Here is a 946489-nt window from a genome sequence, read left to right as displayed (position 1 = left end):
AGAGAAGTCCTAGGGCATGCTTAGATTCAAAGGAAGGAGAAATAAAACTCCACTTCTCAATGGAAGAAAGGTGCAGGTGTACAGTGAGGGAAGAAACTTTACAATTAGGACATCATACATGGTATGATCTTTATCTTTACTCCAATAGATGGAGTGGATCTATTATGCCAGGTTACTGGGTCATTACCAGCTTTTCTCAGAAGTCCTGTGGAAGTAGAAGAAACTTACTACTTATCCATCCACTCATTCATTCATTCATTATCAGTTTTTTGCTGACCAGCTACTGTGTGCTGGGCTTTGTTCTAACCATTGTGGATATAATGCTTAGGAAGAGAGACCCATCTCTGCTCTCATGGAGCTTACAACTGAGTTGGGAAAAAATTAAAAATACATGTATATTTAAATAAACAAAAAAATTAATAGTCATTGTGGATTGAATTGTGTGCACACACACATCCCCAGCCTGTTTATGTATGCCTTTCCCAATAAGCATAACATTCCCCCAGAGATCATTCACTTTCAGTCTTATAGGGGTTTCTAACTCATTGATCCCACCACTATCAAACACCTATGACCTCACTTTCTTCTCATCCAGTTTAGACACCAAGGTCCATCGTTTTAAATACTCTTTCCTTAACTTTCTCTCCAGTATACTCTTCTGGCATATTTCAAACCTAATTAAATCCAAATCCAGTGCTGACTCGCTGCCTGAACCCATGCTTGTGACTTACTTTGATCAATGAAAGTGATTGGAATTGATGTATGCTCTTTCTTAAGGGAAGCTTTAAAAGCCAATGGACAGAGGGAGGAGCAAGATGGTGGAAGAGTAGGGATCCTCAACTCACCTGGCCCCACAAACTTACCTAGATAATTTTCAAAACATCCTGAACACCTATGAATTCAACCTGAGATTTAAAGAGACAGTAGCTGGAATGCTACAGAGAGAAAAGTTTTCGCTTGTAACAAGGTAAGAAGGCAAAAAATACATATATAAAACAGAATGAAGTGGGAGAGGGACACAGCAAGGAGCCAGCTAACTCAGAGTGGTGAAAGCCTCCAGGACAGGAAAGCCCAGCCCTGGAAAAGTGGGAACTTTAAAAATCCACGTTGGAGTTTTCCCTGATGGAAAAGTGCTTAGCATGGAACTCGGGCAGAATCTCAGAAGGGGCAGTGAAACCCCCAGTTTCCTGGAGTCACTATAAGAGGAGGGGCGCCTGGTGGGAAAGCGCACCACAAACTGCCGGCGGATCTCAGGAAAGGGCTGGAGCGCAGCCCTCTGGGGCATTTGGGAGAAGCCAGTGGGTCAGGCGGGCTGGCTACAGATGGAGGTGGCTATTCTCCGTTCCCTTTGGGAGAGGAGGTCCCTGGGAGCACAGGTCCAGAAGCGCAGGGGCCCCAGATCCTAGGGCACCCAAGTGGACAAAGCCAGCGATCCTGCGCTCCCCTGGGACAGGCGGAGTCCAGGAGGACACAGGACAGCGAGGACGCTCCTGCCGCCGGGCGCCCCCGAGCTGTGCACATGAGCGCCCCCCGCCCCCAGAGCATCCAGGCCAGTGTGGACTGGGAGCTGCAGTAGTTACTGGGGGAGCTGACTCCAGGGCTGGGGAGCTGGCCGCTGCCAGTGGTGCTATTCCTCCTGGTGTCACCCTATGCCTGGGATGGAGCGGGGCCTCCAGGGGACAGGGGCCTCACGGGGTAAACAGGTCCCACTGAGCCCAGCACCCGGCAGGAGGTGGGACAGCTCCCCAGGTGCACACACTTGAGAGTCAGGGCAACAGACCCCTCCCCCAGAAGACCAGCTGGAAGGACCAGGAAGAGCAAGTTCTTGACCCAGCAGCACTGGAAAGCTCCAGGACTGAGAGAAAATAGTATATGGAATTAGAGGGTCCTTTTTTTTTCTCTTTTTCCATTATGACTTGTTTTTATATCAGACTAAAACCTTCCAATATTTTTTCTCTTTTCCCACCTTCACTACAATATTTTACCAGCTCTTCATTTTTAAGTTTTTTTCTTTCTTGACATATTTCTACAATTTTCATATTTCTACAATTACATGTCTTAGATATATTTTTCACTTCTGGATTCCCTTCAACGTATTCAATTTAATTTTGGTAGATACATGAGATATGGGTTTTTGTTTTTGTTTTTCTGACTCATTTTGTTTTACAATGGTGGAAGTTAGTATCTTCTAACACATGACCAATACCAAGTGGAACACCATGTTGGTTCATTCTGTGAGATTATATTCTCTCTTCCTTCCCATTCTTCCCCCCTCTTTTATCTTGTTTATGTTTTGGTGGTCAATGTTGGGACTTTCTATAACTATTACTGGTTCATATAAATTTAGGACTGAGCATCTTCTAACATAAAGAGCAAAATACACTCAGAACCAAGAGGATCACCCTCTAGGACCCCTCAGGGAGACCACATACTCTTTCCACTACCACTTCTTCACTATCACCATCCCCCTCTTTTTTTCTCTTTTCTTTGCTTTTTTTTTTTTTCTCTTTTTCTTTTTTCTTCTTTGTTTTTGGTTTTTGGCCTTTTATTTTTACTACTTTGTTTTAAAATTTGTTTTTCACCTTAGTGGTCCTCCTCTTGTTTTATTTTGTTCTGTTCTTCTTTTTCTTTAATTTTCTGGTCTCTGACCTCTTTGAAATCATCTAGGGTGTTTTACTTAGGTCGTGGTTGATTTTTTTTTTTAAGATTTTTATTTACTTATTCATGAGAGATGCAGAGAGAGAGGCAGAGACACAGGCAGAGGGAGAAGCAGGCTCCCTGCAGGGAGTCTGACATGGGACTCGATCCCGGGTCTCCAGGATCAGGCCCTGGGCTGAAGGTGGCGCTAAACTGCTGAGCCATCCAGGCTACCCGTGGTTGATATTTTTGACTCAGCCCACTCATACAGCCACTCTGCAGTGAACAAAATGAGTAGAAGGAAGAATTCACCATAAAAGAAAGAACTGGAAACAATACTCTCTGCCACAGAGTTACAGAATTTGGATTTCAATACGATGTCAGAAATTCAATTCAGAAGTACAATTATAAAGCTACTGGTGGCTCTGGAAAAAAAGCATAAAGGACACTAGAGACTTTGTTACTGCAGAATCAAGATCCAATCAGGCTGAAATTAAAAATAGATTAAATGAGATGCAATCCAAACTGGATGTTCTAATTGCTTGTGTTAATGAGGTTGAAGAGAGAGTGAGTGACATAGAAGACAAGTTGATGGTAAGGAAGGAAGCTGAGGAAAAAAGAGAAAAACAATTAAGAGTCCATGAGGAAAGGCTTAGGGAAATAAATGATGGCCTGAGAAGGAAAAATTTACATATAATTGGGATTCCAGAAGAGGCTGAGGGAGAGAGAGGAGCACAAAATATATTTGAACAAATCATAGCTGAGAACTTTCCAAATCTGGGGAAGGAAACAGGCATTCAGATCCAAGAGATAGAAAGGACCTCCCCCCCTAAAAATAATCAATAAAAACCATTCAATACCTCAACATGTAATAGTGAAACAAGATAAAGAGATCCTTAAAGCAGCTCAAGACAAGAGATTCTTAACTTATATGGGGAGAAATATCAGATAACAGCAGACTTCTCCACAGAGACCTGGCAGGCCAGAAAGGGCTGGCATGATATATTGGCATGATATATACCGGGTACTAAATGAGAAGAACATGCAGCCAAGAATACTTTATCCAGGAAGGCTGTCATTCAGAAGAGATAAAGAGCTTCCAGGATAGGCAGAAACTGAAAGAATATGTAACCACCAAACTGGCTCTGCAAGAAATATTAAGGGGGACCCTAAAAAGAAAGAGGGAGCCCAAAGAAACAACCCACAAAAACAGGGACTGTATAGGTAATACAATGACTCTAAATTTATATCTTTCAATAGTTACTCTGAACATGAATGGGCTATATGACCCCATCAAAAGACGTAGGGTATTGGACTAGATAAAAAAGCAAGATCCTGGGGCACCTGAGTGGCTCAGTGGTTGAGCATCTGCCTTCAGCTCAGGGCGTGATCCTGTGGGTCCTGGGATCAAGTCTCACATCGGGCTCCCTGCATGGAGCCTGCTTCTACCTCTGCCTGTGTCTCTGCCTCTCTCTTTCTCTCTCTGTGTGTCTCTCATGAATAAATAAACAAAATATTAAAAAAAAAAAGCAAGATCCATCTATATGCTGCCTACAAGAGATTCATTTTGGACCTAAGGACATCTCCAGTCTGAAAATAAAGAGGTGGAGAACCACTTACCAATCAAATGAAAGCTGGGGTAGCAATCCTCATATTAGATACATTAAAGTTTATCATAAAGACTATAGTAAGAGATGAAGAGGAACACTGTGTCATATTTAAAGGGTCTATCCAACAAGAAGACCTAACAATCATGAATATTTATGCCTTTAATGTGGGAGCTGCCAAGTATATCAATCAATTAATAACCATAGTAAAGAGATACTTAGATAATAATACACTAATAGTGAGAGACTTCAACTCGGCACTTTCAGCAAATGACAGATATTCTAAGCAGACCGTCACCAAAGAAACAAGGGCCTTAAATGATACACTGGACCAAATAGATTTCACAGATATATACAGAACTTTCCATCTGAACGCAACTGAATACACATTCTTCTCAAGTGCACACGGAACTTTCTCCAGAATAGACCACATACTCGATTGCAAATCAGGTCTCAACTGATACCAAAAGACTGGGATTGTCCCCTGCATATTTTCAGACCACAATGCTTTGAAATTAGAACTCAATCACAAGAAGAACTTTGGAATAAACTCAAACACATAGAGGTTAAAGAGCATCTTATTAAAAGATGAATGGGTCAACCAGAAAATTAGAGAAGAATTAAAGATTCTTGGAAACTAATGAAAATGAAGATACAACCATTCAAAATGTTTGGGATACAGCAAAAGCGGTCCTAAGAGGGAAGTACATTGCAATACAAGCCTCCCTCAAAAAAATTGGAGAAAAACTCAAATACACAAGCTAACCTTGCACCTAAAGGAACCAAAGAAAGAACAGGAAGTAAAACCTGCACCAAGCAGAAGAAGAGAGATAATAAATACTCAAGCAGAACTCAATGAATTAGAGACTAGAAGAACTGTATAACAGATTAACAAAACCAAGAGTTGTTTCTTTGAAAGAATTAATAAGATAGATAAACCTCTAGCCAGCTTTATTTAAAAGAAAAAAGACTCAAATTAATAAAATCACAAATGAAAGAGGAGAGATCTCAACCAATACCAAGGAAACACACATGATTTTAAAAACGTATTATGAGCAGCTATATGCCAACAAATTAGGCAATCTAGAAGAAATGGATGCATTTCTGGAAAACCACTAATTACCAAACCTGGAACAGAAAGAAATAGAAAACCTGAACAGGCCGATAACCAGCAAGTAAATTAAAGCAGTCATCAAAAACCTCCCAAGACACAAAAGTCCAGGGCCAGATGGCTTCCCAGGGGAATTCTATCAAACGTTTAAAGAATAAATAATACCAATTTTACTAAAGCTGTTTCAAAAGATAGAAAGGGATAGAATACTTCCAAACTCGTTTTATGAGGCCAGCATTGCCTTGATTCCAAAACCAAAGACCCCACCAAAAAGAATTATAGATTAATATCCCTGATGAACATGGGTGCAAAAATTCTCAACAAGATACTAGCCAATAGGATCCAACAGTACATTAAGATTATTCACCATGACCAAGTGTGATTTATCCCCAGGATGCAAGGGTGGTTCAATACTCATAAAACAATCAATGTGATACATCACATCAACAAGAGAAAAAACAAGAACCATATGATCCTCTCAATAGATACAGAGAAAGCATTTGACAAAATACAGCATCCATTCCTGATTAACACTCTTCAAAATGTAGGGATACAGGGAACTTTCCTCAATATCTTAAAAGTCGGGCAGCCCGATGGCTCAGCGGTTTAGTGCCACCTTCAGCCCAGGGTGTGGTCCTGAGGACCCAGGATCGAGTCCCCAGTCGGGCTCACTGCATGGAGCCTGCTTCTCCCTCTGCCTGTGTCTCTGCCTCTCTGTCTCTGTGTGTCTCTCATGAATAAATAAGTAAAATCTTTAAAAATATATCTTAAAAGCCATTTATGAAAAGCCCGCAGTGAATATCATTCTCAATGGGGAAAAACTGAAAGCTTTTCCCCAAAGATCAGGAACATGACAGGGATGTCTACTCTCACCACTGTTATTCAACATATTGTTATTCAACATAGTACGAGAAGTCCTTGCCTCAGCCATCAGAGAACAAAAAGAAATAAGAGGCATTCAAATTGGCAAAGAAGCCAAACTTTCCCTCTTCACAGATGACATGATACTGTACATAGAAAACCCAAAAGACTCCACCCCAAGATTGCTGGAATTCATACAGCAATTCGGCAGTGTGGCAGGATACAAAATCAATGCCCAGAAATCAGTGACATTTCTATACACTAACATGAGACTGAAGAAAGAGAAATTAAGAAGTCAATCCTGTTTACACTTGCACCCAAAAGCATAAGATACCTAGGAATAAACCTAACTAAAGAGGTAAAGTATCTATATCCCAAAAACTACAGAACACTTCTGAAAGAAATTGAGAAAGACACAAAGAGATGGAAAAACATTCCATGCTCATGGATTGGAAGAATTAATATTGTGAAAATGTCTATGCTACCCGGGGCAATTTACACATTTAATGCAATCCCTATCAAAATACCATGGACTGGGATCCCTGGGTGGTGCAGTGGTTTAGCGCCTGCCTTTGGCCCAGAGCGCGATCCTGGAGACCTGGGATTGAATCCCACATTGGGCTCCCGGTGCATGGAGCCTGCTTCTCCCTCTGCCTGTGTCTCTGCCTCTCTCTCTCTCTCTGTGTTACTATCATAAATAAATAAAAAAAATTAAAAAAAATACCATGGACTTTCTTCAGAGAGTTGTAATAAATCATCTTAAGATTTGTATGGAATCAGAAAAGACCCCAAATAGCCAGGGGAATATTGAAAAAGTAAACCAATGCTGGGGACATCACAATGCTGGATTTCAAGCTGTATTATAAAGCTGTGATCATCAAGACAGTGTGGTACTGGCACAAAAACAGACACATAGATCAATGGAACAGAACAGAGAACCCAGAAATGGGCCCTCAACTCTATGGTCAACTAATATTTGACAAAGCAGGATATCAATTGGCAAAAAGACAGTCCATTCAATAAGTGGTCCTGGGACAATTGGACAGACAGCCTTGTGCAGAAGAATGAAACTAGACCAATCTTTTACACCATACACAAAGATAAACTCAAAAATGGTTGAAAGATCTAAATGTGAGACAAGAATCCATCAAAATCCTAGAGGAGAACACAGGCAACACCCTTTTTGAACTTGGCCACAGTAACTTCTTGCCAGATACATCAATGAAAGCAAAGGAACCAAAGCAAAAATGAACGATTGGGACTTAGGATAAAAGGCTTCTGCACAGCAAAAGAAAGAGCAACAAAACTAAAAGACAACCTACAGAATGGGAGAAGATATTTGCAAATGACAGATCAGATAAAGGGCTAGTGTCCAAGATCTATAAAGAATTTCTCAAACTCAACACTCAAGAAACCAAAAATCCAATCATGAAATGGGCAGAAGACATGAACAGAAATTTCACCAAAGAAGACATCCACATGGCCAACATGCACATGAGAAAATGCTCCGCATCACTTGCCATCAGGGAAATGCAAATCAAAACCATAATGAGGGCAGCCCTGGTGGCTCAGCAGTTTGGCGCAGCCTTCAGCCCGGGGCCTGATCCTGGAGACCCAGGATCGAGTCCCACGTTGGGCTCCCTGCATGGAGCCTGCTTCTCCCTCTGCCTGTGTCTCTGCCTCTCTCTCTCAATCTTATGAGTGAATAAATAAAATCTTAAAAAAAAAAAAACCCACAATGAGATACCACCTCACACCAGTGAGAATGGCGAAAATTAACACAATTAATAAGACAGGAAAAACAAATGTTGTGAGAGGATGTGGAGAAGGGGGAACCCTCTTGCACTGTTGGTGGGAATGCAAACTAGTACAGCCATTCTGGAAAAGAGTGGAGGTTCCTCAAGAAGTTAAAAATAGAGCTACCCTACGACCCAGCAACTGCACTACTGGATATTTACCCCCAAAATACAGATGTAGTGAAAAGCTGAGACACCTGCACCCCAACGTTCATAGCAGCAATGTCCACAATAGCCAAACTGTGGAAGGAGCCACAATGTCCTTCAACAGATGAATGGATAAAGAAGACGTGGTCTGTATATACAATGGATATTACTCAGCCATCAGAAAGGATGAATACTCCCTATTTGCTTTGACACGGATGGAACTGGAGGGTATTATGCTGAGTGAAGTAAGTCAATCGGAGAAGGACAATCATCATATGATTTCACTCATATGTGGAATATAAGAAATAGTGAAAGGGATTATAAGGGAAAAGAGGGGTACTGAGTGGGAAAATTAGAGAGAGAGACAAACCATGAGAGACTCCTAACTCTGGGAAATGAACAAAGGGTTGTGTAAGGGGAGGTGGGCAGGGGTCTGGGGTAACTGGGTGATGGGCACTGAGGAGGCCACTTGATGGGATGAGCACTGAGTGTTATACTATATGTTGGCAAATCGAACTTCAATTAAAACCAATTTAAAAAAAAGAAGAGAGCAGCTTCTTGCACTATTGCACTTAACAACTTCCTTCAGAATTTTTGCTTCCCCTGCAACTTTGAATTTTACTGGTTTGGAGGTCTTGGTTCTCAAGAGAGAAATGCTTCCACCATGAGACACAGCAAAAGTTCCATTAAATTGGAAGCTGAAATGCAACTTGGCTATTCTGGGTTCCTTGCACTTCTGAATCAACAGGCAAAGAATAGGGATCCCCGGGTGGCGCAGCGGTTTGGCGCCTGCCTTTGGCCCAGGGCGCGATCCTGGAGACCCGGGATCGAATCCCACATTGGGCTCCCGGTGCATGGAGCCTGCTTCTCCCTCTGCCTGTGTCTCTGCCTCTCTTTCTCTCTGTGACTATCATGAATAAATAAATAAAATCTTTAAAAAAAAAAAAAAAAAAAAACAGGCAAAGAATAGTATTAGTATCCCAACTACCAAAGGTGAGTAGATTGCTACACAATGAGAGTGAGGAGGATTATATCTGGAACCTAAGGAGTTCTCTGAGTTGCCTTTTTTTTTTTTTAAGATTTTACTTATTTATTTATGAGAGACAGAGAGGCAGAGACATAAGAAGAGGGAGAAGCAGGCTCCCTATGGGGAGCCTGATGTGGGACTTGATTCGAGGACCCTGGAATCACACCTGAGCCAAAGGCAGATGCTTAACCACTGAGCCACCCAGAAGTCTCAGTTGCTTCTTAATACTCCCATATCCAAGAGTAAAAGTTAATGCAAATTTACAAAAAAAAAAAAAAAATCAGGGCTACTGAGGATGCAGATCCTTTAGGAATGAAAGTTTGAGTCACTCTTTCAAGTAAATAATTCTGACCAATTGAGATTCTGGCTAAGGGCAAAGAAAACATGGAATAATAGGGGGAGAAGAAAGTCTAACAGCTTCTTGTGGCCATGTATAGACATGAAGACTCTAACAGTGAAGCTTATTTCCTTCTTGTTATGTGTACTACGTGTGTGTACATGTATATATATATGTGGGTGTGTATGCATTTAATATCTACTATAATAGTATCTGTGCTAATTATTATTCGTGTATGTGCATGTGTGTATTTGTATTTCCCTCAACTCTTCTCCTTTCCCTTATTATTCTATATGGGGATTGATGATATTAACTTTATGATTCACCTTTAGGTAATAAAATCCTCAGCATTGCAACTGTATTTGAGAAGTAATTAATGTAGCCTAGAGATATCTATCATGATTGTGTCATAAAGATTGATTCAATAACTTTTGAAATTTTTTATTTCTTCATTTTGGGGAGAAGATGAGAAATGTTTTTTTGTTGTAGAAAACTAGTTTCCTTTCGTCAGGTGAAAGCATAAAGAAGTTTTTGTTATTGTATGGGAGTTTAAAACATGTAGAAAAGTGGTTATGAATGTTGAGTAGCTAAAGGGATGAACTGTGTCAGTCATCAAACTATTGTGTATTCTGCTGTTGGGTGGAGTGTTCTAGAAATGTCAATTTATTATGTCAATAGTATTATTTGGGACCTCTGTATCCTTGATGAATTTCTGCCTACTTGCTTATTCTATTAATTACAAGAGGAATGTTGAAGTCTCCAGCAGTAGAGTATAGAGAATGGGTTAAAACTGAGAGACAATAGTTTAATAACTGACACAGTTGATCCCTTTGGCTACTCTCTCCTCCAAGCTAAAGAAGGAAAGAGGTTTGAAAAAAAAAGGAGAGAGTCAAGAGCTTCAAATGCTCCAGAGAGATTAAATAAGATGAAGCCCAAGAAGAGCTCATTTGCTCAGAGGCCTTCTTGTGAAGTGAATGAGGCAAAAGTTGGATTGTATTAGATTAAGAACTAAACAAAAGGTGAGAAATTAATGGAAAGTGGGTATTGACTAAATGTTGAAGGGTGTTAGCAGCAAAGTGAAGAGGAAAGAGGTTGGAGGGTGTTAGCAGCAAAGTGAACAGGATAGAGGTTGGAAAAGCAAAGGACTAACCTTTGCCAGGTTTGCTAGGTTCTATGTGTACTTTATTTTATTGCAGTCTAACAGCAGCCTGGTGAAGTATTATCATCCCCAATTTATAGATGGACAGAGTGAGGCTCAGAGAGATCAAAAAATTTGCTAAAAGTCACACAATGAGGAAGACAGGGCACTAGGTGGTGAGAAAGCAACATAGGTAGTGTGACAGACATCGAATGTTTTGGCCACTCAGCATCTACCTCCCCCTCTTCTTCAAGTGACCAACTTGAATTGTAATAAGGAAACTGCACGTTCTCTACCCTCATCCCATAGACTTCAGGTAACCCATGAGTGGACATATGACATAGCTTTAATCAACACAGCACATATCACTCACATTCTCTTTTCAATCATTTTTTGGAAAATAACCCAAGGACTGGCATGAATAGTGCAATGACCCAGTTTGCTAAGAGCAAAATGTCAACAACATATTCATTCAAGTTGCCTTCAACTTGATTCTTTCCTCCATTGCTCTATACTAACATTCACTGCCATGAGCATAGAGCTTGAGAAATGGGGAGGATGTGTAAAACAACAGAATGGGACACAAAGTAATACATGAAATTGGCTCTGTGAATTATCAAGGGTAAGTCATGGTTCTATTCGTTATACTGAAGTATACTCCTCAGAAATTGTTCATTGAGATGGACACAAAGCAAAGATCAGCTATGATGTCATCTCTCCCTAAGCCTAGGTTCTCTAGAAAGGTGAGCCTAAGGCAAGGATTAAAGTATGGTTGCTTTCTTTGAGTAGTGTGAGCCTAGTAGGAGGTGAGGGGGAAGAAAAGTAGAAGTAAGACACAGAAAGATATAAAGCAGTGCTATGTGATTTGTTACTATGCTGGCCAGGCCTTTAATGAGTCACAGAGAGATGTTATTCAACATCTCTGCAGGTTCTTCAACAGGTTCACTTGCTGGGGCTATCGGACTTCTCTAGAAGGGGACTTTCCTAGACTTCATAAAAGTCCAAAGAAGGAAGAAAGAAAAAATGTATCTGCCCGGCTTACTCCCATCTACCATTTCCTATTAGGTAAGGTTGACCCCATGGCGAGCTAATTCCCCTGCACTGCCACACCAAGTCATCCAAACTCCTGGAAGCCACTGGGGAAGCCAGATTCCACAGCTGCAGGATGGAAGTCCATCCAGGTCTAGAAGCTGAAGGAGTGACTCAGTGCAGTTGAGCTCTGTGTGTGAGGTGTGAGGTACATGGTTCATGAAGACCTGGGGTTTCTTTTCTTTTCTTTTCTTTTCTCTTTTCTTTTCTTTTCTTTTCTTTTCTTTTCTTTTCTTTTCTTTTCTTTTCTTTTCTTTTCTTTTCCCCCACAATAAAGTTTATTATGAAAACAGGCTGGTGTGGGGACAAGGGGACAGACAAGTACATTCAGGTTCGGTGGCTCAGGTGAAGTAGTGCAGCTTCTTCACACTAATGCTATATTGGCTGGGGGCAGGGGTCAAGTCCTCCACGATTAGAGTGTACTTGCTCTTGCTTCGGGAGCTGCCAGAAGCTGTGCCCTTCATTTTGCAGTGCTGTAGGGCATCGCTGGCAATATCTGAGATGAATTTCTGGGCAGCTAGGGAGACGAGCCGAATTAAGTGTGGGTCCGAGGCCTCAAAGCCAGCACGGTTCAAGTAGTAACCAGCCACTGCATCTGGGATCGTAGGCGAATAGTTCTCCAGCTGCAATAGTTCTCCAGCACCAGAGGCGTGCTGGACACCACCGGCTTCACGTCTCCGTTGGCGGTACTCGGCAGTACATAAGCCGTTAGACATGACCCCCTCCGGGGGCGCCGCCTGCCCCCCCGACACGGAGCTGCCCCGCGCCGCCACCGGTCCAGTGCCCCCTGCCGCAGCTCCAGCCCCAGGTCCCCCTGCTGCAGGCTTGGGATTTCAAACTGGGGAGCCCTGCACAGGGTCTCCTGACTTCCCATGAAGATGTGCTCCTGGTGATCAAGGAGGACACTTGTCATGATGAGCACTGGGTGAGGTTTGGAAGTGTTAAATCACTGTATTGTACACCTGAAGCTAATATAACCCTGTATGTTAATTAACTGGCATTAAAATTAAAACTTAAGGGCAGCCCCGGTGGCGCAGCGGTTTAGCGCCGCCTGCAGCCCAGGGCGTGATCCTGGAGACCCTGGATCGAGTCCCACGTTGGGCTCTCTGCATGGAGCCTGCTTCTCCCTCTGCCTGTGTCTCTGCCTCTCTCTCTCTCTCTCTCTGCATCTCTATGAATAAATAAATAAAATCTTTAAAAAAATAAATAAATAAAATTAAAACTTAAAAAAAAAAAAAGCCATGCATCAGGGCAGTTCAAGTTGGAAAACATGCCAATCAATAAATACTAAAGGAAAAGTCTTAAAAATTTCATATTAAATTAAGATCTGTGGAGGATATGAAGACATTTGTAAGTCAATCTTTTCTCTTAAAATACCCAAATACACACAGAGATCAGAGTTCTGGACTGGTAAGGCTGTTGGAATTTTCAGGGCAGGGTACCTATGAAGAGGGAGCTACACAGGGGAGTGGCACCAGAAGTATGCATAAGCACTCATGACCAAGAGTTGATATATTAGTTATGTATTGATGCTAAACACCAAAACTTAGCAGCTTAAGATGACACTTTCACCACCTTGCAGTTTCTGTGGCTCAGGAATCCACGCATGGACCCTCTCCTTCAGTATTTTCATAAGACTGCAATCAGCCAGAGCTGGGTCTCACCTGAAGGCAGAAGTAGGCGGGATCCATTTCCAAATTCACTTACCTGGTTGTTGGCAGGATTCAGTCCCTCAAGGGCTGTTGGGCTGAAGGCCTCCTTCCTTGTTGGCTGTTGGCTTGAGGTTGTCCTCAGTTCCTTGCCACACAGGCCTCTCCACTATGGCAGCTTGCTCATCAAAGCCAGCAAGTCTGCTAGCAAGATGGAAGTCATGACATGCTGTAGCTTAATCACAGAACTGACGTGCCATAACTTTTGCTGTGGTCTACTGGTTAGAAGCAAGTAGTTAGGAGCAGCCCACACTCAGGGGAGAGGATTACATAAGGGCATGAATACCAGGAGGTGGGGGACCATTGAGGACCATCTTAGAATTCAGCCTTCCACAATCAGATTGCAGAGGTGAAAGATTGACAGGCCCCGAAGAGACTGGAATTAGGGAGCACCTGGGTGGCTCAGTGGGAGTTCAGCATCTGCCTTAAACTCAGGTCATGATCCCAGCATTCTGGGCTAAAGCTCCAGGACAGCTCCCTGCTGAGCAGGGAGCCTACTTGTCCCTCTCCTTCTGCCACCCTTGCCACTTGTGCTCTTGCCGCCCCCCCACACCTGCCCATGTCCCTCCCCCGCTACACTCAGGCTCTCTCTCTCTCAAATAAATAAGTAAAATCTTTTAAAAAAGATTTAAGGGAGAGAGAGAGAGAGAGAGAGAGAGAGAGAGAGAGACTGACCCTGAAGGGGCTGACAACTGGGAAAGTTCCAAATATTTAGAAATTAAACAAGTATGGGAGAAAGAAAATCAGAAAATATTTTAAACTGAATGACATTGAAAATGTGACGTGAAAATTTGTGAGCTGCATCTAAAGCCATAATTAAAGGAAAATTATTACCTTAAATGTTTATGTGAGACAATAAGAAAAAGTTAAAATCAATGACATAAATTGACACCTAAATAAGATAGAAAATGATGAGCAGATTAAACCTAAAATAAACAGAAAGACAAACACAAAGACACAACAGCAATTAGAAAAACACAGAAAAATAAATATGGAAAACTAATAAAACCAAAAGTCTATTCTTCGAAGAGATCACAACTGATAAACCCTTAGCAAATCCTAAGAGAAAATCCAAATTACCAGTATTAGGATTGAAAGAAGGGCATCACTACAGAAGCCATAATATTAAAAGTATGTGAAGAGAATAATATCAACAATTTAATGCCAATGTATTCAATAATTTAGATTAAAGGTGCAAATTTCTTTAAAAACTCAACTTACCAAGGAATGGAATTGGCACATGGCAGACACTTCCTTGGCCCCTGTTTGGCACAAGATCTTAAACGGGAAAGGGAGAATTACAAGAAATGCTAAAGGAAGCTCTTCAGAATAAAAGGAAATGACACCATATGGTAACTCAGATCGACAGGAAAATGAAAAATATAAAAAATGGTAGTATGTGGATGAATAAAAAAACTTAACTTGTGTGAAATCCATTCAACTTTTTAAAGCAAAAAGTATAGCATTGTGTTGTTAGGTTTAAAATATATGCAGGTATTATATAATTTCACTTTTAAGAAATGTCCAGAATAGGCAAATCCATAGAGACAAAAAGTAGATGAGTAGTTGCCAGGACCAGGGGGGCGGGTGGTGGTGGAAAGTGACCCCTAATGGGCATGGGGTTTCTTTTTGGACTGATGAAAATGCTCTAATATTAATCATGGTGATGTTTGCACAATTTAAAAAAAAACAAAACATTGAATTGTATACTTTAAAGGAGTGAATTTTATCCTATGTAATCGTGTATCAAAAATGTATATAAAAGTAATATACATGGTAAAAAATCGCAAAAAAGATGGGGGGAAATGCAACTGTACTACTGCAAAATTTCTACCTCTTTCTTGAAGTAGTTCAATAAAAAGTCTAAGAAGATTGTGATCAGTGTAAGATGCTTGGTATAATCCCCAGAACAACCAATAAAAATAAATAAAAAGAGCTATAGTTTAAAAAGTCAAGGTGAAAAACTTCTGCTTCCAATCCTGATAGAGTAATGAGGACTGGCCTTAACTTTCCTTGGTGGAAAAACTGAAGAAAATATATGAAACAATTGTTATCAGACATTTGACAATAGGTAACACAGGACAGTTTTCCATGAGAGGATTATTCATGATCACCAAAACCTGGAAGCAAGCAGGATGTCTTTCAGTAGGTGAATGGATAAACAGTTATAGCCAAACAATAGAATATTAACAGCACTGAAAAGTCATGAGCTATCAAGCCATAAAAGACATGGAGCAGGGATGCCTGGGTGGCTCAGCAATTGAGCATCTGCCTTTGACTCAGGTCATGAACCCAGGATCCTGGGATCGAGTCTATATCGAGCTCCCCACAAGGCTCCTGCTTTTCCCTCTGCCTGTGTCTCTGCCTCTCTCTGTGTATCTCTCATGAATAAATAAATAAATAAAAATTTTTTTAAAGACATGGAGGAACCTTATATGAGCACTACTAAGTGAAAGAAGCCAATCAGAAAAGCCTGCGTATCGTATGATTTCAACGTAAGACATCCTGGAAAAGGCAAAACTATGGAAACAGTAACAGATCAGTGTTGTCAGGGGTGAGCAGGGTGGGGTTGAGGAGAGCAGGAGCAATAGGTAGAACACAAAAGGTTTTTAGGGCGACAAATATATTCTGTATGCTACCGTAACAGCAGATACATGTCATCATATATTTATCCAAACCCATAAAATGTACACCAAGATAGAATCCTAACATAAACTCTGGATTTGGGGTGATAATGATGTGTCCATGTAGCTTCATCAATTGTAACAAATGTACCACTCTGGAGGAGGCAGTGTGTGTATGAAGGCAGGGCCTCAATGAGAAATCTCTGTACCATCTACTCAAATTTTGCCATGAACTTAATGCTCTAAAAAATAAAATCTATTTTTAAAAGTCTCACATATTCCCTGACCTAACAATTGTATTAAGAATTTACCTCACAGGGACGCCTGGGTGGCTCAGTCACTTAAGTGTCTGCCTTCAGCTCAGGTCATTATCCTGAGCTGGGATCAAGCCCCACATTGGGCTCCCTGCGCAGTGGGGAGTCTGCTGCTCCCTCTGCCTCTGCTCCTCCTCCCCACTCATGCTCTCGTACTCTCTCGGTCTCTCACTCTCTCTCAAATAAATAAAAAAAATTTTTTTAAAAAGAATTTACCTCACAGATATACCTGTCTATGGACACCCACACAAATTTTCAAGGAATTTTATTGCAATATTTTTATAGCAAGAGCCTGGAAACATTATTAGTATCCATCAATATAGGATTGGTTACATAAACGATGCTATATCCATATAGTAGAACACAGAGCAGTCACGTAAAAGAATTAGGCATTATGGAAAACAGTTTGGCAGTTCCTCAAAAATTAAACATAGAATTGCCATGTGATCCAGCAATTTCATTTCTGGGTACATATTCAGAAGAATTGAAGCAGGAGCTCACCGGATACTTGCACATTCATGTTCATAGCAGCATCGTTCGGAGTAGCCAAAAATTGGAAGCGACTCAAGCAATCATGGTCAGATAAATGAAATACTACACAGTCATGTACAATGGAATATTATTATTCAACCTGAAAAGAATGAAATCTGGACATACACTGCAACACAGATAAACCTTGAAGACATTATGCTAAGTGAAATAAGCCAGCTGTGAAAGGACAAAGAGTACATGATTCTACTTGTATGAGGTATCTAGAGTAGCTAAGCTTGTAGAGAAAAAAGTAGGTCAGTGATTGCTAGGGCTTGGGGGGAGGAGACAAAAGTAAGTTAGTGTTTAACGGATGTGGGAATCAGTTTGGGAAGATGAGCAAGTCTGGGGATGGATGATAGGGGTGGTTGCACAGCAGTGTCAATGTACTTAATACCACTGAAATGGATACTTACAAATTGTTAAAGTGGTAGATTTCAGGTTATGCGTATTTTGCCACAATAAAAAAATACAACTCCAAAATGAAATAATTTAATGATGTAACTAAGTTCAGAGATGGAGAAGAAGAAGGTGAATAAGGAGGAGGAGGAGACAGAGAAGAAGGAAAAAAAGAAGGAGATGGCGACAAAGAAGAGGAAGGAGGAGTTGGAGGAGGGGGAGGAGGAGAAGAAGAGAAGGAAATGGAGAAGGGGGAAGAGAAGAAGGATCCAGTCCTGTGTGTACTGATAGTGAACAATGATGAATATTTTAAATGAAAAAAGCAAGGGCAAAACAATGTGAATAACATGTTACCATTAGTAGATCAAACAAACACACACAAATAATCTCTTGTGTGTGTGTTTGTGATCTGTTAACAAGAGCTATTTATAAATACAAAATATAAACACACCTCTGTGGCTAAATATGATAGAATATTTGTGAAAGGATACACAAGTAGCTTGCAGAGTCAAGCGTCTGGGGTGGAGAACTGGTTGGCTGGCAGTCATCATATCACAAAAGTAATTTTTAAACATAAAATTTCCAATGCTTTGAATTTTGAATCACGGGCATGCATAGCCATTCAAACTTTCTAAAAATATATTTCTAATAAGAATTTGTGCAGTGTCTTTGGTGGATGCATAGCATTTGGTAAGACAGAGAGGAAACACATCAGCCCAGCTGATGAAATAATTTGCACAAAGAGGCAGAAATGGAAACTTCCATGTTGTTTCTGAAGCAAGGCACATAAATCATTTGGGATCCTTGAGGATGACGGAGGAGGCACAGTGGGACTGTCCCACTGTGGGATGACTGACTGGGGCCAGGCGGTAAGGGGCCAGCAGATTGGAGCTCCCTACAGGGCCTAGCAGAACCCTGAGAAAGACTGACAGGGACACAGAGGAAGGAAAGAGGATTGAAGAAAGAGAAATCAGGCAACAGCGTGGGTTTAACCTCCAGGGCACGAGTGGGCAGTTGCCTGGGGTTTGGCAGGTTGAAAATAGCAGAAAATAACAGAGATGACAAGGACAAACAATAGGGCAACAGAGCTCTACAGAAAAGGACTGAGCCAGAGACGGGGTAAGAACAGAGGCAGAAAGATCCAAGGGCAAGACCTCAGAGGGAGGCGGTCCTGGTTTCTTATCCCCAGTTGTTGGCATGCCTCAGATTCACCTACAGAATGTTTTTTAAAATGCTGAGTCCTAGTTCCTAACCTAAATCTACAGAATTGGAAATGGAATGGATGGGGGAGGCAGTAAAAATATAGATATTGATAACCATCTCCCCCATTAGCTCCCTAGTCCAGAACACCATCATTTTCTGCCCATAGTATGGCACATGTGCATAAGTGGCTCCCACCTCCATTCCTGCCCTCTCTTATAGTCTACGCTCTTCTTCAGGACACCCAGGATGATCTTCTAAAGTTAGACCTTAGTCAGTCATCTGCTCAAAACTTTCAATGCCTTCCTATCTCACTCAGCATTAGAGCCTAAATCCTCTTGATGGCCTAAGGTCCTTCCTAATCTGTGCCCAGCCTCCAGCTCCCTCCTCTCACTTCCCAAATCTCCCTCCATCCCAAACTCACTCATTGTTAGTCACTACTGGCCTCATTGCTATTTCTTGAAGAAGAACAAAATTAAACTGGTGTTCTTATCTCAGGACCTTTACACATGCTATTCCTTCTGCATAATGGCCCTTTACCTAGATATTCCCCCCAGATATCCATATTTCTTCTTCTCTCACTTCCTTTAGGTCTCTGCTCATATGTCATCTTATCAGAGAAGACCTCTCTGACCATCTGTCTAAAATAACATGTCCCCATTCCCATTCCTTTTGTGGACCTCACTCCACTTTATTTTTTTATAGCACTTGTGACAATCTGACATATTATATATTTATGTGTCTATTTATCATTTATCTATGACCCTCATTCTGCTTTATTTTTCTTCATAGCATTTGTGACCATTTGATATATTATATATTTATGTATCTGTCACATGTATAAGCTCCATGTGAGCTCCAAAATTTTTTTTTGTTCCCTGCTGTATCCTCATGTTTAAAGAACATGTTAGTACTGGTACACATTAGAGACATAATAAATATTTTTTAATAAAAGTGTTTATAAGCTCCCCCAAGTGAGCCTTACACAGCTACCCTGGTGTGCAACTACTTGTATAGCTAAGATGAAGCAAATCCTCAAATATTAAAATGTGGATTTGGCACTGCATTTCTCTCAATTAGCACTGCTTTCATGGACAACTAGGGAACAGATGCCACACAAAACTATCCTTTTAAAGCTATGCCTGGGGTAAGGCATCTGTTCTGGGGACATCAGGGAGCAGAACTTCTGCTCATTTTGTTCCTTGTCTGTTCTCTGAGGCAACCGCATCCCCCCTTCTCATCTGGATAGAAACAAGACTGCATCACTGAAACCCTTGTGAAGGGAGATGTGCCAATTCATCACAGTTGGAAGAATTCAGAACTTACTGAGTGCTACTTTCATTGGTTGTGACATTTATCTTTTAAATTTCTAATTTGATAGTCTCAAAACTTAAATCATCTATCAGAAGTAACACAACAAAGAATAGAATCATGCTGATTAGGGATGCCTGGGTAGCTCAGTCCATTGGGCATCTGGCTCTTGGTTTTGGCTCAGATCATGATCTCAGAGTAATGAGATGGATCCCCACATCTGGCTCCTTGTTCAGCAGGGAGTGTACCTGGGATTCTCTTCATCTCCCTCTGCCCTTTCCCCAGCTTGGAATCTCTCACTGTCTCTCAAATAAAACAATAAATATTTATTTTAAGAAATCATGCTGAAAAAAAAAAAAAAAGAAATCATGCTGAATAGCAGTTAAAGGGACAAACAAATAAATATTACTTTCTATGTATTAGAACCTCATCACTTACAAAAGGTTTCCACTTATCTTATCCCACCTTGAACCTCTCAATAGCCTTGTAATAGACACAGTCCTGGGATCAAGGTCCATATTTTGCAGATAAGGAAACCATGGTTTATAAAATTTGGTTGTCTTGTCAATTAAAAATTGAGCCAAAGACTTTGACAGCTCATCAAAGAATATATGCAGATGGCAAATAGCATATAAAAAGATGCTCCATGTCATAAGTCATCAGGGACAAATTAAAACAACAGTGAGATAAAACTACGCACCTATTAGAATGACCAAAATCCAGAACATTGACATCAAATGGCAGGTGAAAATGTGGAGAAACAGGAACTCTCATTCATTGTTGATGAGAACAGCAAAATTGTACAACCACTTTGGAAAACAGTGGTTTCATAGAAAACTAAACATACTCCTATAATATGAGCAAGAAATCATGTTCCTTAGTATTTACCCAAAGGATTTGAAAACATGTCCACCCCAAAACCTGCACACAGATGTTTATAGCAGTTTCATTCACAGTTGTCAAACTTGGAAGTGACCAAGATCTTCTTCAGTAGGCGAATGGACAAATAAAGAATGGTACATCCAGACAAAGGAATATTATCCAGCACTGAAAAGAAATGAGCTATCAAGCCATAAAAAGACGTGGAGGAACCTTAAATGTACACTACTAAGTGAGAGAAGCCAATCTGAAAATGCTGCATATTGTATGATTCCAACTATAAGACATTCTGGAAAAGATAAAATTATGGAAATAATAACATGATGTTGTCAGGAGTTGCCAGGGGGAAGGTATCAATAGGTAGAGCACAGAGGATTTTTAGGGCATTAAAAATACTCTGTATGATACTGATACATAAAAATACTCTGTATGATACTGATACATAATGATGGATACATATCACTATACATTTATCCAAACCTATAGAATTTACAACACCAAGAGAGAATTCTAATGTAAACTACGGGTTGGGGGTGATTATGATGTGTCAGTCAAGGTCCATCAACTGTAACAAATGTACCATTCTGGTACATCTGGGGATGTTAATAATGTGGGAGACTGTGCATGTGTTAGAAGAAGGAATATATGAAAACTCTGTCTACCTCCCTCTTAATTTTACTGTGAACCTAAATATGCTCTTTAAAAAAATAATAATCTTTTTTAGAGAAATTGTTTAAAAAAAAAGTTGACTGACAGTGCCAAAATGACACTGCCAGTGAATGGTGGTATTGTGTCTTAGATCTTCTGTTTCTAAATCACAATCTATTTCCACTGCACTATTTAATAAGATTGAGAAGAATAGACATGAATTTATGTCTCACACTTACTACAATATCACTACATTATGATCATTGTACCCAATACCTGTAGAATGCTTTTTCTGTACTAGGCTCACACTAAGTGCTTTACACGCAGTATTCAATGTAAGCCTCACAACAACTCAAAAAGGAAACATCATTATTACTTTAATTTTCAAAGAGGAATTTGAGGCCAAGAGGTTGAGGAACTCTTGCCCAGGTAACAAAGCCAGGTAGAGGTAAAAGTGGGTTTTAAACTACGTTCTGTCTAGCTCCAGAAGCAAGTTTTTAACCACAATCTCATATTTTCTTTATAAAGGAGTTCATGTTATAAAGATAAAACATTAATGTTACCAAGGTTCATGTCCTCATCTACTCTTTTCTATACTATAAAACTGTCCCTTCCCCAAATTTCTCCATATCTGAAGCCTTGCATACTAAAGTCTAAATAATCTTCCTAACAGATTAGGAAGATTGAACAACAATCTTGGACAACAGCAATCTTATTTGAAAATCTCCACTGATTCCAGGGTCCCTGGGTGGCTCAGTCAGTTAAGCATCCAACTCTTAGATTTCGGCTCAGGTCATGATCTCACCGTCATGTGCTTAGTGCAGAGTCTGTCTCTCTCCCTCTGGTCCACCCCACCCTCCACCCATCCCATGTTCTCTCTCAAATAAATACATAAATACATAAATAAATACATAAATAAAATCCTAACAATTCATTTTTGCTTTTGTTTCCCTTGCCTTCATAGATGTATCTTGCAAGAAGTTGCTGTAGCCAAGTTCAAAAAGGGTGTTGCCTGTGTTCTCCTCTAGGATTTTGAAGGATTCTTGTCTCACATTTAGATCTTTCATCCATTTTGAGTTTATCTTTGTGTATGGTGCAAGAGAATGGTCTAGTTTCATTCTTCTGCATGTGGATGTCCAATTTTCCCAGCACCATTTATTGAAGAGACTGTCCTTTTTCCAGTGGAGAGTCTTTCCTCCTTTGTCAAATATTAGTTGACCATAGAGTTGAGGGCCCATTTCTGGGTTCTCTGTTCTGTTCCATTGATCTACTATGTGTCTGTTTTTGTGCCAGTACCACACTGTCTTGATGATCACAGCTTTGTAGGACAACCTAAAATCTGGCATTGTGATGCCCCCAGCTCTGGTTTTCTTTTTTAATATTCCCCTGGCTATACGGGGGATCTTTTCTGATTCCATACAAATCTTAAGATGATTTGTTCTAACTCTCTGAAGAAAGTCCATGGTATTTTGATAGGGATTGCATTAAATGTGTAAATTGCCCTGGGTAGCATAGACATTTTCACAATATTAATTCTTCCAATCCATGAGCATGGAATATTTTTCCATCTCTTTGTGTCTTTCTCAATTTCTTTCAGAAGTGTTCTGTAGGTTTTAGGATATAGATACTTTACCTCTTTAGTTAGGTTTATTCCTAGGTATCTTATGCTTTTGGGTGCAAATGTAAATGGCATTGACTCCTTAATTTCTCTTTCTTCAGTCTCATGTTAGTGTATAGAAATGTCACTGATTTCTGGGCATTGATTTTGTATCCTGCCACGATGCCAAATTGCTGTATGAGTTCTAGCAATCTTGGGGTGGAGTCTTTGGGTTTTCTATGTACAGTATCATGTCATCAGCAAAAGAAACAGTCAACAAAACTAAAAGACAACCTACACAATGGGAGAAGATATTTGCAAATGACATATCAGGTAAAGGGCTAGTAGCCAAGATCAATAAAGAACTTATTAGGGCAGCCCGGGGGGCTCAGCAGTTTAGCGCTGCCTTTGGCCCAGGGTGTGATCCTGGAGACCCAGGATTGAGTCCCATGTCCCTGCTTCTCCCTCTGCCTGTATCTCTGCCTCTCTCTCTCTCTGTATCATGAATAAATAAAATCTTAAAAAAAAAAAGAACTTATTAAACTCAACAGCAAAGAAACAAACAATCCAATCATAAAACAGGCAGAAGACATGAACAGAGATTTCACCAAAGAAGACCTACACATGGCCAACAAGCACATGAGAAAATGCTCCGTGTCACTTGCCATCAGGGAAATGCAAATCAAACCACAATGAGATACCACCTCACACCAGTGAGAATGGGGAAAATTAACAAGACAGGAAACAACAAACGTTGGAGAGGATGTGGAGAAGGGGGAACCCTCTTGCACTGTTGGTGGGAATGCAAGCTGGTACAGCCACTCTGGAAAACTGTGTGGAGGTTCCTCAAAAAATTAGAACTGCCCTACGACCCAGCAATTGCACTGCTGGGGATTTACCCCAAATATACTGATGCAGTGAAACGCCAGGACACCTGCACCCCATTGTTTAGAGCAACAATGTCCGCAATAGCCAAACTGTGGAAGGAGCCTCAGTGTCCATTGAAAGATGAATGAATAAAGAAGATGTGGTCTATGTATACAATGGAATATTACTCAGCCATTAGGAACAACAAATACCCACCATTTGCTTCCATCGACATGGATGGAACTGGAGGGTATTATGCTGAGTGAAGTAAGTCAATCAGAGAAGGACAAACATTATATGGTCTCATTCATTTGGGGAATATAAAAACTAGTGAAAGGGAATAAAGGGGAAAGAGAGAAAATGAGTGAAAATATCAATGAGGATGACAAAACATGAGAGACTCCTAACTTTGGGAAACAAACAAGGGGTAGTGGAAAGAGAGGTGGGCGGGAGTTGGGGTGACTGGGTGACAGGCACTGAGGGGGACTTGACGGGATGAGCACTGAGTGATATGCTATATGTTGGCAAATTGAACTCCAATAAAAACAAACAAACAAATAAATTCCTAAAAAAAAAATCTCCAGTGATTCCAAATTACTCCCACAACAAGGGCTAAACTTCATGTCATTTCATTAGATGCCTTTCACAAATCAATCTTAACTCACTCTTCCAAGTTCATTCTTGTAGTTTCACTATGGTTAATGTGGGGTATATTCCCTGAAGTCATCAGACTTCTCTATGCCTTTTTACACAATGCTCTTTCTGCATGAGATATTTTTACTGTCTTTATCTGGCTGACTTGTACTCACCTGTACTAGTAGGTGTAGGTTACATTGTGTTGTTGAAACAAACAACAAACTCTCAGTGACATAAAACTCAAGGTTGATTTCTCACTCATACTGTATGCCCATCATCAGTCAGCTTTGGGTTCTGTTGAGTCTTCCTTACTCAGTAACCCAGGCTTACAGAGCAGCCCCTATGTGGAGTGCTGTCAGGCACTAGACCAGGAAAAAAAGAGAGAAACAGAGAGAGAGAGAGAGAGAGAGAGAGAGAGACACAAAATTGTGCATTGGTTTTTATTTTTATTTTTTCATTTGTTTTAATTGAAGTTCGATTTGCCAACATATAGTATAACACTCAGTGCTCATCCCATCAAGTGGCCTCCTCAGTGCCCATCACCCAGTTACCCCAGACCCCTGCCCACCTCCCCTTACACAACCCTTTGTTCATTTCCCAGAGTTAGGAGTCTCTCATGGTTTGTCTCTCTCTCTAATTTTCCCACTCAGTACCCCTCTTTTCCCTTATAATCCCTTTCACTATTTCTTATATTCCACATATGAGTGAAATCATATGATGATTGTCCTTCTCCGATTGACTTACTTCACTCAGCATAATACCCTCCAGTTCCATCCGTGTCAAAGCAAATAGGGAGTATTCATCCTTTCTGATGGCTGAGTAATATCCATTGTATATACAGACCACGTCTTCTTTATCCATTCATCTGTTGAAGGACATTGTGGCTCCTTCCACAGTTTGGCTATTGTGGACATTGCTGCTATGAACGTTGGGGTGCAGGTGTCTCAGCTTTTCACTACATCTGTATTTTGGGGGTAAATATCCAGTAGTGCAGTTGCTGGGTCGTAGGGTAGCTCTATTTTTAACTTCTTGAGGAACCTCCACTCTTTTCCAGAGTGGCTGTACCAGTTTGCATTCCCACCAACAGTGCAAGAGGGTTCCCCCTTCTCCACATCCTCTCACAACATTTGTTTTTCCTGTCTTATTAATTGTGTTAATTTTTGCCATTCTCACTGGTGTGAGGTGGTATCTCATTGTGGGTTTTTTTTTTTTTAAGATTTTATTTATTCACTCATAAGATTGAGAGAGAGAGGCAGAGACACAGGCAGAGGGAGAAGCAGGCTCCATGCAGGGAGCCCAACGTGGGACTCGATCCTGGGTCTCCAGGATCAGGCCCCGGGCTGAAGGCTGCGCCAAACTGCTGAGCCACCAGGGCTGCCCTCATTATGGTTTTGATTTGCATTTCCCTGATGGCAAGTGATGCGGAGCATTTTCTCATGTGCATGTTGGCCATGTGGATGTCTTCTTTGGTGAAATTTCTGTTCATGTCTTCTGCCCATTTCATGATTGGATTTTTGGTTTCTTGAGTGTTGAGTTTGAGAAATTCTTTATAGATCTTGGACACTAGCCCTTTATCTGATCTGTCATTTGCAAATATCTTCTCCCATTCTGTAGGTTGTCTTTTAGTTTTGTTGCTCTTTCTTTTGCTGTGCAGAAGCCTTTTATCCTAAGTCCCAATCGTTCATTTTTGCTTTGGTTCCTTTGCTTTCATTGATGTATCTGGCAAGAAGTTACTGTGGCCAAGTTCAAAAAGGGTGTTGCCTGTGTTCTCCTCTAGGATTTTGATGGATTCTTGTCTCACATTTAGATCTTTCAACCATTTTGAGTTTATCTTTGTGTATGGTGTAAGAAATTGGTCTAGTTTCATTCTTCTGCACGGGGCTGTCCAGTTTTCCCAGCACCAGTTATTGAATGGACTGTCCTTTTTCCATGGATATTCTTTCCTGCTTTGTTGAATATTAGAGGAGTGCTTTTTAAATGGAAATAAAAGATGTCTTCTGTGAAGTTATTGGTATTTGAATCACAGGGTAAGAAGGGACCATTGATTCTCCTTTTGATTTGAAAGAAATTATTAGGAATACTTAAACCTGTCAGAGAAAGAATGTAACATAAAAATGATAAGCATACTTTGAATTTTAATAATTAACTTGTTGGATGCAGCTCAGACTATTTTACAGTCACTCCTAAAATTTAATATGCTGCCCAAGTACCCAGAAGGCAACTTTTTCTATCTGTGTATTTAGATAAAATTTTCTCTGTTTCCATTTCTTTCTTTATTTTTTATTTTTTTTTAAAGATTTTATTTATTTATTCATTCATTAGAGATGTAGAGGGGGGAGCGCAGAGACAACAGGCAGAGGGAGAAGCAGGCTCCATGCAGGGAGCCCGATGTGGGACTTTGTGGGACTTGATCCCGGGTCTCCAGGATCAGGCCCTGGGCCGAAGGGAGGCACCAAACCGCTGAGCCACCCAGGGATCCCTCTTTCTTTATTTTTTAAAAAGATTTTATTTATTTATCCATGAGAGACACAGAGAGGCAAAGACAGACAGAGGGAGAAGCAGGCTCCTTGCAGCAAGCCCTGATGCTGAACTCTATCTCAGGACCATGGAATCACACCTTGAGCCAAAGGCAGATGCTCAACCACTGAGATACCCAGAAGTCCCTGTTTCCATTTCTTTAAACGTGTTTGTGATACAGTCTTGGACTTCAACATAATCATAAACATACTTTGCAAATATATCTACATATGGCTCATAGAATTTAGGACCAAATATTTCAAGCTACACATGCAAAAATATTGGCTCACAGTCTTCTAACTTAGAACTCAGGAAGAGAGTTCTAGAATCAAGGCCTTGCACTTTGAAATGAGAAAGAGTTGGGTCTATGTGTTGGTTTCCTATTACTGTTGTAATAAATTATCACAAATTTGTGGCTTAAAAAATGCAAATCTATTATAGCTCTGGAGTTCCAAAGTCGGAAATGGGTCTTACTGGGTCGAAATCAAGGTGTTGGCATGCTGTTTGCCTTTCTGGGGGCTCTAGAAGAAAGAGTTTCCTGGACTTTTTTACATTCTAGAGGTTACCCACATATCTTGACTTTGGGGTCCCTTTCTCCACCTTTGAAGCCAGCTATGCTGCATCTCTTTCTGTTTTACGTAGTTCGTATTCCTATTTCTTGCCCCCCACCACCTCTTATTCTACCTTCTCCTTCTATTTCTTTTTTTTGTCTCTCTCTCTCTCTCTTTTTTTTTTCTCCTTCTATTTTTAAGGACCCTTGGGATTGTATTGGCCCACCCGGATAATCTAGCATAATCTCCCTATCTAAACCAATGGATTAGCATTCTTAATTCAGTCTGTAACCTCAGTTCCCCTTTGCCATGTAGGGTAAAATATTCACAAATCCTGGGAGTTAGGACATGGACATCTTTGAGAGGCCATTATTGTGTGTAATGGCCTTATTCTGGATTCTAATCCAGCATCTTCAGAGCAGTGTGTCATTGGGCAAGTCACTAATTTTTCAAAAGGCGTTATTTGATAATGGGGTACTAGTGGGCTTTTGGTGAGGATGAAATGTGCTAATAGGTGTCATGCACTTAAGAGTCCCTAGCACATAATAAACAGTGAATGTTAGCCAGTTTTGTCTTAGAATTCAGGTATGCTTGCTCACTGTGGGTCTGGATTAGAGATCCCTCTTCTGAACTGCCGTAAAAGCCCATCCTTCTCTGACCATAGTGTACCCAACATTGCAATGTCACCATCTGTTTACATGTCTTTTTCCTCTGTTAAATGAAGTTTCCTGATGGTAGGGAAACCAGTTTATATACCTTTGTAATCTTCTCATTCTTGGCACAAAAGAGGCTTCCCAACAAATGACTGGATTAAACTATGTTATCATTAATTGTGAAAAAGGAATCTTTTTCTAACCATAAGAAAAAATGCATAAAGTTTTCTCACTTGCATAATTTTCTCAAACTTTGGGGGCTTCTCACTTTTTGTCTTCTATGAAACCCTTTTGGATTAAGCAAAATTATTGTTAGTAAATGTACTAATTAATGAAAATCATTTATTTTGGAAAATCATTATTAATGAGGACATTTAGAAAATAACTGATATTCAGCTACCATTGACAAAAAGTTACTAGTCTGTTTTTCCACAGATGTACTTTGGAGATCAAGAGTAGTGCTGTGTGAGCAGCAGAAGATAATTCATATGAACAAAAACTCCTCTCTTCTCAAGCCCCCACAGTGATGTTGAGATTTTGGACTATGTCAGCATATCCTTAGCTAGTGGGCATGAGCTATAATTAAATGAGGACTATATTATTAAATGCACATGTAGGAGGAGAAAAACATGATCTACATGTGAGGATATGATCATACCTGATTGGAGACGAAGAGAGAGACATTTTAAAAAAAATAACCTCATTTTTATAGAGCTTGTACATCGAAGATGGAAAAACAGAAATCTGAGGAGAAATTTTCAAATCCTACTTAAGATGACAGGCTCAAATTATCTCAAAGAGAGTCCACACATTCTGAGACTCCATAACCAAGAGGAAAGCTGTGGGGAAAATCCAAAAAAGACTGGCATTTAGGTGTCTATGAGGAATATAGCTTTGATCTAAGGCACAGTGCCTTTAGTAAGAACTCAGTGGGCAGATATCCCTCCTTCTTCAAGGATCTAGAAAATTAAGACTGAGTAAAGTGAGTACACAGAGTATTTACATTGCCTTGTAACACAGTTTTGTATGTGTCTCTCCCACTAGACTTTGAGGTTGGTGAGAGCACATATTAAGCTTTAATTTCTGTATATTGGGGCCTAAAGTTGTGCCTGGCATATAGAAAACACAGAATAAATATTTGTCATTAAATAATGGAGCTTGTCTCATGGAATTTAAGAGCCAGAAGGCAGTATAGCTATCTTCTAGACTGTACATCTTCAAATTTATGTGGACATCAGAATTGCCTGAGGAGTGGGTATGGTGGGTGCTTTTAAAAAATACAGAATCTAAAATACATAGGGGATATACCCTTTACTCCCTCCAAGGGAAAGGACTCAAAGTATCTTTCTAATCACACTAAATACTTTTCCTTAATATTGGGAAAAGGCAAGGGTATCTTCTCCTGACACTTCCATTTGACATAGAACTGGAGGTTCCAGAGAGTGCAGTAAGACAAGAAAAATAAACAAAAGGTATTTAAATTGGACAGGAAGAAATGAAACTTGCTATTCATTAATGCCATGACTGTCTTCATAGAAAACCCCAAGGAATCCACAAAAATTTCCTAGAACTAGTGAGTTAGTCCATCAAGGTCACAGGTGATAAGGTTAATATACAAAAATCAATTATATTTCTATGTACAAACCATCAATAATTGGGAATTGAAATTTACATTTGCAATAGCACCTAGTTAAAAAAAATACATGGTTATAAGACTAACAAAAATGTGTAGGATCTTTATGCTTAAAACTACAAAACACTGACAAAAGAAATAAAAGATGACTTAAATAGAGATATTCATTATGTTTGTGGATTATAAGACTGAACATTGTTACAATGCTAATCCTCCCCATATTGGTCCATAGATTCAATGGCACCATAAAGTATCAGTAGATATTTTGTAGATATTGACAAGATGATTCTGAAGTGTATGTGGAACGGAAAAGGAACTAGAACAGTCGAGATAATTTTGTAAAAGAAGAACAAAATTGGAAGACTTGCCCCACTTGATTTCAAGACTCATAAGAAACCTACAGTAATCAAGACAACGTGGTACTGGCAAAAGGATAGACACATAGATCATTGTAACAGAATAGTTACAATGGGATCCCTCAAAGGAGTTTAATAGGTGACATATAAGCACATAAAAAATGCTCAACAGGGGATGCCTGGGTGGCTCAGCAGTTGAGCACCTGCCTTTGGCTCAGGGCATGATCCCACTAAAGTAGAAACAGTTCGAATGTCCATCAACTGATATATGGATGTACAAAATATGATACTATATCCATACCATGGGATATCATCATTTGTTCCTAAAAAGGAATGAAGTACTGGTGAACCATGAAAACATTATGGTAAATGAAAGAATCCAGTCACAAAAGGCTAATCTATAAAGGTAGAAAGTAGATTAGTAGTTAGTTGCTAGGGGCTGGGGCTTGGGAGAAAGAAGAGAATGTGTGCTAATAGGTAGAACATTTCTTTTTGGGGTGATTAAAATCAGTTCTAAAATTGACCGTGGTGATAATTGTACAAATGGTGATTATACTAAAAAATATTAAATTGTATATTTTAAATGGGTGAAGTGTACACTATATGAATGGTATCTCAAAGGAGCTTTTTTAAAAGCAGAGATCAGGGAGGCCTGTGTGGCTCAGTGGTGGTTGAGCGTCTGCCTTTGGCTCAGGGTGTGGTCCCGGGGTCCTGAGATGGAGTTCCACACCAGGCTCCCTCTGGGGAGCCTGCTCCTCCCTCTGCCTGTGTCTCTGCCTCTCTCTGTGTCTCTCATGAATAAATAAATAAAATATTTTTTTAAAAAGCAGAGATCATTAAAGCAAAATTTAAAAATAAAGGGGTTTTTTAAATCACTATCTCAGAGACACCCTTGTTTCCAAGTACTTCCACCTTCCCACTATTGCCTTCAACCAACTAGGGTTCTTCCTGTAGTCTGTAAGCAACAAGACCATAACAGCTGGCAAACTGATGATCTTGGGGCCCCTCATGACCTACAAACTCTGCTTTCTTGGCCTACAGAGCATTTAAAAGATTTTAAAACTTAGCTACCAACATTTTAAAATTAGAAGAGTTCACATTAAATGTGAATTTCTGGCTTCTCTGGAAAAAACAAAATGAAAAAAATCCAATTTGATGACCACACTGGCTCTGCATTTCCCATGTGAAAAGACAAGACAGCCCTCTTTAGGCACCGTGCCCTCCCTAGTGTGCCCCTGTACACCTAGTCTAAATTATTTGTCACTTCTTTTTAATACCTTAGGGACATCCTGAGTTTGCAATGCCTGCTCAGACTTTTCCTTGCATCAAAACTTTCTTATTTTGCACCTCATTTCCTCAGGCCCTGTTTGATGATTGGCTAATCCTGGGGTTTCTAACCTTGGCTGCACATCAGAGTCTCCTGGGGCCAAAGGCAAAAAAATCCCTAAGTAAGGGTACACCCCGACCAGTTAAATCAGAATCTCTTGGGTGGGGGTAGGGCTGGGGCACAGGCCAAACAATAAAAAACAAAACAGAAACCCAACTTTCTAGGTGATTCCAATTTATATCTAGGGAGGCAAGCCACCGGGTTAATCTGCTATTTCAATTCAAGACAAAGTCTTAGTAGCCAGTAATGGTTTAACGGCCTCTCAACTTGTTTTTCAAGCAGTGCCTGAATGAGTAAATGATGTGGAAATAAAAGAATGGTTTTGGTTAGGTGAACCTTTTACTTGATTTTCCAATCAGAGTGGGTGTTTGTTGGGACCTAAACGTAACTCATTTCTATAACAGTCATATTAAAAGATTTTGTAATCATTATAACAAGCACCAACAAGTCATGATGCCTTTACAGCTTTGGTGGTGCCTTTCTGTTATTTTTAATAACAAGACTTTTAATCAGTGAATTTAATTGCTATTGAGACCTTCTGTGGGTTCTGGCAACGCCACCAGGGTTGACAAGTACAAGAAGTTAACAGTGGCTTTTTGAGAGGTCATGCGTGGCCAACACCGGGAGACAGGAAGCTCGATAGAGATCGGTTGAATGAATCGACAAGCCATTTGCTTTTCATCATCCGCAGTTGGGATGGAAGCTTTGGAGAAATTTCGCAGTGGGCAACGGGGGTCAGGTGCGGTGTGTGGGAGAGGCCCCCTGACCCCCAGAGGTCTTCCTCCCGAGTTTTTGCTAAGCCATCCCTAGGCGATTCGCAGAAGGCCCTGGGCAGAGAAAATACTGGTTAGGCAAGAACAGCCCCCTCCCCCCGTGGGCCTGTCCTTCCAAGCATCCCTTGAACTTCACTGCCTCAGAGACCCCAGACTCCCCCTAATCAAAGCCTAGAGGAAGTTGCCGTAGGTTAAACCTCGTCTCCCACGACCCGAACAGGAGACAAACGGCCCCCTTGGGAAGTACGAGTGCAGCCTGGCTGCGGGCCGGGCCACGGCTAGGACCCGGGGGGGGGGGCGGGGGGCGGGGGGCGGGGGGCGCCCGGGGGGAGCGCGCGTCCGCACGGGGCCGGCAGGCGGTCCGCCGCACCCGCACCCGCACCCGCTCCCGCACCCGCACCGCGCGCTCGGCGCCCCCCCCGGCCCCCCCGCCCCCCGCCCCCCGCCCCCCGGCCCGCAGAGGGGTCGGCGGCAGGACCGAGACGGCGCGGCCGGCCGGGGAGGGGGGCGCGGCGCGCGGCGGTGCTGTCCAGGGGGAGGCGGGCGGAGGGAAGGCGCTGCCGCCGCCGCCGCCGCCGCCGCCGCTGCCGCCTCGCCGGCGGCGACACAGACGCGGGGAGCGGCCGAGGCGGTGAGTCGCGGCGCCGTCGCTCGGGTTCTCTGCAGCCGGGGCCCGTCGGAGTGGCGGCCCGGGCGGCGGGCGGGGGGGGGGGGGGCGGGGGCGCCGCTGCCGGGGGATCCGCGCGCCCCGGGCCGGGCGGGCGCAGGGGTGGGCGCGAGGAGCGCGCGGTCCTGGGGACCCGGTGCCCGCAGCCGTCCCCGGCGCGGCTCCCCGGGTCGGGTGCCTTGTCCTGCCCTCGGGGCCTCCGAGCGAAGAGAAGACCGAAGACCCCGGGGGCGGCGGCAGGAAGGGGAAGAGCCGCTGCGGACGGACGGACGGACGGACGGCGCGCAGAGGCGCGGGGCGGGCTGCGCGGGCGCCGGGTCGGAAGGGGGCGTCCGCGCGCTGGTGTCCGGGGCCCGCGGGAGCGACCCTCTGCGCGCGGGTGGGGTCGGGGCCCTCGCTCGCCCCCCTCGCTCGCCCCCCGCCTGCGGAGCCGGCCCGGAGAGGCCACGGGAGGCCGCGTGCGGTGTGGAGACCGGGGAGGGGGCTTGGGGAGGCGCCCGAGGCGGTAGTCGAACCCCGGGGAGGAAGTGGCGTGCGCTTGGGACCCGGGACCTGACAGATTTGCGTCTCTCGCCCTCGGGGACTCGGGAACGGGTGTGCTGCGGAGATGATGTGTTTGAGTGTTTTTCAGTGCATACCGGTTTATTTTTAGCTCCCAGAGAAGCAGGATGTGCAAAGTGGGTTGTATCAGCCCGGGAGGGGCAGGAGGTCTCCCTGTCCGCAGGAAAACACAAGTTTCTTGCTGCAGATGCTTCAACTTTGGAGCCCGGAGGAAGAAAGCGCTTGGCTCTCCGGCGCCCTCTCTCCGGCGCTCTCCCCACCGGGGCCACTTTCTCCCTGCGGGCCTGTCTGAAGCCGCAGGCCCGGCCGGCCGAGCGTCCTTCTCTGCTTGAGTGCTGGCCCCAAATGAGGGTACGGGTCCTGCGCGTAGGGCGGCTAGTGGAACACAGAAGTAGGGCTGCCAAGGTCTCGCTTGCTGAGAAGGAAACCACACAAGCTTGCTTAAAGTTTTCCGAGCTTTGTCTGATTTGAAAACAACAGACTTAAGCACGCAGCTGCCTTCCCAAGAGCAGGATTCTACGTCCAGGTTTCTCAGACCTAACTGGCCATGCTGGTGAGGTTTTTCACGCTGTCTGGGAGATGCCTGTGTTTTAGGGTCAAATGCAGGATGCAGGGACTGCAGAAGAGAAGGGGGTGGTATGATGGTGAGAGTGTGGGTGTATGGGAGGGAGACTACTGGGAGCTAAGTGTGGATCTAGGGAGGGGCTTCCTTCAGAGAAGGAGGCTCAGGAAGCTGAAATCCAAATGTTCAGGTGCCCAAACCAGACCCCTGGAAATTACTTCAGAGTCTCCCCCATTTCCAGCAGTCAGCATCAGTCCTGAAGATCCACTGACTCTCTGTAAGTGTGCTAGGTGACAGGGCTGTGGGGAGCATGGGCTGTGCAGCCAAACTGCTGGATGGGAGTTCTGGCTGGGACACAGGAAGCTCCTCAGCCCTTTCCTGATCTGTGGCATGAGATTGATAAGAGGTAGCAAACCTGTCTCAGGTGTGTTGTGAAGATAAAACGAATCAATACAGAGAGCACTTCACACAATGCCTTGTGCTTGTGTGCTGCAGAAATGCGAGCTCTTATTGTTGTTGTTGTTATATGTCCCCTTCTCTCTGTTTCTCCTGTCACTGATGTAGCTCATGTCCTTAGCACTTGCCTGAATTGTTCCAGTTGCCTTCACACTGGGTTCCTTGCTCTGAATCCAGACACTCTAGCTCCAGTCCATTCTCCAAACTGCAACTAGAATGCTCATCTGGAAAACAAAAATCTACGCCAGTCATGCTGCTTCATTTCCTTTAAAGGTTTTCCGTGGCTTTCAGGATAGAGTTCAGACTCCAGGGAATTTCATGACCTCACCCTCCTCGTTTCCTCCCCAGCCTCATCTCCCAGGCCTCTCCCTGTGTAGCTTCGGCTGCTCCCACCCTTCCTCATCTGGGTAACTCCTGGGAATTTTTCCCTACTCATCTGTAACAACACTGCCCACCAGCAGACCTCTTGGCAGCCCCCCTTCCCGGTCCCAGCTAATTGAGCTGCGCTTGCTTCCTGCTGCCATGTTACCCTGTGCATCCCCTCCCAGTGCCCTACAGCATCCTCTACACATGGATCTACCTCACTTGCAAGTGCCTTGAAAGATGGAGTGTGTCAGGAAATGTTTGTTGAATTAATAAATGGATATCAGTCAAGCAAAGTTCAGTCCTTTTCACTAAAGCCAGAAACAAACATGGAGAATAATAGGAAGACCAAACCAATCCTCAGTGTAATACTGCACAATAAAACAAAACAAAACAAAACAACCAAAAAACTTTGGGAGATATTAAGGAATCAGCAGTTGGTCAAAAGCAGTGTGGTGTGCTTCCTTGGAACCCAGTTCAGGTGTATTTTTTAAACTACAAAGGGACAGACTAATAATGGGGAAATATAGGGATTTGAACTCTTCCCTTCCTTCCATCATAAAAAGGTGGGGCTTCTCGCACTAGGCTGTGAGGCGGGGGGGGGGGGGGGGGGGGGGGGTGTCCAGCTCTTTGAAAAGGTTGTGCCGTGAATTTGGTTCTGGAGGCAGAGAAGAACATTACCACATGCATAGGCTTTATGACTCTTCCTTGGATTGTGGCTTCCCTGGGAGTGTGGACTTCAGCTTGTCCTGGGAGAGATAGGAAGAGAGCAGGAACTATGCTGCCATCAAAGCTCCTCTGTTAAATTTTAAGCAATTCAGTATGTTGTGTGGGTGCATTTCTGACTGAGGCAGTATTTCCAACATCCCATTACTGGGATCTCAGGGACCTTGCAAAGGGAGCTAAGATGGAGCCCAGTTCTCTGAGACTGTCTCAGAGTCTCAAGGCTCCAGAGCAGGGGATTTTGGATAGCTGAGGAATCAAAAATACTTTTTACATTTTTAAAGGGTTATAAACAAAACAAATCGAAATACAAAGAAGAATATGTAATGGAGACCACGACTAAAACACTTACTCCTTAGTTCTTTATAGGAAAACTTTGCCAACTGCTGTTCTGGAGCTGAGACCATTGGTTTTATTTTTCAGGTCATCTTGGTTTGATTGGTAGTGGCTGCCTGGAGAGCTGGTTTGAGTAGGAATCCAAGGCTGGATCTGGACTCAGCAGGAAAGAGTTCTGTGGTCAATTAGTGATGTCTGTCAGGGTGTGGGATTAGGAAGTGGTAGCTTACAATTTTTGTCCTTACCATCCTTCTATCTTTATCACCATGGGAGAGAGTATCACTGAAGGATAATGAAGGCAGAAATCAGGGACAGAACACACGAGTTCAAAGTCAATCTTAGAAGAAGCCAGGAAATTTCTACCACTACCTTAAACTATTACCACCGTTAACATTAGTAGCTTCTTTTTATCCTTCCTATATGTACTATGTATGTACATAGGGATTCCATTAAATTTTGTAATAATATTTTCAGGAGATATGTATTATAATTAGGATTCAATTCTGTTGCAAGTGTCAAACAAACTTAAGTAAAAAAAAAAGGAACATTATTTTGGCTTTTTAACTCCTTGGTCCAGAGGAAGATACTTCAGGTATGGCTTGATCCAGGGCTTAAGCATCGTTACCAGGGCCTGATTTCTCTCTATTTACTGGTTTACTTTCTTGAAGTTTCTTGAAGTTGGCACCATTTTTAGGTTCCATTTCCTTGTGGGTTTAAATCCAGCCAGAAAAGGAGAGACTCTATCCCAGAATCACTTGCAATGACTGGCTGTGGCTTTATTGGCTTTGATTGGGTCCACCACCTCTTCCTTTGGCTCCAGTGCCACAAGTTAGTAGAGCTTGGGCTTGATCACAAGTTTTATCCCTGAGGCTAAGAAGCAGGGAGCAGGGTAGTTCTCCAGGAGAATATTGTTAGAGAACGTTGTTGTACTGTCACCAGGAGATGGGCCAATGGATGTTGGATTACAAAGTAACAGATGTCCACCATCGTACTGCTAGCATTCCCCTTCATAGATGAGGAAAACAGGTTCAGTGACACTCAATAACTTGTCCAAGGGCACATGGCTAATAAACAGTGGAGTTCTAATTTTAAACCCACAATTTATATGCTTAGTAGAATTATTTGTGAACAGAACATTTTTTTTTAAGTAGGCTCCACCCCCTGACATGGGACTTGAACTCTTGACCCTGAGATTAAGAGTCTCATGGTCTGCCTACTGAGCCAGCCAGGTACCCCATGAACAGAACAATTTAAAGTGAGCATAGTAAAAGCTCTAATCTCTTATATCTGAAAATATGGCTAACTAACTTCAAGAAATGCTATGTATTGGCTGGCTAGAAGATAGGAGGAAAAAGAAGAGAAAGACTTCTTTGGCTGGATTTTTACTTAGAATGTCAAGAAATATTTTTTTTTTAGCAGTTTCCACATATTCAACATTGTGTTAAGTTCTAGTGATACAAGATGAATAAGATCTAGTCCCCTACCTTTAAGAAACTTATATTCCACTGTGAAAGTGCAAGACATACTTAGGGGACAGGTTGCCTGGAATGAGAACTGTGCGGTGGGGGAAGGTGGAGGAGCAGAGCCCCTTTGATGGGGACAGTGACCTTTCAGTTTGTTTACTGTCATGTCCCCACTGCAGTGCTGTGTGTGATAGGCAAGCAATAAGTGTTTCTTGAATATGTCATTTTTTTAAATTGTGGTTAAATATAAATAACACAACATTTACCTTGTGAACCATTTTTAAGTGTAAAGTTCTGTGGCATTAAGTACATTTGTGTTACTGTGCCACTGTCACCACCATCCATCCCCAGAACTTTTTCATCTTTCCTTTAAAAAAAAAAAAGATTTTATTTATTTATTCGGGAGAGACAGAGACACAGGCAGAGGGAGAAGCAGGTTCCATGCAGGGAGCCTGACATAGGACCCGATCCCAGGTCTCCAGGATCACACCCCAGGCTGCAGACGGTGCTAAACCGCTGTGCCACCAGGGCTGCCCCTTTTTCATCTTTCCAAACTGAAACTCTATACCCAGTACAAAAAAACTCTCCTTCTCCAAATCCAGCCCCTGGCAACCACCTTTCATTGTACTTTGTGTCTGTCCGAATTTGACTACTCTAGGTACCTTATGTTACATGGAATCGTACAATATTTGTCACTTTGTGACTGGCTTATTTCACTTAACATTATGTCTTCAAGTTTACCCATGGTGTAGCATGGGTACGAATTTCCTTTCTTTTTAAAGCTGAGTAATACTGCGTTGTAGGTATACACTACATTTTGTTTATCTGTTCATTTACCAACAGGTACTTGCGGTGCTTCCACCTTTTGGCTATTGTGAATAATGCCATTGTGACCATCAATGATGGTATCTGTTTGAGATCTGCTATCAGTTCTTTTGGGTATATGCCCAGAAGTGGGATTGCTGGATCACGTGGTAATTTTGTTTAATTTTTCAAGGAACTGCCATGCTATTTTCTACAGCAGTTACAGGCCCACCAGCAATACACATGGGTTCCCATTCCTCCACGTCCTTGCCAACACTAGCTATTTTCAGGTTTGTTTTGTGTTTTTTTTTTTTTTTTAATATAATAGCCATTCTAGGGAGTGTGAAATGTTTAACATAGTCTTCAAAGTAGATTGGGATCAAATTGTGAGGGACAGTAGTAAGTAGAGTCTGAATTTCATTTGGAGGAGCTGTTGAGTATTTGTTGCCTTGTGACACTGGCATGATCACTTCCCTACATTAGAGAGAGAGTGAAGAGAGGAAGGGCAGTAGGGAAGTTAGGGGGTGATTTTAATTATTCAGATGAGAGAGATCCTAATAGTTTTCTCCACATGTATACAACTGAGGATATTATATTTATTGCCCCACAAAAAAGTATTGGACTTGGGGAGGAAAAGTAAGTGTGTCACCAAGCTAACTCATGACCAGGGATGGCACAGATAAGTTGACCGCTATTGGTAACAATGACAGTAATGATTGCAAATGCCTTGATGCACACTTTCTGTGAACACGGCAGTGTTCTAAACATTAATTTGATTCTGATAAGTCCTTCAGAGGGTTTATCAGCCAGAGTTCATAGGGAGGCAGATGACACACTCACAGGGCATAACTGGAGAAAGTTTAGTGAGGGGACTCTTTACAAAGATGTGGGCAGAGTTAAGGGAAGCCGCCAAGAGTGGCCCGCAAGGCATGTAAGCCTTCACTATCCCAGCCCCGAAAGAGTGATGTGAGAGCAGTATGTGGAATTGGTCTTTAGTAGAGGAATACAGTTAATGCCAAACTTTGGCCTGTCATGGAGGCATCCAGGTGAGGGAGTCCCCAACTACTCTTTTCTCCCGTCTCTGAGTTCTGCTGGTGCACCTGATTGACCAACCTAATCAGAAGCCAGAGGGCAAGAAAACCTGTTAGATGTAAGGACTAGTCTTACCTGGAAATCAGCCTCCCAGGGCTGAGAGTGGAGTGGAGAAGGGAGGAATCTGGATCTGGAGAGGAAAGCAGAGAGGATCCAGCAGGCGGAGTGAGCACTATGGTGAGCCGTATTTCACAGGTGAGGGAACTAAAACATTAAGAGGTTGAATGACCTACCCAAGGTCACTAATAAGTTGTGGGGCTGAGATTTGAACCCAGGAACATTTTCACCATACATCCAGTCTGATCTGGTATGTTAGATTTTTTTTCCAAACCTGTGTGTTTTCATTCTTTGGGAATAATCTGATTTGTACAAATTTCGCTTGGCTGTCAAAATGGAGAGTAAATGACTGCTCAGAATTTCTTCCTCTTCCCCCCTCCCCTAAATAACAACATGTATTTCATATGTATGTTTCATAGCTGAATGATTATATTTAAATTAAAAATATCTTTTTATATAATTGGTGGGGGATGACAATATGTCCTTGAAATACATGTGAGAAAGTTATGTTTGTTTTGTTTTGTTCTTAGCTGAAAGCGCCAAAGGAGTTGATAGTGTAACTTGGCTGCTTAAACATTAATGAGACCTAGGGCTGTGTTAGAAGGAGAGTGTCCAGTACAAGGGAGATGGTATTTCCCTCTGTGCTATCTTGGCAGGAGGAAGTTCAGCAAGCAGTGTCTAGTGTGGGGGAGCCCACCTCCCCCAAGGCATGTCTGAAGGCCTCTCTAGCCAGAAAAAGCTCTGTGGAAGCCCAATTATTGTGGTCTACACATATATGAAGCATTGCATCAGAGAAAAAAAATCTATTCTAGGGTCAGAAGTAGGCTGCCGGTGCAGCATGGGCTGCATTGGAAGGCCTCATATTTTCCGTGCTTGGAGGTTGTGAAGCTGAGGCCACGGGTGAGAGATGTGGTCAAGGGCTTATGTTAGTTTCCTGTGGCCTGTATAACAACTTACCACAAACTGGGTGGCTTAAAATAACAGAGATATGTTTTCTCACCGTTCTGGAGGGCAGAAGTCCAAAATCAAGATAGCAGCACAGCCAGGCCCCCAGAAGCTTTGTGGGGAGAATTCTTTGCTTGTCCATCCCAGCGGCAGGTGGCTGTCAGCATTCCTGGGCTCAAGGCTGCATCACACTCATCTCTGCCTCCATGGACACGTGGCCTCCTTCTCTCCTCTGTGTGTCTCTTATAAAGGACATTTGTTGTTAGATTTAGGGTTCACCTGGATAATCCAGGGTTATTTTATTTTGAGATCCTTCACCTGGATAATCCAGAGTTATTTTATTTTAAGATCCTTAACTTAATTACCTCCTTTTTCCAAATAAGATCATATTCACCTGTTCCCAGAGTTTGGAAGTGGGCATGTTTTTGGGGGGCCACCATTCATCTTGCTGCACGGCTCATGAGTGTACACTGCGACCCTTGATCCTCTGAATCTGTCATGATGCTCCTAGATTTGGTTGACCACCTAGATTCTAGGTTCCTTGACACAGTAGAGGTTTTATAAACACTTCTGATTTGATCTATTGAAATTTTATTCTAACTTTAAACAACAAAACAAACAAAATATTTAAAATCTACCATCTCTTATTTCTGACGTGGAGGGGTGAGTGAAAGAGGCTCTCAAATACCACTTGGTCCCTGTCTTGAATGGAAGCTTTCTGTGCTTTGCTTTACCTAGTGGCTTGGGAGGAGATGAATGGGGGCAAAAAAAAGACATTGTCCCTATCCTGGCTTCTCACCTGGACTTTCACAGATACTTTCACAAAGTAATTGCTCAGAGAAAGGCTAAGGATGTGGGGGTCTTTCAGGAAAGGGCAACAGAAGCAATATAGGCTCCAGTTTCTAGGCTTTTTGAAAAGCATCAGCTTGGAAATACGGTTTGTAACTGATGTTGGCCCATCAATGAGCCTTCTATGAATGTGTTTTCAGTACCTTGTCCTGAACTGGGGCCTATGTTCACTGGGCGCACAAGGCAAGGTCAAGGGTAGCACTGGCAATTACCTGGCTAATTCGAAGACCATATCCCATCACATGGGGGTACATCAACAGAGTCCACCCAGGGCACAAATTATTCTGCTTGGTTGTCTGCATTGATCACATTCACATTCTCTTATGAGGCCAAATCCATTCCCTCTGTGCTATGGAGAGGCTGTTGTATTTAAGTTCCGTGTCCCTCCAGGGGGCAGCTTATTTTGGTTTCTCAACCACTTTTCAGTTTGACTTCAAAAGAGAAAGAGGAAAGAAAAAAAAAAAAAAGGTAAAATGGCCTCTCACTTTATTATGCTATATATTCTGCTGTATCATTGTGACTCTGGTTAATATTAACTTTGGGTCTGTTTGCTTTGAATAATACACTTGGAATCTTACAAAACTTAACAGAATTTCGTCTCACCAGCTAAGGAAAGCTTGCCCAAGACCAGCTACTTAATTTGTGAGGCCCAGTACAAATTGAAAAAATGTAGGCCCTTGTTTAAAAATTATCAAGAGTTTTGGGGCACCTGAGTGGCTCAGGCGATTGGGTGTCTGCCTTCAGCTCGGGTCATGATCCCAGGGTCCTGGAATCGAGTCAGTCTCCCTGCTCAGTGGGAGTCTGCTTCTCTCTTTCCCTCTGCCCCTGCCCCTGCTCATGGTCTCTCTCAAAAAAGTAAAACCTTAAAAAAAAATTATCTAGAATCTTAAAATGGTGTCAGCAGAGCATTAGACCAGCCGTGGGGGCTCTTCCAAGCATGGCGCCCCGTGTAACTACAAAGGGCACTTGCCTTTGAACTGCCCTGGCCTTACACACATGCTGAGGATGACACCTTGCTAATGTAGCACCTTCCACACCCCTGCAAAGAGTGACTGGGTCAGTTTACTCTGCCTTAGTGGGAGCACACTCTTCTGCAGGGGTGAGGACACAGCAAGCAGGCTGGACATCTCTTGTGGACTCTTCCACCTTCTCTTTCCTCCCTCAGCCACCTGCTCTGTGTCCTGAGAGGCATCAAGGGCCATCTTTGTCTTTGATTTCCGGTATAATTTGGCCAGTGGTGGGTCCAGCCCACTACTTGGGAGAGTGGGAGGAGAGTCGGGGAGGCCGTTTATTTCCATGTTCCCTCCTGCTGGGTTGCATGCCTCAGTTGGCTTCATGTGTGTGCTGAAGGCTGCAGCTCATGCCAGGCATCTTCTCCATCCAGCCACTTTCTTTGGAATTCCTTTACATCCCCACCTCACACACTGAGGCTGAGGGATGGTAACAGCTTCCTGCTGTTGTCAGTCTTGGCTGCTTTTCTAAACCCTTCATTATTCTTTTCTCAGTAGCCTCTCCAATAGGATTCCTTGGTGGGATTAAAAAGCACCTACTTCCTACCTGCACCCTGGCTGATTCAGCAGCCCTCTGCCAGGATGGGACCACACTTTGTGTTGCTACAGAGCAGAAAGAGAAGCTGATAGCTCTCCTGGCTGCTGTGCCAACTCCGGGTCAGGCTGGGCCAACGGGAAGCAGCATGTGCACATCTGTAGGGGCAGGGAGCATACACTTGGGGATCAGGCATTTTCATTCTCTGCTAACAGTTGGGGCAAGTCGTAGAAAATGAGCATAATGACAGTTCACTTCTAGGGCTGTTTTGAGCCTGGTGTGAGAGCAAATGTGCATGATGCCTAGCACAGTGCCTGGTATACAGTAAGTGCTCAAGAAGCATTGTTACCTTGACCACAGTTTGTTTGTTTATTTATTTATTTATTTATTTATTTATTTATTTATTTATTTATTTATGATAGTCACACACAGAGAGAGAGAGGCAGAGACATAGGCAGAGGGAGAAGCAGGCTCCATGCACCGGGAGCCCGACGTGGGATTTGATCCCGGGTCTCCAGGATCGCGCCCTGGGCCAAAGGCAGGCGCCAAACCGCTGCGCCACCCAGGGATCCCTTGACCACAGTTTCTATGGAGTATCTCACTCAAGGGGATCCACTGTCCACTTTGTCTCTGATCTGAACTGCGCCACTTACAGCCTGGATTACATGAATGATTATCAATTATTCACTGCTTCACTGTTTTGGGTATTATTTCTGTCTTCTTAGCTAGATTGTAATGTTCTAGAAGTCAGGGACTTCTATTATTATCTTACAAAATTTTTTTGAACTAATCTAAGTTTTCAACCTAGTTGCTAGCACACTGTTAATTGGTTAAGAAATATGTCTTGGTTAAATATAAGGCAACCATGTTATTTATTGTTCATACTGGATACTTTTGAAAATGAAAGTGGAGTACTTTTTAAAGATTTTATTTATTTATTTTAAAGATTTATTTATTATTTATTTATTTAAAGACACACAGAGGCAGAGACACAGGTAGAGGGAGGAGCAGGCTCCTGTGGGGAACCTGATGCAGGACTCAATCCCAGGACCTTGGGATCACGCCCTGAGCTTAAGGCAGAGGCTCAACCACTGAGCCATTCCAAGAGGAATACTTTTTAATAATTACTTCAAAACAAGAGGTGTGAACACAGACTATCTTAGGCAAATGGGGACATAGAGTCATTCTAGTTAAGTGGAGCTTAAGATAGCTTTCCAGGGATCCCTGGGTGGCTCAGCGGTTTAGCGCCTGTCTTTAGCCCAGGGTGCGATTCTGGAGTCCTGGGATCGAGTCCTGTGTCAGGCGCCCTGTGTGGAGCCTGCTTCTCTCTCTGACTCTCTCTCTGTGTCTATCATGAATAAATAAATAAACAATCTTTTTTTAAAAAAAGATAGCTTTCCAAATGTTGTTTTAGAATTTGCTAGCCTACCCTCACTTGTATTAGTCTGCCTTTGGTTGATGAGACAAAAACATGCTATTTAAAAAATATAGGAAAAATATGTTTAACATTCCTAGTAAAATTTTGGCCTGATTTGAGGCAATGGGTTAGGGCTTCTTATATAGAGACCTACCTTTATATCTTCTTATTCTACTTTCTACTGGATACCAACTTATGCAACTCTCTTCTGCACTTACCTTTTTTCTTTTACCATATATAGTCTAGTTATTGTCCTTCTTGGAATAGTGATTACTTATGTTCAAAGATGGCAAAAATAGATTTATATACATATATTTTTCTGAACATCTTTGTCTTTGTATTTCTGGTTGCCTAGGTGACATTTCCAAGAGAATGCGCGCTAATCTGCTATTATTATAGCAGAGATACGATGGAAACTATTTTTAGGCCCTTTTATACCTCTCCTTTTCTCCACCAGACCATTTAATTGGTTTATTTCTTCTGTTTGCATTATTGAAAGGCCACCTATAACTTCCTTCCTCTGGTTCTGATTTGGGGACTGTAACTTTCTGAAAAATGATGCAGTAATTCAATACTTCATCATTCAGAATTACTGTATCTGTACGGATTGTCTGTTCATTTGGGTAGTTGATATCAGTTGTTGTTTTTACAGATTGTCCAAGCCAGGCTTAGGCAGGAGATATTTTTGGTGTAAGTAAAAAAGAATGTGGATGCATCTGTAGTTCTGTAGCAGAAAGAGCATATCCACTCTGGAACTGGATTGGCTTGGCTTCGTTCAGTCTTAATGCTGTCACTTACTAGCTGCACAACCTCCTGGAACTTATACCTTTAGTTTATAACTGGGGCAACGATGTTACTGCTTCATGGGGTTGCTGTAAGGGTTGAGAAGGTTAAGTGGCTAACACACATGCGAGCATGAGGTGCAACATCTCAGGTACAGAAGTTATGCTGCTGGTGTGGCTGTTCTTTCAGCCACATGACACATGACAAAGGTACAAATGCACCACCACTCAGAAAATAATGTCACACAAGACACTACAAATACTTGAATTTACTAAGGAGATAATTTAGAGGGATCGTTATTTTCTTCACTAAAATTTTTTTACTAACATCTTTTACTAAAATGTTCTTTTATAAATCAGTGTTAATATTTGGAATATTTTCTTTCATTATTTTTTTTTAAGATTTTACTTTTTTAAGTAATCTCCACACCCAACCTGGGGCCCCAACTCACAACCCTGAGATCAAGATCAAGAGTTGTATACTCAGGGATCCCTGGGTGGCGCAGCGGTTTGGCGCCTGCCTTTGGCCCAGGGCGCGATCCTGGAGACCCAGGATCGAATCCCACGTCGGGCTCCCGGTGCGTGGAGCCTGCTTCTCCCTCTGCCTGTGTCTCTGCCTCTCTCTCTCTCTCTCTGTGTGACTATCATAAATAAATAAAATTAAAAAAAAAAAAAAAGAGTTGTATACTCTATGGATTTAGCCAGCCAGGCTCTCATTCATTATTTTTATGTAAGGATATGTATGATGCATATCTCTAAAGTATCATGCAATAAGAGATTTTGAATGTTTACCTGACCATTTAATGTACCCGAAGGGGAAATATTTAGCGTAACTCAGTATTAGGGATAGGGCCTGAAATACTGCAATCGGGATTTGAGATTATTAATTTGGATTGCATGGCAAGTGTGAGGGGAGAGATGGACTTTAATCTGTTGTCATTTAAAATTGTTTAATATGGAGGTGTGGTCCTGGCTGGGGTTCCTTTAGTTCTCATTCTTTTTCATTGTTATTCTATTCAGGTTTATCATTTGATAAGTGAGGTAGATTGCTGCATCATTGTCCAGGAGTTTGTTTTGTTGCCCTTGAGGAGAAAGAGGGAGGAAGAAGCATCCAGGCAAACAGACGTACAGACAGGCACACGCAGGCACATTGCTTTAGACATGTGATCTAAAATTTCTATTAGAATATTTACAGGAAGAGCTCTTTGATGGGGTTTTTTACTGTGGTTTATTGGAAGGGGAGGATTGGGATGCGGTGGGAAGGCTGTGATGTTGAGTTCCCATCACCTCACCCTTTGGAAGACATGACAGCCACTTCCAAGCCAGGCCAAAGGACAAACAGTGAGAATCAGAAGTCAGTCCTGGCCTCTGAAGTTTCTTGAGAGAGTAACAGGAATTCTGTGCCTTAGATTTTTTCAAATGTAGTCGTTTATTTATATATTTATTTCAAATATATCATTTATTTTTTTAAAGATTTTATTTATTTATTCATGAGAGACACACAGAGAGAGGCAGAGACACAGGCAGAGGGAGAAGCAGACTCCCTGCAAGAAGCCCAATGTGGGATTTGATCCCTGGACCCCAGGATCATGCCCTGAGCTGAAAACAGACACTTAACCGCTAAGCCACCCAGGTGTCCCTCAAATATAACATTTAAAGAATATGTTCCCCAGACCTTGGCTACTATTCCCTCGATACCTTCATCTCTATCCTTATTAAAGGAAAGCATTATCATGAAATAAGATCTGCATGCTATAGATTAGAAAGAAAAAAAGTTACCATAATTCAAATATTCAAAGGCAAACAGGGTTAGTATTTGGAACATTTCTTTTCATTATTTTTATAAAGAAATCTTTTTCTTAGTTACACAGTCACACTTCTATGTAATTTTAAAATTAGGTTTTCATTTAACCATATACCCTGGGCTATGATACTGTGATATAATAAAAAATATATAGTTTGGGTCTCTGTCCCTAGTTCCTGGTACAGACCTCCTTAAAAACCCAGGGAATTTCTGAGTGATGGGAGTAGGATGAGTGTCCTTTATTGTTCATTAATAAACTGCTTCCAGCCACATCTGCCTTTATGCTAAAGGGGTAACTCTAGGAAGAGAGAGGCTGGTGGCCAAAGGAACCAACCGTGTAATCAGAGGGTTGGAACTTTCAGGCCCCTATTCTACCCCCAGGAAGGGAAGAGAAGCTGGAGATGGACTTCAATCACCAGTGGCCAATGATTTAATCACTTGAGTCTACATAATTTTGGAGCCTCCGTAAAATACCATATGGTTTCACTCATATGCAGAATTTAAGAAAGAAAACAGAGGAGCAAAGGGATGAAAAAAAGAGAGACAGAGGCAAACCAAGAAACAGACTCTTAACTATAGAGAACAAACTGATGGTTCCCAGAGGGGAGGTGGGTAAGGGGGATGGGGAAATAAGAGGTGGGGGCTAAGGAGGGCACTCATTGTGATAACCACCAGGTATTATATGGAAGTATTGAATCCCTATATTGTGGACCTGAAACTAATATTATACTGTATGTTGACTAACTGGAATTTAAATAAAAAGTTAGAAAAAAAGCCTAAACAGTGGGGTTCAGAGAGCTTCCAAGGTGCTGAGCACATCAGAGTGCTGGTAAAGTGGTTTACCAGAGAGAACGTGGAAGCTCCCCACCTCTTCCCCCATACCTTGTCCTATGCATCTTTTCCATGTGGCTGTTTTTGAACCATATCCTTTCATAATAAACCAATAATCTAGCAAGTAAACTGTGTTCCTGAGTTCTGTGAGCTGTTCTGGTGAGTTTTGGATCCAAGGAGTATATCATGGAAACCCCTGATTTACAGCCAATTGGTCAGAAGTCCAAGTATCTGTGATTTGCAACTGGCATTTGAATTGGGCGGCAGTCTTATGGGACTGAGCCCTCAGTCTGTGGGGCCACCACCTACCTCTGGGTTGTCAGCATCAAAATTGAATTATAGGACACAGTTGGTATCTGGAGAATTGGAGCATTGGTTGGTATGGAGAAAACCCTCACATGTTTGTGTCAGAAGTAAAACACTGAGAGTAAAAGAAATGCAAGTTTTTACTTCTATGAGAATTTTATATTTTGTGCTATATATTCTTTGTAGACAATGCTTAGTTGGGTATATAATATCTCATCAAATGGATATACCTCAGTTTACTTAGACATTCCATTATTGGTCATTTGGTCAAAATTTTAAATAATAGTTTTGCACAAAATCTTTTTCTGTATATGAGATTATAGCCTATGATATATTTCCAGTGGATTTAGGAGGTTAGATGTTTGAACTTCTATTAAAAACTCTTGACTTATTTTGCCATTTGCTTTCTAAATGGGAATTTGGAAATTAATGTGGAAATCTAAGCAGTTCATGTTGTATGACTGTGTTGGTTTAATCTACTTTTCTCTTACCTTGGCTATCATCATTTTGAAATTCTTTTTCTAATTTGGCCACCAAAAATATTTTATTTGCCTCTCTATTTCTTTGATTACTAATGTGGCTGAACATTTCTTTTTCAGGTTGTATTCCAGTTGCATTTCCTCTTTTCCTAATTTTCTATTATATGTTCTTTGTATATTTTTCTCATCAGTTATAATTAATTTTTTTTTTCAAATTATAATCCAGGACAAAGATACATGAAGGAAGGGCTTTCCTGGACAGTGTTTACTCCCAGGCCTCCCCAGCAGCCAGTGTGAAAGGCCTGAGGTGTGTCTCCCTACCTTTCTCTTTGTACATACAAATACAGTCTTTTTAAAGATCAAAAGGGACTCCTTTTCTTATTACCAAAACAGTCATATTAGATACATTTTTCTGTAACCTTGCTTTGTTTTACACTTAAAATAGATCTCACGGGCATAAGGTCTTTAATAATATGTAATAAAATATCTTTGGGCACATTTGCTACAATTATTTCCTCTGAATTGCTTGCACCATGATGTAGTTTTCAGTTGTTAAGTGGGCAAACGTTTCACTATGACTTCTACCATTGATAGGACAGCCTACTCCATTCTTGCACAGGTTTTGATAAATAATCAGCTCTGTTTTCTATTGGTTTCAAAGAATTCTTCACATTAAAGACCCCATATTATTAGTTAACACAACTATATTTTGGTGGAGAGCAAGGAGGAAATGAGGATGTAAACTGATTATTTTTCTCTTTTAACTTGCTAGCTAATTGTCTCAGCACACTTTACTAAATGGCGTTTTTTAAAATATTTATTTATTTATTTTATAGAGAGAGTGAGAGAAAGAGCACACAAGTGGGTGAAGGGCTGAGGGAGAAGAAGAGAGAATCTCAAGCTGGCTCCCTGCTGAGTGTGGAGCCAGACATAGGGCTCGATCCCATGACCCTGAGATTGTGATCTGAGCCAAAATTGAGAGTTGGATGCCCAACTGACTGAGCCACTCAGGCACCCTGGTGTTTTTCTTTTTCTCTCTCTTTTTCTTTTTTTAACCTTTCCATAAAACAAGTGACTTATCTTATTTGTGTATTTTTTTTACAACTATAAACGACTGGTATCGTAATCAGAAGAGTTTTTCCTAAGGGAAGGATGATTTTTTTTTCATTTCCCTGGATGCCACTCAATCTGACAGTTAATTATTTTCTATTATGCTATCTATTTTTCTGTTGTTCCTTTGGATTCCCTTTTACAGAGTTAAATTTATCTTTGAAACTTCAAGTTTGATCACCATGTAGGAACTCTCAGAGAGGTCATAATGATAGTTTGGCCTAGAAATTAGGGCTCTTCCAGGAGTAGTATTAATATTTCTTTAATAAACATTTGTTGTTTGTCTGCTCTGTTCAGGGCAGTCTGTCAGATGTGGGTAATACAAGATGAATAAAACACTTTTTAACCTCCTCAATGGATTTACACCCATTACCTTAGCATTTAGTAACTTTTACTAAATCGAGTCCTTCACTAAAGGATGACAATATTTTGTGTTGCACTCACTGTAATGTCTTGAAACCTCATGGCAGGGGATGACATTTTCTATTTTCTTTTTTTTTTTTTTTTTTTTTAATTTATTTATGATAGTCACACAGAGAGAGAGAGAGAGAGAGGCAGAGACACAGGCAGAGGGAGAAGCAGGCTCCATGCACCGGGAGCCCGACGTGGGATTCGATCCCGGGTCTCCAGGATCGCGCCCTGGGCCAAAGGCAGGCGCTAAACCGCTGCGCCACCCAGGGATCCCTATTTTCTATTTTCTATTGAGCAAGTCTTGCACGTGTGTTGGATGCTGTACCCTATTCAAAGCACTGCTGCGTGGTACTTAAAAACACCCGAGGACTTGGCCAATGCATATTTTACAAGCTAAGACCAGCCAGAGACCTGCAGTATCAGTGTCTCTTGTTTCTAAATACACTTTTCGGCCCCAGCTTCTCTTCCTTTGGACATTTAGGTTACTCATTTGGCTACCCAGGATCTAAAAATAAACCTAGAAACTTTGAGTTTTTTTTTCTTGGCTGATTGATGTGTTTTTGTGTCTTCCAAACTGTGCTGTGTAACTATTTACTTTTGCATTATGTATAGCACTTAGCAACCAACAGTGGAAATGAAAGCTAAGAGCACAGGCAGTCCCCAGCTGAGCTAGGGGAATGGGCCAGCCCAAGCCTCGGAGAATTCTCCTTCTCTCCCCCCAATTCCTGCGTGTTGCCGCCATAGCCCTGGCATCCACCATGCTGGCCTCTGGTTCCTGCTTTTTGCCTTTTCTGCTGGTGGCCAAGTAGGGACCAGAAGGAGGGACAAGAAGGACCCTTCCTGCTTCTGCCCTTACCCGTGTTGGGGCCCTGAGCTGGTCAGCGTGGGTGGGGTGAGAGGAAGGAGGGCAGGCCTTGGCCACTACTAGTGTCTTGGCACTAGTGACAGTCCTGTAGGGTCAGAAGCCCTGAAACACTATGTCTTATTTGGAACTCTGAATGCATTTTCATAAAGGAAGGTCACAAGTTGTGTCTGGACTGTGCAGGACCCACAGGACAAAACTATGTGATTTCTTAGGAACTCTGGGTTTAGGATGGCTCTTTTAGGGTGACATAGTCAGTGCTTAGAACATTGTTGTTAGAGGAGAAGACCTTCTAGATTTTAAACATTCCAGGTTGGAACTGGATCAGAAACTTAGCACACCCAGTTTGTAATTCAAGGGACTGACTGTAAAGTCAAACTCTGGGCTTATTCCCACGTGGGAATGTCCTCTTGCCTGAGACACTGGAGTGTGCCTGACATGTTCATTTCTCTCCCCTGGCCCTCTTCTATAGCTGTAAGAATATGCTAGTTCTCTAATTTTTAGAGTAGCAACTATACTCAAAAACTCATAGCCTGACTCTACCAAAAGAGGGGAGGGAAAAAGACCTAGGGAATATAGATTTAATCCTTTGATTATTGCTTTTTAGCAAAAAAATGCAAAACCAAACACATCAGGATCCTCGTGAAAGGCTCTTGTTTTTGTTTCTTAAGAAATCAAACCTCTGTTCCTTTCTTAGGACTCCTATATGCCTCTGATTCTTAATACATTTTGAGGAACAGATTTGAAGAATATTTGTGTGGATTTTTTTTTTCCCCCTGTGGAAGTAGATTTTTTTTTTCAAAATAAAAAGGACCTTTGAAAGGTGATTCATATCATCTTTCTTTGGCAATTTTTTTTTTTTTTTTTAAGGCTGGAAACATGGATCAGCAGTTCAGAACAATTAAACAATATTTATTTGGAAAGGGACAAAGGGGCAGCCTGGGTGGCTCAACAGTTTAGTACCACCTTCTGCCGGGGATCGAGTCCCACGTCAGGCTCCCTGCAAGGAGCCTGCTTCTCCCTCTGCCTGTGTCTCTGCGCCTCTCTCTCTGTGTCTCTCATGAATAAATAAATAATTTTTTTTTTAAAAAAGGGACAAAGTCTGTACAGTTGTTTGTGTAGCTTTTACAGAAGGAAACAGAACAGTTAGAGTACCCTCAGCCTCGAGGTGAACTTTTTTCCAACCTCAGAAGAGGTGGGTCTGCTCAAAACAGGAAGTAATCCACAGTACAGTGGTTTGAGTCATGAGCGAAGGCTTCTGGATTTGCCTTAGTTGTTTCCTTCATGCCAAAAGCTGGGACAGTCTATAGACACTCTCCTATTTCTCACAGCACCAGCATCTTTGTGGGGCACATGCTCTGCCCCCCTGGCACTTGATTCACAAGAATCAAGAGCTGCAGAAATAGCTGGAGCTGTAGATGGCAACTGAAGAGGAGGCTAAGCTTTGAGTCGTTGCAGACAAGAGAGAGAAGTGTCAGGAGTTGGCCTGTCAGCCCTGGTATATGGAATTTACTAGCCCTGAGGGGTCAGTGTGGGACGCAAGAGGAACAGGGCACCATAAAGAATGAGGACAAGAGCTTCATACTCTCTTTTAAGTGTTACCAGATTCAGCACTTCTGTGTGCTACCCATGGCTAAGGTTTTTCCCTGTTAAAGAGGATTTTACACTGTAGTTATATCTGGACATTGACAGCTCTATCTAGGTTGTATAGAAATATATTTAAGTTAATCATTTAGTGAATTGCTGCTTTAGTTTGGGCCCTCTCGATGTCAAACACTAGGATATTAGTTCAACTAATTCAGGTACAAAGGGCTCATTGTAACAATGGCTACTACTATCATTGCATTATTCTGAGTATATTATCATACAGATTCTTTACCCAGGAGGCAGGGTGTTATTATCCTTACTCTACTGAAGAGGAGCAGGTGTAGAGAATGTGGCCTCAGGCATGTAGGTGGGAAGCAGGAGTCAAGACTCACACCCAGGTGGTCACTTGGGAGCCTACTCTCTAACCCCTGTACTGCTGTCCCTTGAAAGGATTCTGTGCCTGTCAAACAAAGCAGAGCTGGGTCTCATGGGGGCCAAAACATAGGTCTGGAAAATTGGGAATAGAGCCATTATCTTTCTCAGAGGTCATGAGGTCTCTGCTCAATTGCCTTCTCTCTTTTTCTCTCCTATCTTGTTTTGCTGCTTCGTTTTACATATGGCCCCTGAGTGGCCATCCCATAAGGCTGTTGACTAAGACCTCAGTATTTCCTAGCTCGAACTTATAAGTGAGGGGTTTCCTCTTGGTCCAGCTCACTGAGCCAAGCGACAAAGCCATTGGAGTTGGCCAGCAAAATAATTAGCTGCCTTTGGGTTGGTTGTTCATCCCAGGTCCATCAGTGGGCTGCCTCAGGCACAGATTTCTTTAGCATCATTTCCCTGAGCAGGGGATTGTGGGTTAGCAGCACATGCTGGAATGGGAAGTTGTTCATAGCAGGGATTTTACATCTCTGGTATAAGCTCATTTTATACTTTAATATTTAAAACTAAATATTTTAATACTTCTGCTACCTCTATAAAGTCTCAGCTTAAAGGAATCTGTATCTGTTATGACTCTTCAGGTTGCAAAGGATAGAAACCTAATTCAAAGGGACTTAGAAAAAAAAATCAAATTGATGGGTTCTTGTAACTGTAAAGGCAAAGGTGTGGCTGGATCCAGGTCTCAAAAAATATCATCAGAAATCTATCTCTTTGCTCTGCATTTTTCTGCATTGGTTCATTATCAAGCAGGCCATCTGTTTATGACATGCAGACACTACCAGAACTCCAGGCTTCTACAGGAGACACCCCAGCAAGTAGCTTCTCTTTCCCTCTAGTTGCATCAAAATTCTTGATTCTCATTGCCCTGCATTGGTTACATGCCAATTTTTCCTTTTTTATTATTATTTTTTATTTTTTTTATTTATGATAGTCACAGAGAGAGAGAGAGAGAGAGAGAGAGGCAGAGACATAGGCAGAGGAAGAAGCAGGCTCCATGCACCGGGAGCCCGACGTGGGATTCCATCCCGGGTCTCCAGGATCGTGCCCTGGGCCAAAGGCAGGCGCTAAACCGCTGCGCCACCCAGGGATCCCCCATGCCAATTTTTCAATCAAACATGGCAGTCGGGCCAACTGGTCAGTCCTGGGTCACTGCCAACTGCTGGAGAGGGATTAAACCACTCCCTTATTAAAGCAATGGACTGGGAATAGGAGAGTATGGTCTCCAATGACAATTGAGATGTTAGTACTCAAAGAAATGGGAATGGATGCTATCCAGGCAAAAATAGCCCATGTCCACTTCAGAATACGTTCAGGTGTATTATAAATAGCAGGACACCCATAACCAAGGTTTTAGGACTCAGGGTGACAGTCAGGGTCATTGACCTTATCTTATTTGTATGTGATGAATCCAAAACCCTAGGAAATCCAAGTGTTTGGGAAGGCCTAGATTTTCTGTTTGTTAGGTCATTAACCCTGAAAGATGATGCTATTAAACCAAAAGAAATTGTTACTAAGACATGCATCTTTTTGAGAAAGCAAATTTCAGGATGACTTAGCCTTTAATTTTTATCAAGTATGGGGATAAGACTTGAAAGGCTTTTGTTAGGTGCCCTGTGTTTAAAGTCTAAGTTATTCTGGCATTGAAATGATTTTGGTGAATTACGTAAAGGCTTTATGTAAACCTTTCTCAGAGCCTAGGATTTAAGACCCAGTTTATCTAGGTAATGATTAAATTGCCTTATTTATGTATCAATGATCTTAACACCCACTGGGAAATAACTGCTTTGTTTTTAACTATCTCATAAGTCAAGAACTTCAAGGCTGGGGAGGTTAAAATTGCAAGTCCTCATGCTCACAGATAAAGGTTGAATCTATGAAATCTCAGGGCTTGAACATTACTTTGAGGGTAAGGGTCTGTGTGTGTGTATAGATATAATTTTGTGCTGACAAAATTGTCATATCTCTTTGCTTACTGTATATACTTCAATGGCACCAGCTGTCCTTTGGAACAACTAGCTTTTTTTTTGCTGACCAAAGTTTCGCCGACAGTTGCCTTAATTTCTTTTACTTATTTAAAATTTTATGTATATATATATTTTAAGATTTTATTTATTTATTCATGAGAGACACACACACACAGAGGCAGAGACACAGGCAGAGAGAGAGGCAGGCTCCCTGCAGGGAGCCTGACATGGGACTTGGTCCCAAGACCCCAGGATCACGCCCTGGGCCAAAGGCAGATGCTCAACCACTGAGCCACCCAGGCGTCCCTAAAATTTTATATTTGTAGGATTTAAAAAGCCCCTTCATATGCCAAAATGTGTTTCTTTTCTCCTAATTTTCATCTAATTATGCTACTATTATTTGGCTTTATGCAGGTTTGAGGTTCTTAATTGCAAGCAACAGTGCGCACTCTGGCTAGTTTACAAAGAAAGGGAGTTTTGTTTTGTTTTATTTTAAAGAATATTAAGGAGCCCCAAGAATTTCTGGGAGGACCAGAATCAGACTTGGAGTCCAGGCAACCAGGAACACTACAAAATTATATGACCAGGGCTCCAGTGGAGACCCTAGTGTGGCCACCAAAGAACATAGGTCCCTCTGTTCATACCAGAGAGTGAGTTCATTCTGATGCGGTGCCAGAGATCCTGTCACTATTGCCTCTGCAAGTGTCTCTCTGCCATATTCCACCAATCCCCACCACACTGAATTCCACATGGCATCTTCTTTCTTTCTTTCTTTCTTTCTTTCTTTCTTTCTTTCTTTCTTTCTTTCTTTCTTTCTTTCTCTCTCTCTCTCTCTCTCTCTCTCTCTCTCTCTCTCTCTCTTTCTTTCTTTCTTTCTTTCTTTCTTTCTTTCTTTCAGGATTTTTATTTATTTATCTGAGAGAGAGAGAGAGAGAACAAGTGCATGAGCAGGGAGAAGGGGCAGAAGGATGAGCAGATTCCCCACTCAGTGGGGAACCTGATGCAGGGCCGATACCAGGAACCCAAGATCTTGATGTGAGCCAAGGGCAGATACTTAACCAACTGAATCATGCAGGTGCTCTAGTACCTCCTTCTTTAACCCCACTCTTCTGAAAAGAATTTTTGCATGGATGTTGCTGATGGTGGAGCCCAGGTCACATGCTTGCACCTTAGGTGCAAGGTAGGTTGGATAGGCAAATGCCTGACTTCTGTCTTGGGGAGGTGAGGACTCATAAGTAGGCAATTTCTCAAATGTGCAAGAATATTCCAAAAAATGCCTTTTGGTCACAAAATATGAGAAATCATACACAACCTGAAGAAAAGGGTCTTGTGATACAAAGTATCCTCCAGATACTTTGCTATTCTAAAACAATGATTACCATTCTTAGCAGTAGGACTGTTCCCCACTGAGTGTTATTTGAATGATCCCAAGAAGGACCCCCTGGCATGATGCCATATAGGAGATTCATTACTTTTATTTATTTTTAATATTTATTTTTCAAATTTTAATTTAATTTTTAATTTTTATTTTAAAGATTTTATTTATTTGAGAGAGAGCAAAAGTGAGAGAGATCACAGAGAGGAAGAGAGATGTGGGTCTGGATCCCAGGACCCTGAGATCATGACCTGAGCCAAAGGCAGACACTTAACTGAGCCACCCAAGTGCTCCAAATCACTACTTTTAATTAAGCAGAAATCTAGTTACCCCCTAGACCACCCACCTCACCTCTTTACTGCCCTTCATTGCCTCAGCAGGATCAGCAAAATCAATCCTTTCCCTGTACAAAGGCAGAGGGCTGATCTAAAAAGCAAAGCTGAGGCCTCTGATGCTCAGAGAGGGTAACCCACAGGCCCAAAGTCACACTGCTTGTTAGTGAATACAACCGAAGTCTGTCTCCAGAGTGTACTCTCTTAAACAATCTGCAATATTGCCTTTGGGAACTTGAGGGTTTTCCTCATCAGTAGTGCCTAGATGGACCTCTGCTGAACCCCAGTATTGTTCTGCCCCTTCAAGGATGAATTATCCAATATAAGTGAGGAATGTGGGATTTACCATATGTCTTTGCCATGGCTAAGCCTCTGATAAAACCAAGAAATGAGTATTATTATTTGCAAATGGAAGCCTTAAAGACATTCACTGGAAACTTTCAATAATACAGTTTTCTTTTTTTTTTTAAGATTTTATTTTTTTATTCATAGACACAGAGAGAGAGGGGCAGAGACACAGACAGAGGGAGAAGCAGGCTCCACGCAGGGAGCCCGATGTGGGACTCCATCCCGGGTCTCCAGGATCACACCCCAGGCTGCAGGTGGTGCCAAACTGCTGCACCAGCGGGGCTGCCCTACAGTTTTCTTTATAGTATAATTCACTATTAGATGGTGCCATGGACTGAATTGTGTCCCCCCTCCCTCCACCCTCCACAAATTCATATATGGAACATTAAACCCCAGTGTGACTGTCTTTAAAGATGGGTCTTTTAGGGAGATAATTATGGTTAAGTGAGGCCATAAAAAAGGGTGGAGCTCTAATCTGATGGTATCCTTAGGAAAAGAGGCAGAGACACTAGAGAGCTCTCTCTTTATGTGCACAGAAAAAAGGCCATGAGAAGACACAGTGAAAATATGGTCTTCTGTAAGCCAGGAAGAACATGTCACTAGCAAAAAACAAAACAAAACAAAACAAAACACGAATGACACCTTGGTCTTGAACTTCCAGCTTATTGAACTGTGAAAAAATAAATAACTGTTGTTTAAGTCACCCAGCCAGTGGTATTCTGTTATGGTGGCCTGAAGAGATGAATATAAATAGATTTGCCTTAAATCCTGAACTGGAAGGTAGGGATGGTAGTTACAAATGCAGCAAAAGCAGAGGAGCAATAGAGCTTCAAGGAAGGTAAGGCCATGCCTGGTCAAGAAAGCATTTTATTTATTTATCTATTTATTTATTCTTTCATTCATTCATTCGTTCATTTATCCATTTATTTAGATTTTATTTATTTATTCACGAGAGACACAGAGATTGGCAGAGACATAAGCAAAGGGAGAAGCAGGCTCCCTGTGGGGAGCCCGATGTGGAACTTGATCCCAGTACCCTGAGATCATGACCTGAGCCAAAGGCAGAGGCTCAACCACTAAGCCACCCAGGTGCCCCTCAAGGGAGCATTTTAAAGGATTCACCAGAGGCAGTACCACATGAAATGGGCACTGCAGGACTGGGGGCCCTACAGACAGGGGAGCTTCAAGGTTAGGAGCATGGGCTCTGGGATCTGATTTTCTGAGTTTGAACTCTGACGGTGGTTTGCTAGCTGTGTGCCTATGTGAAAGTTAACCCTTCTGAGTCTTCATTTCTTTAAAGGGAGAATAATGACAGGACCCATTTCATAATGTTGGGGAGATTAAATGAGATAATGCATTTTAAACTGTTAGACCTGTGCTCAGCCTGTGTAGGCATTTGAGAAGTCATCCACATTAGCTAGTTATTAGTATTATTTTAGCTGGCAGAGAAAGGGGCTGGGTGTGTCTATCTGGAGCCCAGTCCACCAAGGTCCTCTTTCTCTGAGTCTATATTTTCCAATGAGTCTCTTCTTCCTGATTTTGCTTCCCTAAAGGTGCTGCAAAGCAGAATAAAGGATATCTTGGTCTGGCCAATGGTATGTTTCTTATTGTATGTGAATACATTTGCCTTCTGGTGTGTTGGTTGGTGTCTCCAGCATTTGGCTGGTGTGAATCAGTCCCCTAGGGTCTCATCGCCCTTGAGGGAACTGATAATATCAAATTACTGAATTTGCAGAGCTGCAGACCTTGGACCTATAGTGAGCCATGGAAGGTGCAGACATTGTGAGATGCTAGTGACAACAGAGAGCTTGCCTCTTCTCTCCACCCTCCTTGCTCTTGCCTTAAAACTCTCAGAAGGTGACAAGCTGAACCTCAAACATATCGTAGGACTGGGTAGAGCTTGTCCCACTAAAGGAAGATGCTCATTAAATGCGTCTTGAATGAGTGAAGAGTCCTTGCTGCTGGTGATGCAATGGGCAGTGGACTGGGGTAGGAGGGATCTTGCCCTGGAAGCAGGAATCTGGGTTCTGGTCCCTTCTCGCACTTACCATGTGCTTTGGAAAAATCCCTTACCCAAGCCTCAGATGCCTTATCTGTCCAACAGAGATAAAATCCATACTTACTGAAGGCAGAAGATAGCTGAATGCCCTGTGGTGTCTCTTCCAGCTCTAATATTTATGCCCTGGCAAAGTGACTTCCAACAAAATGTTGAGGATATTATAGCACATGTGAAACCCCAAGGGAAGCTCCTGGGTGGTTTCTCCTCTCTCCTGCCATCTCACTGTTTCGTGTTTGCTTTCTTTGTTGCCCCATTTGAAATGTAAGCTAGGTTGTTTGGGTGGAATGTTAATGGTGGGAAAAGTGGATGGACACAATCCTTACGTATTATCTACTATGCCCATTACAGCACTGAACATACCAAGGGTGCTCAGGAAACACTTGTTAAATTTAATCGAATATCACTGCCTAGCAATCAATTAATTCAAATTGCATTTTTCCACTAGAGACATCATTGGCTTCATCTATATAATAGGAATAATAGGATAAACGCAAAAAATAAAATTTGTTATTTTGAAGAACAGAGGATGCATTTTAAGGGCTATCAGTTCTGTTCCAGAGCTGCATTTTTAAAATAATAACATTATTTTAAATAATTTGAATAATGAATGTTTATTAATTCAGTTTTGTTATTTTGAAATTACCACCCCTGTCTCCCAACTTTGTGAGACAGAAGATTAAAACATTGATTTTGTTTTAAAATTCAGGTTCCCACAGCCCCATTTTCAAGAGTTAGGGGTGTGCACACTGCTAAGTGGTCCTTCACGTGATTTGGATAAATGCCACTCACATTTTTATTCCACCCTTTCTTCCATGGAATGTTCATTTCTTATCTGAGAATAATGTGAGAATCTGTTAAACTGGCCAATACATGAGCAGCCTGTTATTATACGTGCAAAAATCCTAAAGGCTGTCATTTCAGATACACAAAAGCAAAACTAAACATACATAAAACACCCTGTTTTCACTTATTTGTAGCTTCTTAGAATAAGGTATGGTTGTGATACACATGGATGCTTTGGATTCAATGGCTAGGCCAGCCACACATGCTGGATATGATTCCTCTGCACCAGCTGATGCTGTTCAGAACTCAGCTTTCTCCTCTCTATCTTGTGGCCTTCATGCCTACAGAAAATGCTGTCAACTCACTGTCTAAAGCAAAAGCTGTATGCTGGAGGCCTGCAGTTGTAGTGTTTTTGGAACTTTAAAAATTTGTTGCCAACTGAAAAAAGAAAACAGATGTCTCATAAAAACGTAGATTTCAGACTTCTCTTGAAAAATCATAATATCTGCCTGTAATGCTAGGTCCAGTTCCTACACAACAACAGTCAGTGAGCTGAGCAACACCTGTTGTTTTTAGAGAGGACACACGCACCCTCCGTCGCCAGAATCTCTACTCTTCCTGCCATTACAAACCTCAACCTGCTTTACTCACCCTCCAGGCCTGTCTGCTCCTATAAGCATTTGCTTTTTGGGGGTTGGGGGTGGTGGCAAAATATACATAGCATAAAATGTGCCATTTAACCATTTCTAAGTATGCAGTTCAGTGATACTAAGTAACATTCACGTATTGTGCAACCATCACCACCAGCCATCTCCAAAATATTTTCATCTTTCCCAACTGAAACTCTGTACTCGTTAAATACTGTCTTATTCCCTCCTATCACCCCCCCGACTCCCAGCCCCTGGCAATCACCATTCCACTTTCTGTGTTTGAATGTGGCTACGTGTAGGTGCCCAACCTAAGTGGAGTCCTACAGTATTTTCCTTTGTGACTCTGGCATATCTCACTTAGCACTAAGTCTTCAAGGTTCCTCCACGTGTGCCAGAATTTCTTTTTCCTTTTTCAGACTGAATAATAGTCCACTGTGCTATATACCACATTTTGTTTATCCGTTTACCTGTCAATGGACATGGGTTGTTCCCCTTTTGGCTACTGGGAGTTATGCTACTATTAACACACGGGCACATATAACTGTTTGAGTCCTGAAGCATTTGCAAGTTTGGGGCAATTTTTCCCAGCTATACTCTTGAAGCTTCAGCTTTACTTTCTTTCAGTGGTCTCCCAAGGGCAAAGCCCTCCGGGACTGGGCTTCTGCTTAACAAATTGACTTCTTTGGGAAGCACTGGAAAAACCTCCTTCAAGACATCTCATAAAAATGACTTAGATTGGGATCCCTGGGTGGCACAGCGGTTTGGCGCCTGCCTTTGGCCCAGGGCGCGATCCTGGAGACCCGGGATCGAATCCCACATCGGGCTCCCGGTGCATGGAGCCTGCTTCTCCCTCTGCCTCTCTCTCTCTCTCTCTCTCTCTGTGACTATCATAAATAAATAAAAATTAAAAAAAAATGACTTAGATTGTAAATTGTAAAATTGTAAAAACTGGTTATTGTGGGATTTTCAAAACTTAATGTCATATTAACAAAAATATCTGGAAGTACCATCTTGTAATTTATTCAGTCTTGAATTTAGTTATGAAAAGCTCCTGCTTGAGGAAGAAATTTGCAATATATTTGGTTTTCTTGATCCGAATGAAGCTTGTTCAACTTGCTTAGGTGTGCTACGTATGCTAGCTAATGAGACCTTTTTTCTGGTAGGTGTTGATAAATGGGAAATATAAAAATAATTTCGATTTTATTTCTGGATTTTTGGGTTGCAGTAAGATGAAAAAGTGTGTTTTTTTCCCCACTAAGTGCTAAATGGAAAGGTCAAATAAGTTTTTGCTCTTCTTTTTTGACAGAGCACTATTTCTGATTTTTTATTAATGATAACATCAGCCTAAATATCACTATCTGACATTGGCATATGGCACTTCCATGTTATAATTATGGGAACAAAATCTTGATGTTGACTTGGAATTTTGATTCTTTAGATAGACACTGGACTAGAATTTGGCTTGCTGATATTTATTTACCATTCTGGACTGATGTAGTTGTGGATGTAACTTTAGGAAATCAAGAGGGCACTTAGCATTACATAGAGAAAATTGAACTCTTTAAGAAACAAATTGTTTCTAAGTACTTACAGAAAAAGTTAGAATTTACAGTTGAGGTGCAAATTTCAAATCTTTCTAATTTCTCTATGAAAGCTGGTCCTCGGGATCCCTGGGTGGCGCAGCGGTTTGGCGCCTGCCTTTGGCCCAGGGCGCGATCCTGGAGACCCGGGATTGAATCCCACGTCGGGCTCCCGGTGCATGGAGCCTGCTTCTCCCTCTGCCTGTGTCTCTGTCTCTCTCTCTCTCTCTCTCTCTCTCCCTCCCTCTCTGTCGATCATAAATAAATAAAATAAAAAAAAAAAAAAAAAAAAAAAAAAAAAAAAAAAGAAAGCTGGTCCTCTCCTCATAGCTGTTGTCCTACTGTACAAGATTTTAGAGCTCCCAGTTTTGGTGTTTTCTTAGAAGGTTTAGGATTGCATTTCTTTAAGAGTGTTTCATAAACTAGGTTTTTACATTAATGCAACAAAGCATTGTCTGAATTACTGCTATAATTACTTTTTGTTATTTTTAATGTGCTTCCAGTTTTAAGAGAACATGCTAGTCTTAATGTGTATGGGCACATTTTTCACTTCAAATGGGCTTAAGCAGTAAATCATATTTCAAGGACCAATTCTGTATCTTGATATAGACTTACTGTTTTTCAATAAGGACTTTCCTCTTTTTAAAAAAATGTTATTTTAAAACTAATTAATACATTTACATTTTAAGTCATATAGGTGAAAGTTAAATGTTTGGGATGAGTTTCTCCTTGGAACTGGTCTGATGGAAAAGGGTCTGGTGTGAGAAGAAGAAGAAAGATGCCCAGGACACCAAGGTTCCTGAAAACTCTCCACAGGGAAGGACCAGTTTTATTCATCTTTATTTCTTTTACAGTGTATGACAAAGGCCTTAACAGAATGACTCGATTAATGATCATTAAATAAATGAACATATAAAAAAAGTGATTGAGGAGGGTATAGTTAACGAATTATTTATAGGATGTCAACAAGTTTAAGGAAACCATTGAGGGATGGTAAATGCCAGGAGCCAGGAGCTACTGGAAGCTCTGAGAATCCTCAGGCCTAAAGGGCTAAAGGGAAGAATTGTTCTGGAAACAGAGCAGTAGCTGAGGAGAGGGAGGCCTGATGGGGCCAAGGTCTTGGACTGAGAGACACACCAAACTGTACCCTGGTGGGGAAGAAATGCAGAGGACAAATACTCTGATCTCTCTCTTATCCTGAACTCCAATCTTCTGCTGTGCTTCCCATTGACTGAATCCATCTAGAAGCCAGAGGGCAAGTGAACCCTAGTGGTTTAGGACACGCAGATCAGTCTCCAGGGATGTGGAAGGACAAGTAGAGGTCATCCTAGTCTTTCTCACTCTTGAGCTTCTTCTGACCTAGTCCTAATGCAGATATTCTTACATGTATTCATGCTCTTCCTATTCGTACCCCAAATGCTGACTATACTTCTTGTACTGTCTCTGCCACATGCCTTTGCCAGGGTGCTACTCAGGCTACGTGGGGAGCCCCATTCACATCCTGCGAATGGCGTACTCTGAAACTGTGCTGTGAGGCTTGCTTCGTGGCCCAGCTTTTGCAGTCCCTTCTGAATTGTGTTCAGGGTGGAAGAGTCCAAGGAAAATGAGACAAAGAGATACAGTGGTGATTTATTATGTCATAGCTTCAGATTTGACAATAATAGCTTATGTACCTATCAGGGCTGTAGACTGTATTTTGTCAGGTTATCAGATGGGTGCTGTCAGGGCAGAGAGCAGAAGGACCAAGGTTTCACTGGTAAAAATGATGGGAGAAATTTGTGACAGTCCCAGAATAAGGAGATAATTTGAAAAGAAGTTACTGATTATTGTCAGAGAATTGATGCTAACAAATCAGCTCTATTGAGCCTCACATAGGCATCCAGAACTCCTGACCTTGGCCTTCATAACTCATTCACCTTCTGTTGAACAGTGTCTGTGTGTGTTGACTTTATCGGGAGTAATGGTTCTGGAGTAAACATGTGGAGGTGATGAGCCACAGAGAGCACAAACACAACAGCAAGAGATAATAATATTACCTCCTGCTTGAGTGCCCTTGGGTTTGGAGCTTGGTGTGGGGTCCTCTTGGTTGTGACTAAGAATCCTGGGAAACAGGCAGACTATCAAGTATGCTATGAGTGCTAGATGTAGTAAACAGGCCCATTGTTTGCTTTTCTTTTATTTCCCCTGTCCTAGTTCCTTTTAGTTCCTAACACTTAGTCAACCCTTTTGAAATGTCTCAGACATTACACGTCAAGCTATGACTTGGGTAAGTTAAGACTTAGAAAGCATAGGTCAGTTATCTGGGAATTGCCAGCTTTCTCAGATCCCTACACATCCATGATTTCTAGCTGTGCCCATGTTCTCAGGGCTGTGATAATATTTCTCAGAAGTTGCCAGAGGAATAATCCATTGTGTCTTGCATGTCTTTTCCCTAGCTCACCCTGGAGAAGAGGTAGCATCGCTGCCTTGGACATGCAACTAATTTGTTTCAGTAGAAATAACAAATATTTACCAAGCACCTACTCTGTGCCATCCACTCTTTTAGGCTCTAGTAATATGAGGATAGGTAAGGATTCTGCTCTCAAGAAAATGGAAATAAAGTGAACTGAAAGTAGAATTCTTTTTTTTTTTTTTTAAGATTTTATTTATTTGAGAGAGAGAGGGAGAGAGAGAGAGCATGAGCAGGGTGAGGAGCAAAGGAGAAGCAGACTCCCCGCTGAACATGATCTGGAGACTCTGGGATCATGACCTGAGCCCAAGCCAGACACTTAACCTATTGAGCCATTAGGCACCTCTGAAAGAAATCTAACTGAAGTAAAATTATATGACCACTCATATAGAGTAGAATGATAATGGTACCATATTTTGTTGGATGGTCAGGGAACATCTCTGTGAGGAAAGAGGATTTAAATTGAGTTGTGGGGGATCCCTGGGTGGCGCAGCGGTTTGGCTCCTGCCTTTGGCCCAGGGCCTATCCTGGAGACCCGGGATCGAATCCCACGTCGGGCTCCCGGTGCATGGAGCCTGCTTCTCCCTCTGCCTATGTCTCTGCCTTTCTCTCTCTCTCTCTGTGACTATCATAAATAAATAAAAATTAAAAATAAATAAATAAATAAATTGAGTTGTGAATAACAAAAAGGAACGTGCCAGGAGAATAGTGGAGAATGAACATTCCTGATGGAGGCACAGGCAGGGCAGAAGCCTAGAGATGGGAGTGAGCTTGATGTGTGTCACTAGGTTTAGCCTAGCGGGCAAAAGAGAAGTGCTAAATATCAGGCTGCCCAGGACACAGGGGCTTGCAGGCCAGGGCATTGGTTTTGGATTTGTTCTAAGGTCAATGGGAATCTATCTATGAGCTTTAGGTTGGGAAGTAGCATGTTCCTTTTTTTTACATTTAAGCAGTGGTTACTTTTGATAAGAATGGATTGTAGGGAGTAGAAGCTGAAGCAGGGAGACTCATTAGGTTTGTTGTAACCCCAGATATGACAGTGCCTTGAAAAGGGCAGTAGTAGTAATGGAACAAGGCAAAAGGATTAGAGCCCTAATCTAATACCACTGTTCTTGTAAGAGTTTAGGACATAGACACACACAGATGGAAGACAATGTGAAGACAGAGAGAGAAGACAGCTGGCCATCTACTAGTCAAGGGGAAAGGTCTTAAAAGAAAAACCCTACTGACACTGCAGTCTTGGACTTCAAGCCACCAGAATTGTGAGAAAATCACTATTTGTGGTTTAAGTCACTCAGACTGCAGGACTTTATCATGGCAGGCTCAGCAAATTTATACATGTTAAGTTAAAGTACCAGTTGGACCCAAGAGGGGTTGTTAAGTCACCAGTTGAATGTATGGACGTGGAGAGGCATGAATGCTAGAGAGAGAGATTTAGGGGTTGTCAGTCTAGGGGTGGTATTAAATCCTGGACTGGGTGGGATAACCTGGGTTGTGAGCATAGATAGGAAAAGAGGGGGCCCATGGCTGAGCCAGTGTGAGTCCACGTGAAAAGTGACCTTTGATCTTCAGCCTGTTAGCCTCATTTTGGATTCATCTCTTGGACCTATCTGATTCCTACAATTACTCTTTGAATATATGTTTTGGATCTTTGAATCAGTCTCCTGCCCTGAGGTACTTGCTCACATGACCATTTCTCATTTATTAGAGGTAGGGTGACAAACTACCACTTTGCCCAGGACTGAGGGGTTTTTGGAAGGTGGGCCCTTAAGGGCCAAATCCAGAAGTTTTCCAGGCATAGTGGGATGGGTTGGTCACCCCAATCAAAGGAAAATTTTGGCAACATTTATTTCATCTCACTGGCTTCATTGAAAGGTGACTGGTCTAAGAGAATGTCATAACTATTAGAATTATCATCTTTGAAATGTTTATTTTTTCCTGGAAACTGTCTAGAACTTCTACCATGAAACAAGCCTAACAATGAAAAATGAGTTTGAGATACCATTCAGTTCCATTATCCCCTCCTTCGTTTAATTTTAAAAAGAATATTTTCTTGGCTTGAGTTTGTATCATTAGTAATTTCATACATTTCAGGGTGTACATTTTGAGTAATTATCTCCCCAGTGATTTTAAGCATTTGCTTCAGTTAATTGAACCCTATAATGAACCCACTAACAGCATCTTTGGCATAAGACAAAATGTAAAGTTGAGCCAGCTGCTATTCATTGGGTTTTAGCTGGTCCAATCCTAACAGATGTTCAAAAACTAAACACAGGGCCAAATTGATTTACCTTCTGTGGCCCTGATCTTGGTGAGTGGAAAAAATGAGGTCCTTCAAGTCTTCAGGTCCAATAAGGAGGGCTCCTGAATCACCATCCTGAATACTTGTTATTTGATCACATCTCACTGGCCCAGCTTGGTTCTTAAGTCCAAGCCACCCACCACACTTGGTTCTGCCTCTCCCCCACCGCATCTGTCCCCTTTCATCTCTCCCTTCCTGGACTGTGCAGGAGGAAATACTAGACACATTCCCACCTCCATCTGACTGGTGCCCCACTCCTACATCACAAGACATGGACATAACTTTATGCTTTAACCACATATATGTTCCTGCTAAAGCCGAAATAGCACAAAGTCAGGGTCAACCTCCATATTAGTTTCCTAGGGCAGCTATAACAATCACCATGAGCTGAGTGGCTTAAAACAACAGAATTTTGTTCTCTTATAGTTCTGGAGGTTAGAAGTCTGAAACCAAGGTGTCGGCAAGGCGATGCTCCCTCTGAAAGCTCTGGGGAGAATCCTTCCTTGCCTCTTTCCAGTTTCTGGTGGCTGCCCATAATCCTTTGCATTCTTGGCTTTTGGACATATCACTCCAATCTTGGTCTCTAGCTTCATGAGATATTCTGCTCTTAATGTGTTTCTGTGTTCAGGTTTTCCTAGGGCCCTCCCTAGTCCAGCATGACCTGACCGTAATTTTATTTCACTGCATAGGCCTTATTTCCAAATAATGATGAATTCACAAATACTAGGAGTTAGGACTTCATCCTTTCATATCTTTATGGAGGACATAATTCAATCCACAAGAACTTCTTAACTGATTAATCCTGTGAAGAAGAACGTTTGCTCATTATTAGGGCCTGATGAAGTCAACCACACATTCAAGATAATTGCTGGCTTTCAGGCTTCAATTCTGATACCAACTCTAGTGTGTGTTTTTCCCCACACCCGCAAGCAATGAACTCACTTCTGACACTATCTACCTGGAGATAATGACTGATTCCACAGGGTCAGAGCTTAGTCCCGAAGTCTGTCCTCACCACTCAGATGCCTATCACAAGTCCAAGCTGTCATTTGTGCATTGGACTGACCGGCTATTAATCAGAGGTTCCAATAACCCCTTCCTGGGGTTCAATTAATTTGCTAGAGTGGTTCACCGAACTCAGAGAAACATTTTACTTACTAGATTGTCAGTTTATTATAAAAGAATATAACTCAGAGATGACCAGATGGAAGAGATGCATAGGGCAAGGTATGTGGCAAGGGACTCCGAGCTTCCATGCTTTCCACATCTCCATGTGTTCATGAATCCAGAAGGTCTCTGAACCCATCCTTTTGGTTTTTATGGAGGCTTCATTATAGAAGCATGACTGAGTAAGTCCTTGGCCACTGAACTCAATCTTTAGCCTCTTCTACTCCCCAGAGGCCTGAAGGGGGACTGAGTTCGAATTCTTTAATCACAGGGTTGATTTCTCTGGTGGTGATCAGCTCTCATCCTGAGATGACCTTCAGGCTTTCCAAAAGTCACCTGATTAACGTAAAAAAAAAAACCATCTCTATCATTCTCAACACTTAGAAAACATCCAAGGGTTTTAGGAGCAACTTGCTAGGAACTGGGAGGAAGATCAAACATTTACTTCCTATTATAAAATCACAGTATCACAAGGCAGGATGGGGTAGTGAAAATAGTACAGGACATGGAGGCAGAAGTACCGGAGTCCCCCCTTAGCTGAGGTTTTGCTTGCTGCAGTTTCGCTTCCCAAGGTTTCAGTTTCCTTGGGGACAACTGCGCAGAAGGAAACTCCTTCTGATGAATCAAATTGTCAGCCAGTCAATAGTAGTGTAAGACTTGTCACAGTACCTACGTCACTCATCACTCATGTCACTTCATCTCTTCATGTAGGCATTGTATCACCTAACATCATCACTAGAAGGGTGAGAACATGAGATATTCTGAGAGAGACCACAGTCACCTAACTTTTATTACCCCGTATTATTTTTTTTAATATTTTATTTATTTATTCATGAGAGACACACAGAGAGAGGCAGAGACACAGGCAGAGGGAGAAGCAGGCTCCATGCAGGGAGCCTGACGTGGGACTCTATCCTGGATCTCCAGGATCATGCCCTGAGCAAAGGCAGATGCTCAACCACTGAGCCACCCAGGTGTCCCTATTACCCCGTATTATTATAATTATTCTATTTTATTATTGTTGTTAATCTCTTATTGTGCCTAATTTATAAATTAAACTGTATCATAGGTATGTACGTACAGGAGAAAACAGCATATGTAGGGCTTGGTACCATCCTCAGTCTCAGGCATTGCTAGGGGTCTTGGAATGTGTTGTGCCCAAGACTGCGAATCCGAGAAACCACCAAGGAGCCGACACTGATGCAAGCGCTCGAGGGTTTATTAGCAAGCTCGAGCTTGGGTCCAAGTATATCCAATACAGTGGAGCAGGGACTTGGACCCCGAAGTGGGTTACAGCTGGGTTTTTTATAGGCTGGTCTGGGGGATTTTCAGAAGGGGTGGAGGAATTTCTCAAGTTCTGTTTACATTCTGATATGGGGCTTTCAAGGGCATTGAGCTCTGTTCTTGTTCTGATATGGGGCTTTCAAGGGCATTGAGCTCTGTTCTTGTTCTAATATGGGACTTTCTTGTTCTAATATGGGACTACGGGCATGGGCTCTGTTGTCTTTCTGATATGGGATTCTCTGCCTAGGGAAATTCTGAGCTCTGTTGTCTTTCTGATATGGGATTCCCTGCCGAGGACATTGAGGACATTCTGCAGTTTTTCCTGTAAAGTCTAGCTCTTATTCACAGGGACCTAAGATGGCTGTACTTGTGCTAATGCTAAACTTGAGGTGGAATGGCCTTGATTTTTCTCAGCCTCCATAAACTTATGAAGTGTTATATGTCAATTAAATCTCAATACAGCTAAAGGGGGAAAAAAAAAAGATAGCCTTGTAGTCCAATATGGCTGCTGGAGCTAGAGCCATCACAACTATGCTCCAGGTAGAAAGATAGAGAAAAGAAGAGGCATAGAGCGATAACTCCCAGCTGAATCAATACTCAAAGCCTTACTCTCCATATTTTTGTTTTGTTTTATTTTTTAAATCCCACTAACTATACTGGTCTGTAAGGGAGGCTAGGGAAATGTAAATATTCTTAGTGGGACACTTTGTCACCCAATAATATAGATAGGAGAGAATGAATATGTTGGCATGTAACAATCTCCGGCTCAACTCTCTCAACTCATTTGATCAAGCCCTTTATGATAAAAATGCATTTCCTCTTACCCAACCACAATTGTCAATCATACTGAAGAGTCACTCATAAAGAACTATAAAGTAGTTTTTCATCTAGAGCACATAGGGTAATTCTTTAACTCATGGGAACTTAGTGAAGTCATTCATTTATACAAGTGGCCAGTTGTTTGTGTCTCCTAAATATCTGGCAAGGTAAGGCTCTGAGGACAGAGTAATGAGTAAGACAGGCATGGTCCCTTCTCTACTAGTTACAGTCGCTAGAGGAGCAGAGGAACATGGAGACATGAAGAATTTATATGTGATGACAAAAAATTACAAATCTTAGGTAAAATAAAAGGAACTCTGGGCATAGAGTTAGGGAAGGCTCTTGACTCTATGGATGAGTTGAAATTTGATGGATGGGTAGGAAATAACTGGTTGAAGGGGCTGTGTGGGTAAATAGCATTCCAGGAATTCCAGGCATTCCAGAAAGAAAGAATAGTACAGATGAAGGCCAATGGTGGGAGGAGCATGGAAAAAGGCTAGTTAGTGTGACTGGGGCATAAGAAGCTAGAGAAAGCACATTAGGATAGGCGATTAGAGAAGTGGGCAGGGACTAGCCTTGTGGGGATGTGTTAGGCATAATGAGGATTTCAGTTTTCCTCCCAAGAGCAATGAGAAGTCACTGACTTTTAAGGGGTGTGGGGTGAGGGGCATGTGAAATGAACATATTAGCTCTTTGAAAAGATTACTGTAATAGAGGATAGACAGGACTAGATTGAATAGTGCAGGTAGACTAAATAGGAGTCCAGGTAAGTGATGAATGGTGGCTTGGTGCAGGATGCTAGCAGTTGTGGGCATGAAAGAAATAGGAGGACAAATGTAGTTCTGAGGGCCACTTGACTTTTGAGGGCTGATGATGTTCCTGATGTGTTTTTCTGAGATACAGAATTTCATCTTTAATATAAAAGAGAAAGTGGTTACATTCAATTTATTGATCATAATATTAGATTTATTGGTAGATTAGACTAATTGCTCAATCTCAAAATAACTCAAGCTTCACCAGACTGGGGTTGGGATGAGATCTGGTTCTGGTTTGTTTTGGTCTTAGTATAATGTTTTTGATTTCATATATTTTTCTAACACTCAACACTGGGATTTTGATAAAATGTACACCAAAGACCTGTATGCTCTTTCACAGTCATGAAAGATGCATAGGCGATGTATTCCTTGCTGCTATGAGAGTTGTTAACTTTCATTTACCAGAATCTGAGAATTAAAGACTTGAGAGGTTTCAGGTTAAACATGATACCCAAATGCAATATTTATAATGCATGTTTACTCTCCCCCATCCTAAATACCACTAAAATGTCAGAGAAAGGATTACACAGCATTAACTCATGAGGGCAAAAAGAATAGGGAAGAGATGACTGTATACAAGAGATGCCAACAGAATTTTGAGATATGGAAAGTAATTGGATTAATGGTAACTGATTTGGGTTTTAGCTCCTCCTGCTATAGCCAATAATAAGCAAGCTGCTTTGTGTTACAAAGTGAAGACAGGCTCAGATATTGGTGGCACTAGATATCTTTGAAGGTGGAGCTGATTCCCTCCCTCCACTTGTGATGCCAGACAAGTATCTTTCCTCCACTCTGCACAGATAGGTTTATGTCTAGAGGGGATGAACTTGGGAGCTTCCAGACTATAGGACAAGTCAACAGATACTTGGCAATACTTGTAGACATTTTTCTTGTTGCAACTTGGTGGGAATTAGTCACTGGCATCCAGTGGGTAGATGCCAGAGATTCTGCTAAATATTCTACAATGCACAGGACTGCCCCCACAACAAAGAATTATCTGCCCCAAAATGTCAATAGAGCTGAGGTTAAGAAACTCTGAGTTAAGTGAAAATCTAGGATGAGACTCCCTGCCTCCTCACCCACTGAAGACATGTGCATGCACAGGACTACAGAAGATGGAAGAACATCTTTTTTGGGAAGGTGACTAGCCAAGACAAAGATACGGATATCTGTAAACCTCCCAACAATATGACAAGTTCCTGCCAATCACTTACTGTAAATTCCACCCACTCTCCCTGAACTTCCATTTATCTTTTTGAGACTGTCTTAAATATGAACAGAGAGCCAAGTCCTACCAGATAGGTGAGGAGAGTTTCTATATAAGAAATGGAGATAAAAATGAAGAAGAGAAAAGAGAAATCTAGGGCAGCCCCAGAGGCTCAGCGGTTTAGTGCCGCCTGCAGCCTGGGGTGTGATCCTGGAGGCCCAGGATCAAGTCCCATGTAGGGCTCCCTTATGGAGCCTGCTTCTCCCTCTGCCTGTGTCTCTGCCTCTCTCTGTGTGTGTGTGTCTCTATGAATAAAAAAATAAAAATCTTAAAAAAAAAAAGATAAAAAAAGAGGAATCTAGAAGAAAAATAAAGAATGCAAGCAACAGAAGAAAACATTAAAAATAAGTTATTATGTATCTCTAGAGAGGTAAGAGAGGCTATTGTACCTCTCAAACTAGAAACGAGAAAGGGATTTTGATAAAATGAAAGAAGTTATTGGAAATTAAAACTATGAGCAGAAATAAAAATAAAGCGTTGGAAAGTAAGGTTGAAGAACTCTTAGAAAGTAGAACAGAAGGAAATAGGAGAGAAAAGTGTTAGCAGGGGAGGAAAGTCCAAGAAGTCAACATCCAACTAATAGGGATTCCAAAAGAACATGAAAGAGATCAGAAAAGAAAAAAACAACAAGAAAATTCCCCACAGGGTATGAATTTCCAGATTAAAGGGCCTGCTGGGTGCCCAGTACAAGAGATGCATATCATCATGAAATTTTATACCAGGAATGAAGAAAAACTTAGAAACTATCAGAGACAAGAAGAAATCAGTTATCAAAGGGGGACTAGACTTGTTTTTTTTAAAGATTTTGTTTGTTTATTCATGAGAGACACACACACACACACACACAGAGAGAGAGAGAGAGAGAGAGAGAGAGAGAGAGAGGCAGAGACACAGGCAGAGGGAGAAGCAGGCTTCCTGCAGGGATGCCAATGCAGGACTCGATCCCAGGACCCCAGGATCATGCCCTGAGCCAAAGGCAGATGCTCAACCGCTGAGCTACCCAGGTGCTCCTGGAACTAGAAGTTTCAACAGAAACACTGGAAGCTAGCAGTTGCTGGAACATTGCCCTCAACATTTTGAAGGAAAATTATTTCCAATTAGAATTCTATATTTTGCAGAACTTCAGGCAAATGTAAAGGTAGAAGAAAAGCATTTCCAAAATTACATAACTGAAGGTACTTAACTCCTGTATATCTTGACTAGGAATATGCTGGAGGATGTACATCATCAAAAAGGAGTATAAATCAAGAAGGAGGGGGACGCCTGGGTGGTTCAGTGGCTCAGGGTGTGATCCCGGGGTCCTGGGATTGAGTCCCACATCGGGTTCCCTGCAGGGAGCCTGCTTCTCCCTCTGCCTTGTCTTTGCCTCTCTGTGTTTCTAAGGAATAAATAAAGAAAATCTTAAAAGAAAAAAAAAAAGAAGGAGGAAGACATGGGACTTGGAATCAAGTCAAGAACCCACATAGTAGAAAGTGAAGGGAATGCCTGATTTCAAGTGTACATCAGGCCATGGAGCCTGGGCAGATTGTAACAGGAGGATGGAGCACTCCAAGAGAACTATCTTTGAGGAAGGCCAATGAATACTACATCGTGTAATAAATGCAATGAAAAGAATTTTAGAAACTTGTGGGAGTTTTCAGGATATAATAGTGAAAGTTATATAGAATGTTAAGTAAATGAAAAGTGAGGCAAAGAAAAGAGGATGAACAAGAAAGGAAATCTATTCTGATTGTGCATTTAGAAGGCACTCATCCTATACCAGGCACTCTTTTCAGTGTTTGCACATAATCATTCACTTAACCCTCACAGCAACCCATGAAATGGATGTGGACACAGTTTTCTTCCTACCATTACGGAAAATGGTGTACAAAGCCACATAACTGGTACCCTTTGGAGTCAGTATTTCAAGCATGGCAGTCTGGGTTCATAGTCATAACAATGTAAATTACATATTGTTTTAATGAAAAATAAGGATGTTACTCTGTTGAGGTGATGATCGGGTGAGGAAAGCATTAGCTTTATGTTCAATCACCCAGTTGTAATCCAAGCTGCTGTACAGGAAAGGGTCCCTGTCCCCATCCACAGGGGTGCTACACCTTTGATATTCATGACGGCAGCCATCATGCTGTGACTGCTTATGGGAAGGCTTGTAAGGGGTTTCAGAATGGTGTGTTTAAGTCCAAACCATTCAGAGCTGGTTTGAAATACTATTCATGGATTGTTTCAATTGAAGGAAAGTGTCTTCTTGGCTTGGGTTTGTAGGTTTAATTAGACAATTTCAGAGGCAAAGTTGTGCTGTTGCCATTTTAGGGTTGAGTCAGACTTTATGAACTCACTGATAGGGGAGACACTCAGGTCGTATATTTTTTCTGTTTAAGAGTCTTGCCTCCTGCAGCTATTTTTTTCGATCCTTATACACCAAAAGAAAAAGAATCATTGTTAATAAATAAAGGAGTGAAATACATTGATTTTTCTTTTGCTCTTTGGAAATAGGGGGAGGAGATGTGCATGTCTCAGTAGTAATTCTTGTTTTTGTCTGAGTCCATTATTGCATTATTCACCCATGGACTGCAGAGTGATTTAAATCAGAGCTGTGGTAGAAGGGCCTTAGCCATCGATGCAAAGGCAGGCCAAATGCTCCCATGAATTCGCAGCCCCATTACAAATGCACCCTGCTGTGAGGGAGCGCTGTTTCTTTTGCCAGAAAGTCTTCTGAACAGAAGAGGTTTCTATTTAACCATGTGTTATCTTGAAAACTTTCTCATTTTTTTTTTAAGCTGGAGACTTCTTGAGTGATACTTCCCATCAGAAAGAAAAACAATGATTCTAGCAGTGACTGAGGAAATATTAATTTCAAATATCAAGTAACACATAATGATGTTTTTCTTTCTTTTTTCTCTATAGAGGTTGCATATTTTAGACCGTTTGGAATGGATGTTGAAGGGAGGTGGATCCTCTGCATCCATTTTATTTGGAGAAGGACTTGGGGACTTTAAACTGCAATTTAAAGAGACTTTTAAATTTTCTGTTTCTGTTAGGGACAGAGAGCTCCTGTGTCAATCATATCTCCAAAGAGAGTTTTACTCTTCAAATTACTGCTGTCTAAAGGGCTGTAACTTGAAAATACTAAGCACAAAGAGACAGTGTCTTAGGACAAATGCTGATGCCTTTTTATTCCTTTTTGCAATCTTAGAGGTAGACTACAATTAGCTAACTTAGCTGTGTCAGCATTAGTACTTGTCTTCAAGGAGGGAGCAGAGTGGTGGGTAATGAAGTCAGATTTAGGAAGACCATTTAAATACAACCCTCAACTCTGTTCCTTTTGTTATGTGATTGCTACAAGGCAAAGCCTTAGGTTAGGATCCCCTACACAGGATCCTGCATAGGATTCAAACCAGCTAGGGCAACTCCTAGCTCACATTCCCACCAACAGACCAAATTCTTGTTTCTAGGATTGGTCTGGCAGCGGATGGGTTCCATTAGGCTTGGTATTGGTGAAAGCACCAGCCATGCCCAGCTGAGCATTTCTCTAGTGCCTTGTAAAGAGGCTTGCAGCTGAGCTCTTTAATTTTTACAATACATTTATGAAATGATTTCTGTCTTAGCTGGGGCTACTATAACAAAATGCCATAGAATGGGTGACTTAAACAACAGATACCTATTTCTCCCTGTTTAGGAGGTTGGGAAGTCCCAGATTAAGGTGCCAGCAGATTTGCTGTCTGATGGGAGCCACTCCCTGGCTTGCAGATGGCCTCCTTTTCTCTGTGTGTGCATGGCGCATGAACATGGAGAGAGATTCTCTCTTCTTGTCATATAAGGGTACAAATCTCATCATAAGGGCTCCACCCTCCTGACTGAATCTAAGCCTAATCCCCTTGCAAATGCCCCACCTCCAGTTACATCACCTTGTGGTTAGGACTTCAATGTAGGAATCTGGGGGCAACATAAACATCAGCTCATGACAATGTTCTATCTTTATTTTTCTTCTTATGATAAAAAGGGAATCATCTTTAAATACCAGTATGATGTCTTGCTTAAGGTATGTGTGCTGTATTTTAGCTGGCTGGCTGAGCCAATGGGAGGATTCATAAAAAAGGAGTGCTGGGACACCTGGGTGGTTCAGATGATTAAGCATCTGTCTTGGGCTCAGGTCATGATTTCCAGGTCCTGGGATCAAGCCCCGCATCGAGCTCTAGCTCATCGGGGAGTGTTGCTTCTCCTACTCCCTCTGCCTCTCCCGCTGCTCACGCTCCCTCTCTCTGTATCTCTCAGTCTCAAATGAATAAATAAAATCTTAAAAAAAAAAAAAAAAAGGGAAAAAGGAGTGCTATTTTGAAAGAGGAGAGTGTGCATGAGTAGGAAACCAAAGAAAGGGTTTTTACCTTCCTGTTTTCTGAATGCTCCTCAACATTCAGTCAATCAGTGGCCCATTTACAGTACTAAACTGTTTTTAAGCCCAGGGACTGTTTGTGCCAAGGCACAGTCTTGTTTTTGTTGGTGTTAAGACACCAGTACTATTAAAGGCAAATTTCTGTAGGAGAGGGGCTTTGTTGAGACAGTGAATACCAAAGACTCATTGGAGACTTAACCTTAAAAATAATGTGCTAATGCATTTGAATTCTAAGCAGACTCAGTTGTAGGCTGGTCATATTGTATTCATGTTGATTTATTGACATTATGGTAAACAGTACATTTTCTAACATTATTGAAAGCGTGAATATTTTGTTCTACCTTTTTTTTTTTTGACAATAAGAGACAAACCACCAAGAGAAGTAGTCATTAAGACTCCCTTTATTGCTTCTATTCTTTTTTTTTTTTAATTTTTATTTATTTATGATAGTCACACAGAGAGAGAGAGAGAGAGGCAGAGACATAGGCAGAGGGAGAAGCAGGCTCCATGCACCGGGAGCCCGATGTGGGATTCGATCCCGGGTCTCCAGGATCGCGCCCTGGGCCAAAGGCAGGCGCTAAACCGCTGCGCCACCCAGGGATCCCTATTGCTTCTATTCTTAAGGGAGTAGTTCTCAAACTTGGGGAGCCTATATAAAATACAGATACGAGTGCTTAGATTCAAACCATAAGGATGGGGCCCACAAATCTGAATATTTAACAAATGCCACAGGTAATTATCTTGCAGATGGTCTAAGCATCAAACTTTGGAGGATTAAAAACACCAAACCAAACCACACAAAACTCCATTCTTCAAACTCTCAACAGCAAACTTGTCCCATATATCAAATCCTTAGGCCTTAGTATGCTCGTAGAAGCTTGGCCTTAATGCCTAATGAGTGGGCTGGAGACCTAGACCAGCTGGAGTCCCTCAGTCTCTCTGGTAGTGTATAATTGGAGATCCAGTGGTTAGGTAGGACACAGGCCAGTCCTGATGTCTGCTTGTAATTGCAGTTTTTGCGGGGGCCCCAAGCCCTTCATGCCTATTGTGTGGAGTGGTCACAGAATTTTAGTATCCCCCAGAGGTTCCCCAGAGCCCATGCTTTTATTTGAGTCTTCCTTCCAAGTAAAATGAAACTCCCAAATCTTACTCTTTGATTAGTGAGAACAACTATGAAAATTCCCTCTCCCTACCCAGCCTCTACCAAGAATACTTTAATCCAATGGAGTTGAAGTCCCCCCTGAAGTTTCGTGACCAACTCTGACAGGAACAGAACAATAATATACTCAGGAGCCAACCTTTAAAACCCTCTGAAATATTTGGCTTGCCTCAGCCTCCATTTGTGCTATGTGAAAGAATACCATGGTGTGACATGGTATATTGTTTTTGGAATTCTGCAGGCTAGTCTTGAAATAAATGCTTATAGGAAGCTGTCAAGATGAACCTAGTATTAGGCAATAAAGGTCGGCCGGGGGTGGTTTAAATAAAGGTATTTGCTTGAGATTGTTCAGAATAATGGAACTCTTAGGTGAAAAGTGAAAATAGCAAACACGGCTGGCTGCTGACAACACACCGTGCCATTACCCTTTTGTGTGAAGTCACTGGAAGAGAGATGAATTATGTTTCCTGGGCGGAATTTTTTTTTTTTTTTTTGAAGAAGGAGGGTGGCAGCAGGGATCTATTTTTATTTAAAAGGCTTGAGAAGTGCAGTGGAATGGCTAGGAGTTTGCAATCAGGTCTTTGCCATTGTTTGACAAGTCATTAGCAATTGGCGACAGAAAAATCAGTAGTCCTGCCTCATTGCTGTGGCACTTCATTGGATGTGCTTTATAATATTTGGGCAAGTTTGCCATTACCCTGTGTCTTAATTTCTCACTTCCTGAAATATGCTTTAATGCCTCGTGGCATGATGGGATTTCCTTAAATGTTGGCAGATTGCTTTATATGTTCAGATGTGCAAAGGGAAAGTAATCCAATTTATTAATTATGCATTACAGTTAATAATCATATAAAGCTGTCAAGTGATTAGCTGTAGGAGGTGTGTGAGAAAAGGACTGTTAAAATGGCAGCAGTTGTTGCTATAGATAGGGCTCTTTGCTGTTACGCTCATAATCTTTTTAAAGAAATACATAGTTATGGCTTCAAAGCATTATTTTATGAAAATTGTGTTCTGGATGGCAGAGTTGTTTATATTCCCCTTTTGGGAAAGTAAAGGCTATCATGCTGTGATTGTCTTCAAAAGAGTGGGTTCTATGTACTAGGTATAGAGATCATCTTTCATGAGAGGAAGAGTTAATCCTTCCTGTCTTGAAATTCTAACTTTGCCAGGGCCTAGCTGGCTGTCATGCGAAAGACGCCTATACTTCTGGGTCTCAGTTTATCTCCCTGTAAAATGGAGAAATCCCACAGTTGTGCAGAGGATCCTCTCTGTCCAGCTCACTTCCTCAGGGTGATTTACCTGTGTTAGGGTTAGAAAAGGGAGAACAGGCAGCTGGTAGCTAGCATTGCAGTTTCTGCTCTAAACTGGTACTCAGTGCTCTTCGTGTGCATGAAACAAATGCTCAATGAAGCCAGCTCAGGTAAAGGAGGAAAGGATACAACAGATGGATTCAAACATAGGCCCTGGCATGTGAGCAGGCTACCCAGGCTTCTAGCTGCCGGAGGAAGATAACTGGAAATGGAAGCATGAGCCTCCATGCTCTGTAGCCCTGAGGAGTTGCCTGGCTTCTTTCACCTTTGAGTCTTCTCCTCTTAGCTGACTTCTTCCCAAGGTTCAGTAAGACTCCCAACCTTGAGTATTTATGACCCATGAGGTCTAGAAGTTACCGCTGACTGTCTACAGGCTCTAAAACTCATCTGCATTCCTGTGACAAGTATTAATGAGTGACTACCATGCTCCAGTGCGTGTTTTAAGTCTTGCCTCCAGAGGGAAGGTCAGACGATAACCATATAAACAGGCAAATGAATGAATGAACAGTGCGCTTTCAGATATAGGTAAATGAATAAAAAATAAAGTAACATAATGGGATAGAGAATGATAAACCATGAAAGACTCCTAAGTCTGGGAAACACACAAAGGGTTGCAGGAGGGGAGGTGGATGGGGGATGGGGTAACTGGGTGATGGGCATTAAGGAAGGCACATCACGTGATGTTATACTGAGTGTTATACTATATGTTGGCAAACTGGACTTAAAAAAAAGAGAGAGAGAGAGAGATGGGGGATGTTGTGCCACTTTAAAGAAAGGAGTGAAAGTAGTATTTGGATAAACTTGAATGAGGAGCAGAGCCAGAATTGTAGAGATCCAGGAGACCTGAGTCCCAGCAAAGGGAGCAGAGTCTGTGAAGGCCCTGTGTCAGGAATGAAAGTGATGGGTAAAAGGAACAGCAAGAAGCTGTAGTGATGGGATCCGATGGCGTGGCGCAGCGGTTTGGTGCCTGCCTTTGGCCCAGGGCGTGATCCTGAAGACCCAGGATCGAATCCCACGTCGGGCTCCCAGTGTATGGAGCCTGCTTCTCCCTCTGCCTGTGTCTCTGCCTCTCTCTCTCTCTCTGTGTGACTATCATAAACAAATAAAAATTAAAAAAAAAAAAAAGAAGCTGTAGTGATGGGAGCATAATGAATGAGGGGTCAAGCGGTGGGAGATGGGGCGTGGAACAATTCATCAAGGGACTTGTAGCTTAGTCAGGAGTTAGGAGTTTTTCTAAGTGAAATGGAAAGCCATTAGAAGATCTTAAATTGGGGCTCCATGATTTGATTCACATTTTTAAAAGATCACTCTGACGGGTATGTTGCAAAACAGAATGCAAAGGGGCCAGTGTGGAAGCGAGGAGACCAGGGAGGAGGCTGCTTGCTGCACTAATCCCTGCGAGAGATGTTGGTGGCTTGGGTCAGGCTGGTGGTGGTGGAATTGGTGAGAGCCGGCCACTTAGGGACGTTACAGGATTTGCAGGTGCACCAGTTGTGGGGCGTTGAGAAAGGGATAAATCAAGGTTGATGACTAAGTGTTTTTCTGGAGGAACTAATTGCATAGAATTGACATTTGCTGCCATGGGAAGACTGGGAAAGGAATAGGACTGAGGGGAGAAATTAAATTTCTGGTTTGGACAGTGTTCAATTGTGAGATGCCTACTAGGCATCCAAATAGAGATGTCAGGCAGCTACTTGGATGATTAAATCTAGAGCATGAGAAAGGTGGGGACTGGTGATTAGAGTTTGGGAGCTAATTCTAACCTGGGCTCCAGCTGAGATCACCTAGAGAGATTGTGTCTACTGGGTAGAGAAGTAGGCCTGGGACTAATCCCTAGGGTACTCTGACATCTAGAGGTGGGGGAAGGGGTGGGGAGCCAGCTGAGAAGACTTGAGGAGGAGGTCCAATTCTAGAGCCAGTGAAGTCAGTTGATATCTAGCCCACCAATGTGGGCTTCAAGTTTGCTAAGTGCTCCTGGACCAATCAGTAGTGGCCAAAGTGAATGGGCTGTGAGGCCTGCTGAGGTCCACTGAGTTTTGTGGGCAGGATCATATTTCTTGAGAAGGGGAAAGGACAGAGTGGGGATTCTAAAACCTGGCTTAAAATGTAATTGAAAGTTTGTCAATGGGCTCTTAAGGATATTACTTCTCACTCTTTTTCTCTTTTATCATAGCTTTCTTTTAATTTATCTTATTTTTATAGGCTTATTACTAGGTCTGTTTTACCTTTTACTTTCCAAAGGATCTTAGAGGCCTTTAGTGCCACAGGTACCTATATTTCTCTCCCCTGTCTTCTTTCCTTTCTTGGCCCAGCCTTAAAAAATTTCCATTCCACATACACATTCATGGATATAATCCGCATCCATAAGCTAGCTGGAACTAACTTGTACCTGTGGAAGAACCATGGGGTGGGGCCACCACCATAGCTGACTCTTCTCCAGGCAGTGGTGAAATGATTCTCTCAATCTCATACACTTTGTCAGAATAAATATTTCACTCAGTTAGTGCTAAGGCATCCCAGGAGTCTAGATTAACAGTTCCCCTCAAAGAGTCAGGGAAGCATTATATAAGCTCAGGAATGCTGTGAGCAGCTATTAGTTAAGAGGCCTGATATGATTTCTAAGGGAAGGGGGGTGTTTGGGGAAGCTGGTTTAGCACTGCTTCACTCTATTCCCTGAATTCTCCTTCCTGGCCAGTTGCGCGGATGTGGACTCCAGGTGAGCCACAGTGGGATGAATGTGTAGGTGATTGTACAAATCCATCACCACCGTTAGAAAAACAGCTTTAAGTGTGCATTCTTGAAAAAGGAAGGCATGCCATTCATTGAATATAGTTACAATAACCTGTTCACCAGCTCCAGAGGGACATGCTCAGAGATACAAAGAGTACTTACTCAACACAAAAGTCTCTTAGATGAATGCAGGTATTATTTTGTGTCTGTTCCCTTGATTCTCCTCACCTGTGGGAGAGTGTATTCTCCCAAGCAAGTAATTTTGAGCTTCTGTTTCTCTCATATAACTGTGGATAATAGAGTTGACCTTTCTCACTTAGATTATTGAGTTTAATGCCCTTGACATGTGGCAAATGCTACATGGCCACTAAAATCTTGTTCCATTTCTCTGCTCCAATCCCTAGGTCTTGTTTTCAGAGAGGCATTCTGTTGGACCCCACAAAGCAATAACCTAAAAGGCAGGTGGTTCAGCCCCTTCTTGAGAAAAATGAGACTGATTTTCCTTACTTGCAAACCTATCAGGTCACTCAACTTGATAATTCACCAGTGTTCTCTTAGCAGAACATTTTACAAAGATTATAAAGATATTTCAAAAGTTGAGAAGGAGGGAAAACCTTTCAAATCTTTTCTAATAAACACAACTCTTTACGCCTTTTGTTGATCTTCCTACTATTTACATGCAATTTTGGAATTTTAATTACAGCATACACAAAGCTTGAATATTCTTCTATAATTTTTAATATTTCATAGTTGTATTTTTCTGAATACTATTCCATAGATTAGAATGACCATAGTTTATTTACTTTTCTTTGAGGGCATTTATTTTGTTTCTAGTTTTTCACTGTTCTGTCACTGCAGGGCCCTTGTTCTTTCTTTTGTATTATTTTCTTGGGATGAAGTCATGGGGCAGTAATATGGGTAGGGTTACTACATAAAACACAAGATTCCCAGCTACAATGGGATTTCAGATGAACCATCAATAGTTTTTTAGCGTAAGTATGTCCTATGTAATATTTGGTACATACTTACACTAAAAAGTGTTTATTTTTATTTGGAATTCAAATTTAACCGAGTATCCACAATTTTTTTTGTTAAATCTGGCAACCCTAATTTTGAGTCAAAGCAGGAACATTTTCATGAGTATTAATACAGATTGCCAAATTTCTGTTAAATTAATCATTAAGATTCTATTAATAATTTAAAGGAGGGGAAATTCTCAGAGGGGAGAAATAACAAAGAAAATGGGAACCCTAAGATGTTCTATAGGTAATTATCTAGGCTATTACATTTTCAGTTTTTAGGAAACTTATATAATCATACAATATTATATAAATATTCATAGAGACATAAGGAAAAATTTTTTGGACCGCACATACTTCTGGTAACATCTACCCAGTTTGTATCTGGTTTCTTGGTGAGGTACTTGTTATTATTTGCCTAATTGCTATGTGTGCCCCTTCTTTCTAACTAACAGAACCCTGATTTTGTTCAGGGCAGCAAGGGGCCCAGTTAAAAACTCAATTTCTCAGGCTACCTAACAGCCAAAGGTGGCTATGGGACTCAGTTCTGACCGAAAAAGGTAGGCAGAAGTCTGTAGTGCTGTATTTTTCCCTTCTTCCTTTGCCTGGAATGTAGCTGTGATCTTTAGAGATATAGCAGCCATCTTATGACCTGTGGAAAAAAGCTATGCGTATGGAATAGTGAAGTAGTAAAATAAGATTCATGGTTTGTATGCCCATAATTGATGAAATAACCTTATTCTAGTTTATTGCATATATTTTTATAAGCTTCTTCAAGTCCCTTGTAGAAGTGAGTCTAAATCTATATACACATAAATAATATTTTGTGGAAGTCAGTATGCCCACGGGAAGGGGTTGAGGAATTCTTGTGGAACTGCCATGACTGTTGCTGAAACAGTTCAGTCAGGGCTAAAGGCCAAGTCTAATTCCTGAAACTCAGAGACCAATGAGGGAGGATACAATTCACCAGTCTAGCTCTGGGGCACAAGGATTAAGATCTCAAAGAAAGTAAATGTGACAAACAGGAAGTTAGGTCGGATTCTTAGGGCTTCAGAATCAGCTGTCACACCAAGGTCAAGAACTTCTGAGGTAGTAGAGACAGGGAGAACTTTACAGATTACAACAGGAATTTGTCCAGAGAAGTGAATCAAAACTAGGGAAGGAACCCATGGACCCCATGCTGACTTCTGGTGCCCTTTCTCCACCTAAGTCTGTTTAGTAGTTTACCCTCTGCCTTAGTACCTCTATAGTCATAGAGTCCTGAAAAATGAGGGCAGATGTCAGTTTGAACTGAACTGTCTGCTGCATTCCTTTAAAGAGATGTGCCTGTGGCTCACACATACCCTCTGGGTTGCCTCGAGTGCTGCCTGACGACTTGAGAGCAGTGTATTTTTTAAAATAAATAATACAGTTTGTTTTGAAATTGTTTAGGCAATCCAAGCTGTTGTTAAAAACAAAAAAGAAAACAGAAAGAGCAAAAATGCACCTTTACTATAATCCTGCCATGTGGGATTTGGGTGTATTTTTTTATGGATATTCTTTTTATTGATATCTTTATGTTCCTCATCATAAAAAGGGGGACAATTTCAAAATGTTATTTTGGTGATTAGATTTATGGTGAGCTTTCTGCTATATTATTAAGTATCCTTATAAAAGGATGATTTTAAAAAATAACAGTGATATTCTTAAATTCCCCTTTAAAGGACATTTAATTTATTATTGAACATTAAGATTATTTTATTATAAATAAGATATGGCAAACATCTTTTTTACATATATCTTTATGTGCTTTTTATTTTTTTATTTTTTTAATGTGCTTTTTAAATTATGCACATAATAAATTCCTAGGACAAATTCCTAGAAGTGAAATGACTGAGTCACAAGATATGAAAAATTTAAAGAATTTTATATATACAGATATGCTGCTCTCTAGAAAGTCTGTGAATTTATATTTTTGAAAGAAATGTGTGAGAATGTTTTACTAAACCCTTGCCAGAAATATATGCTATTATTAAAAAAAAAAAAAACACAACTTTGGAATGGTCTCCCATGGTTTTAGTGCTTATTTCTCTGATTGTTGTGATGCTGAACATTTCTTAAGCATTTTGGCTTTGTGTAGCTTCTGCAAATTGTCAGTTCATGTCTTTGGGCAAGAGTCTTTTCTAATTAGACATTTTTAAATTAGGGCAAGACATTTCCCAAAAGATATAAAGTCTTTCATTCTTATTTTCATTATTTTGTGTTTCCCTGTCCTTTCTCTGACTTTTCTTCTCCCTAAATGGAGAGAATATCCATAAGAAAATATACCAATTTCCTTTATCTATTAGACTGAGTCATATGAAACTGAAGTTTTTAGAAGGTCAAACAAAGGTAAACTATCAGCAATTTTATATGGCTAAACCTGATGTATTTCTCTTGATAAACTGATTCAATCTTCCTCCCTACTCCTGTCTACTTTTCTGTTTGTCCATTCATTCATCCTCCCAACAAATATTTTTTAACCAACTGCAGCATGTCACCACTCTAAGGAGGACTCTCCAGCCATTGTTAGCTCTGACCTCTCTTCTGAGCTCTGGCATCTGTTTTTTGAGTTGGCAAGTCAGCCCTACTCTGGCTCTGTAATATTACTGACATCTTCTCTGTTCCCATTATATCCACCTCAGTTTAGATCTTCATTACTTAATGTGTGTTGTAGTCATAACAAAACTACTGTAAACTGGATGGCTTATAAACAACAAACATTTATTTCTCATAGTTCTAGAGGCTAGGATCTTTGAAGATCCTGGTGCCAGCAGAGTCGGTATGTGGTGCGTGGTGCGAGCCTGCTTCCTCATGGATGGGGCCCACTCACTTGTGTTCTCACATGGTGGAAGGGCCAAAGAGGCTCTCTGGGGACTCTTTTATAAGAGCACTAATCCCATTTGCTAGGGCTCACCTTCATGACCTAAGCATCTCAAAAGATCCCACCTCCCAGTCTCACCACATTGCCGACTCAGATTTCAACAAATTAACTTGGGGGAAAACATAAACTTTCAGATTATAGCCATGTGCAATGTTTTCTCTCCTGCAATATTCTTTCCCTTCTCTTACTTCACACTACATTTATTTAGATTCAAATCTTTTCCCTCTTTCAAGGGTCATTTTAAATGTGATACTTTAGACTCTGAGTGAGGGGAGTGGAGCCAGGGTGGAGAGCAGAGGCCGAACTCGGGGATCTGACAAGATGTCTGGGCTGCCCCGCGGGATTATCAAGGAGACCCAGTGTTTGCTGGCAGAACCAGAACCTGGCATTAAAGCAGAACCAGATGAGAGCAACGCCCGTTCTTTTCTTTTCTTTTTTTTTTTAATTCTTTTTTATTTATTTATGATAGCCACAGAGAGAGAGAGAGAGAGAGAGAGAGAGAGAGAGAGAGAGGCAGAGACATAGGCAGAGGGAGAAGCAGGCTCCATGCAGGGAGCCCGACGTGGGGTTCGATCCCGGGTCTCCAGGATCGCGCCCTGGGCCAAAGGCAGGCGCCAAACCGCTGCGCCACCCAGGGATCCCCCGTTATTTTCATGTGGTCACTGCTGGCCCCCAGGATTCCCCCTTTGAGGGAGGGACTTTTAAACTGGAACTATTCTTTCCAGAAGAATACCCGGTGGCAGCCGCTACAGTACGTTTCATGACCAAAATTTATCATCCTAATGTAGGCAAGTCGGGAAGAATATGTTTAGATATTTTGAAAGATAAGCGGTCCCCAGCACTGCAGGTCCGCACAGTTCTGCTATCGATCCAGGCTTTGTTAAGTGTTCCCAATCCAGATGATCCATTAGCAAAGGATGTAGCGGAAGAGTGGAAGACCAGCGAAGCCCAAGCCGTAGAAACAGCGAGAGCACGGACGAGGCTATATGCCGTGAATGATATTTAAAATCGATCTGATCATCAAGTGTGCTCCTGTTCTGCCAAGACTTCTTCCTTTTTTGTTTGCATTTAATGGACACAGTCTTAGAAACATTACAGAATAAAAGCCCAGACATCTTCAGTCCTTTGGTGATTAAATGCACATTAGCAAATCGATGTCTTGTCCTGATTCACTGTTGTAAAGCACGAGCAGAGGCTAGAAGTACCATCTGGATTGTTGTGAAACGTTTAAAAGCAGTGGCCCCTCTGCTTTTATTCATTTTCCCCATCATGGTTTAAGTATAAAGCACTGTGAATGGGTAGTTGTCAGGGTTAGCTGCAGGGGTGTGGGTGTTTTTCTTTATTATTTTTTTGAGGGGGAGAGGTAGTTTTATTTTAATTTTATGGACTCCTTTCCCCCTTTTTATGTGATCTAATTGCATCGGTTAAAAGCAGCTAGCCAGTTCTTTAGAATATGCTCTCTAGCCAAGCCTAACTTTATTTAGACGCTGTAGATGGACAAGCTTGATTGTTTGAACCAAAATGGGAACATTAAACACACATCACAGCCCTCACTAATAACATTGTGACTTTGCTGTCAAGTATAGAACTCTTCCTTCAAGAAAAAGCTTGTGACCATTTTGTATGGCTTGTCTGGAAACTTCTGTAAATCTTACGTTTTAGTAAAATATTTTTTGTTATTCTAAAAATAAAAAACAAACAAACAAACAAATAAATAAATAAATGTGATACTTTAACTCATCACTGCCTTCTCCCCATCCTTCATTACCCTGGGATAGAAGTTTCACCATTCTGATAGCCTTTTATATGTACATGTTTTCTAGAACTTTCTCCTCCTACCATTTGGTTATTTCTGTACTTTCTTTTATATTGAGATATCATTTACATATAGTAAATGCAAAAATTTAATTGTACAACTTGATACATTTTTACATATGCATATTCCTTTGCAACAACCACAGAAAATTTCCATCACCTTAGAAAGTTCCCTTATGATCCTTCATAACCACTGTCAGCTACCAATGATAACTAATAACTGTCCTGATTTCTATCACCATTGGTTAGTTTTCATGTTTTTGAATTTCAAATTAATGGCATTATGAAATATGTACTCTTTTTTATCTGGCTACTATTGCTCAACATAATGCTTTTGAGTTTCATCCATGCTATGTATCTATCAATAGTTTGTTCCTTTTTTTTTATTGCTGTGTAGAATTCATTGAATGAATATATTTTGTTCATACATTGTTCATACATTCTGCTGATTTGGAGACTTGGATTGCTTCCAGTTTTTCACAATTATGAATAAAGATGCTATAAACATTCTTGAACAAATCCTTCTTTTTCTTGCACATGTACCTGGGAATGGATTGCTGGGTCACAGGGTAGGCATATGTTTAACACTAATAGAAACCACCAAACAGTTTCCAAAGGAGTTATGCCATTTTACATTCTCACCAGAAATACATGGGAGTTGATCTACATTCTTGCCATCATTTCATGGTATATATCTTTTTAATCCTATTATATGTATAGTGGTAAGTCATTGTGATTTTATTTTCATTTTTTTCATTGTGATTTTAATGAAGTATTTTTAATTCCATGATGAATAATAATGTTGAACACATTTTCATATGTTTATTGTCTATTTGGCTCTTTTGTCTTTTAAAATGCCTATTCAAGTTTTTTGCTCATTGTCTTAATTACTGTAATTTTATGGTAAGTCTTAAGTCTGGAACTTTAAACTTACAACCCTTGTTTTTCTTTTTCAAAATTGTCCTGGCTGTTTTGGGTCCTTTAAATTCCCATATAAATTTCAGAATGAGTCTGTCAATTTCTACCAAAAAAATGCTTGCTGGGATTTTAACTGGGACTTTGTTGAATGTAGAGGTAAATTTGGGAGAATTAGTGTCTTAACAATCCATGACTATGGTATATCTCTCCATTTTCAGGTTTTGTTTCATTGTTGCAGCAATGTTTTCAGTGTAGAATTCTTGCATGTATCTTGTTAGTCCTATGTATCTGATTTTTTTTATGTCAATATGAATGGTATTATTTTTAAAATTTCTTTTTCTGATTTTTGGTTTAGGGTATATAGAAATACAACTGGTGTTGTTAGTAGTTGTTTTAGATTAAGTTCCTTTGGATTTTCTACATACATAATTATGTCATCAATAAAGAAACCTTACTTCTTCCTTTCTAATTTTATGCCTTTTATTTATTTTATTTCCCTGCCTTGTTACATAATTTCTGTACATTTCTTTCCTCCTCCACTAGACTGTAAGGCAAGATCTTTTGAGACAAAGCTCCCATGGTGCTTCAAACATGGGAGATATTGGGGACATGTGGGTGGCCCAGTGGTTGAGTGTCTACCTTCGACTCAGGTCGTGATCCTGCAGTCCTGGGATCAAGTTCCGCATCCGGCTCCCTGCTGAGATCCTGCTTCTCCCTCTGCCTATGTCTCTGCCTCTCTCTATGTCTCTCATGAATAAACAAACATGGGAAATATTAAGAAAACTTTGGTTGACAATGTAAATTATGATGGGGAAGATAATGAATTAAAGCTGTAAATTACTTTTCTGTATGATCAGTGAGTTACCACCAGGAAAAAGGGTGCTAGTTAAAACCCATTTTTGTGAGTTGGTATGTCTTATTTTATAAGGGTTGTTACAGGTGACTTAAAGACTCCCTGGATCATTCTACCTGGCTTGTGGTTTTCAGTTCCTGGATACTTCTCTGGTGTTATGTTAGCATTCAGTGTGTGTGTGTGTGTGTGTGTGTGTGTGTGTGTGTGTTTTATAAGATTCTTGCCAAGCATTTTGAAACTTCCAAAATAGTAGTGACTGCTTCTCCCCAGGATAGCATGGAGCAGATGGATTCCTGGACCTCACTGCCTTCAGTCCCAATTCCCCAAGCTTCTGTTGGTGTAGAAAAAAGAATCTGCATTTTCAATATTACTGGAGTGAAGCCTGGGAAATTTTCAGTTTTGAGCCTTTAAATTCCAACAAGCAATGTTATTTTTAGATTTCTAGTATGCACTTGGGGTTTGTGAGTGAAATTGTATTAAGGAGTGAGGATGAGGGCTCACGTAAGGGGGCGGTGGTCTTTTCCCAGTAAGCAGCTGCTCTTGCCGGTTCTGAAGATTCGTGGGACTGTGAAATGGCAGCCTGTAAGCTGCAGACACCCAGGGCAGGAGTAAAAGCACTCATTGGACTTTGATACCCATTTTTGCATTTTGGGTGCAGTAGTGATCTTTCTTTTATAGATTCCATTGTCCATGTGGCTGGACGAGGATGTTTCTTGCATCACATGAGGAGTTTGTGCCTAAGGAGGTAATTCCACTGTTTCTTTGTTTCTTTGCAAACTGCAGATATACTGTTAGCTATTTAAACAGTAGATTGGTAAAGTATTTACGGCAGTTTTGACTCTAGGCCACAGAGACTGCTCTGTGTTTCCTTTTGGTTGACATTTTTCTATCAAGTTAGACACATCAGTAGAGAACTAGCATGTGAATGAACTAATTATGTTTTTGCTGTTGAGTGAATCAGGATCACCTTGAAAAATGAAAGTACCAGAGAAATAATAGAAAAGAGAAAAAATCAAGGAATACATACCCTTGTAAATTTGGATTAAATAATATAAATGCAGGGTGATTTCTCCTAAATACTTGACATTTTCAACTTTTATATATTTGGGTCTCTTAAAAATTCACATATTGACATTAAAACAGCGTTCTAAGTATTTCTGTGATTATTATTAATAGAACATTTCTCTTTGTCCCCAGCAACAGGCACTTTGCCTGATCACCTAAATTCCTGCTACCCAGAAATAATTACTGTTTGTAATCATTGGGTACAAAATAATGACAATTAATTTCCATAGTTTGTTTTCATGCTGTAGCTGGTGTTTGGAAATCTCCTTTTGTCACTTAACAATCTGTAATATGGATATATTTGCAAGTTGAGAAATACAGAGCTACATTATTTTAATAGTTAACCAAGATACATTGTGTGTGTGTGCATGTGTGCACATGTGTGCACATATATTAAATAATTTAAGTGATAAGTTCTTTGTTGATAGATATTCTTGTTTTAGACTTTTTTTTTTTTTACTATTATAAGCAACATTACAAGGGGCTTGTATATGAATGTTGTATATAAATCTTGAACATCTATCTGATTAGTGTCTTAGGATAAATTTCTGGGAATGGGGTTTTGGAGCTCAAACTGTGTATATTTTATCTTTTGATATATTCTGCCAAACTTCCCTGCAGAAAAGATGAATTAATTTCTATTCTCAGCAACATCAAATTGAAAATGTTTACCTGTACCATTACTAACACTATTGCAAATCTTGACTTGCTTGTATATTTGAATTCTTGTATATTTGTCTCTGCATGGGGATTGTAAACTAAATTAGTCAGGATCTAGTCAGAAAGCCCAAGACAACACTAGGTAATTTAGATAGCTGGGATTTCATACAAGGAATTGGTTCCACATGTATGGGAAATCTTAAAGTGCAAAGGAAAATGCTGAAGTCACCCAGAGGAAGTAGCAGGAAGAAGGTAGAATGAAGAGAACTCAGAGCTCTGGGGAGGGGTCTGGCAGGGCTGGGCTGGGTCTAGGGGGAGGGAGGGGTTGTGCAGCCTGGCTGCTGAAAGGCACCAGAGACTGGCACTCTGCCTGCCAGGTGGGTATGGCCCAGCTGCCAGCACATGAGGGTGGCTGGTGTTGGGAGTGTAGAGGAAAGCTGGGGGCAGAAGCCAGCCTGTGCTGTTGTTGGTATGATGCTGGCAGAAACTAGGAACCAGAAGGAAGTCCCTTCTCCCTCCTCTTACCTTCCACTCTCTAAGGCCTTGGGTTGGCACAGCCATATAGAACACCACCTGATGAGGGAGTAAATGAAATAAATTTTGCAGTCCCAGCCTAAGCATCACAGATCAGAAAAGAGAATGCTCGGTTTGGAGCTAAGAGGCAATGAGTCAAGAACCAGTTTTATTTGTTTGCTTGGGCTGCCATAACAAAGTACCATGAACGGCATGACTTCAAACAACAGAAACACAATGTCTCACAGCTCTGGAGCCTAGAAATCAGAGATTAAGGTGTTATCCTTTTTATAAGGACACCAGTCATATTGGATTAAGGGCCCACCCTACTCTAGAATGAGCTCATCCTAATCGAATTACATATGCAATGGCTCTTTTCCAAATAAGATTACTTTATGAGACACTGGGCATTGGGACTTTAACATAGGAAGTTTTGGGAGCACACAATTCAACCCATAATGCCAGTACATAAACTTGTTTAGAACAGGGTCCTTTTAGCCCTAAAATGCTATATTACCTCCTTTGTATTCTTCAAGTTCTGAGTACATAGAATGTGCCTAATTATTATTAAATAAATGAATACATGCTAAGTTAAATGATGCACATTTATCTTCAGGTTGTTTTTTTTTTTAAGATTTTATTTATTTATTCATGAGAGACACAGAGAGAGAGGCAATTAGAGGCAGAAGGAGAAGCAGGGTCCCTGCAGGGAGCCCGATCTGGGACTCTATCCCTGGGACACTGAGATCCCCCCCTGAGCTGAAGGCAGATGCTCAACTGCGGAGCCACTCAGGCATCCCGATCTTCAGGCTGTTGAGTCTAAAGTCACGTATATTTTAAATTGAAATTACAAAGAAAATCCATCATATTTTTAAATGTCAGATGTTCTTAAATTTCATGAACAGTTAAATGTCACATGCATCCAGAGTATCCTAGTGATTGCAAAACTTAATCCTATATTTAACATTAGAGTATAATAAGTTTGAGTTATTTCATCTTTATCTGTAATGTCAAACCTTCCCATAGTTAGAAAATCACTTATTCCGTAAGAAAAAGGATTTTCTAACTCAAGTGGACTGAGGTCATCTCAAGTGGGTGGAGGCTACTTGATTAAAACTTAAGACCACAACACTGTTGGTTTTCGGTTAGGATTTGAGTCCGGGACATATATATATATATATATATTTTAGGGCTCCTTTTGGGGATCTAGGCAAATGAGATTTAACTTGCTGGCTTCCACAGCGTTCAGAAAGCTTGGTTGGGCATTTACAACAAAAATGGAGTTGTCAATGGCTGAACTGCTAGGGGATTTTTTTTTTTTTTCCATAGCCATGAGTCCCAGTGTGGGCTTCCTCAGAATGTTGATTTCATGAATTGGACTTGTCTGTTTCCCAGTTTCAATCAAAGAATGATATTTTCTAAATGTTAAGGAAAGAGGTTAACTTAATGAATGGAATTAAGTTAGATGATTACTATTGCTTCTGGCAGTACAGACTAGCAGATGTCAAAATGAATGAACAAGAAGTCGCAACATTTTAAAACATTAATATGCAAAAGCAGATGATCTTGCTTAGTTTAACAGCTCATTTTTGTGGGCTTGTGTGCTTCCTGCTGTAATTTTATGTCACATGAATGCATATTATGCTAGTAACTTGTTCCTAATGTATGAGTTAGAATTCCATCAAGTTCTGCAAAATGTGTAGAACATTGTGGCCTTTGAGTGAGATAAACTGTGATTCCAGCAATTAGATCGACATGGTTCCTAGCCTCTGGGAACTTACCAAGGAGAGGAGAGTTAGGAAAACTCTGGTTTAAAATGCGTGTGCCAAAGTCAAACTTACGATGGAGGAAGCTAGTGGTCAATGTCCTGGCTTCTTTGGTTTGAGGTGAAACCCTGAAACTTACCTCTGACTGTTGCCTTCCTCCTTCCTCTCTTTCCCTTTGTGATACTTCTTTGGAACTCAAAATTGGAGGGAGGCATTTTGGGGGAGAGATGAAGAAGTCTCTAACCTTGAAACTCTTGAAACTCAGTTCAGTGGTGGAGATGAACAAATATTCATACTCAGTAGGTTGTATGCTGGAGCAAAATTAGACAAACTCTGGGGGAGACCATGGGTCTGGGAGGGCCAGGAGTCCTGATCTTTTTGTTTTCTTGAGTCCTAGCTAGAGGCATGGTACCCAGTTGAAGGGGGCAACACAGTCCTGAGAGTATTCAAAGAAGGAAGTTACATTTGAACCAGGTATTGAAGGACAAGGAGGAGAAGATGATGGTGTAGGAAAGGAATCTCTTTTACCTATATCTTTTGTCCTTAAGCCCTCTTCTTTAGATACCACTAAAATTTGAGTTATAGCCCTGGGTGTGACCATGGCCCTTCACTCTGTAGGGTGTTTCTTGGGTAAAACTTCTCCCCCCCCCCCCCCCCCCCCCCCCCGATCTCAGCACAGGACTGACTCAGCCAGTTGTCAGGAGCCATTGGCAGGGAGTCTAAGAAACTGGACTCCAGTGCCAGCTCCATCACTAACTTTGAGATCTTGAATAAGCCATTTAACATTTTTGAATAAAAAGCTAAATTATATGGGTAATGTGTTAAAATGTATGTAACACCATATAGTTATCAAGCATTATGTGAATTAGGAGGTTCATCTTACCTTAATGCTGACTTTGTGTACATAGATTACATGTAAATTATCTTTCAGGAGATGGATGTCCAAATGAGGGAACAGACTCATGATCTGAGGTTATGTGGGAGTGATGAGTGATTCTGGGTTAATTTATAAGGATTCATGGAGGATATGTTTTAGTTTATTACTAAATGGAGTGCTGAGGGTTGACCGCTGCCATTACAGGGGACAGGCTGAGCCAAGAGCTGAGGTTTAGAGAGGAGAGAATCCTACAGAGTGAGTGAAAATGAGGTTGTTTACTCATTCATTCTTCAATTAACTCTCACATTCCTACTATATGTCAACAGGGAACAAGACAGACATGGTCTCTTCCCTTTTAAAACTTTATATCAAGGAAAGCAGACAATGAACAAATTATTACATGATGAATGAATTATATTTATTATAATAAGTGGGAGGGAGGAAAAGCACAGAGTGCAATGGAAGCATAGTATAGAGACCTCACCTGATGTGTGTTGAAAGGGGAGGGAGCAGAGACAGAAAAATGAATTGGCCAATGGGAGGTGGTCACAGGAGAGAAATCAGTACAGTAGGATCCTCATATGTGAAGCTTGAGATGACAAGAAAATGAGAACCTTCCAGAAACCTCAAGAGGGTTGGGACAGAGCATCATGAAGCTAGAAGAGGGCAGGGCAGTATAGGCTTGGTAAATGATTTTGGATTTTGCTCTTGGAGCACTGACAACCTTGGATGTGGTTGAAATTGAGTAATTTTGGCCTGTATTGTGTAGGTGGAGATGAAGAGAAGTGGGCAGATGTTAAAGGAATTTCAGAGGAGGAATAGCTTAAATTGGGGATTGATTTTATGTAAATGGGAATGAAAGAGAGGAAATATTAAGGTTGACTGAAGGTTTCTGGGTGGATAATGAGGCTACTACATCTGAAGGAGGTACAGGCTAGGTGGGGGAAGTTAATGGCCATAGTTTTGCATGTTATAAATATGTTGTGAGACATTCAAGTGGAGATGTCGATTTGGAAATCTGGATTTGGTCTAAGGTTGGGGGTCTGGTTGGATTGTGGACTTAGATGTCTTTAATGTATGAAAGATTATAATTATAACCACCTGAGTGAATGAAATTGGGAATAAAAGAGAGACGGAGAAAAGGGCTCTATCTGATGGGAATAGAAATAAGGTAAAGGTGGGCAGGACAACAAAAGGTGATTATTTCAAAGCTGAGCCCTAGAGCAAAGCACCTCTATTCTTATTAGCCAGACATATTCTTAATTTGGAGGTTTGTGTGCTCTAACTCTGGGCTGTTTTGATTTGACTTAAATTTCCCTTTTCTCCCTTTAGGAGTGGTCTGTAGAGATGACCCATGACATTGGGCTCTCTGGAAAGATTTGCTTATTTTCCCTTGGACTTTTTGAGTGGTTGTAGAGTCTTGGCATTAAAAATTCTTAACTGACACTGGAGTCTCAGCCTCCCTCAGAACTGCATTTCTGAGCTGACTTGTTATATCAAAGATTTTTTTGTTTGGTTATTTTTTTTCCTATCAAAACTGTCTTCAAATTGTCCTTCTCTTTATATATTTTATTTTTATTTTACCTAACAGCAGCAACAGTTTATGTTGTCTGTGTCAAGTTTTCTTAATGTTGACCTCTTCTAAGTGTCCTGTTTGGCTTTTGTTTGTACATTAAATAAAAAAATAGTACATTTCATTTTGCAATTAGAGCTTTTACTTAACAATTAAAAAATAACATGGATTATTTTTATGTAATATTAGAAAGTTACTACCAATCTAACCAAGTCTTATCATCTTATCAGTTTTGTATCCAATTCAGTTTATTCTAAGAACAATGAACAATATCTATATATTTTTTACTATTGTATGAATCTAAGTTTTGTAGGGGAGATATTTTTGTTAGCTTTGTCTAACTTGTAGAAAAGTACTTGGCCCATTGGAGGTGTTCAATAAATATTTGTTAAATGATTGAATAGTGTGTGTCAGAAGTACAGGTAAAGGTGTTTAAAAGACATCAATATACTTGCCCCACCATTCTTCCCCCAAGTTTGGTGAACATCTTTATGACCATTACCTGAACTCTTTATCAGGTAAGTTATTTTTCTCCATTTCGCTAAGGTTTTTTTCTGATGTTTTATTTAGTTATTTTTTTCATTTAGAACATGTTCCTCTGTTTCCTCTTTTAATTGACTCTGTGTGTTTGTTTCTGTCTATTAGATGAAATGGCCCCTTCTCCCAGTCTTGAAGGAATGGTCTCATTTGGCAATGAACTTTATTGTTCAACTTTGCTCTAGCTCTTGGTTGTTTCTTGAATCTTTGTGATTGTCCTAACAGTCTATTTTATTTTTAATAGCTCCCAGTTGTTGAGGATGTGCCAAAATCTGACCACATCCCAAAGGGGAGAGTCTCAGTTAGTACCTATAGTCAGGCCAGTGGGAAGCCAGATCCTCAGGCAATGGCTTTCAAAGTATGCATATACACTCCTGTGGGATCACAAGCATAAGCCCTGCTGGCCATCAGACCAGGTGATTTGGAGGTGTTTCCTAAGCTACAGTCACAAAACTGGGGCTCCAGATGAGTATATAAGCTCCTTTCTGAGAGACACCTGTAAACTGTAGCAAGGTAAAGGGAGAGCACAATAATGACATCGACCAGTCTACGTTCCCTGCCAGTCTACAACTCCTCCGAGGCCTCTAGATGTGCCAAACCTGAAGTAGGCCCCTCAGTCTGAAGCTCCAGGACAAGCAAGTGAGCTTCTTTCACAGACTAGGGCTGTGTTTCAGGCTGCAGTCTGTACAGTGCCCTGGGGGTGGTAGCCTGTCAGGAACTCTCTCTCTCATTGTTATAGTCCCACGGGACCCAGGAACACAACTTGGCGTTCCACCCTCCACCCCCAGCCAGACTCCACAGCCAGGTGAACAAAGGGTGTCCTCTTGACTGTGGCTGCAAAAACTGGGGCATCACACGGGCACAAAAGCTCCATTCTAAGAGACAGTGGTGCTGCAGACGTGTCTGAGGGAGAGCATGAAGATGGCACCTTCCAAGGAAAAAGAGAAAAAAAAGTTTGGCACCTGCTCTTTGGAAGGTAAAGATGACAACTGCCAAGAAAAACAAAATGTCTGGGGCTAGAAAGAAAGAAAGAAAGAAAGGAAGAAAAAGCCCCACTGGCTTTAGCAAGGGAGAAGGAGAGCAGGAAAAAATGGTGCAGCAGTACCCCTTCATCCGAGAGGGGAGAGAGTATCCCAGTAGGTCTTGTCCCCTCAGGTAGAGGCTTTGAGATTAGCAAATCTCAAAGATTTTAGAATATCTTTGATGTAAAGTCTGGTTATTTTTCAAATGGCTGCTTCCCACACTGGGCTCTGGGGTGAGTGAGTGTGCAAGAAAGCCTTTTAAGGAGCTTTTCTGTTTGCTACAGCCTTTCCATCTGGTGGATGTGCACTCCACTGGTTTTCAAAGCCAGATGTTTCGGGGATTTGTTTCTCAGGTGCAGGTCTTTAAAAACTGGTGTGCCCAATGTGGGATACAAACTCTTCACTTCTCAGGGAATAGCTCCTGGTTTTGTATTCCCTCTCGGTTGTGGCTTGCTTAACTGTGGGTGTTTATGCGAGCACCAGTTTTCAGCCTATCCTCCCTACCTTGATGTGGCTCCTTTCTTGTTTGCTGATATGAAGCAGTTGCTCAGCTAGTTTTCAAGAGAAAACTGTTCTATGTGTATCTGAGGATTCGGGGTGTCTGTGGAAGGAAGAGAGTTCAGGATCTTCCTATGTTGCCATCTCGCACAGCCTCCCAACATGCTTGCTTCAATCAGCAAATTCTCCCTGCTGTGGCATTGGATGAGTGGTGATTAGCTGAATTTCATTAATTTTATACTTTTTTTTTTCTTGGTTAAGAGTGTTTTGGTTTTGCTTTTTGGTCCTTGTGACTATGAGATTTCTAATGTCTATTAATTTATTCAACTAATCTAGCAGGTAGAAATTTCAGTCCAAAAATTTAGGCAAGTAAGAAATATTACATGTTTATTTTTAAAAATTAATTTAAATTTGACTTGGAGCTCTCATCTTCCAGACTACTGAAAATGTAATCTCAGCTGTTCTGGAAGCCCATTTCCTCATCAGGGGTACACCCAAATGGAGAAGGCTTATGGTTAAGGTACTTGGAAGATAAGTAAAAGGCCTCTAGTTGCAAATAGTGGGACCTGGGCTTAAGGTCCAGACTTTCTTGCTATAACACACACACAAACCTTGCCAGGTCTTTAGGATATTGTCAACAGGGGTGATAAGGTCCTTCCTTCTCATTGTGTCTCCCAGCCCCACCCAACTTGTACTAGCCATGGTAGACAACTATTGAAACACATCCAGAACCTCAATGTTTAACATAATAAATATATTTTATTTCCTCATGCACTGTTGAATGCAGATACTCTGGTTAGACAGCTCTAGCCCTCTAGGCACTGACTCAGGACCCTGGGCTGTTTCCATTTTAAAAATTCACCATCTTTCAGGGACTCAAAGTCCTTTGCCCCCCCCATGTGGAAGGAAGAAAAGAATATGAGGAATGAAACCCTTGGCCAGACAAGGACATACAACATTTTCCATTGGTGAGAACTCATGGAGAATGAGTTCCAAAGGGAACTGGGAAATGTAGCCACTTCCCAGCATCAATTCTACACCATGAAAAAGGATATGAATCTTCTGTGGCAGGTCAGCTATGTCTGCCCATTCCATCTTTTTGCCAATGTCAGTTAGTTTTTACCCATATCCCTTTGTTGTCTTTAAGAGCACTTAGCTAATATCTTCAATGAACTCAAGTTTTAGGGAAAAAACATCAGGAAGGAAAATATCTTGCTAGAAACTTCACTTTGAACTTTGAAAAACAAGATTTTTCTAAGAGAGGTTGGCTTGATTACTTCCATGGAATAAGGGAGAAAGAAGTCCAAAGGGAAGAAACACAAGTTAATTCAGAAATCAATTATCTTGTCATGCAAATATTTATTGGACAGCTACTATGGAAAAAACTAGATCATTTCTGAAATAATAAGTAGACTAAAGGAAATCAGTGGGGTGATGGACTTGAGAGTAACAGGGTTGGGGTAGGGAGGTGAGTTTAGATTGGGTAGCCAGAGAAGCCCTCTCTGGGGATTTGAAGATAACTGTTAGGCTGAGATCCAATAAAAAACCAGCTGTAGCCTTTTGAAAAGCAGTGGGAAGAACATCCTAGACAGAGAAACAGCAAGTGCAAAGGTCCTGGGGCAGGATTATAGCTTGGCTTATGTGAGGGAATAGGAGAGAGGCCAGAGTGGCTTAAGCATGAAGAAAGAAGTGGTACATGATGTGAACTGAGGCTGGAGATGAAGGTAAAGGCAATGTCACCCAGGAACTATAGGCTCTGGAAGGAGTGGAGTTTTTTCTGGCTGCCCTGGACAGCCACAGATGGGTTTCAGCTGGAGCATGGGATCTCCCTGAACACTCCTGGCCTGGCACCTGTCACTTGGTGTCCAGCCTTTTGATGAACCTGATGGTCTTCTCCAGTGCATATCTGGCATGTGAATGCATGGAGTGTCATTTCTCTCTGCTTTAAAGCATTTTGGGCTTTGTGTCATGGTAAATCACAGAATTAGCTTTCAGGTGGACCTATGGGTAAAGCACTAGAAAATAAAGCCAGTTGTGTAGAACAAGACTGGTAAAGATAGAGGACTGGAAATGTAAATGTAATTCTACAGAACAGAGCAGATGTGATGCATGTGATGAGAGGATTCTGGCATTGTGAAGCCAGATGGAAAATAATATTATTAGACCAGGAAGGATAGAAGGGCAGGAGCAACAGGCCTCAGTGTGACATGAACGGGGAAGTCTATTTGCTAGATGTGATTCAGAGTAGCTCTATAGTCTATATTTCTGCTCCCTCTTTCATTGGGTCCCTGGTTCCTGCTGCAGGATTGTGAGGTGTGTTAACACAACAATACATGGAATGAGGTCCTGAGCTACAAATTCCTCCAATTAGGAGGAGAGAGTACAAACGATACTGTGTAGGCTGCCTAAAAGGTGTATGTTTAACTTTTAAAATCTGATTTATATTATTTTACAATTTAAAATACCAGCGTCCTATGGTATCAGGAGGCAGTTGTGATAATTCAGAGATAATTCCTCATGATACTTACTAGATTCTTAGATTCTCTTGCTGGAAAATCCTTATTAAGAGGAAATTATGTCAAGGTCATATAAGGACAGTTGTGTGTGTGTGTGTGTGTGTGTGTGTGTGTGTGTGTTTGGGATAAGAATGATTCTGTATCACTTAAAAGGATGAGAAAAAAGCTATAGCAGAGTTAAATGTTTGAATACGTTTTTCTCTGTTGATTTGTGATCTGAATTTGGTGTCCTCACAAGATTGCAGATTTAGAATCAGTTTTTGTTTTAAAGTGGCTTCACCTGAAAAAAGAGATCAAAAAAGCAGACTCTTTAATATAGGTTCCCACAGGGGTGGAGGATGGGGGGACATGTGAAATAGGTGAAGAAGATGAAGAGTACATGTGTGGTGATGAGCACTGAGTCATGTACAGAGTTGTTGAATTGCTATATACTGTATACCTGAAACGACTATAACACTGCGTGTTAATTTTACTACTTTTTTTTTTCAGTTAACAAATAAAGAAATAAATGGTAGTATATCCATGAAAATAAAAACCTGTGGAGTCTGGCGCTACCTCTGGGTAGTTAGTGTCAGAATTGAACTGAACTGTAGGATACCCAATTGGTATCAGAGAATCAAAGAATCAGAAAATTGGAAAATTGGTTGTTGATTACCTACCACATTTTGGAATGTCCATAGAAAGGAACGAAGTACTGATGCATGCTACAGAATGGAGGAACCCTGAAAACATGCTGAGTGAAAGAAGCCAATCACAAAACATCACATGTTCCATGATTCTGTTTATAGAAAATATCCAGAATAGGAAAACATATAAAGACAGGAAGTAGACTGGTGGTTATCTAAGGCTTGGGAAGGGGATGGTAATTTGGAGAGACGTAATTCATATACCACACATTTCACCCAAAGTGTGAACCAGTGGGTTTTTTAATATATATATTCACAGTTTTTCAACAATTACATCTCAATAAAACTGAAGAAAAAAAAGGGAATGTTATACAAATGCAATCAAGGTATATAACTCTTTGGTATTAGCTTTTTTCACTCAGCATAATCCTCTGGAGATTGATCCAGATGATTGCATGTATTGGTGCTCATTCCATTCCTTTTTACTGCTGAGTATTCCATTGTATGGGTGTGCTACTGTTTAAGTTATTTTAAAATCAATACTGAGAATGAGCATCTTTTAAGATACATGTTGATCAATTCCTATTCTTTCTCCTCTGCATTCTTTTTATACCCTGGGCCCCTTTTCACACTTCCCCTTTTTTTTATTAGTCTTTTGTCATTATACTATGAATTCTCCCCACCCCCCACCCCAACTTAACTTTGCTTAGGATGATTTTTGAAATAAAATTTTTGACTTAAAATAAATAAAATAAAATGGCTTCACATGTTTCCTCGCCACCTTAGGTGCTCCGGAAACTAGTGTGTTAGAAATAGGCACAGATAGAAATAAGAGTTTGCACGTATGTGAGGGAGTGGACCCATGTCTCTCCATGGGTTGGGATTGCACCAACAGTGTGGAGGACTCTCTATGTAAGGCAGGGTTTGTTGGGTCAAGCAGGCATCAATTTATCATTTTAATGTTTATAATCTGCGAGATTTTTCTTAGTCTCCTGGAATCCTCCTTTAAAGTGCAAATAATTCAGAACCAGGCCATTGTCACCCAATACCTCCACTGTCAGTTAATGTTTCTGCTGGAATGAGTAGAGATGATTTTGGAAGTAGGTGTCCTATGATGATGGATGGAGAGGGGTAGAGCTTGCAGGAGGTCAGAGGGCGTGCAAACAAGGTGTTGACAGGGGCTACAGAAGGGCTACATGGAGGACAAGTCTTAGATCAAATGCCTTCTTCATAATTTGGGGCTGTGCACAGAAGGACTCTCTGAAATGTTGTCAATGTTTGAAGACTTTAATATTTTGATTTAATTTCATTTTGTGCATCTCACACAGGTAACTTGGGATACAAAACTCACATCCCTTTCTCAGAGTATAAGAAAGAATTAGGTAGGAGGTTCCTTTTCAGACATGCCCCACAGTGAGCTCTTAACCCGTGGGGATGTGCCTGCCTCACTGCTGATTTTCCCTTTCCTCTCTAACTGCAAGTCTTGAAAGGAAATGGTTTTCACAAATTGTATTCTTTTTTTTTTTTTTAAGATTTTATTTATTTATTTATTTATGAGAGACACCGAGGGAGAGGCAGAGACACAGGCAGAGGGAGAAACAGGTTCCCTGTGGGGAGCCCAATGTGGCACTCGAACCCTTGTGATAATTCCATTATGTGACCTTTGATGCGTCTTTTTGTGTGCTTCTCTGTGCTGTGTGCATGTTGATCATTTCAGTATTTACTGGCCTGACCATTTGGTGAAGGAGAATGTGAAGAAAAGTGACTCTTTTAACTTCTTGGTAGCGACTGCGTGTTGGGTACAGGAAAAGTGAAACTAATAGCTGAAAGAATCCTGGTGGGTTTTCTAGAGACTTATTTATTTGTCTTCCTATGAATAATCGAGAGCCATATATAGTTGTAAAATTATTTTAAATTGTCAAGAAAAACCCCACGGCACTCTCTACTTGGAAATGTGGTGGGGTGGAAATGTGCTGGATTGTTGTTTTGTTTTGTTTTGAGGGAGGGCATTGGTGATATTTATAATATTAGTGCTCCCATAGATAACTTCCGTAGCCCTGAGGGAGTTTAAGTTGGGGACTGAGGTTGAGAGTTAGGATGCAGGTGAGGTTGAGAGTTAGGATGCAGGGCAAAAGCAGAGTTCCAAAAGGCTCAATGCCTCCCCCGCCCACGGTGTTTTCCCTGCAATCACTCGGGGGCCCTCAGCATTGTAGTTAGCATTTGAACGAGGAGGAATAACCTTCCAAAGGTTTGAAGCAAACATTCCTTGGGACTCAGCCAGTCGCTGAGCAGGGGCCTGAGCGGTCCCTGGAGCTGATCACCCCAACCCCCACCCCCTCTCCCTCTGTCCCTGCCCCCTCAGTTCCCAGGGCGGGACAGGTAGCCTGCAGATGGGCTTCGTCAGGAGGTGGTGCCTGTGTATGGGGCAGTGGAAATACATGGCGGATATGAAACAATGCCTCACTGATTCTTATCAGAACAAAGTAATGTGACTCTGCAGATTAGCAGATTGAAATCTGCTGCGGCCTCTCAGCATTTCTATTTTGGGTCTGGAGAGCATCCTTCCAACTCCCACTTTTTTTTTTTCCACTCCCCCTTCAAAGACCCTTCTGCTTGTTAGCTTTTTCATTTTTCCAGGGCTGTGGAGTACACTGCCTGGCGTTTCTTGATTGTCTGCTAGGCTGAGAAGAATTGTTGTATCTGATATTTTATCATAGGCTGGATTCAGCTAACGAAACCTCAGATTGAAGCAGGCTCAGGTCCTTAGTAAATGCTAACTGAATGAGTGGGTGCATGAGCAGACGAGGACACGTGTACGGAAGAATGAAGCACCAAAGAATAAAGTATGAAATTCTATGAAGGGAATCATTCAGTCCTGGCTACTTTGCAAAGGGACTTCCTACTGATACCAGTTAACTTTGCACACTGGCTCAAATATCCATGATGGAAAGGTTTGTGTTCCTGTTTGGCATGTAAGTTTGTGCATTTAATAGCATCAGTACGGCAGAAAAACACTCAGTTCAGTTGTCCTAGACAGTGGCTAGCTGGATAAGGCCTATATATACGTATTTTTCTCTTCTCTGTACCTCTGTTGGCTTGAGTAGCTATACAGGTGTTTGGCCATTTACTAGGATGGGACAACTGAGAGATGAAACTCAGTTGTTAAATTACATTTCATGAGCAATGAAGTACAGGTTCCTTCTGATATTTCATGCAAGGGATAAAATAAAATATTTAGAAATTGTTTTTAATTTTGATATTTTGTTTCTAGGGAACACTAACATTAAAAAAACTCTTTTCCTTTTATTTTGCTCTAAGTTGAACTCTCAGGATTAATCTCTTAAATGTGTCTATTTACTTGCACTGAGTGCTTTTGATTTAGCTTTTCCTTTAATTGGTTAGTTGCAGTATTTGTTTTGAAGATTTATTCATTTATTTGAGAGAGAGAGAGGGAGAGCATGTGTGTAGGGGGAGAGACAGAGGGAGAGGGAGAGAGAGAATCCCAAGCAGGCTCCACAATCAGCACAGAGCCCCATGTGGGGCTTAATCTCACAGTCCCAAGATCATGACCTGACCTGAAATCAAGAGTCTGACACTCACCCGATTGAGCCCCTCAGGTGCCCCTTGGTTGGTTGCAGTATTAATGACAGTGATGTTGAAGTTTCTGTTTCAATTCCCATCTTCAAGCCACAATTTATGAAAAGCCTTTCCCTCTCAAAATCATTATCATCATCTTATAGAAGTGCAGTGTATCTTCTTCCTTTTGTCTATTTTTAGATATAAAATGGAAAATAATAAATATTCTCATATTATCCAAAAATAAGTTGTTCCAAGAGCAGCTTCAGCTTTGGCTTTAATATGTGTTACATTTCATTAAGTTTCTCTCTGTGGACTTGGTTAATAGCTATAATTTATGGATATAAGACTGGGTAGGCATCTGAGGTATTCAGGATACTATATTTTTAGAATACATGTGTAATTGCTTTTCCTTCACTGTTTCTCGAGTCCCTTTGTAGCAGGTGTTGGAAGGAATAGGAGTGAGTTGTGTCCATCTTGAGCCAGTCATTAATTGGCATCTGCTGTAGCAGGTATGAGGGATAAAGGCAGGATCTCCACTCTCCAGGCATTGAAGTGGACTTGAACTGGCATATTATTGTCATAACAGTGCAGTATAGTGGCTGAGAGCAGGGACTCTGCAGCCAGATAGCCTGCTTTTGAACCCTTACTCTGCTACTTACTACCTGGGTGAACTTCGGTTACCTAACATCTGTAGACTGTTTCCTAATTTGTAAAATTGGAATGGTAATAGTAACTACCTCCTTGAGCTATTGTAAGATTGAATGTTAATACACATAGATTCTTAGAATAGAGACTGACACAGAATAGATACTCTATCAATGTTTGCTATGATGATGATGATGATGATGATGATGATGATGGTGGTGGAGGTGGTAGTAGTGATCCCAAAGTGCCTATGTATATGCTGGGATTGACTGAGTAATTGATTCAATCATTCTGCAAAACGAACAAGTTCATTGAGCAGGTACTATGTACAGACACTGTGCTTGATCTTGAGGTTTAGAAGTCAATAAGATTTAGTTTCTACCCCCAAGGGGTTCTCTGTCTGTTTAATGGTGTTTGTTTTTGACCTGTATCAGTTGTAGAAGTAGAAAGGGCTCCACAAATCTGTCAGAAAGGGAGGAAACAATGTTTATACAAAGAATGAAAGAATATAAAGTTGACTCAGCAGGTATTGGTTATATTTGGAAGACTTAAACCTAGTTGTGCTGTGGAGGTGTGAGAAGCCATCCATTGATTCTTCTTCAGCTTTTCTTGCCCCAGTACACCCATCTGAGGGGTCTGGGTATGAGTTAGAAGGGCGTAGTTCTGTTTTACACAAGTATCCAGTGGCCTTTGCTCTGAACCCTGACAATGTGGGGGAGGGACCTTTGTCAGTGCTCTCTCCTATAGTTGGGAGTTCCCAGAGCTCCGGGCCTGGAGGATGGAAGAGGAAGAGTTAATCTCAGGGCTGTAGCAGCTGAATATACAGCATAAACAGCATTTGAGGATGAGATCACTTCTGTTTTGAGAATCTAAAGGCAAACACAGTCACATTTGTTCGTGTAATCACTGCCTTGTTTGAAATTGTTTATGTTTAGAAATTCATGTCAGAATGTTTATCAGTTGGGGGACAGAAACTGACTCTGATTACTTAAGTCCAAAAGGAATCCACTGGAAGGCTATCTTGCAGCTCCTGAAATTGAAGGAAAAGCATGAATGGTATATGATTTGGCCTCAGAAAGGAAGTTGGTCGGTTTTGGGGTTCTAAATATTGGGCAACCAAGGGATAGACTTTTCAGGACTCCCATCAGGATGAATCAGCTACAATCGTTTCCATCCGGACATTCTTTCCCTGGAGATTCAAATTCCTGGAAGAGCAAGTGGGCTGGGTCATTTTGCCTATCCCCTTACCAGAAGGCCCACCCAGACTGCAAGCAAGGGTGGTGGGTAGTTCTGTGAATGCTGTAAAGGCAGGAATTGATATCTATCCCTGATGACAAAATAATGGTGTATTTCTCAGGCCTCCTTTTTCCTAATCTTTTTGGCTATTTAATCTTAGATAGTCTATCAATAATACTTTTGAACTTTTATTTTATTTTAAATATTTTATTTATTTATTCATAAGAGACACAGAGAAAGAGGTAGAGACATAGGCAGAGGGAGAAGCAGGCTCCATGCAGGGAGCCTGATGTGGGACTCAATCCCGGGACTCTCGGATCACGCCCTGAGCCAAAGGCAGCCGCTCAACTGCTGATCCACCCAGGTGTCCCACTTTTGAACTTTTAGAGCATGAGTTGGAATCATAGTGGAAATGTTGGTAACTCTGAATGAGCAATAGAAAGGCAACAGATGGAGCTGTCGGTCCCAGAACATGGGACTGTGTTCAGAGTGGCTTTATAATGCACTGTGGATAGAGAGCTGTAGATTGGAAATGGTGGGCTTTCTAGGTGTTTCTCTACCTGAGGCCTATGTTTCTCTGGGTGATTCCTATGAGAAGTTAAACATTTTGAAGTTTTATTTAAATAATGATCTTAGAAATATGGCCATTTATCTGCTTATCCTGGATCGTGTGATGACACTTAACACTACAAGCATCAATCCTTCTCTTATTTTTGGTGCATTGGGTTTTCTGAAGCACTGGCTCTGAATAGAAATTCATTAATTGTCATGGTCTAATGAGAAAAAAATAGAAGTGGGCGTAATATAAAAATGTGTTTGCATCAAGTGCAAATGATATTTGCAAATGATATTACCAAATGATATTACTGGGTACTGTTTTAAGAAGAGAGAAAACTGTTTGGGAAATGGGATCTTCATATGGCACACAGCAGCATAGGCATGATGAATGCAAAGGAAACCAGACCATAGGAGTTGGTCCCATAGCCAAAATGAAAGGAGCAATTTAGTTATGGCAAAATGACATAATCTTTTGCATGTACTAATGGTATTTTGAATTTTACTGGCTTTGTAGTTTTGTCTGGGTTTAGTTTGTGCTGTAATAGTGGTATAAGACTACCAGCACAAGATATATACAAGTTATTTTATATTTGTATATATTTAAGTGAATTATAATAAAAAATAACTAGCTAACCCTAGAGGTCCTTGGGGAATTTTGTTTTCTTTAAAATCAAAGGAAATTACTTTATTCAGGTTTTGGAAAAGCTGGTCTATGGGAGATACTTGCTCCCTCTCTACTCCACCTCCATGGGAGCAATATACTTCCTCATCCCAGGGATGTGACTGGGTGTGACCATGTGACTTGCTTGGGCTGGTGGGATATTAGCAGACCCAGAAACAGAAGCTTGAAAGGAGCTTGTGGTTTGGCTTGGCCTCTTATACTTCTCTCTCTCTCTGGGAGAAGATCATGGCCCAGGTGCTGTTGGTCCCAAAGAGGATGATAGACATGTAGAGCTGACCAGAACCCAGCTGAACCCAACTTAGATTGGCTAAATTCTCACCGACCAGCAGTGTGAGCAAGAAAGAAATACTTATCATTGTATGACCTGTGGTTGTTTGCCACACAGCATTATTGTGGCAATAGCTGATTGATATGGTCTAGCATATATTTTTTAAAGATTTTATTTATTTATTCATGAGAAACAGAGAGAGAGAGAGGCAGAGATATAGGCAGAGGGAGAAGCAGGCTCCATGCAGGAAGCCCGACATGGGACTCGATCCCGGGTCTCCAGGATCACGCCCTGGGCTGAAGGTGGCACTAAACTGCTGGGCCACCTGGGCTGCCCGAGTCTAGCATATTGATTAGTTAGCCACACTAGAGTAAGCTTGGATTTTATTGAGCATGTACTACATGCCAGTCATTGTTGTAGGTGCTAGGGCTATAGCATCAAAAACAGACCAACTCTCAGCCCTTAGGGAATATATATTCTAGCAGATGATCAGTAATTTTTGTTTGGCTACTTATGTATCTGATGAATGCTTTGTTTTTTTCCCTTTTCCAAATAGGCAAACTAACTTTCCCTGACATGTTTGGAAAGTGACAATTATCTGGATAGATGTGATCTTGTCTACATATGGATTTTATTTTGAACAAAACAGTCAGGGAATAATTTGACTACTGATGTTGCTACCATTATCATCAAAACTGTCTCCATTAAGGCATTTACGGCTGTTGACTCATGTCTAGAAATGTCTAGAAAAGAATATAAAAATAGATGAAAAAAATAAGAACATCATCACTTTGTCTACCAATTTCATTCTTGCTTGATTTTGCTTTATACAAAGTTTTGACTGGGCTCCTTAACTAAAAATAATCTCCCCGTGTACATAAAATTTCACCAGGGTAAATGGCTGTGTGTGCACTTATATTTATGCATGTATGAAAGTTCTGCCGACTGTGGAGGTCGGTGGCGGCTGGTCTGGAATAAAAACATCATCCTGGGAAGGGAATTTGAATGTAATGTTGAATACATTTAAAAATATTATTCAAATGACTGAAAAGTTCAGTTTTATGAATTCAGGACTATTGGGAATCAGCAGCAAAAAATCGCATTTCTTTCTTCACGGAAAATGGGGCTAAAATGCAACTGTAAATATTCAATCCTCAGAGGCCTGAAAGCTGCAAGGCCCATTTCAGGTTTAACTCACAGAAAGTAAAGCTTGCTTGCCCAGATCAGTGCTGGATAGGTGATAACAAATAGCAGCCAGTTTGAAAAATACTGTATTGCACTTTGAAGTGCAGTGAAATTTGGACTCTTTTGCGTTGATGCCCAGCTCCCTGTGTCTATGGCCTCAAATGTCAGTGGTCTCGGGCTGGTGGGGTAACCCTACTGATATAGTCAGGAAGTACTTGGATGTCCATCAGAGCCACAAAAAGACTTTTATCTGTCCACCCTGGGGAGCTGTTGGTAAGGAGAAGTCTCAGAGCCATTCTGGCTTTCTCCTCTGCCCATTCTGCTGGTAACTGTGCTCTGGCTGGGCTCGACTGACTCCATAATCTTTGGAATGATGTTCCTCGTTCTTTCTCAGGACTTTTGCTTTATCTCACTGTTTTTGTTTGTTTGCTTGTTTGTTTGGGGAAGGGAGAAAGTGGGGAAGAATGGATTACAAGTGTGGGGGGTGTCTTTTTGGGGGAGGAGTTTGACCATGTTGAGTCTGAAAGAGCACAGTCAATCTAAGCAGTGAGAAATGAGGAGAATAGGTTACTATTGCCTTGTTGCCAGATGTAAATAATACTGCTAGGCCATGCGGAATTGGGAGGGAATTTTTAGCTATATTTTAGAAACAGTTCACCCATTTAGAAATGTTTTATTTCTATGTAAATGATTCACCCATTTGGAAATGTTTGATTTCTATGTAAAGAAGTTAATATTTTCATTCTTACTGAGTTAAGCCCAAAGCATTCAGGACAGTTGCCCAATTATAACATGATTTCATCAGATCTGCTCTTGAGGCTGTTAGATTCCTGGGTTCTCTGATAACCTGCTGCTTCCCAGGGCCTGGATGCTGTGGTTGGTCTGTTTTAATGATCAGCTTCTGGGCTCCAGTCAAAGGAGAGGTGTTGCAATGTCAGTAGGAAAGGATTAGCGCTGAGAAAACCAAAGCTGAAATGAGGGTCGGTTCCATAAGAGATATCTCTGTGTGCTTGGGGAGGGAGGAAGGAAATCATTTTACCTGGGGTTTAGGCCAAGGGATGCTGACCAGTGCCTGGACACAGAAGTGTGGTCTCCTTTGACTGTCCAGAGAAGCCAAAGTGGTCAGAGCCAGAGGCCTGGAGTAAGCCTTGCCCTAGATCAGTGGTTCTTAAAGTGTGTTTTCTTACTGGCATCTTCCAAATCCTTGGGAACTTGTTAGACATGCAACTTCACAGCCTATTCCAGACCTGCTGAATCAGATGCCCTGAGTGTAGGGCCCCAGACAACTTGTTGTAACAAGTCCTCCAGGAGACCCTAAAAGGGTGAACCACACCTTAAAGGTAAGCTAAAGGGCTCTAGGAACCCCAAATCTGTCACCTACAACTAGAGTACAGGGCTCATCACAGGAAAGAGAAATTTTCTCTCTTACTCAATAGTTAAATTTAGCAGGATGGTAATTTGTAAGAGTTCATTAAATGCTCATTTTTCCCACTAAGTGTTACACTAGTATGGCAGTGATTCATGGCAGATTACAAACTTATAAAAATGGATACTTAGATCATATTTTGATATTTTACCAATAGTTTTACATTGTTATAGTCTGATTTCTCTTCATATTTTCCTTGACTTCTTTTAGAAGCCTGTGACCTCAGTTTTTTTTTTAAAACATTCATTCACATACTATGAAGTACCTGTTACGTGCAAGATAGACATGGTGCTTAGTTGAGAATACATAGTTTCTGCCATCAAGGAAATGTAGTATAAGCAGATGATAGAGTTCTGTTTATAACAATAGCCACAGTACTTCCAATTGGGGTGAATATAAAGAAATTTGGGAGCAAAGAGGATGGAGTGACCCACATAACCTGATAGGAGAGTGGCCCCTGGGAAGTCTTCATAGAGAAGGTGATATTTGAACAGGGACCTATAGGAATAAAATGTTGACCAGGCAAGGAAGAATGTGCTAGATGGCAAGAATACATATAGGACTGTATTTGCTGTAATAAATTCCCACAAACTTGGTAGCTTAAATAATACAAACTTATTTATTATTCTGTAGATTAGAAGTCTGACATGGATCTTAATGCACTAAAATCAAGGTGGTGGCAGAGTGCATTTCTTTTTTTTATTTTTTATTTTTATTTTTATTTTTATTATTATTTTTTTAGAGTGCATTTCTCTATGGAGGCTCTAGGGGACAACACACTTCTATGCCTTTTCCAGCTAAGAGAGTTTGCGTTCCTTGGCTTGTGATCTCCTTCCCCCATCTTCGAAGCCAGCAATGGCAGATGGTGTCCTTCTCACACTGACATCTGTCTGGTTGTCTGGACCCCTGTGATCAGATTGCCACCTACCTGACAAATATAGGGTAATCTGTCTACCTCAAGGTTGTTATCCTTATTATATCTGCAAAGTTCCTTTGCTATGTGAAGCAACATAGTCACATGTTCTGAGGATTAGAGCATCTTCAGGGATCATTATTCTGCCACTGGAAAGCATGGATGCCTGATAGTGTGGAGAATGTTTTAGAAAGAATAAGAAAGCTCTGTGTAGCTATGCTATTGCCAGCAGTGAGAGAGAAAGTGCTGTGGAGGTGTGGAAATGTGTATACGGCAAAATGAGACAGAGTTGCTCTTAGTAGAGGCCCAAGTTTTAAGAATTTTAGTGGCTGACTTACTTCAGTTGACATTTAGAAAGATAATCCCTTTCTTTGTAGAGGAAACATGGATGTTGGCCACAGGGACAGGTGTCAGTAGGTAGAAAAATTCCATTTCTTCATTTTCTAACTTTATTTATCTGTCTTACTTACTGATCCAGAAATTTAAGTCACTGTGAATCTCAGAAGTTTTGGTAAAGTTAAAAGGATTTGCTCCTTAGTAAAATCTAGCATTGCACTGCTGTAGTTAGAACAAAAACAAACAAAAAAAACCCCCAAAGCTTGATATTCACAGTATCTGAAGGTTACAGTGTCCCTTTGCAATGAAATAAAAGTAAATCTTGCTCATCTCCCTTTCTAAGCACTTTGACCTTTGTCCTCATTCTTTTAGCTACTTTCAAAGTTAAAGATGGCATATCATAAAAGGAGACTTTGCTGACTGTTTTGAAGTCTCTAGCAGTGAGCACACTAACCTGGGAAAACATCTTTCTTAGTATGATCTAGAATGTATTTTTGAATGGTCATCATCCAGTATTTATTGAATACTTATCATGAGCAATAATGGACTTTAAATTGGCCATAAACTATATGTCTTCTGATCCAATCTCCATCAAATGCTTTATCATATTAAAAGTTCAGATTGTGGGCAGCCCTGGTGGCTCAGTGGTTTAGTGCCGCCTTCACCCCAGGGCCTGATCCTGGAGACCCGGGATCAAGTCCCACATCGGGCTACCTGCATGGAGCCTGCTTCTACGTCTGTCTATGTCTCTGCCTCTCTCTCTCTCTCTTTCTCTCTCTCTCTCTGTGTCTTTCATGAATAAATAAAATCTTTAAAAAAAAAAAAGTTCAGATTGTAAGAACTTGGTGAATACCAAGTGTTTCATGCTGCAAAATTATCCTGAATATAAGTAGGTTATTATTGTTAAAAATGATTTTCCCCTTAATACTTCACCACTGGGATGGATAAGAGAGAAGAAAGTCAGACAGCGCATGTTAGATGGATCTGAGAACTAAATGTGGAGTCAGTGGAGTCAAAAGAAGTAATTTTATCCTAAACTGAGAAGAACAGTAGATTAGGGTAAGATTTGACTTGAATTTAAATCCTACCTTGTCAAGACAGACAGAAATGTAAAATGAAACAATTATTTTTAAGTAGTGGCTAGAGCTTGAAAATTTTAGCAATACATGTTTCTAACAGGGAAACCATAAAATACAATCAAGCTTACTTATTCAGAGAAAACTTCTATTAAATATCTAGCTGTGTATTCTTGCAAACCTTCTTCAGTATACTTACAGATGTTGAGGTCATAAGTAAAGGGATTCTGTAAATAACATCCTTCTCTCCTGCTTGAGTTCAGAACTAAATAAAAAACACAGGGGCCCCTGGGTGGCTCAGGTTATGATCCCAGGGTTCTGAGATTGAGCCCTGAGTTGGGCTCCCTGCTCAGTGGGGAGTCTGCTTCTCCTTCTCCCTCTGCCTCTCCGTACTCCTTGTGCTTACGCACTCTCTCTCAAACACCCCACCCGCCAAAAAAAACCCCAAAAAAACCCAAAAGAAAACCATAGGAGCAAAACAGATGAAAAAAATTATATATAAATTTTATAAAATTATATATATTTATAACATATATTAGATATTACATTATATAATAATATATATCATGGTTTTATGTTTTGTTTCATCTTTTAAAAATGGTCTCTTGAGTGGTCTGGACTGAGTATGTATATATGTATAGGTGTGTGTGTATCTACAAACCCACCCAGCCTCACATCTAGAGCCACATTGTTTACTCTGGCTCTAGATGGGGCATTAAATGCGAGGCTAAGTGGATTTGTGGAGTCAGCCGTAGGCAGCGTTAGAATGAGAATGTGTGCACCTCAAAGGCAGAGATAAGAGCACTGGACTCTGTGGGCTTGCAGGTCTGTGGAAAGGAGAGAGGCAGAGCACATGTGGCCGTTGCTGTCTAGTTATCAACCAGATAATTCACTGCTTCTTCCAGTGAGAATAACCCGTACTGCTGCTGCCCGAGGGCACACCGGGTCTGGCCTCATGGTTCCTACAGCTGGACTTAGCGCATTGTATTCCCTCCACAGAGTTATTGAATTCTACTTGTTGTTAGGACAGAGTGGTGATTTCCAGGCTCCTTCCAAATGTGGAACCAGGCACCGAAAGTCCTCTTGTGTCTTTTATTTTTTTTTAAGATTTTATTTATTTATTCATGAGAGACACACAGAGAGAGGCAGAGACACAGGCAGAGGGAGAAGCAGGCTCCCTGCAGGGGGCCCGATGTGGGACTCGATCCTGGGTCTCCAGGATCACATCCCAGGCTGAAGGCGGTGCTGAACTGCTGAGCCACCTGGGCTGACCTGAACAAATTCTTTGTAGAAATTTTAGAAAATAAACAATGCTACTAAACCTTCCCCCATATTTAATGATGTTAGTTTTCCTCTCGGATAATTTCTGTGAAGTGGAATTGCTTACTTAAAAGGTGTACAAAATGTTAAGGCTTTAAAAATGTATCCGGGAGGCTGATTTTGGGGAAGCATGCCAAATTATCTTCCAAAAATGTGTATTCTTTATACTAACCTGGTCCCAAAAGATAACTAAGGCTACATACACTGAAACCCAGCTCTGAGTGTTTGTTTTGTGCCTATCATATGTTCACTGTGCTGATTTTCAAGGGCTCTGTTTTGATTTACAACGATAGGAGGTAGAAAAAAGAATGAGGCTCTAATAATAGTTTGGTATTCACCAAGATCCACTAGGAAATAAAAAGAAAGCAATAAGAAAACTGAAGGAGAAATTAGATTTTAGTTTACTTTTGTTCTGTCAGCCATTCATTGTGAAATTCCACACAATGGTATGTTGTGTGTTTAAGAGAAAGATGGTGTAGTTCACACACTAGCAGACTGACTGATGATTGACCCCTTCCCACTCTTCATTAATTTGGTGATGAAAGAATCAACCAGCTGTGTCTGAGCAGAAAGGGATGATTCTATCATAAGGGCTCACTTGGTCCCACTGTAGAGTGGGTAAAGAGCCAGGGAGAAGGCAGGCATTTTTTTTTTAGCAGGTCGCTTAAAATGAAAACAATGAAATGTGTATTTTTATATCCTTAATGATAGCTAATGTTTATCAAGCTCTTACTATTTGCAGACACTGCTCTAGGGACTTTCATCTCTTTCATTAATGTAGGCTCTTCACTCTGGCGTGTGGGTGGTTGGTAAGTGAGAGCAGTTGCTGTTACTGTCTAGGGGTACAGTGAAGTCCAAATATGTTAGGCACAGTTCCACTGGCTTCTATAGCCTATTGTGAATGGATATGACTTAGGTCTATCTTTCTTGAATGATTTGAGATGGTTTTGAAACTTTCACACTAAATGCAATCTTTCTTCAGAAACTTGGGAACTATTTGTGTCAGCTCAGCAATGATACCCAGTGAGTCTGGCTATGCAGTGCCATGTGGTTTTTCTTCTGGTGTTGGGTCACAGGATGAGCAAACCTTTATCTTTACTAGACATCAACTGATTGCACCCCATAGTGGTTGTACAGGTTACACTCACACCAGCAGTGTGGAAGAGCTCCCTTTGTCCACTGTCCTCAGCAGTCAGTGAACTTTACATTTTTTGCTCAATCAGGGTTTTTTAGAGAAACAGAGCTAATGGGATGTCTGTGCATATGTGGGTATGCATATATATGTGTGCATATATATAAATAAATAAAAATAAAAATAGATATATGTGCACAGAGAGATAGAGAGACAAAGAGAGAGAGAGAAGAGAGAGAAATTTATTTTCAGGAATTGCCTCATGTATTTGTAGAGGCTGGCAAGTTTGAAATTTGCATGGCAGGTTGGCATGCTGGAGACTCAGAGAAGAGTTGATGTTGCAACTAGGGTCCAAAGGCAGTCTGGAGGCAGAATTTTCTCTTTCTTGGAGGACCTCAATCTTTTTCTCTGAAGGCCTTCAACTGATTGGACGAGACTCATCCACATTTTAGAGGGTAATCTGCTTTAATCAGAGTCTACTGATTGAAATGTTAATCTCCTCTAAAAAATATTTTCATAGTAACATGTTGACTGGTGTTTGATCAAATATCCGGGTACCATGTGCTAGCCAAGTTGATGCATAAAATTAACCATCACTGGACAGTATTCGGTTTTTAAACATTCCTGTCCCTCAGATAATAGCCCACACCTAGTAAGCATGTTCAGTGCAAGTGTTTTGGAATGAATGTGAATGAATGGCTGAAAGATGTGACTCCACTCATGTCTAAATTCTTTACTTGTGAGGGATGCCTTGAGGGTCAGTGAGAAAAATCACAATTAACATGTTCTAATATCTTAAAAAGATGTTCCTGATGGAATTGGAAAGGATATAATTTGTACATGAATAGAATTAAACTTTTGTGAGTGATTAGGTCGTTATAGATATATTTTACCTTAATTGGCAAATCAACTTTAAGATTGAGGGTCCTTAAAAAAATAGACATCCACTTGTCTGTAAAAGTAATATATAAATATCTAGAGGAATGAGAAACCATTCCCATTTTAAGAAATTACTGATTCAAAGTCAAAGGGAAATGACACCTCACATCTGACATATGTCAGTGTTGCCAGGTGGTTAACAATGCTACACTGTCTGGGTTTGGGTCATGGCTCCATTACTCATTAATTTTGTGCCTCATTTTCCTCCACTGTAAAACAGAGATAACAATGATCAGCCTTGCTGTGAGGATTGAATGAATTAATCGAGTGCTTAATCTAGTTCCTGGTATACAGTAAGTGGTCAAGCAGTGTTATTCATTAGCACCTCTATTCATATTTAACTTTTAATATGCTACTTTTAAAAGCCAGCTAAGAATAGAGATAATATTTTAAAATATACCAACTTTAAGTATTTAATATTTAAAATATTAAATCCATATTTAATACTAGTATTTTTTAAAGACTTATTTATTTGAGAGAGATTGAATGCAAGTGGGGGGAGGGGCAGATGAAAAAAGAAATCCTCAAGCAGACTCCCCACTGACTGTGGAGCCTGACACAGGGCTTGATCCCAGGATCCTGAGATCATGACCTGAGCCGAAATCAAGAGTCAATCACTTAACTAACTGAGCCACTCCGGTGCCCTCATATTTAATATAAATATTTAAATATTGAACATTTTAAACTCTCTCAATTTTTGAGAGGATGTATAAAATTAGATTTTAAAGGAATCAAGATTCCTTCATTAGGCTTGAATTTCATAACACATATAAAATGAAATTATAGCATATATGGTAATTTTTTAAACATGGGTGCTAAATATTTTCAAAGCATAGGGTTCTTTACATTTGTAAATTGGAACCTTATCTCCTTATAGGATTCCACAGGTAATTGCTAGAAGCATCTGGTTCCTATTTGTATTGTGATTGCCTAATGTTTTGACATTTCTTGTCAGGCAAATTATGACCTGTGGGCTAAATCTGACTCAATGCTTGTTTTTGTATGGCCCTCAAGGTAAGAGTGGTTTTTACATTTTTAAATGACTGGAAAAAAAACAAACAAACAAAAGAAAGGTAATATTTCATAATATATGAAAATTAAATCAAATTCAAATTTCAGTGTCCATAAATAAAGTTTTATTGGAACACAGCCATGCTGATTCCTTTATGTCCTTATTTATACTGGCTTTCATGTTTTAGCTACAGAGGTGAATAGTTGTGACCCAGACTGCATGGGCTGCAAAGCCTAAACCAAACTACCTGGCCCTTTACAGATGTTTGCCAACACCTGTTCAGTTCTTCCTTTTTTTTTTTTTTTTTAAAGATTTTATCTATTTATTCATGAGAGACACAGAGACAGACAGAGACATGGGGAGAAGCAGGCTCCCTGCGGGAAGCCTGATACAGGACTCGATCTCAGGATCATGGGATCATGACGTTAGCCAAAGGCAGATGCTCAACCACTGAGACACCCAGGCATCCCACACACCTGTTCAGTTCTAAATGTGGACGGAGAGGTGAGATTCAGCTTTGTCGACTTTGGAAACTATTAGCAGGTGAGGTCAGAGACAGAAGCATTTAGTAAGAATAAGTTCATAATCGGGGATCCCTGGGTGGCGCAGCGGTTTGGCGCCTGCCTTTGGCCCAGGGGCGATCCTGGAGACCCGGGATCGAATCCCACGTCGGGCTCCCGGTGCATGGAGCCTGCTTCTCCCTCTGCCTGTGTCTCTGCGCCCCTCTCTCTCTCTGTGACTATCATAAATAAATAAAAAATTAAAAAAATATAAGTTCATAATCCATATGAGTGGCTTTAACCCCCCTCAAGTCCTCCTTACCTTCTGAGGTAATACATGTGAAAACCCTCAGAAGCACTGTGTGAGAGAAAGCTAAATGCCTTCACAACCAAAAGGTTAATATGGCAGGTGGGCTAGCTACTTAAGACAATCAAGAAGGGGCCTAGGGGGATCCCTGGGTGGCGCAGCGGTTTGGCACCTGCCTTTGGCCCAGAGTGCAATCCTGGAGACCCGGGATCAAATCCCACGTCGGGCTCCTGGTGCATGGAGCCTGCTTCTCCTTCTGCCCCTCTCTCTCTGTGACTATCATAAAAAAATTAAAAAAAAAAAAGAAGGGGCCTAGGAATAGAGGTCTGTAATCCATAATTTTTCAGGCCAAATGTATTAGATAAAAAGGACATAACCCAGTGGGAGTGTTTTCCCTTTTCTTTTCTGATATTCTTAGGCAGGAATCTTCTCAACTGCTTCATCAGGAATTATCTGCTGTAATTACTGAGATCTGTGGTCTGTGTTATCAACCTGTCAGAAGAACCAAGAAATTCTTTCCTTAAAAATTAAAAAAAAAATTATCTTAAGTTGCCAACCATAAAATGCTTAAAAAATAGTTCTTTGTATAACTACATAAAGCACTTCAGAGAGATTCTTCCTTTTTACCTTGATGCTGATAAAAATCCAAAGAACATTAAATTCAGTTTCATTCTAGATAGGAAAATTCTGATGGATATAATTCCCTACAGCAAGTTTAGAAATGTCCATTCTTCTGTCCATTTGAAGACCTACTTAAATTTTTGTTGAAATTCCTTTTGCAAAATAGCTCCTCATTATTGTTTAGAATGAACACCCCAGGGAAATGATATCTTCCAGGAGTCTCATGTTTAAAAACTATTGAAATAATGGAACATTGTTTTAACCTGATACACTGTGGTTCGGAGTCTGCATGGCACACCGTGGTTTTCAATTTCTTGTTTGGATGGCTTGGGCATTGGGCCAAAACTATTCAAGGCCTTATTGAGATGGTTCCATTATTTCTTCTGGTTGTCTTATCCCTATTGACTTTTGGAGTACAGTGCTGTTAAATTAAAGTGTTAACCCTCATGCCAACATAGAGCTCAGCAGCATTTGCAAAAGCTGCAGCAATCGAGTTACAGTGCCTAGCTGATAAAAGGAAGAAGAGAATTATGGAGCATAGAGGAAGTTTTTGTGTTTAAAACAATGAAAAATGTGAGCATAAGTTATTAAAACTCAACAAGAAGAAAACAAACAATTAAAAATGGGCAAAAGATCTAACAGTCACTTCACCAAAGAAGATACACAGATGACAAATAAGCATATGAAGGTATGTGCAGCATCATATGTCACAGAAATTGCAAATTAAGACAACAACGAGATACCATTATACACCAAAAATTCAAACACTGACAACATCAAATGCTGGCAAAGATATGGAGCAATAAGACCTCTCATTCATTGCTAGGGGGAGGCTGCAAAATGGTACAGCCACTTTGGAAGGTAGCTTGGCCTTTTCTTACAAAACTAAACATACCCTTACCATATGATCCAGCAATCATATTTCTTGGTATTTACCCAAATTATTTGAAAACATATGTTCACACAAAAACCTGCAGATGAATGTTTATAACAGCTTTATGTATAATTGCCCAAACTCAGAAGCAACCAAGCTATCCTTCAATAGCTCAAAGAATAAACTGTGGTATAGCCATTCAATGGAATATTATTCAATGATAAAAGAAGCAAACTATGAAGCAGGAAAGATCAGAGGATCCCTCAATGCATATTGCTACGTGGGAGAAGCCAATCCAAAAAGGCTACATGTTATATGATTCCAACTATATGATGTTCTGGAAAAGGCCAGAGTATAGTGACAGTAAAAAAGATCAGTGGTTGCCAAAGGTTAGGGGAGAGGGAGATAGAGCTTAGGGAATGTTCAGGGCAGTGAAACTATTCTGTATGATATTATAATGGTGGTGTACATTATACATTTGTCATTATACATTTGTCAAAATCCTAGAGTGTATAGCACAAAGAGTAAACCTAGTGTTAACCATGAATTTCAGTTAAAAGTAATTTATCAATACTGGTTCATCAATTGTAACAAATGTATACCGCTGATGTAAGATGTTAATAGTAGCAGGAACTGTGTGGGGTGAGGGAGGGGACTTTGTACCTAAAATGGCTCTAAAATTGAAGTCTATTAATTAAAACAAATAAACAAAGGATAATAGTGACATCTAGGTCTTAACCTATTTCCCTTCCTGTTAACATTTATTAATTTTTGAAACTCTCAACCCCATTTATAAGAGAACAGCAATTCACCCACCCTTACATAATTAATTAGAATGTATATTTACACTGTTGCTCACACTGTTCGGAAATACATGTTGAGTAGAATGAATAAGAATGGGATGGAAGAATGAATGAAGACCAGTGAATCCTATTTTCCTTAGAATTAAAGAAGACTGTTGAGGCTTTTTAAGTGTTCTGAGAAAGGGAGTAATACCCTAGCAATGATTGGAAAGTTTTTTAAATTTCTATTTCTTTCAACTTTCCAATTTAGAGCACAATTGTGGTGTAGTCAAAAGAGGAATGAGGGTAAGGAACATTTAGTCAGTTGGCTCACTAGCCAATATTTATTGAATACTAGTGTGTGCTATACCTAGGTACATGGGTATTCAATATAGACATCTTTCCCTTCAAGGACTAACAGTTTAGTGACTGTGGTCATGGGATCTGGGATAGACAATCTGGGTTTTGATTCTAGCTATGACACCTGTGAGATCTTGGGTGTAAGTTTTAGTGTAGTATTCTCCATCTGTAAAATGGAGATAAAAATCATCCCTACTATTGATGGATCTGTGAGGATTAAATTAAAGTGTATAAAGCAGCTCATACATTGTATGCATACAAATTAGAAAAATATTTCCTTTTATCTCTCTATGTAATTGGAGGTACATCAAAGATGTCAAAGGCTTGGTACCCCTTTATCCTCTTTAAAGTTCCCTCGATAACCACCTCAAGGGAATGTAGTGAGGACAAAGCTGAATTAGAGGCAGCTATATGGGCCCCGCCTTCAGCCCAGGGCCTGATCCTGGAGACCTGGGATTGAGTCCCACGTCGGGCTCCCTGCATGGAGCCTGCTTCTCCCTCTGCCTGTGTTTCTGCCTCTGTGTGTGTGTGTGTGTGTGTGTCTTATGAATAAATAAATAAAATCTTTAAAATAGAGGCAGCTGTGTGAAGGATAAGAGACAACTAAATCTTTAACTGTTTGACCTGATAAAGACAAATCACCTCTTCTTAGAAAAATCCCCTTAAAAAGTAAATGTTCCAAAGCAGAACATGTGTGCACGTGTATTTGATTATTTCTCCTCTCCAAATAGAGAGAAGAAAGTACACAAGGAGACAAAACCCACAAATCTAAAACTCTTAATGAAATGTCAGTCTCTGTTTCTGTCTGTCTGTCTGTCTCTCTCTCTCTCTCACACACACACACATACATACACATACACACTCAGCTCAACTGCAAGTGAATGACAGTAGATAGTTCTTAACTTATAAAGATTTCCTATGTTAGCTTGAGAGAGCATACTTGTAGAGCCAAGTGCCCATTTTTCTTATCTCTTCTTCTGTGCTGTAAGTGGAGGGGGCTGCTAATCCTCCAGTTCAGTTTCTGAGTGGTCAGCAGCAACAATGGTCAGAAGAGCCCATTCAGAGGGGACCAAACAGGAAAGCAACATCTGTGTTAGTGCTGGATGGCAGAAGGACACTACATACTCTCAAAAGATGAACTCCTGGGCTGCAGGACTTCTCAGAGAATTGCCTTTACTGACTTACATTTTCCTGTGATATTGTCTGCTTTTATAGAGGAGGAGAGATGGGAATTGCTTGAGTGTCCTGTATCTATCTATCTTTCTTTCTTTCTTTCTTTCTTTCTTTCTTTCTTTCTTTCTTTCTTTCTTTCTTTCTTTCTTTCTTTCTTTTTAAAATTTATTTATTTATGATAGTCAGAGAGAGAGAGAGAGAGAGAGGCAGAGACACAGGCAGAGGGAGAAGCAGGCTCCAGGCACCGGGAGCCCGACGTGGGATTCGATCCCGGGTCTCCAGGATCGCGCCCTGGGCCAAAGACAGGCGCCAAACCACTGCGCCACCCAGGAATCCCTGTCCTGTATCTTTTTTTTTTTTTTTTTCCTGTCCTGTATCTTTAATGAACACTGTGCATCAATTTGATTTCCTTGTTAAGAAAAAATGAGGGAACAATAGATTTTGTGTACAACCTAATGTCCCACATTTTTATTAATTGTTTATTATTATATTATTAAATATTTGCTTTAGCTGGAAACTTTAATCTTCTGTCTCAGAAGTTGTGTGATTAAAAACCTTCTTACATTATTATTTTTTCCAAATGATCTCTGCTTTTTTATGATCCTTAAGTATCTTAAGCACAGTTTAATCTATAAGCCCCCCTCCCATCCTCTCAGAAGCAGGCAAGAATAAATCTCAAGTAAATGTAAAAATAGTGTCATATCCTTAAGTGGGCAGGGATTCTCTAAACCATAAACACAATTGGAATTCTAGTTTACCTCTTGATCTCAAACCTTTTATTTAAATCACAGAGACATTTGTTTTTAGAACTGGAAGAGTCCTCAGTAGTAGAATTTTTCTTTCTTTAGAAGCCAGTCTTGGGCACTTAGATGGAGGGGATTTCTTTAAAGGATAAAGAAAAAGTCATTTATTCTCAAGTCTCATGTAGAGCTCTTTTTTCTATCAATTGAAATGAAAGTCACACACATACATGGCCAGTGGATATTATAAGAATTTCTGCTCTAGAGGCAGACCAGGTTGGAACCTCAGCTCCATGGCTTACCAGCTATGTAACCTCATTTCTTCAACCAAAAACACAGAGAATAATGATGGTACTTACCAGGTAAAATTGTTGTGAGAAGCAAATTGTATCATGTATGTAAAAAGGGCTTAGGCTAATGCCTGGTCCCTGATAAATTCCCAATAAATGGCTCCTTTTGTTATTATTTTCTTTATTATCAGGATCATTAGTATCCTATGATAAATATTCTAGATCTGCACTAATATACTAGCTGCTAGCTACATCCAACTGTTTAAATTTATAGTAATTAAAATTAAATTAAATAAAAAATTTAGTTCTTCAGTTGCTTCAGCCACATTTGAAGGGCTTAATACCACATGCGGCTAGTGGCTATCAAATTGGACAGTGCAGACATAGAACCCATGATCAAAGCAGATTATATTGGACAATGCTGCTTAAGAGTTGTTTTTCAAGTATCAGCTAATTAATTAACACCATCAGATAGGACCTCTGTAACATTTAAAACATACTCATTGTGAGATGAAGTAGGACAAAGCTGAAATAATCAATCATAATCATAATCATAATCATAATCATAATCATAATATGTGACCAGAGATTCGATATTTACCTACCTGGAAAACTTACTGGCAGAAGAATGCATTGCCTTTACTCTTCTCATTTGTGAAGATTGCTTAAGAACATCTAAGGCACTTAAGAGTATGTGATTCTGACAAAGAAACTTAGACAGATATAGGAAGGTTAGACACAGGAAAGAGTAATATTGTAAGAACAGATTATGTTTACATTTTTTAGGAGAATCCATTCAGGTTCTAGGAGAATTTATCACACATGGTTCCCAGTTGGTGAAATGGAGTTTATAGGTTCTTGGTGCAGTATCAGGGAACATCCACCCAACAGTGACTTATTTTAATGTAATTGGTGGACAGGGTCTAACATAAGCTGTGGCCTGTAAAAGCAAAATTAATATCAGCATTGCTTATTTATCAGGTATCCAGAGTATTATCATATACATGAAGATGTTTTTAGAAGTGAATTATATAATTTGAGAATTATCTAAGCATTTGATTTTTTGCACAATGCTTACCATGTAATAGGCTCAGTCAACATTAGTGAACTCAACTGAGTGTCTTTGTGAGTTCCTAGAAATGGTTGGCAGGAATGGTGCAAGCAGCATTATTTAAACCGTAAGCAGTTTGTAATAATAGTATCAGTTTAGGGGGCCATGACCAGCATTTAACAAATGGAATTTATCAGACTACACTGCTTGTATTAAGACAAAAATATCATAATGTAAAATATTGGCTTCAAATATGTATGTATGGGCATACTGAGTCTCCATGAATTTTTTTTTTTCCTATGTGGGTTGTGGTCAAAAGCTAGTGGTGTAGAAGAAGTTCAAGTATCAACTGGGTAGTTGAACCTGGTTGATAATGATAATGATGACCAGAATAGCTAAAATTTGAATGTTTATCATAAGGCAGCACTTTTAGATTTTTACACAAATCACATTGTATTTGGAAAATGCCATATATAATGTATGTAGCAATGCTATATATAATAACCATATGTAGTAAATTATGTAATAAAGGGTAAAATGTAAGAATTTTCTAATTTCATTCTCACCTTGTTGAAGGGGAAGGGTAGGCACATAACACTCCCAGTCTACATTTCAGCGAGCCTTCCTGTTCCTATAGAACTTATGCTGGCTTTCACCACAGTCGGCAGGAGCAACTTCCCAAATTTTCTCTTCTTGGACCCATTTCTATGCCTCCTCAGCATCCCTAGCAAGGATGAACTATTTTTTCCCCATTGGTTTATTCATTGTTTAAAGTTGTAAATAATAACTTTGCAGCCTGTCTTCTCACATTCTTCTATCTCTTCTAGTATTTTATCAGACTGAATTATCCAATTTATCAGACTTAAATTCTTTAAAAAGAATTATTTTTAAACAACTCACATAGCAATTTTCCCATGCATTGTTTTAACATGTCTGCTTAAAATGAAGGCCAGAACTGGTGCAAGTAAGTGAAAATATGTTGAAATGTCAAGTGTTGGTGCTCAGGGAGTCTAGTAACATTTTAGTTTCCATTCTTTGAGGCAAAATAGCCTCTTTGGACAAATGCTCAAGTTGTTTTTCTTCCTAGGAGAGATGTAACCAGAGTCCTAGAGCTGAGGAGTAGCTACTAGATGTCTTCTTTCTGGCCTGGCTTATTCCTTCAGGTAGGAACTGGAAAACAAAGAGAATGAGTGGTTTCGAAATGTTCTTCTTCCAACCCCTACTTCTAACTCCAGCCTGATTTAGTACAACATATGTAGCCTTCTCCTTTTTCTTCTTCTTTCTTTCTTTTTTCTTTTTTAAATTTTCTGTCTGTAACAGTGATGCAGAACAGCTGCTTACTAACCTTCTAACATTTTGTCTTTCATGATTTCAGTCCCAACTTCAGGTCATTTCCTAATGGTCTCAACTCTCTTGCTTTTTCCTTTCTCAAGCTCCCCAAATTCTCACCTTTCAATTATTTTTATAGCATTTTGCTCACGTCCAGATTTTCAACCTGTGACAGCTTATTTGTGTTTAATTGGTAATACCAATATTTGTGGCTGGGAGAAGGGCATGATGGCTGTCACTCTATGGAACAATTATAGAAACCAGCAGAAGAACACCAACCCCCCCCCCCCCAAAAAAAAAACCCAAAACCCAACTAAACAAAACCAGAACTCTAAACTCTTTCTTGCTAATTAAAAGTTTTTCAAAGCTTAAACTTCAGTAAAATATTATCCTCAAACGGAAATGGGTAAAGAACTCACATAAGCCATATACTAATTGGGGAATTCAGTTAAATGCCTATAGTTATCTCAGGTAAAGTTAAAATAAGAATAAGCAGGTGTGGCTGATGTGACTTCCTTGTGTGTTCATATTTTGCTCCTGATGCACCGATGACGGCAAATCTAAGATAAATATAAGGAGGTATTTTTGTCGGAGTGGTATTTTGTTTGTAGTGGATGTGCTTCTGGAATATGGGGAGAAGGAAGGTAGTTGGCTCCTCTACTTATGTTCACTTCTTCTGCCCATCCCTGTGATTGTGTCCAAGGGGCAGAAAGATAAAGGGAGCCACCAAGTTTTCACTTGATAACACTGCTGTTAGGTAGCTTTATATTCTCTGAGTCTGGTAGGGGTTTAAGGCTAACTTTTTTTTTTCTCCTGGCTGTTTCTGTGGATTTACTAGAAACTGTCTGCTGCCTCACTATCCCCAACACTAACCCCCTTTGCCTAGCCATTGGGACACCTTCATCTGTAGCTGCCCTGATGCAGATGGCATACTCTCGCTACTCTGGCTCTTCATGTACTGCTTCTTCATCCAAGGAACTTGGAGTCATCTCCAGCTTTCGTCAAGCATCCAGGAGATCCTACAAGATGGGACCTAATATGACCTCATAAGTAGCATTCCTGTGAGTGGCACCATTTCCATCTTGTCATGGGAAATACACAGGCATCCTTTCTGTGGATGAGCTCTGGGAGGGCAGGCCGGCCCAGATTCCAACACGGCTTCCTCTCCTTGAACTCATGTTGGCAGCTCCAGTCTACCTACCTGGAGTATTTTCAGTTCACCATGGCTTCTATTAATGCCAGAATCACAGTCAAGCTCTCTGAGTGGTCCCGTTGAATTGCCCTTTACCAGGCTTGAAGAAAGATTGGAAACCCCCACTCCTTCCCACATGTTAATGTACTGCTCTCTCCAAATACATCCTGCTCACAGATAATTTTCTCAGTTACTTTTCTCTCATCTCTGAATTTGATATTCTTGATATTCTCTGTATCTTCTAACTAGTTTGTGGATGCTAACTTTGAAATTCTGTCTTGGGTTTATTATCTCTAAACAGAGAGGGAATTTTCCATTTTGATGTTCTGTTACGTATATAACGAATAGATGAAACTCTCTGAGGACTATATGTACTAGTAAGCCTAGGCCAAGCTTTGCTAGGGCAAATTATGCTCTCTAGGGATATTAGCAAGGAATTCCTCTCAGGGAAAATAGACTACTTCATAGACCTTACCAGGAGGGAATGACTTCTACTAAATGGTTTCAAACCCACCCTACCATAGTAGGTGGTTGGATTTTTTAATTAGAAAAAGGAAACATTTTTCTTTTATCAAGATATCAATGGTAATTGGATGAGAGTAGCTGAGGCATTTCCTCTTGATTGTGGCCTTTTGTGTTTAGACTGGTTTATTATTCCAGCCTTTCATTGGACTTCCAGGCTGTGCCAAGTGGAGAATTTAGAGCTTGCAAATCAACCAGGGTGGCAATTTTCATAAAGTTCAAGCTGCTTTGACTTTCTCTTTGAGCTCCACATGTCTGCCTAGAGGTCTGCATTCCTTGTATCAAACTGGCCTTTTCAAGAGCCTCCTACTCTCTTTCTAGGTCAGGGGTCATTACAAATAAGTGGCTCCAGGCCATACATGGCCCACTTGTGAGATGTTTGTTTGGCTGTTTTGTTAGATCTGCACAGTGTTTTGAAAGGCAAGTCATCTAGGCTTGCTCATTTTAACTTACATTGCTCCTGTGTGCTAATTGCACAAAACCTGCAGGCATTTGAACTTTCTTACCTCTTTTTGGATCTCTTAGGACATCTTCCACTGCAAATGAAGGTATACTCTCTGAAACAAACCTCACTTATGCAATTGAGAGATAAGGCGAAGCACTTTCAGCGAGAGTTTTCCATTTACTTTCTCAATGACTGATTTGTTGTGGGGGAAGAGGTGTGGTGTACACAAAGAAAAGGACACTGGGCATGCCTCTCTGTGTGCCAGGAGGGCTGCACAAGTGAGTGTCAGACACAAAAGGAGTATTTATTACACACACACACACACACACACACACACACACAGAGCGAGGATTAGATATTTACTCAGATGCTCATACACCCCCCTCTGCCCCACCAGACACATACCAGGAGTACTTTAAAGCTTAATTTGAGAAATTAGTACACAGATAAGGGTTTGGTTGGTGGTGCTTTGATAGGACAAAAGCCACACTGAGAAAACATACCTTTAATACTCTTGGGTACTCTTTGAACTAGAAAGTTCCTATTATGAGCCTGTCTCTGTGGTATGAAGGTGAGGACACCTTGAACAGCCCCACTGACACAGCCACTACTGTCTTTGTCACCTACTGTCCTGTCACCAAGTCGGCAGCACCTCGGGAGGCATTGCCAGCCCTCCTGTGCCCACCCCAACTGGCCAGAAGAATTCAGGGAAGATGCTTTTAATGGCTTTACTGCTACCATGATCACTTGGAAGGAACACCTATTGGAGCTGATCAACACGGCAGCACAGCCCAGGCAGCCCTCCTGTGCTCTAGGATGTACAGGGCACAGGCTGTGTGAGTCCAGGTGCAGTGGCAGGAACCCACTTGCGTCTGTGTCTCATCTCAAATCCGGGATTCTAGGAAACCAGAATTGAAACAGGCTTCTCGGGCAGCGCGGGGGCCCTCAGCGGTTTAGCGCCGCCTACAGCCCGGGACCTGATCCTGGAAACCCGGGATCGAGTCCCACGTCGGGCTCCCTGCGTGGAGCCTGCTTCTCCCTCTGCCTGTGTCTCTGCCTCTCTCTCTTTCTCTGTGTGTCTCTCATGAATAAATAAATAAAATCTTAAAAAAAAAAAAAAAAACCCAAAACAGGGTTCTCTTTATAAGGCTACCTAAGGAAGCCATCACACTCCTGTTTGCCCCTGGATCTGTGATCTACTCAGGACATCAGCTAGAGGGTGGAGGTCCATTCTTCCCCTGCTTTGGGTTACCTTTCTCCAGGATAACACATGAGCTCACTGTTGTGGAACCTTTTAAAACCTTAGGCTAAATTCTTGCAGCATCTCCTGTTGGGAAGTAAACAAAGCTAACTTTGCTTCCCTGTGTGTTTAGATACTACCACTAATAGCAATGACACTAAACACGTATCCTGTGCTTACCAGAAACTAAACTTTATATAAAATCATTTAATCCTCACAAGCCCCTAGAGGGTAGGGATTATCATATCCCTGTTGTACAGGTGAGGAAATTGAGGCACAGAGAGTTGAGAAACTGGTGTGAGCCCATGCAGTGAGAAAGTGGCAGAAGAGAGTAAAATCTAGGCATCCTGGCCTCTGAATCTTTGTTCCTGATCACCACTAAACTCACTCAGATTAATGATGTAAAACTCTGATGAGATTGATTTGAAAGTTAAATCATCACCAAACTGTTACATAAATATCACTTATTACTCTCCTTGAGGATGAATTTTAGAGATGTGAATTCCTTCTGAAGAGTGGAAGTATGAGAAAGAATATTAGCAGCACATGTTCTGACGATGTCACAGTGGTCATTGTATTAGTTTTCTGTTGGTGTGTAACAAATTATCACAACATAAGAGCCTGAACTTCATAACAAACAAATTTATTATCTTACAGTTCCTGAGGTTTGGAGTAGAGCACAGGCTAGCTGGGTCCTCTGCCCAGGGTCAAATTAAGGTGGCAGCAGGGGTTGTGATCTCAGAGGCTCAGGGTCATCTTCCCAGATCACTGGTTGTTGGCAGGATTCATTTCCTTGAAGCTGGAGGACTAAAGTCTGTTTTCTTGCCAGCAGTTTGCTGAGATCACTCTCAGCTTCTAGAGACCATAATCTAGTTCCTTGCCAAGTGGCTCCCATGGGTAGTTTGCAACACAGGTGTTTGCTTTCTTCAGTTCAGCTGGAGTGCATCCTTCTGACTTCCCATCTCTCTGGTTGGCCAGGATAGAGTGGCTCACCCATCACCATTAGCCATGTCATCTAACCTAATTGAGGAAGTGGCTATACCATCATATTTATAGGTTTCACCAAACTCAAGGGGAGGGAATTATACAAGGTGTGTATACCTGCGGGTGGGAATCTTGGGGGCCATCCACAATTCTGCCCATTATAGTCATTGTGGTTTTGGAGCCCATGGGAGGATCTCAGCAACATTGCTAAATGAATTGTGAGAACATTGTGAAATGGGTTACTAATGAATATGGATACGCCACCAAATACAAATAGTACTTCTGCACTATTCTGGTTAAGTGCCGCAGAATCTGGAGCCCTTGTACTTTGGGCTTTTAGAGGCTTCACTGCCATGAGAACAATCAAGGCCACCAAATAGCCAGTGGTGAAAATTGCCCAGGTAGTTGATGGACTTGATCCTAGTGAAAGTTGAGGCAGCAGCTCTTGCAGGCTCATGGACTCGTCCTATTTCTTCCAGACTCTGCAAGCCCCATACAGAGAATTATGCAGTAAATGTCTCTTATCTAGGGCAGAGATTGTTCTTTGAGATAACTACTGCCTCTGTGCCACCAACCCATAGGCAATGTTTCCTTTCCTTACAGTGTGGACAGTCTGTGTGGTAAGGTGCTGGTTTAATTTCTGTCATGTTCCACTTGCCTTTTTCTTGGGGCAATTTAAATCTCAAAAGTGATTCAGTCAGAAATTAGCATGGAGGAGCTCTAGGGTCTGAGTCTTACAGTAAGGTAAAGACTGGAGATCCTGGTGAGTCACGGGGCAGAAGGCTCAAGAGTAAACAATCCTATCCTCACCTGACTGGGAATTTTGTTTGTGAAGTTAAATATCTCTATAGATATGTAAACATAGATGACTTAGGGGTGAGGTGAGGAATAAAAACTCTTTATTTGGACACAGGTTGGGTGCTTTGAAACTAGGTGTTGAACTAATAAAAATCTTTTATTGATAGAAAAGGTTATTTACAAAGTGCTATCAGTTGAGGTCAGGATACTTTATTCTTTAATTTTCACAAAGATTTATTTATTTTTTAAAGACGATTTATTCATGAGAGACGCAGAGAGAGAGGCAGAGACATAGGCAGAAGGAGAAGCAGGCTCCCTGCGAGGAGCTGGATGTGGGACTCAATCCCAGGACCCAGGGTCAGGACCTGAGCCAAAGGCAGACACTCAACCACTAGCCACCCAAGTGCCCCTGGTTTTCATGAAGATTTAACAACAATAATAACAGCAACTGTATCTCATGGTCAAGTAGGATGTAAATATGTGCGCAGCACTTCAGTTTATTCCAAGGAATCATGTTCAAAATTGGCATTAGCCTATCAGGAATACTTAAATGAGGGTGCTGAGAGCATTTTTGTATTTTAGTTATAGAATGTAATTAATATGTTAATTGTAAAACATGAAATTGAAAAGATAGAAGAAAGAAGAGAGTAAAAATGCCCATAATTCCAATAAGGGCTATTGGTATTTTGGCATACATGGATGGTATTTCATACATATATACAGATACACAACAATTTATTAACTTCATTAAAAAATTATTACACATATTCTGAGATTTTGAACAAGATATTAAATATCCTTCTGTAGTACAATGATATGATAGTTAAGAGTATGAAGTCTGGGATCAGATCGGACTGCCTGAGTTTGAATACTGCCTCAACATTACCTGATTTGGTGGTCTTGGGCAAGGTGTTTAACCTCTGTGCCTGAACGTTCTCTCTGTAAAATGAGGACAATGCTGGTACTTATATAATAGGATTATAGTAAAGATGAAATGAGTTTATGTATTTATAAGTTGCTTAGAATAGAGCCTGCCACTTAGTAAATATTGTATAATGTTTGTTTTTATTAATTTTTGCACAGAGTTCCTTCTTCTGGGTGAGGTGCAATTTATTGAATCTATCATCCATTGCTTGATATTTGGATGTTTTCAAGTTTTTATTATCACAAATTATGAAACTCTTATACTCATTTTTAATGTGTTCATTTTATTTTACTCAGTTAATTAATTTTTAATTGATTTATTGTCTTACTGAAGTATCATCGACATACAATATTATATTAGTTTCAGGTGTATAATGTAGTGATTTGATGTTTATATGTATTATGAAGTAATCACCATGATAAATCTCATTACCATCTGTCACCATATGTAGTTTTTACAATATTATTGATCATATTCCCTATGTTGTGCTTGACAGCTCATTGAAAACAAATCATTTCTTTAGGCTGTATTCCAGGAAATAAAGTTTTTGGACCAATATATATGAACCTTAAAAGTTACTATTATTTATTAGCAGATTTATCTTCAGAAAGGTTGTACCAATGGACACTTCCACCTGCTATACTGAGAGTGTCTGTTTCCGCTTACTTGCCCTTGTTGAGACAAAAGTAGTGGCTTATGTTCTTTTGATTGGCATTTCTTTGATTATGAGCTAGATATTTTTCCATCTGTTTATTTGCAATTTATATTTATTCTTTACAGATTATTACTTCCTGGATTTTACTTCTTTTTACATTTTCTTTTAAAGTAACATTGTTTCTTATCACAGACCTATTGAATACATTTAACAATGATGAAGATGAAGATGGTGAGAATAGTTGTCTGAGGTGTCTAATGCATACCATAGAGGCAGCAGCCTCATGAGGTCAGGTTTTTGTGCCAGATTGGTCCAGCCTCTGATCTATCATCAGAGATATTTTGTCACAGTGTCTCTGTTCTTCAGATTCTTCATTATTACTGTTTTTGGGTTATGCTTCTCTAGCAACAGTATAAATTTGTAGTATAGATAAATAATGTATTGTGCAGATTATTCAGGGAAGGGTTGCCATGAATGCTTCTGGCAATACTGCCAAAATGAGATCTTGCCTCTGAAACTTCAGAAATCATTTTGAACTGATAGGTTTTTGTCAGTGACATTTCATTAGCGAGTTTTCGTCCTTTCATCATGGTAAATATCATGACTACCTGGAAGAGAATCTTTTGGTTTATTAAATTTCTAAGTAGCCACCTAATGGGAAACTGTCAGTAATCCCGTGAACATGTGGTGAAATATTTATTTTTAAAGCCTGGATGTGCAACAGATCTCAGGCACAAGCAGGATTCACTATTTTAATTAGTTTCTGAATGCTGCTACTTCCCCTCTGGCTACTGGCTACACTGTTGATGAGTGTTGGATATGAACAACAGTTGATATTCTCTGGATATTCTCCATGCAAATCTTGCTGTCTCACAGCAGGCTAAAACATACCTGATAAAAACATGTTTGTAACATAGCACGGAAAGATGTAAACTTTGGAAAATGAAGGGAACGTGCTCTGTTCTGGATCAATGGGTAGAAGTCCAACATTTTAGATTACTGCAAAAAAGAACTTTTTTTTTTTTTTTTTTAAATCACACCAGAGGTGCCCACCCATAGTGTGGCTCAGCATTTAAAAACTGTCACTGGGGGATCCCTGGGTGGCTCAGCGGTTTGGCATCTGCCTTTGGCCCGGGGTGTGATCCTGGAGTCCCAGGATCGAGACCCACATTGGGCTCCCTGTGTGGAGCCTGCTTCTCCCTCTGCCTGTGTCTCAGCTTCTCTCTCTCTGTCTCTCATGAATAAATAAATAAAATAAAAAATTTTAAAAACTGTCACTGGGATTCTTCCAGCAGAGATCCATTGACCAAGAAATAGAGGTTACTGAATTTAAAATGGAAAAATGCACAAAGATAAACTCAAAATGGATGAAAGATCTAAATGTGAGACAAGATTCCATCAAAATCCTAGAGAAGAACACAGGCAACACCCTTTTTGAACTCGGCCATAGTAACTTCTTGCAAGATACATCCACGAAGGCAAAAGAAACAAAAGCAAAAATGAACTATTGGGACTTCATCAAGATAAGAAGCTTTTGCACAGCAAAGGATACAGTCAACAAAACTCAAAGACAACCTACAGAATGGGAGAAGATATTTGCAAATGACATATCAGATAAAGGGCTAGTTTCCAAGATCTATAAAGAACTTCTTAAACTCAACACCAAAGAAACAAACAATCCAATCATGAAATGGGCAAAAGACATGAACAGAAATCTCACAGAGGAAGACATAGACATGGCCAACATGCATATGAGAAAATGCTCTGCATCACTTGCCATCAGGGAAATACAAATCAAAACTACAATGAGATACCACCTCACACCAGTGAGAATGGGGAAAATTAACAAGGCAGGAAACAACAAATGTTGGAGAGGATGCGGAGAAAAGGGAACCCTCTTACACTGTTGGTGGGAATGTGAACTGGTGCAGCCACTCTGGAAAACTGTGTGGAGGTTCCTCAAACAGTTAAAAATATACCTGCCCTACGACCCAGCAATTGCACTGTTGGGGATTTACCCCAAAGATACAAATGCAATGAAACGCTGGGACACCTGCACCCCGATGTTTCTAGCAGCAATGGCCACGATAGCCAAACTGTGGAAGGAGCCTCGGTGTCCAACGAAAGATGAATGGATAAAGAAGATGTGGTTTATGTATACAATGGAATATTACTCAGCTATTAGAAATGACAAATACCCACCATTTGCTTCCACGTGGATGGAACTGGAGGGTATTATGCTGAGTGAAGTAAGTCAGTCGGAGAAGGACAAACATTATATGTTCTCATTCATTTGGGGAATATAAATAATAGTGAAAGGGAAAATAAGGGAAGGGAGAAGAAATGTGTGGGAAATATCAGAAAGGGAGACAGAACGTAAAGACTGCTAACTCTGGGAAACGAACTAGGGGTGGTAGAAGGGGAGGAGGGCGGGGGGTGGGAGTGAATGGGTGACGGGCACTGGGTGTTATTCTGTATGTTAGTAAATTAAACACCAATAAAAAAAAAAAAGGACATTATAAGAAAAAAAATAAAATGGAAAAATGATCCATGCATTCAGCTGAATCTCAACTCTGAGATTTTACAATTATGTCAATTAAAACATTTTTTTAAAAAATCATGAGACTACTTATCTAAAGCTGTCAAATTCATAGAAACTGAATTTTCACATAAAGTACAATGGTGGTTCCCACAGGTGGTAGGGAGGAGGAAAAGGTAGTCGTTATTTAGTGGGTAGAGAATTTCAGATTTGCAAGATGAAAAAATTCTCGAGATCTGTTTAACAATGTAAATACTTTACATTACTGAAGTGTGTACTTGAAAATGTTTAAGATGGTGAATTTTGTGTTGTATGTTTTTACCACAACAAAAACAAAACAAAACAACCTTGTGCCTACTAAGTTTTGCCCTAGGGTGGGCACTGTAAGGAGCACAGAAATATAAGGCAAGACAGTTCCTGTATATAGTTGGCTTACAGTTCAATTCTGCTGTTAGAACCAAAGTGGTGGCACAGGAACCCAGGCACCCACATGAGCCAGTCATCATGTCATCATTGCTACTGCCACTGCTTCTCCCTTCTTGTTTTCCATTCTCTTGCTAGTGCTTCAACTGAGAGAACCCAACAGGCAGTCAGTTGGTAAGTTAGTCTGAGAAGTGTGGTATGCCATCAGAGGATGGTGCATGGAAGAGAGAATGTGGAATTGAGCAAAAGCAGAAACTATTAGGCACAGTCCACCCCTTTGTCCCTGCTGGACCATACACAGCATTCTACCCCCATCTAAACTTAGACAACAACAACAGCAGCATTCTAATGCTTTTGTGGATGCTACTATCACTTTCACAAATGAAGGCATACTCACTCTTTCTCTGATGAATGAGATACAAAAGTTCCACGGTCAATGCATCCATATTTGGGTGATGTTAATTTTGTTCATAGGTAAGCCCAAATCTTATTTACTTTATAACCTGGAAAACTAAATTGTACAGTGAACTATCAACCAACATTCCTTATATGATATAGGGAAAAGGAAAAGGGGGAAAATGATTTCTATACACAAAATAGGAACAAGGGGATGCCTGGGTGGCTCAGTGGTTGAGCGTCTGCCTTTGGCTCAGGGCGTAATCCTGGAGTCCCGGGATCAAGTCCCACATCAGGCTTCCTGCATGGAGCCTGCTTCTCCATCTGTCTATGTCTCTGCCTCTGTCTCTCATGAATAAGTACATAAAATATATTTTAAAAAATAGGAACAAGAAGAATACAAAAGAAAAGTCATGCAGTTGCTACAGTTCTCACTTCTGTAACTGATCCTAAGCTATAATTGATATAAATGTGTATATATATATATATCTGCATATAGACACAGGATCTACATATATGTAGGTCTATATTTATATCTGTATATTTTCCTTATCCATTTCTATGTTTCTCACTCCTTAAGTAGCCCTTTGCTTTGTAAAAATTCTTTTTCTGCTGGATTGGCACAAATCTTTATTCCTGAAGAGTCTGTCCTTAGATATCTGTCCTTTATTGGTCTGGTAAAATCTTCTATTAACTTTACTACTGGACATGGAAGTAATAAATGGAATCCCAGAGGATCCTCTGGATTACAGACATGCCTGTATTGTTCAGCATAAAGCCTATTTCATCTTGATAATTGGGATCAATCACCCCAGTTCATACAGTAAAACCTTTCTTTGTCCATTGGAGTCTAAAATGACCAGGGGAAAACACAAATTTGAGTTCAGTAGAACCATTCTTGTGCCTACAATGGAAATATTTTCCCTTGAAAATGAATAACTCTAAACCAGCAGAGCCTCAAATCTCAGAGACAGGAAACAAAATTGTGATTAGAATATTTGTTGTAAAAAGAGCAAATTCTCCAACTTTAACCTTTGGTTCCCAGATTTATGTATTCTAGGTATGGAAGAAATAATGTCCTCTATGGGCTGTTGATTCAAAGTGTATACTACATTCTGTAAGATAGTGTCTTAAAGTTTCAAGATGTTATCTCCCAGTGTACTTGAAAACGTGACATAATTGAGCCTTCAGTAGTTGCTTTCACCATTCTGTTAGGTCAACTGCTCCTGAACAATGGAGTATGTGGTAAGACCATAGAATTTCATGTTCATAAGCCAGTTGCTGCACTTCCTTTGTTGAAAAATTGCCTTAGCCAGAAGAAATGTGAGGGGAATTATGATGGAAAGTAAGGCATTGTCTAAGTATGTGAATGGTGGTGCTTGCAAAAGGCAAATCCATATCCAGAATATGTTTATTCCAGTGAAGACCAATCTTTGTCCCCTCCATGATGTAAGGGAACTGGTGTAAGTCAACCCCCTCAGATGGCTAGCTCATCTATCAGGGCTCCTTGTTGGCTTCTGCTCTTGAGAGATTGAGTACTCAGTAATGGTGGGAGCCAGATTTGCCTTGGTGAGTCTATATATAACCTGCTTGATTGCTGCCATGGATACTCTTAAGGAGAAGTCCTTGGATAAAGCACTGGGGTAGCTGGGAAAATAACGCTCACTGACATTCTTAGAATGTATTACCTTGTCTACCTGCCTACTCTGTAGTAGATGCTCTGAGTATGCACATGAGATAGGGATACTTCCAACCCTTCACCCATTCCAAAGGGTCATCCATATACCTATTCCTCTGTCCTCCTTTTAATCAGTTTTTTAATTCTCTTCTTTCTAATCCTCTGACTGTCTGGCCAAATCATTAACCACTAGTTATGAGTAAGTATAGATTTGTGCTTCTGGCCATCTTTCAGTCTAGACAAAGTGGATATCCAGATATACTGTTCCACCAATTGGGAAGATTTTCTTTTTCCACTGTATTTCAGGGAGTGATGATATATAATGGAGAATCATCTATAAAGCATGCCTGAGTCTCTTTTTCCCACTGTCAACAGGGAACTCCACTATTACAGGGAATTCCTCATGAAGTCATTATGTGTAGGTTGAGAGAAAGCATTGTAGGGGGCTGTAAAAATGTGAGTCACCTAATCATGCAATTTGTTTGTACCTTCAGGACATGCTCCAGACCCATCTTACGTGTCACTTTCACTTGGTGACAATGTGGCTACACTTACCTGATTTTATAGCACGGTGGATCAAATGACAGAGTTAGTTTATCTTGGGTAGTTCAGGTCATGTGGTCACCAAGAGTCCAAAGCCAGGAGTCCTACCTCCACAAGAACCTAGGAACCAGCTTTCAAGGGTAAATATCAGTAGCTGTTTCTCAGAGGGAGAAAAGTAGCAGAAAAAGGCTAATTTTGTTCCAAAATGTTAATATTCTAAGTTGTAATTCATATATAGGGCTAGCCCCTAGACTGTTACACCATTGCTTCTTGTACATAGAAGATAGGCCGCAACACTTTTCGGGATTACAGGGAGGTTCATTGGGAATGGAAGCCACAGAATTCTATGTATCTATGAACATATTTTTTTCAAGTTTTCTTAGTTGAACTATGTTCCTTTTTAGTTGATTTTTTTTTCTAGTATTGATCATGGAAATGTACTGAGCGAATTTTAACTCACCTTCCCCCAGTAGGAATCATTATTGCCTTATTTACCTATCGTACCTCCCCCAAATTTGGAAAATACCAGGTGGTTCTTTAGATGCTTTTTCATGCTTCTGAGGAATTTATTGGAAATTTCTTTCTTCTTTCTTTAAATTAAGCAACCTTATTGTAAAACAAAGCACAGAAAGACACCCCCTTTCCAAATCAAATATATAGCATAATAAATGTCCATAAGGCAAAATATTTATAATGACCATGCCATTCAGGAAATTGAAATTTTCTACCCACTCCAGAAGCCCTTTCCAAGTGCCCATTCTCAATTGTAGTCCTTCTACTTTCCTTTGTGAATGACCATTATTCACTTTTATAGCAATCACCCAAACATGTATCCTTAGATAATAGCTTTTAAAAATATTCACTCATTTAAAAAATTGGTGCACCTTTCTTTTAATATAGATTCCCACTCCATCTTTTTCTTTTCTGTATAGTTTAGGTGTGAATGTATCCAGTCCGTTGACCTGTAGTGTTTTTCATACTCTGGATTTTGCTGATTGTGAGTCTTTTTTTTTTTTTTTTAAGATTTTTCATTTATTTATTCATGACAGACACACAGAGAGAGAGAGAGAGAGAGAGGCAGAGACACAGGCAGAGGGAGAAGCAGGCTCCACGCAGGGAGCCCGACGTGGGACTTGATCCCGGGTCTCCAGGATCACACCCCTGGCTGAAGGCAGCACTAAACCGCTGAGCCACCGGGGCTGCCCTGATTGCGAGTCTTGATACATTTTACTGTGTTCCTTTGTCTTCTGTATTTTCTGCAAGGTTGATTTTGAGGTTCGACCAGACTCAGATACAGTTTTTTTGGCAATATTAGAGGAGTATTATTCCATCAGGAAGCATATAATATCTGTCTCACCCCTCTTTTTGTAAAGCTAACAATTGTTGATGCTCAATACTTAAAGGACTTACTTATTTATTAGGATTAGTAAAATGGTGATATTCTAGTTTAGGCTATTTTTTTCATTTATCAGGAGGAATACTTTTATAAAAAATTGTTTCCCTTCCTCTATTTTTGGTCACCCAGTGGTATAGTTCATATAGGAAAGACAAGAAAAACATTTGATTATTCTTCTTTATTTATCAGGTTTTAAAATAATGAATTTGTCTCCTTTCATCCTCCAAAGATGTATAGGCATGTGTGACTTATGGATGTAGGCATGTTCGATGGGCTGCATTTAGTGGCAATTATCTTTTTGAAAGCTCAAAGCCCAGTGGCAGCCTTTTAAAATTGGCTCCTCTTTACTTTCCCCAGATGTCCTTGTAGATATAAAACTCCATGGATTGAAAATTTAAGAGTTAGTTTCTAGATCAGCCTTTTCTTCATTCATTTATGAATAGTTTTTAAACAGGGCACACCCTCTATAGATAGGGAATATGTGCTTTCTGTTTACAAATACTCTAAGCTTTGTATTTAGAGACCAGAGCCCTAGCTTCCTGTTGGGCCATTCTCTCTGGAAATTAGATTGCTTTGCCAGTGTTGTTCACCTTTTCCGGGAAGATTTGGTATTAATAGTTTTCTCTGTAATGACGTATTCTTCTATGAGGCATGTGCTCTTGTCTAGTCAGATATCTGTAATAAAACTGAAAACAGTTGAAACATTGTCTTTTAATTATTCCCCCCTGAAATTCTCTATGTAATCCAATAAATATCTATAAATTAACCTTCAGGGAAAATTTAATTAATCTTATTAAATATGAGATTGCCTCGGGCTTTTTTGTGTGTGAGGTAGAAGAATTTGCATTAAAATTAACTTTGCCTTCAAAATGTAATTTCCCATCTTCAAAGAAAACTTATCACATCCCTCCTCTTTTGGTAGCTGCTTTTCCTTTAGCTCAAGTGCTGTGTTTTCAGTTTTCATCTTCTCAAGCTTGGACAATTCTGAACATTTAAACTCTCATTTCTGTTTCTGTGACACAGGCTTTCTGGCAATAGGGCTCCAAGAAAATCTGACAGAAGTAATACTCAACCCAGCAGACAAAATCAGAACTATCAACAAGAGAGAACAAAAGTGGTTTTAAAGCTTATGATATCAGTTACTGTGACAATTTCCTTTTGGTTTATATCATTCATGTTTGCAGACTGGCTAATATAAGTTTACACTTGTGGGTGTTCTTATTGTAGAAAACTGTTCAATAAAAGATCTTTTTGATTCTCTGGCCTTAAGTCTTTAGTTTGACATTCAAGGCCCTCCATGGCCTTATTACTGTCCTTCTCAAAAACCCTCAATGACTATTTGTTGCTTAATGGACTGAGCACACACTTTTCACTGTGGTTTCAATTTACCTCTCCAGGCTCGTCTCCTGTCTTTCCAATGGATACCTCTTCAGATCAGCTACATTAGATTGCTTCCATTTTCCTGGCATACTGTTATGCTTTACTACTTTGGCCTTTGTGCTTACAGTTTTTTTCCATTTGGAATGACCTTCCCTTCCAACTCTATGTACAGAAATACAATTATTGTTTAAGATCAATTTGAAAAATGTTGCTCCTTCATGAATTTCTTCTTGATTCCTCCAAAGGAATTACTTTATCCTACCTTTGAACTCCAAGCAATTTATGGATGGCAGTTGTTTTGTGTTATTTTGTTACATGATTAAATGAACATTGCTATTACCATGATTTATGTATTTGTCTAATATATCCGCTCAAGGGAGATAAATAGGATGACCATATATCCAAATATCCCTGAGATAGTTCCAGTTTTCCTGGGATAGTCCTAGCATCCTGTCTGTTAGCATCCTTTTTCACTATCAAAAGTATGTTCATTTGAATAATAAATTAAGTAGTCACTCTTAGAATAAGTTACTGGAGGATTGGGGGCTGCATTCATACCAATGTTTGAATCTCTGGTCATTTATCAGGAGGGGCAGTACAAGGGCAAAGAAGTTCATAGAAAGGAGACTGCCTGTGCAGGGGCCACTGTGCGGAGGCCATCAGGAAATGCTGAAGAGATTAGTTTGAGTCTTCCCTGTTCTACCCTCCTACTGGCACTGCCCAGAAGCTGTTACTTTTCTATCAGAAGCCTGGGTTCCCTGAGGGCTTCATAGACCATCTCAATATGAAAAGGTGTGGACATTGTTTCCCCCTCAGGTCAATGCAGTTAGAGCTTCAAAGGAGAATATTTAGTGGATACATAAAAGGGACTTTATTTCCTTACTTATTATTATTTCTTTTTCATTCCTTTTTATTTTTAAAATTGACCTACAGAGAAGTTGACAGAATAGTACATTAGTCACAGCTTCTTCATTTTGCTGCATGTGCTTTCTCTCTCTTGTTTGTTCCACAGATACACACATTGGATTAAGTTTGTGTTCAAGTGGAATTGATCTATAAATATGCACATTCTTTTTTTGACCCACTTGAATGTAGGTTAAGAACATCATGATATTTCACCCCTAAATACTTCCACATGCTTCTCCTGACAACAGGGACATTATTCTACATAACTGCAGTGTCATGATTATACCCAAGCCAATTAACAATAATTTCCAAATCACCCAATATATAGTCCATATCGAAATGCTCTTAAGCAGGTTTTAAGACCGGAAGCCATTTGATCCATTGTGCTTCTTCTACCTCTTTTGATCTTGCCGTCTCTGTGTGTGTATACAGGGTGTGTGTGCTTAAGTAATACGTACTGTAAACATGCAGTGTTTGAAATTCTGCCCCTTTTCTTCCTCGGAGAATTTTGCTTTTACCCACTCAGTTTCTTTTTCCTCTCCAATTCTCTAAAGATAGTTCCATCTTTGCCAGGTCTGCTCTTTGCTTTTTATAATTGAGTGATGGAGAATCTGAGATGAGTTAATGGGCTGGAGTAAAGGAAAGGTGGGAGGAAAAGTGGGTGCCTTGCAAGATGGTCCCAGGCTTTAGAAAGACCAAGGTTCCTCCCGATAACCCACCCGACCCAGTAGCTTTAAGATGTGGGGGCTTGGAGAGGAATGGAAGGAACTTTTACAAAGTAAGTGAAGCTCACAGTACCATGAGTTGGTTGAAAAACTTTTATTGTGTGCTAGGCACTGTGCTAGCCTTTGGAGGTAAACTTTGGACCTGAACCGTCTCTACTTCACAGAGGTAAGTGTCCATTGAGGGTAATGGGCTTAGAATGAATAACCACAATGATAAACATATAACCATCAGCCATGATTAGGTACAATAGGGAAAAGAAGAGTAGTCTACAGAATGTGTAGCAGAACCAGATTTTCTTTTGGGAGGTTAGAGAAGGTCTCTCACAGGGAGTCATATTGAACTTGAGACCCAAAGAATGAGTTCAAGTTAGGTAAGTGCAGAGTAGTTAGAAAAGGGCCTCCAATGTGTACAAATGGCTGCCTGGAGGAGGGAAGCAGACCCTCCAGAGGGCTGGTACAGCTGGTGCTGAGCAGTGGAGAATGGGGAGAGTATCAGGTGAAGAGAGAGGTAAGGGACAGACTGCGTTGGCTCAAGGGGGAATTTTCATCTTGAAAGAAGCAGAATTGTTAGATGGACCCTTTTGGAGGTGGGATGGGGAGGAGTTGCTTGATTAGAGGACATAGAGACCTGGATATCACAATCATTGGAAAACTATAAGCAGTGTGACAAGGCTGGAGCATGGAGTATGAGGGGGGGACAACATGTTGAAGTTTAAATCCTTCCTGTAAGTTACCCATTTAAGAGTGGGCCTGAGCAGGCAAATGACATATCAAATGTGTATTTGAAAAAGATAAATGTCAAGGATAGTTGAATTAATTGAAGACATTGAAGGCTAAAAGACCTTGAAATTGCCCACAGTAGATAGAGGGTGAGGGCTTGATCTAGGTAATAGAAGTAGGGACAGAGAATAGGAGACCAATTTGGTTATTGATGAGAGGAAGAGTATTAAATAATGTTCAGGTTCCTGGCTTGTGTGATAAGTAGAAAGGGATAGCCAGAGAATAGATGATACGTGCTAAGTGCTTGTGGGAGATCCAGGCTGATGTTAACCAAGTAACTGATTAATTAGTGTTTTCTGACACTGATGGAATTCTCTCTGAACATTTTTGATATGTTAGCATGGTATTTATTGAGAGTTGGAAACACGCAAGCTACTTATAAAGGAGTACTTATATTTTACAACTGACAGATTGCTTTACTCTGAATGGCTCATGACTGACTTATTTTTTTGTATTCGAGAGACGTTTGACTTGTCACGGTTTTGAAAATATGTTATTTTTGGTATGTTTAGATGGTGGTTTTTCAAAAACAGTTAAATATTACAACTAGGCTTGCTGCGTTTTGTTTTTTCCCCCATTCAGTTTCCAATTAAATATACAAGTATAACATCTGGCACTCTTCTTTTTAAGGACTCTGAAAAAAGAGCTGCAAGGATTAGACTTAGCACTTGACAAATCATCCAACTGTAATATTTTCATCTAGAGTTGAGTCTGAAGCTGACTGAAATGGCCATGTCAGGAACAGTACTGTGTAATGTCACAGAGGAGCCACTTAGGAGTATTCCTAATATGGTCGGGGCATTCTTGAGATGCATGGAATAGCCCATTCGTATGGTATCATCCAAGATGGGAATGCAGCCATAACGTGTCAAGTGACAGGATCCACAGAGCACTTCTTTTCTGTTATTTGTCAGACTTACAGCCCCCTTGGCTGATAATGGCAGTGCTTTCTTCTTTCTTTGCTTCATTTTTCAATAGCAAATCCTTGGACTCTGAACTGGAAAGTCCCTTTCCCGCTTGAAAGTCATATATTCTTAGAGTTGGAAGGGACGTCAAAATTATCTTAATCTGAACTCTGGCATTTTTGCACATGAGAAAAATGAAACACAGAAAGGTTAAGCAATTTAGCCACAGTCATCCAGACAGTTATTGAATTCTCCAGCCCACCTACAGTCGCCCTTCCAAATGGGCAGAATGGCAGCCTCCCTCTTTCTTTTAGTTTATTTGCCAGAAGTTTTTTTCACAGTATGGCACCACTTGGAAATAGCCTAATTCCTCTGAAAGGAGAAATGACATGTTTTACTCAGAAAACTTATTTTTATTTTTTTCCAAATGGGTTTTTATCCTAACCCAGTGTGACTCCCCTCTTCTGAGAGAGCTTTCACAGCACTGTGTGACACCTCTCTAATGGCCAGTGCTGCCCAGTTGGATGTCTACAGAACAGTTACAGCAAAACTCCATGCATTTTAGAGCATGGCATTGCCTCCAAATTCAGGAAAGCAGAGATGCTAGAAACTGGTCAGCACCTTTGCCCGACTCCTTGGAACAGATGATACTGGGAACTTCCCTAGAAGCAACCATTTTTCAAAATGAAACTTTTGAAAGGATCCTTGATTCTTGCAATTAAAAATCTCACACTTGTCTCATAGGACTGAGCATCCCTGTGACTCCTGAGGCCTGTAGTCTTCGCTGCCACCGGAGAGCCAGTGTTGGGTAGGTGAGGTGGGACCTGGAGCATGGCCTAGGTAGGAAAAGTAGGAAAGATTTGAAAATGAGTTTGAGTGAGAAGAGGGAAATTTACTGTTTACCATCTCAGCTTGTAGGGAAAGGATTTGGGAGCCCTGTGCTCAGGGAACATATGTCTGCTCAGTCCTTTCTCTCTTAACAGAATAATCCTCTGGGTATGGGGTTAGGGGCAGAAGCAGGTGGTAAGCATTGCTCTGGCTCTGTTGTCTGTGTTCTGAGACTAAGTGCTGGGGTTTAGGAAGCCAAAAATCTTCTCTGCCCCTGCAGGAACATCTCTTCTGTGAGGTGATGGACACTACAGGATCCTCCTTCTGGAAAAAGGGAGGGTCTCAGGGGATAAGACGAGGAGGGGGAAACATCAATTACTAGCTCCAAACAGAATCCTGCTATATTTGTAAGAGCTCAGTTAAAGGAAAACAGGGACTGCTTAGTGCAATGTTCTTAATCTGAGCTGTTTCCAAGAGCAACAAATGAGTGCTGTTATCTGAGCTATGCACACAGAATGATGAGAAAATGCATCCTGGTGGATTATCCTCAAATCTTTGGAGTAAACAGAATTTTTCTTCTTACTGTAGCAAAGCTTAGTTCTGTACCAAAATGGTCGTAGAATATTGGAATTCTATGGGAACACAGAGATGATGCGTACTGGGTCTTCTCCGTCTTCCGAGGTCTAGTCTTGCCCCTACTCCATGTTGTTCTGAGCCCAGGGACAGGGATCTCCAAGGATCACACCAATGAGTTTATCTGCCCTCTGGCTTCCCCTTGGATTTGGCCATTAGAAAGTATCTACTTCACTATTTGTTGGCAGTTTCCTTAACCCTGTCCAAATAACCCCTTCATTAAAACTCCATTTGAGTGTGTAATCTCTTTCTTCCTGGGACCCTGAATATGACTGTTTTACAGATGAGGAAACTGGCTCACAGAGAGGCCCACTGGATTTTCCGGTGGTATCTCTTTTCTGCTCCTTTTCCCTGCATAGTTGAGCATTCATACATTGAGACCCCAAGACCCTGAAATCCTGGATTGGGAATGAGGGAACCTCTGGCACTATAGTTTGGTCTGCTCTAACATGATGGCACATTTCTAAGAATTTTCCTTTTACTTTAAGATGGTGTTCTCAAAAATGGTATTTTACAGGTATATTCCTATAATGGAATAGTGTTTGGCCTAAAAAGAAAGAAATCCTGTCATTTGCAACAACATGGATGAACCTTGAGGGAATTATCCTAAGTGAAATAAGGCAGTCCTGTGTGATTCCACTTACAAGAAGTATATTCAATTATACAAGAATGACAAGTTCTAGAGAACCTGCTATACCACGTTGTGCCTCTAGTTAACAACACTGTATTATATGGCTGAAAGTCTGTTAAGTAGGTAGATCTCTCTCATATCTTTTAATCATACACACAGAATAAGAAGGAAAAAAAAGTATTTTAATAGGCTAAAAAGCAATTAGGGAGAGGACACACCTTGGGAAGGACTCTGTCCATGAGGGCATGGCTGGACTAGTGGAAAGTTGAGAAATGCCTTCTTACTCCATGGTGGAAGCACCAATGCCAAGGCCTGGCTGGAGGAGGGTGGCTAAATTTATCCTCTACCCCTCAGCCCAGTGCCTAGAGCACCTATCTCCCTATTTCAGTGTGTGACAAGTCAAAATTTCTGGTTATGCTTTTGACTGTGTGTGTGTGTGTGTGTATATGTGTGTGTGTGTGTGTGTGTGTGTGAGAGAGAGAGAGAGAGAGAGAGAATTTGCATTCTTCCTTTTATGAACTTTCCTAAATTATCTGAAGAGTCTTTTTTAACCTCTCGTATTTTGTTGATTCTAAGACAAGTTTTATTTTTCTCACATTTTGAAACTCTGTTACCAGAATGTGTCTACAACCAAAAGCACCTTTTGTTGCAATTGGTCAGGTGGCAGTTGTGCTGTAGTTACATTGTCTGGGCATGTGTGAACTTGGTAGTTCTGGTAGCATGACAAGACAACTGCAACCCCGTCTTGTTTCAGTCAGCGATCCCTTTGAGGGATCTGAAAAAGGAATCTAAGTCCTAAGTGTTGACTGAAATCCTATGGCATCTATTAGTAAGATTTTCTTGCCAACACTTACGGAAAAGTATCAAAAGCTTAGAAGAAAATCCCAAATATAATACATGAGTTCTCTTTTAGGAAATGTTGCATTACTAAAGCTCTTGGTGGCAGAGAGGACAGTATTGTGTAGGAAAATACACTCAAATATGTGTCAAATATGATTCAAAGAGTGGCTTCTGAATGTGAATACCTAAACCAAAGTAAATTTGCATAGCAATTTATTCCACCCACTTTTTCATGTTTTCCTTTTATACTGATATGATAAAACTCAGGTCTTACATAAGTCCAGTAGAGCTCTTTAAATAAGTATGAAATAAAAATTCTAAATCATAGTGTTGCATCACAGTTTATTGTGCAGCCGATTTTCTTTCCCTTATCGCTATATGAAGCAGCATTGTCTCTTACAATCAATGAATCTTAATAATCAATGATATGTAGTAGTAAAGTAGAAAGTCTTTTAAATTGGCAGCATGAATCAAAAGATAAGTTAGAAAGTTAAGAAGTGAGGGATTAGTTTAGTAATTCTTTTATTCTATAAATATTTATTAAGTTTTACTGTAAGAACAGGCCTGGGTGAGGCATAAAGATATAGCTGTGAACAAAACAACTGTGATTCCTGGGCTCACAGGTAAGGCAAGATATACTGAATTAGTAGTTGCATGAATGACGTTACAGAAGAGTGCCGACTTCTTTGAAGTGTAAATGGAGAAACTTAAGATGGTCCAGCGGAGTAGATGGCTGACTGAGGAAGTAACACTTGAGTGCAGAATGGAAGGAAAGTAGGAATAAGTCAGGTGGAGGTGAGTGGGGGAGGGGAAGAGGTCATCCTAGTAGAGGAGAGAACAATGTGTATGAAAGCAGAGAAGTGGCAGGGAAGGAGAAGCTGAAGGAAGTACAGTATAGCTGGAGCAGAGATGAGAAACAGAGCTAGAGAAGTAGATGGGCATCAGATAATGAAAGACTTTCTAGGACATAATAAAGAAGTTGCCCAAAGTAAGAGGAAGCTGTGAAGGGGTTTCAGGAGGGGTATGGTGTATCATGGTTAAATTTTAGAATCATCTTTCTGGCTGCTGTGAAAAAATGGAATGCTATAGGTCAAGAGCAGATGCAAAGAACATGTAGTAGCCATTCTCACTTGATTAAAGGGAAGGAGATTAGGAGGGACAGAAGTTATCAATTATGCAGGAGAATCCTGGAGCAAGTGATAGTTCCCATCACTGGCTGCATTCCACATCATACCCTTAGTTCCTGACAACCTAAAACAAGAACTTTCTTTGTTTTTGACAGAGTGACTTCTTCTGACTTGAGCCTACAGCGTGCTTTGAGAAATCTGCCACCAGGTAAATACAGAACAAAAGTTTTCAGATTTATTTATTTATTTTAAAGGCTTTATTCATTTATTCATGAGAGATACATAGTGAGAGGCCGAGACACAGGCAGAGGGAGAAGCAGGCTCCCCGCAGGGAACCCGATGTGAGACTCGATCCCGGGACCCCAGGATCACGCCCTGAGCCAAAGGCAGATGCTCAACCACTGAGCCACCCAGGCGTCCCAAGTTTTCAGATTTATAAGCCACACTTCTCTCCCAAGACTCCCTAAGACCTAAATTCAACATCTTATCTTATCCTTGCATGGCCCTAGGAGTCAGCTGCTGCCTTATTCCCATCTTGTACATGAGGAAATTGAGGCACAGAGAGGTTAGGCAACTTTATTAACAAGCACAAAGATGTTTATCACAACATAAATTATAGTAGCCAAATGAAACAAAGAGGAGAGAATCCAAACATCTAACAGTAGTTAAATTGTATCAAATCAATTATGGTAGATAATTTGATGGAGATATTTTACCAATATTCTTTATCAGATTAAGAAGTTTCTTTCCTACTCCTAGTTGATTAAAAGTAAATTAGCTCATTATGCTAAGTGAAATAAGTCAATCTGAGAAAGACAATTATATGGTTTCACTCATATGTGGAATATAAGAAATAGCACAAGGGACCATAAGGGAATGGGGGAAACTGAATGGGGAAAAATTAGAGAGGAAGACAAATAAAACATTTAACCATGTTAAATCTGGGAAACAAACTGATGGTTGCTGGGCAGGGGGAATGGGATAACTGGGTGACCCTCATTAAGGAGAGCACATGATATGATGAGCAATGGTGTTATACCATATGTTGGCAAATTGAATTTAAATTAAAAAAAAGAAGAAATGAAGAATAAATAAATAAATCTTTAAAAAGACTTTTAAAAAAGTAAATTAGTTCACCTGCACATTGAATTTTATTGAATGTTTTGCTAATCTACTGAGGTGATCAAATGATTTTTATCCTTTGATAAAAATTTTACTCATAGTAATTTACATGTATGGATTTTCAAGTGTTAAGCTATCTTGCATTGCTAAGATAAATCCAACTTGGTCAATGTACTTTATCCTTTCTGTACTCAGTGAGATGTAGTTTCTAAATTATGTCCTGAGATTGGCTAAAATTTTCCTGTCTAGTATTTTCCCTGTCAGGAATGGTTTTCAAAGTATTAGAATTACTGGCTACTTGATTGGGTGATGATACTTGACACTAAAACAGTCGGGGCATGGTGTTTTCTTTGAGGGAAGAATTTCACCTACTGTTTTAATTTCTGATTTATTTAGATTTTATATTTCTTCTTGAGTCAGTTTTGGTAAGTTTTGGTTTTGGCTATCTTTACAATTTCTGTTGGTTTTGTATACAGGAAGGGAATTTCTGAGTCTTGGAGTAGGTATATGTTCAGCTGTATCAAACTCTATCAAAGAGTTTTTCAAAATGTTTGCATTAATTTAAAAATTTACATGTCCATCAGGAATATGTGATGGTTCTGATTTTCCATATTTTTTCTAATACAAGATATTTTTTGTTTTGTTTGTTTGATTGGTTGTTTTTTTTATTAAAGCTCTGTTGGGGGATCCCTGGGTGGCGCAGCGGTTTAGCGCCTGCCTTTGGCCCAGGGCGCGATCCTGGTAGGCCCGGGATCGAATCCCACGTCGGGCTCCCAGTGTATGGAGCCTGCTTCTCCCTCTGCCTATGTCTCCGCCTCTCTCTCTGTCTCTCTCTGTGACTATCATAAAAATAAAAAAAAATAAAAAAAAATAAAAAAATAAAGCTCTGTTGGTAGGTGTGTAGAATCATACTGTAGTTTTAATTTGTATTTCCCTGACTGATATAGTTGAGTACATTTTCATATGTTAATTAACTGTGTACTTTGTTTTATGAAAGTCCCTTTCAAATCTTAAAAAATATTGAGGTGAATATTCATGTCTTTTGAAAAAAATTGAATTGTCTTATTGAATCATCTTTCTAATTGAATTGTAGACATTTTTAATAATATGTATTTTGGATTTGAGCTTTTGCTAGATGTATGTGTTGTAAATATATTCTCTTTTTCCTGTGGTTTACCTTTCACTCTCTTAAATTCCTTTAAAATGGTGCAACTGGTACAAAGGTAAAATGGCTTTTTTCTTTTGTGGTTGACACTATGTGTCCTATTTAAGAAATCTTGGTCTTATTCTAAGTTCAGAAAGATGTTTTCTGTTTCCTCCTGAAAGCTATATTATTTCACTTTTACATTTTGATTTATAATACATCTGAAATTGATTTTATTGTGTATGATGTGAAGTAGAGGGTCAAGATTAATTTTTCTTTGTGGATACAACTTGACCAAGCAGCATCCTTTTGTACAATTTATCTGTTTATTTATTTTGGTTTGGCCTTCTGAGGAATAATTAACACACAGTAAAATGCACTCTCTTGAAATTTATGATTTGATAAGTTTCAGCAAATGTATAAAATCATGTAACCACCAGAGTAACAATGCAGAGGATAGCCAACACCTGAAAGTGCGTTCCTTGGCAGTAGATGTACTTTCCCTAGTGGCAGCCCTGACAACTACTGATCTGATGTCTGTCCCAGAATTTTCTCTTTTCATAATATGTAAGTGAAGTTGCAGAGTATGTAGACTTTCGTTTCAGACTTCTTTCATTTAGCATAAAGTTTTGAGATTCATGCATGTTTTTGCCTATATCAATAGTTTTTTTCTTTTCTATTGCTAAGTAGAATTCCATTGTGTGAATGTACCACAATGTGTTCATCCATTCATCAATTAATGAACATGGATTGTTTGTAGTTTTTGGTTATATGAATAAAGCTACTATAATCTTTAGTTAATGGATCTTTGTATAGATATATGTTTTAAGTTACTAGAAGTAGGATTATTGGATCATGTGGTAAGTATAGCAACTATATTTTTAGTACTATTTGAGAAAAATTCCTCTGGCTGTTTTAAAAGTAACTGTATCATTTTGCATTTCAGTCATCAATACATGAAAGTTTAGATGTTCCACAGCCTCCCAGCACTTGATATTAATTAGTCTTTGTAATTTTAGCATTTTGTGTTGGTATACAGTGGTACCTCATTGTAGCTTTCATTCTCATTTCCCCAGTGATTAATAATGTGAACACCATTTCATATGCTTGTTTACTGTCTGTATATCTTCTTTGGTGAAGTGTCTGTTCAAATTGTTCACCCATTTTTAAACTTACATTACCTTTCTGTTACTGATCCATAATTGAATATATTAGGGATATAAACCCTAGATCAAACATGTGCTTGCAAATACCTTTTGCCAGTCTGTGGCTTGTTTCTTCATATTCTTAAAAGTGTCATTAAAAGAACAGAAGTTTTTATTTTTCACGAAGTTCAGCTTTCAAGTTATCAATCTTTTTCTTTTATGGGTATCAGTTTTGTGTCCTAAGAAATCCTTACAAGGAGTTGTGTTAATCTTGTTAGCAGATGACAAGATCGGTAGTTAGTAGAGACTTAGTAGGGTGGGGTTGAGCTTCTGGTTGCTGTAGTTACCTTCAGTCCACTAGACTCCACCATTCTCCACTGGTGGCCAGTAGTTACCTTATGCTTAGTGTGGCTGGTGTGCCAGAGGGCTTTTCCCACTGTCAAACTCCATTCTCTGCTTTCAGCAGACCTGCCACACCTGCTCCACTGAATCTCTCCACGTTGGTGCTCACCTAGGAGTAGAGTGTTCTTGCTCAGTGCTCAGTGTAATGCAGTGGCAGTGGTGGTGGGGTTGTCAGTTCTGCTGGTCCAGCCTCAGTCTTGGGCAGGCCTGTGTGTCTACACTTTGGGACCTGACCTTTGTCTCTGTTCCTCCTCTTCTTCATGGCAGCCAATCTCTGCCTTGTGTCTCTGGGTGTCTTAGCGGGAGACGGCTTCCTGCCCCTCCATGGGTTATAGCAGACCTCTTCTTTGTGTCAGGACCAGATTCTGAATTTGAGAGTTTGTTGTCCGTCCATCAGGGCAGATAGCTTTTGCTTCTGCCTTTCTCAAGAATCGGTGGATCTTTGCTTGGATCTTCGGAGTAGGAAGGTTTTCTGCTCCTTTCCCAGTGGTTTAAAACTCTTGCTTGGGCAGCCCGGGTGGCTCAGCAGTTTAGTACCGCCTTCAGCCCAGGGCCTGATCCTGGAGACCTGGGATCAAGTCTCACATCAGGCTCCCTGCATGGAGCCTGCTTCTCCCTCTGCCTGTGTCTCTGCCTCTCCCTCTCTCTGTGTCTCTCATGAATAAATAAATAAAATCTTTAAAAAAAAAAAAAAACACCTCTTGCTTAACGTGGAATAAAGTTGTGAGAAGTGGATGGGTTTCTTGGTCCTTCTAAAGGATCACTCTTCTGTCTCCGACCCTGCCCTTAATCCTTCTCAGGAGTAGCACTGGAAACCTATGGGAAAACAAGCTTGAAAGAGGCTCCCAGGGACTCCATACTGTCATGCTAGCACACACTAGCCCTTGAGGACTCATGAACATTTTGGCTGTTTTCTTCCTCCCTGCTTTTATGATGACTACTTTCTCCGACAGCACTCTGTCAAAGGCGACAGTCTGTGTGTCCCATCTGTCCTTGGAGGTCCATGCCATTCTCTAAATTAGTTCACCTGGTTGTCTTGTAACCTTAGCTCTTCGACTGGCTCATAACAAGTTATGCTTCTGTTGATTATGCAGCTTTTTCTGGGGTTTTCTGTATCTTCAGTGGATACAGAACGATGTTGCAGCTTTCTAAGAGCCACTGGTATTAAAGGAACACTTAGATTGTAAATAAAAATGCCAGTCAGAAATGGTGGAAAGCCGAATCAAAAGAAGGCAATAAAACCACAATCCAAAACTTAATGGGAAAGCTGAGAGGCTTTAAATTTTCTTCTTCTCTTGGGTTGGCTCTACTTGGTATTCTCTTTAACTTCTCAGGAAGTAACTGCCTACAGTGGCAGGAATCACACAATAGAATAGCTTGATTCTGAGGGCTGGGGTGAGGAAAGGAGGAAGAGTGCCTCTCTCTGCCCTTGTTGCCTTTCAAGAGAAGGAGAGGAGAAAGAGAGTCACGGGAAAAGAAGAGGACAGAGACCATAGGCAGGCAACTGCAGAGGTTTGTAGCTTCTCAGAAAAGGGGTGTAAAGTGTAGTATCCTGAAGAACACCTGATGTCCACAGCACCTAGGAGTCCAATATCATGATTCCCCAGCTATCCCAGGAGCAGTCACATCATCTTGTAGCTTAGATATGTTTAACCCTCTGCATCCTTGCTATTCCAAAGGTGGTCCAGGGACCAGTAGCTGCAGCAGCAGCCGCTGAGGGCTTATTAGAAATGCAGAATGCGGGTCCCATTCAGACCTGCTGAATCAGAACCTGCATTTTTTAAAAATTTTTATTTATTTATGACAGTCACAGAGAGAGAGAGAGAGAGAGAGAGAGAGAGAGGCAGAGACACAGGCAGAGGGAGAAGCAGGCTCCATGCACCGGGAGCCCAACGTGGGATTCGATCCCGGGTCTCCAGGATCGCGCCCTGGGCCAAAGGCAGGCGCCAAACCGCTGCGCCACCCAGGGATCCCCAGAACCTGCATTTTAACAAGATCCAGAGGGATTTTATGCACTTGGATCTTTGAGAAGCGGTGTTTTACATAATCACTGTTTCTGTTTCTTTTCATTTTTAGCCAACTGTGCTTTTAATAATGAGATTAAAATCCTTCAAAGTCAAAATATTGTGAAGGTAATCCTACCTTAAGAATAAACCAGGGACATAGTGAACAAAATTAAGGCATTTAAATGAATTTTCTAGTTAAATTACTGAATTTAATTGAACAATAATCATTGATATGCATACTTAAAACTTCTTATTTTCAAATTCTTTCTTGAGTTTTGGTTCTTAGCACTCAAAACCTTGACTCTTGTAGCAGGGATTTTTCTGTTGCTTCTTATAAAGGTGTTTCTTAGACCTATGTAGTCGGCCTCATAGAGGCAGTCTGGCATTCCTCTCCACCTTGGTTTCAGCTGAAGAAACAGGCTCCTGCATGAAGCTTCTATTGTTGCTTCAAAACCAGGCCCAAAGGGTCCTAGCAAGGATCCATCCCTCTGTCAAGGTGCTTGCCAAGAGCCATCAGCTTTCGAAGCTTCCCAACTTTGAGTAATTTATGACGCAACAATGAGACTGTGTTGCCAGAATTTGAATTTTCTTTGTTTTTTCTCAACTTTCAATGAAAGTTAATTTTTACATTTATCCCAGTTCTTAAGTTGTTCTCTTTCCTTTGATACCGTAAAAAAGCCAGCCGCGATCACTGGATTAGAGTGTCTGCTTTCCTCTTATTTTTCCTTTTGCTTTCTACCCAGGTATTTTAAGGCCTGCCTGTCCTACCCCTTAGTGGGAGACATGAAGTCAGAGAGATCTGGTGATATTATTAATTTGTTTTAACATGCTTTTTTCACCATGGGACCATCATGTATGTGTTCTCAGCAGGTTGAGGAGGGCACAAGGTCATGGCTCCTGATGGAGGCAACCCAGGCAAAGAGTTGTCTCAGTTGTCCAAGGCCACTGAATTCTACTTTAGTGTCCGTGGTCAGCCTTAGCTGCAATCTGGGAAATGGATCTTTGAGTTGCGCATATTACTGCTATGAAGGAAATCAGGGCTAGCTTTGCTATGGGTGAGGAACTAAATGCAGACTGTAGACAAGGAGCTAAATCTTGGCTTTATTCTCAGGGATGCTGGGTTGGAGGAGCTTAAATTATGGTCAGGGTCAGCTATAATCAGGTCTCCAATTACTTTTGCTGCTGAAATATTCTTTCATGGGAAAGAAAAATAAATAATACTGAGGCCAGAAGTAGAAGGGAGGGTGCCCAGACGTCTGAGTTCTTTCCTTCACTCAGTCTCAGCCACTTGAGAAGTCACCCCCTGGAGGATGAGTGAAGGAATGCAGCTAAAGGAAGCAGTCACCTTCCAGTAGTTTTCAGAAGACAGTTTTATGTGCCCAGAGAATGGTGCTGGGGAGGAGAGCATGGTGCACCTCTGAATAATTGTTATATCCATATGTGTGTGTCCTACACACACAAAAACACACCCATGATCTTAGCATATATTATTCCCTAGTGTGACACAGCTGTGTTATATTTGTTTCTTTATATACTTTTCTCAATGCCTGTCGTTAATGACCTTGTAGTATAGACAGTAATCGGCTATAGGAGTTGAGAAAAGGGAGAGTCACAGGCACTGAAGTTTGTGAATTCCTCACACAGGAGATGCAGACAAAGTGTATACATTGCAAAGAGTGGGTAGCATTATCCCAGGAAGAGAAGGGTGATTTGTGGTGAATGTAGGATGGGCTGTAGCCAGCAGACTTCTAGTTACTTTGGGAGCACACTGAAGGGCTCTTCATAGGGTCTCCTCCATTGCTACACAGCAACGCACCAACCGACAAGCTGCTGCTACTCCCCTAACCCATTGGTGTGCAACAGGGTCTGGCCCCTTTGTGCAGCCTTTTCATCCTTGACTCCTACAGTCATGCTGATTTGAAAACCCACAACAAGAAGCCCTGCTCCCTACACAAGGCTCAGCTCAGGCTTGTGAGCTGACAGCTAATTGTCGCTGCTGATTGCTTTGCTGACAGTGCTTTGTGGCTATTTTGGTTTTTTGCAAGCATTCTTTAATTAGAGGAAATGACATCGTGAGCTGTCCAATCAGTCTCTTGTCGGATATTATTACATTTGTAGGAGAATCAGGCAACATTTAGGTTTCTTCCTGCCAAGCTGATATGAGGGTTGTGGCCTGTGGTGCATTTGGCTTGGCAAAGCAGTGACCCCCACCCAGCTCTGAGACAGGTTTGCCACTGGTGTGAGGGAAGAACATTTTTCATTTCTAGTGTTAGCTCAAAGTGTGCAAGGCTCCATGGGGCCCCCTGTTCATGCAGCAATGTCACACTGAAAATTTATGCTTCATAGTGACTATTGCCCTGATAGGATGTTGACTCTTTTCTCTCTGCAAATGAGTTATATCAGGATTCTTCTGATATTTACCTTTCTGGTTAACATGGAAAGGTGCTTCTATTTTTCCCTGAAGAAACACAGATATGAATGGCTTCTATTTGATGAAGTTTTAGAGGTGGTTTTTCACGTAGTAAAGAAAGTGAGATCTTACTACATTGCTTTAATCAATAGGAAGAAAGAGCTTGTTAAAAATTATTCTGAATTATAAAATAAGTTTGAAGAGCTTTACAACTCTTCACAAAGTAACTGAAATCCACAGAATAACTTTTACTAATTGTTTTTTAAGTATGACTGCCTTCTAAAACTACTTTACTGAATGTTTTATTTTGGAATAGCTGTGTTTATTTTCATATGAACCATGTGTGAAAATTTGAAAAATCAGTTTATCTAATGCTGATAGATAAACTGCATTTTATGGACCTTATTTAATTATTTTTTTTTCCTAAGTTTTTTGGTTTTGGTATTAACTGCCTTGCAACAAGGATTATTAAGCATGCTAGGGTGTCCTCAGGGTTAGCAAAACAGCCTGAGTTACAGTTCCTGCTCTCTAAAAACTTACCTTCTAATTGGGAAACTAACATTCTCTAGTAGTCCTTTCGGCATGGCTTCTTCCACACATCTCTGTGGTTACATGGTTTTTCTCCAGGAGTGTTGAATATTGGAGCAGAGAACACAGAATACAGGGTGGATCCAGGGTTAAAAAGAAAAAGACAAAGATAGTTAGGGTTCTGTGGAGAGATCATAAGCATCTCAGATTGTGCCCAGAAGGAAAGGAGGCCAAGGGGTGTGTGTGGGTGCGGAAGGGTGGGAAAGATCATGAAGATGGAAGAAATGATTAATGGACATGGTGGGTGTGTGGACACCAAAGACAGAAGGACTCCATGAGGTCAACATGGGGCAAGAGAGATAGAGTAAAATGCTATCTATTTTCTCCAAGTCTGTCTGATCTCTTCAACCAAAGGGCAAAATGGGCCAGGCCTGGCATTTCTTTTTGTGTCTTTTTTAGCTCTTGGTTTGCTGTGATACTCTAGCACAGGCTTCCTAAATGTTTCCCAAAGAAATTCAGCTCACTCTTGGGTTTTGTGAAGATCATTTGAGGTCATTATCAAATTTCTTTCACACATATGGAAATGATTGAGGTACTCATTTATTCATGTCTATGGTGACCCCCAAAGTGATTCCTGGCATAATCTGAGGGTGGCATGAACATGCCCATGTGCTCTATAGTGAAAAGGAAGTCTCTGTCATCTGATATTTGTTCATTACTGTTGGGTGAAGGGAAAATATCATCCCTAGAGAGACAGTTTAGGTAGACTTCAGAGAGTCCCACATGCCAGCATGTTACTTTGCTTTACCGATAAAGCCAAAAATGCTGTTTCTTTATATAGGTCAATAGTTTTCCTTTTCCTTTTCAAGATTTTTCAGGCTAAGTGCATTTGAGGCCCAAGTGAACAACTTAAACTTCCTGATCTTCTTACTGTTCCCCTGCTTAACATTCAACTTTTTCTTGGGTTTATATTTAGCTGAAGTAATCTTGATGAAAGACTTCCACAACTGAAGTCACAGCAAAAACTAGAGAATAAAATTTTAATTTGGAATAAGAGCTAAAATGTCACAAGATAATTCCTATACATTCTTGTATATTTCATAATTAACCTGCCATTCCCTGGGCATTATGCCCCCTGTGAGTTCTTTGCAATGGCATCTTACATTCACTTGGTTATCCTGGTGCTGGTCCCTTGCTGGGACACAGCAGGGGCTCACAGCTGTATGTACATCTGTGGCAAATGTGTCAGATGTTCAGTTCAAACACACCAGAAGTGACTCTAGTGCAGATTTTCTTAGGTAGCATTTTCAGGTTCCTTAACCTGTACCCCAGACACCACAGACTTGATCAGAATCATGCAGTTACCATGGTATCTAGAGAGCCCTTTGAAACTCATCGACTTCTCCAGGCAGAGAAAAAGATGGAAAACTGCTCTAATAGAACATTTTCTACCTTAGAAGCTGAGAATAGACACTATATCTGAAACAGAAAATCTGATTTTTCAAAACTTCTCTCAAGCATAATCTTTTATAACTGCTGAAAACTGCTCACAGGTTTTGTATGTACTAGCACTGACTTTAACAGATTTTTTTCATCACTGATCTGGAAGCTTCTTTTTGAATAAAATAGAAATGTGAGTGGCTCTGGCTAAGATATCCTTTTCAATTGTAGAGAAGAGTTAGACTAACTGGGCTCTCCTGTTTGTTCAGGGAGAGTGAAGCAAAAATGGGTCTAGCTGTGAATAAAATGGCAGGCCTGCTTTCTTCACAGGAGACTTCTCCCCCTGATAAGTTCTTTGATGCTAATTTAATTCTCACTACTTACTAACTCCAAAGCAACAGAGTTTATATCTTTGAAAGGGTTGCTTTTTATAAAATCTTGTCTGAAATTTCTGCTTAATGGAAAGGCCACTGAACCATTACCTTTCTGGCTTAGAGTTAGTAGACAGGGACTGTTTAAGTCATTAATTTGTATCGCTTGACATTTTTATAACACTTTACAATGTTCAGAGCACATTTACATCCATTGTTATTTGAGCTATGTAACAGCCTTTATAAGGCAAAGAGAAGTTTTGGGTTTTTTTATTCCCCCCCCTTTTTTTTTTTTGGAATGACAGGAGAGTGAGAAAGATTATGTCTCCTTTAATTCATTGTTAGATCTCCTTCTTCCTTCCTTCATTGTTAGATTTCCAGGGTCTAGACTAGTGCTATATCACATAGTAGGTGCTCAATGAACATTTTTGTTAATAAACAAGTAATAATAATGATAACATTTTCACTTCTACTTTTTTGCTTCTTACATTGGAAACATTGTACATTCCAATGGCATAGAAAATGCTGAATATAAGCGTTACAGGCTACTGAAAATAAATAGTGACATGGGTATAGTGGGGAAGTACAGATTGTCAGTTCATCAAAGTAATGGGTGAAGAATACTGAACTGAGCTGTAGAAAAAAACACAGAAGACACTGAAAATATAGGTCCTGCCTTCAAGAGCTTGAAATCAACTTGGAGAAACCCACCATGGAAAAGATGAAGAAAGTCACTCAGTCTGTTTGGTTGGCCCTGCCCTCTTAGAAACTTGGGTGGAAAAAATAAAAAGGACATGCATTGAAAAAAACCTTGATCTCAGAGGGAGGAGGAAGTAGAAGAACTCTACTGTCACTTTCTTTGTTTGGTTCTATAATTACCTGTACCCTTTCAAGTGTTTTTATGCAAGAAACTAAATGCAGAGACTGGTCGAGGGATGAATCATTCATCCCTAATTAACTGGCATAGAAGGTGAACTTTGACAAAGCTTCAATTGGCTCCTTTCCTTAAATAGTCAAGTAATTATGCTGTAATTTAGCATCAGTAAACAAATCTTTCCATCCTTATCTCAACCAGAACGAATAGTTTCCAAGTCCCTTAAGGATGGTACTTTTCAAGTACCTGCTGCTTGAGTACCTGCTGCTGAAATTCTGATTCAGGGGCTTGATGCAGAGCCTGGGAGTCTGCCCCCACCCCCACTGCCTTTTAGTATACATGCTATTTTGGAATAATTTTATATTCATAGAAAAGTTGCCAAGATAATACAGAAATTTCCTTTATTTCCTTCACCTAGCTTCCCCTAATGTTAACTTCTTAAATAACCAGAATACATTTGTCAAAATTAAGAAATTAATATCAGTGTAATAATGCTAAGCTACAGACTTTATTCCAGTTTCATCAGTGTTTGCACTAACATCCTTTTCCTGTTCAATCTAGGACATTCCATTCCATTTTGTCAACCTACCTCCTTCATCTCCCTGGATCTGTGATAATTTCCTTGGATCTGCATTTTTAAACCCCAAGTGGTTCTCAGATATAAAACTCAACACCCATTGCTCTTCCAAAGCCAGGGACACACCTGGACACATCAGACAAATGCTAAGAATCCTGTGGTGAGGGTGGGTAGGAGGGAGGGAGAATGTGGGTTGGGGGACCTCCCCTTGCCTGAGGAAACCTTGTGTTTTTCATTCCAAGTCATGCTCCCATTGGTTAGGGACCCAGCAGGAAACAGAAGGCACACTCTGGAGGACTCTGAGGAGAATTGAGCAAAAGTACTATTTACAGAGGTGTAGACAGAGTGAAGGGAACAAATAAGGGATACTAAGACAACCAGGAATGCCAGGAATGCTTAGCAATGAGAAGCTTCTACTCTTTTTGGAATGGGGGCAAGAGGAGCAGTAGTCAGGGATGTGTAGTTGGAGAGCCAGTCACTGCCAGAACTGTAGGATTCCTATGTTCAGAGGACATGGAGGAGGGAGACCTGGGTCTTTATCACACTACCCTGGTCTCCTGTTGGTGCCTCCCATTGGCAGAACTCCATAAGGAGCCAGAAGGCAGGGGATTAGGCAACATAGTTCCTGGGCACAGAGAAGGGAGGGATAGGTGGAGAATGGGTATGGACAATGGATTTAGAGAGGGGTGGAGGTGAGAACCAGCACTGTATAAAGCAAAATACAGAAGAGATAGCCTGATTAGTTCATTGTGGCTGAGTTAAAATGTGTGCTCTGCTTATTAATTCATAGCTACTATGTCATTAGGGGTCCGTAGCTTAATAAAAAAAAAAAGAGAGAGAGAGAGAGTATCCAATAAAAACATTACATTTAGCCTTGGAAACTGTACAGTTTATCAGCTTGTTGCAAAATCAACAAATATTCTTTTGGTAGATTAATGATATAAAAAGAAAGGTAGCCTCCAGCTAAATAAATAAATATCCAGACTGAAGAAAAAAAGTCCCACCTGAGATATGGTCATAGAACTGATCATGGATTTCGGTGTCATATACCAACTTGTATAAACTGGATAAACCAATGCATTAAGTTTTTTTTTTTTTTAATTGGCCCTAGTTTTTGAAAGGCATTATCATCACCCTTTCTACAGTATAGTGAATTGAATTCTGGGCACCCCAAAAAAAGATTCAGACAATGTTCTTCTTTTCCTAATTGCCAAAGAATAGGGATGGATAAAAAGCTCATCTTTTTTCAAGCATCCATGTGACTTATGGAGAATCTCTAGTCTTTAGAATTGGCTTTCCTGAGGTGTATCCAATGGGAATTTACTGATGGTAGAGATGAAAAGTGTATATTTTGCCCCCTCATTTCAAAAAAAGAGTAGAAGTTACAAAGGATGAATATTAGCTATATTTTACTGCTGTTGACATTAAGCTTCACATTAAATACATTTTTCCCAAACAGAAAGCTTGGTGGAGGTTTGTTTTGCGCATGCATGTTTTTTGCAGATATTGGTCTTCTCTTGTGTTTGCCCACCATCCTCAGCCAGGGCATAAGCTCTTCTATATTTATTTTGCACAGTAGTTGCATTGGGATCTTGGCAGGAAACAGAATTTGCCTCAGAGAGTTTGAATTAAGAGAATTTAATGACAGGGCTGTTGCAGACCTGTTGGCAATGTTACAGAAACAAACAAGGGCTGGTTCAGCACCCAGTAACCAACAGCAAAGGGGAAGCCATTGCCCAGGCTGAAGGGATAAGGGGAACAAATAGTGGAGTCCAGTGAGGGTTGTAATTAAGGAGGAAGGGTCACTCAACAGAAGCCATAGCTGTAAAGGGAGAAAACTCTTGCCAGACACTGAAGTAAAATAGGGGGAGAGTAGGGGAAATAGTACCACACTGCTCTCTTCCCACCTTCCTGTATTTGACTGGTGCTCCCCACTAGTCAAACTCAACAGGAAGCTAGAGGCCCAGGGTGTATAGGTGATCACAACCCCTAACCCTACACCACCCCTACTCCACCCGCAGCCCTGGACAGGAAAGGTGAAGTATGGTTGGGGATGTTGTAGAGGGGGAATTGGGAATAACCAGCAAAATGATCCATTGTCATTGAGCCCCTAGAATGATTATTTTGTGACATTAGGTTTGGAGAAAATGCAAAGTGGATGCATTAAATTAATAAGCAAATTAATTTTCTATAAAGCCAGTTTTCCCTAGCCTGCTCTGAAGTTTTACTACATAAAGTTTTCTAAAGTTTCTTTAGTCTCACTGTGTGGTGAGAAACATGTTGACCTTTAATATAATATGGAACCTCATTTTGACCTCTGGGGGCCCTGAGGGAGGGAGATCAACATAGCTTGTGTTATTGGTTGTCCCAACTGCCATTCTCAGAGTTCAAATGTGCAATAGTTCCCTCTTATCCATGATTTTGCTTTCCATGGTTTCAGTTATCTGCCATAACTGTGGTCCACAAGCTGATGATCTTCCTTCTGAGTATCCTCAGAAGGTCGCTAGTAGCCTAATGCTACCGCATAGTGCCTGTGTCATTCATGTCAATTCATTTCATCACGGGGACATTTTATCATCTCACATCATCACAAGAAGAAGGATGAGTATGGTAAGATATTTTGAGACAGAGAGGAGACTGCATTCACATAACTTTTATTTCGGTATATTGCTATAATTGCTTTATTTTATTGTTATTGTTAATCTCTTACTGTACCTATTTTATAAATTAAACTTCATCATCGGTATGCATGTATGGGAAAAAAACCCCATAGTATATATATTGTCTTGGTATATCTGCAATTTCAGGTATCCACAGGGGTCTTGGAACACAGTCCCAGTAGATAAAGGGAGACTACTATATGCTTTTATTGTTTTAATGGGTTGTTTCCGTTGAAGCGAAATGTAAGTACCAAATAATCATTTCCAGTTGTTCATTGATTATTCGTGCATAAATTATTTAATGAGAATGGACCCAGATAACCAAGTGATAGGTTCATTTCTGGGAAAAATGTTGACTCTAGCCCATACCCCCCAGTTGGAGATTATTTGAAAATAAAAGCAGAGTAACAAAACTATCTTCAAGGGTTCCGGTAACTTGAACCAACCTGGTCTTGGGCTCATTTAAGAATTTTTTTCCAGGAGGCTCAGAGAAAGAGAACTGAAAATAGACTGGTTGAAGCAATTTCAGTAAAAGGACCTGAAAATGTTTTCTTTAGCGCAGGGTTTTTAGTGAGTGACAAGTCAACAGTGCCCAGAAGATTGCATTATTGGGAAAAGAAGTTCATATTTGATTTTCCTTTTCCTTGTGGGCTATTTCTCTTTAATGCATTCTATCGAATCTTTAAATGTGATGCATGACAGTCTATCAGTCTCCTCTATTTTCTGTAATATTTTTGTCTATATCACACACTTTTTCTTTCCAGATTTGTGATGGATTCTTAGGCAGGGCTACCTTCATCTAAACGGCTCCAGAAAAAACATAAAATCATGCTCTTAAACTTCAAGGGTCTTTCATAGCTTAAATGATTTAATTGCAATTTTGAGCAAAACTAAAGAAAAATCTGTTGATTATGCTTTATATGAGGGGAATGTCATCGCTTTAAGTGGCTAGAATCAATAAGCTGCTGATAGTTACTCGAAGGGAGTACTAAGACTTAATTTGCCTTTACTGATCTGACCTAGGCAGGGCGTTAGAGCAGGTAGGAAGTGGTTAGTGCTAGGCTATGCTACCTACTATAACTTAAGAACCTGAACCCATGGTAACAGGCATTAGTATTGATATCAAGATCACTTCTGTCCTTGCAGATATTTTTGTCTTGTGTCAGGATCTTTTTCCAATGATCCCGTGGAGGTAAACACTGATGCATCTTTCTTTAACTCTGGTGCCTTCCACACTCCCTCAAAATCAATTAGTCACTATGATCCTAGCTTTGCAAGAGAGACTCATTTCCTTTCCACTGTCATTTCAATAGGCAAGGACCCTCCTAATGGCCTAGTTATTGAGATAACCTCCTGCAAGGCTGCCAGCTCATAGTATTAACTTGCTTCTAGAAAGGAAGCTTCCTAGGCCATCATATTTATCAGGATCTGCCTCTGCTCAGAAACTTTCAGCCAGTTATCACTTACAGAGCAAAATCCCTGTCAGTAACCAACTAATAAATTTCCATGAGCAGCTGCTGTGGGCAAGGCCCTGTGCCTGGTGCTGTAGGAACACAGACCATGTCCACTTACCTGTTCACTTTGTGTCTGTCCTTGATTAATTTGTCATTTCCTATCAAGCAGGAATTATACTTGCTGTGTATAAGTGCACAGCAGCAAGATTGGCTTCTAATCAGCATTCCTGATTACATATTTTTTGTCGAGGATTACTATAAGTTATGCAGCTTGGAAAACTATAATACATAGTCTCCTCAAGGCTCCTTGGTGTGGCTCCTAATATTTCTGAAACTTTCTGTTTAGAATTATCTTCTGAACTGTTAAGTTGTAAAAGCAAGAGTCTAATTACTGCATTCTTTTGTTCAAGACACAATTTGCAGAATGCCTGCTTAGTAGTAGGTGCTGTGCCAAGACCTTAGCATGCTAAGATAAAAAGTCCACCAAACAAAGACTACCAGGGATACGCCATAGTCAAACAAACAGGTTTATTAGCTTGAAGCAGCAAGGGAGAGCACATACCATAGAGGGTTGTAGAGCATTTCAACTGGGTGAAGATGGATTTTAGGAAAGAATATCTACAGAGTTTGTAAAATGAATTAGTCATAGAATGGTCTTGGCTAGAGATTGGTCAGAATTTATAAAGTACGAAATTGCTGAAACAGTCAGTGGTCTTTAAGACTTATGGCTTTGTGTGGATTATTCTTAGACTAGATTGTCTGTGGTCTTATTTAGAATATCATTGGTCTAAATGAGCAGGTGTTAAAGAGTCTGAACTTAGTATGTCTTGTGTGTCATGGTTTGGTACAATTTTTCTATTTTTGTGAATCATAGTACAATTTTGCAAGTGTGGTTTCTGTTTCAATTTTCAATCCTCCCTCACATCCTATGGCCAACTAAACTGGTTTTCCCTTTTTTAGAAGAATAATGACAAAGCTCTTGTCCTCAAAGAATTCTCAGCCTAGGTTATTATAATATAATTGGACATATTCCATAATAAGATACAAATAAGGTGTTACGGAGTTCAAAATAAATAACTTCAAGAAAAAAACTATCATTTTGTTGAAATCCTAACATATACAAAGCTCCACATATATTATATACAAAGCAAATAACATGCATTATTTTATCTAATCCTCAGCACCCATATGAAATTGGTGGTACTTTTCATATCCTCAATTAAAGGCAAGAAATTAAGATGTGAAGAGTTTAAATAACCCACTCAAGCTGGCCACCCAGCTAAGGGATGATAGATCTAGGACTTTATTAAACAAACATTCACTAGATACTGTTCTAGGTGCTTTATACAATCCCCAAAATAGGCCTTTGTAGTAGCTACTGCTTTTTATCCTATTTCACTAATGAGGAAGCTAAGCAATAGAAAGTGAAGTAACCTATCTAAGGTCACAGCTTGTGACCACATTATGGAGGTGGGGCTCAGACCTGGGCAGCTTTCTTCCTGGTCCATGCACATCACTGCCTTGTCTGCTGCTTTTCTTGAGTCCTTGTCTTTGGCTTCTTACTTCTGTGTTCTTTTTTTTTTAAGACTTTATTTAAATTCAAGTTAGTTAACACGTAGTATATTATTAGTTTCAGGGCTAGTAATTAGTGATTCATCAGTTACATATAATATCCAGTGCTCATTACATCAAGTGCCCTCCTTAATGCCCATCACCCACTTATCCCATCCCTCTGCCCACCTCCCCTCTAGCAACCCTCAGTTTGTTCCTTAGAGTAAAGAGTTTCTAATGGTTTCCTTCCCTCTTTGTTTTTATCTTATTCATTTTTCTTTTTTTTTCTTTTCTTTTCTTTTCTTTTCTTTTCTTTTCTTTTCTTTTCTTTCTTTTCTTTCTTTTCTTTTTCCTTTCTTTCCCTATGTTCATCAGTCTTGTTTCTTAAATTCCACATATTAGTTGAATCATATGGTATTTGTCTTTCCCTAACTGACTTATCTCATTTAGCATAGTATATTCTAGTTCCATCCATGTCACTGCAAATGGCTGGATTTCTTTCTTTTGAATGGATGAATAATATTCCATTATATATATCACATCTTTTTTATCCATTCATCAGTTGATGGACATCTGGGCTCTTTCCATGTTTTGACTATTGTGGACATTGCTGATATAAACAATGGAGTGCATGTGCCCCTTCAAATCACTATTTTTGTATTCTTGGGGTAAATACCTAGTAGTCCAATTGCTGGGTTATAGAGTAGTTCTATTTTTAACTTTCTGAGGAACCTCCATACTGTTTTCCAAAGTGGCTGCACCAGTTTGCATTCCCACCAACATTGTAGAAGGTTCCCCTTTCTCTGCATCCTTGCCAACATCCATGGTTTCCTGAGTTGCTAATTATAGCCATTCTGAACAGTGTGAGTTAGTAGCTCATTGTGGTTTCGATTTGTATTTCCCTGATGATGAGTGATGTTGAGCTTTTTTGTGTGTGTATCTGTTAGCCGTTTGTATGTCTTCTTTGGAGAAATGTCTTTTCTTGTCTTCTGTCCATTTTTTGACTGGATTTTTTGGTTTTTGGATGCTGAGTTTGATAAGTTCTTTATCAAGTTTGAGTACTAGCCCTTTATCTGATATGTCATTTGCAAATATCTTCTCCCATTCCATAGGTTGCCTTTTAGTTGTGTTGATTGTTTTCTTTGCTGTGCAGAAGCTTTTGATCTTGATGAAATCCCAATAATTCATTTTTGCTTTTCTTTCTTTTGCCTCTGGAGATGTGTCTAGTAAGAATTTACTGTAGCCATGGTCAAAGAGGCTGTGTTCTCCTCTAGGGTTTCTGATGGATTCTTGTCTCACATTCAGGTTTTTCATCCATTTTGAACTTATTTTTATGGATGGTGTAAGAAAGGGTCCAGTTTCACTTGCCTGCATGTTGCCGTCCAGTTTTCCCAACACCATTTGTTGAAGACATGGCATTTTTCACAAAGCTGGAACAAACAGTTCTGAAATTTGTATGGAACCAGAAGAGACTCTGAGTAGTCAAAGTAATGTTGAAAAAGAAAGCCAAAGCTGGAGGCATCACAATTCCGGACTTTGAGCTTTATTACAAAGCTGTAATCATCAAGACAGTGTAGTAATAGCACAAAAACAGACATGTTGATCAATGGAAAAAAATAGAAATGGAACCCAGAAATGGACCCTCAACGATATGGTCAACTAATCTTAGACAAAGCAGGATAGAATATTCAGTCACCTCTGTGTTCTTAACTACTGTACTATTTGCTTTATTGGCAGAGGAAAAGCTTCATAGAAAGGTTGACATAACTGGGGTATAGTGATTAAATGGGATATTTCTGGACAGACTAGGGAGAAAAGGCTGTGCCATCCCATTTAGGAAGAGTAACGTGCACAGAACTCTGGGAGCAGGAAAGGCTCTACTTGTTCAGAGAATGAGGAACTTTGGGTACATAGGATGGGGGAGTGGTGGAAGCAGATAGAGCTGGGCACATGTATTGGGACCAGGCTGGGATTTTACAGTAGTTCCTCATGCTTGGCCAAAAAGATGCTCTTCTCTTCATCTATTACATTTGGCTCTGAGGATCTGAATGACCATTCTGGTCATAATGCATCTGCAAAGAGATTTGTCATTACCAAAGGTACTCCTGCTGGTGGCAATTCCAAATAAGTTCCAGAAATCTATTAAGCAAAGGAAACTTGAGGGGGAAAAATTGTTGCCTAGAAATACCTTGAGATGATTGCTTTGAAGAGCATAACATTCCTTTGAATGTCTATGTCCCTTGTAAGTTAAAGAAAAAAATATGTCATTACTTTCAATCAATCCAGAGTCCTTAATAGCAGCTTTTATTTATGGAGTTATGGAGCTGACATGCATTTAATCTTTATATCAATCGCATAAGGTAAATACATTGTTCATGTCCCACCTGTATAGATGAAGAAATTGAGGCTCAGAAAACTCATGAATTTTGGCACATCATATCATGTATCCTCACTCTGTGTTACTCCGTGGACACCAAGAAGTAGTTCAAAAAGCTGAGGCTGAAATTCTGGCCTTCCTTGGGCAATGGGGAACCCTCAGGCTTACTGGGACATGAATTCATCAGCCAATTAGTAAATACATTTGTATTGACCTTTCTTAATAGAAAGTGATTTCTAGAGGTTTGCTTATTTAACTAATGACAAGTGCCTTCATTAGGAGGGTGGGCACAGCAAGGTCTTTGCTGACTCTGGACAAGTGATAATCTTGTTAATTTTGGCTATGGTACCCCAGTTCTTCACAGCATCAGGGAAAAAGTGGTAGCAGTAGCTAATGAGCCTGGACTGCACAGTTTGGAAATGAAGGAGTGATTTGTTATCATTTTCTCTATACAGTATGCTTGTGAATTAATTGTATTAATTAGTTGACTTAACCTAAGAATGACCAGTCATTTGGCCTTATGTTTGTCCCTATCAGAGGCAATGTTAGATAGCATGGCCAATGAGGACCTGAGATGGTGTTATGCCATCAGATTCTGAATCCTGATGCTCGGCTTATCTTGGGCAAGTTACTTAAACTTTCTGCACCTCAGTTTCTTTATTTCTAAAATGAGACTAATAAGAGTGCCTACCTCATAGGGTTATTTTGTAGATCACCAAGAAAATCCTTGAAAATTGCTCAGCATGATTCAGTTCATAATAAGGACTCAATAAATGATAAGCAAATATTGAGTGAGCACTTGTTCTGTGCCAAACCTGGATATGGTTTTGCACTGCACAACTCCCAGGGAGCCTTCCACATAGACAGCCATGAGAACATCACCCTCAGAGTCACACAATGTAATGGCACTGTGGCAGGACCCACCCTAAGCACTTTACATATACATATTTTATAACTCTTTAATCCTCATGGCAGCCTGTTATTAATCCTGTTTACAATTTAGACACATGTGAGAATTACCTTGCCCAAGTTTAACTAGCTAATAAGTGCCAAAGCTGAGATGTTGGCCATTTATATTATTGTGGTATAGAGGAGCATGGTTGACAGCCACAAAGTGGAGGGCTGGTCTCCTTTGTAGCTTGGTGTGCTTCATCAACCCATAATCCATTGGTTGTCCTTATGTTTTTCAATCTTTTTGAAGCAATTTATATTTTTGGCCTTTATAAGTAATACATATAATTTTAGCTTCATAATGGAAATTCATTAATTCACTTGACCTTGAGAAAAGTCATACAAGTTTCCTTGTCATAATTTAATCATATGTGATTAGGATTGAGGGAGGGATGGAGGAAGTGAGGGAGAAAGAGAGAGAAAGAACAAGCCCATTGAACATTTGCGTAATACCAGCAGTCCTACCTGCCTCTCCATCAGGACCAGGTCACAGCCCATGTGCTTTGATCAGATGGCTTCACTTCTCACAGGACATCCATGGTATGAGATTCTTGCCACATGGAGTTTTAATAATATACTTTTCATACAACATGGCCCCAAAATGAAGCCAGGTAGTTCAGCTGCTACTCAACCAAGGAAACAGAGATTTATGCCAGTGCTGGAACAAAAACCAGCTGTGTTAAAATTTTTGACAAATGGTATGGCGAGGTCCCAGGGAGACACCTTCCTGAGGGACTATTGAGGCAACTGCCCAAAAGAGATCCCATTTGCTCTGGAGGGTGGGCAGTGAGAGGTCAGAAGCACAGCAAGTGTTTTAATGTATTGACTGTGCCTTCTGATTGGTCCAGGTTCTGTGTGGCTCCTGGTTTGTCCACAGACATCCTATAAAAAGCACCTCCAGGTTTGTTCCATTCTCCTTTGTTTTCTCTTTTCTGTGGCACCCTCTCTTTACCTGAGCTCTTTATTTCCTTATCTCTTTGGCCTGTCTTTTCCTTGGTTGGCATCCAAACTTTGGCCCTTCTTGGCCCTTCCTTGAACTCCCCTGGCTCCTATAAGCCTGCGGGGCAAACTCAGGCACACAAGTTGGTACTATTTATGTCAAGAAGATAACTTTTGCAAACTTCTGCATGTTTTAAAATTATTTTTTTCTCCCAAAACTTTACTGGAGAGGCAAAAGTAAGAATATTTCAGGATTAGGGGTTTTGTATTAGTAGGATTACAATGGAGATAGATCAGTGTTGAGTTCCTTTCTTCTTAAATTCTCATCCTGTGTGGAACCCTAAGGGTCTTAGCCTCATGGGAACAAGCAGCATTAGTGGTTTTTCCATGAGAGATTCAGGGGCACATGATAAGTTATAGCAGTTGTGACAAGGCTGTGTCAACGTCAAGTCAGTGTGGTTTCTCTGACTTACCACAGTGAGGCTATTCAGGACACCTTCAGCACTGGAGAAGATGAATCTTTTCCACAAAAATGGCATGTTATCTATACAATGCCCAGCCAAAGAAGATGAGTCAGTATGCTCTGTGCCATCTCTAAAAAAATAACAAAATATGTTTTCTTTTCTACTTCCTAAAACCAAAATAAACTACTTCCTACTACTATCATTCACAGAGCCAGATGGAGAGAAAGCATGTTTTCATCTAGGACAGAGGGAATCAAAATGGCAAGACTGGCAGTTGGTTTGAGGGCCTGGCCCATAGTGGGCAATTGGAGAATGTTAGTTCATCTGCTATTTGCTGAGGGGAATTGGTTCCATAAATTACTTTTATAGTTGTCTATTACTGAAATGGTGTTTGGAGGCTGTGTTTAGGAGAATGTTATTCACCCTAAATCCAGGCTAGTCTAAGACAATATGACTTAGAAATGAGAATACAGATTCTGAATTGGGCCTATTTTCTCATCTTTCCTACATGATTGATTTGAATTCATTAGAATTGAATTAAGGGAGCATGTTATCTTTTCTTCCCTGACTTCCTCAAGCCTGGGTTAATTGTGCCTCCTTGGTCTCCCTATGCTTTTCCTCTCAAGCCACTCTCTACATTTTATGAGAATTACCTGTTCCATGCATCTTTTGCAAATTGGGACTGTGACATAATCTGTACCCAAAATGATATCTGGACCATAGTTGGTGCTCACTTGTGGAATGAATGAGTGAATGAATGAGTGGTGTTAAGATGTTATGTTTCCACCTTTTTTGCAAGTTCCTTAAATAAAAAACTAGGTGTAGTTCTATAGACTCTGTGGAAGGGATCACACAGCCTCTCAAAAAAAAAAAAAAAGCATTGTTCCTGCTTTTCTACTTGCTGTTTCAGGCATTCTGGGACAGTTATTTCAAGAAATGTGTTGTGAAAGACTTTATTAACCCCCTAACTCCAATTGTCAGAGAATGAGAAATTTAAAAAGCTTTAAAACCAGAAGAATAAAAACAAAAGCTTGCTTTCTCTTCCTTCCTTCCTTCCTTCCTTCCTTCCTTCCTTCCTTCCTTCCTTCCTTCCTTCCTTCCTTCCTTTTTTTGTACTAGAACTAAGGAAAGCAAGAGGGGTGAGGCCCAGATCTCTTTAAGCTAGGTGGGCAATTGCACCTGTTAGTCTGATTAAATGAAGGTTACTTTTATAAAGCCATTTAGTCTGAGGAAAATGAAGAGGTTATGAAAGGCTGGAGAAGCCTGGGCTATCCAGAAAACATCAGCAAACAGGGTTGTCGCCTGGAATTCTAAGAGCAGTGTTATTCTCTGTGTCCTTTAAGCTGGATGTAGATAGCTCCAGGATTAGCATTACTATTCTGAATTTTTATAATTTAATATTATATCATAACATTTTTCTTAAGTTTCAATATTATCATTTTGAGCAAAGTCATATCTTTCTATTAAATCAACATGCTCTATTTTGGTTAGTTTGTTGGTTGTTTCCATGTTTCTACTATTATAAATAGTGTTGCCATGAGCATCTTCCTGTGCACAAAATTTTTTCCTTTGGGAAATGCATTAGCCCTGCATGAAGGAGGATAAGTATTTTTATGGTTCTGGATACCTATTGCCAAAATAATTTTTAAAGGGCTGTAGTGAATACATCTAGGGAATATTTAAGCTCCTTTTGAAAGCTGTGTGCTTTACTTATGACATTTGCCACCATGTGTTAATCTGTTCTTGTTTTAAGTCTGAAACCATGTACTCCAAATTGTTCTCTCTGTATAACTTGTTTTACATATAAAATCTAGGTTCTCATGAGGTCCAGTCTCAGTACAATATCACATTCAAGGAACAACATCCAACAACCAAATGCAATTAGAGAAAATTAATTCCTGTCTTTATTGTACTTCTCAAAAAAACTTAAAAGGAGTTTCTTAAAACTACAGTGTCTTGGGGCACCGGGTGGTGCAATCCGTTAAGCATCAGACTCTTGATTTCAGCTCAGATCATGATCTCAGGGTCCTGAGATTGAGCCCAAGTTTGGCTCCATGCTTGGTCAGAGTCTGCTTGAGATTCTCCCTCTCTCTCTGCCCCTCTCTCCCACCTCTAAAATAAATAAATAAATAAATCTTAAAACAAAACAAAACAAACCTACCATGTCTTTTTCATTTCCATCACAGAGTGCATTTGCTGGAAGCCTTCCTTTCTCTCTTCACATTACTATCTCATTTTTAAAGTCTTCTCTGTTCCCTTTCTGCTGACACCTGCTATCTAACTCTAGCATTCAGCCATCTTCCCAAAAGCCCCCACACCCTGCATCTTTTTGTTATGTAGAACATCCCTTAGTAATTTGGCCTAAATGTTCTCTGGTAGATTTCCTCAAACCCAGACTCAGACTTCACACAACAAGAGAAAGCCCTTGAGCTGATCCGACAATCAAGAAATATATCCTCCTTAGAAGCAGGAAGGGAAAGGGGAAGACTATGCATAGTCACAAATCAATAGTTTTGTCCCTGTCAGAGATAACAGTAACAGCCAATATTTGTAAATGTTCACTATAGGCCAGACACTAAGTCCCTTATATGTATTGTTATAGAATCTTTCAACAACCTTATGAATTAACAAATATTATCAACTCTATGTTTTAGATGAAGAGTTCGAACCAGAAAGTGTAACTTTCTCAATGTCACAAAGTGACAAAGCTGGGATTTGAACTAGGTGGTCTGGCTGTGGAGTACAGGTTCTTAACTACTGTACTACACTCCTTAAATTTTAACATATATATGATCTATATATCTATGTCTGTATCTATGATCTCTAACTTTTTCTTACCTGTATCAAAATATTGAGCAAGAACATGAAAACAAAGTGGAATGCTCATTTATTATGAGTTACCTTTTTTAAATTAAAAATCACTTGGGGACTTTATGCTACTGTTGCTGTCAGCCTTCCTGTCTGATCTTATTGATCTAGACCATGGAGTTGCTTTTATTACTTCTTGTTATGAGAAAAGCCTATTTTGACAAGGTCAGTGGAAAGATGTAATTCATCTTAGACTCTGGAATTTAATGTGGTAAAAGACGATTTGCTAGTACCTTGATAGGGAGCAAATGTTGAGCCTCTTAGAGAATAGGGTTCATAATTTAACATGCTTTTATCAGTTTCTTGTTGATGCACACATCCAGCCTATGTTCTTGTTTTTTTAAATGCACAGGCTTTCATCTTTTGTATTTTTCTTTCGCATATGCTGATTGGTCTAATTCATTGCTTTCAGCCCAGAGACAGTGTATGATGCAGTGCTCAGAAAAGACCCCTTCTGCTTTGGAAAAATTGCTTGCAAGTTAGATACATGAACACATCTTGCTTAGTCAGAGGGGGTAAAATGGATTTTTGTTTTGTTTTGCTTGAGAAGAAAATGGCTAGCAATTAAGATCATCCTGCATAGTAAAAATTGACTTTAAAGCCATCATTCAAATGCTCACCTTGAAACACTGCCCGTAGTTTGCTCTGCAAAGAGGAATGTTCATTGAGAAAAGGCAACCGTCCTCCAGGTTTCCGTTGTGGAAAGAATGCTGAACAGGAGTTCAGAGACTTGAGGTCAAAGCCATTCCTGCTGATAACCAGCTGCTTTGGGGCTTATTACTTATCCTCTCCGAGTCTTACTGTCTTCAACTGTAAAATGAGGTTGACCCTAATTTCCACAATTTCTTCATTCATAATAAACACAAGATGCATTTCTGTGCTAGATAACCTTAAAGATCTTGCCTATTCAATGCTGGTAGGATTCAAGGGCTTCCTGGGCATGTCTAGCAACACATGGGCAGCCACCTCCCTGTTGGGAGCATCCCTGCTTCCCCCAGATACTTACTTACTAACCATAACTGATTGGCTCAGACTCAAAATTGCCCAGTTAAAGATTCATTCCTTATGAGTAGGCATTGGTCAAAGTAAAAATATTCCTAGCAGGCGTTTTGTAAGCTATTTCCCCATTATTCAGTTTATTTATCTAATCTAACAAGCAGCAATTTAACACAGAAAGTATTCAAGACACCAAGTGAGGCTCTGAGTGTGTTGGGAGTAGTGGGGAAGAATGGAAAGATGCTGAAGACATGGTCCTGCCCCTGAGGGACCTCTAAGCAGTAGTAGAGAATGGGCAAATTTGTATATGTGTCAGAGCACTGTGGGTTCTGAGTGCTGTAAGAGTTCAAATAGGGAGACAGATTGTGGTCACCTGCAATGTTCAGGGAAGTTTTTTCTTTTTTAAAAATTTATATTCAGCTTGAACATGGCTTTGAAAGATGGTTGACTGATAGAGAAATAGATAAGGGGTTATGGCTTGGCATGAATCAAAGCTTAGGGGTGGGAATAACCAAGGCACATTGAGAAAGTTAAATATATAAGGTGAAGCAATGGTACTGCAAAAGATGGACAAAGACAATTAGATTTAATGCAGTAAATAAGAAGAGGTGATCATTTGTTCTTGAAGGAGAGAAGGACATACTGATGGACATATTTCAGGAATTTCATGTGGCAGGGGAGTGCAGAATAGTTTTCAGGGAAAATAGTCCCTGAATCTTCAGAGCTTCAACTCTTACCTCTTGAATGTTTTTGAATGAGTGTTTCTGGAATTTGATCTGATGTCCTTCTAGGAAGAAGGGTTGACTATAAATAATCTTGCCAGTGAAAATAAGCAGCTTGGGAAGAAAAAGAAAATATTTGAGGGATCTTAAAGTGAAGAGACCGGGATTGGCACGCCCACTCGTGTCTGGTTCTCCAGCCCAAGCAACATAAATGTTGAATGCCTCTCCTCTTCTAATTTTTCTAGCCTTAAAAGTGAGTAAAGTGTCAAACTGTAAAAGGTCAAAGGTGCTTTTTTTCATTATGTTTAGGTTCTCATGATTTTAAGAAATATGACAGTTACAGAATCTGCCTCATCCCTCATTTCTCTGTCCTCTCACTAGATGAGAGCATATTTAACAAGTTTTATATTGGAATTACCAGTAAAAAGTTTGAGTCTAAGCATCTGTTCTGCATTTTATATATTATATATATATATGTATGTGTGTGTATATATATACATATATCTGCATTAAAAATCACCCCCAAACTTAGGGATATAACACAGCAATCATTTATATATCTCATGAATCTCCAATCTGAGCTGGGCTGGATGGGAAGGCCCATCTCTGCTCCATGCAGCATCTGCTGGGGGTAGGGGGAAGGGTCACCTGAAGGCTGAAGGATTCACTTCTATGATATACCCACATGGCTAGCAAACTGGTTCTGGCTATTAGCTGGGAGCTTTGGGTGGAAGAGTGGAGTAACCAGAAGTCTGGAGTAGAGAGCCCGATTCCACTTCATATTAGTCTCTCTATGGCTGCCTGGATTCTATGCAGCCTAGTCACTGAGTTCCAAAAGAAAATAGCCTGAGTAAGAGAGAGAACATGCCAGGCAGAAGCTGTATCATCCTTTAGACCTAAGTTACCAGCATAGCTTCCACCATATTTTATTTGATACACAAGTAACTTAAGCCATCCCATATTTAAGGGGAAGGGAATTCAATTCTTCTTCTATATGGCAGAGATGTCAGAGAATTTGCCAATATGTTTTATTTATTACTAAATATTTTCTTTTTTAAATTCCAGGATAGTTAACATATAGTGTTATGTTAGTTTTAGGTGTACAATATAGCGACCCAACAATTCTCTACATGACTCATGGTATGTGTACTCTTTAATCCCCATCAACTGTTTCACCCATCCTCCAACCCATCTCCCCTCTGGTAACTATCTGTTCTCTATAGTTAACAGTCTGTTTTTTGTTTGTCTCTCTTTTATCCCACCTTTGTTCATTTGTTTTGTTTCTTAAATTCCACATATGAGTGAAATCGTATGGTATTTGTTTTTCTCTGACTGACTTATTTCACTTAGCAGTATACTCTCTAGCTCTGCCCCTGTTGTTACAAATGGCAAGATTTCATTATTTTTTATGGCTGAATAATATTCCCATGTGTCTGTCTGTCTGTGAGTCTGTTTCTGTGTCTCTGTGTGTGTATACATTTATCCATTCATCTGTCAGTGGACACCTGGACTGCTTCCTTAATTTGGCTATTGTAAATAATGCTGCAATAAACATGAGAGGTGCATATTACCTTTCAAATTGGTGTTTTCATGTTCACTGGTGGGATTACTGGATCATAGGGTAGTTCTATTTCTAATTTTTTGAGGCACCTCCCTACTGTTTTCCACAATGGCTGTACCAGTTTGCATTCCCACCAAAAGTGCATGAGAGTTCCCTTTTCTGCACATTTGCCAATGATTTGTTTCATGAGATTTTTATTTTAGCCATTCTGACAAATGTGAGGTGATATCTCAATATAGTTTAGATTTGTATTTGCCTGATGATGAGTGATATTGGGCATTTTTCATGTGTCTGTGGGCCATCTGTATGTCTTCTTTAGAGAAATGTCAGTTTATGATTTCTGCTCATTTTTAATTGGATTATTTGGTTTTTGGGTGTTGAGTTGTATACATCTTTTATATATTTTGAATATCTACCCTTTACTGGATATGTCATTTGCAAATATCCTCTCTCATTCTGTAAGTTGCCTTTTAATTTTGTTGATTATTTCTTTCGCTGTGCAGAAGCTTTTTATTTTGGTATAATCCCAATAATTTATTTCTGGTTTTGTTTCCCTTGCCTCAGGAGACATATCTAGAAAAATGTTACAGTCAATGTTATAGGCCTTGCTACCTGTATTCTCTTCTAAGATTTTTATGGTTTCAAGTCTCACATTTAGGACCTTAGTGCATTTTAAATTTATTTTTTGTGTGTGGCATAAGAAAATAGCCCAGTTTCATTCTTTTGCATGTAGCTGTCCAGTTTTCCCAACACCATTTGTTGAAGAGACTTTTTCCATTGCTTATTCTTGCCTCCTTCATTGAAGATTAATTGACCATCTAATTGTGGGTTTGTTTTTGAGCTTTCTATCTTGTTCTGTTGATCCATGTGTCTATTTTTGTGTCAGTATCATACTGTTTTGATGACTACATCTTCGTAATATAACTTGAAATCTGGAATTGTCATATCTCCAACTTTATTTTTCTTTTTCAAGATTGCTTTGGCTATTCAGGATCCTTTGTAGTTCTATATGAATTTTAGGATTGTTCATTCTAGTTCTGTGAGAAATGCTGTTGGTATTTTGATAGGGATTGCATTAAATGTATAGATTGCTTTGGGTAGTATGGACATTTTTACAATATTTGTCCTAATCCATGGGCACCAAATATCTTTCCATTTGTGTTGTCTTCAATTTCTTTCATCAAAGTTTTATGGTTTTCAGAGTACAGGTTCCTCACCTCCTTGGTTAAGTTTATTCCTAGGCATTTTATTTTTAGTGCAGTTGTAAATGGGATTGTGTCCTCAATTTCTCTTTGGAACTTTCCAACATTTTTAAAAACCACTACAGCATCTACAGGATTCTATCCCTAACCCCATCCCTTTAGTTCATCTTTCCCTCTCTTTAATTATATCTTTAAATGTTCATAGGAGTGAATCTAGAACACCATCTCTGACAGGGCAAGATAGATCATGTAGATAAGTAAAGTGGAATTGTATAAAGGAGAAAAAGAACTAGCTTCTCCTAAAGCAGATGAACTCAGCTTCCCCAGGCTACCAGTTTAGAACATCTGACTAGATGAAGGAAGCTAGAAAACTGCTTTTGTTATTATCTAATTAGTCTCCTTCATTTTTTTTTCTTTAAGAGAGAGAGAGAAAAAACACATAAATGCAAGTGGTGAGAGGGAGGGGCAGAGGAAAAGGATGAGAGAGAATCTTAAGCAGGCTCCACATCCAGTGTGGAACCAAATGCGCGGCTTAATCTCATAACCCATAACTGAGCCAAAATCAAGAGTTGGACACTTAACTGACTGTGCCAGCCAAGTGCCCCTCCTTGATTATTTTTAAGGTCAAGAAGATAGCAGGTGACATAATCTTTGATGAGTCAGAAATGGAAACATGTTTTTAGAAATGTCCTTCATCTTCAAAGCTTGTGTTTAAACAACAGTTCTTAGGGAGTAGAAGAATGCTGGATTAAAGGGAACATGGGACTGGCCTTGTTCAGAGATATTCTGTGCTCTAATAAAGTAGATAATTTCTGGGTAGGTCCTTCAGCTTACATAGGCCCTTCAGCTTCCATAAAATGTATATCCTTGACTCTGGTGTCTGCTGTCACAGGGTACTTGGATGGCTGGTGTCTATTTGAGGTCTTCCAGCATCCCAAAGTGTATGGGGGGTTGCCTGAGTTCTCAGCAGAGGTGAGAAACTGCGTCACAGAGATATGATCTGAGCTGATGACAGGAACTCCTTGAGTGAACTTGTCTTGGAGAGTCACAGAGTCCACCATAAAATGCCGTTCTCTGTGATTTGGAAGTCAAGTACTTGTTTTTCAGCACTCCCTTAACCTTGCTCTTAAGGAAACTTAATCAAGAGAATGTTCCTGTACTCTGTTTTCTTCAGATGGGTTCTGCATGGCTAAAGTTATACTTGATAGCTTCTGGCTTGTCTTTAGTTTCAAATATGGGGGAGAGCAGATGTTATTTAGAGAGTCCTTTAAGCCCTTTCCACTGATGGAAAGAACATGCTTCAGTACTTGTTGATCTCCTAGGTTTCTGAGAGTTGTTTTTGAGTCATTTAGTAATAGCTGAACAATTTCCGTATTAAATTCCAAGCTCCTTTCACTTAAGAGCTCCAATATTTAGTCAGCTGTCCTGTAGAGCAGGTTTTTATTCTTAAAGGTTTAGACCATTTCTTCTCTAAATAATACTATCTGCTGTCAAAATGATATATGCTGTATACTGATATTTATTAAGACTATATCATGAAACCATATGCAGGCAGAGAGCTCCATCTATATTGTTAGTCTTGGGAACAGAAACTTGTTTTAATGGATGCAGACCTTAATATTGTGGTATATGATGTTTTAATTAAGCAGAGATTTTTTGGCATTAAAATCTTTAGAAATGTTAAATAACTAGAAACAGAGAACTGTCCAAAGAATAAGGAATGAGTCATTTTTATAAACAATATATAACCACTTGATTTCTTTCCTCTCACCAGTTCCTTTGATGCTCATGGTTTGTAGTTTAAATCTCAAGTGGAGGCATTTCAAGGCAATGCTGGTTTGAAAGTAATGTTATAGAGTCCAGGCAGGAAATAGATGGCACTCAAGCAGGGAGGGTAGTTGTAAGAGTTTAAGGAAAAACCTATTTATGAAAGTGTAGGCATGGTTAGAGGAAACTAGCAAAGAACAAAGAAAGCACCCTGGGGAGCCATTATTACTCCTAGGCCAGGAGGAGCATAGGGAGGGAACCAGGCTTAGATGTGGGAGAGGCCACTGGCTGAGGCTGTGCTTTTGGCAGAGGAACACATCCACACACCAGGAAGAAGACCGCAAGAGTAAACCTTCCAACTTCTCTTTTCTTTCCTACTGCTCATCTGCCAGGGCCTTCTATTAGTAGACCCCAACCAAAACTCAAAGAGAAGGCAAAAAGCCTTCCATAAAATTTAGCCTTCTAGAGTACAGGGTGGAGAAGAATAAATAGTGAATTTGACAGGCCAATGGAAAATATCCACCACGACAGATAAACACAACACTATAGTTTTGGTTTGTTAGTTGTTCTTTCAGAAAGACAAGCTTATTGGGTTGGCCTGATTGCACGATAAATTTAACATTAGCTTCTCTTGAATTGTATATGAGTGAAATTTAGATTGCATAAAATCTACCTTCTCCTCACTGCCCCACTCCCTGCCCTTCTTGGCCTTTCACTCCTTGCCAAATTAATTAGCTTGGGGACAAAGGGAGTTTGAGACTTCGTATCTTTGGACCATGGTGTGAAGGTGGAGTTCTGAAGGTAGATGGCAGAGGTAGTTGGAACTAACTTTTCTTAAAGAAAAGGAGACACTGGTTCTATAACAGAAAATAAACTTTTGGTAGATACCCCAAGAGGGCCAGGGATGGGGATGAGAAGGAAACATGCCCATCAATTAGAATGCAACACCCCTCACTGCCTGGTGATGGAGGGACAGGGCCTCAGAGACAGGTAAATTTCTGCAATAAATGTGCTCAAAAGGGAGAACAAGTTCTGGGAAGTGTCCAATCTATATTTCAAGAAGTGTATTTATTTGGTGGAACCTGGATATTTGGGGATTTAGAACTGTTTACACCATAGTTTATTTCTTCTTTAAAAATGGAATTGTCGGGACTCCTGGGTGGCTCAGCAGTTGAGCATCTGCCTTTGGCTCAGGGCATGATCCCAGGGTTCTGGGATGGAGTCCCATATCGGGCTCCCTTCAAGGAGCCTGCTTCTCCCTCTACCTGTGTCTCTGCCTCTCTCTGTGTGTCTCTCATGAATAAATAAATAAAATATTTTTAAAAAATGGAATTGTCTATGTTGTGCTTACCCAGTAAGGTCAAGCAAGATAGAAAAAAAGAGCATATGTCTACTGAGCCCTTTACAGTTTACAACATATGCTAGCTGGAAAATATATCACATGGAAATGGTATGTGAATTTTTTTTTTTGTATAAAGAAATCATAGGAATTTTCAAGTCTATAGGCTTTTTTTAAAAAAAAAAAGATTTAATTTATTTATTTGAAAGAGAGAACACAGAGGGAGAAGAAGAGTCCTGCTGAGTGGAGAACCTGATGCTGGGTTCAATCCCAGGATCCTAAGATCAGGACCCTAGCTGAAGGCAGATGCTTAACTGACAGAGCCATCCAGGTGCCCAAGGTTATAAGCTTTTATAAGAAACTTGACTACATGCAAGTGGTTTTCAACACATAAAGTCTGTGGTTTCCCATTCAATCTGCCTTAATAACAAAGGAGCAAAAGGACTTGGTATATGGCAAGTTCATGGTGCCTGTTTAAAAGCAGTATCTTAAAGCAATTTCAGCTTGTCAGGCTTTGGAATGAAGCTGGTTTCTTTCTTTCTTTTTTTTAAAATTGTATTTATTTATTCATGAGAGACACACAGAGAGAGAGAGAGAGAGAGAAAAGCAGGGACATAGGCAGAGGGAGAAGCAGGCTCCATGCAGGGAGCCCAACATGGGACACATTCCCAGGACTCCAGGATCAGACCCTGGGCCAAAGGCAGGCACTAAACCGCTGAGCCACCCGGGCGGCCCTGAAGCTGGTTTCTTATCCAAAAAATAAGGTTTTGGACTATCCTCCAAGTTGGGAATACATACACATTAAGAGCTGTGCCTGGAAAAAAGAAACGTTCACATAAATAGGTTATAGTCCTTGGAGGATCCACATTCAGCAAGTGTAGCCATGTGAAGACCCAAAAGGGCTAAGCATTTCATTATGGTCATTCAGTTTGAAAGTCACCTTAATTTGTTATTGGCCTTGAATTCAAATATTCACAAAGGCAGCCTCTGTGTGGGAGAATAAATCAGTAGTGTTAATTGCACTTGTTTAATTCAACCATGAGAAAAATTAATCCTTTCGTATGTGGCTGGTTTTCTGGATGACATTTTCTGCTGTTGAGCCATTCCTTTTATTTCATGATGGAAAAAAAGGTTAAAAATGTTTTTAATTAAAAGCGTCAATCTTTTTTCCCCCTTCTCTAAAAATATGCTGTGGAAGACTACTATTTTAGTTGGAAGAAAAATTTAGCTCAATAAAACTAAAATATAACTGGGTATAATCAGGAAATAAAATAATCAAGATCAGACATCTGAAAGAGCCCACAGCGTTTCTTGAATGGATGCACACAAGACATTTATACTGAGTTCTACAGTTTTATGAAGTAGGCACTGAGGAGTCTTGGGCATTTGCTATGTGCAAGGCACAGGGCCAGTTCTAGCAATATAAGCTGAGGTTATTTCCTTCAAGTTGCTATTGTCTGATTGCAGAGATAGAACCTGTGAAAGGTAATGGATATTCAAAAAATAAATAACTGTTCAATCGAAACAATGCCACAGGGCTGTTCATGCTTATCTCCTAGATAAATGGTATGGGTGACGAGTGCTTTATTCAGAAAAGGGAGGGATGATTATGGAAGGGCCAGGAGCGACTTGGAAATGGAATTTGCTTTGGATCTTTTGGGGTGGGGAGGGCTTGATAGGCTTAGGAGGACCTTGGGCATCATAGGAGGAAATCATAAAATATTAAAACTTAAAGTGGGCAGGGCTCCTCATGGTCACATAATCTGGACTGTACTTGAATACCTCCCCTGAATCAGAGCCATCATGGGTAACCTGTTCGATTTTTGCTCAGCATTAGTCACCAGAAAGTTCTTTTGTTTGGTCTTCAGGTGAAATGTATATCCTTTCGTCATTCCAACTCTTTAACCTCCATTTGAGTTCTTACAGGGAAACTTAAATCCCTCTTCAGATGTGAGCCCTCGGAGTCTTTGAAGGGGACTATTTTGTGTCCTCTAAGTCTTCTTGTTCTTCGGGGTTTTCTTGTTCCTCATTTTTCATTACTGCCAGATACTTTGCCATCTTGGTCACTTTTCTGTATGTATCTCAACACCCTTCCTTTGCGAATACATCTTTCCCCTATAGAACATGGATCTGGTCCCTCCACTATGGAAAACTTTCAGAGGCTTTCCTGTGCCCACAGAATGCACTTCTGGTTACCTGGCACTGTGGCATAGTTCCCCACTGGGAACCAAAAATGTTTGCACTATGTCCCTGCTTCTGTAAAACACCACCCAAACCAGAAGATACAGTGAAACTGTGATGTGGTATCCCTGCACTTCCTTGGGAGTGGATTTGGCTAATTCAAGGCAAGGTCCTGGTTAGGGGAGGGAGAGAGAGAGGAGGATGGGGGTTGTGATTATGGTATTTTTCCTTTGGTAAGGGAGCAAGGCCATTGCCTGAGTGTTCTGAGCAATTTTATTATCCTGGCCTCTGTGTGGTGGCTTCGGGGGATGCTCAGGCTGACATGGAATTGCCAGGCCTCCCTACTGCTCTGGCCTCAGCCTAGTGCTGTGTCTTGCTCCTCATAGCTGCCAAGTTTTTTATTAAGGCAGTGCCTCCACCACCCCTGTGCTGAGCGTGAGCTCACGAGGGCCCTGAGGCCCTGATGTAACACAAAGCTGCCTGAGTTTCTGATTTTCACCACTCCTTGAAGCTAACAGGGTCTTCGGTGGCATTTAGACTAGCTGGGAAAATAAATTAGTTCCTGGAACGTAGCTAACCAAGGTCTACAGAATCCATCTTCAACATTAGTATAGATTTTCATTTGCTTCTTTCTGTTTGCTTATCTTGCTCTGTTGTACAGTGATTTGAGTTGCTATAGTCCAACTCAGCATGCTTATTGCAGTGTTCTGAGAGGAGACATCTACCTATAAATTCAGGGAATAAGTGAAGATTGTAGCTTTTGGCTTTACTGAGAAAACTCAGAATGACTTCCTGGTTTTAATTTGGTTATTTTCAAGTTGGTAGCACGGTTTCTTTGCAGAGCTCTAAACCCATCCTGATATTGCTCATATTTAGTTGTTGATTTGCTGTAGGCTCTGTGAGAGCTTCCAGCATGCTATTTTAATTCTCTGCATAGCACTCATCACTTCCTGATATTTCTCATGTCAATTTGCTGATTTGTTGTAAGGTATATAAGAGTAGAAACCCTAATCTTTATTCCTTAGTCTGTCCCTAGCATCAGTACATGGTAGACATGCATTGAATATCTGTGGCCTGAATGTTGGTTACATCATTCTTAGGGTCAAATGCCTTCTCCATACTTTGGAGTGAAGGTGGCCTTATGATGTTGTTTGGTTTTAGCAAAAAAGAGAGAAATTTCCAGAATGACTGCTATCTGAAAGATGCCTTCCTGGTTACTTACTGGTCCCTTACAGTTGCTCCCAGTGTCCCACTACCAATGGTCATCTGTGTACTCACACTCCTGAGATGTTCTAGAGTGAAGATCCTGCATTATACTTCCCTGGGGTTTTGCTCTGAGTACTTTTGCCCATTTCTATGTGACTGAACAGATTGATCTAAGTGTCCCATTTATTATATGATAAATATTTTGTTCCCAGTTTTGTTCATTATACCTTTCTCTCCCTGAACAATGGAAAAACTGCCTCCCTATTTCTTAAGGGCCCATAGAATTCACATCTAGAAGTTGAGCTTCAGACAGTTATACATGTCTATCTGCTTCTTTAGTAAATATACTGTTTTCTTTTGAAAGCCTGCCTGCCTTCCTCCCTCTCTCCGTACTTCCTCCCTTCCTTCTTTCCTTCCTCTCCTTCTTCTTCAACAAGCATTTGCACCTTCTATGTACCAATCCCTGTGCCAGGTTCTGGGAACACAATGGTAAATATGACAAGCAGGATACCTGCCCTCTCAGAGCTTGCAATCATGAATGTTTATTAGAGACTACTATAAAAGCAATGCCCCACCCTGCAAACACCATCACACAATACATGCTTCAGTTAAAGGGTTAAGTTATATTTTAACAAATATCATTACAATGTAGAGACTGATGAGTGGAATTAAACAAGCCTGGGCTGACATCCCAGGTCTTCCATTTATTAGGTGACCTTGGGCAAATAACTTAACCTCTTAAGGCTTTAGCTTCTTCTTTGGTGAATGGGGAAACATTAATACTCACCTTATGGAATTCGTGGGAAGAGATGTAATTGATATAAAGCACTTAGGGCAGGACCCAAGTCTTAATAAATGTTGGAAATGAGAATGAGGATGGTGATAATAGCTGGGAGCCTAGATGAAGCATTTGGAAATAGTTTGACCTTGATCATGATATACATGCTCTTCTTTTTTTTTATTTTTTTTTTAATTTTTATTTATTTATGATAGTCACACAGAGAGAGAGAGAAGCAAAGACATAGGCAGAGGGAGAAGCAGGCTCCATGCACCGGGAGCCCGACGTGGGATTCGATCCCGGGTCTCCAGGATCGCGCCCTGGGCCAAAGGCAGGCGCCAAACCGCTGCGCCACCCAGGGATCCCTACATGCTCTTCTTAATCTCCAGTTGCTTGTCCAAAGAATAATGGGATCTGTTTAAATTCACAAAAGAGAAAAAGAGGTAAACATAGTTACATATGAGTACAGTAACCGTGTTTTCTGAGCTCAATCAGTCCCTGTCAAACATGTATATGCATTTCTTTGGGGAGGGAGCAGGGAATTTGCACCTCGGCCACTGGTCACTGTGTATATGGGCTACACATCTGCTGTAACAAAAAAGCTTCTGCGTGAAGACAAGGGGCTTGCTGGGGAGGAGCTTCAGAGCAGGGGCAGAAGGAAGAGAGAAGACAAAGCCCCTGGGCTTTCCCATTTCCTGCTCTATTTACCATGACTTGCCTCTAGCTTTTTTAGCCTTATCTTTAAATAATTGAAGACCATCTTAAGTACCAGGACCTTCTGTAAATTGCGTGGAAATGAGTAATATGCCCTATTGCCCAATGCTGACTAAATGGAAATTCTGGCCATACCACCCTAGGAAGACCGCTATGTGTGGTCTCCAAAATGGACAGGCAGGCACATGTGTGCCCTGAGCAGGGAAGCGGGGGGCGTGGAGGTCGGGGGGGGGTGCGCAGCCTGAGAGAAGACCCAGATGCACTTGGGGTAGAGCAAATTCACCTGATAGGACAGTAGAGTTGCCTGTGAGTATTGACATGTGTGTAGACTTTTAATGGGGCATCTGTTTGAAATAGGTATAAAGCAGGTAAATGTCCAAAGGGGCTAAGTTGACATTCCCTCATTAACACCAAACTTGTTGCCTAAAAAATTCAGCTCATTTGACAATTGGTTTATTTTTTAGTGCCTTTTAAGTAATTTGAGTACTTAGAATGACTCTTTGGGAAACTTAACGAATTCCAACAAATCATCCTAAAGGAAAGAAAAAAATCTCCCCATTCTCTAGGAATACTTTGAATTTTTCAGGAGAGGTATCTAAACATAGTAGAATGTGAATATAGAATAAAAATAGTTTAGGACAAAAATAGAAAAGAGCCTTGTTCTCTGGATATAAAAACATGTGTAACAATCACAATATTTGTCTTTTTTCCCCCCAACTTAACCATTGCTGAATAATGTTTCATTCTGGACAGTTGTTTCTCCTTCTATCCTTCTTTGAATTCCCTCCTTCAACTTTTCAGAAAACTTGCATTCCTTATGCCTTTTTTCTTCTTTAAACTTAAATTTCCATTAAAAGACGATTCAGAAAAGACCATTGTGAGATGAAGTATGTCTGGGGAAATCTGCTGTTTCTTTTGCAAGGTCAGGCTACCCTCCACCAACCTCCTGCCCTGTCAGCCCCTCCTCCTATCCCCATCTTGCCCCTTTGCCTGGTGCACTCTTAGCATTGATCCTGTGCAACATTTATCACAATAGTAATCTAAGAATAAATTCTGTAATTCATTTTTTAATATCTCCCTCTTTTGTTGGACTGTGATCACCATGAGAGCAGGAGAGGAAACTATTCTGTTCAACTTCATATACACTGGGCTTGACCCAGTACCTGGTACATTGTAGAGCTCAGCTTATGTTGTTGAGTAATAGCTAACATTTATTGAATGACTGGCATCCTGCTAATGAAAGAACCAGTCTTCTTGAAAAATACTTGCAAATGACCAAATAAATAAAGTAACAAAATCCATGTGTGAGATCTGTTTTGCATGTAGCTTTGAATTTTTAAGTCATGGCATACATCAAATGCTACAAATAAGTTGGAAGTGAACATTTGAGATTTTGAAGGTGTGAATTGATGTCAAGTAGACTATTTTATCTTCTCATCCCTGTGTGAGATAGAGAAGGGGTGGATAGTTCTGTACAAATTAGGGCCAGCATAGAGAGAGTAAATCATTGGTAGAGGTAGTTCTGACCCCAAACCAGGGTGTCTCATGAGAGCAGTCAAGGAGACATGCTTGTGTACCAGTCAGGGGCCCAGCAGGAAATGGAAGTCACCCTCGAACTGGCAATTTGAGAATTTAGTAAAGCGATGACTTTCTAAAGTGAAAGTAGTGTTTATAGAAACTATTGATAGTGCTCAGGGCTAGCTACAGCTGGGAGCTGGTACTCCCTCTAGTCCTGAAGGGGGAGGATGGAGAGTTACCAACTACCCCAGGGAGGGTAGCTGACAGGAGATAGCCCCCTGTGAGGGGCTATGCCCTTTGGTAACTGAACACAACCCACCCAAGGCACCTTGATAGGAAGGAGTTTGGAGAATGCAAACAGCTACCTCAAGCTTCTGCCACCTGTAACCTCCTGCCAGTCCCTCCTACTGGTATAACCCAAATAGAAGTCAGGGGATAAAGGAACCCATTGGTTTAGTCCATAGGGTCAGTTGTAGGGCCTACAACATGGTAGAGCAAGGCAGAGGGTGAATATAGGGTGCACAGGGAAGATGTAAGGTAAAAGAAAATAGAAGACACAGCTTGTACCTCCTTCACTGAAACTTACCAGAGGACACAGCCTGGAAAATGTGAAAAACATAATGGAATGAGGATGTTCATGTGAGGGCCTTGGAGGGTCAACCTGGGCACGTTTCCAATGACAAAAAGTGTTGTATCCAATTATCATGGAACTGCTCAGTGGCAGCAGCTCACCTGAAATCCTAGAGGTCTCACTTGTTGGTCATTTGTTTTGCAAGTACTTCATTGTTTTGGGCGTGGGAGCTTGAAAGTTCCCTCATTTTCCAGTAGTGCAAGGCTCTCTCTGCATGCTGTCCTTCAGTATAGGTACTCAAGGTGAGGATCCTAAACCAGCAGCACTTGGGGGCTGGTTAGAAATGCAAACCCATGACCACAGTCTGACCTTCTGTATCAGCATATTTGGGGTTAGGCTTTAGAAACCTGTGTTTTATCAGTTGTCCAGGTGATTTCCTTGCAGGCTTGAGTTTGAAAACCTTTAATAGATATTACAAATGTTTGAAACATGGAAATATAAGCTCAGAGCTGTGAATAACACACATACACACACACACACAGCCCTGCATCACTGCTGCTCACACAATTTTATCTTAATCTTGGTATATTTTCAAATAGTTCTGTAAAATAAGGAAATTGGATTTAAAAAATGGTTTTTCAATGTTTGTCTGATCCTCTTCAGAGCCAAAGGGTCACTGGGCCAATCCACTCAACTAAAATGATAAATTTATTTTTATAATATTTCATTTGAACGCATTAAGAAGAGTTTGAAAACCCTAGTTTGAGATGATCCAAGATTTCCCCTTGTTCAAATGTTCTATGGTGTTATGTGTGTCAATTGCATTGATTCAGTATGTATGGAATCTATATTTGTATCTTACATAGATGCATATTTTGTTTTATTTCAAGATATGGCATTAATAGCCAGAGGTGCTATTTTTCCATTTCCTGTCCTTTGTGGTACAGTTAAATATCCTGATTGCATGTGTGATTTTCAGAATGGCAGTCACTCCTTGGCAGCATGTCTTTAATTGCTTTATCTCCTACTGCTGTTTTGAACACAAATCATTTGCAGGAAGTGTCATTGTACTTCTTCTTGCATTATTTCACATGCCTGAGCTGTCCGTGTATGCATTAGGCTATTAAATATTTTAAAACAGAGAGTGTCTAATCCTGGTTCTGAATGTGATTTACAAATCCAACAGCTTGGGTGATCGCCCATCATTTTTGTGCTTGTGTTTTCTTATTTATCAAAAGACCATAATAGTATGTTGCCTACAATGTCACATGTGGTGGCTGTAAAATTTTTATATGGAAGAGAGTTGGGGGCAGTAATCTTGTTGCTAGGGATGGGTGGTGGGATAGAGATTTACTTGTCTTGAAGATAAATTTGGAAAGGAAGCACACATCATTTTACTTAGCTAATCAAAATCCATAAAATTAGAAAAATCTTCTGAAGATGCTTTTATTTACAGGATGCAGAAGATTGATAAAATGGTGATGAGTTCTATCAAAGAACACTCCTTAAAAAATATATATTTGAGCTGGCTATGGGAGAGAAATTATTGGGGCAGGAAGAACCAAAGTTCTTGCCCCCAGCCACTTCTTGACATTGCTTCTAAGTGATGTCAGCATATTGTGAAGATAATAAGCCAATAGAAGAACTGAGCAAGTGCAAGAATGGGAGAATTATCAAACTGGTGTCATTTTTATTTCCTTAAGGCTCCTTATTTTTATTTTTAAAGATTTTATTTATTTATTCATGAGAGACACAGAGAGAGAGACACACACACACAGGCAGAGACAGGCAGAGGGAGAAGCAGGCTCCATGCAGGGAGCCCGACGTGGGACTCGATCCTGGGACTCCAGGATCACGCCCTGGGTGAAGGAAGGTGCTAAACCGCTGAGCCACCTGGGCTGCCCTCCTTAAGGCTCTTTAGAGAAGAAGCAGTGTTCAGTTGATCACTGTGTATTTCCCTAGCTACTTGCACCCCGTGCAGTGCCTATTTTTTAGTAGCTGTTAAATAAATACATGAAGTACAGATAAATGTGTAACTCAGATATTACCTGGAGTCACTTGAATATACATAAAATGGACTTGAATCCATCCCAGGTGCTCTAAAATCCTGGAGGTATATGGTCTCATGGCCTACTCTTTCTCTGATCTTTGGTTGCTCTTGAGCTCATGTGGTTCATCTATTCTCCTCTCTCTGCCCTATGTGCACTCACATGTAGTTTCTAGCCCCTTTTCCTTGGTTCCCCCAAACAATTCTCATACCTGGCATTTGTGTGCAATAGACTTAACTATTTAGAGATATCAGTTGAAGGATCATAGCACATAGATAATTTAGGAGAAAATCTTAGTTTTGTTCTTTAAAATTCTCCTGTGGGAAAATAATTCCCATTCCTCAAGTGTGGGCTGCACATAATGACTTCCTTCCAAAGAGGATAGTATGGAAATGTGGAGGAAGAATAACTTTATAGTGGAGAAACCTGACAAACACTACTTCAGCCAGGTGGTCAAGGTCAACATCAACAGTCACAAAACATTGGTAATATGTGGTATATTTTCATCTCTCTGATCCCCAAACCCCATAACCCCAGTCCAATCATGACAAAACATCAGATAAATCCCAGGAGAGGGCCATTGTGTAATATACTTGAGTATTCCTCAAAACTGTCAAGGTCATGAAAAACAAGGAAAGTCTAAGAAACTGTCAGAGCCAAGAAGAGCCTAAGGAGACATAACTAAATGTAAAATGTTAGCAGGAACAGCAAAAGAGCATTAGGTAAAAATCTAAGGAAATCTTAATCAACTATGGACTTGAGTTAATAATAATGTAGTGATACTGGTTTGTTAACTATAACAAATGTAAGCTATTAATAATGGGGGAAGGGGTACAGTATATAGAACTCTATTATCTGCTCAATTTTTCATACATCTAACTTTATTCTAAAAAATAAAGTCTAACATTAATAATATTTTTAATTATTATTCACATACATGGAACAGAAAATTTCTGCCTATTTTCTTATAAGGTGCTGGCCCCGGCATCCTGACCCTCCATGTCACTACTCTTCTCTTGCTCATACCTCTCCTGCTTTGGGGCACCTCTAAATTTTATCCCCATCCCCTAACCACCACTAGCTTCTTTCATGGAGCACGTTGGGAGTTCTTTGCTCCACCCGAGCTCATCCAGCTACTCTTGTAGTTACAATGGTTTCTTTCTTCTGCAGATGAACAGACAAGCTGACCGAGAGCTGGTGGCTGCTAGGCACTGATCCAGTCTACCCTACACAGTGCTTGGGGATTCTGGGATCACAAACTTTCAGTGTGGTCTTAGCTCAGGGCAGCTGAATGGTACCGAGGAGATCAGTGTTTACTGTGGAGAAAAGAGTTTGCTCTTTTTTCAAGACTTTTTCTCAGTATTAATTACATGTGTTTTTCCTCCCAAACTTAACATTGAAATCTTTCTAAACTAAGCAGGTTGGGGGAAAAAGCACCAAAGAAACTTTAAAAATGTGCTTAGTGTTGAAGGCTCTGGAAAGAAGTTGAATTCAGTGAGTAGCAGATTTCATATTAACTTTCAAAATTCATTGTTCCTGCAGAAATTCTTTTCAGGTTGCAAAATTCTTTTCAGGTTGCAGGATCCATGGTATTCTCAATTCCATCCCAAGGAAAAGGAGAGAAAAAAAAGGGAAAAGATATTTAGCCCTACTTTCCTGGAGCAGTACCTTGGTTCTCTCATTTAATTCCTACAACATTTCAAAGTAGATATTTTTGTCCCAGTCGCAGACAAGGAAGCTGAGGTGATTGAACTCCCTTGTGGTCATGCAGCCTGGGAGTGGCCCACCCGAATCTGGAGCCCAGTGCCTCCTGACTCCAAATCCCTGTCGTCTTCTCATTGTGCTGCCTCCCAAACCAGCCCCTCCATCAGCCTTGCTGTCTCTGTCACTGGAAGCACTTGATTTTGTCCAGGTCCCTGGCTTGTGTTTTTATTTGTTGCCAGTGCTTTCCAGAAATACATGTTTTACATTGCACAGAGGTTTCTGCCCCCAGCAGCATTATCCTCCTCCTCTTCCTCGCATGAACCCATTAATTCCTGCTGGGGATTATGTGAGAATACTTTGGAAAGGTTATTTGTATCGGAGTCTCTTTCCATCCAAGACGAGTCTAAGGGCCCTCTCTCCCAAGTACAGAAGGTGGAATGGCTGTCTTCTGATCCTCTACATATTTTCTTACACATTTCCTAGCTTTCTCATACCTGGTACCTATGAAATGAAGGGGGAGAGGGAGCATAATTGGGGTTAGATCAGCAGCCAGGTGGAGAAAAATAGAATGAAGAGGCCAGGTCTTAGTCTTTCATTCAGATATTTGAAGAATCAATCTGATGGAGGCAAGCTCCTGATTGGTGTGCACTGTGGGTCCAGTACCACTATGGACCATCACTTAACCTTGGCACTCTGAGGGAAGGGGTGATGTTTCAAAGACATCAGAAGTTAAGTTGGAGACCATGATGGACACCAAAGCCTTATGCTTTGTATCTTTAAAACCCTTCAGGGAAATGACCTCAGCAGGAGGAGATATTTATTTATTTATTTATTTATTTATTTATTTATTTATTTTTCCAGAGATTTTATTTTATTAAATTCAATTTGCCAGTATTTAGTGTAACACCCAGTGCTCATCTCATCATCTCATCGTGAGCTCTCCTTAAAGGAGGAGAAATTTAACACTGTAACAGACACAGTAAACCCACATAACAGGTATGGGAATGTCTTCTGAATTAAAAAGCAAAAAACAAAAGCCTAAGTCTAATACAACCATGGCAGGAGTAGACTTCTGTAACATGCCTTCTTAAGAAGAGCTGGGTTTATGTTAAACCCCATGTTAAGTATGAGCCCTGAAACTTAACAACTCTATGGAGTAACATATTGCTAGAATATGGTTATCTTGTAAAACTATTTAGGGGCAGATAGAGCCTTACTAGTTCAGGCCGCACAAACCGCAAAATATTCAGTCTGTTTGAATGGTGGAAATCTCTCCTCCAGGATGGGGCAGGCAGTAGCAGTGATTGGAAATTTGCATGGAAAAAAAATTTGTTATTACAACACTATTACAATGCAATATAATAATGCAGTGAAAATATCCATGTGACTAAAAAAAGATTGGAAGGGAAAGTAGCAGTCACCAGAAGCAGTTTAAATAAATGAACAAAACTCCATAATTTTCTTGTTAAGAATAAGAAATAAAAGGCATACAGAAGGCTGTTATTACCTGCATTCTCAGTATCTAGAGAGTATAGGCTGAAATACGTAGAGACTCCAGCTTGGAAACTCTTGGTATTAGCTTAATTACCTACAGAAATCAAGCACTAATTGGAAAAATAAAGCTAATAAGAATCAAGTTAGAGGCAAGGTACTTAATGTTTATAGTTGTATTTATTTACTTGTTATTTACATGCAGCTATTATTCTGATAGCATGTCAGGAGTTGTATCTCAGTGGCTAAGCCAAATGATTTATGCTTTATTATCTATAATCACACACATGTAATTAGATTTATTTCTGCTTTGTGCATTTCCCAGACCTGAAATAAAACTGAGAGCTTAAGCTTATTTATTCTACAGAAGATTGAAAGTTATAAAGTATTATACTGAATCATATGAAATTGTTTTTGTAAGTCAAAATAAGCCAAAATAGCAGTATTTCATATGATTTAATCTAATATTTGACAGGGCTTGGTAAATTCTAGATGTGTCACAAAATGTAATGAAATGCATCCATTAGTTGGTGGTAGTTACCACAGATGAAGCTTCATATTGGAAGAAATTAAAAAGTCCTTTGATTCATCTTAAAACAGTAAGGGTTTTGTGGGGTTTTTTTTTTTTTTTTTTTGGTTTTGTTTTTTGTTTTTGTATTTGTTTTTGTTTTTGTTTTTTTGCCAGGCGGAAGCAATCCTCGGCTCTCGTTGGCAGTGGGCCCACCTAGGAGTCAGGATACCTAGGTTCACTTATGACTTTATTAAAAGAGTTGATAATTAATGTAATTAATACGTTCTCCCAACCTGTGGCTTTCCATCAAATGAAATGTATTGAAGAGCTTTGAAAAATTAAAGTTTATGGTGGGTAACATAATGTCATCATTATTGCTAAGTGTGGGGGAATTTGACTGAGGCTGTTCAGAGACCAGAAGATGTGTAATCTTCAATAGGAGAAACCACCCAGACTACTACATCCATTCTGAGCAGTGTATTCACAAGCTAATGCGGGTGGGGGTTTTCTTCCCTTCATGTGAGAATAGGCCTGCACAGCTTGATTTAGATAAAGATGAAGACATCATTTGGATGGCACCATATTATTTTTTTAATTAAAAATATCTTTAGCTTTGTGCTGAGAACAGCAAGGAACAAATGGTTCTGCATGTCACCAGATCCAATGGAGACAGGTGGTGTGTTCAGCCTTGCCCTGGGTACTTTCCTTACATGTGAGAGCGCCTGTGTTGCCAGATTCCAAGGTGGTTTAAATGACTGAGCCAATGGAAGCTCCAACCTGCTTTTTTCCTCCTGTGAACGTGGAGAATCTTCACAGTGCACTCTGCACTGTATTCCAAAGCAACCTGGGGTCTGCAGAGATGCTTACAGTGCATTTTGCTGACAGGTGTTTTTCACGAGGCAATGGAACCTTAAGCAAGCTGCTTCAAAAAGGGCTCATCAGTTCTGTTTACATCTTGGGGTTTTGCTGAGATTTTATTTGGAGGTAGAAAATCACTTTTCTGTGTTTGAACAGCACAGTGTAGAGAGCACATGTATGCCATTTGGATTAACATTTTGTTTTTTTGGTTTTTATTTTTTTTTTCTTTGTTGTATATGAGAAGAGAGTGGAAGGGTTGGAGTATATGTGGGGAGGAGGGAAGGAAATTCTGAGCACTTTCTTTATGTCAGAGTATTGCACATGCGTTGTATCATGTGTCCAACACACATACATCTATTACATCATGCATTCTTCATAGCATCCTAAGAGGCAGGTGGCATTGTGACTCATCTTACAGATAAAAAGACTGAGTTCGCATAGCAAAACACTCTAGGCAGTTCATTGGTCTCAACCAGTGACTTCAAAGAGATGACTTTTGTTTACCATGACTTTAGTCCTAGATGGTTTAAAACTGCAGCACAGAAAAATCTATTAGTCACAAAAATTGTGTATTGATCTCCTTGTTGGATCCAGAAAGGTTGCTCTGAGATATAAAGGGCTGGTGAAGTGGAACTTAAATCTATTTTTTTTCTTCTAAGCAAGACAAACTGCCCATTAAGGTTATTGGTTATTTCTATTTCCAGCTTTTGTGATTTCCTTATCTGGGAGTAAAACTTTATTCTGAGAAAACCCACTTTGCAGAGCCCCCTTTAGTTATATAGATATAAAACAAATATGCCTCTCACTACTCATTGACTATAACAAGAGAGTTTGAGACTTGGAGAAAACTGGCTTGGAGCTCTATAGATGGATAGATGTGGTCCTAAGTTCTCTAAAACTCATTATTATGCAGAACAGAAAGTTTCCTGGGCAGAGTGCTGGACTGATTTGCATAAGGCCTCTTAAGGGGCAACCTTCCATATTCTTTTTCCCTTTGAGGCTCTAACCCTTTCTCTTGGCTCACAATGTGGATTCCATACTAAGTTGGAGATGTTAGAGGGGAGGTTCTGATTTTAGAACTCCTCTGAATAACCTGCCTTGGCATAGCTCTGTGTGTGTGTGTGTGTGTGTGTGTGTGTAAATTGTAAATGCTGTACCAACAAGCTGCTCTAATGCTGGGACCCCAAGCCTGTTTGGAGTGGAGTGTCCAAGAGAGTGAGGCTGGGAGAGAATCCTCACCCTCCATTGTAGGAGTGGCCATAGAGTAGGCCTCAATTTCCATACTCTTGTTAGCATTGATAAACCTGGTTCTGCACCATCCACTAGTCGGTAGGCTCTGGTGCTGACAAGCTAGTCTTAGCGGTATCACTGTGGGTTGTCGCCAATGGTGATAAATGGGGCACTTCAACCAGCTGATCCAAATTTTGGCCTCCTCCTTGGTGAAGGGATAATAATCACATCTGACTGCTTGGGTTGAGTAGGAGTCCCTAAGATTCTTGTCCCATCCAAACAGGCATTTCTCAAGGAGACTTCACTGAAAGAGGAAGCAGTCCTGGAGGCATATTGTTTTCACATCAAAAGGGACTGAAGAAGAACTTAGGTGTCTTTGAATTCCTTAATCCTGTTTGTTCTCCCTCCTCTTGGAGAAATAGGAATTCAGCACACTGCCTTAGTAGCCTCTGTTGTGGGTTGTAACACTGTTCGTGAATCAATTGCAAAGTTTAAACATTTTAAGTTTATATCATAAGTAAGCACTATGTGATCACCAACAGATAAGTTAGAAGTAGAAAGAATTAGAATTTATAGTTTGTTCCAGAAATTTTCAGCAGCTGTTTAGAAAGCTCTGGTTCTCTCTCTTTATCAAGTATTCCAACTACTTGTTATCATAGATATGTTATCGTATGCTCCTGAATACATATATTCTATAAAATTAGGATTATACAGTATATATTATTTTGTTTCCTAACTTGTTTTCCCACATGACAGCATTTTGGATTATTAAATATTTTTCAAAAGTGTGACTTTTACTGATTGTGTTGCATTCTCTTGCATAAATGTGCCATATTTTACTTAACCAACTTTTAGAAAAATGGATATTTTCATTTTACCATTAAAAATAATGCTATAATGAAAATCCTTACATGGGAATTTCTGTAACCTTCTCTGATAATTCTTTAAGGTAGACTCCCAAATATGAAATTTTTGGATCAGAAAACAATTTTAAGTCTCTTTATACCTATGTCAAACAGTTCTAGATAAGAATGGTAGGCTTAGCACTAAATTTTATTAATTTTTTTGAGAAAGAGAGAGAGCCTGAATGGGGGGGGGGGCAGCAGAGAGGGAGAAGCACTGGGCTCAGCAGGGAGCCCACCATAGGGCTCCATCCCAAGGCCCCGAAATCATGGCAGCCAAAGGCAGGTGCTTAACAAACAGACTGAGCTACCCAGGCACCCTGGTTTAGCATATTCTTGCCAACATGGTTACTAACCTTTAAAAATGGTTTACCAAGTTGATTGGTAAAATATGAGTAACATTCCCTCCTTTGTGTTTTGATTGCTATTGAGCCAAACTATTTTATTATACTGATAATTTATATTTTGTGAATTGTCTAATCATGTTCTTTGTTTCTTCCATCAGAGAATTTATTCTTCATTATTTCATTACTTGCAAGAGTTCTTTATATTTCAGCGATATTAGCTCCTTATCCCAATCATTTCAAATATCTTCCCAATTTTACACTGTTTATTGACATATAGAAGCTTTAATTTTCACAGTCAAATCTATCCTTTATGATGTATTTCATTTTATTAAATAATAAATATTAATAGTGATGTAAGAATAATAGCACAGTATTACTGTTCTTTACAAATCAGGCAACAGAAAATCTTTTCTAAAAATAAATGTTTTTACTTTTGACCTACTGTTGCTCTTTTATTATGCTAAAGAGGAAATGAATTTTACTAATATACTCTAGGAAACCTTTGGAAGCATTCTTGTTCAGGTGTTTCCTATTCCATGCCAAAATATTTTTTATTTTTATGAAATATAAAAAATATGCTCCCATCCTGTGGGACTTTCCCATTCTCCTTTCAGTTAGTCAAGTCCTTGACTGTCCTTGTGAATAATTTGGATTTCTATAATTGTTTAAATATTTAGACAAATGTTTCGATGTTTTCATATGGTACTTGTGACAGATATTGGCCGTTTGCCAAACATGTATCCTCTTTCTCCTGATTACACAGTCAACTATGTTTCTCAGGCATGTGTTTTTAGTCAGGTATGGTATATCACCAAGTTATGGTCATTGGAATGGTAGCTGGAGTGATGTAGACTTTCAGACTTTGGCCCATAACCACACCTTCTACTAGATCCTCCATGTCCTTTCTGTTTTTGTGGTAGCTTTGAAAAGCAGGTGTTGAAGTTAGTGGAGCTGCAAGATGGAAAGATCCTGAGACCATGAATCATAACCAATCAGAATCCTGCTTTTGAATCTTTGTGAGGGAGAAATAAACTATTAGATTAAGCCACTGAAATTTGGTTGCATCAGCTGCTGTCACCTTAACTAATATTATATTATATTCTTGGTGGTCAAGTTAGAGAAAATTTAGATTTGTAATAAATGGAAACATTGTGTGCAAAAAATATAGATTCATGCAAACTGATACCAATGTGTAGGTATATGTCTAAAGGTATGCCACTGGTCTCTGTCCTTTCTATAGATAAGAATGGGAGATGTCTGGAAACTGGAAAGTAAGGTACTTAGAAAAGAGCCATTATCAAAATTTTCATATATCTCAACCTGTGATTTGAGACAGGAGAATTATGGCTAGTGACTAGAATTACAAAGATACATATTTAGTTCATAGTAAAGAATTTTAAATAATCAAATTACTGCCTTGGAAGGATGTGAATTCCTATTCACTTTAAGAGTCTGATAATTATAATTACCTGTCATGGATGCCTTTGGTGGGAAGTAAAATTATAAGATCATTCAGATCCTTTCCATATCTTTCAATGAGACTATGAATTACTATAACATATTGTTATCATAATCAACCTCTTAGTTGATCTAAATATATTTCCAAATAGTTTCTCTCTTCCTAGGATTATAAGGCTGGTAGAAACCATTACATGTTGTGTTTATGATGGCCTTATTTTATTTCACAGTGATGTGGCTTGTTGTTCTATCGAGGAACTTTCTTCTAGGTCTACCATTAGGTTTGCTTTCAGTTGTAGGTATGAAGCCTGGATATGTATTTGTTTATATAATGGAAAGTCCATAAGATGGGCAAGTTCAGCAAAGTTTGATTCAGAAAGTCGAAGATGTTATCAACACCCAGCTTCAGTCCATTTGTCTGCCATTTGCATTTCTAGTTCTATCCTATGGCAGTTTTTGCCCTTTATTGTTGGAAGTTAGATGGTAACAACTGAAGTGACATTCTTCCTAAATCATGGCCTCAAGAATTGGTGGGTTGCAGGAAACAGATGTGGGGAATATGGTCCATATTAAGGAGATCAAGAAAATGAAGTGGAATAAATGCAGTATGAGGGATGAGAGGTAGTTTTGAAAAACAGGAAAATACGATTACATATATGTGCTGAATAATTAATAGGGAAGCTTCTTAGGTTCTGGAGCAGAGGCATGGCATAATGAAAAGTTTATGTTTAAGAGGTCTAGCCTGATGTTATTTGAATAGGTGTGAGTCAGGAGTGGCCATGACTTGAAAATAAGTTTCCTTTTTGAGGGTCTTGCAATGATGTGTTGGAGTAGTTCATTGTAGTTTACAACAGCTTGTAAAAACTGATTATTAAAGTTTCTGGAGTTTGGCATAACAGTTGTTAAATCATTGGTAGCTTGAAATTGATTATGGGGTATTTACACCTTGAAAATTGGCAAGCAGTAAAAATCGGGAAATTTCCCCTCCAGAGAACCAATTTTTACTAGCACACCATTGGTATTGCTTAATACATCTGGTTTTTTAATCTGCTCCAGGATTATGAGAAATCCTACTAAATAAAAAGGAAAAATAAATTTGAAGACCAAAATAATATCACAAAAAGACCTTATGAGGTTAACAGTTAGTTATTGTTCTATGATAGACAAGCTTAATAATCTCTTCTCCTTCTTCCCAAAGGAATAGGGATTTGTTGGGAATAAGTTTATTTCATTTGAAATAAATAACTCAAAAGCATTATTCTAACTTATTCCTTCTCAGACTTTAGTGTGCACGTCAATTACCAGGAAATTATTAGAAAGATAATTCTAATTCAGCAGATCTGGAGAAGTGCCTGAGATTCCACATTTCTAGCAAGCTTGAAGGTAATGCCACTGCTGCGGATCTGGGAACTTTGAGTAGCAAGGCTTCAATTCTTAATTTTTAAGTTGTGTTCCAGGAGAAAAGGATGAGGGTAAGACTGTTATTATATAACAGAAGTGTTAGATCAGAGGAGTCCTTTTTCCAGGTGACATTTTACAATAAGGACAGAGAACTATTCTTTTCATGTCTGGCTCTGCTAGGGAAACTGACTTTGGTTAAATTGATTAAATGGAAGGAGATTTTCCAGGTACAAATCAGGGAAGCAGACTTTTGGAAGCACTGAAAATGATTTGATTGAAGCTAGTTACCAAACAGAGCAGCAGCCAAATTGGCTCAATTGGTGCAAACAAATCAAGGAACGAGAGCAAGCTGAATGGAAAGAGATGCTTATCCTTTTTCTTTTGTGTTTATTTTATGTTGTAGGTAGATCATATGTTCTGTTGGACTATCAAGGTTGAAAGATGAATGCAGGCTCCCAACTTGAGTTTGGCAGACTCTGCCACAACACAGCTTTGTCTATGAGACACATTGCTTTGTTTTTAACCTCGTTGCCCAGGAATTGTTTTCAAGAGTGGATGATTGCTAAGCCAGTGAGTTCAGGGTTATGGAGGAGACTCACATGAGCTTTTGTGTGAGCAGTATAGGCTTCTGCAGTTTTCCTGGAAATATGAAAATACATGATCCACAATTTGGTTCTCTGCTTTAAGAGTGTTTCTAGAAACTCTCTCTTTGGAGATAAACTCCAAAGGATTACAGATTTCTATCCAGCATCTAGAAATTCCATGAAGAATATCTGGGTGAAATGCCAATCTTTATTGATCTTTTTTGAAGTTTTCCGGGGTTCTGCTCTGGTAAATCTTCCCTATGGCCCAGGCCAAATGACTATTAAGCTAAAACCAGCCTCTGTTTTATGTCTGGAAATTAGGGAAGGGAAAAGAGTGGAGGTGCAGTGGAAAATACAAGAACTCTGCAAAGTTGCCTGGAAACCCCTTGTAAACTTGAGCTAAAAGTATAGTTAGCAAATGGAAATTGGAATACCCCGGCAGTACTAAAATGAGCCTTTTTGAGATGCTGCTAAGGCAACAGTAGTTCATTTTTACCAGCAAAGAATCAACTTATCATTGGGCAAGGCTGGAAACTTTGACCATGAGATACTATTAAATTTTAATCCTGGAAGAGACTTTAGAGATGCTCTCACCCACCCTGCAGCACTTATAGATGATAAACTAAGGCTTGAGGAATTTATAGCTCACCCAAAGTTACCCTGCTAGCTGGAGAAAGAGCCAAGACTGGAATTTAGTATCCAGATCTTTTTTTATTATACCACAGATTGTTGATTTACTATGTATCAGCTTCTATGCCAAATATTTTACTTTTATTATCTCATTTAATACTTATGAAATTATATGAAACAACTACCATTCAGTCATTCATGTCATTCAAACTTATTTACATACCTCCTATGTGCCAGCCACTGTCGTAGGAGCTGGGGATACGATTAAAGTTACTGCACTCATATTCCTACATCCTAGTGGGAGCACTAGACAATAATTAGGTAAAACAACAAATATGATCATTTAAGATGGTGATGAGAACTGTGGTGAAAATAAAACAGGCTATATAATAGAGGGTGTCTGAGATAGAAAGAGACAACTTTAAATTGCGAGGTGACATTTGGGCTGACATCTGAGTGTCACTGAGTGACTATTTCAGGCAGAGGAAACAGTAAGTGCAAAGCCCTGAGGAGGCAAGAAGCTTGATATATTCAAAGAATAGGAATCACATCAGAGTAATCAGATTATATGGTGACAGTAAAACTGAAATATGATAGGAGTCATAAAGGATCCTCAAGGCCAAGGTAAAGAATTTGGAAAAGTCAGAAACCTTGGAGAGGGCAGTGATTAAAAAGCAGAGAAGTGAAATGATCCAATTTATGATTATTATTGGTCCTTTTTCTATCACTTTCTCATTTTACAAATGAGAAGCCAACGTATACAGAGGTTCTGTGACTTGCCAAAGATCATTCAGCTATTAAGTGGCACAAGCTCTGCATTGAACACCTGCAGATCCCATGCTATGCTGTTTTCCATTTTCTCCCCAATACTCACACTATTCCTACATGTAAAAACAGTTATACTAGTACATTAAGTGAATTTTCTTTTTTCTTTTTCTTTTTTTTTTAAGTGGTTGAACCAATTCTCCCATCTCCCACCCCCAGAAAAATGAATCAAGGGTAGTGTGCTTTACTGCATTCGGCGCTTACAGGAAGTGAAGGAACTTTTGTTTTCCTTAGATAGATTCTGATGTTTAAAAGTCTTCTAGCTGTTACTTCAATGAGTTTTGTTCTTCTGGGGTTGCCATTACCTTTTGGATACTGACCAGGCTAATGCAGCAGAATGGTATGGTGGACACTGGTGCATCTCAGTGGAAAGATATAGAAAGTGGAAATCAATAATATGGAAATTTTTTAGTGTCCCTTCCTTGTGAAACTTGTAAATGAGTTAGCAAACAAGATGATCTAAAGGCAGGCTAAGTCCTTCCTCTTCCTCTGTTTTTCTTGAACAATCCAGTCCAAAACTCATTCATGAGGGATGAGCAAGATATGTATTTATTTAGTGTGCATGGGGGGTGGACATCATGGGATTAGAGGAAGATGCTGAAAGTGGCTCAGGCAGGATGTTGGAGCCTAAGTTGGATGATAAGGCTGTCTGCGTAGTTAGGGCATATTGAAGCTGGAGACGGGTGAAAAGGATGTTTACACTAGTGGCAGGGAAGGCAATGGCAACAGGGAGCAATAGATATGAGCAAACCCAGTGCCCACATATTGGTTTCTATATAAAATTTTCCACTAAAAGAAACCAGGACTCTTTGGAGAATTGGCTGATTCCAGAGCTATGGCAGGGAAAGTACAAGATGAGCCTGGAACATTCATTATATTTTGCCAAAAAATAAGAAGGTATTTGAAGAATAATAGAATATGTCAAAAGAACACAGAAGATGGCTTGAAGGATTTCCTAGTCACTGGAGTACTTTGAGCAGAAAAAAATGTGCAGATTAAAACCAAATGAATAAAACAAGAATCTATGAGTCCATATTTTTTTTATAAATTTATTTTTTATTGGTGTTCAATTTGCCAACATATAGAATAACACCCCGTGCTCATCCCATCAAGTGCTCCCCTCAGTGCCCGTCACCCAGTCACCCCCACCCCCCGCCCACCTCCCCTTCCACCACCTCTAGTTTGTTTCCCAGAGTTAGGAGTCTATGAGTCCATATTAATATAGATATATACATACATACATACACACATACATACATATATAACTTGAAAGTTTATTGAGGAATGGGGTATTTACAGTCTCAAAGTATCTTTTCATGAAAAATGTATAAATTACAAAGAAAAAACTAGTAGTTTACATTGATGGGTCTGCTAGATTTCTCCAGTGAACATCATCAGTAATGGGTTATGTCAAAATTACGTGCCACCTGGTAAGTGCAATGAGAAGAATACAGCATCATTTCTGTGATATTCCTGCCAAAGATCAAAACTCAAATTTAATCATGAGGCTACATCAGAAAACCTCAAATTGGGGGCCATTCTTTAAAACAACTATCCTGTAATCTTCAAAAATGCCAAGGTCATGAAAGTCAAGGAGTGATCCAGAAGCTGTTGCAGATTGAAGGAGAGTAATAGCAATACAATTAGTTATAATATGTGATTTTTGAACTGGATCCTTTTGCTAGAAAAAACATTATTGAGGCAAGTGGGTGAACCTGGGTGGCATTTGAGGATGAGATGACAGCAATGCTTTAATGTTAATCTCCAGGTTTTGATCAGTGTGTTTTGGTCACAGCATAAATACACTAAAGCATTCATGGAGCTGAGGAGGCAAAATTCTAACAACTTACTCCCAAATAGTTCAAATGTACTATTTTTTTTTCAGCTTTTCTACGTGTTTGGCATTGTTTCCAAATAAAAAGTTTTTTTAATTAAATAAAAGCAGACTAGAAGATAAAGGGACTAGTGTCCCTTGTATACTGTACCACTGTATTTAAAATGAAACTTTGTTTGAAACATGCTAGTTCTGAAACCAGATTGTCTGGGTCCAATTCTAGTCCTGAGTGTCTTTGGGTGAGTTGTTGGTCCTCTTAGTGCCCATTTCTCTCATCTATTTGAGCACATGGGGTATAATAATCCATTTTATAGGTTTGAGAGGAGATTTTGGTAAAATAGTCATGCAAAGACCCTGACAGGTCCTTACATATGGTGAACAGTCAACAAATATTAGCTCTTATTCTCATTATTCCTTACACTGATAAAACATTTATGTAACTTATCCCCAGTCCTTTAACATCATAACCCTCTTGAATGAGCTCTAAGAAGGACTCTTTGTACTGGACCGCTCCTTATGTTCAGTGGTGATGTAACTAAGCTCCAGTTGTATGACCGATTATGCTCTAAAAGTAAATTCCCACAAACATGAGATTATGGTGACAGACTTACAGACTTCCTAAGAGCTGTTGGGGAGGTCTTCCTAAGATGTTGGTCCATCTTTGGGTGAGTAAACATAATTGTGAGATTTGTCCAGATGAAAACATGTTGATTGCTAGCACCCACGGCCAAGATTATGGAAGACCAAAAGGTAATTTTGGTCTGTTTTGAATCTAGATTGCTCATTATGATTTCGTTTTTAGAACTGGAAAGGACTTCAGAATTTAACAGACTCAACCCTCCCTTTTTATGGGTGAGGGGACTGAGGTATAGAGAGGTAAAAGATGCTCCAGGTAGGATCATAGCACTGGAATTCAGAGACATCCTGACAAGAGGTAAAGTAATGCTGAGTAATGGGCAATGCTGAGGTCCAGTGACAGGAGGAAAAAGGTGTTTCTAGTGGCAAAATGCACATCGTTCAGGTGATAGTGGAGGGATTGACCAGATTCCAAGTGGGGACTTTGCTGTGGGGGTGCCCTGCTACCTTCCAGCCCGGGGCTTCCATTCCAAAGCCTGGTAAAACTCTCAGCTCTGAAAAACTCCCAGTTTTTCTCAAGAGAACTGTATAAAATGTGTCTCACACACCATAGACAAAGTGCTGCCTAACTTTTTATTGCCGTCATCATGTTCCAGCAGGTTCCTGTATAGCCAGGCAAGGTATCAGGCCTATAGTCTTGAACTCCTGACTCATCTTTCTGATTTAATGGTTAAGTCAGATTCAAGTGACCTGATCACTTTATGTCCATTCCATAGTTTAGGAGACTCCCAACTATTTTTGGTCAGAAAACAAATATCCTCCAGGCTACCAGCAAGTTTGCCAAGACACATCCTGATTCATTATACAACCACCAAAATACAAAGCCCTAAAAATAGGGAACTTGCTTTAATATTTCATTTGGCATCAGGATGGTAAGTTCATATTAACTGCAGGCAGTACTTTAGACTGGTTTCATTTGACTTCCTGGGTATTATGCTCTTTGGCTGTGGAGGGCAACTTCTTATTTATCTTCATCTCTGCTTGGCTTCAGATTAAGGCTTTGTGCATTAAAAAAAGAAGAAAAACTTTTCTTTTCACCACCCATCTGTTTAATAATTATTTTCCCTTTTCTTTTTTTAACTCACTTGTTATGCTAACATTACTGTGTCTAAATAGAATGGCTATATTTGATTGTATTGTTCCTTTTGGAACTTTTTTCCTTGTTTGTTTAATTAGGATTTAGAATATGCCAGAACTAGATCCTTTTCAATAATGCAAGAATCAAAATTACTTTCATAAATCCCAGTGGGTTAATGACAATATCTGTGTTTATCTCTGAGATCCATTAAGGAAGAAAGCTTTCCTGTTTTCATTTATTTCTTTGGGTAGAGGGAAGCATTACATTTTTATTTAAATATGACTTGTTCAGAATTTAACTTTTACCTAGTTGGTATTTCTATATTTTATTAACCTGCACAATGAACTTTGGGTAAAATGTATTTTAAGAATGAAAGCAAAATGTAATTGTGACATGATTATACCCTTCTAGTTGGGCATGAGGTTGTGGGTCAGGTAAAAGGATATTCAGCCTTTTCAAGCATGTTCAATCATTTTCCTTGCTCAGGTCAGTGAGGTTATGTATGAGACTTGAGTTTAACTAATTGTCCATATTATTTCTTGATGGTCACCCAAGTAAGCAAGCTCTGTCTCCTTTACTTGCTGTTTGCATGACCTTGGGCGTGGGTCTAAGCTCCACTGTGCAGATAAAGAACCGAGGCTCAGAATCAACACTTGGTAAAGTCATAGGTAGGCCTTTACAGAGATACGACTCCTTGTCCTTGCTCTGCCACTTACTAAAGCAAGGGTTAATCTTTCTGGAAGAACCATTTATGGAAACATTAATTATTATTCTAGAACCATGCCTAGCACACAGGGAGTATTTAGATTGATGATGACGATGACGATTCTCATTTCTTTGTTCTCTGTAAGCATGAGTTTGAGTGTATCAGTTTATTTATGCTGCTGGGAGTGGCAAGCAGCTTTCATTTCCAGTGTTAACTGGATCGCTTTGTAGGGCCTTCCTGGAGCACTGTGGGTGGGGGGAGAATTCTGACCTCAATTCTCTCCTTTCTTCTTGTCCTCTCTTTTCCTCTCACATCCAAATCACTATTGATTGTTATTGCAGAACAGCTGAGCCATCCCTTTGATTGAAGGAGGGTGATGATTATTCCTTCCCAAGTGAGGATGAGAGAGAGAAGGAAGGTAAGGGGGGACATGAGAAGGGTGAGTTGAATAGGGAAATAAAAACAGAGGTCAGGCAAATCAGGAGAGGTCAGAGGAAATGAGAAGGCCCTTAGGACTGGGCATGTCTCTGGTTTCCATGTGGCATAATCTACCCGGCCAGGTGAGATGGGATCACTCTCATAGGAATTTCCAAGGTGGAAAATGTTCTGATCTGAACAAAGTGCTGTTGTATTCCATGATTTTAATTAGGCATAATTTACTGAGCACTTGGGATGTCCAAGTCATCATCCTAATTGTTGTAAATATGGATGAGTAAGAGATAGTTCTGGTCCTGGTGTCCTAAGGTGCTGGGGCTCCTTCTGCTGTAGGCCCCATCATGCCCTATAATGCACTTCAAACAAACAAAGCTTCCTCACGCTCCTGATGCCTAGTCAGCATCTGCCATCCTGACTAGGCTTAGCCCTGTGAAGGCGGCCAAGGTCTGTGTCTCTTTCTCACCATGTGTCTGCACAGTCTATTGGGAGTTGCAGTGCAACTGTTACACTAATTAATACTTGGAGTTAGGTTAGATCTCACAGGGTAAGGGCTCAGGCCTCCATAAGACTGCCCTCACTTCAGACACTAGGCACAAGCTCCAGGCCACTTGCACATTTGATCAGCTGGCTACAAATTTGGGGTTTCCCCTACTTCTCCAGTTTCAGTAATTTGCTAGAATGATGTAGGACTGGGGAAAGTGCTATACTTATGATTAGAGTTTTATTATAAAAGATACAAATGAGGACTGTCAAATGAAGGAATGCATAGAGTGGTCCTGGGTGGTTCCCAAACAAGGTTTCCTTGTCCTCAGAATGCATCACCCTCCTGGCACACTTATGTATATTACCAACCAGGAAACTTAACTGAGCTTTGGTGTCCCAAGTTTTTATTGGAGTTCCAATACATAGGCATGATTGATGAAATTATTGGCCATGTGATTGAACCCTATGTCCAACCTCCTTCCCTTTCCTGGAGGTCAGGCTTCTATCACTTGGGGAGTTGAGTCTGAGGACAGGGAAACCAGAGGTTGGTCTCTACCAACACGTTTGGTTTTTCCAACATAGCCATCCTCCATCCTGAAACTATCTTGGGGTCTACCATTAGCTACCAGGAACCACCAAGAGCAACTAGGACATTTCCTATTACTTGGAAGATTCCAAGGGTTGAGAGGGTCCCTTTTAGGAACCAGGGACAAAGGCCAAATTCTTTATTACACTGCAGGAGTGTTCAAAAAAAGCATTGTTAAAAAAAAAGTGAGTCTATTAATACCTATAAAATGAGGCCTGGTGGAAATAGTGGCATGCTGAGGTGCCCAGAGAGGGTGGCATCTGAATGAGCTGGGATGACCAGAAGGTTTTGACAGGCAGAAAATGGAGAGGGGACAGGAGAGGGCAGGGTGAGGGGGAGGATGGGAAGGCCTGGGCGGGAAGGATCAGTGTGTGTGCTTCTAAGGAGTGAGGGTTGGAGGCACAATCAGTAGCACCTCAAAATGTGTGGCTACTCTGGGCAGGCTCATATTTTATGTCCTCTTAAAAATGTTATGTGGATATTTTTTCCATACATATTTAGTGAGGGAAGCCATAAATCAGTTTCCTATTAATAACTCTTTATTCCTTCTTTATGTTTTAATCCATATGTCAACTGATCTTTTTCCCCCTTCTCTGGTCTTCTCCAAAACAAAATTCCACCTTTATAATCTGTAGCAATGTGTGAGCAACATAGAGTGGATGGAAAGGCAGGTTGGAGTCTAGAGCTGGACCTGGCTCCATCACTTACTAGCTGTTTGACATTGGACAAGCCACTCAACCACTTTGTACTCAGTTTCTTCATCAGCAAAATGCAGATAACAGCATTATCTCCCTCGTAGGCTTGTGTGAACTAAACAAGCTTATATAGGTAAGCCACATACAGCACTGCTTACCGTATTATCTATGACACCATTATCAGATTATCATTCTTACCTATCCTTTCAAAAAGCAGAAGGAGAAAAAGTCTGAGTCATTTCCTTTGAAAGGATCAAGCTGTTCTCGACTTGCTTCTCTACCGTGCAGTTGCTGGGTTACCTCTCCCTTTTTTCCCCCTTTCCCACATTTGGCCTGCCCATTCTTTCTTAGACTGCCTTCCCTGGGCCTCCGTCAGTCTTTCACTCCAACTAGTAGACTCCCAGCCTCTCCTGAATCCTATTTTGTTGAATGTCTACAACTTTATTCCAAAAATGAAATCACTTGCATTTGTTTAGAGTGAGACCTTTCATTATGTACCCTTTAGGCGCTGGACATCTGGCTAACCTGCTGTTAATGTGACTCTGAACATGAGGGAGAAGCAGAGAGTAGGAGGAGATAGGCAGCCAAGGGCCAGAAGAGTCAGACTATGCCCTGGGTAGCCAGGGTTTAAATACAGTGGCAGTGGAGAGCCATTGAAGATGTTTGACCAGAAGGGCAGATACAAGAGGAACATTTAACAAATGGCATGAGATTTAACAAATCTCCAGGTATGATTATTCCAAGACCCTCTACATCCAAGCAGAAGGCAAGCCAGTTGCAGTGCTATAAGGCAAAGATGGCTGTGTCCTCTGAAATTCACATAGTCATTTTATAAACAACCTGAGGTCATCTCCTTCTAGCTCATCAGAAACAGCAAGCATTTATTGAGTGACTTTCATGAGCAAGACTCTAGACCAAGCCCTGTCCTCCATGTGAGTGGTTTTTATTGCAGGACCTCCTGAGGTTTCTGATCCTTCATTTCAAAATAGCAAGATTTCCTTGGCTCTTGAGAATGGCAAGTGATACTTCTCTGACATCTTTGTTCTACAAATTATTTAGTGCAAAGCAGATGTTTGCTTATAGTGTCTCTCCAGATTGCAGACAAGACAGATACTGAATGAAGCATGGTTGAATTAAGGCGAGGTCCTGATAGCCATCAGCTGCCCCTTAATTTATGTGATGAAAACTTCAATGGGGCTGTGGCAACCTCATGCTTCCTATGATGTTCTTTAAGTTAGGAAAAGAGCCAGCAGTCAGATACTCCCAGTTTGAGGACCTTATCACCATCAGTAGTGGCTGTTCTTCTTCTAGTGACAGATTAAGTGGGTGACAACTACCGCCCCATATATACTTCAGTTTGAAAGAGATGCTGTCATTCTTCCAAATGCAAATGCATGATCATCCTGACAGCTCCCCTCCACTTAAGCAAGGAATCTGTATCCTGGGCCAGCTACAGAGGGACTCCTGAAAGAAATCCAGGCCCACTAGAGAGACCCAGGATGTGCAGCCACCCAATGCCTCAAAAACCTGTGGGGATGAAGGAGAGAAGGAAGACAGAAGGGAACTTGAGAAAGAGAAGGTGTGATTCCTAGAGAGAAGAGGATTGCTATTACCTCCCGACAGCCAGTTCTGTCAGACGTGTGTGCTCAGCTGGCAGGTAGCAAGTCCACATGGAGATATGTTCTCTCATTTTGACAAGGTGGAGATCTCTTGGCTCTCCTAGCACCCTGGAAAAAAAGCAGCCTGAGGAAACCTCTCAGGGCCATCCACATTTACTTATCTCTCATCATCACAACAAGCATGTCAAATGCCTCTGCCTGTTCCCCATGTTCCTTTTGCCTCTCCCCGGCAGGTATGTTAGGTGTTAAGCTATGCCTTCAGCCTCTCTGTGCTTTGGAGCTGATGAAGGGTCCCCCTTGCGAGCCTGCTGGCAACAAGTGTGCTCTGCAGCTATGATTGGAGATGGGCGGGGCAGGTGTGTGCAGGGGGTCAACACTGGGACAGGTTCTCTTGGAATGAGACTGAAGTGTGTCTGATTGGCATTGCCTGCGTGGCTCTGCCCTGTGCCTGCAGCCCAGGAAACCAGCAGGTAACGTGAAGTGCGGTTCTGCCCACCAAGCAGACTGAGGCCACAGAGAAAGAGAGATGCTGGAATCAGAAAGAGACACCAGAGCTGGGAAAAGAGAAGCAGTTTGTAAGCCCGGTCGATTTTCCGCTGGTCTAGTGTGATGAGCATATGATGCAGAAGAGATGAGCACGTGAAGATGTGAGCTTTTTTAGTAGTTTCCTTTTACAGACCTGGAGTCTGGTGTAGCTTTCATGGACAACAGCTAGTGCCCACAGCGCCTGGGGCTGGAGGACCATGAGGGACAGCTGTCTGGGCTTTGCTCCTGGATCCACACAGCAGCCATTTCCTATTTGTCTCCTGCCCACAATCTTCTGGGGATGCTAAGAAGCACTTGGATCTAATGCTGCCCTCTGAAGAACTTGCTCTTTTTTGGTGTAATGATCCAAAAAAAAGAAAAGAGAAAGAAAGAAAGAAAGAAAGAAAGAAAGAAAGAAAGAAAGAAAGAAAGAAAGAAAGAAAGAAAGAAAGGAAGGAAGGAAGGAAGGAAGGAAAGAAAAAAAAGAAAGAAAGAAAGAAAGAAAGAAAGAAAGAAAGAAAGAAAGAAAGAAAGAAAGAAAAGAAAAAAAAGAAAGAAAGAAAGAAAGAAAGAAAGAAAGAAAGAAAGAAAGAAAGAAAGAAAGAAAGAAAGAAAGAAAATCCTTGGTAGCTGAAATAGAACTATGGTCTTTAAACAATACATAAACTAAATTTCTTTCTCTTCTCTCTTGTTTAGTCAAGCGTGGCTGTGGTGCCTTGACTTTGGGAGAAGCAGGGATTTGGCATGGAGGAGGTGGATGTCTTGGTTCCTATGGCAGGTGCCTGAGGGACAGTCTAAAGCTGAACAAACAGATCCCGGAAGTTCCCAGTCCTCGCGATAGCTTGAGAATTAGGACAAATATCCATCGTGGAAAACTGACATTGGAACAGACCAAGAGAATTGAAGTCAGGGGGGTTAAGTGACTTAAGATCATTTATTTATTTGTTAGGCAACTTTTGCTGAGTACCAGGCACCAGGAGAAATGTAAAACTATGATATGAATAATGTGCTTTAGGGGTCCCCAGATCTAATACCCTCCAGTCATGCCCAGTGGCAGGCACAGGAGTCTTTTCAAACATAGATGCTTCCAAATCAAGCTGGGAAACACCATCAAAGCCCCAGCGGAGAGAGGTAGGAGTTTGAGGTCTGCACTCAGTCTTGCACTCTGGGTCCATCCCAGAGCTGGACCTCTAGGGTTCCACCTGCCATTCATCCATGGAGCACAGTCTCCCTTCTAAATCCTTGCATCTGTACCCACTCCTTATGCACTTTGGCCTAAGGTTGCTAAAGATGCTCTAGTCCTCTTTGTCATTATTCTACCTGGAAACCTCCTTCCTCAAAGCTCTGAGTTCTTTAGGTAGATTTTCTGTCTTCCAAGTTACCATAGGTTACAATTATACAAAATGTTTTGCATTACAAAATATGGGACACCATTTTTTTCGTCTTTTATAGTATTTTCCTTCATTTTTTAGCCTTTCAAAAATATATATTGCCATATAAAAATATATTTATTTATGTATATACCACCTGTGACCTGTTCCAAAGCCAAATACCACATACTTTAGTTTTGTGAAGGCAGCATTCCACTTGTCTGGATCTACTGCATCTCAGTCAACTATGCTGTGCAACAAATAACCACAAAATATCGATGGCATATCAGAGCAACAAGCACTTTTAGCTCATGTGACTGCAGGTCAGCTGGACTTGGCTGTGGGCTTAGTGCAGGTCTGTTGTGTATGTCTTTCATTCTTCTCGGACCAGCAGTTCCTGGGGGCAGAGTCTGCCCACGGGCAGAGCTATAACAGGGACAAGTGGAAGCACACAATGACTTTTAAGGCCTAGACTCAGAACTTGTTGTGTTGGCCAAACACAACATTAGTGAGGCAGAGATGTAGTTTTTGTTTCTAGGACCTACAAAACCACATGCCAAAGGGAGGGATGAGGAATTGAGAAGATAATGAAATTTAGAATATACAGTTATCCTGCTGCATAGGAAGTGTATCTGGGGATCTGACAATCTTTTAAGGAGACTCTCAGTTAATCCTCTTGCTTTTAGCCCCAATATCAACTTTTTCTTCCAGAAATACCTGGTCCTGCCAATTCCTGAGCCATTTGGGGGATTATGTAAATCTAGTTGCTTCTTGTCTTTCCCACTGCTGCCTTAGGATTCATATTTTCAGGTTTGTTGAGTCAGTTACCACTTGCCCATCTGCTTTCCAGCTTCCAAAATTTTATTGCTTTTGTTTCTTTTCATATTTTCTTTGTCCTTGTGGGTTTATGCCTGTAATAAAATCCTTTTACTGTCATTTTCATGGGGTTTGGGGAGAGAGTAAGGCTAAATGCATGTTTTCAATCTATCATCATTCCCACCTGACTCTTTCTTGACACCTTAATGATCAGCCTTCTCTCCCTCTTCAGCTACTCTGGCTTTAATTACGTGCTGCTCAGAGCCCCTTGTTGCCCGGAGATAACTGAGTGGAGGAACTCTGAGGAAGTGCCTGATGGCGTGGTGACTCACTTTGCGGTCTGGCTGGTTGTTGGAACATGATGTGAGCTGCAGAATAACCCTTTCTGACTCAATATTGCATCTATAAACACAGATGTATTTGAAGAAGTCATCTTCCTCTTCAGAGTTCTGAATACACAACATCACTATTTTTGATCTGAACCCAAGACATAGGAATCATTCAGTTGAGCACGCACATGCACACATGTATAATAACAAGTTGTATTTTCTTACATTAAGTTGAAATGCAGAAGAATACAAAATGCAACCCTCTGCTCTATTTTGATTGCCTTCATTTTTTTTCTATCAGTTCATTGAAATAATGGAGGTGAAAGAGGGATATTCTATAACTCATAGTTCAATCAGCTCTTTAATGCTTTCCAAATGTGGATTGACCATTGGAGCTTACCGTCAGATAGATGGGAAGTCTGAAACAAGAGTGCTGTAGTAATAATAATACTTATGTACTAAATTACTCAACCCAAAGGGCTCTCTAATGGTGCTAGCTAGTAGAAGGAGTTGTTGCAGATGAGAACCATCTCAAAACTGAATGGAAACATTTTGGAGTGCTACTGGGACAGGACCTCCAAATATAATATCCAAGCAGGGGAAGAAAGGAACCTGATTTGTAACAATTAGTGAACCTTGAGCCAGAAAACTGGGGTTCAAACCTTGATTCCACTTCTTACATTCTGTATTCCTTTGGGTAATCTTCTTGTTCTCCTGGATGAGGAAACAAACCTTCTTGCTCATAGGGTTGCTAGGAAAATGAAAGGCAATGAAAGCTCTTTGCTAAATAAAAGTTTTAGTCCCATACAGTTTTATTTGAGGGTAGCTATGAATGGAAGTAGTTAATACAAGATTGGTAGTAAGAAATCCATTCTTTATACCTTCCATTGCTTGGGACACCTCACTGCTGGCAAGCTGAATGAACTCTGCAAATTGTTGCAATCTCTACAAGTTTCCTCTGTAAGGCACAGTTAATGATATTTAACACCTGATGGGCACTTGGTAAGTGCCATGACCTCTTGTAAGCACTTTATAAATATTTAGTCATGTAATCCTCAGAACAGCTCTATGAAGTGGATTCTATAGATGTTATTATCACCATTTTAAAACGAGGGAAACTGAGGTGCAGAGAAGTTAAATAAAATGCTTAAGGTTGTATCATTTACTAGTGGAGCCCGGACCTACCTACGGGCAGCCTGGTACCTACAGGCCTCTGTCCATACTTCCCATTCTCTCTAGATAGTCTTTTCTGGGCTCTTTTCCTTTTTTATTTTTTTATTTTTATTTTTATTTTTTTCATTTTCCTTTTTTAACTCACTAAATGTTCTTCAGTGTTCTCCCTCAGGCTCTGTTCTCATCTCACTACCCTCTCCCTGAACAATTGCTATAGCCATGGCTTTAATTATTATCTATATCTAAAGACTTCCATCCTTAGGTCTAGCCAGATCTCTCTCTTGGTGCCCAGAGGGGTTTATTCAACTGCTTACTAAATGTCCTTACTTGGATACCTTGAAATCATCTCTAATTCTTCATAACTAAAATTCTATTCATGATTTTTCCTTCTTGTCCAGTCAACCTACTCTTTCTAAGTCTGGCAGCACTATTCACCAGGTGAGAGACATGGGTCATCCTTGAGGCTCTTCATTCACCTTCTGTGTCCATCCATTCTACCTAAGTCCTGCCAACTTGTTCAGCCAAGCTTGGCTCATGCTCGACCATGTGTGAGGCTTTGGATGTTGAGTCAGTATTCTGGTCTAGGCCAGCATCGTCTCCCATAAGGATTGTTGCCACATCTTCCCTAAACAATCCTTCACCTCCAGTCCTGGAACCCTCTAGTCCTTATCTCACATTTAGTCAATATGATCTTTCCAAAACATAAACTTAATCATGTATTTTCTTGCTTAGTACTCTTCAAGGGACTCCTGGTAACCTTAAGCACCTTTTACTTGGCCTCCAAGTGTGATCATGACCCAACCAAATGTGACAGCTTCAGCCTCATCTCCCATCTCTCTTTTTCTTACATCCCTTCCTATAGCCATAGGAGCCTTCAGTCAGCATCCCTCTGCACCTGTCTCTCACCTCAGTACCTTTGCACATGAAGCTGTTTCTTTCTCCTAGAACAGTCCCAATCCCTCATCCACTACAGCTTTCTCTTCAGTTACTATTCACCCTTTAAGTAATTAACTTAAAGTCACAATTTTCTTGAGAAAGATTTCCATGACTTTTCTAGTCTTTATTAAGTGCCTTATAAGTATCCTATGTGACACTATAATTTTTTGCAATTACTTGCTAATTATCTGTCTTTCTGGCCACACTAGAAGTCCCTTAAAGGCAAGGATTATGTAGGTCTAGCTTATTACTATATCCCCTGAGACTAGCACAATGTCTTATAGGTAATAGGAACTCAGTAATTATTCACTGAATAGTATATGAATATTGTATAAAAAACATCAAAGGTTGTAAATTGTCCCATTCCCGAAATAAGACCCCCCAAAATACAATATTCTTTTGTCCCTAATGGATTATCATATGAGAAGGCAAACTGGAGATATATCTTCACTACTAGTTATCTAAGACATTGGAGAACAAAACAAAGTAAGAGGAGGACCTTCCTCCTCTTTTTTCCTCAGAAGCTTTGACCGGCCAGGGTGCCTGCATGGCTTAGTTGGTTGAGTGTCCAACTCTTGGTTGGCTCAGGATCTTAGGATCAAGCCTGATGTCAGGCTCTCCACTCAGCAGAGAACCTGCTTGAGATTCTCTCCTCCTGCCTCTTTACCCACTTGTGTGTGTGCAGTTTCTGTCAAATAAATAAATAAATCTTTGAAAAAAAGAAGTTTTGACACCCGATTAACTCAGAGCACTCATACCCTGAGGGAGCAATGCAGTATTGAGGAGATAATGTTGGGTAAGGTGGAACAGCTTCTGAGAGGTACTTCTAAATGCTTTGTGCTGTCAGAAAAAGGATAATGATGAGAACTTTTCCCCAAATTGAACAAAGAAGATGACTGGCACCCCTTTGGGCCTCGTTTCATACTTCTTCAAACAATAAAATTCTTCTCCAAAGTCACATTTTCTGGAGACAGGAAATTTTGGAAGCAGGGATTGAGGACAGTGTCTGTACTGACAGGGCCACCATAATACTTGTCCTCCACATAACATACTTATCAAAACCCAGCCTCGGGATCCCTGGGTGGCGCAGTGGTTTGGCGCCTGCCTTTGGCCCAGGGCGCGATCCTGGAGACCCGGGATCGAATCCCACGTCGGGCTCCTGGTGCATGGAGCCTGCTTCTCCCTCTACCTGTGTCTCTGCCCCTCTCTCTCTCTCTGTGACTATCATAAATAAATAAAAATTAAAAAAAAAAAAAAAAACAAACAAACCCCAGCCTCATCTGTTCTCGGTAGCAAAAGAAGTGTTGGAGGTCACATGGCTTTGCCCTATCATCCCAGGCATTTTTACCTAAACATGCTTATGTCACAATCTTCTCCATATTCACTTTTTATCAGTCTCTTCATCCATAAGATGGGTAGTTTGACCAATAACAACTCCAGTCATTAAACAGAATTGATGTTCTAAATAAGACTTCCAATTATTCTCTTAGCTTTCAATTTTCCTTTGACTCTTTGTCAAAGTTTGTAATTATAAGCTTATTTACGTGATTATTTGTTCACTGTCTGCTCCATTCCCTATTCCAACCCCTACCCTCCCTACTTTCCCGATCATTTTAAGATCCATGAGGGCAAAGACTGCCTATTTTGTTTTCCCTTGATCCCCAGAGCCTCACATGATGCCTGGCACCTAGTAGAGTCTCAATAGATGCTTGTATAAGAAAATCACTGGTTGAACGAATGTCATAATGAGGAAAGGCTTGTAGGTGACTCCCTGACTCCCCCATAGATTACTGAGGCTCTCCATATCTACACAGGTTACCTCAGGTGAAAGGATTTATTTAACAAAGGAGCAGGGAGGAGTAAAGACCCTCTTAGCAGACTTCATTACACTTATTCTTGTCTCATTGCTCTCTATTTTGTGTTTTTCCCCAAAACAGCCCCAAAGGGAAAAAAGGCTCCCAGACTGGGATTTGAAAGATAATTCAAAGAAGGGGTTGTTTACAGATGTGTGGGCAGGAGCAGAGGAGCCAAAGTGGGTGCTGAAGCAGTCAGGAATGACAATAGTGAGAATCACTCTGGAGTCCAAAGGATGAAAGCTAGAGCTGGCAAGTATTGGAGATAGGGAAAGGGCCATTGTCCTTGTAGAAGGACAGAGTCACTGTCAGAAGCATGATGCTGGGCAGGGAGGGAAAAGGGAAGAAATACTCCCAAATTCTTTCTCTTCCCATCCTTTGATCTCCTGCTATGTTTCCACTTGGCACAGCTCAATAGGAAGCCAGAGAGCAAAGGAATGTAAGGTGATACAATCTGTAGAGGTCAGCCTCCTGGGGCCTAGAAGGAAAGGGGTAGATCTGGATGGGGGCAGGAGGAAAGCTGGCACGTGCCATTATTGCTAGTAAGTAATTCTTTCTTTAAATGGAGAGAGACTGCTTGTTGTCAACTTCATTCTGCTCCTCACCACCCAAATCAATCATCGTGCCTGCTATTTCTTGATATTAGTTTACTCATCTGTCTTCCTGCTTTTTTGCCACTCTATGGTTTACTATTTTTTATGTCTTGCATTTAAACTCTTACAGAAAAAGTCTGATGGTGTCACACTCCAATATTGGGTAGGGTACTCATAGGACAGCCTGTAAAAACTGCTTTGGGGGCACACACTTGTCTCAAGTTCAATTAGCTACAAAGCAGCCTGGCCTATGATGAAAAAAATCTCTCAAAAAATGTTGTGGGTGGGTAGAGTTGTCAGAGGAAATTATCTGACTGGAAGCCACCTTGCATATCCAATACATGGTCACCCCCACTTCCACCCCAAGGTGACTGTCTTCCCTTATGAAGGATAATGATATCAATGTCAAGTTGCTGAGAAGGATAGACTAATGCTCACTATTAGAGTCTAGCAACACAGGACGAATTGCTTCTGTCGACTGGATTCACCAAATGTGCCTAACACTGGTATCTCTGAAGTATGCTGCATCTTCAGCTTCCTCCTCTAACAGCAGTTGTGTCCCAGATGTTATGTCCAGAGTCTGGTTCATGACCCGATGTCATTTTGCTTCTAATCAGAATACTCATATTCATTTGTCTTCATAAAAAGTAAATGACTCTGTCAGTGAGGTTCCTGATAAAAGAAACAGGGCATGATGCTTTTTATTCATAATCAGCTCTGCAAAACCTCCTGCAAATAGGAAATGAGTGTTTTCTAGCACTTTGGATTATGTTGAAAGTTGAATTTATAAAAAAACAACAGCAGCTGTTTGTTGGTGAAGTTTCAGGATGGCCACCTTTGTTGATGGCAGGGATGTTCTTCTTTCCTAGTGCCCATTTCTCTCTAGTATGGAGTCTTTTTTGAGACACCCCCTTCAAGAACAGATCAGTGGGGCAACCCCATCGTAGTTACTGAGCCATTTCAGACCACTTCTGAATGTCAGAACTCTCCACGATACTCTCCACGAACTCTCTGCATATACTTTTCCCTCCTGAGAACATCTTTACCCTTTCTCTTGACCTTGTGAAATTCTCATTCTTCAGGCTCAGCTCAGATGCCTCTTTCCATGAGCTAGCACTTGGGAGGGCAGGCTCTGCAGTTAGACCATTTACACTTCCTATCTAATCCAGCCACTCATCAGTTGGATCTTAATTTCTTTACCTGTAACTATGGGATGGTAAGGGAGTGAGGCTGTGTATTAGTGGTTAAGCATGGAGGTGGGAGAGCCAGATTGCCTGGTTTCAAATGTTGGCTTCACCACCTCCTAATATGACCTTGAGAAAATTAATGGACCACTCAGTGCCTCAGTTTCTCCATCTGGAAAATGGAGGTCAAAAGGATCTGTACAGATCTGCTGTGATGATTAAATGAGTTTATTAAAGAAAAAGCTGTTAGAGCAAGGCCTCACACACAGTAATGTTTAATGAATGCTGTACTTTATTATTTTCTATCTCATTGAGTTATAAGGATTAAGTTAGGTAAAACACATAAAGCATTGGAATCATGCCTGACCCAAAGTCAGTTCTCAGTAAATGTTGGTAGTTTTTTTGTTGTATTTTTCTTATGATTCTCCAAAATACCAGAGAGAGGTTGTCCATCTCTTATGTTCCTATGGTATATAAATCATACCTCTAATAGCATTTTTCACACTCTCCTTGTTTGGATTTTGTCTTTCATATTGGACTATGTGGTGCTTACAGGCAAGCATAGGTCATACATGCTTGAAATTGCTTAATATGCTTACCTTCATAAGGTTTTTGTTGCTAAACTTGTCAGGATCGACACTGATAGCTTTTCAGTAAAATTCTTTGATTAACAGGAGGCCAGCAGCAAATGGGTTGACTTTGGTTTTGAGTGCATCTGCCTCTCCTCATTGGCTCATATGATTTCACATGTACGTAGTCAGAACATGAATTATAGTGCTGACAGTGGGTCTTTCCCTAGTCTTCAGGTAAGTTATTTGCAGTGTTTGAAATGAATGATGTTGAGTGAGAGGTGGGGCCTCTCCTTTTTGTTCCCCTTTGTGTAAAGCATTTGCTTGTTTTCAAATGTAGTTTTCATCCAAACTGGAATTCCACCACCACAAAGCGTGTGCTGTGAAGACAACCATATCCAACAGATGACTCATTCAGGAGATGGCTAACTAAATTCCCTCCCAAGCTCATGACTTGAGATGTCTGGGGAGAAAAGAAAAAGGAAATAAATAATGATTTATCACTTCCTACGTGGGGTTGTCCTGACGTAAAAAGAAATATATCTTTGCCTCACTTGAAATGATTTGACTGGTGCTTGTGATATATTAATGACTGTAAAAGAGTTGACATCAGACAATGATTTACTTCAGAAGTTGCTGCAGTTAGGCTGAAATGATGATGTCAACACTCCATGTCAACATGTCATCCCTGCTTGCTGGTAAGCATCTTTGCAGGTGCATGCACATGGCAAGTGCACCACGAAATGCCCAGTGTGAGCTCTTGTTTGTCATATCAGTGGGAAGGATGCAGATGCTATTTTTGCAATCTGGCTTATAAGTTTATGTTATACATCAGAATAATCATAAACATTAGCTCTTATAGATAGTAAATGAATGAACATTATATTTCTGATAAAAGAGAAGCATAGGCTAATTTTGAGGTTTAAAATGTATTATAACCTACACTACAGAAGGGAATTTCTCCAGTAGAATTTCTCCATTATATTTGTTATTTCAGACTAGATTAAAATCTTAAGTGTGTTGGCTTTATTTGTTGGTAAAAAGTTGGCACTTCTCTTCTTAAAAACACATTTATAAACATCCTTAATTTTATTGTAAAGTATGTATAGCATTGGCAGTGGGTTCTATTCAGAAGCCTCCGGGTGCATCCAACTGTGTTCTCTGTGGCAATGGTGGATTTAGCTGTTCTGTGTGATGTGCCTTTAACTTCCAGACAATTTGGCCTTGTTGTGTGTTTTCCATTCAGCAGCCAAACAATTAGCTTCGTACAGTTTATCCAGTATGTTGTGATGCTTTATGTTATCATTTGTCCAAACCCAGAGCTTGTCTGGGTTTGGATTGTCTGTTGGCCTTTCAGCTGTGGTCATTATACTATGTTTGCTCTCTGAGTTTCCCCAAACCAGCTCTGCCTACTGCTGTTTGCCTAGGCTCTGGGGGAGAAAAGGGCTGTCATACTGAAGGTTAAACAGATGCTGGGGCTCTATCTAGATTCTACTGTTTGGTGCTAATTTTCAGTGTATTTGTGTATGGGTTGTATTTTTAATTTCCTATGTATTATGATATTTTGAAACCTTTCTGGCTGGGAAGACAGTGCCCCTCCCTGGGCTATCCAATTCTTAGAGATAGCAAAGGACTCAGGGGCAGCATGCCCTTGTTAAGAAAACTAACCAATCCAGAGCCACACTTCCTCCATCTGGCTCATTCACACCAAGCCAACTTTTCCCTTGCCCTCACTCACACCGGGTCCCAGTATCAAACAGTGAGAGACCACCACTATAGCCCCAAGCCCATTGGAGTTATTTAAATTGGCCAACTGTTTCCTCTGCCCTGCCTTGTCTTTCCCATGGAAGCCCCAGTAAAGACTGTGGCCTAGACTCTCCCTTGACTCTTGTTTTCTGCCTATTGACCACTTGCAGCTTCCCCACATGGCCCTGTATGGCATGGTATGCCTCTTGTCCCTGGGACCTGTGAGTATAATAAACTTCTGTCTTCTCGAACTTCTCTTGTGTCTCTCCTTATGGCTGCACTGGCTGACCATCACATAAAACAGCTCAGAACAATTTGCATTTTCACCAGTAGGGTCAACATTTGAGGGGGACATGTTGGAGTCATTTAAAATCGACTAGGCTTTTGCTTCCATATACACTTCCTACGACGATGGTGGATTATTGATTGTGTGTGTATATATATATATATATATATATATATATATATATATATATATATATATAATCTTCACACAAGGGTTCCATTAAATGTCCTTGGTTCATTTCAGAGCTTATCTTGTCTTAGTGTCAGGAGGTTCTCCTTAATATCTAACCCAATTCCTTCTATTGCTACCCAAGGCAACTGATTTTCCTGTGACTCTGCCTTAATTCATTTTCTAAAAATATTTGAGATTCATTTTCAACATGCCAACTCCAGAACACTCATCCAGGTACTCTTCCTCTTAAAATTGCAAATGCAACAAAATCTACAAAAATCTACAAAAATGCAAATGCAACAAAATCTGGGCTCTGGTATCAATAAGTTTTCAAAGAGCACAACTTCAACCTTGAAAAGAATATTAAGTGATCAAAAATAGTACTAAGCACGTGCTGACTACCACTCTCCTAGAAGCTCCACTTCTGCACTGAGTTGGCTCCCAGAGAATTGGGTATTTTTTTAAAAAACAATATGATGAGGAAAACACTTATGGGCTTTCAAGTAAGACTGTCCTAGAATCACGTTAGCCACTGTCACTTTCTACCTGTCTGATGTTAAGGCCACTATTTTACTTCTCTGAGTCTCAGTTTCAGCATCAGTAAAATGGGGATGATGGTAGCCGCCTCATGGTGTTGTCATGAAGATCAAATGACCTTATCAAATGGAAAATACTTGCCAAATGGTAAGTATTCCACAGTGTTGGTTTCTCTCCACCAGGTTTGTTAATACAATGTGACAGTAATGCTCTGTAGTGATAATTACACTCAATTTAATTTTTATCAGAATTTGTAACTATTTAGACAAGGTTGAACAGAAGTTTATTTTTTTACTAAGAAGAAGGGATTTACTAAGCAAATTTTTCTGTCAACTGGAATGGTGCTAAGGGAGAAAAGTTATTTATAGCTTTTAAAAATTCCTACTTGCAATAAAGATAATTAATTAAAAACAACCATTATCTAAGTCATTGAAAGGGTTGGGAAGACAACCTATTTAGTAATGCTTGCCACTGATTTGTGTGCATTTAGTTTCTGTGTGACTTACAAAGGCATGCCTCATTAAAACTAGTCTGTATTTCTCATCAATTAAGATGTCTTTTTTTCCCTTTCAATTAATCTGAATCCATGAGCTTCTCTGACACTGCAAAAAAGGAATATTGAGTCCAGGTAAGGAGCTGTCCATCCCTCACCAAAACTGTGGGAAAGACCTTTATTCAATTATGGTAATTTACATTGCATATTCATTATATTACACTTATGCTGATTATTGCTGCACTCCTATTTCTTAATCCTTCATTAATTCATAGAACATTTATTGACAGCCAATCAATGACCTGGCACTCAATTACAGATTTTTTCTTCTGGCATCAGGGAAAGAAAGAAAGCTTGCCTTTCTCCCACTATGTGCAAATCTTGATCAGATCCACATACTGATAGATACCAGGTTTAACAAGATGTTTAATAATGATATCTCATACACATTTTACTCCATCCTTTGAATGAATAAGGACAAGGCAAGAGTTAATTATTTGACATGCAAACATGAATACAGGGTTGACCTAGCCCTTAGCCACGGCCAGATAGACGTGGGTGGTCACCGTGTAATTACTGAGGATCTATGGGGTGAAAGTCTGACCTCAGCTTCAGGCTTAAGGATGCGCTAAAGGTTATTGTCATTATTCAGACATTTCCAGGATGCAATTACTTATTGCATGTTTCTATTGCTACTTGCAAATTTTTACCATTATTTCTTTGTCTGTTGAATGTTATTAAAAAATAAATAGAAATGACAGGACTGAGTTGGATCATGTTGTTTGCCTGCCCATTCTGATGTTACAATTTAGATCTTTTCTTCATAATATTCTCTAAATATGTGTGACTTGAAAACTCCTACAACCTTATGTCAAGGTCATCAGTCACCTCTTGATGATCACTTCTCAGGACTCATACTACTGGACTTTGCAATAGCATTTGACACATCAATCATTCTTTTCTTCTTCTTTATTTTCCTCTATCATTTTAATTATTTGAATTCTGTTGTAAACTTTAAACTCTTTAGTTTTATACTAGATCCAGAAAAATCTTATCTTGCCACTTGGTTTCATAAAAAGAACGTTTTAATGTCATTCTTGAGTAAATTTTTTATTTTTGTGTTTATTACTATCAAGTAAATGTGATCCTGTCCTCCTACATCAGTGCTCAGGGCATATTTGCCAAATTCAGGGTGACCGTGGTTTTGGACCCAGTTTGGTTTTGGAATAGTCCTTTATCTCCTACTTTATAATAACAAAGTCTGAAATTCTTCACCTACTTTTACTTTTTTTACCTTGTAGTTTTTGTAAAATTCTGTGTAATTATTGAGTTTCCTTCTTTGATGTGGAATCCACTCATTTGGTCTAAGCATCTTTAACTCTTCCCTCCTCCCCCCACCATTTTTCTCATTCATTTGCTTCCAGATCTTTATTCTTCTTGGGATCTTTAATTTGAAACTTCTTTGACAAGTTCTTTTTATATATAGTCTCTTATTTTTAAAATATTTTTCTTCTTCCCCCGTTCTTGTTGTGATACTTGCACTTTAGTTTTATCTTAAGTTTGAGGAGAAAGATTCAAATTGATTCTTTTTTTCTCATTGTGTATTTAAATCTTATCTCTTCATTTTAGTGGCAGCTTTGTAAAGCCTATTTTTGTCTCTAAAGTTTAAAAACCTCACAAGTAGGCATGGTTCCCATGCCCTCGTCAACCAAGATACTTGAAAGTGCAGTCTCAACATGTTGCTTCCACTTTGCTCCCATTTTCTTCTAACCCTTTGCTATCTGGTTTTTACTCTCATCATCTAATGTACCTGCTCTGAAAAAACTTCTGGTTTTCTCTTGACCTTGTTAGGACTCATCTTCACTCAACTCCCTTCTTCTCAAAGCTCTCTACCCTCTTGGATTCCATGACACCATTTTCTCTTGACATCCCTCCTGACCCTCTTGGTCTTTTTTGGACTGATTTGTAGGCTTCTTTTCCTTTGCCTTCTTATTAACTCTTATTCCTCTCCAGCGTTCTGTCCTTGCTCCTCTGTTCTTATCACTATGCATAATCTTCCTGGAGGAACTCATCCAATCATATTGATTTAACTCCGCCACCCCCCCCCCCCCCCGCAAGACTCTGTGCTATTTCCTCTACCATGAATGCTCCCCTGTATTCCCAGGGAAAGTTTTCCTCAGTCCATCCTTTTGACTAACTGTCCCGTCCACTGTGCCCCCAAAGTACCCTTGTTGACACAGTTATCACACCACACATTACATTATAATGAAATTATCTGTAATCTCCTTAAGGGCAGGAACTATTGACTATTTTTGTATCTCTGTGCCTAATATAGAACTCAAGAGCTTTTTTTTTGAGGCTTTATGTGCCTAATATAGAACTCAAGAGCTTTTTTTTGTTCTCTCTGAACAAGATAGAATCCTCTTCATGATCTGAGATTGTATTTCAGCTCAAAATAAATTTTAAAAAATTATATTTAGACCACATTTTCTCTTAACTTTCTATGGTATCTCTGATAGGCTTATCATTTGCAAACTAAATCCCCTTGATCCACTTTCTAGTTCAGTCAAGGTCACTATCATGTGTTTACATGGTCTAGTTATGGTTTGACTTTAACCATCACCTATATGCTGCTAACTCCTAAATTCTTTTCTGTAGCCCTTACTGCTGTCCTAAATTGTTTCTGCACATCCTACCCCTTGCACACAAGCATTTCCTATCCTCATGCTACAGAGCTTCTGGTCCCTTGAGGTCTCCAACACCCAGGGCAAGTTGTTCAGAGTTGATGAAGAGAGACCTACTCCCAAATCCCTCATTTAGATATAATGTGGAGCAAAGGTGGGTGGTGGTGAGATCAGCATAGAAAAGAAGTGTCAGGGTGAGAAGATGGTTGTATCAGTTTCCTATGGCTGCTGTAACAAAATGCCACAAAAATCCAGGATAATCTCCCAACCTCAAGATCCTTAATTTAATCATATTGGTGTTGTTCCATTTGCTGTATGAGGTAGCATTTACAGGTTCTGGAGATTAGGACATGGACATATTTGAAGGGCTTATCACAAATGGTCCTGAATCAGGGTGAAGATAGAAACAAGAGTGTCTCTGCCTGCAGTGGAAGGAGATCCAGAATCTTTGATTTTTAGCAGATGTGAGGACCAAGATGTGTATATGTGTGGGCGTGATGGAAGAAAAACTATTGCTGTTGGTGCTGTTTCTAGTTAATAGAAAATAAATGTCAAGGGGAAAACATTCTACATATTTTTTTGTGTAAAAGTAACGAGTCATTTATATGAACTGCTTATGACTTATGCCTAAATATCTGATAGCAAAATAATATCTTCTAACTAGTTAACTTGTTACCTTATTGTCATTTAAGTTTTGTTTTAAAATACTATGCTCAGATGTCTGTTCCCCACCCCAACAAAGCCAGAGGTCATTAGCGTCAATAGTTATGATGAGCTTTCCCATTAGTGGAGCTTTGAAGCCAGACTTCAGGACTCTGAGCAAAGGAAGAGAGAGAGATTTTTAGCTTACTTTTTTCTCTTGCACCCTTTTCTTTAGAGAAGCCTGTGGTTAAAGGAAATAACTGGTTAATGGTGAAGAAAAGTAGAAAGTTCTTCATATGAGAAACTTGACAGCCATAGAAAATGCACACACATTGAAGCAAAATGTCTGTTAACAAGGCAAATGGAATTAAAAAGGTTATTGGAGGGATCCCTGGGTGGCGCAGCGGTTTGGTGCCTGCCTTTGGCCCAGGGCACGATCCTGGAGACCCGGGATCGAATCCCATGTCGGGCTCCCGGTGCATGGAGCCTGCTTCTCCCTCTGCCTATGTCTCTGCCTCTCTCTCTCTCTCTGTGTGACTATCATAAATAAATAAAAATTAAAAAAAAAGGTTATTGGAAGATGTCTTAGACTGATTTCTCCTGAGAAGCAAATTTTGAAGTATGGATTTAAGAAGGCAAAAAGGGGTGTGATTATTTTAGAATGTCTCCCATTCTGGAGTTGTATCTAGAGGGCAGCAGTGTGTTTATCAACTCCCAATTTCCACTGGCCAAGAACCATCTCTGGGCTTTTCTCCCTGTGCTTCCTGGCTGCACCTGCAGACTCTAGGTCCTTGTAGCATTGGAGAATGCCTGGGGGCAGAAAGCCAGAAGATAACCAAGGGCATGACTAAGAGGACACTGGCAGCTCAAGAGGAATCTGCACTGCCCTCCATCCACCTTCTGGCTGTAGTTGCAAGCAGAAGGTCAGGCAGAAGGTGAGCCAGGTGCCAAAGGCAAGACGTACAGAAAAATCTCTTCTTAAATGGTAGATAGTGTGCAGTGAAGACTCTATGATGACTGTTTATCAAGAGAAAGATGCCAGTGTTCCTAATGGAACAGGTCTGGGCTGTGAATGAGACAGATATGGGATCACAGCCCATTAATACAGTTGTCACCTCCTCAAATCTGCATTCTTCACAGTAAAATAGCAACAATTTCTCCTTTTTGAGATTGTTAATGTGCAGTAGAAGTGGCGATGTATGCGAAGTGCTTTGCATGATGTCTGGGACATGCCTATACCTGTAAATGAGAGTAGTTGTGCCACCAGGAAAATGAAAGACACAGGAGGAAGAAGAAGGAAGAGAATAGAGAAAGAGAGAAAGAAAAAAAAAGGAGAAAGGAAGGAAGGAAAGAGAAGAGAGAGAAGAGAAGAGAAGATAAAGAAGAAAGAAAAGAGAAGAGAAGAGAAGGGAAAAGGAAGGTTATTGATTGAAGAGACGAAGAGAGACCTGATTGTAACCTGAGGCATCTGCTACAAGAAAAGTCACACATGTTCATATTGCTTACTGAATAATGTCTGTGATTATTTCACAACCCAGGACATAAAGTCATGCATATGTTTTATTAGAGTCCTGAGTCCAGATTTCTTTTGCTTCCCACTGCATTTCCTTGAATTTTTTCTGGTAGAGTGTCTGACTTCAGATACACACTCTTCACTTCAGGGTTGCTTCAGGGCTGCCAACATGACCTGGTCAGCCTTGAGAACAAAGGCCTGACCCTCCTCCATTGGAGAAGTCTTAGTTTTGCACCCCGACAAAAGATAAGTGACTGTTGCATGTCATCAACCAGGTTCTTATGCAAAGTTCAAATCACCACTGGGCAGCAATTTTCACCTTGGGATGGACTTTGCTTGTCCACTGGTCCTTGGAATACAGATAATCATCTGCCATAGGCCATATGACCTTGTGGTCCACAAAGAAATTTGGTAGAACAGTCCAGGCTGGCCTCAGACTCAGCAATGCCAGAAATAGTGGTGTTGGGGACACAGTCGTCTCCTCCTCGTTATATGACACCAATAAGTAGTTTCTAGTTCGGAAGGCAAAATCACTGGTGAAATCCCCCAAAAAGGAGTTGTACTTGCTGTACAATAGAAACAAATAGAGACTGCCAGAGCAACAATGTCACTCCTTCACTGGAGTTGAAAAAGTCAAAGTAATGACCAAGGGAATTGTTATCTGGGTTACAGAGAGATATGTTCACTTCTAACCCCCACACACTGGTACCAATGAAGGATGGTTTGGATGTCGCTATTTTGATCTCTGTCTTGAGGAGATAGTGTGGAGCCAAGACTTCATAAAAGCTCCAGTGGGATGAATGATGTTAACTCATCCTGCTGCACAGTTTCTATTATGTTCCCTGAGGGAGGCAGCACATTTTGATGAATCTGGATCAGAAGACCAGACTTCTTCTGACCTATTAAACCGGAAACATGAACCCTTTTTGGCTTCCTATTTGGTGTGATGTGGGAAGAAGAGGACACTCTGATCATGGGGATAAAATAGACTTGGAGGAGGGGAAAGCACAGGGTCAGATGCACTGTGAGCTCAGAAGCTCAGAACCTTACCTTTTGGCCCACGTGGCCAAATGTTCTTATGAGATTTTAAGGAGAAGGAAATTTTGACTACAATTGGTTAAGAGCATTGTCTCTCCACTTTGCATTTATCCTTTAGTATGAAAACACTGGTGTAGCCAGAGGCATCTTTAGGATCAGTCTAAGAGGAAGGTGAATTAGATGTATTTATATGATTTACAGTCACTTCCATGTATAAATATATCTGGTGTTAATTAATAAAAATATGCAATTATGCTAAGGCATTTTTCAGACTTTGGAACCACGTGTTCCAGACACCTGTTTTAACAGTTCTCACTAGGAAACTCTCCTTAATTCTTCACATGGCACAAGGAAAAAAAAATCATAACACAATCAGAATGTGAGAATCCTGAATTATAAGCATGGAAGCTAGAAGCTAGGGCCACTACACTTAACTCCATCCATTCCTAAGGATACCCATTTCCACTGAATCCCTAACCTTAACTCATTAACTTGACCATGACACCAATGACATTTCTTATTATTTACCACACACTTGAAATTGTGTTTCCCAGGAGGAGAGTGGAGAGCTGTTAAGTTTGTGGTCTTTACAGTCAAATGCTGACTCAGCCACTTGGTATACAGTGGGAGCTTGGCTTGGTTTTAAAATGGGAATAGGTACTCATGGAGATAGTTGTAAAGATTAAATTGGGTAACTCCTATAAAGAGCTTAGCTCAGTACCTGCACATGGTTAGTGCTCAGAAAAAATTCTTTACTCTGAGTCTTTCCAAACCACAGTCATCTTTGAATCAGCTCCTGTGGTCACAGAGAGCTTTGAATATACTCATCAGAAATAAACTGAGACTTTAAGAGCCAGGGGAAAAAAGAAAGTTTATTGGAAGGCTATTAATAGCTTAAAGAGCTGAGGGAAGAGCTGACCAAACAGGTTTTGGGGAAGACAGGAACCAAAGTAATTGGGGGTCTCAGAAGCAGGAACACGTAAACCACCCTTCTGAGATGCTGCTGCTCTTGATAGCACAGCTGCCATTGCCCAGGAGGGAGAACCAGTTGGCCTAGCTTGGTTTGGGCTCTCCCCATAGTCAGAGGAATAGGTGTTTGGCATTGGCAAACTGGGAGACAGTCCGATGAGATCAGGACACTGGGCAGACAAAACTACCTGTACTCCGTGGACCTATGGCTAGGTGTCCCTGAGGACTTATTCAGCAGATTTCTCTTGACTAACTTTCAGCTTCTGCTTTGTCAAAAATGTAATTGCCTTCTGTAATAACCAACATAATTTCCACCCATCTTTCCAAATAATCATCTTTTGAATGGCTTCTATAATGATTACTTTCTTATACATTCATTTATAAATGTTTATTGAACACCTACTAGTTGTTAATTTCTGTTCTGGGGGCTGGTTTACCTGAGTGAACCAAAGAAATCCTATGCCTTCACTTTCTAGTGGAAGGAGATAGACAACCAAAATAAATAAATATATGACATCAAATGACGATGGTGCTAATGACCATGTGCTAATGAGAAAAAATGTCAGAAGGGAAAGGGAAGGACGCTCAGATCAGCTATTCAAGTTTATGTGAGTCTTTCATTCAACGGTTCACATTTTGATTATTTTGTTTACTTGTCTGTCATGAGTGACTAGCTGGCTTCTCCCCTCTAGGAGTGAGCATCTTAATGTTGAAGTCATATCATTCATTTCTACCTCCTAGCCCCTGCTTCGTGGTGGGTGCTCTGTAAATGTTTGTTAAAGGAATAGATAAACACATAGTATGGCTATTGGATGATTGTATTTTTCTACTTATGACCCAGCCTGCCATTCTTCCAAACAGGGCATTGCAGGAGGCCTGGACAAAGGGGAAAATTCAATGTGGGCTCTGTCCTTGTAGGTTCTCTGTTAATGTTGCTGACTGCTCAATTGGCTAAAAAAGACATTTGTTTAACCCTTATTTATCCAATCTCCCTTCCCTGGAGTGAATTTGGTTTCTTTTTGTTACTGTTGCTTTTTCTTTGTCATAACATGCTTTCTGAATTTAAGACCAGCTTTAAGAAGGAAATGAGAAAAACTATCCATTCCTCACAACTTGAGTCACAGAATCATAGCATCAGAATGAATCATACCATGTGAAAGCAGCTTAGGACAGCACCTAGCATAAGCGAAGTTGTGATATGAGGAACAAGGGCAGTAGCAATGATCCCTTAATGGAAACTAGAATCCTATTAAGCCTATTCCCTCCATTCTTGATTTCCATATTTACTGACATGGAGAGAACTAGATTAATCCTCACTTGAGTCCTCAGTCTAAAAGCAGAAAACAAGAGAATAGAATGTTTTAAAATATTTTTATTAACCATTTTGTAAAACAGAGCAGTATTGATTCCATGATGTTTAGAGGTGGCCTCCACCCTAGCAGAATTCATGTCCTTTCACTTTAGACCATGAATGGACTGTCATGGACATGACTCTCTGCTTGCGATGGTAGCTGTGTTTATAAATGATCAACTGTGTTGTGAATATATTTAGCTATTCTAAGTGCCCCTGAGAGGATGAATCTCATCTGTTTCTAGTTTAATTGGGTTTTGGAGCATGGCACAATTTTTTTCCAGATGAATAAATATTAAGCCTTTTCCATTTCCTGAGGAGAGTTAGGGTTGGATTCTGATATTCAAATTACAAGGTTTATTAAATAAAATGAAAATGTAAATGTAAAGAGCTGTTGATTCTATTTACAAGTTCTTGTCACAATATACTGCTCTGTAAAAATGCTATGTTTTGGCACCCGAAAAACTAGATATCAATACTGAGACGAGAAACCATTCTATTCATCATTAGCATGAATACATGTTATGGCTGATGGATAGGATAGGTAGAAATACTGGTTTTGGTAACTAAACAGTATCTTCATACAAAATTTAAAACATTTCAAAGCAGTTTTTATCTGAATGTTCTCAGACTTTCATATCATAAACCTTGAAATTTGTATATGCAACCCAAGATATATAAAGTAACTATTTTAAGCACTGACACCACTAAAAAAGCTATGCTTCTGAAAAGGCAGATTTGGCCACAGCTGTATTTATTTGCTTGTAAACCATAAACTTCCTGATAGAGATCTTAGCATATGTGCTGCCAAAGCAAGCACTCTGATAGAGTTCTTAAAAGTAAGGACCAACTTGAAACAGATGTCAGAAAGGTATCTTCAAGTAAGGCATGGACTTTTCTGTAAAAGAGGTCTAGAGATGGTAAGTGACTACACAAAAGTTAGCCCACTGCTAACTATGACCAGGCTGGGGCTAGACCTCAGAATTCTTGACTTCCCTTCTGTTCTTTCTACCTATCTCCTTGTTCCCCTGAAGTGATCATTTAAATTATCAAGATATATATGTAATCTACAAAATTTCCTTTATGTGTATGTTTCAATGAAAGTTGCTATTATATAAAAATAGATTCTATACCCTGTTCATTATTTACCTGCATTCTTATCTACATTCACACACCACTCACCCCACCTCCATCATTATCTTATCAATCTCTGAGAAAAAAAATAGGCAAGACAGGCTATGTTTCAATGTACTCCTTTGGGCAGATCATGAAACTTGTCTGGGGGCATACAGAACAGAAAGAGCTTTTAATACCCTTCAAGTGATGTTCTCGCCTCTTCCAAGTCCAGCTGACTTAGATGCCGCCAACGAGCTTGGTCTTTAATGGCCTGTCCACTCTGATACTAATGAAAGCTGCTGTGGTCCTATGTCAGGTCAGCTCTAGTAACTGCTCATTTATTTACCTTGCCATTTTAACAACTTTGTTGTTGTTGTTGTTGTTTCAGTAAAATCTGAAAGTCTAAATGGAGTTAACTATATTTTAAAATGTAAAACACTGTGAATTAACTTTGACTAGATTCCACATCCTAACAATGAAAAACTGTAAAATACCACTTTTCAAGTTGTAATCTGTTTGTATTTCAACAAAGTAGCTATGAGGTAAATGAAAATGTATAAAAACCATTTCATAAATTTTTTTACAGTTAAAAAAAATCATTCTTAGAAAGATTACATTTCATTAAGCAAAATCTCTTCTAAACATCTATATTATTAAAATATATAGGTTATTACAAGAAAAACATTAAGAATATATCTTAGATCAGAATTCTTATGTTGCTGGAACTAAAAATAACATAATAACTATTATTTGTGGAATATCCAGGGGCTCAATAACTTGCCTGAGGTCCTAACCACTGAAATATATTGTCCCTATTCTATGTTCGAAGGGGCAAATTTATTACCTCTTTGGTGAAACTCCTAGTTCTGCTTTAAGTATATTCAATACTGTGTTAAATGCTTGGAGGAATATGAGTCCTTGGTACATTGACTGAGATACATTTTGCAATGATGGTGTATCATCAAATACACAGAAATTGGTAGAGTGTTACACCTCTTCTAACATGTCAGTTCTAACACCTTTTCCTTGAATTATTACAATATTTTAAATTTAAAAGGGAGGCTATTTAGAAACCCAAACAATTGCACATTTATTGATATTTTATTCCTGATAAAAATGATACTTGGATATTAAGAATTCAATCATGTGAGTTGGGACTTTTGTTTTCTACATATTTCTCAAGAGGGCTTTGACCCTATTGATAGTTTTGAAACTATATTAGATAGACTAGTAAGATTGTCTAGACTGGTACCAAAATGCATTTTTTTTTTCTCAGAGAGAGGTTGTAAATGTCAGAAATAAAATCTGAGAGACCACCCCTCTCCCATATCCATTGGCAATGGGATTCAGTAGATCACACCCCTTCCTTGAAGTCTTCTCAATCAAACCCACTCAGCTGAACTGAGTTAGCTCTTCACAGGCTAAACCCTTTGGTTATCCCTTTCCTCTGATCTATGAATCTAATCAATATATTATTCCACTTATTGACCTATTTTATTGTGATTTCTTATTGTTGCATTAAGGCACTGTGCTTGCTAATTCTTTTTGGAATGTACCTAACCTTTGGTACATCTGGAAGGTGACTCATTTGATGCTTGCTCTGACCTGAAAATGAAGGCCCATATTCTTGACTATCTGTTCTCTTGAGTCCATATCCTCTTGCAAGGATTTATAAATATCAGAAAGAGATCAATGCAAGAGTTCTCATTGTATCAGCCTCTGCTTTCTTTTTCTAGGAGAGTCCTTTCTTCCAAATCCATCTCCATCCCACCTGCCCTCCTGTTCCCAAAATGTGTTATTAACAACAAAAGCCGAGTCAGGGGAAGCTTCACAGAGCTCTGCCACTAAATATGTGGGGATAAATGATGTTGTAATCCTTGAAGATATTTGCATTCAGCGTGGTTATTTTGTCTGTTTCCTTTTAGATTATCTTAGCTTGGTCTCTGGGAACTACCCCCTGTGATAGTCATAAGGTAAGTGTATATTTAAATTTTTTTTCAGTCAGATGTAAATGGAAATCTCTGTTTTGTTCAATGATTTTCACAAAAGACAGTTTCAAATATTGTATTTTCAAATATTTTATCAGTGAACAGTTGCATAATGACTGGGCATTTCATATATAGGAAAAGATAATAAACTCCTTTACATTTGTGAAAAGGATAAGATAAAGGTAGGAAATAAAGAAGGCACTGCCTCCCACCCTTGAATAAGTGTATGTGCAGTCCCTGAGTGGAGTGGTTTCATTTCACCATCTTCATCCCATGTAGCTGCCAGAGTCCTCTCAAGGGGCACATTGCAACAGCCTCTTCCTTCATTTTAAATTGGGCCGTAGCCCAAGAAAGTATCTCAAATGGCATTAAGCCAATTAACATCTAGCACAGAATTTAGCACCTAATGGGCACATAATGGATATTTGTTGGAGAATGAATGTGGGTGGATTCATTAATTCATTAATTTTCTGCTTTGTGAGGTCCTCACCACTGTGAGGCAATGTGGTATGCCGGTTATTCCTCCAAATCTGGAGCGAGATGCTTTGGGTCAGTTCCTGGTTCTGTCACTCGCTAGCTGTATAACTTTGGCCTCATGTTTAAACCTCGTAGTATCCTAGTTTTTCCATTCATAAAATGGATTTAATAATACTACCTATCTATTGTTGTTAAGAGATTATTACAAGGATTTAATGAGTTAATATTTGCAAAATGCTTAAAATAATGCCTGACACATAGTAATCTTTGTAAAAATGTTTGTTGAATAAGCATGTATAGGAACATTCTAAGGTCCTGTGTTTAGAGAATGAAAAACTGGTTTGGCCCAGGAGCAATGACACTTTAGTAGCAATAAACATACCTACCACACAAATCTTGGTTTTAATACTATTTTCCAATAAAAGGAAGGCTTCTTGGAGAAATGGCTAATTTAGGACTGGGGCAAGAAATATGCAAAATGAGTCTGGAGTGTATAGTGCCAGAAAGTAAGGTAGTGCTAAAAGAAAAATGAAAAACAAAACAAAACAAAAAAACCCCACCTCACAATGGTGTAACACAAAGTGTGTCATGAGGATACAGGAGCCAACTAAAAATGCTCCTAATTGCCAAAGCTGGAACAATTTGAGCAACAAAAAAAGTAATGGTATAACCCAAAGCATAAAATAAATATATATTCAGATGTAAGTAATCGGATAAATATATGAGGAGAATAGACAAATCTTCCATGCTGAAGAATTCCAAATACTCTACGTAGATACTCTGTTTTCCAGGAAGAAAAGCATAACTCCCCATAGGGGCTGCACATAGTGATTTTCTTCCAGAGAGTACAGTAGAAAAGGGAGGGGAAGAAAAAAAATAGAGTCCCCTACCATCGAGAAACCTGACGAACACTACCTCAAGCCAGATCATCCAGATTCACATTCGCAATAATATGTCATCTTGATAATAGGTATCTGGTCCTCTTCCCCAAAACATATTACCCCACTCTTGTCATGAGAAAAACCTAAGACAAATTTCTTTTTATTTTTTTCCTAAGACAAAATTCAATATAGGTACCTCCTACAAAATACCTGATCACTATTCCTCAAAACTATCAAGGTCATTAAAAATATTAATAGTCTCAGATGCCTGGGTGGCTCAGTGGTTGAGCATCTGCCTTTGGCTCAGGTCATGATCCCAGGGTCCTGGGATTGAATCCCATATCAGACTCCTTGCAGGGAGCCTGCTTCTCCCTCTGCCTATGTCTCTACCTCTCTCTGTGTCTCACATGAATAAATAAATAAATAAAATCTTAAAAAAATATATATATTAGCAGTCATAACCAAAAGAAGCCTAAGGAGACAAGACCATTAGTTTGTAATACAGGATTCTGGATGGGATCCTGGAACAGAAAAAGGACATTAGGAAATCTGAATAAACTATAGAGTTTAGCTAAATAAAATATATCAATGTTAGTTAATTAATTGTGAAAAATGCCCCATACTAATGTAAGATGTAAATGATGGAACCTGGGTTGGGATATACAAGGGCTCTCCATATAGTAATAATTCTGCAAGTTTAAAGTAATAAAACGTTTATTTTAAAAAATAAGGAAGTGTGCACATTAAAAAAAAAAAAACTGGTTTGGAGGTACAGTCTCCACTTTCCAAGTACCAAAATAGTAGATTTTGAAAAGTGCTGAATTTAATTAATTCATATTTTGAGAATCATACATAGAGAATTATATTTTGCACTAAAGTTTTGAATTAGATAAAGGTGTACATATCTATAAAACATTCTACTGTATCTCTGTTATTCTCAAATGGAGGAAGAAAATAACAATTGGCAATACAAACCTTTTCTTGTAAGAATAACAGTTTTTGGAGCTCAAAGTAGATTATGACTTGTGCATGAGTTACATATTGCATAACAAATTACCACAAATTCAGTGGCTTAGGACAACACATAATTATTATCCCACCATTTCTTTGGATCAGGAATCTGGATGCACCTTAGCTGGATCCTCTGCTTTGAGCCTCATAGAGTATAATCAAGATGTTGGCTGTGCTATGGTCCCCTTGGGAACTTTTTTCTTACAATTCATGTGGTTGTTGGTGAAATTCAGTTAAGGTTGTTGGACTGAAGTCCCCTGTTTTCTTGCTTGGCTGTCACCTGGGTGCTCTCATCCCCTAAGTGTTACTCACAGTTCCTGGCCATGTGGCTGCTGGTCTCTCACAGGCCCTGTCACAACATGGTAGCTAACTTCCAAGCCAGCAGGAGAATCTTTTATTCCAGTCTGCTAAGATGGAAATTTGCATAATGCAATTTATCTAGGGAGTGACTCTCCCATTGGCTTTGCTCTATTCTATTGACTAGGAATAAGTCACAGGTTGTGCCTGTACTCAAGAGGAGAGGACCATACTAAGGCCTAACTTGTTGGGGATCACCTTAGAGTATATCCACTACAATGGGAGAGTTTTGAAACAGATCCAGGCAGCTGGGTATATATGAGCAAACTAAAGACGAGGAGAGCAAACCAGAAATACTGGCTTCTTGTTTTCAAGCAAACCACAAGCTTGATGTAAATAAATAAATTTCATCCCCACACCCCTACCCCCACATACAAAATTATGTTTAAAAATACTCTTCAAAGTTTAAAAATATTCCTCAAAGTTATCAAATGAGAGTTACAATTATTCAAGATGAAGGAGCCAGGAAAATATATTTGGAGATCAATCATAAATGCATCACATTTTCCTAACGAATGTTTTCTTTTTTATTAGCGGTGAGGAAATTTGGACAAATTTTTAACAACATTTCTGCATTTTAAGAATTGTCATTATAAAAGTTTAAATTAGGGCAGCCCAGGTGGCTCAGCGGTTTAGCGCTGACTTCAGCCCAGGGTGTGGCCCTGCAGACCCAGGATCGAGTCCCAGGTCGGGTTCCCTGCAGGGAGCCTGCTTCTCCCTCTGCCTGTGTCTCTGCCCCCCCCACCCTCCCGTGTCTCTCATGAATAAATAAAATCTTAAAAAAAAAAGTAAAATAGAAGTTTAAATGATCTGATCTCATTTTTCAACATTTCATGACTTAATTTTTTTCCATTTTTGAGAGTGTTTGGTGTCTTAATATGTATCTTTTTAAATTCAGTCTACTAATAGTAATTAATAGGTTGATATTGTTTAGGTAGTGATTTTTACATTTTACATGATGCTTTTAAATGTATGTATTTTAAATATATTAAATATTCATCCTCACTGATTTCTTTTTCTGGATTCTGAACCCTTTTCTTATAAAATGTTAAATACAGAAATACTAATATTGTCATTTTGCTCCAGTATTGTAATCGCTACCCAGATTTTCAGGGTCTCCAAAACAAATTTTTTTCTAATCACTCCTTATAACACCAAATGTTCCAGAAATTCTAACATTTTGCCATTGGAACAATATTTGCCAAGTTGCTGCTTGCATCTGGAAATAAAGTAGTTGTATCATTTGTTAGATCTTGTGTCTAATTGTGGGTTTATATAATATGATCACCATATCTGTGCATCTCCACAGAGATTAATACAAACCTATTAGCTGATTGAGCCAGAGACCTTTGCTGTTTTTGTCTCAAATATGTAGCTGCTTATATCTCAAATATGCAGCCACCTTGAAGAAAACAGGCAAGTTGTGGAAATGAGGCTTATTAGCAAGTTGAAATAAAAGAAAAAAAATATATATATATTTCAATAATTCAATTAAGAAACTCAAAGGAAGAAAGATTTCTTGTGGTTCCTTCTCTCTCTCTCTCTCTCACCCTTTACCTCTTTTTCAAGTCTTTCTACCTGTAATTTTTCTTTTCAGTACCAGGCTCACAACTCAGCCTTAGGTATAGGTATTGGTTTCTCTTATGCAACATGTACAAAGGGTTGTTATTCAGAATGGTGAGAACATAATCACCTGTAGCTATTGGTAAAATAATTCATTTAGCTTATAAAGGTCAAAGCTTACTTGTTTGCTTCCTTCCTTTCTTCCTTCGGGTTATTTTCTTTGTGGGAATTAAATAAAGGGATCCTTAAAAAAAAAAAAAACAAATAAGTTGGAGTAAATAGAAGTAACCTTTCCTGCTTCTGAAGTAAGTATTCAGTGAAAGCCCAGAAGAAGAGCATTTGGCTTTTGCTGGAAGGTCACAGGATAAAGCCGTTCTTTTTCAGAGCTGAATTCAGTGGAAGGTCTTGGAATTTGCCAAGGTTATTGGCCCACGGTGCTCATCAGATCTCTTTCCCTCAGTTTTAGAAGGGTTTAGACTTGCCTTTGTCATTTGTTTTACTGGCCCCACCTTTGTTTTGATACTTTCACCTATTACTGAAATTCTGGATTTATTTATTATGTTCAAAGCAACTATTACATCTTTTCATTTAAAAAGCTGGACTTAATTTGAAGTAATATATTTTCTAAATAGTATCTCTGTATATTATAACCATCTTCAGATTTTGTTTCTAGATCATATTAACATCATTTAGCCTCATGGTGATTAAATCCAAATGGATTTCTTTGTTTGGGAGTGCTGAGGTAGTAATTGGTTGTAGCCAACTTGGTCTTCTTTTGGCATAAGCTAGGCTTTCATCAAGTCATTTAATCTATCTCTTTATTTAGTACTGTTCTTAGGGCCCCACATACTCCAGTAAAGCTGAAACTGCCTCCTTCTACACTAAGCTCTTCTTTTCCGGAGTTTCTTATTACACATATATTTTGGGCTTTTCTTAAGACAAGACATTCATTCCTGTCTTGTCTTACCCATTTTTGCTATTGATAATTTTCCTCCACAAAGAGACTATAAGTTCTTTAAGGACAAGGTTTCTGCCTTCTTGTCTATTTTGCCTTCACAAGGCTCAGGGTCCTCAGCATTTGATGCCCACCTGCCTCTATGCCACCTGCCTGCAACTCTTACACCTGATCAAATAGTGTTTCCTCAAATCAAAGGAATTACATAACTTCCATTTGCCTCACTCTGTGATGGGGGCCACAAAGGTGGGGCCAGTCAAACAAAATGTCCACTCCTGTCTTCAGAACCTCCCATTCTCCTCTCAGGACCACTTCGCCCCCTCTCAGAGCTGCCAGGCTCTTTTCCAAGCATCTCTCCTGTGATTCATTCTCTGAGGCCCTGTCTCTCACTGAGGTCTCAGCTGAGTATGACTCCTCTTAGGGCAATCATATTCTATTAAAGCAACCCTGAAGACAAGAAAGCTTCAAGGCTCAAGGTAATGCACCTCCAGTGGTGAAATTACAGGCACCGTGATAGGCAACAGTGGAGATATTTTTAACCCATCCTTGACCAGTTTCCCTTAAATCATATCACACAGGCAGATACCTACTCTGCATGCTCACAGTCCCATTCTGCCTAGGGACTGTTAAAAAAAATGAAATGTTAACCTTTGTCCTTATGGTGTGAATACCTAGCAGGAGAGTTGGACTACATGTGCCTACCAAGGCAGACTTCTGCACTGTTTAAGAACCTATCTAATCACACAGTCCTGGCTTCTAATCTCAGTTTTTTTCTACATACCAGTTTTGTGGCCTTGTGAAAGTTTCAAAAATTTTCTGAGGCTCATTTCTTTCATCTATAACACCAGGATAATAAAACCCATCCTGAGGGGTGTCTGGCTGACTCAGTAGAACATGTGACTCTTGATCTTGGGGTTCTAAGTTCAAGCCCCACATTAGGTATAGAGATCACTTAAAAATAAGTGATCTTTTTAAAAAGAGAAAGCCCATCCCAAGATTTTTATGAAACTTCAACAAGCTACCATATGCCCTATTCTTAGCACATAATAAATATGCATGACAGGGGTGCAATCCATAATAATAACTAGAGCTAGGGAGGATTATAAGTCCAACGAGGCAGTTTGGAGGTCTGAGATCGAGAACAGGTATGTAGCACAAGACATTGATGCAGGTGGAGGAAGATGGAAAGGAACTTCCAAGAAAGGACCTCCTTTCCTCACAGGAAAGCATGAGTGCTCTTCAATATCCATCTGTGCTTGCTTAGCCATATGTACTTAATCCTAGGATCACTTGGCCTACACAGAGGCATTTTTGGCTTGGAAGCAGCCTGCTGGGGAATGGAAAAAATATCAGTGGAACCCATGAACATTGTTACTATACAGAGGAGGGGTAAGGTAACTTCACCCTTCTCTGAATTGTTTGTTTCTGAGTCTGTCTTCTCCATTGGACTGTGTGGTCCTCAAAGCCAGGACGGACCCCACTCATTCTGTTATCCTCAGGCCATTGTTGAGAGTATGTGCTCAGTGCTTGTTTACTGGTAGAGTGATTGAAAGGATGGAAGATCCTGGTGTTTTGCTGCACTACATCTTCTAACAACATAAGTGATCATGTAAGAGATTTACTAAGATTTAGTAAAAGTATGTGGACATATTTTCCTCGCATGCAAGAACATGACTCAGTCAAATGAGATATGGAAATATTGTAGTTTGTGGTTCTCCAAAGCAACTTTGTTTGTGGGGTCAGAGAAGAAGAAAGATGTGACTTGGGAAAGATGCACTAGCCTTGAAAATGCTGGTTGTGCTGCATGGAAGGAAAAACCAAAACCAAAAAATAATCCCCAAGTTTGTGAAACTGAAAGAGGAGTCTGTGCAATACAGCCTGGTGCCAAAAGAGACAAGTTGGCAGACTGGAATCGATCATTGCAAATTCCTGCAGCCACCTGGCTTGTGATTTAACACTTCTCTGAGCTTTTGTTATTCCATGATATTTGGGACTGAATTTATTCCCATCTTATTGTCCTTGTCAAAAGCAATAATTTTTTTTTAAAAGCTGTATGTTTTCTTTCCATCTTGTTTATACTTTGCCATCCTGCTGTTTACAAGATTGGTCTCTCACATTCTTCCTGGGGTGTTTTCTATTCCTGTGTAGTTAAAATTGCCAGAGGATTGTTTGAGCTGCTCTGTATTGAAGAATGGGGAAGCCATGTTGCCCCGTGGAATCCCAGAATGGTGTGGCCCCTCCCCAGTGAGGAGGCACGTATCTCTTATAAACTTGTGACTGGCTGTGAAATTTTGCACATTCAAGTATTTTAAACACTTGAGAGTGCCTGCTGTGCATCTTGTTATAGAGATATGATATCAGGTGTGACTTCTCACAGGGGCTGACGCCTCCTTGGAAGTTGCATGGAGTGACATGAAATGTGATTTCTTTCCAAAATGGAGTGCCTGACATTTTCTCCCCAGCTATGGGTTGGAATTGATGTCCTAATGTCTCATGCCCCTTTCCTCTGCTCCTGCATCCTGTCCTCACTTTGGTCTGCTTATTCTCTCCCCATCTGAATGGTCTCTACAGTGTCCTGTGTGGTGCTCCTCTTGATCACAAAATCATGGTGGCATGTGAACAACTGGAAATTATTCCTTTGCTTTCTAGAAGCATGAAATCTGAAAGGTTAGAGGGTTTGAGCAGAAGTTGCTTTGATCACAGTTGCTTTGATTATAATTACAATGGATCCTAGCCCCAAGAGGTCACCTCCTATACTCCTTTAAACCCTGCACCCCATAGATAACCTTCTCTGTTTCTTTTCTTTTTTTTAAGATTTTACTTATTTATTCATGAGAGACACACACACAGAGAAGCAGAGACACAGGCAGAGGGAAAAGCAGGCTCCATGCAAGAAGCCTGATGTGGGACTCAATCTCAGGACTCCGGGATCACGCCCTGAGCCAAAGGCAGATGCTCAACCACTGAGCCACCCAGGTGTCCCACCTTCTATGTTTCTGATGCCCCTGTTTTCTTCAGGCCTTCCTCATCAGGGTAGATAGGGTTCCATACCTTAGCCTCCTTCCCTTATGTGCTATTTTCTTCCTATTTCCCAGATATTGCTTGGGTTACTCACTGTGATCTGAACATGGATGGTATTGTTCCTATTTCCCAGATATTATTCCTTGGGTTACTTCTATTTCCCAGATATTATTCCTTGGGTTACTCACTGTGATCTGAACATGGATGGTATTGGGTCAAAGATACCTATGGTAGATGTGTTCCTCTGGAGTGGAAAGGATGTAATGAAAACTTACCAGGCCCCAGATGATCTGGGTTTTTAATTCTAGTTTTGCCACTTACTAGCTGGTGACCTTGGGTTATGTCACTTAATGTTTCTGAATATGTTCTCACTCATATAATGTATTTGATGAGTTCATGCTAATATGTCTAAAATATGAGATTTTTAGGGTGCCTGAGTGGCTCAATCAGTTTCACATCTGGCTCTTAATTTCGGCTCAGGTCATGATCTCAGGGTCATGAGATCAAGACTCACATCTGCTTGAGATTCTCTTGCTCCCTCTACCCTTTACCCCTTGCTCAAGTGCTAAATCAATCAATCATCCATCAATCAATATCTTTAAAATACGAGATTTTTACCTACAATCATAATAAAGCTCAAGTGAGATGAAGCATTTGAAAACTCTTTATAAATGAGAGTGGTTCTGTGCAAATATAAGATAGAAAGGCAAGAAAGTGCCTTAACCATGTCCAAAATGTCAGCTTCTTGACAGATAATGTGAGGTAGCAGAAAAAGCTTCAGCCTAGCTTTAGCGTTTTCTATAATCTCATTTTATCTGGGCCTCTGTTTCATCATGAATACAAAAGAGTATAATCAAGCCTCATGGGATTATCATGAAGATTAAATGAAATGGTGGATATAAAGTTCCTTAGCATAATACCACTCGGCACTTAGTATGTTTTTAATAAAATGTTAGTTCCCTGTCATCTTAATATGTCTTGTAAAAAATGACTTAAGAGAGTCTGGTACAAGATTTTCCACATGCTTCAAATCCACCTGTATATGTGGCAGATCCAGTAACTAGGATAGTATCAAAGCAGCCAAGAGGAATGATCTATTTTAAAGGCAACATTAAAGAGATGTACATCATTCTCTGAAATAGGCATGGACTTTGATAGTACAAAAGGTGACATGGGCTTGATTCTAAGAGATGAGGAGGGAGAAAGGTGAATAGGGCACTCACTTTGGCACAAAATTAAAGAGGGCATTGTAAAACTCCATGATCAAGATAAATAATTTTGAATACAGTATTTTTTAAATCAAAATTAATGCAAAAAATTCATGATGAACAAAATATCAACATTTTAAATAAAAATATGACCAGGTACAGTGCTTTGCAGAGCCATATAGGAGACTGAAACTAAAGAAAAAATTTATTTTTTATTTGAAATATTCATGGTTTATTTAAAATGTTGATGGTTCATTCATTGCGGATGTTTTTTATTTTCAAAAATAAACTAAAGTATTATTTATTCTGATTACTGAGCTTTTTTGGTGCCTCCTTAAGATTTGTACCCAAGGAAAGTGTGCTGCTTACCACACTTACCTCATCCTGTCCCCACCTGGAGTGGTGTCCACTGGGCTGGGAGGAAAGTACCAGAGCAGGCTTCAGGTCCCCACTTCTTATTTCTCTTCACCCTTTTTGGGGACCTGAGTTTGGTTTAAGTATAATTTTGTGGGGAAAAAAAAAAAGACTATATCAGATGAAATTCCAGCCTTCTTTCCAATCAAGCGACTACCACAGTGAAATATAGTTTGGAAAGAAAACATGAAGTAAAATGGTTCATCAGAAGCTTGATTGAGGTTGAGGGTCAGCAAACAATGACCCACAGGTGAACTGCCTGTTTTTGTAAGAAAAGTTTTATTGGCACAGAGACCTGCTCATTTGTTTTTATGTTGTCTGTGGCTGTTTTGGGGCCACAATGGTAGAGTTGAGTAGTTGCAACAGAGACCATATGGTTTGCAAAGCTGAAAATATTTACTATCTGGCCTGATGTGGACCTCTGATTTAGATTATCAAAGCACTCAGATGTTTTTGGATCAGCATGTGGGGTTGGCAACAGTTTAGGATATACAGTCAGTCATTTGGAAATTTATGTAACAGAGAATTCAAGGATATTCAGAGAGAATATTATAATCTTCCATTTGTAAGAACTGAGGGAAATGAGGGAGGTCTTAGAGTTCAAAAAGTAAATCAAGAGAGGCAGCAGAGTGGGTAAGATCTCTATCTGTCTGTGACCCTGTGGGTCCTCTGTGAGAGTGCAGTTGTGACTTGACATCGCAAGGCATGAGATGTTTATGAGTGCTTGATATTGTCCATACGCATAGAAGGAAAAAAATGGGTTCATTGAAAAGTACATTCATTAGTATTATCACATAAATGGTTTGTGGATGTAATTACTCCATTTCTGTTAATATGGATAATTTAGAACTGACTTCGCAAATTTTACAAGCATTTAGTGAGCATCTGTATATTCAGAAATTGTAAGATTCACCCTCAAAGTAGTCTACTTCTAAGTCTGAGTGTGAGCTGAGATAGGAAAGTCCCAAACATGGTGTTGTGATGTGCCTTAGTTGGGGTGCATAGAGGAGACACAGGGAGATAAAGAGGAGAAAGATAAATTTATAGAAGGCCCTGAATGCTGGCTAGGGAGCTTGAACTTTAATCAAGAGCCAGTAGAATCTTCCTTGATCAAGGAAGTGGCATATTCATACCTGTGCTTTAGTTAGGATGTTAACTGAGCATGGAGGGGTGAAAGGCAGGTGAGAACAGAAGTAGAGAGACTAGTCCAAAGGTGATTTCAGTAGCCTAGTATGGTTTGTATGCCTCAGAGATGACATGGGCCTCTAGTCAGCAGTATCCATGGGAATGGGAAGAAAGACAGATCTGAGAGTGCTAGTGAAAGTAGTAAAATTAACCAAGATTCAGCCACTCAATTAAGGAGGGCTTCTGGATTTGAGAGGGTGGAGAAGATATTAGTAGAAATAGAGAAGCCAGGCAGAGAAGTAGGTTTTAGGGTCAAAAATACTAAGTTTGGTTTTATGTAAAATGAATTGAATATGCTATAAAAATACCCAGGAAAAAAAACAGAGGAATGCATGAGACAGAAAGAGAGGGAGGGAGGAAACTGCTAAAGATGGAAGTTTACAAATTATCTGATGAAAGATAATCACTGAAGCCCGGGTATCAAAGCATCATAAAGGAGGAAATTAGAGAGAGGAGATGAGCATTGAAAAAACAACTATGGTAGAGTTGCCAGATAAAATACAGGATGCTCAGTTAAGATTGAATTTCAGATCAATAAAGAATCATGTTTTAGTATGAGAAAGTTCCATACAATATTTATCTTACCTGTACAAAAAATATATATACATTTTTGGTTTGAAATTCAATTTTAACAGAGTGTTCTGTATTTTTATTTGCTAAATCTGACAACCTTTGATTGTGGGGATGGCTCATAATTATGGGATGGTCAGAAGAGGAGGAGATCATAGAAGAGCCTAGAAATAGACAGATAGGTCCCAGGAAAGCTAGGATATTGTACTATCATTAAATCAAAGGGTAGAGTGGTTTTTAAAAGGGCTGAACAGAAAAATCAAGGCCATTGCTTTTGACAATGTGGAACTCATTAGGAATCTTAGAGAAAGCAGATGGAAGTCTGGTTGCAAAGGGTTAATGAGTAAGTAAAGTAAGGAAGAGGAAAATAATCTATGTAGATCACTCTTTTAGACATTGTGATGGAGAACAGAGGAGAGATATGAGATAGTAAAGAAAAACAAAATAGAAGGCAGGTTTTCAGGTTTAGAAAGGCCAGGGTTGTCCCCCCCCACCCCCCCACCCCCCCACCCCGCCCCACCTCCTCCGAGGAACCCAGAGTAGTGGCATCCTGAAGATATAAGAGGTATGATGGGATTAAGGGGTAGGGCAAGCTGTGGATGATGCTGGAAGGGAGAATCAGGACATAAATGGAAGGATGAACCTTTGCATGGAGGATGCTCCCTCCTTATCCAAGTCATAAAGAAGGAGGGGGAGATAAGGACATGGAGATTCTGAGAATAGGGGAGAGGAAGGAAGGCTTTTATTTCTTTTTGCTGTCTGTGCTATTGAGAGTACATGTTATAGAAGAGGGATTAGGGGAACAGGATGGGAAGACTCAGGCTCAAGAATATACCTTCTTTGCTAATTGCATGGGACAGATATAATGAAGAACCTAAAAGTGCATATAATTTATCCAAATGGGAAACATTTATTTTCCTCATGTTGTGTCTTCCTCCCGCTCTGGTGATCCATATCAATTCATAACATAATCAAATTGCTCACCAAGGACAGAAAGAGAATTGAACAGACTCACTCTCCTCCATTTTATTAGACCAAGAGACTGTGGCCATGAAAGGATCAGGGTCATTTTTTCATGTCCCCTGTCCTAGAAGGAGACCATAGGAGCACCCAGCAGCAAAAGCCATTTTGGGAGAACATGTGGAATTCCTACTCTGTGAGCTCCTATATCCACCATGTAGATTGTGTCATGTGGGGTTAATAGCTTTGCCATGTCACACTCAGCATACCAGGGACTCAGAGACCTACAGGTGAAACACACTAATCCCAATCACCCTCTACATTCTGGGAGCTGAGGTCAAAAGATGACCAAACTATTCTACTGTCAGGAGACTGTGAAGTTGAGGAGCAAAGCAGCCTGTAACCTCTTAGCTGCTTTTCCTCTCTGCTGTCAAGAAGAGGTATGCCATTTGCAGCACAAGGAGGGAGCCATTTGCAGAGCTGTGGAAGCCTGAGAAAGCTGAGAAAGAGTTATTTCGGGGGATGGGGGGTACTGTCTGCCTGGGGGAGCTCTTAGGGCCTCCACCTCCAGAGAAAATTAACATTTCCAGCCCATTTTCCACAGCCCTCTTTCTCTCCCTCCTCCTCACCCCCAACACAAAGGCACAAATGAAATTCCTAAAAGTAGACTATTTCTGCCTAGTTATTTTTAGTATTTGCTCTTAGTATTTATCAAGCTTTTCAGTGTTAATTTGTCCTCCCACCCATTTCTCTTCCTGCCTCCACGTGCTGGGTTTGGAATGGAAGGAGCATGTACAAGAAGCAGCTGGTGATCTCATAGAAACATCCCCTAGAGAGAAGAGGCTATGGACCTTGAAAATCAGTCTCCCCCACCCCCACCTCGAAGAAAAGAAAGAAAGATCTATATTCCATTAGCTTTGGAGAACAACATAAGCATTGGTGAAAGTGAACCCATTAAAATGTGTGGGTGGTATGTAGCCAGGTCAAGAGCCCCAGTCAAGGAGCTGGGTCAGGGAATCAGCACATGCACAAAATGTCATAATGCCCACAAAAAGGATTGGAGACCAGGTAAACAAGAAGGATGCCAGAGGAAGATGATGCCAGAGAAGAGAAAAATTTAAAAATCCATGCAAAAAGTAAAGGATTTGAGGGAGCTAAAGGGTTAAAATAAGAAGGGGTGGAGTTAGGATTAAAAAGACCAGAGGAAGAAAACTCTCTATCACCTTAGCACTGTGGTATGTTACAGCTTAATACTCAAACTTTGCTTGTTCCTGCCTCAACTGCCTGCCCTGTCTGTGAGAGTCAGTTATGTCCAGAACAGGTACATTGCTCTGAAGAGCAATTCTCAGGGCATATTTCTAAAGAGAGGTATTGAGAAGCAAGATCTTATTAATCTGCATGGATATTGGACGCCTTGTCTGTCATCAGTGTATTCATTTCTTAGAAAGCAGAAAAGAGCTGTTTCCTTTTGCAACTTCAAAAAACTGTTTTGGCTTGATTTTTGTGGTCTTTTAACATTTTATTATCTTTTTCAGTTTCCTAGAAATTGAAAAGTATAATAAATGAAGTAAGAAATATTTAATGGGTAAGCTCAACAGTAGAATGGAAGAAACAGAGGAAAGAATCAGTAAACTTACGATAAAATAATAGAAAGTACCCAATCTGAACAACAGAGAAAATAGACTGAAAATGGAGAAGAAAAAAAAGACAAGGCCTTAGCGACCCAAGGGGATATAAAAATTATGTACCATGTGTATCACCAGCATCCTGGAAGGAAAGAAAGAGGAGGACAAGGTTAAAAAAGTATTTGGAGAAATAATTGCTGAATGTTTCCAAGTTTGGCAAACAGAACAGACCTATAGTGTCAAGAAGTGAGTTAAAACCCCAAACAGGATTAACCGCCCCCCCCCCAAAATCCACACTAAGACACATCTCAAACTTCTGATAAGTAAGAAAAGAAAAGAAAAAAAAAAAAAAAGATGTTAAAGCAGCAAGAGAGAAATGAGACCTTATCAATTATGGGAAAACAATTAGAATGACAGTGGATTTCCCAATTTCCCACCAAAAACCATGGAGGCCAGAAGTAAGTGGCAAAAAAATTTCAAATGTTGAGAGAAAAGAATTGCTAACCCAAACAGTGAAAACACCCTTCAGAAATGAAGAGGAAATCAAGACATTTTCAGCTGAAGGAATACCTAGAAATGTGTCACAAGCAAGGTCATTTAAAAAAAAAACAGCTAAAGGAAATAATAGAAGAGGGAACATAAGATAGAAGAAAGAATAAAACAAAGAGTGAAAATAGGGATAAATACAATAATAATCTTTTCTTCTCTTAAATTTTCTAAATTAGATGATTAAAGCAAAAGCTATAACACTGAGATGATGTGACTCTCAATGTACATAGAGGAAATATTTAAGACAGTTATTTTATAAATAAGGGAGAGTAAAAGGATGTAAAGGGAGGAAAGGATTCTAGTTAACTGAAAATAATAGACTCTGGGCAAGTTATGCATATGTAAGGGAGTATCAAGAACAACCATTAAAAAGCTATACAAAGAGATAAATTTTAAAAACTACAGATAAATAAAAATGGAATTCTAAAAAATGTTCAAGGATCCACAGTAAGGCTGGAAAATGAAAATGAGGAAAGAGAAAATAAAAAACGTAGGAAACAAAAAATAAAATGTCAGACTATAATCCAAGCATATCAGTAATTACATTAAGTGTAAATGGCCTAAGTATATGAATTATAAGACAGAGATTAACATGATAGATTTTTAAAGAAATGACCCAAATAGGGGCACCTGGCTGACTTAATTGGTAAAACATGCAACTCTTGATCTCAGGGTTGTGAGTTCAAGCTCCACATTGGGTGTAGAGTTTACTTTAAAAAATGACCCAACTATATGCTATCTACAAGAAACTATCGTCAAATACAACAATATAGGAGGGTGAAAGTAAAAAGATAGAAAAAGATATATCATGCAAACATTAATTAGAAGAAAGCAGCCATAGCTATATTAAGATCAGATAAAGACTTCTGAGCAAAGAAAGTGATCAAGGACATTACATAATGCTAAAACAGTCAATCCACCAAAAAGACATAGCAAACATAATATTTTGCATTCAAATCCTAAATATGCACCAAACAATGGAGCAAAATATGTGAAACAAACACTGATAAATCGGAAGTAATTAACAAGTCCATAGTTAGAAATCTCAACACACTTCTTTTAACAATTCATATAACTAGACAGAAAACCAGCAAGTACAGAGAACACAGCAACACTATAAGTCAACCAGATCTAATTTACATTTATAGAATCCACCCAGCAACAGCAGAAAAGACATTCTTTTCAAGCACCACAAAACATATGCCAGGATAGGCCATAAGCCATAAAACAAACTTCAACAAATTTAAAAGAATAAAAATCATACAGAGTGTATTCACTTACTGCAGTGGAATCAAATTAGAAATCAGTAATGGAAGAATGATAGGAAAATCTCTAAACACTTGGAACTGAAACAGCAAACTTCTAAAAACATCTGTGGGTCAAAGAGGAATTACAAGGGAATTTTTAAAGGTACATTGAAGCAAATGAAAATGAAAATACAACGTATCAAAATTCGTAAGGCTCAGGTAAAGCAGTTTGAAAGGGAATCTTAGAGCATTAAATATGTCAGGAAAGAGGAAAAATCTCGTTAATAATCAAAATTCCTATCTCCAGAAACTAATTAAAAAAAAAAAAAACCTTGTCAAAAAGAGCAAATGAACCCAAAGCAAGCATAGGGAAGTAATAATAAAGAGCAGAGCTCAATAAAATTGAAAAAAGAAAACTAGTAGAGAGAATAGATTAAAACCAAAACCAATTCTTTGAAAAGATCAACAAAATTGATAAGCCTCCAACACTGAAAGGAGACACAAATTACCCTATATCTGGAATCAAAAAGACTTATCATCACTACAGACCTGTAGATATCAAAAGAATAATAAAGGAAAACTTCAAACAACTCTATACATATAAATTTCATGATTTATATGAAATGGATCAGTTTTCCAAAAAGTACAACTACCACAACTCATATAATTAAAGATAGGTAATTTGAATAGCCTTATAACTAAGAAAATTTAATTAGTAATTTAGAAACTTCCAAAACAGAAAACTCCAGACCCTATGGGTTTCATTGGAAAATTCTACCAAATATTTAGAGAAGAATTACATCAATCCTATAGATCTCTTCCAGATAATAGAAGAGGAACACTTACCAATTAATTTTATGAAGCTGCTCTGACATCAAAAGTAGAAAAAGACAGTACAACATAGGAAAACTAGAGACCAATGGCTCTCATGAAGATAAATGCAAAATTCCTTAACAAAATAATAAAAAATAGATCCAGCAAAATATACAAGTAATTATAAACCCTGACCAGGTGGAATTTATTTTAGGGATGCAAGAAGCATTTAATATTTGAAAATCAATCAGTATAATTCACCACATAAACAGTCTAAAGAAAAAAATCATAGTCATGCTAATTGAAGCAGAAAAAATTATTCAACAAAATTCAGTAATTCATGATTTAAAAGGAAAAGTAAACTCTCAGAAAATAGAAATAGGGGGAACTTCCTAAAATTGATTTAAGAATATCTATCAAACACCTACAGATAACAGCATACTTGATAGTGAAAGACTGAATCCTTTCCCCATAATATCAGGAGCAAGACAAGGATGTCTTTTCTATTACTCCTATTCAACATACTACTGGGAGTTCTACACATACAATAAAGTAAGAAGAGAAAATAAAACCATACAGATCAGAAAAGAAGAAATAAAATTGCTTATATTTGCAAATGGCATGAAAAACATCCAATGGAATCTACAAAAAACTAGAACTAATAAGTGAGTTCAGCTAAGTTGCAGGATATAAAATAAACATAGAAAAGGCAATTGTATTTCTATTTCCTAACAATGTATACATGGATATTGAAATTAAATATACAATATCATTTATAATAGCTCAAAAACATATAAAATACTTATGAATAAATCTAATATAAAACATATAGGATTTGTATGCTGAAAACTACAAAATACTGCTGAAAGAAATCAAAGAACCATACTATGTTTATAGATTGGAAGATTCAACATAGTAGAGATGTAAATTGTCCCCAAGTTGATATTTAGGTTTTAATGAAATTCTTTTAAAGGTTCAGAAAAGAAAAAATATTCCAGAAAGGATTTTTGTAGATATAGATAAGATTACTCTAAAAATTTATATGAAAAGGAGACATATAGATGGCGAGCAGACATGAAAAGATGCTGAACATCACTCATCATCAGGGAAACGCAAATCAAAACTACGATGAGTATCACCTCACACCTGTCAAAAATGGCTAAAAATCAAAAACACAAGAAACAAGTGTGAGCAAGGATGTGGAGAAAAAGGAACTCTCACGCATAGTTGTTGGAAATACAAACTGGTACAGTCACTGTGGAAAACAGCATGGAGGTTCCTTAAAAAGTTAAAAATAGAACTACCCTATGATCCTATAACCACACTACTGGATATTTACTCAAAGAATATGAAAACACTAATTTGAAAGGATATACCAAAAAATGGACTGTTAAGTATAGAGAACAAACAGATGGTTACCAGAAGGAAGATGGGGGGTGGGGGGATGGGTGAGATACATAATGGGGATTAGAGTCCACTTATCATTGAGCACTGAGTAATGTATAAAATTATTGAATCACTATATTGTATACCTGAAACTAATATAATACTCTATGTTAACTATATTGGATTTAAAATTTTAAAACTTCATAAAAATGAAAAAATAATTAAAAATAAAAATGTATATGGAAAGGGGAAGGAACTAGAATATCTAAAACAATTTTGAAAAGAATAAAATGGGAGGAATCACTCTATTTGATTTCAAGACTTATTATTTAGCTACAATAAGCAAGACTATGTAGAAATAGCAGAAGGATGGACACATAGATCAATGAAACAGAATAGTGAACCTGGAAATATCCACATATAAATAAAGTCTACTGATTTTTGACAAGTATGTAAAAGCAATTCAATGGGGGTATGATACTTTTTTTTTTTCCAGCAATAGTACTGGAGCAATTGGATAACCTCAACCTAAAAACCCCACAACTTAACTCAAAATGGATCATAGATTTAAATATAAAACATTAAACTATAAAACGTTTAGAAGAAATCATTGGAGAAAATATCCAGCACTTGTGTGTTTGAAGAGCCCTTAAACATGACACCAAAGGCATGATCCCTAAAAGAAAAATTAAATTGAAATTCATCCAAATTAAAAATGCCTGCTCTTATGAAGGCCTCTGTTAAGAAAATGAAAAGACTAGCTATAGACTGAGAAAAAAAAAATGCTTACAAAACATGTATCTGACAAAGGACTAATACACTATATAAAGAACTCAAAACTTGACGTTAAAACAGAAACAGTTCTGGGACGCCTGGGTGACTCAGCGGTTGAGCGTCTGCCTTTGGCTCAGGGCATGATCCTGATCCCAGAGTCTCAGGATCGAGTCCCACATCAGGCTTCCTGCATGGAGCCTGCTTCTCCCTCTGCCTGTGTCTCTGCCTCTCTCTCTCTGTGTCTCTCATGAATAGATAAATAAAATCTTTAAAAAAAGAGAAAGAAAAAGAAAAAGAAACAGTTCTATTAGAGAATGGGCAAAAGAGGCATTTCACTGAAGAGGATATATAGATGGCAGATAAGCACATGAAGAGGACATTACTAGCTGCTAGGGAAATGCAAATGAAGACCATAGTAAGATATCACTACACATCTATAAGAACAGCCTCAAATAAAGAGTGATAATGCCAAATATTGGCAAAGATGTGGCAAGACTGAATCTCTCATACATTGCTGATAGTTAAAATGGTACAACCATTCTGGAAAATAGCTTGGTAGTTTCTTAAAAACTAAATATAAACTGAATCATCTGACCCAGAAATCACTATCCTGGGCATTTATCCCAGAGAAATAACTTAAATCCACACAAAAACCTATAGACAGCTTTTTCTAACAGCTTTATTTGCAATAAGCCAAACAAAACCCCAAAGCAACCAAAATGCCCTACAGTAGGTGAGTGATTAAATAAAGCACAGTACATCCAAACCATGAGATACTATTCAGCCATAAAAGGAAGCAAACTATTGCTACAGGCAACAACATGGGTGCAAGCGATGCCTCGGATCTCAAGGGCGTTATGCTGAGTTAAAAAAAAAAGAAAGAAAACAATATCAAAAGATCACATATTATATGACCTTTAAATATCAAAAGGTCACATATCAAAAGGTCACATATATAATATGATTGTACTTATTAACATTCTAGAAATAACAAAATTATGAAGATGGAGAACAAATTAGTGGTTTCCAAGGATAAGGGATGGAAGCAGAGGGGATGTGTATGACTATAAAATGATGGGAGGATGGAGGTCTATGTGGTGATAAATAGTACTGTGTCTTGACTGCAGTGCTGGTTACATAAATCTTCACATGTGACAAAACCATATGAAACTGTAAAAAATGTATCACATGTGGGCTTAGCTAAACAAAAATATTTGTTTGTATTTGCCATTCTTGGATCTTATTTATTAAAAAAAAAAAGTCCCTTTCTATATGTCATTACCTCTATACTAGCTTTTTGTTCATTATGCTGTTAAGGTTCACCCAAGTTGTTGCCTGGAGCTCAGATTTATTGATTTTCCTTGTTGTCTAATATTTAATTATATGTATATTACTCAGTTTATTTAATTGCTTACTGGTTGATGAACAGTTGTGTTAAATACAGCTTTTTTTGTTGTTTTTAAGAAAGCCGTTATAAACATTTTGTGCAATCTACAAGAAATTCTCTAGAGAATATAGGTTAAGAGTGGGTTTACTCAGAGGGCATGCAAACATTTGGCTTTGTGAGTTAAGGTTAAATTGCTTGCAAGTGCTTCTATCAACTTCTACTCCTACCATCAGTTTAATTTGCATTTTCCTGATTACAAATGAGTTTGCTCATCTTTTTATATGTACATTTACCACTTTTGTTTTTCTCTGTGACAATGTGTCAGATTTGTTGCTCATTTTTTTTTTTATTTTGTTGTCTTTTTCTTTCTGACTTGTAACATATCTTTATAAAAGCTAAATATGGGTCCTTTGTTGAGTTTACTTGTTGCAAACTTGTCTCAGATGTTGACATATCTTCTGCTTTATTATACTTTTTAATAAAGATCTTCATATTATAATAGGGCAATTTTATCAGTCTTTCCTTCTGCAATTAGCACTTCTGTGCCTTAAGAACTCCTTTCCCATTTGGAGATTCAAAAGATGTTCTCTGATGTTTTCTTCTACAAGTTTTAACATTTTGCTTTTCACAATTAAGTCTTTAAACCCCCTGGAATTGATCTTTGGGTATGGCTCCTCCTTGACTTTCTGGCTCGGTGAAATATTCCAACCTTTGTGAGAGCTCTGTTGTCTTTAAATTCCAACTTCCCGGCATTGACTGGTACGGATGCTTGCTCTCTCTCTTCAAATTGTGATTTTTTTTTTTCCTTTTGGTGTGCCTTGTAATTTTTTCCTGATAGCCAGACACGATGTACCAGGTGATAAGAGCTGCTATAAATAGATCTTTAGTACTGTTGGTGGTGAGGTTTTTCAGGGAGAGAAGGTGCATCCTATGATTAGGTCTGTCTTTTAGTGAGACTGTGCCTTTGGACTGTGACCTTCACCATGTTCTAGGTTTTTTCTCCCCCTTTTCTATGATGGTGAGAGTGGGCTGCACTTGAGTTTTTCCCTTCTCTTACAGTGGAAGGCTGGAGGAGACTGGATCCAGTATTTCCCTTCCCCAGGTCACTAAGGTTCTCAGAACACTCCAGCAGGTTAGGCTGTAGTTAACTAGTTTACCCTGAGGGCAGGCCTTGTTAACCCGAATGCTCTGTTATATTTCAGAATGGTTCCTTTTCCCCTTTGCATTCTAGAAGCTGGAGAGGATTTTTCTCTGATATTTACTATGAGAATCTGATAGATGTCCTGGAGAGAAATCTCAGAGTAATGTGAGGACCCCTCTTTCCCTGGGTCCCCCTAAGCTTTAATTGTCCTCACAGAGATTCCAGCAATTCATAAATTACAATTCAGGTTTTCCTACTCTCACACTGCTTCCTATGGCAGTTTCTGCAGGTAAGTCCCTGCTCAGGGAAGCCAAGACTCTCTGTATTCCCCTGTTGCTCTTTCCAATCTTGGGGGCAGTGGTTTGCCCTGTGTCCTTCCCTCTTCTACAGATCCAAGAAGAATTATTGAATTCTATTTGTTGTTAGGACAGAGTGGTGATTTCCAGGTTCCTTCCAAATGTGGAAACAGGCACCGAACATCCTCTTTTATGTATTTTTTTAAATTTTATTTATTTATTCATGAGAGACACACAGAGAGAGTCAGAGACACAGGCAGAGGGAGAAACAGGCTCCAAGCAGGGAGCCGGACATGGGACTTGATCCCAGGTCTCCAGGATCAGGCCCTGGGCTGAAGGCGGCGCTAAACCGCTGAGCCACCCGGGGTGCCCCTCTTTTGTCTTTTAAAACCTGAGTGAATGAGAAGGTCCAGGAAGAAGCAACTTCAACCATGGATTTGGGAAGATGGCCAATTCTCCCTTAGGCAGCTTTGAAAGAAATTTTGGTCAAATGATGCTTTCCTTTACTGTAGCCGAGGCATTCTTGCCTTAGCAGTTCTGCAAGTGCTTGAGGGTCATATGTTAAAAAGCTAAAGAAACAAAAACAAAAGCAATGAATCTCTTCTCACTGATTTTAACTATGACTCAGATCATTTAAATAAGCTATTTGATGAGAAAGAAAGCATAAATTTAAAATGCCTGTTTGTCTGGTATTCAGGGTATGCAGATTCTGCTGTTGGAGAGACACTGCAGTTTATTGGAAATATCACTGGACAAGGAGTCAAAAGACCCAGAATTAAGCCTTGATCTGTCATTATGTGGTTGCAAACCCTCCTTGTTTCCAAAGTATATTCAGCTGCAAGTAACAAGAATCCTTCTACAGTAGCTTAGCCAAATAGAGGGTTTTTTTAGTTGTTTTTTTTTTTTTTTCTCTCCCTCATGTAACAGCCTGGGGGCGGACAAACCAGGCCCAGTGCAATGGCTCCCCTTTTTTTAGTTTTGTCTTCACAGCATGTGGCTTTTGTCTTCATGCTTGTCACTTCATGAGTGCAAAATGTCTTTATCTCTGGCGTTGTATCAATGTTTCAGGCTCGAAGAAGAGGAAGGGCAAAGATCAAAAAGCGAGTGAACTCTTTGAAAGAGCTTTTCTGGAAGCTCTACCTAGTTACTTCAGCTTACATGGCCAGGGCTCAAACCATGCCATCTACCCATCCTTAGCTGTAGTTCTTACAGGGCAAATTGAACCAAATCAAGGTCTGTAAGGAAAAACAGCAGACTAGGAACTGGAAAGGTAGCCAGCAGTGTCTGCCCCACTGTCTAAGCTTCTATTGGGAATGCTTGTCCCCTCCCCCCAACCCTGCTACAGAGTTGTGTTTGGATGTCAAAATGGAAGATCAAATGCAAGAGCACTTCATATACTTTAGAGTGTATGTACTTCATAAACGCAGTGGAAATATTCTGACCTATTTTCTCAGAGAGCAAACCCAACATTGACAGAAAGTTCCAATTGAATGTAAAGATTTGGGTCCTCAATATGTCTTGAACCTCAGCTCATTTTCCTGTTGACATCTCTAGATAACTCAAGAGCTTGTGTTTTCATGGATGCACATCCTCAAATACCTATCTTCAGATTATTGTCAGACACTGTGGTGGACATTTGTTGATTTCCTCCACAATCATCTCTTTTCCTTTCCTTTCAGTATCCTGAATGACTTTCCATGTGATTTTTCTCTGGAACCATCCTACTCTCACCTCCAGGGATAAGCGTTGATTGGTTTAAAGCCATTCAGCTAAGTAGAGTGGCTAATTCAATGATGGGCAATCAGAACTTGGGACTGCCAGAGTGCTAACAGTATCTTTTTGCAAGATACATACATAGTCTTGAACTGCTACAGCTAGTATTTTTTTGCACCAAAGGGAGGCAACCCAAAGTCGAAATCAATCTTCAGAGAATACCTGTGCCAAGGGAATTGCAGAGAATCAAATGATATAGTGAACCTCTGTTTTCCAAAACCAGCCCTACATCTGGACATTTTTTCTCCAGCTCAATGAAGCAAAATATTTCCTTGTTTTGTTATTACTTGAATAAATGAGTTTGAGTTAGGGTTTCTGTTATTCACAGCCAAAAGATTCCTGAATGATAGTTTCCATATATGCTCCAGGAAAAAATATATACGTTACTTTAAATAATATATTACTTATATATGTATATATTTTAAAATAATATATTACTTATATAGTATATATTTATGTATATATATACACATGTATGTATATTATATGTAATATATATCCATACATATATATTAGTATATATATGAGTTTATTCTGAAGTTTATAGCCCTTCCAGGATTAAGGCCATAAGGTCTGAATGTTTTTAAGAAAGCCTGTTTCTCTCTGTAATAAATACCCTGAACAGCATCTATGTAAAGGATTTTAAACTGTGAAATGTTAGGACCCAAGTCCCATACTTTTTGGGGACTGGACTTATCACCCCTGTGGTATAAGACTCACCCTGGGTATTTTGAACCAAAGACCAATTAGGCTGAGATATTTCAGTGTTCTTGTAGGTGTGTTTCCTGTTTCCTGTTTGCAAAGGCAACTACAGAAGAAATAAAAGTAACAGCCTTACCTAAACTGCTTACTGAGCTGTCAAATGTTCAAGTAAAATATTCATTAATTATGAGTGATCTCAGTTGCAGGGCCGTAGAGCTGCTGGTGATTAAAATCTGTTGTGATACCGTGGAAGGCTCTGTGATCCCAGGTGCTGCCTGACTGAATATTGTGAGTTCCTTTTTTAACCTCTCGAATGTCTGGTTAAATTGTGATTATTATTAAGTTATGATTCAGAATGCAAAAACATTGCATCCTGTTGGGTAATTGTGTGTTTATATGTTTGCTATCTGGTAAATAAAAAATGTGAGTTTATTAATCTGCCATTTATCTCTGTCACAATGTATACATTTCTACTTTAACTTTTGATGAATTTGTATGTTAGTGACAAGAACACTATGTACCCCTTCTCATTTTTTAAAAAATCTATTCTCTTCCAGTGACTCTGATTAAATGGAAACTTTATTTAAGTGTAAGAAATTTAGTTAAAAAATAATAATAAACAGGGGACATGATCATGAAGTAAAACCCTGATTTTCTTCCTGGAAAAAAAAAGCAATATATATGTGCCCTTCTATACTTTCTAAATCTACTCTTTTGGTATGGAAAATTGAAGAGGATATTGTGCAGCAAGTAAATGGGATGTTTTTTTTTAATTCAGAAACAATTTTTTTCAAATTCTATTATGGTATAATTAGGGCAGCAACATGCACAATAGTGTATTTCCTGTTAAGATAGGAAAATTATTACTTTCCTAATTTGTTGATGTGGGTCTCGAAAGCCATCTCATTGAACATTTAGGAAATTGGCTTTTCAGGAAGCAAAATCTACTGGTATATGAAGTTCTTGGAAATTTTTCAAGATATGCTATTAGCCAGATGAGAGCCAGACAAGATTTATAGGGAAGGTAATAATATGGCTTAGGCCCTGGTAATACTTTTTTATAGCTGTTTATAAACAAGATATGAATATTATTCTAATGTTTACTTGACCAGATAGTTTTAAATGAAGAACAAATAGCAAAAATAAAATAAATGTGGGTTAGAACAAAACTTTATTTTGTATTTTCCTGATGTCTCAGGGAAGGGAAATAAGTTGATGTCAAATGAAATTTAAGTGTATTCAGCCCTTTCTCATCCTACTTTCTTTATCCCATTAAGTCTCTGTGGTTTAGGTATTAGATGAACAACATGGTTTATCTGGCTGTACCAAGAAAGTGAAAGTGAAAGGTCTGTATTCCAAACCTGATAGGCCAGTCCTTTTTTTTTTTTTTTTTTGGCCAGTCCTTTTAATGAGATACATAGGATAGTAATAAAATAGAGATCATGATAAGCAAACTTTAATTTTTTTTTCATATCATTGAGAACTAAGCCTCAACCCTAATGCATTTCTCCTAGAGGCCAAGGCAGTCTGAAAGGCTCTTTCTTCTTGTGATAGTCTGGTTGAAGTACTTATGATTATCACAACCATAAATATGACAGTAGCCATTGCATTAGTTCCTCAGATCTTTCTGACATCAAACTAAATAAGAAAATGTGTGTTCTTGCTCAAAAGACAGGAAAACATGAGTATGGTTCAACATAAGAACAATCCCCTTGACATGGAGATGCAGAGGATCAATATGTCTGCTATTAGCTTCTGGGATCCCTGTCCCTCCTCAAGCATGCAGATCTCTCTTCTGTGATCTCAAGGCCAGGAGCTTACTGTAGATTCTCTGTGTGAGTGAGCTCCAGCTACACTCTACTTCATCTCTGGTTTATGTGAAGCAAAGAGAGGCTAGGCTATAGGAGTTCATGCTGCATATTCAAGGCATCTTCCAGATCCAAAGGAGTACAATCTGGATGAGAAATTGACAGGAAAGGTCTTGAGGCAGTGAAGGAGCCACTTCCTGCTCAGCTTCTGTTGTCTTGAGAGAGGAATGGACAAGGCAGTGATGAGAATGACCTCTATAACTGAGGCTAAACCTCCTAACTGGGGCTTTCCAAATGGATGACCTAAGTTAGCAAATCTTGCCCCATTTCCTGTGCTTTCAAGAATTTCAGTTATTCTTACCTAGTGACAGAGATCCTGATTGCAATAGATAGGAAAGATATATGTAAAGAAACTATTTTAAGGTTAAGTATATGAATAGACTCCAGGTTTACAATTATTTCCAATTTCCTGTCATCTGGTTATCTCTCTTTAGCTCTTATCAGTTAGAGTCATTTTGTCTGGATCCCCCAAGAAATCCATATTTTCCCCAAGGCTTCCTATGTAAATAGCTTCTCAGTTATATATTACATGGAATTATATTTTTCTCTAGTTTTCTGCATTAAAGACCCCTTTCCTTCTCCTCTTAAAAAATATTATCTTAATCCTTTTAGCCTGGGAGTGTACTACTTTTTATTTTCAACGTCCTATAAATTCTCCTCTATCAAAAACAAAACGAAACAAAACAAAACACCTATTGTGTCAACAGAATATCTTTGTTTCTAGAATAGTAATGGGGGGGAGATTATTTCAGGGGCTGAGAACACAAGATGCCAAATATCTAAGGGATAATTAAAGTATGCTTCCAGATGTTTTCAAATAGAGACAAATACTGATCATCCAAATAATTGATTCCCTGACAACCATTTTCCACACAGTCATGTTCTTAATGCCAAAATAGCTAATAAATTTAGTGGAAAAAAAACAAACCAAGTTGCATTTTTATTAGTATGTAGAAAAGAAGAATAGAAAGAGAGTAATTGATTTTTCAGCAATTTTGCAACATGTTCTGTTAGTGTCATGTACACTTAGGAGCACATAGTTTAATGACAGTAGATAAATGATTTCAATTAACCAAAAAGTGTTGATTAAGTGCCTACTAACCTGGGCTGTAGCGGAGAATGTTATAGTCTAAACCGGACTTGTATATTTGGTAACATAATGTTCCTAGAAACATATTTATTCATACAATAAATATTTATGGAGTACTTGCTATATGATGCGCACTGTGTTAAATGATGGCGATATTAGTGGGGAACAAGACAGGTATGGTTTCTGCCTATAGTTTAGTGGTGTGGGATGGGATAGAAATGTTAATCAAATAGTTGCCACATTTTACAAATGTGATTATTACTATGATGGGGAAAAAACTAATGGGAAACAGACCGTAAAATACAGGCACTACATTTAGATAAGTGGTGATCAGAGAAGACTTCCCTGAAGAAATTTGCAGAGGTTGGGAACATGGAGGCGAGTGTTCTGAGCAGAAGCTCTAAGGTAGCAGGGAACATAGAATTTACTGGGAACTGAACCAAAGCCAGTGTTGCTGGAGAGCAGAAGGGACGTGATATGAGGGAAAGCTAGAAAGGTGGCAGGGGCAGATCATGAAAGACTTAGTAGAAAATGAATGAACATAAATAGTTTACAACAGAATGAGTCCTATTGTCTTCTATCACCAGTGTGAAAATAAAAGAAGTTTGTGATTTTATAATAATGGTGCTCTTTGGGAGATGATATTCATTCATTCATTCATTCATTCACTCACTCACTCACTCATTCTACCAGTAAACACAAGACAAAAATCCCTGTTCACATGGATCCTAAATTCTAGTGGAACAAGTAGATAACATGCCAATAAGGAAATATATGGGTCTTATAGTAATTTTTGCTTCTTCATGAGTGGTGTGGGTAGTCTCTAGGTGAGATTTTAGAAATAATTTTAAAAAATGTATTATATTGCATCTGAGTGTAGTTATTCCTTCATTTGGTTAAATAAAGTGATACATTCGGGCAGCCCCAGTGGCACACCGGTTTGGCGCCGCCTGCAGCCCGGGTTGTGATCCTGGAGACCCGGGATCGAGTCCCACGTCGGGCTCCCTGCATGGAGCCTGCTTCTCCCTCTGCCTGTGTCTCTGCCTCTCTCTCTCTGTGTCTCTCATTAATAAATAAATAAAATATTTAAAAAAATAATAAAGTGATACATTCTAGCAGTGCTGAGACTGTGCTTAGCACAGGTGTTCTTTATGTTAAGTCACAGTTAAAGACTTTGGAGAAACTCCAAGAGAGGAACATAAGAGAGGAAAGCTGTGAGATTTGTATTCTTGTTTCTGAGGATCCAGTGATACCTCAGCCCATCTTGCACCTTCCCTCCTCTTCTTGGAGTGGAGGGCGGAAGACGATAAAAAGCAATAAAAGACGATAAAAAGCAATAAAAAAGACTTAAATGAAAACAACGGAAGCTAACATTGATGGAGAAGGATCTAAGAGAATATTTCAGAGTTTATTTTAACACAAAGAGTTTAGTATGCATTACTATATACTTAATATACTTTGTAGATTTTGCACATTTACCATCTCTAAAAGAGATTCACATCTTAACAATGTACACATTTGAGGAAAGGTATTTCTTTGCCACATTGCCAAAAGCTGTTATTTAATTGACGGTGCGTCTTAAAATTATAAGTGACTTTACAATTCAGAAAATCATACATATCTGGAACTTTCAGTTTTCTGTCTTTTCTCAAGATCTGCTTGAAGATTTCTTGATGGCAGTGTTTGTATATCTGCATATAAAGTATATATAAAGTATCACCATTGATGGGATTAAATGAGGGTAACTTTGAGAGTCACCTTCAGATCTTGCTTGCAGAAATCAAAGGATAGTTCATTCCTGCAAAGGGAGGCATAATAATTATGTGTTTTGGTGTCTGGGAATGTCCTTATTTCTGAAATTCAGATTGCATGAATCAAAGTGATGGTTTCCATGTATGCCAAGAAGAATAATGAAAATGTTAATGGGATCCTTTAGTACAGGCTTTCTTAACTGCAGCACTGTTGACATTTTGGATCAGTTCCTTCTGTCACCAGGGACTGTCCTCCGCAGTGGAGAATGTTTGGTAGCATTCTGGTCCAGTGGTATCTCCCCGTCATGACAGTGATTTCTAGTATTGCCAGATGCCTCCTGAGAGGGACAAAGTCACTCTTGATTGAGAACCACTGCTTTAGTATATCATAATCAGTGACTCCCAATGCTGTGTTCTAGCTTTGTATTATGGTTGTATTGCAAACACGGTCAATCCTAAACATATGGCTTTCAGTTTAGTGGGATAGTATCTTTATTAACCTATAGTTCTTACATAGCAGTTAAAAATAATATTATGAAACCAGAATTAGAAGGGTAACGAATTAGATTTTTACCCAAACATATGAAATCCTTACATGGTAATACATTTTTCTATGGGGGAGTGTGCCTACACTTTGAGAGGCTTGTTTTATTTGTTAAAACCTTATAAAATTTTACCCTCAAAGTTTAAAACTTTAAAACTTAGTGGCTTACCTCTTTTTAAAAAAATATACATTTATGGGAATCTTAAAAGGACTCCAACTCAGTCAGCTACAAGAATTAACAGGCTTTTGGTGACACATAGAAACTTAAATGAGGCACATTTAATGAGTGTAATTCTAGTTTTATGGGAAGATGAGAACAACAGAGGGGAAAAAAGTGCCACTCTTGTGTCCTTTAGTGATGGCACTTGACATTTTAGGGTAAGTTATTACAATAATATATTGGTTTAATGTTCCCTTAATATCTGTGGTTTAATCAAAGTTTCTGAAAATGGGAAGAATGTGTCTTCTCTCTGTCACTGTTAAGCTAAAAAATGGCATTTCAAAATCATTTCAATCATGCATGATTAGATCTTCTAAAGTGGTGTTTTACTATGCTGTCATGCCTGGGAAGACTTAATATTGCATACATTTACTTAGACATGTGACTAATATATAGCACCATTAGGGCAACTATTTTTTCAAATTCCTTTTTACTGTTATTATTTACTTTACCTCAAGGCCTCCTGCCTCAAAATGTTGCATATAGTTCAGATGAGGACCAATATTATTTTATAAAATAGAGCTTTCTTTTATTTTCCTATCTTGCTCAGGAATATTTAAAAACTACCAATTGTCTCAAAAATAAAGTTCAGTTCTTTTTCATGGTATTACAAAGCTTTCTACCAACTGACTACAATCCCCCTTTTCAGATTCCTCTTCTTTACCTCCGTTTGCTCCCATCCCCATATCTCTCTCTGACAGCAATGAACTAGGTGGCCTGAGTAGCATAACGAACATCTCCTTGCACTTTTCTGCGTTCATAGCTTTTCTCATGCTGTGATCTTTAACCCTTGAAGTTCAAATTCATGCTAAAGAATCATTTCTTCCGTGGAACTTTGCCAAATATTCTCAGTTGGAATTAAACTCTCTTCCTTTCTCTTCCTCTCTTTTCTTTTTTTTTTTCTCTCTCTCTCTCTCCCTCTCTCTTCCTCCCTCCTTTCTTCCATTCCATCCCTCTTTCTCTCTTTCCTATAATGCTTGGAAAGCCCTAGAGTAGTGCTTTTCAAACTATTGATGGGGAGGGCTAGATTTTTTTTTTTTATTTCCAATCCTTTGCATGCCGATATGTATCCTCTTGTCCATGATCAGTACTTAGACCTCTCTGTGTAAAACTTAGTATGCAAGTTCTGCATATACCCCCATCTATACTCCATTCAATGAGATAAGTCCACTCAATCACGCATTTGGATGTTGCAGCAATGTCTAACTACTGTAAAAATATCTAAACAGGTACTTCCAATATCTGTAACCTGTCTTGTTGTGGTCTGATAAGAATTGTTCATGAGGTGGTTCTGGTCCACAGATCACACTTAAAATAGCACTGCCCCAGACGATAAGCTCCAAGAGGACAAGGCCTGGATCTGCTTTTTTCATCATTATAATTCCAGCCCCTCGCATTACCCATCACATAGTAAGCACATTTATTAAATGTATAAGTATCATGCTATAGATAATAGCACTTGTCTCCAAATTAGCTTGGATCAGTTCTTGATCAATTTTTAACATCTACAGGCTTATCATACCTTACTTATCATACCTTACTATATCAGAAAATAGGAAGGAATGAGAATATCAGTCTCATTTATTTAAAAAAAATACTTCTCTTTAGTTTAAAAGCTACTGAAATAAAACATACCCCCTTCTTCTTACTGCTGGTATGGCTTTTATAAGTGAAGATCACTTAGTAATTTAATTTCCTCTCACTGGATGTTGCAAAAACTCACTGCATTCAAATTCACTTAAGTAAAATAATAGGAGTTTAACTTAGCCTGTTAAACAGCAATATTGAGAAATTGTCTGATAGAAATGTATTGCTAGAAGAAAAAAAAACCACAAAAACAAAACTATATTTAAAGCCTTTCTTTTATGCTGCTCAAGGGGACACATTGAAAGTCTTCAGCAGTCTAAAATTGTATTTCTGAAAATGAGCACCACATGGAGGTAATTTAACATCTACCACTGTAATTTCTACTGGGAAAAGCACCTGGGACGTGAAGAACACTTCAAAATTTAAAATGTAAGAGATTCAGAATAAATTACTTGATGATGCTATTTGAACATAGATTTCTAACTTTCAGTAGTTCAAGAGTATCTTTCTGAAGTGGTAAGAAGTCACTGCAGTTGGATTCTTTTTTTTTTTTTTTTTAAGATTTTATTTATTTATTCATGACAGAGAGAGAGAGAATGAGAGAGACAGGCAGGCAGAGGGAGAAGCAGGCTCCATGCAGGGAGCCTGATGCAGGACTCGATTCCAGGTCTCCAGGATCAGGCCCTGGGCCGAAGGCGGCGCTAAACCCCTGGGCCACTGGGGCTGCCCCTTTTCATCGAATATTTCATTATTTTAAAGTTAACAGCCAAGAAAAACAAGGACATTTACTATATGGTTTCCCACCCTTATTAACCACTTATTTTTCCATGGAACATTTGTTATTTCTGGGAAACATATGGCATATGACCAGAACCATAATTGGTAACAGTTTGATGTTATAGGAATTCAAATTTTGGCAATTTCTAGCTTCTTTAGATCAGTGGCTTCCTTTGAAATATAAAAGCAGCAAATACAGATCCTAAGGTTCCATTCTGAGTTAGTTATATCCTCCTTTACAAACTGAAGTATTTGCTTGTTTTGACTATGGAGGTATTTGAAGATTCTTACAAATGTTTAGATAATTCTGCTCCAGATCCAAAAGGTGCCAGAAGGAGGCACTGTTTTAAGCAGTTTGCATATATCAACTTACTTAATCACTGCAAGTAGAGCCAGGAAGACATTAATTTGCCCAAAGTCACTTCAATGGGAAATTGTGCAGTTGAGATTTACCTTAGAAAGTCTGGTTCCAGACTCTCTGTTCTTTCAGAGAGTAGAGTCTCTTATGCAGCAGTGCTCATCTAAGGAGATGAAAAATTCCAGCCTTCCATTGATAGAATCCTTCTGAAGAGGTTATTTTCTTGCAGACTATTTCTGCCTAATACTTCTGGGGGGAAAGGGGCAAGAAGCCATTAGTGGGCAGCTCATTCTGAGCAACATTCTAGCATCTATAAACCAAGGAGTAGTTGTCATCAACACAGGATCTGGGACTGTCTGCAGAGTTGGTCACCCTCACACAGAACCCCCCACAGCAGCATTATCTTTGAATCAGAAGGATGGATATCTGTAGAATGACTGTATTACAAATCTTTAAGGGTATGGTATTTAAAACTCACAATTTTCAAGGACTCATTATCTACACATATATAATGACCAAGGAGAGGAATTCTGAGGAAAAAATGTGTGCTTATTTATCAGTTCATGTACTTTTTTAATTTAAGATTTAACCGTGGGAGATGGGTTAGCAAAGAACCCTTAGACTTTCCAATAGGACATACACCACTGAGTTCTAAGATTCATCCCAGCTAGAGGACAAAGGATAATCATTTTTGCTTTGAGTTAGAAGCCATGGTTGCTGAGGCCAATTATTTGCAGAAGCAAGATACAGCATCTCATCAATCTCAAAATGTAGTTTGTCATCCTTTGTTACTAATGGAGTTATTAAGGACTGAAAATGCAGCATTGCTTAGCAACATGCATCATAGTTATTTACTTTTTGGAGCAGCAGCAGCAACTAGTTTGTCTTATAAATGTCTTAGGGGCTATTTTTATTTTCCTTTTTATCTAACCTTGCTTGTATTCATTGCCACGGTGGTAACCAAAGTGCTTACTGTGGCTTGGTAGGGTGGGTTTAGGTATACTCCCTCAAGTACAGAGATCAGCCCTGAAAGTTGGTATTAGTTCAGTCTAGAACCAAAAGGAAATTAGGCTATAGGTAAGAAAAAGTAGTGAAAGATTCCCACAACTCTAATATTCTATAGAAGTCTTCTAATTTCCACTGCTGGCAAGTATGTGATGGTGGTGATGTCACCCCTGTGAGATGTGGGAACTTGCCCTAATACTCTTCAGACTTCTTGTTTCTTTCGGACAATAGGAGAGTCCATAATAACCAAAAACCATACAGGAGAATCCTTATTTCCTCCTAAGAAAAATGTAACCAAAAAACCCCCAAAAGAAATCATCTTTATTTCCTCCTAATGAAAATGTAACACTTTCACTAATAGCAGTGTTAGCACTCTCCTACCATTTACACTTCTCATGTGTATTAGAGAATGAGTTGGTGTCTGGGGAAAATTTGACCTTGAAAGACTTCTGCCAAAGCCCTCCTTTCTTCTCCAAATTGGAATAGTAACTGTACATCTGAGAATCCTGGCATTCTTTTACTGTCTTCACTTTCTCAGCCACCATAGTCATCCTAGATGGGTCACTTCAATCTTCGTGTTCTAAGTTGCCCTCTGTTCTGATGATGAGTGAGAAATCCCAGGAGTTGGGGCCATCTTGCAGGAAAGACGGTCTCTGAAGAGGCTTGAACAATTGTGGGAGGAAAGAGGGGCCAACATTTTCCCATGAAAACAATGGGGAAAGAATCAGTTCAGTGCTAAAGAACAGAAGCAGCCATTTAACCTGGAGGGGGAGATGTTCCACTTGTGACTGTCACCCAATGATTGATGTTCAATCCCGAAATGCATGGAGGGGCTTTGAGGATTTGAATTAGTGAGCAGACTATTCAATTCTTTGCCCCTTTTGGGGAAGGGTCCTGGAATGTGTGTATCTTCTTCTTGTAGTTTTAGTTTTCAGTCCTTTCCACATCTTTGGCTTTGCTTTTCCCTTATTGTGTCCTAGAATCACTAATTAATTATGGACCTAGATCCTTCTGTGCACTTGCAAATTGGATGTTTTGGAAAATTGCTCCATGCTGGCTTAAATAACTAGACAATTAAAAGGCTGAGAGGTGCTGGGAAAGATAAAGAGGCCATGGCCATAAGAAATCCATCAAATATCACCCAAGATATCTGTTACCCCAGTAACCAAGGGAGACAGCAGTGGGACAGAAGAGTTAGGAGAAAAAAACTCCTCACAATGAAGTGCTGAAAGGGACAGGGTCAGCAAGAAAGTCCATTGTTGAGAACATTTTCACGGAAGGAATTTTGTTTGAAAGTTGTGTTGGGTGGCAGCCCTGGCCACCTGGTGCCACCTATTGGGGAGGTAGGGTTCCCTAAAAACAGGAGGAAGGGTCAGTACTTTGAAGTCTGACATACTGACATCTGTGTCTGGACAGTTTACTAACTGTAAGATTTGGAGCAAGTGATTTTACCTCTCTGAACATCCAGCTCTTCATCTGTAAAATGAAAAATTATAATGCTTGTCTCATAGAATTGTGGTGAGGACTAAGTGGGATCAAGTTGGTGAGTGTCTAGACCACTTCCTGGCACACAGCAGACTCTCAGTACTGACTAGCCATTATTATTATGCAGTTGTATTTTCAATTAATGATGTAATTATAACAAAGACATTACCATAGATAAGGTACTCAGCCTGACACAGCTCGGGAGGGAGGGGTTGGCGTTAAAATACATTGTAGGAGAATCAGTATTCTCATTCCTTCCTTTCTGCTCTTTTTTCTGGCCAGTTTTTTTTTTCTCCCCTTCTCTCTCAGCCCCCTCTCCTTCTTAGGGAGAGGAGAATAATTTAAAAATTGAGTAGGAAAGTGCAGCTCTTCAGCTGGGGGCTTTGGTTTGGGGAACGAGGCTGACAGACCACAGTTGGCCAGATAACCCATGGAAATCATTCCCAAAGTACATCCTATCATTCTGTGTCACTACTTATTTGTCATTTAGATATAGGGTAATTTGTAATTCAGATTCTAGATTTTTCTCCCTCATTAGAATGTAAGTGTCCAAGATGACAAGGATTTTTGTCTCTTTTGTTCCCTGTTAATTCTCTAGTGTCTAAAATTAATCTTTGCACATGGTATGTGCCCAGTGAATATTAGTTTGAGGGATGGTGAGAGGGAGGGAGGAGGGAAGAAATGAAGGAACGAAGGAAGGAAAGACAGATGAATGAACTTTACCTAGCAGATCTTAAGGCCAAAAAGAAAAAAAAGTGGTATTAGAAAGGAAACTCTCCTGGCTAGTCTAACAGGTTGGCAGAGGAGGCCTATAGGTGTTCAAATAGCAAACATTTAGTGAACACTTGTACCTGGCACTGAATTGGATGATAGCAATGTAACAAAAAATAAGATACCATCTTTGCTACCAAGGACAGAAGTCTCGGAAAGATCCAGATGGTCTTAAATGCAGTATTACTGGGGATCCCTGGGTGGCTCAGTGGTTTAGTGCCTGCCTTCAGCCCAGGTCATGGTCCTGGGGGCCTGGGTTCAAGTCCTGCATCAGGCTCCCTGCATGGAACCTGCTTCTCCCTCTGCCTGTGTGTCTGCCTCTCTCTCTCTCTCTGTGTGTGTCTCTCATGAATAAATAAATAAAATCTTTGGGAAAAAAAATGTGGTATTACTAGGATAGCCTTTGGAGTAAAGTGGATAATTTGTGTGTTATCAGATTGTAAAGGGTAGAAAATATTATCAAAGTATGTAAGTGCTGTTTCCTAGGGCTGCCGTAACAAAGTATCATAAACTGGTAGCTGAAAACTACAGAAGTTACTCTTTCACAGTTCTGGAGGCTAGAAGTCTGCAACCAAAGTGTTGGTAGGACCATGCTCCCTCCAGAGGCTTTAGGGAAGAATACTTCCTTGTCTCTCATCTCCGGCAGCCTCCAGCTATCCTGGGTTTGCGGCAGTATAACTCCACTCCCCACCTCTGTCTCCATATGGCTGGCTTTCTTTTATGTCTCTGTCTTCTCCTTTTCTTCTAAGGGCTCTAGTCATAATAGATTAAGGATATTCCAGTATGACCTCATCTTTATGTCTGCAACAACCTCATTTTCAAATCAGGTCATTCTGAGGTACTGTGGGTTAAGACTTCAACATATCTTTTTTGGGGCACAATTCAACCCATAATAGTTGCTAATATAGGATTTCAGAGGCAAGGTGGAGCCTTTAGTTGACACTGTGTATCAATATTAGGCCAGTTGATTCACAGTAGCTCTGGGGATATCAGTATAATCTTATATTTATACTGATATATATATATATACATATACATAAATACACACACTTATATGTGTGTATATATGTACATTTATACAAATAAATGCATATGTATGTATGTGTGTATACTCATATATACTCATATACACATATGTGTACATATTTTATATATACAAATACACAGAAATTAATATTGATAATTATATTTGTATATATGTAGGTTCATATACATGTATATATTTTCTGGCTGTCTATTGAGAGAGCCTAGAAGCAATGACACGCCAATAAAAATGAACCCATCCACCTCCTACATCTTGGTTTCTAAATACCATTCTCCAGTCAAAGAAACCAAGTTTCCTTGAAGGAATGGCTGATTTTAGAGCTAAGGCAGAGAAAATGCAAGACAAATTTGGAGTACCTTATAATGCTAGAAAGTTTGAAAGTGCTAAAGCCCCCCCACCTTTTTTTTAAGATAGAGCATGACAAAAGGATAACAGGAGTCAACCTTAAAGTTCTCTATAGACAAAGCTGGAACAATTTTAGCAAAAATAAGTGATAATAATGTGAGATTATCACTGAAAGAATAAAATAAATATTCATGAGTCCATAGAGATATAAATAAATGATTAAATAAATAAATAAATAAATGGAAGAAGGAGCATTTTTTTAACAGATGAATTCTAAACTATAAATAGAAGAAAATGGGCAATATAAGATTGTGATTAGCTATCACAGCAATAATTGCTGCAGGCAAGATGTACTGGTGAATCTTAGGATCAGTTGGCAAATATTTAAGGAGAAAGAGAATATTTGCATAGCCTCAATGTATTTCCCTAAAAATATTTACTAATTACTGTGATAGTTTTAATGTATGTCACAGATTCTTTGATAGTTCTTCATCCAGGATGTGGAGCTTAATTTTCTGTGGGTGTAGCCTGGACTTAATGACACACTTCTAACAAACAGAACATAGAAAGGAAGAGAGAAAATTTTCAGTGGGTAAACCTCATAGACATCACCTTAAGCAAGTGATCAAGGTTAATATCACTGTTGATAAGTCATACTGGTGGCATTTATCTGTTAATATGATGCAATGAGAAGGGCACTTCATCATGGTTGTATTCTTTCCCCAAATCCCTGATCCCAGTCTAATCATGAGATGAACCCAATTGAGGGAAAGTTTGCATAATACTTGACCTCTTCTAAAGTGTCAAAGTCATGAAAACAAGACCAGAAGCTGTCACAACTTGGAGGAGACTCAGGAGAACTTGTGACAAATGCAGTATGGTATCCTAGGCTGTATCCTGGAAGAACAATGAAATAATTAGGGGGAAAAAAAAACCAAACTGAGGAAATCCAGAGAAAGCCTGTATAGTTTACTTAATAGTGTTTCACCGATATCAATTTCTTAGTTTTGATAACCACACCATGGCTGTGTAAAATGTTAGCAATAGCTGGGTAAGGGGTATATGGGAACTGTCTGTACATACTACCTTTGCAACTTTTCTGTAAACTAAAATTATTCCAAATAAAACATTTTTTCCAAAATAACACATTTTAAAAGAGGGCTCTGAGAAGAGAACTCTATGATAGCAATATTATCAGAATTGTCCTAGTGACAGTTCTCTGCTTATGTCACTTCCTCTGGCTCTTTTGTCTGAAGGAGATACAACTATTAGCTCCACCTTTTGGCTGAATCCCCCAAAAGTTGTCATACTGGCCTACAAGTCCTGATATAATCTCCCCTGCCACCTTATATTGCCTCTCTGATTTTACTTCCTGCTACTCCCTTAAATCTAGCTAGATATAATCAGAAATAGATAAGACTTGGGGGTGAGAAAGACTCACCTGTCAAGAACAAAGTAGTAGAAAGATTTAGAATGAGCAGACTTTGGGCTTTGAGTTCTAGTTCCGCTACTATTCACTGGGATGATACTAACTAAATCATGTCACCTCTCTGTGCTTTTTAGCTTTTAAACTGAAAGGATTTTATCAGAGTGCTTCTAACTCTAAATCAATGGTAATATTATCCTTGGTTATAGCAGGATAAGAGTTTGATTTATCCATTCAGAAACATTTCTTACATATTTTGGTCCCTGGTGTGAAATTGTGAATCCCAGCCTCTGTAACAGCTGCATTCCCACCCTCTGCCCTAAGCTCAGGGCTTTGCAAAGAAGGAGGAAATATGGCCAGAAGCTGACATCATGCCCTGTTCTTCTTAGTTTCAAATCATTTCCATTAAATAGTGTTTCCCAAGCTTTAGTCGTCTGTGTCCCATCTTCATGATTTTTAACATACCCACAGTCCAACTATACTATTTTTACCTAATATCTTTCTTTAAAACACTCCCTTTTTATATTTGAACTTACATTGCCCTAAGCCATAATAGCTGTGAAATTACAGATTTGATATGCCAATTGTATTATTTATAATGCATATTACAAACAGACAACCCAAATCTACCATAACTATGCAGTACCTAAAATTTTCTTGAGTAACACTAATGATATGCCCAAAGGAGAGGGAAGAAGTAAACAAAGGTATTTTTCTGGCTTAAAAAATGGGAGTGAATAGCAGAGGAGAGTGCTGGAGAGAGAGTAGCAGGAAAACAAAGGGGTGGGGTGGGAGGAATACCGGAGGGGAATACAGTTGCTCACAGAAGCAGAGCGTAAAATGAAAGGTGAGAGACTTTGCAGAGACCCTCCTTTTTTTTGTCTCCCAGACTCATTCATGGTATGAGAACTGATTTGATACACTCGAGGAGCAGCTTGAAGGGGCAAAGAAATGGTATTCCTCAATAAACTTGCTGCTAATGGGATTATGCTCTGAACATGTGAGCTCTTCCTTGATACATAGCTTTGGCATGAAAAATTAATTTACTGTTATCAGACAGAAGGAATTAGAAAGATCTAGGTTTTCTCTAACATCCCTTCACACTTAATAAAGAGAGGGAAGGACATTTGTTTGCCTTTATCATTATATATATATGATTGATTCAAACCCACACATGTGCAAGGGTCAATCATATTTAAAGAGCAAATATTTTCTTTAAAAAAATCTGAATTCCAGAGGATTAAAATATCTCTGTTTGAGAACATCTTCCCTGGCACACAGCTAAAGTAAGTGCCTGCAGATGGTCACAGCCCTGTTGTATGTGTGTTGGAGGGATGCATGGTATTGGAGTCCAACACGCATTGCACTGGACTCCTATAAAAGCTGCTGAGTCCTAATACCATAGAATTTTGTTTGCAGGGGTAAGAGGGTTATGTTAGAAGCCAAGTCAAACGCACAAAAGCCAATCAGATTGGCCAACCTTCTGTATTGCTTTGTATTTTTCCAGCTTTTTCTATTTAAAAATAGTGCTCTCTAAAGGGGAGTACAGATATGGTTTCTATCTTTTCCAAAAGAGGACAGGAACTAGGAGGCTCAGAGAAGACTGGGTATGGGCCATACATTCAAGAGAACAGAGTCAGCCACAAGACAAGAAGCTCTTTGTCAAGCTGAGCCAAGAATGCTATTGATTGCCCTATCCTGGAATGAAATTAGGAAAAACCCAAGAATTAAATTGCCCTCAATGTACATGAAATGCAGCCTCATATACTGTTCTTCTAAAACCTCAACTAGGATATTTATAATAAGGTTTGGTTTCCTTCCAGACTTAAAAGAACACTCATCTGAAAATGTATTTTCTGGTCAATTTCTGCCAGATGTTCTTTAAGTAACTTACGAAAACTTTTTTCTTCTTTTTTCTTTTGGAGCACTGTCCCTTGGATTTCCCTTTCCTTTTTACCTACTTATTTTCTCTTCTACATTTTATAGTTGGCTCTCTTTAGAGGCAGAACCATGGAGAAACTATTTCTCCAGACCTTTCCTCCTCAAAAGGAGAGAGAAAGAAAGAGAACACACAAAAGCACTTTTCACATGCCTTGATTTTTCAGAATTTTCAAGACCATATCAAAGTTTGGACCCAGTCAAACACTTGTATAGAGTCTTTGAATCTCAGCAGCAGCTATGGTGAGTCAGCCTCTTCCAGAAGAGTATTCATCACATGGTATGACCACTGAGTTAATGTACCTCTGACAGCTCAGCTCACAGACCTTGGCTGGATCCTGGAATGATTCAAGCAAAGTAACAACTTAGATCGTTGGACCTGGAAAAAAAAAAAAAAAAAGTGGATTCCTTCATGTGATTTTGATTCTTGTTTATTTCTTATGAACCTTATGTGAACAAAGTGACTTGTAGCAAGTATATATTTATATATATAGAACAACAACAACAACAACAACAACAAAAATATATATATATACAACCAAATCAAAATTGAAGAGCATCTTCCGAGGTAAAGCAGGAGCTGTGGGAAAATGTTTTCTTATTAGGTATTTGTTCTGCACATCCTCCAAAACTCTCATTTCCAGCACTGCTTTCTAGTAAGGAAAGGAGTCATTGTTCTATACACCTAAGCAACTGAAGCAATCACATTTATGATGGGGAACATGTTAGTTAAGGATATGAATTTGAGTCTTGAGGAGTCTGAGTTAAAAAGACCAGGCCATCCAATACAGACCTCCTTTCTCCTGGTGAATTAGTCTTGTACCCATGCTGATGACCTGGTGGATTTTCTGTTTTTAATTTCCTTAATTTTTGAATTGTAAAATAACATATTATGATGTCTGTTTCCTGGGCACAGTAAATAAAGTAAGTAAATATTTGAGAAATTTGATACAGGAAAATTTGATTCAAGGCTTATCAAAAAGGTGCATGAAAGTCCCAACAAAATGTTATATACGATTTATCTTGGTTGATGAAATTGTTCTTTATAGCCCCATGCTGAATAATTTCATAACTTCTGCAGAAGTGGATCGACTACTTGAGAACTGTTGTGCTAACAATACCTGGCATTTTGGCCACTGCGCAGACATAACATGTAAAACTCAAAATATATGTGTAGGCTACGGTTTAAGTCTTTTGTGGAAATAGTATCTTTTGAGCCTATATTACTACAAATTAGTATTTGATGCTGCTTGAGGCAAGAGTGCAGATAGAAGCCTGAGCTGGTAGCTCCTCACCTTCTCTTCCCTTCCCATCTCTGGCCCCTCAGGAAAGATTTCTTATACAAGCATGTTGTATGAGTTTCCTGTAAGCTGCTATAACAAATTGTCACAAACCTAGTGGCAGAAAATAATGCCAACTTATTATCTTGTCATTCTGAAGGTCTTAGCAGTGCTACATCCTTCTGGAGGACCTGAGGGGACACTCTATTCCCTTGCTTTTTTTAGATTTTAGAGGCTGCCTACATTCTTTGGCTCAGGTCCCCTTCATGTCATCATTCCAATCTCTTGTCTCCATCACATGTTCTATCACTGACCTGATCCTCCTGCCTCCCTCTTATAAGGACTCTTGTGATTACATTGGACCCATCCGGATACTCCAGGATAATCTTTTCATCCTAAAATCCTTAACCTCTTCATATCTGTAACATCCCTTTTACCATGTAAGATAACATAGTCATAGGGCTAGGATGTAGATTTCTTTGGAGAGCTGACCGCATATGTGAACTTTCTAGTTCTGCATTTTTAAGCTCCATCTTTGTGCCACCAACCATCCCCCCCCCACACACACACACACATCTAAAGAGCTGCCTTACCTGCTCTTAAGAACCATAGTAGCAGTGCTGGTCTGCCCTTGGGAGAGCCAACCCAGACAAGGGCTTACCTAGGTCCTAGAAGAGGCTCAGAACAGCTGGACAGGAAATTCTGGGATCCTTGGCTGGAATGTAATCTAGACTTAGAAGAAGGTCAATGCAAATTTGATGCTGGCACATACCCTCTGTTCCTGGACTCCTTGACCTATGAGGAGGAGTAGAGACAAAAGAAGACTTCTAAAGCTAGAGGCTCAGAGCAGGGATCATTCTTACCTCCAGGAGCCAGATGGGTGACAATTCAATGTCTGGAGGTGGACTGTGTAAAATGGAGACAACCTGCCCCTTCTAAAGGAAGCAGCACTAATACAGTCTAGAGGAAGGGTCCCCATGTTGTTGCATCTTTTGATTCTTTTGGACAAAGCTAGAAATCTGGTTTTGTGTTATTTTAAACACTGTACAAGGAAAAGGAAAGTGCACAGGGGCCACTTAGCTCTCCAATTTGCAAATGCTCTCTAGTTTAAAGGACTAAGCACAGATTCCCTAGGAATAGATAACACTATATTATGTGAGTGAACAATGAATGTCAATGCTAAGTTCAGAGATGATGCATTAATTAAATTACTCAAAGCTGGAAAATCCATCCCTAATTGTGCCACATTGCCCAATAGGCTCATCAAAAATTTAGCAGGAAGATTAAATGACAATATTAAGATAATTATTAATGAAATGCCAACAATATGTCAATGCCTTCAATTTGGTATAAACTTTTTCCTTTTGTGAATTTCACAGAGAAAAAGTCTATCAATTAAAACTCTCAAGTTAAAGTCCAACATAATTAAGGTCCAAAATCAAAAGCTCTTGCCCTTGAAAGTTAAAAGTTCAAGGAAATCAAAGTTCTAATCATTAAGGTTTAAAATTACTTCTGCAAGTTCAAAATTACTTCAGAAATTTCTGAGAAATTACTTCACAGTCATTTAGTCACTCAACAAATAATTATCGCGCTTTCCCAATGTGCCAGGCACTGTGTTAGTTACTCAAGATAGAGCAGTGAGCAAAACACAAGAAACCATTCCCTTATAGAGTTTGTATTTAAGATAGTGAAACATGCAAAAGTGCATGAGCAGGCATTTGTGAACAGATGGGTCTGAAGTTTAGGGGAGAGGGGCCAAGCTGGAGATATAAATTTAGCAATCATCAGTATATAGATTTTATTTAAAGCCATAAGATTGGATGAGAAAATCTTATTTTCTGTTTCACCAATATTCAGTAGGTCTATTATCTATCATACTGGAGATCACAACCTGTGAATTCAGATTTAATGGGGGAAATACACACCTACTATTACCAACAGAAAGAGGAGGAGTGGGGGAGAAAGAGAGAGATCCTCACAGGGATTAGCCCTGCATCCCTAAGCATAGACTGGAAGAGTACAAGAGTGTATGCTTTCTGTAGGCAGTTAATACCCCAGAGAGGGGGAGAGAAAGAGTAAGGAAGGGCTTAGGCTACATATACCTGCTTCCTATCCTCAAAGCTCTGATTGGAGAAAACACTGCTTCTCCTCTAGGAGAGTGAGTCAGGGAGGAGAGAGGCTAGGAATATTCCCCCGGAAATCCTCACATAAGCACAAAGTCTGAGGAAGAAGGATTTGACTTCCACACTCCAAGCCCCAACAATCACAACAGGAAACGAAATTCAAACTATTGTATTTGGTGGATGCTTTGGTATAAGTCTGATTGGCAACAATCATAAAAATTTCATTGATTAAGATGAATTAAGGAATAAAAGCACCTTCATTATTCAAAATTTTATGCTGGAAAATCAAGAACTGGGTGTAAGCTATTGATGCACATAATCTTATATGAACATGTGTATAGGTCTGTCAATGATCCAGGAGAAACCAAAAGCCCCAGTCTGTTGAGTTCTTGAGAGTTGGGAGGCATTGCGATACATCACTCCAACCAATCTTTGTGATAAACCCATGAACAATTCTATCTCGAGTCCTCCATTCAAGATAGATAAAGATTATAAATACTCTTTTCACTTCTAGGAAATTAGAATAATTTTATCAGGTCATATACAATACAGCCTTTCTTATCAAATCCTTATAAAGAAGCTATTTCTTATTACCTTAAAATGCCTAGCTCACCTCTGTCTTCTGGTTGCTCTCTTTATTCCATCAGCATCTAAGAGTGCAGTCTTCCATGCAGGTGTTCATAATTAATCCCATTGACCCTCATCGGCACTGACATCCCAGCACCTAATATGCATGCTGGTTTTTGTTGGTCATAGTTCTGTTTTCTTGTTGGTTGTTGATATCCATGTATAAAAGTAGATGCATTTTCACTCACTGTGTTAGCCTCTTGGAAAGAGACTGGAGCTTCATAGCCTTCACAAATGACTTGAAGCAAAAAGCTCAAGTGGCTCCTAAGCCACCATAAGGCAATAAGTAGACTTGCTTCATGTGTCTTATAAGGTCAATTGAGATTAATTGGGATTACAATAATGTGAAAATGCGTTCAAAATATATATAATACTTTTTGATTTAAGGGGCATTCTGATTGCTGATTAGCATAGTTCAGTTCTCTATCCTCCTGCATGTTAGAGTTACTTCAATCTCCTTAAAATATTTTTGTGTTTTTTAAAGCACTTAATGGCTACTTAACATGAATTAATATATGTGGACTGATAAGGAATTTAAAATTCCATTGCCATGGAGCAACAGGAAGCTGCCCTCTTAAGGTGTCCTCTCTAAATTTCTAATACCCACCACAGAATGCAACACTAGCCTAAATCCTCCTGGCTGGTGGGAAGAAGCAGATGATAGAGGAAGCCTGCTTTTTTTTTTTTTTTTTTTTTTTTTTTTAAGTGAGAAACATAGTTTTAAGGCATTTCAAAAAAAAAAGTGGGGGAGGAGATCCAATCTCTCTAAAAATTTCTAAAAATTCAAAACAAGTCTTTGGCAGAGGCCAAGCTGACAAATGGAAGGAAACTTCATCCCTACAGTTACAGAACCAATATCCAGATTGAGTGAATAAATCTGGTTGGTCAAAGAAAAACCTCAGAATTGAGAAAAAAATAGTCACGAATGACAGATGTGCTCCAATTCTTCCAAGTCACACCTCACACCTTGATGAAAGGCAATGAGAAGGCTATTGGAGTAAGGGGTTGAGGAGCTTAGTGGAAGTTTTGAGAAGCCAAGCATGAATTGGTGGAGTAGCAGGCTCCAGGGTCGACCTACTTGGATTTGAACCCAACACTACCACTGCTGAGCAGCTATGAGGACTTACGGACTTGACTTTCCTATCTGTACGTTCACTTTCTCATCTACAAGGTGAGAATAACAAGAGTCCTGCCATATCAGATTGTGAAGATTTAATGAAATAATATGAAAAGTTTTAACTGAGTACTTGATAAATAGCAAATGCTTAACAAAGATCTACTATTATTAATGTCTTTTTTAAAGGTATGAACTATCAGAGAAAGCTGGAAAAAGTTTTCTTTTAGTCATGTGGCATCAATCCCAGGGAGCAAGGAACAAGACGTGTGACCAGTCTTTGACTCTTCCCAAAATACTGAAAGGGTTTTCTATTTGTCCCTGTTAGGGAAAACTAATGTTAAGATAAGTACTAAGTCACAGCAAAGTTATGAGAAATGCGCAAAGCTGTACTTAGGTATTTCTTATTTTAAAAATGTTTATGTAAATTGTGTTCCTTTTTTATTATGCTATTAGAGATTAATCTCATTTCCATGTAAAACCAGCAGATTTTCATGCTGAGATATTTTACTGCCACCAAAAATGTTGTATCGAAGTTCCCTCGTTTATCCCCACCTGTTTTGCAGAATTTCTTACTCCAAAATGTCTTTCCATCCTGGTGAGCTTAAACCTGAATGAGAAGTTTTAATGTATCTGCCATCCGGGAGGTTCCAAAGCTGGCCGGGGCAGGCTTTTCTGGGATGTGCTTTTTAGAACTTTTCAAATAAACACTTATTTAACACTTAACTAAATTCCTGATACTATTAATAGCACTTTATGGATGCTAATTTATTTAACGCTCATTAAACCCATTAGTACTGATATTATTTTCATTTCACAGAGGAGGAAATGAAGCAAAGAGAGTTTGCAGGAGAGCTAGTGAGTGATGGAGCCAAGATCTGGACATGGGAATATGGCTCTAAAGTTTATGTCTTAACTACTGTGCTCTGCTGCCTCTCAGACTGCTTATTTATCTTCCTACTCAATGTTCTGGATCAGAGGATGAAAACTGGCATAGAAATATATATTATCCATGGCCCATTCACAATCCAAAATTTTAGAAAGTTTATATAGAAATCTGGATTTTTATTTTTTTTTTACCTTCTTTTGAAAATAGGAATACTAAGCATTATTAAGCTTATGTTTCCAACTCAGCAACAACAACCGAGCCGCAATTAGCTGTTTGGACAAGGTACAGACATGCCAGTTTGCCACAGCCTCCACCACTAACCACAGCATCCAAGCTCTTACCAGTTTGTGGGCTGGTGACCTCTATTCTAGCTATGTATATGGATACTGCTCCAATACATCAGGGGCCAGCTCCAAAATGTGATCTTCAATCTTCTAGACTCCTGATTTTCTCCCTTTTTCCTATAACTATAGTTCTGTTATGTGTAATGATTGATAGATCTGCCCCAAAGATAAAGACTGAATGGAAATGAGTCACTCCCTCTGGCCCGGGATCCCAAACTCCTGTTGTTCTGGAGCAAGTTCTAGCCAAGTGGCTGATGTCATGGGTTGGTTCCCCACAATCAGCTGGATCATAGGACATGCCAAGTTTACATCCAGTAGTGAAACGCAAGTTTCCAAAACCAATACAAGTCCTAGGTCTGGAGGACCAATGGCACCACAGAGGTCACAAGTTCAGAGTTGGACACAAGAGTTAGGAGAGTAAGAAAATAAAAAGAACATAAAAAAAAAAAAAAAAAAAAGAACATAATATGAAGTAGCAATAGAGGAGGAACTCAAGTTGGGAAGACATGACTCCTTTGAAAGAGGAATTTAATATCCACTGAGTTTATACTGCCTTATTCATGTAAGGAAACAGCTCCAGCCTCATCGTACTGCCATCAACAGTCCGTGAAACTGTGCTCTCAGCGTTAGGTATGGCTCTGGTATGATCCATGGTAACCAAAAGCATCCAGGAAGTCTTGAGTGACCACTGAGAAGACTAATGGGCATTTTCAGTTTGCTGACATGCAGAAAGGATGCCTGGGGCGTGGCTGGGTCCAGTAAATTTTCAGGGGCAAATCCATGATGGAGATTGATTATTCATAACCCTTAACATGGTTTACCACAGTGTGTTTTATTTTCATTTTTAGTTGTTTGTTTATATTTAGTTTTATTTTCAAAAGTAAATGGACCAGAAGAGAAGGCTATGGTAGATCTGTGGGTGACAACGATAAATGATTCTTTAAATTTATTAATTACGACTATTTGTATTTTTTTAAAAGTTTAGTTAGAATGCCCTCTACTTCCCTCTCTTTTTATACCATTGAAATACAATACAATCCATGTTGTATTCATATTCATAATGCATATGACTTCAAATCACCTAAGTCATATTCAAAATGCATATGACTTCAAATCACCTAAGTCATAGTCAAAATGCCTATGATTTCAAATCACCTAAGATTTTGTATTTTGTCATTTCTTTTCTCCCTTTCTCCTTCACTCCCTTCTTTCTTTATAGCATTTCACCGGTCCTGTCTAGTTCAGCATTTCCCAAAACATAAACCAAGGTACCTTAATCCCACCAGATTCTCCAGGAATTAAAGGGTTTTATAAATAAATTTGGGAAATGCTTCATGTTTTATCTCCCTCTCTGAGATCTACTACACATGTTAAAACATATACAAGGCTCTGAGTTACCTTAAACTTAAGAAGACAAAAACCAAAAAAACTTTTAATCCAGTATTTCTCAAATGCAATTTTCCACGGATCTTTTCCTGTCTCACGTAAACCGTGTTAACACTCTGCTGGGTGCACTTGGAGAACTGTTGAGCTAGGTCTATTCATTAAATGACTTCCTAACCCTGGCCCTGGATTGATTATTGTCACTGCTGCTTTTATTGAAGGTGTCACACTCTATATTTATAGACTTATCTAACTCCCAAAGGCCCCACTTAAAAAAGAAAATCAGAATAACCTGTCTTCTACTCATTCCTTCACACATCTTTGAAGATAAAAGGCTACACGATGAGAAAACTCACACACAACATACATAGAAATTGTTTCAAGTCTTTCACCATTTTATCTTCTGTCTTCTCATGGCTTAAGAGATGGTTTAGTTTAGAACATTCAAGAGTTCTCCAATAACCCATAGGTTCACATATTCCTTTTCTTCCCCAAGTGGCCTTGTATTTAAGGAAAACTCTAGCCTAATACAAGTTTTTCTTTAGTACAAGTATGTAGCATTTTCCCCCCTCACAGGCTCTGCACACGTTTGTACTTCTCTCTCATTTATTTACAGAAAATATTTCCTAAAATTAGCCAAAACAGCCACTATGATCTCCTAGGAAGGTATTTGTTCTGTGTTAGGTTCATTTACACTGCAGGTCAGCTGGTGTGTACTGGTTGTATGTGGGCAGCTGTCTCCCTGTATCTTGGAAGTGCTTTGACTGGGGGTTCATCTGGGCTATGTCCCATAAAAGAAGTGATTCCAGTGATTAAATAGCCCAGAGGAGAGAGGGCTTCACATACAGTGAGTCTTCCTCTGTAGGCAGGTGGCTGATGCCAAGGCCTGTGGCACCTTTTTGGCTTTCTGAAACCTAGGGCCCTGTCAGTGACATGTACTCCAAAGAGCAGTGCCAGGTCCCTCTGACTAACATCAGCCAGAGCTGGACTGTGTACAGGCTCAGTCTGAGGACCTTTTCAGATGTGACAAGGGTATGGCTAATTGGACGTTGGAGGGTACTTTGAATTAACATCATTTGAAAAAAACTTTAAACATTTTTATTAGTTTAGGTCATCTGGGTGGCTCAGGTGGTTAAGCCTCTGCTTTCAGCTCAGGCCACAATCCTGGGGGTCCTGGAATCAAACCCCATTCGGAATCTGCTTCTCCCTCTCCTTCTGCCCCTTACTGCCACTTGTGCATGGTCTCTTGCACTCTTTCTCTCTAACTAAATAAATGAAATCTTAAAAAATATTTTATGAGTTTTATTGAAGTTCTTTGTAGAAGAACTTCCTGAATTATGTGGGCAGTTGAGGAGCCACAAGAAAGGGTCTCTGTCTTTTTTCTTAAATTTTTTTGTATATTTTTTATTGGAGTTCGATTTGCCAACATATAGTATAATACCCAGTGCTCATCCTGTCAAGTGCCCCCCTCAGTGCCCATCACCCAGTCACCCTATTCCCGCCCCTGCCCACTTCCCCTTCCACTGCCCCTTGTTTGTTTCCCTGAGTAGGGTCTCTGTCTTTAATGTGAATGTACTACATTGCCTTGCTCAGAGCCTGTCCTTTTGTTCTTGCTCTTCCTTTCAAATTTCACGTCAGTCAGAACAGCAGAGATGAAAGTTGGCATAAGCTTGTTTCTGCTCACTTATGATTCTGTCCAGGGCAAATTTATGAAATGCATGGTTCCTTCCATCACAGTGGCTGTGTTGGCTAATTTTAGAAAGATTTGAATGCGGGAGACTTCCGTTTCTATGCTAATGTGGCCAGGCAAGTTGCTAGCATCATTAAACTATAGTTAGTGAATTTCACCTTGGCATGTTTTCTGGTTTCCTATCTGGAAAATGAGCAGGAAAATGAAAACCTTTTACAGAGTGACATTATGAATAATTGACAAAAAATTATTACAGGGCACTTTACAAATCAACAGCTTAATATGCAAGCTATGTATCAACATATAATTTTTTATCTTGTAAAATAACAAAGTGGTCACAAATTCTCAGCACACTTTGAATGAGATATCAAATTCTGCTCGTTTGTCTTATAATTTTTAGAAGCAGTATTGTAGAACATCATCTTCAAAGCTAAATTTTATCTTTTTATTTTTTTGTTAATGTCAGACATGTATAAAAATTCAAAGTCAATATCATAGATTGTATTCCTTTAGTACAGGAAGTAGAGAAGAGACTCAGTTAAAGAAACTTCTTAATTCTCAAGAACAGAGGACAACTGAATGCTGAAAATCTTAGGAGCATTTCTGTGTGACTCTTCATGCAAACCCACAGATTCTGGGAACCATGACTTCTTTTCTAAATATAACTTCTCCAAACTTATGTTAAATGCTTTTGGATCTGGAGAGCACTTTGACCATGGGTCTTCTGAGAGGTCTAACAGCTTGCTGTGTCAGTGTGAGAGTTACTAGTTCAGCAGACCTAGTACATGTTCAGGATGTCTCAAATTCCCAAACAATACTTTTTCTCAAGTTTTTTTTCTTCTCCTTCACCTCTGAATTACATCATGGTATCTAAACCCATCAGTTTTTCTCCCATACCTTCATTTTCTCCGTATAGGTTGGTGCCAGAAGCTCGCTGGTACTCTGTGGAGGTCCCAGGATGCAATAGGAAAGGGGAGGTTGCTAGCTGACCCTTTGGGTTCCCTGACTTATTTAACCAGAATAGCTCTGTTTTGGGCTGTTTTTCTTATGATGCTTTCTTAAAATAAGGGCTCCATGAACTTAAAATGTTTGCAAACTAGTGCTCTTCCCCATTAAAACCACAGGCTCATCTTGCTCAGCATTACTGCTGACTTCCAGTCTCTTTATATCAACTTTGGATCAGTTCTCTTCTTTCTTGAGACATTGCCTTTCTTAGACTTTTGTAATGTATGTTCCTCCTCATTTCTCTTTTGTACCATAGATAATTCTCCATTTACATCCCTATTACAGACCTGAAGATTTCCCAGCATCCTCTTGTCATGTAGGATCCCTTTTTTTTTTCATGAGATTAAATGGATCTCTTACTTCAAGATTTCTAAATTCAACCTCATGTCTCATGCTCCCCATACTCTCTGATCTAAATCTTTCTAAAATAGCTTCTCAGTATGCCTGGGGAGTTTTCTGGCTGCTTACCTTCAGGCCTCTGTGTCTCACATTTATCCAGGAGCAGTGTTTACTTCCTGTCTTCACAGCTATACCATAAGCTCCATGAAGAAATATATCTTATATTTTCCATCTCCACATCTAACATGGGTCCTTAAAATGATAGGTGTATTATTTAAGAATTTCATTGGCTGCAAATAACACGGATCCCAAAATAATGGCTTACATAAAGTAGAGCTTTCTTTTTTTCCCATATAATCAGAGGTGTATAGGTAGACAGTCCAGAGCTGGCATAACAGCCTGTGATGTCATCAGGGACCCAGACACCTTTGTCCATGCAAGCATTTTAGCATTTGCTGTCACCCAAACCCCTCCTAGCATCATGTCCACATTCTAGGAAAGAAGGAGGAAAATGGGCAATTTGCAGTGGACAGACTAGTTGGTAGAAAACACCAACTAAGTCAGCCAACCTCCTTTAAAAGGCTTTCCTAGAAGTACCACCTGGCGACTTCCACTTAATTTCATTGGTAAAACTATGTCACATAGATATCTAAAGCTGAAAGGAGTCTGAAAAATGCAGTGTTCTTGAGGCTAAGTGTGTTATTGCTCTTAATAAAATTGACATTCTGCTGGGGAAAGAAGTATTCATGGACATTTGGTAGGCAACCTGAAGTCTTTACCAGGATAAGTATGGAAAAATTCTGCTTTTGGATAAAATGGATGGCCCTCCACTAATAGACTGTGTTGAGTACCCAAAAGAGTTGTTTTCCAAGTGTGGTCCCCAGACCCAGACCAGGCCCTTCCTATCCTGACAGCACCAGAGAAAGCTGGGAAGGGTTGGTGACCATTAGACATTAGAAAATCTTTATAAAGCAATTCAATTCATCCAAATAGAGCCAGAACAATCCAGGATCATGATTTGCTAGGTACAGGAGGAACTTGAAAGAAAACCTTTATGAAAGTAGAACCAGGGCAACCAACTTTTAACATGCCAACAAATGTCAAAGACTTATTTCCTTTAAATGTTATCTTCTTCACTACTCATTGGAAGGATTTCTATCCTGTGCAGTAGCAAAACAAAGTATTACTCTAGGATTTTGTAATTAAAGATTATTTGAAATGTTTAATTCTTAAGCTCCAGTGGCTTGTGGGAAGGATGTTTTCACGGTTCTGTAATATCTATCCATACTTTCTCTAAATAACTGCAAACTAATACTATGAAGTAAAAACTGCTCACAGCACGTGGAGCTCTAAGCTAGATCTTATGGCCCAGGCCTCCCAAAGTGTGGTCCACATGGATCAATACAAGAACTCTTTGTTACTGGTCTGCCAGAAGATAAAGAACTTGAGCTAGAATGTAAATCAAGTGCATTACTAAGTTCATTGTTTATTTCATTCAGCTGACATTGTTTTCATACTAAGATTTTCTCAAAAGAGGAATTAGAGCAAGAGGGAAACAAATAGCTTGCCGACCGAGCAGGTCTCCTCGGCTCCTTCGGGAAGCACTATTCTAACAACTCAAGTCCAGTAAGACTGCCACCCCAGCCCTTTCTTCCTGGAAATTCTGGACTTGCCACTTTAGGTATCCTTCTGCCATTCATTTCTTTCTTTCTTCTTTTTTTAAAAATTTAAATTCAATTAGCCAACATGTAGTACATCATTAGTTTCAGATGTAGTTTTCAATGATTCATCAGTTGCATATAACATCCAGTGCTCATCACATCATGTGCCCTCCTTAATGCCCATCACCCAGTTACCCCATCTGTCATTAATTTCTTTAACACAAACTTAGTTGGGGCCCACATTGTAGCAAGTACCATACTGGGTGCTAGGGACACAGTGGGTAACAAGACTGTAAGGATATCATTTATCACCAAATGGTAGTAGCACATCAAACGGTAGTATGTGTGGAAGTACTTTATAACCCTAATTGTATTTAAGAATCAGGTAGTATTTTCTTCCCTGCATTAGATGGAATAAAAGGTACAAAGAGAACGTATCCCACATAGTATTGCCAGTATTAGAACTCACTGTGCCTGACATCATTGCCATTGGCTTGAGTTTACGTCCTTCTTTTCTCTCTCAATGGTGGGTCTTATGTGAAAGAACATTTGCTCTTGAACTTAAGAAGAGGCAAAAGAATTTAGAGTTGTATTTTGGATGAGAAGCATGTGATTTTAGTAATCACCCTCCCTCATGGGTGTCTGAATATAAAGCCCATTCTCAGCATCTACTATCAGAATCTAAGATGAGGCGTAATGAAGCTCCAGGTGATGGAAATTGCTGGCAACTAGGCCTCTGGGGGAACACCAGGGAGAACATTGCACTTCCATCACATGCTTGCCATCTCTTAGCCTAGCGTTAAGGAAGCAGCAGGAAAAGGTCAAGATGCCTAGGAACAGAGACCATCTGTCAGAGAGGGTTGGAAGAAGGCTGGGAGAGAATAGTGCCAGGTCTCACAACTTTAAAAAGACAGGCAAGCAACTCTGGCACATATTAACAGTTGTTAAATCCTAAGAGTATGTACGTGGGTGTTTTGTATTTTCTCTGTACTTTTCTTTACATTTTAATATTTCATAACTTAACATTGAGGAAATTTAAATAAGATCTTAGAATAGAGTATTGCCTTGAGATGATCAATGTAACCCAGAAAAGAAATTTTGTAGTAAATAAAATATTCATGTCCCTAAAATTACGAAGGTTGGAGATAGTGAGGTGTTTGTGTTCAGAATCTTCAGCATGCATTCACACCCCTTAGAATATATGACACAGATTACTGACTCCCCCTACTCCTCACTTAGTAAGTCTGGAGTGAGGCCTAAGAATTTAACATTCCTTTTTTTTTTTTTTTTTTAAAGATTTTATTTATTTATTTATTCATGAGAGACACAGAAAGAGAGAAGCAGAGACACAAGCAGAGGGAGGAGCAGGCTCCATGCAGGGATCCCGACATGGGGCTCAACTGGAGGTCTCCAGGATCAGACCTTGGGCTGAAGGTGGCGCTAAACTGCTGAACCACCCGGGCTGCCCAGAAATTGCATTCTTAATAAGTTTTCATAACAAAGAAATCCTAATGATTCCTTGTGGAATAGATGTTATGTGCTCTTTTCACAATGGTCTGGATTGGTTTAATTCATTTATTCAAGGGATGTTTAGTAAGTATCTACTATGTGCCAAGTACTATGTTACATGCAGTAGACACACAGTTTATCTTACACTTACAACTCCTTATCAAGAAGCAGTCACTAAATACATTTTATATGTTTATGCCATGTTCATGTAAATGCTGAAGTAAACTGTTGTATGTTATAATAGCCAATCAACAGGCTAGGGAAACACCCTGGGGAGAGCTGTGTATGAAAACTTTGGGTTTTTTTGATATAGTAATTAATAATGATTATAGATAATTTTCCTTTTCTTGTCCTCCTTCCAGCCCCTTCCTATTCTTTCTTTCCTTTCTCCTTCCCTCCTCTGGATAAACATGGTGGATTGATCCAATAGCTATTTCAATTCCACTGCTTCCTTGCTTCCTATTATCAAAGTTTCTAGAAAACCAGATATTTGCTCTGCCAGATTCTCTGGCAGCCAAGGCTAGCCATGCAACCCAGTTATGGTCAATGAGACATAGTGGAAATATGCTGGGGGCCTCCTGGGACATATTTGTTTCTGTATAAAAGGAACAAGAATAAGAGGATGATCATTGGTACAGCCTGTTTCCTTGTCTTCCTGCCTTGAAGGGCAGACACGATGTCTGGGGTTGTAATAGCCATCTTGTGACCATGAGGCAATAAGCAATAGGATGCCACATCCAAAGATAGCAGAGTTGAAAGAGCCTGGTTTCTCGTGACATTTTTTTTTTAACCAGCTGAACCAGTGTTAGCAGATCGCATAACCAATAAAGATACAGCTTCTTTGGCTGGGAATAGAAGCCACTGCCCTTACAGCTGGTGGATGCTCAGAAAATGATGGGGACAAGATCATAAACAAGGTTCTGGAAGAAGAGTGGGTATCATCCAGGGTGATTTCTCCTTCCTATCCCTAATGCAAAGGGCATTTGGTAATGTCTGGAGATATTTTTGGTTGTTACACCTAGCGGCTAGGGAAAGAGTTACTATTGGCATTTAACGTGTAGAGGCCAGAAATGCTTAATATCGTATCACGCAGTCCCCTCAACAAAGATTTATCTAGCCAAAATGCCAACAGTGCCGAGATCAAGGAACCCTGTGTTAGAAAAAAGGAAAAGGGGTGGCTGTGAGGAAGGTAAGAAGCAGTGTCTGCTGTGGATGGAACTATGTGTGCAACACCTTCCTGTGGGCCTAGCTGGCTGCAGGCTACAGCCCTCCTCAGGGTTGGTCGCTGATCTGATTACACTGACCAGACAGCCCCCGTACACAACTGAGTGTCAGAGACCCGAGTGAGCCAGAAAGATTTGTGCCCACTAAAATTAGAAAAGGCAAAACAAATGATGATTTGGAAATAAATTTGAATATGCCTTTTTAGAACCTCTGAGACTGTAGGCAGACACACAAATAGAACTAAAAATATAAAAATATGGTAGCCTGTCACTCTAGTCACTAGATCTCACCACTCTGTAATAATGCCTTAGTCACTGTGTAGCATTAATGCCTTTTATTATGTAAAAGACATGAACGACCTTGTTTTAGTATATTGTTAGTATATATTTAAATTATTTTCATAATTTTGAAGAGTAGCTCTTTAAGTACTATGATCAACGATTAAGTTTTTTATATCCACCAATCTGACATTGTACCATAAGTAATAAATGTTATAATAAAGCATGCTTATGATTTAAATAATACCTCAACAATTTTAAACTTCTTTGCAAACATTATTTAAATATGATTCATATATGTGAATGATAGACACATTTGTTTCTACAAAGGTGGCTAGATTTTTTTTAAAAAATCAATACCGTCATCTGCAATTTCCTTTGCAAATGTATAATTTGTCCTGTTTGACTTATGGCTGCTGTTTGCAAGATCACATTTTTTTCCTCAAATAAAAATGAAAGAAGCGACATAGAAGATGTAGGCCAAATTGGCTTATAGCATCACAGTATCTGATTTTGTTAAAAGTGATCATGTGCCTACTTTTAGATATAATGTATTAGCTTTGGATATAGCAAAAAGCCAATAATTAGCTTAAATTGGCAGGCATTTTTCTGTTTTATAGGCTGTATTTTACAGAGTCTACCAAGCAGCACTCTTGCTTAAATATTCCTTAATCAGTTCATTTGCAGCAATTTGCCTCGGACTTTGTTTTTTAAAGAATCACCACTAATACATTCACTTGTTGGTGCTCTTGTGCATTCATATACATTTTCTTTTGCATTTGCTTCTTTTCTTTTAGCCACTGCCTAGAAGTCAGAACCAGGATTTCATTCAGTCTCCAGTTTATTATAGACCTAGGGTCTTCACAGGAATATTCATTCTTTCTGAAGATGCTCTTAAACTGTGTTTTTCTATCTAGTTGCCTATAGATGACAGATAATGATGTTTTACACATTTAAGAGCACTTCATTTCCTTATTACATGGACATATTTCTAATGGCTCCAGGCTCTTTACTATTAATAGCTATGGAAGATGCACAGTACATCTAATTTAGCACTGCCTGGGGTGACACAATTGGTTCTCAGTTATTTTACTGCCAATAAATACAGCTTGTGCCACAGGGAGTCTGGAGCTAATTGACAAGATCCCTGCCCTCCAAGACTGAATCCAAGACAAGCTTCTCAGACAGTTTTCCTTTCAGTGACCTCTGTATCCCTCATTACTCCATTTATCTTTGGTTTGGTGCTGTGACTGAAAAAAGAAGCCAAGCCACCTCCTAGGTCTGACTTTATTCTAGACACATTTGGCTTTATCCATACACATCCTTCTGGAAAATGGAAACCTCAGAGGTGGCTCCTACATTTCTATATATTTAGGAATAGCATTAAAGAAAAAGACTAGGGAACTTCTCTTGAATGTGTGTTTGCAGGGGAAACATGTTTTGTTTTATTTTAATTGTGTTTTTTTCTGATGGATATTTGGTTGGGAAGAAGAGCATAAAGCCCCTTGAGTCACCCTTTGGCAGAGCCGCTGGTCATTCTCCTCATGGAAAGTCCCTTGTGGTGAGGCCACTGAAGGCCAATTATGTTAGTATGGCTTTTTAGATGATAATATTATTATCATTACAACATTATAATATCATTCTATTATCTCTTGGGCCTTATATCCCATCATCCTACCCACCCCAACCTCCCACACAGCCAAGCTGCAGTTGCACAGGGCTTGTGACCATTCCATGAACAGGATACAGCCTTCTTTTTTCTTCTGTTTGTTAGTTTTTGGTATTCCCAAAGTCTAGATTCTCTCCCCTGCTCCACCATCCAGGTTTAATCTTACTTCTCAGGTTTAATCCTACTTCTTTTTATATTTTCTAATTTCACTGACATAGAATTGATATACATCACTGTATATGTTTAAGGTGTACAGCATGATGGTTTTGACTTACGTATATTGTGAAATGATTACCACAGTAGGTTTAATTAACATTCATCCTTTCATGTAGATACAATAAAAAGAAATGAAAAAAAAATTCTCCTTATGGTGAGAAATAAGGATTTACTCTCTTAACAACTTTCCTGTGTATCATACAGTGGTGTTGGCTGTTGTCACCATGTTGAACATCACATTCTTAGTATCCCAGTACTTATCTTATAGCTGGAATTCTGTACCTTTTGACCACATTCCTCAAAGTCCCCCTCTTCCCACTCCCTGCCTCTGGAAACCACAAATCTGATCTCTTTTTCTAAGAGTTTGAATTTTTTTTTTGTTGGCTTTTTGGTTTTTTTTTTTTTTTTGATTCCACATATAAGTGAGATCATATGGTATTTGTCTTTCCCTGTCTGACTTATGTCACTTAGCATAGTGCCCTCAAGTTCTATCCATGTTGCCAAAAATGGCAGAATTTCCTCAGTTTTTATGACTGAATGAGCTTTCATTTTATATATATATATATATTTCTTTGGATATAGTCCCAGAAATGAAATTGCTGGATCCTATAATTCTACATTTAATTTTTTGAGGATCCTCCATAGTGTTCCATTGTGGCTACAACAGTTTATAATCCCACCAACAGTGGGCAAGGTTTCCCTTTTCTGCACATCCTTGCCAGCATTTTTTATCTCCTCTTTTTGATGATGGCCATTCTAACAATCATGAAGTGATCTCTCATTGTGTAAACCCTACTTCTACAGAATTAATTACATCCTTCCTCCTATATGCTGACAGCACTTCCTCTACCCCACTGGTCACCGTGGGCCTGTCATGGCATTCTAGCTGTCCAACAAACAGCTTTCCTCAGTGTTGGACTGTGATCTCTTTGAAAGTAGGAACCTTGTCTTACTCACTTTGACATCTAGTGCCTAGATGGTTTCTGACTTTTGTCTGGTGCTCAGTAAAGGCATGTTGCGTGAAGCTCTCACTATTACTATGGTACTCTATCTTTACCAGCATTGACGTAGAAGGAGATGTTACCCAATCACCTGGTGAACAGGTAGCTAAAACATAACCTTATAAATGCTGGCCAGTTTTCTGGATCAGAAAATTTAAAAGAAAAAGATTTTATTTATTTATTCATGAGACATAAAGAGAGAGAGTCAGAGACACAGGCAGAGGGAGAAGCAAGCTCCGTGCAGGGAGCCTAATGTGGGATCCAATTCCTGGACCCTGGGATTACGTCCTGAGCCAAAGGCAAACACTCAAACGCTGAGCCACCCAGGCATCCCTGGATAAGAAAAAATGTAAATATATCCCTGCCTCAGTAAAAGGGCCTAGCCAATGCTTCGCTTCTTGACTTAGGAATCTTGTGAGCATTAGTTATTACACTGGACCCTCATATTATCAGCGTTCCGTAGCCTATAAAAGTGCCATGGAGTAATGCTTTTTAAATAAAACATACATATTGACAAAACAAAGCAGTGATCCGTTCAGTGACTGTCCATTGAAGCGCCGAATGTTAGTCTGTCAGATTTTTATTTCAATGAATAAATGCAGGTTGACTTGGCTTACAAAACGTCTGGAGTACACTGATCTTTCCCTAGATCATTTAGTATGAACTTCTCCAGAATTATTCTTGTTTCTGAAAAGTATTAAATTTGGGGAAGGAAACTTTTAAATACTAATGACCACAGAAAGCTATATGATCTTGAGCTATATTACATTTTTCACCTCTATTAGAGAATCAGATTGTCATCACAACAAAAATGGTTATATGTCACATTAATAAATGGCTCACCAGATGACTTTATATGCCTTTCATCATCCAGTCGTTCAACAATTACCATGTGCTAGGCATTGTACTAAGACCTTGGGACCTAAGACTGAACAAGATACACATGATTCCTGCCTCAAGGTGTTCATGTGTAGAGAGAAGAGACAGAGTAGCAAGCAGAATTGCAATGGAGGGTGTGCTTCAGTTTTGAGACTTTTACCAGTCCATAAAGCATTAGCCCCTGCTGCCAGGCACTTGACTCTCCAACAAACTTTCCATCACTGGCTTGAGAGACTGTCTGAACCAGATGAGGGCCAGTCATATGCTCCAGTTGCAGGGATCAGCGTTTCCCTGTGGGTCCACAGTGATCTCTTTGGACTTGGTTATTTTTGGTATTTTTGCAGGCACAGTCGGAGGGGTGGCTAAAGGTAACAAGATTTACATTTGTAATCTCAGTGGTTTGTTTGTGGAGGAGAATGGCGATGCCTATTAATAACGAGAAGGGACAGACACCAACGGGAGCTCCACTGGCAATGATTGTGTCCAAGTGAAAAAGTAGGAAGTAATCTTTGCTGTTGAATATTGGAGCAAAAGTTCCTACTTGGGGAGTTCCTAGATGCTTATTTTGTTTATACAATAAGATATGACTGACTTGCACAGACATTCAAATGTTAGTAAGTAATGGAATTAAACAGTTTGATTTACACCTATTGGTCTTTGTCACATGTGTCTACACTAATGTTTAGTTATTAATTTGGTATCTGTTGTATACAAAGAACCATGCTAGATACTGAGGGGGCTCTGTTTTGTTCTCAGGGGGCTTATAGCTCAGGAATGGCATCAACCAATGACACAAGGTATGTAGGTACAAGGTCACAGGAAGAATAGCCACCATGAATGGAAGCAGATATTGATTCCTAATGGAAAAACAAGATTACTGTTGTGTTGGGTTATTCTAAAAGTTCATTGCAGTGGAGCAATTGGCATGGAGTGTCCCCTCACATTTTAGTACAAGAGAAAGGATCCCTTAACCCTATCAAAGCAGCGTGGCTGATAATAGCAGGTGCTGGGCTTGAGAACAACTGTCAGAGGTCACACTAAAAATCAAATTTATTAGAGATTCTTGAGATTAAGGTTATCTACATTTGATATATAAAAATTAAATTTAACTAACAATTATTTGGAATCTACCAAGATTCTTCTCTCCAGGCCATGAGGGGTTTCATTGTATCTTCTACATGAATGAGACTAACTTTAAGACTTCCTAACAGACACATAGATAGAATTAAGGGATTAGAACAACCTAATTTTGCATTTTTACTGGTACTTTGGAGGTGAAAAATTGTCTTACAGTGGGACGAATGGAGGCCTTTACTAAAATTGTTTTAATCATGGGACACCTCGGTGGCTCAGCGGTTGAGTGACTGCCTTCAGCTCAGGGTGTGATCACGAGGAGGTCTGGGATCGAGTCCCGCATTGGGGTCCTTGCAGGGGGCCTGCTTCTCCCTCTGCCTAATGTCTCTGCCCCTCTCTTCTCTCTCTCTCTCTCGATTAAATAAATAAGATCTTTTAAAAAATAGTAATAAAATTGTTCTAGTCATGAGAATTAGTCATGGAATATTAGAATTGGAGATGTATAGTGATGTCTGCTGGGGGAGTGGTTTAAATGTTGTTTAGCCATAGAATCCTTTATTTAAACCAAATTTCACACTGAGTTGTGGTATGTCAGACAGCCAAAAGTGGAATTGGACATGGGGACTTTCCGTTGGCTTGCTCCATTTGAGCTCCAGTGGGTTCCCCAGGACACAATTTGCAAACCACTGCTCCAGGCCCGTTTCCACATTTTGCTAATGAGTGTACCAAGGCCCCAGAGAAGTGATTCTCCCCATAAGTCTTGCTTGTCAGAAGCAGAAATAGGTCGAGGTTCAAATACTTTGACTTACTTCATTGAGCTTTCCTCTGAAAACCTAACACAATTTGTATATCCTTTCATTTGTGTTTCTGAGTGCCTGTGGCCTCTGAAACTGGGCCACTGTCTGATTAGGGATAGTAACTGTGGAAAAGAATGATTGCTGTGTCCTGGCCTGAGAGGAAATAGGTTAAATCCACCATGTCTTTCTTGTCCCATTATTGTATTTGACTGTATTCATTTTTGCTCTTCAAATGGAAAAAGAGAATCTTCCAAGAGCTGTAGCCCAGCCTCCTCTTCCTCTCAGTGTGAAATGCAGTTCTATACTGGATAAATGTTTATATCACTTCCATGGATTTATTATTTTCAGGTGGATTTCCATGTCTTTGTGTGAGACTTTCTATGTGATTATGGCATCCAGCAGGTAGTTCAGGTTTGCTCTCACCGTGCTTTTTATGAACACCAAGGAGTCCTTTGTAGATTCCCTGGTGCTGCCACCCTTTGGATACCAAGGCTTTATGTGATTTCACCTTACCACTGTCTGGTTCACTTCATTCCATAATTTGTCATCTTTATTACTAAGTGGGTTCGGCTGAGGAGACTCTGGGTAGCAGACAGGCAGATGTCCACCAGCTCTTCATGGTCCCCCCCTTGTGTAGCATAGATTTGTTTCTGGGAAATAGCTACTCAGTCAGAGCTCACATCTCTCCCACACCACACCCCCACACCTCCCACTTGCCCACGTGCACACATACACACACACAGAATTAGGCCACATAACTAAGTTTTAGTTCATGAAATGTCAGTAGAAGTTATGTGTGCACTTTAGATCTGACCATCAAAGCTTCCCATGCAGTGCTCCTTGGTGCTCTTTTCCTCCTGTTGGCAGAATTCAAGGACCTACACCAAAGTTTCTTAAGCTCAACACTATTAGAATTTGGGGCTGAATAATTCTTAGTTAGGGAAGCCTATCTTGTGCATTGTAGAATGTTTAGCAGCATCCCTGGCCTCTACCCACTCAAAGCCTCTAGTACCTGCCTCTAGTTATAGCAAACAAAAATGTCTCCATGTGTTGTCAAGTGTCCCCCAGTTAGGGGGGAGAGGGTGGACAAAACGACCCCCAGTTGAGAACCACTACTTAAAGTATTACAGAGCCACAAGATAGAATGAACCCCTGGGTCCCTGCATCACCATGGAATAGAAAGCTAACTGAGAATTACTATGTTGGATTATTAAGCTATAGAAATTTTGAGACTTGTTACAAAGCATCTGGTGGCACCTGAACAAACAGTGCTTTGATCTGCTTTGCGAATCAGAATTCTGTGTAAGATTACTTCTAAAGAAGGGGTTTCCCTTGAGAAAAATAAAGTGAACAAAACCTTTGGAAACTTTTCACCCAGTTCAGCCTCTTCCATTCAGAAATGAGAACCAGGTACAAAGAAGTAAGGTGGCTTGTCCAAGATCTCACAGCTGGTGAGAAGTGAGGTGACTTGTCCAAGATCTCACAACTAATGAAAAGCAGAGTCAAGAACTCTGCAGGTGCTCTGACCAGTGCCTTACCCTGCAGAGTCAAGGACATCTGCAGATGCTTTGACCAGTGCCTTACCCTGCAGTCACCTACCTGTAGCCCTCTCAAGTCAACAGCATACAGCAGTGATAAAACCAGCCACACTGAAAAGTAACACTGACTCAGAAACCTAGGTTCAGTGTAACTTGGCCAAAATCTGGGCCAATATCATCAACCCAGTCCTCCAGGTGGGATGAGTAGACAAGAGGCTCTTCAGTTAGTTTCTGCCATTGTGTTTCTTCTACTTGTTCATTGTATTTTATTATCTGAGTCACTATTTGGGGGTGTTCAAAAGCCTTGTTCAAATGCAAGCTATTCCTAGAAGGGATGTTATTACATATGCTATCCATTAGTTTAGATCCCTTTATTTCATTAGTCAGCTAGCCCAGAAGGAAGGGGAAGGCCTTAAAAGGGGGTTAAAGCAAGGCCAGCATGGAGTTCCAGTTGGGATGAGGAGAGGACTGAGAAATTAAGAAACCAGGACACTGAGGGCTTGGCAGGTGGCATAACCACACCTGGTGTGTACACCAAGCCAGGGAAAAGCCTAGTTGCTGGTTGAAAAGATATTTCCAGCAGAAGTTGAAGCCTGGCTCTCATTGCCACAAGCTCCGGGCACACTAAGTCTGCAGGCCTTTCCTGGGCACCTTGGTGACACTAGTCTGAGCAGGAAGGTATTGGCATGTCTTCACGCATTAGACAGATGAACTCTGGAGACAGCTGTGAAGTATATGTGCTAATGCACTTCACACACTCTTACAACCTCTTTCCTCTGTCCCATACTCCCTTTATCCCCCCAGCCAGTTCTGAAGATGTGGGTCTTGGCACCATTCCAGGATTTACAAATTTCCCCCAGAAGGCACCAAAATGCAGTCCTTTTCTACCTCTTTCTTGTGAATTATGGAGGGAAGAATGACTTACTCTCTCTGGGGTTATTACAAAACAATAGTCATCTGTCCCAGGTGGTTAACTTCCGATATATTCTCACCAGTAGCAGAAGCCAGGCTCTCACTCCTCGAAGAAAGCTGAGTGCCAGCTTTATCATTACCAAACTCATTCAGATCAGTTACTTTTCCTCCTGCTAACCATTCCTTTCAGCCCAAACTTAAGGTAGAAGAAGGGGAACAATTTTTCCTGCTCTTTGAGAGTTACAGATTTTATTTTAAATTGGGATACTTACCACTTTTAAATACTTCTCTCTCCCTGTCTGGATAATAGTTCAGCCTTAGGATGTCTGAGTTAGGGGCTAATTGTTGAGTTTTCCTGAGCCAGCAGCATTCTAAAAAAAAAAAAAAAAAAAGATTTCATCTTAATTGCTCATGGAAAAAAAAAGGTGAAGAAATGTGTCATTGGAGGTCCTATGTGCTTTTTTAAACTAAACTCTTAGCAGTCCTGGCCAAAGCAGATTAGACAGTCTGCTGAACTGGGTTACAGTTAAGGGACCTCAGTCTTTAGATCTTTAGCTTTTCTGTATTGTGTTGCGGCCTGTGTTACTTTACCTTTTTGCATCATTTTGAATAGAAAAAAACTGCAACACTGGAAGTGTCTTTAGAAGTCATCTAACTCCTTGCTGCTCTAAGTGTGTCCATGGACCAAGAGCAGCGTCAGCATCCCCCTGAGACCTTGCTAGAAGCACAAAATTTTGGGTCTTACCCCAAACCTATGGAGTTTGAATCTGCAATTCAACACGATCCCCAGGTGACTTGTGTACACATTAAAATCTGAGTTGCACCTGTCTCGTCTGACTCCTTCATCTGACATATGAAAAAAACTGAGACCCCGGCAGGTTCTCAGAGTGCAAGGGAAAGCTAGGGCACAGGAAGGATCTTAAAAGCAAGCTGCCATGAACCTATAGTCTCTCTTGGTGCGGGTCCCGGGGTGACAGAAAACTCTGTGATGATTTGCCTTGGTGGGCACTTTTCTAAAAACAACAGTGAAAGACTTACCCCTGTGGGACAGATTGGTACTGGCATAGTCATTTCAGCCCTGGCAGGTAAAAGATGAATCACCATCTACTCAGACCCCTGGCGTGACCAGTTTCACAGGGGTGGCAGGAACACAGTTGTCTCTTTCTACAAGGAATCTGGAGGTCAGAACCACAATATTTATGTTGGAGTTTTCACTGTTTATATGAGGAAGCATCCCCATTAATCTCAAACATGTCTGTTGTTGAGTAGGCCCCTGGAGTCAGGTGTTCGTTTAAAACAATAAACATAACCTACTCATATTTCAGGTTTGATGCAATTGCTACCTGAGGCAGCCTAGTTCTTTGGGGACTATATTAGATTTTATTTTCGCTGTAAATAGAACCATAAATTCAATAGAACTGATCACCCATGTATAGATTCTAACATTTTACTGTCATTATAAAAAAGAAATTGTTTCTGTCTATTAAGCCTTCCTATGTGCCGGGAAACAATTATTGTAGAAGTCAAGATAAAGAGAATTAAATGTCATATACTTTTGAGGGGAGAAGATGTCTTGTCACATGTATAGGTTTAAACTCCCTGCCTTAGGCACAAGGGTCAGGCTATTAGACACCCCATTTGAGGCCCCCTGGGTTTATGAGCCTGGAGAGAGGAAGAAGAGGAGGTAAAGAGTGTTTCTTTCCCCTGGAGGGGGTGGAAAAAGGAGGATTTGAATTCATTTGCTCTTGAGAGTGGGGTGCATGTAAATGAGATATAACCTACCTTCAAATGCAGACCAGACTGAGAAGTCTGGCATATAGGAACCACTCAACTATGTTCTTTCCTCACTCCTCTCTCTCTTTGGTATGGAGAGTCAGGCTGATGACACAGTCCCAGGGAAACCCAGAGGCAAATGTGGTTTGTTCAAGAGGACTCTATCTGTCCTTTTTATTTTGCTAATAAAGAGACACTCCATGAATCATGGCTGCTTTGTGAGAACAGCAGCCACAGAGGCAGAATCTTTATACCTCTGGGGTCATGAGAAATTTGGACTTCCTGACAAGGACTGGGGTTCCTGTGGGCTCAGGCTGAAATGATGGGAATGGAGCCCACTGTGATCCAAAATTGGCCATCTAGATCTGGAATATTCTAGAAGAGGTCAGAAGGAGCACATGGCAAATCAAACTCCAATAAAAAATATACATATAAAAAAAGGAGCACATGGCAATTCCCACTTAGTTCACTGTGTAAGGGCTCACCAGTTGACTCCTGGGCAGAAGGAAAGATGCCTGGGGGTGTATGCCCTCAGGATGATTCTCTGGGTTTGTGGACAGGCTACTCTGAGCCCACAAAGCAAACAACCTTTTAGGGGAAAACAAGTCTGTCTAATGCATCGCAGTTTTTCTTTAAAGAAAATATACAGGTATAAAAATGGGAAAGAGGACAGAAGGGAAACGATCTACTTAGAGTTTCAAATATCCTTTGGTAAGTTTCATCCAGTAGGTTATTACAATTCTGATTCTCTAGGGAACTGGAGATTAATTTGAGAATGGGTACATATAAAGTAGTGGACTTAGCTGGGTTAAGATAATTTATATGACATAGGTAGATCTTCCTGAGCAGTAATCATTTCTTTCACTGGTGTGGCTTTTCAGTTCAGAGACCATTCTTTTGTCAGTCTTACAAAGAATTCCTCCTCTAAGACTAGCATTCTTCTCATTAGACCAGTGGCCTCTAAAATGGGCAGCCCACTAGCTCACTACACTCTAGAGGGTATGCAAGATAATCCATTGCTTGCAAAAAACAAACAAACAAACAAACAAAAAGATCTTTTTTCTAAAAAATAAAAAGAAGAAGAAATAAAAAAGGAAAAAATAAAGCTTTATTAACATTGTCAGTTTGTATGTCAGGCAGCCCTGCATCACATATTCCTAAGTGTGGTTTCCTGAGGATTGAGGGGTTTCCAACATGTCAGAGGCAGAGCCAATGCTTCTGTTACTCCTGGTATACGCTCATCGTCAGCACTTATATGATACCTAAAACAATGACAATCTCATCTGAGCTAGCAGGTTGCCAAAACAGTTTTGCAAAATGAATTACCTTCACTATTCTTGATGAAGAATGTCACCCCAAGTATCCTTTGTATCTTGTAACATAAACTCAAGAACATTAGGAAGCCATCATGAATAGCAACTCATTTAAAAACTAAACATCCAGAACATGAAAACAAACCTCTGCAGTTTATCATCCCCTCCGCCAGTGGCAGGTAAAGATTTTATTTTTTTAATTAATCTCTACACCTAACATGGGGCTTGAACTTAAAAAAAAATACATTTCTTCATCAGCTCATACTACTGGAATAGAGGTAGAAAATACCTCTATTTTTGAAGAATATTTGAAGAAGCAAGGAATAGACTAGATGATGCAGTGTGGGATGTTCACTATATAGTGGTATGAAAGCATGTATGTTGTCGATATGTTCCAGCTTAGAGTATTTGCTAGATACTATTTCAATTCAGAATAATGAGAATTTTAATTCAGAACTTTAAAGAACTATTTAATGTGTGTGTGCACATGTGTGTGTGCATGTGCATACATGTGCATGTGCGTATTTGTGCATGTGTGTGTACAGGGAATGCTATATCCTCAACAATTAAATTTCTTCTTTAATTAAAAAGCATTTTATGGAAAACCTAGAGGAATATGACCACCAAGACAAAGATAGGATCAGATGAAAGTCATTCCCTGACTCATCCACAGGAAAGCTTTTATAACAAAGTAGTTAATGCCAAAAATATACAAAATGTTAACTTTATAAAAACCAGACCTTTAAAGTACAGTGGAGTCTTTATAACTCTGTAAAATGAAATGGATAGTGACCATGACAATCTTGTGTAATACATAGAAGTTCCCTGTAAATTCCTTTATCTTCTGTCAAAAAATTAAATGAATTGTTGCACTCAGGATGACTTATTCATTTTTCTTTTGTTAAAAGATGAGAACCAATAGGCTGACCTTTCCTGCAATGACAATTACACTATCTAGAAAAATAACTTTGAGAGAAATAAAATTAACACTTAAAACTATCATGAAGAATAAAAGTGAGAAAGAGATATGACTATTATCTAATTGACCCATGAAGAGTGTGCTCAGGTGAGTAGAGTATTTGCCTTCCCAAAGCCTGTCGCCTCTGGCTAGGTCATGTGCCCTTGTCTTTCATTCTCATAAAAGCCCTGTTTGCAATCTACCCATTCATCCACCTATCTTTCCATCTATCCATCCTGTCATCCATCTATCCATCCATCCATACATTCATCACCCTTCAATCCAACAAATAAGTGTTCATCACTTACTAGATGTCAGCATTCTAGACAGCGGGAATACAAAATAGTGAACAAAACCATCAATTCCAGCACTCTTGAAACTTACATCTTATGTAGGGGAAATAAATAATTTTTAAAAATGAGTAAGTCACATAATAAGTTAGATAATAAATGTTATGGGGGAAAAACAAAAGAAGGAAATCAGGTGTGCAAGGGAATACATTGTAATTTTTAGTTTAATCATCAGAGAAAGCATCACTGAGAATGTGATGCTTGAATAAAAATTTGCAGGATGTGAGAGGGTAAGTCCTGCAGATGCCTGGAGAGAGGGTTTATGATGAAGAGGGAACAGTAGGAAACAGTAGCCCTGAGGAAATATTGTGCTTTGGGCTTAATTTAGGAGGAGAGGAAGCGGCTGAGATCAGACAGGTGAAGTCCTGGGGGTGGGACTGGCAGTGGCAGACAATGTGGAGTGTTATGGGCCTTGCAAAGTTTTTTGAATTTTAGTCCAAGTGAGATGGGAAGTTCCTGGAAGGTTCTGTGCAGAGGACATGACTTGGTCTGACTTCTGTTTTAACAGGAATGCTTTGGCTGTGCTACAGAGAATAGACTGAATGGGGTGTCTTAGTCTGCGCGGGCCACTGTAACAAAGTGCCAGAGACTGACTGGGTGGCTTATCAACAACAGAAATTTATTTCTCAGAGTTTTGGAGATTGAAAGCCCAAGATCAGGATGCCAGCATGGGTGGGATCTGGTCAGAGCCGTTTTCCAGGCTATTAGACTGCTGACTTATCCTGACATGGTAGAAAGCAGAGAAGGGGAGCAAGCACTCTTGTGACTCTTAGAGGAGCACTAATGCCATCAAGAGGGCTTCAATCTCATGACCTCATTTCACCCTAAATACCTCCCAAAGACCCCAGGTCCTAATGGCATCCCACTAGGGTGTGGGGTTTCAACATACCAATTTTGGCAGAGTGGTGGACTACACAAGCATTTAGTCCATAACATGGGGCAAGTGCAGAAGTAGAGGCCCGTTAGGTGATCAAGGTGAGAAATGGTCCGCGGTGGCTTGGGCCAGAGCGGAGGTACTGGGCGGTGGTTGAATTCTCTATCCCTATGTTATATTGAAATTATCTATTAATTCTTTCGTCCCCTCCACCTGCACAGTGCATTCCCAGCACCTATGACAATGCCTCACCTAGAAAAATCATAAAATCTCCTTTTTGGAAATAAGTTGTGCCCATTTTGTGGGTTCTACTGAATTAATTCTCAAGTTGGTGCTGTCACACTTCCCTAGCTCTCAGGCTGTTCCCTATGTTAATGCAGTGAATGGTCGATCCTCAAGGACAAGCCCTCCAGACAATGACCCCCGCCATCCTGTCCTGCGCACACTGGAAGTAGAGGAGCACCCTTACTGTGTGCTGAGTTAATTGAATGACCCAGCCTTCTGCTCAGAGCTGACAACAGATGCATGAAATGGGCTGAGGCTTGCCTTTTGGGAAGTGCTTTTTGGGAAGACAGTGGTGACCTCCAAACCTGGAGGAATCAAACAGGACGATCAAGTTCGGCAAGCCGCATCTGTGGCTGTAGTCACACTGGGCCACTTCATAAAAAAAGGAGAGGAGGAAAAATGCCTATATAATTGCCTCTTGGAAAAGATTCCGTGTCACATTTCAGAAGCAGAGTTCATGGTGTAATGATGCCGGTAGTTAAGAACATCCAGATTTCTCCCATCATGTGATTTACTATTAGTTTGCGTGGAATGATGATGGCCTCTGTCCAGTCTGACTACCATAGTGTGGCACACTCAAAAGAGCTTAGATTTTTCAGATCAAACAGACACAGATTCAAATACCGGGTTCATTTCATTCTTTTGCTACTTGCATCAATTTGATTACCCCCAATTTTGTCACCTGTAAGAGGGGATAATACTTTCAACTCACAGCATTCATGTCAGGATTAAGTCAAACCGTTAATATGAAAGACTTCTACACTGCTGGGCAATTAATAGCGAATTCTTCGCCCTTTTCAGCTGGTCTTATTGCTGAAAGGAAGCAGTAAATTTAATGAGCTTACTATCTGAAGAGGTGGTAGGAGCAGTGGTTCAGCCAAAAAAAAAAAAAAAAAAAGTAAGGATTTATATAAAGCAAGAGGATAAATATAAACATATAGTGGGTTATTAAGGGAAAACAGGATCTGTGCATATTTGACCCCAGTATGGTGGTTTTATTTGTAATTTGGAAGCTGTTGTCATGCTGTGAGAACGACAGCGAGAATGTTTCCTTCATGGACACAGCCTTGGGCACCATGAAGACTGTGGTACAAAAGGCCAATGGAAACTGACAGTGCTCAATAGATAGGGAAGTTGGCGCTTATCAGTAAGAAATACTGCCAGTAATAATAACATATTCCAGTTTCTATATAGAGGCTGGGAATAGGCCAAGATCACAGTTAGAACAGAGCATAGGTTCTGTGCTCTACTTACAGAAGGTTTTTTTTTTTTTCCTTGTCTTATTTTTGAGATCAGAACAAAGAAACAATTGACTGGATATAGAAGTTTCATGACAATTAAATGACATTCTGTTCAGGATAATTGTAGATTTACATTGTTTCCTTTTGACAGCTGATCAAAGGGAAATAAAAATTTGCAAGGCAAACTGCCCCTGTGTGGATCAATAAGTAAGCTGCTTACATTTAATTTTCTTCCTAGGATTTTGGAAGGCAGACTGAGAGATCTTTCCAGAATTTTCTTTCTCAGTTGACTCTTTTGGCATTGCCCTATATAATTACTTCAACTGTGCTGCCAGTGGGTGGTTGTCATCTTCCACTACACTCAGGGGACTTTATGACTTCTCTTTAGGGCTTTTCTGTATTCCGATCTTAACCCCCAGTTAAGTACATTAACAGCACATTCTGATTACAGTCTTGAATTTTCTAGTATTTTGAGAACATGTCAAATGTGTAAATACCCGTCGGCTCCTTCTCCTTTCTGTAGATGATTTTTTCCCATGCTGTTGGCCTTAAGAAGCCTGGAGACTGATGATCTTTACATCTGTATTTGCTCAAAGTCTTGCCAGGATTGGCCACAAATACTGTTAATACCTTTGTCCTAAACAGTTCTTGAAATTGTAAGGGGGACCAAACACAGGATGTTGGTTGGACTGGTATTTTCCAATGGCAAGGCTTTATATGTAGTTCTTGAAGGAAGAACATTGGTGGTAAACAGAAGTTCCAGGACCTCATTTTTCAACCACTTCCAGACTCTGTCTTTGTCTTCTCTTTTGATTAAGTAGAGAATTTCATGGCCTTGCTAAGAGCAGGAAATTTTTTTTTCACATTTTACATGCACACTATATTTCAATTTCCTAAAACTATAACTACTTGCCAAAAATATTCAGTCATTCTATGAGGAAGTACCATTTGTCATCAGAAAACTTTTGAACTCTACATAAACGTAAAATATCAAAGGACATTTTTATATCCTCACATGGTTCATAAAAACAATTAGGCTGCATTTTATGGACTTCGTTGGGGTTGAATATGACTCCAGTCATCAGAAAGGGATTTCTTACTCATTCTTTGACTAATTTAATCAATAAAGTTTTAATTAGAAAGATAGGAACTATGTTAGGTATGTCAAACAAAGGAGATTTAAAGCAGGGGACTGATTTTAAAAGTAAAGCCTGAAGGAACAAAAAAGGGAAGATGGGTGAACTCAGACACCAGGTGAACTCAATCTGCTACTGCTGGAAGAAGACACAGGGCGGCAGTGGTGCCCCAGAGCCCAGGCGCACACTCATGCAGCTGCTGGAGTCTGCATCCACTTCCAAACCTCCAGCTGCTCCTGCAACAGCCAGGACCACTGGAACCCACCTGGGCTGGAAGGAGCCTATCCTTCCAAACCGCCCACTGCCGCCTCTGTCAGAACAGACCCACCCTGCTATACCTGTGGCCCAAAGTAGAAGGGACCAGTGGCTTCTCTCCTCCAGACACACACCAGTGTCTCCCACTGCTTGGATCTAATTGGCAGTCAGTTGACAGGATCCTGGAGAGTGGAGCTTGTAGGGTCTACTCCCTGCAAAACAGAACTGAGCATAGAAGGAAAGGAATGGAATTAAGGGCAAACAGGCAAGGGACCAGCTCATTTCTCTCCTTCACACAGAGATGAAATGGGTTCTAGATGAACCTGGAATGGAACAACTCAGTGTATCACTCGACACCTCCCCACTTCATGAATAAGTAGATGTCCACATGGCTTTCTTTAAATTCTCCAAAGTCTTTTAAATTTTAAATAGCTTTCATTTATTTGATATTTAAGGATGGGATATGACTGGGGAAAAAAAAACAAGCAGTACATTCTGTAGTTATCTTTTATGACTTGTTTCTCTAGAAAAGTTTTGGAGGGAGGCAACTGACATTGACCTATGTGTTTACAAAGATGCCAGGTGCTGCACAGATACTTCTCATTTAACACTTACAACAACCTTATGCGTTAGGAATTACTTTTATCCTCCCAGAAAACTGTGTCTCAGAAAAAGATTCACAGTTCTTCATTTCCAGAGTCGGTGCAAGAACTTTGCCTAACGATTTCCAGCCGGTATGTGGTGGCCTATCTCCTGGGAAACATTAAGATTTTTTACTCACAACCCAGGGGATACCAGGATATAGAGAGAACAGGATTTGTAAATAGGTTGCCAAGATATTTTTCCCACTGTAATGTTACTATGAGTTCAAAGAAACCGTGTACAATCCAATGTGTGGAGATACCCATCCTGGGCTTCTAGAGCTCTCTGCTTGGATCTCCTTACCGCACAGGGTTCTGTATGGCTTTTATGATATTCATTTGCTTGGACAAAGCCCATGAGGAAGGGAGGAATTTAGGTAGAGATTAACATAGAGTTGATATCATCACATCTCACCAGAGTAGATTAGGAATAGGCGAGAGAGAGATCTGTTTTGGAAGGTGCAAAGCTGTGTCTGGTAGGGGAGTGAAATCTGAGTCTCAGTGAGTTGAGAAGCAGAGGTCCTAAATATAATACACAGGCAAGGAAATACAAATGAAAACACTTTTGTGAAAATATGTTCAACCTATCCAGTAGGAAATAAAAATCCAAGTGATGACAGTTACTATTTCATTTATTAAGCTAAAAACAATAAATAAATGAATGAATGAATGAGTGGCTTGTATATATAAACATACACATCTGTTGCAGTGCTGACAAGCCTGTGGAGAAGAGGTATATTCACTTCTTGCTAGTGGCAATTAAAACCATTAATTTATTTAAAGTTTGAAGGGGCACCTCAGTGGTGCAGTCAGTTAAGTAATTGACTCTTGGTTCTGGCTCAGGATCATGAGATCTCAGGTCGTGAGATCGAGCCCTGCATTGGGCTCAGTACTCAGCGTGATGTCTGCTTGAGATTCCCTCTCCCTCTGCCCCTCCTCCTCCTGCTCATGCTCTCTCTGTCTCTCTCTCTCAAATAAATAAATAATCTTTTTTAAAAATCTAAAGAGAAATAGTATCAACAGGCACAACAATTTTCGTAACTATGACTTCATAATCACTCTCATTATTCTTAAAGATAAATGTCAAAGAAGAAAAAGTAAGTGTATGAAGATGTTTGTATGTTTGTATGTTGCTATTAATGATGGGGATAATCTAGAAGTAACTGAATTCTGCAGCAATCAGGGAATGGTTAACTATACCATGCATATCAGGACATTGGCATTTGAAACTGAAAGAATAAATATGGAGACTTTGAAGGCTCATAGAAGGTATTCATTAGCCCACACTGAATGGAAAAATGGCAAACCTTTGGCTTCTAAAACCTTTGGCTTCTGGATTTGAGTGCCAGCTCTTGCATGAACTAACTCCCCAAATCAGGTCAGGCGTCTCAGGCAAATGATGACCACTCTCCTAAGACTGAGTCTTCTCTAGTTCCTAATAATGATCCTTACTTCATGCAGCCATTGTGAAGATCAAGCAGATAATTTACATGAAGCACTCAGCACCTGCCAAGTGTAAAACAAGCCAAAAAAAAAAAAAAACTAACTATGTTTATTTTCTTTAGTTGTCAAATTAAAGGTTAGAAGAGGACACGAAGGGAAAGATCTTGTTGCAGGATAATGGGTGAATATTTTTGAATATTTTTGAGCGTTTCACTCTGTCACCTTTTATCCCTTTTTAAACTTGAGCACTTTAAAAACTGTCCTCTAAGCCCAGGGCAAGGGCCTCCCGCCAGGCCGGGCAGGCCGCGAAGGGGACGCCTTGTGTCTTTCCACTTTCCGCAGCTGTCCGTGGAGAAACTGCTGTTCTTAGATGCCTGATTATTCCCCACCTGTGAGGGCATAGTATCGCTCCCTGAGAACCAAATCACGTTTGAAACTTTTGGTGTCAGGCGGTTTTTCAAAAACGGGATGGCTTCGCGCTTCCTCCGAATGCCGCATTCACGGCGGGTCTTCCTCCTGACCTGCGGGAACAGTGGCTCTTTCAGGAGGCTGCGGCCCAGTGAATGGGACGCTCTGAACCTCCTCTCTTTAGGGGTGTTATTCTGAAATCCTCATTGTTGGCAATGCCCTCTTGGCAGCTGCATGGTAAAATGCATCTTTCTATCAATTCAATCTCTTTACTTTTATTTTTATTTATTTATTTTTGGTAGCGGATTGGCTAAAGAAGCAAAAGCCAGCATAGCTACACTTTATTTCTGTGCACCTGCATTATTTATGCTGTCAGAAACTCAAGGCAAGTGGCTGAAAGCATAATGATTATTAGGTTGGGAACCACTAGGACAGGCAAAGAGACTCTAAATGGATGGCAGGGAAACAAAATAACAATCAGAAAAGAACAAATTCTAAAGCATGAACTCCTAAAACGACCTGCCACTTAACCGTGAAGCGGATGGCATCTTAACCGGGCGCTTTCTCTGCTCCCCAGGCTTCCCGGGGCTTGTCCCCTTGCCGTACCAAAGGGGGAGATGCTGCTTCCATCAGGCTTGCAGGGCGCCTTCTCAGGAGGAAGAATAGGGGGGTTCTATTCTTTTTCTATTCTGGCATGTGAATCCTTTCCAGAAGTGCTCAGTTTGGGTTTGACCAAGGAATAGGAGCTGTCAGGAGTGTGCGGAGAGGCGGGGGCATCCTAAATGTCTTCTGATTAAAATACCATCTTCTGATTTGGAAACAGATAGAAATTTTCTGGAGACCAACCCAAGGAAGAGATGTGAAGATGTCATTTTTTAGAGATTTTTCTGAGTATAATAATCACTAGGTTATCTTCAAACCTACAGGGTTTTGTGTGTGTGTTTTCTAAGATTTTATTTGACAGAGAGAGAGAGTGTGCACATGTGAGCAAGCACAAGCAGGGGGAGGGGCAGAAGGAGAGGGAGAAGCAGGCCCCCAGCTGAGCAGGGAGCCCAGTGTGGGGCTCCATCCCAGGACCCAGGGATCATGAGCTGAGTGGAAGGCAGACACTTAACTGACTGAGCCACCCAGGTGCCCCTCCAGTCTACAGCTTTATGCAGTAAAAATGGGCAAGCAGCTGACATATGGGGAAGGGTCTGGGGTGCTTTGTAAAGGACAGATATGCACCAGAAGCCCTAGTCCTGAGACTTTTCTATGGCTCAGTCTGCACAAATCTGGTAATGAAAGACATTCTCAAGATGCCTAGCGTCTGTGGAGAAAGGATCTGCTGAGGTTCATCGTGTGATGCGGTACATCATGCAAGGTGTGTCCTGAGCGCACCTAGGGGCCATTTGCATAGTGGTCTTTGTGCCCATAGAAGACACATTTGTTCTATAATCAGTATGTGTTGCCTTTAGAAACAGAAAAAGAAATGTTAAAAGAACATTTCTTTAAAATGTTAATTGATCTTTATATTAGAGCTTAGATGACTTAGGATCCTCGCTGCCACCCACTAGCTGCGTGTCCTTGAGCAGTGGCTCGGTTACATTGCCACATTGGCTTACACAGCCCTCCATACACTGCTCCACGGGGGGCTCACTCACAGCGTGCCACTCACTCCTCTTAGCGCTCGGCCATCCTGGCCTCTTTTCAACTCCTCTATCATGCCAGGCTACCTCTCTCAGTAGGTTTCAAACTCCTGTTTTCTCATGTCTCGTACATAACTCCTCAGCGATCTCCCTCTTCTCTTTCCTCTTCACTTATGGGTCCTGGTCTCAGGGAACTTTTCTATGAAATCCCAGGCTGAGTTAGGTCCTCCTGGGCTCACGCCAGGTAGCTCTCCTTCTGTCTCATTCATTATTTATTAAATGTTGTAATTCTTCACAACTGTAAACTGCATGAAGCCAAGGTCGGGCTTTTTCTTACTCACTGCAGTATTCCCACAGCCTAGCACAGTGCCTGGCATACAGAAAGAAATCACTGAATATTTTTAAATGAATGAACGAATTGAGCTAGAGAATCTCCAAGGTCCTTTCCAGTTTTGAGAAATCAGTGGCACTAATTCAGTGAAGGACAAAGACGTGCTGATTGTGTTTGTATTAAGGCTCATTTGATCTCAAATGATGGAACACCTACTCAAGCTGGCTCGGCAAAAAGCGAAGTTATTGATATGATGCTGAGATGGCTTCTGGAACCTGTGGAGTTAACTGTAGGATTGGAAAGGTCATGGGGAGCTCAGAAGCTGTAAGTGGGTTCTCCTGCTATGTGGCTCTGACTCCAGGCCCCTCATCATTCTTCTGGTAGGTTCAACTGTTACTCATTCCTAAGTGGACAGCTTTGTCAGAAATGTTCCTTTCATCTTGACTCATGATTCTCCACCTTTGATGAGGGTTGCCCCCACCACCTCACCATCCCAGCCATTTTGCTTCTCCCATCCCTGTTTCAATAATCCCTACTGGCAGTTGAGGATTTCATGGTGAAATCTCTTATTAAAAAATTGTTTGGAGAAAAGGTCAGTGTGAAGTTTTGTTGCTGAAATGTTTCGGAATCCCTTCCAGCCCTGGCACAAGTGCATTTGGCCACCATGGGCTCTTGCTCCTTCTTGGTGAGGTTGCTGATATCATGGCTGAGTTCGAGGAGACTGGCAACCTAGCATTAGGGGGAGCTGAACAACTGAGGGTCTCATTTTACACATAAAAAAGTCAAAGTCATAAAAGCTTTGGTGATGAACTTGACTCACAAACTGTTTTGGTGGTGGTGGTGAGGGACTGGGATTTGCGTATCCCCTGAGTCTCCACCCAGAGCCCTCCACTCCGTGCCCCAGAGATCACTATGCCTCTTCAGAGGGAACTTACATTTTGGTTGTTTGGTTGGTACCAACATGAAGAATGTTGTGTCTTCCCACAAATAAGAGTACAGGAAACTAAAACAGCCTCAGGGCAGATTTGATAGGACAGGCATCTGGGTTAGCTTTGGTTATGAACCATCTCATCCCAGCTAAACTGAGAATGTACCTTTCCTGTAATGCTGGGTTAGGTCTTAACTATAGATGCTAGCAAGAGGGCAGTGTGGTCTCTTGGTTTCTTTTCTTGCTTGCAATTCAGCATGTTCTCTGACCTGAGCCACATTCAGGCCAGCTCTTAAAAATATTGTTTTTGCAATGCAAGTCTTTTTGTAGATAGAATTTCTAGAATCAGAGGACTTGATGGAATGATCAAGCGTCAACAGGGGCAACCCTTTGCCTTCTGGGAAGGCTGCTGTGAAGACACTGCAGCAGGTTTTCTAGTAGTGGGCCTGCTCCCAACTGAGAGGGCCCTATTCCAAGGTTACAGACTTCTTACAGTATCTTTACATGGTGGAAGGGGCAACAGGTTTCTCTGGACCCTCTTCATCCTCATGATCCAATCACCTCCCAAAGGCCCCACCTCCCAATACTATCACATTGGGAGTAAGGTTCTTGACAAATGGATTTTAGGACATGAACATTCAGATCATAACAATTTCCTTTCCTTCTCCAGCTTCTAGAGACTGCTTGCACACTTGGCTAATGGCCCTTTTCTCTGTCTTCAGAGCCAGCAACACTGGGCCAAGACCTTTTCAAGCTGCCACTCTCTGCCTCTCTTCCATTTTTAAGAACCCTCATGAGTACATTGGGCTCATCAGATAATCCAGAATAATCTTTCTATTTTAAGGTCAACTGATTGGCAACCTTAATTCATCCTTGACATGTAAAATAACATATTCATAGGCTCCTGGGATTAAAAGAGAGACATCTCAGGGGGTATGAGTAGAGAAAAGGGAGAGTATTAATTTTCCTATCACGTTACCCAAATACAATAAGTGAAATAAGTAGTCTGATTATTAGGACAAAAGTCAAGAAGATGGATACCTCCTTTAGTCAAATGTCTTTCTGAAAAGTTGTAATCAATCATTTTTTTCTGTAATTGAATTAGATTTTATATGAACCAGAGGAAATAGTTATGCTTTAAATGTTCTAATTAATTACTTTGCTACATTAAGATGTATATACATTTGATTTTATTAAGGCAAGATTCACATATTTTACAGTGTTATAACATTTGTTTTATACTTGCATTTAAAAAAGCCCTATAAATTTGCAGTTCTTGGAGTATATGGTATGTGCTCTTTTTAGGGGTGGCTTTTTTAGAAGAGAATATCAGTGAACTAATAAACTAATGTCTTATTTTCCCTCTTTTATGAGGAATAAATAATAGGCTAAATAGGAATTTATGCTGTGGTTTTAACTGTCATTAAGTGCTATTAAGTGGAAATACAGGCTATGGAAATATAGATCCATAGTTCTGTTGATATTAAGAATTGTTCTAATTTACTCTTTAAGGAACTCAATGAAAGTATAAAATCACACTTTAAGTAAATTTGTTTCTTAGAAAGTATTGATTTAGGGTAAACTGGAGCTTAATTAGCACATTTGTTAATTGTTAATTAATTAATTGTGAATATTAACTCTGTCTCTTGAACTGTAGCAGACGCACTATTAATTTGAACATCATTCTTTATAACCACCTTGCAAGGTAGTTTTAGAGTTTGCATTTCACAGATAATAAAATCAAGGCTCAGAGAGGTTAAGTCAATTGTCCAAAGCCACAGAGATAAAAGTCATATTTGGGAAGCCTACATATAAATCTGAGTGTACCCAACCCCAAAGTTCATACCCTTTCCATTCTAACATGCCAAGAATCGAAACGAACAAAGGGTGGTAGAAAGGGAGGTGGGCGGGGGGTGGGGGTGACTGGGTGACAGGCACTGAAGGGGGCACTTGACGGGCTGAGCACTGGGTGTAATTCTATATGTTGGCAAATTGAACACCAATAAAAAATAAATTAAAAAATAAATAATAAAAAAATAACATGCCAAGAATCCTTGATGCCAATGTTTTGCACAAAAACTCAACAAAATATATGACTTTGGGTTGAAGACGAATTTCAGGATTGCTTCTCTCTTCTTGTTGATAGGAACTGCATTTTCAACAGGCACCACAAGGAAGCCATCTAGATTCTTTACTCCTTTTGGTTTTATTTCCTTATCCCTTAGAAATTCAAAACAATAAAACACTTGGTGATTTGTAAAAGTCAGATTTGTAAATGTGCAACAGTGTCAGTCTGACAGCAAAGAAAGAGTTATGGTTCTAAAGCAATCTTCCCAAAAGAGCAAAACCAAAGATCTTATTACAATATTTGCTTTAAATGTACTAGATGTCACTGATAGAAAAGTAGCATTTTGCAGCTTTTCTTTTGTATGGGAAATTAAATATAAAGAGATGATTTGTGGACAATTTTTCTACAAAACAAAATCCTTAGTTTGCTGTGAGACATTCTCTCTCTTTGAGAAAATAATTTATTTCTCTTATTCAATCTATGAAAAGGCAGGCAGGGTGAAAGGAGAGGCCATTTTTATTCTTTGAATGATTTTGTTGTCTCTTTTCTCCTTTTTCTTTATCATCGAGCCATGCAATTCCTGAGTGTCCAGAAAGACCTTAAGGGATCTTTCATGAATATTATAACTAAAGGGTTTTAGTTTAATTTGGAGAAATGAAGAGCTATTATCTAGCACTTCTTTAACGCTTTTGAATGTATTACAATTTATTTTCTTCTCTAAGGATTCCCGGGAATTTCATGAAATTCCATAAACTTATTTAACAGGTGTCATTTCCCTTGCGCAAAGTTCCCCAATTTTTAAGAAAAAATTTTGAAGTAAGCATTACACCCAACACGGGGATTGCACTCATGATCCTAAGATCAAGGGTCACATGCTCCTCCACTCACTGAGCCAGCCAGGAGCCCCACAAAGTTCTCAACTTTTTTGATGGTGGAAATTCTAACAGTTGGAAATAGGTTTAACATGCACAAATTGTGCCTTAAATAAGAACTTTCCTTTTCCCTCTCTCTCTCTCTCTCTCTTTCTCTCTCTCTCTCACATACACACACACATCTGGAAGGAAGTAATGTAGGACTAGAATGGCAGCTTTTCTCCAGGAAGGCTTCAGAACCCAGGCTTCTTCCCACTCACTTCTCCACCATATATCTGTAGTGTATGTAGCCCATTTCTCCGTGGTCCACAGTGGTGCCCATCACCTCCATGCTCCCAAGCAGAAAGATGGTAAATGGAATGAAAAAGAGAAGTCTAAGAGCTTAGACAAGTTTGTTTGCTCATTTGTTTTTAAGGAAATTCCTGGAAGCTACACATGACATTATCTATTTACATTCAATTGGTCTGTCCTTAATCACAAAGCCACAGACCTACAAGGGAGGCTGGAAAATAAAATGTCTTTGTTCTGGCAGCTATTTCCCAGCTAAGCATGCTACTTCTATGAAGAGGAAAATGAGTATTGGGGGACAACTGGCAGCTGCAGACATAATAGCTACTCCTTTAGATCCCTGAAGGGCCATCATGTGAACCAAAGGATTCAATTTACTCTTTGTAGCATCAAGGAGCAAAACATGAGCCTGGCATGAAAGTGATGGGAAGGGGACATTTGGTTTGAGATTATAATAAGGGAGAACTTTCAAACAGTTGGAACATTCCCACAATGGATGACTTGACATTTTGTAGTGGAGAGCTCACTACATCAGTATAGGCATGGTATAGGGAGGATTTCTCCACTGGAAGGAAGCTAGGACTGGCTGACACTAAGGTATCTTCTATCACAAGAATCCAGGAACCTGTGAAATATATTATTTCTTAACATCTGTAGGATCCACAATGATGCCCTTTTCTTAAAACACACATATTGGTGTGTTTTTTTCTTGTTCATTCTTCTAGGTGTTTTATAAATTCTATTTGTTTAAAGAATCAACTCTGGATTTCTCATTTTCAATTTAATTAATATCTGCTTTCTTCATAATTTCCTTCCTTTTACCTTCTTTGTTTTACTTTGCTCTTTTTTTTCCACAACCACTCGAGGTAGAGGCTTAAATTGTGGATACTCGGCCTTTTAAAAAATTAAATGCTTGCACTGATTCAGAGTCAAATGAAATAGAATCATGAAAATAAGCCATAAAGCACAATACAAGGGTACTATTCATACCACTATTTACTGACTGCCCAGTAACTCTGTGAAGACTAATTTAATATGGCTTTCTTTGTCTCTTGTCCTGATCTCTGCTATGTTGTCTGCCACATTTGGTATCACACCCAGCTGTTAGGCCTCACTAACTTTTTGCTGATTGGGCTAGTGTTTCTTAAAATGCTCTGGGGCATAAATTGCTCCATAGTCTCATCCGATTACATTCATCAAAGGATTTTTGAGGCCAATCTTTGAGTTTTTTTTTCTGACCCCAAAAGGGATATTTTTAGCTGTTTCTTAGCTGGTTCTCTCTGGTAAACTATTGGTCTGGAGTTTGGCTTTTACTCTTCTATCAGTCCCCTCTGAATTTTTACACCTAAATCTCCATTGTTTTTAAGAGCACCCTTAAAATTGAACTTCACCACTCTCTATTTTAAATAAAGTTATTTCCTTTGGGAAGATCTTCATAGTTCTCTATTCTTATGGACTACCTCTCTGAAAAAACTCTAAGTAACTACTCTGGGCACTGGTCAATGGTGGTGGCCTCTGGTCTTCTCAGACTGTCTCCGACATAGAATCTCTGTCCTACAAGGGAACTGGGCTAAGAGCAATAAGACCCCAGCATTTTTTTAACCTATTGTACCTGGAGTAGAACCTGTACTCTTGTGAGTGGAGTTGAGGTGGAAGAAAGAAGCCCCCAACTTCTTAGCTGCACTGGTCAGGAATTTAACACGAGAACAAGAGAAATGCTGATGGCCTGCCTTTTCCAGTGAGGCACTACATCCTTTGATTGAGAGCTGAAGGGAGAAGGAGATCAATCTTATTGGTCACAACTTCCAAGGATTTAGCTTCCAACAAACTGAGCTTAAGGATTGGGAAAGAAGTGAGTCATGACTCAAGTGCCACAGACTCTCAATGTTCTTATCAAGTTTCAGTATATTTTCTTGAATAAACATCTTTTCGTTGGCTGTATGCCAATGAAGATTTTCAGAGACTTTAGGATATTTTAAAGTATTTTTCACAGTTATGTATGTTGCACTGGGAAGCAGGTCCATGGAACTCCTCAAAGTGCCATTCTAAAAGTAGAACTCATGTGTGCATGTGTGTGTATTTTAATATATTTATACATTTCCATTAGTGCTTTAGGTACATACAAGTTTTGATGCATTGTATTTTGTTGTTCAGTTCAAAATATTTCTAAATTGCTATGTAACCTTTTTAATCCATTGGTTACTTAGAAATGCATTGCTTACTTTCCATTTAGAGGTTTTCTATTTGTCTTTAATATTAATTGTTATCTTTCTGCCTCATTGTGTACAAAGAGTATATTCTGTGATTTTGATCATTTATAATGTGTTGAGACAGTCCTAGGGTCCAGCAGGTAGTCAATGTTGTTAAAAACATTTGAGAAAAAAAAATATGTATTTTGTAATTAAGATTATTCTTATGTTAATTAAGCCAAGTTTTTTGTCATTGAAATGTTCTATATCTCTACCTTTTTTCCCTATTTGTTTTATGAGTTACTGAGAAAGATATGTTAAATCAGTACTATGATTATGTTTTTTTCTACTTATCGCTATTTTATTAGGTGCATTTGCGTATTTAGAAAAGTGAATTATGAAGTGTTTCTCTATATCTCTAGTAGTATTTCTCACTTATATTACTACTAACCACTATTTCTTGATAGTAATATTGCTATAGCAGCTTTAGCTTGGTAGTTTGTGTATCACTTCCCAATTCTTGTATCCAATAAAGTTAGAATTTGCTTATTAATATAGTCTAATGTTTGTAATCTTTTAATTGGAGTATTTGGTTGGTTTAAGTATTTTGGCAATTACTGACATGTTTGAGATTAAATCTTTGATGTTACTATTTATCCTATCATTTTCTTTCTTTTCTTTTCTCCTTTCTTGCTTCTTTTGGGAATCAAGTAATTTTAAAAGTGCTTTTCCTGATCTATTAGTTTTTAGCTATGTATTTTTTTGTTCTTTTAGTGGATATGAGGATTACAATGTGCATCCTTACCTTATTAGAGACTTACTAATTAGTACTTTTACCAGTATACAAGAATCTTAGAACATCTTAGTTCTATTCATCCTCTCTTACCTTTTGTGCTAATTTTGCCCTATATTTTGGATCTACCACATTTTAAGCCCCACAGGACATCATTTTATAAAATCAGTATTCATTTAGATTTATCCACATATTTGTCCTTTCTGTATCTTTGTGTTTCCAGCCAAAATTATTTTTTCTCCCTAAACATCTTTTTCTAAATTTAGTGTAATTCTTTTGAAACAAATGCCCTCAGTTTTTGACTGAAAATGTCCTATGTTGTCTTCATGTAAAATAATTTAATTAAACTTTTATTTTGAGTTAAGTGTAGATTCACATGCAGTTGAAAGAAACAATACAGAAAGAATCCAGATATGTTTTACCCACTTTCCCTTAAAGGTAACATTTTCCAAAACTGTAGTATGATATTACAATCAGGATACTGACATTGATATAGAAGCTGTCAAAGTACAGAAGTTTTTATCACTACAAGGATCCCTTGTGTTGTACTTTTATAACATAAGCACTTCTCTCCCACCCATGGTCAGTTTAATTTCTGGAAACCACCAATCTGTTTTTCATTTCTAGAACTTTTCCATATCAATCGTGTTATATAAATGGATCATATAGTATGTGATCTTTTGAGATTAGTTTTTTCACTCAAGAAAATTCTCTGGACATTCATGTAGGTTTTTGTGTGTATCAGCAGTTTGTTACATTTTAGTACTGAATAGTATCCCTTGGTGTGGATATACTAAAATTTGTTTACCCATTTCACCTATTGAAAGCATCTGGGGACACCTGGGTGGCTCAGTTGGTTAAGCTGCTGACTCTTGATTTTAGCTCAGGTCATGATTTCAGGATCCTGGGATCCAGCTCTCCATCAGGCTCCACCCTCAGCACAGAGTCCGTTGAGGATTTCTCTCTCCTTCCACCCCTCCTTCCCACTTGTTCACACTCACACGTGTTCTCTCTCTCTCTTTCTCAAATAAGTAAATAAATCTAAGAAAAAAAAAAGCATCTGAATTGTTTCCAATTAGTATCCATCGTAAAGTTATAAGCTTTCATTTACAAGCTTTTGTGTTAACATAAGCCTTCATTTCTCTGAAATACCAGGAGTACCATTGCTGAGTCATATGGTAGTTGCATGTGTAATGTTTTTGAAAAACTGCCAAACCATTAATGATAGTGGCTGTATCATTTTACAGTCCCACCAGCAATGTATGAGTGATTCAGTTTTGATATCATCACTATTTATATTTTAGTCATTTTGATAGTTGTATAGTGATATCTCATTATGATTTTTCTTAACTTGCATTTCCCTAATGGTTTATGATGTTAGAAAATCTTTTTGTGTGTTTGTCATCTGTACATATTTGGCGAAATTCTCCTCCTTTCTTTTGCTGGTTTTCTTTAAATTTTTTTTTTTAATTTTTATTTATTTATGTATGATAGTCACAGAGAGAGAGAGAGGCGCAGAGACACAGGCAGAGGGAGAAGCAGGCTCCATGCACCGGGAGCCCGATGCGGGACTCGATCCCAGGTCTCCAGGATCGCGCCCTGGGCCAAAGGCAGGCGCCAAACCGCTGCGCCACCCAGGGATCCCCTTTTGCTGGTTTTCTAATTGGATTGTTTGTTTTACTGTTGAATTTTACTATTAAAAAGTCTTCTGTTTGCCTTTAAAGTTAATATGACTTCATGGTATTGCTGCTTTTAATATTTTGTCATTGCCTTTAGTTTTCAACACTTTGGTCATGTGTGATTTTCTTTATTCAATCCAAATAGTTGCTTCAGTGAAGACTATAATAATTCGGGCACAATTTTAGTCAGGAAATTATCACTATTGCACTTTGCCCATTTTCCTTGATTCAAATCTTCCTGATTAAATTTTTCTTGCCATATTATTCTTTAGGTCAAAGTTAGATTGAGATCATTAGAGTTCCCAGATGCAGAAAAGAAAAGTTGGTCTTCTCTCCCTCATAAGAAATTAAAAATAAAAAAAATAAAAATAAAAACAATTCTCAAGTATAAAATAAACATAAATAATTCAATTCTTTCTAAAAATACAGCAAATGTAAATTATTTCCCAGCACTTATGTAGCCAGGCTTCTGGAGTGTAGATCCTGGCTCTGCCATGTACTAGGTAGGCCAGTTATTTGACATCTCTATGCTTATGTTTCATCAGCTGTGAGATGTGGAAAGGAGTACCTGCCTCCTAGGGTTATAGTGGATGATTTAATATCTCTACAGCACTTAGAACAATGCTTCAGGTATTAAGTACTCAATTAATTTCAGTTACCATAAAAAATTATCCAACATTAATTAGCAATAGCCATAAAATACATCATCATATAACTTATGTACACTCATAAAAAGTATTCATGATTTAGTAGAGATAAGTTTGATTTACTTGGTAAATTTATTTGAACCCTTTCATTGCTATATAATGTGATAACTTCAGAGTTTTATTTTTCCTTCCTTTGCCTTTTTTGGAGTTGAGGGGAAGCTCTTTCTTCTCAGTAAGTGGGAAGAAAAGAGAACCATTTTTCTCTGTTCCCAGCATTCCCAATAGTTGAGACACTCAGCATTTACTGAGCGCTCATCATGTCCTGGGTCCTGTGCTAACCCCAGAGTTGTAGAGATGAATAAGAGTCTGTCTTTCCCTGAAAGTCTTTGTAGACTTATCAGAATCAGACGGATAAACCAGAAATGACATACCCATTAAGCCATCTACCCTGTGGCCAGGAGTCAGAACTTTAGAATACACTGACTTTATAATCTTCACAACAACCTTAGGATGTAGACACTTGCCCAGATGAGATTTGAACCCAATGTCTCCAAAAAAGAAGTCCATGGCCTTCCCACTAATATTAAGATGGGGAGACAGGAACATTTTTACCTAGAATTATCAAATAAAAGGCTGATTATAGTTGTCTACTCATGGCACATACCACCTGTTAATTCAGATGAGTGAGCCCAAGTCAGACTCCTTGTTTGGTATTTATCAGTTATTTCCAGCAAAGTGATCAAACTAATAATAGGCAGCCTTGATATTCATACAGCAAGTGAAAACTATGGTGTAGAACTATTTTTGAATGGGTATTTTTAAATTCAGTGAATCATTTTCACCTAAAAAAAAATGAGTTATCATTTAAAAAATAAAATGACACATATTCCCTCAATATGGTGGGCTGTGATTGGAGAAACCCTCATCTGTATTTCCTATGATATTTTCAACTACATTTGCATTAATTAGCCAAATCAGTAGAAACCTCAGCTCCAACTGAGATCATCCTCTCCATTTAACCCCTGCAGGTAACTGATAGCTTCTTTAGCTGTAAGAAGAATCCTTAATCCTGGGTAGTTTGCAAAGGGAAAATGAGTGATGACAGGTTGGAAGCATGCTATAGAAAGGATGATTTACATGCAGCCACTTTTCATTTTGAAGGTCAGTCCACTGATTATTTTAACTTATAATGAGTTTAAGCCCAAGTCAATATATAGTAAAACATACCTATCATTTAAAAATGATAGAAAATTCAAAGTGAAAAGATGTTAGTTTTTGCTAAATTTCAAACTAAATTTCAAATTAAAGCAAGCCCTGAATTTTAGACCTATTCAGAATTGAGAACTTCTTATTTCAGAGGACATCACCTTTTGGCAGAGCTTGGTACTGCAGCTTTACTCAGATGCTGGAGCTGCAGAACGAGAACACGTTGCTCAGGCAGCCAAGGATCTGGAATCAGAAGGATCATAAAACAGGCAGCTCCGAGGACATGGGGCCCTGGAAAATCTGGAAAGACATGCTCTCTCTCTTTCCTTCCCATTCCACTCATTACTATGATATGCATTTCTGAACAAAGACCCAGAACTATAACTGAAAAAACTGCAAAATTGTGAATTGTGGCTGTTGCTGAAATCTGCCCCTGTAAGCAAATGGATAAAAACAGAAACTCAAGAGGAGCTGGAAGAAAAGATATCGTCAAAAAACCCCATAAGAATCCACACTGATGTTCTGAGACCATGCTAGTGATGGAAAGAAATACAAGAAACATGGGGGTAGTGGCGAGACATCTCATCCCACTTAGATGGACATTGGGTTCAATTAACCACTTGTTCTTGTGCCCAAAGGTAAATTCCCAACTGTCATGTCTCTGAAATCACTAAAGCACTGCAGCTTGATTTTACTTTTGCACTGCTACAGCTAATAGCTTCAGGAAAATAACTTTTCAAATATAAACGTATCTTTTCTTCCAGTTGGGGCTGGGACAGAAGTAAAAGAAAAGGAAGCTGGAATAGAAGGATTTTATAGCCACATTTTGGACATTAGTCTTTGTTCAACAAGAACCAATTTCTGACAATGAAGAAATTTCATTCTTTGAGAGTGGCACAAATGTAATCTGCTTAGGTGGTTTAGCTTCCATTTATATTTTGTAGTACTCCGGGAGCAACTCTTTTTTTTTTTTTTTTGTAAGAGCCAGAATGGAAATCCTTGTAACACTAGCATGGAAGGGTCCTTCAGGTTCTGAGAGTAATCTCCTTCCCTCTGCCTTTTAGCCCTTTTGCCCTTTGAATGAGTATACATTTTCTGCATGTATTTTTCATAGTACTTTCCTGTGGACTTCATTTCACTTTGTTTAATTGGCTTTCTGTTAATTGAGAGGGAGGATGAAGTAGGAAATAAGCATGTGTGAGAAGTGAGAAATAAGCAGGGATTGTCCTAAAGGAAATGAAGCTGAAGTTAGGAAATGTGCAGGACCGTCCCTCTATACTGCTGCTCTAGGCTTTCACGGCACTTTGTGTTTGTGGGGCATTGCCCATTTACTCCCTGCTGAGCCCCAAAGGGCTGTGGAGGAGAGCATTCAGGAGGAGAGGATTTGGCACCTGTTCGGTGACCTCAATGCAAGGGTCTAAAAGCATTTTAAATGTACTCACGAGGTGTTTTAATGTGGTACTGTTTTGCTACTTTGGTCATCGTTCTTGCATGGACATTTTACAGTGCAGGACTCCGGAATTCATCAGCCAAGTTTCTCCCCTTGGTGTCAGAGTCCTTAGATTCTCTCATCCGACCCTGGGCCTGGGCCACTACCCCCATGTTTCTTGTATTTCTTTCCATCACTAGCATGGTCTCAGAACATCAGTGTGGATTCTTATGGGGTTTTTTGACGATATCTTTTCTTCCAGCTCCTCTTGAGTTTCTGTTTTTATCCATTTGCTTACAGAGAGCTTTAATTAGCTCAGAAAACTTCCCCCAGAATTTTTCAGTTTCTTTCCTTCTGTTCTGGAGGGAGAGAGACACGCTCCATGCTGGTGATAACGAGACCAGTGGGAACTTACTTAGGGTGGCATGCATTTTCCTGCGAGGAACTAGAAAGAACAGACACCAGTCTTCAAGAGGAGAGTTGTAGGCATGCTTGAGTCACAACTTCGGAGGCTGAGGTTGTCGGGGAGCTGTCCGTGATGATTGTGGGGTGCGTGTGTGTACACACACATCCCCTACAGTGACAGATGACCTATTGAAATAATTTCAGAGCTGTTCTCTGGTTGCTACGACAACCAATGCTCTCTTGGCTTTCATCTGGCCATGTGACAGGGACTTTGACGTCAGCTGGAGGCAGACTCTGTGGCTGAGTCCACACAGTCAAAGGCCCGGGAGAAGCTGGTGGATGCGGCCGCGCCTCCTGCGGCTGCTCTGCGCCTGCTCTGCGCCTGCTCCTGCTCCTGCTCCTGCTCCTGCTCCTGCTCCTGCTCCTGCTCCTGCTCCTGCTCTGCCCGCCGCCGCCGCCGCCTCCCGGGGCGCAGAGCATGGACTGTTAAATCCTGCGCTTCTTTTGTGTGAGGTAATTAGTCGGCTTTATATACAATAGTTAGATGTTTATAGATTATTGCGGTTTTCCCCTCTCTTTTACCTCCTACAAGTTTGTCTTCATGAGCAATTATTGTTGTACCAGGGGAAAAAATGTGAAGCAGATTCTAGTTGCTAATTTTGTGCGGAGTCTCTGGAATTTGGTTAAATTTGGATTAATGTTCTCTAAAGTAAAGTTAAAATATAATCGCCCTTCTTGCTCAACACTTGCTAACATGACATTATTCAGAGATACGGATTTTGCAGCTTGAGCCAAATATTCCCCGTTGAATTCCAGGAATCCTCCCTTCAGCATTGTTTTGGGTTTCAAGACTCCAGCATAGTCTTGCAATATGTTGCTAACTGTTTTGTGTTTTTTTAAATTGTTACCCATTCTGAATCAGCCTAGAATAGTTTGGAATTTGGTTTCTAGCTTGCTTGCAACATGCATAATTAGCAACAATAGACACAGTGGGGAAAGAACATTATACTTTGAAACAAAAGTTGGGGTTTTTTCTTGTAAATAGGGTATTCTGAAAATACCAGGGAAACTGTCAACAGCTTCCTGTTTAGAGAAAAATAATCTAGAATATGCCAAAGAAGTTGGGGTGGAACCTCTTATGTATGTGTGCATGCAGTTGCTTTTTGGTTGTTAAAGCAAAGTGCACATTGTCAGTGTCTTCCTCTGCAAATTCAGCAGTGGAAGAGAATGGCATTGGATAGTCTTCACCGAGGAGTCCTGTAAGCTGTTCTTCTATTTAAGAACTGAAATATTGCCCACAGAAGGAAATGATAGCACTAAATCTGGATTATCATTGGTAGATGTTATTTTAATTCAAATACAGATATAGTCACTAATATTTGCTCTCAATTTTGAATGAATAATTTGATGACTGTGATTAATAAGGCCTTTTATCTCCTTATTCCTATTGCAGTAAACAATGCAAATTGTTTTATTTGCCTTTTTATAGTTCATTTTTCCCCAAGTTTAGTAATTTTGGATTTTCTATCATTGCACGCAGACTGAATGATTTTGTAGCTTGTAATTCAAAGAAAACCCTGGCATTTAAGTTAATCAAAGCCTGCCTTTATAACCAGGTTTCTAAATCTTACAAATTCAACAGGAAAAATAGGCAAATTTTAGGGCAGCACATGTAATGTACCTATTATTTTGTTGGATAGAAAATAATGGTTTAACTGTGTATATGAATAATATATATTTTGTGATATATGTATTATATTTCAATGTAATGCAAGAATATATTGTTGTTATTTTTTATATTCTTTATTAGTTTTAAAATTCTGATTGCATTTATTTTTTTCTTGGAGATGAGAATTTTGAACAGTATTTGGTTTCAGTGATAAGTGAATAACTGAGTGCATTAATAATTTTTCAGTAGTTTTCAATGACTGAATATTCATTGAACTGACTGGCATTTGATAAGTCTATTTTGGGTCAGAGTCCTCATGGAGGATTTTCCAAAAAGTCTAATGTGCTTACAGTCCAGGCATATCTACTGAGGCATCATTTCGTCATTTAATTTATCTCATAATTACACTAACTCAGAGGCCACACTCTTAACACCCCCTAGAAATATGTTAATTGATTTTTAACATTTTAAATAAGATGAACAGAACCAGTAGCATGTCATTTAAAAATACTATCTTTGATGGAGTACTTTGATGTTTGCTTCTTTTATGAAAAATAAGTAATTGTCATTATAGCTTAGATAGCAAAGATTTCTTTTTATCTCCCTTTATGATGTTTTAAATGAAAGTTCTTAAATGACTATTTCAATGCCCTTATAAAATACACTGGATTTCAGCAGTGTGGCATATAAGAGAACAAGTCTGTTGATGGCAAAATGTCATGATAAAGTTTATCACTAGGAGAGAAACCTATGCCATGACCTCAGAGATACTCTAGAATCTACAGGTTTTTTCTTGTGGCAAAATGAAAAAAAAAATTACTCTCATCACAGTCATCTACTTAAAGCAGTGAGACTGTGCTGATTTCAAGGTCAAGTTTGTTTCAGCTTCAAAAGATAGCAAAGAATGATTCGCATTGAAATCTGGTTGTTCTTTGTGTACAGTTTCGGGTTGTTGTTGTTGTTGTTGTTTTTTAACATTTTTGGTGTCATGGGCTTCTTTGGCAACCTGGAAAGCCTATAGACTTCTCAGAATGATGCTTTTAAATGTTAACTTATTCTTAAATAATACAAGCTAGCAGCAGGTATAGCTATCATAATTTTGAAGTAGTAATGAGTGTAAAAGATATTTCAGAATATCTATACTGACTATAACGTGATGTGAGAATATCCGTGATTTCTCTTGGTGACAAAATCACAGGTACTGTGGTTTGTAGCCTACATTTTAATTAAAAGAAATGCTAAATTTCAGTTTGAGACTGATGAAACTCAAAGTGTAATGTTTTTCCCATCCGAGTTCTTGGATCCTCTTGAATTCTATCCACCCTTGAGTTAAATGATATGTGAGCAAGTGATGCCAAAAGGTTTCAGAACTGCATCAGACAAAACACACACCATTTCCACATTCAGTTACACATCTGATTTTATTCTGTAAATGTGTGAATTTCACAGTATTCTCAAATTTCTGTGTGAAAAGGGATGATATATCCAGACAGCTACCAAACTAGAACTTTTGTTTATTTTCCAATCCATAGGCATTCTTATGTTACATGGATTGGGAAACTCTTACCTCATTAGATAGGAGTGAAGAGGAAAGACTCATAGTGTTAATGCAAGTTATTCAAGTTAAAACCATGGATCACAGAAGTAAGACTAAAGCTAGTTACAGAACAGCCTTTATTCACTCAGGGAAAATAAGCTAGTAGTACTCAGATGAAGAACACAGGATGTTATGTGAGGTCACTAGAGAGCTTATGTAACTTTCTAGTGTAAAATAAAGCACATACGTGTGTGAATCTATAAGTTGGGTACTCAGAATAGAACCTGCTAGTTTATCTACCAGAAGTCTCCAGGATGGATCACATTCAAAATGAAATGCGAATTAGAGACATTTTCCAAGTAATTTGAACTCAGAATCATATTTTACTTATTGTATATTTAAGAACATTACAGGAGGTATTAATATTATGGTTTAGCATGACTATATAAGCAATTGTCTCATTCTCACGTCACTTTGAATTTGCAGAAAATATTGCCTGATTTTCTTCTCCGACCAACTAGGTAGCTTTGCAGTTGGTTGGCTGATGTCATGTATCATTCATTACCTTTCCAGCTCTGCCTTTAGATTGTCCAAAGCCACTCTTTCTATTACATCAGCATCTCCCATCTCAGCGTCAGAGAATTGGAGCTGTGACATTTTGTACAAGCTGTTGTCTAAACTCAATCCAAATCCCTAACATTTGAAATGGAAGCTTAGCAATTTGCCTTCATGTGTTCTTGGGAAATTATGAAAGATGATTTTTCTCAAACATTTTTTATTCATTGGACAAGAAAAGAACACCTGCTTGGGGGTCTTTGAGTCTCTGAGGCAACTTAACAAAGAAACTTAGAAAAAGTCTAAAATCTCTGACTTCCAGCTGTATTGTTTGCTTCTTTGATGGCAGGTGTTTGAAATTTTAAGTTCAGAAAGGAATGTGCCATTACTCTTCATGAAATCAACTGTTATTTGAATGGTGCCCCATGATGGAAATCCAACTAGAAATAGCATTCCAGAATATAGTATTTTTTATTGTCTCCAGAAGTGATGCCATAAAAGTTAGTGCTCATTAAGACTTTGATATAAAAATTATATGATAAATATTTAAATTCACTGGAGCCATGTTCTTCAAACTAAAGACGGTCTGTTCTTTTTATCTCTTCAATGAACCTTAGTTTTTTGGGACATATTTCTATAAATGCCTTTAATTAGAGACACAGCATCTCTTTAAAATCTAGTTTACACTCATGTAAAACATACTTAGTGAATATTAAAGTTCTATATTTGATTTGCAGGAAAGTAATCTCTAATTGGAATGATATTCAGCTGCTGCTTGTCCTAATATAAGGATCGTTCATATTTTCTGAATTCTGTTTCAATGACTGCAGGAGAACCAAAGGCTGCATATTGCTTTTATGCAGGGATGAATCTTTTAAAGGATGATTCTAGATTTTCTTTACTTTTATGAATTTAAACCCTATCCATCAGAGGCAAATGTTGAGAAGTGTTATATTCTTTGGCTATCTGCTCAGCTCACTCCCACAGACTTTCATGTGATTCATACAACTAAAACCACAACCAATTTTGTGACCATATTTACACCATCCTCAGAGATAAAAAATAGCATCCTACAAAAGTTATCCCATCCTCCTCCTTCCCAGGCATTAGGTGCCACAGGAGGCAAGCATTTATCAATTGGTACTGCATCCACAGTATTATAGGAAGCACTTTGGGCCCCTCCCTCACACAGTCTTTGAGTGATATATGCCACTGGCATAAAGAACTCAGATTACTTTATGGACTTCTCATTTTTGTTTCCTTGAGCTTTTAGTCAAACATTCAGTCTTTCATACATTCAACAAGTTTTGCATACCTACTGTGTGCCAGGCATTATCCTAGACACCGGGATACTATGGTGAAGAAGACAGGCAAGGTCCCTAACATCGTGGAACTTATAGTCCACTTTTAGGGAACCTATATATATCAACAGACAAAGTTTCTTCCTAATGGCCATGCTGACCAGTGTAGTCAAAGCAGAGAATTATCTTTAAAAACAAACAAGCAAACAAACATCAAAACAAAAGAGACAAGCAAACAACTGGAAGCCATTAGATTTTACACCTGAGTTAAACCTTAGAAGAGGCATTCTTCAGCTGGTGAACAGCCAACCTAATTTGTTAAGCAATCTGTTCATATCAGTGTTCAGTATTCCAGATCAGTATTCCCAGCCCTATTCTCAGTGGGCCAAAGGCTATCTGTCTTCTAATTACGAAGAAAATGAGACTGGTACTAACTGACCTAAAGAATGATTATCTTTTAGGCAAATATGCTGTATTATGCAAATAAGAAGAGCCATTTTAAGAAAGGAATCCTTAAGTTAGTGGTGCCCAAATGCTGTGACCCTTGAACAACATGGTGGCTAGGGGTGCCAACCTCCCCTGAAGTCAAAAATCCAAATATAACTTTTGACTCCCCCAAAACTTAACTGTTAATACCCTAAATTGACCAGAAGTCTCACCAATAGTATAAACAATTAGCACATATTAGTATATGTATTTTATAGTGTATTTTTATAATAAAGTAACCTAGAGAAAAGAAAATCATAAGGAAAATGGTTACAGTACTATACTGTATTTATTAGAAAAAAAGATACATGTGTATGGGATGCCTGGGTGGCTCAATGGTGAGCATCTGCCTTTGGCTCAGGGTGTGATCCAGGACTGGGGATTGAGTCCCATATCAGGATCCCTGCAGGGAGCCTGCTTCTCCCTCTGCCTATGTCTCTGCCTCTCTCCCTCTCACGAATAAATAAGTCTTTTAAAAAAAAAATACATGTATAACTGGACCCCTACACAGTTCAAACCCATGTTCTTCAAGGGTTAACTCTATCTTATCTTCCCTGTACTAATCCAGTCAAGATAAGCTTACTGCTATAATAAACAATCCCAATGGCATAATGCCATTCATTTTTCATTCACCTGCAAATCAGATTTAGGAGAAAGGTTTTTTTTTTTAAGATTTATTTACTTGGGAGAGACAGAGAGAAAACATGAGTGGGGGAGGGGCAGAGGGAGAGGGAGAGAATCTCAAGTAGACTCCCCATTGAGCATGGAGCCAGGTCTGGAGCTCCATCTCACAACCTTGAGGTTATGACCTGAGCCAAAATCAAGAATCGGATGCTTAACTAACTGAGCCATCCAGGTACCCCTAGGAGAAAGATTTTATTCCACACAGTTATCCAAGAATTCAGTCTTCTATTTAGTTAAAATAATCTGGGGAAAATCCTACATCTATCACTTGCAGATGTTACTTTGGGCAAGTTATTGAAGTCACAGTTTTCCAGTCACCTGGATAATATAAGTGCCTACCTTATTGGTTTTTAAGTCAACTTAATTGGCTTAGTAAGTGACAGGTATTAGGTATTCAATAATGTGAACTGTCATCATTATTTTCTACCTCTGGTAGTGCTGCCACTACCACCATTTCCCCAGAAACCATGAAGTACCACTGCCCGAGGTGGAGTGGGTGTCTCCCTGGTATTATGATAGTAGCTAACATATAGGGAGCTAGATAGACTTCTAAGCTCTTTTCAAAATAACTAGTTTTTCTTCACAGGATCCCAATTATATAATTGAGGAAACTGAGGCACAGAGAGCTTAAGCAAACTGTCCAGTGTTACACAAGAATATATAACAGAGTTCTAGGTATCTGGCCCTAGAGTCCTGGCTCTTTATTCACTGTGCTATATTGCCTTTCAAGCTGGAATATATTTTATTTTCCCTATAGGTAACATGTGATAGCAGATTGTACTCTCCAAAATTGGCCATATAATTATATCTACTTCCACGTACTCTTCTAGAATCTTGGCACTCAACATAAAGAGCTGGAATCTGTTGGCCTCTCCTTGAACCTACATGGGCTTATGATTAGTCTAACTGGTAGAGCACAGTGGAAACAATGGTAGGTGACTTCCAAGGTTGGATCATCAAAAGATGCAATTTCTTTGTCTCTGAGGTATTCTTTGTATCTCTCACACATAACATTTGCTCTTGGAAATCAGCTGCCATGTTGTGAGGGAGCCCAGACCAAAACGGAGAGGCCATGTGTGTTTCAGCCAACACCTGCAGCTTAGGCCATAACGAATAGCCAGCACCAACCACCACCAGATCTATGAGTGGGCAAGCTTTCATAGGAATCCAGACCCTGGCTCTTAGGTCCCCCTATTTCCCCTATTCCTCCTGATACCAAGTGGACCAGAGATGAGCTATCCCTGCTGAACCCTAAATTGCAGATTCATGAACAAAATAAAAATTATTGTTGTTTTAAGTCTACAAATTTTGGTATTATCTCTTAAGCAGCCAGAGTAACTGGAACATTAAGGGTAATTAGATGTGACTAAAATACCTGTATAAGGGACTAAACTTCAGGTACATGGAACTTAAGTAGGTTTTTATGATTTGGGATAAGTACCTAACCTAATTAAAAGAATTTCTAGAGGAAAATGTATTTGAGTTACCAAATTACAAATGAGCATTAAGTACACACCTTGTTTGTAAATTCAGAACAGTGTCCTACATATTAATGCTTTTGCTGGTTCCAGAAGAACAGAACTTGACTGTATGCCTTAGAAAAATCTCCCTCATTGCTTCTGCTGCCTGAGACCCTTTCTGACAGACAGTCTGTGTGGACAGCAGTACTGATGCTATTTTTCCCTTGGTTACTGCTTAGTCCTTCTTATCTGCTTTTGTCTCCCTTGCTCACACCTACTCTGTCTAATCTACTGCCTCGTTTTCTATTGTTAGACCCTGCTGTCTTCTTGACACTCTCTTTTGGCTCATTTCCAATGCTTCTAAGCCTATTTTTCTGCTTTAATGGTTTACAGTAAAGCTAGGGAATTCCTCTTGGCCAGGTAAGATTTAGCTCATTCAGCAAAGTCTTCTTACAAAGCTGCCAAAATGGCAACTGTCCCATTGGCTTGTGGCTCCATGTGTTGGTCAAACCTAGCACTTGGAGTACTGAGAAATGTAGCCCTTACATCCTCACTCAAAGAGACACTGCTGGGATGCTTGGGTGGCTCAGCAGTCGAGCATCTGCCTTCGGCTCAGGGTGTGATCCCAGGATCTGGGATCAAGTTCCTCATCGGGCTCCTTGCAGGGAGCCTGCTTCTCCTTCTGCCTGCATCTCTGCCTCTCCCTGTGTGTCTCTCATAAATAAATAAAAAATCTTTTAAAAAAAGAGAGACACTGCTCTCTTGTGCTGCAGAGAAACCAATACCTGTTTTTTTCTTCTCGCTTACTTAAATGTCACCCTATCCTGATGGTTTTCTCACCTTCCTTTAATTGGTTTTTTCACTCATTCATGTATTCATTCAATACAGAATTAATAAATTCTATATAGTGGCCCTGTTGTTCTCCACCTATAGAAAGATTTTTTGTGTCCAAGGACTGGTAAGGTGCCTCCAGTTGTCTCTCATTTGCTTACCATTGATACCAGGCAGATGTGGTCCAATGATCCAACTGTTTCAATAATCAACACATGTCCCACTTTGTTCAAGATGTTCTAGCTAAGTAGGATACATCAAGCATAATACAGGACCAGCTAGTTTTTGAAAAGGTTATAGTCCAACTGGGGAGGCTGGACAGCATATGCATCTGAAATTGAAGAAGCTGTGTCTTGGTTACAACCTCTCATAATGCCCCAGGTAGTGCTCAGCACATTGTATCTAGTCATTAAATCTTTGGTAAGTGACTAATGAATAGATTAACCCTAGAAGGATATTGAGAGGCATCTTCCTTCAGGAAGGAATTAAGCTTTGAACTGAATCTTAAAGGATGGAGAATATTTGGCATGACCACAGAAGTGAAAGGATCATCCACAAGTAACAAACAGCATGGGTAATAGGAATTGACACCCATCTGGGATTGAGAAAACATTTGGGAAAAGGAAAAAAAAAAAAAAAACATATAATACCTAAGGTGGGTCAGTGGGGATCTAGAATTTATTAATTTAAGGTAAGCTGGATTTGATCAGATAGATAACAGGAAGCTAGTGAAAGTTTGGGAAGAGGTAAGTGATGTACGTGTCAAATAGTGTTATACTATTTTAATAACCCTGTTTACTTTTGCTTCATACAGCTTATTTTAAAATCCCAAATATGTGTTAAGTGCTTCCTTTTTCTCATAGAAAAGTTCTAACTTTTTAAACTAAAAAAATGTGAGTTATCTTTTGCCCTCAATGCTGCGAGAGTGGCCCTTTTAACTTTAGCCAGGCGATATCTGTAGGGAGAGCTATGTAACTTCATAGTTTTAAGACTATAATCTGTTTTTAGCAAAGTCATATTTTACATAAAACTCAAGCCAGCCGAAAAATTGAAGCCTTCCTAACATTTTCCATAGAATTATACTATAGTGATCATTGATATTCATAATGAAACCCCTAGGATATTGCACCATTATTCTGATGTCTTTTAATGAGTCATCAATGAAAGACTAAATTATAGTCAGTGATGTTTTAGTTGTAAGTACATTTCTTTTTTTTTTTAAAGATTTTATTTATTTATTCCTGAGAGACACACAGAGAGAGAGAGAGAGAGGCAGAGACACAGGCAGAGGGAGAAGCAGGCTCCACGCAGGGAGCCCAACGTGGGACTGGATCCTGGATCTCCAGGATCACACCCTGGGTGGAAGGCGGCGCTAAACCGCTGAGCCACCCGGGCTGCCCAGTACATTTCTAATCTTTGAAAATTGGCCATCAGTGTATGTGTTTGGCAACTATCAGAATGATTTCTTGTTTTTGTTTTTGTTTTTTTTTTAAGTAGGCTTTATGCAACGTGGGGCTCAAACTCCCTGAGATCAAGAGTCCCATGCTCTACCGACTGAGCCAGCCAGGCGCTCCACTATCAGAATGTTCTTAATCAGAGTATCACAATCTCAAGAAAAATATTGTAAATTATACATACAGATGTGTGTAGAATATATATTTTTAGTGTATGTATATTAGTATTACATATGTATATATTTATATAATATATATATTTATACACACACAATAAAAGAGTAACAAAAACATCATTTGTTAATCCTTCTAGTGAAATGTGAATTCACATATTGATATTGGTTATAACTTTGCCTCTGCCCCCTGTAGGTTAGTACTGTCCCTAAGGTCCAGTGCCTGCCAGGAATTGAATCTGTGATATAGTTGTTAAGTCTCCAATTAAATATAGATTTTATTTTATTTTATTTATTTATTTTTAAATACAGATTTTAAACCAGTTGAGGACAGAGAGTAGATTATCTCCACCTCCGACAGAGAGTAAAGTCTATGCTTTACGTTTACACAACATGACTCGCCACTGCTGCTAGCGACTGTGCATGTTTGGAAATCAATTCTGTTTACTGAGCCCATTGCACACATTAATGCTTCTTGCTACCTCCTGGCTACTCAGCAGTGAATGGCCACGGAACATTTGGTGATCCCTGAACTCTCTTCCAAGGCCAATTGCTGGGGGCAGTTAACTCAAACCATTCACTCTCTTGAGGATCTACTTTATAAGGAAACTGAGCAGAAGTTTAACTGCAAGTTATAGTTTTCATGAAATTATTTTCTGGCATATCCAGAAGTTGTTTACACAAAATAGAAGCTATTTAAGAAAGAGGCAACCTCTGGTCCAAATTTCATTTTGTAAAATAACTATCATTAAAATCTGCTAAATTGGGGTACCTGAGTGGCTCAATGGTTGAGCATCTGCCTTTGGCTCAGGTCGTGATCCTGGGGTCTTGGGATCAAGTCCCACATCTGGCTTCCCACAGGGAGCCTACTTTTCCCTCTGCCTGTGTCTCTGCCTCTCACTCTGTGTCTCTCAGGAATAAATAAATAAAAATTTTTCAAAAATCTTCTATATTCATCTCCAAAAATGTTAGCCAACTTCCAACTTTAAAAGCCCAATCCATTGTTCTTCAGAAAAGAGTTGACTTCTTCCTCTGGCCCTCAAAACAGCCTCACAGTTAATACCAAGACTGACCGAGATGGCTTACTGCTCTGTCAGCATCCCTCCCGGGAGGATTACTTTGTTAAAATCACAAAGGGTCTTGTAAAAGGTACAAAACTTAGTTGTGTTACAGGTTGACAAAAATATACTAATCTATAAAAATATACTGTTAAAAAAAAAAAGGAAAGGTCTCACTGAAATCACATTAAATCATGTCTGGGTTTAAGAAACAGGAAATTTTTTATTGTGGTAAAATACACATAACAAAAATTAACCTAAAAATTTCAACAGTTTTAAGTGTATAATTCAGTGACATTAAACACATTCATGTTGTGCAACCATGAACACCATACCTTTCCAGCAATTTTCATCTTCCCAAATTGAAGTTCTGTACCCATTATACACTAACTCCCCACCTCCCCACATCCCAGGCCTTGCTAATGACCATTTAACTTTCTTTAAGAGGTACATTTTAAGGAAGTTTGAAATAAACCTATAATTTTTCTTTCCCTTGTATACACTCTTCAATTAGTAAAATCTCTGTTAAAAGTCCCCAAATAACTGGGAGATTCTTAGGTTTACAAGTGGGCAAAGTTTATGCAGAGTTCCATGATGTAGAGGTTTCAGTTATACAGTGGAGATGATGGATTGAAACCTGTTTTCCAAACCACCTATTTAAATCCTATTCAGTACCATTTTTGCATAATTATTTGGCTCGCCACTTTGATTATCAAAAATAAAATCATTTAACCTGAGACTTTCTGGTCCCAGTGATCTACTCAAATAGTCTTCTACTAATGCTCATTTTAAGTAACTTAAGTATAGAATAATACATGTTTATGGTAAAACGTTTGGACAATATAAAAGAACATAAAGAAAGAAATCCTCTCTTAATATTCTACTGCCTAAAGTAGCCACAATTAATATTTTCAAGTTAAAAAGCATTATAATTCATTTTACTTTATTTTAACAGAAGAAAAAGAACTCTGAAATAAACTTGAGGATTTGAACTTCAGATGATTTCTTTAAAGCAGGAATTATTGGATTCTAATGAAATTGAATTAAAAATTAAAAATTAAAAATTTTAAATCAATCAAATAGAAAGAGATTGGGGAATCAACATTTCTTAAAAACTAATTGTTTCTTAATGGGTATATAGGTTTATATTTTCAGTTAGTTAAAACTTAGTTAACCATCTCATGAAGATCTGAAAAGACCATAGATAATCAAACAAAAATACCTTTGGGAAAATAAAATGTTTTTAACCAGAGTTCGAAACTTAATTTCACCCTTAGGAATATTCTCCTGGGAAAAAAAAAAAAAAAACTAGATAAAAAGCATAATCTATAAGAAACATCATCCATGAAGTTACAAACCTCTTTCAAAGGGGAAAATAAATCATACAATGGGGAAGCAGTTATTTTACCCAGTGAACTAGAACTCACAGAGATTTTAGAGGAATTCACTGTATTTATTGACCCTCTCCCTTGATCACAGAGGCTTAACTTTATGTGCTTCAGACACCAGTGTTTTTTATATTCCGTTTATTAAATTCAAACTATATTTTGATTTGCTTCATATTGAGACTTGACTGCCTTTTATGGTTATTTTTTTAAAAGATTTGTATTTATTTATTCATGAGAGACACAGAGAGAGGGACAGAGACATAGGCAAAGGGAGAAGCAGGCTTCCCATAGGGAGCCCAATGTGGGACTCCATCCCAGGACCCCGGGATCACGACCTGAGCCAAAGGCAGACGCTCAATCACTAAGCCACCCAGGTACTCCAACCTTTTATGAATATTTATCTTCCTAGCATTTCTTATTTTCTTTCTCTTCTCTGGTTGACCTGAAGAAACTTAAATCTTAAGTACATATGTGGTGTGTCAACGTTTGCTTCTTGATTCTTAAGTATCCAGTAGGTCTTGATAACCATTTGTTTGTTGAAGAGTCTTCATTCTCCTGTTTCCTAATTCAGACTAAATAGGCTATTTCACTGGTATATCTTTCCATCAGAACTGGATTATTTCCATGATTTCGAGGTCTACCTACTTCTTGGATTCATTTTCAATTTTTCTAGAATATATTTCTAAGTTGGTCCCTCAAAACAGCAGACCTGCTAACTCCTTGTAAATTTCATTTTGCCCTTATAATTGAAAAACTAGATTCAAAATAATTTTCCACCATTTTATGGGCTTTGCTCTAATGTGTTCTAGCAAACTGAAAAGCAGATGCAAAGTCTGCTGCCATTCTCTTCACAGGTGGCTCTTTTATTCCCTCCCTGAGTTTTCAGAATTTTCTCATTGTATCTGGAAATCATAAAATTCACCAGAAAGTGTCAAGGTATGTCATTTTTTTCATTTTTCCACTTGAAGCTATATTAATCTGAAGATTCAAGGTTTATTCAGCTCAGGAAAATATCCTGTTACTTCTTTGAAATATTCATCTTCTCTGTCATCTGTATTTTCTCCTCCAAAAGCTTTTATTGTTGGAAAGATATTAGAAGACACCTGAGCTCTTGGATCTTAGATCTCTCTCCTCTATGTTCTTAAATTTTCTCTCTCTCTCTCTCTTTTTTTTAAGATCTTATTTACTTATTTGAGAGAGAGAGAGATAGCACAAGTCAGGGGGAAGCGGCAGATGGAGAAGAAGAAGCAGATTCCCCACTGAGCAGGAAGCCTTACTCAAGGCTCATCCCAGGATCTTGAGATCATGACCTGAGCCAGGGCAGGCGCTTAACTGACTGAGCCACCCAGGTGCCCTTCTCTTTTTTTTCTTTTATGTGCATTCCAAGAATTTCCTCAAATTTGTCTCGCAGATCTCAAATTTATTTTTATGTCATGTCATTTCAGTAAATTCAGCCTTTCTACTCAGGATCTTTTAAAAATCTTTAATTTTTTTGAAAAACGTTTTTTTATGGCTCCTTTTTCAAAATATCGTACTCTTGTTTATGGATACAATAGTCTCCCAAATTTCCCCGAAAACAGTAGTAACACTTTAAAAAAAAAAAGTTATATTCTATGTCCTGTTTCAACTCTATTTCTTTTGGCATCAGTTGTTCTGTTGTTCTTCTGAATCCTTGTCTTTTATGCTCTTGGCTTTTCTTACATAACTGTTGCCTTTATGGCCCAATCATATTTATAAATGAAGTCCTGGGTTGACTAGTAGAGGCACCTGGTGGGATTTCCTTGGCAGTTATACAGGAATGTTTTTCTACCGTGCTTCTCATACAGGGCAGGGCAGAGCAGGGCAGGCAGGTTTATGGTAGGAACATTTGAGAATAAGAAGCAGGTAGGCAAGCTATGACTGCCCATACTGCCCAAGTCAGGAAGACTATATTTAGAGGGGTGAACTGCATAGTGTACTGCCTTTTGTGCAGAGTTTGGAGTAGAGTGGGAAAAGATAGGGAAAAAAGCATTCTGCAGAGCCTTTCTATTAATTACCTTCTCTGCTCCTTCTCCCTGTGGCTCCAGATCTGAATTCTCTGGGGTTCTGTTGTTGGGAAGAACAGCTCTCACCTCTCTATCACCTCTCTCTGAAACCTAATCTCTGTGATGGTTTTTATTGACTCAATCCAACCATGTCAGTTCACTATTTTCCAGAAATTTTAACATTTCTGTCTACAGATGGTAACCTTTTCTGATTTCCATCCCTATTACTGATTATTCTTCTTCATACATATTTTCTACCATTTCAGTGGAACTTTTAGAGGTAGAATACATAGACTTGTATGCTTCGTCTGCCATTTTAAAGTGAAGTTGTATTAACATTCGCAATGTTTATCCCAATGTGTTAGTATGTGAGACTAGGGCACATGTGTTTTTCTCCACAAGGTCATTTCTTTTTCCTTCATGGCCCTAGACAGCACTCCCAACCCTGTTTGGACATATGATCAAAATGGATCATTTATACAGAGAAAAGTGAAAGAAGATGGATCACATTCTCTGATTCCATCATTAGACTCATAGTATCTGCCTCCAACAGGTACCCCCTCATCCTTCAGGACTCCACTCAAGCCCTGCCTTTTCTCAGAAGCCCTTGCTAGTTTCACCAGGACTCTTGCATAATACAAACCCGTATTATAACACTAACCACACAGTGCTCTGATTTCCTATTGTCTCTTCCATTAAACCTCATGCTCCCTGAAGGTAAATGAGGTGCTTTGTTTCAAGTCTGTATCCTCAATGTACTCCACAGGGTCTGGCATGCGCATTAAGTGCCTGATAGAGATCAAATAACCAAGTCACTGAATGAATGAACAAGGGAATGAACAAATTTGATGTGGTTATTAGAAACAGGTGTGCTGTATTTCTTTGCAGAAAATGAGACCACTGACTTCCTGATTGTCAGAAGAAGCTTTGAGTAGGGTGTTTCAGACAGATGGAGCATCATGGGAAAAGCCCAAGGCATGGATTTTTGGAGAAACAGGTGGAAGTTGTTCCCAAATTTGCTGTAGATAATTGGTTCATCCAAATACAATCTAATCTCTGCTGTGTCCTTTTCTGCTGAGTGGCAGTATTATTACAAGGTTCTTCTATCTTTGCCAGTTCAGTGAATACAGCCCTAATTAGAACTATTGTACTTTGGCAAAAATGTTGGTGCCTCAATTCCTCATGATTTGAAACCTTCACCAGTCTTCTTTGCAAGTTTACATCTAAGGATCTGCTTATATTTGTCTACAATATCATTACCTGTATTGAGCCCTCACTTCACAGGAACAGCATGAAACCACAGACAACTAAGAACCGGGCTTCCAAGCCCTACTGAGTTCCTGAAGCCTGCTGGAAATTGGTAAAGCATGAACCCCTCAGTTGCAGAGCTCTGCCTTTCACATAATTACCTAGCAGAACTTCCCTGCTCAAATGCCTCTGAACCAGGTCACCATCTGAAAGTCCTCTGCAGAAGTCTCAGGGCCTCGCCTCCCATTTCTGGTAACTTAATAAAAAGCTACTAGTTTTCAGAGCAGGTAGGCTCTCAATTCCTGGTTAATTAAAATGAGTCGTTTCTTTTCAAGATGTGTTATTCTATCCACATAGCAGGTGTTCAAATAGTTGTCAAATAGATGAATGAATGAAATCCAAAAAGGATTGGGTTTGCTTTTTCTGAAATTAGATTCCAGGAGCACATTTATTGGAAAGTACCCGACAGAGGTGCAGAGATCTGCTTTGGATTGCAGAACATTTACTCCTTCCATCTCAGTCATTTCAGTTCCATCACATACTATACACGTCACCCATCTCTTATCTTTGGGGGATTTAGACTGTCACTAAACACATCTCCATAGGATCATTTTATTTGTCCCTAACACAAGATCGTCTGGGGAATACGCTGCTCCCTGTGGGCCCCTCCTCACTTGCCAAGGTGGAGACCCTGACTCAAAGGGCACATCCATGACACCCCCAACTTTTCAGTGTTGCATTGGGCTTCTTTTTGAGAGTGTAGCTCTGTGGCCCCCCAGCAATCTGGTGTTAGATGTGGATGGAACCGTGTAAAGCAGAACATTCCCAGTTGTATGACTTAGGAGCTATCTTGACAACCATCAGTGAAATCCCAGGCCATGCTAACAGGAAAATGAGGTCTGGGAATGCTAATGGCATAAAGTGACTGGCAAAAAGAGACACATTTTTAGCAGCCATTGCAGTAGTCAGGGCTGGAGATGTAAGGAGACAAATGGCTGCATGAAGATGACACAGGAAGAGAAGTTCAAGTCCTCTCATTCAAAGTCCGAGCTAGATCTGAGCTGCTGTGTCAGTGAGCGGGAGCACCAGCCCAACTGACCCCCAGGGGCTCTTGGATAGGATCTTCCCAGGAGCCTGGGAGAAGAGGCATAAGGTCTAAACACAAGCCCTGGCACTGGGGTCAAATCTCAGTAGTGTGGTTAAAAAAATTAGGCTGAATTGAGGACTTTGGAATCAGAATCTAGAGGGCTAGGGCTTGGGATCTGCTTCTACACAAGATTTTCTAGGTGATTCTTAACTCACAGTAACTAACCCTTGATAGCCACCAGCACCTCTTAATCTTCTCAGTCTATGAGGATCTCTTGCTGTGGACAGACTGCCAAGCACCAGGAATTTTAGGCACATGTGGTCAGCATATAACATGAGGAAGCAAGGTCTTGCCCTTGGGTTTATTTAATTAATTAATTTATTTTTATTTATTCATTTTTTGAGTATAGTTGACACACACTATTACATTAGTTTCAGGTTTACAACTTAGTGATTCATTTTGCAATATTCACAAGTGTAGCTACCATCTGTCACCATACATCGCTATTATGGTACCATTGAATACATTCCTTATGCTGTGCCTTTTATTCTTGTGACTTATTCATTTGATCTGGAAGCCTGTGTCTCCCACTCCCTTTCACCCATTTTACCCAACTCCTACCTCCCTCTGGCAACCATCAGTTTGTTCTCTGTATTTATAGATCTGGTTCTACTTTTTTTTGTTTGTTTATTAATTTGATTTTTTAAATGCCACTTATGAGTAAAATCATATGGTATTTGTCTCTCTCAGTCTGACCAATCTCACTTAGCATAATACCATCTAGATCCATCCATGCTGTTTCAAATAGCTGTGCCCTTGGATTTAACAGGTGATTCTAGAATACAGGCATCGTTTTAGGCCTTGAAAGCAACTCTTGCCTTTAGGGATCAGTAAGTTATGAAGTCACAATCTGCACTCTCAATCCAACATGACCACTTAGCATCACTAGCATCACTAGAAACTCTTGTTGTGGATATATGCCACTGGTCACAAAGAGATCTGATGCAAATAAGAAGTCATCAGCCCAGATCACTACCACAACTAGAAAACAACTCCAAGCTCCTTATTTGTGAGGAACAGCCTAAGGATGGGACTAATTCATAAAGCTCACAACAGAGCCTACAGATATCTTAAGTAGGGCTATCAAATTTAGCAAGTAAAAAATACAAGACACCCAGTTAAATTTGAATTTCAGATAAACTTTGAATTTGTTAGTATAAGTATATTCCAAAAAGTATTTAGGACATACTTATGTTCAAACATTAATTGTTATTTATCTGAAATTCAGATTTAAATGGGCTTCCCATATTTTATCTGACCTCTGAGCTTTTTTAGGGACACTTCCCAAAAGATCAAGGTTATCAACTTTGGATATCTGGTCACAATAAGTTGACAAGAGTAGAGGGCAGGGAGCATGCCCTATTGTCTTCACCTTCCTTAGAAATCGTTCCTCAGTGTGTAGCACTCAGGGTATAATAAATACACAAGGGGTTGGTATCAAATGGTTCTTATTCAAAGGAGGCTAACCTCAGTGCTGGCCTCTTAGAAGCTGTAGGACAGAGCCTGGCTAGCAGGACTGATATGCCACAGGTGGACCTCCTCACATCTGTGGCAGTGAGTGCCTCCACCCTGCCTTACTGCCCACGCTCTCCATCACTTGTGAATGAGATGGTGGTTGGCAGGGGCTAAAACTTGCATCTTGAAATCTACATGTGTCTTTCTCTTAGAGCTCTTTCTAGCTTCATGAGAGTAAACTTCACTTCAAATATCATGAGTTACTGTAAAGTTTTTATAAGTTAAATCACATTTCCCCCCTGGTTAACATGATCATTTCAGAGTTCCATCTCTGTTTTGGAATGATTTTTTTCACCCCAAGAGTAATAAGTTAATGAACTATACACAAGGGGAGCTTCTATTTCAAGAACACTTTGGTTATTTTCTTTCATTGTAGGGCCCCACTCTGTTTGAGTCAGGGCAAAGTTACAGTCCCTGTAAACAGGGAACAGTTTGTCAGCAAGACAGCATTGGTTTTCTGGGAGTGTGCCAAAGAACCTATGTTCTTTTCTTTTGATTTATTTTCCCAAATTGCTCTCCAGAAGACAGATATTAACGGGAGGAAAGAGCAGCAGCCATCTATGGGTGATTAGTGAGTCCGAGCCATCTGCTTCATTGCAATTCACTCCAGTTTAAATGTACAACTACTGGGGCTTTCTTGGTAATATTTAAGAGGAAAATCACTCAAATCCCTTTGTTTGTCATAGAAGGATTTTAACTTTGCCTAAGGAGTACCTGATGACCACCTGAATTAATCATTTCTCATTACCCATGTTTGAGGTAAGTTAGTATTAATCCCTCATTATTGCATGAGAAAACAAAATCCTAAAGAAGCTGATTCTGGCCCAACAGTACATGCTGATCAGAGTCAGGCCTGTGATTCTTAAACCCTCTTCCCTCCTCTGAGTAAGCAGATTGTCATCTTTCACCAGCCTCTGTGGGATGTACAAAGACTCAAATTTAGGAAAAGTGTTTCCCCTTACAAACATAGCCCTATGTTTGGGACAGGAGTATTCAACTGTAGTGTCATACAAGAATCACCTAATATGCCAGTGGAACCCACTCCTGGAGATTCTTAGTCGTTTGGTCTGGGGTATGGCCCAGGCATAAGTTTCTTATTTTAAAAAAAGCTTCCAGGATGCTCATGTGCAGGGAGAGTTGAGAATGTTGGTCTAAGCAAAGTAAACGGTTCATGGGATGCTGAAGTTTCAAATCTGACTAAATGATGGTAGGTCTCTACCATCTTACCATTAGAGTCCCTGCATATGGAGTCTCTGGAGACATACACATTTAGCCTGGGTTTGAAGCATTTTGTTACCAGAAAGGGAACATTAGCACAGAGTAGTTCACTAGTTAACTCTAGTAGAAATACATTGCTCTGACAGAGGGACAGGAAAAGGAGAACAAACCCAGGGTATGGTGTGCTGACCAGACTGCTGAGGAAGGGGTGATATTGGGAACCGAGGCTGCCCCAGGATCATGACCACATAAGAGTGCCATGCTCCTGGGCAGTGGTTCCAGAAGGTGAATAGGTAGATCTTGTTTAGGGCGGGTGGGGGGTGGGAGGGTGGTTGTGGATCAAGGGAGGCTTATTGTACAGAGCAGCATGCACTCTGAGGTCAGACTGCCTGGGTTTGAATAATCCTGTTGAACCTGGTTCTATCATTTAAGTTCTGTGACTTTGGGCAAGTTACTGTCTCTATGATCAGTAACTGATTTGGAATATAATCAGTTTCCTGATTTGGAAAACAGGTAAAAATTGCAACTATCTCATCATTTGTTGGGTTAATGAAATGAGATAATATATGATATACCTCAGTACCCCACCCCTTAATCTTTCTAAGGAAACTAGATCACTACGAAATTTTCTTGGTTAAAATGAGGTAGACCATTAACTTTGCTTTCTAGTAACTAATTCTCACAAGGCAACACAAAGTTTGACTTCAGGTAATGAGCCATATGCTGACTCAGGAACAGGAGATTTCATGTATAAAACCTTACAAGAGGGCCCCTTGGCCTCAGAGTTGCAGGGTAATGCTAGGGGCTCCAGGGTCAGTCTATGTCCTTGGACCAAAGAATGAGAACAGCTACCAGGAAGCCAAATGGGATGATGACAAGATTCAGGTCAAAGAGGATGGACAGCTACCAAAGGTAGAGGATATGGACCCAAGCCCCAGGAAAATCTAAGATCCAGAAACTAGAGAAAGTACCTGAGGCTGAAGGAAGTGGTTTTAGGAATATGTTTCCAAAGCTTCTGTTGGGAACCAGTAGGGCTTCTTTGTTGTCTGCCTCCTTTGAAAGTTGCTTAAAGCCAAGGAAGCTCTGGAAGTGAGTATCTTAGTAGGCCTTTCTGACAAGTGTGTGTGCTGTTAGAAAAATGTGGCTTCTAGCTCAGAGCCCTCTAACTCTGCTGGAGGACTGTGGACCTATCAGCATTTCCACAGTGGGACCCACGAAAGGCAGGTTCTATGGGATGTTCCATGGTAAACATATTTGCTGGGTGAAGGAAATTTAGTATGCTTCTTAATTAGAAAAATTTTCAGCACATTTAATTTGCTTGTAAATGTCTAAGGGGAGGGGGATCCCTGGGTGACTCAGTGGTTTAGCGCCTGTCTTTGGCCCAGGGCGCGATCCTGGAGTCCCGGGATGGAGTCCCACGTCGGGCTCCCGGCATGGAGCCTGCTTCTCCCTCCTCCTGTGTCTCTGCCTCTCTCTCTCTCTCTCTCTCTCTCTCTCTATGTCTATCATAAATAAATAAATAAATCTTTAAAATGAAAAGAAAAAAATGTCTAAGGGGAATATATGATAAGATGTGTTTCCCAAACTAATTTGGCCATGGAACCCTTTCTTCTTGGGATCTAACTCTCATGGCTCTTTTGCCATCTTAACATGTGAGGATTTTGCCTTAACACCCTTTCCTCATTTCTCAGGGACGTGTAGAACTCTCTATGGCCTCATTCCAGGCCCCTACTCTTCACATAAAGGAATAAAATGAAGCTATTAACTGTTTGATGGCAAGCCTATGCCCATCTTGATCTCTCTGGCACAAAGTTGGTATTTAAATAGTGCTTATTTGTAGAATAATTATCATTAAGTGAATAAATGAAATAATCCAGTTACTATTTGTAACTCCAATTCCTGCCATTGAAAGTGCCTTGGGTGTTCAGGGTTAAATATTCAACTGACCCACTTTTGGGGGGAAGTGTTTTTCTGAGGTTATGTTGTTAATGGGACCAAGAATCAGGAGATGTGAGTTATAGTCTTAACTTGGTGCCATTCTTTTCCACTTACCCAAAATGACTTATTAATAATCTTGGTACCCCACTTAAGAACAATCATGGAAGTAGTTTGCAAAAATTAAACTCTCCACACATATAAAATATAATCTTAATGATTCCCTTATGAATTAGACCCATCTGTTAATGTTCTGTTGGGCCCTTTAGTATCTAGTCTGATCCTTTCCGAAAATTCAGGATAGGCAGTAAAGGCTACCCCCAAGTGTGTTTTATACCCATAGACTTTGTAAGTTTAAATGGAGAAGAGAGATGGAAAAAGAATGGGCTATTTTCTTTGACTATTTTATAGTGGGCAGTGTTTATTTTCAGCGGTTTCCCAAATAAGTAGAGCTTTTCTTCTATGCTTTGTGCTACTGCATCCCAGGAATTTTTTTGTGAGTTTTCACCCACTCTGACCTACCTTGACTTGCTCATCTGTAGGTAATTATGATGCTAACGTAGTTCCTGCTAAAACTGCAGAGGATCACAATAGACACACAGCCTAACCAACCACAGCTGTGCAAGGAGACAGGGCTTGTTATTGCTTCTGAAGTTCACCCATCTGCACTTACTGGATGGCAGTCATTTTTTATTTTTGTTTTCTGGAGAGGGTGGGCAGAAGGAGGGCAAGCAACTTGATAGGAAGAAATTGGGACTTATATCAGGTCCACAGGCTGCAATGACTAGGAAGAAAGGCTCATTTGTTTGAACTCCTGTGCATTGTAAGTTACGCTTGACTTGGGGAGTTAAATTTAAACCTTATTAATGCACATGATAATGTATAAAAATACAGTGACCATATTATCTTAACCCTGAATTGTAACACAGTTTAAAGATTTTATGTTTTTTAAACATTTATACTAACAGTCTTCAACTAGTATAAAGATTAAACCACATTTAGTTTTAGATTAAATAAATCACTGTGTTGAAAATAAAATTATTTGAAATCATGACTTTTGGAAAATCCAGGCTGTCTCTGCCCTGTGCTCTGGGAGAGCAAAAGAGGCTTGGAAGTTCATGCTGTTTGCCAAGTGGGTCAAGAGTCCCTGTTGTCCCAGATGACAGCTGGCACACAGAGGCATGCCACTCGCTCTAACTTTATTTTTTCCTGGTAAAGAAATAGCAATTGTTTGCCATCCTACTTCTTTGTAGGAAAGCAACAAGGTGTTTATACAGTGATTCCGGCATTTTTAATAATTTGTTTAGTGTAAATTGTTACTGTCACAGAGTAAGAAGGAGCCTGTTGACAAGGAGACCGTGGGTAATGGGGAAAATCTAGAAAAAAAAAATAATTACAATAATTTCGGCCAACCAGTATAATGCCAGCTTTAGATGAGATTTCTTTAAAAGACAGTCTAGTGTGCCAGGCACATAAGCTGTTTGGAGCTCTTGGCTGGAGAAATGAATAATACAAGAGAACCAACTAATGTTCCTTTAGCTATTTCAAAGCAGTCTAGTATCTACACAGAAACATCAATTATTGTGGTGTCCAGCTGGAGAGCACAGGGATACACAGCAGGTTTTCCAAAAACCAAAACCTACTCTCTTAAATGTAGGCCACAAAGGATGCATTTCTGAAATCTGATTGTTTTCTGGCTTGTTCAAATAACAATGACTGATGGTGGTTAGGAACCTTCCAGAGCTATAGACTCTTTTTTGTGCTCAATGACCAGGACAACAAAAGCCTCATCAATCTCCTAACGATATTCACTCTGCTCTTTGAATTCTATTCCTGGGCTACTGGTTCTTCCTTCAGAGTTTGTTCTCTGTTCAATCTGGCTGGGCAGCATTATCCAGAGTCCTATGAATGTAAGTGGCTCAGCCTTGGTTAAATAGGTTATTTGATTTATTTTCTCCCTGGTGGCTAATTTTGTTGGAGATTTCACAGTGCTTCTAAATTTGTATTTGTAAACAAACAGGGACACTCTTTTCTTCATTTATTTAAATCAAAATTAGGAAGACCTTTTAACCTTTGTACAATCGATGTGATGAAAGTTGCTATTGTAGGTAGGTGTTGAAAATTTTCACAAATGTCTCAGCAAAAAAAGGGACTTTGCTTTCACTTCCAACCATGCCTGCCTGTTTTAGATTTGTAAAGCTGTGGGTCAGTGAGTGAATGTGTATCAATTAGAGGATAGTGTGCCTAGATTATTTTCCCAAGGAGAGGAAAATGGCCTTCTACTCCTAGGTTTGGGAAATATGTTTACAGTCAATGTTCAATTAAAAGCTTACAGGTAGAATATTATAAGTCATTTTCTTTATGAAGAGGGAGAATCAGATCAATTAGGACATCATTGATGGGCTCTTTGAAGCACCAGATAATCTTATGGATTTAAATAAATTTTTTTTAAAGATTTTATTTATTTATTCATGAGAGACATATATGCAGAGAAAGAGAGAGAGAGAGGCAGAGATAAAGGCAGAGGGAGAAGCAGGCTCCATGCAGAGAACCTGATGTGGGACTTGATCCCGGGACTCCAGGATCACACTCTGGGCCAAAGGCAGGTGCTAAACCACTGAGCCACCCAGCTATCCCCTGGATTTAAATACATTTGGTATAGGAGGGCTTCTAGGTGTTGTGGGGTTTTTAAAAGATTTTATTTATTTATTTATTCATGAGAGAGGCAGAGACATAGGCAGAGGGAGAAGCAGGTTCCCTGCGGGGAGCCTGATGTGGGACTCAATTCTAGTACCCCAGGGTCACAACCTGAGCCAAAGGCAGATGCTCAACCACTGAGCCACCCAGATGCCCCAGACTTCTAGTTTAATGCTGGACAATATTGTTATGAGACACTTGGAATATTCTCATTGAATTAGTTTCCTGTAACCGCTGTAACAAATCTCCACAAATGTGGCCTAAAACAACACATTTATTATCTTACAGTTCTGGAGGTCAGAAGCCTAAGATGGGTCAACAGAACGGAGTTCTTTTCTGGAGGTGGTAGAAGAGGGTCTTTCTTTGCCTTTTCTAGCTTCTAGAGGTTGCCTGTAGCACTCTGACCTCTGCTTCTGTCGCGGCTTCTCTTCTGACTCTAACACTCCTGCCTCCCTCTTAGGAGCATCCTTGAGAAAACATTGAGCCCACCTGGATAAGCCAAGATAACCTTCCCATCTCAAGACTCTTGACTTAATTGTATGTGCAAAACCTCTTTTGCCGTATAAGGCAATAGATTTCTGGGTTTCAGAGATTAGGACATACACATCTTTGGGGCCCATTATTCTGCCTACCACACACAAAGTAATACACCCTTTCTAATCAGTTTTATTTATTGGTCTTCCCCAAAGCTGAAGAAGTTAATTGCAGCTCTGGTCTGCAGGGTGGACTGTGAATTTGAACAACCACACTGCAGAGAGACCTCCTATGAGAAGAAAGCCTGCTGTGGAATCTGCTCAAAGGGAAACTTCCAGTGGATGCCAAATTGGTGTTTTCTCCTTCTCCACCAAAATCTTGCAAGTGTAACATGTATGTAACTCATTACATAGAATCAAAAGTTGTGGTGGTAGCATTCATAAGCACCAAGGCTCTAGAGGGGTGCCTGGCTGGCACAGTTGGTAGAGTTTGTGACTCTTGATCTCGGGATCGTGAGTTCAAGCCCCACGTTGGGTATAAAGCTTACTAAGAAAAATATAAGCCAAAAAATCCCAGGGCTGTGGAATAAAATGGCTTAAATATCAAATCTGTCCCTTACCAATTATGTAATATTGCATAAATTCCTTATTTAATTAAATAAATGTCTATATCTAAGAGTCAGAGATGATAACTTCTGGACTTCCTGTGAGATTACAAAAAAGAAAGTGTGCAAAGTACTTAGCACATGTGTAGTGTACAGTTGTTCTCAGTGAGTGGTGGTCATGGTGGCCTGCCCTGGTGCTGCGCTGCCAGGCACACCAGAGCTAAGGAGTGCACACGAGCAGGACAGGGAGCACTGGGAGGCCAGAGCCGTTCATGTTAATAAATGAGGCAGGCCACCAGCATTGTGCAAAGGCTAATGGAATTCTGCACTTTCATTGAATGTTCAGTGTTTGCAGACATAGTCTGAAAGCTTAGTAATAAGATCCAGAAATGGGAAGGCAGACCAAATGGAATGAGAAGTGGTATGGATCATGACGATCTGAACATCACAGAAGAGGAGGATCCCAGAGGGTCCCAATCAGCTCAATCCACAGGCAATTTCTTTAGCCATTCTGGATAGGCTGACCGTGGCTGACACCGATCCTTTGCAGATTTACAGCTGTACAAATCATCATTCGCTCGCTGAATTACTCCTACAGAATGGATAATACCATCTTATTCTGGAATGTGGCTTCCGCGTTAGTCTCAATAATCCACTTTATTGTCATCCTAAATCCTGATTTGAAAAGCCTCCTCCAGATGTTGTTAGCTATATGAATGTGGACCAAGTGCATTCTATCTACTGAAAGCACTAATGTTTATTGAATATTTACTCTGTGCCAGACATTGCAAGTGCTGGCTGCCTAAAATATATTTTATTATTTATTCCTTGCATTAATGCTATTATAATTCTAATTGATTTTATAGATGACAAAACAGAGAGCTTCTAAAGTCTGAGTAACCTGCCAAACTTATGGAACTTGTAAATGGTGGAGCCAGGAGTCCAGTCTAAATTTTTCTGTCCCCAAGCCCCAAATTTGGGCACTTAAAGGAAGAAAAACCAAGTGTTAATTAAATAATATTGAGAATGACAACTACTTCTAAAATGGAAAATTTTCCCTAAATGGAAAAAAAATGAGTTACAGGGTTATATGTAGGTTATGATTAGATTTTTGTAAACTAAATAGGAATGTATATGTGTGAATACATAGTTATATATGTTATACTTTATATGCTATATATTCATATATATTTTTACATATACGTATATTTTGCATACAAGTATATTTTTAGGTATATGCATATTTATATTTATCTTGAGCTTTTTTGAAAACTGATAGAAGTTATAGTCCCTTATCCTTAAAAATGCTTCCACATACGTGCACACAAACTTTCTCACACAACTCTAAGAAGTTAAGATCAGGGATCTCTAACATATATGTATTACATACAGAGAATAACCTGGAAGGATATACATAAATTATTAATCATGCTCTTTGAGGGATGGTATTGTTAGGAACCTTTTACATTATCCTTTATATTTTTCTGTATTGGTTGAATATTTTTTCCAGTGAAGAGCATGCATCATTTCTATAATCAAGAAAAATAATTTTAAGATTATGAACAAAGTTCAGTTGTTTCCAACTTAAGATGGAATTCACTGCTTGTTTTTCTCCTGATGACCAGGCTTCTAATGTCTATGTTATAATGCAGACATGATGGATAGACCTCTGAAAAGCTGTGAAGAACGCCTCTGTGATATGTAGTAAATGCACTACCTATGGGCTATTTTGTAAAAAAACAAAACAAAACAAAGTTACTCTCCATAAAGGTAGTAACTGAAAACAAGTGGGTGTGTAGGGGGGGTAAAGGGGGACATTTCTGAAAGCTTTATCAGTGTTCTCCACTGTGAATAAGAAGGGTTCATGAGGCTTTTTGGCAGAGCTCTCTATGTGAGAATTAAAGCAACATTTATGGCTAGTAATGCTGCTCTGGAAGAACTGCACAGTGAGCGAGCTACAGTTGAGATGACCTCTTAATCCGCATTTTAAGCCAGGCTGGCACTAATTGAAATGGTTGTTTCCAGGGCATCCTGTCTTAACTGGGGGAGTTTTCTTAAGCTCTTCACCTACTCATTCTTGCTGTCCCTTGAACTGAGGCTTCAGGATCTTCATCTTACACGGTAGCGCTGGATTTGGCAGACACTCTATCTCCTCCTTATTACCCCTCCCCTACACATACATCCCATTTCTCTTTAGTGTAGGGAATTTCCATAGGGCTCTATAATCCAATCTTCTTCTGAGCATGAACAAAGATTCCAGGAGCAACTTACTTTTCACTAAGAAAAAAATTAATCATGCATTTTTTAAAAGGAAACTAATATTGCAGCCTGATTTAATCTTGGTATATTGGATTTTCATACGTGTCAGGGCTTGATAATAGCCAGAGACCTCAGGAGTTCTCATTGTCAAGGCTGGCAGTGAGCCTCTTCCCACCGCACCCCCCTCTCCAGAACAGTGTCCTCCTCTGTTTAATGTAGCAACTGCAGGAGCAGCAAATATGAAGCTCCCCGGATCCATACCAGTGTACCACGCAAGAAAGGGCAGGACTTCTTTCCACTACCCTGCCTATCTGAAAATAGAATTTACACACTACTGTCTGTTCCTCTCCTTGGATGTGATGTAAGGGCCATTTTCATGGAGTGCTGTGTATAGAAGTATTCCGCGTAAGGATATTGTGTTACACACTGCCATCCTAAAGGGTGGGACTGGAGAAGAATATAAATCTCTTTGCACACTGCTCTGCACAGTTAGGAGCTTTCTCATACCCTGAAAATCCTGACAGTTAACATTTGCCTGGGGCCCTTGCAGGCTTGATCTCTCTGAGGGATGCAGGCTGTTACGGGAGGCAATAAATATACTGTAGTGGTAAAGAATCCCTGTTTTAAAGTTTGAACAACCTGGAATTAAATCCTGGCACAGCCACTTACTAAATGTGGCTTTATAAAGTTTCTCACTTTCTCTTAACATCTGTTTCCTTGCATGAAAGACGGAGGTATTAATATCTGCATTGCGAAACCATTAGGAGGATTCAAATAGGGTGGCACATGTAAAGTACCTAGCACCATGGCATAGTGCTCCATAAATGTCAGCTAATGGTATTACTAACATGCTGTTAGCACTCTCGTTTAAAAAAAAAAAAAAATCCTTTTGATCCCCTTTCTCTACCAACAACTGTCCTGTTTTTTTGCATCCCTTTTGAACAAAGCTCTTCCAAAGAGGGTTCATACTCACAGTCTCCAATTTCCCTTCTCATATTTACTCCTAAACCCACTCCACCAGGCTTTGCCCTCATCTCTTCAATGCTATTTTTCTTGTCAAGGTCACTGATGGACACTGAATTGCTAAGTGCAATGGCATTTATCAATGGGCAGTGACCAACCAGCAGTATTTGATAGAGGATAACACTCTTTCCTCCTTGATGCAATTTTTGCCTTGGCTTCAGAATGTTGCTTTAGAGCAACACACTTCCTTGGTTTCCTCCTGTCAGAGTGGCTGTTCCTTCTCAAGCTCTGTGGCTGAGGTCCCTGATATTTAGACATTGCAGAGACCCAAGGCTCAGTAACTGTTCCTCTTTTCTACCAATATTTATTCCCTCTGTGATCTCACCCAGTCTTCTGGCTTTAAATACTATCTTTGCCAGTGATTCCCAAATATATATTAACAGCCCTAAACTCAGTTACAGACTCCAGACTCATATTCAACTGCCTAATGGACTTTTCCCTTGATATCTAGCACCATACATTAATCAGGTTCTCTAGAGAAACAGAACCAATAGGAAGTATGTATGTATGTACCAAAAAGATAGATAGATGGATGTTTATTTATTATGAGGATTATGAATACAGACAAGTCCCAAGATCTATAGGATGAGTTGGCAAACTGAGAGAACTGAAGATTTAGTTCCATTCTGAGGCCAAGGCTGAGAACCAGGAGAGCCAATGGTTAAGTTCTGGTCTGAAAACCAGCAAGCTCAAGATCCAGGAAGAGCTGATGTGTCAGTTGGAATCTAAAGGCAGGAAAAAGTCCATATGCCAGTTCAAAGGTAGTCAAGCAAGAAGAATTTTCTCTTACTTGGGAAAGAGTCTGCCTTTTTGTGATATTTAGGCCTTCTTCCGTTGATTGGATGAAGCCCACCCATATCTACTGATTCAAATGTTAATTTCATCCAAAAGCACCCTCACAGAAACACCTAGAAGAGTGTTACACCAAGTACCTGGGCACCTTGTGTCCACTGCTGATCTTCTGGACAAGAGTTACTTTACTCACACCTTTCCCTGGTATTGATTGACAACTACATCCTTTCAATTTGTCTTGAGCCAGAAACCTTGGAGTCACCCTGACTGCTTACCTCCTTTCACATCTCACATACAGCCTGTAGCCTGTTTACCTTCAAAACAGACCCAGAATGCAACCACAGCTTGCCATTTTCACTGCTACCACCCTAACCTGAGCCACCGCCGTCATTGCTCATGGAGGACTGTCACGAACACCATACTTGACATTGTTGCCACCAGTTTTCTTGCTCTCCTTTGCTCTAGTTTTATCTGTAAATACTTCTCACCTTTATAGGGCCATATAATGTCCTTATTCGTGCTGATTGTCCTTTTTCATTACACCTCAGGTAGCTGGCCTACAACAGTGTCTGATACACACACAATAAATGTTGATTGAATGAACTGCCATTGTAGAGATGAGGAAATTAGGCTCAGAGGAAGTAAGAATTTGCCAAGGTGACTCAGTTCATAGGGAGTAAATGGTACAATTCGAAAGTGGTACTTAAAAAGGTCACAGGCAAGAAGCACCGATCGATGTTAGGCATGACTCTGCAGCACTGTTGTTGGGCATCTCTTTTCAATTTTTTTTTTTAATCAAAAGTAGACCTTATCCAGATAGCAGGGTCTATAGACCAGTGCTAATTTATGTGATTCTGCTTGACCATAGGAAGAAGTCTATTATTTTATTCTTTTCTCTATGCCTTCTGGTCATCTGTTATGCTCCCTACATCATCTTTTTTGTTGTGCTCTTAAGCCAAGCTGGACATCACTTTAGAGTTGTCCTTGTAAGTTAATCTTTTTATTTTCTTATAATTCATATAATGGTATTGAAGTATTTTACAAGAGCAAAATAAGATTTAGTAACTATATCTCTGTATCATCATGCACAAATACGAGGTGAGCATTTATTCAATATGGGCTCTGTGATGGGGTTGGTGAAATAAAGAAGCTTCCAGAAATTCCTAGTCTATTAGGGAAAAAATATAGATAGGATATTAGTTGGGATATTGATTCAGCTGCTTTAATAGAGACCAAATAACAGTGGCTTAGACAAGTCAGAAGGATTCTTTCTGTCTCTCACTCTCTATCTCTGGCTGATAAGCAGTCAAGGGAGAGGAGATGGTCTCCCAGCGTCATGTGGTATCCAACTCCTTCCATGTTGTTGTTGCCCCACCATACCATATTCTCATGATGGTAGAATTTAGCTCACACTCCAACATGTACATTCTAGGCCCAGGGAAGGGAGTGGTGAGTAGGTAGGAAAAGTAAGCAAGTGGCTTCCTTTTAAGTATATGACCTGGGAAAAGGGAGAGAGGGGTAATATGGAAATTCTCTGTACTTTCTGCTCAATTTTCCTGTAAAACTGAAGCTTCTCTAAAAACTAAAGTCTCCTATTAAAAATAAAAGGAAAAAGTTAAAAAAAAAAGGGGGGGTATGACTTGGAAGTTGCACATCTCACTTCTACTCACATCCTATCCATTGGACAGAACTTAGTCTCATGATCAGACTGAAGACAAGCCAAGAAATGTTGTCTCTACCCATATGCTGAGCTTGGGGATTCTATTACTGAAAGGAAGGAGCAACTGACGTTGGGAGACAAGTGAAAGTCCCTACTTGGCCATGTCCATAAATATTTTTGCTACCTCCAACTAACAGGTCTTGAAGGTAGAGCTGCACCTTCCTTTCTTAGCACGTTGCATACAGTGCATGTTCAATAAATATTTGTTGATTGGGTGGTTTGGTTAATGCATTTTCATCCAAGAGATTTTATGGGGAGTTCTTATTATAATGCCCAAAACAAACACTATTCCATCCCGGGGTAAATACTGAAGGAAAATAAATGTCAAAGGGCAACATTGTCAGAGATGGGTTTTCCATACACTCACACCCCTGCCAAGCTGGAGAGGCTGCCTGTGGTAAAACATGCAAAGTACACTAAATGAGTTCATATTCCTGTTGATTGTCTGCTTCACTAATACAACCAGAGACTAAGCCACTCCTTCAGCAAGTTTACTAACCTAATTTTGGGAACTAGAAGCCAGAGGTAAGTGTGGTTTTGTGGCATACTTGCATTCCTTTCTTAATTCATCATGTTTCATGGGAACCAGGATCCCAGACTTCCCCTCCCCCAGGTAGGTTGGTAGAATTGTTCTCTCAGTCCATAAGGAAATGAAAACGGATCCTGCTGGAGGAAGTAAATAGAGCAGCAGTAAAGCATCCCTCCCCCTGAATCTGAACATCTGTTCAAACTTTTCACAGCTCCCACGAGGAAGGGACAGAGCTCAAGGCTGTGAGCTGTAAAGGAAAAACCTCATCCACTTGCACTCTGCTGACTGGCAATTTATGATCATTTGAACTGAACTGGTCCTGGGTTTATCTCTATGATGCCTTTGAAGGAAGACCAGCCTGGATAAATAAATATGGTAAAAAAAAGGAGTATAAGGGATGATTTTTACCATATTTATGAGGGCATAACTTTGCAGGACTTAACTTCACGAGCTATTGAATTTAAATGTCTGCTGCTTATGCCCAGCAAGAGACAGGTTTAGTACCAGAGTTTGATGCACTCTGAGCGTCAGTTTGAAACTTATGGTTAAAATCAAGTTGAGTTGCTTTATGGACTTGAAAGAAACAGCCTATGCTCTATGGTTTTGGAATTTCACTAATGCACACTGACCTTTCTTCATTTATCTGAATTAGCAAGGAGTCTGCTGAATCTGGTAGAGACAGTTCAGATGCCCTCCCACAACCTCAGCTACCCTTAATCCGCATGTCGGTTTGCATTTGTTTTAGGATGAATGGACTCCCTTCCCCCTTGTGCTGTCATCTGTCCTTCCCAGAATATTTAATGGCATAGCCTTTGGCCAATCCTTTTCTTCTTCTAGTGTAGAAGGCTCCAAGTGGTTGGCTGCTCAGCTGGGCCCCCAGTTGGCTCTTGTTTCCAGCTGCTTCAGGACCCATTGGCCTGGAGGTAGAGCTTCAGTGATAAGCACTGTAAAAATAAAGTCTGTTGCTAGCCAGGCCAGCCAAGCAGTGTGGGAGGAGTGGAAAATCCAGGCTATGTGTTCTTGGCATGGCAAATTGTCAGTATCTGAGGTGGTCTACCAGGAGAAATGGGATGAGATACTCTATAACCAGGCCTAATCTTGTATTATCAGTAGGTAGCTCTTAGAAAGTCATGTTAGAACCAAGCTGATTGGACTGGAGCCATAACCTTGGGCCAGCTTGTTTCCTGATCACCATCTTGACTAGCCTCTTGGGGTCTGGTATGGCCATGGAAACGCAGGGACAGAATGCAGGAGAGAATGCCCTTTATTGAATTACTAAGGAGAATAAGTTTAGCATGTTGTTTAATCAAGGACCAGGCCAGCCTCTCCTCTGATGTGAACTATTGGTGATACATTTTTATCTAACACTCTGAGCATCAGATATTGCTAGCCTTAGGGGAAGCTATATATTTTCACATTTCTTTCACATAAGGGAAGGAAATTATTACTAGAGACTGCTGCCCTTGGAAATTCAGTCTAATAACCTGAAACTTTAGTGACTTTTTCTGGTCTTCTTTGGGGATGTATTGTCTTGCTTTACGGCTCTCTGTTTGTTGTTCTATAGAATGCTTTGTTGTATGGTTGAATTGAAGTAAGAGTAGAAAAGAAAACATTGCTCTACCAGCCCTGAGAGTATGTAGGTCCCTGGGATGTTCTCAAAACCAACCTGAAATTCAGATGACAGCTCCTTCCAGATAAAAAAAAAAAAAAAAAAAAAAAAAAGGGCTCATTTTCTTTATTTTACTACTTAAAATTTCCCTTACGTACCCAGGGATTAAAGATAAGTCTGTCTCTCTTCTACCTCCCCCTTTCCTTCTTTCTTGCCCCCCATCCTTCACCTCCTCTCCCTCTTCAGTTTCATTGTCTTTAAAGGCACTGACAACCTTTCTGGCATGTTGCCTAGGCTTAGAAGACAGAATCTTTGTAAAAATTTCTTCTAGCCATTGACATGGAAGCACTGTATAAATCAGCAAGACACTTTGTTGTAAAACTTTCTCATTATCAACATTCACTACTGTTTCATTTTATGAATGCTTCTTTGTCTTCCAAAAAGCATTTTAGATTAAGCAATGCTGTTATTGAAAATGTGGGGTTTCTGCTTGTATGGTTGGCTGGTTGAATTGCAGATGGCTGCCATGAATATTACAATGCCACATTCCTATAGATGAATTTGGAATAATAATTTATAGAGTGGATTGGAGATGGAAGTGGAGATCCAGCTTCCTTATCCAATTGAATTGCTGGATTTGTTCCTACTAGGTAAAAAAGCTCTGAGCTCTACATGTAGTTCAACTATCTGTTTCAACTGGGATCAAGCTTTTTCCTGTTATTGGATGCATAGATTAAAATTCAATCAGCTAAAATAAAAAAAAGTGTTTATGCACATGTTATGTGTTCGTGCTACAGTGAGCACTAGCGGTATGGAGATATATAACCACCTTTGCTATTGAGGTGTTCATAATCTCTCCAGGGAACTTTCATCTGTCAACAGCAACTCCTATAATGTGGTGAGCACTAGCTAGAGACAAATGGCAAGGGGTGGGGGGTGGAATGGGAGATGGTATACTTGGTGAGTAAGAGCACCTGGTCTTTGAGGGCAGATGTATGGGGTTAAATCCTAGATCCACCATTATCAAGTAGATGCACATTTTAGGGAATGAATTAATGCCCAGCACTCATTGTTATTATTGGGATTTTTTTTTAAATATATGTTTTAAATATTTTATTTATTTATTCATGAGAGACACAGAGAGAGAAAGAGAGAGAGAGAGACAGAGACACAGGCAGAGGGAGAAGCAGGCTCCCTGCATGGACCCTGACGGACTCGATCCTGGGTCTCCAGGATCACGCCCTGGATTGAAGGTGGTGCTAAAACACTGAGTCACCCAGGCTGCCCTATTATTGGGATTAAAAGAAATACTAGAATGGTGTATAATGTGCTCAAGATAGCATTTGACACATAGAACATGTACAATGAATGATCATTGATAACTAAAGACTGAACATTGATTCAGGCTTTGTTTGGTAGAAGTTGGGGTCATATGAGGAAGGCCAGTGAGGGCAAGAGCTCACAGCCATTTAAGAAGAGCCTGCCTCTCCCCTGTGGTTGCAGCAGGAATGAGTGGAAAGAGGGTCAAGAACTTTAGAAAAGACAGGGCCAGATTGTGAGTCAATTTATAATGTCAGACTGAGAGGTTAGATTTGACATTGAAGATAATGGGGTGTCACTGGTATTTGCAAGCAACAAAGTGGCACAGAGAGTGGCACATTTTTTTGAAAATGGCCCCTCTGATAGCTGTGTGAAGAATAGTCTTGAGGGGAGACTAGTTAGGAAATGAATACACTAGTTCAAACAAGAAATTATGTTCACATTCACTCTATCAGTATTCTACTGAAGGCTGATTGTATCTGGGCATTTTGCTAGAAACAAATGAAAGCAGAGTGGGCAAGGGACGGAGAAAGGGGAAACAATAAAATAAACTTCGCTGAGATTGATAGCAGATATATGTGGTTAATAGAATAATTTAAAAACAGTGGCTATCTGCAAATGCAGGTAATGTTGGACAAATGAAAATAATGTCATGAAAAGCTGAGATATTTTTGACTGTTGGAATTCAAGATACTTCATCAGATTAAAGAAAGGAAGAAAGACAGCCAACTTCTTACCTTTCTTATTCCAGTTTTTCTTATTCTTTGAGAAGAGGAATCATAGGAGTTAGTGATGGCAAGCCCCTCTGAGCAATTGGTCCAGCAGCCTTCTGAGATTGGGTGGGCCATGTTCTTTATTGGCTTTCACAGAGACGATGAAAATTGAGTGAACAATGAGACATTAGCAAATAACATTGGACAATATTCTCACGGTTCATCATGGTTAAGTGTTCAACTAATTTTCTTTTTAAAAGAGAGCCCAGCATTGGACTTTGGAAAGTTGTTTTCCTGTCAAAGTGGAAATATTATGTGAGACAGATTAAATGATGGAAAATCTGAGGTTATTTGATGAGAGGTTGAGGACAGGATCTGAAGGCCATCATAGGCAAACAGTAGGAGTGAGTGGTAATGTGTAAATATTGACATGGAGCCCAGGAGGAAACAAGGAAAGGAAAAAGCATGAGATCGTTTTGCTTATTGGAAAGATGTTGTTGATAAAGGAATAATAAAATCTTAGAGAGAAGACAGAGACATAGGCAAGTGAGAAGGGGCCATTATTGCCTTTGATTGCATTAATCCCTCCAAAAGTTATCATGGGTATGAGGGTGTAATTTATTGCCAGGGTGAATAAGGTCAATAAAGTACACATTGCATATCAGAGATTCTAATAAGATAAATTTAATAACCATGAAACAAAACACACTATGTATGGTGTATGTTTGGACCAGATTCTTACCAGAACAATCTCATCCAGCCAGATGCTCTTGTCAGATGCATTTACAACTGGTGGGAACTTCACTTGTACCCCACAGCATGGGGTACATGTGAAGTAACATCTCTCTTATTTTTTAGTTAAATTTTCAGAATTCCCATATATCCTATAAGCAGGCAAGCCAATATATATCTCTCGATCTGATCCTTCCTTTAATTGTTCGACAATCTCCAGGGCTTATTCAGTTCAGAATTGGCCCTTGACTTCCACATGCCTACCCTAAAATGCTAAGGTCTCACTGGTCTACCCATACTTGCTTCTCACTGTCTCACAGTGGCCTTGTGCAATCTGACAGTCACTGCCTGTTTATTCCTGCAGGGACTCCTAGCTGGTCCTGCTGACAAGTCAGGCAAGAGGATGTCCCAACCAAGAGAGTTCCCCTGTATAGCCACTTCTTAGGATGCAGGTGAATCCCACATGTGCTGAGTCAAGGCCTCTTAAAGCATCTGCTACTTCATGGAATCTCTTTCCCAAGGTTTTTTTTTTTTTTAACGTAGTGAACCAGCTTTTTTTATTAAATTGTCAGAACAGAGGATCCTGAAACACCCTTCTCCATAGATAGCAAGGCCACTGGCTCTACATTTATACTCATAAATGTAATGTATAAATGAGGCCATCGAGATCTGATTTTTGCCATTTAACTTAAAGAAAAAGAGAGGCGGACAAAAAATTAATCTCTGGTGGGTCCCCTCTGATAACATACCTCAATAGGCATAGTGTGTTTAAGAATTATTTTACTTCTTGGGGTACCTGAGTGGTATAGTTGGTTGGATGTCTGACTCCTGGTTTCAGCTCAGGTCATGATCTCAGGGTCCTGGGATCAGGCCTGGTGTTGGGCTCTGCACTCAGTGCGGAGTCTGCTTCTTTCTGTCTCTCCCTTTGCCCTTTCTGCTCATGCTCTCTTTTTCTCTCTCTCAAATAAATAAACCAAAAAAAAAAAAAAAAAAGAAGAATTATTTTGCTTCTTATTCTCACCTCATCAGTCATAATTAATTCCAGAACTCAAAGTAGTTTAAGCTAAGGTCACGATGGCATTGACGTGTTGGGAATCTCTTGTTACTACCATGATACATTTTCGCTGGTTTAAAAAATATATATATTCTAGTTGATTGTGTGACCCCATTTTCCCAGAACATATACATATTCACATATGACATAGAGGCCAAAAGATAGATGCTTAGCCAGAAAAGGTTTGCTTTTTCCTATATTACTATTTATAAAAGGATGTCCATCTTTAGATGAAAAGATTTTAGCCACAAAGAGCTGCTAGACAATAACAGGATTGTTAGAATGCATTCCTCTGATTTTCAAACCTATTACCCCATTTCTGCTGGCAAGCCTTAGGATGTGAGATGCAAGCTAGTAAGAAGCTACTGGAAGGGAAACCTGTGATACAAAGGAGAAGAGATTTTGAGAGGCAGGAGAATATGGGATAAATGGTAGACAGAAGTGATGAGGTATGGTAGGCTTTGTTCATGAAAGCTCTCTGTGTTCCAGTATTGAATATGAACTTGATGAGTGTTGGATCAATCTTTATCCAAAAACAGCTGTGTTGGGCATGATTGACAGAGCATAGCTGAACAGGCCAAACTAAGTACTAAGCTCTTGTTTACCAGGATTAAGGTGACCATGCAATTTATTGTCTAAACAGGATTACTTTTCAGAGTATTGATATTACTCTATTAATAATAAAGCTGGGGCAATAGGTGTAAACCAAGCCTGTTACAGGCAAACCAGGAGTTATGGTCATCCTAACCATGATAGATTTGTCTATATATTAAGGATACTAGATTTTAAAATCAAGCTCTTAACTAGGAAAAAAATACGTGATTCTGATTGCTATGAGAGCTACAGAAAAGCTGTGCTGCCCAAAGGAATTGGTAATCTGGTTGTAAAGAAAAGACTCCTATGCAAAGCAGTTGCCAGGAGCCATTCAAAGCAGTGTCTAAGTGCCACATAAATGATAACCTTGGGTTGTCAACTATACCTCAACAAAGCTGGGGCAGAAATGATAGTCACAGAATGTGGTAGGAAGGACAATGGCTTTGGGATTAGAAGCCCTGTGTGAGGTCATGGACCTGTCTTTAGTTGGGTGCCTCTCTGCAAGGTACTTAATCTCTTTGAGCACGTGTTTATTTCATTTAATCAATTAGTTCATTTGTTCAATAAACATAGGGACTTGCTCTGTGCTATTGTATTAAGGTGGCAAAGAATATAACCTTTACAGACAGACATACCTGGGTTCAAGTTACTAACTTTGAGACCTTGATTTTATAACTAAACCCCTCTGAGCTTCAGTTTCCTCGTGTGTTAAATGGCGATGATAATACCCCACCCACAGAGCTGTTGTCAGCTCTGTAAATGAGACAAAATGAGGAAGTAAATGAAATTTTGTATATAAAACATTTAACAGTTTTTGACGCATAGAAAAAGCTCAAGAAATTATAGCCATTTTTTTTTATTATTATTTTTATCCCAAATACTATACTAGTTACTGGAAATGTAAAGGAAGAATAGGGGAGAATGATGCTGTGCCGGTGAAAACAGACAAGACTCTGCCTAAACACCTCCTGGACTGTCAGGAGGATTTATGAGGTGAAAGAGTTTCACATGCTATCTAACATCCTGAAGAGAGGAAAGACATAGCTATTACCAGTGGTTGAGGCGTTGTCCAATTCTTCCCTTTTCCTATCTGTTAGGATGCTATCACTGGCAAATAAGGGATGACCGCCATGTCTGAAATAATCCATACATATATCCTCTCACAAAACAAGAAGCATTTTGTGGAACGTTTCCAGGGTTGGGTAATTCCATGGTTTAATGATGTCATCAAGAGTCCATATATCCACTCTGCCACTCTCAGATGTTGTCTGACTCCGCTCAGGATGACACTGGCTGCAGTAGTTCCAGGCATTACATCCTCACCACACCTCACACTAAAGGCAGAAAGAGATTACCCCCTCCTTGTATCTGTTCTTAAGATCTAAGAAGCCCCTCTTGGAATCCCACCCTTACCCTTACAGACTAATCTACAAGTCTCATTGGCCAAAATTCGATTTCATGTTCCTTCCTAAGCCAGTCAATGATAAATAAAGTTACTATAATTGGCTTATGCTAGATAAGATACACCCTCCTGGGGCTAGGAATCCTTTCGTCTTCTCCCCCGCCCACCACCAAACGAGGCATAGCAGAGGGTGCAAAACACCTGAACAAAATCAAATTTCTGTTAACAGAGAAGGTCAGACAAATCGTTACTGGGTAACCACGTACGGTATCTTCGACACTGCCTTGTCATTTCCAGTCAGTCACTACATCTCCTAATTCTGCCTCCAAAATAGCTTTTAAATCCACCCTGGCCTTTGCCCTGGTTCCCAATATCTCTTGTCTAGATTGTTAATTCCTTCTATCCCCCAACCATCTGATCTTCCCTTCAGCCACCAGTGAGCTCTTTGTGCAATGCAAGTCTGAGTATACCATTTCCTAACTTAAAGACTCTCAAGACTCAGTTCAGATGCAACCGCCTCTTTGAAGATGCCCCAGATGTTCCTTTTTTTTTTTTTTATGGCTCTTAAAAAAAAAAAAGATTTTATTTATTCATTTGAAAGAGAGAAAGCATGAGCAGGAAGGAGAAGCAGGAGAAGCAAACTCCCCGCTGAGCAGGGCATGGCTCTTATATATAGCCTTATATATGAGGGTGGTCTTGCTTCTGAGCTCTTTGAATATTTTCTATACCTCCCACTATCTTCTCTGTTAGATACAGTAGCACTGGCCACATGTGGCCATTGAACATCTGAAATGTGCCTGGCCCAAACTGAGATGTGTTGTCAGTACAAAATACATTTTGAATTTCAAAGATTTAGAACAACGACCAAAAAAAGAGGGATGTAGGGACACCTGGGCGGCTCAGTGGTTGAGCATCTGCCTTTGGCTCAGGTTGTGATCCCAGGGTCCTGGGATCGAGTCCCACATCAGGCTCCCCGCAGGGAGCCTGCTTCTCTCTCTGCCTATGTCTCTACCTCCCTCTCTGTGTTTCTCGTGAGTGAATAAATAATTTTTTTTTAAAAAGAGGGATATAAAATGCTTCATTAATAATTTTTAAATTGATACATGTTGAAATGATAATGTTTTGAATATATTTTGGCTACATGAAATATATTAGTAAAATTAATTCCACCTGTTTCTTCTTAATTTTTAACATGATGACTGGAATATTTTACATTACCTATAAGTAAGTACACATTTGTACCCTCATTGTATGTTGGTACACTAGACTGCTAGCTCTTACAGAATAGGGACTATATCTTATTTACCTATTAATCACCATGTAGCTTTCCTTCCCCACTTCAGGGCCCATCAGAGTTGGAATCTAATCAAAATACTTTATTTGGTTAAAATAAATTGTAAGACAACTCTATTTGCAGATGAAAGAACACAGGATGATTTCATGTTATTTGCTGCTTTTATTTCTGACACGTGCATTTCTTTTCTCTGTTCTAATTAGTCTGAAGCTTTTTAAGTTTGCCAGGTACTTTCTATTGTGGTTACTTCTGGGCACTAAGTTGTTAGGAATTAATCCAAATTGAAAGAGGAGAAACTAGAATTTAAAGACTTTGATTAGGTTTCCTTGTCTCTGTTAGATTTCATTCTGTCTTATTAGACATTCCTCAACAAATTATGTTTTATGCCTCGGAGGTAGAAGTGTCTCCATGACTACAACATCCAGAATATTTTACTTATTTTTACAATTGTTATTAGGAATAAAGGAGATGTAAATTACTCTTTCTGTTTAACTCTACTGAATTATAGCCGGCAGTTACTTTTTTTCATGGATAAAAGAATTTTACATATATATATGTATTTTTACCAGTTATATTCTTAACCAGGATTATTAAGAAGATCAAAGAAATTAACATATTCTAGAAACATTTAGGAGGAAATCTGTTTATAATGGCACAATAAAATCAGAAACTTTTTAAATATTTCATGAGCAGGAGTGAGGGAGTTAAATTGTGTAGTTACAGTAGCCAAAAAATACCATTGTTTAACAGAAATCATCTTTTTTTTCCCCCAGAAACATCTACACAATTTACAGTTCTCATTTGGAAATAAATAGTATCTATGGTCATAAATCATGTGCTGGAGACTACAACAGGCTTATTGGGTTACTCTTTGGTCAAAGGTCCAAGCAGCCATTGAAAGCAGAATCCTTCCTGCCTGCCCCTCCCTGCCTCTGGGGTGTGCTGTCCCCTTGAATGAACAGAAACAATCCTGGAGTCCATTATTTTGTCAATGGGACTACTTTAATAAGTACTCTTTGCCAGGTTTTGTGAAGAGCATTGTTTCCTTTGGCTTTGATCTTGTCTTGGCCACTTAGAAAAGCTCTGTCCCAGTGACAAGTGGATGCTGGGAAGTCAGGATAGAATTCTGGGACCCTTCTCTTTCTTAGAGTTGGTATCCCAGGACCACTGGGTAGTTCTTTCATCTTTCTTTTTTCTTTCTTCCTGTAAAATATATACATCACATCAAATTTACCATTTTAACCATTTTTAGTGCACAATTCAGTGACATTAAGTACATTCACAATATTGTGTAACCATCCCCACAATCCATCTGCAGAACTTTCTCATCACCTCAAACAGAAACTCTATATACACAGTAAGCACTAACTCTTTGTTCACTCCTTTTCTCCTAGCCCTGGTAACCTCTATTTTACTTTCTAACTCTCTGAATTTAACTATTCACACAATATTTGTCCTTTTATATCTGGCTTCTTCCACTTAGCACAATATTTTCGAGGCTCATTCGTGATGTAGCATATTAGAATTTCATTTTTTATTAAGGCTGAATAATATTCTGTGGTGTGTATATACCATATTTTGTTTATCCATTGATCTGTTGATGGGCTTTTGTTTTGTTGCCACCTTGGCTATGTGTAGTTTTTAACAGAGCATAAAAACATGTAATGACACTCTGGCCATTTCTGCATTTGAATCCATTTCCAATGAAAAAAGAAACCCAGTTTGCCTTCCCAGCTGAAAAAGAGAGCCTGCTGTATGGAAGGATGTCACCTTTACAGTTCAAATTTCCCAGGGCCAAATGCAAACACCTCTCAGAAAAGACAGCCCTGCCTCATCGCCTGGCAAAAGATGAGATGCAAGGCTGTTCTCTCTCCACCATCCACGCCTAGGAGGAAGGGCTGAGGTTCTGACAGATAGCTCTTGCTGAGCCCTGTCTGGTTGCTAGCACGGAAAGGGAATTTTTAAAAAGGAAGTGGAAGCGTCTCTGTCTCCAGAATGGGAACACCTTGGAGGAGGATTGCATACCGCCTTTGTTAGGAGAGTGAAGCTTCTTTTTGGTGTGTGTTGGCTGCCATTTTATTCTTTATTCCTTGAGGTAGTGTGACTTGATATTGTACCAAGACCTGGAAATATCCAAATCCTGTTCTGCTAATCCCCTCCTCTTCCCACTGGGAACTATAAACATACAGACCTCGGGAAATCAAAGTTATTCTTACCGTTAGCCAGAAAACCAGGGCAGGCGTCCCCACCGATCAGGTTGGGGTGGATGATTTAGCCTCGAGGCTCATGTGAGGCCTCCACCCTCTCAACTCACATTTCAGTGTTAGCGCCATTCACGGCTAAGCTGGAGAGGATAGAGTCACTGTACTACCTGAAAGCAGAGGGAATAAGGGAGAAAGTGCCAGAGATTTCTGCTTATCTCTAGAGCCAGGTGAAAGCAAGCAGCAGAGGGAATGTACTAGGCTTTAGCAAATAGTAATCCTTGCTTTTGGCAAATTTATAACCTGGAAACTTACCCAGTGACATTAGTGCTTCCCGAGGAGTGACCTGAATAGAGGCAGAGGGAGGGCAAATTTTCCTCCTTCCTCTGTGTACGTAAAGGCATTTTATGTATGTTTCCTTTATAGCAACCACATGGACCACACACACTCATTGTTCTCACTGTTTTCAGGTAACAAAACTGAGGACCTGAGAGTGTGCATAGCCTCTGAGTGGCAGAGCAGGATTTGGACCCCAATCTGTTGGCCAACATGGCCTATGATCTAACAGTTATTCCATAATATTCCTGCTGTCAAATGTAGTCTCCGAAAGAGGTCCACAAGGCCCTAAGTGCGACACTTGCCTCAGTTGGTCCTCTTGCTAATTCTGTTCAGCGAATAGAGTGGGATTTCTGTGATGGGTCAGTTCTAGTAATAAGTCTTGGTTTTTGGGGGAAGCATTTCTGTTTGTGGAAACCATCCATTCTGCAGGGTCATTCATAAGGCTTAATTTAGAAACAATTGAAGTGACTATAACAAGAAAATTGTTTTAAAAGGAAAAGACAAATGATCTTATTTCTGGGTAATGTAATTATTTTAAGAGTGCTTTCTAATCAACAGTCAAAAGCCTGGGTAAAATTGAAGATCAGAGGACAAAGCAGCAGTTTTGAAAAGTTGGTTGTTGTTTTTCTTTTTTTAGATTTTTTTTTTTAATTTAAGTAATCTCTGTTCCCAACATGGGGCTTGATCTCACGACCCCGAGATCAAGAGTCTCACACTCCACCAACTGAGGCAACCAGGCACCCCAAAAAGTTTGACTGAGGAGACTGTAAAAGCACTCAGAGTTAGAGCTACACAGCTGGCAATATGCTATTGCACAGTTACATTGACACCTGGCATACAGAACACACACGGGTGCACACACTCCAGGGTGAAAGGAGCAAAAGGGACCACACCCAAGTTACACGATAATTATACTGTGGCACCAAGAAATCTCACACGCTCCCTTCGGGTGGCAGGAGCCCTCACACCTCCTAGAGCCTTTTCACCCTCACCCACCTACCCAGGGTGCTGCATGGATAATGTTATCTCCTATGTGTGCTAAGAAACACTTGCTGTGTCCCATCACTACAATACACATACATGGTAAGTAAAATTCTCACAGATACTTTTCTGACCAAGCCTGACCCAAACAATGAAGATTTATGGTAGATAAACTAATGAAACAGGATCCCTGCTCAGCCTGAAACTCTAACTGTAGATTTCTTTAAACCTTGACAGGGAGAAGCTTTAATTTTTTGGGGGGCGGGGGGGGAGCTTTAAAAGAAAAAAAAAAGTCTTTTAAAAATCCACAAACACGGGCAGCCCCGGTGGCCCAGTAGTTTGGTGTCGGTGCCGCCTTCGGCCCTGGGTGTGATCCTGGAGACCCAGGATCGAGTCCCACGTTGGGCTCCCTGCATGGAGCCTGCTTCTCCCGCTGCCTGTGTCTCTGCCTCTCTCTTTCTCTGTCTGTCATGAATAAATAAATAAAAGCTTTAAAAACATTTTTTTTTAAATCCACAAACACTATCTGTCTGCTAGAGATGGAGACCTGTATTACTTTAAGGCTATTTCTGTGACTCTGAAAAACACCCAAGTGAACTTTGAATTATGCAAATGTGAAGCCATGATTCTTTTTGGAAATGGAGACATTTAAAATGCTGTAGGTTCAAGAAGCTAAAAGTGTTTTTTTTCTCTCTCTTTTTTTTTTTCCTTTTGCTTTGGGAATATGTGGGGTTGAGGGATATTCTGCCGGTGAGGTGAGCTGGGGTTCCCATCTAGGTCTACCCAAAAAAGACCATCCTCCCAACTACCGTGCTATGTTGCCTCCATTGTGAACATGGTGGAAGGAGGATGTCAGAAAGAAGGCTGGATGGATGCAGAGGGATTGGGCTGGAGTCCTGGAGGAGGATCATGAGGACCCCTAATGCCAAGCATGGTGAGAGCTGAGGAGGGAAAAAGAAGAGATAGAAATGGGGTGATAGCCCAGGGACTGAACCTTGATCGGTCTTCCATCCCTCCACCAATAAATGGTTTTCTCCTTGGAAGTCACACAGGGAACTTCCTCTAAGTCAGTGCCATGTGTTCTTTGTATTTTAGAATATTCCACCTTCTCTCAGGAGTTAGGTGAGGGCACACCTCCAGGACTCTAAACCACCTCTGTGATTTCCTGTCCAATATTGTGGCCCAAAGGAATCCTTTCCCCTTTACTGCTGTTGTTCCAAGTACTGGGGGGATCTTTGTTCACCCTTTTTGCAGTTCTTACCCAAGGAGAGAGGAACAGGTTTCACACAAAATTTGATCATGGCAGGCTATATTCAGAACTACACTGCAAACTTCATCCTCAGGATGTTTTTATAATTCAAGTCTGATATCATGTCCTCATAAATCTATGAAGAGGTTGGTTTGTTGTCATCCTATTTCTTCTGGCATCTATAACTAATGAAAACAGGCTCAGAATTTGTAGTGTCACTCACAGCTCCATGGTTTGTTTGTTTGTTTGTTTGTTTGTTTGTTTTTCCGAGAGTCTGAGGAATGAGGGGCAGGGAAGTTTTAAGAGAGAAGCATCACTTTCTCTTTGTACTCACCTGGTGCACTGGTTTATTCCCTTGTGACTGTAAAGCCACCTTTACCTTTTTTAATGAATAGGATTAGGGCGCTTGGGTGGCTCAGCCATTGAGCATCTGCCTTTGGCTCAGGGTGTGATCCTGGGGTCCCGGGATCGAGTCCCTCGTCAGGCTTCCTGCATGGGGCCTGCTTCTCCCTCTGCCTGTGTCTCTGCCTCTTTCTCTCTCTCTCTCTCTCTGTCTCTCATGAATAGGTGAATAAAATCTTTAATAATAATAATAATAATAATAATAATTAGGATTATACACAAAATTCAATCATTCTAACTACCCCTGAACCCAATGTCATAGTGAAAAGAACTCCTACTCTCAATGTTTCATGTGCAGCACATCATTGCCTTGCCTAGATCATGTTCCTTGACTGTAGAGACCATGTCTGTAATGTGAAACAATGCTCTATCTGGCTTACCAGCTGACTTGTTTGCCTTGCCATTCCATTCCACTTGAATCCATCTGTTCTTTGAATCCATTGTAATATCTTGCACCACCATAGGTACACAACACATTCTTAGGAAATTCTTGTGAAATCCTCCAAAGGGAAAGGGGATCTCCTGGAATGAAGACACTGCTCCAACCTTCTTCTGTATGTTATAGCACACAATTTCACTCCAGGAATGGTATTTGTTCTAACTTTTCAATCCTATATTTTATCCTATTTGGGGGGGACAGATTTAAACATTTAAAGGTACACCTTTTGGGGTACCTTTTTGGGTCCCTAAGCCCAGGTGGCTTAGCGGTTTAGTGCCGCCTTCTGCCCAGGGTGTAATCCTGGAGACCTGGGATCAAGTCCCGCATCAGGCTCCCTGCATGAGGCTGCTTCTCCCTCTGCCTGTGTCTCTGCCTCTCTCTCTCTCTCTCTCTCTCTCATTCTCTCTCCCCTGTCTCTCATGAATAAATAAATAAAATCTTTAAAAAGAAAGTAAAGGTACACCTTTTAATGCATATGTAAAGTTCCTGTGATCTAAAGGAAAGAAATTATTTAAAGTACATTCATACCATGGTTAAAATTCAGATTTTAAAATTTTTGTTTTTGGCTTTTATGCAAAAATGAATCCAATTCAGTTTTGATCATGGAAGTGTATCAATTCTAGTGCCTTCACTATGCTTCTATGTTCTTATATTATTACTTTCTGCCCTATTTTTTGCATAATTTTCTTATAATGGAAAATGCTGCTCTTAAAGAAATCAGTGAAAGGATTTGAATAATATTCTGTTATCGTTTCATACTTTGTTGTATATTGTAATTCATGAATGAAGGGAAAGAGAAGTCTTGGCAAATTTATCTTCACCATTATTCACATAGAATAGTTACATATAATACAACACTTCTTTATTGCTTTTTTCCTCAATGAAACTATCTGGATACATTTCAGATTGTTATTATTATTTTTTTTTCTATAGTCATTTTTCCATAAAGTCCAAGTTTTACAATAGGAGTAAGCATATTTTAATCTTTGGATCTGCCAGCAATGAGAAAGACTTAGGTTGTCAGTTCTAGTTACTTAGAGTATAATTATACTGGTGTTTCTGAGTACATACTATATGCCTGTTTCATAAACTTAAGGTGTTTACTAGTTACACGTGATAAATGTACAGTCTGAAAGTCTCCTCTCCTTAGTTCATATCTGTAGCTCCATACTGGGGCATATTTGCTGACACCACAACGACTAAGTTACGTATATTAATAAGCCCTTTGGTAATGTAAGATTAAATAGAAAAAGGCCAAAAATTGCATTTTTCAGGAAAAGATAGGATGTAATTTTCTTTACAATCTCTTCTAATGAAGTTGGTAAATTTTGTGGTTCAGCAGCACAAGTACCTTGAGTGGGGTCCTGTGTATGTGCCTAGGGACACAGAATGCAGGATGCCTCCGCTGCTTGCCACATTAGCAGGGTGTAGAGACCATCTGATATTGCTCCAGCTGACCCTAAACCAGCTAGTGAGATGCCAGGAAATCACTACAGTGTTTTTGGTGTTTGCTGTAACATAAAGACAAGAAAAGATAAAGGCAACTCAATAGAAATGAACTGCTCCCGCTGGAATTTAGAAGGAGCAGGAAAAATGTTAGGTGGTTCCTGCTGGGAAGGGGGTAGATAGGTGTACAGGCTGATAAGTGAGTGAACCCACCCAGGAACATGTGGCCATGAAAAGGAAGTGATTGGCTGTTTAGACACAGAAACTGTACACAGAGTTGCACACCATCTCTTTGAGAGATGGGGAGGATCCTTTGTTTAGATTTTTTGTATTTAGTTCACTTTGCAGAGGTATTTTCACCTTCTCCCTTTTCAAATTAAGCTTTCATTTTCATTTTTTCTTAATAAGAGGTGGAAATAGCCAGCGTATAAATAGCTAGACAGAAAGGCTCTGCTTAAGCACAAAAACATACACACACCCTCATACACTTGGCAACATTCCCCGTGTGGCTTTGCTCTGTTTTTTACTGTGAGGCACTGCTGAGCGGATGAAGATCTGTGTTCTACTTCCACCTTTGACCCTTAGCAGCCATGTAACCTGGGGAAAACCTTTAAATCTTCACCTTCAATTTCCTTAATAAGTAACAATTATTCTTGACCCTTCTTTTACAATATTCCAAGGATCTACTGAAATAGGTTATGTGAAAGCCCTATAAACTCATGCAGGAAGAGGTCGTGATCCTGGGGTCCTGGGATCGAGTCCTACATCGGGCTCCCTATAAGGAGCTTGCTTCTCCCTCTGCCTGTGTCTTTGCCTCTCTGTGTCTCTCATGAATAGATAAATAAAATCTTTAAAAATAAATAAATAAATAAATAAATAAATAAAATTGTTACTGGGAGATAAGGAAGGGTACCCCTGAGAACGTGACATTGGAGTTGATCTGAAGCAGGTGAAGAGTGAGGCATGAGGATATGATGGGGGGTGGGAGGAGATTTGAACCATGAGGATATAAAGGGAGGCATTCAAGCTATAGGGATGTAATAGAGTGGTGGCACGTAAGCCATGAGAATATGGGAAACACTTGAGCCATGTAGATTCAGGAAAACAAGGACATCCGAAGCCAGGAAAACAGCGTGTGCAAAATGCTAATGAGGGGACGTGCCTTGTGTGTTAAAGGAAAAAGATCAAGGCAGCTGAAATGGAGGGAAGGAATTTAAAGATAGAAGGCTAAAGATAGAAGGTCAGAGAAACAATAACATGATGAAGGTCACGATGATGGAGGAGGAGGAGGAGGAGGAGAAGTATTCCTACGTGCTTATTCTGCCAGACTCTGCTGCATCTTCTCACTTGATCCTGACAAAAACCCCAATTTACAATTAAGGAGAGTTATACATGAGGAAGCATAAGTCCCTAAGGGCCATATGACTAGTATGTCTTGTAACCAGGATTAGCTCTGAGGCCTCTCTGATTCTAACACCCATGTGCTTTGTCACCCCTCTTGCGAAAGGAGATCAGCCCCAGTGAGTGTCTTCTATTCTGGGGGACTTTGTCTTTTCTTTAATTAGCTTATAGTGATCATACTACCATCCAAAAAATCCTGAGACCACTCAGTTTCCTAGGTAAAACAAAGTGTAAGGAGAAAGCCAAACCTAATACCATTTCTGGGTATTATAGGGTCCACTCTGACCCTGGACAAAAAAGATATCAGCTCCCCAGATAGACTTAGTAGAAGAAAGATTCACTGAGAAAAAGTCTATACGCAGTAGCTTTGGTTACTACCAACTGAAAAATCATGAGGAATATTTGCCAACCACCTTGCTATTCACCTGGCACCAAAATATATAAATATCCCAGCTGTCCTCTGCTTCAGGGGATTCTTAAAAGTGAAAAGCAGGGGTCAATGGGAAATAGGCTCAGCAGAAGGAAGCTATCATTTCTTGAGCATCTTCCATACACTGGTGTCTTTCTCAGAATGGTATAAAGACACACCAACAAAACTCCATGAATATGCTTAATGCTCACTTGGAAGAGGAAGGACAGCTGAATGGGGGAAGCAGTGACCTCCATCTGAATGCCAAGTAAGATTTAATAAGTAGGGACGGAGAGAGTCGCAGTTATACTACCGACTATTAGGAAATACCTCAGTGTTTACAAAGGGTTTTGTGTTAATTTTCTGTTTGTCACCTCTGATTTTCCTATGAAAAGTTGGTTTAATAAAACAACTAAGAACCATTTCTCTCCCCAGGTAAGGAAGAATTGATTCAGTCAATTACTGATATCCTGTGTTTGTTACTGGTATCTAATATGTATCCAATTTGTCCTAAAAACACCGGTCTTATCTGGTCAGACCCTGGATTAGAGTCCTCCTTATAGCACTGGTACCTTCCCAGAGCTGGATGGCCTATTCTATGGGGTTCCTCCGAGCCTGCTCTGATTCTGCCCAAACCCTACTTAGCCCTTCCCAGCCTCAGGACAGAAAACCAGAGAAGGAAAGTGTCCTGCTCTCCATCATCTGCTTCTCTAATGGGACCTCTTGCTTAATTTCAGATTAAAATAATAACGTCTATGCGGGGAAAACACTCAGCCACAGGGGTCTGACAGGAGTCCTGGATGCAAATTCACAAATGGCCTTTCACATTTGGCAAGTGATCCCAGGGGAGCGAGTCAGGTTGGAAGCTATCTATCAGTGGTTCTCTTATTTTCTTCCCTTGTGACTATTTTGCTCTTGTTTTTCTAATTCTCCATTAAAGCAAGGAGGGGAGTGTTCCCAAATCTGGAAGGTCATCTTTGTGAACAACTCCCTGAACTCTTATTTCATTTAGATAAATAGTGGATGTATTGAACACCTGTTGGATGCAAGACACAATGTTGAGCTTTTCCCAATTCACTGGGACTCCTTTTCCTCATATAGTCCTTCAGACAACCCTAGGAGAGAGGTGTTATACCTACTTTCCAAACAAGAGTGAGACCAAGAGAGAAGTCAGATGAATTCCTCAAGGTCACATAACATGGTACTATAATAAAGACTTCAATTTAGTTCCTCCGCTGGCAAGTCCAATTCTGTTTCCACACAGTTTGATGCAGGATGCAAAAAGTGCAAGAGCTTAAAAGATGCTACTTCACAGTCTTCTTGTTAGTCTTCTCACTTGGACATTTGTTTGATGGAAAATATTCATATTTCAGCCATGTTAGCCAGAGTGGAAAGTGATTGACTAGTAGCTTCCAACAGAAGCAGCCCTTCAAACATCACAGCAGATGGAGCAGGGATGTGGAGGGGCTGGGTATGGGAATGGTGCTTCTGATCCTGCTCCTCTGCAGCCTCAAACTGCATGACTTTGTCATGAAGTTAGCTTCTCTAAACCCCTTGTCCTTAGAGTAAAACCAAGGTATAATATCCCTGTCACCAACTCTAAGCAAAATTGTGAAAATAAAACATTAATGAGACTGCTTTGAGCTGCAACCAGAATCCCAGATTCTCTTCCTTTTCCTATCCTATGTAGGATACTATTTTTAAAAATAAGAATATTCATGCTAAGCCAGGAAACAGTAGATATTAAACACATGTTTGCTGAATAAATTTTTAAAAAAGGAATTATGAACTATTCTTAGACTCTGTGGAGGGGCTTGTAGCAATGAACTAAATGCATTAGTGGCCCCCAGAGGATGTCTAAAAACAAGGAGTAGAGCTCCTCTGGTACTTCTGGCTACTGGTTACGTGGTGAGGCTTGGATCCCTGTAGTTGACCTATTTGTCTTCCTCAGCCTATGATGACTCACTGTTTTGCTTCATTGTTTTATCAAAACCCAAAGTAATAATTCCTGTCTTCTAAATAAGATAATATTTAGTGCCTTTAGTTAAGTAGACATCTATGGCGATCAGAATTCCCCAGAAGTTGGCCATGGTAGAGTCTTAGCCTATGACAGCTCTGGAGGCGTATCGAGGACTCCCAGAGGTCCCCCCTTTCCACGACTGTGGCAGGTACTGACCTGGCACCTGACCCTGAGACAGCCCAGACAGGCAAGTCTAATGGCAAGGGAACATCTGCAAGCCCTCAACTTCAGGCACGCCAACAATTTCTTTCTTTGAGACAGCTTTGTAGTTTCTGCAGGCCTGAAAGGTGACCATTTAATATGGGCCCTGTCCACTTACTTAAGGGCATGTTAAGCATACAATGTAAGTGAATTGTTGGCCACCCAGGAGGGAGTGGGGAGTCAGCCATTAGCTGGACGTGAATGAAAGTCAAGAGAGGAGTGTCAAGAAACAGAGCACTTAGGGTGCTGTTTGGACAAAAGATCTCTTTAGGCCAAAACAAGAGAGGGGGCATTTCTATGCTCATAGTCATGTACTCTTGAAAGAGCCCTCCTATGGCTCTTTTTCCATAGGGTGCCCTCCTATGCTAGAAATAGTAAAGGCTAACCTCACACACATGTGCCTGTAACACAGGAAGGCCAGAGGGACTGGGGTGGAATCCCAAATCCAATCCCAATGCTTATTCAAGTCTGATCCTAGCTGGTGTGTAAACTCAGGCAAAATGCGTGGTGAGGATGGAAAGTCTCCAGAGGAAAATGGCTTGTTGGAGAATTTCTAAGGGCGGGTCTAAAGATCATGGTACTTCTATAAAACATAAGAACCTCTTTGCAATACATATTCCCGAGGGAATCCGAGAACCAGGACTAAGATACATGCCAAGTGAAAAAAAAAAAAAAAGGCAGAATCAACCTACCTGTCCATCAGGAGGGATTAATTAAACTAATATCATGCAGTGGAATGCCAAAGGGCTCTAAGCCTCACATCAGTGACCACTCTGTCAGGTACCTAATTCGGGGCGGGCCTCGAGGGCGGGGCTCCATACTGTCCATTGAATCAATCAATCAGTGAAAACTCAGCAGTTTAAAAAGATGAGATATGGGGCAGCATGGGTGGCTCAGTGGTTTAGTGCTGCCTTCGGCCTGGGGCCTGATCCTAGAGACCCAGGATCAAGTCCCACGTTGGGCTCCTTGCATGGAGCCTGCTTCTCCCTCTACCTGTGTCTCTGTCCCGCGTGCTGTGTGTGTGTCTCATGAATAAATAAATAAAATCTTTTTTAAAAATAATAAAAAAATAAAAAGACGAGATACATCCATTATCTATAATGTGGGAGGATAGCCACAGTATACCTTTCAAGGAAAATAAAGGTCATAGAATAGGATGGTGTGATCCCATTTGTGGTTGGGGTGTACAGATTTCATTTATATGCATTTACATGTCTAAGAGGACATATATAAATTAAAATTGTCAATAGTGGTTATCTTCTATAGAGTCAGACTGGATCACAGCGAGAGTGTTCACGTTCCAGTTTCTATATCCCCTTATTATATTTTTTACAGTAATGATGTATTACTTCAGTAAACAGCAAAACCAAAAATGATATTTCCATTTTGGGGAGGGGGTGTTGTTAAATAATGTTCTATTCAGATTCTATCAGAAATACGTTTTACTGGCAGTAATAATGGAAAACAGAACTTGGAAAAGAGCCCAAGACCAGGCCCTCTGCAGTCTGAAATGCAGAGTCTATGCAACAAGAGCCCAGATAATTCAGAGACCGTAAGCCCTGCTCACCAGGAGAAGACCAGCTGTGTTTCCTGGACTTTATCACACAGCCTGGGGAAGGCAGCAAGAAGCACAAGGCTGTCTCTAGTGAGCCTCCCGCTCACTGCATCTTTGTACCAGTTTGATTCTCATCTCAAACCCTGTTACCTGTCTGCAAGGGGACCAAGCGCCAGGTGTGTGACCAGCAGTCACAGGTGTGGGTCGGCCTGCCCATCCTCATGGGGAAGAAGGCTTCCCTGCATGGAGTGGCCTTGGGACAGCCTTGGAGGGTGACCATTCTTCAGGCAATGTCAGCAAAGCCACCTTTGTGATTTCCATGAGGCTGTAGGACATAGGTCTCAGCTACTCTTACCAGAGGCCAGAGGAGAGAATATTCTTTGGGCAAGATGAAATGACGTTAGTGAAATTGTTATATAACTTCATTTCTCCCTCTTTAATATTTTAATCCTTCCTTTAATGCGCCACTACTTTATTTCCTAACTTGTCCACTATATCTAAATATATCAATTTATATATAGGTTCTCTTTTATACTCCCACTAAGAAACAAGTTCCACTGAAGAGAAATTTCTGGAGCAGTGTGCTCTTCAGATTTTTCTGTAGTCTCTTTTTTTCCAGTGAAAATCAAGGACAACTGACCTAGAAATTAATTTGCTGGATTTTAGCCACCTACAAAATTCAGATGGATACAATATCTGATGTCATAGTAAATGAACACTTGTTCCCATTCATCTATAATTTTTATTGTTTCCTTCCTTACATTTTAGGAAACTTTTTTCTGGTTGTGTTTTCATAATATAGACATTCCATTGGTCAAAAATTCAGAGCAACTCTTAGAGGATAAGGTTACATGTCCCAGATAGGCACAGACTTTAATCAACCTGGTCTCTTTCTGGAATCACTGCGGGGTCTGTGATCCTTGTTGTCGCTCAACCTGACTTCACCTACTAGCATCTTGCAAACCCCATTATAGGAACCCTCAGTGCAGTTTGCATTGAGACTTCTCTGAAGTAAACCAGGCTTTCCAAGGGTAAGTGAGACTTTCCCTTAGAAAATCTAACTCTGGGCTCTCAAGAATTAACTCACAGAATTTGTAGAACCAGATGAGGATACAGAAACAAAGTACCCCACATCTTTCACTCCACAGATCCAAGATATAAAGAAGGGAGCACCTATATTCCAGAAAAGTGTCCACTACTCACCATTTCCTTTCCCCATGGCATCATTTTTAAGAGCTATTCCTTTTTTTCTCTTCATTTTAAGTGGAAAGTTAGCTTTATAGATTCCTGGTCATGGTTCTTTGCTGGTGGTTTGATGTCTTCCCATCTTGTATATTTTTCCTTTCTCATCTGTGGTCAGTATTAACCCCAGATTTATGTTTTGGATCCTGGGAGACTGGATGTGACCCAAAATAAGTTGGGAAATTCCACATCGTCCATCCCAGAGTAAACTACTGAATAACAGAATGCCGATGTCTTACAGAGTTGGCATGCACTTCACTTAATGAAATGCAGCAGATTCAGCCAAAAGTAATATATATAAATATTTATAGTCATAAAAATAGTTATACATTTATAAGATATATGATAAAGATTTTATGTATATTTAGTAAACATACGTATTTTTAGATATCTTATCTATATTTAAGATTTATGTATATAGGCATATAAACTAGAAGGCTGAGATATATTTACTACCTAAAAGTCTTTTTCAAGGCTCTGAAGCAAAAGCCCTGAGAGGTAAGAGATGGGCCATGTGGGAGGGAGCCCGGGGGACCTGGGCACAGGAGACCAAGGGATGAGTCAGAGGTGGCCCAGGGTGGCTCCTACAGAACCCTGAGGCCCATGGAGGAAGTCTGGATTTCATTCTAAGTGTGTTAGGAAGCCCCCTCCTAGAGCTTTACACAGAGGAGTGACATAGTCTGTTGTGTGTTTTTAAAAGGTCACTCTAGGGTGTGGTAGGGAAGAGACTGAGGCCCGGATGGGGGTAGGGAGAGGGGAGATCAGGGGAAGAGGGACATCCCACCCAAGAGAGTGATCTGGAATATGGGATGGAGATGATGGCAGTCTGGACTGAGGTGGTGACGATGGAGATGCTGAGAAGTCAATGGACAAAAGCAAAAGAAATGACCAAGGAGTCCTAGGGCTCTGGCTTGGGCGACTGGGCAGCAGATGGCATCCTCCACAGATGCAGGGCAGGCCGAGGGCACTGGGAGTGGGAACCAGGAGCCACGGTTCTTCTGTCCTGCACTGAATGCCTTCCAGGGCCTCCCTGAGCTGGGCAGGGAGGACACAGCAGCAAAGCAGGCCGAGTCAGTCTTGTGCTTTCCTGCCGCCCCGCTGGCCTCCTTCCTGTTCTCCCTTATCAGCTCCTCCTTCTCCCCAAGTCTACAGGTCAGATGGCTAAGGGCTCACCCCTCCTCTTTTCTCCCTCCTCTTTTCTCGTTTACCCACCATCACTGACTTGAGGCTGTAATCCAGTCTTTGGCTATAGATACCACCTGCATGCTGATGATTCCCACATTTATTCCCTCCCTGGACCTCTTCTTCTAACTCCAGACTTTGTCCATCTGGCTACCTACTTGACATCTCCAACTGGGTATATGCTGGGCATCTCAGAATGAATACCTGCGCAGAAGCACAGAGAGCCATGCCCCTGCCTCGCCCCAAAGCCCTGCTTCTGCATTTCCCCATTTCAGGGTCAATTTCATCCTTACAGTTGCTTAGGCCAGAACCTTGGAGTTATGCTGGACCATTCTCTGTTCACAAACCATCAACCAATCCTATTGAGTCTCCCTTTAAGCTGTGTCCAGAATCCAGCCACTTCTCACCTTCTCTGCTGCCACCACCCTGGTTCCGGCCACCATTGGCTCCTGTCTGGGTCCTTGAAGTGGCTTCCTAGCTGTCTCTCTGCCTCCTTTAGTTTACTCTCAATGAGGCAGCCAGAGAGGTCCTGTTAGAATATAAACCAAAATCCTGCAATGGCTCCATCTCATCAGAGTGGAAGCCACAGCCCTTACTGTCACCCATGGGTCACCTGTCACCTGGCCCTTGTTACTATTCTGCTCTCATCTGCCTTCCTTCCTGCCCTCCATTCCAGTCTCATCCTTGACACTCAACCTGCTCGCTGTCCAGACCCTTCTCAGTTGCTATTTTCTCTGCCTGGGACAGCCTTCTCCCAGTCATCTCCACAGCTACCTCCTTCACCTCTTCTCTTCCTTTCCAAATGTGACTTTTTTAATGGGGCCTTCCCTGGCTTCTTAGTTAAAATTTTGACACCCACCCCTGGCATTCCCCAATCCCCTTCCTTCTTTACTTTTCTCCTTGGAACTACTCTGTCTAGCATGTCCGTTATGTATCTTGCTTTTGGGATGTCTCTTGCCACTAGACTGTAAGTTCCACAAGAACTAGGGTTTTGTCTGTTCCCTGATGAATCCCCCAGTGCCTAGGGCCATGCCTTCCTCCTAGGAGACACTCAGCACCTATTTGTGAAATGAATGAGTGCTAATAGGAGATTGCCTCCTCTTTCTTAACTACTTGTCTTTGACTTTTTATGGAACTGTTGTCTTAATTTCTGTCTGGGCTTCCTCCATGGAGTTAGTAGGGCATAGTGATAAAGCCAGTGGACAGTCAACCACAAACAGAACTTAGCATTTGGCCGTCTTATTCCCAGGCTGGGTGACTTAGGATAAGTTGCTTGGGCCGAGTTTTCATTTCTTAGCTTATAAAAATGGAGGAAGCTGTCCTATCACTCAGGGGGGTTGTGAAGTTTCAATAGAATAATGGATGAAAGGCCATCAATGACAAGATGTGGTTTTCATTAACCACAGCAGCTGGCCCGGGCTCAATGCAGGAGCTTAATTATATGACTGTCCCATTTAATTCTCACATCAAATCAGTGAGATACAAACTCATACCACTGAACCCATTTTACAGATGAGAAAACCGAAGTGCACCAAAAAGTTAAGTGACTTACTACCCAGAGCTAATCAGCAATTCAGCCAGGCTTTGAACCCAAGCACTTTTATTCCATGGCCTGAGTTTTTCCCCCTGCTATGTTCTACTAGCACAAAGTTAATGTTTTAATAGCCAAATGGAGTAATGAAAAGGATTTGACCTGACAGGCAACTTCTGTCTCCAGATGATTTTTTCTGGGCTGCTAATTAATGCAGCATTTCCCCGACGGTATTTTTGTCCTCTCTTCAACTCAAACAGGCAGAAATCCCTGTCTTCCAAAAGAAAAAGGTATTGTCAGGCATTCCTCTTTCTTTCCCCTTCATCCCCAGGGAGAGAAACGCTATCATATGTTCCCCGAGATTTCTGTTGTACAGTCTGACCAAGTCCAGATGGTTTTCTCAAGTTCAGACATCATCCTTGGGAGAGTATTTGTATTTATCTACTGAAACAAATTCTGGACTAGATTGCAAACACGGCTTCCGAAAAAACTAATTCCATGCTCTTCTGCCTCGTTTGTGTTATGGCCTTTCTGTGCTAATGAATTTGTAAAAGTGGTTTAATTACTGTTTACTGAAAAATAGCTACACACAGATCAGTCTCAGTGGGAGACTTAGCCAAAATGTTGAGGCAATTTGTTTCTAGTGCAAAAACAGCTAATAAGTGAGAAGCACTTTTTAAACATTGGGGAAGGAACTTAAGTTTAGCTTTGAAGAAACAGTGGTTTATAGGCCCAGAAAAAGAAATCATTCTTTAAGAGGGTAGATTTAAATATCAAAATGGTATTTTCTTCCTAAGACTGGGCACACGGTGATTTGCACAGAACCAAAGTATAGGAATGGTGATTTGATTGAACACCACACCAAAGAGCTGTACTTTACAGAACCCCCAAAAAGGAAAACCCGAAATTACTTGTGAATTTCATACAAATGTTTCGGAGCTCTGTAAGCCCATGTATATGTATTACCTCACGGTTCTGAATTCTTGCCTCCGGCAAATTGCCAACTTAGCAACTGAATGACAGTTTTAAAATTCTAATACAAACCAGCCTCTCTAACTTTGCTTTTCTCCCTCCAGAAAGAAAAGGACACCCGGGCCTCTGGGGTGGCTCAGCGGTTTAGCGGTTTAGCGCTGCCTTCAGCCCGGGGCCTGATCCTGGAGACCTGGGATCGAGTCCCACATCGGGCTCCTGCTGGAGCCTGCTTGTGTCTGTGTCTGTGCCTCTCTCTGTTTCTCATGAATAAATAAATAAAATCTTAAAAAAAAAAAAAAAAGAAAAAAGAAAAGGGACTTGCGAGGGAAATGAAAGTTATTGGAAGGTTCACTTTAGAAATTATGCTTCATTTGGAGCTGCAGTTTAGGGGACCTTCCCGCGCCACTGGCCCTGCTCGTAGAGGGGTGCTCTGTTCTCCCGACTAATTTGGCAGGTCTCTGTCTAGGACGGGAGCAGAGCCAGTTCTGTCTCAGGCTCAGAACTCAGAAGATAAAATGTGTCAACTTTTCCAATTACTAACATCGCTTGGCATTTCTGGAACTGTGGATATAATGCAAGAAGTTTGAGCGGTGTGAGATGCAAACACTGCCCTCTAGGAGTTTATTTTTAGTGAAGGCAAAAGACAGGTATGCAGGCAATTCAATATAAGAGATCCCAAACTTGGGGGGGGGGGAGGCGGTGGGGACAACCAGGTAAGGGGGGTCAAAGGTACAATCTTCTAGTTATTAGATAAATAAATCCTATAGCTATAATGCACAGCATGGTGACAACAGCTAACAATACTGTATTGCATATTGGAAAGTTGCTGAGAGAGTAGAACTTGGAAGTTCTCATCACAAGAAAAAAATTAATAACTATGAGGGGTGATGGATGTTAACTCAACTTGCTGTAGTGATCATTCCGCAGTGTATTGGGTCATTATGTTTTACCCCTTAAAGGTATATACAGTGTTATATGTCAATTACATTTCAGTAAAATGGGGGGAAAGAAAGAGATTCCAAGACCAAGCCTTAACCATCAGATAGCTTTAGTGACTCAAATACCCTTTTCATAGCCAGAGGCTCGTCACTGTCACGAAGGACTCCTTTTCTGGGAAGATTATTACAGATTTCCATGTTGTAATGATTCATCTGTCTACCAGTCATTCCTTTGTTCATTAACTCACCAAATGTCATTTTTGGGGGCAGAGAGAGACAAAATAGTCCCGACAGAGACTCTGTCTCAAGGGGCTGACCCTGCAGAGGGAGGGAGACAGGCATTAACAACACCACAAGAGAAAATCTCAAAGAAAATTTGGAATAATGATTAAAATGGGGTTGTGTGGTCTTTCAGTCTCTGATTTTCCAAGCTTTACTTACAGGATTTTTTCCAATATAGGAAAAATGCAAAATACAAGTGCAGAGCCCCTTTATGAGAAGTGGCTCACCTTGACCGTGCTTAAATCATAAGACTTTGGAAATAGGAACTAAGTTCAGATATCACCTCCTCCAAGAAGGCTTTTGTGATAGCATCTATGCCCCCTTTTGGCTTGGGTGTCCTCTCCATGTTCTCTCATCATACCACCATTCCCCTAACAACCATGAATTGAATATCTATTGCACTATCCCCTCATGGTCACCACCACTTCTGAACTTACACAGCTGGGTGCCCCCGAAGAAGGAGGGGCCACATCTCACTCTTTGCATCCATAGTACCAGACACATGCCTGCTGCATAGTGCTCAATTAATGGTGAGTGGCTCTGTAAATAAGAAGATGATATTTCTAGGGGTTTTTTCTCACCTAACAAGACAAGAGTTGCCTTTGTTCCCCGTACTATGTTAAGTTTAAAAATAGGTAACAAAAGTGTATATATTCTTGTTTTTTGAAATGTAAATGTACTTAAACATTTGTTAATAACATATCTATATAAGCACACATATAAAAAAACTTAGGACACACACCAAAATGCTAGCAGGGTTATCTCTAAGTGTTATGATTTGAAATGATGCTAACGTTTTTCTTTATGCATCGCTGTGATGTTTTACTATTTTACTATAGATGTGTACTACTGTTATAATAAGAAAATATGAAGCTAATTGTATTTAAAAAGGAAAGTTTGGCCTCTTCCATAAACATACACATAAACAGTTTATGAAGCTTCATGTTTACCATCTGAACCCAATGTTGACAGTGAATTGACCTTGTGAATTTATACAACCCATCTAGCTTGGTAGCATTTAATCCTATTAGATAGATTTGTATTTTCCTTACTCATATCTGTTTTATAATATTCAGAAGGTACCAAAGCAGCACTTTCCTTGGGAACATTCAAGCAATAAAACATAAATTACCTCTTTTGCCTCTGTCTCTCTGAGTTCCCCTTAAATTCTCCCTGCTAATATTTGGACTAGATGTTAGAGCCTCAGATGTCTTAACGTGAGGCTAGACCTCATGCCAATAGAAAAGGCAGAGCTAAGTAGTCAACTTCTCTGTCTCCTGTCTCTGTCTGTCCCCCTCCCTCCTTTTCTCCCTCTATTTCATCGCGAGTCTCTTGTATTCGCATGGCTCCGTACAAAAGAAGTATCAATTTTCTGGTCGGTGGTATTTCTGCTCTGCATCTCCTTTTTTTATTATTATTAAAGATTTTATTTATTTATTCATGAGAGACACAGAGAGAGGCAGAGACACAGGCAGACGGAGAAGCAGGCTCCATGCAGGGAGCCCGACTCTGGGACTCAATCCTGGGACCCCGAGATCACACCCTGAGCCAAAGGCAGATGCTCAACCACTGAGCCACCCAGGCGTCCCTGCTCTGCATCTTCTGACTGCCTGTCTTTCTAACATTTTGTTTGACTGAGTTGGAAAACCAGACAGTGTTGTGGACTAAAAGAGTTTATTTTTTTTTTCCCCAAAGGAACAATCACAAATGATAAAGTGTGCTTCTAAACAACAGGTTTAAAAATGATACATATTCTTCTCTGTCTGCAGCTGAATTCTCGCTGCCAGGATGGGGAAACAGAACAGCAAGCTGCGCCCAGAGGTCATGCAGGATTTGCTGGAAAGCACAGACTTTACAGAGCACGAGATCCAGGAATGGTATAAAGGCTTCTTGAGAGACTGCCCCAGTGGACATTTGTCAATGGAAGAGTTTAAGAAAATTTACGGGAACTTTTTCCCTTACGGGGATGCTTCCAAATTTGCAGAGCACGTCTTCCGCACCTTCGATGCTAATGGAGATGGGACAATAGACTTTAGAGAATTCATCATAGCCCTGAGTGTGACATCGAGGGGGAAGCTGGAGCAGAAGCTGAAATGGGCCTTCAGCATGTATGACCTGGATGGAAATGGCTACATCAGCAAGGCAGAAATGCTAGAGATTGTGCAGGTACGTAGCCCTAGACCTTTACAGACAAGAGTGCGAGTCACAGGTAAGAATTGGACAGTGCACAGTACAGCATGGTGCGGGTTGCAGATTGGTGCCCATCTAGGCTTTGATCCAGCCTACCCGGTGTTTTTAAAACACTGAACCCATATCCCAAACAGGAGATTACACATAAAAACAGAATGGTTGGTTATCTCTTAAAAACTCCAATCTGGCAACACTGGGCCCCCATTCTGGCCTGGCCTGAGTCACCTGGTGGTTTGTGATGACCTCCACCCTACAGATGGACGGAGCAATCATGCTCCTCAGCAAATCATGCTCAGTGTGACCTCTCCAGCCACCCATCCCAGTGACCTGCCCAGACCTCAAGTCTATGGGCTTATAGCCCCTGAGGTGGTGTCTAATGATCAACCCTGACCTGGGGCTCAAACCCTGCCCCTTTCAGTTACTACCTCTGTGACTCTGACCAACGTAATTCATCTAAGTGAGCCTCAGTGTCCTCATCTGTGAAATGGCACTTTCAGTGGTGCCAGTGAGGTTCCTTTAAGATTAGATGTGACGGCCCATGTCGGTGCTTAGCACAGTGCCAGCCGTATGGACAGCCCATCATCACACCAAGTCAGTTGTCATGAATCTACAACTTTCTTAGACTCTGAAATAAAGGCAGGGATCTCTAGGCTCGGTTCTGTCTCATCAGAACTACAAACATAGAATCAAGTCCTCCATCATTTTATTCTATTTTTTTTTTAAGTATTTATTTATGAGAGCGAGAACACAAGCAGGAGGAACAGCAGAGGCAGAGGGAGAAGCAGGAGCAGGGAGCCCGACAGGCAACTCCGATCTGACCCCAGGATCATGACCTGAGCTGAAGGCAGGTGCTTAACTGACTGAGCTGCCCAGGCGCCCCATCCTCCATCATTTTAATAGGAAGCACTCCATTCTGTTTCCCCAGATCACTCACCTAGAGTAAATATCCTGAACAGAACAGGAGAGGGGCCCTGGTGTTGGCCACATTTTCCTCGTCAGACCCCAGGGGAAGGTGGGGAAGGGGCATAAGGAGCTACGGTCATGGCTTTAACAGCTCGATGGGCAGGGAGCGGGACCCAGGGCGGAACGTCAGGGGACTGAGGCTCAGCTCGGAGGATCAGGACAGCTTCAGCTGCAGGCAATAAACAGGACTAGGTGGGTGGCAGCACCAGGGCGGGCTGGCCGTCACTCATCATCTTGGCAGGCAAATGGGCACAAGAGGGAAGCATCTGGAAGCAGACAGCAGTCCAAGAGAGTGGGCACTTGGCTTCCTGGAGGGCTCATCTCAGAAGCCAGCACCCAGGCTCGGAGGGAGATCTGCAGGCCCTGGGAGAACAGGATGGGGGTGGGTGGGTGCTGGACAGGAAGGAGGGGCTGTACCACAGGCGACAGAAATCACCGCACTGCTGGTGAGCTGGGGTGGGGGGGCAGGGCATTCGCTTTCAAGGAACCAAGGAGACCTGGTTACAGAAGCTAAGGTCAGATTCACAAGAGCCCCACGCGACTGACTGGTTATGGGACCCTTGTAGCTGAGGCCCGGGCGGCTCCTGGGCCAGGGGGTCTGAGCCCCAGGGGCAGTGAGAGGGACAGGTGCACCTGGGGCTGGGGGCTGAGCAGGAGCGCAACCGACCCCCAGACTAGCAAAGTCCCCAGATCTGCCAGCTGGTGCTCACTGCAGCACTTGACCCAGAGCTGCGACCACCCGACCATGGAGTCTCAAGGTAATCCCTCAGAGACAGGAGCTTTTTTTTTTAAGATTTTATTTATTTATTCATGAGACACAGGACCCCAGGATCAGCCCTGGGCTGAAGGCAGATGCTCAACCACTGAGCCACCCAGGCATCCTCCCCTCAGAGACAGGATCTTAAATAAGAATAGAGGATTTCTCCTCTCCCCCAAGGATAAATGTATGAATAATGTCAACTGTAGAAATATGGGCAGTAGAGAAAAATATAAAAGCAAAAGAGAAGAATTCTCTCCATAATGCCACTCCACCTACAAAGGGAATCACTGCTATTGATTTTCTAATGTGAGAAAATAATATTTTCTGGTCTTATTTCCATGCATTTAAAAATATCTAACTAGGGCCACCTGGGTGGCTCAGGCATTAAGCGTCTGCCTTCAGTTCAGGCCATGATCCCAGGGTCCTGGGATTGAGCCCCACATCGGGCTCCCTGCTCAGGGGGGAGTCTGCTTCTCCCTCTTTCTCTGCTCCTTCCCTCATTCATGCTCCCTCTCAAATAAAATAAATAAAAATCTTTTTAACAAAATCTAATTGACTTCATAACGTATATGAAATTTTGTATCTTTCCATTTTCACTCAGCATAATACACGTATTTCTCATGTCATAAAAACTTTTAATGATATTTTAATAGATGTCAGACACCATAATTTACTTACTCTTCCTCCATTGTTGGAATTTAGGTTGTTTCCAGGTTTTATTTATACATGATACTGTAACTTTTAAATATAAAATAACATAATTCTTGTGCATGAAACTTTTTCTATATTTAGGATTATTCCCTTGGAATGGATTCCCAGAAGTACAATTACTGGGCCAAAGGGAACGAACATTGATTTCTGAGGCACCCGATGCTCTCTGCCAAATTGTTTTGCCAAACGTGCTCCCGAGTGAATGAAGTGTGTGCCATGTCATTGCACTTTTCTGATTTTTCTTCAACAAAAATTAACATAATTCAACAAAAATTCAGATTTCAAGGGTGATTCATTTTAATTAGCTTTATTTTGTCTCCTTTTCTGGGTGAGTGCTGTGCTCTGCAAACCACGCTGGCCCTCGGTCCTCTGCCTTACTGCAGAGAAAGCAGGTGACTACGTTCTCCTTTTGAAGAGAATTGCTTCCTGATTGGGATCTAAGAAAAAAATTTTTTTGCTAGCCATGGTGCTGTCTCCTGTTGAACATTTTTCACAGTTCTGGCTGCTCTTGGTCAGTGGTTTGGTGGCCAGTGTCGATGAAGAGGTTGACCCCCAGTCAGGGAGAACCCTCCAGACCCCATGGCCTTATGAAAATCAAATTATTCGCACATTCGTTTCACACCTACCACTAAGGCCCTGCTAAGTAGCTGGCACTGGGGGTAAATAGTGTGGGCAGGAACACACACCCTCCTGCGCCGTGGAATTTGGTTGGGGACTTTGCAGAGGATGTGCGGAAGGTGCTAGCAAGCACTCGCTGAGCCCTTGCCCACTTAGTTGGGTTCAGCAAGGAACGTAGAAAGGGATCAGAAAAACAAAGGGGCATTCGGCCTGCCAAGACCTCGCCACTTGCACGGAGCTGCGTCCACTCACGGGCCCACGGGAAGCTTCCAGGCGGGAACAGGGGGGACCTGGGGTTCCTCAAGAACTACTTATCTACTCGGGGTTTTTTGGAGCCAGCAAATGGAAGCCTAGAGTTTCCTTAATTGTTTTCTACAGCACCACACCCTGATGATCAATATTCATGACCGTGGGGAGGAAGCACTGCAGGCACCCTGAGGCGATTTCCAAATTGCCAATGAGATGAAATTAAATTTAGAACCATTTTCCTATTAAGGGCTCTGTTACTCCATTCTGCTACTTTGCAGGCTGATAGTTCACGTATTCTCTCTCATTCATATGCTAATTCCCGGTTTTCAATGACTCTCGGTGAACTGGACCGGGGATGTTGCCAGACTTCCCATTTTATTATTTTTCTCTTTTTTCTCTTCCCCACTCCGAAAGCCTGCACTCCAGGCCCTGGCCCAAGAAGCTGTGTACCTGTGTGCAGATTCTCTTTTTTGGCAGTGTTGGGGGGGTGGCGGGGGGTGGTTCTAGCTGGTCCGCACCCTAGAGGAAGCACCTCTGCAGGGGTGCATGGACTTCAGAGGAGTCACCGTCCCTTGGATGTCTGCTTTGCGTTTGGGTAAATATATGTTAGCGCTGAGATGAGAGCAAGCCTGTGAGCCAGCATCATCATTCACAAATGAAGGTTTCTATTTGTTAAAATGAGTAAAACCTGCAGCTTGATTGCAAGCGCCAACATATAAAATTCTTGGCTGAACTTTTGCTCCTCCAAGACTCAGAAATTAAAGCAATTTAATAAAGTACAAACTCATAGTGTTCACCTGCGGATACTTAGAACTGGTTAGGGTGTAGACTGGGGTCCAAACAAGTTTATAATTAAGCTCAACGATGAATGGAGTGTAGTATTCCATAAGTTTTCTAGTTTTTCTTCCCTGGTGTTGCTTCTTGTAGTTTAGCTTTGGTGTCCACAGTATATTGTTTATGGTGACAAGCTTTGGTCTCTGTGGTTGACGCTAATAATACTGAAATATGCCGTGGGAGCTTCCTCTGGCTGTTATAGCCGGTCACCATAAACTTAGTTGCTTAAAACAACACAGAGTTATTATCTTAGCAGTTCGCCAGGTCAGAGGTCTGGAATCAGTTTTACTGGACTAAAATCAAGGTGTCCATGGGTTACATTCCTTCTGCAGCTTTAGGGGAAAATCTGTGTCCTTGCCTTTCCTGGTTTCTGGAAGCATTCCTTGGCTCATGGCCCCCTTCCCCCACGGACAGAGTCAGCAATAGTAGATTGAGTCCTTCTCAAACCAGCATTTCTCTGGGCATCTCACTTTGCTTTTCCCTTCTACTCATAAAGACCCTTGGGACTACTTTAGGACCAACAAGCTAGCACAGCCTCCCCCTGTCGCAAGCTCCTTAATCACATCTGCAAAATCCCTTTTAGTATGTAAGGTAACATATTCACAGGTTCCAGGGCTCATGACATTTGTATCTTTTGGGGAACTGTTATTCAGTCTACTACCTATGCCAAAATGCAGTTATGTTCCCTTTAAAAAAAATAATTTTGGGACGCCTTGGTGGCTCAGCGGTTAAGCGTCTGCCTTCAGCCCAGGGCGTGATCCTGGAGACCCAGGATCGAGTCCCATGTTGGGCTTCCTGCATGGAGCCTGCTTCTCCCTCTGCCTCTGCCTATGTCTCTGCCTCTCTTTCTGTGTGTCTCTCATGAATAAATAAATAAATAAATAAATAAATAAATAAATAAATATAAACTTAAAAAAATAAAATTAAAAAAATAATTTTGTGCTATACAACATCTGGATGAACAAACAAAACCATATGCAGATTTATTTTTAGAATCTTAAATGAAAGTTTTTACATTCATGTGTTTGCTTTTTTTTTTTTTTTTTTAAGGGACACATTTAAGACATGATTTAGGCCCAGTATTTTATTATTGCATCAACACTGCCTCTCAGGAGTCGTAAGTCCGAGAGATCACAGCTCTGACCTTTCCTCATGGTACAGCAGATGATCTCCTCCAGGAGGGGAGAAGCCTCCCTGCCCTCCGCAGCTTCCTGTCAGCCCAGCTGGAGACAGGTCTGCACGCCTGCACTGGGGACAGCACAGGGTCTGCAGAAGGAGCTGAGCAAGTGGGAACGTGACATTGCCGATTTGGCCATGAATGCTTGGATGCTCCCTGGGATGTTAGGGGTGAGGGAAGGCTGAACTTTGGGATCCATCAGTGGGACCACAGAGCTCCAAGGGAGAGAATGTAGGAAAAAACATAGATAGAGTTAAATTGGTCTCCCTCTGTTCTCAGAAGTACCTGGGACTCGTGAAAGAACCAGTTTTTAATTACAGGACTATCATTGGTTAGAATATAAGCTGCATTGCATTACCATTCATTTATTTTTTTTAAATATTGGTTCATTTTTCTAAAGATTTATTTTGGTGGGGGAAGGGCAATGGGGCAGAGGGAGAGAGAATCTCAAGCAGACTCCATGCTGAGCGCAGAGCCCTATGCGGGGCTCAGTCTCACCACTCTGAGATCATGACCTGAGCTGAAACCAAGAGTTGACTCTTGGTTTGACTGTGCCATCAGGTGCCCCTGAGTTACATTTATAACTGCATGAAAATCACAGACTGAGACAAAAATTGGTCACCCATATCCAAAACAAAAATGAAGCGGAACCAAGGGAAGAATTGGCATGTGAGAATGGGTATCTTGGACAAGCAGATCAATATCACTTTGCCTCTCTCCTTGATCAATCTCTTTTCCTTTTCTTCCTTGGGCAAGTTTACCCAATCTTTCCGTGCACTGTTGTCGTGCTTTGTGAACTGGAACTCATCATAGCACCTGCCTCATGGGCAGTTGCTAAGGTCCAATGGTTGTGACAAATAGAGCACGTGTCAGTGTTATGGGGTATCACTCAATAAATGTTGGCTACCATTATCCTATCACAGTTTCCAGAACTAGGACAGGATGTTTTCCTGTCAAATAAAGGGAAGTTTCCTAAAGGACAAGGTAATAGAATCTTCTATTAAGTTCTAAGCTAAATTTACCTAGTCATAAAATGTATGTTCACAAAGAAGAGGGAGCTAACCCAATGAAACCCTCATTGGTGGAACTCACAGAAGAGATATTCTGGTACAGATGACTTTAGGAGTTCCTGAACTTCTTCACCTGCTATCTTTTCCATCAAACCCCAGCCCACCTGGGAATAACTAAAACTTCTGGGCTACTCTGGATGCTTGCAGGACTCAGATAAAAGAATGATCAGCTTTCCAGGAGAGAATGTGGTTCACACCAGGAACCCCTCAAACCCGAACTGTTGATTGACCTGAGCCCACAGGCAAACTTCATGCGTTGGGACTCTTTGGGGAGGATGTGGCTAGATTTGTTCTCAAGCTCAAGTTAGAGATTTTCCGAGAGGATATACACAGGCTGACATAATGTTACCCAGAACAGTCCTCAGGAAATTCACTTTGAAAACTGGCTTGGAAATTTTCTAATTAGCCTATTTGTTACTTGGATGTTAGTGATCGCTTCAAAAATATTGGTGTTCAAATAATTATTGTTTTGGAATCAGACTCTCCCTCCTCATTGTGACTCGGGATTAATTGGCATTGTTAATGAAGGCAGGGGGAACTTCAGGACACCCTTATCTGCCTTTTCATGCCTTCAAATGAATGAAACCCAAGGGCCCGAGATCGGTAGTATACTGGCAGCTCTTCACAGAAGATTTCGGTTTTGTTCTCTTCGCAGTATTGGATATTTCTTTTTTCTAATTGCCCCGTGTGGTGACAGGCGTGCATACCTGTACAGCCGCTGGATGAGGAGGGAGGGGGGTGATAGTGGGGACCAGGCAAACATTTGACCTCCAGGAACACCAAACAAATGCACAGATTCATCCCAATTGGTTGCAAAATCACCAACTGTGACCTTTCAGACAACCAACTTGTGTTTGTGCCACCGAGGCCCAAAATGAGGACCAGAACACATCTTTACATTCTTTTAGAGCCACTTCCTGAGTGGCACTTCCATTTTTTCTCCCAATCATCTTTCTAAATTGATGTCATAGACACTATGTCAATTTTAATATGTTCCTTGGAGACTTGACACTGCTCTTTTGATTCCAGAAAAAAAAAAAAAAAAGTGGGGGATGGGACAAGAGCTTCTGATCCATTTTTATATATGATCCCTGGGAATTTAGCTCCACACCCTTGCCTAATTCTCAGTTTTGAATGTGGACCACAGATGTGACCCTGGAACGCAACTTAGATTTCTTTCCTGGAGGAAGCTCTAAAGCAATTGCTTGCGCTAGTGACTTTCTCTAAGAACAAATCTTCGTGCTTATCAGTTATACTTGGTTTATCCCTTTCTTATTAGGGGATTAATGTTATTGCAAGAGTTTAACTCTTAGCATTGAGTATGCCATCTGGCAGCACGAGTGAGGCGCCCCTCCCTGGCTCTTCCCTCCCTGTGGCCTTCACGGACTCTTCTTCTGCTCCCGGAACATGGATACTCCCAAGCAGAGTCCCAGCTACAGCCCGTGTTTCCGTTCATTCTCTCGAGAAATCTCCTGGCCTCAGTGCTTGTGATGGGCCAAGCATTGTGCTGAGTGCTCGCCACACTCCGTTTCCCAGGGTGGCCGTAACAAATTATCATAGACGGGGAAGCTTAGAATAGCAGAAATGTATTCTTGCCATGGCTCTGGAGGCCAGAAGTCCAAAATCAAGGCATGGACAAGGTTGGTTCCTTCTAGAGACTCCTGGGGTGAGGGATGGTAGTCTGCTCCTAGCTTCGGTGGTGACTGGCCACCCTCAGGGCTTCCTGGCTCACAGCTGCGTCACTCTGGCCTTGGCTCCAACATCACTGTGTGTCTGTGTTCAAATGCCTTCTTTTTTTAAAAAATACTTTATTTATTTATTCATGAGAGATACACAGAGAGAGGCAGAGACATAGGCAGAGGGAGAAGCAGGCTTCTTGAGGGGAGCCTGATGTTGGGACTCAATCCCAGGACCCAGGGATCATGACCTGAGCCAAAGACAGACACTCAACCACTGAGCCACCCAGGTGCCCCCAAATGCCTTCTTCTTATAGGAATTCCAGTCACTGGATTGGTTAAAGCCTGTCCTAATCCAGTCTGATCTTATTTTAACCTGGTTACACCTACAAAGATCCTATTTCCAAATAAGGTCACCTCACCAAGTTCTAGGTGGACATGAAGTTTTGCTAGATACTGTTCCATCCGGGGCACGTGCATCATCTCTTTGAATCCTCACGACAACCTGATCAGCCCCACCTTATGGAGGAAACAACTCATTACTTCCACATCTCCACCTCTGTTATGTCCAACATTTTTTTTTTTTTTAAGATTTTTATTTTTAAGTAATCTGTATGCCCAACAGGGGACTGAAACTCACAAACCGGAGGTCAAGGCTGCACGCTTCACATACTGACCCGGCCAGCCAGGCACCCCTGTTATGTCCTTTTCTTAGTGGACATCTCCACTGAGCTGTTGCACTGGTAGTTCAATGTCAGCATTCCAGAATCAAGCTCATCACTACCCCCACGTCCCCGGGTGAAGGCCTATAATATACATCAGCTTTAGAATGTTTGTTTAGGACAATGAAAGGGCTCTTTGGACGGGGCTGTTTGAAGCTGCTTTTGCACTGCACTTTATGTAAAATTGAAAAAAAATATTGTCTGTATCTAAAAAGGTAAGTACCACCATGGACTTAAAAGAAGACAGTGGCAGGAGGAATGATAGATTTAAGAAAATATTAAGGAGGCAGATTTAATGGGTCTGCCAACTGCTAGATGTGGAGATAGATGACAGAGAGGTGCCAAAGATGTCTTTGACTTGACTTGACAACAGGATGGATGGTAGGGTAATCACACACACACACACACACACACACACACACACACACACACACGTTTTGGGAGGTCAATGTTGAGTTTGCTTTCTTCAGGTGAAATCTTACATGAAACCTAATATAAGAATGTAGCTGCTTTCATTGAAAAGGGACAGGGCCTTCTCCTGTCATCCTCTCCCCTCCCATGAAAGTACCTACAGCACCTGGGTAGAACATTAGGAAAGTTCCTGGCTTACTGTCTTCTCCTAGTTCTAAACAAGAAACTACTTACACCATTCCAGATACATAGACATTGATCCTATTTCAAAAGTGTTTCCAAGAAAGATCCTCATGGCTTCTCCCCACCCTCGTTTCCTGATATGCAATATCCTTCTAAGCGGGGTGCTGGTTTTTATCTAGAATCTAAAAGCAACCCTGCTTAACTGCTTAACTTCTTTTGCTTTTGGTCAGTTGTCATGCGGCCCTGGCTGTTAGAAGACCTCCATCTTCTGGTGAGAAAAGGCAGTCTGGTTTCCTTCAGAGAGAAGGTTGAGCTTTAACCTCTGGAACTGTGCCTGCCCTCCATTAATTCTGCAACTTTTATCGGTGCAGACAGGACTCCTTTTCCAGCATCCCAAGAGGTGGTTCACTCAGAGGGAAAATGAAAGAAAAATATAGGCTATTCACAAAGCTGGTGAGAGACCTGGCCACAGGGAAGGCATTGTCCCAAGCCTATGTAGGGGCAGAGCCAGAACTGGGCTCTTGGGTATCCTATAGAGCTCTGTGTTTACCCAGATTCAAGAATAAGGCTCTTCAAGTTTTTTTTTTTGTTTTGTTTTTTGTGGGTTTTTTTTAGATTTTATTTATTTATTCATGAGAGACACAGAGAGAGAGAGAGAGAGAGAGAGAGAGAGAGGCAGAGACACAGGCAGAGGGAGAAGCAGGCTCCATGCAGGAAGCCCGATGTGGGACTCGATCTCTGGATTCCAGCATCATGCCCTGGGCCAAAGGCAGGCGCTCAACTGCTGAGCCACCCAGGCGCCCCCAAGGCTCTCCAAGTTTAATTAAAAACAGGATGTCCCTGTTGGGCCTCTCATTGACATTGCTAAAAATAAGTAGGGAAGTAGCCTGGCCTCTTCATGGTTTAATCCCATTAAATTTGGGGAAGGGGGGTGGAACTGGAGCTAATAAAAGACATGATTTGTTTCAGATTGCTGTCTGGCATTGCGTCTTTTCTCTGCCTGTGCTGTGGAGCCCTCGATTCTGAAGTTCTAGTGCAATTGGCTCTACGTAGTTGATGCCGTGAGAAGGGGACAAAGGAACAATTTCCCAAATGTGGTTTTGCCAGGATGCCATCTACTTACTCATCTTGGAACCACTAGGACTTGTCACCTCAGCTCTTTGCTCACTGCTCTGGTGCCACACACGTCATAGGCCTGTGTGACCTGTTCTGCCAACTGCTAGATGTGGCAGACCTGGTTTTGTGAATGATCCACTAATCCCTATCTATGAGTTGATGCACACTTAGAAAAAAAATCTTGTCTTGGATTATGAAAGAGCTTTCCGGAATGTGAGCCCTCACTTCCTCCTCAACCCTACGATACACTCAGACATTGAGCCTTTGCCCCATTCCAGAAGTCCCATTTGCAAATATACTCATGTAAGGGCATCCTGACTTTCTCCATTGTTTTGGTTTGGGTTTTGATTTTTACAGTAACTCATCTTTATTTCTGTTTCCCAAACCACTTCTCTGGCCTAAGAGCTAAAGGCTAAATCTCTTAAAGACCATCTGTTGATGGAGTGCCTGGGTGGCTCAGTCTGCTAAGCATCTGTCTTCAGCTCAGGTCATGATCCCAGGGTACTGGGATCGAGTCCCACATCTGGCTCCCTGCTCAGTGGGGAGTCTGCTTCTCCCTTCCTCTCCCTTTGCCTCTCTCTGCCTCACTTGTGCTCTCTCTCTCTCAAACAAATAAGTAAAATCTCTCTTTTTTTTTTAAAGACTTATTTTCTAACACAAATTCATCCATTTGCTTGGTCTTTCATTCATTTGTTCAACCAAGGAAATAATCTTTGGGTTATTACACTGTTGACTTCCCATCAGAATTCTAAGAAGGAAAATTTCATGAACACCAAATCTTAAAGACTGAGAGTTTTAAGGAATGCTCCAGACCAGGGAGTTTACCCATCATTATGGGATCCAGAGGTAGTCTTGGTGAAGACTTCCATAACAGTTACTAAGACATCACTGGAATCACTCTACCCATCTAAATGGTGCTTATATAAAATAGGGTGCTTCTGGTCACCAATACAGCATCTCCTAAGCCCTTTGCCAGAGGATTGGTAAGCTATACAATAAGAAAGACCATATTGGTCATTTTGACCATTGACTCTCCACTACCTAGCACATAGTATTCAATAAATAACTGATGAGTAACTTATGAATGATAATTTTTTATCTTTCTTAAAAAAATTTATTTATTTACTCATGAAAGACAGAGAGAGAGAGGCAGAGGAAGAAGTAGGCTCCTCGCAAGGAGCCCAATGTGGGACTCGGTCCCGGACCCTGGGATCACGCCCTGAGTCGAAGGCAGATGCTCAACTGCTGAGCCACCCAGGTGTCCCAGTGAATGATAATTTTTTAATTCTCTGAACACCATTGCCTGTAAGTAAGGGAGTAGAGGTGGACTTGGAAAGTAGGTGAAAATAGGAAAAATCAAATTTAATATCACTTCTATCTTTTTTTTTGCTGCTTGTTGGAGAAATACAGATACCTTCACATGCTCTTTGAGGCCCCCGTGGTCTGTCCTGATCTGCTTCAGAGCCACATCTTATAACAGGCCCCCCTGCACTCACTTTCTCAGCCTTCTTGCCATTCCTCCTACCCAAGTGTCTAGGCACATTTTTGCCTCTGTCCTTTTCCTCTGTGAATTCTCCACTTTGCTCACCTCTTTGCTGCCTTCACTCCTTGGGAAAGCCTGCCTAATCCTCCTAGCAAGGAAGGCTCCCCTATTATATTTGCCTCATTGGACAATAGGCCCATGAGGGCAAGGATGGGGCAGCTAGGCCTGGCACATCATAGCTGATCGATAAATAGTTAGGGGATGGCTGAGTGAAGGGATGAAGGCTTGAGAAATGGGGAGGGGGTTAACTGAGATGAGGGATTTTCTTTACCTGGGGTCTGTGGATGTGCCCCTGAATCCACAAGCCCCTGAAGCTGTCTGAAACAGTGAGTGCAGATCTACAAGCACATTTGTCTGGTTTCTAAGGAAAGAGCACATAACTCTTGACAAACTGAAGAATTGTGGAGGCCAAGGGCAGGCTGCCCCATGATGGGCACTTTGGCATGAAGATTATTTTGAGTTAAAAAGCAGTTGAAACCCAGCAGATTCAGGAACAGCTCTTCACCTCTCCCATGACTGCCTAAAAAGAATTTAGGGAGAGGCCCTGCTCCAGGTAGAGAGCCGTCACCACAGGGAACTACATCATATGAACTAGGTATGATAGACGGGGAGGGACCTGGCATGGCTGGGGGCATTGGATCAAAGTCCTCCATGTCCCAGTGTTTCCGAGTGGCCCAGCACACATTTGCTTACCAAATATTTGCTCTTTTTCATCTTCCTCTGAATTACACTCTTTCCCTTTGAAGTCCCAGATCCCTACTCCTTCTCCTTAAGTCAAGAAGACATATATGCTTCATTTTGCCTGTCTTTGGAATCTTTGATGTCTGTGCGGATTCCCTGTAGGTACTCAATTAAGTTTGATTTTCTCCTGTTAGTCTGTCTCATGTCCATTTAGAAGGGTTTTGAAGAGCAGAGGAAACTCATCCTCTCCAACAGAATCTTTAAGAGGCTTCACATAAATATGTTTAATTATATGAAGAAAGGGAGGAGGAAAAGAAAAGACATGGGGAAGCTAAGACAACTAACAATGGATAAAGGAGAACAGAAGCGGAACAGAAGAAAGCTGAGAGAGGAGGAAGAGCCTGAGAGGAGGTGATGGGAGTTGGAGGGGTCCAGATATTCTTGAATGAATCCTCCAAACTTAGGGATTCCAAGTCTGTGGAAGACCCTGCGTTAGGAATGGCCAGGGTTCAATGCATAGCGCGATCCGACTGCTGCCCTTTCATCTACAAGGGGTTCTCAGGACAGCCATAGCAGCACTACACAGGAGCTTGTTAGAAATGCAGAATCCCAGGCCTCCATAACCCCTACCCCACCCTCTCCAGCAGAAAACAAGATCCCCAGGGGATTCACATGCACAGGAAAGTCTGAGACTCAGGGTTCTCACTGCTGGAGCAAGCTCTGCCCTCGGGGCTTCTCTCACTAGTCACTACACACCGGTTTTCTACAACAGGAACAGGACTCCCTGTGCTGATGGGAGACATCCCTTCACCCTTATATCTGGGAGGTTTAATGATAAGACTATTGGGTTTCTTACGATCACTTTGTTTCTGTCCCCAGGCAATCTATAAGATGGTTTCCTCCGTAATGAAAATGCCTGAAGATGAGTCAACCCCAGAGAAAAGGACAGAAAAGATCTTCCGCCAGATGGACACCAACAGAGATGGTAGGAGGCCATGTCTGCTTTGCTGTGCTCAGGGGGGACTGCTGGAGGGGCAGGGGCCAGCAAGGCAGGCAAACGCCACTCAGGGACAATATATGGGCCACAAGGACCTGGCTCACGGCTCTTTGTGAAAGTGGCTTATCCCACAAGCTCCCCAGCAGCCAGACCAGAGGACCAAAGTAGTCCTCGGCCCCAACAGGCTGGATCCCTGCAGCTCAGCTAATCAGAAAGCAGAGAAAGACTTGGCATCATTCCACCCAAACCCTGGTGGCTTTCACCCCAGCCTGCCCAGGGGGTGCAGCTGGGCTCTTCCGTGCATGCCCTAAGGTGTTGGGTTTCCTGTAGCCAAGTGGTCTTCCCCAGCCTTGTGGACAAGGGGAGAAGGAGAGTGAGCTGGCCAGCAGTTCCCACCCTGAGGGTGCCACCCACAATTCAAACCCAACAAGATGATTCAAAACAAATCCAAAGTGAAAAGGAAGATTGGATTTCCAACTCAAGAATAGTGGATTTTAGATGTTGGGTTGCCAGATGGAATAGAAGAGGCCCAATCAACTTTGAATTTTGGATAAATAACAAATGATGTTCTTTATAGAAGTATGCCCTATGTGATATTTGAGACACACCTCTATGAAAAAAATTATTGTTTTTTTTTTTGAAATTTAATGTTAATCCGGGCATCCTATATTTTATGTGCCAAATTTGGCAGCCCTATTCAGATGTGACACCCAAATTTAATATTTTTTTTAATTTTTAAAATTTTTTTGAGAGAAAGAGAGAGAGAGAGGGAGAGCACAAGTAGGCAGAACGGCAGGCAGAGCGACACATGAATGTAAAGTACTGAGCACTGAGCCTGGTGCGTAAGAAACCCAGAATCACCTGTGGCCCTTGCAGTTATTACCAGCTCCCTTTCCGCTGGGTGCCCCCAGCAAATCTTGTCAGCGATGTGTGAACACTTTGTATAACCATATGGCACTGGTGGACAGAACGACGGGAGGCTTTGTGGCACAGGGGCCTCTCTTTCTACCCCCTTGCCCCTCTGGGGCACTAGCTGCCAGAGACTCTGGTTTTGTGGGGTGCGGGCCAATCTGCTTGCTTTGCTTCCTGCACAAAGCAAATAGTTACATCCTATTTCCCCTTATGCCCCTTAATTCATAGCAAATAGCTTGATTGTTCTGTAAAGACTAAACAAATGAAATTGTTTAACAGTCTCTGAACTTGCTGATTTTGAGCTGCAAGGTTTGCTGGTGCTCCGGGGGAGCACAGGTGGGTTTGGGTCCTGCTCTGGGCCCCACTGCTTGGGTGAGCAGGTGAGCAGAGGTGTAGACACCGCAGGACAAAACCCTCACTGTGTGCTGGTTATAGGCAAGGGGTTAGGGGATCACAGAGCCCTGAGCGGGGTAGCGTTCCTGGAACACCTCTCACTGCTAAAAGCCCTGTGTTTTCCTCAGGGGAAGAGTGGGGAGGGGGTGGGAGCTGTACCAGGGAGGAGGAGGGGCTCTAAGTCTGGAGGAGTCAGAGGAATCCGTCTGACCAGGAGACCTGATGCTTTGCTTTGGGACCCCCAGGCCAAGGCTGGTGCCCCCACCTGGAGCAGAGGCCTCACCTAGAGTCTCCTGACATTAGATTCCTCTTGGTGAAAGCTCTTTGCATCTAGCCCCTGGCTGAGGACTTGAAAAGTCTGGACCCACAGACAAGTTAGCCCTGGAGTCTACTCAGAAGCACATGGGGAGCTAACCCAGGAGACCCAGACACAGAGGTGGAAGTTGGGCTTGCCCGCTGCTGCAGGCTGGAGGTTCCCAGAGCTCACCTTTGGGAGATCCTGACGGGTGCAAGTGGCCACTTCCAGCCTCCTCCCCTCGTGCCAGCCTTTCAGACCCAGGAAGTCATCACCATTTTCACCACTGCTGGAGCAGGGGCTCAGCTCACAAGAAACGACCAGGACACAAAGCCTAGAGGTGGCCTCATATTAAAAATAAACAGATAAATAAAAGCCCACCTTTCTCCTTCTTGCCGCTAACGTAGATCTGGTTAAACCAGGTGCTGGGGGAGGGCTTTGTGGCTAAGGGAAGCGTATTTGTTGATGTCTCTGAGTGGGGGGTGGTGAGGGCTTCAGTGGAGAGCACCCCTCCTGCGGCGTGGAATAAGTTGAGAGATGAGGGAGCAGTCACTGAGGTGGAGGATAGAGTTTGTTGGAGGCAGGAACCTAGTGTGAGGCCCAAGGGCACGCAGACGAGCTGAGCCCGGCGGGCACTGGGCTGCCCTGGGAGGGCAGAGGGAGCAGGCCCTCTGGGAGCTCCTGGAGGAGCAGGCCCAGCGGCCCCTTCCAAGGAGGGGGCACCTTCTGGCCAGCGAGGGGGGGATGCTTTGCCCTCCCTAACAGTATGACAGAGGGAGCTTCCAGAAGGGAGATCAACACATATCCCTGCTTACTTAGGAAGGAAGGGGACACAGAAGTGGGTCCTAGGGGGGCCAAGTGTCCCTCCTCCAGCCCAAGGGACCACACCTCTTCATTCTCCTCACTCTGGATGGGGGGCAGCCTCCTCACATGTTGTCCAAAAGAAGGGGCCCTCTCCCCCCCAGATCCCTCAGCTCCCGTGTAGGGAGAGGACTTACAGCAAAGCCAAGCATCCCTCAGGGAGCCCGGAAGGCTCGGGGAAGCCCGGGAACCCCGCCATGGCCTCGGTGCTCGGTGCTCGGTGCTCAGTGCTCCAGTGCAGCCTGCTCGCTTAAAAATGCAAAGGCCACAGCTGTGCGGCGGATGCGGAGCCTCCTGCCCGGGAGCCACAGCGCAGGCAGGCCTGGTGCGGGGCCAGCGGCCGACCCGACCCGACCCGACCCAATCCGACCCGACCGCCGTGGGTGGGCTCCCAGGAGCCGAGCCGCGGCCCCCGGGGGTCCCACCGGAGCGGCCGAGCGGGCGGGCCAAGGTGGACGCTCCTGCCCCAGGCGCCGAGGGACGCCCCCGCCTCGCCTCCGCTCACCTGTCCTCTTGCTTCCTAGGAAAACTGTCCCTGGAGGAGTTCATCCGAGGAGCCAAGAGCGACCCGTCCATAGTGCGCCTCCTGCAGTGTGACCCCAGCAGTGCCGGCCAGTTCTGAGCCCCGCACCCCGCAGATGATAGAGCTGCTTGTGTTCCCCTTCGACCTTTCTTTTTAACAATTATTATTATTATTTTTTTTTTTTGCCAAACAATATTGATGGTGATGCCGTCCCCCGTGCGGTCAGAGGCACCTTCCTCCGTGTCGCCGTCAGCTTCCTTCGTCGTGGGAACGCCCAGAGCCCCCGTGGAGAGCATGGACAGTGCTGCAGTGCACGGACTGTGGTGTTCATTGTCCTATGATTTTTCATTGTTATTATTGTTATTTTTCTTCTGATTCCAATGTCTCTGTTCTAAAACTGAAGACTCGGGGAGGCAAGAGAAGGGAAAACCATCCAGTCCAGTGATTCTGTGGCAAGCTTCCAGGGGCTTGTTTGAAAAACAAAACTCCCCACCTGAGTCTGGAGTCACATGCCCTCGGGGTGATGGCACCAGGTGCCGGCTCCCCAAGGACAAGGGACCCTCTGGGGCCAGGCTATGAAAGGGGCATGGAGGCCTCCACTCCACCCCCTCTCCCCCAGCAGGCTGTAGTGTCTAAGCTGTGAACATTTCAAGGTAAATTCATAGAGAAGAGGAAAAAGGTGGCTCAGCTATTTCGTCACACGTTTACACTAGTTGAGCTGAGTTTCTTTGGAAATTAAACACAAATGGTAACTTATAAAACAAAACCAGACCCATCTTGTTGCCTATTGTGATTAAAAAAAAAAAAAGACTGCTGTATATAAAATATTGGGTATTGCAGACCAAATTAAGTGTTTTGCCTTGTTTAAATGAATGCATGTTTAGTGAGCACTAATACAATCTTATTACAGAAGACTGTTTTTAGTAGCTTAATGTGAAGTAAGCCAACTATAATGAATGTCTATGTCTTGTTTTAAAGTCATATCTGTCTTTGCACAAATGCACCAATCAACAGGTATATTTTATATATTCCAGAGAAGTACAAAGTCACCATGACTAGGGCCCAACCTTAATTTTGAATGCATTTCCAGAGTGGTGGTATCTGCAGAATAGAAGTAGGGCAGGTTTAACTGGCCATGTCAATCGGAACACCAGAAGGCTAATATTGATGAGAGACGTGAGGCAATGGTTAGGTCACTCAGCCCAGCAGCTCAATTGTATTAGATTGAAGGGATGGTGCTTTTCTGAGTAGATCAATATTCTGTTGACCTGGAAACAACAACAAAAACAAAACTCACAAAACGAGACAAATTCTTGGAACTTCCCAATGATTTAATCCATATTATGGTTAGGGAGCTGTATCTACAATGTTGATCTTTTCATGCCCCCAGGGCCCCTTCAAAGAGTCAGAGGTTGGGCAAGGCAAGGGCCAGTGCATCTGTGATTTCCAGGGCCCACTATGGGGAATCCAAAAGTATTTTCCACCACCACGTTCTTTGAATGCAGATTTCAATTTTCAGAAGTGACAGTGCAAATTTGAGTCACCATTTGGTCTGGTGACCTCACATACACTAACTGGAATTGAAAGTTAAGAATAAAAATTGCTGATCACAAGTAAGTCATATCTTCACAAGGGTAGGCCTGGGGAAGTCCAAACACTCAAGGATGTAGATGAGGAGAACTTGCCCCAGGAGGAGGCAGAGAGGTCCCTAGTGGGTTTACCTGTGGCCAAGCTACTTTCTATAGATCATGACCCACAGAAAGACAAATGTAACTATGAGGAAGATGATGCTGAGCCCATTCTAACTCCATGTTCTTCTGTATTACTTGAGTCCCTTTTAACTGGTAGCAAAAATCTGAATTTGTATGGTTGTCCAAAATGCATCAACTTTGCAGGATGAAATTTGGAGACATGGTAAAATAATCTTCATCTGAGTGTCAGTTCCTCACAGTGGGTCTATCCTGAGACTTGCCAAATTCTTCCATAAGGCAAGTGGTAAGATCTAGGTTTGAAAACTAGGGAATTAACCTAAGAGTGGAGGGCAGAGTGGGTGAGAGGTCCAGCAGAGGCGCATCCCACTGCCACCCAACCCACTGTGGACTGAAGACCTAGTTCCCCCTTTCAGTTCTCTTCAGAAGGGGAGTCAGTTACTGCTTGGGCAGGGCCCCCTAGACTCTACCCTCAGTCAGGACATTTTGTTGAACCAGACTCAACCAGTTCCCTCCAACTGAGAGCTGGAGTGAGGAGCAAGAGGGGCTCCAGCTGTTTAGGAGAGAAAACAGAGCCAGACGTGTGGCTAATGAATGCTGACATGCCTGGGATGTACGCAAATAGCCCTGTCCTGGCCTGCCATTGACCCTGTCTGTATTTTCTTGATGGTTGTTTTTCTCCTTCTACTCCTTCCCAGGAAGGGCTTTGTATGTCTAGTCCAATGCACTTAAAGTCAGCCAGCGGACTCTGCAGCACCCAGAAGGCTGGATGACTAAAGGTTTATGTCACTCCTTTGCCGGGCTGTTCATTGTCATGGCTGTGGTGTGGGACCTCTGGAAATGGAGTCTGTTCTGTCTGAAATCAAGCCAGTCTGGGATGTTCAAGGGACTGGAATAAAGTGGCTTATGACTTGAAGGACAATACACAGTGGCCGACTGTTCATACTTGCTTAGGGTGGGGCAGGGGAGCTGAGGGTGCTGCTCCATCCTTCCTGTATGTCCCAGGGGACCCTTTCCACAAATGGATTTAATAATATACAGTTGAGCCTTGAACGATGAGAGGATTTGGGATACAGGCCCCCTCCCCTGTGCAGTCAAAAATCCACATATAACTTTTGACTCCTTGGAATTTAACTACTCATCACCCACTATTGACCAGAAGCCTTACCTGTAACATAAGCAGTCAATTAATGCCTATTTTGTATGTTATATGTATTATACACTGTATTCTTACAATGAAGTAAGCTAGGTACAAGGAAGTTATTAAGAAAGTCACAAGGAAGAGAAACTACAGATATAGTACTATCCTGTATTTATGGAAAAAAAATCTACATGTAAGTGGACCCATGTAGTTCAAACTCCTGTTGTTCAAGGATCAAGTGAGTATACGTATAGGTCCTATCATATGGAGTGGCCCCTGAACCATGACCTCATGTTGCCTGAGCTTGGCATTCAAGCATGTTGTCTCATGTGATTGTCTGGGACAGGAGGGTTTAATGCCTCAACTGCTGACCAAGTGAGGGTCCAGGTGCTGATACTGCACCCCCTCCAGGCATGGCTTCTGCCCTAGAAGCACAGGAACGAGGGTTCATGAGGGAGGAATGTGGGAAGTGCTGAGCCCAAAGCCCTGTCCGAAAGCATCCTTGGTCTGTACATGGGCTTCTTTACTTCTCTCTACCCATGCACTTCTTCACCTTCACTGTCTTCCCACCTCCCCTCCTTCCTTGTAACTGGAGCCGCAAATTCTAGTCCAAACATTAGGTGCAATGGAAGGCAACTTCCTCTTCAGTTACAAATGAACATCCTCTTCTCCCCTGTCTCACCCTCTCAGTCTGGAGAAGAGTTGATAGAAAAGATGACATGAAAAGATGACTCCACACCCTCAAAGCAAATTCATATGAGGGTTTTTTTGTTTTTGTTTTGTCATTATCATTGGCCCTACCTCCAGCAAATCTAGGAAAAAGGGACTGGGGGTCAGCTACAGTAGGTGTCTCATGGGCCAACTAGACCTCCTGTAGGAATTGAGTTGACCCACAGGGGTTCTGTCTTCATAGTTTGTCCCTGTGGACCAACAATGGACACTCATGAGTATTGAGCATGAGCAGCACCTTGTTGTTCATGGCTCCAATGGTGAGGTGGCTGGCAGCTACCAACCTGATCAGGAGCCTGCACTCCTGCACCTGTCGGAGGCCAACCTGCTGTTTTCCAGCAAATTTCCAACCCCGAGGCTTCTATTTTCAGGATGTTGTTCGAATACTCCAACCCAGCTGGATTCCCTCAGAACCTGGTCCAGGGATGGAGGGGGCACACTGGTTGAGGAGGAGTCTGAGTGTTAAGTCAAGGTAGAGAGATCACAAGACCTATCTTTGGAAGAAATGGACATACGTCACACATGCCTCTCTTGGTTTGAGTATGCCTAGCACACTGCTAAAGTTTTGTTTTTTGAGATGGCTGAAGAAACAAGAGAAAGAACATTGAGCCTTGTATTTTCCAAGGCAGCAGAGCATCAGCTAAATCCACCTAAAATAGAAAGGTTGTTGCACAGTGAAAAGATGTTCAGGCCAAGGGTATAACTGATGGTATATTCATTTCAAATGGGTTTTTCTGCACTTGAATGTGAATCATGACTTAGGTATGTCCTGGGTATTTGCTGCACTGTGTGCTAATGTGCCATGCATGGTCTCAGACATCCCTGGGCTTACAAACAATGGTCACTTGGAGAACATTCCACATTATGGAGCTAACCCCCTAGGGCAGCTCAGAGAGGCAAGGGCCTTAGAGAGGCTTATTTCATGACTACTTTTCACAACACTATTCCAGGAAATAGATGGCATTTTATGACTTCTCTAGGTGAAAGGTTTTACAATTCTGGGTAGCTCAATGGCCCTTATTAAATACCCAAAGCTGCTACTGGTATGTCATATACATGCAGACAGATGGACAGACTCTTTCACAAAAGGTATCTTTCCAATACCAGTATTTAACCACTTTGTGTGCTCGCACGAGTGTTCATGGTGACCCAACACAACACCGAGTGCTATAGTCTCGGAGATGTGTGTATGTTCAGAGGTTGGGGGTCGGGGGGATTAGGAAAGAAGTGGGAGGCCAAGCTCACAGCTCAGCTGATAAGTTTTGTCCAGCACCTTGAATACAATCACAAAGTAATCTACATCTATGTCTACCTCAGAGCTGCAATCAAATTCTTTCCTGAGTGGTGCACGAAGGGTGTTTGCTATGCAGGGAACAAGCTGCTGACATTTGTCTTTAGTGCCCTTTCAACATCCCCTTCTCTTTTGCTGCTTTGCTGATCAGAGGCCCGCCCACTGTGTTTCCTAGAATTCCAGGGTCTCTAAAATTAACCCATGCACCTGTTCAGCAGATCTCGGTAAAGTGTAGGGATGAAGGACCCTGAGGACAAAAGGTATAACATAAAAGGGTATGTTCTATGTAGGAAGGGTAGACCAGGAAACCCATTCAAGGAACATTTACTTGTAATAGAGCATCCAGCGACGCTATGGGAGACCTTTCAGGAGGGGTTGGCTGTGGTCACCAGAGGGCTGTTCAGATCTTCCCTTTGGAGCCCCTGCTGCTGCAAGCACAGCTCACGGGATGATAGGCTTCACTCTCTGGGGCTGCTCCCAGTCAGCGACTGCACGAGGCAAGGCTATTGGGCCATTCTTGCCCCACACGGGATTCTTCCTGCATGTGACCTTCATGCAAGGACTCTGTGGGGGTCCTGGCCGAGGCAGTCTGAGGCTCTTCCCGCCCAGGCTTCTTTTCTCCCTTCCCTCCTTCAGCAGGGGTTAGTCCGTATGCTCTCCCTCTCCCCCTGCTCATTTCCCCTTTATCGTTCGTATGCATTCTCCGCAATAAATCTCTTGAATGTCTAATCCCATCTTGGTCTGCTTCTAAGAGGACCTGAACTGACACAGTGACGTCTCCTCTCCCATTCCCATTGACCCTCAGATATATGGGCTCAGACACTCGAGTTGGCAGCCTTCCCAAAGTGAGATTCACACTGGTGATTTCTCATGTTGCACAAGAAGTGTTAAGGGTGGGAGAGGTTGTGTGTCTTAGAACTGCAGCTATGACCCAGCCCCGCTCTCCTGGGGTGAGCCCTTATTACCGTACTAATGATGCCAGGCCACTTTGCACATGAATCACTGCCTCAAAGGGCAGACTGTGTCTAACCCGCCTCTTTGTCCCCAGCGTGGGGCACAGTGCCTGGACCCTAGTAACTGAACTGAATTAGCAGAGTGGAGGCAAGAGCCAGGATTGGCCCCTGTGGCCCTGACAACTAGTCATCCTCACCTACCTGACCTGAGTCCTGCACAGGGAGGTGGGGGACAGGGTGGCACACATGGCAAGCAGAGGTCACTGAGCAGCAGTGCCTTTGCTGCCATGGGCCACAGGAGTGATTACCTCAGGGCAGATGTGGAGACCAGCTGCATCCTCTGTAGGACCTAGACAGGCCTGTGGGTCCACTCAACCACCCATGGGGGCTGTGGAGCATGGATCATGGCAAAAAGGCCTTGTGGCCCATTGCTAATCCCATGATCCTTCCAGAAGTCTCCTCCATCAGCTCCACCCCAGCCTCCTCTCCCCTGCCCTGATCCAGGCATAGAAGCTGCTTGAGGTGCCAGTGGGGTTGCCACTGGAGTGAAGTTGTCAGAAAAGACTTTCTCGAGGCAATTTTTTTTAAAAGATTTTATTTATTTATTCATGAGAGAGACACACACACACACAGACATAGGCAGAGGGAGAAGCAGGCTCCATGCAGGGAGCCCGACGTGGGACTCGATCCCGGGTCTCCAGGATCAGGCCTAGGCTGAAGGCAGTGCTAAACCACTGAGCCACCCCGGGTGCCCTTTCGAGGCAAATTTTAAGCCAAGATTTGACAGCTGTGGACGTAGACAACGTGAGTTGCAGAAGGATGTAGAAATGCTGATTGGAGTGGAGAGGCTCTGGTGGATGATGGCTGAAGAGCTTGGTGGCTCAGTGGGGAGGCAGCGGGGCAAGACTGTCATGCTGTCATTGGAGTTTTAGCCATCAGGTTTCAGTCTCTGTGGAGGCTGGTACAGATGAACTAAAGAGATAACTCAGGTGGGGGTGAGTGCACTGGGAGTGAGGAAGGTAAAAGCGGGCAGGCAGAAACTACCGTCCGCTCTGGGGAGTTGGCCAAGAATGACCACCCAGGTGGGACGCCACTGTCACAATGAAGGCCTCTTGATTTCTTTAGCTCTCTTCTTGTGTAACCTTGGGGTGGAGTACAATCCACAGGAAGAGGACACACCTGCTGTACTAAGGCCTAAGACCCGAAAGTGCCCAGGGGCAGCCTAGAATCTTCCCAAGGCCACGCTGCAGCTTCTTTCCAACAGGGCAAAAAGCCCCAACACCCACTTCACAGAAAACACCAGACATTGTCATTTACTCTGACATTATGAATATTTATTTTTTCTTCTTAAAAATGTACAAAAAATAAAATAACTGTATTTATAGTTTATAGATTCCCCCTCTCCCATTTACAAAACTATTAAGTTACATTTGCCTTTTTTTTCTTTAAAACATGAAAGCAAATTGTCCATCTATCAATCTCCCTCACTCGTTTTTAAGAACGGGCCATTCAGAGAATTTGGCACAAACCCTGTTTCTCTTGCATTTTCCTAACTTTAAATAAGAAGGAAAATAAATGTTGATTCATTTCATGCCTCCTAAGTTTCTGAGTTCAGTCTTTTAGGATCCAAGTCCAAGATGATATCTGACTGCATTTTGCTGTTGGTCCCAATTTCCAAACACCTGTTAAGTCTAAGCAACTTGGATACATATAAGAAAAATACTTGTTTGACATGTCCCCCATTTTACATGGATTTTTTAAAAAGCATATTTATTTCAGTGTGATTAACTTAAGGGACAAAAGCAGAGGAGTCAGTTTTTCCTATCTTTCTAGAGTGCTTCTGCTCAGAAAATTGTGCTCATCGAAGCTCTGCTGACATACATGGTGGAGGACACATCCAAGCTAAGCCGCGGGCACTCTGAGGATGGAGCGGACAGGGTAAGGGTTGGGAGCAGAGCAGATGGGAGGTGATGCTCTGCACCACCCTTGGGTGGCACTGGCCTCACATTCTTTGTTCTGGTAGGTAGGGGTCACTACAGTGATTGCTTAGGGATCAGAAACAAATGAAAAAGCATCTCTGATTCATCCTCTGCCTAGGGCAGGACTAGCAAACATTTTCCCACAAGACTAGAGAAAGAAGGGTGGGGCTACCTGTGTCAGACTGCCCAAAATTGTATCTTATATACTATGCACTTCCCATGCTCCTTGCCTCAGGGGCCGGTTCAAACATGAGGGGCGGGTTCAAACATGACTGGCAGATGAAATGGCAGGTACTACTGGGGCACAGACTCCAGAGGACGGAACGGATAAGTCAGGTGCATGGGAAGTGCCTATTTCCAACACTGAATTTGTCTGTCATAGAACAGAGCTGCATCAGTACCCAGTGAGGTCCCCAAGCTACTGTTCAGGGCATGACAGAGTGGGGAGGAGGGAACAGGCTGGAGCAGAACTGAATCCAGGATGCAAACCTTTGGCACCACAGGAAGGGGTAAGATGTCCAGAAGACACACTGAAAGGTGCCCCCATAAGACCACCCGGACATTTCCCTAGGTGCGGCCCCTGCCCTCTGTTCCATTCAAATCCTCTGCAGCCTCGAGGAGACACAGCTGGCTGAAAACAGCCCTTCTGGCCTGCTCTGGGCCTCAGGGGCAGAAGGGGTGGGAGGCAGGGAGCCCTTGGAGAGAGAGAGCCCCCCAGGTAAGACGTCAAAGTGCTTCTCAAATAAATCTGGGCCTTTACACAGAACCTGTCCTAGCGCAGGATCTTGAGGGCAGGGCGTGCTGACTACCAAAGGCTAGTGCTTCAGCCACATGGGTGAACGCAAACCCCAGACCACTGACCAGTCCTTTCAAAGAGAACAGCGCCCCAAGACGGCTCATGGTTTCATAATTGTTTAGGGAAGCGTTTCTTTCTCCTCTTTGTCTCCCAGGGCACGTGCAGGAGGACAAGACCTTCTCTCCCAGTCCTCCTCGGGAGGCTGCCTTCAGAAGAGCCAGAGCGCTCTGGGGGGGCACCCCCCCGCCCCCACCATCCAGCAGCCTGGAGCAGAGGCGGCCACAGGAGGCTGCCCTCACCTGTGGATTCAGAGCTAAGCTGTGGGCACGGCTCTCAGCTGCTGCTGGGCTTGTAAGGGAGCCACTTGAGATGAAGGATGTGCGTGTAAACCGTGAGGTGCCACACAGGGGCCAGGCCCTCCCGAGCCCCACGGAGCTCGGCGGTGGCTCCGGGATAGCACAGCCTCTCGGCAGAGCTCCCCTCAACCGAGGGCCGAGGCCTCCACGCCCTGACCTTTCCCACCGCCTGGGCCACTCGGAGGCACAGGCCGGGCGTCGCCAGGAGCCCAGCACAGTGGCCCGCACAGCGGGAGTGCCCCCAGCATCCTCCTCGGCATCCCCCGGGGTCCCTGACACCCGAGGCCACTTCCCTTCCCAGCGCCTCCCCAACAGCTCAGGGGCAGTAAACATGCCCACGTACCACGGGTAAAATATATTATTGTGATATTATAAACACTATGTACACGATGTCCAGGCACGCCTTCTGAGTTACTAATTACATGGCAGCTGAATGTCTTCCTGTACAAGGCCTGGCAGCCACTCGTGACAAACCCTGGGAGGTATTTAGCAAGATGGCCTTCCCCAGAGTGGCCTGAAGGTTTGTGACCAGAAAGTGGCAGCAGCTCGTTTGGTCCAGCCACTCAGGAGAAGTGCAGGTGAGGCGGAAGGGCCCGGGCATTCTCAGGCTCTCTGGAGTGAACGGATTGGCTGTGTCTCCCTTGGAGGGGGAAAGCTCTGGACGGTCTCATCTGAGGCCAGCAGTGACCAGCAGTGCCTTGGCGGGCCTGGACCCTGGGTTCCCGAAGAAGGTGGAGAATAAATAAGTATCTGACAGGCCCAGCACACGTTCCTGAGGGCCTCAGGCTTCAGCTCCAGTAGGACCCTGTGGATGGGCCCAACACACGGATAAGAACCGGGGCTCTGTGCCTCGTCCGGCTCCCAGTGTGGTCTGTAACAGTGGTTTTGAGTTGGGGGAGGTGGGTGTCCGGGTTCCAGGCTGGGGCCTCCATCTCTCCTGGGGAGGAATGCGCTGAGGGCTCCTGCCAAGGGGATGCCGAGAGCTGGGCTCAGATTTCCATGAGTGTGATCTTGAAGCCTTCCACCATGCTCTCCATGTTGAGAATGAAGGTGTCCTCATTGGAGTAGTGCTCAATGATGTTGTCATCCATGTTCACCAAGATGCTGCCAGGGAGTGGGGTGGGGGGTAAGAAACAAAGATGCCGTCAACAAGTGGAGGGCACGGGCAGACTCCAGGCTGGGGGGAGGGGGTCCCCTCAGCTATTCCTTGGTAAGGGAGGCCGGAAAGGATGGAGGAGAGAGGAGATAAAGCAGGAAAAGACCCTCATCATATTTTCTTTCCCCAGAAACCAGCTTGAAGAAAATAAAGCCTCAATTTGTCAGAACTAACCTGGTGACTCCTTATTAAATGGGTCTTCAGAGATCCACCCCCCACCCCCCTTGCTTTATAGACTGGTAAACTGTGGCCCAGAGAGGTAAGCCTGAAATCGCTGAGTTAGCTCTTGACAGAATCAGGTCCTTAACTGTTTTCATTAAGCCCACTGCCTCTAGAAAACACACTTTAAGAAAGTACTCCATAGTGAGAGAAGAGGAAAATCAAGAACCGTGGCTATCCTTTGCTGAGCATGTAATTTGTTTCAATGTTTCAGAGACCTTGTCTTTATTCTTCCCAGCAGCCCTGACCATCGCCACCATGCAGATGAGAAAACTGAGTACAGGGAAGTGAAATCAGCTCCCCAGGTTCATCCAGCTGGGTCTTGGCTGAGTTGGACTGCAAACTGGCTTTGCCTCACTCTGAAGCTTACACTTCACCACATGTGACCTACTCCTTGGTCAACTATCCCAAGTGGATTTGGTTTTAAGAGAATCAACAACTTCCAGGGTCTGTCCGTGATTTGGAAATCAGACAGATCTCAGTTTGCCATTGAAGAACTGACTCATTTGACAGCTATGTATCATCTGGCAAGTTTTTTTTTTTTGTTTTATTCTACTGCAAACTAAGAAGCCTGCTCTAGAGTTGCTGTCAGGACTAACGTATTTAGTGCAGGGCCCAATATGGTGCTCGATGGAAGTGAAATGTTATGACCACTGGCATGCACGTCTGCAATGAGGATTTCTGCCCAGCAGTAAGACCCTGAGACACCGCTCAAATATCACCATCAAAGGAATAGGCTCAGCCTATTGCATTGACCATGGAGAAAATTGTAATGTTCATTTAAGTGAATTTGCCAACAAGGGCTCCAGTGGAAAAGGTTTCCCAAATTTGATTCCCAATCTGCCAAGAGACCCATCACTCAGAAAGCCGGAGCATCTCAGATAATCAATTTCCTTTATGACAGAGGCTCAGCGAAGAGTTTAAAGAGCCATATTCTGCATTTTGTAGAATAGCTCCAGAAGCTGACTCAGCAGAAACTCTCCTAGAACTAAACTTAGCTCCTATAGCCTCTCCTCTTAGAACCTCATACACAAGGAAGCCCCCAGGAGGCTGGAGGCGTGGGGAGGAGTCATAGCGCGGTGCATACAAAGCACGTGCAAGAGTCCCAGAATCTACTGAACGCCCCCAATAAATGAAGTATTGTTCCCCCAATAAATGAAGTATTGTTCTTAACACTGAGAACAGGCAGGTCCAATAATCATTTAGATTATTTTGTTGATAATTACCTCACAGGTATTTTCTATGCCCTGAACGGTTCTCACGTGTCAACATGAAACCAATCCCAGGAGCAGCATGTGATCCTTTATAAACTCCGCTCCCTGCACAGGGTTGACACTGCCTTTCCCCCCAGGGTCTTCACCACTTCTAAACCTCTCTATTCCACCGGCTTATCCTGTCATTAGAATGGGACATCTCAGCCGACATCAAGACAATGTGCTGTCTCCTTCCCTCCCTCTCTTATTAAGATCTCCAAAATGCTCTGCATTTGTAAGCTGCTCAGCAATCCTTTGTAAGGATGACACACACTTTTTATAAAAGGTGGACAACAGAACAAAAGATGGGCACCATCTTTTTTTTTTTAAGGTACTATGTAGATTGATTGGATCTGGAAGTCAGTGTAAGTTGTTTCTTTCTTACCCTTTTTTGCTTTTCTTATAAAGCTTTGTGATCTTCTCCACAGGCAGCCCGTACTTCTCAGATATCTGTAACACCAGTAACAGAAAGGCAGATGAGCACGGAAGGGGAAGCCAAGCAGAGGCAGGAGGGAAAGCTCAGTCTCACTCTCTTGGAAATTCTTGTGGTGTCCGTGTCCCTCACGCAGGAGTCAGGTTCCCAATATGCCCCAGTCGCGAGGCTTTCCCTTGGGCAAACCTTAAATCATTCAACAAGAGAGTCAGTCATGCAGCAATGTAATCTATGATGAAGGTGTCATCTCAGATTAGTCAGTAGAAGATGGACTCTGACATGCTGGATTAAATAAGAAGCCATATTGAAAAAAATTCAACAAGTCAAGCTGGAGCCCTTCTCCACTCTTTTTTTTCTTTTTTAGTAGCTCTAAGCCCATGACCCCAAGATCAAGAGTCGCATGCTCTACCGACCGAGTCAGCCAGGCACCCCATCTACTTCTCACATCAAAATAAATCTCAGATCAAAGATTTACATGTGAAGGCTGAAACCATAAAAGTTCTTTATACTGATACTATCGTCAAGGAAGGAAGATCGTTCCCACAAAGATATGAAACCTGAAGAAAAAAGGCCAAATGTTTGATACAAAAATCATAAATGCCAGTAGAGTAAAAACCACCACAAAAAGCTGAAGACAAATAATATTCTATGAAACCTTTTTGCCACGCAAATGACAACCAGGGAACTAACTTCCTTAAGTTAGAAAGAACTATGAATCCAGAAAAAGACCAACAATTCAATGGGAAAAGAAAGAACACAATATGAAGGAGTAATTCACAGAGAAAAAAACAAGGGGACAATCACATGAAAAAACATTACTGCCTCACTCCTAATTTTAAAATTTCAAATTAAAACAACAATAGGATATTACTTTATGTTATCAAACTAACAAAAACTAAAAGAATGTTAATATGGTGTCAGCCAGAGTGTGAAAACCATCAACTCTCATATTCCATAGATGGGAGAATAACAAGCTCAACCTTCCTGGAGGGAAATTTGATAGAAGCTATTGAGATTCAAAAAGCATATGTTCTTTTACCCACGTATCCTTCATCTAGCAATCTGGTCTACAGAAATACATTCAGGTGTACACAAAGCTTTTCAAAGCAACATTGTTCATAATAGAGAAAACTGTATATAATAACCATCCATTAAGCATGTTTTGTTATTTTCACATCTGAAAGCCATATAGTCATTTTAAAAAAACGTGGCAAGCCTATATGGGGAAAAAAAAAAGTCCTTAACACACTGAGGGGAAAAAAAGCTAACAAATTGACAAACAGTACATATAGTACGACCCCATTTGTATTTTTTTAAAGAAATAAGTATGTAAGAAAGGAGAAAATATGTGAAGGACCTGCTAAGCTATTAATAGTGGCTACCCTGGGCGAATGGACAGAAACAAGAGATCCTTTCACTTTCTACTTTGTACCATTCTGTAGTGGTTTCTTTTCCCTTTACAATGATTGTGATTTACTTTCTTTTGTTTTGTTTTAAAGATATTATTTATTCATTCATTAGAGACACAAAGAGAGAGAAAGGCAGAGGGAGAGGTAGGCTCCATGCAGGGAGCCCGATGCGGGATTTGATCCTGGGTCTCCAGGATCAGGCCCTGAGCCAAAGGCAGACACTCAACCGCTGAGCCACCCAGGCATCCCAATTGTGATTCACTTTTATGAATATAAAGTAATCATAGTTCGGAGATGGATTCTGGAGAGTCCTACCCTAAATGCCTTTTCATGCTTTCTCTGTCCCAAATCCAATCCACCAGGCTCTTCTGAGCCCAGAGGCTGGTGGGGCTCACAACCAGCTGGAGCAGGTGAGGTCTGAGACAGGAATCATGGGCAGTGGGGCAGAGGCTCCAATAAGAGGCTGAGGAACCCTAGAGCACATGCAGGGCAGCTCTGGATCCCCGAAGAGCTTATCCTACAGAGAATCATAGGTTCCCATCCCTTATTCCTCCTCCTGCATAGGAAAGCCTCCTCACTCTGAGAATAAACCCAGGGGAGTAGAACAGGTGGGCCAGGGCTAAGAGGGCTTCAGGAGCCTAGGGAACCAGTGGCCTGCCTGCCCCACCTTTACTGCTCCATCAGCAATGGGACTGCCCAGCTGCCACAGATGAGCTGAAATGAGCCCAGTAGGACAAGTAACATGGCCTAGGGGCAGCAAAGGAAATCCACAGCACTTGTGTGGAAGGCACTCATTTGAACTGAACATAAAAGAACACTTATGAAGATAGCACACACATGCAAAATTCTTATCTAAAGATATGATTATTGAACTAAAAACAACGTAAAGTACAGTCATGAATTGAAGGATGGGTGGTAAATACGGCAAACCAGGGCAGCCTCAGTGGCTCAGCGGTTTAGTGCCACCTTCCGCCTGGGGTGTGATCCTGGAGTCCCGGGATCGAGTCCTACATCAGGCTCCCTGCATGGGACCTGCTTCTCCCTCTGCCTGTGTCTCTGCCCCTCTCTCTTTCTCTCTCTGTCTGTCATGAATAAAAAATAAAAAAAAAAAAATACAGCAAACCAACAGTATTAGGAAAGCTCCATCAGAAACACAATTTCAAAGTGCAGAGCAAAGACAGCATAGAGGAACTCATGACCAGAACAAAAGATTTGAAAAACAGAAAGGAAAAGAGATTTGAAGAACAAAGATAGGCCCTATAAGGTGTGAATCTCCAGAGTCTCAGATAGAGAAAAAGGAACAGATGAAAAAGAGGAAATAATTAAACAAATAATGGAAAAAAAGACTCATGTTTTTGGACAAGACGGGTGTCCTGAATTCCAGGAGAGATCAATGTGGGAATACTCATGCATCTGGCCATTCTGAACAGTGCCAAATCTCCAAAGGGTAATAAAAACATTCTGGAACCTCCCAGAACAAATCACACTCTGCTCCCAAAGGGAACAGAAGAATAAACCTGGCGTCAGTCTTCTCATCTGCAACCCTAGAAACCAAAGGATAGTGGAGTAACCCCTAGAAATTACAGAAGAAAAGGACTTCACCTCAAGAATCCTGTATACCAACAAGCTACACCTCAGGCCTTGGGGTGAAAAAAAATGGTATTGAGGACAACAGGCAACTAGCATTGTGCAATAAATAAATTCTTAAATAAACAGTAACTCTACATGTACCATCTATCTACATATATCCCTGTCTATATTATATTGATATATGTGTAACTAAAGATAGACAGTTGTAAGCTCATATATACCTGTGTATGTTTACATAGATGGAGTGGGTATGCAAAGGAAGTGCTAAACAAAGATTCTCAAAGTAAAAAGGAGATGATGAAGGGGAAATCTCATGGTTTGCTAGACTGAAAGCATTCAACTATCTCAGCAACACCAAGAACTGGGAACGGGGTTGTGGGGACAGCAGGGTGCACACCCTGACATGCTCTGGCTGGCCAGAGAAGGCAGTGGAGGGAAAAACAAAAGCTCTGAAGCCTCGTCTCCAGGAGGGCCGGGGAGCTACAGAGTGTTCGCGAGAAAAGTAGCTGGAATTTTATTTTCAAATCACAGAGAAATAAGGAGGAGGGACTGAAATAATCTAGGAAGAGTAGAGAATAAGTTTGAAGAAAAGGTGGAAGACAAGTTAATATATCAGCCAAACTAAAGACAAAGTAAGAGAAAAGTGCAGAGTAAAATCAATAATTAAGAAAAAGGAATACAGGGGATCCCAGGGTGGCTCAGCGGTTTAGCACCTGCCTTGAGCCCAGGGCATGATCCTGGAGACTCAGGATCGAGTCCCACGTCGGGTTCCCTGCATGGAGCCTGCTTCTCCTTCTGCCTGTGTCTCTGCCTCTCTCTCTGTGTCGCTCATGAAAAGATAAATAAAATTAAAAAAAAAAACTCAAAATTTTAAAAAAGAAAAAGGAATACAGAAGGAAGAAAACCAGGTCCATCGGTCATTATAACAAATGAGATGAAATGTATTTTTCCACTGAAAGAGTGGGTAAAAAAAAAAAAAAAGTTAAAAGAAGGATGGATGTTGGGAAGAAAAACACTTAACAGGGTGCAATGAATAAAGGGGTGCAGGCTGGAGGCCCAGGGAACACACAGAAACAGAATAGTGTGGGAGGGAGTAGATTCGTGTGAGACGAGGCAAGAGGTAAGGTTGATGAGGTCAGAATGGATATTATGTATTGATAAAAGCACAATGTATGAAAAGGTAGAGCAATCGTAACACTGTATGCATCCAACAGCACAGCACTTCAGCCCAACACAGATATAGGGCAAACCTGAAAGGACAATTAGAGTGGGAGATTTCAGCACATCTCTTTCAGAATTGGGCAAACCTAAGGCAAATGCATTAGAATAGCTGAATATAATCAATATACTAGATTTATTGTTTTATACACACATACATACATACACACATGCATCTTCTATCATGTGTTGGACTACAAAGATAAGCCAAATTACATCAGTATTCAACAAAATTACAAATATAGGATTTAAGGTTTCCAGAAATACTTAATAGTCCCTCCTTATCCTTGGGGGATATGTTCCAGGACCCCCAAAGGACACCCAAAACCTCAAATAGTACCAAACCCTCATGTTTTTTCCTACACATACATACCTATGATAAAGATTAATTTATGTTAGGTATAGTAAGAGATTAATAATAATAAAATAGGACAATTATTACTGTAATTAAAAGTTATGTGAATGTGGTCTCTCTCTCAAAACAGCTTACTATACTGTACTCACTCCTCTTTTTGTGATGATGTGTGATAAAATGCCTACATGGCAAAATGAAGTGACACAAAGGACATAGGCACTGTGACATAGTTAGGCTATTGACTCTCCGAAGATACTCAGAAGGAGGATTATCTGCCTCAGGAGCGTGTTTGACCACAGGTATGTAAAATTATGGAAAGTGAAACTGAGAATAAGGGTGGCTGTTGTACTCCTACAGGACCCTGGCCTTCTAACAGCTCAGCATCTCTTCCTTGGAAACCCAAGTTCCTTTAGCAACTGTTTGGGAAGACATTATGCTATATTTGTCTAAATAAACTCTAATATGAGCAAGTTTCTTTGAGCATCTTAATGCTATTTCCAAATCAGGTGAAATATTCTGAATAATGTAGGATTGACACCGATTTTGTCACTCCTCCCCAAATTCAATACCATTTCCCTTTGGGAGAATTTCTACCTCCTTTCTCTCTTCTTCCCAAGCCTGGCACTTGCACTATTTGTCAGGTCTGCTGGTGTATCCACACCTACACATTCAAATCAAAAGAGAACTGCTGACATGAGCTGGTCCTACATCCAGAGCCGTGCCCAAGGGATGAAGGCAGGAGGATGTGGGTGCAGCCATTCCTCAAGAGTGAGTTCACCCCACTCCCTAGGATTCTAAAACCAGTCAGGTAACAGAGCTGGTGCACAGAACAAATGTTGGAGGAGCAACTCTCCTTGGCATAATTTCTGGAGCTGCTATACCTTCAGCACTTCCTGGTTGGTCTAAGCTGGGGCTTCTTAAGCTGGGGTCTGCAGATGCCCAAAAAGTATGTACAAGAACTTGGGTGGGGAAAGCTTACGTCATTATTTTCACTAACCTTCAACTTTATTTTTTTTAATTGTATTTATTTATTCATGAGAGATGCACACACAGAGACAGAGAAAGAGAGAGAGAGAGAGAGAGAGAGAGAGAGAGGCAGAGGGAGAAGCAGGCTCTATGCAAGGAGCCCGATGTGGGACTTGATCCTGGATCCCCAGGATCACACCCTGGGCTGCAGGCGGCGCTAAACCGCTGCGCCACTGGGGCTGCCCTAACCTTCAACTTTAATTTAGCCTTCCCTTCAGTTACAAACATACAGTAATATAAGCAGTGCCTGTGTTTTGTTACCAATGGAAATTGTAGATATTTTCATGTCATATTAGAATTACTGCAGATGTCCCGAAATATCAATCACATTCACCCATACTTCGAGAAAGTAGCATATTTACTACTCCTGCCTATAGGTCATGATAGCTAATGCATGAATAAGATGGGATTCCTATATTGCAAACATTTATTATGACAGCAATGTTATCAATATAATTGGTTTCCTTAGTAATCCTATGTTTTTTTATTTTCTACACTGAAAAACATTATTCAGAAAAGGGTCCATAGAGTTCATCACACTATCAAAGACATGTCTGGCACAAAAAAGGGGAGAATCCCTGACAAACATTCAGTACATAAGAACTTGTCTGGGCAGCCCAGGTGGCTCAGTGGTTTAGCATCGCCTTCCGCCCAGGGCGTGATCCTGGAGACTCCAGGATTGAGTCCCGCATCGGGCTCCCTGCATGGAGCCTGCTTCTCCTTCTGCCTGTGTCTCTGTCTCTCTCTCTCACGGTCTCTCAAGAATAAATAAATAAATAAAATCTTTAAAAAAAAATCTATATATTAAAAAAAAAAGAACTTGTTGTCTGCCTGGGGTCCTAGAGTCCTGTTATTTGTACCTAATTATTCTGACTTGCTCAGTCTGAAAGAGTTTTTCTTTTTTTTTTTAAACTTTTGTTGATGTCCTTTGGAATTTCTTTTTAAAATAAAACAGGGACATTTTTCTACCCAGTATTACCAGACTCATAACTGTAGGTTCCCCTCTCCTGAAAGAAAACTGATTCTGATTCTTGGTCGTTTCAGGGGTTTGACTCCCAGTGTCCCAAAGCATGAAAAATACTTCGGCTCATAAATCAATTAATAACCGTCAGCCAGAACTGGGCAATTTGCATAAAACCTGCACAATTCCAGGCTGGACCTGCGTCTGTTGGGAGTAGCGGTGGCAGCAGCAGCTAGCATCAGTGGGTGCTTACTCAGGTCCTATCATACAGGCGCAAAACACTCTGCACTTCTTAACTGGCTCAATCCTCCCATCATGACAGTGGAACAGGTCTTTTTATGAGCCCTATTTCTCAGGTGAGGCAACTCGAGCTTACGGTCATTACATAAGTTGCCCTGTTAGTAAGCAGCAGAGACAGATTGGAAAGGTAACAATTTTGCAGTCTGGTGTCAGACTTTGAATGCTTATGGAAAATGGGCATATTGAGACTGAGGGCAAAACTGTGCCCTCTGTGCAACTGGCAAAGGCAAAGGCAGAGGCAGCATGGTAACAGGCCACACTGACACAGCGTCCTCTGCCTCCACCCCAGGTGAGGAAGTATGTTTGGCCAAATTCAGAACCCTGGAAAGAAGGGAGACTGTGCTGGACATCATGTAGAAGAAGCTGGCCATCTGTCAGTGGGTTACAGAAGGAATCCTTCTGCCTGGTCCTGGATGATATCACCCATAAACCCTCCTTTCTATTCATGGAAAAGAGGTGCGGTGTGATAGTTTCACAAATGGGATAATTAGTTAGGACTGCTTGCTTTTTAATTTCTGCTTTTCGATTTATCTGAAACAATGATCCACTTTTATAATTCTGAAAACCCAAGACTGATATTTTTAAAGATCCAAAAGACTTCCTTTACAGCCAGGAGGATCCTAGATCTTAGACACATCTCATCAATGTGTTATTGGTTGTCTGATGATCTGTAATTTTTAGACTTTTTTTTGGTGGAGCATTCTCTTTGCCCAGGCACCTCAGGTATGTGATAGGCGGAACTTCGAGACTCCTATTGGTTTTCACCAGCAGAGACCTCAGTCTGCCTCATCTAGAGACATCCAACAGAACAGCCTGCTCTGGAACACAATGACTTTTATTTGGAGTTATGAACTGTTCAGTATGGGCTCTAAGATATACATTTAAGAAACAGGGGACTCTTTCTTGCAAACACTTCCTCAGTGGCTGCATTTAACCTGTCAAGACAGTCAGGGAGTAAGGACCTTTACTCCATGCATGAACAACTCAGGTAAATAGAAGAGAGTGCTACTGGGTCCATGAGCAAACTTTTACCTTGTGTGCTTCAGCTTGTTGCACCAACAGAGAACATCCCTGACCCTTTCTCTAGCACTTTCGGCATGGAGGATCTCAATCTGTCTCCCTACCCCGTAGTACTTACAGTCATCTTCTGTGTATGTATGTATGTACCTACCTACCATCTATGTATAGATGATTTCTATATGCTACTTATATACGTGCTACTTTTAAGTGCCACGTATGTAAACTCAATCTTCACAACAACCTTGTATGTCATTTTCTCCTTATCCTAATAATAGCATCCTTATTTCAGAAATGATGAAACAGGAGTACAGAGAGGTTGAATAACTTGCCCAAAGTCACAGCATGTGGGTAAACATGTTAGAGCTAGGATGTGAACCCCGATGTGTGGTATCATCCTCTACACATACGGATTCTTGCCTGATGGTTTCTTATTGCCTTATCTTCTTTCTTCAGTTGTTGTGAACTGTGACCTGGAAAGTTTATTCTTTTTTTTTTTTTTAATTTTTTTTTATTGGTGTTCAATTTACTAACATACAGAATAACCCCCAGTGCCCGTCACCCATTCACTCCCACTCCCCGCCCTCCTCCCCTTCTACCACCCCTAGTTCGTATCCCAGAGTTAGCAGTCTTTACGTTCTGTCTCCCTTTCTGATATTTCCCACACATTTCTTCTCCCTTCCCTTATATTCCCTTTCACTATTATTTATATTCCCCAAATGAATGAGAACATATAATGTTTGTCCTTCTCCGACTGACTTACTTCACTCAGCATAATACCCTCCAGAAGTTTATTCTTTTGAAATAACTTTTCATAAATGGACATCTCTCTAATTGGACTTAAACTGTTCAATGGCTTAAGTTGGCTCCACCACTTTACCTACCTTAGGAGACCCCCTTCCTGGGCCTCACTCTCCACCTCTGTAAAATGGTGATGATGATACTTGTACTGAAAAGTTCACAGGGGTATTGTAAGGATCTAATGAAGCAATGCATGTGAAATCATGCCACCCATAGCATTCAGCATGGTGGCATGTATATTGTAGGTGCTCAGTTCAGTCAAATATTTATGCTCAAAGATCTGGGGATACATAGAAGACACAAAGTCCCTGTGCTCATGAGCTCTATACTCTATTGGGGAAGAGAAAAATAATTTAAACATCTAGCAAATGTTAAATATGTCAAGTGGTGATCAGTGCTATGAAATAAAACATGCTTCCACTAAAATGCCAAGTTAGTGGAAAATTATACAATGGAATCAAAAGCCAAAACAGCTTTCTATCCTTTACACCATGTCTATAAAGCAGCTGATTATTTGAGAAATCTAAAATCTGAGGAAAAGGAGGAAGTCTTCACACTGTATCTTTGCTAGCTCTGATTCCTACTCAAAATAATGGTTTGGTAATAAAAGCTAACCTTTGTGGGGTCCTTAGGAACCCAGACAGAGAGTTCTATCTGTGCCATCTTACTTCATCCCTACAGCAATCCTATGAGGTAGGTATTATTATGATTTCCATCTGAAGGATGAAGAAGATGTTAAGAAGCTTGCTCAGCTAGTAAGAGCTAGTCAGGATCTACACATGGGTTTCTGAGTGCGAAGTCCAAGTGCTGGCTCAAAAGGCTACACTGTCTCCCTATGTGCCTGTTGGTAAGTGTCAGGATGGCAAAATGCCAAACATGAGAGAGGTGCTGGGCCTCAGAGAACATATGCCATGGAGAAAGCCATTTCTTATCCCACCCCAGCCCCAAAGAAACCTAGTATACAACTACAGCATCCTGCCTTCTTTTTTTTTTTTTTTTTAAGATTTTATTCATTTATTCATGAGAATACACAGAGAGGAGAGAGAGAGAGAGAGAGAGAGAGAGAGAGAGAGAGAGGCAGAAACACAGGCAGAGGGAGGAGAAGCAGGCTCCATGCAGGGAGCATGATGCGGGACTGGATCCCAGGTCTCCAGGATCATGCCCTGGGCTGTAGGCGGCACTAAACCGCTGAGCCACCGGGGCTGCCCAGCATCCTGCTTTCTTAATTCATGATGCACTCGAGTCTTCCCTTAAATAGAATCCATTGTCCTCGGTGGCCACCCCTAAATTGCAGGGCCTGCTGGTGTCATTCCTTTGGAACTCACCAGCAGACTATGTCACCTGAGAATCTGGAATCTGGCCTTACTTGCCAGATATATGAACCACTCAAGTATATATATATGAACCACTCAAGAAGCAAGGAGATCACTGTGTTGGTGCTTCAGTAAAACCTTTCTTTCTGGGTTTAACAAAAGAGAGAGGAAGTCAGAATTGCCCCCAAGGCATCCGCCCAAAGTGATCTCTTCACAGCCTCCAAGGTCAAAGGATATCACGCATTACTCTCCCCCACACCCACAGCCAAGCAAAGCAAGGACAGTGTAAGGAATTCCCCTAAACAAGATCAGAAGCTCGACTCTGCTGTGGAGGCAGTAGTGTAGGCAGTGGTTACTCAGTGGCTGAAAACAAGAGTTCAAAGAAAAACTTGTAAATGTTCACAGCAGCATTACTGACAACAACCAGAGGGTGGAAAAACTTCAAGTGTCTATCACCCAACAAATTTGGAAAAACAAAATGTGGTATATCCTTGTGATGGAATAGTACTCAGCGATAAAAAAGAATGAAGTATTGATTATACAACACCATATTTGAAACTATGCTAAGTGAGAGAAACCAACCACAAAAGACCACAATTATATGATTCCACTTATGGGTCCTATCCTATACATTTTAACATTCTGCCCCAACCCAAGATGTGCCAATATTACAGTTTTGCAGATCACAGATGATTTTAGACTGTCCCTTGGCAGTCCTGTTGTCTCCATCACCATAAAAAGCCCTGATCTTCTACAGCATAGTTGTACAGGGAAAATAAAAGGTGGGAGTGAGAAATATTCAGAGTCATATTAAAGTCATATTCAGATGGATAACATATGGACAAAATATAAAATTACTTCTCCTGATCCCAGGTTCTACAATACTAGGCTAAACTGGCATGAGAAGGGAGGGAGGGACCACCGTATCTCAGCAATATGTATGTGTGTGTGTCTGTGTTTTAACCAAAAGAGGACATAATTTGGGGGGGGGTTAGACTATTATAGCTAGCAAGATACTTCCTAATTGTTTTTGTTCTGTGCATATGTGGAAGTATCTAATCTGGTTTCATGCAAAGAGACAAATGGAAACTCACAGATTAACCTTCCTCTATGGCGCCTTGCTCTGATTAGCCTTAAATTGACAGGGAATTGGCAGTTCTTCAGTTTTCTTCTGCTTAAATGCTAATAAGCCACAATGGTGCGAGAGCAGTATTTCCATAAATCTATTTTTTTTTCCTTACAGAGCTCATTCCAGAGCCATCCCTAAGGCTGCATTTTAATGAACCAACTCCAGCTCAGGAGAACACAAGCAGGTTTCCTGGTAGCTGAGAGGGTCCGCTGCTTACCGCTTCCATCAGGCCCTTCACTGTGGGTGATTTCAACATCAAAGCATCGAACACATCGTCCGTCTCCTTCCGCACATACAAAAGCACTGAAAGAGAAGCAGAGGGGAGGCGTGACTGAGGAGCCCACACAGCCACCACCGCTGCCAGACTGCTTCCTGTCACAAGTGTCAGAGGCTGCCAGCATCTGTGAGGTCGCAGGCTCCTGACACAGGTGACCCCTCCAAGGCTGACTGCTGCACCTCCATAGATGATGGGCAGCCAGGGACCCAGGGGCCTCTCGAGGCATAAACTGACAAGTGAGTTACACTCAATGGACTGTGATGCTTTCCCACACTGTTCACATTGGAATTTCTCAAGGTAGGTCCGTGATTGCCTTAGGACATCTCTTTATGCAACCTGTGTCATCTTCTATTTATTCATTTGATCATTCAACAAATATTGCCAAACATCAGGCTGTGTACCAGAAGCTGAGGTGGCAGCAGTGAATTAAGATGCCTTCTGCTGTCAAGGAACTTGTAGCCACTTGAGAGGCAGGTAGTCCTCAAATAAGCAGACAGCCAGACGGGGCTGGGTGAGCTCAGAAGGAAAAAGCCACGAGACGGTGCTTACAGGGGCCTGAGATTTTCATGGAGGTGGGAGATGGGGAGAGAGGACAGGGGGTGCACGTACCTCCTGGCAGACAGACCAACAGGGGCACGGCCTGGAGGGAGCCGGTGCGTGTCAGAGACATGAGGGAGAGGCTCGAGACCTGAGGCACAACAGGCCTGGCTTTGACCCCAGTGTAGCCTACTGCGGGGCCCTGCTCACTTCACCTCTCCAAGGGCTGGTCCACGCTGGACCACGGTGATAATAATATCATCTACCCCACAGGGTAGGGTGGCCATGGGGGTTAAATGAGTAGCAGGTGCCCAGCACACAGCATGCACCGTTCCTCAATCAGCGGAAGTCAGCATGAAGCACCTTTCGTGGTTGTTGGCCCTCGGTGAAGGCGAATGCGGCTTCGTGCTCATTCCCTGTAACATAGCAGTCTCGATCTGATAATGCACAGACTAGGAGAGATGGCAGGGACCCCACACACCCCCACACAGGGAGGAGAAGACGCTCTGTCAGGGCAGACCCTTTCTTACAGAGAGGGCATGGAGGCCCAGCTCCCAAGAAAGAACTGGGCCCGCCATTCAGATGCAACCCTACAGCCCGCTGCACCGGTGCTCTCTCTCTCCGTCCTCCAATGCTGTGGCTTCTGGTTCTAACTTCAGAGGGACAGAAAAGGGCCAAGGCTGCGGCCCTGTCCTCCTGGCTGTGACAGGAAGAATGCACAGTCAAGAAACCCTCCTGAGCACTGGGTGTTATAGTATATGTTGGCAAATTGAATTAAAAAAAAAAAAGAAAAGAGGGCAGCCCCAGTGGTGCAGCGGTTTAGCACCGCCTGCAGCCTAGGGCATAATCCTGGAGACCCTGGATCGAGACCCACGTCAGGCTCTCTGCATGGTGCCTGCTTCTCCCTCTGCCTCTCTCTCTCTGTGTGTGTGTGTGTGTGTGTGTCTCTATGAATAAATAAAAAATCTTAAAAATATATGGTTTAAAAAAATAAATAATAAAAAAGAAAAGAAAAGAGAAGAAAACAAAAGAAACCCTGCTGATCTTCGGACCAGAGTCAGGTACCCAGGGAGCAACAGTCCCCACCAGGCTGAAAGAATGAACTTGGCGCCAGGAAGTGAAAGCAGCTCTACCCCAAATTCTCACCCCTTCCCCTACTCCTCCCCGGTCTCCAAGGAGTTCGTTAAAGCTGCCTGCTTTTTAAAGGCAAAGTCGACATGGGTTCTGCCTACATTTTCTTTCTGCAGGCAGCAGATGTTCCGTTTGTGTATGACACCAAAGGAAAAAAAAAAACCCGAAGTATTGCAAAGTTTCTTCTCTTTACCAAGTATAAAAATAAACTACCAATTAAATAAACAGATTGAATGGGTCTCCAAAGATTTCAAAACGTAGTCCTTTGGAAGGAATATTTGTGTCTCCACTTCAGCTAAAACCATCTAGTGACCTATTGGCATGATCAGAGGACTCAAGGTTAATGGCACCATGAGAAACACTTACACCAGAGGACCTCCGTTAAACTAGATGAGGAAAATTAAACCGAAAAAAGTGGTGGCTGTTCCAGGGACCATTCTATCAGTTCTCCCCACAGGTCCCAATAGAAAAATGTCATTTCCAGGATGCTGACCCCCAAGAAAACCCCAAACATGTTCTATTAAATTGAGTACTGCTTCCATTGGATTTACAAATTTCTTCTTTTAAAATCATTGCCTTTGAAATAGTCTGGCTGATACTCTTGCTACAGGTGTCACTGTAAGGGGTTAACAGTGGTACGGTGGCATATGGATGGATGGGCTGTGAGAGGAAGGCCAGGCAGGGCAGTGCCACACATGAGCATGCTGGGCCTACAGCAGCCCCCCCACCCCCACCCCCGGCTTGCCCAGGGTGGTAGCCTCAGGATCTGTGTATCTGTGGCGGGGCTCACACAATAATCACTCCACTACGATGGCCATAATAACCAACATGCTTCCCAGACACTACAGGAGAGGCAGGCAGCCACAGGGGCCAGCTCCAAGTGACTCCCACCGGAGCCACCCAGAGAAGTGGCTACAAAGGCAGAACAACATGGTTTTGGTGATAATTATGATCATTTTCTTTCCTGGAGAACTTCTAATAAACAAACAATAGGAACCACCACTGACCCTGATTCCTCTTTTTTGTCAAAGACCAGTTCCAACTGGGAGCTCCAGGCAAGGGGCTCAGTAACTCCACTGTCCTTTTCCAAAGGAAAGCCACTCCTAGGACACTACTTGCTCTGTCGCTGGTAGCTTGCAGCGCCCTCGTGTGTTTCTGTGATTTAGATGTTTCATAGGCTGTAGACTTGCTTTTTGTTGTAGCCCAATAAAATTCCCAGTGGCAATTTCTGTACTGACTTCACAATCTCAAAATAATGTGAAAAACACAACCTTTGGACTAGCCAGCATGTACTAAATATGGATGCAAGCTACAATTACTTTTGCCTGTGTGATTCTTGATTTCCATATAATTCTGCCTTCATTTTAAAGTATGTGATATAAAAAGCATGCAGGAATAGAGCTCAAACTGCAGTTGAATAACTTGAATATTTGATGGGGAGCCTGTGAAGTCAATCTTTTAAAGATTTAAATGTTGCTAATGTAATTAACACCACCCAAGTATTTATGCTGTTTCCATTTTGAAACACTAATTACTTATTCACACTGAACAGACATAACTAGATCCAGACCTAATAATAACCCTCACAGCTACAATAAGTGAAGAGTGCTTACTATGTGCTAGGCCCCTGAGTTAAGTGTTTTACACATATTAAAGTTCATCAAGCCTCGCAGCAACTCTATAGGGAGGTATTCGTGTCATCCCAGTTTTCCAATGAGGACTCAAAAGAGCAAAGGGCCTTCCCAAGGTCATGTAACTCTGAAGGGCTGAAGAGGGCTACAGAGGGGATGCTCTTGGCCATCATGCAAATCCCATTACAACAAATAGAAAAGAAATAAAATCTCTCCGTAACAAAAAACACAAAGGTTGTGTGTTTGGCAAATGTATTTAACATGGTAATCTGACTGATTGAAAGTCCAGTGTGGTATGTCTAAGATCTCTGGTAGCTCTTGGTGTTAGCTACAGCAGGCTATGAGGGAAAGCAGCCATCTCCACGCTTTCCTCTTACTCCAAGAAAGGACACTGAGTCACACACAGCATCAGCGTGCAGAGCCAAACACTGAACCACTCTCACTTTGTTTCTTACTCTCCTGATGAAGTGGAATAACACCTCAACACAGAGAAAGTGAAGAAGCTGTGATGTCAGAAAACAGGCTCCCTTACTTGTCTGATATTAATTGTGTGCATCTATTGAATGATTTTCAACCACTGCTGCTTGTGAGATGCTACTGTCACATGAGCAGCAAGAGTTTCTCTCTGACCTTGGACTTCATGGCTGGCTGAATCAGCACCCTCATTCCATGTCTCCCAAGGTAAAGGAAAGAACCAGTGCCCAGAAAGAATAAGTGTTTGCTTAAGGTGCTTGAAAAGGACAGGGTTGAAAGGCCTTCTGTGTGAAGCGCCCCCACCATTCATGATGGGAGGGTGGGTAACCCTGCAATGCCAGAAAGGAGATACCTCGCTTCATTCCTTCTTCTTTCATCTGCTTAGACGGTGCTGGACCAAATTCCTCTTCCATGGGCCTGAACATCCGTTTAACAAGGACACTGCTGCTAGAAAAGATGAGCAGAAATTGTTAAGTAAATAAAGCCTGCAGGGAGTCAAAAGAAAGGTTCATGCATGTATCTGGCACTATCTTCTTCCTTTGTTTATACCATCCCTAGTTCTCTACAACCGGATCCATTCAGCAACCTCCTTCCTCCTCCCTGCAGGTCCCAAGTCATCCCTGTCTGGGGGAAAATACACACACACACACACACACACACACACACACACACACACATCTTTAGGGCATGGACCAAGGACAGACTCCCCATTACTGCATATGGATCCACAAAGATGAGACCCCCGGGTTTTACCCGCTCTGTCCTGCATCTAATCCCCTTCCTCCTCAAAAATCAGGGCTAGGGTGGGGGGAGCAGGAGTGAACCCTGAGGTCTGTGTGATCTCCAAGTTATTAGCTCCTCCTATTGAGGTAGGGCCTGAGTGTCCTGCATTCTCTTGCCAGCCCCTTAAGGGCACAGCAGGGACCTTGAAATGGGATGGGCTTCCCTGGCTGGTTCTAGTTCTGAGGCTGCCCTGACTTCCTGCTGTTCTATGGCTCCGTCTGGTTGGAGCAGATGAGACTGCAGTGGTGCAAATTCTCCAGACCTTGCTGCCTGCAGTGGTGCAAAAGACCCAGACCTTGGCTGCCCAGCCCTTCCCTCCTCCTTGGGAGGGGGGGTTTCAGCATCCCCCGGACCCCACATGGTGCTGAGTCCCCACATGTCCCCACCTGAGGCCCTGCTGGTGGTCCTGCATTTCCTCCCAAAGTTCCTGTCCATTCTGGGTACTCTAAAGAAGGGGAGGAATCTTTGAGAGGAATGGAAATTGGAAGCACAGACTGTCACAGAAGTGAAGTCATTGGTGCTGAGTGTTGTGGGCTGCATGTGTGTGGTCTTCCCAAATTCATATGTTGAAACCCCACTCCCCACTAAGATGTTAATAAGGGTGAGGCCTTTGAAAGGTAATTAGGACATGAAAGTATAGCCCCTGTGATGGGATTAGCATCCTAATAAGAAAGGACTGCCATGCCAGACACTAACCATACGGGCCCCTGATCTCATGCTTCCAGCCTCCAGAACTCTAAGAAATAAATTTCTGTTGTTTAAGTCCATCCCGCCCCCCATCCTGTTTGCAGTATTTTGTTATAGCCGCCTGAACTGGCTTAGACATGGAGAAAATGCTCCGGAATGGAGTCTTGCTATTCTTCAAGCCTTCAAGGGAGCAGCCAGCTTTTCAGAAACTTTTACTCTCTTTGGAGATTCTTGAAACTAGGCACATGAAGCAATGCCAGACAGGCAGTTAAGCAGAATTATTAAGAAATGAACTCTGGGTCCAGATTACTTTGGTTTAAACCCCTGCTTTATAATTTACTAGTTATGGGAACATGGACAAGTTCTTCAACTGCCCTGAGCCTCAGATTCCTTGTCTTTAAAAGGATGCTGTTGAAAGAATTAAATAAATGTGACATACATAAAACACTCACGTGGTTGCTGGATACACTGTAAGTGCTACTGAAGTGTTAGAGATGATGATGACAGTGATAATAAAGGTGGAGAGGTCAGAGAAAGAGAGATATGCAGAAGAATAAATATGACAGAGAGCTTGAAAGATGCCAAAGTTTCCGTGTACCCTCAGAGAGCAAATAATCTGCATTGGTGCAATTTAAGGAACCAAGTTGGAAAAGCTTCCTGAATGGGAGGTTGACATTACATCAATGTCAAGCTTCCAAGATAAAATGAAACCCTGCTTCAAAGACAATTCCCCATTGGCATCATTGTCATTAAGAAGCTATTGTTGGGGCATCTTGGTGGCTCAGCCGGTTAAGTGTCTACCTCTGGCTCAGGTCATGATCCAGGAGTCCCAGGATTGAGTCCTGCGTAGGGCTTCCTGCTCAGCAAAGAGCCTGCTTCTTCCTCTCCTTCTGCCCTTCCCTCAGCTCATGTGTTCTCTCTCTCTCTCTCTCTCACTCTGACTCACTCTCTCAAATTAATAAAATCTTAAAAAAAAAAAAAAAAAAAAAAAGGGAAGCTATTTGTCAAGCTAGTGGTAGGCTCCAAAGAACACAGGGTATAAAACTATGGATGGTCCAGAAAGTATTTCTATTAATTCTGATAGTTTAAATTATGAAACCAACAATGCTTTCATTTATCACCTCATTTGCTAGGTGCTCCAAAATGGTCTATCAATTTTTTAAAAGACTTCACATTTTACAAAGTACTTTTCATCTTCTTGGGTCAGTTAGGTCTCAGGAACACCGTGTGAGCCAGCCAGGGCATGGGTTAATCCTACCCCTATGTTAGTAAACAGCAAACTGAGGCTCAGTGTGCCTAAGTAGGATGATGTGGTTAAGTAAAACAGGCTGTTTAGAGAATACTGCTTTGAGGGACAATCTCATGATAAAGGTACTCAATAAATCTGAGTTTATGAGTGAGGGTATGAGAAATGATATTAAGAGTCAGCATTCTCTTTTATTCACAAGTAAGTCAAACTGAAAACAACTAGAGGGAAAACTCAAACTCAAGTCCCAGGTCACAGTGGTAATAAGCTGTTAGGGTGCTGTTCCCTCTGTCTTCACCCTCACTACCTTATCATAAAAGCAGGTCATGTTACTCCATTGTGTCTTGGAAATGGGGGTGACCATGATCCCAAAGGGCATATTATTAAAAATCAATCCACACAACTGCCAGTGACCAGTAAGTTACTAACAGGTAAATAGCCTGAAATATCACCAAACATGCTTTCATGCTGTGCGGGGCTTCTTAAACTGGTAATTTTCTTTTTCTCACAAAGCAATATTTATAATCTTCCAGTTCTGTTGACTTTTGATAGCACCCCATCCTAAGCCATGACAAACTCTGCTGTTAAAATAACACCTTGGATAAACCATATGTCTCTTGGGGGTTCAGAAATGCTTTTTCACACTTTCAGATCTATGAACCCAGCAAGAGTCAGTAAGGTTTGTGGTCTAGATTCAAATGTTTCATTTATTTTCAAAGCAAAGTGAGAAAAGAGGAGCAGGTATGGGAGACCCATTTGATAGATGAAAAAAACCACAGACTTCAGGTCTCCTAACGTCCAGCCCAATTACACCATACAGTACCATTGAAGGACCAGAGAACCAAGGGAAGGTGCTTTCTCTGTTGTCAATCTTTATGTCACTGGCAAATATGTGGCTAATATGTGAGGTGACTTCAGCAGAACATAAAGCCACTGCTTTGTGGGATCAATCTCAGGGAGAGAGAGTCCCCAAGGTATAAACAAAAAACTGCTAAGTCTCATCAGAAAAAAACTCTGGGAAGGCGTTCAGATCTGAAGCCTGGGTCTCTGGTCATACTCACCAGGCTGAGCTGCAGTAGCCATTTGCGCCTAGTGACGAGGCACCGAAAAGAAGTACAGAAACGGGCTGTAGGCACCACAGAGACAGTCTGTCTACTTCACAGTTCTGCTTATGGTCTGCATGCGCAAGTTACCATGTGTACCCCCCAAATAAATTTAGCTTCCTTCCCCATATTAGCTCAGAAAAGAGGAAGCTCTCTTATGTTCAAGTCCTTACACTGAAGCTCAGTATGGAGTAGGATCTCAATTAATTTTTTTTTTAATTTACTTATTCATGAGAGACAGAGAAAGAGAGAGAGGCAGAGACACAGGCAGAGGGAGAGGCAGGCTCCATGCAGGGAACCTGATGTGGGACTCAATCCCAAGACCCCAGGATCACGCCCTGAGCCAAAGGCAGGCACTGAACCACTGAGCCACCCAGGCGTCCCTCTCAATTAATTTCAATAACAAATTACACTTTGGGGTATTGATAGAATTCATCTGGCTGAATTAGGCAAACAAACAAATCCCACACATAGATTTAGAAACCAGTACTATAGTTAAGAGCTCAAAAATGCAAGTAATAACTCACTAGGGTTTAGTAGGTCCCAGAAGGATCATATGAAGAGAAAATACAGATATTTCTGCTCTGATAAGATGTAGTTTATGGCATGCCAATGTTCTCACCAAGAACAATGTGAAAACTGTATAAAATTAAACAAAGAAAGGGAAGACCTCTTGAAAATACTGGAGATTGCTAATGGGGCAGTCAGGGCTTGCAGAGCTGAGAGCTCAGGGTAGAGAATGCTGAGAGAGGAGCTAGTAATCAGTGAACCACTGTCCCCACTGAGCAAAAAGTGATAATCCCAGCTGGGCACATGTGCAGGGGCACATATGCAAGGGCAAAAAAGTCTGCACAGCTTTTGACAATCTTATGGTGTTAGAGAAACAGAAATTGGTATTTGGGGCTGCAAAGGCATCTAGGACTTATGGAAAAACTTTCAGAGAGAAGGGAAGCACAGAGAAGTGAGGCAGACAATGCAGTATTCCTTCCGAGATACTTGCCAAGTCCCTAAGCTACACAGAACAAGAAATTGAGCAGAAATTCCTTGAAAACTATAGAAGAGGTTTTGGTGGTCTCCTTAGGCTAAAGAGACAAAAATCAGATTTCAGATCCCGCCAAGGAAGAGGGCCAACAGAAAGTCCCTCAGAGCTACAGTCTAGCAGTTAGGATGAATTAGAGGTTTAGTCTGAGGCTAATACAAATTGCAACTAGGCTTAGAGTCATTTCTGCCCTGTGGAGTACAGTGATCTGCATTCACTCAGGCTGCACTCCAGAGGAGAGAAAACCTTCACAAGAGAAAAACATGGTCATCCAGATCTGTAATTTTTACATATACTGTTCACCATTCAAATAATGCTTATTAAATAAACCAATAAACAGGACCAAGAGAAAAACAGACAATAGAAGCAGGCCACAGAAAACATACCTTTAGCATATTATTGAGTTACCAGATATGAACTTAAAAATAGTTGTGATTATACAATAATCATGAATACAAATGACAAGACATACAGAGCTAGAATCTATTAAAATAAATAAACCAATTCAGTAAAAACCCTGTAATTAAAAAGTACAATAACTGAAATTAAGAACTCAATAGATGGGGGCAGCCCCGGTGGCGCAGCAGTTTAGCACCGCCTGCAGCCCCAGGCATGATCCTGGAGACCCTGGATTGAGTCCTACGTCAGGCTCTCTGCATGGTGCCTGCTTCTCCCTCTGCCTGTGTCTCTGCCTCTCTCTCTCTCTGCGTCTCTATGAATAAATAAATAAATAAATCTTAAAAAAAAAAAAGATGAATTTAAAAGAGCTGAAAGTTAGGTCAGTAGAAAATGCTCAGGCTAACACACAGGGAGCAAAGAAGATGGGGGTTTCAGAAAAAGCATGTAAAAAACACAGGGACACAATAAAACGTTCTAATACATATTTCAAATCTCAAAAGAGTGCAGAGAGAGAACAGATAAGAAGCACTGTTTGAAGAGTTAATAGCTGGTAATGGTCCCAAACTGATGAAAGACATCAACCCACAAAGTCAATAGGTGCCATAAAATACCAAGCAGGAAAAAATATAAAGAAAACCTACATGTAGGAACATCTTAATAAAAATTCTGAAAAACTAAGAGAAAGAAAAACATTCTCCTCCTCAAACAGTAAGAAATGTAAGAGGGAGGGAGAGAGGACAATCACTTTGAAATAGCAACATTAAGGCAAACACACAACTTCTCAACAGTAATGATGGAAACCAAAACTGAAAGAAAGTACTTGACAACCTGGAATTTGGTACCTAGCAAGAATATCCTACAAAAGTGATGGTGAAATGAAAGCAATTACAATAAACAAACAATATGAGAGAATTCTTTGCCAAAAGTTCTACAACAACAATGATACAAAAAATCCAACAGAGTTCTTCAGGCAGTAGGAAAAGAATCCCAAGGAAAAACAGAAATCGAGGAAGAAATGAAACAATGGAAAGAATAAATATAGATTAAAGTTTTAAAAGGAGTCTTTAGTTTAAATCTTCCAGTTTACAAAAAAAGCAATCTAGTACATAAGTAAGAATAACTGGTACTAATGTAAGAAACTGATAAAAATATTTTAAATATTATATAAAATGTCCCTTGCCTATCATGCAGATTTGAGTATTACTGAGTGGGTTTTTTCAAAGCAATATATAAGAGTAAAAAATAAAAGTATATCCATTGAAAAGGGGGTAGGCTTCTTCCTTTTTTTTTTTTTTTTTTTAAGATTTTATTTATTCATGAGAGACACAGAGACATAGGCAGAGGGAGAAGCAGGCTCCCTCTGGGGAGCCTGATGTGGGACTTGATCCCAGGACTCTGGATCATGACTTGAGCAGAAGGCAGATGCTCAGCCACTGAGCCATCTGGGCATCCCAAGGGGTGGGCTTCTTAACAACTGCATATGGATCTGCCATTACTATGAAATAAAATTTTAATTAAAAACAATTGACAAGGGATCCCTGGGTGGCGCAGCGGTTTAGCGCCTGCCTTTGGCCCAGGGCGCGATCCTGGAGACCCAGGATCGAATCCCACGTCGGGCTCCCGGTGCATGGAGCCTGCTTCTCCCTCTGCCTGTGTCTCTGCCTCTCTCTCTCTCTGTGTGCCTATCATAAATAAATAATAAAAAAAAAAAAAAAAAAAAAAAAAAAAAAACAATTGACAATAAGAGGCAACATTGTGGCAGACACTTGTGTAACTATTTTAATGTTATAGGAACTAATATCTGTGGCTTCAGATAAATAAAATTTCTTAGGCTTGAAGATAAGGATCTGAAAAGTGCTGTATCTCTACTTCGACAGTAGTGAGATGACAGCAAACACATTATTTTAGTGATGCATATCAATTTTAGTGATAAGACACTATGTCAAAGATGAATTGTAAATAATTAAAAAAAAAGTGTTTCATAAGATGCAACACACATTTCTGAATTGTGTTACTCCTTAAACGTAGGTTAAGTTATATTAACAAAGTAAGTATCAATAAATCATTGATTCTTTTGGCGATATCCATAATGGTTTAACTATTCAAACTGGCCCCAAAGCTTTAATTTATGTTTTTAGCTCCTCCTTAGGAAATTGAGGAAGTTGTCCTTTATTTTTAGCCACCTTATAATTATGTTTTTGTGGTACAACAGAGCCCATCATACCTTACATTTCATAGTTTGCTTAGCATCATTGAGAAACTTATCAAAGTACTTGGAGCTCTGCAAAGGTGCTCCTTTAAAAAAAGTAGTGCAGAATTCTCAAAAATTTTATTTTGTGCTGATGAACACAGGCTGGTGACTTTTTAAATTTAGTACCATGGTGATTAAATGCACTCACTGGTGATAGATTAATAATATCTATCTTCCCCAAAAGGTATTAAATTTTTTAAAGATTTTATTTATTTACTTGAGAGAGAGAGCACAAGTGGGGAGGACAGAGGGAGAGAGAGGAGAGGGAGAAGCAGCTGCTTCTAGCTGCTCCCTAGCTGAGCAGGGAGCCCGAAGTAGGGCTCAATCCCAGGAACCTGAGATCATGGCCTGAGCCCAAGGCAGATGCTTACCCAACTGAGTCACCCAAGCACCCCATCAGGTAGGTATTATTTGCTATATTTAGATGAGACTCCAAAAAGTTGTTATATAAGTTACAAAGCTTATAAAGGCCTGATTCAAATCATGGCTGGTAGGCTCCAGAGCAGTGCTTCTCAAATACTGCTCAGCTTTAGAATAACCTAGGGACTTTAGAAGGTTCTCTGTACCTAAACTGCATCCCACGTCAAGTAAATCAAAATGCCTGGGGGTGTTACCTATATGTGAGTATTTTTCAACTCCCTGGGTGACTCCAAATTGCAGCAAGAGGCCTACCACTGAGAAGTGGCATCCAAAGCCTCTCTATCAAACTTGTAACCCCAGCCTACGAACAACCCGAGTGGAGTCTGTCGATGCTTAAACTCAGCACCAGAAGTCACCCCCAATACTCACTTTACCATCAAAGAGGCAGAAGCAAGCAGTGTTCCTCTATTTGTTCTGTTTAGGCACTTGGCAGATGACTGCTTCCAATCTACCTCATCTGCATTTTCTCTACTTTCCCCCTTTAATCACACTCAGATTTGCCAGCACTTCGGGCCAGCAGGCTGTATTTGTGAACAGGTATGTATCTGATCTGACCACCACATTGGCCTCGGAGTTGCAAGGGGTGGGGATGGGGGGACTGTGGTGTGCTTTAGCTGTGCTACCTCCTCTGGCTGGTGGTTGAGTGAATGCTGCTGTCTAGACTTAATCAGATGCTTTGGTATGTATTGATTTTGCAGGCCAGGGATAGCCCTAAAGGAGGCTATGCAAATGCCAGGGAAGGTGGCACTCCTCAGGGCTCAGTGAGCTGATCTCCTTAGCCAGGTACACTCATCTGGGCTTGTCACAATATGGGTTCCGAGCTCCAAAGGGTGAGCCAAGGGTGTATCAAGGCCAAAAAGCTATCACAACGAGGCCTGTCTCTGTGCCTCTTTGGCAGCCACAGTTCAAGAATTAAGAGGGTTAGGTGACGAGCACGATGGCTAAAAGCAGGAGTCAGCTAGACCGGGTTCCAATCCTGCCTCTACCACGGCCAGCTGTATGACTTAGAACACATTTCCCTGCTCATTACAAAGTGGAGGTAATTATAGCATCCTCCCCATAGAAATTTTGGGAGCATTCACTGCAACAATGCATATAAAGCACTTACTTAGTACAGTGCCTAGCCAGGATATCCAGTGAGTGTTAATTATTCCTTTTACATATAACAATAGCCAAGTACCAACCATGTATTAACACGGAGGCTCCAAGGCCACCCACAGTGTTCAACTGAACTCTAATTAGATGTGTAAGTGATGGAGACTCGGGCCTCAGGCTTCCTGATGATGCAATAACAGAGGGTAATTCTTACAGAGAGGCCAAGCCATGGGAGTCAGAAGCAAGTCAATTGGCTACCTAAATGTTGCCAACCTGCCAGGAAGGACAAAGGCTGAAGTCAACTTTTCTGCATGTGAAGCAGAGCTGGGGTCTCAGGCACTTCTCCCTTATGAGGTTAACTTCTTCCAGAGAAGAGAAGAGGAGAATGTTAGTGCTAGATCAGACCTCGAGGATCACCTCATATAAGATCCTCATTTTACAGCTGAGGAGATTGAGAGCCAGAGGTCAAGGAGCCAGCCCAAGGCCTCACATCGGTAAGCAATGGCCCTGGAGTAGAATGTGGGCTTCCTAAGCTCAGAGCCACTGTTCTTTCCATGACACCACACTGTCCCTTGTAAAATACGTGAGCAGCAGATTAGAATCCAATAGTGCTAATGTTTCTGCTCATTCCAGCCACTGGGAATACATTACCTATGTGCCAAGATAAAAAGAATAATCCAATTAGGTATTTTGAAAATTCAGAACTCTGAATTTAGAGGTTAGATCCTGGACAAGGTTCTGCTCTTAACCAGCTGGGGGATTCTTTGACTCCTTTGTGATTCTCTATCCTTTAGGCCAGAGGGTGGCACACTTTTTCTGCAAAGGGACAGATGAGCAAATATTTAGCCCACACCGGTTTCTGCGGCAATTATTCCACTTTGCTGTTGTAGCACCAAGGCAGCCACAGGTAAGACATAATAGAATTAACAGGGTTGTGTTCCAATTAAACTTAATGGACACTTGAATCTCATTTATTTTTCACATGTCGCACAATATTATTCTTCTTTTGGATTTTTTTTTCAGCCATTTAAAAATGTTTGCAGACAGGGGCACGTGAGTGGCTCAGTTGGTTAAGCATCCAATTCTTGATATCAGCTCAGGTATTGATCTCAGGGTCATGAGTTCAAGCCCTGCATTGGGCTTCACGTTTTGTGTGGAGCCTATTTTTTTTAAAAAAAGTTTGCAGACTGTACAAAAATAGACAATGGGTTGATTTGGTTCTCAGGCTGTAGTTTAAAACTCTGCTCTAGGAAATGAACTCAGCAATATCTGTTCTACTTACTTCATCTTGAAATGTTTTATAAATAAAGATATTCATTGTATAACCATAGGGATGCTCTGGTTTGACTATCATCTGAAAAAATGATCTAGAGATTTTATATAGATATACCACAAACCACAAGTTTAGTTGTATATATGTAATGTAACATAGATATTGAAAAATGAATGTAGTTCTAGATTGCTTTAAAAGAAAAATAGGGTGTGGGTCACAAGAAGAAATTATCTCAATATCATCTCCAACTCATGTGGTTGAGAACAGATACTTATTTCTGAGAACCAATTCTAAGGAAATGATTAGAAATTTGGTGGTATCCCCTGGAATGCAGATGTTGAAGTGTAATAATAGGAATGGATGGGGCTTTTCTAAAAAGCAGAACTAGAGCCCATAGGTGGAAGCCAAAAGAAGGTGGACATCAGTGTAATAGATAAACTAACTTTCTGAGAGCTGCAACTGTCCAATGGTGTCATGAGCTACCTTACATACAGTGAGAGTATTCAAGTAGAAGCTGGCTGACTACCTACCCAAAATGTGGTGTACCATGTTACACTGCCTAGAAGAGAGGGTTAGCTAAATGACCTTGAAGATTCCTTTTTGTTTCTAAAATTCTAAGAGGGTATAAAGTGAGTAAATACACAGAAAGCACTATGCAAGACACCTGGGAGCCTTAGTGACCTGACGTAAACCCTCTCTTACCTACAATCCCAAGGACAGGGACTAGGCTCTCAGCTTGCCTAGTTTCATTCACACCAGCCTCACCACTGACCCCCAGGATCAGTTTCCCAGAGTGAGGGCTTCAAGAGGTTTGTGTGGGTGACCAGAGCACTACAAAGCAGGGTAGGCTGTCTCCCTGGTTTCCACCTCAAGCCCACCTTGATCCTGCATTGGGGCCAGAGATTTCAGTAATTGGACTATTGGTGAAAAAGTAGAATTAAAGAGATGTGTCACTTAGAAAAACAGCTAGTTATTCAAAGGCAGATCACAGGAGGGAGAGAGATATAAAGAAAGGCTTGGAAGGAGAACAGCATTTCCCCAGCCTTCGTCTCAGACAGTTCTCAAGAGTCAAGCCTTTCTCATTTCTCAGTCCTAAGTTCATGGTTATCCTGTACTCCAAGAGCCATGGCTACTGACATGAACTGACTTTGGGTGAAAAGTGAAAGAACTGAGTGCTTACCCTTCTCGTTCATCATCCGTGTTGTAATACATCTGTGGGAACAAAACAACAGTCTTACTATAGGTCAGACACAAGAAATGGAAATATATTACGTGATGCACATACTTTCCTAGGCTCTTACACTGTCTTAAAAAGACAAAAGGCAAATCTGTTTAATGATGCCTAAGTGTGTGTGTGTGTGTCCAAGGAAAGACAAATTTAACCTCATATTCTCTCTAGGGTTAATTCTTGGGTTTTAAGGAAGTAAAGTTGGAAATCTGATTATTTCTAGCTCAAGTCATTCTGATCAGACTATCTACAGTTCTAAGCCAGCTCTTGCCTTTGACATTAAAGAAGTATTTTAGCAGGATCTAAAAATCATTGTTTAGAAAGGCTCTGGGGCAAGGCCTGTGAGTAACCAATTCCATTGGGTCCATGGGTGAGCAAGCTATAGATACTGTACTCTGGCAAGGCAGGGGAGCAAGAGAGTCCTATGGCAATGCAGCAGAAACCCCAGGCCTCTGTGTGTTCCCCAAAAGGGCCTGGGCTGTCCTGGCATCCCACAACCACAAACACTTAGAGTCAACTGTCTTCGGGCTGGGAAAAGATCATATAGCTCTAGGAGGTCCTCCTGGTCAGAAGACCCCTGAGAATAGATTTCTTAGGTGGTCAGCATGGTTGCAGGCAGAATCAGATTTAAAGAAATTATGCAGCATCCTTATTATTTTATGAAACTACAGAAATCCAGAAGGGAACTGCTATGTATGTAGATCCTTTTGGGCCAATTATTTATAAAAATTAATTGTGGGCCTTTCTTGAGCTTTATCTATGTGCTTCTGGATCATTTTTGTTTGGGACAATACTCAAGTTAGCATCAGACATTTACACTTTAACTTCAAAGTGATTTGTGGTGCTAGTATACCTCATCACTGCCCCTGCCCCAGTTGCCTGGGAGAAAAGCTCTGCCTAGACTGACACCCTCCCTACACACTTTCTTAAAGGCTCCTGGCAGTTCCTGGGATGCCACCACTCCCAGACTTTGCTATATAATGAAGCTGGTTACCTGGAACTCCTTGGGTATGAGTCATTCTAGTCATTAGTCAGATTTCCACAGGGAACTTTCCTCTTGAAAATCTTTTGTATCTATTGTTGTATTGTATACTTTGTTTCTTTTTAACACAAAATAGCAAAGGTAAGATGTTTTCTTCCACCATATCCCAAATTTCAATGTGGCATTGGAGCATCTGCCACTGTGACGTTCTAGAAATGCGACTATTTCAGTGCATATGGAATGACACACATGAGTGAGGGAGCCTGGGTCATATCACTGGTCACACAACTGAATTTTCTGGAAAAAGCTCCTGATGTTGGCCTGATTTTTGCCAATTTCTTTAAATGCAGCATAATGTATCTGCCCTGTCTGACTATATGACAGGGTCATGGAGGGCTCCCTGCAAGTTAACTGGTGACCTCAAATGAAGCAGCCTTCTCTTAAGTGTTTTCCTGCCCTCTTGAATGCTCTCTACGACACTGTCCCTATCATGTTCCTTGCATTGTCACTTCTCTCCCTCAACCCACTGTTTCTTCCTTGTGGGCTGTAGGCCTTATTGCAGGAATTTAATTTTTAGACTATTTCTCAAATTTTAGAATGCATAAAAAATATCTGGAGATTGTTATAAATGTGAATTCCTGGAACCCTCTTCAGAGATTTTGATTCAAAAGACTTGGAATGGAACTTAGGAGCCTGAATTCTTAGCAAGCACTCCTGTGGTTTGGGAGAAGTCCGTTTACAAACTACAACTGGGAAGACTGCTCCATAGGGCACGAGGGAGGAGCAAAGTCCTCCTTGGGTTCAGGTTCCTTGAGGAAGTCTGACCAGAAAGATGACGCCTCTGTATCTCACAATTTCTCCAAACTTCCCTTATCACTTGTTTTTAAAGGCATTCCAGAGAAAAGCCTCGGTGACTATCTGGGATTTAATGTGAAGAGAAAGAGACTAACAACAATTTCCACGGTGCCTGCACATTGGGTTCATTCCCTGATTTTAGTTTTTGACAATTATCTGATGATTCCAACCCACATGTGAATCGATGAGATAATGGAAAAGGGAACATGTGGGCTGGCAGTGAAAACACCTACTCCCCCACCCATGTTCTTGGAATTGCTGTGCCACAGCTCATGAGCCCTCAACATGACAGGGGCGGGGGGGTCTCACTGACCCTAAGAGCTGAAGAGCTGAACACTTTCCAGCTGTGCAGTTTTGATGTTGCTGCACACCAACACCTACCTCTCCCCTCACCCCCAACCCTCGACCCCATATTTTGACAGGCTAATGCTGGATCTTGTTTGGCATGTTAAGTCAGCCACTCCCTGTCCCACACCCACTTCTAACTTTATAGCACTGCTGGCTTCCCTCCTGCCTTCAAACCCATCTCCCTATTTTCTAGCTCTTCCAAGAAAAGGTAGACTTTCAGTCCCAGCCAGCCACTGTAGGTGCTCCTGACCTTGGCCAAGTAAGTTGATCAACCATAGAATATTCACGCGTTGTTCCAGAGCACAGTGGACTGTGTTCCTTTGCTGCCCAGAGATAAGGCAGGCTCCGTCTCTGACCCCTGTAATTCTGCCTCCAAGGCCACAGGGGAAGCCTGAGGGCTCTGTAAGGGTGGCCCCGGACTGTAGAACTTAACTTCGCCAGAGGCCTGGGGGCACTGCCTGAGCTGCTTTGCAATCACTAAAACCAAAAAACTGTAAAGGCTACATTTTCCTTCCGATTTGGCCATAGGCTAGGAATCCAGCTCGATTTGGCCACAGGCTAGAAATCCAGTTCGGACATGGAGAGGCCAATGAGGCCAATGAGGCCAGTAAACTCAAGAGTCGTGAGCAGCCAGATTTGGTCACTGCTCCTCTGAAGAGTCATTTACAGCTTTGTATATTTCAGGGACTCGTTGCCAAGAGAACAGGTCAGGCTGTCAGCTTTGACACAGAGCCAAAGCCAGAATCATGACGGTGAACAGTAAGAACAATTTAACTCAATTGTCCCTTCTTCTGGAAAGTGTAGATACCCAGCTTCACAAAATCCTATGGGGCTAAGACTGTAAATATACAAATCACCATATTCTTGGGAATTAAAAAAATAAATAGAATGAGGTGCTGGCACTCATAGCTTGCTAAATCCTAACATTCCTCTTCTGCCTTGTGTCCTTGTTCCTATCAAACAAGTAAGACAAGAAAGGAATGTTAAATTAATTTCTAGTGGAATGCACTCTAAGAAAAAACTATAGGTATTTTGTTACCATGTTATGTCATGAACAGCAACAAAGAAGCCCAGTTGTGTAAGTACTTTGTCTCATACCTATATGAAACAACGTGGGGAGGGACAATATATTCTTAAGAAAGAACAAGTTGAGACAATAATGATTTCTCCTCCTGACTAAGGTCAATTCCACTGAGTGTCTGAACACTTGGAATGGAAGAAAAACCTGAGTATGTCGGTATGCTCCTATTCTCAAAACAAACTCTTCCTCAGAGGATTCTGAGTTTAAAAGAAAACTAGCCCATACACGATGCACTAAAACCTAACTGATTTAGTGAAAGACAAATCTGGCTAATGCTAGGGAGGTTCTTTTCTTCAATTCTATTTTATCACATAAAATACTAAATCCTAAAAATACTAAAGAAAGAAAAATCATCCATCACATAATCCTACTCATCAAGTGTTGGCAATTTTTCTTGTTACCTGCAAGCTCAGGTATATATCTAGATTCATGGTACAGACACAAACAGGTATTCTAATTTTTTCTTACACTGAACATTATCATAACTAGCTCCTATGTTGCTACATAATTTCTGTAATTATAATTTTAGTGGCCACATAATATTCCATCAACTTGAGCTACCATAATGAGTTAATTATTGGGTGTTTATGTTATTTTAATTTTAGTCTTTAATTTTGCTTGTAGGTATGACTAGAAGACAGGAATTACTTTTAAAAAGGCTTGTCTACAATCTCATTTTTCTTTCGGTGTGAAGTGACTCACCTATTCAATGAAAACTGTTAATTTACTAAGGGAAAAACTGCTTATATGGTTTTATGTAATCAAAAAGTGTTTCCTTTTGGGCAACTTTCTGAAGTTATAGGTGCAGTTCAACTTCCCACCATCAGGTGGAGCTCTACTGCACCAGGCGCATCCCACATGACCAGAGCCACAACACAAAACTTCCTCAGGTTATCAGCCTCCTTACTTTCTTCCCCTTCACTGCTTTGTCAACACTTCACTACTATCAGCTCACTCTCTTCTTCCCCAAACTAAGTCAGTTTCCTCTCCTGAGACATTCCTTTCTATTAAAATCCATTTTCTTATGGAATGACTGACTTTTCGTGGAATGCATGGAGTGCAGGTGCTATTTTCAAGGTCATCACGGTGTGATGGGACTGTCTTAAGGCTCCACCGGCCCCAGGGGGAGGGACGGCAGGTGGATGTTAGCAGGTAGAGCCTACCTGTCCTGTCCTCTGCAGATTTGCAAAGTGAACATCAGGTATGAAGAGGACTGGCTGCGAGTGCAGGTCAGGCATCGTTTTGAAGTAGGTGATGTCGCTTTTCTTCTGTAACGGTATTGCCGCCAACTTCCCATCAGAGGCTGGATGTAAGAGGGTTATGCATGACTAGAAACTCTTAGCTGTGAGCCCTAGCCTGAGTTCCCTGTTTTCTCCTCCAAATCTTTCCAAAAGCCACAGATGTGAACAGACTTTATCACCCCCTCTTCCACTGCCAAAACAACAAAGAGAGCGTGAACTTCGGGTGAGCACTCCTGAGCTGGAGCCCCTCATGCCCTTCTGTCCCTCTCTGTACCCAAGGTTCCTTGTCTGGAGGAGGAAGATGTTGGTCTCCGTGAGATTACAAAGTCCCTCCCAGCGCAAACAATCTATGGTTACATGATTCCATCTGCTTCTCACAGAGACCACGCATCCAGGCTTCGCAGCTAGGGAAGACAAGCCATCCCTCACAGGCCCATGGTTTTACCCACCATCCACTTCTTCCCACCTGTTCCCCTAGTGGACGTGGCCTGGCCAGAGCCCACCCCTCCTCAGCAACACTCACAGCTGTTGCACTGGGTTTGGGAGGCCTGGCCTTTCCCCTTCTTCCTGTTCTGCTTCCTCTCTTCGTCTCGGATTTTCCTTTCTGCTCCCTGACAGGGAAAAGCAAACAACGCCAGGTATGTTATTAGAGCATGCCAACACAGTGTCCACAGACGTGTCTCCAGGATAAGAAACAAACTGGGGGGTGAAGGGAGAGTGGGCAGCTCCACTGCTGCCCCTCCTGGGAGATCAGACCTCGGTTCTGAAGCTGAGACAGAACCTTATATATCTGTACCACATTTCGACCTCGGAGTGATGCCACTTCTTGTGGATTTCCCCCTTTTTTTGAAATCCTGTCTATTGATACAACTTCAATTTTGAATCCATACAGAAAGACCCAGCCCAAGTTCCTATCACAGTGAGGCTGCTTAAGTAACTTTAGTGATTATAATAAAATGTCGTTAAGATAAAGCATTGGTCTGTTAACATCATTCCTACGCACAGAGAGAGCATGAAAGTTGAGTGTGAATTCCCTATAAAACTTTCCCTTTGCTTGATGTCATGAAACTTTTAAAAATCATTACAGTAGGGATCCCTGGGTGGTGCAGCGGTTTGGCACCTGCCTTTGGCCCAGGGCGCGATCCCGGAGACCCGGGATCGAGTCCCACATCGGGCTCCCGGTGCATGGAGCCTGCTTCTCCCTCTGCCTGTGTCTCTGCCTCTCTCTCTCTCTCTGTGACTATCATAAATTTAAAAAAAAAAAATTTAAAAAAAATCATTACAGTAGTGGAAATGAGGAAGGACCTAAGGAAACTACACAAGATGTATGATCGCTTTGCATGTACAAGTATGATTTTGGTTTTTGTTTTAATGTGTTCACAAGTGCTTGGAGATGGTGCTTGTTCAACCAAATAGGAAAAAAGTTTGATCTATTCACCTCCTTTCCACTCCTCTGTTCCTGATAATCTGACCTTATCATTGGCTTCTCTTGCTAGCTTTCTACCCTCTGTAACCAACTGACCATCACCTAATATCTCTTTCCTTCTTGGCCTACAAGGATTCCCTGACATCATTATCATTATTATTGTCACTCTTCTGTGCCAGCTTTGCCAACTCATTTTCTTCTTCTCACCCTTTCAAATACAGATGTTCCAATGGTTTTCTTTTCCCTTCTCTTTCTCCTTTCTTGCTGCAGAAGAGTTCGGCTGCACCTCTATTTCCATGATGCTCTAGACAGGTGACATCCAGACACACACCCCAGACTAGACTCCTCCCCTAGATTTCGGATGTGCATTTACAGTTCCTTCCCTTTGTGACAGTATAGGTGAGGAGTGGTGAAGCATGTGCTGGCTGGCAGCCTCTAGTTAAAAACTGTCCCTAACTCATCTCACACAAAAAAGATTTGAAAATATAAAAATTTAATCCAGTTATAAAAAAAAAAAAAGTCAATTAAAAGGCAAAGGACAAACTGGTGAAAATAGTTGCAACAAAATAATGCATAAAGTATTAAATCCTTAATATAAATAATGATTCAAATTTAAAAGACAACTAATACACCACTTTAAAAAATGGACCAGAGCCATGAAATAGACACTTCCAGAAAAAGACATACAAACCTTTGATTAAAACACAGAGATACATGTTTTGCTTATCAAATTAGCTTTAAAAAAAAAAAAAAAAAAAAGATTCCCAATTCTGGCCAAAGTAAATCCATGACACAAGAGATTTGGACACATGTGGGCAATGAAAGCTTCATAAAGGAGATAGCATTAGAGCTAATTCTTGAAAAATGAGTAATTATAACTAATATTTACATAGCACTTACTCTGTGCCAGGTGAGTTCTAAGAGCTTTACATAGATAAGATCTGGACAGATATAATAGTTTAGCCAGATATTTTAAAGATGTTTTTATGTCAAAAAACTTCTTACTACAAAAAGGGGGTAATTATTTTATAGTGCTTCATTTTAAAGTTTTGAATTGTCATTTATAATTATAAACCATGGAGATGTAGAAGAAGAGGGATTTAAAAATATAGAAATACATCCTTTGGAAGTTTCTTTATAATATATTAAGGTTTTGCAGAGTTTTGTATCTAGATAATATATAATATTTTGAAAAAAACAAACTGTTAATGTACAGACATGGCCTTGTTGAAATTGGTATGAGATATAACCTATCATTCATTTTTTGTTGAGTCCATATAAGACGTTTTTCTATGTACTTGGAGTTCTCTACAACATATTATTTAATACAAATAAAAATTTAAAACTTTATCTATCTACATAAATTATGACTCACTGTAGATACACCCCAAGGTTTGTCAAGCAGTTTTATTTCTAAATTGGTGCTTTATTTTGTACTATTACTTTGAGGAAAAAGCCTGCAATTAATTTGTTCCAAGACTTACATATATTCAGTGTCAATTTTTAGGCAATAAAGTAACCTGATTATTATTTGACAGGCATTCTTTGATATGCCAAACCAAATGGATCAACATAAAACCTACAGTGGCTCCCTACAGAGCCTAATCTTGGTGCCATGTCTATATAAGAAATCTCCTGCCCAGAATGCTCAGATATCATCAGCATGACAAAACAAGTCTGGATAGTACCCAAACATTTCTAGGAGAACCACAGCTCCCATTTCTAAAATAAAGCTTTGACTTCACAATATAACTTTCCAGAAGCTTAGATACTTTTAATTAAGGTGGAGAAAGCTTCCTTGAACATGACCTTCCATGAATTCCTTTACTTCCCTTGAATATTTGGGACCTAAAGCTTCTAAAAGATATTCTTTCCACTCTTATCAAAGTGCACAAAAGTTCAATTCTTCCAGAACAGTATAATTGGCTACAAAGACCAAATTTATCATTTAAAAATAACTTTCCTACCTAAATGTTCACTTTGGAGTCTTAGATTTAAAAAATATGCCTTAGGATTTCCTGATTATATTGTAATGTCTTGCCACCTTTTGAGAAGTGATGGTTAGCTTTGTTTTACTGCACACTTAAATAATTTCTCTTAAATTTAAGAATGTGTCCTTAACTAAATGAAAGTTGGCCAATGTACCAAGATGGTTTGCAGGGGCATCTTTAGCTTTTCATAATTTTCAACAGTCATCATCTCCAAATCTTTCCAAACAAGAATTAATAAAGAGAAAAAAACTATTATAAAAAAAGAACTTGGCTTTATTTCTCAAGTTTTACAAATTATGTACTTACTATTTACATTAATACAATTCTTGTTTTTCAGGAAAGCTAATGGAAGTAATTAAACATAGATATAAAGACATGAACGCAGGGTAGATATATAGACAGATTCCAAATTTTTTTAAATGCAAAAAAAATGCATTTCCATAGAAGTATAAAATATTAAAATAAAAATAGAGAAGGTCTTTATTTGATTCTCACAGGTGTGCTAATTATAAATCAAGCTGGAGGACTATAAATAGTGCAGAACTCCATCTGTTTACGAATCTTGACTGTGTCTGGGAAACAGGATTTTAAAATGGAATAGCTCTTACTTTTTTTGCTTTAGAGGAGAATTCAATCATTGGCATTTACATCCTCATTTAAAAGGGGTAAAAATTAAACATTTTCTCTTTGCATCTCCCAGGAGTAAGTTTTGTCTGGGTTTTGAAATTAGAGCTGCAAATATTACTGGCAAATTACAGCATAAGATTTTGTATCTGAGTTATTCGAAACTTTCCTAGCAGTTAAGGTTAATACACTCTGCTTGAGATTTCTTCCCTATCCTTAACATCAGGATAAGTAAGCTAAACACCACCCACTGGAAACACTTTATATCACTAGTTTCTCAGAGTTCTAGGACATAGCTGAACAACAATGTAACATTATCTATTTATCCTGCATGTTCCTTTTCTTTGAGTTTCAGTATTTATCATATCAACACTGTTGAAAAAAATAATTATATGAGCATTCCTTAAGGCCTCTCTTTCTCACCTTCAATTCCCAGCAGCAATGTAAAGGTAAATGGACTGCCCAGTGTCTCTATCCCATCCTTCCCTCCCTTCTCTCTGCCTGTAATCCCACGCCTTGTTTTCAAGGAGGAGATCCTCAGAGGAGGATTCTGCAACATTCCTTGCTGTATCTGGAATACAGTTGAGGATATTCAAACTATTTAAACGCTGTCTGTTTGTACTTTAAAAGCCCAATGTTATATGTCATTTGAAAATGCTTTCGTTAAAATAAAATGCTTTCGTAATGTTTAATATGCTAAATTAAAGATATTAACTGATTTTCGTTTGCTTTCTTTTGTTTTTAAAGGCTACCTTGGCTCTTTGTTGAGGTTTTGAATCATCAATTGTCATTTTGGCTTTTTATGTATACAGCTGTTTATTAATTCAAAGAGTATGGGTCTGGAATCAGACCTGCATTTGCATCCGGCTTCTCTACTTCTTTTCTGTGATGTGACTCTGGCAACTGACCCACTGTTTTTCTCATTTACACAACTGTGTCTATTGACTTAACTGGTCCCCCACGTTGTGAAGGCTACCTAACTGTCCCTGACCCGAGAGTGCTGTTGAAAAGTTTGATGGTAAGTTTCCTTACAAGTGACTTTTTATTCTATTCTATTTCTATTCTATTGCATTTTACTTAGATGCCTGAAGAATATTTCTAAAGTTTACTAAGTTAACAACTTGGTACTGATGATCCTGGGCCAATCTTCCCAAGTACTTAGTAGACTATTTAATATAGATATATTCATATATATATATAGTTTATATTTTAAGTTTTCCTGATTTATCATATTTTAGCATTTGTTTTGCTCCACTGTTTTAGTTTTCTCCCTCAAAGTTTCCTATTACATGTATACTGGATCTTCTTTACCTCTGTCCTATATTATTTTCTTTTGCATCTCATTTTTTATTCCTTATGATTTTTAAAATTTTGCCGCTTCAAATTGTATTTCTCTTAAGGCATTCTCTTGTATATTTATTCATTCTTGCTTTGCTTCTAGCATAGTCTTTACTTCTAAAATATTTTAATCTTTGATTTCTGAATTCTTTCACAAATCTTTTCAAATCATTCTATGCTCAAAACAACTCTGGAGTTTTTCTATGGGATTTATGTTGATCTTCATGACTTCTATGATTTTCTTAATTTCATTTAGCTCATTTTGGAACATTAAGCTGTAGGTGTCACCTGTTTCATGGGCAGGTACCCATTGCCCCCAGGGATGTCAGTCTGATTTTAATATCTTTTTTCATGAGACTCTGTTGGGATTCAACTCTTTTTCTTTTCTGATAGTCATTTTTAAGTAAAATGAGTGGACCAAGATCGTTCTGCCAGCTTCACAGCTCTCATGCTTTTTCTTCTTCTCTTCTGATGTGTTCACAAAGTGATAAAAAAAATATATCAAAAAAGTCTGTATTTCCTGAGATCTGTTTACTCTGTATCCTTTCTCCTCATCCTTTTTATTTGGAACTTCTCTTTCCTTTTTTTGGAGGAGTAGAGGGAGTCCGATTTAACTTGGATTCTACTCCCAGCAGCTTTTCCTCAGAGCAGAGTTTTGCCCTAGAAGGGAACTTTATTTTATAACTTTCCAGAGTTTTCAGAGCCCCAACACTTCAACGTTCCATCCCTTTGCATCTATCAACAATAGCAAATTGGAGTCTACAGAATCTGAATCTTTCCACCCTTGTTTCACATGCTATCCTTGGATGGCACACTTCACTCCCTAGTGAGTACCTTGGGGCAATTTTATAGGTTTCCTGTTCTCTGGTTATCACGTAGCCCCATTGCTTTCCCTTATGATGCTGGTATCATACAGGTCTCAAAACTATTGCTGTTTAGTCCCACTTATATTTGGGATTTGTCAGGATCTCATGTCACATAATTATAGGATTTTAAGCTTTGCTATTTTAATTGCTCTATCTTCTTATGGTGGGATTCAGAGAGATTAAAAAACTGTATCTCCTCTTGAGTGCATGTTTACTAATGAACTTATTTCATAGGTGCCATTTCCATTTCCAAAAGCTCTAGATGAGACACCATTTAATTCATAAAATATACTGACATGCTCTGGGACAGGCTTATACCCAGTAAAAAGTATTAATCTATTATTTTACTTATCTAAGTGAATTAGACTCATAGCACAGTGCAATGTCAATCAGCCATTAAATTAGTGGTAAAATGATTGACTAAAAAAAAAAAAAAGTCAACTGATGACTCCCTGGATATCTAATATGAGTTGAAAATGAAAGGTTACAACTCCCAGTGTGCTTGATAAGGTGATTAACTTGACACCACTAGACAAGAGAAGTGACAAAGAGGAAATGTCATTACAAGTAATATCTAATAACAAAGATACCTTTATGATCTTTACTCACTTTGTCACAGAAGACCTTGATCTGGCAGTAAGCTCTATGAATGGGCTTATTGCTACGATTATTATAACTGTATGTATCAATCTGAATCATCAAAGGAAGTCCTTTCACCCCTTTCTGGGAGGAGAAATCTGTACTCAGGCAATTCACAGTGATGAAAATCTGAGGGTGGGAGAAAGAAAGGAAAAAGTTCAGAAGTCACCATAAAAAGGATCCATTATAAAAATGCATAAGCCTTAGACTTAGAAGCAAAATACTAAATAATCTCATAAGGACAGCTGAAGAATATTTGGATACTCTGAAATAAGAACATGCTGAGCACATAAAACATGATATATTACAGAATTTATGATTTAAATATATAAAAATTGTTGCTTTCACATTAAATCTTGAAATAGACATACTTTCCTTCAAGTGTGTCACAAAATCTTACTTCTTTTCAAACATGAATAAACCAGATGTGTAAAGCATTATCTCTGCAACATATTAAAGCTATAACTTCTAATTATATCACTTTCTCAAATCTCTGACCTGTGGGGGTCAAAACAAAAACAAAAACAAAACTCAATAGCATCTTCCCTTGCACACTACTGCACTGAAACAGTGATTTGTTTATATACCTGTTTTTCCTACCTGACTCTTAACTTTGAGATTCGAGACCACTTCTTAGATTTTTGTATTAGTGGTACCTAATTTACATATCAGTAAAGGACCACATCCATAGGAAGGCTAAGATGAAAGGTCTTTATGACATACTACTTAAGACCACCTTGTGAAACATGCCACAGACTCTCACTTTTCCAGCCACCATCTGAAAACAAGTGGCTAGAAATGATCTAATGATGGATACATTCATTTCATTCAATCATTCTTTTTATTCATTTGATTCTTCATTCATCCTGTAAACATCAACATAAGCCTACGGTGGGTCAAACACAACAGCATATACCTTAGGGACAGAGACGAAGGCCAGACCCCAGTTTCATGTAGTAGATAGTTCAAAAGGAAGATGAATAATCCAGTAAGAACCACCACAGGGTGGTCAAGGCTCTCCAATGAGAGCTGTGTACAGAGGCTATGAGAACATAGAACACAGCACCAAACCTGGAAGACATGTGTGAAACAGAACCATTGTAGACACTGGGATGAGATGATGGACTCCACAAATGCTTGTGAATTATTTAGGAATAGTAGAGAAAAAGAATGGCTAAAAATGAAAATGTTAAGTGACTCAGGGGAGCTGAGTGATAGAGACCACTGAGAAAGAGTACACCATGCCTGTTTCTCCTCCTGAGCTTGCAGGGCAAAAACAGACAATGCTGTCTGCGGCTCCTGGAGATGCCTTAACTACAGAGAACACTCATGCATGACACAAATATTTTTAAATACCTACTATGTTCCTGAGATTGCGCTAGGTACTAGCACGGATGCACTAGTTATGGTCCTATAATCACAGAAATCAGAGGCTAGGTGGGGAGAGAGAGGCAATATGATGGTGCCCTAAAGATTCTAATAACTTCATCAAATGCTCATCTATTTCTGGGTCAAACAAATAAAAGCAACTTTCCTGGGAACACTTGACTTCTTTTATTGTTATTACTGACAGCGGGGTTACCTTGGCCAGAATGTATAAACCACAGCTTTATGACCCCAAATCAGTGATCACTCTGGGGAGCTATGCAATTGCCCCTATTTTTGACCACATATTTCATAAAGAAATCTTCCTGTAAAAACTGTCATCCACAGGGGTCCTCGATGTAGACTGTTTTTTTGTACTCCCTCATAACATCTGCCTAGTACTACAGAAGCAGGAATAGAACAGTGTGTTCAGAGGCCCATTTCCTAAAGTATTAGGATTCACACTCAGGTCAGGTCAGTGTTCCCTTAACCACAGATGGGATGCCCCACTTCCAGGTAGCTGCCGCCGGTCTCTCAGGGCCTACAGGACACCTTCCCCCATGTCCGCTATGAAGCTGTCCCACTCTGCCTGCCTTTGAGTCTCTGCCAAATGGAATCACCCATATATCAGGCATAGTGGACCACACTCCGACAGGCAGGATGCAATATTAACGGTGACCTTTGTCAGCTCCAATCACAAGTAAGACAGCTGGGCTGATGGAACATATATATTTACAAGGGCCACTTGAGTAGGACAGATCCAACTGGCCATATGCTACAAGAAATAGGCTAACCCATCGTTGGAGGAATGGGAACAGCCAGCCACCCATAGTTAGAGTCTTTGAATGCCAAAAGAGCAACAACACAACTTGATTCTACCTAGACACGCTTACATTAGTTTCCTTTAATAGAAACAGATTCTTAGTGGAAGGTCCAATGGGCTCTCTTTGACTTGTGGCATCCTGGTTCTACAGAGTAAACAACATGAGAATCCGCCTTCTATGCTACGTGAGTTGGCAGCGCCCAGAATTATCCTAACAGGCAGGGATTTTATAGTAGAGTTGGTGCTGCTCTCCCCTCGCCTGGCTGCCTGAACCAATAGCAAAGCACAGTTTCAGTGCCTGATGGTATCAATCAGAGTCTTGCTGTGTTGCACTCAAAACCTACGTGGTTGAACTTTAACTGCAGTTAGGAGGTAGAGGGGTTGGGAAGGTATGGAAGGGCACTAACTAAAACCTTGGCTTGAGAACTGATAAGCATTTATTTGTTTCATCTTGCAAACCCAACCATGTCCCAGTTCCATGCACAACAGGCAAATGTGAAAGCCAATTTCTTGGAAGTTTATCTACAAAGCACTGTTTGCAAATGTGTATTACAGAAACTTAGGGAAAAGGTATGCTTTCCCCCTCTAAATGTTCATCCAAATATCAAGCACAGAAAATTCTTAACTCCAGTAGGAGCCCTGATTATGTAAAGAGCATATAGGGATCCCTAGGTGGCGCAGCGGTTTGGCGCCTGCCTTCGGCCTAGGGCGCAATCCTGGAGACCCGGGATCGAATCCCACATCGGGCTCCCAGTGCATGGAGCCTGCTTCTCCCTCTGCCTGTGTCTCTGCCTCTCTCTCTCTCTCTCTCTGTGACTATCATAAATAAATAAAAATTTAAAAAAAAAAAAGAGCATATATAAATGCCATGAAAATTGGGTCTGTCACCCAATAATTATGAATGTTACATATGTTCATATAACGTTTTCAAAGTCTCAGTCTTTAATTTTCCTATAATTTTGACAGTACATAATTTATTCTTTAGAAAAATATTAATTAAACCAGGTATATCTAGGCAGATAATAGATAGTATTTAAATTTTGTCATTGGTTCAAAAATCAATTCAGATACACTGTAATTTATTTGAGAAAGAGAGCATGAGCAGAGGGAATGGCAGGAGAGGGAGAAGCAGACTCCTTGCTGAGCAGGGAGCCCAATGCAGGGCTCAATCATGAGTTGAGAGACTGCTTGCTCTGAGATCATGACCTGAGCCAAAGGCAGATGCTTAACTCAGTGAGCCACTCAGGCACCCCACAATTGACATTTCTTAATAAAATATTTTTACATATGAATTGCAATTTCCATTTTATAGTTCCAACATTAAGACAAGTGACCTTCTCCAGATTATAGTAACCCTCAGTTGTGTACTGTGCATGTAGTAAGATTTATTAAAATAAATACAGATCAATGGGCTTTAGAATTACTACATTAACTTAATTATTAATTCCTAAGATTTTTTTTTCAAGAGCTTGTCTTTAAAATGAACAGGTCTGTCTTTGATTTAAAAAACAATTTGGGATTTAAAAAATCACAATGTCTCCGACTTGATGCAAAACATTTATTTTTTTCCTCTTTAAAACAACTGTAGGGGATCCCTGGGTGGCTCAGCGGTTTAGCGCCTGCCTTCGGACCAGGGCATGATCCTGGAGTCCCGGGATTGAGTCCCACATCGGGCTCCCTGCATGGAGCCTACTTCTCCCTCTGCCTGTGTCTCTCTCTCTCTCTCTGTGTCTCTCATGAATAAATAAATAAAATCTTAAAAAAAATAAAACAACTGTATTTTGCATCTTTAAGAATCTTCTACATAAAGACAGAGAAAGCTACTTATTTCCGTATATTGAGGCTCCGAAGAGCTCTTTTCCAAGAAATTGCACATGCATTAGCCTCCAAATTACAGCAACATAGCATACACCAAGATATCAGCATTTTCGATCTAAAACACAAATAATATATAAATACATAAGTGTTCTCTTGCCAATTTCCCCACTCTGTTTTCCTCTTGGTTCCCAAAATTATTAAAGACCATATGGATGGTTTTCTTAAACATCAGCAGTTTTCTTCTATTTTATATGATGGTATTTGGGTGCAGATGCAATGCCAAATTGAGACAGAAAGGCTAAAAGTAGATGATATGAACGTGTGGTATCTCAGCCTTGGGCATTCATTCATTGCTTTCATGCATTCATTTATCAAATATTTATCAATTATCTTCTGTCTATGCCTGGCATTATGCCACATAATGGAACACATGAATCTGTGTCTTAGGGTAGACTCCCTACCCTAAGAGAGGTTGCTATTTTGTGGAGGATCTAAGAAAGTCTTAGATTTACTGACACCTCCATTTATATAGCACTTTTAGGGGATGATTTAAAACCTGAAAATATACGTCTTTATCTTCTCCTACAGATACTCTGGGTATGCTTGTATATACATACATACATACACAGTGTATCATAGTTTTCCATATTCTTTTAGACCTCAACTTTTTCCATTTCAAGAACATACCAAGCCTATTCCCAGGTGACAGCCTCCACTATTTGTCATGCTCTCTATCCTCTATCTCCAATGCTGTCCTCACAGACTACCCCATACACTGTCAGCTCCTTCTTCTCATTCAGATTCCAGTCCAATGTCAACTTTTCAGAAATACTGGCTTTGACCAGCCCATCTAGAGTTGTCTTCCTCCTCCTCTTCCCATTTCAGCCCATGATCAGAAGCAAACTCTAATACCTTGCTCTTTTCTATTTTCTTCATAGTACTTAACATTGTTTGGATTTATCTTGTCGTTTATGTTTAATGCTTAATCTCCTGTCTGCTCCGTGAGGCTTCAAGCTCATAAGAGAAGGCCCTTGTCTGCCTCAAGGTCACTCTATTCCTAGTGCCAGTCCCATGACAGACACTCAACAAATATTTATCCAATGAATTAAGAGAAAATTACCTTCCTAAATACACATTTCCCCTTTATCCATGCTCTTGCCTTCATAAGCCAAATCTTCTAGGAGCTGGGATTGCTTCAAGTAGCTGAAGTCATCGAAATAATACAGCAGTAAGCTGCTCAGGCCAGTTTTATCCTTGAAATTTGTTATCTGTATACCAACACATGTAAATTGAGCACCAACTATATATTCAATATAAATATGTATGTGTATATATGTACATGTATATATGCCATGGAGGATGCTATTTATAGATGCTATGGGAAAAACAGAAGTGTACAGTACATGCCTATCCTCAAAGGAAATGAGGAATATAACAGTTTTTGCTACCGTGGAATGAATACCATTAGATACCAAACTGACAATCCCAGACTATACATGCAGTTAAGACTTCATGAAAAGGAGAGAAATCAGCAAGGTAGCCAGGGAAGATCTGATGTAGGAGTCTTGAGCTTAAAGACAGATGGATGCGACTCTGAAAAGAATGAAGAGGTCAGTCTAATGGGAGAGGAGGGTTTGTGTTGGGGAGGTTGAGAAGGAGCCTGAAGGGAACTGGTGAGGAAGAGGCCAACCAAGATGTTTATGTCTCTGTGATCAAGTAATGAACACCTGATGAGGTCAAGTGTATAATATCAGGGCCAGGACAGACAGAACTCTGGCCATAGTATCCAAAGTCCATGTTACAAAGAGGAAAAGGGGAATGATGGCTGAGCAAAGGCCACCAAGTTCAGAAGTAATTAGTGTTTGCACCCCTTTGAAAAGCCAGACTAATGGAGACAGAGGCAGGAAGCTAAATTGCTGGGGTGAGACGGGAGTTGGAGATGGAGAGAAGGCATCTCAGCTGAGAAGTCTGGCGGCAAGCAGCAGGGCCAAATGCAAGTGTTCTTCCAAGATGGAGGAGGTGTTCACACAATAAGAGAGGATGAATATAAGAGGCTGCAGAAAGGTAGAGTGTGGGACCTAAGAGCCTCGGAAGCAAAGATTAAATAGGATTGACTCAAAAGTGAAGTATTATAAGAAAAAAGTCAGAGCTTTCTCTGAAATCAGAAGCCAAGTGAGAGGAAAGCACAGAAGAAAGAAAGAAAGAAAGAAAGAAAGAAAGAAAGAAAGAAAGAAAGAAAGAAAGAAAGAAAGAGTACAGGAAACTCAAAATTATTATGTACCCAGTGTAGATCACAGCAGTGTGGCCTTGGACTAATTATTTCACCTTTCTGAGCCTCACTGGCCTCATTTTTAAATAGGTACAACAATCCCTACCTTGGTAGTGTGACACTTTAAAATGAGAGGGCGTTTTAAATTGTAAAGTGCTATGAAAATCGAAGGGAGTTTTTCCTCCTCACTATGGTGCCTATCTTCGCAGATACCTGGTCTCCCAGGTGCTCCTAGTCTCTGACCCCAAGCCTTTCCTCACCCCCAGGACACAGCCCATAGGCCATCCATTTTGCTCTCCAAACTGCCCCTGCAAGGCTGCTCTCAGATCTCAGTTCGAGTCTTCCTACCTCTCTGGATTCTCTCTCAAGGCATTTTGTGATGCTATCTCCAAATGGTATAAAGGCAGATTCATTAGCACTCTTGTTAATCTGAGCAAAAAAGATATTTAATGGAGATGAACTGATTTTAAAAGCAGAAAAACCTATCTCTGCACACCACTTTTAGAGGGATGGAGTCACAGGTTTTGACGGAGAAAGCAAGAGAGAAATCTCTCATGCAGAACCTTTATGGCTCTTCCGACTGCTGGTTTCTGCCATCGCGCTGTGTCACCTGAACACAGCTTGTGAAACAGCACCTCAGGATAAGGAAGAATGTGGGCCTTGCATAACAGTGGGTTGGGCTGTCTCACAAATAATGAGCTCCCGGTCAGAGGAAGAATGTCCGCAAGACTGAAAGATTTACTTACTCAACTTGCTGATCATTTATTATTATTGTGATCCTTTTCGGTTCATGCTTAATACTTAAAACTTGTACTGAGTCTGTAATACTATGGCACGAAATTCAAAAGGCACCCAGGTGCCTTTTAAAGAGTTAACCACACCCACCCTGCATAGCTCCCCAACCAACCGTTTCAGTTTCCCATGTATCCTTCTAAAAATATGCTACGCGATACATATTATTTTTATACAAATGGCACCACAGTAAACATACAATTCTGCACCTTGCTTTACTAAATACATTTTGAAAGATATCTTTTCTTTTTTAAAGAGCCATGAAATATGGAGTGATAATTTCTTTAACATTGGGTTGTTTCTAGTCTTTTCATCTTACAATGACACAATGCATGTCTTTCAACACAGATTGTGTACACGTGTGCATATAAATTATTGGCGGTATAGAGGCGTCACTGACTTTTTTAGTCTGACTTTTGTTCCTCATTATTTTACTGAAATCGCTTTCTTCAAGGCTAGCCTTCTCTATAGCAAATTTATAAGCAGGGATTCTCGAATGTAGTATGTATCCAGGAGTTCTTGTTAACATACAGATTATAGGGCCAGATCCCCAAGTTTCCAATTCAGTAGGTCTGAGATGAAAGATCCAAGTATTTGCATTTCTAACTCTTTCCCCAGTTGAGATGGATGATGCACGTGAGGGACCATGCTTTGGGAAACCACTGCCTACAGCACTGACTTCACTGCTCAGTTCTTCTCTCTCCACTTCCCCTGCCTCTCTCTTCTCCTGTACTCTTCCTCCTGACCATCCCTTCCTTGTCTGGTTCCTCCTCCAACATCCCTAACTGGGATGAGTCTTAAGTCCCATCCTTGACCCTCATTTGCCCACTGTCCAATTCTTTCTGTGGCAATCTCCTCCTCTTTCATGACTTCTATTCTCCCCTTTTTACAAACAATTCTGAACTTCTCTCCTGCTCCGTAATTCCCTGCTCTACTCTGCATCTTCGAGCACCCTGTTCTGCCACCTGGCATGCTCTTCTTTCCAACTTCCACATGCTTAAAATTACAACTGACCCTTAAGACACCGCTCCTAAGCCAAATCCTCCCCCACGTCTTCCCTGGAATCTTTAAGTGCTGGAGTATTTCCAAGGGAAGTATAAATGTGTGTGTGTGTGTGTGTGTGTGTGTGTGTGTGTAAGCGAGAAAAGATAAAGGAAATCTGGCAAAACATTAACAATGAGTCAGTCTCAGTGAAGGGTATGCGGCATCAATTGTATTATTTTTTTCAACTTTTCATTTGTAATTTTTTCAAGTAAAAAGTTGGGGACATTTTAAAATAAAAAACAGAGTTCTCTCCCTTTCCAGAACTTTCCCGGCACCTTAACTCTATTTTTATTAGCATCCTCATAACTCTTCCTCTCGAATTACATTAGTTACAGCTATGTCTTACTTCTTAATCTGGCCAAAATGTTCTCTGAGAGCAGACACTTTTGCCTGGCTTATCTGTCCATGAATTTCCACCACCTGGCCTAGCACACAATATGCAGCAGGCAAGTTGCTTCAAAGGAGTGACTGTCCCTTTGTTGGGGATGGTGTAGAATATATTACTGCTAGATCCTCCCCATACAAAAAGGCAGTATTCAAAGAGCACATGATTTAGACAGTCCAAAGGGGGAGTTCCATCTCTGCTGTGTGTTAGCTGTGCAACTTTAGTTAAGCTAACTAACCTCTCTGGGCTTCAAATTCTTCATTATTTAAATGCAAAGAAATGCTATCCACTTGAAATATGAATAGTGCATAATATATATAAAATACCTGGCAGGCTGCCTAGTATACAGTAATCACTGAGCAACATTAACTGTGGTACATGTGCATGTGTGCACGTGCACAAACACATACACACACCAGCCTGTGAAATCCAAATCTGTAACTTAATTCTGAGCACTTACAACAGCTCATGCATGGAAGTTACAGAGCCCTAAACAGAATTCAGTCCAGAAACCATGGATACACCACATCCTAACCAAAGATTAGGGGGCTGATTTCTTCAGTGAGATGCCTTCCACAGATTATTCCTTTTATATATGAATCAAGTCTAGCTTTATAGTTTTTCCTGCCATCCATTACCTTATAAAACTGGAACAAAGGCATGGCTTTGTTTAAGTTCAATACCAAAGACTTCAGTAAATGTTTACCTTTCCCTTCTAAAACTTCCTTCACCCACACCACGCCCCAGCAAACACATAAAAATGCCATTTCCCCTGCTTTGCAGTGTGTATCTTGAACTTTCAAGACCCCTTGCAAGAGCCTCCCCCAAACCTTTCTTTACTTTTGAGACCATGAAAGATGCCTTATAATATTCTCGACATTTCCATTAGACTACTAGTTTAAAATTGTGTCCTACTTAGACAAAAAATTGAGATGTAACTTTTTCTTAATCAGTAATATCTATCAACCTGATGTCATTCTAGAGTGTCTTATAAGCAGAGAGAGAATTCCTCAGACTGCTGGCAGGAGATTGGGGACTGGGGGAATGAACTAGGCCATGAACCCACAGAGCATCAAGAAGAGTATAGTCTTCTTTGGCTAGTCCTCTGGCTTCTTTTTTCATCCTGAAAATCAATATTTACATATCTTGTCTCCTTTCTTGGTGTCCAGCACTGGAATTTGGCAGAAAGAGAACACAGGCCATTTAGAAACATCTTCCTGAAAGGCAAGATTTGTCAAAACTACCAAGACTATAATTTTCTAAGTGCTGTAAGGTGGCCCAATAAACGCTGATTAAATATTTTAGACCAAACCGAGATACTGGAAGGGAAAGAGAAGGAAAGAGGGAAGAAATACCAATTTAATGGATTTGCCATGTTTTGGTTATTTTCCACAAAAAGAGACTGAATAATTTGCAACGTACAAGACTTTTACATAGGCTGTGATCAAAGCACTGGCGTTTCTACCAGCCTGTCTTTTAAACTACTAAAATTGAGATAATGAGGACAGAAAGGCTGTTTTCTCCATCCATTAGCAGCTGATGGAGCAAAAAGTTAGGCTTCACTTGGTGACCACTAGTTGTACCCTGAAAAGACAGCATGGGAAGAGAAAGAGTTGACCCATACAGAGAGAAAAGGAAGAACCCTGGACTTTACATGAACAGAGTAAGTCACCCTACATGATAGTTCTACAGTACGCAGGAATCTGTGACACAGGCCACACCAAATGTCCTTAAGTCCAGGGCAGCTGCAGGACCATGCTAAGACATTAAAGGAACTTCATGTCCCTCTTTAAGGATGGATTTACAAATATAGGAGATAACCTTTTACTCTCAACTTCCACTTTGATTTTCTGGCTCAACCAGCTGACTCATCTCAGGACATCCATGCTTCCATCCTTCAAACTGGATCTCAGTTCTCATATAATATCCCCTTGGGATCAGAGCGAAATCAGACATAGGGCAATAAGTATAAGGCCCAAATATTAAGGGAAATAGAGCCCAGAAGAAATATCAACATGCATCCCCTTGCCTTGAATTTCCTCACAATTTGAAAAATTACGTGGAAATCTCTTTCATAATTCAGTCATTTAAAGCATCCAAAGGGACTCAAAGTTAGAGGAATCTACCTCTAAAATAAATATGGCCTATGTGTAAATATTTGCTTCAAATTTACTAGATTGGTAAATGTGGGCTTTCATTTACTGCATTTTTTAGGTTGCAAACAAAAAGCTAATAGCCAGTGTGTCTGCCTTGTGCAACCTTTACTTTCTCTAATAATGATCACCAGTCTTGCTTTGTATTTTTTTTTGTTGTTGTACTTCCTGCATGGTATTGCAAAAAAGAGAATAGTCTTCATGGTTCATAACAATGTCGTAACGCATAACACATAACAGAAGAAAAAGTGTAAAAGAAACATGTACGTAAATAATGTAAATTAGTTTGAAATGAAATTCAGGATACCAGGGAAAGGAGCTAGAGAAAAGTGAGGAACATGGAGTACAGAAGTATCACACTATGGTGAAGAAGGTACATTGCAAAGCATGCACTGATCTTTAATTAATACAGAGTGAAGTAATGATTATGCAAATGAGATCACCAATGTTAGGTAAATACACACCCAATTGAACAGTCCTCACTCTCATATGATAGCCATAGATAATGTACACCAGGGTAACCAAAGACACGGACAGGGAGAGACCTGTGTGCTGGAAGTACCGGATCAGTGAGACCATCTTTGTTGGTGGGAAGTACAGAGAAGAGATAGAGGTTGGCAAAAGCAGGGTGACTTAATTGAACTGCTTTGCTCAAGGAGATGGGACTCATCATTTGTTGTCTTTTTTTTTTTTTTTTTTTTGGACCTGTACTCCATAAACTTCTTTAAGAAGGAAAATCATAGTATGCTTTGGTCTAAAAAGAAATGCAGATTTCTCTCTGTTGGGATGAATGATTAAGAGTATGGACTCTGGACTCTGAAGGGACATGTTTAAAGTCGGCCTTGTCCACTTGTCTAATCTTACAATGCTTCCTATGTAGAAAGTCGATATTTAGTGGAATCAGAACTGAGATACACAGGAAAATGACCTAAGATATCTCAGAGCTTCTCTGCTCCCCACTCCACCCTGACCAAGTCTCAACCCTACCCCCCACAATCTCAGCACAAAAATTTGCAAACAGGTATAAAAACATAATACCTTATCTGTGTCCTTGATCCTTTCTAAAATTGCAACAACTTTCTGTCTATGAGTTCCTCCCCAAACCCCCAAATGCAGGAAGAACATTCACTGCTGATATGACAGAGCAGAAGCATGGACTGGCCTGTTCCCTGAAGTCCTTCCTGCAATTCAGCACAGAGAGGGGAAGGAGGCATAGAAGAATAGGCACCACTCCAGAGTGTAATCACTCCTTCTGCAAACAGAAGTGACAGACAGCAAAAAGTAACCCAGGAGATGCAATTTAATATTATTGAATTATTATAGATTCTTTTAAAAATCAGAGATGGGAGATAGGGTAGTAGTGGGTGTATCTGACTGCTTGGTTATCTAGCAGTGCTGGTAAGTGACGGAGGACGAACATTCTTACTGGATCAAGATCATTCCAAAGGCTTGGATGCAGAGGGATTAAAAAAGTCTTCATGGGAAGAAGCTTCCTTCATCTTAGTTTATAAACCATTAAGAAGCCTGAAGCATAGAAATGGTGGGGGGTGGGGGTGTGTGTGGAATTGCTACCGTGTTCCCGTAGAAAGACACAAAAAGGAAACTTGTTTCTCAAAGCACTAAGTAGCATCTTAATGCTCAAGTAATTGTCTGTGATCACATGAGAGAGGCCTTTGTAGCACATTGAGGTTGGTTTAATCTTGAAATCATGGTGAATAGAGAAATCGGCACTGGACAAAAATAAAGGGCCCCATTTCAAGAATCTCTTTAGAAATCTGGGAGAAAGGGGAGCCTGTAATTAGGGTTTGCTACACTCCTACTCTGGGGGTGATGTCATTGCCTGGAGAAGGGCAGTGCTCCATGCCAGCAATCTGAGCTCACCGCTCTCCAATAATTCAATAAGGTCTTGCATGGGAATTCCTCATCTTGGGGATTAGTGAGCAGCAAATCTACTTTGTAGGTACCAATGTTTGGCTAAGTGGAAAAAAGAATTGAAATGACCTTGTAAATGGGAGTCCTGAAAGAACACAGTACTGTGATCTTCCCATTAGAATCACATAGATTGGACCCTAACACTCTGTCAACATCTACCTGGCTCCCCTTCCTGCCATCTGCCAGCTAAGAAAACTGAAGCTCAGGAGGGAAAAGTCACAAAGCCAGCTATTCCAGGGCCACAACTAGCACCTGATGGCTTGGATTCCATTTCAGGGCTGTTTCTCCTGTATGATGTAGTGCTCCATCCCCGCATCAATTTCCAATCTGTGACAGCGTGGGCCCTGAGACCCCACCCAGATATTGCCTGAGTCATTCCCAGGGACTCCAGTTCATGTTACATGAGCTCCCAGATTGCACAGACCCTGAGGGGAAAATAATGTCCTGTTGAAGACTATTTCTGCTGCTTGTGTCACTGCGCAGAGGAGCACTGTGGTACAACCAGCAAAACCGGTTCTGGGTGGAAGAACTCTGATAGTCCTGCCAGAACCATGCTGCAATTGAGACAGAATCTGGCCTTAATCCCCAGACCTCATTTTAACTAATAGTTTTAACACCTTCCCTAGCCCAACTTTTCCCTACCCTTACATTAAACGATTGGAGTTTCACGTCCTTTCTTCTGTTTATGCTTAAGGAGAGCTAGAAATAAAATGTAAGGCAGCAACAAAAGAAAGAAGTAGGAACCGTACTCTAGAAAAAGCTATAACCTTTATCATGAGGTCTTGATTATAGATATGTGGTAAGACTACCAAATACTAGGCTGTTGTTGTTGTTTTTGTTTTTAACATTTTATTTTATTTATTTATTCATGAGAGACAAAGGCAGAGACATAGATAGAGAGGCAGAGGGAAAAGCAGGTTCCCTGTGGGGAGCCTGATGCGGGACTCGATCCCAGGACCCCGAGGATCATGACCTCAGCCAAAGTCAGAGGCTCACCCACTGAGTCACTTAGGTGTCCCTGTTATTGTTTTTTTAGTGAGTGTCCCAAAACTTAAATCTCCAAATAAAAGTTACCCTCTAATATAGTTATCATAGGAAAAGATATGGTTTTCTCAAATGAAGCTGCTGTGACTCAAAGTATATTTGTAGCATTTCTTGTGACATTGCCATCTTTAAAGCTGGTCTTGTACAAGAGAAATCTCATTTTTAACTGTGGAGTGGTGTTATCCAACTTGATATGTACTTATATTTGGGCCCAAGTGATTTTTGATGTTTTTCTGTAAACATCTTCAAAGATTTACTACCATCACCCAGATATTGCCTGGGCATTCAAAAGGTCACAGCAACTCTCTCGAACAGTGCTGACACAAGGCTTGCTGCCAAAGGCCTAGCCAAAGGAACCAGAGAATGCTGGAGGGGCTCCTGGCCCCACTACTCTCTGACATCCTGTGTCAACCTCAAATGGAAACTGCATATTCAGTTGAGGGAGTGTGGTTGAGGCATAAAAACTCAGATGTCCTTGAGGACCAGGTAAGGAAAGTTCCAGAATGGAAAAGGCCAAAGAAAGTATTAAAAAGAACAGGTAGTACCTCACAAGAACCACTCTTGGCCTTGCAAATGCTTGGCTTCACAGGTGCCAGAATCTTTCATTACACAAAAGAATCTGGAAGCCTAGATTCAAAAAAATCATCATCTCTTGATTATTAAATGTGGGCAAAAAATTTTAAATTTGAAATATAGCTACCTAAATGCATGACACACACACATATACACACACACACACACACATTCTGTGGGCCACATGAGAGGTGTAGGTCATAACTTGGTGTCCTCTGGCCATGTACACCAAAATAACATGTGACATTGATTGGAGCGCCAGCCTTGAAGCCCACAGATTTCTCTGTTGATATTACAAATAGTAACTTGAAAGCATGGACAACAGCTCCTGAGAAGCCCATCTTATAAAAATTAAAACTCTTCTGTGAGAGGGACACTTTTACTTCTTACTTTGTTGAAGCTCGTTTCTCAACAACCATAAAAATCTGTTTTTTGCAAACTGCTTATTATAAAATCAATACTATTTTATTTTTTAAAGATTTATTCACTTATTTTGAGAGAGAGAGAGAAAGAGAGTGAGTACATGGGAGCGAAGGGGGTGGGGGGTGCAGAGGGAAGAATCTCAAGTAGACTGCCTGCTGAGCCCAGAGCCTGTCAAGGCTCCACCTCACAACCCTGAAATCAGGACCTGAATCAAAATCAAGAGTCAGATGCTTAAAATCAGATGCCCCTAAAATCAATAATATTTTAAAGAAATACCTTGGGGTCTATAGGTTGAAAAAAAAAATTCTAGTCTCCTAAATGAAGTGAATTTAACTTTTATGATGTTTCTTTAAAAATAAACCCTTCTAGTAGTTTGGGGGAAATTATTAGTTTTTTTATTACTTATCGATTAACCCAGACTGCATACGACTGCACCAACCAAGTCACCAAAAATAGATATTAAACAAACAAATTTTGCCACAATAAACAAGATAAAGGATTCTCCACTGCCATTTGTCAAAGTCTACATAAGCTTAAACTTGTCAGCCTGGAACAATGCATATGCACAACCACACACATTGAAAGAACAGTGAGCTCCTACCTGTGGGAGATGAGCATCTGCGCTGGGCTAAAAGAAAGGTCAGCCAGAAAAAAAAAAAAAAAAAGAAAGAAAGAAAGGTCAGCCTACCCCCAACTTGACTACCTCGCTGGTTCACCAAAGAGCTGCCATCATTTAAGCTATCCTTTCCGGTTAGGCATTTTTTAAAAAATTTATTTAAATTCAATTAATTGATATGTAGTGTATTATTGGTTTCAGAGATAGAGCTCAGTGATTCATCATCTTATTTAACACCCAGTGCTCATTACATCCCGTGCCCCCCTTAATGCCCAACACCCAGTGACCCTATCCTCCCATTCCCTTCCCCTTCAGCGGCCATCAGTTTGTTTCCTATGATTAAGAAACTCTTATGGTTTGTCTCCCTCTCTCATTTCACTTGTTTTGTTGTTTTCCTCTCTTCCCCTACAGGCCTCCACTGATACATTCACTTCCTAGCACTCACAGTCACAGACTGATGATGAAAACTGGGCTATGAATGCAGTTCACAGTTAGAGCTGGCTTTATAGTGACCAGGTACTTTCGATGACAGGATCCCCCTACCCCCAACACAGTGGGCCTGCCTTTCGCCCCTCACAATGCTGGAAGGTTCCTGGATCCCCTGTCCCCCACCCTATCCTAACCTAGGCATGAGGTGTGGTGCAGCAGAGACCACTGGAACTGTGTTGTGTTCGTACATGGGAGGGAACTGAACTGAAGCCCAGGGAGGTCAGACAGCTCGCTAAGGACTCCAACCTCTGCCCCATGGAGCCACTGCACAGATGGCCTTTCATTATCTACCCCAGTCATCTAGCCTCTGAGAGAGTGCGGAATGAAGAGGCAGCACAAGGTTTGCATGAGGAACTCTAAAGGGAGGCGGAGTGGACTGCAGAAGACAAACTTCCCCTACAGTTCTGTGTGGGACCTGACCTCCCACCTGTTGCAGGGCGGCTTCCTTCCCTCAGATGCACTGAGCCACTGAACATTCTCCAGGCTGTTCTGGCACTCTGTTGCTGCTTATCCATTTGGGTCACCTTCCTTGGGCTTAAAGCCAATTTCACTTACATTGTTTCATACCTGAGTGAAATGAGACACTGAGCAATTCTTCTTCCATAACTCATGCCCACAAGCTCCCATCCAGCTTCCTTTCTTACCCAGCCTTCCCCCTGCTCACAGACAATGAAGCATTGAAGGTAACTATTTACATTGACCTTTTCATTAGTTTGAAGACAGAGTCTTCTAACACCCTCCTAAATGGTACATAACTGAGGCAGAAAACAAGCTTAGGTTTCATCTGGAACTTTCCCCTAAGTGCAAAATAAGGATCAAGGATCAGAGAAGCTAAAGAACACAGAAGAGTGGCACAAGCAGAAAGTCTGTAGTTTTCATAAAATCAGAGACTCATGCCTGGAAAGCAAATCCGAATATCACCAAGTCTTACTTTTTTTTTACCCAAATCAGCATGGTGGTGGACATCTGTCCTCAGGACACAACTCGCCAAAGATTTTACCACTGCCCTTTCTAACCAGAGAAAAACAGGAAAAGCTTCAGCACTCAGCATGAAAGACTAGGCTCAAGGTCACAGTGGTGGCTATACTGCAGCGAGTGAAGGTCAGAGACCTCAGCCCTGCATTCTGTACCTCTCCCTCAAAGAGGGTACACCTGGAAGGACTCATGGGGCCAGAGGCCTACCCCGTCACTTACCTACGGAAACATTAGCTCTGAACACTTTGCTGCCTCTGCAGAAGGGAGCAATCAGGGCTGTTTGGAGGAAACTGCAGTGTAGGTGGAGAAGGTTTTCTCCAGCTTTGCCAGCCCCACATGCCAAAATGAAGCATGGGGACCTGAAGGACTTGGTAGGGACACGTAGCTTGGCCTGTCCTGCAGGAGGCCACAAAGAAGCATGCACTTTTTCTCCTTTACCCCCCAAAAAGGTGATTTCACTGCACATAACTGAATGTGTGTAACTTCTAGAGAAAGAGAACAGGTTCAGTTCCTTTTTTCCTGGCTCATGTTAACAGATCTTCCCCTATTTACAGAGGCTTTTGCAAAAGAATCATTTGCAGAGAATGGTAGCATTATTTAAAAGGCACAAGAAGTTAATCAATACTATTTTTCCACTCACCTTCGCCTCTTCATTCACATCCCAGGTGAAGGAAACAGCATTATATGCAATCTCCTCAATGTTCCCAATTGTATTAAAGCTCTCCTTGTAATCAGCTATAATATTAAAAAAGAAAAAGATTTTAAGAGAGTAAGACACGTACTGAACTGCCATTTTCCAATGGGGAGAACTTAAACTTGGCTTACTCTTCCAGCTGACCCTCAGCAACAGTTAAGGATTTGTGCTTGTTGATACTCTTACTAATATTTACTCTAGAAGAATGTTCCTCTATTAGAAGAGTAAATCGAGGTCAAGTAATGTTCCTAAAAGATTGGTTTCATTTTTTTTATGAGGCTTATAAAATTATTAATTTTTCCCCTCCTGGATCTTTTGTTACCTACCCACTCCCTCACCTACTCACTTTCCTGCAGCTTAATTTTCCTGGAAGTGCCAGAGTATTCCACAGGGATTGTTCTGTAGAATAGAGTATGCTGTTTATCAGCCAGGCAGTGCCAGCAAGACTTCAGGGAAGAAATTCCAGAAGAGTAAACCTTTTTTTACTTCTTTTTGGATTTAGGCACAAAGAGTTAAGTTAATGATACTCAGCTCACTATCACCACTTATCCTTTCGAGGCCATTCTCTTCCTTTATTTGTTTATGTGATATTTATTCATTCATTTTTATTCCTACTATCTTCTCCCACAAATGCAATAGCTATCGATGTGTTTGCTACATATTCTTAGGAAATAAGTAGGGTTGATTTGCCTGTGTGCATAACTTTTATTTTCAGAAACTGGGTTGTTGGTTGCTAGAGTTGCCAGATTTAGCAATTATTTGGGGTATATTTATCCTGAAAAAGTACCTGTTGCTTGTCACTAATTCAAATTTAATTAGGCACCTTATATTTTATCTGGCAACCCTAGCTATGAACCCTTTTTTGATCAAATCACATTGCTGATTGCATGCTTATTTCTCATCATCTGCAGAGAATTCCAAGGTAACTATCGGCCCCTATTCACTTATCCCCTCTCCCCAAAAATAGACACTTTGGTGGTCTCCAGCTTTCTGGTACAGACTACACATTATTATGTTCTCCACAGTCACTGCCTTACTTGGCATTAAGGTCTGGACATGATATTCCTAGTTTTAATCCTCCCTACCTCCGCAGTGTTTTAGCTTATACTTACCATCTGGATTTTCCCCCTACTTCTGGCCTACCTTGATTCTGTACTACATAAACATTGGCCGTGTCCTGCCTGGTTGGCATCATGGTACACAGCCCATCTGCTTTCCTAGGAGGTCTGGATCATTCACAATGTGGTCACATAATCACAAATGTTCTTTCTCTCAAAGCCCCATGATTATTTTTCTAAAATGAAACTCAGATGATTGCTTTTTATAATTTTTTATAAGACTAAAACTTACACTATGACCTATCATGTCCTTCACAATCAGGCCCGGACATTCCTCTATGCCCTGACACTCCAGCCCCACAACTGGGGCCTGAGGAAGATTCAGTTCTTCAGATAGTTAGAGGTCTTTCTGTTTATAAAATCTTTCTGCATTATTTTTCTTTCTGAGCTAGGACAGGAACTAGGTATTATGACTGAAATCCAGGATGTATCAAGTGTTCCTTGTCTACAAAATCTGACATTTTTCTGGCCAAGTGGTCCTTTCTTCAAGCTACATTCTTCGAAGCTGCTGTGTTACTCCAAGGCTGGTGGCTTCTTGAGGCTTTAACAAGCTCTCTATATTAATGCTGGGCCATTTTGAAGTCTGCTTTCCTAAAGTTCACATATCTGATCATTTTTATCCATTTCTTCCTCGTTTATTATAAATTCTAAGTTCATGTGATCCTTTATCAAGATTTTAACTACTTTCTTTTAGTAATACAACTCATTGTGTTGTGTGAATTGGGCTGAGAGAAACGATAGTCCTATTTGCTTCTTTTAGCCATGATATAAATAATAATAAAAGTCCATGATAGTAACAAATCCATATTAATCCGTAATAAAATAAAGTCAGTTTGATTTGGTTTTCTCCTTATTACCAGGACTTGGATTGATGGCTAATCCCAGAAAAACCTACTTAATGTGCTCTCCAGAATGGCCCCTGAGACCCACTCTCTAGAATGAGTTGTCCCAATATAGACTTCTGCCAGAACTCTATTTCCCCTTCACCTACCAAGATTCCACTTTTTTTTTTTTTTTTTTTTTTGCCAATCCAATGGGTACAAAGTGGTATCCTATTGACATAATATTTGCATTTCTTCACTCGTGAATTCAAACATCTCTTCACATCCAGGATAGCTAACCAAGGTGTCTATTTATAGAAACTACCTGTTCATGGCCTTTGTTCACTTTTTTATTGGTTCCTCCAGGGAAATTTTAAAGCAAAACTATGTATCTTTATATTTTAAATAAAACATATACCCTGTAATACAGAAGTATGTGTATTCTCCATAGTTAAAGAGACCAGAATCTACTCATCCACAACCACTAAAAGCACATGCGTGCAGACTTCACGTTTCCTACCTCAGTCTCTGAATCCCTTTCTCCAAAATATGTAAATATTTTTACACAATATTGGAACAATTATTTTTAATTTGCTTTCTCCCTCCTTAATAACTCCGCATCTTTTTTAATTCATGAGAGACACAGAGAGAGAGAGAGAGAGAGAGAGAAAGAGAGAGGCAGAGACATAAGCAGAGGGAGAAGCAGGCTCCAAGCAGGGAGCCTGATGTGGGACTCGATCCCAGGTTTCCAGGATCACATCCTGGGCTGAGGGCGGCACTAAGCTGCTGAGCCACCTGGGCAGCATGCTCCCTGCATCATCTTTCTAAGTAAATAAATACACTTGTGGAAAATACTTATAATTGCCAAATACTATTATTATTATATTGAATTTTTAAGAGTGCCATAACTTTATTTTGCTCTTATTGGTCACTTAAGTGATGTCCAATACTTTGCTACCTTAAACAGTACTTCATTTAATTATCATTATGGCTAAATATTCACACATACTTCATTATTTCATTAAGATATATTCTCAGAAGTGAAATTAATAGGTCAAAAGCAAATGTGTTTTTAGGGCTTTTAATTCATTTTGTCAAATTGCTCCTGGAAAGGTTGAAACAATACATATTCACGATAAGAGAGTATGAATTCCTGTTTCCTCAAACTGTTTCTCTCCAAAATGGTATGCAAAATGTGGTACCTATTTTAATTTGCAATTCCCTAACTGCAAAAGAGGTAGAACAGGCTTTCCTTTACTGTCTGGCTTTTTGTGTTTTTATATTCTTTGTTTTTGAAATTTACTCACTTATCATAATAGCTTCTTGTTATATCCTTTGCTCATTTTATTCATAGGGTATTCAAATTTTCTTATTGATTTTAAAGTAAATATCTAAAGCTAAGAGATAAAATAGAGAGCAAAGGAAAATAATTTTACATCCTACAAATTTAGAGTAAAAATTTATGGCTTTATTTGGGATGATTTTTTTTTTTAAGATTTTATTTATTTATTCATGAGAGACACAGAGAGAGAGAGAGGCAGAGACACAGGCAGAGGGAGAAGTAGGCTCCACACAGGGAGCCCGATGTGGGACTCGATCCCAGGTCTCCAGGATCAGGCCCTGGGCTGAAGGCAGTGCTAAACTGCTGAGCCACCCCGGCTGCCCCAATTTGGGATGATTTTAAATGCAAACCTGTGTTTTTTTTTTTTTTTTTTTGATCAGGCCAGCCAATCTCTTAAAATTCTGAAGGGAGAAGTAGATCATGGAATTTAAAGAAAGGGAGTTTCCCTAATTCTTTATATCAATTTGTTTTAAAAGACAGTCTTATAATTTTTTTTGAAGTTTTTAGTAAGGATTTTAACAGCTTTTTAATTAGTTTTTTTTTAAAGATTCATTTATTTATTTATTCATGATAGATATATAGAGAGAAAGAGAGAGGCAGAGACACAGGAGGAGGGAGAAGCAGGCTCCATGCTGGGAGCCCCACGCAGGACAGGATCCTGGGACTCCAGGATCGCACCCTGGGCCAAAGGCAGGCGCCAAACCACTGAGCCACCCAGGGATCCCCCTCTAATTAGTTTTTAATAAGCATTTTAAGACAGCTTTAGTTCAATTGTAAATTTAAATAAACAATGTCATATTTAGAAATAAAGACAAACCAAAGTGGTTTGGTCAAACACTTTGACCAAGGATTTTAAAAACAAATGCATTACAAATACAAATACAAATACAAATACAAATACAAATACAAATGCAATGCTTTCTGGGTTCCCTAATCTGGCACAGGGCCTCTGTCGTTTCTATCATATTCACTTCATCAACAAATGTATTGAACAAATATGTACTGTGTGTTCCCTATTGCCAGGCAGTGTCCCTACGCTGAGGAAACAGCAGAAAACAAGAGTAGGTCCCTGATCATGCGGCTTTTATACTCCAGTAGGAGATAGAAGACAAATAAGTAGACAAATAATAAATGAACAACACAATTATGTTTAATAAGCTTTTTTGTGCCAATAACAAAAAACAAAAAGGTTGGTAAGGCTACTTTTTACTGGGTGGTTATACTACCTTGTTTATTTCCTTTATTTATTTTTTTTAAATTTTATTTATTTATTCATGAGAGACACAGAGAAAGAGGCAGAGACACAGGCAGAGAGAGAAGCAGGCTCCCTGCAGGGAGCCGGATATGGGACTCAATCCCAGGACCAGGATCACGACCTGAGTCGAAGGCAGAAGCTCAACCACTGAGCCACCCAAGCATTCCTGTTTATTTCCTTTATACCATGTGCCAAAATTTTATTTATTTGTTTACTTACTTATCACCAGCCATTTCCCATTAGCTATTTGCTCTTAAATACTGCTGTTTATTCAGTGCTTAACATCATACAGAAAAAATGCACTTCATACATTTGTTAAAATAAATGAGTTAAGTCAATGAATGTATCCATGAGCATTCTAAACCAAAAATATAACTAAGAGATTGATGTCACCCCTTTTACTTTTCTTTTTTGTTGTTGTTGTTGTTTTTTGTTTTTGTTTTTAAGATTTTTTTAAGAGGAGAGTACAAGCATTGGGGTGGGGGCACAGGGAGCAGAAATACAGGGAGAGGGAGAAACAGGCTCCCTGCTGAGCAGAGAGCCTGACATGGGGCTAGATCCCATGACCTGGGGATCATGACCTGAGGGGAAGGTAGACACTTGACTGACTAAGCCACTCAGGTGCCCCACGCCTTCTTCCTTAACCTTATGCAATACAAGAAGTATCTGCTCATCTTTAGTCTCTAACACATTCCTACAGATGGTAAAATAGCTCTATCATTTGTGACTATGAAAATTTTCTAAGACCAAACAGCTTATGAATATTGATGTTGTTTTGTCCACGTACTTTTTTGTCTAATGAATAAAATGCCGATAGATACATCTCCCATTTCTGAAAACTGTGTTAATGTTGTTTGCTTAAAGGCTTATGACTCACGGTATAGAAACAGAAACTCAGCTGCCTATTGTTAAGCCTTCCTTCTTTACTCAAGAAAGTTTCTCAAACCCAAATTTTATAAATGTTGATAGCTGCTCAACTAGTAAAAGGCACGGTGTTGAGCTGGTGTAATAAGCTTAGTTTCCTAGGGCTGTCATAACAAAATACTACGTACTTGGTAGTTTAAAACAGCAGAATTGTATTCTCTCACAGTTCTGGAGGCCAGACATTCCAAATCAAGGTGTTGGCAGTGTTGGTTCGTTCTGGAGACCCTAAGAGTTAAGAGGCTCCATGCCTCACTCCTAGCTTCTGGCAGTTGCTGGCAATCCTTAGTGTCCCTTGACCTACAGACCTATCCCTCTAATCTCTGCCTCCGTCTTCACATCATGTTCTCTTCTGTGTCTCTGTGTCTGTTCCCCTCTTCTCTTCTCTTCTCTTCTCAGGATTTGTCATCGGATTTAGGGTTCACTCTAAGCCAGGATGATTTCATCTAGAGAACCTTAATTACCTCTGTAAAAACCTTTTTCCCAAATAAGGTCCTATTTCTAGATTCTGGGAGTTAGGACATGGACAAATCATTCTGAAAGTCACCATTCAACCTCCTGCACCTGGGATTCTCTCCTATGACCAGAAGTCAGGTGATTTGAGTGCACGGCTTATTCCTGTATGATAGCCATCATAGTTAAAAAGTAATCACCCCCCTCAAAAAAAATTATAAAGCACTTAATTGTGAACATATTACATTTTGAACGGACTTTTTTTTCCCTAAAAGATGACAAGGCAACATAAAAGCTACATGTATTTTACCCTGGTGTGTAAATATCTATAGAATACTAACATCTACTTAGTGAGAATGAGGATATAAGTGGGAAAATGGCTTAGATGTTTCCAAAAACCAGCATGATGGAACAAAATTATAATTAGCTGAAATAGGTTTCTAAAAAAATATATGCCAATTTAATCTGAGTTTTATTTCTTAATTTTTCTTAAGATTTTATTTATTTATTCGTGAGAGAAACAGAGAAAGAGGCAGAGACATAGAGGGAGAAGTAGGCTCCCTACAGCACCCCAGGATCACGACTTGAGTCAAAGGCAGAAGCTCAACCAGTGAGCCACCCAGGTGTCCCTAATCTGAGTTTTATTTTATTATTTTTTTAATCTGAGTTTTAAAGGTAGTTCTTATTAATCTTAATACTTTACACACAAAAGAACAACCATAAAGTATACAACTGACCTGAAGCGTCAAAAAGAACGGAACCATGAAAGAAGAAGTGAGAGTCTATCTAATGAAATAGGAATGAAGTTTATTTCATTGTTAATGTCATGTAGCTGGTGAGAGTCAAACTTTTCAGGGTCCTCTCTAGCAGTGTGTGTGTCTTGGAATGTCAGAGTGAAGTGGATGGGAATGCAAAGCCATATATATTCTCTAGGGCCTGTTAGGACAATCCCCAGAGATGGAGAATGAGTATTTCTGGATTCCAAAGCTTATAGGCTTGTGTGGATGTTCTATAACAGTGCTTCTCAAATCCTGGGGTGCATCAGAACCACTTAGAGGGCTTTGGTAAAATGTAGATGTCTGGGCTCACTACCAGAAATTATGATTCAGTAGGTCTGGGATGTGGCAAAGAATGTGCCATTCTAATGACCTCCCAGATGGGGCTAATGCTGCTGGTCTGGGGTCTACACTTTGAGTAGCACTGTTCTATGGCAGAGTGAAATGACTGAAACTATGGGTGTATCTGATTCAGCCCACATACATTCTTAGAGAAAGAGACATCTGTCACTAAAGTTCTCTATTGATTATCGATGAAATCCGTGTAATAGATTGTTCTTTTTCTTCAAAGATTTCCCCTCGGGTGGACACAAACTACACATATAGGAAAACCAGGCAGTTACCTATATGGTGAGCTCGGAGTACCACCTGCTCCAAAATGTCTGCTTGCTCTCTTGCCTGGGAGTCCCATCCTGAAACATCCATTCCTTTGGTAAGGATACTGTCATCTCGTGACATTAAAATGCAAATGTTCTTTGGATAATAATAAGTGCCATAAACCAAGAGCTTGCCGAGTGCCAAGCCTGTGTAGTCTTTTATCAACATTACCCCATCTAATCCTCACAACCTGTGAGGTAGGTGTTAGCATCCTCCACCCACAGAGAAGTTAAGTGGCTTGTAGAAAATCAGATGGCTGGCCAACTTGGGACTTGAATCTGGGTCTGTCTGATGCTAAAAATCATACTATTAATCATTGCCTATATTTATCTCACAAATTAAATACTAAATTGTCACCAGATATTAATATCTTGTAGAGAAAAAACATAGCACATCCTACATGGTAACTAGCTGGTAGAGAAACACTTGAGGAAGTTCCATGAGGCAGAGACTATACATTTTGGGCCCATCGTAAATTCCTTGACAAAGCAGGGCAGGATTGGGTACAAGGAAAGCATCTCTATATCCTGAGGGGTACCAGGAAGATTGAAAGACAAGTTCCAAAGTTAGTCCTTCTGAGAAAACAAGAGGTTTGAGGAAGAAAGGTGACAAACTACAATGTCTCACTGAAGGGCCGCTGTGCGTGGGTGAATAAGCAGTGCTTTTCATGTATGTTTTTGGCAAGTTACATTCTGCAGAGAAATTATGAGATTCAATTTTATTTTAATTGTTATGGAAAATATGATGGTGAATCCTTCTGCTGTCTTATTCTTTTATTTTGTGTATATAATCGGTGGTCTGTTAATAGGTTTTTTGACTCAGACTTTTGTAGGTTGAATTTTCTTCAAACTGTGTATGTAAGTGTGATTCTGGAATGCCGTCAAAGGAACTCTTAATTCCTTCACCTTAATTAAGCTTCACGTGCTTGGTAAATTACAACTATCCCTTTTAATTATTTTTTGTATATATTGTTGGAGATTAAAAGGAATGGTATAATTAATATAAAAATTGTTGCTCTTCCGAAATGTATAGATTCTGTCTGGACTAGTGAAATAATGAGCCTGGAATGCTGAAAATGGCTCAGGGCACGATTGCCAATTCAGTAAGTTACACCACAGCCTAAGAAGATGTTGTTTTGGGAAAGAAAGAAAGGAAAGAAGAAAGAAAGAAAGAAAGAAAGAAAGAAAAGAAAGAAAGAAAGAAAGAAAGAAAGAAAGAAAGAAAGAAAGAAAGAAAGAAAGAAAGAAAGAAAAGGAAAAAAGAAAGAAAAGAAAGAAACCAAAGATTTGAGGAAGTTTATATTTGGGGTTGGGACATACAAGGGATCAATTTATAGGGTGGGACATACAAGGGATCAATTTATAGGGTGGTACCCAAAGCATAGGAAGAAAGGACACTGGGGGTGGAGACACACAGACCAGAACTTAATTTCTATTCTCCTCTCAACAAGCCCTGTGACCTTGAGTGAGTTATGGAAGCTCTCTGAGCCTGTATTTTCTTATCTACAAAACAGAGACAATATATGGAGCCCCTGGGTGGTGCAGTCAGTCGAAACGTCTGACTCTGTTTCAGCTCAGGGTTGTGATCATGGTGTCGTGGGATCGAGCCCCATGTTGAGCTCCGAGCTTAGCAAGGAGTCTGCTGGGGTTTCTCTCTCCCTTTCCCTTTGCCCCTCCCTGTGCTTACACACACTCTCTCTAAAATAATAAACCTTTTAAAAAAGAGAGAGACAATACCTAAAGAACAGACCTTGCTAGTCCTTTAGTGGGTGAGGGGAACAATCCTGGTCCCTACTTCCCCCAACCCACTTGTCCTCAAACATCTGCTTCCCTATGCCTGCAAAGACCAAATAGAATGAGCTCAAATTCAGGAAGCACTCGAGGGTCATTCTACAAGTATTTATTCTGACTTAAAATAGGTAGAATAAATAAACCCTAGTCCAAGTAGGTTTTGAGATTTTTTTGTTTTTCAAAATCAAAGAAGCAGCTTCTTGAAGCCTGGATGACTCCTAAGAACTCTAATGAGTCTATTATATTCTTTATCGTGCTTTCCCCTAGTCAGAGGTAACCTGGGTTTCCTTAAGTGTGTTGACACTTGAGCTGATTTTTAGAGGCTCTAAATGTATTTTCATCATTTGGTTCCAGCCCCTGAGCAAACAATAGGATTAGCTACCAGTTTTTGAGAGCCAAGTGTGTGCTAAATATACATATTTCACAAACATTACCTCACACAATTCTGATCAGTAGCTTTTTAAATTATCCTTACTGAGTAGAATAGGAAATAGGCAAATGTGTTAAGCACCTCCCCTCACTGACAACCACTTAGTTTTTAAGCTGCTAACCTGGGGTTGGAACCTAAGAAGTTCTGTCTACAGACAAAGCCGGAACCCTTTGATTTTTGTGACATACAACCTTTCAAATGAGCACCTTTTCACACATAATCTAGAACAATAATGGCTAAAGTTATGAAGATATAATTTTGTGACTCAGAATGTGATGGATATAGTGTGACTCTAGTATTAAAACTAGAATTAAATACTATATACTGTTTACTCTTCATAGTTGCTTATATTACCTTCATAGACATCATCTAAGAGGGAATCTTTCTTGAGCTAAAACAGTATTTTATTTGTGTCTGACTCACCCTTCTGTTTCTAGCAAAGGAATTTATAAACCAATGTACTAGCTTTCAACTGTAATGGCAATAAACTTACAGTAGGAAAGCATTTTCACTGTAGCCTATGACTATAGCCCATGTATGCTAGTATTTTTTACTCTTTTTTAAAGGAATGCTGGTCTTGATTTGTAAACTTGATTTCAAACTGAGAATAAGTCATATCCTATCTGTAAACACACAAACACATATGCTTTTATAGGATCTATATATGCATTATGAATTCTGACTGAATTTAAATAAGCTTGGATGGGCTTAAAATGAGGCACTTCTCATTAGTCTATGTTATTCAGTGAGATTTAACTTCAGTCTATTTTTAACTCAAATTATTTTGTCTCTTGAGAAATCATGCCTGGTACTTTCTGATAGTGTGCTGAATGAATGAAGGTATGGATAAGCGCTTGGGTAAATAATTTACTCTTGTATACTGCATGAACTACTCATGTTTAATTTTAGTTTCTCATTCTTCATCTTCTTACTTAATATACTAACACTCTTAGAGGTAGGGGTGGGGGCAAGAAGTTATAGGCACACAGGATTACAAGTTACTGCCCACAGTGGCCAATCCACCATAATCATCTCAGACCTACAGATGGGGCTCCTACCCTCCAGCACCACAGTCCCCAAAGTTTTTCCACCCCAGATGATATTTCCAGACACTGTAACTTCTCAGTTAAGCCAACTCTGACTTATAAAAGAAAACTGAACTCTTAGATGATGGTACTTTATCACTAGAAAGAGACCTGAGAACTGCCATTCTACGAGAAGATATTCCAGTCTCTTTCAAAGACCCATTCTAGTGCCTGCCAGCCTTCAATGTCAGAAATCAGTTTCAAATACAAAGAATTGTACTCTGAGTTTCGGACTGAAAACATTCAAATAAAAGAAATGACTTCTTGGTAACGGTGCAGGACACAGACATATTACAAAAACTGTAAATCCTCACATGGATTATCTTCCAATAAATCTGAACCACAAACCCAACCCGTTCAGCTGCTCAACTTCCCCTAAGATTAACCTCCATTTTAAAAAAGTTTTAATTCCAATGTAGTTAACACACAGTGTTGTATGACTTCCAAGTGTAAAATATAGTGATTCAATAATTCCATATATTACTCAGTGCGCACCAAGATAACGATACTTTTAATCTCCCTCACCTATTTCATCCATCCCCCCCCGCCCCCACTTCCCCTCTGGGAACCATCTGTTTGTTCACTATAGGTAAGAGTCTGTTTTTTGATTTCTCACTTTTTTCCTCTGTTTTGTTTCTTAAATTCCACATATGAGTGAAATCATATATTTATCTTTCTTTCACTGCCTTATTTTGCTTAAAATTACACTCTCTAGATCCATCCATGTTGCTGCAAATAGGAAGATTTCATTATTTTTATGGCTAAATAATACTCCATTGTGCACGTACACACACACACACACACACACACACACACACACCTTCTTTAGCCATTCATCTATCTTTGGGTAAATACTCCGTGGTGCGATTGCTGGCTCAGAGAATAGTTCAATTTTAATTTTCTGAGGCACTTCCATACTGTTCTCCACAAGGGCTGCACCAGTTTGCATTCCTACCCACAGTGCACGAGGGTTCCTTTTTCTTTACATCCTCATCAACACTTGCCATTTCTTGTAGATTAATCTCCCTTTGCAACTTCCCAAGCTGCCCCTGGCTGCCCAATCATACACACCAAACTGGTTACCAGATATAGGAAGATGAGTGTGTGACATGTGTGATGGGCACAGGGTGGGGGAACCACATGAGCTATTCTAGTTCATTATACAAGTGATTTCTGCTTTAACTGCTACTTGAATTACTCACGCTTCTATTCCTGTTTACTTATTTCCCACCAATTATTAGAGGATTTAGATATCATTTTGAAATTAAAATTCCAATTCTCTTAAATATATTTTTTTAAGAAGCCAAATTTGCCCTTCAAAGGAGGGAAGCTGATGCTTCTGTTACTGTTTTCTTTTTCTTTTTTTAAAGAATTTTATTTATTTATTCATGAGTGGCACAGAGAGAGAGAGAGAGAGAGAGAGAGAGAGGCAGAGACACAGGCAGAGGGAGAAGCAGGCTCCATGCAGGGAGCCCGATGTGGGACTCGATCCCAGGACCCCGGAGTCCCACCCTGAGCCAAAGGCAGACACTCAACCACTGAGCCATCCAGGTGCCTTCTTCTGTTACTGTTTTCCCTTGTGATGTGGACCACAGCATCTGGGAACTGTGGGTTAGGGTTCAACATGATCAGCAGCCACCTAAGTAAAGCCGCCTAATTGCTCTAAGCTGGTTTCCCTATCTGTGAAATGGAGGTAATACCAAGACATACCTCAGAGGATCACCAAACAATGACGAGTCGCTCATTTATTTAGCGCTCCTTCATTTCAATGCTAGTCTTTTCAAAAGCAGAAAAACTAGTGGTGGCTCTGCATTCCTGGAACCTGTTCAAAGACTTTTCTTCACATTAGCTTCACCTTATTTTGGTTTATCCAACCTCAAAGAGCTTAATTTAATTTTGGTAAAAACTTTCTCTTGGCAAGTTTTAGGTTGTGTAAACAGAGAAGGAAAACTTTAGATTTGCACAATTTCTCACTTGGGGATATTGCAAAGACATAAATTTGTTTCTGTTGAAAAGTGTAGCAAGAGAGAGGCTTCTAATAAGTGCTCATGGATAGCTAACAATACCAGCTCTGTATTTTGTTCAGTACATAGATGAGCCTCATGAAACTGTCAGGATGTATCTCCAAGTTTTGTTTTGTTTTTTTGTAATTTTTAAGCCAATCAAATAATGCTAAAAACATGAGACTATCAGGTTACCTGCAATCTCATTAAAAGCACCTCTGAAGAGGGACCCCTAGGTGGCTCAGTGGTTGAGCATCTGCCTTTGGCTCAGGTCATAATCCCGGGGTCATGGGATCAAGTCCCACATCAGGTTCCTTCTCAGGAAACCTGCTTCTCCCTCTGCCTTTGTCTCTGCCTCTCTCTGTGTCTCTCATGAACAAATAAATAAAATCTTTAAAAAAAAATGTTTCCAGTTTGTTGGAACTAAAATTTTCAAGAAAAGCTTTACCTTAACATAAAACTGGTATTTTAAAAATGGGCTCTAACGAAATAGATTTGTATGAGGGCACAGATGAAAATCCAATAATCCCATGCTAATAACCAAAGATGAACTATAATTACCTGCTAATTACCATGGAAAACTACAAGATTAATATCAACAACAAAACTGACACATCCTGCTACAGGGCCAGATTACTGCAAATCGAAGCTGAAGACAGAGAAGGAACGAAGAGCAAATAGTTGGTTTCACAATTAACTGCAAATTTCTTTTTTTTTTCTTTCTTTTTAATAATAAATTTATTTTTTATTGGTGTTCAATTTGCCAACATACAGAACAACACCCAGTGCTTATCCCGTCAAGTGTCCCCCTCAGTGCCCGTCACCCATTCACCCCTACCCCCCACCCTCCTCCCCTTCTACCACCCCTAGTTCATTTCCCAGAGTTAGGAGTCTTCATGTTCTGTCTCCCTTTCTAATATTTCCTACCCATTTCTATCAATAATGGTTCATTGGATGTGACTATAAAGTAATGAGGCTTATTTGGATGTGCCTGTGGAATTAGTGTCATTACATTACAATCCATACCACCCACTGTGAAAATGCAAAAAACCACTGAGTTCTTTATTTTGGAACCTCTGCATCTGTAAAGTGGCAAAGTAAATCTTATTTCTGTTTGGAAAAGAGAAATTGTATGTGAACGTGCTTCAATTTATCTATTGTAGCTTCTGGCTCACATTCCATTCAGTTAATCTTAGTTGTTGAACCTCTTCTAACTTTCCTTCCCTCCTTGAAGGAGAACAAAGAGACAAAGGGTCAACCATTTGTACTTTCTGGCCACAGTCGCTCCTCTTGACACCCCTACCTTGGAGCAAGGCACCCATTTACTTAGCAAGGCCACACTTTTTATCTGTGATCCTTTTCTTCTCCTTTATCCTCACAGCCAGTCATCACGGAGGCTCTATCAGTTCTAGAATTTGTCTCTTGTTCCTGGGATAACTTTGCATCGCCCCTTTATAATGCACTCCTCTGGCTGCACTCCATCATTCACCTGGCTACGAATGGTCTTCTCACTACTGGTCTCTCCCTCCCTTCTGCCATCCTCCATGCTGGCCTGGAATCACCTCCCTGAAGTACAGATATCACCCCACAACAGTGCTGCTAAACCCTCAATGGTTATTCAAAGCCTCTGAATTCATGTACTTCAACTCATTACAAAGAAATGTCATTTCATTACAATATCCTATTTGCTTGCTATTTTTGCAAACTCCCCTCCATCTGTCCTTATCAACAATCTGGGAAGACTGATGTACAAATGGCATACACCCACTTGGATGAATGACAACACACAGGTAAGATTTTTATCCCTCTCTTACCTATTCTTGGATCTCTAGAATCCACCTGATTCAACAACAGAAAAACAGGATTAACTAAAAACAAGGTATGCATGCTACCGCTCATTATAAAAAAAAAGTACAGACACACACATATTTGAATATCTCCCCAACAAAACTTCACAGCAAGACTTTATGAAGCCAAGATTGTGTTAAAGCAGCCAAGGGAGAAACATCCTGAGCTTACTCCCCCTTCAACATGCGCAATGTAGCTGTGCTGATGCTCCTCTGTGAAGACCCTAAGATAGCATTTCCCAAATGCAAGACTTTCCACAACTATCAAACCCTTCTCCCTCATCTCCTCAACCTTGTTGTCACCTTATCAAAGAGACCTTCCCTGCCACCTTACCTAAATGGCACACCCTCATCACTCTCCAGCCCCTTTACCTTTGTTATATTGCAGAGCATTTATCTCCACCCTACATTTTACTTGTGTACAGATGTTTCTGTTTCTTATTGTGCCCACCCTCCAACTGGAAGGTAAAGCCCATGAGGCCAGACCCTTGTCTGGGTTAGCGCAGGACTGAGACATAGTGAGCTGTCAGTAAATCTTTTCCTGAATGAAGGAGTGAGTTAGTGAGTGGATGAACAAACGTGTGGATAAAACTCTAATTCCACTCTGGACGGAGTGAACTGGGTCCTCATAATGCTTCCCATGCGTTCCTTGTTTTCTGTGTACCAGGCTCTTTCTAGACGAAATATGTAAGCATTTTATCCTTCGTCCACAAAACAGCTAATTTTCTTGTTTAAAAAGTGAGCCGGTTAAGAATCAGAACTTCCCTTACCTTACTGCCTGTATTAGTTCAATCAAGGGACACTCTTACTAAGACGTACAACAGTTGCCACTGCCCCCATCTGTGCTAACAATTCCATCAGACTTTATAAGATAGTCGGCCAATCTCGTTTTGGTTCTTCTGCCTGGATTGCTATATAAGCCTGTGCTGGTTTCTTGGCTTGCAGCACCCTCCCCCACCTCACTGACCTCATGTGCTCTCACTGTCATTTCGGAGGGGTCTCAGAAACACTTCAGGGAAGCACTCCTCTAAGACACCATATGACACGTGACATCTTAGCCACTGATCTGCTTGCCTCCAGACTTGAGCAGGCTGAGGACAGGGGCTCTGTCTTAATTACCTCTGAATTGCTAGTTCCTAATGAAGGGTCTGGCCTGTTTTCTGAATGAAAATGGAGTACCTATACCTTTCTGCAAGCTGGTGGGAACACGGGACCAGCACAAACTCCGCGTCCTTACAGAGGGACATCCACAGAGACGAGCAAACAACAGAAACAATCTAAGTGGTTCTTTTTTTTTTTTTTTTTTTAATTTTTATTTATTCATGATAGGCACACAGTGAGAGAGAGAGAGGCAGAGACACAGGCAGAGGGGAGGGAGAAGCAGGCTCCATGCACCGGGAGCCTGATGTGGGATTTGATCCCGGATCTCTAGGATCTCGCCCTGGGCCAAAGGCAGGCGCCAAACCGCTGCGCCACCCAGGGATCCCTCTAAGTGGTTCTATACAGGAGATATGAGGTCTAATCGGCACAGGAATGCTCCTTGGGCTGCAGAATGTAAACTCATTTATGACCTAGAATAATTGCTGTTATTCAACAAGCTCACAAGAAAGAACTTGTGAGGCTTGGAGAACTCTGTTTGTGTGCTTTGAAAAGCAGCAGGACCCACACCAGGGCCAAGGTCTATTTGTTTTACTTTTATCAGGTAAGAACTAATTGCTAATGTTTCCTTCCCCGCTCCCCCAAACAAAATAGTTTATGGCCTGATGTACAAGAACCACATATCTGAACTGGCTTACAGAAATGTCAGAACTAGCAGCAGCCAAGAGTTCCACCCTCTCCCAGACTGCAAAACGTTCTCGACATCTGGAGAGGAAGGCATAGAGGAGGGGACATCAGCGCCAGGCCAGGTCACAGATGTCTGCAGTCACTCTGCGAGGCATCGGGGCCTGGTAGGGCCAAGAACTACCTACAGGTTGCCATATAAAGATGAACTACAGTGGAGTGAGGACCGGAGTATAATAAAAAACAAGGAGTGCAAACTCAGACACTCTTGGGCTTCCATTCCACCTACACCAGTCACCAGGTACATGACCTTGGGTAAAATTCTTAACCATTCACCGGCTCACTTTTTAAACAAGAAAATGAGCTGTTTTGAGGACGAAGGATAAAATGCTTACATATTTCGTCTAGAAAGAGCCTGGTACACAGAAAACAAGGAACACATGGGAAGCATTATGAGGACCCAGTTCACTCCGTCCAGAGTGGAATTAGAGTTTTATCCACACGTTTGTTCATCCACTCACTAACTCACTCCTTCATTCAGGAAAAGATTTACTGACAGCTCACTATGTCTCAGTCCTGCGCTAACCCAGACAAGGGTCTGGCCTCATGGGCTTTACCTTCCAGTTGGAGGGTGGGCACAATAAGAAACAGAAACATCTGTACACAAGTAAAATGTAGGGTGGAGATAAATGCTCTGCAATATAACAAAGGTAAAGGGGCTGGAGAGTGATGAGGGTGTGCCATTTAGGTAAGGTGGCAGGGAAGGTCTCTTTGATAAGGTGACAACAAGCAAGGACCTGCAAAAAGTGAGAGAACAAACCATGTAATGTGCGAGTATCTGCCCAAGGAGAGCTGTGCCTGGTGTGATGTAGGAGCAGCCTCATTGGGAGCTCCAATCAGGATACAAGGAACCCAAGAGTCAAGGCCCCATGTGCTTTGAGGAGCCACTTCCTTTCCTGCACCCAAGGCCCTCCGGCCCCCACTGTTCCTTGCACAGACCTACAGGAAGGACTCCATCAGAGACACTGAGCGTCCTCTCCCCATCTGGCAACCAGCACTGAGGAGCTAATCAGAGGATCAGAAGTCTGTAGGAGATGAGGAACAGCCTTGAAGAGCAAACACCATTCTAATCCAAGTGAGATAAATGTATGTCAGGAAAGATGTAGACTGTTCGCCAGCCATCAAGGCAACAGACAACAGCCGGGACAATAGACAACAGAGCAATCCTTGAGCATAAGTGCTAAAGGGATGGGGAATAAGGAAAAATACAAAGAGAGATGAAAGTTTCCTTGGGCTTTGCTTGGAGTGGAGGTAGAGAGACAGAGAGCTGGAGGAGGGCTGGTTAGCCCAGGAACCCTGAAAAATGAGAAGAAAGAATAAGCACACCTCTACACACAAAACTGTGTTGTGCATAACCCGAGGAGCTTGAGGTTCCCTCAAGTCCACCCACAGACTCCCAAGACCACGGGCTAGGAATCTCTGCTTCAGCGAAAGGGGCCCTATCTTGGTTTCTAACTCCAGTTTCAAGATCACTACCTAGACGGCCCAGTTGAACTGGGTGACCACAGTGACTGGTGGAGATTTGGAACCTGCAACCTGGGAGCCCCAATTGCAACCTCCAGTTTCACAGAGGTTAAAATGTTGGAGTCTTCCTTTTTTTCTTGAGGCTACTAGAAGGTTCTTGATCCACAATGATAACTACATGGTACATGCACCAGTCAGCCTCCCTTCTCCCTCAGCAGGCATTGCTAAACCCCTAGTGGAAGCAAGGTAAGGCCCTTCATAAATGTTCTCAGCACTGCCCTCCAGAGCTACCTGCTGACACTGCGCCACACACAGATGTGCACACCATCCCAGCATCAGCTCCTCCTTTATGCTGGAGATGGTGTTAACCATCCAGAGGAACACATGGTTTGACTTTTTTTTTTAAGTCTAGTAAAGTAATGAATTATATAAGATTTTTGCATATTTCCTCACCGTCCGTGAGTAGCTGACAGGTTGAAGCTGTGGGCAGAAAATCCATTTTCCATTTGAAGCTAAGGGACTGATTTAATACCCTTCAGGTTCAGGTTCAGAGCAGGTAGCGGAAGGAGTCACAGAGCTCAATCTCAAAGATAAATCATGTGTGTGCATGTGTGTGCACATGTGTGTGTAAAGAGTTACAGAGAAAAGTCCGAAGGCAGGTAAGAGGAGATAAGAAAGTTAAGATTTGAGGTCCTGTGAGGGCTGAGAAATCATTCTGGTCTAAGAAAAGTAAACCTTGTAATAATATCAAAGTTGAACCAACAGGTAAGCCAGTAAAATGCTTTTATTATTTGCCTTATTTGGATCTAGTCCATATTTCTATTTAATTGCTCCTCTCATTTTCTTAGGTAATAATTATAAGGCTAACTTTTCAAATAAAATAAAATTGTTCCTCTGCTCTATGTAGATTGGCTACAAAGCAGGTTAAGGCAAGTATTCCCAACCCCTTGTCCTAGTCAATCAATCTTGTGGTTTCTGTGTATGAACTGGGTGAAGAAGATTGTCTAATCCTACCTATTGCACTAATTATCTAAGGGTAAGCCACTTGGTCAGTGGGTCTCTCTCGGCTTCAGTTTCCTGGTTTATTAGATAATTATGTTTGACTAGTTAATAGAAGGTGTGTGTGTGTGTGTGCACATACATGTGCACATGGCATGCACTGGGGTAAGTAGGGGTGTAACCATTTTGTAGGATAAACCAACAATTAGTTTCAGTATGTTCTATTGTGAGTCTCTAACCTTAACCTAATCACTATCCTCTGTGCCACTGGTCAAAGGACTTTGGCAAAGGTGAGATGGAAGGTCTAAAAAAATCCATCACTGCAGTGTGTAAGAAACTAAAGCAATGACTCAATAATACCTTCTGATACCCCACACAATGGAAACCTTTGCTTTGCCTACGCTCACTGGGATTGCAGCCTCTTGGTCTGCAAAAGGAGGTAAGAAAGCCCATAGATAAGAATTTACTTACTTCTTACAAAAATAGCATAAAAAATACTAAAATTACTTAGAAACAAATATTTTACTGTCTTCATTTTTAATAATCTCTAGAAACTTTAAGATTCAATCCCTGACTTCCTCAGTTTTATTCTGTATCCCAGAGGTTGATTCCTACAAACTGCATTTGCTACAATCACGTACCCAATGGCTTCAGGGAAAATTTGGCTCCTGGAAAGCACTGGTGGGAGAGTACAAGACAGGGAAAAGACTGGGCATTCCTTCTCCTCCCTCTTGGCATTCTTTGAGAGGTGTGTCTGGCAGTGACTCCTCTGTGCTTCTTCCTCCTCTTGCAAAGCTGCTCCGTCTGTGGTCCCAGCTCCTGCTGAGGCAGCCTCCACTATGGCTGGAGCTCTTACTGGGTGGCTCCCCCAACACCCACAACCTCCTCTCTTTGATCCTCCAGCCCTGCAAGTAATAGCAACAGACTCCTGCTGTTGCTTATCTCTGGACTGCCTCATGGTGCCTGCAGCCCTCCCAATCTCTGCAACAAATTCCCTCCATGGGACCACTTGGCATGGGCTCTGCCTTCCTGGCTGAACTTGACTCCCACCCAACGGACTACAGGTCTCTAGAGCACAGAAGTCGTGTTGAAGAATACAGAGACTCCAGAAAATGTACCTGGCAGATTCATTCCTCTTCTGCTGCTAGAAAAGATCTCTCAAAGGTTTTGTCTGCCAGACCACCTAGTACTATGAGCAGCTGAAGGAACACTAAGAAAAGAATCAGGGAACCAGAACCCACTTTCCAGTCATATACCTTGACAAGTACCTTAGAGTCAAATGACCCTGAGGTTACTCATGTCACAGGGGGATAAGAGTTCATCTGGTCTGCCCGACTAGCCATTAGACCTAAACACAGGAGAGCATGGAAACATGTTTTAGAAACGGACAGAGTCCTTGCAAATCCAAATGTGTCACTGCTATTATACAAGGCACAGATGACTTCCATAGAACAAACCAGGCTTTGTACTCAGCTTAGCCTGATTCTGATGTCTCCGCCTGACCTGTACTAAATGTACTAACAAAGGAAAAGTGTCCAGACTAGTGCCTGGCACATCTTACTGAGAGCTACGTGGGTCCTCGCTGTGAGTCGTGTGCCAGGCTCTCCTTGGCATCATGACAACATGTCAGTTCATGGAAGACCACAAAGGGAAGTCAGGATCAACTTACCAATGTCAAGGACCCTCTGCTTTGCCGTATGCTGCCGGGAGTGCCAGTACTTCCAGTATTTCAGCTGCTCATCTCGGTTTTTGTCTTCACTGAAGACCACCATCACCACGCTCTGCAGAGGGGAGAGCCATGCATCTTACTTTCTGTTCACAGCCTCCGCTTCTGGCAGAGCTGTGTTTCTATAATGTTGCTTCTCTTGCTTGACAAAAGCCCAGACAAGCTCAGTTGTTTAAAACTGGGCCTCCTTAAAAAATGCCTGGGGAATGAGAACAGTACACAGGAAAAAGAATCCTACATCATTTTTTTTAAAGTTGGCTCCACACAGGGCTTAAACTCACGACCAACTAAGCCATCCAGGCGCCCTCCATATCATTTTTACCATGAATCATAACCAAATTCACCAATTAACAGCACGTCCATGTGAGGTGAACAGGAATACCAAAAAAATCTTTTTTGTACTGAAAACAAACACATTTCTGAAATACTGTATTCTTAAATGTAGAATTTGGCACCATTTGTAAAGAAGCAAGCATCTGTTTCTAGACTAATTAAGTGCCTCGGGCTGGAATACTGGAGTACTAAGAGAAATACTAAAGTAATGAGAGAAATACCACAAGATGAGTTCATACCGAGGAACACAGATCCAAACTACAGATATTTCACAGACCAAAAGAGGTAAGGCCAACTATTTATTTATTTCAACACAATTTGGATGTACTTGCTTGAGAAACTAATTATATCTTGTAGAAATAAGAATCCAAAACCCCTTTTGGTTCTAAATTATAAAAACCCTCATTAAACTAAATACACACTTATCACTTATGAGATGGAGAAGTTATCAACACATACCCCCAAAAATCCCCTTAACTACAGTATCAGGGATACTGCCTCTCTCCTTCTTACTCCATAACCAAAATATTCCTTAGACATTTTCCTACTATTCCAGAATATTTCATTGACTCTCATTCCTTAATAACTTCTCCTTTGTAGCATTTTGCACACTTGTAGTCATTTACTTAATTATTTACAATTGTTCAGTCGATGACAATGTGTTCCCCTTGACTTCAAACTCAAAGAGGACAAGGACAGTGGCCTGGAGCCTGGCAAATAATAGATACCAAATACATGCTTGCAATTGTACTGTTCTTTCAAAATCTGGCTCATTCCCAAAGTATGTGTGAATATTTGTTGGATTAGAGACCAGATGTTAGGAAAACTAGTTTAGAAATATGTATCCATATTATTCAAATACACTAGCGGCATGAACCTCAAAGGTAAGGTACAAAGAAATGACAAGGGGAACCACTGGCTGTGCTGGTGGAATATGAGCTACAAGCTCTTCATTCTTCTCTCTCCCACCTCCTCAAACTTTGCCATTTACAGTCGTTCCCCTTCCCCATGGTTTCAGTTACCCACATTTGGTCAACCATAATCTAGAAGCAGATGCATGCCTTCTGATATATCATCCAAAGGTCAGTAGTAGCCTAACATTACAGTCACAATGCCCACGTCATTCAACTCACTTCATCTTATCACATAGGTATTTTATCATCTCGCATCATCATGAGAAGAGTGAGTACGGTACAATAAGATATTCAGAGACCAAGATACCACATTCACATAACTTTTATGACAGTGTATTGTTATAACTGTTCTATTTTATTATCTGTTGTTGTTAATCTCTTACTGTGCTAATTTATAAGTTAAACTTTATCATAGGTATGTATTTAGAGGAAACACCATAGCATATATATGGCTCAGTATATCCATGGTTTCAGGCATCCATTTGGAGGTCCTAGAATGTATTCCCCACACATAAGGGGCAAGTCTACTGTTTATGTAAGTTCACTGTGTGGCCTCTTAGTGTTTATTATGTCTTTCTGTTCCAAAATAAAAATAACAGGTAATATTTTCTTTCCTTAGCAAATAACTATATTATTAGCCCAAGTAATGGCATATTCTTGATCTGGAAATTTGTCTTCACTGATAAAGCGAATGTCAGCTTGAAAATGCTATTACCAAGCAAGCATACATGCTTCAACTCAGAATGAAATACAGTTCTCCAAAGTAATGCAGGTAAGTTCCAAGTGAATCCCTCTTTCTCCAGGGTGCTTACTTACTCTCCTAGGGCTGAGGCATAAGAAAGATCCCCTCTGAGAGGCACCATTCTAACTCACCAAGGGTGTTAGATTGAAGTCCTTGAGAAAGGAGGGCTCGATTTAGCCAAAATAAAACAGATGGAAAGAAAACTTCCATATTAAATTATTTACATGATTTCAATGAAGCAAAATTCTTGGAAAAGTTTCTGTACTTAAAACTCCTGTCATGGCATTAGAATGTGAACCGTCCATCATCTTTTCATGGTAATGATAATGGTGTTGTTAAAGAGGGTGTTTGTGATTTATATGCTTGCTTGTAATGTACAAGATTGTTTTGTGAAAAGTAAGTTTATCCAGAGTCTTTTTACCTGGCATCTACATGGGAAGCTGTGGAGTGTGAAATCTAGCATATATATCCAGAGGTGAATCCCAGGCTAAAATGCCTCTGGCTTTTAGCCCTCCATGGGACTCAACACAGTGTACCCTAGTGGTTAAGAGAGTAGGTCTAAGAATCTGACTGCCTGGGATGTGTCCTAATTCCCTCACATTTTAGCTGTGTAACCTTGGCCAGTCACTAGCCTCTAAAAAGCCAAGATTCCTCATCTGTAATATTATGAAAATAGTGCCTATGTCATAGGGTTGTTGTTAGTTTCAAATGAATTGCTATATATATATGACACTTAACATAGTGCCTGGCATATAGAAGATATACTCAATAAATATTAGTTGTTATTTTGTGGCTCTTGTTATTGTTGTTATTATTAATTACAGCACCTCTCTGCCATTATTGTTGTTATTACTATTTTTTTAAGATGTTATTTATTTATTCACAAGAGACACAGAGAGAGAGAGAGACAGAGATACAAGCAGAGGAAGAAGCAAGCTCCATGCAGGGAGCCCAACGTGGGACTTGATCCTAGGTCTCCAAGATCATGCCCTGGGCTGAAGGCGGCACTAAACCACTGAGCCACCTGGGCTGCTCCTGTTATTACTATTTTGGTTATTATTACTATATCCCTCCACCATTATGAAGATAAGGAGGAGGAGGATGGCATCCCTCTGCCTTGACCAGAGGGTAGGAACACTCCAATTCCCCTGGCAGGAACATAACAAACCAGGCACCTTTCCACTTGCAATGGGCTCAGCCTTGGGTGGGACATGAGCTCCACATCTTCTCACTCTCAACTGCCCTGCCTCCTACAGCTCTGATCTGGGACTGGGACAGGGACAGGCTTGGAGGGAGGAAGAACTTTAGGATTGAGAAATGAGTGGCAATACTTCCTTCTCTTTCTCATTAAAACAAAGCCAGAAAATCTAGCTGTCTCAGAGATCACCACTGAAATTTGTACCTAAAGCTAGTAACTGACAAGCTGCCCAGCAAGTGACCAAATACTCTTCTTTCTCTTCTACTTTACTTGCTATCTTTGCAGGGGATTCTAGGATGGGGGCAAACACACTATGCTCTAGGCACAGCATGGCATTCTTTTCAGTGTGCTGAAGTGCTTAGGAGGCAGTAGCTACGGACAAAATAAGATAGGGTGGGCACTATGCACAGTGCATGTAAAATAAATCATTTTACAATAGGGCAGGAAAGCCCTTCAACCTCCTTTCAGAGAGCTCTGCTATGATTTTCCTTTTCAGTAGAGAAGGGTTACCAGTTCCCCCCCCTTTCTTGGCAGCAGAAGAATGCCAGAGCTGGTAAACTTCCAGCACGGTTCCATTTCCCACAAACAGGTCTAATACTTACGAAGGTGAAAATTCCACCAAGTCACTCCTGGTCGGGATCATATCATGCCTCACTTTACTCCTGAGTAAGCAAGCACTGGGCTCCAGAAGGCTTAACTTTAACCAAGTTGCAAAGGACACAATAAATTACATCCCCCCATACTGGAAACAGCAGCAGCTCTTTTTCTGCCCACAAATAAGGTCGGATGTACAGCCACTTGCTTGAAAAATTAAGATCAATTGATTGAAAACAAGAACAACTGGGTAGCACAAAGGCAATGAAGGAAGCTGGGAAAATACCTTGGATACAGTCAGAAAGCATGCCCCAACCATGTCCCTTCCCTGGCATTTATTGGTTACTGATTAAAATGATAAACTGGAAGCCAGTAAGTTCTCCTGCTCCAGCTCTCTGACATTTGTTCTAGAATTATTTATTTTGGAATTTTTTCCACGCCCTTCCACAAGACTGTTAGATAGCAATTCCCTTCATCTGATCCCTCTGTGCTTTATTTGAGAAATGAGGCTCATACCCGGACTTTGCTGATTGGGTGTCGGAAGCATTTGTTGTCTCCAGTCTCACTGAGCGTTATGGCATAGAACTGTCCTTTGTTGAGGTAGGTCATGGGGCCCTCCCCCTGCTTCTGACGCAAAGATTTGGTGGCTTCCAGAGTGTACTGAAATGTGCCGCTGTGAACAGAAAACAGTGGTCAGAGTCACTCACTTGGACATTTCTGCCTTCCTAATCAGTTTCACATTTACAGTATTTTGTATAAATATTAACCAATACTTACTCTATTTCAGAGACAAAACACAGCAACCATATGGCAAAAGAGATGCAACCTGACCAAAGGTCACTGCCAATACAATGTATACAACATTTCTAATAGTAGCTCATAAACATGATGGTTTAGAAGGGGAGAAAGTCCACGAGGTGCCTGTCCAATTATGCAAGGCTATGCCAGGAGAACCTGTTAGGTCTTGGGTGGCAATCAGTAATGCCTGAGGCTTAAGAATTGATAGAATTTGCCACTTTCATCCTAGCAACAAGCCAAATGTGTGAAAGCTTTTGTTCAATTCATACCTGTACTTAACCGTCTTTTTTGCATAACTAAGATGTCGCAAATAGCTATATCCCACTTTAAAACATTTCAAAACGTGAAAATCTAAAACTCAGACCCTCACTGTTGAGAATCTAGTTCCATAACAGTGACTGTTGCTTTTTTATTTCGTTTTCTATTTTAAGACTGCAAAAGAACTCATTAAAGGATCACTACTGCTCCAAATCAGGAGTTTGTCAATAATGGACCACTCGTCAAATCCAGCTCCCTGCCTATTATTGTAAATGAAGTTTTATTGGAATAAAGCTATGTTCATTCTTTTTTTTTTTTTTTAGATTTTATTTATTTATTCACAAGAGACACAGCGAGAGAGGCAGACATAGGCAGAGGGAGGAAAAGCAGGCTCCATGCAGGGAGCCGGATGGGAGACTCGATCCTGGAACTCCAGGTTCACGCCCCGAGCCAAAGGCAGACGCTCAACCGCTAAGCCACTCAGGCGTCCCAGCTATGTTCATTCATTTAGATCTTGTCTACAGCTACTTTCACACTACAACAGCAGGGTTTAGTAGTTGTGACGCATAGTGTGTCAAATCTAAAACAGTCACTATCTAACCCATTGTAGAAAAAGTTTGCAAATCTCTGCTCTACACAATTTCCCTAATATTTTTAAAATAGTACTTAATTTACAAAATAAAAGCACTGATTTTCCCAACTTTGAAGAATGTATCAATTACTTAAAATAAACAACAGGTAAGAAGGTAAGAACCACCGTTGGTCAACAGGTTTGACCACTGTGGTCAAAAAAGACCAGAGTCTTTTTTGTTCAATATGTTGATTCAGAAATATGTATTTCTGCTATACTACAGGATGGCTGATAGTGATGATCCAATAACCAATGCTTTGTGCACTTCATCACCAGAAACTCTTCACTAGGCCTATCTATTTTCTTAGCTCTTTAATTTCATAGTCTTTGAAAGGCTAGGTGTAAAAATGCCTCAAAGTTCACCTCTGGAAATGGTCTACTTACAAGATTATGAGAGACCCCTATTTTCTAGGTTAAATATTTCTGCAACGTTTAATTTTTTGTAACTTCCATAAGGAGAAAGAAATTTGAAGGGCACAATAATATTCCTCTTTTTATGAGAACAACCTTACACATGAGCTGATTCCGGAATACATATCTTAGGACATGGTGGGAAATAAATCATTCAAGACAGAACCAATTTCACTGTTATTTTGCCTGTAAAGCAATTTCAATACAACCACTGAATCATAAAATTTGAGACCTGGACAGGATATTAGGAATCACCTAGACCAGCAGCTTGCAACTTTGTCTAGGGCACAGGCTGCCTTAAAAACAAAACAAAACAAAAAACAAAAAAACAAAAAAACATGAAGAAAGCTGTGAACCTTCTCCCCGGAAAAAAGCACATAGGAACAGAAATCATTCTGAATATAATTTTGGAGGTTTCATGCTCCCCAAGTGTATCCATAACACAGGAAATAAAAGCACCTTCCTCATTTCACAGGTGAGGAAAGGGTGAGAAACTTGATCACTCCAGTGGACAATGCAGCAGAAAGAAAAGATAGATCCAGTGATTGGTAGGTCAATCAATGCTCTTTTTACCAGCCTGATAGCTGATTACATGGCAATCTGGGTTTATATAGCATATATAATTTAAATTATACATGTATTTCCACATTTTAGAAGGGGACTTGGAACTCTATGTTCCCTACTTCACCCCTCCCACTCACAAACACCACACACTGAAACTGACTTGGATGATCTGGGGCGGATGACTGGGGAGCCTGAGGCTGGAGCAAGATCCTAAAGGATCAGGAGAACTGAAGGTGGAAACAGAGAGAATAGAAGAGGGCCACAAATGTAAAAGCAAAGGAGCGAGAAATATGGTGGGACACAAGGTTTAAAGTACAAAGGGACCAGCACATAGAGGGCCCTGCCCACCTTCATGAGTAATTTGTGTCTAATCCTGTCTGAAATGGTGACATCACTGATAAATTTTGTGAAACGAAAGAGATCAATTCATTTCTTGCCACTCTCTTCTATCTATGGGGCATGACCATGACCAAAGTCTTTGAACATCCGGTCCCTCCACCTAGAATGTTCTTAATCTTCCTTCTTTCCCTGGAAAACTCCTGCTCACAATCCTTTAGCACCTGGTTCCAATGCCCTCTTCCTGCAAGCTTTTCCCATCCCCACCACTCCTAACCCCCACCACACACAGACCCATAGGTCTTCTCAGCTATCTGTTTATGTATCTCTGTAGCAGGACTGATTCATCACTTAGCAAATTGTAATTGCCCATCACTATATTTGTCCCCTCCAAAAGTCTATGGGCTTCTTATAAGGAGAGGTTCTATCTTATTCCCATACCTTTTGCATTACTTGTACATGGAAGGCACCAGTATGATAGCTGGTAGCTAATTATGTGCAAAGTGGAACAGAAGAGAAAAGAAAGTGCTGGCAGGAAGATCAATTATATTACAACAGTTCAGAATATGAATAAGAGTAAGCTACAAGGAACAGGACACGTAGAAAAGAACATTCAGCACTTGGCAAGTGTGATTAAAGTGTAGCAAAAAGTCAGGTAGATCTTTACACCTGTAGGGTGAGTAACTGGAGGATGGTTGCATCATTAGCCACAATAGGAAATAAAAGCAGAACAGATATCAAAGAAGTGGAGAAGGAAGGAAGAAAAGAAAAAGAAAGGTAAAGAGTTCCAATTATTCACATACTATGTTGGAGGTCCATGTGTCTGAGATTCAGAGAACCACCTAAGAAGGGATATCTAACCAACAGAAGAACGGAAAAAGGGAATAGGCCTCAGAATATAGGTCAAGATTGGAAACAGTAATTTAGAAGTCACTATATAGAGAAAAGAATTTGTTTTAAAGGTTCAAAAGTATAAGTTGGGGATACATTTAAAGTGTGATCAGTTCATTAGTTTCTTGGGGCATCTCCTGATAACCTACCCTGATGTCTGGTCATACAGGTACTCCTCAGCCCCAACTGAAGCACTCCGGAATTTCTGCAAAATTTAAAAGTCATCAAAATTAAAACAAATACATAAGCCATCATGCAAAAAAAAAAAAGGGGGGGGGAGTAATAAATATGTCCAAACAGTTTTATCCTCACTTCAGAAAGAAAGATAATACATTTTTTAGTATTGTTTTCAATTACAATGAAAATATTTACTTACTATTTGTGCACAGAACTTGCAAATCACCTGCACATTGAGGATTATACTTAACAGAAAAGACATTTGTGCTTTGTGTATTATTCATATGTCCATATTCACATGTCCACAGGAGTTCTGAAAGTGTGTAGGTACTGGAACCTATTTTTTCAAACATATAAAACATTGCTTCCATTTCCTATTATCTCCAATGCTTACTCCGAAAGTCACAAATTCTAAGTTAATATAACATTAACTACAGAGAGGCCACATGCATACAGAGCATAGGGCAGTATTTAGAATGGTTAGGGGCAGAGTTTCTAGGGAAAGGTTGTCTTAGCATCAAGTTCTAACTCTTACCCACTACCTGTATAAACTGAGGCAAGCGCCAGATTTTCTCCATCTATAAAATGCTCATTTGCAGTGATAAGCATAAATGTGATAAAAGATGTGAAGTACTAAGTACAGTATCTGGTACATAGTAAGCTCTATCTGTATTCAATTCTATTATATAGTAATCACTTGTGCATATTCAGTGCCCTTGTCTAAGACTGTCATTATCACAATCTTGTAAGTTTTGTACACAAAACTTTTAAGGGAAACTCTAAGTCCTAGTATTATACATGATGAAGCTTGGATCCAGAGATCTCCAGTTGTTGTTAGGTGCAAGTAGGATACACTTTGTTACATTTTAAAACCCTTTCAAAAGCAGATGCACAGAAGCCCCAACTCTTGATTCTTAAGTGAATATAACAGAATGAAAAAGCACTTGATTGACCCCAAACACCTGGTCCTCCCACTGTGACCTTTTTGCAGGATCTCTTTCAAAGAAATAACTTTCCTGCTTCTCATTTCCCAGCCATAAGCTTCCATCCTTTGACTAGCAGTTTGAAGGTTTCCTTCTCAGGAAAGGGTTACTCAGCTATTTTCCAAATTTTCTTCACAATCCCTAATCACCATCTTTAGAATTCAGTTTATATGTACATATATATGATCTTCTTTTTATGCAGTCTTATAAATTCCCTGGATCCAAGCAAATGGTTTGCCCTTCAAAGTGCATCCTAGGAACATTTCACAAATACTTGACTGATTCAGTAATTGTGACAAAGAATCAAAGATAACAGATTTGTGTTTCTTTTACAACCAATCAACAAAGCATGCAATGGGAATATTCTGGGGCTCCACCAACTGAATGGTGCCCAGAGAAATACAGAAAATATATAAAACACTGTCCTGGCCTCAAAAATATAGTTGAGGAGATATACTGGTGGAGGAGATAGGTAAATTCACATTAACAACAAGAACAAATGGAAGTAAAATACAGCAAATGACTAGATGTGAAAGTCTATTTTGAATCATTCATTCATTCATTCATTCAGGTGTCCTAGTTGGAGAAACACAAAATGAGCATTGCCAGGAAAGGAAAATCACCAAGATTACAGGAAGATTTCGTGGAAATTGTGGAGATTGCTCTAACCCCGGGAAGCTACAAGAGAAGCTGTATTAATTGAAGGAATAGAGAAAAAGTAATCCAGGGGACCAACATGAGTCAAGACAAAATGATAGATATAAATGTGGCTCATATATGGGGCCAAGGACATAGGCCTGATTTGAGTATGAAGAGAGGATCTAAAAATCTAGGTTAAACACTTAGTTTCTCAAGCAACCAGCCACATTTTAAATACTAAATTGCCATATGTGTCTATTGGCTACTACATATATGGCTATTGGCTACTACACTGGAGAGAATAAAGGAAATTTCCATCACTGCAGAAAGTTCTGCTGGACAGGCTGATCTGTGAAAAGGTATTTACGCTTAGTATAGTTAAGAATTAGGAAATTTTTGAGTAGGAGGGGAGCATGAAGAAAAGGGCATTTAAGGAAGACAGAGGAGATGCATTTCCAAGGTGTTCTTTGAAGGAATATGCAGTAACCCATAACAACACATGATGAACCAGTATCAGTAAACATGGCCCTCAGTGAATTTATTGTCCATGCCATAGAACTCTGAGGCCTAAGGCTTAACTAGCTTACTACAACATATTGGACTAATAAATTCAATGATTCTAATCCCTCAGGTGATGCAAGAAGGTGTGATACACCACAATTGTTCAGATTCAAAGAGATGATCAACTATATGCTGATTAAAATAGAGAATCTTACTCCAATAACATGAATGTATGTGGATAAGAACTATGAAAAAATAAAAATAGTAGACATCTTACCAACGTGAATACTACTTTTTTCAAGCTTAAAATGTTATCCTTAATTCTTTTATATTGTCTTTATAATTTAAGAAAAAAAAATTATTCCACCTGGAAAGCATCACAGTTCTTTATGAGATCTGATCACATTGACGGATCATATGGCCCTACGTGATTTGGTGAGAATTACAGCCGAAACATTTGGGTCATTACAGTTACCAACTATTTGGAAAACTTTTAATATAATTCATAGGATGCCAAAAGGCAGGCAGACAGCCAACATCACTATACCTTACCGTGATCTGATATAATGCATCCATACATTTCTTCATTCGGACTGACAAAATGATAGTAAAGAAGGTATAACATATTTTAAAGATTACCCTGAGGGATGCCTGGGCGGCTCAGCAGTTGAGCGTCTGCCTTCGGCTCAGGATGTGATCCTGGGGTCCTGGGATCAAGTCCCGCATCAGGCTCCCCACTTGGAGCCTGCTTCTCCCTCTGCCTATGTCTCTGCCTATCTGTGTGTCTCGTGAATAAATAAAATATTTAAAAAAATAAATAAAGACTACCCTGAAAGGACTTGAGATACCAGGCAATATTAGAATGTTATGTTTAAATTCTGAATATTAGAATTCTAGTGTTTTTCTTAGGTGGGAGCAAAGAGACACCTGCTAAGAGTCTAGTGTGAAAAGACAAATGATTCTTCAACTGTCAGAAAATCAGATACTTTCTGATTCCAGAAATGGTGGTCTGTGATCAGTCAACATTTTTTTTAGGTCTTATCATTCGTTTATTCATTCATCCACTCTTCCAATAAAGGCTAAGCATCTACTTTGTATCAGGCAGTGTCCTAGGTGCTACGGGTACCAACGTGAACCAGAAGAGGCCTCTGCTCTCATGAAGCTTCTGGTGTAGCAGAGAAAACACATTATTTGAAAAGAGCAACAGAGTTCCAGGAACTGAGAAAATAAAAATGAGTCCCACTGACAATCAGTCTTGGTGTACTACTTCCAGTGGCACACAGACAAGGCCAACAGCAACATTCCAACAGAAGCCCAGAAGACAGTCACACACTGCTATAAAAGTGAATAACATGTCTTCCTTCTGAGGGACTGCTGCTTTCTTGGCAAAGGCATCTTCAGTCCTGCTTTGCTCATCTCATCTCCTGAACCATGGTTACCCAGTTTCCGAGATGCCCCAATGTCTTATATCCAGTCCAGAGCTGACAGTCACATCTGTAATCCCTCCTTACACTTACCCACTGTAAGCCCAAACACTCTTTCTGACCTAAGGGTCCCCTGCTGAAGCAGGCTAAATAAATGTAATCCTGCTTACAGATGTGTTCATGGTGGTCTTTAGCTGGGAGACTTAGTTACAGAGAAAATTGACTCTACTGGGAACAGAAGGGAGGATGGGGAGGGCTTCCTTGAGTAAGTACACAGGAAGAAGGATGAGGGAAGGGGCAAAGAATATTCTAGAAGAGTGCTGTCCAATAGAATTTTGTGTAAAGATGGAAGTGTTCTGTATCTTCATTGTCCAATGTGGTAGTACTGCTCACATCAAGGACTTAAAATGGTAGTTAGTGGGACTGAGAAACTAAAATTCTTGATTTTATTTAATTGTAACTGCCACACATGGCTAGCAGCTATGGCATTACAAAGCACAATTCTAGAACGCGGAGCAGCATGTACAAAGGTCCTGAGGCAGGAGGAAGTATATCAGGTTCACAGAACTGTATGGAGCCCACAGCAGAAAGCATAAGGGGGAAAGAGGTCCAAGATGAAATGGGAAAGGCAGAGGAGAAGCAGAATATACAATGCTTTCTATACCTGTTAAAGATTTAGATATTAAAACTAAAAGCAATGGGATTTAAGTGATGCGGTGGTGATACAATCAGAGAAGCATGTCAAAAACAGCATCCCTGGTACAGTGTACAAAAACAGGCAGAGATAATGACAGATTGTTCCAGCATGGTGGAAGTGGAATGAAGAAAACTAGATGGCTTCGAGAGATACTTAATAAGTAATACTGGGGGCAGCCCTGGTGACTCAGCGGTTTAGCACTGCCTTCAGCCCAGGGTGGGATCCTGGAGGCCCCGGGATCGAGTCCCACGTCGGCCTCCCTGCATGGGGCCTGCTTCTCCCTCTGCCTGTGTCTCTGCCTGTCTCTCTCTCTATGTCTCTCATGAATGAATAAATAAAATCTTAAAAAAAAAAAAAAACAGTAATACTGACATAATTGACAATGTATGATGAAGGAGAGCAGAATATCAAGCAAATATCCTAGTTTCTTAAGAAACCAGGATGCTGATGCTACCAACTAAGGTGGAAAAGACAAGGAAAGATTATAAATCAGTTTTGGGATAGGTGGAGAGTCACAGGCAGTTGGATATAAAGGTCTGGAGCAAAGAGAAGAGAACTGGGCTAGAGAAAAAAATGTGTAAGTTTTTAGTATATACATGATAACTGAAGCTGTAGACATGAAGCCAAGAGCATTTTAAAGAAGAAGGAGTGATCAAAACATCAAATGGTGCTGCAAAGTACCAGCTGCAACAGATGAGGGTTTTCCATAGCCATGATATTCATGAGGTGGGAAGATGACTACTACGAATCTGAATAATGGTTCATCCAATCTCATCAAATTTCACTACACATAGAGAAATCTAAATCTTCCTAAAGTATAAAATATATACACTAGAGATTTTCCAAGATTTTGCTTGATCCAAAAACAAACTGATATAATAAAATGATAGAAGTCTGATAGTAACATATGCACTATGTCATATGTTTACAATAAACATAGTAAAATCAAGTGTATTAATCACAAGTGAAGCTATGTTCCAATTTAGTACTTGATTCCACATTAAGATTTTTTTAAAAAATTTTTTTAGTATAGTTGACATACAACGTTATATTAGTCTCAGGTGTATAACATAGTGAGTCAACTTTTCTCTATTTTGCCACTCTCATCACACATGTAGCTACCATTTGTCACCATACAACACTTTTACAATATCACTGATGATATTCCTTACGCTAGCCCTTTATCTCTACGACTTATTCCATAACTAGAAACCTGTATCTCACACTCCCCTTCACTCATTTTGCCCATCCCCCACCTGTCTTCCCTCTGCCAACCATCAGTCTGTTCTTTGTATTTATAGGTCTGATTCTGCTTTTGTTTATTCATTTGTTTTGTTTTTAGATTCCACATGAGTGAAATCATATGGTATTCGTCTTTCTCGAAATGACTTATTTCACTTTGTATAATACCCCCTAGGTCTTTGCTGCAAATGACAAGATCACGCCCTTTTTTATGATTGCTTATTATTCCATTGTGTGTGTGTGTGTGTGTGTGTGTGTAATACATCCTATCTTACTAAGGTTTTATTATTTAAATATGTGGAAGGAAATGAACTCCCAGTTAAAAATTAATCATGCTGGACAGGGCTTAAATTCAGGCTAACTTCTAGTATCAGTCTGATGAATATAAAATCAATAGACTAACCATTATATGTCTATTGAGTATGACAAATGATCATTCTTTGCTTTCATTTCAGGATTCTCTAGAAACTATGCTAATTTGACAAATAATATGCCAGGGGTTGAATTATGAAATGCATGGTAGAAATATCTGGTGCTTGCCCATATATAGTTCTTTTCCTGAGTACACAGCAGGACTGAACTTCTCAGCCCCCTTGCAGTTAGTTAAGACCCTGTGACTAGTTCTAGCCAATAACATATGAGCAAGAGTGGCCCATGTCACTTCCAGGTCAAAGTGTTTGCAAGTCAGTCTGCAATCTTATGATCTCACTTCCCCAGTAAGGGTGACTCAGAAGCCACATTTAGAGATGGTAATGTCATAAAAAGGAGGGAATTTGGATTTCCGAGTCACTAACAAGAAAAGAGGTCTGCAGACATGTATCAGGATTATTATTAACAAGAAATAAACTTTGAGTGTATTAAATCACTGAGATCTTAGTGCTCCTTTATTCACAAAACTAGACAAACTAATGTTAACTGACACAAAATCACAGTATAGAATAAAATTCTTCCTTCTATTTTGATTCTTTTTTTTTTTAAGATTTTATTCATTTATTCATGAGAGACACAGACAGAAAGAGGCAGACACATAGGTAGAGGGAGAAGCAGGCTCCCTGCAAGGAGTCCAATGCAGGACTCGCGACCCCACGATGACATCCTGAGCCAAAGGCAGACATTTAACCGCTGAGCCACCCAGATGTTCCTCTATTTTGATTTTTATTATGACTATATAGATAATTTTTCTATACAAACTCTTCCTTCCATGTCTTAATATTTACATGTTTCCTAAAAACATCCTAGGTGTTAATACCTCCCTGATTGTATTTATCAGTTATACTCCTTTACTTATTAGCTGTGTGACCTTTGGCAAGTTTCTTAACTTCTCTGAACTTCTATCTTTTCATCAGTAAGACGGAAACAATAACATCTTTTTGGAATTATAGTAAGGATTAGAAATAAAATGTGTAAGCCACAGTGGCTGGCACACAGTACTACAAAATAAATGGCAACTATCATTATTTCTCTTCACAGATATAGACAGATAGTAAGCTTCTAGAGGATAAAAATCAAAGCATCCTTCCTTCTGTCCTCTACTCCAACATCTAGCACAGCACCTAACACTAGTAGTAAACATTTACCAAATGTTTTTTACAAAGGAGCTGTACAATAAAATGTAAATCAAATTCCCTAAAATCAATCCATTAAAGAACTTTTTTTCAATTTTTTTTTAAGATTTTATTTATTTATTCATGAGAGACACAGAGAGAGAGAGAGAGAGAGAGAGGCTGAGACACAGGCAGAGGGAGAAGCAGGCTCCATGCAGGGAGCAGACTCAATCTCAGGTCTCCAGGATCAGGCCCTGGGCTGAGGGCGGCGCTAAACCGCTGAGCCACGGGGGCTGCCCAATCCATTAAAGAACTTTTTAATGCTACCACTGTCTTAAGAAAAAAATCCCAACCTGAGTTGAGCCAAACTGCTCCCTTCTCTGATACCTACCTACACACACATACAGAAGAATCAGTCTCTAATAAAAAATGAAATTTGTTGGGGTGGCTGGGTACCTCAGTCATTTAGGTGCCCAAGTCTTGATTTTGGCCCAGGTCGTGGTCTGGGGTTGTGAGATAGGGCCCTACAGCTCTGTGCTCAGGAGGGAGTCTGCTTATCTCCCTCTCTCTCCCCCTCTCTCTCTGCCCCTCCCCTCATTCATGATGGCTCTCCCTCTCTCCTTTCTCTCTCTCAAATAAATTTTTAAAAAAGAAATGAAATTTGCCAATCCAACAAGAATCCAAACATTTTAATAGCTTGCCTAAAAGAAGTACTAGATTTTAGACAAGCTTTTCTTACTGAAATTCACTTGGTGAAATTACTCTGAACTCACCTAATCTTACAACCAGTTAGGAATGCCATGATTTAATTTATGTCAGATTTAAATAAAATATGCAAAATAAACACTGATTTCCAAAGCTAAGAGGGCAGCTAAACCAAATTTAGTGAGAACAGTCTTCACACTGAGTTTCTGGTAAGTTACTTTCTCATCTACTTCCAAATAAAACCCAAACACAATAGTTTCCTTTCACAGGCCTCCTTATCTACAACACAAACACAACTGATAACACACCCCCCAAACAGCTTGATGGTTCTGTTGACATTGGGCCACATCCATGGGCTCTTCTGTGACTAATGGAATATTTCCACACCTGGTGAGAAAAACATCAGTGGCAAACTTTTAGTGAAAAAGCATGAGCCTGACATTCCCATGTGGAGTAATTTGCATTTCCTGCAGAAGCACTCCAGCTATTAACTATTTCAAGCAATATGGCCCAGGAAGCTAAGAAAGCTAAGTTTAAGACAATATTTTTTATTACAAGGACATTAAAAGTTTGATTATAAAGCTACCAGAACTCAAGAAATATGGCAGCCTCTTAAGGGCAGGGAATTTATCTTGTCTCACTTTGCTTTTCCCCAATTTCAGAGAATACAACAGGAATTCAGGAATGGCTGGTGCCCGAAGAAGAAGGGCTACCAGAGCAGCCTATCTACCTAACTCCCTGCCAACACTGCAGAGAGCTAGTCCCTTTGCTCTTCTTCCCCCATCTGAAAGATAAGAAAGGTGTAATGACATTGATAAAGGACACTCAGTTTAAAAAAAAAAAAAATGTTTAGGAATTGAACTACTGGGACGCCTGGGTGGCTCATGGTTGAGCACCTGCCTTTGGCTCAGGGTGTGATCCCAGAGTCTGGGATCTAGCCCCACATAGGGCTCCCCACAGGGAGCCTGCTTCTCCCTCTGCCTATGTCTCTGCCTCTCTCTCTGTGTCTTTCATGAGTAAATAAATAAAATCTTAAAAAAAAAAAAAAAAAAAAAGGAAAGGAACTACTGAGGATTAGAAGACCCCACACAGTCTTCTTTAAGAGTGTAGAGATAATCGGTAAGGACATTGTTCCTGGAGCCTGATAGCTTGGGATGAGTCGCATCTCTGCCACTTACTGCAATATGACCATGGACATCGGTAGGTTCTCTGTGCCTCAGTTTCCTCACTTGGAAAATAGAGATGACAAAAATAGTTCATTCCTCATAGGGACTTCTCCAGGATTAAATGAGTATATTTCACTCAGAATGATGTCCAGCATATAGTAAGTAGGCCCATCAAATGTTTATTATTTTTAAATATTATTTGGGATGCAATCTCAATATGAGGTAGCTGCATTTTGTCCCAATGGTAACTAAGTGGGCAACAGGCTGCAAGCACTTGGCACACTGCCACCACACTAACTCCTCTTTAAGAAATTAGGAACCATGAGTTTCGCCTTTTGCCATTGTCTTTTATTGTCCTAGGTAGACAGAAAAAATGGGAAGGCTATGACCCTCATCTCAAATACAGAGGCATTGCTCCTAAGTGTCAAAGAAGCTGACATGAACCAATTAAAAAAAAAATGCGTTAAGAATTCTAGGTCAAACATTAGAGAACTAATTCAAGATTACACCAGATCCCAAGGCAACTACATGGAGACAAGACTGTCTTTCTAACAAATGGTGCTAGACCCACTGGATATAGATACCACACACACACAAATGGACCTTGACCGTTCCGTTATGCCATTATGAAAGTTACAAAAGTTAGCTCAGGATGGATTATAAACTATATGTGAGAGATAAAACTATTAAAAGCCTTGGAAGAAAAAAAGCAAGAGAAAATCTTTGCAACATTGGGTTGGACCAAGATTTCTCAAGCAATACATCAAAAGCCATCAACTACAGAAGAAAAAAAAAAAGATTAAATGTACTTCATCAAGATTAAATACTGATGCTTTTTGAAAGACATAGTTAAAAAAACAAAAAGGCTACCAGACTGTAAAACATGTAATTGACTTCACATTATTTAAGGAACTCTTAATTAAAGGAAGACAGATAACCCAATTTAAAAATTGGGCAAAATATTTCAAAAGATATTTCATAGAAGTTATAAGAATGACCAAACATGGCACATGAAATGATGTTCAACATCACTACACATGAAAGAAGAGAAAATTCAAACCACAATGAGATACCATCACATATCCACTAAAATAGCCCGTTAGAATGACCAACCAAGTTTGGGCAAGGATAAGGCAAATGGGAACCCACATATACTGCTAGTGGGAAGGTAAAAGGTACAGCCACCTTGAAATGCTGTACAGCAGTATCTTATAAAGTTACACACACATTTACCACATGATCCAGCAATTCCAGTCCTAGGTATTTACCTAGGAAACAAAAGCACACGTCCACATGAAAGCATATGTAGGACCGTTCACAGCCCCATTATTTAAACTAGCCAAAACCAGAAGCAACCAAATCTGTTAATTAATTGGTGAACAGATCAACAGACTGTAATACAGCTTACCACTATTTAGCAAGGAAACAAAATAAGCTTTTAAAACAAGCAACAAAACAGCAACTCAAAAAGTAAAAGAAAAAGTGAAACTATAGACAGAAGGCAGATCAGTGCTTGCCCAGAGCCAGAGAGAGGAGGAGGTTTCACATGCAGGGGGTCAAGAAAACTTTAAGGGTGAGGGAAATATCTATGGATTCTGACATTATATACAATTAATCAAAACTTTCAAACTTCACTTAAAACTTGTGAATTTAAAACAAACAAGCAGGGGGCGAATGGACGGTTTAGTCGGTTAAGGATCGTGAGCTAGAACACCAAACCAGGCTCCACAGTTAGTGTGGAATCAGTTGGAGATTCTCTCTCCCTCTGCCCCCCTCCTCCTTCTTTAAAGCAAATAAATAAATCTTTTTTAAAAACTTTAAAAATTAAAAAAAAAACAATCAGAGAATCTTGTTTGTGTAAGTTCTACAGACATGTGAAAAGAATATGTGGTTTCTATCTGTAAAGTATAAAAGGTATACATATACACACTTGATTATGATAATACAGATTCCTTCTTGAGTATCTCATCACACTAGGTCTTAAAGAGTTACACTTTCAAAAATGCATAGGGAACACTTTCAGCTACCACTTGGAAGGTTAAAACTAGAAAAACTTTACAAAGTAGGAAGTTTCCACACAAACATCTCTTCATTCCTCATAAATATTTAATTTCAAGACTAAAACTAAAACAACGAAATATCATTTAAGGGTCAAGAAAAATTTTTATTATTTTATTTTATTTTATTTTTCGAGAGAGTGAGACAGCATGCCAGCAGGGTGTGGGGCAGGGGCAGAGGGAAGAGAGAAAGAATCATACGCAGGCTCCACACTTAGTGCGGAGCCCAATGTGGGGCTCAATCTCACAACCCTGACATCATGATCTGAGCCAAAATTAAGAGTCGGATGATTAACTAAGTCACGCAGGCATCCAGGGGTCAAGAAAAATAGAAATACTCCTCCGCACACATAGATCAAAGATTTATTAAAACCTTTTTATAAAGATACAGACACATTTTTTTTAAACCCCACTCACAGTTTAATTAATCTATCCCACTTAAAAAGCAAACAGAAACAAAATTAGCTGGGGTCTCTGGGTTTAGGTTCTGGCTACAGATGACAGCGCCAGTACTCACCTCAGTGTTTCCATCCTTGAAGCTCTCACTGTAAGTGCTGTCCGGGGTGCTGCGCTGGTCATCTTTGAGGTAGGTGCTATGGCTGGCCATGGAGGGCACGCCATACTGAGTCTGTTCAAAGATAACCACACGTTGTTCCTCACCATCTCCCCGGGGATAGTGCACCGGTGGGGCCATGAAAACAGGTGTGAAATCTTCAGCTTTCACCACTGTGATTCCTGACACGGGGATGATGGCTGGGCTCTCAGAGATGTTTGTGCTATACTGTTCTCGTTTTGAATTCTCCAGGTGGTCTTGATTTAGGGAAAGGTTCACTGGAACAGTCTTTAGGACCTGCACTCGGTTTTCTCCTCCACTCAAATTACCCTGGGCTTCACTGGTGCCAAGACAGTTTCTGCATGGTGAAACCCACGCCCCCACACACAACATAACAGAATTAGAAAAATCACCATTTTGCAACTCCTAATAAAATAACTGATACAAGCAATAATCGGTAGATGTTAATGCCATTAGGGGAAAAGTTGATGGTGAATTTTACAATGGAATGCAGAGGATCTTTGCACATCAATAGAAGTAGGGCATGTGTTTCGTAGTACTATGCAATCAATCCACCTATAAAGTGCAATTGGGGAGAAAAAAAGGTGACCCTAAATTTAAGCAAGTCTTTATATCTAATTCCCAGCTCTCCGAAATTACAGGACTCTAGAAGAATGACTTAAACAACATCAAAAGGAAATAATCATACAAACACAACGTAGTACATCTTACTGACCTGGTTTCTTCAATAAGTTAGAGGCATGAAAAAAAGAAAAGAGAATGGGAAGCTTGTTCTAGATTAAAAGATTTGAAAGTTATAACAAATAGGATGAGTAGATCTTGTTTGGATCTTGATCTGAAAAACCAAAAAGGCATTTATGAGACAATAGGATCTTTGAGGCAATTGAATATGGACTGGGAGTTAGGTGACATTAAGGAAGTATCGTTCATTTAGTTAGATGTGATAATGATTTTGGATTATGCTATAAAACATCCTTTTTATTTAGAGATACAGATGAGAAGTAGTTAAAGATGAAATGACACGATGTCAGGAACTTATTTTAAAGATTACTGCAATTAATAAAAAAGAAGAAGAAGAAGAAGAAAGAAAAGAAAGGTAGAAATTAAGCAGATGTAACAAAAAGTTACCACTGCTGAATCTGGAGAATTGGATGGGTATGAGACACCTAGATATGTTTGAAAACTTTCAAAGGAAAAAGTTATAAAATAGCTTTTTTAAAAGGGTGAGGGGAAGACAATAATTTAAAGGGGGGCAGTGGGAAGAATATTTTTCACAGTTCTGTGGGTTAACCTCCTTGTAGAAAAAAAAAAGGCAATGAGAATTTATCATTAAGATATTTTCACTAAATTGAGAAACAACATGGGCTCATTGATATCCTCTTCATTGAATGGCTTTCACGACTTGAGGAACAGTGGTGGTATAACTTGGGCTTATGTAAAACAAGATCTCTCAGATCTCAGACCTCCTGACTGGTACAGCGAGAAAGGAGAGGGTTTGGAAAATTCATTCTCACCAGGCTGGAATAAAATACTTTCCATTTATACTATAGAATTCTGGGAGACAGCAATAGCAAAGAGAAATCCGTCAATGGAAGAGTATTGTTAATAGCACAACGATTTTACTAGCAAAGTCCCTGCAGTCAGTTAAATTTGGGGTCACCTCTCACTTATTTATAGATTATTCTAAATGATATGGAGAAAAAATACATATTTTGCATGGAGTCCTGTCTCCAATGTCTGTTTTTTTTTTCTTTTAAATTAGTGTGATTTCTGCGGCTAACTGGCATCTCTCATAGAAAAATACTTGAATAAAATTGTTTCTTCCCAGAATTAATCTCTCCTGACTCCTCTGAGCTTACCTGTCAAGCAAGACTATGTAGTTTTAGCCTTGATTTCTCAGACAAATCCTCAACGTGAATGAAGCTTGAGGAAAACATGGCTTCACATGAACAGAGCCAACAGAAAAATACTGAAACTTCTTGGAGCCTGTCACAAATCTGTAGAAATCATTCTAGAAAGTAATCCTTTAAAGTATAAAATGGCAAGTCTACAAACATCCTGCTTTAAGTACTAACCTGCTTCCATGGTCATAGCAATAACATGACTCCGTATATAAGACACAGCAAAAATTTAGAAATTATGTTTAACCTGAGTCCAGTTAGCTAGATGATGCCAAATCCAGACCACCCATTTATGTCAGCATTTCCTAAACTCCATTGTTTAGAACACTGCATAGAATGTTAATAGATGTTCCTCAAAGAAAAGACTCTATGACAAAATCAGTATTTTTTAAAAAATTGCCATAAAGCTATCCTGTTGTGGGCCACAAACGTAACACAGTAAACGCTCCCAGGCATTCCTTCACCTGTTTAATTATAACCCAGAATTTCCCAAACTAATTTTACCTCAGACTCTTTCGTGGAGGATTAACTATTAATATTTGTGGATAATGTCCTATAAGTTGGATGTAAAAGGAGCTGGTCTACATTGATTAGCTACCAAAGCAAGTGTCCAGTTCCACTCCTCTGGACTTTACACAAACACAGACTTACTGCCTTTGACAAAATATTCAAAGTTCACTAACTCCATTTCAGGCCAAATTTATTAGGTCTTTAAATTCATGCAAAACACAAGTCAAAATATTTGGGGCATTCTTATAAACAAATATTAGTGGAACGCCTGGGTGGCTCAGCGGTTGAGCGCCTGCCTTCAACCCAGGGCACAATCCTGGAGTCCCCTGGATCAAGTCCCGCATGGAGATCCCTGCATGGAGCCTGCTTCTCTCTCTGCCTATGTCTGCCTCTCTCTCTGTTTCTCATGAATAAATAAATAAAAATCTTTAAAAAATAAAAATAAACAATTATTAGTGAACTATAGAATTGTATAAACCTAGTCAAATCGTCATTACCATATACGGGAATATTAGATGCAGCATCATCCTACAATGTGTACCCGCCTTGGTAGAACGGTAGTTTTAGAGGCTCAAGAACTTCAGAAAGATGTCCAAAAAATGGATGATTAGAACAAAGTAAGAATTATTTGGATCTACTGAATCACCTGCAATAGAATTTAAAATTGAACAGAATATTGTAATACGAGAAAAATGCAATGCTAAGAATAGTGCATTAAAAATACTTTTTAGAAATTTTGGATCATGCCATCAAGATTTTCAGTTATTTTTCCATGTACCAACTTCTATATACAGACAGTTGTAATGATATCATGCTAGCACATGGCACCTTAATTCATGAAAATACATTGCAGACCAAATGATATCCTTCCAAATTAAATTCAACCAGAAGTCTCAGTCATAATTAGTCTATACAAGGCGGTTTTGTCTACACCTCACTGCCAGTGTTTTTGAAGGTGCTCCACTGAAATCACAAAAATAACCATTAAAATACGAGGGGCTGGGACGCCTGGGCAGCTCGGCAGTTGAGCGTCTGCCTTTGGCTCAGGGCGTGATCCCGAGGTCCCACATCAGGCTCCCTGCTGCCTATGGCTCTGCCTCTCTCTGTGTCTCTCATGAAGAGATAAATAAAATCTTAAAAAAATAAAATGAGGGGCTGTCACCCTTTAATGTTGTTCTAAAAGATGCTTTTACGAAAAATGGTCTCTTTTGTCCTTTATGATACAGACAGAGCACATATCTTCAAACATGTTTTCCCCCTGACTCTTCTATGATACTGGTATACGATTTAACAGACAGGACACACTTAGCTTAATAAATACTGGCTAAATGGAGGAAAAGCCACAGGACCTGAAGAATGTCAGGCTCTTTCTCCCTGTGGGCTACTAACTAGAGCCCACGGCCCCAAAGACACTATGGAGCATCAGAAGATCCCTCTGAAACTGTAAATCAGATGCAGACAGCTTAATCTCTGCTGAGGATGTACTTTGGGGGTGATGCACAGCCCGGAGCTGCTGGGTGGTAGTCATTAACAAGATCATCATGTCACAAGCAGTTCCTCTCAAGGTCAGGTAAGATTCCAATGTATGTGCTAGCAGGGGATTTCATTTCTCCTGGCTTCATATTCCCATATAAAAGAACCACCAAGAGGAAAACACTGTGGCTTCTCCCCATTCCTCAGCAGAAGAGGGAGACATCTGATTGGTGGGTCTGGGAGAAGCAGCTGAGTGAGGAGGTTCAATCCCTCCTGTTCCCTGTTTAGGTCTGGATTATCCTGACTGAAGAGAGAGAACTCCAGTCACCACTGCCATACCATGGTGGCCTGTCCCTTCAGGGAGACCTGGAGACCTGCCTGAGATTGGGTGAGTAGACATATCTAAATCAGGATGGACACCTTGCAAACTGGATTCAAAAATCTCATTCTCCATTGGCTTAATCAGAAATAAAACTGATTTTTTTTTCCTTTTTAATTTCAATCTGTCTGCATCTTGTTTCTCAATTGGTTCTTAATTCAGGGTTGCAGGAAAGGTGGGGGTCACATAATGATCTCCTAACATCTTTCTTGACCCTGCACCCTCATGGTGTCTGCTGCTACTCATGGCTCTCTACCAGCTGCCTCCTGGAGGGAGAAACAGTCCAATCTCCTTCCTCTCCCACTCATCAAAAGCAATTTCTACATGGCTCACTCCCTCAGGGACTTGATTACAATTATCCAGCCATGGGAATGATCAGAAAAGTTTGCCCTGGCAAACTTGCCAGCGTTTCACCTCTAACCACAGATTTTCAGCCTTCTTGAAAGAAGATAGGATATATCAAGAACCTGCTGATGACCCTTTGAATGCACAACCAAAATATGCAATTTGCTCTCCCTACTAAGAGATACAGTTTGGGTCCAGACTAAAAGACAGAAGAGGCTAAACTCCTTGATCCCATCTCCTCTCAAAAGCAAAAATTATAGTTTAATGCTGTTGTTTTCAAAAATACAGAAAAAGAGTTATTTGGGGAGCCAGGCATATTCCTTTACATAACACCATACCTTTTATCCTGTTCTTCTTGGCTGTCACTTGCTTTGCTTACAGACAGCAGCCTCTTGTCTCGGGGAACCTAGAAATATTACCAAGCATAGTCAGACTTATGTAGATGTAACTGTGAGTAAGTATAGAGCTAGAGACCAGCATAAGCAAAGATATTCAAATGGAATGTTCTCCAGGAAAAGGTGGCACATCTGCCATAGGCAGATGAGTAGTCTGAGTGGCAATGACACTCAGACGCAAAAGGGGTGATGATAAACAGAAGGCCATAACGATCTTGGTTGTGCTGTGCACCTGCTGACACAGGCAACTCAACGTGACCACCCTCCCCCACCAAACCTGCCCCACCTTGGGAGTGAATGAGGGGAAAGAAACACCATGAGTGGTGGGGGAAACTGGACCCTGGAACAGATAGAAATCACCTTGGGTTTAGCATCCTCTCAAAGAACAGGAGCGGACCCTCCACTCTGAGGAGGGACCTCAGGTGCTGACACTGAGAGGAGCAAAGGGCATGCGGCTGTCCCGTGCAGAAGGACAGCAGCATGTAGTATACCTGGACCATCCTTGAACCACCACCCCTCCATAGCTTGTAGCCTTGCTTCCATAGTTGTTCTTCTAATGCACTTTTGTTATTGTCTTGGCAACCACAACACCAACACATTACCTGGAAGATTAGTGAAAATGTGCTACTACAGAAAAGAGATGCCTCTACCAGCCACATTTCTGACCACCATCCAATCGCCCCACTGCAGTACAGAACATTCTCTTGTCTCTGCCATAGTTTTCAAACACATGAATAAAAGGTTTAGATTTGTTTGTGTGGTTGATTGGATGTTTTGCTTTGTTTTTATTTTTGTGTTTTTTTGCCACATCTCCACATTTTCATGCTAGCCTCACTCCTTTGCACGCAAATGCAGCCTTCATTATTTTGACATAAAAGAGCCTTTATGAAAAGTATCTCTCTTCTGGATTCTTCCAGAATTTTTTATGGTTTCCACTCACCTGGATACACAGGCAAGCCCAGTCAGCTGGATAAGAGAGGCAGCATAGCATAGTAGCTACCAGTCAAGATCCAGACCTGATTATCTAGGTTCGAATCTCAGCTCTATCAGTAACTAAACTCTGCCTCACTTTCCCTATCTGTAAACCATGCTTAATGGCAGTCTTATGTCTCACAGCATTTTTACTAAAATTAAATGAGTTAATTTTTTTCAAAGCACTTGGAATATCTGGTACTTTATACGCATTTGTTAAACAAATATAAAATAAATCAGAGTATCTGGGTGGCTTAGTGGTTGAACGTCTGCCTTTGGCTCAGGTTGTGATCCTGGGGTCCTGGGATCAAGTCTCACATTGTGCTCTCCACAGGGAGCCTGCTTCTCTCTCTGCCTATGTCTTTGCCTCTCTCTGTCTCTCATAAATAAATAAATAAAATCTTAAAAAAGTAAAATAAATAAATAAAATAAATCAATTTTAAGTCTTTTGTTCACATGTCAATGTTGAGGGTTTACAATGTGCCAGGCATTGCTAAGTGCTAGATAGAAATGAGGTGAATGAAACATAGCTTCTACCACCAACTGAAGTTGACAGATAAACATAATGTTCACAGTATCATTATTCACAATAGCCAAAAGCTGGAAAAAAACCAAATTCTGTTCACAGATAATGAACAAAAAAAATATGGTATATATGTATACAATGGAATATTATTCAGCCTTAAAAATGAACTGTGGATACATGTTCTAACATGAGTCTTGAAGACACTTATGCTAAATCCCATATGTCTCAAATCTATCCACTTCCTTCTGGATGTTTGCCTCCTGGTTCAGCCTCCAATATCTCTTGTCTGGGCTACTGTATCAGCCTCCCAACTGGTCTCTTCTCTCCTTCACTTAGTCCCTGCAAATCCACTGGATCCATTAAGAAGATCCAGACTCACTTTAAAAATGCAAGTCTAATCTCATTACACTCAAACTTGAAATTCTTCAATGCTTTCTATTACTCTTGAAAACATGGCTCCAAAAAGTTCCCACCTCAACTTGAGCAGCCTCGATCAGTGCTGTGCATGTAGCCACACTTTATCTCAAACACACAATGCTCCTTCTCTCAGCAGAGCCATCAAAGTCCTCTCTGTCTTTGGATATCCATTCCACCTCCATATCTACCACCATTGCTGGACGGTCACAGCTAGTTAATGAATATTAGATGGGTGGATAGATAGATGGATATACAGATAGAAAGACAGATAAATGGGCTATATAAACGGACAAACAAGCAAACCAACAAACTGGTTTCCAGCACTACATGGTCAACAAAACAGATAGGAACCAATTAGCCAAAGAAGCATGTTTTCATAGAGCTGGAATCAGATAATAATGAACCACCAGCTCTCTCACAGGAAAATGAAGTAAGATAAAGTGAATGAAACCACTTTTAAAATTAACTAATGGAATTTGTTGTTTTTCTGCCATGCCTGAAATTCATCAAAAGTTCACATTTGACTTTAAAGCTGCTATGGATAAGTAGCTTGAACTGGATAGAAAATTGGGCTTCTATTTGAGGCCCTAAATTTTGAAAATTCTAGCAATTGGTTATTTTTTAATAATCTCATTTAATATAGTTTGAATGGATTTCTAAAAAGTTGAACCCATCTTTAAGTGGGGGTTCAAAAAGGCAATTTCTAATGGTGGACAGTGTCATGGACTGAATTTTATCTCTGCAAAGATCATGTGTTGAAGCCCTAACCCCAATGTAACTGTACCTGGAGATAGGGTTGTTTTTGTTTTGTTTTGTTTTTTTAAGATTTTCTTTGTTTATTCATGAGAGACACAGAGATAGAAGCAGAAACATAGGCAGAGGGAGAAGCAGGCTCCCTGCAGGGAGCCCAATGTCGGACTCAACCCCAGGACCCTGGGATCACACCCTGAGCCAAAGGCAAGACACTCAACCACTGAGCCACACAAGCGTCCCAAGATAGGGGCTTTCAAGAGGTGATTAGGATTAAATGAGGTCATAACAGTGGGGCCCTAATCCAATAGCACATGTCTTTATAAGAAGAGACACCACAAAGAAACATATACACTCAGAGAAATATACACACACATATGAGCACACAGCCAGAAGGCAGCCATCTGCAAGGGCAGGAAGGAAGAGAGGCCTCACTGGAAAACAACCATGCCACTACCTTGATCTTGGACTTCCAGCTTCCAGAACTATGAGAGAATAAACGTCTGCTGTTTAAGCTCCCCCTAGTCTATGGTATTCTGTTATGGTAGCCCTGCAGACTAATACAGTGTAATTATTCAGCATTAGGGAATGTACAGGACTGTCTAGTGACCTTAAGTAAATCCCATTTAGTAGCCTGAACTATAAAATATGATGGGCTTGGGACGCCTAGTGGCTCTGCAGTTTAGCGCCTGCCTTCTGCTCAGGGCATGATCCTGGAGTCCCAGGATCGAGTCCCACATCAGGTTTCCTGCATGGAGCCTGCTTCTCCCTCTGCCTATGTCTTTGCCTGCCTCTCTCTCTCTCTCTCTCTCTCTCTCATGAATTAATAAATAAAATTTAAAAAAATAAAATAAAATAAAATATGATGGGCTTCACTGCAGTGATCCTATGGTGACAATTTAAAATTTACATGAAAAGACTTTGAAATGTATGAGGTATTATACCAAGATATGTCTTTGCAGTTTCCAAGGACACAGATCACCATTTCTTGAGTGCCTGCTGTGTGTCACACACTCCACTCTCTGACAAAGCCCACTATTGTCCCCTGAAGGGCGATGTACTCCAACCTTAGAAGCGAGGGAAAATAGTGTATTTAGGACTTCCAAAGAGGTATAAAAAAAATCTATAGAATTTAAGTGATGATATATCAGTAACTGTTACAATAATTTAACTTTCCAAAACATATTCAAAAAATAGAATCTTTTTTCATTAATATTTTACTTCATACAGAGAGAAGGTCTACCCTCAAAGTAGATTTAACTTTGTTGTAACTTTAGTACCATCACAAAAGTTGTGAATGCCAGAGATCTGACAAAGCCCCGAAAATTATCATTTGCACAGTTTCCGGAAACAAGACTAATTCTTAATGTTTAAAATGTTTCAAGTAAAAATATAATATAGCTTGTATGAAATAAAAGGGGCCATATAACTCTATTCATCCACACAATTTCAGGAAACATTTTATTTCAATATTTTATTTCCTAAATTAATAAATTAATCCTGAAAAATATTAATTCAATAGAAAGAGTTATAGACTTGGCAACAAATTGAGTTTTACATAAACTCTCTATTCTGCATCTGAACATATTTAAAGACAGTAAATGTTTCAACTTTCCTTTAAATATTAAAAAATGCAAGAGGAGAAGTAACTAGATACCATATTTACTAATAATTATTCTCTGAACCTATGGGAAATAAAATACATTGCTTTAATAAATTACTAAGTATTTTGTTTTGAGGTATACTTCTCTTTTCATTAATGAAAAAGAATTGCCATCTAATACAGGTATCTGAAATGATTTCCATTTCACAGAGATGGAATAAAATCTATTTAAAAAATTAGAACAATATGTCTTCAAAATATATCTTGACATTTTTCTTCAACATCTTACAAAACTATTAGCTAACATATTGGTTTAATATAGTTATAAAAGCCGCAAAAGGAAGTTGTCATGGCCCAAGTGATTACATCAGGGTCACATTAATGGTAGGAGGTCTTCAGAAGTATGAGAACTCTGGTTTAGGAGACAGGAAATAACACAACTTGCAAATGTGCAACACAACTGCTGGAAGGACGGAGAAAGCAGGAAACGAGGAAAACAGGAAGAAGAGACTAAAGCTTACTAAAAGGAGAATTGTTCTTCTTGGATGATCTCATGATGGAGGGAGAGAAGGAGGCGGGGACTCAGTTCTTATTCTAAAATAAAGCATTCACTGTGCCCAACCAACAAAATAAACACAGCCATTTTCACCTTTGTGCCAATTCCCAGCATAAGCCAGTGCTGTTTACAATCAAAGCTGGCACTCTCCTCATTCAGTAAATACATGCTGTTTTTTTACACTTCACCAGTGCTAACAGAATAGATCGTATCTTTCTAACAGACAGACCACTGTGTCCCTTAGGTTTCCTAAAATACTCCTATTTTGAAGGTATTGTGTGGCAGGTATTCTTGAAATGGAAGTGAATTATATTCATTTTGTTTTAAAGGTTTTTCAAAATAAATATTTATTACCCATCAAAACAAATAGAAAAAGGATTATAACAAAATTAGGTTTTGAAATTGCTACAAAAGTCTAACACAAAGCACTCATTAGAATATTCCTTATAAGACTTTAAAAAAATCAATAAATCTAGAAACCCTGAATGATTCTTATAAAATGAGAAATCTAAAAGCAACCTAAATGCTCAATAACCAAGTGATGACTAAATTGAGGTATAGCCATGTAATGTAATTTTTTAAAAGTAATCTCTACCTCTAACATGGGGCTTGAACTCACAACCCCGAAGTTATGAATCCCATGCTCTATTGACAGAGTGTGCCAGGTGCCCCTGTAATATTTTTATTCACCAAAAATCATAAAGAGAAATGGCAGCAAGGAAGTATTTGCAATATGGTATGAAGTACAAATTACATGGAGATAGTATGTACATATGTGAACAGAGGCCACAGAAGTAATTATTCCAAAATGAAAACTTCCTCTGGGTGAGTAGTGAAGTTGTACTCCATTGACGAGAACACAGGGAGACAATGAGAATAGCAACAGGCTGAATTCCAAAGTGAGTGTGGAAATACTATGTTCTCTCCCCTCTTCATACCAACAAGGAGAGTCTCTGGGGTCAGACAAAGGAGGGAGGCAGGGCTGCAGGATCTACCTTGTAGTAGTCATACAGTAGGCCCAGGGCAGCAGCACTGTCCTCATCACCGTTAATGCTCATCATCGCCTTGGTGGCCGCCGTCAAGGGATTCTCCAAATATGACTTCCAGGCTTCATCCTCACTGGTGTAGGCTCTTCTGGTATTGAATGGAGGGTCACTGGGCATGGGCACTAATGCCACCAGTCGTTTATTACTGGAAAATAAGAGAAGTGTGGGGTTCATTATCAGAGAAATGTTCCTTTTTCCACTAAAAATACATACATTAAATGGTTAATTTGTACTTCCCTAGAATGGAGAAGGGAAGTGGATGCCACATTGCATTTATGGAGCCCTGAGAAGTAATGATGGTCTTTACAAGGTTGGATAAGTAATGCAAGGTGATTCCCTCCACACTTGATTTTTCCTATTCTGTCATTCTAGGAGCCAAATCATTTTTATTTGACTGCTCTTTATTACTGAATATTAGAATGCATGTGACCCTGTGGGAAGCAGGACATTTAAGTCTCTGAGTTGTAATTATACATAAATAAATAAATATGTATAATATATTAATGCAGTCAATACATTAGCAATTACCAAAAACTTTCATCTAGTTTAACCTACATTTGAAATTGCTTGCAAATTTATAGGCCCATCCAAGTCTCTTAATTAAAAATGGCAGAAGCTATTTTGTAAGTAAGACATTGCTGATATGCTGCATGATAAGAATATGAAGCAACACACAGACTTTATATGAGAATCTTGTGTTGCCCCCAGGATCATATTGAAATGACACAGAAGCTCCAGGCTATAAAATCCTCATGGAGAGTGAGGAGAGTATCTAGAGAATTTTCAGTAGAAACAATAAGGGGATGGAGTCATTTATCAATCCAAACCAAGCCAAACTTGGGTAAAGTAGCAATTGACAAGGCAATTTCTTGCAGAGGATGTGACAGTGACTCAAATACCCAAATACAGTGACAGTCCTCAGCAGGTCCCTGGGCCGGGACTAGAGGTGTTAGGTAAAGGAGCCTGGAGAGGCTTTGGCATTTGTTTCCTGGCCCTCTACTGTTTGTTCATTGAAAAATAACCAAAATGTAACAATGACATATTGTAATTCAATAACCACTACAACTCTTAATAACATCATACAGACAAGTGACAGGACTGGTGAAGACAACACCTGAACTAATGAATGGAAACTGAGCCACCATGGGTCCTCTATGGTCACTCAGCTCTAACCTTTCCTTTCAGAGGAACCTTTCAGCTGACACTCCTATGGGACCTTCCAATGGGAGATGGTCTCTCAGCTCACTCTGTGATAAAGAACTGGTGTGCACTCTCGATAAAGACTGCATGGAAGGCCCTTTCTGTGCTGGCACAGTGCGATGCCTGTGTGAGGTCAGAAAATGACACTGTCATTGGTGGTAAGATCTATTAGGGAATGACACTGGGAAATCCACATTTAGTAGAGTGGAATTCTAGGCTAGATAGACTCCAGGCCCCTGACTTCAACTCTGCGCTGGTGTTCGGTGAAACTGTTTGGGAAGAAAGAGATGATAATGAGTTGCAAATGAAGTGGATTAAAAGGGTCGTAATGAGGTTTCTGGAAGTAAAGGGGGAAAACCCTGGTGGAAGGGTTTCCTGAGCATGAGGCCATGAGGTGACATGGACTGGCAGTGGGTACTGGAAGTGAGTCCTTGCTCACCATTTACAGACAGAAAACTTTGAGTTTCAGCTTTTTCATGCCTTAAATAAGGACAGCAACGCCCACCCTACCAGGCTCACAGTACGCCTGTGAGAAGCAAATAACATAATAGAGAAAATAGAGTTCTAAATTACACTGTGCTATACAAATAGCAGGTACAATGATGAATGCACAGTTCTTTGTTTCTATGAAGTTTCTGGTGCAACAATTTTTGGTGAAGTCAGTTATAGTTTAAAAGTGTTAAAGATAACCATGTTAGGGGGAAACTGAAGTTGTTCGCTTAGCAATACTCCTTAAGTATTTACCGCAAACTCGATAGGAGCCAGGCCTTATGCTAGTCATCAAGGATGCAGCGTGGCACAGGAAACAGATGTTGTCCCCCTGACCACATAGCCTATAACCAAGTGGAGAGACAACACCACCATTACAAGAGCAACAGGTGAGAGAAAAGGAAATGGACAGTGCCATGAGGGTATATGACAAAGGGGACCAACCTAACTCGAGAATCAAAGAGGAGCTGAAGTTTCAACAAAGACCTAAAGGTAGGGATGTGGTGGTCCATGCTGAAATGGGTAGATGTGGAAAACATTTTGCAAACTGAAGGATGTTTTGGGTAATTTGGAATAATGGAATATTTGACAAAAGGAGCACATTTCTATTCATTTTGGAATCAGCTAGAGAAATTTATACTATTCCAATCTAACAGTAAAATAGCATTTTCATGTTGTAAAAATTACTCATTTACATAGGATAGAGTTGGATTTGGGGACAGAAATGTTGGTGACATCCTAAGAGTCTATCAGTGGAAGAAATGAGGCCTCTGGGGAGAACCAAGACAGCAGAGATGGTAAGCCCAGGTGTGGCAATGCCACCACCACCCCTTCTGCAGTTGTTCAACTGGGGGCATCCTGGGTGATTCCCCCATATAGAGGGGGAGACAGCAAATTCTGAAACCCCATCTGTGCCCTAGAGGGTCCAGCCATCATGCAGCCTTCCTAAAATGCTCATCCTACAGGAAGAAATGAGAGCTTCATGTTATTTGCAGTGACCTAATTATCGAAAAAGATTTGGATCTGATTTTCTTTGATGACTGAGAGAAGCATATATTGCTGGGGAAAAAGAAGGTGTTAATTACAACACTGGCTAATTTCCAAAAGTCTGGCAGGAAGTGCCAGGCTGCAGGATAAGAGCCAACTCCTGGTTTGCATTTAGTGGTATCCTGATTCACTGGAGAGATTTTCTTCAAGTCTTCCTTCTTCAAGTCCCTACTCCTCCACCCTGCTGAGTCTTCTGGAGTGCCGATTTCATTGGTTCTTAGTACAAATGTTCAGTCATAAATTTAGATTCATCAGCCTTACCCCTATGATGAAATTGTTGATGAATCCTTACATGACTAGTGGAAAGAGATATTCTGGGAAAGTACAACTTGACTAGCTGTTTACTTTCACATTTTTTTTTAATTTTTATTTATTTATGATAGTCACAGAGAGAGAGAGAGAGGCAGAGACACAGGCAGAGAGAGAAACAGGCTCCATGCACCAGGAGCCCGACGTGGGATTCGATCCCGGGTCTCCAGGATCGCGCCCTGGGCCAAAGGCAGGCGCCAAACCGCTGCACCACCCAGGGATCCCACTTTCACATTTTTGATGGCCAAAGGAGCCTTTTATGCTCTTTTCTTTAACTGCATAATGACTCTGATTTTTGTTTTTTGGTTTTGGGTTTTTGTTTGTTTGTTTGTTTCATAAACTATAATCTCTCTGGTACAGAGCATTGTTGAATAAAGCTTGGTTTAATAAAAAAAAATAATAATCTCTGGTACACTAAGCAAACGTGTAGCTGTATAAAGACAGGAAAGTTTCACAGAGCAGATTTTACCAGAGTTTGGAACACATTCTGGAGCTGTTTCATCAATCGATCTTTTGGAATGGCAGTTCTACTTCATCTCTGGTCAATTTTTAAACATTCTTTTTGTAGTTTTAGGTATAGTATGTTCTGGGTAGCCTCAAACACAGAACTGTAAACAGCAGCATAAACTCGATCCCTGATCCTTTGGAGAAAAGTTTAGATTAACACCTAAGACCCATTCACAGCAAGGCTAAAGGCTGTTTTAGGTCACACATACAACTTTGTGTTCTCCTTTTTTTCTTTAATCCACTACTTCACTCCGTGGATGTTGAGAAAACAGTTGAGAGATGAGTCATCAGCGGAAGTAGGGAAAGAGGTGGAGCAGTCATGTGATTGAGATCACAACTCAGAGTCAGGAAAAGCTCCAGATCTCTCCGCCAAAGGCAACCTACCATCCCCCCATGAGCATTAGCAAGAGTCTAAGGCAGGAATGCTTTGCTAGGGAGAAGCCAACGAACAGTAGCGTACCAAGTCTTTACCTTCTAAAAATATGTGCAGTAATAGTCAATAAAACCAGACATAAATCTGTTCCACTTGGGACCACAAAACAAAAATGAGGGCATGACATATTCACACAAATTACCACTTTCGATCTGTTTCTCATCATCCATTTCTTTTATACCTCCTAAAAGGTCGCCGTTGGTTTTTGTGGGTTTTTTGTTTTATTTTGTTATTGTTGTTGGGGTGATGGGGTGTCAATCCAGAGGGAGGATGGTATTGGAGTTGAATAAATCTCAGTTTTAATTTCAGTTTTGTCAATTGTTGAATTTGAACGAGTTACTTTCCTTCTCTGGGCTTCCTTCTTCATCTGTAACATGGTATCAATCTCTCATAGTGTTATAAAGGAATAACTCAGATATTTATGGCACATAACAGATAAATAGTTCCATTAATAATAGTTGGAAGTATTACTTCTCTTTAAGAATGATTCTATTCATCACCATTAATTCTATTAATTATTTTTATTTAGAAACAGTTATATTATTTTTCTGTTCAAAAATCCAATAGACTGTTCCCAGTTTTTAATCTCTTTGAATTTTCTCAGACTTTTCTTACTTCTGTAGAATCTTGCCTTGCCTGGCTTCCCAGACATTGTAGGAAGGTGGTTCTCCTCTGCAGCTCACCATTCTTTCCTAGTTTTTATTCCACCTCAACTCTCCTCCTATTCCTCTAATTCTGATAATCCTGGGGTCTTTGCTCTTTTGTCTCCATTGTTGATTCTTATGACTTTCATTGATTTTCTACCTTAATGACTAACATGTATATTGCCAGAGAGCCAGTTCTGCACTTTCTGCTCAGATGCTCTTAAACTAAACATATCCAAACTAAGCTAACCACCATTTCTCAGTTGGGCACTCCTCACCATCACCTCTGTCTCTGGTCGTCTAGAATCAAATCTTGTGTACTAGTTTAAAATATAGACTCTGGAGACATAAAATCTTGTGTACTAGTTTAAAACACAGTCTAAAAAACACACACACACACACACACACAGTCTGGAGACATAAATCCTGGCTGCACTACTTACTGGCTGTGTAACCCTGGACCAGTTAGTTCATCTTTCTGTATTATCAGTTTCCTCACTTGTAAAATTGGGATATACCCCCAAATGAAGTAGAATAATGATATCCTTAGTATTTTTGTCAGAATTAAACACAGACACAGTGTAAAAGCTGCGTACCCATGAGCTAGTGTTATTTCTCTTTGCTCTTTACACAGAGTCAATTACCATATTCCATCCTCATAGCTTTGGTCTTCTCTCTTCAGGCCTCCACCCAGTCTCCCTATCGTTCAAGTTTCCCCTCTTCAATCCAGATTGCAGCCCTGTGGAATAATCTTCCCAGAACATCTAAGTAGAAGTTGTAGTTTCAAAAATGATACAGGGAATGCGAGGAGCCATATTTTTCATGTTTTCATAAAATCAATTTATGATGTACTTGTAAAGTTGGTTGTGAGCTATAAAGTGCTACACAAATGTAGGTTGCCTTTATTTTAGGAAGTATAACTGTACATTTAACCAGCATTGATCATATATAAACTTTCTCTTACCTCCTAATTCTCACCAATTAAATTAAGGATTCATTCTTCTATTCTCCTTAAATTTGAGCTACAACACTAGGAAACCAAACAGATTTACATAACAGACCAGAGGCAAAACAAGGGAAGACTAAAATCCAATCACTAAAGGTCTGAAAGTCATGGGCCATTCTCCTACCCTGTTGTCCATCATCCTCAACAGTGACTTGAGTTGGGGACAAAATAATTTTTCCACTTGGGACAAGCCACATCCCTCTCTCTCAGAAGTGCAGCTTTTATATCATTCTCAGGATTTCATGTTATATCCTGTACTTCAATCTCCCCCTCCAAACCCCATTCTCATCTCTTTCTTGTTCTCTCTCTCACACACACAGACTTTATCATGAGATAATATGAATTCTATTCTCCACATAGAATATTTTATCTTACACTCTGAGTGTTCAGCACTTGGGGTTTAGTCTTCCTCTATTTCAATAGCTTGAAGCTGATCTACTGTAGCTGATTCCTGGCATATAATTCCTTTAGCTCCAGGGGTGGAGGTGATGCCATATTCAGACCCTAAACTTAAGAGTGAAGTTTCAAGAAGTGACAATTATTCTTTCTTTTGGAATCTTAGCATTTTCTCCATTAACAAAATAATACTTGCAAATAGAAACTGGTGAACCAATCATCCTAGCCAGGGTTAAAATCACTGTTTAAATGCCAATGATGTTAGTCATTCCACTGCTGTCTTCCTTCAGCAGTGAATATTCTCCTTTTGGTGTTTGCTCGAGGAAATCACAAGAGATAGCAGACAGCTTCCATGTTAGAACAAGAGTTGAAATTCATTAGGAAGTATCTACACTGAGAACTTGTTCTTAATGACTCTAACCTTAGCCTTTGACCTCATACATATAGAATTCGAGGAAAATGAAATGAATCCACGAGCCTCGGGTAATATTGATAATCTTCATATTAATGACAGTTATATGTTTTAAAAAGAAAAGATCCGGGGATCCCTGGGTGGCTCAGCGGTTTGGCGCCTGCCTTTGGCCCAGGGCGTGATCCTGGAGACCAGGGATCAAGTCCCAAGTCAGGCTCCCTGCATGGAGCCTGCTTCTCCCTCTGCCTGTGTCTCTGCCTCTCTCTCTCTCTCTCTCTATCATGAATAAATAAATAAAAACTTAAAAAAAAAAAAGAAAAGATCCAATTAATTCAATATACATAATACGATGCCCTCCATCACGCAAAATGGATAGGTTTTAAAATTATAAACTTTAGTGAGGGTGCCTGGGTGGCTCAATGGGTTGTGTCTGCCTTCAGCTCAGGTCATGATTCCAGGGTGCTGGGATCAAACCCAGTGTCCATGGCTCAGTGGGAGCCTGTTTCTCCCTCTCCCTCTGCTGCTCCCCCTGCTTGTGCTCTCTCTCCATCAAATAAATAAAATATTTTGAAAAAAAATAAAAGACAAAACTTATGTTTATTGAAAATAATAGTTTCACTTTATATATACTCATTGCCAAATATGCTGATTCACTGGTTGACACTTATTACCTCTCTCTCCCTTCTCCTCCCTTCCTCCTTCCCCCGCCCTCCTGCACCTTTCTCTCTCTCTCATTGGTGTCCCAGCTTTGCTAGTGTCCTTAGTCCACCTAGTAAGTAATCCAGAACTGAGTCGGAGAGAATGAGGAAAATAACTAAGATATAGAAAAGGCAAAACACAGGGCACTAGTAACCACCATAAGGAGAAAGGTATTACAATCGGAAGTGGAAGGAAGAAGACAAGAAAGAATCACAAAATAAAAAGATTTTGCAGAGATCTCAATCTGTGCTAAACTAAAACTGGTTAACATGTGTTTGCCTGTAAATCAAAATTCAAAATGTTACCAGTGATCAAACGTGAGTTTTTATTTGCTTCTTTCTACTTTTACACTTTTCAAATAGTGTTCAATAATAAGTCACGCATACTTAGAGAGCACCTCCCATATGCCAGATATGAGTTTTCTAAACCCCTAACATGGGTTAACCTTTTATTCCTTACGATAGCCTTAAAGTCAGGCAATGGTAATGATGCCCTTTGCACAGATGAACACATTGAACAGAAAGTGCTAAGTAATCTGCCCGAGGTCACATAGCAATAAGCTCAGAACTGCTTCCCAGAGGGTGAGCTCTTAAGCATCCTTCCCTTCTGCCTATTCTTGACTATGCTGTACTTTCATAATCAGAAAAAAAAATAAAGTCACTTGAAAAGAAGGAACGAGAAAAGAGTCTGGATACAAGAGTCCAAAATCACAAGGGATTTCTTACACGGAAGGAAATGAGAGGATGTCTGAATTCAGAATACTAGAAAAATTGTGCAAAAGGGAAGTCTATAAGGTTCTTGAAAATAAAGACAACATGTTTAAATTACTTGTAGAATTCGAAGGTACTAAAACATTCTGCAGGCTCCATATCATATTAAGCAACACAAATAAATTGGGGGGGTGGGTAGAGGAAGGGTAGTAACTCCTCCTTAATTCATCTTCAGCGTGACATAGATAGAGGCCATCTGTTTTTAAATATCCTGTGAAAAATGTCAAAAACCTGAGATAACAGAAATGTAAATAGTTAGAATATATTAGATATACTATATTTATATAGCAACCAAAACTACAATTTTTAAAGGAAAAAATCATTTTTAAATTAACTTCATTTTACAAATTAAAAAAAAAGAAATCAATTGTTTGGAGGAACTTACCATGCTCAAATCTCTAGCAGATAAAACAAAATACAAAAGCCTCTTTAAAGGCTGCAGGACAGACTTCTATCTCAAATCATTCCATGCATGTACTTCTCTATCTCAAAGATTTCCCTGAAGTGAGAGAAGTAACCATGTATATAACCAATGTCGAAATAGAAATTTTAGTGCAATTCCAAAAAATAGAAAGCAAAAGAGGTTGGAATGGAGGAGAAACCAAAATCAAGAAGACTGCACCCCAACTCTGGGGCAAGAGGGGTTGATGTGAAAGTGAGAACTGGTTTTCCCACTGAGCCCAGAAAACTGTAACACAGAGCCTTTGGCATCCATGACCAAGCCAGTTCCTACATGGTGTATCCAGAGGAACTAGATGCAGCATTCAACATTCGCTTTTTTTTTTTTTTTTTTTTTTTTAGAGCAAGCCAGGTAGTAGAAAGGGTGCAGAAGGAAAGGGAGAAAGAATCTTAAGCAGACTCTACATCTGGTGCAGAGCCTGACACAGGGCTCAATCTCACAACCCTGAGATCATGACCTGAGCCAAAATCAAGAGTTGGACACTTAGCTGACTGAGCTACTCAGGCACCCCATCGTCTACTTCTTAAATACAGAAGAAGTTTGCCTTTGGGGGGCCCTAGGACAAGAGAGAGAAATAATTCGATGAAATGCCTAGAGTAACTTCAAAGTACCAAATGGGAACAAAGAAAAAAAATTCAGCCTAAATCAGGAAAATCCTCTAATGTGTTCAATTCCCACTTTACCCCCTTGGACCTCACTTGTACACACACAGAGTACTCTTTCAGGTACCCTCAGCACCTGTGGGCCACTCCTTCCACTAAAGAGAACAGCCCACCCTGGGAAGAGTGAGCTCCATTCAGCTAACAAACACCGCCAGCTCTGAAAGGTAAGTAGTCACACTCTTCACCTTTAATAAGAGAACTAACAATCACCAGATATTTAAGGAAACCTAACATGAATGAAAGAGAACTCCAACAGCTTACTGATGAGGAAAATAATTAATGTTGGATATTAAAAAATAATGTTAAAAAAAGATAATGCATCTACAAAGTAAATGTAGGAGACTATGAAAAGGAAATACAAGATACAGAATTTCAGGAATCAAAAAAAAATTCTATGAGGGTTAGAGCAAAAAAATTAATAACCTGGGAGAACAAGGAAAGGAATTTTGCCAAAATATTTTTTTAAAAGGGAACTATGAGATGTAGTTTAAAACCATAAAGAATAGATTTGGGGGCATAATGTTCAATTAACAAGAGTCACAGAAGAAAGCAATGACGATGATGGAAAGGAAAAATAAATAATCAGAAATAATAGAAGAAAATGTTCTCCAGCTTTAGAAAAACTTTAGCCTTGAGAATGAAAGGCTCCAGAGTACTGGAAAGGATAATAAAAATAAACACATCTGTCCATATCCTGCAAAACTTCTTTGTTAAAAATTAAATGGAAAATGCTACAAACGGAAAAAGAACTAAGTAACTTTCAAAAAAAAAAAAAAAAAAACAAGAAACAGTCAACTAACTTTTCATCTATATCACTAAATTCTGCAAGAGAAGAGACAGGAATCTGAATGTGGAACTGTGAACACCGCAAAAAAAAAAAAAAAAAAAAAAAAAAGATCAATTCTGTGTGATGGCAAATTCTGTGTGATGGCAAAATAAAGACATGTTTGGTCATGAGAGGATTCAAAATCTATTCTACTCATACATCACTTTTTCAAGAATGATTCCTCATTTTAAGGTGAAAACAGTCATGGGTAGTGAAGAAAAGTGACACAGCAATCAGTATCAAGTTAGTAAAATGTTAAATTCATTTGTAAATAATTTCAGATCACAGAAATAAAGTTTATACCACTAAGAAAGGACTGTTAAGAATAATACCAAATGGGGTATCCCTGGGTGGCGCAGGGGTTTGGCGCCTGCCTTTGGCCCAGGGCGCGATCCTGGAGACCCGGGATCGAATCCCACATCGGGCTTCCAGTGCATGGAGCCTGCTTCTCCCTCTGCCTGTGTCTCTGCCTCTCTCTCTTTCTCTCTCTGTGACTATCATAAATAAATAAACATTAAAAAAAAAAATACCAAATGGTGTATGGAAATGTTGAATCACTAACTTGTACCTGAAACTATTACACTGTAGGTTAATCAACTAGAATTTAAATAAAAATTTTAAAAAGAAATTTATCTGAGAAAACATCTTTGTGGTGAGAAAACTCTCATTTTAATCATTTCATCAGTTTGGATTATTAGAGGCTAATTTTTGCTAAGAGAAAAAGAATAATACCAAATTCAAAGGAAATATCCGAGAAATAATAGGAGAGTAACTATTTGAAAAGTATACTGAAAATCTTGCTTTGTATAGAGGACCAGTAATGGATAATGGTTCATTCTTGATACTGATAGAAACTATAACTTTAAATATGTTTATTAAAAACTCCATGATTACAATTACCAGGATAAGGATAAGATGTAGAAATTTTATAACAGCAATTCTCATAACATGGTCTGCAAACCCCTGGGGTCTCTTAGATATTTCAGGGATTCAAGAGGTCAAAATCATTTTGGTAATAATACTAAGACACTTTTCGTCTTATTCACTCTGTTGACATTGGCACTGATGGTACAAAGCTAATGGTGGGTAAAAGTTTTCACTCCTGACATGAATCAAGGCAGTGACATTGAGTCATAGTGTTCTTACTGACACATATTCACAATAAAGACAAACCAAGCAAACAAACAAGCAAAAGTACTACTTGGGAATGTCCTTGATGAAGCAGTATGAAATATTAATTTTATTAATTTCAAACTCTGGATACACATCTTTCTAATATTCGTTGTGGGAACATGGACAATACCTACAAAGCATTTCTGCCCACTGAGGAACAATGATTGCCTCAAGGAAAAGCATTTGCGCAATTGTTTGAGTGGAAGCTGAACTAGCTGCTTTTTTTTTCACAACTGAACTTTAACATTAAAGACAGGGGGCATCTGGTGGCTCAGGGGTTGAACGTCTGCCTTCAGCTCAGGTTGTGATCCCAGGGTTCTGGGATAGAGTCCCGCATCGGGCTCCCCGTGAGCAGCCTGCTTCTCCCTCTGCGTGTGTCTCTGCCTCTCTCTCTGTGTCTCTCATGAGTAAATAAATAAAATATAAAAAAAAAAAAAAAAAAAAAGACCAACGAACTATGCTTTCAGACTTGAGTGTTTGCCTGACATCTTCTCAAAACGAAACCAAGTGTGACTCTGTCACTTCAAGGAAAACAACTGGCAATATTTGTCGCCAATGATAAAATTTGAGCTTTCAAACCAAAATTATAATTTTTAAAAATTTGCATCCACCATACTGATAAGAGATAAGGATTTCCAAAGAGATCGATGGAGATATTAGCAGATGTGATTTTTTATTAATGTATCATGAAACATGTTAACATTTGGAAGATCTGAATTAACTTAGTCAACCAATATTACCAAATACCAACACATGACATTATGAAATCACACACATGTAAAATATCCATTCAAAGTGCAAGACAAACCTAGGGACTGTAATGTCACAGAAAGTTCACTGCATGATTTTGGTTTCCACACTGCAACTAACCTTTAAAAAGAAATCACTTGTCAAATTTTGAGACCATATCAAAGAATATCTACATTGTCTGGAAAGGCTATAAAAAATGCTTTCTTTTTCTAACTATCAGTGTAAAGCTGGACTCTGTTCATACACTTCAAACAAAATAACATTTTGCAACAAACTGAATGAAGCAGATGAGAACCCAGCCTTCATCTATTAAGCCAAGTATTAAAGAGAATTGCAAAACGTAAAACAATACCACTCTTCTCACTAAATTCTTTTTTCAGATTTAATTTTTCACTTTATGTTAATACGTATTAGGTATATAATTATTATTTTAATTAAGACGTAAATATATCTTTAAAAATTGCTCATCTTTAATTTCTAATATGGAAGGCTCAACATGTATCTATTTATAATCCACACAAACAGTCTTTTCAGGGACTTCAATAATTTAAGAGTGTAAAGGGATTCTGAGAACAAAACATTTGAGAACTGCTATTCTAGAGAATTGCTAAAGAAAAATAACAGTAAAAGAAATATCTTTCAATGAAAAAATAAGAATAAAAATGATGATATAGCACGGGGATAATAAGAACCTATATATCAGCAATCGCAATAGTGAAAATGATTTAACCTTGCCTTTAAAAGATAGATGCTTTCAAAATGAATTTTAAAAGAGAAAGCTCCCATGATACATAAGAAATTTTTAAGCTCCCATGATACATAAGAAAATTGACACTGTATTGGGCCATTAAACAAGAACGTCTATTTCAAAGAATTCTTATAATATCAACTTAATTCTCTGACCACACATAATTAAATTCTAAATCAACAAAAAAGATGGATTCTAACTGCTCTACAATTAAAAATTACAAAACACTCTTCCAAATATTCACAGGTTAAAAAATAGCTCTTAAGAGAAATTTTTAAAAATTAAAACTAAATGATAAAATACACCCTACACATTGTGAGATATACATAAATCGGCACCTAAAGGTAAAAACATTTTTTAGCTTTGAATGCTTTTATCAGAAATGAATAAAAGCTAAAAGTTAAAGAGCAAAGTATACACATTAGAAAAAAAAGAATTGAACTACTCCAAAGAAAGAAGAATCTACTAAAGATAAAACAAATTAAGACATAAAAAGGACAAATTAAATCAAAAGTCAGTTCTTTGAAACGACAAAGAAAACTAACAAACTGGCAAGACAGTCAAATTTTAGAGAAGAAAAGAAGACATCATTTCAGATGCAGTACAACTAAGAGTTTCTGAATTCCTTAGTACTAATACATTTGAAAACTTAGACAAAATGGAAATACTTCTAGAAAAAATATAATCAAAACTGATTCAATTATTTGGAAAGAGAAAAAAGTTAACTTTACAGTAGAGAAACTTGTCAGCTGCTACTTAGCCAAGTCATGAAGGTTGACATCACTAATGATGTCATTCACATGCTGACATGATGCGACAAGGACACTTCACCTCTGCGGTGTTCTTTTCTAAAAATCCGTAACTCCAGGCTAATTATGAAAAAAACCTCAGACACACCCAAATGGAGGGGCATTATTGATGATTATTGATGACTGATTATTGATGACTAACTGATTATTGATGACTGATTATTGATGACTATCCTATTACAGTGTTTAATCAAGTAAGTATGCGAGTCAATAAGTAAGGAAATAAGGTCATGAACTAGAAAAATAAAATTAAAACAATGAACATTTGCAGATGGAACTGTCAGTGATTTGTCTCTATTTAGATTTTATTTAATATTGCTTATGCAACTGAATATAAATGAAAGAAAAGACCATCCAAGCTGACAGACAAGTACTGGATTGAAGGAATTAGCTTAAAAGAACTAATAAGCTGGGCATATTCTTCTCTGTGGCATCCAGAATTCTTGATCTTCCTTTCTCTGCTTCACACATAAAGGCTGGTCACAGCAACCTTTATTTGACTCATCGCTCCAAAGTATGAGGCTTCTACTGTGCGCCTTTCCCTCTTCACCCCACTGGAAAAACTCCCTCTGATTCCTTTCAAGAATAGATTTCTATTCTGTGAACCCTCCCAATTTGTGACCAAAAGGTCTACTTAGAAGAGAGATGGAATTTTAAAAAGCATCTCATATTTTGTGCAAAATATCAGCCAGCTCTTCCTTTCTTCCTTCCATCTTTCTTTCTTCCAGTAATCTTATCACCAGAGCTTCTACTAGAAACCAACAAAAATCTAATCCCAGTGCTCTCATTTGAGGAATTTTTTCCATAATAGGCTCCAATCCTTAGATACAGGAGAACAGGTCTAAAGATGTAACAGAAAATTGTATCGTGGAAGGCATGTATTTCATACACAGGGCACTTCTTTCATAAACCTCGAAATTAAGACATTGATTGACATTGACTGAATGCCAACTATGGGCTGGTATCGCTGTAACTACTGGAATACAGTGATAAAAAGGCACAGACTCAGTCTCTGCCTTGGTGAAGCTTTTGCAGATGAGTACACCACTGCAGATTTGACAAGTGCTAATGAAGAAAAAGCACAGGGCGCTATAAAAGAATTATGTGGATCCTGTGCTGGCCTCCAGTTCACCGTTCTCCATAATGATCAAGGGCCCATTGCCAGCTCTGAAATCTATCGTGATATCTGTGTGAAGGCCATGCTTCCTCATGGACTGCTGCTAGCCAATCATTACACATGGCAGGACTACTAGGACAGGCCCAGTCCTGGAAGGCAGGGATCTCCTCTTATGGCTGACTTTGGCTTAAAGATTCCCCAGTGAGGGGATCCCTGGGTGGCTCAGCGGTTTAGCGCCGCCTTCAGCCCAGGGTGTGATCCTGGAGACCTGGGATCAAGTCCCATGTCAGGCTCCCTGCATGGGGCCTGCTTCTCCCTCTGCCTGTGTCCCTGCCTCTCTCTCTCTCTCTCTCTCTCTCTCTCTGTGTGTCTCTCATGAATAAATAAATAAAATCTTAAAAAAAAAAGACTCCCCAGTGGCCTTGCTGAACCTTCCTTAGAATACAGCAGAGTCGAGCAGCCCGGGTGGCTCAGTGGTTTAGCGCCGCCGGACGTGACCCTGGAGACCTGGGATCGAGTCCCACGTCGGGCTCCCTGCATGGAGCCTGCTTCTCCCTTTGCCTTGTGTCTCTGCCTCTCTCTCTCTCCTCTCTGTGTATTCTCATGAATAAATAAATAAAATCTTAAAAAAAAAAAGAAAAAAAAAGAATACAGGGGGTCTTGAGGGTTTCCACTCAACACACCTTGCTGCTCTCCTTCACTGGGGGCCAGATGTCCTTGAGGGTCTGAGAGCCCTTCCCATCACTGCCAGCTTCCTCTCCATGTTTTCTCACAGGTGGTTGCCCTAATGAAATTCTTGCAGGCTTAATTCCATCTTTGAACCTTCATCTCAGAGAGTGCAAACAAACACAGGACCTAGTTTAGATTGAGATGAGCTGTTTAGGATTGGGTTACTGGGGAACTAAGACTCTGGGGTGTCTGGGTCAGTGTCCGACTCTTGATTTTGGCTCAGGTCATGATTTCAGTGTCAGGAGATGGAGCCCCACATCAAGATTCTCTCTGTCCCAGGGTGCTTGAGTGGCTCAGTCATCAAGCATCTGCCTTCACCCTAGGTCATGATCTCGGTTTCCAGGGATAGAGCCATGTGTCATCAAGCTCCCTGCTCAGGGGGAGTCTGCTCCCTCTCTCTCTGTCCCTCGATCTCTCTCAAATAAATAAATAAAATCTTAAAAAAAAAAAAAAAAAGATTCTCTTTATCCCTCTGGTCCTCCCAACTCTGCACTTTCTCTCTTTTTAGGAAAAAAAAAAAAAAAAAGTGAGACTCGAAGGAAGAGAAATCAGTCAGATGGAAAAAAAAGGAAAAGGAAAAGTGAAGAGGGCATTGCAGGAATAGCATATGTAAGGTCCCTGAAGCAGGATGGACCTTCTCCCAGTCAAGGAACTAACTCAAGGGCAGTATAACTGGACCACAGCATTTCAACAAGGAAGAAAGCAGGCAAAGGCCAGATTATACAGGGACTTATCATTTAATTCAAGAACTTTAAACTTTCTTCTAGGTGGATGGGGTAGGTAGACAGGGTCTTCAGCAACAGAACAACCTGATCAAATGTGTGTTTTGCAAAGATCACTGGAGCTGCAGTAAATGGATCAAAAAGAAAAGAGGGTGCTAGGAAATCAAGACCACTGAAATGGTCCAGCAAAGAGATAAAGGATTAATCTGAACCTAACAGGAAAAATCTGACATAACATGTGAATTAGTTCATATTCTTCAAAATTAACAGAAATACTCAATGGTAAAAACGTTAGACTACACCTCTATCCTTAATAGATAAGGAAATAGATTACAGACCCATAAATGTTACACACGGAAGTAATGTGAAAGCCCATACAAAGTCCACACTACACACACTGATAACACAAGATGTTCCTCCTCTAAAACAAAATAGAGAAAATACGTAGGCTTTACTCTATAATAAAGTTCACCTAAAATAAAAATGCTGGAAATAAGAAAAACCATGAAACTTTGGTTTGCCTCATTAGAATTTTTTAAGATTTTATTTATTTATTCATGAAAGACACAGAGGGAGAGAGAGGCAGAGACACAGGCAGAGGGAGAAGCAGGCTCCATGCAGGGAGCCTGACATGGTACTTGATCCCAGGTCTTCAGGATCAGGCCCTGGGCTGAAGGCTGCACTAAACCGCTGAGCCACCCAGGCTGCCCACCTCATTAGAATTTAGATGGGCTTCTGAGAACACTATGAGAAAAATAAGAACCAATTACTTGTTTATCTTCTTCTGGAAAATCATCAGAAACACTCAGTTATTCCTCTGTGCTTGAAGTTTTAAAAGATTCTCTAATTTTACATTTGTACATGTTATGTGAATGAATAGGAATGTGCACATATATATATATACACACTTGTATCTTTACATACACACACTTCGGGGTGTGGTGTGTGTGATGTAGGTAAAGGGGAGGAGTGCAGAAAGCAGTAGCAGGAAAACCAACTCAAGAAAGGCACAAAAAAACACTGTGTATAATACAACTACACTGTGCATTTATGTAAATTATGTGTGTGTATAAAATTATATACATTTAAAGAAATTTTAAAATAATGAAGGAAGGAAAAAGAAGAGTAAGGAAAAGGAAAGAAAAGAAGAGTAGGAAAGAAGGATGGAGAGAAGTAGGAAGGAAAGGGACTAAAGGAATTTCTCTTGGAATAAACAATGTTGGGGCAAGCAGATGAGGGTTTTTATTTCATCTGTGTGTCTGTGTAGTTAGATCCTTACTTGAGACCATTACTATAAACTCCAGACAATTTTTAAATGCAGTTTAGTATTCAATCACACATATTAAAATATAGAAGAATATGTAAATAAATATTTAATTTGTTCTTGGATTTGGGAAGAATTTGTTGAACACAGAAACAATGGAAGAATCCATGAAGAAAAAAACAGATAACTCTGACCACTTAAACACTAAAAGTGTGTAAGAATGTCAAGTTAAACACATAAAAGTGAGGCTGTAATACAAATTCCCTCTCATAAGACCTAACAAAAATGAGGAAAAAATAGCATATCTGTGTGTGTACCTCAAAATTTCATCAGTGAAGGAGCATGATGCCATGTCACAAAGTCCAACAGATGGTGCTTAAAGCGAAGAAACAGAAGGTTTTGGTACCAATGTGCCTCACACAGAGCAATACAGGAGACAGAAATTAAAGCACCAAATTATGGAACATTCTCACTAATATTTCCTCGGTAAGCCCAAGGACAGATGAATAACAGCTTGGGAAAATCTTTTGAGATAAATCATTACTTCCACCATCAGACTTTACCAGAAATGAAAAGGACTTGGGGTCTTTCTCATCTAGGAGAAAAGAGGAAAAGAATGAGCTCAACCATGATACGTAATGTGGTTGGTTAAGAGTGAATCATTCAGTACTGAAGGGCCATTGATGGAAAGATAGTAAGTTGTTTCAGTGACTTACATGGAGGTACTAGCAGAAATACCTAAGATGAAGATCAGCAGCATGCCAAATGGTTATGTTCTTATGACCAAACACATGAGGAGAGACTGGAACTCAGGTGGAGCTCCACTAAGGGAAGAGGAGACTGTGTGGGCACTACTGCTGGGTGCCCTAGCAAGTTTACTTTTATAATGGGAAAAGCCAATGGAAGTTTAATAAGTGATAATTAGGAGGGAAGAGATACTAGAGAGTTCAAAGAGGGCATGCTATATTACAGACAAAGCACAAAATCACAGTGGCTAAACCCACATTATGAATAAAGAGGATCATTTTGAGCCTGGAAGCTCTAGAACATCTAGGACTCTGCGGACACTCCAACTCTCCTGCTAACCACGTGACAAGATCAGTGTGAATAAGCATGGTGTTGGTAAATCCAAGGTTAGCCTTACCTCCCCTGCCTAGAGTCACTGCTGCAGGAAAATGTGCGGTTCTGTTCCCTGACGTCAACCATGTTATGCAGATGCTATAGCCAAATCTGTGCTAAGCCAATTAGAAATAGAGGTGGGGTTGTAGGAGACATAAAGCTTTCTAGGAATTGTAGCTGCTTAATTACAATGCTTGTGAAGCTTGTAACGAACTACTTCAAACATACCTGAAAGTCTGAAGAAAAGACAAATGTCAGTGTGGTAATTTTCATATTAGCCAACCCTCTATGAAAACCTCATCTTGTCTGTCTTGTTGCTAAGGAAAGTGGGCATTTTAAAAAATTACACAGATTCCTCAACAAATGTTAGAATTCTGCCCAATAAAAAAAGTCCTACAGAGCTCAATCAAATACAGTGCACACTCTGATTTCTTTGACAGGAAGAAGTCACTGGACTGCTAGTCAGCACAGTCTTTTGTCCCGGTGGCTTTTGTGACTTGCTGACATTATCGTGGCAGCTGTCTGGACCCTCTCTCTGCCAACTTTGTTGTCCTGGGGGCTCTGGTCTAGCCAGAGGGGTTAGGTTGAATGGAAGAAGAAATCGCTGATAAATATTCCCAGAAGTGAAGAGGAACTTAGCAGAAATGGAAACAAAATGGTAGATAAATTCAGCAAGATTCTTTGAAGGAGGGAAAACTGGAGAAGAGGCAGAGAGACTATTAAAAGCTCTAGCTGAAGTTTCTGACAATTTTCCACTACGAATTACTAACAATGGTGCCAACATTTTCAGGTACCCTTTCCTTTTAACCCAAGTGGCTATCGGGAGTGAGAATGGAACCAGAAAAGGATGCCTTCCTGCAGATGTAGAGTCAATGCCACACAGAGCATTTCACCAAGTCACTCATAGGCTACACAAGGCCAAGCTGAACTTTTTCCACACTGCCACATCTTCAAGTGCCTAGGCTTCAAGCTGGGTTTAAAAAGCCATGCAAACAGGTCTCAGATGGGGGGAAGACACTAAAGAAATCATTCATTTTGACTATAACAAAACAAGGTCTGAATAGAACAAATCAAGCATGAACAAGTCAAAAAGAAGGGGTATAGAAATAGGGCAAAAAAAAAAAAAAGGGCAAAAAATGCTACAGGATATCAAATAACGAAAGAACATAGCATGCATAAGAAAACTGAACTAATCTCTCCGTTCCAAAAAGAATAAAATTCCCAGAAGTTGCTTTCTACTATAAAATATAATAAGAACATGAATTCCATAAAACGAAAGTACAAAGGGGATGGCACAACAGAATTAGGTAGAAAAGATAACTGCAGAGCTAAGAAAAGAGAGGACCAGAACAACAGTATTAGTAGAACAAAAAGGGAACTGAAAATGGAATCAATGACAGGAGAAAGGCCTGAGATAATCCCAGTGAATGTAGAAGGGAAACAGAAATTAAGAGTCACTAGATTTTAGACAATCAGGGACAAAGAGGAACAAATGTGGAGATAATAAATATCCCAGAAGCAGAATGCCAAACGAAGTAAAGGGAAATGGTATAAAGAGTCCTGAGAGACTTTTGGTTAAATATAGCAGGTTGAACATATTATCAGAAACCCCACTAAAATGGTAAACAGGTCAAAAGATTGGGAGAGGAGGCAAAAGCCCATCAGAAAAATCAATTTAGAGAGAGACGTAAATTAGAAAAGTGGCAACTGCCCCAGCACGGTGGAGTAAATGAAGTTTAAATGCATATAGAGGAATATACAAAGAGCGCATCATGTAGTACTAAAGAACACGAAAGCTGGAGGAACTAGAAGCAAACTGGATCTTGGAATGTAGGAGTGTGGGGAGTGGCTGAAAACAGGAAGCTGGTTAAAAGTAATTGGAAGAGGGGTACCTGAGTGGTTCAGTGGTTGTACGTCTGCCTTTGGCTCAGGTTGTGATCCTGGGGTCGTGGGATCAAGTTCCCCATCAGGCTCCCGCAGCGAGCCTGCTTCTTCCTCCTTCTATCTATGTCTCTACCTCTCTCTGTCTCTCATGAATAAATAAATACAATTTTTAAAAATAATAATAATAATTGAAACAGTGAGCCTCTCCCTCCCTAAATCTCTTTTCCCACCCCCAGTAGTCAGGCATCTACCATCTACCTCTCCCACATCCTAGCGTAGATGGACAGTGAATTCTCAGGTAATACTGCACACAAAAGGCCCTGGGTTTGGGGGCACCAAGCACTGGAGAGAGATAAGGCCCTTGAATAAAAATAGAGGGACTGTGTGACAAGACAACATAATAAACCATGAGACTCTCCTCACTCTACCAGTTTCCAAAATCCCATTTCCTCACTTATAAGCACAGAGTCCTCTGGAGACAGTCACTGGCTTCTGGAGTCACTAGAGAAAAGACCTAGAGATACTGACTTTGGGGGGTAACCCAAAGAAAACGCACTGCCTGTCACCCTTCAGAGAAATGAGCCAGTCAAGGAGCCAGCCCAATGCTGCCCCGGCTGCCACTCTAGACACACGGCTTCCAACCAGCTACTGAGTAGCTGTTGCACTCAGCCATCAAATACCGAGCCACTAACAGCTCAAGAGAGAGGCAAGATCATGATGGTCAACACAAAAGCAGGCTGCAACAAAAACACAAGAGGTTTCAGGTAATAGAGATTCTGCAAAAACCAGAGGAAAATAAATGTAATATCCTCAGAGTGATAAAAGAGCTCACTGCACCTATACTGTAAAAAGAGGAGGCTGTTTAAAAAGAAAGAAAAAACTCTTGTAAACTTAAAAAAAAAAAAAGGTATGACTAAAATGTCAAAAATCCTATGGAAAGTTCAGATGATGAAGCAACTCCAGAAAGCAGAGTAAAAGACAAAGAGACAACAGGAGGGAAAACGTGAGCCAAGTGGAAAAGCAGTCCAAGTGGCCGAGCGTGAGAAAAGTAGGAGTTCCATAATGAGAAAAGAGAACTTTTTTTTTTTTTTTGAAAGATTTCATTTATTTACTCACGGGAGATACAGAGAGAGAGAGAGGCAGAGACACAGGCAGAGGGAGACGCAGGCTCCGTGCAGGGAGCCCGAGGCGGGACTCGACCCCGGGACCCCGGGATCACGCCCTGAGCCAAAGGCGGATGCTCAACCGCTGAGCCACTGGGCCTCGGGGAAAAGAGAACTTAATGTTAAGTGGTTATCACAGAAATAACATTAGAAAATTCTCCAGAACAGAAGCACCTGAAGGTCCAGATCAGAAAGTCCATGGAATACCCAGTACAAAAGCCGGGGCGGGGGGCAACCAAGGTATTTATCATGAAATTTCGGAAAACCAAGGATACGAAGCGGATTTTAAAAGCTTCCAAAGAGAAAAAAAAGTCCCACGCAAAGGGTCAGCGTCTTCGGAATCTAGCCACTGAGGCAGCGCCTCCGAAACTGAGGAAAAAGAATTCCGTATCTAACCAAACTATCAGTCCAGCACGATGGCAGATAAAGTACGAGGAAGATAGGCAGGGACTCGCGAACGTACCTCCGCTCCTGCACCCCGTCTCCGGCACGGCGGGAGGCCGCGTGGGGCCCGGCCGCCGAGGGGTCCTCCGCGGGAGCAGCGCCCCGAGCACCAGCCCCGAGCACCGAGCACCAGCGCCGAGCGCCGCCGCCGCCGCCGCCGCGCCGCGCACGCGGGGTCACGGGGTCACGGGCCCGCCGGGCGCCTGAGCGCGGGCCTGCGGGCGCCCCCGCCTCCCAAACGCTGCTCCGCGCCCGACGGCCGCCGCCGCTGGCCTCTGCCTCTGGCGTCTGGCGTCTGCCTGCCTGGACAGGCCTGGAGGGCCGTGAGCGGCCGCGGCGGCGAGGGCGAGGGCGAGGGCGAGGACTGTGCTGGAGGCGGCCCGCCTCAGCGGCCGTGGAGAGCCGTGGAGAGCCGCGCCGCTGTCCTGCGCCGCCGCCACCCTCGTGCCCGGCACGGCCCCCTGCTTCCCCGGCCCCACTGACGGATGCCGGCCTTCCGGGCCCCCGGCCCTGCGTCCTCGGTCCTGAGGGTCCGACGGCTGTGGAGCCTTGGGGGTCAGAGGGACGGGAGAACCTGAGGGGGGCCAGCCTGCGGGAGCCCCAAGGGAGCCACCGCCGTCGTGGGCGCCCCACACCTCAGCCCAGGCATCCGCGTCGGGGCCTCACCTCCCGGAGCAGCCCCGGGCAGCCCCCGCTCAGCCCAGCGCTCCCGAGCCAGGCCCGACCCTGCCGAGGAGCACAAGGCCAGCTGCCAAGCCTCCGCCGGAGCATCACCTCGTGTGCCACCGCAGGACTCAGTAACCCTGGCCTCTGGCTTTCTCGAATGCACCAGGAAACTCAGTGGCTTTGGCTTCCGCACGGAACTTCGACTTCTGGCTATAGCCAGGGCAGCAGAACTGAATGGTCCTGACTCTTCTCTCATTCCTAGTCCGGAGCTTGGGTTCCCCAAACTGAAGCAGGCAGCCTCCCAGTGGGGCCTGAGGAGCCAAACCATGGGCTGGTGCCCCTTGGGGCCCCCGCGCGGCCTGCTCTGCCCTTCCAGGGCAGCCCCTTGACTCGGACCTGAGGCTGAAATGTCCTTCTCTTTCCATCTCTCTTCCTCCCTCCCTCCCTCCCTCCCTCTCTTTCCTTTTGCCTCAGAGACATCAGAATTAATAACACTATTTTTGATTTGGGTTGGCAAAAAAACCTCTCCACGGTTGGACGTCAATAGATAATACCTAAAATGAACGGATGAAGTATTTGTTACCGAGACATACAGAGGCGAGTACGAAGGGAAAGCTCAGTATGGCTGCCTCTGGAGACCAGAATCCAGGAAGCAGATGGGTCTTAGGAAACTGTTGTTTTTCACAAGCCTTTTTAGTATTGTTCAATACTTTAAACGAAGTAATTTTTTTGATAAAAATTAAAGATACATGTTACAAAAACACTATATGAACCATATGAAGCATGTCTGCAGCCCAGAAGCAGCTCATGATGGCCAGTTTTCACCCACCAAACTACCAACTTTCTGGTGAAATAAAGTAGGTGAGTGGGCACAGGACTCTCCTGAGAAGGGGATCATGACCCCTACCTAGCCTGTTCTCTTTCAAAGGCAAGGAAGCATGATGACTAAATTCAGAAGTGGAGACAGACCTCAGGGCTTCTAATCCCAGCTCTGCTGCCAATTAGCTCAGGCACCCTGGGCTTAGTTACTTAACCTTTCTGTGCCCCATTTTCTCATCAAGTTTCAGAGGTCTGATGGGAGAAATAATTGAGTTAATACATGTAATGCACTTAGACTCCTACCTGTGGCACAGTAAGACTATATATTAGCTATTAACATTGACATTTGAAAGTTTGAAATTATTAAGCCATCCCTGGTAGATGGAAGTGACTGCAATGCCAGTCAGCTGCCAAAAGATACCAGAAGTTTCTTTCTTTTTTTTTTTTTTTTGGAAGCTTTCTTTTTAAAAGATTTAAAGATTTTATTTTCTTTAAATAATCTCTGTACCCAACATAGGGTTTGAACTTACAACCCCAAGATCAAGAGTCACATGCTCTACTGACTGAGCCAACCAGGTGCCCCACCAGGAGTTTCTACTGGGAACCTCACCAGAAGGAGAGGGGCCCATCAGGCTGACGCCTTGGGTGTGATCTGCAGGTCTTCGTGGGCATCCTACCTGCTTGATGTAGGCAGTCTCTCCTGCCCCAGCCTCCAGCACTATAGGTGTGCCTCAGGGGGGACAAAGCACCCTTAAACTGCCTCTCATCAAAACCTGAAAATTTAGTGACCCACAAACAACACACCTTGGTTTCCAACAGTGACTCCAAAGGACAGCAGAAGCAGAAAGGGCAGAAGGAATGGAGGCTCCCTGGCCCCATGTCACAGTATTATTTTCCTGACTGCTGTGAACCAGGACTGAAATGTTGACCCAAGGAACCTGCAAGATTCAGGAGCTTAATGAAGAGACAGGACCCTGGGTGGTGGGAGTCGATGGAGGGAGGCAGCCTGAGCGGAGGGGGAAGGGATGGAGGTGCTGAAGTGTTTCATTTCAATATTAAAAGAAACTTTTTATTTGTAAACAAAGCCTAAGAAATAGGAAGAGTGATTATACACACCCCAACCGTGTGCCTGTGACTGTGCACACATGCATGTGTGTGTGGGGGGGGGGGGGGGGGAGGGTATGCAGAGAGAGACAGGGACAGAAAAAGAGACAAAGAGAAGAGAGAGGAAAGGAGGAGAATGAGAAGGATGCAGGGTGGGAAGAGCAGGAAGTAGAGGAAGGGGAGAACAGAAGAGAGAAAAGGAAGGGTTGGGAGTGTGGGAACAGAAGGACAGAGACTCTCTCTCAAATGTAAGCACACCCTACACCTGTGCACAACATCCTTCTGCTTAAACATCTCCAGTAAGAAGTCTCTACCTTACAAAATGATTCATTGCCCTGCTAGAAAGCTTTCATTGTTAGGAAGCTTTTACTCTGTGATGGACATCCACGTGCACCCTGTAGACCTCCAGCAGCCTAGAGGGAACAGACAACGGCCCGGCTGCCACTGAAGCCAGCCCTCCCACAGACGGCCCCCACCAGTGACTAAACTCAGCCTGAGTGCTAACACAGGTGCAGAACCGCTCTGATGGCACAAACTTGGGACTCCGAAGGCTTTGAGGACACTTCCATAGACTGCTGGGCAGGCAAGAGGCTTCCACCCAATTCCCCCCTCTCTCCCACATTCAGGGTCAGATTTGCCTCTGGGCCTGAGGCTTTCCCTGCCTTACCCAGGGCCCTCCCAACACTCCCTTAGAGGACTCTGGGATAAGGCTTTTCCTTCATAAAGTCCTTATTTATTTATTTATTTAAGATTTTATTTATTTATTCATGAGAGATACACACAGAGAGAGAGAGAGAGAGAGAGAGAGAGGCAGAGACTCAGGCAGAGGGAGAAGCAGGCTCCCTGAAAATAGCCTGATGTGGAACTGGATCCCAGGACCTCGGGATTATGACCTGAGCCAAAGGCAGACGCTCAACCACTGAGCCACCCCGGCGTCCCAAGTCCTTACTTATTTAATCTCATCTTAATGATGGCTTCTTGGAGGATCTGAATTAACTTATACATAAATTGAGCCAAAATCTTATGTATATTTTAACTGAAATGAGACAAAATCTCATTTTCAAGTGTTGGTCCCAGTTCTATCTACATGAATCACTGCCTAAGTCTTTTCTCCTGTGGCCCCATTTTTTCTAGTCAGTTATCCATAAAGGTGATAATGAGCTGTCTTCTGTGTATGTCTGTGTATGTGTGTGAATGTGTGTGTATGTGTGTATAAGGGTGGGGCTGGGGTGAAGGTAATAGTAGAAGAGGAAATTCAATTAACAAAAAAAGAGTGACAAATTAGAAGACATACCACTGATAAAGAAAAGATCAGAGACTGATGATTTCCTGGAAAATATAAATGCTGAAAGTTGGCCTCGAGTAGACAGCCTGAATAGACAAAGAAAGCATACAAGAAACTAAAAGGTTAGTCAAGGACCTTCATCAGGCACAGGCAACCTTCAAGGAATAGATCATTCCAACATTGTGTGAATTGTTGCAGAGCATAGTAAGACATGGAAAGAGTCCCAACTCATTCTAATCAGCAAAATAGCATAACGTGGATATTAAAACGCAAAAGATTGCATGCACCTACACACACACACACACACACACACAGGAAGCAAGAGAACAGGATCAGTAACAATGACAATGAAAAGGAAGTTCACTGAGTGTTTCCTATGTACCGTGGACCTATATACCTCACCCCAATGCTGGGAGGCAAGATCTCTTACTCTTATTCCTGTTTTATGGAGAAGAAACTGGGGCATAGAGAGACTAAAGGGCCTTACCCAAAGTCACAAAGATCCTAATTCCAGTATGTAGTGGGACTGGGGTGAATATAGCCATTAAAATCCTCAAAATAATATTGATGAACTGAATTTATCAATATGTTTTTATATCATGACCACACAAGGCTTATCCCAAGAATACAAGACAGCTCCAAAAACACTTAGGAAATTTATTAATGGATATCATTATAGTAAGAGAATAATATAATATGAAAATCATTCTTGAGAGTCAAGAAACCTATAGTACTGCCACATGTAAAAGTGAGACATAACAACCACTTCCTTTACAGAATGGCCTCTGTTACCTATTTCTCAATGTTGTACTTGACATCCTGAGCAATGTAATAAGAGAGAAAGATTTAAGCAATCTGAAATACTGGGATGCCTGGGTGGCTCAGCGGTTGAGCGTCTGCTTTTGGCTCAGGACGTGATCCCGGGTCTGGGGATAGAGTCCCGCATCAGGCTTCCTTGCATGGAGCCTGCTTTTCCCTCTGCCTATGTCTCTGCCTCTCTCTCTCTTTCTCTGTGTCTCTCATGAATAAATAAGTAAAATCTTAAAAAAAAAAAAAAAAAAAAGAAGAAGAAGAAGAAGAAGAAAGAAATCTGAAATACTGAAAGGAGAGGAAAAAGATCATCATTATTTTGTAGACAACATAATTACTTAATGGACAATTTGAGACTCAGAGAGAGGAAAGGGGGAGATAAATGGATAGAAAGATATTAGAATAGAGGAGTTCATACGGGTAGTCAGGTACAAGATCACATAAAACCAGGAGCTTTCCAAAGACTAGATCATATTTAATGCTGAAACCCTGAGGACATTAGACAAGGATGTCCACTCTCACACCTATTACTATTAACTAACATTGCTCTATAGTGACAAATTGATACACTTAGAAATGAGAATGAAGTAAAAGGTTTAAAAATTGGGAGAGATGAATAAACATTATTTACACACACTATGACCTCATGACTGATACCCAAGAGAATTGAGGGAACAATTATTACAAGCAAAAATCAATAAAATAAGGTGGCTTGTTACAAAATAACATTCAAGAATCAGTATCTGGATGGGGTAACTGGGTGACAGGCAATGAGAAGGGCACTTGATGGGATGAGCACTGGGTGTTAATACTGTATGTTGCAAATTGAATTTAAATTTTTAAAATGTGAAAAAAAAAAAAGAATCAATCTTTCCTATATAAAACCAGCTAAGACATGTAAAGAAAGAAAGACTCCACTTAAAATAATACCAGGGCAGCCTGAGTGGCTCAGCAGTTTAGCGCCTCCTTCAGCCCAGGGCGTGATCCTGAAGACCCGGGATCAAGTCCCACGTCAGGCTCTCTGCATGGAGCCTGCTTCTCCCTCTGCCTGTGTCTCTGCCTCTCTGTCTCTCTCTCTCTGTGTCTCTCATGAATGAATAAATAAAATCTTTTTTTAAAAAGTATAAAAAATAATACCAAAAAAACACACTTTTAAGAAAAGTTTTTAAAATAAACTTAACAATAAATGCACAAGAGCTATTATCTCTGATGAGAAACATCAAAGATTAAAATACACGAAGCAAGACATACTCTGCTCTTAAATAGATATAGTATTAGCAATATTAATAAAATTAATAAAGGATACAAAAATTTTTTTTTAAGATTTTATTTATTTATTTGACAGAAAGAGAGAGAAGAGAGAACATGCAGAGGGAGCAGAGAGGGAGAGGGAAAAGCAGGCTCCCTGACCAGGGAGCCCGATGCAGGGCTCGATCTCAGGACTCTGGGATCATAAACTGAGCCCAAGGCCAACGCTTAACCAGCTGAACCACTCAGGCACCAAAGGATACAAAATTAATAAAAGATAATTTATAAAACTAATAAAATATCAACTCTATACCAAAGTTATCCATAAAATTTAATGTAGTCACTTCCTTCTTCCCCACTTCCAAATTAGGATTTCTTGAGAACCCAGAAGCTGATTCTAAACTTTATAATGAAAATGAAAAGAAAAAAAAGGGAAAAACAACCAGGAAGATACTTTAAAAGATGAGTAATGAGATGGAACGGCACTTTCCGATATGAAAACATTATATAGAGATAAATGAATAAATAGGTACGTGGTCGCTTCTGAAGCATAAATGGTTAGGTCAGTGGAACAGATAAAAGAGCTGAAAACAGTCCCAAGACACATAGATATTTAATATGTGATAAAAGCTGGATTTTAAATAAGAAAGGGAAGTTTGTGTTATTCGATAAGTGGTACTGACACAATAGGGTGGCCATCTAGAAAAGCAATCAAGTAAAAAATTCTACTTCACTTCTTCATCAAGTAAATTCCAGATGGATCAAAGCTTTCAATGGAAATGTGAAATCCTAAATCAGAGAATGCCAGAATAAAGTTTGGAAGAAACTAGTGTTGGAGGAGGGGTTGTTTGAAACTTTAGAACAGAGAAAGCCTTCCTAAGCAAGGCATAAAACCTAGAAGCCATTTAAGAAAACATGGAGCTTCTGCGCAGCTCAGTCAGTTAAGTGTCTGCCTTTGGCTCAGGTCATGATCCTGGAGTCCCAGGATGGAGTCCGCATTGGGCTCCCTGCCCAGCAGAGTCAGCTTCTCCTTCTGCCCTTCACCCCGCTCATGATCTCTCTCTTGCTCTCTCTCTAATAAATAAATAAAATCTTAAAAAAAAAAAAAAAGGAAAACAGACGAATTAAGCTAACAAAAAATTAAAAATCTTTGCAAAGCCAAAAACACAACACAGTCAAAAGACACATGACAAACTTGTAGACAACAGGCTAATCTCTGAGTACATACAAAGCTCTTAACATTTATCAGGAAAAAAAAAAATCATCAGGAAAAAGCCAAGAGCACCATGTGATCCAGTAATCTCACTTCTGTGTATATTATTGAAAAGAATTGATATTAGGATCTTAAAGAGATCTTTTCATTTCACTGTTCATCACATTACTATTCACAGTAGGCATAATATGCAAATAACCTAGTATCCATTAACAAAGGAAGGGATAAAGAAAAACGTGATGTATACATCAAGGGAATATTATTTCACCTTAAAAAAAAAAAAAAGGAAATCCTGCCATTTTCAACAACATAAATAAACTTGGAGGGCATTACACTAGGTGAAATAAGACACATACAAAAAGACAGGGGATCCCTGGGTGGCTCAGCAGTTTAGCACCTGCCTTTGGCCCAGGGCGCGATCCTGGAGTCCCTGGATCGAGTCCTGTGTTGGGCTCCCGGCATGGAGCCTGCTTCTCCCTCTGCCTATGTCTCTGCCTCTCTCTCTCTCTATGTCTATCATGAATAAATAAATAAAATCTTAAAAAAAAAAAAGACAAATACTCTATGACTTCACTTATATGAGGTGTCTAAAGTAGCCAAGCTCACAGAAAGAGAGAATACAATATTGGCGCTAGTAGCTGGGGAAGGAAAGGGAGAGTTGTTATACAACTGGTTTATCATTTCAATCATACTAGATTAATAAATTCTATACAACATAGTCCCTGTAGTTAACAATGTGGTATTATGCACTTCAAAATTTCTTAAGAAGGTAAATCTGATGTTGTATTCTTAACATAAACATACACACACACACACACACACACACACACGAACAGAAAAACCTCTGGGAGGTGTTGTATAGGTCTATTATCTTGATTATGGTGATCGTACCACAGGTGTTTGCATATGTCCACACTCACTGATTTGTACATTAAGGTATGTACAAATGTCACATTAAATACATGTAATTCTTTGTATATCAATTACACCTAAACAAAGCTGTTTTTAAAAAAGACCAACAACAAAATAGAATAGGCAAAGAGCATCAACAATTCACCGAAGAGAAAAAAAACAAACGGCTTTTAAATACATGAGGTGCGCCTGGTGGCTCATTTGGTTAAAGCATTTGACTTGGGCTCAGGTCATGATCAGGGTCAGGGGATCAAGCCCTACACTGGTGAACCTGCTCAGTGGAAACTCTACTTCTTCCTCTCCCTCCGCCCCTCCCCTCACTCATGCTCTTTCTCTCTAATAAATAAAATCTTAAAAATGAATAAATATAATTAAAGAAATGTAAAGTAAGAGAATAGATACATGTTAGGAAAAATTTTGAAGACTGATAAGATCCACTGCTTGAGGGTAGGCAGAAATGGATATATTCAAACATTATTGATTAGAATATAAATTAAAGTAGCATTTTGGGGGGACAATCTGTCTTTCAATATGCATAGCCTTTGCCTCATTTCTATGAATTCATCCTTTAGCCACACACATATTCATACTGTAGAATACTGTGCAGCCATTAAAAAAAAGTGTTTTCTAAATTGACATGAAACAATCAAAAATCATGTAACAACATGTATAAAATCGTTTATGTAGAAAAAATGAAAATTTTAAAAAATCTCAAATACATACACATTAATTTGTGATATAATACCTAGAAACATATGTAGAATGCTATTCAACAAACTCAAAATTCTGTTGAAAATGGTAGGAGCAAAAGAATTACAGAAGGGGTACTTGTTTTTTTTTCTCCTTAAATATATAGTCAATGATAGCAAACACACAGGTAATGATCTTTAGCCACTAAAATATTTAGAAAAAAAATCATAAAGTCATGGACAAATACTTCTAGGGTCAGACTGGCAAAAAGAGAAAAACATGCAATATGACCAATTACTTAAAGATTGCCCTTCCTTGGCATAGTGCTTTATAGTTTTTATGGGGGAAGGCCATTATTTCTACCTTGCAAATGGCAGACTTCCTAATTAAACAACTCTTAAATTTACAGCTTCAGGAAAATTGGAAATAACAGGAGAAAGGGTAACACAGATCACAGGAAATCCTAGATAATCAAAGAATATGTTTAGAATAATGAGTTCCACCTTCGACTGGAATTAAATATTTTTTTTCTCCTTAATCAGTAGCCAAACTAATTTAGCTGAATTTTCCTTTTCATGCCCTCTGTTAGGTCTCTAGGAAGAAAAAAGTTGTATATCCAAAAGGTTAACCATTAGAGGAAGATTGAGGAGAAGATCCTCCATAATTAACAAACCAGATACGGGTTCCTGATTAATGCAGTCGGCCACCAACATTTTAAAATAAATTTCTAATTGTCCTAGATGTTTTAATGTTGTATATGTTTAGAAAAGTACCAAATCTGGGACACCTGCATGGCTCAGTGGTTGAGCGTCTGCCTTTGGCTCAGGGCGTGATCCTCGGGTCCTAGGATCCAGTCCCATATCGGGCACCCCGCAGGGAGCCTGCTTCTCCCTCTGCCTCTCAGTGTCTCTCATGAATAAATAAGTAAAATCTCTAAACGAGAAAAGTACCAAATCACTTCCATAAATTTCCAGTTTCCACAGATGCTATCTTTAACGCTTCAAGCAACATGTATATGACAAAGAACACAAATTTGTTCTAACCCCATTGCTCTAGAAAAGTTTTTTAACATAAAGTTTAATTACAGAGCCCTAGAGATTTATCTTTGAAAAGTGATTCCATTCTAAATAGCCCTACTATTTAGATAAACAAGCAAAGTGTTTCTTTTTTTTTCTTTTTAAAGATTTTATTTATTTATTCATGAAAGACAGAGAGAGAGGCAGAGACACAGGCAGAGGGAGAAGCAGCCTCCATGCAGGGAGCCCCATGTGGGACTCGATCACGGGACTCCAGGATCATGACCTGAGCCAAAGGAAGGCACTCAACCGCCGAGCCACCCAGGCGTCCCTACTGAAGTGTTTCTTAAACCACTAATAATAGACCCCCTTAAAAATGCAAAAGGATGAAAGCCTGACCAAGTCAGAAATGAAATAAAGTGACAGGTCTTTTCAAAGCAAAATAAAGCAGAAAATTTGAAGACTTGCACTATTTTGTCTTATTCTGGACCTTCTTGCCTCCAATTTTCCCACAACTAATTGCTTCCAAAATGGAAGGTAAGTGTACATTTTTTTCTAAATTACTTTTTTTTTTCTAATTATATTGTTTAAGGTTCTCAGACCTTACACTAGTGGTCTGTTTCATCTTTTGGGGTCTCAGCACCTGGCATGGTGCCCAGCTCTGTGCCTGACCAACAAGCACTCGATAAATCACAAGGTGGAATAGATGTGTGTGGTGACCACTTATTTGTTGTTGTTTGAATATAGTCATCCTCTATTCAGTCATCATCAGTCAGCTTGGAGATATAGGCTCCTTGTCCCTGGGTGCAGTTCCCCGAACTTGTGAACTTTGGTTAGGAAGATTGAGTGCAGACTTGGGTCATTGCTTTCATTTGCAAAGAATGGATGCTGTGCATTAGGGACAGTTCTCAGACCCAGTGACTGGGAGAAGAGACCATGCCTGAATGTTCTGCTAACAGTCTCTTTACTGACGCTAAACTGCCTACAGAATCCCAACAAGAGCTTTTAAGATATCAAAATATTTTACACCTTAAAAACAAAACATGGGATGCCTGGGTGGCTCAGTGGTTGAGTGTCTGCCTTCAGCTCAGGGTGTGATCCTGGAGTCCCGGGATCGGGTCCCACATCGGGCTCCCTGCATGGAGCCTGCTTCTCCCTCTGCCTGTGTCTCTGCCGATTTCTCTGTGTCTTTCGTGAATAAATAAAATCTTAAAAAAATAATAATAATAAAGCTCTCCTGAGATAGAAAACACGATTTTAGTAAATGGAAAGAAATACAGTCCCAAATAACTTACCATTTTTACCCTACCAAACTGGCAAAGACTAAAAAGAGGATAATATGCATTGTTGGGAAGGAACGAGAGAAATCCTTCTCTCAGATATACTGTCAGTGGGAGTGTTAATGAGGAGAAAATATCTGGATGGCAATTTGGAAATATGAGCCAAATGCCTTTAAGAAGAGCATGCAAATGATCAGGGATTTCTATTCACTGGAATGTTTTTCAAGGACTAACTTAGTTTTCATAACTAAGAAGTATGTGAAAATTTAGCTCAAAGGATAATCATGCAAATATTCACTTTAATAGTAAAAAACTGAGAAAAAAAATCTAGATGTATGACAATAGGGAACTGGTTAATTTGGACATTTCCATTCCATGTAGAACTATGGGGCTATTAAAAATGCTTATCATCATGGGAAGTTACCCATGATCAATATTCATGTAAAAGATAAGTTATTAAACAGTATGTAAATTACTATCTCATCTTTGCACACATTTGTATGTATGTATATAGACAACACAGTAAAAATATAGACGTCAAAGTGTTAGTAGTGTTCAGATCTCTGTGTGGTAGTTTTGAAAATGATTGCATATTCTAATGTTTTTACAAGTAAGTATGAATTAATTTACCTTATCAAGGATCTTTTTTCCCCAAGTGCCTTAAAACTGAGGCTAAAATAAAGGGAAAAAAATGTAATGAGTTAAGCCCCTAAAGGTTGATCTCAGACTGCACATCATGAAAGCCATGAAAGTACTCACACATACACACAAGAGCTATATGATTTGACATCATAAAGCATAAAGCTCTGAACATGTTTTAAATCATGAAATTAAATGACAAGAAGTTGGGGAAACAATAGCCAGAATTTTGACAAAAGGGTTAATAATTACAGGTGTGTAAAGAGTTCTCACAAATCAATAATAAAAATATCAGCATCACAGGGTTTGTTTGTTTTAATGAGTGGAAAATAAGAAAAGGGCGCTGCTAACCCATATGGTGCATTTGTACAGATGGTGGAAGGTACCCTTTTCCCTGGGCAGGGGCCAGAGTGAAGCATAGCTGGATCTCAGCCCCAAGGCCCCCGCATCCAGGACCATAACAACACAACCATATACATATGCTATGGTGAGCCAGATCTTCAATAAAAAGAAGTATAAATGACCAATAAACATCTGAGAAAATGTTTAACTTCATTAATTATGAAACTGAAAATTACAACAAAAATACACTTTTATTTTGCCTTTTAAATGGACAAAAAAATTGTAGTTCTCATTTACTGATGACACGATGTGCAAGACACTAACACTGCTGGGAGAAAAATTTTTATAATCTTTCTAGAAGTCATTTTCAAATTATGAATCAAGAACCTAAAAATATTTATGTCTTTTCAATACTTCCAGAAACCTATTCTAATGTAATAACCAAAGATACAAAGATTTGTGTATAAGCATGATTTATAATAATGAAAAAGCAAAACAACCTAAATAAAAATAGAAGATGGTTGATTTCATCTTTAAGCGTTATGTGGAAGAATATTTAAAAGACTAGTAAAATGCTAATAATGTAACATTAAATGAAAACCCAGAGTGGCAGGAGTGATGTAAAAAAAAAGGGGGGGGGTTGTCATAACTTGTATGCTCTTTTATAACCATATTCACATGCAGGCACTTATTAAAAACTGTAAGGAAATACATAGTATTAGGATCCTGGAATTATGAGTGATTTTTTTTCTTCTATATACCTTTCTCTAATTTCCAGTTTTCCTCAGGACTCTATATTATGTTCATAATCAGAAAAAAGTCTCCCCAAGAAATGGTGCTTTAAAAAAACACACATGCAAATCCCAAAGTGCCTCATAAAATAGTTATAATGAAAGTCCACCTGGGAGATGGGCTTGGAAGCAGTTTAGTGGGTCATTCAGAAACAGTGATTTATAAAATAGTCCATCATATGTCCAGTACAGTAAGAATCTCGGAATCATAACATTTTCAATTTCCTCCATATTCCAGGAATATGTGATACAACAACAAACAGCAACAACAAAATCTGGTTAGTCCTGAAAGCTCTGAATAGAATGTGCAATTTTATTCACCTGGCCAAGCATGGGTATCCTGCAGTAGAAAAACTTGCGACTTGTAATTAAATGTATCCCAGGTATCTACCACACACATATTTCATTGTTTAGGAAGGATCAGGAAGACAAAAAAAAGCATATGGGCCCTTCAAATGAGAGGAAAGAGAAAAACCATCGCTTACCCCAGTTTATTTCGATTTTAGGACACTAGAAGCAGTCAAATGAATGGTGTCCCAAAAATGTGTGGGCAAATTCAAAAAGCAAAATTGAGGTTTTGTGTGGCTGAATAGAATACAAACCATACCTTCTGGGTTGTTGATTAAAATTGAAAATAAATACAGGATTAAAAAAAAAAGTCCTTCATTCATCTCTCCCACAAGTTCTGTAAGAATAAGTGCTTATATTTAGACTTTAAACATTCAAAGAAAATAATGATTTTTGAAAATGTAAGACAGAGTATAAGAGGTCTGATGAATTTCGGCACAAAAAGAAGGAGCGTGTTGGGGAGGGGAAACCAGGGAGGCCTAGGAGAGAAAGAGGTAATTGCAAATTTCACTTTTGAATCCACAACCAAAAGGCTTACCCACCATATGAGTTTCTGCTTCACAAATTCTTGTGTTGTTCCCACATCCAAACGTTGTTTTGGTTTGCTCCTGTTTGCAAAGTTCAATTTCCATTTTTTTTAAGCTTCTCCCCCCACCCCTCGTTTTTTTTGTTTGTTTGTTTTGTTTTTTTGTTTTTCTGTTTTTCCTTCCTGACATAACTTCAGTGATTCTGTAAGGCTATTTTCTCTCTCAAGTTCCCATCATGTACTTTTTGTTCTCCTGCTGTGGATGCTCCTTGGATATGTTGATAAGCAAATAATTTCACATTTTCTACAAAGGCTCCATGAAAGAGCCTGCAGGAAATCCAGTGATGCAATCTCATACAGCTTAACTAACAGACTCCAGCGTGCATCTGGCATGATCTATGTACCAGCTTGTAGAAGCAGGTAGATGAGTCACACGCTCGGGCCCTCCAGGGAAAATGCAAGTCTACGTTATGGAAAAAAATAAACTGTGGTTAAAAAAAAAAATAGAAACTCAAACTTGCCTACAACTGCTTTTTATTCTTAAAGGAAGCCGTATTCTGGGCTCTCCCTGTTACTCCTAAAGATTAAATACAACTGGATTCACCACCCAGAGCCTCTCCCAAGAACTCTTGGGTGGAGTCTTAGTGAAGGCTTTCTCCCCTACAGAGAATTTTCTTTAAGGGAAGCTACGCAGGCACAGCCTACATACTCTGTCCTTCTTAGTCATTCCTCTGCTTCAAATTATACGAAGGTTGGAAACTCCTACACCCATTTGTGCTATTCTGGAAAATAGTTGGAATCTGATCATTGGGCAAATCCAAAAATACAGAGTTGTTGAGACATAACGTCAACAAATCTACAGGTGAGTGAGGCACAGTGCAGAAGACACATGTGGTGCACCAGCAGTGAAGTGCAAGGTGGAGTGCCTCTTCTGTGGGGGAGCCAATACATTCTACCTTGAACCAGTAAGCAGGCACATTTTTCCATTTTATTTAGAGTACATATGTGTTACTCAAAAAAAAAAAAAAAAAAAAAAAAATCCCTGGCAGAATGACTGTTTTAAAGTATAACCTTTAAATATTTCTCTTTTATTACAAAAGCAGTACAAGCTCATAATGCAAACTAGAAAAACATGGAGAGGCACAAATCAGAGACAGAAGTACCTATGATTTCTTCTACAGAAAGCAAATTACTGTTGATCTATTGTGGCCTTATTATTATTATTATTATTTAGGTTTTATTTTCTATGCTATAAACATTCCAGTAAAATACGTCATGAATATTTTCTCCTGCCATTAAATATTTTTCCATAATATGATTTATAAAGCTTCCAGAGTATCCCGTCTCACTGAGCACAGCTTACTAAAACCAATCCTTGGTAGTTGGGCACATAAGGGTTTTTCGGATGTTTCACTTTCAAAAATAATGCTACAATTAATATCCTCGTTTATTTCCGTAAGACAGATGGCTATAACTAGAATTCAGGTGTGTTGTCAACAAGTAGTACCATTTCAGCCGGTTTTGCCAAAGTACCTTCCAGAAAGTTTGTATTCATTTATAATCCCCCTAGAAATGGATTTTCCCCAAACCTAGCTTTTTATAGCTTTTGTGAATTATCTACTCATGTTCTTTGACCATATTTCTACTGAGGCATCTGTCCTTTATTAAAATGCTTTCAAAAATATGTAAGATATACATATTTTTTAAAGTAGACACCAAGATTTCAAAGCAGCTAAAAAATCATGGTCTGCAGAGGAAGTATAAATGTACCTCAAGGGTCATGTAACCTATAAAAAGTCCTCCAACACGTAAACCTTCCAAGGGCTATCTATTATCTATCTATCATTATCTATTTCGTCCTGGTATCAGTACTGACTTCAGAGAAGACTGACTTCGGAGAATCCTATATATATATATATAAAACTCAGTAACAGAAGGAGATTTTATTCCAGACCTAAGTGAATGGTCATTAAGTGCCTGATGTGAAATAATATATTATCTTATAATTGAAGCGAACCACAGATACTCTTTTCATCCATGTATTATTTAATACCTTCTCTAAACACTTACTAAACTATTGGCTTCATAATACTGTCTGGAAACGGGTGTCCCTGAATTATGTTTTATTAAGAGGAAACGGAGTATGGAAGAGGAGGAGAGAGGGAGAAGAAAAAAAGAAGAAAGAAGGAGGGGAGGAGGAGCAAGAGGGAGGGGGAGAAGTTATCCCATTTAAGTATCTCAGCTTTCTAAATTTTACTCAGTGTTCCATCCATTCTGATATTGCCTCACTCTCGCTCCACAAACCTGCCCCAAGTAACCCACTCCCTAGGCTCTCCCTGGAAAGAGTTCTCAGAGTACCTGCCAGCTCTTTTTATCTAATTTTCTTATATCCTTTATGTATCAGCCCACAGTGAAGCTGTGCAGGTGTCCTCTAGGTAAACTACTGATTTTATTCCTAGTTGCCCTTCTGAATTCCATGGGCCCTCTGAATTCCTCCCACCTGCCAGAAGTCTGTTTCTCTGTCATCTTTTATTAAAAGATTCACCTTTTATTTTGGTAACAGGATGAGGGTGGCATGAGAGTGGAAGCAGGTCCCACTGTGCCCAGTACTTTCTTATCTTGCTAAGATCCATCACTGCTTCTGAGCCACCACCAAGTCTAGACCCCTCTGGAGGGAGAAAATGAGATGCACAAAATGTTGCAGCAGGTGATTTTATCCTCAGAGATCATTTATTTCAACTTTGTTTTACAGATGAAAAAAATGAAAAAAGAATCCTCTGATCTTATGTTAATTATCTTCCTGGCAATTCAGGAAGGAGGCAAAAACTACCTTTGTTCCTTGCTTCTTTGAGAAGTTAGATCCAAGAAGTACAGAAAGCAGTTATTTTATGGGGCTCAATGAACTGAGAACTAAAAACAATGATTTGGGGTGAGTGTGGGAAGGAAAGTCCATTCCAACTCACACTAATACTATCAGAATCTTAAACAGGTGTTTCATATATTCATGGTTCTATTTTAAGAAGTAAATAGGCAATGCCTCTCCCCCCTTCCCCAGTCTCCCTTCCCCTCTCCCCCCAAAAAAGACAGCGTATTTTTCTCAAATTAGTTAAAAAGTCAGATTTTCAACCTATACTTACAACCTCAACATGCAACACAGAAGGAAAAAATGCCTGGCACTTTCCTCCTTAAACAAAACTTTTAGCTCCAAATCCTATACTTGGTTACTCACATGCCCTGTGTGATCTCTATGGCTCATTCTAGCTCCAGGATTCTAGGCTTCAAGTTTTGGTTTTTTTTTTTTTTAAGATTTTTATTTATTTATTCATTCATGAGAGACACAGGGTGGGGAGAGAGAGAGAGAGAGAGAAGCAGGCTCCATGCAGGGAGCCTGACCTGGGACTCGATCCCACGTCTCCAGGATCAGGCCCTGGGCCGAAGGCGGTGCTAAACCGCTGAGCCACCCGGGCTGCCCTAGGCTTCAAGTTAAAGTCAGTATCAATTCTCCAGAAGGGGAAACCACACGCCATCCCATACTAGACTTCAGCCTGGCTGGGACCCTCCTACTGAGAAAAACGCTGGCAACTCAACAGTAGCTAAAGCATGGTTTCTTCCTCCTCTTTCTTTTCCTCTCTTTTCTCCATTCTTTACTTCAACGCCTTTTCTGCAACTCCAATCTAAATTCAGAGACCTTAAAAAACAAGACTACGGCCCAGGGGGTGAGCCATATACTTGTACATCCAGCATTCAGATGAAAGGCCCGCGCCAAAGTAAAGAGAAGCAGCAAGCAAATCTTGCTTTCTTTTTCTGCTCTGGAGGGTGTCTGCATTCACACTTGTAAAGGAAGCATTTCCTTGGGAGAGAATGTGAAGTCAGATCACTTTAAAAGTGCTTCCCACAAAGTTCATTGCCATGTTCATTACAAAGTAAAATTAGGCTCTTCATCCGCTGCAGGCAGCAATTGCTTCCCACTGAATGCCCATTCAAATGCATGAACAATCTCCATAACCCAACTTATTGTTGAAATGTACATTGAAATCCCCTAAAATGGATCAGCTTTTCTAGGATTCTCCAAAGAACTCTAAAAAGGTGTACTTGTGTGGCATATAGCAATTCAAAATGTTCTGTTTTTAGAAATAATGTTTTTTTAATCCTGGTAGTCTCCAAAACACAAGTTAAACACTTTTAAATCCTCTTCCCACTAAAAATGAGTGGGGGTGGGGGTTGCGAGGTAGATCCTCAAAGAGATACTTTCCTGTTTTTATCCAATTTAATCCATTATAGTCCAGTCCTTTTTACCATTTACCATTAAAAGCCTTAGAATAAAAAATAATTTCCTAGTAATTAATGGATGGATGGATGGATGGATGGATGGATGGATGGATGGATGGATTTGAACTGAACTGGGATTTCTCTAAAGGATGGAAATATACAGGGCAGGTGGAGAGTAAAGTGAATCTGAACTTTTGGGGCCTTCCCAAGACCTGTGAAGCTGTCTGCGGGACTCCCAGGTACATGTTGTTGTTACTAAGCAACCACTAGTCCTCCTGGGCCAAAGCAAAAATTCCTATTCAACCTGTTGCTGCTCGCTAAGGAATTTTTCCTGGACAAGTTTGCCAACCAATCACTACTCGATTTCAGCTTCGACTTTGTTATAATTGAGCATGAATCCCTGAATACCTCTCGAAAAGGAAGAGAAGGTCCACACCCTGATAGGAGGCCAGGCATCATAAGTGAGGACTCTAAGTAACTTAGGATAAGGTTTTACTTATGCTAAAAAGAACGCAAAAGGAAACGTTTTCCAAGGCTAAACTCCATTGACTTCAATTAAATAAGGCAACATCATTTAGGCCATCTTAACTTCTGGCTCAGGTAGCAAGGATGGGGTGCTGATGCTCAATGTAAATGCTAAGAGAATGCAGCAAAGTTCGCTGACTAAAATGACACCTAAAATCACGTTCATCTTGATGCATAAAACCTGTGCATGTGTCAATTTCCACCAAGTAATATGAGAGGAAAAAACATCAAGAAAGTAGTATTAAGAGACAAACCAAGGAAGAAAGGAAGGAAGGGAAGGAGGGCCAGGGTGGGGGGAGTGGGAGAGGTGGGAATGTTTGGCTCAGACTAGGGAGAAAGAGGGAAAATATTCTTTATCTCAATTGTTCATTTTTTAACCAGAAATATATGCCTAGTCATGTCAAAGTCACCAAGAGAAACGGAAGCATTTGCATGAATTACCTAAGCCTTTTTAAAAAGTAGATTTAAAAACCTAACATCAAAATAATAATCTTGTTTAAATTATCTATAGATTTCAAACAAATACTTCTTGGGTTATTGGATATTGTTGTTTAAATGTGCCTATGTATGTTTGACTTACCTGACCACTTGTTTAAATTCTCCTTTTGACTTTGCAGAGTCTAACAGAAATTGCTAGATATAGCTCCTCATCAACTGATCCGGCACTTACTCTTAATCCTCCTTAAATCAGATGGCACTGGGCCCATTTGGGTGGCCTGATCCTGGCATTCAGTTTAAAACAGAACCTAATTACAGGACAACAGGTCTAGTACCATCTTATCAGGCTAATACTTAAAGCTACCATTAGCCCTAGAAATGAAACTGCAGCCATCATCCCATTAAATCATTTCACCAGGGACCAACATCTGACTGGAACTTGTTATCTTTGACTTTGCACTACAAAATAGATTCCAAATTCAATGAAATGACTGTCCCTAAGAAAAATGAACACCAGTTTTAGGTTCTAATGTAACACAGCAGAAGGTCAAGGTTGACCTAATTCTAACCTAGCACCCTAATGAGTGGGCTCCAGCCTAAAATCTGAGCTTGACCTTAGCTACAGGCTTAGCAGAGGCCCACATGGGTGACATCACTCCAAATCAGTTCTTTAGCAGCTCTGGAAATATATGACCTGTCAAAAGGACCCCATTCTTCCAGAAGGGGTAGTTCAGCAAAACAAGGAAAGCAAACAAAATTGACAAGAGGCCAAAGAATTCTAAAGCCAAGTTAAAATTGTATCAGAAGCTGCTTAAACAGGATAGCACAAGGAATGTAAAATAAAGCCCCCAGGTTTCATTTCCCTGTCACACTGGATAAACACTGGAGAAGTCAGCATATAAACTGAATTTATTATGTAAAGTAACATTGAGCACTCAAAGCATGATCTCACTAATAAACCCTATCATAAAAATGTATATAAAATGTTCCTGGGATAATTTTTTAATTCAGATGCCCTAGCCCCTCTGATTTCACAGCTCTGAGGTAGGACCCAAGAATCTGTAGTTTTACCAAATGCCTCAAGTGGTATTTTTGTAATCATATGAGTTTGGGAAGCAATGATTTAAAGGGCTTCTTGGAGATTTCTGTTATTAAGCACATTACACGTAACCACAGTAGTGTATTTATTAGGCACATACGTAATTCAACTTTTTTTAAGTCAATTAAAATTTTTATCTTGTTGTCTAGCATTTTCTTATTTTTCAGGTAGGTTACCTTTGCCTGTGTATTACACTTCACTTCATTGAAGATATACCAAGCTAACCAAGCACACTGTAGTGTCTCCCTTCCAAACACAGTGGATAAGTTCCTGTTTTCTGGAGGATATAAGTTTGTAGAAACTGAATGAGGGCAAGAGGAAGACAGGAAAGGCAAGCTTTATTTTGCAGGTGGCTAATGTCAAAGGAGCTGAAGAGTGGTAGGTTTCACTAAGGGTGACAGAGCAAACACCATTTGTACTTGGTCTCTCTTCTTCACTTCTAATTCCCAGGAGTCTTCTAGGATGTGTGTACTTATTCATCTCTAAGTTAAGGAGTATGTAGAATTTAATCCATTATAGAGAAAAGAACACTAGACCTTAACCATTAAACTGGTGATACTTGGGGAAAGAGATAAGGCTGATGCTATTAGCTTATTATGTACTTACCTCTCCATTGCCAGGATCATTTATTAGTATGATTTTGTCTGTTCTTGAATGTACAAATATCTGGACTATTAAGGAGAGAATAGTTTTGTTAGTTTACATAATTACCTCCCTGAATGACAGGCTCCTTTCTGAATATGCCAAGTATTCTTCTTGGCGAGACCTCAGGGTCTTTGCACTTGCTCTTCCATCTACCTGTATTCTTGTCCCAGGTATCTTCAGTGCCTGATCTTTCACTTCCTTCTGGTCTCTGCTCAAAGGTCATCTCATCACAGAGGCCATCCCTGACCATCTTATATAAAATATTTCCCATTTTTCTTAATCTTTTTATCCTACTTTGCTTTCCTTCATACCATGGATTACCTCTCATTTGTTATATATTCCTTCTTGATTGATCTACTGTCTGTTTTTCCCCCTACTAGAATGTAAACATCATGAAGGCAAGAACTCTGTTCTATTCACTTAGTGAATTTCAATGCCACCATCAATGCCTGGTATATAGTGGCACTCAGGATATATTTGTTAAATAAATGAATAGATATTTTCAATGGTTTGAGGAGGACATTGTCTCATTACTTCTTAATACTTGTGATCTTAAAATATACAAGCATGCATCTATAAAACTAAAGAGTAGAAAGTTTAATTAAAATGTTTCATCCTGTTACTTGAAAGTTCCTACCGTATGAGATAGCTATAACTTTGAGCATTTTCTGTTTCCTTTCTAGAAAAACGGCCAGACTCCTTAAACACATAGAATGACTAAAAGAAATTGTCCTAGGCAAAAGCGGGGTGAGTAAGGAGAAGAAAGATTGAGATATCATGACCTGATAAATACATTATCGTACTTACATTGTGACTTTTAGGCACTTGCCAGGTATTGGCTGAATTAAAATTATGTCTATGCACAGCTCGCTTTCCTTGAGAGTGTGAATCCCTTGAGGGCTGGTTCATCTCATACATTTTTTTACCCTCCTATAATGCCTAGGTGAATGTGTTGCAAATAGTTTGTAACCAGAAAACATCTGTGTAGTGAAAAATACCTGTGGGTATCAAATAAAATTATATCCATATATGTAATATTATATTCTCCCTGAATATATTTTATATATTTTGACAATAAAAATAAAGTTTCTAAATCTATCACTGCCTTACTAAAATACACACGCTTGTTGACAAAGACCATAAATCTTATAGAATTTAAGGAGGAACAGAAAATCTTCAAATATGTACAAAGACAAGCTGTCCTAAAAATAATGATAGCATCAACATTACAGAACATAAAAAGCAGAACATTACAATCTGAAAAGTCCACAATCATAAAAAAGATGATGCTACTTCAGTCGGGACTTGCGACCTGGAATGATCTTCTATGCTATCCAAAAGATTACCTACACTTTGATGGGTTTATGCAAAAATATCCCGTGCGTATCCTTTCAGGTCACTTCTAGAAAACAGACAGGCATCCTGGGTGGATTTACCATGAAACGGATAAAGCTCAAGCTTCGGGACTCTTTGCTTGCTCTGGCAGGAAGGAAGCCAGAATAGGTTTCTCTCTTCAGCTCTTTTTTTTAGAGCCCACACTCCCACCCCACCTAACACACACAGTTGCATGCTTCAGGCCCGTGAAACCCAGACCCACCCCTCCGGTCCTCCACACTAAGGAAACAAAGCTAGAATTCCTAAAACCCCAAGTTATCATTTATTAATTTTAAGCGTTTCTCAATAGTCCAGGCAGAGGGAGAGAGGCAAGTGGGGTCCAACAGTCTTTTGTGGGTATTGTTCTTAATGGCATTACTTTTACCGGGATACAAAATTAAGTCTTGGAAAGTATGACTAGATAAAAGCTGCTTTCATTACATATAAGTATATGTAATCCCGAATAGTTATTACCAATAAAAATTAAGTAATGCATCGTGGTGAAACCAGATTGCCAAAGCAGAACTTATTTTCAATACTAAACAGTCTGTTGGTGCCAGGAGTGACAGCAGGTTAAAATAAAAATCGGTCCGCTCTCGCTCCGAATCCAGCGGGGTCGCGGTGCATCACAAAACTCAGAGGGCCACCAGTGCTAATCGTGGGGTTCGATTAAAGAATCGCAACAAGTCGTATCCGATAAGCACTAGGTTTGCAACCATTTTCGACACGAAGAGGAAAACAATCCCAAAATTCCTGCTGTCATCTCCGGGCTTTGGCTACCGAAATTTTCAAGCTCGGGGAACGATTTCCTACAGGCTCCAGGAGCGAGCGAGCGGCGGGAGCGGCGGGCTCCGCACCGTCCCACACCTTCCGGTCCCGGCGCCAGGCGTGGAGCGAGCGGCTCTGGGCTGATGGGTGGCACCGTCCTATCATCTGGTGGTGGTTCTGGGGGGCTGTGGTCGCTGTGGTGCGGGTGGGACAGCCCGGGGCGTCGGGCACTTCTCTACCCGCGGCGTTACTCGGAAGATGGCCCGCCCCGCCCCGCCCCGCCCCCGCCCCCGGCAGGCCCCTAAGGCACTCCCGCGGCCCGCTCGCGGCCCGTCCATCTGGGACTGGTCCCGGGCCAGTTCGGGGGGCACCGGCGGCCTGGTGGCGCCCGGCCCCGGCCCCGGCCCCGGCGAGGGCGCCTCGGGAAGGTCTCCTTGGGGCGCCCAAACACCGGGGCGGCGTCGCCGCGGGAAGCAGAAAGGCGGCCGCACGCCCTTCCCCGGGGCCTCGGCCAGGTCCCAGCCCGGCGCGCCCGAGCGGGAAGGGAGAGCCGCCGCCTAGTCCCCAGGAGGCCGCGGGCCCACCTCAGCTCCCTCCCGCCCCGCCCCCGCCCCCGCCCCCGCCCCCGCCGTCGGCCCCACCTCCCCGCTAGCACAAAGCCGTCCCGAGGCGGGGGCGGGGGCGGGGGCCGGGGCGGGGGCCGGGGCCGGGGCCGGGGCCGCGCGAGGCCGCCGAGACGCGACCGGACGGCGGACGGCGACCCCGAGGCTGGGGCCGCGCAGGCCGCCGATCCCCGGGCCCGCCCGGAGGTCCCGTCCCGTCCCGTCCCGTCCCGGACGGAAAGGCCGCGCTTGCCCGCGCCGCCCTCGGGGCGCCCGGCGCGACCCACGCCGCCTCGCCAGCCAGGCCCGGGGTGGCGGCCGGGTCGGGGAGCGCCGAGGGCCGCGGGCTCGCTCGCGGGGCCGTGCACGCGCCGCCCGACGGGGAGAGCCGAGCGGCTGCGGGCCCTCTGGCGCCCCCGCGGACGTGCCCGCTCGAGGCCCCAAGTCGATTCCCCTCACTTCCCGGGGCCCCGCGCTGGCGCACCTGCGGGGGCGACACGCGGGGCGGGGCGGGGCGGGGCGGGGGGACCCCGGGGCCGCGGCACCCCCGGCGCCCGCGCCTCGGCACAGGGGCGCACGGGCGGGCGCGCACACACGCTGCCCGGCCGGGCCCGGGAACATGGCCGTTTGGGCTCCGGTGTAAGGGCCCTTTGTTGCGCTCACACAAAAGCGGCCGGACCCGCTCGGCTCGCAGGCCCTTCGCGCAAATCGAGGGAGCTCGGCTGAATTTCCAAGTGGCCTTAGAGGCCTGAAGCGGCGGGAGCGACCAGGGGGAGAACGCAGGCCTCCCGCCTCGTCGGCCCGAGCTGTGCCAGGGGCCAGTGCTCGCCCCGGGAGGCGGCAGCGGAGGTCGCCCGCGGGGACCGTCTAGGCCCAAAGGGGGTATTAGACGTTCGCATTCTTGTAGGGTTCCTCCGCTTAACCAAGGTAGAAACGTAATCTGGAAAAGTCTGGATACAACAAAAAGAAAAAGAAAAAAGAACGAAAAAAAATACCAACAATAGCAACTAAAAAAAAAAAAAAAAAAGCACACACCAAAAACAAAAACATAACAAACCAGTTGCCATCAGCCCAAAGCGGTAGCAGCAGCAGCCGGCGCGTGTGATCCACTTACTTGTCCGACTCTTGTGACATGTTTGATCCAATGAACTCGCTCCCCTTTTCCTGGAGCCTCAGCCTCTGGTGAAACTGGACTTTCAAGTCTGTGCAGGTGACGGTGTGTGAGCGCGCCCGAGATGGCAGAACAAGAGCTACAGGTAATTCTGCTTTTCCGTCCCCCCGCACCGCTCTCGCTCGCTCGCGCGCCCGCGCCCTCACCTAGCCGGAAAGGTGGGACAAGGGGGGCCTCACATGGGGCCCGGGCTCGGAGGCGGCCGCGCGGCGCGGAGTCCTCCCGGATCGTGGCAATGGGCGGCCACAGAGCAGAAAGTGGCGGACTTGGGCGGCCACAGGTAACTTTCTCGCAGGGAGCTGAATTCTTTCACTAAAGGATACAAGCCCGAGGGACGAGCTGCGCGGTGATTGGCTGCGAGGCTCCCTCAGGTGAGCTGCCATTGGCAGAGGCGCGCTCAGGTAAGGCCCTTCTCCAAGTGCAGGTAACTCACTCCGTAGTTTACCTGCGTGGAGCGGCGGCACGCCTGCAGCTCTGCGGCCGCCCGTGGGAGCGGAGGGTCGCTGCTCTGAGCAGACCTACGCCACGCTCCCTTCCTCGCGGAGAACGGCCCGGGGGGCGGGAGGAGAAAAGCAACACCTGCAACCACTAGGGATTGTGGGTCAAACGGAAGGCCTAAGGAGAGCTGAACTCAGGTACCCCAAGCCGCCCGGAATCAAACGCGCAGCCTGACCGCAAGGCTTTGAATACCCACTTTTTGACGTTGTCAGAAGAGTGAGGGCCTCAAGTTTACCTTGTGCTCCGAAGGGTAGAAACACAAAGATTGCCGAGTCGGTTGTGTAATTGCATTTTTAACATTCTTATCCAGAACAAACACTTTTCGTGTCCCGATGTGTAAAAGATACCAGGTAGATTACAGATTTTCACATGGATGAGCATCCTTTCATGGGCTAGGCCGATGAAGAGTGGGGTGGTTCTGATGGGGTGAGAAGATTTGGGGTGAATAGACGCTAAGATGGCCCAGGCCTGTGTCTTCTATCTCAACTCTAGCCTGGGATTCCAGAGCTGCAAACAACCACCGAATCCCTTCTATAAACCTGTTGTCATTTGACGTTTCCAGGCAGGCATCAACATTTACATTGTAATTCAATAGAAGCAGCGACTACAAAGGTGCTTTATCCTTCCAGCTTAATATGGTTGCTATGGAAACAATTCAGGATGAAACTGACTTTTTTGCGGTTCTGTTTCCCCTGGTTGGGAACAACGCAGATTACCAAAGGTTTAATTTATAACCACTTGTTCCTAAAGAACATTGGTGAAAGTTCTGACAGGAATGTAGTCCATACCTATGAATCGTTGAACTAAGGAAAGCATGGAGAGTATATCATATTTTATTTCAAGTTAATACTACATTGCCAGAAATGATACCCAACTTCTATTTTAATCTTTATGGACCAGATATTTCCTGAAAATTATGCCCTGAGACAGGTTGTTTGTTTGTTCCATGTTTCATGCTCAGCAAATGAATTAAAACTTTTATTCTCACACAGTATAAGCACACACACTTTTTAAATATAACATATTTAAATACAATACAATACCCACTGTTTCTCTACCTTCTTAATCTCCTTTCTAAAAGCATCCACATTCCACTTTTAGCCATCTCTTCTGTCATTGACCTCTTTCTTTTTTCTTTCTTTCTTTCTTTCTTTCTTTCTTTCTTTCTTTCTTTCTTTCTTTCTTTCTTTCTTTCTTTCTTTCTTCTTTCTTTCTTTTTATAAAGATTTTAAGTAATCTCTACACCCAAGGTGGAGCTTGAACTCATAACCCCAACATCAAGAATTGCATGCTCTTAGGACTGAGCCAGCCAAGGTGCCCCGACCTCCCCATTTCTAAACAATTTATACTTTTTTTTATGCCACTGAGAGGGATTTATTCTTCCATGAAATTAAACTATAGCACTCTGAACTGTCTATTTAGAGCTGCAATTCCATCCAGGATTTATGTTAAGATTTTTCTCTTCACTCAAAAACAAGACTCCAAGGGAAAAAAAAAAAAATCATTCAGGAAAAAGAAATTGAAAGCCCTCCAAAATAATTAATTTTGTTTACATCTGGAAATAAAGGCAGATGTTACCACTTTACACTGACAGGTGCCACACCATGGGCTCATCCACACAGGCTCCTCCTTATAAAACTTGTACTGCACTTAAAGTGATTTGACACCTAGAGCTCTCCCTTGAAGTCACAGATAGGCGCTCAGGACTTCCTCTGCAGAAGAGGCTCAAAGGCTTTATAATTTATACTGATATCTTTTGATTTATCAATTTAGATGTTGTGCTTTGACCACCTGTCACCCTTCGAAAAGGATTTAGATCTTTCAAACTTCATACAGTTTCCCCTTCCACCATTCTACCAGCATAGATAGCTCTTTCACCATTTAGCGGTAGTAACTGGTGACTGCAAATACCAGTGACAACAGAGCCAACTAGTGTACTGTGGTTGTTTTCTTTCTTACAAAACCTTTAATCTGTTTACTTAGTAATGCACCAATCTTTATATTTTTCCTGCAACGTATCTATCAAATGACTATTACATTTATTTTCCAAAAGATCAAATAATCCCATTTCCCCCCACCGAAAACATCCCTCCAAAAGTTCACTGTCCTCCTATTCCAAAGGAGATGAATTTGTCTCAGGACTCTGTTGTCATCTTGAGACATTCTCTCATCTCCAGAGCAAGAACTCCATTTCTTTGTCCTGTGCCTTCTTTCTTGGTTTACCGCTTCATTTTTCATGGCACATGTTCTGGTAACAACCCAAGAAAGAGTACAGAAGGCAAAACTTCAAATGGCTTTATTCAGTCCTTACTTTTGAAAGAACGTTTGACCAAGTGTAGGATTCTAAGTTGAAATTTTTCATTCAGAAATTGATAAAAATTGCTCCTTCTCCTCTAATATCCGGTGTTTCTATTGAGCATTCCAGTGAAATCCTGATTTCCATTTCTTTGTGACCTGGAATTTTTCTCTCTAGAAATGTGAAGAATAGTCTTTATTTCTAATATTCTGAAATGTCATAATTATGCTCCTTAGTTCTCTAGTATTCTAAAATTTCGCTGTGTTGAAGGCTTCTATCAAATGTCTGCAAACCTTTGACTCTCCGATTCATACTTAAGAACTAAGTCCTAAAACCCACCAGAAATTTTACGTATAAGGGTGGGCAGGAGTGGGCTTGCTGTTCAGAGATCAGATGGAGTTTCTTCTTTCCATAGATCCTTCTTTTATTTTGAGCTCTTCAGTTTCTCAGGAGAAATATCTACAATCTTTTACCTGAAGGGACTTTCAGCTGGCTGCCGATATTCTGGAAGCAGTTCAGGGGAAGGGGTCCAGGTAAGTCATTGCTTACTATGCAATTTTTCTTGTTCTTTTCTTTCCTGTAGGTGCCTTGCTCCTGCCTGGTGTACAAGGTCTCTCTGCTGTTTCTCTGGCTGGAGGTAATCATCTGGCTGCAAGAAATGGGACAGGAGACCTGAAGATCTAATAACTCCAAATGCCCACATTCACTCAGGCCCCTGCCTCTCACCTCTTCTCCACTTCTGGGACCCTGAGCCCCCTCATCAGCACCTCCTTCTGATTTCTGAGGCTTGGTAGCCTATCGAGCTCTTTTTCTATTGACCTCTAGGATGATATTAGATTTTTTTTTTCTTTTTTAAAGATAGATTTATTTATTTATTTATTTATTTATTTATTTATTTATTTATTTATGACAGAGAGAGGGCACAAAGGGGGAGGAAGATCAGAGGGAGAGGGAGAAGCAGACTCCCCACTGAGCAGAAAGCCAGATGTGGGGCTTGTTCCCAGGACCCTGAGATGGGGATCTGAGCTAAAGACAGATGCTTAACCAACTGAGCCACCCTGGTGCCACTAAGACAATATTTGAAAGTAGCTTTTGCTGCTCTCTTAAACCAGTTTCTACTGGTCCACCCACCCCATCTTGCAGAATTGTGTTGAAGTAATCTTTTGCAGATGACCCCTCCTTCATGCCCTTTGTTCCTGTGTATTTATTCTTTGTGTTTCATTACTGTCATTTTTAGGAGACAATAAAGATAAACAAGTGTGAGTCCGTCCATCATATTTAGTTTGCAGCCATTTTAAAAAAATATCCAAAAGCTTTTATCACATTTGTCACAAATTTGTTGGTGGAAACAAAACAAATGGATTTCTGGCCAAACTTTTCTTTTTATTGGTCAGTGATGTTGAGGATTCGTTTCTTCTTCTCCAACATCATTCCATTCCCAACCTAGTGATTGTTTATATAATGGTTGACCACTGTCTTTATTTGGAGCAATTAGCACATCAAAAAATGAGTCTGGAATTTGCCACAGTATTAATCATAGACTTAAAAGTCTCCGCACAATTTAGGGTTTGATGGTCACTTTAGGTGGCAGCAACAAAGCAAATTTTCAGATAAAAAGCTAGTCATAAAAAAATATTGTTTTTAAACTAAATTATTTCATTTGTGAGATTAAAGTTGTAGTTAAATTCACAGGCAAGAAAAATAGAATTCGGGCAGCCAGGGTGGCTCAGCGGTTTGGCACCTGCCTTTGGCCCAGGGCGGGATCCTGGAGACCCGGGATCAAGTCCCAAGTAGGGCTCCCTGCTTGGAGCCTGCTTCTCCCTCTGCTCATGTCTCTGCCCCTCTCTCTGTGTGTGTCTCTCAGGAATGAATAAATAAAATCTTAAAAAAAAAAAAAGGAAAATAGAATTCTTTATTTTATTAACATTTTAGTAGTAATCTTTAGCATCTATTATGATGACTAATTACATTTTCCTAAAGCAAAAAGTTTAATGTTTGATACTAAATTGCTGTTTTATCATGATGAATCTTTAATTTTTTATTTTTAAAGATTTTATTGATTAATTTGAAAGAGACAGCATGAGCAGGGCCAGGGCCAGGGGCAAGCAGACTCCCTGGTGAGTGGGGAGCCAGTGGCAGCTCAATCCCAGGACCCTGAGATCATGACCTGAGCCAAAGTCAAAAGCTTAACCAGCTCAGCCACTCAGGCACCCTTACGGTGAATCTTTTATAGTGAGACTTTGGGAGAAGGATGCCACTTCTGCAGAATCTGGGCAGAAATCTCAAGTTTTAATGGCTTACAGTTCTAGTAAAACAAGTCTGGCTACTGTTTGTTTGCCCACCACATATTATCATACACTGGGCCACTACAGTATGACTGTCATTGAATATACTGCAGAGCCATAGTATTTTGTACTATAAAAACACTAACTTGTTTTATTGGCTGTTATCCCCCAGAAGAAACCTTGGGAAGAATGAAATGGACCCAGATGCCTGAATTTGAAATCAACAAAAAGATTTATTACTTAATCACCTGAGCATTAAAGAGCAGTTTCCTTGTTGTTTGGGGCCACTTCTATTTCTCACAGTTGCATGGATAGGTGTATTTGCATGGACATTTACTGATTCTATAAAGGCTCTTGAACCATGGTGTGGAATCCAGCTAGCAGTTAGCTGAGGTTTGCATATTTCCTTCAGGTTAGCAAATGTTTCGGTTTCTTGGGCTGGCCATTAGTAACTCTTTAGTAAAAAGAGTGGTCTTGTTAAAACAGGGTGCATTGGGGCACCTGGGTGGCTCAATGGCTGAGCATCTGCCATTGATTCAGGTCATGATCCCAGGGTCCTGGGATGAGTACTGCATCCTCCCTCTGCCAACATCTCTGCCTCTTTCTCTGTGTCTCTCATGAATCAATAAATAAAACCTTAAAAAAAAAAAAAAAAAAAAACCTCTTTGTTTAAAAATAAAATAAAACAGGGTGCATTGAACACGTCTTTATCTCTACTTCCTCCTGCAGTCCCACTGGTAGAAGAATAAGAGAAGAGATGATAAGGTTAAAGATGACAACAAAATCTAGTAACTGGAAAGTAACTAAAGGAGAAAGAAATGACTTAGCTGAACTGTGAAAGATGAACCTGAGCATCTGTAGGCTCTAAGATCAAGCCTGGTTAGCCTGCAGAACCTCATAAAGGTTAGAGCAATCAAGGTTCCAGTTATCATTGAAGGTGGATACTCATTGAAGAGTAATAGGGCTGAAACTAGAGGGATTGATTCAAAATCTGGATACAAAACTATTAGGCCCCTACGTCCTCATGCCAAGCAGCATAATCAAGTTCCCACCCTATTGCTTTGCTAGGGCTGCCCTAACAAAGTGCCACAGACTATGTGGTTTAAACAACAGGAATTTATTTTCTCATAGTTCTGAAGGCTTGAAGTCCAAGAGTCAGGGATTTGGCAGTTAGTTTCATTCTAAAGCTGGTGGCCGGGGAATCCCTGGGTGGCTCAATGGTTTGGCGCCTGCCTTTGGCCCAGGGCGCGATCCTGGGACTCCAGGATCGAGTCCCGCATCAGGCTCCCGGCATGGAGCCTGCTTCTCCCTCTGCCTGTGTCTCTGCCTCTCTCTCTCTCTCTCTGTGTCTATCATAAATAAATAAGTAAATCTTTAAAAATAAATAAATAAATAAAGCTGGTGGCCGATGTGTGGTTGTGTCCTCAAATAGTCTTTTCACTGTGAATGCATGTCTGTGTCCTAATCTCCTTTCTTTTCTTTTCTTTTTTTTAAGATTCTATTTTTTAGTAATCGCTACACCCAATGTGGGGCTGGAACTCATAACCCCAAGATCAAGAGTCGCCAAATGAGTCAGCCAGGCATCCCCTAATCTCTTTTTCTTTTTTTTAAAGATTTTATTTATTTTTGACACACACATACAGAGAGAGAGAGAGGCAGAGACACAGGCAGAGGAAGGAGCAGGCTCCATACAGGGAGCCTGATGTGGGACTCGATCCTGGGTCTCCAGGATCACACCCCGGGCCCAGGCTGCCCCTAATCTCTTTTTTTAATAAGGACATTAGTTATAGTGGAATAGGACCCAGCCATATTATCTTTTTTCTTAATTCATATTATCATTTTATCTTAATTGCCTCTTTAAAAGCCCTCTCACTACAATTACATTCTGTGGCACTGGGGATCACAACTTAACATTTAGGGGAGGCACAGCTCAGCCCCAAACCCTATCCTTCCTCCATGCTGGCAGGAGACAGACGTGTCAAATGGAACCCAGCAGACTTTAAGCTAAGGTACATCAATAATCAAGAGTGAGGCATTGGACCTAACAGCAAGGAGAGTAAGTGAAAGACCAAATGCTCATCAGGGAGACACCATCTCCTCACTCTCTCTACTCAGCTTCGTGAACCTGGAGCCAAGTGTATACTACCACCACTCATGCCTCCTTGCGTTAGTCAGCAAGTCCCATGCTCACACAGGGAACGTCTAATATGCCACACTCTTAAATATAAATATGAGATCACAGATTTGAGAGAAGCCATCAAAATGAAGTATAAAGACCAGAGCAAAAATCTAATTAAGAGAGTGATCTTTTTTTTTTTTTTTTTTTTTTTATTCATGACAGACACACAGAGAGGGAGAGAGAGAGAGGCAGAGACACAGGCAGAGGGAGAAGCAGGCTCCATGCAGGGAGCCCGATGTGGGACTCGATCCTGGATCTCCAGGATCCAGCCTTGGGCTGAAGGTGGTGCTAAACCACTGAGCCACCTGGGCTGCCCAAGAGAGTGATCTTGAGGTAAACAATACAGGGATGGGATAAAGATTATAAAATTAATATATAAGAAGGTGTTACAGTCATGAAAGAAGAAGAGCATGCTGTTTAAAAACGATAAAACAGGGGATCCCTGGGTGGCGCAGCGGTTTAGCGCCTGCCTTTGGCCCAAGGCGCGATCCTGGAGTCCCGGGATCGAGTCCCACGTCGGGCTCCCGGTGCATTTAGCCTGTTTCTCCCTCCTCCTGTGTCTCTGCCTCTTTCTCTCTCTCTCTCTATGTCTATCATAAATAAATAAATATTTTAAAAAATAAAATAAAAAAAATAAAAACAATAAAACAATCATCAGAGAACCAAAATGAATTGTGGACTTCAAAATATAAAAGCTGGGCAGCCCCAGTGGCCCAGCGGTTTAGCACCACCTTCAGCCCTGGGTGTGATCCTGGAGACCAGGATCAGGTCCCATGTCATGCTCCCTGAATGGAGCCTCCTTCTCCATCTGCCTGTGTCTCTGCCTCTGTGTGTGTGTGTGTGTGTGTCTGTCATGAATAAATGAAAATAAATAAATAAATAAATAAATAAATAAATAAATAAATAAATAAATACAAATAGAATAGAAAAGCTGAAATAGAGCCATTTGTCATATAGTTGTAGATAGAATCTAAGAAAGCTTCCAAAAAGTAGAATAAAAAGACAGCAATATAGGCAATAAGAGAGAAAAGATAAGAAAATTGCAGAATCAGTTAGGAAGATCTAATATGTGACCAATAGGTGTTTGAGAAAGAAAGAATGGAAAAAAGGTTGGGAAAAAAAAATTTAGAGGAAAGACAAAATACTACTTTTGAGAACTCAAGCATTGTGAGTCTCCTGATTGATCTGATCATGTAGTGTGCAGTACAGTGGATTCTAAATGACGTAAATTGAGGCAATTATGATTAAATTTCTGGGCTGACCTTTCCAGAGAGTAAAAGTAAAGTGAAATGAGCAGAGAAACTGCTCAGACACAAAGGCTCAAGAATCAGAATATATTAGCTCTCTCAACAACATTGCCAGCTTGAAGCTATTAAAAGCAGTACCTCTGAATACTGAATTGTATGCCTACACAAGTTATCAATGAAGTATAAAAGTAGGATGAAATTCAACTTCAGAAATGGAGTCTCAAAAGTGCCTCTCATGCACTCTTTCTCAGAAAAATTTGGACAATGTACTTCTTTAGAAATTAGGAGAATGAGGCAGAACCAAGAAAGATAGTCTTAAGACTCAGAAAATAGGGGAGTCAGCAGAAGAAGCAGTTGGATGTCAGAATGGTGGCTTTGTAGCAGGCTCAGAGAGCAATGAAACCCTCTTTCAACAGAGGTCTCTGGGTGGCAGGAGGAGGTGGAACCCAACGATTACATTTAACATTGTGGAAAGTTATATTGAGAAATTTTTTAAGGGTGTGGAAAGCCAGAGAAAACAAAATACATAGTTAGCATTCAGTAGCTCCAGGGGGAAAGAAATTATACAAGAATGGAAATACTATCATACTAATCTTAGTATATACTTGGTTTGACAGCAAATAATATTCATGTGATCATAGTAATGGAGTTACTGAATGGTAATTTATTAAAACTGTTGATAAAACTCAATCAGGAAGGTAGAGGGAGGAAGACAGTGGTGTCGTGTGGGGGAGGAGGAAATGGCAGGTCTTGACGGAGAGTGATGTCCTCATCTACTATAACAGAAAGTCAATGGTTGTTGCCTAAATCTCATAAATCACAAACTAGCGACATAAATACTGAGTCAGGAATGCCTTGTGCTGCTAATAACATCAAGGCTGATTAATAGTGGTTTAGAAAAATAAAATTTCGTTTTCTTCACTTTAAAGAAAAAAAGATCTGAGAGTTAGCAGCTGCTTGCTTCAGTTCTGATGCTCAGTTTTGACATCTCTGAGAGTCTCTTGGCCTTTTTCTTGTGGATACAGAGGACCCCTTCAACTTTAACCATTATGTTTAAGGCAGTAAGAAGAGGAAAGAGATTGTGTGAACCTCAGTGGTACCATGTATCAGGAAAGCAATTCCCTCACTGACATTGGCCAGTATGGGATGGCTGGGTGGGTCAGCAGTTGAGCATCTGCCTTCTGCTCAGGGCGTGATCCCATGGTCCTGGGATCAAGTATCACATCGGGCTCCCTTCATGGAGCCTGCTTCTCCCTCTGCCTATGTCTCTGCCTGCCTCTCTCTCTGTGTCTCTCATGAATAAATAAATAAAATCTTAAAAAAAAAAAAAAAAAAGAAGAAGAAGAAGAAGCTGCCAGTATGAGCTCGTGTCCTTAACCAAAAACTGGGTCACACAGTCATCCCTCTCTGCAAAAGTGGCTGGAAAGATTGGTATCTAGGTTTCCCAAACCCTAAGGTGGAGGCAGGCAAGAAAGAAAAAAATGGAAATATATTCTGGGTCAGCCAATCAGCATTATTATTTAGAAATATGGAAGTAAATGCTAGAATTTTAAAAAGAAAGCTCATAAAAATAGATTGCCTCTTAGGAGTGGGATTGGAAAAAAAAAAGGAGTGGGATTGGACAGTGGGGCGGGATGAGGCATGGACTGCTATTTTTCATATGCATTAATCAATGTAATAGTCTATATTATTACTTAATGTAATTATTTGGCTGATAAAGCTATGGATATCATTATATATATATATATATATATATACACACACATACCTTATACACACATGTCTACATGTTATACAATTTTGATAAAAATAAAATTTAAACATAAAAGTGCAAAGAGATCCTGTTCCTTCTTGCCCAGGGTCTTTGAATTTACTACTCCACCTCCCTAAACCTTGACTCTCTTTTCTCTTTTATCTAACTAGCTCCTATCTTCCCCTCAGGTCAGGACTTCATCATCAGGAAAGTCTCTCTCTCTCTCTCAGATTCAGGGTAGTTATATTGGGAAGATGCGTTTCTCCATTATTTATTAATGAGGATCAACATGCTCCTCTTCTTGAAACCACTTATCACAGTTGTAATTTCACATTTACTTGAGTGATGTTTAATCATTGGCCATCTGCCTCCACTACACTCTAAGCTCCAAGAGGACAGAAATTATGCCTATTTTAGGCTCATCATTGTTTCCCCAGAGCTTAATACCTTACCTAGCATTTAGTAAATATGGGATGAATGAATAAATGACAAATACTCTGAATTATGTGCATCCTTCCCATCCTACAACTATTCCATGGTCAAGGGACTTCGATTGAGAGAGATATCAAATTGAGTACTTTCACCTGCAATGTTGAATAAATAAGTGAATTCCAGGAGTATATATGGTGTACCCTCTATATTCTAGGTGCTAAACTGGATTCCTCTTTAAGTTTCAACAGTACTCTATGAGATAGGTAATTATAATAGTTAAGAATGCTTTCAACAGCAAGTCAAAGGGAAGCCAGCTAGCAGGGGCTTTTACCCAAGACTGGTTAATTTATCTTATGTGATAAAAAGTTAGGATGAACAGGGGGAGGTGATTGCTAGCATCAGATTGGCAACTCCATAACTCAGAAGTTGGGGTCAGTGTCCTTGTGCTTGTCTACCTCTCAAGTAAAAAGTATCATATACAACCAAATTGAAAAGCAAGAAAAAGGTAGGCAGGGCACTCACTTCAGTCATGAAAATCTGTTCCAGAATCCCTCATCAAACTTCCCTTTATATCTCATTGATCAGCACTGGGTCACATGACCAGTATAGATCAGGAACTGTATCCACCTTCCATGAGATCAAGGAATCTCCACTCAACATTTGAACAAATAAGGGTTATCTTAGCAAGAAAGAATTGGGAGACTGGCCTTTGCTTAAAAAGAGAAAAAAGGGCAGCCCTGGTACTCGGGGGTTTAGCGCTGCCTTCAGTCCAGGGTCTGATCCTGGAGACCCTGGATCGAGTCCCACGTCCCACTCCCTGCATGGAGCCTGCTTTTCCCTCTGCTGTGTCTCTGTGTCTCTCATGAATAAATAAATAAAATCTTTTTTTTAAAAATGTGGTAGATTTAGTCAAGAATGACTTCATAGAAGAAAAATACTTAGGCAAAATTTTGAAGGAAATAACACAAACTGATTTGATGGAGAAAATGGAAGGGTAGTTGTCGGGTATTATATTAATACCGTTCTCTTCATGTTCACTTTCATATAAAAATTCTTTTCATGTATCCCACTGATCATCAGAGCATCACTCCCTATTTGGGGAATGATTATTACTTTGATGGTCTAAATGAACTATAAATAAACTGAAAAGAGGTGGACATTTACCCAAGGGAAAATGCCAAAATGGGAACCTAGAGACCATGGCTGGGGCAACAGCAGAACAAAATGTTCTCTCTGAGATTTTTAATGAGGCATGCTCACTGTTGATGCTTCAACATACTCTTGAAAATGTCTGAACCTGGAAAAATATATTTAAATTTCCTAATATCATGAGATTGTCCCTTCCTTGTTTGTAAACCTTCAGCAATTCCGCAGTACACATAGGGTAATCTAATCCAATCTAATCTACGAATTGAGACCTACCCCAATCTAAGTCCAATTGCCTAAATCCAGCTACTCTTGTCTTCTGCTAAGGAAATCCAAGTTGAATGTGGTCCGATGTGAGATTTGCAGGGCTACAGACTAGAGGGAACTGTCCTTGTCCAAAATCACAAGTGTGAGCAGAGTCACAGACCAGGAATGAAAATTGGTAGGTGGAGCAAAAATGGCAGAAAGGGTATTTGGAGGAAACTTGAGTACATGGGCCAAAAGGTAATACTAAAAGTAGGCCATGATCTAGGATATCAAGCCAAGACACAAGCATCAGTGAAGGCCAGTTGGGAGCACTGAGATTCAGACTGTAAAAAATCTAGGGCAAGTGCCAGTAGCATTTGTTTGATGGGCATGATTTTTTTTTTTTTTTTTATGATAGGCACGCAGTGAGAGAGAGAGAGAGAGGCAGAGACACAGGCAGAGGGAGAAGCAGGCTCCATGCACTGGGAGCCCGACATGGGATTCGATCCCGGGTCTCCAGGATTGCGCCCTGGGCCAAAGGCAGGCGCCAAACCACTGCGCCACCCAGGGATCCCCGGATGATTTATTTTTGTTATCTGCCCTAATCTGGATACAGCTTCCTCCATCCCCTGCATCACATGATCTCAATTCTTCCTGAGTGGCTCTGGCAGAAAGCCCTGACCTTTCCCAGGGTACTGTGGAGATAGTAGGTTGGTCTCTGTGTCGCATATTGGTCCATGCCCTTCTCAGAATACTAGGTTTAGGAGAAAACCAGAACACAGTATAACTTTCACTGTACTGTTCCCATCTCTAGTTGCAGAGCTTCAGGCAGAGATGTGCATGAAGAGAGGACAAGGAGATAACTAAGTCTAGGTGGTCCAACCCAGCAGAAAGGAGATGGTCATAAGCTCTTACGTTGGAGACAGAAGTCATAAATGGAAGACTTCTGAGGCCATGACTGGTCCCGTGTGGTACTTTCCAAGTTAGAAAAGGGCAGATTTAAAAAAAAAAAAAAAGAAAGAAAGAAAAGAAAAGGGCAGATTTGCCAGGAAGAGAGCCCTATAGTGTTGTCCAATGCTGAGGTTCTCTCTAATTCTTAGGGCCAGTTGTCATATATCATCAGGAAATTTCTTGAAAATCTCCAAGTGCCCTATAGCTCCTTCTGGTTCCTGTGAGATATTAGATGTTAGAGGTACACTAGGACCTTGCTTCATAAAGTGTAACCACAGATCAGTAATATTGGAAAAACCTGAGGGCTTATTAGGAATACAGAGTCTCAGGCCTCCTGAACTGAATCTATATTCTAACAAGATTCATATGCACATTAATATTTATGGAGCATGTGTCTAGAGCATGGAGATACAGCCATGAGTGGCAGCCATATCTTTTGGGGGTTCAGGGCAAAGAAGTACAGTGACTCTTGAACAACACAAAGAGGGATTCCTGTGTGGCTTAGCGGTTTAGCACCTGCCTTTGGCTCAGGTCATGATCCCGGGGTCCCAGGATCGAGTCCCATATCAGGCTTCCTGCACGGAGCCTGCTTTTTCCTCTGCCTATGTCTCTGCTTCTCTCTCTGTGTCTTTCATGAATAAATAAATAATAAAAATCTTTAAACGAATGAATAACAGAAAAATTAGGGGTGCCAACCCCCAGTGTAGTCAAAAATTCATGTGCAACTTTTGACTCCCCCCAAAATTTAACTACTAGTAGCCTACTGTTGACCAGAAGCCCCACCAATAACATAAACACATATTTTATATGTTACATGTATTATACACTGTATTCTCACAGTAAATGAAGCTAGAGAAAGAAAATGTTATTAATAAAATCATAAGGAGAGTTAATACATTTATAGTGCTATACTGTATTTATAAAAAAATCTGCATAAGATGGACATGTGCAGTTCAAACTTGTGTTATTCAAGGGTCAACTGTACAATTGATTTGTATAAGTAAATTGTAACCAGTGGACCAGGTCTTTGTAGCAAAGGTTCCTCTTCAAAACTCCCTTGGGATCATCAATGGATCCCAACTAAACTAATATGATGAATGGCTAATGGGAAACTTTAGAATGAGCTATTATGTGGTCACCACGTTAAACCTATTGATCAGTCTTAGCATCACTAAAAGTAGAACAAGCAGACCCTATGAGCCTTCTGAGGCATAGTACCACACAGTCTATGGCACCACTTTCGAGGTGTTATTGACTAAAAATGAAGCCAAATTTTATCAAGCCTTGGGAAATAAGGAAAATAGGGAAACAAATGTAAGGACACCCCAAAAGGCCAAAGAGGCAAATGCGGACTATTGGGAAGCCAATAAGAAACAGATTCACTGCAACAAGTCAATGACATGTGGAAAAAAAAAAAGTGGGGTTGGGAGAGGAGGAATCTGCATTAAAATGGATTTAAAAGACAAATGAGGGATGCCTGGCTGGTTCAGCGGTTGGGCAGCTGCCTTTGGCTCAAGTCATGATCCCGGGATTCCGGATGGAGTCCTGCATCGGGCTCCTGAGAAGAGACTGCTTCTCCCTCTGCTTATGTATGTCTCTGCCTCTCTCTCTCTCTCTCTCTCTCTCTGTGTGTGTGTGTGTGTGTGTCTCATGAATAAATAAATAAATCTTTAAAAGACAAATGACTGAATGTAATTTGTGGACCTCGTTTGGGTCTTGATTTAGACAACTAACATTTCAGAAATGTATGGGGAAATATGTAGAGGTATAATGACATGATATCTGAAATTTGCTTTAAAATAATTCAACAAGAAGTGGAAAAAGATTAGATAAAGCAAATGTGGCAAAATCTTTCATAATTATTGAATTTAGGCAAATGGGTATGAGAGGATTCATTGTACTGTTTTTCTACTTGCCATGTGAGCTTAATTTTTTATAAGCAAAAATTTGTTTAAAAAAGCAATAAAATCCAGAACCCAATTTCCATTTTTGTCTAGCTGCAATGCTGCAGGGAAAGGAGTGGACAGGTGGAGGTGGGTATGGAGGGCTTTATTTATTTTTTTTTTTAAGATTTTATTTATTCATTCATGATAGACACACAGAGAGAGAGAGAGAGAGGCAGAGACACAGGCAGAGGGAAGAGCAGGCTCCAGGCAGGGAGCCTGACATGGGACTCAATCCCGGGACTCCAGGATCACGCCCTGGGCGGAAGGTAGGAGTTTAAACCACTGAGCCACCCAGGCTGCCTGGTATGGAGGGCTTTAAACAAGGCTTTCAACAACCAGAATATGTGGGTCTGGCTGAGGTCTCCATGCTTCATCGGCCTCTGAGTGTGTGAGAGCTACAGAAGTCTGTGTGTGTATGTGTGTGTGCACATGTATGGGAGAGCACTCAATTTGAAAATATGACACTTAAGGAAAATGATATAACTCTTTACTGGGAGCCAGTGAGGACAGAGCTAAGGATAAAGTTCCTAAGGACCAGATTTGCAATAGGAAATTCCTTTCCCAAAATATCAGGTGATGCCCAAACCAAAAAAGAAAAGGGAGCAGAAAGAAACTGGATGAGAAAACAGGTTCCCCAAAGCTAGGTAGGTCCCCAGGAACAAAGAAGCCTCACAAATTATCAGGAGCAAGTTCATGGCCAGGCCTTGGAGTCAGAGATGCAGAGAATGAGCACACAAGACTTGCAGAAAATAAGGCCAGCCCATGGAGAATCATGTATTGCTTATCCCAGCTCTATGGGCCAAGAAAGAAAGGACATCAACTTTCTTTTCTCAGTTTTGCTTTCTAACAGGCCCCTTCATCGACTCTGTTCTAGGCGAACAGCTGTGCACATTGTCTCTTAGGTACTCACTGAATTTTCTAATGAGTATTCAAAGCAGTTTAACTCAAGTACCTCAAGACTGGAGGGCTGACTAGCTGGCTCAGTCAGTAGTGTGCAACTCTTGATGTTGGGGTTGTGAGTTCAAGCTCCACATTGGGCAGATTACTTAAAAACAAATAGATTTTTTTTTTTTTCAAAAAGACTGTCAGTGTAGGAATAAGAAAGAGAAGAAGGGAGAAGATAGGTGATTGCTCTTGATTCTAAGGATTTTAAAGGATTAGGCTTCCATCAGAATCATCAATAGTCCAGAAGGAAGGATCTTCAGAAATTATCCTGGCATCTTAGATTTAATCTTGCTTCTTTTTTTCATTCTGTCAGCTGCTGCTACATAGTTTTTGTAGCAACAGTGTGCTCAAAGTCAGAGTTGCCTGTAAATTTATGGCATGTAAGGCATTAATTATTTGACAATACTCTGCTTTAAAAATGCCTTTGACATTTCAACAGGAGCAACTCATAAAAGAACAATTTAGGAGTTCTGTTTGTATTTTTGAGTGCATAAGCATTTAAAAATGAAACAATGGTATATTAGTTATCAATTGCTGTGAAACAAACTGCCAATATATAGCAGACTAAAACAACATACATCATCTCACTTGGTTTCTGAAGGTTTAGAAACCATGAGCAGGTCTGCCAGGTGGTTCTACCTCAAAGTCTTTCATGAGGTTGTGGTCAAGCCATTAGTTAGGTCTGCAGTCATCCAATGGCTAGAAGATCTCTTTCCAAATTCTCTCACGTGGTTGTGCCATGGACTATTGGATGGTAGGCTCAGTTATTTGCCATGTTAATCTCTCCACAAGGATGTCTCAGTATCCTCAAATGATGACATCTTTCCCCTAGAACAAGTGACAGAGAAAGAGAGAAGGAAATAGAAGCATCTGCATTTTTTACAACCTCATTTTTCCTTCTGTTGTCACACAAACCAATCTCGGTGCAGTGTAGGAGAGAATGAAACCAGGATGAGTATCAAGGAGGTCTCCACCTGCTATTCATTGGAGCCATCATAGATACTGCCTTCCACATATGGGTAATTTTTAAAGCTTAGGGAAAAAGAAACAAACCCAAAAAACAAATGGACGGAATGGTCTCACACATCTTCACTTATGACAAAGCTCTATGCAGTGTAGGAAGAACAGGATGGTCTTCTAAAAAACTGAATCTGGGCCAATAAGATATCTAAATTAAGGAAGGAACTTAACCTCTACTTTACATAAAACAAGTTAATTCCGGGTGGATTGTAATTTTAAGTGTTAAAAGTAAAACAATAAGCCTTCTAGAAGATAACACAGAGAGATACCTTCATGACCTTGGAATAGACCAAAAGAAAAAGAAACAAGAAAAGAAAAAGAGAAAGGATAGAAAGAGTGAAAGAGAAAAAGGAAGATTTGTATAAATCCATAAGAAAAAGACAATCCCCCCCCCCAAAAAAGAAAAGAAAATCCAATGGCAAATGAGCCAATAAACTTGAACAAGCAAATCCAAAAAGTGAATATTCAAAAAATTAATAAACATAAATAATACACTCAAAAACTTGCTTTTAATAATTCATTAAAACAAGGGCTTGTAAAAGTTTTATATATGTGTGAGGACACTGTGTAATCTGTTGGTGTGCATGCTTCTTAAGAGTATCAACTCAATTTTACAGGAGAGCTTAGAGCATTCTGTGTCTCCTATAAAAAGCAGCCTTCATTTTGGATTCTGCAATGGTTATATTTTCTCCACAATAATTAAAATCCTTTTTTGTTTTTCCTCGCTGTTATATTTTGCCACAGACATTTTGCCTTTTTAATCTGATTGTGTCTTTCTTGTTTCAGATGTTAGTTGTGTCCCCTGGTTGGTAGGAATTAACCAGGTATCCACCGGTCTACAGAATCTGAACTGAGACTAAACTTTTGTACTTTAAAAAAATACCAACAGTGAGGATGGGCAGATTTGGAAGGAATGAAAAGGGAAGGGAAGGAAAGTCTGAGAATGGAATTTGCCAGTTTGAAACCTGGGAGATAGCGTTGGTGAGTGCACCGTGCTTGGTTGCCTTAGGGGTGAAATGCAAAATGGGTCCTTAGCCAGGATCAGCCCACCTCCCTACCCTCTCTGTTCTGGGCTCCAGGCATCTCAGCCCTGTGAAAGGAACAGCCTGTCCCCAAAGAGAGGCCCCAATCCCAGCTCCCACAAATTACATGGCATTGACAGCCATCTGTGTCCAGTCATGTTAGGAGCTCCTTATTGCCTCTGATAATAGGCAAACTGGCAGCCCTCGGGGGGATAGGGAGGATTCTGACAAGAAATGTATATTGCTGTGTTTATTACATAAAGAATGACTATCTAAAGAACACAAATTAGTCATTGTCATAGAAACCTATAACTAGAACTAGGATAAATGAGACCATACAGGATGAAGACATTGCCAAACTGAAAAAGAGGATAAACATTTCAAGAGTTTTTTGTAATGTGTGAATAAAGTCAATGAAGTTGCTGCAGAATGCAGTTATGAATTTGACGTCAGGATGTTTAAACTTTTTGCAGATGTGAGTTTATGAAAGTATTTTCTGAATGTAGCAAAATACATCTGCCCTAACTAGCAACTGGGAGAAACTGGAGCTCTCAGCATGTGCAAAATAGGACTGGAAAAATGAGAAGAATGGTTTGTTGGGACTGCCAAAGAACCCTCCAATAGATTGCATTTTTTTCCCACCTAGGTTCTAAACAAGGTGAGATACAAAATAAAGATACAAAATGGAGGCCAATGGGATCCCTGGGTGGCTCAGCGGTTTAGCTCCTGCCTTCAGCCCAGGCGTGATCCCAAAGTCCCCGGATCGAGTCCCACATCGGGCTCCCTGCATGGAGCCTGCTTCTGCCTCTGCCTGTGTCTCTGTCTCTCTCTCTCTCTTTCTCTCTCTCTCTCTCTTTGTGTGTGCATGTCTCTCATGAATAAATAAATAAAATCTTTTTTAAAATAAATAAATAAATTAATTAATTAATAATAATAAAATAAAATGGAGGCCAAAATGTCATCTTTACAATTGAGAGAGGCACACTTGAGGTCAAGGCTTAATGAGAACCAAATTGGGCCTGAAGCCTAAACTCCAGAGTTCCAGTCCGCTGGGTCCCAGGCCTGCAGACTGACACTGTGGACGCAAAGGAAAGCCCGTGCTCCCTGCAGGCAGGTTTTGATCAAGAGAATGAAAGCAAGCAAGCAACTAAACAACATTTCTAGTTTATCTTCCCAAATTTCCAAATCAGTGAAGTCACTCTAAAATCATCAGTGGTGGGATGCCTGGGTGGCTCAGCAGTTGAGCGTCTGCCTTTGGCTCGGGGCGCATGATCCCAGGCCCGGGATCAAGTCCCACATCAGGCTCCCTGTGAGGAGCCTGCCTCTCCCTCTGTCTATGTCTCTGCATCTCTCTCTGTGTCTCTCATGAATAAATTAGATAAAATTTAAAAATAAATAACTAAAATCATCAGTGGTATATTCTATTGGTGAGTGCACAAGTATAAACAGTACCCTCTAGGTAGCTCTATTAATGAATGATGTCAATGAGAATTTAAATGGGATCAAAGAATTCTTAGTCATGGCAACTGTCATAGGAAAAGATTTGGTTTTATGTCCTGTGCAGTTATCAGCCTATATTGGTAAAATTCACCATGTGACCTCTGATGGTGTCCTTGTGAAGGGCAATGTGAATGTCAGACTGGCTTCAAATCTTAGTCTGTGGTGATAATATGTTCTGTGTTCATGGAACATATAAATGGAGGCTATTGAGCTGCAGTAGATCATAGCAATGAAAGCATAATATGCCAATATTGCAATATCTAATTTTACAAGTATCTTGGGAGTAGTTAGTTACCTTAAATATAAAAAACAGGAACCTACATTTGTATATAGTTATTTTCCATTATGAAACAGAATTCAATTAATCTCACTTAAAGGAGTCAGCGAAAGGCACAACGTGAAATATAAGACCTACCGTAGCATTTAGGGATGCAAGGAAAGGTGAATGTTCTGTGGTTCTAATGAAAGGGGAATGAAATGCTACTACCTACTATGTACAAGCAACATCTACAAGGCTCTTGTCTCTTCTTACCCTTAGAGAATGTCATTCTAATTAGAACTCTGAGTTGCAAGTATTTGAACTTGTTTTGCCAGTGGGATTACATTATTGGGGTCCAGGGATCACAGAATCCAAAGGCAGATGTGCAGATAGTCTCAGAAAGGAGCTGTGGCCCATTGCTGTGTGGTTAGAGAGCCGGGGCACCCTCTCATTGCCTCTCCTCCTGGTCTCTCTCTGATGGTTCTGCTGGTTCTTCTTTCTTGGCATACTACCTTGCTCTGCTATCGATCCACTCGATGGGCAGAAGACGACTTCCCATTCCACTCAAGTTTTTATGGTTGACCCAAATGCAGGAAACCCACTGACTCTCTCTCAACCTCCCTCTTGGCACTCCTCTCTTTCTCTCTCCTTCTCTCTCACTCCTCTTGCCCCTTCCCCATTCTAAGTTTCTAGGATAAAAATATGATTGGTCTAGATTAGATCAAGTGTTCTCTTTGCAGCAGGCAGGATCATGCAGGAGAAATAGCTACCACTCCCCACACCAACCCTACTGCCACCAATTTAGAAGGACTGGGTTCATAATCCAAAAGGCACTTTCTAAAACGTGGTGTGGTAAGTTGGTGGGATTCTTCTCCTGGCAACACATAAACACACACACACACACACACACACACACACACACACACACTCCATAGCTTCAAAGCAAAACAGTGACTCTTACTCCTTTTTTCACTTTCTGTTTCTAGCTCAGTGACCTAGATGTTAGTGAAAGGAATATATGTAGTAGACTGAATATGTATTTGTTATATGATTGACTAAGAATACAGAGAACAGACCCTGCATCCAGGGCAAAACACGCACATGAGTGCATGCACGCATGTGTGCACACACAGACTGAATGAGTTATGTCTCTGAGGATTCAATCAGAAGAAATTAGTTCTGGATACTTTAGCCAGAAATGGATTTCAGTGGAAACATATAAATAACTGACAGATTTAAGAAGAAATCCAAATATTCAGGCTCAGGATGGACAAAAACTGGGGCTACTCTCAGGTTCTGAGTCAGCAGGAATGGGTGGATGGTCTCCTCACAAGGCTGGCACACTGTCTTCTGCCCCTTAGCTCAAGACTCAGATCCCAGAGAGAAAACATCTAACTGGCCTAGCTCTGGCCAAATGGCCTCCTGCCTGCCCACCCCAGCACCTTGACCGATAGACCCACCAAAATGGTATCCATGAGGACAAGGGGAAGGGTCCCCAAGGCAATGCTGGGAAGAGGAATACAGTCCCAATAGAAAAAGCCAACAGAGGTCACTACAGGGGCCTTTCAGACTGTCAGGATAGTTATGTCTCTGGTGAGGTGCAAATGGAAAATGCTGGCCGTTGTCCAGTCCATTCACCTTGCCTGCCAAAAAGTCTCTTAGCGGCCTTCTCCTGTCTTGGCAACTAGCTAGCACTCCACCCAGGAATGTCACCTGACTACGCTTCCTGCTATCCAACATTCTTAAATAGAGTAGATCTGGATAGGAGTTTGGACCAACACGGCTTTGGTTAAGTTTGACTCATCCCTAAAGATTTTGGAGCACTTTCTAAATCAAAAAAAAAAAAAAAAAAAGAAAGAAAAAAGAAAAGCAATGAGAGGAAGAAGGGGGTCTTTTCCCTGGGGCAACAAGAAGCCTTAGTTAAGTTAAACTGTTCTTCAGGGTGTTGGATTTTGTCAAATACCTTTTCTGCATCTATTGATATGATCATATGATTTTCCTCCTTTGGCCTTTTGGTATGATGGGTTGATTGTTAATTGCTTTTTGAATATTTAATTAGCCTGGCATTCCTAGAATAAATCCCACCTGGATATGGTACCCAAAAATGAACAGTTATTCAACTGAAGGATCAGGAGTAAATCATCAAAACAATTATAAAACCCCCTTAAATAGGTCAATTAAGATAGTATTTTTTAGTTACCCTATATAGTATCATTATATATATTTTTAAAGATTTATTTATCTATTTGAGAGAGAGAGAGTTTGTGTATGAGTAGGGAGAGGGACAGAGGGAGAAGTAGAATCTCCAGCAGACTCCTCACTGAGCGTAGAGCCCCAAGCAGGGCTGGATCCCACAACCCTGAGATCATGACCTGAGCCCAAACCAAGAGCCAGACACATAACCAATTGAACCACCCAGGCACCCCAATAGCATCACATATTTTTTATTTCCTAGTTTTTCACTGCAAAAGTAATGGAATTCATTTCAATAATCACTGTAGAGAGAAAGAATACAATAATCATTCAATCTTAACCACCTAAGTTGGCATTTTTGTTACCAGTTATTTTCCACTCCGCTCTCAAACTTCAAACCCATTAATAAGTCTTGCTCTATTTTTAGCCTCAGAACAGCATTTAGAACAGACTGGGGAGATGTTCTTGTTCTCCTAAGCGAGGCGTGGCATCCATTCCTGACTGCTCTCTGCCAGCCCAGCGGTTTCTCCAGAGACAAGCTAGCTCTGTCAGGTGAGGGACACCTGTACCCTGGGGACCATTAGCACATTCCCCAGAGATTAGTCAATTCTCACTAACTAGATGAAGATCACTAATGGCCACAAGGAAAGACTAAAGTCACTTATTTCAATGATTTTTATTTCTTTGTGGGTGTGTGTATTCTTTATTTCACCTCATTTTTCAGAAATTTTATATTGATTATTTTTAGTTCTTGTAACTGAATTTGATGTAATCATGTGAAATATTTAATCTACCATGTGGGATCCTTTTTGTAATGACTTGAATACCCATTTAGCTAAAATTTAACGTGAATTTTTATTTTTTTTAATTAAAAATTTTTTTAAAGATTTTATTTATTTATTCATGAGAGACACAGAGAGCGGCAGAGGCACAGGCAGAGCGAGAAGCAGGCTCCATGCAGGAAGCCCAATGTGGGACTCGATCCCGGGATGCTAGGATCACGCCCTGAACCAAAGGCGGACGCTCAACCACTGAGCCACCCAGGCATGCTTAATATGAATTTTTATATTGTTTACCATTCTGTGGAAATACAAAGCAATTGGAAATAAGTCAGTTGTTCTCCCACCCAACTCTTTGATTATAAAAACCTCTAGATGTTTTTTGTTTTGTTTTGCTTTGTTCTATAACATTTTCTGAAACTAGTCTCATACTAGTCTCATAATTATTTTCATTGGGATAACTTTCTGGCAGTTTTGTGTGTTTTAGTCCAGAGAAATTGAAGAGTAGAATCCAAACAAAATCTTGTTTACTTTTGCCACACTTTAGGAACCAGAGTAAATTCAGTCCAGAGGACCCTAGGGGAAAAGGAGGGAAAAGGAAAAGAAAAGAAAAAAGAAAAAGAAAAGAAGGCTATTCATTGTGCACAATTGAAATTAGCAAAGAAGGCTTTATTTACACTGGACATTATCATCCTAATTAAAAGTGTAAAGCAATACATCCATAATGATAGATAATTGTCCTTGAGAGCACTATTAATGAGATTTGATAATCAAATGCTTGTGTGGGGGCATTTAGAAATTAGCAGAGTCTAATTATTTGAGCTGCCCAATTTTTACAGAAGGAAAATTAGTTTTGGGCAAAGTACATTTTTCTGGGCGTCCCCCTCACTTGGATTCAAATGGGTACTGTTTTTTTCTGGAGCGCTTGTCTCTTCATTAGATTGGCTTCCGGGAGAAAGGCCAGCAGTGTTCTCCTGCTCTGGGATAAGGCTGTCTGGTCGGTCAGTCTGTCCAGGTGGGCAGCGAGCCAGCCAGCCTATCTCTGTTTGCTGTTTCACCTGCCATTCCCCTGTTCCCACCTGTTGGCTCCTAGTGTGGGACGCTGTTGTTGGGCTCTGGTTTTCTACCTCAGTGAGCATTCAACAGTCTGTTTTGATGCCTTGCTTTTAGAACCAGGTTTAACAAAGCAAGGGGTGGAATTGCCTTCCTGGGAAGTCAAGAAAAACAGTGCCACTCAAGCTCCACTGGGAGGTTGTTGCTACTATTACTGCTTTAAATCAAGGCAGGCCTTCTCCCTTTTCATGCTATCTCAGACCATATGCAATTGCTGCTCCTTGACCCATTTTGATTCTAAAACTGTCAATTTTATGTGATCAGCTTAATAGTTGAATTTGGAACACAATGGAGTGAATTTCAGCAAAGGAGGAGAGAACAGACATTTACTGAGGTCACAGCGTGCCAGACATGGTAACTCACTCATACCTCAAATTACCCCCAGAATACAAGCTACATAAGGGCAAGGAGCAAGCTTGCCTTGTTGACAATCCCATCCCCATTTCCAGCACAATATATGGCTCAAGAGATATTCACAGGCAGTGGCATAAAATAGACTAGAATATCAATACAGCTTGCAGAGTGCATGCGATTGTAAGCCTGTATATATATACAAATTGATCAATAAGGTACCTGGCATATGAAGCAGCTCAATAAACATTAGGGTAGAGAGATTGAGACTAGGAGAGATGAAATAATGTGCCCGAAGGTAAATTGCTCAAAAACAGTGAAGGCAAATTGGAACATATTTGGTTAAATCCCAAGCCCACATCGTTTCTGTTGTGCTCATACAGTTGTATTTCACACAAGGTCCAATCTTGGTAGCTCTTTCTATTCTGTTCCCCACAATCCTCCAACTTCCATCCCCAGTTCTTAATCATGTTACCAATGAGGTCTCTGGAGCCAGAGGAAAGGGCAAAGACAAGAGGACCTGCCTCAGTTGCAACCGCATTGCCTCCCCTGCCTACAGCTTCCCTACTGGTCCCTGAGAACCTGCTGATGGCTGAGAACTGACACACCAGACTGTGCCGTCTTGGCAGACATACAATTCTGCGCCCCTGCCCTGCCTCCTATTTCCAGAGGAAGTCATAATAGTAATAAAGAGGAGAAGGAGGAGAAGGAGGAGGAGGAGGAGGAAGAGGAGGAGGAGGAGGAGGAGGAGAAACAATAACAAGGTCACTTCCATGTGCCAGCTGCCACTCTAAGCTCTTTGCTTGCATTATTTCGTTTACTGCTCACAAAATTCCACAATCATCCTCATTTTACAAACTGAAGTCACTTACACAAAGCCAAGCCATTGATTTTAACTCGGCTCTATCTTACTTCAGAGCCCAAGCTTTTAACCCTTCCTTATAACCTAAGCTGGAACAGAAATGTCCCCATATTATCAAGAAGGACCATGAAAAGAGCTAGAGAAAAGCAAGATTGGAATATCAGAAGACAGGCTATCATTTATCCTTTCTTCCAGTAACAAAAGTTTGTCAAGGTTTCAGTTGCTCTGAAATTCGCACACTTGTGCTAAGGCCGTCTAGGGGCCCAATCAGGGGCTACTGCTCCGTCATTAGGAAGGAGGAACATGTGGGGGGAAGATGCTGTCCTTGATAAAACCACCCTTCAGGATAGGAGGCAAGAGAATTGAAGGAAGATAATGATGGGCCAAAAAGGAAAAACTAGCATTCTACCTCTATAGAGAAGCAGAATGAGGGTCCCAGAACCCAGCACACTTAAGCTTGAAACCTGGCTCCACCATGGGTTTACTGAGTGACCTTGGAAAAGTTATCTCCCCTTTCTGAATCTTATTTTCTTTATCTGTATAAAAGAGAACTAATAATGCTGACCTCACTGGGTGGTTACAGCATTTAAAATGAGGGCGTTTGTAAGGGACCTGGAATACTTCAAAATTTAATAAATAGTGATTCTCCTCCCTCCTTCTAGGGAATTAGAGAAAGCAAATTCACTTTGTTTAAATGCATATAAAAAGGTTTCAGACGGCTCCTTAACAATGTAGATTTTTGTCAGTGAATATGCAAGCCAGAAATAAAGAGGGTTAAGAAACATTGGCCAACAGTATCCCTATCTCTTCTTATGATCAGCCTCCTCATGAAGGCTTTCCTCCTCAGACAAAAAAGCAGAGGCTCTTGTTTGAGACACTCAGCCTCTGGTGGGGATGAACCCCCTCCTTCTCTGACTCCAGCCCATGCTGGGCACCAAAGCATCTTGGAGTGGAAAGCCTTCCCTCCTGGTGCTCCCTTTGTCATTAGCATGTGGGCCAAAACTTAAAAGATGAGGCGGTAGAAGAGGGGGTGGGGAATGAGAGTGTGGCAGCTGGGTCCTACTGCGTGTGCTATGAAATGTGCAAAAGAGAGGACAATTCATAAAAATTCAGAGGTTTTGGAATTCAAAGCAAGACCACTAGCTGTCACCACTGTGACCATTTTAATAACATCGTCTGTCTTCAGTGTCTGATCACAGGTAAATTGATCGTAGGTACAAATCACCGGCACATTTAATGCTCTTAGCACCCACTTTGCATTTCATTGGCAGATATAAGGAACGGTTTCAGCTACTTTTCCATTTGTAATTGTTTTCTTTGGATCCTGATGCTTTAGTCACTGCTCATCACTGCTCATCAAAGAGCTTTTATTAACTCATGTCTTCAGGTTAATTCTGCCTTAGAAAGGGAGTTGGATTTCAACATGCACCTTGAATCTTTTAGGGATCAGGGTAAGCCCATGCCTCTCCTTCCTGTATGATGCTGTGCGAAGCTGGGAAAGCCCTGCACTGCATGGCCCAGTGGTGCATGCTCCGTTTTCCCTCTCGTGTAACCCAAGGCAAACATCTCAAATGGATCATTTAACCCCACTCCCCACTTTCCTTCACCTCTGTTTGATCTCAGGCTTAAAAAAAAAAAAAAAGAAAAGAAGACTCCTTCAAATTGATTTATTCAAATGGACAAAATGCAGTTTATATAAGGAGCCCTGAAACACCATAGGGATGGTCTTTATCATTGTGCAGGATAAAAAAGGAGAAGCAAAGTGACTCAAATGAGTGTTTATGTTGTTCAGGAGGGCGTGGGAGGCGGCTGGAGAGATGGCATTCTATCTCCTTCCCACTTCTTTCCTCCTGTCCTGTACATTAGCACTTGCCCTCTGGGCAAGTGGGCTAATTTTTTTCTGTTGAGAGAGACTGCTTGTCCTTCATTTGGCCCACACTTTTATTTTTGTTGCTGTTGTTTTGTTTTAATAACTGAATCTCTTTAGACTTTAACCGCAGAGATTAGTCTGCGACCCTCAGGCCTTTGCATGCCAAGAGAGGGAAAGGCAAAGGCTGAGATATATGCAGATATCAGGTAAGTATGGTGATGCCTTTCTGGATTAGACAAACACAGGCCAGTTTTCTTCCAAAAGCTTGTATTTGCTCCAGCACTTACCTTCTTTTAACTTGTCATGTTTATATAGAAATGGTTACGTGCTATATGAGTGGTGCTTAATTCACAGAAAGAATTCGGGATCCCAACAGCCATACTGACTTTGCTTTTCTAAAATGCCCCAATCCTGTTCTACCGTCACCATGTGAGTTCTTAACTAAATAGAGTGTTGGCATGGCCAAGCAGCAAGAATATATCAAATACTGGCAAAGGGAGTGGGTTTCCACCTTCACTACGCATGGCATTCCCCTGGGTGATTAAAAAATATATATACGGTTATCCTAGCTCTGCACCAGAAATTCAGATTCAATGGGCCTAGGCGTAAGTATTTTTTTAAAGGTTCTTCAGGTGATTTTAATGAGCAGCCAGGCTCTAGAACCCTTGGGCAAGGCTCTCTCCTTTCCCAGAAAGATCCAGAATTGTTTTAGAAGTACCTATCTAGACGTGTGGTGTCATGGTCTCTAACTACTGAAACTAAAGCTATATGATTGTTCCTTATGTAATTAACTCTCCTATCATGAACACTCGTGAATACTCTAGAGTTTAGTCTTTTCAACTGTAAGACAGAGGCTTTGTTTATATAATTCCAAACACTGCTTGGTGGAGCCAAATCTTAAGCTAATTCCTTTAAAAGGTTGGATATGTGGCATGGTTTCAAAAATAAAAGACTTAATGGAGCCCAGCCTCTTGTGACTTTGGGCAGATTTCTTAACCACTCTGTCTCAGTTTTCTTATCTATAAAATGGAGTAAAAAATAGTACCTATATCAGAATTTTTTAGATTAAGTGAGTTAATCCACATACAGTACTTTGAACATGATTTGGCTAATAGCAAGTGTTCAGGAAATATCTATTGTTATTATGACTATAAGACTCTGTCCTTTGACCCAGGTTCATTTGACTGCAACTAAAATCCTCTCCCTGCCTCTCCCTGCCTAACTCTCTCATTAGCTGAATGAAATTCTTATCAAGGAGAAGAGTGAGCTCAGCTATATTGTAAAGGTATGTCTCTCGTTGTGAGAAAATATTACTTTAAAGAGGCAAAATCTAGATGTTTGAGAGTGGTCATGCCCCTACACGGGATGATAGGGGCTACCATAAAGTGCTTGCTCAATAGGGAGACCAGCTTAGGGATTCCCAGCAGAGCAGCATCTGAAATTTTGATTTTGTTCTTGGAAGTAACACTAGGCCATCTTTCCTCAGAAAAGAATCAAGAATTCTCTCAGAAATCACAGAGTTGGGTTATTGCAGCTTTTGCCATACACACTGGGGCAGTGTTTCTGAAATACTATGAGAGATTCAGGGAATGTTCTGGGGAATCTGCTGCCCCAAAATAGACCATATGCTTTAGTACAGTGCATACCCTGGTTCCTCCACTGTTCAACTTTTTCCTGTGCAGGATTATAATCCCAAAAGAATCAGTATAACCCTGAAAGAGAACAGCTGTTTATTGAAGCATGATTTAAATTCTCTTTTCCCACATCTATTATAGCCTTGGGTTGTTCTTAAGCAATCAGAGAAAATAGGACCAATGCTTGGAAGAGTGATCCCTTCTTCAAATGAGTCAAATTAAGACATTTGTTGACTTCCGCAGAAGACAAAGTAAGAAGCAAGGATTTGACTTACTCAAGGATCTCTCGGCTTATGTCATGGCAAAGTTCTCTTCATTGGTTTTTCTATTGCCTTTCAAATATGAGTTGACATACAAGCATTTGATATAGTGTGAGAAGTTAGATAAGGGGGGTAGAATGTCATAAGCCCTAGATGGGGATCAGGACACTTAGTTTCCAGTCTTGCCTCTGCCTTAGCCAAATTTAAAATTTCAGCCTCAGGCATGTGGGTGGCTCAGTTGATTGGGCATCTGCCTTCAGCTCAGGTCATGATTCCAGGATCCTGGGATCAGGCCCTACATCAGGCTCCCTGATCAGTGGGGAGTCTGCTTCTCTCTCTCCCCTACCCCTCCCCCTGCTCCTGCACCCTGCACTGTCTCTCTGATAAATAAATAAAATCTTTTAAAAAACCAAAAAACTTCAGCTTCTTGGGCAATTGTAAAGCATGAGTAGAGGTCTGAGGTCTCTATCCATAGTAAAATGTCATTTAAATCCAAATCCATTTATAGGTGAGTTTTAGTCAGTGTAGCTAAATGTTTGTCTCTTTTATTGTTCTTTTCAAAGAACCAGCTTTTGGTTTAATTGATTTTTTTCCCTATGGTCTTTCTAGTCTCTATTTTATTCAATTTCTACCTAATTTAATTTATTTTAATTTAATTTCCACCTAGTTGAAGGTCTTGCCATTGTAGATACCCACCATGCTGCCCACCATCTCTAGCAGGATGGATCATGTCCCATAAATTTCTCTTAACCACCTCCTGCTTCCCCAAGTGGGGAGCCTCCTCCTTCTTGGCATTGTGCAGGTACTTCAGCAGTGAGTGCTGCTTCCTCAAAAAATCCAGGCTGAGACTGTCCCTGCTGGGCGTTGTATAGCTGCATCAACTGCCTGTAGGCCATGTCCAGCAGTTGGTCAATGTCCATCCTGCTGGTGAACTCATGGTGCATCGTTTTTGCTCCTTCTGCTCTCTTATTAGCTCTTCCTTTATTTCCACTTTAATCTTTATTATTTCCTTCCTTCTGCTCATTTTTAGGTTTAGTTTGTTCTTTTTCCAGTATCTCAGGGTGGAAGATCAGGTTATTGGTTTAAGATCTTTCTCCTTTCTTAATATAACAGTCACAGCTATGAATTTCCCTTTAAGCAGGGATTTAGCTGAATTCTATACATTTTGATATATTGTATGTTCATTTCATTCACTTCAAAGTGTTTTTTTTTTTAACTTTTACTTATTTAAGTAATCTCTACATCCAAGGTTGGGGCTCAAACTCATGACCCCAAGATCAAGAGTTGCAGGCTTCTCTGACTGAGCCAGGAGCCCCACCTCAAAGTATTTTCTGATTTCCCTTTTAATTTCTTTTTTGATCCATTAGTTATATAGGAGTGTATTGTTTAATTTCCACATATTTATGAGTTTCCTCAATTTTTTTCCTACACTGATTTCTAATTTCATTACATAGTGATCAGAGAACATACTCTATTATTTCTATCCTTTTTGATTTATTGAGTTTCATTATGTGGCTGCTGTAAGAAAATACCATAGACAGTAGCTTAAAGAACAGAAACTTATTTTCTCACAGTTCTGGAAACTGGGAAGCCCAAGATCAAGGTGCCAGCCCATTTAGCTTTGGTGGGAGCCAAAGGCAGCCCACTGCCTTCTCACGTGTTCTCACATGGTAGAGACAGAGAGAGGGAGAGAGAGAAGAGAGACAGAAAGCTCTCTAGTGCTTCCTCCTATATGGACACACTTACCAGTGTGCCTGGGTGGCTCAGTTGGTTAAATGTCTGCCTTCTTCTCAAGTCATTGGGATTGAACCCCGTTTGGCTCCCTGCTCAGGGAGAAGGCTGTTTCTCCCTCGCCCTCTACCCTTCTCCCACATTGTGCTGTCTCTCTCTCTCTCAAATAAATAAATAAATAAATAAATAAAATCTTAAAAAAAAGGACATTTATCCTACTATCAATTAGTTGAAGTCTACACTCGACTTTGAAAGACTATTTCAGCATAAAGTAGTTCAGTTTCTAAGGATTGTTTATGTCTATCAAGCTGTGTAGTCACAGCATCCTTGCAAAGCAGGTAAATAATGATATTGGTATTCTACTTTTTAAAAATGGACAAGTAGGGCCCTGGAACAATTAGGAAGCTAGGACCACGGTGAAGGAGTGCCTGAGCAGCGACAGCAGTCACATCTTCTGAGTGCACCCAGTGTTACCTTCCTTGCAGACTACACCGCCTTCCTATGGACCAGTTAGGAGGTAGGAGACGTTCCGGCTGTGTGCGTACCTGTGTACGACAGAGCAGAGCAGACAGAGACAGAGAGAAAGTGCACAGGCAACTGCAATGTTAAATTTCTGTTTATCCTGAAGCTATCATCAGGTTTAATCATTCTTGGAATTCTGGTACATGAACAGGGTGCAGTTTTGAACTCATTATTTACACAACATTCTCCCCTCCCTCTTGCCTGAGGGAGAAAGGGGCTTTCTCTAGAGCCAGCGGAGACCTCAGACCTTCCCACCTCGTCTTTCCTAGCAGACAGCCAACAAGCATGCCTGCTGCCTCCTCCTCAGGACTGTGTTGTGAGTGTGAACTGGGGTGATTCTTTTTATTAATTTTATTTATTTATTCATGAGAGACACACACAGAGAGAGAGAGAGAGAGAGAGAGAGAGGCAGAGACAGGTGGAGGGAGAAGCAGGATCCATGCAGGGAGCCCGACGTGGGACTCCATCCTGGGTCTCCAGGATCACGCCCTGGGTGAAGGTGGCGCTTAACCACTGAGCCACCCTTCCGCCTGGGGTGTCAGATTGACCATTAATAAGGAAGAGAAGCTGCACACAGCTTCTCTCTTCTGTGCTTCCTGCCTTCCCTCATTCTCACCTGACTGTCGACATAGTAGGCTCTTAATATTTATTGATTTGGTTTTGTTGGGAGGCTAGGCCAAGTTGTACCCTAGTTAATGAGCTGATGATGACTTCAGGGAGAGGTGGGACTGACACATACCCCAACAGACTCCCAAAGTCTCTCTCTGAGAAGAGTGGTAACTGAAGATTAAGAAGGGAGATAAGAAGTAGCAGAGCTGCACAGCGAGAGGGCGGTACCTGGACCCCAGTCCTGCTGCTGAGGCTCCGCACATCTTCAGTCAGCCACAGCCTCCGTTTCCCTGAGTGTACATGTTGGCCTCTAGAGTTTACTTCCACTTTAACATTTTCTCTGTGAAATAGCTCATTCCTTTGTTCACTTGTTTTCTTTTTTTTTTTTTTTTTAATTTTTATTTATTTATGATAGTCACAGAGAGAGAGAGAGAGGCAGAGACATAGGCAGAGGGAGAAGCAGGCTCCATGCACCGGGAACCCGACGTGGGATTCGATCCCGGGTCTCCAGGATCGCGCCCTGGGCCAAAGGCAGGCGCCAAACCGCTGCGCCACCCAGGGATCCCGTTTTCACTTGTTTTCATACTCATACTCTGATTCAACAAACATTTATAGAGTACCTACTGAGTGCCAGGCACGAAGTAGATCAGAGGGGGAGAGACAGGGATGGGGATGCAGAGGTAAAAAATGAACCACTGCAGCCCTTGAACCCATCTCGTTGGCTGCAGGGAGAGAATGGGAGATATCCACATGGAAAACAAATAGTGCGGCAGGATTAGATGGATAGCTCTTGGGGTAATTCCCCCACACCTGCCTGTCCAGATGACCCTGGCCTCAGAAACCTAGAGAACTAAGGCAAAGCTAAGGGGAAGCTGGGAGGTGGGTGGGCTCAGAGGGATTCTCCTGAATGTTTAATTATCTTTGAGAAGTGATTGATCATCTTTCACTTGGCCACTGATGATAATTAGAGAATAATGGATATGATGGCTGCGTGTCTAAGTATTTTGGGTGGAGTGCAGAACCCACACAGAGGTATTGGTGCTATAGGCTGTGTCCACCAAATAGGCTACCAGTGTTCTCTGACATTGGTTCCACTGAAGAGGTTGTTTCTCAGAGAGCAACAGAACTCAAGTTGGCCCAGAAAGAGGCCCATGGGTCTTCTAGGACTATACTCCTGGAATAGTCTCAGTGGACCTGACCTGCAGCTGAATACACGGCATCACCTCAACTCAGCTCAGCTCAGCTCCACACCTGTGATTGCAGAATCCACAAGCCAAACTGGCCCACATATATGTCCAACAGAGCTTGCAAACAAAGCCAAAACTAAAAACGAAAATTAAAAAGAAATCCCAAGTTTCACAGGCCCTGGTGCAGCCCAAATAATCTTGCTGCCATGCACAGGGGCACTCGTCCATAGTGTCCGCTTTGGGGCTAGTGGATGGCCAGACTCCAATAATACATTCTCTTTACCTGTCTTCACATGGGGCCAAAGAAAGAGAAATCCCACCTAGGTCTGCTCATACAACCAAAAAGAGCAACAATGTGGGGGTAATTAAAATTCCACAATGGCAGTGAAACAACTGTGTGACAACACAACTGAATTGATTGCTTATTGTGTGCCAGACACTGTGTTAAGCACTTTACATGTATTGGCTTACTTGGTTCTTCATCCGATGAGGTAGGTACTATTGTTGTCCCCATTTCTAGTGACAGGAAAAGCAAGGCTTGGAGAATTTCAGCAAACAGCACAATAATTAAAATCCAGACAGGGTAGCTCCTAATGACTCAGTCTTAACCATTACTCGGTTATTATGCTTCTAATGTGTCTCTTTTACCATCAGTGAAAATTAAGCACCAGAACACACACCCTGAAACATCTTTCTTCTCCTGTGGCTTCTCCTGAGGTTTGATCTGAGTTTTTTTGTGTGTGTGTGTTTCTAAAGTACCTGGGTGGCTCAGCTGGGTAAGCACCTGGTTTCAGCTCCAGAGATGATCCTGGGGTCCTAAGATTCAGCCCCACGTCGAGTCCCCTTCTCAGCTCCCTTTCCTCTGCCCCCCACACTTAGGCTGTCTCTCAATAAATACAATCTTTAAAAAAAGCATTTTTGGGGGGCGCATGTTTTTAATATTGTAAGCTACCTCGAATCCTTGATGGAAATAGATACATCTTAAGGCACAATTAAATAAAAAGGCAGAAGAACGCACACAGAGTTTGTGGAAATCGGCTCCAACCTCTGTCTGGTTGTAACTGCTTTGGGGTGAGGGCTGGGGGCGTTGTTTTCGTGGCTGCCAGACAGAAGGTTGTTTGAACTTGGCTGGCTATGAGAGCCAACAGAGTAAATTTGAAGAGAAAGATAAACATACAACAACTGTTCAAAGCTTCAGGTGTTATGATTGCTAATTGAGAAAGGCTCTAAATAATACCTGCTGGTGTGTAGGAATTTCACTCCCGGGGATTCATGGCTCAGGCTGGGATTCTGTTCCTTCAGATTCCCCTGTAAAGAAATTTCAAGTGGTGTCCTGGGCAGTCAGGGGCGGGTGTGCCTCGGTATAACCCAGAGGCACTAAATAGCACCTTTATTTCTGAACTTTTCCAGTTGTACCCTTGATGCACAGTCTTTCTCTCTCTCTCTCTCTCTCTCTCTCACACACACTTAGACTTACCACACACAATTCACACATGTGCTCTCAGACACATGCAGGAACATGTGCTTTCTTATGCACGCTGGCTCTCCAACCTATCCATGTGCAGAACACACGCCAGCTCACAGAACACTCAGATATTCACATGCACCTTCTCTCATGCACACATTCCTACACCCCCCCCCCCCCCCACACACACACACTCTCTCTCTCACCTGCACAACATACTTCTGCCAAGCTGCTGCAGCTGTGCTAACCTGCCCACGTTCCTTTCTGGGCCCAGCCCAGTCAGCATTTTCCCAGGCCCAGGCTCACTTGAGCCACCCCGCCGTCTGCCCTCAGAGCCCGGCCACACTGTCCCTGACTCCAAGTCGCCGGGTGTGAGCGACTGGCGCCTGCTGACGTAGGCGGAGGTGTGCTCAGCGGGTGGCAGGTGGGGTAGAAGCTGGGAGCCCCTCAGCTGCCCTCCTCACAGGGACCTCCCCTTCCCCGGCGTCACGGCTCCATCTGGCTTCTTCCTCTTCCAGAGACAGCGGCCTGTAGGGGCCGGTGCTTTGGGAAACATCCGGCCGGGGCAAGCTCCGTCAACTCCTGAGTCTCAATTTCCTCAGCTGTGAATGGAGCTAGTATGTTGCTGAGCTGCGCAGAGTATAAATCCCACGCTTGGTGTGGACGTGCGAGTCCGGGGGGGCCATTAGCAGCGACTCCTCTGCCTGCTAAGTGGTAAAATGTCTCTCGACTCGCTCCTGACTCACGCGGCCAACTTCCCTGCCAGAGGACTCAGCTTTATGTCAACATTAACTTCGACATTTTTTTAAAGACCAAAAGAGGCGCCAATACACCGCACAGATTAACATCACAGGAAAGTATCTTCGTGCTGTTTCTAATAAATGAATGCACAAGGAGAAAACACTTTTAAAAAATCTTCATTTTTATATGTGATGACTTTAAGAGTAGGTTTATATTTCGAGTGATGCAGCCTCCAAGCTCAGGCGTGATTTCAAAGGCGGAGAAACGATGCCCTCTCTCCTCCCCGTGTGCTTGCCTCTCCCTGGAAGTGCTTAATGGTGCTAATTAAGTACTAATTTTGATACGAAAAATGTGAAATACCACAGTTCCTCAGGGGAGAGAGAGAGAGAGAGAGAGAGAGAGAGAGAAGCTACAGATACTGAATATAGAATCTCTCTTGGCGAAATTTTCCCAAACATGGTGGTTCAACACCTTCCCCTGGTGAGGATGGCTGTGAATACCCCTCCTCCCGGCCCTGCTGCGGCCCAAGCACTATTTAGCATCTAACATATTCGGTCTTTCTTTTGCCTCGGGGCACTGACCACAACTGCACTGATGTCAATATTGTTACAATCGATTCAACGCTGGGCTCTCTCACTAGAGGACGAGCTCCAGGAGGAGATGGGCTGGCCTGCGGTGCTCTGTCTTAGTGCTCGTGTGGTGTCTGGCACATGGCAAAGCTTAGTAAATCCTCACCGAATGAATGGATGAGCTATAGTCCTTGCAGCAAAGTAGCAGGTTAGGCATAATTATCTCCATTTCGCAGATAAGGAAACGAATGCTTAGAAAACTTAAGTGGCTTTCCAAGGAGATACTAGTTTGTGTGCTGGGAATCCAACCAAATTCTGTTGATTCCAAACACATTTGCTCTCTTGGCTACTAAAGTGACTGTTTAAATGAGAGCCCCTCTGAATTGCCTTGGTTTGTGTAAGGATGAAGATTATTTGATAATAAAACATCTTTCTGGGTTTAGCTCCTTTATCTGGTCCTTCATCTCCCTGATGGGTTATAATCTTACCTTTAGCTTCTCAACTCACTTACTCTTTCCTATTTTACTCTGTGCTGCCTTTGTTGTCAGTTTCTTTCTTTCTTTCTTTCTTTCTTTCTTTCTTTCTTTCTTTCTTTCTTTCTTTCTTTCTTTCTTTCTTTCCTTTTTAAAGATTTTATTTATTCATGAGAGACACAAAGAGAGAGGCAGAGACATATGCAGAAGGAGAAGAAGCTGTGGGACTTGATCCCAGGACCTTGGGATCATGACCTGAGCCAAAAGCAGACGCTCAACTACTGAGCCACCCAGGTGCCCCCAAGACCCATCCCAAGACAACTCTCATTTAATCCTCCAGGGATTCTTCTTACCTCTAGTCCCTTCCTCTGCCCCAGGAACCCTAGCCAGGAAGCAGCTCAGGATAAATTTCACCATATCTCCCCCACATGATTAACAGCCACCCTTACTCCCTGGCTGGAGCCAACAAGAACCTCCTTGTTTCCAAATCCAATAAATACTCCAGTGTTCTCACCCTTCCTGGACTCGCATCTGCATTTGCTACTGGTGCCTGCTGCTATGGGAAACCACTTGTGTTCCCCACTCTTACCTTGGCAAATGGTGGTGGGGTTCCAGGGTTCTCATTTTGTCCTATGTAATCTCCCTGGAGTCCCTCATCTACTCCCCTGTGGTTTTGATATCATCTTTATCCAGAGATTCTCAATTTAAGCAGGCATGAGGATCATCTGAAGGAGACTGCTCATCATCCTGAGTGCCGATTTGTCAGGTCAGGGGAGGGGCTGCATTCACATGATGCAGTGCAGGTTGTCCCCAGACCACAGGATGAAACTTTGTGCCACAGGCTAGTATTTCCCAGCAGCATGCCCTTCCAAGCTCTAGACTGTGTAGTTGGCTCAATATGTCCTTGGCTTTGGCAGTCACGGCAATGTGCTGTCCAGATCTCCCTTCAGGGAAGTACTTTCTGCCCCAGCTGCAGAGAATGCTGTCTGCATCCAACCTTCCACCCCTTCCAGGATTGCCTTGGTTAGAGAGACTCCCTTTGTCCAAGGTCACGCCACTTCTTGGGCAGTCGCATCCAATCACTCATCAGTGTGGGATATAAAGCCTCCACCATCTTGGCCCAACTTGGAACGGCTCTGAAAGGCCATCCTAGGTCTAAAGTTCCCTGAGAGGGGAAGTGATGGGCTGGTGTTCTAGCACTGTGTAACAAACCATTCCAAATATAATGGCTTTAGACAATGGCAACGCATATTTAGCTCATGAATCTTCAGTCTGGGCTGGGCTCCAGGTTGGAGAAGGAGCAGAGATCATTCATCACTGCTCCACTCAGTGTCGCTGGGGTGGCTTAGAGATTGGGGCTGGATATATATATTTTTAAATATTTTATTTATTTATTTGAGAGAGATAGCAGGGGGAGGGGCAGAGGGAGAGGGACTCCCAAGCAGGCTCACTACTGAGCATGGAACCCACTTGATCTCATAACCCTGAGACCATGACCTGAGCTGAAACCAAGAGTTGGCCTCTCAACCCACTGAGCCACCCAGGTGCCCCAGGATGGGGTGCATTTAAAAACTCCTTCACTCACTCATGTGTTAGGCACCTGGATTGGGCACACTCAAACGGCACAGGGCTAGACCGCTGGCCTCCTTGCACATCTCTCTCTAGCTCTGTGTGATCTCTCTACATGCTTTTCCCAATGTGGAAGCTTCAGGGAAGCCAAACTTCTTACTTGTTGACTCCAGGCTCCTAAAATGCATATGGCAAGAGAGGAAGCTAGGCAGAAGCCATACTGCCATTTATGACCTAGCCTCAGAAGTCATGCAGCATCACTCTGGTCAAGCTGTTTAAAAATCTCCCCAAGTTCAAGAACATGGAGTGTAGACCCTACCTCTTAATGGAGGAGCATCCAGCTCACTGTAAGAAGAACATGTGGGATGGGCCATAAATAGGTGTGGCCATCTTTGGAAAATATACTCTGCCTCAGCCAAGGCTGTCATTAGGCCTGCCTGCGGCTCGGTCTCTGCCTCTGCCCACTCCTATTTCTTCACCCTCCTTCCTGTGTTGCACTCAAGAGCATACCCTAAGAAACACCCTGTTCATCAAACTGTGACTCAGAGCCTATTTCCCAGGAACTCAGCCTGCAAGACTAGCCCCCCTCAAAACCAACAAGTTCAAGTAAAATCCCCAACTTTCTCTGCCTCTTTCCACCCCATCTTCTCTTTTCTGTGCCTTAACTCAGTGAATGGCCCACCTCTGTCTAGTGTCAACCCTCTCCCTTGGGCAGTCTCCATGGCCTGTGTTTCTGGGATATCCTTCACACATGTCCCTTTCTCTTCTTTCCCAGGCCTTGTCCAAGCCACTCCAACTCTTACTACTATCTGCACAGTAGTCTTTTAACTTGTCCTCTGTGCCTACTCTTGCCTCCCCACTGCTCAACTGTACTTGCTGCCAGAATTATCAGTCTCATATTTTATTATTTTATTCCCCAGTACCCATGTGATAATGCCCAGACTTCTTAACTTGGTCTTAACTTCTTGGTCCACAGCTGCCTTTGTAGCCAGACCTTGCCCTCCTTTGGAGTACCAGTTTCTCAACCGTGCGTCAGGTCCACTCACTCTTTCTTTCAGCTCATTTGTTATGTTATGAGCACAGTAAAATCTCTGTACCCTGTCAGGGATCTTCCTCTTGGTGGATAGCACTGTCCTTCTGCTACACCCCAGACCATCCTATGTGCTTATCTTTCACGTTTTGATCCAAATTTCAATTCCTCCCGCCAGCCCTCCATGACACTTAGACTGGGTGAGGGGCCCTGACTTGAGCTCCTGAGGTGCCCTTCCCACCATTGCACAGCCATATACTTCGTGGAAATCACATTGCGACCACCCTCCCTGGAGGCTAGAAGTTCCACCAGAGCAGTGACCATGTCATCTTGTTCACCAATGGAGCCAAGACACTTAGCCCAGTGTGTGTCACACAGTGGACACTCAGGCTGCTCTGTACAACAGAGCAGGTTGTGCACTGGTCGACTCCAAGGAGCTTCATTTGCATAAACTACCCTGTGCATACATCCCCTAGAATTATGCAGTACCCACCCTATGCATACACAGTGACCCAGCCAACAGTTTTAATTGTATAATCAAATGAATACATGAATTATGCTATCTTTGGTGTTCTCTGTTAACCATGAGATTAATGTTTGGCAAAAGGAAATTATCTGATTTCAGCAGTCTCTTTTCCAATGCCAAAGAATGCAACATTGGCAACTAGAAAAGAAAACGCAAAAGCCTAAAGCAAGAGTTCTCAATCCTGGATACACATTAGAATTATATGGAGGAGCTCTAGAAAAATACAGATGCCTGGGCCTTGCCACTGGCCTATCACAGAAATTCTAGGGGTGGGGCCCAGAAGTGGCTTTTTTTTTTTTTTTTTTTTACTTCTCTCCAAGTGTCTCTCCCATGCAGCTAAGGTTGAAAGCCTCTGACCTAAAGAGCATCCAAGCAAATCCAGGGAGCTTAAGAAACCCACCTAGCAATCATTAACCTTACAAACACCTCACTCAGGAGCCACCGGGCTGAGCACCCAAGATTAAAACCTTTTGAGGCTAAATGTACTTCTCTGGGATTGGGACCTCAGAGGCAGTGCTCAGTTCCTCATATCTGTCAGTTCATAGTATGGTCTTCATTGGTCCATGCAAGGCCCTCTCTCATTTGATTTATTTATTCCATTTTACTCCATCCTCCCTGCAAGTTTCTTACCCTCACCGTGGGCAGCCATCCTAGCACACCTGATGCAGATACAAGTATATACGTGTGTTCATATGGATTCTTATAAAAATGTGTTTTGCTGCTTTTTGTGCCTGTACTTTTTTTTTTTTAATGTAAATGCATTGTACTCTAGGCTCATTCAGATAGTTAATGTTTCACTCCATCCCATGTTTCACTCCATCCAATTTGTTGTTCCTGTCTGCTGCAGAGGCTTCCAGTCTGGGCTTCCACCATGCTTTCCCCATCCACACCCCCAGTGGCATTCACCCACATTGCTTCCAGTTCCCAAACACCACAGCACTGCAAGAGCCATCCTTGTGTATGTTCCCTTGTGTACTCACCTTAGAATTTATCAGGGTTAAGTGCTCTCTCTGGTTTATTAGCCATATATTTTAGGTCTCACATTACTTATGTGTTTTTGCATAATGGATACTCTTCTACTAATATACCAAGGAGAAAAATCCAAGTGATTTGTGTAATATATTAACTATAATAATGGGGCCCAAACATGTGTGAGTGGCTATAAGAAAACAATGTAACACATTCCTGATGCCACAAGAAGTGCTGGGAATCTTAGCATTTTGTGCTATTTAACCCTAATACTCTATCAGGCCGCATCTTAGTAAAGGGGGTGGTCTCCACCAGAGACCACTGGATCACCTCAAATGAAACCTCGGTGAAAGGTAAATATTTCTTGGATTGTTCCAAAATGTCACTGCATAAGACTTCCAATTGCTATGGATGTTAATTGAGCCTCTTATAGGTTTAAAAGGGGCAAAGACTAAACCCAGAAATCAGGTTGTATGCATTAAACCTAACCTCTACTGACACAACTAGGCAGAGTCAGACATTCTAGTTTGGGAAAGAAAAATGTTGCCAAGATTCTGCTTGTTATAATGAACATCATAAGCTGAATGGAATGTTTAGAGAAGACCCTTCAACATTTAATTGGTGAATATCTTGACTGGTAGTAGTTCACTGAAAATCCTCTGCATGATTGCTGTGTTGTATAATACACTGATATCTCTGAGATTTCCAAACCAAATATCTGTGCTTCAAAGCAGTTGTTACTTTAGCAGAAATACTGGGTTAATGCTGAGACTTCTGGGAGCCTTTCTGCTTGACTGGAAACCCAGACAGTTACTGAGCATTTACTCTCTAGCTAGGGAGAGAGTGGTGGTCAACATCACAGGCCACTTACTAGTTCTGTCACTTGAGGCAAAGTGATTCGCCTCTCTGTGTCTCAGTTTCCTCACCTGAACAACAGGGATGGTGTTAGAACATGCCTTTGGTGGTGGTGGCAGGATTAAAGAGAATAACACATGTAAGGTACTTTGCAGATAGGAAGCCTCACAGTGTCCTAAGTCCTGGAGATACTCAGCAAGTTTCCTTGTGATGATTTATTTGGGCATCCTGGTCAGAGCTAAGACATTTCAAGTCTAAGTAAATTCTTTAGATCTGTTTATTTAATAAACGTCCTTCTCTGGCTAATCCCATAGCACATGCTCTTCTGCTCTCTGACTCCCTGTGCCCCCAGGCAACTAAACCACTTTCTTCATTCATCCATTGCTGTAGACAGCCTGTACTTTCATATGCATTTGTTTTATCTACCCAATTAGATTAAAATTGGAAGGAAGTGAGAGAGAGGCAAACCAAGAAACAGACTCTTAACTATAGAGAACACACTGATGGTTCCCAGAGGGGAGGTGGGTGAGGGGGATGGGGGAAATAGGGAGTGGGGATTAAGGAGGGCACCTGTGATGAGCCCTGGGTGTTGTATGAAAGGGCTAAATCACTATATTGTGCCCCCGAAACTAACACAACATTGTATGTCAACTAATTGGAATTTAAATTAAAAGAAAAAGTCAAAAAACAGAATAGAACTGGAAGGAAGTGATGATATCTTCTCAGAAAGCCTTGGTGAGTTCAAGGACACATTATAGACTGATAGAATGCTTATGTATAAACTTACAAAGTCCTTCTGGATTTGGCCCACATTAGAATTGTACTTTCTTAATATATTCTATAAATGTATTAATGAAACCTGAACAGGGTAGCTTTTCCTTCCCTCTTCGCTAGAGAAGTTAGGCTAGTGTTCCTCTGCAGGTAGCTTCAGCCATTTACTCCAGGGTATGGCTCCTTTTCCTCCCAAGCTCCCATCAGGGACAGCATTGATTTGCTTTGGACACAATCTTCAGCCCTATTACTTTTTCCAGAGAAGGACTTCCTGTTGATGTAATTGAGCAGCACAAATCCTGTTTTGTGTGTGTAAGTATGTGTGCATACATGTGTTTGTTTGAACATACAAACACTTCCCTTTTACACTGGTGTTTCAGCTTCTCAGTGTTCACATCTCATTGTAGGCCATTATCATTTGTTATTACCTTTTACAGGTAGGAAATTGGATGCATTTCAATTGCTTCAGTCAGCCACTAATTGATTCATGTGCGCTTTTCTGACATTCAAGTTTAAACGTATTTCTTCCATAAACAGAAGCAATACTTTCCATTTGGGGATATGGCCTGCACATTCTTCTATGACGCTCACTCTTAAGGCACAAGCTGATTTCTGCAGACCATCACTGCACCTTCTGTAAAGAATGTTTCTCCTTCTCATGAAACATGTCTTGTTTTGTTTTGTCTTGTTTTTAGAGAGAGAGAGAGAGAGAGGGAGAGAGCAGGGAAGGGGCAGAGGGAGAGAAAGAGAGACAAAGACAGAGACAGAGAGAGAATCTTAAGCAGGCCCAGTGCAGAGCTGAACGTGGGCCTCCATCTCATGACCCTAAGATCATGGCCTGAGCTAAAATAAAATATCAGACGCTGAATCATCTGAGCCATCCAGGTGCCCCAAAATGTTTCCCCTTCTGATGTGATTTTTTTCTTTAGCTGACTTTATGGATGCTACTGATGACTTGGTGGATTTTAGTTGTATATTTCTACATTTAAGAAATTTTTATAAGCACCAATGTCACTTCTCCCTATTTAACTTCGATATTAATTTTTAATTTATTTAGTTATTTTTTTTTACCTTACCTTGTCTTGGAAAGGACTTAACAATGAATGGCTGGTTTAAGAAAAACGTTCCTTTCTCACATCATTTGTTTAGCAAATCTTGCTATGTTCTCTAAGTTTTGAATTAATAATCTTACTCATCCTCTCAGGATCCCATATATACCAGCTGCTGGAGAGAAACCAAGGGTCAGGCAGGCGAGGGCTCTGGAACACAGCAAAGGCAAGATGGGAAGGAGCCAAAGCAACTGGATGTGACTCTTCCCTTCACACTTAGAGTCTTAATTTTCTGCTCCTGTTCATATTTATTTCTAACTAAAAGCTGTGCCTAAATAATGTTGACTTTTTTTCTCTGTAAGGGCAGATGGCCAGATCAGTTGTTGTCCTCATGGCCTTCTTGGTACTAATTCAAGACATTTCATCCTGAAGCCCTCTTAGGAATACCTGGGTGAGATATTAGAAAGCGTTTGGTTCACACTATTTGCCATGTCCTTTCCATGCTGGTTAAAATAGTTCAAATTCAAACTCCCTCCACTATGTCTCTAACCACTACCAGTCCCAGGACAGTCTGTTCCTTCTGCATCTAATTTTGTTTCTCTCCTCTGAACTTGGGAGCTCTGGGGGTGGGGGTGGGGGGTGGGGGGGTGGTCTCTGGAAGTGTAGGGAACTGGTATTCTTGTATCCTCCACACATCGCCTAGAGCTCTCCCATGTGTCATCCTCCCTAGCCTCCACCTCCTAGTCTCAGAGTGGACTCTTCTTTCTGGCCACTCTGGCCACTCCCTGTATCTCGGTTTTTGGAGCACTGATTTTTTAGACCTCATTCTCTCCTCAAACTTTCTAACTGCTAGTGTCTAGACTACAAGCAAGAATGTGCATCTAGGGGCGCCTGGATGGCTCAGCGGTTGAGCGTCTGCCTTCAGCTCATGTCCTGATCCCGGAATCTGGGATCAAGTCCCATATCAGGCTCCTTGTGGGGAGCCTGCTTCTCCCTCTGTCTCTGCCTCTCTCTCTCTCTCTCTCTCTCTCACTCACTCTCTCTGTGTCTCTCATGAATAAACAAATAAAACCTTTAAAGAATGTGCAGCTATACCCCAGAATTCTTTTCTACGCATTATCAAAAAGTTCTTCAAAATGTGGCTGTAAAGGTGTCTTTTAAATACTTACGGGAGTGAAAATGGCTACTCTAGTGGCTCAAAAAGCAACTGCTCCCACAGGGCCCACACACCTTCCTTTGAAAGGTCTCCTGTTCACTTGAATTAGAATTTGAGGCTCTGGAGAATCTTTTGATCTTTCTCATTATTGCCTCAGAGCCTCATTAACTAATTATTTGACCTCTGACTTGTTTAATTACAGAGAGAATTGAGCATTCTTGGGGCAGCTTCTTGTAGAAGTTAAAAGCATAGGCCTCAATCCCATAGATCTGGATTAGCATAGACTCTGCCTCTGTCTCAGGTGGCTGACTGTGGGCAAGTTATTTCATGTCTTGAAACTCAGTTTCTTCATCTGTCAAATGGGCACAGTCACACCTGTGTTCCTCGGTGGTCCTACAGATTAAATGAGAAAACACCTCCTGAAGGGCCCACTGAAGGGTCTGCAGCAGTGACCAGGACGGACGCTGTGCCTGTCATCGTGCTGCCGAGAGCCTGGGAGGAGGCTACAAACTGGTTTTGGTAGAGTGTAGACATTCCTGAGGAAAGAGATGCATAAGCAGAGACCTGGGAAATGGGTAGAGGCTCCCTCCCAAGGCAGGGGAGATATCCCAGGGAGAGGGAAGAGCAGGTGCGGTGTGTCCTGGATCAAAGCTGGGAAGCAGCCAGGAGTGAGACTGGAGAGAGAAATCTCAGCTCAACCATCAAAGGCCACATAAAGGATTCTTAGAAGATCAGCTAGGATGCTGTTACATTGATTCAAATGCAAAACCTCAAAGCAATGAGGATGTGGAGCATTTAGTAGATTTGAGAGAGACTTAGGAGGTAGAACTGACAGGATTTGGTGATTCATTGGATGTGCTGGGTTCCGACAGCCCCAATTCAACAACGGTTTGTGGAGTACAGCCTCTGTTCCAGGTAGGACCTTGACCGATTGACTTCCTTATCAACCCCTAGGCCAAATGTCGTGCAAACCTCCTCATCCATTCCCAGAGGCCCTGCTGCTTTTGCCTGGGGCAGGGCTCTGACCCTGCCTTGTGGAGTGTGCTTGGGATAGCCCTGGGCCATTATGATTTTCGAAAAGGCAAGGCTTTCAAGAGAGCTGTCAACACTTGAGGATTGGGAAGCTGATTATCCAGTGAGAAGATTCTCTCAGCCTTTAGACTCCTTTCTCTGAAAGCCGGCTTTGTGATCAGTGTGGTGACCTAAAGAAAGGGTCAGAGAGGCACAGTCACCCATTATCACTACTGCCATGTGGTCATTTGGATGAGCTGTAGCCAACCGAGGAGGAGGATGGGAGGAAAACCCGAACCATGATCCAGAAGACCCTCTCCCTCAGAGTGGCTTTCCTTATCACAATTTGGATTCTTTGGGCAGCCTGGGTGGCTCAGTGGCTTAGTTCTGCCTTCAGTCCCGGGTGTGATTCTGGAGACCCAGGATCGAGTCCCAGATCGGGCTCCCTGCATGGAGTCTGCTTCTCTGTCTGCCTGTGTCTCTGTCTCTATCACTCTCTCTGTCTGTCATGAATAAGTAAAGAAAATCTTTAAAAAATAATAATAATAATTTGGATTCTTTGATACTAAAATCTGTTTGTTTCACCCACAGATGGCAAGTAGAGGCATCGAGAAGTGTGAGGGATGGCAGGGGAAGGAGCCTGGGACTGAAGGCAGCGTGTGGACAGAACAGCTCTGGTGTATAAGAAGCCCCCCTTCACAGTGTTGGAGAATGACAAGTAAGGAACTGCGAGTTATTTTTAAGTTACTTTTTGATCATTAGACATACCATTCTGAAACTGGGCCGTGTGGGTCATTATTTTTATAAGTTTTATATCAGTAACAACAACAAAAAGCTGACATTAAATGCATATTATGTGGGAGGCCCCATTACCAGGCAGGAAACGCTATCTCATTTATTCCACACAATGAAGCCATGTCTTAAGTAGAACAATTGTTCCCAGTATGCAGATCAGGGAGCTGGGGCCCAGGGAGCTGGTTTAACTGGCTCAGTGCTCCGCAGCCAATACATGGTGGAGTGAGCCTGTGAAGAGCATGAAAGTTAGGACATTTGGTGTTTGATGGAAGCTGATGGCTAAACAATACATCATGTGTGGAAAGTTTTGTGTTTGGTAATGAGAAAATAATGCTAATCAGGTGTGTTCTGTAAATACTGGGGACTGTTTATTTTAAAGCAACCACATAGTGGTCTACATGTTCCCAAAGGTCTTCACAAGGAGACAAAGTGCCCTTTCGTCCAGTTTGACCTCTGAAGACCCCTTCCATCCAAACAGCCCCTTTGTGTGTCAGGGCACGAGGTGGGCCAGGGGGTCACGGCACCCACAGAGCAGAGTGCCCTCATGAGTTAATGCTCTCCAGGGATCAAGCCAAGCAGGCTTCTGGTTGGAGTCTCCCTCCTTGAGCCCATGCACTGTACACTTTGCCCTCCCTAAAGTGAGCAGCTGGTAAGAAAGGATGCTAAGCAGGCCTGCAGACTGCCTGACTCCACCATCTGAGAGCCTCAAGGAAGTTTCTCTCTTGGGAGCCAGCCCTGCATGTTTGGTTCTGGCAGACAAGTCTGAGCTGGATGAATGAGCAGGAAGTGCCAGATCCTGCTCTGCACACAGTGATCCTGAGCTTTTTGTAGAATAACCTGTCCAGCCCAAGAGGAGAACGTCCCATACCCACGCCCCCCCCACCCCACCCCCCACTGCTCCAGCCCCAGCCAACTGGCCTGATAGCACCTCCCATCTCAGAAGAGAGCTTATATTCCTTGCCTGGATTTTTGAAATTCCTTAATTGGAGCAGAGGGAGCATCTTCCAACGTTACTTCTCTGGCTGTGATTGTGCTAGTCAACTCCCACAGTCCCTTAAGTCCACAGCTTGACTACTTGAGGAACATCTGGTAACTCATATCCCCCTCTAGGCCTCAGATTCTTGATCTGTAAAACGAAGTGTTTGGATTCAGTGAGCTTACAGTTTTGGTTCTGAATTCCTTATCAGTAGGATAAAAAGGGTAGTCCATATGACCAAGCAATCAAAATAATCCCCTCTCCCACTTAAAAAAGACTGACCTCATTAGCTGAGACACTGAAGGGAAACATTGGGGAAGAAGGATGTCTTGTATTCTATCCAGATGTCCCAAGACGGGAAGCCCACATGTGAGTAAAGTCCCCAGACCTGGTAACTCATCACAATGGACCCAAGATGATCCAGGGCTCCCCTAGTAGCACCCATGCCTCTCACCCAATCCCAGATGCTGAAGAAGCATCAGCAGTCCTGTGACATGATCCCCTTACCTTGAGTAGTGTTGGAAGAGGCCTTAGAACCTGTGTCACCTCCTTCTACTCTTTACTAAAGAAAGGAAGCTGAGCACAGCTGAGGAAGCTGTGACTTACTCAAGGTCTCACCTGTCACAGGTTTGGGGCTGAGCCCACAGGCCATAAATCTCTGCTGCCAGCCCAGTGCCAGAAAGGAGAGGAAGGGAATTTTTACCTGGGAAGCACTTTGATTTTTATCCACCCCAGGGAATTCACTCTCCATTTGGTCAGGGTGGACAACCTGTGATTTCCATGAATGATTTAGGGCTAGGAGATTTCATTTCAGGAACTTTGCTACCCCTATCTTCACCTTCCAGTCAACTTAAATTACGACCGGTGTGCTAGTCCAGAAACCCCAAAGGGCACATGGAAAGAACCTAGGGGAGGAAAAGAAAGGGAGGAAAGAACCTAGGTCTTTCCCGTTAAAAAGTCATCTTTTGGATTTAAATCGGCCCTGGTTAAAATAATCAAGGGAATTGGGGGAACTATAGAAAGGTCAAAGGTTTGCAGGTTTAGGGTTTCGTGGGAACATGCGCATGTTTGGACCAGACCCAAGTGCTTGGTTGACCTGTTTGACAGGTAACAATTAGAGAGTGGGAGCTTGCCTGGCTGGAATGTGGCTGCAGAGGCCGGCAGGAGGATCTGGTTTACCTGCTCAGCAGGTGGGGCCTGCTGAGTCGGGCAGGCATGTGCACGCACAGCATTCCAGAGAATCGGTTTTCTTTTAAAGACACAGAAATGACTGCAGGGCACAAAGGGTTGGGTTGAGCCTTGGCTGGAAGCCGTTAGCTATTTGCAAGGTAAAGAGGCAAAATAAATAATTCCCTCTAGACAGCTCAAGGAAGAAACTGTAAAGACATTCAGGACTTTTTTTTTAAAAAGATTTTATTTATTTATTCATGATAGACACAGAGAGAGAGACAGAGACACAGGCAGAGGGAGAAGCAGGTTCCATGCAGGGAGCCCGACGTGGTACTCGATCTTGGGTCCCCAGGATCACACTCTGGGCCGAAGGCAGCGCTAAACCGCCGAGCCACCAGGGGTGCCCAATATTTGCTACTTTTATTAGCACAGCTGAAAGAGACACCCAGGAAAGTAAAGTTCTGAGTTTTTTCCTCAATAAATTGTACATAATCTGTATATTTTTCAAGTTAAAAATACTGTTTTGATAAAACATAATGGAAGAAAGTTTTGTGTTAAAATAACGAAAGATCAGGATAATATTATATATATAATATATAGCATAATGGGGAGTCTACACAAACATACACCCCCATGCAGCACATGACTTCCTTTTGATTCCAAAGGTTTTTTTTTTTTAAATATCAATTTAACTTCCTTGTATCATATTTATCATTGATGAGAAGGGGGAAGCCAAGGAAGTTGGGACCTGAAAATTGGTTGCAATGTTAAAGGGAACATGGCTAAAACAAACTCGACACTCTGAAAATTTCCAAGTAATTAATTTTTAAAAAGATTTTATTAATTTATTTGAGAGAGAAAGAGTGGGAGGCAGAGGGAGAGAGAATCTGAAGCAGACTCGGCACTGAGCGCAGAGCCTAATGTGGGGCTCGATTCCATGACTGTGTGATCATGACCTGAGCTGAAACCAAGAGTTGGATGCCTATTGCACTGAACCACCCAGGTGCCCCTCCAAGCAATTAGCTTTTAAAAATTTGCCAAATTCGGGGCGCCTGGGTGGCTGAGTTGGTAAAGCAGCTGCCTTTGGCTCAGGTTATAACCTCAGAGTCCTCAGCAGTGACTCTGCTTCTCCCTCTCCCACTGCCCCTCCCCGCTGCTCATACATTCTCTCTCTGTCTCAAATAAACCTTAAAAACTTTTTTGCCAAGTTAGTTTTCTTTAAAAACAAACAACAAACCTCCCCCTTCTTTCACAGTCTGTCTTCATTGCAGAAATTATTTAAGTCACCTCCAAATAAATGGTGGCTGCTTCCCCTTCCTCTGTGTGCTCCCAAAGCTCTGAAGTCCATCATTGGATGCACATCACTTGAGTCCTGGTAGTGAGATGGGAGGGCAAGAAAGGATTGGCAGCTGGTGATTACATAGAAAGAGCCTTGCTAGTTCAAAGAGTTAATTATAGTGAAGCAAAGGATCTTAAAATTCAATTGGCAGAAACAAACAAGCAAACAAAAACTTAGCTGTCTCATTGTTGACTATTGCTGGTGGTAAAACAGCTGCTACTGTGGCAATTTAACTCTTTAGGTATCTGTATAATGTGAAGATTCTTGTGTGCAGATCATTGACCAGGACTGATCAAAAGTCAGTACTAATAATAGCGAAATGTCAGAACAGTAACAACTCCCAGATCCTGAGTTCTTCTTACTCTGTGAAATGTGCTGTTCTAAACTGTCCACATTTTCTCATTTAATTTCCACAACAACTCTGAGACAGGTATTATTATGGTCTCCATTTTACAGACAAGATCGAGACACAGAGATGTTCCAGAACTTGCCTAAAATCACACAGTCCGTAGGTACAGACCCAGGATCTGAACTTAGGCAGTTCATTCATTCATATAGTTTTGAACTCCTGTTCTGAGAGGCGCAGTGCCAGGGGTTCACAGGACCATGGTGAAGTCTTAGAGTTCATCCTTCATGGACAAATTATAAGTCACAGAATCTAGTTACTGTTTCTTTTTCTTTTTTAAAAGATTTTATTTATTTGAGAGAGTGAGTGAGAAAGAGAGAGAGCACAAGTAGGGGGAGGGAGAGGGAGAACCAGACTCCCCGCTGAACAGGGAGCCCAACATGGGGCTCGATTCCAGGACCCTGAGATCATGACCTGAGCTGAAAGCAGAGACTTGACCAACCTAGCCACCCAAGCACCCCTAGTTACTGTTTCTGACTCTAACCCAGTCTCTTGACTATTCTCAAGAGGGCCCCTTATGGATGCACACACTTTATTTTTTTTTTATTTTCTTATTTTTTTAAGCCTATGTATTTATTTATTAGAGAGAGAGAGAGAGAGCACAAGCAGAGAGAACTGCAAGCAGAGGGAGAGGTAAGAAAAGCAGAGCCAGAGTAGGCTCCTGGCTGAGCAGGGAGCCAGATGTGGGGCTCAATCCCAGGACCTTGGGATCATGACCTGAGCCAAAGGCATAACGGACTGAGCCACCCAGGTGCCCCTAATTACTGTTTCTGACTCCAACACCAATTCTCTTGACCATCCTCTAGACAGCCCCTTAGTCCATACCCTTTAATGGCCGCAGTTGTGTCTGATGCCACCTATCACTGTACCAGAGACCACTACCTTCATTTCTTTGGTTCCTAGTCATGCTGAGACACCCTCAAACTCAGTGTCATCGAGTGGCAAAGGATGATGGCTGTTTTCTAAGGCATATGCTACATGTACACTCCAGGCCTGCTTTTATTTGCTTAATTAGCATGAGAACCATAAACCCAAGTTTGAAAGTCCTGTGAGCAGAGCTTATTATGGGTATGAGAAGCCATTTCAATTACTAAGTATTTTATCAATAACAAATATTTGCATGATACTTTTTACCCCTTGATAATTAGACCTTGATCTCCACAGATTCTAACATACTGACTACTTCTGGTAAATCCTGAAAAAAACAAACGAAAAAAGCAAAATTAGCTTGCACTTTACCCAAAGGGAAGTACCAAAAAGCAGTTTCCTTACCCTGTGGCATTGTACATTTTCCCCCATCCTTTTTATTTCCCAACTGATATTTCCTTCTGATAGTGTCTATAAACTCTGAACTTCGTGCTCTTTGGTGTGTGCCTTTGAGCAAACTCTGAAGGACAGACATGGGGTCTTTTGGTTGTTTTTGTTTTAAAGATTTTATGTTTTTATTTGAGAGAGAGAGTGAGCATGAGAGAAAAAAAGCATGGGGGGGGGGACGGGAGGGAGGAAGCAGGCTCCCCACTAAGCAGGAAACCCGATGTGGGGCTCCATCCCAGGACTCTGGGATCATGACCTGAGCTGAAGGCAGACGCCCAACCAACTGAGCCACCCAGGCATCCAGGACAAACATGGTTTCTCTGGCAATGACCCACATTTAGTGGCCATGGAAAGGCTGAATGGCCTTTGGGGTAGAGTGATAATAATAAGTGGTAATAATAGTAAGTATATGGAAGGCCTACTATGGGCTAGGCACTGGGCCAAATACTCTACAGGCATTGTCTCATTGAATAATTACAGTGGCCATAAATAGGTATTATGATTAGGTACCAGGGAAGGAAACCTACTCACAAAGCATAAAGAGCTCACCTGAGGCCATGTAGCTAACTAATGGCAGTGCTAAGATGCAGAACCAGGCCCACTAGGCACTGGTGGGCATTCTGCATCAGGCAGCATGTAAAAGCAAACGACCATTTGGTCTTTAAGATTTTGTGATTCTGAGATGCTCTTCTCTACTCTGCTTTGAACAACGCTTATCAGAAGTGTTAACCTTGAGTTCCTCTGGTCCCCATGCTTTAAGTGGAAAAAAGAAAAAGTCTGAAACAGGTTTTAAGGAGAACCACCAGTGGAGAAGCTACTCAAACCATGTCATGTGAGGAAGAGTTTATGGAACCAGAAATATTTATAGCCAGATTTGAGGAGACTAGGATTGGGGTGTTGGGGTGGAGCAGGGAGGAGAGTATGTTAATTGCCTTCAAATAATTGAAGGACTGTCAGATGCAAGAAAGAATAGGCTGGTGTTGTGAGGCTCCAAGTTAGAAACCCGGGACCAATAAGGAGAAGTTGGAGGGAAACAGGTATTGATCCTACAGAAAGACAAGTTTGTTATTCCTCAGACTAGAAAGTGGTGGAGAGAATATTTAAATGCCAGTTCTATCACTGTGGTAAGCATTTGTTGTTTTGCTTTCCAGAATCCATTCCTCTTTATTCTAAAAGCAATGGCTTGGTTCCTTTTGGGGAAATGACATTTCCCCATTGACAACAGTCTTGGTGGCTCAATCAATCAATATGTACTATTCACTCCTGGCCCAGAGTTGAGCATGTGACCTAAGTTGGCCCCATCGGATTCAATTCCCCAGAACCCTCTCTCTTGACATGAGGGTGGAAAATGGCCAGAGATGATTCTTCCTTGAGCAGAGCCCTGACAAGAATACCCTGATGAGAATACCAAAATACTAGAGACATTTTATATAGGAAGCATCTCCTTCAAGTTCAATTTTCCCACCATTTGCTTCCAGTCTTTTTTTTTTTTTTTAAGATTTTATTTATTTATTTATGAGACACACAGAGAGAGAGAGGCAGAGACACAGGTGGAGGGAGAAGCTGGCTCCATGCAGGGAGCCCGATGTGGGACTCGATCCCGGGTCTCCAGGATCATGCCCTGAGCTAAAAGGCAGCGCCAAACCGCTGAGGCACCTGAGCTGCCCAGCTTCCAGTCTTTAAAAAGAATCATCATGAGCACTGGGTGTTATATGCAACTGAAGAATCACTAAACTCTACCTCTCAAATTAATAATACACTGTATGTTAACTTTTTTTTTTTAGTTTTAAAAGATTTTATTTATTTTTTCATGAGAGACACAGACAGAAAGGCAGAGACATAGGCAGAGGGAGAAGCAGGCTTCCCCTGGGACCCCAATGTGGGACTCGATCCTGGGGCTCCAGGATCATGCCCAGAGCGAAAGGCAGAGACGCTCAACCTCTGAGCCACCCAGGGGTCCCTTTATGTTAATTATTTTTAAAGAAAAAAAAAATGAAGCTGAGCCCCTTCCCCCAAAAATAAAAAATAAAGAGAATCATCAAGGCTTGTATCTCCAACCAAAATTCCTTATGATGTGGTTTGCCTACAGAATAGAATTATTACCATCCCTGTTTCTTATTTCTTTAGCATTCTCTAAATTCCATTCACTACTCATATCTTCCCAATAGCCTCTATTTTTGCTTAAGTTAATAGGAATTTTTTCAATGAGAGCAAAAAGTTCTAACTGGCGACCATTGACTAGATGTGTGGCTGTGATTGTGGGAAATGATTTGACCTCTCTGAGCCCTAGCTCCCTCATTTGAAAATGATCCCAGTGGGTTTTAGAGTTTAATAAGGGACAGCATCTATAAAGAGAAAGGCACACAGTAAGTGCTCAATAAATGCTGGTTCTCTTTCTCCTTTAAAACATAAATTTTCTGTTTTCAGAAAATAAGATGTTTATAGGATAGCTAGCATAGTGCCTAGTACACAACAGGTATTCAATAAATGGTATAGTAAATGATAGCTATGGAAGGGGTTTAATTATAATTTTTTGTCACTGAAAGTATTCAAATCTGGGCTAGAAAATGATTGGCCAGAGATTTACAGAGGTGATTCCACCATGAGATGAGTTGTTGAGCATGATATCATTATTTCTTTCTTACACTGAGGGTCTGTGATTCTATCCTAAAGAGATTTAGCACTGGATGAGCAGGAGATTGTGCAGCTCCTTTAAATCAAAATGACAGAGGCAAGTGTCTTGGAATGAGGACTGAACATGGTTGGGTGTATCTCTTAGGCTGAAGTCCAAGCCAACATTGAGGAGAGGTCACAAGCAACCTGCTGTAGAAGAGAGTTCTATTGGTCACCCATTAGTGTCCTATAGACTAACTCAGTACTTTCACCAGTTTTTGTCCTTTTTTTTTTTAAGATTTATTTATTTGAGAGAGAGAGAGAGAGAGAATAGGGAGAGGCAGAAGGAGAGAGAATCTCAAGCAGACTCCCCGCTGAGCCCAACACAAGGCTCGATCTCATGATCCTGAGATCATGACCTGAGCTGAAATCAAGAGTCAGGTGCTTATCCAACTGAGCCACCCAGGCACCTCACCACCAGTTTTGTCTTAATCAGGAACACTGACTCCAGAAATAATAAAGTTTATTGAAAGGACACACATGCATTGGAGTTTTGGAAGAGCCAACGGAAAGGAAGGCAGCTCTGTGATATGCTCTTTTCACATTTCTAACTCTCTCCCTCACAGCAAAGTCTCTCTCTGTATGTTGTCTCCTTTAACTTCTTCCTTGCTAGCTGGCTACTTCCAGTTATTTGTCTACGCATAGCCTAAAATGGCCATTTGGTCCCCAAGTCTGCCTGGTCATCCAGTTCCAGCCACCATAACTAACTTCCACCTGAGTGTCTTTACCTAAATCCAGAGAGAAGAATTTGACTGACCATTGAGTCATAAATGTCACAGGCTACTCATGGGCCATCTCAGAGACTGATGTTCTTGTCAGGTGCAGTCAGTTGAGTCTGGGGCAAGAGGCTCACCTGGTCTGTTGCCCATGCAGAAGGAGATGTGGACTGGTCAGGAAGCATTAGCAACATCTCGTAAGAGGCATCTTACCTGTGATGATACCAAAATACAAGATGCATTCTTGTATATTAAACATCTCCTTTAAGTTGTATTTTTCTGCCATTTTCTTTTAGTTTTTATTTATTTATTTGTTAAATTTTATTTATTCATTCATGAGAGACACAGAGAGAGGCAGAAACACAGGCAGAGGGAGAAGCAGGCTCCCTGAGGGGAGCCTGATGCAGGACTTGATCCCAGGACCCTGGGATCATGTCCCCAGCGGAAGGCAGAAGTTCAACCACTGAGCCACCTAGGTGCCCCTTCTTTTAGTTTTTACAGAAAAATTCTAAGGGTTATATCTCCAACCCAAATTCCTTTTTTTTTAAATTTTTATTTATTTATGATAGTCACAGAGAGAGAGAGAGAGAGAGAGAGAGGCAGAGACACAGGCAGAGGGAGAAACAGGCTCCATGCACCGGGAGCCCGATGTGGGATTCGATCCCAGGTCTCCAGGATCGCGCTCTGAGCCAAAGGCAGGCGCTAAACTGCTGCGCCACCCAGGGATCCTCCTCCAACCCAAATTCCTTATGATGTGGTTTCCCCTTGAAGAAAATCTAGAGAATATGGACATTTCCCTTTGGTGGTGAATACAGAATGTCGACTTGAAGCAACGGGGTCTTTCAGATGTGTTGCATAAAATTCGTGAACTAAGAGGGAAGGGTTTAATCAAAAGGCTTTAGTTTCTAGTCAGAGGACAGATGGAAGGAAGACCTCAGGCCATGGGAATGGGGAGAAGATGACAGTAATAAGGGAGTTAGGTGAGAGAGCTGGGGAGGAGCAAGAGGTCAAGTGAGAGCTGGAGCTCAGAGTGGGAGGCAAGCCAGCCAAGACCACAAACCAGACAAGAACATGTTGCTTCCCTCATGGGTCCCAGAACACCTAGAGTGAAACTGGGAAAAGAGTACAGCGTCAGGTAGAATGAGAGAGCCTGGCTGGGTGAGGGCTTGGCTCCAGTGACTGTGCGGAGTGCCAACCCCGCACCAGGCATGTAACTCTCTCCAGGCTCAGAGCTGTGTTTATCTCATGAGACTCTAATCATCAGCGTGTGTTCAGTTTGAACACTTGGAAGGTCTTAGCTACAATGGTCTCATTGGCCTCTGACTAAAAGGAGTTTCAGGGGTAAGAAGGAGGATACATTTTTAAGATCAGGTAAATGTCTTAAAACATATTTAAACAAAGGAGAGTGCAAACATTCTAAAAGGGCCCTGAACATAATGTTCCCTGAGAAGTTTTGAAAGCCAGCCCAGGGATTGCCCTGTCATTTGTTGTAGTCTTGTGTGCCATTCAGATGCTTGTGAGATCTGACCACAGAGCTGGGCTCACATCATTGCAATTGTTTGGGGATACTCCTTTGACATCATGTCTCTAAGAAAACACTACCACAAATGTCTCTGTAGGAATGGGAGATTTGATGGATTATCCCTGGGCCTCCGGGGACTGGGCTAAGAAGAAGATACTGGATTTAAAATTTTGGGCCCACAGTCTTCAAATTTGAGGATTAATGCTTGATCCTCCTCTGAGGGGGGGCTTAAGCCTCTGCTCATTGATTCCAAATGTTCTAGACACAAATTTTAAGGTGGGAACTCTGTGAACAATGAAACAGCCTCAGAAAAACTCTGCAGAAAGCTTTACCTTAACTCATTACTCAACTTTGTGAATTTTGAGGATTTAATGAGACATTTTTAAATAAAGAAAGGGATTACTTAAAGGCTAAGGATATCTGGGACCAGCTTAAATTGGGCAATGGGAAACCTAAGTTGCCCTTTGAGGATATTATTCATCCTATAAAAACAAAGTGTATTTTTTCACAGTAAACATGTCAGAACGGCAACTGCATAGACAAGTGTAGACTGGTTGCTGTCCAGTCTGCCAATTTTCAGATAAAAGACTGGGATCTGATAAGTGACAGATTACCATGAGAACATTTGCAGCAGGATCTTTTCTGGTTCATCATTTCAGTGCCAAACATGTAAGTGTATCAGTAAGAGTTTAATACAACTGCTCTTCTCACAATGTATTTGTAATATTCATCTACAAGGGGAGAAGGCTTTATCCAACGGCCACATTGGCCGGAAAGCATTGTAATCCCATGGCCTGTGAATATAAACCCGTAGTCCTGGTGCTTGCTTGTAAGGACTGGGCAAACAGATTCCCGATCTGTAAATAAAAATATTTTTGTTCTATCTATGAGCAGATACCATCTCTTCTCCACCCACCAGTTAATACATCTATGAAAAGGAGAGAATTATCCTTGTTCAGTGTCTCTCACAGTTCAACAAATTGCGTACTACCGCACAATTTTTGCCCTATCATCATACTGTCTGTAAAGTTATTTATGGATTTTTTCTTTAAATCAACTCACTTTAAAAAAATCTAAATGAACATATATATATATTTAAGGTTTTATTTTACTCATGAGTGACACAGAGAGAGGTGGAGACATATGCAGAGGGAGAAGGAGGCTCCCTGCAGGGAGCCTGATGCAGGGACTCCATCCCAAGGACCCCGGGACCACTACTTGAGCTGAAGGCAGATGCTCAACCACTGAGCCACCCAGGCATTCTAAATAAACATATTTTTAATAAAATTGTTAATTTCTTTTTAAATCTGCTTTACCTGTGGAGTCATAGCTTTTGTGAACTAATTATTTTTTCTAATATCAATTGAAAACAAATACATAAAGCTATTACAAGAAAAAACTGTTGGCCCATTTTGAAAAATAATAAGTAAAAGCATCCTGTGTAACCATGAGTGGCATGCAGGTCACGTGTTAGAACATACTGCCCAGCTGTAAAGAGGATGAGAGGTGCGAGGGAAACTTTATGCAGACTGCCTAGTTCTGCCCTGGAAGAGGCCAGTTGCTTCCAATATTCTCATTAATTGTTCAACCAATCCTGGGTTAGTCAGTCATCCCCTGCAACTTCATTTCCTCCTCTAAGGAAGTTGGACTAAATAGGGTGTGAGTTCCTTTCTGTCTCTAACGACCTGTGATTTTTCCATGATTCTGTTTTTGGGGCCCAACACCCCACTAGCAAGAGCAGGTGGCTGTGAACACAAGTCGGTTTCCTGGCAGCACTCCATAACGTGCTTAATCTTCCTGGGAATTTTGCAGAACTTTGCTTTTCTTTTCATTAGCAATGGTTAAAAAATACCCCTCCCAGCCAGTAGATGGGAGAAAAAGCCCCCTTTCTCTAGACTGGATGATTTGTGATGGTGGTGGGGGGAAAGGCAAGTGGAAAAAGGAATTTGGAAGGTGGCTTTGAAAGGTGGCTGATTTAGCCCCTACTGTCACCACCAGACTATCACCCCCTATCTAACACCCCTACTTCTCTGGAATGATCTTGGGGAAAAGGAGAACCTAAGGTGATTATTCCACACCTAAGAACACAGTGATGGGGGCAGCCCCAGTGGCTCAGTGGTTTAGCACTGTCTTCGGCCCGGGGCGTGATCCTGGAGTCCTGGGATCAAATCCCACCTCAGGCTCCCTTCAGGGAGCCTGCTTCTCCCTCTGCCTGTGTCTCTGCCTCTCTCTCTCTCTGTGTCTCTCATGAATAAATAAATAAAATCTTAAAAAAATGAAAAAAGACCTCCTGAAAAGGTCTTGCTAAAAAAAAAAAGCACAGTGATGATAAATAATAACAACGATGCATAATTAATGCGTTATCAGTCTAACGGAGTAACAGCAAGTCATTAATCTCACTGAGCTCATTTCCTCAGTCAAGAAAGACAGAATTTGAAACTGACCGTGTGTGAAACTTCTGGGGGCTCTATATAGTTCTTTGAATGTAGACCTTCAGCTTTTATTATTTATTTATTTGTTTTAAAGATTTTATGTATGTATTTGAGAGAGAGCATGAGAGGGCGTACAACAGGGAGGGAGGGAGATCCACGAGCAGACTCTGCACTGAGCGGGGAGCCCGACGTGGGCTCCATCTCAGGACCCCAAGATCACAACCCAAGCCAAAACCAAGAGTGGGTCACTTAACTACATGACCTAAGCATCCCCCAGCTTTTATTTTTTAAGCAAAAAACTTTAAATTTGACAGAATTCCTTTAAAAATCTGGCATCAGGGATCCCTGGGTGGCGCAGCGGTTTAGCGCCTGCCTTTGGCCCAGGGCGCGATCCTGGAGACCCGGGATCGAATCCCACGTAGGGCTCCCGGTGCATGGAGCCTGCTTCTCCCTCTGCCTGTGTCTTTGCCTCTCTCTCTCTGTGTGTGTGACTATCATAAATAAATAAATTAAAAAAAAAAAAAAAAGTACAGTGACCGGGACGCCTGGGTGGCTCAGTGGTTGAGCATCTGCTTTAAAAAAAAAAAAAAAAAAAATCTGGCATCATGGGACACCTGGGTGGCTCGGCAGTTTAGTGTCTGCCTTGGGCTCAGGGCATGATCCCGGAGTCCCAGGATCGATTCCCACATCGGGCTCCCTGCATGGAGCCTGCTTCTCCCTCTGCCTGTGTCTCTGCCTCTCTGTGTGTGTGTCTCTCATGAATAAATGAATAAAATCTTTTAAAAAATTAAAATAAAATAAAAATCTGGCATCAGAAGACAAAAATTAAGTTACCTTTTAGGATAACCATCTAGCAAACTTTGATACATATAATTTCCATAAGTTTTGGGAACTATGACGTGGTCTGTGGTACAACTCTATCTATATGTCACATGTCTGTGTTCTTTATTATTTCATTTACTTATTCAGTCATTCTTTCTTCAAACATATACTGCGCTTGTCTTATGTACCACCTAGCAGAACATGGTGATTGGAAGTGTACTTCTGGAAGCAAAATAACTTTATATTGAATTTCATTTCCACTACACATTAGCTCTCTGACTTTGGGTAAGTGACTTAAGGGAATCTCCTTGGTTCCCTTGTCTATAAATTGGGAATGACAAAATATTGATCATGATCATAGGATTATTGAAGATTAAAAGAGATAGCAGGTGGAAAGTCAAGAGTCTGGTATATACTAGTAAGCACTCAATAAATGGCAGCTGTTTCTGTCCTCTATGTCACTGTGGTTATGGGCTAAATTGCACCCCCCCCCCCACAATTCATTGTTGAAGTCTCAAACCCCAGTACCTCCGAATATGACTATATTTAGAGACAAGACCTTTAAAGAAGTCATTACGGTAAAATGATGTCATATGGGTAGTCTTAATCTAATATGACTAGTGTCCTTAATTAGGACAGGGGCTCCTGGGTGGTGCAGTTGGTTAAGTGTCCAACTCTTGATTTCAGCTCAGGTCAAGATCTTGGGGTTGTGAGATCAAGCCCCATGTCTGGCTCTGCACTTAGTGTGGAATCTGATTGAGATTCTCTGCCTCTCCACCCCCTTCCCTGTTCTCTCTCTCTCTCTCTCTCCCTCCCTCCCTCCCTCCCTAAAATAAATAAATAAATCTTAAAAAAAGAAAAGGCATGGGGAGTAGGACAGATGTATACTAGGTAAGACTATGTTGAAGGCACAGGGAGAAGATAGTTACCTATAAACCAAGGAGAGAGAGCGTGAAATTAACCCTAACCATGCCTTGATGGTGGACTTCTAGTCTCCAGAACTGTGGGAAAATAAATTTCTATTGTTCAAGTCACCCTGTCTGTGGTACTTGTTATGGCAGCCCTAGGAGACTAATAGGATCCTCACCGTCACCACGTGCTGGGATTCAAAAGTGATTATGCCATTAACTCTTTTTCCATGAATTCACAATCTAATAGAGGGAGAGAAGCACCTAAGCAAATATGCTTTGTAATGCAGCCTGTTAAGGGGGAAAACCCAGGTCTGTATCCATTAAAGCATGGAGAGAAATGCTTCTCAGTGTGGAGTGGGGAGAGGGTACTTAAGGAGAAGCCAAGGCGGGCAGCCTGCCTTCAGCCCAGGGCGTGATCCTGGAGACCAGGGATCTAGTCCCATGTCGGGCTCCCTGAATGGAGCCTGCTTCTCCCTCTGCCTGTGTGTCTGCCTCTCTGTGTGGCTCTCATGAATAAATAAATAAAATCTTTTTTTTTTTTTTTTTTTTTTTTTTTTAAAGGAGAAGCCAAGGAGAAATAGGTAAAGAAGGTCATTTGGGGCGACAGCACATGCAGTAGAATACTTGTGAAACAAGGACGTTCTTCAGGATTTGTTATTTAGGAATCATTTGTTCTCAAGCATGGGATCTCACCTGTTTGTGGTGTAGAGAAAGTAAGTCCTACCCGAAACACAGTGATCCATTATTCATCAGCTGGCTAAGCTAGTGCCTGAACGCTCATTTCTGCAGTCCAGATGAGTTAAGGATAGCACAAAAAGATTCCATTTGGGCCCACCAGAAGCATTGGACATGCCAAGTGTTTTTTGTCTTGAAGCTAAGGTAACAGGACACCTCAGCTTTAACTCAGAATGGATAAGAGGACAATGAGAAGGGGGCAGGTTCAGAGGTGGTGGTTAAAATGTAATCCATTTGTTTGGATATACATATGTAGAGATTCAGAATATAGAAAAATATGATTACAAATGGCTTCGTATAAAGCCCTCATCCTAAATTCAAATAAATTATACCATTAAATGAATCAGATTAAGCTAGGTGGGGAAGGTAATATTATTCTCTACCTGTTTCATGGATTGTTGAGGATTAATGAGCTCTAATGTCTGTAAACCTCTCTTGCAATGCAGAAGAAAAGAACCAGAGAATGAGGAGGTGTTATTATCCTCTCTCCGATCCCTTGCAAAGCTAAAGGACCAAATACCAAACAGTCTGTCTCACTCTTTATCTTTTTCAAAATAACAAAAAATGATTAAGGAACATTTTGGTAAAAGACACACATACAAAATCTCCCATTTTATTGCTCCATAGTTCCTTCACCTTTATTCTGATTCATCCATTGGTTGTCATCATTCACGTATTTTGAGTACTTACATATTTTGCATTAGCTTTCTTGTATTTACTTAACATACCATAATTTATTCATGTTGCTATACAATCTTTAAAGTATTATATGGATGCATAACTTATATACCATAAAATCCACATATTTTAGTGTATAATTCTAGGACTCTTAAAAAATTTGTATAGTTGTGCAACCATCGCTAAAACCCAGGTTTAGAACAATTCCATTACTCCCCAAAGTCCCTTGTGCCTGCTTTGTAGTTCCTGCTTTCCTCCCCTGCCCTAGGAAACCACTGATATGCTTTCTGTGTTAGAGATTTGTATTTCCTAGAAATTCTATGTAAATTTGTGTCTGGCTCATTTTACTTAGTAAAATGTTTTTGAGGTCCATCCACATTGTAGTTATGTGTCAGTAGTCTGCTCCTGAATAATATCCTATTGTATGAATATTTTGTTTATCCACTCGCCAGATGATGGACACTTGGATTGGTCCCAAGTTTTGGCTGTTACGAACACTGCTGCTGTGAACATATGTCTTTGTGTGGACTTATGTTTTCATTTCTCTTGGCCAGATAGGTAGGAGTGGAATTGCTGAGTCATATGGTAACTCTGTTTAACTTTTTAAACAAACAACCAAACTGTTGCAAAGTGGCTGCACCATTTTACATTCCCACCAGCCATGCATGAAGGTTCCGATTTCTCCATATCCTCGCCAACACTTATTATTGTCTCTCTCTCTTTCTCTTTTTTTAAAATAGGCTTTGTGCCCAACTCGACCCTGAGGTCTCACCTGGCATGCTCTACGGAGGAGCGAGACACGTGGTCCCATTGTCTCTCCTTAATTGTAGCCTTTAAAGTGGATGGGAAGTGGTTTTGTTGAATTCAAATTGCACTTCCTTAATGACTAATGATGTGAAACATTTCTTTGTGGGTTTTAGCCTTTTATGTGTCTTCTTTGGTGAGATGACTTAAAATCTTCTGCCCCTTTTTAAATTAGGTTGTCTTCCTGTCACTGAATTATAAGTGTTTTTCTTTTTAGTTAGATATACAATTCACAAATATTTTCTCCCCACGTGGTTTTTCTTTTCATTTTCTTAGTGGTATTATTTTTGAAGAGAAAAACTTTTTCATTCTGATGGAGTCCAACTTATCAGGTTTTTTTTTTTTCTTTTACAGATTGTGCTTTTGGTATCATACCTCAGAAATCTTTGCCTAATCCAAGGTCACTAAGGTTGTCTCCTCTGTTGTATTCTAAAGTTTTATAGTTTTAGTTCTTATATTTAGGCCCGTGATCAATTTTGACTTCGTTTTTATGTCTGGTATAATGTAAGGTCTAAGTGTTTTGGCTTCTGCATGTGCCTATCCAATTGTACCAACACCATTTGTTGACAAGACTATCCTTTCTCAGGATCCCTGGGTGGCTCAGCGGTTTGGCGCCTGCTTGGCCCAGGACGCAATCCTGGAGTCCTAGGATCGAGTCCCGCGTCAGGCTCCCGGCATGGAGCCTGCCTGTGACACTTTTTAATAGGTACAGAAGAATAGTCTGTAAAATGGATGTTTTATAATTAAGCGTACTTCATCATTTAACTGTTCCAGTTTTTTTTTCTATTGTTACTAACTTTGCAGAGAATACCCTTTTGTTTATACCTCATTTCCTCTTGGTTGTATAGTTGGGTTTTTTTTAAGATTTTATTTATTTGTTTATTTATTAGAGAGAGAGAGCATGCATGAGTGAGGGGGGAGGATCAGAGGCAAAGGGAGAGAGGATCTCAAGCAGACTCTGCACTGAACGCAGAGCCCAAGTCAGGGCTTGATCTCATGACCCTGAGATCAGAACCCTGAGATCACCACCTAAGCCAAAACCAAGAGTGGGCTGCTTGATTGACTGAGCCACCTAGGCACCCCTTGGTTGTATAGTTTCTTAAGGTGAGTTCTGGGCAGAGGTGGAGGGATTGCTGGATAGAGGGCTATGAATGTTTGGACCCCCACCTGTTTGGTATAAAAGGGACAGGTAGGGCAGTGGTTTTCACACCAAAGGGCTAACATTTATTGAGCACTTGTGAAGTGCAGGCATTGCATGAAATGCTTTATTCCTATTATTTCACTGAATCTTCGCAACTATTTGTAAAGTAGATGTGATTATCCCCACTTGACAGGAGAGGGAGTTAAGTACATTGGCCCTGTTTGATCAGCAGATGGTTAGGAGACCCAGGACTGCAGTTCAGAAGCTCAGAAAGTCTCTCTGACTTAAATACTGAAGTACCTCTCTCTGCTCACTGTCCTCAGCAGTTGCTAGTTGTTCACTGGAAGGATCTCTTGCAGAAGTGGGCTCCACTTCTCTTCTCTGGAGTATCAGCACCATCATCATATGTCACAGGAGCTGCCTTGTGGACTGAGGTGGCCCATTTTATAGGCAGGAAAAACTATTAGGAGCCTAATAAGACTGTTAAGAAATTAAAGATCATCACTGGAGGAGGGGATGCCTGGGTGGCCTACCAGTTGAGCATCTGCCTTTGGCTCAGTAAGTGATCCTGGAATTTGGGATCAGGTCCCACATCGGGCTCCCTGCAGGGAGCCTGCTTCTCCCTCTGCCTGTGTGTGTCTCTCTCTCTGTGTGTCTCTCATGAATAAATAAATAAATCTTTAAAAAAAAATCACTGAAGGAGGCCCAAAAATGATTCTGATTAATGTCTCCCAAGCTTCTTTGGTTTCTCGTAAATACTACTGAACCAAGGGAAAACTTTCTAATTGTTTTATGTTATATTTTAAATGTGAGTTTCATGGCAAGTGTTGCCAGAGGCTCAGTGCTGGACATTTGCACTCCCATAGACATTCTCAGCCTACGACTTTTTTCCACCCTCGCTTCCTACCCAAGAGCTCTGAAGCCTTTTAAATTGAGGACACAGCATCCCCCCCTCCCTTGGCCTGCAGTGTGGAAGGAGAGGAAGACCTAGGGGCGGGTGACGGGACGCACAACGGTAGAGCTGTCCTGCAGAACAAAGCAAGAGTCTGGACTGGGGAGGAGATACCAGCGCCACTGCTCTTGTCGCTCCAAGGAGCAGCCGTGAACAAAGCCGCCGGGGCCCTGCCTGGGAGCCTGCAGCGCGGAGTAATGGACACTCAGCCCTGCTGAGCCCAGGCGGCGCGTGCCAGGGGAGCCTGGGTCTCTGCTTTGTCCAGGCGGGAATTGGGGCTGCCTGGCCCCGGCTCAGCCCAATCTCGGTCAAAAGCTGGCATTGATGAGGGCGGCGGGTCCTGTTTCATTCCAGGGCTGTGCCCTGAAACAGCACGAGGCTGAAAGTCGCTCTTCCTTCCCTGGGGAGATGCTGAGAATGCACAAAGCGAAAGTCTCATGCCCCCCTTTCCAACCACCTGCAGACAGAGCTAACCCCACACTCCAGGCTATTGTGCAAATGTTTCCTCTGCCCAAAATGGCCTTCCTACCTCCCTATCTGCCATTCTGCCAAGTGCTGCGCAAATCCTATCTACACCATTGAGTCTACACGAATGCCAACTGCACGCTAGGCACATGTCCCAATCTAGGAAATTGTCCTAGGTCTCCCTAGTGTGAATCAGCTCTCCTGTCCCAGTATTCTCTTAGCACTTGGTCTCTAACTCTACTCTAGCTTTTACACAGCCGGGCTGTCATTCCGCTCTAGCTTCTGAGCCTGAACTCTGGAGCTTCTTCGTCACTCTTGATTCTGAGCTTCTAGCTTCTAGTTGCTGGCTTAGCAAGCTGAATCTGATCTCCTGGGTCTTATTTAACCACGAAATTCTTTTGTTGTTGTTTTTCTCATCATGTCCCCTATAACCAGTGCTTCTTGGCATATACTTTAGGAAACCTTGCTATACTTGGAAGCCTAGACTGGAAGTCTGATTCAGAATTTTTTTTTTTTTTTTTTTGCGACTTCATTTACTTATTCATGAGATACAGAGAGACAAAGAGAGGGGGAGAGAGAGAGAGAAAGGCAGAGACACAGCAGAGGGAGAAGCAGGGTCCCTGAGGGACTCGATCCCAGGATCCTGAGACTGTGACCTGAGCCAAAGGCAGACGTCCAATCACTGAGAAACCCAGGTGCCTCCTGACTCAGATTTTGATTGCTCCCTTGACTCATGGCTTGATTTTGGCCTTATTAGCCCCAGGCCAACTGAAGCTATGGCCATCTAGCCATTGAAACTTTGCAGTAAGAACTGCCTGCCTTCCTTAAATATATATTTTAGTAGTAAGTAGATTTTGCTATTGATAAAATTACCTGATAGTGGAGAAGTTGTACTTGTGATGGTTAGTTGAGGCTGGTCTGGGGAATAGACACTCCTGACTTTCTGGGAAATGTGCTTCCTTTCAGAGGGTATTGAGAGTGGTAGTGGGGGTTCAGTTCAGCTGGTGCCCTATAACTCTGGAGGGAAAACATTAGGGCTTCAGTGTCATCACTTAACTGGCTCTTTGCCCAGTGTTACCCGAGGATGATGAGAAATCTTGGTCCCCTAACACTGCCCTGTAACTGGGTTTATTATCACTACCATGGTCGATGTTCTGTTCCAGGGTAAAGATGCTACTGTAATCACTCAGTCGGTGTCTGCAGCTCCCAGGAGTCACAGGTGAGTATTCAGCACTGTTTGTATACAGAGGAATAACAGAGCTGGCCCAGCCCAGAAATAGGCTGCTCTGGGGCTTTTTGCTCAGCTTGCAATGCCCCCTGAACTTCCCACTCTATACTCATTCACAGAAAGCTGGCTCCCTGCAGTCACGTTCATTTTAAACATTTTATTTATTTATTTATTTATTTATTTATTTATTTATTTGAGAGAACGAGTGGGGAGAGGGACAAAGGTAGAGGGAGAAGCAGGCTCTCTGCTGAGCAGGGAGCCCAATGTGGGGGCTTCATCCCAGGACCCCGATATCATGACCTGATCTGAAGGCAGACAGTTAACCAACTGAGCACCCAGGCACCCCTCGGTCATGCTCACTGAACTTGATGTTGTACCCTGGGTCCAGCTGATTGGACTACAAGTGGCCATTTGATCCACACAGAACCAGTCAGAGCCTATTTACAGTAAATGTCAGGGTGGGTTGTGGAGAAGGAAAGGAAAACGAGAGAGAGAGAGAGAGAGAATCAGTGGAAGGTGCAGGGGAAATGAAAGTTTCTGCCTTTAATCCTAAAAGTTCAGAACCACCAGGAGGTCAAGAATGGCATGAAGAGAGTCACCTGTGCCCCTGGAGCTGGCAATGCCCATGCAGCAATGTCCACTTCCAGAGGCAGAAGCTGTGCTCTACAGTGGCAGCTCCAGCATTCCTGTGGCAGCTGAGAGCTAGAACATGGTGGGAAGACAGTTGTTAAGAGAGGATTTTTTTGGGGTGCTGTATTTGCATAGTATATCCATTGTTTTCAGTTAGATTGTTTGTTTTGGGATAGCTTGAGCAAGAGGAGCTTAATTCTCCCAACTACCTCCTGGCACTGTTACTGGTTGTATCAATGAGCGATTGCCACATACTGTTGTGTAACAAACCACCCCAAAACTCGTGGCTTACAACAGCAGGCATTTCTTCTCACACTCTCAGTCTGCGTGGATCCGTGGTGACTGCACTGAGCTCCAGCTCCAGCTGGATTGGGCTTCTCTCGTGGATTGGGTTTAATAGTCTGTGTGTTCTCTCTGGGGTCCAAGCCAAAGGGGCAGCAACTATAAGGGCTCTTTTCACAGCCATGACAGAGGAACAGAAGGACAATCCCAACTGTCTGAGTTTGCATTACAACTATTGGCACCCCATTGCCAGTCACCCAGCTGACCTCCAAGTGAAGGGATAGGGAAATATACTTTTACCAATGGAGCTGTAAGGGAAGGCGTGAATATTCTTTTCTTTTTTTCTTTTTAAGATTTTAAATTTATTTTAGAGGAGGGAGAGGGAAAGAGAGTCTTAAGCAGACTTCTTATTGAGAAGAAGCCTGATGTGGGGCTCAATGTCACAACCCTGAGATCACAACCGGAGCCAAAACCAGAGTTGGACACTCAACCAACTGTGCCACCCAGGTACCCCTGAGGCATAAATATTCTTAAACAAGCAACCATCTACCGCCCTCACGTTCATGAACATTTCTCAATTCCCAATACTCACCCAAGAGCAGCATGAGAGGTAGAAGGTAACTTCTGTTAGTGCTCAGGAAGTGTGAGCTGACTCTTGCTGGGTGCCTTACCCCCCACCGAATAGCTTCCCCAAGATGGTGATTTGAACAGAAGACCCCCAGAGGTCTGACACCACTGTCCCCACAGAGCAATGATTCCAATTGGTAGTTTTATAACTTGGGTTTGTTTACTGTCTGTGCCCTCTCCTCCAGATGATGAACTTTACAAAGGCAAGAACCTGTGTCTGTTTTACTCACCACCCATGGTCAGTCACAAAACTGGCACTCAAAAAATATTTGTTAAAGAGATGAGTGAAATTACAATAGTAAGTTTCATTGTATTGGAGCCCAGGTCTTCAATATTTCCCCAAACGCTGGCCACATGCTCCATTTTAACTTCTCCAAAAACCTTTTGCCAAGTGAGTGAAGGTGGCTGGATTGCAAGCTGAGTGGTGACAGAGCCTCTCCGTCGCTGCCTGGGGTTCCTCCCAGCTCCTGCAGTGACATCTTGTTAATAGGCTATCTGCCTGGACAGGTCACCTCTGCCCTGACCCGGGTGGGGGTCTCCTGGCCTGATGACGATCAAGTGTCCTCATAGGCTGACCATTGCCTACTTTGCTCAGAGCTGTTGGGGTGTAAACATGCTGTGTTCCATTGATTTTCTTCTCTCTCTCTCTGTTTCCTCTTGCCTCAAGTGCAGCAGAATGATCTGATGATGGAAGATTTGGGGAGGGGATACCTTCCTGGTGACCATGGAAATCAAGCCCTAATAAGCCCAAGGCACAGCTGTCTCTGGAGTGGGGACTTGCCTAACCGGACCTGAGGTAAACAGCAAATGCAAAATCAGAGTACATCCTGGGCTTTGCCGAGGGCTTTAGAGAGGCAGATTTGGGTTCAAACCTAATCTCTACCACTTTACAGAGCATGTGACTGCGGACAAGTTTTGAAGGTTCTCGGTTCTCTCATTTGTAAGGGCTAAACGGTGCTGCCCTGCCGTGCACTTGGGAAGATTCGATGACAGTCTATTGCAAGTGCCCAGCACAGTGCCTGCCAAACGCTGAGTGCTTCCAACAACGTGTCCTTCCTCATCCCCATCTCAAATGCTTATTCACTTGTCTTTTTTTTGCCTCTAAGTTTTTGTTTTTGTTTAAGATTTTATTTATTTATTCATGAGAGACAGAGAGAAAGAGAGAGGCAGAGACACAGGCAGAGGGAAAAGGAGGCTCCCTACGGGGAGCCTGATGCAGGACTGGATCCTGGGACCTCAGGATCACTCCCCGAGCCAAAGGCAGATGCTCAACCACTGAGCCACCCAGGTGCCCCTACCTCTAAGTTTTGCAGCAAAGGCAGGTTAGAATAAATATCACATTATCCAAGAAGCCAGGTTAACCAGTCAAATCTGAATTTGCGAGGAAAGAACTATCTTAGCATTTTTTTCCTAACCTTTTCAAACTGTGTGTCTGATAAAGCCTACAGTGCATAAACTTCTTTAGAATATTTTTTCATCTTTTGGAAGATTTTCATATATATTCAAGATTTGAAATTCATAACAAGCAAAACTAGGAAACATTTAAGTTGCTACAGGATGTTGGGTACATCAAGGATATGATAGAGAAGATTCTGGGTTTCTGAAGCAGGGATAATAAAGTAAATCTGAGTCCCAGCATATCACCCATGACACCATATCACCATGTCACACTTCATAATGAAGTATGGTGGGGGTTGGCGGGTGTTTCCCCCACTGATGTATTCTGGAATGTTCAATAAAGTTTCACTTGCTGACTTACAGTCACTTCAGAGAGCTGTTTAAGCATCTCCCTCGTCTCCCCCAGCTGGCAGGGTTCTAGCCTTGACCCCTCCCTGGCCCTCCCGGCCTATGATGGGTCTGCCCCTTGTGCCTCTCTGCCTGGATGTCCCATGAACCCTTAACACTCAACACCTCCGAAGCAGGAGTTGCCATCTTCCCCCAGTCCTGCCTGTCCCCCAGTGTCCCTCCATCCCAGCTGTGGGCACTGTCATCCACCTAGCCGCAGCGGCCGGGAACCACCAGCCCGCCCCCTCTGCCCCTCCTTTCCTGCACTCGGTCAGCCTCCGAGTTTGTTGGTGGTCAGCAAGGGTGCGTGGTGACCAGCCGGGCCAGGCAGGGCCTCAGACACCAGGACCCCAGAGGGGAACAAGCAGGCCTTCAGCTTCTGGAGCTTCCCAGCCCCCCACCCCCCATTTCTTGCCTCTGCTCCGTCCATCCTGCCCTGAGCACCTCTGCGGGGGGTGAGGCCTCTTCCACACCCAGCTGCGCTTCGGCCCTCCTGACCTCCCTGCCTGCACCCCACCTTCCGAAGTCACTCTCACCTCCTGACCACTTTTCATTCCAAAATGCAGATGTGCGTCACTCCTTTGCTAAGACCCTCCCTCTGCCGTTCCCCTTGAGCCTCATTCCCAGACATCTGGATTCTGTAAGGCGTTGAAAAGAACATAAAGCAAAGTAAGATAAAATAAATAGTAAAGCAGAATAAGACAACCCTGGAGAGCCATGTAGAGCCGCCAACCTGTTCTGCCAGGTAAGCCGTTTGAAACGGTGACCACTGAGCGAGCACTACTTTTCCACAAAAAAAAGGTCATTACAACCAAACCGAAACTTAAGAAAACTTCATTTCAGCAAAGCCTGTGAAAATTCCATCACAAAAGGCTCTTTAGGAACCAGGGCCTGTGGATGGACGCGGCCTCGCAGGACGCCCGAGGCCCAGCCCGGGTCACGGAGTCACGGGCCCCCGCAGCCGCCGGCCCCGCTCCCCGGTCGCCGGCCGCCCTCGCCTCGGTGTCCCGGCTGGGCACGACTCACCCGGGAAGCCCTCGAGGGGACGGGTGCTCCCGCGGCCCCGGGGGAGGGTCTCTGGTCCCTCCAGCCAACCAGCCTTTCGAGCGGCTGGGTCCCCGCCCCGCCTCCGGCCCAGTGCGCCCCGGCCGCGGCGCCGGCGTGTGCGTGTGCGTGTGCGTGTGCGTGTGCGTGTGCGTGGGGCCCGCTTAGAGGCCCGCCAAGCCCCCGAGGCCGCCGCTTAGACGCAGGCGCTCAATGTCGCCGTCCACCGCTCCCTGTCCTCAGCCCCGCAGGCGTCTGACCCTCGGGGGGGGGGGTCTCCCCCTGAAGCCAGCCCCCCCCCCCCCGCACGTGCCTGCCTGCCCTCTGGGGGCCCCGACTCCTGGCGCGACCCTGTGCGCAGGCCTTGCGGTCTGCATCCCCTCCCCTAAGACCTGCGTCTACTTCTGAATGTTCAGAACTCACCGTGAGTAAAAAAGTGCTGGCTCCAGGCGCGAGGGTGACTCTAGCTGGTTAAGCATCTGCCTTTGGCTCAGGTCATGACCCCAGAGTCCTGGGATGGAGCCCAGTGTCGGCTCCCTGCTCAGCAGGGGTCTGCTTCTCCTCCCTCTGCCCCTGTCCCTGGCCTGTGCTCTCTGTCTCTCTCACCTTCTCCCTCAGATGAATGAATGAATGAATGAACAAACAAACAAACAAACAATGTTTTTCTAAAAACTGCTGTCTCCCGCAGATTGGTCCCTGTTAGCAGCATACAGCAACAGCAGGAGCTCTGAAATCAGTTTTTCAAATACATAGGCAGAGAGGTAGCTCTTTCAGATACCAGGCTCCGTGAACAGGAAGGGAGCCATCCAGAAAGCAGTGGGGTTTGGTTAGTGGGCCCTGGTTTGTTTGAGTTAGTGATTATTTTCCTAGAGATTTGTCAACACAACTTCTCTGGTAGGCTGGAGCTTCTGAGGACAGGGACTGACTTATCTTTATCTCCTCAGGATGAAGCACTCAGTACATGTTTGCTGAGCAAATTAAAGAGCTCATGAGTGGAACCAGTGAGCATACAAGAAACATTTGTTGAATAAAACATATATATATATATTTTAATAAATATATATATTTATTATATATATCCGTATATATATGGATATATATATATATGGATACCTGGGTGGCTCAGCAGTTTAATGCCTGCCTTTAGCTCAGGGCATGATGTACTGGAGACCCAGGATCCAGTCCCACATCAGGCTCCCTGCATGGAGCCTGCTTCTCCCTCTGCCTGTGTCTCTGCCTCTCTGTGTGTCTCTCATGAATAAATAAATAAAATCTTTAAAAATTTTTTAATCTAAAAAAATTTCTATATATATGTATCTATATCTATCTATATAGCTATATATATATATATATATATGTATGTGTAATCCAGCCATAAAAAATCCATTCCAAGATAAATAGAATATTATCCAGCCATAAAAAAGAGTGAAATCCTGCCATTGCAGTGACATGGATGGAACTAGAGAGTATAATGCTAAGTGAAATAGGTCAGTCAGAGAAAGACAAATACCACATGATTTCATTCATATGTATAAGATCAGACACGAAACAGATGAGCAAAGGGGGAGAAAAAGGAGACAGAGAGAGAGAGAGAGAAACTAAAAACAGACATTTAACTGTAGAAAAAAACTGATGGTTCCCAGAGGGGAGGTGGGTGGGGGGATGGAGAAATAGGTGTTGGGGATTAAGGAGGACACTTATTATGATGAGCACGGAGTATGTATACAATTGTTGAATCACGATATTTACACCTGAAGCTAATAGAACACTATGTTAACTATGCTGGAATTAAAATAAAATTTAATTTTTAAAAAAGAAATACTTATTGAATAATAGATTGAATCAATGGATTGATGAATACATTCTGCAGTGCTGTACCTTACTGCACTTTCTTCTTAGCAGGTTTATATCTGCCTGTTTTGGACTCAGGCCATTAACCTGACCCTAACTCCTCATGACATTCAGCTTGGCTTGACTTTGGGCTGTATAGAGTTTAGTGGTTAAGGACGCAGATTCTGCAATCAGAGAGATAAGTTTCAAATATGTGTTACTTAGGAGTCCTGCATGACCTTGGGCAGGACACAAGGCTTAAGTGTGAGTTTCTTCCTTTTAAAATTCAGAGTAACAGTAGTACTGACCTCAGGAGGTTTGGGAAAGGATCAATTGAGATAATCCATGTAACATACCTAGCATGAGGCCTTAATGCCTAGCACAGAGCAAGCGCTCAATAAATGATGGGTGTTGTTATTAATTACTGTTATTGTCTCCTCTTTGTCATTGTTCTCTCAGATGTCTGGGCTTAGTGAGAAGGCTCTAAGTCCTTTCCCCAGGACATTTTTGCCTCCTTTGGAGATTACCACTTACCCCTCTTTGCAAGGTACAGCTGCAGTGAGTTCAGATGTTCTGATTATTCTAAGTGGGTGGTCTTCAAACCTAGTTTGGGGAGGAGGTGGTTTGTTTTAACAATATAATTTTTTTCTCTTTTAACAAAATTTTACAAGAGATGCCAACATACAATGGATCAAAGTGGAGCTTTTCATGATGTAGTGTTTATGAATGTAGCTTCTAGAGCCACTTGCCTCAGTTGGCATCCTAATTCCTCCACTTACTGGTATGTGAGATTGTCCAAATTATCCAACCAAGCCTCAGTTTCTGTATCTGCAACTGAGTATAATAATGGTTCACATCTGCAAGGTAGTTGCATGAGATAATAAAACAAAAAACAAATGGCATCTATTGTGCACTCAAAAGTTAGCAATTATTATGGGGGTGCCTGATGGTGGAGGAGAGGATGAACCAACTTCCAGTTATGGCTCAGAGATCTCCTGAAACCATATTTTAGAACTCTAGATCTTACTGGTTACACTGTTCTAATTTTATGTCTGCCTAGATTGATGCCACCACCACCACCTAGGAACATTCCAGAGTACCGCTACTGTGACCAAGCACTTGGTTTTCTCCACAAAACCCAGTATGACAAAAATTTGCTTTGAAAAATATCAGTTCTACCCAAGCACTTGGTTTTCTCCACAAAACCCAGTATGACAAAAATTTGCTTTGAAAAATATCAGTTCTACCCTAAGCTCATGCCCCCATCATGTCCTTTATCCTTGGCTCTAAAAGCTGTATTTATGGATGGGAAGGAAATTGCATCTAAATCATGTAGCCCCCACCCATGTCATACTCAGTTTAATTGCACTCATTCTGAGAAGGATGCCTTTGCCTTTTATTTGTCAATCAAGAAAAATGGAAGCAATTGGTATGGTCTAGTGGTCTTCAGCTCTTTTCAAAGTCAGTAACAATGTGAATCAATTTGAGTTAAATTGAATTATCTAGAAAAGATATTAAAAAATCATCACTTTTACAAATGTGTCACTTTTGCAGACACGATTTTTTCCAGTTATATAAAGGCTACAGATGATTAGGATGTCATTTGTAAATCTAAAAGGAACTAGATTAAGTAATGGGATATGCTTGAAAGCAAATGACATTTATAAAAACCACACCAGGATTTCCTCTATTAGAGAGAAGGCAATTTTTTAAAAATCAGGAAATATAAATAAATATAAGCACTATTTCCTAGATTTTCAATCTAAATAGCCAAAGTAATAAGATACAGTTCTAATTGGTTCAAAAAATCCGTGATTGGAATTTTTCTGGAGTGGCGTGCTTTGGTTAACTGGATTTTCTCCACCTTGCAAGAAATATTTCTAGAACATAGCCTTACCCCTTCCTTTCTCCTTCTTTCCTCTCTCCTTCCTATTTTTTCTCATTTCCTTCTAAAAAATAAGTATAAGGGAAATAATTTGTCTGGCTTTTCTGGACAATCATTCTGAACGCGAAATTCACTGTTCAGTTTTGAGGTATAGAAATTAGCTTGATTAATTTTTTTTGATTAATGTTTTTGTCAATTCTTTAAAAAGATTTTATTTATTTATTCATGAGAGATGCAGAAAGAGAGGCAGAGACATAGTCAGAGGGAGAAGCAGGCTCCCTATGGGATGCCCGATGCGGGACTTGATCCCAGGACTCCGGGATCAGGACCTGAGCCACAGGCAGATCCTCAACCACTGAGCCACCCAGGTGCCCAGTTTTTTGGACAATTAAATAGTGAGTAAGTCTACAATTATTTGACAGATCTCATCAATCTCTATGACATAGTCTTGATTTCTTTTCTTTATACCAATGCAAGGCTAACTGAAAATAAAGAATTCATTTATCTGTGTATGTGTTTACTATCTGCCTGGCCCTCTCAAATGGAAGCTTCATGGCACAGGAACTTTGTCTAGTTCTTTTTTATTTTTATTATTTTTTTATAGATTTTATTCATTTATTCACGAGAGAGAGAGAGAGAGAGAGAGAGAGAGAGAGGCAGAGACACAGGCAGAGGGAGAAGCAGGCTCCATGCAGGGAGCCTGATGTGGGACTCGATCCCAGGTCTCCAGGATCACACCCTGGGCTGAAGGCAGCGCTAAACCGCTGAGCCACCTAGGCTGCCCCTTTGTCTAGTTCTTAACTGCATCTCCAGCATCTAGCCTGGCACAAGATAGCCACTTCATGAAAGGTTATTGGAACACAAATATCTTGGTTCTGATTCTTCTCCTATCACCAAAAAAGTCAAATGAAACATTTCTTCTGGGTTCTACCTCAATGACCTCAATGCCAAAATACCATCACAAGAAGTCCCTACTTTTCACCACATAGTGTTCCAGAAGACTGCATCATAAAGTTGATTGCTACAAAGCAAATTCTATTTTCTCAGAAAGAGGGTGAGCTTCTTTTGAGGTAAAGGTATTTAATTAGAGAACATCTTGAAAGAATCCATATTTGTGCCGAAATTTATAGCCCAAAGACAAACAATCTATAAATAGTCACAATATTAAAATCATCTCCTAGATCATTGGTCTTCAAATTGTGCTCCTGACCCATGTAGTTCAGCCAAGATATGCTGGTGTGCTGGGGACTTCCTCAGGGAATTGGCCTCTACTCTCCTAACTCTTTCCCATCCTTCAACCCCTTTGTTTCACTTTAAGAAGGGATCCAATGGTTCAGAAAGGTTTGAGAACCAGGGCTGTGATCTAGATTACCGTCATCCTTCACTGTAAAGTACAGTGCCCCAACTAATTTCTATTCACTTAGCCATTCAAAAAAATTCCTGGGTGCCTCCTTTCCATGGCCCTGGAGATATAGCTGTAAATCAAGTAGACAAAGTCCTTGTTTTCACCAAGCTGGCATTCTTGTAGTGAGACTACCAAAATCTAATCAATGAGTTCGGTAATAAATGGTAAGGAGAACAATAAATCGGGGTCAGGGTTGGGAAAGAGGGTGATGGGGGAAGGCTTAACTGATTAGGCAACATGAGGGTAGAGGCATGAAGGGAGTGAGAAAGGAGCTGGGCTGGTTTCTGAGGGAAGAGTATTTTCCCCAAGGGAAGAGCATGGGCAAAGGTTTTGAGGCAGAAGTGTACTCGGTGTCTCCAAGAAATGAGAAGGAAGCTGGTGAAACTGTGAAGGAGGAGATAAGTCAGCAAGATTGGGTTGGGCTGGTCATGACTCTGTGGCACTTTGATTCCTACTCTGAGTGAAATGGGAAGGCATTGGAGCATTTGTAGCAAAGGAGTGATAAGATCCTTCTGACAGCTGCGTTGAGAACAGATTGCAGAAGGACAAGAATAAAGTCAGAAAACCAGTTAAGATGCTTCTGCAAATATGCAAAAGAAGAATGATGGTGGCTTAGTCAAGGTGGTAACAATGGAAAGAAGGCATCAGATTCCACCTATATTTTGGAGGTAGGACCAAAGGGATATTGACCATTAAAAGTGCAATGTGAGAGAAAGGAAGAGTCAAGGATGACCCCACGGTTTTAGCCTGAGCAATTAGAAGGATGGAGTTGTTATTTTACTGAAATGTTCAGCTTTCATGTACAACATTCTTGAAAAATGCCCTGGTGTCTTCTGAGAACTTCAGGTGTTGAGGAGAGGGTCAGTTGACCCCCAGTGGAATCACATCAGGGCTCAGAGGCCAGGAGGTCTAAGAATTCACATGGTTGAATGGGAAAAAGAGAAAGTGGCCTCCCTGAGGGAATGCTTCCTCAGAAAAGTAGAGGAGACTAGCTGGGACCCTACCCAACCCCACCACAGGGATCCCTGGAGGCTTAGATGGGCAGAACCTAAGACTCCTGGAGCCTAGGCTTGGGATAGTTTAGAACACAAAGCCCTCCTATATACCTATTCTTTCTAGTTATCTCCCTTTCTACTTTTCCTGTGGTTGTCCAGTCTTGAGCTCTTTCTGCTGAAACTGTTCTCATGAAAATGAAAATATGTGTCTGCTTTCTGCAGGGGTATAAATGTGGCTTAGCTATATTTTTCTCCCCAGAACCTGGAACCTTGCATTTATTTGGCCATCCACCCATCTGAAGATTGGGGAAATAAGATGAAAATGGGTAAAGATTCAGAAAGTCCCGTCTTGATGATTTGGTACCCTGGCATGTCTCTGCATATGTCTAAGCTGTTCCCCTTCCTTGGGCCAGCTTGATACATGAAAGATACCAGCAGAAGTCAACATGCAGTAATTAAGTAGGCTAGGGAAGCCTGGTTCCCATGTTCATAGTCCATATTTAATTCAAACAAATCAACACTTAGGATCTTTTAAGTTCTCCATTAGTAACCTGTTCCTCTGTTTCAAACACTACCACATGTTTGAGATTCTCGGTCCCCATTTTGAAAGTGAGCCCATGGGGCTAGCTTTCAGGCAGGCAGAATGGAGCAGAGCTAGAGCTCTAAGTCTTATGAAGAGGGGATGCAGGAGGATGAAGAAAGGAATGCTAAAGACAGAATATCTGTCCATTTTTCCCTATTTTTATCATCTTAACAACGAACTGATTTCTTCATGTTTCTAGTTGGGTTCTCCCATAGATTCATTTTACACTTATGGGGATGGATGTTCTAAAGCATGGAGTCCAAAGTAGGGCTTGAACTCATGACCATGAGATCAAAAGCTGAGCTATCCAGACACCCCAAGTTCATCTTTCCAATGTGCACTGACAATTGCCTCTTGCTTGGCTGAAATAGAATTCCTGTCTCCCTGCATCGTTATTTACACTTGCCTCTAAGAGTAAAAAAAAAGCCTATTTACTTACCCCTTCCTGATTAGTTATCGTGGTGCCCACTGATCAGGGGGTGGTGGGTGATGGCAAGAGGATTTGGGGGGCCAAAGATCAAATGAAAGGAGCTGACAGGCCTGAGGAAGCCACTAACCTAATAAGGAGATGCCTGCGGACACTGACAGGATAGATCTGACTGGGAAGAGGCAAGGAGGTAAAAGAAAGGGAACCTGTTCCCTCCTCCTGAGAAAGGAAATGAGTTGAATGTCAGCAGTTCCAGAGGAAACTAGACTCACGACGTCATGGCCAGTTAGTCTGGATTTTGATCTCTTTTTTTAAGCAGTTCAAACCAGGACACTGCTATCAACCAAATCTTATGTGATATTATTATCATGTTTAAACCTTGAAAAGATGCAGTACACTTGTGATCAGAAATAAGAGCCTGGCAGCTGAGAATTGGTTTTAAGCATGTTCTAAGTCTCAGTTGGAGGCAGAAAAGGTAAGAGCATGTGAGCAGGGACTCAGGAAATCAGTAGAAAAGTGAGAATTACGAAGTGACGGTGCTTTCCAGAGAACTCGAGCAGCTACTTTAAATTACCAACTTTTTCCACAAGGAAACTATGTTTGGCCACTGTGCTCTCATAACATCTGAATCCATAAGACATTCATATGCATGAATTTTCATGGTATCTGGCACTTTCTTCTTTACTATCAATCCTTATCTATTGAGCCCTTTGAACAGATATCTTTCTAAGTCATAGGGTTTACATTTCTTGCCAGGGCATTAGACCATAGATATAAAACATGAGGCTGAGACAAGCTTCTTTGCAGCAAGACTCAAAGGATAGAATGGGAGCACTGGTAAACCAGGGCTCAGCCTGAATCAGGGATATGGACAGGTCCTAAAAACCAGCACAGGCAGGGACGCCTGGGTGGCTCAGTGATTGAGCATCTGCCTTTGGCTCAGGGCGTGATCCTGGGGTCCTGGGATTGAATCCTGCATCAGACTCCCCGCACAGAACCTGCTTCTCCCTCTGCCCCTGTCTCTGCTTCTCTGTGTGTCTCTCATGAATAAATAAATAAAATATTTAAAAAAAAAACCCACAGACAAAAGATAACCACTTTAGGGCATCTAGTATTGTCTGCAGTTTGGTGGGGTTCAAGGAACCATGTTAGTCATAAAAGAACTCTCTACTTCTTCCTACATTGAGGATTCTGAGGGGGATCTGCAGGTAATCATCAGTTCTCTATTCCAGACGTTGGCCCCAAATGACCACCCAGAGTTTTTGGCCCTGATAAATGAGGATGGACCTCAGAGCAGGAAGGACTCGTTTGGCCTCGGTTAAAACCGGGCTAATGGCTTTCATGGCTCTCTGGATCTTATTACTCTTATTGTGAAAAGGTTCAGAAACAATTAATCCAAAGGAGGAGTGCTTCTCCTAAAGGCTCAGAGAAGATCTGGCATGAGCAACCCACCACCATCTTGAAGCTGGAGGGCAATGGGAGCCCCAGATCCATCTACTTTGCCAGACTCATGGGAACTCAAGGGTGAGAAAAAATGCAGAGGGAAGATGACACAGAGTCAAGCCAAGACCATAAAGATGCTAGGGCTCCTAACCTCTTTGGTCTTCAACCCACAAATTTTACCCTGATCGTTGGAACTTGACAATATTATTGACCTGACCCATATCAGTTCCTCCTATGCCCAGAGATCACACAGGGAGGAAGCCCCAAAATGCCACAGTTGAAGGGGTGATCTGAGCATCAACCCTAAATCCCAGACAGTCAGGTGTGCAAATAAATATTCATCACCTCCTGGATTCTTCATGCTCTCTGAATGCCAGGTATTTGCTAACTGTTTTATAAAGATTTTAATACAGAATCTTCACTACAACCTGTTCAGGATATCTATCATTATTCTCATTTTATAGATGGAGAAACTAAGACTCAAAAAGATGATGGAATTTACCCAAGGTCAGATGTTGTGGGATGTTAGCTCCAAAGCCCATGCTTTTCCTTCTCCACTACATTTCTCATGGGTAGAGGGTGTATGAGCAGAGTCGAGCAGCACCTTCTAAGAAGCATTTTCTGTCTAAGCCAAAATGAACTTCAATCTTTTTTTTGTCATCTAAGAACATCATTATGAGTGTCCTCCATTGAAATGCATTATAATTCAGTCACACTCCATGAAATATGTGGTTCTGTTTGCCTGTGCACCAAATGTGCCCAACTAGCTGTGCATTTATCAGTAGTTTCCTTCTAGCATTGCTTGCTGCAGTCTGTACTTCTGGGCAGCTTTCGGTCTTTTCAGTATCTTTGTGCATAGCTGCTGTGAGCAGGCCTGAGGATGACTCTGCCTTTCCTATGAGTTTATGAGAGCTTTTTGCTATCCAAAGATCTGCCCTCTGATTTTGGTATTTATAGTAATACTCTGGCTAGAGTCACCAAAGACCCAATTTCAGCATCACAGAGGGACTAATCAAACTGGACTTACAGATTAAACGGGATATTACTGAACCTTTTAAATATAGATTTCCCAAAAAATTGCAGAGCTAACACAGAGAGTTCCCCTATACTCTTCACTCAGCTTCTTCTAACCTTAACATCTTACATAATCATGGTCAGAACAAAGGGCTAAGCATCACCTGCATGTGATCGATATATCGTAATATGCTGAGGATATGAGCACTACATTACATAACAGATATTTCCTAATTTGCTAGATGATCTCATTTGTACCTAACAGTCCAGGAAGCTGATTTCTTCTTGATGCCTTAGCTTACAAAGTTCTTTGGGACCAAGTGTTCTATTTCCCTTTACCCTGCTGAAGAGTTTACAGCTGTTGCAAATTCAAACTTTTGGTTCTTTCTTCTTCTTTGTTATAGAAATGAATTCTATAGAATTCTATAATTATAATTTATGATTACTAATAATTCTATATTATAGAATTAAGAGAAAGAATGAGATGTATTCATAGCAAAATAGCAGCTAAGTACATAATTTCACCATCACTGGTTTGATTTTGTATATCAGGTCCTCTCAGGAGCCTGTGGGTAAATACTATTTACTTAACCAATTATGGAAGAATAAATATTGCTGCACTCATTTCACTTGACCCAATGGATGAAATCCATCCTACAGTTTCTCTCTTCTTTAGATTTCAGACAATCGGAGTACAGCCTTTGGGTTACGTGGTTATTTCTAAAGGAAACTGAGAGACTGGGACCACTATCTTATCAGTTCTCTATTTAGCACCTGTGTAACAACCAGATAATACAAACAAAGAAAAGAAGAAGGCTAGAGAGAGATCAGAAGGAGCAAGAGGAAGAGAAAAAAGAGAGATTTTAAAGTTGTTGAAGCCAAGAAGAAACCAGGAATGAAGATACACAGAAATGAACTTGTAAGAAATCCAAGTGGCAGAAAAGGAAGTAAGATGAAAACCAGGAGGCTTTGTTGTCCTAGGTCAGGTCTCCCAGGAACAAATTCTGAGATGGAGATTCACGAGATCTAAGGAATAACATCTTTATGGAAATGAGGGAAGCAGGAAGGGGCAGAGGAGAAATTCAGATGTGATATAGTCTAACCAGCCCGATTGAGAGTTCTGGAGCAGGGACGGACCTTTAGAGTTGTCCCAAATTGAGGCAAAGGGGCTTTGCACCCTTACATCAACTCACATCAACCAGTCCTTGGGTATGGGCTATCTCTGGGAAGGGGCGCTTAAGTTTAGGCAAGACTCTTTGTTTATCTGAGAGCAATTTTCAGAGATGCACTGAGCTTCGAGCTATCAACCACCAACACATCTGACAACTAGAGGAATGAGTTGCTTGGCCTTACTGGGGGAGTCTGAGAGGCACACCAGAGCATCTTTTATATCTGGTATCCTCAAATCCAAGAGAAGAGAATATTTCAAGAAAGGAGTGGTTGACTATATGAAATATTTCTGAAAGGTTGACATAGATGAGGATAGAAATATGCCAAGATAGAGGTCTTGGTGACTTTAACCTGAGTAATTTAAGTGGAACTGGAAGGATGAAGTTCAAATGGGAGCGGAGAAGAAAATGGAAGATGAGTTGGATCCAGTAATATAGATAATTCTTCTGAGGATCTTATCACTAGTAGGAGCAGAGGGATTGGGTGTTAAATGGAGAAAGACATGGAGCCAAAGAAGGTTTGTTATTTAAGTCAAAAGATAGAACGTGTTTGCTGACCCAAAAATGACGTGAACGATGGGAGAAGCCGAGGCCTGAAGGAGGGCTGGGATGGTTGCAGGAGTCACAACTTTGAAAAGGAGAGGAGTAGCAGGATACAGGGCACAACTGGAGGGATGGCCTGGGATGAGGCTGGGGACTCATCGTTCATAGTACAAACAGCGTAGGCCTCCAGTGAGTACCAAGTGACTCCACCTCCTTGCCTGTATTTGACAGAAGAGAGGAGATATTAGGCCAAAGTGGGGCCATCAGATTCCCTCTCTGGAATTTGTTAAGAGACAGAAGTCAGTCTGGGAATGTCTCCTGAATGGTGATTTGAACCCAGGAAATAAAGAGTGGCCATTTTCCATCCACCATGTGTTCAAGGAAGTAGAGAGCATGAGGCAAGAACCTGTAGAGATGAGAAATGAGAAAGGTTCCTGTTGAGTTTACAAATCCAGGGTCCAGGACAGTCTTATCATCTACAGTACGGAGTGCTGCCTGACTGATAGGCAATTAGCCTCACTCCAAGAAGGCGTCCATGACTTGAGCCAGCCTTCAGCAGAGAGCTGCTCTGCCAGCATGATTCAGGCCCTTTCCTGGACCAATACCAGTGCCATCCTGGGAAATCTGGGTGTGAGAAAATGTAGAGTCATAAGGAACAATTAAGATAAATATGATCTATGTTTTCAATGAACAGTATCCAGCCATTCAAATTGACTATTATGAAGACTACATAGAAACATAAAGCAAAACAGGACACTGATTTTAATGCACACAATTGTAAAAAAAAAAAATGCATTTCAGAAAAGATGGGAATAGTAGTAATGGGAATCATTACTGAGAATGGAATCATTCCCATCAGAATGGGAATAGTAGTAATGTGTTAGGTTAGTAGGATCATGGGTATTTTCCCTCTAATTTTCCTATTTTATTTCTAAAACATGGCTATCTTATGTAGACAGTTTAAAACAATTCTTCTTACAGCTCATATCTGAGCAATTTGGGTAATTTCTGTGAGGCCCTCAAATCATCACAGATTATACGTCTGAGAAGGACCTGGGACCAGAGAAAGGCATCAGAGGATGTGGCTGTGTGCATCAAAAGGGATGCCCTTGGGCAGTCTGGCTGCTCAGTGGCTTAGCATCGCCTTCGGCCCAGGGCATGATCCTGGGGTCTGGGATCGAGTCCTGCATCAAGTCCCTGCATGGAGCCTGCTTCTCCCTCTGCCTGTGTCCCTGCCTCTGTGTGCGTGTGTGTGTGTCTCTCATGAATAAATCAATAAAATCTTAAAAAAAAAAAAAAAAGCGGACACCCTCCTGCTGGCTGGGATGTGAATTATAGTCCCTCAAATAAAGCTCAGGAGAACGGGTGACCACTTGAGTGTGATCAGATCTTGTAGCCTGTTCCCACTGCAGAAATACTGCCTTGGAATAATGGGAGAAGATGTTGTCCAGTGAGCACAGGTGCCAGTTTCTTGGCCAGGCATTACCCTCTTTCCTCCTCCTGTTGCCCATCCCCTGCCTTCCTCAACAGCCCTCCTCCTAAAAGCACCAAGGGTTTTATTAGGAGCCACACTAGAGTACTGACCCTGAACTTCATTTTTGTTAAGTGCCTTCAAATTACCTTAATGAGGATTCTCCTCCACCCTCTAGGAAGTCAGCTCAGGGCTGTCCCATGACTCTTTTTCAGGCAAGTACAATAGGTCACTAAATGGCTTGCTCAGAGACAACCCCCAACCCTCCTAGAGAAGACCTAAAACAAGAACTTTGTGTTCCTGGGGTTTGGAGATGTTTCTGGCCCCAGTGTTTCAGGACAGTAAGCACTGAAAGAATAAGCAGTGGAGGGAAATGAGGACTTGTGACCCACGCTCTGTCCTGAGTGCATAGCCATGCTTCTGTGCACCTGTTCACTCCCTGAGCCTCCTATTGTTACAAATCCATCACACCATACCTATTCCTCCCCCTTAATCTTCCAGCTTGTACAGAAGCCAAGGAAGGGTGGACTGCTATGGATTTAAGTTCATCAGAGTGGTAAGACCTCCATCCCAGAAGCCAAAATATAAATTAGCTATTGGTCTTATGTTTGTGGGTAGTAATTAGCCCAGGCAGATAGAAGCATGTTAGCAATAAGTGTGCTTTCCTCCCAGAAAGCAAATGAACGTGAGAATAATGTGAGTGGGGACCTCCACCCAGAAGATCAGAGTGTTATCAAAGAAATGCTAATTACTTATTGTATATTAAATATTACAATTTAGTGAATGGCTGCCAATTAGCATAGACACTGTGCTAGGTGGGCCTCATTGCTTCCTACCCCCACTTCAGGTCTCTGCTTCAACACCATTTCCTCCCAGAAGCCACCCCTGACTCCCACTCCAGGACTCCAAGTTCCCCTGTTAGACACTCAGATTGTAAGTAGCATTCATGAATGTCATTTTTTGATTAACGGTCTGTTTTCACGAAAATAGGGATGGAAGAGTCTTTTTATGATCACCATTGGTCCCTCAGCCTGGCTCTAGTAGGTTCTTTATAAATATTTAGTGAGTTGATATCCTTCATAGTACTCACCACATGGAATGGATGTGAAAGCTCTTAGGTCTCATCTGTTTTGTTCATCGCTAAGCTTTACGTCCCCAGCACACAAAGACCTCCTTTTTCTTGCTCTCCACCAGCATTGGCGCAGAGCCTGTGTGTGGTGGCATATGATACTGGTGGCAGGAATAAATAATGACAGAATAAGCAAACATAAATAAAAGTCCACAAATCTAGAAATGGGTAGGAAAAGGAAGACAGCACTGAGCGGTGAGGAATCAAATATGTCCAAGAATGGAGTCAGGTGAGCAGAAAGCAAAAATACTAGGACTTCTGATTGAGTGGACATGGGGTGCCCAGATTCTCTCTTCCAAGTGTGGACTGGGTGGTATCTGTGGCTAAGGTAACAGAGAAGGCACCACCACATTTGAGATGATAAACCAAGGCCAAGGGCCTCTTTTTTTTTTTTTTTTTTTTAAGATTTTATTTATTTATTCATGACAGACACAGAGAGAGAGAGGCAGAGACACAGCACAGGCAGAGGGAGAAGCGGGCTCCATCCAGGGAGCCCAACGTGGGACTTGATCCCAGGACTCCAGGATCATGCCCTGGGCTGAAGGCCAGCACCAAACCGCTGAGCTACCTGGGCTGCCCAAGGGCCTCTTGACCCTAGAGAAAAAAGTTAAGCCAATTGTTTCCTACTCTGCAAAGTAAGCCTGGATCTTTTTCTTTTGTGGGATGAAGCCTTGAGCTCCCCAAAGGTCTGGGGAGCAGAGGGGCAATGGTTTAGCACCTGCAAAATGAGGCCCTACATATTAAGGATGTATTCTGGCTCTTGACCGGGAGCTTCAGTGCATCTTGCTGAGTCTTTGAATCACCAAGGCCTGACTAGTTATGAGATCAGTCTCATGGCCGCTATGTGGAGACCTGAGCTTGCATCATTTGGGGCTGCTGCTACAACCCCTAATCCCTCTTCTTCCCAGTGGTGTGCAGACAGCCTCAGGGATGGGTTAGAAAGGTGAGTGAGCCTGCATTTTACAATGGGGTGACTACGGAAAAACACGCGTCATCCGCAAAGCTACTTGAAGTGTCTCTCCTCTTTCTCTTTGTGATATTGTCTCTCCCTGTATCACTTGCCAGAGACGGCTGCTAAGGCAAGAACCCTCTTGGAAGTTAAGAAACTGTACACTTTGTGTGAAGAATCAGAAAGTGTAAGCCAGCTTCCAGATGGGAGTTGCTGGAAAAGGCTTCTCTTTCTGGGCCACTTCCTCCTCCCTACACTACCATTCTAAAACTTTTTTTTTTAGGCTGTTTTTTATGAAATTCCCTCTTATCCCAATTTCAGCTTCCTATTTTCCTTGTTACCAAAAAGAGAATGGAAAGCATTGAATTTTTATTTTATTTTTTATTTATTTTTTTAAAGGATTTTCTTTTCAATTTTTATTTATTTATTTATTTATGATAGTCACACACAGAGAGAGAGAGGCAGAGACACAGGCAGAGGGAGAAGCAGGCTCCATGCACCAGAAGCCCGACGTGGGATTCGATCCCGGGTCTCCAGGATCGCGCCCTGGGCCAAAGGCAGGCGCTAAACCACTGCACCACCCAGGGATCCCGAAAGCATTGAATTTTTAAAGCAGCTACCTTCTTCCCCCTTCAACACACACACACACACACACACACACACACACACACACACACCATCCCTCCAAAATACTTCATCCATTTTTAACAATTGAAAAGGTAGAAGAAAATGTGAGATTTTCTATGATTTGTCTTATTGCCTGGTCAATCCATTTGGATGGGAAATGATAGATTTTACAATAGTGCCTCATATTTTAGGCTGGCTGCACTGTGATTCCCTCAATCTTGCTGCGACAAGGCTTTTGTCACTAATCCTTTGTAGGACTCCTTAGTGGGTAGAGGTGACATGTCCCATACACAGCTTGTCTAAGGCAGTTTTTAATTTGTTTGTGCTAATATTACCAGTCTTTGAGGGGACAAGTCAAAATCTTTCCTTCTTTGTGTGTATATGTGTTTATGTATGGATATTCTTATATTTAGTACTTCAGATCACCGCTCCCCAAATTTTCTAGATCCGTTTACTTACTTACTTAATTAATTAATTAATTTTTATCTTTGATAGTCACAGAGAGAGAGAGAGAGAGGCAGAGACACAGGCAGAGGGAGGAGCAGGCTCCATGCACCGGGAGCCCGATGTGGGATTCGATCCCGGGTCTCCAGGATCGCGCCCTGGGTCAAAGGCAGGCGCCAAACCGCTGCGCCACCCAGGGATCCCTAATTTATTTTTTTAATCAAAGTGTCACAAATGCTAGATATTTATAAATTGCTCTGAGTTGATTTAAGCCATTGTCTAATTTGACCTTAACTATAACACCAACAATGAAAGGCATATGTACACAAATTCTTTAGTGTTTCATTAGAAGCAAGTACTTTATGCATTTACTCAAAGTGTTCAAAGTCATGTTTTTACTTAAAGACTAGGATATCAAATTTCCAGGAAAGAATAGAGTGGTACCTTAACTTGTAACTTTTATTTTTTAGGATTTATTTATTTATTTGAGAGAGAGAGAGAGCAGAAGCAGGAGTGGCAGAGAGAGAGGGAGAGAGAATCTCAAGCAGACTCTGCACTAGAATGAGGAGCCCGACTTAGGGCTCGATCTCAAGACCCTGAGATCATGACCTGAGCCAAAACCAAGAGTGGATGCTTAACCGACTGCACCTCTAACTTGTAACTTTTTAGTGATCTCTGCTGATAAATGGAACCCAGCACATGTGTCTACATGCTGTAGGCAGGGCACAGTGGTAGAGGTGACCCAGACTGTGAGCCAACAGACTCCTGTGATGGTCCTGAGCTATCATTCACTTGCAGACTGTATAAATGTGGGTCAGTATCTTTGCCTTTGGGGGCTACTCTTCCCTTCTGTGGCACAAGGGGGACTGGATTTGAGGCTTCTAGTTCTAAAATGCCATGATACTAAGAATAAGGAGGAAATTTAGGATCATCTAGTTTAGGGCCACCTCTGGCCCACTGCTTCATTATATAAATGGCAAGGGAGGAATGGCTTTGATGTTTTTATGTGGGTGGTAAAATAGTATCTTATGAAAGGTGAAAATGATACAAAATTTACATTTTAGTGACCATAAATAAAGTTTTATTAGAGCACAGCCATTCCCACTTGCTTGTGTATCAACTATGGCTGCTTTTTGCACTACCAGGGCAGAGCTGAGGAGTTGCCATGGAGACCGTATCCTAAAATACTATCTGGTCTTTTACATTTAAAAGGTTGCTGCCCCTCATCTAGTCCAACTGCTTGACAGATGAGAAAATTAAAGATTGGGCAAGTTCTGGTTAAAAAGACAAAAACATAGTTATAGAAAGAAAGATGCAGAAAAGGCAGCCCGGGTGGCTCAGCGGTTTAGCGCCGCCTTCAGCCCAGGGCCTGATCCTGGAGACCCGGGATCGAGTCCCACGTCGGGCTCCCTGCTGGGAGCCTGCTTCTCCCTCTGCCTGTGTCTCTGCCTCTCTCTCTGTGCCTCTCATGAATAAATAAGTAAAATCTAAAAAAAAAAAAAAAAAAAAAGAAAGATGCGATGGCCATTTTGAAGCATCCAAAGAGACAAAAACAATGAACAATAAACAAAAGATTAAGGAAGCAAAAGAAACTTCTTCCTCAAATGACAATGGATAATGTGTTATACAAGAGATAAGGACAAAGAAATTGTGAAGCCCTTGGAGCACCCTGCATTTATTTGTACGGAAGAACCGATGTTTTTTCTTTTTCTAATCTGGAATCAAATTACGATGGATTCATGTGAAGGATTTGGGAAGTGGGCAGATTACATCAGAAAAAGCTCAAGATTCTTCATGCTGATAAGACTCTTGGAAACTTACCTCCAAACTCACTGAAGGAAATGGAGGTGAACATTAGAAACGCTTTAGTGGGTCTTTTCAAAAGTGTAGGAAGTCTGGAAATAGTGATGGGGGAGGGAAGGAAGCCTGGAACAGATTAGAACTTTTGGCCAAATAGAAATCCAGCGCTGGAAAATCCCAAAGCTCTTTATGACACAGAGGCTCTCCTCGGAAGAGCCAGCATAGTTCTGAGAGCCTGGCTCTTTCTAGTGACAGGGCTCATGCCTGGCAGGATGGCAAATAGCAGCAAAGTAAGTATGGAGTTGGCTATGTATCAATTTTAGGAAGATTTATAGAAAGTTTCATGGGGATATAAAACTCATCATTTTTCACTTCACATAGGAGTATTTCCTTTGCCTGGGAAGTTGCTGGTGATGTGCAATAAATATTTCAAGTCCAAGCATGAATCAGGGAGCAATGAAACTGCTCCAAGATCCTCACTGTTGGTGATCAACCAAGTACCAAACACTACTCTTGGGGAAAGAGCCCTAAGCAGTTAAAATATGTAATTGAACTTGCTGAACAGATAGGATTTGCCCTGGAAATTCAGATTATTTTCAACATACAGCACGTGTTGCTGGGTCAGTGAGTTAAAAGGGTTCTCTCTAAATTTAACTCAGTGGTTAATGGCATGATTTTACAAGTCAGACTGCTCAGAGTTGCATCTGAAATTTATTGCTTGGATTCCCAGGTAATCCCGGGTAAATTGTGGAACCTCATTGCCTTCTGTAACAATAACAATAACAAAAAATAATGGTAATAATAGTACATATATTGTAGGCTTCCATGAGTATTTAAGTGAGATTATTGATAGAAAGTGCATGGGAGAGCTGAGAATTAGTGAGTGCTCACTAAATGCCCCCATGCTCACTGTTGGCTGCATTGTCCAGCCTATTTGAGGATATGGGTTTACTAAAAATATGGATTTGGGTGCAATAGTTCTGAGTTAGAGTTCCAGCCTTGTAACATTGAGGAAATTACTTCAACTCTTCGACTTGAGGCTTCTTATCTGTAAAACAGTGATACCTTAGTGAGAAAATATGCTTAAAGTGAGTGGGACAGTTTCCAGCCCTTAGCTATTATGATGATGATCATTATCATGGTCATTCTTATTTATTGGCTCCCTAATATCCAAAAATATTCCAAAGTTGGTTGAAACACGGGAAGCCTGATGATATAAGAGGCATATGTGGCATACACAGTATAAAGAGTTTTCACATAAATGATTTGATCAAACAGTGGTAAAATGGGTTTGGGTTGTCATGAAATTCCTCTGGTAGGCTAAGAGATAAGATGCAGGTTCAAGGAAGATTTTGGAGGAGAACCCACTGGGCATTCTCCACTGGCCTGGGACCTCTTTCCACCCCAAAGTCCTTTGTGCTGATCCTGGAGGAGACATGTGTTCTGGCTCCTTTGATTCTCTCCTTCAGAATCACTGGCATTCTGGCTTCTTGTTTTCCCACCTTCCTTCTACCAAATTCTATTCTTCTTATTTCCTGTCGGGCTGCTCAACATTTGGAACATGTGATTTACAGTACCACCTTGCATTCCAGGTAAAATGTAAGTTCCTGCCTCATCCTCTGTATCAGCAAGAAGATGGAAATGATGGCCTCTGAAAGGAAAGGGGCCTTTAGTATCTGGCCCAGTCTCTCTTCTCAGTTTGCAGAGCTGAACTCTGTTTCTCACCATTAGCAAATTTGTTTACTTCTCTGATATTCCCCAAATTGAATACCCAGGAATCCACAGTGATGGAGCCTGACAATCGTGCTTTCCTTATTACCTGCTACCCACATCCTTTCACTTCTGCTAACTTCCTCACAATGAACAGAAGGTAGCCTATCTCCTGAGATCAGGAATTATGAGAACATGTGTTATAGAGATCAGTGGTGCATCGTTTAGCATAAATTGTGCTTAAGTCCAAAGTGTTGCTTCTACTCAATTTCTTAAGAACTGAGGGCCTCTTTTCCCAAATCAACCAGATTGGAAAGTTTAGCTTTTCTTCTGCTTTCCCACGTGTCCATTTGGGGGTGGGAGAGGGGTGCCACTGGGGAATAAATAATGCATGTCACTCAATCCCTGTATTCATGGAGTCTTTCCTATAAAAGACCAGGGGATGACTTCATCCAACTTTTTCATTTTACTGATGAGGAGGGCAGAAGCTATAGGGACAGCTGGATTCTAGCCAAGCCAAGCCAGGAGCCCAGGCCTCCTAGCTCTCAGGCTACCACTCTTGCCTCTTCAGAGCCCTTAATTGCCTTCCACACTCATGGCTGGAGTAGATTCTCCTTGGTGACTTTTCTGATTGTTCAATGCAGCCAGGACTCATTTGGGCTGAGCCCAACCTTTCCTCTAACTCTTTGGTTTTGGCTAATGTTTGGTCTTCCCCCCACAGACTTAAAGATATCCCCCTGTGGCTTATAGTCAGGACAGATGTTTATCTAGGGTGAAGAATCAGGCTGCCTGAATTCAACTGGCAGAAGGTTTTATGGTTTGGAAGATGAAGTCACTGCCTGTTCTCTCAGCTGAGGTAGTACCCAGAACCCAAGTCCCAGTAGGAAAGCTATGAGCTACTAGATTATGAGCTAGTTTAGAAACCAAGTAGGCCTTAAGAGTCCGAGGCCCACCTACTGCCTTCTTCTCCCGCAGCTAGAGTCCTGGAAAGCTAGTTCAAGGAGTACCCTGATGCCTTTTATTTTTTAAAGATTTTATGTATTTATTCATGAGAGACACCAAGAAGAGAGAGGCAGAGGGAGAAGCAGGCTCCATGCAGGAAGCTTGATGTGGGACTTGATCCTGGGACTCCGGATCATGCCCTGAGCCAAAGGCAGACGCCTAACCACTGATCTACCCAGGCGTCCCCCCTGATGCCTTTTACTAATGATCAATGGTAGGTTGAATCAAAGGATGATATCAGGGTTGTGTCCTAGGAAACACTGATATTGGACCGCAATGGTGTCGACAGAGTGTATGGCCAAAGACAGGAGCCCTGTGGGGGATACTGGGAATCAAGGTACGAAAGGCTGTAAGAATGCTTGTGTGGGCAGGATTATCCCTTCTTGGCCAAGACAACATGGGCATCTCTCTTTGAGTTCCTTGAGGGAGTCTCCCCATCATAAAGGCCAGGAAAGTAAAACTTGGAGAAGTTCTTATCCCAAGTTACAAAGCTAGGGTCAGAGTCAAGACTGGAATCCAAGTCTTCTGACTCAAGTCTGTGTTCTTTCCAGGTCACCATGCTGCTTTTTTAGAAAAGCCCATCGACATTCACCAGAAAACTCTGATTGCTGTGTATGGTGTGGCATTCTGTAATCATACAGTCAAAAAGCATCCATTCTAACTCTAAGTACATTGTTTTCCTTTGCCACATGCCCTGAAGAGGTATCTCAGGGACTACACTGGGAACAGTGAAAGAGGATGGGCATGTGTAGCTGACCAGGTAGCTTGCTCTGGATTCTTCACCTCTTTCCATAATGGTCTTCCAGTCACCACGCCACTCGTACAGGGCACCATCACCCCTTTTGCAGAATATAAAGGCTTATACTTTAGACGGAAGATCGAGTCTAGGGAACCCCTCAATAGTTCTTTATATAAAACTCATTCTAGTTAAAAAATATTTTAAAATTTCAGGAAATGTAATCTCAAGACACATCTTTAATCATATTCAATGTGTTGTTGGAAAAGAGGGGTTAGTTATTAAACTAAATCCACCACTTAAAAGGCAACTATTAATCATTTGGGATGGGGTGGAGCCTCCATTTCTTCTCATTTGGGGTTAATAACAGAGTAAAATTCGCCATTTGTCTATGGAAGCCTAACACTGAAAGAGAAATCTTGAGCTGTGAATTAAATGGTCTGGCATTGAAAAAAAACAAAAAGTGCTGTCTACACTCCATCCCTAATACTCCCCAACTATCTCTTCTACCAGAATTGCTCCATTTCTATGGGTTGGAATCCTATGTTTCAAAAGGGATTCCACAAGGGTGCTTGGGTGGCTCAGTTGGTTAACATCCAGCTCTTGATTTCTGTCAGGTCATGATCTCATGATCTCAGGGATTGAGCCCCACGTCCTATTCTGTGCTCAGTGGAGAGTTTGCTTGAAGATTCGGTCTCCCTCTCCCTCTGCCCACCCCCTAACTGTTGCGCATGCATGTGTGCGGATATGTGTGTGTGTGTGTGCGCGCGCGCGCGTGCTCCCTCTCTCTCTAAAAGAAATAAATCAATCTTAAAAAAAAAAAAAAAAGTTTTCCACCACCTCTGTTCTTTCAGCTGCTGTTACTTGTGGTTCAACATCTTGTGTCGAAAGAAACTCACAAACTAGGTGGGCTTCAAGATCCTCCAGGGCTGAGCTGATGAAGATATCTGCGTGGTGACCATGAAATTGTCTTCTTGTTGAAAAGCCTGGCAATGCCGCCAAAAGTGCAATGATTGGAAGCTAACACAACCACAGGAGTTAAAGGCTGCCTTAGAATTTCCTCACATACATTCATTTACTTAAGAATATTTAAATTAGAACCATTGTACATCTGGTCCAACAATCTGGCTTTCACAGAGGCCCTGGTTGATACTGTTATGGCCCAAACAAGACAAATCATTCTGATGTCACCCTCTAAAGACCCAAGCAGGGTACCCTCAAATCACGGTTAATGATCTGTGAGGCATGAACTGCTCTAAACTTTCTTTTTCTGTAAAGCTTTATTTATTTATTTCAGACAGAGAGCAAGACAGAGCATGAGCAGGTGGAGGAAAATCAGACCTCCGCTGAGCAGGGAGCCTGACATTGGGCTCAACCCCAAGAACCTGGGATCATGACCTGAGCCGAAGGCAGATGCTTAATTGACTGAGCCACCCAGGTGCCCCTCATCTAAACTTTTTAATACTGATGCTATTTATGGTTTTGGCTGTCATCACCTCTTGACATAACTAAGTCAGTAAGTTGCCAGCACCTAGGCACTTCCTTTTTTGCCGTGTTCTATATTTACCTCTCATAATTTCCAGGCGGTAACCCCTAGGTGTTGTATGTTGGTAAACAAGTTCAACCTGATGTGGAGGAAGCACCAGTTGAACAAATAATTCTTGAACTGACAGTTCTGACAAACTGCATCATTGCAGATGCACATTGTCCCGTTAAAACTCTTCCCCTCAGCGGTGTTCTGAAATCTTGGGCATGTAAAGCATTCTTTCTATTCCTTTGACAACCGAACAGCTGGAGAATTCTGAGCAGCTGGAGTAGGGGTGTTGGTTGTTTCTCTTTTACCTGGGTTCCTTCACAAAAACTCACTTTGATCACCCTCACCCACCCTATGTACATTTAGAGAAATGCAAACAATTCTGTTATCTTTTGATATTCTGAGGCTCAAAGTTCTCTTTCTGGCCATGTCTGCACAAGTTATCAGTAATTCCAGAATCTCTTTGATGCCTTCTAATATTATCTACTATAGATGAGCCCTAGGTAACAGGCATCATGAGGCAATAAGGGCACAGTTCTGGGTAAAGGAGTTCAGATAACTGCAAGAGTATAACTCTTTAAGCTCCAAAGAGTTTTATAATTTGTGACCATTTGCAGCCCAAAGTTTCTCCAGGTGGTTCATATCGGCCTCATAGACTGTAACAAATGATATTTCTCTGCGGTGCCCCAGCTGCTTAGATGGGACTGTGGTTGTCATGAAGGGGGAGTGTGATTGTCTGATGGCCCCCACTGCAGCCCCTCTGGATCTACTGTCACATGCGTGTCACCCATGGCCATGTTTCCCAGGGGCTGTGCCCAGCCAGTGACCAAGCATGACGGTGCTCTTGGGCGTCACTGGACACAGGACTCCTCCACGGGGAGACGTTGGCTCCAGAGCTCCCCTCAGCCTGGCTGACGCGTTCTGAGGACCGGCCCGCTGTTTGAGACTCTTCCTATTAACTCCTCCTTCACGGGGCTCAGACATGCAACACAGTCCGAAGGCCCTCCCTGCCTTCGCTGGCTCCCTCTATTTCCCTTCACAGGTATTGTCCTCAGTCGGTCCCTTGACATCTGACCCTGGCAAGGGTCCCTGTGCAGAGCTGCTCGGTGCTCCCGTTGTCACATTTCACTTTTTGTGAGAAGAAGTCATCCCGGTTTTGTTTTGTTTTGTTTTGCCCACAGTCTCCTTTCCTTTGAACTTATAATCAATCCTTCATCTTCTTATTTTGTTGTTGTTGTTTTAAAAGATTTTATGTATTTATTCATGAGAGACACAAAGAGGGGCAGAGACACAGGCAGAGGGAGAAGCAGGCTCCATGCAGGGAGCTTGATGCAGGACTCGATCCCGGGACCCCGGAAGCACACCCTGAGCCGAAGGCAGACGTTCAACCACTGAGCTCCCCAGGTGCCCCTCAAAGAGTCTTCTTGTGAGCCCCCCAGAATGTCTAGATTCCAGAGTGGTTATAGCACAGACCCAAACAGGGTCTACAATATTCTGATTTTTGAGATTTTGTGGATTCATTTGTTTGTATGTTTGCTGTGTGTGTGTGTGTGTGTATGTGGTGTGTGTATGTATGGGAGGGTGTGTAACAGAACTTGTGTACTCTTGCTTCTCTCTCCTGCCTGGTAAAGTCCCTGCATCCATCACTTGGATGATAAAGTATCTGTCTCTCACCGCCTGTTACTTTCTCAGCTGGCTGCCTTCACTCCTGATGCTCTCTTATTATTGCCAATATTTCTGCTTGGCAACTCTTTGTCACTGCATACTGCAGAGCTTTGTTGGACATATCTAGTGTTAGGATTGTACTAAAATGTAAAGAGGGGCAGCCTGGGGGGCTCAGCGGTTTAGCGCCGCCTTTAGCCCAGGGCCTGATCCTGGAGACTCAGGATCGAGTCCCACGTCAGGCTCCCTGCATGGAGCCTGCTCCTCCTGCCTGAGTCTCTGCCTCTCTCTCTCTCTGTGTGTCTCTCATGAATAAATAAATTAAATCTTAAAATAAATAAATAAATAAATAAAATGTGAAGAGTTATAAATGAGCACAGTAAAGCAGGATGTATAGTACCTTGTTTGTAAATGGTGAACTGAAGGAAACTGAAGGACTCTGGGGCTTACCAAGGCAAGAATGCTAGAAGCTATACTAAGTAGGCTTGGCAGATTTCCAGAAAAAATAATGGGCAGACTTGATGAAATTTTTTGAATGATAAATCTACATACACCAAAAATAACCACATGTTGCAGCAGACACTGTTGACTTTCCTGGGATCTCTACTATTTCTGTATACCCTTCGCCTAGTTTTGGTGAGTTTTTACTCTAACCACTTGTGACTCTGACTTTGCTTTGGAACGTGTCCTTCAAGTTACTGGAACACTTTACTTGCAGGTGCAGAGAAAGAAGTGCCTGGGATTTTATACCTTTCCAGGCAACCTTTATCTCATGATGAACATGGTTTGGAGTCCAGCTCCCTTGCTTCAACTGGGGACCAATATGAGGCATAATTTTTATTATGTTAGATCTTCCCTGATTACATCAAAGAACCATGTCTCCAAAAAAAAAAGCTTACCTGCCATTACAACCTCACTTGGCTCCTTCTGTTCTCTTCCTGGCCTCCTCTGGGAGCAAATAAATGACTCCTCCTTAAATAAATGGCTTGCACAGAATCTTCATCTTAAAGCTGCTTCTGGAGAACACAACTGCATTGGATTGAATGATGTCCTGAAAAAAATCATGTCTACCTGGGGCCTGTCAGGGGGACCTTATTAATATGCCAATGTAACCAATTAGGATTTGGTCATGCTAGATCAGAGTGAGCCCTAAATCCAGTATGACTGGTGTCTTCCTAAGAAGAAGGAAATTTGAACACAGAGATACAGGCACAAAGGAAATGGCCATGTGAAAATGGAGGCAGAGAATAGAATGAAACATCTACAAGCCAAGGAATGCCATGAATTGTTAAAGGTCACCAGAAGCTGGGAGATTGGCAAGGAACAGGCCTTTCCTCAGAGCCTCCAGAAGGAATTGAGGCTGCTAGCACCTTGATTTTGGATTTTAGTCTCTGGAACTGTGAAAGAATAAATTTCTGTCATTTTAAGCCATACAGTTTATGGCATTTTGTTATAGCAGCCCTAAGAAGCTAGTATACCCCAACCGAAGAGACAGATATAAGCTATAGGAAGCAGATGAGCTATAATCTATCTTACATCTCATATTTTACATAAGATCATGCAGCTTTTATCAATATTTATTTTTAAAACTTCATTTAAAAAAACTTCATTCAGTGAAGTACCTCTCTCAAATCAATAGCTGACATTATACTTAATGAGAGAAGCCTACAAGCAATCCAATTAAAAATCAGAAAGAATACAAGGATGTCCATTATCATCATCATTATTTAACATTGTTCTGGATAGTGGATATTCTAGCTAATCCAATAAGATAAAAAGGGAAAGCAAAAAAAAAAAAAAGAAAAAGAGAGAGAGAGAGAAAGAAATCGGGTATGAATATTGAGCAAGATGAGATAAATTGATCATTACGGCAGACATTGACTACTTGAAAAACCACAAGTAATGTATGATACTATATTAAGAAAGCTCAGGAATAAAAGATAACTTACTTATAGACTTCGATAAATTTTAAAACACCTGTATGGATAGATTTTATGCCGTACTTCTGCATTAAAAACTAAATATTAAAAATTTTGAATTATCACATTAATACATAAATTTACTAAAATTCCCATTAAAGTTTCAATGAGATTTTTTTTGGTGGTGGGGGGAATATAATTTAAAAATCCTAAGATTCACTCCAAAGAACAAAGACATGAGAAGAACCAAGAAATTTTTGCAGAAAGGAAAAAAGAATTCTCACCAGATATTGAAAGGCAATATAAAATTAGAGCAATTGACTGTATCCAGTAAATGACATGGTTCTGGTGCAGAAATATACAAAAGGGTAGGACAGAATAGAAAGCCCAGAAATAGACCAAATATTTATATAATCATGATTTATATAATCATTTACAGTATGATCGTGATGATATTTCATGTCATTATAAAAATATTACTCAATGAATTATACTGGGAATGAAAAGATAACTCACCCAAAATTAAATACATCCCAACTGAATTAATGTTTTCAGAAGAACTTCAGTTTTCCAACAAGGGCAGACCAAGCAATTTGATCAATCATACTGCTGAAAACAATTTAAAAAACTGAACAGATTTTCAAATACATTTGCTTAGAGGCATCTGAGAGCTGAAAAGCCCATGAAGAATGGCATGGTCAAGGTCTAAAAGAAGAAGGAAACTCAGGGACATGCATTCAGCATCTGGGGATGCTTTACTCCCAGAGGTGTTAGCTAATTCCAAAGTAGGTGGCTGAGAGGCTGTAGACAACAGCGCTTTTGAGAGCCTGAGGAGTGAAGGGTACAAAATAGAGTATGAGGTTAATTGAAAAAGGAAGCCTCCAGTAAACTCCCATGCATTGGTTCAGCATCCTGAAAGGTACATCTCATCTGGATAAAGTGTGGAAATAGATGAGCCTTTATACTGAACACAGCTTTCAATCATCTCCAACTTGGGAATGAAATTAGCTTGATCCGGGATTGTTAGAACCCAAAGCTTTCTTCCAGAAGTAAGTGTTAGGTCCTCTCTGAAGGAAGATAGCATCCTCATTACCTGAAATTTTTCTACAGTTTTACATATACAATATCTGAAACTCAATAAAAATAATCAAGTGCAAAATGAGACCAAATGATATTATTAAAATCCATGAAAATTGTTCCAAGATTCTTGCATTATTTTAGAAAAGAGTAAAAATATCAAACAATACTAAAAGACAAATGACCACATAGGCAAATATTTGCAAATCACATCACAAGGAGTTAATATCATTCCTATGTAAGACATCAAAGAAAAACATTACAATAGAAAAAATAGTCATAAGATATGCACTGGTACTTGACAAAGAAGATGCATAAATGGTCCCTGAATATATTAAAATATCTAATCTCACTAATAATCAGAGATATAATAAGAGAAATGCCCAATCTCACTAATAATCAGCTAATTTTCAAATATGAGCTATTATTTTCATTTATCATATTTAAAAAGAGAACAAAAACAATCATAATAATTAGTGGTGATGAATGTCCAGGAGCTAAGTAGGGAGGAATAGAAATAAAAACAATGTTTTTTTCTGGAAGGCAATATAACAATATGTATCAAAAGATTTGAATGCATGCTGCTTAATTCAGGAAATCCATTTTTTGGAGTTTGGCTATAAAAATCACATATATTTGCAAAGATTCGTTTTGAAGTATGTTTAAATAGGACTATTTATAATGATAAAAAATTTATAAACATCCAAAATGAGAAAATTGACTATAATAGTTTAGTACCCACACTAAACGGAGTAACACAATTCAACCCTTGAAAAGATAGCAAAGGCGAATATTTAACAAAAATGAAAAGTTATGCATGACACATTGCTAAGAAAATAAAGCATGTTGCAAAACATAACTTCACTTTTGTGTATATAGGATAGACAACAATTTGTTTTTGTTGTTTGTAGAGGTAGTTTTTATTTTGTTCAATTGTACATATCTGTGTTTTTAAAAATAAAGCTCCAACTTTGAAGATTACATTAAAAATGTAGCTTAGGCCAATTCTACTTTCATATATAAGATGTTTTAAATGCTTGTTGAAGTTGAATATGAAAAAAAAAGTTGAATATGAATAATTTGACCAGTAGACTTACAGAGTGAGAAGGGAAAAGCTTTACAGTGGTACAAGGTCCCACGTGATTCTTTGTCCTCATCTTCTGCTACCTACCCACCCCTACCTCCATCACTCAGGCCATATTGGCCAATTGTTCTATAAAGGACCTTATACCTGCCATCTAGCCTCTGTCTGGAAGTCCCTTCCTCCAGATATCTACACAGCTCCCTCTTCTTTTCTCCAAGACCTTTGCTGATATATTAACTTAATGATTATTTTCCTGACCATTGTCCTGACAATATTTAAAATTGCAACCTACCATTTCCTCATTCTGTACCTCTTTGCTACTATATTTTTCTCTAGATCTCTATCACCATGTAACATGCTATATATTTTGTTTTGTTATTGTTGTTTGTCTGATTTATTTTACATTTTCCCAAGATCCCAGATGATTCTAACGTGACCCAAGTTTGCAAGTAGCAGGTTGGGGCACAGGCTTCAGGGTTATCCAGTCATGGGTTCCAGTTCTGCACTGCAGCTGAGAGGTACCATAACCTTGGGTAGCTCCTTGGTGTCTCTAAACCTTGCTTGCAAAATGCAAATCATAGAAGTCCCTCTTATTTCCTAGTTTCCTGTGAAGATGAAGTGAGACCTGCAAGCACTGGGCTTTGCTCATGGTGCCTGGCACACGCCAAGTCCAAAGTAACCAACAAGCTTTTCACTAGCTGAGATGTAGCTTTTTTCCTCTACAATGGTTGTGGAGCCTGGTCGCAGTTACTGCCTCACTTTTTTTTTTTTTTTTTTGGTGGAATTTGTTGAGGTTTTAGCAAAGCCCCTGCTTGTCCCTTGAGAGCCTAGGTTTTCTTTGGTGTCAATACTCTTAACTGTTACTTAGGCTGCACCAGTTCCTAAGAGCAGAGTGAAGACTATTGAAGTGGCAGTTGCCAAGGGTTCCTGGCTGAAGGTGCTATCAGCAGGAGAAAGGGAATGCTGGGAAGCTCCTTTTGAGGAATTGCATATATATGTGTTGATTGTACTTGAAATTTTCATTTGAAATATTTTCTTTCTTTTAAACTTTCTTTCTCAGAGGCACATGGGTAGCACAGTTGGTTGAGTATCTGACTTGGTTTTGGCTCAGGTTGTGATTTTAGAGTCCTGATCTCAGGGTGTTGAGATCAAGTCCTGTGTTAGGCTCTGTGCCCCTTGCTGAGTGTGGAGTCTGCTTGGATTCTCTCCCCCCTTCCCCCATCTGCCCCTCCGCACCCCATGCATGTGCACACTCTCTCTCTCAAATGAATGAATGAATTAATTAATTAATCTTAAAAAAATAAAACTTTCTGGGAGAGAAAGATCATTCCAGGAGATGGCCTAAGATTCTAGCACTGGAAGGCTCATTTCCTTGTGGAAACTTCAGATTTGCTTTATTTTAAAAGTAAACTCTTAGCCCAATATGGGGCTCAAACTCAGGACCCCAGCATCAAGAGTCACATGCTCCACAGACTGAGCCATTGGGCACACCAGTAACCTTCAGGTTTGTACCAGGAACATTTCTCAGATTTTTTTTTATGCTGCTTGCAATTTTGCTATTTAGGCAAAATTTTGCTATTACTCAGAGAGCCCTATATTAAAGTGACTTTTCAGTGGAAATGATTTCTCTCTAACTTACCTTCCTGAAAGATATGATAACAATGAAGGAGCAAGATACTTTTTAAAGAGCTTATTGGGGCAGCCCGGGTGGTTCAGCAGTTTAGCGCTGCCTTTGGCCCAGGGCATGATCCTGGAGTCCTGGGATCGAGTCCCACGTCAGGCTCCCTGCATGGGGCCTGCTTCTCCCTCTGCCTGTATCTCTAGTTCTCTGTGTGTGTGTGTGTGTGTGTGTGTGTGTGTGTGTGTGTCTCTCATGAATAAATAAATAAAATATTTTTAAAAATAAAAAAATAAAGAGCTTATTGTTATTCATTTAAAGCAGAAAAGTATTTGGAGCTCTAGTGGCATGTGGAATCTGAAGCTCTAAATCTGGCCTTCAAGCAGTTTCAGTTCTATTAGGGAAATCAGATTTGCATATAACTAACTGCAGTAAAGTTTGCTGACAGTAAAAACAAAACAGACAGAAAGAGCTAGGTGTGGTTATTAGCTAGAGCTAATAACTTCCAGCTAGGTGTGGAACAGGCAGGCTAAATGGCTTTACAGAGATTTTGCCAGCCCCAGATGAGGAGGAAGGGCATTCAAGAGTAAGGATCAGCAAGAGCAAAGTTGCAGGGATAGGGCAACAGGTTGCACATTTGCAGGATGGTGAGAATAGTAGTCTGGTGTGGCTCCCCCCGGGGCCACAGGGAGGAGTGGTGGAAGAAGGTGCTAAGAGAGGCTGGTGCGTGGCATGTATGAAAAGTCAGAAGAGTCACACTTAGAAATCTGAATGTTATCCTACAAACAATGGGGAGTCATTGTTTTGAGCAAACACAGGTCATGACGGGATCTGTGTTTAAGAAAGATCTTTGGGAGACAGGGCCTCAATCCTTGACCTGACACTGAAGTGCTATCATTCTGTGGGGTTCACCTACATCACCCCTAAAGTGATGTAGGTGATCATTTGGGAGAGGAGCTATGGAAATCCCAGGCAAGTAGGGGAGCCACAGAGAGACCATCCAGGCAGCAAAGATCCCAGAGCATGTCCAGTCAGCTTTGGCAGTGTGTAGGGGTTTGCTTTGACAGCAGTTTATCTGCCTGCTGTGGAAGAACATTTGTTCCCCTCACCCACATTCAACTGTTGAAATCCTAACTCCAAGGTGATAGGATTCGGAGATGGGGCTTTTGCGAGGTGAATGGGACTAGTGCTTTTATGAAAGAGACCCTGGAGAGATCCTTTGTCCCTTTGCCCACGTGAGGACATAGAGAGAAGATGGCCATTTAGGAACTAAAAGTCAGGCCCTCATCAGATACTGCATATGCCCGGGTGCCTTGATCTTGGACTTCTTAGCCTCCAGAACTATGACAAACAAATATTTGTTGTTATAAGCCACCCAGTCTGTGGTGTTTTGTTATAGCAGCCTGAATGTACTAAGACACCACCTGACTACTTTTCTCTCAGACTCATTGAAAACTGAGTTAGCATTCTGAGTACATACCCACTGGTACCAGTGCAGGTGACCATGGAAAGCTCAAAGCTGGGGGGAAGTTTGCAAGGGTGGGAAGAACATAAGAAAGAATCAAACTGAGACCAAAGGTTCTCTGATGCCTCCTGACGGTGTGACTCATCTTCATGTAATTGCTGAGAGCTCGCCACTCCTCATGGCCCCACCTTCTGGCCTGCTGTCTTAGGAAGCCCACCTGAAACAAGGATATGAATGAGAGTAGCTTGTTTGGGAAGTAATTCTAGGAAGCACCAGTAGGAGTGTGGGGAAGTGAGGCAGGGAAGAGAAGGAAGTCTATAGCGTGCGTTAAAGAGCAGGTAGCTGCTGTGGGCAACTGAGGTCAATCACAGTGGGACCTCTGAGTGACACTGTAGAACAAGGGTGAGGAAACTGAGATATTCACCTACCAACTCTCATCTGCCATCAGCTGCAGGCTGCTTCCAGGGTGTAAACTCTCCAGCAGGCCTACCAATGGACTCAGCATGGTCCAGTGACAAGAGTCTCAAGTGCTTACAGTGGGAAAGGCATCAACACACACAGATATTTAAAACATCTGCAGAGCAGCAGGCATAATGCTTGGCACTGGGATAGAGGAAAGCAGGGTAGACTCTTAGCTGCCATCTTCGATTCTTCCCTAATACCTCCTGGGTAGTCAAGCCTCCTTTCTCACTCTGGCTCCTACCATGGAAGTCGGTTTGGTTTGGTTTGGTTTGGTTTGGTTTGGTTTGGTTTGGTTGGTTTTCCCCAACTTCCTTTTGGATATAATTTGGTGGGATCATTCTCATCTCTCCAGGCTAGACCAGTCAGATACTCTCTCTCCCTTATGGAAATTGATCGTTAGGCTGAATGGCAGACATTTGAAAATGGTTGCTTTGTCCAGGAACTCCCCCTTCATGACCCCCTGCAGAGCAGCTGGGTATTGCCTGTTTCTAACTCTGTGACTTTGGGGGTTCTCCATAGCCTTCCTATAACCTTCTTTTTGCTTAATCATGCCAGTGTCAGTTTCCACTTGGTGTAAACAAAGGACTCCGATGCAGCCTTCTACTGCAATTTTAATCATTTTTAAAAGTGTTTATTGGGCAGCCCTGGTGGCACAGCGGTTTGGCGCCGCCTGCAGCCTGGGGTGTGATCCTGGAGACCTGGGATCAAGTCCCACATCGGGCTCCCTTGCTTCTCCCTCTGCCTGTGCCTCTGCCTATCTTCTCTCTCACTCTCTGTGTCTCTCATGAATAAATAAATAGAATCTTAAAGAAAAGAAAAGAAACCTTAAAAAAAAAGTGTTTATTGAGCATATGTACTAGGCACCCATTAATCATGGGAGATACCATGTTTTAAAAAATGTCTGCCGTCGTGAGGCTTTCGGCAAAATATGGGGGAAATTTTGAATAAATTATTCCCCAATGGGCCATAGAGTGATGCGTGTGACAAAAGCAGATTTTAGGATATTAAGCAAGTGGGTATCCAAGATGTTAATTTGGATTGGGCCCAAGGAGACAGCACAGAGGATGTCTCACGCAGGCAGAGACATGAAGATGAGTGAAGAATACTCCAGGCACAAGGGATAGAAAGACCTGAGCCAGGTTACCTTGGCCTGACCTTGGCCTTTTCTCATTTATCTGGTTGAACTTGATCCTTCCAGCTTCTTCCTGCTCTACTATCACCTAAGGCAATGGTCCTGGCTACAGGAACTTAGCTCTTTTTCTCCACAAGCTTCCCATCCTTTATCTAAAGCTCAAGGGAACAAGTCAAATCAGTCACCTGCAATGAATCTTAGCAATGTGGGAGGTGCGGTGGATGCTGAGATGTACCACCCAGATACCCCTCATGACGGAAGAACTCATTCCTCCCGCTGTGAGTCTTATTTGAGAGCAGACCATTCTGGAGAGCCATCCCATGTTCAGAACTCTAAGACGTCCTTTGAGGCTGCATTGCCACCCAACTTCTCCCTCTATTCAGTCCTACTTCTTCCCCTTCCCTTCTACAGACTCTGGTCCCAAGAGTATTCCTTACAACTCTCCTGCACACCAACCATCATCTCAGAGTCTGCTTCCCAAGGAACTACCTTGCAACATATGGAAGGAACCAGAATTAAGGATGAGAAGACTGAGCCTGTCACTTCCAGACTATGTTATCTTGAACCTGCCTCAGTACTTTCCATTGGGGTCAGTACCCACTAATTGAGAGTGCTTGGTGATTCAGACAATGGATGGAGCTTTCTCTTTAAATATTTTCAAAACACACAAAGTTGTCAGTTATGATTATTTTGAGGTGGAAAGGGGAAAAACAAAACATAACTCCAATGAATAAATGAAAGATGGTACAAAAGTTAGAGACCTTGGAGAAGAGATAGCAGGCAAGAGGATACCACGGTTTTCTAGAAGAGACGCAATGAAAATGAGAAGGAGACCAAGCACTCCTGAAAATGAGAACTTGGAAAGAACGGAGACACGGAAACCGAAGGGCAAACAAGAATCCAGTAAATAAGCCATCAGTCATGTGCAGAGCTTCAGAAACATCAAGTGGGTTAAGCAATGATGTCAAGTGTCATATTTAAGAGCATTGTCCACATTCACTCTTCCAGAAATGTTTAATTTGCCTTCAGTAGTCAACTTGGAAAGTGGGGAGTATGGGCAGGAACATATCTGTCTCCTTCATCATTGCAGACTCTAAGCTGAAGAAGCTGCTGGTGCTCACTGGGCATCTGCCAACTACTTATCATTGTTGAATAATTCTTAAGTGTTTGAAAATAAAGTGAATAGTTTCTTGTCACTATTGAAATAGAATGTTGGAAAAATCAGTGTGCCACCAACCTGTGCCACACACATAGAATTCAGATGTACCCACTCCTACTTTGTCTAGCTAGCCCCATTGCTGACCATAAACAGATCTATTTCTTGATATATGGGAAGCTGTTTGTCCTATGCACCAGAGGAAATCCCTTAGCTTCTCCCTTATTTAATGTCGATTTTGTGCAGCCCGGGTGGCTCAGAGGTTTAGTGCCACCTTCAGCCCAGGGTGTGATCCTGGAGACCCGGGATCCAGTCCCACCTCAGGCTACCTGCATGGAGCCTGCTTCTCCCTCTGCCTGTGTCTCTGCCTCTCTCTCTGTGTCTCTCATGAATAAATAAATAAAATCTTTTTAAAAAAATAACATCGATTTTGAACATTGACAATTCTCTAAGGAGTATGTAAATGAAGCACTAATAAGACAGCATGCTTCTAAATTTAGTCAGGAGAGGGTAAACACATGTTATAGAATATAGATGAGAAACCTAATGGTACATTTTGAAGGGTCTGCTAACAGTCAAAATAAAACAGTTCTTCTTTGAAGTGAGACTACATCAAAGCAAGCTCTTTTCACCTTTAATCATTTGCCTAAGTAGAAAGTATAAATACACATGCCCAATTGAATGGGCAATCAGGACATAATCTCGCTTCCCACTTTGGCCTAATTGTGGTAGTCTGTTGTTTCTCTAGAAATGACTGTGACATTTGGTGGATCACCACACAAGGATCTGTCTCTCTCCCCACTGAAGGGGATTTTTAATCAGAGATTTAAAAATCTCTGATTCCCTAGCATGTTGCAGGGTACCTGGTGCATGGGAGACATTAAAAGCATATCATAGGAAAGGAGAAGAGAAAAGGGAGAGGGGAAGGAGAATGATGGGGAGTCCAGTAAGACTCACAAGGATCATTCAGACTTGTTGGAACACTTAGCTCCTGCTGGCTTCCAGGTAGCTTTCTGACTCTTTGAATACTGGGAGGTAGTGAGAAATACATAAAACTGGGGATCAGGAGACGTGGGTTTGTGTCCTGGCTCTACCGTGTAATGCTTGTACATCATTAGAAGAGTAACTTAACCTCCAAACCTCAGTATTGCCTTCTGTGAATTGAGGTTTATTATTTCTGCCTTAAAGAAGTCTTGAGTGATTAAGTGAAATAATATATGTGAAACCATGCAGCAAACTACTGAGTGCCGTGTAATTTTTGCTTATAATTATTATTACCTTGGAATCAGAGAAAACTTCAACTGAATATTTTGAGGAAGGAGAAAATATGTGGGTGATCTTTCATTCATTTTTCATTCATTTTTTTTCCTCCTTATTTTTAGGATTTTACTATTGTATTTGTATTGGATGATTATGTTTTATTTTGTTTTTTAACTATCTCGCAGCAAAAATGATTCTAAAGTTTTACTAGTGGTCTCTAGTCAAATCAGAATCACTTGAAAACTTTATAAAATATAGATTCCCAAGTCTCAACCCCAAGGGATGCCATTCACTTGTAGAGTGGAGATAGAGGTGCTGTATTTTGAAACGCTACCCATGTAAGTCTGATGAGCAACCAGGCCAGGAAACCTACACAGGCCTTTCTTTTTCCTTTTAAAACTTTCTGAAGACCTTCAAGGTCAGGCCTGAGAGTTTATAAATATGTCCCTTTTTACTGGTTGATTGCCTGGAAAATGCTATAAGGGATCATGGCATTAGACTTTGTTATTTGAAACTAGTAATGTTACAGTAGAAATTCTAGCATGACCAGGACATTCCCGTAACAAATTAACAGACAGGCATTTGGACCTAAAATCAAAGCTCTGGAGTAGAGTGGGAGATACGGAGCTTAGTAAGGCTTTTAGGAAAAACACTTCAGTTGCTTGCATAGAATTTCCTCCAGCTTCAAGAGGGAGTGGCATTGAGACATACCTCCTTCTCTCAGAATGATGTTTGGATCTGAAAATTAATGTGAAAATGAATGGTGTTCAGCAGATATGCATTATCATCTGCTGGTCCAGACTAGTATTTCTTTCCAGGGTTATCATCCATCACAAATGTTGGGGAAAAAGACAGTCTGTTGAAATTCTCATACTTGTCTGTTAGAAATGTAAATTGGTACAACCTCTTTGGAAACCTATTTAATAGTCTTTAGTAAAGCTGAACATTTGCATATTCTATTTCACTCCTACACACGTGTTTAACAGAAATACAAACATATGTTTACCAAAAGACATGTACTGGAATATTTATAGTCTCACAGGTCATAATAGCTCAAAACTGTGAACTACCCAAATGACCATATACAGTAGAACGGATAAATTGTAATATGTTCACACAACAAAGATAATGAATTATCTGCAATTATTTACAAAGTTAGATGAATTTCACCCACATAAATTTGAATAAAAGAAGTGAGACTTCAACTGGAAGCTGAAATTAAGCCCAAGATGTCTATCTAAAGTGTAGCTGATGATGCTCACTAAGGGAAAACTGGCATTCATTTTCTTTTCTTTTCCAAGATGCCAGGAAGAGCCCACACACTGTGACCTCTGAACACTCTTCCCAACTGACTATATTGCTTGTCTTTAGGGAAACCTGACAAAACAATATCTGAAAAAAGATATGCCCATAAGGTATATTTTGTTTATTTTATTTTTAAGTTTTTTTCAAAGATTTTTAAGTTTTCTACACCGAGTGTGGGGCTTGAACTTACAACCCTGTGATCAAGAGTCACACACTTTACCAACTGAGCCCCCATAGGTTTGTTTTACAAACGCTTTCTGAGTTGATAATTCAACAATGCCTTCCAAAATTAAGGAAAATGCTGGTTCCAAATCCAGAGTAATTTTCTTTTTACCTCAAAACCTATCTTGAACAGAGCTCAGAAAAAAGTACTCCTTAGTTGGCCAGCTGAATGAGATATTCAAAAACTACTGCAGAAAAAAAAAATGGTGCATTTTAAAGAATTTGAAAAAACTTTTACTGTATTGCTATGTATATGTTTTTAAATTTTTTCTTCATTTTAAGTCAATTGATATGGAATAGTGCAAAGCAGAAATCAATATATTAAATAAAATCACCCTAAGTCACCTCCCCAGTGATTATTAGCATTAAGTGAGTATAATTCCAATTAGTCTCTAGGCATAGACAGAAATTATTTGGTAAACATGGGCGCAAACTTAAAAAACAAATTACGAAGGAAAATTGCTTGGGAAATCTCCATTTATCTCTGTGCCAAACCTTTTTCAGGTCATTCCTTTGATGAGATGAGTGCTCTGATAACAAAATAGTTGGAATTCTAAGGCAAATAGTGCCTTTCTGATGAAGCATTGGCCTACTTGGGTGGCAGGCAGGTTGGAAGTTCCCTGTGGGGACAGAACCAGGATGTGGACTGTCACAGAGCAAAGAAGGAAAGAGAAAGCATGATCCAGAGTGGCTGCTGCCAGAGTAATAAACTGCTGAGGGGGAGAGAGGAAAGAGGGGGAAGGAGGAGGGATACCCATGAGGAGATGAACAAACAGGAAGAGAAAAGGTGATCAGGATAATGAAGACTTGGAAGTTTTGTAAAATGATCCTGAATCTGACCAAAGGAAAGAAATAAAACAACATAGTTTGTCACTGGTCTAACTACTCTTAATTAAAATAATTCTACGTTCTTCTGTAACTTTTAAGAGGAGATGTCTTGGACTGCTGATTGTGCAAATTCTTAAACTCTAGCTGCTTTCAAGTGAGCTGAGCACAAAAATAAAATTCTTTGTTGCGCACCTCCTTCTCCAAGGGTTTAACAAAATTTTCACAAGATCAGGATTAATTTAATTGAGGTTGAAGTGGAGATGCGGTAGAGGGAGGACATGGTGGTGGAGGGGGATGAGGATAGTAAGGTGCAAAGTTGGGCTTTTCAGCAATCTGAGATGCCGCCTTTCTGGCCTCGGGTGATTGAGTTATCACTAGCTGGTCTAAGGGACTCAAGGACACTTCAGAATGAGAAGGAGGAAAGATAGCTTTTCCCTGCCCTGAAGCTTTCTCAAGTGTAAGAGCTTATAGATCACAGCCACCAGGGCAGAAAGCGCTTAGAACTTGGCAAATCTCTCCTTGGACCTTGCTTCCATATCAAAATCTCAGTTGAAGCCTGCTTTTGATACCCATCCTCCCTGGTTACTGAAACAGTAAACCTGGGCCACTCATAGCCCACTGTTACTGAACAATATGTGCCCTTCCTTCACCCATGAACTTCACATGTACTAGCCTGTGTAGTGCTCTTCACTCCATGAAGTAGGTACCGTTATTATCTCCATTCTACAGATGACAATGGAGGCAGAGAGAAGCAAAGCAACTCGCCCAAGGTAGCAAGGCTAGTGTGTGATTCCAAAGTGGGTACTCTGAGCAAAGGGCCTGGTGCCAAAAACCTGACTCATGAAAGCTGGAAGCAAATAAAGTTAGGATAGAGACCACATTTCCTTAAAACAAAGCCAGTGCCCTTGCTGTAAGCTCTCCAATGATTTCAAATGGCTTTAGAGTCACAAAATCCCACAGTGTGCCACCCTCTTCCAATTCATTATGCTGGTTGTCGGCCTCCTGCCTTGCACCACACCAGGTGCTCAGCTTTCATGCAGGAAGGAAGAGGTAGACGTGTGTGAGTGAGTGTGTGAGTGTGTACATACCTGTGTGTCTATGTGAATTTTGGCTGTGTGTGTGTATGAATGTGTATGTGAATGGATGTTTGTGAGTGGGAAGGTATGACTTTATGTAAGTGGAGGGGTTTGACTGCATCTGTGAGTGTGTGTGTGTGATGTGTGTGTATATGTGAGTATATGCAAGTGGAAGTGTGAATGAGTATGAAAGTGAACTTTTGAGGGTAGATGTGTGTGGATGGGTGTAAAATGTGTCTGGATGAATTTGTACGTGTGTGCACATCAGTGTGTGCATACATACATATGCATATATATGTGTGTTCATGCAAATGTGTGTGAATGTCCAAGTGTGTGCATGTGTGAGTCTGTGAATAAATACATGTGCGTGTGCGCATATTTGAGCAACACACAAGTGTACTTGTGTGTGTGCACGGTGTGTGTGTGTGTGTGTGTGTGTGTGAATGAGTGAATATGTATGTTTTTCCCAGCTTCCTTTACTGGTGGCAAGATCAAGTGACACATGAGCTCTGCTCTCTGACAAGAAAGCTTGAGGAAGTTGTCCAAGGACAGCTCTGGCCACAGAAAAGAGAGGATGTCAGCCCTGTGCCACTGCAGGAAGTTGCCAGGTGGACTCTGACTGGCCGGACCATAGCAAGCCCACTGGTGCCACTGCAGGCCTAGCTCCCTGGACCACTCCATGTGCATGCTGCCTGCGACCTGGGGTCTTATGGGTTTATTTTTCTCCTAGATGAGCAGTCGAGTGCTAGAGAGGGAATAGCTTAGGCTTTGGAGTCATACAGACTTAGGATCAAATTCCTGCTGTGCCTCAGGACGTTGAGTGACTATGGACAAGCTACTTAACCATTCTGTCTTCAGCTTCACCACCTGATAAAAGAGAGCAATAATACCCAGCACAAGGTTTATGGTGAGGATCAAAGGGGCCAATGTATCTAAAAACAACAAGAAAACTAGGCTTAGTACTTTGCACAAAATATATGCTTAATAAATGATATTACTGTTCCAACAGACAATGAGAACAACGATTCTGTTTCTTTCTCTCAAGTTGCCACTTTGGGAGGCTGGCAGAAGCTTTCTGGCCCATCTTAGTTATATATTAGGGCATGTTGGAGGCCATTAACAAGCAGGGTCAGAGAGAGTTAATATACCAGAACAGGGACAACGCTGCTCATGGTCACAGGGGAAATGGGCCCTTCACTTTCCAAGAGGAAAGTATGAGTCTCTATTTTGCCACAAACCCAATTTGACAGCTGAAAATTCACACTAGAGTGAATTATGCCTCTTTAAAAATGCAACACTCCACTTGTAAGTGCGAGTTGATTGCCCAGTGTTTCAAGGACCAGAAGATGAAATAAAGAAAAGAACTCTCAACGGGGAGCCACTGTGTCACGGAGGAGAACAGATCAGAACAATGTGGCTGGCCGAGGCCACCTGCCTCAGAGGCGGGAAGTGAGTCAATAAAGGCACTAAACAAACAGTTAGGCTTTAGTGTTCTAAATCAGTTTGTACAGTGGTTAAAGCTTGTGGGCCGAGGAGCACTGAAGGCCTGCACACATCCTCTATTAAGTCTGAGCCAACCTCCTCTGCCAGTGCTTTGTTTACTCAGCGTCTCTCATTGCAAAATGGCAGCCCCTTTAGGGTCAGGAGCACAGCTGGGTGGAGCAGGGGACAGAGGATCTCGGTGATGGTGATGGTGATGGGCGGGGTTGGTGTCTGCATCCACAGGTGTGCTGGCTCCTCTGCCCGTGGGAGAAAGTGTTGGCTGCTGATTCCTCACAGAGAGGGGCTTGGGGTCCTGTCACCTGAATAAAACAGAAGCCTCAGGTGAAGAGAGTGGAATGGAAAGACACAGGCAGAAAACACTGTCAGAGAGAGTCTCGGAAAACAGCTTTTAAGATTATTGCTCTGAGGTGGGAAGAGGACCCGTGGGGAAAGAAGGCGGCTTGCAGCAGTTCTGGTCACCCTGGAGAGCAGGGCCTCAGCCCCCTGCCAGCCTGCTCCTCTGCCTTCCCTCTAGGTGCTTAAAAATGCCTCTAAATGTTAAAAGGGAGTTCTTTAGAATTTGGACAGATTCGAATTAAGAAACTTTGGGAATATGTGTTATGGTCTCACAGGTGATAAATGACATGATGTTATACCAGTGAATACCAGGAGTCATGACATTCACAAGAGGCAGCTTTGCCATCATGAGAAACTGGAAATGTTTTTGAAGGGGAGAAGCGAGGGTAGGATGGTTCCCATAATTAGCCCTAACTTCACAACATCTCACATTTCGGAGGCAGTGAAGGAAAGGAGACCAGGCAGGTTCCAGAGGACACAGAGATTCCATGCAGGTGCAGGGCGCTGTTCCATGTGATGTACTTGTCTCTCACCTCAGAACACTGAGGAGGGTTTTCTGGGCTGAGACACAAGTGGATCATGAGAAGTAAAAGGGTATTGACACCCCTCTACCCAAAGTTTTCCAGGCTTGGCCTCCTCTAACTCTCCCTATGTTGCAAAATTTCTTACTTCTTCCATCAAAATTCTCATCCTTTCAGTATAGTATAGTGGTTCTCAACTGGAGGGGATTTTACCCCCAAAGGGACATTTGTCAATGTCTGGAGATATTTTTAGTGATTCCACCTGAGAGTTGGAGTGCCGCCGGCATCTCTGTGGGTAGAGGCTGGAGATGTTGCTCAACATCCTGACAGGAACAAGAGAGCTCCCCACATCAGAGAATTATTCAGCCCAAATGTCATCAATCCTGTGGCTGAAAGAAACCCTGCTTCTATGTCCTGACACCACAGCTTTTTATAATAATTTTATTATTGAAAAGCATCTATTAGTACTACTTGTACTAATTATTGTTTAAAAGCATCTATTTGTACTAATATGGTTTATTTTTTTAAGATTTTATTTATTTATTCATGAGAGACATAGAGAAAGAGGCAGAGACACTGGCAGAGGGAGAAGCAGGCTCCATGCAGGGAGCCCAAGGTGAGACTTGATCCCAGGACCCTGGGATCTTGACCTGAACCAAAGGCAGATGCTCAACCACTGAGCCACCCAGGCATCCCTGTACTAATATGGTTTAAATGGCCAATAGTCTACATATAACCTGCCAGGGTCAGTTGGCATTTAAAAGAGGTTCTCACTTGTTGGCAGGAATTTAAATCCTCACAAAAAGGAAGTGAAGACCTTTAGGAAACTACAGGGAGAAATACTTTGCATGTGTGTGTTGGGGAGGCCCTCCTGGTGATCCCTATGGTCTCATCGTGGAAGCACCCACCCACCGGCTCCATGGGCAGAAAGACCAGGCCATGCACTCATTCTGGCAGGGGCTGAAATGAAAACCCAGGAATGCCATCTCCCTTACCTGCCACTGATGAGAGGCACAAAGCATGGACTGACATACTATACTATACCTGGCCCAGGTCACCATGTGATGGGAATGATTCTATGTTAAAATATTGAAGGGATGGCATAGGTTGTGTGAAGAATGAATATACCAGTCCATGATGCCTACTTCTACACTGTTCTCTGCAAGCTGTGTGTGAGAATGCTCGAAACGAACCTCGTCGGTGGCTCTCAATCTTGGCTGAGTGTTAAAATTCACTGAGGAGGCATAACAAATTCTGATGCCCAGGTTGATGCCAAGGCATTGAATAAAAACCCCTGGAGGTAAAACGCAGGCATTAGTATTTTTTTAAGTTAAATTTTTATTGAAGTATAACATACATCTAGAAAGTGCATTTCTCTCTAGCAATTCAACTTGCATAACCAGCAACCAGGTAAAGAAATCCAATATTGCCAACACCCAGTAAGTCCCCTTTTTACCTCCTCTATAACCTCCCAGTCACTATCCTTACCCCAAGGATAATGATATCCTGACTTCTGATAGCACAGCGTAAGTGTCATTTAACAGATCTGCTATTGCTTTTAGGTACATCATATTTTATGTAACTGTTCTCCATTCATTTAATTAGACTTTGAAGATGCTTTTAAAAAAATGCATGAGATGCTTTGCCCATATGTCTTTGTTCACATGTCTCCTTAGAGTAGATTGATTCCTAAAAGTGTAATTTCCAAGTCCAATGGTATGAAATTTTTAAAGGCTCTTGATTCTTATGGGCATTGGTATTTTTAGAGATCTCCAGGGAACAAGATGTGCAGCCACAGTGGAGAATCATTGCGTTGGTTTATGGAGTGCTTCAGATTTGTTCTCTAAGGAATATACCTTGAGGCAACCTTGTTGGGTCCCCTCTCTCTTTGGGAACTTTGTATGCTATCATTCAATAAACTTTACTATTGCTCAAAAAAAGGGGGGGGAATATACCTTGAGCCACCACTGATACCTGGTTGAACTTGATTCCAATCAAAATTCTTCACAGATGAAAAAAAAAATTCTTCACAGATGGAACAGATACCGATGTGGCAGTGGGGATATCTTAGTGCAAGGAACGTTAACCAATTGTACATCACTTTAACAACATTGCTTGTTCTCACCAAACAAGAAGCCCCAGGTACATAGATAAATAAAGAATTTGGTTAGGAAGAGAATGAAGTAAAGAGTATGTATAAAGCATCGCCTTTCAAATCCTTTTTAGAACAACATGTGTATCTAGCCAGGGAGATGGGGACATGGAGTGGGAGAAGGAGAGAATCTAAGTAAATAAATCATAATATCTTAGGCCGGGTACTTGATGAAGTATTTATAATTTATTATTTCATTTGATTTGACACACTACACACAGAGACACACATACAAAATATGGAATATGTATTGCTCTATTTTACATGAGGTCCAAGTCAGAGATTTAAATGATGTGTCCAGGATCATACAGTTAGCTAGCAAGGGCCAGGGCTCTAACATGGTCTCAATCCTGGTGCCTTGAGCACTTACCCTGCCCAGGGTCAATTTTGAGATACTTGCATCAAATGATCTCAGAGATTTATTTTAGATTTTTTCCTTGATTGGAGTGCCGTTTTCAACAGTTTTATATTCATGATCTACTGGAAAGCAGGACAAAAGAATAGATCTGAAACCAATGACATTGGCTGTAGCTTCAGGAACCATTCAGGGATTAAGGACACTTTAGCCAAAGCTTTGAGCTTTCGCTCACCCAAGCAGACTGTGGGCTTTGGGATCCAAAGCCCCATCATTGTGTGACTCTCCCTGGATTCCAAGCCCTCCCAAGTCCCAGGGCCACCTTCTTCTCCTTGGATGGGGCTGGCATAAAATTCAATTGCCATTAACTTGAGTCATGATAAAATAGTGTGCAGCTGGCCATGGCCCTTTTGAACTCAGAGCCTTTCCAAGAACATTTCTCTCCTCTTGATGCTTACCATCCATAGATGCTACCCATTTCTATTTCTTGTTCCACAGCACCAAGATAGTCTTTTTTGTGTCCAGCCAGGAAATGGAGGAATCTTGTAGGTTAATTAAGAGGAGCTTACTCAACATGATTCAGAAGGAGATGCATTTTCCTCATATGTTAATAATATTCTTACTAACATCAAAATGTCTTATGAGAAGAGCAAATTAACATTGCCATGAGAACTTCAGAATTTTCTGACATTTTAGAGTTGACATTTTTAGCTTCAAGCTTTCCTCGACAAGGTATTTAGCATTTAATAAGTTCTGGGGTTTGGAGCTTTCTTCTCCAGAGAACAATATTAGCTGTAGTCCACAAAGATGGCAGATGCCTAAATGTTGAGTAAACCTAGAATGTTTACCCCAAATATCCAGAATACATTTAATTAACTGCTACCTATTTCTCACACTTCCCATAGCTGTGCATACTCTTCTGCATACATATTCACACAGAAATAAAAAAGAATCTCCAGACATTTCTGAAGTGGGAATTTTATGTAACTGTTTTGTTTTTTGTTTTTTTTTTTTTTTAGTATTCACAATTTTCTTTTTTTTTTTTTTTTAAGATTTTATTTATTCATGAGAGACACAGAGAGAGAGGCAGAGACACAGGCAGATGGAGAAGCAGGCTCCCTGCGGGGAGCCCGATGCAGGACTCGATCCTGGGACCATGGGATCACACTCTGAGCCAAAGGCAAATGACCAACCACTGAGCCACCCAGGAGTCCCAGTATTCACAATTTTCAATGTGACTACGATTAATGTGACCAGAAATGTCAATTTAGGATTTTAAAAAATGACAGCTTAATGAGTCTAGAAACTGGATATTAGTCTTGAAAGAAGAAAAAAGAAATCATTTCATTTTTGCAGAGAGAAAAATACACTTCTGGGTATTACTTTGTCCATGTCATTTTGCTAAGTGATTCAATCCATCATCCTCTCTGTTTGGTTCAGATACTGTCAGCTGGAATGGAAGCAGCACACTGAAACTTCAAACCAGCAGAGGTTATAACGGTGAGGACAGACTATCCGATACACATTCGGCTCTGGATTTCTCAACATTTACCTTTAAAGAGCAGATATTCCATCCATTCAAATTCATCAAGGGTGACGGCGCTTTATTATTCACAATGGTTTCCATTTATACATTCTGCTAGGATATATAAACACATGCGAAGTCCAGTGGAAAATTGAGGACACACCTTCCCAACATGATAAGGACATATAAAAAATACTATGCAAGCCTTTCTTTCTATATCACTTCTGATTAAGGTTTTCTTTTTCAAGTAAAATTAGTTCGTCTAATTTCCTTTTTTTTTTTTCATTCAAAACTAGTAATTAATATCAAAGGGGACCATATGGTTTTCATTTTAAAAAGTGGGGGCTGAGGGTGGTGTGCAACCTATTTCTACTCTGGAATACCTGCTGACATCTTTTTTAGTTCTCAACATAGGCCAGATCCGCATCTAAAAGAACAAGTGTTTTCCTTCTCCCAAACAGCTGGGTGGAGGAAGAAAGGCTACTTAACCAATCTATCTCACCCTGGGCCTAGAAGGTCTGCCACGCTGCTGGTTCGTGCTTTTCTGAACAGTTCACCAGACCAGTCCTTCTGTTGGATTTTCTCCTGCAACATGACCAACTAAACCGTGGCTGAAGGCCTGTCATCCCTCATCTCCTAACCCGCCCTGGTCTCAGCTCTCAGGGCTTCAGCCAAGGTGTGCTGGTAAACATTGTTAACAACAAGCTCTCTAAACAGGAAAGCTTTGGATTTGCTAATTCTATTGGTGTAAATAAACCTACCATGGCTGATTTTAAGCTACCAACTCGAGATCACTGAACACTGAATTAGGAGGAGATGTGCATAATCTGCCTAGTAAGCTGCTCCAGCCTGCCTCTGGCTTGCTAGAGCCAGCTCCCTGATGATTGTGCCACAGTTCCTCACCTTCTTTTCCTGGTGAGCAGGAAGGGGGAGGGACCAGTCCCACTGTCAACTTGGCCAACCAGGATAGTCCTTTAGACAGAAGGGCAACTCTCCTGGGCTGGGGTGCCTTATTTAACGACTTTATTGATTCTTCTGTCCCACTTGTTCCCCAGAGAAAGCAAGCAGCCAGCATCATAGAAAATGCAACCCATGAGGTAGATATGATGTTTGTCTCCATTTTACAGAAGCAACTGAGGCACTGAGAAGGTGAGCAGATTGCCCAGTTAGCAAGGGAAAAGGACTGGATACAAATGCCCATCCTACTGGGCCTTTATCTGCTTTGACTCCAGAGACTTGAAGGTTTAACCTTCCATCTTTAGTTTTAACATTTCCTGAATTCTTTCCCCTAACCCTATGGCTATATTCACTCCTTCTATCCTGGCGGCCATCACATTGCCTTGCAGTTGTTGTTTGTTGATATAATTTCCTCTCCTCTCCTCTCCAGATAGGTTCTGAGCTCCTTGAAAACAGATACAGAATCATACTCCTCTTTGTTGCCTGAACACTGGGAACAAAACCAGGCACCCACTAAGGGAGAGTTGTCCTAATCAGGAGAGTTTTGATTATAAGTAACAGAAACTCAGTCCAACTAGTTTAAGCAAAAGGGGCAATTTAGAGTTTATGTAACAAGGAAAGCTATAGCTAAAGAAGACTGTCTTTCCACTCTCATTTTTGCTTCTTGGTACTCTTAGAAGCTCTTCTTCTCTTCTAAAGGCAGATGGACTCATTCCACACAGAGGAACCATGGCTGCTATATACACTCTCTCATATCTTCCCAACCTGGTCAATGGAGAAAGCAGGGCCCCTCCATCACCACCACCAAAGACATTCAATCTTAAAAAGTCTCCTTGGCATAGTGAAGGTGTCTCCTTAGCATGGCCTGTATCCCATCTCTAGTCCTAATGTAAGTAGAGTGGGACATCATGATTGGCAGCCATGGATAGAACTGCACAATTGAAGTAGGGAAGGAGGATCAATTTCCCCAAAAGAGGTGAGGAGGGAAACATGAATTTACTAGAAGCTTACATGAGTGCTAGGCAAACAAAACAATATATTTCTACCATAGGGCTCCAGTTCGGTTTTGTTGGACTGAAATGGCATTGGAACCCTGCAAATCCTACCAGGAGAACTTAACCCTATATTCTTTTCTCTCTTAAGAGATAACTTGGTCTTACCTGACACTTATTCTCAGGAGTCCAGTGGGAAATATCTAGATATAATTTCATGTGTTTTGTGAAACAATGTGCCATGAGGAATAAGAAGAAATATATCAGGAAATGGGAGACACACCAAAGAAGATTTTTGGGGGGCCATTTTGCAAGTTTCCCTCAGGAGCAGGCTAGGTCCTGGTTAATCCTGTTGCTGAGATTTTACTTGAATAAATGATTCTTTTAAATCTGCTACTTGGGGATCCCTGGGTGGCACAGCGGTTTGGCGCCTGCCTTTGGCCCAGGGCGCAATCCTGGAGACCCGGGATCGAATCCCACGTCGGGCTCCCGGTGCATGGAGCCTGCTTCTCCCTCTGCCTGTGTCTCTGCCTCTCTCTCTCTCACTGTGTGCCTATCATGAATAAATAAAAATAAAAATAAAAAATAAATAAATAAATCTGCTACTTGAAGTGCTTGTAGTGCTTAATTAATCGATGTGCAATTTAATAAGCCATTGCAAACAAGGAAAAAACTGGCTCAACATTTATGATTGAAAAGGTAAGTAAAGTTAGCTTAACCCCTGATCATTACATCCTGGGTCCAGGGTGCCAGGAACAGATGGGATAAGCCAAGGTAGAAAAAAGCATCTGTGCTACAAAGAGTAAATCATTTTTCCAGGAGGAGGACATTCATATTCTGGTATCCCCAGCTAGTGGAGCTGCTCCGTTTGAAGATGTGAAAGCAGATTCCTTTACCTCTTTCCTTTTTTCTTACCACTGTCCCCTGAGTACCAGGGGAATACAATATAGAGACATAGTTCTTGCCTTGAAAATAAAAGCCCTGTAATTATTTGGAGGGACACAACCCCAAACATATATAGATGAAATGACATGACAGTATTTGTAAATCAAAGATGTCCTTGGGTGGGAAATGTTTTTCCTTCCAGTATGGGAGGACTGCTGTCTGGGTGTCAAGAGACTGGGGCTCTGGCCCTAGCTGGGGGCTTTGGAAAGTTCTGTATTTCCCTGCACTTCTGTTTTCTTTTCTATATAGTAGATAATGTAAACATATTGAAAAACAAATATTATGATTCAGTAAATGTGGCCAAAGATTTATTCTTGCGCTTGGCTTTGTATATATTTATGAGGTACCATTTAAACCTAGGACATCCATTAAAACCTGGTATTAAAATCAACTGACTTTAGGCTTAAGTATTGAAATACAATTTTTAAATAATAAGAAGAACTTGCTACTAAGAATGGACTTTTAGTCATACAGTTTTTGGTAATTTGGTATTCATAGATCATTTAAATCATTGTTAAAATATTATTTTTTTCCTTTTCTCTTGTCCTTTAAAAATATCCTTTTTTGGGGGGGCACCTTGGTGGGTTAGTTGGTTAAACGTCTCCCTTTGGCTCAGGTCATGATCCCAAGGTCCTGGGATCAAGCCCACATTGGTTCCCTGCTCCACGGGGAAGCTGCATCTCCCTCTTCCTCTGCCTGCCATTCCACCTGCTTGTGTTCTCTCTGTCTCTCTGTCTCTCTCTCTCTCTCTGTCTGTCAAATAAACAAATAAAATCTTTTTTTTTAAATCCTTTCTTCTGTGTATTTTATACCATACATAATATAATGGTATAATTGTATATGGTTAGTTTTAAAATAATATACAAATACAAAGGCATGGGCACAAATGTTTATTTAGTATTACTGATAAGAGACATGATTTAAAAAGTTCAGCACCTATTGTTCCCATCCAGGTCCATGCAAGCCCCTGGTAGGCCTTTTCCAGTCAGGCTCCCGGGTGTTTGTAGAGTCACTTTGGTCCACTCTCCTAGGACCTCTCCAAGGTCCTTGAAATATGCTTTCGTGATGAGGTCTCACATAGAATATGGTTTTCAAATAAGATCTTCACAAAGGCAGAGCAAAAGCAGCAACTTTCAAAACTCCCAAGCCATAGTTTGCACGTTGGAAAACTGTATGCCTTGGCACTTATAACACCCAGTTTTCAAAATGCTTCTAAGTCACCTGAGTAATTTAACAATTATTTAATATTGTCACATTATTCTTCATTTCGAGAAGTGCAACCCATCCTCAGTGCTCTCTATGGGGACCTTGCATGCATCCTGAAATACAGGCTGCCAGACTGTCTTGCCCTACTCGAGTAGAATAGAGTAAGGTAATTTCCAAGTATATCCTCATCTGCAAAGCATGTGTCGTGATACCTTCTCTATGTCAACTGCTCCGTACAGTGTTTGGCATATGGTAATCCCTCTATAAATAGCAATTATTGTTCTCACTGAGTGATCCAGGAATCCAAAGGGTAGGAAAAAAAAGATTTTGGATTTTAAAAGTATAAAAAGAATCTAGCTGAGGAAGTCAAAAGATCAGTCCAAAAATAGAAGGGAGGAAAAAAAGACTTTTTGATGAGCTTGGGTCAGGGCCAGGGACAATATTTTGTACCAGGAGTGCAGGAATCTTTAACAGATATAATAATATACTTTTCCCCAAGTTGAATGCCATCTAATTAGGAAATAACCTAAATGTATGAGATTAAAACCCAAATTATAAAATAATTTAATAGCATTTAACCAAAGAAGAAATAGCCCCAAGCACCATGTGATTAATTACCGGACAAACCATCAGAAACCAAAGGTGGGGAGCTCCAAGGCACTGGCAGATCTCCAGAGCTGGGTCCCATTTTTGGTGGTTGGTCTGTTGTGGCCATTTAGAATTAGAGCCGTGTCTCATGTGACCCTCAGACCAAGAGCACAACTGGCCCCATATCAGAATAAGACCTTTTGCTGTTCTATTCACTTCCACAAATGTTGTGTACTTACTCTATGCCAAGACCAGGGGTGGGTACCAGGTATTCAAGGATGAATAAGACTTGGTCCTGTCCTAAGAAGTTTATGGTCTAGTCAAGAAGACAAACAAAGAGATGCCTGGGTAGCCTTTGGCTCAGGTCGTAATCCCGGGATCCTAGGATCGAGTCCCACATCAGGCTCCTTGAAGGGAGCCTGCTTCTCCCTCTGCCTGTGTCTGCCTCTCTCTCTCTCTCTCTCTCTCTGTTTGTGTGTGTGTGTGTGTGTCTCTCAGGAATAAATAAATACAATCTTAAAAAAAAAAAAAGGAAGAAGACAACAAGAATCATTATTTCATTACAACACAGTAGGTGGAGTGGAAAATCAGCCTTAGCAATGTTACAAATACTCAAGATACTCTCCTTTTCATTTATCTCATTTTATTCTGGAAACAACACTGAGAGGTAACTAAACTGACCATTCTCAATGTTATTAAGATCTTCAAGTTTTACATAAACTTTCCTAATTTCAAAGTGCCCTCACATAATTAACTTCAGTTAATTATTTATCTGGGGTCTACTGCATGCAGGACTTCATACTGGGGTCTGGGTCTATATGAGGAAATGCAACTTGGTCCCAGAACTTTAAAAACATGATACTGGGGAAGAAAATCAGGCTATTTGAATAAACATATATAAGTTACAAATGTCAAATGGTAAATGAGCTATAGTTAACAAGTGAAAAATATATTATTGGAAATGACATAACGGGGTGGGAAATTGCTTGGCAGGGAGACCAGAAAGCTGAAATGCGGTTTCAGGCACTACCCTTTTCACATTATTCACCTCTACAGAGACTGACAAAGAGAAACACACTTGGTAAACAAAGCAAGACAACAAATACTTTATTACTGAGTTGACCTCAAACTCCAGTGCACAGCTCCTGTGAGGTGACAGGGTTCATGGAGAAATTCCTTTACCGAAGTTTAGTTTTTCAGCATGGCCTAGAATAGAGTTAAGAGGGCCTGATCTTGACTCAACCACAGGTCTTCCCACAAACCAAAAGAAAGCACTACATGAAAATCAAGAATAAGATGGTGTGCTTACTCTCCCATTGTTGCTTAACAGAGTTCCAGAAGCACCCTCCAATGGAGTTAGAAAAAGAAACAAGAAATACAGATATTGGAAAGTAAAGTGACCACGACTTACTAATGAATGTGGTTATATTTTTAGAGGGGTAAAGATGCTTACTCCAAAATTTGGGAACTAAAGAGAGTTTTAAGAGGTAGTGATTTCATTAAAGTATACAAATTAATAGTTTGAATATGAATAAACAATCACCAGCTGGGAAATATAATAGAAAGAACATCTTGTTTTACCATCACAAGCAAAAAATGCATATATTAAGAAATTGTAGAAGAAATGTGGAAAACATTAAACAGAAAATTTTTAAATGAGCAATATAAGAGAAAATTTCAGAAAACAATAATATAAAATCAAACTTCTCTAAATTAGTCCAGAAATGTCAGTTCAATAAAATAGTATCTTGGAAGACAAGGAATATTATAAAATGATACTGTAATTCAAAGAAATGAATACAAGTAAAGTCTTGGGGGGTGGGAGTGGAGAGAATAATTGGCCCTAACAGATATTAAAGCCTAAGACTGAATAAAGTCCTATTTCTGGCAGCCCGGGTGGCTCAGCAGTTTAGCGCAGCTTTCAGTCCAAGGCGTGATCCTGGAGACCATGTCGGGCTCCCTGCATGGAGCCTGCTCCTCCCTCTGCTTGTGTCTCTGCCTCTCTCTCTCTATCTGTGTTTCTCATGAATAAATAAATAATTTTTTTAAAGTCCTATTTTCTTCTGGAGAGGAAATGGACAAGTAATTCAATGAAATGGAAGAGAATTCACAAAGAAAGTCAAACACATATACTTATTTAGTATCTTTTGAAGGTAGCATTCCAAACCAGTTGGACAAGTTAGATTATTCAATAAATTATGAGAAAACTGATTGAAAAAAATATAAAGCTCAATCCCTGCCATGTTCACTTATCAAAATAAATCCCAAATAGAGTAGAGATTTCAATATTTTTAAAAACCCATAAAAGTAAATATATATATATAATCTCAGAATGGTGTAGCAAAACACAAGATCTAGAGCCATAAGGCAAGTATTGATAAATTGTACAACAAAATAGTTAAACTATGTACATTAAATATAATCAAATGACAGATGATAAGCTGGAAACTATATGTTCCATATTTCTTGAATGTATAAACTTCTTTAATTTATAAAGGGTCTTAAAATTTTCTTACAAAAGCTAAAACAATCTAGTAGAAAAATAAACTAAAAATAAGAGCAGATAGACGCAGATGGTTCCTACAATTTTTAAATGTAAAACAAAACAATAAGATAAAAATGTTATACTCATCTAATTTGCAAAAATCAACACATTTGGTAATGTTCATTGTTGATGAGAATCAAGTTGTCTGACAGGCAGTTGTTGAAGCCATAAATTGGCACCACTTCTTTGGAGAAAAATGTGATCAAAATTTCAAATGCAGGTGTCTTTTGATCTGGTAACACAATTGCCAGGAAATTTAACCCAAAATATATTTGCAAAAGTTTAGCAAAGTATATTCTTAGTAATTCTTGCACTGTTTAAGATAGCAAAATCTGTCAACAACATAAGATGTCTATTAACAGGTGACTGCTTACATAAATTATGATGCATTTATATGATGAAATTCTGTGTAGCCATTTCTTTTAAATGATACAGATCTGCGAGCATAATGTAATTCTTTTTATATTAAAAGCTACAATTATCATCATTTTACAGATGAAGAAACGGAGGCACCAGATATTTTTCAGTTTACCCCACATCACACAGGTACCATGTGGCGGAGACAAGTATTTAAAACCAGGCATGTTAAGGTTCAGGCTAGTTAGTGGTTGTGAAGATGGTGTGATCATACAATGAAATTCTACACAGCAATGAAAATGGACAGACCACGACTAATAGACCATAACATACTTGTCTTTCAAACATAACATTCAGCAAAAGAAGCCAGACACAAGGGAACCATGCCGCGTTACCCATTTACAAAAAGAGCAAAACCAGGCAAAACAAATCTATGATTAAATCAGAAAAGTGGTTACTTTTGGAGAGGAGGGAGAAAGCACAAAGAGGGCTTTTGGGTCCCAGCATAGTTTCATTTCTTGACAGGAGTGGTGGTGAACGAGTGCTCACCTTGTGAGAATATTGTGTGGTATACTTAAAATGTGTGCATTTTCCCGTATATGTGTGCACTTTACATTAGAGAGTTTAAACAATAAAAAGATATGTGGCTCACCCATTCACTGATTTCTTCATTAATTAATTCAGGAAGCCTTTGTTGAGGGTTGGCTACAGTATAATTTAACTGTTAGGGGGTTGTAGTGTACTTTCTTATGGAAAAAACAAAGGTTCTTGTTTCTCTTTTGACCCCATGATGCTGTCTGTGTAGAGTGTTAAACAAAAGGCAAGCATTCCGGAAACATTTATTCATGACACTTGGCTTAGTCTTTCCTCCATCATAACTTGATGGTGAGTAGAGTCAAACCACTTTGCCTCTCTGGACATGTGATAATCTCTGAAGTAAATTATTTTGTCTTTGGCTTTGAAATTCTAATTAATTCAATCAGCTTGAATGTGTTTTGCCTATGCTACTTCTTGTGCTCAGGATCGGAGGCCACAAAAACAAGCAATCACACAGAAACATGGTCTGGCCCTCCGGAAGCTCCCACCTTGCCTGATAGCAAGGGGCCATTATGTTACAGAGACAGGGCTTCGAGGAGATGTTTGTCCGGATGGTAAGAGAGCACATGTGAGGAACAGCTAACAGTGACTCCCAAAGGCAGGCGGCTCAAAGCTGGTGGGCCACCTGGTCCCAGGTAGGCAAGGTATGAAGTGCTGCTGTGTGGGGTAGAGCGTCAGGCTGAGCCAGCAAGGTTTCTCCAAGGCCTGGAAGTAGGAGGAAGCTTCTACCAGACAGAGAAGCAGAAGAAAGACAATCCAAGATATAAGGACCCGAATGAACAAAATAGAGCTTTTTTAATGCTTATTTTTCAGGTTATGGGAAATCTAATCATTTGTGCCATTGAATGGTGGGGGCAGTGTATGGAAGGAGTAGGAGTCCAGAGTGTGGGAGGGCCAGGGCAAGCAAGGCCTTGATTGCCATGATACAAAACCACAAGTCAATATTTACCCATCAGGAAAGAGCTCCACCTCCTCCTCCTCCTCCTCTGGTTACAACTTCCGGGAGTTCCGTGCTGGCTGAGCAAGGCCAGGGGGAAGCAGGCTCCAAGTGGAGAGTGGAGAGTACCTGGCTGCTGGTGGCCCGGTAATCTTGCTCCAAAGGGTAAAAACCCCAAACCCCAGAGGAATACAGGCCCCCTGGGAATGCGGATAATTAACAATGCAGATGTGAAGTCTGCTGCACACAGGAAAGCCCAATAAGCAAAACTAGGGACCTCCGAGGTCCCCACTAGATATTTTTGTTTCATGGAGTTAGAAAGAGAGCAGCCAGCAGTTCCCCCTCTGGCAAGGATCTGTTGATTCTGTTTATCCAACTCTCCCAAAGGCTACCAATCCTTTGACAGGGCTGAAGGGTTGCTTTGCATTTGGTTGGGCTCTGTAGATATGGTTGTTTGCATACAGGTAAATTTCCACATAGAGACATGAATGAAGATCGACAGGTCTTCACATTTTTGAATGTTAGTAAGATTGAAACCTGGACTCTATCCAGCACCCATTGGTGAAACCAACTAAAGGTTTCAAGATTTATGTCAGAGAATCCAGATCTGCAGTTATTTTAAGGTAGGGAGTACTCTTAGAAATGGAACTGAGGGGCAGCCCCAGTGGCCCAGCGGTTTGGGGCCGCCTTCGGCCTGGGGTGTGATCCTGGAGACCCGGGATCGAGTCCCACGTCGGGCTCCCTGCATGGAGCCTGCTTCTCCCTCTGCCTGTGTCTCTGCAGAGTCTCTCTCTGTGTCATGAATAAATAAATAAAATCTTAAAAAGAAAAGAAATGGAACTAAGAAAAAATTTCAGAGGAACCTAGACAAGCCAAGGTGCTCCCAAGCACTCTGCGTGGCAGCCCCACTGGGAAGGCTCCCCTGCTTCCCTCTGAGAAAGGAGGTTCTGATTACCAGGCCCACTGTCCTGGCCCATTCTGCTCTTTGGAGGTGCTCTGGGTTATCACTGATGAGGAGGCACTGCTGGCCTTCAAGGGAAACAATGTTTCAATGTCTGTGACAGTCCTGCCCATTGAAGAGTGGTCCCATCTCACACGTGACTTTTAAATGTTCACTTTAACATTTACAAATTACAACTTGGAGTGGTACAGAAACGTTTAAATTATGAGACAAGTGATGAGAGAGGAAATGTAGATCATTGCTAGAATATTGAAAATCCACAGGAAAATAGATGCCAATTTCCAAAAGTCCCATTCAGATACAATCTTTTTGGAATACTTTTGGGGATTAATGGTGCTTGTCTTTAAATTGAGCCATTGCTTTGTGTGTGTGTGTGTGTGTGTGTGTGTGTGAGATGGACTTTCAGTAGGTGGAGGCAGTTTAGAACACAGAGCCTGGTGAGGCTGCAATTAGATGCTCTTGGTGTGATGTCAACATCCAAGGAAGAATACTGGGGCTATAGTCGGGTTTGTAGGTTGAAGGTAAGAACGCTAAGGGATGCTGGGGCTCTCCTAGTGGAACTCACTGGGGCCTGCTTTGGGGATCCTGTGTGGCATGAGCATGGGGACCACAGTGTCTCCTATGGGCAGATCTTGAGATGCTGAGATCTTTCCAATCAGGAGTTAGCATGCATGGACATGGCCCAGATTTGTGGAGAGCTTGGGAATAAGAAGAAAGAGGGAGGTTGGAGGGGCAAGATGAGTAGGCCCCTCAAATGGATTAATATAAGAACCTGGGTAAACCCAAGCTAGAGACTCCAGAGTCATCCTCCACTGCTCTCCCTGCACCTGCAGTGGTCATCAAGGCATGGAGTGCGTACTGGGTTGAATGGTGGCCCCCAAAAGATATGGTACCTGCAAATGTGACCTTCTTTGGAAAAAGGGTTTTGCAGATGTTGTTAAGTTAAAGATCTGGAGATGAAATCATCCTGGATTATCCTGATGGACCCTGTATCCAGTGACATGTGTCCTTAGAAGAGAAGACACAGAAAGGCAGAAGGCCATGTGACAGTGATGGCAGAAGTTGGAGCGATGCAGACACAAGCTAAGGAATGTCTGGAGCCACCAGAAGCTGGAAGATTCTCCTCTAGAATCTTCAGAGGGAGCATGGTCCTGCCGACACTTTGATTTCAGATTTCTCACCTCCAAACTGTAAAGGAATAAATTTCTATTGACTTAAGCCACCCAGTTTATGGTACTTTGTAAGAGCAGCCACAAGAAATGAATACAGAGTAGGTCTGGGAACCAGGCACACCCAGGCAGCTACTTTGCAATCCAGTGTGGGGACCCTGAGCTATCATCAAACCCACCAGGTGCTAAAATACTTTTCTGGGGGCTGCAAAGAGGGGTGATATGGGGGATGAGAATGTTACATAAAGAAGGGGATAGGGTCCAGCCTGTCAGGGATTACCTGGGTTGGGAGGACTCATCCATGGTCAGTGCTGTCCATGAGGCTGGGCTCAGTCCTGAAATACTGAGCTGAGGCTCTGCTGGAAGCCATAAGAGAGGGCCACTGCAGTGCTGGGCCCCAGTGATGACCTTGCTGGTGGAATGGCCGTGTCTGGGCACAAGGTAGAAGCAACACTGAGAGTGGCTAAGGATGCAGGGGGTGGAGTAGCCCTATGGCTGGGGATTCCGAATTACAGAGGTGGGGTATGCCTGCTGGCCACACTTCGCAGCAAGCACAGAGTATGGTGTCCTGTGGGCTATAGCCAGAACCCTGAGCCCAGGTGTTAGACCCAGTCCAACGCCTGTCCAGGAAAGGGGCAATCCTAGCTGTGTCTGTGGTCCTAGGGATCCCAACAGTGGTGGAGGTCATGACCATACATTTACGCTTTGGCTTACCTGGAATAAAAAATGATAGCTGGAGTTGATGTATGCCCAACCTGGGCTTAGCACTTTGCTTGCTCACCAAAACCCACTAATCCACATTTTATAGATGAGGAAACCAAGGCTTAAGAAGCTTGAGCAGCCTGCTAGTGCTCCTTTAACATGTCTGGGCTCGGGGCTGTGCCCAGGTCTGTCTGCCTCCAGAGCCCAGGCGCTCACACTGCCTCTCGCTGGGTGAGGAGCTCATCTGCCAGCCGCTGAAACTACTCTTTGCAGCAAACCATTTTTTTCTCCCACTTGGATAGAAATCTCTTCATCCCGATCTCATTGCCCACTTACGTGCCTTATGAAACGGAGCACTGCAGATACAAGTCTTGTTCAGATGGGTGGCTCGGGGCCCTTATACTGGGCTGAGCCCTGTGTCAGTGACACCCCTGGGGCTGTCCCAGCCCTGCAGTCCCAGGTCTTGAGTCTCATTTTTGCTCTTTGCCTCTGTTACCAGACCTACTGCTCTTGACCTCTGAACCCGAGGCGGTCTTGCACCTGCCCTCAATGATGCTTCCCTTTTCCAACTCTGCTACGTATGGGAAAACGAAATAGCCAGATGAGAATTCTGTCCGAACTAAGAGTAATCAGCTCCTAGTAAGGAGCTCAGTGTCCCTCTCGGGAATACATCACAGGAATTTGCAACCATTTTGTTGGCGTAAATGCCCCCCGTCCCTGACCTTGCTTCACTTTTAGAAAGGGATCTTAACAACTGAAATTATTATTGGATTGGGGGATCTCTAAACAAATGAGATGTTAGTATAATCTCCGTCATCACTCCCTTTCCATTAGGTGACTCTGAGCCCTGTGACTAGCACCTGCTTTCAGATGTCAAGAGTTCACCATCAAGTCCAGTGGCTCTCTGGAAAGGGTTTAAGAATGTTGGTTCCATTCCTCACCGAGGTCTGAGGGCAAGCAACGGGACATCCAAGCACCGCTGCAAAGAAGCTGCCTGAAATATTTGTACTGCCTTCTTCATGGGAAGAGATAGGATTCAAGAGATCAATTCAGAACCCACTATTTTAGTGGGTACAGCATACAGTTCATGACGCGAAAATAGAGCCACCGGTTACCTCATCTCTAAAGAACATTAAATGTTCCTTGTGACACAATATTGCCACCTGCTGACCAAAGCGAAACAGTGAAATCACGCACATAAGGAGGAGGCGCAGACATGTATCAGCTTCCACCCTGGACCTGGACCTGGACGGGAAGGCCCATCACAGCGATCTGTGGCCCAGCCCTAAATAACAACGGCATTTCCCAGGCTTACCCGGCAAGCATCGACTTCAGATCACGTTTCCTTTCTTGAATTCTTCGGAAATACGCTTCCTTTTAAAATAAGAAGCCACAGTTTATTTATTTTTAAATTTGCTTTAGCCTTTACAGCTCATAAATAAGAACTGTAGGAAGAAAATGATAATGGATTCTATATCTGATGGTAAAGGGAACTAGAGGAAGCCCGGCCCTGCTGAAGAGAGACCTGGTTTCCCAGTCCTCCCCTCCCATGGATGAGCTGTGGAAACCTGAGCTTCAGTTTCCTCATCTGTAAAATGGAACTGAATACCCACCGCAGCGTACCGTCCTGCAGGATAAAGAGCGCATAACATGGTTCATGGCACAGGTACTTTAATACACGTTGATTTCGCCTTCTTTTATTGAAGAACAATCATTCTGTTAACTATGCACCATCTACCATATTTCCTCTAGAACGATCTTAAGAGAAATATGACTTCTGAAAATTTTTTTATTTAAATTCAATTTAATTAACATATATTGTGGGCAGCCCAGGTGGCTCAGTGGTTTAGCACCGCCTTCAGCCCAGAGCCTGATCCTGGACACCTGACATCGAGTCCCACATTGGGCTCCCTGCATGGAGCCTGCTTCTCCCTCTGCCTGTGTCTCTGCCTCTCTCTCTCTCTCTCTCTGTCTGTCTCTCACGAATAAATACATAAAATCTTAAAAAAAATATATATATATATATAGTATTATCAGCTTCAGAGGTAGAATTCAGCAATTAATCAATTGCATAGAACACCCAGTGGTTATCACATCAAGTGCCCTCCTTAATGCCCATCACCCACTTACCCCATCCCCCAATCACCTCCCTTTCAGCCACCCTCAATTTGTTCCTTATAGTTAAGAGTCTCTTACGGTTTGCCTCCCTCTCTGTTTTCTTCTTACTTTATTTTTCCTCTCTTCTCCTATGTTCATCTATTTTATTTCTTAAATTCCACATATGAGTGAGATCATATGGTATTTATCTTTCTCTGACTGACTTATTTCACTTAGCATAATACCCTTTGATTCCATCCATGTTGTTGCAAATGGTAGATTTCATTCTTTTTGATGGCTGAGTAATTTTCCATTGCACATATATATACCACATCTTTTTTATCCATTCATCTGTCGATGGACATCTGGGCTCTATCCATAGTTTGGTTATTGTGGACATTGCTGCTGTAAACATCGGAGTGCAAGTGCCCCTTCGAATTATTACGCTTGTATCTTTTGGATAAATACCTGGTAGTGCAATTGCTGGCTTATAGGGAAGAGAAATATGATTTTACTTTATTTTATTTTTGAAAGAGAGAGCAAGAGTGAGCAGGAGAGGAGGGGCAGAGGGAGAGACAGAGAATCTGGAACAGTCTCCACGCTTAGCATGGAGCCCAAGGCAGGGCTGGATCTCACAACCCTGAGAACATGACCTGAGCCAAAATCAAGAGTCGGATGCCTCCCAGGCACTGCAAGAAATATGATTTTAGAGCATAAATCCAATACAAGACTCTAAAAGTAAAAGGAGAACTCAGATGGTAGAATAGATTTTAGTCTTTTTTTTTTTTATCTTCATGGTTCTTGGACAATGATTTTTATTGAGTAACTTATCAAAAAAAATTAGTGAAGTAGGGTTATGCTCTTAAAAACATACATTTTATTTTTAAAGTGAACCCAAGACTTTGATCTGCAGAAGAGACAGCTGAAGAGGTCTGAGTGCATGATCTCCATGAGTTGTGAAAGCAAGCAAGCCTCAAAGAGGAGACCAGCATGTGGGTCTTCAAAAGACAAATGTTCCATTCAGAGAGCAGAGATAGCTTCCTAGTTTCTTTATCTCATATTCTGAACATGAATTACCTCCTTCTAAAAGTATTACAATTAATTAATTAATTAATTAATTAATTAATTTTTATTTTAAAAAATTCTTTATTGAAATTCAATGTAGTCAACATATACTGTGTTATTAGTTTCAGGGGTAGAATTTAGTGATTCATCAGTTGCATATGACACCCAGTGCTCATTATATCACCTGCCCTCTTTAATGCCCATCACCCAGTTACCCCTTCCCCCCCACCCATCTCCTAAAATTATTTATTTTAACTTAATAGATCAATACAGTCCTTATTCATGGTGTACCAGTTAAGGTGGATTCTGGAGTTAGATTCAAATTCCAGTCTTGAGTAAGCTACTTGAACTCCCTGTACCTTCCTTGTCAGGTTATGACCAAGGTTAAATGAGCCAATGCATGCAATCGCATGTGGCTAGAACAGTGCTGGGCACCAAGTGAGTGCTCAGAAATGTTGTTTATATATTTTGTAACAGCGAGATGCCAGTCTGAGATTAGTTGGATGAAACAAGTTCCCAAATGAAAATTAGCCAATACATGTAAAGCATTTACCCTAGTGCCTAGCCTAAACAAAGTGCTCAACATGTGTTAGCTATTGTCGTATTAATAATAGTATTAAAATAAATAATAAATGGAAATAAAGGATCACTTCCCAGGCTTGTGCTAGATGCACAAAAGTCTAGAGGGGAGAAGTGAAAATACAGTATTAGAAGGTCCATGTACTATATGTGAAGTGGTATATTCTCACTGGAAGGGAGATTAATAAATTACAATATATACTGCAATGCCTAACACAACCACTAATAAAACAAAGAATTATGGTTAATAAGTCATTAAAGGACATAAATGGAATCATTAAAAATATTTAAGTAATCCATGGATGCCTGGGTGGCTCAGCAGTTGAGTGTCTGCCTTTGGCTCAGGGCACAATCTTGGGTCCCAGGATTGAGTCCCGGATTGGACTCCTTGCAAGGAGTCTGCTTCTCCCTATGTCTATGTCTTGGCCTCTCTCTATGTCTCTCATGAATAAATAAATAATAGCTTTAAAAAATATATTTAAGTAATCCAAAAGAAGGCAGTAAAGAAGAAAAAAGAGAAGACTCATAAAACTAGACAAGACGTAACATGGTAGATGTAAACAAATGATATCAATAATCGTGTTACATGTAAGTGTTCTAAATAAGTGCAGAGACTGTCAGCTTGCATTAGAAGGGAAGACCCAACTATACAGTATTTTTCATAAGTACACTTGAAATATAAAGATACAAATGCCAGAAAAAAAAAAAATAAAGATACAAATGGGTTAAAAGTAAAAGGACGGGGAAAGCTAGACCATGCTAACTTTAACCAAAAGAAAGTTGGAATAGCTATTTTAATATTAGATGGAATATATTTCAGAGCAAAAAATAATACCAAGCATTTGAAAAAAGGTGATTTCTTTTTTTTTTTTAAGATTTTATTTATTCATGAGAGGCAGAGAGAGAGAGAGAGAGAGAGGCAGAGACACAGGCAGAGGGAGAAGCAGGCTCCATGCACCGGGAGCCCGACATGGGATTCGATCCCGGGTCTCCAGGATCACGCCCTGGGCCAAAGGCAGGCGCCAAACCGCTGCGCCACCCAGGGATCCCAAAAAAGGTGATTTCTTAAAGACAAAGGGGTCTCCTCATCCAGAGGACATAAAACCCTAAATATTTATATATCTAATAACAGAGATTCAAAATACACAAAGCAAAAACTGATTGAACTTCCAGGCATAATAATCAACAATTATGGCCAGAGATTCCCCTCAATAACTGATAGGAGAAGTAGTCAGCAAATCAGTGATGATGTAGAACGTTTGCTATTAGATAGGCTCCATATCCAACATGGGGCTTGAACTCATGACCCTAAGATCAAGAGTTACGTGCTTTACCAACTGAGGCAGCCAGGCACTCCATGATATAGAACATTTGAACAACACTAGCAACCTGCTTGCCCTGACACAGAACACCCAACAACAGTAGGACATGCATTCTTCTCAAGTGCACATAGAGCATTTGCAAGACTAGACCATATTCTGGGCAACAATATAAGACTCAGTAAATACTAAAGGGATTCTAGTTATATAAATGACTTTTTCTGACAATGATGAAATCCCAGGGATGTGGAAATGAAATAATACACTTTGACGAACTCATGAGTCAAGGAAGAAATCAAAAGGCAAAGTACAACTTAATGAAAATGAAAACACATGGGAATGCCTGGGTGCCTCAGCAGTTTAGCGCCTGCCTTCAGCCCAGGGCGTGATCCTGGAGATCCGGGATCGAGTCCCACATCAGGCTCCCTGCATGGAGCCTGCTTCTTCCTCTGCCTATGTCTCTGCCTCTCTCTCTCCTCTGTGTCTTTCATGAATAAATAAATAAAATCTTTAAAAAAATGAAAACACAAAATTTGTGGGATTCTGCTAAAGAAATACTTAAAAGGAATTTCATACAACCAAATATTTATATTAAGAAAGAAGAAAGATCTTGAAGAAAGGACTTCAGTTTTCATTTTAAGAAACCAGAAGTACAAAAACAAGTGAAATCCAAAGTAAAGAGAAGGGGGAAATAATAATAAATATAAGAATAAAAATCAATGAAAGAAAAAAATGAGAGAAAAATTTATGAAACCAAAAACTTTGAGAAGATCAATAAAATTAATAAATCTCTAGCCAAACTAGTTAGAGAGAAAAGAGAAAAAACACAAATTACCAATATCAGGAATGAGAGAACCAACATTGCTACAGATCCTGCAGCTATTTACAAAATAATAGTGGGATAATATGAACAGCTTATTGTTAATAAACTTGACAACTTACATGAAATGGACAAATTCACTGAAAAATACAAACTAACAAGGCTCATTCAGGAAAACATAAGAGAACCTGGATGGCTCTAAATCTACTAAAGAAATTAAATTTGTAGTTAAAAACCTTCCCACAAAGAAACTTCCTGGCCCACATGCTTCACTAGTGAACTCTATCAAACACTTAAAGAAGAAATAAAACCAAATCAACACCAAATCTTCCAGGAAATCCAAGACTTCCAATTCATTTTATGATGCCGATATTACCCTGACTCCAAAATCAGACAAAGATTTTATAAGAAAATTACAGACCAAAGTCCATTATAAATATAGATATAAAAATAAAACTTTATTAATTCAAATCCAACAATACATAAATCATGACCAAATGTGATTTATCCCAGATATGCAAGATGGGTTTAATATTCAAATATCAATTAATGTAATTCACTTTATTAAAAAATTAACAAAAAGAAGCCATAGAATCATCTCAATAGACCCCAAAAAATCATTTAACAAAAATCCAATATTCATTTCTGAAGTCTGGGCCACAGATTATACCTGCAAAGTTTCCTTCCTCTCTGCTCCTGAAGAACTACCCACACTCCCACCCCACCCACTACCATCGTCACTCCTTCTGGCCTCTCAGAGTCCCAGCCCCCTCTCACTATCTGCCCCACGTGCCCAATAGGGCTAAGAAAACTCTGTTACTGTGAAGAGGGAAAGAAGAAAGACTGAGGAACAGCTGGCCATCTGCCAGCCACACCATGTTCTCTTTAGTGTTTTGGTGTCTGTTAGTGGAGATGTACCATTTCTTAGTCAATTCTGCATCCCCAGAATCTAGTCCAGTGCCTGACACATAGTATGTGTTCAGCAAATGCTTATCAAATGAAATGAGTCACAGAGCACAAACTTTTCAGTGTAAACTCAGTAAGGATAAATAAAATAAAATGTGTTTTATACAAGTAGTGCATTAAGGATACTCGTTACCTGTGTTCTAATCTCAAAGCCCAAATGACTTCTCATTTCTTCAAGTATGGAAATCTTTATATCAAAGCAATAGACAAGAGGTGGAAAATAAAAAGTCCAATCAGTCTAAAGATGAGCTTAATCTCATCTTTCTGAGTTCTGTTTCACTCTCTTCATTTACTCAAGAAGATGCCCATAAACCTTGGAAGCCTTAGGAGGAAGCTTGTCTTTCCTTTGCCACAAGAGTAACAGACATAGTGTCTGCCTGTTGCAGGAAAGGGTGGCACCAAACAAGAAAAGAAGATGGATGGAGATGAGGTTTTGGACTTACAGTGTTCAGGAACATAGTATCAAAGAAAATCCTGTTGATAGAATAACAAAGCAAGGTTTAGAAAAGCTTCTTCCAGACTCTACCCAGCTCCTTCACTCTGGCTCTGGATTTGTTCTCTCCTTTGCTGCTCACAAAGCTCACAGTCTAGCGAGAAGAGAGAATGATTACAGTCCAGAGTTCTGGGCAACATCCTGGGGTGTGGCCAAGACATCCAGGGCACAGTAGAGTTAGCAGGTGGAGTGGCTGGGAGCTTCCACAGAGCTGGTCAAGCTTCAGAAGAGATTGGAGGGTGAATGAGAATTTATCCAGTCACAGGATGAAGTGAGGGGATGGTTCTAGACTTAAAAACAGTGGTAGAGCAGGGGGAAGGAGGGCCCAAGGCAAACATACCGGAGGAACTCCTGGTGGTTTGGTGAGGCCCATGAGGAAGATGGCACATGGGGCAGAAGCTAGGCTCACCATGTCAGGAAGTTTGGATTTCATCTATTGGTGATAGACATTGACAAGTTTTTTCTTTTTAAGTTTTTATTTATTTATTTGAGAGAGATTGAGCGAGAGAGAGAGCACACAAGTTGGTGGGGAGACGTAGAGGGAAAAGCAGACTCCCCGCTGAGCAGGGAGCCCAATTCAGAGCTTGATCTCAAGACCTTGGGATCATGACCCAAACAAAAGGCAGATGCTTAACCGACTGAGCCACCCAGGTGTCCCAACATTGAAAAGTTTTAAGAAAAAGAATAACATCATTGGGTTCTGTCATGGAAACATTCTGGCAGTCCTATGGAGGATAGAAGAAGAAAGACGGGACAAGTAGATTAGTGTACTCATACAAGAGAGATAAAGGAAGGACTAGCTGGGACAGTAAAAGGGAGGATTAGAATCAGGAGTACAGATTTGAGGGGTGAGGGGGAATCTAACATGCTTTGGACAATAATGAGCTCTAAGGGAATGAGAGAGGAAGAGTAGGCAGTGTTAGTCTTCAAATTTTTGACAAGGAGAGATTTGAAGCTTGATGTTATCATCACACTTTAGAGGAGCAGGGTTGGGTTGCACAGAGACATCAGAAGTGGTGAGTCTGATTTTGTCACATTGAGTTTAAAATATCTGAGGGATGTCCAGGTGCAGGTATCCAGTATGCAGTTGGCTCTGCTGTCCAGCTTGGGAGATATCCAAGCTGGTGAGAGACAGCTGGAGTCTGATATCTTCCCAATGTTCCCAGAAAGTAGGCCCTGAATGAGAATTCAAGCGCAAGTGGTTTGATCATGGAAGCGCTCCCAGAAAAGACCAGTAAGGAGTGGGAAGTGGGACAGGGAAAGGTAGGAAATCAAGTGTATTGGTCTCCCCGGCTGCCATTACAAAGTACTGCCATCTGGGTGGCTTGTACAATGGAGATGCATTATCTCATATTTCTGGAGGCTAGAAGTCCAAGGTCTTGGCTGGGTTGGTTCCTTCTGGGGCTGTGAGGAAGAATCATGCCTTTCTCCCGGCTTCTGGTGGTTTGCTGCAATCTTTGGTCTTCCTTGGCTTGTAGATGCTTCCTCCCAATCTCTGCCTTTATATTCACCTGACATTCCGCACGTGTGTATGCCTTTGTGCCCAGATTTCCCCTCTATATAAGGATGCAAGTCATACTGGATTAGGGCCCACCTTACTCCAGTAAAACCTCATCTTAAGTATATCTGTAACTATCATATTTCCAAATAAGGTCACATTCTATGGTACTGGAGGCCAAGACTTCAACATGTAGATTGGGCAGTAGGAGGGAGGCAAATTCAACCCATGACACCAAGCAAGGGTAAGATCTCAGGCAGAAGGTTCTGCAAGGCTCAGCCTCAACCTCATCCCCCAGGGAAACCATGGACGTAAAGAACATGTCAGAGTTGTCCCAACCTGAGGTGGGTGTTCTTGCTCCTACACAGTCAGTGGCTAATGGCCTTAAGACTATGGAGAAGGGGATGGGAACTCCTGAGCACTTGCAGTGCTCTGTCTTTGTGTAGTTAAACAGATCAAAATAATATTTTTTAGGGGACCCAAGAGGAACAAGAAGCATGACATTGTCTACTACAATAGTCATCTGAAGAAAATCTCATCAGTTCACCAAAGGAATGGCTGAGAGCCCAAGACTCACCTTCCAGAAGCAGAAAGAACAAGAGTGACACGGAGTAGGGGAAATGGGATGAAAGAGCTACACTTCAGGTGATGATATTCTTACAGTGATTCTGGATCCTAATCCAAAAATCAAGACAGCTGGCCAAATAGATATGGTTGGGGACAAAGGGACATTTTAGAAATCAGGACTGAAAAATCTGAAAATATCTATGGTTGTCACATCTGGCCTTTGCAGGTACTGGGAATCTGCTGATGGAGCCTGAGAACCAAAATGAAGAACACGAAGGCTCCTATTCCAATCTGCTGATGTCATTTCATGATGGTCAACAATGTAAGAACACACGTTTTTTGAGGTTTGGATCCCAACTGCTGGGAATTTGAATAATAAGCAGCATTAATTACTCTGGTGGCGACTAAAATTTGAGTCATATTTAAAATAACGATAAAATAAAATCCAAAAGATCTTATTTGAAAAACATCATCTAAGTAAGAAATCTATTTGATGTGTGAGCACACTCATCATATCCCCAGGCCTGACCAACACATTTCTAATCAAGTCACAATATCTAACAAAATGTTTTCTCTGCACTTTTCAAGAAAACTCTTCAAAGATAGAACCATCCAGAAGATCAAAATATTGAATGATTTGCTAAATAAGTGATTATCCAAAGGACACCATCCTCGCCCTAACCACTAAATCTGAGATTAGGGGAGGTTCCAGGGAGCACCAGGGAGCTGCTGCCTCAAGAAGGGGTATTGGATGCTGGGTTGGTAGAAACAATGGATTTCCATAAACAGGATTTGTGAGTGCTGGTTCATTGTAACCAAGTAGAAACCTCTCCTTAGAGACAGATTGAAAGGGCATATGGATCTATCAGAACAACTCAAAGGACATCTCTAATAGCAGAAGGACTTATAAGGGGCTACCTTCATGGCTCTTGTACCTAATAAGAAATACAAAAAACCCTGAAATATTGCTGGCTGTTACTATTTAAAGATTTACTTGTTAAGTTGCTAAGGAAGTTACAGAAACAGATGGACCATACTACTTAGGAGATGAAATCTTAAGAGTTCCTGGGGGTTATGGGGCTCCATTTCCATCCCTCCCTCATTCCATCTGGACTTTAATGTGGGCTGTGGCAAAAATATCACCACTTTTCTGCAGAACTGCAGAGTTTAAAATATGGCCATTTCATGAAACTACACTGATGATATACCTCAGTTAATGTCTTAGATGTCAAACAAGATGTGCTTGTTTAAGGATCTTGCCTTTTAAATCCATTCATGGTGGATGGCAAGTAAACCTTTAATAAATGAATAGAAGAAAGTATGAATTAGTAAACAAGCACTTGACATTTTTGAGCATCTGTATACACAAAACTCTGGGTTAGACATTTACATGTGTAATTTAACTTAATCTTCATAATAATCTTGAATTGATGATCAGAGAGATCTCTTCAAGAAACTATGGCTCTTTAGTGTCTGGTGTACGAAAATGGTCCAGTTTCATTCTTCTACATGTGGCTGTCAAATTTTCCCTGCACCATTTATTGAAGAAACTGTCTTTTTTTTTCCATTGGATAGTCTTTCCTGCTTTGCTGAAGATTAGTTGACTGTAGAGTTGAGGGTCTATTTCTGAGTTGTCTATTCTGTTTCATTGATCTATGTGTCTGTTTTTGTGCAAGGACCATACTGTCTTGATATAGTGATCTGAAAGGGCACCAGCACCCCAATGTTCATAGCAACATGTCCACAATAGCCAAACTGTGGAAAGAGCTGAGGTTTCCATAAACAGATTAATGGATAAAGAAGATGCAGTATACACACACACACACACACACACACACACACACACACACACACACAATGGAATGTTACCCAGCCATCAGAAAGGACAAATACTTACATTTACATTGATGTGGATGGAACTGGAGGGTATGCTTAGTGAAATAAGCCAATAAGAGAAAGTCACTTATTATATGGTTTCACTCATATGTGGAATATAAGAAATAGTGCAGAGTATCATATGGTAAGAGAGGAAAAACTGAATGGGAAGTCATCAGAGAAGAGAAAAAACATGAGAGATTTTTTTTAAGATTTTATTTATTTATTCATGAGAGACACAGAGAGAGAGAAAGAGAGAGAGAGAGAGAGGGGGGCAGAGACACAGGCAGGGGAGAAGCAGGCTCCATGCAGAGAGCTGATGTGGAACTCAATCCTGGGACTCCAGGATCACACCCTGGGCCAAAGGCAAGTGCCAAACCGCTGAGCTACCCAGGGATCCCTGAGAGACTCTTAACCATAGGAAACAAACTGAGGGTTGCTGGAGGGGAGGTGGATGGGGGGTGGGGTAACTGGATGATGGGCATTAAGGAGGACATGTGATGTGATGAGCACTGGATGTTATACCCAACTGATGAATTATTGAATCCTACATCAGGAACTAAGTAGATACTCTATGTCAGCTAATTGAATTTAAATTAAAAAAAAAAAAGATACTATGGTTCTACTTTGGGAGATAAGGCATAAAAGAGAAAAATTAAATGATAAAACAACAGTGTACAACAACACAAAATACTCATTTATTCACTCAATAAACGATATATTATGTTATGTGACTGCCATGTGCCATACACTGTCCTGGGTGCTGGAAAAATAATGGTGAGGAGCTTATGTTCTATTACAGGAGAGAACTGATAAAGAGGCAAACGGAAAGTACATGAGGACAAGTTAGATGGTAAAAAGTGCTCTGGAGAACCAAAAGCCACCTAGAGTATGATGCTAAATGAAATGCCATGAAGAGGAAAAGGAAGAAGTGGCCTGAGGCTGGGCCATCACTAGGGATTCCCAAAGGAAGAGGACTTGAGTTTGTTCCTGAAGGATGAGTAAGACTTAAATGAAAAGAGATGATTTGTTCACCGCTGAGACAAAAGTCTCAGCACTTACTGTCTGCCAGGAACTCTAGTAACAGGTGTACTATCTACATACCAAGCAAAGTTCTAAATGCTTTATACTTTACTTCATTTCACTCCCAATTTATAGATGATGAAATTGAATTATAACAAATGAAGTAACTCAAAGTCACAAGGTTAGTAGCAGAGCTGGGATTTGGGCCCAGGCAGTGTGACTGCAGAGTAATAAATAATCTTAACCAGGGGCTGGCAAGCTGTGGCCCATCGGTCAAATTTGTTTCACTGTCTGTTTTTGAAATACATAGAATATAGCCAAGCCTATTTGTATTGTCCATGGCTGCTTTTGTGCCTCAAGGGCAGAGAGACTGTGTGTCCCATAACATCTGAAATACTATCTGTCTTTTGTAGAAAAGTTTGTTGACCTCTGACCTTAGCCATCTCACCATAGTTCTCCCATGGGCTGGGTGGACACTAAGGAGACAATGATAAATTAAATGAACCTTTCTGTGAAGGGACTCACAGTCTAGATAAATAAGAATCATTGTAAGAAGGATAATATAAAAATAATAATTAACAAAACAATGCATCAATAATTAGAATATACAGAGAGTTAATAAATAAAATCTTAAAAAAAAAAAAAAAGGAAGAAGTACAGAGTTTAGCAGCATTACTCACCAAACATTGGGATCATAAAGACACAAGCAGGCATTCTGGATAAGGAGAAGAATTCAGGGAGGCATAAAAGACAAGCACCAAATTATGGCAGTGTAAGCTTCAATCTCCACAAAAGTTGATTAGGCCAATATTTCCCTGGTCAATTATAATTAGATATATAGAAGATACATTTTACTGAAGGGCCTGATCATTAGAAGAAATCTACTCTGACAAAGTTTTGAGCAGTAAATCTCACCAGGAAGTACTCTACTTCATCCTCAAACAAAGGGAACGGAGTCTAAGCAGAGTCTCATGAGGAAAAATGCCAATAGCTCTGAAATCATTGTTGTTGACAAAAATTTTGCATTAGAATGGCAACTCATATCAATACGTGCTCAATAAATGCATTTGGAATTGAAGTATATTTCTAACGCATAAATACTGAATGTTCTAATCACTCGTTTCCTGTACCATCTCAAGTGGCTCAGATTGTTCCTGTACTTCAAAATGAGAAGAAGCTAATTACTACACAAGTGCCAAGTACTGTGCTAGTTGATTCAGATCCCCAGCATATTACCAGATTTAATACAAATTTTAAAAATACTAGGATTTTCGCTTCCATCCAGGGGCTAGATCCACCCTCCCACCCCAACCAACTGGATAAATGGACAAAATATATGAAACGATGTCTTACAGACATTAAATGATAGGGATTTCAGGGCAGTGATCATTGAAGAAGGGAAACAAAGGAGATGAGTCCTATGAGTATCCTAGTTTAGGACCTGGATGAAGTTTACAGCCTGCAGTGCAGTGAAGATGGCCCATACAGAGTCTAGCATCTCACTGAGCTGAGAAGACTGAATTCCGAATACAGGGAGGCAAGAATGGCTAAAATTTGAAGAGATAGTGCTGGAGGAGACACGGATACAGAGAGAGATACAGAGAGATGCAAAGAGAGAACACTTCAAAGTTCTTCAGAGGGATCCCTTTGTGTCTTTGTGTTGTACTGATCTCCACATGCATGTAAAGAACCACTGATCAGGGGGAAATACAGGAATAGGATAGATAGAACAATTTCAAGAATTCCAACAAATCCAAGGTGTCTAGAGTAGTTCATGTATACTAGCCCAATTAGGAAAACCTCCAACTACATGGAGCACTGGGTAGTCATTACAGGGTATTCCTTCATAGTAGGGTCAAATAAGTTTTAGATTAAAAACTATTCTAAACCCTCTTCCTAACTAAGCCAAAATCAAGGCTTGAAAGGATCAAACTGTTCCCAGGTGACTTAAATGTATCATAGAACTAAATCCAACAATATTTAAAGAATATTTAAAAATATCCAGTATCCAACAATGTAAAATTCTCAATATGCAGCATCTAATAAAAAATTACCAGACATGGAAAGAAGGAAAATACAACTCATAACCAGGAAAAAAAAAAGAATAACTATTAAATCTTTTAAAAAAAAAAGATTTTATTTAGTTATTCATGAGAGACACGCAGGGAGAGAGAGAGAGAGAGGCAGAGATATAGGCAGAAGGAGAAGCAGGCTCCAAGAGGCCAGGTAATTCAGTGGGGAAAGAATAATCTTTTCCACAAATGGGGCTGAAATAGTTGGTTATCTGCATGTTAAAAAAAAATAATAATCTTGACCCATAAGACCTAAGGGTAAGAAAAGCTATAAAGTTTTTAGAAGAGAATAGGATAAATTTTAATGATTTGGGTTGGGAAAAATTTCTTACATGGGACACTAGAAACATGAACTATAGAAGAGAACATTAATAAATTGGACTTCATCAAAATTAACAATTTTGATTCTTCAAAATGCATTGTTTAAAAATGAGAAGACAAGCTACAGAATGGGAGAAAGCATTTGCAAATCACATATATGATAAAAGACAGTATTCAGAATCTATAAAGCAGTTTTACCACTCAATATTCAGAAAACAAACTACTCACTCAAAAAAAATGGGCAAAATATTTGAACAGACATTATGCCAAAGAAAATATATAAATGGCCACTAAGCAGATAAAAAGTGTTACCAGAAAAAATGACAACCAAAACTACAATAAATTACTACTACAAACACATTAGAATGGTTAAAATTCTAAGAGACACATAATACCAAATGTTGGTGAAGATGTGGAGCAATTTGCACTCTCATACATTGCTGGTGAAGATGTAAAATGATATCACCATTTTATGAAAGAGACTGACCATTTTTTATGAAGTTAAACATATACCTGCCCAGTTCTTTTACACCCAGGTGTTTACCCAAGAGAAATGAAAACGTATGTCTGCCCAAAGACTTACATACACATGTTCATAATAGCTTTATTCATAATAGCCAAAAACTCGAGTTAAATGTCCATCAACTGATGAATAGACAAATATATTACAGAGTATCCATAAAATAGAAAGCTACTTAGCAATAAAAAGGAACAAACTATTTTATTTTATTTTATTTTATTTTATTTTATGTTATGTTATGTTATGTTATGTTATTTTATTTTATTTTATTTTATTTTATTTATTTTATTTTAGGCTAGTCAAGTGAGGCAATGGAAGGGGAGAAGGAACAAAGAAACCTGTAACTTGTTGTGACAATTAGTTATAAACACCACTGTACTCCGACCAGCTAGAAATGAACTCTTGATAATAGCAACAACATGGATGAATTTCAAAAGAGTCATGCAAAGTGAGGGGGGAAAAAAAGAGTAGACATAAAGATTATAATACTGTATGGTTCCAAGTGTAAGAAATTCTAGAAACAGCAAAATTGTGATAATAGAAAACATATCACTAGTTATGTGATACGGCTGGGAGAAAGGAAGGAATTGACTGCTAAGGGGCATGAGGAAACTTTTAAAAATTAATTAATTATTGTTTTTTTAAATAATCTCTACTAGCAACGTGGGGCTGAAACTCACGATCAAGAGTCACATGCTCTTCCGACTGAGCTAGCCAGGTCCCCCAGAGGACACTTTTTAAGGTGATTTGTTCAATATCTTTATTGCAGTGGTGGTTACACCATTATACATATAAAACAGAACTCATCAAATTGAGCACTTAAGGGGCACCTGGGTGGCTCAGCGGTTGAGCATCTGCCTTCGGCTCAGGTAGTGATCCCAGGGTCCTGGGATCGAGTCCCACATCAGGCTCCCTGCAGGGAGCCTGCTTATGTCTCTGCCTCTCTCTGTCTCTCATGAATAAATAAATAAAATCTTTTAAAAATTGAACACTTAAAATTGGAAATTTTTATTGTGTGTAAGTTATACTTCAATAAAGCCGACCTTGCCCCAAATTAAGTGTGTGTCATCCCCAGTTGACAGATATAGAAACTGGGGCTTATAGAATGTAAGGAACATGCCCACAATATGTTTTTAAGTTATGAACGCAGGAAATAAGTGCCCACTTCGCCCCACCACATGCCTCTTCTCCATCCCCATGACCCATTAGCCTTGTAGACCTGATTTGTGTATTCCTATGGCTGGTCTACATTCCCACCATTGCCTTGGCCTGGTTGCACCTGCTTCACCTCCCTCTCAGTCATCGCATCAAACAAAACCCTACCCATTTTTCTAGCCTCAGGTCAAGGACAACCTGGTTATACCCATGAGAAGCAACTGTTCTCGGGGTGATTAGTGCTTATTTGCATCATCCCTCACTCCCAGGGTGGGGCCAGAACTGGGTCATGCACAGGCTTGCATGCCCCCCAAGGACAAGGATTGGTTCTGACATAGACTAGGGACTCCTGAAATATTTGCTGAATGATTGCAAAGTTTACTTATTTCTCCATTGCCTCCAATTCCTGAGAATCTCAGATTCCAGAAATCTCAGATGAATATCTGTTATACATTGAAAAGACTCACAGAAAAGGTATTTCACTGCTTCTCTCCCTGGCTTGCTCTAGGATATAAATCACTCACTGTTGGGAAATTCTTCCTGATGTTTAATTTAGCTTCTCCAGCCACACGGTAGGCTGATTTTTTTGGTTGTCATTGTTATCACCTCTGTACTGAACAGCTGGTGCCCATATTTGGCATAACAATTTTTGGTAGACCTCAGAATCTTGTTACTACAGGATTTGCTATCACATAGGGTAGCATGATGCCTGTGAACAGGACCTCATAAAGTGGGAGCCGCCACGGTGTGACTAGCTCACACACATTTTAGTCCTATTTTTATCTAATCAAGGCTTGCTTTTCATTTGAAGGTTCTATTAAATCAACTTTCTTCTTCTTGGTTAAATAATCCCAGTTCTCCCAGGAACTATTTCTGGCCTTATCCAATGTTTTCAAGTTGAAATAGAGAACAATATTCTTGCAAAGATCTAAGAGAAGCTTCAAAGTATATTAAATCCTGTGTGCATGGTGTCTGCATGGTGTGTATATGTCATGGTGTGTGCAGTGTGTGTGTGGGGGGGTGTGCATGCCTGAGAGAGATCCAGAGATTTTAGAGCTTTCATTCTGAAGATCAGGTTACAGTATAAAAATAATAAACTAGTCTGAAGTTTACTGAACATACGGTAAGCATTTGGAAACCCTCTTAAGAACTTGGAATGGCTCTTCTAACAGCTGGGCCCTCTGTCATTTCAGCTACAGGAAATTGATCAAAGACTATCAATTAGCCCTTTATGTGGTCACCTCCGTCTGGCCTCAGAGCAGCAGATGTTGAATGGGGTGAGAGAGCAGTATCTCCCACAGAGTGTGAGCTTGGCATTTTTCACTTTTGAGTTTTTTGAAGATTCTTAGGTTTCACTTTCCTGGCGCAGACCCAAAGATTCTTCACTGGATCAATCCCGAAAGAGTGGTGAATTTTGGTTTTGCATTTGTGAATTAGGTAAAATCTTAATCATTGTCTACACACACACACTCACCCATGATGATGCTCACTCCAACTAGTGAATACACTGAGGATGAGGCTTGCCTTGTGCTCTTTTCCAAGAGCTGCTTTCAAGCCACCCTCCAGGATGTGAGAAAAACAAGCCCAGTTTTGTCCTATCCAGCAGATGGCGTCGTGCACCGCACTCTGCTGGGCCATCTAATGGTGCTTTTGAGGGACTCTACAACCTCCCAACAGGAGAGTTGTCCCTCAAAGCCTGGTGTTGGGGCCAGGCTGTACTCTGATCCACTCTCCTCTCCTCTGCAGTCTTACAGGCATTATTCATCCACCACAAGCCCTGGATGGATCATAAAATGTATAAAAACTGCTTCCTACTAATGCATTCATTCAGCAACCTTTAGTGAGTGATGCCTGTATGCCATGAGCAGCTCCTAGAGCTGCGGTATACAATGGTGAGCAAAACAGATGATTACGCAACATCCATTCCCATACATAACTTGCTAATTAAGGAGTAAGATGATAAAAACATACAAATAACCCCATTACCTCATCTTGGCCATCGGTAGGTACTCAAGAGAAAATGAGCAGGCTCCTTCAGTGGGCTGGTCTGAGACAGACTTTCTGGGGAGGGGGCAGGTGACAGGTGAGCAGAGGCCTGAATGATTCTGAAAAGGGTACCTTGGAATCACCTGGGGAGCTTTCCCAATCCTGGTGCCCAGGCCCACCCCAAGGCAAGCTGACTTGGTCGGTCAGGGGCAGGGTCTGGGCACTTGGGGGTGTTAATTCTCCCAGGTGTTCCTAATGTGCAGCCAGGCTTGAGAGCCATTAACTCTACATATCTCAGCAGGAAACCATGCCCCTCGGTAGGGAGTTTTCCTGTAGCTGAATGACAAGTGTTCCAGGATATTCAGAATGCCAGAAAGGTGTCAGCAACTCTTCTTGCGGCTGTCTGGCTGGCATACGGCTGGCTGCATCCTGGAGGCCCTGGGTCGGCATTGTCTCAAGGCGGCTACCGGAGGTCCAGTCAAGGTAGGCAGCAGAGCTCACTCAGCAGGCCAGAAAACACTCCACAGCCCTCTGGGTGGGTAAGTCGTCTCCTCAGAAAAGCAAGGGCAACTTTGTCACTTCCCTCTCCTACCTCCCACTTGAGTTTATTTGAGTGCCCTACAGGGGGGAGAGGACTGTCCCACCATCTCTCCATCTTAGGGTAGGGAGTGCCCTGCCCTCTCTGTCCTGTAGGTGACTATCCTAAGCTACTTCTCCCACATCTGCACCTCTCTGACCTTGTCCCTGAACTCCCTGACTCTCCCCCTTCTGCTCTGAATTCATTAAGAATCTTGAGGTAAGGGCAGCCCGGGTGGCTCAGCGGTTTAGCGCCGCCTTCGGCCCAGGGTGTGATCCTGGAGACCGGGGATCGAGTCCCACGTCCGGCTCCCTGCATAGAGCCTGCTTCTCCCTCTGCCTGTGTCTCTGCCGCGTTCTCTCTCTCTCTCTCTCTTTGTGTCTCACATCAATAAATGAATAAAATCAGGACGCCTGGGTGGCTCAGCGGTTGAGCATCTGCCTTTGGCTCAGGGCATGATCCCAGAGTCCCAGGATCAAGTCCCACATTGGGCTTCCTGCAGGGAGCCCACTTCTTCCTCTGCCTGTGTCTCTGCCTATCTCTCTCTGTGTCTCTCATTAATGAATAAATAAAATCTTTAAAAAAAATAAATGAATAAAATCTTTTAAAAAATCTTGAGGTAAATACAGAGAACATACCGGCAGTTGCCAGAGGGAAGGGGGGGGGGCAGTGGGCAAAATGGGTGAAGAGAGGGGAGATATAGGCTTCCACTTATGGAATGAATAAGTCCACTTATTCAAGGGGACCTGGGGGGCTCAGTGGTTGAGCATCTGCCTTCGGCTCAGGATGTGATCCCAGGGTCCTGGGATCAAGTCCTGCATCTGGCTCCCCATAGGGAGCCTGCTTCTCCCTCTGCCTATGTCTCTGCCTCTCTGTCTCTCTCATGAATAAATAAATAGAATCTTTTCAAAACAGAAAAGAATAAAAGGCTCAGCATAGGGAATATAGTCAATGACACCGTAATGGCGTTGTATGGTGACGGTTGTGGTGAGCGGAGCATAACTTACAAAGTTGTTGAATCACTATGGTATACACCTGAAACTAATGTAACATTGGGTGTGAACTATACTCAAAAAAAAGAAATAGGGAAAAAAAAGAAATTGGAGGAAAAAAGAGAATCTTCAAGGGAAAGGGGCTCTTAGAACTAGATTCTAGAACTGTTGAGTGGGCCCAGGTGTGCTCTTGGGGCCTGATGGATTCCAGCCTTCAGCTGCTGACCCTGATTCTATCTTGTTTGGGACATATGAATCCCTTCTTCCCTGGTGCCTGACAGTGAGCTGCCCTGGTGAACACTTCCTTGTTTCTCTTTCAGATAAGCTAGAGATTGTCTTTCCCTCATCTGAAATGCTGGCCAGGAGTGGCTCGCCACATCCACCTTCCTGAGACTCGTGCTTCAAGGTGGATCTTTGCCCTCAGACACTGAAGTGCTCAAGGAGGCCAGTGAGGGGACCGAGGCTGAGAACAGACATACTAAGAGAAGAGAACCTTCTGTAATGAGATCTCCATGGTATTTGTCCTGGGACCTGAGGCCACAGTTCTCTTTCTCTTTGTTTTTTAATCATTGAAAATTCAAAACAAACACAGAAATAGAAAGAATAGTAAAGTGAAACCCCATGGACTCCATCATTCAGCTTTAACAGGTTGTCACCCTTATGCCATCTGTCATCATAACTCTAGGAGGCAGAGATAGAGAAAGTACAGCAGGTTTCAGGACAATATGCCATTGTACCCATAAACATGTCAGAGGCACATCTTTTTTTTTTTTTTTTTTTGAGATTTTATTTATTTGAGAGAGAGAAAGAGAGCGCACAAGCAGAGGGAGGGACAGAAAAAGAGAGAGAAGCAGGCTCCCCGCTGAGCAGGGACCCCCAATGCAGGACTCTATCCCTGGACCCCGAGATCATATGCTGAGCTAAAGGCAGATTGCTTAACCAACTGAGCCACCCTGGCGTCCCTCAGAGGCATGTCTTTAACTGACAGTATTTTTAACACCCCCACCATGCCTTTATCACCTAATAGCATAGTTGTTTAGGTTCACATCTCCCCATTGTCTTTGAAGATCACTTCTCTCAAACTGAGATCAAATTGTTGCTTAATACAGGCAAATATTGTATTCATTTTTCATTTATCCACTTTAATTCTCCAACCCCTCTTGTTGGGTGAGCAGCAGGAAGGTAGGTGGGAATATTTCCTTTTGACATTGACCTGAGATGTGTAATGGAAGGCATGTGGGACTTGGTTCAGTCTGAATCCTATCCGCTGCTTCACGACTCAGTGTGGGATCTGGATGAGGCCCCCTTCCCTGTCTCTTGGAGGTGAAGACAAGCTTACTTGTTCTGAGCCTTAAAATTCACAGAGAGTGGTTTGTTAAGAACTTGTCAAAAGCAAATAAGCATTATTACATAAATCCCCAACAGTATTTCCCTGTAGGGGAAAAAAAAGGTATTAGTTAAGCTCTATTCTCTGGTGTGAAAAGTCAACTGATTCACTCAGATAATTCTTAAGAAATGCATCCAATGTTTAATGGCCTACTTCTTAAAAGGGGCACCTTCCCCCTCTCAGTTAAATCACACTTTGGAGTTTAGAAGTTTTAACAAAAACAAAATTGACTGTTTTTCCCTCCCTCAGTCATTAGAAGATAGTCTTCGGTTCTTGGTTAGTTTTAATTCTTTTCCCTGGAAGCTGTTCTCTTAGAAAGGAAGGGAGAATCAAAGAGTGTGTTAACAGGGATTTAGTTGAAGGCAAGATGCTAAATTGTACCTTATTTTGGGGCAGAGATCGAATTTGCTATACTTTATTATTTGTGAGGCTGACCCCTTTGTTGATATAAACCCCATAAGATCTTCTTGTAATTTCTTAGCTATGCTTTAGAGAAGGATATTAGTCTCCTTCTACTGTAACAAACTCTAAATTTGGTGGCTTAAAACAACACAAACTTACCAGCTTCCAGTTCTAGATCAGAAATCTAAAATGAGTTTTACAGCACTGAAGTCAAGACTTTGGCAGGGCTGGCTCTTTCTGGAAGCTCCAGCAGAAAATTTGTTCCTTGCCTCTTCCAACTTCTAGTGGCCGCCCACATTCCCTGGCTCTCAGCCCCTTCCTCACATGGCTCGGATCCCCCGCCTCCCTACTGTAAGGACCCTTGTGATTATGTTGGCTATCCCCAGATGATCAGGATAATCTCTCCATCTCAAAAATCTTTCATTTAAACGCATCTGCAAAGTCTCTTTTGTCATATATGGTAACATTTACATGTTCAAAGGATTAAGATTTGGGCATCCTTTAGGGGAAGGAAAGAGCTGTTGGAAATCGGGCCTCACAAACCACCCCAGAACTGGATCCTCTTTTGATCTCCCTGGGGGTGGCCAGTTGATAATCACATAAACCGTAACCTGGGAAATCCAAAGCTGACCATTTGCTAAAGGGTAGAAATTTGTGGGCCTTGAAACAGATAACATACATTTTCTCCTCTGTGAATCAAAATTCCTCAAAACTGCAAGCATCTGTTCATAAACAACTATTCAGATATCATCATCAAATAGTATCAATTTAGGGCTTCTGTTGTTAACATGGGGTTGTACAAACATGAGATAAACTTGCCATCCCTCTCAATCTGGGCAGGCTCTAGTACTGCTTTGACCATGTCTAGGCCTTAGGAGTCAGACAACCTTCTCTTCCTGTCTCTCAGAACACTGGTTCTGAGAGCCTAATCTTCCTCACAAAAAAGTCCCACTGTTTTTGCTGGGGACACCACACGGAGAGGTCTGGAGGGTACTGGGAGAAGAAGAAAGGCATAGCTTAGCACAGCCTTCCAGCTGTCCCTACCAGGGTACTGGGTGTGTGTGCAGGTTGTCTTAAGACCTTCCAGGCCAGCCCACTCCAGCTGAATACCACTGAATGACCCAGTCTACAGTTCAGGCAGGAGAAGAATCATCCCTGTCAAGTCCTTTCTGAATTCCTGATCCACAAAATTGTGAGATATAAGAAAGTGGTTGCAGCATTAACACTCTAAGTTTTGAGGTCCTCTGTTGTGCAACAATTAGATAACCAGCAGAATTCGGTGTCCACCACGTTACACATGCTAGTTACTCTCTAGAGGGTCTAAGGGTAGAAATGTGAGGGCCATCCTTCCACAAATCCCAATCCATAGCATCATCAGAGAGGGTTGATTTGGACCTTCCCTGTCTACATAGTGAGAAGCTGATGGATTAACTCATCTCTGAAGTGGGGATCATGGAAATGAGGAGTCACAGAGTTGTTTGGGGTGACAAATGGAATAAGGAGAGTTTTGTGATCTGAGAAACCCTATCTCGATGTCGTAGTTAGTAGTGGTAATTATAGAGACAGTGGTATGGGAGAAATTCAATGGAGAATAGTCATTCTCTGCTCATTTAATATTGTCTCCAAGGGTGGGTGTTGATAACAGGTTTAGAGCAATTTGATTTTGCATCATAAGTCATTTTCAGTGTTGAAGAGGAAGAAAAGGACAAGGGAGAATGAAAACAAATTATTTTATTTCCTCCCAGAGAGTTTGGGATCTAGGTGTTACTTGCTAACGCATTATGTAATTGTAGATTATGTAATTTGTGGACACATGTATTCTCTTCCTGTCCTGAGCTGACCCTTCCTTCTCTTGCCTTCTCTGATCTACATGGAATTTTATGTGTGCCCTTCCACTACAATAGAATGAATATGTATTTTGTAGACTTCCCTTGAGCCTGTGACTGTCTATTTAAAATCAATTGCCCTTCAGAAAGTTTGATCAAGCCTCGCACAAAGAATGATCAAAGAGCTGGAGCAGAGTAAGCCTGCCTCTCTAGGGAAGGCAGTTCATGAAACCAAGGCATGAACTTGAGCCCAGAAAGCAGCTAGCACATGCAATGTGCTGCCTTTGTAGAGCTGCCTTTGAAGACATTTTGAGTTTAGTCTGCCCATACTGAGGTCTGCAAAAGATTAGAAGCTGGAATTTAAGGTCTGTCAGGAGCCAGCCCGCATTGCCTCGGGGACCAGAGGCCTTTGGTCAAAGATCTGGGAGCCTTGTCTCAAGCAACTGATACAGAGCATGCGAATGCATATATTTCTCTCTTGTAGCATAAGATTCCTGGGCTAAATGTCCATTTTGAAATTTAAAAACTGGTTTAGATTTCTCCAGAGGCTCTTAGTCATAAGAAAGGCTTTGCTCATAGTTGACTGGCTTACCCTAGTAGAAAATGTTGACTAGGGTGCGCAGTCTGTTGAGCATCTGCCTGTGGCTCAGGTCATGATCCCAGGGTCCTGGGATCGAGCCCCACATCAGGCTCTCAGGGGCAAGTTGGCTTCTCCCTCTATGATCTCTCTTGCTCTATCTCTCAAAATAAATAAAATCAAAAAAAAAAAAAAAAAAGAAAGAAAGAAAGAAAGAAAGAAAGAAAGAAAGAAAGAAAGGAAGGAAGGAAAAGAAAGTTCTTGACTAGCCTACCCTGATGGAAAACAAACAAAACCTGTGGCTTTGAAAACAATGCAAGTCAGACTGGTCATTGCTCTGCTTCCCAGCAGTGGGTCTTCTGGTCTTTACCTTTCACTACGGGAGCTGCTCTAAATACGGTAACAGGGCTCTGCCAAGGTCAGGGTGCCTTCTTGCAAAGACAGGACCTCTAACTTGAAAGAAACCGGCTGCGCCCTAGGCCGAGTATTGAAGTCAGAGACCCAAGGGCATCCCATGGCCTGGACAGAAGGGGAAATCACCAATACTGTGCTCCCCGGTGGTGAAGCTGTTTGTTTAGGCTGAGAGAGGGATGAAATGCTTCTTTCTCCTCATACAATGAAATTTCCCACTGATTACACCTCTGTCCTGGCCAAGCGGCAGCACACACAACTCGCCAATGAAGTGCCTCCAGAGGAAGACACAGGTCTTACTGAACCAGCAAGTGAGGGCAGGGGGCAGTAGGGAGGAGACTCACCCTGGGGGCCCAGCAGAAGCTGGGGATGAAGAACAGCACAGAGGTCAAAAGGAAGGAATTTGGGACAGGCACGCTTGGCTTTGATTTGTGGGTGCCTTCTGACCTCTTTAGTTTCCTCATCGGGAAAATGGGGATATTGTCTATTTCAGGGGGTGGTTCGAAGATTCCACATGAGAATACCTATCACAGATCATGTTCACAGCACATGTGTGTGCTGTGGGAGGGGAGGGGAGGGCAGGGGCTGCTGGAACACAAGAAACCGGTGAGGCTGATGGGGTCAACAGGACTCATTCCCAGCTCCGGGCCGTGTGTGGAAGGGGATTCTACATAAGGTGTGGGCCTCAGTCAGGACAGCTCTGGGACCCAAGGAGTGGGCGGTGAGAGTGCTCCTAAGTCTGTGCAGCATCACTGACCTTTTCAGCCCTGCGACGCGAGCCAGGCCGGGCTGGGGACTCCAGGCCACAACTGCCTGACACCTGCGCCAGGGCGGTGCAGACCCTCAGTTCTTAGCAAATGCTGGTATCAGCCCAACAAGTCTGATTTCCTGGTTGTGCTACTTGCCCAATCTTCATGTCCCCATCTGGCAAGTTCACCCACAAGACCCATCCATTTTTATGAAAGTTGGACTTTAAATGAATATTCAGTAAGTGATTAAGTGACAGGGTCTTTACTTCCCATTTCTTTTTTGCAGCTGTTACACCAAAATAAACTTGCTTTTTTACTTTGAGCCAAAAATTTCTCTTGATAGACAGATGATATACAAATGGTGACCTTTTTGGATTTGCAGAATTCTTTGAATACGTTATTTATTAGTTCACAGGTGATGCAGATAGCTGCAAGACTGATGAATGTCAAGAAGGCCAAAGAAGAAAATGCTAAAGGAAATTCTGTTCATGAGTGTGGTGATGGGAGCTTCACAGGATTTCTAAATATGTCATGGAAACTGTATGTCAGCATCTGACTGCAATGGTCCTGCAGGTTAGGGTGGGTAAATAGCCTGGATTCACTTTTATTGTTTTTATGAAGTCTAGCTTAGTAGGGGGCAAAAATAAATAATAGAGCATCTTTGCAATAAGACTTTCCCAAATGTTTTGCATCTGCTTGCTCATGAGATAATCATGACAATCTTGTGATGGAGCAGGAGTTGGTATGGGGCCAACAGTGATGCCAGTGGAAACAAAGTCACAGAGCTAGAGCTACCCATTTAGGGCCCGGGCAGATGTCACAAGCTGATAGTGACAGAGGAGGGCTGGAGCCCAGCTCTCCTGTCTGCCTATCTCTTACTGGTGAATGTTTTAAAAATAAATATTTTTTTCTTTTAATACATACTCACGGGGGAAAAAAACAGGAAATTGAGAACATTATAAAACCAAGATCACTTAATTCTACCACTCCAACACAATTATCATTGACATCTTTGATCCGGAAAATAAAGGAATTCTCTAAGCTCATACTGTGGTAGATACCTGCTTTTAGCAATCTTGCATTAACTGAACTGTCACACGGATCCTTCCTTGGCATTTGGAGAGGCCCACACAGTTATGAGTAGAGCGGCACCAAAAGAGAGCCATTTGTGCCCACTCCCTTCTTCTGGGCCATTATTAAGTCACTTCTTAGGCTAACTAATCATGCCTCCAAAAGGCAGATCCCCATTCGTTGCAATTCGGTCTCAAGGGATTAGTAACCCATTAGCACCCATTAATGGAGATGCGTTTCTCAGAGTAAGTGGCTCAGAACGAGGCTCTGATGGAAAGGAATACAGGATGGCTAACTATTAAAACTAGTGTTAGGAGTCTTTTCAAAGCTATAACTGGGGTGGGTGGTCTCTCTAGTGGATGTGGGAAGGATGACCAAGGCTTGTTCTCCTGCTGCTATCATCATCATATAATGGGGCAGACTGTGTTTTCCAAAGATAGAGATACCTACCTCATCCAACATGTGCTGCTCACAATGTGACTGACGCCCACCCACAGGGAGATAGGGTCTGCTTTCCTTCTCCTTGAGTCTAGACATGAGCCTGTGACTGCATTGACCATTGGAGAATGGTGGGAGTGATGCTACATGACTTACGAGGCTAGATTGTCAGGAGGGTAGAGCTTTCACTTGGTGCTTGTATTTTTCTTTCTTCTTCCCTTCTTCACCATCTTCTCAATGTTCACTTTTAGAATCCAGTCACCACGCAGTGAGGAAGCCTAGATTGGTTCAAGCAGAGAGACCATACGAAGAGAAACTGAGGCCCTCAGCCAAGAGCCAGCATCCACCACCAGACATGTGAGTGAATGAGCCTTTAGAGGATCCCAGCTCTCAGCCTTCAAGGCCTCCAGCTGAGGCCCAGGCACTGGGGAGCGAACATAAGCAAGCCATCCCCATTCTGCCCTGACTGAATTCCTGACCCACAGAACCCATAGGATATCTGTTTTATGCCACCAAGTTGAGGGGGTAATTTTTATATAGCCATAGTACTGGAACATATGCACCCAACAACATCTAAATGAAGCAAGACATCTATCCAAGAAAATCAAGTGTTCACTTTGTGGAAATGTAGCAGTAGCCCCTGACTCTCATGCTATAAACACTGCAATCTAAGGGCCAAGACAAATGCCCTGCCCAAGTTCACCTTCCTTAGACTTGACTAATTCTCCACGTCATCCGCTCCCCAGGTCAGAGGTGCTTTAGCCTAGGTTATCTGAGGACCATATAGTTATTCTAGAATCCACCATTTATCTCTCTTCTCCTAGTGTCTCATCAATGCGGAGAATTAAGGTTTGTGAGAGTAAGACACATAGGCCCGTATGAGGGTCAGTGTATCAGAGATTAAGGTATACAGTCTTCAGACACTTGCTCCCGAGTGTGTGGTGGCTGTCATGTCATATCTTTAACCTAGCAAAAAATACTGCATGTTGAAGATTTTTAAAAATCCAAATCACGCAGAGAGTGAGAAGTAAACATTTTCTAATCCCCTCTTCCCATGCCAGCAGTAAGCACAATTAGCACTGGGTAGGATGGTGTCAGCACAAACCCTGGAACCATACCCCCTCGCTTCGAATCCCAGCTTTGCTTGAGGACTAGCTATGGGACTTTAACCTCAGTTCCTCCATGTGTATGATGGGGATAACCAATCTCCTAAGTTGTGAGTTGTCATGAGAATTCCATGAGTTAATATACATAAGACACATAAACCAGAGTCTGACACACGAAGTCTTACTCAGGATGAGCCATTACTACCATCACTGCTGCTGCTAGTATTACTATCATTCTGAGTAGTATTTGCTGTAACCTTAATGGGTTCAGCAAATGGAAGGTGTTGGGAGGAACCAAGAATTAGGGAGAAGGGCTCCTAGACCATAGGCTGGCACCTGTGGGCATAGTAGCCACTGTGGAATGTCATGAACACATCCCTCCACATCCTCCACACCACAGCCCCTTTGAGGATGACTAAGCCCCTGACGCCTCTGTCAGGTGTTTTTCTACTCATTCTGGCTTATGGTAGAGTAAGAGGCTAAAATGTTGTGACCAGAAAGAATGGAAGCCCAAATTGGCCCATTCCTGACAATCTGGCAATCCTGACAGGTTGTGAGAAGTGTAGCCACCTGACCCTTTTGAGCAAGTGCCCCCTGCAGCTTTCATTTCCAGAGCTCTATGAAGTCCCTCCTGCTCCTACTCACATGGTCATTGGAGATGAAGGTTGCATAGGCAGGCACTGGTTAAAATTACTGAATGAATGTGCCTGAGACCTGTTCCCAAGCACCCAGCAGGAGGAAAGAGAGCAGAGCCTTCAGTTTGGTCTTCTCGATGCAAGAGGCCTCAAGGGGCACAGTGTGGGCCCACTGACAAATAAGCAATCTGATCTCCTGAGTGGAGGGAACATGGTTTGTGACCCTGAGAATTTCTTTTTGTATCAGTTTGGATGCTTTTGGTAGCAAACAACAGAAATACCTGATTAAAAGTAGCTTCAATAAGAAGAAAAACGGATTCACCTAACCAGAAGCAGAGGGAGGGAGGCCCAGGGTTGTTAGCCCTGGGACTGACAATGCCATCAAGGCTCAGGAGATTTTTCACCAAGAAGAGCTTTTACAGAGTGCACCCCCCTCCCCATTTTATCTTACATCTCATTGGCCAGAGCTCTGTCACATGGTGATGCCTAACCCAATCGTTGGCAAGAGGAATGGAATTACCATGATTGTCCTATACTGGTCAGTGCTCATCTGCAGACTAGTCCAAATGGGCAGGCTGGAAAAACAGGGAAGAAAGGTATGCTGTAGTTAAATAATGGGCTACCTCACTTACTGATTCCAAAAAGCTCTCTTCATTGGCACATGCTATTTAATAAGATAATATTCAATATTATCAAGGGATGAGGTTGGAGAAAACAAAAACAAGATATCTAAGATGAAGACTGAAATACTATGGAGTAGAACAATGCACATCATGACATCCTCTGGGCTTTCTAAGAGTAGACCATAAATGTGGGTTTAGTAGTCAATGCCAGAAGTTGCCAATGGTGGCTTGTAGGCCAAATGTAGCCCATTAATAAGTTCTGTTTGGGCTTTTCTGATACTGTTTATTTTTCAGTTGGTTGGTTGCCAACCTTAAAAAAATGAGATATTTCATATTGTTTGAAAGTATTTCTAGCTTCCCTTTTTAAAAAGAATCAGAGAATATAGCAATATGGGGCCTGCCTTCCCAGCTGGCAGCATCAGCTAGAGCTAACTGGTGTAGCTGTCCCCTCTGAAGCATTCACGAGCTCTCAGTTTACAGGAAGCCCATCCAGCCCAAGCTCCTCATGTCACCTGTATTGCCCCATGAGCCTTCAAGTGCATGACCCCAGAGTTATTTTACAGAGTCCCTAGGATAGAAGCCAGTTCCTCAGGAGAACGTGGGTGTCCCAATACTAAGCCTCAGACAGTTACCACTGCGGTAGAATGAACTACCCACCCCCATCTCATTGCACACCCCTGGAAGACTCTCACAGGATTGTTTCTTACTAAGGCTTTCTACACAAACCAGGGCACAAAGATGGATGGAGGAGGCATATGGGCAGATGGAGAGAGGGGCATGAAAGTCTTCCACCACTTAGGGATAAGTTCCCAAGAGAAAGTTTCCAAAGGTGCTTCCCATTTGAAGAGGGCTGGATTTTGGACAGAAGAAGAATCTGTCTCAACAGTTGAGATTAAAGGGAAGAGGAACAGGTTTGGAATGAAGACTGGATTTGAAGAACAATTTTCACTGTGGCACAATTTTACAATTTTTCTCTATGTTGAACCTCTGATGTTTCCCTCCATTGTTAGGTCTTAGATTTAAAGAGATGTTTTCTGCCTTCTGATTCAGCCTGTCATGGCAGCCATGTCTTCTGGTCCAGAAATGTCCACTGACTCCAGTGAGGGATGTAGAAAGGCAGGCAAGTTTTTCAGTCACGTTATTGTAAATGTGAAACTCTTTCTCCAGAAACAGGTAAAGAGGTCCCTAAGCAGATGTGCACACAGATGGGGCTTATCTGATTTCCTCTCCATCTACGCCCACATACTGCCGGCTCTCTGGAAAGGTTAGATAATGACAGTGACTCAGGAAGCCAAGAATGTGAATTATGTGACATGCAGCCGGGATCTGGCCCATATATGGTTATTATTCCACCGACCACAGCAAGCTTGGAAATGAGAGGCCATCTTGTTTTTTAAAAAATGAAAGGTTTAAAAAAAAAAAAAAAAAAAAAGAAAGGTTTTGCAACCCATCTGTGTTTGTGAAATAATAGCCATCAAGTTTGTTGGGGAGAGAGACAGAGAGAGATAGACACACAAACAGCAGACAGAGAAACAGAGCAGGAGAGAAAAGGACTAGACCCAACCAGCAAACTTGCTTCTGACTCCCTGCAGCATGTGTACCAGCACACACTGCATTCCCATTTCCCTACCAGTCTGCACTACCTGGTCTCCATCAGAATGGCAAAGGCCAGGGGTAGAACAAGAGCCAGAAACCAAGTTACTAAGATGTTAGCTAAAGCAACTGGAACTCCATCATCACACTATATGTTTCATTGAGCTCCTTAACTGCAGAGAAGCAAGCATAGGGGCTATCCCCATGGAGTGACAAGTGGGGACAGCCGCTGTCCACCTGACCTTGATGGGAGGTCTAGAGGTTCTAGAGGTCTTGCTGGGGTCTAGAGGTTCAAGGACAGGAAAGAGAGAGCAGAGGCACTCAGAGAAGATATGAGGTAGACATGGCCACACTCATTTTAACAAGATTGTGCCAGAATCGAGCTTCTTGAGAAAGAGAAAAAGCCCACATTGTGTGGAGATAGCAGACTACCAAAGGGCCGAGGCTCTAGAGGGAGATAGCCTGGCTTTGAAAACTTAGCTTTGCCTTCTGTGATCTTGTACCCATTTAGCTAACCTTTGCCTCAGCTTCCCTATCTGTGAAATGGGTGTGATATTATTCCCTTAGAGAAATAACAAAGGATTACTATGAAGACAAAATGAAATTATGTAGGAAAATCTGGACCCAATGCTAGACATAAAGTGCTCAGATAATGTTGGTTTATTCCTAACCCAGACTCCTCACAAAAATATGACTGAAATTACCATGTATAATACAAAATGTATCCCTGATTACAGTCAGAAAAAGCAAGAAGCCAAATGAAGGAATATCTCTGACATATCTTAATAAAGTACATAACACTATTCAAATTTCAGAGTTCACTAACGTAATTTCAAAGAGGCCTGGTATTTTTCAGCAGGGGGAATAATCAAGTCAGAAAATATTCACTACATTTCCACCATGTGCCTATCACTACAGGGGAAAAAAAGTAGAATATGGAATAATAATTATATAATTAGTACCTTTTGCATCCAAGTACTGCCTACAAAGTATCTTTATTCCATGCAATCCTTCAAACTAGATATTATCCCTACTTTAAAAATGTAGAAACTGAGACATAGAGGTTAAGCAACTTGGCTATGGTTGGACTAGCTGGGATTGGAATCTGGATCTGTCTGATGACAGTGGTGAAGTTGAGAATAATTACTGAGTGCCTTCTAAGTGCCAGGCAAGGTGCTGACCTCTCCCTCCATTGCTTCATCTGCTCTTCACACCACTGCTGTGGGGCAGGTACTAGGTACCATCATCATGCCCATTTTACAGATGGGGCAAGATTAAATAACCAAGTCTCACAATCACATAGAGCAAGAGTCAGGTGTCCACTCCAGGTCCTGGTGAACCAAAGCCCAAGCACTTAGCTGTCACCATACTGCATCCTTTGTCTCAACATCAGCAAGAAAAGCAACTGGTCCCCACACAAAACTCTGCATAATTACAAGGGCCCCCAGTTTCTGTAAACAGCCTGAACTTTAGAAGAGATTTTGAGGGTTTTTTTTTTTTTTTCAGCACTACACATGGTTATTAGCAAACATCCTCTCCTAGGAAGATGTGTTCAATGTTCCTGCAAAGAGATCACTCTTAACCTCTCATGGCAACCTAAGAAACTCAAGGTCATGGGAAAGTGTCTAGAAGGACCTGGGGTGAAAGAACAAGAGGTACTACAGTAGTTTGGATGTAGCTGGAAGAACTTTACCAAGAGAACGTTAGAATGATTTTATTCGAACTAATTACACCAAAGAGCATCCTGAGTGGTGTCAGCCTTATAATTAGTGCAGGTAAGTCTATGATTTGTGGGGCCTGCTAGTGGGATTCTTTTACAGATGGCACCAGTGAATCATGATCCTTCAACTCCACAGCTTTCTTCCAGAGACCCAGGTGCAAGGGGAATTGTCAAAAGCCAGGTTTTCACCCTACTCCTCCCCCACCCCTACACCTTATCCACCTCCGACAAATCAAAACACTTTTTAATCCTCTGAAGAGAAAGATAGGATTGTCCCCTAACACATGTGGTCTGATACGATAGTCACAAACCATATGTGACTATTTAAGTATAAATTAGTTAAAATTGCATAAAATGTAAAATTCAGCCTATCGGTCACACTAACCTACATTTCACATGCTTCATAGCCACCCAATGGCCAGTGACCCTCAATATGGACAGCACAGATATAGAACATTCCCAGCATCACAGGAGGTTCTGTTGAAGAGCGCTGATTGACAAACTCCAATCTGAGGCCTAGGGCTCCTCCTAAGGTGACTGTTTTAGTTGGGGTTTTCCCAGAAGCAGACTGGGGGCAAGGATTCAACCATGAGTAAGTTATTTGAGAAGGACAGGGAGAAGGGCAAGCAGCTAATCGCCTGCTTAGATGTGTGGAGAGACTGAGAGACGGTGTAAAATAACACATCTCCAAATTCTCCCTCCCAAAGGAAGAGAGTTGGTATTTGTACATCCCTCCTGCGAACTGCTTTTTTTTTTTTTTTTTTTTTAAGATTTTGTTTATTTATTCATGAGAGACAGAGAGAGAGGCAGAGACATAGAGGGAGAAGCAGGCTCCCTATGGGGAGCCCAACATGGGACTAGAGCTCAGGACCTTGGGATCATGATCTGAGCCAAAGGCAGATGCTCTACCACTGAGCCACCCAGATGCCCCACTGTGAGCTGCTTCTAAGGCTCTGAGTTTCCTGGCACTTCTGGTCTACCTGTAGGTGGGCAGAGATTTCAGAGGCTGGGCGGGGGTGGGAGGTGTAGCTCATGGGTTCAGGGGCAGAGACTGGCCGTAGAAGCTGACAAGAGCCCCCAGATTCTGAGACATATGGATGCCGCACAACACTGACTGCTATACAAATGTTTAAGGGTCACATTCTTCCCAGAATTTTGCCTAGAATATTATGTCCATGACACTTTCCTAATGTTTGCACTGAAAGTTTCACATCCTGGGAAATTCCTCAGTCCCAGGAAAACTGGGACAGTGGTGTCTTAGTCCATTCAGGCTGCTCTAACAAAAATACCACAGTCTGGATGACTTATAAACAACAGAAATTTCTCACAGTTTGAAAACTGAAAGCCCAAGACAGGGGTGCCAGTATGCTCAGGTGAAGGCCCTCCTCCAGCTCACCTTCTTCTCATTGTGTCCTCACATGGCCCACAGGGCTAGGGAGCTCTCTTCTGGGGTCTCTTTGATAAGAACATGAGTTCCATGCATGAGGGTTCTACTCTCAGGGCCTAAGCACCTCCCAAAGACCCCACCTCCAAATACCATCACATTGCAGATTGGGACTTCAACATATGAATTTGGGGATGACACAGACATTCAGACCATAGTACTTGGTCACCCCAAATTTAGCGGACTTGATTGAATAGTGGCAAGGGGTTAAGAAAGAGGAAGGGATCAAGAATGAATGACCCATTTCATCCTGGGATCAAGCCCTGCATCAAACTCCCTGTTCAGCAAGGAGTCTGTTTCTCCCTCTCTTTGCCCCTCCCCCCATCCTTGTTTGCTTGCTCTCTCTCCCTCTCTCTCACAAATAAGTAAAATTAAAAAAAAAAAAAAAGAATGAATGAATGACTCATTTCAGGCCTGGGTGATTATGGGGGCAGCCAACACCTGCAAAAAGGAACGAAAAGCTGGTTTTGGGTTTTGAAGATAAGCTGGTTTTATTGGTTTGGGACAGATGGCATTGTAGGCGTCTTTGGGACATAAAGGTAGGGGAAACTGAGAGTGGGGAAGGTCACCCTGGGAAAGCAAGAGCTTGATCTGCTGTGATTAGGAATCCCTCCTGATGAGCAATTTGTTTTCCTTTTATCAAAACCACATGTTTCTCTAAAATACTGATTTAACAATTTGTGACCATTGCCTGTAATGGGCATGAAGGCAACTCCGGCACTCAAAGAGCAGTTTCCTTTCAATGTCTAGAATTTGTTCATCAATGTAGCAATTTGTCACCTAGTAGGCGACAGGGATCCGAGCACAGGGAAGGTTCGATGGCAACTCTCAGAAAGTTGCAAATACAAGTCTCCCTGCGTGGGGGAGCGAGCCCCAGGTGCTGCGAGCCCCTTTGTGCTCAGGGCCAGAGAGTGGGATGCAGGCAGACACCTGGGAGGTGGGAGGAAGGCTAAGAGCAGGGAGGACTTGGAGAAAAAGAATGAAACGTAGCTGGCACCAGGCTTGACAGGCGCATCACAGGCCTCACCACTCAAATCCCCCTTCGCTGATCTGCCCAAGACAGATTCCGGGGGTCAGATTAACCCCCCATTTACTTCGATGCGTTTTCTCCATAGTAACTCCTCACATTTGATAACAACTCTGACATTCTTTGTTTGACTTTCTGGGCACCCTTAAAACCCTGCCAGGGTAATACACTCGTTGTTAATACAGTGGATCACTTTCTACTTCACACCCTACTCTAAATACTTTACACTTATTAACTTGCTTGATCCTCACAGTAACCTGGCAGGTGAGGACTTTTCATTACTATCTTCATTTTTACAAAAGAGGAAATCGAAGCACAGAGAGATTAGGCAGCTTGCCAGTCACTTAGCTGGTAAGTGGCAGTACTGGTACGTGACCACATGATGTCACCAAATAGGGAGCTAGAGAGGCGTCAGAGCCAGAGCCGACTCCAGCACCCCTGCAACCCTCTACTCCCCAGCCTGCAGATCCTGGAGAGCAGCCTCCCCCTCACACAGCAGGCCTCTACCTTCTGTGCTTCTAGCTGATGCCCAGTTCCCCTGCCTTTCCCACCTCTTTCGGAGAAATCCCTGGGCTCCTTCTTCATCCACATTTTAATGATTGAACAGATTGGTACCTTTATTCCTCTCCTTCAGAAAGCATAATCCTTCTTCGGCAGCTATGTATGGTGATGCATCCCAACTTGCACTGGGAGTCCGGGACCTGAGTTTGACATGTAGCATTGTCTTTTTCTGTGTATTTCTGGCTGTTTCACTTCATTGGGTCTCCCTGGCTTCCCACGTCTAAATGATTAGGTATGAATTTGGTCAGTGATTTTCAGTGTAGACAAAGGGGTGTCAGAACCCTAAGGGGTTCAAGGACTACTTCCAGCTGTATGATTCGGGCTGTTCTTGATCACCTTTCTCAAAATGTATCTGTCCTGGGTTGCCTTTCCCCAGAGCTCTGCCTTCTAGATGACAGAAAGCAAACCTGACAGTTAACCCCCGCAACCCAACCTCTTGTGATTCCAAATGCGACCCTACATCCCACCCCTGGGGTTGAGATCACTGCTTTAGAAGGTCTCCTCCTACTGACAGAAGTATGTTTCATCCCTTTAGAGTGTTGGGAGGAAAAAGGATTGTGAATCCTTCCCAGTTCCAGAGGATCTTTGAGATCCATGGCAGTGCTTACACTCTATGAGACTGTGATTTCGATAAAATGCTAGTGTGAACAGCTAAGTCACCTCCCTGTGATTTATGCTATGAAGCAGAGGAAAAGATAATTAGCTTTTAAAACAATGGAAGGGGTAGGGCTAATATGCCAGGGAGTCACATGATGAGACATAGAAATGTTGTGCATTAATAGAGTCACCGAGAACAGCCTGGGCTGTCTGGGGGGAGGGAGAAGGCATCTCTCCAACCCTATAGAGAGATGTCTTAAGACTCACATGATAACGCACAGCTCCTCTGTCCAACGAACTCTGCTCAGGGAGCTCTCTGCAGAGGGGCTGTCCACTTACTTTATTCCTTCACACTGCTGATGAAATCTGTCCCTCCCATCTTCAGTACGATGGGTTAAGTCACTCAATTACTGAGTGTTCCCTGAGCCTGGAATTGGGGCCAGATGGGGAGCAGGGGAGGAGGGGGCAAAACCTAAATAAGCTCTAGGCCTTGCTCTCTGGAGTTTAGTCCAGACCGCTCCCCTGACACAACTTTTGAGAGGAGGAGAAACCTGGGGGATGAAGAGAAAACAGGCCCCATGTTCATTTATTCATTCACAAGATTTTTCAGGGGCAGAGGTGATGAGCACACACTGAGTCTGACAGCTTCTTGGGCCATGGGTGTGGTCCTCTGCCCCCTAGTCCAGACCCTCCCTGCTTTACCCAGGCCTAGCAGTTCATTCCAGTCCACTGGTCAGGCGATGACCCACTTCAGGGCATTTGGACAGTTGTGCTCAGACCTGAATTGTTCCAGCTCCCCTGGAAACTCAGAATCTGGGCTGCCATCTCCATGAAAAGATAAACACATCCATTTTATGCTTCTGCCTAAATTGTATTTCTCCAAAATTTCTAACACAACAGGGTTTTTCTATTACCATAGTAACCCCTGCATGTGAACAGCAGACTCCAAAGAGAAGAAGATAAAAATGCAGAGAAACCCAGGCTTCAGAATGGTACATGCAGAGAGGGGCTGGCAGGTGGGGCTGGCCAGCCATAGGGTTGACCCTGCAGGAGGACCTGACCCGGGCCGTCAGAGGAGGAGTGATCTGTGATTTCTTTTGCAGTTATAGTTGCCCATAGTTTATAATATCTGGAGGCCCAAGAATACTGACATTGCCCTGGTTTTCATTTAGTTGCCATAGGACTTTCTTTCTTTCTTTCTTTTCTTTTCTTTTATTTCTTTCTTTCTTTCTTTCTTTCTTTCTTTCTTTCTTTCTTTCTTTCTTCTTTCTTCTTTCTTTTTCTTTTCAGGAGATCTAGGGAAAGATACTTTTGTTTTCAGATGGTGTCATTCTGTGGCAGAGTTTGAAAGAGACAGGATGCAAACAAGGATGAATACGATACGGGATGGAATCAAAGAGCCGGAAGGGAATAGCTGCTATGCCCCAAAGCTGAAAGCACTCTGTCCCCCTTTGCCAGGGTGGACAGTCCTTTGGTCTTTGTCCCTTCCAGGTCACAAGGCCATGGGTACAAAGAGCCTCCATTCAGGCTTCCAAAACAACAACAAGAGCAGCGAACCAGCAGAAATCCCGGTCTCCGGGTTAGGCAGGGCAGGCTATTACAAAATCTGCCTGCCCATCAAACGTTCCGAGAACATACCCGACATCACGCAGGTAAAATGCTTACCAAGATTTTGAGCTAACAGGTCCGCTACTTTAAAATATGCAGTGGAGGTGTTGTTCCCAGGGTACCCACATTAGAGGACCAGCAGGCTTATATTTAAATTGTAGTCATGTAACAGTGAATGAAATAGTTGTATCACTTTTTAAAAGTTCCTTAGGTCAAACAACTATCAAATGGCAAAGCAGATGTTTAAACCCAGGACTTGGGCCAGTGCCCATGGTCTTTACCACTATGCTAAGTTGCTTCCATTACACGTTCCCAGGCTTTCTGTGGTGCTTTCTCAGCCCACGTGTGTAGACAAAGCTTCTAAAACAAAGCAATGTGGCCATTTTGTGCCAATAGCTTCCTCCTCCTTTGTAAGCCTTGCTCAGAATGCTGGCAGCAACAAATCAAGAGCTAAATCCTGAAGAAGCAATGCCCAGGCATCACTGGGCCATGCAAAGTTCTGGGCGACTGGCCCAGGGAAGGTGTGTGCTTTGTTTGGGGTAGGTCAGCATTTCTATTCCCACTCCATTAATTTCTAGACAAAATTTATGCAAGTCCTAAAAGCTAGAAGCTCTGCCTTGGGTTGAATCCACACACAGTCTCTTCTTTCTGACTTTTTTAAAGATATAAGTGTCTTAATAAGTTTATATTGTTTTTAATTTTAATTACAGTATTGTTAACATAGGGTTTAATCTTAGTGTCAGGTATACAATATAGTGATTCAACAATTCTATATGTTTCTCAGTGCTCATCATGATAAGTGTACTCATTCATCCCCGTCCTATTTTCCCCATCCCCCATGCATCTCCTGTCTGCCTGGTAATCATCAATTTGTTCTCTACAGTTAAGAGTCTGCTTCTTGGTTTTCATTCTCTCTCTCTTTTTTTCCCTTTGCTTGTTTGTTTTCTTTCTTAAATTCCATTTCTGAGTGAAATTGTATGGTATTTGTCTTTCTCTGATTGATTTCTTTCCCTTAGCATAATACTCTCCAGCTCCATCCATGTCCTTGCAAATGGCAAGATTTCATTCCTTTTTATGGCTGAGTAATATTCCATTGTATTTGTATATACCACATCTTTATCCATTCATCAGTTGATGGACACTTGGGCTGCTTCCATAATTCAGCTATTGTAAATAATGCTGCTATTAAGACAAGGGTGCATATGTCCTTTTGAATTAGTGTTTTTGTATTTTTGGAGTAAATAGCCAGTAGTGTGGTTGCTGGATCATAGGGTAGCTCTATTTTTAACTTTTTGAGGAAACTCCATACTGTTTTCCAGAGTGGCTGCACCAGTTTGCATTCCCACCAAGAGTGCACGAGGGTTCTTTCTTCTCCACATCCTTATCAACGCTTGTTTCTTCTATTTTTGATATTAGCAATTTTGACAGGTGTGAGGTGATATCTCCAAGTGGTTTTGATTTGCATTTCCCTGATGATGAGTGATATTGAGCATCTTTTCATGTGTCTGTTGGCCATCTGGATGTCTTCTTTGGAGGAATGTCTGTTCCTGTCTTCCACCTATTTTCTTAATTGGATTATTTGGTTTGGGGATGTTGAGTTTGATAAAATCTTTATAGATTTTGGATACCAACTCCTTATCAGATATGTCATTTGCCAATTTCTTCTCCCATTCTGTAGGTTGTCTTTTAGTTTTGTTGATTGTTTCCTTTACTGTGCAGAAGCTTTTTATCTTGATGAAGTCCCAACAGTTTGTTTTTGCTTTTATTTCCCTTGCCTCAGGAGATGTATCTAGGAAAATGTTATGGCTGATGTCAGAGAAATGATTGCCTGTGTTCTCTTCTAGGGTTTTGTACTTTTAGGTCTCACATTTAGGTCTTCAATTCATTTTGAATTTATTTTTGTACATGGTATAAAAAAGTGGTCCAGTTACATTCTTTTGCATGTTGCTGCCCAGTTTTCCCAACACTACTTGTTGAAGAGACTCTTTTTCCCATTGTATATTATTTTTGCCTTTGCTGAAGATTAATTGACCATATAATTGTGGGTTTATTTCTGGGTTTTCTGTTCCATTGATCTATGTGTCTATTTTTGTGTCTTTTTTTTTTAACTAAAAATACAATGTATTGCTTCTTGGTTAAAAATAAATTAACATTTATCATAAAATAACAGATTAGACTTAATCTAATGTATTAACAAAAAACATAATATACTGTAGTAAACAGGATTTCCAACTTACTGTATAACTAAATAAGAAGTCAGCTAAATACTTGTTTTAGTAAAGGGCAAACATGAGTCGCTGCCACCTAATCCCATAAATCCATGCTGCTTCACATGTAAGGCAAAACCCAGTATAGGTGTCTCCCCTGCCCTTCCCATTAGAAACGCACTGAAAAGTGACAAGCCCAGCGAAGAAGAGAAGAAGCTATATAGCAAGTTAGAACTGAAGTCAAAATTCTACTTTCATTATCTTTTTAAAATTTAAACTCAATTAGCCAACATAGAATACATTGTTAGTGTCAAATGTAGTATTCATCAATTGCGTATAACATCCAGTGCTCATCAAATCACCCAGTTACCCCAACTCTACCCTCTACTTTCACTATCTTGGGGGAAGTGGAAGGGATGTGCATTATGTTCACCAGGTCTACATGGAAGGCAGTTTGATCATAGAACAGCCAAGGGAAGATTTCACTTGCAGGGCATTTTGTGAGCATGGCCATGTCCTAATTCTTTCTTGGGGTTTGGAAGTGTCTCTGGTCATATACCCATGTTTTGGTTAGATGTTAATGCTGTGTCCCAGGACCTCCCCAAGTGCCACCATGGCTCTTTCCTTAAGATGACCAAAAAGATGGCTCTCCTTTCCTTAGAGAGACTGGCTCAGTGTCCGGAGTAGAAATTGGGAGGTACTGTCAACTCCAATGAGTTGAGTCCACAGTTTATTAGTTTTTTAGAACCTCCGTGAGATCTGCAGTAATAGGCAATCACCTTTTTGCGCCAATGAGACATTTCTTACATGCCTTTTGGGTTTGACTCAAAGGTTGAAAGCTACTCTGCTGTTCTAGAAGACAAACGCAATTCCTTTTAAGTCATAAACTAACGTTTAAGTCCTAGAGTTGAACATGTCTCCATACTATCACCCCCTGTTTTTGGCTTCCATATAGACAGATGCACTGTACTGCTGCATGGAATATTCCAGCTCAATCAGTGGTTAACTTTTCCTGATACCCAGTCTGTGAAACACAATCATAAAGTTCCTGGGTAGTAAACTTGATACTTTTATAGACCTCATACTTGATTAGGAAAGTATAAAGGTCTCAACATCTTGATAATTACTGGTAGAGGCCAAAATCCTTTTATGAGCAGGAAGAAGGCTGAGATGTCTTCCTTCTGATTTTTGAGGCTTAAAATTCTTTTTTATTCAAAGTTGTTTCTGATGAAGAGGCCTAAAGGCGGATTTGAAAATGCCAGACACCATCAGTCACAAAGAAAGAAGCCAAAGGGACCCATCTGAGGCACCAGATGTGTAGAATTTGGGAAAACGGTGCAGTTTTCTATTTAATGCAATGGAGAAATGTCATTCTGAGTGTGCCTCTGCTGTTTCTCACCCCCATCCCACCACACACACCGTGGTGAGGTGGAAGCCAGAGGTAATATGGTGAAGAGCAGGCCTTTGAAAAGACTTGCCTTCCCTGCTTGCTAGTCTTGTGAGCCTGAGTGAGTCTGTTTTGAGTCTCAAATTCCTCCTCTGTAAAATGGGTCACCAATGCTCCTCTGAAACAGATATTGAGGGAATTAAATAACATCATGTATATAAAACATTTAACAGTAAGACCTAGAACACAAGGAATACTATAGTTCAGTAAACAAATCTGGTGGACTTCATATTAGCCGAAGAAGGATGTTCGGTTCTATTCCAGTTCCTTTGATTCACTTCAAATTCCCTTTTGACAAGAAACTTCCTGTGCCAGAATAGGACTTACATTTTTCTAGAGGTAGGAGGTACATAGAGATTAGGTCCCACATGAGTGCAGAGAGCAGGGGGAAAGGAGAGGGAAGGAGGATAATGGGTAGAGGGGCCCATGGCCCCCAGGATTCCCACCCCTTGGTATATGTGCCCTGTCCAACCCCCTTCTCTTATATGAGTAGGACTTGGGAATATGATGGGACAGTCAGGCCCGTGATTCCTAGTGCAGATACAGAGTTCCATCTTAGTGGGACTGGTAGGAAAGATTTGTCTCGCTGGCCTCCAAGAGGGAAACCAATCACCATGTTGAGAACTGCTTATGGGGGCATGTGACAAGGACATGAGGGAGGTCGAGCTGAGAGCCTCCTGGGCTGGTGGCCAGCAAAAAAAGCAGAAACCTCAGTCCTACAACCCCTAGAACTAAATCCTGCCAACTCACTGAATGACCTCAAAGAAGGCCCCTGGGCTCTCACCATGACCACAGGGCAATTGATGTCTTGACTTCAGTCTGGTGAGGTGCTGAGCAGGGAGTCCATGTGAACCTACACTTCTGATCCCTCAGAGACCTGAAATAATAAACAGGTGTGGTTGTAAGCCACTGCATTTGTGGTAATTTGTTGTGTGGCCTAGAAACCTCTACGGAAAGAAAAGGCAATGATTAGAATTTCTTCTTGCCCCTTCACCTGCTTCTCCCACAAGCAGAGACAATACTTGGAGAAGTCATGGAAGAGGTGCCCAAGGCTAAGAGTCTTCCAGCTTTTGGCGCACAGGGCCCTCCACCCCTCTGGCCATACTTCTTTTGCATTCTAGCCTGTCTCCCTCCGATCTCCAGTCTGGCTCCATGCTGCCACCAGAGCAATTTTTCTAAAATAAAAATCAGATCACATCACTCCTCATATATCCTTCAGCAGGTTCCCTACCACCCAGGGGTTAGAGCAACTCTCAAGGTCTGCAAAGCTCTGGCGCCATTGCTTAGGAATGCTTTGGGCACTTACAGAGCATCCAACTAGCAGAGATTTCCACAAGCAAAGACATTTCATGACTTCAAGTCTAGAAGCAGGCCATCAGAGCGGAAGCAGTGGTTCACCCTCACCAAGACTGCTCTTTCTACCTCCCCACTTCACCCTCCTTGCTCAGCATGTGGGTTCACCACCTGAGAGGCACAAGCGGCTTGCTGTGATCCACGTCTGTGTTCCAAGAAGCCCTCAGAGCAGGCAGGACAGTTTCCCGCTTTAGGAGAGCAGCACAGTCTGCTGCAAACCCCAGCCCATAGAAGCTTAGGTGTCACTGGCCACAGCTGTGATCCATCGGGACGGTTGTGGCGCTGCTCCAGCAGCACTGAGCCTGTCACTGGTGGTCCCCTCCCGCCTGCCCAGCCAGCGTGCCCGGAGCACCATGCCCCTTCTTGGGTTCTGAGTCTGGAACATCGTCAGCGCCCAGCAAGCCTAGCAGAGCGCGGCTCCTCCCTCACCTCATGCCCCTGCCGCCTCCGCTGAGCCCGGCGCCTCCTCCTCCGAGCTGTCCTGCAGGACTTCCCGCAGGACAAGGCGGGGGCCCAACAGCCAACAGCCGGTGTGCCCTCGCAGGAGGGCCCTGCTCACGCTGAGCTCTCTGAGGACAGGTATTGTATCTCGTTCCAATTGCCCCCGATTTAGGCCTAAGACCTTGGTCATACCTCCTTTGCTTTTCTCCACATCCCATATCCAATCCGTAGCACATCCTGTCAGTTCCATCTTCAAAATACATCTAGACCTGCGTTGTTCCTCACCCCGGCCAGCCCCCCCCTGCTCCGCCACATCTCTCACTCCTACTGCAGGGGCCTCAGCAGATCTTCCTGCTTCTGCCTCCCCCACCCCCGACCCCCAATGAATCTGTGTTACCATAGCAGATTATGTCACACCTCTGCCCTAAAACCCTCAAATGGCCCCCCATTTCACTCAGAGCTGAAGTGAAAGTTCTCACATCCTGTAATGCCTACATGATCTGCTTCTAGCCCTTATTTCCTGATCTCATCTCCCACTACTCTCCCCGTCACCAGCGCAGTCCAAACCACCGTACTGACTCCTCACCAATCTTTCCAAACACTCTTGTGCCTCAGGGCCTTTGCATGGACGGCTATTCCTCTGCCTACAGGGCTCTGGCCCAGATACCTATAGGGCATGTTCCTTACTTCCCACCATCTTTATTGGTCTTCATCATCACAAACTGATGTCATCAACCCTAACCACCCAATTTTAAATTGTGTTGCCCTCCTAACACTCTCCATTTCTCTTCAAGCCTTATTTTTCTTCAGGCACTCTTCTAACGTTTTATATAATTTATGAATATAATTTGTTCATTTGTCATCACCACCCTCCCTATAAATTACAGGTCCCATGAAGGCAGCTTTGTTCCCTGCTGGGTAACCGGCACCTGGAACACATAATAGTAGCCCAACCAATATTGATAATTGGTTGGTTGAATGAACGGAGTTTGCATCCTCGGCACAATGCCTAGCCCATAGCAAACAGTCAGTAAATGTATTGAACTCATGAACAAATAACTGACTGAACTCAGAAGTTCAGATTGGAGGGAACAAATGTGCTGTGCAAAGTCTCTGTTAAGAAGCTGGCATTAGGACAGTGTGTCAGGAACCAAGCCTCACAGCCCTGGGAGCAGGAGTGTGGGGACAGGAAGAGAAGGAGGGCAGTGGCGTTCAAGCCATTCATCCCATCTGGGATTAAGTGCAATTAACCCCCCAAAAGGCAACTCAGTTCTGTTTTCTGTTTCATCCTTCAAGTTCAAGTTCTACTAGCAAAAGCTGCTGCCCACGGCATGAATCTTGATTTAGCCGGTAGGAGGAGGGCTGGTTTTGTGCAGATGGAGGAAAAACACAAGAATAGGAAGCCCCGCTGACTTTGGTGGGTGGACAGCAGAACAAAGGTCCAATTGTGCTGGTGTGTGGCCCGGCCAAAGATAAAGTGCGGAGGAGAAAAAAAAGGGAAAAGAAAGGCCTGGTGCAGTGCCCAAAATCTGGCCACTTCTGTAATGCAAGCTGTGTTTGTGACCCATTTTAACTGCTCTTGGTTGTGTGTGTCATAGAGTCAAATCTGGGCGAATGTGGTGGCTGTTTCGGAATCTGATTCAACCTGGATACATTTTGTACCAGGTTTCTCTTAGGTGTGCGGTTTCTCCCACAAGTGGTTTAATTACCTCAGACCTGGATTCCAGAAAATACTATGTGTCTCAACCTGCTCAAGGTCAGAAACTGTTAACACCAGTCAGAGGCAGGGAAGACACAACTATTCTTATAAACTATCCTTATAGATCCCAAGTGACCACGCGCACTTTGTTAGTTTCTGAATATTCGTGTAAATACATTTCACCCAGAGCATCTCCAAAGTGGGAAAAACTAAAGCCTCCAGACATGAGGCCCAAATGACACTAGATGTGGTGGATAATTTACAATCTTTAAGATGAAACAAGGACAAATGTGTATTAAAGGTGCCAAATACTAAAGAGCTTTAGTTTCCATATGTATGGTCCTGAGTTTTCATTTTGGTTGTTGTTTTGTTGTTGTTATTTTTATAGTCACCTGCACAGAGAATGTAAATCCTGCTTTGAGAAAACTATCATGTGACTTGATGTATTTCCACTCCTTTTAAATCCATAAAACACTTATTAAATCTGAAGGATGTTTTCTTGTAAAATACTCCGGATTAAGACACACAAGGAGCTTCGGGGCCTGATCCTGGAGACCCAGGATCGAGTCCCACATCGGGCTCCCTGCATGGGGCCTGCTTCTCCCTCTGCCTGTGTCTCTGCCTCTCTCTCTCGCTCTGTGTCTCTCATGAATAAATAAAAAAATAAAATCTTTAAAAAATATAAATAAAAAATGAAAATCTTAAAAAAAAGACACACAAGGAGCTTAATTTTGTTGACATTGTAAAATAGGCAATTTATAGGTGCTTAGTGTTATATGTTTAAGGATAAGTTGTCCCAAGAGCAGCATAATAGAAAAAAACTCAAATAACAGAAGCCTGTTTTCATATTTGTATAATTATAATTTTATAAGCAATATAAAAACATAATAAAACTATATTGCAATTAGGTTTTTATTAATTTTAGAACCTATTAGAAATTATTTGGCTGCTGTGTTTCCATGTTTCTGGAGTATAGCTTTGTCAAATTAATACGAAAACTTCACTACTTCTATCTGTCATTAAATAAAGTCTTTGGCACATTGGTGTTACCAGCTTCTCTTGTGAGAGGAGAGTCCTGGTGGCCGAGAATTTATAATCTCATTCTTAGAAATCCTAGACATTTGCCTGACCTACATGTTTATTAAATCCTTCTGAAACTTCCTTGGAACGAAACCAGAAAAAAAAAAAAAAAACTTGAAAATGAAGATAAAATTTCCTTTCAAAGTCTTTAATGGAAAATGCATCGACATTAATCGAAGATCTTTTTCTTCGCATTTGAACTATTGACTTTATTAATTCATAATCTGAATTTTTTAAAATGGACATAATAAAGGGTCAGAATGCTGAAGTTCCTCTTAAATATTAATTCTGCCAAGTTTCTTAGAAGAAGCCTGGTAGGTGATCAATCTCTATTAAACTTGCTTTCAATGTTCACAAAAATAGTAATAGAAATTGTTTATAAATCATTTTAATCTTCCTGAAAGGAAAAACGAATGAATTTTTTAAAATAAGTGGGCATGGCTCCATACCTCCGCACCTTCAGGGCGGCCACAGCTGTCCCCGGCTTTCTGGGGTAATCCTGATCCAAGTCGTTTTATTTTTTCCAATGTTGGCAATGGGTTAAATGTATAGCTGAATGACATTTAAATGTGATGAGCTTTCCTTTTCATAAGACCAAGAAGTTATGAAGAACCATTGGTGAGACCACACATCTTGTTGTTGTTTTCAAGGTTGTATTTATTTATTTATTTGAGGGAGCGAGAGGGCAGGATGAGATTCAGAAGGGAGAGAAAGGTGGAAAGAATACCAAGCAGATTCTGTGCTGAGTGTGGAGCCTAACGTGGGGTTCGATCTCACGACCCCGAGATCATGACCTAAGCCAAACCCAAGAGTCAGACACTCAACTGACTGAACCATCCAGGTGCTCCTATCCTGTTTTTTAGTTTGGGAAATATCGTCACTGTGACCACGAACTTTTTTTCTTTTAAGATTTTATTTCTTTAAGTAATCATCCAATGTGGAGCTAGAAATTGCAACCCCAAGATCAAGAGTCGCATGCTTTCCAGACTGAGCCAGCCAGGTGCCTTGCCCTTGAACTTTTTATTGAGACCTATAGGACTAGAGCTGCTGGGATTGTTTTAATTTCTTCCAATTTCTCTGAAAGAATGCAAAAAAAAGGGGTATGCAAAATCTCTTCAAAACTGGAGGGCAAAAACAAAACAAAACTGGATGGCAAATTTGCCTCCTGCAGGACTATGTTCCCAGGTCTTGAGTTTAAGAGATGGGGAGAGGGGATCCCTGGGTGGTTCAGCGGCTTAGCGCCTGCCTTCAGCCCAGAGTGTGACCCTGGAGTCCCGGGATCAAGTCCCACATCAGGCCCCCTGCATGGAGCCTGCTTCTCCCTCTGCCTGTGTCTCTGCCTCTCTCTCTCTCTCTCTCTCATGAATAAATAAATAAAATCTTAAAAAAAAAAATAAGAGATGGGGAGAGGAAGACACGAGTACCAGGTCCAGCCGAGGCTCCAATCTACCAAATGGGTTGATCAAAGTCCCTGTCTGCTCACTTGCAACATGTGCCCAATAATACTGTAACTTCCTCCTCCTTGGATTTCTTTCAGGATTGCATGAGATGAAACTACTCTAGAAACCACTAGAGGCTGTCTGTCATGAGCCAAGCTAGGAGTCAGGTGCCCTGGGCCTGCACCCACACTGGGCTGAGAGATCACAGCCAGAGCAGAGGCAGGCCCCGGGCAGCTTCCTCAACGGCAGGAGAGAACAAGGAAGGCAGAGCAGGGCTGAGGCACCAAAGGACAGCGCACTTGAGGACCTGCTGCCCCTGCTCAGGTCCCAGTATCTGGGGTAAGCTGTGTATATTCCTTGACTACAAGCTTGACCTTCAGCTGTCTTGGGGGAGGTAGTCTGTGGGACCACCCAAAAAAACACCCTGGGCTCTGAACTGTAAAGTACAAAGATGCACAGTCTTCTTCTTTTGTAAATTCACATGACTGAGTAAAAAATAATAACGTTCATCCTCTCTTTCTATTAACTCTTTCCTCGGCTCTCACCTCTGCCTTTAAGAACCCACTTTTCTTAGAGGGGAGAAAGAGAGGAGCTCTTTCTGCTGATTGCAAATGTTTCTCCTTATAACTCTGAGTTCTAGTTACACAAATGAAAGAGAATCTTGTGATCGGACCCAGATTTGCTGTGTCACCTGTATATACCTTCATGCAATTAAAACCTCTCATTGAAACAACTATAGACCCGTTTGGCCGTGTAGCATGCAGCAGTCATCTGAGCACGGTGTAACCTTGGATACCAAGAAACCCAACTTTCTCAGTCTTGTTGCTAAGGCAACAGGACAGCGGTGGGTATGGGGGAGCCCAGCATGTCTATCTGCACACTGTGCTGCCAACAGGAGGAAATGGGATGGAGGGGTAGGGAGGGTCCTGGGCTGCACACCTCTCCAAGGCCTCAACTGAAAAGGCTATCCTGTGTCACGGATAGCTGGGGAACCTCTCTAAGCAAGGCTCTTTTTTACACTCCTAGAGAGGTGTGTGGCAGAGACAGGGTAGGCTGAGGAGAGGTGGTTAGAGGTGGGGAGAAGGAGGAGGCATGCTGGTGAGCTGAGAAGAGTGGGGTAGAGGGAGACAGCAGCTACGCAGCCACATGGGCGTGGGATCCTGTACTGCTGGCATTGATACTGTGCCAGCAATAGTCCAATATTGCTGACACAAAACCAAATATGAGGGAATCTAGAACACAGTGCTAGCCACAGAATTCACACCAGTGGAATATGCATGTTAGTCTGGTTAATCCTATAATGAATCACCAGGGACTGGTTGAAAAGTAAAGCTGAAGGCTTTAGCATATTCTAAAGATTGGGTAAAAGGAGAGAAAAGTACTGAAAGAAGAGTCTGCTTCTACCCCATGACTGGTTTGATCCAAGACCATGTGTTTACTGTTTCCATCAGATCTGACCTGCAGAGCCCAATGCCCTCTTTAAGTGTAGGAAGGCAACAGCCCTTGTTCTCCTTCAGGGCATGGAGGGGGAAGAAGGTCCCTGATGCCCTCTGGACTATAGTGGGGAACCACTCTCATTAGCCCTCAATCCAAGCAGTGCCTCCAGGGCCAGGCCTTCATGACCCTGAACCACTGGTATCCACCCTGTTCAGGTATTATTTATAACTTTGATTATTTTGTTGTAAAGATTCATAATTTTTTTAAATATACAGAAATTGACCAAGACACAGAGGCAATGGGACATTAATCATTAAGTGAACAATTCATAGACTTTTGGATGGAAGAGAAGGGCAATCAAGGAGCAGATAGGAATGGGGTTTTTTTTGTTTTGTTTTGTTTTAAAGATTTTATTTATTCATGAGAGACACAGAGAGAGAGGCAGAGACACAGACAGGGGGAGAAGCAGGCTCCCTGCAGGGAGCCGATATGGGACTCTATCCCGGGATCACGCCCTGAGCCAAAAGCAGATGCTTAACCACTGAGCCACCCAGGCGTCCCAGATAGGAATGTTTATATGGGCTCAGCGATTAGACCCGATCAGAGCCAATGGGATTCGGTGACGACCATTGTAGGGACTTCGGGGAAAGAGACCACTCTCTCTGCTAGACTTGGCGCAGCCGCTGCCGTCTTGCTGTGCCGTGGAGCTTGAGTATGGAGCCAACACACAGAAGACTGGAGCCGAAGGATGCAGCAGAGACCAGGGTCCCCAGGACCTTGTGTGAGGCTGTCTCGCGCTGCTCAACTGTGCCTGAATCCAGACTCCTCTTCAGCTCTTCAGTTAGCTGCTTGTTGCCACAGGCAAGTGAAACAGCCCTAAACCAAAGGATATATCCTCTCTGGGGTTGGGGTGAGGCAGAGGGGGTGGGAAAGTCAGTGGCCAAGCACACAGGCCTTGCGAGTAGGAACAGCACGACTGCAGTGTAGAGGAGGCAGGAGAGAAGTACAAGTTATTCGGACTAGTGGTTGTAAGTCTCAATGAGGCAAAATTGAAGCACTTGTAGTTGTCTTTTTTGTTTTTCATGTGGTTAAAAAATTGTGGTGATTTTTTTTTAAGATTTATTTATTTATTTATTTATTTATTTATTTATTTATTTATTTATTTGAGAGAGAGAGAGGGAGTGCACACTGAGGGGCGTGGCAGATGAAGAGGGAGAGAGAAACTCAAGCAGACTTGTCACTAAGTGCAGAGCCCAACATGGGGCTTGATCTCACGACCCTGAGATCACATCCCATGCCATGCTCCTCTGACCCCCCCCTCCCATGCCATGTTGATATGGCATATGCTCTCTTTAGGGCATGTTTTCTTTTCCCCTTCCATGACAGCCATCCAGGGCAAAAGAACTCTTTACACAGGTGCTGCTTTGATCCTGAAAATTTGCCCCAATTTGATTGGCTGGCCTGGGGCTAACCATTAGCTTCCCTTTCCTCTTAAATTCCTGTTGTCTTGAAACAGGTGCACAGATTCTCTGGCTGTCTTCAGGTACATCATTCTCAGCCTCACTTCTGCTTTTAGAACAATCAGTAAATGTGGTTTCATCTTTCTTGAGTTTGTATCTGTTTTCCAAAGTGGGCTTCTAAGAACACAAGTCCTATACGATATTTCTCACAAACAGAGCTTGAAATCCAATTTGGAAAATATTGCACACCATAACTCACTTTGGAAATTCAGTGTACACTTTCATTTTGAGGCTTTGAGAGTCCTGCAATTTAAATTTTGGTTAGCCCACCTTTTCTCATGTTCTGCTATAGCAAGGGATTTTCTTTAATGTTGTGTTGCTAGCATTCTTCAGAACAGGTATTCCGTACAACATGCTCTGAGAATGTCTGGTTTAAAATAGAGTATGGGGCAGCCTGGGTGGCTCAGTGATTTAGCGTTGCCTTCAGCCTAGGGCCTGATCCTGGAGACCAGAGATCGAGTCCCACATCGGGCTCCCTGCTTGGAGCCTGCTTCTCCCTCTACCTGTCTCTCTCTCTCTCTCTCTCTCTCTCTCTGTCTCTCATGCATAAATAAAGTCTTTAAAATAAAATAAAATAGAGTATGATCAGTGAGTTATACACAATACAATTAACTCTACTATTGTTATAAGAACGGAACCTCAAATAACTTAAAGCAGATTAGGAATGTTCTTTCACCCTCTGCTTTGGTGAAAGCAGATGATTTTTATGTGCAAATGGCTATGTATCCATCATTTTCCCTATTTTTCTCAAATCTTGCAACTCCAGCTGTTTCTCATGCAGCAACCATGCAGGCAGCCAGTGAGATGAGGATGAAGATTTGCCCCTGGATTTGCTCTAAGGGAAAATGCATGATCTAAACAGGGAAAAGGTAATAGCTGAAAATACGTAAGCTATGCAATAGGCTGTAATGATGGCATTGAGAGTACTAGCAGAGGTCTCTTTCATCAGCATTGCTGTCCTCTCCCCAAAGGTCAGAGGAATACAGAGCCAAGGAAATGGAGAGGCAGAGCTGTTCGGGGTTCGGGAGTTCAAGACAAAGAGTCAAAAGGACATCGTTTCCCTTGTTCCCAGTGTGAAACCACACATACAATTATGTTTTGAATGCTACATGTGCCAAGGACAGGGTGAAGCGTTTAATATAGACTATCTCCTTTAATCCCCACCAAGGCCTAGACTATCTCCTTTAATCCCCACCAAGGCCCTGAGAATGTAATTTATCACTACTTTACAGATGTGGAAACTGAGATTTAGAAGTTGACCTAAGGCCATAAACTGACAGAGCCCCTGTATCTCTTTACCAGGAAACTGCAAAGTCTCATGTCACCTTGGCAATGGCCAGCTCACCCCACTTTGTCCCAAAGAATGACATAGGAGTGCAGCAGGTGTGTCCCAGTCTTCAGGTTGGTTGTCTCCAAAGACTTGCGAGCAGTTTTCAATGTATCTAGATAAGTGCTAGAAGGAGAGAAATGTAATTGGCATATCTGACTCGTATTTTCATTTTTTAGTACCATAAAAATGAATTACTTTTATAATTAAGAGAGGCTTTTGGACTTGAATAAAAATATAAGGGAAGTAGATGGGGGAAAAAAACTAGTCTTTGGGGGGTAATAATTAACTACTATTAAGAAAAAGTAGGAAAAAGTAGGAAACTTGACACCTTTTAAGTTTTTTTATGATCCAGGGAATTTTGAGGAGAAAGAGACAAAAGAAGTTCTGGACCAACTGCAGCACAGCCTTTGGTGAGGGAGGGACACTCACAATGAGTTGTGGCGCACCTGGAGGTGGGAAAGAAAACGGGGAAATATCTTGGGGGAGCATTATCTCACAGGCCGCCTATTTTTTCACTTTTACCTGCTGTCGGAGACCTGGGGCTAAGTCATCCTAGCAAAGGCACACATTTGCCTTACACATCCACCTACTGAACTGGCCTATTATGTAACTTTTTCTGGTTGTTTGTTAACTATGCATGTTGTCTGACACTCTCCCTGTTTCATACTTCCATATGCTACTTACATAAGCAACAGTAAGAGTGAGAATTTGAAGTCAGACTCACCTGGGTTCCAAAACTGGCTTTGCATTTGAACTTGGACAAATTGCTTCAATTCTAGGAGTCTGTTGGAGGAAACAGACTGTAAAATGTAAAATCCCCTTTAAAAATGGGGATAATAATAATCCCTTTCAGCATACAGTCAATAATATTGTATTAACTTTGCAAGGTGACAGATGGTAACTAGACTTATTGTGATGATCAGTTTTTGCAATGTTTGCAAAAGTTGAATCACTGTGTTGTACACATGAAACTAACAGAATATTGTATGTCAGTCACACTTCAACAAAAAAAAAAATAGTCCCTTTCTCAAAAAGTTGTTATGAAATTGAAAAAGCATGATGCCTGATGCCTGTAAAGTTCTTGGTACAGTGCCTGGCAGGCACATAGAAAGCGCTCAAAACATGATAGTTCCCCTTTCTAAGAGAAAAGCTCTTTGATAATGAATGAAAACTTAATAAGTATTTATAAACTATTTTTATGCATATTATCCTGATCCTAATATAGGAACTTGCAATTAGGAAGTAGGTTGTTGGAGAGAAATTGGGATTCCTTTGCAATTATGGTGGAAGAGTAATTGATTAATCTTTCTAGAGGGCAAAATGGGAACAGGGATCAAAGACATATCTTCTGAACCTTTGAGACATGTACACAAACATGTATATGCAAACATGCTCATCATAGGGATGTCTGGCTGGCTCAGTCAGTGGAGGATGTGACTCTTGATCTCAGGGATGTAAGTTTGAACCCCATATTGGGTGTAGAGATTACTTAAACATAAAATTAAAAAAAAAAAACCGTTCATCACAATCTTAGAATAATAGTGAAATTTTAGAAACAACCAAAATGTTCAACAGTATTAGATAGGTTAATAAATTCTGGTACATCCATAGAACATGTATGAGGAAACTTTTAGTTGCAAGTTACTTATCATTGCTCATTAGCATTAGCTTATATCAAAAAGGAGCTTTATTGGCTTATTCAGGAGAGGCAGGCCTAGCTCCAATGCCCCTGTTCTGGAAACCTTCTCTGACCCCACCAGGCTGGATGGATCATTTCCTCTCTGTGCTGTCAGAGTAGAGATTTTTTTGTATCCTTCTATCCCTAATTCCCAAAACAGTGCCTAATCCCAGCTAGGGGCTTAGCAAATGAATCAGTTAATGGTTTTATGTGAAGGGTCAATGTGGCCTAGTGGAAAGAGACTTGGAGGCAGAGAGTCTCAGTACAGGGCCTACTTTCTCTGCTTATTAGCTGTGTTATCTTGGTCAAGTCACTCAACCAACCTGAGCCTCAGGTACCTCATGTAAAATCATAGTGGCCACTTGAACAGATAACAGCAGAGGAATGAAAAAGCCATCTATCTTTTTTAAAACATTTGAGTATCTATCTTTCTAATTATCAAAGCAAGGGAATGAAATAACATCTTTTGATACCCCCTAAGTGACTTGAAGATTTTGGCCAACTTTTTTTATGTATATTCCCCCTTTACTTAATTGCAGCCTAGATAAATACAAACTGGGATTTTAGGTATTTCCTAAAGTAACATTCTTTCATTCATTCATTCAACAAATACAATATACATCAGGCACTTGACAAGTTCTGAGATTCCTGAATGATGGAGAAAGAGATATTTAGAAAAATAATAGCAAGGCTATATGAAAGGGACTGTCAAAGAGGTGTGATTAAGAAGCTTGCTATGGAGGGGCACCTGGCTGGCTCAGTTGGAAGAGCATGTGACTCTTGATCTTGGGGTCACGTGTTCAAGCCCTTGGTTGGGTATAGAGATTACTTAAAAATAAATAAGAAGCCTGCCATAGAAACACACAGGGCAACTCTAGGGTAGATGGAAGAGAGTGAGTCCTATCTGCAAATCACTGCCATATGAACTTTAAAGTTTGCTGAAAATGTGGGATTTTTCTTAAAGTGAGCAAGACCTTGCAGGGATGCTGGTCTTCCAGTTCTACCACATGGCAACCATAGTAGAGAAGAGGTGACTTTAATGGGATGACCAGACTTCCTGTTTCTCCCATGAGGTAGGAGGGATTGGACTGATCTCTTGCACTGGGGATGCCCCCAGGGCTCTGAGATAACATGGAGGATGACCCGAGGAGGGAAGGTGTGGACTTCGTGCTAATGGAGGCCTGAAGGGCCTCTGGTGTTGGATCTTGGGTCCATTCAAGGGGTGGTAGGTCACTGTATCAAAACTGGTAGAACAAGAGACCTTGGTTATATTAGAAAACCTCATTCCGTTGGTGGGAACTTTCATCCCTAGTTGTGAAAATTCTATTTCAGGTTCTAATTGCAAGCAGAGCAAAGGCAGAGTTAGCTGACAGGTATCTGGGTGCCCCAGATGTCTTCTAGTGTCTTTGAGGTCCCAGGTCTCTGAAGCCCCAGAGTTATCTGTCTTGTGGCCACCACATGGGCATTCTGGCTCCCATCTTGCCTTGCCACGTAAGGTAGGGAAGCACTCAGGCTTCAAAGATGGGACACCTGGCTTTGGGCACCCCATCCCAATTGCCCCCAGTGCACATCCTTTTTCTGGTTTCCCCATTGTCCTAGATCCACATCTAATTCTTCATTTAAGCTTCCAACCCCCTGCCCTCTGTCATTTTGTTCAGAACAATGAGAACCTCCAAGTACTCTCCTGGTGCTGGGGCCTATGAATAGAGGTTGGAGGAGGTGCATTTTGAGCTGAATCCCCCTTCTGCCCACTTGCTCCTACAACCTTTCCCTGGAAACAAGAGCCATCTGCCATTCTGCCTTAATCTCACAGCTTCAAACCATGAACCATTCACTGAGTAAATGGAATCAGCAGAGATGTGCTTCCCGCACCTGAGGCCATCACTGCACGCCTTCCAACTCAGGATTCTCCATCATCTCCCACCGGGTGCTGTGAGGACACAGCCTGTGCGGGAACAAAACCAGGGAACGCTACACGGGAGCATTTGGTGGGTGCTCGGGAAGTACTTCCCCAAGATGCTAATGATGGCAACTTGGCACTCAGAAGCGTGTTAGCAGAAACATTTAAGATGCCCGAGTCTCCTTCAACACTGACAATCCACAAATTGAAATTAAACACGAACAAAAAGATAAGCAAAGCGCACATTCTCCGTCATTCCAGATTCATGGACTGTCTTAGCTACTGAGGGAGCCTTGCCTCCTCCCGCCACAGCTTCTGCCTTTTTTCCAACGGGCAGCCCTTGGCTTGGAACCTCCCTTCTGTTCAGCTTTCCCCTTTGCCACTCCCCATCTTGTAAGACTTCAGTTCACAGTCAAAGTGGGGAGATGGCCAAGTCATAAAAGCAACTGCAGGCTGAGGATGCCGCACTCAGTGGGGGTGTCCCCGTGCCGCCCAGAGTGCCGCAGTGTCTCTGCCGGTCACATCCCGAGCCAGCCGGTGGGTGCACGTGTCCATTCATTTCCTCCTGCACTGCACCAAAATACTGTCAGTGGAAGGTAGATGGAGCTGTAATTACAGCTAAGCGGTTGTTATTCAAAGGATATCTTTTTGGCAGCTCCTATCTTTGGAAGAAAATGAAGGAAGATGACAGCAGGGTCAGATATGTGCTTTGGGAAGATGGTTCTGGAAGCTATGTGGAAAACAGATTGGAAGTGTGTATAAGCTCAGGCAGTTGGAGGCTGCTACAGGAAACAGAGAAGAGAGATGGCGTGGTCGTTCTCCAATGAACCATGCCTTCCTGTGTTCACACCTGTCACATGACATTGCCACTCCTCCTATGAAGAGATTTTTATCCTTTGCACCTTTGAATTGGACCTAGCCTTGGGACAGGGTTTCATCAGTACAATGCAGCAGCCCTAATGTGACCTTCAAGCCTTAAGAGGCCATGCAGCTTCCTGTTCTCCCTCTCAGAACTCGGAGAGCACCGTGCTGCACAGAAGTCAGGCAAGCCTACTGGATGATGAGAGACAAGGTGGGAAACTGAGGCACCCCACTCAGATAGCCATTCCAGCAACTCCCTGACTGCAACTGTGTGAGTGAACCCAGTTCACTGAGACCAGCCCAAGAACCACCTGTCAGAATAAGAGATGAGTGTTGTTTAAAGTCACTAAGTTTTGGGTAGGTGTGTGAAGGTACTGGAAATAGTGCAGATAACAGAAATAGTGCATGCTCTGCACTCGGGTGTTAGTGGCATTCATTCATTGAGCAAAGATTTTTGAGCACCTGTTTCAGGGTAGGCTCTACTGTAGGCACTAGAACACTGCAAGTGAACCAAACAAACACATGGAGCCTGTATTTAGTGGGGGTGGACTGGAGAGGGGGCAAGTTTGGGAAATGTTTAGGGCCTCGTGAATGAAAATAGAGAGCACAGGAGAGGGCAGTACAGGATGGCTTCTCAGGCTTCCAGTGTGGGTGGTGAGGGCAACGTTGGGCCATCGAGAAGGAGCAAAGCAGACTAGGGGTTGTCCAGTTTGGGACACATGGGCACCTATGGAACAAAGAGATGGCAGATGTGAGGAGGTGTCTGAAGCTCAGGAGAGCTGTTGAGATCAATATTTTGGCGTCGTTTTGTCCTGCACAATTTAGCAGGTATTTATTGAGTGACAATCATATGTCAATCATCCTGAGGCACCAGGAGATACAATGACAAACAAGACATGGTTTAGTGAAGGAGATAAAAGCATTCACTGTGGCAAGCAGTTTACTAGAGAAGATGCCAAGCTCTGTCTGACGCAGACATGGAGAACAGGGAAACTGAATGGAGAGTTGGTTGTGACCATGACACTGGATAGGGTTATCCATGGACTGTACACAGGAAGAAAAGTGGATGGGCCAAGGACCAAACCCTGGAAAGTATTAACATTCATTTTTGTGCTTAACAGTAGTGGAGAAGGCATATATGGAGGGTAGGAGATACTGGGAGTGAGGGAGTAACAGGAGGAAGAGGGGCCAGGAGAGGGAGAGAAAACAGGATGCCTTTTGTCACTGACAGAGGATTTTAGGGGCAACAGGCTGGTGAGGAAGTAACAGGCTAACCACATTCAAGTCCTTTTGGAGTTGACTGTCTAAACTGTTTCAAGTAGGGTCTGGCTTGGCCTAGATGTGTTGTGGACTCCCGGAAGCTTTGGTTGCGGGGGAGGATCACTGATGGCTGCTCTGGCACAGGCTGACGGGACTTTCATTCTGCAAGTCCCCAAGGGGCTCTCTGTCCTGCTGCTACTATAACATCAAGAGCTTTGTTTTCTCACATGCAACCCTGGATTCCCTTTAAACTGGCTGATTTATATTAATTTTGCTCTTATTCTTTGTTTCTTAATATCAGGGAGTCATCTCCCTTGGGGCCTCTTGTTTCATGAAGCTACTGCCCAGCTATAGCCTACCATTCCCCATAGGTAGATGCCTGTAGAGCGGATGGAAGCGGGGCACAGAGATAACCCCACAGCCAGCTCTCTTTATCTGCCCTGAAGAGGAAACATTAGCTCAAAGAATGCTGTTAGGAGTTGAATTGTGCTTTCCCCAACTCCCTGCCTGCGTGAAAGATGTGTTGGGGTTCTAACCCTCAGTACCTCAGAATTTGACCTTATTTGGACATAGGGTCTTTACAGAGGTAATCATGCCAACCAGAGTCATTCAGGTGGGCCGTAATCTAATATGACTGGTGTCCTTATAAAAAGGGGAAATTTGGACAAAGAGACAGACATGCACACAGGGAGCACACCATGTGAAGATTGAATTATGCTGCTACCAGTCAAGTGGCTACCAGGAAATAGGGAAGAGATCTAGTACAGATTCTTAGCTAGTGCCTTCAGAGGGACCATGGCCCTGCAGACGTCTTGATCTTGGACGGCTAGCTCCAGAAGCATGAGACAAGACATTTCTAGGTCATTCTGTTGTGCTACTATGTTGTGACAACCCTCAGAAACTAATACAAATTCCGAATTTGAATATTCCAGAATTATTTGATTGGATCTTTGAAACGTATCAAGATGAAATTTTCATTCAATGGGGTTCAACTGGATCAGGAATTATAATGAATTCAGAAGAGCACTAAGTAAATTTTTTATTATTTGCTGAATAAATAACATAAAAGAGAAAGCATACACTACCTGAAGAGAATAAATTGTTTTCAAACTGTCATTTGGTTTAGAAGTACTATTTACATACAGCCGAGGTACTAACAAAATGTGGTTTCTTTTTTTTTTTTTTAAGATTGTATTTATTTATTTGACAGAGAGTGAGCACAAGCAGGGGGAGCAGCAGAGGGAGAGGGAGGAGCAAGCTCCCTGTTGAGCAGGGAGCGGGACATGGGGCTCAAACCCAGGACCCTGAGATCATGAGCCTAAGGCAGACGCATAACTGACTGAGCCACCCAGGTGCCCCCAAAATGTGGTTTCTTATTTATTTACTGAGGTGACCCTCCAGGGAACTTTCCTGTTTCCCATGCAGTATCTTGTTGCCTAGTCAGTAGTTCAGAGGTCACTTAGACTGCTGAAACTAATGATATTCTATATGTTAATTAATTGAATTTAAATTAAAAGATAAAAAATTTTTTAAAAGATTAAAACTAATAATACATTATGTTAATTGAATTTAAATTGAAAAATTAAAATTAAAATTAAAAAGAATGTCATGGTAAAAAAACAACAACAACTGAAATTGACTGTCTCCTCAGCTTGTTGGAACAGGTGAGATTTTAACGTCAGCTTTTCTGGGTCGTTTCTGCTTGCCTGTCCTCCCTACCTTGAGCCTGGGAAGGCTGACCCACTTGACAAGTTGGGTGCAGCTGAACGGAGGTATTGGCAGGAATTGAGGGAAGGAGGAAGGAGGAGAGACAAGGAGCAGCGTTTGTTCCCCAGGTGTGGTGCTCCCTCTCCTGGGATCCCGTGGGCTTCTCCTTTAAGAGGCCACAGCAGGTTTGGGAGGCAGTTCCCTGCAGCCCTTTCTGTGTTCTGTGTACTGCTCCCTCCCAAGCCCCAACCCCTTTAGGGCTTTTGCCATCACTATCCCCACAATACTTCAATATCCCTTGTCCTTAACCTTTATACACTGTCCTTACCTTTGTAAATACCTGTAGACCCTTTAAGAAACCCTCCCGAGATTATTTGGTTTGAATGTCCCATCTGCCTTCTGCGAGCCGGATGAATACGCTGGCAAAGTGTACCAATGCCTCCCATATGTTTGAGGCTATACTGAGAACTTCATGTGCATTTGCTCATTTAATCCTACTAACAATCCTTATAACATTTAATCTTATTAACACACCTTGGACGCCAGCTTCTTTGCACAGAACAGACTCATCTTCACATTGTGTTTTACTCAGGCTAATATTAAAAAGTGCTTGCGTTTCTTTCTTTTTTTTTTTTTTTTAAGATTTTATTTATCCATTCTTGAGAGAGAGAGAGAGGCAGAGACACAAGCAGAGAGAGAAGCAGGCTCCATGCAGGGAGCCTGACATGGGACTCAATCCAGGGTCTCCAGGATCACGCCCTGGGCTGAAGGGGCACCAAACTGCTGAGCCACCTGGGCTGCCCAAAGTGCTTGCATTTCTTGAGCAGCTATGACAGATACCAGAACACTCTGGAATCCACAGGGGCACAGGAGATGTCACATTGGATTCGATATTTGGCATGAAGATAGAAGGAAGAAATAGTCAACTATGGGTAACCAAAATGCACCTTTCGTAAAAACAAGAAGTTGGGCAGTCTGGGTGGCTCAGCAGTTTAGTGCCCCCTTCAGCCCAGGGGCCTGATCCTGGAGACCTGGGATCTAGTCCGATGTTGGGCTCCCTACATGGAGCCTGCTTCTTTCTCTGCCTGTGTCTCTGCGCACCACCCTCCCATGAATAAATAAATAAAATATTAAAAAAAAACAAGAAGTTGACTCTCTAAATAATGAGGCCTGGTAGGGATGGGAGTGGGGAAAGAATGGGTATCTGGGGAGATAGTTTCTGTAAGGTGCAAGAATTCCTGTGCAGCAAGGTAGCAGCTAGTGACAGAGTGTGCCCTCTATGCCCCCCTGCCCTCTTTTACACATTAATGGTTCTTTATAAATATTGATGCCCTATATGGCTTCGTTAATATTTATTTGCCCATGTCATCATTCTTCACCCAGGGTTTAAGGAGGGAGCCATCAATTTGGTGCTGTCAGGGATTTCATGTGCAAGATTCCCTAGTGAGAAGCAATCAGATGGGCTCTCCTCCAAAAAGTCTCCGGAAATTCTTAAAGCATCAAAACTTGTTGGGGCAATTTTAAGAACATTTTTATATTTTTCATTTTGCTTGACTTCTCTTTACATTGTCAAGCTAAGAAACCTCCCTAACTGACCCCTGGTGGCTTTTAAGGTGACTGAATTGCAAAGCAAGTATCCCCAGGGGTTCCTGGGCTGCTAAAACAGAAAGCATTCATGCTCTGCAGCAGCAAAAAAATTTAAAAGGCAAATTCATGCACGATTTTCAGTCCATTGGTCTCTGGCTGAGCACAATTACAAAGGCCACACACGCCTTAGCATCACCCTTCACTGTCCTGGTCCCTGCGCCAGGGCTAGCATCCAGAAATTGAAGCTCAGTGTTCTCTCTGAAACAGTGGTTAAAACAGGCTTTCACAGTCAGTGATCCTACCACTTTAGTGCCCCAAATCCTGTTTGCCTAAAAACAAAGAGGCCCCGGTTAATTACTAAATGCACTTTGCTGCTCATGTTCTTACTGCTGAAATGAATAGTAGTAACACAGGACTTTACTGTCAGTTCTATGTCTAGATAGCTGGTTCTCTCTAACAAATTTAAACTTCCAGAAGTCACAGAGGAATGTCAATAACAACTATATGGGAAAAATAGATCAGAGAGTTACAGATCTTTGGAGCCGAGCAGAGCTAAAATTCCTGTTTTTATAGGACACAAAAGGTCTGAAGTCATTTGCCCAAAACCACACAGCTGTGTTTCATGGCAGAGGGGAACCAAGGACTCTTGATGTCAAGGCGGTGCTCTTTCACGACATTCATTACACAGTGAGATGCTTGGGTAGTCCATGAAAATATCACTGGAAGTCCCAAGGTCTGGTCTTTCATTCTTGCAGTTCATTCATAATCCAACTCTGACAATCTCCTAATCTATGTCTCTATATCCAAGTGATGAAGTTTTGGAATTATAGGTGAGGTCCGGAGCCGACCACTAAGAAAGAATTCTTGAGATGTCTTTGGTTCAAAATAGTGGTTTTATTAAATCACAGGGACAGGACCTGTGGGCAGGAAGAGTTGCTGCCCTAGGCCTTGTGAGGGGTGGCTCATTATATACCTGGGAGTTGGGAGGGGTCTGGGGATAGCATACTCTCTAAGGAATTTTGGTTTGTTTTTTTTTTTAAGATTTTATTTATTTATTCATGAGAGACACACAGAGAGAGAGGCAGAGACATAGGCAGAGGGAGAAGCAGGCTCCACAGGGTCCACACCACGGACCCTGATGTGGGACTCGATCCTGGGACTCCGGGATCACACCTGGGCTGAAGGCAGGCACTAAATCGCTGAGCCACCCAGGCAACCCTTCTCTAAGGAATTTTGGAAGCAAGGTTTCTAGGCCCTTGAGGGCACTAGCTATGGCTGGGAAAAGGTCACTTGTTACCATCTAATAAAACCTGAGTCATGAGACCCTTCAGATTTATATCAGTGGGCCATGTGCTTGGGGGATAAGTACCAACACATATCTTGGGGGTTTAGAGATAAAGGGAAATTTCTAAAGGAAGTTTTATATGTTAAAGTAGGCTTATAGGATCCTGGGGGTCGAGCTGACTGCCTTTTGCCCTTAGCAAAGTATTAACATCGAGGTAGTTGAATCTGTAGAAGAATGTCACTCTTTTTTTTTTTTTTTATTTAAAGATTGTATTTATTTATTCATGAGAGACACAGAGAGAGGCAGAGACATAGGCAGAGAGAGAACCAAGCTCCCAGCAAGGAGCCTGATGCTGGACTCAATCCCAGACCCCGGGACCATGCTCTGAGCCAGAGGCAGACGCCCAATCATTGAGCCACCCAGGCATCCCACTCTCCCTGTTTCAAGGACTTGTCAATGTGGTTTGTCCTCAACTAGTCCTCTGTTCCCCCATCAAAAGAGCTTGGCCAGAAAACAACATAATTTTTAGAAGTGTATTTGATGATTTAACAAAATATAAAAATTGCAATAATGCAGAATATACAAATAAGGTAATATAAATCATACTCATATGACCCAGATATTGTGTTCTTGCTATTAGTATTTAAATAGAATGCATGATTCACGGGTGCTGAAACTATAGTGATTCTTTTCATGTTGTCTTCAGTATCAAACAGAGTGCCTAGAGTATAGTTAGCACTCAATAAGTATTGTTGAGGATGAGACTGTTATGAAATATTGGTACCAAAATTATAAAGTATAGGTCATGTCATACAAAATATATTAGGATATCCTTATAAGATGACATTATTATTGCCAGATTTTTTTTCATTTTCAAGTGTCTTTATATTTCATCGCTGACCTAGGGATATTATTTGCTTCTGACATTAACTACTGTTTTCATACAATACTACAAATTCCATAAGGTTAAGGACTATTTCTGTATTACCTCTGTATCTCATAACTGAACCCAAAGCTTGGCACAGAGAAAGCAGTCCATAAATATTGGTTATTGTGGGTTTTTTTTTTTACAACCCAATAAGAGCATTTGCTTATTTGCCATTCTGTGATTGTCAGCAAGATTTGCAAATCTTACTTCAGAGCACTGGCTGATTTTAAGACTTTGTAGCTAGCTTTAACTCTTAGATGGCAATGAAATACAACCAGCTGCCTAACTTTGGGCCAGATGAGTTCTTAGCATTTATAAATACAATAATAAAGTGCCAATGAGAGTACCAGACAGGTTGGCTGTGGGACTGATGAAATAGGAGCTCCATAAACACTCAAACAATCAATAAACCTCCTTCACACTAATAGGAAAAAAATAACTGGCAGCTTTCTCATCAACTCTACTTTCTCATCTAAAGGGAAAATGTTTCCTAAAGTATTTGTTCTTTTGAGGGCTCGTAGAGGGCAATGACTTAAAGGCCTTTTTAATACTAGTAATACACTGCATGATCCTAACCAAATTCCAAATGGCATCAGTTGACTAGACTTGGAAAGTCAGATGCTTACAAAAGTACATGCCAAATGCCCATCAATTACATTCTGAAATAGTAGGCAAAGATGTGGGTGAAAAAGGCATTCCAGATAAGGGGATGACATGGAGGAAAGTACAGTGATAGAAAAGAAAAAAAAATTGGTTGACATGGCATAGACTAATATAAATAAAATAGTTGCTGAAAAAGAGATAAGATGAGGTATACTAGCTGGGTTCATGAATTCCTATTCAAAGGCCTTGAATTTCATGTGAATTAGTTAGTTATTGCTGCATAACAAGCCATCATAAAATTCAGTGGTTTAATATAATGTATAATGATATTGCCCACAATAATAATATCCTAGGAAGTCCTTTTGGTCTTGGCTAGACTCACTGATACTTCTCCAGCCTGCTATGGTGTGGGTAGACAGCCCTGCTGAGCTTGGCTGATTCCTGTCAGATATCTGATGATTGGCTGGCTATAGGCTTATACAGGAGAGAGTTAACATTGCAGACTGACACTGCTCTTTAGAAGGATCTGCTTGCAGATATGACCCTTGGCTGGTATCTGGCTGGTACTTAGGTTTTAGAATGTTCTCTATGTTAATAACTGTATTGGTTTTCAACTGCAGATATAATAAGTTGTCACAAATTTAATGGCTTAAAACAACATAAATTTATTAAGTTACAGTTCTGGAGATAAGAAGTCCTTGCCTTTTCAAGCTTCTAAAGGTCATCTGCATTCCTTGGCTCATGACCCCTTCCTCCATCTTCAAAACCAGAAGCATAGCAACTTCAAATCTCTCTCTCTTTCTCTCACCTCCGATTTTGTCATCACCTTTGACTTTGATCCTAGATAAATCAGGCAAATCTTCCTATCTCAAGATCCTTTACTTACATCCTTAATACCACTTTTGCCATGTAAGGTACCATATTAATAGGTTCTGGGCATTAGGTCATAGGCATAGTTGGATGTTTCAGGTTTATTAACTGATAATGGAGAATAACATGCAGGAAATCTAGAGGCAAAGCAGTTAGAAAACTATAGACAATTGTTGGTGGCACCTGGGTGGTTCAGTTGGTTAAGGGTCCGACTCTTGGTTTTGGCTCAGGTCACGATCTCATGGGTCATGAGATCAAGCCCCACTCAGTGAGGAGTCTTCTTGAAGATTCTCTCCCTCTGCCCCTCTCCCTACTGCCTCTCAAATAAATAAATACATCTTTTTAAAAAAGAGAAAGCTATAGGCAATTGTTCGGGGATGCAATAAACAGTGATTGGAGTACCAGCCAGGAAACCAAGTTATCTATTTGAAACTGGTACATAAACAAATAACAACAAAAGCTATGTTAATTAGGACCAGTTCAGGTAGATTTATATACCACACATAGTGTGTACTATGTGCTGAGACTACGAAAGGAAGAAAATAGACATGTTTCTATCTCCATGGAACTTACTTTCCAAGTGGGTGTTTCTAAGAAGGGAGCATTTAAGCTGATCCCTAAATAATAGAAAGAGTCCCACAAAAGCTAAGGGGTTCCAAGGAAAGAAAATGGCATGTACAAAACCTTGGGGTTGGGAAGAATGTGATCCTCTGTAAATGTAATAAAAGTTCCAGGAGACTGAAGTATAGAGAATAGCAGGGAAGGTAAACAGATGCCAGTCCATGAAGCAAGGGTCTTCTAGCCACAAGGAGACTAGATTTCATTCTAAGCATAACTAGAAGTCTCTGAAAGGCTTTGTTTTCAAAATGATAACTCTAGCATTGAGGGAAAAGAGTGGTAGTGGGAAAATTAGTTAGGGCTTTGCTGCTCAGTCTAATCAATAGACCAGCAGCAGCAGACTGACACATGAGTTTGTTGGAACTGCAAAATATTGGTCCCTACCCAAATCCAGAATTAGAATCTACTTTCTAACAAGACCTCCAATGATTCATTTGTTCATTAAACTTTGAGAAGCACTAAGTTGGAAGACCATGGTAGCTTGACCTAACATAGTGGCTGAGGAGGTAGAAAAGTAGAGGGAACATCTTAAAGGTAGTCATAGGCATGCAGAACTTGAGTTGGAATTAAAAACTGGTATAGGGAGAGCAATGTTTAAAACACACAGAGATATTAGTTAAACGCAGGTATAGAAGGCTAGTCTGGTGTCAGAGATGTTTTCAGGCAAAAGTCCAGTACCCTGGAGAGCTCCCATAAACCAATAGTTTTTTGGAGACGAAAGTCTAAGGATCAACAGAGAGATGCCTTTTAGACTCAAAACCTTGAAGTCATTCTCTTGATGTAGCTCTGATGATCACTGGATTAAGTCCTATGATTCCTGGAAAACATCTTCAATACCCAAAGACCTTTCTGTTCCACATGTTAGAATGGCCATGGTGTCTGCTCTGACTTGCCCACTCCAGTGACATTATAATCCTGAAGGAGGCTAAAAGGCTGAGACGAGGTGGAGGTAAAAGGAAGTCCTCTTTCCTGATGCCATTTGCCCTCAAGTTTCTCCTCTTTTCTGGAACAGTAGCTAGAGTTTAACCTAGGTTCAAGGGTTCAACCCCAGAATGGAAACTGTCAGAGCATTAAATATATCAATAACTCTGAAAATGGAAAAGAGTCTGATTTTTTAGGAGATTATGAAAGAAATATCAGCAGAAGTTGGTGAAGGACAGGGAGAAGGCAAGTGTGGAGTACCAGAACATCTAACTGATGCCAAGATCCTCTTATCACTCTCATGAAATGTATGTAGCAAATATAGAAAATGCCACTGACCCTGCAAGATGTCAACCAGGTCATTCCCAGTAATATGATTAAATTGAAAAACACATATAAGTGGGGATATGAAACAATTCATACCTTATTGGTGGGAATGTAAAATGGCACATCATGGGAAAAAGGTCTGACAGATTCATATGAAGGTCAATATATACCTACTATGTGACCCAGCAGTTGCACTCCTAGATAAAACATACTTCCACAAAAAGACTTTTTAAGAATCTTTATAGCAGCTTTATTCATAATAACCAAAAACTAGAAACAACCCAAATGTTTCTCAATTAGAGGAGAGATGAACAAATTATGGTGTCTTTTGTAATGGAATATTACTCAGCAATAAAAAATAATGAAAGGCTGATATGCATAATAACAAGAATAAATATCAAAAACATTATGGATAAATAAATTGTGGTGTATTTATAAAATGAAACATTAGCAGTTTCAGAAAAAGAGTTACACATACATGCAACAAGGATAAATCTCCAAACTAAGAATCTGGACACAGAAAAGTAGACCAAAAAACAACATACTGTATGATTCCATTTATATGAAATTCTACCGGTTGGGCAATGATTGAAAGGAAGAAGAAAGAAGACAACTTTCTAGGGTGACAGAAATGTTCTACATCTTGATTGGAGAGTTGGTTTCTTAAGTATATACATTTGAAAGAAATCATCCAATTGTACTTACTTAAGATCTCTGTGTAATTATTGAATATAAATTTGACCTCAATAATTTTTAATTAACAATAAAAAAATTCCATCGGTCTTTGCTTCATTCCAAGGGCACATGTACCTATATATGCTGGCTTGTGTCATTCTAGAAAAATTTGTGAGAGATACTCAACAATCTCTCTGGTCTGGAAGCAACGTGGCAAAGGAGCTGACAGTCTGCCCAAGTTAATGCAAAGCTGGAGGCAGCTGGTCTTACAAAAGCTTTCACACAAGCTTAGGACAATGCCTTTAACAGGTAACCACAAAATTGTAACATCCCCAGTGGAGCCTTTGTGTCAATAGAAATCTCATTTAGAGTGGGCACCCAGCTCCTTCTAAGCCACAAGAGCCTGATGAATTGCTCAGCTGTTCTTTCAGGCTGTTCCAGTTTTGATGGTAACTAAGGAGAAAGAAACCCAGGTTTTCAGTGTTGTAAAAATTCAGTCTAGCTAGCATAAAGTGTCGTGAAAGAGCAGCCAAAAAATAAGACAACAGAATAATGAGGCCACATGCTCCCAGATCTGCTCTTCTTTCTTTCCTATCACCAATTTAGTCCTAATTCTAGTTGACTAGAACATGTTGGATTTACTATGAGCCAGGTGCTGTGCCATGTACCTGGAATGCAGGTAAAAGATCCCAATCCTTTAGAAACTCAGTCTGTTGGAATTAGCTGTCACATCCATCATCTAATTTGATCCTTGCAATCTCTCTGAGACAAGTAAAGCAGGAGTAATTACAACTCCTATTTTTCAAATGAGGAAATTCAGACTCAAGAGAAATGAAATTATTTGCCCAAGGCTACATAGCAAGTAGTAAACTTAAGATTTGAATTGAGATGTTCTTCTGCTGGGTTCCATGTTCTTTCCAATGCATGATAGATATATGTAAAACAGGTAGGTGTCCCTTCTCTACTGTAAATACTTTGAAATCTTGAGTCTGAAGAATATGAGCATAGAACTGATGGTGAGAAAACGAATCAGCACCAGGTGGTGCTTGATCCTCCACCAGGCATCCAAGACATTACTTGTGCACTGTCTGAATAGATACAGAGAGTGTGGAATTGGCTCAGACAGGTGATCCATATCCGCAGTGATGTGATCTGATGGATGAATCTGATGAGGGACGGTGAATGTTTAACCAGGTAAGTAGCTGGTAGCCACGTTAATTAATTCCACTGTTGTCCATCAGTATCATTCATTAGTCTCTGATCTATGGGTGAGGGCAGAAGAGCCCCAGTGAGGCAGGGAGGGCACCAGAGTCCCAATCCAGTAGGAAGCAGCTCAGAGCAGCTTTTCACATCTCTGTCCAAGTTCTTGGTTGAAAGCAACAGATTTGGACTCTGCTCCCTTTAGCAAAAAACAATCTATTAAGAATACAGGTGGCTCACAAATCTATGGAAAATTTGAATATCCAGTCTTCAGAAAGGACAGAACTAGAGAGAGTCTGAGGATTCAGGTACCAAGGACAAAGGGAAAAATCTCTTCCCACTGCTAACTTCATCAGTTTTTAATCCTTTCTTGTCAACCAAGATTCAATATCCAAAGGGAGACAGAGCCTGATTGGCTTAATTTGGGCCACCTGCTTTCTCTTTGCCAGGTGATGGAAAGAGTACCTTGAAGAAGAATTCCCTGAAAAATCACAAGCACTAAGTCAAGACTTGGTTCCTCAAAGGAAAATCAGTATTCCATTAATGCTGCTTCCAGAGAAGCAATGCTGTGAAGGCAAAGAACCTTGGATGTTCACTATCAAATTCACAGGCAACCAAAAGACTAGGAAGGGAACCAACAGGGAGACCAAGTCAGAGAATGTAATGGCAAGAAAAAGTAAGCGCTCCTTGTAGCCCAGAACTCCCCACTATACACTAACTCCAGGTAAATAGCAGCAAACATCTTTCTAGACCCCAATGAGTCCTAAACTAAGGCTGATGAGATCTTTATTGCCTTACTCAGAACAGGCTCAGGAATCGGAAGAATTTGAGACTTCAGAGAATGATAACAACATTAGGCATGACATCTTGGAGAAGCTAAAAAAAAGCAAGGGCTAGCCAAAAGAGAGTAAGTATAGTGTTAAGCTCACTGTAGCTTGTGAATGATAAACAATAAGAATCAAATGGCTTGTATTTAAATGATTATGCTATTTATAATACAGAAAAACATGATGAAAATGCATTAAAATATAGGAAAGAAAAACCACTGAAGATATTTTAGCATTAGATACACTTCATCAGAGAAAGATAGTCCATTGGTTTGAAACTTGTACCATGGCGTACCATTCAGAATGCTTTGGCTATAAGCAATAGTAAACCTTTAATTACTCTGGCTTAAACAAGGAAGAAAGTTAGTATTGCTTAAAACAAAATACACGGAGCTAGGACAAATTCTAGTAACAATAAAATTACTAACTCAATGATACCATTATGGCTTAGACCAGCAGTTATCAAAACTATTGGTCTCAGGACACTGTTTATGTAGGTTATATCTATCAATATTGGTTGCAGTGAAAATTAAAACAGAAACAGTCAATGTTGTTTTGTTTAAAGTATATAGAAAAAATTAGTCTTTTTTTTTTTAATTTTTTTATTTATTTATGATAGTCACAGAGAGAGAGAGAGGCAGAGACACAGGCAGAGGGAGAAGCAGGCCCCATGCACCGGGAGCCCGACATGGGATTCGATCCTGGGTCTCCAGGATCATGCCCTGGGCCAAAAGCAGGCGCCAAACCGCTGCGCCACCCAGGGATCCCGAAAAAATTAGTCTTATACAGATAATGTAGTTAGAAAAGGAAGAAGCATTTTCATAGCTTTGTCAGATAACTGTAGATATTCTTTTTTTTTTAAAGATTTTATTTATCTATTCATGAGAGACAGAGAGAGAGAGAGACAGAGAGAGAGAGGCAGAGACACAGGCAGAGGGAGAAGCAGGCTCCATGCAGGGAGCCCGACGCGGGACTCGATCCCAAGTCTCCAGAATCACGCCCTGGGCTGAAGGCGGCGCTAAACTGCTGCGCCACCGGAGCTGCCCAATTGTAGATATTCTTGATATTATACTCAAACTCAAGATTAGTTTCCTGAAGATTAGTTATAATGTGGACCTGAAATCATATCAGTGAACTTTTTATATTGTTATACCCATTGGTCTATCTTGCACCTTGAATGGATCTTTAACCTATGCATAATTTTGTAGAATTAAGCATTGGCCATTTGGAAAATATTAGTTCACTAAATTATGCAGATCTTCCAAATATTGACACATTTCATTATACGATATCAAAATAATCTGATTAATATAAACCCTCAAATATTGGGAAGCTATCAATAAATATTAGGAAGATGTCAAGTTCACAGTAACAAATCAAATTTTCCAAAATTCTAATTTTGCTCCAAGGCTTGACCTTTATCACTGATAACAAATACTGTCCATTGTTTTCTCTGAAGTGTCTCACTTTGTCCAAGTTTGAGATAATGTCTACCAAATCCTCAAGTTTAGGTAACCATAGTTTGTCAGTCATTCTTTCAAGCAAAAAAGGAGTTAAATTACTTCAGAACCCAAGCAGTCACACATGTGCTTTCCCCCAAAACAACCATCATACTTTAATATGTGGAGAAGGGATTTATGAACATTTGCCATTTTTAAAATACAGATACCAATGGGCAGCCCAGGTGGCTCAGCGGTGTAGCATTGCCTTCGGCCCAGGGTGATCCTGGAGACCTGGGATCGAGTCTCACGGTGGGCTCTCTGCATGGAGCCTCTGCCTGTGTCTCTGCCTCTCTCTCTCTCTCTCTCTCTCTCTCTCATGAATAAATAAATAAAATCTTTTAAAAAAATACAGATATCAAAAACGTGTATTCAAGGGTCAAAAATTAATAGAATTAAAACTTTTTACTTCATCAGACATTGAGTGAAACTAGTTGGGATTCTTTTTCCTCCAAGTGCATGGTGCAAGGCAAGAATACAATGATAAGGGCAGCCCAGGTGGCTCAGCGGTTTAGCGCCACCTTCAGCCCAGGGTATGATTCTGGAGACCCGGGATCAAGTCCCATATTGGGCTCCCTGCATGGAGCCTGCTTCTCCTTCTGCCTGTGTCTCTGCCTCTCTCTCCGTGTGTCTCTCATGAATAAATAAATAAAATCTTAAAAAAAAATACAATGATAAGACAATAGTGTGTACAATATGCACCAATGACTAACAGTTTTACCAACCAGTGCAACATCGGTGCAAATGTCAGCTGTAGAGTAAAGGGAAATAGTATTTTAGTATTATTTTGAAGATAGTTTTGATCCCATAAAACTCCTGAAAGGACCTTAGGGACTACACTATGAGAATAGCAGGCTTAAACTTAGCAAGATCTGGAGGACAGAGTGGGATCACTTACCCTAAATCATGTGGGAGAGGAGTAGGTACCTAAACAAAACTCGGATTCTGTTAGGAAGAAAGAAGGAATAATGGACACCAGTAGATAATCAAAAGTACCCACTACATATGGACACAATATATGGAAATCATACCACAGTTAATATGGTTAACTGCTGTGGAATTAAACTAATAGTTATAAGCACCTTCCTAAATGTTGTCAAAGTAACTGGATATATACATGCAAAGTATAAGGTTGGATCTCTACCTCAGACCATATACAAAAATTAACTCAAATCAAAGACCTACATGTAAGAACTAAAAATATAAAGATCTTAGAAAAAAACAAAAAAGGTAACTTTTGATGACCTTGAGTTTGGCAATGTCTTCTTAGATATGACACAAAAAACATAAGCAATGAAAGAAAAAAATAGATGAGTTGGATTTAATAAAATATAAAAACTTGTATATCAAAGAACACCATCAAGTAAGTGAAAAGATAGGGACACCTGGGTGGCTCAGTGGTTGAGTGTCTGCCTTCAGCTCGGGGCATGATCCTGGGGTCCCGGAATCGAGTCCCACATCAGGCTCTTTGCATGGAGCCTAGTTCTCCCTCTGCCTATGTCTCTGCCTCTCTCTCTGTGTCTCTCATGAATAAATAAAATCTTTAAAAAAAAAAAGTAAGTGAAAAGATAATCCACTGAATGGGAGAAATATATGCAAATCATACATCTGATAAGGATCTAGTATCCAAAATATAGAAAGAACTCTTATACATTTCAATAACAAAAGACAATCCAATGAAAAGAAATGGGTAAAAGATTTTAATAGAAAGATATACAAATAGCCAACAAGCACACACAAAAAAATAACCAACATCACTGGTCATTGGGAAAATACAAACCCAGACCACAGTGGGATATTACTTCATACCCACTAGGATGACTATAGTAAAGAAATGAAAAAATAGCATGTGTTAGTGAGGATGCAGAGTCACTGGAACCCTCACAAATTGCTGGTGGGAACATAAAATGGTTCTGCTGCTATGGCAAACAGTTTGTCAGCTCCTCCAAAAGTTAAACATAGAATTACCATACGATCCAGAAATTCCTCTCCTAAGTATGTACCCAAAAAAATTGAAAACAGGAGTTCAAGCAAAAAGTTACACACAAACATTCATAACAGCACTATTCGCAATTACCAAAAGTTGGAAACAATTCAAATGTATCCATCCACACATCCATGGATAAACAAAATGTGGTATATGCGTACTGTGGAATATTATTCAGCCATACAAAGGAACAAAGCACTGACATGCTACGACATAGATGAATCTTGAAAACATTTTGCTAAGTGAAAAAAGCCAAACACAAAAGATCACATATCTTATGACTCCATTTGCATGAAAATTTAGAAGGGACAAATCCAAAGAGCCAGGAAGCAGATTCGTGTTGCCAGGCCTGGGCAAGGGGAAATGGAGAGTGACTGCTTAATGAGTGCAGGGTTTCCCTGGGGCATCAGGAAAATCTTCTGGAATTTGATAGGGGTGATGATTGCACCCCATTGTGAACATACTAAGAGCTACTAAATTGTATGCTTTTTAAAAAATGGTTAAAATGGTGAATTTATGTGATGTGATTTTTTACCACAACTTGAAGAAAAGAGAAACAAAAACAAAACGAAAAAACCTTGCTAAGGTTGTACAATAGCAAATAAGTCTCAGAAATGGAATGGCAAATGAATTTGCACAGTGCTGGAAGTCTAAGTCCTGCAACCATTGCAGAAGGCAACCCACTAGGTTCAAGCCATAGGAGGCAGGCAATACCCCGACAGAGAGACAAAGCTTCTACTGCACTCAGCTGACAAGGCTGTGAGGCTGACTGAGCCGTATCAGGGGCAACACACAAGCACGCTAATATAAGCAAGCAAGTATACCCCCCTGGAGAAAGAGACAGAGCTGATCAAAGTACACCTGGCATCGGATGTTACAGTGAAAACAGACCTTGAAAATATTCTCATTTTAGAGACTTTAAAATCTGTTTCAGAAATTTCAGGAAAGTTACGACGTGCTTCAGGGAACATAGCTGGTTAGTGGAAGGACCTAGTGCCAGGGAACCAAAGCGTCCTGCCTCTTTCTACCACAGGATCTTCCTAGTCAGAGCAATTTCATAAACATCTTTCAGAATAGTTGTAACGCGAGTGTTTGTTATGCCAGGGACGACTGTATTCCCCCTACACATCCCCTCAAATATATGTACAAAGAGAAACCTGCTAGCTATCCTTTTAAAATAGCTCCTATCTTTGTGTTCTAAACCTTGGTTTATGTCACACCCAAGTTAGAGAGCTGGCTTATCTGAGACTGCCCCCCTAACTCGCCCAGAAATCAGTCACCAAACCTGCCAGTGCTCACTTTGGAACAGGGAGTGAATCCGGACGCTCCTCTGTTCTCATCACAATTCTCTGACCTTTGACTTGGACTATTTCAAACACCTCCTAACTGCCCAGACTTACCCATGGCTGCATCCCACACTGACTCAAGAGGCACATGAACTGTAAGTGGAAACTTGGGGAGTTCCAAACCCTATGACATTTGCTGTAGGTGGGATGGAATCTGGTGTAGTAGTGTTCTCCTCCTTGGACCTGGTTCCCGATTTAACAGTGACCATGAAACTAAGCTGTAAATACATTTAAAAGACTCTGACCTCAATAGTGGCAATGGAGACAAAGTCTTGGTAATTGATTCCTTCAGATGCACAGAGAGAGCAATCTTGACTTAGTGGTACAAACACCGGATTCTCAGGTTTCCTTAGCAACCTGCCGTCCTGCCCTCGGTGACAAATTGGCAGCTCCAATTTCCTTCTAGCTCTAAAAATTCTCATTCTATGAATATCTGTGGTTTTAGAGAGCCTACCAAAGGGGAGTGGTGCAAAAGTAAAACTATTAAACTTGACTATTAAACTTGGACTATTAAAATAGAAGCAGGGACACAGATGGCTGGTTCAGAGGTAATCTGCTGGAATTCAGGGAAACAGCAGGCTGTTTCTCCCATGGACAGAATATGGTACCAGGAGAGTCCAATGGCAATTCTAAATTCGCACAAGTTTGAGTTATGCTCCAGCCCACTCTGTTAACTAAGGAAAAGTACAAATGATTGAAAGCTTTCTTTTTTAAATGGCTACAAACTATGAATTTCAGGAATTCCATGGTCATATTCCAGAGAAAATGTCATTATCCAGAACTATTCTCTGCCAATGCATGACAAGCTATTACTGTATTGTACCATTAGAAACACCAGTGCTAAGTCTAGATGTTCAGATGTTCAGACTTGAGGCTGAGGTTCATGTTTGATCTGAGCCTACAGCATCTGGAAGGACAGGGAGAGAAATAGGAAAACCATCAAATGGGGCCTGAACTTCCCCGGACCTGCAATGTCACAGGTTGTCCTTCTCACAGGAACACAGTGCACACAGTAGGCTGCAACCAATGTTCTTGAGCAAGATAAACTAAGGGTGGCTGTTCTCTTTACTATAAAATATATGTGGCTTCAGACCCAGGGAATTTATATAACATCCACCAATCCTTTGCTTAGAGTCCCTTTTGTTTACTGTTCCTGTGAGTTTCTCTCTCTCTCTCTCTCTCTCTTTGAGTTTTGTTTTTGATTCAAATAACTCCATGAAGAGTTTGGGAAAAACTTATCCATATATATCACAAAGAAGCCAAAAAGACAGTCAGAGATCTCACCAGGAGCCCTGGGGAGTGACAAACCAGGTCAGGACATCTTCCTCTGCTGGTGGCCAAGTCTTGCCTGCAGAAGCCTGGCCACCCACAACATTCTCCAGGTCCTCCAGGGGCCCAAGGAGAGCAAGTCACCAAGTTCTGGACAGAAGCAGCAGCAAAGAGCTAACAAAATTCCACTTTTGCTGCCCAATGAAAGCTAGGTTAGGGAGTATAGCTCAGGGCCATTACCCAAACAGGTCTGTTAAGGTCTGTTAAGGTCCAAGGTCAGCCTCCACCCAGGGTAAGGTGGAGTCTGCAAAGAAAATACACTTGCAGACTGGCAGGTGGCAACCTCTGGCTGGCTCAGAAGGAAAATGAAGGACAAGAACAAAAGCTTACAGTGGAATATTACTCAGCCATCAAAAAGAAAGAAACCTTGTCATTTGCAATGATGTGGGTGGAACTAGAGTGTATGATGCTAAGTGACAAATATCATATGACTTCATTCATATGTGGAATTTAAGAAGCAGAACTGATGAACATAGGGGAAGGGAAAGAAAAAGTAAAATAAAAACAGAGGGAGGGATGCCTAGGTGGCTCAGCAGTTGAGCGTCTGCCTTTGGCTCAGAGTGTGATCCTGGAGTCCCGGGATCAAGTCCCACATCAGGCTCCCTGCATGGAGCCTGCTTCTCCCTCTGCCTGTGACTTTCCCTCTCTCTGTGTGTGTCTTTCATAAATAAATAAAATCTTAAAAACAAACAAACAGAGAGGGAGGCAAACCATAAGAGACTCTTAACTATGGGAAACAAACTGAGGGTCACTAGAGGGGAGTAGGGTAGGGGGATGGGGTAACTGGGTGATGGGCATTAAGGAAGGCACGTGATGGAATGAGCACTGCTATATACAACTGATGAATCACTCAATTGTACCCCTGAAACTAAGAATACACCATATATTAACTAACTTGAATTTAAATAAAATCTAAAAAAGAAAAAGAAGGAAGAAGAAGAGAAGGAGGAGGAGGAGAAGGAGAAGAAGAACAAGAACAAGAACAAGAAGAAGAACAAGAAGAGGAAGAAATGCTACTCATTTTTCCTGAGGAGCTGTGGGAGATCACTCTGCCCAATCAACAAACCAGACCAATGACTGTGAGCCAGCGCCCAAAGTCTATGACCACCTATGACCACAGAGGAAGCTGTGCGGTAGGAGGCTGGCTCTATCTATGGAGGGAAATCCTTCACAGCACCCCTAAAGCAAATGAATATTCATGATGCCTAGGAAACCTTATTAAACCTTGCCAGTTTAGGAAATAGGAATATCTCAAATATTGGTCCCCTGCCTGCCAAGCTTTGGGTGCTAGAGGGTGTTCACTCGTAAGATGTGCTCTGCCAAGGCCTTGAACCTGAAAGTCTGGTGGGCAGGGTGGAGTCTAGAGACAACAGGGGGCTCCCATGCCCGGGGCTCAGTGTGTGCTTTAGGACAGAGTGGCTGCCCCCTCCTTTGCTGCCAGTGTACTGTGGGAGCCTGGAGCCGCCCTCATTCTATTAAACACTGCTCAGATGTTCAAGGGACAGTGGTCATTTGCCCAGAGCCTCTGTTCCCTTTCCAGCTCCCTCTGAGAGAAGACCTGGCCTTGAACCTCTTCCCAGTTGGCTGGATGCTCTTCCCCCTCAGTCTGGTTCCTGCCAGCTCTTTTCTTGCCTAGTCTTCACCTCCCCCTGCCCCCGCATTGCCTGCATGCTTCTAGGATACCCACAAGACCTTGAGAACTATTGTCACTGCCATTCCTTTGTTCCCTCCTCCACCTCCTTGGATCAAATAGTGGCTTGAGTGTTGCTGGCACTCAACCCACAGAGGCAAAGAGAACTGGCAGGAAATGGGCAACCCTCTCTCAGTGGGCCTTTGCCCAGTGTGGCACAAGAGATCAATGTAAGAAACTGCCTGGATCCCGACGTTAGTGCCCCTCTCCCTCTGTACAGCCCCGCATCCTCTCATTTATACTCTTTCCCTCTTCTTTCTCTGATTTACCCCTTTTCTTCGTTCTGTCTTACTGGCTCCTTTCCTTCCTCTTCCTCTTTCTATCTCTGGGTGTTAGTTGGGGTTTTTTTTCCTGCCTTCCCTCCTCTTCACTTCTTCCAGTTTCTTAGCCTCTCCCACACAGAAGTGTAATTGGTTGCCTGGATTTGTACAACAGCCCCCTAAAAACCTCTCTGTGGATGAGGCCTCCACCTCTAATTCTTTCTTCACTTTAGACAGAGTGACTGCTTTAGGTCACTCTCTGATTCGAGACCCTGCACCAACTTCCCAGTGCCCACAGGCCGGAGTCCAAACTCCAATATGGCAGAAGGTGCCCTTGGTCACGTGCCTTTCTCCTATCCACTCAAGTGTTTATTGGTTTAGCAAACAAATCAATTCCATTATAGAGCACCTACCTTGAGCAGATACTGTATCAGGAGCTGAAGATAAGTTAAGTACAGAATAAACACAAAAATATTGACAAACGAAACCATGTAGGAGATTTGCTTCAGGAGTCAGTATAGACAAAACAAGCTATAGAGAACACAAGATTGACTATGAGGTGATATTTATTGAAGCTGGGTGATGGATGTGGGGCTTCATTGTGTTATTCACTCTATCTCAGTATAGGTTTGAAAATTTTGTGTTAAAAATACAATGGGTAAGAGATTGGCAAGTATCTTGGCATCCCTTTTCTCACGGTTCTCCATGGGCTTGATGTTTGGAATTCCCAAAGCAGCTTATCATAACGTTATTACAATTTGTTGTAATTTGTTGCTTAATTGTCTGCCTCTTCTACTAGGCTACAAGTTCTGTGTGCACAGGGGCATGTTTTTTGGCTCTCTCTCTACTTTTTACCCAGGGCCTAGCACACGCTAGACGCTCAGCAAATCTTCACAGAATGAATGAGGAGAATGAACTCTGTAGGCTCTAAGCAGAGCCCCTAGCACAAACCTGGCCTCCCTGCAGCGTCTGCCGGGCGGGGGGAGGGGGGGGGAATGGGTGAGGAAGAGGAGGAGCTATCTCGGCACTGGCTGGGCACCATGGTCACAATTTGTACTCTGGGCTACTAGCTTTGGGGCAGAACCCACTGAGAGTGGTGTCCTAGAAATTTTCTGGACAGAAAAATTTGAAGCTCCTTTTGTAAAGTCCAGATTAATTACCTGGTAATACTTTTTCTGACTTTTCAATTAATTATAAAGTGAGTCAAGATGACATTTAGTGCAAGTTTCTTCTCAATAATACAGCACTGGCATCTTGCCATACTTTAACACAGAGCACATAAGTACAAATTGTTTAAAATGACATGATTTATACTTAAGAGAAGTGTCCAGTGCAGGACAATTCCACCTGGTTGACATATATAGCTGGTCATATATCTGCCTCTCAGAGCAAGACCTTTCTTGAAGCAGCTACCCCATCTAGTCTTGCTATCTCCTGTTCAGTTTTTTAAATAGCATTAATCACTATCTGCAATCACACATGGTGTAGTTATTGGTGGTCTTAGAGTTTGAACAACCGATAAACAAGGGCTCTGTCTGGTTTTAACCAATGCTGGACACAAGGTAAGTACTCAGTGAATGAATGAATGAAACTGGCATTTTTTATGGAGCAGGGTTCCTCTGCATTAACGCAAGGAAGAATTGTTTGTTTCTTTGTTTGTTTGTTTGTTTGTTTGTTTTTAGAGAGGGAGAGAGACAGAAAGGGGCAAAGGTGGGCAGTGAGGGAGAGGGAGATAGAGAGATCATGACCTGAGCTGAAATCAAGAGTCAGATGCTCGGGATCCCTGGGTGGCGCAGCGGTTTGGCGCCTGCCTTTGGCCCAGGGCGCGATCCTGGAGACCTGGGATCGAATCCCACGTCGGGCTCCCGGTGCATGGAGCCTGCTTCTCCCTCTGCCTGTGTCTCTGCCTCTCTCTCTCTCTCTGTGTGACTATCACAAATAAATAAAAAAAAATTAAAAAAAAAAAAAAAAAAAAAAAAAAGAGTCAGATGCTCAACCGACTGGGCCACCCAGGCGCCCCAGAAGCAAACTTTTTAATACAGTCTTTTTGTCTCTGCATTCATGCAAGACTACAAAAGTGTTCTTTCAGTAAGTATACAAAGGTAATAACACATTTTAACAACATGAATGAAATGAGCAAAAGAAAGAGCTCTCTTAGCCCGTGATCTCCCTCTGCAACCCAAAGAAGTTCTGAGTAACATCAATGGCTTCAAATATAAAACGTTAGCAGCACAACCCCTTTTATCTTTTCAGTGGAGTACTTACGTAAATAAGTACTGTCTAACTAAGGAACAGTATGCAGTATTCACAGAAATGGAACCATTTTTACAAGCCTTTGGGAATTCTTCTGCAATAGCATTTTTAAGGATTACGTGTTGTTTTGCTGTATGGATTTCCTTATTACTGGGCACTGAAGTTAATCAAATGTTTCACTATTTTACGCGCTGTTGCTATTAAAATGTTTGTGTTAATAGTTACATCTTTGTGCTAGATAATTACTTCTATGGAAGAAATTCCTTGTAACCAACTTGTTCAATTGAAGGATATAAATATTATCAAAGCTTTTGCTAGCTTTCCTTATTTCCAAGTTCTTGATCTGTGAAGCTAAGTAGGTCCCTAATTCCATCCTAAAACTAGAGTCCTGCCCTATGTCCCTATCAATGGGTGGAAGCTTGGCCCTCATATTTAGGCCTCCCGGACGGCTCTGTATGTCACAGGTATGCCTGTCTATCTGGCTCTCTCTCATGGCTCCTTTCCAGATTCTCTGCTCCACTGCTCTGTCTTCTAGAACAGGACACTTTTCTGTACCCTATTAGACATTGCCAGACCCCTTGCACAGGGTCACCCCTGCCCTAGTCAGGTGCTGTCTTCCCCTACTGCCCTCTCTTGTGCGTAAACACACAACAGTGCTAAGCCGTGACAACTACTACAGTGTCTTGGCTCTTATGGCACATTTCTGGTTATCTCTACAATTACGTATTACTGCTTCCTTGGTCATGTACTCTTAAATGTAACTCTCGATTATAACTTTGTTCCTTTAATAGAACATGATCATCTTTATGATGACCAACTCTGTGGCATGGGTTCTAGGATGCCTTGTGGAAAAACTGCATGACAATTACTAACAACACCTTAAAAGACTAGTGATTCTAATTATCCTAATCATAAAAGAATGATATTTAACCCGCTTTAAAAAATTTTTTTACTATGGTAAAATACACATAACATAACTTTACCATTTTAACCATTTTTAGGTGTACGATTCAGCGGCATGTGAGTACATTCACAGTGTTACATAACCATCACCACCACCTATTTCCAAAACTCTTGCGCCACCCCAAACAGCAACTCTATAACCATTAAGCAATAACTTCACATTCCCCTCTCCCAGTCCTGGCAACTCCTATTCTACTTTTCTGTCTTTGTGAACTTGTCTACTTTTGACATCTCATGTAAGCGGAATCAGAAGTGTTTGTCTTTTTGTGTCTGGCTTATTGCACTTAGCACTAATATTTTCAAGGCTCATCCATGTATCAGAATTTCGTTCCTTGTTATGGCTGAATTATATTCTGTCACATGTGTATACTGAAGTTTGTTTATCCAGTCATCTGTTGATGGACACTTAGGTTGTCTCCACAATTTGACTATTGTGACTAATGCTGGTGTTACTAAATGGCTAACAACTCTAATTACCCTAATTGGAAAACAATGGTATATAACCTGTTTTTGTGTTCCACCTCTGTTCCAAACAGTATATATATATATATATATATATATATATATATATATATATATATATCAGTGCTTTAAACGTATAACAAACTAGTTTAATTTCATGTTCACCTTGGTCCAGGAATTATTTGAGGAAGTTACAAAATACAAAAGAATCAAAACAGGTAAAGAGGGGGAAGATGAAAAGAAAACTAAGGATGGTATTATAAAATGAAGCTAGTGGTAACATACATAAAAATGCACAGTATAGCAGAAGTTCTGGCAAAGTAGATAGGCTACAATTTCTCAGCTTCCTACTGACCAAAGAGAGAAAGAATTACTCATAAGAATCACAGGGTCTATAAAATAAATAAATAAACACTGCGAGTTGCTCTGGAAAAAGAAGCCTAGATGTTCCCACTATTGAATCACAAGAGAATCGGTGATTTGATACAGTAGAGTGTGTCTTCGTTGACTTCCTTAGTAAATACAAACTGAGTTTCACATAGCTGTTTCTTAGCGAGCTACTCTAAAGTAGAACATTAATAACAACAAAACAATAACAAAGGGAGGAGGTAAATGAAAGCTATCCAGATACTCAGTTCTCTGCTCCAGGAATGAAATGTGGGTCTTAACAGGAATTGATGAACTGTGTACTCTCAAGGAATGATGTCTTAATTATGATTTCTTATAACTACATTTTTTATTGAGTTGAATAGCAGAAAACTTTAGGTTATAATTTCTGAGAAGAATCTAGAAGCTCTTTGCCCATGCTATTGATGAGGGGAAAATTGATTTACTGAATAATTTTCTAAGCAGAATATAGTCCTGGCAACCCTTTATTTAAAATTAGAAGGCCTAGGGATGCCTGGGTGATTCAGCGGTTGGGTGGCTGCCTCCAGCTCAGGCTGTGATCCCGGGATCTGGGATCGAGTCCTGCATCGGGCTCCTATGAAGAGTCTGCTTCTCCCTCTACCTGTGTCTCTGCCTCTCTGTCTCTGTGTGTCTCACATGACCTAGACATTTCACTCTTATGTATTTACCCAAAATAATTAAAACATGTTCACAAAAGGACTTACATAATGTTCGTAACAGCAACTAGGCTTTTTCCAGTTTTTCATAATAATAAAAAACTAGGCGTCCATCAATAGGAGAATGGATAAACACACCGTGGTTTACCTATATAATAATAAGGAAATAAAATAAATAAAAAAGAAAGAACAATTTATACAAGCAACATTATGCTGACAAAAATTTGGTAGATGAGGAAATCACGTGAAAACTTAAAAGTGTGCCGTCGAGTCAGAGTGAGGATGCTTGTCTAATTCCAGGGCCCCGGTTAAGTGGCCTCAGTTTTGTCCTGCAGAAAACAGAACTAATATCCCACAGTTGTGAGAATTACTTAAAGATGGATGTGACTTTATTTTGTATTTAAAAATTTTACATACCAGTTATCTGTATGTGTCATTCTGTAATTTGCTTCCATTCATTTAACCCATTTGAAAGTACTTGGTAAAGATCAGCACAGAATAAATATTATTAGTCAAAATAAGATATCAGATGGCAGGAGGGGAGAAAAGAGAAATATAGCTCAAGGAAGACATCATATAATAAATTTATTATGTTTTGTTGCCAAAAATATCATGCCGAATGAAAGAAGCCTTACCAAAGAGTGCACACTATGATTTCATTTATGTGAAATTCTAGAACAGATGGATATATCCATCCACAGTGGATAAAATCAGAGCAGCAGTTACCTCTGATGGGTTGGGGGTAGGGATTGATTGAGACAGGAAAGGGAAAGTGGAATGATGTGCTATGTTTTACAGGAGTTTAAAAGGGACGAAACTCATCAAATTGTACTCTTACTTTTTTACATCCCTTTGTATATAAAATTTACCTCAAAAGAAAGAAAACTGAGAAGCCTGGGTGGCTCAGCGGTTTCTTTTTTTTTTCTTTTTTTATAATAAATTTATTTTTTATTGGTGTTCAATTTACCAACATACAGAATAACACCCAGTGCTCATCCCATCAAGTGCCCCCCCAGTGCCCGTCACCCATTCACCCCCACCCCCCGCCCTCCTCCCCTTCCACCACCCCTAGTTCGTTTCCCAGAGTTAGGAGTCTTTATGTTCTGTCTCCCTTTCTGATATTTCCCACACATTTCTTCTCCCTTCCCTTATATTCCCTTTCACTATTATTTATATTCCCCACATGAATGAGAACATATAATGTTTGTCCTTCTCCGACTGACTTACTTCACTCAGCATAATACCCTCCAGTTCCATCCACGTTGAAGCAAATGGTGGGTATTTGTCATTTCTAATGCCTGAGTAACATCCCATTGTATACATAGACCACACCTTTATCCATTCATCTTTCGATGGACACTGAGGCTCCTTCCACAGTTTGGCTCAGCGGTTTAGCGCCACCTTGGGCCCAGGGCGTGATCCTGGAGTCCCGAGGATAGAGTTCCATGTCGGGCTCCCTGCGTGGGGTCTGCTTCTCCCTTTGCCTGTGTCTCTGCCTCTGTGTGTGTGTGTCTCTCATGAATAAATAAATAAAATCTTTAAAAACAGAAAACTAACTATAAAGAAACATTGAACTCTTATTAATGAGTGCATTTAGATGGAAGTGTACTGATGTCCACAACTTAATTTTAAAATTCATTAATCATGAGTGTATGACACAAGACAAAGTAAAAAATGTTAATGGTAGAATCTCTGTGGGGATATACAATTATGTCCTGTAAAATTCTTTCAAGTTTCCTGTATGCTTGGAAACCTTTGTATTCTAAAAACTCCAAAAGAAATTGGAGATTTTAACCCAGATTTTTGCCTAAAGTTATGACCATTCCATTTCTGCAGAGAAATGGACCTAAGGAAAAAAATAGTTTAACAATAAACATGTTTAAAGTTCCTAAAAGAGACCTAGATATCCCTGAAGTTTCCATTATTAACCTAGGATGTGTTTTTTAATTGTTTATTTACAGTATCCGTCAATAGTTTGGAAAAATTCTAATGAGGTAAATCCTAACATCAGCTTGACATGTTCAACTCAGGACATTACTCTTGCAGTTTTAAGTAAAATCCACCAGGTGGCAGAGGAAAGGAATCACAGAAAACATGTACATTTCCTAATTTAAATGAATAGTGGCAAACATCCTATTACTTCTGTTAATAGAAAAGATCTGCAGACTTTTAACATGAAGTTCACTAGACAGAACATAGAAGTTAATGTGCGATTTAAATCTGAATGCCAATCTCTGCCTGAGGATATTTGTTTATACTATAAAAAAAAAAAAGGTGCTTTTTCTTATTTGCCAAACTTGTTTGCACAATTGCCTTCTTATAGGAGACTGACTATGTAGTTATCCACTCTCACTGCTCACGTGATGCAGCAGGTGCACCATCACTCCCATTCGGCTTACAGTGGTCCGAGCCTCCCCACTCCCACCAGAGCCCAGAGCCATTAAGCTTCTCAGTGCATCACCACTATTAACAGATTTTTATTTTTTTTATTTTTTTTTAATTTTTATTTATTTATGATAGTCACAGAGAGAGAGAGAGGCGCAGAGACACAGGCAGAGGGAGAAGCAGGCTCCATGCACCGGGAGCCCGATGTGGGACTCGATCCCGGGTCTCCGGGATCGCGCCCTGGGCCAAAGGCAGGCGCCAAACCGCTGCGCCACCCAGGGATCCCTATTAACAGATTTTTAAAATTCAATTTGTTTAAAATTAATTTGTTTAAGTTAAAAAAGCCCACAAGACAATTCATCTATTTCTCCCACTTCCAACCCTTCCCCACCCCCGCCTTGAGCAACCACCAATCTGTTCTCTGTATCTATGAGCTTGGATATTTTTTTTCTAGATTCCATGTATAAGTACAGTATTTGTCTCTTTCTGTCTAATTTATTTCGCTTAGCATAATACCCTCAAGATTCACCCATTTTGGGGATCCCTGGGTGGTTCAGTGGTTTAGCACCTGCCTTCGGCTCAGGACATGATCCTGGAGTCCTGGGATCGAGTCCCACATTGAGCTCCCTGCATGGAGCCTGCTTCTCTCTCTACCTGTGTCTCTGCCTCTGTGTGTGTGTGTGTGTGTGTGTGTGTGTCATGAATAAATAAAATCTTAAAAAAAAAAGATTCGCCCATTTTGTCACAAATGGCAATATCTTATTCTTTATTATGGTGGGGTAATATCCCATGGTATATATATACCACATCTGTATTCATTCATCCATCCATTGATGGCTATTTAGGTTATTTCCATATCTTGGCTTTTGTAAATAATGCTACAATGGGGCAGCCCGGGGGGCTCAGCGGTTTAGCGCCACCTTCAGCCCAGGGTGTGATCCTGGAGACCAGGGATCCAGTCCCACGTCAGGCTCCCTGCATGGAGCCTCCTTCTCCCTCTGCCTGTGTCTCTGCCTCTCTCTCTTTCTCTGTGTCTCTCAAGAATAAATAAAATCTTTAAAAAATAATAATAATAATGCTGCAATGAACATGAGTATGCACGTATCTTTTCATATCAATGTTTTTTTCTTCAATAAATACCCAGAAGTGGAATTGCTGAATCATATGGTAGTTCTATTTTTAATTTTTTGAGGAATCTCCATACTACTTCCCATAGTGTATGGTTTCAGAGCTTGTGTTCAAGTCTTTAATCCATTTTGAGTTAATTTTTGTATATAGCATAAGATGGTGGTCAATTTTCATTCTTTTGCACATTGCTGTCCAGCTTTCACAGTACCATTTATTGAAGAGACTGCCTTTCCCCCACTGTACATTCTTGACTCCTTTGTCATAAATTAAAGTCGACTGTAAAGGGCAGCCCCGGTGGCAGAGCAGTTTGGCGCCGCCTTCTGCCCGGGGTGTGATCCTGGAACCCTGAGATCAAGTCCCGCGTCGGGCTCCCTGCATGGAGCCTGCTTCTCCCTCTGCCTGTGTCTCTGCCTCTCTCTCTCTCTCTCTCTCTCTCTGTGTGTCTCTCATGAATAAGTAAATAAAATCGTTTTAAAAATAAATAAAATAAAAAATAAAGCGACTGTAAATATGTGGATTTATTTCTAGGCTATTTCCTTCCATGATCTCTGTGTCTGTTTTTATGCCCATACCACGGTGTTTTAACTCCTATAGCTTTGTAATATAGTTTGAAATCAGGGAGCATGATGCCCCCAGCTTTGCTCTTCTTTCTCAAGATTGCTTTGGCTATTCGGGGGTCTTTGCTAATTCCCTACAAACTTTAGGACTGTTCTATTTCTAAATTCCTCACCACTGTTAACAGATCTCTTAAATACTACTCTTGTTGCTTTAAGGAAATGCTTTACTTGCTGTAATGACAAATTCAAAGTAGCGGAAATAAATGGCGGAAAAAAAAAACGAAAAATTATTCCCTACAATGTAATTACAAAGAGGCTAATAAGTAAGTAGATGAGACATTTTGAGTTATTCATAGAAATCAACATGTTTTCTAGATACGATCAACCTCCTGATTATCTCATTTGAGCAGGCCTTGATTTGACTTCTATAATTTTCCAGAGGGATTCCTAATTAGTCCTCATGCTGAATTAAGGCAGTCCCTCTACATTTCCCTTCTCTGACACATACTTTGGGATGTCAATGAAGCAGGAATGATGTAAGAAAGTTTCAACCATTGTCAAGCTTATTTTTTTGTGTGGGAGGAGAAAAAAGATGAATAAAAAAACAAAAATCAGATTTGTGGAGTGAGAATTCCTTTGAGCAAATAGATTGATCATATTTTTAGATGATGGAAAATGACTGTCCATTGGCAATTCTGCAGGTATGTCACGCTACCAGAGCATTCACGAGATTTTCAGTATAAAGGAGTTAGTGACATGGCATGGCACATGTTCAGCGAGAAGATGGTGAACATCCGTCAACTGCTCTCAGAAATTACACTGATATCACCAAAAACCCTGCTATGATATCAAAATCCTCTGGCTCATTTTGTTTTGCTGAAAAATGCATTGCTTGGCAATTTTTTTTAAGCTGACAAACATCATCTTAGGAGAGCAGAAGGTGAGAACTAGCACACAGTTTCAGAGCTTCTGGTTAGTCTCGGTTGGACTCGTCTAGCGAGTCGACTCATCCCTTTCCTAACGAGGCAGCAACCAGATGTATTGGTAGTACTTAGGATCACACCCTGCTGTAAATGCTTATTCAGCCACATTTCCAATATTTTGGAATTGCTACTTTCATTCCCATTTTAATACACATTTATGACCTAGTTTTTTTTAACTCTGCCACTTTTTTTATTACAATTCAGGCTAAACATTTATGAGAAAAAGAAAAATCAACAATGTTGTGCCAGCTGAAAAAAACACCCTAATTACAATAATGATAAAACAGCAAAAGGGAGTTTGTCTGACAATTAAAGAACTCAGGATCATCATGTTATAGCAAATTTTATGAATAGTGCATTTTATTGAATAGTAAGAAAAACAAGGACTAGTATATATATATATACTATATATATATATGCTTCTTCAAAAACTTTTGACCTCAGAATAGGAAAAATCCTCTTCCTATTTCTCTCAATTTCTTTCTCTTTTCCTCATATTAAATTTCCTCTAAACTAAAAAAGTTCTTTTTAAAAAAGCCAATTTTCAACTTAGTTGTAATTAGGTTTTAATCAATACAATTGTTTTTAACATTTATCACTGTCTTTCTCTCCAGTTAATTGGATTATCTTATAAGCCAGTCAACTACTTGCAATCAACATCAAATATCAGGCAAAATATTGGCTTCTATTGGGTGCCACAGAGGTATTACTATCCCTGGGGAAAATGTAGACACAGAGATTCAATCAAGTAGCATGAGTGGCCTTAAAGAAGTCACATTTCTTGAACTGAGTGATTGGCGATCCAGACTTGAAGGCTAGTCGACTAGACTTTGAGGCTAATGGGACAAGGCTTCCGGTCCAAGCCTCTGGTGGGCCAGATAATAATATGCTATCCTGGGGCCACAGATTCTAGTGAGCTAAACGTCTTACCTGTGTAAGCCGTAGGTCAAAATATAGATCAGACACAAGAAGGATCTTGCGTATCTACCCATCCCCACCGACAGAAAGATAGCTAAAAGCATAAGCCCTGCTGAGACCAATCGGTAGTGAAATTAAATACTGAGATTGACACGTACACACACATACACCTTGGAAATGTTAACTATGCTGAGTATGCTTGAAGTATCCTGACCACCATGTTGGATGAACCTACACATCATATTGCATTTGTCCCAAATGACACATCATTTGTTTATTAAAGACCTCTTCGGGCAGCCTGGGTGGCTCAGTGGTTTGGTGCCGCCTTTGGTCCAGGGCGCGATCCTGGAGACCCGGGATCGAGTCCCACGTCGGGCTCCCTGCGTGGAGCCTGCTTCTCCCTCTGCCTGTGTCTCTGCCTCCCTCTCTCTCTCTGTATCTCTAATAAATAAATAAAATTAAAAAAAAATAAATAAAGACCTCCTTCTTTTATTTGTACTTCAAACTTCAGGCCACTAAAGATCTCCTTCAGGTTAACCAATTCACGTGTTTTGTTGACTTCCTGGAATTCTAAGAAAGAAAGAAAAAAGATAAAATATCAGCTAAATAAAGCTAACACTTGAGTAGTTGGGTACTTCAAGTCTACTTTGGAAATAAGAAGGATTTAAAATAGAAATGTCTCATGCATCAGAGGGTAGCAAAGTTACATTTTAAGAATCCAAATTGTTATCATAAAAGACATCTACTCCAAACCCCTTGTTTTTCAGAGTAAGAAACAAGAGCCGGAGATCATAAGAGCTCTCCCCATGCAACGCAGAAGAGCAGCAGGGCTTAGTCACGACAACAGAAAGATGCCTGCTGCCCACGTGAACCACTGTCAGCGTGATGCGGTTCAGACACACGAGGAGCTCTCCACACTGGATTTCATCCGTTCCCAGGGCAGTGTGGCGTGGGGGAGAGAAGGCAGGGTTTAGAATCAGATTTCAACTCTCAGTCCTGGCTCTTACGCTTACTAGCTCCCCACCTTCTAGCTGTGTGCCAGTGAGAAAACTAACCTCTTGGAGTCTGTTTCTTCATCAAAAAATGAGACATAATCGGAGTTTCAGGGAAGGTCTGATGTGAGGATGAGAGACACAGAGTAGGTGCCCCAATTATGGCTATTGTTACGGGTAGGAGGCTCAGAGCAACAATGAATTCAGTTTGATATGGGAAGACAATAGGAGGGATGTGGCTTTGGTCGGGCATGGCCTATGACTAATGGTCCCAAAATAACAAGTAAAGCTGCAGTGATTATCTGTCATTCTCCACCTCTGTCCCCACAGGCCTGTCACCTTACACTTTAAGATTAAACATTTATTTTTCGAATGTGGCCCAGTCTAGGGGTTGGATGCGTGATCGGGAAATACCGCAAAGCTATGCAGCCTGCAAGGGGACTGAATCGGAGGTCTGGGTTATCATCTGTAAGGTGTCCCACAGAAGTGAGCCAACCATAGCCACGAGGAACATGCAGTACAGGGAGTTCTCCTGGTTCCCACGGTCAACAGAGACCAAATGTCTGTCTCATTTGGACCCACGGGATTTTAATTTACGTAAGTAACAGAACGATGATACAGAAAGGTCAATTCAGGCTACAGGGATGAATTCTGATGGCCTGCTACCTGGCCCTGGGACGACTTAGGTTCCGGGAAATATTGGTGTCTGTCAGGGAGTCAGAAAAGGAGGGTGTTGGGGGGACAGATGTGAGACTGTGTTTTTACACAGAAGGTATAATTCTAGGTAGACTGTTATCTGCAGAGATTAGCTAGCCCTGGGAGGTGTAGTCTCTCTCCCTGTGGCTGGAAGGCCCCCCAGATATTAAAACATCGTAAGATACAGGGAATAAAAGCCAGAAGTTTCAAGCAAGTATTTCTTCCTTCTTGCTATTTTCTGCTCCTCCCTCAAACACTTCATGCTTTCCTATAGTATTATGAAATTACATTTTCATTTTCTATGTAAATAGTAAGCACCCTTGGTTTCAAATTTGCATATTTGGGGGTGATTTTTATTCTGCCTTTCATTAATAGAGCTCTGTTAAAAGACCATGAAGGGACACCTGGGTGACTCAGCGGTTGAGCGCCTGCCTTTGGCTCAGGGTGTGATCCTGGAGACCCAGGATCGAGTCCCACATCGGGCTCCTTGCATGGAGCCCGTTTCTCCCTCTGCCTATGTCTCTGCTCTCTGTGTGTGTCTCTTGTGAATAAATAAAAATAAATAAATAAATAAATAAATAAATAACCATGAAGTTCATGTTGAGTCATCAAGTCACAGAAGTTCAAGGACTAGAAGGGGTCTGGGAAGTCACTCAAACTGTCCCTTTGATTTTATACCTGGGGAGTCAGTCATTAAAAATTCTTCTGAGCCATAATGGCTTAACTACTATTAAAATCAAACATAGAATATAATTAAACATGTAGTTAAAAGCATTAATAACCAAACTTAGCCAAAAAGTGGTTAAATTTCAGAGTGCAACTAAATGCTTTTTTCTTGTCTTCTGTCCTCCAAACTCCAAACATTAGAAAAACATCTCTGCAGATCGGCAGAAGTCAGGAGAAATGAGAGAGTCATTTTCAGGACTCATTTCTGTGTATGGGATCAGTCTGCCATCCATCACCAGTGCAGTCAGCAGACTTCTGACAAAATCAGTGAACCATCAACTGGACTAAAAACGCTTTATGGTTAAAATCAAGGCAAAGGCCCTCACCCAAGAGACACCTGTACGAATTCATGTCTGGGGAAAAATGAAACACTCCATGCTTGATTTTTCTATTTTGTTTTGGTGTTTCCACCTGCTTCAGAGTACTAATGTAATAAAATGACAACGAGGATGGGCACATTAAATTTGGATACTCTCTTCTCCCCTAGCTCATTCAGCTACCTGATGGTCTAAAGATAAGGATGGTATGCAGAGAACTAGAAAAATGGAACGGTGGAACCCAAAGCATGTCCTTACCTGGAATGAAAAGTAGAAACTAATGCAGGGAGATGCCAAGGGTGCTAATAATACCTGGACTGATATTATGATACCTGGAAGCACTGAGCACCATGAAGACATACATACCACCTGGAAACAAACATGGTTAGGAAATTATTAGAAATACAAACCATTTTGTACATTTAGTTTCTGTTTTATCACAGTAAAACATGCACACAGTTGAAACATATGACTAGTCCTACAAGACTAGTTATGAAAAACAGTGGTTTCTTGCCTGCCAAATTCTCTCTTTTCAGCCACAGCTATGTACAATTCTTTTAGTCCGTTCTTTTGGTATTTATCTCTATACCTCTAAGTAACATTCCTTTTTTTTTTTTTTTTTTTTTTTTGGTGGGCAACAAAGCAAAGTTTATTGAGTGATAGTACAAAGCTCCCGAAGAAGAGGGAGGGGACCCGAGAGTGTCGCCCAGTAAGATTCTTATACTGACCCCTTGAAAGTTTTTCTCAGTTTTATGCATTATCTAGGGATTTCCAACCGTGGCAAGTGAGAACTTAGCTCTCTTTGAGTGCTCTTCCCGCCCTCCTTTGGCCCCATCACACATAGACTTCTCATTCCCCATCCTCCCAATTAAGTTATATTTGTAATTATAATTGTGGGTAGGTCCATATTTATATTATTATCACTATGTAAATCCTATTACAGCATGCTCTGTGATACTTAGGAGGACTCTTCACCTGGTATGCAGGGATCGTTCAGGCATATATTCACTCAACAAGGGTTTATGCAATGTCTATACCATACCAAACACTATGCTCAATGTTGGCTACACTAGGGTGGCAAAAAGAGCTATAGCACCTACTGCTGTGGTGTAGGCCAGTGAGCCCGGTGTCTGAAACCAGATTTTTCCACTTACTTGTCGAGTAATCTTGGGTAATTTAACTGTTTTTTACCTCAGTTACCTAAGGATCATCAAGAGGATTAAATGAATGAAAATGTGTCAAGTACAGTACTTGGTAGATAGTAGGCACTATGTAAGTGTCACATCTCATTGTTTTAGAAGTCAAATGGAAAGGAGAAATGTACATATGTACATATATATTCTGTAAACATATATACATATGTGTATATATATACTTATATGTTTATGTATATATGAATACAATCTATGTTTACAATAAACTGTGTACATGATAAGTGCTAAGAATGAGAAGTACAGGATGCTGCAAGAGCACTAAACCAGGGAAAATATTTGCTTACCTATTGACACTTTAAATATATTCAGTTTATTGTATGTCAGTTATACCTCATTAAAGCTGTTTTTCAAAAGTAAGTACCTGAAGGTTTTTCTGCATTCATTAACTGCCCTTAATGGAACCAATAACCTTGATGCTACCCATTTAAATACTGTTCTACACCCTACCCCCATTATAGTTTTTTTAAATCTTTTGCTATTAAATATTTTTTACTTTTACGAACATAGTAGATGGTATAGATTTTTTTCCCCTTAGAACTGCCTTTTGCATTTGTTTCTTTTCTTAAAAAAGTATTTAGTTGACACACAATGTTACATCAGTTTCAGATGGACAGCATAGTGATTTGACAAGTTTATACATTATGCTATACTCACCACAGGTGTAGCTACCATCTGTCACCATATCTTGCTATTACAATATTATTGACTATATTCCCTATGGTGTGCCTTTTATTCCCACAGCTTATTAATTCCATAAGTGGAAGCACATATCTCCCCTTCACCAATTTTGCACATCTTTCTGTTCCCCCTCCTCTCTGGCAACCATCAGTATATTTTGTATTTACAGGTATTTTTTGCTTTTTTCTTGTTTATTCCGTTGTTTTTGTTTTAGAGTCCACATATGAGTGAAATCATGTGGTATTTGTCTTTCTCAGTCTGACTTATTTCACTTAGCATAATATCCTCCAGGTCTGTCCATCTTGTCTCAAAAGGCATGATCTCATCTGCTTTCATGGCTGTGTAATATTCCTCTGTGTGTTTGTGTACCACGTTATCCTTATCCATTCATCTATCAATGGACACTGAGGTTGCTTCCATACCTTAGCTATTACAAATAATGCTACAATTAACACAGGAGTGTACATATCTTTCTGAATTAGTGTTTTTGTTTTCTTTGGGTATATACCCAATACAGGAATTATTGGATCATATAGTAGCTCTATTTTTAAGTTTTTGAGGAATCTTCACACTATTTTCCACAGTGGCTGTCCAGTTTACTTTCTCACCAACAGTGTACAAGGGCTCCTTTTTCTCCACACAGAGGAATCCTCATTTATTTATTTTTTTTAATATTTATTTTTCAGTAATCTCTACACCCAACGTGGCACTCAAACTTACAACCCCAAGATTGAGAGTCATATGCTCTCCTAACTGAGCCAGCCAGGTGCCCCCAGGGGAATCCTCATTCAGATGGGCGCTCAAGGAAGGAAGGTTTCTCTGAGAATGTGATACTTCAGTTGGAATTTGAAGAGAGAATAGAAAGTAGCCATGCTCGAAGGGAGGGCAGGGCATACAAGAGAGGCAAGAGATGGTTGGCTTAAGGAACTGAAAGACCATGGAGGCTAGGGCACAGCAAGAGAAAAGAATTTCAGGAGCCCAGACAATGCTTTGTGTGCCATGATAAGAAGACAGGATTTTACTCAGTGTGCCATGAATGGCCAATGAAGGGTTTTAAGCATGGAAGTAACCTGAGCAGATATGCAGTTTTAAAACATCATTATGATTGCCCAGAAGTAATTATACTAAAGGAGAGCTGAAGAATTTCTTCATTTCCTGGTAGGTTAATTGCTCCAGACAAACCAGGTGAAAGATGGCGACTTGGACTAGAACAATGGCAGCGCAGTTGGTGAAAAGCGGAGAGAGTCAGTACATATTTTGGAATAGAGTCAACATGACTTGGCAATAGATTGGAAGTGGGAGATAAGGGATTGAGAAGTATCAGGGCTAACAATAAGGTTTTGAAATGGTTACCCCAGTGGGTGGCAGTGCCTTTTCTGAGGTGGAATAAAGTGGATCAGAAGGAGATTTGCTGCATGGCAGTGGAGAGAATATTGGATGTTCCAGTTTTTGTCATCCAAAATCACTTTTTAAAAATATAACAGCTTTATTGAGATATAATTCACATAAGATACAAATTACTTAAAGTGCACAATTCGGTGGCTTTCAGTATATTCAGAGTTGTGCAATTAACACCACAGCCAATCTTAAAATATTTTCATCATCCCAAAAGAAAGTCCAGGCCCATTACCACGCACTTCCCATCCCCCTCCAATTCTCCCAGCCCTTGGCAACCACTAATCTACTTCATCTTTATAGACTTGCCAATTTTGAACATTTCAGATAAATCAAATCATTATACAATATGTGGTCTCTTGTGTCTAGATTCTTTCAGTTAACATAATGTTTTCAAGATTTGTCCATGCTGTCTCAGTGCTTAATGTCTCTTTATGGCTGACTCGTATTCTATTTTATGGATATACCTCTTTTATTTATCAACTCATCATTGACGAAAATTTGGGTTGTTTCTATTTTTGGGTTATTATGAATAGCCAGAATGCTGTTTTGAGCACTCATGTACAAGTTTTTGTGTGGATGTAAGTTTTCATTTCTCTTGGATGTGGACTTAGGACAGGAATTCCTGGACCATATGATAATTCTGCATTTAACCTTTTGAGGAACTACCAGAATGTTTTCACACTGCCACCAGCAAGTATGGGGGGAGGGGTGTCTATCTTCTCCACATCCACTCCAACACTTAATACCTATCTCTTTTATTACAGCCATCTTAATAGGTGTGAAGTTCTATCTCAGATTTGCTTTTCCCTGAGGGCTAATTATGGGGGGCATCTTTCCTTGTATGCATTGGCCATTTGTATGTCTTCTTTGAAGAAATACCTAATCAGATCTGTTGCCCATTTTTTAAATGAGTTACCTCTTTTTTTTTTCTCTTCAGAGATGGGGGAGGAGGGGCAGTGGGAGAGGGAGAGAGAGAGAGAATCCTAAACAGATTCCATGCCCAGCATGGAGCGCCCAAAGTGGGGCTTGATCCCACAGCTCCGAGATCATAACCTGGGTGGAAATCAAGAGTTGGACACTTAACCAGTTGAGTCACCCAGGCACCCCTGGGTTACTTCTTTTGTCATCAGTGCTTTTGGTGTCATATCTGAGAAGGCTTTGCTTAACCCCAGGTCATGGAGACTTATTCCTGTATTTTCTTCTAAGGATTTTATATTCTTAGCATCTACATTTAGATCTGTGATCCATTGTAATTTTTGTATACAGATGAGGTAGGGATCCAATTTCATTCTTATACATGTGGATATCCAATTGTTGCAGCACCATTTGTTGAAAGGACTGCTCCTTCCCTGTTGAATTTTCCTGGCATCTGTGTCGAAATCAATGTGAATATATATGTTTGGGTTCTCAATTCTATCCCATTGATCTATATGTCTGTTCTTATGATAGTACCACAGTCTTAATTACTATAGCTTTATAGTGTGTTTTGAAATTGGAAAGTATAAATCCTCCAACTCTGTTCCTCTTTTCAACATTGTTTTGGCTATTCTGATGTAAGGATAAAACAGACTCCTCTTCCCTGTGTCTCCTCTACTCCCAATAGTGCACTACAACACTACTTCCCTTCTGACACTAGATAGGTAGGACTTCCAAACATCAATTTTGCAACACCAGATAGATATCCTGCAATTTACTGTCTAGGGGGATAGCATCAGGTCCCACAGGTTAAGAGGTCAGTCGTACAAAACTACCCCAATATCCGCTTTCAGATGTCAATAGCAATAGCAGCTTGCTACCTGTGCTTCTGATTAATCTGCTATAAATCAGAGGTTCCCATAATCACCTCCTTAGTTTTGATTAACTTGCTAGAACAGCTCACAAAACTCAGAGAAACATTTACTTATGTTTAAACTGTTATTGTAAAAGATATTATAAAGAATGTAGATGTGCAGCCTGATGAGGAAGAACATAGGGCAAATTTCAGAAGGGTCCCAAGTGCAGGAGCTTCTGTTCCCATGTAACTGGGGTGTGCCACCTTCCCAGCATGGGGATGCGTTTACCAACCTGGAAGCTGATCAAATATTGCTCAGTAGTTTTTATAGAGCTTAATCTACAGCCCCCTCCCCTTTGCTTCCCCAGAGGTTGGTGGTTAGGGCTGGAAGTTTTAATCCTCTAATCACTTAGTCTATCTCTGGTAACCAGTCCTATCTTGACATGTAGGGGCCCCACCCCAAGTCATTTCATTAGCATAAATTCAGGTATGTTCAAAAGGAGCTCCTTATGAATGACAAAAGACACTCATATCACTCAGGAAATTCCAAGGTTTTTTGGAGCTTTGTGCCAGGAATGGGGTCAAAGACCAAATATACTTCTTATTTTATCACATCTGGGTTCCATGGAATTTCCAGATGGTTTTCACAATAAGCTTGTTGATTTATGCAAAAATGACAGCTGAGATTTTGATAGGGGAAGTACTGAATTTGCAGATAAATTTGGAGGAATATTGCCAGTTTTACAATATTAATTTTTTTTTGATCCATGAACATGGAATGCCTTTCCATTTATTTAGGTGTTTTGTAAGTTCTTTCAATAATGTTCTGTAGCATTCAGAATATAAGTTTTGCACTTCTTTTTGTAAATTTATTCCTAAGTATTTTCTTTTTGATGCAATTTTAATAAATTACAATATTTTAAAAACTGATTTTAACATCTCTGAAATTTGAGATGTATTATATAATCAAGGGTGTCTTAGCATTATGCCATAGTTCAAATGGCAGTCATTTTTTTTTTATCTTGGTGGAGATAAATGTAACTTACAATCAACAGCTTCTTTGATTCAATACCATACGGTATTTAAATATGAAATGTCTATAAAACATTAAAGTGGAAATGGAAAATAGGCATTTGGATATACCAATTTAGAAATCAGAAGAGAGGGTTGAATTAGTAGGCGGATGTAGGGTCATCTGAAGTTCATTATTTAAAGCCACAAGAGTGAATGAGATTCCTTCGGGGAAAGAGTATAGAGAAAATGAGAGAATCGAGGTTGTAGCCCCGAGAAATGGCAACAAGAAGTTGATTAGAGGAATAAGAGCTAGAAAAGGAAACATTTTTGTTTTGAGTTTATTGTTGTCATTATTGCTATTATTGGTGTCAGTAGATGGAAGGACCTATGGGGCCAGGACCTCGCCTCTTTTAAACTCTAATGAACCTCTAAGCTAAGCACTTTACTATATTTAGATATTAACCTACATGCCACAGATAAATTGAAAGTGATTCAGAATAATCTGTTTGAGAAATAATATATTGACTATCAACTCTTTCACTCCTGAAAATCAGACATGAATACAAATAAATAAATCTTTTAGGTCTTTAGAGAAGCATTTTAACCTGGTTGTGATTTTGGCTTGAAAATAGGCATATGGGGGCATCCCTGGTGGCGCAGCGGTTTGGCGCCGCCTGCAGCCTGGGGTGTGATCCTGGAGACCCGGGATCGGGTCCCACCCACATCGGGCTCCCTGCATGGAGCCTGCTTCTCCCTCTGCCTGTGTCTCTGCCTCTCTCTCTGTCTATGAATAAATAAATAAAATCTTTAAAAAAAATAGGCATATGATTACTGTATATTAACCTCGAGTAATTGTCTAAAGGTAGAAGAGAACTAGTCAATAGAAATACTGCAGCATTCACAATTAAAACCAGCAATGTGTCTAAAAATCCTTCTAAGGTTTTCATATCCCAGTTGCTGTCACATTTCTATAGAATAAGTAGGACACCAGCTGGTAGTAATGCTAATTCATCCACTTTTCGTTTACTGTTCATCACTTCTCAGATGTTGAATCTTATCCATTCCTTTCTTCCCTTCATATTTCAAATGCCCTAACCAACATATAAAGTTACCATAATACCATATCCTGTAAGCAGCAGTTTTTACCAGGGGAGATTTTGACCCCCAGAGGACACTTGGAAAGATATGGACACATTTTTCATTTGTGACGACTGGAGATAGCATGATATTGGCATCAAAAGGTTACAGAGCAGGGGTATTGCCAAACATCCTACAATCCCTAGGACAGGCCCCCCAGAGCAACAAATTATCTAGCCCAAAGTGTCAGTGGTGCCAAGGTTGAGAAACTCTACCAATGGAGATAAATTTCTATGTATACGAACTTTCTGGGGGCAAAGTCCTTAGCTTTTACCATACCTAAAAGGTGGTATAATGCAGAATTTTAAGAAACACTAGCTTAAATGGATATTTCGTCTAGGCATCGGTAACAAGTGGCATAGTAATATCGCCTCACAGCAAAAATCCCCTCTCCAGGTAAGACTTATTTCAGCCTGCCAAATTTCTCTGTCCCTTTCCACTGCCCACTCTGATTCATGGCTAGACAAACGCAGCTCTTTGGATTTCCTGTCTTTAGGTTCTCTGAGTACCTCATCCCCCTCCTGTTAGCCAGGTTAACACAGTCATTATGGTTGTGGTGACTACTGACTAAGCTAGAGCTTCATGCTATGTCCAAAGTTTTGCTTTCTTTAGATACCTCCAGTTCATTTGGCCAACATCCATTTAATCAGTGCCTACCATGTTTAGCACACTGCTAGGCACTGAGCATATGGTGATGAAAATGAGCTTGCAGCTCAATATTGGAGAGGTATCGGTAAGATTTAAGAACGTCAATTTAAAACCAGGAGAGGGGCAGGCCCGGTGGCGCAGCGGTTTGGTGCCGCCTGCAGCCTGGGGTGTGATCCTGGAGACCCCGGATCGAGTCCCACGTCGGGCTCCCTGCGTGGAGCCTGCTTCTCCCTGCCTGTGTCTCTGCCCCCTCTCTCCCTGTGTCTATGAATAAATAAATAAAATATCAAAAAAGAGTGTTTAAAAAAATAAAAATGATAAAACGGGGAGAGATATGAAAGTAAAGATGAGAGAGGCTGAAATGAGGATAAGGAAGGACTTATCAACCAGATCATTGTATGCTACCCAAATGCGACGAGCTGCTAGCTCCTTCCCGCTTATTTTGAACCATTCTGTCACGACTGTATCCCACTCCCCCGAGTTTATATTAAACTCGCTTCTCCTGGGTACTGACAGGCGAGTGGAGCGTGGACGCTATGGGCAAGGTGAGGACGCCAAACACAAAGGCTTCCCTTTTCCTCGTTACTAATAAATCTAATTAGAAACCAACGCGCGCGGTGGGGGGCGGGGCGGGGGAGAGGCGGCGTAAAGCCAAAGTCTAAAATGCCATTTCCAGATGATCAGCAGATCACAACCGCAATAGTTCTTAATCAGGTACTGGAGGTTGAGGTCGTGGCCTGTAAATCAAGACGCAAACAACAACCAAATTCAACTTAGCCATTTCCCCCAGTACTAGCAACTCTGCGCATTGGTAGTAGATGGCGGAGCCGGCCGGGGACCCAGCCAGCGGCGCCGAGGCAGTGCGGCTGGAATCCTCAACTCCCTAACCCCCCAGACTGGTAAAAATAACCGTGGTTTCCGTGGGAACCAGGCTGCGGGCCGGTGCGCGAAAGAACAAAGGCTGCGCGGCCGCGGCGGGGGCGGCGGGGGCGGCGGGCGCCCCGGGCCCCACGGTCTCCGGCGCCCGCGCAGCTCTCGGGGCCGGTCCCCGGGCCGCGGCACTGCAGGCGCCGGCGGAGCGGGAGGCGGGTGAGAAGGGACGCGGGGCCCGAGGCCCGGCCGCCGCCCCACCGAGGGAGCTGGCGAGCGACTTGCGAAACACGCCGCGGGCCGTCACCCAGCAGGACCGGCATCACGCGGCTCCCGCGCCGGCAGAAGCCGCCCAGAGAGCACGCGGCCGGGGCGGGGCGCCGGGGACACGGGGCGACGTCCCCCGCAGTTCCCGTCGCGCAGGGGCCGCCGGCGCCGCCAGGCCCCGCCCCCCGGCGCTTATGTAACAGGGGCGCGCTGCCATTGGCCCGTGCGACCGGAAAGGGCGGCGGCGTGCGAGCAGGGGCGGGGCGGGGGAGGCGGCCGCAGCAGGAAGGCGAGTGGGCGGCGGGCGGGCGGGCGCTGGGGCGCCTGGGAGCGCTGCGCGGCGTGCGCGGGCACGAGCGTAGTGGCCTCCCCCGAGGCTGAGGCGGCGGCGGGCGCGCGCGGCGGCGGCGGCGGCGGCGGCGGGCGCGAGGCGCGGGCTGTTGTGCTCTCCTCTTCCCGTCCTCGGCGGGTGGAGGCGGCCGAAGCGGTGCTGGGCGCGCTCCCCCTCCTCTCCCTCCGGCCACCTCCCCGGCCGCCTCGCGCTGCGCGGTCTCCGACGCAAGCCTGTCCCGGCCCGGGTGAGCGGCTGCGGGGGCGGCGCTGACGCCGCAGGACGTCGGGGAGCCGGGTGGGGGCCTGGCGGCGGGGTCGCGGCGGGTCGCGAGGGGCCGCCGGCCTCCGGGCCTTCCAGGCGGCGGCGGGGCCGGGCCGGGCCGGCCCTGTGCGGGCGCGGGGGCGGGCGCGGGCGCGGGCGCGGCGGCGGGGAGCTCGGCGCCTGCCGGGCCCTGCAGGTGGCGGGGTGCAGGCCGCCCGCGGCAGCCGAGCGCGGCGGTAACCTTACCCCGTGGCGGCCGCCGCCGCTGGGCTTCTGGAGCCGGGGCCGGAGGGGCCGGGTTTCGGCAGCCGAAGCCCGGGAGGCGCGCCTCGGGCCGGGGTCTGTGGGAAGCGGCGGGTAGGTGGGGGCTGTGTGGCGGCTGAGGAGGGGTGAGGACGGGGCTCCCCGCCCGGGGCCGGGGTCGACCTTCTCCTGCGCTTTCCTCTTCCCTCCCCCGACGGGACGGGGCTAAGAGCTAGGGTCGGAACGTCGATCAGCCCGGGCCTCTTGGTTTCAGAGGGTTGTGGAGAATGCTCCTACTTCCTGGATCCCAACATTTTTCTTGCTCGTCTGTTTTGGTTTTAAGGGGATCTTTTCCGGGGGGGGGGGGGCACTGCTTACTTGTTGCCTCGGTAAGAGCTCTTCATTTTGGAGAGAACTCTTGGTTCTACTTCCCTCTCCGCAGCGTTCTGAGAAAACCACACAGAGTTACGTTAACAACCTGCGCTTAAGGGGTCCTGCGGGCCTCAGTTTGTCCTGTGCAATTAAGAAGTCGTGCTTAAGATTTTGTAGAAAATTCGAGTGGCTTGAGAGCAGTTCCTGAGTTGAGCTGCCCAAAAGCAGGTGGCTCGTTCGTTTGCATTTCTGCTTTCAGAAAGGAAATCAATGCAGTGAGTTGTTGGAAGTCAAGGGCCTACCCCACGCATTTAGACTGTTGACTCTATTTCCTTTACCAGGTGCTAAGATTTCTGTTTTTAAAATGAGAATAAGCGATTACAGTTTCTACTTATTAAAGCTTTTATGGTTTTATTTGTTACTGTTAGGTGAAAATGGGTTAAATCTATTGTGTAATGTTATATTTTAGGAGAAGCCCTAAATGGAAAAGTTAAAAATAATGTGCATCTCGTTGCATTGTGCAGATCACTGCATGAAAATAGTTAATAACTTGTAATTACCAAAGAAACTTCTGGAATTGGTGGCTTAAATCAATTGAGGTTACCCACAGGATCTGTGTTAGCATTCGTAGCAGACATTCTGTAGAAGAGTTCAGATGCATGGAGGACTGAAGTATTCTAACATAAGGTACTGATAAAAGATGTTATAGAAAATTGGGATACATAAAGATTGAATACCTATGATCATCCAAATCATACTTAAGTGTCCAAATCTGTTTCTGTGGGAATAGGTTCCATATGCTTGCCATGGCATTTGTACTTCATATACATTTTTAAAAAAATCATCCCACTTGGCTTGGGATTAATAAAGATTTGGCTTTATAAAAACTAAAATGGAAGTTTAGTTTTCAAGGGCTAACACATCTGGTAATATTTACTATTATTTGAGAATATACTAAACTAGCATACTAAAAATTTTTATAGTTTGTTAAAATATTCAACTGAGTCTTTACAAAAAGCATTGATCCTCTTCTGTGTTTTATCTGACTTTCAGTCCTGAGCAAAATACTAGTGGGAATTTGGCCAAGCAGTGTATTTGTTTCTTCAGTTTCCCTTTTTTTGGGGAAGAAGCTCATGTGTTTCTATGAAATGCTTTGACTTTATATCCATTAACTGGTTAGGTTTCCAGTCAGAAAAAAAGCCAGCCCCGTTTGCTGGTAAAGATGATCTAGATCCATATTGTGTTCATATCCTACAATGATTTAAAAGCTTAAAGCTTAATTGCAGTGCTAGTCAAGGTCCTACATCAGAATTCTACTTAGGACCCAATTTCAATATACTTAAAAAGCAACTGGGGCCTATTAGACCCTTTATGAGCAGGTTTAACTTGTGTTGTCTAATAGAGGACTTTAGTTTTTTTTTTTTTAATTCCAGTATAAGTAATATACAGTGTTACATTAGTTTCAGGTGTACAATATCAACAATTCTATACACACAGTGCTCTTCATGATTAAATGTACTCTTTAATCCCTATCACCTATTTCACCATGCCCCATGCACCTCTTCTCTGGGAACCATCAGTTCTCTATAGTTAAGAGTCTGTTTCTTGGTTTGAGATAACTAATTTTTTTTTTTTTTTTTTAGGATTTTATTTATTTATTCATGAGAGACACACACAGAGCGGGGGGGGGGGGGGGGGGGCGGCAGACACACAGGCAGAGGGAGAAGCAGGCTCCATGCAGGGAGCCCGATGTGGGACTCAATCCCCAGGACTCCAGAATCACGACCTGGGCCAAAGGCAGGTGCTAAACCACTGAGCCACACAGGGATCCCCGAGAAAACTAATTTTAATGAAAAAGTAAAGTAACTTTTTTTTTTCAGTAACTTATTTTTAACCCATCTAGCTTCATTTCAGACTATCAGTAAAAGGTGGTGCATTTCAGTTTTGTAAAGGCATCTTTACCCTTTTTACAAGGTTCATTCTCTCAACTGGAAACTAATTTAGTCTTATTTAATTATTTCTCCAGCAATCCTGCAGGGACTAATTTTTTTTGAAAGGTTTAAGATAGTACAGTAGTTTTATGGAACCTGAGTATTTAAGAGAACTGTTCCCATTGCTCTTAGTATCTCCTTTAGAAGCTTTAGATGACAGCCCTTATTTCTTTTAAAGTTGTAAAAATCTTTTCTTTTTTTTTTTGGTAGTTTTATGGCTTTATTAACACAAATATGACACACACATAAGCTGTCTATTCATTTTCTTCGCTACTGCAGCCTGGCATTGGGATTGGTGACTCTGATGGCCAACTGGGCTGCTCTTTCCACAATGGCTTTGCTTTCTTGGAGAATACATTGTGAGCAATCTCTGCACAATATGATTTGTTGTTGCACATCAGCAGCACTTAAAGCTCCTTGACTTTGTGGACTAGAAACTTCCGGAAGCCACTGGGCAGCATGTGCTTTGTTTTCTTGTTGCTCCCATAACCAATGTTGGGCATCAAGATCTGGCTCTTGAATCTTCTGCGTACTCTATTGTCAATGCCTCTGGGTTTCCGCCAGTTGTGCTTAATTTTGACATATTGGTCTGACTGGTGCCGGATGAACTTCTTGGTCCTCTTTTTAATGATTTTGAGCTTCACCAGAGGTCTCAGGGCAGCCATTATGCCCAGCAATAGATGACTGCTACCTCTTAAAGTTGTAAAAATCTTAATTCACAACAGTGAATACTGGAAAGTAAAGTGCTCCAGCAAATGCTTGGGAAATGGCACTAAACTTTTCTGGTAAATTTTTAAAGATTACATATAGCGGAGTGCACAAATCTTAGATGTAAAGCTCAATGAATTTTTACAAATGAACACACCCGTATGACCACTACCCAGATGAAGACATAGAACCAATCACCACCCTTAAATTCCGCCCCCATGCCTTTTTTTTTTCCCCCCAGTCACTACCTCCTAGGGTAGCTTTGCCTATTTTGAACTGTATACAACCTATATACTTTGTGTCTGGCTTCTTTCCCTTAACACTGGATACAACCATGTTGTTACTTGTAACAATAGTTTCTTTTTGGATGTAGCATAATATTCTATTGTATAAATATATGGCAAGTTATGTATCCATTTTACCAGTAACTGGCATTTGGATTGTTTCCAGTTTTAGAAATGATGCTCTGATATACAAATATACAAATATATATATTTATATTCTGAGATTGTTAGGTTATAGAATAGACTACTACCAGTTTCCCACAGTGGTTGTACTAATTTATTCTCTAGTAGCATTGTATGTGAGAATTTGAAAACTCATACATTTTGATACCTATATAAAACTTAAGTCTCCAACTCTGAGAATGTTATTCTGTATTAATCACTGTAATGCCTCAACTTCTGTTTTTAGATATGGCTCGTGGACAGCAGAAGATTCAATCTCAGCAGAAAAATGCCAAAAAGCAAGCTGGACAAAAGAAGAAACAAGGACATGACCAAAAGGCTGCTGCCAAAGCTGCCTTAATATATACCTGCACTGTTTGTAGGGTAAGGGGAATTGAAAGACATAGTTTTCCTGTGGACAATTCTTTCCTTGGACGTTTGTTTATATAGGTTAAAATTTTGCAACTAAGGCAAAATAAACAGTAGATTGGAGAGCTGGTTATTTTAAGTGTCTGTCTTCAGTTGTCTATTTAACAGATAATTTTTTGAATGGCTCCTATGGGCAGGCACAGTTCTCTTTGTGTCAGGGAAAGGGAGAGAACAAAGCAAAGTCCCTTTCCCTCGTTTAGAATAAAGATGTCTTCAGGGCAGATACTGCCTTTTGAACTTTGTAAGGAAATCAGATCTTCATTCTTAGTTTAAGCTATGTAGGATACAAGTGAATATATCTCTGATTATAGAGTTGACTTCTTTTCCCCCCACTAAATTCATAGTGAGGATGTCTGCAAAACTATATGGAATATATTTACATTGACTAGAACTAATGTGTTTTAATAGATTTGAAGAATAATCATAACAACTACTATTCAGTGCTTATCAAGTGTTTTATATGTATCAGTCCACTAATCCACCATATGAAATAAAGGACTTGTATTCTCATTTTGCAGAAGAGTAAACTGAGTCATGGGGATTAAATAACTTGTGCATGATCACCCAGCTAGTGCAAAGAGCTGGGATCTGAACCCAGGCAGTCTAATTCTGGAGCCTACTTGTATACACACTGCCTTTCAAAGAAGTTTCTTTTAGATTCCAAGCCAGAATCTCTTTCTTGCTTTTTTGTTCAAGCTTAGCAGAAGCCCCAAAGGAAAAGTACATAGTAAAGTTTGTCCAATATATATGCATATATATACCATATGTATAAATGTGTTTTTTTTTTTTTCCCCCGAAGTCCTGCACCTGGGTAAGGTTGTGGGAAAGGATCTTGGCAAGACATGATTCTGAGACTAAAGTTCATCATCTGAAGGCATTACTGATGGAATAGAAGTTCCTAGCTATGTAAAAGTTCTCTTTAAAAGAGGAAATCCATTAAATATCTTGTCCATACTGAACATTGATACACTCAAAATAATGAAATCAAGCAACTTTAGACTTGTAAAGACAACTTTCCAACTTGTCTTTGTAAAGAGGAAGGGTAAAAGTAAATTTCATTAAATTACTAATGAGTAAATACTTAGATCTAAAAGTACTTAGAGTGGTTCACCTATTTAAAAACTCAGAACTGGGGCAGCTCGGGTAGCTCAGCAGTTTAGCGCCACCTTCAGCCCAGGTTGTGATCCTGGAGACCTGGGATCGAGTCCCACGTTGGGCTCCCTGCATGGAGCCTGCTTCTCCCTCTGCCTGTGTCTCTGCCTTTCTCTCTCTCGCTCTGTGTTTCTCGTGAATGAATAAATAAATAAATCTTTTAAAAAAATAAATAAAAACTCAGAACTGGGACTCCTGGGTGGCTCCGCGGTTTAGAGCCTGCCTTTGGCCTAGGGATCCAGTCCCACATCGGGCTCCCTGTGTGGAGCCTGCTTCTCCCTCTGCCTGTGTCTCTCCCTGCCCACCCCCCCCCCCGCCATGTCTCTCATGAATAAATATTTTTTAAAAAATAAAATAAAAACTCAGAACAAAACAGCAAAAACTTTCATTTTGTGTTTTGGTTTAATCAAATGGGCTAAAGACTAAATAATTGAAGGTCGTTGCATAGGGAAGTTGGTATAGTGTAGCATTTGAGAACTGAAGTACTAGTACTAAGTTAAAACAGATCTTGCACAAGTTACAGTCTAGGTTTTAGTTTCTTTATCATGCGAAATGAGAAAGGATAGTAGGAACTAATTTAAGATTACTATAGGAAGGTTCTGTGAGAATTCAGGTAACCTGCTTGACATAATGTGTTAAGTAAATGTATCTGTTTGCTGTTAAACAAGCAGAATGCCTCATTCTTAGTGACCCACCCTTTGTTCATATGTGAAATTTGGTGATATATTAGGAATTTCTTTGTTACAAGGTCCTTTTTTATGTCCACCACTAGTTACAGGAACTTAAAAGTGTTTTGGAGATAATTGTCTATCATGAGCAGGCTCAGGATTTGAAAAGTTAACATTTTTATTTCATGAATAAGGTTTCTTTTTTCCACAATTTTTTAATTAGACACAAATGCCAGACCCGAAGACCTTCAAGCAGCACTTTGAAAGCAAGCATCCTAAGACTCCACTTCCTCCAGAATTGGCTGATGTTCAGGCATAAAGTTGTTTACAGGTAGTTGACCTTTTGTCTTTTCATTTGTTAAGTCAAGGTTGTAAGCAAGAGCAAAATGATCTTCTGTAACTGAAAATAATGTGTACCTTCCAGCTGAGTTTTTATTGCTTCCCCGTGTTAAGCTCATGTTTACCTTTACAATTGATAAAAGCCCATTTTCCCAAACCAGATCTTCTCAATGCCTTTGAAACACCCAAGTATTTTACTACTGTAGCCCAAAATGGGGGGATGAGGTGATGCTGACCAACTCTGGTCCAAGAATGGAAGAGACTTACCAGCTAAAAGAAAATAACTATTACAAAGGCATTTGAGGGTCTTGCTCCCAGAAACGATGCAGAACAATGTTCCTGAGTGCCTTGTTGCAGGTATTTCACTTCCAGTATCTAACAGAGCTTCTGAGTGCATTGAGGTATATGGCAAATGTAGGCATATACTATATAAACTTGATGGTTGCTTGAAAATAATCTGTTTACACTTTCTGTGTGGTTGGTTTTTGGTTTTTTATTTTCCCTAAGTGGTGATGGTGGTGTGAGATAATTTTTTCTTTTTAAAGTAAATTCATCGAAGATTTGTTGTTTATAAAATCTTTGACAAATCCATCAGACTAACTTGATAGCCTATGCATGTGGTGCATTTTTCTTAGACATTTGAAATGCATTTAAGTTGTATTTGTGCAATGCTTACATTCACTGAAAATTTCATTTATGTTTTATAGGTGAATTCATGACACCTTTGACTCTTCTACTGTCTCAGACCTTAGGTAACAAACCTGCAGCTGCTTTTCTAACAAACTGTTGATCAGCAAAAATAAAGGGGCTACAGAAACACTCATTTTTATGCTGTTCCCTTTTGGGCTTCATGCAAAGACAATTCTGTGTAAATGTACAGTTGACTCTGATTTGGAAATCTGAAAATCAGTCCATCCTTGTTATAAAAATTTTTTTACAATTGTAATTATATTGATGTTCATATTGTGTAAAATAACTCATTTAATAAAGTAGTACTTTGATTTTACAACATCACAGGATAAATGGTTCTAGAAATTCTGTTCTAACTTTCCACATTATTTGCCTTATGAAAATCTAATGAATTCGTCAGCTAGAATTGCAAGCGCAATTCTTAATCTCCCTCTCTCAGCTCAGTGGCAGGTTCATTAGTTAAACTAGAACAGACTCATTCATACAGTTTTATTGGCAGCTGTTGACCTAGGTGAAAAATGACTTACTTGCTGCCTTAGTGTATTAACATCATGTGTCATTTCCCCCTCTGATGTTTCTATGTTTGAGGTTGGAATATTTCAACTTGCTATATGACCTGGCCGTAGCTGCCAGCCAGGTATACCCTGTAGATAACTGATAAATTCCTAATGTGGTTGGATTTTCAGTGAGCCCTTCTGAAAGATTAAGTTCTGAAGTATATGCCATAACAAAATCATCAGTAAGGCTGCCATTGAATACAAAATATGATGGATCATATGTGAACTGGTAAAGATCTATCTTATATAAGTTATACCAGATTCTTTCAGAATCCAAGTTCATTAATTGGCAATTAAAACTCAATTTTTGAAGGACTTTTTGGAAGTTATTAATGTTTTGGCCAATTTTATGAATGGTTTTTTATTAATAGGAAGATTGGAATTGCTTGTCGCTGGGTTAATTCCCCAAAACCTTCTCCCTCCTTTCCTTTGTAAATGAATAGTTGATTTTAGGAGTTTACTTTGTGCTGGTTCCTAAAATCCAAGACTGTACAGTATGACTTCTATCTGAACTAGTAAAGGATTAAAATAGGCCAATCTCCACATTCTTTTGGCTCTGAGGATGGGGAAATGGGCTGGTTCAGATGGATGAGGTAAATCCCTCCCAGTTAAGACAATTTTAGGGTTCTTCTAATTTGCTCTTGTCAACTATTAACTTTACTAGTGTAACTGCTGTAACTGTTTAAATTTTAAAGTTAATAGGAAGAACACTCAACTATTTGCTGGTAATTGCTTAGAGCCACAAATCTGATCCTGTGGATTTACAAAATGCATTCCCTCTTTCTGCTGTAATTTATCACTGCATTTGTTTTGTAGCTGTGCAGATTCTGCCCATCTTGTTTGACTTCACTGTAAGTTTAAGATATTGACAAGGAAAAGCTTCTTCAGTGGTGATAGTTTCTTAGCGACTTCTATTGCAATCTTAATTTAGTCTTTTTTTCCATGTATTTAATTTCCTAAGTTTCAGATTTAATATCTGTTACTTCCTAATATGTTGGGTACCAGAACATAAGAATTTGCCTGATTGCTTGTGGTGGGTATTATTGAAGTTCTGGTTAAATTACAATTTAAAGGTTTTTAAAAATGCTTTGACCATATGTATGTTTACATTTAGTAACAAATCATTTAAAAATCATTCACAAGTTTTGGTTTATTTTTTTTTTCATTTGTTTTACTGACTGTAATTCAGAATAAAAGCTTTTTGTTCTTGTATTTAACCCTTTTTTATAAGCAGCTGAAGACACCATATTTAATGTTATATCTCAGTGATAGGAAAATAGCTGCATTGGTCTTGCATAAGACATTAATTCTCATGCTTTGTGTAAGGATAATTAGTACAATCCCTTTCTATTATGTTTGAGTTAAATTTGCTCTAAGGGGAAAACTATAATTCTTAAGCATCCTCATTATTTAATTTGAAGATTCTTTAACAGATCACAGCAAAGTTCATCATAAAACTGTTATGGTGTCTTCAAAGACTTTATAAAATCTGAGACACTGAGAGGGAATTGGTCCGTTGTATTCTGTGTTTCCATTAATTGCCAAAAGGAATGGGGTAAGATTATATTTGTTTCCATTTTACTTCCTATGGATCTGCATCCCCATGTTTAACTGACACACTTGGGGCTCAGTTGTGTGCTGTAATGTCTTATTAAAGAAGATATTAAAACTAAACTAGTCTAATTTCTTCTACATTTGAGGAGATTTTTACATTGCCTCTTCCCATTTTTTTTTTTTAATTTCTCAGACTTGTCTCTTGAGTGTAGAGGTGTAGAGTTCAGTCATTCTAAGGGCAGCAAGAAATTTCTTTCATTTCTCATTGTTTTTCCTGCAATTGGTCTATTTTAGGTGTACAGAATACTTAAGAGTGAAAGGAAAAAGGTTGTCATTCTGAAACCTTCCTGCACAGGAAAAGTGTAGTTATTGAAAGGGAGAAGTAATTGGCTATTAATATACAAGTAATATTAAAAGGAAAAATGCTTAGGTCAGTAAATTAAATGAGTAAATCCTTTATGACGTTGACTCCCAATTTGAGATAAGACTGGTTTTATATAAGGCTACTGCACAGCTAGTTAATGACATCATAATTCAAACCCAAGAAGTATGTAGCATGAGTACAGTAGAATTTACCAACATTACTATTTTAGCAAAAAGACCCTTGTTTTTTATTTTTATTAGTATATGGAATATACTGCATCTGTTTTAAAATGTAGTTAATATCAAGGTAAACTACTGAATCTGAATTACTTTATTTGTTCTAGATTTTTCATTTTGGAGGAGTTTTTGGTTTGGTTTGATTTTGGCCAGACACGTACTTTTTCAAGTGCCTAGAAATGAAGATCAACACTGGGGGGTTGTGTTTACTGTGACTTTACAGTCTGACATCTTTCCGGCTAGCCAAATTTTATCTTCTATAAATGTTTCAGAAAAATCTTAAGCCCTTCCCTTTGTGTAGACTTACTAAGATATCTATATACTTCTTGAGAAAAATAGATGTTTTATTAATAAAAGTTCAATGTGTCATTAATTGCAGATTACTATATTGAACTGAAAATTAAATATCCATTTATTTATTTATTTGAGAAAGTGCACAAGGTAGGGGGTAGCAGGAGGGGCAGAAAGACAGGATTTTAAGCAGGCTCCACACCCAGTGCAGAACCCAAAGCTGGGCCCCATCTCACAGCCCTGAGATCAGGACCTGAGCTGAAATCAGGAGTCAGGTGCTTAACCGACTAAACCACTCAGACACCCAAAAATGTCTCCTATTTTAAATGTTCTTTGGGTTAGCTGTTTACTGAGTTACCATCTTTTCGGAGCTTTTTGTTTATTTTTTTTATTTTTATTTTTTAAAGATTTTATTTATTCATGAGAGACACAGAGACAGAGAAACAGGCAGAGGGAGAGAAGCAGGCTCCATGCAGGGAGCCTGATGTGGGACTCGATCCTAGGTCTCCAGAATCATGCCCTGGGCTGAAGACGGCACTAAACCACTGAGCCATCCTTTTTATTTTGAACAGCCATTCTCTAGGTCCAATTTTTTGTACATAGCATGGCTCCAAATTTAAAATCTGCACATACGGAGCCAGACTTTAGTTATTTGTTTATATCCATACGAGCAGATCTACAATGTGAACGAATTATGTTAAAATCATACTACTTTCTAATCATTTTTTATGTATACACCATTATTGTTTCTATACATATCATTAATAGCTTAGGCTTTTTTAGATCAAATAAGTACCTCACTTTATCACTGTCTTCTGTCTTGTAAAATTCTGAATGTGACTTGCATTTTGGATTCCATATTATTAAAATTTTAATTAGTAGGAAGTAGGCCAACATAATGTTTCCTCTATAACAATGTAACAGTGTTTTTCAAAATTAGGTCTGTAGTTATGGTGATCATACATCCTGGTTTGCCAAAGAGAGTCTTGGTTAAAATATCAATTTAGTATTAAATATCAGACTTATACTAGATATTAAGGTGTTTCGTTATGTTTCTCTTTTTTTTTTAAAGATTTTATTTATTTATTCATGAGAGGCATAGAGAGAGAGAGGCAGAGACACAGGCAGAGGGAGAAGCAGAATCCATGCAGGGAGCCTGACATGGGACTCGATCCTGGCTCTCCAGGATCATGCCCTGGGCCAAAGGTGGCGCTAAACCGCTGGGCCACCGGGGCTGCCCTGTTTCGTTATAAATCTTAATATTGCCTCCTTTTAGTCACACGTGTTAACCAGTTCATAGGTCACTTTTGTCAAACAACTGAGATGCTTTTTTAAAATGTACATTTTTAAAAAAAATCTTATGGTACCCAGAAATTCTTTTTTTTTTTTTTTTTAAGATTTTATTTATTTATTCATGAGAAACACAGAGGCAGAGACACAGGCAGAGGGAGAAGCAGGCTCCATGCAGAGAGCCTGATGTGGGACTCGATCCTGGGATTCCGGGATCACACCCTGAGCTGAAGGCAGATGCTCAACCGCTGAGCCCCCCAGGCGTCCCGGTACCCAGAAATTCTTATTCCTAAATGGGAACATGTGATACTGGCAAGGTTTGTCTTATAAAGGCCTTCCATCTATTTTTATTTAAGTTTTTTTTTTTTTTTTTTAAATCTTACTGAGACTTAAATGTCTGGTCAGATAGATGAAACTAGATTCCAAAACCTTGAAATGCCTTTATTCACAAGAATTCATATAAACTTAATATTGTTTGTACTGAGTTCAGACTTTTATTTCCTGATCATCTCTTCTCCCAAAGACTTATGGAAAATATCCAGTTGAGATTAGAGGTGCTGCTACTTAGTACAGAGCACTTACTGAGGAAGGGAGGGAGATCTGTCCCCTGGCTGCAGATTAGTCCTCTGGGCAAAAAGCAGTAAACACTTTAGGGAAATCTTGAGATTTTGATACATGATGCTTCTACATGTTTTTTGATCTGGATCTCTGCAGTTTTTTTTATAAACTCTTTATTTGTTTTGTTCTTAAAGGTTTTATTTATTTATTTTGAGAGAGACAAGGAGAGGGGCAAGAGAGGGAGAAGACCACACCCCACAGAGCAGGATCCTGAGATCATGACCTGAGCTGAAGGCAGATGCTTAACCACCTGAGACACCTAGGCACCCCTAAACTCTTAAATTTAGAGTACTTCTGGATTTACAGAGAAGTTATAAAAGGTGTGGTGTAAGATTAAGTTTACCCTACTGTTAAAATCTTACTGTGGTGTTTATCACCACTAAGAAGCCAGCAGTGGTACGTTACCATGTATATTACCATTACTAATTTGTCTATTAATGTCTTTTTTTTTTTTTTTTTCCTGTTACAAGATCCAGTCCAGATGCCACATTGCATTTAGTTGTCGTTTCTCCTTGGTCTCTTGTGGTCTGTGGTGGGTTCTTAGTCTTCTTGTTTTTCATGACCTTGACAGTTTTGAGGTATGTTGTATGATGTCCCCTAGTTTCATTTGGTTGGTTTTTTTCTCATGATTACATTAGGGCCTCAAGTTTTAGTGAAGAAGACCACAGGTGATATGCCCTTCTCATTGCATCCTGGGAATAAATGATTCCCCACAAGATATCACAGGTGGTATTAGCCTTCATCACTTGATTAAGGCACTGTCTGCTAGGTTTCTCCACTGGAAAGTTACAATTTTTTTCCTTTCCCATATGCTGGTTTTTCAAAGTCCAGCCCTTAACTTAAGGTGAGTGGGGATTTAGCTCCATCTCCTGGAAGGGAGAGTACCTATGTGTATTATTTGGAACTCTTCTATATGGAAGATTTGTTCTTCCCGATGTTTATACATACGAACACTTAATTCAGTATTATTTATTCTTCAAATTATTTCAACTTTGGCCATTGGGAACTCTTTCAGATTGGCTCCTCTATCTCTTTACTATACCCCTTCCTTTTCTTGAGCATTTCCTTACTTGTAGTAGTACAAAAAGTTCCATGTTCATCTTGTATTTTTTCTGCCCTAGTCCTCATATGAGCCATTTCTCCAGAGTCCTAATTTCTTTTATTGGAGAATGGTATTTAAAAACCAAGATCTGGCCATTGGGTATGAGGTTTGATTTGTGTGTGTGTGTGTGTGTGTAAGAAATATTTACCTTTTTTCTACCTTTATGGGATGAGCTCCCTGCACATTATTAGTGAAGCACTTTTTTTTGCCATTTAAAAAAATTTTAATTTTGTTTTCTTTTTTTGAAGCATTCTCTTAAGTCACCAGGATATTGAGAATAATACACGTGAAGTTGCTTTATGAGCTATATAAAGCATTATGTAGAAGTAACTCATTATTTTGAAAGAAATAACAGAAAAGGTCCCTTTAGATATTAAAATGCATTTTAGGAAATAACATATATTTACTCAATTTTGGGTCGTATGTTTGGTGTGTTTTATAAACAATAAGGTCTATAGGGATATGTAGAAGGGAGATGACTTGTAGGTTGAACAGGTTGATTTGGGGAGTCAGCTGATGAAGAGTAGAAGTGAATAGGAGAATCCAAGTGAGGGTGGCTGATTGAGCAAAATCTCAATTAAGTACATAAAGTTTCTTTGAGAGAAAGTGAGTAGGTCAGCCTGAACATAAGGCTTGTGAATGAGAGCCTTTGAAAGCATGGATGACAGTGGGGAACAATTATTAGAATGGGAGATTGCATGCACACTGCAATAAATAATTCAAATTACTCCCAACACTATAGGAACACTTGCAGGGTTTGGGGACAGGAGAGTGACACGATGGTAGGGGGATTAATATTTACTAGTGATATATTCTGTTGGTACTTTTTTGATAGAGATCTTTTTACAATCTTTTGTACTTGTTTTTTTTTAACAGTATACTATCCATAGTTTAACTTTTGAATTACTCAAGGTCATTTTTAATGCAGATTTACAGGCAAGAATTTTGCTCTGATGTATTGCAGTGATACCACTGTGATACATTATAAAAATATTAATATTTTCATTACATATAGTAATTTGAAGAATGTAGTAAAGTTGGATTTTGTGTAGTCACTTTTTACACATTGATGTTTTCCATTTTACTTAACATTATAACAAGTGGGTTCTTTTCATGTTACAAACATTGTGTAAGCCATTTTTGTGGCTGTTTAATGATCCTTCCAATGATCCATCCAGTAGATTTGCTGTATAGTTGGGGGGTTTTTTTATGTTAAGTTTTTATTATGTTAATTCAAGTTACAGTAACAAAATAATCTTTCATGTTTCTAGATCTTATTTCTGGTCTGCATTTTGTTTCATATTTCTGTATATGCATTTTCATAGTAACAAAATAGACTGTATTTAACCCTTGTTTTGAGTAGCCAGGAATATCTGTAACAGGAACACAGTTTCTTAACTAGGGTAGGAGGTTGTACAACATTTGAGGCCATAGGTGAATAACTAGTTGAAGGATGTAGTTGAATGGCAGCATTGAGGTTCAGATTCGGCTCTGCTTTTTCCCAGCTGAGTGAATGTGGACAGGTTACTTCAGCCTTCTGAGCCCTACAGTATCTTCTGTCACATTATGAAACACAGACACTAATCCTTCCTGAAAGGATTGTTCTGATTTCAGGAGAAAATGACATAATGATACAAGTACTTGTGTAGTCAGTTGATACTCCAGAATTTAGCTCTCTTCCCACTCTCTTCCTCTTCCTCATCCTCCTACTGAACATTAGTACATAATGTGTCTCTTCTTATTTATTTATTTTTTTATTTTTTGGTTTCTGCCTGTGTGTTTTATTACTGAAAGAGCTTTCTTTTCTCTGTCTGACCCAGTCTCTTCCTGTGGAAATGCTACCCATTCTTCAGGGCTCAACTCAAATGCTGATCTTTTTTTTTTTTTTTCTGGAAATGTTTCTAGGTTTCTGAAAAGCAGTAAAGAAAAATAATGTGTTTATTTTCAGTTAAGCAGCAAGAATAAGAAATGGGTATTGGATAGCACTACCTCAGCAGTGTCTATTTGCTGTGTATTTAGTGAAAGCCTCATTATAAAAATGCAACAAACCTAATATGGTGGAGTTCTGAAGAGGGACTTGATTTCATTGGGTCTTCACTTGGCCTTGGTTTAATCACAACTCAGAAGGCTATAGGAATTTGCAGAATTTGATATTGTTAAGCCCGAAGCACTGACATTCTAGGAAAGTAATACAGATGAGAAGCTATTCCAAAAGATAGAGATAGGTAATTTGTGTCTTGATTTTCATAAAAAAGAGGATATTAAAGAAAGGACAGGGCAGCCTGGGTGGGTGGCTCAGCAGTTTAGCGCCGCCTTCAATCCAGGGCCTGATCTTGGAGACCCGGGATCAAGTCCCCACATCAGGCTCCCTGCATGGAGCCTGCTTCTCCCTCTGCCTGTGTCTCTGCCTCCCCCGCCCCCCCCCCCCACGTCTCTCATGAATAAATAAATAAAATATTTTTTTAAAAAAAGAAAAGAAAGGACAGAATTGTAGATTTGCTCTTAGTCTCTAGGTAAATGTATGCATTAGCTTTTAATTATGAATTTCCTTTTCCTCAACTGGCCTGACTACATGTGTAGTTTACTAGTCTCTTCCCCCAACCATGTTTGTTTTCCCTGCAATAAGAAATTCTCCGGAAGCATAGTTCAAGCCATATCCCCACCTCTGAAGCTGTCGGTTCCCATCAGATGAACACACTCCTGGGCTGAGACTGGCAGGTCCTCCACAGTCTGGCCCCAGAGCGTGCTTGCAAGCCAGCTCCTTCTGCAGCCCTTGCTGAGCCCGTGTTGTTCCTTGAGTAATTCTCACTACTCTTTTCTTGTCTCCACACAATTTTTCTGCCTTTTAACTAAGGTGCCCTCTTTTTCTCTCTTCCACTCTTTAGAGGCCTATATCTAACTCTTCCTGATGCCTGACTTTATTTATTCAGAGAGAGGCAGAGACATAGGCAGAAGGAGAACAGGCTATGTGGGACTTGATTCTAGGACCTCGGGATGAGGACCTGAGCCAAAGACAGATACTCAACCGCTGAGCCACCCAGGTGCCCCTCAGCCCAGGTCTTGATTTCATGGTCATTGAGTTAGAGCCCCAGTTGGGCTCCACACTGGGCATGGAACCTACTTAAAAAATGGGGGGGAGGGGGGAATGCAACCTTAGTTTAGGAGAACACACGTACACAAAGTCTTCTTTATTCATTGATAGCCAGTTTTCATGTAAAATTGGTGTTTGATTCTCTGTGTCTTTGGTTTTGTTGTTTTTAAGTGAAACAGTACCTGGCTAGATTCCATTCAGCAGGAAGAGGTCTAGGATGGTGAGTAGATTTTAAACTATGGTTCCAAAGGAGGCACTTGGAGAGTTGCTATTTGTCCCAGGGGGCAGATCTGGAAGATTATGAAAGAAAAATCATTACAACACCAGGAGCAGAATGACTTTCTTATGGAGTGAGCTTCTCTTCCCGGAAGTTCGTAGCAAGGCAGTTGTCTGGTCATGCCTGGACAATGCAGCAGGATCTTCTAGAATGTGGAGGGAGATGAAGTAGATGAGTTCCAAGATCTCTTCTCATCCGGTAATCCTGTGATATCAAGTAATTCACAGTGCGGGAGGTATGTAGATAGTCCTATACTTTGAGTGAGTTTTGTCAAGAGAGAAATAGAAAAAGTAGTGGGAAGAACTACTCTTATATTGAATTCCTTTAACATAAAAATTATTTGATCTTTATTTGTCCTCAACTTTCTCAGAATTTTTAAAATTTTACATGGGGATAATAGTGAGTCAGGATAGGTGTCAGGATATCTTTATCACATTTGAACTTGAGATGTACATCCAACTATAGGGTCTATTTGTGTCAGTATTTTAATAGGCTCCTTAATAGGCTTCTTTTTTATCACCCGGTGAATTGTATGTAATAATACATAGTTTAAGTCAGGACAATTCTTGTCAGTGGACTCCACACTTAAATTATAAAATTACACAAGTAAAAAAGTTCTTGACCATACACTAATGTATTTGTAAATGATATGCATGTGTGTTTATTATAATTATAAGCCATCAAAAATAGACCTCAAATTAGGATGAGATGAAAAAACATTCTAATGTTTTCTTTCTACATTCAAACAAATCATTGTGTATCAGCCCCTGGCACAAACACACACCTCACTTTGGAAACCATTGTTTTTTGGCATAGAACTTAGGACCTTGGTTTTCCCATTTATTTTTAAGCTGAAAAGCCTCTAGCAACTTAGGAATGCATAGATTTATAAATCAATAAAGGCAAGTGAATTGTATCTAGGGCCCACACTGCATATAAAACATGCGAAGCCTGTAAAAAGTATAAGATACAGTCTCCCCTTGAAAAAAGTAGATTGGTAAAGGGCAGTAGCAACATTTTTTGGGTAGTTACCCCATTTAGTTTGGAATGTGATGCTGGGACTTAAGACTGAAAAGAGATTTTCCTTAATGTGCATAATGGTGATTATTTCTTTTTCTTTTTTTTTTTTTTTGGTGATTATTTCTGAGTCAATATATAAACAAGAAAAAGTTGCAAAAGAACTTTGGAAATCCCTCACATTCAGAAATGGGTAGAGAAGGAGCTAGGAAAAATACTTAAAGGGCAGTTGACAGGGATATGGAGAATAACAGGACAATATGGGCTCCCGGAACCTGTGAGGAGAGTTTGCACAAAGGCTGGGTAGCCATGGGTGTGTACTACCATTCATTCACTGAATGCCTGCTTTGTGCCAGTGTGTGGCTTAGACACATTTCTGAATTGCAGTGGTCATCATCCCAAGTGGCTGCTTTGAGGTCAAGGGAATGTGGTTTCAGGAAAATAGGAGGTTGGAAACTAAGTATCAAGGTAGGAGCAGATGTAGACCACTGACTTGAGAAGCCAACTAGTACCAGATGGCAAATGTCCAGGCCTAAATCAAGACTTCTTCAGAGAGGCCCAGAGCCCTGATGGCCAGAAAAACCTGTTTGTAATTTGGCACAAGTGCTCAAGTTCAAAATGTACTGTGAGGTTGTCCATCTTTTAGGTGCAACTAACTTAATTTGTATTTAAAATGTTGAGCTAAAATATTTAGAAACAAATATGTCATATTTAAACATAGCATCTTAACCTATGTTTTCAGTGTTTTATTTCTTGGAGACATTAAATTTACTAACCTAGCACGAAAATAGAACATACCAACTTACTCATTTACTGTTGGTTGAATAGGAATATACTGACATGATATCCTTTCAGTTGTTTAAACTGAGATTTGGGGATCCCTGGGTGGCTCAGCAGTTTAGTGCCTGCCTTTGGCCCAGGGCGCGATCCCAGAGTCCTGGGATCGAGTACCGCATCGGGCTCCCAGCATGGAGCCTGCTTCTCCCTCTGCCTGTGTCTCTGCCCCTCTCTCTCTCTCTCTCTCTCTCTATCATGAATAAATAAATAAAATCTTTAAAAAAATAAGTAAACTCTGAGATTTATTTTAAGTCTTTTAAATCAAATGTAATAGTGGTTATTTTCTCAAAAAAATTCCTAGAAGTACAATTTCTGAGTTAAAGGTATATGCAGAAGTTTTCACACTGGCTGTCCTTTGATGCAGGTCATGAGGCCATGTGTCCCAACATGTTTTGCATGGGGAAATAGTGGAAGAGCCATTCTTGGCAACACTGCAAGGACAATTTAATATATATATATATATATATATATATAAGCATTTCTGTAAAGTCTGAAGCCCTTTGGAGTGTGGTGCAGTATGGTTTTCCAAAGTGGTGTGCGATGTGCTAGTGTGTGGGTTCTAGCAATAAAAAGCAAGTTATTAGACTCTTTTAGGAATTAGAATGGATTCAAGGTTGTCCCCTACAAGAATACCACTTAGTAGTGGCTCAGCGTGCTTTCTCCGGAGGGAGAGAAAGAGCTCAAATTACAGGCAGCAGGTGGAGAATCCCATGCAAGACCCTAAATACACCTGTGTGTCGTAGATGTGAATGTGAAGCAGCATGTGTATTACAGTGGGAGGAAGACAGTGTAAAGTCTCTGATGCAGAGGAGATAGCATAGGCTTCTCTGCCAGGTAAAGTTAGATTTGGATTTATCCCTGCTATTTAGAATCCAGGTGACTGAGTAGTAAACTCACCACACGTCTCTGAATCTCACTGTTCTTATCTCTAAAATGAGGATAACCACCAACTTTCATTTCTAACAACTTTAACAAAGTAGAAATGAAAACCCTAAAATATGACTCTTGGCCATTTAAAAGGTAGTATTCCCTGGAAAAGGAGGTTGTGCAAATCCATTGCTGGACCAAGGCATCCTGTCCAGATAGATGTACATGTTCTAAATATTTGATGATGTTTTGTATTTTGAATGAGTAGCAATGGGAAATACCTTTCTTCATTCTCAAATGCTTTGGAGCTTTTCTTCATTTATTTTGTTCTTTACTAGTCTTGTTAGGAGTAGTTTAAAAGTACTACATGCTTCATGGTAAATAGTTCAAGCAATGCAGAAATATGAAATATAAAATAAGTAAAAGCCCCTGACTTTCCCATGCATACTATGAAACATTTTCCTTTTGTTTTGGTTTTGACTGGTTTGTTGACTGATGGACTTACTAGATTGGGTTTAGGTTTCCACATTCAAAATGCCACTATTTTTGAATGGTTTGTTTGCATTGTCTAAAGGGCAAAATTTCTTTGACCAGTGATCAACCTACTGACAGTCAACAGGGCCTCTGTGATTTAAAAGTTCTAGCGACAAAACTCACCAACTTAATATTAAACCCAATTTTAATTGGCTTATGTAGTGAAAGGCTCTAATTAAAGAGCCTGCCACTTCAAGGAAATGCCACAGCCCGCTGGCACACACTCCCTGTGTGAGGGAGGCCTGCGGCTTGCTGTCACAGCTGAACTCCAGATCCACCTCCATAAAGAATGTTTGATTGCATGAGCAAAGAACTTGAGGTTTACTAGTGTTTTCTTGTTTTGTTTTTAAAAGTCTAACTATAGGCTCACAAGAGTAAATCTACCTGTTGTGGGATTATTGTGACTACCACTAGATCCCTGGAGAAAAATAAATTACAAGGAAAAATTTGAGTTTCAAAGAAAATGGTTTTAATGCACAAAGACAATGAAGTGGTTCTTAACATCAAAATATGGAGGTTTGCCTCTCATATTCTAAGCTGGTTCTTCATTAAAATAATTTTATCTAAAGTAAAATAAAAAGTTCAGTGTTAAACATTTTCACTTAAAAGGGTTGAAGTTAGTGCCCAATGAACCTGTATCCAGAGCTGATTACTAGCTGTACCAGCCTGTGTGGCACTGCAGGTTACCATACTGAAATACTTCTACCCAGTAGGGAATAACCTGTTGATTATCCCAAATGGTGCCCACTCCTCAGCCACCCTGCCCCTCTGCTTCCCATAACCTCCTCACAATCCAGCGACAAAAGAGCTAATAGACTAGGGGCTTGTTGGACCCTGCACCAGCACTCCAAACCACGATCCAGTCTGATTAGCCCGTGCCCTCCTAGCTGTTGATACCATCTTTTGAATGTTCATCCCTATGTCAACAAGAACTGAATGGCACAGCAGTGATTAATCCAAAATCAGCATTTGGCCATTTTTCCCTTAATACTCAACACAGCAATGTGATGTATGATTTAAATGGTCAGATGCAGAACTGGGAATGCCAAACCTTAGGAAAAAAGCACATGCTTGTTTAACTCACTTCACTCTTCTGTATTATCCTACATTCCTTTTCTCTTTCTCATATACTCAAATTTTCTTTCATTGCAGCCTGAGAGGACACTGCCCCATTTTGTTTTGTCCATTTATCCTCGGATCTTGACGTGGGTACCTTGAGTCATTTAGTGTTAGCATCAGCAGGATGCTATCACTGTCAGTGTTGATATTACCCAGCTGTTTTAACACTGAGATCCATTTATTTTTCTTCTAAGAAAAGGCAGAATGTAATTCTGCTCTGTGATTTACTGCCTTTTTTTTTTTTTTTTTTTTTTACTGCTTCTATCAGATGTTTTATTGACTTTTCATTAGTCTCCCAAAGATCTAACAATCTATTAAGTTTTCTTTGTTTTGAAGGGAATGGCTGTTTCTTGTCATTGGGATGAGGCAGTGTAGTGCAAGAATCTAGGACATGGGCTGTGAACTCATCTGTGTTGAGTTTCAGCCCTGACTTTAGGCGAGTCACCTAACCAGGCCAAAACTATTTTGTCTTTGGTAAAATAAGGATGATAATAAGAGTTAATTAACTCTTAAATATGATATAAGCATTAAGTGCTTAGAGCAGAGTATTCAATAAATGTCAACCACACACAATAAGCAATCTAATTTTCTGACACTGGCAGATAAGCTGCTTGAATATTTGCTATCTGAATTGTTGAAAAGTGCCATGTGATTTTGGGAAAGTTACTTGATTATTCTGAGTTTCAGAAAATGTGAAAGCAACTACAGGACAATTTGCTTAATGACTGCGCACGTTTATGAGATACAGAAGGGACAAAGTAGACAGCTGGTGTTCATGTGGCTTACACAGAAGTAGGACTAAATACTGTGTTTTAGCCAGACAAGGTGAAGAAGTGCCACGTATACAAGTTATAAAATCAAATGTGGTTCTCCCTCTCAAGAGAGTAGGTTTTATTCTCTCTGAAATTAGTGAAGCATTCTAGTCACCAGTAGCTACAAAGATAATGTTAGTAATTCAAACAAGGGGCTGTAGTTGATGACTTTGTTAACCGAGGGATTCACAGATACTCGGGGGTGAACATACAGCTGCCTCTTGGGAGCACAGGCCCGAGTGGTGGCAGAAAGGGCCGTGTCCGCCAGTGGCTACCTATTCTGCTAGCTCCTGTGGGAACAGATCTGTTAAATGAAATCTAGAACGTATCTGTGGTGACCTGGAGCCCTGGACGATAAACCAGAAGTTCTCGGGCTCAGGACTTTCATGTCTCCTAGTTGAAGGTTGTGCTTGGAAGAGGGATGGGAAGTGAGCAGATGTTTTATACACAGTATCAGATAAGAATTTGTTTTTCTGGACCACAGTTTATAGTATCAATATTTCAAGGTTCTGAAAGGGCCCGTGGGAAACTGACACCCAAACTGGATTGGAAGCGTGACAGATTAGGGGACATGCCTGTGAAGGAGAAAGGGAGAAGGTGGGAATAGGCCTGGCCAGCCTCCGGAGCACCGTGCAGTTCTGGTGGCTGTGAAGGGAGGAAGGCCAAGCACGGAGGTGCTGGGAAGAAGCGTCAGGCTACAGCCCAGTTGGGAGAAAGCTGCCCGGCCCATGGGTGTCGTCCGGCAGGGGAACCCTGTGCAGGACCCAGCTAGGCCAGCACTCTGCTCTGGCTGCTCTGGCCATGGGAGGAGGGTGGCCTCAGCAGAAGGACCGCTGGGTCCAAGGGGGCCACAGCCGGGGCTGTGAGCCAGGTTCCCACAACCTAGGAGATGGGAGCAGCAAACCCTGATGGGGGCTACAGATCCTAAACTGCACACCTTCTTGGGAAGCTGTGGCATTCGAAGGTAGGTCCTTAGGAATCTGTAAGCCAAAAGACCCACCTCTAGATCATCATTTGATACCGATTACCTATGTCAGGCACTGGGGGTACAACCCCAAGCAGGGTTGATAGAAGGATCCTTGCGTTCATGTGGTTTGTAGTCTGCTGGGCAGACAGGTAGGGCACTGTGAAAGTACCATAGGTGTGTCCTTGTCTGGAAAGGAGGGTGGTCATCAGATTCCTCTCCAGAGGCCAGGTGGCCTGGGCCTTTCTGGGGAAACAGTCAGTACAGAGGCCCCGAGGCAGAATGGAAAGGGTCTGTATGCTACAGTGCAGAGAACATTAGAGATGAGGTGGCACGGAATGAGGTTTGAAGGTGATCAGGAGCCAGATAAGGCAAGGCTTTGTCAGCTATGGTGATGCTTTTGGACTTGCTTTCAAGTGCCATGGGAAGAATTGAAGATGTTGTGAGCAAGGGAGGGATGTGACCCAATTTTACATTTTATTTTGTCAGGAGCACCCTCCCTGATGTACGGAGGATCCTTTAGAAGGTGGTGAGTGTGGTGATGGGAGACAAATCAATTCTACCATCAATTCTAGGGAATGGCAGTGTAGACTTGGACCTGGGTGGTGGCAGTAGACAAGTGGACTGAGTTACAAGCTATTTTAGAGGTTAAACTAACTGGCCTTGCTGGTGGCTTCTTTGTGGATGAGAGAAAAGGAGGAATCAAAGTTCACTGTCAGGTTTCTGGCTTAGTTGGCTAGGTCGTTAGTGATGCCGTAAGCTGACCTAATAGGGAAGCAGGTGAGGGAAGATTTTGAGGAAGAATATACCAGGAAGTTAAGACCTCACCTCTGGACAGGTTTGGGATGCCCATCAGCCAAGTGGCAATGTCAAGTACATTGTACTTAAAGCACATGTGTCCAGGTGCATATATGATTCTTGGGGAGAGGTGAGGCTGGAGTTATAAATTAGAGTTGTCAACATGCAAAAGGTATTTAAAACTATAGGACTGAATGAGATCACTTAGAAAAGAGAGGAGCCCTGAGGAGTCCAACATTCACATTAAGTAGAGGAAAAGGAGTCAGGAAAGGAGAGAAGGGAGTCAAGTCAAGGGAGAAGGGAGTCAAAGCAGCTCCGAGAGGAGGGTACTTCAGGGAGGGAGCACTCACCAGTAAGTGTTTCAGAGAGGAGGCCTGGTGAGAGGAAACTACCAAAGCCTTGCTGGCAAGATCACATTGGTGATCTTAAGAAGATCACTTTCAAGTGAGTAGTGATGATGCAAGCCAAAAATGGACTAAAGAAGAAATGGGAGACAGGAAGGTAGAAACAGCAGGGGTATAGCCCCCATTTCAAGAGTTCTTTTGTGAAGGGAACTGAGAGATGGGCTAATCACTGGAGGAGGAGTCCAGTGGAGTCCCAGGGAATCTTAAATATTTTTTGTTTTGTTTTGTTTTAATGTAACAAGTTAGGGACTCCTGGCTGGCTCGGTCAGCAGAGCATGTGACTCTTGATCTCAGGGTTATAAGTTCAAGCCCTATTGGTTGTAGAGATTACTTAAAAATGAAGTCTTTTTAAAAAAAGATTTTATTTATTTATTTGAGAGAGAGAGATAGTGAGAAAGCATGAGCAGGGGTGAGGGAGAGGGAGAAGCAGGCTCTCCACTAAGCAGGGAGCCCAACATAGGACTTCATCCCAGGACGCTGGGATCATGACCGAGCCAAAGGCAGACACTTAACTGACTGAGCCACCCAGGTGCCCCTTAAAAATGAAATCTTTAAATAAAATAAAATAATATGGGGATCCCTGGGTGGCGCAGCGGTTTGGCGCCTGCCTTTGGCCCAGGGCGCGATCCTGGAGACCCGGGATCGAATCCCACATCAGGCTCCCGGTGCATGGAGCCTGCTTCTCCCTCTGCCTGTGTCTCTGCCTCTCTCTCTCTCTCTCTGTGACTATCATAAATAAATAAAAAAAGAAAATAAATAAATAAATAAATAAAATAAAATAATATGGAACAAAGTGTTAAAAGAACATTAGGACTAATAGTCTGCATCCCACTTTGCTGAGATCAGATTCTCCAACAAAAAGGAAGAACAGAACGTGTCCCTAGCACTGGGTAGAGATGTCCAGGCCCACACGGACTCTCATGCCAGCTCAGGATGGTTGGGGCAACTGTGAGCAGCAGGTGAGAGTCCTTGGAGGTGGTCCTAAGTGGCGTCAGATGGCTCCGACCTAGGTCTGAGGTGATGAAGCTCCTCTGAAAGGTGCTGAGTGAGAACTTCAGCAGTGCCAGCCTCTGAGGACTTCAATAAAGATCTGTAACAGAAAGAGGGAGAAGCATTCTCCTTCCTCAGCAAATGACAGCAGCAGCCAGAGGAGGGGCCAGGTCAGCACGCAGGCCTTGGGGGCATTAAGATGGGCACTAAAAAAGTAACAAGGTCTTCTGATACCTGGCCACACACACACTGCCAGCCGAGGCTTCCTGGCTGTGGAGCAGAAAGTACAGCACAAGAGGTCATGAGCCCAAAATCATCTCTTGTCATTTCTTTCATGAGGGTTTCTCAAACTCTTGATTATCTCTAGCAAGCAGATGACCTGCATAACAATTGCCATGCCAGAACAATGGACTTCTAGCAAGAGCCAAAGTTCACCTAAGAAGATATGGGAAAAACAAGCTTGTCAGAGATTCGATAATTTTGCCAAGAAGTCTACACTGAAATTTGAGAGAGTGAGAAAATGAATGGCTCGAGTGAAACTGTAAACCTTAGTATTTATAAGAAAATATGTGTGACACAGACATAGAGCAATTGGAGAATCCTCTAATTTTCATGGAAAAATGAGGCAAAGGTAAGGAATAATACATTGGATTTCAAGTTAGGAGGTTGTATTAGGCAAAGGGAATTTGAGATGTTAGCACCTGGAATTTCCCAGGGTCGGAAGAACCAGGGCTAAGGACTGCCCTAATATGGGTGGCAGGGGGATGTATGTCCAAGAATTAGAAGTGATGTAAGTGATCAGAAATGATTTCACTGTAGGTAGGGGTTGTGGTCCCTAAAACTTAGGGACCAGAGACTACTACCAGCATCTGTAGGCCATGGCTTCCTAATCCTGATTCCAGAAAGAGGCAAGATATAGTTGAAATAAAAGTGTGTTCAGGGATCCCTGGGTGGCGCAACGGTTTGGCGCCTGCCTTTGGCCCAGGGCGCGATCCTGGAGACCCGGGACCGAATCCCATGTCGGGCTCCTGGTGCATGGAGCCTGCTTCTCCCTCTGCCTGTGTCTCTGCCTCTCTCTCTCTCTCTGTGTGTGTGACTATCATAAATAATAAAAATTAAAAAATAAATAAAAGAATAATGTATTTAAAAAAAAAGTGTGTTCAGTTCTCAGCCTTTATTAGAATGCTCTGCTAAAAGAGTGAGTGCATTTGGTAAACTTCTGATGTGTTGATAATTTCTCTTCTGAGATGATGAATGAAAAATGACAGTAGACTATTTATGTATACTTCTCTCTCCTAGAAGGAAAAATGTATCCTTACAGAGTCCACAGTTCCATGTTGAAAAGGTATTAAGACTAACAGTGGGCAAGTGGTGTGAAAACAGAGAAAAAGCTGTGCCCAGATGCTAGCAGGGAGAGCCTGGGTAAGCAGAGAACTTGGCTCCAGGGCAGTAAGGAGTCCAGCTCTAGGCTCTAGGAGGCTTAGCTTGAATGAGTTTAGAAGACCCTGGGTAGGATTTCATGGCCAGAAACTAAAAAGGACCATAGTATAAGACAGGCAGAGCCTTCAAGAAGGCAGTTTGGTCATATGATCACATGACTGACATGGGCACAAAGTCACCAGGGTAACTCAGAGGCCCTGGGACAGTGGTAGAGCTTTCTCCTGACTGGGAGGTGCCTGGAGGGCTCCTGAGCAGCAGACACTGGTGAGAACTGGAACCTGGAGGACAGAAAAGGCCAGGGAAGCTGTGGCTTTCCAACTGGAGCTAGTCAGGACTTAGAAATTGTGTTTGGAGGGCAAAGGTTAAGAAAGGAGGGGCATAAAAAAAAAAAAAGAAAGGAGGGGCATGATATAAAGAAATAGCTGACAGGACATTTCATTGCAGGACACTGCTGGGGAGGGATTGGCAAAGAAACAACCTGGTAATGATGAGGACCTTCCAGAAAACATGGCATTGTCTGTTTCTGTAGTCCAGGATCTGCCTGTTCCTTTTGGATCTGCTGACTCTAAGCCATCCTTGGCCTGTCAGGGTCACATCTAACACTGACAAGTTCTGCTTTGAATATATTAAACCGTGTTTTGTAAGTCTTACAAGGCAGCGGGTGCCATTGGCTAAGGCTATAGGATGTAGCATTAGGATTGTTTGGCCTGTAGGTAACAAATGCCGGGATCCCTGGGTGGCGCAGCGGTTTGGCGCCTGCCTTTGGCCCAGGGCGCGATCTTGGACCCGGGATCGAGTCCCACGTCGAGCTCCCGGTGCATGGAGCCTGCTTCTCCCTCTGCCTATGTCTCTGCCCCTCTCTCTCTCTCTGTGTGACTATCATGAATAAATAAAAATTAAAAAAAAAAAACAAAAAAAACAAAAAAAACAAATGCCCACCTTCCTTCCTTCTGTCCCCAATCTATTCAGAAGACCTACAGATGGATGAAACTCCAGGAATCTGTATTTCAAACACGGTCCTCAGATGATTCTATCCAAAAATAGTTTCTGAATCACCGAGCTACATAGTCTGCCCCTACCTTTGTTGCTCAAGGACCCCATGACTCTGTGGGTTTACAGCCTGAATATTTTTTTTTTTGTCCATCACAACTTTGCTGCAATTTAACTTCTGGGACAATAGTCAAGAATTCTTATGGAATAAAGCATTTAAAAAAAGCCATACATTTTCTAATGGTTAGATTTGCAGTGATTCTCAGTTCTACACATTAGAAGAACACAAATGCCCAGCCCCATCCCAGACCAATTAAGTCAGGATGTCCAGGGTGGGACCCAGGCCTTTTTTTTTTTTTTTTAATTGTTTTGTTTTGCCTTAATCTTTCTAAGTGGTTCTGATGTACAGCCAGGGTGGAGAACCACCCCTGTTTAAACATTTTTAAAGTATAACACTTCTTCAAAGACTCTATTCTTTGTGATACCTTTAAATCAACAAATAACTCCTTTTCATTTCCTCTCCATCAAAGATAGCTCTCAGAAAGGATGAAACAAATCTGGTTAAAAGAGAACACTCTATACAGGGAGCTGTACAAAATAGACTTGTCTCTTGGCCCTGAAAACTTGCTTTCAGGGCACTGCAAAGATTTGCAGATATAACTGAGTAGCCATAAGTTGTTAGAGCGAATGAGAAAGGAGAGTGCCAAAAGACGTGAATCAAGGAGATGTCAGCCCAATTGTCCAAAAGGTGACTCAGGGACAATACAAGCCAATAAGTTTGGATCTGTTTCCTGGAAAAATTATAGAATGCTTAATTAAAAAGATACTTTGTGCAACTTTAAAGAGGAATGTGTGAAGAAGAGTAGACCATTCCTATTCGGGTAGATGAGTGAGTGCTAGAAATGGAGGTTCTCTTTAAATCTGACAAGATCACAAAAAAGAGCCTCACATTCCTTGATGTGGAAGTGTGGACCCAATTATTACCCAGTTTATGTGAATTTACAGCTGCTTGAATACATCCAAAGGGACCTCTAGTCCTCTCTCTAGTACTAAGATTCTTTGAAAGCTACAGTTGTGAACCTTATTATAAAAATAAATTATTTATGTAAAGAATTTTGTCCAAGGGCACCTGGCTAGCTCATTCGGTTAAGCATCTGCCTTCAGCTCAGGTTGTGATCCCAGAGTCCTGGGATCAAGCCCCATGTTGGGCCCCCTGCGTAGTAGTGAGCCTATTTCTCTCTCTCTCTCTTCTCTTGCTCTCTCTCTGTCTCTCATGAATAAATCTTAAAAAAAAAAAAAAATCTGTCCAAAGTGGTGGGAAATATATATATATTTCATCAAAGATCAAGTCCTCAGAGTTAGGATGAAACAAATATGGTTAAAAGAGAACACAATGTAGGTACCTGTGGAAAACATATGTATGTCTCTTGGCCACACACATACACATACATATGTATATATTTGGAGTGGGGGCTTGGAATAGCCCAATACATAGTCTTCCACATTTGGCTTCTCTAAAACTTCACTCCCTCCCTGTAACGCTGTGCAATAATATGTAACAGACTTTGGCTTATTGGGCTCTATGTCCAACCTCAGCTGTTGTTGTTCAGCTTTAACTTTGATGACTCACTTGTGTTCGGTTGTCATGCAGATATTATAGCAAACCATCTTAGCAAGAGCTGAACTGATTTTTATCCCCCGTAGATCGCCGGGGCCTGGCCTGCTGTCGTGCAGTGTGTGTCCACGTTCTCTGTCCACACAAGTTCACCGCCGCCTCGTGACCATACAGGCTCTGGGCATATCCTGTAGACTTAGCTGAAGACTGCATTTTGGGGATGTTTGCTTCCCAAAGCATCTCCTGTTTAAAAAAAAAAAACACACATATATACACATACATTTTTATCACTATGAAGTAGCCCTATTTTCCAATCACATAAATTTTCTGGAGTATTTTTGAAGAACCCAGGTTTAGAAAACCTGCTGAGTCCTTCAAAAATGCCTTTAGTTCAGTTGTAGACAAAGTCAAATGAATTCTCTGAATATAAATCAGAGCAAGAAAGAAAATAATAAATAAATAAATAAATAAATAAATCAGAGTAAGACGGTATAGTCCAAAAGTATACCTAACAGAGACTTATAGTATCAATGACTTAAACAAATACCGAGGCTTATTTCTCTTACCTAATAGTTTGAAGGTCTGCTGCCTAGGATTAGTGAGGTGACCCCCTGGTGTCATGGACCTAGGCTTCTCTTGCCTTACCACTTCATACTCTTCAACAAGTGGCCCTCATCCACAGGGGCCTCAGATGGCTCCCTGCAGCCACCATCCTCAGACCAGACAGGAGAGGCAGGGCATGCTCTCCCCAGAAGCTGCACCCTAGAGGAAGAGAACAGACACTGGAGAACCACCTCTCTAGTAGTCTCTCCAGCATATTCCTGGAAAACATTTAAGAAGGGGGAGTGGGTGGCTTGGAGAAGGAGGAATCCTCATCTCATCCAAAGAATGATATCTGGCTTAAAGTATCAAAGTCACCATCAAAAAGGCTTGTGCTGTCCCTGGCTTTCCTTTAGAGGGCATCCATCCAGCTGGAGGGACCCCTCCCCAGCCCCCACCACTGAGGGGGCTGCCCCCCTCTGGGGACCTGGGCCCTGCTGTGGGAGGTGGCCCAGAAGGGGAGCAGAGTTACTGACCCTATCAGAGCCAGCCCACAACCTCTTTAGGTCATCATAAGAACCACACACAAAATTCTGGGCTGGAAGAAATGGTCCGAAACTGGAGCAAGAAGATTCAACCAGCCACAAAGCTCATTAAAAGGAGAAACCTGTTTTCCACAAGCACCTCTTCAATATGCACAAATTCTGCGTTCTTGGCATTCCATGCCTCCTTCAGCACCGAAGCATTTTCAACCAATTCCTGGTTGCTTTGCTCCTCCCTTTACATTTAGCAGTCCTTTCCTAGGGCTCCTCCCTTTCATTCCTCCAGCTGCGTAGAACAGTTTTCTGGAGCATTTGAGCAAACCCACATACGTTCATTCCCCTCCCCTACTCTTCTTTTTTTAAGCAAAGAGAATGCTGCTTTCTATTACACACACACACACACACACACACACACACACACACACAGCCGGAGACAATTCCGCCCTTGAGGTCCACAGGGCGGGTCTCAAGTCGCGCATTCCTCTACCTGTGTGGAACTGTAATTAGTTTAGGTGGGAGGTCTGGGCCAAGACACAGCAGCACATCGCAGTGGCGATCTGCAGAACAGATTTTTCCCCCTTAATAAGGCAATTTCAAACTGAATACCACTAGCAGTTTGGAAACCAGCGATGCAAGTTACTAGACACCGGGCTGGTCCTCGGTCCTTTGCAGGTGTGAGCGTCACCCGCGGCCAGACGGGCCCCACTGGTACCCGGAGAGCCTGCACCTGATCCGCTGTGTGCTCACCGGAGCACCTCACATGCGTTGGCTCAGCCTGCTGGTAAATGACTAATATCACCCCCATTTTGGTGACGCGAAAACCAAGCTAGGAACGGTTAAGTGACAGAGGCTGAACCAAAACTGGGTCCGATCTGTGTTGCTAACATAAGATGTTCAGGAACTGTCCGCGGTTAAAAGAGAATGAGCGCTATTTTTAACAATGTTCTTTCCTTCCTGCTGCAGTCCGAGATGGCCCTAAACTTTGATTTGATAGAATTATTTTCCACAGTCCTCTAAGTCAGGCTTTGAAATTTCTGTTCTGCCTCCGGGTCTTGTTTTGCCTTGATGTAAGGATGGCAGGCAGGGATCCTTCTTATGTAATCTCCGGGTCTGATATTTTAGTTCTCTACCTGAAAATGTGTAAAGTCACTTTGCATCTACCACAGTAAAGGAAAACAGTCTCTCGTTTCTGCTATTTAAGAATTAGATAGGGCAGCCCGGGTGGCTCAGAGGTTTAGCGCCGCCTTCAGCCCAGGGCCTGATCCTGGAGACCTGGGATCGAGTCCTGCGTCGGGTTCCCTGCATGGAGCCTGCTTCTCCCTCTGCCTGTGTCTCTGCCTCTCTCTCTCTCTCTCTCTCTCTCTCTCTCTCATCTTTCTCTGTGTCTCTCATGAATAAATAAAAAAAAAAAAAGAATTAGATATTTAAGGGACATCTGGGTGACTCAGTGTGTTAAGCATCTGCCTTTGGTTTAGGTCATGATCCCAGGGTCCTGGGATCTGGTCCTAGGATGGAGCCCCACCCAGGTCAGCTCCCTGCTCATCTGGGAGCCTGCTTCTCCCTTTGCCTCTGCTGCTTCCCCTGCTCGTGCTCTTTTGCTCTCTCGGTCAAATAAATAAAATCTTAAAAAAAAAAAGAGAAGTCAATATTTAAGATTTAAGGAACTACATATAAATATTGCTTATCCAGAAGCCTTCTGAACATTTCATTTCTAGTGAAAATGCTGGATGTTTTTAAGAAACTTTATCCCTTACAAAATAACTTGAAAAGAAATTTTTAAAATTCTATAAGGGTAGCAAGAACTGTTTTTTTTTTTTTGTTGGAAGAAGGTAGTGTGCACAGAAAGTAATTCTCAGTTTTTAAGACTGCCAGAAAATGGATTTTATATTGAAAATAGCTAAGAGCACAATCATTGTTTTAAGGATTCGTCAAGATGGGAGTAAATGTTCAGTATTTTTAACATGTATTGACATGTATCTGGATGAGCTCTTTTAAAGAAAAATCACAAGTTTTATAAAATCTAAGAAACTTTAAAACTGTGTCATTTATAATGTAAAATTAAGGCAGTTGAAATTCAGTGGTTGACTCATAGCTCCCACATCCATCTTCAGTTCTCTTTAACTCATATGGTTTTCTTTAAAAATTAGTGATATCAGCTAAATGGGACTATTTCCCACTCCTACCCACAGAGAAAAGTGCTTTTTGTGAACATGTCAGCCCTGTTCCATCATTATATGCCATCATGGAGTGAAACAGAAGCAGGCTGGCTGTTCGCACTTGATCACCAGTATTAGTACAGTGGCAGGAGCCAAATCCAAATCAGACAACCCTAAAATTTCCACCCATTTATTTTATGCACATAAGCTACCTTTTCTTTTTTAAGAAACTTTGTATCTTGCAGAAGAATGAAACTAGACCACTCTCTTGCACCATACACAAAGATAAACTCAAAATGGATGAAAGATCTAAATGTGAGACAAGATTCCATCAAAATCCTAGAGAAGAACACAGGCAACACCCTTTTTGAACTCGGCCATAGTAACTTCTTGCAAGATACATCCACGAAGGCAAAAGAAACAAAAGCAAAAATGAACTATTGGGACTTCATCAAGATAAGAAGCTTTTGCACAGCAAAGGATACAGTCAACAAAACTCAAAGACAACCTACAGAATGGGAGAAGATATTTGCAAATGACATATCAGATAAAGGGCTAGTTTCCAAGATCTATAAAGAACTTCTTAAACTCAACACCAAAGAAACAAACAATCCAATCATGAAATGGGCAAAAGACATGAACAGAAATCTCACAGAGGAAGACATAGACATGGCCAACATGCACATGAGAAATTGCTCTGCATCACTTGCCATCAGGGAAATACAAATCAAAACCACAATGAGATACCACCTCACACCAGTGAGAATGGGGAAAATTAACAAGGCAGGAAACAACAAATGTTGGAGAGGATGTGGAGAAAAGGGAACCCTCATACACTGTTGGTGGGAATGTGAACTGGTGCAGCCACTCTGGAAAACTGTGTGGAGGTTCCTCAAACAGTTAAAAATAGACCTGCCCTACGACCCAGCAATTGCACTGCTGGGGATTTACCCCAAAGATACAGATGCAGTGAAACGCCGGGACACCTGCACCCCGATGTTTATAGCAGCAATGGCCACGATAGCCACACTGTGGAAGGAGCCTCGGTGTCCAACGAAAGATGAATGGATAAAGAAGATGTGGTTTATGTATACAATGGAATATTACTCAGCCATTAGAAATGACAAATACCCACCATTTGCTTCAACGTGGATGGAACTGGAGGGTATTATGCTGAGTGAAGTAAGCCAGTCGGAGAAGGACAAACATTATATGTTCTCATTCATTTGGGGAATATAAATAATAGTGAAAGGGAATATAAGGGAAGGGGGAAGAAATGTGTGGGAAATATCAGAAAGGGAGACAGAACGTAAAGACTGCTAACTCTGGGAAACGAACTAGGGGTGTTAGAAGGGGAGGAGGGCGGGGGGTGGGAGTGAATGGGTGACGGGCACTGGGGGTTATTCTGTATGTTAGTAAATTGAACACCAATAAAAAAAAAAAGAAAAAAAAAAACCATCAAGCCATACTCCTAAAAAAAAAAAAAAAACTTTGTATCTAGACTAGAGCTTTGAAGTCTTCCAACCTAGCTTCTTTATTATAGACATGGGGAAACCGAGGCACAGAGAAGTCCAGCAGCTTGGCCAATATCACACAGCTCATAGCTGAGCCTAGAACCCAGATCTCTGTAACTCCAAAACCTTCATTCCTTCTGCTGCCTTGCTTCACAGAACAGAGATGATTTGGTCTGTGCACCCTCCATGCCTTTTCCTGCATAGCTGCCTTCCCCTGGTGTCAAGCTATTTAGAGGCAATCTCACACATTTCTGGAAAAGCCCTCCCTATGTGGGGAGCTACCAAGTCCCTCTCTAAAGCTCACCCCCATTCTCTGCAGTCAATGTAGGTTTCTCCAGACTAAGCGGTTCCATCCCTCCTTCTGATGATGTGCTTTCCCGTCAACCCTCTCCGGACACATTATGTGACACAGACCAGTTGTTAGTGCCTGTTTTATTACAAGGGGACCCACCCAAAGTGGGACTCCTCCGACTTGTTCATCATTGCATCCCCAATGTCCATCAGTCCTACTGTTGTCCTGCTTGTCTCCCACCCCCCAAATCTAGTTGTCTTTGCCTCTCCTCCTTCCCTCCCAACACCCAGCATCCAAGCAATTTCTGACACAGCTCACCCTTTTTCTACTCCCACGACTCAATGTTTTTTACTTGACTGTGGACGAAGTCCCTTAACTGATTTCCCTGCCCCCCAGGCCAGGTCTCTCCAGAAATGCTTTCCTAAACTCCAACAGCTGTACAAGGTCTAATCACTGTTGTTGTTATTCCCAGGGGACAAAGGAGCCATCAGTCCAGGATCCTGGTTTTGCTGTTCCTCTGCCATCTCTGTGGCTTTAGGTACATGATTTATGCCTTGGGCCCATTTCTCCTCTTATAAAATAGAAGACATTAAACAAGACCATCTCTAAAGAGATGCCTCCAATTCTAAACTATTGTGTCTCCCCACTTTGATCTGCCCACCAGATTGCTTCCAAAGAAATCTTCCTAAACACTGATCTTTTTGTTGTTGTTGTTCCTCTTTGCACATAAATCCCAGTCTCCATAGCCTGGTGCTAAGGACTCCCTTACAGATTGGTACTGACCTCGTGCCCCCCCCCCCCCCCCACACACACACCTTATTGTTCCGTGCTCTTTACAAGCCCACACTCAAGCTAAACTCAGCCACCCACTTTGGGTCACACTGGTGCCAAGCTTCCCACCTCTGCTCTTGCAACACCAAATGCTGTCTGCCTTGTGCTATACGGAGAATATGTGCCATGTCTTTGTAAGCTTCAAAGCAGGGCAGCACCTTCCCCATCTTGTCTCTCACACAATACTGAGCACTAGTAAGCCCTGAATAAGTAATTGTTGGGTAAGTTTATTCAGCCCAAAATTGCACTAACATTTTTGGCCATAATACCATATTCTTGACTCATACTGGGCTTCCAGTCAAATAAAACCCTTAAACCTTTTAAAAATATAATCTTGGGACGCCTGGGTGGCTCAGCGGTTGAGCGTCTGCCTTTGGCTCAGGGCGTAATCTTGGAGTCTCAGGATCGAGTCCCACATCAGGCTTCCTGCATGGAGCCTGCTTCTCCCTCTGCCTATGTCTCTGCCTCTCTCTCTGTGAGTCTCTCATGAATAAATAAATAAATAAAATCTTTTTAAAAAAATAAAAATAAAAAACAATAATATAATCTTTAATTAAGTTTTCCTCCATTCTTTCCTTTTCCCCATCTTTGAACTAGTATTCAGAATTTCATCTGTTAAAGTTAAATTTTCATCCATTGTTCTTATCTGTACAGATATTTTTGGTTCTTGATTCTCTTATCTACATCATTGGTTTCTCATTATGTTGTCCACCAGTACAATGGGTATACTGACCATGCCACTGAAGTTGCCCACAGTAATGTTGAACAGGAGACAGTCTAGGAGCTTGGCACCTCATTCTCTGGCTTGACAATGACCTCTTCTCTAGCAGTTTGGGGATATGGTTACTTAACCACAAAAGATTACCTGCTCATTTTATTATGATTCATTGTGTATATAGACAATGAAGAATAATCTATACATTCACCCAACTCATTTATTAAGAACCAAGGCAATGTGTGAGGCTTCATGTAATACAAAGCAATGATTAAGATTTGGTCCCTGTCTTCTTTGAGCTGTAAAGAGCAACCAGGACTCCCACACAGAACAATGGAGTCCAATGTAGAATTTAGGTAGGTCAAAGGGCTTTGAGAGCCAAAGGATGGAAAGGCACATTTCTGCCTGGATGAAGCCTTACAGAATGAATAGGATTATCATATGTAGAGATGAGGATATTAAGGTACAGGCTAAGCCGCTGTACCAGAAAGTCTACAATGCAGAGGCCTTGTACCACAGTCTCAGCAGTCAGTGTAGGGAGGAGATCCAAGCCTTGCTGCTCTGTCCTTAATAGACTTCTACTTGTGTGTTCAGGGTGACTATTCCAGGTCTCGCCATTACCAGCCAGAAGGAAGGGAGATAGAGACCAAGACAAGCCACTCCCTTGTTTTAAGGCTATAACCAGGAAGTTGCTTACATCGTGAATATGTATTGATGAATGAATATGAATTTATACCACATTGGCCTGTGCTTAGTCACATGACCGCACCCAATTGCAAAGGCATCTGGGAAATGTAGTATTTCACTGAGTAGCACCACGGCCAGCTAAAACTATTATTTTGAAGGAGAAAACAGATATTGGGAAGGCAATGAACAGTCTGCCACAAGAAGAAAAAGAAGTCTTATGTTCCATGTGAGGAGAAAAACTGTAAAAGAGGGAGCTGATTGATTAAATTCTCAGTTGAGTGAAAGTTACTGGGAACAGAGATTTGGATTTTTTTTTTATTTTTTTATGTTTTTGTTTTCTTTTACAGATTTGGATTTAGTAGAAAAAATTTAAAACTTCAAAGGAAGCAACGGGCTGTCTTGAGAGTTAGAATTCTTCACCTCTGAAAAGTCAAGAAAAATGATAAAAGGCATTTACACTCTGAGGGAAGATGTACAAAATGTCAGCCTTTCAGGCTGGTGGCTGTGTGATGGGAAGCAGAGTAGAGAAAAGAGGTCCAGGAGACTGGCAGACTAGAAACTGTCAGGTAACTACAATACTAGCCCTGACGTGAGGAGACAAGGGTGGGAGCAGAAAGAGTGGGCTGGAAGGAATGAAGTGAGAGCGACAGACAGCGTGGCCATCCATCCACCTCAGCAGGGAGCTGGGGACGTGCGGGGCAGATCTGGGAGCACATGAGCTTGGCAGCTAGGAGATTCAGAAAGGCGAGCTCCAGGGCTGTGGCCAGGCATGCGCTTCCCTGCAGCGTCCCAAGCCCAGCACATAGAACCCAGTTCTTTCTGGATAAAACAATGAACATCCCAATGGGCTCTGCTCCTGAGAACGTATTTTATTTATGAACAAACGCTTTTTTCTCCCCACACCCTCTCCTGCCTCGGTCCTGATTTTTGTTTCTGTCTAAATTCAGTAAAAGCATTAATGAATTTTAAAATAATGTGGCCTGTTTGCCCTACCCCTTCCTCGGTGAGCAAAGGTATGTAATCTGGTTGTTCCCAAAAGGCAGTTGTTTTCTGGATGTATATGTACTCTAATACTTAATGTTTTGTGTAACAATAAAAATCATCCCCTTTGGCAGATACCATTGTTGCCTCGTGTTCTGTCCAAGAACGCTATTTCACATCTGTTAAATAGTAGCATTTCCCCCACTAACCAGATTCCCTAGGTGGCCAGTTTGTACTTTAAATCAAGGGTGTCAAAGCTTGTGGCTGCTGACGGTTGGTCAAGGCCAGGTCTAAAGGGTCGGAACCATAGAGGAACGTGCTCAAGCAGCCCCTGTGGGTCCCTGAGAGAAGAGATATAATTGGAAAGGGCCTCCAGTGAGGATCCTTCCTCCCCTGTGTATCTGAGGCATTCCTGTTGGGAAGGCAGGAACATCCATGATGTTGGCACAATCACAGGAGCTTCCTTCCTTGTACTGAGCACCTACTATGTGCCAAGTGATGGCCTGAGGAGTTACATGCATGATCTCATTTGTCCCAATAGTGGTCCTATGTGGCAAGTTCTCTCTAACTCCCATGTCACAGAAAAGAGATCAGAAAGGTCAAGTGACTTGAGCAAGGTCACACAGGATTTGAACCTCACTCTGTGGAAGTCCAGAGCCAGAGGTCTTAATCCCTATGTTGAACTGCTGAGATGGAGCATGTACTCTGCTGCTGCATAGACTGTTTCTCTGCCTCTTGGGCATGGTAAGTCGGGACAGTGCTGCCATAGGGGCAGGATTCCCAGGAGGAGCTAGGAAGAGCAGGAGCACACAGAGCCTGAAGCTGGGCCTCAGAGGGAGCTGGAAGGCACAGAGGGAGCTTAGCTGAGGGGATCCATAATCAGATGTGCTAGACTCACTCCAATGGCAGCTGGGTGGCACCGGGGTCAAGACCACAGGTTCTGGAGGCAGGTCGCCTGAGTTCACCCTAGCTATGCAACTTTGGCCAAGGTAGTTACCTTTGCTATGCCTCAGTTTTCCCCTCTGTAACATGAATATAAGAATACCATCCATCTCATAGGAGGGCCATGAGGATTCAGTGAGGGAATACATCTGAAACAGAGGCTGTTTTTCCTACTCCTTTTTCCTATAATTATTATTTTGCATTAAATCATGTATGAGGTGAGGCCAAATTACAGTTGACCCTTGAACTGCACAGATTTGAGGTACACAGTTTCCCTTGAATGTGTTTTTTCTTTTTAGTAAAGACAGTACAAAACTGTCCATGTATTTTCTCTTCCTTATGATTTTCCTAATAACATCTTTTCTCTAGGTTACTTTATTGTAAGAATACAGTAGATAATATATATTCAAAATAAGTGCTAATCTACTATTTATGTTATAGCCAAGTCTTCCCACCAGCAATAGGCTGTTAGTAGCTAACTTATTAGGGAGTCAAAAATCATATACAGATTTTCAACTGCACAAGGTGATCAGCACACCTAACTCCCACATTGTTCAAGAGTCAACTGTAAAACACAAGAGCTATGGAAAACAGAAGACAGGGGCGCCTGAGTGACTCAGTTGGTTAAGTGTCTGCCTTTGGCTCAGGTCATGATCCCCAGGGCCTGGGATGGAGCCTCATGCAGCAAGGAGCTGGCTTCCCCCTCTCCTTCTGCCTGCCACCCACCCTGCTTGTGCTCTCTCTGTCAAATAAATAAAATAAAATCTTAAAAAGAAAGAAAGCAAGCAGAGGACAAAATTGTATCAGAACACTAGACTGAGGCTGGTTATTAAAACTGCACAAAATTTAGCTCTGAGTTGCCTGGCTGCTTTGGCTCTGAAAAAAGAGAAGCCTTTTCCACCTTCTGAGCAGAGGTTTCCTGTTGTGCAGGGGTTTTGTAAAGCACCTGAATCTAGCACTGCTGTGCAGGAGGTTGGATGGAGACGAGAGAAGTGCTCATTAGGAAGCCATTGCAGGAATCCAAGTACAAAGTACTAAAGGATTTCGGCAGCAGAACAGGAGTCAGGGAAAAGATATAGAAGATAATTCAAAGGAGCTAAAGAGGACTTGACAAGGAATAGCTATGGGGTTAAAGGAAGTGTGGATGTCAAAGATGACTGAAGCCTCACATCTGAGCAATTATAGTCAGATGTCTGCTACTAAAATGCTGTGTAACAAACAATCCCATAATCTCAATACATTACAACAACGGGCATTTATTTACTGGGCATGCAGGCAACTCTGACTCTCTTGGGTAGCTAGAATGAGGTAAGTGTGGCTCCAAGCTACCAGTTGTGTTCAGGTCTGTTCCAAATGTCTCCTCATTCTGGGAACAGAGGCACTCTGCGCAAATTCATCTTGCGGCAGGTGACAGAAATGCAAAAGACCAACCAAGCCATGAAAGCATTTTTAAGACCCCTGTTCACATCACTTCCACTAATTTCTTTCTCCTTTTTTTTTTTTTAAAGATTTTATTTATTTATTCATGAGAGACACAGAGAGAGAGAAAGAGGCAGAGACACTGGCAGAGGGAGAAGCAGGTTCCATGTAGGGAGCCTGATGTGGGACTTGATCCGAGATCCCGGGATCATACCCTGAGCCAAAGGCAGATGCTTAACCACTGAGCCACCCAAGCGTCCCACTTCCACTCATTTTTATCAAGCGAAGCAGGTCATGTGGCTAAGTCTAAAGACAATGGGGCATGGACATATCAGCCAGCTTTACCAGAGGGCACTGGAAGGGTCACATAATGGGAGGAACAGACCAGGGAACAATGATGCAATTTGCCACAGCAACTAAAATAAGAGTGATATCCCAACATAGAAATTCGAAGTAGGGTGGGGCATACTCAGTCTTTCTCTTATTGCTATTTTATGCCATAGGTGTTTAAACTAGACCAGCAGATGGATATTTTCTCCCCTGCATTTTTCATCAGTTCCCCTTCCCCTCATGCACCAGAGAGAGAATCCTGCTGTCATACAGTCACTCCTGAGATCTGCTTTGCCACAGATGTTAGTGGATCAGACATAAAAACAGCTGTCAAAATTGGACCTGCTACTAGAAATAAAAGACTAGAAAGAAATATTCCAAGATGGTACTACCATGGTGGGACTCCAGGCTATTTTAGGTCTTTCTGGATTTTCCAACCCTTCTTTGATGAACATATACAGATTTTATAATTTCAGGGAATTTTTAAAAAATCTTGTCAATTCCATTCCATTCATCCTTCACCAGTAAATATCCAAAACAAAGTATATCTGAAGCCTTAGCACGAAGCACCCACCAAGCAATGCCTTCCTTGTAAGAACACAGGAACCAACTAACACAAAGGTAGCTCCTACCCTTCTAACCTGAGACATGGTTTGAGCATTCTCTCCACTCCCTAAATTTTGAGGTGGTGGGCAGGAAGATATTTAGTTTGAACACAAAAGAGCAGATTGAGGTTTTCTCCTGTTTTGCCTCTTTTTCTTCCCTTAGCTGTTGTATTGGCTTTGGACCTGCCTAGAACAAAGTCAGGCAGGAAGTACATACAAGATACCAACCAGCTATGTACTTCGTCATTTTCCCAAACACTCCTCTGCCCCTGTGATGCACGGACCTGAGGTGAAACCACCACAGCTGCACAAATGCTCCGTTGGGATTACTTCTACCAACCGAGTTCTCTCAGGCACAGAGGAGCAGTTTTTGACTGAAAGGAGCATTGGAGCCACAGACATAAACCCTGCCTTGACCTTGCCCCACCCACCACTCTTCTTTCTCATACCTAATCTCCCACAGAACTCCCAGAGCCACTGCCTCCCCTCCCTGACTTCTCAGGCAGCCTGGCTTCCCACTCCCGCCCCTCCCTCTAGGGATCCTACCCTGTGGATCATCAACAATCCCCTTGTCAAGTCCAAAGGCCAGTGTCCTATTTACCTTGCCCCTTGGCTTACATGAAATCTTCGATTGTTTATTCTTCAAACTCTTACTCCCTTGGTTTCATAGAAACCATTATCCTGGACTCTCTCTGAGCATTTAAGTTCTTGTTCCTTCCTCCTTGCAGCCTTTGCTCCTTCTCCTGGATGCCTCCCGCTGCTCACTTGTATTCTCTCCCCTCTGCCCTCTCAGTACTGATTCGTTTTTGGTTCCAACCATGATTTACATGATCTATGGGCCAATAACTCCAGTCCAGACCTTTCTCCTTCTGCTTCATATTTCCTGGAAGTGCCCATCCTCACATGGATGCCACATGGCACGAGACCACCAGGTCTGGGACTGAATTCATCTCTTCATTAGGGATCCTAGGTTGTAAGCAACAAGGACTGACCCTGATTTGCCAGAAGAAACTAATTGTAAGGATCGCAAAACAGGTCCTAGAATCGAGAGAATCACTGGACAGCCTGGGTGTCTGGTAACAATAACAAGGCCTCTGCACACAGATTCAAGTTCCCAGGAGCAAATTTGACACACCCAGCTTGGATGATGGCTCCACTTCTTGGGATCTTTTAATCAGAATAAAGTGGAATGAGAGTTGTGGAAATTCCCAGACAAGACAATAGCTACCGTGTCTCTCAAATGGGTTTTCTTCTGGACTAGAAGGGAGTCTCATTCCGCAACTCAGGTATCTCAACACCAACAAGTCATTAAATTATGATATTTTTAAAGTAGTTTTCCAAACAGTTGCCTTGTCCCCATCACTTGGACCTCTGGAGCCTTATTATCTCTCACCTTGATGACCACTGATGGCTTCCTAAAGAGTCCGTGCCCTCCCTCTTGTCCACCTCCAGTTTGTCCTCCATGTAATAGCCAGAGTGATCTACCTAAAAGCAGATCTAACCATGTTACTCCCTTGTTTGGGCTCTTTACCTAGAAGGGAAGCTATGGGACTTGCAACCTATATTTCTTGAGACCAAATAGAATACTGCCAGGACCTGTCTTCTACCCACAACCCCTAGTCCACACTCGCTTCTCTGTAGCACGTTTTGTTTGTTTGGTTGGTTTTGCTTATGGCACTCCCTCTGCCTGCCGGCCTTCTTCTCTCCCTACCACCCTACCCCCAACCAGGCCAGCACCAATTTATCTGTAAAAATCAGTTGAGACCACATCCTCCAGGTTGCCCTCCCTAAGTCTTTCCTGACGTTTCACATGGAGTTGAGGCTCCTAAAATGCCTTGAACATATCACTGTCACTGCACAAAACCCACTATTGGAGAAATATCTGTTTATGTACCCATGTCTCTTACTATCTGTACATTCTAGAAAAACAGGGACAAGGCATATAGTAGGTGCTCAATAAATGTTTTCTGAATGGTCATTGGCCTTGGTAAGTCCTATAATGTCCCTGGGTTTCAGCTTCCTCATTGCAAAAACAAGATAGGTCTGCCTATCCCATGTTGTGAGATTAAGTGAGATAATATGAATGAAATGCCTTGCACAGTACCTGGCACACAGTAAGTGCTCAATTAAAAGTCACTTCCTTCACCACCATTCATCCTCCTGCCACAATTTTAAGTAAAAGGGAAAAGAATGCCTCGTGCTTAACACTGTGTTTCCTCTACTGCAGTGGGAGCTGTTGGAGAAAATGAGGCCAGGTCTTTAGTATTCGTTGCTAAATCTAGTGCATATGGCAGGTGTTTAGTCAATATTTTTAGGATAAATGAGTAACCGTTATATATGCTTATCTGACCCTGTGTTTGTGCCTTCAATGAATTTATAGTTTTGTTTCCTTTTACCATTTAAAAAAAATCACCAGCCTCAATTTATTTAGTATGCATTGTTTCCCTGTCGCAAACCAGCCAAGGCTGGGGAAAGAATGGAGGCTGGGCTGCTGGACCAGCCACCAGGCCAGGCGGTCCAGGCATTTGCTGGCCATGCTGTAGCCCTGGGTGTGTGTGTGGGGGGGGGAGTGGGGGGAGACTGTAAATGCCCTGGGGAGGAGCACTGCCACTCCTGCACCTGCTACCTGGTCTGGAACACATGCTGGCTCATTTACTTCCCCTAACAGTCCTGCGAGGAGGATACTGTCCTCCTGCCTTATCAGGTAGGGTCCCAGAAGGGACAGATTAACATACTCCAGCTGGGTAACTAAGGAGAGTTTAATAAAAGGGTCCTCAGGTTCAAGGGAGTCAGTAGGGGATAGGGTAGTGCCCCAGGGCTAGCAATAGCAGGGAGTCTTTATCCCCCCTGAGGAGATAAGAAGAACAGCCAACCTACAGCAACCCAGGAGGGAGGGAGCTAGGGCCGAGAATACCCTGGCCGCACTTTCCTTCTGCAGGTCTCCAGGCAACCCAGGTGGCCCGAGGGGCGAGCTTTCCAGGCCCTGGGCAGAAAGAAAAGAGTCAGGAGTGACCTGTGTAACTAGGTTAGAGAGCACGAGGTGAGGCAACCCTGGCGCTCTAGCTTCCGACCTACCCACTCTGCTCCCCTGCCTCTGCAACAGCGGGGCACGTGGCTCCATTTCTCTGGCCTCACTAGCCATGCCGCCAGTCTCACCAGTGAAACCAGGGCCCACTGCAGCACTCTGGGCTGCCCTGGAAGTTTCCATGAAGACCCTAAGAGATGGCTGCATCAGCATGGGACAAATGGGGAAATCCCAGATAAGGAAGGAAGGGAGCCCAGCCTTTATAAAGACAGACACATACACACATCCCCCATGCTGCTCTGTGAACACACACCCATGCTGCTGTACGAATATGCACACCCCATGTGTATATACATACACACACCCCATGCTGCTCCGTAGACACACACGCACACACACACACCCCATGCTGTTCTGTGAACCCCCCAGGAAAGTTCCCAGTATCTTAACTCCAACAGCTTGGAGAACGCGTCCGCGAACCTGCCCTAACACAGGGCCCTGTGGCAGGTAAGGTCCTAGCTTGGGAATCAGAATGACCAGGACTTGAATCCTGACTCTATCACCAGCCATGTGAATTGGGTCCCATTTGAAACATGGACATTATCACAATCAGTAGGAGTGTTGTTAGAATTAAAAGCAACATGTAATTAGCTTTGCCCCTATTAAATGTTATCTAACATTTAATCATCATCAGGATGATTGCTACAGCTTTGCACTACCAGAAATTTTGACCTTATTGCTTACTCACCCAACTTTCAGAACCCTTTAAGAATGGATACTTCTACACTAAGAAAAAGGATAATGCCATCTGGTAGGGACCTACAGTTTGGAAGGACTTTCCCTTGGCTGATCAAACAGGACTGTCACAAAAGCCCAGAGGGAACGGCCGTGCAAATATTATTCTGCTTCTTTTAAAGATGGAGAAACCAACACCCAAAGAGACCAAGTGACGTGCTCAAGGTCACACGTGGAGCAACCGGCTGAGTCGGGGCACTCCCCCCGCCCCCAGAGGCAGCACCTGTCAGCTGGTCTCCACTGCCAGGTCCCCGCTTTAGCCCCGAGGGGCCGCCACTCGCCCCCACATTACCCTACGGAGGCCTTTTGGCTGTGATCTGCTGGATCACTTAACAATTTGTGTTTTCCCAAATTGTAATTAGGTCCTTGTTCTCCACAAAGAATATGTGAGCCACTTCCCTCAGCTACGCCCGTGGGCGGGGGAGTGGCCAGTGCCCGCTCTCGGGCTGGCGCAGGGCATGGGCTTTCCCTGGGGTCGGGGGAGCGACAGCAAGTGGTCTCAAGGCTCCACTTACTGCAGGTGCACAATTGACAAGGAGAAGCCCGTCTCTGAAAGCACAGCGTCATTAGCATCCTCTCCTTTGGAGAGAGCTATTTTTGTCTTCCATCTTCAGAAACTGTGTTCCAAAATAAAGGAGACAAGTCTCAGAAGGAGAACCAACGACAACCAGCATCTCCGGCTTGGAGGAGAGCAAGTCACTATTTCCCCAACAACCACGACAGCGACAATCACCCTGGCCGCGGTGGAGTTGGTGTCCTGTTGCCCTTGGGTACAGCCCCTTGTCCTGCACCTGCCATCATCTTTCCGTGTGACTTCTCGGAGCGGGTTCGTTGCCATGGTTACTAGCAAATCACATGACAGCCTGGCTACCTAGCAGTGTGGGAGAACAGTGGGATCAGATCTGGGGGAAGCATCCCTCCCCCCGCTTGGCGGCTTTCCCTTAGCAGGCCTGCAGGGTCCCAGAGGTCCTTATATGTGACCTGCCTACCTCTGGGGTTAAGGGTCAGCTTTCTTTGAGCGCCAGGACATTGCTTTCACAACAAGATCAGCACCAGTCTTCCTCAAGGGCTTCTCCTTCTGGTTCGGGAGTCCCTCTGCCCCTCCCCAACCCTGCCTTTCCCTGGCCCCCTCCCCCCACTCACACCCTCACGCAGTTGCTGTGATTAAATAGCTGGGCTGAGTGGGAAGGGGTGGAGCATGCAGCCTACACCACTTGAATAAGCTCTTTTTAAAAATCTGAGGATGGCATGAGTCAGGGAATTTTGAAGCCTTGATACAATCAGGACACTGATGCCTCAGGGGGTGGAGGCAGGGACCGTAGACTCTCCCAGATGCTGGAGGGACCAAGCAGGGGCTGATCTTCCAGCCATAGCCTTCCGGGGGGGTCTGCAGCCCTTCGGACATGAACTCACGGAAGTGGGTGTGCTCTGCGGGGCCCTGAGGGGCACAGTGTCCTCGCCCCGGGTGGCCCTCCAGGGAGAGCAGGCCTGAGGCCTGGAGCAAGCTCTCAAAGCACAGAGCCCTCTGCCTCTCCTCCCCCGCTCCCCCCTCTCCTGCAGAACCAGGCGTGGGAGCAGGAGTTGGTGCTTGAGAGGCGGGTGGGTGGGTGGGCCCAACTTAGCAGCAGGGGCAGGGGCTGGAAGTGTGTCCTTTTCTCCCTGACAATCCCAGTTGCCGACTTCTTTGGGTTCAGATTATATCTCATCTTGTGGATTCCATCAAATTTCCTGATCTGCTTTGCTTTCCCTGTTGCAAAAGTGAAGTCCAGGTGACAGACTCAGACCCGGAAGAGTCAAAGGGCAGCAAAGGGCAGGGCCTGGGAGGGATCCTACCCCAGGTGTACTCGGCTGGTTCTGAGGACCCGCTTGCCTTAAAGAGCAAAGTGTGTTCAGGGAACATTCATGGGCAAGGACCAAGGAGACCAGAGGCCTCTACAATGAGGGGGGCCAGGATGCAGCCCGAGTGTGTGACACTCTACCAGTGGTGTACAAAATACAGAACTTCTGTTTAGAGTTATTTTATCTCTTCTTTTTCGTATCTGTCTTGGCATGTGTCTTATAATGTATATAACTGTATCAAGTAGAATCAGTTTGGGCTGAGATTAAGAAAGAAGAGAAATTCAACACACTAGCAGCTTCATCAGGAGAGAAGTTAATTTCTCTCTCATGTAAATGGAGTCTGGAGATAAGCCACCCAGAGCAGGTAAGGTGGCTTTTCTGGTCACTCGAACATTCTTAACATGCAGCCTCCACTTCGTTATCCAAGGCTGTTGCTCATGGTCAGGATGTCCTGTTCACCTTCTAAGCAGCAGGGAGAAAGAAAGGAAGAATGCCATGCCTCTCCCATGAGGACACTTCCTAGAAATTGCACTGTACACATTTAGCATTTAGCTAGCACTTAGTCATATGACTTCATCTAGCTGCAGAGGATCCTAGGAAATGTAGTCTATTCCGGGATGCCATGTGCCTGTTAGGGAATGCTATACTAAGGAAGTAAGGAAGGATGGACACTGGAAAGCCACCAGCACATGTGCATACTTATAAAAAATAAATGTACTTGTTAGGGCCTAATCAAAGTTGGGACTTCTTAGGTAGAGTTCAAAGACCACTGCTATGGATTATATAGTACCCTAGAAGTACCTAAAATTGATCGAAGGAAGAAATGAGGGATTTTTTTTTTTTTCACCACCACCTTACATCCATCCATCTTTTAAAACAGTGTGGAGAATTTTGTGTGTGGGCTCTTCTCTCCCCTATTCTCAGCCATACAGTTGTGAGAGAGCCCTAAATTAGTCTTGGCGAACCAATTTCTCCCACTCTCTTGGTCACCAGGATTGGTGCAGGTTACTGAAAGTCGGGTCCAGGACTTCCATTTGACTCTTAGAACGGTGATGGTGGACATAAAGCTATCAGCACATGAAGTCTGGAGCCACCCAAACCCTCCTACGACCCAGATGGGAGGGTGCAGCCCACATCTATGGGAGGGGGAGCCGTGCCAAGAGAGGACCAGGTCCTGGCTACACCATTTTAACTCCTATATCAAGCTGCATCTAAACACAGGGTGAGGGACACCTGGGTGGCCCAGCGGTTGAGCACCTGCCTTTGGCTCAGGGCGTGATCCTGAGGTCCTGGGATCGAGTCCCACATTGGGTTTCCTGCATGGAGCCTGCATCTCCTTCTGCCTGTGTCTCTGCTTCTCTCTCTGTGTCTCTCATGAATAAATAAATTAAATATTTAAAAATAAATTAATAAATAAAAATAAACACAGAGTGATGTGTGATGAGGCGCCTTCTGGGACAAGATGGATGAGGTCGGTCTCCTAGAACGAGCTGAGCAACTAGGTGGAAAGAGCCTGGGATGGATGACTTCCTGGAGTAAAGCCACCGTCCTGGCTGGATGTGTATGTGAAAGAGAAATCAGTTTCCATCTGGTTTAAGGGATTGTTTATTTAAGAGTCATCATTTTAGCAGCCAGACTATACTCTGATACACATGCATTTTTTCATTTCATTTATTTTTAACACTCTCATTTAATTGCCCAAGGTCATAGAAGCAAGTGGGTGTAAGGCCAGGGCTTGAGCCCAAGACAGCCTGACAGGGGAGCCCAGCTGCTGGTCATCACTTCAGCACTCTCTGTGCTTGTGTCCCCGAGGCTAATACTTTTCCCTCTGAGATGACTGGAGTAACAATACTTTACCTGATCTCATTGTCTCTATGCACGTGTGGGTGCTCTGGAGCTAGAGGCTGTGCTGTTCCCTCTTGCTTTGCCCAGGTCTGGCTGGGCCTTGGTGCTCCCCACACATGTTGATCCAATAAATAACAAATGGTCTCACTGAGCTCAGAACGCATGTAGCAGGCTAGTGGAGGATCAAATGAAGTAATGTTTGAGGAGAGGTTTTGAACACTACAAGCCAGTATGTACACAGTAGTTATAGTTAGCCCTCTTGTTAGGAAATTCCCTTATTTGGGGCAGGAATGTGGCTGTCTATGATTCTGCCTTCTGGTGCCTTCCTCTGAGAAACAGTCCTCCAGGTCCTGTTGCTCTTAGAGTCAGAGGACACCTTTGAGACCACTCAGATGCACACCCTCCCACCCCTACCCCAGGCAGGATTCCCCTCCTCGATGGCTTCACTAAGGGGTCAGTTGGTGGTGACTCTCATAACAACTGGGCACCATGATTAAAATAGGACTCAAAAGTGTAGGTTAGGGGACAAGTTCCATGCCTCTCCCTGGACATACCCATGAGTTTTTGCCTTCTTACTTCTGCACAGTCTTTTCTCTGCCATAGTCTGGAGCCCTCTTTCAAGGTCAGGCTCAAAGTCACCTGCTCTGCAGAGGTCTTCCAACTTTGACAGGCACATTCGCACTCAAGTGCTTCTCTTCTTTTTCTTGCTGTGTCATTTTGTACTTAACTCTATTATAAGACATATCAAATTCTATTTTTTTAAGATTTTATTTATTTATTCATGAGAGACACAGAGAGAGGCAGAGACACAGGCAGAGGGAGGTGCAGGCTCCATGCAGAAAGCCCGACGCAGGACTCAATCCCGGGACTCCAGGATCACGCCCCGGGGCCGAAGGCAGGCGCTAAACTGCCGAGCCACCCAGGGATCTCGAATTCTATTTTTAGGGGCTCTTGGGTGGCTCAGTCAGTTGGGCATCTGCCTTTGTCTGGCATCGTGATCCCAGGGTCCTGGGGTCAAGCCTGCACTGCATTGAGCTCTCTGCTCGGTGGGGAGCCTGCTTTCTCCCTCTGCCTCCTGCTCCTTCTGCTTGTGCTCTCACTCACTCTCTCTCTTTCTCTCTGTCAAATGGATAAATAAAATCCTTAAAAAGTATATTTTTATTTGTGTGTGTGTGTGTGTGTGTGTGTGTGTGTGTGTGTTTAGTAAACCCACTTTATCAAACCACCACCAAACCACCACCCTTTATCTGTGAGATTTTCAAGGGCGGAGACTGGGTCTTACTCATTTGATTCTCTGGCACCTCCCTGGGTGCCTGGCACCTGCGGACCGTTTGCTGAGCGCTTACTGAGAGGCCGAGTGCGCAGGGAGCTGAAAACTCGTCTCCGGCATTAGGCAGGTTCCTGTCCAAACCCCACCAAGCGACTCCCGCATTCACACGTGCCCGCCGTTCCTCCAGGCGCGCGGGCGCCGGGTGCCCACCACGTTCCAGGCCCGGCTCGGCCTCACAAGCTGTATCCGAACCGCAGAGACCCAAGCAGGCAAGCGGTCCGCGAGGCGAGTCTCTGCCCTGTTCTTGGAAGGACGAGCGAGCGCGGCTGCGGCTGCGGAGGGGACCTGGCGGGGACCTGGGGACCTGGGCACCTGGGGACCTGGGCGCCCCCGCGGCGGAGGGAGGGGACCGAGAGCCTCTTGAGGCTCGGCCGGAAAGAGGAACAGCCACCAACCTGAAAAAGCCACTTCTGTCGCCAAGGCTGAGCTTCCTGGCTGGTAAATCAAAATAAGGAGAGCGGCCACGGCCCCAGCGCGGCGCCCAGCCCCAGGAAGCCCCGCCCGGGCTTAGCTCTTACCAGTCAGGGTCACGCCGCAGAAAGGAAACGAGGGGAGCCCATGCGGCCCTCTCTAACTGCCACTTCCTTTTCCAAGTTCCCAAGCCACCTGCTAAATAACCCACTTATGAATGTTCCTGGGCACCGACGTCAATCCCTCTGGTCTGTGGTCTCTAGAATCTCTTTAAAAGGTGTGTAAAGGCCTAGGTTGATAGCAAAATAAGCCAAGTGTGGCAGTGCAGGTAAAGCTGCAACTGTCGTGGTGACCACTACTGTGTTGTTTCTTGATCATTTCCCCATAGTCTCCGGACACCCCGCGTCTGGCTGCCAGCACACCACCCGGTTTGCCAAGGACCTTCATAAAATAAGGCTCCTGAAACTGCACGTGGACCTTCAGGCAAGCTCTGGCAGAGCCGGGCGGCAGCCTGAGGCCCCTGGGGCCCAGCACAGCCTTGCAGCTAGGTCGTGAATTAGCAGCAGAGGCCAGAGAAGAGGCAGGTCTCCGCCCCACAAGGACAACCGGCTTCCCCTGCAGCACCCTGTGGTCCAGCGTCCTGTAGTCTAGCAGGTGAGAAGAGTTTTGCCCTGTGACTCCCGAACCAAGCTGACTTTCAGGGAATTTCAAGACACTCACCAGGCTAGCTTTCCTTACTGGACAAGTGGGAGGATCTTGCATTTGTACCAGCAGCAAAGGGAAGGATTCTAGGAATCTCAGAGGCAAAAGGTTTTCTGCAGTTCAATTTTTTTTGAACCTGCGGTTTCTCTGTTAAGGTGTGTGTGTGTGTGTGTGTGTGTGTGTGTGTGTGGTGTATGCATGCACATTCGTGTGCATACAAGACAGGAGAAATAGTCCTGGCTCCATACTGTAAAGCCACTGACTCTTGCAGATATGGTTATTTTATGCATACATGTTTTCAAGTGTGGCCTTAAATGGCCACATAAGCAGAAAGATGCCAAGGAATGTGGTGGTACAAGGGCTTAATTACAGGGACCTTTGTCCAACTAACATGCCAATAATTTGCCTAGCTGAATGATTCAGCAGTAATCCTGCCAGGTTCCCAAAAAAAATCCCCTATCTGGGATGACGTAATGTCTCTCCAGCCCAATGCAGCCATCTCTCCACGCCCACCGCCACACATTTACCATCTCCTCTTAGAAGCCACATTTCCATCTGTGGGATCTTCACTTGCCATCTGCATTGTGACAAATATGTATTTTATTATTGAAATGGTATTACAATATACAGTGTGGCTAATCTAGCCCTTCATGCTTAAAAATTCAACAAAAAATTAAAACAGAAAAAAATCCTAGCCTCCAGTGAGTTATAGATTAGCAAATCATGTCTGCAGAATGCCTCCAGTATGTCTGATTGGATATTTGATCTATGTATCCCATGAATATTTATACTTTGAGGCAAAGTGATTGACTTAATTTATCACTGAAAATTGAGGTGACCGTCTAGACTGGCTCCGTGGTGCGCGTTGCAGAGCATAGGAAGAGAAAGGGACTCTGGTCCGGCCCCAGTACCCTCGGTGGGAGCTGGCACATAAAATTTTTGCTTGCCGACATCAGATCCATCAATCTCACCCTTCTTTCTGACCTGACAGTACTCAGGGAAGATGCTCTTATCCCCATTGAAACTAATTTTGCTTTTCCTTGTGACTCCTGGCTGGGCATATCCTTTATTTTATTTCAGTTTCTTTCAATGAGAAATGAAAGGAATTCTGCTGGGAGTTGGTGGGGGTGGGGAGTTCTGGGAAAGATGTCTTTCCCGATAAAATGAGATCCAAAGAATAAGTTGCCACTTTTTTTGAACTCTGGATGTTGTTATGATGCAAGGAACTCCTACAGGCATCTTGCAGACATGAGGGAAGGTGGCCAGAAGGATGACAGAAATGGCAAAAATCAGGGTCCTTGATGTTGATAAGTTGATAAACCAACCCAGATCTGCCTTCACTTTTAGACTTTTCATTATAGCTGGTAATAAACCCTTTGTTATTTAAGCTGATTGGATCAAGACTTTCTGTTACATAGAAACTGAAAACATCATTACTGTGTGAGGCAGTGACTTTCTAGCTTTTTGATCATAAACCAAAATGAGAAATATGTTTGTGTGTAATGTACTCTAAGATGTTCTATTGTTTCCACTTAATTTTTAAAAATTCAGGTCATGACCCACTAAAGTGATTTCGAAACTCACTTAGTGGGTCATGATCCACATTTTTGAGACCGTTAAAGTCATAGGGAGCATAAGCCACTGTGATATAATGAACGCATAATGTGACAAACGTCATAAAAGATATATGAACACAGTGCTGATTACGTTGAGTTTGGGGAACCAGGGAAGCTTCCATGGAAGGGCTAGACCTTGAAAAATACCTACATTTGGGGGTTTAAAGAGTGACAGGAGAAAAGGCAAGATGGTGAGAAGTACGGACATATTCCAGCACCTGTGTGTAAACGTGGGCAGAGGTGAATGCGTATGATTTAGAGAGCAGTGAGAAGGCCTGATTCTTGTTAGATAACGTGCAGCCTTGAGTGGCAAGCAAATGAGAGGCCATAGGAAAGCCTGTAGAGAGAGCTGGGCCTAAGAAAGTCTAAAAATGCTGGCAGCTTGGGTTGGGTCTGTGTCCTAGCAGAGGCTCAAACGGTAGAGTTTATAGCTTGAGGCAAATGGCAAGGGCCTCTCCTCTGGGAGGTGAGCTCCTGCTCTGGCACTTCATTCGGCCCATAGTCACTAAAGACCCCCCCCTTTTTTTTTTAATTTATTCATGAGAGACACAGAGAAAGAGAGGCAGAGACACAGGCCGAGGGAGAAGCAGGCTCCCTGCAGGGAGCTCAATGCGGGGAGGGGGGGGGGATTGATCCCAAGACCTCCGGGCCTGAGCCAAAGGCAGACGCTCAACCACTGAGCCACTCAGGTGTCCCACTAAAGACCCATTTTACGTGCTCTATCTGTGAGCTGGTTTTAGTGGTGAACAGTGAGCTGGCCTTTCTAAGCTGGTAGCCCCCAGTTGAAACCAACAGTGCCAATATTGTGATTCTTCTAAATAAAACCAACAGAGCATGGGACGCCTGGGGGGCCCGAAGGTTGAGCATCTGCCTTTGGCTCAGAGAATGATGGGGTGGGGGGCCCTAGGAGTCCCACATCAGGTTCCCTGTGAAGAGCCTGCTTCTCCCTCTGCCTGTGTCTCTGCCTCTCTCTCTGTGTCTCTCATGAATAAATGAATAAAATCTTAAAAAAAAAAATAGAAGCAAGAAGGAGCAGCCAATTTTCTAATTCAGAAAGGCCAACAATTCCCAATTTATTGTTCTTCTTGAGCCCATCTACTTGCCTTCTGATGAGTTCACGTCTTATTAGATCCAGCCCCAGAAAGTGGGCTGAGCTTTGCTACTTGGCACCTCTGATGAAAAAAAAAAATCAGTGGAGGAGGATTTGAAACTGCTGGTTAAATTGGATGTTTGTGCTATCTGTGGATCTTAATTACCATTCCTTCCCTACTCTCTCCCTGAAAATCAAGAGTTGACTCTCATGATGGAAATTAATCAGAACTCCTCCTGGCTTCTCATTTATTATACCCGCAGACCTAAGGGATGGGCAAATCAGAGTGGAATTTTACCGGGAACCCAAATACTGGAGAATAGAACCAGATTATGATACATCTAAAGCAGAGTTAAGTTTATTCTTATCCTCTCCTTTCAAATTCAGTGACTGGTTTTTAAACTATAAGTCAAAATCATCAGATTTCTGGAGTATTGTTTCTGTCTTGACAGTTGACACCCTTCGTGATTTGGGCAAAGGTCCCAACATTTCTGCTGCAACTGGTTCCACACAGAAAATTACAACTAAATACATAACCTGTGGGAGCACAAAGAAAGTTCATTGCTTCATGGTGTGTGTGTGGGGGTGGGGGGGACATTTTGATGCTGAAAAGCACCAGCTTGGTTGCATTTGACCTCAGGGCATGTGAAATTAAGTGATGAGTTAGAATAATTACATTGATTCTGCCTCAATAGCTTCTTCAAGTGGTCTATTTGGGCTTTTCTTTGTAGAACCTCATTTGTTAGAATCTCAGAATGGAGTTTATACGGTGAATAAATGTGTGAAGGAGAGAGTAGACGGGACAGTGCTATTCCTCTCAAGTCCAAAGCCACACTATCTGTCTCCTCCCAGTCCTGCTTGTGCTCCTGGCTTTCCTGCTTGAACAGGCCCCTCACTCCCTTGCACCATATTCCTCAGTGGCTCCCCATCAAAGTCTAAACTTATGAACACAATACACAAGACCGTTCAATGCTGAGATCCAACCTCTCATTTCCGTGTTTTCTCCCACTGTGTCTGTTTCATGGACCAGCGTGAAGGTTAGAGAAGAAGATACTTGTATTTCATCATGAAGAATTTATCATATTTATTATAATCCCTTGGAGTCTGAAGCACCTTCTAGACTATAACCTTTAAGGGGGCAGGGGTTGGGTTTTCGCTATCAGTGTCTACCATAGTACCAGACACATGATTTGTATATAAACAGTGTCAAACTGAGGGAGTCAATGAATAAATGCAGATGTAATACCTCAAGGTTTCTGGTTTTTTCTTTTTTAAATTTTTATTTATTTATGATAGTCACAGAGAGAGAGAGAGGCAGAGACATAGGCAGAGGGAGAAGCAGGCTCCATGCACCTGGAGCCCAATGTGGGATTTGATCCTGGGTCTCCAGGATCGCGCCCTGGGCCAAAGGCAGGCGCTAAACCACTGCGCCACCCAGGGATTCCTAGGTTTCTGGTTTTAAATGGAATTTGTTTATCAATACATAATATTACATTTCAAATCTACTAAAACACCTATTCAGGATGCACAAAACAGTAAGGACTTGTAATCCCACCATAAGTGAAAACAATTGTAAAATTTACTGCCTGAGTTTGGAGGAAACTGAGGGTGATTCTAAGACTTACATGGCCAACTTGAGACTCCAAGTCAGGTATAGTACGTCCTTCATGAGCTCAAATGAAGCAGGTCTATAATGTCAAAGAAGGAAGGTAGACATTTTATTTCTCTCTAGATTTTTGTCCTGTGGCTTAGAGAGAGGCCTAAAATCTGGATTGTCCGGGATCCCTGGGTGGCGCAGCGGTTTGGCGCCTGCCTTTGGCCCAGGGCCCGATCCTGGAGACCCAGGATCGAATCCCATATCAGGCTCCCGGTGCATGGAGCCTGCTTCTCCCTCTGCCTGTGTCTCTGCCTCTCTCTTTCTCTGTGACTATCATAAGTAAATAAATAAAAATTAAAAAAAAAATCTGGATTGTCCAAATGTCGGTAATCCATTCTTCCACCACTCGGGTTTTTGTTGCAAGGTAGAACTTCAGGGATGCCCGGGTGGCTCAAGCAGTTGAACGTCTGCCTTCGGCTCAGGGCATAATCCTGGGATCCCGAGATCGAGTCCAGCATTGGGCTCCCTGTGGGCAGCCTGCTTCTCCCTCTGCCTCTAATGAATGAATAAATAAATCGTTAAAAAATAAAGGCAGGGCAGTCCGGGTGGCTTAGCAGTTTAGCGCCGCCTTCAGCCCAGGGTGTGATCCTGGAGACCCGGGATCGAGTCCCACATCGGGCTCCCTGCATGGAGCCTGCTTCTCCCTCTGCCTGTGTCTCTGCCTCTCTCTCTCTCTCTCTCTATCTCTAGATCTCATGAATAAATAAATAAAATCTTTTTTAAATAAATAAATAAAGGCAGAACTTCATTCTTCTCAAACTTACTAACAGTAAGCTCCTGCTTTCTGCATTTATTTAGAAATTGCAAGTCCTAGTTTAATAAATAAATTCCCAAAAGACAATAGACAGGAAGTTGTGTACATGTGTGCATGATGGCAGAGGGTGTTTAGGCATATTTCTGATGGTAGTTGTGTACTGGGGGAAGTATAGCTGCAGCATATAGGATACCTTTGGGGATGACAGATATAGGAAAAGTTCTGATAACAGTATATTCTGGGTAATATAGTTGTGAGTGTGTATATGTGGGTATGTGTGCACATTTCATCTATTCAGAATGTCAACAAACCAGATGCTAGATGTAAGAGAACATTCTGATTTAGTCCTATGAAGCTAAATTAAGGGAGTAAATGCATTCTGGATGTTAGAAAATGCACCAAGCTGTGCACATTATACTCTCTTCCAGTTGAAGACCTGAGAAAAGGATTCCACCAATATCCAAATGAACAGTGAGGTATATCAAGAGAAAGCCACATTCTATCTTCTAGTAACCAGAATATCTGGACAGACCTCCCTTCATTATAGGATAAGTTCTAGAATACTTCAGGTAAAGTACATGCACTGTCATCCTGAAATCTAGCAGAAGAACATATTTGAAAACAAAGTATTGCAGGAACCAGAAGAGAATTTTAGAAAATTGCTTTGAGTCTTTGTGAGGACACAACAAGATATGGAGAGAGGATGAAAAGGATGAGGGAAGAGCAGATACTAATGAAATGAGGAAAAAATTCAATCAAGGACCATTGTGGGAAAAATGAAAATGCAATGACACCTGGTGAATGTGATTAAAGCAGTTAGGAGTGGGTCAGAGGGCACCTAAAAGTTAACGATGTTGCCATAGGAGAAAGGAAAGCCATAAGCAAAGCATCTCTTAAGGCACAGGTGACCGGGTCACCATATCCATGAAGCTTTGCCCAACAACTATTTGTTCAGTAATATGTTGAGTGCCTACTAAGCAACTGGCTGTGTGCAATAGGCCAAGATAAGATGGTGGCCAAATGGACACAGTGCCTGCCTTTCTCTGTGGTCCCTTCTGCACCTTTTGCCTGATTCTCCTTTGGCACCTTTAGCATTTAACATAACTGCCGGCATAGCTGCCCTGCAACAGGAAGGTGGCATTCTCAAGGACAGGATGATGACCCATTCATTTCTGTATGCCCAGAATCTAGTATGAAAAATGTTTTTTGCATGAATAATCAAGTGAATAAATGAAATATGACCAGACTGACTAACCGCAAAAGTTCTCCTTGGATTTCTTTGACAATACCAGCTCAGAATCAACTCCTCTGGAACCATCTGGTGTTGATTTTCCGACCACACCTCCTGAGGCCTCCTCGGAGTCCAAAATCCACTGTTATTGCAGACATGAAATTACCTGGTGTTTCCTTTCCATGTTTTTATTTTTATTTTCTTCATGGACATTTATTCAAAAACAATTTCTTTCTTTTAACACATTCTTTTTTTATTATTAAAGATTTTATTTATTTACTCCTGAGAGAGAGAGAGAGAGAGAGAGAGAGAGAGAGGGAGAGAGAGAGGGAGGGAGAGAAAGAGAGGCAGAGACCCAGGCAGAGGGAGAAGCAGGCTCCATGCAGGGAGCCCAATGTGGGACTTGATCCCGGGACCCCAGGATCATGCCCTGGACTGAAGGCAGCAGCACTAAACTGCTGAGCCACCCGGGCTGTCTTCAAAAACAATTTCTAATAACTTACTTTAATAGTCTTTCCTCTAATTTTAAAAGCAACAAAAGCCCCTTCTGTATATAGAAAAGCATAAAGAAAAAAATATTGTATCTGTAAGAGGTACTAGCTGAGGTCAGTGTCTATTCTATGCTTGCCATAGAATAGACACTCAATAATAAATATTTGTAAGATGGATGGTCCTGGTGCAAGTACCATGGTCTCCTTGTCTTAGCGCTTACCTGGCTGAGGGAAGGCAACGCCCTGGTCCCTTGAAACCCCCCTCAGCCATGCCTCCAGGGCTTCCAGTCATGGATGTTGTAGCTCCTGGGAGCTAGTACCTCATCTCTATTTTTGGTGCTGCCATCACCCCTGGGCTTGTGGCTACCATGTATCTTCTATAGCTGGAGTGGTCCGAGGCTCTTGGGTGTATGGACACATAAACCATCTCTGAACATAAGAGTCCTGGTTTTCGGGAGTCCTCCATGCAGTGAATCTGAACCCTGTGCCCTTTAAGAATGGAAAGAAACCACCCCTGTCTTTTGTCATAAAGGTGGATTGCTGGTGGCCTTACCTACCTATGACTTGGTTTTATGAAATTTTTAATGCTTTTGATATTTTGATTGGTTTTCATATTTTGATACTTGCTGTTTTAAATGCTCTCCCACTGCTCATTGAACTGTGGCTTCACCTGAGGGTTGCTCTGCCTCGCTTTGAAGATGCAAAAACAGAATGATTTGGAAGGAACCTAAGCTGGAAGTTGAGCCCACAGCAGGACACAAACTCTTGGGCCTTCTTAGCTCTTCAGTGAATATGCAGGTCTTCCCTGAGTGCACCCCTGGGGGTAGGGCAAGGGGACCCAGTCTCTGAGTAGGGGCTTCTACAGAGCTGGTTCCCTCTCCTCCCCCAGGGAGGAGCTGGGGGGTACCTGAAGCAGAGACTGCACCCTGAGGCTCAGAGAGGGACTTGTGGAAAGGTGGGGAGCAATCCTTGGGATACGCATTCCCAGCCGCCAAACAGAGCAGCTCCCCTTTAGTTGGCTCTGCCCATGGGCCCTGTATGACATTTCATTAGCCCCACAGGGTGCACAGCTAGCCAGCAGAAGCTAGGAAGCCACCGGCTACCCAGAAAGGGTGCATCAGGTGCCGGCGCCTACTGTAGGACCCCACCCTACCCCGCCAGCTTTACCAGTCCCAGAACTCCACTTTGTCGGACACCCAGAATCTGTCAGTTCTGAGGTCCTGTATTGATTTAACCAAATTCATGGGAAATGATGCATTGAACAGAATGTCAGTGTATCTGTTGCCATTGAGGGGGCTCCTTTTCAGGGACCAGAACCCTAGTTGCCAGCATGGGGATCAGCCCCACTGCACACCCCCCTCACCCCAACCCGGTCTGTTCTTCCCAGTATGGAAGCCAATTGGCCACGTTTGTCATCAGAAGGTTGCTGGCAGGGCAAGTGGGGCTTTGGTGAGCAGTGTCTGACCCGGGCCAGGTGGAGCTGAGGACTGGGCTCTCCTCCAAGACAAAGTCCTCTCTCCCCTGCCTGGAATGCTGCGGCTCCGGCCCAGTGCTTCCTCTCCTGCCTGGTGCCAACCAGCAGCTGCCTGGTACAAACAGCGCTCTTCCTTCTCACCCTGTGGCCAAGTCCCACGTCCTCCTTCCTGAAGGGACCGGATTTTGTTCTGACATCACCATCCTCTGCTGCTGGTGGTGAGTCCCATTCTCTACCCCACAGATGAATCTCCACGGCTCTGAAGAGTGGCTCTCATTCCATTAGATCCAATGCCCTCTCTTAGGGCAAACATTTTTACAACTTCGCCTTTACTACACTGAAAGGAAGTTTTGGTTTTTTCTTAAAGATTTTATTTATTTATTCATGAGAGACAGAGACAGAGACATAGGCAGAGGGAGAAACAGGCTCCATGCAGGGAGCCCGACGTGGGACTCAATCCCGGGTCTCCAGGATCAGGCCCTGGGCTGAAGGCGGCGCTAAACCGCTGAGCCACCCGGGCTGCCCACGCTGAAAGGAAGTTTATAGATAACATAGTCTATCTATACATATAATTTCAAAACTTCAATAACCAATGTTATAAAGTGTTATGGACTAAATGTGTCCCCCCACAAATTCAGATGTTGAAATCTTAACCCCCCAGTGTGATGGTGTTAGGAGGTGAGGTCTTTGGGAGGTGATTAGGTCATGAAGGTGGACCCCAGAGGATGGGATTAGTGCCCCCCCATAGAAGACACCCCAGAGAACTCACTCTCTTGCTGCCATGTAAGGATACAAAGAAAAAAAAATGATCATCTGCCTTCATCAGAACCTGGTCAAGTTGCCACCTGATCTTGGATTTCTAGCCTCCAGAGCTCAGAGAAATCAGTTTCTTTCCCAGATAAGCAAGGAACTGACAATGATGCAAAGTAGAATTTAAGTGGAAAATAATTAACAATAAAATAGGGTGTATTTCAACATGAAAGTGCTCTGCAGGACCACACTAGGAGAAATAAATCAGAATGTTCCAGGTGCGAACGTCCATACCCGGAATCCTTGTGATTCTGGCAGCAGCCAGAGCAAGCCCGGACAGGTTTGTTGTGGCAGAGACTCAGATTCCATGAGTGGTGTTGGCATTGCTCAATGGCATTCTACGACAGTGAACGACTTTTCCAAAGGTTCCAAAGTAGGGTATTCCTTACCCCCCCCCAAAGATTTATCTACTTATTTGAGAGAGAGAGAATGCAGAGGGAGAGGGAGGAGACTCCCGGCTGAGCAGAGAGCTAGATGTGGGGCTCTACGTGGGGTTCAATGTGGGGCTTGATCCCAGGACTCCAGGATCATGACCTGAGCCAAAGGCAGACACCTCACTGACTGAGCCACCCAGGTGCCCCAGGTATCCCTTGATGAATTCAGTAGTTGCTTTCCTGGAAAATGCAATGTCTTTTTTAAATGCTTTAGGTTTACAGATAAACAAGAAGTAGGCTTTAGCTCAGAAAATTTGGAACACTGTCTTCACCTGTGGGAACGGTCAGCGAGAGGTTCAGAAACCATGCAGCTCTCACGAAAGGGACTGTCCTGTGCACTGCAGGTCGTTCACTGTCTCTAGCCTTTACCCCTGTACGTGCTAATGTCCCGAGCCCTCTCTGAGTCGCCCGGCCCGTTGACCACGGGCTCCCCCACACTGCTTCAACACCCCAGCTGAGAGCCGCAGATCCATGCAAATCCTGATGCTCCCATCCCCCTTGCCTGGGATGAAGCACAAGAGGAATCCTACTGGGGGCCTTTGGCCCAAGGTGTGTCTACTCGATAAAAAGAGACACCTCTGAGGGGACACCTGGGTGGCTCAGCAGTTAAGCGTCTGCCTTCGGCTTAGGGCGTGATCCTGGGGTCCAGGGATCGAGTCTCACATCGGGCTCCCTGCGAGGAGCCTGCTTCGTTCTCTGTCTATGTCTCTGTCTCTCTGTCTGTGTCTCTCATGAATAAATAAATAAAATCTTTAAAAAAGGAAAAAGATAAGAGACACCTCTGCATAAACAGTAGTTCTCTCTGGCTATGGTTACCCTGTGAAGATAGGCGATGGGGGGAGGGGGTTGCGGGGAGAGCTGCAACCACAGGCTGGTTTGAGGAGAGCCGGCCGGAGGCCAAGGCCAGGGCACAGAACCGAGCAGAGCAGAAAGGTGGAGTGAGGAGCTCAGTGACTTTAAATGAGCTACTGAATGTCAAGCCCAGAACTGTTCCGGCTCCATTCCTTTGATATGGTAAGTAATTGTGCAAGCTGGTGTAGTTGGGGTTTTCTGTTATGACAGCCAAGATCTTCTTCCTGATAAAAGTATTCATATTCCAATTGTTTGGAGACCCCCCTTTCTGGGCTTTATGCAGAGAATGTGCCTCCTTTTTTTGGCTCTACCATGAAGTGTGGTGATTAAGAAGTTTCTGGGTTCACATTCCAGGTCTGCTTTTACAGGCTGGGAAAGTTTAGGCAAGTCACCTCATCTCGTGAAGTCTCCTTTCCTCCTCCGTAAAATAGGAACAATCACAATCATGGTTTTTCTAACTTTGGGGAAGTCGGGATTCAATTAAGTGAGTTAACATAAGAAAAGCATTTCAAACTGCCTAGCTCAGTCACTGATGCTGAATGTCTCTTTTGGCCACTAACGATGGAAATTCAATTCCAACTAAATTAAGCAAAAAAAAAAAAAAAGAGAGAGAGAGAGAGAGAGAGAGAGAGAAGTTGTGGACAGCTGAGGGCACTGAGATGGGTTACAGAATCAGGGAGAGCTGCTGAATCAAGTTCTCAAGGATGAGATATGGTGGTTCCCAATAAGCAATTCACAGCCTTTGGTTGCCCATAAGAATCACCAGAGGGTTTTTAGAAGTCTTGAGGCCCAGGCTACACCCAGACCAATGAAATACAAATTTCTGGGGCTGGGCCCGGACCTCAGCAGTTGTAAACCTCCCCAGGTGATTCCAACGCACTGCGTAGACCTCTCTCTGCTTCTCTCGCCGGGTTCCACTCTACAGAAAGCTCTTCCACCCTCCTATCATAGTCTCATTTGAGAAAACAAGTAATTAACGAAGCTTCTTTCTTTCAGCATCTGCATGTCAATGGATTTGTCCTGCTCAGAGTCTGTCTCCTGCTCACCCTCCTTATTCTGATCACCCTTGCCGAGGGTTGGGATACCAAGCCACCCCAGCAACCAGGAATCTTGATTGACAACACACCAAAAACACCTGGGATGAGACAGAGCAATTCCCTCAAAGGACTAGAAAGAACAGGGAAAATCTGTACATATCATCTAATTAAGTGAAACTAATTATGCTTCATCTTGGTTGATACAATTAATTGTTAGCGAGTTTTGCTTCAGCCATTTTCCCTAATGGATAAGACTTGGGCTTGATGGGCTCTTTCCTTTAGGTCTCTTAGCCACCGCAAGTGACAGGTTATTGCTTCGCTGGGATGATGCCTGGCCTGTCGATGGCAGGTTGTTCATTCCCAGGATCTGCTTATTCACGCCCACGGATGACTGAGCTCATGGGTTACGTACGCTCCTGAACTCCCTGCAGGATGATCTCCTAACAATGCTGTCACCCATAGGTACAGCATTTCGACTCAAACTGAAATCCAAGTTTCCGTTTCCTCCAACTTTGGACCTCTCATCTGTTTTACTGGCTTGTCTTTGGGTGGAGGAGCTCTTGTGGGAGGCACCCTCTTTTAACTGACAGATGATTGGAAGGACACGTGCAGACCTCACTTGTGTTTATCCACTTGTTCTGAGGAGCACTCACCAAATTCCCTTTTCTAAACTGGACATCATTGAGAACAAGAAAACACATTCCCAACCTTCCAGAAAGTGGGAACTTTTTAAAATCAGTTTGGGCAAAGAGTATCTGGGGAGAGAAACCACAATAAATACCTGCGTATAATTAACATAATTACCACCATTAAGCAAACATATCTGCATCCCCAAGGGTTCTGGCAGCTGTGGTTTATCTCTGTGGCCCTGCCTGTCACATTTTCTGAATTCAGCTCAGCTCTCCTGCAGGTTTCACAAGGTTCTGGTGACACACTGAGCTGTTCGTTTTGATGGCTGTGTTTCCCAACCAGCTAAAGGCATTGCTGCAACACGACAGATGGATGACGGGCAAGTGGCCGCAAGGTGGGCGCAGTTGGGGGAGGGGGCGGACGGAAGGCCTGTGGTTGTGAGCGCTGCCTGGGGGGCTGTTCTTATAAAGGAAAGCTTGATTTCTTGGTTATTTAAGTAGATACCTCACTATGTATTAAGTAGACATGTATTACAAAACCATTCTCTTCCTGTTATGTCCGGGCTTTGCATAGTTTCAGATGAAATGAAAGGGGCCCCCAAAGGGGCTTTGCTCCACCACTAGGTGGAAGAACACCATCACCCCCAGAGCGCTGGAGGCATGGGCCCAGGGAACAGGAAAAAGATCTGCTGCTCCCCTCCTCCCCCTCCAGTCCCCTCCTGCACTGGGCAGGAAGCCACCTGCCTCGGCAGCAACGGCCACCAGTGGAGTCGCACTCAACGTGTGCTTTACATTTTGAGATCTGATTCCTGCGTGAAGCCACAGCATCCTCTTTGGTGTTCTTTGAAAGTTCTGTGTTTTTCCAGCTGTTCCACAAACCTCTATTGGCCAGGGCAGCCTTGCACATAGCTTTCCAAAATTACCCAGGCCATCAACATTCTTTCCACCCACAGTATCCGCACTGACCCCTCTACCATTTGTTGATGCAAATCCTTCCCCTTCTAACCGGGTTGTCTCACTTCCGCCTAGCACAAAGGCGGTGCACCCCACTCAGCCCACAAGTAGAAAGGGGAAAGGGGTCACCAGGCACAGCCAGGATTAGTTTTCTCTATTCTTGAATTTTATATAAATAGAATCACACAGTATGTCCTTTTCGTGTGTGGCTTCTTTTGATCAACACGTCGTCTGTGAGATTCAGGCATGTAAGCCCTTCTTATTCCATTATATAAATAGACCACAGTTTGTCACTTCCCTTATGGATGGACATTGGGGTTATTTCCAGGTTTTGACTGTGATGAATAAGGCTGCTATGGACATTTTTTGTTCAAGGCAATTTCTGGTTGTATGTACTCACATCTCTTGTATGTATACCTAGGGGTAGAATTGTTGGTCCTTCTAAGTGTGTGCTTCGCCTTACTAGAGACTGCCAGCTTTCCAAAGGTTTTAATATGTTTCCTCGTCGCAACAGCCTTAAATGTTCATGAATCAGTTCACCATCACTTACTGAGCACCCACTATGTGCCAAGCACTGTTCTAGATGCTGGGATATAACAATGAATAGACAGATAAGGTTCCTGTGATCGAGGCTCATTCTCAGGGTTTGGGGTTAGGCCACATGACCAAAATAAAGAAGGTAACTTCAGGCGCTTGAAAATAGGGTAATGAGATGGAGCACTAGGGAATAGGAGCCGCTTCTGCCACCACGTCAGGAAAAGTCTCTTTGAGGAGCTGAGTCTGAGTCAACACCTGAAAGGTGGAGCGGTGTGGCCACACAGAGCTGGGGGAACAGTGCTAGAAGCAGAAGGAATAGCATATACAACTGCCCTCAGACAGGAAAAAGTGTGGTGGGTTTGAGGGAGAGAAGGTCCATGAGGCCGGCAGTCATTCATTCATCCAACAAGTAAATATATAGTAAGCTTCTGTTATGTTGCAGGCACTTTTCGAGGCCCTGGAAATGTAGCAAGTGACCAAAATAGATGAACAACCTGCTGTCACAGAATTAGAAGGAAAGAGCGGGTAGGAGGGTTTGGAGGAGGAAAGAGAGGCCACGTTAAGTAGGACCAGATAGATCACAGAAATGAGTCTAGATTTTTATCCTGGAGCAGTGGCAAGTCATGGAAGGGTTGTAATCAGAGCCAGGAAAATGATCTAACTTATAAGGATGGAGTAAAGGAGTCATTAGAAGGCCCTGTGATCCAGGCAGAGACTCTGGGCTGAAACTCTGTGACCGTGGAAACTGTGAAAATGACCAGACTTCAGGGTATTTTTTTTTGGAGTTTGAGCTAATAGGACTTAATGAAAGATTGGTTACAGGGTGAGTAAAAAGAAGAATACAATTTAGATTCTAGGTTCTTAGCCGGAGCAGCTGGGTAGATGGTGACACCATGCATGGACACCAGGAGGACTGAGGAGGGGGTAAGAATTTGGCTAGGAAAAGCAAGAGTCCTCCGTTTTGCTAAGTGGAAGATGCAAATGAGCATTAAAGGGGAAATGTTCAAGAGGCAGGAGTTAAGGGATCCCTGTGTGGCTCAGCGGTTGAGTGCGGCTGCCTTTGGCTCAGGTCTTGATCCCGGAGTCCCAGGATCGAGTCCCACATCAGGCTCCCTGCGTGGAGCCTGCTTCTCCCTCTGCCTATGTCTGTGTGTGTGTGTGTGTGTGTGTGTGTGTGTCTCATGGATAAATAAATAAAATCTTTAAAAAGTAAATAAATAAAGGTGCAAGCCTGAACGGGAGTGCCTAGGAGGAGCATATGGGCCAAGAAGGTGCCAAGGAAGAGTCTTAGAATATACTGAGACTTTCATGTTCCAGTTTACAATGAAGAAACTGAGGCTCAGAGGCGTGAAACAAATTGCCCAGGGTCACATGGTGTGTGACAAAGCCAGTCTTACTTCAGAGTCTGCATACTACCCACGCATCTTTAATGCTGTGGTTTCTCGGTTCTGCCACTTAGATGCCATGTGACCCAGAGGGAATGATGTAGCCTCTCAGTGCCCTTACCCTGTTACCTCATCTCTAAGGGCAGGGTAACCATAATTCTGCATAGCACATAGGGCAGTGTGAATATCAGATAAATTCATATAATGAAAGGGCTTAGAACAATGGCTGGCACACGGTGGGGTTGGCTCGGATCATTATTACATAAGCCACAGGCTAAGCGCATGCCGGCCTCAGAGGCGAGAGCAGGAACGGGGTCCCGAATCTGCATGGCCAGGGTTGCTGGCTCCGGATGCCAGGGCCAGGAAGGTCCACTTCAGGCTGAACTCCTTTATACTTGTTCCGACAAGAGGTCCCAGGGCATGGATAAACCAGGGGAGCTATGTTTCTTTGGGATCAGGTCAGTAAGAGGGCGAGGGCAGGGCTGCCAGGCAGAGGTGACCGTGACTCCTCAGCTCCAAAAATGCACAAAGGTGTGTGCAGGAGCCCTGCTTAATGCCTTCTATTCTGCTCTGGCTGACATTGGATGTCTAACCACGTTTGGTGCAATAAATATATTTGGTCTTTGTCCTCAGCTCCTAGCACAAAAATCTTAAAACTCTTGGAATTTCCTCAGTGACAGGCATATCTTTTGTCATTCAGCGGACCCCTTTCGAGTATACCCGAGTTTAGGCTAATGAGGTGGCTTAGCCTGGGGCTGCTAGATTTCTTCTGAGGGGCTGACCTTTCAGCCCCACCCATGACATGTGGGAAAGAGAAGGAGGGGGTGACTGCAGATTTAACTCTCTAGGAACTCTTGAATAACAAGATTTGATGAGCTTCTGGTTGGGAAACACATCCATGAGCCAGGTGGGTGGCATACCCCAGTTCCATGGGGACAAAAGCTCCTGTGCTCCAGACCCTTCCAGACCTCACCCTATGGACCTCTCATCATTTATATCCTTTATAATCCACTAGTAAAGGTAAGTGAATGTTTCTCTAAGTCCTGGAAGCCACTCTGGCTAGTTAGTCAAACCTGAAGAGAGCTTTGTGGGAACACCCAGTTTACAGCACAGGTGACAACGTGGACTAGCAAGTGACATCTGAAGTGGGAGTAGTCTTGTGGGAGTAAGCCCTTCACTGGGGGGATCTGATGCTATCTCCGGGTAGTGTCAGAACTGAGCTGAGTTGTAGGCACCCACTCAGTGTCCGCTGAGAATTGGAGGATTGCTTGGTAGTGTTGGAAAACACGCATCAGAGCCATGACTCAGGATTCTTCCAATTAGCACCTCGGCTGTAAAAGCCGATGTGAAGGCAAGAGAAGAGAAAGACCTTGTGACTATCAAATGTATTTTATGCACGTGGGACAAACACCTGTTTTGTATGTGTGTGAGCACAGTGTCCCCCGCCCTCTGCTCTTGGTAATGGCAGCCCTCCCTTCCTTGGGGTTACCACCCCACCCCCCACCCAGTGTCAATCATAGATCCCATGCCCCAGCCTCAATGGTTGTCTGAAGGGTGGATGCATGATCCCAGCCATACCAACCAGAAAAGTGTCCTTTGGCTCTACAGATATTGGGAGAATAATCTTTCTTTCCTCAGGGGATGCTGAGCTGTGATGATGTAAGAATGGAACGGTCGGCCTCCATACCTCCCTTTGTCCATCAGCCATTAGGAGAGAACAAAACCAGTGGAGAGACAGAGGGCTTTTGCAGCTTTAACCCAGCCCTGGCTCAGTGATGGGAGTCAGAACATTCCTTCGGTTTGCTTAAGCTAGTTGGGATGCCTCACAATCCTAAAGGACTAATTCATGTTAAGTTCCACTAGTGCTAATTTTCACAGCCTTAGTTGAGACTCTCCTGAAAGTAATTCAGTGTTGTCATTTAGTTTCATGAATGATGAACCTTGAAGTTTGAAAGTTCCAGCCAAGGTCTTTTTTTTTTTTTTTTTTAAGGATTTTATTTATTTATTCATGAAAGACACAGAGAGAGGCAGAGACATAGGCAGAGGGAGAATCAGGCTCCTTGCGGGGAACCTGATGCGACCCCATCCCAGGACTCCGGGATCACAACCCAAACTAAAGGCAGATACTCAACCACTGAGCCACCTCAGTGCCCCTCAGCCCAAGGTCTTATGGCATTAAACAAACTGACTTGTGACTTAGAACTCTGAAGTCCTCGGGGGATCCCCATAAAAAAAGGAGCCCTCAGCTCATGTGGTCAGAGTATTTGGAGACAAGAGGACACCAAACAGACAATACTTTGCTTAAGGACCTAGGACATCTCAAGACAAGGAGACTGAGACAAAGGAATCAAGTGAGTTGGGATTGAGATCCTACTGGATGGAATCAAAGCAACCCTTTGGACTTGGATTTCTACAGTTCTGGGTCCAGTAAAAGGTCCAGTTGAATTATGAGTCCCTGAAAGATTTAGCAGATTTCCAGAATCTTACGGATTCTAGTCTTCCAAGAGAGAGTAGATCACTGGGTGGTATTTGCTTCATTCATACATATGTGTGTGTGTACATATACACATACACACACACATACACACACACACACACACACACACACACACACACACACGCAAACAGGCTCTAGCTCACACATTTCTCCAGAAAGGAAGATTTAAAGAAATGGTGGGGAAAAAAAAATCAGAATTCCTTAAAACCTCCTGGGGAATCATGTGAACTTGGCCCCTATTCCTCCTGCAAGATTTTCATCTCAAAGTTCTAAATTCTTTTCACAGCTCTTGAGTAGGTGAAAGCCCCTTGAGAACGAGGAGTCTTGTATTGTCTTGCTTTCCTTTGGGAAGCAAGGAGGGAAGATTGAGGAGTCGGAAGGTTGGGGGATGGGGGTGTCCATATCCCCTGCGCCTCCAACCTGGCAGGCCCAGGTTTGAAAAGCTCCAGAAAATGCAGCACTTGAAAATGTAGCCAGGAGAGCGTAGACCCAGGAGGCCCAGAACTAGAAGCAAATGTGGGTTTTCGGTGTTATTCTTGTCTTCGCTAGGCCAATCACTCCTCCTCCCTGTTCTTGCTGCCTGGAGCCGAGTTTTTAAAGGGTAACTCTCTCCCTGCTGAAAGGGAGCTTTTGTCTGCCTAGGGAATTCCTGAGCACGAAGGAGGGAATCAGGAGAGAGGTTCGGGTTCCTGCCTGGCCACCTCCCTGCCCCAGCGGGCTCAAGGTGGAGTGTGTGCCCCGGGGGTGAGTGCTCCTTTCTCCACCACTGTTTTACTGGTGGCACAATCAGCCTCTTAGAAGATGCTAATGAGATTCTGGTAGAGAGCTACAAAATCATCTGTGGCAGATGGTAGAAGGTTAGGTTTTGATTCCTCTTGTTCCACTGTTGTTTTTCTCTAAAAATGTGCTAACCAATGTGCTGCTTTCTTGTGCTTAATTTTGACAAAGCCACAAATTAATTTTTTAATCCTTTTCATCCATCTTTCCTCTAATCGTAAATATCTTTTTAGAAATGAAAGCGATTCATTATGCAGCTTCTTTCCTCTGCCCCTCCCCTGCAGTCTGTATTTTTTTACACAGAAGAAATCATTTGAATTCTCTTTGAACCTACAGAGAGAATATAGGCCAATGCTCTGAGTGCCCCTGGTAATGTGTAATTTCATTTTCGTATCGACTGGTGCAAGGCTAGGTTATCATGTTTTGGTATGTTTACACTCCCTCGTGGACAGATATAAGAACCAAAAAGGAGCCAACAAAAGGAATACCACCATTTATTGAATACCTTCAACACTCCGGGCATCATGCTAAGCAATATATGGACAATATTTTAGCTAATCTTCACATTAATCCTAAGTAGGCACTGTCCCTATCCCCAATTTACAGATGAGGAAACTGAGACCAGGAGAAAGAAACATGTCCAACATAGAATGGCCAGGAATTGAAAGCTAGGGAGTTCTGCTCCGAAGCCAATGCTTTCAGACAGTACATTCCTCTGTTTTCCTTGATGAATTTCAGTTGCATTAGTGCTGGTGGTCTCTAGGACTCAGGGGCACTTTTCCTGATTCCAAACCCTTGTTTGGAGGCCAGATATCAAAAGGTTTGTTTATGGTGAGAGAATCTGATACTAGTTACAGAGTCATTGGCTTAGCTTCAAAGATGGAAAGCAGACCCACCATTTTGCAAATGAAGATGTTAGGGTATGAACGGTGTTTCAGGGACCTATCACTGTGTAACACACCACCCTAACACTAAGCAGCTTAAATCACAAAACTATTTTATTGCTCCCAATTCAGTGGGCCAGGTCTTCAGGCAGAGCTCAGCGGGGCTGTCTGGTATCAACCGGGTTGGCCAGGTAGCTTCGAGGCCCTGAGGCTGGCTTCTGGCTCTCAGCCCAGCAAGATAGCCTGGACTCTACGTGGTGGCTCAGGCTCAGAGAACATGAGGCCTTGGGCCAGAACCGGAACAGCATCCCTTCTGTCTCCTTCCATTGGGCAAAGCCAGTCCCAGTACCAGCACAGATCCAAGGGGAAAGGGAATTGACTCTACCTCTTGATGACAGGAGCAGCGCATACACACATGGTCATCTTTACAGACAGCACCACACACGGTGACTTGTCGGTCACAGATAGCCAAGGGTTAGGCCAACATCATAGAAAATCTTACCACGGCAGCCTTCCTGGAAGGCAAAAGATTCCCCTCAGAATCTGTGTTCTTTTTTCTACTCTTTCAGTCCGAACAGGTAAATGTGAAAGGTGTTTTATAGGGAATGGGGTGATGCCACTCATCTAATCCTGTGGGTGATGATGTTCTATGAGCCCATGTGACTGACTGTGTCTGTCCCACATCACACTCAGTGGCACCTCCTCTGATCTGGGCCAGCCTGCATGTTCCCTTTGCCAAGAGTGAATCCCAGGCAAAGGAAAGGGGATCGGAGGTGTTTGCCCTACCAATGCCACAGAGGTGATGAGGCCAGAGATGTTGTAGAAGCTACCAAGATGATTGAGGAAGAGAAAACCTCCACCCACCCAGAATGATCAGCCCCATGTGCCTCTAACAAAAACAGATGGAAGGCCTCGCCAAGAAAAATTCAGTGAGAAAAGAAAGGAATTTCAGGCCTTAACTAGCAGGCCGTTTGCAATCATTTTAAAAAGCTCATCCACCGACTTGAGTAAGGAGAAAACATACACTCAAGGTCCAGTGTAGGAATATGTACCTGGGAAAGAAAAATAAAGTGGACTATGACCAGGTGAAGAATAATTCAAACTTAGCAACTGTTTGAGCAAGAGGGAGCCTAAGAGATCAAATTTAGTCCAAACCCCATTTTATGCGTGAAACAATTGAGGCCCAGGAGAAGACAGAGGTGAGGTGCCTGCCCCAGCTCCCACAGCTCAGTTATTCTTACCTTCGTAATGACCACTTAGTAACCACTGATTAGGTGGCAGGCGTTTTGCTGGGTGATGGAAACTCGAGGTGGAGTAGGACACTGTCCTTGCCTTCACAATGCTGACTGTCTAGGGGAGGAGAAGTTTGTGAAAAGCAGGATCACAGAACAAGGCAGGGAATGCTGTGCCAGCCATGCTCAGAGTGGACCAAGGCTGCCCCACATCTCAGCTCGGGGCTCCTTGCTTGCTTGAAGTCCATGGGCTGCGTGTAGAAGAAAGCTCGGTTTCAAAAATCCTGCCAACTGAGCTACCCATTGGAGCTACGTCAGAGCCCTGTGCTTTAAAAGAGAGTGTAGTCTTTCAATCTCATGTGCATTCAGAAGAGAACATCCTGAATGTGCCTTGCATTTGGGCAGGTCCTAAGAGAGCATTCACACATCTCAGGACAAGGACAATGTTGCTGCATGTGATCACCACCACCAGTCCCAAGGGAGGCGGGAGCTTTAATCCAGAACCTCTGACTTCCAACCCCTTTGCTGGGCTACCACAGGAGACATATTCTGGCTGGAGGTCACCACAAGCACCCATGTGGGGTCCTTTACCAACTCATAAAGTTGGTTTATAAAGGGTGTTGGATCTAAAGGGAGCTTAAGAGGTTTGGGAGAGTACGGCGATTCACTGGTGGCTTCTACTTTCCACAGCCTTCAGCTTCTACCAGTGGTTCTCAAAGGTTGCTGCCCCTTCCAATCATCTGGGGAGCTTACAAAAAAACCTGTGTGATTTTTTTTCCTACCTATGTGAGGGAGAGAGGGGAGCCCAGACCTGGGTGTGACTTTACTCTGCAAGCCTCAGGTTGCTCATCTGTCTGGGGGGAGAAACTCACAATCCAGAACCCCCTCAGAAGGCTTGACGTGAGTCAGCCACCCATCAGAGGGCTATACAGGAGTGCCTTGCTTAGTTCTCACGACAGTTCGAGTTAACGATCCTAACTCCATCTTACAGATGAAGACACTGAGGCTGAGACCTTAAGTCACCCTGCCCACAGTCACAGGATGAGCAATAGGCTACAGTTTGGGGGCAGCCTCTGGGGAAAGCCTGCACACTAACCTCTGCCACACCCTTTCCAAGGGGCAACGACACAGAGAGAAGTTCCCCAGGTATAGTCGTCTTCTCTCCTGGATCCCGCCCTTCCCGGTGTCTCTCTGTTCCCTGGGATCCTGACCCTTGATGGCTCCTGCTCTCTAGCTTTCTGTGACTCTCACCACCTGCTCTGATCATTCTTCCTGCCACCGTCAGCGCCTGCCCCCAGCAGGACTGTTCTCCCAGGGACTCAGGCCACCCAGGGACCCAATGCCAGCACCGCCCCCCGCCCCCCAGGCTCTCATGTGGACCCTTCCATGTATTCCATCCAACCCAGTCTCCCTCCTTTTTCTCCCCACCCCCACCCCGCCCCCCAGACTGTTTGAGCTTTGGCTTCAGCCCAGCAGTCCTCCTATGAGGGGGGCAGAGAGCAGGGAAAGGGGAGCCTGGAGAGCTCCTTCCTCTACTGTCATTTCCTGGCTGAGTCGGCCATGAGGGTCGGTGGAGAGCTCAGCCGTCCTCACAGAGCTAGGACAGCTCGCCGGGCGCCGGGGCCTTCCCGACGTCGTCTCACCTCTAGCTTGCCAGACACTGGCAGGCCAACAATCACACCCCCATTTCGCCCATAAAGAACCGGGCGGGGCCCTACTTCACCAAGCTGGAGAGAGGCACAGGTGGGATTTCAACCCCTGTCCATCTGCTCCACAGCCCGCATCGACCCTATTGCAAGAGAAAGGCCGAGAAGCAAGGGGCGTTTACAGAGGTGTCTGGCAGCCCCACATGTACCCCCAGGCATCCCCGGGAGCTTGTTAGAAAAAATGCAGGTTCTCGGGCCCCGCCCCAGACCTCTGGAATCGAAACCTGCATTTTCACAAGGTCCCAGGGGGTTCAGTGCCTGCCGTGGTCCGCCGTCCGCAGCCGCGGCCGAGCGCGGGAAGCACCCGGGAGCTTTGACCCGGCGTCAGGGGTGCGTTGGCCTTTAGCTCCCCAGCTGGTTCTGAGGCGCCGCAAGCTTTGGGCACCACCGGCAGGAGGAGGTGGAGGCCGCGGAGGTGGAGGGAGGCCGCGGAGGTGGAGGCCGCGGAGGTGGAGGGAGGCCGCGGAGGTGGAGGGAGGCCGCGGAGGTGGAGACCGCGGAGGTGGAGGGAGGCCGCGGAGGTGGAGGCCGCGGAGGTGGAGGGAGGCCGCGGAGGTGGAGGAAGGCCGCGGAGGTGGAGACCGCGGAGGTGGAGGGAGGCCGCGGAGGTGGAGGCCGCGGAGGTGGAGGGAGGCCGCGGAGGTGGAGGGAGGCCGCGGAGGTGGAGACCGCGGAGGTGGAGGGAGGCCGCGGAGGTGGAGGCCGCGGAGGTGGAGGGAGGCCGCGGAGGTGGAGGCCGTGGAGGTGGAGGGAGGCCGCGGAGGTGGAGGCCGCGGAGGTGGAGGGAGGCCGCGGAGGTGGAGGGAGGCCGCGGAGGTGGAGGGAGGCCGCGGAGGCCTGCCATCCCTGTCCAGGCCGAGCCCGCGGTGGGCCCGCGAGGCCCCTGCCAGGGCGCGGGCGATCTGGGGCTCCCGCCCGCGCGAGCTGCCGGCCGGACACCCGCTGCCGAGGGACGCGGGGCAGGGCGCGCCCCAGGAGCCCGACGGCCGGGCCGCGCGGAGAGCGCTGGGGGGAGGTCTCGGGGCGCGGGGCGCAGCCAGCAGGGCGCAGGCGCAGAGCCGCGAGGCGCGGGGCGGGGCTGGGCTGGCCGCGGGCGGGGGCGGGGCGGGGGGGCCCCGGCAGCTGCTCTTTGGTGGGCGTCCGGGCGCAGCGCCAGGCCCGGGCCGCCCCGCCGCCGAGTCCGGCTGACCGCGGGCTGCGTGGCAGGGGGCCCGAGGGGCGCCTTCCTTCCCGGGCCGGCGCGTCTAGCGGGAGGAGGGACGCGAGCCGGGGACGCGGCCGCTCTCCCGCAGCCCCCACGGCCCCTGTGCAAGCCCGGAGCCCAGGCCGGGACTGGGAGCCTGTCCCCGAGGATCCCCCTGCCCAGGGGATGGTGACCGGGAGGCTCCGGCAAGGCTGCTCCACAGGTCTGGAGCGTCAGGGTTCAGGAAGGTTCCTCTCGAGCGGCTCCATGGCCCCGCACCTGCCTGGAGGTGGGGTACCTCCGCCCTGGGCCCTCCGGAAATGCACGTTCTCCAGCCTCGTTGGCACAGGATGAGATGAGTACAGCTGGGGAAGACCATGGAATCTGCATTTTTTAAGTACCCTCAATGTTGGGTTTTTTTAAGCATGTGGTTGCTGATCCTAACTGGAGAATCGCTGATTTTGTAGACGTTCCCCTGAACATCGATGATGCGTTAACCACAAATGGGTGTTGCTGAACAACAAAGTTGAGCTGCCTGGGGAGGGAGATGCCACTGGCAGGCGTTGGCTGAAGTGAAAATCAAGCCAGGGGCACCAACACAAGATTGTCAAGGGTCAAGACAAGGGTCAAATTTACCCTCAGGGAATTCCCAGGGAGCTTCTCCACCCCTCCCTTCTGCTTTTGTGGTATTGAATACCACCTGAGGGATCCCTGGGTGGCGCAGCGGTTTGGCGCCTGCCTTTGGCCCAGGGCGCGATCCTGGAGACCCGGGATCGAATCCCACATCAGGCTCCCGGTGCATGGAGCCTGCTTCTCCCTCTGCCTGTGTCTCTGCCTCTCTCTCTCTCTCTGTGACTATCATAAATAAATAAATAAATAAATAAATAAATAAATAAATAAATAAAAATTGAATACCACCTGAAATAAAGTGTCAGCTGGCACTTTGACACCTCTTAGTTTTAACAGGATATCCTTCCAGTTTGGTCAAACGTTATCCTGTTAACAGCCCATAATGGGGGGAAAAAAAGAACAAATTCTATTTTCTACGACGAAGGCAGATGACCTTGGCTCAAATCTCATCCTTCCCACTTATTAGCTGGTAACCTTGGGCAAGTTTCTAACTTCTTCCTGCCTCCATTTCCTTATCTGAAAAAGGTAGTTGCAAATATTTATTTTATACTTACTACTTCTAGATAAGAGATTTGCAAGTGTGATCTTCTGTAATTCCCATTTTACAAATGAGGAAACTGAGGCACAGAAAGGCTAGATATTGAGATCATAGTGCCAGCAAGGGGTAAAGCTGGAACTTATGTGTGGCACTCTGGCTTCCAGGCCTGGGTACCAAACGCTGTGCTGCACTGCCAGTTACATAAGATGGGAGGGGGCTACCCACCAATGCAGCAACGCTGAGGTTTTTCCTTCCCATTAGCACCCTGCTCCTGGGTGCAAAGTTTCCTTCTGCCAGAAAGCTTGCAACTCTACTGGGCCTTTTAAAATTGGTATTTATATAGGAAAGCTGAGAGGTGCTTTGGAAAAGACTTCAGTACAAACCAGCATTGAATCTCCTGGTGACCTTCAGGCAGGCTTCAACAGAGGCCCATCTACAGCAAGGGATGGACACTGATGTGGCTCCTTGTCCAGGGGCTGGCAGTGCTGCCCAATGTAGGAAAATGGCTTGCAGGCTTAGCCTCTACTCGTCGACTGGTCTCCTGCATGACAGCCTGGCTCTGATCGTCTCATGTGTGGTCGCTCTTCTAGCATGAATTTTGAGGTGCATGCTAGAATTATGGGTATTATGGACAATTCTGATAAGGTCTCAGATGTAAACAAGGAACATGTTATTGGGAACTGGAGAAACGGTGATCCCTGTTATAAATTGGCAAAGAGCTTGGCTGAATTGTGTTCTAGTGTTTTGTGTGTGAAAGGTGAAAATTGTGAGCTGTGAAATGGAGTATTTAGCTGAGGAAATCTCAAAGCAAAGTGTTGAGGGAGCCAGCCGCTTGGTATCTCCTGAATCCTTATAGTAAAATGTAAAAGGAGAGACATGAATTAAAGAAGGTATTGTTAAGCAAAATGGAACCAGGGCTTAGAGTTTTAGAAAATTTTCAGTCTGCCATAATTGCAAGAGAAAAAAAAGTTAGAAAGCTTGCTTTGAATAGAACACTAAGCGTGTGGCTGAACAACCATTTGATAACATGAGAATGAGCACAGATCTAATCAGCCAGCCCAGTGGAAGCCAGGCAAGGGATGGGGTTATACCAGCAGACGCTGCCCGTTTGAATTGAAGGAACAAGAGAAAGCAGGACAGAATGCAGGAAAGTTTTTCAACTTCTTGTGTGCTACAGGCCCATAGCACAGAGCTATTTGGCTGAAATGTGCACTCTTCTTCAAGGAAAAGGAAGAAGGACCCTATAGGCAATTCAGAGATTAGTAAGCCATCACCTTGCAGGCCAGAAAGCTTTGGTAGAGCTGTGGAGATGAGACCCCTGCCCCAGTGGGTCAGGAAGGCAGAGCACTGAACCAAAGAGGATTATTCTTGAGCTTTAAAATCGAGCAGAATTTGCCTTGTTGGGGCTTGCTTGGGATCCATTACCCCTTCTTCTTTCCTCCTTTTCCCTTTTTTTTTTTTTTAAGATTTTATTTATTTATTCACAAGATACACACAGAGAGAGACAGAGACATAGGTAGAGGGAGGAGAAGCAGGATCCATGCAGGGAGCCTGATGTGGGACTCGATCCTGGGACTCTGGGATCATGCCCTGGGCCGAAGGCAGACGCTCAACCACTGAGCCACCCGGGCGTCCCTCCTTTTCCCTTTTGGAACGTGAATGCCTACCCTGTGTCTGTCCTACTGGTGTATTTTGGAATATATAACTGGTATGGTTTCAGAGGTTCATAGCTGAAGGGAAATATTGCCTCACAGTGACTCAGACTGGTCAGAACTCTCCAGCATGAGATATCTGGATTTGGGTAACTCATTGCTTTAGATGACTTGTTGAGACTTTGAGCTCTAGAGTTGCTGCTGGAATGAGTCTTGACTGGTGAGTTGCTGGGAAGAATGGAGGTGTTTTGCACGTGAGAAGGACACAACTGCTGTGGACTGAACTATACCCCTCCCCCACCCCAAGTTCCTGTGTTGAAGCCTGAACCCCTCTGTGATCTTGTATTTGGAGGTGAGGCCTTCAGGGGATAGTTAGGGCTAGGGGAGATTAGTGTCCTCATGCAGAGAGACCAGAGAGCCTACTCACTCTCACTCTCGCTGCCCTGTGAGGACACAAGAAGATTGCCATCTGCGAAGCACGAAGAAGGTTCTCACTAGACACTGACCCTGCTGGCATCTTGATATTGGGCTTCCAGCCTCCAGAACTGTAAGAAAATAAGTCTCTGCTGTTTAAGTCACCCAGTCTATGGTATTTTGTTATGGCAGCCCGAGCCCACTAAGATAATTCTCAAATGCCTGTTTTGAACATTTAAAAACTCCGACTTCCTGAAGCAGCAAGGATGCTTCTAACAGATTTGGAGAGAAGCTCTGCACAAAGAGCTGGGGCACAGGGGTGGGCTGTGGAAAGGGAAGAAACGCACAAAGAATATTATTTCAAGGCGGGGATCGACTGAGCTCCTCCCACAGTCTAGGCGCTATGCTGAGCTCCACGCTGGTGAAAAACTGCCTTCTGGCCCCCAAATACCTGGGAGAGCTGTTCTTTCTGGCCGGCTGATGGCCAAGGAGCTCTCTAGATGTCTCTTAATCCTTGCTTCTCAAACCTCCCTCCAAGGACACCCCATTAAGGATGCTCCAGTGCCCAGCAAGCTAGGAGAGCACATGCGGCCCAGAACAGACTGTCTGCCTCTGGTTGGCTTGCTGTGGTCAGAACTCTCCAGCATGAGGAAGAGCTGCCAGTCCCAGACTCCAGTTCACCACTCAGAGCTCCTGCCTGCCCATTCCCAAAGTCCCAAAGTCCATCCAGCTTCTGGACAGTGCTGCCAGTAAGAGGGAGAACTGATCTGAACTTTACTTCTTGTAAATAAGCAGAATAATGACCAAAACTTGCGCAGCAGCTGAGGGAAGAGAAGGGAGATAACCAATATTCACGAAGGCTCTGACAGGTGCCAGTTGTTTCACCCTGAGGCCACAGTGACCTCCACAACACCTTGGGCAAACAGACAGGGAGGGATGAAGCTACTTGCCTAGGATCACCCAGCTAGAAAGGAGCAGAGGCGGGTGGGAGGGGAGCCCTAATCCATCCCAAATGCACCCTCTGGCCTCTATGCCTCACTGCCTTCAAGCAAGAGGAGCAAGGACCTGGACAACCTCTGGACCACCAGCATCCCCTGAGGGTGCCTGGCCAGTCAGCGCTCTCCTCCCTGCTGCACTTCAATGGGCTGGCAGCTGTAGGAAAAATACTGATGCTTGGGCACAGCCCTGAAGTCCTCACTTCGTGGTCTGGGGTCAGCCTGGGTCTTAAAGATCTCCAGTGATTCTAACATGCAGCTAGGACTGACCTCCACTGTCCTCGGGGATACCTCCCAAACTGTGAGGTGCTGTGGGTGCTGTGAGGCTGAACTGCGAGGCCCAGAGGCACAGAGGCTTGGAGAGGGAAGAGACTCCTTGCCCAGGACTATGGGAGCCCCTACCCTGTGCCAGGTGTTACGCCACTGGCCGGGGGTGGGGGCAGGGTGTCCTCCCCGAGGTGGATGGTGCCCTACACTCCTTGCACCTGCCCAGCATCTTACAGCTTATGGATCCCTTTGCTCCATGAGCCCGAGGCTGGCACACTGCGGCCATTCACAAAAGTCTGTTAAATAGATGAATGGATGATGTCCTTTGCCCTTCACAACAACTGTGAGAAGCAAGCTGGAGAGAGATCCTTACCCCCCTGATTCTGTTCCAGAGGTAGGGAATCCAAACTCAAGTCAAGGTTCTGTCACTAGCTCTGTGTCCAGGGACACAATTAAGAGAGCTTCTCAAAGCTTTTGTTTCTTCATTTGCATAATAGGACTTTCTAATAATTCCTTTTTTGTGAGGCTGTTCTGAAGAACTGCTGATCCAATAATATAAATTATTATTTGTTGAGAGAATTGAGGTTCAGAGAGGTTAAGCGATTTGCCCTTGGTCACACAGCTAGTAAATAGGGAAGCCAAAACTTGAACCCAGGACCAAAGAATTTCTGGGCTTTTCTCATTCCCCTTATGAAAGCACCAGTCCACATATACTTTAAAAACAAAAACATGCACCCCGATAAGTACCTGGTTGTAGAGGAAGAGACTCAAATATTTGGAGGGGTGCTGCTCGTCTGACCTTCACTCACCTGTGTGCAAACTGGTGCCCCAAGGTCACACTAGGAAGGAAGGAAACCAGCCTGACCACCTGTCATGTCACCTGAGATAACAATGCCATTAGGTTAGGACCTCATACCACTCAGGGAGAGAGGCATTCAGTACCCCATTATACAGGTGAGGCTCAGAGACATCAGGTCACTGGCTACTTCCCAGGGTCCCTCTGTCCTGGCCATTCCTCTAATGCAACCCCAGAATCCACGTATCTGGGCTCCCAGTGAACTCTGGGACAGGCTGTGCAGGGCTGCTCAGCAGGCAGGCTGGCATTACCTAATTGCTGGCCGGCTTCTTTTGTCACCTCATTTTTCCAAGCTGCCTGGCTCTGAAAGCCTCCTCCTCAGACAGACAAATGAGACTCAAGCCTTGTTCAGCCTGAATGCCAGCAAAAGGAAGAGATCAGAAGTGGTCGCCTTGATGGAACAGCTGCCGGCATATGTACAAAGTGCTGGGGCAGCGGATGTCTTTAGCAGGCGACAAAGCCCAGGCTACTGCCCTACTTACGGCTGTGACTTCTCTTATTGGGCTCTGCCTTCTGCTGTGAGGTGCCTGGGGTCAGCATTCTGGACTTTGGGACTTGATCTTCATCAGCTAGACTCCCTAGGGAGATGAGCCATTGTTAGAGCCAGCCCCTAGCGTCCTAAAAGCCTCTCCTACCCCCACCAGGCAGATGTTTCTGGGGTCAGGGAAGAAAGTCCTCAAAGCTATGTACTCTGCTGCACAGCCTCAAACAGGCAGGCAGGGCTGGTGCACGTTACCGAGCTCAAAAGCAGCATCGTGTGTCCCCTCTGGACTCTGGCCTGAGGCTACACATCTGCCTCCAAAGGAAGTCACGGAAAGGCTGAGGGTAGTCTGGTCTCCATCTGTCCTTGTCCTGGCCGGTAGGGGGTTGGACAGAGCAGCCCTGATGCCCTCCCTAGCCTGAGCATCTCAAGGGCAGAAGCCAGGCCCATTGAACTTGGCATCTCCTGGCACAGGTTAGCATGGACCAGAGCCAAGTACTGCCCTGAGTACGTTAGGTGTATGAGCCCACTGACCATCACTTCAACCCCAGGAGGTGTTATTCGCATTTTTCAGATGGACAAACTGATAGGAAGATTAGGTTCCTAAAGCTCATGAACAGGGGGTCAGGATTTGAATTCAGGCAGCCTAAGGCCAGAGCCTATGTTCCTAACCCTTATATTCTAGTGACTCTCAGTGAACAAATAATGGATGAACAAATAAGTGAATGAATGAATGAAGCAATCAGTTAATGGCTTGCAGAGAGAATGACCAAAAAAGCCCCCTGTTCAAAATCATTTCCTCTCTCAACTGTTCCAGGACCCGAATCTCCCGGTGAAATACATACTTTTGAGTTTTCATCTGTGACTGTCCTAAGAAACTGGCCCTAAGAAACTGGGGTGATGGCGATTATTGGCCTGGCACTGTAGCCCCTGGGAAGTCCACGTGAGGCCCAAGGCCTGGCGAGAGGGAAGCCAATGTATAGGAGAGATGAGCAGGGAGATGGGGGTTTCTGTAAAATCCGCTGGCGCAGAGGCCGCCCCGGGCTGGGAATTCCTGGGGCTGGGTTCCAGCGGCTTCACCTCCTCCCTGGCCAAGTCCACGGCCCCTGCCAGCCCTGGTCCCCACATCTGTTGGTGGGGATGCTGATACCTGTCACAGGGTTTATGGCTAAAGCAGTGGTGTAGGTAACGCGCCCGGCACGGAGTGGATGCTCAACCGATGGCAGCCGTCGTCGTCGTTGTCGTTATACAAGTTATAGCTAAATACGTGAGTCCGGAACCATCACTGACCTGTTCTTTCCCAAACTGACTTCTGCTCTGGCGACACTATTCGTGGTCTCCCAGGCGCTGGGGTCACGCCTCTTCCCTCCACCCCCCAGCCCTGCTGTCCTTCCCCCGCTCTTTCTTCCTGGGTGTCCTCTCCCTCCCACCTGTGCCCCGGCCAGGGCTCCCACTCCCTGTCACCTGTCCACTCTCCAAGTCCGGGAGACAGAGAGCACGCCACAGGCCGGGGTGGAAGAAGCTCCCAGAACGCCCACCTTTCCCAGTGTCCCCGTATTTGTCTAGTTCCAACTTTTGGCCAACTTGGATCTCCAGCTGCTCTTCGCCTCCCTACTCCTTTTTTCTCACGTTTTCCTTTCTTCCCGTTCCCTGGCTGGCTCCCTCTGGCTCCAGCTCAGCTCTAACTCAGTTATGGAGCCGTGGCCGTGAAGCCTCCTCTCGTTCTAGCCGCTCATCAAAAGCTTGTGTACAACACACCCCGGACACAGGATCCAGGGGCCCCGGGGGGTGAGGGTGGAGTCGGGGGGCAGCAGGAGGATCCCTGACACCAGAGGGGCGTCAGCGCGCTTCTGCACGTCCTGGGGTCATGCATTCGTCTGTCGTGCCGTGACAGAGGTCCCCAGTTCTGACCACACAGGAGTGGGGGAGGGCGGTGGGGGTAGGAACAGGCACTTAATGAAGATGCCCATGAAAGTGCTGGGAACCAGGCACCTGGGGGGCTCAGTGGTTGAGCGTCTGCCTTTGGCTCAGATCATGATCTCAGGGTCCTGGGATCGAGCCCCGCATCAGACCCCCCGACAGGGAGCCTGCTCCTCCCTCTGCCTGTGTCTCTGCCTCTCTCTGTGTGTCTCTCATAAATAAATAAATAAAATATTTTTAAAAATAAAAAAGAAAAGAAAAAGTGCTGGTAACCATCACTCTGCAAGGACTTCGGATAATTACGAGCATTTAGGGAAGGAATCCTGATTGACAAAACCTCTATCATCGGCTCTGTCACTGGACCCCCATGAGGTAATGAGTGAACCCCGTTTCATAGATGAGGAAACTGAAGTCTTGAGGATTCAAATAACTGGCCCAGGGCCTGGGCCGCAGGGCTGATCACCTGAAGCACTCCCTATCACTTCTCTGCGCTACTCGCCCTTTTCCACCCTCAGCCACTGACGCCCCTGCCCCCTCCGTTAGCCTTGGCTGGCCCTGGGGTCCTGAGCATTTTAGAGGAAGTCACGCAGCCGTGGGGACTGTGCCCAAGATGGGCCCAACCTCCAACCTCAGCCAGGCTCTCAGCATGCTCCTCTCCCGTGCGTGGCCTGCCCTCTTCATGTGCTCCTCAAAAATACTTCCAGATTGTCCCTTCCCTCCTTCCTGTCCCGTCACACTCAGGGGACAACCTCATCTCCTGTTACTCCAAAAGGTCATGGTCCCTGGGCAGGGACAACCCTGAGTTCCAGCCCCTGCCTGTCCCCACCCCCTCTGATTCCCCCCTCAGTGCTGGGGCTGTGGGCACTCTTATTCCTGCTTGAAGCCCCCCCACCCCGGATCAACTCTTGACCACCCTCCTGGCTCTGTGGCATCCTCCTCCGTCAGCAACTGAACTTGTCTTCTGAATTCCATCCCCTTCCCCTGTACCCACATCCCTGGCCCAAGAATATGCTACCATCTCTCCCCCCTTCCTCACCCCTGCATTTTTTGCTCCACTTCCCTATCCAAACTAGCTTCGTGAAAGGGTAGTCACACTGGCCTTTGTGAGCCTCGGCCCTACTGACACGGTTGTGGGGACTGTCTGTGTGTTTGCCTTAGTTTGCTTGGACTGCCACAACAAAATACTGTGGATGGGTGGCTCAAGCTAGAGACCTACTTCACCCGGTTCTGGAGGCAGGAAGGCGGAGATCGAGGTCTGGCAGAGTTGTTTCTAGTGAGGGCTCTCTTCCCGGCCTACAGATGGCCACCCCTCACTGCATCCTCCCATATTCGTTCCTCGGAGAGTGGCCACCAGCTCTCGGGTGACTCTTCTAAAGACGCTAATCCCATCATGAGGACCCAACCGTCCTGACCTCATTGAAACCTAACTGCCTCCTCTCCACATCCTATCATGTTGGGGGGCAGAGCTTCAACATGACAATTTGAGGGGGCCGCAGACATTCAGTCTATAACAGCACTGTAGGGTGCTTAGCCACATCCCTGCCTCTACCCTGTCCATTTGGGAAGATGCCAGAGAACCCTAGCTCCCAGTAGTGACCGTCGTGATAGCCTCCACCAGTTGTGACAACCCAAAGGGTCTCCAGACCTTACCAGACATCCCCTAGAGGACAAAATCTGCTCCCTCTGTGAACCACTGGTCTACACTATCTCTTCTACTTTCTTATCCCCATTCATTTCTCAATTCGCTTGCGATTCTATTTCTCCCCTGGCCTACTGAAACGGCTTTAGCAAACACTCCCTGCACCCCATATCGTTGCATCACCTGTTTGTAGCACTGGGCTACTCTGCTCTAGTGGAAACCAGCACTCACTGCTTCTGAGAGCCTCTGCTCTGAGGCCTCCAGAGAAGCCACTGTGAGCCACTCTCCCAATGGCCAGCCTTTCTCCTGCCTTCTGGCAGTGAGAGCTCAGTTCCTGCCACGAGACTGAAATGCTAGTTACTCACTTGCCAACCTCCCCTCAGCTGGGACTGGTTCATGGGATCTGAGGGAACATCCACCTGGGAGGGCTACATACAAACATTTACTTTCTGATGAAGGGGCAGGAGGGACACAAAGAGAAAGCCATACTGTTGGTGAAAAGAATGATGTTGGGAGGTGCTGCAGCCATCTCTCAAGCACAAGGAGAAGCCCAAAGAGGGACTTAGTGGTTGAACCAACCTTGGAATTGCCTCCTATGAATGCCTTGTAAGAGAATCAACATTTCTATTACCTAATCAGTCAGATTTTTCTACTTAGTAAGCTATTCTATGACTTGCAGCCAGAAGTACCCTGACGGATCCAGCTTCTGAGACTCTGCTCAGTCCCTGTTCTCATGCTTTTCTGGTGGATCCTTTACCACCTCCTCTAACAACTCCTCCTCCTCCCTCTCCCTGACACGTTGATGTTTCTAGGCCACCTGTCCTCACTCCATCCTCTCTGTCCTGTTGATGACACCCTAGGTGCTTGTGACTTACACATCTGAACCTGGTGCTTTTGAGCATCGGACACTTAAATCCAGCTGCCCACTAACACATTGTCACTTTGTTGTTTCTCGTGCCAGCTCTCATTTCTCTGCCCCCTCTCGATGTTGGGATGTCCCAGGGCTCATTCCTGGGTCCTTTCCCCTTTTCCAGCTATACCTGCTATACCTGCCTGCCACCCCCCAGGGTTACCTGATATAGGGGGAGGTGACATTTCTATGTTGAAAACCCAAGATTTTGCATGGATGTGGAGGGCTCCAGTGAGGTCTGGATTTGAAAACGCAGCTGCCAGTTGACCGCCTGTGTTCAGAACATCCCACAGAGCTGTCCTACCCACCTGCCCAGTATTCTGTTCATCCTCCCTCCTTAGAAGCTGCTCCTCTCTGGTGTGCTCCAAATCAGCAGCACCCACCTCCGTCCTCCCAGACCAGAACCAGCGAACTAGGCAGGATGCCTCCTTTTTCTCATTGTGTGTTCCAAGAACTGCCAAGTCTCTCAGATTTTACCTCCGAAATATCCCTGTACTCCTCCCCTTCTGACCCACATTGCCTAGTTCCGGCTGCAGCTAGTACACAGTCATCTCCGCATTGACCAAGCACCTCTGCTCCCACTTCCCTGCAGTCTATCCCCTTGCCTACCAGCAAAATGATATTTCTAAAATGCAAATCTCACTGTGTCATCTTTAGGGTCAAAATTCTTCATTAACTAACCATTCCCTTCTAGCAGTGATTTTCCAACAATTTTCAGCATAAGTCCTCCAATATACAATTAATTAAAGCAGAAGAGTAACAGTTGAAGTTAGGGAAGGACATCTGGAGACCTTCATGGAGACTCCACCTCCCCATGCACACATGCACACACAAGTCCACACATATGCACACACAATTCCTGTGTTACTTTTGTTCAGACAATAGATGCCATCCAATTTGCCCTACCTGGATATACAGGCCACACCACTACCACATCCCTGGTAATATCCAGCATCTATTGGAACTTTTGAATAACATGCAGCTCACTACTTTATATGATCCATTTTGGGGTCATATTTTGAAAATCAAAAAGAATTTCAGTCATTTTTGTGACCACATGCAACGCAGGGCCTGTATTACCTGTAACTTGGTATAGCGAGGATTGTCTTACCTGACTCTGGAGGACTTGGGGTTTCTACTACAATTTGTACTTGGGTATAAGCAGAAAAGGGAATGCCTCTGCACACTCATTACGTCATCCCACAGTGCTGTCTCAGCATTCAGCCACTGGAACATGTTTAGCCAGTTGGGGCTGAATGGCTAGACTATAGGACCAGATTAAAGGAACAATAGAAACCATGCTTGTTTCAGACTCCCGCTCACTGACTGGCTCAGGCCATCCACACCTGTGGAAGTGGGTGACATGGCATGGACCACTCCAGGTTCAAACCCCAGCTTAGCTGCTTAAGAAGCATGTGACTGGGCTAGATAACCACTCTGAGCCTCTGTTTCCTTATCTATGAAATGACTGTCACTAGGATGAGGACAGTGTCTATCTCATGCCAAGTGCTTGGCAGTTTTTCAACAGATGGTGTTTTTTAGGGGGCACCAGACAGCAGCCCTTCCTCATTCCTACCTGAGCTTAGAGGTCGGTGGCTTCTGGGTTTTATTTGTGAATAAATTCAGCCTCTCCTCCTGCTCTGTAAGGTGAAGGTGGTAACTTGACTAGTGGATGAGTTCATGCATCCTTGGCACAGCCCCTCAGGGGCCCTAATCTTAGACACACTTGAGGTCAGCTGTCCAGGCAGCCTCAGCCTCCATAAGGAGAGCAAGGGCTGCCATTTGGGGAGCAGTTCACTTGGGGCGGGCAGGAAGGATTAGGGAACCTCGTGTGGCTGCTACATGTAAGCACATTCCAGAGAAACGTTTCCTATTGGCCTCTTGACACCTAGTAATGACTTTTTGAGGGGGAAGTTCAAGTGACAGGTGAGCATGTGTACAAGGCAAATGTCAGGTGTTCTTCTGGTTCTGAGCAACTTTGAAGCTCAGTGTGTTACATGTGACATCAGAAGGGGAAGGATCTGTCTCACTCGCTCTGATACCTAGCAGGCTGATAATAATACCTGCTCACTCTGCTGCAGAGGAGCAGGAGGGGACCTGGAATGGGCCAGGGACAAAATCGGGCCCTCCCTGGCATGCTCCTGGATATGCCGTGGTGCCCCCTGGAAGAGGGAGCTGATTCATGTAGAGGACTTAGTGCACAGCCTGGCACAGAGTAAGTAAATATTGGCCTTTGGTGCTTGGTGGAACTTTTCTTGGAAAGAATAAAAGGATTACAAGTAGAACTGAAGCCAGCACAAAACATAAATCTTGTCATGGCCTCCCCACTGCAGTGCCCTCAGTGGCTAACCTTTGTCGTGGGAGTAAGGACATGCCTTGTGCACTGCCTGCAAGCAGGGACACAGGCTCACCAACCTAGCCCCCACTCTCACCCTTGCTCACTCTCATGCCAGCCATGGGGCCTCATGTCAATGCTTTGAGCAAATGACCTCTGATCTCTCCTGGTTCCAGATGCCTGTTCCCCTTGCATATGCCTCCCAAGGCTAGAGAGAGCAGCCCCCAGCAGGGAGCCCTCCAGTCAGTCCAGCCATTAGGATCAATCTGCTCACTGGGTAGAGACACTATGGCAAAGCAGCCCCTGGGAAGATGAGAAGCCTTCAGAAGGGCCAAAGTCTGGGGTTCCTTGCTTCTGAGCGCCTACACCTAGCTCCTCAGTGTTCCCTGTTACCACCTGCTGGAGGGGGAGGGCAGGTGGCAGTGGGACACAGTACCCTTCCCTGGAAAGGAAATAAGAACTGCTTTATCAAGGCCATTCACTGCACAGGTGCTCAGGGTCAGCAGGAGAGATTGGACAGTGCATGCATACACGTCTGAGATTTATGCCTTGCAAGGCCAGAACTGGTACCTGAATTGTCTGCCATTGTGGCCTGTGTGTGCACCCTGCCCCTGGCAACATGGTTCCAGTTGTTGCCCGGGCTGTGCAAGAGCTGTGGAAATGTTGTGGGGGCGGGGTGGAGTTAAATGAGGTAGCACCTGAACACTGCTTTGGAAACAATGTATTAGGGAACTGTGTTCCCACTGTCATTGACGAAAGAGCTGGGGAGATTGCCCTGGCACTTAGGGGTAGAATGGGGGCGAGGGAGATGGTCTGGGCATCACTGCTCACGTGATCATATGCAGGATCCATTAGATGAGTGCCTCGAATGATCCCAAGGCTTTCTTGACTCGCAAGATTGGGCAGAAAATAAGAGTCTTTCCTCCAAGAAATAATAATAAGTATTAATTGTAATGACCAGTACTGACTGGTTAAGCATTGTGCCGACCATTTTACTGCCTGACCTCTCAGCGCTCACTGTAACACAGGAGAGAGGGAGCATCGCTGACTCCTCCATTGTAGAGATGAAGAAACCGAGGTCTGGGGATGGTAGATGACCTGCCCAAGTCACACACAGCCAGGAGTGGCAAAGCCAGGATGCAAACCTGGGTCATCTGACTCCTGAGCACATGTTCCTCCTGTGTGCAGAGTGATTTGTCCAAGGATGACTTTTCAAGAAGGGGTTCACTCAACAGCCAAGTCCCATTAGGCCAGAGCATGTCAACCCTGGCTGTGCTGGACCATCAGGAGGGAAGCTGTGTAACAATACCAGTGGCTGAGCCCCATCTTACACCAGCAGAGTCAGAATCCTGGGGGTCTGGTCATGGACATTTTCTAAATGCATCTCAGGTGGATTCAGGATGGCCAAGGTTGGTCAGAAAGGGCACTGAAAGCAAACAAGGGAGAAGAGCTGTCCATGGGGATTGGCTCCATCCCTCCCTCTCTGTACCAGCCACATTCTGAGGGGCTGAGCACAGTCCAGGAAGTCCGACTTTCACCCTGACCTTGGCATAGTACCGCCCCCTAGGACTGCTCAGAGGGTCCCTCCTGCACTCTCTCTGACTGTGCAGCTGGGCTAACTAGCACAACCCTTGGACCCATGAGGAAAGGGAGAGGAAAGGGAGCAAAAAGCCTTTTTTTTTTTTTTTTTTTTTAATTGGGTCAAGAGAAAAACAGAATTATAAAAAATGCAAGTCATGGTTAGAACTCTAGTCATTTTTCAGGATGCTGCTGTGCTCTGCATCTCCCACATGGGAGAGCTGGTACTCCGGTGAGGAGTGCGAGAACAGTGTGCGGTCCGTGTGCCAGGCACTGTGCTGGCCACACTTGTGCATGATCTCAGCCTGGCCTCATCCCGTGAGGGAGGCATGACGAGGGCCCTTTGGTAGCACAAGAGTATAAGGCAGCCTGGCACCGCTTCCCCTGGGCCAGTCCAAGTGGTTCTGTTTGGTGGTGTCTCCCAGGTGGTCCCAGGGCTGCCAGGACCCCTGCCCCACTTACCTCTTTTGTCCTTTCTCCCTGCTCTCTGCAGGCTCATAATGTGGGCTCAGGTGATCCCAGACCTGCAGCTCTGAGGCCACCCATCAACACTGGCCACCCACAGAGCCGCTTGCCCCCAAGGCCATCTTAACTGCTGGTTTGCTCTGTGTTCTTGAGAAATCAGGAGAGAACATTCAACCTCCCGGGCCCTCACGGGGTGGCTGTGAAGTCCCAGGACCTGGGAGGGATGGCATGTGAATCCTCTGGGAGTCCTCCATGTGCCAGACGCAACTGGAACTCCGACTGTCCCCCCAGATGACATTTACGGAGAACTCCCTGTCCCATCTGGCTCTCTGACCCGCTCTCCCGTTGGCCTCCCTACGTCCCCACATGCAGACAGGGTGGGAAAGGAGGCCAGTGCGGGGCTGGGGAGAAGACTTGCAGCACCACACACTGTTCCTTAGCCATCATTTTCCTTCCTGCAGTGAAGAATAGTCACTCCTTATTCAGTTCACATTCTTGAGCCTCTGAGCTAAGTTGCAGGCGGTGCTGCCAAATCCACAGCCCTGAGCCGGGGGAAGTCACGGTTTTGTGGGATAAACACTCGCAAGTTGTCAAGCCTTGGGATGACGGCAGTACCAGAAGCACATCCACGATCCAGCGTCAGCCCAGAGGAAGACGTGATGAACTTCTGGGGGGAGAGGTGCCAAGTCAGGGGAGTCCAGGGGAGACCAGGCTTTGAGCAAGGCATGACCTCTGGGCACACAGGCCACATTCTCCCTCCTCCCTGGAGCTGGATCTGGCCATCCCCACCATCCCCGATCCCCCCTTCTGGGGACACAAACAGCACGTTTTCTTGTGTCTCACAGATATTCTCTTAACTCTGCTTTGTTCACGATGATTTTTTTCCTTTGTCTAGAGCCCCCTCTCTCAACTGGATTTTAAGTTCCTTGGGTAGGGACCACTTCTGGCATTTCCTCTCCTCCAGGGGGCTGAGACAGCGTGAAGCATCTTGGAATACTAAGAAACACTGATTGAGCTAGTGACCTAATGCCCACTGGAAAGCTTGGATCTTGGGCTTTGACAACCAGTTCCAGGCAAGGAGTGGGAATGCAAATGAGGGCACAGTGAGCCAGCGGGCCTGGGTGCCGGATGGGGACTTCCATCAGAGAACCCGTGGAGCAGACCTCTGCCCTGGAGGAAGGGCAGGTGGGAAAGGTGGACAGCTTTTAAATTTCTCACAAGCTGGCTGTCCATAATGTAATTTATGACCTACGTGTAGTCAAACAACTGTGAAATTAATTTCAAAGTCAAATATTGGGTTGAGGATTATGTGCTCTTCGAGGTGATTAAAACTGCTTGTCCATTGGAAGAAAGACAGTCTCTTCAATAAATGGTGCTGGGAAAATTGGACATCCACATGCAGAAGAATGAAACTGGACCACTCTCTTGCACCAGACACAAAGATAAACTCAAAATGGATGAAAGATCTAAATGTGAGACAAGATTCCATCAAATCCTAGAGGAGAACACAGGCAACACCCTTTTTGAACTCGGCCACAGTAACTTCTTGCAAGATACAGCCACGAAGGCAAAAGAAACAAAAGCAAAAATGAACTATTGGGACTTCATCAAGATAAGAAGCTTTTGCACAGCAAAGGATACAGTCAACAAAACTAAAAGACAACCTACAGAATGGGAGAAGATATTTGCAAGTGACCTATCAGATAAAGGGCTAGTTTCCAAGATCTATAAAGAACTTATTAAACTCAACAGCAAAGAAACAAACAATCCAATCATGAAATGGGCAAAAGACATGAACAGAAATCTCACAGAGGAAGACATAGACATGGCCAACACGCACATGAGAAAATGCTCTGCATCACTTGCCATCAGGGAAATACAAATCAAAACCACAATGAGATCCCACCTCACACCAGTGAGAATGGGGAAAGTTAACAAGGCAGGAAACCACAAATGTTGGAGAGGATGCGGAGAAAAGGGAACCCTCCTGCACTGTTGGTGGGAATGTGACCTGGTGCAGCCACTCTGGAAAACTGTGTGGAGGTTCCTCAAAGAGTTAAAAATAGATCTGCCCTACGACCCAGCAATTGCACTGTTGGGGATTTACCCCAAAGATACAGATGCAATGAAACGCCGGGACACCTACACCCCGATGTTTCTAGCAGCAATGTCCACAATAGCCAAACTGTGGAAGGAGCCTCGGTGTCCATCAGAAGATGGATGGATAAAGAAGATGTGGTCTCTGTATACAATGGAATATTCCTCAGCCATTAGAAATGACAAATACCCACCATTTGCTTCGACGTGGATGGAACTGGAAGGTATTATGCTGAGTGAAGTAAGTCAATCGGAGAAGGACAAACATTGTATGTTCTCATTCATTTGGGGAATATAAATAATAGTGAATATAAGGGAGAAGAAATGTGTGGGAAATACCAGAAAGGGAGACAGAACATGAAGACTCCTAACTCTGGGAAACGAACTAGGGGTGGTGGAAGGGGAGGAGGGCGGGGGCTGGGGGTGACTGGGTGACGGGCGCTGAGGGGGGCACTTGACAGGATGAGCACTGGGTGTTATTCTGTATGTTGGTAAATTGAACACCAATAAAAAATAAATTTATTATAAAAAAAAACTGCTGATCTGTTTCATAATAATAGAGAAGAGGAAGGAGGAAGACAGTATGCTCTGCTCAAAGAGCCAAAAGGCCCAAAGAGGTGATTTTTTTCCTCACTTCAGTTTCTAGTTTTAAGAGGAAGAAGAAAAGGCAAATAAATAAGCCAAGGCCAAAAAAAAAAAAAAAAAAAAAAAGCCAAGGCTGAAATTACCTTTTTATGTTAATTTTGATCAAGGTAATAAACATACCTTATTTAAGCATCAAAAGGCATCACGAGGCTTATAATAAGAAGCAGAGACTCCCTGACCCCATCCTGTTGCTGACCCCAGGTCCCACTTTGCAGACAGGCATTTTCAACTCTTTTTGACATTTTCTGGTATTGTCATCCATAGTTTTAAGTAATATATTTCTTTATCCCCACCCCCCACCCCCATTTTAGACATATATTAACTTTCTACAAGAGCAGAGGGGAATTTAATCTTTACATTTTATACACACTTGTACACCTTCACAACCATCCTCCAACATGGTATTTCACCTCTTTTGGATTCATTACTACTCAGAATTTATGTTGATATGCCACAGTAAATATTGTTGTTGTTGTTGTTGTTTTTAAGATTTTATTTATTCATGAGAGACAGAGAGAGAGAGAGAGAGGCACAGACACAGGCAGAGGGAGAAGCATGTTCCATTCAGGGAGCCTGACGTGGGACTCAGTCCCGGGACTCCAGAATCACACCCTGGGCCGAAGGCAGGCGCTAAACCCCTGAGCCACTCGGGCGGCCCAATAAATATTGTTAAATACTGTTTCCAGCTAAGCCTCAGAGTCTGCTCTAACATTTCCTCTCATGTACAATGTTTCGTTTTCCTTGGAGTTAATCATCTTGGTACAGTTGCTTAGATTTTCAGGGGCCTCTCACTCAGTCCTCCAACTTCTTGTTAAACTCTTCTTAATATAGGCAAGCACATGAAAAGGCTATCAGATAATTTGTCCTTGTTATGGCATGAATGCTGGTGTCCAGTGTCCTCCATCCTGTGCCTCTCCTCTGAGCTGAGAGCTCTCCAGACCTACTGAACCATGTTGCCCTGGACATGATTGCATGGACTACATGTTTCCCCAAGTCACTTTTTGTTGGTTTACTCCCTTGTTTTGTTGAAGTACATCCTTTGGTAGCTTTTAAAAAATGATCCATGGAAAGTGAATTTGTTGAGATTTTGCCTAACTGAAAAAATGTCTTTAGTTTATCCTTACATTCAACTGACAGCTTGGAAGTTATTTTCCTTCAGCTTTGTAAAGGCTTTGCTCTGTGGACTTCTGGTTTCCAACGGTATTGGTGAGAAATCTGAATGCCATTCTGATTCCTAATTTTTTCTGTTTTCCTCTGGAAGTTTTAATGATCGTCTTTTTATCCCTGGTGTTGTCAGATTTCACCATAATTTATCTATTTTTTATTCAGTGCTCTGAGCACTTGGCCCACATTTTCTTGTGTCTTTTTAAATAATTTCTTCCTCTCCATTTTTTGCTCTCCTTTCTTCCTGGAATGCCTATAAATTTGGTGTTGGATTTCTTGCATTGATCCTCTGGTTTTATCTCTTCTCTCCTATTCTTCATCTCTTTGTCTTGTTCTATTTCCTGGTAGACTTCTTCAACCTTACTATTCAACTCTTCTATTGAAATACTCATTTCTGCCATAAACATCTTAATTTCTATAAGAGTTTTTCTATTCTCTTCTTTTTTATCCTCTTCTTGATTCATGGATGCAACATCTTCTAACTCTTCAAGTTTACAAACTTCAGTTTGAAGCTGTCTTCTGCCTTCTGCATTATTTCAGCTTTAAGATTTTCTGCATTTGTTTATCTGTTTGCTTCATTAGATCTCTGGCATTTGGCTTAGAGGCTTTTCTCAAAAGCCTGAAGATGCTTGGCTTTCTCTTCATATTGAAGAATGGTGACATTTAGGAAGTATAAATTATTTTAAACTGAAAAGTAACATTTTTTAATTAAAAACACACATTAAGAATGGTGACATTTAAAGCTACTTGAATGCTCTGGGTACATATTAATTATAATTCTTAAAGAGCTGGAGCTCTGGATTTAGCTAGGCCTGTGTTCAAATTCTCTATTTTTTTTTTTCTTTTTAGCTCTGTGATCTTGGGCAACTGCCCTACCTTCTATCCACCCCGTTTTCTTCTATGTTAGAGAAGGAAATCAGTGTAGTGCTCAGGCTGGGGAAGTGTGAGGCATTCTCGGGGCTGACCTGTCCTTTCAGGACTCCAAGAGTGAGCGCCTCCTTAAGTCTTGTGCCTTAGGGTCTCGTTTCCCACCCCCTTGTCCTGGCCCTCCTAGTGACCTTACAACCTTAGGGGAACTTTGAGGATTCAGCAGGATATGCATTGTGGGAGCTTGGCCCAGACCTGGCCTCTGGTAAATGCTCAGTAACTATTAGCTGTTAGTGCACATCTAGTGATGCAACATGTATTAAAATGAAACATTTATTTAATATCCACTATGCATTTGGTGTTACGACTATGAAGTCAGAAGATTAAAACAGAGAAGGAAAAAGGAGGGAGGACTAAGAGAAATGATGTGAGGAAAGCATTATGATGATAAAAGTAGAGAAAACTAAGGGAAAATAATCAAAATCTAACTAAGAAAGGCTAACCCAGGAGACAGAAAACCATATAAAGCAAATTTTTATTGATGCTGAAGCTGCGGCTGGAAAGATTTTCTGGGTGAAGAGACATACCTTTATCATAATGAGAAATGAGTTAATAAGGAAAATCTGGAATTCCTGTCTCTTCAGAAAAACAGAAGTGATTGATTCTTTGAGCCTTCCTGAAGGAAGAGAAGCAGCCTCAGGCCTGAGAGAAAATGATCTTTTACAATCTGTGTCTCCTTGATTTTAATACATGCCAGTCACTGCTGCTGTTTCTCCACATTTTAATTGATCATCACTCTTCTGGGAGAGGGCCTCAGGGTGATTTGAGTCAGGAGCAGGGCGAGTTTCTAGGTCTGAGAAACAAATACTGGAGATTTCGTCCCTCCTTAAGATTATGGGAAATAAAATCTTTATGAAATAGGATCCTCTCGGGGCCCCTGGGTGGCTCAGTCGGTTTAGTGTCTGCCATAGGCTCAGGTCATGATCTCAGGGTTCTGGGATCGAGTCCTAGGTCGGGCTCCCTGCTCGGGAGTGGGGCATCTGCTTCTCCCTCTGCCTCTGCCAGCTGCTCTGCCTACCTGTGCTCTCAGTCTCTCTGTCAAATAAATAAATAAAATCTTTAAAAAAAAAGAAATAAAGAAAATCCTCTTTCCCCACCCCACCACCCCACATCCCCTTCCCCCTACTCTCTCCAAACACCAGCAAGAAGTAGAAAACTAGGGGAAATCTAGAAAAATATAAAAGAGCCCATGGAAGTCATTTTCTTCCTCAAACCCATTGCTCTCCCAGTTTAAGAGCTCTGTGTTACTTGGACTCAGTTTGACTTATGTGCCTAAAACAATTATCGATAAACCTTTGCGGTTATCCCAGTTCTCTTCTCCTGTTTTGGCCTAAACGTTGGAGTGTAGCCCTCCTGGCCAGGGCCGCTCCTGGGCCTTCTGAAGAACAGAAGCCACGGGGCATCTGATAGGAAAGCGGAGATGGAGTTGCGGAGGAGAGAGGGAAAGAGCGCAGCAGCCCCTGCCCAGGCCTGCCTCAGGAGGAACCTAGGAGAGAGGATGGCCACGGCACGTCCACTACCAAGCACAAAGGAGATATTTGACCACGAACCATTTGACCTTTCTGGCCTCCCATTGTTTCTTTGTGCTTTGCTGGCATTGAGGGAAGCAACAGAAACACCAAATCTGTTTTCAAGTAAAAGCTCGATTGCAGGAGGTGAGAGAGGGTTCAGCAGGGCCCTCAAACCTTTCCTGAGGAGCTCAGGCATCCTGGGAGGAGCTACAGCTGCTAAGCCTGGGTGCCAGGAATGGGGTGGGTTCTGCCCCATATGAGCGGGCCCTAGTCTAGTAGGGCTCGTGTCGTGTCCTTACAGGAAGAGGGAGACACACCAAGAATGAGGGCACATTGGGGAGAGCCATGTGAGGACACAGCGAGAAGGAGGCCATCTGCAAGCCGGAGAGAAGCCTTCAGGGGAAACCAAACCTGCCGATACCCTGATCTTGGACTTTCAGCCTCTAGAACAGTGGAAAAATAAATTTCTGTTGTGAAGCCACTTGGTCTGTGGTCCCTGGTTATGGCAAACTAACAGAGAGATGGTAAGAGTCTCTTAAAATTTTCTTCTAATTTCACTATTTCCCAAGTGACATCAGAAGCAATGTCACCAACTGAGATGTAGATGCTGGGGCCCTGAACAGTGAGGGGACACATGGGCGCGGGGACATGGCTGGGTTTTCAGGGAGCACTAAGGGCTCCCTTACGTTTAAAGTAACACCAATCAGGGGCACATGGGTGCCTCAGTTGGTTGAGCACCTGCCTTTGGCTCAGGTCATGATCTCCTGGGATCAAGCCTTGAGTCAGGCTCCTGGCTCAATGGGGAGTCTGCTTCTCCCTCTCCCTCGGCCCCTTCCCACTGCTCATGGTCTCTCTCAAATAAATAAAATATACATACATACATAGAGTAACACCAATCAGTCTCCTTACAACCATTTTCGCTGTTCATGTTCAATGTTGAGGGGCAGCGTATGAGGTGGGAGTAGGGGTGCCAGAAGGCCAAATTCCCACCAGGGCTGCAGTTGTGTGAGAGCCACGGCAAGAGAAGGGTGAGGGGATTGACGTGCATGGAGTTAAGACTGGCAGTAGCCTTGAAGCTAGCTAAGGGGGAACTGGAGAAGATACTTGTGGTAAGACCAGTGACTTGAGGTCCTGGTTCAGTTGATGAGGGGTGGGCATTGGGGTTCTGGAAGAAATGAACAGAGCTGGGAGGTGAGGAGGAGGTGGAAGAAGAGGTCAGGGAGGCTCTGCAGTTCTTTTTTTCTGTTTTTTAAGATTTTATTTATTTATTCATGAGAGACACAGAGAGAGGCAGAGACACAGGCAGAGGGAGAAGCAGGCCCCTCGCAGGAGCCCAATGCGGGACTGGATCTCAGGATCCTGGGATCACGCCCTGAGCCCAAGGCAGATGCTCACCCAAGTGCCCCTCTGCAATTCTTAAAGATGGGAAGGTTCGGGTCCATGAGCGAGAAGAAACCAAGGAACAGGAGTGGGCAGTTACAAGAACCACGTCTGTGGCCACTGAGATCAGGAATGGCTGTTGGGGAAGCTGACCGGGTGACAGCAGGTGCTGAGCCTGGGCCGGGGGGAGGGCCGCTCCTGGGTGTCCAGGGCCCGCAGGTCTGGCAGGCGACCCTGCCCCGTGGCCCCGGCGACAGAAGGCTCCCCGGCTCCCTGGCACCACCGGTGAGCAGGCCTCCCGGGCCCCACCCTGCCCCCGCCGCTCTCACACGCGCGCGCGCGCACACACACACACACACACACACACACACACACTGCATTCGAGCCGTCTAATAAGAGAGCCGTCTATTTACATTTTGTGCCTGACACTCTACGTTCTGGCTTTCAGGACCGTACACGGGACTGACCTTCCTCCCACCGTAGGCTTCCGATTAGGGGCGGACGCCGTGCTTTTCACCGCAGCCTCCAACAGACTTCATATGACCGCAAGACAAAGAGCCGTGAGCGTGCCCACAGCATGGGTCACCCGCATGAGCAGGCGCCCCCCACTCCGCCCGGCACCTCCAGATCCTCTCGCCGGCTTTCGGGAAACAATGTGGGCTGCCAGTTCCGCTTCCACACGCGGCCAGGACGCAGAAGAAGTAGTACATTTGCATGAGAAAAGCCTCAGGCCATCTCCCCGTGCCAGGCCCACTTGGCATCGTCTCTGCTGCACATTTTCTGCCATCCAGAGGCTTCGGCAGGGAGCCTTCCCGCCATCCTGCCGGGTCTGCCACCATACACGGGACACACACTCACACCTTTTCCTTTAAAACCCTAATGAGGAAGGTACGTGGATCCAGACAGAGTGAGCTGGAAGGGAAGAGATTCCCTCTCAAGCCCCAGGTCACCAAAACACAACCTCCATTCCCGGGACAGTAGAGACACTCAGCTCATGCGGCCAAGGATACCCCAAAAATGTGTAGTGGTCTGAGCAGAGCCTTGGATCATGGAGACCATTGAATTTGGTTCTTCTAATTTGGTCTTACTAGGAAGCATCTGAAGCATCTGGTCGCATTTGTCATTTGACACCCCAGGAATGCGGCACTTGGAGAAGTAGCATGGCCTTCTCATAGCTACCCAACTTGTGAGTGGCCTGGCCATGACTGGAACTGGGTCCAACTGACTCCCAGCTCCTAAACAAGTGCTCTCTCCCCCTCCTAAACTATCACCACTGGACCACACAGTCCACTGGTGTGCGTGTGTGCATGCACGCACACACACCCCTTGCTTCTCCTAGCCGGCCTCCTGACATTAGGTACCTGGTCAACTTGGTGCAGACCTCACACAAGCCCTAACTTTAGGCCAGGGGCTAAGGTACAGTGCAGTCGGGCTTTGTGACCCACAGAGGGTGGCAGGCCCTCCAGAGCCAAGGCCTCATCATGTTGTACATTCTGTGTGTGGTAGTCAGGCTCTTGCTGGGGTGGGCAGCTACATGCACAGTGGTCAGCCACTTGTCAAAGGACTTCCTCAGTTCCAAAGCTTCAGAGGAGATCCTACTCACATCTAACCTTGGATTTAGCCAGCATCAACTATAAGAAGGCAGCTTGTCACCATGTCATTCTGGGGAAAGTTCTCAATAATGGTTATCAATTTGACCTGTGGTTTGCTCTAGAACCATCTTCTGCACAGCATCCTCAACTGCAGCAAGACGCTTCCTGCAAGCCAGTGACAGGCCTCCAGAGCTCCAGAGAGGCCCTGGCCATCTCCAGGCACTTTAGGCCCCAGTGAGAACAGAGAGGTGAAGACAGAAGTGAGATCGTTTGATGGCGGGATTTTTAGGTTTTGATGATGGATCTGTTGCGGGAGCCATGGGAAGAAAGAGCCAAAGTTGGTGGGGTAGAATAAGAACCTCCTGAAGCTTCCAGGACACAGCTGTTGTGTGGTGTGGCGAGACAGACCGGGAGAGAAGTCTTCTCACCACACCGGACCTAATGCTGGGAACCAAGTCAAGCTCAGGTTAATTAAGGATCACCTCCCTCTTCCTCCTCCCACATTTGTTTTCAGGAAATGGCCCCACCACCCCTGCAGTCCCTCAACTGAGCCAGAAGCCTGGGAGTTATATTCAGCTCATCCACCCTCCCCCCCACACATCCCATCCACATCCAAGTTGTACCTTCTTCTCCCATTGGCCCCAAGTTTGTTCAGCTCCTTGATTCCAGCAATAATGAGCTAGTTGGCTCCATTTTACCTCCCTCTGATCTGCCTGTCACGTCACCACCAGAGAGATCCTTCTACAGTGCAAATCATGTCCTGCCATTCTCAGGCTTAACCCCAATGTGGCACCTCAAGAACTATCTGCCACACCTCAGCACGCCCTTCTCTCCTCCCAGGAATGCTCTCACTTCTTCTCGTCACCTGGAAACAGTCACTATTGTGGGGGGAAAGGATCAAGCAGGAAGTCTAAACTCCTGTGCAGCAGCACCTCCACCTAGATGATCCCTGGCACTGCAGACTTAGCATAAATCCCCCAATTCTCTCCTACCCTCACGGCAAGGCTGCCCTCCTCTAGGTAAATAGCACCTCCATCAGGAGTTTAAGCAAGAAACCCAGCTGACTGTCCCTCATTCTCAGTCCTCTCTTCATACCCAGATATCCAGTCCAGCTTTCCCATTGCACATTCGCCCACTTCTCCCTATCTCTGTGTACCGTCCCCAGCAACCAGGCCAGCACCTCCAGGCTGGACACCCAGGCCACTCCTGGACACTTGCCCTGCTTCCATCTGCCCCTACTTTCCCCGGCAGCCAAGGTCTTTTGTTTCTTTAGAGTTGTAATTCCTCCTCTCCAGAAGGACCCAAACACACACGCGCGTGCACACACACACACACACACACCCTGTTCTTAAACGGTATACACCCTACACCCATGGCTCTGAAACTTGTTCTTTTTTAAAATTACTGATGTAGAGTTGACATACAATGTTATATTAGTTTCAGGTGCATGAACCTTGCTTTTGAAAATTGACTATATGTACATCTCAGAGACTGATCCCCATCGGTACATAAAAAGCTCCCTTATCCCAATGGTTGCCCAGCAGTATATTGTTGGATGGCCAACATTTACTCATCTAAGCCTTTACTTGTGGATATTATTGGGTTTAGTCATTTACTGATATTTAGGGCCTTTTTCAATCTTTTGCAATCATACAGTGCCAGGATGAATGATCTAGTTTAGTGATTTTGAAGTATATATGTACAGGATACATCCGTGGAAACAAAGTTGCTGAGTCAAAGTAGTGCATTTCTGATTCTGATAAATATTGCCAAATTGCTCCCTTTAGGGTTTCTACAAATTTATAACTATACCAGAAAGCTATGAGATTGTCTGTTTCCCACACCTTTGCCAACACCATGTGTTTTCAAACTTTAATCCTTGCCAATCTGGGACAAGGAGAATGATTAAAACACACACACACACACACACACACACACACACACAGAGAAATCAAATTATATCACTGTCTTGCTTAAAGCTCCTCAGTGGCTTTGCATAGTGTCTGTGTGAGATCTGACCTCTCTGTCCTGACCCACATCCACCTCTCCAGCTTCACCTCTTGCCTCTGCCACTGCACATCTGCTTCTTTTCAGTTCCTAAAACACATCAAGGCCACCAGCAACAGCAACTCAGGGCCTTTGCACAAACTGTTCCTGCCACCTGGAGCACCCTTGCCTGAATCTTCTAGGTCTCAATTGTTACTTCCTCAAGGGGGCTCTTTGACCACCTTTAAAAGTCAATATCCTTGCTGTTCCTTACTATTGCACACTGTTTCCTTCATATCATTCATCACAATCAGAAGTTATTTGTATGTTTACTTTTCTTCCCCATTAGATTGCAAATTTTACAGTGCCTGGCTCATACTGGGTGCCCACTCACTGAGAACATGTTGAAAGAATGTATGAATAAATAAACGAATGAACACTCCTCCCTGAACTTCCAATGACGTCGGGCCTTTCCCATATTCTCTCTCATCCCATTGTGTGTCTTCAAGATGTTGTGCTTCTAAAGCCACCCATCCCCCAGGAGGCTGCATTTCCCAGGTGTCTTCAGCCAGCTAATATTATTCATCAGGATCCTTCTGAAGGCAAAATGTGACTCACACCTAGGTCACAGCTGTCACAGGTGTGTCCATAGAAGCCGATTAGAGGCTCCATCAAAGACTTTCTATAGTTGCCAAAACAGATTCCAGTCTGCAACATGCTGTCTTAGGAAAAGAGAGATCTCCGGGCTCATCTCGGTTAATAAGATTTTTCAAGTCAATCCTCTGCATTGGGATGCAAACTTAGGAGATCCATAGTAACACTTCACATGGGAGACAGAAAGCATGTGAGTTCATGGAACAGGTTTCACACAGGTCGAGTTGTACTGCCCCAAAATCCATATGTTGAAGACCTAACCCCAGAATGCGACTATACTTGGAAATAGAGTTCTTTCAGAAGTAAGTTGAAGTTATACTGATGCAGGGTGGGTTCTAATCCAATAAGACTGGTGTCCTTAAAAAAGGAGAAATTTGGACCCAAATGCACACAGGTAGAGTACCATGTGAAGATGGAGACAGAGGAATGCAAAACGATAGCCACCAAGCCCCCAGAAGCTAGAGGAGAACATGACATGGATTTTCTTTTGCATCCCTCAGAAAGAACCAACTCTGCTGACACCTTGATCATGAATTTCTAGCTCCAGAACAGTGAAATGATCCATTTCTCCTATGCCACTTAGTTTGTGGTACTTTGTTACAGCAGCCTTGGCAAACTAATACAATCATGTTAGGCTAACTTGGACACCTGTATTTTGCATGCCCAAAGTAAATTTCTCCATTTTTCCATCTAAATAACCTCAATCACAAGTGTTTTCTTGCTTGAGTGGTAGAAAGAGCATGTGGCTTGGGTGGGAGATCCCAGGGTGTAGTCCTGGTGCACATTCCTCATTTTGGCTTCAGTAGATAGCAAAGTGAGTGGGTTGTGTAAATGATCTCTCTGATCCCTCCCAGATCAATGCTTGATGATTCTGTAGCTCCCACACCCTTTCCCCCCATAGGCATGGTTACCACCAAACAGTTTGCAAAGTTTAGGGAGCTCAAGGCCAGAAACCTAGCTACCTTAGATGTCAGAGGTAGGGCTGTGGAGATCCTTTGCAGTTGGACTAGGTAACTATATCCTGCAAGCTCTCCTTTCTCACCTTTCCCACTAACAGAACTGCCGTCTTTTCCATTTGTGTGGAATTCAGTTTTAAACCATCTCAAAATGGCTTCATTTCCCTGGAGATCTCACCTGGGAATGTTACTCTTAGGAGTCATTTGGGAAACTGTGAAGGCATTCTTAGGTAGCACCATGGTATTGGGGGAAGGGCATCAGCTTCAAGGGCAAAGGCCAGGGTGCTAAAGATCCTACAGTGTGCAGGGAAAACCTACAAAATAAAAAATTCTCCCACCCAAATTTCAATAACGTCTCTGTTGATAAACACTCATTGAGTGGTGCCAAGGAAAGAATATGGACCTTGGTATCAGGCAATGTTTCAATTACCTACCACGTAACAAATCACCCTAAAACTCAATGACTTCAAATAATAATCTTATTATTCTCTCTCGGAGTTCTGTGGGTTGACATGTTAGCTGAGTGGTTTCACTTGGCATCTCTCATGTGGTTGTAGTCAGTGAATGGGGCTGGAGTCAGCCGAAGGTTCACCTGGGCTAGTATCCAAGATGGCGACTCACTCACATCGTTGGCAGCTGACGCTAGTTAAGCTGGGATGTTAACTAAAGTGCTTCTACGTGTGGCTTAGGCTTCTTCCAGAATGATGCTGCTTCCCAAGGGAGAGTGCACCAGAGGGAATATCCCATAAGACCGAGCAAAAGCTGCAAGGCTTCTGATGACCTTGTCTTAGAAGTCACCAAAAATCACCCACACAGTATTATATTGGTCAAAGCTCACACAAGACCTGCCCAGACTCAAGGGGGTAGAGAAATAGACTCCATCTTTTGATGGAGGAATGAAAGAAGAGCATGAGGGATTAGTCCATATTTGAAAATATAATCTACCACAGAGAACTTGGTTTTAGGTCCTGCCTCTACCACTTACTACAGCAAAGATTCCTATTAAATCCTGAGTTCTGGTGTTTTCCTTGAAAGCATGGGATAACATGGTGGCAAACCCACTAGGGTATCTCGAAAGCCTGTGGAAACTATTTCAAGTTGTTACTATTAGTGTTTTTGTGTTAATAGGAATAACAGCCCCAATTCCAGAAATTCTCCTAATGCTATGTATGTAGCTGCCACTTTGTCTTTGCTGACTTTATCATTGAGGGATTTGAAAAGCACCTTAGGTGTGTGTTTGTAAAGCCATTGTTTGGCCAACACAGGTCCAGCCTTCTTTCCTTTATTGTATCTTGAATTGATTCTTACTTATACTGTATTGAATTATACCATCTGTGAAAGTCCCTTGACCTCCTTCCTGCCTCATCTTCCTTTTGCTCTCCAGAGGCAACCACTTGCAACATTCATAGCCTTTCTTTTTTGGTATTTATATTTTTAGATAATAGGCATATACAGCTCACTCTCAAGTAACTTCTTTTAAATATTTTCCACTATAGTAGGCAAATATTTTAAATCGTTCACCCCTCCCCTTCCTGTGCTTTCTATCCTTCCAACGTAGTTGTTTAGCAGGTTTTGGTTCAATCCCCACACAGTGTTTTCATTATGATGATTATGTAAAATAAACATTTTTCACTACCTAGCCAAGTAGTGAACTGAGATTTTTTTTTTTCTCAATGCCTTCTTTCTGGGGTTAATAGCTCCTTTATAGTTTACATTTGCTTTGTTTTCCCTAATATCTACATCTTTCCATATTTCCAACAGCCCTGCAAACTAATTCAATAAATCAGAATTTCCTAGAGAAATTCTTCTTGGAGTCCTCAATGCTCAACCCAAATGGTTGGTTCTTAGGCCTGCCCCATAGCTGTAATTCTGGGACTTTCCTTCACCCCCATCTTGGAAATTCCCTTTGCCCCTCTGCATTGTTGGATCACAAGCCTTCTTCCTCTTTCTTGGTTATTCCCTCATCATGGAGCATCCTCCAGTGGCTTCCTAAGAAAGGGTACATCAAATGTAAACTTTTTTGTATTTTGCTTGTCTTTATTTTGTCCTCCTACTTATTCAATAGTGTGGCCAGGAATAGAAATCTAGGCTGAAGATAATTTTCCCTTGGGATAATGAAAGCATTTTTTCCAAAGTCTTCTAACTTCCAGTGCTGCTATTAAGAAGTCCAATGCCATTTTGATTCTTGATCTTTTATATGTAACTTTTTAGTTTTCTCTTTGAAAACTCATAAGACTCTCTTTACCCCTAGAGTTCTAGTGTCACAATGGGGTATCTTAGTCTAGGTCCATATTCAACTACTGTGCTGGGCATGTTAGCCAAGATTTGTGTCCTTCAGTTCTAGAGCATCTTTTTGTATTATTTCTTTAGCATTTTTCTTTGTTCTCTTTCTGAAAGTCCTTATTGGATGTTGAGCCTCCTGAATTACTCCTCTCATTTTCTTTTTTGCTCCTATTATTCTTCTCTTTGTTTGCTTTCAAGAAATTTCTGCAACTATCTTCCAACACTGGCACAGAATTTTTGAAGTTTTCACTTCATACTTTTTATTTCCAAAAACTCTTATTTATTTTTTTTGGATTTTATTTATTTATTCAGGAGAGACACAGAGGGAGAGAGAGGCAGAGACACAGGCAGAGGAAGAAGCAGGCTCCATGCAGGGAGCCTGACATGGGACTCGATCCTGGGTCTCCAGGATCACGCCCCGAGCCAAAGGCAGAGATGCCCAACCACTGAGCCACCCAGGTGCCCCTCCAAAAACTCTTCTTTGCTTCTCCCTTTTTCATCAGATCCTATGGATGCAGTGTATTCTCTTATTCCTCTAAAGGTATCAAATATACTTTGTTTTCCATTTCTGCTTCCTTCATAGATCCTTTTGCTCTCCTGTTTGATTATTTTATTCTCTGTCCTGTTGGATGGTTTCCTCTCTGGTGATTGTTGACTGCCACTCAGATTTAAGGCTGAGGCCCTAAAGACTGACTCAAGTTCTGTGTACCTGGATGGGATTTATTCTAGGGGGTGATCAATATGTATAGGTCTTTTTCCTGGACTGGGTCAGTTTCTACACAAAAGAGTTTTTCAATCTCCTGCCCCTGTCGTTCATAGGCTAGGAGGAGGAAGGAGCAAGGGAGAATTGTTCAGTTAGCGTGCAAACTTTCACCTGACCCCAGCCTCCCTCTGTATCTGACAGTCAGTAGCACTAAGTCTCTGATTCGGTTTTTCTAGAAACTAACTCTCCTGTCCCCTGCAGGAGGGGGAGTAGGTGGTTGGGACCTGCAAGTCTATCTGCCTCTTATAAATACTTCCAAATAATCTGTCTTTTTTCAGGCCTCACATCATCCCCTGCTACAGGATTGCCAAGGTTCTATAAGCCATTAGCAACCTCTTTGTTATTTGCTATTCTGCCCCGACCATCTCCTCCTCCACCACCACCCCTCTCCCCAGGGCACTCAGTTCAGACTTCCCTCCTTCCTGCTAATTCCTTCGTCATTCTACTATCTCTATACACTGTGATTCAGGGTTATATTATGTCTGCCAATATGTGAGAGACTTTTGAGGAGGGGTTGGAAATTGTTCTACTCACTGGCTTGAAACTGATGGTGCTGGCCGCCCACAAGTCACTGTTGGGAAAACCTGCCTTTTGTGTAACCCTCGAATCAACAAACTCATGTTTTGCATCTATAAGAGCTTAGAACTCTAATACTAATAACAGCAGCAACAGCAATGGTCTTCTTTAGTGCCTACTATGTGCCCAACATTTTTGATCCTACCACCTACAAGGTGAGTGTGATTATCCCCAATATACAGAAGAGGACACTGAGGCCCAACCAGTGTCAATAGCTTGTCCCAGTTTATGCCTTTGATAAGTGGCAGGGTCAGGATTTGATTCCAGGTCTGTCTGGCCCCAAATTGGCCTCTAACAACTGAAGCCTTACAAGTCTACCTCAGGTCACCCAGTGAGAGGCCCTTAAATCTTGGGGATCAGTCCTAACCAACGCACTGCTATGTATCAGTGCTTCCAGGGACGCCGCGCTGCCCCCTTTCACGGTGCAAATCAGTCCCTGCGGGGTACACTCTCTATCCGGTTGTTCTCATCTTGTGTCTCTGAGCGAAGCCCCCAGGTAAGCAGGCCTTGAATCTGCAGTGTGCAGCCTTGAGCGGATTTTAAAAGAACCCAGTTCCAGAGGAAGACTAGGGAGCCCAGGCGCCCGCCCTGCCCCGAGCGATCCCCCCCACCCCCAGCTCCCGAGGCAGCCGAGCCCGCGTAACCATGGTGATGGCGCGGCGGGGGAGGGGCGGGCGGGAACCAGGAGGAACCCCCGCGGGGGATGGGCCCCAGGGGTGCCTTGGGGCTTGGGGCCCGGCGGGGAGGGTGGCAGTCGGGGGCGGGAGGCCGCTCCCCCGGGCCGGGCCGCGCTGCTCGCGTTCTCACCTCTTCCGGGCTCCCCGAGCAGGTGGGGACTCGCGGGGCGGGGGGCGGGCGGCGCTCAGGGGCTCCACGCGGGGAGGGGCGTGAGTGGCGTCCGGAGAAGGCAGACCCGAGGGATCTGACCTTCACTTGGCCAGGGGTGGGAAGGTGGCCCTGGGGACCCACTCTCCTGGCATCTGTCCCTGACCTGCCTCCATCCCCACCATTTCCTGGTCTGTGGGCCTAGGGACCCCATAGCCGTGAGCACTGTTTGACAGAGGGCTGAAGAGGCCTCTGGGCCCTGGGCTTTCACTGGGCTGGGTGCCCAAATATAGATCCAGTATCCCCTGAATGTCGCACCTTTCTGCAGTCCCTCTCCGGGCTTCCCATTGCCCCCAGCATGAGGACACAACTCTGCAAGTGACTGACATAGCTTCCTCTCCAGTCCTGACTCCTACCTTGGTCCCCTCCACCCTCTAAACCCCACCCCCACCCCAACACACACACTGGCCGCCTTCCATTCCCTGCAGTTTTCTGATAGGGCCCTGCCCTCCCTCCCTCCCTCCCTGCTAAGTCCCCTTCAGATATCCACCCAAACAAGACTTCATCAGGAAAACCTGGATTGGCCTCATGGCTCTGTCACTTCACCCTTCAGGCCCCCACGAACCTCTTCTTTACAGCATTCCTCATAGCTGCCATGTCTTAATATGATGTCTCTACTTCCCACTGGATTAGAAGGGTCAGGAGCAGAGGGCCAGGCCTTTGTCTCTGCTCCCACTGGATTCCCTGCACCTGGCACAGCGTCTGGCAGGTGATTGTCAATAGAGAGGGAGGGAGCTGCATATCCATTTGCCCTGCTTGGGTAAACAGCTGATGCAGCTCACTGCCCTGCACCTGCCCACACTGGGAGGCAGAAATCAGTGTGACATGTCTCCTGACCTCTTGTTCCCCCATTGGACCACAGGCTATGATGGTGAAAATATTATCATTTGGGACTTGGGCTCCTTAAACCAAATGATCATTTGTCTTACTCTCAAAAATGTATTTCTTGAAGGTGGAGCTGCTAACACTTCCAGCATGAAAGGAAGCCTTCCTTGAGAACCCTGCCATTTGGCTCACATTTCAGAGCGTTTGCTTTCTTTCCTGAAACCACCAGGCCAGATTCCTGTCACTCAGCTGTCTAATTTCTTCAGGATAAGGTGGCCCTAAAGACCACCAACATGCAAGGGTCTTGTGGGAAAGGCTGGGAGTGACTTCTGGGGCCAAGATCCCCTAAGTGATGGTGGTGGGGGCTTCCAGCTGGGGGAGATAGAAAAGACTGGAAGTTTAAGAGGCCCTTCTCTCAAGTGGGTAGAGAAGCTGGTACCTCTCAGCCCTGCAACCCCAGCCCAGGTCCTTGCAAAGGGCTCCAAGGAGTGAGTCATCTCTGATAAACCAAGGCAGGAGGGATTTTGATAAGATAGAAGGAAGGGTGTTTACACATGGGCCTTCGATATTGGGTGGGTCTGTTTGGTGTGGAGGCCAAAGAACATCCTTTGGAAAGTGGAGGAAGTCCTGCTAGAAACAAGAGGGAAGGCAGAGTAACTGACTGCCTCCAACTGACATGTCCTTGAACATATTTTAAAAGGGCTCTTAAAAAGAAAGAAAGAAAAAAAAAGGGCTCTGAGGGCAGCCCGGGTGGCTCAGCGGTTTAGCCCCGCCTGCAGCCCAGGGCCTGATCCTGGATACCTGGGATTGAGTCCCTTGTCAGGCTCCCTGCATAGAGCCTGCTTCTGTCTCTGCCCCACCCCCCTCTCTCTGTGTCTCTCTCATGAATAAATAAAAATAAAATTTTTTTTAAAAAAAAGAAAGGGCTCTGAGTCAGTCCTACAAAAGAAAGGCATCTGAATATACACAGTGAATAAATACATTCTCTACCTGATTTTGAGTAAATCACCTTATTTCTCTGCTTGATAAACTGCTTCAAAGCCAACTTGGATAATCTGTTGCAGACCCTTTCACTCTAATAAATATTTATGGATTCATTAATGTACTTAAATTTGAGTCTCAATTCTAGAATTCACTGATTTTTCCACTCTGTAAAATGGAGCTGAATCACAAGGCTGTATGGGTCTCCAGCCCAGTGCCCTGTTCATGGAAGGAAGGAGCTGGCGATTCGTTAGTCACTCTTCCCCCTCTTTCCCCCCCTTCCACTGAGTGTGGAATGGGCTGCTGCTGGTGTTTGGAGACAGTACACTATGTTTCTGAATGGAAACTCGTGGCTTGTTAAGAGTGATCCAGGAAGCCAAAAGACTGTTCCTTGTCTCAGCAGGTGCTAGGCCCAGAGGCCTTCAGTCTTGAACCCACAGAACACTTTTATGTGAAACCCTGTGGCAGACAAACCAGTACTATGACAAGAGCCAACATGACTGAAGAGCCCATAGGAGCAGAGGTAAGGGAAGCACAGAGGGAGCGGGATGCCCTGTTCACAGGCCAGCTCTAGAAATAATTACAAAGCCCATAAAACCAAAGTCAAGACCCAGAGAGTTCTTAGGGGTGGCTTGCCCCACCCCCCTGGGGTAACATACAAGGAAACAATCCACAAAGGTGAGGTGAACCACCTAGGATCATCCAGATAGCAGGTGGTAGAGCTGGAACAAGAGCCCAGTTCTCCCACCACCAGGGAGAGGTTGCCTTTGGACCTTAGTTACCCATTGTAAGTTCTTTTGAAGCATAGGGCCCCACTCATTTCCTTCAAGGATTAACAGGGCACTGAGGTATAAAGTTCAGGGGGTTGGAGCTAATTTCCTGAGCAGTGACTTCCTTCAAGCTTATGAGCTTACACACAGTACAGCAAAATGTAGCATTAGGTCAACAGTGAAGACTGTCTTATCAATCATGAAAGGTCATTTCTAACTCTTCAGTTTCGTATGATTAGTTTGTTTTTAATATTAGCCAAGGATAATCCTTCATCTCTAGACCTCTTGAGACTCAGCCAACGTGTCAAAGATCTCACTGAAGTGGCAAGAGATACTGTGATGAGATGGAATACCATGGTCCCTGAGGACTCTGTGTGGCAGCCCACACATCTGCACCCCTGCCTCCCTGCAAAGGCCCAGGGAGAGATTATCACATGTGACTGATGAGCAGTGTCAAGTATAAATCCTGTAGGAATACTCTGAAATAAACCAGTGTCCCAGGAAACTGTGAAGGCAGCAGAGTAAGGCTGGGAAGAGTTTCCTTTTTTTTTTTAAATCAGAGACTAGGAAAGGACCTGCAGGTTAGTATTCTCCATCTCCTAGAGTGGGAGCAGGACTCTCTGGGTCCTCTTAGCCATGTGAGAGAAGTAAGTGGAAAAGTTGTATTTGTTGGGTCCTGAGGAATATGATGTGGTCTCCCAGGAAACAACTTCTACCCCAGGGCAAGAGAAAGGGAGTCACTGCCCCACCCAAGGGTAGCCCCACAAACCTTAGCTCCCAAAACCACAGGTGGTGCCCAGGACAAGGAGTGGCAAGAAGATAAGAAGAGTTTGGGGTCCTCAGGGCTGGGGGCCACTGCTATCAGAAAACATGGAGCTGTGAGTAGATGGCACAACCTGACAGAGGCAATGGTGCATAGAGAATAAGATTCTGTTTAAAAAACTTAAGAGAAATTACCAAGTTTTCTTTCAGGCTCTGCTAGGACAAGAAGACAAGGTTGCCAACAGACCTTGGGGGATATGGAGCAAAGAAGGGGGGGCAGTAGGAATGAACCCAACTGTAGAACATATAGTGTCCAAGTTAAGAGCACATGCCCAGGAAGATGACAGCCTGGGTTTGAATCCCAGCTCCTGCACTTACTAGATATGTAAAGGTATTGGGCTGATGTCTAAACCTTGGTTCTCTCAAATGAAAAGTTGGGACGAGAATACCCATCTAATGTTGATTAAATAACATCAGATATATGAAGTCACATATCTTATCACAGTGTCTAGTATGTTAGAGTAAGTGCTTGTATTGGTTATCTGTTGCTGCATAACAAATTATCCCCAGACTTAGTGACTCAAAACAACAAACATTTACTATCCACAGCTTCTGTGGGTCAGGAATCTGAGCATAGCTTAGCTGAACACTTCTGCCTCAGCACCTCTCAAGAGATCGTAGCCAAGCGATTGGCAAAGAGGTCTCATCTGCAGGCTCAGCTGTTGTGGGGAAGGGATGCATCCAAGCTCACTAACATGAGTGTTGACAAGCCTTACTCCCTTACCATGTGGTCCTCTATACAGGGCTGCTTCATCAGAGCACACAATCCAAGAGAGAACAACAGCAAGAGAGAAAATGCCCAAGAAAGAAGCCACAGTCTTTGAATAATCTAATCTCACAAGGGTACCCCATTATTTCAGATGTATCCTGAATGTGGATTCTATTCATTAGGTCAATAGATCCAATCCATCCTCAAGAGGAGGAGTTTCATAGAGCATGAAGATCAGGAGGCAGAGATCACTGAAAGCCATTTTAGAGAATGCCTACCACAGTGTTTAATATTACCTATTTTTATTATTCCTTCTGTATATCTTATTCTCCAGTGATGCCATTGCTACAAGTTTTTGCTTCTATGTTTTGTTGCTGCCATTCTTTCTGCTACAAATGCTTGCTTTCAAATATTTACATTTTCCAATCCTACCCAACTTGTAGGGCCAGATTAAAATGGTACCACCATGAAGCCTTGGTCAACTGCCACCTTGTAGGAAGTAGTGGTTTTCTTCTCTGAAGTCCAAGAGGGAAGAGTTTGATGGAGGAAAGTGACAAAGGACAGCTATTTTGTGCTCAAGATAAATGCAATGACACTTAAATGAGAAGGAATAAAGTAACTCAAATACATTCCATGTACTTTTTTCTCAAAAATAGGCTATTGGTTTTGGCATTCTGGATCAATGAGGGCACCAGCTCTGTTAGACGATCGCAGGAATTGCTTTCATACGTCTGCTTGTTCTGGGCTGGCAGAGCACGTACCCATTTGCTGGCCTTTAGGATGAAGCTTTGCTAATAAAGGTAATGTGGGTCAAAAAAATAAAGGCTCTTCTGTAGGTAGGCAACAATTGCTCCAATAGCAATGTGCAGACACAGAGCTTTCTGCCTAACATGGAGATAAATCATTTGGGAAATAAACTGAACTGTGCTGGTTTGTTCTTCTATGATTTCTCTTGTTATTTTGAAAATTCCATCTCCCAACAAGATTCTGTTAGGCCTGAGCAGAGCCTTATCCCACATCAAAATGCTCTTCTCTAATGAGTCCAGGAATCTCAAAAGGATGAACTGCCATGGGGTTTCTATGGGGGTCATGGGCTGCTAAGGAAGAGACAAAGCCAGTGCAGCAAATGTGGCTTATGTGGAGTCAAGGATCCAAATGGAGCCAATTCAGCTTGAGTAGAGGGATATTAGGTCAACTAAGGTCACGGGAAGGAAATTTACATGTATTATCCAACTGCTGTGTATGAGACTGAGCAGGTAATAGTTATGGCCTTATTGAATCATCAGGAAAGCCTGCGGAGCTAAGGGGGTAATTTTCTCATTTTACAGATAAGAAAACTGAGATTCAGTGAGGTGAACTGGCCTGCCCCAGGTTCTACCACCAGTGGAACACAGGACTGCTAGGCTTAATGCCTGTGTTTGTTCCATGATTCCCTCTTACAAATGATGTGGAAAGACAAAGGGAAAGGTGGGGCTATAAGAGGAGCTTACTAAAGTGACTCCAAGAAATAGCTATTACAGACCAAACATGAAGTGTCATTCAGTTCTCCAAGTTCCCAGATCAAATCATAGCAAGGCTCCTCTCGTTGCTCCTGAGTTGCAAAAAAGCAGTCTTCCATAGTGACAACCTGGGGAAGAGGGTGAGAAAGGATGTTTAGTATGATTAATAATAAGACTTCCACAGTCCCCTGCCCCCTATTTCCACCCCATCTTTATCAGAAGATACATATTTAAAGTGATGACACAACCAGAGAGTTAAGATGGAAAATCTAAATCTAATTATCAGCTTCTGTTTTTATGTGAACCATCCCCCTCTCTCCTTATTTTTCTTACTCCATCTTTCTGTTCTTTTAAGATTGGGCCCAATTTCCTGCCCCAAAGGAGATGTCTCCCAGAAGGAAGTAGAAGGCTCAAGCCAGGAGAAGACACAGGACTGATTCAAGGCTGTGGGGTAAGATCAGCACAAAATGGTTGATGCCATTCCATTTCTGCTCACTTCAACTTGATGAGGTGAATTGATTCCACATTGAGTCTTTTTGGGGGCATGTTTAAAGAGAAACTGGGAGGTCTAGAAGATCCCACTTAAGACACTATGGCAGCATTTGTCCTTTGATCTTTTTGACAAATATTCAGTTAGCACAAATTCTCTGCCAAGCACTGAGCTAATAGGTAGAGTGGGACTCAACTGTGTGGATACTCAGACCTTGTCCTCAAAAGATGTAGAATTCTATAGAAAAGATAGAATGTGCCTATGTCACTTAAAAATAAGACTGCATGTTATAAATGCCATTAGAAAAAAATAATCAAATTAGTATTCCTTAAAAAGGAAGGAGATTCTAGGATGCCTGGGTGGCTTAGTCAGTTGGGTGTCCAATTCTTGATTTCACCTCAGGTCTTGATCTCAGGATCGTGAATTCAAGCCCTGAGTTGGGCTCCATGCTGGGTGTGGAGACCATTAAAAAAAAAAAAGGAAGAAGAAGAAGAAAATTCTAATAGATGTAATACTTCACTAATATTCTAAGTGAAGTAAGCCAATTACAAAAAGATAAGTACTGCATGATTTCACTTACATGAGGTACCTAAAGGAGTCAAATCCACTGAGACATAAAGTAGAATGGTGGTTGCCAATAGTATGGGGAGGTATTGTTTAATGGGTACAGAGTTTCAGTTTTGCAAGATGAAAAAGTTCTAAAAAAAAAAAAAAAGAAAGAAAAGAGTTCTAGAGATTGGCTGCACGACAATGTGAATACACTTAACACGATTGAACTGTACACTTAAAAAATGTTTAATGTGATAAAATTTACTTGTATTTTGCCGTGACTAAATATAAAAAAAAAAAAATTAATGGAAAAAAACTGCTAGTGACTTCAGCAGACAAAGCAATTATCTATGTAACTGGAGATACCAAAGAAGTCTTCATGGAAGAGGGGGCATTTGAACTGAGCTCCCTTTAGAATAGAGGGCTCAAGATGGACAGGAATAAGGTCATTCCAGGTGAACAAAGCAGCAGGAGCAAAGGCACATCTTTAAAAAAAAAAAAAAATCCAGAAATTTCTCTCTTCCATTGCAGTAACTCTTAACAGACATTTTTCCAGTGATCAAACTGCTGGAGCCTGTATCTGTGACTCTCTCCTGTGACATCTCAGCAAGGCCTGGCTCCTGCCTTCTCCCTCTCTTCATCTCTTCCGCTCTTCCTGCCTCTTGTTCTCTCTCTCTCCCTGGTGTCTTTGAACCTTCTAAAATGAAATCCTTGACAAAGGTTTGCTTTCAGCCCAGAAGAAACATTCCCTGAGATCTCTTTAGTACCAGAAAATACCCAGACTCTCACACCTTTGTTAACAGACCTTATTGGGTTGTTCTTTTTTCCTCCTTGGATACCAGAAGCTTAAGAAATTACCTCATCTCCTACAACAGACAGGTCCCAGTTGTGAGAACAGCCTTTCTGACAGACACTCCCATTGCCAATTCGCCCTGATGAACAGCAGTTTTTGAGAACAGCCCTCTGACAGGGAGGAAAAAAGGAAGAGATGCAGATTTATACTTGATTCGTGAACAGAGTCGAGAGGAGGAAGATAGGTTCTGCTGAGCATTTCTTCATCTTCGGAACGATTATTTAGAGTCAGAGCTTATTAATCCCCATGTTAATCATCGAGATTTAAGGCAAGAATCCTTTTGAGATGAGAATGGTAATCAAGCACAGGGAAGGCATCTAAGGCTCCAGGAAGACAGCCTCCCAGCCAGTGGGCCACCATGGGCCCTCCTGCAGCGGCTGGGAGACTCAGGGCAGGCAGGCAGGAGGTTCATCCGATCCGGAAGGAGGCCTGGTGCTCACTCTCCCCATCCCCAAAGTGCAGACTCATGTAGTGGGGGCATGCACCAGACAAGCCTGGTAGAGCGAATCGAGTTGACCTGAAGGGAAGGCCTGCTTCACTCTGCCTAGGGTGATTTGGAGAGGCTGCCAGATTTCTGCCTTTTCTTTTCTTTTCTTTTCTTTTCTTTTCTTTTCTTTTCTTTTCTTTTCTTTTCTTTTCTTTCTTTTCTCTTTTCTTTTCTTTTCTTTTCTCTTTTCCTTTCTTTCTTTCTTCTTTTTTTTTATTTCTGCCTTTTCATCTGGCCTTTCACTTTCAGTCATTACCTTGAGTTCTGAGTGAGGAGGATGTGTGCCTTTTTGGGAGGAGGAGGGGCTTGAATGGAGCCTTGGCCTGGACCTAGCATGAGGAGCATAATCACAGGCCCTGACTCCTCTCCTCGGGGCCTCTACCCTGGAGGACATCCGTGGCCCTTTTTCTCAGCTCTTCAGCTCTGTCTAGACAGCTTTCAAATCATCAGATGCTGGAAAGAAGGCAGAGATCAGTGTGAACATTTACTTTGTTGGTATTGTTTTCTTTGGAGTTGAAGGGGGGAAAACCCAATTTAGGGACCAGGGTCTTTCTTGGGTATCTATTCCATTCTATTGAAGACGAGAACAGCAAAATCATGGAATCTCAGCACTGGGAGGTACCTTAGGTATTATTTTGGCCAAGCCCCACATGATGCAAGAAGCCTCCAGAAGCACCCCAGCTGGCTACTGCTGGCTCAGTCAGACATTCTCCCTGATGGAGAGCGACCTCCTCTTAGGGGTGAATTCACTGTTAGAAAACTCTTTCTTGGACTAAATGAAAACTATAATCTTATTTGATAGCTTCCACCCGCAGACACTAATGCCTGGCGTGTATGTATGCTGACTGACCAGCTGACTGGCTGGCCGACTGAATAAATGAGTAAGAGGAGGAAATTGGCAGCAAGGGGGAGAAACGGGCAGGAGAGAAAGCGCCGTGACTAGCAGTAGGACAAGTAGAAGGAGAAAACATTTTTCTCTAAGGATTTTTTTTCTCTTTGGTGAGGAATAGCGGAGAAGCCTGGGCTGTCCCAGCCAAGGTTTTCATTCCCTCCCATCTTCTGAACCAACCAACAAAACCTCCCAACCATCTAATTTGTGAGTAGATCACACTTCACATTTGGGAAATGAATTAAATTACTTTTGATCAGTAGGAAAGTTACCAAAGCTAAGTGTTGTCTATTTTCCTAAGTTACTTTGTCATGACTCCTTCCCTCCCTCTCTGTCTCTCTTTCACACACACGCACACATGCACGCGCGCACACACACGCACATCCCAGGGTTTACACATCATGTCCTCCGGGTCCCCTCAGGGCAAGCCAGCTCGCTAAAGGAGCCAAGGGTGACCCCTTGGCTTTAGCTCGGTGCCCCCCTCCGGGTCTGGCAGCGCTGCTCAGCTAGACACAGGGCGGCTGCCGTGTGGGAGGCCTGGAGGGGAGCCCCAGGCTGCGGGCTGCAAGGCTCCCCTGAGTCTCCGCTGAGGGTGGCTCGCGCAGCCTTGCACGGCTTCCGCCGTGGGCCTGGACCCGGGCCCCAGCATCCGGCATCTTCGCAGCCCCCTCTCCTTCCCACCCCGCCGGGCACCCCGGGCACCCCGGGGAGGGAGAGGGCCCTAGCCAAGATGTCAGATGTCTGACGTCTCCCCTGAAGGAGCCCATCCTCCAACACAGCTCCCTCCCGAGGCCCCTGGAGTAGGCGAGCGGCAGCAAAGACCGCAGCGGCTGGTACTGAACCTGCCACTGTGTCCTGCCTGCTTTCTAGATAGGGACCCTCCTCTACGCCCCCGCCCCGTCACCCAGTATCTGGTCACCCAGTATCTGCAAGTGGGATGCCCCACGGGGCGGCTGTAGGAAACCCTACACCATCTCCGGCAGCAAGGACAGCCAATCCAGATAACACCAGGCAGATTCTCCCCATCTGTTTGTCCCCTGATCCTGCCTATCTGTTTGGTAATTGAGCTACAAATAGACCCTTGGCTTTTTGCCTTTCATTTTGCAGATAATTGTAGCTATAAATGATCAAAAATCCAAAAGATAGTCTCTGTGCACTGGTGCATAGACACGGAGTTCTCAGTGTGGAAAGGGCCCTAGGTGTGAATCAAGGTCTATGGAGCTCCTGCTATGCATCTGACCTTCCGCCGGCAGGTTTACTTCCACTCATCAAACAGAATGTTGTTTTCAGCCCCATGAATTGGAATTGGTTAATCCGTCGGCTCTTCATTAGACGGATATTCTAGGACAATTTTCACGTGGCTCTGTTATGCAGTTAGTGGGTGTCTTGCCTGTCTCTGCACTCAGACTGGGAGCTCCGGGAGGTCTCCCATGGCTCACGTGAGACTCTGATACTCAGGAGCTTAACAAGGCCACCTGCAGTGGATTTCCTTCCCTTCTTCGGCTTTCCCTTCCACCAGCCCAAGAAATAGCCACGTACCCCCAGCAAAGGGAGTCTGGCCTCCATGCAAATGGTCCCCATGTATAGATGGGTTTTATTCAAGGATCTGCTGAGACACAGAGAGGGGAGTCAGCATGTGCTCCAAGGACCCTGTCAGAACCAGTAGCAACAACATGTAAGGGCCTAAGCCTGAGTCTTACAGGGTTGTCCTCCTCTGTATGACCTTGGCTTAATGACAGGAAGCCACAGGCTTCCTTTGGCCCATGATACCTGGAGCAGCATCTCTCCTCCCATTAAGTCTTATCAGAGTGGCAGCTAAACCTCCCTAATTTTGCTGGATAATTTCCATTTTAAATGTCTGTCCCATTGTTCCTATCCATTCATGTGTATGTATCAGACTGTGCTATTTCCGGTCTAGAAAGCAGAGTTTGGAATTCCACTGTCCCAGAATCATTCTTTTGGCTCTTCATAAGTCCCCTGTGATCGTCCGGGTTCCTCCTAAAGCAGGGATGCTGAGACAAGAATTCAATCGCAAACAGTATATTTGGGAGGTGCCGAGAAAACTAGAGGAAATGGGGAGAGAAGCGAGAAGGGGAAAGGAGCTAATAAAGGGTCTGTGACCTAGCCAGCTGCCAGTGTGGGTGACGGAGCCTCATCCCATCAGGAAACTCTGGGGCTCTGAGTCAAACGCAGTGCTCAAAGGTAGCTCACCTGAAGGGGGCAGGGGCCAGGGTATTCTTCGCCAGTGCTCATCTGTCATTGGTTGCAAGATGCTCCAGGGCCACTCTCAACCTGCCATCAGTCAGCAGATGGTGCTTCAGTGGTGAGGGGAAGCCCCTAGGCAGCAAGACACCAGTGCTGGCAGATGGAAGCCGGAGTGGTGTACATCGACTGCTAAGAGCCAAGAGAAGCAGTGGGGCACTGGCTCCGTGTTCTACACCTTCTTCCCTCTAGGAGACGTGACTATAATCCACTGATGAGGGGCTGTGGCTTTTAATGACTGAGAGAAAAGCCATTGAGAACAGGACCCAGGATATAAATCAGTGGCTAAAGAAACGGAAGAAAAAAGATACTGAAAAATGTGGCGGGTACGCACTAATGCCAACTCTTCATGCCTCCTGATTGGGCATGGTCCAATCTGGTTGGTCCTGCAGGGACAGGAGGCGTACGTGCAGGCCCGTTTCTAACAGGTGGCTGCATGAGCCTGATCCCAGTCAGAGGCTGTGGCCTGTCTGGCAGCGTTTCACTGGGACTTCAGTGTGAGGAAGCAGGAGGAATAAGGAAGGGTGCGATGAATCAGGAACTAACACCAAATCCCTACTACAGGGCAGCCCTTCCCATTCAGTATCTTATTCCAGACTCACAGCAAACGCTCAAGATCAGCACGTGAGCTCTGAGGTGGCTGTTGGGGGTAGCGCCTGCTCAGAATGGCATCCTCTCCCTCCCGACAATGTTAGTTTAGACTAATGTAGACCACAAGATAGGGCAAGGGCCGCCAGTCATGGTCCTCCATCCATCTGGCCAGAGACTGTTCACCCCGGTTTTCTGGATAAGTATACGAAGGCTCAGAAAGGTTAGGTAACATGCCTAAGCCACACACTGCCCCAGTGCGAGGACCAGGGAACCTCCTCCACCCCTCTGTGTCTGTCTGGTTCTGAAGCCAGGGCTCTGGATCTTCAGGACAGTTTCAGTAACAGCCTGCTGGGCTGAGCTGGAGCTGGCTTTTTTTTTTTTTTTTTTTTTTTTTTTAGACTAGTCAAATGCAGTAGTGAGAAGGGGGGAAAGAGTAGAACAAGGAGTTCGATCTGTAACTGACTGTGAACAATCAATTGAGATAACTCACTACCTTCGGACCAGCCTGGAGCTGGCTTTTACTTGGGAGAAACCATCATTAACATTCAGGGATTTTGCAACCCAGCTAACATCATGTTGTTAGCTTGGGAGTATTTACACCAGAGAAATTGGCAAATATACAAAATCAGGGCTTCCTCCCACCTATTGTTAGACATTAGACACATACATCTTGGACATACATTTCTTCTCTAGGCCCAATAAGGACATTCTCAGTATCACTCCCAGAGTGAGTACTTGTCTAGTACCCACCAGCTGTCTGAACCTGGTAAGAGATGCTGCCAGAAAGGCACAGATACTTGGCTGGGCCTTCCTCAGACCTGCATCAGGGGCAAGAACAAAGCTCCTTCTGCTTTTGATCTTATCCAGCTCAGCTCAGCTTGAGACTCACAGTGAGGGCACACTGCCTGATTTGGCAATGAAGCAATCCTTGCAGCCAGGCCTGTCTCACCCAGGAAAGGGAGGAAGAGCTTCAGGGGCCCTCAAAAGTCATCACTCCTAACTTGCTTATGGAGTATCCCACAGAGAAAGGAAGAAGGAAGTCTCTTCCTATGAGATGGATGGGGAACCACGGTGTCATGGCCACAAGCATGCCTTCCTCTGGCTTGTCCTCATCACTCTTGGGCTGAGGTAGTCACAGCCTTTGTTTCTAAGATCAAATCTTGTATCATATTTGGCTGTGATCACTGAAAACAGAAGTCAGTCACCCATTTTGAAGGAACAGACATTAATGTCCTCAAAGCAACATCCAAAAACAGAGTCTACACTGTCTGTGTGTTCATTTGGTTGAGTTTTGTTTGTTGTTTTTGCCAGACTTGGGAGAGTCCTCCAGAAAAGCAAAGGTGGGGGACTTCTGTGGCCTTCAACTAGAAACCAGGACAAAACAAGTCAGTGGGGCGCAGAGGTCTCTGGGCCCAAAGAGGAACCTGGGGGAGACAGGTTCATTGCTCCAGGCTACAAGGGTCCTTGCAGAAGGAACAATTTCCAAAGCTAACATTTCCCTAAATGCTTGCCTGACAGCTTGGCTAAAATCCAACTAAAAAATGCATTTGAAAATTTTTAGGCAACAACTTAGATAATTTTATTTAGAACTGGAAAGAAGTGACCTTGGGTTAAAACTCCTCCAACCCAACAGAACGATTCAAGTGCACGTGTCAGTGCTGATATTTAATCTGCTACCAGCACCCAAGACAGCAGAACAATCCCTCCTTTCAAACTTCCTCAGGCTCCTCCCCTCACAGAACCTTCCAGAGCTAAGCAATTTGAACTTTAAAATGCAAGCTATTCTTGCTTATTATCTCCCAGTAAAGTGCTACAAGAGCCCGAGTCCCATCTCCCACCTTCTGCCCTAACAGCTGTGGATCACATAGATCACAGTGATGTAGCAGGGACTGCATAAGCCCCTCCTGTTAAAATCTAAAATTAAGTAGCCAGGGACCACTCTGCCTCTTGAGTCACCTCAAAAATTAGGAGCCCACTGCTTTCTTTAATTTCCGGGGCACTCAGGCTGCAAGCACCTCTGGGGGAATAAGCTTCCCCAGGCGTCAAGCCTCAGGTATATGAAAATCCCTTGAAATGATGCCACATGGTGGCTCTTGGTCACATCTGAGCCATGGCTCTCCAGCTCTGGGAGGGCAGCCTCAAAATGTGCTTCCCTCTTCACTATCCAGATACCTGACACTTGTGCCCAACTGGTCCTTACGACACACACTAGGGTGATAAACCATCTACTCTTGAGGACATGTCCAATATCTGTTGCATTTCTCAACCTCTTTGGTTCTAAGTTTTCAGAGGTGTGGTTTGACTTCCTCACATATTTGAATGCAACTTTTGCACCTTCCAAGCTGACTTACCACCCTCTGCAACATTTCCATCACATTTCTTAAGGGACATTGTTGAAAACCTTTGAACTTTGGAGGTCTTTTACCAAGATAATCTTTTATAAAAAAATTTTCTGTTTCTCATTGCCAACTTGAATAAGTAATACCATATTTTTCACTTTAAATTTTTACTCTGTATACAACACATCTATATTTTGCTATAAATGTATGTTCCTGCCTAATTTAAACCTTTAAAAACTCAAATCAAGTCAATTGCTTATCAGCATGTATAATGTGTTCAGGCTATGGACTAGAAAAGGAATTAAAGAAAGTATAAGCTCTGTTCTTTAGGCTCAAGGAATATAAAATCGGGTCAAGGGAATAATACAAAATGGTGTGAGTAAAGTGCTAGGGTATATGGGCAGTAGCAGACATGGACCATCAGCCCAAGAACTAGTTTATAACCCTGCATCTCCAGGAAAACAGGATTCCCACCACAACCACGGCCTAACATAGAGGATGGATGACAGCCAGGTTCTTAACTAGCAACTATTGCATAAACCGAACTAGAATGACCTCTAGAAGGACAAGTGAAAAACCTTCTATGAAGAACCCTGTGGAAAACATGAACTGATCCTTTTACCAGATCCTATTTTGAAAAGCCCTGACCCCTGAATTTCCATGATAAGATGGAGAAAGTCCCTTGCAGCTCACAGTAAAAACAAAGGCTTCACTCATCTTGTGTGTATCCTGTTCCATGGCCCTAAGGCTTTGAATGTCTCTCACCTAAGTCAAAGGGGTTCATTTGACCAGAGCTTGTTTAAGTCATAAGAAGGTATCAGCTCCCCACATTCTCACCCCAATACCATACCAGTCCATGTCTGATAGTTGACTGGCACATTATCAGGGAGAAAGGGAAGAGCAAGTTTTGTCCCCAGTTCTATCGTGGAGGTCATCCTCCTCTAAGATCTCAGCATCAAAAAAAAAAAAAAAAAAAAAAATCTCAGCATCTTTAGACACATGACAACAGCCAGAGCCCTGGGGATGTAAAGATGGTTCTGTGATCACTTTACTTGCCCTTTTGGCAGCAAGAGTTTCCATTGGGTCTTCCTCTACAACCAGACTCATTCAATCAGGTGAACCCTAAATTATACAAATCCAACTGGTACGATTTAGAGGAGAAAGAAGAAGCAAAACACTTAGTGGTAAAAAAGAGAACACAGTCATCATTCTGCTTAACATATGTTAACAGAGTATCAGTGCTGGAAAAAAGGGGGAAATTATTCAATAATTTTGGCTCCCTATTCCTTCTTCTAAGTGAGGAGTCCTGAGTAAGTCACCTGTTTCATCTGACGTCAATCCCAATTCATGGATTTATGTATCATCTTGTTTATTCAAAGTTCTAGTAGTTCTATCCATAAACTGCAGTGGTTTGGGCCATATTGCTTGACCTCTCTAATATTGTTTTCTTACCCGGAAAATGAAGCTTTGATCTCTAGGTTCCCTACTAGTTTTTTTTTTTTTTTCCTACTAGTTTTTAAAATCTAAAATTCTGTGGCTATACTGCACAAAGATAGTCTTGCCATCAAAGAAGCACTCTTTATTTAGGGAATGATTTCTGTAGGTATTAATCTTTAGCATCCCAAGAAATGCACCATGCCACAAGCAGGAGTCTAGAACAGAATACTTTCCCAGGAAACCCAAAGAATTTTCCAGAATGCTCAGGGTGCTCCACTCACACCAGCCTTTGCAGTCACACTTGACCCAGAAAGAACTACACCATCTGCAGGGATGAGTAGCTCTAAAAAAGCAGGGCAATGACAGAAACCATGGGACTTTTAGATACAGCTGGTTGGACTTTCAAGAAGCAAAGGACTGATTGACAAGCTGACGGTAGACTGCCATGCCAGGAGCACATGATTTTCGCAGTGATCGGGTCTCTAGACACCAATTGTTCTCCAAACCTAGGCTTGCCCCCAGCCCCCAAAGATTTTAAAGATGAGGCTAGGAGGAGAAGCAGAGCGAGAGGAGGGTGAGATACATTAGTGCGGAGTGACAAGTTGCCTCGACACTTACATGAGCCCTGAATGAGGTGTTGTTTGTGCAACCGGTAACCAGAGCTTCTCTCATGTGTCATGTACAGTATGGGTTTTCCCCACCCTGCCTGCTGGGCCTGCAGGGTGTGTCAGATATGTTGAAACAACCTTGGGCTCCAGAAGATGGCTCACCACCAACGGAATACTGTACCCAGACACTGCCCTGGCCTAAGGCATTTCGGGAGTTCTGCTGTGTCAGCGACCCAGTGCTGCAGTCCTTTTTTTTTTTTTTTTTTTGTCTTTCAAATGAGAGGTGACAGGCAGCCCAAGAAGGGATGCTGTGACATGAGCCTGGAGAGCACTAGATGCCATGTACCTTTTGCCTGCATCCCTGAGGATGAGAGTAGAAGATGCTGGCAGTTCTGGGAGCTCAGTGACCTGGCATCACGGGCACTTGCCTGACTTGCTCTGTGGGCATTTCCTAGCCCAGGAAGCAAAGGGAACTACTTCCTTTCAACAGGAGAAATGGACAGTTCTCGCCCGGGATGTAGTGATTCCGTCCTGTTCCACCCATTAGAGGACAGGGGGCCACTAGGGTCACACACACACGTAGGCACACACATGGACACACACGCGTGCCTACTCTGCACCCTGCCTCCTGCTGTGGCTGAAGAGCCCCAGGCTTTCTGGCACACTGGGGAAACCCCGCTCTGCCTCCTGCCACGGGCAACACTGGCTGGAACCAGGTGGACCAAGTACTGAAGAAAGGGTCCTGGTTTGGCATTAAAGCTGCTGAATTTGCGGCTGGTACTCCCATAGGCCAGTACTTCAGCCTCTGTCGAAACAGTCGGAGCATAAAACACACCCCTAGATCTAAATCCCTGTGGGGTCTCTGGGCACAAGTCCAGTAACTCCATATCACCCCAGATGTTCCTGAACAGGAATGAACTTCATGCCTGTCCTGGAGCTACAGTCACCCTGCAAGGAAAGGCAGCTTGGGTGGGGTACCCTTGGAGGAGACTCCTCAAAGAACACCTGTTCTGAGAAATGGTACAGATGACTCACCACATGGCACTCTTCCCTCGAACTCAGCCCAGACTCCGTGCCTAGCCTGCGGGCGGGGCCTTGGAACAGTCATAGAGGGTGGCTCTTGGGTGAGTCATAAACCAAGAAAGCTGACCATTTATACTCCTGGGGGAACCCGAGACTTACTCAGGAAAAGGCAGGCAGAACTAATTTCTATTCACTCTCTCTCCTTCTGGCACCTGTTTGCCCGTAGTGGTGATGGCAAGTGCCATGGAATGTGCTAATATGCGTTTTCACTGCTTCTGGGCCATGTCAAGCAAAATAACTTAACTTGAGAAGGCGACATAGTTTATCAGTGTAGGTGATCAAATAATATAGTCAGTCATCTAAATCACATCCAATATGGCAGCTACTGACTACACATGACAAGTTAAATAAAATTAGTTAAAATTTAGAATTCCGTCTCCCAGTTACCCTAGTCACATTTCAAGGGCTCAGTAGCTACATGCGAGTACAATAATGGACAGCACGACTATATACACCATCATCACAGAATTTCTATTGGACAGAGCTGATCTAAATACATAGCAAGTGTGAGAAGCCCACTTAACCACCCATTCATTTGTTTACTCAACAATATTTATGGAGGGTCAGCCATGTGTTAGCAACTTTTGGGGGAACAAAGATGAAAAACAGGTGGTTCCTACACCCCAGTAGTTTGTAACTGGTTGGGAGTACATATGTGTAATCAAAGCTATAGAACTTTTCCATCTGGGAAATGAAACAAACTACACAGGAGTAAACAGAACTCTTACAAAAGGCTTTAGGGGAAGAAGAGCAGAGGAGTAAATCGACCTGGTTGGACTTGACCAATACTTCATCAACATCTGCAGCAGATGTGTGCTCAGTGAGTTAGCTTAGACCTGAGTGACAGGTGTCATAGTCACAGAGCAACGAAGCCAAGAAAAGGGAAGCTGAGACCCAAACGCCTCCCAGGAGAACCTCTGACTGCGCCTTCTAAAGAGGGCCATTCTGGTCAAAGAGACGGCCATTTTCTCAGGCAGTCATTTCCCAACCAAAGGGCTGGTGTAGATTAATTTTGCCATTCACCGCCCAGAATTCTTGAACACTGTGCTTCCCACCACACTTCTGAAAAAGTGGTGAGCAACCAGCTGGCTCTTTCTCCAGCACAGCTGTTCCTTATTTGAAGGATTTTCACTGAGTGATTTTTAAATGTTTTTACAAGGTGTTCAAATTGGGCAACCACATTTGATATGCATAAAGTATAGAGTCTGGACAAGTAATCACAAAGCACCAAAAGTGATCAGTTCTCAAGAACTTCTCAGCAAGGTCATCTTTGGAAGGAAATGCCCAAGGAAGAGAAACATCAGAAATAAAGGGCAGACACTGCTTTATTAAGTAGAAATACTATCTGAAAATGACCAGTTGAGTGAGAAAGAAGCACCTGGGAAAATGTAAAAACCTGAAGCAGAGCCCCCAGAAGGATGAGGGGAAGTATTTTCAACCTCAGCTGGGTGAAGCAGTACAGCCCCGTCTAAAAACATATATGAATTTGTTTAGGGGGTATATTTCTTAACACTGAGTGCTCACTGGAGTTGGTGTGAATCATAAGACCTGGTGCTGGATTCTTCTGGCAGCCAGGCTACCACAAGAATTCTGAAAGAAATACTATGGAAACCGGAAACTGTTTTGTAATATATTTTTTAAAAGATTTTATTTATTTATTCATGAGAGACACACACACACACAGAGAGGCAGAGACACAGGCAGAGGGAGAAGCAGGCTCCATACAGGGAGCCCGACATGGGACTCGATCCTGGGGCTCCAGGATCATACTCTGGGCTGAAGGTGGCGCTAAACCACTGAGCCCCCAGGGCTGCCCTTGTTTTGTAGTATTTTGAATAGAGTACATACTCACATGATTCAAAATTCAAAAAATATAGAAAGGTTCCCAGGGGAAAGTCTCCTCACACTTACACATATCTGCCTGGTTCCCAAACCTCTCGCAACTCTACTTGGGCAATCATTTTGTACCTCACTCAAGTTCCTTTATGCTTTTATAAGAGAAGGCAAATAAATAGTCTCCTTTCTCCTCCCTTTTGTTATACACAAAATGCACCAATTATATGCACTGGTCTATCTTTTTCTTATTTATCTCATAACTGTCTTGGATATCTTGGGGGCATTCCCTGTCATGAGCATACTTCATTCTCTTTCACTGTTGCATATTCCACTTACAGAGTCTACCATCACCACCTGTGGAATGGTACCCTATTGAGGACAGCTAGCTGCTTCCTACATTTCACCATTCCAACAATGCCATAATTTACAACCCTGAATACACATTATTTCACATGTGTACAGTATATCTCATAGTCAAATCCCATAAGTGGAGGTCAAGGCAGAAGCAATTGCAACTTGGGTAGATATTGTCAAATTGCTCTCCACCGAGTTGTGCTCATTTACCCTTCTACCAGTGGTGGTTGACATTGCTAACAGAATGTGTATTATCAAAGCCTGGGATTTTTGCCTACATATGCATGAAAATGGGATCTCAGTAGAGAATTAATTTGCATTTCTCTTACTATGAGTGAAGTCAAGCATCTTTTACATGTTAAAGGGCCATTTCTATTTCCTTTTCTGTGAACTGTCTAATCAATATCTTTTGTACATTCTTCTCAGGAGTTACTGGCTATTTTTAAAAGTTAGTTTATTAATTTTTAAAGTCAACTTTCTTATCAATCTCAAATTCTTTATTTATCAAGGACACTAGCCCTTTGTAATATGAGGAACAGTGAATATAAAAACAGAGCTAATCAATAACTGTCTTGCTCAAAGATGTTTTGATGATTTCCTATAAAATTCTTGACGAGGCAAAGCCCTCCATCCCCACTCCCTATGCTCTCCTCCAGCCACCTGACCCTACCACCTCAGGTCACACCAGGTGTATAGCTGTCCATCTTTCACTTGGTTTTCTTCCTTGAGGCCTTTGTATTGGCTTTTTCCTCTTCCTGGAATGAAATTTCCCCTTTATCCTCCTGGTAAATTTCTTTTAACCTTCTCAAGCCCTGTGGCACTTTCTCATTAGAAAGAACAAGTGGGGACAAAGAAGAGTGACATCTTGAAACTGTGGGACTCTTTCCCAAATCCTGGTGAATTGAGAGGAGACCCAGGCTGGGCAAATGACTATGAGGCAGTACAAGTCAGGAAGTAGGGGTGAGTGGGAGACCCCAAGGGAGGCAGAGCAATGTGAGGCCCAGAAGAGGGTGCAGCTGAGTGAGGAAGCTTCTGTAAAACAGGAGATATGGAGGGTGGTCCAAGAAGAGGCAAATCCTGATGGGGCATGAGGACTGGGCACATCTATCTGTTCAGGGGGCTGTGCTTTCAAAAGGGACCAGAGGACAGAGGACAGAGGACTGGAAAGGACATGGAGTATGAATATCAGGGACCCAAAGTGGGGGCTATCGCACCTCTCAGAGGGTTACAAGAAGAACAATTTCATTCAACTGGAAATCTAGGGACACTGACCTCCTAGTGCCTGCTGTCCCAAGAACCTACAAAGGTGAAAGAGTGAGGTGATCTCTCAGTCCTTGCCAAGGAGAGTAAGGAAAAAATTTTAAAAGTCTGAATTTACAGCAGCCAGAGATGGAGAGAGAAATGAGAATGCCTGGGAAAAGATTCATGAAATGCTTCAACCCTAAACCATGCGGTGGAAATCACACCCAACTGTGTACCCAGATTCACCACACTGTGGGAAGAGAGTTTCGTGTCTTTCAGGTTGGTCTCCTGGAGACACTCTGCTCCAGGGCGGTGAAGCTGGGTGATTCGTGGGTACCACTAGGAAAGGAAGGGATCAGAGGATAAAACCAGAAGTTCATCTTTTCAAGAGAAACGTCCCTAGCCAATCTCCCAGGTGGCACCAGCAGGAAGCCAGGAAAAGTCGCAGGAAGAACTCAGAGGCACCTTCTGGCTAGGGGGCTGCCCTAGGAGCAGCAGGTCAGCACAGCCCATGCTGAGGCTCCCCCAGACATTCCTTTTCTTGTATTCATCCAATACCTGTTTTGTGGACACCTATCGTGTATCCTAGGCACTTTGCTATGAACTGTAGCGGTCAGTAAATCACCAGCCTGCCCCGGTCACTGGAATCCAGTGGGAGAGATGGACACATACACAAGCCAGTGTCATGTGTGCTCTGATGGAAGTGAGCACTGTGGTCAGAGGCAGTGCAGGGCGGGGGGCTGGCCCAGGTTTGGGGTGTCTGGAAGGCTTCCTAGCAAAAATGACTCCTAAACCAACTGGGATCCCTCAGAGAATGGCCTACCCATGAGAGGCCCCTGAGAGCATCTGTCTTGGGATGGGGCAGAGAGCTCTCCTGTGCTTCAGAGGGAGCCTCAAAGTGACATGCTGGACTTCCAGGTAAAGGAAGAGACTTTAAGGGAATCAAACTGAGAGATGAAAGCTTTCTTCTTTCTGATTGTTCTGACCCAGACAGCCAAATTCCTGCACAACTAACATCTCAGAAGTAATGTCTATGTACATTCTAAGCCAAGAACAGGAGCCCGACCTGCTAAAACCCATTCTCCCTCCTTCGTGGCTGACTTTGCATTAGCTCTTAGCGAGGGTCAGCATTTCCTGACGCCAACTTCTGCACTGATCTCTTCCTCCTCCTCCTCCACTCCTTCAAGGACCTCAGATTTTCCAAGCAATCTGATTGAATATTTATGTGGTCTGAACACAGTGAGGCTGCTTTGACCTGCAGTGAGGATTGGAGATCACTGGAGCTCGGCCCTCAGGGCTTTCCCTTGATTCTTGGTCCCCAAAGTTGCCCCTCCCCCAGGGATCCCAAGAGCCCTGCAGGGGAGATGAACCTCTTTGCTCAGAGTCTTGGCTTCCCCTGAGCACAAGTACTGACCCGCCAAATCCTGTGGAACAGGGGAAAGAACTCTACCTTGTATATTTTAGCTAATTCTTTCTTAAAACTCAGAGAGTTGGTCTTCATCTTTCATTGTGACCAGTTAGCAGAAGCAAGAAGTCAGCAAACTCTCAGTGGGGCCAGTGCATGCAACAGGGAAGTGGATAGGAGTTGGAACTGTTCTCTTTCCCATTGCAACTTAGAATTCCTGAGGCCGGTCTGCCTGTTTTCTTTCTTGAGAGGAAGCAATGAGATGGTGAGACCTGTGTGGCTCATTCCCTCTCTGACAAGTGCACATGTCCATCAGATACTAAATAAGGAATGCACCGTTGGACTTGCTGCCAGGACCTTCAGTGAGAAGTGAAGACCCAGTTCAGACATCTGTATTGATTTGCCTCCAGCTACAGAGGGTCTGGGGTAATACTAAGCTGACTGCTTTGCTCTCTCTTATCTTCTCCACCTAGCTACAAAAAGAATGCTGCTGTCATGGCCGCATCCCAGACAGAACCTTCTAGGTCAGCTTGCTGCTGGGCAGCATTAAACAACTGGGCTCCCTCAAAGGACAAGAGGCTTTCTGCCACCGATTTATATTCCCCAAATGAATGAGACCATATAATGTTTGTCCTTTTCCAATTGACTTACTTCACTCAGCATAATACCCTCCAGTTCCATCCACATCGAAGCAAATGGTGGGTATTTGTCATTTCTAACAGCTGAGTAATATTCCATTGTATACATAGACCACATCTTCTTTAAACATTCATCTTTCAGTGGACACCAAGGCTCCTTGGGAAGGTTAAGTTTTACAGTTACCAAAGTTTAAAAGGGTCCTTCACTGCCACTTTATGATTAGGAGTCCAAGTGAATTCATTTTCTTTTTTTCTCGTGGGGAGAAAAACTCTGAGCTACTGGTTCATTGGGAGATTCATGCCAGGCAAGAGCAGGGATAGGCCCAAGAGGCACTTGCAAATCCCAGGAAGAGCCTTCAAGACTGCACTGAGCAATGTTGGAGATAGGAATGTAAGACGATACCTTATCTGTGGGGCCCAAATCAATCCCCATTTCCCCCAGCAGCTCAGAGTCTGAAGGACTGGGCCGAAGCCTGGAGGAAGACACAGAGCAACAGCTGCTCAGGCTTGAAGTCTCTTTGGTGATTCCTGGTACCTAGAAAGTATGGAGAAGGCAATAACTCCCACTATCCATCCCACTCTTACATTGCTTCATTCATTTATTTCTTAATTCACTTGAGTCACCAATATTTCCCATGGCTCTATCTTTGGCTAGGCAGCAGGACTTAGATGTGGGAGTATTAGCACAGATTCCTGCTTCCTAATTTTCTAACTGTCCCCAGCCATGTCCCCCTCAGTTCTCAGGCATGTATTGCTTTGGTGTGCAATAACATCAGAAAGACAGAGACAACACCATTGAGATTGAGGAGCAAGGCCAGGCTTTCCATCTGCTAGAGCCTAGGATCCCCAACACCAAGGTCCTAGCAGGCACTTTTTGGGGTGATGGGCCAGTTCTATATCTTGTTTGTGAGCATAAGTACATGATTGTATGCTTTATCAAAACACGCAGAAGTAGACCCTAAAAAGAGTGAATTTGCTTTATGTAAATTATTACCTTAATATACAAAAAGTACAAAAGGATATATATAATATAATACTATTTATGTAAAACTTTTTAAACATATATAACAATAGAATATACTTTTTAAACACATATACAAGCCATAACAAAATAAAAATCTTTGAGGGACTAGTCATTCCTCGCAGAAGCAGGGGACAGCAGAGCTGTTGGGCTCTATCTATAGTGACGGACTTATTTCACTTTCAAAAAGAGCAGGATCTGAAGCAAATATGACAAAATGTTAACATCTGTTTAATCTTGGTAGTAGATAGGAAGGTAATTTATTACTTTCTGATCTTTCTGTATGTTTATCTGGGAGACAGAGAAGCAAGCAAACCATGAGGTCATGATATCTTCAGTGCAAAGGGTAAGAAAGTGATCCAGAAGCTTCTGGTACAGAAAACCATTTTGTGAGACCTCTACCATCCATCCCTCTCTCCAGCCTCACCTCTGGGATATTATTAGTTTCTATTGCTGTGTAACAAATTACCTTTCTATTGAATGGCTTAAAATAACCAACATTTATTATCCCACAGAGTTGGTGTGGGTTAGGAATTTGAGATAGTTGGTTGGCTGGTTGTGGTTCATGGTCTCTTAGAAGGTTGCAATCCAAATGCTATCAGGGCTGCAGTCACCTGGAGGTTTGCCTGGGGTGCAAGGGTCCACTGCTGTGTGGCTTCCTCGGAAGACAATCAACCCCTAGTTGTTGGCAGGAGGCCTTAGTTCCTTACCATGTGATCCTTTCCATGGGGTACTTGAGTGACCTTACAGCATGGTGACCAGCTTCCCCCAGTGTAAATGATCTGAGAGAAAGAGCAAGGAGGAAACTAAACATGAACATCCTGATCATAGGAAGCAACTTACTAAGCTCAGCCCACATTCTAGGGAGGCAGGGGTGGAATTAAACTCCACCTCCAGAAGGTAGTGGGGAGTATCAAATAATTTATGGACTTAGTTTAAAACCACCGAATAGCATGAAGGAAGGAAGCCAGATTTCCTGAACTGCTCCACTGTCCTGATCCCCAACATGTGATGGAATCATGGATTCAGTGATAATAGCATGAGGAGACCCACTTGACAAGACTGGAATTGGGATTCAGATATACATGGGAAAGGTTAGGGGTCTGAATATAAGAGCATGGGGCACCTGGGCAACTCAGTCGATTGAGCATCTGCCTTCGGCTCAGGTCAAAGTCCTGGGGTCCTGGGATAGAGCCCAGCATTGGGGGGGAGGTCCTTCTCAGTGGGGAGTCTGCTTCTCCTTCTCCCTTTGCCCCTCTTCCCACTCACTTATGCTTGTGTGCTCTCTCCCTCTCTCTCTCAAATTAAAAAAGTTTGTGTGTGTGTGTGTGTGTGTGTGTGTGTGTGTGTATTCAGAACTGTCACTCCTGGGATGAAGCTCTCAGGGAACCAGCATGAGGAGGGAAGTAGAAGCCAGGTGTGAGCACTGTTAGCCAAGGTCTGAGCTGGATAATAGGATGAAAGGGGGGATATGGCAGTGTCCAAGAGACAAGCGGCATCAGGAGGAGGACCTAGGCCCCAGACCCCGGGCTGGACTGCACAGTGAGCCCCCTAAACATGAGCTTAAAGATACAATCCAGCAGGCACTTCCTACAAAACTAGAAAAGGTTCAGTTTCAGTGAGCAAAAATTTTGCAATCGAAGTATCCCAAGTAAAGTCGTTATTTCAAACACTTGTGTAAAAGTTTGTATTTAAAGAGTCAGTATTATTTTTATTTTAAATTTTATTTTGAATTACATAATGGGGATGGTGGATTGAGAATTTCTAAAGCAGGATTTGCTGATTGGCATATCACAGCCCCCACCAGAGATGTGCAGCCAGTGGCCAACACAGAGAACCTGACATAAGGGGTGTGTGCATGAGGGCTGAAATCCAGCCTGTGTCCTGTCTACCAAGCCTGGCAACCTGGCTCAGAGTTTGAGCCAGACTGCAGAAAAGGACACATTTTTGTTATTTCTAGTTTCCACAGCTGCTGGCTCTACTAGTAGGTTATAGACCCATTTGATTATGAATGCCTTTGGTCCTTGGGGAAGGAGGGCAAGCAGGCTAAGACAATACTCTGGAGCACCCAGGCCACATCCCTCTACTGGGAGCAGCCTGCCCAGTGTCCAAATTAAAAAAAAAACAAAAAAACAAAAAAGAGGGACACCTGGGTGTCTCAGTGGTTGGGCGTCTGCCTTTGGCTCAGGACATAATCCTGGAGTATTGGATGGAGTCCCACGTCGGGCTCCTGCAGGGAGCCTGCTTTTCCCTCTGCCTATGTCTCTGCCTCTCTCTGTGTGTCTCTCATAAATAAATAAATAAAATCTTAAAAAAGAAAAGAAAAAAAGGATAACCAACTGAATACAATCCAAACGAGGCAACTAACCAATCAAGCATCATTACAATACCTTGAGCAGGGCCGTATGTGCCAGTCTCCCACTTAGTAATCAGTCCCCAAGTATGGGTGGCACAGGATTCTAGCACCAATCTAGGAGGCACAGAAGCAGAGCCAGAGAGAAGCAAAGAGACACGGTAGCCTCCACCCAGAGCTTGTCCCCTGTGGCTGGCTGGAGAGCAGCACGCTGAGGAAGTTGAACAGGCCTGAACTTCCAGAGCACTGGAGGTTGGCTGCTGGTGGCCGAATGTTAGCAGCACTTCAGCAGTTCCACTCCACTCCCTGGCCCTGCAAAGGGCTGTGCCTGGGCCCTCTCTGAAGTGCTCCACTCCTAGGACAGCTTCCTGCTGTCAGAGGGGCTGTGAGCTGGTCCAGAGAAGCAAAGGGATGAGGGATATGCCACCAGAGCCCGTGGTATAATAAAGCCTGAATCTGATAGTAAGAGGTCATCCTGGACAGCTTTATTTGTCCACAGGACTTGGAGTCAGGGGCCTGTGGGCTGAGATGTGCTGAAGGAAGTGACATATGCAAATAAGTCACATGCCCTTACTGCTGAGACTAAACTGACAGCTTTATCATGCAGTACCCAAATCTCCCAGAGCCTGCTTATAAAGAGGCCTGGAGTCTTCTCTTGTCTTTTGGCAACTGTCCAGCTTACTCAGGCATGACTTAGCACAGAAATTGGGTTTGACTTTAAAAATGCTCCTTGTGATGGTAGCTCTGCAGCCAAGACAGGCTCTGTGCTGAATTATTGGGTGGTGCGTGTGTTTGCCTTCCCGAGGCAGAACCTTTCTTCTCTGTAGCTCCATCACCTGACAAGTCAGTTTAAATATGTAGCAACACAAGGCCCTGTGCTCACTCAGCCTAATGCTGAGCCAGATTCCAGTCATATTTGTATAGCTGCCAAGACACCCTGGGCACTAGGCTTTACTCCAGGATCATGGGCACTACAGATTTGGACAAATGGATATCTTGATGATCTCCAAGCTATTGTCCCATGGGAATCATACATTAACACATCTAGAACCAAAATCGTGAATTAACCCCCCCAACCAGCTTCTCCACCTGTTTTCTCTGTTTTCACAAATGGTACCACCAACCACCCAGCCGCCTGAGTCCAGGTCTCAGCTTCACCCATAACTCCTGTTGCCTCCTCTCTCTGCAACATGGCAGTGATCTCCAAGTTTGTCTATGGAGCCTCTAAAATATTTCTCAGATATATCCAGTCTTCCCCGTTTCACTATTCCTGAATTGTGGCTATTATCTCTCTTCTGGGCTCCTAACTAGTCAAGCTCCCCATCTCCCATCCTCTTGCAACACCATCTAATTCTATTATTGCCTAACCTTCATTGGTCCTTATTAATTGGAGGATAAAGTCTAAACTCTAGCATGTTTGTCAGAGATATCTCAATTTGAATGTGAGTTCTGCCCCTTGCAACCCTATAGCCTTGGGCAAGTCAGCCTGTAAAATGAGAGTAATATCAACAGCCAGGATTAAGTGAGATAATGTATATAAGTGACATAGTTTGATATCTGAGGTCTAGAAAGTACCAGAACTGCTAACCTTTGTCTCTTTGTCTAGCCAACGACTTGCTACTTATTCATAAGGCCCATCTCAAGTATTACCTTCCTTGAGGTGGTCCTAATGCCCCCCTCTTAGCACTTTCCTAACCTTTGTAACTGTATTATAACTTGTTGCCTTGAAATATTTGTTTTCAAGTATGCTCTCCTGTCATACAGTGAGTGCTCCAGGAACAGAGAAAAGTAGCCATTCAAACATCCAATCAATAATAGGCATGTGGTATTTCTCTTGGGCCGGGCACAGTGCTAGACAATCCCAACACAAATAGGCCTTAGATACTATCTCTACTAATCAGGGTGCTTAACTGCCAACAATAGCATAACTACTTTAAGCAGAAAGAGTTTTATTTTATTTATTTATTGAGTAGCTTGCAGAATCTTTGGAAGGGCCAGGGCCAGGCTTGGTGTCTATACAGGCAGCAGCAATGTAGCTGAAAACTGCAGACTAAGACCAACTACACCAAGGCAATGTTCTAGTGGAAACACCATAACCACAGCTACCCAATGCTGGGGGCTGGATCCTAGAAACTCTACTGTACCTGCCCCCAAAGGATCAGATACACCACCAAGGTTGCCAGAAGATGAATCTTCATTCTTTGCTTCTATTTAAAGTCTCATACAGGTATATCTGCTCGATGGAACTTCTATTACGTTCCTACATCCCAGCTGCCAGGGAGTCCTGTAAATGCAATTTTTAGCCTTCCAACTCAAACAGGAAAATATGCTATGAAGGGTTTGCAATGAGTGTCAAGCAAGCCAAACTACAAGATCCTGGCTCTTTTAAAGAGCTCCAGCTTAGGGAGAGAGGAAGGCGAGCAAACAGATGTACCAGGGTTATCCATGTAGCATGGGGGCTGTGAGCCAGAAGAACAGTCCCCAAGCCAGGTGTGGGGGTTTTGTGTGAACATAAAGCTCTGTGTGCCAAGGTTTTGTTTTGTTTTGTTTTGTTTTGTGCTGAGTTTTAAAAGCTTGCATTTGACCCTGAAAGCATGGGATAGTCATTGAGTAATTTAGACATATGAATGATATGATCAGAATTAGTCCTGGAAAGATGAACCTGAATTGGAGAGGAGCAAGGCTGGAGAGGAAAAAGCCAGTTAGGAGAGCCTCTGGGTAAGATGATGATGATCTGCACCAAAGAGATAGCAGTAGGGCTAGAGAAGGACAGAGATAAGAAATATTTTAGACCTGGTAACAGGTTAACCATGAAGCTGGGAGTGGTGAGACTTGGAAGTTAAAAAAAAACAGGCCAAATCCTGACTTGGGTGGTTGGGCAGATTGTAATATGCTTCACCAAAATGAGGTACACCAGCAAAGGTGTAAATCTATGTGGAAGGATGGTGAGTCCTTTGGCACATATGCTACTGAATGGTTCTCAGTGTGGAAACTTAGAGGTGCATACGAGACATCCAAGTGTGGATGTTGAGAAGGCCATTAGATAATCTAGTTCTGGTAGTTAGGAGGGATGGTTGAACTGTTAGAGTAGCCAATGGCCCATCACTGGCTATCTGGCCCACCCTACCTATCTTGTTTTGGGGAAACTACCCTTTTGGGAAGCCATGGGGTTGTGAGGAACTGACCTCCTTACCTACACAAGCAGATATTTAACCAGGCTGTCCAATCAGACCCATAACCCTCAACTACAGAAATTGGCTTAGGTGTGGTCATGTGACCCAAGCTGGGCTAGTCAATAAGGAACATATCAGGATTTGCTGGACCCATCAGAGAGAAGATGGTATGTTTCCATGAGGGTGACAAGTTGCTGCATGAAACCACAGAGTGTCCAGGGCTCTTTCTCCATCTGGTATCTCTGAATATCAAGGTGTAAGTTGTTACCAGGAGGTAGATTGGCTAATGAAGAGGGAATGGGAACGTGAATCACCCAGAGTGGTACAACTTTGTGCCTCTTGCGCCAACAGCAGTACCTGCATACAGCAAGCACTCATCATACGTTTAATGAGGAAATGAAGGAAGCTTTTAAAACATGTATTTATAAATACAGTATGGTCCTACAACTGTATCATATCATTTAAAAAGTCAATCCTTGAAATTAAAAAAAAAACTATCAAGTCGGTTTGGTGGACAAGCAAAAATTTTTTAAATTTAAAAATGGGTAGATTCCAAGTTCTCTTGGGGGTAGGGGAAGAGGATCACACTGGGCATCTTGTTTTGTATCACACAGTGATTTCCCTGGAATATTGAAGACACAGATGAATATTAAACATATTATAATAGTAATAGTAAATACTGTATTCAACTAGACCCCCAATTCCTTTCCTTCAAATGATACCAGGAAAATAACCAGTGTCACAGCAGAACTCACCTTCAGAGTCTTGGAGGCTTGTTTTCTGGGAGCCAGTGCACCTGGACAGGGGGTCTTATTAAGTTGCAAAAAAAGAAAAAAAAGTTGCCAAAAATATAAATTTAAAAAATATGAATTAAATAGCCATTTTAATCAAGTAGGGATCCAACATATAAAAAGATACCTAATGCATTTTGCTTAACCTTGTGCACCATAATCAATCCCCAACTTTGGGGTTGCTTGTGTGCTACTGAACACAACTAAAACTCTAGCCACACTTCTCCATTTCGCTTCTTTCTTTGGCTAACAAACAATGCGAGAAATCAGGAGAACTTGCAGATCTGGCTATGGGTAACTAAATTACTGGACCTCCTATTTTCTACTCATTTCTCCACAAATACCAGGAACCAACATATGTTTTTAGCTTTAATTAAACAAATTACCCAGATGATATTAGCAACACTTTTCTGCAGGGTGGGGCTAGGAGGGTGCTGCTGGCGGTTAGGGTTTGTCGTGGGCAGTTGGGGAGCTGAGGGAGAAGGATGCTGAAGAGCGAGAGGAGGGCAATGGAGCAAGCAGGGTCTCCGCGGCGCCAGGACTGCCAGGACGTCGCATGCATGTCGCCTCCATCAGCTGCAACAATAAACAAGCCAGGCAGGAAGGCACGGGCCCCTCTCTCCTGATGTGTGCTCCCCTCCACCTCCCGCACTCCCGGGGGCTGTCTCTTCCTGGCGGGGCGCACCTGCCCAGTCCCTCGAGCCGGAGCCCGACCGAGGCAGGGTTTGTTTGCAGAAAGGAAGCCTGAGCGTACGCGGGTAGACGGGAGCACTTCTTCGATCGTAAGATGGAGACACATTCACACACTCGTGAGCAAGCGTGCAGTGTTCCAATCCCGTGGGACATTCTGGCGCAGGCGTCCCTGCACCCCCGCCTGGTCCGCAGGCCCAGCAGGGCAGGGCGCGGGGGCGCAGGGCTGCGGGAGGGGGTGCCTGGGCCGCGGGCATTCTGCTAAACAGCCGCCGAGTCCTTACTGAACTCCCTCTACTGCTCTCAGACGCCCTCTTTTTGTCCATCGCCTCGGCTGCCTCGCCTTCCCTTGACCCTTCTTTGGGAGAAAGCAGGGAATTATTTTATAGTGACCTTCCTAAGAGCAGGCAGAAAGGAGGTGGGAACAGCTGTAAGAAGGGACTAGAGTATCAGCCAGTCACAGAACAGGTACTTAGTTAACATTTGTCGGGTGACGGGTACAGAGAAAATCTAGGTGACTCATAAAACCAAAAGAGCTTTGAGGGCACCTGGGTGGCTCAGTCGGTCGGTCAAGCAGTCACTCTTGATTTAGGCTTGGGTCATGATCTCAGGGGTGTGAGATGGAGCCCCCCATTGGGCTCCATGCTAGGTGTAGAGCCTCCTTAAGATATTGTCTCTCTCACTCTCCTTCTGTCCCTCTCCTTTCCCCCTCCCTCCCTCTCTTACTCTCTAAAGAAAAAAAAAAAGCTTTGAATGTAGTATAGCAAAAACTAGATTGTTCTTCACCTACTCTACCCTTCCACTGGCTTCTCTAGACCTTGTTCCCCCCCCCCCCCCCGCCAGAAATTATGGACCTAAACATGCTGCCTTAACTTAGCTAAGCCCCAAAATAATTAAATAAGACACATACGAGGTTGAGCGGAGGGGCCAGTTTTGCTGGTGAGAACCCCAGGCCACTGCCATGTTGAGGTCGGGAGAGCTCTATTATATCTAGCATTACATAAGCCACAGCTTGCAAGACTAAAAAGTCCCCCGAATAGTCCCCCCCTGACCCTTTGTGGCCAACTCAGACTAGAGGTAGATATCAGTTCTTTGATGACTAATGACACTATTATGTTTGAGCTCCGATTATTTGTCAGGCACTTCCATAAATAATTTTCTTCAATTATCCAACAACTCCAGTGCTGTCACCCCCCTTCACAGCTGGGCACATTGAGGTTCTGGGAGACTCAAGGGCTTGTCCAAATGACACGCGGGGGCAGCCCGGGTGGCTCAGTGGTTTAGTGTTGCCTTCGGCCCGGGGTGTGATCCTGGAGACCCTGGATTGAATCCCACATCGGGCTCCCTGCACGGAGCCTGCTTCTCCCTCTGCCTGTGTCTCTGCCTCTCTCTCTCTCTCTCTCTCTCTCTCTCTCTCTGTGTGTGTTCATGAATAAATGAATAAAGTCTTTTAAAAAAAATGACACACGGGACTCTGGCAGAGCCACAATTTGAACCCAGATCTGTCTGCTTCCCTCCCGCTCGCTATCAGCAAAGAGTGCGATCTATTCAAAGATTGCAGGGTTCCTTCTGGGTGGACAAACATGTTTGGGAGAAGTCAAACCTGACCATTTTTCCTACGGGTCAGCCTTCCTTTTAGGAGAGTCTCATTTTGCCTATTACAGAGACAGATATCCCAGCAGAAAACCCTGGTGACCCATTAAAATGTTATGAAGACTGCCTATGGCCAGACCAATAGGAACCAGGATGAGAACAAAACTCCATCCTCTGGTGATTTAAGGAGGTGTTGACTTCACAGCCTAGCGGTGCTGGTACAGGTACAAATGCTATTAGGCAAAGCTACCGAAATAACAGGCCAAATTAAGCTTTAATCTCCAAGCCATTGTAAGGATAATGAGTGTACTTTATAATAATTGCCAGAAGTGAGAGCAGGGAAGAAAACACTGGAAAAGGCCACAGTTTTAGTTTCTTCCTTTGCAAACCAGAGATTGTCACACCAACCAAGCCCCTGGGGCCCCTCCACTGTTGGGAGGGAACACAGTTAGAAAGAGGCCTGCCCTACCTACCAATGGGCCTGCCAGCCTCAGGCTCGGAGCTGGCAGTGACCATGATGACGGTCAAGAGCCATGCCCTGCCCTGAGGCAGGCCCCATAGGCTGGAAATCCAGCTCACTTATATAACAGGCTTCCAGGCAACACTCATCTTTAGGCAAGAGGGACTCTGGATTATTCTTTCTGTAGCTTCCATGGTAGGCAATCCCAGCTTCCTGGGAATTTGGTGAACTACCTGACCGTGTCTGCCAAACAGCTCTTTTCTGGGTAGGTTTGATTCATCACTGTCCAGAACCCCCGGTGGGTAGCAGTTGCCAATCACAATGGGTTGTCTTGCTCGAGAAGCAGAGCCCCAATGGGGGTTACTGGGTACAGCTTTTGTCTTTCTCCTGCTCCTGTCCTCACTTTTGCTTTTGCTCAGATGAAGAGACGTTTACCTATAGAACCACGAGGAAGCTAGAAGCGAGTGCCTAGGGTCTAACTGCTGTGAACATTTGTGTACAAATACCTGTTTGAATATCTGTTTTTGATTCTTTCAAGTATATATCTAGGAGTGGAACTGTTGAGTCATAAATAGTAGGATCCCATTTATATGTAATATCCAGAATAAGTAAATGCACAGAGATATAAGCAGGTTGGTGGTTGCCAGGGGCTGGAAGGGGAGGGAAATAGGGAGCAGCCACTAATGAGTACAGGGTTCCTTTGGGGGGGATGAACATGATTGGGAACTTCATAGAGGTGGCAGTGGCGTTACACTATAAATGTACATTTTTAAAATGACTAAAAATTTATGTTATGTGACTTTTACCTCAAAAATAATTATTTTTTGAAGTTAGCACCTTAGTCACCTGAGATTTGCCTTCCTAGGGAAGTGCAATACAAAATTAAAGCACCTGAGAGGGATGCCTGGGTGGCTCAGTGGTTGAGTGTCTGCCTTGGGCTCAGGTCATGATCCTGGAGTCCTGGGATCGAGTCCCACATCGGCTCCCTGCAGGGAGCCTGCTTCTCTCTCTGCCTGGGTCTCTGCCTCTCTCTCTCTGTGTCTCTCATGAATAAAGAAACAAAATATTAAAATAAAATAAAACAAAAGCACCTGAGAGAATAAGAAGCCCGGACACCTTGATGCTGAACGTAGTTATGGTGTAGTCATATTTTATGGGGAGCAGGAGATTGTCTGGTAGCTTCAGATTCATGAAAGACAGAAATCCTTAAACTGTCATTATTACCATAGGCATTTCTTAAAATACAGTAAGCCCTTTAAATCGTTTTCATAAACAGTATTCACAGTCCTAGGAACAACATTCTGGACAGTTCTTATAAACATCAAGGTTGAGAACCACCGAGATAGACTGAATGAAGGGAAAAAGCCAAGTGTAAGCCAAATGTATGATGCACATGGTTAGTCCTAAATATTCCATCTTGAAGATAAAGATGGGGAGGAGTCCAGCATGGTGACTCTAGTTAACAACACTGTATTGTGTATTGAAGGTTACTAAGAGAGCCAATCTCTCTGGATGAGATGGCTCCTGGCTGGGGTAACCTTTTTTTTTTTTTTTTATTCATGAGACACACACACACACACACACACACACACACACAGAGGCAGAGACACAGGCAGAGGGAGAAGCAGGCTCCATGCAGGGGACCCGATGTGGGTCTTCAGAACCATGCCCTGGGCCAAAGGCAGACGCTCTACCCCTGAGCCACCCAGGCATCCCTGGGGTAACCTTATAATCAGCAATTTGAAACAAAGAGAACTCTAGTGCAGACCCACTTTGGGCTATTCAGATAGATGCTAAAAGCCAGCTTTTCTCTGAGCTAGAAAATTCAGGGCCTGGAGGGAGACCATGGGGAGTGAGAAGGAGCCTGGTGCTGAGCCCAGGGCATAGAAAAGACCCTGCCCCCACCCTTGAGAAGGCTGCTGTCTGGGCTGGGAAAGTGGAGGCCACTCTGTATTAGTCAGGAATTTCTAGAGAAACAGAACCAATAGCATGTGCATATATATAGAAAGAGAGATTTATTTTAAGAAATTAGCTCACATGATAATGGATACTTGGCAAGTCCAGAATCTGCAGGATGGGCCAGCAGCTTGGAGACATAAGGGGTGAGTCAATGTTGTGGTTCAAGTCCAAAGGCCATCTGCCACAGAATATATTCTTGCTCAGGGGGCTCAGCCTTTTGTTTTCTTCAGGCCTCCATCTGACTGCATGAGGCCCACCTACATATGAAGAACAATCTGCTTTATTCAAAAGTCCACTGATCATAAGTATAAAGTTCATCCAAAAACATCCCTAGGGATGCATCTACAACAATGTTTGACCAAATACCTAGTCACCTTAGCAGATGTTGGCATAAACCGACACATGAAAACCATCACACATTCCCAGGACCATAGTCTGGGTCTCAGAAGCCAGTGGCCCATGGGTCAGTGGTCCAGGTGCTGAAGACTCTGCTGAAGAACAAAGCTGATGCTGGGAGAAGAGAAAGGAAAATATGGCTTCAGAGTGGCCAAACAGAAGGAGGCGAGGGGAAATTAAGCCCCAGCCTTATTAATCCCCTGTCCAGCTCTCTACCTGCTGCTCCTTGTTCCCTAGAGAAGCTTTGCTACCTCCTACCTCCAGGCTTATCAAGGAATTTCTACTGAGCTGATAAAATGAGTCAAGACAGCTCATCGTGGCCTTGCTCAGCCAGACCACTCCTGTGAGGACCCAGCGAACAGCCCAGAAAACCTGAACTTCCTTCTCTTAATTTCTGGGGTGCCCTGTGATTGCTTCCCAGGTTGACAGTCTACCTGTGTTTGCAGGGGTCCGGCAGCAACTGGTGGCATGACAACCTAGAGGAAGAACTTCAGCCACCCTGGAACCAGGGGTTTCTCTTTATCTCTGTCAGGCCTTCAGGTTCTTGGTAGTAGGTTGAATGGTGCCCCCTAAAAGATATGCCCATGCCCTAATCCCCAGAACCTGTGAATATGACCTTGTGTGAAAAGGGGTCTTTTGGGGTATTATTAAATTCAGGATCTTGAGATGAGATCATCTTGATGATCCAGGTAGGCCCTAGATCCACTAACAGATTCTCTTGTAAGAGAAAGGCAGAGGGGCGTGGGAGTCAGAGGAGGAGGCTGTGTGAAGACGGGCGCAGAGCCGGGTTTTCTGGATTTTTGAGCCAGGGGACGACTGGGGCCACCAGAAGCCAGAAGTGGCAAAGAAGGATTCTCCCCAGAGCCTTCAGACACCTATTTCAAATGTCTGGCCTCCAGAACCGGGAGAGAAGTAATTTGTGTTGTTCTAAGTCACCAAGTTTGCGGCGATTTATTACAGCAGCCCCAGGGAACCGACGCACCCCATGGGCGGCCCTTACAAGTTGGCCCGAGGACCCGAATAACCACATAAACCCTGGCCGCTGCCCGAGGTGAGGCCAGGCGGGGTCGCGCCCCGGAGACGCTGTGATGACATGTACACGTGTGTGAATCCGTCCCCACAACGTTTCCTGGGAGCCAAGCGCGGGCCAGGCGTTGTGTCAGGCTCGGGGGACCGAGGAGCCCGCAGCCCCAGTGGTCCCCGGCTCCCGGGCGGGGCTCTGCTCCCCGCTGCACCGCTCCCTGCCTCCTGCCGAGCCCTGCCCTGCAGCGGGGACCCCAGAACCCATCTCCACTCACAACCTTTTCCCCCTGGCCCGCCCAGCAGGAAGTCCTCGAGGAAGTTGGGATTAAGAGTCCCAGCCCGAGTCACCGGCCCCAACTTGATCCCTGACCTCACCACTCCCCAGCCCAGTAAACTTCAGCGGTGTCCACAGCAGACACCCCTCATTTTACGTGTTTAGCTCTATTGCACTTCACAGACACGCGCTTACCAAGACCCCGCATCCGGCAAGTCCGCGGTGCCATTTCCCCAACTGGGCTTGTTCACTGTGTTCGCCAGGTCACATTTTTGAGAGTCCTTACAAGATTTCACACTTCATCATTGTCATCTTCGTTATGTCGAGCTATGATCCGCGGTTACAGCTTGCTAAAAGCCCAGGTGCGGTTAGCATTTTTTAACAATAAAACATTTTTCAATTAAGCACTTAATTAAGGCACAGACCATGTTTTTTGGACAGAAATGCTATTGCACACTTAATAGGCCACAGTGTCGTGTAAGCATAACTTTTATATGCACTGGGAAACCAAAAAAATTCATTGGACTCTCTTTATGTGAGATTGGCTTCATTGTAGCCGTGTGGAGCCAAACCCACAGCATCTCTGAGAGGCGCCTGCTTTCGCATAGGCCTCCATCGTACCTGCATTAGCTTCCATTTCCTCGCCTCTGAGAGGTGGATGCTGGCGGCTGCCCTGTAGGGCTGTTGAACGGATCAAATGCTCAATGCTCAATAAATAACAGCTATTACTACAATTACAGAACTGGTCCCTTTCCTGGTTATCCTCTGTTTCTCATCAGGAGACCTGGGGCCCCTTCTGGTCTAACCTGGAAAGTTCTGTTTCTCTGATGGAGCCAGGAAGGCATCTTTCAGAATGGGTGAGGGCAATTGGCAACACCCGGCAGATGGCACACCGTGGAAAAGGGAGATGAGGCCTCCGGTTTACTCATTAGTGGGCCTGCCTGGACTTTGAAAGAAAGGAAGTAGCAGCAGTGAAAGGAGATGTCAGGGTCCGTGACTCCACCAGACTTGTAAATACTCAGAGCCACCCTGCTACACAGAACTGGACTAGGGTAGAGTGGCAGGCCCTTCAGGGTAGGCTGCTCCTCCAACATCCTGAAGAACAAGGAGAAAATGGGCATCTGAAAGATGCTCCTAATTAGGGTAATTACCCCATACCTGAGTCCTGAATTTTAAATTCATTAAAATAGCAATTTATTAAAATTCATTAAAATGGTATGCAAGCAAGTGCTCGTACATACTTGTTCATAGCAATACCGCTTACAATAGGCAAAGGCAGAAACAACCCAAATGACCTCCAGCAGATGAATGGGTAAACAAATTACAGCATATACATTTAATGGAATATGATACAGCCATGAAAAGGAAAGAAGCCCCGGCACATGCTACAACGTGGATGAAACTCAGAAACATTATGCTGAATGGAAGGAGCCAGATGCCAAAGGTCATGTATTGTATGGTTCCATGTATGTGAAACGTTTCAGAAAAGATACTTCCATGGAGGTAGAAAGCAGATTGGTGGTTGCCAGGGGTGGGAAGAGGGGAGAATGAGGACTAACTGCTTACCAGCTATGGGGTTTCCTTTTGGGATGATGAAAATGCGTTGGAACCACGTCGTTGCACAACATAGTGAATATATAGATGCCATTGAGTTATTCACTTTAAAATGGTCAGTTTTTTGTTACGTGAATTTCATCTCAATTTTTTTTAAATGGTACTTAACCTTGCAACATGAGAGAATCCTGAAAGATCCTGAAAGAGCCCGAAGACTTTCAAGTGTACCTCCTCCCCAGCTCTGCTTCTAAGACCTTTGCCTACTGCCGTACCAGGGAAGAGAAAGCCGCTGCAGATTCAGAGCCAGTGCAACAACTCATCCTTCAGTGGGGATTCTTTTGAAAAGAGCTGACCAAAGAGCCCGGGCTGGTTGTCTGCACAAGATGTATTTGATTTCAAAGGCAATTTGTTTTAGGTTATGATATCTTTTTTTGCATTCAGTTAAAGCTTCCATTCCAGAAATATTAGTGTTTTTTAATACCTCCCCCACACCAACTGTAAGATCTTACAGCAGCTTTCTGCATTTGCAGCGAACCCCATATTCCTTCAGAACACGGTTGGCCAGAATCTCGGGCGTCCCTGTCGAACATATGGAGAGAAAATCGCTCCTCTCGCTGCTATACCAGTTCTTTAAAATGTCTTCCCAGAAGATAATCCGTAGCCATTATGCAAATGTGTGGACAAGGTAAGGTCCCGTTGGGAGGAACTGCTGCTGCCTCAGAGGGACAAATGGCAGAAGCCGGCATCCATCCGGCGCTGTGGGTGCGGGGAGCAGGACTCCCCTGTGCTCTCAGGTGGAACCTCCCTCTCATTTCTCACCCGCTGCAGGCGCTCCAGGGCAGGGAGGCTGGACTCCTTCTGGATTATATCTGCAAACCTTAGGATGCTGTCCTTATCTACCCTGTCCAAAATGGAGCAACAGCACATCCACACTCGGGCCTGCAGGAAAAGAGAAATAGAAAACAAACCCATTTCCTTTCAGGAACATGACCTGGAAGTTTCACACATCACTGCTGCTGATATTCTGTGAGCCAGAATCTGCTTGCCCTATAGCACCTCGCTGCCAGGAAGGCTGGCCATGTGCCCAGCTGAACCTTCCATCACTCTAGTACTGAGAAGGACAACTGATACTCAGCCCCACTGTCCAACTAATATTCCTTCTTTCACTAATATCCCCAGTCCCTCTGCTGTCATCAACACAGTGGTTTCATGCCCTCCCTTTGAGCCTTTACTCATGCTCTTCCCTAACATGGAAGGTTCTACTTCTCCATGCCCATATTGCCTTCACTGCCCCCTCAGGCCTCATCTCTCCCTTCCTGACAACCGTAGCCCTCCGTGACTTCCCAAGGCATTCCTTGACTTTATGTTTTCATTGTATATGATGTTCCTGTAGCTAAGGCTTAATTTCAGAATTAAACAGTACATTTCTTTTTTTTTAACAGATTTTTTATAAGATTTTATTTTTTATTCATGAGAGACAGAGAGAGAGAGAGGCAGAGGGAGAAGCAGGCTCCATGCAGGGAGACCGACGTGGGACTTGATCCCGGGTCTCCAGGATCACGCCCTGGGCCGAAGGTGGTGCTAAACTGCTGAGCCACCCAGGCTGCCTTAAACAGTACATTTCTTGAGAACAGAGTCCTTATCATATGTTTTTCCTTTATCATATATATTTTCCTCCGTGATCTCTAGCTCAGTGCTGAGCACACATATGTATTCAATAAAGATGCTCTGAAATGAATTACATTTGATTGGAATGATAGGCTGAACAATCTAGGACAATATTTTATTTTCCTTTGATTATGGTATTTTTTCACCTACGTGATCTGCACAATTATGTATATACCTAATTCTGTATATATAAGTACGTACATTTATGTACCTATAAACATATATATAAAGAATTTAATCTCTATAATATAAAATTTGTATATATACATATACACACATTTGCAACCCAAGAAACTCAAGGCTTTTTTTTTTTAAAAAGACTTTTACTGATTTATTCATAGAGACACAGAGAGAGAGAGAGGCAGAGACACCAGTAGAGGAGAAGCAGGCTCCTCCCAGGGAGCCAGATGCGGAACTCGATCCTGGACCCTGGGATCACACTCTGAACCCAAGGAAGACGCTCAACCGCTGAGCCACCCAGGTGCCCCCACACCCTTTATACTTTGACTTATAAGGCTGTGAGCTTGGAGTCTGAAAATTAGACTTCCCGGAATCCCTTGCTAGCTGAATTCAGTTAGGCTCTGCAATTGGGAGACACAACTGGGAGATTGGGAGGCAGGAAAAGAGAGGAAGGGACTCTTCTTTGCACCTTCCTCTGGACAGCTCTACAATTCTGGCTACTTTTGACCCTATGCCAGTGTCATGTCACTTTCTAGAGGTCCCATCACCAGCCACACAGTGCCCCCTTGGCAGTCTTAGTATCAAGTACATGATAGTCCTACAGCAGCCCAGCAATCAGGATTGTGGCTATCTCTCTGTATTCCTGGCTTCTGGTTACACCTCTTTCCTTTTGTCCCACCTCCCCTTCCTGCCACCCCAGCCCTAAGTTGCTTCCCTGTTTTTACTAACCTCACTGTTTTCTTTTGGACTTTCCAACACACTTGAAATCCATCCACTCTATTCAATACTCTTTGGTTAAAATACCTACCATAATGTCCTTATGGCATTTTGACTGACACAGCATGCGATGTGCTTAATGCATTTCATCTTCTCAACAAATGTTAGTTCTCCCCTAAGTGATTCCATTCTTCTGTGTTAAAAGAAAATGCAGGGAAGACTGGGTGGCTCAGCGGTTGAGCACCTGCCTTTGGCCCAGGACGTGATACTGGAATACCAGGATCAAGTCCCACATCGGGCTCCCTGCATGGAGCCTGCTTCTCCTTCTGCCTATGTCTCTGCCGCGTGCTCTTTCTCTCTCTATCTGTGTGTTTCTCATGAATAAATAAATAAAAATATTTAAAAAATAATAATAATAAATAAATCCTTCTTAAAAAAAGAAAATGTATAATGTATTATAAAATGGATTATAGTAAAGATAATTTTGTTGTTTTATTTTTTAAATATTTTATTTATTCACTCATGAGAGACACACACACAGAGAAGCAGAGACATGGGCAGAGGGAGAAGCAGGGTCCATGCAGGGAGCTGGATGTGGGACTCAATCTCTGGTCCAGGGCATGATGCCAAGGCAGATGCCCAACCACTGAGCCACCCAGGTGTCCCAGTTTTGTTGTTTTAAATAATCATGACTTTTCAGAGTTCTTGAGCTTCTCCATGGCCTCCCAGTATTCCACAAAGACCATTGATTCTCAGTCCTAAGTATGAATCATGGTCAACCTCAGAATCCTTAAAAATGCAGATGCTCAGGGGCACCTGGATGGCTCAAGAGGTTAAGCATACTGATTTTGGCTCAGGTCATGATCTCAGGTTTGTGAGATCAAGCCCTACATCAGGCTCCATGCTCAGTGGGGAGTCTACTTCTCTTTCTCCCTCTCTCCCTCTGCCCCTTTCTCTGCTTGACTGTGCACAAGCTCTCTCTCTTTCTCTCTCTCAAATAAATAAATAAAAATATTATTTAAAAATACAGATGCTCAGGCCCACCTAACACTTGAATTTCAAGGAATGGTTATGTATATTTTGAAGAGGTTCTCCAGGTAATTAGTTGTGCTGAAGTTTGAAGACCTCTGGTTTAGATATTCAAAATATATAGTACATTAGTGATTTCTTACTGCTTCACAGGTAGTAAAATTTTATCTGCCTATTGGTATCTCAATAAATGTTGTTTGATAATGACGCTGTTACTTTATCCCAATAACCAGTTGACTAATCCTTTGTTTCAGCGGCATCGAGTTAAGACCAACTTGAGTTGGTTTACTACCTTGGTACTAGATGTTTCTTGGCTCCATTCCAGGTGTGAGGGATAGTGTAAACTCCCATGGGCAGTAAGTGAAAATCAGGGCTTGGCCTTGGTTGACACTGTGAGGGACACACCAAGGAAAACTAATTTTCCAAAACACTAGGCTTATGTCACCCAGATATAATTGAAACCCAGGATAGGGGAACCTAAAAGAGAACAAAAGAGAATGCCACAAACATTGATCACATCATCTGTTCTCTTGGCTAACTCTTACCTCTTCCCTTCCCATTATGCTTTTACACTGACCTAATCTAAGAAAACCTTAAACCCATAACAACACTGCTCCTTTCAGCCCATGCTTCTCTCACCCATCCCCCATACCAATTTGCCTACATTCAAATCAGAAGCCTATGAAGAGCCCCTTGGGTGAGAAGTGATCCCATAAATGTTGAAAGAAGCTTTGCCCTCACAGGAGAATCAAGGCACTAGGTTATCATAAAATCTTGTCCTTTGCAATTGTGGTACCAAGTGAGATGTAGTCTCATAGGTGAACTTCCAAATTCTATCTCAACTGAGAAATCCACAGTGAGCCAACAAAGTGTAGGGAGAGAAGGCAGAGCCAGGGAAGAATTAGTGTAACAAGCTGGGCTACTGCAAATAATATTTATTTTATTTATTATTTTATTTTGACTTTATTGTTTTTTTTTTTTAATTTTTATTTATTTATGATAGTCACAGAGAGAGAAAGAGAGAGAGCAGAGACACAAGCAGAGGGAGAAGCAGGCTCCATGCACCGGGAGCCCGACGTGGGATTCGATCCCGGGTCTCCAGGATCGCGCCCTGGGCCAAAGGCAGGCGCCAAACCGCTGCGCCACCCAGGGATCCCTTGACTTTATTGTTTTAATAAATTATTCAGAGCTTACATTTCCAAATAGTAAATGCTGCCCATGGCTCACTATATTTTAAAATTATCCCTAGAGCCTGCTGCAGAATTTTATGAAAAATTCTCCCTGGTCTCAAATCTTCTGTGAGTAGATTTGATGATTTGACAGCAACTGAAGTCATTTGAAAGTGAGTCTGGGGGGATCCCTGGGTGGCGCAGCGGTTTGGCGCCTGCCTTTGCCCCAGGGCGTGATCCTGGAGACCCGGGATCGAATCCCATGTCGGGCTCCTGGTGCATGGAGCCTGTTTCTCCCTCTGCCTGTGTCATGGAGCCTGCTTCTCCCTCTGCCTGTGTCTCTGCCTCTCTCTCTCTCTCTCTCTGTGTGACTATCATAAATAAATAAAAATAAATAAAAAAAAATAAAAAGAAAGTGGATCTGGTGACCAAGGTGTGTGGTCAAGACAGGAAACACCACTATTTGATCAAACCTGGTTGTAACCAAAAGAAACCAGGACTGGAGAGAAATGTAAGCTAGTTGTGAGTACAGTTTTCAAAGAGGAATCACAAGTATTTTAGATGGTATTTAGAAGAAGTAATGGTCTTCCAGGATGACTATTTTAAAGGATGGCTCTCATCCTGAGTAAGCAGATCATGTGTGTGTGTGTATGTGTGTATGTGTGTGTGTTTAACCAACCTAACTTTATAATATTATATTTATTGAAGTTGTTCTCAATTTTCTCTCTACATATGAAGAGCTTCAGCTATCCAGGATACTTTTTTCCTGCCTATCATGACCTAAGGCAATGAGATTGTCTGGGAAAGACATGGATTTTGGAAAAAGATTGGTGTGTAAATCTGTGCCTTAACTACTTTCTCTGCAATCCTAAGCAAGTGTCTTGAGCTCACTGCACTTTGGTTTTCTTATCTATATAATGAACATATAACACTTACCCCAATGATTAATTGAGAGGATCATTGGAATTAACATTCAGGTGCCTAGTACAGTACCTTGGCCCAGAGCAGACATTCAATAAATGTTTACTATTATTGGCACAAACATTATTTCTTAAGTTTTTATTTTAATTCCAGGTAGTTAACATACAATGTTACGTTAGGTTCAGATGTACAAGATAGTGATTCAACAATTCCATACAGTGCTCATCACAACAAATGCACTCCCTAATCCCCATCACCTATTTCACCCATTCCCCCACCCACCTCCCCTCTGGTAACCATCAGTTTGTTCTCTATAGTTAAGAGTCTGCTTCTTGGGGATCTCTCGGTGGCTCAGCGGTTTGGCGCCTGCCTTTGGCCCAGGGCGCGATCCTGGAGTCCCGGGATCGAGTCCCATGTCAGGCTCCTGGCATGGAGCCTGCTTCTCCCTCCTCCTGTGTCTCTGCCTCTCTCTCTCTCTCTCTCTCTCTCTCTCTCTCTATGTCTATCATAAGTAAATAAATCTTTAAAAAAATATTTTAAAAAAAGAGTCTGCTTCTTGGTTTGCCTCTCTTTTTTCCCCTTTGCTCATTAGTTTTGTTTTTTAAATTCTACACATGAGTAGAATCATATGGTATTTGTTTTTCTCTGACCAACTTATTTCACTTAGCATTATATCTTCTGGTTCTATCCATGTTGTGGCAAATGGCAAGATTTCATTCTTTTTATGGCTGGATAATGTTATTTTACATATATATGTATATACATCTTCTTTGTCCATCAATGGACACTTGGGCTGCTTCCATACCTTGACTATTGTAAATACTGCTGCTATAAACATAGGTAGTGCATGCATCCCCTTGAATTAGTGTTTTGGTATTCTTTGGGTAAATACCCAATAAAGTGATTGCTAGATCATAGGATAGTTCTATTTTTAACTTTTTGAGGAAGTTCCATACTGTTTTCTACAGTGGCTGCACCAGTTTGCATTCCTACCAAAAGCCCAAGAGGCTTTTGATTTTCTCAACTTCCTCATCCACACTTGTTGTTTCTTGTGTTGTTGATTTTAGCCATTCTGACAGGTGTGAGGTGATATCTCGTAGTTTTGATTTGCATTTCCCTGATGATGAGTGATGTTGAAAATCTTCATGTGTCTCTTGGCCATCTGGATGTCTTCTTTGGAGAAATATCTGTTCATGTCTTCTGCCCATTTTTAATTGGATTATTTGTTTTTTGGATATGTGAACATTATTGTTATCATCAGGTGTAGCTATGGTGTCAACACAGACTCTCCTCAATCATTTCTCCAGTATACAGACACTAAATATCTATTTATATGACCAAAAGAGTCAAGCCTGAAGAAGCCCGTGATGAGTTCTAAGTAGAGGAGGGAGGAGCCAATGACAGTACACTGGAATTGTTTCCTCTTCTCTTGGTCCACCTATGGAATCCTGCAAAATGAGAAGATTGTATCACCTCAAAGTACATCAGTGTTAGAATGTTAATACAAAGATTCATTTAACCAATAGCATTGGGAATGCAGTCTTTTGTATACCCCAGATAACTAGAGTTTTCCCCTTTAAGGACCAACAGTTTTCCCAAAATATTAAGCATTTGGAAGAAAAGCACTCACAAACATACCATTCACCTCTCTACTTTTTAAAGCAAAGGACGTGATTTAATGTTTTTGCTATAAGCCAGGATGATCATTATGAATACCCACCGCAATGTGTAGGGGTGGCTCAGAGCTAGGGCCTACTTTTTGGTTTTTCTGCCTTCTCTTTCCTTGATGTCAGGCATTGTTTGCATATGAAAGGTTTGAGATGCAACACATTCCCCAACTTTGCATCAATGTTCAGGATGGTGACCACATACCACTTAGGGACATAGGTTCGTTAGTAGGCAGACCTGAGGTGAGACCCTACTTCAGCCACTCAATTTTGAACAAATTACTGTACTGAACTTCAGTCTCTTCATCTGTTCACTGAGGATAAAAATAGTACCTACCTCATAGGGGAGTCATGAGTCTTCAGTAGGAAAATAGACATTGGGGATCCCTGGGTGGCTCAGCGGTTTGGCGCCTGCCTTTGGTCCAGGGTGTGATCCTGGAGTCCCGGGATCAAGTCTCACATCAGGCTCCATGCATGGAGCCTGCTTCTCCCTCTGCCTGTGTCTCTGCTCTCTCTCTCTCTCAGTCTGTGTCTCTCATGAGTAAATAAATAAAATATATATATAAAAAAAAAGGAAAATAGACATTAAGCGTGTAGCATGGCACTGGGCAGATAGCAAATGCTGAATAAACATTATTTACTACCATTATTATTACTAGTAGCAAGCCAGGTCTCCAAGAAATTGATTTCCCTACTGCAACACTCATAAGCACCCCCCCTTTGTGAGTTTTTCCTCCCATCGGTTAAATAAGACTGATGGAAAGAGTAATCTGAACAGCCAATGACTAAAACCCTCTCGATTTTTTCTCCCATAATCTGGTGAAACTCTCAGATAAGAGAATTTCAGCCAAAGGAGAATTTCCAATAGTTCTGCCAAAAGCCAATCATTCTCATAAGGCCAAGTTTCTTATAGGGCCTGAACGGCCCCCCAGATGGGCTGTATCTGCACCTCTGAGCCCTGCAGGCAGACACCAAGAGCAGAAGTGGGCTCTGGGGACCAAAAACCTCTGTCAGATCAAGTCATCAGGCCCTGGCTGGTGATCCCTGGAGGCAGGAGGCGGGAGGCAGGAAGCCCCCAGAGCCTCTCATCTGGCACCATTCATGGCACTAAAAAGAAACGAGCACTGGGAGCCTCCGATCCGGTGAGGACCGTGGACACAGCAGCTCGTCCGGTTGTCACTTTCTATCTTGTGTATCTCGCAGCGACTCATTAGCATCCTCGACAGTGGACTATTTTGGCTGTTCCACCACTCGGGGATATAATTTAAAGTCAGTCTGAAGTTTCAGGAAGGCAGCAGCAACAGCTGCAGCCTGTGTGCGCGCAGTCCGGACTGGGGCGCTGCTGGGAACCCCCCGGGCGCTGCCCCACCACCCACACCCAGGCAAACCGACTTTGGACAAGGGCCCTGCCCTGGGTGTCTTCACCCAGCACAGGGCTGCGCTAGGGCCCCAGGCTGGTACCAACCTCCTGGCAAACACTCGCTTCCCCTGGGCACTCACTGCCTTGGAATGACTTTCCCAGGATAAGCGCTAGATTGGAGACCCTCTGACAGTTTTTTATATTTTATGTCCCCAGGCCTGTTCTCTCTCCAGCAGACCTCCACAACCTCCATTTATGTGTCAATGTACCTCACTTTATACAGCAGAGCTTTCTTATCAAGTTGAGGTTGAGTGGAGTTTTTATAAAGCAAAGTCATATTTTAAATGCATTGGGTGACCTTGAAGTTGTGTTAGTTCTCTATTGCTGCAAATTATCCCCAAACCAAAGGGGATAGCACAATAGTAAATATTTATTATCCTCACAGTATCTGTGGGTCATGGAGTCAGGTGTGAGTTAGCTGGGAGGTTCTGACCCTGAGATAAGCTGCAGGCAGCAGGAGGCCTCCCCTGAGGTTAGGGCCACCATGCTGGCTGGGGCTGCCATCTCCGAGAGAGCCTGCTTCCAAGGTGGCTCGCTCACATGGCTGGCAGGTGGGTGCTATGGTTAGCAGAGGCCTCACTTTCTCCCCACATGGTCCTCTCAGGCTACTTGAATGTCTTCACAGTAAAGCCACTGACTTCCCCCAGGGTGAGTGATCCATGAGAGAGCCAGGGGAAAGCTGTCCTTTTTATGACTAGCCTTAGAAGTCACATCTTATTCAACAGAAGGGAGTCAGTCACTAATTCGGGGAGGAAATTAGTTCAACTTTTATTTTTTTTATTTTTTTTTATTTTTTTAAATATTTTATTTATTTATTCATGAAAGACACAGGTAGAGAGAGGCAAAGACACAGGCAGAGGGAGAAGCAGGCTCCATGCAGGGAGCGTGAGGTGGGAATCGATCCTGGGTCTCCAGGATCACACCCTGGGCTGAAGGCAGCACTAAACCGCTGAGCCACCAGGGC

General features: G+C 41.9%; 4 protein-coding genes, 10 long non-coding RNA genes and 1 pseudogene across 54 annotated transcripts; 7 read left to right on the top strand and 8 right to left on the bottom strand.

Annotated features, from left to right (window-relative positions):
• The first annotated feature begins 32896 nt into the window (after positions 1-32896).
• NCALD (neurocalcin delta) lies at positions 32897-403335 on the top strand. Of its 15 annotated transcripts, none has more exons than XM_072774073.1 (8): positions 32897-32963; positions 147706-147758; positions 233269-233316; positions 257827-257914; positions 347630-347775; positions 383587-383983; positions 397601-397706; positions 400704-403335. In XM_072774073.1, exons 6-8 carry the CDS (start codon positions 383606-383608, stop codon positions 400799-400801), a joined length of 582 nt encoding a protein of 193 aa, XP_072630174.1. In that variant the 5' UTR covers positions 32897-32963; positions 147706-147758; positions 233269-233316; positions 257827-257914; positions 347630-347775; positions 383587-383605; the 3' UTR covers positions 400802-403335. The 15 variants fall into 15 exon arrangements, with proteins under 15 accessions (XP_072630174.1, XP_072630176.1, XP_072630171.1 ...); XM_072774074.1 differs by lacking the exon at positions 347630-347775 and adding an exon at positions 149069-149097 and having other exon boundaries at positions 32912-32963; XM_072774071.1 differs by lacking the exon at positions 347630-347775 and adding an exon at positions 89751-89817 and having other exon boundaries at positions 32915-32963.
• Positions 85603-86637, top strand: LOC140603642 (ubiquitin-conjugating enzyme E2 N-like). Its single transcript, XM_072774086.1, has 2 exons — positions 85603-85904; positions 86122-86637. The coding sequence occupies exons 1-2, from the start codon at positions 85808-85810 to the stop codon at positions 86490-86492; spliced, it is 468 nt and encodes a 155-aa protein (XP_072630187.1). The 5' UTR covers positions 85603-85807; the 3' UTR covers positions 86493-86637.
• Positions 275777-298561, bottom strand: LOC140603348 (uncharacterized). Its single transcript, XR_012006323.1, has 3 exons — positions 298427-298561; positions 297661-297759; positions 275777-275911 (listed from the first exon to the last, which is right to left on the bottom strand). It is a non-coding gene; the product is annotated as an uncharacterized lncRNA (long non-coding RNA).
• A 4502-nt stretch (positions 403336-407837) lies between the features above and the next one.
• GRHL2 (grainyhead like transcription factor 2) lies at positions 407838-565680 on the bottom strand. 5 transcript variants are annotated; one of them, XM_072774067.1, is made up of 17 exons: positions 565226-565680; positions 518927-519122; positions 513051-513118; positions 508048-508441; positions 496545-496600; positions 493023-493179; positions 488669-488780; positions 468143-468237; positions 466024-466050; positions 450772-450930; positions 444441-444528; positions 443840-443979; positions 439363-439394; positions 428239-428333; positions 424054-424139; positions 412670-412734; positions 407838-410760 (listed from the first exon to the last, which is right to left on the bottom strand). In XM_072774067.1, the coding sequence occupies exons 2-17, from the start codon at positions 519092-519094 to the stop codon at positions 410646-410648; spliced, it is 1857 nt and encodes a 618-aa protein (XP_072630168.1). In that variant the 5' UTR covers positions 519095-519122; positions 565226-565680; the 3' UTR covers positions 407838-410645. The 5 variants fall into 5 exon arrangements, with proteins under 5 accessions (XP_072630168.1, XP_072630165.1, XP_072630166.1 ...); XM_072774064.1 differs by having other exon boundaries at positions 565283-565679; XM_072774065.1 differs by having other exon boundaries at positions 428239-428330; positions 565283-565678.
• A 22469-nt stretch (positions 565681-588149) lies between these two features.
• Positions 588150-602425, bottom strand: LOC140603644 (uncharacterized). Its single transcript, XR_012006570.1, has 4 exons — positions 602013-602425; positions 599847-600514; positions 599413-599483; positions 588150-588612 (listed from the first exon to the last, which is right to left on the bottom strand). It is a non-coding gene; the product is annotated as an uncharacterized lncRNA (long non-coding RNA).
• LOC140603645 (uncharacterized) lies at positions 596615-634741 on the top strand. Of its 3 annotated transcripts, none has more exons than XR_012006573.1 (5): positions 596615-596695; positions 610951-611077; positions 631374-631429; positions 633645-633773; positions 633871-634741. It is a non-coding gene; the product is annotated as an uncharacterized lncRNA (long non-coding RNA). The 3 variants fall into 3 exon arrangements; XR_012006574.1 differs by lacking the exon at positions 596615-596695 and adding an exon at positions 610440-610762 and having other exon boundaries at positions 633650-633773; XR_012006572.1 differs by lacking the exon at positions 596615-596695 and adding an exon at positions 610440-610762.
• Positions 611153-612741, bottom strand: LOC140603347 (uncharacterized). Its single transcript, XR_012006322.1, has 3 exons — positions 612638-612741; positions 612116-612280; positions 611153-611382 (listed from the first exon to the last, which is right to left on the bottom strand). It is a non-coding gene; the product is annotated as an uncharacterized lncRNA (long non-coding RNA).
• On the bottom strand, positions 613526-635924 carry LOC140603643 (uncharacterized). 14 transcript variants are annotated; one of them, XR_012006563.1, is made up of 8 exons: positions 635789-635924; positions 635299-635400; positions 632038-632140; positions 631084-631227; positions 629094-629222; positions 619761-619961; positions 614588-614672; positions 613526-613732 (listed from the first exon to the last, which is right to left on the bottom strand). It is a non-coding gene; the product is annotated as an uncharacterized lncRNA (long non-coding RNA). The 14 variants fall into 14 exon arrangements; XR_012006558.1 differs by having other exon boundaries at positions 619886-619961; XR_012006564.1 differs by lacking the exon at positions 629094-629222.
• Positions 635925-694199: 58275 nt separating this feature from the next.
• Positions 694200-705124, top strand: LOC140603346 (uncharacterized). Of its 2 annotated transcripts, XR_012006321.1 has the most exons (3): positions 694204-694782; positions 702428-702598; positions 702747-705124. It is a non-coding gene; the product is annotated as an uncharacterized lncRNA (long non-coding RNA). The 2 variants fall into 2 exon arrangements; XR_012006320.1 differs by having other exon boundaries at positions 694200-694782; positions 702428-705124.
• Positions 705125-766843: 61719 nt separating this feature from the next.
• Positions 766844-784154, top strand: LOC140603636 (uncharacterized). 2 transcript variants are annotated; one of them, XR_012006551.1, is made up of 4 exons: positions 766844-766943; positions 781608-781779; positions 782216-782429; positions 783396-784154. It is a non-coding gene; the product is annotated as an uncharacterized lncRNA (long non-coding RNA). The 2 variants fall into 2 exon arrangements; XR_012006550.1 differs by having other exon boundaries at positions 766848-766943; positions 782221-782429.
• Positions 780514-794114, bottom strand: LOC140603637 (uncharacterized). Of its 2 annotated transcripts, none has more exons than XR_012006553.1 (2): positions 793410-794114; positions 780514-783940 (listed from the first exon to the last, which is right to left on the bottom strand). It is a non-coding gene; the product is annotated as an uncharacterized lncRNA (long non-coding RNA). The 2 variants fall into 2 exon arrangements; XR_012006552.1 differs by having other exon boundaries at positions 793785-794027.
• ZNF706 (zinc finger protein 706) lies at positions 792211-802432 on the top strand. 5 transcript variants are annotated; one of them, XM_072774061.1, is made up of 4 exons: positions 792211-792330; positions 797171-797307; positions 799396-799503; positions 800219-802432. In XM_072774061.1, exons 2-3 carry the CDS (start codon positions 797173-797175, stop codon positions 799489-799491), a joined length of 231 nt encoding a protein of 76 aa, XP_072630162.1. In that variant the 5' UTR covers positions 792211-792330; positions 797171-797172; the 3' UTR covers positions 799492-799503; positions 800219-802432. The 5 variants fall into 5 exon arrangements, with proteins under 5 accessions (XP_072630162.1, XP_072630163.1, XP_072630164.1 ...); XM_072774062.1 differs by lacking the exon at positions 792211-792330 and adding an exon at positions 792834-792857; XM_072774063.1 differs by lacking the exon at positions 792211-792330 and adding an exon at positions 792964-793146.
• On the bottom strand, positions 795982-796511 carry LOC140603634 (large ribosomal subunit protein eL32-like; annotated as a pseudogene).
• Positions 802433-842605: 40173 nt separating the features above from the next.
• Positions 842606-855106, top strand: LOC140603633 (uncharacterized). Its single transcript, XR_012006549.1, has 3 exons — positions 842606-843044; positions 843156-843421; positions 854875-855106. It is a non-coding gene; the product is annotated as an uncharacterized lncRNA (long non-coding RNA).
• Positions 855107-862674: 7568 nt separating this feature from the next.
• On the bottom strand, positions 862675-864024 carry LOC140603629 (uncharacterized). Its single transcript, XR_012006546.1, has 2 exons — positions 863820-864024; positions 862675-863093 (listed from the first exon to the last, which is right to left on the bottom strand). It is a non-coding gene; the product is annotated as an uncharacterized lncRNA (long non-coding RNA).
• Between the last annotated feature and the right edge of the window lie 82465 nt (positions 864025-946489).

Source organism: Canis lupus, chromosome 14, assembly GCF_048164855.1.
Source record: "Canis lupus baileyi chromosome 14, mCanLup2.hap1, whole genome shotgun sequence".
Lineage (NCBI taxonomy): Eukaryota > Metazoa > Chordata > Mammalia > Carnivora > Canidae > Canis > Canis lupus.
This window is presented reverse-complemented; position numbering and strand designations above follow the sequence as displayed.

Coding starts and splice junctions, on each gene's coding strand:
- LOC140603642 (XM_072774086.1), top strand. CDS start 85,808: ATGTCTGGGCTGCCCCGCGGGATTATCAAGGAGACCCAGTGTTTGCTG. Junction 85,905..86,121: donor ACCAGATGAGAGCAACGCCC/GTTCTTTTCTTT, acceptor TGCGCCACCCAG/GGATCCCCCGTTATTTTCAT.
- NCALD (XM_072774075.1), top strand. CDS start 383,606: ATGGGGAAACAGAACAGCAAGCTGCGCCCAGAGGTCATGCAGGATTTG. Junction 383,984..397,600: donor AAATGCTAGAGATTGTGCAG/GTACGTAGCCCT, acceptor TTCTGTCCCCAG/GCAATCTATAAGATGGTTTC. Junction 397,707..400,703: donor GATGGACACCAACAGAGATG/GTAGGAGGCCAT, acceptor CTTGCTTCCTAG/GAAAACTGTCCCTGGAGGAG.
- GRHL2 (XM_072774064.1), bottom strand. CDS start 565,302: ATGTCACAAGAGTCGGACAA. Junction 466,051..468,142: donor ATGTGAATGAAGAGGCGAAG/GTGAGTGGAAAA, acceptor CCTTTCTTTTAG/CCCAGCGCAGATGCTCATCT. Junction 412,735..424,053: donor TGAAGGGCCTGATGGAAGCG/GTAAGCAGCGGA, acceptor CTGGTGTTACAG/ATATCTGAGAAGTACGGGCT.
- ZNF706 (XM_072774061.1), top strand. CDS start 797,173: ATGGCTCGTGGACAGCAGAAGATTCAATCTCAGCAGAAAAATGCCAAA. Junction 797,308..799,395: donor ATACCTGCACTGTTTGTAGG/GTAAGGGGAATT, acceptor TTTTTTAATTAG/ACACAAATGCCAGACCCGAA.